General features: G+C 42.0%; 12 protein-coding genes, 1 non-coding gene and 1 pseudogene across 26 annotated transcripts; 8 read left to right on the top strand and 6 right to left on the bottom strand.

Annotated features, from left to right (window-relative positions):
- Positions 1–38,351: 38,351 nt before the first annotated feature.
- LOC103009250 (ubiquitin-40S ribosomal protein S27a-like) lies at positions 38,352–38,862 on the top strand. The gene has a single exon (XM_057528082.1). The coding sequence runs from the start codon at positions 38,356–38,358 to the stop codon at positions 38,821–38,823; it is 468 nt and encodes a 155-aa protein (XP_057384065.1). The 5' UTR covers positions 38,352–38,355; the 3' UTR covers positions 38,824–38,862.
- Positions 38,863–206,245: 167,383 nt separating this feature from the next.
- KCNQ5 (potassium voltage-gated channel subfamily Q member 5) lies at positions 206,246–786,510 on the top strand. 4 transcript variants are annotated; one of them, XM_057528073.1, is made up of 15 exons: positions 206,246–206,698; positions 584,469–584,559; positions 637,278–637,404; positions 680,456–680,631; positions 680,895–681,020; positions 696,575–696,685; positions 702,404–702,499; positions 712,069–712,163; positions 716,276–716,302; positions 720,921–720,977; positions 725,049–725,269; positions 762,613–762,721; positions 778,112–778,243; positions 780,588–780,714; positions 783,347–786,510. In XM_057528073.1, the coding sequence occupies exons 1-15, from the start codon at positions 206,295–206,297 to the stop codon at positions 784,232–784,234; spliced, it is 2,787 nt and encodes a 928-aa protein (XP_057384056.1). In that variant the 5' UTR covers positions 206,246–206,294; the 3' UTR covers positions 784,235–786,510. The 4 variants fall into 4 exon arrangements, with proteins under 4 accessions (XP_057384056.1, XP_057384058.1, XP_057384059.1 ...); XM_057528075.1 differs by lacking the exon at positions 716,276–716,302; XM_057528076.1 differs by lacking the exon at positions 720,921–720,977.
- An 11,706-nt stretch (positions 786,511–798,216) lies between these two features.
- Positions 798,217–800,423, bottom strand: LOC130704724 (non-histone chromosomal protein HMG-14-like). Its single transcript, XM_057527649.1, has 2 exons — positions 800,352–800,423; positions 798,217–798,495 (listed from the first exon to the last, which is right to left on the bottom strand). The coding sequence occupies exons 1-2, from the start codon at positions 800,421–800,423 to the stop codon at positions 798,217–798,219; spliced, it is 351 nt and encodes a 116-aa protein (XP_057383632.1).
- Positions 800,424–818,407: 17,984 nt separating this feature from the next.
- DPPA5 (developmental pluripotency associated 5) lies at positions 818,408–833,049 on the bottom strand. Its single transcript, XM_057527648.1, is given in 6 exon segments — positions 818,408–818,497; positions 818,689–818,790; positions 832,162–832,258; positions 832,691–832,760; positions 832,763–832,864; positions 832,938–833,049. Coding segments are annotated over 6 exon segments (573 nt in total).
- Positions 833,050–848,340: 15,291 nt separating this feature from the next.
- Positions 848,341–849,821, top strand: KHDC3L (KH domain containing 3 like, subcortical maternal complex member). Its single transcript, XM_057527647.1, has 3 exons — positions 848,341–848,610; positions 848,753–848,956; positions 849,202–849,821. Exons 1-3 carry the CDS (start codon positions 848,442–848,444, stop codon positions 849,819–849,821), a joined length of 993 nt encoding a protein of 330 aa, XP_057383630.1. The 5' UTR covers positions 848,341–848,441.
- A 9,807-nt stretch (positions 849,822–859,628) lies between these two features.
- OOEP (oocyte expressed protein) lies at positions 859,629–860,793 on the bottom strand. The gene is made up of 3 exons (XM_007166672.2): positions 860,601–860,793; positions 860,227–860,406; positions 859,629–859,891 (listed from the first exon to the last, which is right to left on the bottom strand). Exons 1-3 carry the CDS (start codon positions 860,761–860,763, stop codon positions 859,812–859,814), a joined length of 423 nt encoding a protein of 140 aa, XP_007166734.2. The 5' UTR covers positions 860,764–860,793; the 3' UTR covers positions 859,629–859,811.
- A 13,471-nt stretch (positions 860,794–874,264) lies between these two features.
- On the top strand, positions 874,265–904,498 carry DDX43 (DEAD-box helicase 43). 6 transcript variants are annotated; one of them, XM_057528287.1, is made up of 18 exons: positions 874,490–874,951; positions 877,304–877,368; positions 891,879–891,934; positions 892,220–892,346; positions 893,156–893,281; positions 894,402–894,483; positions 895,724–895,880; positions 896,107–896,225; positions 896,826–896,927; positions 897,306–897,447; positions 898,008–898,108; positions 899,433–899,520; positions 900,182–900,309; positions 900,516–900,625; positions 901,091–901,229; positions 902,936–903,023; positions 903,553–903,708; positions 904,318–904,498. In XM_057528287.1, the coding sequence occupies exons 2-17, from the start codon at positions 877,332–877,334 to the stop codon at positions 903,667–903,669; spliced, it is 1,719 nt and encodes a 572-aa protein (XP_057384270.1). In that variant the 5' UTR covers positions 874,490–874,951; positions 877,304–877,331; the 3' UTR covers positions 903,670–903,708; positions 904,318–904,498. The 6 variants fall into 6 exon arrangements, with proteins under 6 accessions (XP_057384271.1, XP_057384270.1, XP_057384269.1 ...); XM_057528286.1 differs by having other exon boundaries at positions 876,167–877,368; XM_057528289.1 differs by lacking the exon at positions 877,304–877,368.
- Positions 904,499–938,804: 34,306 nt separating this feature from the next.
- LOC103017572 (thyrotroph embryonic factor-like) lies at positions 938,805–939,978 on the top strand (annotated as a pseudogene).
- Positions 939,979–944,309: 4,331 nt separating this feature from the next.
- CGAS (cyclic GMP-AMP synthase) lies at positions 944,310–977,687 on the bottom strand. 5 transcript variants are annotated; one of them, XR_009005173.1, is made up of 6 exons: positions 976,900–977,685; positions 972,476–972,695; positions 968,891–969,133; positions 962,012–962,114; positions 958,515–959,208; positions 944,310–944,895 (listed from the first exon to the last, which is right to left on the bottom strand). XR_009005173.1 is itself a non-coding variant. In XM_057527709.1 (5 exons), exons 1-5 carry the CDS (start codon positions 977,521–977,523, stop codon positions 958,857–958,859), a joined length of 1,542 nt encoding a protein of 513 aa, XP_057383692.1. In that variant the 5' UTR covers positions 977,524–977,685; the 3' UTR covers positions 955,023–958,856. The 5 variants fall into 5 exon arrangements, 4 of the variants coding, with proteins under 4 accessions (XP_057383693.1, XP_057383692.1, XP_057383694.1 ...); XM_057527709.1 differs by lacking the exon at positions 944,310–944,895 and having other exon boundaries at positions 955,023–959,208; XM_057527711.1 differs by lacking the exons at positions 944,310–944,895; positions 958,515–959,208 and adding an exon at positions 965,157–965,233 and having other exon boundaries at positions 962,020–962,114; positions 976,900–977,687.
- Positions 977,688–988,009: 10,322 nt separating this feature from the next.
- Positions 988,010–1,009,092, top strand: MTO1 (mitochondrial tRNA translation optimization 1). Its single transcript, XM_007166644.2, has 12 exons — positions 988,010–988,350; positions 991,257–991,456; positions 991,536–991,653; positions 994,973–995,262; positions 997,632–997,744; positions 997,843–998,033; positions 998,266–998,396; positions 999,016–999,220; positions 999,302–999,473; positions 1,002,435–1,002,553; positions 1,005,823–1,005,983; positions 1,007,692–1,009,092. Exons 1-12 carry the CDS (start codon positions 988,134–988,136, stop codon positions 1,007,851–1,007,853), a joined length of 2,079 nt encoding a protein of 692 aa, XP_007166706.2. The 5' UTR covers positions 988,010–988,133; the 3' UTR covers positions 1,007,854–1,009,092.
- LOC130704732 (cyclin-dependent kinase 2-associated protein 1-like) lies at positions 991,666–994,941 on the top strand. Its single transcript, XM_057527713.1, has one exon. It carries the CDS (start codon positions 993,626–993,628, stop codon positions 993,971–993,973), a length of 348 nt encoding a protein of 115 aa, XP_057383696.1. The 5' UTR covers positions 991,666–993,625; the 3' UTR covers positions 993,974–994,941.
- A 22,428-nt stretch (positions 1,009,093–1,031,520) lies between the features above and the next one.
- On the bottom strand, positions 1,031,521–1,034,993 carry EEF1A1 (eukaryotic translation elongation factor 1 alpha 1). Its single transcript, XM_007198610.3, has 8 exons — positions 1,034,846–1,034,993; positions 1,033,803–1,033,980; positions 1,033,336–1,033,515; positions 1,032,918–1,033,214; positions 1,032,688–1,032,838; positions 1,032,337–1,032,593; positions 1,032,016–1,032,250; positions 1,031,521–1,031,929 (listed from the first exon to the last, which is right to left on the bottom strand). Exons 2-8 carry the CDS (start codon positions 1,033,944–1,033,946, stop codon positions 1,031,805–1,031,807), a joined length of 1,389 nt encoding a protein of 462 aa, XP_007198672.2. The 5' UTR covers positions 1,033,947–1,033,980; positions 1,034,846–1,034,993; the 3' UTR covers positions 1,031,521–1,031,804.
- Positions 1,034,994–1,099,146: 64,153 nt separating this feature from the next.
- SLC17A5 (solute carrier family 17 member 5) lies at positions 1,099,147–1,149,479 on the bottom strand. 2 transcript variants are annotated; one of them, XM_057528223.1, is made up of 12 exons: positions 1,149,262–1,149,479; positions 1,136,681–1,136,877; positions 1,134,460–1,134,693; positions 1,131,852–1,131,939; positions 1,129,799–1,129,885; positions 1,128,111–1,128,229; positions 1,126,502–1,126,660; positions 1,120,686–1,120,818; positions 1,118,236–1,118,383; positions 1,104,272–1,104,362; positions 1,102,603–1,102,630; positions 1,099,147–1,100,543 (listed from the first exon to the last, which is right to left on the bottom strand). In XM_057528223.1, the coding sequence occupies exons 1-12, from the start codon at positions 1,149,353–1,149,355 to the stop codon at positions 1,100,335–1,100,337; spliced, it is 1,587 nt and encodes a 528-aa protein (XP_057384206.1). In that variant the 5' UTR covers positions 1,149,356–1,149,479; the 3' UTR covers positions 1,099,147–1,100,334. The 2 variants fall into 2 exon arrangements, with proteins under 2 accessions (XP_057384206.1, XP_057384205.1); XM_057528222.1 differs by lacking the exon at positions 1,102,603–1,102,630 and having other exon boundaries at positions 1,099,147–1,100,488.
- TRNAA-UGC (transfer RNA alanine (anticodon UGC)) lies at positions 1,113,729–1,113,801 on the top strand. Its single transcript has one exon. It is a non-coding gene; the product is annotated as a tRNA-Ala (tRNA).
- Positions 1,149,480–1,153,433: the final 3,954 nt, after the last annotated feature.

Here is a 1,153,433-nt window from a genome sequence, read left to right as displayed (position 1 = left end):
AAGCTACACAAAAGGCTCAGCTGAGATTGGAAATAATACATTTGTTCAAACTTTAATCTGAAAAGTTTTGAGATTTATCTTTTCTTATCTTCAGCAGGTTCACTTACATGAGATAATAGGGGAAAAAAAAAATATATATATATATAAAATACCTGCCCCTTGTTCCTGACACAGAGATCCTGAGACCCTTGTAAATTATTAAGTGATAAGAACACAAAGAGCATCTTTTGTTGCAATATTTGGTCTCCCCGGTTCCTGATGTAGGGTTCCCAAATCCTCTCTAATTTCTTGGGTGATACGAGTGTCTTTTATTCTAATGAGGTGAACCTGGGTGGGCTCCTAGATGGCTCCTGGATGGTAACCTGTCATCAGAAAGACCAAAGCCATGATTAGAAGCTTGGAAGTTTTAGCCGCACACCCCATCCTCCAGAGACAGGAGGGGGAGCTGGAAGTGGAGTTAATAACTGATCATACCTCCATGAGGAAGCCTCTGTAAAATCCCAATAAAATGGGGTTTTGGGAGCTTCCAAGTTGGCGACCAAACCCCTGTAGGAGGAGAGTGATGCATCCCATCTCCACGGGGACAGAAGCTCCTGCACTGGGGACCATCCCAGACCTCACCCTTTGTATCGTTTCATTGGGCTGTTCACCTTTATCATGTCCTTTAAACTGGTAGATGTAAGTAAGTGTTTCCCTGAGTTCTGTGAGCTCTTCTAGCAAATAATCTAATCCAAGGGGGAGGAGGTCATAGGAATCTCCAGTTTGTAGGGAAGTCGCAGTGGGGGGTAATCTGGGGACCTACTACTTGGGACTGGCATCTGAAGGGGGGCAGTGTTGAGGGACAGAGCTGTAACGGGTAGGACCTGCTGCTGCCTCCAGGTAGATGGTGTCAGGATTGAGTGAGGTCGTTGGACACCGAGCTGTTGCCACAGGATCGCTAGGTGCACGGAAAAGACCCTACACTACGCACCTGGCATCAGAAGTGCTGAGTGTGTCTGTCAAGGAGAAACACAAGAGTAGTGGGGTTTCCTACACAACACACCAGGCAGACACAAGCACACGTTGGTAAGACTTTGAGTCATTAGGAAGGACTCTTGAAATGGTCTGACCATAATATATAAGCCATAAAGCGAAGCCAATAAGGAATGGATCCATCAGAATTAGAGAGCAAACAAAGACCTAGAGGTTTAGTCAGTCAAAGAGCAGATTTGGTGAAAGTAAATGAGACTGGGAGACAAGGAGGGTGTGGTTGCAGAGGGGAAGGTCACAGTTCCTGTTTTTCATTTAATAATTCAAAGAAAATTATTGATTCATAAGATAAAAGTAATTTGACTGAAAATGATCGTGTAACAGCTTCATCTATGGGATGGGGTTTTTTCCTTTGGAAATTGAATTCTTCCAGGTTAGGGCAGGAGTTGGGGGCGAAGATGGGAAAATCCTAGCAGTGTGTGTAGTGAAGTGATTGATTACAGTGTCTGTGACCAGGGAGGTGGAGCTGCACAAAGTGAACCTGGAAATAATTCTTTATTTTTTTTTAGAGCCATGTGGGAAAGCATGGATTCCAAAGTGGCAACGGAAAATAGCATAAATGTCTTCAAGATGCTTTTAGGAGGGGGAAAAGAAGAATACTGTTAAGAATACTGCTAAGTCAAAATGCCCTCCTAATAGATATAATACTTTCAAATATGCTACTTTTTATAACTCAGATGTTTCATTTTTAAGGTACTGTCAACACTTGGAAAACAAAATAATAAGTAAAACAAGTCCTTACATTTAACTATGAGGGTAATGGAAGGCTTACTATCTTGTGAGGAATCAGACCTATTTGGTGCTAAATTAGAGGATCATCCTCTTTGTGGACAGAAAAGTCATCAGTTCCTGTATTGTTAACATTTTACGTTAGCAATAGAAAAAATATCCTTAAAACTCCAGAAGGGTTGCCACCTAAGACTAGTGTACCTTTCCAAGTGACCTGGGGTTAGAGGTTGTTAAAAAAACCAGAAAGTAATGGAAGGCCCTCCGGAAACTATTTGTAAGAGCAGGTGGCTTTTTGCTTCCAGGAAGTCATCATTTCACTTGTCAGTGCCCTTGACATGCTTCTGTGAGCAGGGGCTTTGGGAAAGAATGACATTCCAGGCTTATAGGGCCAGGCCTGAGTGCCCACAACTCAAAAAACAACTTTTCTGGCCTCTGTTTCCAGTGAGGGAACAATTAACTAATGATTGTATTTATGAATGGTTATGTGTCATAATAAAATGTTCAAAATATAGGAGAATCCCTTGATACATTGTCAAAATATTAGGAAGTCATTCTTCAGGAAAAAAATTAAAAACAGAAAATAACACCAAAATGCAAACAGAGGTTATCTCTGGGGTGAGGGGTTGCAGGTGCTCTTTTCTGTAGCTTCTAAATTCTCTCTCTTGTATAGAGGCAATGAATCCCGATCAATAGGTTCACTTCTGATGATTGACAACTTCTGATGCTAAGTGTGGAGCATTCCTTTTGTAGTCAGAAGGAAGCAACAAATGCTACTAAAATAAATAATAAAAATAAAAGATGAATTATGTACGCAGAAAGTTGTTTCTAAGTTGCTAGGTACAAAATTTGGAAAAAATGCCAAAAAGAGAAAAATTTCTAATATTTGGGTTTTTCATCAGATTTGGAAAAATGAAATTAGGTTAAAGAGAGCTCAAGGTTAGGTGTTTGGTCGTCCCCATATGGTCCCTCCTTCTCCTCCCAGGACCAACTCCAGTTGCTCCCATCCTCCAGCCACCTGGACCCCTGTAGCACTGGGTACATCACTTAACTTAGCACTTAAGAATTTTGTGATATTAAAGATAAAGTGCTAATAAATCCACGCTTTCCTTTACAAAATACACAGATGTGTGCGTGGTACCAAGGCCCTAGGTTCTTCTTGCTAATCGGCTGCTGACAGCTGTCTCCGGAACCCTGGCCAGTTCAGGGTTCTCTCTGGGTTGAGAAGAAACTGAAGTCTGGGTACACCAAAGGCTGACTGAACACCTGCCCCTGAGGAGTCACCCACCAGCAGAGTCAACTCACTGAAGAGTGGGGAAAAGCATCCTTTTTGAGAGAAGCCAGAAGACATACCACTCTTTCTGCCTGGAGATTAGTGGCATTAAGATATTTAGAAAGAGAAAACTCTGGCTTTGACAGCACCTATTAGAACGTTTCAGGAGCTTGCTCGGAGAGTAGCCAATTTGTAGGATGGGGTCACTCTTCCCAGGGGATTTGCTGAAACGCTTTCCTCTGACCCAAATACTAATCCTGTATAGACATACTTTTAACAATTTGATGTAAGAATTGATAGCCTTTTTTCATTCCAGAAAAACAGAGTGCCTTGCTGTTGTGTGCATATGTGTGTGTTTTGTAAAGGAAAATTGTGGATTTGTTAAGCTTTCATCTTGAAAATCACTTTCCAACGCAGCAAGCAAGCTCTCATTGCTTGGCAGGTACTTGGCATTTGGTTTTGTTGACCCAGGTAATGCACAGAAAGGAGAATTAAAAACACTCTGAAGGTTTAGATTAATCTAGATCACAATGAAAGAAGAACATTTGATGGACAGTTTAAGAGAACAAAAGATGGTAGAAGGTACTTGACCTAAGAGGAACTTAGTTTGGAGACAGTGTTGTAGGGTAGAGAAGAGAAATTTCCCAACAGCTTGTTGGATAATAAGAGAGAGATGGGGAAAGAGACTTTGAGGTTATTTCCTGGGCGATATGAACAAAAACCCCTTTTGACAGTGGTTTCAGCCTCGGCAGTTGAGATGCACATCGCTTTTCAACTATTCTGGACTTCATACTTGTGTTTCTGTGACTGACACAGCATGTTGAACCTGGCTTTAAAGCTGCCTGGCTTTGTGCAGGTGACACCAAACCATCAACTGGGAAAGGCCTCCCAATGATCTGAAATACTAAACATGAGCGAAGGTGTTACCCTACAGATAATGACTGTCCTTACTTCTACTGAGAAGCAATTTTCCAACCGGGAGTTTCACCACGTGTGAATTTCCGGAGAAAATGCAATGGTGGAGATTCCTAAGCAAATGGAAGAGATGACACAGAGGTGGCGCATCCTGACAGAAGGAGACAGAGGGGAGAGCTCCTCCCTGCCTCACAGGCAACTGAGTGTTCCTGAAAAGAACAACTGCATCCAAAGGCGCACAAGGATGGAAAACAGGGGAAGTGCCGGCTTTCTGGGAAGGGACCAGGTTCTGCGTTGGTTCGGTGAGTTCCACACCTTAATTGTGCTTAATTGATCTTGATTCTCTCCTGCTGTCCCGCTGGCATCTTTTCATACTAACAGATAGTTAATTTCCACCTTTCATTTGGCTTTGTCCTTGGAAATACTAGTTCACCATTTTCCCTCATCTTTAGTGCTGAGCCACTCAAGCCACGAGGGACACTGTCAGATGCCCTTGTTCCTTGGCTCTGAGGGATGCGGTTCAGGAAGCAGCCCTTACATTCTCCATCCCTGACCCCTAAGTTACATCCCTTCTGGCCCAGTCCCCCTACCACACGAAAGAAATCTGTGAATTTTTTACCTACGTTAATTATTGGTGTCCTGACCACAGAGGAAGAGAGGATTCTTTTATTTCTCTACATCCAAATAAGTCATATAAAATTTTTTTTCCTAAACTTCACCAACAGGGTTATACTTCTGTATTTTTTCAGAAGATATACCGTTCTGATAAGAGTACCAGGGAATCACCAAAGGTAAGTACTAGCAAGAGGGGAATTTGGGCAAAAGACCCTTCCTCGAGGCCCTCAGCCCTGTCTGACAGAGAGAAAAGAAGATAAATATTTCTAAATAAGGGATAAAATCAAATGAAAGTCATTCCAAAAGAGCCCCATATGGTGCACAAGACAGAAGGCTTGTGTTCTGAGGGAAGTACACGGATTCTGGAAATCAAAAATGAAAGCCCCACAAAATAGGTCATCCCTCATAATCAGACTCCAAGACCACATCTCAATATGCACTGACATCTCATAAGCATGTCTATTAAAATCGAATTCAATTCTCACCTCAGCGTGGATCATATTTGTGCTGTAGCTAAATGGCTTCGCCTGAAGAGTGATGTCGTGCAGCATATGCTATTCAATTAGAACATCATCTTCTGATCTGAGCAAGAAATGAGATAGACATGCACGTCTGAACTCACTTGGGAAGCATTTATATGCAACGTTGCTACCCTGTACAAAAGCAGCTAGCATTGTCACAGTGTTGCAAGGAGTAGGTTCAGAAGTAGGAAAATAACTTTTCTTGCTTCCTTCAGGGCAAGGTTTTTCTAACTTGGTCCTATTGACGTATGGGGCTAGATAATTCTCTTTTATAAAAAAGAGACTTTATTTTTTTAGAGCAGTTTTGAGTTCACAGCAAAACTGATCAGAAAGTACAAAGAGTTCCCATTTACCCCTTCCCTGCCATAATTCTTTTTTTGTAGGGAGCTGATGTATGCATTGTAAAATGTTTAGTATAGTCCCTGGCCTCTGTCCTCTAGATGCCAGTAGTAACCCCCCATTGTGAAAAACACAAATGTCACTGGACATTGCCAAAGGTCTCCTGGTGGACAAATTCATCCTTGGTTGAAAACTACTGTTTCAGAGTTTGACCTTCTCCCTACAGGAAAAATAGAAGCTAGATTCTGTCTTCAAGTTTCTTAAGAGGCATCATTTGAGCCCTGGTTGACTAAAACAGAAGAACGTGGCTAGATATTTTATATTTATTTAATCTCTTCAGACAAAACAAACTGATTATAAATATTAGAGAAAGACAAGACAATTGGGTTCGGGAGAAATTATCGCAGGGAGGAGACCAGAGGTGAGACTGCCCGCGGGGATGATTCGGAGTTTCTCCAGCCTCGCATATTCACATGTGTGATACACTTAAAAGAATTCTTAAAGAACTGATCGGACTCGGGGTTCCCATTCACAGGAACAGAGCTCACAAGAGATTAGTAAACGGGGCAACCAGGACTACTTGTTCATTGGCAATGAGAAACATTCTGAAAAGAACGGAACGTCACATTGGCTGCATCAGTCCCCTCCAGTAGGTTAGCTACAGTGGAAACTGAATTCCAGAGGGCGCCCAGTGAGCACGGAATCGAGACATGTAATCTGACAGTTTGAAGCCTCCAATGCCCGTCTCCACACGGGGACCCTCCCCCTGCCCGGGCAGCTCTGGGCAGGGGCACGTCTGAGTCAGTGCTCCCAAGGCTGATGGACCAAGGAAACATCAGAGAAACGTGTTAAAACTCAGATCCATGGCTCCACTGCCAGAGATTACGATTTAGTGACACTGAGATGGGGCCTGGTCACCGACGTTTTTAACAAGCACCCCAGGTGCTTGAGAAACACTGAAGTGTGGTCACCTTTGTAACTGCCCTTCTGTCTCTGCTTCTGTAGGATTCTTCCCAATCGTGCTCTGGTCAGCGCAGTCTTTCACCCTATTGACACCTTCAGAGGTTGCAGTAAAGATGGCCAGCCTGGAAAACTCTGTCTCTGTAGGTGACAATCAAAAGTTCAGTGCAACTCCCTTATTTCCTTACTAGGAACAGAGCAGCAGGTGGGGACAGCACAGCCTCAGCCCCAGGTGACACCTCACACACTAAAAATTGTTCTCCATAAGATATTGTTGAAGGCAATTCACCTGAAGGAAGGACCTTCCTCTCTTTTAAGCAGATTGAGACTTTTCTGTTGTTGGTCTCAGGTTATTGGTTTTAGTGATATTACAAATGGGAGAGCAGATCTTACATGCTGGGTCGCGGGCGTCTCCACTTCTCTCCCAGGCCCCCAGTTACTAAACAAAATGCTCTGTTTCTCATATTAAAAACCCATCTGTTCATTCACTCTAGAAACATTTATTGAATGTTTATGGAGGGGCAGCTGCAATTTTCAGGTTTCGAGACATAAAATGAGTTGTAGGACGAGGACCAGGAGGCAGCAGAGAAGTGAGCACAGGGTCTCTGGGTGCCAGGTGGGAGCAGCTGCCCAGGAGGGAGAAAGACGTGGGTTAGGAGGTGGGGGGAGGGGCAGGGCTACTCAGAGCAGGTGACAGCTGAGCCGAACACAGAGGTGGAGAGGCGCTCACAGCAGAGCAGGGGAAGACAGCACGCCAAGGATGGAGAGGCACCTGCGAGGACAAAGCTGTGTGAGGGAGCCTGGTGCCTCCCGAGACCCCCAGGAACTGGCTTGGATGGAGCGTGGATGGACCAGGGACATGGGATAGAACGGTGTGGGTAAGCAGAAGCCATCCATCAAGGATCTGGTACAGAATACCGAGGACGTTTGACTCTGTGTGACAGTGAGGACGTGAGTCCTTAGGTGCTTTTAAGCAGAGGAAAAAGGACATCATCCAGTTCATGTTTCAGAGCAATCTCCCTGTGGCCAGGAAGAGGTTTCGGAGTGAGAGACGTGAGCAGGGTTGAAAGTTTGTCATGTGTCGGAGAGCATGGGCAACGGGAAGGCACAGGAACACCCAGGGGCGTTGAGCATATTGCTGCAGGTTTTTAAAAATTTAAATGCTTTGAACAATCCATTTGTTTGAGGGACTTTTTCTGGCAGTGCGCAGAAGTCCAGTTGTATAGCACAGAAAGATGGTGGGTGAATTAATTCACAGTTGTCACATGTAATTTTTGTTTAAATCGGGGGGGGTGGTGAGGATTTGTAGGTTTAAAGAAGAGATGTGGTAGAAGAGGTGATGGAAGGAAAGAAGGGGGAGGGTCTGATCTACGAGGCCTTCATGAATTTGAAGTTAAAATGCTGGGGAAATAGGCTGCGATAGAGGAGTACCGAAAAGCAACTCTGTACAGGCAGAACAATTCCAGCTGACAAGTCAAAACTGTGTGTGACCTTCATGGGAAATCCACGCGGTAGGGACATTATTGGGTACCTTCCTAATCCACTACTCACCCCCTTCCTTCTCCTACCTCTGAAGCTACAGCGAGTAGGATGCAGGACCCTGCTTTCACAGTGCTCATACTGTGGAACCATCGACTAACTGGACCCATCAGTGTCTCCCTCCTGAAGATGTAAAATCAGAGTGTCACTGTTTCGCTTGCACTCTGGTGCTGTGATGTGTCGTCATCTTTGCCAGTATCATCTAGTTCAGCAGAGAGAGCTGATTGAGAGAGAGACAGAGAGAATGAAAACAGAACTGACAGCCCTTATAGCCACGAGAGGGAAACTCTGTTTTTCCCAATGGCCCTCCAGTTCTCAGTCTATTTCCTTGGATGTCTCTTTTACAATTGGTTTTGTGAGCTGGTCCTGAATAATATCATTCCTTAAGAAAAAAAAGGCTCACCCACACTCATAAATTAAGCAGTTCATATCTAAACATTATTCACTCATGGGATGGGCTGAAGTGTTACCATTCAGTACAAGTTCAAGGGTCTGGGAATTCAGTCCCTCTCTGGACAGTCCCCTCCTAACAACAATTTTACCCTTTATGTAAAGGGCAGAGTGCAGCTTTAGCTGTCTATGTCATAGCCATCTACATCATCTGCTCCAGGATGTGGAGAAAAAATGAAAGAAAAGGTACAGAAAATAGAGAAAAAGTACTCTCATATTCATTTAGAAAGGAATAGGAATTGGAACCATCTTTTTGAAGGACACTTTGGCAACATCTTATAAACATTTATTTTTTATTTTTTTTTTTTTTATAAATTTATTTATTTTATTTATTTATTTTTGGCTGTGTTGGGTCTTCGTTGCTGTGTGCGGGCTTTCTCTAGTTGCGGCGAGCGGGGGCTACTCTTCATTGCGGTGCGCAGGCTTCTCATTGCGGTGGCTTCTCTTATTGTGGAGCACGGGCTCTAGGCGCATGGGCTTCAGTAGTTGTGGCACTTGGGCTCAGTAGTTGTGGCTCACAGGCTCTAGAGCGCAGGCTCAGTAGTTGTGGCGCACGAGCTTAGTTGCTCTGCGGCATGTGGGATCTTCCCGGACCAGGGCTCGAACCCGTGTCCCCTGCATTGGCAGGCGGATTCTTAACCACTGAGCCACCAGGGAAGCCCTAAACATTTATTTTTTATTCTTTAAAAGTTTTTTTTTTTGTTTTGTTTTGTTTCTTTTTTTCTTCCAGTTTTATTGATATATAACTGACATACAGTACTGGGTAAGTTTAAGGTGTACAGCATAATGATCTGACTTACATACGTCATGAAGTGATTACCGCAATAGGTTTAGTGAGTTTCCATCATCTCATACAGATACAAAATTAGTGAAATAGAAAAACAATTTTCTTTGTGATGAGAACTCTTAGGACTTACTCTTTTAAGAACTTTCACATATAACACACAGCAGTGTTAATTATATGTGTCATGCTGTACATCACAATCCTAGTAGTAATTTATCTTATAGCTGGAAGCTTGTGCCTTTTGACCCCCTCCATCCAGTTGCCCCTGCCCCCGACCCCCTGCCTCTGGTGACCACAAATCTGTTCTCTTTTTCAATGAGTTTGTTTGTTTGTTTGTTTTTGAAGTATAATTGACCTACAACACTCTGTTAGTTCCTATTACATAACATAGTGATTTGATATTTCCATGCGTTTCAATTTCCATCATATTGTAACATCACCACAATATGATGTTACAACCTGTCATCATACTAAAATATTACATAGTCTTTGATTCCTCACATTGTACATTTCAGATGTGTGACTCTTTTATTTTGCAATGAGAAGCTTGTACATCTCAGTCTCCTCACCTAATTCTTTCCTCCCCCTACCTGCCTCCTTTCCGGCAAAAAACTTTTGGTTCTCTGTATCTATAAATGTTTCTGTTTTGTTATATTTGTTCATTTGTTTTGTATTTTAGATTCCACATATAAGTGAAATAATACAGTATTTGTCTTTCTCTGTCTGACTTATTTCACTTAGTATAATACCCTCTAGGTTCATCCATGTTTCCAAAGATAGCAAGATTTCATTCTATTTTCATGGCTGAATAATATTCCATCTTATATGTATATGTATAAGTTCTTTATCCGTACATATCTGTTGATGGCCATTTAGGTTGCTTCTATATATTGGCTATTTTAAATAATGCTGCAATGAACATAGGGGTGCATACATCTCTTCTAATTAGTGTTTTCCTTCTCTTTGGATAAATACTCAGGATTGGAATTGCTGGACCTTGAGGTCATTCTTTTATAATTTTTGAGGACCCCCCCCCCATACTGTTCTCCATAGTGGCTGCACCAATTTACATTCCCACCAACAATGTAAGAGGGTTCCCTTTTCTCCACATCCTTACCAACACTTATTATTTGCTGTCTTTTTGATAATAGCCATTCTGACAAGTGTGAGGTGATGATATCTCATTGTAGTTTTGATTTGTATTTATATAATAATTAGTGATGTTGAGCATCTTTTCATGTGCCTGTTGGCCATCTGTATGTCATCTTTGGAAAAACGTCTATTCAGATCCTGTACCCATTTTTTTAATCAGGTTTTTTGTTTTCTTGATGTTGAGTTTGCATGAATTCTTTGTATAACTTGGATATTAACCCTTTATCAGGTATACTGTTTAAAAATATCTTCTCTCATTCAGTAAATGGCTTTTTCATTTTGTTGATAGTATCCTTTGCTGCACAAAAGCTTTCTAGGTTGATGTAGTCCTTTTTTTTTTTTGCTTTTGCTTCCCTTGCCCGAGGAGACACATGCAAAAAAATATTACTAAGATGAATGTCAAAAAGCTTACTACCAATGTTTTCTTCTATGAGTTTTATGGTTTTGGGTCTTACATTTAAGTCTTTAATTTACTTTGAATTTGTTTTTGTGCATGGTGTGAGAGAGTAACCTAGTTTGCTTCTTCTGCATGTACCTCTTCACTTTTCCCAATAGTATTTATTGAAGAGACTGTCTTCCCCATTATATATTCTTGCCTCCTTTGTCATAGATTAATTCTCATATAAGTGTGGATTCATTTCTAGAATCTCTATTCTGTTCCATTGATCTATGTGTCTCTTAGTGCAAGTACCATACGGTTTTGATTGCTGTATTTTGAAGTCATGGAGTGTGGTACCTCCAGCTTTGTTCTTTTTCAAGATTGTTTTGGCTAATTGACTCTTTTTGTATTTCTGCAGTAAATTTGTTTTCTATATAAATTTTAGAATTATTTGTTATAGTTCTGTGGAAAATATCATTGATGTATTGATGGGGATTGCCTTTGGCAGTATGGTCATTTTAACAATATTGATTCTTCCAATCCATGAACATGATGTATCTTTCCAAATCTTTCTGTTGTCTTCAATTTCTTTCATCAGTGTCCTATAAATTTCCAAGTATAGGTCTTTGCCTCCTTATTTAGAGTTACTCCTAGGTATTGTATTCTATTTGATGCAATTGAAAATGGGATTGCTTCCTTAATTTCTCTTTCTGATAGTTCTTTGTTAGTGTATAGGAATACAACAGATTTCTGTATATTAATTTTGTATCCTTAAACTTCACGAAATTCACTGATGAATTCTAATACTTTTTTGATGGTGTCTTTAGAATCTGTGTATAGTATCATGTAATATCCAAATAGTGAAAATTTTACTCCCACTTTCCAATTTGGATTCCTTTTATTTCTTATTCTTGTCTGATTGCTGTGGCTAGGACTTCCAACACTATGTCAGTCTCCAAAGACTGAACCAGGAAGAAATAAAAAATATAAATGGACAAATTACCAGTAATAAAATTGAATCAGTAATAAAACAACTACCAATAAACAATGGTCCAGTACCAGGTGGCTTCACAGGTGAATTGTACCAAATATTTAGAGAAGAGTTAACACCTATCCTTTTCAAACTATTCCAAAATATTTCAGAGAAAAGAATGCTTCCAAACTCATTCTAAGAGGCCAGAATCACCCTGATACCAAAACAAGACAACGATATCACAAAAAAAAGAAAATTACAAGACAATATCACTGGTGAACATAGATGCAAAAATCCTCAGCAAAATATTAGCAAACTAAATTCAACAATACATTAAAAGGATCATACACCACATGTGGACACAGGTGGGGAAGGGAAGGGTGGGATGATTTGGGAGATTAGGTTTGACATAAATAAACTACTATGTGTAAAATAGAAAAAAAAAAAAAAGGATCATACACCATGATCAAGTGGGATTTATACCAGGGATGCAACAATGGTTCAATAGCCACACTTGATCAATGTGACACACCACATTATCAAATTGAAGAATAAAAACCATATGATCATCTCAATAGATGCAGAAAAAGCTTTTGACAAAATTCAACATCTTTTTATGGTAAAAACTCTTCAGAAAGTGGGTAGAGAGGGAACCTACCTCAACATAATAAAGGCCATATATGACAAACCCACAGTTAACATCATACTCAATGGTGAAAAGCTGAAAACGTTTTCTCTAAGATCAGGAACAAGACAAGGATGTCCACTCTTGCCACTTTTATTCAACATAGTTTTGGAAGTCCTAGCCTCAGCAATCAGACAAGAAAAAGGGATAAAAACAATCTAAATTGGAAAGGAAGAAGTAAAACTGTCCCTGTTTGCAGATGATGATACTATACATAGAAAATCTTAAAGATGCCACTGGGAGACTACTAGAGCTCATCAATGGATTCAGGAAAGTTGCAGGATACAAAATTAATATACAGAAAACGGTTACATTTCTATATACTAACAACAAACTATCAGAAAGAGAAATTAAGGAAACAATCCTATTTATCATTTCATCAAAAAGAATGAAATACCTAGGAATAAACCTACCTAAAGAGGTAAAAGACCTGTACTCTGAAAACTATAAGACAGTAATGAAAGAAATTGAAGATGACACAAACATTTGGAAAGATATACTGTGTTCTTGGATTGGAAGAGTCAATATTGTTAAAGTGACCATACTACCTAAGACAATCTACAGATTCAATGCAATCCCTAACAAATTACCAATGGCATTTTTCACAGGACCAGAAAAAAATAATTTTAAAATTTTTTTAGAAACACAAAGACCCTGAATATCCAAAATGATATTAAGAAAGAAGAACAGAGCTGGAGTAATCATGTTCCCTGACTTCTGACTATACTACAAAGCTACAGTCATCAAAGCATAGAGTACTGGCACAAAAAAAGAAATATAGATCAATGGGACAGGATAGAAAGCCCAGAAATAAATCCACATACTTATGGTAAATTAATCTATGACAAAGTAGGCAAGAATATACAATAGAAAAAAAGACAGTCTCTTTAATAAGTGGTGCTGGGAAAACTGGACAGCTACATGTAAAAGAATGAAATTAGGACATTCTCTAACACCATATACAAAAATAAACTCAAAATGGATTAAAGAACTAAATGTAAGACTGGAAACCATAAAACTCCTAGAGGAAACACAGGGAAGACACCATTTGATATATATCATAGAAATATTTTTTTTGGATCTGTCTCCTAAAGCAAAGGAAATAAAAGCAAAAATAAACAAATGGGACCTAATTAAACTTAAAAGCTTTTGTACAGCAAAGGAAACCATCAACAAAATGAAAGACAACCTACTGAATGGGAGAAAATATTTACAAATGACATGATTGTTAAGGGGTTAATATCCCAAATAAATAACTAATACAACTCAACATTGAAAAAACCAACAACCCAATTTAAAGAACAGGCAGAAGAACTTAAAAGACATTTTTCCAAAGAGGACATGCAGATGGCCAACAGGCACATGAAAATATGCTCAACATCACTAATCACCAGGGAAATGCAAATCAAAACAACAGTGAGATATCACCTCACACCTCTCACAATGACTATTATCAAAAAGAACACAAATAACCATAATTGGCAAGGATGGAGAGAAAAGGGAACTCTTGTACACTGGTGGTGGGAATGTAAACTGGTGCAGACACTGTGGAAAACAGTATGGCGGTCTCTCAAAAAACTAAAAGTAGAGCTACCATATGACCCAGCAATTCCATTTCGGGATATACATCTGAAAAAAACAAAAGCTCTAATTCAAAAAGATCCATGCACCCCAGTGTTCACAGAGGAACTATTTAAAATAGCCAAGATGTAGAAGCAACCCAAGTATCTATTGATGGATGAATGGATAAAGAAGATGTGGTACATATATACAATGGAATACTACTCAGCCATAAAAAGAATAAAATTTTGCCATTTGCAACAACATGGACGCACCCAGGGGGTATTATGCTTAGTGAAATAAGTCAAACAGAGATAGATAAATACTGTATGTTATCACTTATAAATGGAATCTAAAAAATAAAACAAATGAATGGTATAACAAAACAGAAACAGAATCACAGACATAGAAAACAAACTAGTGGTTACCAGTGGTGAGAGGGATGGGGAAGGGGCAAGATAGGGGTAGGGACTAAGAGGTACAAGCTAGTATGTATAAAATAAATAAGCTACAAGGAGATACTGTACAACACAGAGAATGTAGCCAATATTTTATAATAAATTTAAATGGAGTATAATCTACAAAAATATTGAATCACTCTGTTGCACACCTGAAACTAATACAACTAGTATAATATCAACTGTACTTCAATTTAAAAAAAAAGATTTTAAAAAAAGAAGTCTACAGTTTCTTTAGGTAGATCTGACTTAGGGCCACTAAATCTAATTTTTGACCAATAGATACAGAGCATCTGTTGCAAGAAACAACCGGTAATTTGTTTTAAAAAATAATTTTCAGCTTTCTTATGTGTCATCTCATTTAGCACTAGTAGTCTCACCTTGTACCTTCATTCTGATTTTATGCAAAACATACCGGACTTTACAATGAATGTGCTTGTCTAACCTGCACTGAATTTTTCACCGTGTGGCTCTTTTCCAATCATGGCTTCACAATAAGATGTCCTCAAAGCTTTTGCTTGAACAATGGCCAAACTCAAATCACTGATTTTCATCCTGAAACCACACACCAAACATCCTTCCTTCTTGGGCCCACATTTACAAAGAAATACAAATGTGCGAAGAGCAATAGTTGTAATTCAGTTATTGTCAAAGATCAGTACTTTTGTACTATTTTAAAGCACTGAGAATAGTTTCCTTTAATTTACTTTCCTGTCCAGATGAGTATTGTCTTTGTAAGTGGTCTCAGAGGAAATACATTTAGACTTAGTTCAAAGATGCATCCAATGATCAATAAGAACATCAGTCCACGACTTTATAGTATAGATAAACTCCCTCAGTAAAACATATTTCCTCGTATTTCATTCACTTTGCTCCTTCCCTGCTCTGCATTTCCAGGGGCCCCCTTGTGGCCTGAGGACACTGAGAAGGGAACTGTTGACCAGGCAGAGGTCAGGTTATCAGGTAAGTCTGGGGAAAGGGCCCTCTGAGGAGGTTTGCCTACCTCTCTGCTGGTCGCTAGCCTGAGACTAAGATGTCAATTGTGATTTGGGGAAGGAGGCTCATCAGAATCATAAAAAGACGTGCTCAGTTCACACTAATCCTTCCTGGATTTTCCAATTTCTCCACATTCACAAAAATCAGTGTTTAAATGTCTTTTCTGAGAGAACTCAAATTTTGTTAAAAATTTAAAGAAATCAGAGGCTTCTGGGTAAGGCAAGATCCAGAAAAATCAGACTACTTTAGCCAATAGCTCATACAGTTTCATGATGTAACAAGATCATGAAAGTTCAGTGTTCTTACCCTAGATTACCTTTTTTTTTTTTTTTTTTTTTTAACAGCAGGAAGTACTCATCAGCTAAGGAAGATGAGGTTCTTATTTTCTCAGTTGGCCTTTGTCCGGATCCATAAAAATGTATCCCGTTTCTGTGGTTCCCATCATATTCCCCACCCTTGGTTCTCCCTCTCTCTCTGTTCTCTCTTTCCTCTGCCTGATCTTACTTAAACTGATATTATAGGCCTGCAGCCCCACAAATCAAATTTGTTTATTCTAATGGAAACTTGAATTGGTGGCTGTCATTTGCTCTCAGTCTTATTATAAGTGAAATTGATTCTGGATTTCTAACTTTCTCCTCCTACAAAGGGTGATCTTAGATCTCTAGTCTTTTATATGTTATTGCTCTGTACGATGGCCTTTTTAAAGAGTTGTAGACTTTTACAGTAAATCTCTTATTGCTCATTTAAATGTGATGGTTATGTGTTTAATCATTAATGGTTATATCAAGCAATTTCATATGTATGTAAGATATGTATGTCTTATATACATATTTAAAACAAACAAACCATTCCACCCACGTTTGACTGTGTAGCTTAGAGGATTTGTGTTTAGAGTTCAATCTCCCAGCATCAAGCTAAACTGGAAATTCACAATCCTACTACTTTTCTTCCCTCTTCTATTAACTTGTGCTGCGTTTTTTTTTTTTTTTTTTTTTTTTTTTTTTTTAAATTTCTCTGAGTCTCAGTTTCTTCCTCTGGGAAATCAAGGATATTCAACTAAATAGTTCACAATGTCCCTTCTAACTCCAAAATTCTTCCTACTTTGTTAATAAATCAGCAGATTTTCCTTGATACAAACATCTTTAGAATCCCCACAGAAAACTAATCCAGAGTATGTGCTAATATTGTGATTCATTATCCAAGTCATTTCTCTAAGCACTAGTTTTCACATAGGTAGAATGAGATGATTTTTAGACCCCTTTAAGACCTATGATGCTGCTATACACATGATAGATTCTTGTTGCCATTTCCATTTAGGATTTTTTTTTTTTTTTACTAGAGGTAAATTTGTATGTTTTCTGTTGTCAGAAACTGAAAACTACAGAACCCTAGCACGTTTCTTGGCTATAAGAAAGCTTACACTCAGATTCATTGTCCAAATGTCACAATATGCCCAATGCTGTGTCCAGAGAAAGCATCTATTCCCTTTCAAATGGATTTGTTCTCTGTTGTCCTCAAATGCCTTACTTGGAGAGTTGTAATTCGAAGGTGTGAGCAGAATGCAAGACTTCAGTTCAATTCACAGTACAATCTCCAATTTCATGCTGATACATTTTCAGGTTCTTGGTTACAAATTAACCCACTCTCTTCCCAGTCTCTTGGGACATAGGGAAAGTGGACAAATTATCCAGAGACTGTAGTGGTTTGTGCAAGAATCACTGTGCACTAATGGAACTGCTTTGCATAAGCAGATCCTGTTCCCGGAGGCTACACAGTTTCCAATCTTCTATACCCCAGGGGGCATTGTCAGTGCTGCAAAAGTGCCTCTGTTCCTAGGCTGAGAACTACAGATACTTGGTTCCTTTCCATCTCAAAGGACTTCTTTCTGGGCACAGGATTATGGTGTTTTCTCATCAAGCCATAGCAGCCACATACAAGGTTAATAGTGCCCTGAAGATGTACAGTGCACAACCTGTACAACTGTCAACAGCTGCCTTGTGGAGTTGCTGGGGAGAAAACATTTTCCTCTAACTCTAGGTCTGGCTGGTCTGAGGATTAATTTACATGAGACAGATTAACATATGTGTACATGGGAGAGACCCAGGAAGACTGAGCGATTGGCTAAAAAGTCTGAAACCCCTTAAATACCATCTTCAGCTAAAGACAAAAGAGGATGTTGGGGGGAGGGGCTTGGAATTTCAGAGGCAATTCACATGGAGATGGAAAAGCACATGTTTGCTGGGACAGCAGAGACCCTGGGACACTGAGTGGCCTCTGATCGCTAAGCCCCTCTGGTCCCCCCCACACCCTATTCTTTGATGGCATCTCCATCCCAGGTGATGGCACTATTCCTTTATCCAAATTCTTCCTGTAGCTAAGGGGGAGGTAAAGAGAGATTTACTGAGTCTTCTGTTCCTTAAAAATAATCAGCCTAAATTAATCCTCATGGTCAAAAGACACATTTTGGGCTGCCAGATTCTGCTCCTCCACGGTCCTGCCTTTGAAACTTCTCCAAGAAGTCTCACAGTCCAGAAGCTGAGTTGGTAGATTGTTCCAGCTCATTAAACCAGTCTCATAATCCTGACAATGAGTCAGCCCTGTTAAGTTCATCTCAGGAGGCTGTGAGCAGGTGGGCTTCCAAAGTTAGGCCCAAGAGGTGCAAGCAATTAAGTTTTACTAGGAGCCATTTCTATGGAGACGAAAGAAAAACAACAGTTATCGATCGGAGCAAATTATAACGCAGCGTCTGAGTCCTGAGAGCTGCCAGTTGAGAACATTTCTAGGTGTCAGCCTTGAAGCATCTTGAGATGGAGTGAGGACAGAAAGTGTCAATCTGACAGATTTTCTTGGTTTGTAGTTTTAATGACTCTGACGACGTCATCAGTGTGGAGGTAAGCTTTCTGAGTGGCTTACACAGCAATAGGCACAAAGACTGTCTATCCTGGGCTATTGTGGTGATCTCTCTTAAGTTTGTATCAAGTTTTTCAGCTTCAGTTTTGAGGGCTTCAGGAGAAGGAAGCTTTAGTTTTCAACGATTCCAAATCGACAGTGGGAGAAAAGTTGGAAACGTTAGTTTGGAGAGCTATAGCTAAATATTTTAGGAAAATAGAAAAATTCAGGGTTCAGTCCAGTTTACAGGTGGAAAAGCAAAACCTCAAAGAAAATTAACAGAACTTTAGTTCTGTTAAATGGAGCTGCCATCACCTGGGATGGAGATGTTAATCTAGTATCTATGATTGTGTATTATCGTTTCTACTGAAACACAATTTTTCTCTCTAAAATTACCCTTACTTTTACCAAAGATAGCCAAATTGAGGCTAATTTGTTTGCCAAATAAGTGTAGTTTCAATAAAATTGGCCTGATTATTTGCATAAGGCCAGCAAGAATAGTGATTGACCTTAAAGGCTTTTTAAAATCTGCTTTGCTGGAACTTTTCATAAGGAATCTCCAGATTGAATTTTAAATGTCTCTTGAGGCCAGGAAGCCAAAACAAAGACTTACCATCAGACTTGCCTGTAATAACTATAGATTTAGGTGAATTCCTCTCTTCCTGAGATCCTCCCAAATATCCTAAGGTTTCTGCACCTACCAGGAAGTGACCTTCCTTACTCACCTGGTAGGGCTGCTGGGAACCCTGCAAGCAATGTACCTGCCTGTTTTTCCAAGGGGCAATTAATATTGCTCCATAAGGTCAATCTTATTTCCTTAAAGCTGTCTGGTCATATCTGAGTCTATGCACATTCTCAAATATGACATTCCAGTCAAAGCCTTGGTAATGTAATCAATGTTTGCAACTGTGTCCTGTTACAAGAACAAATTCTTAGTGAACTTATGTAAATAACTATATTGCCATGAAAATAATAATACATACTAAGAGTTTCCAAATTCTGGAGGGATCAGGTAGGGAGAAAAAGATAAATGTTTCAGTTCTGCTTACAAAGGTATAATTTACCAAATTGCTGTAGGTCATAGTTAGTCTAAGAGGAAAGATTTCCTTATATCTGGAAAATAAGGATTAAAGAGTAATATTTCAGCCAAAAGTCATAAAAATTATAATCATATTCATCAATTCATTCAGTCCCATGTACAATAATTAATTCTTGTTGATCTTGATTTCTTTTTCTTGGCTGGACCACGTGGCTTGTGGGATCTTGGTTCCCTGACCAGGGATAGAACCCAGGCCCTCAGCATTGAAAGTGCAGAGCATTAACTGCTGGACTGCCAGGGAATTTCTGATCTTGAACTTTTGTTAACAGTTTATGAAGCCAACAGTTTTTTCATTAGAGTTCTGTAATTTCTTACCCAGTTCAGTGGTATAATCTGAAAGTTATCAGAAACCTATATTTATCAAAAAGTCTTCTTGTGAATCTTCTTGAAGATAAACATTTTTGCAAAAACATGAGATTAAAACAGTAACTGTCTATAAATGACAAAGACTTAAAATGGTCTGGTTAAAGATCTGATTCATTATAATACAACTGACCTGGAAATTTTGTTATTTCTGTGACACACAGCATTATAAGGTAATAACTAGAATTATGACTGATAACATTATACCAAGACATATCTGAATTTTAGGAATTTTATATAATTTCCAGAGCATTTATATTAAAAACATTTACCCATACAATATAGCCTAGGAAGGTTTATCATTATTCATCTGACAATGCTTACCATGTAATTTAATACACCAAATAAGCCTAATTAGATTAATAATGCTCTTTTATAAGGAAAGAAAACATATCTTTTCAAGTGTTCTAGGGGCTGTCTGGAAAATCCCAAACTTAGTTCCAGGTCAATAAGACTTCATTTAAAATTTGATTTTTGGGGGAGTTTGTCAAAAATACCAAAAAGGTCTTAAAACACTTGGTCAAATAAGAACATAGGTCACTGAAAACAATTTACCCAAAATGACAAAGACTTCACAGGCAAATACAGAAGGTTTAATAGTTGTAAAAAGCCATAGCTCTTTTAATATTGAAAAGATTCAGTTTAAGCATTCAAAGACCTGATAAAAACAACATAGGAAATTATTTTGATAAACATAATCCCTCCTCGCTTTTTTTAGGCAGACTACTAAAGGTAAAGAAAAACCTTTTACCATTTCTTTACAAGCTCAGACTTCTGTCTTTTCGACAGAGAGAAAACCAAATTCTAATTTTGCACCAACTTACTTTGATATTAAAATTCATTCACTTAAATTCCTTTCGATCTTAACCAGCTTAAGCATGCATAAAATACTTTTCTCAAGGTTTCTTTTCGACAAACCTTCTACAACATTCTATTTCCATTTTAGTTTATCCCTTGTTCTTTTCTTTTTTTCCCCATCCTTGAAATAACCAGCCTTATTTTAGGCAAGATCATTTTCATTTCCCTCAACAAAATTGTATCTCCATTTCTCATAGCTTTCTTACCCAAAAATACAACTTACTTTTCTTCCATACAGAGATGTCTTTCGTATAATTTTCAGTAACTTTAATCACATATATTAATTATAAATCTTAACCCCTGGAAACCTTAACTGAGAAGTAAACAACTGTGAACTGTCTTTTACATTAGCATTTTATGGCTTGGCAGATTTACAAATACATTTTATAATTGTAGAGACATAGACTACTTCATACTATAATCTTTCAATAAAGCACAAGACATGTTTACTAATAAACTCAAATTTACCTTTACTTTGTAATAGGAAGCTAAAAGCAGATATACCTATGTTTAGTCATTCATCTTTCACCATTATGTTTTATTTGGAAATCATCTAGACATTCAATAAATTTACTTTATAATTTAACTCATCTTAGCAAAACTTTAAGGTTTCTAGTAACCAAAAATATTTTGAAAGCTATTTTTAAGAACACATAAACCATAACACATAATAAACGTTTATAAGTTTACCTAAAACCCTTTTATCGTATATCTATTTAACTTTACTTGCTCTTAATAATTGTTTATATAACCTATGAAAACTTCATGAGACATTAGACAAAGTCAACCATCATCTCCAGTTATTTCTTTTTCTTTTGTTGGCAAATTTTTGTAACAGATAACATGACTTTTAGTAAACTTAGATAGAATAAAAGTATTATACTTAATGCTGATGATTAAAGACTTGTTTGTTTTAATTAAACTAAAAACCTTAAACTTGCTATTATTTATTAAAGATTAATCCTAGACCACATGGACTTGAAAAACATTTGGGTTACTTTCTATGATACTTCTGAGACTTAGAAATATTTATTTCATAAGCACTCTTTTTAAGCCAATTAAATTGAGCTACTTTACAAAGTGATTTTTGTCAGTTCCGTCTGAAGGTAGAAAAAGGCCCTATGCGTAACGTACACAGACATATATACAGATGCAATCAGAGATTCCATAGCTTTCATTTTAAGACCTTAGTCATGAATCAGGTATAAATATAACACCTATGTTATATAAAAGTCACTAGTTTATAAATAATGGTTGGAATAAATTAAGTGTATCTGCTCAGATGGCCAAGGCTCTTTATTATTTTTTTCTTTTTTGAAAGGTATTTATTTATTTATTTTTGGCTGTGTTGGGTCTTCGTTTCTGTGTGAGGGCTTTCTCTAGTTGCGGCAAGTGGGGGCCACTCTTCATCGCGGTGCGCGGGCCTCTCACTATCGCGGCCTCTCTTGTTGCAGAGCACAGGCTCCAGACGCGCAGGCTCAGTAATTGTGGCTCACGGGCCCAGTCGCTCCGCGGCATGTGGGATCTTCCCAGACCAGGGCTCGAACCTGTGTCCCCTGCATTGGCAGGCGGATTCTCAACCACTGCGCCACCAGGGAAGCCCAAGGCTCTTTACTTTTGTGGAAAAAAAATTTTAAGATTTGTATTTGTCCTTCACAAATAATCTTAAGGAAGCTGTAGGCTAGATTTTGGGCAAGGGAGATTTTCCAGTAGTTTGTCCTTTTTTAAAAGGCATCTTTCCCTCTAATTTTTTCCCCCTGGTGTCAGGTTTTCCCAGTTGTGTTAACTGGTCTCAGTCTCAGAAGACAGGGGGCTGTGTTTACATTTCTGATTTTGTAGATATTTGCAAGTCAAAGACAGTTGTTTTTAATTCCCCAAAGAACTGGACTGCTGCCTAAGTGATATCAAAATTCTGTTTGCCCATCCAACTCCATTTCCTTTAATATGCTTCTTTGTATCAGGGAGAAGATTTCCAACTAAAATTGCAAACTGAAAGATTTCTATGTTCTAGAACTTCAGGGTTCAATGATCACACCTACAAAAAATCTGCATGAGGCATTCAACAATGGCCCTTTGTTCCAGAGCACAATTCAATAGACCAATTCCCCCGAGGGGGCAAAAAATGCCTCCACCATCTCTCCTATTAGGGCTTGACTATCAGTCCCACATTCTGGGGGCTCAGGCAACCTTACTGGCTTCCCTTGGCAAGTTCAGTTAACGCTGCCTGAAGGGCAGACTCCTGCACCCTGTTTGACAATTCCAGGCAGGGGGAACATTCCCAGTGACACACAATGTCCATCCCCACAGTACAATCAGGCAAAAGAGACACAACCGCTTTACAAAAAGCATGTTCAAATACACCAGATTTCCTCCAAGCTTGCACCTCAATTTCATCACCTCTAACCAGGACCCTATCAACGAGCCTCAGTCTTACTTACTGAGAAGGGGGAGCGTTCCCAGCCAGACAGAACACCTAGGCCCATAAAGCACTCAGGCAACACTGACCTAACCTTTTCACGCAACACCCACACAAACATTCCAACCTCTGTCATCCTATCAACCCTTGCACTTTTCATTTTCTCAATCTAACTGCAGTCCAAGTCAGGGCCCGGCCAGTGGGTTTTGGTACGACAGCTCATGGGGCTTCTGCCTCAAGCAGTCCTGGAAATTCCTCCTCTTTACCCTTCAGCCATTTAACCCCCTCCTGTGCGAGAGGGCTTGGGTCCCCAGGGAGGGGTGGAGCCAAGGGACCCAGGACCTTTTGTCAACTTTAGTGTGATTCGTTGGTCTCACTGCTGCTTCAAGCAAATTCTGGCCATGTTTCTCATTGTAATTTTTTTTTTTAAATTGCTTCTTTGCTTTTTTTTTTTTTTTTAAAGGAATTCCTTTATTTTTATTATTTATTTATTTATTTATGGCTGTGTTGGGTCTTCGTTTCTGTGCGAGGGCTTCCTCTAGTTGCAGCAAGCGGGGGCCACTCTTCATCGCGGTGCGCGGGCCTCTCACTATCGCGGCCTCTCTGGCTGCGGAGCACAGGCTCCAGACGCGCAGGCTCAGTAGTTGTGGCTCACGGGCCTAGTTGCTCCGCGGCATGTGGGATCTTCCCAGACCAGGGCTCGAACCCGTGTCCCCTGCATTGGCAGGCAGACTCTCAACCACTGCGCCACCAGGGAAGCCCTCTCATTGTAATTTTTGCCTTCAGGCTTTTAAAATTTCTCCAAACTGGGGTAAATAGAGTGAACATTTTGGGGGTCCTTTCATGTTGGGGGACCACTAGGGGCCCTTTTGGCCCACCCACACTTAGGTAGTACTGTATTAAAAGCTTTGTTTTTACCCCATCAATGTCCATTTCATTCATCCCGTGTCTTATTAACCAACTAAACATTTCCACCTGTAGAGATGAGTCCCGTGGCTTTGCTTTTCCTGATTCCTCTTTGTTCCACCTTTCAATACTTGCTTTATTTACCTTATTTCTTAATAAATTTTAAATTTCTTTAAAAATTTCCACCTGTTGGGAAGAGTCCCTTGACTTTCCCCTTGACTTCTTCCCATTCTCTTGTTAGTTAACCTAATGACTTTATTAGCATCTGTAAGACCCATGAGGGAAAGCAAACTTGATAATGTTTCCCAAACCATTCTTTAAATTAAGCAAGTTCTTCAAGCTAGCTGTTATATTTCTTTGTATCCACCTTTTAATTTAGTCTTTCCATAAGTACCAATAAAGCAGCTGTTTACCGTGAGAGTTCTCTAAAAATTTACCAATTCAGAAGTTTTTCCAATTCACAGGACCCATTGTCTGGCCATTGATGAGGAGGATGGTAATAGTGAATCAAACCAATAAGATTTTTTTATGGCTTAACCAAGGATTCAAGAGGTATTTCACAAGAAAGTGCAAGGGATGCAGCCCTCACAAGATCCAGAAAGGTAACTTCCCCAAATAGCCTAAGAAAGCAAAGACCTTTGTTGCCCAGGCATTAAGGATGGTGTAGTGCCAGCACTAACAATGCAAGGAAGGTTGAGATGACAAAGGCCCTTTATGGGACCCCTTAATGACAAACTACACTGAGCGCCAGCACAGCTCAGGTTGTTGCCTGTGTTTCAGACCAACTGGCTACAGCTGCTCAAACTCCCAGTCTGCTTGACTGACTGCCAAATGCCCGCGGGCACACACACCTTTCTGATGGCAGAGACCAGAGAGAATATTCTCCCGGGTCATAGAGTCAAGCTCTCGGGACATAAGACAAGACAAATGACACAACAGACAGAGACAAAGAAAAACAGTGACCATCTCTGGGAGTAAAAGGATCACTAAGTCCACCAAATTTACCGGAGTTGCTAAGTCCAAACCAGCTCCAAAAATCCTTTCTCCTGCTAAATCTAAATTTAGAAAAGAGAAGGGAAGGGAGCCTTCTGTCGGTTGTCCCAGGATCTCTGAGTCGCAGCAGCCTCAGGGTGAACACTGTTCAGCCAGTAAAGTTGAATTCTGCCAGCTGTGCCAACTGTTGGGGATGAAGACTTTCCCTCTGCCCTTCTAGGTTCTTCTATCTGGTCTAAGGATTAAATTGACATGAGATAGATTAACAGGAGAAAATCAAACAAGAGTTTGATAACAGGTATACATGGGAGAGACCCAGGAAAACTGAGTAATCCCCCCAAATGGGCGAAACCCTCTCGTTAAACACCATCTTCAGCTAAAGACAAAGGAAGATGTTGCGGGCGCTAGTTTGGGACTCAGAGGGGAGAAGGGCAGTTCACATGGGGATGGGGAAGCCGGTGTTTCCTGGGCCAGAAGAGACAAGGGACGGAGTGGACTCTGGTCTTCAGGTCTACTGAGTCTCTCCCCCCCACGCCTGGCCCTTATTCCTTGGAGACATCTATGATGACAGCTCTATTCTGGGAACAGAGCCTTTATCTAAATTCTTTGAGGCAATTAAGGTGTAGATTATAAAAAAAAACAAAAACACAACTTCCTGAGTCTTCTGGTTCTTAAAAATAATCAGCCTAAATGACTCCTCACGCTAAAGAGACACTTCGGGGGGGGGGGGGGCAGATTTTGCTCCCGACAGGATGCTTCTCATAATCTGCTTCAGGAGAGATCTCTTTGGTCCCCTCTCGTAGTTTTGAGCAGTCCAGCACTTGTCAGACTCCAATAAATGTTCAGAAGTCTGTTTGTAACTAAGGAAACTCTTGGTGTCTTTCAAAAATCACACAACAGATACTATTCCCTGAAAATAGTAACCACTTCTTTTAGAACTACTGGCATTCCTGTATCTCTTATGAACACAGCAGCTAAAGAGAACTGCAGCAACAAACTAGTGATGGTGACTTTTGAGAAACAGCTGAGAAAAAAAGAGACGTGTCAGCTTAAACCCAAGAATGTATTCAGGCTCTGTTTATTTTTTAAAAATAGTTGTCTAAAATAAGTGTTATTCATTAAGTACTAGAAAAGTAGATACGGGCCCATTTTTTTTCTACTGGAATTTCATTTAGTTTAGACTTCTAGTTAAGCTGTGAAAAAGTCTCCAAGAAAGAAGTAGGGATATCCATCTGACGCTTGCTAAAAAAGCAAATGAGACCTAAGAAGTTTTCAGACTTATGGGTGCTTCACCTCCAAGTCCTACAACAAGGGCTAAACTCGCGGGCTATAAATAACCTTTGCTCAGATCTTTCAGGTTTTGAAAGTGCTTTTATTCTATGCATGTATTTGTCCATATTTGCTATGTTCCAGTTTTAGGGAGAAGGAGTGCCCTATCACAGAGATCATGTTGACACTCGTCGGAGGGGGTCCCAGGCTGTACACATCTAGTTTACTTCTCTACTGCATCCAAACCTAAAGATGGTCAGCTGCTGTCGAAAACAATGATGTCACAGCGTACGAGGGTATCAAGCATCCACACATCGTTTAATCATCTGGATTTAATCATTCTTTTACAGGCAGCAGTTTCAAAAAAAAAAGTTGCACGATTTAGAAAGAATTTCAATAGTAAGAGAATAAAAGAAGTTTTTAGCTGACCCCTGAGTTATTTATTACTTCCCAACTTCTTTCCTTAGAAAATAAAAATCTCATAATGCTGTGTGAATATAGCAAAGAGACCCACAACCTCTTATTGAAACCAGTTCCCGGAAAGCCTGAATTGAAAAAGGTGGATGAGGTACTAGCTTATTTCTTGAAGTTTGTCTGAGAATCTCATAGAAATTTTCCCCCTACACAGAGTTTGTAGCTTTCCCATCCCTGAAGAATACCCAGTGTCGACTAAAAAATTGTTCACAAACTAAAAGTTGAGGGTAATGTTTTATTGGGCAGAAATTCCTAGGACTTCAAGCCCAGGAGGCAGCATCTCAAGTAACCCTGACAGAACTGCTCCAAGGAGGTAAGGGGGGGAGCCAGGATATATAGGAGTTTCTGCAACAAACACTAAGTAGTCAGAGCATCAAAAGATCGCTGTTAATTAAAGAAAACCAGACATCTCAAGTTAAGGAATTTAGCGCTCTTCTGTGTATGGGAAGATGCAAGAGTCTGGGCTCACTGAAATCATTCCCTTGATATGCACCTCAGCTACCTGGGGCCAGTATCCTGTGCTTTCACATCGTGAGTTTCCTCAGGGCTCACTGTTGGGAGTGGCTGCAGTCTGATGGCTGCTAGATGGCAGGGATTCTTTCCTTCCTGAGTTTCTTTACGCCTCACACATTCACGTTGGAGGGCTGCAATCGCTGATGACTGTGACGTCCTTGGTTTACTGATATGGCAGGAAATATTCCACTTCTCACCAGCCTTCTATACTCCTGGAGACACTCCCAGCATGCAAAATACATCTGCTTTCTGAGGAATTGCCTATCCACCTCACAAACCAGCAAACTGATGACACAAAGACCAACATTCAGCATTCCAGCCTACCTGGGTTTGTATCCTCACCCTCTCTCTGCCCCTCCATCCTGCTTTAGTTGTCTTCACAGCACTTATCACTGCCTGACAAGATTTTAACTATTTGTTTCTTACCTGTCTTCCAAATGAGAATGCAGACTCCAAGAGAGCATGGATTTTTGACTGCTTGGTCTGTTGCAATAAACTGCACACTTAGAACAGTGCGGGGTACAGAGAAGTCACTCGATAAATACTTTTGGAATAAATGTATAAATACATTTTGGCAAATTCCACTAGTGAATTGTCTCTTATTCAGTTTTATTATATATCTAGGAAGAATCAGAATGCTAGCTGAGATTGGGATTGACATATATACACTAATATGTATAAAATGGATAACTAATAAGAACCTTGATCATAGGTAAGTATGTATGGGAAAAAGCATAGTATATATGGGGTTCAGTACTGTCTGTGGTTTCAGACATCCACTGGGGGTCTAGGAACGTACCCCTCTGAGGATAAGGGGGACGACTGTATACCTCCTGTACACATGGGAGATACTCAGAAGAACCAAGTAACTCTCTGAAATGGCCCAATCCCTCAATTAAATAACACCACTAGCTAAAGACCAAAGAAGATGTGCAATGGGGGGCAGTTATGGGAGGTGACCAGGGAAAATGCTGTAAACAAGAGGTTGTTATGCAGATTTCAGTCCTTGCCTTCTCTCTTGATAAAAGTTTCTAGAGCCAACCTTCTCTTCCTGGTACAGAGAGAGAGAGACACCCTTACAAAGGGAGATTTCCCTTACAAATGTGAATGCCTCTTACAAAAGGGTAACTTTTACTTAGTTGTCAGAGCTTCTCCTGTATCTGCAGCTTCTTAAAAAATAACCAGCTTAAAATAATCCTAACGTGAAAGAGGCATAATTGGGTGACATATTCTGCTCCCCTTCAAGGTTAAATTTGTCTATATATATTTGTTAAAATTTTTTATTTTTTAATTGAACTATATTTGATTTGTAATGTGTTAGTTTCTAGTGTACAGCAAAGTGATTCAGTTTTATATATACTTTTTCATATTCTTTTCCATTATAGTTTATTATAAGATATTGATTATAGTTCCCTGTGCTATACAGTAGGACCTTGTTTTTTATCTATTTTATGTATAGTGATTTATATCTGCTAATCCCAAACTCTTAATTTACCCCTCCTCCCCCTTTCCTCTTTGGTAACCATAAGTTTGTTTTCTATGTCTGAGTCTGTTTCTGTTTTGTAAATAACTTCATTTGTATCATTTTTTTTAGATTCCACATATAAGTGATCTACTGTGATATTTGTCTTTCTCTGTCTTACTTCACTTAGTATGATAATCTCTAGATCCATCCATGTTTGCTGCAAATGGCATTATTTCATTCTTTTTTATGGCTGAGTAGTATTCTGTTGTACATATGTACCGCATCTTCTTTATCCATTCATCTGTCAATGGACATTTAGGTTGTTTCCATGTCTTGGCTATTGTAAACAGTGCTGCCTAGGGGTGCATGTACCTTTTTGAATTAAGGTTTTCACCAGATATATGCGCAGGAGTGGGATTGCTGGATCATACGGTAGCTCTATTTTTAGTTTTTTGAGGAACCTCCATACTGTTTTCCACAGTGGCTGCACCAATTTACATTCCCACCAACAGTGTAGAAGTGTTCCCTTTTCTCCACACCCTCTCCAGTGTTCATTGTTTGTACACCTTTTGATGATGGCCATTCTATGCCCAGCTCCTTGTTTTGTAAGGTTTTATGGGAACATATCCATGCCCATCACTTAGAAGGGGATAGATAAAATTGTCATTATATGCAGATAACATGATATTATAAATAGAAAACCCCAAAGAATCCACACAAAAATTACAAGAACTGATAAACGAATTCAACAAGGTAGCAGGATACAAGATTAGCATATGGAAATCTGTTGCATTTCATTACACTAAATAAAATATCAGAAAGAGAAAGTAAGAAAAAAATGCCTTTTAAAATCACATCTAAAAATTTAAAATATTTAGGAATAAACCTGACCAACGAGGTGAAAGACTTATACACTGAGAACTATAAAACGTTGGTAAAGGGAATTGAAGATAATTTAAAGAAGTGGAAAGATATCCCATGCTCCTGGATTGGAAGAATTAATACTGTTAAAATGGCCATACTGCCAAAAGCAATCTACAGAGTTAATGCAATCCCTATCAAATTACCCATGCCATTTTTCACAGAACTAAAACAAATAATCCTAAAATTTATATGGAGCCATAAAATACCCAGAATTGTCAAAGCAATCTTGAGGAAAAAGAACAAAACTGAAAGCATAACCCTCTCAGACTACAGTCATTAAAACAGTGTAATACTGGAACAAAAACAGACATATGGATCAATGGAACAGAAGAGAGAACCCAGAAATAAACCCACTCACCTATGGTCAATTAATCTTTGACAAAGGAGGCAAGAATATACACTGGACAAAAGACAGTGTCTTCAGCAAGTGGTGCTGGAAAAGCTGGACAGCTGCATGTAAATCAATGAAATTAGAACACTCCCTAACAACATACACAAAAACAAACTCCAAATGGCTTAAAGACTTAAACATAAGACATGATACCATAAAAGTCCTAGAAGAGAACATAGGCAAAACATTCTCTGATATAAATCGTACCAATGTTTCCTTAGGTCAGTCTCCCAAGGCAATAGAAATAAAAGCAAAAAAATTGGGACCTAATCAAACTTACAAGCTTTTGCACAGCAAAGGAAACCATAAACAAAATGAAAAGACAACCTGTCTATGTATGTGTATATATATATATATATATATATATATATATATATATATATATATATACTTTTAAGGATAGTGCTTTTTGTATTTTCTTTAAGAAATTATTCTCTAAAGTCATGAAGATATTGTTCTATATTATTTTGTGAAAGCTATTTTGTTTTGATTTTCATATTTATGGCTATCATATATCTACAATTTTTTGTGAATAGTATAAGGTAGAGGGTCCAATATTTTTCCCATATAAACCCAATTGTTCCGACACCATTTATTGAAAATGTTATCATTTCCAAGTGCTCTGAAGTGCCACGTTTATCATAAATCACGTGATCATATATTTATGGGTCTGTTTCTAGGCTCTTTATTATATTCCATTCCTCTTTTATCTATCCTTATGCCAATTCCACACTTTTTTAATTGCTACAGTTACTTAGTTCTGAATTGCTAGAACTGGGGTGGGGAGGGCGTGTCTAAGCATTGAGGAGCCTGAAGCTTATACAGTTTTGTGCTTTTCTACTAGAAAACAATCTAAAATTAGGCATGGAAGTAAATGAGAAAATAAACCACAACAAATTATAAATTTTTAATAGCTGGCAAATACCATAAACATCATAAAATCCAGAACCACTTAAGAGGTTTTTCTCTATATTTTTGGTTCCATATTCTTTGATTGACTTTTCCTATAATTATAATTTTATAATACCATTTTCTATTTAAAAAATGAAAAGAAAATTCAGTCCTTCCTCTAGCTAATCAAAATTTATTTTTTATTTTCATGAATTTAGGAAAGTTTTCAACTCACTGTTACTTACAGATTAAATATTTTAGAATTTTTGTCAAATTTCAAAAGCATCCACCAAAATTTTTACATCTGAGTTACAGATATACTCACCATTTGTATACTGCTACAAGTTTGTGCCCTACAAATGGAGGAACTTTGATCATCTCTGCTTTGGGTGGTCCCCATAAAAAATGTATAGTGAACTTATGATTATACCCTGCATTGTCAGGTATATGCCTGAAACAAAAGAACTTCCATTTCGATTTAATTATCAATGAGAACTGAATTCTCTTCTTGATGTTTTACATGTGTGTCATTGGGAAACTTTCCCACAGAGTAGCTTCACGCACCACTTTTTCCATCTGATTTCTCCTCCTCCACCCACCAGGTATCATGAGGCAAACCATGCTGTGACGTAGCCTCCGGTCTCACACCTTCAGGTCACATCACTGATGAGTTAGCCCAGGGGCCTTCAGTGCATTCCTAGAAGCCATTCTTCAGCTGAAATCTAGCCATTAAGTAACTACCTATGGAAGTCACAGAGAGGTACGTACATATGCCACTACACTAATTTTAAATAGATCCCCAACTCAACTCTTCTCAATCAAACCCCTCAAATGCCACAGCAATTCCAAAGCCAGCCAACATGAGTAGGTGTATAATGGAAGTTAATTTAGAGAGAAAAGACCTAGCAGTTAACTGTCTATGGTTAAGTTATCTTACTTACGTATTTTGCAGAAACAGGTAATCATGTGCACACAGTGTTAGGACAGCTCCAGGGGTCCTGAAAGCGGACAGTGTAGGCTCCACAGTAAATCTGCCTCTGACCATTCCTTTATAATAGGAGTTAGGAGCCGTTAGAACCTGTTTCCCCACTTTGTTCTGCAGAGTCTCTGTGTTACTCTTGACCTCCGCATTTTTGTATGAATTTAAATTCACTTTCTCTTGTTCCACAGAGATCTGTGTTGGGATTTGGATGACGTTTGCACTGAATTTATAAATCAATGTTGGAAGAACTGACATCTTTACAATATTAAGTTCCCTGATCGATGCACGTAATATATATCTCCATTTGTTTCAGTCTTAAAATTTCACTTAAGTGTGTATGAATTTCTACAAAGAGGTCTTACACATAGCTTCCCAATTTCATTAATAGTTCATAATATTTTTGTTAGAGCCATTTGGGCTTGAAGTTTTCTTTAAGGTAAAAATTTTTTTTATTACTATTTCTTTAATAGTTGTAGGGTTTTGGTTTTTTGGGTTTTGTTTTTTGGTGTGTGTCAGTTTTGGCCAAGTTATATCAATTTTATTATCTTTTAACAGGACCAACTTTTGGCTCTTTTGATTCTCTCCATTGTATGATTAGTTTATATTTCATGAATTTCTGCTCTTATCTTTTTTTCCCTGTTTTTACTTTCCTTGGCTTAATTTGCTTTTCTTCCGGTAACTTCTTGAGATGGTTGCTTACTTCACCTATTTTCATCATTTCTTCTTTTCTAATAAATGTATTTTAAATAAAATATCCTCTAGGTAATGATTTATCAGCATTTCACAAGTTATGAAATCTTATATTTTCATTGTTCAATTTGAAATATTTTTTAATCTATTATGATTTCTTCTTTGAACCATACATTATTTACATGATTATTTCTTGAATTTCTAAGCATACGGATATGTCCTAGTTTTATGGTTGTTTTCCATTTCTAACATAATTGCTTTATAATCAGAAAACATAGTCTGTAATATTTCAATACTTTAAATGTGTTGAGACATACTTTATAGCTAATATATGGTTAATTTTATAGCCAATATATGGCTAATTTTTCTAAATATCAGTATGTGCTAGAAAAGACTGTGATTTCTGCAGTTAGTTGTATAAAGTGCCATGTAATACTATCAAAGCAAAAAAAATCAAGTTACCCAAACAGAATTAGAAATTTCTCTTGTTCTTCCTTTGCTCTCTACATTCGTAGAATTTTTTAAAGCAGCTGTCATGAGATAGCAAAGATATGGCCAGTTGTGTTTGCATATGAGTTTTCCAGCATTGCTCTGCTGAGAGACACACAGCAGTGTGGTTATGCACAATTTTTGTTTTATTTTTTTCCCATAAGCCAAGAGACAGCATATTTTTAGAGTTTCAATGTCAGTAAATAAATGACGCATCTGGGAAAGAAAAGTTTGCTGTTAGCAACACACCTCCTAATCTAAACTGAATAACTTATACATTCAATGCTGTTCCTTAGAAAGAAGTCTCAAAGGGTAATATTTGAGATCACTAATTTTTTTAACCTGGGAATTCGTTTTCAGCTTAACACTCTTGTGAACAGTTTTACTTTCCACCTAACGTTCTAAAGAATCTTTTATAGGAAAAGTCGTTTCATTGTGTATGAATAACATACATACATATGTATGTTATATTCTATACATAGAATACAGTGTTATCAGTGTTACAGTGTTAAAACACTGGGGATGCCATATTAAAGGCAAGAAAATGAGACACCAAAGCCCCCAAACACTGAATTTCCTGTGAATTTACGTAACCAGAAATTCATAAGACCAGTTCCCATGACACTGATTGATGTCCAGAGAGCACCAAGCATAGTGACAGGACGTGTCTTGTGAATCTTGTTTTAAGTTGCCCGAGCTCAGGTAGGAATCCCTGAAAGCAACGGCTCCATTTTTTATTGTTTTCTATTATTTTGAATGAAAGGGCTGGAACAATATCCCCTGAGGATGGTGGTAGTAATCGGAGAGTGGGAACAAAGAAGCTGAGTGGAAATGACTCTTCCTATCCCTTCCCCTGGTGGCTGTGTGACCTTGAACAGGAGAATACTTTTGTAGCCTCGTTTTTCTCACCTGTAAAGTTAGAAAAATCAGACAAACGTTGCAAGGTTGCTGCTGAGAGTTACATGTGAGCAATCCCGCACGTGACTACACAATGTACACAGTCGTGTGTGGGTAGCACTCTGAAGATGGGATCGTTTCTGTGATTATTAGATTAGTATTAGCTTCTGGGTGGGGCGCAGAACCTTCTGCAAACGGGAGGACTTACTGGTATTAGGAGGCAAATGGATCGAGGCTTTTAAATGCAGGCCTGAATCCTTCTGGCTGTTTCCCAAAAGCAACAATTTCCACTTAAATCTTTGGAAATGCAACTAGATGAAGTGCTTTGCAGACGACAAGGTCCACTCCAAGACACGAGTGGCTTTTACATAGAAAATAACGGGATAATGAAAACAATATCCAAAGCCTCCTGGCAGATATCATCTTTTTCCACTATGATTCATTTTACTGCAGGTACAGACGTCTTGGTGTCATTGTGTGGTCTGGTTCCTTTTAGACATCCTTTCCAATAGAAAGGAAGATGAATTTTTAGGTCTTCTCAGACAGAAAAACGCAGCTAACTTACTTATGAGTCTATTTTGTTCAACTCTTTTACTTATGATTCTATTTTGTAAGTGTATTTTTTTAAACTTTGTTCCGGAAAAATAAAAATATGGTTCTCCTTACCAGAAAGATTTGAGAAGGGAGTGCTTTCTGAATATCACCAAGTAGTTAATCGTGTTACTTAGGACAAGCCACCGAGTTGCCTCTCTCTGACATTCTACCATAGAAAAATGATTCATTTCATTGGCATATAGAAAGACATTGAATGCTAGATCTGAACACATTTTACATGTATAACAACAGTTAATAAAATTTATTAAATTTTCAAAAATTAAATATAAAAAAGAAAAACGGATAATAATAATTTGTTTCTTCTTTGGGCAAAAAGAGGCAAAAAGACAAGGTTAATACAGTCATAATAGTAGCTGATAATTATTGATCACTACCTACGAGCCAAGTACTAATCCAAGCACCCCACATGTAATTATGTTTAACCCTCATTATAACCTCATAGAGAACGGTCCCCGTTGTCAGATGAGGAAAGGGGGGCACAGAGCTAGTAAGTGGGATATTCACACCCAAGCAGCCTGTCTCCGGAGCCCAGAGAACTTTGCTGCTTTTCCAGTGAAATGACAGCCATCAGTTCTAATCCCCAATACCAGACATTTAGTGCATCAGCAGAGATGCAAAACGTTCAGTGTTGGAATTTCTCTGCTAAAGTTTGTTTAAGTATGGTATGCGCCTCGTGGCTTGGCTAAAGGTAGGTGTATGCTTACTTTTCTCTTCTGACAAGTAAACCTGGTTCTTGGTAAACATCATGACGCACAGAGGGTAAACATCAGTGCGGTCCGTCCTCTGAGTTCTAAGGCTTTATTTCACATACTTTCTCGTAAGCTTTTTTTCTGGAAGTTTTGGTTCAGACTGACTTGCCCACCTCTCACTCCCCTGTCCACGTACCTGGAATCACCACAAAGCCAGGGCCCGCTGGGCTTCTGTTACTGAACCCAGTTTGTCTTACGTGAAAACCCTGAGATGCTGAGGTTTGCAGCAGAGAGAGGGTTTATTCACAAGGTCATCGGGGGGAGGAGACAGGAGAACAAGTCTCAGGGTCGCCTCCCCAAGGCAAGGGGCTGGGGCATTTACCGGGTAACGAATAAAGAAGCAGGGCCGCCCGGGCGTGGGAAGCACGGGGGAAAGGTGATTGGAAAAAGGTGCAGTAATCATTGTTCTGCCTCAGGCGTTAACTAAGCTACAGGCCTCTACATGATCAAAAATGCAGGTGCTTAGCGTGATCTGCAGGGGGCTTTCCGGCCCTCTGATATCAAAGGACCACCGCAGCAGACATGCAGGCCCGGTCGGAGGGTCGGTGGTCCTATACAGTCGTAACCAGTTCAGCTTGAACTGGACGCCCCTGACTCCAAGCTCCTAGAAAACACCTGGGGCTAACATCTTATTGTTTAGGAGGACATGCCCCCTTGGAGGACACGCAGATCCTAAAGCAGCCCGGATTAGTGATCTCACTAACCATTACGCAGGGATTCCCTTCATCATATTCTTGCAGAGGCACCCCACACCCACAGAAGCATCACGCTTCAGCTGAAAACAGCGGGCACACGTGCCCACCAAGCCGGGCAGAGGTGAAATTGATGCCACCTCACTTCAGTTTCGCTTCTGTCCCATCTCACATTCTGCTGTCAGGGTGACCTCTCTTGAGAAGCAGGCAGCTTTATCGATTTCCATTTTCCTATTACAGAAAAGGAATGTATCCCTTCCTTCCCGGGCCTCCTTGAGCGGATTCTGCCCTGACCTCCACCCTTGGTCTTGCATCTCTAGTTGGGCTAGGGTACTGCCCAGCACACTTTTGCCTTTGCTGGTGCATTTATTTCAGTAAAAATTTCATGAGCAGCTACTACGTCCCAGGTGTAGAGCAAGCCCCTTGTCAGGAATGACTTCCTCTCCGGATCTATCCTCACCCATACTTCAAACTCCACTTATTCCATTCTTCCCAGTAACACTGCCTGGATTTTCCAGGACTCACGCTTCTTTATGAATTTAACTGTCTCCTCAATTAGGAAATAGCTAGATGCTCATAGGCTTTAGACCTCTGCATCCTTTCAAAGGACTTAACATGGTGCTAGGTAGATGCTAAGTGAGCAAAAAGTGCTTGTTAACAGAGGAACTTCAGTGAAGCCTTAGCCTTATTAGAACTTCAATCCGATGAAGGTCTCCAGCCATTGCTTAGAGTGTGCTGGTGGCTTGTTCGGAAACGGATGAATTATTGTTCCATCTGTGCAGATGTAAGTGGGAGACGTGAAGTCTCTTTGCGCTTTAAAAATGAATGGTGTTGACGTGTGTCTGAGGACAGTGGTGGTGGGAGGAGGGGAGAGAAAGAATGTACTTTTCATCTTACACAACCCGTTCCACATCCTTTGGTTTCCTACCTTAGCATCTTTCCACCAGTACGAAACGGTTTCGACACATCCTGGTTTCCATTTCTCTGCACTTTCTAATCACAGTTTTGCATGTTCTTTATGTTAGAGCTAGGAATTAACCCAGCCCTCTGACCCCTGCCTTATACCTCAAGATCGACTTTCTACAATTCTTATTTTATGCTGGCCCAATCTAGCACTGTACACATAGTGTTTTCTTCACCTATTTTGCAATCTCTTTAGCCATTTCCAACACATGATCATCCTGAAAGGAGCCTGGCTTAACTCATTTAGTCAAAAGCCCACTTTTTTCTTTTTGCTTTGTAATTCAGTCCTCCGTGTGTCTTTTGCAGTACAATTGTGATGAATTTTCAGTTGATTTTATATCTAATTTTATAACTGCCACTTCTACAATGTGGCAAGCTTTTTTCCCTTAACGTTAAAAACATCATTTCCGAAAGAAAGCTGTTCTGATATCTGGCTTTTTCAGCAAACCGAACACCCACACGTTAAAGACAGAATGACAGGAGTTAGAGGTGGAAAAGATGAATAAGGCCACCTTGCCTAATTTTTTAGCAAATACAGAGATGTGTGCATGGTGGTGCTTGAGTCTACATAACCTAGCATTTTAACTTTAGAAAATATTGCTGACCACCCCGCAGCCCCCCGCCATCATACAGTCTCTTATCTATGGGTTTTGCTATTAGTATACATTTTCTTTGAAATCAACTTTTATCTTTGTGATAGAATGTAAGTCTGATTGAGTCCAAGTTTATTTTGCCTTTTAAATGATAATAATAACTTTATTTTTACCCCCCTCCCCCATTTTTAGGAGTAGCATTCCCCTTACCTATGGAAACAAACCACCTCAAAACCTTAACCATTTAAAATCACAGCAATCTCTTCTTCTTATTTCTCATTGTTGGTCAGGGAAACTGGGCTCAGCTAGGGATTCCTTGTCCAGGGAGCGTTATGCAGCTGCAAACAGTTGGTGGTGGCAGCCGGCGTCACCTTAAAGGCTTTCTCACACACTTGGCTGTTGGCTGGAACCTTCGCTGGGCCTCCAGCCGGAATACCTACCTACACACGGTCCTTCGGGGCGGCCTGGGCTTCCCTCCCAGTAGGGAGGCTGGTCCCAAGGCAAACAGCCCAACACAACGGGGAGGCTGACTGCCCAACAGTCCCAGAGGAGCACCCAGGTGTAAGGACAGGGTGAGGATGGGGTCTGAGACTGAGGAGTGCAGCAGGTGTGGAAATCAACATGTCTCTTGATGAGGACAATGGGATGAGAGGTTTGGGTACCAGCATCTTCTTCCATGAGCAGTTACGCAATCAACTGCTAATTCTAAATACAAAGTGTATATGAAACTGAGAAGGACCCTGTGGGGCTCCTGGGCACGGAAGCCTGTCAAACAGTTGCTGATCAGGAAAGGGAAGGGATGCAGAGACAAGGGAAGAGCAGTCAAGAAACAATAGTGCAGTTTTTCGGATCCGCCATCTGCAGTGGCACCGCCGCCAATATGCAGATTTTCGTGAAGACCCTGACGGGGAAGACCATCACTCTTGAGGTCGAACCCTCAGATGCAATAGAAAATGTAAAGGCCAAGATCCAGGACAAGGAAGGAATTCCTCCTGACCAGCAAAGACTGATCTTTGCAGGCAAGCAACTGGAAGATGGACGTACTTTGTCTGACTACAACATTCAAAAGGAGTCCACTCTTCATCTTGTGTTGAGACTTCGTGGTGGTGCTAAGAAAAGGAAGAAGTCTTACACCACTCCCAAGAAGAACAAGCATAAGAGAAAGAAGGTTAAGCTGGCTGTTCTGAAATACTATAAGGTGGATGAGAATGGCAAAATCAGTTGCCTTCATCGGGAGTGCCCTTCAAATGAATGTGATGCTGGAGTTTTTATGGCCAGCCCCTTTGACAGACATTATTGTGGCAAATGTTGTCTGACCTATTGTTTCAACAAACCAGAAGACAAGTGATTGTATATTGGTTAATAAAAGACATGAACTAATGAAAAAAAAAAAAAAAAAAACAAAGAAAGAAACAATAGTGCAGCCTTGGGGCAGGATCCTGGTTCCACCTCAAGGGACACACATAACAATATCTTTGAGCTCTTTACAGAACTAAAACCCCCAGCAAATGGAAGATGAGCTACTTGATGAAACATTTGTCATTCCAGAGAGAAGGTCATGGCTTGATAGACTCAAGAACCAGAGAAGCTCATCAGGAGACCACCTGAGACCAGATTAAAGGAGTGCAGGTCCTGCGTGCACCCAGATCCTTATCAGCAATCCCACCCTTGAACTACTGCTGTAAAACTCCTCACCAAATCCCCCCAGGTTGGGACACACAGTTCTTCAGTGCACAAGCCTGCTCTGTCCCCCTCTTCCTGGCAAAGCAATAAAGCTATTCTTTTCTACTTCACCCAGAACTCTGTCTCTGAGATTCGATTCAGCACCAGTGCACAGAGGCCAAACTTTCGGCATCAGAGAGAGAATGAAAGATTTTGGCTTAGATACCAGTTTCAGCTTCTTTTCACACCAAACCACACGCAGTGCTCATAACAGATCTTGCAATGAGCAGAGCGCTTCACTTCCTCTGTCTCAGTGTTTCCTGATCTCTCCCCCTAAGTTAGTGAAAAAGATGAGAAGGGAGGGCTTGCTGTTTCCTAACCTGTACACCTGTCTCTGGTCAGTTGGTTCTCATCATATCTTCAGCGAGTCTGGGCTATTTCTCTACTCGCTGTGTGACCTTGAATGACAGCGCACTTCCCTGGTTAAATGGCCCCCAAGTTCTCTTTCAATTCTAATGTTCTGGAATTCTAACTTATATTTGCAGGTCAAAATCTATTTTCATCTGCTAATTAAATATCATTACCAGTATCACCAGATAATTTTCTTAATTCACGTGCATGTGTTTATTTTTTCTATTTTGAACCCCATGGAAAACCATGAAATCAATTCCTATCACATGCTCCCTTTTCACAAATAAAAGGATTATGTTTCTACTTGGAGTAGAGTTTATCTAAATTACACATATTATTTTTCCTCTCCCTTTATCCTAGAATAATGCATCAAGCCTCAGAAGTTTTTTCCCATGAAAATAATAATACTGCGCAGACAACGTGTCCTTACTAGGCTTGTTGAGAACCTCTTTCTTCATCTAACATGAATCTGTGGACATGAGGAAGTGAAAAATCTGGCATCTGTCAGAAGCATGGAACTCACTTGGGGATCTAGTTATGAGGGTGTGGGATTTCTCACAGCACAGCAATCACCTTGTGGGTTTACAGAGAAACATGAAACCCTAATCTCCAGAACGGCCACTCAAGCTATTTGAACCAATGTCTGGCAGAGGTGGCAAAGCAGTGCTTCACATTGGTCTCCAGTGTCACTCATGGCTAATCTTTCATTACCTGGTGCAGTCACTCTGAATAAAATACATTGCTAAGTATGGAGAAGATCTTCTCTTTCCCCATCAATTACAGCTTTCAGAGCTTAATTCACACGTTCCTCCATTTACTACAAACATTTCTTTATCCTCCCAATCAAGTGATTTACTCTATCTTGCTGTTAAGGAGATGATGCACGACCACAATTTTCCCTTTACCATTTCGCCTCGAAACCAACAAGGCCTTCTCCCAGCTTTTCCACCATAAACTCTTCCCTCTAACAAATTTTTCTATTTACTCCTATGTCTAAATCCAAATTCCAATCATAGGTCAGTTCCTCTGTGAATGCCTCTGCCTGCATGCACGGCTCTACTTAGAAGCCATGGACCAACATGGAACTAGATGTTGGGGAAACGGCTTATCCTCCCCATCTCTGTTCCAGCATCAGTCTTGACTGTGCCCTCACTGACTCGTGGGAGCCCCGCCACGGCTGGCTGAGGAGCTTTGCAGCCCGGGCTGAGGCCCAGGGCGCTGTAGGAGCGTCACCAGGAGACTGGAGAATGCAGACTGTCAAGTCTCCCTGAGCCACCCTGACTCAGCTTCCGAGAGGGGGAACGTCAAGGGCTGTGCTGGCGTCTCTCTCCATACCCCAGCGCTCCCGGTAAGGACAGCATTTCTAAAGGGAGCTTGAAATTAGGGGACAAAAATGATCGCCACAACCTGCTGTCCACATCAGTGTTTGGAAAATGGTGCAACCAACACCCCATCAGCGAATCCCGTTTACTTAATGACTCATCCGGAAATATCTGTCCAAGGAAAGAAGGGGAAGGGATACGGCTGTCCTGACCTGATCAACGAGCTGTACAGGGAGGCCCCCCCAGGGCAGGCAGACCCCCCGGTCCCCCTCTGCAGCCCTAAAGCTACTCTTCCCCTTGCTGGCAAAAGTCCTTATTAAGCAGCCCGTTAGGGAATATACGGAGGTTCCTCTCTTCTTCCCTATCTCTTAAAGCAAAAATGCTATTTCCAACATATAGAAAAAAAAGATAAAAAATTCATAAAAATCAGCTTGTTCTTACGCTTCCTTTCTGCCATCCCCTCAAAACCGTCTTTTTAAAAATAGCCAGCGAGAATCCATAAATGGAACTGGATTAAAGATATGTTCTTAAAATGTACGGAGAATACTTAGAGTGTGAGAATATTCTGTCAAAAAGAAAAGAAATAGGCACGATTTCCCTAAGCCACATGGTTAAAATAAAAACATGAAAAGAAGATTAGAGGAAAGACATACACACAGCCTATACTGATGTTAATAAAATTAAAATCAAAAGCATATTGGAATATACAAATAGGTCTGGCTGATAGACGATGGAAATGAAAAGGTATTTAGGAGCCTTGGGAGTTTGCATTGTTTCTTAAATGTGTGTGTATGTCAATATACATATGTATTGATAAATATATATGTCTGAGCATCTGTGTGTGAATATAAATATATAATACATGCATAATTTTAAAATATTGAAATTGCAATCAATTTCAATTGAAATCTAAAAAACAATGATACAAATGAACTTATTTACTAAACAGAAACAGACTCACAGACATAGAAAACAAACTTACGGTTACCAAAGGGGAAAGGTGGTAGGGAGGGATAAATGAGGAGTTTGGGTTTAACATACACACACACTGCTATATATAAAATAGTTAATCAACAAGGACGTACTGCACAGCACAGGGAACTCTACTCGGTACTCTGTAATAACCTATGTGGGAAAGGCGTCTAAGAAGGAATAGATACGTATATTGTATATGTATGTATATGTATAACAGAATGTATATGTATATACATTCATATGTATATGTATATGTATAACAGAATCACTTTGCTGTACACCTGAAACTAACACAACATTGTAAAGCAACTCTACTCCAATATTAAATAAAAATTTTAAAACATATTGAAATTGAGTTGAAATTCTGATGTCTCTAATGTGACCTGAATTTTATTTTTTTAATTTATTTATTTATTATTTATTTTTGGCTGTGTTGGGTCTTCGCTGCTGCACGCCGGCTTTCTCTAGTTGCGGCGAGCGGGGGCTACTCTTCGTTGCAGTGTGCAGCTTCTAATTGCTGTGGCTTCTCTTGGTGCGGAGCACGGGCTCTAGGCGCTCGGGCTTCAGTAGTTGTTGCACGTGGGCTCAGTAGTTGTGGCACTCGGGCTCAGTAGTTGTGGCTCGAGGGCTCTAGAGCTCAGGATCAGTAGTTGTGGTGCACGGGCCTAGTTGCTCCGCGGCATGTGGGTCCTTCCCAGACCAGGGCTCAAACCCGTGTCCCCTGCATTGGCAGGCAGATTCTTAACCACTGCGCCACCAGGGAAGCCCTACCCTTTACCCTTACAATGTCAAATTTGCCCGAGTTTGTGTTCTTTTTTTATTTTTATTTATTTATTTATTTATGGCTGTGTTGGGTCCTCGTTTCTGTGCGAGGGCTTCCTCCCGTTGCGGCAAGCGGGGGCCACTCTTCATCGCGGTGCGCGGGCCTCTCACTATCGCGGCCTCTCCTGTTGCGGAGCACAGGCTCCAGACGCGCAGGCTCAGCAACTGTGGCCCACGGGCCCAGTCGCTCCGCGGCACGTGGGATCCTCCCGGACCAGGGCTCGAACCCGTGTCCCCTGCACCGGCAGGCAGACTCTCAACCGCTGCGCCACCAGGGAAGCCCCCGAGTTTGTGTTCTTGAATGGGTCTGCATATTTCTGTTTGGATGTAAAACAGTGGGCTACTGGATGTCTCAGCGCCTATGTTAGGGTGTGGGGTGGAGAGCTTCTGACACGAGGTGATTACCCCAGAATGACAATTCTCATCACCCAGAAGTCAAATCAAAATTGACAAGATTTTATTAAATTTACTAAATAGCTGTATATTTTGACTTCTGTCTACAAAATGACGTCCCATCAACTTTAAGATCCCAGCATCCTCTCTCGTGATGGCACGAGAGGGTCCAAGAGTGAGTCGTCAGCGTCTCCAGAAGGAGGCTGGCAGGAAAACAGCCCTGGTCCGACGGCTGCAGCTCTGGGTCAGCGGCTTCCAGCTGGTTCTCTGGCCCCAGCGCCCACGCGTCCATCATCTTTGGCCATGAATTGTCCTGGAGACCCACAGGCATTGCTGACTGTGCTCGTGGTGAGAACACCATTGCACACACCAAAGTCCGTTCTCTCCAGTTCCCCGAAGCTGCCGGTCTCGGGGTGTCGGAGTCACCTAGTTCTGTGAGGGACGTGGACGAGACTGTGCTCACCTACCGTCCATCTTTCCATCCTCTGAGACGCAGCTCCCTGGAAACAGTTTCTCTCTGATGCCATTCTTTTCCCTCTGAAGAAAATGTTTTTCTCCTCAGAGCCACAAAAGCAGTGCAATCTCCATTTCAGCTGTCGGCTTTCCCTTACCTTGGCCAAAACAAACCAAAGCAGCACGACCCGCTGCACACCAAAAATTAAAAAAAAAAAAAAAAAAAAAAAGACAGCACTCTTTGATCTAAAAAAGTCTGGAGCAAAAGAGATTTCCAGTCTCTAGCTCCGATACAAAGTAACTGGAAGTTTTGCAATTACAGGGTTTGGGAATTTTTTTTTTTGTTTCATTTTCTACCCACCACCCACCACCCACCTCCCCCCCCACCCCCCCCACCCACCTCCCCCCCACCCCCCCCACCCCCCCACCCCCCCCCCCCGGCAGAAGGTTCTTGGTTTAATTAAAGCTACTTACAAGGTAATGTGTACTTCTCTCCTCAGCAGCCTCTGATAACACATGGTCTTAAACGAAGACCTCAATCTTGGCAATGATGACGGTGGATTCTCAAACGATGATCCTTCCAAAGCTCTAGAAGTCATGGCCCTTTGTTCTTACGTATGCTAAGTACCATGCCAGATGCTCTGAAACATGCAAAGACACCTATTCTCCATGGGCTTATAGCCTAGAAGAAAAGGGGGATGTATACTCACACGTGTGTGTATATGTGTGTGTGTGTGTGTGTGTGTGTGTGTAATTCCAAGGCAATCTGTGAATAACCATGGCTATCTAAGGTAAGGAGAGCTCACCTTTGAGTTTTTAAGACAAATTCTTGGAAGAGCTGATTTTCGACTTAGGAGTTGAAGGATGATGACGCATTGCCGGGCAGCTGTGTAGGGGGCTGGCGCTGTGGGCAGCCCCGCGTCCATCGATGGTCAGAGGCACGGATGCAGCCAGGGTGAAAGGACAGAGAGAAGGAATGTGGTGAAGGTCAAAGGCAGGTAACTGGGGTCATCAAATTATGGAGACATTGAGCATCTGGCTGAGATGTTTGAACTTTGTTCTTATTTAAGTGAATGCTGTTGGATTTTTGGAGTAAAGGAATAATAGATAATAGAATAAAGATTTGAGTTTTAAGGAAAATATAAAACCTATGAGCTTCAAAAGTAACTGACAACCTTAAAGTAGAGAAAATGGGACAGGACAAAAGTATACCATTTATTCCAATGTTAAAAACAAGGGATCCTTACCAGAGACACACAGCCTCTGGGGATTGCCACACAACACCCAACAGTAATGACCATTGATAGGAAATGTGTACCCAACCTCGCTTAGCTCAGGGTCAAATATCAATTTATTTGATTTTCGGGAAGAAAGCAAAGATGAATGTTGTGTTGAATTACATGAAGGTAAATGAATTGCACTCAGAAAAAAACTGCCTCATTTTCTCCAAACAGTCTCATTGTTTATAATATAATAATGACAATCATGAATTGTGCTTGTAGGCTTCAGTATGGAATTGTCTTTAGATACCATTATCTTGAACCACACTATGGCAGTCTGGAAATATTTTCAAAATTGTTATCCCCTGGAATCTAGAAATATGCCTGATGACCATTAACTGTGAGACCAGGTGAAAATGAAATGCATATTATTTTTTGCAGGGACCATTAGGCTAGTCATGCTGTAATCAAACTATCAGTCTTATATAGAGCTGCTCCTTTTCCGTGATGGCTTCATTACATGGCTAAGTCAGAAGGAAGATGTTATCAGTAAAAGGAAGAATCATTTCCCTTAAAATCAAAACCACTGGACGTGGGGATGCAGGAAGGGAGAAGTAGCTGATGTATCCATAGGGAAAATTTCACTTCCTTACCGAATTATCAGGGCTATACTTAACTTCAGAAAGTTTAATTCCAAAACCTCTTCATGATATTAATCTCTGGTTATAATCAGTAAATGTTGCTTAATGATTAATTCAAGCAGTGGGCACTAGACATTCACATAGCTCAAGAGGTTGAAATGATTAAGTGTAGTTTCTTGATATTTTGCTTAGTCCTCAGGGTTTTACTTGGTGTTCTTACAGCTTTTCCATGGGAAATAAACAGTCTCCATAGAGCTACAATGTTGTTTCACTGATGCCTCTGTATAGCACACACTGTCTCTAATGGAAAGAAATGTATTAGTAGCAGAGGTCAGCAAACTACAGCTCATGGACCAAAATTGGCCCGCTGCTGCCCGCTTATGTAAGGCCTACAAACTAAGAATGGTTTTTGTATTTTTTTAATGGTTGGTAAAAAATCAAAAGAAGAATAATATTCCATGGCACGTAAAAATAATAAAAAACTCAAATTTCAGTGTCCATAAATAAGGATTATTGGAACATAATCATGCCCGTTCGTTTATGCGGCTGCTTTTAAGCTACAACAGCTGAGTTGAGAAGTTGAAACAGAGACCCAATGACCCACAATGGCAAAAATATTTATTATTTATCCCTTTACAGAAAGAGTTAGCCGAACTCCACTTTACGGCATTCCTGGAACAAAAATTGATATAAGACAAATTGAAAGTCACTTTTTTTAAAGCCAACAAGGTTTTAAAAAAAAATTATAAGTATTTAACAAGAGAGTAAAAGTTGCCTTTAACAAGGTTTTGGTTTGTGGGACATCAGTGAATTCTCACTCGAAGCTGAAAGTATGTGATTTTGAACCATGTGGAAAAATCCTGGTGTACCAGTAAAATAATGCATGAAAGCACACAGTGTAGGCTTGAATCCCAGGGAGGCTTGAGAAAACACAGCGAGCTACAGGAGGCCGGCCTGTTTGTGTTTCTTGCTGGCAGGCACATGAAACTGAGTAATTTATAGTGTCAGGCAGTGGCTAAATGCATGTTAGCTGCACAACCACTTTAGAAAAGAACCTGAACAGTTCTTAGGGGAAGGGAAGGGGGACAGAACCGTCTCCCTTAAATGATCCAGAAGAGAAACAAGTCAAAGTAAAAGGAGAACGTGATACATATTTGGAAACATGAGAGGGCGTGGCCAGCATCTAACGGGAAAATTAACTAGTTCTGAGGACCTAGCTGTCCCTCCAGAGTGTCACCGGCATAGCCAGGGGATGTTTAGGGGTTCCATCCTCTGATCGGGCACCTAGACCCACTCCAGCACACACAGCTTGTGTTTCCAGGGCCTGTTCAAGGCATTTCTCTGACAGAACTGGTAGATCTCCATCCAGACAAGGACCAATCAACCATTGGACCTCAGCTGACAGCACCCACCCCCCTTAGGAAACAGGAGAGGAGAGAGAAGCAACCTTTTGAGGTGTCTGTTTTTATCTTCTGTTTCCTACAGATCAAGAAAACAGAACCAGGCTGAATGGCTTCAGGCCCCTGCGGCAGGTTGCGGGATTTACTGACATCACAGCTCAAATCAAATGAGAAAATCCAGACGCAGGGCCTCCTGGGGCTTCTAGAGCCAAGGACCTTCACCGTGAGCACATTTTAATAGACATCACTAGGATGCATCTTCTTCTTTAGGTCACAGGACCAGCTCCGTGCATCTGGACTCAGGCCCCGGACGTCTGGACCATAGGTCCAAGCAGCACAGCTGGCAGCACAGAATCAGAAAGCGCCACTTCGGGGGACAACTATTGCCCCGGGGCAGGCATCATCTTATTGCTTCCTCGGCATGGTCACTGGCTGTGTAACTACCTTAGCTTTGCGGCTGTTTTGATTTGATTGCCCTGATTTTTCCTTCAGTTCACTGAATTTGAGCAGCTGCTCCAAGGTCCACTCAGCCTTTTCCTGCTCTCAGCTCTCTTTGCATAGAGCTCCTTGTTTCCCCAGCATTGAAAAAAGAAGTATTTTCCTTTTGCTAAAAGAAGTAAATTGTTCTTAACTAACTGGGTGGGTTGAATCTGATAGATCTGATTCTACACTTGCCCTGGGTTGATGCTGCCATTATTCTGAGGTCTTGCGCTAGTTTTGCTGCCGTTTCCAGTAATTGAACAGGCAACATAGCATAATTCAGCAATTTGCTTTTAGCTGCCGGTTACCTTTTCTCCAAGTGTAACCCCTCAAGTCTTCATCTCTCGCACACAGGCTCAGTCAGGACCTTCACTTAAACTCAGAAAGTCATTGCATGAACCAGTAATATTTTTAGCACTGTTGGAAAATTGACAATCACCACCTACAATGCAATGAAGATGAAGAAGAAAGCAATAATGGGAAGTGAAGTAAGTGCTTTTCATTGCAATCAATGAAAAGTACTGAGAATGCCAGTGTGTCTGACACTTGCAAACATGAAGTGGTTAAGTCCAAGTAATACAGAGGAAGATTCTTTATCTACTAGGAACATTATATGAAGTGTACACGTATAAAGTGCTGGAGGTGTATCAACTTTATTTTAGAAACAACACATAGAGAAGAGAATTTTAAAATTACCCCTCATTCTATTGCATTGTAAACTCTAAAATAACACTTATCTAGAATCTACCACTTTAGCCAATGGTTCAATACTGTGTTGACGGCTAAAAATGGAATTACCTCTTTGTGGAAAAAGGAAATACAAGGTATTCAAAAGGAGTCATTACCAAATCTCTTCAACTAATCAATTGAAAGTGGCAGACAGTGGGATTGTGTGACGGTTCCAACAAATACAGAAGCAATGTCTAATGTGTGCTAATTGGTCTGTGAAATTATGACAGCTGACTTGTTATACGCAAGAACCCACAGGATTTGGAATAAAAGGGCCTGTGTGGTTTTGGACAAGTGACCTAAATTTCCCAAATCTTAGTTTACTAGGTTTTAAAAGCAGGTATAGAAATACTGGCCTCCAGAGTTTGAAAATGAGATAAATATGTACAAGGTTTTTACATAAGATCAATTTGTAAACTGGGGAGCAATTACGTGAAAGAGATTTTGGTTCAACAGACTTTCTTCTGTCTGATGCCAATGTTACTGACATTGGTAATACTTTTTGTTTCTTGAGCACCTGTTATATGCTAGGCCCTCTGCTAAGGGCACATAGCACACTTTTTCTAATCTTTAAGACAACCTTGAAAAATTAAGTATCATTATTACTACTCTGACTATAGGACACATTTTCTAGGACCTTAGTTTCTATTTGTTGTACACACATACCTTCTTCACCTGCTGGGTTTAGATAAAGACCTAAATACTGAACCACCTCTTATTCATCTTTTTTTTTTTTTAATTGAAGTATAGTTGAATTTCAACGTTGCATTAATTCTTGCTCATCTTTTAAAAACTAGCTTCAGTGTCACCATGTCCCCCACGATGGACCTAAGACCCATCCTCTTTGCTCCTTTAGTGGCAATTCTTCTCTCCTGGGAGAGTTTCGACAATTTCACAGGCAACGAACGTGAGGTACCTAAGGGCTTTTGGGAGGGAGAAAGAGAAAATCTTCTGAGCTTACACATATGACAAAAAAGCAGTGATCCGAGGCTGGGTTAATGGTTAATTGTGGGTCTGAGGCTGAAAGAGGTTAATGTTACTATTCATGAAGGGGAAAACACCTGTCCCTTTAAAACTTTACCTCTTCCACTGTATTTTCTATTTACTTTAGAATTGTGAGAGTGAGTGCTTCCCTCAATGCTTTGCAGACTTAATTCTATAATCTTCTAGGTGAAAGGGACTCTTGCTGAATGACGGTGGAGGGATGGAGTGGAAGGAACGAGAGACAGTGACGTGTCCCCTGTAGTGGTTCGGAAGCTGGGCTCAGGGCCCAGCTCCCAGGCCTGGCTTTGCCTCCACCGCCCGGCCCAGATGTCACACTGGCTCTGGGGCAAACCCACCTACACCTCACACTGCAGGCTTATTCGGGAACCAAGCAGACGCTTAGTGGCTCTGGATTAAAACCCTTGTGTGTGTGTGTCTCTTCTTACAAAGAATAATAAGTTGTCAGCCTTCAAAGACACTATGAGATATGTGGGGAAAATAGGAAATTAGTGAATGAGAAAATGAATCTCAACACAGATACTCTTATTCTCACGCTGATACATTACAGAGAAATTTCCCTGGCACGGTTCCGCTAAGCCCAGATCAGCTATTGTCATCGAGCCATCATTGAAGCAAGCAAGGCCCACTGTGACCTTCATGGCCCTCAGTAGCTTCTGCCTTTGCCTTTGACGGCCCCTTCCTCCATGATATACGATATAAATATACATGTAATTTTAGAACTGTGTCAGTATAGAGGTAAATATGTTAATGTTATGTATTGAACATTTTATTTGAACTAAAAAGTTGTTTTTCCTTCTGATTTTAAAAGAAATAAAAACACTTTCATGGTCTCTTAAAGGTCTGGTGGGCCCTAGGCACTGTGTCTGCTGTGCATAATGGGTAAGTAGGTCCTGATATAATTTCCTTTTTAAATGATGAATTTCTATAACAGTGTTCATAAATGATAATTCTCTCTCTCTCTCTTTCTCTGTCTCTCTCTCTTAAGCTGCTTTTACCACATTTTGACATCAGAGTTACAATACCTTAATAAAAGTAATAGAGAATTTTCTTTCTATTTCTATGTTTGGGAATGAATTAAAGGTTGTAGGAATCATCTTTTCTTCAAATTAAAACCTGTCTATAAAATTGAGCCTAAATGTTTGAAGAAGAGGACGTTATTAAGCAATTTGTTTTTGATCCTTTTTGGTTTACTAGTCTATTCTGTGTTTTTTCTTCTATGTAAGCCAATTTTCCTAGAAATGTTATCCATTGTACCAGTTTTTTTTTTACATTCATCAGTCATTTATATATTTTATGTTCCCAAAACTTTTATCTGCTCTCAATCTGTGGTATTTGATCATTTTTATCCTTAAGGTTCATATGGTTTTCTTTCTCTTTTTCTTGATTTTCTGTGCCAAACAGTTGGCTATTTTAATCACTCTTTGAAGTGAGACCTTTGGGGTTTATTGATTAAATCTACCGTTATGCCTTTTCCTCATTTTTATTTCTGCTTTTATCCTTATTATCCCTTTTCTCTGACTTTCCTTTGCTTTTATAAAAATAGTATCTTGGATTGAATACTTAGTTCATTTATTTTTATTCTTTATAAATTAATAATGAAATAATTTAAGTGATATATTTTCTTCTGATTTTAGTTTTGGCTACATGCTATAAGCTTTTTTTATTTTTTAAATTTATTTTATTTATTTATTTTTGGCTGTGTTGGGTCTTCGTTGCTTCATGCAGGCTTTCTCTAGTTGCAGTGAGCCAGGGCTACTCTTCGTTGCAGTGCACAGGCTTCTCATTGCGGTGGCTTCTCTTTTTGCGGAGCACAGGCTATAGGCGAGAGGGCTTCAGTAGTTGTGGTGCATGGGCTCAGTAGTTGTGGCTCGCAGGCTCTAGAGGGCAGCCTCAGTAGTTGTGGCTCACGGGCTTTGTTGCTCCGCGGCATGTGGGATCTTCCCGGACCAGGGCTCGAACCCATGTCCCCTGCAATGGCAGGTGGATTCTTAACCACTGTGCCACTAGGGAAGCCCATGCTATAAGCTTTTGTATACAGTTTTTTCTTTGGTGATTTCTAAAAAGTCTCCTTCATTTTAATTTCCTCACAATCCAAGAATTGCTTAGCAGAATTCTTTTTTAAAAAAAATTCTAGCTGACTGTTTTTGTCATAGTTAAATCTTTAAAAAAATAAATTTCTTTTTCAAAGAAGACATAAATACGGCCAACCAGCATATGAAAAGATGCTCAACATCACTAATCATCAGGGAAATGAAAGTCAAAACCATGATGAGATATTACTTCTCACCTAACAGAACGGCCATTATCAAAAGAACAAGAAATAACAAGTGTCCACGATGATGTGGAGAAAAGGGAACCCTCCTGCATTGTTTGTGGGAATGTAAATTGATTGCTGCCCCTATAGAAAACAGTATAGAGCTTCTTCAAAAAATTAAAAATAAAACTACCATACGACCCAGCAATTCCACTCCTGGCTGTATTTCCAAAGAAAAGGAAAACACTAGTTCAAAAAGATACATGCACCCCTTATGTTCACTGCAGCATTATTTACAATTGCCAAGATATGGAAACAACCTAAATGCCCATCAAAAGATGAGTGGATAAAAAAGATGTGGTATATATGTACATATACAATGGAATACTAGTCAGCCATAAAAGAAGAATGAAATCTTGCCATTTTACAGCAACGTGGATGGACCTTGAAGGTATTATGCTAAGTTAAATAAGTCAGACAGAGAAAGATAAATACTGTATGATTTCACTTATATGTGGAATCTAAAAAACAAAACAAACAAAACTAAACTAAACACATAGATACAGAGAACAGACTGATGGTTGCTGGCCAAGGGTGAGGGTGGGGTTGGGGGATGGGTGAAATGTGTGAAGGAGATCAAAAGACACAAACTTCCAGATATAAAATACATGGGAATGTAACGTACAGTGTGGTGACCATGGTCAATAATATTGTTGTACATATAATATTTGAAAGTTGCTCAGAGGGTAAGTGTTAAACGTTCTGGCTTCCCTGGTTGTGCAGGGGTTAGGAATCCACCTGCCAATGCAGGGGACATGGGTTCAAGCCCTGGTCCAGGAAGATCCCACATGCAGCAGAGCAATGAAGCCCGTGTGCCACAACTACTGAGCCCACGAACCACAACTACTGAGCCCATGAGCCACAACTACTGAGCCTGCATGCCACAAATACTGAGCCCATGTGTCACAACTGCTGAGCCTGAGTGCTGCAACTACTGAGGCCACCAGCCACAACTACAAAGCCTGTGTGCCACAACTACTCAGGCTGTGCTCTAGAGCCCATGAGCCACAACTACTGAGCCCACATGCCACAACTACTGAGCCTGCACTCTAGAGCCCACGTGCCACAACACCTGAAGCTCACAAGCTACAACTACTGAGCCCGCATGCCACAACTACTGAGCCTGCTCCCTAGAGCCCGCGAGCTACAACTACTGAGCCTGCGCACCACAACTACTGAGCCTGTGAGCCACAACTACTGAGCCTGCACACCTAGAGCCCGTGCTCTGCAACAAGAGAAGCCACCACAATGAGAAGCCCGTGCACCGCAACAAAGAGTAGCCCCCACTCGCTGCAGCTAGAGAAAGCCCAGGCAGAGCAGTGAAGACCCAATGCAGCCAAAAATAAATACACAAATAAATAAATTTATTTTAAAAAATTCTCATCACAAGAAAGTAATATTTTTGTAACTTCGTATAATGACATGATAACTAGACTTATTGTAGCGATCATATATACAAATGTCAAATCATTATGCTGTGCACTTGAAACTAATATAATGTTGTATGTCAGGTATGCTTCAATCAGTAAATTAATCAATAAATTTCCATTTTCGTTTCACCATGCTACAACTGTGGCCTGTACATTTTCTGCTTTGGAACTTACTAAGATTTTCTTCTGGACTAAGAATTTTTAAATGTTCTGAAGACACTGGAAAATAAGATGAATTCTCGAGATGGTAAAAGTTCAATATAGATCTTTTAGTTCTACTTTATTATTTGTACTACTCAGATTTTGTATATCTTAAATGTTTATTTTTTTGCCACATTAATTAGTCAAAGATTAAGGGAAATGTTAAAAATCTCTCCAGTTCCATGTTTTTATAAATGTTTCCTTTTATTATTCAGTGTTTTTTTTTTCTTTATGTGTCTTAATGTGAAGTGTTCAGTCATTAATGTTCATGAAAATTACATGTACATAATGATTTGGACACTCTGTCAACATAACACAATTACTTCAGTCCAATGACTGCCATTTTTTATCCTGCATGATTTTTTGCCTGATGTTAACTGTTGCTTTCTTGCTTTCTTTTTATTTACCTACCATCTGATATTTTATTTTTTGGTATCAGTTTTCGGTATATTTCATATGCTTATTCCTATCAGCAGTTATTGTTTTTGACTCAGTATGAGTGATTTCCTTTTGTTTCTTTGCTTCTTTGAGATGTTTAACCCATTTACATTTTTCTTAAAACAAGTATTAAAACTTCTATCATTTGATTCTAAGCAATATGGTTTGGTTTTTTTAATTTTTTTTTTGTTTTTGGTTTGGGTTTTGCTTCTAGAGAATTCTTTATCTTTGTTCTTCTGATATATGGACTATTCTGTTTTGTTCCTTCGTTTTGGTCTTTCCTACAATTTTGAAAGCTATATACTTTGTTTTTCGTTTTGCTGACATTTAACCTTGCATTTTGTAAAAGTAGCTTTAACCCCTTTTTTTTCCTAATTACTAGATACAAAAATGAAATACTATCTTTTGAATACTTCAACCAAATATGTTTAAGACGTTTTTATTTCTCTTCACTACAGCTTGAATTTTCAGTCTTTATTAATGCAATTATTTCAAATATAGTCTATTATCATTTATTGCTATCATTTTTACATTAATAAATCTCTTTAACATTTACATTTAGTTTTTAACAGACTTTTCCCCCTCTCTTTTCTGTATTTTTACAGGTTCTTGTGGAGGGAGGGAAAGGTTCATTGCTTATTTGTATGGTCTGTGAATTTCCCACTGTTGAGCTTACAGTTGCTATGAGGTCCTGATTGACTGGAACACATCTTCAAGTACCTTTCTGGTTAAGGAGAGATCACCAGTGCTCTCTCTGCTCTGTAACATCTCTGAATATGTTCTTTGCATCCATACATGCATCAATGACAACTTGACTGTTTTTAAATTCTTGGGCCACGATCTTTTCCATCAAAAGCCATTGTCTTGGGCCATATACTGTGACAGAAAATTCATCAGATGCTGACCTAAATTTCCTCTTAATTACATCACCATGGTACTGCTAACCGTCTATTTTATCTAGCTGTCCATTTGATAGTCATGTTCAACTGGTCACTCTTCATAGCCAACCCCCATCACCCCCAACACACACACACACACACACACACACACACACACACACACACTGTAAATGGTAATCAATTTTTCATCCATGCATTCATTCATTATTCATTTATTCAACAAATGTTTTTGAGTTAGTACAAAATGTCCTGCCACAGGAACAAGGATACAGAGACAAGATGCCTTCTTTAGATGGTCAGCAACACTGTGGAAGTCGGGAAGGCCCATCCGCCAGGCAGGGCAGGAGGCGGGTGGCACAGAGCCATGCTCACGAGGGCACCTCATCTCTTACTGGGACTTTCCAATAGCCAGCTGAGCATGGCTCTGCCCCCGGCTTTTCCCTCTAAACCCACTCTCTGTTATCACCAGAAGTTCTCTCTCCAAAGCTTTAATCTGATCAATCACGTCTCCACCAAAAGCTTTAATTTCCCATTGCCAATCATCCTCTTTCCATTTTAAATTTTGATATTTTGTTTACCATGGATTTTTACACTAATTTTTTTTAACATCTTTATTGGAGTATAATTGCTTTACAATGGTGTGTTAGTTTCTGCTGTATAACAAAGTGAATCAGCTATACATATACATATATCCCCATATCTCCTCCCTCTTGAGCCTCCCTCCCACCCTCCCTATCCCACCCCTCTAGGTGGTCACAAAGCACTGAGCTGATCTCCCTGTGCTATGCGGCTACTTCCCACTAGCTATCTATTTTACATTTGGTAGCGTATATATGTCCATGCCGCTCTCTCACTTTGTCTCAGCTTACCCTTCCCCCTCCCCGTGTCCTCAGGTCCATTCTCTACGTCTGAGTCTTTATTCCTGTCCTGCCCCTAGGTTCTTCAGAAACATTTTTTTTTTTTTAGATTTCATATATATGTGTTAGTATACAGTATTTGTTTTTCTCTTTCTGACTTACTTCACTCTGTATTACAGACTCTAGGTCCATCTACCTAACTACAAATAACTCAGTTTCGTTTCTTTTTATGGCTGAGTAATATTCCATTGTATATACGTGCAACATCTTCTTTATCCGTTCATCTGTCGATGGACATTTAGGTTGCTGCCATGACCTGGTTATTGTAAATAGTGCTGCAATGAACATTGTGGTACATGACTCTTTTTAAATTATGGTTTTCGCAGGGTATATGCCCAGTAGTGGGACTGCTGGGTTGTATGGTAGTTCTATTTTTAGTTTTTTAAGGAACAGCCATACTGTTCTCCATAGTGGCTGTATCTATTTACATTCCCACCAACAGTGCAAGAGGGTTCCCTTTTCTCCACACCCTCTCCAGGATTTATTCTTTGTAGATATTTTGATGATGGCCATTCTGACCAGTGTGAGGTAATACCTCATTGTGGTTTTGATTTGCATTTCTCTAATGATTAGTGATGTTGAACATCCTTTCATGTGTTTGTTGGCAATCTGTGTATCTTCTTTGGAGAAATGTCTATTTAGGTCTTCTGCCCATTTTTGGATTGGGCTCTTTGTTTTTTTTGATATTGAGCTGCATGAGCTGCTTGTATATTTTGGAGATTAGTCCTTTGTCAGTTGCTTTGTTTGCAAATATTTTCTCCCATTCTGAGGGTTGTCTTTTCGTCTTATTTATGGTTTCCTTTGCTGTGCAAAAGCTTTTAAGTTTCATTAGGTCCCATTTGTTTATTTTTGTTTTTATTTCCATTTCTCTAGGTAAGCAGAACACTCTATGACATAAATTACAACAAGATCCTTTTTGACCCACCTCCTAGAGAAATGGAAACACACTAATTTTAATTTGCCAAAACAATGCACAAAATTGTTATTTATCTTGATTACTGAATTTTTTTAGTTCTCCCTAAATTTTGCATCACCCTAATCCTGGCCCTAGCCAGACGAGTAAAATGCAAACTTCCTGGCATAAGTTACTAAGCTTCTCAAAGCTGGCCCAAATTTACCTTTCTTGCACTCCCTTTTGTGACTCTTCCTTAACCTTTCAAAATTCTGCTGAAGCTAAACAGCTATTAGTTTTATAAATTTATTTTTTATTGAGGTATGATTAACGTACTGTCAAATCAATCCTTTAAAAGTATAAATCAGATTTTTAGTATATTCACAAATTTGTGCAACCATCACCACTATACAATTCCAGACCATTTTAAGCACCCCAAAGAGAAACCCCACAGCCATTAGCAGTCACTTTTCTTGGCAACCACTAATCTGCTTTCTATCCTATGGATTTGCCTATTGAGCAGTTTTTCTTTTGGCAAGATAAGTTCATCATTGCCTCTGCCTTCAGCTGGAATGTCCTTCCCCTTTGCTTCTTTTTTTTCCCCTAATTTGTGGGACAAAATCTTACTCATCTCTTAAGACCCATATTAGATCTTACTAACATTTTCTCTATCCTTGCATGCACGGCCCTTTTCATGCATCGCTACCATGTCACCTGTAACATTGTGTTACCATCTGTTTGTCTTTACCCAGTGGGGAGTTCTTTGAAAGTAGACTTAAAATGTAAGAACAATTTGTTCAGTTTTGTGTTTTCACATTCCCAGCATCCGCTCTCCTATTAAAATATGCTCTTTTTATTTTACTCCTTTGGAAAACTACTTCTCCCACTCAAATTATTTGCCTCTGACAGGGCTGTCTCCTCAGTACTTTTCTGCCCACTCATGTTAGATGTGCATGAATCATAGGACCTTATTCTCTTGGCTTCTGTTATGGGTTCAGACTTTGGCTACGTGACCTAGTCAGAGCCAATCAGAACACTTTGTGGGAACTTTTCCATATTGGTGAGAAACAAGTCCTTTCTCTCCTCTTGGGTCAGATGCTATAGGAATGTGGCTTAGATGGTCCCTGAGTGTAGAGGTAATGAGACTAGCTTAACCAAAAAAAGCTGAGATAAGCGATAGAGGGAAAGGGGAGCCCTGAAAGCATCAGCCAAATCCCTAGAGAGAGAGATTAATGTCCAAGGCAAGCTCTCCCTCTTTCCTTATATCATGTGAGCTATTCAACTCCTTTAGATAAACACAGTATTATGCTAGTTAACTACACTATTTTCTTATTCGTTTTCTAGGTACTTAGTATAGGTTGGCTTCCACATAACAGATACTCAATAGGTGTTTGTTAATCCAATAGTTGATAATTTTACAGCTTCTTCTCTATAGTTGTATCCATCTCACTTATCTTGAGGCTCCAGTATCCGACAATTGATCCATTTCATACATTTTCCCCCTGTCTTCCCAAACCACAAATGTTTGGAGTCACCACTGGAAATGTGGCCCAAGATGGTACTTCTCCTACTAAGTTCATTCTCAGACTAGTTTACTGGGATTAAATTGGGGGGGAAAAATCATGTATCTAGGGCTTATTCAAGATTTGCCACCTGTCTGATGTTTGACATCTATCCTATCCTTTTCAACTATCCTTTGCTCAACTCATAACTTGGAAAGATAAGAAATGTCCTGGTGTGGAGAGCAACTATAGCAGCCAGAGCTAAATCAGACACCACAATGGATCTGTTTCTTTGACTTTAACATTTGCTTTTCGTTGCTTTTGTTATTATAACCATACCTAATGGCCTGCCTCAGGGAACCCGCCCACCTGTGAATGGCTGCAAGAAAAAAGAAACTAACACATCCCCTCCCCGAGGCTGGCCATTCAGGAGATGTTTTGCAAGACTGTTGGCCCTTTTACTTTACTTCCTCACCACCTCTCCCTCTCTGATTCTGTAAAAGAAACTGGCATCCAGACCCTGATAAGATGGTTTTTCAGAGACACTCATCTGCCATCTTCTCGGTCTGCCGACTTTCCAAATCAAGTGGTATTCCTTGTTTCAACACCTTGTCTCTGATTCACTGGCCTGTCATGCGGCAAGCAGAGTGAGCTTGGACTCAGTAACAAATTTGGCTTAGCCAGCCAAGAGCCTTGCTCTCGTGGCTAGCTGGCCCTGGTCAGGGAATATTGAACTAGTTCATTGATTTTGGTCTTGGTTTTGTGTGAGTCGATGCTAGAATTTGTTTGTGCCTTTTGTGTTGGAATTTGTCTGCGTCTTTTGTGTTTTGGTGTTATCAAACTTATAAAAACAGGAAATACTCCATCATCTATCCTGAAGGAGAGCCCTTTGCGGTGTATATTAAACGAGCAAAACATAGCTGTGAGCCTATGACTAAGAAAGACATGATATACTATTATAATAGCGTGTGGACCCAATATACGTTAGGATCAGAAGAACAATGGCCCCTGAATGGCTCACTCAATTATTATACGATCGCGCAGTTAGAAGTGTTCTACAAAAGAGCAGGGAAAAGAGATGAGATTCCATATGTAGGAGCATTTACGCTATTGCATCAGGAGAAAAAGGAGTCGGAGGGCTGCCCCCTTACGGTGCAGCAGTCTGAAAGGAAACCTAAGGTGGAATCTGTTCTACAAGGGAAGAGAGAAAAAATGAGAGTCGGGGCATGTTATTTCAAAACTTAACTCCCCTCCAGCCTCTCCAGCTCCCCCAGTGGCCGAACAGGCTGCACCGGCAGCTGTTCCAATTGCCCACCCCCCCCCCATGCCGCCATCATATTCACTGCCTCCTGTTTCCCCTACCCAAGGGGATCAGATAGAAGTTTCTATGGTAACACACCCTTGGGGATCAAATAGAAGTTTCTATGGTAACCCCCAAGGCACAGGGACCTGGTTTAGTATCACCATCTAAGACCTGACAGGGCACCCAATTTGGACAGGACCCACTTCTGAAGTAGGGCAATTTCCCTTGCCCCGATATCCTGTAAGAAGCCAGGGGACTCCCTTGGACTCGAGGCGTCTGATTCTGATTTCCCCACAGGAGCCCTGGGTAACATTGACAGTGGGGAACAAGTTGACTGATTTTCTAATAGATACGGGTGATCTTAAGAGGCTTGTAAATATTAAACAAAAGGGAAACAAAGTCATCCTAGGAGAAGCTTGGCCGTATCTTTGAGATACAAATGTCCTATCTGGTCTTCTCAGAAACCCTTATCTCTGCCATCTCTTTAAAATGCAAATTTTGAAAAAGAGGGTGCAGTAATTTAAAACTTGACTTGTTTTCCATAAATATTAGTAGAAAGGGTTTAGCCATCTAGACAAGGGAGCTTGAATTGTTTCATCTGCCAGATACCCAACTTTAATCCAACCTCTTTTGTAAACTGATGGGTTTTTACCTTGCTGTACCTGACTCAGGGCTGAAATTTTGAAATGAGAACTATGAGGTCTCTCTGTTTGTTAGTGTGTTTGTATGTGTCTTTATCTTTGGATAACTTTGCAGAGGTTAATCTGTAAATGAGCTCTATTTCATTGGCTTAAAGAAAAGTAAGCACTTACTAACCAAACAATTCTAAATACACGAGAAATTAAGCTAAGTGAGTTTCAGGTTCATGTGAACTGGGAAATATTTAATACTAAATTAATACCTGGTATTACTTTTACATTTGTTGCTCTAATTCATATAGACATGTCTTTAGAGCCATCAACATTTAGTACTTTCACTGCACCTAGGTTTAATAGAAGTTAAATGAAATCTTGTTATATCTGTTGCAAACTTGTCAGCAAGAAAAATAACTTGATATGATGAAACTTTAAAGAAAATGTAAATGAGATAAGAGTTCTTAGGTAAACTATAAGAACAATTATGTTTTAAAAATCATCTAAAATAGTTTCTCCAGATTTTGGTAACTATTACTTGCCTCTTGGTTGTCACTAGAAATTAAGGTTTTTAAGAGTCGGGAATTCTAATTTAAATATATAATTAAAGCTACTGAAAATAATAAAACATTTCAGTATGGTAGAATGTGTGTTTTCACTTAAGAAGTTATGAGGAATGAAATTACATTTTACTGAGGAAGTTTTGTACTTGGTCAGGATTAACTAAATTTAGATTGAAGTTAACTAAGTAAATGGGTTTGTTAAGTAAGCTAATACGAGACTGGAATTTGATATCTCTCTCTGTTAGAAGTGCTCCTTTTTTTTTTTTTTTTTTTTTTTTTTTATGGCTGTGTTGGGTCTTCGTTTCTGTGCGCGGGCTTTCTCTAGTTGCGGCAAGCGGGGGCCACTCTTCATCGCGGTGCGCGGGCCTCTCACTGTCGTGGCCTCTCTTGTTGCGGAGCACAGGTTCCAGACGCGAGGCTCAGTAATTGTGGCTCACGGGCCTAGTTGCTCCGCAGCATGTGGGATCCTCCCAGACCAGGGCTCGAACCCGTGTCCCCTGCATTGGCAGGCAGATTCTCAACCACTGCGCCACCAGGGAAGCCCAGAAGTGCTCCTTTTGATAACAGATTATATGAATTTCTGTGCCCTTAGGTGATCCGTATTTGTTTTCTTTTAATCATTTTGTGACTTTGGTTAAATGAATAAGTACTGTTTCACAGTGACCTATGATCCTGTTGTGTTTTAAAACCTTCTTGATATTTTTAACAAACTTCCCAAATATCAAAATCTGACTAGAGCTTTTTAGCCTCCAGCTGACTCTGGGATGCTTCGAAGAAATATCTCTCAGACATCTCAGAGAGAGATGTCAAACTAAGTTTCTTTGGTATGTTAAGTTACTTCAAAAACATTGTCAAATGATTGGAGATGAACCTTAGATTACAGTGTATGGATAAATGTCATTTATACCAATATTCCAAAATTTATATGGAATCCCTAACATCTGATATGTCCTGATATGTTATCAATCATTATACTAGTTATTCTAAAATGTTATATCCAAGTTTCCTGCTAATTGCATTGTACTCAAATCTTTAAACATGCTATTTTAAGTGTTTTGTCCTGACGCTTTTACAAAATGAAGTATTTTTCAAGAAGACTGATAAAAAAGGAACTTTTTAACAAATATAAGTTTCTGGTAGCCTTTAGATAATATCACTGGACTGGGTAACAAATGACAAAACTAATGGGAAATGTGATTATTTCATCCAGATCAACGGGAATTAATTACATGGGATTGAATGAACAGGTAAATATGATTTATAACTTCATGACTTTGGGAAATATACTAGCTTTAATCTTTGTTTTTCGGAAAAACCTTTTCTCTTATGCTATCACCTGCAATAAGTTGATAAAGTATGCCTTTGAAAACAAAGACGAAACATGTATCTTTTTCTCTCTACTTGATCCTGCCAGAATTTGTTGTCTCCAGCTGGCTCTCCTGTGGACTTGATATTATGCTAATCATTGTTTTAATTTGTTCTTTATTTCCAAATTGTTTGTGCTTTGTGTCTCCCTGCTGCACTATGTCTTTGTCAATATTACTAGCTGCATATACTAGCTGCTGTATATTTTATAAGATTGTTGTCTCTTGCAGTCCCCAGTGTGTAACCAGGCCTCCAATAAAACTTCTATGGCTAAACATCTTAAAGAAATAGATCACATTTATAACATAAAATAATTGTAATTAATGTGATTCTAGGTATGGGAAGAAGCAACAAGGGAAAAATGTCTCCTGGATCATAATTAGACAGAGAATCCAGAGAATCTTTAATTATCAATAAGACTTAATCTGAAAATTAGCACCTCGAGTGGCATATCAAGAATTTTCGACTGAACTGGGATGAGCCTCCCAGCACCGTGGGACAAAATTTGATCATGAAGTGTCTCCCAAATTATTGGTCAAATTCCTGACCAAGAGGAGAGGATCAGTCATCGGAGATTGCAGCCCTCCAATGTGAGCTGGTGAACCCTGAGGAAACTCAGGAAGGAGAAGAATCCCTGCCATCTAGCAGCCATCAGACTGCAGCCACTCCCTATGGTGAGCCCTGAGGAAACTCAGGATGTGAAAATACAGGATACAGTCCCCAGATAGCCGTGGTGCCTATCAAAGGAATGATTTCAGTGAGCCCAGACTCTTGCATCTTCCCATACGTGGAAAAACGCTAAATTCCTTAACTTGAGATGCAGTCTTCCGGGCTTGAAGCCCTCAAAATTCCTGATAACTCTCAACTTCTAGGTTGTGAATATTTTTAAGTCTACAGGTGTAAAGTAGACACTTCCAAAGCGGAACAAAAGACAAATCTCAACATTTGGGACACTGACACCGATGGCGGACACTCCCAGAAGGATCCATCTGATGGAGCAGTTAGAACATTGTCACCCCTTTTTCCACATGATTGTGGAATGGACATTGACAGTGGAAAAGTAACAGGGAACAGCCAATTTTCATTGCTTTTGTTATTATAATCATACCTAATGTCCTGCCTCAGGGAACCCTGTCCACCTGTGAATGGCTGCAAGAAAGAAGAAATTAACACCTCCCCTCCCTGAGGCTGGTCATTCCAGGTGATATTTGCAAGACTGATGGCCCTTTTACATTACTTCCTCACCACCTCTCCCTCTCTGATTCTGTAAAAGAAATTGGCATCCAGACCCCGATAAGATGGTTTTTCGGAGACACTCGTCTGCCATCTTCTCGGTCTGCTGGCTTTCCAAATAAAGTCGTATTCTTTGCCCCGACACCTTGTCTCCAAGATTCATTGGCCTGTCATGCAGCGAGCAGAGCAGAGAGAGCTTGGACTCGGTAACACAACCTCTGGAAAGACTTTCCTTCACATGCCTCCTGCATCAGCCTCGGGAGCTGTCAGATGCCCCATGGTGGATGTCAAGTTCCATGACAGTCTGGACTCCTCACCCAAGTTATTGTGTGACTGGCACACTTCATTTTGCCTTTTGAGACTTTCAACTTGCTCACTTGAAAAATCAGGGTTCTGATCAAATAAGGTCTAAGACGTCTTCTATCACTGGCATTCCATGATTGCATGAATCTTTGCCATGAAAGATGTTTCCTCAAAATGAATTTGGTTGTGTGACAACTATAAGACTCCAGCATTCCCAGTATCTGCAGATAAGGCCTGATATTCATATTTGATCTTACAATATAGAGCATACACTCTGTCAGCACGTACCTCTTAAGAATTGTACTTTGTGTATCTTAAATACTACAACTAAGATACATTTCCAGATATAAAGATGTATACATAGGTTGTGGCCTTAGACTTTGTTGTGGTCTAACTTTCATTTTTTTGGATGAAATTAAAAACACTTTGAATGGATAAAAGAAATTATTGTGTACCTTGTAGTAAAACAATATTGACTAGAAAAGAAATCTCCTTTTCCTATAAATCTCCATTTTGATATAAATAATTTGACCTCAAGAAAAATATTACTCAGTAAGTTGACAGGAATACTTTTGGCAAATAAGAGGCTAAAATGGTGTATAAGGCACACATCAGCCTAGAAATCATAATGCTAGTGAATATTTTTGTTGTGATTTGTGGATTTCAACTTCCTTTCTCTACTGTTAATGTTACAACTGTGCCTTGAGAGTTTCTCTCATCTCTGGAAGCAGAATTCAATTTTTCTCCTTCTTCTGACTATGATGGAAGAGTGATTTATGAAGAAATATATAAAAAGAAGAAAATATTTGTCCAAGTGTGATGTCCCAGGCATTCTCTTATCAATCACCTCATCTCATTTTCACACAGTCTTTCTATCCATATTATTATATAATGAAAGAAACTGAAGCTCAGAAAAGATAACAGGCTGATAAATGGGAGAGAAAAAATTGAACTCTAGGTGTGTCTGACTTTACTGCATGTAACATATAGTAAGATTCTAGAAAGAAAGAGTAAAATGTCCTTTCCTTGTAATTAGGAAAGTGTGAACAGTTTGTAATATGATTTATAGAACATTTAGAAACCAAAACCAGCTTCAAAATTGATTGCAAATCAATTTTTGTTTTTGTTTTTGCTTTTTACCCATAGTAACAAATAGGTGCTATGCACTTACTGAGCGTCAGGCATTGTATAAAACACTGTATGTGTATGACCGCGTTCAGTCCTTACACAAGCCCTGTGTAATAAGAACTATAATTGTGACCATTTCATAGATTTATATTTTAAGATTCTGAGAGGTTAAGTAATTTAATTTGCCCAAAGTGCCCTGTTAGTAAGTGGAAGAAGTGAACCTGAACCTCAAGGGCTTCCTGACTTAAAATTCTAAGCTTAATCACTGGACTATAAAGTCAGGGACTAGGTCAAATGGAGAACTACTTCTATGCTGGCCTTCTGCTAACTCATTGAGTAACATCTTATAATGATTTTATCTTCTCTTGGCCTTGGCTTTCTCCTCCGTAAGATTAGAAGGTAGAATGAGAACATTTTTTTTTAATAAATTCATTTATTGATTTATTTTTGGCTGTGTTGGGTCTTCTTTGCTATGCATGGACTTTCTCGAGTTGCGGTGAGCGGGGGCTACTCTTCATTGCGGCACACGGGCTCAGTAGTTGTGGTGCACGAGCTCAGTTGCTCCACGGCATGTTGGATCTTCCCGGACCAGGGCTTGAACCCGTGTCCCCTGCATTGGCAGGCAGATTCTTAACCACTGCGCCACCAGGGAAGTCCCTAGAATGAGCACATTTTAAGAATTTCTTCCTCTTTTCAACATACAATGAGTTTCCATGGCCCAAAGCAATTCTCAAATGTACAGGGTTCAAGTTATCCGGACTTCTTCCATCTGAGTTTTTTTTAATTAAAAAAAAAAAAAAAAAAAAAAAAGACTTGGCCTACCATCTCTGAACTTGAGCCCCATGTGACCTTTTGATTTGGGAAAGACCATTGTTTTCACTCTACCTATGAAATAAATGCTGATAGAATCCTTCACTTTCTCTCTACAAGATATCCTCCTGAGCACATTTAAGGGGGTTAATCATTTAACCCTGAGTTTTGTGTTAATCATTCCCCTGCTTTTCTTTATAATTTTTTTATTCTTGTATGTACCATTGATGTAATTTTTGGCTCTGCCTGTTTCTGAACTTCATATAAATGGAGCAATCATATTGTATGCATTCCTCCACAACTTGCTGTTCTCACCCCCAACATTCCTTTAAGGTTCATCTATGTAGAGGATTTAGCTGTGGGGTTTTCTATCGTTACTGTTAGTAGTATTCCATGGTATTAAATATACTGCAATTTATTTACCTGTTCTACTGTTAATGAGTCTGTAGCTTATTTCTGTTTTTGTTTTGCTATTATGAATATACATTTATCTGTTTCCTGGCACACACATACCACATTTTCTCTAGCATTTATACATGGAAGCGGGATTGTTGGATTTTAGGATATGCGCATTTCAACTCTACTAAGCTAGTTTGGTATCACTGATAGCTTAAAGTTTTAAAATTAATTTATTATAAATATTTAACATCCTGGAGCATGAGAGAAGTCATAAACCTGTTGGACTGTAAAGTCTGGCTTCCTAGCTGTACTTCAAACACAGCAAAAGAATACTGTGCTCAGTTAGACTTAAATGGCTTTAACCAAGATATTAGTAAAAACCTACTAGAAGAGCAGGTTGTTACCTTGAGCTGGGCTACTGAAATAAGGAGAAATCGTCATTGCATCAAAACTAAAAGAAAATCAACATAGGAATGGATAAATGAAGAATACAGGAGACCCTTCTGTTTCCAAAAAAATAACTTAGAAAGATGGACAGTCTTGCTTCTTCTCTGTTACTAATTAGATATGTATGCTATTTCAGCCCCCCAAAGATGATCAGCATCTTGTGAATTCTAGATCAAGGAACGCAAGCTTACAAACCGGGAACACCAAGTAAAACATCTACACTGAATCTGCTTCCCCATCCTTCTTGCCTGTGCCTCATCCTTCCCTTCCCCTGCCATTTCCATCTATTCCACTGTAGTCGTCATGGATTCCAGGGATAACGCTAATCACGCTCCTGGTGAAACGCCCTGAGAGTCACGGTGCACAAGGGAAACAGCGCAGAATTGTATAAGAAACTGACATCTTAAGGAGTATGCTCTTAGACATGTAAAAGGTAACGCGGAGTTCATGTTCACTTCATGAGTTTATCCTTTTTTCCTTATGGAATCTCTTGGAAGTCATCCCAATGGCCCTCAGAAAGAAATGCCTGTGTGTCTCTCTTCAGTATGTGTTTCCAGCCTGGACGGATGCCATGAACCTTGGTGGGCACTGAGCTATTCCTAGCGAGTGGTGACTCATGTGCACAAATACCATTGTCATGGGCTAAATAAAGGGTAAAGAAAGAGCATCTCACACACCTAGGGACAGTGGCTAATCCAAGTATGTAGACAACATTGTGATGAATGAAGGACAAAAGTATTTAACATCATACATTAATGCTAGGTGGCTTTTTATCCTCTCGATCAATGGATATATAGATTTCAGCTATTATGGAAATGATAAGATATTTTTGATATTAAAATTGTTTTCGAGATCTAAAAGTCTGGGAACTACTGCTGTGTAACATACATCTGCACCTCTAACGTTATGTGTGTGTCTGTGTGTGTGTGTGTGTGTGTGCACATGCAAACACACATGTACATATCTCCAGATATATATTATAAAAATCCACACTTCCAGAGGATGGGAAGACATTAAGAAAAATTTTTCTGCAGAGATGTACCTTCCAGCCCTCTCTGAGACAGCATTTTAAATTATTAAACAGAATACTTAACGTTTGTACTTGAATCTTGTTTGTAGACAGACACATTAGAGAATGTCATTATTCAACAAGATTTCTCACACTGCAGATGGAACATAGCGTCCATTTCAGTTGCATCTTTGTAAACATTATAAATCACTAAATACTTAATAGAAAGAGGATCAAAAAGCTGATTTGCTTAAATATGAATCAGAAAATAAGATGAAGCAACAATTGAATAGCAGTAAGTATCTTTCCTTATTTATTGTCCAGGTTTTGAAAAACTGAGGTTCATTTTTTTTTTTAATTTTGCCAATTCAGTTTTGTTTTTCAAAGACACACAATTTCTTCCAGACCAGAGAGTAATTATTAGCAGCCCTGAATATACATGTGGGTGCATTGATTTTCTCTTGATTTGAGAAAAAATTTCCTTGAGTGGAAGAGACTGATCTTTTCTAATTAGCATTAAAATGACACCCCTCCTTACAAGTCAATTTTATAATTAAACTCTCTGAAGAAAATAATATAAAAAGAACGATTCCTCACATAGCTAAGACTCGGCATAAGGATTTCTCTTGCTAACGCCCCTCAAAGAACTAAATCACTAAACCGGCTTCTGACAGCGTTTTCGTATTTAAAACAAAACATAAATGACAGTATTTTCATTACTGCTAATGATGAAAATATTGATGTCTAAATGTTTATACTCTGGAAAAATGTGAGACGAGAGCTTGACTGAATAAAGCATGTGTTGATCACTGAAATAGATTTTTTTTTAACTTATAAAACAATCAGCATCTAATATCTTACGTGGGGTTACGTCTTCTCCCCTGATGATGTTTAGGAGAGAGAGAAAGAGTAAAAAACAAAGTGAAGGAAATACACCAAGGAAAATGATAAACTTAAAAACTCAGAATTAGATGACCCATGAGGTGCCTACTTTTGTTTGTTTTTCTTCCCCCACAGGTGATTCAATAAATAGCGTGCCCGAGAGCATTCATGTAAGCAGTGTCTTGGCACCAGGGAAAGGTAAGTTTGGAACTGAACCCTGCAGTCGGACCTGGCAGCCTTGCTAAACTGAGCAGTTCTTTGGTGTGAGTTGATGCACAGGAGATCATGTGCAGGACAGATCTTCCTTCATACCTGCTGTGTTTACAGATGTGAAAATATAGATACGGTAGCACACGAAGATGAATAACCCATGTGAAGTTCAAATCTATTCCTCCTTGAACAGAATTAGTGCTTGTTTTTGCCCTTCGGTAGAAACTTTTCTCTTCCCGCATGCAAACAAAATGTTGCCACGCAAAGACCTGGCTAATGAGAGTGAGTGCTTGCTGATGCTTGTTTGGAGAATGAGGGTGGCTTTTGGGGAAATGTCCGGAGTCCCTGGCAAGCCCTATCTGCTCATAAACGAGGGGCATCTACAAAGTCTGGCTCCTTGAAAGAGGATGGACCTGAGTCTTAGAGGGAACCAGGCCAGAGGAGCTCATCTACTCAGAAAGGCACAATTTCCTTTAGAGCAGACAGTTCCAGACAGTTAGTAATTATTTCTCATTTTCAGAGGATGATGGAAACCCCTCTTTTCCTTCTAACACTTGCACATTGCTTCCACGCTGCAGCAGGATCCCCTTGGCTACCAGATACCTACCTCACAGGAATTTTATAGTCTTTCTTCCACTAGAGTAAACCCATTTTCTCCCCCAAAGCAAGAGGGTGTGTCTTTTTACACTTTCAAACTTTGCTTCTACCTTAAAAATCAACTTACTCAACATGGATTTGATTAGGCATAAAACAGACTGAGAATGACAATGCTTTGCCTCTATTTCCTAAAAAAAATGCATAAACAAGCAAGCACGGGCCACTAGCAAACCATTCCTAATATTCCTTGGCATTTGAGGTGTTTTCGGTTTTTTTTTTTAATTAATTAATTTATTTATTTTTTGGCTGCATTGGGTCTTTGTTGCTGTGCGCAGGCCTTTTCTAGTTGTGGTGAGCGGGGTTTACTCCTCGTTGCGGTATGCGGGCTTCTCACTGCGGTAGCCTCTCTCGCTGCAGAGCATGGGCTCCAGGCGCACAGGCTCCAGGTGCACAGGCTTCAGTAGTTGTGGCACACAGGCTCCGTAGTTGTGGCTCACAGGCTCCAGAGTGCAGGCTCAGTAGTTGTGGCGCACAGGCTTAGTTGCTCCGCAGCATGTGGGATCTTCCCAGACCAGGTCTCAAACCCATGCCCCTGCACTGGCAGGCAGATTCCCTACCACTGCACCACTAGGGAAGTCCAACGTGTTTTAGTTTTGACTTCTTTAAATGCATGCGGATTCATGCTGTTGTAATTTAGGATTTGTCTGAATACAGTGTTGAATTGTGCTATCTTCATGGCTAATTTTAGGAACAAGTCACTTGGTCCAGTTGGATGGCCTGGAGTAAAGAATTCTCTAATTAAAATTGACTCATGTTATAGAGTACATAACTCTTATGCAATGATAAAAACTTTTTCTTTCTTGGAAAAATAATTCTCCAAAGAAGCTATGCCTAAAGTTACAGAAATCCTCTAAACCAAGGATGTGAAAGACCCAAGAAGTACCTTGCAAATATCAGAGGTCTCCTGAATGAATGAATATTTCATGTTTTCATGGTATAAATTCAGCTCCTGGTAGAAATTCTTGAAAGCACCAGTATTAGCACTCTGAGTTACAAGTGACAAAAAAAAACACTTCATAAAGGATAAAAAATACAAAGGGAATCCAATGGTTCACATGACTGAAGAGGTCGGGGAACAGGACAGTTTCAGGAGCATCTTGATGCCACCAAGACTCTTCCCTGGGTTCTTCCTCCCTGTGGATTCTTCTTCCAGGTGGATTCTTCTTCCATGTGGATTCCTCTTCCATGTGGATTCTTCTTTCAGGTGGATACCTCTTCCATGGAAGCAAGATGTTTGCAGCATCTACAGCTTCACATCCTTCCAGCCTCAGGTCCAATGGAAAGATGACCTGTCCCTGTCTCAATACCCCAACTGAAAGTTACACTCTGTCTCATCACTGCCCATCCCTCTATCAATTACTGTGAGCAGGGGATTATGAGAACACAATGAGCTGTGAGACCTGGGGCTCTGTCACCCTATGTTCCACTCTAGAGCTGAGGACGGAGGCCCATCTGGCCTAAAAGAATGAGGATGGGGAAGAACCTTAAACTAAAACTAACACTGGAGGCCTCTGCCATGAGGAGGATGGCCAATGGGGATGCAAACGCCACCCTCCCAGAACCCTTTGCCATCAGCTCATCTCCTACTGTGCCTTATGTGTCAAGGATGTTTAAGAACTCAGGGACTGGGCTTCCCTGGTGGTGCAGTGGTGAAGAATCCGCCTGCCAATGCAGGGGTCACGGGTTGGAGACCTGGTCCGAGAAGATCCCACATGCCACTGAGCAAGTAAGCCTGTGCGCCACAACTACTGAGCCTGCACTCTAGAGCCCGCAAGCCACAACTACTGAAGCCTGCATGCCTAGAGCCCATGCTCCTCAATAAGAGAAGCCACTGCAATGGAAAGCCCATGCACCGCAATGAAGAGTAACCCCTGCTCACCACAACTAGAGAAAGCCCGTGCACAGCAACGAAGACCCAACACAGCCATAAATAAATAAATAAAATACATAAATTAAAAAAAACAAAAACAAAAAACCTCGGGGACTTCCCTGGCAGTCCAGTGGTTAAGACTCCAAGCTCCCAATGTAGGGGGTGTGGGTTCCATCCCTGGTCAGGGAACTAAGATCCCACATGCCACACGGCCAAAAATTAAAAAAAAAAATCATAAGTGGGGGGATAATTTTATAAACGTAATAATTAGTACTGTCTAACACAATGTTTAAATTTTTAATATAATTATTAATTATACTGTACTCAGTATTAGCTATTTCTTAAGTGGGTTCTTTATATTCACATGCACAAGTACTTGCAATTTTCATCCAGAATGCAGAATTCAAATTTCATTTTAGTCAATTTGAGGCAAAGGATACTATTAGGACAATTTACACTTGCATAGATGTAAGCTAAGTCATTAAGCTCTTCCCTCCCTGCCAGGAAAGCATTTTCTGATCCTGTATTTACTTTGTTTTATTAAAGACCCCTCCAAAAAATAGGAAAAGCAAGCATTGATTAAAAACAACATGGCCTACAAATAGTAGAGAATGCAGAAAAAGCATATTACTTGGTCCAAACACTCCAAATAAAGTATAAAGACACTCATATTTAATATCATATTAAGTGGTAATTTTTCATGGCCGGAAGGACCACAGAGATCATTCAACCCTAAAACTTCTTAATAAAGATGCTTTCTCAGTAAGCTAGTTGTCATTATTTTTCCCAGTTGGCAGGATGGCCAGGAACATTCACATCAGCATATCCTGGGGCTGGTTCCTTAAAGAACTCTCTGCTCCTCCAAGAGGACACCTGTCACCCCAGCTCAGCTGATTCCTTCCCAGGCTCCATTCATTCCAAGTGGCCTTGAGCCCCTCCGTGTTCCTAGCTCTGTGCCAGGTGCCGGGATACAAAGATGAATAGGATGACGATGACCCCTGACCACCTGGTGTTTCCAGCCCAGTGCGGGCGACAGACATCACTCATGTTATCACACAAGCACATTCGTCAGTACAAAGTGTACTTCGTGTGATAAAGGGAAGCTTCAGCGTCCTGTGATATGGTCTCAGGGCCTGTCCAGCCCGGCCCAGAGACTTAGGGAAGTTGCCTTTGAGCTGAGAGTAAGACAAGGATGAAAGTCTGGGCTGTACCACCCGCCGAAGGCCGTCCCGTCTGGAACCCAGAGCACAGGGAAGGAAGTTCTGTGGGACTACATCATGCAGGAACGTGTAGACTGCAAGGATTTGAGTCTTTTTTTTTTTTTTTTAAGAGAAAAGATATGTTTTATTTAAAACACCAAAGATTTACAGCCAAATAAATAGCTGAAGGAAAATTATGAAATACACTGCATATTATATTTAGCAATTTAGATTTAAAAATTTAAGATAATTAGAAGGATTTGAGTCTTTATTCTGAAGTTTTAAGCAAAGGGTGACAGAATCAGATTTGCATTTGGAAAATCACTCTGGCTAGTGTGCAGGGAACAGATTGGTGTCAAAATGATGGAGAACAGTGAGGAAGGTAGTAGGTCAGTCCAGGTGAGGGAGGTCGATGGGGTGGCGGCCTGTCCTAGAGGAGCACTACTGGAGAGGAGAGGTCGGACAGATTTGAGAGAGGTTTTGAATATAAGATTAAAAAGACACGTTGGTTCTCACAGTTTGAAGAGTCACCGAATGCTGGGACGGTTTTTTTGCAGTGTGCTTTCTGAGAGGTCCAATAACCGATCCCAGTTTCCCTAATGAGACTGAGTGAAGACTGTCATTCTACGGCGGACACAGTTCTGCAGTTCTTCACCATGTGTAGATGCCCCAGGAGCAGAAATGTTCACACTCTGTAACCTTCTGGTCACTGCAAAAGCCTTTGGATTCCCAGCCCTGTTAATTCAAGTCACTTTGCTCCTGATTAACTCATAGACGTCTTCAAAATGTGAAAGCATCCAAAAACCCAGGGTACCTGTGTGTCTGAAGATCTTCTGAGTCATATCATAGTTTCTAAACATCCGTTCCTTAAATCCTTACACCAGCGTGGTCTGGAGGACTTTACAACCGAGCAAAGATAGCTGACCTCACATAACACACTGTATGAGTATCCTTCCTTAAGTGGATACTGGGTCTTGAAATCAAATATTCACATTTAGACCAAAATGATGCAGACCTTCCATTCTTCCTCCACTTTCCCTTCCCCTTCCTGCTTCCAAAAGTACTGGTGCTGCCCGGAATCTTCCTGCAGGCTGTTTTCTCTTTTTCCAAAGCAGAGGTTCCCAAACCACTGATGCTGGTCCTGAGCTTTCCACCTTCAGGTTCAGATGCTCACATACTCGTTCAGCCAGGACATGTTCTTCAGAGCCTGTTCTATGCCAGCCCCTATTAAATATCTCCAAGAGATGGTCCTCCAACAGCTCTAATCCACATATCAGAAGTTAAATTGATCATCAGACCGCCCCAAATCTACCCCTTCCTTGTGTTCACTGTCTCAGCGAAGGTTAACATAACCCACTTGCTTTAGCTCCTCCAACGCCTACCCCCATCCCTCCCGCCCTTCACAGCCCAGTCACCAAGTCCTCTTTCAAATCCATCCCCTTTCCTGCCGTCCTTCCCTGTCAGGGCCTCTGTCCATACCCTTGCCATTCCTAGTATAATAAGGTCACACCGAGTCTCCCACCTCCAATCAACGTTTCCAATGCAAGCCGTCTATTATAAAGACTGATCCTGTCACTTCTGTGCCTGAAAATCCCCAGGGCGTTTCCTCGTCTCCTTTAGGATAAAATCCTAGCATCTCCGTACAGCAAACAGGACCCTTAGGACTGTGCTCCTTCGCCCTTTGGCTGCGTCCCAGCACCACCCCCGGCAGAGCAGTCATGACTGATTCCTCGTTCTGCAGTTTTACAACAAGGTCAAGTTCATGTACATGCTCTCTGTGTCTCCTCCTGCTACTGCCCGTCACCCTCATGGTCCTGTTCTAATATTACTTCTCTGCACAGGATGCTCGGGGTCAGGCCCACGTGTGCCCCTGTCAATTTACTTTGTCCATCAATTTACTAAGACACTCAGATCACCGCTTACCCTGATACTGTGTCCTGTCTCTCTCTCTTTCCCACTCAACCCAACCTTCTGGAGCACAGACCTCAGATCCCTAGGACCGACCACCATACAGGAAACGCAGTAAGTGACCAGCCGGCACTTGGTGAACCAGGACTGGCAATTGTAATAAACTTAAAAATGATCAAGTGCTTTTGTGTGCTCAGTGCTTTAGCAAGTTCGGGAGAAATGCACACACACACCTGTTAAGGAAACAGAATTAGATCTTGAGTGAGACAGTGAACAGGTAAGTGTAAAAAACTCAACTATGGGATGCCCTGAACAAAATGACTTTCAAGATATCTTTTCACACAATCAATAGTAAAAATACATTTTATATCACAAATTCTCCCCATCCAATCATGCTTAATAAAGAAATTTAAAATTTTACAAATATAATACTTCCTCTCACTATATAGGAGGCCTTCTGATATTTTTTCTGTAACTATTTCATTTTTAAAATGTTGGCTGTAAGCCACTCAATTTATTTTATGACTCATTTTGGAAAATACTGCTTTAGTATATTTACCATATTTGACTTACACAGATTTCTATTCACCCAACTTCTGTAAATAATTAAGGCTGTATGTAACAAGTAAATAAGTAATTTCTCTAATTTTTAGGGTTACTTGAACTCATCGATTTCCTTAACAGGAGATCCTCACTGCCAAAGCCACACTACTTTTTTTCTTTTTTTCATGAGATTCATATTTGTTTATTTATTTATTTTTGGCTGTATTAGGTCTTCGTTGCTGTGCGTGGGCTTTCTCTAGTTGGGCGAGCGGGGGCTACTCTTCATTGCAGTGTGTGGGCTTCTCACTGCGGTGGCTTCTCTTGTTGCGGAGCACAGGCTCTAGGCACGAGGGCTTCAGTAGTTGTGGCTCGTGGGCTCTAGAGTGCAGGCTCAGTAGTTATGGCTCACGGGCTAAGAGCACAGGCTCAGTAGTTGTGGTGTACGGGCTTAGTTGCTCCACGTTATGTGGGATCTCCCCAGACCAGCGCTTGAACCCATGTCCCCTGCATTGGCAGGTGGTTTCTCAACCACTGTGCCACCAGGGAAGTCCTACACTACTTCATAATGACAGCAAATAGCTTGTGATGAGAATTTTTGGAGGTATTTCACACACATTGAACTCAATGCAAGTGGGCTGAGACTTGAAGCAGGATTTGCCATCACCAGGTTGACATTTTCTGTCTTCTAGGTCGATTATAAACATTTTGAACCATATTTCCTATTGTAAAAAAGCTCTCTGATGGTTCTCCTTTTCTATCAGTGTGATTTATTTTTTTATTTGTTTCTTAACAAGATACTCTAATGTAAAATACGATTATGGGATAGTTTTCTTGAAATGAAGCTAATGATAGGAATCAATTCAACATTGATATGAAGAATCATTCCAGAATATTATTCTTTTTTTTCCTATTTCTAGACAACTCTATTATTCGGAATAAATGACATATAGCTCTCCTATCAGCATGGTATTTGGTGAGGAAATTTGCAATGTTTCTTCTTTAATCTTAAGAAACACGTATCTGCCAACCATTATGTTGCCTTGTGAAAAGTAATAAATGTTACACTTCATATGTATGTCAGCATTTCAGTGCCCAGTAAAGGAGAGTGTTCATTGTTTTCTAAATGAAAGAGCAAAAAATTTAGAAAGATAAAAAGATTTTGCCAGTGTTTCAATGTAGAAACATTTTTCTCTTAAAGAAAAACAACCTGTTACAAGGTTGAAATGAGGATATTTGTCATTATATATATGCCTTCATGACTAAAATTGTGAATATTTTAAATTGAGACTTTGAAAAGCACACTTATATAAATAATTGTTTTGTTTTTAAATAATTTATATTTCAAAACAAGATTTAAGCTCTGTTGAGAAATTTGTCAAAATTAAATTTCTACCCTACCTTCCTGCTAAGTATAGTAGCACAGCTGCCATGAATTCAAAATCTGAATACACAACTTTCATAAGTGAGACTTAGAACACCATTTTCAACATATAGTATGGGGACCTCTTGATGTTTCAAGGCCATGGGTTTCCTCACTACATTTAGTGGTAATGTTACCTCTGAAGGCTTGAGAGGAGAATAAAGAAGGAGGCTATGTGATTCCATATTCATGTAGGTATTGTTCTATTTCAGGTGACTTAGAATTGTTTACACAAAAAAAATGTCAAAACTATTTATTGGGAATTTTCCATATTGTTTTGTGGACCGTAGGAGGGCAGCCCCCTGCCCAGGGTGGGCAGCGTCCACACGGAGGGGAGGACCTGCAGAGGCCACTGTCCAGTGAGGTGTGGTACCCGAGTGGGGGAGGGGATGTCTGGAGTGCAGTGAGGAGGATATTGCAGTGACACTGGGACCTGTAAGAGGCTGGGCAGGGGACGGCAGTGCTGACAGCCTGGGCAGAGTAAGGAGGGCACCGGTGCAGGGAGATGGGGTGGCAGCGGTGATGATCACGGGTCACACAGAGGGGTCCGATCCAGTAGAGACTATGTCAGGGCTGGTGAGAGCCAGGTTTCTCACTGTCAGAGGAAGGGGCACAGACATGGAAAGGGAGAAGACGAGGATGAATCTTGTGGTGTGGCATCAAAGTTGGAGACCTCGGCATGAAGTCATGTTTTCCAACATAGGTGACATAGAAATAGATGCAGAGGTAAATGTGTGTGTATCCGGGTTCTCCAGAGAAACAGAAGCAGTAAGATGTGCGTGTGCGTGTGCGTGTGTGCGTGTGTGCGTGTGTGCGTGTGTGGTTTACTGTAAGAAATAGGCTCAGGTGATTACGGAGGCTGGCAGGTCCCAGGACCAGGAGTTGGCCAGCTAGACCCTGGGAGAGCTGGTGGTGTGCTTCCCGTCTGGACATAGCAGGCTCAAGACTCAGGAAGAGCTGGTGTTTAGGTCTGAGTCCAAAGGCAGGAGAAATGGATGTCCCAGTTCAAAGGCAGTCAGACAGGAGGAGTTTCCCCTTGTTTGTGGGAAGGTCAGGGTTTTTCTATTCACGTCTTCAACTGATTAGACAAGGCACCCCCACTGCGGAGGGCAACCTGCTTCACTCAGGGCACTGCTTCACGGGTTAATCTCACCTGAAACACCCAACACCCTCACAGACACACCCAGAATAATGTGTGACCAAGTGTCTGGGCACCCCATGGCCCGATCACATTGACACATGGAATTAACCATCACAGTGTGTGTGTGCTTCTGTGTCTGTTTAAAATACCTACCACCCAGATCTTGGTTACTAAATAGTATTCTCCCTTAAAAGGGCTCCTTGGAGAAATGACTGAATCCACGGCTGTGCAGGGAAAGCATAAGATAATCCTGGACCATCTTGCTGTGCTGTAAACAAGTGCTGGAGGAATAGTGAAGGCACGTCAAAGGACACAGGGGCCAGCCTGAAAAGGCTCCCACTGGCCAAAACCAGGACAAAATAAGTAATAATAGCAACAGGCTATAATATCAAATAGAATAAGAATCCATGAGCCCATACTTACATAAATTAATTGAAAGTTTGATGAGGCCACTCCCATACTTACATAATCTCAAAGTACATACACACTAAATATGTAGTAATTACAAAGGGAAAATTGGTAATTTCTCATGGCGAATCCTGGCAGACACCACTTTACACAAATGATTGACATTAATAGTCAACAGGACAAATCAAATCAAGGACGCAATGAGACAAATGTAGTGCCACTTCTGGGGTACTCCTGCAAGGCATAAAATGCATATTCTGAATCTAATTATGAGGAAGCACAAGACAAACCAAAATCCAGGGACATTCTACAAAATAGCTGACCTTTATCTTTGAAAGTGCCAAGGTCATGAGGTCAAGGAAATATTGAGGATCTGTCCCAAATTGAAGGAGAGTAAAGGGATATGACAACTAGATGCAACATGTGATTCTGAACTGAATCCTTTTCTCGTAAAAGACATGGTTTGATAAAATGTAAATGAGATCTGAGATTATACAGGAGTGGTATATTTGTATTAATTTCCTGATGCGGATGGTCTGTAGTAACGTAAGGTAATGTCTTCATTTATAAGACACACTCATTGAAGTACTTGGGGTGATGGAGCACCACGTCATCTACTTACTCTTTGCTCTGTTCTTGCAGCTTTTCCCCATGTTTGAAATTGTTTCAAAATAATATATATATATATATATATATATATATATATATATATATATATATAATGGAACATTTTATTCCATCGGCAATTTGAAATATTGCTGGTTTCTTTGAGAATACAGTTCTTTGGCTATACTCCCTTAACCATTATGTCTGTTTACTTTGGAGCAAAAAGTCAGTAATTACTACACTCTCATCTTATAAATTACTAGTTATGATTTTTTAAATCTGAAACAAATTCTTGGGATTGGATTTTCATTATGCAAAACCTTATCGAGCTAGTCGTGGTACTTGAATACACGTCGTTGTGAGGGTACCGTCTCATTTTCCTCCTTGTGTTACTGAAAGTGGGGTCCAGCTGCTCGCCGCTCAAAAGCCAATAAAGAGGTAAAGTTGGTGGAAAGGAAAGTTTGCTTTACTTTGGATGTCAGCAACTGGGGGGGGGGCGGTGGGGGGGCAGGGCAGACACCTGTCCAAAGGCTGACTCCCCTCACTGACAACCAGTGGGCAAGAGCTTCTATAGGCAGAGAGAGGGGGCTTCATACAGAAACAGCACAGGCAGCTCTGACCATCACCTTGAAATTGATCATCGGTGGTCTGACCAGCGTCATCTTGATTGTTTTAAGCACAGTTAATCTTCAGTTCCAGGGTCGGTTTGTTCCCCTTTCCTTGAGGCCAGTTCTCGGAATTGTGGCAGCTTGTGTCATGGCTACAGTCTGGTCATCATGTAGTTCACTTCTTCCACCTGATGGGGTTTCCAGTATCCATAAGATAGGTCCCAGGATATGGCTCAGAATATTCTCTATAGCCCTTGAGAAGGAACTAAAGGTCCTTGATTTTGCTTAATGACTAAACTTTATTATTTAGTCTTGTTGGACTGTTTCCCTTTGTTTCTGCATTTTCTCACTTCTCTGATTAAACTTATTCTTTGGCTAAAGTTTTTCCACAGACAAAAGGCAGGCGGAGGGCATGGGGGGCAAGGACCATTGGGTCCTGCTCTGTTTCACTTGGATATCCCTCTTCTTTTTAGAAACTTTCCCACTGCCACTTCAGTGAAATTGCTTTAACAGCTGTTCTCACCTATCTCTCTGAGGACACATCAGTCCTTGCTTGATGTCTCTGAAACTTTTATACCCTTGACCTCCATTTCCTTGAAACTCTCTTGTCCCTGGCCTCTGTGACAGACCTCCTCGGCGCTGGCCTCTCCAGGAATTGCTTCTCCGTGGCATCTTTAGACTCTTTCTCTCCGATAGGCCCTGAAATGTCGATGTTCCTCTGAGTCCTGTTCTCCTGTGTCATCTCAGCCTGTAATGCACACCTTTCCCGACTGCCTCTTCAGTCTTGGTCACCACCTGCTTGCTGATGGGCTCGAGTCTCTCCTGCGGCCAGACATCACGCCTGAGGACGACCTGAATGGCCCACTGCCTGCTGGACACGCCCACATTCTGTCCCGCGAGCATCTCACAGTCTTTACATCATTAACGCCATCTCCCATCCCCCCCCTTAAATCCCCTCCACCAGGCTTGCTGCAGTGCAACACATCACCATCTACCTAGGGGCCAATCAGCCAAAAAGATCTTTTGTAAATTCCTTATGATTTATCAAATCTATACGTTTCTTTCTCTCCCCTCCCACCGTCTCAGTTCAGACCACCGTTATCTCTTCTCTGGATTACAGCCTGAGTTGGTGTCCTGCACAGAAGGTTGGTTTTGCCCGCCTCCAATGTGCCTTCATGGTGATGCTGGGTAGGCAAGTGACAGTACCATCCCGCCAGGAAAATCCTCTGATCACAATATCCTGTGTTGTCTTGCCATTGCCTTGGGGCAGAAATGTGAACTTCTTAGCAAGACGTGAGCCATCCTTCCCCATCCAGGCACCTCTCACCTCTTCAGCTTCATCTTTTCTCACCCTCACCCTCTCATCAACATTGTTCCCCTTGCTGTCCCATGACAAAGCCATACTTTACCCAACTTCTGACCGGAACACGCTTCAGGCCCCATTTCTTTTCTCCTTCGTCGGCTGGTTAATTGTTGGCCGTAACCCAGGGGCCCCAGGTGTTTCCCAACAATCCCTCGGCCACTGACTCCGCCCTCAGAGTCCTGTGATTGTCCCATCTTTCGATCAAAACACTTATCGTACCATATTGCTATGTTCTGTCTCTACCCTCGTAGCCACAATCAAGCTTCAAATCCTTCCGTAGCTTCACACAACTCTCAGAGTGAAATCCACTTCTTTCCTCTGGTTCTCGTAACTTCACGTTATCTGACCCCTCTGCAAATCTCCCACCTCCCCCGGTCCACTCCCTACCACCCCCAGTGTCCTCACGCGCTGCTGGCCCATGTTCACTTGGAGGTTAGCTTGCGTCCCCCGGTCTTTCCGTGGGCTATCCTTCCTGTCATTCGTACCGAACTTAAATGTCATCTCAGCAGAGAGGCTCCCCAGACCACCCTATCTGCGGCAGCCCCTCCATCATCCTCTGCCCTCTGCACCATTTCAACTCTCGGCATTGTACCCATCACTACTGTTTATCTATCTTCTTTATTAATCTGTTTATTTCTTACCTGTGTGCCCCCAGCGAGAAGGTCAACTCCATGAGAGTACAGACCTTGCCTGCTTTGTTTCTGTACATGTTCCTAATGCCAAGAAAAATGCCTCAATAGATAATTAGTTGAACGAATGACTCCCCTATAGGATTACAGGCTTCTTGATGACAGACTCACTCATCAATCTCTGTTTATGTGACATCATCCTTGGCATATCAAAGGCAGGAGTCTCACTAATTCATTCAACAGATACTTGGGTTATCTGTGTATCCAAGCTGTGTGCAACAGATGCAAGTGAGAAAAACACAGTCCAGTGACAAAAACTCATCGTCCGACGGGAGAGACCCCAATTATGCAAATGCAGTCCAGTTTTCCCAAGTTGTCCAGCCTTCCAGAATCACCCTTCACTTTGATCACATAATATAAAATAATTCAAAAGCCCATGCCAAGTGAAATCCAGCAAGCTGGCTGATGTTGCTAAAAACCCATCAGGGGACGGGAGTGATTGGTTTCTGCAGTGGTCTGTCACCTCTTGCTCTAATCCCTGCCCCACGTTCCACTCTCCACTTCCTACGGCTGCTGCCCTCTGTTCCCCGCAAGAGAATTTCCCTTCTTTCTTCCACCAAACACAAGCCTGCTGTACATTACTGATCTGAAGATTTGGGGATTTAAGGGGAAATTATAATTCAGAACAGAAAACGATCTACTATTAAATAGCAATTCTGAAACCTCACAGGCTTTTTTCCAACGAGAAAGCTCTCACTCATCTTGGTCTTTTTTTCCCTTAGTTCTCAGCCTGCCACTGTATTGCTAGACCTTATGTCCACCTACAAAGACCTTTCTCCCAGAAAATTCCCATTACTTTATTATCCAGAACACTTAGCTTCCCCAGCACCACACTTTCTCTCCTAAATAAGTCACCTATGCCATTCACAGGGGGCCACGAATAGGTTTTCTTGAAGGAAAGAGCTGCCCACTCCCCTTGATGGGGGGTTGGCTGTGTTTAAACAGAGCGGAGCTATTACCTCCCACATTTTAGATAATGGACTTCTCTCAAAAATGCTTAAAATTACATTTAATTTGGGGTTAAACGTACTGCACGATTGACTCACTGACACTGTTCAGAATGAAGTCTTTAAGTCTTTTGGAAGAGTTGCCTTTTAAGAGAATCTCTGCCACTTCGTACTCGTTGATTTGGAATTCTGACCAAAGTACAGACGTTTATCCCTATTCAGTTTCATCTTATTATATTTGGCCCATCATTTCAGGCTGTCAAGATCTTCCAGGAGCTTGGTTCTGGCACACAGTAAACTCACTACCCTGCCAACTTTGTGTCAAATGCAACTTGCTGAACTACGTTCTCTATCCTCTTAGAAGCCACCAAAAATGGCTGGTAGACATGTGCTGTTCTGTTACAGGATTCCAAGAGCTAAAGAAGATGAAAATCACCAAATGAGACACATAAGGACAAATATCTTTAGATGGATGGTGAAGATCTCACGTTCAGGCGTGTGTCTCCCATTTCTCTAGATAATCCCATCACTACTTATCTTGAGGTGTAGGTTGTTCTGGGGGAGGGGATGAGGCTGGGAGCGGGCAGCTGCCCTAAGACACGCTTTACTGCGGCGGGCAGGGCAGGGTGGTCTCAGGCAAGTGCCAGGCAAGAGCAGGGTGGTCTTGCATGGCTTTGGGAGGGAGCAGCCCCTGAAATTGTGCAAACTAGACTTCCCACCTGTCATCCCAGCCAAGGTCCCAGAGCGCGGAGAAACATTTAATTTACAGAAGGTGTCTTTACCAAAGTTTACCCCATCAGCCCGAGCTTGAGCTGTCAGATTACCACCTTCTTTTCTCTGCTGGCTGAAACCCCACCATTAAGCTCATTTCTCTAGGGATCCAAGACCACAGTTATTGAGGGAGAGTTCCAGGCACCAGAAATGATAATAGGGTCAACACACCTTTTTATTAAGAACCTAAACCAAAAAAGCCAGTTTATTCAATGCATTTTGCAACCTCCTGTGTCAGCCTCTGTATTATTTTCTTTGTTCTGCTTTTCCCATTTCCTTGCAGTTGGGTCTGTCAATACCATCACTGCCCAAAAAGCCAGGTTCGAAACCAATTCTGGCTTAGGTGTGTTGGGATCCTCTTGGCAACCCTGTATTCATGCATGCAATTAACTTGCTCCGTCCAAACCTGCTCGGCCATGCTTTCTGGGGGTCTGGGTCGCTACCCTGTGTCCAAATCTCTGTTCCCCAGGACAGACGCCTAAGTGACCCCGTAGCTGCAAGCCACAGTGCCCCCTCTCCTGCCCCACACCCATCGCTGTGACACCAGTGCTACTGGGCCGTGGAGGTTGTGTTCTCAGCTACAAAATTGTGTCTCTTCACCCATGCTCTTCTTATATAGCTGTTTATTGGGTTGAATACACACAAATTCTCTTACGTTTTAAATAGTAGGTAATTCATAGTTATTTGATGAATGAGTGAAACAGCAGTAGCCACTGGGTGTTCAACACTCAGGAAGCCGTGATTAAATTAACTGAGCGGCTAATGGTCCTCACAGTGTGTGAATACTTGGGAGCCGGACAGAGGGCAGCTCTGCTGGCCGGGGGTCTGCAGTTCAGCTATGCCCCACCAGCTCTAAGCATTGTTTCACTTGACACTCTAGTTGGCAAAATCAGGGTTGACAAGTTCAGTGCCTAGTGAATACAGGGAATTCACAGAAAAATAACAAAAACCAGTTTGGGATTGACATGTACACACTGCTATATTTAAAATGGATAACCAACAAGGACTTACTGTATAACACAGGGAACTCTGCTCAATATTATGTAACAACCTAAATGGGAAAAGCATATGAAAAAGAATAGATACATGTGTATGTATAACTGAATCACTTTGCTGTCCATCTGAAACTATCACAACATTGTTAATCAACTATACTCCAATATAAAATTAAAAGTTTAAAAAATTCTTAAAAATAACAAAAATGTATTGTGTGTAGAAAACAAACTTATGGTTACCAAAGGGGATAGTGGAGGTTGGGGCTGAGGTAGGGGAGAGATAAATTAGGAGTTTGGGATTAGCAGATACTCACTACTGTACATAAAATAGATAAACAACAAGGTCCTACTGTAGAGCACAGGGAACGCTACCCAATATCTTGTAATAACCTATAACGGAAAAGAATCTGAAAAAATATACATATGTATAACTGAATCACTTTGCCGTATACTTGAAACTAACACAACATTGTAAATTAACTATACCTCAATTTAAAAAAATTTTAAATTAAAAAAAAATGCAATAAATAAATATGACATCCCACTGGAGGAAAAAATGTATCATGCATGCATTCGCGCACACGCGTGCACACACACACACACACACACAGATATAAATTCATAAAGGGCAGTAGCTCCAGAACATGTCAAGTTCTTTGCCACTCCTCTTGCTCCAGTATCGCTCTTTTCAGTATACAGAAACAAGCAGCTAAGGTCGACTCTTATGTTAACTTTATGCAAGGCAGGTTGTATCTCTTCTTTTTTTTTTTTTTTTTGTATCCCTTCTTAATGTTTTAAAATTTGATCCAATGACTTAAAATGTTTTAAAACAATTAATGTCTAAGATGTGATTAAAAACAGTAGTTTTATTTTTGCATTTGCACTTTCCCTGAAGGTGTTTTCACAAGTCCTATTTGCTCTTTCAATAACTGTATTTTTTTAATTAATTAAGTAAGTAATTTATTTATTTTTGGCTGAGTTTGGTCTTTGTTGCTGTGTGCGGGCTTTCTCTAGTTGCGGTGCGCGGGCTTCTCATTGCGGTAGCTTATCTTGCTGCGGAGCAAGGGCTCTAGGCGCATGGGCTTCAGTAGTTGTGCCGCATGGGCTTCAGTAGTTGTGTCATGTGGGCTCCGTAGTCGTGGCTCGTGGGCTCCAGAGCGCAAGCTCAGTAGTTGTGGCACACAGGCTTAGTTGCTCCACGGCATGTGGGATCTTCCCAGACCAGGGCTCAAACCTGTGTCCCCTGCATTGGCAGGCAGATTCTTTACCACTGCATCACCAGGGAAGCCCCAATAACTGTATTTTAAGACGTTATTTGTCATTACTATAGGCACTAGGAATACAGCAGTGAAAACATCCATAATTCCTACCTTCATACAGGTTATAAACTAGAGGGACAGGCAGAATAAACCTGCACCTAGGAAACAGGTGGTTAAAGATGCGTTATATCTTATATCCAACACCCCCATTAAAATTTTATGAACCTGCTATTTAGAAAAGGAAGAGGAGATGGGTCATAAACAGATGAGAGATTTTAGCAAATTTATGGAATTCATAAAAGAAGTGGAGAAGTGTTAACTGGGAATTAGGTCAGAGGAAATCTCAAGCCTGGGATACACAGAGAAGCTTATAGTCTAAACTCATCTGTAATGCAGAATCCAGGTGATGCTTAGGACTGAAAAATGCTACTTTCAACTGAGAGCAAAGTTAGGCATGAGGCTAAAAACAGGAGGGAGAATAGAAAGTCTGTATGTGGACCAGGGACTGCCCCACACATCCATCTCCCCAGCCTCCACATGAAGTGCACTCAGAAGCAGGCTTCTATCCACTGAGCAGGAGGGAATTTCTCTAAAGAAGCTGAACGATACTATTAAATCCAACTTATTAAATTTTTTTAAATGTGATTTTTTTAATGTGATTTTAACAACAATTAAATTATCTCCAGTGAAGACAGAAAGGCAGCACAATGGAAAGAGCATTGAATCAGGTACCATATTTCTGCTACCAAGATCACCATGATGGTGAGTCAATCGCTTAACTTCTCTGGTGTTTAGTGAGAACTTGTAAAATAAGGAGTTGGACTCATGGATGATCTCTCAAGTCTCCTTCAGTTCCACAGCTCATTGTTTATAAGTCTATGCAAAAACTTAGAATTTGTACAAAACCACAACAGAGATAAGATACATACTCATATGCTCCTTATTATACTTCCAATATGGATAAGGCCCTACAGCCTGAGGGGTGAGAGCACGTCTTTGGAGGAACCAGATGTCCAAGCTGAAAGCCCTGCCTGGCGTCTTTTTTATATCTTGTATTTAATTTTTTTTTGCAGAGTCTATTTGTTGAGACTTCCTATTTTTTCAGTTATTTCAGGCTTGTTGAAACATTTTTAGGATGGCTGGTTTAAAATCCTTGTCATACAGTTCCAACCGTTGTTTCATCATCTTGGTGCTTTCACCTGTTGATTGTCTTTTCTCATTCAAGATAGGAATTTTCTATATCTAAGTATTACAGGTGATTTTGTATTGTATCTAGATATTTTGGTTGCTATGTTATGAGACTCTGTAGATTATTTAAACCATCTGTTTTAGCAGGCCTCCTTTGACATCATGCCAATGGAAAAACAGAGGCACAGTTTCACTACCGCCAACTGGGATTGTGTTTCCCACTTAGCCGCCACAGTTGACCCTCCAGGAAAGGATGCCTTGTTGTTACTGGGTGAGTGTGGGACTGCAGGCTCACCACTAGCTTCTACTGACATCACCCTGACCTGGGGGGAGGAATGTCTCCCCCTGACATGGCCTCCACTGACACCATGAGCGTGGGGTGGGGTGGGCTTGTTAGCTTTGGGAAGGGAGGAAATTTCTGGCTTCCCACTGCACCCTCACTGATTCCACCCCAGAGGTGAAGGTGGTACAGCTTCACCAGGGTGGACATTTAGGCTCACCACTCTGCCTTTGCTGTCGGGGGCTGGGGGTGGGGGGGTTCAGTCACAGTTTTGTCCATGGTGTTTGGCTGCACTAAGGACAGAGGTTATTGTCTGAAAGTTTTCTATGTTTCTAGGCTTCCCCTTTTCTTATCCTTTGGCTTGAGAGAATAGGGTTTTCTTAGGACTTTTTTTTTTTTTGGTCTGCACTCATTGGTGTTCCCAGCACACAGTTAGGGTCGTGAGACAAAAAGAAAAGCCAGGAAACCTACTTGGCTTCTCTCCACCTTTCAGATTCATCCAGTGTTTGTTCAGTACATAATGTTAGGGTTTTAAACTTGACTTAGCAGGAGCAATAAGGAGAAGTGCATTTACTCCACCTTGTCCTGAGAACTGGACCGAGTTTCTCTCAATATGGTTTTAAGTTGCATTTCTCTAATTGCTAATTATGTGTCTTTAAGTTGCATTTCTCTAATTGCTAATTATGTGTCTTACTTGACATCTGTATATCCTCTTTGGTGAAATGTCTGGTCATGTCTTCCGTCCATTTTCTAATTGAATTATTTAGTTTTTTTTACTGTTAAATTCAGAGAGTTCTTTGCATAATCTAGACACAAGTCCTTTGTAGATATGTGGTTTGAAATTATTATTTCCCAGTCTGTAACTTGACTTTTTATCCTCTTAACAGACTCTTTCACAGAGCAAAAGTTTTAAAATTTGATGAAGGTAATTTTTTTTTACCAGCTTTGAATGCTGAGACCTTTTTCCTGCAACCACTTCTCTGAGAGTGCTGCAACAATTGGAGGGCTGTTAGCACCAGCGTGGGGCTCAGCCAGGGACCTCCAGTGCGTTAGGCCACAAGCCTTTCCCTGTGGTTCCTTTGTACATGCTCTTGAAACACTTGCTCATAAAAGAATGAAATAATGTCATTTGCAGTGATGTGGATGGACCTAGAGATTGTCATACTGAGTGAAGTAAGTCAGACAGAGAGAGACAAATATCGTATGATATCACTCATATGTGGAATCTAAAAAATAATATGATATGGATGAACTTATTTACAAATAGAAATAGAGTCACAGGTGTAGAAAACAAACTTATGGGAAATGGGGGGGAGGGATAAATTGGGAGACTGTGATTGACATATACACATGACTATATATAAAATAGACAACTAATAAGGACCTACTGTATAGCACAGGGAACTCTGCTCAATACTCTGTAAGAGTCTAAAAAAGAGTGGATATATGTATATGTACAACTGATTCACTTTGCTGTACACCTGAAACTAACACAACGTTGTAAATCAACTATACTCCAGTAAAAATTAAAAAAGAAATAGTTGCTCATATTAATATTTAATTATTTTATGTGCAAAATCATGAGCATGGGACTATAAGGGCAATATTTATTGAATAATCTATTATAGAAAAATTAAGAATTTTTAAATTATTCAATAGTTGATTGTCAAGTAATCCTTCTTTTCTCTACTGAAATGATAGGTACTATCTACTGATAAATAATATAATCTCTTTTGGGGGTTTTCTATCCTCTCTTGATAAGTGTAATTGCACATTTTCTAGTAGCCACTTTAAAAAAAAATTTTTTTAAAGGTGAAATTAATATTTTTAAAGGAATTCCTTTATTTATTTATTTATTTATTTATTTATTTATTTTTGGCTGTGTTGGGTCTTCGTTTCTGTGCGAGGGCTTTCTCCAGGTGCAGCAAGCGGGGGCCACTCTTTATCACGGTGCACTGGCCTCTTACTATCACGGCCTGTCTTGTTGCGGAGCACAAGCTCCAGATGCGCAGGCTCAGTAGTTGTGGTGCACGGGCCTAGTTGCTCCGCAGCATGTGGGATCTTCCCACACCAGGGCTCAAACCCGTGTCCCCTGCATTGGCAGGCAGATTCTCAACCACTGTGCCACCAGGGAAGCCCAGTGAAATTAATTTTTAAGATATGTTTTACTTACCCATTTTAGGTTCCCAAGACAGAATAATAAATTTGGTCTCATTTGTCCCAGTTTGAGTAAAATTTTTCATGCCATTTAGAATTTTTCATGTCGTTTAGTAGGCAACTGCTCATCTATGAGGTATCTGTCTTTAGGTCAGCTGCTACCTTTCAATCCAGCCACTGGAGAGGAAAATTTATTTCTGGGAAGGCTACACATTGCAAGATGTGTGAATCAGAACCTATGCTTTTTACACCTAATGATACTTTCCGTAGGAAATGGAGTTGTTAAGCTCAGATAAAGGGGAAATAAATCCATATGAATAGCTGTTATCTTTCCATTACCTGTATATCAGGGTTCTACGTTCCATCATCGAGGGAATGAATTGATAAGGACTGTGGTGTCCACCCTGCCAACTGCTTTATTTTATCGGATCGTTATACTCCCAACGGATGGAGAAAGAAGGCATTGATGGATTTGAGAATATGATTGATCTTTATCTTTAGTTTCCAGTAGATGCATATTTTTTACTAATTGCTTTTCATGAGACTTTAAACAAGGTATTTCCCATCACCAACTCTCCTGTCATTATTATCATGCTCTTTTGTGTTGCTGTTTTACTGGTGAATCCAGCATCTCTCTATATCCCAACGTTGAACAACAACAAAATCTGTATGCAAGATTCTACAAGAAATAAATTTGCCTTCACAAGCCAAGATCAAACTGGTCTATCAGAAAATAACCATAAAGTTTTCTTCATTTTACTTCAGAAATTAAATTAGTATAAAAACCTAGAGGATGTTATCCAATTAAAATAAATTTGATTAATGGAAGTGCTTTATGGGGTTACAAAATCTATTTTAGCCATTTTATGGGATTTGATCAAGAAACACAAGGTACAGCAGTGTCTCTGGGGATTATTATTGCTGTTTGTCTGCAGGGCTTCCTATTCATACTGGGTTTCTTCATCCACAATGTCTGCAGACTAAGGTAGTCCAGGTATATAACTGTCACGCTTAAATATCAAAGTTATTTAAGAATGATAATGAGATTAAGGCAATTATAAGAAATGTAACTTCTAAATACATGAATTTTAAACTTCTTAGAAACATTTTGCTACTTATAATTAATTAGCTTATTTAGAAGGAAAGAAGTAGGTGAGGGAGATTAAGAGGTACAAACTTCCAATTGCAAAATAAATAAGTGATGGGTATGAAATGTACAATGTGGGGAATATACTCAATAACTATGTAATTTCTTTGTATGGTGATATATTGTAACTAAATTTATTGTGGTGATCATGTTGAAATGTATAGAAATACCAAATCACTATGTTGTGTAACAGGAACTAACACAATGTTTTAGGTCAATTATACTTCAAAAACAAACAAATACACTCATAGAAAAAGAGTTCAGACGTATAGTTACCAGAGGTGGGAGGTGGGGGGAGGGGGAATTGGATGAAGGCATCAAAAGGTACAAACTTCCAGTTATAAGATGAATAAGTACTAGGGATGTAATGTACAACATAATAAAGATAATTAACACTGCTGTGTGTTATATATGAAAGTCATCAAGAGAGTAAACCCTGAGTTCTCAAAATAAGAAAAAAGGTTTTTTTATCTTGTTTCTTTAATGTTTTATCTGTATGACATGATGGATGTTTACTAAATTTACTGCGATAATCATTTCATGTTGTATGTAAGTCATCCTTCTCTGCACCTTAAACGTATACAGTGATGTACATCAATTATACCTTAATAAAACTAGAAGAAAAAAATTAATTAGCTTAGTTAAAAATAAGATCCTGTTTTAGAGAACAATAGGTTGATAAAAAGCATCTAACAATATTACCCCATATTTGGCAGGATAAATACATCAAGAAATTGTACTTATAAAGGCTAAAGTGGGGGACGCAGCCAAGATGGTGGTGTGGGAAGACACAGAGTTCACGTCTCCCCACAACTGGGGCACCTGCCGGATGCTGGTGGGGGACCTCGACACCCAAGGAGATGGGAGGAACCCCCAAGTGAACCGGAAGGACATGGGGGGACTGAGGGGGGAGGAGAAGTGGAGGCCGGACAGGACCAGCACCCCTGAGGGGTGGCTGGGAGGGGGGAGTGGTTCCCACGCCTGGAGGGACCCTCGGGGGCTTGGATTGGGGGAGCGTGCCCAGCGTTTCCCCTGCCCAGTCAGCTTGGAAGCCTGCCCAGCTCTCAGGCTGGGTCCTATGCCCTCAGAGGCCCTCCTCCAGCCGCATTGGTCCTGGTGGCATAGGAGGGAGGGCAGGGGGAGAACAGGAGAGGCAGGTGGGAGGGGCCCTCCAGGACTGGAGGAGTGGGAGAGGAGCAGAGGGCAACTGCCCACCTACTCGGGCCCAGGAAGCTTGCTGGGCTCCCAGGCTGGGGCCCCCACCCTTTGAGACCAGGGGCATACCTGGGCCCCTTCTGTTCTGTTGAGCCTAAGCCACACCCTCAAACCCGCCCCCCCGAGCCTCTTCCAACCCTGTGGGTCTTACGCATAGTCCCCGCCCACCGCCTAAACTCTGCCCTTGCTTAAGCCCCGCCCTCCACAGCCAAAGTTTTTTCCGCCTTTTTTTCTTTCTTTTTTACTATTGTTGTTCTGTTTTAACTTCTAGTTGTTGTTTCATCTATATTTTTATGCTTATATTCGTTCTAACATATCTGTTAGTTTCCTAGTCTAATTTTATTTTTTACCCTTTGTTATTGTTCTCCTTTTATACTTTTCATTTTTTTCCATCCCACGTGGCTTGCAGGATCTTGGTTCATGAGCCGGGGGTTGGGCCAAAGCTCATACAGTGGGAGCTCCGAGTCTGAACCACTGGACTAACAGACAACCTCAGACCCCAGGGGATATTCATTGGAGTGAGGTCTCATGGAGGTCCTCATCTCAGCACCAAGACCCAGCTCTACCCAACAGCCTACAAACTCCAGTGTTCGAAGCCTCAGGTCAAACAACCAGTAAGACAGGAACACAATCCCACTCATTTAAAAAAAAAAAAAAATGAGCCAGCAGAAAAAATGTCACAGATGAAGGAGCAAGGTACAAACCTACAAGACCAACAAAATGAAGAGGAAATAGGCAACCTACCTGAAAAAGAATTCAGAGTAATGATAGTAAAGATGATCCAGAATCTCAGAAATAGAATGGAGGCACAGATTGAGAAAATACAAGAAATGCTTAACAAAGATCTAGAAATGAAAAATACACTACAAGGAATCAATAACAGAATAACTAAGGCAGAAGAAATAATAAGTGAGCTGGAAGACGGAATGGTGGAAATAACTGCCAAGGAGCAGAATAAAGAAAAAAGAATGAAAAGAATTGAAGACAATATTAGAGACCTCTGGGACAACACTAAATGCACCCACATTCGAATTATAGGGGTACCAGAAGAAGAAGAGAAAAAGAAAAGGATTGAGAAAATATTTGAAGAGATTATAGTGGAAAACTTCCCTAACATGGGAAAGGAAATAGTCACCCAAGTCCAGGAAAAGGCAGAGAGTCCCATACAGGATGAAAACTAGGAGAAACACAACAAGACACATATTAATCAAACTAATATAAATTAAATTCAAAGAAAAAGTATTAAAAGCAGCAAGGGAAAGTAAAATATAACATACAAAGGAATTCCCATAAGGTTATCAGCTGATTTTTCAGCAGAAACTCTGCAGGTGGACTTCCTTGGAGGCACAGTGGTTAAGAATCCACCTGCCAATGCAGGGGACATGGGTTTGAGCCATGGTCTGGGAAGCATGCCATGGAGCAACTAAGCCTGTGTGCCGCAACTACTGGGCCTGCACTCTAGAGCCCACGAGCCACAACTACTGAGCATGTGCGCCACAACTATTGAAGGCTGCAGGCTCTAGGGCCCTTGCTCTGCAACAAGAGAAGCCACTGCAATGAGAAGCTCAAGCACCACAATGAAGAGTAACCCCTGCTCACCACAACTAGAAAGCACCCACGTACAGCAACGAAGACCCAACGCAGCCAAAAATAAATAAATAAATAAATTTTTAAAAATAAAATGAAAATGTTAAAAACAAAAAAAAGAAAGAAACTCTGCAGGCCAGAGGGAGTGGCAGGATATACTTAAAGTGATGAAAGAGAAAAGCCTACAACCAAGATTACTCTACCCAGCAAGGATTTCATTCAGATTTTATGGAGAAATCAAAAGCTTTTCAGACAAGCAAAAGCTAAGAGAATTCAGCACCACCAAACCAGCTTTACAATGCTGAAGAAACTTCTCTAGGCGGGAAACAGAAGAGAAGAAAAGACCTACAAAAACAAACTCAAAACAATTAAGAAAATGGCAATAGGAACATACATATTGACAATAACCTTGAATATAAATAGATTAAATGCCCCAAACAAAAGACACAGACTGGCTGAATGGATACAAAAACAAGATCCATATATATGCTGTCTACAGGAGACCCACTTCAGACCTAGTGACACATACAGACTGAAAGTGACGGAATGGAAAAGATATTCCATGTAAATGGAAATTAAAAGAGAGCTGAAGTAGCAATACTCGTATCAGATAAAATAGACTTTAAAATAAAGAACGTTACAAGAGACAAGGAAGGACACTACATAATGATCAAGGGAACAATCCAAGAAGAAGATATAACAATTATAAATATATATACACCCAGCATAGGAACACCTCAATACATAAGGCAAATGCTAACAGCTATAAAAGAGGAAATTGACAATAACACGATAATAGTGGGGGATTTTAACACCTCATTTACACCAAAGGACAGATCATCCAGACAACAAATTAATAAGGAAACACACGCTTTAAATTACACAATAGACCAGATAGATTTAATTGATATTAATAGGACATGACGTCTGAAAACAGCAGATTACACTTTCTTCTCAAGTGCACATGGAACATTCTCCAGGATAGATCACCTCTTGGGTCACAAATCAAGCCTCAGAAAATTTAAGAAAATTGAAATCGTATCAAGCATCTTTTATGACCACAATGCTATGAGATTGGAAATCAATGACAGGAAGAAAACTGTAAAAACACAAATACATGAAGGTTAAACAGTGTGCTACTAAATTACCAAGCAATCACTGAAGAAATCAAAGAAGAAATAAAAAAATACATAGAAACAAATGACAATGACAACACCATGACCCAAAACCTATGGGATGCAGCAAAAGCAGTTCTAAGAGGGAAGTTCATAGCAATTCAATCTCACCTCAGGAAACAAGAAAAATCTCAAATAAACAATCTAACCTTACACCTAAAGCAACTAGAGAAAGAAAAACAAAGAAAATCCAAAGTCAGTAGAAGGAAAGAAATCATAAATATCAGAGCAGAAATAAATGAAATAGAAATGAAGACAACAATAGCAAAGATGAATAAAACTAAAAGTTGGTTCTTTGAGAAGATAAACAAAATTGATAAACCCTTAGCCAGACTCATCAAGAAAAAGAGGGAGAGGACGCAAATCAATAAAATTAGAAATGAAAAAGGACAAATCACAACTGACATTGCAGAAATACAAAGGATTATAAGACACTACTACAAACAACTATATGCCAATAAAATGGACAACCATGAAGACATGGACAAATTTTGGGGAAGTTACAATTTTCCAAGACTGTATCAGGAAGAATTCAAAAATATAAACAGACCTATCACAAGTAATGAAATTGAAACTGTAATAAAAAATCTTCCAACAAAAAAAATTCCAGGATCAGATGGCTTCACAGGTGAATTCTACCAAACATATAGAGAAGAGCTAACACCAATCCTTCTCAAACTCTTCCAAAGAATTGCAGAAGGAGGAACACTCCCAAATTCGTTCTACGAAGCCACCATCACCCTGATACCAAAACCAGAAAAAAAATCACAGACCAATAACACTGATGAACATAGATGCAAAAAATCCTAAGCAAAATAGTAGCAAACAGAATCCAACAACATATTAAAAGAATCATACACCATAATCAAGTGGGATTTATCCCAGGAATGCAAGGATTCTTCAATATACGCAAATCAATCAATGTGATACACCATATTAACAAATTAAGGAATAAAAACCATATGATCAACTTAATAGATGCAGAAAAGTCAACACCCATTTATGATAAAACCTCTCCAGAACGTGGGCATAGAGGGGACCTACCTCAACATAATAAGGCCATATATGACAAACCCACAGCCAACATCGTTCTCAATGGTCAAAAAGTGAAAGCATTTCCACTAAGATCAGGAAAAAGACAAGGATGTCCACTCTTGCTACTATTATTCAACACAGTATTGGAAGTCCTAGCCACAGTAATCAGAGAAGAAAAAGAAATAAATGAATCCAAATTGGAAAAGAAGAAGTAAAACTGTCACTGTTTACAGATGACAGGATACTATATATAGAAAATCCTAAAGATTCCACCAGAAAACTACCAGAACTAATCAATGAATTTGGTAAGGTTGCAGGATACAAAATTAATACACAGAAATCTCTTGGCCTCCTATATATTAACAATGAAAAATCAGAAAGACAAATTAAGGAAACAATCGCATTTACCACTGCAGCAAAAAGAATAAAATACCTAGGAATAAACCTACCTAAGGAGGTGAAAGATTTGTACTCAGAAAACTATAAAAGACTGATGAAAGAAATCATAGATGACAAAAACAGATGGAGAAATATACTATGTTCTTGGATTGGAAGAATCAATATTGTGAAAATGACTATACTACCCAAAACACTCTACAGATTCAGTGCAATCGCTATCGAACTACCAATGGCATTCTTCACAGAATTAGAACAAAAATTTTTACAATTTGTATGGAAACACAAAAGACTCCGAATAGCCAAAGCAATCTTGAGAGAGAAATACAGAGCTGGAGGAATCAGGCTTCCAGACTTCAGACTATACTACAAAGCTACAGTAATGAAGACAATATGGTACTGTCACAAAAACAGAAATATAGATCAGTAGTACAGGATGAAAAGCCCAGAAATAAACCCACGCACCTATGGTCACCTAATTTATGACAAAGGAGGCAAGAACATACAATGGAGAAAAGACAGCCTCTTCAATAAGGGGTGCTGGGAAAACTGGACAGCTACATGTAAAAGAATGAAATTAGAACACTACCTATCACCATACACAAAAATAATCTCAAAATGGATTAAAGACCTAACTGTAAGACCAGACTATAAAACTCTTAGAGGAAAACATAAGAGAAACACTCTTTGACATAAACCACAGCAAGGTCTTTTTGGACCCACCTCCTATAGTAATGAAAATAAAAACAAAAATAAACCAATGGGACCTAATTAAATGTAAAAGCTTTTGCACCGCAAGGAAACCATAAACAAGACGAAAAGGCAACCCTCAGAATGGGAGAAAATATTTGCAAATGAAACAATGGACAATGGATTAATCTCCAAAATATACAAACAACTCATGGAGCTCAATATCAAAACAACAAACAACCCAATTAAAAAGTGGGTGGAAGACCTAAATAGACATTTTACCGAAGAAGACATACAGATGGCCCAGAGGCACATGAAAAGCTGCTGAACATCACTAATTATTAGAGAAATGCAGATCAAAACTACAATAAGATATCATCTCACACCAGTCAGAATGGCCATCATCAGAAAATCTGCAAACAACAAATGCTGCAGAGGGTGTGGAGAAAAGGGAACCCTCTTGCACTGTTGGTCGGAATGTAAATTGATACAGCCACTATGGAGAACAGTATGGAGGTGCCTTAAAAAACTACAAATAGAACTACCATACGACCCAGCAATCCCACTACTGGGCATATACCCTGAGAAAACCATAATTCAAAAAGATACATGCACTGTAACGTTCACTGCAGTAGTATTTACAATAGCCAGGACATGGAAGCAACCTAAGTGTCCATTGACAGATGAATGGTTAAAGAAGATGTGGCACATATATACAATGGAATATTACTCAGCCATAAAAAGGAATGAACTTGAATTATTTGTAGTGAGGTAGATGGATTTAGATTCTGTCATACAGAGTGAAGAAAGTAGGAAAGGGAAAAACAAATACTGTATGCTAACACATATATATGGAATAAAAAAAAGGGTAATGATAAACCTAGTGGCAGGACAGGAATAAAGATGCAGATGTAGAGACCCGACTTGAGGAAACGGGATGGGGGAGGGGGAAGCTGGGGAGAAGTGAGAGTAGCATAGAAATATATACACTACCAAACATAAAATAGATAGCCAGTGGGAAGCAGCCGCATAGCACAGGGAGATCAGCTCGGTGCTTTGTGTCCACCTAGAGGGGCGGGATAGGGAGGGTGGGAGGGAGGCTCAAGAGGGAGGAGATATGGGGATATATGTATGCATATGGCTGATACACTTTGTTGTACGACAGAAACTAACAGTATTGTGAAGCAATTATACTCCAATAAAGATGTTTAAAAATAAAAAAGAATGGAGTACAAAAATTTTGTAAAGTAAAACAAGTTAGGAACCAATTGTTATTCTTAGTATTCCATGACAACAACAAAAAATATTTTTTTTTAAATTTGGATGGATGGATATCAAGCTCCAAAGTAATATTCTGTGTGTAACTTAGTTAAATATAAATGCTTTAAAAACTTGCAGTTTTTTACTGTAAAAAAAAAAATAAGTGAATAAACACCAAAATAACAAACCCATTGGATAGAATGTCTCAAAAGGTACAAGTGGGAGTCAAAATTTAATGAAGTGATGAAAATGACTTCATAAGAGGGGGTATCAAAGAGTAAGAGGGATGCTCTTTCTTTTTTAAGAAATAATCTGTGATTCTGAATTTACAAATAAGATGGTTAAAATTAAGCCATAATTCATAACAATTAAGAATTAAACCATACCAGGAATACACATCATCTTTAAATCAAATTATCAGCATTTGTAGGGGCAAATGAAAACTTAAATTGCAATGGGAAAAAGAGAGTCTTCTTAAGATACTGATGATTATTATAGTCTGCAATCTTCTCTAAAATACTACATTTTTTTTCTTAAACTAAGGCAATAAAAATTTCTTCAAAACTGCTTTTAAAATTAAAATACACTGTCAAGTTCTCATATAAGACCTGGCTGGCTTTGGAGTCCAAGGGGCATCACCATCACTGACTTTCTTCTTTGAGCCAAGGGCACAGTGCCAGAAACAATTCATAAAGGAGAAATTTTTGAAGAGAAGGCAAAGGTGGCGCAACACATAAAAGAATGTGGAAATGTGATGGCTAATTTTATGTGTCAACGTGACTTGGCCAGACAGCTGTTTAAACGTGATTTCTGAGTATATCCATGAGGGTATTAGCATTTGAATCGGTAACTGAGTAAAGCAGAGTGCCCTCTCCAATGTGGGTGGACATCGTCCAGTCTGTCGAGGACTTGAATAGAACAGAAAGCGGAAGGAAGGAAATCCTTTCTCTCCTCCTGACCGTTGGAGCTGGGACCTCAATCTTCTCCTGCCCTTGGACCAGAAATTATACCATTGGCTCTCCTGGTTCTCAGACCGCAGACTTACCCTGGAAATACCCACCACTGGCTTTCTGGGGTCTCCAGCTTGCAGACAGAAGACTGTGGGACTTGTCAGCTTCCATAATGGCAAATGCCAATTCATTATAATAAATCAGTATCTCCTTCTCACCTCTCTCTCTCTCTCTCTCTCTCTTTTCACACACACACACATATATATCCTATTGGTTCTCTGGAGGACACTGACTAATATATATATAGTTTATAAAAAATTAATAATGACTATAATTAATGGTAACCATTAATATGGGACTTTTAGCTTCAAGGTCATTTCACAAAATCATTATATCTAAAGGATAATTTGATTCCCAAAGCAAAATCTTCTTTCTGTGAAATAATTTTCAACATACCCTCCAACATCTAATATATCTACTAAGAATGATTTTGGGGGCAGATTGTACCTCTGGTAATTCAAATGTTTCTCTCTCTGGTTGTGGCTTCAAATTGTGCCTGCTTAGCAGTTCCTAGTGGTTTCTCCAAATTACTAGCAAGAGTTAGAAAAAGACAACAATCCCCATGGATCGTGGGACTGACAGGACTTTCAGATTAAGATGGTTGAGTAAAGGCCCCTTTTCTTTAAAAATCACCCCAGAACAACATAAGGGGGCCACCGTGCTGGTTTGTCCAGGACTGAGAGGTCTCCTGAGGCACTGAACTCTTAGCTGCTGAATCTGGGGCAGTGAGGGCGAAGCAGAACGACTGATTACCCCAGAAGAAGAACAAGAAAATCTCTATGTCCACTGAAATCAACAAACAGCTGTCACCATTGTAAAGCAATTATACTCCAATAATGATGTTAATAAAAAAAGAGAAGAAAGCAACAACCGTCAGCCCTACTTCCTCTGTGTGACGGGAGAAAGGAGGGGGAAGGGGATGGACTCAGAGTGAGGAGGTCGCTCAGACCCAGGTAGCTGCCGTGAGGTCATCGGAGAAGCAGGCTTCCCAGCAGAACCCCTGAAGGCCCCCGGGGAGCGTTTCTATCCGCTCTGGACCCGTCTCCAGGGCAGCCCGCACGAGGTGGTGATGTGCATTAGCCAGGACCGCCCAGCTTCTCCGTCTTCACACACGAAGGTGTGCCCGGACCTGAGGACCAGGAGTCGCTTCTGAGTTGCTTCAAGACCTGAGACCCCCACGAGGGCATGGGGCAGGGGCGGGGGTGTGGAGCACGAGAAATTAGTGAAGAATGGATAAATAAGCCCAGGCCTTTTGAAAAAAATAACTTCTCTCCCTCCGTATCCCATCCAGTGGAAGTGAGTAAAGTAGACTGTGGTCATCGGTTAATACTTTTTGTTCGACGCTCTTTCATCCCACACGGGAAATGGGTGCTGGGTTAGGAGGCCCGGAGTGCTCGGGGACCCCGTACCATCCGCTGCTTCAGTGGCTCCGAAGCAGAGGCACAAGGACTTGACTGCCCGCCCTACACGTGGCAGGAAGCCCAGGGTCTCTCCAGTCTCAGCCAATGGTCTCTACTCCCTGAACTGTCCCCAGATCCGGGGGCTCACGCAGACCAGAAGGAGGTCTGTCCAGTATCCTTCTCTCACTCGTCCTCAAGACAAGAGCCTTCTGGGCTTTCAAGTGGCTGCTCCCCCCCCCCCTTGCTGCTGTCACATACTGCATCAAACCCCGAAAACCCAAAAGATGCTCCTCTCTCTCACCACAGAGCTGACTGTCTGGGGAGACACGTTCATTCTCCCTGAGGTAAGAAGGGAAAACCTTCCATACCTAAGAGACAGTCTTTAGGGAGTCACTAGTCCCGAGGGACTTCCCAGCTCAAAGCTAAGAGCAACCCGTGCCCCAACAGTGAAAAACAAAATGCATGTTCGATCTTTATCAGGTGATAAGTTACTTTTATCTTTGCCTGGACTGCCTGCTACAGACATTTTCCCCAGTGAATTTAACCAAAGACTTTAATTTTCGGGCAAAACTGTGAATGTGAACAAGTTGTCCTGGCAATAGGCTTTTATCTTCCTAGGAATAGGTCAACAAAAGCATTTTGTGAGCGTGCATGTGTGTGCGGGGCACCGAAGGAGGTGCAGTGCGATGAGAAGGAGACGACGATGACTAACAGCAGCTAGAAAATATTTATGAAGAGGAATCTAGAGTCCTCGCGTACTCTCCCCTGCACTTTCTTTAGCCTCTTGAAACAGTTGTAAAGGCGGTTATGAAGAGGAAGCTATTAGTAACCAGGATATTTGAGAGAAGAACATGATGGAACGTGGCTTCTCAGAGGAACTGATTACTAACAAGCTTTAAGTTCAGTGCATTTCCGATAAGATTCCTAACAGCAAAGCCTCCGTTCCACTTTATATATAAGACATCTTGTGACGACTTCGCTCACCTCAGCAACCATACTTCACAAGAACCAGACAAACTTTGGACTCAAAATATATCCCCCCTCTCAGAAAGGAGTCTTGAAAAGCTTGAATCATTTCCTCTTAGTTCATTTCTGTCTCACTAAGTAGTTCTCACTTACTCAGTTCTCTGAATTCTCAAGAAGCATTTTTATTTTTCTTCCCTCCTTTGGCTTTTCTTCCCGTGTCAGTAAGAAATCCCACTCCCACACTTGTTCCCTTCTTTTCTGCGGGAGTAGAGAGCTCTAAAATTATTGCGTTGTCGCCGGTGGTGAGGTCTCTGCGACTTCTAATGAAACGCTGTTCACAGAACTTAAGCCAGTGTCACAAAACGTATAGTTTACAGACTCTTCCCTCATTTGTAAAGTTAACTTTTTGCCTTTCAAAACTCTGTTCCAAGTTGAGCGTAGCTACCAAGAGTCAAATAATGTGTGGAGAGTGAGGGGAGAGCTCTGAGGTCTGGCCCAGAAAAGTAGAGGATCTCCCAGAAATTCAGGATGGGAGGGCTTAAACGGCCCCTAGATATAACCACATCCCTGAAAATTAGATCTTTCGGCCTATTTCTAACCACCTCTAACAATGGAAAACACCATTGCCAAAGACTGCCTTTTTCCTTGGATTTGTGAGTTTCCTGGAGTAACTCAGTGCCTTTAAGTATAAACACATCAAATAAACACTACTCCCTCCTCATCATCTATAACGTTCCTTGTAGTGAGCCAGTATTTTTATCCCTAAAACTTGGACCCGTGGGTTTCCGCTTTTGCTTCCTACATCACCTGGAAGAAATGGAATCCCTCTCCTGCGTGCAGTGTCCTCAAGGGCCACCCATCGTGGGCCTTCCCTCAAAGTCTTCATCCTGCTCTCCTACAACATGGGCTCTGATTTCTAGACGACTCGCTATTCCAAACACCTCCCACTGGACACCCATCAGGAGGCTCTTGACCTCTCCTTGAACAGATGATTCTTGGTGAGGTCTAATCAACACAAAATCCAGCAAGACCACTTAGACACTTTCTATAAACCCGGCCTAAAGCCCCAGAGCTTTCTTAGCAAACACATCTGCTCATTGTTCATTGAGCTCACAGTTGGTTAAGCCATGTACCCTCTAACCTAGAAACGTGCTACTTGACTTCTGAACCTGAGCACATAACTTTGCATTTAGACCTCTTACATGTCTTTACGTTCTATTTAAATGTTCTAGCCTCTAAAGTTATTTTTGATTCCTGCTTCTTTAGCCAATGCATTATTTATTCTTCCTATTTTTTGTAATTTATGAATTTGATTAAAATGCCGTCAAAAATATGCGTTTTTCTAAATCCATTTATTTAAACTGTTCCATAGAACAGGATGAAACAGAGTCTTTTGTCATGTCTCTACAGAAGTAAACCTGGATTGAGATCAATCCAGTAAACTTTCCATTCTCTTTTGGGCATAGCCACTCTGGCCTCACTATTCCAGCCTGAGCTTCTGAAATAACCACCCCTCTCCACCGTTTCCTTGAAACATGGGAAGAAATAGGAAATTTTATCAATGCTACCGAGTTTTTATAGACACATCATCTCTTCTCCCAGGCCCTCAAAGCCATACAGACCTACACCCTGCAGGACACAGCCAGGATGGTTATTAATTACAAGTAGCTGGATGCATACCTATGGGGATTCTTTTTGTTCCAGCGTCCTTTGCATCCTGTATATATATCATCCCAGCTGTCCTATACTCTGTACAGAAACAAAAACAGATGCTACATGTGTTTGACCCTAAACCAAATTCTGTGTGGTCCAAAGGGACAAAGTTAGAATCAATGAGTCCAAGTTTCAGGGAGAAAGATATTGGCTCACTATGGGGAATGATTATAGATCAGTTTCCTGGCTGAGGGGAGTGGTTATTTGACATATTCATATTAAAAGGCACTGAGTTACTGCAGGGAAAGATACACGGTTAAGCATCATCGCATTTCCTGTCTGCACTGTATCACTCCCAGCATCTACACCGTGTCCACGAAAACAAGCAAGGGTCTTCATCCCAACTACCACCCTTCAAGCTGAGTGTGCAGCCTGAATCCTTCAACACCAGGAATGCCCTCATACTCCAGACCTTTCTTTACTCCACACATCTCCAAGCTGAGAGGATACAGCCCATGTCAAACGTTCTCCTAAAAGCTGAGCCTAGTACTAAGTCGACCTTATATATGCACTTGAGTTAAGGGGTGAATGTCAACAGTAATGAAAACATCAGCGTGCCAATTAATATCTGCATTTTAACAAAAGGTGTCAATGCCTTAAACCATATTGTATATGTTGTGGGTCCTTGATAACCCTGTCAAGAAAGCAGCCGTGTTCCTCCACTGACATGCACACCAGCCCCTAAATCATTACCATCCCCATGAGGCTGGAAATGCTGACCCACGTGTGTGCACTACTCGCAAGTACGATTGATTACTATCTTTATTTCTATTTCACGTATTAATGATAAGCCCCATTAACCTCCCCTAGTTAGAATTAAATAGATAATTTTATTTTAAAAGGGGTGGGAAATTGGGAGATTGGGATTGACGCATACACACTACTATATATAAAATAGTTAACTAATAAGGACCTACTGTAGAGCACAGGGAATTCTACTCAATACTCTGTAATGGTCTATATGGGAAAGGAATCTAAAAAAGAGTGGATATATGTATATGTATAACTGATTCACTGTGCTGTATGACAGAAACTAACACAACATTGTCAATCAACTATACTCCAGTAAAAATTGGTTTAAAAAAATAAAATAAGTTAGAAAATTAAAAAAATAAAAAATAAAGCCTGCCTGGTTAGTAAAGAGCTTTTACTCCAAAGTTCGGTTTTCTATATATTTAAAACATCTTCACTGAGAATAAAAATCTCAGAAAGATTTCAGAAGCAATACCCCAAAACCATGTATCCACAAAAACAATAGTAGCAATACCAATGTCACCAAGGCATTGCAACAACCGGACCAGAATGTCAGCTTTCGTTATAAAAGACCTCAAACACCGCCCCCCCCCCCAAGCTGTAGCCATCTTCACATTCAAATGTAATCAAGTTTTTAAAACTGTCACAACAACATCTGTTCCCAAAAAACAATTTACCGGATCTTGAGTGTTTTAGGATACTTTTCACCCATTTGAATTGGAATTAAGCTAGTTCCTACGTACGTAAACACAAATGCACATTTTTGGATTGCTTACAAGAGATTTCAGTCAAAAGTTCATTAATCTTTAAAAATTTTCTGGTGATCCCAGCAAGTTGAATAATAAAAGGGCTTGTTTTCAAGGGTTTATTAAAGAAAAATTATCATTGAACGTGGATAGCATCACAGTGTCGTAAGGATTTAGAAGGGATTTTGAAAGTCATCTTGCACTATTAACCCCATAGGTTTAAGCCAAAGCTAAACTCAGAGAGATGAAAAGTCTTCCTTTCTGTGGAGACTGACAGGAAAGATTTCATAAGCAAGAGCTTCCATGGTGTGACATAATCTCTGTTATTTAATAAAGGTCCTAGTCACTGAACTGGATCATAGCAACCCTTCCTTTCTGCCGCCCCTCGTGCTGGCTGTCCTAGTGCCAGGGGCACGTGGGGGAGCAGCTCCCTCCACCCTCCAGGGTGCACTGGAGACTCCCCTTGGCCGAGCGTGGATTCAGCAGGGATCCCATGGAAAGACAGAGAAGGGATTGGTACAGCTTTTGTCTCCCAGAAGATTGTTTGCGGGGGCTCTGTAGTCTCGGATGAACCCGAGTGTGTCTTGGGGTGCTGACCTCTGCTTCCGCAGCCCCTCCGTATCAGTTACGATCTCCATCTTGTGGGAAGATGGCAGATCATAGCACGGATCATAGAATCAGACCCTGTGGGTTCAAATTATTAACTGGTTCCAATACCGGTTAACTCAGCAAGTCACATAAACTCTGTAAGTTTCTGTTTCCTCATTCAGAAACCGAGGATGATACGCAGGTTGATGTGAGGCGTGAATCACAAGATGGATAAAGACTTAACGCCTGAGTCACAGACTAGGGGTTTAAGCTGGACCCTCGGACTCTAAATCTCAGGTTTTCCCCTTTACCACGCAATCTCCGTTACGTGTAACCTTGAACAGCGTCAGGGCAGGACAGAAGATAAAATAAATGGAGCGTCACCGAGGAACCCTTAAACTAGTAGGTGAAATGCACCACCTATCACGAACCAGCTTGGTCTAGTTCAGTGATTCTAGTGTAATGCGGGCAAAGCCTCACCTCACCCATCACATAGGAGGGGAGCCTAAATCTCCAATGGTGTGACTTCTCTTCTGACCCGCACAATCACCTGTGGGTCAGACAGGGCAGGCAACTGTATCCTGGACACGGGTCCAGAGCAGATCCCCGAGCTACTAAATATGAAACTGGGACCCCAAATCAAGTCTCTGGCTTCCAAGCTTGGAGCTTTTACAACTGCCTGTTACCCACACTTCTTACCACAAATTATTTGCTTGAAACCTCACTTTGCTTTCGTCGTAGCCACAGTGATCTGCACATAGTGGGCTGACCTTGCTCAGTAAAACGGGTTCATTGTGTTTCCCAGAGGAAGCATCACCATATAGAGAATCACCGGGGAAAATCATTTCTCCATTCCAAATGCGGGAAAGCCTGCTGCTTTTCATGCCGCCCATGAGTTTTCAGCAGGTCCTAACTTGACTCAATTAACATTGGCCTTTCTGTTGATGGCAGTGGATTTGGCTGACAGTTTACCACATATGCAGCGCCAGCATCATCTGAGTCAGCATTCCATACCACTGCGATCTTGGCCCCGACTCTGAATTTCTTAAACAGTAATTATTTGGCTATGAGACTTTCAGTATAGTTGGTTGAGTCTAAATCGCGCTGATCAATCATTTTGCTTCTCTGTCTTTAGCTATCTGTGTTTACAGTACTGTGCCACCCTCGGGACTTTTTTTTATTACAAAAGAGTTGCCTATATAAAGATTTTGTAAACCTAGTAGAGGTGAATTTTGGTACAAAATCAGATTATCTTAGAGACATATGTTAAGAACATTCACAAGTGCATTTATTAATATTTGATGCACTGAAAAAACCAGAGTGAGGGTGGGTGGAAGCATCTGTGGTAAGATGAACATATGTAGCAACTTTGTTCATTGCTTGTGTGAGAATGTTGATCTGTCAATATATACACGGGGTAATTACTCAACTTCCAAGTGTTCAGTCTGAGGGATCTGCTAAGAGAAGAACTACAGTAAAGCAGAATAAGTTAGTTAGCATCCAATAAGAGAAACTATGAAAATGTATGGAGAAAGATGTTCCCAACTCCGTTTATAGTAACCCTTGTTCAACCGTGGAAGAAACCATGGATGTAAATTATTTTAGTCAACACTTAAGAAGTAGCAACAAGGGCATAAGGGAGAGATGATGTTTGCATTTCTTATGAAAAAGGCTTCCGAAAAACTTTGACGATAACCTCTAAATATTCTGTACACTGTTATCAGTTCTGCAAAGAAATGGAAAAAGCCATGAGAGTGCCTTCAAAGCAGAATGAACGAGATATGGAAGCAAATGTTAGAAAGCAATTTGGGGCTTTTTTGGGGGGAGGAAAAGTGATGTGTGTTTACAAAACGCTGATATTGCAACTGGCCTGAGGAATGCGCCTCCCTTGAAAGGCTGCATTTGGGCTACAAGCTACCCAAGGTTTGGTTTTCAAATACAAACATAAACATACACGGCAACGATTCATATTCCCCCAACATTATTATATCAAGTTTCACTTTACGCCTAGATATTTTTAGAAAAAAACTATTTCTTTTGCCAACACCGTATGGAGTGATTATTTGATTACTTTTAAGCTTTATGTGTTCACCCAAAATGTGTCCCTTGTGCAAAGTATGTAATTTTCTAATAGAATATGTGGCTACTTTTCAAGATGCTCTATTAAGCCAATTGCTCATGAAAACCCGTATTGGCTCTTTCCTCTTCACAAGGGGGAGGCAGTTCGAAGTTTACCACCACCAGATGGCGTGGGAAATATATGCCCTGGCCTGGTAATGCTACTCTGACATCAAAGGATAGAAGGGTTTCTAGAAAACTCTCTGAAAGTGGAGGAAGTGCTCACTCCACTTGTTTTGTTTCTTTTTTGCTGTTGTTGTTCCTTCCCTTGCTGTTTTTAAATTGGAGTATAGATGATTTACAATGTTGTGTTAGTTTCTGCTGTACAGCAAAGTGAATCAATTAGACACATACATATATCCGCTCTTTTCTAGATTCTTTTCTGAGTGAAGTAAGTCAGACAGAGAAGGACAAATATTGTATTATATTGCTTATATGTGTAATCTAAAAAAATGGTACATATGAACTTCTTTACAAAACAGAAATAGAGTCACAGGTGTAGAAAACAATCTTATTGTAGAAAACCAGGGGGGAAAGGATAAATTGGGAGATTGGAATTGACATATACACACTACTATACATAAAATAGATAATAAGGACCTACTGTATAGCACAGGGAACTCTACTCAATACTCTGTAATGGCCTATATGGGAAAAGAATCTAAAAAAGAGTGGATATACGTATATGTATAATTGATTCACTTTGCTGTATGCCTGAAACCAACACAACATTGTAAATCAACTATACTCCAATAAAAAATTTTCTAAAACATATCTGCACCCCCATAGTCATAGCAGTATATATATATATACATATATACACACACAATACAATTTTATTCAGCCATAAAAAACTGAGAAACCATTTGTGACATGGATGGACCTTAAAGGCATTATGCTAAGTGAAACAAGTCAGACAGAGAAAGAGAAATACTGTATAATCTCATTTACATATGAAATCTAAAACAAACAAAAAACTCTCTTTGATATGGGTCTTATACAGGACAGCGTGCATAAGCCACGTTTCCCAGATTACTGCCCCTAAGTGAGGGGCGGCAGCCGTGGCTTTTCAGCAGCACACACCAGTGCCACGCCATCTGTCCCTCACGTGGAGGGTCCCACGGCAGCTCCCAGTCGTGCCCTACTTGCTGTTGAACCTGCTGATCTCCTCTGCCACAGTCAAAAGCTAGGGAGGCTCCCCACTTCTGCTCCCAGCCGCAGGGCTTCTTTCCTCTGCAGCAGTGCTCTTCTGACTCCCATGGTGGCCACGACGAGAGGCTCTGGGGACGCGACCCTGTGCCCCCAGCCAGGGCTCTGCTGAGGGTCCTCCGTCTCCACGTGTCACACTGCTGCGTGCGGCCAGGCTGTCTTCCTCGGGTCGCTGACAGCTTGTTTGTGTCCCACGGGCTGGACCAGCGCCCTGGGGTAGAGTGTGGGCTTTGTCCTGGGGCTGCTCTGCTCCTCCTGGACGTAGGTTCTCACGCAATGCCTCCCCTGACGCTGTGGGAGTCATACCTCCTCTCTGTTCCCAGGAACTGGGGGGACCCTCCTTCAACTCCACCCTCAAAGTCTGAAGTTCTCCCCATCCTCCCCCTGGAGATGATTTTCCATCACTCTATGACTTCTTCCTGCAGCTCAGCAGCGTCATAATCGTAATTGTTTTTTATGTTTTTCTTGTGAATTTCTCTCTTTCATTGGAAACCTAACTTAGAGCCAGAAAGAAAAGTGAAGTTGATTCAGCCCCCAAGGTATATAACATAGAAACAGAGCAGGACCCAATGGTCCTTGCCTCCCATGCCCTCTGCCTGCCTTTTGCCTGTAGAAAAACTTAAGCCAAAGAATAAGCTTAATCAGAGAAGTGAGAAAATGCAGAAGAAAAGGAAAACAGTCAAACCGGACAAAATAATAATAGTTTAGTCATTAAGCAAAGTCTGTGACCTTTAGTGCCTCCTCAAGGGCTATAGAGAATATTCTGAGCCATATCCTGGGACCTGTCTTATGGATACTGAAAGCCCCACTGGCTGGAAGAAGTTAACTACATGATGACCAGACTAGAGCCATGACACAAGCTGCCACAATTCCGAGAACTGGCCTCAAAGAAATGGGAACAAACTGACCCTGGAACTAAGGATTAACTGTACTTAAAACAAACAAGATGGCACTGATCCAACCACCGCAGGACCAATTTGAAGATGACTGTCGGAGCTGCCTGTGCTGTTTCTGCACGTGGCCCCCTCTCTCTGCCTGTGCACCCCTGAAACTCCCTTTTGAAAGCTCTTGCCCACTGATTGTCAAGGGGGGTGCGAGTCGGCCTCTGGACATGAGTCCGCCCTCTCCCCCAGTTGCCGGCCTCCGAAATAAAACACACTTTCTTTTCCACCGACCTTGCCTCTCGGGCACTGGCGTTAGAGCAGCGAGCAGCCGGGCGCGCTGTTCGGTAACGCTGTCAGCAGGTAAGTGCAGAGGGGTGAGGGCTGGGGATGAGTGGCACAGTGGTGCTTTCTTCAGTGTTGACAGCAAAGGCTCCGGAGCCAAGCTTAGAAGTGCTGCCTCAGATTCGCTTGGGCCCCAGAACTCACGTCTATCTTCCCTATGCTCCCATGTTCAACGGCGTGACTCAGAAATCCCCCAGAAGCTGCATCACAGACATCTCCCTCTATGTTATAAGTGTGAAGCAATTACGTCTCTTGATCTTGCTGGAGCCTCCCGTCGGTAGCCTGTGAGTGACTCAGTGTCGCTCAGTAATCTGAATTTTAATGCTGTAGACAAGAGAAAGTTTTGTCAAGGTTAGTGAGTCTTCATCAGCCCTACTGCAGTGTACCGTGCTGACTTCGCTTATCTGCATGATCGGAGTTTGGGGTCCCTAGAGACTATGTCCCATGAAAATCACAATCGCCCTTTTCACCGCAGAATCACTGGTATGTTAGCTTAGCACCTGGCACCTAAGAGGCACTCAGTAAGTACTGAATGAATAAATGAAAGAATGCTTTTATTTGAAAAACACGTATGTGTGGGTGAAGAAAGATGTACAATAAAAGTACAATAAAAGTAAAGGTACAATAAAATATTAAACATACTGCAATAATGATCTCTGCTGAGACCTGACTACACAGTAATGTGTACACCAGACACCTCAGTTTATCGTGTTTCCCCCAACACTGATCCACTCCTGAGTCACACTTCCCTGAATATCATCATGTTCCCCTATCCTGACTCACTGAGGGTCTCTCATTTGTGCTCCCTCAGTACCTTGTTCTTAAGGCTTCTAGTACACAGCATGTAATCTATTCACCCACTTACTTACCTGAGTCCCTCACTGGTCTGTATCCTTCTAGAGGGCAGGGTGTCCTACCTGTGTCGTACTCATCACTCTATTTGTAGCCCCCAGAAGACTGCCTCACTGCCTAGTACCTTGCAGGCTCTCAATTATATTTGTTGACTGACTAAATGAACACTTGATTGACTCAAGTCTTTCAGGGTTTTAGCCCCCATTGAATTTTCTTGACCTTTATACCTTACACTGAGAGAGATTAGTCAAAATCACATGTAAACAAAAATGTGTGAGGAAAAAGGTCTATCTTTCCAGTAGTTCTGAACTCTTTAAATCACCCCTAAAGCAGTGGGCGGTGGAGTCGAGCACGTGTGTTTGTGTGTGAAAAGGGGGGAGAGCAGGACAGAGAGCTGGCCTGAGCACAGGGCCTGAACTTTGCTCCCGGACTGCAGGTTGTCTCTCAGGGGTGACAGCTCAGCTTCTGCCCCGTGAGATGTCACGTCCTGTCAAGTGAGAGGTAGACCAGAGTGTCCCCTGCTTTAATGACAGCCCACACTCTCCCTCGGGAAGCGTGTCCCCAGGACGAGCCCGGGGTAGGACGGCTCTCCAGCTCTTCAAGTGTGTTCACAGGGTTTAGCTATGTATGTTCTGAAAGCAAAATTCTTACTCCCCATAAAACTTACAAAGCAGCACTTCGATAGGAATTTTTTTTTTTTTAACTCTAACAGATTTTGTTTTCTACTACTTTACCTCCTTTGTATTTTGCCTATTTGCTTGGAATCCCAGATGTCCTTTTGAGTTTAAAGACCATCCTTGGGAAAAAAGCTGATATCTCCATATGCCTAATGCCCTAAAAACCCTGCTGCTTGCAACTCAGCCAAACCGTAGTCTGAAGCTTCTCCCAGAAGAGCTGCTAGGGCAGACTCAAAGAGAGCTCCGGAGAGCTGTCAAAATAGTGCAGTCATCTCATCTTGAGGTTCACTGACGTGGTAAGCAAAAAAAAAAAAAAAACCCAGAAAAACCTGGACGTGAAATTGCAAGGATGTCCCGTAATACCATGTTATAGAACAAGAAAGAGGATGGATAGGCAAGAAGATGGAAGAAAGCAGGAGTTGGCAATTTTCTAAGTGAAGCAGCAGGTAGTTAAAGCTGAGGCTATGGAAATGGAGAGATCTCTGGAGGAGGGATTCGCTGTTTTCACTAACCACTAACATAGCTCAGGGCCTCACAACCCATCTCCAGCACCAGCTTATGAACCTGGAGATACACATGGCTCCATCTCAGAGCAATGTTTTGATCAAAGAAAGTTCAAAACAGCCAGCAAATATTTATTTAATTTTAATTTTTGCTCAAAGTCTTTACTCGCATTTTTCTAAGACAATGAAAAGGATCCAGATATATAGGGTTAAAGTAGCATGCAGATCTTCCTCAGCTTGTGATGGGGTTATATCCTGATAAACTCATTGTAAGTTGAAAATATCATAAATTGAAATGCATGCAATACACCTAACCTACTGAAGATCATAGCTTAGCCTAGACTAGCTTAAATGTGCTCAGAACACCTACGTTAGCCTACAGTTGGGCAAAGATCATCTAACACAAAGGCCATTTCATAATGAAGTGGTGAATATCTCATGTAATTTATTGAAGACCGTACTGAAAGTGAAAAACAGAACGGTTGTCTGGGTCTAGAATGGTTCTAAGTGTCTCCGTCATTTCCCCTGTGATCACGTGGCCGATGGGAATCTATCTGCCCGGCATCACGAGAGAGTATGCACCACAAGCGCTGGCCCAGGAAAAGATCAAAATTCAAAACTCAAAGTATGGTTTCCACTGAATGTGTATCGCTGTTGCACCATCATGAAGTCGAAAAATCGTAAGTCAAACCGTGGTTAAGTCAGGGACCGTCCGTATTTAGACCCCACGTGTCCCCTGTGCTCTCCCGCACACCCTGCAGCACTGCTCCAGCATCCCTCTATAAATGCCCCCCAAATCCCTTTCCCTTTCCCTCTTTTCCCAGCCCCAGCCCACCTCTTGATCTTTGTAACCCTCTACTTTTCTTCTTATCTCTCTATCTTCCCCTCCCTGTTAACTTTGTTTTTTGTCACGTGATTCCAAAAAGCTGCTTGGGCATCTTCAGATCATTTCTCAGGGACCGAAGGAAGGAGAGTCACTGGTGGGCAAAGCCCAAACTTCCCTTTGCAGGGAGATTGAAAAAGCAAGACTGAATTCCGAATTTTTGTCTTATCACGACAACCCATCTCTCTGCCTTCAGTTTCTTCAGGGTTACATGGTGCAGAACGGGGAAGGTTGGTCAGGGAGAGGCACAAGCTGAGGATTCCTCAGATGGCAGAGTAACCGAGCGTATGATGCTCACAGATGATGTAAGCATGGCCCCTGGTTCTCCAGTTCCCACCTGGGAGTGTAGACTAGAAGGATCCGGAGTGCTTGGCTCTCAGTCCTGGAACTATTGGAACCCGTCACACGTCCTTTGTCTTTGCAAGTGTGAGCTTACATACTTTCTTTAGTAACCATCGCATTTCCTTCACAGTGGGTGATGGGTAGACTTTCCTGGTTTGCTTTCCAACATCATTATGTAAAGTACTCGTAGATACTCTGAATCCAGCCTTGGATTTTCACTGCCTGGGTTGTTGGTAAGAGTGAGACTAGTGCACAATGTTGGTACCTTTCTCCCTATTTTTGCCTTGACTTGAATCTGCTTAGTGGTACGATCATCTATACCTTTGTATGTTGATTGTGTGTTGTGTATATGTGTGTGTGCATGTTTTAATCAGCATAAAAGACTTGTAAATGTTTGTCTCAAGAGTTTTTGGTGATCACAGAACACTTCTGAGTTGAACCTCTCTCTTCGGAGACCAACACATTTGAACTTCAAAGCTGTAACTAGGCTTGCACCGCTCTCCAGCATGGGAGATTTGAAATCCTTGGACCCCTCTTTATCATTTCCAATGTCAAGTAAAAGTCTACACAGATACTTTAGACACATTCCCTCTACTCCTGAACACGTTATTAAGTTTTCCAAAGGTTGCAGACAGTTTTCTTTATGACCACCATAGTTTTTCACTGCAATCCTGGCATGTTTGTCAATAGGACACCAATTGTTTTGGTGATTCCTATATTTTCAAAAACATCTTCTCTTCTATAAGGAAAACTTCTTCCCTCTGTGATGGCATCTAAAATTTATGCTGTTCCCAACTTGTCAACTTCAGGACTACACATCAGGTTGGGTTTGATGTGATGATCACTTTAGATTTTTCACCCTACCGTGTTCACACAAGGTCTTTCTTATTAATTAACCCCAAATCTCAATCCAGGATTCTATGTATGGCTTATTTGTAATAAACTTACCCTACATCAAATTTTAAGTATTCATTAGCTTTGTGAAGGCAATTGCTATGAAATATGTTTCTACAATTTGGGGGTAACACATACTCAATTGTGGAAAACAAGAAACCAAAAAAAATCACATTAGAAAAAAAACAAGTCATCCTTAATAACACTAAGAACTTAAATAATGCTTATTATGCACCAGGGGTGTATTTATCAACTTACTTAGCCCTCACAAATATCCTAGGATATAGATGTAGGCATTTGTATGGTCCTAAAAGAAAAACAGAAAAACAAAACAACTTATGTTTTGAAGAATCACACACTAAACATAACAGAATTTATTGGAAAAACAGTGTTAGGACAGTCAAAATTCATGTACCATAGCACTATGTACCATAACACATAAGAGAAACATTAATTGGTATGCTCAGCGATGACCCTGACAGCTGGAAAGGCAGTTCGGAGCAGCTGGAGGCTCTCTCTGGGGTGGGAAATGCTGATGTGTGGGCACGGGCCATGCAGGTGAGCCTGTGGCATTTAGAGTAGGCACAGGGGAAAGTGTAACCCACCAAGAGCCAAAGCCCATGCAAGACTGGAGCTCTACTGATGATGTCAGCCTGGCGTTTTCTTTGTGAGTAGTTTTTTGATTACTAATTCAATCTCTCTACTTTTTGTAGATTTATTCAATTTTTCTATTTCATTTGAGTTAGAGATAGTGTCTTTTTGAATTTGTCTATTCCACCAAGGATATCTAATTTTCTGCCATACAATTGTTCATAGACTTGTATTCCCTTATCATCCCTTTTATTTCTGGAAGATTAGTTGTAAATTCCCTAGTTCATTCCTGATTTTAGTAATTTGATCTCTTTTTTCTTTGTCATCCTAGCTAAAGATGTGTTAATTTTTATGATCTTTTAAAAAACACAAGTTTTGGTTTTATTGATTTTGTCTATCCTCGATTTCATTTATTTCCACTCTAGTCTTTATTATTTTCTTCTTTGGGTTTGTTTGGGTTTAATTTGCTTTTCATTTTCTAGTTTCTTTCAGGAGAAAATTGTTATTGATTTGAGTTCTTTGTTCCTTTTAATATAGAGATTTATAGCTATAAATTTACCTCTGCACACTGCTTTTTCTGCATCTCATAAGTTTTGGAGCCAATCCAGAAAAAGTGTTCTTGTTGTCCAGTACCTCTACTTTTGCAGCCAAAAGACTAGCAGCTGGTGTTTATCTTTTCCTTTAAAGGCTTGGGAGTTAGAAGCTTTATAGATGAGGGCAGTCCTGACCATAAACCCAACTGCATTTTCACAGGACAGTAGAGTTAGGCTATCCCGTCCTGCCTCATATCCTGGTGCTTGCTTCTCTTCCTTACTAATAAATGCCCTTATGACACTTTTTTTCCAGAATAGGGCACTTTCGTCTGTACTAAAAACCTGTCAGGCAGATGTCCTTTCTCCTCAATGACTTTCTTATGTGTCTGGGAGCTCATCTGCTGCCTCTTGGTCAGCAGAAGATGCTTCTCATGTTCTCTTGACATTTTTTAAACCAAACCTCTTTCTAAGATCATCAAACCATCCTCTGCTGACATTAATTCTCCAGCTTTAGTTCCTTCACCTTCCTTTCGCTTTAAGTTGTCATATAATGACTACGCTTTTTCTCAAATCATATTAGAGTCTACAGGTATGTCTTTCTTATAGCAATTCTGCACTCACAGAAAAGCTGCATTTTCAATGAGAGATAAAAAGGTATTTGAAAACAAGTGCAAGTTTTCACACCTGCCAGCATAGCACAGTGACAGCTTCACAAATTTCCTTTTCTTTTTTTACACTGGTCCCTATGCTGAATTCATTTATTTTGAAATGGTGGCAACTGCAGCTGCAGACCTCAATCTACAGTCCATGTCAAGCAGCTCAACTTTTTCTTGTAATGTCGTGACTTTGCTTCTTGGGAGCAAGTCCAGCATCACTAGCAGCATCTCATATGGTCCCACGGTGTTATCCAAGGTTCACGGTATTGCACTAAACACGATGAAAAATATGTAAGAAACATGAGAGATCACTTTTTACAGCAATACGCAGTTTACCGGAGACAGGAGCTGCTCAAGTTGAGATGACGAGCGTCACGTGGTGTTTTAAGTAGAAACTCGAAACACCTGAGCTCAGCACAACAGCAACGGGAGAGGCCAGGAAATTACGACAGCAGCACAGTATGTACCACAGTTCACTTTATGCAGTTATGATTTAATACTGCATCTTTACATTCGCTACATTTCTCCAGACTGAACAGTACCATGGTGTCATGTTCAGTCTGTGTTTGTGTGCATACATTTTTATAAATTTTAACTTTTTATATAGATTTGTCTGTATTTTATGGTAGTAAATAATAAAATAAACTAGTACCTACATATATTTTACACATCCATGACATACCTAACATTTTCTTAATTTGTTTGATATTTCTAGGTGACACAGTTTGTCTACAAGTTTTTACAAATTGTCAGAAATCTCCAAAGGTTTTCCCAATATATTTATTGAAAAAAATCCGCATATTAAGTGGACTGGTGTGGTTCAAATCTGGGTTGTTCAAGGATCATTTAAAATTCAATATACAGGCAAATTGTTGCATAGAGTAACATTTATAGGTGTGCACACAGTGGTTAGTATATAAACATATTTCCTTGTGTTGCCAAGCGGAACGGGCCTAGAGACAACACCACCCTGATACCCCCTTGGTGGGTTACATTTTCCCCTGTGCCTACTCTAAATGCCACAGGCTTACCTGCATGGCCAGTATCCACACATCAGCGTTTCCCACCCTGGAGAGAGCCCCCAGCCACTCGGAACTGCCTTTGCAGCTGTCAGAGTCATCACTGAGGGTGCCAATTAATGTTTCTCTTATGTGTTATGGTACATAGTGCTATGGTACATGAATTTTGACTGTCCTAACACTGTTTTTCCCATAAATTCTGTTATGTAAAGTAAAAAAAAAAAAATGGTAAAGCAGAAAGCCAGTGAAGTAAACAGTCACGGAAGCCATGGATGCTCTGAGCATCTTTCAACCCTCAGTGACCTAGGAGTGAGCCCCACACGTGGTGCTGGTGGCGAGGGGGGTGAACTTACAAGGCAACGCTTAGCGTGTGTGTAAGAGGGACATTTGGGTTAGACAGCCTGTTACAGAGCCAGAATCCCTAAAGGGCGACACCCAGGCTAACAGGGTGAGCTATGTAAATAAACTTGCCTCCCAGAGATCTGGCTCTTGGTAGAGAGGGGAAAAACTCCTTATGTGGGTTTGAAGACGAAATTCTCACTACTTAGTTCTTTTAAAAAAAGAATTTAGTTTGAAGTGATCCTGAATTGGAGGATCCTTTTCATGTTTAACAAAAACAAACAAACCAAAAACTGAAAGTAAAAGAAAAGTAAACTGAAACTTTCCAGGAAAGAAAAACATTAAATGCAGACCTCAACGGATAAAAAAGTACCAACAAATATGAACCCATGTTAAGAAAAAATGTACAAATAGATAAACAACAAAAACCAACTTAGGAGAAAGAAGAAATAATGGAACTATAAAATCAAGAATCAGAATGATTAGGCACAAAAGATAAAATGAGTCTGTTTAGTATGTTTAGGGAAATTACATTTTCCAATAAAAGCATCCAGGATTCCATGGAGAAACTGCTGATTCTAGGACTAGGGCAGGGAATATATATATGATCCTGAAGTATCTTATAATGTCAGAACGTTAGGAAATCCTCCAAAAAAAAAAAATAGGGGGACTTCCCTTGTGGTCCAGTCGTTAAGACTACATGCTTCCACTGCAGGGGGTGTGGGTTCGATCCCTGGTTGAGGAACTAAGATCCCGCAAGCCATGCAGCATGACCAAAAAAAAAAAAAAATCCACCATGAAGATGGTGTCATGAGTTAAATAGTGTTCCTCTAAAATTCATGCTCACACAAGACCTAAGAATGTAACCTAATTTGTAATCCAAAAATACTTGAGAAGGTCATACTGGAATAGTTTGGGCCCTAAGTACAATGACTGGTGTCCTTACAAGAACAAAACGTACAAAGAGACACAGAGAAGAAAAAGTCATATAAAGACAGAGACAAAATCGGGAGTGATGAGTCAACAAGCCAAGGAATGCCAAGGATTGCCAGCAACAATCAGTAGCTGGAAGAAACGAGGAGGATTCTTCCCTGCAGCCTTCAGAGAGAGCATGACCCTGCCAACACCTTAATTTCAAACCTCTTGCTTCCAGACTGTGAGAGAATACAGTTTGCAGTTTCAAGCTTGCACGTTTTTAGAACTTTCTTACAGCAGCTCTAGGAAACTAACAAAAAAACGATGTCAAAGAGGCACAGAGAACTGAAAGAAACCCAATGGCCTAAGCTAGAATATTTACACAACAAAACAAATGAAGCAGTATTGGATTATAATGCAAAGTATAAAATATTCATAAGTCCATGCTAACATAAATAAGTGACTTAATAAATAAATATATGGGGAAAAGAGGCAAATCTTCCATGCAGAAGAATGTCAAACACTTTACCAGGAGCTGGAGCATGGTTCTCAATCCTTAATTAAATGTGGGCTATGCATAATGGTTTTATTTCAAAGAGTACAGTGTGAGGGGGTATAACTTTACAGTGGAAAATCTGATAAACACTGCTTCAGCCAAGTAATCAAGCTCAACATTAACAATCATAAGTCATGTTTATAGCATGTACCCTTGATATGGTGTGAAGAAAATGATGTTTTAATTCTGTGGTCTTCCTCTCAAGAACACATAAATCCAGTCAAATCATGAGGAAAACATCAGACACATCCCAGTTGAGAGACGTTCCGCAAAATACCTGATCAGCGCTGCTCAAAACTTTCACGGTCATCAAAAACAAGGGAAGTCTGAGAAAGAGTGATTTTTGTGCTTTATTACCTCCCTCCTCTTTGGGGACTCTACTAGTGTGTGCATTAAAGCTACGTGACATTATTGCATAGGTCATTTTTCCTCTAATTTCTGCTCTGTTTCTCAGATTATCATTTCTACTGCTCTAACTTCCAGTTTACTAACCCTATTTCTGCCATCTCCAATATGTTGTTAAGCTCAACAGTGAACTTTTTTTCCTATGTTGAACTTTTCAGGTAATGAATTTGCATTTGCTTCTTTTCTGTTTCCATTTCTCTGTGGGGATTTATTATCTGTTCACTAGATTTCCTCATGGCTCTATTTTTCCTTTTGGTTCTTGAATAAGATTATTATAAGTTCTTTAAAGTCGTCATCTCTAATTCTAACATCTGCACCATATTAGTCTTTTTCTATTGACTCCTTTCTCCCTTGACTATGAGCACGTCTTCCTATTTCTTCACATACCTAATAATTTAAAAATTTTATACTGAACTTTGTGAAATACCTGTTGTAGAGATTGAATTCTATTGTTGGCTTCTGAAGAAATTTTGATTTTTTGTTCAAAATATTTTTGTTCAAAAATTTTGATTTTTGTTCAAAAATTTTTTGTTCAGAAATTTTGATTTTTGTTCACTCAGCTGGATTCACACTGCAGGTATCTGGAGTAGCTGAAATTGCAGCTTCTGGTTCTTTCGTTTCCTTGTAATCACTCTCATGCTTGCGTAATTCAGGTTCAGCCAAGGACTTGTATATGGCATTTTGTAGACTTTAGGGTTTCCACTCTGTAGACCCCTCCTTCCCAGCATGCATCCCCGCTCACTCTTCAATCGTTATGGCAGAACCTCACTTCATCCATTGATTCTTCAGGTCAGCAAGACAGTGGTTTCCTGTTTCATTTCTAACTCCCTATCACTGTAGACTAGAAAAAAGCCATAAAAATGGGAATCTTTCCCAGATCTCTTTTTTTCAAATATGATTCCCCTCAAGTTTCTACCTCCTAGTATCCTACTCCTGTGCCTTCAAATAATTGCTTTTTAAAGTAGCATTTTGTACAGAGCTTATAATTGTGATCTGCAGTATTGTCAGCCCAAATCACGATAATCCACCATTACCAGAAGCAGTACCTCTGCCTATTCATTTGTGATGATTTCTTAAGGACCCTTTTCTATTTTTATTTCCCTAAACATATTAAACAGACTCATTTTATCTTTTGTGCCTAATCATTCTGATTCTTGATTTTATAGTTCCATTATTTCTTTTTTCTCCTAAGTTGGTTTTTGTTGTTTATCTATTTGTACATTTTTTCTTAACATGGGTTCATATTTGTTGGTACTTTTTTATCCGTTGAGGTCTGCATTTAATGTTTTTCTTTCCTGGAAAGTTTCAGTTTACTTTTCTTTTACTTTCAGTTTTTGGTTTGCTTGTTTTTGTTAAACATGAAAAGGATCCTCCAATTCAGGATCACTTCAAACTAAATTCTTTTTTTTTTCAAAGAAATAAGTAGTGAGAATTTTGTCTTCAAACCCACATAAGGAGTTTTTCCCCTCTCTACCAAGAGCCAGATATCTGGGAGGCAAGTTTATATACGTAGCTCACCCTGTAAGCCTGGGTGTTGCCCTTTAGGGATTCTGGCTCTGTAACAGGCTGTCTAACCCAAATGTCCCTCTTACACACACGTTAAGCATTGCCTTGTAAGTTCACCCCCCTCGCCACCAGCACCACGTGTGGGGCTCACTCCTAGGTCACTGAGGGTTGAAAGATGCTCAGAGCATCCATGGCTTCTGTGACTGCTTACTTCACTGGCTTTCTGCTTTACCTTTTTTTTTTTTTTTTTTTTTTAACTTTTCCTTTACTTTCTGGCTCATTCAGCTGAGTGTTTAGAACGATGTATTTTTTTAAACCCAGAATTTTAAGTGTTTGGTAGCTGAAGGATTTTTTAAGGATAACTAATATACAGGGTTGTCAAAAAGAGAGCTTTTTATTCTAATTTTACTTTATCTTCTTTTATTTTCATTTTTTTACAGTAGGTTTTTGTTGGTGAACTATTTTAAATACAGCAGTGGGTACATGTCAATCCCAAACTCCATGGCAGTCCAGTGCTTAGGATTCCATGCTTTCACTGCAGGGGGCATGGGTTAAATCCCTGGTCAGGGAGCTAAGATCCTACAGCCAAAAAGAAAAAAAAAAAGAAAAAACACAATCCATAATGCAAAACATCAACAATTTAGACTTTATTCTAATTTTAAATAAATATTATTTTGGAGTTCTTTATTTACATTTAATTTATTTACTTTTATATTTAATCCATGTGCTGACAATGCTGTGAAAGAACAATTTATTCTGCACATCAGGTTGGTCTTTTGGGGACTTTTTCAGTCTAGTGGCTTGTACACCACATATAGCAGAAATTTTGTGCTTTTGATGATACATTTCTATAGTTTCCCAGGCTGATGCTGGGTTTCATGTTTTCTTTCTTAAGTGATAAAATGTGGTGGTCACCTATAATTATGTTACTGACTTTCTTAGAACTATGTTAGTAATACCACCTACCCACAAAAATTGATAAAATTAAGTAAGACTGTTAAGGGATTAAATTGTATCTCACGAGCACTTCTGTTTCTAAGAATTTATGAGTTTAGAGAGAGTTATGATCAGAAAAACATGATTCTCCTGCTTCACTTAAATGAAATTTGAGTAGTCATCTAATCCATTCATTCCAGTCAAGCAAAATGATAATAAAATTGGTTTTATAGATTAGAATATATTCTGTTTAAAGGTTTCCAAAGAAAACCACAATTTCTTAAATTTTGTTATAGTATTTACCATCTCTGACTCTAAAAGAAAGCTTCTTTCTTCTACAAGCATGGCCTCAATCCCATCTGTCCTACCCTAGTCTGCCTCTTGGTTACCAAAGTTTTCTTCTGACCTACCTGAAGAAAAACACCAAAGGTATTTGTAAATATTTAGGAAAAAGTGAGAATAATTCCCTTTCCTATCTTTGACCGTTAAAAATCAAAATCATTGTAACTTTACAAGATAGGGAAGGCGCAGCTCTCTTGCTACCTGCCATTCTCACAGAGGTTCCTTGTCACGGCAAAACCACCACACCTGCCCCACCTGGCCTTCCACATTTTTCAAGTAGCTTACTAAAACGTCTCTGAGAAAGAAAACAAGACAATCAAAATCCAGCATTTTCTCTAGCCTGTAAATGCTACGGCATTCTTTTATTTCCCCGGGGGGTTATGTTTAACACAGTACTTGATTCCAGCTATTAAATCACTTTTCGGTTTATTCTCCACTAGGCAAGTTGATCCTGTTCTTTTCGTCTCTTCTCACAGATTCAACTTTCTTATCCTTTAATCATGTCATTTGTTTTTCTCTGAAATCTCTTCAAGATGTGATCTTCATGCTCTTCTCAAGATGAGTCATCAACATTGTCCCTTTGCATCTCAAGAAATAATGCACCCACCCCACCCCTGCCCCCCCCCCACATACCTGCGTGGAAACATCCCAGTTGATTTAGACTGAAGTTATTGATGTTGCTAGACCTTTTAATTGTAAGTTCACTTACACATTTATAAATGTTCCAAAACCAAAGGTTTTCTGATACCCAAAGCCTTGATGTTTAAGATAACACTAAAGTGGAAATAGAATCATAGGTTGAATCTAGAAATTTATAGTTGATAGACATATATATATATATATATATATATATATATATATATATATATAATTTTTCTAAGTTATGCCATATACTTTTTTGGTGGTAAATACACAGCACATAAAATTTGCCGTTTTAAGAGTAAAATTCAATGGTATTTAGTACATTCAAAATGTTGTACAACCGTTACCGCTATATAGTTCCAGACATTTTTATCACCCCTGAAGGAAACCTGGTACCCATTCAGCAGTCTCTCCCTTCTCCCAGCCCCTGGCTACCACTAATCTGCTTTCTGTCTCTACAAATTTGCCTTTTCTGGGTATCTCATATAAGTAAAATCATATGTCCAGAATATGTAGCATTTTGTGTCTGGCTTCTTTCATTCAGCATCATGTTTTCAAGCTTCATTCATGTTGCAGAATGTATTAGTATTTCACTCCATTTAGGACTGAATAATACTTCACTGTATGGATTTAACACAGTTTTTTATCCATTCATTAGTTGTTGACATTTAGGTTTTTTCCACTTTTTGGCTATTACAAATAGTGCTGCTTTGAACATCCTTGTACAAGTGTTTGACCACATGTCCACATGTTTTAAATTCTTTGGGGAACTGCTGGGTCATAGGGCAATACTACGTTTAAGTTATTGAGGAACTTCCAAACTTTTCCAGAGCAGCTGCCCATTTTACATTCCCACCAGCAATGCACAAGTGTTTCAATTTCTCCTCATATGCACCACCACTTCTCATTTTCCATTTTTAAATCATGGCTAGCTTAGTAGATCTAAAATGCTTTCTCATTGGGAATTGGATTTGCATTTCCCTAATGACAATTGATGTAGAGCATCTTTCCATATGTTGGCCATTTGTACATCCCTGTTAGAGAAACATCTATTCAAGTCCTTGGTCCATTTTTAAATTGGGTTCTTTGTCCTTTGTTGTTGGGTTGTAGGAGTTCTTTACATGTACAAGACACCAGACACTCATCAGATATATGATTTGCAAATATTTTCTCTCAAACTGTGAGTTGCCTTTTCACCCTCTTCACAGTGTATTTTGATGCACAAAATGTTTTCTTTTTGATAAAGTCCAATTTATCCATTTTGTTATTGTTATTGCTCCTGCTTTTGGTGTCATATCTAAACATCTGTTGCCAAGTCCACATCACAATCAACTCCTATTTTTCATTCTAAGAGTTTTATAGTGTTAGGTCTTACACTTATAATTTTGGTGCATCTCCTCCCTCTTGCATCTCCCTCCCACCCTCCCTATCCCACCTCTGTAGGTGGCCACATAGCACCGAGCTGATCTCCCTGTGCTATGCGGCTACTTCCCACTAGCTATCTATTTTACATTTGGTAGTGTATATAAGTCCATGCCACTCTCTCACATCATCCCCACTTACGCTTCCCCTCCCCATGTCCTCAACTCCATTCTCTACGTCTGCCTCTTTATTCCTGTCCTACCCCTAGGTTCGTCAGCACCATTTTTTTAGATTCCATACATATGTATTAGCATACAGTATTTGTTTTTAGCTTTCTGACTTACTTCACTCTGTATGACAGACTCTAGGTCCATCCAACTCACTACAAATAACTCAATTTTGTTTCTTTTTATGGCTGAGTAATATTCCATTGTATATATGTGCCACATCTTCTTTATCCATTCATTGGTTGTTGGACACTTAGGTTGCTTCCATGTCCTGGCTATTGTAAATAGAGCTGCAATGAACATTGTGGTACATGACTCTTTTTGAATTATGGTTTTCTCAGGGTATATGCCCAGTAGTGGGATTGCTGGGTCATATGGTAGTTCTATTTTTAGTTTTTTAAGGAACCTCCATACTGTTCTCCATAGTGGCTGGATCAATTTACATTCTCACAAACAGTGCAAGAGGGTTCCCTTTTCTCCACACCCTCTCCAGCATTTATTGTTTCTAGATTTTTTGATGATGGCCATTCTGACTGGTGTGAGGTGATACCTCATTGTAGTTTTGATTTGCATTTCTCTAATGATTAGTGATGTTGAGCATCCTTTCATGTGTTTGTTGGCAATCTGTATATCTTCTTTGGAGAAATCTCTATTTAGGTCTTCTGCCCATTTTTGGATTAGATGGTTTGTTTTTTTGATATTTAGCTGCATGAGTGGCTTGTAAATTTTGGAGATTAGTCCTTTGTCAGTTTCATCATTTGCAAATATTTTCTCCCATTCTGAGGGTTGTCTTTTCGTCTTGTTTATGGTTTCCTTTGCTGTGCAAAAGCTTTTAAGTTTCATTAGGTCCCACTGGTTTATTTTTGTTTTTAATTCCATTTCTCTAGGAGGTGGGTCAAAAAGGATCTTGCTGTGATTTATGTCATAGAGTGTTCTGCCTATGTTTTCCTCTAAGAGTTTTATAGTGTCTGGCCTTACATTTAGGTCTTTAATCCATTTTGAGTTTATTTTTGTGTATGGTGTTAACGAGTGTTCTAATTTCATTCTTTTACATGTAGCTGTCCAGTTTTCCCAGCACCACTTACTGAAGAGGCTGTCTTTTCCGCATTGTATATTCTTGCCTCCTTTATCAAAAATAAGGTGACCATATGTGTGTGGATTTATCTCTGGGTTTTCTATCCTGTTCCATTGATCTATATTTCTGTTTTTGTGCCAGTACCATACTGTGTTGATTACTGTAGCTCTGTAGTATAGTCTGAAGTCTGAGAACCTGATTCGTCCAGCTCTGTATTTCTTTCTCAAGATTGCTTTGGCTATTCGGGGTCTTTTGTGTTTCCATACAAATTGTGAAATTTTTTGTTCTAATTCTGTGAAAAATCCCATTGATAGTTTCATAGGGATTGCATTGAATCTGTAGACTGTTTTGGGTAGAATAGTCATTTTCACAATGTTGATTCTTCCAATCCAAGAACATGGTATATCTCTCCATCTGTTTGTATCATCTTTAATTTCTTTCATCAGTGTCTTATAGTTTTCTGCATACAGGTCTTTTGTCTTGTTAGGTAAGTTTATTTGTAGGTATTTTATTCTTCTGTTGCAATGGTAAATGGGAGTGTTTCCTTAATTTCTTTTTCAGATTTTTCGTCATTAGTGTATAGGAATGCAAGAGATTTCTGTGCATTCATTTTGTATCCTGCTACTTTACCAAATTCATTGATTAGCTCTAGTAGTTTTCTGGTGGCATCTTTAGGATTCTCTATGTATAGTATCCTGTCATCTGCAAACAGTGACAGCTTTACTTCTTCTTTTCTGATTTGGATTCCTTTTATTTCTTTTTCTTCTCTGATTGCTGTGGCTAAAACTTCCAAAACTATGCTGAACAATAGTGGTCAGAGTGCGCAACCTTGTCCTGTTCCTGATCTTAGTGGAAATGGTTTCAGTTTTTCACCATTGAGAACGATGTTGGCTGTGGGTTTGTCATATACGGCCTTTATGTTGAGGTAAGGTCCCTCTATGCCTACTTTCTGGAAGGTTTTTATCATAAATGGGTGTTGAATTTTGTCAAAAGCTTTTTCTTCATTTATTGAGATGATCATGTGGTTTTTCTCCTTCAATTTGTTAATATGGTGTATCGCATTGATTGATTTGCGTATATTGAAGAATCTTTGCATTCCTGGGATAAACCCCGCTTGATGATGGTGTATGATCTTTTTAATGTGCTGTTGGATTCTGTTTGCTGGTATTTTGTTGAGGATTTTTGCATCTATGTTCATCAGTAATATTGGCCTGTAGTTTTCTTTTGTTGTGACATCTTTGTCTGTTTTTGTTATCAGCGTGATGGTGGCCTTGTAGAATGAGTTGGGGAGTGTTCCTCCCTCTGCTATATTTTGGAAGAGTTTGAGAAGGAATGATGTCAGCTCTTTTCTAAATGTCTGATAGAATTAGACTGTGAAACCATTTGGTCCTGGACTTTGGTTTGCTGGAAGATTTTTAATCACAGTCACAACTTCAGTGCTTGTGATTGGTCTGTATATATTTTCTATTTCTTCCTGGTTCAGTCTCAGAAGTTTCTGCTTTTGTAAGAATTTGTGCAATTCTTCCAGGTTGTCCATTGTATTGGCATATAGTTGCTTGTAGTAATCTCTCATGATTCTTTTTATTTCTGCAGTGTCAGTTGTTACTTCTCTTTTTTCATTTCTAATTCTAGTGATTTGAGTCTTCACCCTTCTTGATGAGTCTGGCTAATGTTTTATCAATTTTGTTTATCTTCTCAAAGAACCAGCTTTTAGTTTTATTGATCTTTGCTATTGTTTCCTTCATTTCTTTTTCATTTATTTCTGATCTGATGTTTATGATTTCTTTCCTTCTGCTAACTTTGGGGGTTTTTTGTTCTTCTTTCTCTAATTGCTTTAGGTGTAAGGTTAGGTTGTTTATTTGAGTTGTTTCTTGTTTCCTGAGGTAGGATTGTATTGCTAAAAACTTCACTCTTAGGACTGCTTTTGCTGCGTCCCACAGGTTTTGGGTCATCATGTTTTCCTTGTCATTTGTTTCTAGGTAATTTTTTATTTCATCTTTGATTTCTTCAGTGATCTCTTGCTTATTAAGTTGTGTATTGTTTAGCCTCCATGTGTTTGTATTTTTTACACATTTTTTCCTGTTATTGATATCTAGTCTCATAGCGTTGTGATTGGAAAAGATACTTGATACGATTTCAATTTTCTTAAATTTACCAAGGCTTGATTTGTGACCTGAGATATGGTCTATCCTGGAGAATGTTCCATGAGCACTTGAGAAGAAAGTGTATCCTGTTGTTTTGGGGTGGAATGTCCTATAAATGTCAATTAAGTCCATCTTGCTTAATGTAGCATTTAAAGCTTGTGTTTCCTTATTTATTTTCATTTTGGATGACCTGTCCATTGGTGAAAGTGGGATGTTAAAGTCCCCTACTATGATTGTGTTACTGTCGATTTCCCCTTTTATGGCTGTTAGCTGTTGCCTTATGTATTGAGGTGCTCCTATGTTGGGTGCATAAATAATTACAGTAGTTATATCTTCTTCTTGGATTGATCCCTTGATCATTATGTAGTGTCCTTCTTTGTCTCATGTAATAGCCTTTATTTTAAAGTCTATTTTGTCTGATATGAGCATTGCTACTCCAGCATTCTTTTGATTTCCATTTGCATGGAATATCTTTTTCCATCTGTATGTGTCCCTAGGTGTGAAGTGGGTGTCTTGTAGACAGCATATGTATGTTCTTTGTTTTGTATCCATTCAGCCAGTCTATGTCTTTTGGTTGGATCATTTAATCCATTTACATTTGAGGTAGTTATCGATATGTATGTTCCTATTACCATATTCTTAATTGTTTTGGGTTTGTTATTGTAGGTCTTTTCCTTCTCTTGTGTTTCCTGCCTAGAGAAGTTCCTTTAGCATTTGTTGTAATGCTGGTTTGGTGGTGCTGAATCCTCTTAGCTTTTGCTTGTCTGTAAAGGTTTTAATTTCTCTGTCGAATCTGAATGAGATCCTTGCTGAGTAGAGTAATCTTGGTTGTAGGTTTTTCCCTTTCATAACTTTAAATATGTCCTGCCACTCCCTTCTGGCTTGCAGAGTTTCTGCTGAAAGATCAGCTGTTAACCTTATGGGGATTCCCTTGTATGTTATTTGTTGTTTTTCCCTTGCTGCTTTTAATATTTTTTCTTTGTATTTAATTTTTGATAGTTTGATTAATATGTGTCTTGGCATGTTTCTCCTTGGATTTATCTTGTCTGGGACTCTCTTCGTTTTCTGGACTTGAGTAACTATTTCCTTTCCCATATTAGGGAATTTTTCAACTATAATCTCTTCAAATATTTTCTCAGTCCCTTTCTTTTTCTCTTCTTCTTCTGGGACCCCTATAATTCAAATGTTCGTGCATTTAATGTTGTCACAGAAGTCTCTGAGACTTTCCTCAATTCTTTTCATTCTTTTTTGTTTATTCTGCTCTGCAGTAGTTATTTCCACTATTAAATTCCAGGTCACTTATCCGTTCTTCTGTCTCAGTTATTCTGCTATTGTTTCCTCCTAGAGAATTTTTAATTTCATTTATTGTGTTGTTCATCATTGTTTGTTTGCTCTTTAATTCTTCTCGTCCTTGTTAAACATTTCTTGTATTTTCTCCATTCTATTTCCAAGGTTTTGGATCATCTTTAGTATCATTATTCTGAATTCTTTTTCAGGTAGACTGCCTATTTCCTCTTCATTTGTTTGGTCTGTTGGGTTTTTACCTTACTCCTTCATCTGCTGCATGTTTCTCTGTCTTCTCATTTTGCTTAACTTACTGTGTTTGGGGTCTCCTTTTCACAGGCTGCAGGTTCGTAGTTCCTGTTGTTTTTGGTGTCTGCTCCCAGTGGCTAAGTTTGGTTCAGTGGGTTGTGTAGGCTTCCTGGTGGAGGGAACTGGTGCCTGTGTTCTGGTGGATGAGGTTGGATCTTGTATTTCTGGTGGGCAGGTCCACGTCTGGTGGTGTGTTTTGGGGTGTCTGTGACCTTATTATGATTTTAGGCAGCCTCTCTGTTAATGGGTGGGTTTGTGTTCCTGTCTTGCTAGTTTTTTGGCATAGGGTGTCCAGCACTGGAACTTGCTGGTTGTTGAGTGGAGCTGGGTCTTAGCGTTGAGATGGAGATCTCTGGGAGAGCTTTCACCATTTGATATTACATGGAGCTGGGAGGTCTCTGGTGAACCAATGTCCTGAACTCAGCTCTCCCACCTCAGAGGCACATGCCTGATACCAAGCCGAGCACCAAGACCCTGTCAGCCACACGGCTCAGAAGAAAAAGAAGAAAGAAAGGAAGGAAGGAAGGAAGGAAGAAAGAAAGAAAGAAAGAGTTATTAAAATAAAAATAATTATAAAAAGTAAAAAATTAAAAAGTAATAAAGAAAGAAGAAAAAAAAAAAAAGGAAAGAAAGAAGAGAGCAGCCAAACTAAAAAACAAATCCACCAATGATAACAAGTGCTAAAAACTATACTAAAAAAAAAAAGAAGAAAAACGTCCTAAACTCAGTTCTCCCACCTGAGAGGCACTGGCCTGACACCTGGCTGGAGCACCAAGACCCTGTCAGCCACACAGCTCAGAAGAAAGGGAGAAAAAAAAGAAAGAAGGAAAGAAAATAATAAAATAAAATAAAATAAAGATATTAAAATAAAAAATAAAAAATAATTATTAAAAATAAAAATGTTAAAAATTTTAAAAAAGAAAAAAAAGAAGGAAGAGAGCAACCAAACCAAAAAACAAGTCCACCAATGATAACAAGCGCTAAAACTATACAAAAAAAAACAAACAAAAAAACGGACAGACAGAATGTAAAAGCAAAGTTATACAGACAAAATCACACAAAGAAGGATACACATACACACTCACCAAAAGAGAAAAAGGAAATCTATATATCTATATATATATAAAAAAAGGAAGAGAGCAACCAAATCAATAAGCAAATCTACAAATGATAATAAACTCTAAATACTAAACTAAGATAAACATAAAACCACAAACAAATTAGATGCAGAAAGCAAACCCCAAGTTTACAGTTGCTCCCAAAGTCCACCGCCTCAATTTTGGGATGATTTGTTGTCTATTCAGGTATTCCAAAGATGCAGGGTTCATCAAGTTGACTGTGGAGATTTCATCCGCTGCTCCTGAGGCTGCTGGGAGAGATTTCCCTTTCTCTTCTTTGTTCGCACAGCTCCTGGGGTTCAGCTTTGGATTTGGCCCCGCCTCTGTGTGTAGGTCTCCTGAGGACATCTGTTTTTCGCTCAGACAGGACGGGATTAAAGAAGCGGCTGATTAGGGGGCTCTGGCTCACTCAGGCCGGAGAAAGAGAGGGGTACGGATGCGGAACGAGCCTGCGGCGGCAGAGGCCAGCGTGACGTTGCAGCAGCCTGAGGTGCGCCGTGCGTTCTCCCAGGGAAGTTGTCCCTGGATCACGGGACCCTGGCCGTGGCGGGCTGCACAGGCTCCTGGGAGGGGCGGTGTGGATAGTGACCTGTGCTCGCACACAGGCTTCTTGGTGGTGGCAGCAGCAGCCTTAGCGTCTCATGCCCGTCTCTGGGGTCCGTGCTGATAGCCGCGGCTCGCACCCATCTCTGGAGCCCGTTTAGGTGGTGCTCTGAATCTCCTCTCCTTGCGCACCCCAAAACAATGGTCTCTTGCCTCTTAGGCTGGTTCAGACTTTTTCCCGACTCCCTCCCGGGTAGCCGTGGTGCAGTAGCCCCCTTCAGGCTGTGATCACGCAGCCAACCCCAGTCCTCTCCCTGGGATCTGACCTCCGAAGCCCGAGCCTCAGCTCCAGCCCCCGTCCACCCTGTTGGGTGAGCAGACAAGCCTCTTGGGCTGGTGAGTGCTGGTTGGCACCGATCCTCTGTGCGGGAATCTCTCCGCTTTGCCCTCTGCACCCCTGTTGTGGCGCTCTCCTCCGTGGCTCCGAAGCTTCCACCCCGCCACCCCCATCTCTGCCAGTGAAGGGGCTTCGTAGTGTGTGGAAACTTTTCCTCCTTCACAGCTCCCTCCCAGAGGTGCAGGTCCCATCCCTATTCTTTTGGCTCCTTTTTTTTCTTTTTTCTTTTGCCCTAGCCAGGTATGTGGGGAGTTTCTTGCCTTTGGGGAAGTTTGAGGTCTTCTGCCAGTGTTCAGTAGGTGTCCTGCAGGAGTTGTTCCTCATGTAGATGTATTTCTGATGTATTTGTGGGGAGGAAGGTGATCTCCACGTCTTACTCCTCCGCCATCTTGAAGGTCTCTCTGTTAATTTTTTATATGATGGGAGGTACGGATCCAATTTTTTCTTTTCCATGTGAATATCCAGTTTTCACAAAATCAAGTCTATTCTCTCCCTCACTGATAGATCTTTGCACCACTGGCCAAAGATGTGAGTGCTGATTTCTGAACTCTTTACTCTATTCCATTGATCCATATATCTATACTTATGCCAATACCAAACTCTTCTGATTACTGTAGTTTGAATATGGAAGTTGAGAAGTATGAGTCTTCCAACTTTATTTTTTTTTTCAAGATTCATGTTCTCTGTGAAAAATTATAGTTTTACCTCGTCCTGTCTGAGCTGGATGCCTTTTATTTCTTTTTATTGCCTAATTGTTTGGGCTAGAACTTGCAGTATACTGTTGAATAGAAGTAGTAAAATCAGGTATTCATGTCTTGTTCTTGATTCTATAGGGAATGCCATCAATCTTTCATCATTGAGTATGATGTTAGCTGCTTTTTCCAAAAATTCTCTTTATTATTTGGAGTGTCTTTCTATTTTTGTTTGTTATATATTTTACACATGAAATATTATTGGAGTTTATCAAATGCTTTTCTCCAACAACTAACATTATCATGTGGTTTTTTTTTTCTTCATTCTATTAACATGATACATCCTATCTATTGGTTTTCATATGTTGACGCATCTTCGCATTCCTGGGATAAATCTCATATGGACTTTGTATATAATACTTTCAATACACTGCTGAATTCAGGATGCTAGTATTTTGTGGAGGATTGTGCATCTATATTTGTAAGAGATATTGGTGTATAGCTTTCTTTTATTGTAACGTTTTTGGCCTTGTTTTCAAAGTAATGCTGTCCTCATAGAATGATTTAGAAAGTGTTCCCTCCTCTTCTATTGTTTGGTATCATTTCCTTTGTTCTTTTTTTTCCCCCCTGATCCTCAGACCAGATCATTTCAGTTGTCCTATCTTCAAGTTCACAGGTTCTTTTTTCTGCCTATGTTGATATTCTCCAGTGAATTTTTCATTTTAGCTCTTATACTTTTAGTTCCTGAGTTTACATTTGGTTTGTTTTTTTTTTTAAATAATTTCTCTTTATTGGTATTCTCTCTTTGATGATACATCATTCTCTTGTTTTCCTTTAGTTTTTTTTTTTTATCCATTGTTACATTTAGCTCTTTGTCTAGTATGTCAAATGTGTGGGCTTCCTCAAGGACAGTTTTTATTCATTTCATTGCATGTGTGTGTGTGTGTGTAAATAGACCACACTTTCCTTTCTTGCCTCATAACTTTTGCTAACACCTTGACATTTTAAATATTATTATGTGTAACTTTGGAATTCAGATTTCCCCTGCTTCCCAGATTTTCTTGTTGCAGTTTGTTGTGGGTTATAGTTGTTTGTTTAGTGACTTTTATAAACTATTTTTGGGAGACTAAATGCTTTGTTGAATGCTCACTGGAGTCTCTAGATGCCTGGAGCAAAAAAAAAAAAAAAAAAAAAATTCCCAGTCTCTGCAGCTGGGCTATATGAGTTTGTTGGGACATGTCTTCAATACTTAGTCAAGCTGTTTACAATTCTGCCTTGCCCTTATTTTCCTACTTTCATGGTCTTGAATGCCAGCCACAGGTAAAATCTTATGGTCTGCTCAAGTTTTTTCCAAGGTTTCCAACCCTGAGCATAAGCATGGTCCATTGATCTCAATGTGGCAAAGAAGTTTCTTAAGACAAAAAACAAATGCCATAAGGGAAATATTGATAAATCTACTTCCAACTAACTATATCTATAATTTAGCCTTTGTGTATGAGTCTGAGATTTTTAATATAGATTGCACATCTCTCTATTATTAAACTTTCCATACAAATGAAAACTTATGGCCTGTACTGAAAATTATGGCCTGAAACAAAAAATAAAATTGCAGTATCAGAAAGGATGAATTCTAAATTTCCAGTATAGGCTTGGCCTAAAGTGAAGAAGAGTTGTACGTATCAAGCCAAAGAATGATATTATACACTTTCATGGTGATTATTTTAGAAGCATAGCAATTTGGCACCAGACTAGACATTGACTGATGTACTAAATTTTAAAAGAAAGTAAGTGGATGAAACTAGAGTCTGTCATCAGACTGAAATAAGTCAGAAAGAGAAAAACAAATATCATATATTAGCACTTATATATGGAATCTAGAAAAATGATAGTGATGAACATATTTGCAGGGCAGGAAAAGAGACACAGACGTAGAGAAAGGACTTGTGGATATGGGGGGAAGGTGAGGGTGGGACGAATTGAGAGTAGCATTGACATATATACACTACCATAAGTAAAATAGATAGCTAGTGAGAAGTTGCTGAACAGGGAGCTCAGCTCAGTGCTCTGTGATGACCTAGAGGGGTGGTATGGGGGGTGGGACGGAGGCTCAAGAGGGAGGGGATATATGTACACATATAGCTGATTCACTTTGTTGTATAGCAGAAACTAACAATACATTGTAAAGCAAATATACTCAATTAAAAATAAATAAATAGATAAAGTAGGAGGTAGAATGAAAAAAATAAAATAAAATAGATAACCAACAGGGACCTACTGTATAGCACAGGGAATTCTACTAAATATTCTGTAATAACCTATATGGGAAAAGAATCTGAAAAAAATGTGTATATGTATATGTATAGCTGAATCACTATGCTGTACACCTGAAACCAACACAACATTATAAATCAACTATACTCCAAAAAACTTAAAAATAAATAAATATATAAAACACTCGGGAAAAAAAAAAAGGGTAAGTATGTCCACACAGAGACACAAGGAAACTGGTGGGGATTATCTTGCTGACCTCAAGAAGGAAAAGAATTAGGCTTATATGTCACTAACACAGTTTACTGCAGGAAGAACACACTTCTGTGCATCAGAAAGAAGAAATGAATATTATAACAGCACTAGTGCAGAAGTGGGACCAAAGAAACAGAAAACAAGTACCATCAACATTCTAGCTATAACCTTCTTCAGCACACCTCTGATCACAGGGGTTTTTGTTTTTGTTTTGTTTGTTTTGTTTTGTTTCTGGCTTCTGGGCACAAAATTTAGAAATAAACATGATTTCTTTGCATCCTTGAGAACTAAGATCAGCCCTGGATAGTTTTCTAGAAAGTGTTTAAACTCACTTCCATAAAGTCTGAAACAATTACATAAAAACATTTCTTCTATACATTACCACAAACTTCTAGGACCATCACTGGCTTGTAAAAAGGCATAAAAGAATATACTTTTTATTGTCTTTCTTAATCTTAAATGAATTACTGGTTTAATTAAAACAAAATTTTTAGAGCAAGACTCAAATCATCTATATAAAGCAATGTATTTCATGACCCCTAAGGATACCACATTATGTTTGTGGTATTAACATAACACTGTAAGAATGGCAATTAATATCAAATTAAATCCAAGAGGGACACAGTAAATTCCCATTGACTTGAACTATTTCTTTAGATGTTTTTGAATGTGTTACCGCTGGAGATTTTCAGCAGTAATTTTCAGCAATTATTGAAGAGTGTTGACGCCTCGGAAGTTGAATCTCTTCCTCACATGTCTATGCTGCTTTCCAATCATCTGAGTGTGATAAAATTTTAACTGGAAGTCACAGGTGACAATGGAACAGAGCAGGATCCTATGGTCCTTGCCGTCCATGTACTCTGCCTGCCTTTTGTCTGTGGAAAAATTTTAGCCAAAGAAAATATTTAATCAGAGAAGTGAGAAAATACAGAAATAAAGGGAAACAGTCCATCAAGACCAAATAATAATATTATCGTCATTAAGCCAAGTCAAGGACCTTTAGTTCCTCCTCAAGGGCTATAGAGAATATTCAGAGCCACATCCTGTGAGCGATCATGTGGATACTGAAACCTCCACCAGGTGGAAGAAGTTAACTACATGATGACCAGACTGTGGCCATGACATAAGCTGCCACAATTCCAAGAATTGGCCTCGAGGAAATGGGAGGAAACCAACACTGGAACTAAAAACTAACTGTACTTAATCAAGATGACACTGGTCAAACAACCGATGACCAATTTCAAGATGACTGTCAGAGCTGACTGTGCTGTTTCTTCATGTGGCCCCCTCCCTCTGTCTATAAAAGCTCTTGTGGGGCTTCCCTGGTGGCGCAGTGGTTGAGAATCTGCCTGCTAATGCAGGGGACACGGGTTCGAGCCCTGGTCTGGGAAGATCCCACATGCCACGGAGCGGCTGGGCCCGTGAGCCACAACTACTGAGCCTGCGCGTCTGGAGCCTGTGCCCCGCAACGGGAGGGGCCGCGATAGTGAAAGGCCCGCGCACCGCGATGAAGAGCGGTCCCCGCACCGCGATGAAGAGTGGCCCCCACTTGCCGCAACTAGAGAAAAGCCCTCGCACAAACCGAAGACCCAACACAGCCAAAAATAAATAAATAAATAAAAAGTTCTCACTAATCCCTCAAAGTTCATCAAAAAAAAAAAAAAAAAAAAAAAAAAAAGCTCTTGTGCATTTGTTGTCAGAGGGGGGAAGTTGGCCTTTGGACAGGAGTCTGCCCTGCCACCGACCTCGGTTGCCGGCATCCAAAATAAAGCAAACTTTACTTTCCTTTCCACCAACCTTGCCTCTTTTTTGCCTTTAGAGCAGCGAGCAGCCAGACCCCTACTTTCAATAACAATGAGACTGAGGAGGAAGCTGGCTGAAGCAAACCAGACACCAACAGCTGTAAAATCAGAAACAAGATACCTTCACCAATTGGCAACTGTCAGTGGTTACACAGGAATGCCACTTTTAAGGTGGAATCTTATTCAGGCCTAGTTTGAAAATCTCAGATTATTTAGCTATTCAACTGCTCAAGATGTTTAGTATTGTGTACTAACACAATACTAACACAATTACAATTACAAAGAGGTTACAACTTTGCAAAAGGTATTTTCCATTTGTTTTGTTTGTATATGTTTTCAAGAAGTTTATTTTTGTTTGTTTTGCATTTGTCCTACAGCATTGAAAACAACAAGGAGCTCTTAAAACACTGTCCCCCTGTGCTCAGCTCTCAGCAGGAAGCCATCTCTTCTCCCTGCTTGGACTCTAGTTTTCACCAGGCTTCATTCGATGTGAGGAGGACCAGCGACTCTGGCTGAGGAGGGAGACTTCAAGAGTATTAGAAAACAACAACAGCAACAACATCCTAACATCACAGATGCAGGATCAGGATGCAGAGCTTATAAAGGAATACCAGTACCCAGATAATATTGTGATCATCTATTTGATAGAGAAGGAAAATTAGTTCATTCAAATTCACTTTCACATAATCATAAAAGTCAGAGATCACTGAAGAAATCAAAGAGGAAATCAAAAAATACATAGAAAAAAATGACAATGAAAACTCAATGACGCAAAACCTATGGGATGCAGCAAAAGCAGTCCTAAGAGGGAAGTTTATAGCAATTTAATCCTACCTCAAGAAACAAGAAAAATCTCAAATAAACAACCTAACCTTACACCTAAAGCAATTAGAGAAAGAAGGACAAACAAAACCCAAAGTTAGTAGAAGGAAAGAAATCATAAAGATCAGAGCAAAAAGAAATGAAATAGAAACAAAGAAAACAACAGCAAAGATCAATAAGACTAAAAACTGGTTCTTTGAGAAAATAAACAAAATTGATAAACCTTTAGCCAGAATCATCAAGAAAAATAAAAAGGGAGAGGACTCAAATCAATAAAATTAGAAATGAAAAAGGAGAAATTACAAATCACACTGCAGAAATACAAAGGATTATAAGGGAGTACTACAAGAAACTATATCCCAATAAAATGGACAACCTGGAGGAAATGGACAAATTCTTAGAAAGGTATAATCTTCCAAGATTGAACCAGGAAGAAATAGAAAATATGAACAGACCAATCACAAGTACTGAAATTGAAACTGTGATTTAAAATCTTCCAACAAACAAAAGTCCAGGACCAGATGGCTTCACAGCTTCACAGGTGAATCTATCACACATTTAGAGAAGAGCTAATACCCATCCTTCTCAAACTCTTCCAAAAATTCGCAGAGGAAAGATTACTTCTGGATTCATTCTTTGAGGCCACCATCACCCTGATACCAAAGCCAGACAAAGATATCACACAAAAAAAGAAAATTACAGACCAATATCACTGATGAACATAGATGCCAAAATCCTCAGCAAAATACTAGCAAACAGAATCCAGGAACACATTAAAAGGATCATATACAATGGTCAAGTGGGATTTATCCCAGGGATGAAAGGATTCTTCAATATAAGCAAATCAATCAATGTGATACACCATATTGACGAATTAAAAATAAAAATCATATAATCATCTCAATAGATGCAGAAAAAGCTTTTGACAAAATTCAACACCGATTTATGATAAAAGCTCTCCAGAAAGTGGGATAGAGGGAACCTACTTCAACATAATAAAGGCCATATACAACAAACCCACAGCAAACATCATTCTCAATGGTGAAAAACTGAAAGCATTTCCTCTAAGATCAGGAACAAGACAAGGATGCCCACTCTTGCCACTATTATTCAACATAGTTTTGGAAGTCCTAGCCACAGCAATCAGAAAAGGAAAAGAAATAAAAAGAATCAAAATTGGAAAAGAAGAAATAAAACTGTCACTGTTTGCAGATGACATGATACTATGATACATATGCATCCTAAAGATGTCACCAGAAAACTACTAGAGGTAAGCAGTGAATTTGGTAAAGTTGCAGGATACAAAATTAATGCACAGCATTCTCTTGCATTCCTATATACTAACAACGAAAGATCAGAAAGAGAAATTAAGGAAACAATCCCATTTACCATTGGAAGAAAAAGAATAAAATACCTAGGAATAAACCTACCCAATGAGGTAAAAGACCTGTACACGGAAACTATAAGACAGTCTTGAAAGAAATCAAAGATGACATAAACAGATGGAGAAATATACCATGATCTCGGATTGGAAGAATCAATATTGTGAAAATGACTATACTACCCAAAGCAATCTATGGATTTAATGCAATCTCTATCAAATTACTAATGGCATTTTTCACAGATTTATAACAAAAATTTTACAATTTGTATGCAAACACAAAAGAACCCAAATAGCCAAAGTAATCTTGAGAAAGAAAAACAGAGCTGAAGGAATCAGGCTCCCTGACTTCAGACTATACTACAAAGCTACAGCAATCAATACAGTATGGTACTGGCACAAAAACAGAAATATAGATCAATGAAAGAGGATAGAAAGCCCAGAGATAAACCCACACACCTATGGTCACCTACTCTATGACAAAGGAGGTAAGAATATACAATGGAGAAAAGACAGCCTCTTCAGTAAGTGGTGCTGGGAAAACTGGACAGCTACATGTAGAAGAATGAAATTAGAACACTCCCTAACACCATACACAAAAATAAACTCAAAATGGATTAAAGACTTAAATGTAAGGCCAGACACTATAAAACTCTTAGAGGAAAACATAGGCAGAACACTCTATGACATAAATCACAGCAAGATCATTTTTGACCCACCTCCTAGAGAAATGGAAATAAAAACAAAAATAAACAAATGGGACCTAATGAAACTTAAAATCTTTTGCACAGCCAAGGAAACCATAAACAAGACAAAAAGACAACCCTCAGAATTAGAGAAAATATTTGCAAACAAAGCAGTGGGCAAGGGATTAATCTCCAAAATATGCAAGCAGCTCATGCAGCTAAATATCAAAAAAACAAGTAACCTAATCAAAAAATGGGCAGAAGACCTAAATAGAAATTTCTTCAAAGAAGACATACAGATGGCCAAGAGGCACATGAAAATCTGCTCAACATCACTAATTACTAGAGAAATGCAGATCAAAACTACAATGAGGTATCACCTCACACGGGTCAGGATGGCCATCATCAAACCATCTACAAACAATAAATGCTGGAGAGGGTGTGGAGAAAAGGGAACCCTCTTGAACTGCTGGTGGGAATGTAAATTGATACAACCACTATGGAGAACTGTATGCAGGTTCCTTAAAAACTAAAAATAGAACTACCATATGACCCAGCAATCCCATTACTGGGCATATACCTTGAGAAAACCATAATTCAAAAAGACAACTACACCCCAATGTTCACTGCAGCACTATTTACAATAGCCAGGTCATGAAAACAAACTAAATGTCCATCGACAGATGAATGGATAAAGAAGATTTGGTATATGTATACAATGGAACATTACTCAGCCATAAAAAGGAACGAAACTGTGTCCTTTGTAGAGGTGTGGATGGACCTAGAGTCTGTCATACAGAGTGTAGTAAGTCAGAAAGAGAAAAACAAATATCGTATATTAACGCATATATGTGAAATCTAGAAAAATGGTACAGATGAACATATTTGCAGGGCAGGAATAGAGACGCAGATGGAGAAAATGGATGTATGGGCACAGTGGCAGAAGAGGGGGTGGGATGAATTGGGAGTTTGGGATTGACATATATACACTACCATGTGTAAAACAGATTGCTAGTGGGAACCTGCTGTATAGTGCAGGGAGCTCAGTTTGGTGCTTTGTGATGACTAGATGCGTGGGATGGGGGTTTAGGAGGTTCAAGAAGGAGGGGATATATATATACATATAGCTGATCACTTTGGCATGCAGCAGAAGCTAACGCAACATTGGAAAGCAACTATAACCCAATAATAAGAATAATAATAATAAATCAGATCTGGTATTGTAAAGAAAAAAAATCTATTTTTTGATGCTTTAGTACAAGTAGCAGGGATTTTTTCCCAATTTTTAAAATTTAAGTATAGTTGATTTCCAATGTTGTGTTAGTTTCAGGTGTACAGCAAAGTGATTCAGATTCATATACATATATCTATATCTATATATTCTTTTCCAGATTCTTTTCCCTTATACATTATTACAAGATACTGAGTATAGTTCCCTGTGCTATAGAGTGGGTCCTTGTTGTTTATCTGGTTTTTATTTGTTTGTTTGTTTTTATTAATTAATTAATTTATTTTTGGCTGTGTTGGGTCTTCGTTTCTGTGCAAGGGCTTTCTCTAGTTGCGGCAAGTGGGGGCCACTCTTCATCACGGTGCGTGGGCCTCTCACTATCACGGCCTCTCTTGTTGCGGAGCACAGGCTCCAGACGTGCAGGCTCAGCAGTTGTGGCTCACGGGCCCAGCTGCTCCGCGGCATGTGGGATCTTCCCGGACCGGGGCACAAACCCGTGTCCCCTGCACTGGCAGGCGGATTCCTAACCACTGCGCCACTAGGGAAGCCCTGTTTATCTGTTTTATGTATAGTAGTGTGTATATTTTAATCCCAAACTCCTATTCTATCCCTCCCCCCACCTTTCCCTTTGGTAACCACAAGTCTGTCCTCTATGTCTGTGAGTCTGTTTTTGTTTTGTAAGTAAGTTCATTTTTATAATTTTTTTTAGATTCCACGTATGTGATATCATATTATATTTGTCTTTGTCTGACTTACTTCACTTAGTATAATAATCTCTATGTCCATCCATGTTGCTGCAAATGGCATTATTTCACTCTTTTTTTATGGCTGAGTGGTATTCCATTGTATGTATACCACATCTTCTTTATCTGTTCATCTGTTGATGGACATTTAGGTTGTTTCCATGTCTTGGCCATTGTAAGTAGTGATTCTGTGAGCATAGCAGTGCGTGTATCTTTTCGAATTTCTAATTTCGGTTTTGAGGAAGAAAGAGAAAGTGAGCTATCTTAGAAAGACTCACAGAAGCTGAGCTTAATTTTCGGCTCTGCAACAAGGGGTTGCAGGATATCACATGTGAGCTGTCAGCATTGCTCACTAGGTTTGGTGTGATGAGGGATTAGAGAGATACCCAGAACAACTATGAGAGGGTAAATTTAGTGGGATTAACTCCAAACGAGTTGGACAAAACTCATAAGAAATGACCATGAGATGCTGTTAAAGGATGACCAATATCACCGGACCTTCCTTCCTGGTCTGTGGGAACAGAAATGAGTGGGATCTACTTAGAGCAAATGATATGTGTCCAGCTGTTGCAAACAATATTAGATGCCATAAACAGAAACTATAACTAAACACCATGGGGAAAGAACAGAAGTCCTGTCACATAGCCATCTTTTCAGCTACGTTAGCACTCGGAATAAGAGACCAGAGAAACCAAGAGGCGAACGAACCTTCGTGACGTTCTGGATCCTCACATTCTGGGGTGCAGATAAGGAAACCGAGGTGCAGAGTGGCTGGTGAACTAAATTTATATGTGCGTGTGTGTACACGTGACAGCATACACACGCACACACACACACACTCCTTGCCCTGATGCGAGCCCACAGTGTAGCCGTCTTCAATCTGATAACCAAGCCCAGTGCAAAAGTGTCGGAGTCCAGCTCCAACAGGATCCAGGATACCCCAAAAGGATGGACAGCGTCGGCGATGAACAACAGGAAGGAGACTGAGACTCGTGGACTCAGCCAAGTCAACAGGAGGGAGACTGAGACTCGTGGACTCAGCCAAGTAAAAATAGCACCATCTCGTGCTTTCTTTATTTCATATATTCATATATAGATTACAGTAGAATTACATAAATCATTAACATACATTGTAATATTATTGTTTTGAGTCGAAAGAATGAATCATTTTGAACCCACAAAGATTTCCTTAAAAGATTACGTAAACCATACCTTTTAGTTTCTAGATTTTCTCATAAGATAAATTCCCAGGTTACCATTATGTACAGCACATGTTCTAAGAATTATTCTTGGTGGTTAACCAACCTTAACACCTAAGTCTAAATATATCCTTATATTCTATATATCCTTAGCCCCCACATAGCTTTTCCTACTTGGACATTCCTTTTTTATAATGCCATAAAAATATCTAAAATATATTTTACAATTTCTATTTTGAATATTGCTACTCAAAGGCAATTAATACAGCAACAAACAATATTAGGATCCCAATAATCTATTAAAGAATAACTTTCCAAATCATTTCTGTTTGTCCCTAATCTAGAACATATCTGTTCACCAGTTAATTGATCAAATATCATTAAACTACCATTAATATTGAACCACAAATTATTATTACCATCATAAACACCCTCATATGGCCATATCTCTAGGGAGGATGGTGTTTTCCAAAGAAACATTTCCCTATGTCCAGATTTAGTCACTGTTTCCCAATGTCCCTCTTTAGGCACCAGGCCTTGCCAAACAGTACTCAAAGGGGAAGTCAGGAAATCTAAGATTTTTCCTTGGGGCAAATCCTGCCACACTTAAATTTATATATATAGAAATTATAAGTATTGCTTTTATGAGGAGTGTAGTCCACCTTCCACGTGTCGTTCCGCCTTGCAGTTCCGCACTGGAGCGCCCCATGACCTTGTCATGGCGTTGCAGCGTCTGGATGGCTTCCAACACAAAAGGTCTTTCAGCAGCAGCCTTGTGTTCCCATCCAACACTGACAAACATAGCAGGCTGGGCTAATTAACACATACAGAAAACAACAAAGTCAAATCTCTGTGAGAAGATGCATTGAAAATCCCCTGAAAGGACCCACACAAAAACAACAGTGGTACTTACCTCAAAAGGGGTGGGGGTGAAGGGAGAAGAATCAGGGTGGTGGGCAGAGGCGATTTTAGCCTCATCTATAATGTTTTAAATTTAAAATCAATTTTTAGAAATGGTGTTTTAGCAGACATATAAGTTAATCTTAGCATACCTACCTACTCTTTTTGCTCTCTTAGATCTGTATTTTTTCAAATACTTAACATGGAGAACACACATCAGCATCTCCCCAATTCTAGTTGTATTATCCCAAATAACTATTTCTGAATAAGCATATCGAGTCAGTTATTTCCCCTGAAACTTTTACCATAACCTCATGTGTATTTTTTTCTATCGAACTGATGGATTACTACATCACAAACCCCACGGAAGACAGATTTCCTTTCTATGGTGCCTACTTTCAAACTGGGCACCATATAATGGAAGTTACTGTCAATAAAAATTTTCCCTGAAACTTTTACGAACCACCAGGAAACTAAAATATTTATAAAGAAAGAGAGGAACAGAATTTCAGACATACAAAAATTTCATGAACATGTGCTAGAAGTAGACAAACCTAAGATATTAAACCAGTGTTCCATCTAATTTAAACAGGTCTGTTCTAATTTGATGGGAATCAGTCTCATCTATAGAGGCTAGCTTCCAATGCTGTCATGTTTCCCAAATTTGGGGCTTGTGTTCACATTTACATTTGATCATTTTGATATTTTGGACATACTGTAGACATCACAATCTAATCTAATGTGCATAGGCATGTAACAGAAGTCAAGGTTTAGACCTGGTAAGAACCTTCAAAATCTTCTAACGTAGCTTCTTCAGATGAGAAATCGAGAACCAAAATCGTGTGGTTATTGATTTACAATCGCTCAGCAAAGCACTTCCCTGGTGGTGCAGTGATTAAGAATCCGTCTGCCAATGCAGGGGACACGGGTTCGAGCCCTGGTCCGGGAAGATTCCATATGCCACAGAGCAACTAAGCCCGTGCGCCACAACTACTAAGCCACATACCGCAACTACTGAATCCTGCATGCCTAGAGCCCGTGAGAAGCCACTGCAATGAGAAGCCTGTGCACCCGCAATGAAGTGTAGCCCCCGCTCACCGTGACTAGAGAAAGCCTTCCCAGGAGTCCATTAAGTAGTCTAAGACACACCTAAGCAAAAGCTTGCCTCTAATACAGAAATTTTAATATATTATTTTTCTGTTTAACTAACCTTGCTTTCTCTCAGTTAATAGTCTGCATTGCCCAATGTTTCCAAATTACAGTTAAATCCCTAACACTGTTCCTTACAGATAGAGCAGTATTAGAACAATTGGACTCTTGCCAATTCTCCCAATCACTTGTTGTGTAAAACTTTCTATTTTTTGCTCTCCTCCTGTGATTAAATCAAACCTAGGAAGTCCTACTGCATAATTCCCCTTCATCTTGTATTGAAAAGCGCTCTCCCTCCTGAAATCTGATGGACAGTTGAAAATTTCAAACTGCCAAGAAACAGCATGGATTCCGGGGTTGGAAAGCAGACCACCTGTGTGCCAAACACCTGGGTGTAAAGAATGAAGTCTCTCATCATTGATTCAAAGCATGAATATAAACTGGACAACTCCGGAATGTGACCAGACAATACATCAGAAGGTGCTAATAAACTAGAAACTTCACACGGTGAGGTAGACGTTGCTTCAAATTCTCTTCATTGTCCTTCTTTTCATGCTTTTATAGAGAAGGCTGTCAGATTTAGCAAATAAAAGCACAAGATGTCCAGTCAAATTTGAATTTCAGAAAAATAAATAAATTTTTAGTGTGTGTCCCATGCAATATTTGGAACATACATATAACAAAAAAATCTTTGTAATTCTTCTGAAATTCAAATTTAATTCAGTGTCCTATGTCTTTTATCTGGCAACCCTGTTTGTATGCAAAATACGTTTGTGGTATCTCTGAGAATAATCTGGCCTTTCCTATGAGTTAATATGTGATTTTTGGGGGCTTCCTTGGTGGCGCAGTGGTTGAGAATCTGCCTGCCAATGCAGCGGACACGGGTTCGAGCCCTGGTCTGGGAAGATCCCACATGCCGCGGAGCAACTAGGCCCGTGAGCCACAACTACTGAGCCTGAGGGTCTGGAGCCTGTGCTCTGCAACAAGAGAGGCTGTGATAGTGAGAGGCCCGCGCACTGCGATGAAGAGTGGCCCCCACTTGCCGCAACTGGAGAATGCCCTCGCACAGAAACAAAGACCCAACACAGCCAAAAATAAATAAATTAATTAATTAATTTTTTTAAAATGTGATTTTTCACAAATTGGGGGAAAAGAGATTTTCAGATATCAGGCTGAACTTCTGATAAACTTTGCCTCGAGACATAACCAGGGACATTTTCCAGGCCTGGTGTGTGGGGTAGTCCACGAGTGCACAAACATTTTCTTCTAGTGTCAGACAGCAAATATTTTAGGCTTTGCAGGGCATAGTCTCTGTAGTGTGAAAGCAGTCACAGACAATACATAAACAAATGAGTATGGCTGTGTGTCAATAAAACTATTTACACAACAGGTGTCAGGCCAGATTTGACCCACAAGATTCAATTTTCCAACTCATGTCACATTTGAACTGGCACTTAGCCAATATTCCAGAGACATTCAATTTAACTTATTGGAACATCAGTCCCACTAATTGGATATAGCTAGACTCTCCCAAATCAGAAAAATAGCATGATTGTTAAGAGAAATGGAGATCAAACTTTTGCACATATACTCTGAAAATCTGTACTATATCCCACTGCTATTGGAGAGAGAGAAGAATGATCACAGGACCACTTGGGTCTGAAGCACTAATTAGAACTCATTAAAGTTAGCACCTTATACCATTACCCAGGTCATAATTGAAAGAGACACTGTCATTTAGCCAAATTACCACTTTTTAAAAAAGAAATTAAAGAAAATATTTAAAAATGCGGGTGATGGCTGGTAATTCAAAGACAGAAAATTTAAGCAAAAGAAATAGCACTGGGCTTCCCTGATGGCACAGTGGTTGAGAATCTGCCTGCCAATGCAGGGGACACGGGTTCGAGCCCTGGTCTGGGAAGATTCCACATGCCACGGAGCAACTGGGCCCGTGAGCCACAACTACTGAGCCTGCGCGTCTGGAGCCTTTGCTCCGCAACAAGAGAGTCCGTGATAGTGAGAGGCCCACGCACCGCGATGAAGAGTGGCCCTCGCTTGCCGCAACTAGAGAAAGCCCTTGCACAGAAACGAAGACCCAACACAGCCAAAAATAAATAATAAATAAATAATACATAAAAATTAAAAAAAAAAAAAGAAATAGCGCTGAAGAAGGCCTCTTGTTCAAAGGGCAGCTGAAAGACAAACACATAACGGGATATGGCTGGAGGATAAACCGCGAGAGATGGGTGTTGAGTAGTTTCCATGACTCACTGCTCAGCCACAGAAACCAGAGAGGGGCAGACGGATGCAAAAATGGACACAAGGAAAGTGAATATGGCTGGGAGGAGGGGGACAGAAAGAGTCAAGGACCAAGAGAGGGTGAAGTGGAGTGATGGCTCGGAGAGATACCTTTCCTGGCGAGACTTGTGGAAAACAGAGACTCAGAGACTGGATTTGTTCGTGATCTCTTGCCAGCCGCTGCTTGTTTACAATCCAAGGGTTAAGTCAGACATGACGGTGTACCTGCCAATGACAGGAAAGCCTTTTTTACAGTGTGCTTTGCTGTCCTAGGGTTCAATCTTGTAGGAAAGACTCAGGCGTACGTTTAGAATCAATCATGCATGTGACAGCCAACCCTGTATTTCAGATCATCCCTGGGAACAAACGTTTCACTTGCTAAATTTGAGGCACAAAGAGATGCAAAGCAAATTGAGGGGAAAAGAGTCACTTTATTAAAAAGAAGTTTCTCTTTTCCTTTTCATCAGCATCAAAGCCCGAATCAACCCGTCACCACAGCAACTGTGGAGATGACTGAAACAAAGTAAAGAGGTTATTGTCATTGAATCGCTATTCTCATAGCAATAGGAATAGATCGTGTACAACAGAGAGCAAAGCACGGAATGAATTATGCATAAACACAGCACATATTCCGAGAGAACTCGGAATCCAGCTGATGCTTGTGCAGGCCTGCCAGCAAAGACACCCAGGAGTCAGGATACCAGAAGTGACAAATATTTTCACTTTGTTAAAACTGGCTAATCTGTGAGATGAAACTGCCCCTAAGTTAGAATGCTAATTTAGAGGAAATGGTCTAGGATGGCTTTATGCTACTGCCTGGTTATTATCACAAAAACAGCAAACTAATTTTAACAAGCTACAGTAAGTCTCCTATGTGTGAACCTTCAAGTTGCGAACTTTCAAAGATGTAAACGTGCACTGGCGTGTCCAATCATGTAAGTTAGTTCATGTGTCTGGTGTACATTGTCACGTGCCTGCATCCTCTACAAATGGTTGTGCTTTTGTGTAGTTTACTCTACTGTACAGTATAGAGTACAGTAGTACAGTATCTTTATTTCAAGCCCAGGATGTCCGGAAACAACTGTAAAAGCAGCGGTGATGTAGCTGGTACTGCTAAAACACACCAGGAACTGGAGGATCACAGAAAGGACGAAGAGAGACAAAAGGAAGAAGAAGAAACTGAAGAACCAAAGTGATTCACAATGCAGGAAATGGCAGGGGATTTTCTTTATTTAAGGAGGCACCGTTACTTTTTGACGCACAGGACCCGAACGTAGAACGGTACACGAAGGTTGCAGCAGCCGCTCAGAATGCAGTCCAGTGCTACCGTGTCATCTATGATGAGAAAAAAAGAGCTGCTACCCAGACATCACTGGATCATTTTTTTGAGAGGGTAGATAGAATTGAATCCAGCAAGGAACCAGAACCTGTGCCACCAACGTCAGGCGTGAGTGAAATTGCAGCTTGCCCTCCATCTCCTATTGCTGACGATCCTTCAGCTCTACCATCTCCCACCTCCTCTCCCTCCTCCAGTCAGTAACTCTTCTTGCCTGTTCACTCGATGCCAGCGCCTGTGTGTCAGCTGTTGTATGGTACTACTGTACCTTTCAAGGTACTGTAAGATTAAAAATGTTTTCTTTATTTTTTGTTTGTTTTTTATGTTATTACTTATGTGAAAAGCATTATAAACCTATTATAGTACAGTACTATCTAGCCGATTGTGCTAGTTTGGTACTTAGGCTAACTTTGTTGGACTTACGAGCAAATTGGACTTATGAATGTGCTCTGGGAACAGAACTCATTCGTATGTAGGGGACTTACTGTAATTTATATACTCCGATCAAGTGAACTCAAAAAAAAAAAAAACTTCAGCTCCTGTGTGAATATTTTGCATTTGTCACAATAAGGTGTATAAGAAAGTCTTTATTCTGATAAAGTCACTAGATATCATCAAAGGCAAAATTTATCTTGCTGGAAGCATAATAAGTAATCTTTATTGAGCATTTTTAAGTGCCAGGCACGGTGATAAGTGTTTTTATGTGTCTCACAACAACCCCAGGAAGAAGGCACTTTAATATCTCTAGTTACATATGGAAAATAATGAGGGCCCGAAAGGCTAAGGAACTTCCTAAGGGACGCAGCTAAGACATGACAGTGCAGGTCCTGCACTCAGGCGGCCCCACCAGAGGCCAGGGTCTTGGTCACTTCTCTGCCCTGATGGGTTCTCTGCATGCCCAGACAAATAGCGGGTCACTCACCACGCCTCGCACAGCCAGGGTGGCCCTCATTCATTGCCATTGGTATCACCCAGGTTCTGTGCTTGGGGTTTCCCATTCGGGGTCACAAACATCGCTCATCTATTTGCTCAGGATGCTGGTTCCTGGCTGGAAAGGTGATCTGCTCTGTCATCGACCACACTGAATTCCAGAGTCAATTTTGCTGATCTTACTGGCTGGACAGGGGTGCCTTTGGTCCCTCTCCAGCCTGTGGGCAGCCCTCCAGAGGCCTGTTCTTTGGTTGTGAATATTCATTGAAGCTGTTCTGGTTTCCTGATGGCATTAATCGTGGTACAGGGACTTCTTAGGGCCGTTCCATTCGAAGTCTAGCCCGCAAAATAATAGAGCAGTGACACCTGGGAACTTGCTGGAAAGGCAGCTTCTCGGTCCCTCCCACCCCCCCGACTCAATTTATCAGTAGCTCTGGAATCTGCATTTTACCAAGATCCCCGGGGGAATTGTAAGCACACGAAAATTGGAGAAACACCAGCTTTGGGGGCTTCCTCTGGCCATCAATTTTCCTCCTATTCAGAAGATTCACGGCTCTGTGTCGGGAGATCTTCCAGGACCCCAAGCCCAGGGCAGCCACTCTCCATCCCAGTGAACGAGAGTTTCCCTGGCTAGAGAGAGTAGAGACCAGTGGTAGTCACACTTGAAAATGCCTTTTCGTTGCAGAAGTGTAAACTGTATATTTTTCTGGGAGTCCTAGTTCTCCTAAGATTCCCAACAAAATCAATGACACAGAAGCTTCCCCCTGGGATCAGACCTGTCACAGTCCCGTGTTACTTCTTGGCTCTAATGTGCTTCCTGCATAAAGGAACTCAAAGCTTTGTAAACAATTTCATTTGTACTCTTTTTTTTAGATTCCACATATAAGCAATATCATATGGTATTTGTCTTTCTCTGTCTGACTTACTTCACTTAATATGATAATCTCTAGGTCTATCCATGTTGCTGCAAATGGCATTATTTAGTTCTTTTCTATGGCTGAGTAATATTCCATTGTATATATGTACTACATCATCTTTATCCATTCATCTGTCAATGGACTTATCTGCAAAGCAGAAATAGAGTCACAGATGTAGAAAACAAACATATGGTTACCAGCGGGTAAAGCAGGGGAGGGATAAATGAGAAGACTGGGATTGACATAAACACACTACTGTATGTAAAATAGATAACTAAGTAAGAATCTACTTAGTTCTTAGTTACAGGGAATTCTACTCAATACTCTCTAATGACCTATATGGGAAAAGAATCTAAAAAAGAGTGGATATATGTATATGTACAACTGATTCACTTTGCTGTACAGCAGAAACTAACACAACATTGTAAATCAACTATACGCCAATAAAAAATAAATAAAAATGAATACATTTAAAAAAATAAAATTAAAAAAAGGACTCAAAGCTGAGCCTGAAAAACCACGTAGAATTCAGTTCAGTGTAAGAGGGTGGGAGTCCTGGCAGCCAACAGTGAGATTTCAGTGACAGATCTCCCACCCATCCCTTTGCTTTATTCTTCACTGCCTCAGGGATCACCTTTCCTGGATGTTTATTTAATATCCAAGAGATTAATTTTGGCTACGTGCCTAGTGCCAGAGTCTTATCCTGTCAAAAAGAATGTATTGTCTACTTAAAGGGATGTCTTGAGTGCATAGATTGCAGAAGGATAATACAAACAGAATCACCAATTAATTGTATTACAAGCTAGATGCAAGCTCTATTGAAACAATCTGGTGGCCTTATTTATGAGGAAGCCCCAGCAAACAGCCCATGATAAAATAAGAAAACTAAACTTGAGTTTTAATTGTCCAGAACAATGAAAATTGTTAGTGTAGATTTCCTTTAAAATTAATTTTCTTTCTATTTTTCATCTTGTACTAAAATTTTACCCCCATCCATCTCCACATTTCACTTTCTCCTTGTCTATCTTCATATCTGCCACCCTATCCTTGAAGTTTTTGCATCTCTCTCCCTGTGATCAACAACTTATTTTAGATCTGGCCAGAGTCCCTTCAGAAGGTTTCAATCTGCACTCCAATCACTCAGAATTTAAATTCATTCTGCATCTTGGACAAAGCAAGAGTGAGAGACTTGTAGAGACAGACATGACATGATGTGAAGACAGATGCCAAACAAGTGTGGGTTAAGGAAAGACAGATGTTGAGAGAGGGCAAAATTCAAGTGGGAAGGAGGTGAACCAATAAATATTTGAGCAGCCAATAGGTGATCAAGGAGAATAAAGACCCTGTAAAAAGGACCACAGGGCTTTACAAGATCCAGATGAGAGACCCTCAACTAACCACAGTCTCGGTACCTGAAATTTAGCACTTATACTTACAGCCAACTTAATCATGTTATAAATTAAACAGCATAATTATTTCACTTGTGAAAGCACTTGACTATTCCTTCAGGTAGAATGGTCAAAGTCACTGTTATGTCAAAATTTGAATTTAATATGTTTTTATTTTCTAATATGCTATTAACACCAGCAAAATTATTGCATATACTGCATGTAGCTTTTCAAACAGCAAAAGTAAAGAAGTGCTTTGGCAAATGGGGAGTATAGGATACATGGTCCATATGTAGTCTTCAGAAGCTTCTTCTTAACGGATGGTGGGTCCAAACAGAAGCAGACCGTCCAGGGTGCAGTCGGCTCATTTGCTTAAAGGAAATTGCCGTGGAAATCTCCATTTTGGCCACCGTGGGTATCTAAGCTTTTCTGATGTTTACCTCATTTTTTGAAAATGAAAATATACAAACAAGCATAATTAATCTATTATTTAGGGATACTTACATACGTGGTAATAATATTCTTTAAAGGAAAGAGATGCTCAACATAAAATTCAGGATGAAAATTGCCTCCCAAAAAGGAAGGCAGTGGAAGGTCACTAAGGAAAACCACAGTGACCTTGGTGAATGTTCTTGTTCTTAAACTGAGCGGTGAGTATTCTTTGTACTACTAGCATCATACTTTATATGCTACATTTCTTCATATGCAGAGAATGTTACCTAATAAAAAGTTTCAAAAATCATCCCAAAATTTTGTTTTGCTGCCAAATAAATCCATAGAATGCCAATTCAGAAACACCCCAGTTATGAAAATTCATGTTTGAACACTAATTATGTGAGGGATGAAAGAAGGCTCATGCCTTGAAATGTTTTCCTAACTGAGTTGAAAGCAGAGAAGACATCACTCTGACAAAGAAATCAAGCAAAGGACACCCGGCCCTTCTGTCTCTTGGTTGTTCGTGAGTGTAAAAATGACAGTTTTGGTTTTTTCCAAGAATAATTCTAGCAATTTTTTTCCCAGAGAAACTATAAGCTTTTCAGATAGGTCACATGGGTTTTCTTAAATACTATTCCAGCTATGTGTTTTGGTAGGAATAAATGCCCAGAAATGCCACGAGGGAGTTGAAGAACAAACTGAAATAAAGAATCTACTATAATTGTTTTTAAATCTTTTGCCTTTTAAAAACTAAGTTTATGAGAATAATCAGAAAGTAATAAAGACTTGTTGAAGAGCACATTAGGTGTCTTAGGAAGCAAGAGCACATTAGGTGTCTTAGGAAGCAAGATCGGGAAGGAGGAGGCGAATGTGTACCTCCTTGAATGTCCAAGTCCTCTGAGCGCAGGCTCACTGTTAAGTGCTGGGCAATGGCTCTTCTCAGACTCTGCTGATGAAGCAGAGGTAACCTTCATCAGTGTAGCAGATTACATGAAAATGGAAAAACTAGCTAAGAAAATGTAGGATACAACCAGTATTCCAATGGTCTTGACAAGCCACAATGGTGGACCAAATCCAGCACAATATATTCAATAAGAGTCTATGTAAAGTCCAACACTTAACGTTTTAAATATGTAGTAAGAAAGTACATGTGAAAAGTTACCAAAAATGATTTTGATCTCTGTCTCCATTAATGGAATTAAAGTGTCCATGGGGTGATCATTTCCTACTCTGAATGGGTCATTCGGAAATTTTGCATTCATTGCTGAGTGCTGCATCTTAATGTTGAAAAAAACAACCAAGGTAATGAGCTGCCTTGAACCAACCTCGTAAACAGAACAGTGGCTGTCCAAACCGAAGATGAGAAGACACGGTAAGGGAAGGCCAAAGTTCAACCATGTGTATCTTTACTACAGGGACTCTCATGTGAGTGAAAGTTACATTTGCACATTTTTATCTTTGAGGGTGAGGACATGGCCAAAGAAAGGAAGAATTATCTGATACTTATCTTCCCTAGAGATAATTAAACTGGGGCAGAATGCTATCAAGGAGACTCAAATATCTGAGGTGGGATTATGTTAGATTGTTTCTGAGTCCAAGCTCGCTCCGCTCACCACACGACAGGCCAATGGATCGGAGATGAGGTGTTGACGCAAGGAATACGACTTCATTCGGAAAGCCAGCAGACAGAGAAGATGGCTGACTAGTGTCTCCGATACACCATCTTATCAGGGTTTGGATGTCAGTTTCTTTTATCTCCTCCCCCCATTCCACAGAGAGCGGGGAGGAGATGAGGAAGTAAAGTAAAAGGATCAGTCTTGCAAATAATCACCTGGAATTATCTGGCGAGGGGATGTGTTAATTTCTTCTTTCTTGAAGCCATCCACAGGCGGCAGGGTTCCCTGAGGCAGGGCATTAGGTGTGATTATAATAACAAAAGCAACAAAGAGCAAAGGCTAAAGTCAAAGAAACAGATGCAACATGGAGTCAACCAGTTACAAGATTAATTTTAAGATTGCTTCCAAATCTAAAGACTGTGTGTGTGTGATTTTAAATTTATGTATTTTTCCCAATTAATACAATTTTTCAAAGATTTTAAAAAATGTATTAGTACAATAAAATTTTGACTTAAACCATGGCATAAAGGCAGAACTAAAACCAGAATCAAGAGAATCTAGAGGAACTGATGTTAAGAAAAAGATTAAACCAAAGAAAATTCAAACACGGTGACCAGGACAGCCTTCACGTTCTCCTCAGCTTGGAACTTTAGAGCAGACGTCCTCCTGACTCTAGGCCTTGACCTCCTTTTCTGAGAGCATTTATTTTAGAAAACTTGTAGTCCTAAATTCTTTCTCTGCCCCTTTGAGATGTAAATCTCCTCCCAACCTCTCTCCAGGTTTACTACCTCAGAATGTAGGTAGTAAAGGACCTGGGGGCCACCCCTTTGAAATGTACTCATTAGGAAAGAGCCCTGACTGATTTCCCAGTCTCTGTGGGAGAATAGGAGCCTGACTTGATGGGCACCAATTAGCAAACGCAGATGCCATAGTCACAGAGACGAACACTTCCAAACTCAGGAATAACTCAATGTTACACACACCCCGTTACTCAATCTCCCCCCTAACATCTTCCAGTGCTTTTCTACCAGCTCACCTGGCACTTAAAAACACTCTTATGATATCACTTATATGTGGAATCTATAAAAAAAAAAAAGATACAAATGAACTTATTTACAAAACAGAAGTAGAGTCACAGACATAGAAAAAAAACTTAATGTTACCAGGGGATAAGGGGCGGGGGGATAAATTAGGAGTTTGGGATTAACATATACACACTACTTTATATAAAATAGATAACCAACAAGGACCTACTGTATAGCAGAGAGAACTATACTCAATAATTTGTAATAACCTATAAAGGAAAAGAATCGGAGAAACAGTGGATAGGGATATATATATATATACATATATATGTATAACTGAATGACTTTGCTGTACACCAGAAACTAATACAACATTGTAAATCGACTATTTCAACGAGAAAATGAGTGCCAAATATCTCAGTCTAAATAAAAAATTTTTTTAAAAAAGAAAAAAAACCTCCTGCCTTTTGTTTCAGCAGAAATTTGTTCAGACTGAGTCTCTCCGCCACACTGAAATAGCCTTGAATAAAATCTTCCTTGCCTGTTTCACTTGCTCCAGGACAAGTTTTGCTTTGACAATGGCAGCCAAGGTAAGACCCAAGAGTAGGAAGCCAGGAAAGACACCAGGGGCTGTGCAGGTACCATCATCATCCGGCGAACTTTTCCAAATGCCTAGCCACCCGCTGCCATGGCAAAGAATATAGTATTTATGGTCTCCCAGCACATACGGTGTGACCACAGGTGACTTTAATGCAGGGTAGAAAATGAACAGTGGCTTGAGATCCTATCAAGTTCTCTGAGGGAATCATACATTTCTATGATTGGCGCTGGAGACAAAAGGCCCAAGATGCATATGTAAAACTCCAGCAAGGACAAGAACAAAGCAAAAAGCCTTTGACCCAGCTAACGCTGGGGCAAGAGCCAATGACCAGGTGTAAGCAGGAGCAGGGTTGCTGAGTAGGTGATGTGCGCAGAATGGGACAACCTGCCTCTCCTCGCGTCTTGGTTATTATGTGGTCGCCAAGGGCTGTACTTTCTCTCTCTCTCTCTGTCTCTCGCGTAAAGAGAAGAGCCTATATTTTGCGCATTGGTCAGTCACTCCATCGCTTAGACAAGCGCACATCTGCTCTGGACTGGGTTCTACAGGAGGTCACAGAAGTAGTCCAGGTCCTGGCCCGGCCCCCAGAAGGACACCCAACATTCCAGCTCCCTGGCCGGTTCCAGCCACAGCAGCAGGGACTTCAGAGTCGGGAAGAAGATGCCGTGCCACCCTCCGCAGCTGTTCTTGTACTCAAGTGCTCTGCAGCCGGGCTGCGCTACACGAGATGATGTAAATACCGTGGAGAGAGAGAGAGCTGTCCCCAGAGGGCCAGAGGAACCAGCGAGGTTAGCTGTGTGTGTTAATGATACAACAACGGCCAGTAATAGTACCTCACGTCACTGAACCCTTCTTATACTCCAATGAGGAAGATACTATTGCTATTCCCACTTCTCTAAGGAAACTGAAGTTCCCACATTTAGTGAGGCTGACATTTAAACTAACGCTGATTCTAGAACCCATATTCTTATTAATGAATCCATTGGTTGTCAATTTTAGCTGAACATTAAAATCACCTGGAGTGCTATTTAAACTATCAATATCTAGGTCCCATCCCCAGAGATTCAGATTTAACTGGTTTGGGCTTAATTACTATTAAAAAATTTTAAATAAACCCTTCTGAAGGTGACTGCAATGCTGAGAACTGTGTCGCTGAGCTAATCTGTTTCTCCTCCCGCCATCTCTGCGGTGGAAATAACAGCAGAAATCGATGTCAGCAGAGACAAAGCCGGCTTTTCACCACGTGCCCGCTCTAACTCACCTCAGTGAGTGGGAATCCGGCCTCCACACTCGCGGTCCACCCAGACTGCACCTGCTAAGGTCACCTGCTAACTCCTACCTGACACATCCACAGTCCTTTTAATGCTCATCTTCCTGCATCATTTGACACTGTGATCGGAGCATCGTGCTTGAAACTCGACCTCTTCCCAGTTTTGTAAAGCATGCTCTCTAACTGCCCTGCCGTCCCAGTGGATTTTCTTCTGCAGCTCATCCCTTTTTCCCCTTGGTGTTTCCCAGGATCCCGTCTTGACCCTCTACCTTTCCCATTCGACGCCTTTGCACCCTGCAGAGCTAGCTCGCCAACCCCACCCCCGACATTATCAGCTACCCCCCAAGAAAAACAAACTCATCCTTCCCGTCTCCAGACAGTCTGTGTCCCGGGCCTCGGTCCCATACGTCCAGCTGCGTGTTCCAAACGTCTCCACATGCTTCATTGCAGACCCAGGATGCTGGACCTCGGGGGTGTTACAGCCCAGGGGCCTGGGGTCTCTCATGTCGTGCAGGGCCTGTTGTATGCCTTGTGCAGGGGATGAGTGGGCACTCACTCCTCAGCTCCGAGGGGGAGGTAAACCCATCATGCCTTCCAAGCACACCTCTTTAGATCAGAGGGCATTGTTCTGCTGATAGTGAGGAAAGCTTACCAAGAATAGCATTTTAATAGAATGTTAAGGGAACAGAAATCAAGAGACGTGTATTCTGTCGGGTGTTTGCCTACTTCCAGGTACCAGGACTCAGGTCAAAGGAGAAATTGTTCAGACTCATGTTGATTTGCTATTTCTCAGATTTCTTTATCCTGACTCTTTGTACTGCTGGCTAGAACAAGTATACTCAGGTTTTCATCCTTTTTTTCACTTCAGATATTTAAGTAAAGAAATATAATTTGTCTCCCAGTTACTTAATTATATATAGTTGATGTATTTTTCTGTTTTTACTCATTTCTGAGATCACTTTTGTTAAAACACGCTGCCTCAATAAAGACAAATTGTTAGTTCTATGTCTCAGTGTTTGATAAAGTAATGTTCATTCATTTTACCCCGTAAGGTAATAATACATTGAAGACATCACTTTATTACTGATTATTTTTAAATTGTATAGCATTATCCTGAACAGTTATGATACTGGCAATACTAGCGATAACAGTTAAGCTATTTTCTTTAACGAAGTTTTTTATAATTTATAATGCCTATTACTATAGTGCCCATTTTATATTTTTTTTATCTCTAATACATGAGAACAGAAGAATATTATAGCATCCCATCCTTTATTTTACAAGAGTTACGATAGAGTAATAACTTAAAGGTACATACATTGAGCCCCTGGTTCAAGAGTCAAAGTCCAAATTTATATGAGTTACGAGCCCAGAGGTGCTTGCTCCAAGTTAAGTGATCATTATCTGGGCAATGCTCCATTTCATCTGTAATAAAGTGCAAGTGCTATAAAGACAAAAATCCAATTAGGAGGTTTGCATATGTAGACATTGCACTGCTGAACATATTAACTTTGTCAAATTAAATTAATGTCCCCAGTATTACATCTTTAAATCAATTTCTGTCATAATTTCCTTTTGCTCTCAGCTAATATGCACACTGTGAATACTGGACACAAGAGCATTCCATAGAGTCTCCCTTTTGGCTTCATGAGTTTAACATAAAAAGCATCATTTTCTCTGTGCTCCACATAAGACTTGCTGAAACTTGCCCATGAACACAGAGATCTTCCGGATATTGTAATTTTTCATTTCTCACTTCAAGCGTATCTCTAAACTGAAAACTTTAGATAAGATGGTTTACAGTCTAATTTTCATAGGAAAAGGTGAATCAAGAATTGGAATCTGTTGTCTTTTTTAATACTAATCTTTTTTATAGATAATTGAGAGGAAGAAAAAGTCAAGCAGTTTCCAGATACCACTCACGATATTCAGTTGGGTATGAAATAGGTGAATTAAGGATGGATTTCACTTTCCTTCCAACATGGAACTAGGACCTACTCTGTAAAATAAAAAGCCTCATGAGAAATGTGACTGGCTGGTGTATTTCTGAGTAATAGTTTTAGGGAGGAATAGGATTTACCTATTAAAGAGTAGCTTTGGTCAATCCCAGGGGTCAGGCATTTGACCGATGCCCACGTGGCCTTCCATGACAAAAAATCTGCACTGACCATCAGGCAGTCAGCCAGACACTTTTTCCTGCAGCCTGTGGACCACAGACATGCAGATTGAGACAGAAACACCCTGGCTGCCAGCATAAGTTCTCTTTGTTATCCAGGAGGAATATTCAGCCAAAATCAACAGTTTCTGACCTCCATCCCCCATCTCACATTTCCCCAGCAGGGCAATTCGCAGTTATTAACAGTGGAGAATTCTTAGTTTGATAGAGACTCCAAAAATTAAAAACAAGAAAATAACTTAATCAGTGTGATCTTAAGGGTAGAGACCAGGAGTGTTGGTTTCCATGTGTGTAGGTTAGGATTTTGTAGTCACATGCCAAGAAAACAGGAAGTCGGAAGGCAATCCTAGGGACTTCCCTGGTGGTCCAGTGGTAAAGAGTCCACCTTTCAATGCAGGAGACGCTGGTTCGATCCCTGGTTGGGGAACTAGGATCCCACATGCGGGGGGGCAACTAAGCCCGGACACCACAACTACCAAGCCACATACAGCAAACTACAGAGCCCATGCGCCCTGGAGCCCACACGCCACAACTAGAGAGAAGCCCGCATGCCACAACTAAGACCAAATGCAGCCAATAGATACATAAATAAATAAATAAAAGTCACCATTTAAAAAACAAAAAAAAGGCTATCCTATAGCTCTAAGCTAAAGGTGTGAGATGCTCCTGGATTATGAAACTGAATTTCAGGGATTGCTAACATCTTAGTTTTCACTGAGGGAAAAGAGGTATCTGGTGGTCTCCATCAATTAAAAAAACACCAGCAAAGTAAGCACTCTGGAGCTAGGTCTCTGCAGAGAGAGACCGAGCTTCCATGCTAAGCCCCTCCCTGAGTGCTTCTTTCTGGAAGTCAGGAACCAGGTGGGTCCAGGTGTCTTGATGTTCTTTCCAGCACATCCCTTGTACAAGGGGGACAGCGTGCTGCAGTGGCTAAGAGCATGGATGAACTTTGGAATCAGACGGCATGGATCCCTTTCATAGCACATTCTAACCAGGTGACCTCAGGATGTTTATCCAACTTTACTAATCTTAATTGTTTTCCAACTATAAAATGGAAACAGTAATGCCTAACTGTAAGAGCTGTTGACAGACCAAATGGGATGTCTCGTGCAAAGGAAATATCACCATGCTTGCACTTAATAAATACTCAAACGGCTGCTAGAGTGCAAGCATTTTTATATTCTTTGATGACTTTTGTACTCATTAGAAAGGGAGAGAAGAAATGAGTCCTTCTACCTGAAAGTCCTGAGTTGTAGCTCCCTTTCTTCCCGTGCCAAGCATCTTTCTTGATTTATTTCTAATGACCAATTATACCATCTTGCAAGCTTGCAGATTTTTGTGAGTTGGCTTTCTTAATTTTTTCCCATTTCTTTCTGATATAGTTTCTGTGGAATGAATTCTGTGGTCAAGGACCTCATCTGTAAAAGGTTTTCTAATTCTTTCAGAAGAACTACTAGCTTCCTCCCCTGTGTTCCCACTAAGAGCAGGGTATTTACTTGACTGTGTTTGGTTGGTTGTCCGTGTCTCTCCCTTGATACACGGAAGCTCCTTGAGGGCAGAGACCGTGGCTACTTGTCCTTATTGAACTCAAGAGTGTGAAAAACAGCTTTAAAGTACACGCTTTGGGAAAACAAATACTGAGAATCATTCTGGCCAGCAATGTCATTTGGCATTTGAAGAGCCACTGGGGATGGAAAAGCACAGTCAGACATTCTGTGAGATTTTCTACCGTAAATGCCACCGTGAAAAGTGACCAGCCTTTTGGGAGCCCCCGAGAGCATCATATTTGAAGCTATTTGAAGCAGCAGCTTAGGAGTGTTCTTTTAGGACTCATATCTGTTCTTGATATTTTGTTGTTCAAAGATTATGCACAGCAGAATGTAAAATATCAGGAAATGGTCTTTTAATCCTTTGCGTTCTTACATTTTCCTCTTAAAAAATAAGATAAAGGTATCTTTATTCTTTAAATATAATTAACTACTTAAGACTTCAACGATAATGACAATATGTTCTTTGTTCCATTTATAAAATTCTCAAGACACAGATAAAAGTTAATTCAAAACTCAGCTTATATTTCTAAAATGTAAGAAATATGAAAACTGAATAATGACGTGAGGTCAGTGCCATTAGTGATAGCAAGTTGAGTATTAATTCACACTTGCTGGGTATGTAAAAAATATAACAAACTTTATCTTTTGTAAAACTTGTTTTTAAAAATTTATTGGTGACCTTGCCACTCAATCTAATAAACACTTTGTTTACATAAATGGGATTTGGGGGGAAATGTTAAGAAAATAAAATACAATTAAGCAAATCAAATAGCTATTTTAGGAAAGGTATATGTCATCTCTTCAGGTTTAGAGAGGAAAGATCACTCTACTCTCAAATGCAGCCTCTTACCAATACAAAAGCAACATAATCATACTAATAGAGCAGGTAAATAGTTGAAAAAGGAGAAGTTAGGGGAGCCACTGATTTCTACATCTTATCCAACTACAACTTTTATACAAAACTTTAAATGAACCTACAAAGCACATTCCAGATTAAAATAAAAACTGAATTTTTACCAAAATGTATTCTACTATGACATAATAGAGGTGGAGCAAAATGTATCATTTGTCATTCTGAAGACTAATGACTTCCAAGTACAAGAATGTTTAAATACATTTTAACAGAAATAAAATTTCTGAAAATTATCATAAATTTTACTGTATTTAGAAGTACCTAACCAAGGCTCCTGTTAAAAACAAGTAAATCAGTTGAAATATTTAGAGTGGAAATTTATACCCATTTCAGAGAAAATATCCTTACCTGCAATTCATCAACCTGTGATTTCTTTCAAATTTATTGCAGGAAATTACATGCTTATCAGTCTAGTTTTTCTTCTTGAAAACAAAGACTGACTTTGGAAAATTTAGAATAATTAATTCTAAGTATTTCCATGGTATCTAAATTCAACTATGAAGCTATATTCCAAACTAGCTTATAACATAATGCCTTCAACAACATTTCAAAAAGTATAGCTTTATATTAAAAGTGCTATTTTGGCAACTTAAAAAATCTTTACGAGAACAAGAACAATGAATAGAAAACAGTAACAAATATGGTAGACATTAATCCAAGGGTATCAATAATCACTTTAAAAGTCAATGATCTAAATACAACAATTAAAAGGCAGAAATTGTCAGAGTGAATAAAAAAATAAAACTCAACAATATGTTGTCTACAAGAAACCAAATTTAAGTATAAAGGCACATATAAATTAAAAGGAAAGAGATAGAGAAAGATATACCATGCAAACAGTAATCAAAAGAAAGTGAGAGTATCACTGAAATATTAATTTCAGGCAGAGCAGACTTCATAACAGGGAAAGTCATCAAGGATAAAGAGAGCATTACATAATGATAAAGAGTGAATACTTCAAGAAAACGTAACAATCCTTTGTGTATATGCACTTAACAACAAAGCATCAAAATACATGAGGCAAAACTGCAAGGAGATAGAGGAATCCACTGTTACAGTTGGAGACTTTTAACACTCCTCTCTCAGAAATGGATGGATTCAGGAGGCATAAAATCAGAAATAACATAGTTAACAGAACTATCAAGCAATCAGATAGTACAGACATCTATAGATGACTTCATCCAACAGCAGAATACACATTCTTCTCAAGCTCACATAGAATATTTATCAAGATAGACCACATTCTGGGCCATAAATCACACCTTACACACTTAAAAGAATGAAATTCTACAACATTTCAGACCACAGTAAATTAAGCTAGAAATCAATAACAGAAAGATAGCTGGAGAATCCCCAAATACTTAGAGATTAAAAAACATACTTAAAAATAACACATGGTTCAAAGGAGAAATATCAAGAGAAATTTTAAAATATCTTGAACAAGATGAAAGTAAAAATCAACTTACCAAATTTGTTAGATGAAGTGAAGCACTTCCTTCAGAGGGAAATTTATAGCATTGAATACATGCAATAGAAAAAAAGAAAGACCTAAAATCAATAATCTAAGGTTCCACCTTAGGAAACTAGAAAAAGAAGAAGAAATTAAATCCAAATTAAGCACACACACACACAAAAAGTGCAGAAATCAATGAAATTGAAAACAAAGAAATCATTACATAAAATGAACAACAAAAAAGCTAGTTCTTTGGAAAGAGCAATAAAATTGATAAGCCTATAGCCAGACTGAGAAAAAAGAAGACAGAAATCATTTATATCAGACGTGAAAGAGGGAACAGCACTACAGATACCCTGGGCTTTAAAAAGATAACAAAGAAATGCTATGACCAACTCTATGCCCACAAAGTTTATAACCTAGATGAAATGGACCAATTCCTTGAATGACATGATCTGCTAAAACACACAAGAAGAAACAGACAACCTGAATATACCTATTAAAGAAATTGGATCAATAATTAATAATCTTCTGAAACAGAACGCACCAGGCCAAGAAGGGTTGAATGTTACTGCTGAATTCTACCAAACATTTCAGGAGGAAATTATACCAATTTTCTACAATCTCTTCCAGAAGATAGAAGCAGAGGGAATACTTCTTAACTCGTTTCGTAAAACCAGCATTACCCTAATACCAAAACCAGACAAAGACATTGCAAGGAAAGAAAACTACAGACAAATCTCTCTCATGAGCATAGATGTAAAAACTTCAACAAAATATTAGAAAATCAAATCCAACAATGTATTAAAAAAACGATACACCACAAAAAAGTGAGATTTATTCCAGGTATGCAAGGCTGGTTCAACATTCAAAAATCAGTTAATGTAACATGTAACGTCAACAGGCTAAAGAAGAAAAATTACATTGTCATATTAATAGATGCAGAAAGAAAATCTGACAAAATCCAACACCCACCCATGATAAAGTCTCAGCAAATTAGGAATAAGGAGGAACCTCCTCCACATGATAAAGAATATCTACAAAAAACCTACAGCTAACATTATACTTATGGCAAGAAACCCAAAGCTTCCTCACTAAGGTCAGGAACAGAGAAAGGATGTCCTCTCTCACCACTGCTTTTCAACATCATACTGAAAGTTCTAGATAATATAGTAGGACAAGAAAAGGAAATAAAAAGTACATAGATTGGGAAAGAAGAATAAAACCCTTTTTTAAAAAATGCAGATGGTATAACCATCCATGTAGAACATCTGAAAGAATCAATGACAACAACAAAATCATGGAACTAATAAGCAATTATAGCAAGGTGACAAGATACAAAGCGAATATACAAAAGTCAATCACTTTCCTATCTACCAGTAATGAACAAGTAGAATTTGAAATTAAAAACACATTGCTATTTATATTAGCACTCAAAAAAATACTGAGGTATATTTCTAATATATACAAGATCTATGTGAGGCAAACTACAAGGCTTAGAAGAAAGATGTCCAGGAAGAACTAAATAAATGGAGAGATAGTCCATGTTCAGGGATAGAAAGCGAATGTTGTCAAGATGTCAGTTCTTACCATCTTGATCTGTAGATGCACCAGAATCCCGGTCAAAATTCCAGCAAGTTATTTTCTGGATATTGACAAACTGATTCTAAAGTTTATATGTAGAGTCAAAAGACAAACAATTGCCAACTCAGTACTGAAGGAGAAGAATCAGAGAACTGACACTACCCAACTTGAAGACTTACTATAAAGCTGCAAAGATCATTAGCAAAAGAATAGACAAACAGATCAATGGAACAGAATGTAAAGCCCAGAAGTAGACTACCATAAATATAGTAGACTAAAAAATATAGACTACCATAAATAAAGACCTTACATCTTTCACAAAAATTAACTCAAAATGGATAATAAATCTAAATTTAAAATGTACAACTTTAAAACTCCTAGAAGATAATATAAAAGAAAATTGAGGTGACCTTGATTATGGCAATGAGCTTTTACAGATAGAACACCAAACACACAATCCATGAGAGAAGAAACTGGTAAGTTAAACTTCATTAAAATTCAAACCAAAAAAAACCACACAAGACATTTTTCAGTAAGTGACTGGATAAATAAACTGTGGTACATCTAGACTATGAAATATTACTTAGCACTAAAAAGTAATGAGTTATCAAACCAAGAAAAGACACAGGGGAAACCTCAATGCATATATTAAGTGAAAGAAATCAATCTGAAAAGACTACATTCTGTAGGATTCTAACTTTATAACATTCTGGAAAAGGCAAAACGATGGAGACAGCAAAAGGATTAGTGGTTGTGGAGGGATTAATGGGGGGAGAGAGGAATGAACAGGTAGAGTACAGAGGAATTTTAGGCAGTGAAACAATTCTGTATGACAGTGGATACATGTCATTATACGTTTGTCAAAACCCATAGAATGTACACCACCAAGAGTGAATCTAATATATACTATAAACTTTGGGTGATAATGAGGTGCCAGTGTAGGTTCATCATTTGTGACAAGGGTACCACTGTGGTTCAGGATGTTGACAGTGGGGGCAGAGGATATAAGGGAACTCTATGTACTTTCTGTTCATTTTGCATTACCCTAAAACTGGACTAAAACACGAAGTTAATTAATTCAAAAAAGTCTTTAAGTAACAATACCACTTATTCTCTGTAGACTAGTACTTAAGAATTGGAAATGTTATCAAAACAACTGTGGCAAAATTGAAAATAATGACTTTATTATATGTATACAAAATTACTACTTATCATATAAGATGTGAACATTTTTTGTTCATGTTTCTCTTCCTCTAAATAATGTGCAGATTTTGTTATTCATGGACCACTGATAACTGTAAAATTGCTCTCTAGAGCTGCATATCTCACACGTATTTGATCCCAAAACTATTTTTAAATTATGATGTATTGTCAGAACCCCAACAGGAACTCATTAATCTGTGAGCATTTCATATGCATTCAGCACTGAAAATTTCACCATCATGTGGTAAAAGTCCAAGACCGGAAGCTGCCGCACAAGCAGAAGGTCAAGGTTGGTCTTCCAGCACCAGGAATATGTGGATTCTGCCTCTGCTTTAACACACTGGTCAAACGGCCTGTGTCAGGCGCTTTCTTTTTCTTAATACTCTTGTGAATTTTTCTTAGAGTTAGATTCCAGAATAATGATAAAACAAATATCTAAATATTTTAAACTTTTTCTAACATTTAAAAAAAATGCAGCTAACACCAGCACCAGGAAGACTGCAGTCCTGCAGCTTGCCATACCAGGACCCAGCCCACTGACCAGCAGGGCAGCACCAGCCACAGGAATGCCTGGGCCCCAGCCCTGCCCACCAGTGGACCAACACTAGCTTTGTACACCCCACACCTGGCAGCCAGTCATGTCGGGAACTGGCCCAATCCACCAGCAGGCTGACATTAGATCCATGACCCCCAGCCTACAAACCACCCACTCCAGAAACTGGCTCTGCCCACCAGTGGGCCAGCACTAGTCCTGGGACCCCCTGGTTTCCCACAGCTAGCATCTGCATGGCCTGGCCCCACGCACCAGTGGCCAGCAGCCTCCTCACAAGGCAGGGCCTGGCAACCAACTGGACTGGGGGACAGGCACACCTACTGGACCACCCACATAGTCAGCTCACCACACAGAAGGACCCACACAGCTCACATAGGGGGCACCCCTGGAGCATACAGCTCTGGTGACCAGAGGGGAGTGCACTGCTGGGACATATAGGATGTCTCCTTCATAAGGCCACTTCACCAAGGTAACCAAACTACCAGATACATAGAAATAAAAATTAGACAACAGAGGAATATGTTCAAAACTAAAGAATAAGATAAAACCCCAGAAGAACTAAGTGAAGTGGATCTACCCAACAGAGAGTTCAAAGTAATGATCATAAAGATGTTCAAAGAACTTGGGAGAAGAATGGAGGAACAGAGTGAGAAGTTATAAGTCTTCCAAAAAGAGTTAGAAAATATTAAAAAAAAAACCAAGCAGAGATGAAGAATATAATAACTGAAATGAAAAATGCACTAGAAAGAATCAACAGTAAACTAAATGATACTGAGGAACAGATCAGTGAGCTGGAAGACAGAATAGTGGAAATCACTACTGCAGAACAGAAAAAAGAAAAAAGAATGAAAAAAAAAATGAGGACTGTTTAAGACACCTCTGGGACAACATCAAGCACACTAATATTCACATTATAGGGGTCCCAGAAGGAGAAGAGAGAGAGAGAAAGGGGCAGAGAACATATTTGAAGACATAACAGCTGAAAACTTCCCTAACCTGGAAGAGGAAACAGTCACCTAAGTCCAGGAAGCACAGAGAATCCCAAACAGGATCAACCCAAAGAGGATCACACCAAGACATATTATAAATAACATGGCAAAAATTAACAATAAAGAGAGAATATTAAAAGCAGCAAGGGAAATGTAACACAGTATGTACGAAGGGAACTTCCATAAGGTTATCAACTGAATTTTCAGCAGAAACCCCACAAGCCAGAAGGGAGTGGCATGATATATCGATATTTAAAGTGATGAAAGGAAAAACCTACAACCAAGAATACTCTACCCAGCAAGGCTCTCATTCAGATTAGATGGAGAGATCAAAAGTTTTACAGACAAGCAAAAGCTAAAAGAGTTCAGCACCACCAAATCAGCTTTACAACAAATGCTAAAGGAACTTATCTAAGTGAAAAAGAAAAGTTCATAACTAGAAACATGAAAATTACAAAAGTAAAAATCTCATTGGTAAAGGCAAATATACAGTAAAGGTAGTAAGTCAACTGCATATAAAGCTAGTAGGGAGGTTAGAAGACAAAAGTGGTAAAATCATCTATATCCATAATATGTAGTTAAGGAATACAAAAACACAAAGATGTAAAATATGATGTCCAAAACAGTAAACGTGGGGTAGGGGAGTAGAAATGCAGGGTTATTAAAATCCATTCAAACTTAGAGATCAGCAACTTAACATAGTCATAGATAGATATATATAGAGAGAAATAGATAGCCACGTACAGTGTGGGGAATATAGTCAACAACTACGTACTGTCATTGTATGGTGACATATTGTAACTAGACTTCTCTTGGCGATCATTTTGAAATGTTATAGAAATATCAAATATCAAATATCACTGTGCTGTACCAATAACTAACATAGTGCTGTAGGTCAATTAGACTTCAAAAGCAAAGAAACAAGCAAACTCATAGAAAAAGAGATCAGATTTGTCTGCCCCAGAGGCAGAGAGTGGAGGTGGGGGAATTGGATGAAGGTGGTCAAAAGGTACAAACTTCCAGTTATAAGATAAATAAGTACTAGAAATGTAATGTACAACAAAATAAATATAATTAACACTGCTGTATGTTATATATGAAAGTTGTTAGGATAGTAAATCCTAAGAGCTCTCATCACAAGAAAAATGCTTTTTTTTCCTATTTCTTTAATTTTGTATCTATGTGAGATGATAGATGTTCACTAAACGTACTGCGATAATCATTTCATGATGTATGTAAGTCAGATCATTATGCTGTACATCTTGAACTTACACAGTGAATATTGACAGCATGTCAATTATACCTCAATAAAAGTGAAAGGAAAAAAAACTGAATGCCTAGTGTATGAGAGGCCCTGTGTCCTGGGGTGTTCCAAGGAAAAAAATACATCTAAAAGGAAAGGTATTGTTAATATTTTTCCATAGAACACTTAGAACTAGTGTTCTATGGAACAGGATTTGGAAAATTCTGTACTAGACAATTATAACCTTCGGCGCCAAGAAGAAATATTCTATTGAAAGACCCTGAGTGAACAAACAGTATCTTCTTTCATCCTGACAAACGTCCGCAAGCATGTCTACAGAGGAGATTGCTAAGCTATAGGTTCATTTCTTCTTTTAACAGACACTGCTGGAAACAGGACATATTATATTCCTTCAAAAGCAGGTGGTCTCCTGATAAACATATGCACGTTAGGTCTGGCAGAAACTATTAAACCTGCTGTTATGTAAGAAGCTTTTGGGCAGGAAAGAGCTCTCTGCAGGAGGGTCCTTTGTCTTGCCACTAACTTTAACCAGGCACCCGCATGCTCTACTCATCTCCTGCCCTAGCACACCTTTCAAATCTTTTGATCACACAATACCTTGCTTAACCTGTTGGTTCTTCCAGTAGATCAAAGAAGTGGAAATGAAGAATAAGTAATTAACAGGTGACCAGATCTCTTCCCTAGCTTCCTGTTCAGTAATCTTGGGAACAAACTGTGTGATCGGAGATGGCATCTAAAGAAAGATCACGAGGAATCGACAAGCCTGTACACAAGCCTGCACGCAGTGGTAGATGGCGACAACTCTGACCCCCCATCTCCATGATTAACTGAGATTACTTCCCCTTTTTTCCCTTTAAAAACTTTCATAGCCGAGCAGAATCTTCAGAGGTGGTCTTGAGACATGAGTCCACCTTCTCCCCAGATTGCCAGCATTCTGATTAAAAGCAACATTCCGTTCTACCAACATTTGCCTCTCTCTTGGGTATTGATTTTCGAGCAGTGAGCAGCCAGACCTGAGTTCGGTAACACTTAAAGATAGAGAACCTTCAAGAAATGATGAGTATTAAATTCCATTTTTGCTATAGTCTGATAAATGGCGCTCTCAGGGAACTACAACCTGATCAACCAATGATTTCCTTCCTCCCTCTATACAATCATCCTGGAGGGAATAGTTTCTCCACAAAGAAATGAGACAAGAAGTACTTCCCATCTCTCCTTTACAGAAGGTGTCATATTTATTTTCATCTGTATTATATGTAAATTAATTTGATTAAAATTTTCAATCAGCAGCAAAAAAGCACAAAAAGATTTCATGACTGTTAGTTTTAGAAGGTATGGATGACAGAAGCCAAGGGGAATAAGCAAGTACCATGACCACAGGTCATCCATAGAGACAGAATGTCACTGCACGATGTAGGTTCACCAAAATGACCAGCTTTGTCTATCCATACACCTGAAGAGTTGATTTTCTTAAAATGAAGTTTCAATTACTGAAAGAGAAGGACTAAAAAGTGATTTTCTTCCCATTGTATAATAAATACATTTCAAAACCCATTGCACCTTATGATTTTGGTATACATATGTGCTATTGATGTAAAAAAAAGCTTATATAAAAGTTACTTGTGGACAAAAAAAAATAATGTAATTTGCACTGTGGATACAAAAGAAATTACTCTATAATAGAGGTTATTTTTAAAAGCAAAACACTGACTCAAGAAACTTGCTTGATTTTTATTTTCCATTGAAGACATTAGCTTAGTTCAGTTTTAATCTACGGTTTAGTTGTGCATTATCGGGCATCTAAAGATATCATAACTTAATCCAATTCTTCAACAAATATCAGTTTGCTAAAGAAAAGCACGAGGTAGCGAATAAGCGCATAACTGTGACAAAAAAAAATTCCACAGCACTGCTTTGGAGGAAATCAGAGAAGGAAGGAACAAAATGAAATCATGGACAACAGATACTGCTTTGCCATCTATTGTATGAATCATCCTTTTTCTTGGAATATAAAAATTACACACATTGTATCTTACGTTTACAAAGTGAAAACAAATGAATGTGTTTCATCTGACAATGAAAAAGTAATGGCTATGAGAGCTCACATGTCAGAAAGTATCACAATATTCTGATTCATGAAGAGGCTCTATATGGCATTACTTCTGTGTTTATTTTGAATCCTGTACTTTCTTCTGAACGGAGAGGACAGTGTCTGGAACTTGCAGATCTAGTGTGTAACTTTCTCGGGAAGGGCTCTGTTCAGTTAGTTAGTGTATGTTACTTTTCAGGCAATTCTGTGACCCTGAAGAGCAATTTTGGGAAGACTTCTGCTTTGCTAAATGTTCTTAGTGCCATCTGCTGCATGCTTCCGGCTACTGTAGAGTGGCCACTCAGGTTAATAGGAGTTAATGAATCTACAAAGTGCCGACATCATATTTATCAATTTACAATCCACGTGTGGAAAGAAAACACAAGCTAACAGCATTCTGACATGGAAAATTCTTCTGAAACTGTCTTAGAAATAGTTAACAATAATGATTAGCTTTGTGATTCTTACACTAAAACTATGGCTTTAATGTACTCTATTTCCTCTGTTTCAAAAGTTTATGTGTAATAATTTCACCTAATACTTATCAGTAGTATCAGCTTCAGCTCTTCTAAAGTGATGTTATTATTCACAGGGAACTATACTCAATATCTTATAAATAACCTGTAATGGAAAAGAATTTTTAAAAGAATATATAGATAGATAAATATATGTATAAAACGCAATCACTTTGCTGTACACCTTAAACTAACACAACACTGTAGATCAACTATATTTCAATACAATTTTTAAGAAAATAAAGTGAAGCTATTATTATCTTTCAGCTTGCTCCTAGAAAGGTAAAAAATCTATTGTATTTGGAAGCAGCAAAGATCACTTAATGGCACTAATAATACAGTTTAGTGGGAAATGTTCGTATTGTTTGTTTTTAATTAAAGGGCTTATTTTTTAGCTAAAAAATAAAATAGGACAGATATAGAGAGACATAAAAAAATAGTTGAGCCCATTATTCTGAAGAGTATTGCCAAAGATCCGTATTGATAGCTGACGGCTATCTAAGTGGAGGGAGGAATCTGCTCGTGATCAGATCACCTTGTATACAACAGGGAAGGTCACACCCAAGTGCACAGCCCTGAGACTCCTTAACCAACAACCCATTTGGAAGTGCGGTCTGTAACTCCTCTGAAAACTGGTACATACCATGTCACTAATTATAAATCTTTGATATTTTATTTTCTTACTTAGGTTGCCTTTTCCTGAGCAAAATTCATCACCGTGAGACCTGCTGTGTGTTAGGGAGACTGCCAGGTAAGCCTGAGCTCCTGCATCAACTCCGGTTCCAGTCTGTCCCCTTCTTCTGACACCGGGGGTCCTGATGTCCTTCAGGTCCAGGGACGTCTGCTGCCTGGAGTGGCTCCTTGATTTGGGGGATTCTTTTCCAGCCTCATCTTGCCTGGGGTGGGGGGGCTTCTCTGCATCACTTGCGATGGGCTTAGTAAGTGGTACCTTTCAACCAGATTTTCACACTTGCTGTTAAGTGCATCATGAAACATCCCCTGTTGAGATAATGGCATAGTTCAATCCGCAGTCGTCGAGTTTATTACCTAAATTTGTGGGTTTAAAATGCCCAGAGAGGATTGCCACAGTCTTTGTCTCTCAAACTAACTGTCCTCAACAGTTAAGCTGATACAGTCCCCTGAGTTCATCTCTCCTTTTATTCCAAAGAATTATGCCTTTCCTTCACTCTGTCTAAAGACTGTCCTCAGCTGGTGAATAATGAATCCAAGGATCCTGTTTCCTGGAGTGTTGTAAGATCATAGCCTCCTAAAATGTACACAAGCCATTTCCTCTGCGTTGGAAATGAGGCAGACTGTGTACGAATGCAAAGTGTTTAATTATGTATAAAACAAATCACAGTTGCAAAATAATAAAGAAATTAGAAGCATTAGGGTAAAAGGCTGCAAGGACAAATATGATCAAAAGCCTGGCAAGGCAATAACAAATACATCACAAAAGTACTTAGATTGTGGGGACTCTTGAAAGAAAGTGTCAGTTTATTATTTCTAAAAGCCAGTAGACTGGGATTGATTGAAATCTTCCCTACTCACTATGAAAATAAAATAATACAGTACTTAGATTTTCTTTTTTAGTCCCTGAGAATTTTAAACGTTATTCTGTGTACAGTAGAAACGGAAGGTCACAATATTTAAAGTGAGCCTAGGTGTATCCTTCCTAGGAATCCTTCTCACATGCACCCCAAGATGATTAGGAAAAGAGCACTTCTTGGCCTAGAACACCTAGAATATCTGCTCTAAGACTCCCCATTTAACAGTTAATAAAACCATGAGATAGGTACTGTTGTTCTGTCCGTCAGAAATCTCCCTTTTTCGTGGTTCGTCCAGTACCCAAATTTTTGTGCTCTCCTGACACCTCTTCTCCTGGATGTAAGGGATCTGAGAAACCCATTCTCTCTACACTATGATGCCTTGATGCGTTCCCTTTCATGGGAGGTTATACATTATAAGAACCCACCACGCGGGCAGGGTAATTAACCTGCAAAACCTCCGCATGCGCAGAGTGAGACCGACCCTGACCGTAGCTGTGTGATGGGCTGGTTAGCTTATCTGTTATGGTTGGAAAGTGTTTGCTGCCCCTACGATTCATTCAGGTCTTTATTTGACATTATTTAACCCATAATTGCTCAAGAGACAATAGTAATGAAAATGGTGTTTGAACCCAAGTCCACTGGGGCTTCGAAATATATTCATTTTTCAGAGAACTACACCTACAAATATCAAGAGAGCTACACAAAAATCAGGGTTAGACCCAGGGCATCTCAGGGGTTTCTGCCAATAACCTAGCCTAACCAAGAATAAAACCCCGATATTTAGGTTTATTTTTCCACCTTCAGTTTGATTTAATTCTTTAAAAATATCCCTTAACTCAGTCACCTGCCTTCTGTCCTGACATACTTAACTTCTAGTCTGAATCAGGGTATACGTTATCCTAAAGCATTTTCTGTCAGCCCGTCTGGGCCGCACTTTTACACGAAATTCAGTCTTTCCTTCCTGCTTCTCCCCATTTGCCTTCCCTCTTGGACTAACAACCCACATCGTCCCCCACGCCAACTTCTCCCTCGTATTTCTTCTCTACCTTTCAGAAAAGAGACGTCTGAAGACATTCCACAGAAGACAGAAAAGGTTGAGAAGTAAATGTAGTTAAACAAATGAAGTGAATATAAGATGACATTTGCAGGGGAATAGGTTGGGATAATGAAACGGAAAAGAAATTCAGGATTTCCTGTGTTGGAGGAATGGAGCTGAGCATCTCTAGGCAATAGTGACTCAAAACAAAAAGCCTCTTGAAAACCAAATTGCTTCTGAGAGAGCCTTTCTTAGTGTTTTATCAAGCATAAAATGTCCAATAGCTATCAGTAGAAATGTAGAAAGGCACTCCTGCGGCCTTCTTGAATTCATGCTGTGTTCAAAGCCTAGGAATTAAATGTCAGATCTACCCCATAACAAAAGCAGACCCTCAGCCGCCCCAGGGGTCTCCAGGAATGAGACTCTAGCCCTCAGGAGAGAGGTGGGCAACCTCGTCCAGCTCCGCCATGAGTCTGCCACGGGGTAAACACCCTTCCCACTGAAGAACGTTCACACAGTCCTGTGCCTTGGGTGAGACCATCTCCGTGGTTTTTCTTCTCTTTATTGTACTGGATCTTACTTTAGGACGGTATAACTGCTTTGCTCTCCTTTACCACTCATTTTTCTGATTGTAATGTTCCCTTTCTATGTTACGGAATACATTGGATCAGATTAATTTTCATCGTATAAGAAGTAGCATAGAAATATTCTTTCTCTTTTGTTTCACGATAGCATTATACAATCCAGTAGAACCACTTAAAAATGTAAGGAATGTTTCCCGATGAGCATGGCTGTAAAAGTCAGCTTTCCTCCTTCTTCTACTGGAAAACGTAGAAAAGCAACCAAAACGTGAATCTATTTTTTAGTGAAACTAGGAGACAGGTAAATTCCAGGCTCAACATACAAGTAAGGCTACAGAAAATTATTTCTACCAGCTCTGGATAGGTGTGTAGTTGTGTTTTGCTGTGATCTTAATCTGTACTTACCTAATGACCTGTGATGTTGAGCACCTTTTTACGTGCTTGTCACCTGAATATTTTTGGTGAAGTGTCTGTTAAAAGATTCTTCCCATTTTAAAATTGAGTTGTTTTTCTTACATTGGGTTTTGAGAATTCAAACCTTGTCAATCTGTTGGTGAGCACTGGGGGGTAGTATTGTTATCTCATTATGATTTTTAACCTGCATTTCCCTGGTTGTAAATGAAGCCCAGCACTTTTTACAAAGGTTTATCGGCCTTTTGGACTACTTGTTTGGGCAAGTGCCTATTCATGTACTTCGCCCATTTTTTTCTATTGGATCTTCTCCCTTTTATTGATTTGTATGAGCTTGTTGTATGTTATGGATATGAGTCCTTTACCTGTCAGCAAATATTTCTTCCACTCTCGCTTGTCTTTTAGTCATTTTTATGGTACCTTTTTTTTTTTTAAAGTATTATTTTATTTATTTATTTATTTATTCATCTATGGCTGTGTTGGGTCTTCATTTCTGCGCGAGGGCCTTCTCCAGTTGCGGCAAGTGGGGGCCACTCTTCTCTTCATCGCGGTGCGCAGGCCTCTCATTATCGCGGCCTCTCCCGTTGCGGAGCACAGGCTCCAGACGCGCAGGCTCAGTAACTGTGGCTCACGGGCCCAGTTGCTCCGCGGCATGTGGGATCCTCCCAGACCAGGGCTCGAACCCGTGTCCCCTGCACTGGCAGGCAGACTCTCAACCACTGTGCCACCAGGGAAGCCCTATGGTACCTTTTGACAAGAAAATTTTGTAATTCTAAGATAGTCCTATTTTTTTATCTTTTCTTTTTCTTATCTTTTTCACTTGCACTCTTTGTGTCTCATTTGAGACACATTTCCCTTCCCAGATGCCATGAATATGTTATGCAAACATTTCCATCAACTTTTGTCATTGTGCCTCATCCATCTGTGAATGGTGTACGTAGGGATCTACTTGTATATTTTCCCACCTAGATACCTATTACCACTTCCTGCACTGTTTATTTAAAAGATATGCTTTGGGGACTTCCCTGGTGGCACAGTGGTTAAGAATCTGCCTGCCAATGCAGGGGACACGGGTTCGAGCCCTGGTCCAGGAAGATCCCACAGGCCGTGGAGCAACTAAGCCCGTGTGCCACGACTACTGAGCCTGCGCTCTAGAGCCTGTGAGCCACAACTACTGAGCCCGTGTGCCACAACTACTGAAACCCGTGTGCCTAGAGCCTGTGCTCCGCAACAAGAGAAGCCACCACAGTGAGAAGCATGCGCACCACAACAAAGAGTAGCCCCCGCTCACCGCAACTAGAGAAAGCCCGCGTGGAGCAACAAAGAGCCAATGCAGCCAAAAATAAATAAATAAATAAATAAAATAAAAAATAAAAGATATGCTTTCCCACTGCTCTGCACTGCTTAATCCTGTTTCCAGGCTCTCTCTTCTGTCCCACTGGGTTATCTTAATTATTCCACACAGTCTTAATGTTACTAAGTCTTGATATCCCATTGAGATATCTGATACCTTGTCATGTTTTACAAACTATCACTTACCATTTTGACTGCTTTTTATTCCCTTGTGTATCTCAAATCTTTCACCCAGGGTCATTTTTATTCTTATGAAATACATCCTTTAGAATTTAGTATAGTTTTGTGGGTGTTGACCACTTTCAAATTTTGTTTATCTAAAAATGTCTCTATTTTATTTCACCTTCATTTTAGAGGATAACTTCACCAGCTGTCTATCTTAAAATGTTGACGATATTATCCTAGCATCCTTGGTTGCATTAAGGAGTGAGCTGGCAGTCAAGCTGCTGGGCTCTTTCTTGGAGGTAATCTACCTTTTCTTTCTCCTGCTGTGTTTGCCTTAGGTATTCTGCATTTTCATTATCATGCATCAAGGTGTGTGTTTCCTTTTTTATTCAAATTTTATTGAAATAATTGTAGATTCACATGCAGTTGTAAGAAATAATACAGAGAGATCTCACTGTGCACTTTTCCTAGTTTTCCCCAATGTTAAAATTTTATAAAACTATAGTATAACAACGAGCAAATTAACATTTGTACAATCATCTGATCATATTCATATCTCTCCAGTTTTACCTGTACTTGTTTGCATATGTGTGTGTGTTTAGTTTTATATAGTGGTATCACATATGTAAGCTTGTGTTTCCCTTACCCTAGCAAAGGTAAAGAATAGTCCCAATACCGAAAGGATCCTTCATGTTGCCTTTTTATAACCACACCCACCTCCCTCCACAGCCTCCTGGGTCTAGAGGGACAAACTACAAAAATCAATTCCTACCCGAGTTATTTGAGGTCTTCTCCATCTATGTTCTGTGTTTCTTAGTGTGTCCTATGCATTCTCCATCTCTTTGTTTCTTCATGCTGCAATCTGGATAATTTATTCCTAACCAGTCTTCTAGCACACTAATTTTCTTTTCAGCTGTTTCTATTCAGTTGTGAAATCTTTCCACTGAGCTCTTAATTTTAGTTACAGTTTTAGGATGAGAAGATTGATTTGGGTTTTATAAAATCAGTGTCTTTCTTAAAATAATTTTTATTTCTTCTGCCCGTTGTTTTTTATAGTGTTAGTTTGTAACCATAAGTTGTCTTATAATATATGTCTGTTAATCTAAATATCTGAATTCATTATAATCTCTTTCTAATGTCTACTTTATTTTGCTGGTTCTAATTTATGGTATTTTCTTTTCGGGGTGTCTGATCATTGTATTTGAAAAAAAATAATTGCAGGAATAATTCAAGGCCTCAAAAGATTTCACTTACTTTCATCAGGGTCTTGGGGGCTTTACAAAAGTGTCCTCTGCAGAGCCTGCGGGTTCTAGTAAGGGCTCCTTTCTTTCTGGGTCACCCTTCCTCAGAGGGGATAGCTCTTTTCAGACTCTGCAGTTGGGTAGGAATTGATTTTTGAAGCCTGTCCTTTTGCCTCAGGAGGCTGCCAAAACCACAGCTCAGTTCCACAGCTGTTTCTTTCAATAGACAAATACCATCTGGGCAAAAGCAGCTTTTAGTTTTGAGCTTAACCCTCTGAATTTTCAGTTTCTCCTAGATTTTGGCCAGGTAATTCTTCATTATCTTGTTAGCACTTTTATGCTTTGAGAAAAATTTTAAACATTTTACCCAGCTTTTTTTAGTTACCATTTCAGGATTCTGAGGGCCACTAGATATCATTTTTTTAAATTTTTTTTGAAATTTTGAGTCATGTTAATGTAATACCAATTTAGAAATTACACACGGGTGCACGCACACACAAGCGTGCGCACACGCACACACGCACACACATTATGGAAAAATTCCAAAGATGCACTTGTAGGGGTAGAAAGCTTTGGGAGAATTTTATCACAGCTCTCCATGCCATAATACTCTGTAAAATCAGCCACACAACCATGGAGTCTGTGTTTTGTTATTTACTTTTGAGGTTTTTTAAAAAAAGATGTACAGATTGCCAAAACTTCTTGGCACAAATACAACTAAAACACAGAATGGAGCACGGGGGTAGGGGAGATCAGACTTATTTTCCATATTAATCATAAAAGTTCGTTTACTACTGAAAGTTTTTCAGGCAGTCGAATTTAAAATAGTGTATCGGTTATCTTTTCTTTAGTTTAAAAACTGTGCCTTCCACTTAACTAAGAGGAAAGTATCATGACTGGTACTGCTATATTCAGTTGGCTTCAGTTGCCTGGTGAGCTCTGGAAAAGTCACTATGAGTATAAGAAAGTATATATAAGAATATAAGCAAGAAAGCTTGTACCTTGATCTACGATTAAGGGAAGGTACATCTCTACAAGGCAGCAGCAACTTCAAAAACCAATAGCTTGGTGCCTCATAAGTGTGGTTCCTTGGTGAGCCATTATGCCTTAAGCAAAGAGTTATAGATTATAAGCTCCCTGAAGACAGAAACAATTAAAATAACATGAATAGAGACATAAGGACCTACATAAAACTGAAATAAAAAAAACCCAAGAGTTCCTATTTAATAACCTGTAAAATAAAACAACAGTGGTGGTTAGTTCATAATATTGACAGAAAACAGTAAGATGTTTTTCACGTAAAAAGAATTATAAATTAAGACAAAAGATGATATGGAATGTCTGTAAGTCAATCCCATTTCATATTGTCTATAAGTGCATCCCCAGACAGCAAATTCACTTAGTGATCGAGCTGTGTTTTATCCTCCAGGTATTTTAACCCTCTTCTTACAGCAATCTGAAGAAGGCGGAGAACAGTGTTGATTTGTGTGCTGTCATTGCCCTGCCGCTCATCCCTTCTCCCTGCCAAAATGGTTCTACATTGAGAAAACATATTTAAGAAGTTGCACCAGGGTTGACTTATTTAGAATCACATCTGCTCTGATAGGCCCTGGGATGTTCTCAGGTAACATGAATGTCTCACAGGGAATGATAAGAAGAAGGTCTGCAGTTATCACATTATGAATGTGAGTTTGATGCACAGCACTTACTGAAGGTAGTCTTTTTCAATTATTTTCATTAAATATTGTGTAGATACCAAAAAAGAATAAAATACGTGTAAAGTACAAAAATAGCAATGCAACACTTGGACAAACACCTGTTTACCTGCAACCCAGCATTGATACCGCTTTCTAGGTCTAAATGCTGGTCTCCAATCTCATCCTTTTTCCTGACCTCTCCGCTCTATCCCAAGTAACCATCACCATATTTTCTGCATCTTTCCTTTGCTTTTTAAAGTTGTCACCAAGTATATATACACAAATGACATATTGTTTACTTGAGTATCAATACTTCATATAAATGGAATTATTGAGTGCCTTCTTGAATTTGGCTTTTTTGCCCCTGAGATTCATCCACGTTGGATATGGTTGTAATTCACTTGTTTTCCTGTAGTTTACCAGTCCCGTCTACGAATATTCCACAATTTATTGACTCAGTCTACTATTGGGTTGTTTCCAGTTTTTTGCTGGTAACAAGCAGTGCTTCTAATAACATTCTTGCACACATTTCCTGGTAATCCGTGTGCACGTGGTTTTCAGGAATAGAGACAAGGGTGGAATGTACAGGTCCTAGGTATGGTGCATCTTCAACTCAGTTGGAAAACATCAAATATTTTTGGTTTCAATTCACACTTCCTTCTACCACAGTGTCCTGCTGGAGCCATACTCAAGGCGAAACATCATGGTCTCACATGACAATTCTTTGCCAATCTAGTGGGTATGAATCGACTTCTCATGACAGTCTTAATTTCCATTTGCCTGAGTCTTAGTGAGGTTGAACATCTTATATTTCCTGGCTGCCTGTTTTCTCAAGTGAAATGACTGTACTTTTTTTCCCTTTTTTTTCTTTTTGGCCCATTTTATCGGATTGTTTGTCTTTTTCCTGTTGATTTTTGTGATTTCTTTATACATCCTGAACTCTAATCCTTTGTCAGTTATATATATTGCAAGCATCTCCTGAATTTGGTTTGTCTTTTTATTTAACTTACAGATATTTTGAGCAGAAGTTATTTAATGTATCCATTAATGCATTTGGGGCCTTGCTTTAGAAAGCCTTCCCTATGCTGTATACATAAAGATATTCTCCATCAGTACAACAATTGTAAATTATTTATGTGTTTCTGTTTAGGTCCAATTTTATTTTCACCATAGTTATCCCAATGCCTTTTCATTAAAAATCCATTTGTCTCCATTAATATAAAATGCCAACTTACCATCAATCAAGTTTATATATGTTTCATTTCTGTTTCTGGGCCCTCTTCTATTTTGTTCACTGGCTTGATTATTATAGTTTTATAATTATTCTTAACAATTTATCTCAGTAAGGCAAGTTAATTCTTTTCAGGGGTGTCTTAGCTATTTTGGACTTTTTGCTCTTCAATACAAATTTTAGAATCAGTTGGTTTGTTAAGTTCTATAACAATAAAATATACACAAACACAAACCAAAATTCATCAGACGTTTTATTAGAATTGCGTTGAATTTACAGATTCACTAAAGGGAAAGTTGATTTTTTATGATGTTATATCTTCCACCCTGTAAATATGGTGTTTCTTTCCATTTATTTAGGTCTTGCTTAATGCTGTTTGATTACATTTTATAATTTTCTCAATGAATGTTTTGCATATTTTTTGATAATTTATCCTTAAGTACTTAATTTTTATAATGTCATGGTAAAGGTTATATTTGTTTGATTCCGTGTTCTAACTCTTTCTTGCTAATGTTTAGAGGTATGATTGAAGGTTTTCATTGCTATGTGTGTCCAGCAATCTTGCTAAATTTACTCAGTGATTCTTTAGAGGATTCTACACACACACACACACACACACACACGCACACACACACACACACACACACCAAACAAAAAACAAACAAAAAAATTATACCATCTGTGAAAAGTAAGAGATCCATTTTTTCTTTTTAAATTTTACATCTTTTCTTGTCTTCCTTTGCTGTCCTGATAAAATGTAACTGTGGTGATAGAAGGAACCCTTGTCTCTGTCTTATCTTAAAAAGAATGCTTTCAAAGTTTTATCATTAGTATTCTCTCCCCTGCTTTTGACAATACTTCAAATTAGGAAAATGTTTTGCTTTCACTTCTCAGTTCGATAAGCATTTTAACACAAAGCAATGTTTATCAAGTCCTTTATATCTGCATCCATTTATATGATTTTACATTTCTCCTTAATTTGTTAATATGGTATATTATTGAAGTTTATTTTCTGTTAAACCACCTTATAATTCTGAATCAACATAAATTTGTCAGATGTTAAGGTTTTAAAATCTATGTTCACAAGTTAGTTTGACCCATAGTTTTCTTATAATGTCCAGGTTTTGAAATCAAGGTCAGGAGAGCCACATGAAATGAACAGGGGATATTTCCTCTACTCCTATACTTTAGAATAGTTTGTGTAAAGCTGGAATGAATTCATCTGTTGAATGTCTGATGGAAATTAGAAGTAAAATATTTGAGCCTTTTTGGGAAGGTACAGGGGAGGGGAGAGTTTTTAACTACTGATTCAATTTCTTAAGAGTGAAAACTCTATTTAGTTTTTGTCTCCCTATTTCTCTATAAGTTAAATTTATACTTTGAGAATTTGTTCACTTTGTATAATGTTTTACATTCATTAGAATAATATTTGAATATGAACTTATCATTCAAACTATACAGAGTATCTTGTTATACCCTCCCCCCCTTTTCATTGCTAATATTATTTTTTCACTTTGTTTTCCTTGCTCAGTCTCACCAGAGTTTGGCAATTTTGTTATCTATTTCAAATAATCAATTTTTGGCTTTATTGATTCTCTCTATTGTATGTCTGTTTTCTTTCCATTGGTCCTCTATTATTTCCTGCCTATTTTTAGGAGGTGAATGCAGATTGTTTGTCTAATTTCTTAAGTTCATTTACTTTGAGGTTTTTCTATTTTCTAACATAATGACTTAAAGCTCTGTATGTCCTTCTAAGAACCACATCAGCTTCATCACATTAGTTTGATATGCAGCATTTTCATTACCATTCAGTTCTCAGGACTTTCTAATTTTCATTATGAATTCTTATTTGACCTATGATTTTTTAGAAATGTTAAATTTCCAGAAGTAGGACTTTTGTCTTATCTTTTTGTTAATTATTTCTAACGTAGTCCCACTGTGGTCAGAGCATGTGTCCTACATAACCCCAGCCGTTTAAAGTTTGGTGAGTCTGGCTTTATAGCACAGTATGTGGTTAGTTTTGTGAAGGTTCTAAGTGCCCTTGAACAGATGAGCATTTTGCAATTCATCCGTTAAGCTAAACTTGTTAATCATGTTATTCAGATCTTCTGTACACTCACTGATTTTATGTGCCTCATCTTTCAGTTACCAGATGAATGCATTAAAATTTTCCAGTTCTGATAGTATATGTCTTTTCATCCTTTTCAGTTCATGCATATATAAAGACTGTATTATTAAGCAGATGTATACAGATTAAAATTCTTAAATCTTGCTAGTAAATTGAAACATTTCTCCACTTATAATTACCCTTTCATCTCTACTAATGTTTTTTGTCCTAAAATCTATTTTGTTTGATGCTTAAAGGGTTATAGCTTTCTTTCAACTACTGCTTGCCCAATGTATCTTTATTCTACCCTACATTTTCAGACTGTATCCTGAAGTTTCAGGTGGGTCTTTTATTTTTTAATCAAGAGTAAAAATTCTTGTCTTTTAAATGGATCTTTAATTTTTTTATATTGTTATATTCCTGCAAATAAAATTAGGCAAAAAATAATAATACAAAAACTGAGGTCAATTTCCCCAGGCATCACTGAAACACTCTGAAACTCATTGTAACAAAGCACCAAAGATTTCTGCATTGTACAGAACATTTTAAACCCAATTTATCTAATTATTTAGTGCTTAATGATGTTAGTATGTTTTGTCTGCTGTGTGTTTATTCTGTAGTGAATGCAAATTAACTTGACTTTCTATGCTTAATAATAGACATTTACTGTTACATAACTAAACAAAGAAACCATATGTTAAATATGGTAGGGATACTATCTAAATTGGATCTAGGCGTTAGTGCCCCTAGGTAACCTACAGAAAGAAACAGAAGCTAAACCCTCAGGAAAATAACATTAGTGAGAGATTAGACATTATCAGGAAAACAGCTGAGATACTTCTGCAAGAACAGAAAAACCTCTTTCCTGAACATACACAGAACTTAACATTTTTGCTGATACATATGTGGTTATATCTTAGTTGGTTTTCATTTCAGATAGTACATTTTTGATAAAACATATGCAAGTCATTATTGCAAATACCTAACTACTGAGAGCTCAGACGTGAGGGATATCGATGTGTATTACTTCTACTATCTTATTTGGGTGCCTTCTATTTGTTCCATCTTATCTGTTTGTTTTTTGTTTGTTTGTTTTACTTTTTAAAAATATTGATTGGATGGTCTTCCTCACTCCTTTTCCTCGCTACAGATTTGAAAGTTAAACCTTCTACGTCTATACTTTTGTTGGTTATCTTAACGTTTCCAGCCTGCCTACTTATCAAAATTTGAAATTATAATTTTCACTCTTTTTAAACAATGACCTTAATTAAGCCTTTAAATCTAATGATGTCTTTCTGACTTACATGTCATTATTTTTGAATATTATAGCTCTACCATTTTGAACCACAAAAGAAGTATTGTTTTGTGTTGTTTATATTTATCCACATATTTACTACTTTCTTTGTCCTTTATTCCTCTTTACATCTTTCCACATGAAATTGGTTTCCTTTTGCCTGGAAGCCATCTTTTGAATTTTTTAAAGAGTGTATCTTTTGTGACAAACCCTCTCACTTTTCTGCATCTGGCAATATTTTTTTTCTTTTTTTCTTTCTTGAAAGTGATTTTTGCTCAGTATACAATTCTAGATTGACAGATATTTTCTCTCATTCCACTGTTTTCTGGCTTCCACTGTTGTTTCTGAGAGGTCAGTTTTCAGCCTGATTATACTTTCCTTTTCTCTGGTAGTTTTTAAGATTTTTCTTTTAGTCTATGGCCTTCTGTGCTTTGAGCTAGATAATCTATGTGTTCATTTATTTTGTATTTACCTTGAATTCATGACCCTATAGATTGCTATTTTTCATCAGACTGGCAAATTCCTCAGTCTTTTTCTTTTTAAATGTTACCAGTACCTCATTCTTTGTCCTCTATTTCTAGAACTCCAAATATTTGAATTATATTGGCATTTTTCACTCTCTTCTACCTGTCTCTTTTGTGTTATATCTTCTCTTTTTCTCACTGTCCTACCGTAAGGATAAATTCCTCAGATCTATCATCTGGTTCATCATTATCTAGATAATCTCATGAAGTCTCTAATTATCCATCAAACCTAGCCACTGGTTTTATTTCAATATTTTTTTTTTATTTCTGAAAGTCCTATGTATTCTTCTTCAAGTCTGCTTATTTAATTTTATAGCACTTTATATTTTAATCACCTCCTTTTTTTTAATGTCTTTACTGGCGTATAATTGATTTATCATGTTGTGTTAGTTTCTGCTGTATAACAAAGTGAATCAGCTATACATATACATATATCCCCATATCCCTTCCCTCTTGCATCTCCCTCCCACTCTCCCTATCCCACCCCTCTAGGTGGTCACAAAGCACCGAGCTGATCTCCCTGTGCTATGCGGCTGCTTCCCACTAGCTATCTATTTTACCTTTGGTAGTGTATATATGTCCAATGCACTCTCTCACTTTGTCCCAGCCTCCCTTTCCCTTGCTCTGTCCTCAAGTCCGTTTTCTACATCTGTGTCTTTGTTCCTGCCCTCTGACTAGGTTCATCAGTACTGTTTTTTTAGATTCCGCATATGTACTTTAGCATACGGTATTTGTTTCTCTCTTTCTGACTTACTTCACTCTGTATGACAGACTCTAACTCCATCCACCTCATTACAAATACCTCCATTTCATTTCTTTTTATGGCTGAGTAATATTCCATGGTATATATGTGCCACATCTTCTTTATCCATTCGTCTGTCCATGGACACTTAGGTGGCTTCCATGTCCTGGCTATTGTAAATAGAGCTGCAATGAACATTGTGGTACATGACTCTTTTTGAATTATGGTTTTCTCAGGGTATATGCCCAGTAGTGGGATTGCTGGGTCATATGGTAGTTCTATTTTTAGTTTTTTAAGGAACCTCCATACTGTTCTCCATAGTGGCTGTATCAATTTACATTCCCACCAACAGTGCAGGAGGGTTCCCTTTTCTCCACACCCTCTCCAGCATTTATTGTTCGTAGATTTTTGATGATGGCCATTCTGACCAGTGTGAGGTGATACCTCATTGTAGTTTTGATTTGCATTTCCCTAATGATTAGTGATGTTGAGCATCTTTTCATGTATTTGTTGGCAATCTGTATGTCTTCTTTGGAGAAATGTCTACTTAGGTCTTCTGCCCATTTTTGGATTGGGTTGTTTGTTTTTTGATTTTGAGCTACTTTTATATTTTGGAGATTAATCCTTTGTCAGTTGCTTTATTTGCAAATATTTTTTCCCATTCTGAAGGTTGACTTTTCATCTTGTTTATGGTTTCCTTTGCTGTTAATCACCTCTTTTTAAAAGCAAGTATTTTAAGAATGCTAAACACAGCCATTTTATGGTCTGTCTGATACATTCAATATCTGGAAGTTTTGCCCCTTTGATTCAGATGTTTGTTTACTCTTATGGTGCTTGTTTGTGTTGTTCTCTTTTCTTGTGTGTCTGCAGTTTTGACGATGAGCCCTGTTTTTCGACATGACATCTGCAAGTATTCCTTGAGGCCTTGGTGGTGGGTAGTAGGTTTGCATTCGGTTCTTCCAGACTCACGAGGCCACCTTTATACTGAAATACTGCTGACAGCCATTTTGAACCACCCGGATGACAGGACTGCAGTCTGCAATGCTGTGCACTGGTTTGTTAAGAATTAATGGGAAAACCTTCTTTCCCACAAACCTAACGCCAGTTTCAAGACAGGTAATTTTCCTTCAATGTTCTTCCAATTTGCTTTGTAATTGAGGACTTAATGTGCTGAGGTTCTATGCAAGGAGAATCACCTAGGAGACCCCAACCTTGAGCAGGTTTGCCTCCTGACTCAACCTGCCCCCAACCTGATGCCCTGTGAAACCTGAATTTCAAGTTCACTTAAATTTTACAAATACCTTCAGGGTGGTAGCTGCACTTACCTGTCAGAGCACTCACTGTCGTCAGGCTTTGGCCCTTGAGGGAGGCTGGATCAGGGTGTATCTTCTTTCACCATGTCAGACACAGACATCAATAGCACGTTTCCTTATTACTCCTGTTAGTGTACATATGAGTGTGTGTGTAAACATATATGCTATCCACTGTTCATTAAAAAGTCAGTAATTATCTAATGCCTATGTCCGAGGGTAACAGTACGGTATTTTTATTTATTTAACTAACATTTTTGATCACCTACCATTTTCATTTTGTGTTGTTTCCGTTTTCATTGCCCTTCAAGAATATCCTTTCTGTGGAGCCTGGGACCCCTGACAGCACCATATGGCGGTTTTTCCTTCTGGAAAGAAGATGAAATAAAACTCAGTTTCTTGTGACCTTCCCCAGAAGACAGAGAATATAAAATGTCATCAAATTCTCTGTTAAGTCTTTCTTTCTGTCTGTTTTTTGTTTGCTTTTCTTTGAAATTATGTTTGCTTGTGATTTATGTTTCTGTAAAATACTAGAGACAAACAAGCACCTCAGTGTCCCAAAGGAGGTAAGAAACTTGTGTTTAGCTGTGACTAAAAGTGATAAAGGGAATGTGAACACCCACCGTTTTGGACCAATAGCTCATTCTGGCTATGGAAACACAACCCATGGGGGTTTAGAATAAAAAGTTTAAAAAGAAAAAAGAAAGAAAGAACATAGAGCAGGAGGGAGAGACTAAGCCTGTTTAGATCCATGTACTTGAACGTTTTCATATATTTACTTCAGTTTGGGAGCAGCTAAAAAACATTTGAATCTGTATGGCTGAACAACGTTGGATTTGCTGGTTAACCATGTTCCTTTACAAGAAAAAAGTTTTTATGAATAGATAAACATTTCAACATGTTGTAACTCCTAATATTTTTTCCTAAAGTATCTTCTTTATTTTCCCTTAACAAACTAGAAGCATCCATAAGCTATTTAACATTGCCAGAGCACCAACAGGGTGCGGGGAAATTTGCATACATTATATAATTTAATTCATCTACCAGCAACTCTTGTCTCCCATTTTGAAAGTGAGAAAAATGAGGGATAAAGAGATTAAATAATGTGTCTACGTTTACTTGTATGTTAAATAAAGTATGATTTAAGCTAATCCAGTAAACCTCTGACTTTTCCAGTTTAATTCATAACAGAAAAAAATCTAGCACAAGTTAAATCATTTTTATCTAAACCCAAAATTGGAACACCGTTCAAGGAGTGTTAAAGAAATAGGAATACTTTATAATTCAAATTTGAGGGAGTTTTATTTTTCTTAAAGGAATTACTTGCTCTTCCACAGTGAGGAAGCTTAAGGAGCTTAGTAGATCAGTGAAGGTGGAAATAAAGCTAATATTTTAGAGGATCTATGTGCCCATGTGTTTGTAACCAACTTGTATATGCATATGTGTATACATAAAAAAATAAATACTACTTATAGAAAACATGTCTTTGATTAAGAAAAGAGAGCTTAAAAACAAGCTTTGCCATAAAAAATAGGTAAATTTATTCACGAGTAACATGACAGTAAGAAAATGCATTGTCACTTCATTCCTTCTGATATTTTCCCATTTGACTGATTTCTTTCTAACCCAGAGACCATTGTTATGCAAGAAAATTATTAGCCACTATAATACATTCATATATTATTAACTGAAGTAAAGAAATATTGTCAGTTTGATGTAGCTTTTCTAAGGCTATGATTACCACAAGCAATGTATGTGTTTTTATTAAATTTCTCAAAAAAAAGATGCTGTAACCCACAATGGAAATACTTGCATTAGAATGGCACTTAGACCAAATGTCCATGCTTGAATCGCTCATAACATATCTCCAGGAAAGTGGTGAATGGTTAGCTGTAAACCATAGTTATTTTAATCTGCTTGTTCGCATTTTATTACCATCCTAACCTAAAGGGCTCTTGTATAAATTTACGTGAAATAAGATAAATCTTGAATAAATCTGTGGCATCATTTGAATGATCTATACACAAATGCAACCAAGAAAGAATGTCTCACAGAGTCCTCAAAACCCTGAACCAACTGGCCATTCATTTGTTCCATGGCTCTTTTGCTGCCTCTTTCATTTCTGTCTGTGGTAGAGGCAGAAAGATATGGTAATTTTTAGGTAAAAAGAATACTGATGTTGCTCTAACCTTCTAGAATGTTACTGAGCTAGACATGCTTATTTACCTATTGACTGGCATTGTAGACATTGAAATATTTTATTTTAAATGAGAAAATAGTTTTCCTATGAATATCTAGCATCATTTCCTCAGGTGCATACTAAAAACTAAAATTCTAAATATAGAACTATATGGTGCATAGAGCAACATATATTACCAGATGACAGCAAGAAAAACTCCCTTCCTCAGTGTCTTCGGAGGCTGGCTTAAAGGGTATCTCTATAGTGAGGTTTCTCAACCTCAGCACTATTGGCATTTGGAGAAGAATCACTCTGCTGTGGGGATTGTCCTGTGTGTTGTAGGTTGTTTATCAGCATCCCTGACCTCTACCCCCTGAACACCATAGCAACACCTCCCCACTGCCTCTCTCACCTGCCCTGTGCCCACCAAAAATGTCTCTAGGTCTTGCAAATCCCCCTCAGGGGCAAAGTCACCACTGGTGTAAAGAATGCATAGAGGGGCTTCCCTGGTGGCGCAATGGCTCAGGATCCGCCTGCCAAGGCAGGGGACACGGGTTCGAGCCCTAGTCCGGGAAGATCCCACATGAGCCACAACTACTGAAGCCCATGCACCTAGAGCCCGTGCTACGCAACAAGAGAAGCCACTGCAATGAGAAGCCCACGCACTGTAACCAAGAGCTGCCCCTGCTCGCTGCAACTAGAGAAAGCCCATGAGCAGCAACAAAGACCCAGCACAGCCAAAAATAAGTAAATAAATAAATAAGTAAAATTTTAAAAAAAGAGAATGCAAAGAGGAATGCATAATTAAAGAGCATATTCATTGGTCTTGGATTATCAAGTTCAGATAATTTTTCTATCATTCTATGTTTTATACAGTTTTAGATCATCTTTCTATCATTCCATGTTATGTATAAAACTCTGGTCTAAAAAGGTTTTAAAGCTTTTGAAAAATTACAGTACACTGCAGGCTGCATTACACAGAGATAATAAGTGTTCTAGAGTTTTCACACATGTAGGCACTCAGTTAAGAGTTGTTGCATGAACTGATGCGTGGATGAGTGAATAAATTCTCACTAAGAGAATGAGATGGGGGTCTTCTCTAAACTCAGGTATTACTAGTCATGACCCAGCTGACCACTGCCAAGCTGAACACTGAGAGGCCCACCTGGGGGCCCAGGTGAGGAATTGTTCATTTAAGTCTCATGCCGTAGAGCCACACGGTAGCAGACTATCATGTGTGTGTGTGTATATATATATATATATATATATATATATATATATATATATATATTTGCTGCTATAGGTTCATTTTCAGAAGCTTAATCTGGACGTTTGTGGGCCAAGTTGCAGAGTAGAGGAACCTGAGCTCACCTCCTTTCATGAAAACACCAAAATCACACCTAACTGCTGAACAGCCATTGACAAAAAAGACTAGAACCTACCAAAAAGATCTTCTACTTCCAAAGACAAAGAAAAAGCCACAAGGAGACAGTAGGCGGGGTGCATTCACGATACAAAAGTCTAAACTGATTAAGGAGGTTGCTTATGTTTACTATCCTGCTAAAAAAAATTTTTGTACTCATCAATGCATAGATGTTGAATTTTACTAAATTTTTAAAACATTTATTCTAGATGCTAGTATGATCTTTTTTTTTTTTTTTTGCTGATGGAATGATTTACATGATCTACTTTTTTTTAACCTTTTTTAATTGAAGTATAGTTGATGTACAATATTATATGTTACAGGTGTACAATATAGGGATTCATAATTTTTAAAGTTTATACTCCATTTATAGTTATTATAAAATATTTGCTATATTCCCTGTGTTCTACAACACATCCTTGTAGCTTATTTATTTATTTAAATTTATTCATTTACTTATTTATTTGGCTGTGTTGGGTCTTTGTTGCTGCGTGCAGGCTTTCTCTAGTTGTGGCGAGCGGGGACTACTCTTTTGTTTCAGTGTGTGGGCTTCTCATTGCAGTGGCTTCTCTTATTGTGGAGCACAGGCTCTAGGCACACGGGCTGCAGTAGTTGTGGCTCACGGACTCTAGAGTGCAGGCTCAGTAGTTGCGGCGCACGGGCTTAGTTGCTCCGTGGCATGTGGGATCTTCCTGGACCAGGGCTGGAACCTGTGTCCCCTGCACTGGCAGGCGAATTCTTAACCGTTGTGACATCAGGGAAGTCCCTGTAGCTTATTTATTTTATACATAGTAGTTTGTATATCTTAATCCCCTACCCCTATCTTGCCCCTCCCCACTGATAACCATTAGTGTGTTCTCTATATCTGTGAGTCTGTTTCTTTTTTGTTATATTCACTAGTTTGTTTTACTTTTTAGACTCTACATATAAGTGACAGCATACAGTATTTGTCTTTCTCTGTCTGACTTATTTCATTTAGCATAATACTGTCCAAGTCCATCCATGTTGCTGCAAATGGCAAAATTTCATTCTTTTTAATGGCTGAATAGTATTCCATTACAAATATATATATATATATATATAGTATATATATATATAGTATATATTTACTATTTATATAGTATATTTATTTATATATATACTATATGTATATATATACAATTGTAAATGGTGCTGCAATGAACATTGGGATTCATGTATCTTTTTGAATTAGTGTTTTCATTCTTTTCGGATATATACCCAGGAGTGGAATTGCTGGATCATATGGCAGTTCTATTTTTAGTTTTGTGAGAAACCTCCATATTGTTTTCCACAGTGGCTGCACCAATTTACACTCCCACCAACAGTGTATGAGGGTTCCCTTTCCTCCATATCTTCACCAACATTTATTTGTGTTCTCTTTGTTGATGGCCATTCTGACAGGTATGAGGTGATATCTCACTGTGGTTTTGATTTGCATTTCCCTGATGATTAGCAATGTTAAGCATCTTTCAATGCGTCCATTGGCCATGTGCATGGAGTCCTTGGAAAAATGTCTATTCATGTCTTCTGCCCATTTTTAATTGGGTTGTTTGTTTTTCTGATGCTGAGTTGTATGAGGTGTTTACATATGTTGGATATTAAGCCCTTATCAGTCATATCATTTGCAAATACTTTCTCCCATTCAGTAGGTTGTCTTTTCATTTCGCCGATGGTTTCCTTTGCTGTGCAAAAGCTTTTAAGTTTAATTAGGTCCCATTTGTTTATCTTTGCTTTTATTTCCTTTGCTTTAGGAGAAAGATCTGACTTAATTTTGAATGCTAATACACCCTTGCATTTTTTAGTTTATCCCACTTGGTACTGATGTATGTATTTTTATATATGGCTATATTCATATAATAATATTTTTCTTAGAATATGTATATCTCTGTTTATGAAAGAGATGGTCTAAAATTTTATTTTAATAATCTGATGCAATTACGGTGTTGGTTTTACACTGGATTCATAAAATAAATTGAAAAGTATTTTTAAAAAAATATGCCTTAAAGAATGCTGTAACATCCACAGGTTCCAGTGGGTGAGTGGGCAGGCAGCTGGCAATGTGGTGGTGGTAAACCAGTGATGGGATGCTTTTGAGACACAATGTCAAGACTTTAATTCCTGGAGAACAAAGTTGAGGTCTTCCCATGTCAGGATATTAATCAAGAGTGAAAGGAATTTAAGTATAGAAATGACTATGATCCACTTATCAGAGTTGAAGCCCTGGGTGGGCCCATAATCTTCCCTGTATTGCATAAGCAGATGGTTCTTGGTGGATTTATGTGCTGGTGGGCAATATTTTAAAGCATTGGATTGCAATTATATTAATACATATTTATATGTGTTTATATATACATACACTAAGCTACACACACACACACACACACACACACACACACACACACACACACAGAGATACTGTTGGATTTATAATATCCAAACTCTGAACAATCTGTGTCATCAGGGTATTCCTAACTATAGCTTGAGAAATAGAATTGGTTGTTCCAGGGAGGGCGAGGAAATTTCTGCTGTTCCTGTTACTCTCATACACCCAGTACAAAACATCCTGAAGACAGGCTCCAGAGAACCCTTGTAAAATGCATTCCTTTAAGAGTACAGTGCAAGGACTCACAGTCTGGAATCCATAAACTCCAGGTTTTATGATTTGTTTCAGAGTGTCTGTGAACCATAGAGGTTGTATGCAAAATTATAGGTATGCTTTTCAGACTTTTTCTGAGACTTTCACCAAATTCTCAAACCTCTCTCATCCAGAGAAACTTCAGAATCATAAATTCACAGATATTCTAGAGTGATGAATTCAACACCTATCATCAGACATCTAAAATGTCACATATATTTTAGAGTGAAAGAATTAAACACCCATCACCACTTGAATATTGCTATTAGAAGTCTAATAATATCCAAAGCTAAGTATGTTAAAGGTTTACTTTGTTTAATTATATCTAGTCACCTTTAATAAAGTATTATTAACTAAAAAATGAATGCATAACCTGGTATATTATCAGCTGTGGCTGCTTTCATTTGCTTTTAAACTTCACAAACAGTTCACTGAAAGCTGTCATCTGCAAAACTTAAAAGTTTCACTTCTGGGTTATCTCAAGGTTTACCCAGAAAAACCGTATCTTTTTACAAGTTCATGTTTCTATTATTTTTATGTGTCTGTTAAATTTCAGTTAATGTTTAAAATTACAGAAGCTAATGTTTCAGAAGATTCATTAGCTATTACTTTCAAATTGCGGGGTGAATTGCAAACTGAACCTGAGGTAAGTCTTGCAGTGCGTGATCATTAGAAGCAGTGGTCAGATTTACTGTCAGAGCCAAGCTGAGGCCTTACATCAACTCTTTCATTTAACCCTCTCAAAAGCCCTGTGATGAGGATACAATTATCTCTACTCTCAACAGGAAAGAAATGAAGACAGAGAAATTCAGTAACTCAGCCAAGAACCAGGATCCCATAACTTAGAAGTTTTTTCTGACTCCCAAATCCTAACCAGTTTAAAAGTAACTTATTGGCCATACAACTAGATACAAAATAGATAAACAACAAGGACCTACTGCATAGCACAGGGAACTATACTCGGTATTCTGTAATAACTGTAATGGAAAAGAATCTGAAAAAGAATATATATATGACTGAGTCACTGTGCTGTACACCTGAAACTAACAAGACATTTAGATCAACTATACTTCAATTTTAAAAATTCAAATAAAGAAACAAATAAATAAAAGAGAGTCCTTCCAGCCTCTCACCCCCCAAAAAGTAATTTATTGCTAATTATTGGTCCACTTCCGATTCTCAACACCCAAAACAACATTGGGTCTTGTGGCCCCCAGTTTCTTCCTCATTTTAATCTTCTTATACACATCAGGAAATATCTTCTTCCTTAAAACGACTGTCAACTTTGTCCCTCTTTTTCTCAAAATGCCTGAGTCTCACATAAATAACGAGCAAAAACAAAACCAAAAACTTTGAAAAGGCACAAAGTAATAGTCCCTCTATTTCACTGGCCTTTTATTGTATCTCATCAAAATTGTACACCATAGTAGCAAAAGACATTCAAAAAAAAATAACTAAAACAGCTTGGTTGCAATCCCACTTTCCCCTCTGTTTCTCAGGACACTTGACTCTCACACGAATTAGCTCTTTTTACTTTCAAGATTCCAACACAAGGTCCAACCTCTTCGTACACTTGGATCCTAACCCTGTCCACAATGCAGAGCATCCCAGCCACTAAGCTGCAGACCTCAGGATGGCCAGAACCTCAGGCCGTCAGCTCTGGCTGTCCTTAGCCTACCCCTACACCCCAGTGGGCAGTGACTCTTCCCATTTTGTAGCCACGACACAGAAAGTCAGCAAGCATGACCCTAAGTAGCCCAACAAACAGGACTTGTCTTTAAAAATAATTTTAACAGCCTTTCTGCTAGTATAATTTTATCCAGAAGCCTCATATAAAAAAAGAGAAAAACAGAGGGGAGACCTTCAAGATGGCTGAGGAGTAAGATGTGGAGATCAACTTCCTCCCCACAAATACATCAGAAATACATCTACACGTGGAACAACTCCTACAGAACACCTACTGAACGCTGGCAGAAGACCTCAGACCTCCCAAAAGGTAAGAAACTCCCCATGTACCTGGGTAGGGCAAAAGAAAAAAGAAAAACAGAGACAAAGAATAGGGACGGGACCTGCACCAGTGGGAGGGAGCCGTGAAGGAGGAAAGGTTTCCACACACTAGGAAGCCCCTTCGCAGGCAGAGACTGCGGGTGGCAGAGGGGGGGAAGCTTCGGAGCCACGGAGGAGAGCGCAGCCACAGGGGTGCGGAGGGCAAAGCAGAGAGATTCCCGCATGGAGGACCAGTGCCGAGCAGCACTCACCAGGCGGGAGGCTTGTCTGCTCCCCCGCCGGGGCGGGCGGGGCTGGGAGCTGAGGCTCGGGCTGCGGTCAGATCCCAGGGAGAGGACTGGGGTTGGCGGTGTGAACACAGCCTGAAGGGGTTAGTGCACCACAGCTAGCAGGGACGGAGTCCGGGAAAAAGTCTGCAGCTGCCGAAGAGGCAAGAGACTTTTTCTTGCCTCTTTGTTTCCTGGTGCGCGAGGAGAGGGGATTCAGAGCGCCACCTAAACGACCTCCAGAGACGGGTGCGAGCCGTGGCTATCAGCGTGGACCCCAGAGATGGGCATGAGACGCTAAGGCTGCTGCTGCCGCCACCAAGAAGCCTGTGTGCGAGCCCAGGTCACTCTCCACACCGCCCCTCCCGGGAGCCTGTGCAGCCCGCCGCCGCCAGGGTCCCGTGATCCAGGGACAACTTCCCCGGGAGAACGCACGGCGCACCTCGGGCTGGTGCAACGTCACGCTGGCCTCTGACGCCGCAGGCTCGCCCCACATCCATACCCTTCCCTCCCTCCGGCCTGAGTGAGCCAGAGCCCCCGAAGCAGCTGATCCTTTAACCCCGTCCTGTCTGAGCGAAGAACAGACACCCTCAGGCGACCTATATGCAGAGGCGGGTACAAATCCAAAGCTGAACCCCGGGAGCTGTGCGAACAAAGAAGAGAAAGGGAAATCCCTCCCAGCAGCCTCAGGAGCAGCGGATTAAATCTCCACAATCAACTTGATGTACCCTGCATCTGTGGAATACCTGAATAGACAACGAATCATCCCAAAATTGAGGCAGTGGACTTTGGGAGCAACTGTACATTTGGGGTTTGCTTTCTGCATCTAATTTGTTCCTGGCTTTATGTTTATCTAGTTTAGTATTTACAGTTTACTATTATTGGTAGATACGCTTATTGATTTGGTTGCTCTCGTCCTCCTTTTTTTAAAAAATATATATAGACATATATTTTTTTTTTCCTTTTTCTCTTTTTGTGAGTGTGTATGTCTATGCTTCTTTGTGTGATTTTGTCTGCATAGCTTTGCTTTTACCATTTGTCCTAGGCTCTGTCTGTCCGTTTCTTTTGTTTGTTTTTTGTATAGTTTTAGCGCTTGTTATCATTGGTGGATTTGCTTTTTGGTTTGGTTGCTCTCTTCTTTCTTTTTTTTAATTTTTAACTTTTTTATTTTTAATAATTATTTTTTATTTTTTTATTTTAATATCTTTATTTTATTTTATTACTTTTTTCTTTCCTTCTTTCTTTCTTTCTTTTTTTTCTCCCTTTTCTTCTGAGCTGTGTGACTGACAGGGTCTTGGTGCTCCAGCCGGGTGTCAGGCCAGTGCCTCTGAGGTGGGAGAGCTGAGTTCAGGACATTGGTCTACCAGAGACCTCCCATCTCCACATAATATCAAACTGCAAAAGCTCTCCCAGAGATCACCATCTCAACAGTAAGACCCAGCTACACTCAATGACCAGCAAGCTACAGTGCTGTACACCCTATGCCAAACAACTAGCAAGACAGGAACACAACACCACCCATTAGCAGAGAGGCTGCCTAACATCATAATAAAGTCACAGACACCCCAAAACACACCACCGGATGCGGTCCTGCCCACCAGAAAGACAAGATCCAGCCTCATCCATCAGAACACAGGTACTAGTCCCCTCCACCAGGAAGCCTACACAACCCATTGAACCAACCTTAGCCACTGGGGGCAGACACCAAAAATCAACAGGAACTACAAAGCTGCAGCCTGTGAAAAGGAGACCCCAAACACAGTAAGTTAGGCAAAATGAGAAGACAGAGAAATACGCAGCAGATGAAGGAGCAAAGTAAAAACCCACCAGACCAAACAAATGAAGAGGAAATAGGCAGTCTACCTGAAAAAGAATTCAGAATAATGATACTAAAGATGATCCAAAAGCTTGGAAATAGAATGTAGAAAATACAAGAAACGTTTAACAAGGATCTAGAAGAACTAAAGAGCAAACAAACAATGATGAACAACACAATAAATGAAATTAAAAATTCTCTAGAAGGAATCAATAGCAGAATAACTGAGGCAGAAGAATGGATAAGTGACCTGGAATTCAATAGTGGAAATAACTACCGCAGAGCAGAATAAAGAAAAAAGAATGAAAAGAATTGAGGACAGTCTCAGAGACCTCTGGGACAACATTAAATGCACGAACATTTGAATTATAGGGGTCCCAGAAGAAGAAGAGAAAAAGAAAGGGACTGAGAAAATATTTGAAGAGATTATAGTTGAAAACTTCCCTAATATGGGAAAGGAATTAGTCAATCAAGTCCAGGAAGCGCAGAGAGTCCCATATAGGATAAATCCAAGGAGAAACACGCCAAGACACATGTTAATCAAACTATCAAAAATTAAATACAAAGAAAAAAATTAAAAGCAGCAAGGGAAAAACAACAAATAACATACAAGGGAATCCCCATAAGGTTAAGAGTTGATCTTTCAGCAGAAACTCTGCAAACCAGAAGAGAGTGGCAGGACATATTTAAAGTGATGAAAGGAAATTAAAAAAAAAAAAAGGGTTTCCCTGGTGGCGCAGTGGTTGAGAATCCGCCTGCCAATGCTGGGCACACGGGTTCAAGTCCTGGTCTGGGAGGATCCCACATGCCGCGGAGTGGCTGGGCCCGTGAGCCACAATTACTGAGCCTGCGCGTCTGGAGCCCGTGCTCTGCAACGAGAGAGGCCGTGATGGTGAGAGGCCCGCGCACCTCGATGAAGAGTGGCCCCAGCTTGCCACAACTAGAGAAAGCCGTCGCACAGAAATGAAGACCCAACACAGCCATAAATAAATAAATTAATTAAAAATTAAAATAAAAATAAAAAGAGTGATGAAAGGGAAAAACCTACAACCAAGATTACTCTACCCAGCAAGGATCTCATTCAGATTCGACAGAGAAATTAAAACCTTTACAGACAAGCAAAAGCTAAGAGAATTCAGTACCACCAAACCAGCTTTACAACAAATGCTAAAGGAACTTCTCTAGGCAGGAAACACAAGAGAAGGAAAAGACCTACAATAAAAAACACAAAACAATTAAGAAAATGGTAATAGGAACATACATATTGATAATTACCTTAAATGTAAATGGATTAAATGCTCCAACCAAAAGACATAGACTGGCTGAATGGATACAAAAACAAGACCCGTATACATGGTGTCTACAAGAGACCCACTTCAAATCCAGGGACACATACAGACTGAAAGTGAGGGGATGGAAAAAGATATTCCATGCAAATGGAACTCAAAAGAAAGCTGGAGTAGTAATGCTCATATCAGACAAAATAGACTTTAAAATAAAGACTATTACAAGAGACAAAGAAGGACACTACATAATGATCAAGGGATCAATCCAACAAGAAGATATAACAATTGTAAATATTTATGCACCCAAAATAGGAGCACCTCAATACACAAGGCAAATGCTAACAGCCATAAAAGGGGAAATCGACAGTAACACAATCATAGTAGGGATTTTAACACCCCACTTTCACCAATGGACAGATCATCCAAAATAAAAATAAATAAGGAAACACAAGCTGTAAATGATACATTAAACAAGATGGACTTAATTGATATTTATAGGACATTCCATCCAAAAACAGTAGAATACACTTTCTTCTCAAGTGTTCATGGAACATTCTCCAGGTAGGATCATATCTTGGGTCACAAATCAAGCCTTGGTAAATTTAAGAAAATTTAAACTGTTTCAAGTATCTTTTCCAACCACAAGGCTATCAGACTAGATATCAATTACAGGAAAAAAGCTGTAAAAAATACAAACACATGGAGGCTAAACAGTACACTACTTAATAACCAAGAGATCACTGAGGAAATCAAAAAATACCTAGGAACAAATGACAATGAAAACACGACCCAAAACCTATGGTATGCAGCAAAAGCAGTTCTAAGAGGGAAGTTTATAGCAATACAATCCTACCTCAAGAAAAAGTATACATCTCAAATAATCAACCTAACCTTACACCTAAAGCAATTAGAGAAAGAAGAACAAAAACACCCCAAAGTTAGCAGAAGGAAGGAAATCATCAAGATCAGATCATAAATAAATGAAAAAGAAATGAAGGAAACAATAGCAAAGATCAATAAAACTAAAAGCTGGTTCTTTGAGAAAATACACAAAAATGTTAAATCATTAGCCAGACTCGTCAAGAAATAAAAGGGAGAAAACCCAAATCAATAGAATTAGAAATGAAAAAGGAGAAGTAACAACTGACACTGCAGAAATACAAAGCATCATGAGAGATTACTACAAGCAACTATATGCCAATACAATGGACAACCTGGAAGAAATGGACAAATTCTTAGAAAATCACAACCTTCTGAGACTGAACCAGGAAGAAATAGAAAATATAAACAGACCAATCACAAGCACTGAAATTGAGACTGTGATTAAAAATCTTCTAACAAACAAAAGTCCAGGTCCAGATGGCTTCACAGGCGAATTCTATCAAACATTTAGGGAAGAGCTAACACCTATCCTTCTCAAACTCTTCCAAAATATAGCAGAGGGAGGAACACTCCCAAACTCATTCTATGAGGCCACCATCACCCTGATACCAAAACCGGACAAAGGTGTCACAAAGAAAGAAAACTACAGGCCAATATCACTGATGAACATAGATGCAAAAATCTTCAACAAAATACCAGCAAACAGAATCCAACAGCATATTAAAAGGATCATACACTGTGATCAAGTGGGGTTTATCCCAGGAATGCAAGGATTCTTCAATATACAGAAATCAATCAATGTGATACACCATATTAACAAAATGAAGGAGAAAAACCACATGATCATCTCAATAGATGAAGAAAAAGCTTTTGACAAAATTCAACACCCATTTATGATAAAAACCCTCCAGAAAGTAGGCATAGAGGGAACTTACCTCAACATAATAAAGGTCATATATGACAAACCCACAGCCAACATCATTCTCAATGGTGAAAAACTGAAACCATTTCCACTAAGATCAGGAACAAGACAAGGTTGCCCACTCTCACCACTATTATTCAACATACTTTTGGAAGTTTTAGCCACAGCAATCAGAGAAGAAAAAGAAATAAAGGGAATCCAAATCGGAAAAGAAGTAAAGCTGTTACTGTTTGCAGATGACATGATGTTATACATAGAGAATCCTAAAGATGCTACCAGAAAACTACTAGAGCTAATCAACGAAGTTGGTAAAGTAGCAGGATACAAAATGAATGCACAGAAATCTCTTGCATTCCTATACACTAATGATGAAAAATCTGAAAGAGAAATTAATGAAACACTTCCATTTACCACTGCAACAAAAAGAATAAAATACCTAGGAATAAACCTACCTAAGGAGACAAAAGACCTGTATGCAGAAAACTATAAGACACTGATGAAAGATGATACAAACAGATGGAGAGATATACCATGTTCTTGGATTGGAAGAATCAACATTGTGAAAATGACTCTACTACCCAAAGCAATCTACAGACTCAATGCAATCCCTATCAAACTACCAATGGCATTTTTCACAGAAATACAACAAAAAATTTCACAATTTGTATGGAAACACAAAAGACCCCAAATAGCCAAAGCAATCTTGAGAAAGAAAAACCTAGTTGGAGGAATCAGGCTCCCTGACTTCAGACTACACTACAAAGCTACAGTAATCTAGACAGTATGGTAGTGGCACAAAAACAGAAATATAGATCTATGGAACCAGATATAAAGCCCAGAGTTAAACTTACGCACATAAGGTCACCTTATTTTTGATAAAGGAGACAAGATTATACAATGGAAAAAAGACAGCTTCTCCAATAAGTGGTGCTGGGAAAACTGGACAGCTACATGTAAAAGAATGAAATTAGAACACTCCCTAACACCATACACAAGAATAAACTCAAAATGGATTAAAGACCTAAATGTAAGGCCAGACACTATAAAACTCTTAGAGGAAAATATAGGCAGAACACTCTATGACATAAATCACAGCAACATCCTTTTTGACCCATCTCCTAGATAAATGGAAGTAAAAACAAAAATAAACAAATGGAACCTAATGAAACTTAAAAGCTTTTGCCCAGCAAAGGAAACCATAAAGATGACAAAAAGACAACCCTCAGAATGAGAGAAATATTTGCAAATGAAGCAACTGACAAGGATTAACCTCCAAAATATACAAGCAGTTCATGCAGCTCAATATCAAAAAACAAACAACCCAATCCAAAACTGGTCAGAAGTCCTAAATAGGTATTTCTCCAAAGAACATATACAGATTGCCAATAAACACATGAAAGGATGCTCAACATCACTAATCATTAGAGAAATGCAAATCAAAACTACAATGAGGTATCACCTCACACCTGTCAGAATGGCCATCATCAAAAAATCTACAAACAATAAATGCTGGAGAGGGTGTGGAGAGAAGGGAACCCTCTTGCACTATTGGTGGGAATGTAAATTGATACAGCCACTATGGAGAACAGTATGGAGGTTCCTTAAAAAACTAAAAATAGAACTACCATATGACCCAGCAATCCCACTACTGGGCATATACCCTGAGAAAACCATAATTCAAAAATATACATGCACCCCAATAGTCACTGCAGTAGTATTTACAATAGCCAGAACATGGAAGCAACCTAAGTGTCCATCGACAGATGAATGGATAAAGAAGATGTGGCACATATATACAATGGAATATTACTCAGCCATAAAAAGAAACGAAATTGAGTTATTTGTAGTGAGGTGGATGGAGTTAGAGTCTGTCATACAGAGTGAAGTAAGTCAGAAAGAGAAAAACAAATACAGTATGCTAACACATATATATGGAATCTAAGGGGGAAAAAAAAGGTCATGAAGAACCTAGTGGCAAGATGGGAATAAAGACACAGACCTACTAGAGAATGGACTTGAGGATATGGGGAGGCGGAAGGGTAAGATGTGACAAAGAGAGAGTGGCATGGACATATATACACTACCAAACGTAAAATAGATAGCTAGTGGGAAGCAGGTGCATAGCACAGGGAGATCAACTCGATGGTTTGTGACCACCTAGAGGGGTGGGATAGGGAGGGTGGGAGGGAGACGCAGGAGGGTGGAGATATGGGGATATATGTATATGTATAGCTGATTCACTTTGTTATAAAGCAGAAACTAACCCACCATTGTAAAGCAATTTTATTACAATAAATATGTTTAAAAAAATACAAAAAAGGAGAGAGAAAAACAAATGTCCAGTTAAAGCTCCAGGATCTTGGATACCCGGACCCCTGCCATTTCCTGACCTGTCTGAGAGATCCCAGGCATTCCCCGTGGCTCTCGGCAGCACTGTCTGAAAACTGTTGAATATTTAACAGATATTAGAGATGTATGCATAGTTTTTCCTGAATGATCTGGTCAGTTCCACAGCCGTTCATTATAAATAAAATCAAAGAATAATGTATCATTTATCCAACATACATCTTCCTTCCAGAAAAAACTAAACATGAAAAATGTGTATGTAGTAAATTCAACTTTGGGGGAAATGTTAGAAATGAAAAAGTGATAGTTTTTTTTTTAAATTAAAAATGCTATAAAAGTACTGAGCAAAATCAGTAGATGTTGTCCAAGTCGTCTGAGACCTCACAGCTGGCAGTGAAATATTGTCAGTGTAATTGCAGCTCAGACTCAGCCAGGCGACCTGTGAGCCTGGCTGCGACCGCCAGCCACTCAAGTGTCCTGAGTCAGCATCGTGCTATGTCATGTTCAGAGCCTTCGTCAAACCCAAAGCCTCTGCCTGCAGCGCCCTGTCTCCTCCCCTCCAGAATCATCGTCTTCACTACCTCACCTTTGAATTCCTTCCTGCCCACTCTGCCTTGATTTTTCTTTCTACAAGAAATTCTGCAAGAAAACAAAACCCAGAAACAACTTCTTCCAGTGGCCTCCTGTGGCCAAATCCCAAACCCTTATTTCAACTGGTCTCTGTTCAGCATTTCCTTGTTGAAGCTTCTTTTGTGGCTGTCGAGGCAGTGGTCCTCGGTGGTCCTCGGTAATCACTCAGCCTCCTCTTCTCCTTCCTCCTTCCCAACCCTCAATGCTCAGGCTCCCACCTTCAGGCTGGGTCCTCAGGTCTCTTCTTTTTTAAGCCAATCTATGTATTTTCCCAGGCAATCTGACCCCAACCCATCACTTTCATCATATATATTAAAGTATATATATATATATACACACACATATATATATGTTGGTGGTTATACCTTTTATATGTGTATATACATATATATGCTGGTGATTCTCAAATTTTGAATCCTAGCTCCCCCTTGAGCCGAGAGCCGTATACCCACTGGACGTTTCCACTGGGCTGTCTCAGCAGGACGGCCATACTCAACGTGAAGTTGAACTCACCATCTTCCCCCTCCCCAGATGGCCGCGCCGGATGGTCTCTCCTAGTTTACTCAGAGACTCGGGCCTGAACACGGGAGGTTTTGCTCGACACCTGCCCGAGGACTGGCAGTCATCACTACTCTCCACAGACACGTCATCTCTGAATCCCAGCCTGGACCAGTGTGTGCTATGCATGGGTGCGCAAGCCACGCTTTTTTTTTTTTTTTTTTCATTAAGCTGAACTAATGTCAGGTGCTTTTCTGCAAGTGGAAATAGGAACAAGTAGAGTTTCTTGCTTTACGTTCTTCAGTGGCTCCCTGCTCAAGTCAGAACAGAATCCTGAATTCTTGCTGAGACCCTCAGCCGTGGAGCCCCTGCCTTATAAGTCACACCTTCAGAAGTGCCCTGGGCGCTGGGAGAATCCAACCACTTGCTGCTCTCAATGGATGATCAGCTCTCAAGCCTTCACAGTTTTTCAAGTATTTTTTCTTTGAACACCCCGCCCTGATGTCACCGAAATCCAGCTTTTCCTTAAGACTTAGCACAGCATTACATTCCTCAGGAAACCCTCTGCAGCTTCCCATAGCGTCCTGTGCAAACTGGAAGGGTGGATTTCTGGAAACTCACCACGTCAGAATTACTTATTCATCCATCTCCCCCACCAGCCCATGAACATAAGAATCAAGATGCTTTTTCCTCTCTGCACCCACTCCAACTAGCACAGCAGTGATGATTAATGATTGCTTGCTGAAGAGATGAATAGGTTTAGGGAGATTCATATAGAATGCTTTCTTATTTCCTCTTTGAAAAAGGTTATGGTAAAATGTGAGTGCCACTAGGGGGCACAGAATTATAACAGAATTTTCCCGTCCACTTGCTCAAAGGAGAGGTTTGCCTTCTGTATCAACCTCTTCACACAGTTTCTAAGTATATGTATCTTAGAAAGATCAAGTAACTGTATTCAAATTATTTCCAGAAAGAAGTGTTTAAGCAGTTGGCTGAAAGAAAAACAGTAGCACTGCCGTACTAACACGTCAGAAAAAAAATGAAATCAGGCATAGCCAAGCACGATAAACAGGGTTTTGTGAATAAAACTGAAGGTAATGTTAGGAAAAAGCTAAAAATGTAAATACAATTCCAAGACATTGATACTACACGATTTGGGACTGTTTTAAAATGTTGAATCCAAAAAAAAAAACTATCTATGCGGGGAAGCCCTATTTCTGCAGGAAAGGTGAACAGGAATATTAAGTCTATTTCTGTGTTTAGAATAAAACTCCAAATCCTGCTTTACAGCAGCTACTAGAAACTTTCCAACACTTCTCTTTTGGTAAGAAAAACAGTCAAAATTATTAAGACAATAATAGGCTAAAGCTTTTTATTTCAAAAGTTAATATAGTTTCGTAGTTAAAAATCTGGTTTTGTTTTTTGTTTCTGTGGGTTTTGTTTGGTTCTGTTTTTGCATTAAATACCTGTAAGTTTGAATCCAGACTCAACTGCTTATTAGTTCTGGAAAATTATTAACTTGCTCACACCTCAGTTTTTTCCCTATAAACTGGATACGACTGCAGTGCTCACCTAAGAGGCTGTCGTCAGAATCAAGTGAAATAATTCTTGGAAATCACAGGGCCTCGTGCACAGTAAACACGTGCTAAATATTTGCTATTATTTTGTTTTGACAATGGTGATTGACACATTATTTCAGTAATTCCTAGGAAAGTAAATTTTGATAGTTCCTGGGATGAAAATGGTGAGAATTTTTGAGCCTTTCCCACACTATCTGTCTGGTCCCCAAGCAGCTTCTCTTCACACCTGCATCCACTCACACCTGCACCTTTTCTGCATCCCTGGGCAGAGGCTGTTCTGAAGGGGCCACGCCTCATCCACTGAGGGCAGGGATGCTGTGTTAGAACCCTCACATAGTCTGGCCAGGCTCTTACGATCTCTAATGTTGCCCTGGGTTCTCTAATTTCTACTTGTTGGTGAAACACATTGAGAATCTCAGCATCATGTCTCCTAGATAAGAATCCTCAATGGACTAAAAATGATATCTGTGGTACACAATGCTGATACATTTAAAATAATAAGAGGAAGTAAATATATTTAGTGTATCAATGGTTATAATAAGATACCTGAGAAACACAATTATAGTTGCTATGCTTGTAGGTTTGGTGATGATCTGATAGGAGGGAAACAAAAGCTAAGGGAAAGGGTGGCATGGCTTAAAGGGCATTCCACTCAAGAGTTAGGGGACTTCAGTCCTTCCTCCAAAGGCAAACAGCCGAGTCTTGGGCAAGTCGCTGAACAGCAGCCAACAATGGATTTCCATTTCTTCATCAGCTGATGTCCCTTTTGCTCTAAGGTTTGAGGATTCTATTTGTCATTACCATCTGGTTGACCCAGCAACTCACAGTGGGTCAAAATGCATTCATATCTCTAAAAAGTAGCACTTCCATCCGTCACTAGATGATCAGAACCATGACAGTGACTTGATGGGAGGTGTGTTGAAGTGGTAGGGCTGTGGCAGAGGGGGAACTGGGGGGGGGGGCACAGACAAGATGGAAAGGGGGAGAGTCATGGGGTCACTGACATTCTGTGAAACCAGCTCTGCCTTAAAAGTCTTCCCTGGGCATGTCTAGCTCTTGTATAGAATTTTCCATATTACTATTTTAGAGTACCCTTCAGATGAAAAATATAATGGGATAGAAAACACATTGAAGTAAAATATTTCTAGTAACTATTTTCAATTGAAACCATCTCCAGGTAGACTTCAGAGAATAAAAGTTTCCATGGTCATAAATTTCAGGCAGGCATCTTACAATGCGTTGAAAGCACTCCCATCTTCAAAGGATGGCGAGTGGAAATCACTTCACATGCTCTACACTAGAAATAAACATTTGCTTTGAAAAAGGTGGTCATCTTTTACCCTTATACCTCTTTATAATGCTCTAATGTAATTGTTATGGTTATAATATACACTACTATATTGTTTTACTCTTTGTGCTATATGCCACCCTCTCTTGTGATATTAGGTTTTAATATTTCAACAAAAAGAATGAAAGGCAGTTTCCTAGCAACATCTGTATTCAAAGGCACAAAGAGAGAAAAAGCTTGATCAGAACACCCTGTTTTCCCCACAGTTAATTCTTGCCTTTTGAGGGGAGTTAGCTGGTAGTGAAGAAGCCGCGTCCACACAGAGAATCCGGGGTGAGAGGCCGTGCAGCCTCACGTGGCCTTTCCTTCCGAGCACGCGCAGGCCGGGTGTTAGGGTTTGCGCCTAAACCCCTCTTTCCCAAGGTAGCAGGCAGAGTCAGTGAAATACAACCATATGCTCTTTTGTACATGTTCTATTAAAGATGCGGAACCAGCACTGGGGTGGGGTGGGGAAGAAGGGATACTAAACTGGGAGGCGAGGTTGTTGCGTTCCTAGTAACCCTCATAGCAACCACCTGTTAGCGCTTGGTCCGGTCCCCTCTAGGGTGTCTGGTCTTTCCCACCTCTAAACCGCTGCTAATCACCACCTTTGATGCTGTTTTAAAGTTTCATGCATTTACTTCATCAACACCACGGCTTCACTAATATCATTGCCGCACCCCGGTCACCCCGCATCCCTGGGAGATCAGGCAACTGGCTCTTTTCCGCGAAACGTGTCCCGCCTTCCCGAACCTTCCTGCCTGCACGCTGGGCCCGGTGCGCCCGCGAGATGGAAGGGACCTGACCTTCGTGGTGGGGCGGGGCAAAGTCTGCAAGAAGGAAAACCCGCTTGGTCAAGAGGACGTGGTTTTCGTTCTCCTGACTGCAGAAAAGCCAAGATGTTCACGTCTAAAGCGTGCACACGAGTCCTTTTAGGCCTCTAGGGCTTTCACCCAGAAACTCCGGGTGTGTGTGTGTGTGTCTAAATATAGTGACGGCCAACTCCCCGCCCTCGGCCGGGTCCTCGCGCGGCTCGGGGACCGGAGCGCTCGCTCCAGGGCGCGCTCTGCCTCGGCTTGAACATCGGGCCACCGGGCGTCCCCCTCGCCCCTCCACGCGCGCAGGTGGGAAGTGAATTAGGGGACCGGAGAGCGACTCCGGGGGCCGGAGCTCAGCAGTCACGTGGCGCCGCCGCCAGCTGCACGGAGCGCCGCGGGGAAGCGTGCGCCGCCGCCGCCAGGCTTGGGGACAAGGCGGGAGGGAAGCGGGGTCCCGCCGGCGGCCTGGAGCCGGCGAGAGGGCCGCGCGGGCCTCACAGCGACGACAATAAAAGGAAGGGCAAAGCGTGGAGGTGCCGCGGCTGCCGAAGGCAGACGGGAGCGGCCGTGGGTGTGCGCCCAGAGCGGGGCCGGCAGAGCATCTCCCTCCGAGGGGCGGCGACAGCCGCCACCGGACTCGCGCCTCGGCTTTAGGCTTCTGGAAAGGAGAGGCACTTGGACGCACTACCTCGTGAGCGTCTGCTCTGGCTTTGTGGTGGAACCCCAGTTCTTCCTTCAGTCTAACTTGTGATCCTTTCCTTCCTATTTGGGGGGGGAGAGGTTCCACTCTGTTGGACGAAGTTCCCAAGCCCGGCTTCCTTTCGGCGTCCCCAGCTGACTGCGAGGTTGAGCGGCTTACGGTTTTTGACACGGGCTCGCTGAAGGCCAGAGGCGCAGCCAGGGACCCCGCGGCCTCCCTCCTCCCCGGGGGCTGGGGGCTTGGGGGTGGCAGGAGATCCAGCCACTCGTCCCTCGCGACGCGTCTCTCACCGCGTAAGTGGCGGCAGACGGGGGTGGGGAGGGGACCCCGCGAAGCCGGTGTCCTGGGCTCTCTGTCCTCCAGGATTTCCCCCCCAAACTCTGGGGCCGCCGCCGAGACTCGGCCGTTGTATGACTATCTCGGACATAAATGAAAATTTCTTGACGGAGGGACCCGGTTTGTCCTCCCCTGCTTCGCGCGGCTGCCAGGCGCGGCTCGGGGCCGCTCGTTCACCGCGGAGGAGCCACTTTGGAGTTTTGACGCCCTCCCCACACTCCACCCCCGGGCTGGCAGGGATGTCCGGCTACTCTGTCTGATGCCGGGATGGAAAGTCACAGCCCGCCAGCCGGAGTGAGCGGCGGGGAGATGCCCGGTGCCCACCCCGCCGGCTCGGCGGCCGTGTCGTGCGGGTCAGCACCCTGAACGCGGGGACCCGAGCGCCCCCGCCCGGAGCCTCGGCCCGCGCGCCCGGGCACTGGCTGGTACCTGGAGGGAAGGGCCGGGCCGTTCCCGCGCACACCCCTCGCGGAAGGACGGCGGGACCAGCCCTCGCGGCGGCGTAGCGGCGGGAGGGAACGGCGCCTGCCTCTCCCGTCTCTCCTCAGGGCACAAGGCGGGCCGCACCTTCCGGACACCTCCAAAGCGCCGGGGAGAACACGCCGAACTCGGCCTCCGAGAGGGGCTTCGGAGCCTGGTCCCCTCTGGCGTGGAGAGCCCGGGGCCGGGCGTGCGCGCGGGGGAGCTGCCGTTCCAGCCCCGGGGGCGCTTCACCAGGAGGGAGTATCCGCCACGGGAACGGAGGGGCCGGAGAAGCCCTCTTGGAGTGACGCCCCCGACACGTCTTGATTACGCATTCGAAGCTAAAGGCTGCTCGACCCCGGGACTCCTCCGCGCGCCCTTCCGCCCCCGCTCCTCCCCCTTCCCCGGCGCTCAGGTCGAGGGCCGCCGGGCGCCCCGTCCGCCGCCGCCGCCGCCTCCTCGAAAGCGGCCGGCGCGCATGAGGCCGCGGCCCCCGCCGGCGGCGCCCCCCTCGCGGTGCCCGCGGTGATGCCATGCCCCGCCAGCACGCGGGCGGAGAGGAGGGCGGCGCCGCCGGGCTCTGGGTGAGGAGCGGTGCGGCGGCGGCGGCGGCGGCGGCGGGCTGGGGGCGCGCGGGCTGCGGCATGAAGGATGTGGAGTCGGGCCGGGCCAGGGCGCTGCTGAACTCGGCGGCCGCCGGGGGCGACGGGCTGCTGCTGCTGGGCACCCGCGCGGCCGCGCTGGGCGGCGGCGGCGGCGGCCTGCGGGAGAGCCGGCGGGGCAAGCAGGGCGCCCGGATGAGCCTGCTGGGGAAGCCGCTCTCCTACAGCAGCGGCCAGAGCTGCCGGCGTAACGTCAAGTACCGGCGGCTGCAGAACTACCTGTACAACGTGCTGGAGAGACCCCGCGGCTGGGCGTTCGTCTACCACGCTTTCGTGTGAGTACGCGCGCCCCCCGCCACCGCGGCGGCGGGGGCCCTCTTGCCTGGTCTCCCGGACGCCCGGCGCAGACGCCCTGGCCGGGCGCGTGCATACACACACACACACACACACGCACGCACATGTACACACGCGCGCGCACACACTCGCGTGCGCACACGTGGTGGCTTTTATTTCTTTGCACGTGTTTGGGGTCTTCCTCCTAGAGCCTGCCAGCTCCCTGAGCCCCACCTCTCCCGCCTCTGCGGACGGAGCCTTCCCGTCGGCGCACCCGCTGAGCCACCCGGCCGCTCTGGGCGCCCGGGGGTAGAGCCGGGCAGGCGCGGGACCCCGGCTGCGCGGATAATTGGGAGCGGAGCGATTAGGTCCCGAGATACGTCCACTCCAACCGTGGGGGGCGCCCGGGAGCTGGGAAAGGCTCAGGGAGGCGGAGCGCCCGCGCGAGTCTCGGGAGAGTGTGTTGGAAAGGTTAGGAGGTGATGGCGGGGTAGAGGCGGCGGGGAGAGGAGAGACGCAGGCCCGGGTCCTGGTCCCCGGGGCGGAGCTGGGGAGGCTGCCGCTCGGGGCGGGGGTGGGACAGCAGCTAGGTTTCCAGCGTGCCCGGAAACACGCCTCGCAGCCACCTCAACCGCCACTAACGGAAAGTCTCTCAGTGCACGTAGTCCTTCCTGCCACAGGGGTGGCCGAGGTCCGGAGGAGGCGAGCAGGGCCGGGCGAGGGGATGCTCGCTCGGGCGTAGTAGCCGAGGCTGGCGGGGAGCCCGGCGCGCAGGGGCGCGGGCCGGCGCGCCGCCCGGGACGGGATCAGGCAGTGGGTGAAGCCGGCGGTGGGTGAAGCCGGCGGTGGGTGAAGCCGGCAGTGGGTGAAGCAGGCAGTGGTGGCTTGGAGTCAGAGCGTGTGTGTTAAGGCTTCATCATCTAGCAGAGGATGCTTAATGAGAAAATGATTGGAAGCAAATGTTTATTTTTCCCTTAGGCATTTAAAATCTTTCAGTGCGTTTGAAGTTTACTACTGTTTTTCCCACAATGACCATTCATTCAGTCTCCTGTTAGAGTTAGGTTTATGTGGACATTTTAAGCTAGTTTTTATGCCGTTACGCCATCATCTTTTCTTCTTCTTTTTCTCCTCTCTTTTTAGTTCCCCTTTTTTGCTTCTTTATGTTAAAATGAAATATAAAGACAGCAGCCGTAGGAGGCCAGTAGAGAAAGTTTAAGGCACTCACTGACAGGTTCCTTGTTTCCTAGTAAAAAAGATTTGGAACACATGAATTAGGTGTCTTTTAGAAATGAGGCATGTCATCCAAACATAACTCTCACCTGGGATGGAGGATTGGCATCGACTCCAGAAACATTTTTTGAAATAACATGGACGAAGTGGCTGGTTTGGTAAATAGGTGAGCCTGGAATTTGACCACATAGTAGTCAGGAAATTGGTGGAGTCTACAATCTGTGTGACTCTGGTGTCTGGAAAATTTTACAGCCCCAGATTGATGTGAACATGTAGCATGAGGTGGAATATTCCAGCCAACTTTCCATCTTACAGTGTACACAAGGAGGACGTTGTGTAGCAGCATTATTACATCAAAAGGTATAATGTGTGTAAGATTCACGTTGCCTAAGATGTGGTTATTGCAGTAAATGCTAGACTTAGAGAAACGCTACTGATACTTTTCATGTTCATGCCTTCTGAGTTGATATATAATGAATCCTATTACCTAATGAGCCTGACAAATTATTTTGACCTGTCAGGATAATTATTTAATCCTGTCAGGATCCACTAAAACATTTAGCAATATGATCTGTGCTCAATTTGGCAGCAAAATATATACTGTATGGAAATTGGTTTTGGTTTTTCGGTTTTTTACACAAGAGTTTGCTCAGAACGTTCATAGCTTTGATTTTACAATATGATGCTATTTAGCGGACTTTAATTTTTGGTAATTTATGTATTGTATATTCAGAAAGGGTGAGAGACAACTTTGGTTGGTGCTCATGCTTTGTATCTCCTAAGTGTTGCCCTTGAACATGAATGAGGACTTCTTGTAATGCAACATTTTCTTTTCAATATGTTGGGCGTCTAACAGGTTTTTCTGGTCTTACAGAATCTTAAATTTTTGACAAATCATTTTTGAAGAGGTTCAAGTTTGAATAATTCTCTACTCGCCAGGCTTTATTGGTCAATCATTGTCTTCAGTGGTAGATCCAAAATAAATTAGGTACTTGTCAACGCCACGTGCTGCTGTGAAGTTTTGCCTTACTGATTTCTAGAGCCTGAAACTGTAATGCTTGAGCGATCGGGTAGGGGTGCTAGACCCACATTAGCACAAAGACAGAAGCATCTGCATAACTACAGCTGATGTAGTAGTGGGGGACAGGCCGTCTTTGGCAATTGCTGCTTATGATTTTAAATAAGCTTTAGAATAGCTGGATTTCACACGTTAAATTAATAAAGGAAAGTTACTTTGAGCTGTAAGTCTAACAAGACCATTAATAATAAAGGAAGTTATAAGGAAACCATTTCTAAAGCAGTGTAACTAACTAATTCCTTGCCAGCCTGGGAATCCCCAAATCTTACTTTAATAACAGGTTTTGTAGCACATTAAGGTTCTTGCCAAGAACAAATGCACTGTGATTAATGAGGTACTTCAGGGATGGATTTACTTGGTCGACCCATGTTTCCTTGCCAAGAAGCAAGAAAAGTATGTTTAAAGTTAAGTTTCAGGTGAAGAAACATTTCTGTTAAATATGCAAAAACCATGATTATAATGGTATTTTAATGGTATACAATGTGGTTTCAAGTGTTTATGTCCCAGCCCACTGATGAGATGGCTGGCAAGAACAAGAGATGGCCTGCTGCAGATCCTTTCTTCCAATCTTCATAAATCGGTGGAAATTAGGAGAGTCTGTTGTCTTACTGTGCTTTAGGATGTTTCCTGGTTTCCTGTTTTCAGCTGTCCTTTAGTTTAATGGAGGAGCTATTCAAGTATGAGGTGGCATACTTCTTTGAATGTTGTTTGTCCATTTTTAATCCCTCATCTTTTTGGGGAAAAGTTTAGAGTAATTGGTGGTAATAGAAAAACACACAATGGGCTCCATATATCAATTTGCGCCAAAGGAACAAATGTGTTTCTGAGAAACAGCAAAGGTAACAGTGTGGCAGACACGTGTAACTCGCCACTTTGTCCAGTGCATCTTTGCCAGGCATAATGCCATGGATCAGAATGTATATATATTTTCAACTAGAAGAAATCCTCCAGTCACCCAAGCTAGGAGCCCGGCAGTCATCCTTGACGCCTTCGTTTTTCTCAGACTCGATCCCGCTGTCGACCCAAGTGATCATTGAAGTCTGTGTGTTCACTCTATAAATATTTTTCAAATCCATTCCCTTCTCTCCTTTGCTACTGCTACCCTCCCTCTCTGTTTCTCCATACATCCCCACTGGATTATTTATAATGGTCTCCGGCTTCTGGTCTCAGCCTTCCAGCTGTTTGCTCTGACACCACAGTGTTGTTCCTAAAATGCAAATCTTATCATATCCCCTTGCCTCTAATCTTTCCATGGCTCTCTACCATCTACTCATCTGTTCACTCATCCATCCATCTGCAAACATGTGAGTGTCCACGTGTGCTAAATCCCAGATTTATAAGGCGAAGGCCTTTTCCCTCTCAAGAAGGGAAAAGACTCCAGCAGGGGATAAGTGCAAGCCCGTGAACAGGAGTGAAACGCTGCTGTTGTAGAGGTGAGTACAGAGTCATGTGGGAAAAGAGGAGGAAGTGGAGCTGAGAGCACAAAGGTCGGCACAGGCTTTAGAGAGGAAGTGAGGTATGAGCTGAGTTTTGACAAATGACTAAATTTTCAGGTGTAAAAGCAAGGAGGGGATGAGCAATCTTGATGGAGAAAATAGCTTAGGTAAAGACGTGGCACTGGAATCAACATGGTAATTCTGGGTCCTGGTGAGTATCTGCAGGGTGAGCACGACCTCAGGAAAAGAGGGTAGAGCAAAAGGCACACGTGCCTGACCTTGGGTGGCTTCAGACGCCGGCCTTGGAATCTAGTCTTTATCCTGTAGCTGGTACTGGTCAGTGAATGGTGGTAATCAGAGGGATGATGTCATCAGACACGAATTTTGGGAAGATGTGTCTTTCCTTAGTTCGGTAAATGGATTGAAGGGTGCCAGATGGGACCAGTGTGGCCTGTGAGGAGATGACAGCAACTGTCCAAGTTTTCCACTCATTCTTGTATCCTTTTATCCATAAATGCATGCCACAATGTCTGTTGACTGTCTCCTTTGTGCCATGGACTGTTCTGGAAAGGTGAGAGATGATTGCCTGAGGAGCTTAGGCAGTAACCGTAGGGACAAGACGGAGGGATTTAATTAGAGCGCAGTTATGTAGGTACCATGCAGATTGTTTTCTCCAGTCCCATGTGCGGTGTGAGAAGGATGGCCCTGAGCTGGGTGATTTGGGGAACGGAAGTACCATTCACTAACACATGGGGACAAAGGGCGAGGGGCATGCTTTCAGGGGATATAATGAGTTCCGACTTGCATTTGTTGAGTTCGAAACGTTTGTTAAGACGTTTAGGGAGAGATCGTAAGTGGTAAACACACAATAGTGAACCAGGTACGCATGGTCTCTCTCCATCGGGTCTTGGCTCAGCAGCCAGAACCATTTCTGTCGCAAAGAGAGCAAAAATCAATCAAATATATTTCAAAGAATGACTGCCTTTACGAATCTAGAGCAAAATCTAGATGTCTCGATTAGATATTCAGATTTGGAAGCTGCCAGCAGTTTCGTGCTGGTGAAAGCAATGAGTGGGACACGTGAGTTAGCCCAGAGATGCAGGGTGGGATGAGGACGTGGCGGAGGACAGAGTGGGGACAGCACCAGCCAGCAGGGGATGGAGCTCTGTAAGAGAGCACAGAAGGACCTGGGAAACCTCAACAGTGACCACAGTGCCACAGGGAAAAGCCCGGAGGCCTTCTCTTTATAAAAGCGAAGGCAGGAAGACGTGTGCAGGAAGGAGCTGCAGTCGGCATTTCCGGTGCTGCAGAAAGACCTAGAAGAGGTGTGTTAGGATTTCATTGGTTGGTGATGAAGGAGGTTCCCTGATGGCCTTTGCCGAAGCAGCATCAGTGGGATGGTGTCACGACTGGGATTTAAGTGGGTTGAGGATGGCTGAGAGCTGGGACGGTGGGGACAGGAGTGTAAATTAACTCCAGATTCCTTGGACCAGCTCACGAGACCCCTCGTGACGTGGCCTCTGCCATCTTTCCTGTCTCATCTCTAATACACTCCTGAGCCCCAGGCTTGCTGAGACACCCCGTCCTGTATCTGCCGCCGGACACAGTATTTGCTCACGTTCTTCTCTGGGGCTTTTCCCACCCCTTGCATTCTGGCTGCACAACTCCTGCTGTTTCTTCAAAACACAATTCAAGGGTCGCCTCCTCTTGGGCACAACTCCCGCTGCCAGGATAATTTAGGTGCCTCTCACGTCAGCTTCCATGGGCCCCCGGGAACGACATGACCCTGGTGCTTGCCCCGCCTTGTGGTCCCTGTGAACCACTAGGTCTGTCTCTCCCACGGGAGGGTGAACTTCCTATACAGAAGATCTCCTATTTATCTCTGAATCCCAAGCACCTAGCAAGGTGCCCTGTATGTAGTAGACCCTCCGTACATGCCTGCTTCATGAGTAGGTAAATCATTTTCCTTGGAAACCTTCCGTACAGGAGTTGCAGAGTGAAGCAAAGCTGAAGGAATTACCAAGTCTTTTTTGATTTGCTTAGAAGTAAGATACTGATGATTCATTTAGAAGAGAAAGGTATGGGTCCAGAAGCGGGAGATCTTTGCTTTGCTTCCAACTTGCCCACTGATTCGCTTTGTGACTTGGAATAAGTTACTTCCCCCTCCTGGGCCTCCAAATCTCATCTGTGAAACGGGCACAGAGGTGTTTGTGAGGCAGCCATGGTGACGGAGGCTACTGTGGAGGGTCCGAAATGTAATCGGAAGGGGAAGGAGTATTTGTAATTAGTGACCTGATCTCTTAATCCTTTCCCTTCCTCAGCTCCGAGCTGCAGGCCCACCTCCTAATTGTTCGCGTTAACTCCAAACTCCTGGGGAGGGCAGTGGGCCGCACAGTAGCCAAGGGGGTCTTTCTAAGGAGTTAAACAGAACGTAGCACTCCTCTGTTGGACGAAGGATCTGCTGATCGCCGTCTCTACCCAGCTTCTTAAGGGCAGGGGGTGTCGTCTGGTTCTCTCTCTGCTGTATCACCAGCACCCAGCCCAGGGTCCGGCGCGTAGAAGATGCTCCACGCGTGCAAACTGATTCACGCCCCTCATCCCCCAAAATACACTGCTGGTTTCCTGGTGGAAGTTGGAACGTGACCCTCTTGGCCATTCCCTGTGTCAGGACTCCAACAGATATGATGAACAACCTCATTATTTACATATATATTCTGTTCAGAGCTAAATCTCTGTCTGTAGAAAGTGATGTTTGCATTTTATTTTCGCTCCTGCATTCCTTAAAAAGCACTGATTTCCCTTAAATACGGAGAGGCCTTCTACAAGTTATACTGCTTTTTGCCCTGCTCATCTAGGAACATAAAATGCTCAAATCAATCTGTTTTCAGAAATTGAAACAATGCTGTAGTGTTTGAGGATCATATTCCAATTAGAAATGTTGAAAGTGTTAAAATCTTAGCATTGGGAACATTACGGCCTAAGAGAAATGAAACATAAGAAAAAAGTATTTCAAAATGGCATGAAGTCTTGATACAAGAACCACTATAAACAAGGAAGGTAGCCAGCAGTCTTTTGATAATAGCTTGTGAAGAAGAGGTGCCAGTTTTAATATTTAATTGCAAATGGCTATTTTGGCAACTGAGAGCGCCAGCAGAGCGAGTTTTCGCCCAGCGCCCTGCTGTGAAAGTGCTTGAAACGGCCCAATTGCCGGGCCGCCATAGCTTCTAGTTGTGTTTAACGAGGGGTAGGTGTTTGCACTTCAATTTCCTTTTCCTTCAACCATTTCAAGGATGCTATTTGAAGTTTTATTTGGTTTCAACCTGGTAGACAGATTGGCTACACGACTGCATTGTTTCATAATTTTTAAAATTCTTTGATGGCTCTCAGAGTTTTAGGTGATCCTTTTGATACTTTGTTATCAGCCTGTGGAAGTAGTGAGTTTCCGAAATGTCACTGAGGTCATCTGTTTATAAACTGAAAAATACTTTGTGCTTTTTCCATTTTATATATCTGTATTTCTCTCTATATATACACACACGTATTCCATACATACTGTGTCCTAGCACAGAACTTGTGAGTGCAAATATTTATGTTTACCTTATTTTTGCTCCTCTAAAAGTAAATAAGACATTTGAATAGAATGCAGTTGAAAATAAAAAGATCATATGGAGATTATAGCATAACTTGAAAGATATTTAAATTTAACTGTGTATGAAGAAAACACTTTTGACAAACTTAGTCATAGTCTTTGTTGCTTCCATTTATAGAACCTGTGAGGTAATTCTAGAAACTCAGTTCCATCTTCAGTCAGTGGCAGGATCATATTTTATAATTATCATGTTATAATTTCTCTCTTTTTTTTAACAATCAATTCAGATGAATACAGTCATTGTGTGTACCACTGAATGTGCTAGGTGCTGGTGGTGCAAAATGGGGAACCATGGTGGACCATGACCTCAAGGAAAGGGCAATATGATTAGATTCGGATTCAGTTATCAACTTTACTGATTTCGTGACTATGAGCAAGTTGCTTCCAATACCATCAACTTAACCTGTAAAACAGGAATAATAATATTACATCAGTGTATTGCGATATTTTATATGTATATAATCTATATGCATATAATCACAGTGAGCACATGGTCATTATTGAAACAGGAGAGAAATACAGAGGCAATGTGATGGAGGGAGAGACTGCTCTGTCAAGGTCCAGGATGCTCTCCTGTAGGTGCTGGGCAGTTTTTGAATTTGGTGGGTTTAGGCAGGTGGTAATGTCATTGAATTTACATTGTAGATTGTCCAGTCTGCCAGCTCTAGGAATGATGGCTTAAAGGGGACAAACGAGGCGGGAGATCCATTTCAAAACTGTTGTTTCAACTGAGGCAAGAAATAATTAGGACTCGGACAGGAGGCAGTGGTAGCAAAGATGGAGAAGAAAATATGGCCCTGGTGATGCAGTGGTTAAGAATCCGCCTGCCAATGCAGGGGACATGGGTTCGAGCCCTGGTCCGGGAAGATCCCACATGCCGCGGAGCAACTAAGCCCGTGCGCCACAATGACTGAGCCTGCTCTGTGGAGCCCGTGAGCCACAACTACTGAGCCCACGAGCCACAACTACTGAAGCCCCCGTGCCTAGAGCCCGTGCTCCGCAACGAGAGAAGCCCCTGCAGTGAGAAGCCCGCGCACCGCAGCGGAGAGTAGCCCCCACTCGCCGCAACTAGAGGAAGCCCGTGTGCAGCAACGAAGACCCAACGCAGCCAAAAATGAATAAATTAAATAAATAAATTTAAAAAAAAAAGAAAATATGGTGATAGAGTTGCAATGTATTAGAGGGGTCAACGTGGAAGATGAAGAAGGATGGATTTGCTGTTTCCCGGTTCGTGGTTTGCGTGGTGGGCTACGTAGTGGGGGCCGTTAAATGAGATTGAGAATACAGGGGGGACAGCAGGCTGCAGGGGATGTTGGGGTGATAGATGAGTTTAGTTTGAAGATACTGAGCCTTCGGTGACTGTGGGCTCCTCGCTATATACGTCTGGCAGCTGTGGATGAAGATTTAAGAGACATGGAGGTACCGACAGTGCTTAAAATCACAAGGAGAGTGTGTAAAAGAGAGAGGATGGAAACCTGGAGAATACCGACACGTAAGGGTGAGCGGAGAAAGGGGAATAAAATGGAGTAGACAGCGAGATGGAAGGAAACACTGGACAGAAGGATGGCCAGGAGGTCGTGGAAACCAAGGGTACTGAGAGAGTTTCAAGAAATAGTCCACTATGAAATATAGGCAGCGGTTACCACTGGAACTGACGGCAGCATGGGCAGCGTCAGTGAAGGAAGCGCTTAGGGCAGAAGCCAGGATGCTGTTCGCTGGGAAATGAATTGGAAGTGATGAGAGGAGTCGGTGAGCGTGAGCCCTGTATTCAGTTAGTTTAGTGGGAATATAACAAGAGAGACTGAACTCTAGCTTGAAGGAAACACAAGACTAAAGGGGAGAACAAGGGAGGGGAACTTGTAGGAAAGAAGGTTATTTACCATCAACGGTAGTCATTGTAATTATTGATTATATGCTGGACATTGTTCTTAATGCCTTACACACATTCAGTCTTTTAATCTCAGAACAGCCCTAGGAGGTGGTATTTAGGATCGTCATCTCCTGTGAACAGACCAGGATGCTGAGGCAGGGTGAGGGTCAGTGACCTGACCACGGTCAGCCAGCCACCGAGTTAATGGCAGAACAGGGCTTTGAACCAGGAAGGTTGGCTGGCAGCCCGTGTTCTTAACCACTGTAACCACCACTATTGTGGATGATTCCTGTGGGCCCAGGGCCCCTCCTGTTACATGGATGGCATCATTTAAAAACGGTTTTTGGGGGTAGGGTGGGATGAATTGGGAGATTGGAATTGACATATGGACACTTTTGATACTATGTATAAAATAGATAGCTAATAAGAAACTATTGTACAGCACAGGGAACTCTACTCAGTGCTCTGTGGTGACCTAAATGGGAAGGAAATCCAAAAAAGAGGGGATATATGTGTATGTACAGCTGATTCACTTTTCTGTACAGCAGAAGCTAACACAACATTGTAAAGCAACTGTACTCCAATAAAAATTAATTTAAAAAAATAAATAAAAATTAAAAAATGCTTTGGGGTGTGGTATAGCTCTTAGCAAAACAGCATATGCACAATAAATATTGTTGAAAAAAATGATGGTTAAAACCCCTTATAACTTAGTATCAGAGAATTACATGTAACTTAACAGTATTAGGCATGTTTGCTTCTGTCTCCAAATTCTAACCAGCGCAAGTTTTAATTTTTCCATAAAGTTTCTCTTGATAGCTCTGGATTATTTCCTTACTTTTATTTACCTCACATAGCTTTTATTATTTGGACCATGTATTTTAGCCCTTAATTACATTCTCGCATTGCTTTCTAATTGGATCGTTTAACTAATTCTTCAAAAATAATTTGTGTCTAAAGAAACCAAAGTACCCTTTTTATTTGTATCTCCTATGACATCAAGCCCAGATTTTTATCCTTTGTTTTTAATCAAAATTTACCTAGTTTATCGCTACCAGGGGGACTATTTGAATGTTATAACTTTTTTTTTTTTTTCAAACAGGAATTTCCTTAATTTCTACTAGTTTAAATTGTGGAGCAACTTATGTTGAGGACCCAAATTGCTATAATAACTTCTTAATATCATTTCCTATAAACATTAAATTTTGAATTTATACTTTCACTGCAGAATGCCTAAGATTCATTTAAAATAGCAGCAGTTGCTTCATTTATGTTTCATAATGGCTGAATGTACCATAGAACCATTTGCCCCAAACTGATTTTACTGGATTTTCTTTCTTTAAACTAATAGAATACTCATGTTTTCTTCACATTAACATAAATATCTTCCATTTAGTCTCCATGCTTCCTTCTCCCCTCCCCCATCCACATTTTTCCTGGATGTTTCTTCCTTTCTTTCTCTCATTTGTCCCATCATCTTTCCCCCCAATTAAACTATTCCTAGTTTTTTTTTTTCCTTCCTCTCTGGGCATCTATATTTCTGAAATGAGTTTTCTCTTTATTTCTTTTTACCAGGTTGTATAATTTGATTTCTCTTCCTCTTAAAGCTGTCTGCTCTTAATCAGGAGATGGGCTGACCCTGTAATTGCTTACAGTCTGCAAGAGTGTCCTGCATCAGCAGACCGGGCCACCTAATGTACACATCGCTCTGCAGTAATTCACTGAGGCCTCCAGAAAGATGCGGGGGTTAGAGAACCCTACTTTTCTGGGAGTTTTAGTTAGGCTCAGGTTTCTTAGGAAATAAGAGAGTGAAGCCTTACAATTTCTCTGAGGCTTTCTAATATCTACCTATTATTTCTGAAATCTGGGAGTACTCAGATATTCAGTGAATAATTTTTAAAAGATCATACTTTCCATTTTGGAAGTTGACTACTGTATATAGCTGAGAAAGAAATTATTTTTATTCCTGATGGAATTATTGTAGAAAAAAGCACATTGAAGAAGTCAATATGTTTGTCACGTAGAGTTAAATAGCAGGTAACTTAAAATCATTCATCGCATGTCCATCAGTAGATGGATGGATAAAGAAGATGTGATACAAATATACAATGGAATATTACTCAGCCATAAAAAAGAACGAAATCTTGCCACTTACGACAACAAGAATGGACCTTGAGGGCATTGTGTTGAGTGAAATAAGTCAGACAGAGAAAGACAAATACCACATCATCTCACTTATATGTGGAATCTAAAAAGCAAAACAAGTGAACAAACAAAACAAAATAGAAACAGAGTTATAGATACAGAGAGCAAACTGGTGGTTGCCAGAGGGAGCACGGGGTTGGGTAAAATAGATGAGGGGGCGTTAAAAGGCACAAACCTTCAGTTAGAAAATAAATAAATAAGTCACAGGAATGTAACGTACGGGATAGAGAATATAGTCAACATACAGTCAATAACACGGTAATAATTCTGTCTGGTGACAGACTAGACTTATCATGGTGCTCATTTCGTAATGTATTGGATTGTCAAATCGCCCTGCCGTACGCCTGAAACTAACATAATATTGGATGTCAACTATACTTCCATAAAAAAAATATTTATCATGTAGACTGTTTACAGTCGTTAGCAGTTTCCTTTCTCAGTGAGCCAGGAAATAGATCTGTAATTTGGCAACAGAGAGCTGCAGTTCTCCTGTTTAATTGGAGATTAAAGCATGGACTCAAAATGCAAGTTGTCAGGGGAATGCATAGGAGAGAGAAAACCACCTGTATTTTTTCCTAGTTGGAAATTTTTCCAAAGCATAGGCTTTGTGAAAGCTATTCCCACAATCTTTTATGGAATAGGTACCAAGTTTAGGGCTCCCTTTTCTCTAAACCTGTTTCCCCTCATACCCGAACGAATCTGGGACTGGATGGGACTGAGAATTTGGGTTCTTCTCCCATGTTTGGGTCATCGAATACATTTCTCAGCTTTCTGGGTTGTACAGTTAGGACATAATTCTTCACTGTTTGTTCAATAAAGTGACCTCATGCTATGTATAAGGACCTGAACTACACAAGAACTACAGAACCTGAACAGAAATAAGACACAGCCTATTCCTTCAAGGAATTTTTACTCCAGAAGGGTATGAGTTTACTGTTTACTGAGCTACAAAAACCACCTCTCTGAGTTGACAGGATGAAAGCAAAGGTTGCCCTTTCTCCAGAGACATTTAGCTACTGCTCCTATTAAAGGGATTTTCAGGGTAAAGTCTGATCACCGTACAGAGAACTGCTGACTGCCAGCTCTCTTGACCCCATGGGAAACTTGGAAGCTGGGTGCCCAGCTGCCCATGCAGGTGGGCATTCAGTTCAGTGCATCCCACACAGAGACCCAACCCAGGAGTTCCCACTGATCCCAGTAATTTCCAAAGAGCAGTAATTAAACTAGTTAAACTAAATGTTCTAGTTAATAAAACATTCTGAGTATGTTTAATTTGCTCTCAAGTGTGTTTAAAAATAGAAAAGAAACCAGTGCTGCTTCATAGTACTTTGTTTGGGGATGTTATTTTTTTTCTCCCCAAAATGACTTACAAAAAATAATGCAAACAAAAGTTTGGTTTTTTTTAATAAAAAAAATCAAATGAAATGCCTGTTTATCTTCAGTATATATGCTAAATTTCTACTCTTGTTAACTTTCTTTGTTTTAGTACATGGGGTAAGATATTACACCGGGCCTTCCATGGGGCCTAGAATTCATTCATTCTTTATTTCATTCATTCAGTATTTGAGTGCCCACCTCATGTCACGTCCTTGGGACACTTTGGAAGTACTCTTTCCCATTTGATCGACTTTCTCCAGGCATGTGGGAAATGGCTCTTTTTCTTCAACCAGAGAGTGGCTCTTCAGAGTGAAGGTAAAGCCACTGAGTGTAAGAATGTGTGTTCACTGCAGTCCTTAAGGTGCACTTGGTTATCTCCTTAAGACTACAGCCTAACCTTCAGATGTATTTCTGAACTAGATGGGCAGTCAGGTGACAGAATTACACGGTGACATTAAACTAGTTTTAAATTTACCGGAGCCAGATGATTAGATCCTATAGTTCTGTTCTGCTCCATCAAATTGAAAAGGCGAGGAAGTTGGACGTCAATACAAATGACTTTGGGGGAACTCATTTATAACCTTCAAGATAAGATCATGTGGTCCTTGACACCTGGAAGAAATGACAGTCACTCTGTTTAGGGGCAACATTATCTCCAAGCTTGAACATTTCAAATTGGCACCCAAGTTTTTTTCCCTAGAAGAAAATCAGATAAGTCCTTTAGATTTAGATCCACCAAAGAATAAACACAAAGAGATGGTTGACAGTCAGCACAAAGGAACCAGCTAGGCGCTGAGATGGCCCTGCAGACCTTCCAAAGGTAGGACAGGAGACACACAAGGAAAGGAAAAAGTATGCAGGTCACATTTGTGCCAATGGTATTGACTTCTGCACGGTCACTCGGGCCACCGGTTTGGTGGGACCACGTTTCAGTTATTCTGTCTCTCAGTGGAAGGGACTGTAGTCATTCCACTGAAAGTGGAAGTTATCTTTAGCAGGAAAGATTCCCTTACATGGATCCAGAGCTTTTCCTCCCAGTGTCGGACCTGATGAGTTACTTTACAAATGGCTGTTCCCAAGCTAGTTGGGTCATGCTGCGGAGAGCTGTTTTTCGGAGTTCATGGGTATGGAGTTTTACTCCAGGCTTCGGGGCAGGAAGTGGATAATACAAATAAATTTATAGATGGCACCGAAGGAGGTGGCTTAGACAACCATGAACAAGAATAGTTAAGAAACTATCACATTGTGCCAGAGAAAACAGAATACTCATCTAATTCAAGGGTAGGTACCATAATTCACAATTGTCATGAATGAGAGAGCATTCTTTTTTCCTCCAAAAAAGGTGAAAGGCAATTACCCGAATTCTTTTCTATTTGTTGTTGGTCCGAAGTCCCTTTCCACTTTGCAGCCTTAATATAGATTTCCAAAGCACGTGACAATACACTGGAGAGACCTAGTCACGTTAAATCTATCGTGTGTTTTTCATACTTGCTTGCAGAGCCCCATGTGAAGCTGGTGGTTATGCCAGAGTTAGTGTCTGGGGGGTGGGGCGTAGGGGGCTGCAGCGACACAGCACCATGAGGGCCTGGCCTGGAGCATCAGCCATGGGACGGTGAAGGAGGGGAGGACAGCAGAGAGTTCAGAGGGAGAACCAGAGTTCCTAGCCCTGGATCTGCGTTTGATAGACAGAAGAGATGAAAGAATCAGAGTTTTCACGGTTTCAAGCAAATGTGACTGTGACTAAGCAAAGATGCTCAATTCTGTTTTAGGGAGAGACGGGATGCACAGGTGAGCATATAACCTATTTGAGCTTTGGGAGAGGGAGGAGAGAGTCATTAGTTAGTGATGTAGAGGTGCTGGTGACAAAATTGAAAAGCTGTTGGAGAGGAATGTAGGGAGAGAGGGAATTAGGGAATACTGGCATTTGGGGAGAAAAGAGGAGAAAAGGGGCTTGTGAAAGAGACAGAGAAGAGAAGAGAAGGACTCAATACAGGGTAATACAGCATCCACAGGGGGACCAAGTCTCAAAGAAGGAGTGCAATGGGCTGAGAGTATTATAAAGAAAAGAAATGAAGCTCTGAACATTAGAGTGTATATGTTTTGTCTTTTTTTCCTCTTTTTTTCAAATTAATTAATTAATTAATTAATGTATTTATTCTTGGCTGCGTTGGGTCTTCGTTGCTGCGCGTGGGCTTTCTCTAATTGCAGCGAGCGGGGGCTACCCTTCGTTGTGGTGCGCGGGCTTCTCATTGCGGTGGCTTCTCTTGTTGCGGAACATGGGCTCTAGACGCACCAGCTTCAGTAGTTGTGGCACACGGGCTCAGTAGTTGTGGCTCACGGGCTCTGGAGCGCAAGCTCGGTAGTTGTGGTGCATGGGCTTAGTTGCTCCTTGGCATGTGGGATCTTCCCAGACCAGGGCTCGAACCCGTGTGCCCTACACTGGCAGGCAGATTCTTAACCACTGCGCCACCAGGGAAGCCCCATGTATGTCTTTTCTAATTAGTGATTTCCGTTCCTTCGGATATATGCCCAGGAGTGGAATTGCTGGATCATACGGTAGCTCTTTTTCTAGTTTTTTGAGGACCCTCCATACTGTTCTCCATAGTGGCTGCACCAATTTACGTTCCCAGCAACAGCGTAGGAGCGTTCCGTTTTCTCCACACCCTCGCCAACATTTATTATTTTGCTTGTCTTTTTGATGATGGCCATTCTGACGGGCGTGAGTGATATCTTGTGGTGGTTTCAGTTTGCATTGCTCTGATGGTTAGTGGTGCTGAGCGTGTTTTTTTGTGTCTGTTGGCCATCTGTATGTCTTCTTAGGAAACCTGTGTATTCAGGTCCTCTGCCCATGTTTTAATTGGGCTGTTTGTTTTTAGATATTGAATTATGTGAGCTCAGTATATGCTTTGAATATTAACCCCTTATGAGACATATCATTTACAAATATCTTCTCCCATTTAGTAGGTTGTCTTTTTGTTTTGTTGATGGTTTCCTTCACTATGCAAAAGCTTTTACGTTTAATTAGGTCCCATTTGGGTTTTTTTTTTTTGCTTTTTTACTTTTGTTTCCCTTGCCTGAGCAGACAGATCCAAAAAAATATTGCTAAGACTTATGCCAAAGAGTGTACTGCCTATGTTCTCTTCTAGGAGTTTTATTGTTTCCTGTGTTACATTTAGGTATTTAATCCATTTTAAAAACCTGAGTGTTCATGAACAGGTGAATGGATAAAGAAAATGTGATACATACACCCCCCGCCCACACACACACTGGAATACTACTCAGCCATAAAAAAGAATGAAATTTTGCCATTTTCAACAACATGGATGGATATGGAGGGTATTATGCTTAGTGAACTAAGTCCAAGAAAGACAAATACATTGTTTTCACTTATATGTGGTATTTTAAAAAAGAATGAATATAACAAAACAGAAACAAACTCATTGATATGAGAACAAACTAGTGGTTACCAGTGGGGAGAGGGCCAGTGAGTTGGGGAAGGGCAAGAGATGGGCAAGGGATTAAGAGGTACAAACTACTGGGTATAAAATAAGATTCAAAGATGTAATCTGCAGCACAGGGAATAGAGCCAATAGTTTACCATAACTTTACATTGAGTATCATCTATAAAAATACTGAATCACTGTGTTGCACACCTGAAACTATTGATAATATAACATTGTAAATCAACTATGCTTCAATATAATTACAAAATGCTACTGACAAAAGTTTCTTCATTTCTAGAAAAAAAAAAAGAGTAGAAATGAAGATGTAGATGTAAAAAGAGGCAGTGATGTAGACAAGCAGCATAGAGCAGGGACGACCAGAACCTGGAAGGGGGGGTGCCGCCTAGGAGGGGACAGGTCTGCAGCCCCACGTGCTCCGAGGACATCTGTGTCACAGGGAAGAAATTGCGTCCTGGGAAAAGGGCCAAAGTAACCCAGCAACCAGACAGTGTGGGGCACAGCAGTCAGCATTCAGAAGGCATCCCGCAGGTGCAAGGGATGTCCCGAAGGTGTATCCTGAGAGACGGGGGGCGCCCAGAGCGCCTCTGTGAGCAGACAGGGAAGTCTCGTGTGGGAGCAGCTTTGCAGTCCGAAGAGAGACACGGGTAAGTGCAAGGCACCTTTTCCCCTATAGGTTATTACAAGATACTGAGTAAAGTTCCCTGTGCTATACAGTAGGTCCCTGTCGGTTGTCTCTTTTATATATAGTAGTGTGTACCTGTTAATCCCAATCTCCTAATTTGTCCCTCCCCACTTCTCATTGTATTAAAACCACAGAGAACCTACCCTAGAGGGAGCTTAGGGCAGATCGAGAAGTCATCTCTGTAAGGCTGATGGGAGGCCCGGCCACCAGGGCTACCACTGGCAGTGCTTGATGTGGAATGAGTCACTTGACTTTTCTGCAGCCACGGTTTTCCCAGCTAAGAAAGGGCAGTGTAGGAAGAGGCCACCAAAGGTCCTCGCAGCTCTGTGAACCTATTACTAAATGTGTCAAAGCAGTAGTCCCTGACAACGTTTCCAACTTTAAGCTTTAAGAACGTGCTTTTCTCTGTAGATTCAAAAATAGAGAGATTATAGAAAAATCTTTTTGTTCCAGTGCAGAGAGCTTCTAGAGACAACAGTAAATCTCTTGGTATGTAATCCTAGCACCAAATACAATGCTACTGTAAAATAAGTAACGTGTTCATTGATTTACTCATTAAACATGTGTTTTTACATGTGCCTCAGTATCTTATAATAACCTATAGGGGAAAAGGATCTGAAAAAGAATATGTGTGGGGTGTGTGTGTGTGTATGAAACTGAATTACTTTGCTGTACACCTGAAACTAACACAACATTGTAAAATCAAACATCAGTAAAATGAAAACAAAAAAATAAGTAGTGACATTTCAAATCCTATTGTTTGTTCAACTCTTATATGAAGCATATTCTTTTTTTTTAAATAAATTTATTTATTTATTTTATTTTTGTCTGCGTTGGGTCTTTGTTGCTGCGCGTGGGCTCTCTCTGGTTGCGTGAAGCATATTCTTCTAAAAAGCAGTTTAGAACCTTTTCTCTCTGTATATTAACAGAGAGAATATTCCTCTCTGTTACAAATTCCTAAAAGCCAGCAGAAGACATTATTTTGTATGACTTTTCTTTCTTCTGAAGAAGTCAAATTCTGAAGCAGAGGTCTCTTTAGGGGTTAAAACATATATTGACTTGCTCTTCAAAGGCTCCAATAAATGGAGAGAGCAAATAAGAAACAAAGTAGTATTTAGCACCTTAGTATTAATATTCAGTAAACCACAGTTGCAGCACTGTGGTTTCTTTCCAGACAGGAAAATTTTGTGAGAGATGATAGCCCCAGAATTCGAGGGAGCGGGAGTGGGAGAAAGGACATGTAAACATTATATGAGGATCCAAAAGCCCCTCTTTCATTCTGTGTCTCTGTCTCTCTGTCTGTGTCTGTCTCTGTCTCTCTCTCACAGACACACACACACACAATCTAATTACACTTGATAAACTCATGAGGCGAAAGCAGATGTGTTCATCCAGAAATTCAGATGAGCTCACACATCTGCACGTAGGTGCACCCAGCGCCCTGCTTGTATGCCCAGGAGGGCCTGGACCAGGACAGTCAGGCCCAGGCAGGAGCAGCAGGGTGAGGTCACCCTCCTAACGTCTGAAAATCCTTGCCCTGTTCATGGGGTGAGGCACGTCTCCAGCTTTGCAAGCACAGTGTCTTCTTCTTTTTTAATGTGAGTGGGTAAAATTAAGTTAAACTTGGTTTCCACCCTCCTGGTGTTTCTTTGTCTACATCTAATATGCTTTTTATAGTTCACAGTGTCATTAGAAAACTAATGGTTTCATTAGCGGATTATGAGGGAGAGGAATTTGGGTGGGGTTTAAATTGCTGGCCTAAAGATGGCCATTTTTGCATGCGTCACGTACCTATGCTGCAAGGTTGACGTGTCCTATCGGTGCTTCTTCAGACATCTTTTTAGCTAAGAAAATTCTGAGGCAGAGAAGTGACTTGGAGAAAATGAAGGGCTCTCATTTAATTTTATGAACAATTCTTTATGCCCTAAGTTACTCCCGTGATCTTTGAATACCTAGGACATCCTTTCTTGGGCGTCAGACCCCCTCCCTAGTGGTCCTGATGCAGAGCTGCTTCATGGACCACCCAGCACAGCCAGCCAGGGCATGGGGGGTGGGGACAGATGGAGAGGAGGGTCCGTTCTCCTTGACACATGGCTGTTGCTTTTTTCCTTAGAGAAGAGGGTTGCTTTGGCGCCACAAAGCAAAGAGCACTTTACAAAGGCCTCCATTTGTACGCAAATGCAAAGCACTTACCCTGGCCCTCAAATAAAGGGACGCTGCAGTTAATAAACTCTGACCGTCTGTATGAAAGAAAGTCTGATCCTGTGACATTTGTGAAACACCCTCACTCGTCAAGCCCACAGGCCACATCCACACCCCAGGTAGTGTTGTCAGTCTTTCTTTAAAAGACTTTGATGGCTCCTAAATACGGCCCCAGTAGTTATGCGCTGGTTACAGAGGCCAGAATTTTCTTTCATTCAGAGATCTGTGTCCTTTGCAAAGGTGTAAGTGTAAGAATTTTCCCTGAAGCATTGTTTTGTTTTCAAAAAAGTACAGAAACAACTAGATAATCAATGACAGTAAACTTGTCCAAGGGAAAACTGTGCATCCTTTGAAAAGAAGGAAGGAAGTATGCATGACGTGGTTTCTCAAGTGAATTATTAGGTGAAAAAGAATCAAGGTATAACACACTGTATGTAGTGTATACAAGATCCACTTTTGTAAATTAAAAACACACACACACACAGTAGATTCTCATGGTCCATGCTAGTTAGGGCCTACGAATTCACTGCGAACACTGAATTAGCGAATACAGATTCATTGCTCCTAGCAGAAACAGGGGGATAGGCTCCTTGGAGTCTTTGGTCACATTTCCATCAACCGATCGATACATAACCTTGTTTTATGTGTGTTTCTGTTTAAAGACACATTATTTAAGATCCAGTGGATTCACTAACATTGATCTCATAGCCAATAGCGCTGTAACTCCATCTGAATGAAGCTTACCTTACGTGTCTGTTCCCCTGGAAGTCACATCACAGCTTTCTTGCACTTAATGCTGGACAGTGCTTCAGCACCACAGTGGACCCATTTTAAACAGCAAAATCACAGACACACACACACAAAGCACACAAATGCAAAAATCATGACATTAAATAGACCCTGAGATGGACACTTGTTTACAATCTGAGGTGAAATCAGAAGGTGTAGAATCGTCTTGTTCAGTGGCAGCTGGGAGCGTGGGCATTGGGAGGGAGACTAGGTTTCTGGCCCCCGTTTGCGTGTCCGCAAATGACCGTGAATGCCCAGTGAGCATTGATGCTGGAGTTACAAATAACTTTTAGGGGCAGGCAGATCTGCAAACACAGAAAGTGTGAGTCATGAGAATTGGCAATATATGTACACACGCACACACCCCCATTTATGCGTGCGTACAAATAAAAGGACGAAAGCAACTGCTCCCAGGAAGTGATTTGTTGAACAGGACGGGAGGTGCACCTTCTAGGGTCACACTCTCTGGCCCACGTGATTTTGTACTGTGTCCATAACCCATACCTCCTTCTTCTGTGTCTTCTTCCCTCCTGTCCCACTTCTGCCACCCCGTTCTCTCAACGAGGCGTGTGCATTTTCTGAGGAGCTCTAGGGACAAGATCTTATTGGAGCCAAATTTATCATAATGAATACCCACTGAATCAGGCTCTTGGCAAAGTTGGTCAATATAATTTTGCAAATGAAGGGCGTTTTACAAATGCTGAGTGTGACACTCCGAATATGAGTTCTCTGGGAAATTTGTGTTACAGAATATTACCCATCTCCCTGCACCTTGGGAAGCCTAGACTTCAGGGCACTTGAACTCTGCAAATACTCTTGCTTAAATTCTTACCAGGGTTCTCAGAATGGACGCTTAATAAGTAGGAAACAACTTGACTAATATTAGGATGTAATGGCAGCTATCAAGTTGTATGTGACACACGTGTGGAAATTCCCTTCAAGTAGATTCCAGTTTCTGTCTCTCCCCCCAACCTCGTTGGTAGCAGAAGAGGTGACAAGTCCCCAGGTTTGGTCTCCAGCTTGCCCAGGACGTCCAGAACTCAAGAGCATCCTTTTCTGGCTTGTCCCAGCTCCTGTGCTTGGTTTCTTGGATTATTTTTGAAGGCTTGCCGTTCATAACTTGTAACTTTAGAAAAGAGAGAAAAGCTTTAATTTTGTCTAATGTTTCCTTCCTTGCATATAGCACAGTGTTCTTTTCTTTTACCACCTATGGAAAGCCTGACTAGAAAGTAACCTCCCTGAAAGACTTTCTTCCTAATTAATCGGGAGATTTTCACTTTCCCCCAGGTACTTCCTGTGATTTATTGTAACCCTGGTTAAAAGCATGCTGAAGCTGAGCTGACAACGGGTAAAGAAAAAGATGTATAAGGCATGCACACATCCAGTTATATTTGGGATTCATTAGTATTAATGGTCTCCCGTGGGCTGTGACCCTCTGTCCATTGTTAGTTTGTAACCTAAAATCATTCAAATTTCTGTGTAATTGGATTTCTGCCAGATGGATCGATTCCATCCATCACCGTATTTCTTCTCAAACATTGAGAATACTGTCTTTTAAAAATGTTTGTATGCCTATACACGTATATAATCAAAATGTGTAAAAACACCCCTTTGTTTGAAAAAAAGAGTTAACAGCCTTGTAAAGAATAACTTCGGCAACAAATGGTGAAGTTTAAGAATAAACTTTGTTCACATGTGGACCTCTGAAAATAAAAATAGGAAGATTTATCAAGTGTTTATTTTTCTTACCAAATATGACAGTTACCCACAAGTGGAACAGGTTGTAGTTACTGCAGATCCTGTGTCTGTAAAACCGCAGGTTTTTAGGAAGAAGCATTTGGACACCTCGTGGCCTGCATCGTTTACAGCTGCATCTGTACACAGGAGCCTTCGGTAAAATGAAATGGACCTTTTTGGATCAGAACAAGTGTGCTCCACTGGCCAAGGCTTTCTGGAGTTACTGAGGATGCTTCTGGCTGGGAACTCGCTGGGGTCAAGTTCTCTGTGGCTGGTTTAGTGTCTTTGTTCTGTGAGTGTACATTGCAAGGTAATGCTGCTGTCCACGGCGAAGCCTGCGCCCCCAGTGCTTTGTCCCATTTACACGTCACCATCCAGCCACGTCAGTGAGCACTGACGTATGAGCCCCCATGACCTTGTACACCTGAGTCACATTTGAAGGGGATCTTCTTGTTCACTAGCCCTATAAATCTATAAATGACTACAGATAAGTGACTTAGACTCCTCCAAGGCACACAACCATCCAATTCTCCTCCTAAAAGCAGAGACCAGGTGCAGCACCAAAGTATCATCAGATGATGCCTTGGTGAGCCTAAGCACAGGACAGTCAGATGCTGGTCCTGTCCTGTGGATCCAGGGACCATTGCCTGTTCCTATTCTGATTCTATATAAGGGATGTGGGGAGATGCCTCCCTCCTGAGACCACCATTCCTTAGGCCAGGGGTAGCACACCACAGGTTACATCCAGCCTGCTACCTGAATTTGTTTTGTTTACTGGAGTATAATTGATTTACACTGTTGTGTTACTTTCAGGTGTACAGCAAAGTGATTCAGTTATCCATGCATATATATCTATTCTTTTCAGATTCTTTTCCCTTATAGGTTATTACAAAATATTGAGTTTCCTGCGCTATACAATAGGTCCTTGTTGGTTATCTATTTTATATACAGTAGTGTGTACATGTCAATCCCAAACTTCTAATTTATCTTTCCTCTTTCCCCTTTACTAACCATAAGTTTGTTTTCTATGTCTGTGGGTTTAGTTCTGTTTTGTACCGTAAGTTCACTTGTATCTTTTTTTTTTTTAGATTCCACCTATAAGTGATATTGTATGATATTTGCCTTTCTCTGTCTGGCTTACTTTACTTAATATGATAATCTCTAGGTCCATTCATGTTGCTGCACATGGCATTATTTCACTATTTTTATTGCTGAGTAATATTCCATTGTGTATATGTACCACATATTCTTCATCCATTCATCTGTCAATGGACATTTATTTTTAAATTTTTTTCTATAAGTGAATTATGAGTGATTTTGTCTTTTTTCTTTAATTTATTTATTTTATTTTTAAAATTTATTTTTGGCTGTGTTGGGTTTTTGTTGCTGCGTGCAGGCTTTCTCTAGTTGCAGTGAGCGAGGGCTACTCTTTGCAGTGTGTGGGCTTCTCATTGTGGTGGCTTCTCTTGTTGTGGAGCACAGGCTCTAGGCATGCGGGCTGCAGTAGTTGTGGCATGTGGGCTCAGTACTCGTGGCTCGCGGGTTCTAGAGCGCAGGCTCAGTAGTTGTGGCGCACGGGCTTAGTTGCTCCGTGGCATGTGGCATCTTCCCCGACCAGGGCTCGAACCCGTGTCCCCTGCATTGGCAGGTGGATTCTTAACCGCTGCGTCACCAAGGAAGCCCCTGTCCATGGACATTTAGGTGGCTTCCACGTCCTGGCTATTGTAAATAGTGCTGCAATGAATACTGGGGTGCACGTATCTTTGCAAGTTATGGTTTTCTCCAGATATATGCCCAGGAGAGGGATTGCAGGATCATACGGTGTCTCTATTTTTAGTTTTTTAAGGAAACTTCATACTGTTCTTCATAGTGGCTGCACCAGCTTACATTCCCACCAGCAGTGCAGGAGGGTTCCCTTTTCTCCGCACCTTCGCCAGCATTTATTATGTATAGACTTTTTGGTGATGGCCATTCTGACTGGTGTGAGGTCTGACCTGCTACCCATCTTTATAAATAAAGTCTTACTGGGGCACCATTGTGCACGTTCGCCTGTGTATTGTCCATGACTGTTTTCACTCTGCATCAGCTGAGTTGAGTAGTCACAACAGTGACCTTGTGGCCCCCAAAACTGAAAACGTTTACACTCTGGCTTAGGCCAGAAAGCCCTGTTTTCTATCACCTGTCCTTGCCTTGTTGGCAGGTGACTATGGAGACAGGGGATGAAAACAGACACACGGTGAGTCAGTTGTCAGTAGAGTTGAAATTGAAAGAATGCTCTTAGCTGGAGTTCAGGTCACAGCCAGGGGGAGTGCAAGGTGAAGGTATGAGGAAGCAGAAACCATGGGTTAAGGAAGAGAACATGGCCAGGAAACAGAGGGGTGTAGAACTGAGCCAGAGAAGGCAGAGATGCCAGGAGATGAGAGAGAGAATGACCATAGATCCCCGAGGCCGAGAGTAGGTTGTTCTTCAAGCTCCCAGCATCTCTGCAACTGTTCAGCCCATGCGTACAGGCACATAAGCCTCCTTGTGTCTGTATAAGTCAAGGAGCTCTCCTTCAATTAAGAGAGGGACTAAAAGAGACCATTATGAGCTCATACAACTCAACATTAAAAAAACCCCAAATAACCTCATTAAAAAGTAGGCAGAAAAACTGAATAGACATTTTTCCAAATCGGGAATGCAGATGGCCAGCAGGCAAAGGAAAAGATGCTCAACATCACTAATCATCAGGGAAATGCAAATCAAAACTACAATGAGGTATCACCTCATACCTGTCAGAATGGCCATCATCAAAAAGTCTACAAATTACAAATGCTGGAGAGGGTGTGGAGAAAAGGGAACCCTCTTGCACTGTTGGTGGGAATGTAAACTGGTGCAGCCACTATGGAGAACAGCATGGAGGTTTCTCAAAAACTAAAAATAGAACTACCATATGACCCAGCAATTCTACTCCTGGGTATATATCCAAAAAAAAAAAAAAACACCCCACTAATTCGAAAAGATGCATGCACCCCAATGTTCAGAGCAACATTATTTACAATAGCCAAGACATGGAAACAACCTAAGTGACCGTCCACAGATGAAAGGATAAAGAAGATGTGAGATATATGTGTATATATATATAATGGAATATTACTCAACCATAAAAAAGAAAGTGATTTTGCCATTTGCAGCAATATGGACGGACTTGGAGGACATTGTGCTAAGTGAAATAAGTCAGACAAAGACAAATACTGTGTGATATCACTTATATATGGAATCTAAAAAATTCAGCAAGCAAACTAGAGAATATAACAAATAGAAGCAGGTTCACAGATGTCGAGAACAAACTAATGGTCACCAGTCAGGGGGTGGGCAATATAGGGGTGGGGAGGGGCAGGTACAAACCACTGGGTGTAAGACAGGCTCAAGGATGTATTGTACAACATGGGGAATAGAGCCAATGTTTGAAAACAACTATAAATGAAGTATAACCTTTGAAAATTGTTTGAGAATAAAAAATTTAGAAAAAGAGAGACCAGTGTGTGCTTGTGCATCATGAGGCAAATTTAATTCCCTTATTTCTCAGTTCCTATGCTAGTAGACCCCCCTTTAGGTCCCAGTATTGACAATAAGCACCGGTAAATTCGCTTGGGTGGAACAGTTGTGTGATGTAGTGGACGAGAACCGTGGTCACAGAAAACTTAAATGTAAAGTCGTCTGCAGTTAAGATACCTCACGCTTCATGACATTAACATTTCCCCTTTCATTTCATCAGTTTAGTCATTCTCTAAATATTGAGGACCTACTAAATATAAAGAGCCTGTGAATGACAGTTTGATGGTTGAGAACACGATGTAACAAGACCCACTCCCAGGGGACGTAATTACACAACCCTGTAAGAAGGTTGGGCTGGGTACACCGACAACCGCCATACAGAGAAATCAGTGGTGATTAAAGGTGACGGAGTCAGTATTTGTAGCACACTCAGGATGCACTGACACATGTGCCAGGCACCACGGGTACTGACCTGGGTGAGGCTGAGCCTTTGGCTTTGGAAGAACAGTCCTGCTGCCCGCAAGGACGAGGAGTTGCTCCCTGCTTTAGAGACAGGGAAGCCGTCCTGCGGGTGTCCTGCAGGTGAGGTCACTGGTGATGTCCATAAAGGGCGGAAAAGGGTAAATCGTACAGTACAGTACCATCCAGTAGCTGAAAGAAGTGAAGTAGAGCTACGTGGATCAATACTGATGGATCTCAAATCTAATGAGCCAAAAATAAGGTGCAAGACATTCTTACAGGATGAGACCAACTATATGGTATTTGAAAACATGGAGGGATAAATTAGGAGTTTAGGATTAACGTACACACACTACTGTACATAAAATAGATGACCAACAAGGACCTACTGTATAGCACAGGGAACTAGAGTCAATATTTTGTAATAACCATAAGGGAAAAGAATCAGAAAAAAAAAACCATGAAACAAATACTTATATATTGCTTAGCCTAGCATGCATATGTGGTGTGAATATATATATATATATATATTTTTTTTTTTTTTAACATCTTTATTGGAGTATAATTGCTTTACAATGGTGTGTTAGTTTCTGCTTTATAACAAAGTGAATCAGTTATACATATGTTCCCATATCTCTTCCCTCTTGCATCTGCCTCCCTCCCACCCTCCCTATCCCACCCCTCTAGGTGGTCACAAAGCACCAAGCTGATCTCCCTGTGTTATGTGGTTGCTTCCCACTAGCTATCTATTTTACATTTGGTAATGTATATATGTCAATGCTACTCTCTCACTTCGTCCCAGCTTACCCTTCCCCCTCCCCATATCCTCAAGTCCATTCTCTAGTAGGTCTTAGGTCTGTGTCTTTATTCCCGTCTTACCACTAGGTTCTTCATGACCTTTTTTTTTTTTTCCTTAGATTCCATATATATGTGTTAGCATACTGTATTTGTTTTTCTCTTTCTGACTTACTTCACTCTGTATGACAGACTCTGACTCCATCCACCTCACTACAAATAACTCAGTTTCGTTTCTTTTTATGGCTGAGTAATATTCCATTGTATATATATGCTACATCTTCTTTATCCATTCATCTGTTGATGGACACTTAGGTTGCGTCCATGTCCTGGCTATTGTAAATAGAGCTGCACTGAACATTTTGGTACATGACTCTTCTTGAATTATGGTTTCCTCAGGGTATATGCCCAGTAGTGGGATTGCTGGGTCGTATGGTAGTTCTGTTTTTAGTTTTTTAAGGAACCTCCATACTGTTCTCCATAGTGGCTGTATCAGTTTACATTCCCACCAACAGTGTATGAGGGTTCCCTTTTCTCCACACCCTCTCCAGCATTTATTGTTTCTAGATTTTTTGATGATGGCCATTCTGACCAGTGTGAGATGATATCTCACTGTAGTTTTGATTTGCATTTCTCTAATGATTAATGATGTTGAGCATTGTTTCATGTGTTTGTTGGCAATCTGTATATCTTCTTTGGAGAAATGTCTGTTTAGGTCTTCTGCCCATTTTTGGATTGGGTTGTTTGTTTTTTTGTTATTGAGCTGCATGAGCTGCTTGTAAATTTTGGAGATTAATCCTTTGTCAGTTGCTTCATTTGCAAATATTTTCTCCCGTTCTGAGGGTTGTCTTTTGGTCTTGTTTATGGTTTCCTTTGCTGTGCAAAAGCTTTTAAGTTTCATTAGGTCCCATTTGTTTATTTTTGTTTTTATTTCCATTTCTATAGGAGGTGGGTCAAAAAGGATGTTGCTGTGATTTATGTCATAGAGTGTTCTGCCTATGTTTTCCTCTAAGAGTTTTATAGTGTCTGGCCTTACATTTAGGTCTTAATCCATTTTGAGTTTATTTTTGTGTATGGTGTTAGGGAGTGTTCTAATTTCATTCTTTTACATGTAGCTGTCCAGTTTTCCCAGCACCACTTATTGAAGAGACTGTCTTTTCTCCACTGTATATGCTTGCTTCCTTTATCAAAGATAAGGTGACCATATGTGCGTGGGTTTATCTCTGGGCTTTCTATCCTGTTCCATTGATCTGTAAATATATTTTTTAATGTTTAGAATTGATAGCTACCTGGATAGCTTGTAAATCTGAGGAAGGAAGGAGGGAAATGGGATTGAAGAGGCATATGCTGGGTTTCAGCTATACCTGAACATTTTAATTCTCCTTTAAAAAAACAAACAAACAAACAAAAACAAAAAACAAAAAGAACAAGTCCTAACCATGAAGGAAATACAGTAAAATGGGTGTTGGGAACATGCACATTTATTTTATTAGTCTCAGACCTTTTCTTTTTGAAACATCTCAGAAGAGAAAAGGAGAAAAACCCGAGTGCGTTTATAGCGAAAACAATCCCAAAGAAAGGAAGCGTGGATGGTTACACTCAGGGCATCTCCCAGGCCAGATGATGTGGATTAGGACCCAGTTTGAGCTCTGAGCTCCTCAGTTTTCTTATGTGCTGAATCGTACTAGTCGAGCGAGTGAAATTCGCTTTGTGATGGCATGACAGCGCCACGTCCTGTGGACAGAGTTCATAAGTGAAGCCTGGAGGCGGCCGTGTGTGAGCCCAGGCCCTGTGCAGCCCGCAGCTGGGCAGCTGGGCACAGGCGGGCAGGGCACAGGGCTTCTGGGCACTCTGGCATGTACTAAGAGGCTAAAGCTCCAAACGTTTTGGGGCCAAGGCCTCTTCCAGATCATGAAAAAACTTATGAGCCATCTCCTTAGACAAACATGCACACGTGTGTACATCCATAAACACATGACTGCATCCATTTCCAGACGCTCAGAGACCCTGGCATCTGAGAACCTTGGTCAAGGACCTCACGGGTAGACACATTGCCTTGGATAGATTTGGGCAAACTCTCCAGCAAAGACAACTGTGCTGCAGCTTCTATGACGACACGGGACTCTGGACCGCAGACTCAGGAAAGGGTCTGTGCCAGTAGGTGTTGACCTAGACACCCTGCTAACCGCCTTGGAGCACAAATGACCCAAATGCACAGAATCTGTCCTTGCTCTAATTGTTCTGTGATGATTCTTGGACGGTTCTTTAAAGAACGAAGCTACCAGGCATAGGACATTCTTCAGCTTGTCTGTCACCTCGTATGCGACCTCGTGTGCAGTCATCTGGGTGGTATGATCCGGCCGAAGGGTTGCATGGGAAAGCGAATTCAGATGACAAGCACATTCTTGGCATCTAACTCTGACCACCAATGAAGAATGTGACTAAGGAATGACATTTTTAGTAAAAGGTCACAGACAACATGAACTTAACACATTTTTATTCACTAGGTGGCAAACAGAAATAAAATCTCGGAAACTGGGTTCACTGAATAAATATTGCAAGTGACTGATGTATCCAAATATGCTTAGTACAGACAGTCTCTCATCCCAAGTGCTATGTTTTTTTTTCTGACTGTTACACATTTTAATTCATGATTTAAATACTTAATGACTCTTTTATAACATCCATTTCTCATTCTTCTGAAATAATATTTACATGGTTGTTAGTTTGATTGGACAATTAAAATGCACTTAAGTGAGATATAAACTAAGTTCCTTTTTCTTGTCTTCCTTCTTAGACAATTCATCTAGTCATTGTTGTTCAAATACTTTAACCATTCTTTTCCTCTGAACTGGCCGACCAGCTACAGTATATAAAACCAGTGACTCAAGTCATCTATTTTGAAATAACCAGTATAAATAGGTGCAGTCTGGTTACGCCACATTTTAAACAACTGTCCAGCCAAATGAAATGCAGAAAGGAAAAAGAAAGGACGGCAAATACCTTGAAATGTGTGCTTCCAGCTGACTTTCAGAACAGGTCCACATTTATATAGCCGTGTAAAAAGCAAGGAAAAGAAACCAGAAATTCCAAAATATTTTCAAACTGCCTTAGACATTTTGACACTGTACTATTTTTCTCTGCCAAGAGAATAAATGAGTGGTTTGCCCTCTGGGGGAAAAATCTATTTAAAAGAGAAAATATTTTAAATTCTTACTGTTACAGGGGAAGAGAACAGGAGTTCTTCGTAGTGGGGGGATGGTACGTATGTGTTTGGGGGCACAGTGACATGCACTAATGTGGGGTCTTGTTTGCTTGTAGTTATTTTCTTTCTTCTTCCATTGATCACACATTTCTGTGGTGAGCACTGGTCATACGAATGTCCCCTGCCTTCACATAGTTACAGTTTTAAGGAGGAACCCGAGGGAACGGCAGTGTGTTATGAGGGTGAAATAATCCCTCATAATCCCATGGGGAACAGAGGCCAGAGGCAGGACAGATTACGTTGTGAACTGCGTTTGTGAAGCATAGATTGTCCCTGGCGTGTGGAGGTGAAGGAAGAGGTGAGGCTTCTGCCTTCACAGAGCCTGTTTTCACACCTTTTGTCCGTATAGTTAACGGAGCTGCCCCCTCACTGTGCTGTAATTACCTGATTACCCTTTAATCTGCTCTGTAAAGTTCTCCAGAGTTGGAACAGTATTAATTCATCTCTGTTTCCTAGTGATTAGCACAGGGCCAGCTGCCTGGTGGTACAAAATGCATGCTCTTTTTGTTTAATTGAATGAATGAAAGGATGGATGCATGCGTAGAAGGATGCTTTGTATTTAGAAAGAAATGCACTTGAGCTATGATTACTTCGGTGGAAAAGACAACACAGAAGAAAAAAATGCAAGACGTTGGGTGTGGTAGTACATACAAATATTTTGACTTGGATTTTACAAATTATAAATTATTTCCCCCTATGCCTGGCCCTTCCAAAATTTCACACTCATGCATACACCAGTATGCTTGTTAAATTGTTGGACTAAACTCTCCTTTGATTTTGAAGTGTATTCCTTCATTGAGATGACAGTTTTTAACTAGTAAAGAAAGTTTTCCAATTAAAACACGAATTTTGCAATGTGTGCCTCAGTTATGTGAAAATAAACTGCTTAGTACATTGGGAAAAAATCTTAATTCTGTTAAACTCTTTCAAATGTATTACATATCAAAGCAGACACCTTTAAACTACCCATGGAGGAAAAATAAAATAGCTCTGGAGAAACAAGGGCAGCAAGCAGACAGCTGGAATTTTGGGGAAATGTCTGCGGTATTTGGGTTTATTTTTAAAGGAAAGAAAAATTTTCCATCAAATTTTATAAGACAATAACATTAAAAAAAAACTCATGCTCAATAAGAATCTTCATAATACTGATGTAGAACTCAGATTATATTTTATTCATGAATTATAGGTTTTTTGGCTGGAGGTGGATAGGGTAAGAAACAGGTTTTTATAAGCTTCTTCCATCCCCTTGAATTACCTTCTCGTCCTACCTCAATGCATACACTCACATGGACACTCACATCATTTTATTTTTATTTTTCATGGGACCCATGTGTCCACACCACCACACCAGATATAAATTGGGCAGCACTCCAGATATTCACTGGGACGTGAAAAGGAGATCACACATAAAACATTCAGTAACGTGTAGGCAACTTTAAAAGTGCTTGAGACAGAAGCAAAAAAAAAAAAAGGGAGAAAGAGGCTTTCTAGTCTTGGGTCTTTTTTAGTTGATGTTTCAGAAGGTGAAGAAGTTTTAATTATGTGCTTCCTCAGCAGAGTGGGAGAATAACTCCTCTGAATCATTCTCTGTGTCTCGGAGCCCCGCTCTGCTTTTCTCTCTCCTTCTCCGCCAACTCCCCACCACTCCTTCCTCCCCTCCTGCACGTCCCCAACGCTGCCAGCTCCAGAGCTCGTGGTCCCCTCAGCTGGAGCAGGATGGAGCTGAGCCCTGCCCTCTCCCCACCGGGTCTCAAGCGCGGCTTCAGGACGGGAAGAGGACATGTCTACACTTGGGTCCTTCAGGCTTTCACCGATCCTGTCACAGCCCACCTCTCCCCTCACCCTGCTCGTGGGAAGGCACACTGATTAACATCAAAATTGCTGTATTCTATTACTCAGCCATTAAAAAGAATGCAATAATGCCATTTGCAGCAACATGGGTGGACCTAGAGATTATCATACTAAGTCAGACAGACATCATATCTTATCACTTGTACGTGGAATCTAAAATATGACACAAGTGAACTTATCCATGAAACAGAAACAGACACACTGACAGAGAACAGACTTGTGGTTGCCAAGGGGGAGGAGGTGGGGGAGGAATGGATTGAGAGCTTGGGATTAGCAGATGCAAACTATTATATAGAATGGATAAACAACAAGGTCTTACTGTACAGCACAAGGGAACTATTGGGTTGGCCAAAAGGTTCATTTGGGTTTTCCCATAAGATGGTACAAAAACCCGAACGAACTTTTTGGCCAGCCCAATATATTCAATATCCTGTGCTAAGCCATAATGGAAAAGAACCTGAAAAAGAATGAATGAATGAATAAATAAATAATTGCTGTATTCTGTTTCAACCCTGAAAAGAGGCTGTATGCTAGGGGATAAAAGAGCACAATCCTAGTCAGAAGGCAGAGTTCAGTTCTGCTTCCCAGGCTACTCTGAGTAGATCTTAAAGGGGGAGACCTCCAGGCCCGGTTCCCTCATCTGTGAGTCGAGGATGGTCAGGAGGACCTCGCCCAGTGTCTCCTGGCTCCAGGAACCAGCGCCTGGTCCCGCTGTCCCCCCCGCTCTGTGCTGGTGCCCATAGCTCCCGGCCCCCTGGTACCAGACAGTCACAGGTATCCCAGGTGATAAGAATCAGGGCAGCAGTTGCCCACGGGCATTTGTTTATTCCACGAGAGTAGTTTTAACTTGCTTCAAAAGAGGACCTCTCCCTTGGGTTTTCTTTGGCGGCCACACTTTCTGAAACTTCCACGTCTTCAAGCCTTTGTGTCAGTGTTTGGTAACCAGTCTGCAGTTTGTCAGAATCACTGGAAAAAGCCATTTCATTTACTGTGTCTCTTAGATACACTGAATGAGTCTCCTGCTGCTTCAGTTGTTGCTTTAAGGGTCTCCCTTGGTTTGAGTATATTATCAGTGTCTGTTTACATAATTTCATCTTCGTCTCTATCCGTGAATTTGTTTCATAGATGTTCATTTCTTTCAGTACTATTTAGTGAGAAGATAGTAGATGGTACCCAAAAGAGGAGCTTAAAAAAAAATGCCTTTTTTGCATTTTTACTGTATTCTGGCAAGTTTTGTCAACTCCATTATTTTATAGCTGTGGTCATTATACTGCTTATTAAAAATAGTTATTTGGAATTACTGCATTAATGTCAATCTCTGAATAACATATTTGCAAATATGGCATTTTATTTTGCCAGTGCAAATATGTATTAAATAACAATTCCTGTTGCTAAGTGTGGATACAAAAAGGGTAGGCTCTGGGACGAAGTGAGAGAGTGGCATGGACATATATACAGTACCAAATGCAAAATAGATAGCTAGTGGGAAGCAGCTGCATAGCACAGAGAGATCAGCTCGGTGCTTTGTGACCACCTAGAAGGGTAGGGTAGGGGGTGGGGGAGAGAGACGCAGAGGGAGGGGATATGGGGATTTGTGTATGCGTATAGCTGACTCACTTTGTTATACAGCAGAAGCTAACGCACCATTGTAAAGCAATTATAGTCCAATAAAGATGTTTTAAAAAAAAGTAAAAAAAAAACCCCAGTTGGTTCTCTTGCTAAAGATAATTATTTATCCAAGTCAAGTGACATTATCTTAATAATTTTTTCAAGACAACCATTTCCAAATGTTTATTAGAGAAAATGTTCTAGGAAAAATAAAATTATAGATATGAACATATTTAACCATGTGTTGGAAACTTATATATACCTGGAAATCAGACGGTTTCATATACAATTACATGCATTTGTACTCAGTAACTATTTGAAAGACTGTTTTCTCATCTGTAAAAATAGAACTAATAGTAGCATCTTCTCATTGAGCAACTTTGAAAATTAATAAAAAGACTATATATAGAGCTCCATTCAGTGCCTGGCAGGTGGTAAGTACTTAGTCAATGGTAGATATCACGATTGAATTCATGCCATAAACAAAGCCTAGAATAATGCCTTAGGGATACAACCATAGGAATAATCAATATTTTAGATAGGGGGGAGACAGGAAGGAAATAAACAGATGACTCCATGTTTTCGGACCATGTAATATAAAAATAGGAACAGAAGGAAATGGGGGTCTGGGGCTGGGAGAGAAGAGGAAATACTGAGTTGTGTTTGGGATCTGTTGAGTTGGAAGTGATAGAAGGTCACTGTGGCGAAGATGCACTGTCACCGTCTCACGGGTTGGACCAGAACTTTTATGTTGTCATTTACTTGTTTTTCCAAGAGTTACATATTGTGAGCCAACTGTGTACTAGGCGCTGCACTTAGGGGAGAAACCCGGGAGGGAAGTGTGTGAGTTTGTGAGTCAGTTTTCTGGGGGAATGAGGAGTGAGAATCCCTGTGCCAGGCGTGAGGAGTTGCTGGATGGCAAACAGGGGAGGAGAAGGAGGAGGAGGAGGAGGGAACCTCTGAGGAAGCAGCGCAAGAGGCTGAAGATGCATTGAGAGCACTGTGTGAGGGGAGAAGAGGGCTTCCAAGAATGATGGGTGTTCAGGAGACTAACTTCTATCAGCATCGAGTATGTTTTTTAGAGTTTAGGATCATCCTTGTAAGTTACAGTGTTAGAAAGTGAAGCTAAAGATAACCTATTCTTGGCTTGTCTCTACCATATTTACAGATGAAGAGGATTGCACGTGTCTGCGTTCTGTAGTATGAAATCATTGTTTTCATGAAACTGAGGGTATTGAAGCAGCTGTTCAGGGAACAGTGAAGGATGTGCTTTTGCCTGAATCCTGAACGTGCGTTGCTCAAATGCTCGAAAATGCTCAGTTCTGTGATTTTCTGCATCGTTTGTAGTAAACCAGATCTATTTCCGATAAATAATGCTTTCCATCTTTTGTTACGTGTAGTAGCACAGGTTTTCTTTCTTTTTTTTTTTTTAATTTTTTTTTTTTTTTAAATTCACGGTCTTTTATTTATTTATTTATTTATGACTGTGTTGGGTCTTCGTTTCTGTGCGAGGGCTTTCTCTAGTTGTGGCAAGTGGGGACCACTCTTCATCGCGATGCGCGGGCCTCTCACCATCGCGGCCTCTCTTGTTGCGGAGCACAGGCTCCAGACGCGCAGGCTCAGTAACTGTGGCTCACGGGCCCAGTTGCTCCGTGGCATGTGGGATCTTCCCAGACCAGGGCTCGAACCCGTGTCCCCTGCATTGGCAGGCAGATTCTCAACCACTGCGCCACCAGGGAAGCCCCACAGGTTTTCTTTTAAAGGAAAAAAAAAAAAACAACCCAGATGTTCTGTCTCAGTGGCTGTGTGCAAACAGAAGAGGAAAGTGGGGGAAAGGTCTTCAGAATCCACTGTGATGGACCGTGTATAATGTCTACAGGCCAACACACCCCATCGCCAGAGGAGCATTCTGAGCCTGCTGGGTTCAGCTCAGATCAACAAATCTGTACTGACCGCCCATTTCTGAGCAAACCACAGGCTCACAATCTTCAAGTGTGAGGAGACAATTATGTAAATAACCTTGACACAAAGGAGAGCGTGTGGGTCACCATGAGACGTTTCCAAAGGACTGTGCAGGTTCCAAGGAGAAAGAGCCCATCTGGTTGAGGGGGAGCAAGAAGAGCCTCCTGGAGGAGGTGAATTCGAGGGAAATGAGGGGCCAATAAACAAGGAGTGGAGACAGGCTCGGTGCCCTGTGTCCCTGGGCGATGACCGTCCTGTTGGCTGGAGGAGAAAGGACATAACAGTGGCCGTGCTAGGAGATTAGGATGGAACAGACGAGGGGGCACCCTGAGTGCCAGTGTGCAGTGTGGGGAATTTCTGGCCGATTGGGGGGCAGTGAGGAGGCCTTGCTGGATTCTGAGCGGGGGAAGGACGTTGCTGGAGCGGAGGTTTAAAGACTGACAGGTTGCAATGCGTGCTGCGCTCTGCAGTGAAGACAGAGGGGCTGAGGGAAGCAGCTGGAACCTATGGCTGTAGCCTCATGGTCCACGGAAGCCTGAACAGGATGGAAGGAAAAGGGAAGGCCCTCCACAGGGGTCTTCCGAGATGCAGGCCTCTGGGAACATTTCCTGTGGGATTCCGCAGAGCACATGTCTGCAGGGCTGTCTTCATTTTCCGCTTTGCCCCCGGTTATTTGGTGCAGGCAGAGCTGTGCTCTGGTTTTGCACAGGGGAACCTTGGCTGTAGAAGACCTCTTTTGTTCTATATTAAAGGGCTCTTCTCACCTTCTTGGGCCAGGAAAGTGGATCCTTAAGTCAAGTCAGTTGCCACTTCTCGTCTGCGTGTCCTGGGTCCTCACATGGCCAAATTCCTCCGGGGGTTCAGGACCATAGAAGACAGTATGGTTGCCCCAGGAGTTTTAGAGATGCTTCTTCATTGCTCTAGAAAGACAGCTGCTCCCCCTCCTCCACTGGAGCTTGGACATCGCATGTCTGCCGTCTGGGTTCAGGCCTCAAATACAGCTCTACCTGGTACTCCATCAGGAGCAACTGGTGTGCTTGAAAATGTATTGCTGTATTTATTTTTCATGAATCTCAGTTTCCTACTCAGTGAAGAGAATAATCTCTGTGCAAAGAGCATTTTAGTTAGTGATATCATATTACTTATTCACCTGTTACATCTTTGCAATATTGAGATGTGTTTAATTCTACTAAAACTTCTAACACAAATAACTGTAAAACAAGAATCAGTGTGTAACCAAACCCAGGTTTGGCTGCTTGCCGCTCATAAGCCAACAGTTCAAGAGGCAAGTGTCAGTAGAAATGAAAGGTGCTTTAATCAGAAAAGCCGGCAGCCTGGGAGAAGGTGGACTCGTGTCCTAAGACCAACTCTGAAGATTCTGCTCAGCAATGACAATTTTTAAAGGGAAAATGGGGGAAGAATCTCAATGAATCATTGAGGCAATGGGTTGGGTTCTGCATTATCCTCCATTGCGTGCAGACTGGCTGACTCTTTCTTCAGATGTTATCTTATCTGTGTGATCTGCCTGCAGGATTGCTAAGGGGGCTGTTAGGGGGTAGAGAACTAGCCATTCTTTAACTGCTTAATTCTTCATTCTTCTTTCAATCTAGGAAAAGAATCAACAGGTTAGACAAGGCATTGTGTACACTCAGGAGAGCGCAAGTCAGGAGTTAGTTTCAATTGCTTAGTGACCTCATTCCTATAATTAGGCTCTTTTAAGGTTAGAGGGGAACAGAAATGAGCAAACAGGAAAGGGGCAAAAGAGCTGCTTTCAAATGATTAGCCAATTGTTCTTGGCCTTGCTTTTCTCATCCTTTCACCTAATGAAAAGCAAATTTAGTTTTCTTCATTTATGAATCAAATGAGCATCCTAGACTCATCTTCCTGACCTTTGTGCCCTGTGAGGGATTCGCCACCACGCACGTGCGTGTCCACTGTGAGCCCCTCGGCTCTGGCCGCGAGGCTCTGGGCTTGGACCTGTCACCCCCATCGACCAGTGCACCTGCGATACATCTGGCTCCATCGCTAGGTGCCTTAGGACATTATTACACAGCATCCTAAAATAAATTATTTTATTTTTTAACCAAAATCCTATGAATCACAGGACAATTTTGAGCCAAATAAAATGACGGAAATGAGCAAAAAAAAAAAAAATAAGACCCTGAATAAAAAATCCATTTCACAATTTTTTTTTAGCCTCTACTTAAATACAGTGAGTAATCAAGTCATATTTTTTAATTGGGGGAAGTCTTAGGCAGGTAGTATGATTTTTAGTATTTTTTTCTCTTCCTCTTTCAAAATCTGTCTCCTCCTTAACTCATCCAGTTGATAGCTGGAGGCTTTTTCAGTGAAGTCGATTTAAGTATTATAGTGTACTTTCTTAGAACAACAAAAGATAACTTATTTTACTTCCAAAGCTTTTGGAGTTTGCCTCGTGGGCTGTTAGCGCCTGTGAGAAGAACAGGGTCGTCCACTCCCTGTGCTTCTAGGAGGTGCTTAGTGGTTTCCTCAACGCTGCAGAAGGGCCAAGGCTGTGAAACTCTTCCCTCAGACAAAGGCCTTTGTTGGTAGAAATTCATAGCTTATTTGCAAGTGATTCTGTGATTACATTTACAAATATAGATATATATCAAACCTGTATCATTGTCAGGATTTTACTAGAGAATTTAATGCAGCCTATAAAGCAAAATTAATTTCTCTTTAATTTTGCCAAATCTACCCATCTCAGTTGTTATTCTTACCTAGCAACCTCTCCCACTTCACTTTTCTTGGGAAGGTCCTCAGAATCCGAAGCACTCAAGTGACATTAAGATGTAACTATCACCAGACTTCTCGCGAAGTTTGCGTTTTTATCCACCACTTAGATTCAAATGAGTCGCAGGCTAGAATGATATTTGGGGCACCTGCAGGCCAAGAGGTGAGATGGGAAACCCAAGGAGCTTTCCTGGAACTTCTGAAGTCCTTCCTGTCTGTGCTTAGGTCTTTGACAAAGGTTCCATCTACATTCCAAAATACCTGTCTTGAAAGAAGAAATGTCCACATAGGACCCTTTGAAAATAAAGTCAGTTTGTTCTGTGAATCAGTAATTTACTTTTGTCAACTTTAAGAGTCAGTTGCTTCATTTTTAATGATGTGAAGACAGTTCAGTTCCAAAAATAAGGATAGGGCAGCTACAGGGGCCAAAGCAGAGGCCATGGACACGAGTTCTTCCTTGTGCACGCCCTCCTCTAGCATTTACTTCCACTCCACATTCTCAGTCTGCAAGCTCCGCCTTCTGAAAAGTCACCTCCTCCTGGAAGTCTCCCAGGACTGCACGGATTCAGTGACTGACTCCACCTCTGAGCTTCCTCCACACCTTGAGAGCCTGGGGTGGAAGGCACGGGATTTCTCCTCACTGGGCTCCTCGCGTCTCCAGCTTTGACTTGTCATCGTTATTCCCAGTGACTGACTGACTGAACGAATAATTGCTATAAGTTCTTAGGGATGACAGCCAGCTGCCCATTTGAATTGTGGAGAGTTATTTTGGTGTTTGAATCTTGTAACTAAGCCATGATTAGTGTTCCTTGGATCAACAGTTGAGATCTGGTGACTGAACTCTTTTTCCTGAGTATCAGCCACTTCCTGTGTTCTTACTCAAATACGCATGTTTCCTGATAGATGTTTCTTAGAATTGTGATTTTTTTTTTTTTTACAGTGGTCTGTGGCTTTGAAAGAGTGTGAGATTTCCAGACGTATTTAACACCATCCAAACAATGCCAAAGTGTGTCATGCACACAGCTTAGTGATTATTCAGATCATTTAAGGGTTAAAAAAAAATTCCTATTGAGGGAAAAATTAGTTTACCGTGTGGTTAACTGTCCACTTGGGATGGCCTTCTTTCTACTCGCCATGTCACATTTGGGTCTCAGTCCTGACAATATCATTTAATCAGCGGTGACTCCACATTTGAATCTTCAGCCCAGACCTCTTCTCTTGTTTATCTGACTGTCCCCTTGGCCTCTCCACGTGGATGTGTGATGGGCATCTCTCCCTGAACATGTGCAGAACCAGATTCCTGGTGGTCCTCCTCTCCTCATCTCCACCTGCACCTGCTGCATAAGCATTCCTATCCAGGTATCTCGCCACTTCAGACTCCATCCTCATGGTCACTCAGACAAAAGCAAACAACGACCCTCAGCAAACAAGCAAATGACCCCCTCCATGAAAAACAAAACCCCAGATCAACAATTTTCACTGTCTTTTCTCTTCCTCAAGCCCCGGGCCCTGTCGATGAGGCAGTCCTTCCCAGTGTCTCTGGTGTCACTTGGTGCCATGGGCTCCATCCTCGAGCTGGGAGTTAACGCAGTGGCTGTTGAGGTGCATTTTCCTGCTTCTGCTACCATCCCCTCCAGTCTGTTCTCAGCACCGGAGCTCAGGTGAACCTTTTAAAACCTGAGTTAGAGCGTGTGCTTCCTCTGTTGAAAACCCTCCAGTGACATCACTGCCATGTTGCGTACACGATTGTAATAACCGAAGCTAATCTGTGTTGATCACTTACTAGGTAGCCGGACCTGTGCTAAAGCATGCATGCCTGTTCTCACTTTATCCTGACCTCAATCTCTTATGATCACCGCTGTCTTACCCGTGAGGAAACCGAGCTAAAGCAGGATGAAACCACTCTCTGAAGATCACTCGGGTAGCGAGGTGGCGGAGCTCTGCTTTGCACTGAAGCAGTCAGATTCGGAGCAGGGACACTAGAAAACAAAGCTCGGTTCTCTCATTCCTGGTAACCTCTTCGCGTGGCATGGTTGTTATAAACACGACTTATCTGATAATCCATTTTTATTGATGAAAAACGCCAACAGTAACATGGGACACATTTTGAAGGGTAACTTCGTGATGAAGTTTCTTATCTTAGCATCTTGTTTATTTAAGAAGTACTCAGCAGTACTCTCAGTCACCACCCAGTATTTCTCTTGACACTGATGGCGCTGGTGGTGTTTTGGTCTCTTGCTGAGCCACCGCTGCTGAGTTCTAACATTTACATTGCAGTTTAGTCCTCATTGAAATTCTGCTATTAAGTTTGACTTTTTCACCACCCCTGTATTTTTAAAATCATTGTTCATTAAGGTGAGAAGTGAGTGCAAGTGATGAATGCTATTCTCAGAAAAATGCATGAATAAATTCCATTCTTTAACGGGTACTAGCAGGAACTAAAAGAAATTTAATTGTAGATAAAGAAGAATTTTAGTTCAGTTGGGTACTGTTAGTGTTACTGTATCTTATCAGACTAATAACGATTGGAACCAAAATCATTATAACCTAAATATTGGTATATAATGAAAAGCACCGTTAAAAATGTATTGGACACTCATTTTTTTGTGTGGGTGACAAAATTTTAAAAATCACATCTGAATTTTTCCATGAAGTTTAAGCAAATGTAAATATCATCCGCTACCCAGTTCTAATATATTTCTTCTTTTCCATTATTGATTAAGGTAGCCACGTCTAAATGACTGTCCAAAGGAAACTCATAATATATAGTGAGACCTAACTCTCTTGCCAAGAACTAAGCCACTAATATGTTCTTCAGTCCCTATAGTTTTAGGAACGCTTAAAATTCTGCATAATTGATTAATATTTCTATTAAATTATAATAATCACACATTGTGAATTTACTGAATTGAGTACAACATAAAATTGACATGATTATCCATCCTAATATACTTTTAAAACTTAATTTTCTTTGGTTTTACCATGCAGGCTTATCAACTCATGTAGCATGATCACCGGTGCTCAATTATAAAATCAAAATAATGAACAGTGAATGCTTGCCTTGAGCTGTTATTCCTAAATTGAGAGTTACTCTTGGAAAAATACAAGTTAACCCACCAACCATAATATTATCAAATTACCCTAACATAGTTAAAAGCACATTGATGATTTTTTTCCCATAGGAGTCAGGTTTTCTTTACATTCATTTCCCATTCATTTGGCTTTACGCTTTTGTTTTGATTTAGGCTTGGAAATCATTTTTATATTGTTCTGTATTCTTGATGACACATGCACCATTTTTGGTTCACTAGTGTAGTGATCAGATGAGCTCTAGGGACATAAAGGCTTGGGCTTAAAGGCTGGCCTGGTACTTAACGAGTTGTGTAGACTTTGGTGTTTGGTCAAGTTATTTAATCTTCCTGATAGCGCTCTTCATGGCTGCATGTCTGTAAGGCATGTAGCAGACTGCTTGACACATACTCAGCAATGTTTTCTGGATTTAGCTCATCGTGGGCTAGAATAAGCTTCACGAGATGCAGGCTGGGCTGTTCCTACATCATGTGTTTATTTGTAGCCATCACATCGCAGCACCTAACCCTGTAGAAGGGCCACACTCAGACCTGTCTTCCAATTTCTCTCCTGTTTTGAGAGCAATGTTTATTATCACTTCTTTCCTCTCGGCACATTTACATCCTGAACCTTGTGGTGCAGCCGAGAAGAATTATAACCAATAGGCACATTTGCTCTACTTACAATTACTGTTTAATATTTTTCAATGATTAAAAGTGCCCCCCCCATGAAAAACAGATATCTATATTCCGGGAATAAGAGGAAAAGTCAATGAAATCTTGTCCCTGCCCTGTGTAGAAATGTATCTGTAGTTTCTATTTTGTTCTTTATAGCCATTCAAGAAGGGTGGTGGCGATGTGATGACATAAGTCACTTTCATCTGGAATGTTTTTATTTATCGAAAGGCAGGTGTGGAGCAGCTAAAAGGTAGATAACATTACACTAAGCCCATGAGAGTCAAAAAAGAAATTAAAAATTAAATAATGTTCACAAATAATCACACTGAAACAAGTGAGTGATCAAAAACTCAGGTTACCTCCTGGGAAAGAAGGTTTTTTTATACGTATACCTAACGGGGTATTTATCTCTTACCCATAGAAAGGACTCACGGTGTCATTTAGCAAACACAGTGTTTTGGGCAACTTAAGAACTGGCATACACTTCATCCTTTCCGATTGCCTTTTTATTGTTAGCGTTTTGTCCAAACCACCCTAATGATTGGTACAAGAAAAGTAAACAAGGCTGCTTCGACAGCTAAAACCCGTAAAAGTGATGATCTAGAATCATTGCCAAACTTTCCCTGAACTTATAAAGGCATAGAGAGTAATACTGGTGAGTTTTCATGTTGCTCTTTCAAGAACCTGCCAAGAGGAAAGATGAAATATTTTAAAGGTCTTCCGGGAACTCTTGCAGGTGCAGTAGAGTTGCCTGATCATTAAAACAGTCATGTTTCCAAGGAGGCTGAAAGTTTCATTTCACTAAGGTTTGTCATAAGATGTGAAGATCACCCACTGCAATTATCGTCATACTTGGTATTTAGTGTAATGCACTTCTGGAGGGACATCCTTTTGGGTCAGGGGTTTCAAACTATTCTTTCTTCTGTGTAGAAATGAGGGCTCTGGGCTGTGCTGAGGCTTCCCACCCGGAGCCTCTCTCCCCCTTCCTCTGCCCTCGTCCCCCTGCCGTCCCCCATTCCAGGGTTTCCCATCCACCCTCCTGGGCTGTCCCCTCATCCGCAGTGGCTGCTCAGAGCGTGGAGGGGACTTTGACCCCCACCCAGAAAGTAGGGGGCAGTTTTAGGAAGGCGAGTCCATGGCCCCTTCGGGACCAGACACTTTGCTGACTTTAGTTCAAGCCCCGCTCATCCCATCCTCCTCCCTCCAGGTTGGCCCTAAAGCTCCTCCCCGAGCGCCTCCTCCTCCAAGCAGGTCCTTGGACGGCCTTCAGTAGTGACAAAGGCGGTGCAGTTTCTCTAGAATTCACGCCGTGGACACTTCTCCTCTGGTTTCAAAAGAGCTAAGAGCATCTTCCTCGGAGGTCAGCCTTACATCATCACACCACGAAGCAGAATGAGAAGAAAGCCTCGTGTGTTGTCACCGCCCCTGACGTTGGGGAAGCAGGGCAGGTGAGGGGTTGTTCCAACAAGGAGAAGCACATGGCAAGTAATGTTACACTTGTCCTCGTGTTACCTTGTATGGAGCTGACAAAAAAGACCCAAATTTTGTTGGTCTGGTACCTCACACTCTAGGATTCATGGAAGAACACTTCTGATGTGGGAAAATAAAAAGACAAAATGTCTACATTTTCCAAAGGTGTGTGTGTGTATACATATATATAGAGAGAGAGAGAGAGAGAGAGAGGCGAGTTTATTGCAAAGCAAATGAACCTTAAGTTTCACAGTCCCTCACTCGCCCAGCCCCTTGCAAGCCTCTGAATTTAATTTCCCAATTTTATATTTATAATTTTGCATTCTTTTTCTCTCAAAGAGAGATCTATCTTTGGACCCACCTTATGGTCCTGTGATAAATTCTACCTCGTTCTTGAATGTAACCCTAGTCCAATGTGAAGAAACTCTACGAAATAAGCTCTGTGATTTGCTGAACAGCACAGTCTGGTCTGTAACACTCACAATCAGTGTCCTGAAATTGCTGAAGTCTGGGGTTCCCTCCAGCAGCAGATCGAGCCCTCGGGCTCCCCCATCTCCGACGCCTTCAGCCACCTGCAGTGTTGACCAGGGCTGGGAGTGGGGCAGGAGTGCACGCTCTGAGGTCACACCCCTAGTTCCCTTACCCAACCTGAAGTTCTTAGGATGTCTCACGTGTCTAAAATTAAGTGGAATTTCCTCAAAGTCATGTTCAGATTTGGGTTCTAAGGATGTAAGCCAAGAATAAGTCTGGAACCGGCATACCATGTCAAAAAGATCTCAAATATAAGTTCCCAAGTGAAGAAATGAGAGTTCAGAGAAGTGAACTAATTCTGGGACTTTCCCACTAAGGTGTGGTGCTTTTAAAATGCATACTTCAGTTCTAAAATCAGGTTTTCTTGGGAATTCCCTAGTGGTACAGCGATTAGGGCTCAGCCCCGAGGGTGCGGGTTTGATCTCTGGTCGGGGAATTAAGATCCTGCAAGCTGCCCGGCGTGGCCAAAAATAAAATTAAAAGAAAATAAAGCCTTCTTTCAAAGGTGCATCTTTTTCAACTTTTATGGGGGTGAAATACAAAATGTATCCTATAAAAATACAGCTCATATTCATGAAATGCAATGTTAGTAAATGTGTGGAAATCTGTGTGAGAGGCAAGGAGAATAAAATTAGAACTCAGGAAATGACAGTCTGAGAAAATAAAGGAATCAAACCTTTGACTTAAGGCCATGACTCAAAGGAACTTTATTGGAATAGTGTGAATTAAGTAAATAAAAACGAAATGAGGCTTGTTATTTAAAACTGTCACTTTCACTGTTACCATTAAATCTGTTTGTCGTTAACCTCACGAATCTCCCCTGAATTGCTAAGAGCGTGAAGTGGTTAGTGACATAGATATTTTATCAGATAGGTAGACAGGCTGTCGTTTACTCTATGCAAATATATTTTAGGATAAAAACATTGTTTTTGAGACTACAACAGAGCCTTTTAAAATATACAGCGAAGTCTTGCCTATAAATTTTAAAATGTTCCCCTTTTCACAAGATGGTATTCATATAGTACATATTGCAACCATTAAAATGTTCAATTCCAAGACTGTAATTTGGGGACAAAATCCACTTGTGCAGTATAATGTTTGCAAATTACCAGAGTCTAAGGTTCTGTTGTCATCATTTAGATCCACCCAAGAATTGCCAAGAATTTCTGGAAGGAGAATCAGTAGCATCTTCGTAAGCCTGTAATTAGCTCAGTGTGGATTATTCACATTGTAGACTGGCCATTACATAAGAACCCACTTTCAGAATCAGGGCTCCTTTGAGGCCTTTAGAAGCATGGTAACTCTGCCCAAAGCCATCAGGCGACTTCCTTCCTTTCCATTTCACTGTATTTTTCATGGATAGCCCACCTTTTCAAATTTCCCCTTGTTTACCCTCGTTGGTGCACATTCTCAAGAGCTGTTTGTGGGAGGGTGGATGCACTGAGCCAGGGGTTATGTATCCCCACCCCATTGTCCTTGGGGTGGCATCCCCAGGAGGCCATACCACTGGTGGATTATATCACGGGGAGCTATTTTCAGCCTGGATGGAATTGTCTTCAGTCACTTAATGAACCACATAAAGATTTCAGTCATCATTTGGCTTCTGGTCATGAATGAAACCCCAAACCTGTCACCCACCTTCCAAATTTCTCACTACTCTTGGCTTCTAATGACTTCATCTTTGTTTCCATAATCAAAATAAAAGGAAACGATTCCAAACCAGGAGTTCCATAAATGGGGTCAGCCGTAGGAGTACAATAAACAATTTTACAGCTTCTGATATGATTGCACCTCATATACATGAGAATCTTCAAGGATTTGATGAGATTATTTCTGTGCTTTAAAAAATAAAATTAAATGTCATTCATTTTTCAGAAGTTAATAACAATTAAAAAAAAGAAATAGAGCCATATATTGTGAATCAAAGGCCTTTAATGTCATTATTAAAAAATTCCACCTCTAAACTTGTATTTATTCATTTGATCAGTCTATAAAGAGAGTATAACAAATGAAATAAATTTACTTATTGATTTGTGGGGAAGCCAAGCCTTAACTTCTTGATATTATCAAGAAGATATTATCAAGATATTATCAAGTCATGAGTGTCAATGTTGTACAACAGAATCATTTAAAAATGAAGGAGAATTTAATACTTTTCACCAAATTTAATAGGCTGATAAGTGGTTTCCTCTTATTTTGAATCAATTTAGATACATAAGTTTAAATCTTATTTATGCCTTTAAAAAGCATTTAATTTCTTTGACATAACAAAATACTGAAATTATACGTGTGTATGAAAATGTTCTAAATATTTACAAAATATACTAGAAGGTGATCTGAAATATAGATTTATTAAATGTTAACATGAACACATGAGACATACTTATTTTAATAATTAACTACAATAACTTCCTTATAATTATTTTATTATGAACATTTATGCTTAAAACTTTTAAAATGCATTATTGTAAAATTCACAATAAAGTAGCAGAAAGTCCAAAAAGAAAAGTATCAGGTAAAGTCGTAATATGATGGTGAACTAAATGTACAATTTTTAGGTTACTGTTCTCATCTTCCACAATTTTATGTTTCATTGTTTATAGATACACCACGATAAACATTTCTAAAATATTGACCAAGATCGATTTCACCAAACAAATCAATTAAGAAAACTTTAAAAAGATGTGTGCTGCTGTAACATTAGCAAATATTCATTAAGAAACTAATGAAATACTGTTTTTTTCCAAAGAGGAAACAGCTACTGGTGAGAAAGATGTCTGATGCCTTTTCTCCCCCTCTCCCTCCACCTGTTTTCAGTTGCGTTCACAACAGGCCTCCAGGCTAACTCAGCTCAAAAATGGGGTCCTACCATGAAACGAAGAGAAAAGGGGTGTGATGGGCTTGATCTATCAAATTAAAGCAGCCGCCAAAGCTACTTACGCCTGGTATCTTTCCCTGCTCTGGACGTGGATGCCCATAAGCCCCTATTGTACTTGTGTTGAGCCCTTAGACCTTTTATTTGACTTCATCCCTTACTTCCATATGCAGGGAAACTCAGGCCTTTGCCTTTTGTGCCTCTGCAGAGGAATGCAGTTGATCAGTTTGTTTTGAAGCTTGACAGATCAAAAGAATGAGGAAAATTTTAAATTACCATTAGGTGAACGCTACAGAAACAATTGTTTCTAGCAGGATCTGCCAGTGGATGCTAAAAGGAGTAAATGAAAGTTGGAGGAGAGCAGATGTTTGAATAGTCTCAAAGTATTCCCCCCCAAAAGGTATTAAAACATAGTCACTTTATAGTGGAGAAACCCAGAAGACACCACTTTAACCAAATGATCAAGGCTAACATCAGCAGTAATAAGATATATGTGTCATGTTTCCCAAAAGGATGCTAATAGGACATAGTAAAATCACATATCCTTGTATGATGGCTTTCATGTTAATAATGCATAACTTCAATCTAACAAAAAGAATATATTGTAAAAACCCAACTCCAGGAATAGTCTACAAAGGAATTGACCAATAATCTTCAAAAGTTCCAAGGTCATGAAAGGGAAGGAAAAACTGTCCCAGGTTGAAGGGAGCTAAGAAGATAGAACAAGTAAATGCAATGTGGGATCTTGGTTTGAACCTGAAAAAGAATTAAGACATTAGAGGAAAAACTGGTGAAATTAAAAACAAACAATCAAACAACTGCAGTTTAATTTATAAGAATGTACTAGTATTAATTTCTTGGTTTTGATAAATGTGCTGTTTACATGGGACGCTGCCACTGAGGAGGCCAGGTGAAGGGTATATAGGAACTCTGTGTACTATTTTTGCTTCTTCGTAAGTCTAGAACGAATGCAAAATTTTATAAGCTATTCTTTAAAAAGGAAACCTGACAGTTCACATAAGTACAGTTCAGTTGCAGGGACTAAACACAATTCCTGAGCACCCACTCTGTGCTGAGCACTGCAGAAGATAGGGTGATGGGTAAACACAGTTTCTTGGCTCAAAGAATTATAGTTTGGTGAGAGCAATAAAGTAAATTAAGCAAGTGGCTTGAGAGCTGACATGGAAGAGGCAGAGATGATGGCCTTTTGGGGCTGCGTGTGTGCGTGTGTGGGCGCGAGCGTGTGTGTGTGTGCACTCACGGACGTGTGTTTGTCTGTTGGGCGTGGTAGGTTTAGAAAAGCTTTCTGTGAGTAATAACATTTAGAACTTGAAGAGTAGGTTGAATCTTGACAGAAGACAGAGGAGAAGGATTCCAGGCTCAGAGACCAGCATAAAGAATGGCAAGGAAGTGCAGGTACTTGGGACTAAGAGACGCCCCATTTGTGGAAGCAGAGAGTGTTCCTTGTGTTACCCCAGGCAGTTCCTGGCTGTTTCCATCAGCTCGGAAGTCCCATAGACTGGGTGGATAAAACCATGGAAATGAATTTTCTCACAGGTCTGGGGGCTGGAAGTCCCAGATCAGGTGCTGGCCAGTCGGGTTCCTGGTGGGAGCGCTCTTCCTGGCTGGAGCTGGCCGTCTTCTCACTGCATCCTCCGGGCAGAGACTAGGGACTCCCTCTTGTCTCTTTTTTTGGGGAGAGGAGGAGAAGTAAAATTATCTCTATTTGCAGATGATATGATCTTTATTTTTAATTGAAGTATAGTAGATTTGCAATGTTGTGTTAGTTTCAGGTATACAGCACAGTGATTCAGTTATACATACATATATATCCAGCTACACATACCTATAATATATATGTTCTTTTTCAGATTATTTTCCCTTATAGGTTATTACAAAATATTGAGTAGAGTTCCCTGTGCTCTACAGTAGGTCCTTGTTATTTAGCTCTTTTATATATAGCAGTGTGTATAGGTTAATCCCAAACTCTTAATTTATCCCCCCCCCAACTTTCCCCCTTGGTAATCATAAGTTTGTTTTCTATGTCTGTGAGTCTATGTCCATTTTGTAAATAAGTTCATTTGTATCATTTTTTTAGATTCCACATATAAGCGATAAACCATATGATATTTGTCTTTCTCTTTCTGACTTACTGCACTTAGTATGATAGTCTCTAGGTCCATCCATGTTGCTACAAATGACATGATTTCATTCTTTTTTATGGCTGAGTAGTATTCCATTGTATATACATACTACATCTTCTTTATCCATTCATCTGTCGATGGACACTTAGTTTGCTTCCAAGTCTTCACTATTGTAAGTAGTGCTGCAATAAAGACTTTAACTCTGCCAGATCAGGGCTCTACTTTTATGACCTTGTTTAACATTACTACCTCCATAGAGGCCCCGTCTTCAGATACAATCTGGGAGCTGGGGCTTCAACTTATGAATCTGGGGGGACACAAACATTCAGTCCATAACATTCCACCCCTGGCCCTCCCAAATTCATGTCCTTCTCTTATACAAAATACATTCATTCTGTCCCAACAGTCTCAAAAGTCTTCACTTGGACCAGAACCAACTTTTAAGTCTGAAATCCAAAGTCCCATCTATGTGTCATCTGAGTCAGATATGGGTAGGATTCAAAGTACGGTTCATCTGGAGGCAAAATTCCTCTCCAGCTGGAAGCCTATCTGTCTCCCGACAGACACACTAAAAGTGCCACACCTCTAGTGTTTCCTTGGATAGGCTGAGAATTTTCCAAACCTCCAGATCTTCCTTTCCACCTAACAGTTCTTTCTTCGGGTTCATCTCTCCTCTCACATTTTGCTATAAGCACTCAGAAGGATCCAAGCCATGCCTTCAGTACTTTGTTTAAAAATCTCTTCTGTTGGGCTTCCTTGGTGGCACAGTGGTTAAGAATCCGCTTGCCAATGCAGGGGACATGGGTTCGAGCCCTGGTCCGGGAAGATCCCACATGCCGCGGAGCAGTTAAGCCCGTGCGCCACAACTACTGAAGCCCGTGCACTAGAGCCCGTGCTCTGCAATGAGGGAAGCCACTGCAATGAGAAGCCCAAGCACAACAACGAAGAGTAGCCCCTGCTCGCCGCAACTAGAGAAAGCCCGCGCGCAGCAACGAAGACCCAATGCAGCCAAAAATAAATAAATAAATTTATAAAAAGAAAAAAATCTCTTCTGTTAACTATCCAGCCTCATGAATCACAAATTCTACCTTTTCACAAAACACTAGATTGTAGTTCAGCCATGTTCTCTGCCGCTTTATGACAAGGGTGCCGTTTTTCCAGTTTCCAATAACCTGTCCCTCATTTCTGTCTGAGCCCTCACCAAAGTGGCCTTTAACATCCATATTTCCACCAACATTCTGTTCGTGATGATATGTATCCCCTAAGAAGATGAAAGCTTTCCTTCTAGTTCTCCTCTTTTCTTTCCGAGCTCCCACCGGAATTACCTTTAACACCACAGTTGTACCAACGGTCCACTGATGGCCATCATGAATTTCTCTAGCCTGCACTCAAAAACTCTTTCAGCCTCTACCTGTCACCCAGGTCCAAAGCTGCTTCCACATTTTTAGGTATTTGTTACAGTAGCACCCACTTCTGGGTCCAGGAATCTGTCTTAACTTTAACTCCCCCTGTAAAGACCCTGTCTCCAAATAATAGTCACGTTGAGGATGGGGTCTTCAACAGATGAATTTAAGGGAGACACAACATTCAGTCCACACAGCGGACCATGTGTACGCTGAGAAAGCTGAGTGACTCAGTTCTGAGAGGAGGAGGGATGCCGTTGAGTTTCAAGTGGAATCCACAGTGAGGTCCTGCAGGGCTGAGGCTTAGACGTGTTTACTGTCAGAATAGCCAGAAGGGTTTCTCATAGTTTTGTCACCAGTGTTTAGATAGTCTCTGTAGCTGGGATTACTCAGCTGGTCTTGAACCTTATCTCCAAATGTCATATCTCTGTGTTCTTGACTTTTGTTTTCTAGAGAGACAAGATAATGAGAGTGAGCACATTTTTATTCATCAGTTTAGAATTGGGCTGCCTCTTGGGTTTAAATTTTCTAATATTATTTACTCAAGATATAGCATCAATTTCATACAATATATAGTAATTTCCCCTTTATACATAAAGTGTATGGGGATTATCAAAGTCACCATGACAACAAGCTTCCTCACAACCCAATCCATGATGGCAGAGTACGTGGGCACTCAGATCCTTAGCAGGAAATATTTCTTTGTGGTGATATATAAATATATAGATACAGACATACATAGAGATATATACATTGTAAAGTGTCAATATATGTATGTTTACATGTATAGTAATATTTTTAACGAAAGAAAGACCAAAGATTCCCTAAGAGTGTATCACAGGCTTTGGCACGAATAGGCAGCCTAGCATTTTTAGTAATAAAAAGTATAAGAGTTTAGGTGTCAGAAGTCCCACGTTCTAGGTCAGTGTTTGGCACTACATGGCTGCACATTCTTTGGAAAGTGACAACCACCTGGGGCTTTGGTTTCCTCATCTGAGGAAAACAGGAGCAATACACTGTGCAAGACCTACCCTGCAGATTTGTCAGCGTCGGAACACATCTGGCCCAAGAGAGGGCTTTGTAAAGCATTACATTTATTTCCCTCACTATTTCATTTCTATAATAGTGATTATTTTCTAATATTTATCACTTTTTTGTTTCATAGTTAAAGGTAGTGAAAGTCTAGAGGTATTAGTATTACAGTCAAAAAGTCATAGGAGGGACTTCCCTGGTGGCGCAGTGGTTAAGAATCCACCTGCCAGTGCAGGGGACACGGGTTCGAACCCTGGTCCGGGAAGATCCCACATGCCGCGGGGCAACTAAGCCCATGCGCCACAGCTACTGAGCCTGCCCTCTAGAGCCCGCGAGCCACAACTACTGAGCCCACGTGCCACAACTACTGAAGCCCGTGCACCTGGAGCCCGTGCTCCGCAACAAGAGAAGCCATGGCAGTGAGAAGCCCGCGCACTGCAACAAAGAGTAGACCCCGCTCACCGCAACTAGAGAAAGCCCGTGCGCAGCAACGAAGACCCAACGCAGCCGAAAATAAATAAATAAATATTTTTAAAATGTCATAGGAGTAAGAAAAAGCACTTGTGAAAAGGTTCAGTGATTTGTAGAGATTGTGCAGGAGGAAGAGAAGGCCAGTAGATAATCCGATAGTTGTCTCCAAGCAACAGTAAAGACTCCTCCAGGGCGTGGGTAGCGGTGAGAATGGGGAAGTTAGGCATGAGCTATTTAGGCGAATTACTCAAAACAACCATGCAACAGTGAGAGTCACTGCAAAGTAGGACCGGCTTCTGGGAGGCTGTGGGACCCCTTCTGTGGCAGCTGTCCCATTGGCTGGGGACCCTCGACCTTGCCTTGGAGTCGGGGACCCAGATCCCCAGACCCAGGGCTCCCTTTGAGCTCGGGTTCTGTGTACCTCCCTGTGAATCTCGGGTGTTGGGATGGTGAACAAGGGGACTTCTGATTGTCCTGGTGAAGGTGGTTGACCTACAGAAAAATAAACCAGCACGGAAAGTCACACAACACAGCAAGTGTATTTCCCTCCTTGAAAAATCAAATGTTCCGTTTTTCTTTTAAAATACTGGAAAGAATGTATTCAATGATGACAGTAAACAGTAAAACATACTTCTTTCCAAGGGAGGTTGTATTCATTTAAAGTGGTGGAGTCGGGAGAAGATGAGAAAAAGGGGCGGAGTGGGGCGGGGGAGGGAACCTGGAGGGGGAGAGGCTCAGGCAGAGGAGGGTCCAGCCTCGGGGAGGAGGGGTGGGTGAGAGGAGGGGGAGGCGGAGGATGGGAAGTGAGGCTACTGTAGGCTTAGCGAAGGGCACACCTGCTGTCCATTTAGACTGTGGAAGTCAGCGTTGCTAGCCTTTATCTCCTGCCTTTGAAAGTTGGTTACCTGGTAACAACTTCATCCAGATGTTCAGCCCTCTGATTCCTTTACTTTGGGGCAATAACTCGAGAGGGCCACCTGAGTAGCCACTGGACATTATTTTCTGGGTGGCAGAAGCAGTGACAAAGCAGTTTCATCTGCATGAGATCAAACCAGATGTTCACAAAACAGTTCTCCACTTCAGCTGTAGGAAGAGCTGAACGTGAATCAGCTTTTTGTTTGTAGAATTGCTACCAGTCTTCATACAATATGTGACATGACAGGGATTGACAAATTATTTATTGTATTCTAATGAAACATTATCTTATAAGCTAACTTTGAAGATGTGAACATTGAAATGATGCAATGAATAGTAAGTGTCACTCTGGATCCTTTTTGGAAACAAGAGAAGGAAAATCTATCTATCTGTCTGTCTATGTATCTATGTAGCTATATTTTCATATCTGTATCTATCTATCTATCTGTGTCTGTCTATCTATATTTATGTATCTACCCATCTATCTATCATCTCCAGTGTTTTCTTTTGTTTTTTAGGAGAGATTATTTTAGGAGAGATTATTATCAAGGCTTCCCAAAGCCTTGATAATAATTAGAGTTAAATTTCTTAACTAGATGGGTTGAAGGATGGATTCAAGAGATGCTAAACAGGGGTCCTTAACAAGGTAGGAAGTAGGTGTGGCCAATTGTCTTTTGACAATCTAAGTAAGGCTTTGCTATCAACTAATTCCGGTCCTCTGCTTCACAGCATAACACTATGTTCTTTATTGATCAGTGAGTAAATATGTGTGTAAGCGTAACTTCATGGATGCTTCTAGAGCTCTTTCTTTTTTTTTTTTTTTTTAATTTTTTTATTTATTATTTATTTATTATTTTTATTTTTGGCTGTGTTGGGTCTTCGTTTCTGTGCGAGGGCTTTCTCCAGTTGCGGCGAGTGGGGGCCACTCTTCATCGCGGTGCGCGGGCCTCTCACCATCGCGGCCTCTCTTGTTGCGGAGCACAGGCTCCAGACGCGCAGGCTCAGTAGTTGTGGCTCACGGGCCCAGTTGCTCCGCGGCATGTGGGATCCTCCCAGACCAGGGTTCGAACCCGTGTCCCCTGCATTGGCAGGCAGATTCTCAACCACTGCGCCACCAGGGAAGCCCCTAGAGCTCTTTCTTTAAGTGATTGTTACATAAGGACTATTTTGTAGTAAGTTCTCTCTATGTTGCACTTTATATTTTTCGCTGTGTAAGACACTGTAGTTCAATCCTTAAAAAATCCAGTAATAATTTTTTGCTTTGCTCAAGTCTTTCTGAGACAAAAACCCGAACCCAAACTAAACAAACCTTTTAAAAGACTGTTAAGGACACATAAAGCTTGGTCATGAACTTATTTGTTAAATTTTCAAGTTAATTATACTTCTTATCCAAGGGCATTAAAAGAAATGATTAAATTGTCATCTGGTGCACATACAAGTTTAAAAGTTTAATTCCCAGGGACAATTGGAGAAAGAGATCTGAGTTGTATGAACTTATCTTGGAATTGAAGTAATATCTAGGTTAAAACACTGTGCCTTTGATTCTGCTGTGGAAAGTCAGTCTTAGTCTGTGGGCCACTGATTCAATTCTCAGTTCAGGCCCTCGTGTCTGCTCCCACTTGGTCCTGCAGCCTTGCTTTCTACTCAGACAGACAGCGGCCATCTGACATCGACCGTCAATGGTTCAGATTGAATGACTGGACAGTGGTAGAATTCCCGGTGAGGTAATAACTGTGAATTTTCCTGGTAGCTTCTGAGGGTCTGTGTCATACTTTTCCAGAATGACCCTCGGTGACACTCTGCCTTTGTGGAATCCATCTCCCTTGTTCCACCATAGATTCTTTAAAACTAAGCCTTAGGGTTTTATATTCCTGTAGCCTTATATTATCAATTTGCAGGGTCGTGATGTTATGAGATGATATCCGTGGCTTCAAAGAATTGATCCACTTTAGAATTGAGGGAGTGACTCGCCGGACATTCTAACCTAGTTTACTGGGACAGTCTTTCCTTTGTTTTTAAAATATATCCAGTCTGAGCCGCTTATTGATTTTGAAGCTGTGTTGCTCCTTATGTAACTGTTTACATAAATGGGAGCTACTGTTATAGGATCTGATTTCATTAAATCTTAACAAAGACCCTCTGACTTTGGAGGTTACTGATGGGACCTGACTAACCTGCCTTGCTTTAGTCCATCCCATTTAGACTCCGTGGAAAGGACTAGTTATTCCCTGCTCTTCTCTTGAGCCCAGAGGCACCTCCGAGCCTATGAGCTAGGGATAGGAGAAGAATGTTGGGGTGCAGTACGTCCAAAATATGGAAAAGTGCCTCTCCCTCTTTTTTCCTGGATGGTTTAAATGTTGTTTTTCTCTCTCATGAATAATAGAATAAAAGTCCCATTATAAAGTATTTCACTCCATTATAAACTCAATTACACTGAGTCAGAGCACAGTCACCGATGACGTAGGAGGGACCAGCATATTTCTGTTTTATGCCAAGTCCGGGAAGCAGGTGGTTAAACATGTCCCTAGTTTGCAAAGTGAATTTTTGGAGTAAGCATCTCAAACTTTCCTAGATTAAAAAACAATATAAAGATCTCTGTGTGGCCATGATAGAAAATAAGACTCTGGTAATTAGAAAGAAGCTTTGCTATTTCTTTCTTTATATTGCAGTTGTGACATTAATGGACCAGCATGACTTTTCAAAAAATTCTATCACTCAACTTAATATCCTGTTTTTGCGTCTTCCCATAAATTTGACATTTTCTTTAACATCTGAGTGAAATCTTTGTTATGCTAAATTTATCCTGATTCTTTATAAAATTCTGACTTTCTAAACCTCTTTCTTTGGAGATGAAATTGATGTGTCTAAATCTTTCACTTTGTTTTCATTCAGAAGCCTGATGGAGAATCACATAGGACCACATGTGATTTAGGAGTTTATTTAGGAGTGATTAGGAGTTCTTGTTGGCCTAAATCCAAAGCAGTTATTTGGGTACCGGGGAGTGCTCAGGTCTTGGGTACCATTGCTTTTTGGTTAGTATTTTTTCTTTTCAGCTTTGTTTTTGGCTTGATTTGTGTGTGTGTGTGTGTGTGTGTGTGTGTGTGTGTGTGTGTGTGTGTGTGTCTGTGTTTCCATAACAAGCTTTGATACGTTTAAGGCTTCTCTCCTTGGGCTACCAAATCAAATTAGTTCAGTAATTGTAGTCTCAGTTGGTTTTGTCTCCTTAACAACGGGTCAGCCGAAACCTGGTTCTCGGGATCAAGTGCGCACACGTCACACTAGTCTCTGAACCCTCCATGGCCCTGCTCCCCAGCTGTGGCGTGTGACAGGCCAGTGGGGTTACTCAACATCAGACCCATCAGTAACTGGTTTCCCTTTCAGATGCTGCCCTCCAGAATCACCAGCACCAGCCTTAAGCTTTAAGATCCCCTGATAAGAGGCTCTCCAGGAATGGTACAGGTGGAAGAGTCCCCAGAAAACGGGATCCTCAGGAGTGAAGATGTTTATATTAGGATAACATCAAATAATTTTCTGGCAGGGAGGCATTTTGTGGTAAAGATTACTTGCTGTTTGTCTCACCATGAACTTTTCTAAACTACTTGCATTTATCTTGGAATGGGATCCGTGTCTGATGTCACAGAGAATAAATGTATCCAGCTTGAACATTTTACTGATCCTTGTCTTGCCTTGACTAAACCTTACCTTGTCATTGAAACACTTTCCTATTTTTTGTTCTGAAGACACAGCACGTTTCAGAATAAGGTTTAGAGAAGGGACCAGGTTCTAACCGTAGTTTGTATCTATGACACCCAGCACAATACAAGGGAATTCAAGTGAAGAAGAAATTTATTTTGGGCACCTACCATGTTCAAAACACAGTGGGTACCTAAGAGTGACTTGTAGACTTGCTACAAGGCTGCTGAACTGTAAATCAGACACGGACACACAAAGTGGGACAAGCAGCCTTGTTTGCCTCTTTTTGTTTTTCACTACGTGGATGGAGACCCATGTCTTCCTTAGGTGTTTTTTTTTTTGCCGGGTGGTTAGTAATTACTGCCATTGTCGTGTGTGATGAGGCAGTGCTCAGATAACAGCTATTCTGCGTAGAATCAGATGAACAAGATAATTATGTTTGGCTTTGTTTATGGAAAAAAAAAAAGACCTTTTATGAAATTGTGTTAGCAAAAAGGATGAGTGGTTTCTTGGAATTACAATTTGAATTTTTGAGGGAAACAGAGGAAAGTGTCTCCCTGTAGGGCTGAATGGGTGGGTGTCCTTGCTTCTCTGGCTGAAGTCTGGAGATTCTATCAGAAATGTCACTGGGATAAGAAATGGCCCTATAAAAGGGCATTAAGCAATGCTGAAAGCAAGGTGAGGCTGATGACACCAGCACGTCAGCTCAGCCTGAACCCAGCACCACGTTAAGCGCTTTGAAGGTATCGTCATGTTGAATTCTCTCAACCCTCTATCCCCATCCCCATTTCACAGATGGAGAGACTGAGGACTAGAGAAATTAAGAGACTTTCTCAAGGGCATAAGTTGGGGCATCAGGATTCAAATCAGCCTGACACCAGGGCTTGTCCTCTTAACACCAAGTCCCTGCACGTTACGTGTGAAACCTTGTGTTAATGGTACCTCTAAATGCATTACAGTAAGAACTCAAGGAAAAGGTGGCGGAGGGATGGAGCGGGAGTTCGGGATGAGCAGATGCAAACCAGTATATAGAGAATGGATAAACAACAAGGTCCTACTGTACGGTACAGGGAACTCTCTTCAATATCCTGGGATAAACCATACTGGAAAAGAATATGAAAAAGAATGTGTATATATGTATAACTGAATCCCTTTGTATACAGCAGAAATTAACACAACATTGTAAATCAACTGTACTTCAATAAAAAGAAAAGAAAGAAAAAGGAACAGCGATCATAATGTATGTGTACATTTTTAATGAAAATTACCTTTTTCTTCCTGTTTATCTGGAAATTTTCGTTGCGTTAAGTTGCTAGAAGACTAAAATATAAAACCTGGCTTTTTCTCAACATGTGTGTGTGTGTGATGCCCCAGGAAGTGTTTAAGATGTCTTTGGAACAACATTTAAGTTGTGAGGTCTTTTTTAGTAACGTGCTCTATTAAGTAATTATTTCTCTCCCACTTTGGGTATGTTCTATATTTGATCTTCTGCTGTTTTCAGGAAGCTGCACAATATAATTCTTACTTAATTCCATCTTGACTCCACTTCATTCCAAAAACAAAAACAAACAAAAAAAGAAATGCAAGCACTTCTTGTATCCTATGAGAAGAGCCAATAAAAGGAAAGAATCACCCAAGGCAATTTTTTTCAAAATTTAAAATTGGCAGGAAATTTTGTTTATAAAACTATGGAGACGAACTTGAGATTTACATACAAGGATTTCTAAACTTGTTTTGCTAACGCAATGTCACTCCAGAATTCACTGAACCTCACAAGGTAGGCTTGCGGTGAACATTTGCTTTGGAATATGATGACGATGACAGAGAAGGATTTTCTACGTAGAGTGTTGAGATATAATTCACATACCACACAATTCATCCCTTTAAAGTGTAAAATTCACTGGTTTTTAGTATATGCACAGAGTCGTACAACCATCATCACTATGTAATTCCAAAACATTTCTGTCCTTCCAAAAAGAAACCTCACACACATTAGCAGTCACTCCCCACCCCTTCCACAACCACTGCAGCCCTGGGCCACCTCCAATGCGCTTTCTCTCCCTGTGGGTTTGCTTATTCTGGACACTTAGTATAAATGGAATTATACAATATGTGGCCTTTGGTGTCTGCCTTCTTTTATTTGACATAACTGTTTTCAAGGTCCATCCCTGGTGTGACATAGTTAGTATTTGATTCCTTTTTGTTGCCGAATAATATTCCACTGTATGGATAGACATTTTGTTGATCTATCAGTCGGTTGATGGATGTTTGGGTCATATATGTCTTTCATACTAAAAATCTGAAGACTGGAGTCGGAGTGCAATCCATGCTAGTTTCCAACTGGACAAGAATTAAGACTCTTGCCTTTGCTCTCATAGTAACAAAATCACAGTCTATGACAAGAAGTTACCTTTAGAAAGAAAAACCCTGACTTCCATTATTCAGGCAGTAGAGAACAGGAGAATTTGTTTTCTTACGAAAACACCTCAGTAGGCTAATTTTGCTTTTCCTTACTTTGCCTGATGTTTGGTAGTATAAATTCGTTGGCTGGAACCCGCCCCCCCCCCAAATCCACATTAACAAAAATATAGAGGAAATAAATCCTTTAATTGTTGTGCACCAAATTAAGTCTGAAAATAATCAGTGTAGTATTATGAAACCAAGAGTAGAAATGAGCGTTATGTTCTCTTCATTGTCTTTGTTGGATTATTCCCAGGTAACCCAAAAGGAAACATAAATTTCAATTTGTAGTGAGTTTCGTGATCCGATACTTTAAGTGGGTGTTTAGCAAGTGGCAATAGAAGAAAGAGCTCTAGACTACAATTACTTATGGCCAATCACAAGCTTCTAGAAATACCACTGACTAATTGTGTACCAAGGAGCTTGAATAAAAAAATGTGCACTGGCGGTGAAGCTTTGCTCATCCCGTTACTTGCTTCTGCGAAGCACGATGCGCGTGGGGCGAGCTGTGCGGTGATCACAGGTCTTCCAGGGAACACGCAGGTCCTGCGTGTTTGGGAAACCCCAGCATGAGGGGTGAGAAGCAGGCGTGAGGGCTTGCTGGGTGACGGCACTTGTCTGTGACTAATACAACGATAAAATCACAAGGATGAGTCGTGATCATGGCAGCAGATACTTAACGATCTGCTGGGTACTTCGCATCTATATTTTACCTCTCAACTTCCCAACCTCCAGAGTAGGTTTTAGCATCACCATTTTACAGGTGAGGAAGCGTGACACTGAAGAGTGGGGTGATTGTCCCTGTGTCCCGTGACTAATAAGTGATGGAGGCGGGATTCAGACACAGGCTGGACCAAATCCAAAGCCTGTCTCTTTGAACTAGTCAAAGAGGGGTAACTAATGTTTGATATTAAGACCGTGTCACACACCCATAACGTTGACGATAATATGGATCCTGTGGCCCAGAAGATCCAGGCGCTGCATGTGTGCCGCAAATAAACCCGGTCTCACCTGCTTGTGTTCTGGACCCTACGCTCTTCTCTGTCATTCCTCCTGCTGTGACCTTAGGCTTTTCAGGAGAAAGTTCAATAGAGTTTTAATGGGATCAGCTCGTGAACCTTCCCCTTTCAATAGCTTCAGTGCCCGCTTCTGACTTATACTAGAATCACCCTGAAATGCTTTAATTTTCCTCGGAGGAATGTACTCTAAATGTACTCAGGACTTGCTCCTGGGCTGTCTCGGAGGAGGAAAGGAGTTTTCACCTGAAGGGAGAACTGGGAAACTCCTGGGGTTCTCCTGGGTTTGAGGGTTTTCTGGAGTAGCGGAAACTAATCCACTTCTTATGAGGTCTTCAGATCTGACCCAACTTGCAAGTGCTTGGAGAAAAGAGCCTGATGGAGCTATTTCTGTACAAGGTCACATCCTAAAATATTTCTTTACATATATTTTAATGCTTAGCAATTCCGTTGGTAACATTGCAGGGGCTGGACCGATCCCTCCACAGCCAAATCCTTTTGTCCAGCACAGGGTTATTACTATGGTTAATTACATTGTCTCTAGGAAAGCCACACTTGCTGGCTCTCCACAGTTCCCTCTGGTGGCTGTTACGTCACATCCATCCCATTTCCTTGACTGATATTCTCTGCCTGAGCCCTGCAGACATTCGTTTCTGAAGCCCCCAGAAGACCCAGTCTTCCACACTTCTGGCTCTGCTATTTCTGCTTCTCTGATCATTTCCAGTTTACAAAACAAGACTTGCATTCTTTTTCTTTTGCCACCAATATGTGACCCTCCTGGCTTCCTCCACCCTGCTCACCGCCCTTTCCTTCGGTGCCCTCTTGGCTGGGACAGTCCCTCCCTCGTACGTTGCCCCAGCCCCCAAAGTACTGCTCATTGACGGCCCCCTCCCCACTTTACTCTGTTCATTAAATTGTCTGTCTCTTTAAGGAACCATGAAAATAAGCTGTTTGAACTGATTTCACACTGAGAGTGAATGACCCCTGGTACCTCTTACTTTGCTATTAGGAAAGGGGTGGGCTGGGAAGTACTTATGAATGCGGGTGATTCTTTAATTGGTGGAATGCCAGGGTGGTGAGGGCAAAGGGACTGTTGGGGGGATACTTCTGCTTATTTTTGACCCTTGGCAAAGAGAACGGAGGGGCAGGGAGAGGCCGTGGCCCCAGCTCCAGGAGGCTGTCGTTTCTGTGCTGCAGGAGGAGCTGACGGCTGCCCCACATCGACATGCCCCAGCTCCGCCCCCTCTGAGTGTGCAGCCCCTCTAGGCACTGCTCTGCCCCCAACCGTATCTGACCCAGGACCTCACAGTGTCCACCTTGACCTGATGCAGCGGATGGAAGACGCTTGATTCTCCATGTTTGATTTGACTTGCATTCCAGTCTACAACCAGTTCTGTGGGGCGTCTTTATCACAGCCTTGTAAGTGGGGAAGTGAAGGGCAATTCGAGGTCACACAGATGGAAAGTGCTAAAAGTGGGCCTCACGCTAAAGCCAAGCCTTTGCCTCCAGACCTCCTCGGGCGTTTGGTACCCCCATCGTCAGAGAACTGTGGTCAGAGGACTGGGAAATCCCCACACGCCCCATCCACTCCTGGACTCTGGTCTCCAGGGGAACCTTGGCACAAGCTCCAATGGGACGGGTACCCCTTTTCTCTCACCCGGCTCATCTTAACAGGGCTTAGCTCTCTCTTAACTGCCCCCGGTTAGGCCGCCTGTGTACCTGCTTACCAGTTAACTTACCTACTTATGATGGCAGAGTGACTGTGTCAGAACGTGCAGATTTACAGTGCCTGGGGTTTAGTTTTATGATTGTTCTTAACAACTAGCTTGTTTTTTTTTATTTTTTACACATCCACATAAATCATCACTTTCGTCCTCAGAGGAAACCTTACCAGTATGATAGCTTTTAGTACTTTTATTTTACCAGTAATGCAACTGAGACTTAGGGAGTTTGTGTCAACACACAGACTATTCTGATCTCAACTCCTGCAAGTCGGCTCCGCTCCCGTGGTTCTCCCAGCCCCCGACCTCCAGCCCGTTGTGGACAAGCCTCGCTCCTCGGTCAGGTCCAGGAGCTCTTGTTTTGTATCAGCAGAGACCACATCTCCCGCTCCCCCGACACCTGGAGTCCCTGACAGAGGAGACCCTGGCCCTCGCCCACTTTAAAGCACATCCACACCGTGGGCTGAGAGTCTGCAGTGACAAAGCATTTAGGTTTCCGCCTAGCGTGTTACTTAATTCACCGTGTTGCCTGGGAAACTCTGTCCACTCTGACAGACAGTAAAAGCTTCCGAAAACTTTCATCGGGGTCTTTTTGAGCAGACCTGCCTCTGCCCCGGGCGTCATTATCAGACTCCAGGCATCACTCTGTTCCTCCTCAACATGGTGCTTTAAAACATTTCCCTCTGGGCTGCATTTCTTGGCATACAACATTGTTCCTCCTCCATTCCGGTTGTTTATACATCAGGCCCAAACCAAATAAACACATAGAATGAAAAAGAAAACAGGGCAATAAAAAAGGGTTGCAGAAATACCGTCAAGAATGTCTTTTGCACAGCACAGAACCTTTCTGGGGCCATTTGGGACCTCCCGGGTGACTTGGGTCACGAAGGTCACTCTTTTAAGAGTTGTTTGTCTTCTCCATTGTCCAAGTCCAGATTGGGATCTGAGGGTTGCCTCCAGCATGTTTTCTCTCTGCCCCTTCTCGTTTGCTCTTCTTCCCGTGTCTGGTTTGGGAACACAGGTGAAGATGCTGGTCAGAATTACACCTGAAAGAAGTGACAGGAGCCCTGTAACAGTGTGATGTTCCTCCTACATCTGTCATCCGATCTGTTATGAAAATTATGGTTAATTTTCGGCAACATTCAATACACTTGAAGTTTCTAGATAAGTTATCTGGGGATAAGTGAGGTATGATCATACATAACAAGTAAAGTACAAAAGTTTTCCAGAACACATTTAACGACATGCTTTCAAACCCTTTCTTAAAATTGCATTATATTTATCTATTAAAATATTTACATTTTATTATATTTATCCATCTAACTTGTTTCAATGGTATACAACAGTGAAACTTTCCTATGATTGAAAAAAAGTGAGTTTTTAAAAATTTCGGTCTCTTGGCATATTTTCTCACTGTCTCTGAATTGCCAAAAATAGAAGCTTAGTAAATACTTATCACCTCCAGAAATATTTCATGTCAAAATAGATCACACGTAAAATGAAAACAATTCTTTAGAATGAGAGAAGCATTGCAGCAATAAAAACAGTTGAAGGGTTTTGACTATTAAAAATGTCACATTGAGTCATTAAACATCTTTTGCTCCTTAGAGGTTCTGGAAATTGGGAACTTAATTTTCTGACGGTCTCTTATTCAGTTGGTTTTGCGGTTTAAAGTAAGCTTCACAGAGACAGACCCTGGAGTCCCCTGGTTGGGATACAAACTTTGCAAATGTGTGGAGGTTTCTGATGTCAGCCATCGGGACAGAGCGAGTGACAAGGAAGCAGTGACCAGCGGGCCTCAAGTCAGGAGGCCGCTCCCCCGCGGATGGAGTCGGCCTTCCCGCAGGAACAGCAGGACAGCGCGAAGGGATGCGCTTCAGTCTCAGACAATATCCCCGGGCTCCCCCAGGCCTCTCACAGATGTCACCGTTTATCACAAGGGAGGCCGGGTGAGGGCTCTGAGCGTCCACTCGGAAAGACCGGGAGCATCCTGGTGGGTGGAGGGTCCGGACCAGCATCCTTGACCACAGAGTAAAACGCACCGCTATAGGTCCACACCACGAGACTGCAGTCTCCTTGGAGAGAGACACTTCAGAGGCGGCCGACTTCGCGGTAGCTCAGAAGTCGTGTTCACATAAGAATTCAAAGACCATATATGTACTCATGCTTACGAAGTATTGAGCAAACTGTTTATCTGTGTGAATTATACTAACTTTTCTGTTATTGTTGTTGAGGAAAAGTTCACATACAAGAAATGCACTACAATTCAAAGACATTACTTGGATTTTTTAAGTAGTTTAATTATATTTAGCTTTTTTAGTTGAAAACAACCATTTTTGTTCTATGAATACTGTTTTACTCTGTGTCTTTTTAAAATTTTATTTTATATTGGAGTATAGTTGATTTGCAATATTGTCTTAGTTTCAGGTGTATAGCAATGTGATTCAGTTATACATGTACATATATCCATTCTTTTTCAGATTCTTTTCCCATACAGGCCATTACGGAGTACTGAGTAGAGTTCCCTGTGCTATGCAGTAGATCCTTGTTGATTATCTATTTTATGTATAGTAGTGCCTATATGTTAATCCCAAACTCCTAATTTATTCCTCCCCCCGCCTTTCCCCTTTGGTAACCCTAAGTTTGGAAAACAACCTTTTTTTTTTTTAAACATCTTTATTGGAGTAGAATTGCTTTACAATGGTGTGTTAGTTTCTGCTTTATAACAAAGTGAATCAGTTATACATATACATATGTTCCCATATCTCTTCCCTCTTGCGTCTCCCTCCCTCCCACCCTCCCTATCCCACCCCTCTAGGTGGTCACAAAGCACAGAGCTGATCTCCCTGTGCTATGCGGTTGCTTCCCACTGGCTATCTATTTTACATTTGGTAGTGTATATATGTCCATGCCACTCTCTCACTTTGTCCCAGCTTACCCTTCCCCCTCCCCATATCCTCAAGTCCATTCTCTAGTAGGAAAACAACCATTTTTGATTCATCCTCAATGCTGAAGGAAAAATGAGAAACAAAACCAAACTCAATAGTAAGTTGACAGTATCTGCTTCAGTAACTGATTTAGCTTCTATTTCAAGAGTTATTAGGAGTTAAAGAGTACAAGATTAAATTTGTAACATGTGAATTTCAGAATTTAGCTGGAAAAGCTTGCAAAAGTGGGAAAACATGCTGTTTCTATGGAATCCTTTTGCCATACAGAAATACACAGACACTCTTATGCTGATTAGTATAACTTCATCATCATAATCATATTTACAAGTCGCTTCCCTAAATTTTTGACCTGCTTCCAATTCTCTGTGCCTTAGTTCCCATTTGCTCTTTGCCTTACCTCCCTGCTAAATTGTGTTTCATAAAATATGCTTGCATCCTATTTAGACCACTAGTAAAATTTCTTGTCATACATAGTTGCATTGAATCCACTTAAACAGTGTAAAACATTGATGTTAGCAATGACCAGGCATCTTCCTCTTGCCAAAAAAGCCAAACAGCCTGAGGGTTTAGATTTCTTAAGCCACAATAATGGAAGTGTATTATTATTATTTTTATTTTGCATAAAAATAAAAATTTTTATCTTTTCATTCTTTGACTCATAAGAAGGATATATATTAAATATCATTTAGAGTACTATACATGAGTTAGATATAAGTGGGCTTCAAAGAGTGAAAATTACATTTCTCCCTTATTTTTCCTTAGTAGTAGGTAAACAATTGTCATATATCAAATAGTGGTTCAAAAATATCCAAAATCATTAGCTGTTCTATCATCGAATTTATTAGCCTAAACTAATAACAGACAGCAAATTGGCTTTGCTTCTTAGCATAGGTTCTTGGAAGCTTGAACTCAAATTTTAAAAGATCAGTAAATTCAACAGGAGTATAGTTTCAGAGTACTTGACATACTACATCTGAAATGAATATGTATTCCTTTTACCTATCTCTCTGTTTGCCTTAGACTTGTGTCAATTATATGGTTTCTCGCTGTAATCTCAATAATCATGAGATTTCAAGTTGGACTGTATAGTTCTATTTTTACAAGTATTGTTTAGAAGCCAATGTCTAAACCCTGTGATTTACGAAATATTTGTGAACAAAACTCTCAGTGTCTTTGGAATGATCCAGATGAAAGAGGGGCTTGTACTGAGCGATTTGCCAGTTTGAGACCTGCCTTTCACAATTGCTCTGCAGTTGACCCTTCAGTCTTATTTCGAGTCACCAGATGAAAATAAGGTTTCCCTTCAAGTGGTGGTTACTAAGGGCAACCGGTACTGACGCCAAAAGATGAATAGTCTACCTTCTTAGTATAAAGCCTACTTTGTGAGCTAAATAAAGACCTAAATTGCAGGGAAAGCACTCGCATAAATGTGAAATATCGGGAAAGGAATATAAAGAGGAATTTGAGAGAGGTGAAAATCAGAAAGCAAATTCCTATCAGCACTTTCTTGGGCACCACCTGGCATTTTGGACAGATGTCCTAACCTCCTGCGGGCTCTGCATTTCCTCCCTTATAGCTAGAAAATCAGCATCGTTTGCTGGGGCAAGACTTCCATTTGTAAGACAAACATATGTCATTGGTTCTTAGTGGATTTTGAAAAAATACAAAAGAGCTTCTGATGGAATTGCATAGGGCAGTATTTGTCAAGTTTTTTTTTTAACATCTTTATTGGAGTATAATTGCTTTACAATGGTGTGTTAGTTTCTGCTTTATAACAAAGCAAATCAGCTATACATATACGTATATCCCCACATCTCCTCAATCTTGCGTCTCCCTCCCACCCTCCCTATCCCACCCCTCTAGGTGGTCACAAAGCACCGAGCTGATCTCCCTGTGCTATGCGGCTGCTTCCCACTAGCTATCTATTTTACATTTGGTAGTGTATAAATGTCCACGCCACTCTCTCACTTGGTCACAGCTTACCCTTCCCTTCCGTGTCCCCAAGTCCATTCTCTATGTCTGTGTCATTATTCCTGTCCTGCCCCTAGGTTTGTCAGAACCATTTTTTTTTGTAGATTCCATATATATGTGTTAGCATACGGTATTTGTTTTTCTCTTTCTGACTTACTTCACTCTGTATGACAGACTCTAGGTCCATCCACCTCACTACAAATAACTCAATTTCATTTCTTTTTATGGCTGAGTAATATTCCATTGTATATATGTGTCACATCTTCTTTATCCATTCATCTGTCAATGGACACGTAGGTTGCTTCCATGACCTGGATACTGTAAATAGTGCTGCAGTGAACACTGTGGTACATGACTCTTTTTGAATTATGGTTTTCTCAGAGTATATGCCCAGTAGTGGGATTGCTGGGTCATATGGTAGTTCTATTTTTAGTTTTTTAAGGAACCTCCATACTGTTCTCCATAGTGGCTGTATCAATTTACATTCCCACCTACAGTGCAAGAGTATTCCCTTTTCTCCACACCCTCTCCAGCATTTATTGTTTGTAGATTTTTTTGATGATGGCCATTCTGATCAAGTTTTTAATCTTGTATCTTCGAGCACAAATAGCTTGCGCCATTACAGTTGCTTTAAGTTATTTGGAGAATTGTTTCTGGAACATATTGGTTTAATGAGAGAGACTTCACAGGATGTGTCTATAGCAGCATTCATAATTTCTTTGACCAGATTGTGCTGTTTTAATATAGCCATTGCTATGATTGCAGAGAATCTTAAAGATGCTTCTTCATTGTATGCAAGGAATTGCTGGTCTTGAAGGGTGTGCTCATTACTGTCTTATCAGCATCTGCTCTGTGCTAGGGGTCACAGATGGATTGGGAAAATGGACATAGAATCAAGAAACGACAGATTAGTATACTATGAGCTATAATCAAGGCATGAACTAGATGCTATCGGAATGCAGAAGATGCAGAAGGACTGTTCACTGATTAAGTCAGATTTATCTTGTGGACGTGTGAGAAGCATCTGCCCGCTGCAGGTCACTTCCTTGATTATCAAGGCTCATCCAACTGGTCTGTTTGTTTCTCTGCCTGTCTCTTTCCTTCCTCTCCACTTCTGGAACTAATTTGTTGGTTAGAGATGATAACTAGGGAAGATTCTTCCTCCCAGAGTGGAGAGTCTAGAATTTGGGTTCCTCGACCGAAGATTCTGCAGATACATTCTATGTGCGCATGATGTTGTTGACATTTTCTAAGATGACAGATGAAGAGGGGGGAGAGCTCTGTAGGCACAGCCAGGAACATTCTCTGTTTCCTAAGACAGTCTGAACTTCAGATGAGTCTTTTTACCTGGGTAAGAACCTGCTTATCAGGCTTTATGCCCTGACACTGTTGATCCTGTAAATATGGTCAATGTAGCAAAGACACAGAGGAGTGAAGGAGCGCTGCTGGGTCCCTGCTGCGGTATGGGGCAAGCTTTAGGGTGAGGATCAGAAAGGATGGAGACTAGGAAGGAATATAAGGACACACTGTAGAGGCTTTGTCTGTGGGACTAGGATACTTGGACTTCGTCCACCAGGCAGAGGAGTCATCATATGTTTCAAGAGAAGAGGTGTGATGATTTTTTTAAAAGAGAATAATTCCAGTAGCAAGATGGGGAATGTATCGAGTTTGGGTTTTCAGGAGACAGACTGACTTGGAGGAATAAATGTACGTATTGCTAACTGACAGATAATAAAGCCGTGGATGGGAGGACGGAGGAAAAGCTGGTAGAATAGGAAGACAAATGGGAAGGAAGGAAGGGAGGACTCTTTAGAAGTGTCTGTGATTGCAGGTAAAGGAGGAAGAACTAGGAGGAACCTTGTGAAGGAGCGATGGGGAAACTGAGAACCAGAAGGCTGTCTGGGAGCCGAGCGAGCAGAACGTTGAAGACAGAGGAACCTCGCAGGGTGCCAGATGCCGCCGAGGGCCGAGCGGGATGAACCTGCAAAAGTGCCAGTGGATCTGGCAACTGGAGGTCATTTGAACCTTAGGGACGTTGGGTTCACTTCATAAGGTCTCGTTTTTTAGGAAAAAAAAAACCTTGTTAGTAATGGAGAAAAGGAGTTTCTGGGGGGCAAGAGAGGGAACCTAATGGAGTAAAAGTTTTTCTCTGGAGGAAAAAAAGGAAGGATTCCAGGAAAATGAAACTAAACCGATGCCCGTCAAGGAAGCCCTCGTCATAGAATCATCACAGGACGGAGGAACAAGGGTGTTTGCACGCCCTGGGCCAGGACCCCACCTAACGAATTTCAGAGAGCTGAATATTTTCATTCCTTATATGGAATCCAAATTCTGAGCTAATAAGCAGGGGTTTTAAAACTAGGACCCCACAGATTTGACTTGGAGAGAGACATTTATATTCACTGTTTCCAAGACTTTTCTTTCAACCTTTCTCAAAACCATAGTTATTTCATGATTGGTCCTTAATATTGTGGGTGTCAGCTGGTGAGACCCAGGCCTCTGGTACCTCTGGCAGCCTGTCAGGGGCATTGTGGATGTCTCCACCTGCGATCTGAATATTGGCATCGCGGTTAGCAAAACCCGTGGCCTTCAGATGCTCCAGTTCTTGCTGGTGGTGGCCTTCAGTGAGGGGGGATGAGCATAGGGGTATTAGTCCAGTGCTTCTCTGCAGTGCCAGGGGGCAAAGCTTTATACTGTCTCTCTGCTGTATACTATATACTCTATGCTATTAGTGCATCACAGTCAAAGAAGTCCTTTACAGTAGTGTTATTTAGGGTTCTCTGCTCTAAGAAAATCTGACATATTAAAACATGGGCTTGGACTTCCCTGGTGGCGCAGTGGTTAAGAATCCGCCTGCCAATGCAGGGGACATGGGTTCAAGCCCTGGTCCGGGAAGATCCCACATGCCGTGGAGTAAATAAGCTCGTGCACCACAACTACTGAGCCTGCGCTCTACAGCCCGCGAGCTGCTACTACTGAGCCCACGTGCCACAACTACTGAAGCCCGTGTGCCTAGAGCCTGTGCTCCACAACAAGAGAAGCCACCGCAGTGAGAAGCCCGCGCACCGCAACGAAGAGTAGCTCCTGCTCGCCGCAGCTAGAGAAAGCCTGCGTGCAGCAACGAAGACCCAGTGCAGCCAAAAATAAATAAATGAATGAATTAATTAATTGAAAACAAAAAACAAAAAAAACCATGGGCTTAAAAGAGAAGGATACCAGGATTTACAGTTATAAACATCTTTGCATAGGGACACTCATGGTATCTTAAGTATGATTCGATGTACCAACCTTCTTTTCAATGCTTCAGTAATACATCTATTGCACAAGGAAGAAAGGTGCATCCATAGTTTGGAAGGTAGTAGTTTTAGCACTAATCAGTGATTGACACTTCAGTCCACACATTAGTAACTGTGGTGATAAACTCCGTTGAGGAGGAGGATAAGCAAGTTCCTACAGCCCCTTCCAAGCCTCAGAGTTGTGTCAATCATGGTTTCATTCTTCATTTTCACGTCTTGTCATATTCATCACTGGGAAGCTGGTAGGATAGTCTCTTCCTTTTTCATGCTGTGAAATGAAAATGTTAGAAATCTGGTGATCAAGCAGGGTTTAGTTTTGTGGTTTTAGGCCACTCAAGGACCACTGAGTGACCTTTTCCTTGTGAAACAGTATTTCAGAGTATTGATTCAGCAGCTCTATTAGGATGGTTGTTTTTACCGGCCGCTCAGACTATTCCCTTATTCCCTGGCTCTTGCCAGTGATGCGTTCCTGGGTACCATTTGAAATGAAGAGGTAACCAGTGGGATGCAGGGGGGGTGGGGAGGAAGGGCCATGTAGAGTAGTTAGCGGATCCAGTATAATTCATGATGGGTCACAGCTGTGTTTATTTCAGCAGCTTCTGCTGCTGAAATTTGGAATACAGATTCAAGGCTTATTCCTGGAAGAACATTTTTCTCTAAACTATAGGCAAAGAAAGCAGGTGAGGGCAGCAAAGCAAACTGTAACCCAAGATGAATTTCAGAATTGGAAAATTGAGAGGAAATTAGGAAGTGAGAAAGTTTTGCTCTAGTCTTCCTTGTGGTGTGAAATATTATCTATCAGATGACTGTGTCAGATTGAAACTAACGATGTCTGAAAATGAGATCAGTGGTGAAATGCTAACAAAACTGCCATTTAGAGTTTCGCAAATTGCTCCACTGGCCAAAAAGGCATCGAAACGATTCCTTTATTCATGACAGCTGAGGAAGACATTTCTTAGCTCTTCTCTTGACCTCTCAAATGAATGATTTAGCTCAAATTTTTTCTTACTGTGAGAGTTAAATTATCCTTCTTGGCTGCCTGTATCATCAAGGTCATTAGAAGACTGCCAAACCCCCGACTTCATTGTGAGCTGTATAAATATTACACTTGAAGAACAAATGATGATTCTGTTAATCTTGAGAATTTACAATTTGATGAGTTGAAGTTTTATTTAATATGAGAACCCTTTAACCACATAAATTTCATTCTTAGCCACTTAGTTTGGTTTATGTTGAGATGAAATGACTAATTTGAACTTTGGTTAATTTGAAAACTTAATGTAGAGTAGACTTAAGTACTCTCATACTGGAGTGCTCCTTGTTCCTTACACTGTTAGATTAAACTTCTGTGAGCAAAACAGTTAACATTTTTGAATCTGTGTTCCAGGCATCGTACTTTCTGTGCATCACACCTGACTTTTCATGCATCATTAATTATTCCTTTTTCTGCTTTTTCATCTGTAAAGTGGAGGTAATAACTAGACCCATCTCAAAGGCTTGTTTGAGAATTAAGTAAGCTCCTTTACATAAAGCACTTAGAACAGTAGAGTAAGCACTTGATCAACGTAAGATATGAAAATCAGCTATTCTGATAACCAAAACAGCCATAGGAGATAAGCAGTATTATTACTGACATTTTTAAGTGTGCTGGTCGTTCACACAGCAAGGAGCTGGCAAAGCTGAGAAGCAAACCCAGTCCCTTATCTGAGTTCAAAGAGCTAAACAGCTACCGAATTCTTTTTTTACTGTAACATACTCCAAATTCTTCACACAAACCCTGCCTTGAATAACCTCATCACCTTCTTCCGCAGTCCTAGCTCTGCTCAGACCCATTCAGCCCTCTCCCATTCAAGTTTTTGTTTGTTTGTTTTCTTATTTTTTTTAAATATTTATCTGATTTAGATGGAGTTTCTACTTTTAGAAGGCAATATCTAATTCTGTGGTTCTCAACCACAGCTGTGTCATAGGTGATTTCACTCATTATAGTAAAATAGTACAATAAAGAACTAAACTCTGCTTGGTATAACCTCAAAAGATGCTACTCTAGGCCCACCCTTTTTTTTTTTTTTACTTCTGGAAAGCAAATGCCAAATATTTTGATATCAGTTTTGCAAATAAAATACTATCCAGGAATTAATTTAACATGTGGTAGTTTTATAAATAGACAGTATTATAAATTCTATAGCTAAGAATTATTTTGTGTTTCATGCATATAGAAGGAGAAGAAGAATATTATGGACTGGGGTTTTTGATATAGTCAACAAACTCTGGGTTACATCACTGTACATGAGTGCTAAGAGAATGTTCAACTGTGTTAAATTATTCCTAGAATAATTTAGAGCGTTAAAATTATAGACTCATTCAAAGCAAATACAGTATTGTTTCCTTGGCTGCTTTTCTTAATTTGTAGAACACTCTTCCAGAGAAAAGCCAATAAGCACAAACTAATGCCTTTTCAATGAAGATACATTATGAGAGTGAGAGTGGAGTTGAGCAAAGGTAACATACTAGAATCTACGTAGCAGTGTGAAGCCCCACTTGGTCAAAAGGTAGAAGCCAAATGCAATCACCAGTTCACGTTGCTCAAGGAAAATAAAGGTGGGCATTCCTGAAGTATTGGCCAAGCTCACAGAAATACAGATTTCCTTTTTTCTTTTTAAAGGAGTACATAACAGGGTTTAGGAAACAGGTAGTTTCTGCAGGTGATAAAAAAAAAAAGTATTAAGTTCCTGGAATGTTGCAATAAATAGCCATGGTTCACGTAGAGAAAGATGCGTTTTCGATTTTCAGGGAACAAAAGCTCCCTTTGTTTTATCCCACCCTCTGCGGAAATACTTTAAGACTCAGTCCCAGGATGGGGTGCAGTGTCAGGTAAGTTTGACTGTCATGGTCCCACGTCCTCAGCAAGTTACCCCTTCACGCAGAACACTGACTCCCGTTGTCAAGACTTCATTGCCATTGAAAACAAAAATGGGGACTTTCCAGTAAGATTTCACCTGGTAAAGCTGTACTTTTGACAGATCCAAGTGAAAAGCGATCATTCTTATTTATTATTGTTCCAAGTGTTCAGCCTTTTCATCTCCTTGGAATCAGTCTTGATTCCTTTCAACGCACTGACGAGTCTCTCTGCTCCTGTGGTCTCTGTCACCCGCGACCTGCGGCAGGTCAGCCCTCTCCAGCCCAGATCCCAGCCGGATGGCTCCTCCTCCAGCCTGTCTTCCCAAAAGCTGCAGAGTGGTCTGTCCACTTAGGGTGCAGATCCGTCGCTGTCACCCCCTGCCGGCGCCCTGCAGTGGCCCTGACCCTAACCCCCAGGACCAGCAGACAGCTCTAATGAGCTTGACCCTTTACCGGCCTCCACATTGTCTTGTCATTATTAGTAAGTCGGCCTCCCCCATAGGTTAACTCTGGGGGGATAAGAACAGTGTCACAAAACCCAGCAAAACCAGAAGTGCTGAAAACGTGGAGTTAAACCATTTCTTAAAAAAATATTGTATTTGGCCAGCACCACGGTACACAGCCTTATATTCTTGCAAAGAAACCGACTCAGTCTACAAACTAGCAAGTTCAGGTGGTCAGTGTCTTTAAGTATTTCTTCATTGGTTCTGATCTGTTTTTTCAGCATTTTTTCCATTTAACCAGTTCTGTTTGTAATGTATGCCTTAATTTTCAGCTAGATCGCAAGAATGTACACGGCCCTGCGAAGGAAGTAATTACCCAGAATGAGAATATCGGATATGTTTGCTCTTCTTGTGAAACTTGTAAAACTACTCATTCTGAGAGGTTTTCTCTTAAAGTAAGGTTTTAAAATAGGGCAAATCCAATAAATGGTTTAATTGTGGCTGTTTTTAAATACAAATATTTAGTACCACATTTTTGTGTGCCTTACAAAATATGGCCAACCCATACTATTCTGCGAAAATAAAAGTGAATCCTATCTTACTTCTCTCTGAATACTGATAACTGCACATAGCATGTTAATTGTGTGTTTTTTTTTTTATAGCTACTTTATTTATTTATTTATTTATTTATTTATTTTCTTGGCTGTGTTGGGTCTTCGGTTCGTGCGAGGGCTTTCTCCAGTTGCGGCAAGTGGGGGCCACTCTTCATCGCGGTGCGGGGACCGCTCTTCATCGCGGTGCGCGGGCCTTTCACTATCGCGGCCCCTCCTGTTGCGGGGCACAGGCTCCAGACGCGCAGGCTCAGCAATTGTGGCTCACGGGCCCAGCTGCTCCGCGGCACGTGGGATCCTCCCAGACCAGGGCTCGAACCCGTGTCCCCTGCATTAGCAGGCAGATTCTCAACCACTGCGCCACCAGGGAAGCCCTGTTAATTGTGTTTTTAAAATTGTCAGTAGTTTCTATTCTAGGGTTGAGCTTCACATTTTTAGATATGTTTTTGGTATATCGTAATTAGTTTGGGGGGAAGATTATTTCCTATTTTCTTTTTTTAACATATCCATCATAAATCTTTCAAAGATATTTCTTCCTATATTTATGGAATGATTAAAATCATGTTAAGTATATAAAAGATATTGTTTTCTAATACCCATAAAGTCCAAACTGAAGTATTTGCAAAGCTATTATTTAAGTCTTTATTATTTTCTTTTTCTTTTTTGATTGAAGTATAGTTGACATACAATATTATTTTAGTTTCAGGTGTACAACGTAGTGATTCGTTATTTAAGTCTTTAAATGATACATTAACAGCATGCATGTTCTCCTGTGTCTTTATAAATTGCTCTGTTTCTCACTTCTCAGAGATTATCCGTTGAGAAGCCTGGAGAGGTGTCTGTAAGAGATGCTCAATCAATTATTTTAGGCAATTGCAATAATGACTTTCTTTACTTAGTATGATATATTTAACATTTTTCCAAAAAATAAAGTCACATATGGAATGATATATGCCAATAGCAGCGTTAGAGTTTAAGTGGCTCCTTCCTAAGAAAAAGGAAACATAAGTTTAAATTTTTCATACATCTTATTCTAGCTTTTAAAAAAGGTAATCTTGGTTTTTCTGAAAAATAACTGTTGCAAGTGTTGAAAAGTTATTTACATTCATATAAAAAATTTTCTTCTTTGCTTAGAATTATAATTTCAGTAACTAGCAATCTTTTTAAACACGGAAGGCTGTTATTTGATCTTTGTGTCTCCGATTTCCGGCTCTGGTCCATTACAAAGCTTTCAATTTGGTGATACTGTGTAAGACATGCTCTTTCTTTCCCTTTTTCTTCCTCTACTCCATTAAGTTTATTGCATTTAAAAGATGATTATGTGCTATTGCATTGAATGTAAAAGTTCTTTACAGAGAAGATGTGACAGTTGTTGATTTTGTTATGACCCCTCGGTTGGTTCAGAAACAGAGAGGCCTCCATTGCCTACACAACGGCTGAGGGCTTTCAAGTTATTTCTGACTTCACTCTTGGTGTCGTAGCTCCAAATGAACTGAATTAGTCAGCGTTTCTCCAGTGATTTCTGTCCTTTTCTGTTTCCCTGCCTTTGCTCAACCTACTTCTTTTACCTGATGTGCTTTCTTCTGGTTTGAGTTCATTTAAATCCCATCCACATCAGTTCCCTTGACCACACAGGTGGTGACTTTCTTATTACTTGCACCCTGGGGTGTCCTAAAGAACAAATTATCCACCTTGATTTCAATAGTGAAGTTGGAAGGATGTCTCCTGGGTCATTAGAATTCACTGCATGTCGATCAATCATCAGTAAAGTTAAACAGTAGAAGCTCAAGCTAGCCTGTGTCTTCATATTGAATCCATTTACTTCTTTTATCAGTGTTTAATAAGTATGAATAGGACAGACATACTTGGTCGAGAGATAGATGGTAGAATTGCCTCGATACAGTAAGAGAGATGCCAGTTGCTTCTCTGTGGGGACTTCGTGTTTTCCTAAAAGTAACAGAGTTTGAGTAGGTGCAGTTTGACATGTAGAAGTGCTTTTACTTGTGCAACTATTCTTTAAAATATGCCCACAGGTTTTACTGTCAAAGTATTTTTTCGATAAAGCACAGCCAGTAAGAGAATTGAAAAATTTTAAAACTCGATTTCTCCTCCTGCAAGATTTTGTGGTCCCTTTAAAAAGTAAGGGGGTATTTTCAAAGCAATTATCATTTCTAATTTTTAACGTGAAAACAGCTGTCAGATTTTATGCCTTAATTACTTCAATTTGAGAGCTAATTTGTTGTATTTTTACAATGTTGACAGGCTCAAATTCCCTGAAATAAATGATCAAAATAAGAAGTCTAGTATAAGATAATTTTTTTTTTCTTTTTGATACTGCTGTTCTACTAAAAAAAAATGAGGATTTTTGTGGGAAAAGTTAAAACAAAAAAAAATAGCAAACTGACTGTGAAAATGGGGTGTTACATTTGCATAAATTATTTTGCAGTATTTGACAAATGTTAACTGCACAAAAGGCTTGGTTAATTAGCCTTGGAATTTTGATAAAATGAGGCAGCAGAAATCAGAAATATTAAACATTATAAAATTAAATTTGGTAAAATGCCACTCAGTGTAGTTGTATTTTCTTTTTAGAATGAGTTATTGAGTGGTTCAAAAAAGAAGCATCTTATTGGCCACTGTAAATCTGGTGATTATTCTCTTTCCTTTTATTAAAGCAGAAGCATTAAGATATTCTGAGTACAAACTGTGAAATGGAAAGAATGTTTCTGTATAAGTTGAGAAATTCTGACAAATTTAATATTTAAAAAGTCTTGTTATAATTGAGATTTAAAAGATATTTCTAAGGTAAGAATTAAAAAAAGGCAAATTCATTCATCCATTAGGCATTTCCTGGGTCTTTCTCTTTGCCAGACACAGTGGTAGACACTCGGGATAAAGAGATGAATTATAACTATCATTCCTCAGAGACTTTCAAAAGAGGGAGGGTAACAGACTTGTAACCAAACAAATACAACAGAAATAATAACTGTTACGTAGATGATTGTATGAGATATAATAGAATCACAAGGGTAGTGACCATTTTTGCCCATGACCTTGTGGGGCAGTTCCAAAATATTGATTTTATATGCTATAATATATTCACATATATGCATATATCTATAATTGCAAAAATCTGAGCATCTATGTGAATGTTTGTGTGTGCATGGGTGTGTATATATACACATATTCATGTTTTTAATCAGTTTATGAATATCGGACCATAACCACCTATTTAATATTCTTCCCCGGTCACTTCTTGCTATTAGATTAAGCAAATAAGAAAGCACATCAACTCCATAAGGCAACAGATTCTTTATTTTAGCTGATTCCTAATGTGACACTCTAAATTGGTGTCATGATGGCCTTGAAAGCACCAAGGTGCCTTCCTAAAATATCTAAATTGAAACCAAGGCACAATTTAACCAAAAAAGGAGAATGTGACTACTGCAAATGTTCAGAAAAAGAAAAGCACAAAATAGTTTTTCTATAGTAATCCACACCGTTAGTGATGATAAAGTGTCATCTTTATCTGTTCCTTTCTTGTCAAAAGAACAGGAATTAGAACCACATGCACTAATTTTCACTCATATTCAAAAACATGACTCCCACGTTTACATAATCATTCTACCTGTATTATACTTAAGATATTTTGGGGGGAAATTTGTTATCTTAGTTGTTTCTTGGTTTCCACATTAGGGACAGAGATGTCTAAGTATCACAGTCACACAGACCATGAGTGTGTGTGTATGTAGGTACACCCACTTAAACATGTGTACCAACTAGGGTTTCCAGCTAGGAATGGCAACTAGCTACTTCATACGTGGTTTTTAGATTTGGGTGTATATTCACAAAGCCACCTGAGTTTTTAAAAGTATTGACCATTTCTGTTACAAAATGTGAACTGTGGAATCTCACAGATGTTGCCTATCTCGCTAGGGAACCGGTGTTGAAACATTTTTAAATATCAAGGCAGAAAGCCCTAATTAAATTAGAAGTGTCCTGTATGTGATCATTCTTCCTTCTCCAGGAGGCATTATCCAGCCTTTGATTATGTGTGTGTATGTGTGTGTACACGTGTGTGTATTTCAGATTTTTAAATAAATGACATTATTATATTGTATATCTGGATTCAGTAGGAAATGAAAGAAAGTTTGTATTTGTCAATTGAAATGAGTAATATTGAAAAAACAGCCAAAATAGTGCTTGAGATAAATTACAGCTAAGATAGAGTGCTTGAGAATGTTCAATTTATTCCATCATCCTGAAATCTCCTGGAATTTAAATTATTCATTAACCTGATAATAGTTAATTTAAGACAGAATAGAAACTAGATACAAATTATCATTTTTATATGAACATGCTTAATCGTTCAGCAGCCGTAGAACTTCTTAATGAAATCTGAATCAAAAAGATTTTTTCCTAAGAGCTGTCCAGAGCAAGTGAACAAGGGTTCAGGGTCCACAGCGACATGCTGGCATTTACTTAATCAGCCAGGACAGTCAGAGTCTGATTCTTACCTGGCCTTTTCCTAAACTCAGCTCCCAAACTGTAGTTCTTCCCAGTTTAAGATTCAGACCTTCCCCTCCACCTCGTTGATCTGTCCTAAAGCTGCAGTCCCATACTGCTCAGCCAGGACTTTAGACCAGGTTTGAGGAAATCACATCGCTTCCTCAAATTCCACCCACACTTTTTAAGAAACCCACCTCCTTCGCAGCCAGACCTTCCATTTTCCCTCCATTGACATCCTATCGTATTTCCAAAGGAACTGCTTTCTGTCAGCTCCTAGGGAATTCTCTTCACCCTTTATTTCACTGGTTTCTCTCACACTCACCTCACCCAGTTCTGCCTTAGGCCCTTGCAAATATGTGTTTTCCATGACACCCGTGAAATGTGCTTTCCTCTTAATTCTGTCTTCCACATCCCATCCAGTCTTCAGAGCCCATGCCTGGGCATGCCTTCCAGAATCTTCCTCCATCACTCTCTGCTACTCTGCATAGTCTCTAAATCACTGAAATATTTATTGCCAGTACAGGCCATCTAGACCTCAGTGATAAGTGTTTTCTAGTTTACTCCAATGATTTTGTCTCTTTAACGTGGACTCAGCTTTTTAAGAGAAGGAGCTGGGTCTTATTCTTCCCTTAATCCCTAGTGGAACACGAAAACCTTATCAGGCACTCTGTGAATGCTCATTTATTGAGTAGATTACCAAGATCATTATGAAACTTTAAGTCAGTGGTTTTCAACCAGGAACAGCAGGAGACGTTCAGCAATGTCTGAAGACATTTCTGGTTGTCACAATTAGGAGAGAGGTCCTATGGCATCTAAGGAGCAGAAGCCAGGGATGCTATTAAACATCGTACAGTGCACGGGACAGCCGCACAACAATGAGTTATCCCCACCTCGCAGGGTCAGTGGTGCTGAAGTTAAGAAATCCTGCTTCACTAGATGTTACCTCTGACTGTAAATAATCAAGGATTTTATGTATTTCCTCAAAAGAAAGAACCTCTAGGGATTCAGTCATGGGACACAATTATATGCAGTTCTCCTTTTTCTTCCCACTATTTATGGAAGATCAAATAAATACTACAGAGATATCCAGAGGTGACTTAGAAACTTAGTTCTTAAAAATCCTCATATGGCTACCATGCAATAAAAGTCAAAGATAAACTGAGTCTACATTGTATTTATCAAAATATGGTGGGGACCACCTTTATCCTTTGATAGCAGCTTTCTTCTTCCTAAATTTATTCTTTGTGCTATTCAGTGGCTTTTACCCTTTATTTTTGTTTCACTGAAGTGTAATTGACATACAGTATTATATTAGTTTCAGTGTATAACATAGTGATTTGATATTTTTATACGTTACAAATTGACCACCACAATAAGTTTAGTTACCATTTGTTAACATACAGTTATTACAATATTATTGTACATGTTGTTGGAAATGGCATGATTTCATTATTTTTTATGGCTGAGCAATATTTCATTGTGTATATATACCACACCTTCATTATACATTCATCTATCAATGGACACTTAGGTTGCTTCCATATCTTGGCTATTGTAAATAAAGAACATAGAAGCACATATATCTTTTCAAATTAGTGTGTTCATTTTCTTCATATCAATATCCAAAGGGGAATTGCTGGATCACATGTTAGGCCACAAAACAAGTCTTAATAAATTTAAGAATATTGAAATTATATCTATCATGTTTTCCAACCACAATGGTATGAAACTAGAAATCAATTACAAGAAAACTGGAAAAAACACGTGAAGACTAAACAACACACTACTAAACAACGAATGCATCACTGAAGTAATAAAAGAGGAAATAAAAAAATACCTAGAGACAAATGAAAATAGAAACAAAAATCTCCAAAATCTATTGGATCCAGCCAAAGCAGTTGTAAGAGGGAAGTTCATAGCAATACAGGCCTACAAGAAACAAGTAAAATTTTAAATAAACAATCTAACTTTACATTTAAAGGAGCTAGAAAAATAAAAACAAAGCCTGAAGTTAGCGGAAGGAAGGAAATAATAAAGATCAGAGTGGAAATCAATGGAATAGAGACTGAAAAAACAATAGAAAAGATCAGTGAAACTAAGAGCTGGTTCTTTGAAAAGGTAAACAAAAATTGACAAACCTTTAGCCAGACTCATCAAGAAAAAAAGAGAGAGGACCCAAATCAATAAAATCAGAAATAAAAGAGGACAAATTATAAGCAATACCACAGAAATAGAAATTATCATAAGAGACTAATATGAAAAATTATATGCCAACAAATTAGACAGTCTAGAAGAAATGGATAAATTCCTACACATACATATGATCTTCTAGGACTGAATCATGAAGAAATAGAAAATCTGAATAGACTGATTACTAATAATGAAATTGAAACAATAATAATAAAAAAAAAGTCCCAACAAACAAATGTCCTTGTCCAAATGGCTTTCCAGGTGAAGTCTACCAAACACTAAAAGAAGAGTTGACACCTGTCCTCAAATTATTCCAAAAAATTGAAGAGGAAGAAACACTTCCACACTCATTTTATGAATCTACCCTGATACCAAAACCAGACAAAGACATTACAAAAAGGAAAATTACAGGTCAATATCCCTAAGGAACATAAATGTAAAAACCTCAGCAAAATATTAGCAGCTGGAATTCAACAATACATTAAAAGAATTATACATTATGATCAAGTAGGGTTCATTCCAGAGATGCAAGGACGCTTCACCCTTTCTTACTCATATTATCTCCTGCAATAAGGATTTTTGTTGTTGTTTTTGTTAACTTATTTTTTATTAAAGTATAATTGACATACAATATTATCAATATATTAGTTTCAGTTGTACAACATAGTGACTTGATATTTTTATAAATTACAAAATGATCACCATGATAAGTCTAGTTATCTCCTATCACCATATAAAGTTATTACAGTATTATTGACTATATTTACTATGCTGCACATCACATCCCTGTGACTTATTTATTTTATAATTGGAAGTTTGTACCTCTTAATCCCTTTCCCTTATTTTGCCCATCCTCCACCCCCCAAAAATATTGTTTTTTGATATTTAAATTTTGATTACAACTAAGTGTCAGTGCATTTGAAAGTTTGATTATTTCCAATTGTGCATATCAGTACATATTTCATATGTATTAAGATACGAAATTAAAGGGAGTGAGGGCAGAAAAAAATTTAGGAAAAAATTTTGAAATATAAAAGGGAGAATTCTTTAAGATGTTCTTAAAGACATGAAATTTTTTGGAATTTTACCCTATTGTAAAGGGATTAAAAAGTTATATTTGAGCTTATTAAACAAATACTTTTCTCAAACTTTCCTCTAGATGGAGGGACAAATCAAAATGATGATAAATGTAGTTCCTTTTTTGGTTCATGTACTTTTCAATGAGGAATCAGGTTCCTCCTACCAGGGTACTTTGGAGGAGAAAGAACACAGTTCTCTAAGAAATTGCAAATATTATGTATATAGCTTTTATTAAGTTACACCTACTTTTGACAAACTCCAAAGTAATATACTATCTAAATATTAATCAGTTTTTCTTCCATTTAAGATTCTCTAAAAATAAAACAGGCATAAAGAACATATTCACTTTAAAAATAATTACTTGGTTTGTAGTAGGAGTCATTCTAAATGTGTAATGCCTTGTTTTTAAGACCTTTATTTCAATCCGTACAAAATATCCAAATAATTTTGTCCTGGAATCACATTCATTGGTGAATGAAAAGACCATCCAAGTAAATAATAATCTTGGATTATGCTTGGTCCTTGGAAAGGAAATATTTCTAGAAATAAAAATACTGTTATTCTCTTTCTGCTGTAATTTTCATAGCACTCTGATGGCAGTTTCATGGCCCCTCACAGAGATTTGGCCCAGAAAGCCATGTGTAAACTGAGGGTGCACCTCTGATGAATCGAAATGAATTGTGAACTAGCCAGAAATGCCACAACTTCTCTTCATGTTCTGCAAATTGTTTCAAGATGTTTTCCATAAACTTTTGCTACTTTTGCTTTTATTTTTTTATTCATTCATTTGGCAAGTATTTGCTAAGAACATACCATGTTCCAGCCGCTAGTCTTGAGTGCCCAGTCACTGGTGAGCATAGCAGAATTCTTCCCGTTTGACAGAGATTACAGTCTGATGGGTAAACAGAGAAGAATCAAAGAATCGTATTAATAAACACTCAGTTATTCACTCAAAAAAATGTATCTTGGGTGCCTCCAGTGTTGCAGACCTGTTCTAGACTTGGAGGATACAGTGCCAAAACCTAGTGAGCTTCCATTCTGGCAGGCAAATAAGATAGTAAGCGAATGAAAAAACAGGCATTATCATGGCAGGGCACAGGAATTGGGAGTTGGGGTAATATGTTTAAAGACACAGGGGTCAGGGATGGCCCCTCCAGGGGCTGTTAGAACAGAGACCAGGATGAAGAGGGGGAAAGAGCCATGGGAGGAGGATTCCAGGCAGGAAGTGCCTGGCATCCTAGAGGCCCAGTGGTGGGAGCGGAGGCTGGGGGAGCGGAGGGGATGAGGTGGGAGAGGCAGGAAGGGGCCGGATCTCACGCATGGCGAACAGGTTGAGTTATTACAAACTGAGGAAAGTGCTCTGTAACAAACAAAAGGAGTTACAAGTACAGATAAGTGGGAGCCTATCCTGACTTGGGGATTTAGGCGAGGCTTCTATTGGACACTGGATTGTGTCCCCAGATTCACATGTTGAAGCCATAACCCCCTGTTTGACTGTATTTAGAGATAAGGCCTTGAAAGAGGTAATTAAAGTTAAATGAGGTCAGAAGGATGGGGCCCTAATCCAGTAGGACTGGTGTCCTTAAAAGAAGAGGAAGAGAAACCAGGGGTCCTTGCACCCAGAGAACGGGCCATGTGACGATGCAGCAGGAAGATGGCCAAGGAGAGGCCTCGGGAGAAGCCAAACCTGCCTTCACCTGGATTTGGACGTCCAGCCTCCACAGCTGTGAGAAAGCATTTCTCTTGTTTAAGTTACCCAGTCTTTAGTGTTTTGCTATGGAAGCAAGAGCAGAGTCATACAGCTTCTCTGAGGATGTGAACTTTGGGCTGAAAGCTGAAGGATGAGTAGGAGTTAACCACTTGAATGAAGCATAAGGGGACAGTGTGTGCAGAGACTGTGAAACCGAGCAGGACCCCATGGGGCCCTCCAGGGTACAAAAGCCCTTCTGGGTCCCAGTTCCTTATTTGCAAGACAAAGCTTCAGCCTCCTGGACCTTCCTGAATAACAAAGAGCAAATTCAAGCAGTTACTAATCAGGGAAGTGAGGCGATATAGAAAGAAAGGAGGGGCAGTCAAGATATGATAGTGCAGCCTTGGGGCAGGGTCCTGGTTCCTCCTCAAGGGATACACCTAACAATATCTTTGAGTTCTTCTGCAGAACTCAGCCCCCCCCAGGTGGAGGATGGTAACTTCAGGCTGAGCATAAGATTTCCAGAACACTGTCTTGTTACCTCGCCATCAACCAATCAGAAGAAAATCACACACCCTGCAGCCCTCACCCTCAATTTTGCCAAAACAAACTTCTCCCCGCAAAACCATCGGTGAGTTCAGGGTTTTTTGGGCATGAGCCACCCGGTCTCCTTGCTTGGCCCTGCAATAAACATTTCTTTGCTCCACACTCCCAGGTTTTGGTTCATTTGAACTCACTGTGCGTAGGGCACATGGACTTGTATCCAATAACCACTCTACCTTTGGAAGCATGTAGCATGTTTGGGAACCTGAAAGAAATCCCCGTGGCTGAAGCTCTGAGAGCAAAGATGCAAGCAGTTGGTGGAGACATGAAAGAGGCTGAGGGGGTCACATCAGACAAGGCCTGGTAGGCTTTGGCGAGGTTTCTGGCCTCTGTCTTGAAGGGGCTGACGTGATCAGGGAAACAGTGGGGTCAGAGAGACCCACTGCAGAGGCCTCTGAGAAATGATGTAGCTGGGCTGGAATGGTGGCGGTGATAATGCAGAAAAGGGGACTGATATTTATGGACAGAGTTCACAGGGCAAGGGTTGCTCCCACATTTCTAGGTTTTGCAGATGGAAGGAAGTTGATACAATTCTTGAGGTGGGGAACACTGGACTCATAATTTTATCCCTAAACCTGACCAGTTACCATTCTGGACATGTTGAATTTGTGGTGCTTCTAAAATATCCAAGTGGAGAATCGGTCAGTGGATGAATCTGGAGCTCAGAGAATGGATGGAAGCTGGAGATATAAACTCAGGTGTCACCAGCCTATACAGAGAGTAACTGAAACCTGCTGCAATGTAAGTTCTCAGTGGGCAGGGATCTTCTTTGTTTTGTTCACTGATGTGTCCCAGGTACATGGAACATTGCCGACATACAGGAGACACTCAGTCCACATTCGCTGAGTGAATGAATGAATGAATGAGTAGATTACCTAAGGAGAAAATTTAACACGAAAAGAGAAACAGGTCTAGAATGGAACCTTGAGGAATGCCAACACTTTACAGGTCGGGTAGAAGAGGATGAACTTACAGAGAAGCAGCAAAGGAACAGGGAGGGAGAGGAAGAAATCAGCACAGTCTGAAGTTCAAGAAGCCAGGGAAGAGGGCTTTTCTAGGAGAAGGCAAGTCCATCTCTGCAGTGAGTGGCATGCAGCAGCAAGCCCAGCACATGAATGCACACTTCTCAACCTTAACAGCTAGATAGGCTTTCAAATTCTTGAACGTGTTTATCATTGTTGTCAATCTTTAAATCCGAGAAGATTTGACTTCTTAAGTATAAGATTTACCTTAGTTAATGGTCTTCTGGAACCACCGGTTTTTTTTTTGAAATTTTAGTTTTATTTATTTATTTATTTATTTTAAAATTTATTTATTTTTGGCTGGGTTGGGTCTCCGTTGCTGCACACGGGCTTTCTCTGGTTCGGGCGAGCAGGGGCTACCCTTTGTTGTGGTTTGTGGTCTTCTCAGTGCCGTGACTTCTCTTGTTGCGGAGCATGGGCTCTAGGCACGGGCTCAGTAGTCATGGCACGTGGGCTCAGTAGTTATGGCTCGTGGGCTCTAGAGCGCAGGCTCAGTAGTTGTGACGCACAGGCTTAGTTGCTCCGCCGCATGTGGGGTCTTCCCAGACCAGGGCTCGAACCCGTGTCCCTTGCATTGGCAGGCAGATTCTCAACCACTGCGCTACCAGGGAAGCCCCTGGAACCACCTTTGAAGGCTCATCTCTGACACATTCCCAGCCTGGGTGGGTGTAATTTCATCATCATTCTTTGCATTAAACTATGATTATAGTGACAGTTGCAAAAAGATGTATTCAAGTCATAGAATTCCAGTAGCTTTTCTTGACAAGTTCACGTGGCGTCTCCTCTGTGATGAAACTTCCATGTGCCTTGTTTCCTCCTCCCCTCCCCTGTGATTTCACTCTGCTTCCCTCCACTTCTGCACCACGGAGACTCTATTAGCTTCACGCAAAACCCATGATGAGTCATGATTAAGATTTGGATGAGCGGTGAAAAAGTAATTTTATTTCACCACCTGTATACCTTCTAGAAAAGAAAAGATAGACTGATTCAGAGAAAAGAAAATGATATTTTGGTACCTTTTGTATTTAATTCCCAGGGTTGTGAGGATACTTCAAATCCTAGTTATTCTCACACAGATTCCCTTCCTTGGAGCAGCACCGTGGAGCCCTCGGGACCATCTAAGTTGGGGGTCAAGGTCTCCACCTAGAGATCCGGGATATTCAGCAGAAATGCAGCTTTCCTTCGCACCTGAATGGCCTTTTCCTTGAGGCAGATAATCCACTTGACACTTACATGTTCTTATCTGCAGTGGAAAGAATAAGGTGAAAAGTCATTAATTAGTCCCTTGGTTTAAGTTTCAACCTTAGACTGTAAATATTTTAAGAAGTACTTCTCCCTCTTCCTCCCTGCTTTGTTTTCCTTCAACACACTTCTCCTACTTGAAATGTTATTATATGTTTATTACTTTATTTGGTCTCGGGTCACTCTTCCCTTGCAAGATAATCGGCCTGAGGACAGGACCATTGGCTCCACCCCCAGCTCCCAAACTCCGCCTCCATATTGTAGGTGCTCCGTAATTTAGAGAGTGAATAGATGCTTAAACCTAACGGCAGGAGGTAGGTATAAAACTGTTGATTGAGTTTCCAGTTTAGCCTGAAGAGAAATTCCAGAGATGAAGTCACACATTTGAAATCCAGGCAGAGCTTGGCTTGTTCACGCCTCCAGCTGACTCCTGCTAAGCTCCAGCCCCAAGTTGGATGTTCCCACCTGAAGATCCAGCAGGTACTTTGGACTCAAGGTGTCTCCACCATCCAACCCTCCCATCTCCTCCTCCTCAAGGCCTTTCTTATCTTTGAAAGAAGCATCACCATCTGCCTGCTGATTTGAGTTATAAACTCCTCTCTCTCTCCTTCAGATACCCAACCGATTCCTGTTCATTCTTCTCTACCGGCCTCTTATATCCACCTTCCAAACCACACGGCCCCTGCCCTGGTTCATGGGATAAGCCCCCTCTCCCAGCAGTGCGGTGGCCCGCTGAGGTCCCTGGGGGGCCTTAGTCTTGTCCGATCTTTATTACATACTGTCAGCTGAGATCTGTTAAAATAAGGTAGCAAGGAACTGATGTGAACATGAATTCATCAATAAACAAACATTGAATTCCTTTCACGTGTCTGTTCGAGGCTCAAGGACTTGTCCACGCCCCCCACGGGGCCCTTCGTCTTACAGAAAGAAGGGCGTAGAGACCAGAGATCTCACGCCACTGCCCTTCACAAAAACGTTCAGCCTTGTTGTTGACAGGAGACTAAAACGTAAGATGGTCTCCCCAAACTCTATTGCCTTTCTGGCTCCATTCCAGACTATTCCCAAGACCCTAACCACAGACGCTCCACATCGCTCCTCGTGTTGTTTCCGGAAGGGGTATGAACTTGCATCCTGGGTTTGCCTTTTATCATCTTAATCCTCTAACTGGAGTGAATGCCTCTCTCCTCTTACAATGTAATAAAATCCCATTCATTTGGAGAAGCCCGGCTCAATTGTCAGCTCACTCGTCAGGCCACACGTGCCACCCCGGGCAGGACTCAGCCTTTTCCCTTTGCTCACAGACTCGGTTCATCCCTCTATAGAAGCACTTACACCTGCTGGGGAGTTGTTTCTGAGCATCTTAGAAACATACGTGCTTGGTAAGTCTTTTTTTTCTGTTTAAGGCCTCTTATTACTAAGGCTTAATTTCTACCTGATTACCTATGTGAGATTTCAATTTCATATCATAATGTATTTCTAAGGCATCGCCAGATTCCCTCAGTGTGCTCTGGGGGTGCTCACGTCGGCTGTACAGCAGCAGTAACTGCTGTGCTCTGTTTCCCTGGCATTCTGTGTCTCTGAGCAGTAGCCACAGGGGAGGTTTTACAGCCCATTTGCTAGGAAGCCTCACACTGTGTTCAGGGTCAGAATGGAGATGGACCCTCCACTGGTCTGAAAAAAGAGCCTTCATGGAATGTTCTAGGCCACATGGCTGATACTTCCCTTCGTTCTCTGATGGAGCCCAGGAGCAGTTGCTGTGTCTTCATGCCTAATACTGTGTGGTGACAAAAGGACACAGAAATCTCTTTATGATCAATGTGGGTAGTGGTAGCCTCGGGTGTTATCTGATAGCTGCTGTGCTTTCACTAATGACCATCCGATTCAGAGCTTAATTGTCAACTGATACACGTCAGAGCTCCTTCATGTACTGGCTGATTTCCGTTGGTTCCTAAATGATATCCGCTAATGCCAAGGCAGTTCAGAAATAGCAAAAATGTGATTTCCCCTAATATCCAAAGGATCATATTCATGGGCACCAAAGGAGTCTGGGCTATAAATCTGATGGATTTTTGCCTTCATATTTAGAAAAAAACAAATTAATGCTAGAAACAGTTTTCTAACAGAAGATAATACAGGAAATGGACAAAAAAATACATGATACAAAGGAAAAATATAGTCTTGGTGAACGGATTAATTGCTTTTGGAAACTATTAATACATGGATCTTTATAAATGTAGGCAAGAGTTTTAAAATTATACACTTCAGCTAAATAACATAGTATTTGCTCCTATCATTAAATAAGTTGGCTTTCTATTGGGACCCAAACTGATGTTTAAATGTTTTATGACCAAGAAGCATTTGCCAAATAATTTACTAGTAAATAGTTTTTTAATTGGATTGAGGTAAGTGAGAATGTGATTCGTCTCTAAAGTGGTCAATTTTAGGTAGGTCATCGCAGGGTGGGTGTGAAGATTAACTCCATTCCCCTATCTACCTACCTACCGACTCCACCTACCTACCGCCCTACCCACCTACTCACCTACCTGCTTACCCACCTACCTACTTACCCACCTACTACCTACCTACTCGCCTACCTATCCACCAACTACCTACTCACCTACCTGCCCACCTGCCTACCTACCCACCCACCTACCTACCTACCCACCAACTACCTACTCACCTACCTGCCTACCCACCTACCTACCTACCCACCCACCTACCTACCTACCTGCCCACCTGCCTACCTACCTACCCACCTGCCCACCCACCTACTCACCTACCTACCCACCCACCTACCTACCTATGCACCTACCTACTCACCCACCTACCTACCTACCCACCTACCTACCCACTCACCTACCTACCTACCCACTTACCTACCTACCCACTTCCCTCCCTCCCTACCTACTTACCTATCCACCTACCTACCTCCCTACCCACCTACTTACCCACCTACCTACCTACCCACCTACCCACCGGTGTGATCACTGAAGAATACACTCACATTCTCAGGGTGTTCAAGTACAATCAAATTCCCCCAACCCATCCCAAATCCCCAGGCCAAGCCCCCAGGGCTCTGGCTTTCACTTGTAAACCATGACCGTTAATCCCAGTCTTGTACCTGTATGCTTCCAGTAAGTGTTTGCCCTTTGATTATTACGAAAGCTTACTTGGTACAGAGGTTTCAGACAAGACCCTGAAGCATAGGATGAAAAGAGGACCAAGCAGAAGAAGCTAATTCTCAATTTGTCCCTCCCTAATAGGTAAAGAGGATGGACCCTCTACCTACCCGAGGCCGTGAAACAACATAATAACATGTAATTTACTTTGTTGTTGTTTTTAAAATAAAAGTCCTATATATTTAAGGCTATAACATGATGTTTTGGTATACATACACAGTCGGCCCTCTATATTCACATGTTCCCCGTCTACGGATTCAATCCACCCGTGAAAAAAAATTCCAGAAAGTTTCAAAAAGCAAAACTTGAATCTGCTGTGCACCAGCAGCTATTTACATAGCATTTACATTGTATTAGGTGTTACAAGTCATCTAGAGATGAATTAAAGTATACGAGAAGATATACATGGGTTATATGCAAATACTATGTCATTTGATATAAGGGATTTTATATAAGTGTCTGTGGATTTGGGTATCTGTGCGGGGTCCTGAAACCAATTCCCTGTGGATACCGAGGAACAACCATACAGAGTGAAATGAATACTGTAGTCAAACTAACCAGCATGTACACGTCCTCACATAGTTCCCTGTGCGTGTGTGTATTGAAAACACCCGAGATCTACTCTCTTAGCAGATTTTCAGTGTGCAATAGAGTACAGATGGTCCCTGGTTTACAGTGGTTCAACTTTTTGACTTTACAGTGGTGCAAAAGCAACGTGCATTCAGTAGAAACCGTACTTCGAATTTTGAACTTTGATCTTTTCCCGGGCTAGCGATATGCGGTCCCAACACTGTCTCGCCATGCTGGGCAGGTGCAGAGATCCACAGCTCCCCATCAGCCCCAGGATCACAGGGTGAACCACCCATACGCTGACAACCATCCTTTCAGTACAGTCTTCAATAAATTACATGAGATAGTCAGCACTCTGTTATAAAACAGGTTTTGTGTTGATGATTTTGCCCAACTGTAGGCATATGTAAGTGTTCTGGGAACATTGACGGTAGGCTGGGCTAAGTATAATGCTGAGTAGGTGAGGTGTATTCAATGCATTTTTGGTACAATATTTTCAACTTACAAGGGGTTTATTGGGACGGACCCCAGCATAAGTCAAGGAAGACCCGTATTATTAATTATAGTCACCATGCTGTACATTGTCTCTAGAACTTATTCATCCTGTGTAACTGCTTACTTTGATGTGTAGACACATCTAAATTAAAAAACGGAAATTATTTATAAGATGACATTGATAAAATATCTTAAAAATAATACTTGGTTTGGGTTATGGCATTTTAATGGTAATTAGATAATAAAATTATGAAATTATAATGATATTCTCATACTGAGTTCTTAAGGATAGTTATTTCACAATATCTGAATATTCTATTATTGTCTCAGCTTTTCATCTGCCTTGTGAAATCGTACACCTACTAAAATAATCTTCCCCCATGACATATATCAAAATTTAAAAGTTCATGACTGATGTTTATGGTATAATTACTTTTATGTCATTACATGTAAAATCATAAAAATATATTTGAGATTATAATTGTGCACCTATTTTAAGGCAATGAGAACTCTTGTACAGTTTGTTAAGGATGAAATAAATGAAATACAAATGTGAGAGAATATTTGCCTCATAAACACTAGGATCTGCATCTAGAAACATGATATTTATGTATCTCATAGACAAAATAATGCAGTGGATTTTATGGGAGGCTCTTTTGTTCTGAAAAATAGATAGTTTCAAATAGAACACTTTTAGTTCATGTGATTTATAACAGATTAAAAGATAGCTGATAAGTTTATTTTAATCTTCTCACACATTAGTTCTCAAGCATAAAATTTTTGTGCTCTTTAACTTTTCATATCCCTTCTGATCTTTCATTTAATACATTTTATAACATATGTACACATATTTAAAGAAAATTCAGTACCATACTGTAATAACTTATGACAATAATTTTATGGATGTCATTTAATGAATCTTTTATTCTAAAGAACTTCTAAATGATAATAAAACACCAAGAAACCTTACTTTCTGGGATTTGACATAAACAGATAACAAACTATATATGTCTATTTGGAAGAAAGGCCTAAAACTTAAAGGAAATGATATAAAGAACTGGTTGTGGGAAAAAAATCCTAAATTGAATTTAAAATACTAGATCACATCAAACACAGGCCAAATCTTCATTTCCTATAGACCCTCTTGGGGACATAGTTTCCATTATATTTTAAATTTTAATACATTTTCTCTGCTTATGGGTTATTTTAGCCCTATTATTAAATTTATGTTTCACTTTTAAGTATAAAATTTTGAAAGGTTTGCAGCAATGTCCTATGTGTGCTTTCTTTAGAGAAAAAAAATAATAATGTGATGAATAAATAATTATTCTTTTAGGAACACATCTTTAAAGGTAAGTATAAAATACTGAGATTCAATCTAAAATATGACACAAATGAACATATCTGCGAAACAGAAACAGACTCACAGACATAGAGAACAGACTTGTGGTTGCCAAGGGGGAGGGGATGTGAGGGAGGGATGGATTGGGAGTTTGGGATTAGCAGATGCAAACTATTATATATGGGATGGATAAACAACAAGGTCCTACTGTATAGCCCAGGGAACTATATTCAATATCCTGTGATAAACCATAATGGTAAAAACACTTTAAAAGAATATATATATATATAACTGAATCAATTTGCTATACAGCAGAAATTAACACAACATTGTAAATCAATAAAAAACATACTGAGATTCAAGAACACACACATTTAAATAAGACAATGGGAGCTGATCTTAACAATAATCACCATAATAAACTTTCCACGTACTCCAATGATATTGCTATTGTTCAAAATTATTTTAGAACTCCTCTTTTGGATTTGCCTTTATGACTAACTTATTAACTATATAAAAAGGTCCCTAATATGTTATAGTTGCATCTTGTTCCCAAATGTCATTACCCACCTTGATTATTTATATTGTTTGTCACAGGAAGCTCCAAATGACCTTTTATAGGCTCCCCAAATAAAATTTATAAATTTTGTATTTTAAAGAATGGGACATAGTTCCAAAGAAAATTAAAAAGTGACTTTGACATACTTAATTGGCTGTTCATGGAAATAAACCTATGTCTCACACGGGAACTGTTTTATAAAGGAAAGCAATTATTTGGGTGTGTAAGATAAGGTATGTGCAGTCATATGTTTTTATTCATTTATTTACTTATGAATGCATTACCATAATAGCACAGAAAACTCTTCTTAGCATTAAGGAGGCTTTTAAAACCTTTCTAACTTTGTTTTAGGGTTTTTTGCTTCATTGAATATTCATTCCAGTTTTGCAATGAGGGAGGTGAGACCCTCCATCAGAGACGTTTCCATGGTCTTTAACTGTTACTTTTTAAATTTTATTTTATTTCATTATTTTTAAAAATTGAAGTATAGTTGATTTACAATGTTGTGTTAGTTTTGGGTGTATATCACAGTGATTCAGTTACAGTTGATAGATAGATAGATAGTTTTGGGTATATATCACAGTGATTCAGTTATGATAGATAGATAGATAGATAGATAGATAGATAGATAGATAGATAGATAGATATAGATATATTCTTTTTCAGATTCTTTTCCCTTATAGATTATTACAAAATATTGAGTATAGTTCCCTGTGCTATATACAGTACGTCCTTGTTGGTTATCTATTTTTTTTTTTTTTAAGATAACTTGAGTATGTGAATCTATTTTTTTTCAAACATCTTTATTGAAGTATAATTGCCTTACAATAGTGTGTTAGCATCTGCTTTATAACAAAGTGAATCTGTTATACATATACAATATGTTCCCATTTCTCTTCCCTCTTGCATCTCCCTCCCTCCCACCCTCCCCATCCCACCCCTCTAGGTGGTCACAAAGCACCGAGCTGATCTCCCTGTGCTATGCGGCTGCTTCCCACTAGCTATCTATTTTACATTTGGTAGTGTATATATGTCCATGACACTCTCTTACCCTGTCACATCTCACCCCACCCCCTCCCCATATCCTCAAGTCCATTCTCTAGTAGGTCTGTGTCTTTATTCCCGTCTTGCCACTAGGTTCTTCATGGCCTTTTTTTTTTTTTTTCCCCTTAGATTCCATATATATGTGTTAGCATACTGTATTTGTTTTTCTCTTTCTGACTTACTTCACTCTGTATGACAGACTCTAACTCCATCCACCTCATTACAAATACCTCCATTTCATTTCTTTTTATGGCTGAGTAATATTCCATTGTATATATGTACCACATCTTCTTTATCCATTCATCTGTCGATGGACATTTAGGTTGCTTCCATGTCCTGGCTATTGTAAATAGAGCTGCAATGAACATTTTGGTACATGACTCTTTTTGACCTATGGTTTTCTCAGGGTATATGCCCAGTAGTGGGATTGCTGGGTCGTATGGTAGTTCTATTTGTAGTTTTTTAAGGAACCTCCATACTGTTCTCCATAGTGGCTGTATCAATTTACATTCCCACCAACAGTGCAAGAGTGTTCCCTTTCCTCCACACCCTCTCCAGCATTTATTGTTTCTAGATTTTTTGATGATGGCCATTCTGACCGGTGTGAGATGATATCTCATTGTAGTTTTGATTTGCATTTCTCTAATGATTAATGACGTTGAACATTCTTTCATGTGTCTGTAGGCCATCTGTATATCTTCTTTGGAGAAATGTCTATTTAGATCTTCTGCCCATTTTTGGATTGGGTTGTTCGTTTTTTTGTTATTGAGCTGCATGAGCTGCTTGTAAATCTTGGAGATTAATCCTTTGTCAGTTGCTTCATTTGCAAATATTTTCTCCCATTCTGAGGGTTGTCTTTTGGTCTTGTTTATGGTTTCCTTTGCTGTGCAAAAGCTTTTCAGTTTCATTAGGTCCCATTTGTTTATTTGTGTTCTTATTTCCATTTCTCTGGGAGCTGGGTCAAAAAGAATCTTGCTGTGATGTATGTCATAGAGTGTTCTGCCTATGTTTTCCTCTAAGAGTTTGATAGTGTCTGCCCTTACACTTAGGTCTTTAATCCATTTTGAGTTTATTTTTGTGCATGGTGTCAGGGAGTGTTCTAATTTCATACTTTTACATGTTCCTGTCCAATTTTCCCAGCACCACTTATTGAAGAGGCTGTCTTTTCTCCACTGTATATGCTTGCCTCCTTTATCAAATATAAGTTGACCATATGTGTGTGGGTTTATCTCTGGGCTTTCTATCCTGTTCCATTGATCTATATTTCTGTTTTTGTGCCAATACCAAACTGTCTTGATTACTGAAGCTTTGTAATATAGTCTGAAGTCAGGGAGCCTGATTCCCCCAGCTCCATTTTTCGTTCTCAAGATTGCTTTGGCTATTCGGGGTCTTTTGTGTTTCCATACAAATTGTGAAATTTTTTGTTCTAGTTCTGTGAAAAATGCCAGTGGTAGTTTGATAGGGATTGCATTGAATCTGTAGATTGCTTTGGGTAGTAGAGACATTTTCACAATGTTGATTCTTCCAATCCAGGAACATGGTATATCTCTCCATCTATTTGTATCATCTTTAATTTCTTTCATCAGTGTCTTATAATTTTCTGCATACAGGTCTTTTGTCTCCTTAGGTAGGTTTATTCCTAGATATTTTATTCTTTTTGTTGCAATGGTAAATGGGAGTGTTTTCTTAATTTCACTTTCAGATTTTTCGTCATTAGTGTATAGAAATGCAAGAGATTTCTGTGCATTAATTTTGTATCCTGCTACTTTACCAAATTCATTGATTAGCTCTAGGAGTTTTCTGGTAGCATCTTTAGGATTCTCTATGTATAGTATCATGTCATCTGCAAATAGTGACAGCTTTACTTCTTCTTTTCCGATTTGGATTCCTTTTATTTCTTTGTCTTCTCTGATTGCTGTGGCTAGGACTTCCAGAACTATGTTGAATAATAGTGGTGAGAGTGGGCAACCTTGCCTTGTTCCTGATCTTAGTGGAAATGGTTTCAGTTTTTCACCATTGAGGACAATGTTGGCTGTGGGTTTGTCATATATGGCCTTTATTATGTTGAGGAAAGTTCCCTCTATGCCTACTTTCTGCAGGGCTTTTATCATAAATGGGTGTTGAATTTTGTCAAAAGCTTTCTCTGCATCTATTGAGATGATCATATGGTTTTTCTCCTTCAATTTGTTAATATGGTGTATCACATTGATTGATTTGCGTATATTGAAGAATCCTTGCATTCCTGGGATAAACCCCACTTGATCATGGTGTATGATCCTTTTAATGTGCTGTTGGATTCTGTTTGCTAGTATTTTGTTGAGGATTTTTGCATCTATGTTCATCAGTGATATTGGCCTGTAGTTTTCTTTCTTTGTGACATCTTTGTCTGGTTTTGGTATCAGGGTGATGGTGGCCTCGTAGAATGAGTTTGGGAGTGTTCCTCCCTCTGCAATATTTTGGAAGAGTTTGAGAAGGATAGGTGTTAGCTCTTCTCTAAATGTTTGATAGAATTCGCCTGTGAAGCCATCTGGTCCTGGGCTTTTGTTTGTTGGAAGGTTTTTAATCACAGTTTCAATTTCAGTGCTTGTGATTGGTCTGTTCATATTTTCTATTTCTTCCTGGTTCAGTCTCGGCAGTTTGTGCATTTCTAAGAATCTGTCCATTTCTTCCAGGTTGTCCATTTTATTGGCATATAGTTGCTTGTAGTAATCTCTCATGATCTTTTGTATTTCTGCAGTGTCAGTGGTTACTTCTCCTTTTTCATTTCTAATTCTATTGATCTGAGTCTTCTCCTTTTTTCTCTTGATGAGTCTGGCTAATGGTTTATCAATTTTGTTTATCTTCTCAAAGAACCAGCTTTTAGTTTCATTGATTTTTGCTATTGTTTCCTTCATTTCTTTTTCATTTATTTCTGACCTGATCTTTATAATTTCTTTCCTTCTGCTAGCTTTGGGGTTTTTTTGTTCTTCTTTCTCTAATTGCTTTAGGTGCAAGGTTAGGTTGTTTATTCGAGATGTTTCCTGTTTCTTGAGGTAGGCTTGTATTGCTATAAACTTCCCTCTTAGCACTGCTTTTGCTGTGTCCCATAGGTTTTGGGTCGTCGTGTCTCCATTGTCATTTGTTTCTAAGTATTTTTTGATTTCCCCTTTGATTTCTTCAGTAATCACTTCGTTATTAAGTAATGTATTGTGTAGCCTCCATGTGTTTGTATTTTTTACAGATCTTTTCCTGTAATTGATATCTAGTCTCATAGCGTTGTGGTCGGAAAAGATACTTGATACGATTTCAATTTTCTTAAATTTACCAAGGCTTGATTTGTGACCCAAGATATGATCTATCCTGGAGAATGTTCCATGAGCACTTGAGAAAAATGTGTATTCTGTTGTTTTTGGGTGGAATGTCCTATAAATATCAATTAAGTCCATCTTGTTTAATGTATCATTTAAAGCTTGTGTTTCCTTATTTATTTTCATTTTGGATGATCTGTCCATTGGTGAAAGTGGGGTGTTAAAGTCCCCTACTATGATTGTGTTGCTGTCAATTTCCCCTTTCATGGCTGTTAGTATTTGCCTTATGTATTGAGGTGCTCCTATGTTGGGTGCATAAATATTTACAATTGTTATACCTTCCTCTTGGATCGATCCCTTGATCATTATATAGTGTCCTTCTTTGTCTCTTGTAATAGTCTTTATTTTAAAGTCTATTTTGTCTGATATGAGAATTGCTACTCCAGCTTTCTTTTGATTTCCATTTGCATGGAATAACTTTTTCCATCCCCTCACTTTCAGTCTGTATGTGTCCCTAGGTCTGAAGTGGGTCTCTTGTAGACAGCATATGTATGGGTCTTGTTTTTGTATCCATTCAGCCAGCCTGTGTCTTTTGGTGGGAGCATTTAATCCATTTACATTCAAGGTAATTATCGATATGTATGTTCCTATTCCCATTTTCTTAAATGTATTGGGTTTGTTATTGTAGGTGTTTTCCTTCTCTTGTGTTTCTTGCCTAGAGAATTTCCTTTAGCATTTGTTGTAAAGCTGGTTTGGTGGTGCTGAACTCTCTCAGCTTTTGCTTGTCTGTAAAGGTTTTAATTTCTCCATCGAATCTGAATGAGATCCTTGCTGGGTAGAGTAATCTTGGTTGTAGGTTTTTCTCCTTCATGACTTTAAGTATATCCTGCCACTCCCTTCTGGCTTGCAGAGTTTCTGCTGAGAGATCAGATGTTAACCTTATGGGGATTCCCTTGTGTGTTATTTGTTTTTTTTCCCTTGCTGCCTTTAATATGTTTTCCTTATATTTAATTTTTGACAGTTTGATTAATATGTGTCTTGGCGTGTTCCTCCTTGGGTTTATCCTGTATGGGACTCTCTGTGCTTCCAGGACTTGATTAACTATTTCCTTTCCCATATTAGGGAAGTTTTCAACTATAATCTCTTCAAAAATTTTCTCAGTCCCTTTCTTTTTCTCTTCTTCTTCTGGTACCCCTATAATTCGAATGTTGGCACGTTTAATGTTGTCCCAGAGGTCCCTGAGACTGTCCTCAGTTCTTTTCATTCTTTTTTCTTTATCCTGCTCTGTAGTAGTTATTTCCACCATTTTATCTTCCAGGTCACTTATCCTTTCTTCTGCCTCAGTTATTCTACTATTGATCCCATCTAGAGTATTTTTAATTTCATTTATTGTGTTTTTCATCATTGCTTGGTTCCTCTTTAGTTCTTCTACATCCTTGTTAAATGTTTCTTGCATTTTGTCTATTCTATTTCCAAGATTTTGGATCATCCTTACTATCATTATTCTGAATTCTTTTTCAGGTAGACTACCTATTTCCTCTTCATTTGTTAAGTCCAGTGTGTTTTGAGCCTGCTCCTTCATCTGCTGTGTGTTTTTCTGTCGTCTCATTTTGCCTATCTTACTGTGTTTGGGGTCTCCTTTTCACAGGCTGCAGGTTCGTAGTTCCCGTTGTTTTTGGTATCTGTCCCCAGCGGCTAAGGTTGGTTCAGTGGGTTGTGTAGGCTTCCTGGTGGAGGGAACTAGTGCCTGAGTTCTGGTGGATGAGGCTAGATCTTGTCTTTCTGGTGGGCACGTCCACGTCTGGTGGTGTATTTTGTGGTGTCTGTGGCCTTATTATGATTTTAGGCAGCCTCTCTGCCAATGGATGGGGTTGTGTTCCTGTCTAGCTAGTTGTTTGGCATAGGATGTCCAGCACTGTAGCTTGCTGGTCGTTGAGTGAAGCTGGGTCTTGATGTTGAGATGGAGATCTCTGGGAGATTTTTGCCGTTTGGTATTACGTGGAGCTGGGAGGTCTCTTGTGGACCAGTGTTCTGAAGTTGGCTCTCCCACCTCAGAGGCACGGCCCTGATGCCTGGCTGGAGCACCAAGAGCCTTTCGTCCACACGGCTCAGAGTAAAAGGGAGAAAAAATAGAAAGAAAGAAAGAAAGAAAGAGGCTATAATATAGTGAAGTAAAATAAAGCTATTGTAAAGCAAAGCTATACAGACAAAATCTCACCCAGAAGCATATACATATACACTCACAAAAAAAAGGAAAAGGGGAAAAATTAATATCTCCTGCTCCCGAAGTCCCCCTCCTGAATTTGGGATGATTCGTTGTCTATTCAGGTATTCAACAGATGCAGGTACATCAAGTTGTTTGTGGAGCTTTAATCCGCTGCTTCTGAGGCTGCTGGGAGAGATTTCCCCTTCTCTTCCCTGTTCGCACAGCTCCTGGGGTTCAGCTTTGGATTTGGACCCGCCTCTGCGTGTAGGTCGCCTGAGGGCGTCTGTTCCCCGCCCAGACAGGATGGGGTTAAAGGAGCAGCTGCTTCGGGGGCTCTGGCTCACCCAGGCCGCGGGGAGGGAGGGGTACAGAGGAGGCGGGGCGAGCCTGCGGCGGCCGAGGCCGGCGTGACGTTGCACCAGCTCGAGGCGCGCAGTGCGTTCTCCCGGGGATGTTGTCCCCGGATCCTGGGACCCTGGCAGTGGCGGGCTGCACAGGCTCCCGGGAGGGGCGGTGTGGAGAGTGACCTGTGCTCACACACAGGCTTTTTGGAGGCGGCAGCAACAGCCCCAGCGTCTCACGCCCGTCTCTGGGGTCCGCGCTGATCGCCGTGGCTTGCGCCCTTCCCTGGAGTTCGTTTAGGCGGCGCTCTGAATCCCCTCTCCTTGCGCGCAGCGAAACAAAGAGGCAAGAAAAAGTCTCTTGCCTCTTCGGCAGCTGCAGACCTTTTCCCGGTCTCCCTCCCGGCTAGCTGTGGTGCGCCAACCCCTTCAGGCTGTGTTCACGCCGCCAGCCCCAGTCCTCTCCCTGCGATCCGACCGAAGCCGAGCCTCAGCTCCCAGCCCCGCCCGCCCCGGCGGGTGAGCAGACAAGCCTCTCGGGCTGGTGAGCGCCGCTCGGCGCCGAGCCTCTGTGCGGGAGTCTCTCCGATTTTCCCTCTGCGCCCCTGTTGCTGTAGGATCCGCGCTGATAGCCGCGGCTCGCGCCCTTCTCTGGAGTTCGTTTAGGCGGCGCTCTGAATCCCCTCTCCTTGCCCGCCGCGAAACAAAGAGGCAAGAAAAAGTCTCTTGCCTCTTCGGCAGCTGCAGACTTTTTCCCCGGACTCCCTCCCGGCTAGCTGTGGTGCGCTAACCCCTTCAGGCTGTGTTCACGCTGCCAGCCCCAGTCCTCTCCCTGCGATCCGACTGAAGCCGAGCCTCAGCTCCCAGCCCCGCCCGCCCCGGCGGGGGAGCAGACAAGCCTCTCGGGCTGGTGAGTGCTGCTCGGCGCCGAGCCTCTGTGCGGGAACCTCTCCGCTTTGCCCTCCGCACCTCTGTGGCTGCGCTCTCCTCCGTGGCTCTGAAGCTTCCCCCCTCCGCCCCCCGCAGTCTCTGCCCGCGAAGGGGCTCCTAGTGCGTGGAAACCTTTCCTCCTTCACGGCTCCCTCCCACTGGTGCAGGTGCCGTCCCTATTCTTTTGTCTCTGTTATTTCTTTTTTCTTTTGCCCTACCCAAGTACGGGGGGAGTTTCTTGCCTTTTTGGAGGTCGGACGTTTTCTGCCAGCGTTCAGTGGGTGTTCTGTAGGAGCAGTTCCACGTGTAGGTGTATTTCTACTGTATCTGTGGGAAGGAATGTGATCTCCGCGTCTTACTCTTCCGCCATCTTCTCTATCATCCGTGAATCTTTTAAAGAAACGGTATGCATCCAAATTTTAAGCCTCTCTCTCCAGAAGTTCCTTAACTTCAGACAAGTTCTTTAGTCTTGAGAGCCTCTTGCCACGAGCTTCCCGGACCCTCTCTCTGCGACCCCCAAGCTTCCTTTTCCTCCAGCGGTTATCTATTTTATATGTAGTTTTAATCGTTAGTTTCAGCAGAAGCTTTACTTTCTAATCCCGGGCACCACATTTTGTAAAGTCTGGTTCAATACCACAAGATTAAATTTATTTTCACGTTCTTATGACATGAATAAGCCCACATCTGTTTGGTTCACTGGTGTGTGGCTGTCAGAGTACCCAGGATACAGTAGGCGTTCAGTTACTGTCTGTGGGGTGAATGTCTGCTGTCAGACACGTACCTTGTCATGCTTACGTTTCCTGGCATTTGAGAGAAGTGTTCAACTTCGGTGAGACAAGAGAGAAAATTGTGTTTTAACAAAAGCAATCTTTCAAGAAGAGATTTCAGAGATACTTATTCATAAAGTGACATATAAACCTCTTGTTTTCTTTAGCCGCTGTTTCCCCTGTGCCATTTGAAAGCAGCAACTTAAATCCGTTTATGCATTTGATCAACACCATGTTTATTAAGCACCTACTATGTGCCAAAGAGTGTTGTAGGGACTGGGAGTAGCCTTAAACCAAACACAGCTCCCGAGGAGTCTGTATTCTAGTGGAGGGTGGGGATTCTCAAGGATGTTATAAATTATTTGTGAGCCCTGTTTCTGATTATTGACAAAATGTGAGTAATGAGCCCAGTGCAGTGGGGTCTCCTGGGCATAATTTGATGAGCTTCATAAACTACATCACAGAAGGGAGCTCTGAACAAATCCACACAATCCGGATGCCTGACACTCATCCTTCTTTCACCGGTGCTGTAAATGGCCTGTTGCAATCCCATGGTTGCCCACCTTGGATTTGCCAGGAGTTACCAAACCATGTGTTACGGGAGAATGATCTCGGGTGACACATGCTTTCAGAAAATACACATGTGAAGGGTCAGTGTAGGAACCCGTTTCTGGTACAATCTTTAATGAAGGCTGGGCTCTTTGTCTCGGCATCACCCACATGTTTAAAGGCTGATGGGCACAGCGTCACTAAGGCAACCTCCACAAGGATGCCTCTGGATTTTTTAACATCTATCTAAGCCACAGAAATAAAAACTGGGTGAATACTTTTGCTTATGTATTCACAAATAAGTTTCCCTAAAAGCATGAACAGTATCCCTAACATTAAGGAGGTGTTTGAAAAACCCCTTTATTTTTTCAAGTCCATTTGTTGAGTCGATCTTCGCTCAGCTTTGACTGCACAGTAGCACAAGCAGAAACTGGAGCCCTGCCCTGGGGCCTTTCCCTGCGTGACTTCATGACTCTCTCCACCAAACACCGCACGGCTAGTCCTGAGCCCTACGTCCCTGGAGGGCAAAGGTTGTGTTTCATGCACCCCGCTACTCACCACAGCCACCCCAGGGCATACACACACCTCGTGCATGAAGCAGCCTTAGGTTTTTACAAACTGGCTTTGGCAAAGAGCTGTGAAGAGGAGCTAAAAATTTCCCTTGAGAGGCTTTCCTGAGAAACTGAGGTTGCCCTGGCAGCCAGCGTTTACTTTTTCTCAATTCCTTTTGCGATCCGTGATCTTATAAAGGAGTTCCTCGGAACTGATCTCTGAGAGGGTTTGAATAGTTAATTATGTTACAGAGGTAGGCCTCCTTTGCTGGTCTGCCTGCTTTGCTCGCCAGTTTTCCATCAGCAGTTGGTGGCATTATGCAGCAGCTGCCTTATCTGTATCTTGTCTTTTTTTTCACTCGGAGATTCGGGAGCTAAGCCAGGTCTGGAGACTCTTCCCTTCTGCTCCTTCTGATGGTCTTATTTGAAATTCTTTTACATTTTTGAGGGGGTACCCAGGCAAGGAAGGACAAAAAAAAAAAAAGACAGTTTCTCCCTGCCACCCAATAGAAGTCCCATTGTAGGCCTGCTTTTGTATGTGCCTGTATTTTATCGGTTGCTCCTTTTGTGTTGAAATGTAAAAATATTCTAGCTTTGTTTTCTAAAAATGGCTCCTAAGAAATAGCTCAAACGTGGATGTAAATTACAGTCAATGAGGGAAAAAAAGGTGCGACTGGCATCAGAGGAGAGGCTCATCCAGTATTCATTCATTCATTCATTCCTTCTTTCAAAGATGATTTGTTGAGCATCTGCTCTTTGTTAGGATCTGTGGGGCATACAGAGATGAACAAAACATAACTGTACTCCCCTAAAGCACGCAGCCTGGATGGAAGAACTGTAATCTTGCCCCAAACCAGCAGGAGTCTGAACTCCCACTCGGATTTTCACACCCACACTCTGCTAGGTTTTCGGATGGAAAGTGTTATTCTTTCTTCGCTCTGAGAAGTATTTAAAAAGCCTCAAGATGAATTGGCCTGTGTGGACGGCAGAGGCGGGGGTCCCTGCAGACGTGAGGTGCCCCTCCGGACCCCGGGCTCCTTCTGGGCTCCTCAGCGTGCACCCCGAGCTTCTCAAGTAGTGATGGGAGCTGAAGATGGGGCAGCTCTCCTAGGTTCCTCTTCTCTGCCTGGTTCCTCCCCTCGCCTCCTCCAAGGTCCTCGGGATGGACGGTGCAAGGGTCCTCTCTGCACGTCCCCAGAGCCCTCTCGTGCCGGGGGCCGTCTAGACCTCTCCCAAGGCTCCTCCTCAAGGACACCTGGACTCAGGCCTCCTGGTGAACCCCAGGGAGCCTGAAGGACCGGGCAAGTGTCTCATATTCTTCCTCATGCCCATCCTTCCCGGCCTCCTGTAAACCAGACTCCGGGGATGACTCAGTACAGTCGAGTCAGCGTTAGACACGAGATCCAAAGCCATCTGTCTGTCTGGCTCCTGAGACAGTGCCCATCATCATTCTACCACTGCCCTCTGCAGTGACCTTTGTCCCACAGTCACTCAGGGGCTTTGGACCCAGGCCTTTGAGTCACTGAGTCAGCCTTTGATAGGTTTACTTTCCCCTCCATTGCTTTTTCTGCTGTATTTGCCCGGCTCACTTAGGCTTCTGGCAGGTTTGCTGCTTTCAATCGCCAGTGGAACTCACGGTTTTTCACACTGTATCTAAAAAGAGAGATGACAGGACTCCCAGGGAAGGGCTTCTCTGCATTTGCTTAGGTTTCCGAATCTACCGAGTTCATTGTCGCCTGTTCCGAGGAAGGTTCTGCCTCTGAGGCTCTCAGCTGTATTCTATTATTTGTGTTGCTGCACCCTTGGAATAAGTATGCGGTAAACGATGTTTTCTTTTCCCTTTGTTCCCACCAATTCTAGGCAAGGTTGAGCATGTAATTTTCTTCAATTTCTTTCTTATTTAGTCATTTTTCAGCCAGAGAGGTTTCTGCTAAGACATAGAAGTCTTTCTTCGAGGAAACCATGATGGAATCAGTGTGGAGCGATGGGTGATGTTTGATGTGAATTCGTAATTGTTACCATCATAAAACTCCTGGACATGTCAAGTAGGAAGGGATTTTAGAGATTGCTTTGTCTGGTCCTCTTATTTTCAGATTGCGAAGACACAGACCACAGAGATGAAGGGCTTTTTTCACGGCCCAGGGATGGTGGCCCAGCGCCAGTATAAGACCCCAACCTCTGCTTCTTAGTCATTGCTTCCGCCTCTTTCCACTCTTCTCTCTACCCCTTCTTAAAACTAGATTTGTGCTGTTTTAAGCCAGTAAGTTTGTGGTAATTTGTTACAGCAGCAATAGAAAACCAATCCTTTTATTTTTCCAAATGCCCCTCTTTTCATGCCCTCGCTCCTCCCTCTCTGGTCCCTGCACTTTCCCTGGACTGGCCTGGGCTTTCGCATCTCTGAGCTCTACCCGCTTTCCTCCTCCAGACACACCCTTTTTTTGTTCTCCTTCATGTGTTAGTTCAGCTAATTGTTCAAAGCTCTGAATAAATCCTTTCTCCTATTTGTTCAAAAGCCTTCCTCTATCCTCCCATCCAAGAGAGACTTTCCCTTCTCTGGAGTCCTAAGGCATTTGGGATCTGTGTGTCCAGTTATGAAAATCTCCACCCAGGCGTGGTTAGTGCAAAAATCTCTCAAATCAGAGAACCTGGGTTTAAATCCTGATTCTAACCTTGGAGAAGTTTCTTAAACTCTCTATCTCAGTGTCTTTGTTGGAATCAACCTTGTAGGGCTGTGAAGTTGAGAGATGCTCCACATAGAAGTGAATTGGCTGAATCAGAATAAGGACCCCGCATGTGCTGGGGACCCCGTGAACTACCTCTCAGTAGATCTCTGACTGTTGCCTTGAAGGGCTACTCAACCATGTTGTTTATATTTTAATGTGTTTGTATTTTTGTTTCTCTACCTGTTAACTCCATGAAAGTGAGCATGGTGACCAATCATTCAATCAATCAACAACAAAACAACAACAATAATAATAGCAAAGTGATATAATGAAAGGAGCGTCAGACTGTTTCAGTTCTAGCTCCACAACTTACTGGCTGTCTCAAAAGAAAAGAAATAGACTTTTGGTTACCAAAAGGGAAAGGTGGAGGGAGGGATAAATTAGGAGTTTGGGGTTAACATATACACACTGCTATATATAAAATAGATAAACAACAAGGACCTGCTGTGTAGCACAGAGAACTCTACTCAGGACACTGTAATAACCTATAATGGAAAAGAATCTGAAAAAGAATAGATAAATATGTATATGTATATAACTGAATCACTTTGCTGTACACCTGAAACTAACACAACATTGTAAATTAACTATACTCCAATATAAAATAAAAATTTAAGAAAAAAGGAATTGAGTGTTTTCATCTGTACAATGGGAATGATAATAGTATTTACCTCTTAAAACTGGTTTTCAGGAATAAGTAAGGTGATAAATTTAAAGTCTTACCACAGCACCTGGAATATAGGAAGAGTTGAGTACATGGTAGCCATGTTAATCAGTATTTAATTTTCTTTTTACTTCTTATTCCATAATATACACCTTGATATCCCTGTTACTTTATATGGCAGTAATATGAGACACGGGAGGAGGAAACCTGAGAATCTATCTAATACCCGAGGCCGTGCTTTGCAGCCACGTGCGTTATGAGGCACGAGGCCCGCAGGCTTGCAGGGCTGCTATCAGAGCCATGTTCCAACCACAGTGAGCCTGCCTCTCTCCATCCTGTTCTGGCTTCTTTCCTTTCTTCCTTCCTTCTCTTTCTTTTATCTCAGGTGATCATATGAATCCTTTGGTATTTTAAGTCCTTTGAATACATTAGATTTTAGAATGATTTTTGAAAAAAGAAGAAAAAAATCTGCGATTCAATACATTGCCATTCATCACTACCTTCCTGTTACAGCCCTTCCTGCTATTTTCGCACGGATGAGAGCTCTCCTATTCCAGCTCATTTGAATTCATGCTTCAAATGCAAGTTCCCGAGCTCCTATGCTGAAATTAAGGTCTATTACATCTTCTGCACTTCCTTTGTCTGCTAATGTTATAATATGATTTTTAAGTAATTGAGTTTCTTTTGATGTGATTTCTTATTTAGAAACTCAGGCTTATTTGCAAGTCTTTTGTCTCTATGCATGTGTATATAATTTGTATAGATATTTTCTCCTTGGTTGCCCTCTAATTGTTTTAGAGAGACTTGGAATTAGTCATTTTTATTTATTTTATAAATAGCTCCATATCACCAAGGAAATTTGATACAAGAATGCTAGGGAAAATGAAACTAATTTTTATAAAGGAAAAGAATAAGTATACTCAAATGTACTAAGTAGATGACTCAGAACTCACCACTTGTCGTTTGTTATTTTTAAAGCAAAGAAAGATTAACTCTCTTCTTTTTCCTTTGGCCTCTATTATTCAAAGAAAGACTTAATTTTGTAAATAACGTAGGGGATTAAATTTACCTAAAAGGCAACTGAGAATTTCCCCTAAAACCTGTGGGACAGTCTGTCTTTGCGTGTTCTTGCTAGAATACAAAAGAAGCTGCAGGCTTTCCCTGGAAGCCTTGCATGGTAGCCCAGTGTCTTGGAGAACTGTTCCTTTTGCTCTAGGGAGGCATTCTGACCCCCGGACTCACTCACATGCCCCAGAGGTGGATGTAAAATGAGAAATGGAGAAGTCATTTGACAAAGTGGAAAACGTTTGCTGAGTTGAGAGATGTATACCTGCATCTTCCTGTTTGACCACCAGGCATGAGAGCCACCGCTGAGAAGTGAGAGGCGGGGCTGAACAAAGCCCCTGTGACTTTATGGAATAGGCAACAGCTCATGTTTGCACAGAATATCTGTCTGTGCCCGCTCAGTGTAGGTCCTTCAGTTAAAAAGAGGCATTTGACGTCAAATAGAAAATATATAGTTTAACTTACCATAGACTTCAGAGCAGAAATACAAGCTGTTTTACTTAAGACATGGTTGCATTAGGACACAACAAATTTAAACAACTCAATATAATCCTAATAATATGTTAGTTCACCATGAAGAAATTAACAAACTATCCTAAAGAATATGTTAAAAATTGATTTGTATACTAAAATAGGGATTCTTTTTTCCCCTAGACATGATTCATTTAAAAGATCAGCTAATAGAGGAACCATGTTATCCTTTCAAATAGTCTTTTTAATGAGATGTCAAATTATATGATAATCTAATTGATGACAAAGTAACACTGAGTTGTATTCAACTCTTAATATATAAACATATATTCTAAAAATGTATAAATTCTTAATATATTTAATGAAAGTCAAGTAGCAATCATTTTTCCTATGCTTACACAAGTTTCCCCAAAACCGATGGATCATATTGATTCCTAGTTCGGGGAAGGAATTTCACTGATTAATTTAAAAGTAGTATATGTGGTGAGACATGACTTTTCTTTAATAAGTATAGTAGGAAAAATAATTCCTATAAGAATTATTTTTAATCACAAAAGATAGTATAACCTAGTTATTTTTATTCTTAGCAAGAATCCATTTTGGTTTAAAGTACTTGAATTTTCCAGTGAAAATAATTCATAAAATCAGACATACATTCATCAGATAGCTTATTTAAAAACAAAAATGGATACATCACCATCATGTCTTAGATAGTACAGTTTCCAAAAATGCCTTACTCCCAAAGTCAATTACATGTAGAGCGCATAGATTCATTGTACATAAAAGTTCTCATTTCGCATAATCTAGAAAAAGCAGAAATTTGATAAGAAAATGTTTACTTAATAATAATAGCATGATCCCTTAAATTTATCCAGGTATTTTTCAATATTATCACCTTCTCACAACAAATGATTTCTTTTCATAAATTTCAATGTTAAAAATAAAGAGGGCACCTTTTAAATTCTTGTCAAAGGTGACTGGCCGATGCAGGGGTTGCAAATATGGGGAGATGATAAGGCAATTAGAAAGCAAAGTTAAGTGGAGAAAAGATTATGAAATGTTATTGAATAAACACAGAAAATAGATAATACACTTTTGAAGTCTGTGCTTTGGTTGAAGGAAAGGAAGAACAGTGAAGAATAAAAGTTAGAGAATGTTGTAGGTGGAATGTCTGTGTCTTCCCCAAATATGTATGTTGCAATCCTAGCCCCCGACGTGGTGGTACAGGGTGGAGGTGGGGAGATCAGGTCATGTGGGTGAGGCACTCGGAATGGAATCAGTGTCCTCGGAGAGTGGACAGAGGGTGGTCCCTGGCCTCCTGGCCCCCACCCCATGAGGAAACACTAGAGGACGACCATCTGAGGGCCAGTAGGCAGGCTCTCTAGACTTAATGCACCTTGATCTTGGACTTCCAGCCTCCAAACCGTGAGAAACAAACGTCTGTGTGTGACCCACCCAATCCGTGGTGACTCGTTATGGCAGCCGGAGCTGACGGAGATGGAGAAAGAGGGATTAACATCAGGGAGACAGAAGGTAGGCTGGAGCTCTGTGGTGTGAGCTCACACTTAGGCACGCAGGAAAAGTGACTCTTCTCAGAATAGTCACCAGCTGGTTAACTGCCATAGCAATGCAGTTCTCACAGATGGAAACGTTTCCTTGAAGTGGGCAGATGAAACCCTCGGTCCCCGTGTAGCACAGCAGTGTCCTTGCCCTGAGGGCAGCAGGACGAGCCCAGAGCCGTTCTGAGCAGCAGCTCTTCGCAGAGTCACTTTTAGCTCCTGGGCTGGAGATTTCTACTTTTCATCTGGATCAAAATTCATAATAAGTGCAGAAAATGTCAACTGCATCTCTGAGATCATGATTTCCAGTTTCCATTTAAGACTTTTATTTCATAATAAACATTGTTCTTCATATTAAATGAAAATGTTTTCATGTTTCAATTCAGTTACAGCATTTATGTCCTCAGTGCCCCTCCCTCTCAGAGACTATCTCCATTATTTTCTGAGAAGCAGCGACTTGGTTTCATAATTTTCTGGATCTTTCTGGACTTCTGTAGACATATTCCAGATAGCGACGAATTAGCAACAATTGCCCCTGAAATAAGTTGGAATCAATATCAAACAACTGTTACTCCTTCAATAATTCTTCGGATTCCTGGTTGGTGTATTAGCTAGCAGTTACCACAGTAATAGTGGATAGTAGATGACGTAAACCCAGGGGCATTCAAGAAGCATTTATTTCTTCTTCGCACGACTGTTGGGCCGGTTGAAATTTGGCTGATCTAGGCTGCCTCGGCTGGGCTCGGCTTTAGATCGCAAGTTTGTTCCAGGTCGGCTGCACCTGTCTTTCATCCTCTTTGGACCAGAAGCCACAGGAAGCATAGTCTTCTCATATGCCAGAGCCCAACCAGGAAGAACATTTAACCCTCTGCTTGTGTACGTCTGTCGACAGTTCACTGCCAGTGCAAGTCACGTGGCCGCACGTCAGTGAGAAAAGAAAATGTGCTTTGATTCTCTTTCTGCACCGTCACACGGCACGTGGCGCAGCTCTGGAAAAGCAGGGAACATAGGAAACAGTAGTGCAGTCTTCCTTGCTCCACTTTCTAGATCACAGTCACAAGCCTTCCACACACAAAACACCTTAATTCTAATAATCTGCTTTCCCCCAAATCCCAGAATTATCATTAACTTATGGAATCAGGTTCAAAGTCCAGAATTGTATAGTTTAGATCAGTTCTCAATGCAGCTCCTCCTGATGTGGAGACTTGTGAGTTTAAAAGACAAGTTGTTTAGTCCTCCTCCACCCCCCTGACCCCTACACTCCCAACACACAGTTGTGAAACGCAGACAGGACAGTCACAGTGACACTGCATTCACAAGGGGACAGTGAGAGGCATGGAACAGTCACTGGTCCCTAGCAGTTCTGAAATCCTTCTGGACCAGTGTTACTGGGTCTCCCTACCCTGGAGGAAGGGAATAGCCTGTGACCCCTTGAGGTACTGATGCTGCTCCCTGGGGATTAGCCAGGTAAGAAAGGAGGTTGTATCAGCTCTTGTCTTGGTGAACGTATTCAGAAGCCATCAGGATTTTCAAGACAAGGAAAGAAAAAAGTTTTGATTTATTTTTGACATTTTTTATGCTTCTTTAATACAACAGCACCTAGGTCTCCAGATTTGTAAAGTTCTCAGTAATACGTACACATATTCTTTATTTTATGAAAAAAATTTATTTTATTTTTTTTTAATTGAAGTACAGTTGATGTACAATATTATGTAAGTTACAGGTGTGCAATACAGTGATTCACAATTTTTAAAGGTTATACTCCATTTAGAGTTATTATAAAATATTGACTATATTCCCTGTGTTGTACAATATGTCCTTGTAGCTTATTTTATACCCAGTAGGTTGTACCTCTTAGTTTCCCCACCTGTATACTGCCCCTCCCCCCTTCCCTCTCCCGACTGGTAACCACCAGTTTCCTCTCTATATCTGTGAGTCTGCTTCTTTTTGTTATATTCACTTGTTTGTTGTATTATTTAGCTCTTTGACTAGGTGATGTATTTTAATGGCCCAAACATCAAAAAGTATACAAAGATGTATACACAACAAGGTCCTACTGTTTAGCACAGGGAACTATATTCAATATCCTGTGATAAACCATAATGGAAAAGAATATGAAAAAGAATGTATATACGTATAACTGAATCACTTGGTTGTATAGCAGAAATTAACACAACATTGTAAATCAACTATACTTCAATAAAAGTAATAAAAAAGTATACAAAGATGTAACGTGAACAATCTACTTCCCAATATATTTCCATTTTTCCTCTCTTTATTTTAAACAGAAAATAGTATTGTGTTATACTAAAGGTGTTTTGCAATGTTCTTTTTTCCGGTTAACATATTTTATAGATTTTTCCATATCAGTACAGAAAGAGCTCCCTTATTGTTTTTTAGAGCTGTGTATTATTCCATTGAATGAATATACATAATTTTATTTATTTCTTTACTTATTTATTTATTTTTTAACCATAATTTAAAATCAGTCCCACATTAAAGGACAGTTAGTGTGTTCTGAGTGTTTTGCTGTGACAGATAATGTTGCAATGAATAATCATATATAAGTCTTTTTACACACTGGTGAGTATATTTGTAGGAAAAAAATCCAAAAGTGGAAATGTTGAGTCAAAGTGTTTATGGGTTTATAATTTTGAAAGAAACTACCAAATTGCCTTTGATGGTATTTCTAACAATATTACTCCCACCAACAATATAGGGAGAGCCTCTGTATTTACAGCCTTACTGGAAATGTGGTCAATTTCCTAACTGAAAAATGAAGTTGCATTTCTTTTATGATAAATGAGGAAGAATTTATTTCATGTATTTAAGAGCTATTTGTATTTTTTAAAACATATTACCTGTTCTTAGACTGAGACCAAGTTCCACTGAGCTGTTGGATTTTTTCTTACTGCCTTCAGTAGATATTGACTAAGGAGCTGCATATATATCAAGGAAATTAGTCCTTTTTCGGTTATTGGAATTGCAAATATTCTTCATAGTTATTAACTTTGCTTATAGTTTTTTTTTAAAGACTATTTAGAATTTTATTTGTTTTTCTTTAATATGTGGCCTAATTTATCAGTTTTTCTTTTGTGCCGTCTAGGTTTTGTGTAGTAGAAAAACATTTCTCTAAGTTTATAAAAAGAATTCTCATGTACATTTCTTCTTGTAATTTTATTGTTTCGTTTGTTTTGTTACATTTAGTCTCTGATCCTTTTAGAACTTGTTCTGGTGTATGTGTGAGATAGAGGCCCAGCTCTTTTCTATATAGCTACCCAGTTGTCTACACCACTTGTTGTATAGTCCATTTTTTCTCCACAGATATGAAATGCTACTTTTATCATATACCAAAATTCTATATAGTTTGGTGTCTACTTCTGAACCTTTTTAAAAATTTTCCATCTCTACTCAGGCATGCCGTCTTTCCATATTGGTTTAATGACTGAGGCTTTAAGGTGTGTCTTATGTGGTAGAGTTACTTATTCCTCGTTGCTCGTTTCCTGAATTTTCCCGGATGTTCTTGTTTATTTATTTTTCTATATAAACCTTAGAATGAACTTACTGTGTTCTAGGGAAAAAAAAATACTGACTTCTTTTGGGTGCAGTTACATTTACAAATTAGCTTTGAGAAGACAAATGTCTTTAGAGTGAGTTTTTCTATCCAAGAACATAGTATGTGTTTCTGATTGTTCAGGTTGTCTTTTGTGTCCTTTAGAAGCCTTTTTAAAGTTTCCTTCATATGGTTCTTGCATATTTCCCATTAAGTACTTTTCTTTCAGATTCTTCTTATGGCTTAGCATATGTGACGCTGAGAAGGAAGGGAGCTGTTTTAACCCTGGCTCTACATCCAGATTCCTGAAGGATTAGTACAAACAGACAGATAACGTTGTAAGAAAGCAGACAAAAGTTTTAAGTGAAAATGAGGGGACAGTTGGGAAGGTATGGCATACTGGGTGTTAACTATATGTTGTCATCCCATCCAGCGAAAACCACCAGACGAAGCACAATGTACATAGAAAGGCCCTGGAAGACAGAACAGTTGTCATTTAGAAGCAAAAAGGAAATGGATTTAAGAATTTGTGTCAATTAGGCTTGGCTGCATATAACAGCTCTCCCAAATAACAGTGAGTTTCAACAAGATAGAGGTTTATTTCTCTCTCTTGTACATACGTCCTGGGTGTTGGCACTCCAACATTGGTGCGATAATCCCATAAACATCAGTGATCCAGGGTCCTTATTTCTTTTTCTGCTACTATTCATAGTGTGTGATTTCCATCGTCAAGTTGGCCTCGTGGTTCAAGATGGCGGCCAAAGCTCCTGCCAACGTGCACTTTTCAGGCATGAGGACAAAGAACAGGGCAAAAGTGTGTGCCCCCAAGCTGATCCAACCCTCTTCTAAGACCTTTCAGAAGCCCTGCTCTTTTTCACTTCATCCCATCCTTATCTGTACAAGGGGCTGCTCTCAAGAAAATAGAGATTCTGTTACTAAGGAGGATGGGAAAATGGATTCCAAGGAGGCAACTTCTGGTCCCTGACAGGACCAGTAAACATTCTTTTTAAAATTTCCTCCTCTAAGTGTATTGAGAGGGGGCAAGGAAAACACCTAGAGGGATAATAAGTGAATAAAGTGAGTACAGTTTGATTATTTTTTCACCTTTTAGGATCATTTTAGGCAACTTAGTGTTGAGCAAAGTCTGAGCTGGAAATCACTGCTTTGGGCTTGCAGTTTTAACTCTAAAATGTTTTCAGGAGGAATTGAACCTCGTGTTCTCTTTTTCTTCTTTAGAACTGAAGCACCTCAGTAATTAGTTAAAATATAGTCCCCAAAGGGCACAGTTTGTACAAGGCTCACAAAGAGGGTTAAGACGTAGTCTCTGCCTTTGGATTCAAAGGGCTTCCAGAAAATACAGGTGCTGGTTTTTTCTCTTCAGAAGCCACCAGACTGGCCAGAGTTGGGAGCAGCTTCCTGATGGGGAGCTTGGGTGGGCTCTGGAGAGGGTTTCATCCTGTGGGTCTTGTAGACGGGATTGATGTAGATTTAGTGCATAAACAACAGCGTGATTGTTTCTGCTTGTTTGTTTTTGTATTATTGAACTGGGGTCCTTTTTCTCTTTTATTTAAATATGAATGAAATCACATTTAATATTGACTTTATTATGTTTTTACTTTATCACAATACCTATAGGTAACTATTGTTTTATGAAACTTGTCTCAGTTTTGTGTTGGGGGGTGGAGATGGAGAATGTTAAATGTACTACTTAAAATCTGGGTGTAAAACTTTGAAAAATGCTGCCTTAGAGGGCAAACATAATCTTTCGATGAGCGAGGCCTGAGGACATTGACGTCTAGGTCCCTCAGACTCGAAAGAGCCCCCCCCCTCGCCTGGAGGAGGGACCCGGAGCCTGTTTTCACTTCTCAGAGACTCCATCCAGGATCCAGATATTCTGGTGTGTGAAATAATTTTATTCTGTAAATGACTGTAAATATACCAAAATATTACATTACATTTCAGGTTCTCAACGGTAGCCATTCAATATTTCTCAGTATATCCCAAACTATATGCAAATAAACTAGTAAGACTTTCAATTCACATAGTCTAGGGACAACCTTACTTTTCTTATTATTTTTGGTTCTGCTGTTGTATTGAATTTATTATATTACTTTCCATGGTAAATTACAAGAAATTGCTTGGTAGCACAGAAAAAAAAAAGAGTTTTAAAAGGAATTAGGGCAACCAAGATGTCTTTCAGTAGGAGAATGGAGAAATAAATGGTGGTACGTGCAGACACTGGAATATTATTCAGCACTAAAAAGAAATGAGCTATCAAGCAACAGAAAAACATGGAAGAAACTGCAGTGCCTATTACCAAGTAGAAGAAGCTAATCTGAAAAGGCTGCACACTGTATGATTCCAACTATATGACATTTTGGAAGAGGCAAAACTATGGAGACAGTAAAGAGGTCAGTGGTGTCAGAGGCTGGTGGAGGGGGGGATGTGTAGGTGGAGCCCAGAGGATTTTTAGGGCAGTGAAACTACTTTGTATGATGCTATAAGGGCAGATACAAGTCATTATACATTTGTCCAAACCCATAGAATGCACAACACCAAGGGTGAATCCTGATGTAAACTGTGGACTTTAGGTGACCATGACATGTCAGTGTAGGTCCATCAGTTGTAACAAATGGGCCACCTGGTGGGGATGGTGACAGTGGAGAAGGCTGTCCATGGGTGAGAGCAAAGCCTACATGGGAAATCTCTACTTTTCTGCTCAATTTTGCTGTGAACCTAAAACAGCTCTAAAAATAAAGTCTATTTAAAACACTTTTTAAAAAAGAAATTAGGGATTAATATAAGAATTGTGAGAAGGGTGCAGTTGTGGGGAATTGTAGAAATCTGTTCTCCAGCTTCCATGGAGTAACTGCTGAAAAATGCTGAGAATAGTCCTGCATCCGAAGGACAGAAGCCACCATTTGTGATGTGTTGCATGGGACCAATAAATAAGACAGAAGGAAAAATTTAAATCTTACCACATCCTGTTCTATCAATGACCTTTCCACTCACGGCTCATTTGGTGTTCCTCTACTTGGTCTCTATTGATTCTGAACTTCTTTCATTTCATAACAGCAACTCAGAGCTTTTGCGCTCCACTAAATTTCATTTTAAAACCTATTCTTCCTTAGAAATGATAATACAGACGCCACTCTTACAAGCACAACATTTAAAGAACATCAAATCCCCTAAATAATTTGTTCCTCTCTCAGAGGAGGCAATGGAGCTGCAGATGGTGTGCTCAGTGAGCCGACAACTTGGACCCGAGAAGCTATTAATTCTCACAGCAGCTCTTCTGCTATTTTATGGTCCCAGGAATTGATGTCATTCAGAGTCAGCTTCATACACTATAAATCTATAAAATGAGAAAATAAAATTCTCTTGTATTTTAAGAATACTTACAGCGCTATAAGCTTAGGCTGTTGTATTAGTTATCTATTGCAGTGTAACAAATTACCCCAAACGTAGGGGCTCAAGGCAACATGAGTTCATGATCTCAGTTTCTGTGGGTCACGAGGTGTCTGTGCACAACTTATCTGGGTTCTCAGATCCGGGTCTCACCAGACTGAAAGGCAGTCGTGGGCCACCAAAAAACTGAAGTACTTACCAAAGAAATAGCTTTTCCCAATGTTTATTAGAGTAATCCCATAACCTTCTCAAAAAGTTTGAATTTCTGCCGTGGATAGAGTAGCATCTACAGAGACCCACTCTAGTTTTTCCATTCCAATTGCCTTCGGTTCACAAATATTTATTGAGTGCCTCTTATTTGCCAGTTCAAGGCACTGGACACATGAGATGAATAAGAGGACCTGATCATAGGGAATGAGTGGTCTTGTAGTGAAGCAGGTTGTGGGGGGGACATTAAGGGAGGCCAAGTCTGAATCGTTTTGAGAGGAGGAAAGAGACTCAGAGTGGTTGCCAGGATCAGTTTGTCTTGAGCGAGACTTCCCTACTAGTGAATAACTGGGCATCCTCTGCTAATGATCGATTTGCCATGGGCAGCTGCTGTATCCGGAGACTACAAAGCAGCCAGCCAAGGTCATCTGAGTTGACAAGGGCCGTTCCAAGGCTGAAGGGCTCACATGAGATTCTCAGTGAAAGACCCGGTGCAAGGAGCAACTTCATGACTATGTTATCATTGGAATGTACTCATGTTTCCCAGCCCACGAGGAGGAGGATATTCTGCATAGAGGATCGAAGGTGGATGAAGACTTTTCCGAGCACAGTTACACAGATGGAAGGAAAGTCTTAGGAAGGAGAACTGTATGCTGAAAGTATCAACAAACTAGTGGCCCCATCTGGTACCTTGGACTCTTCTAGAACCCTAGGATCTTAACTGCTGCATCCTGTCAGCTCTCATGTCCTCCTCCAGCCCTTTCCCCTGTCCTCTAAGCATGACTTGATTGATGCCAGAATGGGGCATCTCTGGGGAGGCAGACCTGGGAATTGTTCTGGGATGATGTTATGTTGGAGATTATGTTCCTGACTGAGGAGCTTGCATTCCCAGTCTTGCAGTGTGATGAACCCTGTAGCAGGAGCAACAGGTGGAGGTGCTTCCTTCTAGAAGGGCTTGAAAATGTGAGGCTGGCATTGGGTCTTCTATCCGTTAGGGAAGAGGGTCTGTGACGGGAGTTTGGGTGGAGCAGTCCACGCGCTAGTCCTTTCCTTAAGGGGATGTTCAAGAACGTTGAATTGGGAATGAATTGAACTTTAGCTGCCGCTTGAGTGTAACATTGCCCAGTAAACGGGCTCCCAGAGGGAGCTCCAAGGCTAAGGTCTCGAGTGTCACAGGAGATCCCGCAATGTTTCCTTTTCTGTTGCCTTTCTAACAGTAATGGGTCACCAGGAAGACTGATTTCATTGAAAGGGTGGCGCCCCTCAACTTTCTTCCCCCTTTACGAGGCAGCCTGTAGGAAAGAGCCTCCAGGGTGAATGCCACTCAGTCTCTCAGATGGCGAAGCAAGAGTCCAGATGTCTCTTAGGGCATCATTTCTCAAATCTATATGCTCATGTACATCCCCTGGGCATCTTGTTAAAATGCAGGTCCTGATGTAGTAGGAGAGGGGGGTGGAGTGGTGAGAATTTGCATTTCTAACACGTTCCCAGGCGATCTGCAGACCTCACTTGAAGTAGCAAAACTTGGGAGCTATAGAATAAGGAAAACGTACCTTAGAAGACATGATTAGGGTCTACATACACTATAAAACCACAGAATCAGAGGAGACTTGGCTTATCCCATGCAGCTGAAGTGAGAATTTAAGAACTCTTCAGGAAGACTCACAGATCAGCAAGGAAAAGACAAAACCCAAGCAAATACAGTTTGCTGAAGCGAGTCTCTAGAGAGGGCATCGGGAAAGGACAAGAAGTCTGGCAGTGGCTGGAGAGGTAGACAAATCAAACTCCATTATCCGCTGACTCTGAAGGATATGATCTTCTGGCTGAAATTTTAGGGGCTACTTAATTCCAGCTCCACCCCGCCCCCCATGACCCATCCTGTTCCCACACACTGGCTCTCAGATGCTTCCATACAGTAGGGAAGCAACTGAAGGTTCCTGGCTTGGGGATGAATTTTAGGTTGTCAAATATCCATAGAGCGATTTGGTGGAGGCGGGGTGGTGAGTGTGAAATCTCCCTGGGGGAGAATAATGATGGAAGGCTGGTTACAAAATAGCTTCAATATCCTTTCTTGTAAGAGGTCATTTGAATATTAATGCAATGCAACTCAAAGGTCACCAAAGAATTTGTATTTCTCTTAAACGTAATGCGGCAAAACTTCCCTTGTGTAACAGATGCCGTCGTAATACTGTCGTAGAAATAGTTTTCAAAGTTCGTAAGGGCTGCAGAAGTTCTACTTGATCTGCTCACGTATACAAATGTGACTTGCCCGGCTCCTCTTTCTACTGCTATTTATATCAGCTGCCCTCCGGGAGATCAGCTTTCTTCACAACATCGGATATAAATAACCACAGTTCTCTTAAGTATGATCTGCTCAAGATTGCCAGGTAACATAACTGGTATCTGCTTACTTATATTCATGATTTGTCAGTGATATGCTTTGTTACTTATATAAGTTAATACTTTTCATATACAATTCAATAACCATTACGCCTTACCTCAATGATTGTATTAAAAACTTTACTATTCTTAGTGAGCAGGTAAGTTGAGTTTAAACACTACAGGGACATTCAGAAACAAGCCCAGTGGAGGTCTTTTGAGGCCATGCCCTTGAGCTGGGATTTCTGTGAGAGACTTCGGTCAAGTACAAATGCAGAAGTGAGCATAGGTACCCAATAGGTGCAGCTGTCTGGTGTGCCTCAGGTCTGTTGTGATGTCTTTCAAAACTAGGGAGTGTGGGCTTCTGCTTCTTTTCATGCCCCTTACACTGTGACTAAAAGAAAGCGGGAAGTATTCTTGCTTCTGTGAGAAAAATCTCAGTCAACAAAAGCTGGGATAGAAAACGTTTTCACGGGCAAAACCAACCTGTAACATTTTCATCTTAAAATTGTTCACGTTGAAGGCTACTCTGTCTAGCTTCTGCATAAGACTCTTCAAAAACCTTTGATCATTTAGACCACGTTAGATGTAACTTGATCTAAAATGCAGTCTCGACCTCAGGTCATGTAGCAGCAATCATTAAATACTTAGAAAAATTAAAGATCAAAGTATGAAGTAACAGTAGAAATGTAGCAATATACATAAAAGCATTAATAAATAAGCTATAGTTTTTCTCTACTGGTGATGAGTCCAAATGTTATTAAATCTAATTAATGAAATCCTTCATAATATAAATAATGTATTTCATTAAGTATTCTTCATGATTTTAGTCATTAAAATGTAATTTAATTATGTTAATAGAATTTTAATGGAATTTAATTTAATATTACCACGCAGCTTCATAATTTGAATTTTAAAATAAATTTGTTATAAATACAAGCCCCTTTTATTTTCATTTTTCATTATAGAATATAGTGGATGAAAACAGAGCATAATGGCAATTTCATAAATTCAATTTATTAACGTCTCTAGTAGTGACCATACCAATGTTATGCTGCAATAAACATGTACCCTGTTAAAATCCAGATATCATTAGGGATCTATTAGGACTATGCTTGTGTTCACTTTGTATCTAATACAAGCAGCTTATAAAGGAGAGAAGGCTGGAGCTGGATGCAGCTTTCTGCTTTGTATTCTTACCAGGGCTGTAGTCTTAACCTTCTATCTAGTGAACCCTGCCCATCTCATGGACAAATCCTAACTGAAATGAAAATAAAGTATTGGATGTAATATGAATTGTTGTTTTTGCTGCCCTCGTGATAAGCCAGGTTTTGCTGCAATAACAAAAGAAAATCAAAGCCCCAGATCTCAGTGGCCTGAAGAGCAGATATGTTTGTTTCCCTCTCTCCTGCTGGTCTGCAGGAGCTTGGTCGGCTCCTTACGCCCTGCGAGGCCCAGGCCAACGGATGCTCCAGCCAACCTGTGCTTCCACAACCACCAGCCGAGGGGAGGCTGCCAGCAATTATGTCCTGGCGCTTAAGCCTTCCTGCCAGACAGGACACACCACCGACTCTGCTCATGTTCATCGGCCAAAGCAAGTCCAAGGCCACACCGCACTTTATAGGGAGTGGAGAAGTCCGGTCCACCGGAGGCCTGGAAGGAGGGGGGTCAGGCACACCTGTGACCAGTGATGGGCCCTAATGATTATCGCAGGTATTTTATCCTGGAACTGGAGCTTGTTCATCCTGACATGGATTGAGTGAAGAAATTAGGTTTGTCTTGCAATGGTAGGGAGGACCATTATGTAACTTTCTACTCTGAATTGTGTATATGTGCACCCAAGACTTGAGAGGAGAAGATGCTCTCATATAAAATAAATAAAGATCAGGATACATTTTTTGAGACATATACACAGTTATTAGGAACATGTTATATGTATGTTATATATATAAAATATACTAGAAATATATATATAATATATAAGGAATATTTTATGTTTATATACTAAAAAATATATATATATACACTAGAAACGTATATTATTTATATTAGGAACATTTTGTATATATACACTAGATATATATATATTATATATATCTAGTGCATATATATATAAATATATATACTAGATATATATTAATATATATACTAGAAATATATATATTATAGATATACTAGAAATATATATATTGAAAATATATATTATATATAATGTATATTATATATACTAGAAATGTATTATAATATATATGTTATATATATATATACTAGAAATATATATACGTATATATTAGAAAAAATAGTAAAAGACAGAGGGTCACCGTACTTGCTAAGGCGTCCTATAGCGAGAATGGGGAAGATTTTTCGGAGAAACACCAGTTAAGAACTGGATATTGAAAAATGGGAGGGATATGGATTTACGGAGAGGAAAGGATGAACTAAAATACAGAGAAGAAAAATTCAACACAGAAATTCTGATCTCTGGGCTATTCTTAATGAGCACATTTATGTTGTTTTTGCTAAAATATCAGTACCTTTTACTCTAGTGACTCAGCTTTTCTGTCTCCGTTTCTCCTGCACTTTGCCTTATTGCTTTGCCATTTAAAAGCCTAGCAGCGAGAGGGATTTTGGAAAGTGTGTCTATTTCTATGTGCGCAGTGGCTCCTCAAAGCTGGAAAGATCCAGTGAGGAATCATTGGCTCCTTCATACTTTTGTCGCCTCTGATCTTTTTTTTTTTTTTTAATAAATTTATTGTATTTATTTAATTTTTGGCTGCATCAGGTCTTTCTTCGTTGCTGCGTGCGGGCTTTCTCTAGTTGCAGCGAGCAGGGGCTACTCTTCGTTGTGGTGCGCGGGCTTCTCATTGCGGTGGCTTCTCTTGTTGCGGAGCACGGGCTCTAGGCACGCGGGCTCAGTAGTCGTGGCTCGCGGGCTCTAGAGCGCAGGCTCAGTAGTTGTGGCGCACGGGCTTAGTTGCTCCGCAGCATGTGGGATCTTCCTGGACCAGGGCTCGAACCTGCGTCCCCTGCATTGGCAGGCGGATTCTTAACCATTGCGCCACCAGGGAAGCCCCTGTCGCCTCTGATCTTAATTGCTTGAATTGTGCTGTCTAGACTTAGCAATGCATCATAGTATCAGATCAACAAAAAACTAGACTGAGTGTTTGAGTCAACTGGGTGTAACTGTCACACTGTACAGTCTCAGGACCCTCCCACCAGGGTTCAGCAATCAAGGCCAGGATCGGTCAGGGTACTTGCAACTTTTCCTTAGTTTTACTATGTTTTAGCCTCTATTAATGGGAGAATCGCAGCCATGCTCTCTTTAAACTGAGTTAATACTTTGCTATGGAATTAAAGCAACTTTTGGGGATAAAAACTAGGTGCTGCCTTGATGCTAGTCATAGTGATGTCCAACTCTTCTTAAAGGATGGGGCTGTGTTTGTTCTCTAGAGTTGCCATAACAAATTACCACAAACTGTGTGGCTTGGAACAACAGAACTGTATTCCCTCACAGTTCTGAGGCCAGAAGTCTGAAGTCAAGGTGTGGGAAGGTCATGTTTCCTCTGAAGGCTCCAGAGAAGAATCTTTCCTTGCCTCTTCCCAGCTTCTGGGGATTCCCATCAATCCTCAGCGTTCCTTGGCTTGTAGCACATCCCTCCAGTCTCTGCCTCTGTCATGACATGGCTCTTCTCCCTCTGTCTCCCCTGTGTATCTCTGTGTCTCTGTCTTTAAATTTTGTCTCTTCTTCTGAGGACACCAGCCATTGGACTGAAAGCCCACTGTGACCTCATCTGAACTATATTACATCTGCAAAGACTCTATTTCCAAGCAAGATCACATTGACAGGTACCAAAGGTTAGCATTTCAACATCTTTTGGAGGGACACAGTTCAACGCACAACAATGGCATTATTGAAACTTTCTGTAATCTGTAGCACACTGCTTACAAGACCCTGTGGAATGCCCCCTCTCCCAGCCCCGAAATCCGTGACTTAGACTAATTTCATCAAGGAGATTCCCCTTGCTTCTGATTGCCACTTTATTTAAAATTCTGCAGCATTGTTTAGTTGCCCTAAGACCGAGTTCCTCGGTAGCAGTTCTTCTCTTTCTCATGATTTTCTCGGTGAGACTTGTCAAACTTTCACCTTCCATTTTTAAAGCGTCGGAGGCAGTTCAGATGAACCAGAGGAGACATGCCAGTGATAAAGGGTGAGTCATTCTTCTCCCCCGACCCCCATTTCTGGGATCTGCTGACAGATCCTAAGGGTAGCTGTCATTGAACTAAATCTGAAGCAGTGGTAAAAGAAAATAAGGCTTGCACAGCTTTTAGTGAAGATACTTGGAATTGCTTTTCCCGCTTGCTTTTCAACTTTTACTTGGATACAATTAGCTAAACACTTGTTTTTTTTTAAATCTAAGCGAAATCTTGGAGCACTGTCTTTTCATTCAAAGTAACACTAATATAATTTTGCATATAGGAATCAGGAAATTATCCACAGTTTCCCTTTCTTCAGTTTCAGTTACCTGAGGTAAACTGTGGTTTGAAAATATTAATTGGAAAATTCCAGAAATAAACAATTTATAATCTTAAATTGCACCCCAGTTCTAAGTAGCGTGAGGAAATCTCATCCCATCCCGCCCGGGATCCGCAGCCATCGACATCGTCCTGGCTTCCTGGTCCAGCATCACCTGAAGCAGATGGACCTTCTGACCTCTCATCAGAAGGTCAGCAGTAGCCTAACACTAGGTCACGATGCCGACGTCATTCACTCACTTCACCTCAACATGCAGGCATTTTATCCTCTCACATCAGCACAGGAAGGCTGAGTACAGTACAATAAGATATTTTGTATCTTTTGTACATAACTTGTATTACCGTTTATTGTTATAATTATTCTATTATGTTATTAGCTATTGTTTATCTTCATCTGCCTAATTTATAAGTTAAACTTTATCATAAGTATGTATTTATAGGAAAAAACATAGTACATATAGGGTTCAGTACTATCCATGGTTTCAGGCATCCACTGGGGGTCTTGGAATGTATCCCTTGAGGATGAGAGGGGACGACTGTAAATTGAGACCCGAGAGCATCCTTTTATATTAAACTATGTTACTATGTTAACATGTATGTTAAAGTGATACATGCCATACATTATATATACTAATGTAGTGGTTGCCCACAGGAGTGAAATGACTTGATTCTATCTAGCAGAACTGCAAACCCTTTCAATTATAGTAATGAAATATGATGTGTTGTAATGTAATCCTGCCTAGGAGGAGACAAGGGTATGAATTTTGAGGTCTCTTAAGGATTATATTACTTTATAATTCTTATATTTACCTGTCCCTAGTTCAGGGAGCTTTACTTGGCAGCCTGTTATAAATGAGGATCTTGAGCCCCATCCCAAGCCTACTGAATCAGAATCTGCATTTTAAGCAAACTGTTATATAGAGAATGGATAAACAACAAGGTCCTACTGTATAGCACAGGGAACTATATTCAATATCCTGTGATAAACCATAATGGAAAAGAATGTTAAAAAGAATATATAGTTATGTATAACTGAATCACTTTGCTGTACAGCAGAAATTAACACAACATTGTGAATCAACTCTACTTCAATGCATTTTAAAAAATAAAAATTAAAAAAAGAATCTGCATTTTAACAAGATCCTCAAGTGATCTGAATGCATATTAAATTTTGAGAAGCACTGATGACTTGACTATACCTAAGAGAGGACTAAATTCCTACACTTTTTCTTCCATAGTTTTTTTTTTTTTTAGCTGCTTCGTCAAGAGATATGAGGCCCCTGACTAATAAAAATGCTTTTACAAATTACTTTGGGTGAAAATCTCATTAAATCAGGCAAATGTTCTAGAAGAGCCTGTAAACAGATTTTCATAATGGAGAGCACAGTGGATTAGAAAAACCAGCCCCTGTCAACACCACAGACTTGCCAGGAGAGCTCAGTGGGAACAAGAGGGCCCCAGTGTTGCAATGAAGCAAATCAGAAGTGTCTAGTGTGCCAGAGAAAATTCATGTTATTCCCGCACTGGCTGTGACATGTTCACACATGAATGTATTTCATTCAGAAAAAGTCAAAGCTCTAGAATGGCAGTCTGGCTCTATGAGAAACAGATGTGTCATGGTTCACCCACCCCCTGACCACCTGTGGTTTGCCCATGACTCGACTTTCTTGAATAAAAGGGAGTTAACTCTTGGATCTAGAACAAATTCTAAATTACGGATTTATTTTCTTCCTCCTCATATTTCTCCTCCTTGCTCATTGCCATGACAGAACCTTACAGTTCAGAGAAGTTTGAATGAACTACAGAAGGAATTCTCAGTGCTCCAAAGCATTTTCCTTCAAAGGCAGGTCCTGGCTCTGATATTTAGGTTGAGGTTCTGTGAGAAGTTCAAACAGAATACCAACTTCTCCAGCCAATTAGAGAGACTGATTTTTGTTTATACTTTAAAGCCACCTGGGTGTGAGGTGTTTTCACTTTCTGCTTATTTTTTTAGTTGAGGGTAGGCATTATTCTCATTCAGAAATATGCTTTGGATGCCATTGGTCATTCACTTAATCTTCAGCTACCCCCGTTCATGGAATCGTGTGGACAAATTAAAACCGTTAATATTCCGCAAACTTTAGTCCCTGCTGTTAAAACTCGCCCTCAGCCACTTCTTCCAGCTGCTTACAAGTAGCCAAAAGGAAGGATTTGAACGTCATTACGATTTATTTCTCCTGCCATGCTCTGCTTTCCATTCCACCCAAAATGGGCAGGGAAATGGTCCCAACATAGGTAGGTGGATGGAAAAATACAAGGCACAAAAGCCCACAAAGAGAATAATCAAGCCCTCAAGAGTCACTGACAGTTTTTCAAAATGTTTTCATTTCCATTTATGTAATCAACTTAGGGTTGTTTTGACATACCATTGAGGCCTTTGGTTTTTCTTTTCATAGAATATTTCTTTATTTGTTTCTTCAGAAAGCATTATCTAATTAAAAGCAAACATATACAGTAATATAACCTGTCAAGGAAGTACTCGCCATTCATGGTCCAGTTATAATTACAATGACAATACTATCCAAAAAAACAAAACCTTTTTTTTTTTTAAAGGAAAGTTAGATTTATTCACTAATATTTAAAAATATAACATCCTCCTATCACACATAAGATGTGATGCCTGATTCTTTTTTTTTTTCACACACACACACTGTATTTTATTTTTACAAGAGATAAATAGACTGACACCAAGCATTGTACATGGCTGACCACAACAAAAGCAACAATGATTGCAATTACCAAACACGAACCACACTCATACTATGTCATAATATTGACATTCAGTCCAGTAATCCTCCACTGTAACAGCTCCTTTACTTTGCAGTGAAAATTGATTTGTATATTCTTTGCCTCTGAGTCCTTGTGGGATTTTTTTTTTTAATTCAAACAGAAAGTCACAAAAATTATACTCATCCTCATCAGTTCACTCAGCCCCATGTAATTAATTTTTTTTTTCATCTTGATCTTTTGTTAGCACTTTTATGAGTTCATCAGTTTTTCATTAGAGTTCTGAAAATGCTTATTCATTCAGTTCAGCAGTACAGTCAGTTACCAGAAACCTGTACTTGTCAGAGTCTCTTCCATGAATTTCTTGAAGATGAAAGCCTTTTATAGGAACATATTTGCAAAAGCATCAGAGTACACCCAGAACTGTCTGTAAATGACAAAAGACTTAAAAATGATCACGGTTAAAGATTTGATGATAGTTCATAATAATGCAGTTGACAAGAAAATTAGTTATTTCTGAGATATACATTTTAAAGTAATAGCTAGGATTATGACTTATAACATTATACCAGAACATATAAGATTTTTAGAAATTTCATGTAATGTCTGAAACATTTATATTAACATATTTCCATACAAATAACCCAATGAAAGTTTAGTATTAGCTGTTTTGTTTGTTTTTTTATACTGCAGGTTCTTATTAGTCATCAATTTCATACACATCAGTGTATACATGTCAATCCCAATCGCCCAATTCAGCACACCACCATCCCCACCCCACCGCAGTTTTCCCCCCTTGGTGTCCATATGTCTGTTCTCTACATCTGTGTCTCAACGTCTGCCCTGCAAACTGGCTCATCTGTACCATTTTTCTAGGTTCCACATACATGCGTTAATATACGATATTTGTTTTTCTCTTTCTGACTTACTTCACTCTGTATGACAGTCTCTAGATCCATCCACGTCTCAACAAATGACTCAATTTCGTTCCTTTTTATGGCTGAGTAATATTCCATTGTATATATGTACCACAACTTCCTTATCCATTCGTCTGTTGATGGGCATTTAGGTTGCTTCCATGACCTGGCTATTGTAAATAGTGCTGCAGTGAACATTTGGGTGCATGTGTTTTTTTGAATTACGGTTTTCTCTGGGTATATGCCCAGTAGTGGGATTGCTGGGTCATATGGTAATTCTATTTTTAGTTTTTTAAGGAACCTCCATATTGTTCTCCATAGTGGCTGTATCAATTTACATTCCCTTACAAAACCTTTTTTGAAACCCATAATTACTTCATTATTTATAATTTTTAAGTTGAAATGCAAATAACATGGAATTTAACTTCCATAAAACCTTGGTCTGTATATCTTGCTATCAAAATGCTATTCAGAATAACACATGGCAAATTCTACATGGTTTTTATAAATGGGGAAACTTAAGCGACAAAGAAGGAAGTAACCTGGCCTCAATGTGAGTCATTCACAAACGTTGGAAAGAAACTCCCAAATGCATCTCCTAAAAGAGTGTTTTGTGGGTTCACATGCACTACGTATATCCAGAGTGAAAGAATGCCCTGGAAATAAATAATCTGTGAAGTCTGATGATTAAGTATTAATTATTTAATAATAAAGATTTACTAGAAACCAAGTGCAGTGTCATTTTAGATTTAGTTTTCAAAAGAGAAAATATTCCATTTCAACACACAGGTTTGGAAACAGCACAACTTAAAGTTGACTCAGGTCAGATAACCCTCAGTGAATTATCAGTGTACTTTGGGAATATTTTTTGAACAATAAAACCAGATGATGGCAGATTTTGGTCACAGGCTGAGCTATAGAAAAGTAATGAGCTTTTGTTTTTCAGTTGAAGTGGTTTTTCATATTGCCACAATATGGTGCTTTCTAAGTCCACTTGCTTAAAAAAGCCACAACACCGATAATTCAGAATGTAAAGCCACCCTATGATCAAGTATACATTTGATACATTAAAATCACTGAATTGGAAATTAAAAAGCTCTGAACTAAATAGATACATAGTTCTTAAAAGCCTGATCCATTGGTCACACTTATACTGATCTTGTATCTTGTAAGCAAAGTGACAATGATACCAAGTGTAATGTGCCCAAGATCAGTCCTTTTACCTGATTATAATATCCTAAAACAGACTGTACCGTTACATCCTCCCACTTCCATCCCTTCAACGTGTATTTAGTGACTTTCACCAATGTGTGTCACTCAAAAATATACACCTTCAGAGTATGCCGGTTGGCCAAAGATATTATTCTAGATGTTCACTTGGACAGAGCTGGCACTGAGTGCCAAAAAATGGCTGACACGTTGTTCCTACCATTAAGAAGCCTACAATTTGGCTCAATAAAAAAAACCTGTCCAAAATTAGCTTTAATACAAGAAGGATTATCCAAGGCAGTGGTGGGGGAGGGAAAGGCATAGATGAGGAGTAAGAAACAACATTTGAACTGGATCTTAAGGGATAGACAGTGCTTTTGATAGAAATGTTGGAAGACAATTCCAAGGAGCGGGGCCAGTGTGAGCCAAGGCACAGACTCAGGAAAGTCCAGGGTGTGTTCAGGTAATGAATCATCTGGTAGGATTTGGGCTCAGAGTGGAAAAGGGGACTAGAAAATATGGATGAAAATGTAGGGTGAAGCCACATTTGAGACAGCTTAACAACACACTGTGGAGTTAAGACTATTCCTAGTGGTAATGGGGGACCACGAAAGTATGTTTGGTGAGTTTTTCTGTCATCAAGTCATATTCACATAGGTTATAACAAGGATAAATGTAGAGAAAATATGCATACTTGGAATACAAAATCATCAAATAGCTTGGGTCACTTGAAGTTACCAGTTTTGAAAATCAGTAATTGTCAAATATCATTAGTTTTCACCTTAATAAATTCATCCTTGAATCAGAAATGTGTATTTTGTCTTTAACTTGTTTTATGAAAAGACGTTCTTAAAATGTAATTAAGATTGAGTGAGGCATCACTGTGCTTTAGTGAAAAGCGCTGGATTGATTCTACACTTTTTTGGACCACCTTCTATGTCCTAAGCACACATATTACATACCTCTATTCATTACCCGGTGCTAGATTCCTGTAAAGGATTAATTATGGTCAGAATGTTTATTAAGTTTCCCCAAATCATTAGCAAATAAGTGATAGTGTTCGATTTCAGGGTTACATCTTTTGCTTTTTGTTTGTTTGGGACTTGGGCTTTGATTTTTGCTGCATAAGGGGGCTAAGCTATTTCTGCAGCATGGCCAGCGATTCCTTAGTGAAAAATCAATCATAGGTGTGTTGAGCGAATGTCCTGAATTAGACACAGAATCAGGTCCTGGGTGAACAGCGGTCACCAAGAAAGACATTGTCCTTTTTCTTGTGGAGTTTATATTTGAATTGGGAAACAGATTTTAAATTATTTGTACTGGGAGACAGATTTTAAAAAAAACACTAATTACAAATTAATTGCTTCTCTCAAGTCAAGCTGTGTGCTACAATTCAGAGTACAGGTGAGTATAAAGTGTGTAAGAGGAGTATCTTGATGCCAGGGCAGGAAGAATGGCCTCGGGCGTTTAAGCGAAGACCTGAGGTTGAGTAGGCGTTAACGAGTAAAAAAGATAAGAGGATTTTAGGCAAAGAAAATAGCTTTTTCCTATTTTTGCTTTCTTCAAAAAGTAGCTCTATCTCAAGGCAGATGAGCTGGGCAGTAAAAGCCAGGGTGTTAAGAACATATTAGTTTCACCCTGGCCCCGCCTCCCCCACGGACATGGGCGCCATCGTCAACCTCAGCACCACCGCGGTCCATCACGCAAACAGGATCGCCACACCCGCCTGAATTTTCTCCCTCCTACTAGGCACGCAGTCTATACTGACAAACTGGGACAGCCAGTACGTGTCAAGTAGGAAACTAGATGAGATTATTCCGAAGCTCCGTTTCTGTCCTAGTAATCTGTGACACTGTGTTTCTGGTCCTTATACTGCTGTCATTTGAATAAGTGGTTTTATCAGAAACAGGGCACAGCATGCCGTGACAAAGGGCAGGAAGGGAAGAATCAATTGCTATAGATTCTTCTAGATTCTAGAAGAATGATTTTTGAAGAGACAGGAAAACTGTGCCCACTGTGAATGTTGGAATGTTATTTATAAATTAATAATTAAAATACAATGCAATTTCTCACTTGCTAAGAAGATGGAAAATTTGCTTTCATGTAAGAAAGCTTTTAATTTGTTATTAAAACAGACAAAAGATGTCAAATATTAACTTAAAATATGTAGGCTAATAGGAGAAAACTGTGAGATGTAGGGGAAGAAACTGTGGAGTCAATCTGGTTTTTGGTTACTTTTCAATCCTTTCTTTATTCTGGTACTGAATTCCTGAACAGAGCAGAATTCATACTCCAGCCCCTTTATATACTGTTGGTTTCATTTAGAGATCTTTTCCCTCTGAATGTTCCACAAAACACAAGTCCAATACTACTGTATTTCTAGGTTTTGGTGACTATGAATAAAACTGCTATAAACATTCTCAGAGAGGTCTTTGTGGGGTATTTTATGTGGATAAATATGTAGAAAAGATAATCCTGGGTTGTATGGTAAGTGTATGGTAACTTTATAGGAAACTGCCAACTATTTTTCCAAAGTGGCTCTATCACTCTGCATTCCACTCAGCAAGGTGAGAGTTTCGGTCCCTCAGTATCTAGACCAGCACCTGGCAGAGGCAGTTTTTGAAATTGTAGTTGTTCTAGTTGTCATATAGTGGTGTCTTATTGTAGCTTTAATTTGCATTTCTCTAATACCTGACGGTGGTGAACATCTTTGCATGTTACTTGCCACCCATTTCTCTGCTTAGGTGAAGGATCTTTTAAAATATTTCGCCCATTTTTTAAATGGGTTCTTTGTTTTTCATTATTGATTGTAAGAGTTCTTTATAAATTCTGAATAGAAGAGTTTTTAATTAAATGTGTTTTGCAAATATTTTCTCAGAATCTATGGCTTCTCATTTTCTTAGCAGTCTATTTTTAAATTATGTAGATTCTTTGAGCTTTCCTACATAGACATCACGTGGTCTGCAAATAAAAGACAGTTTTATTTATTCCTTTCTGATCCATGTACCTTTTACTCCTTTTTTATACTTTATTGCATTGGCTAAGATCTCTACTATAAGGCTGAATAGGAGTAGTGGAAGCAGTTTTGCCATGTTCCTGATCTTAGGTGAAAGCCTTCATTCTTCCATCACTAAGTGTGGTGTTAATTGTGGGTTTGTTGTGGGTGCCCTTTATCGAGTTGAGGAAGTTCCTTTCTATTCCTAGTTTCCTGAGGGTTTTTATTGTAAAGGATCCTGAATTTTGTCAAATGCTGTTTCCATATCCACTGAGATGATTATATTATTATTAGTGCAGCTGTTGTCAGTCGCCGAATATTGACTTAATCCTGCATTTCTAGGAGAAAAGCACTTTGGCATAATATATTATCTTTTTTCTGTACCACTGGATTTTTGTTGTGTTTTGAAAACATCTTTTATATCAGCGATTCTTAACTGGGGACAGTTTTGCTTCCCAGGGGACATTTGACAATGTCTGCAGACGTGTTTGGTTGTCACAACTAGGAAGAGGGGGACGATTTGCTACTGGCATCTAGTGAGTAGGGGCCGGGGTTGCTGCTAAACCCTCTAAATTGCACAGGAAAGCTCCCAATAACAAAAAAATGATCTGGCCCCAAATGTCAACGGTGACAAGTTCGAGACATCCTGCCTTACAGGATTCCAAATCTTTAAAATTTGTCCACATATGTTTTATGGCCCAGAATATGACTATCTTAGTGAACGTTCAGTGTACATGTGAAAAGAATGTGCATTCTCTTGATGTCAAGGGGCTGTTGTTAAATGTCAGTTCCATCAGGTTGGTTGATGGTGTCGTTAAAGCCTCCGCAGCGTGGCTGAATCTTTCCCCTCCTTGCTCTGTGGATGGCTGAGCAAAGGGTGCTGCTGTCTCCACCTGCAACTGTGAGCCTGTCACCTCCCCTTTCAGCTCTGTCAGCTTGGCTTCACAGATTCTGAAGCTCGATTGTTGGGTACTTTCAGGCTTTTATAAATTCTTGAAATTCTTGAAGAATTGACCTCATTATCATTGCATAATGTCCCTTTTATTCCTAGTAATATTTCTTGTTCTTCTTTCTTTTATACAGTCATCCAGCTTTCTTTTGATTAGTGTTTATGTGGCATATTTTTCATCCTTTGATTGTTAACCTATCCATGTCTCTATAAAGTGTGCTTCTGTACACATCCTCTAGGTGAGACCTTCTTTAATCCAAGTTGACAGTCTCTGTCTCCGAATTACAGTGTTTAGAGCATTTACATATTTTTAACGTCTTTTTTTTTAACATCTTTATTAGAGTATAATTGCTTTACGATGGTGTGTTAGTTTCTGCTGTATAACAAAGTGAATCAGCTATAAATATACATATATCCCCACATCTCCTCCCTCTTGCGTCTCCCTCCCGCCCTCCCTATCCCACCCCTCTAGGTAGTCACAAAACACTGAACTGATGTCCCTGTGCTATGTGGCTGATTCCCACTAGCTATCTATTTTACATTTGGTAGTGTATATAGGTCCATGCCACTCTCTCACTTTATCCCAGCTTACCCTTCCCCCTCCCCGTATCCTCAAGTCCATTCTCTACGTCTGCGTCTTTATTCCTGTCCTGCACCTAGGTTCTTCAGAACCATTTTTTTGTGAGTTTCTTTTTTTAGATAACATATATATGTGTTAGCATACTGTATTTGCTTTTCTCTTTCTGACTTACTTCACTCTGTATGACAGACTCTAGGTCCATCCACCTCACTACAAATAACTCAATTTTGTTTCCTTTTATGGTGGAGTAATAATCTGTTGTATATATGTGCCAAATCTCCTTTATCCATTCATCTGTCGATGGACACTTAGGTTGTTTCCATGTTCTGGCTATTGTAAATAGAGCTGCAATGAACATTGTGGTACAGGACTCTTTTTGAATTATGGTTTTCTCAGGGTATACACCCAGTAGTGGGATTGCTGGGTCATATGGTAGTTCTATTATTAGTTTTTTAAGGAACCTCCATAGTGTTCTCCATAGTGGCTGTATCAATTTACATTCCCACCAACAGTGCAAGAGTGTTCCCTTTTCTCCATACCCTCTCCAGCATTTATTGTTTGTACATTTTTTGATGATGGCCATTCTGACTGGTGTGAGGTGATACCTCATTGTAGTTTTGGTTTGCATTTCTCTAATGATTAGTGATGTTGAGCATCTTTTCATGTGTTTGTTGGCAATCTGTATATCTTCTTTGGAGAAATGTCTGTTTAGGTCTTCTGCCCATTTTTGGATTCGGTTGTTTGTTTTTTTGAAATTGAGCTGCATGAGCTGCTTGTATATTTTGGAGATTAATCCTTTGTCAGTTGCTTCATTTGCAAATATTTTCTCCCATTCTGAGGGTTGTTTTTTGTCTTGTTTATGGTTTCCTTTGCTGTCCAAAAGCTTTTAAGTTTCACTAGGTCCCATTTGTTTATTTTTGTTTTTATTTTCATTTCTCTAGGAGGTATCTCAAAAAGGATCTTGCTGTGATTTATGTCATGGAGTGTTCTGCCTATGCTTTCCTCTAAGAGTTTTATAGTGTCTGGCCTTACATTTAGGTCTTTAATCCAGGTTGAGTTTATTTTTGTGTATGGTGTTAGGGAGTGTTCTAATTTCATACTTTTACCTGTAGCTGTCCAGTTTTCCCAGCACCACTTATTGAAGAGGCTGTCTTTTCTCCATTGTATATTCTTGCCTCCTTTATCAAAGGTAAGGTGAACATATGTGCGTGGGTTTATCTCTGGGCTTTCTATATCCTTTTCCTTTGATCTATATTTCTGTTTTTGTGCCAGTACCATACTGTCTTGATTACTGTAGCTTTGTAGTATAGTCTGAAGTCCAGGAGCCTGATTCCTCCAGCTCCGTTTTTCTTTCTCAAGATTGCTTTAGCTATTCGGGGTCATTTGTGTTTCCATACAAATAGTGAAATTTTTTGTTCTAGTGCTGTGAAAAATGCCATTGGTAGTTTGATAAGGATTGCCTTGAATCTGTAGATTGCTTTGGGTAGTATAGTAATTTCACAATGTTGATTCTTCCAATCCAAGAACATGGTATATCTCTCCATCTGTTTGTATCATCTTTAATTTCTTTCATCAGTGTCTTATAGTTTTCTGCATATAGGTCTTTTGTCTCCTTAGGTAGGTTTATTCCTAGGTATTTTATTCTTTTTGTTGCCGTGGTAAATGGGAGTGTTTCCTTAATTTCTCTTTCAGATTTTTCATCATTAGTGTATAGGAATGCAAGAGATTTCTGTGCATTAATTTTGTATCCTGCTACTTTATATTTAATGTGATTGTTGGTGTAGTGGACTTAAATCTACCATGTTGCTAGTTGTTTCCTATCAATTCCACATGCTCTTTCTTCCTTTTTCTTCTTTTCCTATCTTTGAATTAAATGTTTTTTATGATTCTGTTGTATCTCCATTATTGGCCTATGAGTAGTTGTTCTTTTAAAATTTTTTACTTGTTCTAGATTTTACAATATACATCTTTAACTTATCACAGTCTACCTTCAAATAGCTTTATACTATTTCACCTGTAATTTGAGAACCTTCAACACATACTCCATTTACTCCTTCCCATCCTTTGTGCTATTCTTATCACCGGTTTCACTTCTCTAGATAAACCTCACAATACATTGTTACTATTTTTGCTTCAGGCAATCATATTATCTTTAAAAGTGAGAAAAGATATCTTTCATATGGACTTTCTTTTTGCCATCTCCAGTGCTATTTATTTCTTTGGCTAGCTCCAGGTTGCCATCTGCTATCACGTGTGCTCTGTCTGAAGAACTTCCTTTAACTTTTCTTGTGCTGCAGGGCTGCTGAGTCCATGCCTGTCCCCCAGCTGGTCACCTGCAAGCTTCTGCCTAGACAGGGACCTCTCTCTCGTTCCTGCCGTGGGCACCGGGTGGGGGCCTGGGGACAAGAGTTGATGAGCCAGTGTGGACTCCCTGTGTGTGGAGTTCCCGGCTATTTCAAACTGACGTATTAGTCCATGCTTCTTCCTTACAAATTCACTAGAATTTTAGCTAATTTCTTCTTGCCCCTCTGTAGGGAGGCCCCCTCTTCCTCTCACACTTTGCCAAAGATGAGACACTTGTGTGCTCCCCTTAGGCGGGCCTGTCACTCTTTGCAGTTCAGTCTCCTTGGTTGCCTTGCACCTCAGCTGTCTAAGGGGCTCAAGAGAAGTTGAAATTTTGTGCGTCTTCTGGCTTTGGTCTTTGAAGAAGGGGAGCTTCATCTTGTGGTTTTCGGTGTCCTCTACCTCCTCTGTTGAAGTGGACATCCCCTTTCCACGTCTTAGACAAACACAAGTGTTAATAGATTCTGGATTTGAAATGGCTCAAAGCATTTTGGAACTCCATTTTACATGTGTTTTAGAATGGAGCCTATATTGCCGGGAGTATCTTTTCTTATCTTAGTTGTTAATTATTCAGAAGTATATTATTAGTTCCTTGTGAGGTTTTTGATTTTAGAGATTATTTATCATGACCCCAAAGGGTATAGTTCTACATAAGCATTAGAATCATTTCCCCAAAAGCAATAATTGTGAAAGTGTTATAAATTCCATGGCTCAAGGTTGAGGAGCATTTGGGGGTTGACGGCTGTGATGAGATTGACCTTGTGATCTGCCTAAATTCCTAGTTGTTACATTGTACTTATTTTAATTCCTGTAAATTTTATATGTAAGATTAATAGCCAACTGATCTCTAGAACATATTTAGCATTCCCTGTTCATATGTACTCAAATAATTTAAAGATACATACTTGATAAAAGTAAATTAAATCCATTAAAAAACTATAGTTATTTTTAATTCCTTTGAATCTGGACTGCATACAAGAAACCAAAGTTTCATGATTCTCTTGAAATGCTTATATGTTATTATATCAGAAACAACACCAGCTTCTGCATAGTGAAAGCTGCCTTCTAGGTGTATGGAGTTAATATAGCAATTCAAATATAAAGAATAATGTTAATGCCCATGAAATAATTTTATTTTCATTTATGCTGGGATGTTGTGAAGAAATTTAACATTATTATATAAATTATTATAAAGGGAAACTGTTAGGTTGTAATAAAGCATTCAAATTGAGTTTTTCACGCAGCATACTTCTACGTTAGCCCTTTAGAAAATGCGATCAGATTAAATCATAGCAGGAATGAGAGACAAAGCAAATTTTGCTGAGTGAGGCACCCTAGGTAAACGCTATTCACGTGAACATTGCCTGGTCAGTGTGCATCGAAGGCGTCTTTTAAGGAAAATATATACATCTTTTGTGCACATACCTGTGTTAGTTTCCTTTTTAGAATTTTCCACCATGAAAAATTAATGTAATTGGGGAATTAACACTTGTTTAAATCCATTTCTAAGAATGAAAGAAAATGAATAGAGTTAATTATGACGTTACAAGGCATGTCAATTAGCTCTTTTTGGACTTTGAGGAGCTTAGCTTTTGATTCAGAGTAAATCAAGAAATATTTATTTGCCAGGCACAGACCAGGTCGTTCATCGATTGTGGTAGCGTAGTCTCTGCTCTCAAGTGGCTTCTGGTCTGGTCAGCGGGTGAAGGAAGCTCAGCACAGACCAAGCCACAAGGACTGTGTGAGTCTCACACGGAGTCAGGATGCCCAGAGGTCCCCACGCAGCCCAGGGAGGAGAGCAGGATGCAGACACTGCAGGATGGCGATGCTGCAGTAAGAACATAGAAAAGAATCCCCGCTTCTCAGCCCAGGACACTGTTCAGAGGACCTCAAAACTGAGCTTCCTAAGTTTTCTATAAGAACGTGGAATTCTACGTGTGACCCACATGCATCACCCCAGCCCTCATTTCTCCCATCAGCAGTGACCTTTCGGTTTTGCTGTTCATGTGTGTGCACTTTAAAGCTATGCTATTTTAGAACTGTTGTTTTTTTTTTATTTTTCCTGTGTCTTTATTTTATATCACTTTTCAGGATCTTAAGACATTTTTACTAGACAATTTTATTAATTTGTGCGAAAAAGCATGCTTTACCAAATCTGTAGCCACAGATAACCCAGAAGGGTTCAGGAGAACAGGTGTAAATTTTCTCTTTGTGTCTTCACCAGCTACCCAACTACAAGGAGCTTAGGTGAAAGCAGACTTCTAGGCAGAGGTGAAGCCTGAGCTGATGGCCAGGATATAGCAAGACGCCTTTGACATTACCACTTGGCAGTTAGGGAAGTGCAAGAAGAGGTGTGCAAACAAGCAGCGGAATAGGAATGTGAGTTAAGGCAATTGTCATATGTTTACACAGTGCCTATAATCATCTTTGAATGTATTCACTTTAGAGTGCGCCCTCTGTGCTGCATATTTATTTACATTTTAAATTTTCCATTAGTTTACCATTATAAAAAAAATAGGAAGTTATGCATCTGTAAGAAGGAGGCGTGTCAGAGCAAGGCCCTGTTGACCTAAAGGTACAACCAAAGGAATGAAGGTGTGTTAAGAAGAGGTTATTAACATTGCCCAGAATGGCCAGAAATTTCACCATGAATAATTATGAGAGAGAATCAATTGAAACTAGAGGTTGAATAAGTGGGGAAAGGATATCTTTGACTTTCAAGAAGCTTCTGTCGGACAAAACACTTTCAAGCCAAAAGACGGTCAAAGGCACCACATGATGCTTCTTATTTCAGGTGAACCTGGCTGTCCGGCCGCGAACCACTGCTGGGCAGTGACCAGAAGTGCATCAAATCCTTAGGAGAGACGTGATCTCCTCATTACGATTCCTCCCTAAGAAGGAAGAGATGCGGAGATGCGTCTCAGTCCCAAAACTGGTCCATAAATTTTGGTGCTGTGAGTCTGAGGTCAAAAGACATAAATCTTAGCAAACAAAGACCCTTTTCTCCTAGGCTTTCAGTCTCTTTCCCATTTCAGTTATAAGCACAAAAATATTACAGCAGAAGGAAGAGAGATCGGCTCAAGCTGATCTTGGCTGAGGTTGAGGGGGGAGCGTATCTAATCTCGGCTTCATGTGAGAATAGTCTGCCTCTTCCCATCTCTATGCCTGATCCGACAGCTGGGGATTTGGGAACAATTGTTTCCAGTGAAGGCATCGCCCAGGTCTCACCTGTACATAAACAGAGGACTGTTTCCCCGTGGGTAGGTAACCGTGCCTCCCAGTTTACCTGGAACAGTCCCAGTTTATGCCTCTTCCATTCTCAAAATATGGTTTGGATGAAAATATAAAACCGCAGATCACCCTGCTAACAGGCGTTCCCTCCAGAGAAAGCCCCTCCCTAGAGGGGAAACTACCAGCTAAACACACCCACAGAGATAGTGCTAAATACTGCTGAAAGGTAAACGTCGTACATTTAATAGTCGCATTAAAAAAAGTTAAAATAAAATAAACTGAAGTAAAAGAAGCACAACACAAGTAAAGGGACAAAGCTTCACACACACACACACACACACACACACACACACACTCCAGTCTTTTTTTAATCCAAGTGCCTGTGAGACTTAAAAGCATGGTCAGAAGAAAAGGAAGAAAGTAGAAAAGATGTGCAGATGAGAGGGCCCTCACTGCAAGAGTTGGGGGCCCCTGTTTCTGGGCAGAGCAGACGATGACCCTGGGCTCCTGGAGCAGACAATCATGGGGGAAAGGAGCCCCTTTCCAGGTGACAGCCTTTCCCTTCATCCTATTGGACTTGGTCCGCAGTCAGTAACTTTCATTGCTCAACCAGGTCTGTCAGTCTGGCTGCACCGGGAAAGGGCCTGTTTCGAGTGCAGTGCTGGCCTCCAGATTTAAGTCTAATCTCCGAGGCCTCCTGCCCCTGGGTAAATCTTTAGGAGCAATTAGAACTAATTAAAAAGGCAGGCTTGTCAGCCCCTGAATGATGTGGAAAAAGAGACCAAGTGACTTGGCTTTGGATTTCAAGCTGCACCCAAGTTCAAGCTGAATACAATCACTTTTTTCAGGAGTGTGTGTAGTGGGGTGTGTGTGTGTGTGTGTGTGTGTGTGTGTGGTATGTGCATGCGGGCAGAGCGTTCATAATCGTAGATACCAGATCAGCTTTGGAATAAAAGTGAAAGGCATTCTTAGTTGCTTGCAAATCCTCTAAAAATAGCCACACGTCTCTGCCAAAGCTAATATAGACAGGATTCCCATGGAAACCCTCTGGGCTACAAGGGGCGGGTGTTATTTCTTCACCAGTTATTGGTTGGATACTTCTGCCCATTTACACATCACTCTTCTTCATAACATAAGACTCTACCTATTGTCAGAACTGATGAACCAAACCCTAAAGGCACTTGCATATCTGGTCTGCTCATCTGAAGGGAAGAAAAGTACAGCAGTGACTCTACTTAATAGAAGATGTTCACAAAGGCAGCTCAACAGAAAATAAAGAAACACATCTGCCTTGTTTCACATTCTGTGCTTATGCTTTTAGTTTTTGTAACTAATTTCTAATTCCTAGCTTTGAGTCCATGATCGTGGCCAGATCTTATTATATTATTTGTTCCATATATTTATCAATGATAGTAGTCACCCTCTTTTACATTGTCACATTCTGTCGGGGGGTGGTCCTGTTTTTAGATGCTTTTGTTGATTCCTAGGAACTAAAAGAATTAAAGTATGTAAGGTCTGTGTGGAATATGACATTGTTACATTGGCCCTTGGGCAGTCTTACTTTGTTCACTTTCAGATGGAAAATTAAAATTGCAAAAAATATTAAGAGCCAGGAATGGTCAATTTATTTGTCTCTTTTCTCTTGGAATTATAGCCCTTTTGGGAAAAGAACTTGAACAAAATAACTAGCTGTAATCACTATCATTTTACAGATTCTGAGATAAGAAGAGCTTAAACATTTTTAAAGATTACAAAACACAAGAGTACATAAAATTATACGGTAGTTTCCACATAAGTTTCAGTAGATAAAAATTATGACTAATTTTATGACTAACTGACAGTCTTTAAAATTTTTTTACAGCTTCATTCTCTCCTTTTATCTTTCCCTCTTTAGCCTTCTGTCTTTTTTTAAACATATTTATTGGAGTACAATTGCTTTACAATGGTGTGTCAGTTTCTGCTGTATAACAAAGTGAATCAGCTATACATAAACATATATCCCCATATCTCTTAGCCTTCTTTCTAATAATGTGTTTTCTAAGCTGCACTATAAATAAAAGTTAACATATGTACGTGTTGCCTAATAACCTACCAAAACACAGCCATATAAGTATGATTTAATCATCACAAATATAAACATAAAAGGTTATAAAGTCATAATTTTCCACAATGCTTCCAGGATTATTAAATAATATACATATTCTCCAAATGTCACTTCATTTCTTTATGTGGCTAATTTGACCTCTGGTTCTCAAAGACATCTTTGCAGTACTACAATATGCATATTTTCTTGTTTGGTATTTACATCTTTGAATAAGGACTGGGGAGAGGGGGCAATAATCTAAAATGTTACAGCTAGCCCTCCCCAAGTGTGCGGTGGAGTTACACTGAAGATATTCTTGCCCCCAATAGCAGCAGGAGGAGTTGGATACCTTTGATAATCAGGAGGCCTCAAGATTCCAAGACGGTATCTGGAGTGTCCAAAGCCAGGCTCTGGAAGGGCCTTTTCCTTCCCGTCACAGTGGCCGCGAGGCCCACACACCCTCTTCATCGCTAGAGCCGGGTCAGGGCATGATCAGGAAACATGTTCCTTCTTCCCAGCCCCACCTGCAGGAGGTATTCGCTCTTAGCCAGAGGAACCCCATTAGAGGGGCCAGTCAATCAAACGTATCAAATATGAAGAATTCATAAAATCACATTAAATGCTGGGGGGAAACAAAGAATAGGGTAACACAGTCAGGAAGAATGCTTTTCTTTGTAACGTGACAGAGGTAGAAGTATCAGTGTGTAGGTTCAATAAAGTGAGAAAGCACAAGGAAGCGAGAAAACTTGGCCCCTGACTAGCTGGGTAACCTTAGGGTGTTTTTTTCAATATGTTTTTAATTTAGAGGCTCCACATCTCTTGACCGAGGACAGCACATTTAATGATGTGACATCAGATCATTCATCATTTTAATCAGACATGAGCTTTCACGGTGATCAACCAGTGCTTGACACTGGTGGATTTGGAAAATGTCAGGAACAAGAGGCAGTGCAGTACACGGCCAGAAATGTGATACTGTTGGAATCCTCCAGGAATCCAATTTAGATTAGCCTCCAAAGCTGGGCGAATTTTCCTAGATCCTAGAATAAACACAACCTATTGTCCAAACAGGAGGAGGATGGCCCTCTGTGGTGATGAGATGAGTAAGTAATCCTACACATTGTTTGCTGCTGTTTGAACACATTACATTCACTGCTGTGTCTCAAGAATTACTTAAGTTAGTATATCACGCTCATCCATTTGAGTAAAATTTGCCTTTTATGCTTTCTGCTAAATTGGCTTCTCATTGTCATTTGAATCTGATTTAAACATTTAATGTCATCTTCCCAAGATATAAAGCTAATTGAGTAGCACTGAACCATTTTAGTTATGCTTGTAGTAAACACACAAAACAACCCTGCACAATTAGATTGATGAGTTTTTATCCAGAATCAGACCTGTTTTCATATAACAGCAATAAAAATTCGTTCCATAAATGGTAGATTTTCGTTACCTATGAACTGCGAACGATGTAATATCATGTATTACAAACATTAAAATTATCCTTCCTATAAAGACATATCTTCTTACTTATTTTTCTGGAAAAGTGCTAGTGTCCTGGTCCCTGGATGTGTCACTTCCACAGCACATTGAAAAATATCAACAAACTTACCTTAATTATTTTTTAAACAGGCGTCAGTAGCCCCACAGGCAGGCTGTGCTGGCTTGAAAGGGATGAGTTATGATAAACACTATCCGTGGAGACGTTTGGGAGAAACAGAGTGGGAGTTTAAATTACAGGTTCAAGAACCTATTTTTCTTCTTTCTCCCACACATTTACTCATCTCCTGTCATATTCTTTCCCCAAAGTTTGCAAATTTCCAGTGTTTTGCAATAAATCCTTCTTTTAAATAAATGCATGAAGTGTCAGTTACAAGTCATGTTTGGTGCCCTTTCTTGTCTTGTGTCAAGATTCTTCGTATTGGAAAGCCTAAAATATAAATTATTTTTTATCGAAGTGTAGTTGATTTACAGTATCATGTAGTTTCAGGTGTACAGTGTAGTGATCCAGTATTTTTGGAAATTATATTCCATTATGGGTTATTACAAGATAATGGCAATAATCCCCTGTGCTGTACACTACATCCTTGCTACTGATCTGTTTTATACATAGTAGTTTGTAATTGTTAATCCCATGCCCCTAATTTGTCAGCTTGCCCTCCCTCCCCTTTGATAACCACGAGTTTGTTTCCTATGTCTGTGAGTCTGTTTCTGTCTTGCATATATATTCATTTGTACTATATTTTAGATTCTACATATATGTGAGATCATACAGTATTTGTCTTTCTCTGTCTGACTCATTTCACTAAGCATAATATTCTCTAGGTCCATCCACGTTGCTGCAAATGGCAGAATTTCATTCCCTTTTACGGCTGAGTAATTAAAATGTAAATTCTAATATTTTAGTACCAGAACAAATTATGTTATCAGAGGAGAGGTGTTCATTTCAAGTCCGTGACTTCTATGGTAATTTCTGTCACAAAAGGAAGGGTCCAGCCAGCGCTTCCTCTGAATTCCATAGTATTCTTTTTCATTTATTAATTTTTAAATTTTTTTTTAATGAATTCCATAGTATCCTAGTAAAGGTTTTGCAAGTAAGGAGAGAGAAAACCTGAAGAGGGGGAAGATGCATTTTTAACATTCCATGTTTCCAAGAAGTCCCTTGACCGGTGATCATGTGCTGTTGTGGCCAGAGCAAGCCGTGGGGAGAGAAGAGAAACCTGGACGGAGCTCCTTGCCCTGTGTCCCTGGGAAAGTCATTCATCTCTTTGCACTTTCTCTCCATCTCAATATATATACAACCCTAATGAATACAGGGTTGGGGGCAGATCAAGAGTTTGCTTTTGTAAGTGACTCTGTGACTTTAAGTTACTGTACAACTAGAAGGTCTTATGATCATTATGTGGGTAATAGCCCCCCAGAAGAGGACGAGAAACTCTAGGTGACCCAAGTCACTAGAAAGGTCCACTCAGAACACTAAGCAGATGTTGTCAATCTGTGACTCTTAATCCTGAGGAAACATCCGCTAGTTTAATTGGAAAATTTGTCCCAATTCAAAATTGTACTCATTTGGAATGAATGACAAAACAAGCAAACAAACAAACAAAAAACTGTATCAGGATTTACCAGAATATACTCCTCTAACTAGAAAAGGTGTTTGCAATCAGATAGTATTAAAAACTACAAACTATTTGATGCAAGAAATAAATATTAAGCCTCAAGTATGTGCCGACGACTGTAGTAGGTGCTGGGGATACTGTGTCGAACAAGGAAAACACAATCATCCCTCATCTCCTGGAGCTTATATTCTAGTTGGGAGTGGGAGGGGGCAAGGCAGACAATCATCAATAAGAGAGAAGAATATCAGGTCAAGATAAGGACTATGGAAACCATGTTTGTTTTCTATGTCTGTGGATCTATTTCTGTTTTGTATATAAATTCATTCAAAGGGGAACGGTTGGGGGGAAGGATAAATTAGGAGGTTGGGATTAACATATACACACTACTATATGTAAAACAGAGAAACAACAAGGACCTACTGTATAGCACAGGGAACTCTTGTAATAACCCATAAGGGAAAAGAATCTGAAAAAGGATATGTATAACTGAATCACTTTGCTGTTCACCTGAAACTAACACTACATTGTAAATCAACTACCCTTCAAAAAAAATAAGGGCTATGGAGAGAGCAATGAGTCAGAGAGACTGGTGTTTGCATTGCACTAGGCGGTCCGGAAAGTCCCTTCTGATGAGGTGATATTTAAACTGAAGTCTCAATGACCAAAAACAAGCCAGCCCTGTGAAGCCTGGGGTATGCGTGTTCCATGAAGAAGGACAAGTTAGCACAAAAGAAGGCCCTGAGAGGGAAGCGAGCTGGGGGAGTTTGAGGGTCTGTCTGACTGGAGTTACTGATCAAGGTGGAAGTGTGGACTTGGATGCTGACACTTGGGCAGGAGACAGCTCCTGTGTGCCTCCTATGCTACGTGAAAGGGGTCTGGATGTAGTGCGCGAGTGCAGTGGATGGATTGTGTTGTATTGGGACTGCATTGTGTGACGGCTTGGACCGGGAGAGGCAAAGTGGAAGCCGGAAGACCCGTTAGGAAATTACTGAATTGTCAGGCAGAGACCACAGTGGCTTAAACTAGGAAGGTCGTAATAAAGACGTTGGTTTATTCGTTCTTTCATTCAACGGTATTTATTGATAGCCCAATATTGGATGCCCAATCCAGTTCTGGGCATTGGACATGCAGTAAGGATCAAAAGCAAAGAACCTGTCCTCATGTAGTCTATATTCAATGGAGAATATTGCCAGTGGAGGGGACTGATGGGAGGTGGGCCTGTATCAGGTGGGCTGGTGAAGGAAGCCCTCTGATCAGACATAAGTGAAGTGAGGGACCAGCACTGCAGTGTCTGAGAAAGGAGGACGTGGGCACAGGGCCAGCCAGAGGACCCTAGGGTGGGGTGGGCTTGAGAGTGACCACAGCAGCAAGCTGGGAGGAGGCGAGGGCAGGATGCTGCACAGCCAGGTAGGCCACAGTGAGGACTGTGGATTTTGTTCTGAATTGTATGAAAAGCCATTGGAAGCTTTTGGAGGGAGATTCTGTATTTTAAAAGAATCGCTCTGGTGGCTGTATAAAAAAAAGGCAATGGGTGTGGGGAGGTAGAAAAGAAGCAGAGGGACTATTTGGAGACTAAAAGATGATGGTGGCTTGGCCAATGTTGGTAGCAGTGTAAGTAGTAAGAAGTGGTCGTGTTCTGGATGTAATTCGAAGGGAGAGCCTGCAGGATTTGCTAAACAATTGCATATTGGGTGTGAGAGCAAAGGAGCCAAGAAAATGCCAAGCCTTTTATCCTGAACAAATAGGTGAATGGTGGTACCATTTGCTGGAGATGGGAGCGGGAAAATATGGAACGTATGGAGCTGTGGTGCTGGTGGGGTGGGAACCAAGTACTTGCTTTAGGACATGTTAAGTTCAAGATGCCTGTTAAATACCCATGTGGAGTTGTCTACTGGACAGTTGTATACATATAAGACTAAAGTTCAGAGTAGGAGATGAAACTAGGGATATGAGTTTGTGTTACCACAGTGTGTATAGCATATAGATAGTATTTAAGCCATGGAACTAGGTAAAATCACCTGAAAAGTGAAGATAGATAGAACAGAGAAGAGATGATAAAGAGAATGGATTTAATATGTGTTTTGAAGATAGAGGTAAGAGAACTTGCTGATGGATCAGGAAAAGAAGACAAGGATAAATTATTGGCTTGAACAAGTGTCTGTAATGATATCATTCACTGAGTTGGGGAAGACTGGAGAAGGAGCAATGATAAGTTAGTAAGGAAAACTCGAGAATTCTCTTCTTGCGTGTTAAATCGGAGATACCTGCTATGCATGTGGATGAACTTGTTAATATGCAATAGGTATTTAAAACAAGGAGGTGGTGACATCAGCCAGTGGCGCTAGGACAACTTGATAGCCACATGCAAAAGAATGAAGTTGAGCCCTGATCTCACACCATATACAAAATAACTCAAAATTGATCAAGACCTAAAGGTAAGAGCTAAAACTATAAAGTTCTTAAAAGAAAACTTAGGGGTAAATCATAAAGATTTAGGATTTGGCAAAGGATTCTTAGATATGACACCAAAATCATGAACAACAGAAGAAAAAATAAATTAATTGGACTGCATCAAAATTTAAAACTTTTGTACTTCAAAAGGTACCATCAAGAAAATAAAAAGAAAACCCATAAAATAGGAGAAAGTATTTGCAAATCGTATATTTGATAAGGGTCTAGTACCCAGAATATATAAAGAACTCTTACAACTGAGTAATAAAAGGACAAATAACCCAATTTTAAAAATGAATAAAGGATCTGAATAGACATTTCTCCAAAGAAGATATAAAAATGACCAATTAGTACATGAAATGTACTAGTAATGGTTTGACACCATTAGCCATCAGGGAAATGCAAACCAAACAAAAATGAGATACCACTTCACTTCAACTAGGATGGCTATAATAAAAAAGGTGGTTGACAGTAAGTGCTGGGGAGGATATGGAGAAATTGGAACCGTCATACACTGCTAATGGGAATATAAAATAGTGCACTGACTCTGGAAAACAGTCTTGCAGTTCCTCAAAGGGTTAAACATAGATTCACCATATAACCCAGTAATTCCACTTCTAGATATATACCCATGAAAAATGAAATTGTATGTCCACACAAAAACTTGAATATGAATGTTCATAGTACCATTATTCGTAATAGTCCTAAAGCAGAAGCAACCCAAATGTCCACCAGCTAATGCATGGATAAATAAAATGTGGTGTAAAATGTGGCATAATTCAGCAATTCAAAAGGAATGAAGTACTAATACATGCTACAACATGGATGAACTTTGAAAATGGAATCACAATGATTCCATTTATATAAAATATCCAGAATAGGCAAATCTAGAGAGACAGAATGGAAATTAGAGAAGACAAGGAATAATATGAATTAGAGCAGAAATCAATGAAATTTAAAACAGGAAATCAATAGAGAAAATCAATGAAACCAAAAACTGGTTATTTAAAACAGTCAAAATCTATAAGAGAAAAAATGAGAGGACACAATTACAAATATCAGAAATGAAAGAGAGACATCACTACAGATCCCATGAATATTACAAGATAATAACAGAATATTATGAACAACCCTATGCCCATAAATTTGTTAAAGTAGGAGAAATGGACCAATTCCTTGAAAGACACAATCTACCAAAACTCACACAAGAAGAAATAGTAAATGTGAATAGGCCCATATCTATTAATGAAATCCACAATTATTAACCTTAAAACAGAAAGCACCAGGCATAGATGGGTTCACTGGTGAATTTCAGGTATTTCAGAAAGAAGTTATAGCAATTGTCTACAATCTTTTTCAGAGGATAGAAGCAGGAGGGATACTTCCTAACTCGTTCTATGAGGCCAGCATTACCTTAATACCAAAACCAGACAAAAATATTGCAAGAAAAGAGAACTACAGACCAATATCTCTCATGAACACAGATGCAAAATTCTGCAATAAAATATTAGCAGGCCTAGTCCTATAATGTGTAAAAAGAATTATACACCACAGCCAGGCATCCCAGATATACAAGGCTGCTTCAACAATCAAAAATCAATTAATGCAATTCATCACATCAATAGGCTAAAGAAGAAAAAAATCACATGATTATATCATAAGTAGAAACAGAACTTGACAAAATCCAATACCTGTTCCTGCAGGTAGGTTAGTGATTGCCAAAGGCTGATGGGAGGGAGATGGTTAAAAGGAAATGAGGAATGACTGCTAAAAGGTATAAGGTTTCATTATGAAGTGATGAAATGTTCTAAAATTGATTGTAGCGATGCTTGCACAACTCTGAATACACACACAAAAAAACATTGAATTATACACTTGAAATGAGTGACTATATGGTATGTGACTTATATCTTGGTAAAACTGTTACCGAAAAATTAGTTAATTAAAGGAGAAAAAGCAGAGCCACAAAGCAGCAGGCAGTGTCCTGGAAGGAGAGCTAGTGAAATGCATTGTCACAGGAGCTGGAAAGAATGAGTTTCTAGAAAGAGGGGATGGTCAACTGGGCCAGATGCTGCAAAGAGGTTGAATACAAAGAGACCAGAGAATGGACTGTTGTGTTTGGCAACATGGCAGCAGGTGGTGAAGTGCCTTCCTGGTGGAGTTGAGGGGGAAAGACCAGCTGGGGAAGAGAAAAGGAGGTGAGCAGGGGAAGATAACGACTTATCGCTTCTGCGAGAAATTTTGCTTTGAAGGTGGGTGGAGAGATGGGACTGGAGTTGGGTTAAGGCCGGCTGATTTTGCTGCTTTTTGTTTTGCTTTGTTTTCTTTTATTTTAAAGCAACTTTTGCTCTCTGATGTGATTCTTCTAGTACAGAAGGAGAAATTGATGCTACGAGAGATACAGGATAATTACGAGAGAAAGTCTCTGAGAGAAGATGGGATTTGTAGCCTGTGAGGAAAAGGGATGCACCCTGGATAAGGGCTGGAATACTTTATCCAACATGATTGGAAGGAAGGCAGATAGAGTGGGTACAAATGACAAATGAGTGGTCCCAGTAAGCATACCACAGTCTAGTTCATGAGGTTTGTGGGCGTCTTTGTAGCTGCCTTGTTTTAAAAACATTGTGTGTGTGTGTGTGTGTGTGTGTGTGTGTGAAATTTATTTCAGCTGTAAAACCCAATGTTGGGTTCCCTTTCATCATGTCCCAATCTGGGGCCATCTCACAAGGTTTACAGGCATAAATATTTCACTGGCCAATTCACTCCTGGAGCTCTCTATTGGGCTTCAGCCAACAATTCTTGCCATGGAGGAGCGGAGAGCATTTCACCTTGTGCAGAAGGATAGCTCCCCAGATAGCAGGTCTCCCTAAACCTGACCCCAGCCAGGAACTCCCCAAATTGTCCTCTTTCCCCAAATTCTCCTCTTTTCCTATTTTCATTCATGCAGTGATCAGAAAAGGATGAACTACCAGTAGAAGAACAGAGTAGAATAATTTTAAAGTAAAACAGCAATACTGTGGCATGCCAACACATGAGTAAAGAACAAGTGCGTGTATTCTCTGTTTTGTTCATCTTTTCAGAAGTGATTTGGGATTTTTGAAAGTAAGATGGGAATGAAATCAATGTTATAATGTTTATAACTATGCTGTGTGCGTAGTAAAAATACAGCCTTTAAGGTAACGGTTGTGTTTTGGGTTGTTTGATAGAATTTTAAAGTATCAAAATCTATCTAAGCACAATCAAATGCAAATTCATACACCATGAATTATAAAAAACTATCTGTATTTTTCAATCTTTAGAATCATCCGGTGAGCTTATTAAAGACAATACCAATGCCTAAGCTTCACCACAGATCAGTTAAATCAGAATTCTGGATGGAGATCTAAGCATCAATTTTTAAAAATTTTTATATAATTTTTAAAAGTTGCTTTCCATTTACAGTTATTACAAATTATTGGCTCTATTCCCCATGTTGTACAATACATCCTTGAGCCTGTCTTACAGCCAGTAGTTTGTACCTGTCCCTCCCCCAACACTGATAACCACTAGTTTGTTCTCTGTATCTGTGAGTCTTAAGCACTAATTTTTTTTTTAAAGCTCTCCAGATGATTCCATGTAGGGGAGAGTTGAGGACCATTGTACTGATCACTGAGAATGCCTACTAGAAATGCACAGTCTTTATCATGAACTGTGTCCTGGTCATTGCAAACTGCCTATTAAGACATATGGAAGGGGGGAAAAAACCCACTAAAATGCAGCCCTACACCTTCAGAAACTTCTTCATAGCTTTGTCTGAAAACAGTGTGTATAAAGGACAAGAAACTAAATGATGGGGTTTTCTCTTGGTTTGTTTCAAGATGGGGAAATAGAAGAAAAAGTTCAACAGACTTGGGAGATGCAAAGGACTCAACAGCTGTTAATTAGATTGAAGCGGGAAGTCAGCAGATTATTTAAGAACTATTTTAGGCACTGGGCTGAAAGGTGACCCCTTTTGTCACACCCTGCTGGAGAGGGCTTGCCTAGACTACGTACAAGTTTTTAAATCACGTTCAATAAAAGAAACAGAATCCTGTAAATCTGTGAACAGACCCAGCAGTGCAGAAACCCTCTCAGTACCATCTTGAGCAACTGGATGAGGAAGGGCAAATGGAGGAAATGGTTTAAAGATCGATTTTACTGGCTGATTTGATTGCAAAAAATTTTTTTCAGAAGAAGTAAATTCTAGACAATGTTAGTTATATCAGGTGAAATTATTCTATTATCAATAGTTCCCAGAAGAGAAGCAATGAGAGGAGAGGAAAGAGGCAGGATGGCTGGGTCTTGTCCTCCAGGTGACCGGCAGGTATTAGCACAGAGGACTCGGCAGGCTTCTCACCTGCTCTTCTGCGTTTGTGCTGAAGACACAGAAGCATCAGCAGACACTTGAGAGAAGTTTCTATGATGACTTGGAGTGTGAGGAAGAAGTTTGAAAGGAAAGAAATAGAATGAAACTAAATATTACTGTTTTTGAAAGGAATAAAATACACTAATTACAATCTGAAAAAAAAAGTTAGTTTTGTTTTTAACACCTGTGAGATGACCTGAATTATATTTAAATCAAGAACATTCCAGTGTGAAATCAATAATTATCCCAAGTAGAAAGGAACCATAAATCATATATGTGGGTCCATTTCATTTTTCCATGCCTTTGGGGTGCTCTGTTGCATGCAGACTCAAGTATTACAGTTCTTTGTCTATTATTGCGAGTCATTCAGTCCTTCCATGTAAATATCATAGAATAAACTGAAAGCAGGTACTTGAGGGCTCCTTTGTGCTTACGGTCATAAATTAGCAAACGTTAGCCCCTGAAGTTCACAATACCCTATTGTGATGTAGAGAGTAGATCCCATGCTAAGTGTTCTTATCACACTAAAAAAAATATTTTAGGTAAATGTACAAATACAGAAAAGATTCCTTCATTCATGTATTCATCCACAGACTTTTATTGTTTGTGCCAATAAATGTGCTAAATGCTGTCTCAGGCATTCAGATGTATATAAAGAAACAAGAAATCTCAGCCTTCAAGGGACCCTTGGTCCAGAGATGAGAGAAGGGAGAGGGATTACATCCAAGAAAGGCAAGGACTGCGAGGCACTGAAAGAAGTTCTTGGGCACCTAGAGGAGGAGCAGGTGAAGGAGAGGGCAGCCTTCCTGGGAAGGTGAGTGGGGAGTGGAAGCGAGAAGAGGCGGTGGGATGCAGGCTGCGTGCCAGGAAGGAGTTCTTGGGCGGGGGATGCGGGAGCAGGTCTCAACGTTCCGGTGGGATGCGCGGCTGAGACGAGATGCGCATGCGCCCATTTATTCCAACGCAAGAAATTAACACTGTATTACTTTCCCTTCAATTAAACTTACTTTTTGGAATAAAGGCCTTGAAGAATGCGACGTTTAACCCATTAGGAGACCCAACTAGTTTACAGTAGTTGATAAATGGCTGTTGATGGTGATTGATGTGATTCATAATTAGGAACTTTTGTTCAGCCTTCATTAAACAGATTTCTGTGGTTTTGAAAACAGATTTATGTAACTGTTCTTGTGGTCTGAGAAACTGGAGAGGCAGGTACAAGGGAGCAGAGGACGGGATCTACCGGCAGGGAATTTATGGATAAGGAACAACGTCACTGAGAGTTCCTGAACTGTTGTATACAAATAATTTGCGTGTGTGTGTGTGTGTGTGTGTGTGTGTGTGTGTTTTCTGGGGAGATAGTCGGTAGTTTTCAACAAATTCTAAAATGATTCATATCTCCAAAAAGGCTAAGATCTACAGGAACTTATTTTACATAACTTATGATACAGACTTTTCACTAATTCATATCCTTATTATTCCAAGTTTGTCAAAAATACTGCACTCTAAAATTTGGCCCTAAATTAGTGAATGATATATCTTGAGATAGTTTATCCTATGAACTTCCTTTTTATCCTAGTAAAATAAATGGGCTTTGTAGAAGTGAAAATTCTTAACATATTAACTGTTGCTTTTGGGGTAAGAAGACAATACTACTTTTAAAGCAAACTTCACTGAACTGCAGCATTCGAAAAAAAAAAAAAAAAGCGCTCCAACCGCCCGCCCCCCCCCCAAAAAAAAAAAAACGCTGAGAAATGTTCAGGTAGAGCTTTTTTCCTGAGAACGCTGAAGATACCCCAAAAGTGGTCTTTATTGAAAATATAAGGTCTCACACCCACCACACCTGAATTGTGATGGTCACTTTACAGATCTCAAACAGGACATTTTAAAATTGAACTAAATTGCCAAGGATATCTTTTATTTCAATGTCACAGATAATCTAGATTTTAGATTCGCAATATTACTTTATTAAATGCACAGTATTGAATATATCAATAAACAAAAGTAATAACATATAGAAACTATTCACTAGTCTCAATATTTTTAAATTTCAAATTCATGTCTGTTTGAAGCTTCCTTTTCATATCTGAAAGTTATATTTTTAAAAGGGAAAACTTTTTTTCCACTTCCTCAGCAATCAAAATATTTGGCAAAAATCAATATCAAACCTTCTAAAATACATGTGGAAATGCAAAGGACCAAAATAGCCAAGGTCTTTTGGGGGGTTTGCATTACAAAGTATAAGACCTGTTATAAAACCATAGCATTTAAGATAGTGCAATATTAGAGTAAGGACAGACAGCAATAAATCAATGGAACAGAATAGGGTCCAGAAACATACCCACACATACAGGTCCCCTGCTTTATGACAAAGACAACTTTGTGGTACAGTGGGAAAAGGATTGTTTTTCCTAATAAGATCTGCAAGGTGAATTGGATAGCCTTATGGAAAAAAAACAAACAAATCTTGACCCCTTATCACAACATACATAGAAATCAAATCTAGATAAATTGCATATCTAAATGTAAAGTCAAAAAGAAAAAAGCTTCTAGAATAAGGGTTGGCAAACTCTTCTTAAAGGGCCAGATAGTACATATTTTAGACTTCACAGATTATACAGTCTGTGTTGCGACTACTCAGCTTTCTGTTGTTGAAGAGAGAAAGCAGCCGTGAATCACACAGAAGTGAATGAGCCTGTCTGTGCGCCAATAAAACTTTATTTACAAAAACAGATTTGGCTTGCAGGCCATGGTTTCCCAATGTCTGTTCTAAACATCTTTCTGACCTGGAGTAAGCAAAGATTTCTTAAACTGAACACAAAAGGTGGTAACAAAAAATAAAAATTTGATAAATAAGACTACATTTAAATTTTTAAATCTAGTCATCAAAAGTCACTGTTAAGATTGTGAAAGGCATCCCACAGAGTAGAAGAAAATATTCAAAATACATATATTCAACAAAGGATTCATATCCAGAATATATAAATGCACACGCCCACACACACACACACACACACACCCAATAAATAGATTTTTTTTAAGGAAGACAACCCAATAGAAAAAAAGGCAAGAAATTCTTGAAAGTTTTACAAAAGGAATGCCACAAAGGTTAATATCCAAATGGCCAATAAACATATGAAAATTTCTCAGCCTCATTAGTTATCAGGAAAATAAAAAAATAAAGCTTCAATAATATTTTACTATGTAGACACAGACTTAAAAGGTGGGCAACCCTAAGTGTTGTCAAGGACGCAGGACTAATGGGCCTCTCACATCCTCTCGTGAGAGTGTAAATGGGGTGTGATGCCTTTGGAGAACTGGACTATCTACTTGATGTAATCATAGGTACATCCTGTGACCCAACAATTCTATTCTTTGCTATAAAATCAACATAAACCTGTCCAATATGTTCAACTAAAAGACGTGTACCTGAATGTCCCCAGTGACACTCTCCTTAACTGTCACAAGCTGGAAACTACCCAAACCACATCAACCGAAGAACATAAATACATGTGGTTTAGTCACACTATGGTTACAGCATTGAGAAAGATCTACAACTACACACAAGGAACTGCGTCGTGGTGTATTCACGCGATATATTTTCCTAGTAAGTAGCAATAAGAATAATCTACAACTATATGCAAAACATGGGTGAACGTCTCCCCAATGCCACCCTCCAAAAAAATATTGAGTGAAAAAAGCCAGACACCAATAGAATACATGTGATATGATTCCATTTGTATGACGTTCAGAAACAGGCAGAACTGATATGTGCTGTTGGAACTGAAGTTCCTGGTTACCCTGGGGTGGAGAACACAGTGACTGAAGGGATTGAGCATGTGGAGGGGCCTGGGGGCTGGTGACATTCTGTTTCTTGAACAAGGTACCGGTGTCATCTGTTTGTCCAGTTTGTGGGGATTAATTGCGATGTGCGTGTAGGTGTGCACTCGCTGTGGTTCGCTGTACAGGCTTGACTCAGTTGCAGAGCACTAGATTAGTCTAAGGATAATGGAAGGCGATGGCCCTGGGCTCTCTGTCCCCTTCCTTGCTTCGTGTTTATTTTGTTCTCCTTTTACTTCTATTTAATGTAAGTCTGATGTTCCAAAAATAACCCACAATCTATAATTTCATGCTGATAAGAATAAATGTTGAATATATTAATAGATGGCAGAGAAGAGACACACCTCCCCTGCAGAAGAATTCCAATGATCTGTGTAGATATTCCGCCCTCAAGGAGGTGGACCAAGACCCCCCCTCCAAGGGTAGGCTGAGCACATTGATTTCCTTCCAAAGAGTGCTGTACGGAAAGAAAGGAAAAGTGTGACTTTACAGTGTGGAAACCTGACGAACACTGCCTTAGCAGGTGATCAAGGTCAACATCATCACCGATACTCATATTGACAGTGTGTGTGCATAATATGATGTGATAAAGAATAATGCTTTCCCTCTGTGGTCCTCCTCCAAAAGCCTATAACCCCACTCCAATCACGAAAAAACATCAAACAAGCCCAAATTGAGGGTCATTCCACAAAATAGCCGACCAGGACTCCTCAAAACTGTCAAAGTCATCAATAACAAGGCAAGTCTGGGAAAATATCAGAGCCAAGAAGAGCCTAGGAGATGTAACATCTAAATGTCAGGCAGTATCCTGGATGAAAAAAAGGATACTAGGTAAAAACTAAGGAAATGTGAATAAAGTATGGGCTTTAATAATAGTATATCAATATTCATTCATTAATTATGACAAACATACTCTACTACTGTAACATGTTAAAAATAAGGGAAATGGGACTCTATGTACTATCTTTGCAGCTTTCCTGTAAATCTAAAATTATTACATGGAAACAACCTAAATGTCCATCAATAGGTGAATGAAAAAAGAAGATGTGTGTATATATATAAATACACAGACACACACAATGGAATATTACTCAGCCATAAAAAAAGAATGGTATAATGCTATTTGCAGCAACAAGAGTAGACCTAGAGATTATCATACTAAGTGAAGTAGGTCAGACTGAGAAACACAAATATCATATGTTATCCCATGTATGTGGAATCTAAAATAGGACACAAATGAACTTATCTGTGAAACAGAAACAGAATCACAGACATAGAGAACAGACTTGTGGCTGCCAAGGGGGAGGGAGTTGAGGGAGGAATGAAGAAGGAGTTTGCAATTAGCAGATGCAAGCTATTGTATATACGATGGATAAACAACAAGGTCCTACTGTAGAGCATAGGGAACTATATTCAGTATCCTGTGATAAACCATAATGGAAAAGAAAGTGAAAAAGGATATATATATAAAACTGAATCACTTTACTGTACAGCGAAAATTAACACAACATTGTAAATCAACTATACTTCAACTTAAGAAAAGAAAAAAGAAAATTATTACAAAATAAAAAGTTTATTTAAAAGAAAAATAACCCACATAAGAAGCACTGTGTCCTAAACTAGGAAGCATACCCTGCGGAATCAAGTTATTAACAAAAAGGAAATACGAAAGTAGGCAACAATGACTAATTTTATAACCCAGTACCAAGTTGCCTTCTCTCCAAGTCTGAATGCATTTCTAGTGATTAAACTTTATGAATGTGAACTTCTTTTGTTTACTTCAACACATGAAGGTGGGAACTTTCTGTGCTATAACTCACTCAGAGATATTTTCAGTTAAACACTTCAAGTGTTAAACTTCATGCAGAAGAACAGAGTGATGAAAGAGGAAATGTTTTTGTAAGTAATGACAGACTATTAAAAATAAGTTTTCACTCCAGTACACTCTTTCAACAAACATAATAGTAGCATCATAGAACACTGGAACTGAAAGGGACATTTAAGAGACTAGCTCAGCTCCTTCACGTTACATGAAATAACTGAGTGCCAGAGAGTTTGGACTTGCCCAAGGTCATCATAGGTTGGCAGGAGAGCTGGAATTTACTTGTTCACATGAACAAGTATTTACTGAGTACTTATTATGTTTCAAGTGCTGTGATGGGTGCTAGGGTTAAACAAATGGGTAAGACTTCCTCCCTCAGGAGGACGAGGCAAGGGCAAGGGGTGGCAGCCAGCGGGTGGACGGGAGTACAGGTGCCATGACAACGGAGGAGCAGGTCACCTGACACAGCGGGGCATCACTTGAGCCTTGGGAAGGTGGCAGGATTAGACAGGTGAGGAGGCCGGAGACAGGCGTTCTGAGCAGAGCTGATTACATGAGCCAAACGCAAAGAGGCGAGTAAGGTGTCACACAGGAAACTCTGCGCTTCCTGCTGTTACTGACTAGTGCAGGCCAGAAGCAGGGGCCAACTATGAATTCTAGGCGGGGGGAGGGTTTGTGCCATTTAACGAGCTGAGTCTTTATCCTACAAGAAGTGGGAAGTTACTGAACGATTTTGAATTTGGGGCCGCTCGGATGGCTTTGTGGAGAACAGATCTGAGGACAAGACTAATTACTGGGAACTCTCTCCGAGAGGTGACTACAGAACTCAAGAGACAGACGGCAAAGGGCTGGTTTAGGAAGGTGGTAAGTGTGGAGAGAAGGAGGTGCATTCAGTATATGTACACACTGCTCTATTTACAATGCATAACCAGCAAGGACCTACTCTGTAGCACAGGGAACTCTGCTCAATATTATGTAACAACCTAAATGGGAAAAGAATTTGAAAAAGAATAGATACACGTGGGGCTTCCCTGGTGGCGCAGTGGTTGAGAATCCGCCTGCCAATGCGGGGGACACGGGTTCGAGCCCTGGTCTGGGAAGATCCCACATGCCGTGGAGCGGCTGGGCCCGTGAGCCACAATTACTGAGCCTGCGTGTCTGGAGCCTGTGCTCTGTGACAAGAGAGGTCGCGATGGTGAGAGGCCCGCGCACCGTGATGAAGAGTGGCCCCCGCTCGCCGCAACGAGAGAAAGCCCTCGCACAGAAACGAAGACCCAACACAGTCAAAAATAAATAAATAAATTTAAAAAAAAAAAGAAAAAGAAAAAAGAAATAACCACTTAATATATATTTAAAAAAAAAAAAAAGAATAGATACACGTGTATGTAAAACTGAATCACTTTGATGTACAACTGAAACTAACACAACATCGTTAACTATACTCCAGTATAAAATTAAAAGTTAAAAAAAAAAAAACCACAAAAAAAAGAAATGTTGAAGAAAAGTGATTGATGATTAATTGGGTGGGCGGGGTGAGTGGGGAGGGGGATGGATGAAGGTGCTGGCCGACCCTCATTGTCTTTGGAAGATGTCAAGGAGCACACAAAATCCCCAGGCCCCTTGGACCCACTCGTCCACTGCCACCCAGGAAACAGCTCTGAAGACAAGCAAGAGAAGCAGTTTGACAGACATTTGAAAGAAAACAAACAACAACAATAAAACTCATCCTGGGACGAGAGGGGCCTTCTTGCCGTGTATTCACAGAATCAAGAGAAAACATCAAGGTGATTCTCTGCAGAGCCAAGAGGATTTGCTTCCAAGGCTTTTGTCTTCACTCCGAGGCTACAGAGAGCCCACCCTAAATTTTAAGTGTACCCCAAAAGACACACGGCCTTGAATCCCTGCCCTGATGCATTCTGTGTTAGGCTGTGGTGACCGGATGACTGACCTGCCTATAAAGACAGAAACAGGAAAGAGGATCAGGAGAAAAGATAATGACTTTAGCTTTAAACAAGCAAAATTTAAAATGCCTGAGAGCATTCAGTTAGAGAAATTCAAAAAGCAGTAGGAAAATCATGTCTGAAATCCAGGGAAGACATACCCATGTGAGAGTCATAAGTTACGGTGAGGAAAAAAAACATGAAAGCGATGCCATTTCTCATGGAGAAGAACAGTGGAAAGAAGGGCAGGCCAAGGAGGCCAGTCTCCAGGTCACAGCATTTGGAAGAGAAGAAAAGTCTTCAGTGGAAGGTTCAAGGAAATAGTAAAAAGTCTACTGGGAAAACTAGAAGAGAGTTGTATCCCAGAGCGTAGAAGTTTGATAGTTTTCAGGAGAGAGTGATCGATGGTGTTGAATTTAGAAAAAGAGTCACTAGAAACAGTACCCAAAGGTATTCATTGAATCCGGCAATGCGGAGGACATGGGTGACTTTAGTGGCAGAGGTTTCAAAGGAGTGGTCATCCTTAATTGCAGTGAGGTGGGTGATGAAAACAAGGGGACTGCTTTTCTGGGCTATTCTGGGAAGGTTTGGGTGAGGGTGAAAGGAGAAAGGCAAGAAAACGTCTAGAGGCAGAGCCGAGGGAGACTCTTTAGCTGCTGTCTGTTTTATTGGGGATGAGATGTGTAGTGTATTTGTAGGCTGTACAGAAACATGCCCACTAGGAAGGCAGGTAATGGGGAGAGAGATTGGAATGAGGCAGAGCCCTGGCAGAGGCAGGAGAGACCAGGGTGAGGGGCACACAAAAGGAGGGGCTGCCATCCAGCAGTGAGGGAATATCTTCTCTGGAGGGAGGGAAGGGAGGGAGGGCGGGGAAATGAATATATAGATGTGTGGGTGTGTGTGTGTGTGTGTGTGTATGTGTCCCAGAAAGGGTGGTGGGGCAGTAGGGGGCAGAAGATCAAGTTGCAGACTTTATTTACTTCTTTAGTTTTTCTAGTAGGAGGTAGAGTCATCTCTGAGAATGAAGTTAAGTAGACTCCTGGGAGAGCAGAGAGGGTTTGGAGGAAGATGAAGGTGTAGGGGTAAGGGAATTACTGAGGATGAAAATAAAAAGACTAAACTGAGGCTGTTAAGATGGGAGACTCAATGTCTGACACAATGATCTGCAAGCTTGTATGATTTTTTTTCAGTTGTACCAAGCTAACAAAATTTTTTAAAAGGCTTTTATTAAGTATCCCTTAATAAATTATTGGCTTTATGCATTGCAAACGTTACCTAAACCCCAGTAGGTGGGTATGTTTATTACCCTGATTTACGAGTTAAGAAACTTCTCCAAGTTTGCACAGCTGGTAAAAAGGCAGAGCACCAACACCAAACCCTATGCTGTTCACCAAAACACTCTACCTCCTCGCAAGGAGTCAGAATCGATCTTTAAGAAGCTTTAAGAATCGATATGACATTTTGCCTAGCCTCAGGGAACTTCTAATCCACAAAAGAAGTTATGTCAAATGGAAACAACCTAAATGTCCATCGACAGGTGAATAGGTAAAGAAGATGTAGTACATATATACAATGGAATATTACTCAGCCATAAAAAAGAATGGAATAATGCCATTTGCAGCAACATGGATGAACCTAGAGGTTATCATACTAAGTGAAGTAAGTCAGAGAAAGACAAATATCATGTGATATCACTTATAGGTGGAACCTAAAATATGACACAAATGAACTTATCTACAAAACAGAAACAGACTCAGACATAGAGAACAGACTTGTGGTTGCCAAGGGGGAGGTGGGGATTAGGAGTTTGGGGTTAGCAGATGCAAACCATTACATTTAGAATGGATAAACAACAAGGTCCTACTGTATAGCACAGGGAACTATATTCAATATCCTGTGATAAACTATAACGGAAAAGAATATGAAAAAGAATATATGTATGTATTACTGAATCACTTTACTGTACAGCAGAAATTAACCCACCTTGTAAATCAACTATACGTCAATAAAATACATTTTTAAAAAATAGCAAGAAGTGTTAGGTGAAAACAGGTAGAAATGGAACAAAAAAAAAAAAACAGGCATGAAAAGGAACCAATTGGGGGTTGAAAGAAAAATAAAAACCAATAGGAAATCTTAGGGAAAAAAAGAAGTTATGTCAATAAATGATCTCAAGTGAATGTGAGGGACTGCCGTGCCCAGCGTGGAAGAGGGGCCTATCACTGCGCTTCAAGGAAGGGTCCTCCCTCCAGGCTGACATGTGAGCCACGCGGGCAGTGGTCACCGGCTGGATGTGGAGGGGTGTGTCCCACGCTCGGGGGCTGTGAGTGCCAAAGCAAGAAGCCATAAGGAGGGGGCTGATTTTTGCTCAGTGCTTCTGGGAAACAGGGCGACTGTGGAGTGTGGGGTGGGAGGGTTGGGTGAGATATGGGACCGATATTGCAGGCGTTGAGTGGTCTGAGAACTTCTTTTATCTGGGAATCAGCGAGAGAACATGTAAGGTCTTACAGAAGAGATGATATCAGATTTCAGTTTTAGAAACATGACCCTGCCAGGAACAGGCAGGATGGATTATACAACGGAGAGACTGACTGATAACTATCAGAATGATAAGCTGTTACTTACTCCGGGTCAGGCACTGTGTGAGTGATGGACACAGATTCCGTGATGAGATCATCCTAGAAACCCTATGAGTGAGTATAATTATTCCCATCTCACCGGTGAGGAAACCAAGACACTCATGGGTTAAGTAACTTGCCAGGGTGTCTCAAAGCTAAAACGTAGCAGAGGCAGAACCTGGACACAGGCGGGTTGGCTGAGGCCGGAATCTTGGTGGGAGGCCTGATGCAGTGACCTTAGGTAAAAGACACAGCAATGGGGGAAGGGAAGCGCGGACCAGCCCCAGGTCCTAGATCTGAGCCAGGGTTTCCTGAGTTTTCATAGTTTCCCTGTTGATATCTAAACATGGATCTCATGACGCCTGTAGTGAGCTGACTGGTGTCCCCCATAAACTTTACGTCTATCTAGAGCCTCAGAATGTGATCCTACTTGGAACCAGGGTCTTTGCAGATGTAATCAGTTGTTAAGCATGACCTCATCCAACTCCAGTCACCAGTGTCCTTGTAAGGAGAGGAAAGGACGTGCGGAGAAGAATGAGAATGGACACGGCTTGGGATGGCTTGGCTCAAAGCCGGGGACGGCGAGGGATTGCCAGCCCCACAGACACCAGGGAGAGACACGGCCGAGTCGATCCCTAGAACCTTCCGAGGTAGCGTCTCCCTGCTGACAGCCGGGTTTCAAACTTCTAGCTTCAGACTGTGAGAGTCTAAATTTCTGTTGTTTTAAGCCTAAACGTTAGTGGTAATTTGTTCAAGCAGCCCTAGGAAACAAACACAACAGCTTTCTGTACTCAAGTTATTTGGACACAATTATATATATAATATTATAATATAATCAAAACATTATTAATATAATTAATTATATTAATATAAGTATATAGCAACATATAATTATAGTATATATATATTTATATATACTATAATTATATATAATTATAATATACATATATAATTATATTTAAATTATATATAATTATTATATTAAACATAATAATTAATAATAATATATAATATACTATAATGATATATATATATTATTGTGTCCAGTTAAGTGCATGGTTTCGGAAGGAAAAATCCTTCATGACCAAGGCTCTCCTCAGGCCATCTTTATTACGTCTCCTGCCATTTGCCCAATAGACTAACCTCATTTGGATTCCCCGGGGCGAGTCGTGCTTTCACCTTCTCTTGTTGCCACACTTTAAATCTTTGGGGCTCCAAAGACAGAATTGTTTTTTTACCCTAGCCTGGCAATAACACGAATTTAGGATTTACTTTATACCCAAAACACCAACCTCTGGTGCTTGTCACAGGGTATGAAAGTGCTCAAGCCTGCTTCAGCCTTGGCTTTTGCCCCAACCCAGGAGTTGACAGAGCCTGCTCTTCTTCAAGGTTGGAAATATCAGGAGCTGTTTCCCAAGCTCATGATAAGCAATGTAAGCAATCAAACACAAAGGGAGTCTTTTCCCATCGTATTTGAAAGACCGAGTTTCTGAAACGGTGCATCATAGAATTTCAGAGCCGGCCAGACAGAACTGGCATGTCACTCCTTTGTAACAAAAGGAGTTGAAATCGTTTTAATTTCTACTAATACCGTGGCATGGACTTAACTTTAACATCGTTTATCCTTTTCTCTGCAAGCCATTTTCTTGTTGACGTGTCGCGTATATTGGTTAACTATTTCACAGATGCTCTGGGATTCGTTCTGTTTGCCGTTCATTTTTCACAGAGAAAAGCTGGATGCAAGTGTATTTGAGGTTTTGTGGGGCCGCCTACGCAGACGCATCAGTCACAGAGACACCTACACACACACACACGTGCGCGCGCACGCACACACACACACACCCTCCCAGAAGAGCTGAAGGCGCAGCCTGATGGTACCGAGAGAGACGTGGTGACTTGAGCAGTTCTGCTCGGGGCATCTTCTCTTCTCTGCACCTGCTACCCTGACTCCAGACGATGCTGTTCATTTCATGCTTTCCAGTGAGCGGGAGTATTGTGAGCTGTGTGTACATATGGAGGTTAATAACAGCCCTGTTCTCCAGAAACCAAATACACAGTAACAGAGCAGGTACCACTTCCCTGTTAAAATCCATTCCCGCAAGGTTTTTGCGGTTGTTGTTTCGGTGAATGAGTAATGTTACAACACAGACTGCAGATCCTAAGGTCAGTGGTGAGGAGGTGCTTCTTGACCTTCAGATCCCAGCTGAAATGTCTCCTCCTTGGGGAGCTCTGTTTATTTGATCATAACACTCACCTGAGTTTTCTCGTTCGTTAATTTATTCATTGGTCTATTTTCCGTCTGTCCGGACTTACAGACTCTGACTCATCTTCCCCGGTGCATCCTCTACGGAGCCGAGCACTGTGCCTGCTGCTGCTTAAGGATCTGCTCAGTGACTGAGCCCCTGTTGCAGGGCAGATTCCTGGGAACCACAGGGCGAGGATGGAGAGAGCGAAGCCGCGTCATTGAAGACAGAGGCATAGAAGCAGGGTCTCTAGTGGGGACCTGGGCAGAATCTTGGGTCGTGTTGGGAAGGGCTTGGCTTCAAGATCTGTAGAGACACAGAAGGGAGGCATCCTGAGCCAGGGCACAAGGCAGCAGTGAGCCAGGGACAACAGGTCACGTCCTAAATCAATGTCCTCTGGGCAGGTGTGTGGAGAGGTGAGGAGCGGGGATGGAAGCTGAGCATTTCTAATGCTGGCCTATAAAATGTGACAAGTAAACGAGACTCTCAAAGAGAATTGCTGGATTCCCAAGTACCATTTCTGGGGGCTTTATAAAAAAATATGCACTTTGAAATCCTATGTGTATGTATACACTTCATGTATAATGGCATCATAGCATAGGCTTGGTGCACAGTGAAATAACAGGCTGGAAAAAAAGCTATTTGGACTTTGAAATAAAATAACTGAGCTGAAATGTGCAAAACACTTTCAGGCAAATATTCGGGTCAAGGCACCTGGCTTGGGGATATGCCTTTGCCTGTTCTCTCTCCATCTGATCCCATGTGGCTTTTTATAGGAAACAAGAGAGGCTTATTTCACCAGAAACAACCTAGGTATGTATTGCCAGGTGAAGAAATTGGGGAAAGAAAGCAGAGGATGTCACCATGTTGAAGGAAAAGTGGAGACCAGAGCTGTATCAACATTACCCAGTGTCATCTGGTTACGTTAGAAAGTTCTGAATAAACAGCTCCAGGGGAAAAAGACATTTTCCTTTTCGGAGTTAATCCGTCTCTGTGCTGTTGCCTGGGCACCTTTTCAATTTTCCTTTGTTGACTTGGCTGTTTTTGGATTGGAGACTCCTTCTTCTTATCTGTGGGAAGGAATGCTTTTCTAACCGGAGCCTGATGGCTTTGTGGGGCTGACAGGGCTCATGTGGGTTTACCACAGTGTCTCCGTGAAGAACTGAAGTATGTTGAAGTATGTCCTGTCGTGCCCGAGGGCTCACCAGGTGGGGAAATACGATGAGCATGCCAACGGGGCAGCTGCCACCGCCACCCTCCCTGCCTCTGTAGCGCTGGTGGTGACTTCGCCCTCCCTCCAAGGCCCCAACTCACAAGTGTTCTGATGGACACTTTGCTTCGGGAGGGGTGTGGAGGAGAGCAGTGGGGGCCGGGGGCTTGGTGTCGCATGTGTTGTGTCGTGTGTGTTACAGTTCAGGGCACTGTGTTTCTCCTTTATGCTACATTTCCTGGGAGTTTGGAACCTGCTGAGGCAAGACGTGATGGGGAGGAGAGAGGCAAAGGGGTGGAAGATGTGAGAGAGACACAGTCATTGAGAGACTTCCAGGAAACAAATGAACAAAAACAAGACTTATTATGATATCGCTATAAATAATCGTTACTGTATTAGTTAAGATTATATTATCTGCAGGTAATAGAAATTGGACTAACAGTGGCCTATCAGGTTCAGGATTTGTTTTTCTCACACAACAAGAAGTCTGGAGGAAGTCAAGCCTCCACAGTGTCATTAAGGACTGGGCTCTGTCTGCCCCACCCTCCTCAGTCTGTCATCCTCATGTTTGTCCTCTCATGGTCGCAAGATGGCTGCTTCACCTCCAACCTCACAGCTGCATTCCAGTCAAGTGGCAAACGGCCCTAGGGGTTCCTAACAAGGTTTGACCTTTTAAAGGGAAAAGATCCTTCTCCAGGGATTTCTACCCATGTGCTTTTGGCCAGAACTGAGTTACATGGTAACCCTTATGTGCAAGGGAGATGGAGAGCTTGGGGACTTAGTTTTCCAGCATCTAGGGCAGATGGCAGCACTGAGACAGAAGTGGGTGGTTATAGGTGTCGAATCAACCACAGTGGATCAAGGCCAAACTAGCAAACAATACAAGGAAAATAATTCAGCAGACCTTGTTTTATTGCACTTCATTTTATTGCATTTTTTACAAAGTGAAGATTGTTGGCAACCCTGCCTTCAGCAAGTCTATTAGTGCCATTTTTCCAATAACATTGACTCACTTCGTGTCTCTGCATCACAGCTTGACAATTCTCTCAATATTTGAAACTTTCTCATTATTATTATATTTGTTATAGTGATCTGTGATCAGTGACCTTTTTATTGAAGTATAGTTGCTTTACAATGTTGTGTTAGCTTCTGCTGTACAGCAAAGTGATTCAGTTATATGCATATATATATATTCATTTTCAAATTATTTTCCATTATAGTTTATTACAAGATATTGAATATAGTTCCCTGTGCTATCCAGTAGGACCTTGTAGTTTGTGATCAGTGGCCTTTGATGTTACTACCAAGACTGGCTGAAGGCTAAGATGATGGTTAGTATTTTTTACCAAATAAATATCTTTAAATTAAGGTTATACATTGTTTTTTTTCACATCTTTATTGGAGTATAATTGCTTTACAATGGTGTGTTAGTGGCTGCTGTATATCAAAGTGAATCAGCTATGCATATACATATATCCCCACATCTCCTCTCCCTTGCGTCTCCCTCCCACCCTCCCTATCCCACCCCTCTAGGTGGTCACAAAGCACCGAGCTGATCTCCCTGTGCTATGCGGCTGCTTCCCACTAGCTATCTATTTTACGTTTGGTAGTGTATATATGTCCATGCCACTCTCTCACTTTGTCCCAGCTTACCCTTCCCCCTCCCCGTGTCCTCAAGTCCATTCTCTACGTCTGCATCTTTATTCCTGTCCTGTCCCTAGGTTCTTCAGAACCTTTTTCTTTTTTTTTTAGATTCCATATATATGTGTTAGCATACAGTATTTGCTTTTCTCTTTCTGACTTACTTCACTCTGTATGACAGACTCTAGGTCCATCCTCCTCACTACAAGTAACTCAATTTCGTTTCTTTTTATGGCTGAGTAATATTCCATTGTATATATGTGCCACATCTTCTTTATCCATTCATCTGTCGATGGACACTTAGGTTCCTTCCATGTCCTGGCTATTGTAAATAGTGCTGCAATGAACACTATGGTACATGACTCTTTTTGAATTATGGTTTTCTCAGGGTATATGCCCAGTAGTGGGATTGCTGGGTCTTATGGTAGGTCTATCCATAGTTTTTCAAAGAACCTCCATAGTGTTCTCCATAGTGGCTGTATCAATTTACATTCCCACCAACAGTGCAGGAGGGTTCCCTTTTCTCCACCCCCTCTCCAGCATTTATTGTTTGTAGATTTTTTGATGATGGCCATGCTGACTGGTGTGAGGTGATACCTCATTGTAGTTTTGATTTGCATTTCTCTAATGATTAGTGATGTTGAGCATCCTTTCATGTGTTTGTTAGCAATCTGTATATCTTCTTTGGAGAAATATCTATTTAGGTCTTCTGCCCATTTTAGGGTTGGGTTGTTTGTTTTTTTGATATTGAGCTGCATGAGCTGCTTGTATATTTTAGAGATGAATCCTTTGTCAGTTGCTTCGTTTGCAAATATTTTCTCCCATTCTGAGCATTGTCTTTTCGTCTTGTTTATGGTTTCCTTTGCTGTAAAAAAAGCTTTTAAGTTTCATTAGGTCCCATTTGTTTATTTTTGTTTTTATTTCCATTTCTCTAGGAGGTGGGTCAAAAAGCATCTTGCTGTGATTTATGTCATGGAGTGTTCTGCCTATGATTTCCTCTAAGAGTTTTATAGTGTCTGGCCTTACATTTAGGTCTTTAATCCATTTTGAGTTTATTCTTGTGTATGGTGTTAGGGAGTGTTCTAATTTCATTCTTTTACATGTAGCTGTCCACTTTTCCCAGCACCACTTATTGAAGAGGCTGTCTTTTCTCCATTGTATATCCTTGCCTCCTTTATCAAAAATAAAATGACCGTATGTGCATGGGTTTACCTCTGGGCTTTCTATCCTGTTCCATTGATCTATATTTCTGTTTTGTGCCACTACCATACTGTCTTAATTACTGTAGCTTTGTAGTATAGTCTGAAGTCCAGGAGGCTGATTCCTCCAGCTCCGTTTTTCTTTCTCAAGATTGCTTTGGCTATTCAGGGTCTTTTGTGTTTCCATACAAATTGTGAAATTTTTTGTTCTAGTTCTGTGAAATATGCCATTGGTAGTTTGATAGGGATTGCATTGAATCTGTAGATTGTTTTGGGTAGTATAGTAATTTTCACAATGTTGATTCTTCCAATCCAAGAGCATGGTTTATCTCGCCATCTGTTTCTATCATCTTTAATTTCTTTCGTCAGTGTCTTATAGTTTTCTGCATACAGGTCTTTTGTCTCCAAAGGTAGGTTTATTCCTAGGTATTTTATTCCTTTGGTTGCAGTGGTAAATGGGAGTGTTTCCTTAATTTCTCTTTCAGAATTTTCATCATTAGTGTATAGGAATGCAAGAGATTTCTGTGCATTAATTTTGTATCCTGCTACTTCACCAAATTCATTGATTAGCTCTAGTAGTTTTCTGGTAGTATCTTTAGGATTCTCTATGTATAGTATCATGTCATCTGCAAACAGTGACACTTCTACTTCTTTTCCATTTTGGATTCCATTTATTTCTTTTTCTTCTCTGATTGCTGTGGCTAAAACTTCCAAAGCTATGTTGAATAACAGTGGTGAGAGTGGACAACCTTGTCTTGTTCCTGATCTTAGAGGAAATGGTTTCAGTTTTTCACCATTGAGAACGATGTTGGCTGTGGGTTTGTCATATATGGCCTTTATTATGTTGAGGTAAGTTCCCTCTATGCCTACTTTCTGGAGGGTTTTTGTCATAAATGCATGCTGAATTTTGTGGAAAGCTTTTTCTGCACCTATTGAGATGATCATATGGTTTTTCTCCTTCAGTTTGTTCATATGGTTTATCACATTGATTGATTTGTGTATATTGAAGAATCCTTGCATTTCTGGGAGAAACCCCACTTGATCATGGTGTATGATCCTTTTAATGTGCTGTTGGATTCTGTTTGCTAGTACTTTGTTGAGGATTTTTGCATCTATGTTCATCAGTGATATTGGCCTGTAGTTTTCTTTTTTTGTGGCAACTTTGTCTGGTTTTGGTATCAAGGTGACAGTGGCCTCATAGAATGGGTTTGGGAGTGTTCCTCCCTCTGCTATATTTTGGAAGAGTTTGAGAAGGATAGCTGTTAGCTCTTTTCTAAATGTTTGATAGAATTCACCTGTGAAGCCATCTGGTCCTGGACTTTTGTTTGTTGGAAGATTTTTAATCACAGTTTCAATTTCAGTGCTTGTGATTGGTCTGTTTATATTTTCTATTTCTTCCTGGTTCAGTCTCAGAAGGTTGTGCTTTTCTAAGAATTTGTCCATTTCTTCCAGGTTGTCCATTGTATTGGCATATAGTTGCTTGTAGTAATCTCTCATGATCCTTTGTATTTCTGCAGTGTCATTCATTACTTCTCCTTTTTCATTTCTAAGTCTATTGATTTGAGTCTTCTCCCTTTTTTTCTTGACGAGTCTGGCTAAATGTTTATCAGTTTTGTTTATTTTCTCAAAGAACCAGCTTTTAGTTTTGTTGATCTTTGCTATCGCTTCCTTCATTTCTTTTTCATTTTTTTCTGACCTGATCCTTATGATTTCTTTCCTTTTGCTAACTTTGGGGGTTTTTTGTTCTTCTTTCTCTAATTGCTTTAGGTGTAAGGTTAGGTTGTTTATTTGATATGTTTCTTGTTTCTTGAGGTAAGATTGTATTGCTATAAACTTCCCTCTTAGCACTGCTTTTGCTGCATCCCATAGGTTTTGGGTCGTCGAGTTTTCATTGTCACTTGTTTTTAGGTATTTTTTTATTTCCTCTTTGATTTTTTCAGTGATCTTTTGGTTATTTAGTAGGGTTTAGCCTCCATGTGTTTGTATTTTTTACAGTTTTTTTCCCTGTAATTGATATCTAGTTTCATAGCGTTGTGGTCAGAAAACATACTTGAAACGATTTTAATTTTCTTAAATTTACCAAGGCTTGATATGTGACCCAAGATATGATCTATCCTGGAGAATATTCCATGAGCACTTCGGAAGAAAGTGTAATCTGCTGGTTTTGGATGGAATGTCCTATAAATATCAATTAACTCCATCTTGTTTAATGTATCATTTACAGTTTGTGTTCCCTTATTTATTTTCATTTTGGATGATCTGTCCAGTGGTGAAAGTGGGGTGTTAAAGTCCCCTCGTATGATTGTGTTACTGTCAATTTCCCCTTTTATGGCTGTTAGTATTTGGCTTATGTATTGAGGTGCTCCTATGTTGGGTGCATAAATATTTACAATTGTTGTATGTTCTTCTTGGATTGATCCCTTGATCATTATGTAGTGTCCTTCTTTGTCTCTTGTAATAGTTTTTATTTTAAAGTCTATTTTATTTGATATGAGAATTGCAACTCCAGCTCTCTTTTGATTTCCATTTGCATGGAATATCTTTTTCCATCCCCTCACTTTCAGTCTGTATGTGTCCCTAGGTCTGAAGTGGGTCTGTTGTATACAGCATATGTACAGGTCTTGTTTTTGTATCCATTCAGCCAGTCCGTGTCTTTTGGTGGGAGCATTTAATCCATTTACATTTAAGGTAATTATCAATATGTATGTTCCTATTACCATTTTCTTAATTGTTTTGGGTTTTTTATTGTAAGTGTTTTCCTTCTCTTGTGTTTCTTGCCTAGAGAAGTTCCTTTAGCATTTTTTATAATGCTGGTTTGGTGGTGCTGAATTCTCTTATCTTTTGCTTGTCTGTAAAGGTTTTAATTTCTCCATTGAATCTGAATGAGATCCTTGCTGGGTAGAGTAATATTGGTTGTAGCTTTTTCCCTTTCATCACTTTAAATCTGTCCTGCCACCCCATTCTGGCTTGCAGAGTTTTTGCTGAAAGATCAGCTGTCAACCTTATGGGGATTCCCTTGTATGTTATTTGTTGCTTTCCCTTGCTGCTTTTAATATTTTTTCTTTGTATTTAATTTTTGATTGTTTAGTTAATATGTGTCTTGGCGTGTTTCTCCTTGGGTTTATCCTGTATGGGACTCTCTGGGCTTCCTGGACTTGATTGACTAGTTCCTTACCCATATTAGGGATGTTTTCAACTATAATCTCTTCAAATATTTTCTGAGTCCCGTTTTTTTTTTTTTTTTGTCTTTTTCTTCTGGGACCCTTATAATTTGAATGTTGGTGCATTTAATGTTGTCCCAGAAGTCTCTGAGATTGTCCTCAATTCTTTTCATTCTTTTTTCTATATTCTGCTCTGCAGTAGTCATTTCCACTATTTTATTTTCCAGGTCACTTATCCGTTCTTCTACCTCACTTATTCTCCTATTGATTCCTTCTAGAGAATTTTTAATTTCATTTATTGTGTTGTTCATCATTGTTTACTTGCTCTTTAGTTCTTCTAGGTCCTTGTTAAACGTTTCTTGTATTTTCTCCATTCTATTTCAAAGGTTTTGGATCGTCTTTACGATCATTACTCTGAATTCTTTTTCAAGTAGACTGCCTATTTCCTCTTCATTTGTTTGGCCTGGTGGTGTTTTACCTTGCTCCTTCATCTGCTGCATATTTCTCTGTCTTCTCATTTTGCTTATCTTACTGTGTTTGGGGTCTCCATTTCACAGGCTGCAGGTTTGTAGTTCCCGTTGTTTTTGGTGTCTGCCCCCAGTGGCTAAGGTTGGTTCAGTGGGTTGTGTAGGCTTCCTGGTGGAGGGATGTGGTGCCTGTATTCTGGTGGATCAGGCTGGATCTTGTCTTTCTGGTGGGCAGAACCACGTCCTGTCATGTGTTTTGGGGTGTCTGTGAACTTATTATGATTTTAGGCAGCCTCTCTGCTAATGGGTGGGTTTGTATTCCTGTCCTGCTAGTTGTTTGGCATAGGATGTCCAGCACTGTAGCTTGCTGGTTGTTGAGTGGATCTGGGTCTTAGCATTGAGATGGAGATCTCTGGGAGAGCTTTCACTGTTTGATATTACACGGGGCTGGGAGGTCTCTGGTAGACCAAGGTCCTCAACTCGGCTCTCACACCTCAGAGGCTCAGGCCTGACATCTGGCCAGAGCACCAAGACCCTGTCAACCACATGGCTAAGAAGAAAAGGGGGAAAAAAGAAGGAAAGAAAGAAAAAATAAATAAAATAAAATAAAGTCTTTAAAATAGAAAAAAATTATTAAAAATAAAAAAATAATAAAAAAAAGAAAGAGAGATAGAAAGAAGAAAGCAACCAAACCATAAAACAAATCCACCAATGATAACAAGTGCTAAAAACTATACTAAAAAAAAAAAGGATAGTCAGAACCCTAGGACAAATGGCAAAAGCAAAGCTATACAGACAATATCACACAAAGAAGCATACACATACACACTCAGAGAAAAAGGAAAAAAAGAAATATATATATATATAAGAAAAATTTAAAAAGGAAGAGAGCAACCAAATCAATAAACAAATCTACCAATGATAATAAGCTCTAAATACTAAACTAAGATAAACATAAAACCAGAAACAAATTAGATGCAGAAAGCAAACCCCAAGTCTACAGTTGCTCCCAAAGTCCACCGCCTCAGTTTTGGGATGATTTGTTGTCTACTCAGGTATTCCACAGATGCAGCGTACATCAAGTTGACTGTGGAGATTTAATCTGCTGCTCCTGAGGCTGCTGGGAGGGATTTCCCTTTCTCTTCTTTGTTTGCACAGCTCCCGGGGTTCAGCTTTGGATTTGGACCCGCCTCTGCGTGTAGGTCGCCTGAGGGCGTCTATTCCCCTCCCAGACAGGACGGGGTTAAAGGAGCAGCTGATTTGGGGGCTCTGGCTCACTCAGGCCGGGGGGAGGGAGCGGTACGGAGGAGGCGGGGCGAGCCTGCGGCAGCAGAGGCCGGCGTGACGTTGCAGCAGCCTGAGGTGCGCCGTGCGTTCTCCCGGGGATGTTGTCCCTGGATCACGGGACCCTGGCAGTGGTGGGCTGCACAGGCTCCCGGGAGGGGCGGTGTGGAGAGTGACCTGTGCTCGCACACAGGCTTCTTGGTGGCGGCAGCAGCAGCCTTAGCGTCCCATGCCCGTCTCTGGTGTCTGCGCTGATCACCGCGGCTCGCGCCCGTCTCTGGAGCTCGTTTAGGCAGTGCTCTGAATCCCCCCTCCTCGTGCACCCCGAAACAATTGTCTCTTGTCTCTTAGCATCTCCAGACTCTTTCCTGGACTCCCTCCAGGCTAGCTGTGGTGCACTAACCCCTTCAGGCTGTGTTCACTCAGCCAACCCCAGTCCTCTCCCTGGGGTCTGACCTCTGAAGCCCGAGCCTCAGCTCCCAGCCCCACCCGCCCCAGCGGGTGAGCAGACAAGCATCTCAGGCTGGTGAGTGCTGCTCGGCACCGATCCTCTGTGCAGGAACCTCTCCGCTTTGCCCTCTGCACCCCTGTTGCTGCACTGTCCTCCGTGGCTCTGACACTTCCCCCCCCCACCCCCCTGTCTCCGCCAGTGAAGGGGCTCCTAGTGTGTGGACACCTTTCCTCCTTCACGACTCCCTCCCACTGGTGCAGTTCCTGTCTCTATTCTTTTGTCTCTGTTTTTTCTTTTTTCTTTTGCCCTACGCAGGTACTTTGGGAGTTTCTTGCCTTTGGGGAAGTCTGAGGTCTTCTGCCAGCGTTCAGTAGGTGTTCTGTAGGAGTTGTCCCACGTGTAGATGTATTTCTGATGTATTTGTGGGGAGGAAGGTGATCTCCACGTCTTACTCCTCCGCCATCTTGAAGGTCTCCTACGTTGTTTTTTAGACATAATGCTACTGCACAACCGATAGACCACAGAATAGTATAAACATAACTTTTTTTTGCACACAGAAAGAAAGTATTCATGTGACATGCTTTATTGCTATGTCTGCTTTATTGCGGTTGTCTGGGACCAAACCTGCACTGTTTCTGAAGTGCACCTGTATCTCTGAGTGCCAAGCTGTGCAAAGTGAAGCAGGAGTTCTAACGATCAAAAGCCATCAGATAGAGAGGTGCACATCAGCCAGGAAAGAGGAGAGCAAACAAAGGCCATTGACCAAGTGCTCTAGACTTTCTCTGCTTTATGTTTCCATCTTGTAAAATGTTTCTATTCTCACACTGCCAAAGGACAAACAGGACGACAATGTTTTATAACTTACAAAGACAGTCTTCTCTCCCAGAAGGTTGGGGGCTAAGTCCCCTTACACTACGTGCTCCTTTGGTCTAGGTCAGAGATGCCGGTGGCAAAGGCTGGAGATGCTGTAGAGCTGATCCAGTGAGCAGAAACCGTGGCAGGGCTAGGGAGTGAGTAAAGAAACTAGGGCAGGGAAGCTTTTTCTTCTGCTTTTTCTCATCTCTCTTCCTCTTCGGCCCCTGATTAATTTAGCCTTCCAGTGCAGTACCCCCCTCCTCGGGGTCTGCTTGCATCTCTCCTCCGTGGCGGTCTGAGTCACTCCCCTGTGCACCCGTGACAGCTGGTGCCCCTCCAATTCAGGACAGCATCCTTCCCCAGCAGCCAGCGACATGGAGTTCGTCCTGCTCCGAGCTCCACCGAAGCTCTGGGTTTAGTGCAGTTCAGCCCCTGCCCTACAGCAGCACTACAAAACCGAAGTGAGCCCCACGGCTACTTTTAAGTTTTCCAATAGCCACATTCAAAGAGGTAAAAAAAAAAAAAAAAGTGAAATTAATTTTAACAATATATTTCATTTAAACTAATATCTCAAAAAATTATTGGTCTAAATAATATTTATTAAATTTTATATCAATATCATATTGACATAATATTATTTGACATGATAATTATTATTCCATATAAAGTTATTAATGAGATAGTTTACATTCTTTTTTGCACACTGAACCTTCAGAATCCCATGTGTATTTTATGCTTATGGCATATCTGAGTTCAGAACAGCCACCAGAGCTACATGTGGCCAATGGCTGCCATGTGAGACAGTGCTGTCCTAGAGCATAAATAATGATTTATTATAAAACTCGCGAGTTATGCCTGATAAGTGTCCGATATACAAGTTTGTGGCATGTGATAATGAGGGAAAGCCCCCGGCCCCCCTAGTCTGTTCCCCAAAAGTAGGCGCTTATCTTAGTGACTTTACCATCCCCCAGAGTCTAGATCTCAGCCTCATAGATTCAGAAAAACCTGATTTGTTCCGAGTGCTAAAGTTGATTTACTTCAGAATCCTGATCCTAGTGACAAGATTCTGAGACCGGTGGATAAAATTGAGAATCCCATTCCATTTGCCATGAGGCATGCCAGGTGCCTTGGTGTCACCTCCGTGGCCTGGGGTCTGGCCCCTGACCTGTTTCTGTACAGCTGTGTCATAATCACCTGAGGAGATACTTTAGGATCCCAGTGCCCGGCCCTGCCCGGCCCCAGGTCTGAGGGTGGAGTCGGGCATCACCTCTTTTCAATCTTCCAGATGACACAAGGCTGCGGCCAGGCTCAGGAGCCACTGATCTGCCCCACCCTCTGTGTGTACACATGAGGGGAGATGCAGCCCAGAGGTTAAATGACTGGCCCAGTGCCCCTCGGCTGAACTGGAGCTGAACCCCAGTTTTTTCTCCTCCAGACCAGTATCCAAGCTACTCCCAAACCCAGAACTTAGGACATGCAGTTTTCTTGATGCATGCAAAACCTCACTGTATGGGATAGTGCTTAAATTAATTGAAATGTGTGGATATCAAGAGAGGAACAGTGATACAAGCATTAAGGTATACATGTTCCATTCATTTCTTTTTTTTTTTTTAATTTTTATTTATTTATTTATTTTGGGGTGTGTTGGGTCTTCGTTTCTGTGCGAGGGCTTTCTCTAGTTGCGGCAAGCGGGGGCCACTCTTCATCGCGGTGCGCGGGCCTCTCACTATCGCGGCCTCTCTAATTGCAGAGCACAGACTCCAGACGCGCAGGCTCAGTAGTTGTGGCTCACGGGCCCAGTTGCTCCGCGGCATGTGGGATCTTCCCAGACCAGGGCTCGAACCCGTGTCCCCTGCATTGGCAGGCAGACTCTCAACCACTGCGCCACCAGGGAAGCCCTCCACTCATTTCTTAGTTCAATTAAGCACCGTTTATGTATTTCGTATGGTGACGCTTTAGTCATTGGGTCTGTTTTGTGAGTTGACTACTACTGCTCCCATTTTTAAAATGAGGAAATTGATACACAGAGAGGTCAATAGATTTGCCTGAGGTCTCACGGATGGTGAATGGACAAGTCAGGAAACAAACCCAAATCAGAGGACTCAGTCCTATCTTTCTGTTCTTTTTCCGAAAATAGACTCTTATATTTGTACAATTCTTCAACTTTTGGGGGTTTTTTTTTTCCCAGCAGGCATTATTATCTCAACTGCTTTGGTCATTTCATTAACTGTATGGCAAAATTCTCTTTAGTTAGAAAAGTAGAGAAAGATGCATGAAAAGGTAAACTTTTATAAATTTTACAGGCTGTGCCTAATCGTTACAGGTTGTACTCAGAAATCATGTAAAGCATCTCAGGAAGATGTTATAGGGCTATTTCTCTGACAAATTAAGTATGTGGGTGTCTTTTTTCTTCTGTTTTCTTTTGGGGCGCTGGGTGGAAACGCCCCATGGAAAACGGGTATGAGCAAGTTGTGCTTACGTTTCACAAAAGCCATGTTAACAGTGAACTTGGATGGGTCCCAGTCCAGGAGAACAGACTTGTATGGCTTTGAGGGGATCTTGGTGTCCAGATAGAATCAGATCTAGACTCAACTCGTCAAGATAAATGTTGAACCTACTTGTCTCATTAAAATGTTGATTTAAACATTAACAGTTTCTGAAAGCAATACCTTTAGTGCTTAAAAAGTTATACTAACGAGCTTTTCTTTATGCTTCCTTGAAGTCTAGATCTTTTGCTCTCTATAGAATGAGAGTTGTCACGAGAAATGACAAGTCCCAGGGTAGGACAGGTCCTCTGTGTACGTGAGAAGGCAGGGAGCCCAGAGAAGCCAAGTTCGTCACGTGAACCGGCATGAGGTGATGGTGTGTCTAGTGGCCACTGCATCAGTTTGAGCCACAGATTAATTATATAAAAATAACTTGTTTAGTTATTTATCTCTGTGGAGGTTAAACCTATTTGGGAAAACTAAAGTGAAGGTAAAGGACAGAGCTTTTAAATCTAAAGAATTATATTCAATGTTTGCATATTCAACAAAGATTTTTTTGACTATCTTCGAAATGCCGGGAATTGTTCTAGGTCTGAAAGTAAGAACAGTAAACAAAACAGACAGGGACCTCGCCCTTCAGTGGCTTACATTCCAGTAGGGGGAGATCATCAGTGAACAGACAGTAACAAGATCAGTGCAGCCTTTTTAAATAATTCTTTTCCATGATGGTTTATCTCAGGATATTGAATATAGTTCCCCGTGCTATCCAGTAAGACCTTGTTGTGTATCCATCCTCTATATAACAGTTTGCATCTACTAATCCCAAACTTCCAATTCACCCCTCCCCCAGCCCCGCACAAGTCTGTTCTCTATGTCTGTGAGTGTTTCTGTTTCGTAGATAAGTTCATCTGTGTCATATTTTTGCTTCCACATGTAAGTGATATCATATGGTGCTTGTCTTTCTCTGTCTGACTTACTTCACTTAGTATGATCATCTCTAGGTCCATCCATGTGCATTGAGGCTTTTTAAATGCCATGAAGGAAAAAATGACTGGTGGTGGGTGAGAATGACGTCTTTACATAGAGAGTCAGGGAGGGCTTCTCTGAAGAGATGACATCTGAGGGCTGAGAGCCACCCACCTGACAAGTTGGTGGCAGAGCGTGTTGGGCAGAGGAAGTAGTTTATGTAAATGCCCCATGTAACCAGTTTACATACAAGAGGAAGGAGGGGGGCCCACAGTGCATAATAGCGTGTGTGTGTCTGTGTGTGTGCGTGTGCACAAGCGCTAGCGCGTGCACACGCACACACACACTCTGAATTATAACAGTGTGACATCAGCTAGACTACCCTCTAGAAATCAGGATGGAAAAATTCCCTTGATGTCGTACTTTGAGGTGTTCCAAGTCCCACCATTCTTTCCCTCCACCTCAAATGCACACATGTAACTTGCGAAAAGAGTTAAAACATCGACATCCAGAAAGGTGCATCATTGTCTCTAGTTCAGAAAGTCGCAGCAAATGACGCCTGTCTATGCTTGGTTGGTGGGTGGCTTCTGTAAGTTCAACTATTTGGAAGTCATTCATTTTCAAAGGCTAGCATCCAGCAAAAGAAGGTCTCTATAGTTTCATGGGACAAAGGAACTAATATAATATACTGTTTAAATTAAGACTTCCGCAAAATAATCTTCTTTGGATACTATGAGTATTAAACCCTGTTTTGACTTTCATTTCTTACTCATGGTGGCAAGTCAAATTGTTGAATACATTTGTGACTCTATGGAAAAAGCTAGTGTTTTACATTTGAAGAGTCTTTAAATTTTGTTTCTTTTGTTCTTTTTTCAATGTCTCAGAGTCCTTTTTTTTGCCATTTCCACTTATTTCCCAAAATCACTGTTCACAAAACCTTTGCAAAATCTCATTTTAAATTCGAGTTTCTTTTGGCCATTTTTTCTGCTTTGATGGGGAAAATCTTGCCATGTTTTTCTTTTGAAGCACAATAAAATAAACATTCGAGATATTTTCTTGTACCAGTATTTTGGAATCAATGTTTTTCTAGGTGCCTTGCAAGTAAATCAGCTCTTGAATGAAATAGATCTTTAAATAAACATGGCTCTTAAAATGGCTATGTTCTGGTAATCACAGAGTCATGAATCAGAGCATTTCAGTGACTGGTCATGTGTTTTTTTAAAATCTTAATTTAGAATTTTTTTCACTTGACTTCGAGATGCTGTTACATTTCAACCTGCCTCTGGTGTTTTATGTGCCTAAAAACTTGTTGCTACTGTATAATAACCGGGAAAACATAACTGCAGGGTTCCAATTACTCTGGCAAAGGAAGCTTATTACATAGTCTCCAACTAAGCATGTAATTAATGTCTCTATTTCAAGGCCATTTCAGCAAACTCAAAACCCAGAGACTATCCGTACATATACAGGAATGCAGAGGAGCACCGGTGATGTCTTCATTGCAATGGACAGCAATGCCAGAAAACTTTATCGTGTGTTGCAAATATTTTATTATAATTAAAGATGTGGTTTGAAATAAAATGTGTCACTCTAAAAAGTCTCAACGGGGATAGAATCGCCCCCTTAAGGAGAGTTTTTTAAATGGTGAGATGATTTTGGGTTGTCGCAATGTCCGGGCAGAGATGGGAAATGTTGCCTGTCTGCAATGCAGAGGGCATTTGCACTCTGAAATCCTGCTGGACATTTATGTAGGTAAGAAGCCTGTTTATAGTTGTCTGAACTACATTCAGAGCCTACTTGCATTTTGCAAATAAACGCAAAAGTAATTTTGCACCATTTTATCACCAGATTTTGCAGGAATTCAACTACTGTGTAAATCAAGAGACAACTGTTGTTAGTTTTATTCGGAACTTTACATAGGGGTGGTTATTATTTCTAAAAAAAAAGAGGTGCTTATTATTTCCAAAAAAAAGAGGTGGTTATTATTTCAAAAAAAAAATTATGCCATTGATGGCAACACACCTTGGGGCATTGGAGTTGCCAACAAAACATTCCTGAACGGTTATACATTTACAACAGCTGCCGTCACGAGGGTTCTGTATCTAGGTGCCACCACCCGACATTTAATGGTGTCTTCTAGTCAAGTGTGTCATGCCCAAACATTTACCTATGGAAATATATTTTTATTATGAATTCCTTTCCTTACGTGTTCCCTTTATGTTAGGGTTTGGGAGTTACTCTGCGTTTAGGCAAATTATTTTATCTGTGATTTTCATTTCACGGTATTAGCAGGGCCTTAGAATGTAATTATGTCTTTAAAGGAGAGTTAGGTGAGATAAAGTTAAGGACAGTTCCTCTAAAACTAACATCGCTCCTTCCGGAGAAGGGGGATGCTGCATGCCTGCCCTTTAGTGCAAAGAAAGAAAAGGCAGGAAAAACAGGTGGGAGAGTTGGCCTTGCTTTCGGCTCCTACCGTGTGTCAGGCACTGCACCCAGCCCGTCAGATGCACGAGCTCATTTCTGTGCCCGGTGCTGAGAACTGCCAGGTGTGCTTTGGGTCTTCTGGCCCCGGCATGGCCTGTTTGGAGCCGTCTGCTTGGCATGTGGAGAGCAGAGAATGGGAGGAACTGAATAGATGACTATTCTTGACATCGCTGGGGCGTTAACATTATTTAAATATGTGACAGCCTCAGTGCCTGATTTATGGTAGCTAATGAAATTCTCACCAAGGAGTCTCCTCATAAAATTTGAAAAAAGATCTTAGTAGACGCAGGCAGGAATTCACATGCATATGAATGTCAGTGCACACCCAGTGCCGTGCTCCCTATTTATAGCTCCCGGGACACATCCACCCGTGATAAATGAACACTGAAATGCTACACATATGTTTATACCTACTTTTAGCTGTGGAGTTGTTTCAAGAGTGGTGTCTCCACTAAGCCAAATCCCAGGCATTTAGAAAGTACAAAAAAATTTAAATTTCTAAAGTGAACCAGAAAGTGAAAAAAAAAAAAAAAAAAGAGAGAGAGAGAGAAAAGAGGCTGAGACCGGGAGAGATGGCAGTCGTAAATCTGACAAAATTATTTTTTTAAAGCACTGTATGCAACTTAAACCTTATCAGAATTCAGTACTTATCTTCCTTTGTTGGTTGATATAGTTTTGAAAGACTGACAAAAGAGGACCTTTCTGATACACAGAGATTGACTAGGCATTTTTGAGCATCGAAGATTACTTTAGTATATAACATTTCAGAGATGTCAACTTAAACATATTATAATTTTGAGTAGGTGACAGGTTGCTTTCTTTTTAAAATGCGAAGGTAAGGCTAGAGGTTGGTACTTAATGAGGTGTGTGTATCTGTACATCTTGTTTTTTTACTGACCATAGTATTGCCTTAAGAAGGAATAAAACAGCCTAGGAAGGGCTGACTTCGAGACAGAGGGTACCTATGCTGAAAAGGTGGCACGTGGCAGCCACTGCGATGAAACCAAAGATGCCCAGCATCAATCTTTATAAACCCTTCTTTCTTAGGTTCCCTTTGGTTAGAAGTTGTAGAAACCCAAATAAAACTGGTTTACACACAAAGGAACATGTGCTAGCTTGCTTAACTGCGAAGTCCTAGGGTCTTCCTTGCTTCCGGCATAGCTGGGTACAAGGACTCAAATGCTATTGGCTTGGTGTCTGTCTTTCCATTTCTGGACTCTGCTGTGCTTCCTCTGAATTGACTTCACTCCAGAGTAGACTCTTTCAACATGTCGTTGACAGAATCATCCTGCCTAAATTTTCCTTATCCAAGCAGAGCGAAATGTCCTTTTTCCAAAAACGTTAAAAAAAAAAAAGTGTGTGTGTCTGATTGAACGAATTCAGGCAACATTCCCATGAAACAAATACTGTGGACCAGGGATGGAGGGAAGATGCTGGCTGCCGGGCCAAGGTTATGTGCCTTCAGAGAGGGAGGGGTGTCAGCTCCAGCAGAACTTGAGCCAAATGCACCGAAATCTGAGGAGATGAGATTGCATGTCTTCCAACTGCTGGCAGCCCAACCCCGGAGGAACAGCCAGATATTGAGAAAATCTGTTTTACTTATATGACAGTTACATAAATTCTAATTTTGTTCATCTTCCTTTTGAGATGTAAGAATGCATAGTTAGGGAATGACAGAATTTTAGAACTGAAAGAGACTTTGTAAATTATGTAGTTGAACACCATCAATTTAAGTAATTTTTGAGAATTTGTTCATCTTTAAATTGAGTCTTGCTAATTGCGAGAGCTGGTTACCTTCCAGCAGTGCAAAGTGCTTGAGAGGAGTGATGTAAAATATGAATCAGAATTTTATTAAAAGCATTCAGTGTATATCCCAAAGATATTTCAGGAATGGCTCCTAAGTAGACGTACAGGGATTATTACCAAAAGCTTGCATAAAATAATTTTTTAAAAATCCCATCTTTTTCACTTCCCAGCTATGTTTATCATTTCTAAAGTTTTATTATTATCGTAACTTGTTAGTCAGTCTAAGATGCTTATTGAAGAGTAATTCTGACTTTTCCTTCTTTATATTCTTGGGTCCTCTGATCTCTGTCTCTCCTCGTTATTGCAGATAAGCGCTGCTGGTATGCCCTCTTTGTTAGCAGAAATAATCATTCTGTAACTGTATACGTGTTCATTTCAGAAAACGTACAGCTTTAAAAGGAATAGAAAATGAACCCCCAATGGGCAAATTCTCCCAACTCTAACTGTAATGCGAAGCGGGTGTCATATTTCAAAGCTAGCCAGGACCGCAGGGAGCCAAAGGCACTGTTTGTGTCTGCAGCTGGTCCCTCAGTTCATTAGAGCTGGTGGAGGTCAGGGTTCTGACCTCTAGGATACCTGGAGCACCCTGGATCTGAGGCCACAGACTGGCACTGTCGTTGTCATTAGGGGGAACCCGACTTGAAGGATGTGGAGAAACACAGAGCAACCAGCCCTATAAGCACGTCTGCACGCCCTCCCTCCTGAGCTGGCAGACTCTTCATTCCAGGGGCGTTTCCCTCTCACGTGGAAATTCTGAAAGGATGGGGAAGGTATCCAACTGATGTTTGCTGACCCACGAAAGTTTATTTAATGTTTCAACATAATTAGGTGTCTTCCTCGTATTAAGAACAGTAATATTAAATTTTGCAGGAAATACTGATTTTAAATTTTGCAAAGGTCAAAAATTGAAATGCAGACAGAAACTGTAATAGGATTAGAGGGCAAGCAGAGCCAGTGGTGAATCCGTTCCTTGACTGTAATGAGATTATTCTCAGGCAGATGTGTCCTTAGCTTAAACAGGAAAATGAAGATACAGAGCAGGCATGATAGTGTTGATATAGTTTAATCCTGATTTTGCTTTTGACAACAGAAACATTTATCGTAGACTCTCAGCAAAGCCTCATGGAAGTAACTCAATTTGTATTTAATCCTAAGTTTACCTTTATTAACTATTTATCAGCTATTCTAGTTCATCAGAATAGCGTATCAAATAAAACTCATAATGACTCTGAACTATGTCAGTGTTTTTATTTATTAAAATCTCTTAAGCATAGGGGCTTCCCTGGTGGCGCAGTGGTTAAGAATCCACCTGCCAATGCAGGGGACACAGGTTCGAGCCCTGGTCTGGAAAGATCCCACATGCCGCGGAGCAACTAAGCCCATGCGCCACAACTACTAAGCCTGCGGGCCGCAACTACTGAAACCTGCGCACCTAGAGCCCGTGCTCTGCAACAAGAGAAGCCACCGCAATGAGAAGCACGCACACCGCAACGAAGAGTAGCCCCCGCTCGCCGCAGCTAGAGAAAGCCCGTAGAGAAAGCCCGCGTGCAGCAATGAAGACCCAACGCAGCCAAAAATAAATAATAAATTAATTAATTAATTTTTAAAAATCTTAAGCGTAGATACTATTTGTTATAGTTACATCGGCAAATATCCCAATATGCTGTCAGAGCTTAGCCAATTAAGTTAATGATATATTTAATAGGTTATTATAATGGTATTATTTAGTTCAGTTGAGATTTTAATTGTGTGAATTGGCTTTATTACATATTAAGAAATTGTATTAAAGTTTTATAGAATCGGGACTTCATTAGCTACAACATAGATTTGTGGTATAAATAAATAATAACAAAATAAAAATCAAAGTTTGGCTAGTATTTTTGGCAGGAAAAATCAACATATTAAGTTATTAGGATTCTATTTACAGTTTTTAAAACTCTTATTAATTCTTTCTTAGAATTATACTTCCTATCTTCATTATTAGTTACTTCCTATCTTCATTATTAGTTACCATGAATCAGTTCTTGAGTACTGAAAATAAGAATGTCACCATGTGCAAGACATTAAACCAGCCACTATGGGGAAACAAATAAATATAAACATCATTGATCTTAAGGAATTTACAGGCTAGATGGGCTGCAAGACATGAAATTCTTAAAATAACAACAGTGTAAATCATTCTGTGATACCCAATGAGTGATTTGGAGAGTGAATGCTCTAGTCATTGACAAACAGAACAAGACTATTATGGGACTTGAGCCTTGAGAGATGAATAGAATTCATATTAGTGGAATGTGTTTGAAAGTTCACAATTATGTCCAGATACCTGTTATCTTAGTAGTCCCTTAGATGTAATCAGTCTACATTTTTGAAAATATCTTTTAAGCTGATATTTCAGTTTCGGGCATGAGGTTTCACTAAGACATGTTATTACACATAATGTGATTTATAAATGTGAATATTCTCAGGCAGGCACAGAAAGGGACTATTCAAGCCCCCAGTTTGTGGTACGCTGGTATTGTTAGTCCAAAGACTGCCTTTCTTTAATATAGAATACTCAATTTTTTTTTTTTTTTCGTTTTTGTTTTTTTTTTTTTTTTTTTTTTCCACACACACACACTGTATTTTATTTTTACAAGAGATAGACTGACACCAAGCATTGTACATGGATGACCACAACAAAAGCAACAATGATTGCAATTACCAAACATGAAACACACTTATACTATGTCATAATATTGACATTCAGTCCAGTAATCCTCCACTGTAACAGCTCCTTTACTTTGCAGTGAAAATTGATTTAGAATACTCAATTTTTAAATTGTGTTTTTCTACTTCATCTCCTGTTTTCAATCCCATTTTCCCACATAGGCCCCTCTTTGTGTATGTTTAATGTAAGACTTTCATATTTATGTACATATATACACAAACATGTATACATATATACACACACCATATAATAATGTGTGGGATGTGTTTTTAAACTTACAGTTATTTACACAAATGGAAGGGCATGGTGTATTAGTTGGGGTTCTCCAGAGAAACAGAACTCACAGGATATTTAGAGAGAGAGAGAGATTCGTTTCAAAGAACTGGGTTCCGTGAACGTGGAGACTGACACGTCTAAAGTCTGCAGGCCAGGCTGGACACCCCCAACAGGAGCCGATGCTGCAGTCTTGAGGGAGAATTTCTTCTTCCTCAGGGAAACGTCAGCTTTGTTCTTCAGGCCTTTCAGCTGATTAGATGAGGCCCACCCATCTCATCAAGAAAATCTCCTTTCCTTAAAGTCAACCAATTGTAGATGTTAAGCACGTCTACAAAATACCTTCACAGCAGCGCCTGGACTAGTGTTTGATTGATAACTGAGTCCTATAGTTTAGGCAAGTCAACACATAAAGCTAGCCTTCACACCTGGCTTTCTGGTGTCCTCTTCTGCTGAGGAAGATCTCTCTCACCCTGTCAAGTAACTTTACTTTGTATTCATTTTTTAATTTTTTAACTGAAGTATAGTTGATTTACAATGTTTCAGGTGAACAGCAAAATGATTCTGTTTTATATATATATATATATATGTATATTCTTTTTCAGATTCTTTTCTGTTATAAGTTATTACAAGACATTAAGTACAGTTCCCTGTGCTGTACAGTAGGTTCTTGTTTATCTATTTTATATATAGTAGTGTGTATATGTTAATCCTAAAGTCCTAATTTATCCCTCCCCCCTTTCCCCTTTGGTAACCATAAATTTGTTTTCTATGTCTGTGAGTCTGTTTCTTTTTTGTAAATAAGTTCATTTGTATTGTTTTTCTTAGATTTCACATACAGGTAATATCATATGATATTTGTCTTTCTCTGTCTGACTTACTTCACTTAGTATGATCATTTCTAGGTCCATCCATGTTGCTGCAAATGGCATTATTTCATTCCTTTTTATGGCTGAGTAGTATCCCATTGTATATATGTACCACGTCTTCTTTATCCATTCATCTGTCGATGGACACTTAGGTTGCTTCCATGTCCTGGCTATTGTAAACATTGCTGCTGTGAACATTGGGGTGCATGAATCTTTTCAAATTAGTGTTTTCATCTTCTCTGGATTTATGCCCAGGAGTGGGATTGCTGGATCATATGGTAGCTCTATTTTTAGTATTTTAAGGACCCTCCATACTGTGTTCCATAGTGGCTGCACCAGTAACTTTATTAACTTAAATTACATGCATAGCTTCAACAAGAAAATAGACTTGTGCGTTTAACTAAGTTAACCATCTCGACTCACGAAGGAAGCAGAGTCTGTGCTCTGTACAGTGTGGTCTGGTGACATCGTCCAGAGATCACACGTACTGGATCCAGGACTGGAGTGAGAAATAAATGGGTGTGAGGCAGGCCCGGCCCTGCGTGAGAGTCGGTGGCGTGAGAGTCCTGACTCGGGTCTGCCCGGCATCATTCTCTTGAATGAGAATGAAAGCCAGCCTTCCCTGAGCAGGTCCCCACTCACCTCTCACGGCAGTCTCGTCAGACTCGCCCACGAGGCGGAGCCGAGACTTAGGTTTGTGGCCTCCAGGTGATGCTGAAGAAATATCAAGTCTGCTTTGAAAAAATATATTTCTGATTTTATTTATCTATACTTATTATATCCAAACTTCCTAATTACTGCATCTTAGGGCCATTCAGAATAATTCAGATTAAAGCCGGGGGAGGGAGATGAACAACAATTTACTTTGATTATTAGCACCTTATCATGAGTGCTTTAGATCACGTGATCTTAATAACCAGACTAACAAATCATTACCAGAGACAGCCCGCCTTCAGTCCCACCCCCAGCTACTCTCCCCGAGTTACAGTTGGAGTTTCAACAAGTAAAGTCACACAATTTTTATTTTTTTTAAGCTTTAGTGCATTTAATTTTATTTATTTGTTTGTTTATTTTTGGCCATGCCCCGTGGCATGCAGGATCTTAGTGCCCCGACCGGGGATGGAACCTGGGCCCCAGCAGTGGAAGTGCGGCGTCTTAACCACTGGACTGCCAGGGAAGTCCCAAGCCACGCGCTTCTTAATAAAATCTTACTTAATCTCTTTATCCCATACTCAAGCATTTTATTCAACAAAATAAACCATCCTCTTCAAACTTAACGTGCTGATGAAGTTAACCACTGGTCCATCAGGCAGGCAAAGCAAAACTCGACCTCATCGCATTATTTTAACTTATAAATTCTATTGATATTACCTATAGTTTCAGTCATGAAGATCAATATGAGACATACTTCTGAAGATGGGCTTTTTGTGTACTTCTGAATCAAAGTATTTGGTTTATGTTGATTAGATAATTTTCAAACCTTCCTTTCTTCACCACTGAACAAGCTACTTTTAATAAATGTATTAGTTTATGGTTTTGGTTTTTTTTAAAAAAGTATTTGGTTTAGAAAGAGCCTCAGGGTTCGTAGAGCAGGGTCCTGTTAATAAGGTCCAAGAGCCCACATCCCATGCTGGTTAGAAATGGAGCAGGGACGGATTCAGACCCCCAGCTGCAGCCCAGCCAGTGAACTGCTCTCTGCGCCCTCTTAGAGCTCAGTCCGGTGAAAGCCCTCCTCCTTGTAAGCTCCTTCCTTGAATGTGCATCTCTGCGCTAACCCTGAGGACCCCACCAGGACGCTGTATCAGAGTCAATGAGCCTGTTTCCTCAGGGCCCTGCCCCAGCCCTGTCGCCCTCCAGACTGCACCAGCATTCAGTTCCCCAGAGATAATCAGGGAGAGGTTCTGAGGGATTTCCCCAGGGCATCTGCTCTGTCTCTAACAGCAGGACCTGGCCTTCTTCTCCTTTTTTTCTTTTCTTTTCTTTAATTTTGGCTGCGCGGCCTGCAGGATCTTAGCTCCCCGACGACCAGGGGTGGAACCAAGCTTGGAGTCCTAACCCCTGGACCACCCGGGAAGTCCCCTGACTATCTCCTTGAGGCCACCACAGACACCAATCTTAGGCCAGTGACGCTCCTTATTTGTCTTGGGCATACTCTGTTCCTATGTTTCTGCTCCCACTGACCCCTCTGCTTCAAAAGAAACTTCATGTCGGACGTGGAGTGGGTGTAGACCGGCATCATGCACAGGTTCGTTCTCAACACTTTAACATTTGCGTATCCAAATCCATGCAGTGGACCGAAGATAAAATCGGGGCAAGGAACAGACGCTTCCTGGGGCAAGAGCCCCCATACTGCCTTCGTGCCCCCCACGTCTGGGGTGGGAACTGCCAAGCTTGTGCATTTCTGCAAGGATCTAACTGTCATGGGCCTTTCCAAGAGTTTATGCTTAACGGTTTCAGTTTCCAAAAGTAGAGCTTGTTATCTGTACCAACGAGGTCTGACCGATGTATCCACAACAGAAAGTCCCTACAGGCATTCCCTCTGCCCTATAAATTAGTCTCATACCATATTCCTCTCCGGAATTCTGGAGCTTTGGTTGCATTGTGTTAATGCTTTAAATGTTTTATATGCTTGCGAAAAAGAAAAAGAAAAAGATATTCCTAATATGTTCACAGACAGTAGTCACTGGCAAGTATTGGTCCTACTTGTTGTCAACAGATAATTTTATTTAATTGATTCCTTGACCAAATGCTTGATTCTACAGTCTTTCTCATCTTCTGTATTCTCCTGAAGTGGTTTTTCAGAGATCCCCGAAGAAAGAGTCTTCTTTATTCTTAGAAATAATACTTTTGTTTGTGAGAAATGTAAGCCCAGTAATCATTCCCTGATAACCTTCTCAGCTCTAAGTAGACTCATTTTAGGAGATGAGAAAAGCATAGCATTTATAAAACTTAGACTCTTGAATAAAAGCAGAAGCATTTATTAGTCACATTCATAGGACCATACATGTCACTGCTCTGGATTTTTGAGAGATGCTTCATAGGGCACATTACTTCTTGCTGGTGCCTAAAATCTACTGCGAGGCAGCTGGTGACCTGAAGCAGAAGTCAGGGCAGAAGTGGAGCCCAGAAATATCTTGGGCTGTGACTTCGTCTCTTTCTTTGACGGTTTGCTGTAGTTTGCACTTACCGACTTTCGTGATGGTAAACAATTCCATGTGCTTAGACAAACTGAAGCTTCCAAGACTGTTTTCTCTTTTTTTTTTCTTGGCATTGACTGGGATCCCTGCCAGATAGTGCTAATTTCTTAACTATCTTTTTAATCATAAAAGGAGACACAGTCATCATTCCCAACAATGTTGGTGGAGCCAGTTGATGAAAGAAATAAAACAGGCAAAAGTGCAAAAGGTGATACAACCTGCACCCATGAGGAAAAGGGTTGGTCACCATCTGTGTAATGCCCTTAAAAACAGGGCTGCTGCCTTATCTTACTGGCTGAAAAAGTGATATACATTTACTGGGTAAAATTAGAAAACTAGGAAAAATAGAAGGAACAAAATTTGCTAATAATCCCACTATACTGAGTACCACTACTTCTAACATACTGCTATATTTTCTTCTGATCTTTTTAGAATGTATGCATTTGGACCATTTTGGGTCATGCTATATATTCTACTCATATTCACTTAACTTTGCAACATAATCATTTATCTGTTTTCTTGAAAAATGCGTCACAAAACTCATTTTAATGGCTTGGTAATAATTCATCATGTGGAATTTCCCTATTGAATAACATTTTGTTTATTTCCAATTTTTCACCATTACAAGTTTACAATGGTGAACACCTTTGTATTAATACCATCGTGTGTGTGTGTGTGTGTGTGTGTGTGTGTGTGTGTGTATCAGATTATTTCTTTGGGATAGATTTCTAGAAGGGGTATTAATGGTTCATAAGGCTATCTCCACACACATTAAAAAAACAAAGGGTTGTAAGCAATGTATAATTTACCCTTTCGCCACTCCTTTTATCGAAGTCTTAATTATGAAATCCATTTGTGCAGCAGACAAGGGGTAGGTTTTCAAGTACGAATGTAAATGTGAATTTTGAAAAGCATTTACATAAGAGCTCTTTGGTAATGTGGTGTGTGGTGTGTGTGCCCTTTCACAGTGACACGAGATTAAATATGGAAATGTTAATATTAGAAGAAGACTTAATTGCCAGGTACCACTGATTATCATTAGTGAATTACATCATTATATTCTTGGATATAAGCACTCAGAAACTAAAAGAATTCAGTACAGGCTAATGAGAAGTAGCCCTTTTTCATCCTGTTTGCTGTCGGTTGTTTGTTTCCTCTTAATGAGTGTGTGGCTTTTCTAAGACTCTTAAAGCGCAGGACAGAGCATGTGTTGTTTTTTTTTCTCCTTTTATTTTCATCCATAGCTAGTCATCATGTTTCGCATGCTGCTTTTGCCCTTAAATGCTTTGGATGAACTTGGAGGAAGATCTTGTGAGCTCCAGTGCAGTGGTTTTTAGTGCAGGGAGCAAAAATGGGACTGCTTTGAGGAAGTAGTAGCGGGAACCCAGTAATAAACTTACTGGCCAAATTAACAGTATGGGAAATGCAGGACAAACATCTAATTCCCTGGTTATAGAGGCATTGGCCAGATAGCTTGGAGTCTTGGAATTTTCAGACAAAGTTTTTTTCTCATACAGGTCATCGCCAGATGACCTCTTGAGGATGCTTAAGCGTTATGAGTCTGTGCTTATTGCTTTACTTTCTCTGTTGCTATGTTTTTCCTCCGGTTTTGGTCCTTAAGGCTTTTGTTAAATTGACTCTAACTCCTTACCTCATCTTTTTGAGGGTGAATCATTTTCTTCTTTTTAATTGTATTTGTTAATATTTATTTTCCAATGTATGGGAATAAACCTATAGATGGCTTTACAGTTTGAAAATCTCTTTTCCACACAAAGTAAATATTCCACACCATAAGTAGCATTTTCTTTCTTCTTATTTATTATAGGTGTGTCTCATTTCTCAGGAGATTTGCCAGTGAGAATTGTCTCAATCCGTGTGGTACAGCACTTTGATTCCAATTATTTATTTTTCTGTGTGTTTGTTTATATTTGATACCAGGAAATCCTACAGTTGAATTCTTTAAATCAGTCAACACAGTAAGTGTTGAAACACTGCAGGTTTTGATGTCAGAATATCTGGGTTCAGGTACCAGCTACCTCTTGCTAATACATATGATATTGACACTATAGGACTTGATTCATAATAAGCACTCAACAAATTTTTATTTTTACCTCGTCATGTTTATTTACTATTTACTATGTATTGCCATATATAGCAATAGAATAGATGTTTCAAAGGTGTAATTGATTTACACAATAGTCATTTTCTCTCTCAAGGGGAGACAAAATCTATTAAATTATAATGTATAAATTATCATCTAAGATCAACATCTTTTGTACTTTGAAATTATTTTTCTCTACGTATTATCTTCTACCCTGATGATTTTTGAGCTGAAGCACTGGTCCTCGAAGTTCAGCGTGAAACACAGCCACCTGGGGGAGTTTGTCAAATTGATGTCCAGGACACACCCCAAACGTACTGCCCGTGGGGCTCAGGCAATTGCGAGGCCCCCTAGAGCTTACAGACCACGGAGGTACATTGTTACCCTTTACGCTCCTACGTGGCTTAGCAGGCTGTGCAGCCAACATACCCCTCCCTTGGCCCCCACCAAGGCCAGCCCCCCAGTAGAAGTGACATGCGGGGTGGGACCTGCAGGATGAAGAGGAGTTACTCTCAGCAGGAGGGCATTCCAGGCAGAGGAAGCCGCAAGTGCAAAGGCCAGTGCAAGTTCTTTGGGGGTAAGTGGAAGAAGTTCCCTATGGAAAAAGGGAAGTAGGGAGGAAGTAGGAAGTAAGAGTGTTGATACTGTGGGCTTTATCCTGACAGTAATAAATTGGTAAAGAAGAGCTAGCGGGAGATTCATGTGACCAAATGCTTGTCTTACAAAGATCCTTCTTCTGGCAGCAATAAGAAGAGTTTACTGGGGAAGAAATTGGAGGAGAGTCGATGGTGGCCTTATCTGGGTTAGTGGACGGAAGTGGACTGATTTGAGAGATTCTTAGGAAAATCTAAGGAAGCAGTTGTTGCATGTAATTTTGAATTTTCGACTTCAAACGACCAAATGCACGGTTAAGACAGGAAATAGGAAGAGCATCCACGTTGGGGTGGGCAAAGGCGGCAAAGCCACGTAAAGAAGCCGCAGCTAAATTGATGTCTCTTTGTTTGGTCTGGAATATTCAGGGAAGGCATCTACATCCCCCAAATAAAACACACCCTTGTTAGGCCTCCGTGTCACTGGGGGAGGGGTGATGGTCACCAAAACCACGTGACCTTTGGATTAGCTGTCACTTTATTTCTTGCGTTAGTCATCCTGATGGTCCACCGTGCCCACCTAAAATAAATCAGTTTAAAGCTAGAAAAACCAAAGACCCTTTTTGTCTGCTATTGTCATGCCTTGTGCCTTGGAATGACAGAGGAGCCTTTCCCAAGCCGGTGGGGAGTGAAAATGACTGCAAAAGCGACACCACACATTTTGAGTCACAGCCGTGTGGACCGGGCAAAACCTTGCACACAGAAGAGCACATGTGAAAACAGTAACCCGCGTGGGCTGGAGGCGAACCGTGTCGGATGGAAGTTTTCACGTAGATCACTTCCCTACCATTTAATCCTTATTATGTCAAGACAAAAGGAGCTGTTTAGTGGCGGCCCAATCTGCCCCATAGGAGATACTCGGGTTTCTAATGCTTCCCGGGACTTTCACTTTTTTCTAGAGTTCACAGACGTGCCCTTGATGTGGTCCGGGTATTTCTGTGAACTGCTGGAAAGTTTCACTCACACACTCATGGTTCCAATGAACACAAAATACCTCTTCCAGGGGGCAGTTGCCAATAAGCAGTATTTTTAGAGGCACATGTCACAGTTTCTGTTTGCCTCTGTTGTGACGGTTAATGGGCCCCAGATGATTAAGAAACATCTGATAAAAGGCATTGCCCACCGCTTCATTATATACTCCGGGCAGTGAACGTTTACTACACTTTAGGCTCGAGCTAACATGTCATTAAACAAGCTCCCAGCTCGTAGCTGCTACTCTCTGCACCACGTTCCCCTGGGGCTGAAATAGCGAATCAGTCCTCTGGGTTTCTACAGCTAAATGTCCCTTCACCAGGACGCTACATCATTCGTGCCTGCTTCCTCCAGAAGCATTTTAGTTTGCTTTCTGAATTCTTCAGTGAACTTTGCCAACCATATCCTTTGACCTGGTGAGTAACGGAATCCTTTTCAGAGAAGTAGGAGGTGAAAACCACCCAGCACACAATTGTAAACCCTGACCTGCTATGGCATCTTATGTCACAGAATGCACAGTCTAGGATCTTCTGGTTTGCTGGGCATAGAGTTCCTCTGGGAATTGGAGAACCAGGATTTCTAGTTATCTGACCAGACTAGAAATCTCTGCCTTTCCTATCGTAGGAGCGGTGAGAGTACCAAACTTTCTCACCGTCCAGCTCTGCAGGGAAACTTTTTTTTTTTTTTTTTTTTTGCTGCGCTTGAAATGAAAAAGGAAGTGCTTTGCTATTGCAAACAGCCCCAGCTACTACAACGTGCTAGAAATTAACGGCCGTAAGCGATTAGAGGGGAGAAGTCATCCAGGTGCTGTTGGCTTTCTGTAAGCAGGGCTATAAAAATGAAGTGCCTCTTTGGGCATGCTTAGGCGTCATTTGGCTGCTTTATAACAAAGCGAATCAGCTACATGTACACATATGTTCCCATATCTCTTCCCTCTTGCATCTCCCTCCCTCCCACCCTCCTTATCCCACCCCTCTGGGTGGTCACAAAGCACTGAGCTGATCTCCCTGTGCTATGCGGCTGCTTCCCACTAGCTATCTATTTTACATTTGGTAGTGTATATATGTCCATGCCACTCTCTCACTTCATCCCAGCTTACCCTTCCCCCACCCCATGTCCTCAAGTCCATTCTCTAGTAGGTCTGCATCTTTACTCCCGTCCTGCCCCTAGGTTCTTCATGACCTTTTTTGTTTTTTAGATTCCATATATATGTGTTAGCATACGGTATTTGTTTTTCTCTTTCTGACTTACTTCACTCTGTGTGACAGACTCTAACTCCATCCACCTCACTGCAAATACCTCCATTTCGTTTCTTTTCATGGCTGAGTAATATTCCATTGTATATCTGTGCCACATCTTCTTTATCCATTGTCAGAATTCATTTAATGACAAAACCCCTTCATACTCTGTCACGGACCCGCTGCTTAAATTGTGTACAGAGTTAGCTTGGAATTGTCGTGATAAAAATCATTGAGAGAGAGCTAAAAAGCCACTTTGCATGAGGAACGTCACTCCTGGCCCGGGCTGGAGGCTGGGAGGCTGGTTAGCTTCGCACAGAATGGAGAGAGGCTGCTTGGACTGGTTTCCAGGGCAAGACCACCAAGAATGGCATCGTACGTGCACCCAAGCTTCACTTCTAACTGCACCGAAACATTGCACAGGTTTCAGGAACAAGTGAGCGCAAATGACAAAATAAGCCGCAGGCCAGGGCTGAGCTCAGAACCTTTGTCATGAGAATTGCTGGGTCAAGGCAGTGGCATTTTTAATTAGAATATTTGTTTTTATTTAAATGAACCAAAATGCATCTTTCCCTAGGTGACTTACAACGTATTGAGAATTTACTTCTAAGCTAGTGTTACAATATAGTGAAACTGTTTTGGAAGCATTCTAAATGTGATCGCTTTCCTGGTGAAATCAAGCATTCTGGGGTTTGTCTGGCTTTTTCTTTTGTATTTCTTACCTAGAGATGCAATTTTTTTTTTTTTTTTATTGAAGTAGAGTTGATTTACAATGTTGTGTTAGTTTCTGCTGTACAGCGAAGTGATTCGGTTATACACATATATATACATTCTTTTTCATATTCTTTTCCATTATGGTTTATCCCAGGATATTGAATACAGTTCCCTGTGCTGTACAGTAGGCCCTTGTTGTTTATCCACCCTATATATAATAGTTTGCATTAAAATGCTATTTATTCATCAGTAAGGAACTGTGGCATTTCATTTACTTAATTTTTGTGGTTCATTGTATTTGTTTTTATCAGCTACCTTCGACTAAAGTGAGCGGTCTGAGAAATATATATTTAAACCAAATAAAACTTTTAAATAGCCTTCTTTGCAGAGGCTTGCTTCTAGGACCACCCCCCCCACACACCACCCCAGCATGAAGCTCTCACCCTGAGAATGAGGTCGGCCCCCCTGGGGAGACAGTCATGTTTGAAGGCTGCTTAGTGCTGGGTAACAGTCATAGGCGTTTACAAGGTTTTTCAGTGGTTTACTTGCAGGCGCTTGTACCCGGGAATAGAGAAATAACCTTTATCCACATGAGCCTCTGCTTCTCACAATTATCAGACGTTACTGTATCTCACAGCACCTCACATACCCACTTTTTAAGTGAAGGCTCTCATTAAATCACCTAACTGTGCCCCTTGGATCAGGCGTTTAGCAGTGGGCGCTGGGCTGGGGCTGGGATCCCGGGACCACTGACCGTCCTGAGCCCCGGCTTGTGCTGCGGTCACCCAGGGCTCATGGGGCCAGGCAGGATGAGGGCAGGAAAGAGGGCACCAGGGCTGCTGCCGCCCGGCCCGCCCCGCGCCCGCCCCAGGGCCACTGATGCACAGCGGGGCGGGGACCCGAATGGAAGGAAAGCACAGGGGGTGGACCACAAAGCATCGTACAGCAAAAGGGGCAGGAAAGGGCCAGTTCCCGGTGGAGGATGGCAGAGCCACCCTGCCGCCAGGAAGAGCCTGCCTGTGGGGAACGTGGACCCTCTGAGAACAGGGCGAACTAGCGACATCCCACCGCAGCCCTCGGTTCTCGGCTGCGGGACCGTTCACCCCTCAACCTGTGCTCTGGCTGCCTGGCTTCAGACACCCCCCCACCCCTGCTACCTACTGATGGTGTCACCTTACGAGGATGCCTCAAGCTCTCCTCGTCCCTGTGTCTTCCTTATAAAGCAGATGTAAAATCATTACCAACCTCAGAGATTCCTGGGAAGGTTACTTAGATCCTAGAAAATGCCCTGGCTCTCCCCTGTGGAGAGCAACACCTGAGCCAGAGGCAGCATTTTGGCATCGTGCTGTCTGTTGAACTCCAAGGACCTGCTGTTGAACGCTTTTACCTTCTACGTGGCTTTCTTCCACCAATAGCATTTGCGAGGGTCTTTGTTTCCTTACCAAATCCTTTGGAGTAAATTGATTTTAAAATCTAAGTCCAGAGGTGTCCTCATGTGGAACGCCTCAACGTGGAGGTGTTCCTTCCTTTATCTTGTAAGCTGGCAAAGGTAAAAGGATGCTACCAATCAAGGCCCCAGTGACAACAGGAAGTGCAACTTTTCCTTGGCTGGTTTTGTATGCGTTTCTTTTAAAGCAGAATAGAACCCTTTTTTAGAGTTTTAAGCAGGAAACAGTTTGGTATGATATTCATAATTGTGCATGGGTTTTCACATAGACCTTGTCAACTGAATTCTGAAATCCAAGAGCAGATATCAAGCAGAGCGCAGGGGATGGAGGTGGGAGAGGGGACCGTGGTCAGGAAGCTTGGGATTCAGTGTTTGATCATCCATTTAGATGATGTGTGCATGGGTGGAGTTCCAGTGCTTGATGTTTCAGAAGATGCAGAAAAGAATCACAGTTTTTATTCTCAAGAAGCTTATAGAGTCAGGTAGGTGACACATGACATGTACATGGGAACTTCACATGCCCAGAACCTGACATGTACCTAGGACATGGGAACTCTGAATTGCTCACTTTTTATCCCCAGAACACAGCAAAATGAGAAAATGTAGTAAAAAGTCACAGCCAAGTTTTTATAGGGGACCTGAGAGATGTAAAATTCTACGGAGAGAAGAGGGAAAGTCATGGGGGGTGAGCACCTGGGCCAGGTCCTCACTGATGTGCAGGACACATGGCCTTGTGAGCGGAGGACACACCAGCAAAGGCAGTGAGGTGGAAAGATTCAGGACATGTGGGCGTAATTGTAGGCAGTTTAGTTTGAGGAAAGGGAAGTGGTGAGAAAGGAGGTCGAAAAGTAGTTTGGCTCCAGGCCAATCAGGACCTTGAAAGTTAGGCTTGGAAACTTAGACTTGATTCTCTAGGCAATGAGGACCCAGGGAAGACGTCAGAGCAAGGCAATGAGGACCCAGGGAAGACGTCAGAGCAGGGTAATGGCCGGATCAGAGCTGAGCTTCGGGAGGACGAGTTATTTAAATGAATCAGTAGGTTTCCAGTGTTGAATACAATAGGGGTGAGAGTTGAAGCACCTGGCAATGAGCATAGGAAGGAGGGGACCAGTGCATTTGGAAGATGACACTGGTATGATTCAGTTTGAGGTCCTAGTGACAGACGATGATGCCATTAGCAGAGCCGGACAGCCCAAGAAGGAAGAGCTGGCTTGACAGGGGAGAGGGCGAGTTTAACCAGGGATCTATGAAGTTGAGGTGCTGGCAGGACATTCATGAGAGAGATTTTCAGTGGGCAGATCATTCGCAGACAGAAGATAACTGAAGCCTTAGAATTAACTGCCAAGGGAGAAAGTACCTGAGAACAGGAGACTAAGGGCAACTCCTTGACGGACACTCCAACGCAGAGCAAGGACACACAAAAATGCAATGGCAAAACGATGGCGTGAAGACCTTGGTGTGTCGAGGAAGCTGCAGGGGGAGAAAGTGTCAGAAAGAAAAGTGCCGACAAGAATTTTAGTGTCGCGAATAAATATGGGACCTGAGAATAGACGCTGAGTTTGGTGACCAAGAGGAAACTGGTGACCTTTCATGAGGGCAGAAGAGCCATGATGGCCAAAGCCACACTGTAGGATTAAGGAGGGGTGTGTGGTGAGGACATGGAAGCAATGAGCACGGAAGATTTTATCAGGATGTTACGAGGAAAGTGGTAGAATTATCTTAATTCCACTCCCTTGGAAGTCACCAACCTCGCCTGGCAATTGAGGGGAATAGTAAAATGAGAGTAACTTTGTAAGGACAGGAAGACTGCAACAGATCTATAAACTGAAAGACAGTCCCCCATACACCATAAGGGATTCATTTTGAACACTAATAGTGAGGAGTGAAAGATGTCAAAGCAAGAGGTAACATATGAGACCGAGGACACGACGGATAGGTTCCAATTCTACGAGCTCCACATTGCGCATATAGATTACTGTTCACAGGTTATGGATGAATGTATCTCCCCAGCTGCTCGGAACTGGCCGTGAGCAGAACCCCAGGGCTGGATGAGCCGTGTTAGGGTCCAGCCCTGCGCTTGCCCGAGGAAGGTGGCTGGTCTTCCCATGGACCAATGACCTTATCTCTCTGTTACCGTCCTCTTTCCATGGCCGTTTCTCAGAAACATCAGAGAAACAGACTGAGTATCTCTTCGCAAGGGCTCCTCGAGATGGAAGAAGAACCCAGACTCAGTACTGCCTTCAGCAAGGGGCCGGGAGCAACAGTCCTCCTAAAACCTGCCTTGTGTCTAAAAGATAGGAGTCTACACAAGTATGTCACGGATCTGAGAAGTACAGAAGGATATTTGGAATATCGTCCAGGAGCTGCTAGGATGTGTTTATTGCCGTTGCTGAGTTAGAATTGCTTCAGAGTAAAATATTAGGGGAAGATATAATAAAGATTTGTCTACTTCTACAACCAAGAAGGGATTTAGAGAAGCCTCTATCTTGAAATCACATTCAAAGGCTATAATCAATGTGGTTATTATTATTTTTTTTATTGAAGTACAGTTTACAGTGTTAAGATTTACACTGTTATGTTACTTATGCTGTACAGAAAACTGATTCAGTTATACATATATGTACCTTCCTTTTTTTTTTTTCTTTTCCATTATGGTTTATCACAGGATATTGAATAGAGTTCACTACGCTATACAGTAAGACCTTGTTGTTTATCCATCCCATATATAATAGTTTGCATCCGCTAACCCCAAACTCCCACTCCATCCCTCCCCCAGCTCCCCACCCCCTTGGCAGCCACAAGTCTGTTCTCTATGTTTGTGAGTCTGTTTCTGGTTCATAGATAAGTTCATTTGTGTCCTATTTTAGATTCCACACGAGTGATATCCTATGATATTTGTGTTTCCCTGTCTGACTTACTTCACTTAGTATGATAATCTCTAGGTCCAACCATGTTGCTGCAAATGGCATTATTACATTCTTTTTTATAGCTCAGTAATATTCCACTGTGTGTGTGTGTGTGTGTGTATCTATCTATATATATGTATATATAAAATGTGGTTATTATTATTAATGTTGTCAGCTTTAATAGAAATGGTGACAACGTATCTTCCCACTTGCTACTGTATATCTAATCGAGAAGTACTGGGGATAAGGTACAATTTATCCTAGCTTAACAATGACTCAATTCATGAGAAAAAATGGTCATAGTAGGTTCATTTTAAATACCTAAACCCCCCAAATTCAAGGATTTACTTAGGTATATGTTACTGAAAATTAGATTCTTAAAAAATATGAAACATGTGGCTAGAGCACAAGTACAAAGGCAGCTAAAAATATAGCATAAAAGTAGAGATAATACTTCAGAAAAATGCATCAAAATTGAGCACAAGTTGAAGAAAGTCCCACTCAGCCCAAACATGGAGCCATAATTAAAGCTGGACGGGAACTTGGAGGCTCCTCTGACAGCGTCCTGGCTTTATAATTGAGGAAAGAAGCTCGAGGTGCCTGAGACCCCATTAAATGATGCAGATAAATCAAAGTCCCTTCAATAAATCAGTAGGGTACATTAAATTGACACATTTTATAGTTTTATATTCATCAGTTAATTTTTTAAAAGATATCTAAGCTCAGTTTGAATGAAGCTTGACTCACAAGCAATAGAATTAGCCCATTTCATCACAAGAGTTAGAAGAATTTGTGAATAAGCATTCACACAGACTTATTTAAACTTGTATTGAGTGTGAAGAAATGCTGATTAATGAAAACAAATCCCTTGAGAAGTTGTTTGTTATTTTCAGCATGGTTTTAAAAATTAACTTGCTTTCTCTGTTTACTAAAATCATCTCATAGTTCAATAAATTTTATGGACACTAATTAATACAGACTGCATTATTTTGGGAACTGTTAAGAGATTTTTAGAATTTTAAGAATCTGTATTTGTTTATTATTCAAAGTGAGCATATTGCAAGGAGAAAACAGCTAGGAAGGGTATTTTTCTTAGTTATATACATTTTAGCTGTGTTCACAGTGCATATGTGACTGTTTTGAATATCGGTTTTATGAAAGCTAAGATCAGCGAATTTGAAATTTACGTGAACATTTCCATTAATATTTAACTAAAATCTATTCATTCCTTATAATGGGTGTGTTATATTTGAGTTGTATTTTACAGAAGTATAAGTATTGGGTTGGCCAAAAAGTGCCTCTGGTTTTTAAGTAAAAATAAAAGACACATTTTTCATTTTTGCCAAGAACCTTATTGGACAACGTATTCACCCTTTTGTTCCACTACATTCTACCATTTTTCAGGCAACTTTATAATTCCATCTTCCCAAAACTTTTTATTTTTTTGAGCAAGGAACTGTTCCAGGTGCCTTTTACATTCTTCCAGGGAATTGAATTTTTTTCCATTAAGAGAATTTTGTAAAGACCGAAATAAAAGGAAATCCGAAGGTGCAATGTCTGGTGAATACAGCGGATGAATCAGAACTTCCCAGCCAAGCTATAACAGTTCTTGCCTGGTCATCAAAGAAACATGCGGTCTTGCGTTATCCTGATGGAAGATTATGCGTTTTCTGTTGACTAATTCTGGACGCTTTCCATCGAGTGCTGCTTTCAGTTGGTCTAGTTGGGAGCAGTACTTTTGGAATAAATCGTTTGGTTTTCCGGAAGGCGCTCATAATAGAGGACTCCCAATCCCACCATATACACACCATCACCTTCTTTGGATGAAGACCGGCCTTTGGTGTGATTGGTGGTGGTTCATTTCGCTTGCCCCACGATCTCTTCCATTCCACATTATTGTACAGTATCCACTTTTCACCGCTCGTCACAATTTGTTTTAAAAATGGAACATTTGCATTACGTTTATGTAGAGAATCGCATGCGGAAATACGGTCAAGAAGGTTTTTTTTGCTTAACTCATGTGGAACCCAAACATCAAACTGATGAACGTAACCAAGCTGGTGCAAATGACTTTCAGCGCTTGATTTGGATATTTTGAGTATGTCGGCTGTCTCCCGCGTGGTATAACGTTGATTGTTCTCAATTAATGTCTCGATTTGATCGCTCTCAGCTTCAACTGGTCTACCCGACCATGAAGCATCGTCCAGCGAGAAATCTCCAGCACGAAAGTTTGCAAACCACTTTTGACAAGTTCGATCAGTCACAACACCTTCTCCATACACTGCACAAATCTTTTTTTGCATTTTGGTTGCGTTTTTACCTTTCTTGAAGTAATAAAGCATAATATGCTGAAAATGATGCTTTTTTTCTTCCATCTTCAATATTAAAATGGCTACACAAAATTCATCAATTTTGATAAGTCTTTTTTTAAAACACATGCTGATATGACAGCTGTCACATACAATCTAACAAAATTTTTTCGAATGAAGTTAAAGACAACTAAGTGCTACTAGAGCCATCTTACAGAAAAAAATGAATGAACCTTTTGGTCAAACGAATATTACACCATGTGGGTGAGTCTCTTGACCCTGATGTGTTAACAGTTATTTTAGAGGTATTTTGGAATCTTTAATAACAGAATTAGTTGACTTGTTTCCTGTTTCACAGTAATACTCCAGTTGGATATGTGTGTGTGCTTAGATGTGACATATGCTCTGAAAGAGAGTTAATGTCTGTTCATTCATTCATTTTGCAGCAAAAAGCTCTTATGACAATTGATGTCCAATATTTCATGATTTGAAATCTTGAGAAGTTAGTAATATGTGCAATAGATACAAGGAATTAATATTCATCTGGTGATAAAGCTGCTAAAAAAAACCCAGTAAATCTGTTAATAAAAATACCAAGACTTAAAATGAAATCATGATATCACATCACTGGGTTCATATTTCTTCATAGTTTGAAGTTCTTTTTTATAAAATCACTACTAAAATCAAAGCTGTTTGGTGTTTCTTCCAGGAGTATTTAAAAGTAAGAATTATCTAATATTCCAAAAGCAGCCCCAGTGAGGACCAGCGCAGACGAATACTCAGTAAAACTGCTGGGGCCCTGTGGACGGTTCTCTTGCTCCAGGAAAGATCGTCCCCCTTGTCACCCCCCCACCTCCAGCCCAATGCCCAGGCCTCTGTGGTGGATCCGCTGGGTGAACCATCACACTCGTCTGGCGAGTTTACTTGGCAGACTAACTTCTCACCTATTGGGCTTTGCCAGCTCAGCTCTGGCCCAGCGCCTCTGGGGCTTCTCTGAAGGTGACCTGTGCTTACCCTCTGTCTGCCTGTTGCAGTGGCTCCTGATTTCGACTCCCTGGGCAGCTGCTGCCAGGCGGGAAGCCCCACGCTTGGGTCCTCCTCTTGGGCCCTCTCTCTGCTTCCTCTCTGGTACCTCTGCTCCCACCCTGTCCTCTGCCCTGTGCTTTACGGATGCCCTTTACAGAGGCCCCTGCAGCTGGCGCTGCACCCCTCCTCTCACCACTACTCTGCACATCCAAGGCCCCAGGGCCCCTCCCCTTACACCAACGAAGGCCCATTGGGTCACCTTGTAATCGAGTCTCCCTTTAGGTTTTGCGGGGGGACACCTGTCAACTCCCTGTACTGTAGCGTGTGGAAGTTCAGGTTGACCAAATAGAAGATGTCATGGTTCCCATTTGAGGGCCAAAATACAGTTCTCATTACCTGTATATGTGGGAGGAGATGAGCTCCACGTCCTACTCCTCTGCCATTTTGATCGCCTCCCCCCTATTACCTGGAGAGATGGGGACAATCGAGGTGTAGGGAGGGTAAGACAGGCCACCAGGTGGTGAGAAGTAGGGCTGAGAACCGAACGCAGAGGGTCAGAAGGTCCACGTGTGGGCCCTTAAGCCCTTACCTTACCCTTTGAGGGTAAGTGGGAGGGGTGGAATACTGAGGAGACCACTAACTAACTACTAACCCATTACAAATCACCAGCAGGGCCTTACCTTCCCTTTTTTAAGTAGTTTTAATAGGTTGTGAACTTATGCATACATTCCAAAAAGTAGGTGCGTTCTGTAAGAAGTCGTATATTTGAATATCTCATTTCCCTACAGTAGGGAGGATGAAATGCATTGCAAACAGAAAGACAGAGCAGGCCTGGGGGAAACATTCGGAGAAAATGGCAGTTTTGCTTTTTCTGGCAGCAAATCAAAGACAGACTCACAAAGAAGACATAGGCCTCTCTGGAGATATCGCCGAGCTGTACCCTTTCCTCTGTCCTGAGGATCTACCAGGGGAGCCTCAGAGCCGGACACTAGTGTTTATGAAGGTAGCGTTTTATAGAAGTGGTGTAAGAATCCTCATTTTCCAAGTAGTGTCTGGCGTGTGCATCTTGTGATTGCTGGGATAAGGCATGAGTGCATTCATAAATGTGCAGAAGCTGCATTAAATTACATCACTGGACTTTTAGCCGGACAACTGGGGTAGAGAAGCTGATAGACAGAGAGTGAATGTGTGTGTTGTGACGGCACTAGGACAGAGAAAGAAGAGTGGCAGGTCCCACCAGTGCTTGTGTGGATGGCTGTGATGAGGATGTGAGGATGTTGAGATGAAGAGACGGATAAGCTTCTAGTAACGGTGGGACCCGTGTCAGCAGCGTGGCAGGCTTGCAGCTGCATTTTGTAAATGGTGGCGAAAATATTCCGCAGTTACGGAACATGAATGTTCCAGCCAATTCATAATCTGTCCACAAAAGGTGCTCTCTACTACAATTTCTGTTCCACACACCCTCCCAGCTCCAACCCACCCCTTACAGCCACGCCAGGAAGAAACAGCAGGGCTCAGTCCCGGGTTCTAATTCTCTTCTCTGACATTTGCACACTTAGACACATTGCCCTTTCCCTTGTGCCCGACTGCAGCATGCGTATAAATGAGAGACAGATCTACTTGTCTTCCTCCCCAATTGCCTTCCACTGAGTTTCATAGATTACGTCCTGTCACCGTGAGAGACATTTGGAGCTAAATCTTCCATCGCAACTGAAATGCCACAGCCATTTCTCTCTCCTTGTGAAGGGTGTTTATTGCAGCGTCTCCACTCATGAAGTTTCAAGGGATTTTTTAAAATGTATTACAATCTCCTCCACATCTCCAGTCGGCTGCTGATTTCTGACATCACGCTTCTCTCAAGTCATCCCTCCATCTCCTTTGCTTCTACTTTTATTGAAAACCGGTTATTTCCTACCTGGACATCATACTCCTGTTATTGTGTTTCTCGGGGTCCGGGACGCTCGTACCCGTGCTGCCGAAACTGCACTCACGCACCTCTGTTTGATGGTTTCTAGTTCTTCCCTCCACACCTCTTGCAATGCTTCTTATTGCCGAATAAACCAAGACCAAGAGCTCAGTCCCTACATCCAGGCTCTCATCACACCCGAGCTGCCCCACTGTATGACTTCCGCCTTTTCTCTGCTAATCTCAGGAAGGCTGTTGATTTCCTGATCAGTCTCATCGCCTAGGACCGAGGCAGAGCGCATGCTCCGCGCCGCCCTCCTGCAAAAGATAATCTCCTGCGTACACCACTTCCTGACCAGCTTGGGGAGACTGTCCAGTTCCCGGAGTGACTGAGGATGCAGCCTCCTGAGCCGCCACATCCTTCAACGCCAGTTTGAACTTTCCTCAGAGGAAACGCTGTTATTGCTCGGATGCTATAACAAGGTACCATAGACTGGGTGGCTTGAACAACAGAAATGGATTTCTCTAGAAGTCTACGATCAAGGTACCAGCTGAGTCTTCCCGGCTTGCAGACAGTGCCTTTTCGCCGTGTTCTCACACAGCAGAGACAGGTCTGCTCTCTTTGCCTCTTCTTGAGAAGACATGAATCCAATCATGGGGGCCTCGCTCTCATGATCTTACTGAAGCCTAATTACCCTCCCACAGCCCCGCCTCCAAACACCATTACACTGGGGTTAGGGCTTCTGCGTATGTCTGAAGGGACACACATTCAGTCCATGTCACCTGGTCAGCTCCAGCTTGGATGCGTGGTCATCTGGGTGACTGCACATCTGCAGACTCTCAAGGAGCCGCAAAGGATGTTCGTAAAAAACACTGAGGGTTTCACTGCTTGATAAAGTGGTAGAATCATGTGCCGAGCCGCTTCTGAGGCTGCTGCACGTCGAAGGCTGCACCCTGTGGACCAAACCACATGCTGGCTCAAGGCCTGAAAAATAGAGGACATGGGAATGAAAGAACCTTTAATTAACTTTTTTTTTTTTTGCAGCTGCGTTGGGTCTTCGTTACTGCACGCGGGCTTTCTCTAGTTGCGGCGAGCGGGGGCTACTCTTTGTTGCGGTGTGCAGGCTTCTCTTGTTGCGGAGCACGGGCTCTAGGCCTGCAAGCTCAGTAGTTGCAGCACACGGGCTCAGCTGCTTCGCGGCATGTGGGATCGTCCCAGACCAGGGATCGAACCCGTGTCCTCTGCATTGGCAGGCTGATTCTTAACCACTGCGCCACCAGGGAAGTCCCAAAACCTCTAATTAACTTTGTAAACCAAATATAATGGGTAGACTGTGGGTGGTGAGGACAACATATCCAAATACATTTCATCCGATGAAGCCTGGCCACCTTCCGATCAATTGCTTTGATCGACTGCATCCACATTTGTCTATGATTAATTTTCTTTTTTAAAAATTTTTATTGAAATACAGTTGATTTACAATGTTACGTTAGTTTCAGGTGTACAGCACAGTAATTCAGTTATATACATATATATATATATATTTCCCTTATAGGCTATTACAAGATATTGAGTATAGGTCCCTGTGCTATACAGTAGATCCTTGTTGTTTACCTATTTTATGTATAGTAGTGTGTATCTATTAATCCCAAACTCCTAATTTATCTCCCCCCTGCCACCCCTCACCCTCCTCGATCCCCTTTGGTGACCATAAGTTTGTTTTCTATGTCTATGAATCTATTTCTGTTTTGTAAATAAGTTCATTTGTATCATTTTTTAGATTCGACAGATAAGTGATATCCTATGACATTTGTCTTTCTCTGTCTGATTTACTTCATTTAGTGTGATAATCTCTAGGTCCATCCATGTTGCTGTAAATGGCAATATTTCATTCTTTTTTATGGCTGAGTAGTATTCCAGTGTGTGTGTATGTGTGTGTGTGTGTGTGTGTGTGTGTGTGTGTGTGTGTATACATCTCCTTTATCCATTCATCTGTTGATGGACACTTACAATTACTTTTCCTCCATAGTACACAATACATAGAATACTTTCATGTGTTTTTGTTAGATTCATTTTAATTTTTCCAAATTATTTCTATTAATAAGTACCATTTTTAACTTTCTTATCTGTAATTCTTGTTTAAAAAAGGATCACTGTATTCCAATGAGATAAAAATTAAACGTTAGAGGTTTGTCTCCCATGTTGTTTCAGAAAATTAATATTTGAAGATTATGAGTCATAAACTAATTGTAAGCTCCCTACCTACTATTTTAGAAGTATTTGAACAACAGAAATGGTCTTCAAATTTATCAACTCTTGATCTCATGAATTCAGAGGGGAGTCTATGAAATCATGAAAAAGGAAACATTTGATTTTTTAAAGAGAACAAAACTGGTAACTAAGTTAAGAAATTATTAGTTTTGTTTCTTGTATCAAGTTATTAATTAATCTTGACGTTCGCTATGTGTTCTTAAAAGACATCTTTTTCTCATCTGTGTTCTTCTTTTCTCGTTGGCCATTGTTGTAATTTTCTATTGCCTGAGTCAGTTGAGAGGTGGCAAAGTTAGCCTGCCTTTCAGTTTACACGTTTACTTAATAGGGTAAAGTCAATATTTTTGTCCTAGAAGGGAGCATGGGCTTTGCAGTCAAACGGTCAGGAGCCAAATTATTCAAGAAGAAGGGAGCTGTGCTCCGCAGGGGTGGGAGGAGGAAGTCAGCTGACAGCTTGGTACTTAGGTTAGGAGGGACCAAGCCCGTGCTTCATCTCTCCGTCTCTGTCTCTCATCTTTCTGCTGCAGTTAGTAATGTTTGGATCCAGGCACCATCACCCCGCTCATTCCTAACACGATTCTGCAGCAATGTCCCCTTGCCGGCGTGGAGAGCGTGCCTTGTTTTCAAAGCTCCTTTGCAGCCCTCTCTCCTTTGATCCTCACAGCAGCCCTGAGAGGCGGGCGGGAGGGAGAGTGACAGCCCCATCCTCACACATGAAGATCCCTCTCCAAGCTGCGGCGTCCCGGAGGACCCCTAGGCAGTGTTGTCTTGTAACTGCCAGGTGAGCTTTGTTTTAAGAGCAGCCTGGGGAGAAACAAAAAGCAAAACGCCCGTGCTGGCCTGGCGCTCCCTGATGTGCTTTTCCCTTTTTCTCCTGGTGTCATGCTCGCCCCCCACCTTCAAAGGTTCCAGGCCTTCAGGCTGTTTCTCCCCTTCCCCCTCCAGATCTGCTCTGCAAAGAGACGATCACATCGCCCCTACGCCCGACACTCTGCCCCCCTCTCCTGCTTGCTGCTTTTCCCACCACGCCGACCACTTTGGGACGAACTATACATTTCACGTGTCTGTCGTCTGGCTGCCCCGCCGGAATGTCCGATCCTTGAGGGTCAGGCTTTCTGTCTGTTTTGTACGTGTCTCCCCGGCAACCGCAATAGTGCTAGCGAAGGGCAAGGTCAAGGCCGGCAGGAGTGGCCGGGTGCAGTCTGGGGGCAGGAGCGTCGGCGGGGGCTCCCCTGGGCGGCGGCAGGGGGTGGGTCTCGCCTTCTCAGGGGCCGGAGGGAGGTGTCTGATGAGCCAGGTAAATACGGCTTGAGTTAGAGTCACCAACGGTCTGGCCGTAGGGATCAGCCCTTTACAGAAGCCCATGGGGCCCCGTAGCATAACATGTGGACCCTCGGGGCCCATGATCAGCTGAGTCGGGGGCAGCCCCTCAGCCCAGGGTCCTCCTTCCCGGGTGACCTGAAGAAAGTTGTGAGGGTCACTCCTGTGTGTCTACCCACACCCGCACACGCGGGGCATCGCATTTGTCCAGTGAATGAAGGAACGAACGAATGAATAATAGATGGATGACGCCAGCCACTTTTATGTTAAAGTCCATCGATGTTGTGGGAAAGTTTTATCCTTAATTGTGGAGGGAAAGCCTCCATCAGGCCAAGTCAGTAAGTAAAGGAGGGCTGTTTGGAGTCTGGGAGGACAGCTCAGGTGTCCGATCACACCTGCCTTCACGGGGTCAAACGTGGTGCTATGCCAGCGCACGTCACAGCTCCCGGGCTGAAGAGCCCGTCTGATTCTGGGGCGCTGCTCCCCCCTCTTTGCTGTCATAGCCCCACCCCGGCCAGGAGCTCCGGCTCTGGGGGCTGTAATTTACACACAGCAGTTCAGGGTGTGTCTGCAGAACTGCTCGCCTGCAGGGTCAAAATGCGAGTTTAATCTGCTCTAACCTTCAGAAGAGACATATACTCATATATGACACTGGGAATACATTAGTCACCAGCCGCCCTTCTTCTGAGATCAGTCATTAGACCCCCTGGTTAGCCTAATCAGGTGAATCAGGCAGGTTTGAGGAAAAACCGGATAATTTTAATGAGCTAGATTTAGAAACAAGTCATTTTTTGTAGCTTAGAAATAGTGAAAGTTGGTGTCTGTCTACCAGCCTTTCGCCTCAGAAGCTACAAGAACATCATAAGAAATAATGAATAGAAAGAAATATATCCTGCTTCTAATTGGGGAAAAAATGACTTTTATTTCAGCTCTTTTGCATGCCTATCTGCCTAAATATAAGCATATTTATCTTTCATATTATCTCTTCAGTGTCCCCACTATGATCTTAAATTAAAAATATATATATATATATTCCTGATTTTAATCCAACCCACAAAATAAATGTGGGTTGTATAATATGTAATAAGGTACATATACACACATACACTTATATGTATGCATTTCTATGTGTACATTTGTACATACAAGTATGTTGGCATATATATATATATGATGCACTCATGGTAAACCAGTTCGGCTGTGATGTGTCCTGCATCCGCTGTTGCTGGCTCATTTATCCTCCCCGTGAACCGTGGCTCTCATCCCCAGGGACCCAAGAACAGTCTGCAACAGGACCTCGTACAGAGAGATCCTTATCCACTAGCCTCTGCTGATTTCAATACATTCTTAAAATCTGAAAAAAACTCAAGACGACAAAGGAATTTATTTTTGAAAGTGGAGTTTCATGCAGCAATTAGATAGGTGAGTTGTTTTGGGCCCAAGGCATTTTTGCAGCACACACCAGGCAAAGGAGCCTTCTTGATTCTGCTTGCAAATGACTTGACAATAGTCTTGAAGGCCTTGCTCTTTCTCTCCCTCTTAACGCCTTCTTCCATCCATCCAACACACACATTCTATGTGGAAGGCCCGGTGCTAGGAACTGCGGGACACGCTTTAAGGCATAAGCCACATACCCCAAATTCTGCAGTATGGATTTGCCACATGAGTAGTTTAGGCCACTCTGCAGATGACATGGGGCTCCAGGAGAAAGGATGCTGTGGTCCAAAGGATCAGGGGAGCATTCTGGGAGGAGATGGCATCTGTCTGAACCAGCAGCGAGGTCATCAAAGATAAGTAGAAGTCCAGTCGGGGGAGGAGAAGGCGTGGGAATTCTAGGCAAAGGGAAGACGTGATGAAAAGCACACAAGTGAGAGAGTGAATAGGTGTTGGAGACAAGGCAAGTTTTCACGTTTACGTGAGATCTAGGAAGATTGGTGGACAGATTGCGGACAGCCCCAGATGTGGGCTGGGGGACTTAGGATTCGTGTATCGACTGATGAGGCGATATTTGAAAGAATGAGAGCAAAGAGAATAACTGAGAGCAGCATCCTGATAGCTTTTACCCACATTTTAAGGACCAGCCCTAGATTTTACTGTTGTTTCTGTTTTAGGTGACTCTACACCAGCAGTTCTCAACCAGGTCGAGGATATTGTTAGAAGCGCAGGGGCGGGGCGGTGTGCGGTGCTCCTGGGCGAGCCCAGGAAAGCTGGTGAGCATCCTGCAGCACACAGGACGACCCCACAACAGAGTGATCTGGACCAAAATGTCAGTAGTGCAGAGGCTGAAAAACCCTGCTCTGTGTTTGCCAAGGGAAAATCCCTTCAACGTCTTGTCTAGTCAGACAAACACTGTCTCTCAAAGGCTCTCATCTCCTCCGAGAAGTGAAAAATAGAAATCCTTTCAGAAGCAAACAAACTCTCCTACCAGGGCCTCCAACTCTTCCCTCACGTTTCCCTGAAAAACACAACAAAAAACATAACTAAATACTCAATGTAAGAATGCCAGTTTTATATAGACCATTTAGAATTACTTGATTTTTTCTTTTTATTTTGATGACAATATATGACATAAAGTTTGTCATTCTAAGTGTACAATTCAGTGGCATTAAGTACATTCACAGTGTTGGACAACCATCACCACTGTCCAGTTCTAGAAACTTTTCATCACCCCAAGCTGGAATTCTGTACCCGTTACTTAGTAACTCCCATTGTTCCCTTCCCCACCTCCCTGCTACTCATTGTTCTACTTCCTTTTTTTTTTTTTTTTTTTTTTTGTTGAAGTATAGTTGATAGTAATGTTGTCATTGTTCTACTTTCTGTCACTATGAACTTGGCTATTCCAGGGACCTCATATAAGTGGAATCATACAGTATTTGTCCTATTGTGTCTGGCTTGTTTCACTTGGCATATGTTTTCAAGGTTCATCCATTTGCAACATGTATCAGAATCTCATTATTTTTTATGTCTGAATAATATTCTGTTGTAGGTATATTCCACATTTTGTGTGTATATTCATCTGTCGATAGTCTTCTGGGCTATTTCCACTTTGGGATAATTGTGAATAATGGTGCTGTGATTGTGAATAATGCTGCTGCTTCCTTTTATTTTGGATTCTTAGGAGTTATTAATAGCAAATTATATAAATATTGGTGTAAAGAAGTAAAAAAAAAAAAATGAATGCCAGTTTTGTACCAAATAGTTTACACTAAAGCAAGCAAACACCCATCTTTTTTCAAGTAATTCCAGTTTAACGCGTGTATGTGAAACCACCAAGGGAGACCAGGAAGGAGTTCACACGTGGTCACATTCGTCCAGGGTGTTCGCAGATGCACAAGGGGAATGAAGAGCACATCTGTGTGCTTCCTGCTGACGATCCCCTTGCCTGATCACCAGTGCATTGCCCAGGCTCCTAGTGATTCTGCACTTGGAAATAAGATTTTATTTTGGTAACTTTCCTCAATAGATGCCTTCTTAATTCATTGTGATCAAATTAGGATAAGGAAATGTGAAAGAGTCAAAATATTCATGAACCCCTTGACAAATAGCCTGTACACTGGGATGTCATTTTTGTAAATGTGTCTCCTTGTTGATTATCTATTTTATATATAGTAGTGTATACATGATTTTTCTGTTGATTCCAAGTCCCATTTGCTTTATATCATTTTCCAGCTGCCCCTCTCCCAAAAAAATGTTGAACTGGGCCAGTTTTGTCTTTTTGCTCTATGAAGAGACCGTCTTTTCTCCATTGTATATCCTTGCCTCCTTTGTCGTAGATTAATTGATCATAGGTATATGGGTTTATTTCTGGGCTGTCTATCCTGTTTCATTGCTATATGTGTCTGGTTTTGTGCCAGTACCATACTCTTTTGATTACTGTAGCTTTTTAGTATAGTTTGAAGTCAGGAAGCCTGATTTCTCCAACTCCATTCTTCTTTCTCAAGATTGTTTTGGCTATTTGGGGTCTTTTGTGTTTCCGTACAATTTTTAAGATTTTTGTTCTAGTTCTGTGAAAACTGCCATTGGTATTATGATAAGGATTGCATTGAATCTATAGATTGCCTTGGGTAGTATGGTCATTTTAACAATATTGATTCTGCCAATCCAAGAACACGGAATATCTTTCCATCTGTTTGTGTCGTCTTTGATTTCTTTCATCAGTGTCTTATAGTTTTCAGAGTACAGGTTTTTTGCCTCCTTAGGTGGGTTTATTCCTAATTATTTTATTCCTTTGATGCAATGGTAAATGGGATTGTTTCCTCAATTTCTCTTTTTGATCTTTCACTTTTAGTGTATAGGAGTGCAACAGATTTCTGTGTATTAATTTTTTATCCTTCCACTTTACCAAATTCACTGATGAGCTCTAGTAGTTTCTGGTGAAATCTTTAGGATTTTCTATGTATAGTGTCATGTCACCTACAACGAATGACAGTTTCACTTCTTCCTTTCCAGTTCAGATACATTTTATTTCTTTTTCTTGTCTGATAGCTATGGCTAGGACTTCCAAAGCTATGTTGCGTAAAAGTAGTGAGAGTGGGCATCCTTGTCTTGTTCCTAGGATAAAAGACTTAGTTTTTTAAAGTAGAGACTCTAAAGAGAATCCTCTGGAAGATGTTTGGAGGACCTAGGCATTGATGTTTATGATTTGAGGAACCTGGTTCTGGGTAACATGGTACCTGTCAAGGGTTCTACACAAAATCACCCCACAGAACATAAACTACCTCTTGGTAAAATGGCCAAGACACAATTAAATTCTACCCTCTTCACTTAAGGAAAGTTTGGAATTGACCTTCTGCTGCAAGACCTCACTGTCCTTGCTTTTTTTATGTGGAAATGGGATTGTCCTACTGTGTGGAAAGCCAAAGCAAACCCTATAATCTTTTCTTGAAATGCATGTATAACTTCCATTAAGACATTTCCCCAATAATACTTCAGCATCATTATTTTTTGTGAATGGCTCTCGAATGGAATGAAGAAAAATGTTGAGTTTTCTGTTGATTCCAAGTCCCATGTGCTTTACATCATTTTCCAGCTGCCCCTCTCCCAAAAAACTGAGCCAGTTTTGTCTTCTTGCTCTATGACCATAAATTGTGTAAATTTTTTATAAAGTCATCACCATATTTCAGTCAACCTCAATTTCAAATATGTAAATAACCCCCAAACTCAGGACCATGTTAAATGTCTTTTTTTTGCAAGTAGCGTGCAATATAAATTTTCTACAAGCACTGTAGGCATGGACATAGGTCAAGGGTGTTAAAGTACATGTTGTGGTTTCTTTCCTCTCCATCATTAACTACAATGACTATTGTTTGTTTATATATTAAAATGCTCTCTCCAGCAAGCATGGAGGCAACCTCAGAATCCTCCCAACATTCAACTTCAGTCTGATGCTCAGTTAACCAGAATTATTACATGAGATGAAACCTCTTACTGCAGGTGTAACGATTCCAGAATGTAGGGAATCCCTTTCTGCTTCACAATCCAGCTCATAAAGCATTGCTTCAATCATATTGGTTGAGACTTTTTTTTTCCCCTTTCAGTTTCTAGTAGCAGATTACCATCTGCTGTCTAGGAAGCAAAACAGCTGTCTCTTCATAGATCACAAAATAAGAAATATATTTTCTCATCAATAAAAATTCAGTTTTTTTTTTCAGTGTGAACAAAGTAATTTTACCAACAATGTATTGTGGTAGTAACAATTTATAACAATACATTGAGTGAATTATTATTATGTTTCTGACATTGTGCTAAGTGTCATACAGGTATTTCCTCACTTTATCTTTACAACATCTCTATGAAGTAAGTACTGTAACTACACAGATGAGAACACTGAGGTGCAGGGAGATTAGGTTATTTGACCAGTAATGCCTGGAGGTCCAGCCTCAGTCCGTGTGCCCCGCATTTGAACAACTGCACTGCACTCGAACAACTGCACTGCACTCAGGGTGTGCTGCTTTCTCGTATTGGCTCACAAGAGCCCACCAAAGAATTTTCAGGAATTTTATACTTTGGCCACTATTAAAAATTAAATTATATAAACTTAAAATTAAGTAAATTACATTAAAAATAAAAGCAATAAATACTCAGGGTCCATCCATCATGTCCTAATTATGTACTACACCTTACTATTATAACTCTTGATGTAATTTACATCCGTCGTGCCTTTCTGGTGGACAGACAGTATGACAGTGTATTGCTGCACTTTTCTCCCCAGCTCTGCATTCAGGGGCATTACATAGGTAACTTGCAGTCAGCCATGGATGGAGAGTTTACGCCACGGAAAATGGCAAATGCTACCAAGCAGGGTTCTGTTTAGTTGTGTTTTGTCTGAGAGCCAGTTGTTAAACACGCACCACTGACCACACTGGTGGGCGTGTTCATGTTGTGTTTGTCATTGTTTTTGGCTCCATTGGGTTCCTCACTATTCACATAATTTGGAGTGAGTTGAGATTTGGGTGGATGTGTCTAATCGGAAAGTGAGAAGAGTGATGGGCCTCATTACAATGTTACTAACGAAACGGCCCTGAATTTTAAGAACAGAATACGCATTAGATGACAAATAGGAAAATAGAAAATGGGTCTTCTGGACATAAACTGATGATTATATGACTCTCAGGTAAGTATCTGAAATTTAGAGTGTATTTATTAGAGTAAAACTAGAGGAGATTTGCACTTTTTTGTGTGTGTATCTATATATACATTTTTATGTATATATCCATTTTTATACAAGCATGATGATGTACTTTATAATCTCTAGCTACCCCCAGTGTCTGGGACCACTGTCCATACCAGATAATCTATTGTTTCAATTACTAAGTGAAAGTTTTTCAAAACAGGGCCATGTCTTTTTTTTTTTTTTATTTTTATTGGAGTATAGTTGCTTTACAATATTGTGTTAGTTTCTCTTCTTTTTTTAATTTTTATTGGAGTATAGTTGCTTTACAATATTGTGTTAGTTTATACTGTACAGCAAAGTGAATCAGCTATACGTACACATATATCCCCTCTTTTATGGATTTCCTTCCCATTTAGGTCACCACAGTGTATTAAGTAGAAGTCCCTGTGCTATACAGTAGGTCCTCATTAGTTATCTATTTTATACGGAGTATCAATAGTGGATATATGTCAATCCCAATCTCCCAATTCATCCCACCCAGGGCCATGTCTTTTTATCTTTATATTTCCATCCTCCTATTCTACCCTTTGTCTTGGGATAATGTGTTGAAGTTTGTAGGTGCTGATAAATAATTGTGAAATTTATCTGGTCTTAAGATTCATAGCAGGTATTCTCTTTATAAATGCTATTGTATATTCTATTTCCTGGAAGTCTGCTAGAATATGGAACTAAGTGGAAAATTTGCATATTTTAGTTCTCGCCTAGGGTTGCCAAATAGTGTTTTAGTTCACTTTTTATGTGAACTTTCAAATGAACAATTTAGCACTTCTTGGAGGTCAATATAAGATAAAATTTTCAAAATTTTCAAATTATGTCGTTATTCATTAATTTGTTCATTCGTTCAATGAATTTTTTACCAAGTACAATAATAATATAAACATAATAATGACCTTTTACTATATTTCAGGTCCTAATATATGCACTTTACCTGCTCTGTCTTACACAAAATGTGTAACAACTTTATGAAGTAGATGTGATTATTCTCATTTAAAAGATGAGAAAACTCTTGTTTGGACAGTTCAAGTTACTTGTCCAGATCTAATTCCAGATAAATGTTTCTTAATTCTAAGCTTTTGTATTTAACACCTGTGCTAGATGCAATGTGGAACGTTAGAGACACATGTAACACAGTTCTGAATGCTGAAGAACTTTCAACCTCATTGGAGAAAAGACCCATGGGAATGGTTACACTAAAAAGATGGGTATATATCCATTGAGCCCCCCAAAGACACCACATATAAAATGCAGAAATAAAGAGTTTGCCTCTCAGTTTATATTACTGGGTTTCCTTTACAATTTCCTTTTGCCAGTCTAAAACATTCATGTTTATAATCCTGACAAAGCAAATGTGAGAAGTCATCATATAAGTTTTGTTGCTACCTGTAATATTTAGAGAATACACTACAGATTGGATTAATGTGCTAAGTAGAAACTGATCATACATATCACAGACAGCAAGTTCTCTGAGAGCTCCTGACCATTTCTCCAAACACTAATTCTCTGAATAAGGCATCAGTATCGAACACCCCATTAACTCTTCTCCTGCGGACACGACTGATTGAACTCCTTTGTTTCTTATGCTTCTTATACAGTATGCTGCAAGGTTCTCGTCAAATCAGTTCACAAAATAGACCTCTGTATTCCCTGCAGAAATAAACAAAACAATACTCTGTAAGAGGAAATCAGTGAATAAATTCTGTAATCATTCAGAAATAATATCTACCATCTTTGCTGTGACTAAAGGCACAAACCATAACTTAATAACATAACTTATAATAATATTGCACACAAATTATATCACTTTCATTTTTCATGAATTATACTTTTTAGTGTATATTTTTATTTTACAACCTAAGAAAAAACACCAACATTTGAAAAAGGATAGTTATAGACCAAAAATTTGTGAGAAATTAACTTCATACCACTTTATATAGCTGGCATTCTCTTTATAAATGTTGTTCTATATTCTATTTATTGGAAGTCTGTTAGAATATGAAACTGACTGGAAATTTTGCATGTTTTAGTTCTCACCTAACATTGCTAAATTATGTTTTAGCTCACTTTTTATATGAGGCTGATTCCAAGGACTTAAAAGTAATTTTTCTGGGTGAGTTTTAACTATTTTATGGCCTTCCAAGAGGAACAAGCTTTAGGTATTTTCCAGGAAGATGGATTTGGTGGATAGTCCACCCAATGCCTTGTGCAATAAAAAAGACACACTTTCCTCCAGATCCTTTTTCCCCATGTTTAGAAATCATTGTAATATACTGGTTTTCTTTCAAAGTTTTCCCTACTGAGATTTTATATCATTTTTTTCTTTACAGGCATATTTTGCTTTGTCACCTTGAGCGTTTTATAATAACTGCTTTAAAATACTTGTCTTACCATCTCAACATTTGGGTCATCTCGGGGTTGACATCTGTTGACTATTTTCCCCTTGGAAATGGGTCGTGCTTTCTTTGCTTTTTCTCACATAATTTTGAGTTGTATCCAGGACTTCATGAGTGTTATGTTGCAGAGGCTCCGGATTCCATCGTGTTCCTCCAAAGGGCACTGAGGGTTTTGTGTCAGCAGGTGATTCTCTGGGTTAGCTACACACTGCCAGCTGTCTCGCCCACAGTCCTGGCAGCCCACTTTTCTCCGAGTGTGTCCTGCACACGCAGCTTCAGGGCTTAGGAAGAGTCTGGGAAGAATCTGCACACACCTTGGGGTCCCCTTCTCAGACCCTCACTTTGTCTCCAGCGGTTCCTTCCACCAGTGGCCCCAGTGACACTCAAAGTAAAACCTCAAACACCTGAAACTCAGCCCATTCTGGTTGCTTCCTCCAAGTCTTTACTCCCTTCAAAATATTCCTACTTTTGTTCACTCTTCAGAGTCTTCAGGTAGTTGTTCTTTTTGTATTTTGATCAGAATTTATAGTTATTTGTAAAAGGTTCAGTTAGGACCTTGTTCCTCCTACCAGAAGGGGAAACGCCTATATTGACTTTATGGAACAAAACATTTTACTGCCATTTACCAGAAGCATTGCCATAACATGTAAATTCAGGAAGGCTGTGATTCACACGCCTCCCTGAGGGTCAGGCAGTTACAGCCATCTGTCTCTAGCAACCCTGAGAGTACAAGTATATTATGTCGCAAGCACAAGGTTACTTTGACACCGTCATACCAGTGAGCGTATGGGTGACATTTTGCACAAACTCTAAGGCTAGGTCTTACTTTTGTCCCTGGTCCTTACCTTCACTGAAATACTCACCTAAAGCACCCAGACTGCTGGGAAATCAACTGTGATCCCAAGTAACTGCAGAGAGAGTTTTTCCATCACTTTCCAAATAATCCATCACAATGCTTACTATAGGATTGCTGAGAAAATCTAACTTAAACTGGCTGCCTGCCTGTCCCAGCATAGTGTTCACTGATTAATTTCTATAAAAGTATCATAATTCCCATTTGTTTTGTAAAAACAGTTTTGTGATTGTGAACGTCTGATGATGAAGACCAGCCAGGTACTTATCACTTGAGTCAAAACTTCTATCTATCTTGAAAAGACCCTCTTAAACTGCATTTATCCATTCTTCCAACTTTCTTTACTACTATGTTATGAACAGGCCCTCATCCTTATTCTGTCATAGATACACCATGTCACTCTCTCTCCAGATCTTTGTAACAAAACACTGGGCTATTGAAAGAAATACCTCTAGATTTCTACATTCTTTTTGTTTATTTGTTTGTTTATTTGTTTTGTTTTTTTATCACTTTATATTATATTCTTTACTTTTTTAAATTCATTTTTATTGGAGTATAGTTCCTTTACAATATTGTGTTAGTTTCTGCTGTACAGAAAAGTGAATCAGCTATACGTATACATGTATTCTCTCTTTTTTGGATTTCCTTCCCACTTAGGTCACCAAAGAGTACTGAGTAGAGTTCCCTGTGCTATACAGTAGGTTCTAATTTGTTATCTATTATTTTTGTTTGTTTGTTTGTTTGTTTTTTTAAACACATTAGCCAAGAGCCTAGCCTTTTTTTTTTTTTTTTTCAAACTTTGGGTTTATTTAATTTATTTATTTATTTATTTATGGCTGTGTTGGGTCTTCATTTCTGCGCGAGGGCTTTCCCCAGTTGTGGCAAGCGGGGGCCACTCTTCATCACGGTGCACGGGCCTCTCACTGTCGCGGCCTCTCTTGTTGCGGAGCACAGGCTCCAGACGCGCAGGCTCAGTAGTTGTGGCTCACGGGCCCAGTTGCTCCGCGGCATGTGGGATCTTCCCAGACCAGGGCTCGAACCCGTGTCCCCTGCATCGGCAGGCAGACTCTCAACCACTGCGCCGCCAGGGAAGCCTTGTTATCTATTTTATACATAGTAGTGTATATATGTCAATTCCAATCTCCCAATTCATCCAACCCACCCCCTCCTAGGTACCCATACGTTTGTTCTCTACATGTGTCTCTATTTCTGCTTTGCAAATTAGTTCATCTGTATCATTTTTCTAGATTCCACATATAAACGATATTATACGATATTTGTTTTTCTCTTTCTGCTGGAGAGGGTGTGGAGAAAAGGGAACCCTCTTACACTGTTGGTGGGAATGTAAGTTGGTGCAACCACTATGGAGAACAGTACGGAGGTTCCTTAAAAAACTAAAAATAGAACTACCATATGACCCAGCAATCCAACTCCTGGGTATATACCCTGAGAAAACCATAATTCAAAAAGATACACGCACCCCAATGTTCACTGCAGCACTATTTACAATAACTAGGACATGGAAGCAACCTAAACGTCCATCGACAGACGAATGGATAAAGAAGATGTGACACATATATACGATGGAATATTACTCAGCCATAAAAAGAAACGAAATTGAGTTATTTGTAGTGAGGTGGATGGACCTAGAGACCGTTGTATGGGGTGAAGTGAGTCTACATTCTTTCTTATTTTTATTCCTCCCAGAACTGTAGTGCCATATTTCTTACATGCGGTCTCTATTCACCATAAACCCATAGCTCTTTCTCTGCCAATATTACACCTGATTATTCCTTCAAAACCACATAAGTATGAAAATGCCCCTTCTTTCATTTATATACTGGATGCTAATTAAACACTGAATCCCAGTACTTAGTTCCTAAATGATGTAAAACTCATATGCCCACTTGTTTTGATAACAGGTTAACTCTATACATTACTGCAATTACTATGAAACATTTAAGGTATATTCAAATCAAATACAGCATAAAGTAAATGTATTAAAAAGATGCTGAAATTAAATACTTTTAGAAGATTGTTTTGGCTCTTGGTTGTCAAGAGGTCCCTAATTGCTATCATATTACCTCTTGATTAATGCACACAAAGTACAAAAATATTTTTTTTAGTTTTTTTTGTTGAAGTATAGTTGATGTACAATATATGTTACAGGTCTATAATATAGTGATTCAAAATTTTTAAAGGTTATACTCCATTTATAATTATAATAAAATATTGGCTATATTCCCTGTGTTGTACAATGTATTCTTGTAGCTTATTAATTTTATACCCAATAGTTTGTATCTCTTAATCCTCTACTACTATAATGCCCCTCCCCTACCCTCCCCCCAGTAACCTAGTTTGTTCTCCGTATCTGTGAGTCTGCTTCTTTTTTATTATATTCACTAGTTTGTTGTATTTTTTAGATTCCACATGTAAGTGATAATATACAGTATTTGTCTTACTCTGACTTATTTCACTTAGCCTAATGCCCTCCAACTCCATCCATGTTGCAGCAAATGGCATTATTTCATTCTTTTTTATGGCTGAGTAATATTCCATTGTATATATACATATATATATATATATATATATATATATACATCTTCTTTATCCATCTTTATCCATTCATCTGTGGATGGACACTTAGGCTGCTCCCATATCTCAGCTATTGTATAGGGCTGCTATGAATATTGGGCTACATGTATCTTTTCAAATTGGTGGTTTTGGTTTTTTTATATATACCCAGGAATGGAATTGCTGGGTCTTTTGGTATTTCTATTTTTAGTTTTTTGAGTACAAAAATAATTTTAATCACAACTAACTCAAGAATAGAATAAACTAGATTCCGTAAACTGGAGATTACCACACATCATAAAGCAAGGGTTCATTAGAGATCAGGCTGAAAAGTTTCCTGAGCGGGGAAGGTCAACTTTAAGAAATGACACTTGGAAGTTACTGGCGTGTAGAATTGAGCCTGACGTGAGACGTGGACATCATCTATTGAAGGGATTTCCCGAAAGAGAGTGAAACAGCTTTCTCTCTTTGTAAATAAGTTCATTGGCAAAATAGCTGGAGAGTATTCCCTCTGCCTTCGGGGCTAGGTAGCAATAGCCATGATCAAAAGAAGAATTAACAGCTGTGATCCATTGAGTGGGTACCACAGGCAGACACCGGCCCATGTGTATGGCTGGACAGCCTGTAAACGGTTGTCATCATCCGCCTTTTCAGAGGAAGAACCCGACCCTCAGAGACATTGTGTAGTTCATCCAAGGCCACGCTGACGGAGGTGGCAGAGCTGGAATGACAGCATACAGCCACCTAAGTCTCAGGCGTGGATGTGACTCAGGCCCCTACACTTTGGGGGGATGAGCTCATCCAATGAGAACAGACCTTGTGAGCTCTCCCTGGAAAGATTGCATCATGGATGTGAAAAGCCTTCCAGAGAATCCTGTGGAGGCGCAAGGCATCGTTTTTTTTCTTGTTTGCTTATTTGTCTTTGTTTTTCCCCTTTTCTCTCCTCGCGCTTGGTAAATAGGTGAGTCATCCTGAAAATGTGCACTTCTCTTCAGTTTATTCATCTCTAAATCTATTCCAAAATGAAACGTACTCTTCAAAAACTGAAGACAGTATAAAAATAGTAGAATTCAGATAAAATAAACCTTTATAATTCACACGCTACGTGTTAGTCTATATTTTCTATTAATCTAACTTTCTGTGATGATTCACTGTAACACAAAACATGGGAATCAACTGATAAACTTTCCTCAAGTCTCCACTTTCAAGGGATGCAAAATTGTAAGGATAGAAGTAAAGGTCCTCAACATAGAAAACAAACTTATGGTTACCAAAGGGGAAGGGGAGAAGGGATAAATTAGGAGTTTGGGATTAACAGATACGTACTACTATATATAAAATAGATACACAACAACCTCCTACACTATTGCACAGGGAACTATACTCAGTATCTTGTAATAACCTATAATGGCAAAGAATCTGAAAAAGAATAGATATATATGTATAACTGAATCACTTTGCTGAAACCGACACAACATTGTAAATCAACCACATTTCAATAAAAAAAAAAAAGATGTAAGGTCCTACAAAAAAAATCCTGCCAAGTACATACTTAAAAAAACAAAACAAATTGTGAAGCAATCAGTTGTATGGAAATAATGTCCCTAACCTTTCCTTAAATCACATGAAGGTTGTGATTTCATGGCCACTGGCACAGCTAAATATAAACAGACTACGTTGGGCTGCCCCCTGTGCTTTTGCTGACTGACACGACAATTAAGGGAACAAGTTTCCTTTGTAAATTACAGCTCCACACAGCTTTGAATAAGCAGAGAGTGTACGTTAGGAATATTTTTAGCTTGACATGAAACTTTCCCAAGGCTCCTAATTAAGCATTTAAGCCCAAGGAACTATAATTGCAACTGCCAAAATAACTGGGAAATCATACCTTTGGTGGGATCAATCTTAAACTAAAACTATTGTTTGGAAAGCCTCATGGAAAGGCTTTATTATTCTTCAACATCCTCTTAAACAGAAGGCTACTTCTAACACTGCCCACTTGGTGAGCAATGCAGACGCACTGTTTATATGCAGGGAGTGTATGCAGTGAATGTAGAAGCACATACAAGGGAAAAGAATGGCTGTGAGCATCAGTCCTCCGTGACTGAAGAGAAAGACTCCAGTCTTGTCCTACTGAATTCCACAATGGAGCATTCCCATTTCCATGAGTCAGATGTGGTCCTGGCTGTGGCAGTTCAGCTCTCGGCGTCACAGGGAGAGGCCTCATTAGAATACTGTCTCACTTACTATCTGACCCCAAAACTCTTGCATCTTTGTAAATGTGCGGTATCTCTAGAAGAATAATACCATAATGGGGTTTGATGCACAATATTTCTCTGCAGCTCATACTTCAAATATTGTTATATGAAGGTACATTCTTTGTCCAGTTGAAATGCTAAGAGCTTTCAGATGCAAACATCAGTTGCTTTTAATGAGGATTTTTCAGGGCCATTTGCATATATGAATTTAAAATAACTATCATCTAGCTACCATTGTCATAACAAGTCATGTTTTGGTCACTCACTGGTGCAATTACCCAGATCAATCTTCTGCGAGTATCTTTAGAGAATTTTGTATTTGTGCAATTTTAAATAAATAATCAGATGAAAGTGATGTTGTTTATTTCAATATTATTTTATTGGAATGTATTTAAGTTCTTAATTATTGTTCTGATTCATTTCAATCCCAAACCAAGAGTTTCAGCAGCACAGTGAGTGGCACAAAATGGGTTTTCAGTAAAACTTTGTTGATGACTGTCACGTACGAGTCATGCCTGTGGGCATCAGGCAGTGCGTGCATTGATCACTGAGTCACCAACAGCGCTAACATCATACCCATTCTGCTCAGATGAAGAGACGGAGGGTCAGTGAGGTTAGGTAACCTAGCCCAAGGTGACACAGTACAAAGTATCAGAGTTGTATTTGGAGCCAGCCGGTCTGGCTCTGGGCCCTTCTCTTAACACCAGCACGATGTGGATGAATACATCCTTGTTCAGTGAGCAAATAAATAAGTGAATGATCCTCCACTGCTTAGAGGAAGACATCAAACTACAATAGAATATGTATGACGGTAAAGTAATGAGGCTTGTCGTCCAACAAGTGCTACACCCCGTTGGTTTCGTTTGCATACAGGTTCAGAATAGGCCCCTGGGATTCTCATCTTGTACTAATGGCGTCACCAATTCTCAAGACAGTAGCGGCGCTATCCTTGGAGGCTGACTTCAGACTCAGTGTATAAGCCACAAATGCACACCACTTAGCCTAATGGCTTTATATCCCCCCCCCCTTACTTCTTAACCAAAGAGGCCCGGCCTGCATGATCATGCACATTCCTCACCAGAGTTGGCTCTGGATGACATTTGGCTGTAAAAAGAGCCAAATCCATCTTCCAAGGGTGAAAACATGCCAGGAGGCAAAGTGTTCATAGGGATTCTGTCGTGGTTTATTTTAATCCGTTCCAGAATCGTTCTGAGTAACAAAGGCATTGCTCTAAAGGTTTAGTCCGCTAAGTTGGAAGCCCTGATGGGGGATCCTACTTATTTGGATAAGTGAGTTATTCAAGAAGAGCAGAAATGGGCCTCATTCTTTTAAAATCCAAGTTGAAAACCTCTGCCTTGCTCTAGGTTTGCTCCCTCTAGAAAATAAGGGATGGAGTAGAGAGAGACGAGGATAGCTACTCGTTGTTTTCCTTCCAGGATGTTACAAGATTGAGGTCCCTGGGAAAATTCCTTGCCCTCCAACTGAGTCTTAATGGTGATGGTAGGAGGGCAGGAGACAACAATTTAGTAAAAAAAAATGGGAGTGAAGGGTTTTACCAGCAATAGGGAATGGGTCTTAGGCAAAACTTAGAAGTAGAAAGTTTGATTTGTGAACCCCTATGAGGCCCCCCATCAGGCTCCCCTGATTTCCTCTCCCAATGAGACGGCACCCCCATTTCTCCCCACATCTCAATTCTTGTTTACACCGGATGTCAGAAAGGTACTAGCTAATGGCAGTTTGCCATGTGATTAACCGCTAATATTTGCATCGCGCAAGAAATTTTAGAGAAGGAGAAAGCAGCCGAATTCTGCCACCGAGGAACGCCTCTATCCTCTGTACCCACTTTCTTCACCAGTGAATCAACGGAGACTTGGAAGCCACCTCTGAACTGCAGAGCTCCTTCCTCAGAGAGAGAAATAGCTTAGAAACAGCTATAGAAATTTAAATTAAACTTGCTTGTATAACCAGAATAATACATCACAAGCAGCAACTATCTGAAGAGAACCTTGAATTTCTGGCACTGTATGTCTCTCCAGAAAAGCCAGGAAAGACAACCCCTGGTGAAAATCATCCGGTTTCAAAGGAAGTATCTGAAAGTAGTCTAGCCCGTGTCTGGAAGGGGCCAAGGATACTGGGGCTGTGACATTTGCTGAGCCCTTGAAGGGCCAGTGTGGCCTCCTGGTATAATGTCTTCATGAAAAGCTCTCAGGACGGCCTTTTAATATTGATAAGATTTACTAGTGAAAAAGATTGTAATACTGATAAACATTTACATTGATCAACGCTGATTCATTCATCACAAATGTACTTAGTTAACAAGATTAAAATTAATGTTTTCTTGTGCAATTTGGAATGAAGAAAGGGGTATTCTGATCTGGCTTTGTAACTCAAATAACCCTTCACCCACCCCTCAAAGTCGATCTAACCCCAAAGGAAAATGGTTGGCAGGCAGCTTATAAAAACATCCTTTCTGACTTCAGATACCTGATAGACGGATAGATAAACATGTTTATCTGAGTCTGCTCCGCTGTAAGACAGCCAACCATGTATTGACTGAAAGAAAAAAGAAGCGTAGTCCAGTTTAACTAGCCAGATATCCAACAGAATTTGAAATCTGAATTATGAAATCTAAATGTTCCCAAAGCAATCATTAAATACTCAAGTGAATGGAAAAGCAATGATCCAGGATCAGTGCTGTTAAAATGCATAAGAAGATGAGGCAGACACTTCCAGGTTCCTCCGGAGTCAGTGTCCTTAAACAGGTCTGTGGGGAATACAGGTGAGTCATGAGCTCGTGCCACTGGGCTCCTGGCACGTGAACAGGAGTTAACACCCAATGCCACCAGACAGGTGCTGAGGAACGGGGCTGAGGAGAGACAGTGCGAAGATTGCAGCAATCCCAAACTCAAATGGTGCAACCACGTTTCCATGGCTGTTGAGAGAGCCCTTCTTCAGCAGTGGGAGAATCCAGGGACCTACCGCTGACCCCGCCGTGTCCTCCCTGCCCACTCAGGAATTTCCCCATCCCCGCCCATTCCAGTGAGTTACAAACAACCCCAGAGCCTCTACATCCCGGAATTTATAATAAACACTCAGAATTTTAAACACTCTGATGTTTAAGAACATTTTTTCTGCATCTTAATGTGTTGGTTTACTGAGTATGTTTTTTGAAGATACAAACTTTTGCTGGTTTCCTCACAGAATCAAAGGCCACGCTTGGTTTAATGCTTGCAATAGCCGTTGAACAAATAAAATTAACTATCATAGTGTGAAAATAAGAAAAAGGGAGGGAGAAGAGGCAGACTACTTAGCTCAGGCTGTGATTCAGCTCTGTTACTGGTATTTATTGAGCACCTACTGCATGCACGGCAGAATCGCTCTATCCATTTCGTTGTGACTCCTGGCAGACTCATCTCCTGTACGGCTCTTGCCCCCAACTCTCCTGTGAGAAAAGTCATCTTTCACACCGTCTGGTTCCTGGAGACGCTGTGAAAATTGACAAGTGCATGTTTGTGAAGTACGCGAAATCCTCAGACAAACGTGTTATGTAAACACAGAAGCGTGCAGCCTTTCCAGGCCACAGCCCGCGTCTGTAGCTTCTCTAATAAGCCAAGTTTTCCTGGTTGGGTGCTGTTTCGTTCTGAGATAGCTGATATGCCTTTTATGAATACACGTCCACGACTCATTGCCCAATAGAAGATACGGCTACAAAGATCGAATTGTATTTTACATGGACGAAAAGTCTCCTAATCTCTTTTGTTCCTTTCAAATAAAGTGCCTCAAATCTTCATGATTTATTATACATTAGAAGAAAAAAACCACTTTCTTCTTGGCTAACAGATATTCCTTATGTTCATGAAGATTTTTTCAAAGACGTTCAAAACCCAAAAGTAATTGATTGCTTAGAAGTTGGACCATATATAATTGAAATAAATAATTTTTAAAGTCCTATTGAATTCCATAACAATTGAAGAAATTATAGCATTAAAATGATGCATTATCAGATGAAAGACCATATTGTTATCACCTTTTCAAGTAGTTCAAACACTAGAAAACAATTCATACGCAGGGTTTTTAATAGACTTGCTGAATATTTTGCAAATGCATTTTGTAAGTTGCCAAAAACCTCTGCTATTTAAAATTGTCAGCATCCATCTGAAATTATTAGCTCAATGACACTTTTTGAAAAATACAATTTTGTGCCCCTTGTAATGAGTGTCGACAGTGAGCGGTATTAATTAGCACGCAACAGTCATGGACCCAGCTCGTTTCCAGCTGTTAATCTGGGACCAACTCAACAAAGACTCCTATAAGCTAATCAAGTCTGGCTACTGGTCCTTCAATTCACAGTACGTCATATTTCTCTGGGTAAAGCTTTATTCCCATTTGCTTTCTTCATTTCTATGTCATTATTGCCATTGCTTGCAATTTACTGAAAAGGTCACCTTTTGAGGAAATTGGCATGTACATGACAAAATATAAACTCTTACCTAAGGTAGATGGCAGGTTGTTTAGATTTTTGATACATATTCTATCAATTCGTGTTCACTAATTTTTTTTCCACCCACCATAGTTGTTAGCATAAAATAGAAATTATTCTGTAAATACTGTAGGGGAAAATTAATACTTTTTAAAATGTATCTATACATGTTAATAAAGTTAAGAATATATATGAATAGTTTTGTAAAATCATATTTTGTACAGTTATTTTTCTTGGAAATAATTGAGATACTTTTTCCAGAACATAGTTTATATTCATATGTAGATCAATAGAGAAGATCTCCACAATATTAATCTATGTATCTCGATAGTAGATAGATGATAGACTATAGCTATAGTGAGATGGAGGTATTTCACTACATATATAAATAGACATATACGTAGTATTTGTGGATAATAAACTATCCCTTTCATTTCCCGTTTTTCTTCAAGAATAATTAATTAGCAAACAGCAAGTTTCTTTGTGGCCTTTCTAATAATGTTTAAAATTAACTCTGTAACAAAACTAAAGAGAACACAAACAATAATTTAAGCATAAGTAGGACATGCTTCACTATATTTGTAAAAAATAAAATGATAAAAGTCTCCCTACCCAGCAGTGTGCTAAGCGCGGCTCACAGCAACTTGTAGGACCTGAATGTTAAATTTTCAGGAATTTTGTGAACCAGTTGGCAAACACACGTTATTAAATTTTAACTACATGAATTTATACATAAATAAAGTATATTTAAACCAAAATTAATAAATACTCAAATCTCATCCAACCCTAATTTTCTTGTGTGTGGTCTAAGTTCCTTATTGTGTCCCTGTGAAGGGGTTTTGGTCATGAGCTAATCTGTTCCCAACTTCACATCCAGTGACATCAAGGCGGTAGCTTGAAAGTGGCCAGGGGTGTGTGGTATTTACACCTCAGAAATCAGCACATCCTATAGATCAGGGTTTCTTTCACTAGAGAGTTGGTTAATAAAACATTTACCAGCTTTCCCTTGGCCTATCCTAACTAAATTACTGGTGAATGTCTAATTCTAATCATTCTTCATATCATTTTGTCCTTCTCCTTCTCATAGACTTGAGTGAAAACGAGGAAACAATATTGTGTCTTCCAATCTGTCAAAAGTGCTCTGAGATTTGATGATTCTAAGCCCTCTTTCTAACTTGAAAATCAGATAGGATCTTAGGCAACACCGAAAAATATACTTCAGGTGTAGGTTGGAGGATCATTTTTGCACCCTTCAGTGGGGCAGCCCTGGCTGACGTGCAAGCTGGTCAGACAGCTTACCCTTGTGTCCAGTGGCAGAAATGAAGATTGGTCAACATTCACTGAAAAGAGCAACCTTGGGAGGTTCTCAGTCTAGATGTAGCTCATCAAAGTCACACATGAGTAGCCCTTTCCAGCAGTGCCCTGAGCCCTCACAATTCAGTTTCTATTCATTTTTATTTTGTAGTATATTATCCTGTTTCTTGTAAAACAGAGATAGATATTTAGAGAAATGTGTAGTTGCATGATTAAAATATACACTGAAATCTTAAAGCCAAACTACATGTACGACTTACTGTACACTTCCTGGATGGAATCAGTTTGTCTTTTGTGTAACCCACTTCCAGCAGGGATCAGACCTGATCATGCCAATGCCTACTTTGTAGAGAGCTGTCTGTGCAGTGAGGTTTCAATGACCTGATAAATAGAAACACAACAAGAGTGCTTTTTAAAAATCTGAATGCAACATTACATTCAGGATTTAAATTGGGTTCTTTTTTTATTGAAGTATAGTTGATTTACAATGTTGTGTTAATTTCTGCTGTACAGCCAAGTGACTCAGTTATACACATATAGACATTCTTTTTCTATATTCTTTTCCATTATGGTTTATCACAGGATACTGAGTGTAGTTCTCTGTGCTATACAGTAGGACCTTGTTGTTTATCCATTCTGTATATAAAAGCTTACATCTGCTAAACCCAGCCTCCCACTCCATCCCTCCCCCACCCTCCTCCCCCTTGGCAACCACAGGTCTGTTCTCTGTCTATGTGTTTCTGTTTTGTAAATATGTTCATTTGTGCCGTATCTTAGATTCCACATATAAGTGATATCATGTGGTTTTTATCTTTCTCTTTCTGACTTACTTCACTTAGTATAATAATCTCTAGTTGCATCCATATTGCTGCAAATGGCATTATTTCATTCTTCTTTTATGGCTGAGTAATATTCCATTGTATGTGTGTACCACATCTTCTTTATTCATTCATCTGCTGGTAGACATTTAGGTGGTTTCCTTAAATTGTATTCTTAAATGAGTTCTCCTTCTAAAATATAATACAGATTTTTTACAGTGTAGTAGAAAAACATTCCTGTCCCAACTAGTAAAGTTAGAAAAAGAGGGGGAAAAAGGTGTATGAATGTCAGTAAATCATGTCTTTCAATCTGGTTGTATTGAAATTTCAAATTAACCAACTAATGTTACATTCAGGATATTTATAATCACACTTTACTGAGACAACACTAAATATGGGATGATCAGAATATTGTTCATGGTGGCAAAACCCTTACGAGATTACGCAGCTTTAATTGATGGAAGTGTTTATTTTTACTATTAATATATGTTCATACATGTAAAAAACATTCAATAGTACTCTAAAATTCTGTCAAAGTCTTTTTTTAAAGTAATCCAAAGAAGTTTCCAATATCTGTCATTAATTCTTTCAAGAGAGAAGAATTGTGTGAATAAAAATTAAAGGATTCTTTTATTGTACTTCGGTCCTCTAAGGGACTGTATTTTCCATCCAAACTTTTTATAGTGTCAAAGCGTGCAGAAATTATACCTAAATAACTTGATAAGAAGTTGGTAACAGAAAGAATACATATGTGTATGTATATCTATATAGGCATAGAAATATATACATACACACAAAAAAACATGTTACATGGATGATCAGAGCAAGGAGATTAATTTTATCATGCCCGATGAGAAGTGTCATTTATGGATTCACAATTTTCCTATTGTAATTACATGGCCTTGTGGAAGAAAAGACATAATTATCATTTTCAACGTCCCTGGCCTCATTGAGCAAACGGCTCTTGATATTGACATTTTGTACCATGGATAATGATACTCTTCCTTCATTCAGAGGAACAAGAAATGCCATAAAAGCACTCACTCATCAATGGCCATTGTTTTATCATCAATTTTCACACATTAGAAGAGAAACAGCACCAAGCCTCACCCAGTGCAAATTATTATGTTCTCACTTAGCCTCACCAGGATTAAACATTCAAATTAAATTCATGCTTTTGATAGGAAGATAAGAAACTATGCCATGGGATACCAAATTATCTTTTAACAGATCTAGCATCTTAAGTAAGATAAATTAAGACTATTTGAAATTTAAAAGTTTATTTTTAAGGAACGTAAAATGGCCTATATAAATTCACTAGAAGCTAGAAAAATGCTCATCAAGTCATTAAATGCATTATTTTACTAAAATACTGGGTTTTAGAAATAAAGACTTATTAAAACAAATAGCAATTCAAATAAGGACAGGTAATCTTTGTTTCTGACTTTATGAGTATAAACACATACACACACAAAATTCATGCAAATGTAAGTAGGTGTTAATTTTATATACCACGGTCTAGACAAGGCGAGAATACAAACATTATCTATTCAGTTTTTTTAAGTATTCAGGTTTTTATTTATTCAGTTTTTTAAAGTATTTTCAGTTATTCCAACAAGAAACCAAGGAAATGATATTCATATGGCTAATGTGGTTTGGAAAGGCACTCTGGTGAAATTTTAGCTAATGTTAGACTGGGGCAAATAAGCACTATTATGGAAACCAAGGACTTGGAAGTAAGTGGTTTATGAGTCAGGAGCATATTAAGCTGTAGAAATAATGAGCGCTACCATCTGAGAGATAAAATTCACCATGCAGAGTTCAGCCTCTGGTATAGATGAGAAACTAAATTAAATTTGAGCTAAAGACGTGTCTTCTGAAAACCTTAAAATGTTGCTTTGAATTTGTCAGTATATCTGAGTTTACCTTGAGATTTGATTAACCAAGAAGTACAAGATAGGATCCTATTTAAAGTATGTAATTCATATCTATCCCTCCCAAGAGAAGCTAAAATGAGGGATTTTGTTCTTTATGAATTGAGGAACATATACACTCTTGCTGTTTAGATTTTGAATGAGCATCTTTAAATATGTTTATTAGACACAGTTGCATACAAATGGTGTTTCTATTTTGGCTCTTTTCTCTTACAGATTCTATCATTTCTGTCTTTGACTTTTTTCCTCATCTTCTTCAGGGATTCTAAAGAGAGGTCTTCTGAAAAGTCAGCACACACGTGGAACTTTGGCTTAGATCACAGCCTGCCTGACATGTATTTACTTGCTGATTTGTTTGTTTGTTTGTTTGTTACAATAATGCTCGCAGTCGACAGTGACATCATTTGGGGGAGCCTCTTCCCTTAAAACAGCGGTCCCTTTTTGGCAGCAGGAACTGGTTTCATGGAAGACAATTTTCCCACAGACGGGGTGTGGGGGGATGGCTCAGGCGGTAATGCGAGCGATGCGGAGCGATGGGGAGAGGCAGATGAAGCTTCGGTCGCTCCCCCACCGCCCACCTCCTGCTGTGTGGCTGGCGTACGTGTCCACAACCCGGGGTTGAGGACCCCTGCCTTAAAAGGTTCAAAGATTCCCTGCCTGGAGTTTAGTCTCTTAGACAAAGGTTCTTACATAGTTGGAAGATGTATGACTTAAGAAAAATTACTAATAGAAGTAGGCCAATTGTAATCTCACCAAATCCTTGACAGCAAAACATTTACTATATATACATATGTGCTGTGTGCATATATTCCCAAAACTGAACGATGAAAATGCCAACAGAAATGAAAATGCAGCAAAGAAACAAAAAGTAATAATGCCAGAAGTGAAATTTACATCAAATGCGAACGGAATTATGGAAGAAGTAGCTGACTGTGGAAATGCTGGTGCCTCCCCATTCCACGGGAACTTCAGGGAAGCAAACCTATTGACATACGCGAGGAAGGTGGGGCAGCGGGACGGAAAGGATGAAGACGTCCCAGAGAAAGTGACAAAGAAATTCACACTAAAGGAATTCTCAGAGATATTGCATCCCGTAAAAGGGCAAAGGACAAAATGTTGGCAGCTAATCCAAACCTAGAAAGCAGGGTGACAATTTTCCAAGCCATGGAAAAGATGCTTTTTCCACATCGTGCATGTTTCACCATCCACTGGGTGGGCAGGCTGTGTGGCCAAGGTTAAAAGGCAGGTAAGTGCCACCCAGGGAAGGACCGGTGCAGGTTTCAAGGTCCCTGAGAACAGACAAGACACACACCAGGTGTAAGTGGCATAGCATTTACGTGCAGCAAGAGGAGAGAACGTGCACAAGGCCCAGCCCCTTGTGATGCATCAGTTCCCACAGGCAGTGTCCACGCTGCCTAGGGCGGTGGGGCTGACACACCCCACTTTGAACTGGAGTAAAAGGGACCAGGGAAAGATGCTCCCTCCAAAGACCCGGGGGGCTCTTCATCTCCCAGTGAGGAGGTGTCGGGGCACCAGGCCACTCTTTATGATTTTTTTCACTTTATTGAGTGGGTCTTAAGCATTCTCACCACACACACACACACACACACACACACACACACACACACACACACACGCCACCCCGTTACCTCTGTAAGGTGATGGATGTGCTCACTGCCAAGGCCACTCCTCTTAAGAGCCCATGTACCAACCAGAAGCTGGCGTGACGGTGTTTCCCAACAGAAACAGGAAGAAAGCACTATTCAAACTGCTCATGTTTTTTTACAATGAAGTAAAACGCTTTAATTCATGTTTCTAAGGTTTTAAGTTATACTAAAAAAAATATTTGTTGCACCCTTTTTTTCTTTCCCTATACCTTTATAACCAACAATCAGAGAATTTTGAATGTTTTGACAAAAATTTTGAAATATCACGGTCAGTCGTAATTTTCCCTTGGTTATTCAGGTCACTTTGCGTGGCTTCAGCTGTGATTTCACAGCCTGCACTGATGCTGGCAGGTTCCACTTTAAGTACCGAGCAAGTTTACAAGATGAAGCCTTTGCAATTGTCCCCATTCATCTCCCTTTTGGTTTAAGCATGAAACTAAATGACTTTAGAGTATAAATGAGCATTTGCCCAGTGAAATAATTTGTGTTTATTGCATATTTTCAAGTCCAGAGAGAGAAAACAATGGTGGTTTGGTTGACCCAGGACACTGACCTGTGACCTGAAATAATGGGAATTCTCTTGACATGTTTTACATCATCCAACCTGTTTATTAACAATTGTTTCTTCAGAGCCCACTATGTTTGCAGGAGACGATACAGAATGACATGGACCCTACTCTCAAAGAGTTTGCAGCTTAGGGGGTAAACTATATTCCTTAATGTATTCAATAAACATCTGGAAGCTGACTGTGGGCCAGGCACTGGGCAGACTCTTGGGCTACATAAGAGGACAAAATGCACAAAACTCTGCCTCAGAGAACTTGCATCCTGCACCAATGTGTGAGGAAAGTGTAGTTAAGTGGTCGACGATATGCATCCAGAAAAGAGACCAGACAGTAAGGACCTGAGAGTCTGGGGAGAGTCATCGCAGAAAGAAGACTTTCAGCTGATCATGACCAGTAGAACTATGTATGGAGGATACATTGGAACAAAATTATTCTAGATTTTTCCTATGGCACTTAACTTTAAAATATTCTTTGGCTTTGAAAAATTCATTTATGAATAGAAAAATCTTTCAGATACTGATCTATAGTTTACGATTTTCTATATTTCTGCTAAACTATACAAGAGCAGCTTTGCCAGGGAGGCAGCTATCGTGAAATTCTCTCTGCTTATTTGGTGCACGAAAGCCAGTGGAGAAAGTGATTTCTGTTGGATGAGTCCTTCCCCTCCTACAGGCGTCATCTAAGGTTAATGGCTTAAACCATCCTTTCTCAATGCATTCAACTTCTTTCGCCAAATGAGTGCAAACTTTTGGTAACTGAGACAATGGCATTCCTGGAGAGAAATATCATTGCTCATCCAAATGTAGTGATTTTCCTACATTTACAGAATTTCCTGTCCTCTTTTTCTCCTTTTGGATGAAAAGGAGGAGGAGGAAACATCACAAACCCACATATTATGGATGTTTATTGTAGACATGTAGCATACAGACCGAATCATTCATAACCATAAAGCCAGAAAATGGCCTTTCCCTTGCCAGGCAATCTCATACTTCCAGGTTCTATGGTTGAAAAATATATTTAGCCATTGAATATATTTACAAAGGAACAGTCTTCAGATGCACATTTACATTTTTCTTTTTTAGTATTTCAGTTCCCTTTTCATATCTGCCTTCACCACCAGCACCCCCAAAATCATAAATTCCTTGCTGTAAAAATACAAAGCTTCCTTGTGGATTCTTTTCCATCTCCAGGATAAATGGATGGGCTATTCATTGGTCCATTCTTGGCTTTTGGTCATTTACAGTCCATGTATTCATAGGTAATTCGTTGGAGGCGATATTGAATAAAGGACATAGTATCATGTTGGCACATGATAAAGTGTTTAGTAAGTGACTGCTGCATTTCCGTTGGATCTTAGTGACTGAATCAGTCAGGGTGCTTTGGCCTCAAGTACGAGTCTGGCCATACTTGACCAAAACAATAGGGTTTTACTTGATCAAATAAAAAGAAGTCCAGAGACAGATTACAGCCAGAGTTAGTTCAGTAGACAGAACTATGGTTCAGCTTCTCTGTGACTCTCCTGTCCTTACCTCATGGTTGCAAGATGGCTGCAGCAGATCCATCTTGTCCTCATAGAACATCTTGTCCTCATAGAACATCAACAGCAGGAAGGGAGAGAGGGCTTCTTATCTATCTTTCCTGTTTCTCAGTCTCTTTCTCTCCTTTTTTAATCCAGGAAGAAATTCTTTCCTGGAATGCTCTCTAGCGCACTTTCCTTTTACTTCTATCAGCCAGAATCGGATTGTACGTCCATGGACCAGCTGTGAAGAAGGTTGAGGAAGCAAGTTCAGCTTGTGGACACTGTTTGCAGCTTGGTGTACACATTTTAAAAGTTATTTTATTGAAGTATATTTGATTTACAATGTGTTAATTTCTACTGTACAGCAAAGTGACTCAGTTATACATATATATATTCTTTTTTATATTCTTTTCCATTATGGTTTATCCCAGGATATTGAATATAGTTCCCTGTGCTATGGTAGGGCCTTGCTGTTTATGCATACACATTTTTAACAACTATGAAAATGTATGATTCCGTGAGCCTTTTAAAAATTCTCATTTTATAGCTGTAGTCTGTATCACCCATTTGTTTTGAGTAACGATCTTATTGACAACATTTTTTTCTTAATATCTATATCTCTGTGTCCATAGAAATTTGTTTCAAAAATTAATTTGCATTTCCTCAATAAGATCAGATGTTCCTATGTTTCTGTCACTTCACACCCTTTTTTCAAGAAAAAAAGCTGTTTTCCTGACACGTTAAATTTTTACTGGGTTTGACCCCTTTGTTGTGCAACGTGTCTCATATATGTTTATATTTCCCAGGTCTTCTGAAGGTAGTAACCTTCAAAATGTGATTTTTACATCATTGCACCCCAACCTTTATATTTATATTTTCAGTTTTTTATATTTTTTCTTTTATATTTGATTTCTCCAATTTTTTCCTTTTAATACTTCTGGGCTGTTATCCCATTGATTTGTCTTTCTTAGAATAGCTTTCTTATATGCGGCATCTCTCTATTATCTGATCTCTCATTTTAAAGGGTGTTCTCCAGTTCTCTATCTTGACTGTCGTGTCAGTGGCACAAATCTATGCATGTAATACAATTTCATAAAATTATACACACAGATTCAAAACAGCATGAAAACTGGTGAAATCTGAGAAAGGTCTTAGTTTAGTTATTTGCATCATGCCAATGCCAATTTAGTTTTATTTTTAAATTATTTATTTATTTATTTATTTTTGGCTGTGTTGGGTCTTTGTTTCTGTGCGAGGGCTTTTCTCTAGTTGCGGCAAGCGGGGGCCACTCTTCATCGCAGTGCGCGGGCCTCTCACTGTCGCGGCCTCTCTTGTTGCGGAGCACAGGCTCCAGACGCGCAGGCTCAGTAGTTGTGGCTCACGGGCCTAGTTGCTCTGTGGCATGTGGGATCTTCCCAGACCAGGGCTCGAACCCGTGTCCCCTGCATTGGCAGGCAGATTCTCAACCACTGCGCCACCAGGGAAGCCCCACCAGTTTAGTTTTGATAAAGTATCATAGTTACTTAAGACATTACCATTGGGAGAAGCTTAGTGAAGGGTACCCGGGACCTCTCAATACTATTTCTGCAAATTCTGTAAGTCTGTACTTATTTCAAAATTTTTAAAATTTTAAGGTGTTCTCTCCCCATCTTTCTTCAGACCGGGCACATTTGTGCCGTGTAAATTTAAGAGGTTTATGTACTGAAAGTGTGTATAAACTTCCTCATTAAAAAATTTCAAGGCTCTCTTATGATAATACAGTTTTATTGTAATAGAGTCCTGTAATAATAATAATAAAGTGTTCCTTTTAACTACAAGAAAAAAGTCCCATCAATGGTATTTTAAAAATCTAATGGTAGAAATAATACTGGGTTTTTTTAAACATGGGTATAATTAACTCTACTCCAATGTGTACAAATCACTGACAAATAATTTATAATTGTTTTCCCCACATTTTAAATTTTTTCTTTCAAGTTTACCTCATCATTCATCACTTCTTCCAATAGGATTTTATCTTTGCTTCTCCTAAAATATCTAAGCTCTGTGCTCATTTTATTTTTGTATCTTTGTGGCTGTCTCCTTTACTTATTCCTGATTTTTAAATACCTGTTTGTCCTCCTCTTCTGTTATTTCATTATAATTTTGTAATCTTACTGATCAAAAAAATCTCTTTTTTTCCTCTTGTAATCTCTGCCCTTAGTAAGTGATTATTGACCTTCTTCTCTGTGTCAGAGACTGGACAGGACACCAGAGGGAACACGGTGCCCTTTTCTGAAAAGCTAAAGGCCAGGGGACAGAGAAGAAAGACAAGTCCTCAGATAAAATGATTCGAGGTTTACCATGCTATGTGTCACACACATGGTGACACTTCCCCAGGCCCACCCCCATTTCTGTTCTCTCTTGTCTCCCTCTGAAGTGCCACTCGCAAGGTAGCAGAATGTCACAGATATGATACCTGAGACCCAGTCCTCTTCAAACTTCAGTCCCAGCTGATCATTTCGACAAGAACCTTGCAAAGTGCTTGGTCTTTCTTGGGGGAAAGTGGTTTTTAAAAGCCCTGGCATAGAGAATCAGTTTATTCATTCTCTGCTGTCAGAAAGTTAATCAAGCAGTATCCACTTTCCCTGTAAAACCCATTCATTCCAGGCAGAGTTCTTCCTTCAAAACATTACAGTATTGTGTTTCATACATTGGGGTATGGATTTAATTCCTCTGATCTTTATTTCTTTGTTGTCTTAGTGTTAATGTATTTCTGGCTCACTGCTGCCCTTTAGGGCTCTAAAATCTGGATGTGTGTGTGTGCACGTGTGTGTGTGTATTTTGGGGAGATAGAGGGAGGGAAGAGGGTTCACGCTCCGTTCTGAGTGGTTTTCCCTTTGGCTGTATTTTCTATTCATTTCATGGAGCTTGGTATTGACATACACGACATTAGAAGCTTTATCTGAAGCATCCTGTGTAGCTTGGGGTAAAGAGCTCACCTTTTCAAACAGCAGCATAAGTGTTACTACCCAGTCTCCTAAAGTATTCCCAGGCTCACAGGATTAAAAGAGTGGCCACAAAGCCATTTGAAATCTTTCTAGGATGTGCCCAGATGGAGAAGTCCAGCCAAACAGGGACACAGCATGTGCCTCATAAATGTTCCCTTTTTCTTAATAATGACTCCAGAAGAAAACACATGGTTTTAACTATGCGGACCAACCAGCAAAATTCCAAATACAGAAAATAAACATCAGAGATCCCTTTAAAGGATAATTTAAAACACAAGTAAATTCCCAGAGGGCTAGCAGCAAAATTGAAATAGTCAGAGGACCAGAGATATATGTGTGTGTGGGGGGTGGCCAGAGATGAATTAGTGGGTGTCACCCTTGGGGTCCCGGGAGCGCACAAGGCTTCCAGATTCGGAGTGGCCAAAGTAAGGGACTTGCCCTGATTCCCCCTGGGCCCTTGGTGTGGTTCTGGCTGCCTTGGTCAGAAACCTCTCGACCATAAAGCCAGGGTACCTGCAGGGTAACTGAGCTTGAGCGTCGGGGCCCTGCACCGAGTTTTGTATTGCGACTGTGAAATCTTCTGAAAGAAGGCTCCCCAAATAGTACTATGTTTCAGGACCCACAAAACATGGATCCACTCCCACCCCCGTTGTCAAGTCGAGAAACTCAGTTAAACCAACTCGAGGGGCTCATCTCTCGTGGGGTCTTTTTTCTGTGTCCCCCCCCCAATTCCTCCCTCCCTCTGCACCCCTGCCCTGCCCCTCTGGCCTCCCCGGCCACCATGCGATCCTGGCCTGGGCTGGCCCGTGGGCTACACTGGTGGGAAGTTTGGCTCCTGCTCTGCAGGTACTTTCAAAGCAAACCCCTGCAGGCAAATAACTGACGCCTGTCCTTAGGCTTCGATTCCAGATTCTTCAGAGAGGGGCCGACAGTCCGGCCCTGGCCACGTGTCACCCGGATCCCATCAGCTGAGATTGGGCGGCAGGGGCCTGTCCTGGGGGAGGGGGGCCTGTCCTGGGGGAGGGAAGGCAGCGGCTCTAAGGAGGAGCCAGTGGGTTGGCAGGAATGCCACGTCTACCGTATCTAAAAAGGAAGTTGACTCAGCGTACTGAATCTACTTAGGACACACCGATGGCTGGACGAGGAAGTGCAGTAGCGCGTGGCCGGCTTTCTCCCTATTCTTCACCTCTGCTTTCCTGCAGTCTCTCTGTTTAGATTTTCAATCATTTTCCAGACTCTCAGCAAACAGCTTTCAAAACACATTTGCGCTAATTTGCAGAGTATCTCACGAGCTCATTCCAGTGTTAGAGCAGCCTTCCAGCAACTCCGCTACACTAGGGAAAAACTCAACCGATGTCTTTTTATATCTAAAGATAGTAACACTTGTTTGTTTTCCTCTCAGCGAAATACCTTTGCGCTGTTATTCATAGGCACACAGCCAAAAAAGAGAAATGGTGTTATTTTCTGGAGAGCACAGGCTGAAAAACTGCACGTGGCTCACGGCAGCTGATGGACTCACTTGATTTTGTGTGTGTGAACACTATCATGGGCAGAGAGTGCATTTCTCAGCAAGCTGGCGTGTCTGAAATGTGGTGGATGGGAATATAGGACAGGCATGATCCCAGACTTCTAGAAAAATCAGCCTTTCCTGGTCTCTCTGTTTGCACGCCCATATTGTTTACCCACAGAGAGACTACAGTTTTTCCAGCCCCTCCCTTATATATTAATCCTTACAAAAAAGTCACCAGTGAGCTCAACACAAACCGGGTCAAACAAGTCTGTCCTCAGGAGGCGAGACTTGTCAGCCTAACACCATAAGTCATACCCTCTTTAGAAATAAATATTTCTTTGTGTTTTCTCAATAATGCATTTCCTGAAACTTACATTTTTAGATTCATGTTTTTGCATAGGACTGCACAATATTTTTCTCGTTAAACCCAACGCATTTTATTGAAAAGACTCTAAAGGACTTAGGGAAGGGCAAATTTCTCTGCTAAGAGAGCCAGCTCCACAACCATTCTGAGAATCAATAAAAACTAACATTTGAAAATAGCTCAATGGTAGGTAAGGGGAACTAGGTGGACCCAAAGAAGACTGGTTAAATTCTATCTGAACAACGAAGTAGGCCATTAGTTTCATCAGATACAGGTATTTCTGTAACAAATACTTCTTTAAGGTATTATTTTTTAAATTTTGTTAGGGTGTTTTGTTTATTCAAAAAATAAATTTCTTTAAAACTATGGCTGAATATGGTAGTGTAAAAATTACACCTGGAAATATCAAATATTTAAATTCATATTGCACAAACATAAGCATTGTGTGTTGTAAGTGTAAAGTGTGAATTTCTTTTGATCACCACTTTCTCCTGCCAGGGGACTGACTGTTTCTCTGTCCACCGCAGAGGGATTGCACCCTCAATAAAACACTCAGATATCAAAACTGGGTCCACATGCTGCTGCCCAGGTGCATAAATGCTTGGATCTCAACATACCATTCTTGTCCCACATGCTTTATTTTTTTTAATTTTCCAGTTTTTCCGCTTGAGTTTATTCTTTCTTTATTGGGGTAAAATTGCTTTACAATCTTGTGTTACGTTCTGCTGTACAATGAAGTGAATCAGCTATATGTGTACAAATATCCCCTCCCTCTTGGACCTCCCTCCCACCCCCCATCACACCCATCTAGGTCATCACAGAGCACCGAGCTGATCTCCCTGTGCTCTACAGCAGCTTCCCACTAGCTATCAATTTTACACCTGGTAGTGTATTTACATCAATCCTAATCTTCCAATTCATCCCACCTTCCCCTTCCCCGCCTGTGTCCACATGTCCATTCTCTACGTCTGTGTCTCTATTCCTGCCCTACAAATAGGTTCATCTGTACCATTTTTCTAGATTCCCCATATATGCGTTAATATATGATATTTGTTATTCTCTTTCTGGCTTACTTCACTCTGTATGGACTCTGTGTGGAGTCCAGTGTTTGGACTCTAGGTCCATCCACACCTCTACAAATGACCCAATTTCGTTCCTTTTTATTGCTGAGTAATATTCCATTGTATATATGTACCACATCTTTTTTTTTTTTTTTTTTTAATATTGGTTTTTTTTTTTTTTAAGTATTTGTTTATTTATTTATTTATGGCTGTGCTGGGTCCTCGCCTCTGTGCGAGGCCCTTCTCCCGTTGTGGCAAGTGGGGGCCACCCCCCATCGCGGTGCGCGGGCCTCTCACCGTCGCGGCCCCTCTGGTTGCAGAGCACAGGCTCCAGACGCGCAGGCTCAGCAACCGTGGCCCACGGGCCCCGCCGCTCCGCGGCATGCGGGATCCTCCCAGACCAGGGCTCGAACCCGTGTGCCCTGCACCGGCAGGCAGACTCTCAACCACTGCGCCACCAGGGAAGCCCTTCGTACCACATCTTCTTTAACCATTGGTCTGTCATTGGGCATTTATGTTGCTTCCATGACCTGGCTATTGTAAATAGAGCTGCAGTGAACATTTTGGTACATGACTCTTTTCGAATTATGGTTTTCTCAGGGTATATGCCCAGGAGTGGGATTGCTGGGTCATATGGTAGTTCTATTTTTAGATTTTTAAGGAACCTCCATACTGTTCTCCATAGTGGCTGTATCAATTTACATTCCACCAACAGTGCAAAAGAGTACCCTTTTCTCCACACCCTCTCCAGCATTTATTGTTTGTAAATTTTTGATGATGCCCATTCTAACTGGTGTGAGGTGATACCTCATTGTAGTTTTGATTTGCATTTCTCTAATGATTAGTGATGTTGAGCATCTCTTCATGTGCCTCTTGGCCATCTGTATGTCTTCTTTGGTGAAATGTTTATTTAGGTCTTCTGCCCATTTTTTAATTGGGTTGTTTGTTTTTTTTGATATTGAGCTCGATGAGTTGTTTGTATATTTTGGAGATTAATCCTTTGTCCGTTGCTTCATTTGCACATATTTTCTCCCATTCTGAGGATTGCTTTTTGTCTTGTTTACGGTTTCCTTTGTGTGCAAAAGCTTTTAATTTTAATTAGGTCCCGTTGGTTTATTTTTGTTTCTATTTTCATTACTCTAGGAGGTGGGTCAAAAAAGATCTTGCGGTGGTTTATGTCAAAGAGTGTTTTTCCTATGTTTTCCTCTAAGAGTTTATAGTGTCTGGTCTTACATTTAGGCCTTTAATCCATTTTGAGTTTATTTTTGGTATGGTGTTAGGTAGTGATCTAATTTCATTCTTTTACAAGTAGCTGTCCAGTTTTCCCAGCACCACTTGTTGAAGAGATTGTCTTTTCTTCATTGTATGTTCTTGCTTCCTCTGTCATAAACTAGTGGACCATATGTGTATGGGTTTATCTCTGGGCTTTCTATCCTGTTCCATTGATCTATATTTCTGTTTTGTGCCAGTACCATACTGTCTTGATTACTGTAGCTTTGTAGCATAATTTGAAGTCTGGGAGTCTGATTCCTCCAGCTCCGTTTTTCTTTCTCAAGATTTCTTTGGCTAATCAGGGTCTTTTGTGTATCCATACAAACTGTAAAATTTTTTGTTCAAATTCTGTGAAGAATGCCATTGGTAGTTTGATAGGGATTGCATTGAATCTGTAGATGTCTTTGGATAATATAGTCATTTTCACAATATTGATTCTTCCAATCCAAGAACATGGTACATCTCTCCACCTGTTTATGTCATCTTTGATTTCTTTCACCAGTGTTTTATTGTTTTCTGAGTACAAGTCTTTTGCCTCCTTAGGTAGGTTTGTTCCTAAGTATTTTATTCTTTTTTCTGCAATGGTAAATGGGATTGATTCTTTAATTTCTCTTTATGATTTTTTGTTGTTATTGTATAGGAATGGCAGAGATTTCTGTGCATTAATTTTGTATCCTGCAACCTTACCAAATTCATTGATTAGTTCTAGTAGTTTTCTGGTGGCATGTATAGCATCATGTCATCTGAAAACAGTGACAGTTTTATTCTTCTTTTCCAATTTGTATTCCTTTTATTTCTTTTCCTTTACTGATTGCCATGGCTAGGACTTCCAAAACTGTTGAATAAGTGTGGCGAGAGTGGATACCCTTGTCTTGTTCCTGATCTTACAGGAAATGCTTTCAGTTTTTCACCATTGAGTATGATGTTTGCTGTGGGTTTGTCATATATGGCCTTTATTATGTTGAGGTAGGTTCCCTCTATACCCATTTTCTGGAGAGTTTTTATCATAAATGGGTGTTGAATTTTGTCAAAAGCTTTTTCTGCATCTATTGAGATGATCATATGGTTTTTATTCCTGAATTTGTTAATATGGTGTATCACATTGATTGATTTGCACATATTGAAGAATCATTGCATTCCTGGGATAAATCCCACTTGATCGTGGTATATGATCCTTTCAATGTGTTGTTGGATTCTGCATCTATGTTCATAGATGATATTGCATGTTGGATTTTTGCATCTATGTTCATCAGTGATATTGGCCTCTAGTTTTCTTTTTTTGTGACATCTTTGTCTGGTTTTGGTATCAGGGTGATGGTGGCCTCATAGAATGAGTTTGGGAGTGTTCTTCCCTCTGCAATTTTTTGCAAGAGTTTGAGAAGTATCGGTGTTAGCTCTTCTCTAAATGTTTGATAGAATTTACCTGTGAAACCATCTGATCCTGACTTTTGTTTGTTGAAATATTTTTAATTACAGTTTCAATTTCATTACATGTGATATTTTCTAATTCTTCCTGGTTCAGTCGTGGAAAATTGTACCTTTCCAAGAATTTGTCCATTTCTTTGTCATTGTCCGTTATATTGGCATATAGTTGTTTGTAGTAATCTCTTATATTCCTTTGTATTTCTGTGGTGTCAGTTGTGATTTCTCCTTTTTCATCTCTAATTTTATAGATTTGTATCTTCTCCCTTTTTTTCTTGATGAGTCTGGCTAAGTGTTTATCAATTTTGTTTATCTTCTCAAAGAACCAACTTTTAGTTTTATTGATCTTTGCTATTGTTTTCTTCATTTCTATTTCATTTATTTCTGCTCTGATCGTTGATTTCTTTCCTTCTACTGACTTTGTTTTCTTTTTTCTTCTTTCTCTAGTTGCTTTAGGTGTAAGGGTGGCTAGTTTATTTGAGATTTTTCTTGTTTGTTGAGGTGAGATTGATTTGCTATAGAACTCTTTCGCTGTGTCCCATAGGTTGTGGGTTGTCGTGTTTTCATTGTCATTTGTTTCTATGTATTTTTGTCTTTGATTTCTTCAGTGATCTCTTGGTTATTTAGTAGTGTACTGTTTAGCCTCCATGTATTTGTGGTTTTTACAGTTTTTTCCTGTAAGTGATTTCCAATCTTATAGTGTTGTGGTCAGAAAAGATGCTTGATACGATTTCAATTTTCTTAAATTTTCCAGGGCTTGATTTATGACACAAGATGTGATCTATCCTGGAGAATGTTCCATGCACACTTGAGAAGAAAGTGTATTCTGCCACTTTTGGGTGGAATGTCCTATAAATATCAATTAAATCTATCTGGTCTATTGTGTCATTTAAAGCTTGTGTTTCCTTATTTATTTTCTGTTTGGATTATCTGTCCATTGGTGTAAGTCGGGGGTTAATGTTCCCGACTATTATTGTGTTACTGTCAATTCCCCCTTTCATGGTTGTTAGCATTTGCCTTGTGTATTGAGGTGCTCCTATGTTGAGTGCATAAACATTTATAATTGTTATATCTTCTTCTTGGATTGATCCCTTGATCATTATTCAGTATCCTTCCTTATCTCTTGCAACAGTCTTTATTTTAAAGTCCATTTTATCTGATATGAGTATTGCTACTCCAGCTTTCGAGTTTCATTTGCATGGAATATCTTTTTCCATCCCTTCACTTTCAGTCTGTATGTGTCCCTAGGGCTGAAGTGCATCTCTTTATATATGGGTCTTGTTTCTGTATCTAGTCAGCCAGTCTGTGTCTTTTGGTTGGAGCATTCAATCCATTTACATTCAAGGTTATTATTGATATGTATGTTCCTATTACCATTTTCTAATTTGTTTTGGGTTGGTTTTTGTGGGTCTTTTCCTTCTCTTGTTTTTCCCGCCTAGAGAAGTTCCTTTAACCTTTGTTGTAAAGCTGGTTTGGTGGTGCTGAATTCTCTTAGCTTTTGCTTGTCTGAAAAGCTTTTGATTTCTCCGTAAAATCTGAATGAGATTCTAGCTGCGTAGAGTAATCTTGGATGTAGGTTTTTCCCTTTCATCACTTTAAATATGTCCTGCCACTCCCTTCTGGCTTACAGAGTTTCTGCTGAAAAATCAGCTGATAACCTTAAGGGGATTCCTTTGTATGTTATTTTTTGCTTTTCCCTTGCTGCTTTTAATATTTTTCTTTGAATTTAATTTTTGTTAGTTTGATTAATATGTGTCTTGTTCTGTTTCTCCTAGTGTTTATACTGTATGGGACTCTCTGCGCTTCCTGGTCTTGAGTGACTATTTCCTTTCCCATGTTAGGGAAATTTTCCACTATAATCTCTTCGAATATTTTCTCAGACCCTTTCTTTTTCTCTTCTTATTCTGGGACCCTTATAATTTGAATGTTGGTGCATTTACTGGTGTCCCAGAAGTCTCTGAGATTGTCTTCAATTCTTTTCATTCTTTTTTCTTTATTCTGCTCCTCAGCAGTTATTTCTACCATTCTGTTTTCCAGCTCACTTATTCGTTCTTCTGCCTCAGTTATTCTGTTATTGATTCTTTCTAGTGTATTTTTCATTTCAGTTATTGTGTTGTTCTTCTCTGTTTGTTCTTTAGTTCTTCTAGATCTCTGTTAAACACTTCTTGTATTTTCTCAACCCGTGCCTCCATTCTATTTCTGAGATTCTGGATCATCTTTATTATCATTACTCTGAATTCTTTTTCAGGTAGGTTGCCTATTTCCTCTTCATTTATTTGGTCTTGTAGGTTTTTACCTTACTCCTTCATCTGTGACATATTTTTTTGTCATCTCATTTTCTTTTTTGATGGGTGGGATTGTGTTCCTGTCTTACTTGTTCTTAGGCCTGAGGCTTCCAGCACTGGAGTTTGTAGGCTGTTGGGTAGAGCTGGGTCTTGGTGCTGAGATGAGGACCTCTGGGAGACCTCACTCTGATGAATATTCCCTGTGGTCTGAGGTTCTCTGTTAGTCCAGTGGTTCAGACTCAGAGCTCCCACCGCAGGACCTCTGGCCCAACTCCCGGCTCATGAACCAAAATCCCGCAAGCTGCACGGGGTGGCAAAAAAAAAGAAAAGAAGAGAAAAAAGGAGCAGAACTATAACAAAGAGTAAAAAATAAAATAAGATTAGAAAACTAACAGATATGTTAGAAAGAATAACAAAATTAAAATATAGATGAAACAATAACTGGAAGGTAAAACAGAACCACAAATAAAAAAAGAGGAGAGGGCTTCCCTGGTGGCGCAGTGGTTGAGAGTCTGCCTGCCAGTGCAGGGGACGCGGGTTCGAGCCCTGGTCTGGGAGGATCCCACATGCCGCGGAGCAACTAGGCCCGTGAGCCACAACTACTGAGCCTGTGCGTCTGGAGATTGTGCTCCGCAACAAGAGAGGCCGCGATAGTGAGAGGCCTGCTCATTGCGATGAAGAGTGGCCCCCGCTTGCCACAACTGGAGGAAGCCCTCGCATAGAGACGAAGACCCAGCACAGCAATAAATAAATAAATAAATAAAATTTAAAAAAAAAAAAAAGGAGAAAAAAAAAAAAGCCATGAAAGGCCTTGGCTGCGAGGTGTGGGGCTTAGGCAGGGGCCGGGTTTAGGCAGTGGGTGGGGCCTATGCTTAGGACCAACTGGGCCAGAAAAGGCCCTGGGGAGCGGGGGGGTGGGGCTTAGGCTCAGCAGGAGAGGCCCAGGAGTGCCTCTGGCCTTGGAGGACGAGGACCAGGTCCAGGACCCCAGCAGGCTCACTGGGCCCGAGAGGGCAAGGGAAACGCTAGGCTCTTTCCCCCTGATCCTCTGATTCCAGAGGGCCCCTCCCTGTTGGCCTCTCTTCTTCTTCCCCTCTCCATGCTTCTAGGACCCAGGCAGCCAGTGGGGGCCCCTGAAGGCAGGGTACCAGACCTGAAGCCCCGTAGGCTTCCCGGGGCTGAGCGGGTGGGGGAAACGCCTGCCGCACCTCCCCTGATCCTCCGATCCCTTCCCGTCCACCTCTCCTCTTCTCCCCCCAGCCTCCCTCTTACGCCCCTAGGACCAATGCGACCCAGAAGGTCCTCGGAGGGTGGAGGACCTGGGCAGGGAGCCCTGCAGGCTTCCCGGGCCCTGACTGGGTGGGGCAATGCTAGGCACGCTCCTCCCTGATCCTCCGAGCCCCCAAGGGTCCCTCCAGGCGTGGGAACCCTTCCCCCCTCCCAGCCCCTTTGGGGGCGCCAGTCCTATCCAGCCTCCACTTCTCCTCCCCCCTCACTCCCCCCACGTCCTGCCCGGTCCCTCGGTGGTTCCTCCCATCTCCTTGGGTGTCAAGGTCCCCCCACCAGTGTCCGCAGGCGCCCTAGCTGTGGGGAGACCCAAACTCCACGTCCTCCCCCACCGCCATCTTGCCTCTACCCCCCCCCATATGCTTTACTTTTACTTACACTTCCCTTGTTCCTGTGCCCTTTCCCTTGTACTTGAACCCTGCTTGTGGTGCAGTGCGTGCTTTGGCCGCATCTGTGTCCCATGAGGGCTGATTCCAGTGCTGCCTGCCTCTCTGTGCTGCTTTCTATAATCTGTAAGGTATTAATAGACCATCAGTACTACTCAGGACACAAAGCTACTTCGTACACATATATAATAAATTACAAAGTACTGTCCTAGTAAGTATTATCCTAGTAGCTGTAGTAACTTAATGCCAATTCCAAAATACCAAACTCTTTCCCCAGAAGCAATGTTTGCTCACTAAGAAAATCTAGGTCAGAACCTGACCGTAATTAAGCCACTTGTCTTTCCTTTATCTGTTTTTTTTTTTTTCCTGAGGTGTTAGCCTGGTTATTTGCAAAATAACCTGAGAGTCTTATAAGGTAACATTTATTAAACATTAAAATGTTGGCAGTAGCCAAAGCTTGAATGAATTTGACTTTAGGAAGCCATGCAGAATTATCTGAAAATACTATTTTCTATCAGTAATAACAACGGTACGTAACTTAGTTTCACACACACACACAGGGTGCCAAACATTTTCATGACTTTTAGGCTTCATTAACTTAGAAATATAAATGCTACAAAGTTACAGAAAACATCTTTTGAAAGTTTAATTACTTAGGTTTCTTTTTCATTTATGTATTTTTATAAATTTTGAATAATAAATTCTAGTTTTGATTTTTTTTTGTTTCAGATGCTTCACACCTTCAGTTAGAGCATTTGATATGTATTCCACGTAAATGGAAAAACTAGAATCCTAAGGGTTACACAGAGCTTTTCACATCTGAACCAATATTTGAACATTGTTTCAATTAGCAGCTCATACAGTTTCTGCTATTTGGAGAACCACCCATGAGAAATATTTCATGCCTTTGATCCAGGAAACACCTGTTGAGAACGTTCTACCTTTAGGGTCTCCATTACATTACTTATATTCCTTTGTGTGACCCTTACAGCATCTTTGGAGGTGGATATTGTAACCCCTTCTCTGTCGATGAGGAAACTGAAGGCTAAAGTAGGGAAGTGACTTTGCCTGGAAACCTACAAGTTGTCTGTGCAGACCTAACCTGAACCCCACTGGGTCTGACTCCAAGTTCTTTCATGCCATTGTGTTGTCACTCCTTTCTGTGTTGTCATTCAAGTGCAGGTATGTCTAAAAGTCATCATGAAAAAGTATGCTGAAAGACAGTCTTGGCCAAAATACAGAAAATTAATAGGCAAACTATCTCATAGATATAATCTCCCTCATCTACCATAATTAAAGGAATCAAGTGGAATTAGTAGATTCAATACAAAGTACTGACCCCGTCTCAGAGTCACACAATGGTCCTGTCACAACCCTACTCCTTGTAGGATTCAGTGCATTATCTCTTTGACAGGCTAATCCTCATGCTGAGTTCTTTTGATCATAAGGGGTCCTGGACAGGATGTTTTCCCAACCAGAAAACCAGCACTACTGGGATGCCAGCTGGAGACATGACATGAAAACTTGGCCCCGATTCCAAAGCCAGCAGTGTGTTGAAATTAGGACATATCATTTACTTGGTTCCTGGCTACATCCTTCACAACTGACAACTGGAGATCACTAATACTTCTGCTCGTACAGAGCCTCATCCAGGAGGACTCCAAGTCATCAGCTCCGTCTGTAGAAGTCATTTAACTCCTGACTGTAAGGAACTTTTAGGTCCCCAGAATCTTTAAAGTGGGGCAATGGGGAAAGAAATACTAGTTTTCTGCAGAGAAGGGCTGCTGTACACAGCTCTTCTGCGTGTGCTAATGGAAACTGCACAGCACATCCCTTTAAAGTGAAAGAATAAAACCTGGGGTTTCTAAACAGCATTGGAACCAAACAAAAGTTATGAATTAAAGATCTAAACCCAGCTAGCCCCTCCTTTAGACAGCTCCTGGTACCATACTGCCTGTGTCAACTTTCCTGGGAGATAAACATTTTATTGAACATGTTAATATATCCTGGTATATTGAACATATTAACATGTTAGTATATTGAACATATTAGTATATCCCGGGAGCTTTATATATGTACATATATTTACATAATAAAATCTTAATTCTTCCAAAAGTGCTTCAAAATAGCTATTATTAATCCTGTTTAACAAATACAAATACCAGGATTCAGATACATTAGGTAATGTGGCCAGAGGTCACACGGTGTAAAATGACAGAACTATAAATATGTTTACAGCTTTGTTATGCCGCCTCGGAATCTCCCCGTCATGCCCATTTCGCTTCCCGTCACCCTCTTTATTTCAAACATCTCCCTCTTGGGCCTTTTCTGTGAGGATCTTAGTCTGATCTACAGGAAAAGCCCCAAAAGGTGATGCACATGTGTGTCAACAACTGGACACATAGGTCTGCCTCTGAACCACATTTTTGTCAGACCATTTAGGTAGTTCAATCATTGCCATGCATCCAACCATCAGTCGATGACTTTAAAAGCATGAAAACAGTTTCAGGATTCAGACAGCACTGTGATTTAATACACTGCCTACAGACCTTGAACTTCATGACCTCTATCATCAACATTTCAGTACCACTAAATTAGAAGATCCTTTCTTAATATGGAAAACTACAAAAATCTCTTCATTTTTTCCATCTCCCCTTTTTCTGCATGAAATATACTCCTCCCAAAATACATTTAATTTTTTTCTGTCTAGTCTTTTTTTTTTGAAAACACTATTTTTTATTTGAATGGAAAAAGTGGTCTTCTAACACTATTGCTGATCTAACTGGATATAACGTACAGAAAAAAATTAAACCATGACCCATACTACACCATACAGAAAAAATAACTTTACATGGATTACAGAATTAAACGTAAGAGCTAAAATTGTAAAGATTACTTAGAACACAGAGTACTAACCATTTAAAAAATCAATAAATTGTATATATCAAAACTGAAATACTTTCCTCAAAAAGATATTAAGAAAATGATAAGGCAAGCCACAGACTAGAAGAAAATATCTGAAAGCATATATCTGATAAAGGACTTATAAATATAGTTCATATAAAGAAATTCTACAAATTAATAATAAAATGACAATACAATTGAAAATGGGCAAAAGACTTGGAAAGACATAATTCACCAAAGAAACTGTGCGACTGATCAATAAATACATGAAAAGGTGCTCAATATTGTTAATGTTAAGGGACCTGCAAATTAAAACCACAATGGATAACAATACACATATTCTTAAACAGATAAAAATTTTAAAACTAAAATACCAAACATTGGAGAGGATACAGAATGACTGTAAATCTCTTACATTGTGAATGGAAGTGAAAATGATACAACCACCTTGGAGAATTATTTGGGGGGATCTCAAAAAAGTTTAAGCATACATCTACCCTATTACTCAGCAGTTCCATTCCTAAGAATTTAAATAAGAGAAATTAAAACATCTCTCTAGAAAGGGTGTCATAGCAGTTTTATTCATAATAGCTCAAAACTTGTATGTAACTTGTTGCTTTTCCCTTGCTGCTTTTAAGAATCTCTCTTTATTTAATTTTTGCCATCCTAATTACATTGTGTCTTGGTGTGGATCTCTTTGGGTTGATCCTCTTTGGGACGGTCTGTTCTTCCTCTACCTGGATGTCTGTTTCCTTTCATAGGTTAGGGAAATTTTCAGCTATTGTGTCTTCACATATGTTCTCTGCCCCCTTTTTCTTCTGTCTAGTCTTTATGAAATTATTCTAACCCGTTAAGCTCTGACAGTGTGACCACTGATACAAAGCGCAGACTGCATATTATTTTAATAATTGATAAATATATGTGTGTACATGGACTTGAAGGAAGAGAGTTTGAAAATATGTACATAAATCAGCATTTGCTTTATGGAGGGAAACAAGCTGCTAAACCTTAAGCTAATCAGATTTCTCATACGAAACCAGATTAGCTCTTGCTTTCTCAGAGTAACTCACAACTTTCTTTATATTCCTTTTTGAGAAATGATCTTAAGAAAATATAACTTTGGTTTTGTTCTGTTCGTTAGTTATTTACCTTAGAATACTCGGTATTTAAAGCTCAGAGTCTCTCTTGCCAGCCTCTTCCAACTTGCTGCCATCTTAGGCTGATTTCAAAGAAACAGAGAACATTGTAGAACAAGAGGAATTAGAACCCCACTCCACTCCATTTTGGTGAAACCAACCTGCAGTCCTGTTGTGTTTGGTTCATAGTGCACTTGAAGAAAAATACAGATACATGGAAGCATGTTCCAAACAAAGCCAACAGCAAGGTGAAGGGATTTGAAACATTTGTGAAGAGGAATAATTGAAGGAAGTAGAGATGTTTAACCCAAAGAAGAGAAGTTGCAGAGGAAATAGAATAGCTGTTACCCAATAACTGGAGAATTCTTATACGAAAGGGCCATTTAAACCTGTTATTTGAGACTCAGAGAAGCAGAACCAGAACCAATCCACAGACCACCGTGTAGCATTGCCTGGGCTTGTCTTGCTCAAGGGCACCCAGCCAAGGGGTCAGGACTGAAATTCTGTCCACACTCATGGCTCAGCCCTATGGCCTGGATTAGGCTGGGGGATGCAGAGGCCTTTTTTGAAATTGGTCTGTCTGGAGAGGGAACTTCTTCCACTTTGCACAAAATCACTGTGTGTGTTATGTAGGCCCTGATTTCAAGTTCATATAATAAGAACATTTCTGTTAGTCATTGGTTTTCATAAGAAGAAATGTACTTCCTCAAAAACTAGTTCGTCCTCAGACCTCGCAGACTCTAGCAATTGAATGACCACTTAATAGAAATTACGTTCTAGTTGAGATGCCGAGAGGTGCATGCAACAAGGCCGTCTGCTAAGGCCAGGACCTGAGCCTCTCTTCCGACACTGGCAGTGGTTGTTGAGAGAGTGGGCCTCACTGCACAGGAGGGAACGCATTCAGGCAGGTGCCAGGCTGCATTCAGTGAGCCCTGTAACAGGCAGCAGGTGATCTGCCCTGCACAGGTGACGGACAGCTGCAGCATGGTCCCCGGAGAGACAGGAGCCAGAAAGCTCCAGAGACACAGCCGAATGGATGTACATCGACATCAGAAAGATAATGTCTGGAGTTGGCAAAGCTCCCATAGAAGGTGGTCTTCTAGTGCCGGTGAGGGCGTGGAGAAAAGGGAGCCCTTGTGCGTGGAATGTAAACTGGTGTGACCACTATGGAAAACAGTGTGACGGTTCCTCAGGAAATTAAAGATAGAACTCCCGTAAGATCCAACCATTCCACTTCCGGGCATATATCCAGAGGAAATGAAATCAGGATCTTGAAGCAGTATCTGTCCTCCTTCATTCGTTGCCGCACTATTCACAATTGCCAAGACACGAAAACAACCTAAGTGTCTATCTACAGATCAATGGCTAGAGTAGATGCGGTAAATGTATACAATGGAATATTACTCAGCCATACAGACAAGGAAATTCTACCATTTACAACAGCATGTATGAACCTTGAGGGCGTTATACTAAGTGAAATGAGCCAGACAGAGAAAGACAGAAACTGCGTGATATCACTTGTATGTGGGATCTGAAAAAGCTGAACCCGTGGATGCAGAGTAGAACTGTGGTTTCTGTGGGTTGGGGGCTGGGGGATGAGGGCCATGTCGGTCAAATGGCACAGACTTCCGGCTGTGATGGGACAAAGTTATGGGATCTAATGTATAACACTGTGTGGTGTACTTGAAAGCCCCCAAGAGAGTAAATCATAAATATTTTCACCATGACAACAATATCAGCAAGAAAATTATGTGAGATGAAGGATAAGTTAACTAACAAAGTACATACATAAAATATAAAAATACATTTTTAAATTAAAAACTGTACTAATGTGGTATTAGGAGGTACATGGGGAGAGGAGGACAGCCCCCATTTCTTAAGAAAATGACAAAAATAGAGATTCAAGCACAAGAAACTGTGTCAGGAGCAAGGTTCTGGCCAGGACTTAGTCTCGGCTGTAGGAAAATGCCCAGTTTAGCATTCGTGCTCATGGTGGAGCAGGATTTGTGATGGGGGAGTGTCAGGGACTCTTATCTGGAGGGGGAGCACCCTTGAGAGCCCAGGGACCAGGCCACCTGTGGGTAACTCGGGTGTGGGGTCACTGTCTAGACTGCACGCTCTCCAGGTATTTCCCAGTCCTGAAGCCCTCTGATTCTGTAATAATATATGGACTGTCTTGCACTTCGTTTTTCCATTTTTGCAGGTACTTTAGGTAAATTCACGAGGGCCTTTTCTTCTGCAGGTTTCCTCTCTCACCTTTGACGAGCATATCACTTCTGAAGACAGAACTTTTTGACACAGTCTTTTGACATTCAGTCATTTCGAGATGTAAGATTTTTTTAAAAAAATATGGAGGGGGGTGGTGTTTTCAAGTGGGCATAAGATGTGTATCCTTCACAATACCTTCCGTGGGGTGAGTGAGGCCCAAGGTCAAGGTCAGGCTGGACATGAGCTCCATGTGCCTCCACACAGTTCAAGCACCAGGGATGTGATGAGAATCAGGGAAGAATGCGGATGACTTTTGTGCAAAGAACTTGGCATTTCAAGAGGATGAGAATTTAATGATTTGCTCTTTAGGGCATGTCAAATGTTCCCTTGCCAAAACTGCTGCATTGAAAAGTCCACAGGGAGACCTTCCAGATGGCGGAGGAGTAAGACGTGGAGATCACCTTCCTCCCCACAAATACATCAGAAATACATCTACACGTGGAACAACTCCTACAGAACACCTACTGAACGCTGGCAGAAGACCTCAGACCTGCCAAAAGGCAAGAAACTCCCCACGTACCTGGGTAGGGAAAAAGAAAAAAGAAAAACAGAGACAAAAGAATAGGGACGGGACCTGCGCCAGTGGGAGGGAGCCGTGAAGGAGGAAATATGTCCACACACTAGGAGCCCCTTCGCGGGCGGAGACTGCGGGTGGCGGAGGGGGGAAGCTGCAGAGCCACGGAGGACAGCGCAGCAACAGGGGTGCAGAGGGCAAAGCGGAGAGATTCCCGCACAGAGGATCGGTGCCAACCAGCACTCACCAGCCCAAGAGGCTTGTCTGCTCCCCTGCCGGGGCGGGCGGGGCTGGGAGCTGAGGCTCGGGCTTCGGTGGGATAGCAGGGAGAGGACTGGGGTTGGCGGCGTGAACACAGCCTGAAGGGGTTAGTGCGCCACAGCTAGCTGGGGGGGGGGTGGGGCAATCTGGGAAAAAACCTGGAACTGCCTATGAGGCAAGAGACCATTGTTTCAGGGTGTGCGAGGAGAGGGGATTCAGAGCACCGACTAAACGAGCTCCAGAGACAGGTGCGAACCATGGCTATCAGTGCGGACCCCAGAGACGGGCGGGAGACGCTAAGGCTGCTGCTGCTGCCACCAAGAAGCCTGTGTGCGAGCACAGGTCACTCTCCACACTGCCCCTCCCGGGAGCCTGTGCAGCCCGCCACTGCCAGGGTCCCGTGATCCAGGGACAACTTCCCCAGGAGAACACACGGCGCGCCTCGGGCTGCTGCAACGTCACGCCGGCCTCTGCCACCGCAGGCTCGCCCCGCATCTGTACCCCTCCCTCCCCCTGCCTGAGTGAGCCAGAACCCCCGAAGCAGCTGCTCCTTTAACCCTGTCCTGTCTGGGCGGGAACAGACGCCCTCAGGCGACCTACACGCAGAGGCGGGTCCAAATCCAAAGCTGAACCCCGGGAGCTGTGCGAACAAAGAAGAGAAAGGGAAATCTCTCCCAGCAGCCTCAGGAGCAGCAGATTAAATCTCCACAATCAACCTGATGTACCCTGCTTCTGTGGAATACTTGAATAGACAACGAATCATCGCAAAATTCATACAGTGGAACTTGGGAAAAATGATATATATATATTTTTCCATTTTCTCTTTTGCCGTGTGGCTGACAGGGTCTTGGTGCTCCGGCCGGGTGTCAGGCCTGTGCCTCTAAGGTAGGAGAGCCAAGTTCAGGACATTGGTCCACCCGAGACCTCCCAGCTCCACGTAATATCAAATGGCAAAAGCTCTCCCAGAGATCTCCATCTCAATGCTAAGACCCAGCTCCACTCAATGACCAGCAACTTCCAGTGATGGACACCCTATGGCAAACAACTAGCAAGACAGGAACACAACCCCACCCATTAAGAGGGAGGCTTCCTAAAATCATAATAAGGTCATAGACACCCCAAAACACACCACCAGACGTGGACCTGCCCAGCCAAAAAACAAGATCCAGCCTCATCCACCAGCACACAGGCACCAGACCCCTCCACCAGGAAGCCTACACAACCCACTGAACCAATCTTAGCCACTGGCGGCAGACACCAAAAAGAACAGGAACTACGAACCTGCAGCCTGTGAAAAGGAGACCCCAAACACAGTAAGGTAAGAAAAATGAGAAGACAGAGAAACACACAGCAGATGAAGGAGCAAGGCAAAAACCCACCAGACCAAACAAATGAAGAAATAGGCAGTCTACCTGAAAAAGAATTCAGAGTAATGATAGTAAAGATGATCCAAAATCTTGGAAATAGAATGGAGAAAATACAAGAAACGTTTAACAAGGACCTAGAAGAACTAAAAAGCAAACAATGATGAACAACTCAATAAATGAAATTAAAAATTCTCTAGAAGGAATCAATAGGAGAATAAGTGAGGCAGAAGAACGGATAAGTGACCTGGAAGATAAAATAGTGGAAATAACTACTGCAGAGCAGGAAAAAGAAAAAAGAATGAAAAGAATTGAGGACAGTCTCAGAGACCTCTGGGACAATACTAAACACACCAACATTCGAATTACAGGTGTCCCAGAAGAAGAAGAGAAAAAGAAAGGGACTGAGAACATTTTGAAGAGCTTATAGTTGAAAACTTCCCTAATATGGGAAAGGAAATAGTCACTCAAGTCGGGAAGCACAGAGAGTCCCATACAGGATAAATCCAAGAAGAAACACGCCAAGACACATATTAATCAAACTAGCAAAAATTAAAGACAAAGAAAAAATATTGAAAGCAGCAAGGGAAAAACAACAAATAACATACAAGGGAACCCCCATAAGGATAACAGCTGATCTTTCAGCAGAAACTCTGCAAGCCAGAAGGGAGTGGCAGGACATATTTAAAGTGATGAAAGGGAAAAACCTACAACCAAGACTACTTTACCCAGCAAGGATCTCATTCAGATTCAATGGAGAAATTAAAACCTTTACACACAATTCTCTTAGCAAAAGTGAAGAGAATTCAGCACCACCAAACCAGCTTTACAACAAATGCTAAATGAACTTCTCTAGGCAAGAAACACAAGAGAAAGGAAAGACCTACAATAACAAACCCAAAACAATTAAGAAAATGGTAATAGGAACATACACATCAATAATTACCTCAAATGCAAATGGATTAAATGCTCCAACCAAAAGACATAGACTGGCTGAATGGATACAAAAAGAAGACCATATATATGCTGTCTACAAGAGACCCACTTCAGACCTAGGGACACATACAGACTGAAAGTGAGGGGATGGAAAAAGATATTCCATGCAAATGGAAATCAAAAGAAAGCTGGAGTAGCAATTCTCATATCAGACAAAATAGACTTTAGAATAAGGACTATTACAAGAGACAAGGAAGGACACTACAAAATGATCAAAGGATCAATCCAAGAAGAAGTTATAACAATTGTAAATATTTATGCACCCAACATAGGAGCACCTCAATACATAAGGCAAATGCTAACGGCCATAAATGAGGAAATCTACAGTAACACAATCACAGTAGCATCCTATGGGATGCAGCAAAAGCAGTTCTAAGAGGGAAGTTTATAGCAATACAATCCTACCTCAAGAAAAAAGAAATATCTCAAGTAAACAACCTAACCTTAAACCTAAGGCAATTAGAGAATGAAGAACAAAAAACCCCAAAGTTAGCAGAAGGAAAGAAATCATAAAGATCAGATCAGAAATAAATGAAAAAGAAATGAATGAAACGATAGCAAATATCAATAAAACTAAAAGCTGGTTTTTTGAGAAGATAAACAAAATTGATAAACCATTAGCCAGACACATCAAGAAAAAAAATGAGAAGACTCAAATCAATAGACTTCTTAGAAATGAAAGAAGAGAAGTAACAACTGACACTGAAGAAATACAAAGGATCATGATAGATTACTACAAGCAACTACTTGCCAATAACATGGTCAACCTGGAAGAAATGGACAAATTCTTAGAAAAGCACAACGTTCTGAGACTGAACCAGGAAGAAATGGAAATTCTAAACAGACCAATCACAAGCACTGAAATTAAGAAGGTGATTAAAAATCTTCCAACAAACAAAAGCCCAGGACCAGATGGCTTCACAGGTGAATTCTATCAAACATTTAGAGAAGAGCTAAATCCTTCCTTCTCAAACTCTTCCAAAACATAGCAGAGGGAGAAACACTCCCAAACTCATTCTACGAGGCTACCATCACCCTGATACCAAAAACAGAAAATGATGTCACAAAGAAAGAAAACTACAGGCCAGTGTCACTGATGAACATAGATGCAAAAATCCTCAACAAAATACTAGCAAACAGAAGCCAACAGCACATTAAAAGTATCATACACCATGATCAAGCGGGGTTTATCCCAGGGATGCAAGGATTCTTCAATATACACAAATCAATGAATGTGATAAACCATATTAACAAATTGAAGGAGAAAAACCATATGATCATCTCAATAGATGCAGAAAAAGCTTTTGACAAAATTCAACATCCATTTATGACAAAAACCCTCCAGAAAGTAGGCACAGAGGGAACTTACCTCAACATAATAAAGGCCATGTATGACAAACCCACAGCCAACATCGTTCTCAATGGTGAAAAACTGAAACCATTTCCTCTAAGATCAGGAACAAGACAAGGTTGTCCACTCTCACCACTATTATTCAACTTAGTTTTGGAAGTTTCAGCCTCATCAATCAGAGGAGAAAAAGAAATAAAAGGAATCCAAATAGGAAAAGAAGAAGTAAAGCTGACACTGTTTGCAGATGACATGATACTATACATAGAGAATCCTAAAACTGCTACCAGAAAACTACTAGAGCTAATCAATGAATTTGGTAAAGTAGCAGGATACAAAATGAATGCACAGAAATCTCTTGCATTCCTATACACTAATGATGAAACATCTGAAAGAGAAATTAAAGAAACACTCCCATTTACCATTGCAACAAAAAGAATAAAATACCTAGGAATAAACCTACCTAAGGAGACAAAAGACCTGTATGCAGCAAACTATAAGACACTGCTGAAAGAAACTAAAGATGATACAAACAGATGGAGAGATATGCCCTGTTCTTGGATTGGAAGAATCAACATTGTGAAAATGACTATACTATCCAAAGCAATCTACAGATTCAATGCAAACCCTATCAAACTACCAATGGCATTTTTCACAGAACTAGAACAAAAAAGTTCACAATTTGTATGGAAACACAAAAGACCCCAAAATATATCCAAAGCAATCTACAGATTCAATGCAATCCCTATCAAACTATCAATGGCATTTTTCACAGAACTAGAACAAAAAAATTCACAATTTGTTTGGAAAAACAAAAGGCCCCAAATAGCCAAAGCAATCTTGGGAAAGAAAAACGGAGCTGGAGGAATCAGGCTCCCTGACTTCAGACTATACTACAAAGCTACAGTAATCAAGACAGTATGGTACTGGCACAAAAACAGAAATACAGATCAATGGAACAGGATAGAAAGCCCAGAGATAAACCCACGCAAATATGGTTACCTTATTTTTGATAAAGGAGGCAAGAACATACAATGGAGAAAAGACAGCCTCTTCAATATGTGGTGCTGGGAAAAATGGACAGCTACATGTAAAAAATGAAATTAGAACACTCCCTAACACCATACACAAAAATAAACTCAAAATGGATTAAAGACCTAAATGTAAGGCCAGACGCTACAAAATTCTTCGAGGAAAACATAAATCACAGCAAGATCCTTTTTGACCCACCTCCTAGAGAAATGGAAATAAAAACAAAAATAATCAAATGGGACCTAATGAAACTTAAAAGCTTTTGCACAGCAAAGGAAACCATAAAGAAGACGAAAAGACAACCCTCAGAATGGGAGAAAATATTTGCAAACGAAGCAACTGACAAAGGATTCATGTCCAAAATATACAAGCAGCTCATGCAGCTCAATTTCAAAAAAACAAACAACTCAATCCAAAAATGGGCTGAAGACCTAAATAGACATTTCTCCAAAGAAGATATACAGATTGCCAACAAACACATGAAAGGATGCTCAACATCTCTAATCATTAGAGAAATGTAAATCAAAACTACAATTAGGTATCACCTCACACCAGTCAGAATGGCCATCATCAAAAAATCTACAAACAATAAATGCTGGAGAGGGTGTGGAGAAAAGGGAACCCTCTTGCAGTGTTGGTGGGAATGTAAACTGATACAGCCACTATGGAGAACACTATGGAGGTTCTTTGAAAAACTATGGATAGACCTACCATACGACCCAGCAATCCCACTACTGGGCATATACCCTGAGAAAACCATAATTCAAAAAGAGTCATGTACCACAATGTTCACTGCAGCTCTGTTTACAATAGCCAGGACATGGAAGCAACCTAAGTGTCCATCGAGAGATGGATGGATAAAGAAGATGTGGCACATATATACAATGGAATATTACTCAGCCATAAAAAGAAACGAAATTGAGTTATTTGTAGTGAGGTGGATGGACCTAGAGTCTGTCATACAGAGTGAAGTAAGTCAGAAAGCGAAAAGCAAATGCCGTATGCTAACACATATATATGGAATCTAAAAAAAAAAAAATAATGGTTCTGAAGAACTTAGGGGCAGGACAGGAATAAAGACACAGACGTAGAGAATGTACTTGAGGACACGGGAAGGGGGAAGGGTAAGCTGGGACGAAGTGAGAGAGTGGCATGCACTTATATACACTACCAAATGTAAAACCGATAGCTAGTGGGAAGCAGCCGCATAGCACAGGGAGATCAGCTCGGTGCTTTGTGACCACCTCGAGGGGTGAGATAGGGAGGGTGGGAGAGAGATGCAAGAGGGAGGAGATATGGGGATATATGTATATGTACAGCTGATTCACTTTGTTATAAAGCAGAAAGTATCACACCATTGTAAAGCAATTATACACCAATAAAGATGTTTAAAAAAAAAATAGTCCACAGCATCAAGTTGGCCACATCAAAATTTCACCTGCACATGCTCCTTCTGGAAAGAACAACTATTTCTGAGTTACTGGCATTTTGATTATAACTTTCTTAGACTACTTTTTAAAAAATGTAGAAATTTGGAATCCTGGTATAATTATTACATTACAGAGTCAGATAACTGGATTTCTGTTGTGACCACCATGACATCAGGATAAGCCTGCTACTCCATGCTGATATGCCCTGGAAGCTTGGCAAAAAATATAATAAATTCCTCATTGTTATTAAAATGCCTCCAAATATTTATTAGACCAACTGATCATCATTTTATTGTCTTGAAAATATTATATTTTTTCTCTGAATGCCCTTTTATCTAACATGTAACCAGGTGAAAATTTTATACCTGGGGAAAAAGTTATACATTGCACAAGTAATCCAGTAATGCACACTTGTGTATATCATCATAATGTCTATGATTTATTCTATTTATATTACACAGATTTTTTAAAGTCAAATACTCAACAGAAGAGGATGATGGTTATTTCTCTGCTGCTTCAATTTTCTCTTGTGTTTATTTTTCCTTTTCTGTGTTAACCACTTGAGATCTATACTGTTGAAAAGAACAGGTTTCCTAGTTTCCAAGTGGGTGCCCTGAGAACTCACACACAGCGGCCCCGGGTTGGTCTGCCTGCTGCCTTTACAAGCAGTCATAGCTACGGTCACTGAGGGTCTCCTGTACCAAGAGCAACGTCCTAGGTACCCAACCCCTGTCTTCCTAATCATCACCACACATTTTAAAGAAAATTTATGGGTAATTTCAGTGTGTATCACTTCTGTGGTTTAATGTCTTTTTTGTTTGACCATGTAACATACTGTTACTGATTATGCAAAACCTGGTAGGAAACTCTGGGCAACAAAGAGAGGTAGGTCCTTAACATTTTCCTTTTTCTTCTATCCCCCTCTTTGTAGTATATTTACATCTGTATGTAGGAAATACTGTGAGAATATGGCCACCAGCTTCTTCGTCCTTTAACGTGTTAAATAAACAAACGTGGGCCAGAACCAATCGCTAAAGAAGTAGCTACCCACTGAAGTTAAAGATTGATTTTGGGCTTCCCTGGTGGCGCAGTGGTTGGGAATCTGCCTGCCAATGCAGGGGACACGGGTTCGAGCCCTGGTCTGGGAAGATCCCACATGCCGCGGAGCAACTGGGCCCGTGAGCCACAATTGCTGAGCCTGCGCGTCTGGAGCCTGTGCTCCGCAACAAAAGAGGCCGCGATAGTGAGAGGCCCGCGCACCGTGATGAAGAGTGGCCCCCGCTTGCCGCAACTAGAGAAAGCCCTCACACAGAAACGAAGACCCAACACAGCCAAAAATAAAATAATAAAAATTAAAAAAAAAAAAAGATTGATTTTACTTTGAATATAATAACTCCCTTGTAGCAGTAACAAGCTAAATTCAACAAAAAATATTCTAAATTATACTTGCCATATTAATCCACAAAGAATGATATTTAACCTAAATGTAAACCAGAAGCTACCTTGTTGATTCACTAAATACAGAATAATAAAAGCTGGAAGAAAATCAAAGACACTGCCCTAAGTACCATATAAGGTACTCTGGTTCTGTAATAAAGATACCTCTTCCTTTCCCTCCCATTGCTCTGAATGTCTGCTCAAGAATACTTTCCATCTAGCAGACTCTGGGATTGGGCTGGCATTCATCTGCAGCCTCAGATTTTTTTTCTCAGACAGAGCCTTGAATTTTGAGCTCTAACTGATAAGAATTTAAAACAGCTGTTAGGAAGAAATTCAACAATCTACAAGAAAACTCAGAAAGATAATTCGTTTTGAGCCTCTTAGAAGAAATTTTACTCTCCTTCCTTCTGCCAAATAGGAAGTTCCCCCTAAAGAGTAAAAAACAAAACCAAAAATCAACCAAGAACAACAGCAAAGCAAACAAACCTAGGACTCCAGGGAAGCATACAAGCTTCTAGACAAAGTTTCTTCAGGATTTTCAGCCCCATATTGATTTTCTATAAATACTTGATGGATAGAAGAATGGTTGGGTAGATGGATGGATGGATGGAGAGACAGGTGGATGGATGGACAGATGGAAAAGAAACTGATCATAAGTAACGATCACTGAATGGCTTTATCCAAAATCATGACCTCAGGACCTCTCCTTTCCCTTTATTTCCTAAAAGAAATGTTCTCAGAAGAACTAACTGTGTCTTAGTCTACTGGGACGTGTTCTTATTAGCCTGTTACTAAAATCAAGTGCTGAGGTTTTAAAATTATTTCCTAAAGTTAGAACAGATTCAGGGTTATCTCTGTAATGATGTCACTCATGCTTATTTGCATTCCAATACGATATTTGCCATGAGAGAGTGAGGAAGGCTGCTTTGTAGAAGTTGGACCCACAGGGTGTGTGGCATCTGTGGACATTCTCTGTCTTGTGAGTCTCAGCAAAAACAAAATGTTAGGGGTTACTGCTCTGAAATAGCAATCATAAATGATGTTTATTGAGTTCTCGGTGCCAGCAAGTTTTCCAAGGGCTTAGCATGAATTATTTCACTTACTACTCTTGAGAACTTTCTTAGGCAGGTATTATTACCCCTATTTTACAGCCCAGTGTGGTTGAGTAACTAGACCAAGGTCACGCAGTTAGGAATTGGTAGAGTCACGACCTGAACCCAAGCTGTCCAGCTCCAGAGCCTTTGCTTTGCTGGGGGATCTGCATTCAAAGCTCCCTAATGAAATGCTCTTCATTGCTACCTTCTTGGGCAAGTATTCAAAGTGTGTATTATGTGACCAAAATTGAAAAAAAAAATCTTGAAATTGGTGTCCTTATTTTACATTAAATCATTTTGATATGGAATCATTCATTCATATTGGTTTTGGAAAGCCTATGCAATCCTTGTAGACAACAAATAGCTCTTCTACTAAAACAAAATCAGAAAGATATGCATGACTCTTCTGCTTTAAGTCCCCAGAAATGACAGTTCTCACATGTTTCTTGAGACCCTTATATGCTTAGAAGAAGAATCTCCTTTCCTTTTAATCTAAACCTTCCTAGAACTAGTATAGCTTTCAATTTCTCTTAAATCAAAGAGATCAGATTTTCATTCTCTCTGATAGTTTATATTCAGATAATTTTTCTATTCATCTTTTCTCTCTGGCATTAACATTACTAAACCTAAAATAAAATGTACCAATTGGAGGTGATATTTAAAATTAACGGCGTTTTTGTTTGCTACACTTACTTATTGGAACTTGTAAGTTATGCTCTTCAGCTCAGGCAATTTAACAATGATTGTAGTCCACGGTTCTGTGTTATATCCACCACAAACATGATGTACCCTCCCTAAAGTATAGCATCAATTTTGCAAAACCACCTCAAACTCCCCTAAAGAAAGCAGTTCTGCAGGTACCTGCACAGTCTGGGCGGGACTTCATTTGACTCCATCAGAAATCTTACTCTAATACAATCTTCCAACCTTTTATGGACAGGACAAGAACAGAAATGCTTACCTGGTATTTCTGCTTCCAGATATCAGATGCGATTTGTTACTGAGTAAGCAACAGGCCCAATGGCTTTAACTGGCTTAGAAAAGCCTAGCTGTTCTTTCTCCTTAATCATATTAGTAGTCATCTTGGTATTTAATTACGTTCCCAAAGTATCTCAATAAGAGTAGTGTTTTTAGTATATTATGAATAATCTTAGACAGTGAGATGAGCTAAGGTCCATCCACCAGAAACAGTCTAAGTAGTCATTTTAACAGGCACACGTGTATATTTTGAAGTGCTTCCCCAAATTACATATGTGTATATCCTTCACGAAGCTCTGGTGACATCAGTGAGTATACTGATAGCACGAGGGGGGAGGAGACTGTATAAACCATGACACTCGGTGATGAATAGACTCTGAAAATGTATATTTGGATTAAAGTGCCACATTTTACATGTGAGTAAACCTAAGACCGGCAGATATTATACTTAGTGTCTTAATTATGATATCACTGAAGCATTAAAAATCATAGTTATTTAACCCAAATGAGAATGCGTCCTCCAACCTGGTAGGAGAAATATCTTAATAACATAAAACTTATGGTTACCAAAGGGCAAGGGGGCGGGATAAATTAGGAGTTTGGGATGGACACGTGGAAACTACTATATATAAAATAGATAAACAACACGAACCTACTGTATAGCACAGGGAACTCTACTCAGTATTTTGTTATAACCTATAAGGGAAAAGAATCTGAAAAAGAATATATATATATATACACATATACACATGTATACACACACACACACACACACACACACACACACACACACACACACACACACATATATATGAACCAAATCACTGTGCTGTGCACCTGAAACTAACACAACATTGTAAATCAACTATCCTTCCATTTAAAAATTCCTTAAAAATAACATAAAACATAATAATTCATCTTTGCTATATTCAGAGAAGGAAAATAAAGGAGGACATAGTTTTAGTTTTCTGGAAAATGGTATCATTAATTTAACCAAATTAGATAAGCTAAATACAGGTTTGATTGTTGTTTTAGAAAATAAAATAAGTGAACACATTCATTCACCTGGAAGAATTCAATATCAACATCACACTGAGTATCTTTGACTAAGTAGAGTGATTGTGTTGTATATAGAAATGGTGGGGAATATAATTCTGGGACTTAGTAATCATACAATGAGAATTTTCAGGGAAATTTATTTTTACTTCAATCACTAAAATAACCAAACTCAAGACAGAAATGTATATCATTTCTCAAGTCTAATGGGAGTAATTTAATGAGAAGAAAAAAGTTGACAGACTTTTTGTCAAATGAATACTATCATAAAAAATAGCCATCGTAATCACAATAGCTACCTCTGAGTGTCTGCCACAGACCAGATACTGGGATAGATCCTGCCTCACTGCCCACTGAAGTCCGCTCATCCCCACTGCAGACGCAGAAACTAAGTCCCACTTAGTGGGCAGAACACAAATTCAACCCCTAGCTGAATTCATAGCCCAGGTGCTTCATTAAGTTATATACTCTCCTGAAATATTTGTCTTTAAAAGTGTAGCAAAAAGGGGACTTCCCTGGTGGTCCAGTGGGTAAGACTCCACGCTTCCACTGCAGGGGGCTCGGGTTCGATCCCTGGTTGGGGAACTAAGATCCCACATGCAGCAAGGCAGGGCCAAAAAAAAATAAAATAAAAATACAAAAAGAAGTGTGTCAGTATCAAAACAAATAAGGATGTAAAATAGTTCTAGAGCAATCTTTAAAAAAAAAGTTTACCAAAAGAAAACATCATATCATATTTGTGCAAAACAGAGTCACAAATTTCTCAAAAAAACATAGCAGGGCTTACAGTCAACTTTTATTTTCTTTAAATAGCGCTATGTATAGTTCTTCCAATAATACTGCCATCCATGAAAGTACTGGGGGATCTGGTGCTGGAATTGCACATTCCCTTGACAGTCTTCACTGATGGAAAGTCTTTGTCCATTAGAGATGGATTTCACATTTAGAAGCAGCCTTGAAGGCTTTCAGAACCTTGTTTTATGCATAAGGTGGGAGATTAAGGCAGATACTACAACATTTGCACAGAAACTCGTTTACCAAAAGCCCATAGGACAACGTCAACATAGTGAAGGCAGACACACACACACACACACACACACACACACACACACACACCCGCAATCCCCTGGTTTTGTTTCACACAGAATCTTTCAGAGGCATCATGATTTCTCATCACAATGAATTTAATTGACTATTTTACCCAATACTATGAATTCTCCATGAATAATGTCATCGATGTCACAGAAATACATCAACAACCATTTCACTTAGATTTTGGCAAATAAACTTTTCTCCTTGTTGGAGTTTCTACAGCAGACTTTTATGATTTATTTCCAGGTTTTATTGGAAACAACATATTTCATCACCAACTATTATTCTCCTCAAATGCACATTATTTTGTCCACTTTACTTGAAAGAACACAACAAATCTCAAGTTATTTGTTCAGATCAGTCACAATGTGTGAGACATCTTGGCAGAAACTTCATTCTTTTCTTTTTTTTTCATTCAAATTTTGCTTCTTTCAACCTTAAATTGTTTTGTTTTAAATGCAAATGTTTTCTTTTATAATTTTAATTATTCAGTCATTATCCTCACAATTAATCTACTTAAATAGCCCAAGTCTCTGTCCAATTCACTATATTATTGGTCCCTTGGGTTCTTAGTGTAATATGACTTGAATCTTTACATTAGAGATATTTTAATTGAGAAAAATTAAAAACACAATGGATAGTAAAATAATTACCAACATAAATGCCACAAATAAATAAATATTAACATTTTGTTATGATCGTCTTAGATTTTTTGACAATTTAAATCTCACTAAAATTTGATGTCTGCTGTATTCCACTCTTCAGTTCACATTTTCATACTTTTTATTGCTGTCTATATGGTAATCCATATATAATACATGAAATTTAAAATTTTTCTTCATTTGGAAAAATTACATCATAAGGTATATTATTTTCTATAACTTGCTTTTTTCATTTAACCTAGTCAATTGCCTTTTTAATGTCTTGTGGGGAAGTGGCTTTTGTACACAGAAAAGAATATCTATAATTAGTTATTTGTCTTTAAATTAATATCCTGTTTAATAGAGTTTTAATTTTAAACCCTAGCTTTTCATAAGATTACAAAGTAAACTTATAAATCTATTTTCTAAAACCAGCAATTTTGTGAATAAATTAAAATACTAGCCTGTATTTGTTCCTGAATTAATATTCAATTTACTTATGCATTTGGTACAGTAAATATTTTAAAATATTTGCAGAAAACCTAAGCAAACTGTCCTAAATGTTTTTAAATAAAACCACAAATATGATATATCTGATTCTTTCTAGCACTTTAAAACATCCAGGAAGTCAGACTTTCAAATACTCATAAGGAATCCAAACAAAAAAAATCTTCCCAAGCACTCAAATGCTGCTTATACATACAATAAATCTAAATGGATGGTTCTAAGAAGTCAGATTGCCTTGAGCATCTAAATAGTGATCATAAAGTTAAGTTAAAAATTCCTGAGTATTTCAATTAAAATCTCAAATCCTTTTTGTCAGATTCCTTTACATCAGTGGTCCCCAACCTTTTTGGCACCAGGAAACAATTTCGTGGAAGACAGCTTTTGCACAGACCTGGGGAGGGTGGTGTGGTTCAGGTGGAAATGCGAGCAATGGGGAGCGGCAGATGAAGCTTCGCTTGCTGCCCACCTCCCGCTGTTCGGCCCGGTTCCTAACAGGCCACCAACTGGTACCAGTCCGAGGCCAGGGGGTTGGGGACCCCTGCTTTATATGCTACCCTTTAAAAAGCAGCACAATTACAAGTTAACAAAGTGATTACAAGTCGTTACTACACTTGCACTGAATATAAAATTGATGCTGAATTTGGTTTGTTTCTTTTTTTTTTTTTTGGCTGTGTTGGGTCTTCATTGCTGCATGTGGGCTTTTCTCTGGTTGCGGTGAGTGGGGGCTACTCTTCGTTGCGGTGCGCAGGCTTCTCATTGCGGTAGGCACGCGGTCTTCAGTAGTTGTGGCACATGGGCTCAGTAGTTATGGCTCGTGGGCTGTAGAGTGCAGGCTCAATAGTTGTGGCTCACGGGCTTAGTTGCTCTGCGGCATGTGGGATCTTCCCAGACCAGGACTTGAACCCGTGTCCCCTGCATTGGCAGGCGGATTCTTAATCACTGCGCCACCAGGGAAGCCCTGGTTTGTTTCTTTATCATCTGCATAATTTATTTGTCAAGGAAACAAAATGACCATCTCAAGGTGGCTATTTGGTTAGAGATTAAGTTTACAGATTGTACCAATCGAATTAGGACCTCAATATGTTGATAGATTTAGATTATTAGCCAGAAATTTGAGACCAAAACGTAGGAACCTAAATGTTCCTTCTTATGTGGTCCCACAGAGCCAGAGATTATTGGGATGGGGTCTGCTGCTAGGTGTCAATTGGCCTGTTACTGAGAAAAGGTTTCTCACAATGCATCCCATGGGCATTTCTTAATGGTCACCCTTACCCATTTTTTCTTAGCATCTCATACTCAACTTTTTGACAAAAGCTTCCTCCTTAAATTGTTACCCTCTGATTTTTCCTAGTGGGACCGATGAAAATAAAATACAATATACTTACATAGTTTCTGTTGGTATACCTATTTTCTGTAGACATTGTGGGAAACCCAGAGATGCCTCTGTTTCTATATACTTATGTCTATTTTGAGTAATTATATTATAAACCTGTGCCTCTGACCAGATCTTTATTTTCTTTTCTTGTCCTCTGATTGTCACAACCCCTGGAGGCACTTCCCCCCAGAGTACTCTCTGCAGACATCTCTGAAAGCATTCTCACTTTCTGGTAAGAGCTACACATTTCAAGTACAACTTTATCTTCCCTACCCTGCCACAGGGAATCAACTACTCTTCAAGGAGCCCTGGTTCCTTTTATGGAATAAAGAGGCCAAAATCTGGGTATCAGGGGTGTACATCAGATTGCGATGTATGAGGACGGGAGGGAGACACGGTGGCACTTTAACAGAGCTGGCAGAGACATTTTTTGAAGTTTATGTGAACTGCATGAAGTTCCTTTTACCTTTAAATTCAATTTTACTAAGGTCTGTTTAATATCTGTGTTCTAAGGTAAAATGTCTTATCTCTTTTTTCCCTTTCATACTACCATTATTCCACCAGTTTGAAAATGTCATATAAGCTATATCAGATTATATGATTAAGTTATGAGCATATCTAACCTTTGTCTAACTAGATGTGATTTGCTAGCTCCTGTATCCATCTCAGCTGCAACTGGGTCTTCTCTTTCTTTAGATAAAGCATTATTTTACATTCATTTTTGGATAAATATGTTTTTGAGGTCTTTCCATATATATCTACACTATATGTATTTATACAGTATAAATAGATAGATATCATACATACATAGTTGTTCCTAATATGACTATATCATTATTTATCCATGAGATTTAGTGTTTCTAATTTTTTCACTATTAGAGACAATGCTGTAAACAAATATTCTTAAACATGTCTCTGCTACCAGGTGCTGGAGTTCCTCTAGGGTCTGTATCTAGAAGTGTAATTATTAGGTTATTCACGCTTCACTTTTAACTTTACTAGATATTGATAAATTGCACTTCAAACTGGGTTGACAATTTTCACTTCCACCAGGGGCGTATAAGATTTTCAATTTCCTCTCATTCTCACCAACACTTGACGTTGTCAGATGTTTTAATTTTTTCCACTTCTGATCACAGGAAATGGCTCTGCTTCATTGTTTTGCTTCACTGCCTTGATTACAAGATTGAGCATCTTTTCATAAGCATCATTAATTGCCATTCAGGATTCCTGCTTACGGAATTTCCTGTCCTCATCCTTGCCCATTTCTCTTTTGTTTTTTTTCTAAATGATGTTATATATTCTAAATATTTACCACATTATATGTGCTAACATATATATGTTTCAGGTACTTTACTTTTAGCATTGTGATGTCTTTTATTATAAAGAAGTTTTATATTTTGATATAGTGAATTCATCAATTTTTTATCATCTATTTTCTGTGTCTTATATAAAAAACCGTTTCTTGCCCTGATATAATAAGGATACTCTACATTTCCAAGATTTTTTAAGTTCTTTTTTCACATTTAAGTCTTTAAATCATTTGGAGTTCATTTTTAGCTATGGTATGAAAAAGCAAGTCATTTTATTTTGTTTTTATCTGCAAAGGAAGTTGTCCCAATAGTCCCAATATCATCACTGTCCATTTTCCTATTTTCCTTGCTAATTTGTAATGCCTCCTCATGATGTAACAAGATCCATGGTGTACATACCTATGAGTAGGCTTCTGGGCTCTCTGTGCTTTTGTACAGATCTACTTTTTGTCTAGCCCTGTGCCCACCAATACTCTTGACTACTGTATATTTAAAACATCTGATAAGGCAACTCTCCCCTCCTTTGTTTTCTTTTTTCTAGTAGTCTTGGTACTGGTACTCTTCTATAAGATAATTAAATCACTCTGGTAATCTACCCCCTCGCCAATAAAAACCACTTATAGTTTGCTTGGAAATTAACAAAATTTATTTTTAAATTTGAAAGAACTATTATCTGAATAGTACTGTGTTTTCCTATCCATGCATTTGACCTAACTTGCCATTCATTCTGGTCTCCTGAGAATAACAATGTATATCACAGACACCTGCATGTTTTGTTATATTTATGCCTGGAAACTTAAATGTTTTGTTGCCATAGTGTCTTTTTTCTATTTCATTTTGTATTTAGCTATTGCTGCTGAATAGAAACACTACTAGTTTTTATATATTGGTCTTATATCCTGCCACCTTGCTGAATTTCCTAATTAGTTTTAATAGATAGTTTTATATTATCTTGGATTTTGTTTATAGATGATCAAATCCATCAGTCATGTCAACTTTTTTCTCTGCCTTTCCAACTCAGTTTCTTGCCTTATTGCTTTGGCTACCACCTCCAGTACAATGTTAAATGGTAGGATTAATAGCATTCAAAGGGCAAATGACAAGAACAAAACAAAAAAATGGACAGTTGGTTTGATTCAAGGTTGATGGAACAGAAAGGAATTAAGGAATTAAATATTATATTTGAAACTATTGATTGGTAATCCAGTTTGATGGTAATGATGATGATGATGATGATGGTAATGATGATAGCCAACAATTAATGAGTGCGTGTTACTACATCTCAGACACTGCTAAATATTTTGTATTTGCATCATGTTCAATCATTAGGAAAACATATGAGGAAGGTAACTGTTATTATCACCATCTTAGGGGTGAAAAAAACGGGTCCTAAAGAAGTTTAGTGACTTGCTCATGGTGGGGCAGCTAGGGATTGGTGGATACAGGACACAAATCCAGGCTTAGAATCCTCAACACCAGACCATCAGCTAATTTCTTTAGTTCTAAGAAGGACAGGAATAGAGGTAATGGACAACTCCAGCATAAATCATTTTAAAATCATTTTCACTCCTTTCTTGGGTATGTCTCTGATTATTTTCTCTGGAAATTTTTTAAAAACAGGATAGAAACCGATGTTCCTTAGATTTCACTTAACAAATAATTCTTGAGCATCAATTATGTGCTAAGCATGAGAGGACATTCAAAAATAGCTAAAAACACAATTTCCTCAATGAGTTTTCAGTATACTGAAGCAGGTAAATGAGGATGAGACTAACCGTAATTTCAGGCAGAATAAAAGAACTGTTATAAATAAAAATATAAGCAAAATGCTACTTGGGATAAAAGCCAGGAATAAATTCAGTTACCTTTAAGACACATTCCAGCTGGTGATTCTGCAATTCATTCTTTACTTTTCGGCTTTTTGATTGTATGGTCACTGATAAAAGAGGGAAAAGGATAGAGACAGGTGAATTTCTATGGAGGCTTGCCCATGCACTTAATATTTTTAATGAACAGAATAGGAAAATAAAAGACAGTATACCATCCCGCTAAGTATACTTTTATAAAATATATGATTGCCACTTCAAAAGCCAAAATATCCCAATTTAAATTTTAAAAGTCCAGCACTAGTACAGATATATTTAATCTCTGAATTTCAGTCCTACTGTACAGAGAGAGCTTCATGTTAGAAGTGGATGTGGGTGGTTCTAAAGTTCATTTGCATAATTATTACTAATGCACAGCAGTGCACAGGCAGTACTTAGGACATACTCTTTTTAAAAAGACCTGAATTTGCACAAGCAAATCTTTGGTGAACTTCTTTTAAATACATAGGACATCATAAAAATAAAGAAAAATGCTGTCAGAGATTGTGGAGTGAAATAAGAGAATCCATCAGTAATGTCTTCAAGGAAAGCAAAAGGCACTGATATTGCATGAAGTTGTTAAAAGAATCAGATTTAAATACTCAGAAATGTTGATACTTTTTACTTGGCTTGTCTTTAACTTTCAGGTATTCATGTTTCTAAAGATCAGTCCTTTTAAAATTTACTGTTGACAGTATTGGAGTAATCATGCATATTGGGCATATTCCTATTATTCTTTTCTCCTCTCTTCAGCACACACTGCACATATTCTAGGGATGGTTTAACTCATTTCTCTGCATTCTGTTGGTTTTACATTGATTGTGAGATGTTTTTCTGAAGAATTGAGAGAAGCCTGACAACAGTCTATGCATCATTGTAGGAGCTATATGGTCGTTAATGTTCGAAACCACTTTTACTTTTTCATGTGGGAAAGATAGAGCTTTGTTTTATTTTCAACTTGACTTAGATAGAGTTTTAATGTGACTAAGAAGTTATGACTCATGCAGTTGTTGGTCTGTAATTATCACAAGCCTAAGATCCATCCAAAACCCACTCTTCTGTGGGATTTCCAGCAGTTGTGAGCCTTGGGCACACCAGTCTTCCTTCTCTGCCCTCAAGGTGTGCGGGAATCACTGTCTGATCAGAGCTGATGAAAGTAAGAACAGCACCTGTGCTCTCTGCACTCCTCAAAATGTTCCTCAGGGTGACTTTTCCTCTGACACTATTTTTGTCTATTTATTTGTACCATAATTTCCTTCTAGAACAGCTGATGGCTCCGTTTGCAAATGAACAATGTGTTTTTTCCTGGGTGTACTGTCTTTCTAAAACAAAGTGAGAAATTATAACATGAAACATCCTGATAAGACTACTTTTCCTGCTGAGCTCATGCTCTACTAAAAATCCCTGAGGCATCCATTGTTGGGTTTTATAGACTACTCTTGAAAATTCACAGCCAAAACTTTTTAAAGTGTTTAGTAAAAGAAAGAAAAAGAAAAAAGAAGGAGGAATCCAATATGAAACAAATACACTTGGGATGGAACTGACTCAGAAAAAAAAAAAAAGAAATCATCAGAATAGAGCATTTGCAAGCAACGGGGAAGGATAACGTCAGAAAGAGAGTGCTGTGTACGCCTAGAGGCCAGGGGTGCAGGAAAATGGAATGGAAAAGTTCCCATTGCTACCCACAGGAACTTCTCATGCTGCAGCTCATCACACAGCAGGCCATGAGTGAGAATAACAGGTGGCCAGGTAGCTGCCTCGGCTGCCAAGAAAGATAAGGAAGTGCAAAAAACAAAGGATGAAAGAGGTTAGAACCTAAAATAAGATAGACTAAGAGGAGTGGGGGGCCTTTAAATGTGAACCACAAGTGAGGCTGAACAAAGTACAAGTTGCTGCTGAAAGGATGTTGTTAATAAAATTACATGCAGCTACATACTGCATAGAGATCTATTGTCATTGCATGATATGTATGAAGAACCCATACCATTAAGGGCATAACCAATATGTCTTCTTCATTTTCTCAGAATTTATATGATGAGATAAATCAAGTAGGTGTCCAAAGATATGACTCAGTTAAAAATTCTGATACATGTAAAATAACCGAGGTTTGATCCTTTTAGCAAAAGGTTTCACGCTATGATTGGAATGGTGCTCTTGCCTGGAGTTACTTACTCTTTGATCCAGGATATAATCTAGAGCCTACGATTGGGTCCACCTCAAGGATGCCTCCACACTTTCCTTTACATGAGTTCAAGTGAACCTCTGAAACTGTGTATAATGGTGAGTCTCCAGCAACAGGCAACCATTGAAAGAATTCAATAGAAAGATTATTTTAAATTTTAAAAACTGTGGCATGACCAGCTTATCTAATAATCAGCACTCTCTTATCATTTACAAGTCTCTTCTCACCCTCCATTTTCTCGTCTTTGGAAGGAACTATTCAATAGCAATAAGGCAAACTCATTGGGTAATTGTGAAGATTAATATGAGACAATAAACATAAAGCACTCATCAGAACAACTGGCCATTTGTTGAACTAGAAATGATTCAACAAACATTAGCTTTTATTATTTTTATATTGTCAGACCATTTCACTTTAGACCACCTTTGTATATACAACAACTAACAACACATCAGTGCAGAGTTACTAATAGAAACTGAATAATACTTCCTGACTGAATAAATTAGTACATGGAAAGAAACCGTTGCTGCCCCCAGGATGAGCTTGATCAACTGGGATAGATAAAACAGTTAATTGACATTTACAAAAGAATGTACTAAATGCTATCAAATGAGCAATTCAGACTACTGAAAGAGGGTCTTACCTTTCTAACAATATAATGGAACATGTACCCTGAAATCCTCTTAAAATATCACTTAAAGAGCCCATAACTGAACTGGTAAAAAAGTAAGGGAGCTCCTCAAAGGCCAAGATTAAGGGGAGATCATGCCTGCAGAGAGAAGGTAGTTGGCATCTGCCATGTGCTTCTGCCAATGCTCAGCAGCCTGGAGCTTAGATCACACATACATGGGGGAAAGGAGGCAGATCCCAGGGGTGTGGTAGGAGTGTCCCAAGTAAAGAAAGAACTCTGTGAGGACAACCACCACAGAGAAATCGCAAACTGGGGTGGGACAACTACTCTGCAAAGTGAGAGACTAAAGAAATTAATTTCTTTCATCAATGGGTCTCACTTGAGGGAGGAAAAAGTCTGTGCTGAGAGCGACAAGCCAGCCTTTATGGGAAGTGTGGACTTGATGTCATGTTACTCATGTGTTCTCCCAAAACCTAAGTACTCACCTGACATAAGCAAAAGAAAATCCTCTGTTCAGAACTCCAAGAATTCTCACATTATATACCCAGTGAATGTGAGCTGACACGAGTGAGGGTCAGCAAGAGAAACAGATGTCAGAATCAGACCCTCAAAGATTGCAGATATTGTATTTTTTTCTCTTTCATAATAAAATAGGCATGTAAATCTGTTTAAAGAAATAAGAGGATTCCACAGATATTACTAAGGAACATTAGAGATAACCAGTCATCATATTTCAAAGAAGAATGAACAGAATTTCTGGATATGTATGGTGTGACTGCATGTGAGTGTGTGTGTGTATGTGTGTGTGTGTGTAATAACCATGAGATAGCATTTTAAACACAGCTGAAGAGAGAATTAGTGAAGTACAATATAAATATGAAGAAATTACCAAGAATGCAATACAAAGGAGAAAAGTGTGAACAATTTAGAAAGAAGGGTTCAGGTACATTTCATCAGAATTCCATAAAGAATAAAAAATATGAGGAAGAGGGAATATTCCCCAACATGATTGTTAAGAAATTTCTAGAATTAAAGATGCCAATTTTCTGATTTCGGTAGCCACATTTATTCCAAAGTGGATAAATACAAACAAATACATACACATCACAGGCAAACTGTACAACACAGAAGATTCTAATAAGCCCAAACGAAGAGGAAAGTAAATAACCTAAGAAGGAATGACACTTAGACTATAACTTCTCAATGACAACAATGCAATACAGAAGGCAGTAGAATAATGATTTTAAAGTTCCAAGGGATAAATTACTGACAAGTATAACTGCATGTCTTTCAAGACCAAAGGCAAAACAAATTTATTATTAGTCATTCCAAAAAATAAATGCAAAAATCTAAAACAAAAGAATTTCTTACCAAGACACCCTCACACATGTATTTGTCTAAAAGTATTAAGTATTTATACTTAAATTAAAAAGGCAAATGATCCCAGAAGAAATACCTTGCCTGAAAGAAAAGAAAGAATGGTGAGCATAATTAGGCAAAGATAAGCAAATAAATGCAAAAAAAACTAATTTTCATAGTGTTAAAAACTAGTGAAAACAGCTCTACCCACCACCAGTCCCTCCCATCAGGAAACTTGCTCAAGCCTCTTAGATAGCCTTATCCACCAGAGGGCAGACAGCAGAAGCAAGAAGAACTACAATCCTGCAGCCTGTGGAAAAAAACCACATTCACAGAAAGATAGATAAGATGAAAAAGCAGAAGGCTATGTACCAGATGAAGGAACAAGAAAAAAACCCAGAAAAACAACTAAATGAAGTGGAGATAGGCAACCTTTCAGAAAAAGAATTCAGAATAATGATAGTGAAGATGATCCAGGACCTTGGAAAAAGAATGGAGGCAAGGATCGAGAAGATGTGAGAAATGTTTAACAAAGACCTAGAAGAATTAAAAAAAAAACAAACAGAAATGAAGATTACAATAACTGAAATGAAAACTACACTAGAAGGAATCAATAACAGACTAACTGAGGCAGAAGAACGGATAAGTGACCTGGAAGACAGAATGCTGGAATTCATTGCTGCGGAACAGAATAAAGAAAAAAGAATGAAAAGAAATGAAGACAGCGTAAGAGACCTCTGGGAAAACATTAAACACAACAACATTCGCATTATAGGGGTCCCAGAAGGAGAAGAGAGAGAGAAAGGACCAGAGAAAATATTTGAAGAGATGATAGTCGAAAACTTCCCTAACATGGGAAAGGAAATAGCCACCCAAGTCCAGGAAGCACAGCGAGTCCCATACAGGATAAACCCAAGGAGAAACACACCAAGACACATAGTAATCAAATTGGCAAAAATTAAAGACAAAGAAAAATTATTGAAAGCAGCAAGGGGAAAAATGACAAATAACATACAAGGGAACTCCCATAAGGTTAACAGCTGATTTCTCAACAGAAACTCTACAAGCCAGAAGAGAGTGGCATGACATATTTAAAGTGATGACAGGGAAGAACCTACAACCAAGATTACTCTACCCAGCAAGAATCTCATTCAGATTTGATGGAGAAATCAAAAGGTTTAAAGACAAGCAAAAGCTAAGAGAATTCAGCACCACCAACCCAGCTCTACAACAAATGCTAAAGGAACTTCTCTAAGTGGGAAACACAAGAGAAGAAAAGGACCTAAGAAACAAACCCAAAACAATTAAGAAAATGGTACTAGGAACATATACGTCAATAATTACCTTAAACATGAATGGATTAAATGCTCCAACCAAAAGACACAGGCTTGCTGAATGGATACAAAAACAAGACCCATATATATGCTGTCTACAAGAGACCCACTTCAGACCTAAGGACACATACAGACTGAAAGTGAGGGGATGGAAAAAGATATTCCATGAAAATGGAAATCAAAAGAAAGCTGGAGTAGCAATACTCATATCAGATAAAATAGACTTTAATATAAAGAATGTTACAAGAGACAAGGAAGGACACTACATAATGATCAAGGGATCAATCCAAGAAGAAGATATAACAATTATAAACATATATGCTCCCAACATAGGAGCACCTCAATACATAAGGCAACTGCTAACAACTATAAAAGAGGAAATCGACAGTAACACAATAATAGTGGGGGACTTTAACACCTCACTTACACCAATGGACAGAGCATCCAAACAGAAAATAAGGAAACACAAGCTTTAAATGACACAATAGACCAGAAAGATTTAATTGATATTTATAGGACATTCCATCCAAAAACAGTAGATTACACTTTCTTCTCAAGTGCGCACAACACATTCTCCAGGACAGATCACATCTTGGGTCACAAATCAAGCCTCAGTAAATTTAAGAAAATTGAAATCATATCAAGCATCTTTTCAGACTGCAACGCTATGAGATTAGAAATCAATTACAGGGAAAAAAAATTTTAAAGACACAAACACATGGAGGCTAAACAATACGTTACTAAATAACCAAGAGATCACTGAAGAAATCAAAGAGCAAATCAAAAACTACCTAGAGACAAATGACAATGAAAACAAGACGATCCAAAACCTATGGGATGCAGCAAAAGCAGTTCTAAGAGGGAAGTTTATAGCTGTACAAGCTATACCTCAAGAAACAAGAAACATCTCAAATAAACAATCTAACCTTACACCTAAAGAAACTAGAGAAAGAAGAACAAACAAAACCCAAAGTTAGCAGAAGGAAAGAAATCATAAAGATCAGAGCAGGAATAAATGAAATAGAAACAAAGAAAACAATACCAAAGATCAATAAAAATAAAAGCTGTTGCATTGAGAAGATAAACAAAATTGGTAAACCATTAGCCAGACTCATCAAGAAAAAGAGGGAGAGGACTCAAATCAATAAAATTAGAAATGAAAAAGGAGAAGTTACAACAGACACAGCAGAAACACAAAGCATCCTAAAAGACTACTACAACAACTCTATGCCAATAAAATGGACAACCTGGAAGAAATGGACAAATTTTTAAAAGGTATAACCTTCCAAGACTGAACCAGGAAGAAATAGAAAATATGAACAGACCAATCACATGTAATGAAATTGAAACTGTGATTAAAAATCTTCCAACAAACAAAAGTCCAGGACCAGATGGCTTCACAGGTGAATTCTATCAAACATTTAGAGAAGAGCTAACATCCATCCTTCTCAAACTCTTGCAAAAATTGCAGAGGAAGGAACACTCCCAAACTCATTCTATGAGGCCACCATCACCCTGATACCAAAACCAGACAAAGATAGTACAAAAAAAGAAAATTATGGACCAATATCACTCATGAATATAGATGCAAAAATCCTCAACAAAATACTAGCAAACAGAATCCAACAACACATTAAAAGGATCATACACCATGATCAAGTGGAGTTTTTCCCAGGGATGCAAGGATTCTTCAATATACACAAACCAATCAATGTGATAAACCATATTAACAAATTGAAGGAGAAAAACCATATGATCATCTCAATAGATGCAGAAAAAGCTTTCGACAAAATTCAACATCCATTTATGACAAAAACCCCCCAGAAAGTAGGCATAGAAGGAACTTACCTCAACATAATAAAGGCCATATATGACAAACCCACAGCAAACATCATTCTCAATGGTGAAAAACTGAAAACATATCCTCTGAGATCAGGAACAAGACAAGTGAACTCTCACCACTATTTTTCAACATAGTTTTGGAAGTCTTAGCCATGGCAATCAGAGAAGAAAAATAAACAAAAGGAATACAGATTGGAAAGAAGAAGTAAAACTGTCACTGTCTGCAGATGATATGATACTGTACATAGAGAATCCTAAAGATGCCACCAGAAAACTACTGAAGCTAATCAATGAATTTGGTAAAGTGGCAGGATACAAAATTAATGCACAGAAATCTCTTGCATTCCTATACACTAATGATGAAAAATCTGAAAGAGAAATTAAAGAAACACTCCCATTTACCATTGCAACAAAAAGAATAAAATACCTAGGAATAAACCTACCTAGGGAGACAAAAGACCTATATGCAGAAAACTATGAGACACTGATGAAAGAAATTAAAGATGATACAAACAGATGGAGAGATATACCATGTTCTTGGATTGGAAGAATCAATACTGTGAAAATGACTATACTATCCAAAGCATTCTACAGATTCAATGCAATCCCTATCAAATTACCAATGGCATTTTTTACAGAACTAGAAAAAAAATCTTAAAATTTGTATGGAGACACAAAAGACCCCGAATAGCCAAAGCAGTCTTGAGGGAAAAAAATGGAGCTGGAGGAATCAGACTCCCTGACTTCAGACTATACTACAAAGCTACAGTAATCAAGACAATATGGTACTGGCACAAAAACAGAGATAGATCAATGGAACAGGATAGAAAGCCCAGAGATAAACCCACACACCTATGGTCAACTAATCTATGACAAAGGAGGCAAGGATATACAATGGAGAAAAGACGGTCTCTTCAATAAGTGGTGCTGGGAAAACTGGACAGCTACATGTAAAAGAATGAAATTAGAACACTCCCTAACACCATACACAAAAATAAACTCAAAATGGATTAAGACCTAAATGTAAGGCCAGACACTATAAAACTCTTAGAGGAAAACATAGGAAGAACACTCTTTGACATAAATCACAGCAAGATCTTTTTTGATCCACCTCCTAGAGTAATGGAAATAAAAACAAAAAGAAACAAATGGGACCTAATGAAACTTAAAAGCTTTTGCAAAGCAAAGGAAACTACAAACAAGACGAAAAGACAACCCTCAGAATGGTAGAAAATATTTGCAAACGAATCAATGGACAAAGGATTAATGTCCAAAATATATAAACAGCTCATGCAGCTCAATATTAAAAAAACAAACAACCCAATCAAATAACGGGCAGAAGACCTAAATAGACATTTCTCCAAAGAAGACATACAGATGGCCAAGAAGCACATGAAAAGCTGCTCAACATCACTAATTATTAGAGAAATGCAAATCAAAACTACAATGAGGTATCACCTTACACCAGTTAGAATGGGCATCATCAGAAAATCTACAAACAACAAATGCTGGAGAGGGTGTGGAGAAAAGGGAACACTCTTGCACTGTTGGTGGGAATGTAAATTGATACAGCCACTATGGAGAACAATATGGAGGTTCCTTAAAAAACTAAAAATAGAATTTCTATATGACCCAGCATCTCATTACTGGGCATATACCCAGAGAAAACCATAATTCAAAAAGACACATGCACCCCAATGTTCATTGCAGCACTGTTTACAATAGCCAGGTCATGGAAGCAACCTAAATGCCCATTGACAGATGAATGGATAAAGAAGATGTGGTACATATATACAATGGAATATTACTCAGCCATAAAAAGGAACGAAATTGGGTCATTTGTAGAGACGTGGATGAATATAGAGACTGTCATGCCGAGTGAAGTAAGTCAGAAAGAGAAAAACAAATATTGTATATTAACACATATATGTGGAACCTAGAAAAATGGTACAGATGAACTGGTTTGCAGGGCAGAAATTGAGACACAGATGCAGAGAACAAACGTATGGACACCAAGGGGGGAAGCAGTGGGGGTGGTGGTGGGATGAATTGGGAGATTGGGATTGACATGTATACACTAATATGTATAAAATGGATAACTAATAAGAACCTGCTGTATCAAAAACATAAATAAATTTTTTTTAAAAAACTACTGAAAGACAACAGCAAATACATTTTGATGGGATTATCAGAATAAAATTGTTTCAAAGAAATGGGAAAATTTTCTTCAAAGGAAGATCTCGGATGCAAGAAAGAGTAGTTAACAAAGAAGAGTAAACACGTAGATAAATCTAAACAAACTTTGACTACAAATGGTTGAACGTAGTATTTAATTTGCATGTTAAATAAAATAACTTAAAACCTGGGCAACAAGCGTATCAGTTGCTGTTGCTGGTGGTGGTGATCAGAGGCAAGGTGCTCAAAGGTCCTTGTATGATTCCAAAGGAGGGTAAATATACTGATTAAATTTAAACTTTAAGATAAATATGCATATCAGAAGTTAAAGTAAGCACCAGAATAAAAGAATTCAAGAGTACGATTCCAAAACTAGTAGACAGGAAAAATAATCTAATCAATTCAAAAAGTCTGAAAGTAGAAACATTAGAAGAAACAATAGAACAACTAGATTGATAACCTAATAAGTTGAAAACAGACTACATGCTCCAATTAAAAGACAAATATTGACAGATTTTTTTAACTCACTGTATTATAATTATAAGAAACCCACTTAGAAATATAACACAGTAATATTGAGAAGAAAATTATGAGAAAATACATACCAAGAAAACTAACCAGAAGGAAGTTGGTATAATTATATTGAAGGCAGTCAAAATAGATTTTAAAACAAAAAAGGTTATGAGAGATAAAGAGGGTTGATGCACAAAATAAAACATTGAAAACTGGCAGAACTACAAGAAGAAATGGACAAATCCAGTATGCTAAGAAGTCAAGGGTAACAATGCATCCTTGGCAATTCTGGGAAGGCTTTAGGGAAGGAAGGAAGATTCGGTGCTGGGCCTCGAAGGATCCCAGGTGTTGGCCAGATAAGTAGGATAAAACTGATAACAGAAAACAACTGCGCAGACACAGAGAACATAGCATTTTTGAAAAACTGCAAGTACGTGGGTGTGACTCAGTGCACACAGGGCAGGCTGTATCGAGGAGAAAGCGAAGGACCCCAAGTAGGAGTTTTACGTGCTTTGTTAGACTTTATCCTGAAACAAGTGAGACCAGTGAAGGGTGTTAAGCAGATGAGTGTCATGATCAGATTCTGATTTGAGTTCAGTCATTCTGGTGGCCTGAGCGTGGTGGTCCAGGCTGGGTCGATGATGAACCATAAGTGTTTCTGGTCTCAGGAGTGGGGGACGTTGACTTAGTGACAGCAAACCCCAAAACCACTGTCAGTCCACGTAACGTGGCGTTAGTTCTCTCAGGTGTTCCCAGATGATAAGAGTTTGCTGCTCAACCTAGCCTTGGCAATGTCCATGGTCTGGCCATTTACTGGGATGCTCTGCTTTCCTGCCACATTGCATTCCTAGAGCATCCTTCATTCACCCATCTATCACCCATCGTTCAATATTTGTTGAGCAAACTACTGCAAGATAACCCTTTTGCAGGCATTGGGGACACAGCGGTGGGCAAAAGGAGGAAAATCCCTGCCTGCGTGGGACCATATTCTTTGTGTCTGTGCGTATGTCTGCGTGTGTGTAGGAAGATACAATGAACACAATACATAAGTAACTTCTAAAGGACATTAGAAAGTGGTAAGTACTGTGGAAATATTTTAAAAGGCTAGAGAGTTGGAAAGTCCCTGAGCAAACAAGGGATTACAGTTTTAAGGAGGAGATCACAGCAAGCAGTCTTGCTGAAAAGGAGATATCTGAACTAAGACTTGGAAAAGCAGTGAGGAAGGAAGCCGTGCAAATATTAATATCTGAAGGAAGAGTTTCCAGGCAGAAGCAGGGTTGCTTGAACATTTGTATTCTCTTGACTCAAATGAGTCAAAATAATTATTCTGACACTTGAAATCTTGCCTTTGATGCTTCCTAGGAAACATGTATGTTTTACATGCCTCCCCCTCCTTTAGGATCAATATATCACATTTAAAGAGGAAGTGATTTAGAAAACAGCCATGAAGACACAGTTACCCAGTGCCTTGATGTTTTCCTGTTTCTCTGCTGGCATTCAGCCCAACAGCTGTCACTCTTACCTCTGTGATAATTTGGGTCCTGCTCAGCAGCTTGAGTGGCACTGAGGTTTGAGAGATGGTCATAACATCTTTGTTAGAAACGATACGCAAATTATTCCAAGAGATTACGTCTCAAGTTTTTTTTCTGAAAGCAAGAAAAGACAAATTTCTTTATAAGTCAAATGTTAAGAGTTGGTGAAATGAATTTCCCTCCAGCTTTGTCTTGGTTAACAATTCTTCTGGGATAACGTGGATTGTTTTTATGATTTTTCATGGAGACTGTCAGATCTGTCAGATGAAGTGAAAACTAGCAAAACGATATAAAGAATATTATTCACACAAAATAATTCCTGTTAGATGCTAAAGAAGAAAATTTGTTTTACATAGAAGGAAATTCAGGTACTTTATGTTGGTTGTCTTATATTGATTACCAAAAATAATATTTTGAATTCGGTATGATAACCTCAGAGTAGGAATTAATCTCGGAGAGTAAATAACATGGTCACACAACTATCATGTGTTCAGATAGGGATTTGAATTGGATCTTCCCCTGGAAACTAAAGCCCAAACTCTAAAGCAATCAGATACTGTCAGCTAAGCCACACTCATAGCCATCAGCGGTTTCTTTCTTCATGAAGAAGGGGCAGTGCTTATCACCCGGGGTGCCCATGAGAACACACACATGTAGACCTCAGTAGGTTTATGGCGGGGTCCAGAGGGTTTTTTTTTTCTAATTTATGTAATTAATTTATTTCTTAAATTGAAGTATAGTTGATTCACAATGCTGTGTTAGTTTCAGGTATACAGCAAAGTGCTTCAGTTATATATATGTATTCTTTTTCTATATAAAAATAATCTTTTTCAGATTCTTTTCCCTTATAGGTTATTTAAAAATATTGAGTATAGTTCCCTGTGTTTTACAGTAGGTCTTTGTTGTTTATCTATTTTATAAATATATAGTAGTGTGTATATGTTAATACAAAATTCTGGACTTATCCCTCCCCCGCTTTCCTCTTTGGTAAGCATAAGTTTGTTTTCTACGTCTGTGGGTCTATTTCTGTTTTGTAAATAAGTTCACTTGTGTCATTTTTTTTTTCAGATTCCACATACAAGCGATATCATATGATATTTGTCTTTGTCTGGCTTACTTTACTTAGCATGATAATCTCTAGGTCCATCCATGTTGCTGCAAATGGCATTATTTCATTCTTTCTTATGGCTGAGTAGTATTCCATTGTATATATGGACAACATCTTTATCCATTCATCTGTCAATGGACACTTAGGTTGCTTCCATGTCTTGGCTATTTTAAATAGTGCTGCTATGAACATAAGGGTGCATATATCTTTTTGAATTATGTTTTTTTCTGGATATATGCCCAGGGGTGGGATTGCTGGATCATACGGTAGCTCTATTTTTAGTTTTTTAAGGAACCTCCATACAGTTCTCCATCGTGGCTACACCAACTTACATTCCCACCAACAGTGTAGGAGGGTTCCCTTTTCTCCACACCGTCTCCAGAATTCATAGTTTTCAAAAGCTCTGCAGTGATGTGAATGCTCAGCCCGGGTCAAGAACCACCACAGAACATGCTGCTTAAACCTCAGCTGGGCTGCAAAATAACAGGGATACTGCCCGTGCTTCTCATGAGCTATTCAGATGCATGCCATCGAGATCCTGCTTTTCTGTGTGCGGTAGCAGGGGGAGAGCAGGACTTTTTGAAGAGGAAAAAGACAGCATGCAGTTATGAAGGTTCTCTAAGCAAATGCAAAACCAAAGGCAGTTGGAACAGTAACTGATACTTTGAATTATTAATTACATGTACAATATAATGCACTCAATTTACGTGTTATTCAACCACTGATGATGTATTTATAACCTACCTGCAATAGGCCTAATGCATTTACTGAATGTTTAACTATGTATATTGAAATTGTTAGCCTTTTTAAAAAATGGAAAAAAAGGACTTTAAAGGCTGTTCTCTTACATCCAAAACAATCCTTAATTCTCAAAGGATTTATAAAGTGTTACAACTCAAAGTTTTTGTATCTTCTCCAGAAAACTACTTACTTATTAGAAAATTCAGTAAGATCTTTACTAGGTGAGTTGGACAAATTCCAAACTCCAAAGAGTTGGACAGTGCAGAAATTTTTCTTTTATTTTCAAACAGTGTGCTTGAGTTACAAAACTTAATGGTCTCAATATAGACATGAGCTGAGTTCTAAAGGTTCATTTTTTAGCAAGCCTATTAAATTGTAACGATGTTATTTGTAAGTCGCAATAACATACCCAATAAGAATTTTAAAGGTCACATTGTAATTGAAATGTAATATAATTGCCCTGAAAGATAGCAGAAAACAATACTTGTATAATTACAGTATTTAAATCAAGCTTTTAAATTGAATACCTATAGTGGGTATAAAAGCATTGTTGGAGATATCAGAGTGAAAGCCAGTTTTAAGTTTGTATGTGTACTGTACCCTAAAGGCATTCTGTACAGAGCACTTACTCAATAAAATGTGTTAATGATGATCTCCATTATATGTTAGAGGAAGATTCTTGAAGACGATCACAAAGAAATACCTAGGTATTGGGGAAAAAAAAAAAACCTTTAGAGTAGCGGTTCTCAAATCTAAATTAATAAGCAACTAAGGAGCCTTTTTTAAATGCAGATTATGAGACTCATACTCAGAAGATCAGAAATCCAGGAGCCTATATTTTTAACAAATACACAGTAAGAGGCAGTAAACGTTTGTCCAGAACTGTTCTGCTTTTCACTTGTTATCCTTGTATAATTTTTAATAACACCCACTTTTATTCTCAGCGTGCTAGTTTGAATGATAAATTATGCTCAGCTGAAGTTTAGAGTGCCCGAAATTTCCTAAACTCTCCCAAGAGGTAAAAAGTGACGCTGCTAGAATTCTTAGGCATGTCCCCTCCCCCCTGCAATAGTCACTGGTACCCTCAGCTGTGTGCTGGTCACTGAGCCACCTCTCAGAAATGTACACAAAGTACTGTAGTATTTCAGAAGTTCTGTAAAAGCCACTCTGAAGGACGGCCCGTTTGGTGTTCCGTTGCTGAGCAATTCTGAGTCCTTTTTTTCCCAGTAATTTCTTAACCCCCATATTCTGGTATGACAGTCATCTTAGAAGGTCATTCCAAGTAAAATGGAAGGAAGAATAAGACACCCAATGCAGAAAGCAGAACACAGTTGGGTAACAGTGAGAAAAGCAAACTATTCCAGGAGGAGAAGAAGAGGGTGAAAGCATAACATTGGTTCACTTTGGGGCCCAAGATAATGGGGGAAAAGAATTGGAATTTCACTGTACCTGTCATGGGAGTTATTGCAGATTTTTGTAAGAAAATGAGGGCCAGTCAGAGTTGAAACCATTAGTTTCTTTTTTCTTGGTTAACTAAGAGAATATGTATGAAATACTTGGTAAACAAGGAAGGCTGGGAACCGTTTTGAGAGTTATGGGGTTCAACAAAAATAGAACCAAGAGAAGAGGTAGAAAAAGAGAAGGAAAAAGGACGAAAGGAAGCACTAAACGGTTGAGAGCCAGCTAGGGCTGCAGCAGGACAGGCCCTGGAAACGTGAGGAGGTCCAGGGTCACAGCCGAAAGTTCATGCGGACAGCAGGAGTTGGGTGGAAACTTTTCGAAGACTAATTTTAAGATTAAATGACCTTCCTAAGAAATGTTTTTACCTGATAACACCTTTATTTAAAGACCGAGGCTGTGTCTGTCCTGTCTACACTTCAAAAACCCTGTTTCTCCTGACCATACTACCAGTATAGGGCAAGGTAGGAATATTTTCCTGGAATATTTTGTTCTTCTTCAATGATAAATTAAAAAGTACTCAGAATTTGCTATTTAATTTAAAATGTGTGCCAAGTATGTTTTTGTGTATTAATGAATAATGACAATGAGGGGAAATGTCTGTCTCCTTATGTAGGTATTACTGAGCAAATAATTTTGTGTCCTGATTTTTCACTTACATTCTAACAAAAGCATTTTCCCCTGATAGTTCATGTTTCTCTCAAAAGTTATTTTTAATAACCATATACTATTTCAACTTAACCTGTCCCGAAATTTCTCAGCAACCATCATTCTTCCTTGAGACACTTAAGATTCTTTTTCTCTTATACATAATATTGAAATGAATATCACTGTGCATAAGGCTTTTCCTTTTTCCAATTATTTGCCGAGGCTACATTCATAATAGTAAATTACTGGGTCAAGCGGCAGGAGTATTTTTGAGGCAACATGATACATATTTCCAAATTACCTTGAAAATAGACTTGTACTCTTTACACATATTCTGCAGAGTGTAAAATTGTTTATCATGTTTTATTATTTTGATAACAAAATACATTATTTTTCTTAATTTACATCACTGATTACTAGTCGAGTCAAACTTATTTACCTGTCATTTTCCTTCTTTGTAAGTTTGCTATTTGTGTTACTGCCTCTTTACTAATTGGGATCATAATGTTTTTCTTAAAGATTTGAAAGAGTTTTGTAGTCTATGGCTGTCACATATTGTTAACAGTACTATATATTTTCCAGCCTGATTGTGATCTACCTTTTTGATTTCAACGTACTCTTTTGGATCACACAGAAATTTAACGGTTTTTATTGAAGTATAGTTGATTTACAACATTGTGTTAGTTTCAGGTGTACAGCATAGTGATTTGGTTTTATGCAGATTCTTTTCCATTATAGGTTATTGCAAGATATTGGGTATAATTCCTCACTGTGCTATACAGTAAATCCTTGTTGTTTATCTATGTTGTATAGAGTAGTTTGTATCTGTTAATCCTACAATCCTAATTTGTCCCCCCTCCTTCCCCTTTGGAAACCATAAATTTGTCTTCTATGTTTGTGAGTCTATTTCTACTTTGTATATAGATTCATTTGTATTATTTTTTAGATTCCACGTATAAGTGATATCATATAGTATTTGTCTTTCTCTGACTTATTTTACTAAGCATAATATTCTCTAGGTCTATACTCATTGCTGCAAATGGCATTATTTCATTCTTTTTTATGGCTGAGTAGTATTCCGTTGTATATATGTACCACATCTTCTTGTTTCCACATCTTGGCTACTGTAAATAGTGCTGCTATGAACACAGGGGTGCATGTACCTTTTCAAATTAGAGTTTTCTCTGGATATATGCCCAGGAGTGGGATTGCTGGATCATATGGCAACTCTATTTTTAGTTATTTGAAGAACCTCCATACTGTTCTCAATGGCTGTACCAATTTACGTTCCCAGCAACAGTGTAGGAGGCTTTCTTTTTCTCCACACCCTCTCCAGCATTTATTATTTGTAGACTTTTTGGTGATGGCCATTCTACTGTGTTATTTTGTACATGCTTTTAAAAGTGCACCCTCATATTGATTTTCTATATTAATAGTTGATATTTTTATATTTTTTAGAATGTTTTGGGCTTTATTATTTACAGCTAGCCCCAATATATATGGAAGTTCCTTTTGTTGGTGAATGGTGTGAGACAAAGATTTAAGATTATTTTTTCTTCGTAAATAACCACTTGTGCTACAATTTATTAATCTTTCCCTTCTCCACTATGACATTTCCTTCATTATAAGTAAAATGACCTTTGTGTATATTTCATTCTGGGCTATTTCTTTTACTTCTTTGATATGTGTATGTATTCTCATGACATTGCAGACCATCCTATACTTTATATTTTGATAAAAATATAAACGTTCAGAGCAGTTTGTGACAAGTCAGGTTAAATTATTCTACTTCACTTGGAGTAGAGATTCTGAGCTTCAACCTTTATGTACAAAAATAGGTTAGTTCAGGGTTCTAAGCCATCAAGTGAAAACTTTTCATAAAAAGTGAGTTTTAGGAGGAAGTCACTTAAAAGACGTAGTGCTTGAAACCCACATCATTAGAGAATAAAAGCTTAGCGGTGCCTCTCTTCTTTAATTATTTCTAAGCACCTTTCCTGCTGTGACACCAGTGGAGATGGAGGCTTTTCTTTTCCGAAGTGATTAGTATATACAGTGAACCACGAAAAGAAATTATCGTGACCCTTGAAATTTTAATATATAGGAACATTGCCACGGTATTATTTTTAGACAGGTCTCCTAAATTGCTTTCTACTTAATCTTTTCAATAACACGTATCGTGAAAATTGTTAGCCTTCAGATTAGTTCTAAAGCTGCCTGAGAGCCGGCCTTGCATCTTACCGCTGGAGGGTGAGGATGGAGAATTCCCGTGAGAGACCAGCTCAGACGGCCGGAGCCGCCGCTGGCAAAGCCAGAGCTTGAGTCCCCGCCTCCTGAACACCATTAATTACCCTCTCAACCCTGCCCTCACAGCCTTCGTACGTTTCCATGCCATTGTTCCCTTGGCTCATTGAGACAGAGTCATAGTAGCTCTTCATCCTCATTCAGCATAGATACGTGTATTTTCTTGTATTGGAAACAAAAGTACCGCACAGCCCAGTCTGAGCCAGCAATGTTAATAAAAATGTGATGACAAGCAAAGACATTTTCTTCCACAAGTGCCTTTACCTAGTATATACATTTGTTCAGCATTTCTATCATCTTTATTTTCCCCTAGACATTTAAAAATATGGGAAGGAATATAGTTTATCTGCAGCAGATTTTTCATATCCATTTCCATTTAACCATGTCTCCAGAAAGCACTTATCAACAGAAGCTAAACATATGGACTTTCTAAAATTAAGAAAAGCTTTTTGGAACTTGAAGAGACCTTTTCTAGCACTGAATGCAGCAAGCCATAGTGAATTATTCAAAAACAGGAGATCAAAGGAGTGGAGGAAACAATTTCATGCTTTAGAACCAAAATTCTGTAAGTTAACATATGACGATATTAAGGATTATTTACTTTGGGGGCATGGATGAGAATCAGTGAATTGAAGAAATTCTTACAAATCTTTCTATCTTCCTTTTTAAAATTAAAACATGTCTGCTAATTTGAATATAGCACCTGTGCTCTACTCTGATGTTCAACATTCTTTTTATAAGTTTAGAAAAATGCATCTAATTTCACAAATATTCCTCATGGTCTGCAATTTAAATTATATACATATAATTTAATATTCTTATGGAATTGAATACATAAAATACAAAAATCCTAAACAGACCTGACCTGCAAGCATCCTTGTGATATTTTAAATCCATGCATATTTTTAAATTAAAGCTATAATGTTTCAATGGGGAGGTTTTCAAAAAAAAGGCAAAACTATCGAGGCATAGTCAGATCTTAAATCACTTGAAAGAAAAACGTAGGTGTAAGGGAGAAAGTTACAGGTCATAAGATTTAATGGTTGTGAGAAATATCAGACAAAAACTGATAGTGTTCTCTAGAGAAAATGACTTTGGGGCAGACAGAAGAGAAATGAGGTGTGATACAGAGTGAGGTTTTAGAAATAAAGAAACAGAAACAGTAACAGCAGAGAAAGAGCAAAATTAAAAAGATTAAATCAGAGCATAGTATGTAAGGGATGCCAAGCTTTTTCCTTGATCAATCTGATGGAACATTAAAGCACTCAGTGTAAATTTTTCCAAAGCGTGAATGGTGATCTTTGGCCACCAACAGATTGTTTTCGTGAATGGAGGCTGAGACACCTTAGGTGGGTAGATGACCAGCCTGCGCTGTGACTAATCCAGGGCTGGGGTCCTTAGGACCATGGCAAGAGCCAGCACTCCTATGTGAAGGTCACACGTATTTGGAGGTTTCTTAGCTTCCCCAGTATGGAAGACAGACAATTTAAAGCTAAGATACCTACAAAAATATCTGGGAGTTTCTAAGTAGGCTTACTGTGGCTAATACAGAAAATAAAAAGTTCCAAACTGAACAACTGCCGTTCAGTAAGATCAAAGATTTAAGACATCCCATCAGAACTTCAAACATCAAGCTCATATTCAGTGGATACAGTAAAAGGTGATCATCAGTGAGAACAATCCCAGGTTGTTCCATAGTGTTAAATGTTACTGAATTTCTTTAATGCAGAGTTATATCTTTGATAATAAAATGTAAGAAAATATATGAATCCCTTTATCAAATACAAATCAGTTTTTTCAATACTTGAATTGCATGATACAGCACATTACTGCCACCTGATGGAAATACACCTGAATTGCAGGAATAGTATTTAACAATAAAGCTAATCTGATCATTGTTTATGACATTAAGTGCTAGGATTCATTATGGCTTTTTTTTTTTAAACACATGTGCTTTGTGTTTTTTTTTTGGTTGTTTTTTTTTTTTTTGCTCATATCCTATTTCTTTTTTTATATACATCTTTATTGGAGTATAATTTCTTCACAATGCTGTACTAGTTCTGTTGTACAACAAAGTGAATTAGCCATATGCATACCTATATCCCCATATCCCCTCCTTCTTGTGTCTCCCTCCCACCCTCCCATTCCCACCCCTCTAGGTCATTGCAAAGCACTGAGCTAATCTCCCTGTGCTATGCTGCTGCTTCGCCCTAGCTATCTATTTTACATTTGGTAGTGTATATATGGCAATGCTACTCTTACTTCGCCCCAGCTTTCCCTTCCCTACCCCATGTCCTCAAGTCCATTCTCTGTGTTTGCATCTTTATTCTTGCCCTGCCATGAGGTTCATCAATAGCATTTTTTTAAGGTTCCATATATACGTGTAAGCATACGGTATTTGTTTTTCTCTTTCTGACTTACTTCACTCTGTATGACAGACTCTAGGTCCATCCACCTCACTACAAGTAACTCAATTTCATTTCTTTTTATGGCTGAGTAATATTCCATAGTATATATGTGCCACATCTTCTTTATCCATTCATCTGTCGATGGACATTTAGGTTGCTTCCATGTCCTGGCTATTGTAAATAGTGCTGCAGTGAACATTGGGGTACATGTCTCTTTTTGGGGTTTTTTTGGTTTTTTTTTTTTTAACATCTTTATTGGAGTATAATTGCATTACAATGGTGTGTTAGTTTCTGCTTTATAACAAAGTGAGTCAGTTATACATATACATATGTTCCCATATCTCTTCCCTCTTGTGTCTCCCTCCCTCCCACCCTCCCTATCCCACCCCTCTAGGTGGTCACAAAGCACCGAGCTGATCTCCCTGTGCTATGCAGCTTCTTCCCACTAGCTATCTATTTTACGTTTGGTAGTGTATATATGTCCATGCCACTCTCTCACTTTGTCACAGCTTACCCTTCCCCCTCCCCGTGTCCTCAAGTCCATTCTCTAGTAGGTCTGCGTCTTTATTCCCGTCCTGCCCCTAGGTTCTTCATGACCTTTTTTTTTTTAGATTCCATATATATGTGTTAGCATATAGTATTTGTTTTTCTCTTTCTGACTTACTTCACTCTGTATGACAGACTCTAGGTCCATCCACCTCACTACAAATAACTCAATTTCGTTTCTTTTTATGGCTGAGTAATATTCGATTGTATATATGTGCCACATCTTCTTTATCCATTCGTCTGTTAATGGACACTTAGGTTGCTTCCATGTCCTGCCTATTGTAAATAGTGCTGCAATGAACATTGTGGTACATGACTCTTTTTGAATTATGGTTTTCTCAGGGTATATGCCCAGTAGTGGGATTGCTGGGTCGTATGGTAGTTCTATTTTTAGTTTTTTAAGGAATCTCCATACTGGTCTCCATAGTGGCTGTATCAGTTTACATTCCCACCAACAGTGTAAGAGGGTTCCCTTTTCTCCACACCCTCTCCAGCATTTATTGTTTGTAGATTTTTTGATAATGGCCATTTTCTGACTGGTGTGAGGTGATATCTCATTGTAGTTTTGATTTTCATTTCTCTAATAATTAGTGTTGTTGAGCAGCTTTTCATGTGCTTCTTGGCCACCTGTATGTCTTCTTTGGTGAAATGTCTATTTAGGTCTTCAACCCATTTTTTAATTGGGTTGTTTGTTTCTTTGATATTGAGCTCCATGAGTTGCTTCTATATTTTGGAGATTAATCCTTTGTCCGTTGTTTCATTTTCAAATATTTTCTCCCATTCTGAGGGTTGTCTTTTCATCTTGCTTATGGTTTCGTTTGCTGTGCAAAAGCTTTTAAATTTAATTAGCTCCCATTTGTTTATCTTTGTTTTTATTTCCATTACTCTAGAAGGTGGATCAAAAAAGATCTTGCAGTGGTTTATGTCAAAGATTGTTTTTCCTATGTTTTCCTCTAAAGTTTTATAGTGTCTGTTCTTACATTTAGATCTTTAATCCATTTGGAGTTTATTTGTGTGTATGGTGTTAGGGAGTGTTCTAATTTCATTCTTTTACATGTAGCTGTCCAGTTTTCCCAGCACAACTTATTGAAGAGGCTGTCTTTTCTCCATTGTATGTTCTTGCCTCCTTTGTTTTAAATTAGGTGACCATGTGTGCATGGGTTTATCTTTGGGCTTTTTATCCTGTACCATTGATCTATATTTCTATTTTTGTGCCAGTACCATACTGTCTTGATAACTGTAGCTTTGTAGTATAGTGTGAAGTCAGGGCGCCTGATTCCTCCAGCTCCGTTTTTCTTTCTCAAGATTACTTTGGCTATTTGGAGTCTTTTGTGTTGTCATAAAATTGTAAAATTTTTTGTTCTAATTCTGTGAAAAATGGCATTGGTAGTTTGATAAGGATTGCATTGAATCTGTAGATTGCTTTGGGTGGTTTAGTCATTTTCACAATATTGATTCTTCCAATCCAAGAATATGGTATATTTCTCCAACTGTTTATGTCATCTCTTATTTCTATCATCAGTCTTTTGTAGTTTTCTGAGTACAAGTCTCACGCCTCCTTAGGTAGGTTTATTCCTACGTATTTTATTCTTTTTGTTGCGATGGTAAATGGGATTGTTTTCTTAATTTCTCTTTCTGACTTTTTGTTCTTAGTGTATAGGAATGCAAGAGACTTCTGTGCATTAATTTTGTATCCTGCAACCTTACCAAATTCATTGATTAGCTCTAGTAGTTTTCTGGTGGCATCTTTAGGATTTTCTATGTATAGCATCATGTCATCTGCAAACAGTGACAGTTTTACTTCTTCTTTTCCAATTTGTATCCCTTTTATTTCTTTTTCTTCTCTGATTGCCGTGGCTAGGACTTCCAAAACTATGTTGAATAAGAGTGGCGAGAGTGGACATCCTTGTCTTGTTCCTGATCTTAGAGGAAATGCTTTCAGTTTTTCACCATTGAGTATGATGTTTGCTGTGGGTTTGTCATATATGGCCTTTATTATGTTGAGGTAAGTTCCCTCTATGCCTACTTTCTGGAGGGTTTTTATCATAAATGGGTGTTGAATTTTGTCAAAAGCTTTTTCTGCATCTATTGAGATGATCATATGGTTTTTATTCCTTAATTTGTTAATATGGTGTATCACATTGATAGATTTGCATATATTGAAGAATCCTTGCGTTCCTGGGATAAATCCCACTTGATCATGGTGTATGATCCTTTTAATATGTTGTTCAATTCTGTTTGCTACTATTTTGTTCAGGATTTTTGCATCTATGTTCATCAGTGATATTGGTATGTAATTTTCTTTATTTGTGATATCTTTCTCTGGTTTTGATATCACAGTGATGGTGGTTTCATAGAACGAATTTGGGAGTGTTCCTCCCTCTGCAATTTTCTGGAAGAGTTTGAGAAGGATGGGTGTTAGCTCTTCTCTAAATGTTTGATAGAATTCACCTGTGAAGCCATCTGGTCCTAGACTTTTGTTTGTTTGGAAGATTTTTAATTACGGTTCAATTTCATTACTTGTGATAAGTCTGTTTATATTTTCTAATTCTTCCTTGTTCAGACTTGGAAATTGTACCTTTCCAAGAATTTGTCCATGTCTTCATGGTTGTCCATTTTATTGGCATATTGTTCTTTGTAGTAATCTCTTATAATCATTTGTAGTTCTGCAGTGTCAGCTGTGATTTCTCCTTTTTCATCTCTAATTTTATTGATTTGCGTCATCTCCCTTTTTTTCTTGATGAGTCTGCCTAAGGTTTTATCAGTTTTGTTTATCTTCTCAAAGAATGACCTTTTAGTTTTATTGATCTTTGCTATTGTTTTCTTTATTTCTGTTTCATTTATTTCTGCTCTGATCTTTATGATTTCTTTCCTTCTACTGACTTTGGGTTTTCTTTCTTCTTCTATCTCTGGTTGCTTTAGGTGTAGGGTTAGATTGTTTATTTGAGATTTGTCTTGTTTCTTGAGGTGAGATTGAATTGCTATAAACTTCCCTCTTAGAACTGCTTTTGCTGTGTCCCATAGGTTTTGGCTTGTCATGTTTTCATTGTCATTTGTTTCTATGTATTTTTTAATTTCTTCTTTGATTTCTTCAGTGATCTCTTGATTATTTAGTAGTGCACTGTTTAGCCTCCATATATTTTACAGGTTTTTTTTTTCATGTAATTGATTTCCAATCTCATAGCACTGTGGTCGGAAAAGATGTATGATATGATTTCAATTTTATTAAATTTTCCAAGGCTTGATTTTTGACCCAAGATGTGATCTATCCTGAAAAATGTTCCATGTGCACTTGAGAAGAAAGTGTATTCTGCCACTTTCAGGTGGAATGTCCTATAAATATCAATTAAATCTATCTTGTCTATTGTGTCATTTAAGCCTTGTGTTTCCTTATTATTTTCTGTTTGGATGATCTGTCCATTGGTGTTAGTGGGTGTTAAAGTCCCCTACTATTATTGTGTTACTGTCAATTTCCCCTTTCATGGTTGTTAGCATTTGCCTTATGTATTGAGGTACTCCTATGCTGTGTGCATAAACATTTATAATTGTTGTGTCTTCTTATTGGATTGATCCCTTAATCATTATGTAGTGTCCTTCCTTATCTCTTGTAACAGTCTTTATTTTAAAGTCTATTTTATCTAATATGAATATTGCTACTCCAGCTTTCTTTTGATTTCCATTTGCAATGGAATATGTTTTTCTATCCCTTCACTTTCAGTCTGTATGTGTCCATAGGTCTGAAGTGGGTCTCTTATAGACAGCATATATATGGGTTTTGTTTTTGTATCCATTCAGCCAGTCTCTGTCTTTTGGTTGGAGCATTTAATCCATTTACATTCAAGGTTATTATTGATATGTATGTTCCTATTACCATTTTCTAATTTGTTTTGGGTTGGTTTTTGTGGGTCTTTTCCTTCTCTTGTTTTTCCCGCCTAGAGAAGTTCCTTTAACCTTTGTTGTAAAGCTGGTTTGGTGGTGCTGAATTCTCTTAGCTTTTGCTTGTCTGAAAAGCTTTTGATTTCTCCGTAAAATCTGAATGAGATTCTAGCTGCGTAGAGTAATCTTGGATGTAGGTTTTTCCCTTTCATCACTTTAAATATGTCCTGCCACTCCCTTCTGGCTTACAGAGTTTCTGCTGAAAAATCAGCTGATAACCTTAAGGGGATTCCTTTGTATGTTATTTTTTGCTTTTCCCTTGCTGCTTTTAATATTTTTCTTTGAATTTAATTTTTGTTAGTTTGATTAATATGTGTCTTGTTCTGTTTCTCCTAGTGTTTATCCTGTATGGGACTCTCTGCGCTTCCTGGTCTTGAGTGACTATTTCCTTTCCCATGTTAGGGAAATTTTCCACTATAATCTCTTCGAATATTTTCTCAGACCCTTTCTTTTTCTCTTCTTATTCTGGGACCCTTATAATTTGAATGTTGGTGCATTTACTGGTGTCCCAGAAGTCTCTGAGATTGTCTTCAATTCTTTTCATTCTTTTTTCTTTATTCTGCTCCTCAGCAGTTATTTCTACCATTCTGTTTTCCAGCTCACTTATTCGTTCTTCTGCCTCAGTTATTCTGTTATTGATTCTTTCTAGTGTATTTTTCATTTCAGTTATTGTGTTGTTCTTCTCTGTTTGTTCTTTAGTTCTTCTAGATCTCTGTTAAACACTTCTTGTATTTTCTCAACCCGTGCCTCCATTCTATTTCTGAGATTCTGGATCATCTTTACTATCATTACTCTGAATTCTTTTTCAGGTAGGTTGCCTATGTCCTCTTCATTTATTTGGTCTTGTAGGTTTTTACCTTTCTCCTTCATCTGTGACATATTTTTTTTGCCGTCTCATTTTTTTTTTTTTTTTGATGGGTGGGATTGTATTCCTGTCTTACTTATTGTTAGGCCTGAGGCTTCCAGCACTGGAGTTGGTAGGCTGTTGTGTAGAACTGGGTTTTGGTGCCAAGATGAAGACCTCTGGGAGACCTCACTCCAATGAATATTCCCTGGGGTCTGAGGTTCTCTGTTAGTTCAGTGGTTCAGACTCAGAGCTCCCACCGCAGGAGCTTTGGCCTGACCTCCGGCTCGTGAACCAAGATCCCACAAGCTGTGTAGGGTGGCAGAAAAAAGAAAAAAAGAAAAAAAGGAGCAGAACAATAACAAAGAATAAAAAATAAAATTAGACTAGGAAACTAACAGATATGTTAGAAAGAATATAAAAATAGAAGTATAGATGAAACAACAACTGGAAGGGAAAACGGAACCACAATAGTAATAAGGAGGAGAAAAAACTAAACTAAACTAAAATAATTTAAAAAAATTTTAAGAAAGTGGAAAAGTCCTTGGCTTTGGCGGTGAGGCTTAGGCCAGGGCAGAGTTTAGTCGGTGGGCAGGGCCTATGCTTAGGACCCACAGGGCTGGAAAAGGCCCTGGGTGTGGTGGGCATGTGGCTTAGGCTCAATGCAACAGAAGGGGCCCAGGTGTGTCTCTGGTCTTGGAGGGCAGGGGACCCGGCCTGGGAGCTTAGCAGGCTTCCAGGGCCTGAGTGGGTGGGGCCAACGCCCTCCACGCTCTCCTGCTCCTGTGGTCCTCGAGGGCCCCTCCCGCCTGCCTCTCCTGTTCTCCCCTGGCCTCCTTCCTATCCATTATATTTTTATTTCTTACACATTTCTAAGAAAATGCCAATGAAAGTATTGAACGAGCTGGACATGACATTAAAGTTCACTCCTTTTAACCTTCTCATCTTACAGTTGGGGAAATAAAACCATAAAGGTTAAGCCTGCTCTCAGTGTTACAGAGTGACAGAGATAGAAAAAGAAACCATCTGCCAGTAAACACAGTGCTTATATATTGAGTATCGAATTTTATTACTATCACCTGTGAAGCATTGTCTTACCTATCATTCTTCACCTGATTAGCTGATTAATGTGTAGACATTCTTAAGTGGAAACCCTTTCATTTGTAATCACTTTTATAGAATGGAAAGGGTTCTTTTGTGTGTTTGAGGCTGATAAATCATTATCCCCTGTGTACTGTTCCCCTATGCATGCTCCTCCCCTCCTCCCGGGTCCTACTAGTTTTCTTACTCAAATACCCTTGAACTCTAAATTTGAACGTTCTGAGTCTCCAGACAGCTTCCTACAGGAGAAGCTGATTAACATGAGTAAACTACATATACAGTGGTGAACCTGAGTGTGAATTAGAACTCACTGCATGATGGAGACTGACGCAGGGATGGAGATTCATCAACTTCATATCGACTGATCCCCTCAAGAAGCCGAAGATGGAAGGTACGCATTGTCTTAGACGTTTGCAGGGGGACTGTGTGGGAGAGGCCTGAGGAGGGAAGACCTGCACCTGTGACTCTAGATGGGGCCAAGTTCAGGTGTGAACAGTGTTGTTAGCTACACTGACTAAGGAGGTTTGAACTTTATCCCGAGGGCAATGGAAAGCCCAAGAAGAGTGTACAGCAAGAAAATGACCAGATTTAGGTTTTAGAAAAATCATTCTGGCTTTAATGTGAAGGATGGAGAAAGACAGGTCCAAGGTATGAGTGGTGAGTCAGACAGGTGCCTAGAATGGTGCGTGGCCAATAAGAGGGGATCCATCAATGAGTCCTGAGTGTGTGGTGGTGGAGAGACCAGCCCTGGTGCTTATGCAGAAATCCAGGCAAGAGAGGGGTTTACCAGCTACCATGGCGGCTGGTCATCGAGTCTGCCTTAGGATGAAGTGTGTGATACAAGTCTGCAAACCTAAGAACCTCCTGTGTATTTATGTGGTGTGCTGAATCCAGGGCAAAGGAAGTTTTCTGTTTTGTTTGACAGAAAAGCATTTCCCTTCTGGCAGTTTCCTTTCCTTAGAGAGAAAAGTTTACCACTAAAGTTGCATTTCTTCTGAGCTGGCAGTGTTGCTGATGGTGTCTGTGCTTTGAAAGTCTCGCCCATGCATTTTCTTCTTCCCCATTTGGCAGTGCACATTCAAGGTTCAAACACATAAGATTTCTAATTATTAACATCTAGGAGAGGAAGAGACTGGAGAACGAACATGAGAGAGTAAGCAGATTCACACCTGGCGAGTTCTCCCAGAGTATTTTTATTAATCGTTGGCATTCTCATCCCGAACGTTGATAGATTAAGTTTGGATAAGATCCAAAATACTCATCATCACTGAAAATCATGACTTGGGGGAATTACATGTTGCTGGCAACACAGGGCTATGCACATAGGAGGCAAATGAAAAAGATTTGATGGGTTTATTAATGCATAACTTTTTTATAATGAGCATGAATGGATTAGATCTGTTTACTAAGTTTATAGATAGTCCACTAGAAAATAGAGATTTCTGCCTCCTTGTTAATCCAGGGTCCCTCTTGCTTAGCTCTTGCACAGAGCTGTCTGTGATTTCCCAGACTGGCAACAAGTGTTTCCTTTATGCTGAATTTATTGGAGAAGTTTGTAGCCTCATGTGATGCAAAATGCTCAGGCTTCGTCATTACACTGATTCGGGTGTAAATTCAAGTCATGGGACCTTCAGCTTGGCTACCATGCACCAGTTGTCAAACTTTTCTGAATCTGACTTTCTACTTCTGCATTCTTCATTCATGATCTAGACTTCAAACTTAATTTAATTTGGATGAAATACTAATGGAAATGTTTAGGATGTAAGCTGCACTCTGAAATTCCATGTGTCTTTTTCCACTTTCTCTTTTCTCCCCACCAGTAGATTCCAGTTAGATCTTGATCAGTGGTGGTGTTGATGCCTGACAAACTTGGGAAACTCTCACTTCATTCCCTGTAGTAAAAGTATAAAAATTCAGACTTGAACTTGATCTCAAGGCCACCAGAGCATCATGAGAGCTGAGGAATATGTGTCAACTTGACTATTCTCTGGAGCAAGGGCCCCCACTGTATGTGAAAGAGGTGTGTGTGCCCACGGGTCTAAGTGCTGTGGCTGGAAAATCAATATTAGGTATCCCATGTATGTCTACAGATGTTTTTCAAAGGCATCCAGATGCTATTGTGATTAGAAAAACTCATTCAAAAGCCGTACTGAATGTGAGTAGTTTTGTCCTGTGCTTTCTCAACTCACTGCTGCATAAAGTACAGCTGCCCTCCTATAGACCCTCTTAAATGGGGTCCTTGTACTTGAAGGTCAAGGACTTGGAATATAGCTACTTGGAACACAGAAACTATAGCCTGTCCAGGTGGCATCTGGAGAGGTTACTCACCAAGTCCAAGCTGGGGAAGGTGGCAAGAGGAACTTTATAAAATAGAATAATAAACATACTAGAACACGGCTATATTTAAACTAGATAACCAACAAGGACCTACTGTATAGCACAGGGAACTCTGCTCAATGTTCTGTAGTAACCTAAATGGGAAAAGAATCTGAAAAAGAATAGATACATGTATATGTAATGTAACTGAATCACCTTGCTGTACACCTGAAACTAACACAACATTGTTAATCAACTATGCTCCAATATAAAATAAAAATTTTTTAAAATAGAATAAACATACTAGAGGAAACCTAGGAAGGATCCATGGGCTTGTTTCCTTGGTAAGGGAAAGGGAAAGAGGGTAATTTTTTAGCCTACAAACATGTTCATTTGTTTTATCGCCACAAGCAGGTGCTTCAGGGATGGCGTTGTCAAGGCTCAGCGGAGGGGCCATGTTCCAGGGCCAGGTCACCTGTGTGACCCCACCTGCCGGTGCTGATGGGGGGAGAAGGGGGACGCACAGTGGGTTCCACGTTTTGAGACCCCAGCTTCCCACTGACACATCTGCTGGCCCACAGGGCTCCCTTTTCCCCATTTGAAGCGTGAAAATACAAATACAAATATAAAGCACAGTAAAAGCAGGTTTGAAAAAAGTAAAATAAAACAGGAAAATTCCGACGCAATGATAAAAGAAAGCCCGAAAGAGCTGAGGGCTCAATCTTGGTTTCTTGACGGAGGAGAGGGTTTTATGAGGCTACGTCGTGGAGGTGAGGGCAGCTGTGGCTCACAAGAGCCCGGCTGACTCCCTGCCCTGACCTGGGCAGCTCTGGATTTCTTGTACCTTCAGAGGGCAGGCAACCTCTGGAGGGTGCAAGCTCGGCAGGTCTCGTGGTCAAAGGAAACATGCCAAACCCAAACCAAATCAACCCTCCTGGCCGGCTGTCCCTGGCTTGCTCGCCCCACTCGGTGGAGAACGTTGCCTTTTCCACGGCTCTGCCTTTTCACAGGAAGACGTGGGAAGGAAACTTACAAGGATAGCACAAGAACCAGAAAATAGAACCTAATAATTTAGAAAAGGTGAAGGAGCTGCGGTTATTTAGTCAAGACAGGAGATGCCAAAGGAATGACTTAGTAAAGGCTTTGCCTTTAGTAAAAAAAAAAAAAAAATATATATATATATATAGATATAGATATAGATATGTAGCAGCAAAAATGCAGATCTATTTTTTTTACCAACATATATTTAGGTTAGATACGAGGAAGAACTTCTAGGCTTACAGGGGTGTCTGTTCTAATTAAAAGGGGTGTAGAGCTTGCCTGATGATGATACAGTCTGGCTTCAAAGATGTTTTGCCTCTTACTTTAAAAAGATTAAATAACCATTGCTTCTTTGCTCGCAAACAAAAAGGTCCTAATTTTTTGCTTTTGTTTGTCTAAAAAAATGACCACAAAGAATCAGAAAAATTGATCAAGTGGCCTCCATATTGAGTAATTTTCCTGAATTCCCCTAAAATAAATATTCCTTAAATCTCCCTGAAAATAGGAGATTCTATCTTAAGTATTTAAATTTTAGAAAACCTTATTTCTTTAAAATAAGAAATGTATGTATCTGTGCTAAGGGCTTGAAGATTTGAAAGGGTAAAGAAGATGAACAGCAAACCTTTTTCTGTGTGATGTGCTTCACCGGTACACACACACACACACACACACACACACACACACACACACACACAGGCACACTGACTAAATTTTAAGTGCTTTAAAAAATCTCTAACCATTAGAAAAATGACAAATTCATTCATTGTACTTCTGCTTTCCTGTCTAACCTTGTATAATTATTTATGTAAGATCTTGCTTGGGTATTAACACATAGACATGAATCTGGCTTGAAATGTAAGACCTATGAAATGCATAGACACTACTAAAAAATCATAGTCAGTACCAGGGTTCTCACCTAAGCCTGAACTTGTACAGAAATTCGAGTGCAAACAGAGCCCCACACGTGAATTAGCTAATTGAACCACTCCCTAGACTGTGGCTATTAAGTGACTTTGGTTTTATCCCTGAGAGATAATCTTGGGGAACTGAGACATAGCTATGGAATCAGTTGTTTGAAGGCAAGTCATTTATTTTTTAATGTTAAATTATTAAACCTGAGCTCTTTCACACAACTCCAAAAACTACAGTGACAAAACAGAATAGATGGCAGTTTCCATGGCAGCAATTTCTCATCTTATGTCTTTTTTCCAGCCACTTTATTATTTACACAGGATTAGTAATGGGTATTAATTCCTAATACAAAGCAAACGCAATTCAGGTTACGCCCTGAGCATTATACGGCTATAACCCAATAACTTCTAGATATTGTGCCTGCCTGGAAATATTTAAGATGAAACTGATATTAGCACACGCTGTCCTAGACCTTCCAGGGGAGATCTCGGTGAGCCAGTGGGAACACAGAATAAGGGCTGCATGATGATTTGGGGGAGGGGATGGCTACACGGGGGCCAAGGCACAGGGTCCCCTCCCCCTCCTTAGGACCGCTCTGTGGACCCACTGCTTCCCTAGCACTCGGGGACAGAAACGAGCCCGCGTCCAGCTTTCGTTCTCCAGCTGTTGGTCTTAGCTGTCAGCCTTCTCCAGTCTGAAAGGGAAACCATGTTCCTGTGCTCAGTTCCTCTGTGATGGAAGTGGAGTCTTCCCTTTAGTACCTTACCGTTCCGTAAATCAGAAGTTTTCCTACATGACTACAGTCTTCTGCAAGATTTGATTGAATAATTTTGCTTTTATTTACCGAAAAAAAGAGATTGACCTTAATACATAATTGTATTAACAATGGCCTATTAAGAAGCAGATTGGAGGGGTGGTCCAGCTTTATTTCATTTAAGCTTGAAGAAAATGGGAGAAATAGCTAACGCTTAATACTTCTCAAGAGCCGTCTGAGCTGTGGGAACACAGCTTTTCTGTACACAGCTGGCCAGCTCCAGTGGTCAGCCAGAGAAAGCAACTCTCTCCCTGCAAAGGGCCGGGAGAGATGGGCAGGGGTTACACTGGCCCCGTGAGGATGCCTTTCCCAGGCATCTCAGGATTCTCAGGGTGCCGCCACCCCAGGACACACCGGGGACCTCCACGATGCTCAGGGAGACATGGTACAGAGAGGGTGCGGGGGGGGGTGTCCCGAGGGCGCTCAGATGGGCCGTTTCTGCCTTTGGTGATGACGTTTCCTTATGAAGAATGATACCTCTGAAAGGCACCCTCAAATGTCAGAAGTTTCAAGTTCTCCAGTCACCTACAGGACAGACTTGGGAGGCGCTCCGCAGACGCTGCACAGAAGTACAGACGCCGAGTGCTTTCGCTGGAATGTTCTTTCCCTCGTCTCTCTGCACCAGGAACAGATGCCCCCGGCACGGGGCGGTCACGCGCTTGTGCCCTTACACACTCACATGAACGGGTTCCCGTCTGGGAAGGGAGGCAGGGTGACCCCAGAGGGGCCCAGGGCACTGAGGCAAGAGTGGGCCCAGGAAGACAGTGGGGAGGGGACAGTCCTCCAAATCCCCTGGCAGGGGTCACCAGCGACACCTCTGCCGCTTATCGCCCAGGGCACGCTGTAGAAATAAATTAGACTGAGCAAATCTTGAGAAAGCATGAGGCCAGGAAGAAACCACCAATACTGATTTCACCCTTACTTTCCCTCTTACGTTGTAAATTTGAAATATTTTTAAAAGAATGAATAGAATAGGACTGAGAGACATGAGAAAGCTCTTTGTTGAACTGGGAACATTGGGGACCTGCAGAGAACTTATTCGGGTACAACTTCGGGGAGACTGAAGAGCTTTTCACAAGGTGTTTTTCCCTGGGAAGGAAGGCTGTGGGCAAGGAGGCCACCCCTCAAGTCACTGCTAATGTTACCAGATCAAGTTACTCTGATCGAGACCGGGATTTCTCCATCTCAGCGCTATTGACATTTGGGGGCAGATATTCTTTGTCGCAGGTGCCTGCCCTGTGCTTTGTAGGATGTTGAGCAGCGTCTCTGGCCTTTGTCCACTCGATGCAATAATAACGTCCCCACTCCCCAAGTGGTGACAACCAAAAATGTCTCCAGGCATTGCCAGATGTCCCCAAGGAGGGTGGACAAAATAGTCTCTGATTGAGCACCATTGGTCTAGATTCAACTTTCCAAACCGGGTTCCTTGTGTCACCATCAGGCATGAAAAAATGACGTCTTAAATATTCCTAGGGCACAGTAACATCCTAAAATCTCTCGGTCCTGCTTGGCTTTGTTTAAACCCAAGCCAAATCTAGTTAAGGATGGTACCCCTGTTTTCCACTAATATCTGTCGGTATTTTGTGAAGCTCCTCATCCTTGAAATGCATTTTGGATGGGCTTTGACTGACAGACCCTAGTAGAGAGGACAATTTCTGTTATTATTTTAATGGTTCCTGTGATCAAAAAAAATCTCCAAACGTGAAATTAACCATTTTTGTGAATATGTTTCAGAGTCATGAGATGAGAGGTCATTTTATGAGGAGAGGCAAATTCTATTCCTCCCAGAGCCTTGAGAACTGGCAGGGGGCGGGGGGGGGGCGGTCAGAGCAACGGAGAAGAGGAGAAGACCATCTGTCAAGTTCCTGATCAGAGCTTCTGAGGACACTGGCTGCTGGCTGCCCTACATTCCCTTCCCCTCAAGCATCCAACCAAACAAATGAAGACAATGAGAGGGGGATACATCACAGTACCTGGTCCAAATAGCTACCAAGGAAAACTTGGGGGTCCTGTCTATTCATCGGGGGCCCCTCTGTGTATTCCTTACGGCATTGTAATAGGTTACAGGGAAAGAACAAAACTCATGTTGACAAGCTCAAGTCAACACTCCACAAGCATTGAAAAGAAAAGATGCATGAGGTCCAGAAAGAATTCCTGGAGCCTAGAGCTGCGGTCTGGGAACACCTCAAGGTCTGCAGTCCCCTGTTCCCTGCTTGTCTCTTGTCTTGGCTTCCCTTCCCTCCCCCATATTCTCCCTCCCCGCGATTTGTCAAGATAGCTACTCCGTCTTCCTCTCCAAGGACAGGCTTCCGCTTCCTCAGTGTTTCCATTCCTACAACTTCAGTTGGCACGAGACTTTGGCCTGATGTCGACCCTGATTCTGTAAGACCTTTTCCCAAATGACTTGAGTATCCACGGTCACCCAATGGAATAGTTGGCCCTGGATCGGGTGTTTGCGCCTGGTCTAGTGACCTCACAGCCAGGGGAAGAGAGGGCAGGCACAGAATATTTATAGGGTCACCTCAACCTGCCCCTTCTGCAGGCTGTAAGGGCCAAGGCAGCTCTCAGAGAGGTTATGGGTGACACAGGAACCCCAAAACATAGCTCTTACAACCCACTGTTGTGCTTAGTTTCCAACGGTACTGACGTAAATCTTCATCATAATAACAACTAGCATGTGTTGAGTAGTCGTGCTAATAACTCTGTGTATGTCTGGTGTTTTTCCAAATGCTTTTCGGTCACTTGCTCATTTTATTCTCATAACAAACCTGTGAGGTAGATATCTTTATTCTTCACATTTTACAGGTGAGGAAACAGGGAACCAGAGAATAAGTTCCCCAAACCAAGCAGCTAATAAATGATGGAACCAGGAATCCAGCCCAGGCATCTGACTCGGTCTTTTAGTTACTCTGCTGAGCTCCCTCTCTGAAAAAAGAAAAGAAAAATTCAGAAAGTGAAATAATAACTTCAGGCAGTTAGATGCCTAGAATTTGTCAAACTGTTCTGGGTGGGCTGGTTTTTCATAGAAAGCATCAGCCGGTATTAAAAGAGACCCGCCAGTGGTGGCAGATCCGCCCTGTAGCTTGTGTTGGAATTTCCATGCCCAGGATGGGTGTGCTCACTGGTCATTTCCAGCACTCAGCTTGTGTCCAGTGCAGGGGCACCGGTCGTCACCATCCTGACTGCATCCCAGCTGCTCCCTGAGACCCTTGACCTCCACCTCCTCACCATCCTGTCTGCCTGTGTCGTGACCCATGTCTCCCTTATCCGTTGATTAATCAAAAGAAAGTCAGATCCCTTTAAGTATAATGGGCGTGACACCCCACACCTCAGACCAGCTGTGACTTGTGCAGGTCGTTTACACCACCACCCTCCCTCACTTGTTCCGTTGCTGATTTGGTGGCCAAGAGAGCTGCTTCCTGATGACTTTTCTGCCCCTCGGGTGTTATTTCAGAATCCAGAAACCCTAACCTTTAACATTTCCCTGACGTTCTTTTCAGCGAAGAAACAGCCCGCCGGATGCCCTTTCCTTTTTCTACTTTCTACATTTTTGCTCAGAATAATGTTAATGGTTCCAATCCCTTACCCAATTCCAGTCTGTCTTCTAGAAATACTTTTCTTACTAAATCTTAGCCAGTCCTTTTTATGTTTATATTTAGTCTGATTTTTTTTTAAACATAGTGGTTTTGCTACACATGAAAATTTGGATCAAGCATCTCCTTTAACCAGTGGTCAAACGTAGGAGCAAAGACGCATACGGAGCACGTTTAGAAAGTGGTGTGATTGAGGTCGAGAGCACGTCAGGTGTGGAGGACGAGCCGGAAATAGGGGGCTGGGAAGTTTCTAGAGGCCCGGGTGTGCAGTGAGTGGCAAAGAGCAGGACAGTGCAGCCGGGGTCGGCGTTTGAGTCCTGGCTCCGCTTCTTGCTGAATGCACAACCTCACTGGAACACAAGAATCTCTTTGCACTTCCGTTTCTTCGTCTGCAAAATGGGAAACATAAGAGACTCTGTTTCACTAGGTTGTCCTAAGAATTACGTGAGCTAAACCACGTTAAATTCTTAATAAGTACTTAGGAAGTACTTATTACTAATACTCAAGATCTGTTAGCTAATCTTTCATCCCAGGGAGCCTTGAATTGAACATCGCCATTGACAGTTTCCCAGTGGAGCAAATCAAAACTGGGAATCGATGATTCAGAACTCATTGACTCACTGAACCTAAGTTGGCTTTGCGACCCTTATACATGTAGTAACTTTGTCAGTTAAGGATGTAAAGAAAAATTTAAGACATATGTCTCCTCAGCTTGAAATTCTTGATACTGTCAAAGGATGTTCCTCCAAAAGGGGCCAGGTTGGGGAGAGTTTGCAGGGAAAAATGCCAGGAAAATCCATCTACTTACAGCTTACAAAACAATGGCAATGGTTTAGTAGTTCACTCAGAAGATACCAGAGGTACCAGCCCCAATTCTGTCTTATGACTGACTTCGTTTTGGTGGCCTTATTTTATGTGTAAACTTCCTAAGGATTCTAAGCATATAGCAAATGCTGTCAATTCTGGTAGGTTACTTAACGGAAGAGCACCATTTTCTACGTGTGCTTTAGTTACCTAGTATTTAGTATTCTACTTCTTTATATGATCTTCAAATAAAAGAGACCTGGAAACACAGTTTTTGTCTTTGGGGATGATTTTGAACACAACGGTTTCCTTTTCAGTCAAGATGAGTTTGGAAAAAGATATTAAAATAATTCAATCGCAGTTTACTAAATTAGAACAATTTTTAATACTTCACACGTAACATCAATAACATTCAACTTGGGAAATATTTATACTGTTTTCTATTTTAGTTCCTTTTTCTGAAGAAGTTTGGCTTTTTCTTTTTCTTGTAGTTCATCTTCTAATTATTACATGCCATATCATGCTCTTCTGAGACTTACCAATCATTTTCAAAACAACTTCCAATGTAGCTGAGATATGAATTCATGACAGGTTTTTTTGAAACCATAAAGCAGAATTAGCAATTGTTTCTGAGCAGCAGTTAATACTGGAACTGTGGAGTCAGTAATTATATAAAAGTCAAAGCTTTTAGTGAGGTCTTCCAAGTGAGATAAAGTGTCTTCTTGGGTGGGTCCTGTAGGGGAGAGAAAAGTTTTCATCAGTCCTCTTAGAGTCCCCAGCTGGGTCCGAAAAAGAAACTGACAAAGACCGATTAACAGGAGAAAAGCATGCAAATTGCTTTAATATAAATTTTACAGGACCCGGGGCCCTTCATAAGGAAATGAAGACTCCAGGAAGCAGTTAGTCATGTGTCTTGTCCTGCTGGGGTTGATAAGGAGAGGACAGTCGTGGAGGACAATGACAGGCTAAGGGGTACAAGGTCATCGCAGTGAACGGCTGTTGGTTTGGACTCTTCTTGGTCCCTTTGTCCTCAGGGATAAGGACACTCCTCTCCTCCTGGTACAAAGAGGACACCTCCCACAGGAGGACTTTATGACCTGTTTTAGGGAAGAAGTGGGAATGACCTTCCTGCTTCTGCTGTTTTCTCGAACTCCTTCAGCTTAAACTCTTCAGTATACCAAGTGCCACACTCTGGGGTAGCATGTCCTCAACCCCATCAGTCCCCATCCCCACCTTGGTTATGGGCATCATCCTGTCCTTCCAGACCCCCCGACCCTGGTCTGATCGCCATCCACAGTACCTCGCCAGCTCCGTGCTGAGCTCGGTGGGTTCTTTGGAAATTGACTCTTCAAGCTCAAAGCCTTCCTCAGGGGACAGGTGCCTCCCTGCCTCCACCCCACACACACCGTCACCCCGTGACCTCCCTTGTAGGGTGAGCAACTGCTATCCCAGTTTTCCTGCAACTGAAGTGTGTCCTGGGATGTGGAATTGCCAGCTCAAACAGGGATGGCTGGTCATATAGGCGAGGGGTGGTAGTGGGAGAGGTGGGGAGTGTCCCTGAGGGAAGTCCCTCACTTTCTTCTTTTAATTCTTTTTCTTCCCTCAAGTACATGAAAAAGGAAGAGAGGGTGCTTTTACTGTTCATTTATTCTCGTAATTTATCATTTTGGGGAATGATCCTCTGAACCCATTTTATAAACCACGGAAGTGTTTATTTGCATTTGATAGTATGTAGCAGAAATGGATGAACCTACCATTGAAAATTATCTTTTAGTGAAACATTAACAACTCTTAATAAAGGGAGTAATTTTAATGATTCTTCTTCCAGAAAAGTGTATAAATAAGTATGCCCCACATCCTGGAATAAGGAGGTCATGTAGCTTCCTGGGAAAAGGTGAGAAAGGAAAAGTGGCAAACTATCAACATATGTGGAGCTTTGGACATCTCCATGAGATCTCCCCAAATGGAGATCTTCAGTCCAAATCTGTCAACTCAGTAAAGATGTTTACAAAAATCACTCGAAACTGCTGTCTCGTAACTGAATAAATTAATTAAATGCTTTATAACACATATAGTCCTTTTGTATATTGCAATTACATTCCTAAGAGACCAACATCAATCAGAATAATCATCCAACAAATAATCACCCCCTTACGCATCCAACCATTTTTTTAATTGAGCACCTACTGTACGCCAGTTGCTCTTCCGGCATGTTCCAGCCAAAACAGCCTTGGTGCTTGGCCTCATGGAGTTTATATGACACTAGGGTATAGAACAAAAAACAAATACCCAATAGATGTATAATTAGAGCTCACGATATGGGCTTTGGAGGAAAATAAATGGGAACGACAACAGGGAGAAAAAAACAGGTGGCCTTGTTGAAATCCGAAGGCGGCATCATCCAGGCAGGGGTGAAGGAGGATTCTGGGCAGAGAGCAGTTTGTGGGAGGGAGGAGCTTGCTCAGTAGTTCAAGGAACCCACGGGGGGAAGCTCCAGCCCGAGCCTTGCAGACGAAGGCAAGATTCTGCTGCAGGTGACAGCTGTTGACCGCACAGAGCTTGTGAGCTGAGGCAGAGGTTTTACATTTTACATGAAATGCAGCGAGAAGTCAGCTATGGATTTGACACTTTGATGCTCAGATGTGTGCTTCCCTGGATGTTGGATAAAGATTACGCCATCTCTCGTGGTGAAAAGAGACATGGAAAGGCAAGAGAAATGGCAGGAGGCCAAAAGAGGTTGCATCTCGGCCACGTGGTGGACCCAGGAGCGGCCCTGCAGGGTTCCCTTCAGGCAGGAGAGGATGTACAGATGGAGCACAGACGGAGTGTCTGCTTGCTCACTGTTTTGCCTTCGGGGATCCACCTTCATTCATTCCATTAACTGCCGGGGAGGATGATAAACCGCTCTGCCCCACAGAACTGTATTGGTCTGGGACCCAGAACTGGATAGAAAAAGATTAATTAATATTACTGCTGCAAGAAATTATCAGCTCGTGAAAAGCGACACTGCATTAAAAACTAACATGCCTACATTTTTTATGGGAAACATCTGTCCACAGTGTCTGCTGAGGCATGATTTCTTCCCTTTCTCTCCTTTCTCTTTGGCATCGTATCCTGGTTTTTGGAAGTCAGTGTATTTTTAACTACAATGATTACTTCTGGTCATGTAGGTAGTTATGTAAACAATGGTATCTAAGGACTCCCTAAGCCCCAAATTATATTAAAAGACAATGAGAAATATATAAGCTGCCAACAACCCTAACGGTCCTTAGAATTTTCCATTTAATTCTTTGGGAAGGGTTGGGGGACACTTCTCATTGTGAAAATTCAAAATCCTCTTCATATAACATCTTTAAGGGAAATATTTTTATTGAAGTATTTTTATTGAAAATATTTAGAGACAAATGATGTGCTCCAACAAGCTTCCGTGACCATAGCCACTTCTTATTTTTTAAGTTCAACAGATCATTTTTACTACTTGGTAAACGTTAAGGCAGAGTCAAGCCTCTGAGGTTTTGTTTCTAAGCCTCAGAAAACATTGACACAAGGAATTAAAATCTACAAAACTGGCTAACTTTGGTCTCACAGCAGGAAATTTTATAGTAGTTTCAGTAGTACTTAGTGGTTCTTTATTAGCCATGTAGAAATGCTAAAACGTTTACAACCCAGAATTCTGTAGCTTTAATGTGTCAGATATCCCTGGACTAAGTCCCACTGGGATCCTCAGATATGTCAACTATGACAAGCTTAAATTTGTTTCAGAAAATACGATTTGTTCATATCTCACTCTGGAAAACGTTTAATTTGTTTATACTACAAATCAGAGAAGCCAGTGATCTCTTATTTTATAATGACTTGTTTTTCCACATGTCCTCCTTTGACCCCGGTGAGCTTAGAGATTTCCACAAACAAAGACTTTTAGCCCAGTGTAGCTGACAATGAGACTAACTCAGTAAGCATTTCAAATAAATTCAGTGTCTCAAAAAATACGATCATTTCACTCTAGAGAAATGATAAAATGAATGATAAAATGACTTGGGAGGGAGGGAGGAGAATCTGGCTAGTTTGTACCTATTAGAAAAGAAAATATTTAAAGATCATGGTGCAAATAGTGTGAATGCCAACCCAACCATACCCTGTACCTGTCATTAATATTGCATACATTATTGCTTTCATTAATTGAATTTTCTATCTAGGATTGCACTGCATTTATCAATTTATTACTCTAAAGCTCAACGTTTTACTCCTTCCAGCACATCTTATGTTTTTAATGTCACATTTTACATCTTTTTGTTTCATATATATCCCTTAACTAATTATTGTAATCCTAGTTATTATTTTTATTACTTTTGTCTATTAACATTAATACTAGCTTTTAAGTGATTAATCTGCTACTTTATTACTGTATATTTACCTTTCCAGTGTTTTCTTGGTACTAATTAGCACCCTTGCCTTTCAGCTAAAAAAAAGTCCCTTTAATATTTCTTGTAAGGCTAATTTACTGGCAATGAACTCCTTTAGCTTTTGCTTGTCTGGAAAACTCTTTATCTCTCCTTCAATTCTGAATGATAACTTTGCTGGGTAGAGTATTCTTGGTTGGAAGGTTTTGTTTTTTTTTTTTCTTTCAACACTTTGAATATATCATGCCACTCTTCTGGACTGCAAAGTTTCTGCTGAAAAGCTGCTGATAGTCTTATGGGGGTTCCTTTGTACATAACAAGTTGTTTTTCTCTTGCTGCTTTTAATATTCTCTCCTTGTCTTTAACTTTTGAATTTTTGATTGCACTGCGTCTTGGTGCGGGTCTCTTTGGGTTCATATTATCAACAACTTTCTGGACTTCCTGAATCTAGATGTCTGTTTCCTTCCCCAGGTTAAGGAAGTTTTCAGCATTATTTCCTCACATAAAATTTCTGTTCCTTTCTCCCTCTGTTCGTCTGGGAGCCCCATGATATGAATGTCCATTTGATGCTGCACCATAAGTCTCTTAATCTAACTTCACTTTTTTTCATTCTTTTTTCTTTCTGCTGCTCTGATTGAATGAGTTCCACTGCCTTGTCTTCTAGTTCACTGATCCTTTCCTCTGCTTCATCTGGTCTGCTGTTAAATCTTTCTGGTGTATTTTTCAGTTCAATTATTGTATTCTTTAGCTCTGTGACTTCCATTTGGTACTTTCATATATTTTCCATCTCTTTGTTGAAATTCATCCATTCTTCTCCCCAGATTGGTGAACATCTTTCTGACCATTACCTTGAATTCTTTTTTAGGTAAATTACCTATCTCTTTCATTAAAGTATTCTCTTGAGGTTTTATATTATTCTTTCATTTGGAACATATTTCTCTGTTTCTTCATTTTACTTGGTCCTTTGTGTTGGTTTCCATACAGCAGTTGAGACGGCCACCTCTTGCAGTCTTGCAGGAGTGGCCTCGTGTAGGAGATGAACCTTGTCGCTCAATCCTGCCTCAGCTGTTTGTTTTCTCTCAAACCTCTGTGATTTTCCAAGAGCCTATTACATTCTCAATCGTTCACAGTAGTTGAGGGTGTAGCAAGACCTGTCAGGTCCCCAAGGAGAGGATCTCAGCACCTAGATTCAGGCTGATTGGAAGCCAGACCCTCAGGCAGCAGCTTTTTAAAGTGTGCAAATATATACAGTCCTGTGGGACTGCAAGTGTAAGCCCCATTGGCCACCAGAGCCAGGCGATATGCAGGTGTCCCTGGCTGGCAGTTGCAAACACCTGGGACTCCAGAGGGGTGCATAAGCTCTCTTCTGATAGATAGCAGCAGTCTGGAGCAAGGCAGAGGGAGGGCGGCAAGGTAGCACCCACAGCCTGCCTTCCTGAGATCCACTCTGTCAGCCACCAGACGTGCACCAAACCTGAAGCCTGCCCCTCAGGCCACAGCCACGACGATTAACAAATAGGCCTCCTCGACGGGAAGACCCAGCGCCTGCGTCTGTTGCCTCCTGCTGTGCGATAGCCGTTTAAGAAATCTTGCCATTGCTTGCGGTCCTACGGGACCCTGCTGGCCGCCAGAGCCAGGCAATGTAGAGGTGTCTCCTGGCAGCAGCCGCAAAACTCAGGGCACCGGAGAGGATTATGCACGCCTTTCCGGGAGTCACCACCTGTGAGAGTCCCATGGGAGCAGGAAGGCAAGACCCCCTGGCCTGCAGAGCCAGACAGTGGAGAGGTGTCCCCTGGGCGGTGGCCACAACCAGCAGGGTACCAGGCGTGTGGACGCGCCCTCCGGAGCACAGCAAAGGGACAGCACGGGGCTGGTACCCTCCTGTCTCCACCCCCGAGAGCGGCCGGCGGGCTCCCGCGTGTGTGCTGCGTCAGATGCCCGCCCCGGGCCTTCTTCGCTATCAGCAGCTGAGCCTCCTTCACTCTGCGCCTGGGCGGGATCACCTTGGAGCTGGGCCCTGGGGCCGCTGAGTGCAAGCACACAAGCCCTTTCAAAGCTGTTTTTCAGATCACTTGTCTCGTGGGTCTCAGGAGAGAAGCCTCGTAGGCTTTCAGAGTTAGATGTTTTGGGGGGCTCATCTCGCAGGCGCAGGTCTTAAAAGCCAAGATGCCCGATCTGGGGCTCTGACGCTTCACCCCCGCCAGGGGAAGCTCCGGTCCCCGAGCCAGAGGTGTGGTTTATGGCAAAACTGTGCCCCGGTCTCTCCTACCCGCGATGTGGTTTTCTTCTCTATCGCCCCGTGTGTAGTCGTCACTCAGCCAGAAGTGAGTTTTTTTAAGGAGGAAACCATTCCATGTGTAGGTGTAGGTTTCAGCGTGTCCACGAGAAGAGGTGAGTTCAGCATCTCCCTACATTGCCATCTTGAACTGGAACCCAGTGAATTTGTCTTATTTTAATTAAACATATTGATATTGATTTACAGTCATTTATAGGTGACCAATGCAGGTGTGTTTTTCCACCTATTTTTGCACTGGTTCATTCTGGACTTACAGACCTCTAGGCACTGTTCCTGATCATAACAGCTGTTCAACAAACCTTCGTTCCCATTCCTGTACCTGAGAACTTCAAAGCATCAAAGGAAGAAAAATAGGACCTTGAAAATTTTAGTTCAGGGAATAAATACATGAAAAGGAGGGAGAATACAAAAATTACATGGTAAAAAATGTATACTGCTTAGAACTCTTTAAGCCACAAAATTCTTTCTATTAAATGTATATTTGAAAGGTGCTAAGAGAGTAGATCTTAAGAGTTCTCATAATAAGAAAAAAATTGTTATGATGTGAGGTGATGTTAACTAAACTTATTGCAGGGATCATTTTGCAACATATATGTATATCAAATCATTATGTTGTATACCTTAAACTAATGCAATGTTTTATGTCAGTGGTATCTCAGTATAATTGGGGGAAAATGCAGGTGGGTAAGGTTACCTGAGAAGAAACTAAAGCTTTCATATCAATCTTTCTAACATTCATCAAGTCCTTAGATACACAAAAGATTGCAAAGTTCTTAGTTTGAGATATTCTCATTTAACCGGCTAAATCAGAAATACAACCGTGCTTTTAGGCAGTTTGCTTGGGCAAATATTTTATTGGCTGTTTCACTGAATTTAGGGAAGAGGATGATCTAAAATATGCCCAAACATTCAATGTTATGAGAACTATATACAATTGAAAGAACCCATGCCAAAAAAACTCAGAGAAACCTTGGAGATTCCACAGAGTATGCTTTATAACTGCTCTGTGGGTAACATTTATATTCATATCTTCTCTCCATAGGAAGAATCTTAGCATTCAGTAATTTTCTGTTATCCTTTAACCACCTCATTCTATAAAATTTTGAAGAAACTTCACTTAAATTAATTTTAATATCAGAGAAAATAAACCGAAGGCCTGATATGTTTTAGATCTGTGGTAGCATGAGAAGCCCTCATTTTATTTTCAAATAAGCCTTAATTTAGAAAAAAGAAATTCCTAGATAGACATATAATAGAGATAGAGAGTAAACCCTAACGTCTGTCTACACGTGTGTCAGTGAAGAAATTTAGTCTAATTGCCGTGGAAATTAGACATTAGGATGAACTGGTAATACCCCCAACAAAGTTCCCTACTTGGCAGGTGCCAATAAGGTTTTGATTTTTCATTTATTAATTTCTTAATCAACCAACATTTACTGAACATGCTGCGCCAGGCACTTTCACTCAGTGCTGGAGATAAGTGAGACTTGGTTGCTGCATTCAGAGGCTCACAGAACATCCTAAGGTGAGCTCCCGATTCTCGGTCCTGCGTATGGGACTATAGGAGGGTCACGTGTACGTGAGTTTAGGAGGGCCGTTATGATTACGTAATTCATCAGTTACAGAAGTGATATTTTAAAATCCTAATTTCATAAATGCTGACTCATAACTGAGGCTGTTTAACCAGTTGTAAAGCAGTAAACAAGTCCTTTCTCCTCCCAATGACCTGAGAAGTGTGAAGTGTAGAATGTGACGCTGAAACTGAGGTCCCTTCCGTGTTTATAGGATGTAGCTGAGGATGCTGGCTGATCGAATGCCACATTGATGTGCATGCAGAGAGGAGGGATAAAAGCTGGCGTCAGTTAATCAAAGGAAAGAGAAAATAAATATTCAGTGGGAGAAGACCAAATGCACGGCGTGAACGGCCCACCCTCTCAAGCCGCCCACCTGCACAGAAAGTCACCGCCACGGAAGGCACTTTCATTTGTCTGGGTGTGAGGAAATGTCTGGCAGAGTGTCTTGTTTATTCAAATCTGGAGTATATGAGTTAAGAAACTTATCTTTCGGAGTTACAAAACCAACTCCGTGTGTTTCATGAGGTTTTAAACTGCAAAGCTGTCCATTTAGAAACCCTAGGTTGTGCTGAATGTATATAAGATCCATTAGATTAAAACAGACGTTTAATAGGACATAGGAAAGTGGCTCAGGATAAGAATATGCAAAATCCAAAGCATCAACAATGTTCATTTCTTCTAGGATAATTCAAAGTGTGCACCATTTGTTAAATATAATTTTTGACAAAGTGTGAACGTTGACAAAATTGTTGAGAAAGAACACGAAGAAAACATTTGGTAGATGTGCATATTAGACACAGCCTTGTGACAGGAAATACCAAGGGCGGGAACCACATTTGATTTTTTTTTTTTTTTAGATAAAATGTATGCAATTAACTTTTTTGTTTTTGTTTTTGTGGGTGGAGAGGGGTTTCCTTGAATGTCAAGAAGTTTAGTGTAAAACTTGATGCATGGTCATAGCAGCTAGTGAACATTTGTGCTGTTCTCCTGTGCTTACATCTGATTTTCTTATTCTGCGCTGATCTCATTTGAAAGTGTGGCCGTTTTTATAAGCTATCTTAAATCATCTTTGCAAAAAGGTGTACATAATAAGAAAAAATACGTGCCTACATATCACAGAGTTGACAGAGTTCTTTATGTATAGTAGCATAACACACCTTTGCCACATTAAGTATTAATTTATTGGTGGAGTCATATAAAGTAAATAAAGAGAAAAAGACATCAAACAATGTACTTAAAGCAATTCAGGTTCATCTGGGAGAAGCAATTATGGTATATTTTATAACCTTACAATTTACAAAGGGAAGTTTTTCTTTAAATATAAAGTATATCAGTTATTTCCAGAGAGACTGATCCCTTGATTTGGCTTTTATGTATTTTATCCAGTCTTGGCTTTTGGAATCATCTCGAAAACAAACAGAGCATTTGAGCCATGTTTGCTGCTAACTAAGGAATGAACCATGAGGCTTTGGCTAATTTTTGGAGGTCATTACTAAAATGCAGTTAATCACCTTAGTTAAGATATACGGGCATTTTACCAAAAAAAAAAAAACTGTGCCAATGGTCCTTGAAATAAGGTAAAGTAGATCTAATTTATGTTAAACTTTAATTAACCATATGCACTACCGCATGAGAATGTTCATGCATATGTTGCTTACATTAATTGCTTTCATAAGTTAATTTCTGTTAATTTCACACACTTTTGGCTTCTGTTCATTTGTAACTTAACAAATGTTCATATCAGCTGTGGAAGTGATTGCAGACAATAAAGTAAACCACTGGTTTACTTGTTTAAATTAAATCTGCCATCTCAAGCTGTCCTGTGTCTTAATACATTAGAAAAGATACTCGGGAAGCGATGCTCGTGTTAATCCAGTTGTAATCACTGTGTAGTCATTCCTGGTTAAGTAATAGAGTCATGAACGTCTACATTTGTTTGCTATCTTTTTCTCTCTGTAGTTAATTGGGTGATCATTGACTGCGGTTTTACTATTATTGTGGCAGAATTGATCTGTACTTTTCATACAGTCAGACATACACCTGGTCCTTAAACAGAAATAGACAAACTATGTCATGCCTAATATTCTTTATTTTTATTGAGGTATAATTGATTTACAATGTTGTGTTAGTTTCAGGTGTACAGCAAACTGATTCAGTTATACATATATACATATACTTTTTCAGATTCTTTTCCCATGTAAGTTATTACAAAATATTGAGTATAGTTCCCTGTGCTGTGCAGTAGGTCCTTGATGTTTATCTATTTTATATATAGCAGCATGTCTATGTTAATCCCAAACTCCTAATTTATCCCTCCCCTGCCTTTCCCCTTTGGTAACCATAGGTCTGTTTTCTATGTCTGTGAGTCTGTTTCTGTTGTTTTTTTTTTAATTAATTAATTTATTTATTTATTTATTTATTGGCTGTGTTGGGTCTTCATTTCTGTGCGAGGGCTTTCTCTAGTTGTGGCAAGCGGGGGCCTCTCTTCATCGCGGTGCGCAGGCCTCTCACTATCGTGGCCTCTCTTGTTGCGGAGCACAGGCTCCAGGCGCGCAGGCTCAGTAGTTGTGGCTCACGGGCCTAGTTGCTCCGCGGCATGTGGGATCCTCCCAGACCAGGGCTCGAACCCGTGTCCCCTGTATTGGCAGGCAGATTCTCAACCACTGCGCCACCAGGGAAGCCCTGTTTCTGTTTTTTAAATAAGTTCATTTGTATCACTTTTTTAGATTCCACATATAAGAGATATCATGTGATATTTGTCTTTCTCTGTCTGACTTACTTCACTTCGTATGATCATCTCTAGGTCCATCCATGTTGCTGCAAATGGCATTATTTTATTCTTTTTTTATGGCTGAGTAGTATTCCATTGTATATATGTACCACATCTTCTTTATCCATTCCTCTGTCGATGGACACTTAGGTTGCTTCCATGTCTTGGCTATTGTAAATAGTACTGCTATGAACATAGGGGTGCATGTATCTTTTCGAATTATGGTTTTCTCCAGATATATGCCCAGGAGTGGGAATGCTGGGTCATATGGTAGTTCTATTTTTAGCTTTTTAAGGAGCTTCCATACTGTTCTCCATAGTGGCTGCACCAATTTATGTTTGGCCCACTTTTTTTTATATTGAAGTATAGTTAATTTATAATGTCATATTATTTTCAGGTGTACAGCAAAGTGATTCAGTTATACATACATATATCTATTGTTTTTCAGATTCTTTTCCATTACAAGTATTGAATATAGTTCCCATGGCCCAGTTTTAATTGGATACTACAGTTTGTGCTTAGAGAGGTGATTCCTATAGACAAATGACATTTTTTCAATAATAGAACTCATCTCTTATTAAAGCAACAGTTCACTTTTTTATTCCATCAGTTTGTTCCCCATGGTCTGCATCATGTTGGCTAATATACTGTGCTAATACCCTCCTACTGTAATATCTCATATAAAAACCTATGTTTTTCTTAAATGCTATTTAAATCACCTTTGTGAAGAATCAAACTTCAGGATGTTTGGATAAAGATGGTGGATTGAATATGTGCCTTTGCCTCTGATCCCTTTCTGAAATCCCAATAAAATGAGTGTAAAGAGGTTTTTACAAGGTCCTAACTCACTAGGACAGAGGAAATAAAAGAAAGAACACAACAAGGCTGGAAAGCATATTGGGCAAGTGGGAACTGACTGAACAGAACATAGAGAGTGAAATCCTGAACCAGCAGCAGGGTGATTATACTATGTTGCCGAGGAAAGGTCTCCTGGAAGGGGAAGGGAAGGGCTAAAACAAAAGGCTTCTTGTAAGTTTGTTAAAGAGGCCCTTAGACCCCAGAGCCACCCCCAACTCCACACGTCGGGTAGCTCACCCTCCCCCAGCCTGACAAACACTGGAGAGATGCAGACCATGGTCCCAGCGCCATGGGGGACGCGGGTGGGTGGATACTGTGCTGAGAACAGGCAGGGAAGGCGGTTAGCACATCCAAAACCATTTCCAAGAGGACTGCACCCCCATCCCAGCACTGCGAATGCCTTCCCTGGGGAATTTCCGTAGCCTGAGAAGGAAGATTCGACTCCACAGAGGTGACGGGTAGGGGAGCAGTGCCCACGGACAGGCCCACCAGCCCACGGAGCTCCTGTCAGCTCGTAGGCTTCCTCCAGAGGATGGGGCTGTGTGGGTGGAATAGGAGCTCTGAACACGGATCCTACCAAATGTGTCCCAACTCTGTTGGCAGAGGGAGAGCTGGGGCACAGAAAATGTGTGTGTGTGTGTGTGTGTGTGTGTGTGTGTGTGTGTGTGTGTGTGTGGTGAGGGTGCAGGGAAATGAGGAGAAAGGGAGCTACTTCCTCATCCTAGTAAGAGAAAGTCAATAGATAACGTCTGAAGAGCCAAGAAGCAGCAAAGGAGCATCTTATTTAGATTATTTTTTATCAACTTTGAAAGCAGTTGGTTTGGGAGCAGGAAATTATCTGAATTTCTCAATTACACACATGTATCACTTTGACTTTTTTAAAGGAGCCTAAATTTAAAATTATAAGAGGTGCTTAAATAGTTCTCATTTTAAAAGCAAACATTAAAGAAAGTAAGAAAAAGCCACTATTCTTTCTTTACCAATTCCCAGTTTGTCCTTTATAGCTCATTTTCATATATAGCCTCACGATTCTCATTTTAAGATCCACGTAGCCCTAGGAATTACCATGTAGAGAAGCCCCATCCTTTGTCATATCAAATATCCTACATTAAATATAAATTATATGTGGTATAAAATTTAAGAGAATTTTTATAAATTTGCTTTTTAAATTATTATTGCTTCAAGGAATTCATTTCCTGTATGGTTTATTTGTTAGCATTACAGGTTTTTTGTACTTTATTTTACACTAAAACTTCTTTTTAAAATGCCTGGGAAATGTGTTTTTTTAATTCTCATGGACCAGTATATAACATTGTTTTTCCTAAGAATATGTCTGTCAGTTGACTATGATTTATATGAAACACAAATTAATTATATTGCTTTAAAACATGTTTGAGCATGAAAAAACAAACGCAGTGCTATTCTGGAGTAACCATCCTCAATAAAGCAGCAAGAGGCGAAAAACCTGACTTTTTATGAGCCAATATATTTAGGAGTGTGTTAAATTAAAGCCACCTTCAGATGCTCAGACTGGAAAGAATTCTGCACTGAATTTACTATGTTAAGAATTTTAAGAATTTAAGGTAAAAGGCTTAATTAGATTAGGGTTTACCTTGTGAGGTATTGTGAAAACTATAAATGAGAGTCAAAGGAAGTTAGGAGATTAACCTTTCCTGGCCAGATGACAATAATGTCATCTGTTGAAGGATAATGCATTTGCTTCTGGTCCAGGGTACTTCTGGGATGATCGTCCCAGTTTGTGGGAGTGGGTGTCGGAGGGGGAGTGACAGCAGCACCCTTATCATTCTGGAGAGTCTACCTTGCCTCTGACCACATTAATGATCTTCTGTCTTGGGTCACAGGTAATTGACTCTACTTGATTATTTCAAGCTAGGTCTGATGAGTTGACCAGTACTTGTCCTCTACTCCATAACTCTTAAGTGTTGAAAGTTTTCTCAAAAATAAATATATATGAATCATGCTTCGAAAACACAATGTCTAAATCAAGTGCGTTCTCTTTGTGTTACAAACTATTTCTTTCTTTAAACTGGTTGTACTGAGGTCACACATCTCCTCCCAATAATAACAATAACTGTAGAGGATTTTACAGTTTACCTTTTCATTCACTGTTACTATAAATAAGGCATTGCTCTAATCTTTAGGCAATGTGTCTGACCTCATAGAAATTTTTCTTGAAAGAGGCAATACAAACAATAAATAAGTAAACAAGTAAATGTATTAGATCTCCCATTAAAAAGATAATTCCAGATAGTCATAAATACCGTAAGGAATAAAACGGGGTGTTTAGGAATAGAGTGTCAGAAGGTCCTCCTTTAGTTTGAGTGATTGGGATTCTCTGAGGAGGTGACATTTGGGGACAGAGTATTCCATGCAGAGCCAGTGGAAAGGCCCTAAATAAATGAGAGCAACCTGTATACAGGCGATAATGATAATGATGATAATGGTGATGGTGATGTCAGTGATAATGGTGAGGAGGAGGAGAAGGGGAAGGAAGATGATGATGGTGATGACAATAATAATTGTGAGGATGATGATGATGACAATGGTGATGACAGTGATAATGGTGAGGAGGAGGCTGGTGATGATGGTGATGATGGTGATGACAGTGATAATGGTGAGGAGGAGGATGGTGATGATGGTGATGATGGTGATGACAGTGATAATGGTGAGGAGGAGGATGGTGATGATGGTGATGATGATGACGATGATAATGGTGAGGATAATGATGATGACAATGGTGATGACAGTGATAATGGTGAGGTGGAGGAGGATGGTGATGACGGTGATCATGGTGAGGATAATGATGGTGATGATGATGATAATGGTGAGGATAATGACAGTGATGATGATGATGATGGTGATGACAATGATAATGGTGAGGATGATGATGCTGGTGATGATGATGGTGATGGTGATGACGATGATCATGGTGAGGATGATGATGCTGGTGATGATGATGGTGATGGTGATGACAGTGATAATGGTGAGGTGGAGGAAGATGATGATGGTGATGGTAATGACAATGATAATGGTGAGGATAATGTGGTGGTGATGACGATGATGGTGATGATGATGATCATGGTGAGGATAATGATGCTGGTGATGATGATGGTGACGGTGATGATGGTAATGACGATGATAATGGTGAGGATAATGACAGTGATGGTGATGATGATGGTGATGACGATGACAATGGTGAGGATGATGATGATGTTGATAATGGTGGTGGTGGTGATGGTGATGAGCTTCTTTTATAAAAGAAGCTCAACAGAACTAAATTAAATGCCATGGTCACACAATTAGTGAATGATACACGCCCAAACCACAATATTTAATAAGGATGAGATTTAGAAGGTGACCTGAATTTTGGCCTTTGGGCTCTTATTTCAGAGGAGCTCCTAGAGAATTGGCATGTCTTTACAGGGATCCCCTGTAAAGTACTCCGTAAGTACTTGCAGGAGTCAGGGAACCCATCGTCTGTTGAAGGACCCTCGACTTAAGCTTGATGAAAAGCTGCTCTTCCCCTTCCATCTGGGTTCTCATCACCTGCCTAGCTCAGCTCTATCTTTTCACTCCACCAATCAACAGGGTCACCAACTCTGAAAACTTGATTCCAAGGACCTCACTTCCTACCTTTGTAGCACTTACTTTGTTTTCCCCAATGCCATACATCTCCAGCCCACTGGAACCTCCAATCCAGCGACCCTGACACTTTACACTACCATCTCCTCCCTTGTGTGCTCACTTCCTTCTTTTAACTAATGTAAATTCCATGTACCTTCACTATGACACTCCCTTGCAAGCCCCTCTCTCCAGAAAACCCCAAGCTTTGACTAAACGCATATATTGGCCTCCTCTTATCCCATGCCTGAGGAGCTAAACTGCCCTTGAGAAAGTCACACAAGTTTCTGCTGGCCATTTGTCTCAGCCGGGTCCTCACAACCCTGCTATGGAGACAGCAGCATCAAACTTTCTCTCCTTTGCAGGTTTAGTTTCCTTTCTATTGCAACATTCTTATCAGCAGTAAAGCGCAATTAATATCTCCTGTTAAAACTAAGAACAAAAGCAAAACAAAATAAACACCTTCGATCCCCTACCTCTGTTCACTTTCACCTCCTTGTCTGTTGCTCTTCACAGCAAAACTCCCCAAGGGAATGTTCTGCACTTGCTGCCTCCTCTCCTTAGCCTCCGTTCACTCTAGCTCATTGCCGGTGAGCTTCTGTCTCTGCTTTTGCCAAATTCAGAATCCTCAGGAATCTCAGTTCAGTGGCCTCGGCTGGCTCTGTGCTCCTTGCCCTCGCCTCAGGGCAGGATTCCAGGCAAATGACCAGCCTCCTAGAAACTGTCCTCTCCTGCATTCTGAGATTCCACACTCTCCTGGTTCTCTCCTCCCTCCTGGAAGGACCCTTCTCAGCCTCTTCAGTGGCTTCTCTTCTCTAACCGTCTTCTACACTGGGGATTGTCCCAGGACTCAGCACGGGGCCGCCTTTAGTTTCAAATTTCCCAGGGATGCTGTGTCTTCAAATCCCATCTCTAACGCCCGTCTTTTATTGGCTGCCGTGTCTCTCGCCTGATCTCCAGGCTCACACAACTCGAAGGCTCCTTGACACTTCCGCTTATGTGTCTGAGGGTCGCCTTAAACTTAGCGCAGGCACAGAACTCTTGATGTCACCCCCAAAACGGCGATGCCTCTTCTCGTCATCCACGTCTCAGTAACTGGCGCTTTCCACTCAGTTGCTTATACTGACAGCAAGCATTCTTGATTCTTCCCGTTTCCTTGTTCCACATCCAGTTTATCAGCAAGTCTTGTCCATTCTCCTCAAATATTTCACATCTGTCCCTTTCTCCAACTCTCTTACTTCTCCCCTCCCCCACTGCCATTACACGCTCCCATCTTGTTAGCCTGGGTTATATTTTTTCATTTATTTTACTGAAGTAGAGTTGATTCACAATATTGTGTTAATTTCTGCTGTACAGCCAAGTGACTCAGTTATACACATATACCTTCTTTTTCATATTCTTTTCCACTGTGGTTTATTATAGGATACTGAATAGAGTTCCCTGTGCTATACAGTAGGACCTTGTTGTTTATCCATCCTATACATACTAGTTTGCATCTGCTAATCCCGAACTCCCACTCCATCCCTTCCCCACCCACCTCCCCCTTGGCAACCACAAGTCTGTTCTTTATGTCTGTCTGTTTCTGTTTTGTATATAGAATCACTTGTATTATTTTTTAGATTCCATATACTAAGTGATATCATGTGATATTTGTCTTTCTCTGTCTGACTCACTTCATTCTTTTTTATGCCGAGTAACACCACATTGTATATATGTAACACACCTTCTTTATCTATTCATCTGTCAGTGGACACTTAGGTTATTTCCATGTCTTGTTAGCCTGGGTTTTTGCAATAGCTTACTAATGACTCCCCTGCTTCCAAGGCTGCACCCTATAATCCAATCTCCAAACGGCAGCCAAAATAACCTGTGTTAAAAGTGTAAGTCAGATTATGGCTCTGTTTTGTTTAAAACCCTCTTGACTTTCTTTTGCCCTTAAAATAAAATTCCAGCTTCTCAGCGTGGTGACTCCTGACTATTTCTTCATATTCCTCCACCACTTTTCCTCCCCTCACTGCTTTCCAGCTGCCTCATCTTCCTGTTCCTCAAACACGTTAAGTTTGTTTCTGCCCCAGGGCCTTTGCACTTGCTGATCCCTCCACAGGGAGGGCCCTTCCCTCCTTGCTTCTCTGAGAACCGTCTTCTCCATTTAGGTCTTAACTCAAATATCCCCTCCATACAGAGGATTCCCCTGACGGTCTGATCTAAAATAACTTCCCCAGGCACTCTGTCCAGTTGCCTTTTTTTTTCCCTCAGTTGTGCATGTCGCTAATCAGGAATTCTCACTCACTCATTGATTTTCTGGTGCATGATTTGCCCCCTCACTAAAATGTAAGCTCCAAAAGGCCGGGGAACCTGTCTGACTTATTCTGGCTTTAGTCCCAGAGCACAGAGAAATTCTTGGTTCATAGCTGACATTCAGTAAATATTTTTTGTAAAATGAATCAATGAATGAAAGAGTAGACATTTCAACTTTAACCTTAAATTTAACTCAGAAATCTACCTGAGGGGTTTTCCTAGAATAAGAGAAAGTACCATGTTGTACTAAATGAGTCACGTGCACAATTTTGAACTGATAAATGTATCATTTTTCCAACCTCTCACAACTGATATTTCAATCATGGCAGATATTATATTTTTATTATAATTTATAAAATATAAAATATATAAAAAATATAAAGTATATTTATATAATTCAGTCATATATATAATATATATAATCTGGTTTTTAATTAATAAATCTACATAACTCATTAAATTATAAATTCTGTATCAAATACTTAGCTTTGGTCAAAACCGCCTTCTTGCCTCTCGGCTGCTGGACTTCAACTCCTACATGTTATTTAATCTCTCTAGACTTTAGTTTCCTCATCCTTGGACTTGGTGACTTCCAGCTTTCAAATTCTCTGACTCTGTCTTAACATTACTATCCTACAAATGTGTTCACGTGTTTGCTTGTCTCCATAATTTCTCCACGTTTTCTTTTATTTTTTTTTTGAATTTTTGAATTTTATTTTATTTATTTTTTTATACAGCAGGTTCTTATTAGTTATCCATTTTATACATATTAGTGTATACATGTCAATCCCAATCTCCCAATTCATCACACCACCACCCCCCCGGCCACTTTCCCCCCTCAGTGTCCATACGTTTGTTCTCTACATCTGTGTCTCTATTTCTGCCCTGCAAACCGGTTCATCTGTACCATTTTTCTAGGTTCCACATATATGCGTTAATATACAATATTTGTTTTTCTCTTTCTGACTTACTTCACCCTGTATGACAGTCTCTAGATCCATCCATGTCTCTACAAATGACCCAATTTAGTTCCTTTTTATGGCTGAGTAAAATTTCACTGTACATGTGTACCATATCTTCTTTATCCATTTCTCTGTCGATGGGCATTTAGATTGCTTCCATGACCTGGCTATTGTAAATAGTGCTGCAATGAACATTGGGGTGTATGTGTCTTTTTTTTTTTTTTAAGTTTTTTTTTTTTTTAAGAAATTCACGTTCTTCTATGTATTTATTTATGACTGTGTTGAGTCTTCGTTTCTGTGCGAGGGCTTTCTCTACTTGCGGCAAGTGGGGACCACTCTTCATCGCGGTGCGTGGGCCTCTCACCATTGCGGCCTCTCTTGCTGCGGAGCACAGGCTCCAGACGCGCAGGCTCAGTAATTGTGGCTCACGGGCCCAGTTGCTCCGTGGCATGTGGGATCTTCCCAGACCAGGGCTCGAACCCGTGTCCCCTGCATTGGCAGGCAGATTCTCAACCACTGCGACACCAGGGAAGCCCGTATGTGTCTTTTTGAATTATGGTTTCCTCTGGGTATATGCCCAGCAGTGGGATTGCTGGGTCATATGGTAATTCTATTTTTAGTTTTTTAAGGAACCTCCATACTGTTCTCCATAGTGGCTGTATCAATTTACATTCCCACCAACAGTGCAAGAGGGTTCCCTTTTCTCCACACCCTCTCCAGAATTTGTTGTTTGTAGATTTTCTGATGACGCCCATTCTAACTAATTGTAGTTTTGATTTGCGTTTCTCTAATAATTAGTGATGTTGAGCAGCTCTTCATGTGCTTCTTAGCTATCTGTATGTCTTCTTTGGAGAAATGTCTATTTAGGTCTTCTGCCCATTTTTTGATTGGGTTGTTTGTTTTTTTAATATTGAGCTGCATAAGCTGTTTATATATCCTGGAGATTAATCCTTTGTCCATTGATTCATTTGCAAATATTTTCTCCCATTCTGAGGGTTGTCTTTTCATCTTGTTTGTAGTTTCCTTTGCTTTGCAAAAGCTTTTAAGTTTCATTAGGTCCCATTTGTTTATTTTTGTTTTTATTCCCATTACTCTAGGAGGTGGATCATAAAAGATCTTGCTGTGATTTATGTCAAAGAGTGTTCTTCCTATGTTTTCCTCTAGGAGTTTTATAGTGTCCGGTCTCACATTTAAGTCTCTAATCCATTTTGAGTTTATTTTTGTATATGGTGTTAGAGAGTGTTCTAATTTCATTGTTTTACATGTAGCTGTCCAGTTTTCCCAGCACCACTTATTGAAGAGGCTGTCTTTTCTCCATTGTATATCCTTGCCTCTTTAGTCATAGATTAGTTGACCATCAGTGCGTGGGTTTATCTCTGGGATTTCTCTCCTGTTCCATTGATCTATACTTCTGTTTTTGTGCCAGTACCATATTGTCTTGATTTCTGTAGCTTTGTAGTATAGTCTGAAGTCAGGAAATCTGATTCCTCCAGCTCCATTTTTATCCCTCAAGACTGCCTTGGCTATTCAGGGTCTTTTGTGTCTCCATACAAATTTTAAGATTTTTTTTCTAGTTCTGTAAAAAATGCCATTGGTAATTTGATAGGGATTGCATTGAATCTGTAGATTGCTTTGGGTAGTATAGTCATTTTCACAATATTGATTCTTCCAATCCAAGAACATGGTATCTCTCTCCATCTGTTTATATCATCTTTAATTACTTTCACCAGTGTCTTATAGTTTTCTGCATGCAGGTCTTTTGTCTCCCTTGGTAGGTTTATTCCTAGGTATTTTATTCTTTTTGTTGCAATGGTAAATGGGAGTGTTTCCTTAATTTCTCTTTCAGATTTTTCATCGTTAGTGTGTAGGAATGCAAGAAATTTCTGTGCATTCATTTTGTATCCTGCAACTTTACCAAATTCATTGATTAGCTCTAGTAATTTTCTGGTGGCATCTTTAGGACTCTCTATGTATAGTATCATGTCATCTGCAAACAGTGAAAGCTTTACTTCTTCTTTTCTAATTTATATTCCTTTTACTTCTTTTTCTTCTCTGAATGCCGTGGCTAGGACTTCCAAAACTATGTTGAATAATAGTGGTGAGAGTGGACATCCTTGTCATATTCCTGATCTCAGTGGAAATGCATTCAGTTTTTCACCATTGAGAATGATGTTTGCTGTGGGTTTGTCGTATATGGCCTTTATTATGTTGAGGTAGGTTCCCTCTATACCCACTTTCTGGAGAGTTTTTATCATAAATGGGTGTTGAATTTTGTCAAAAGCTTTTTCTGCATCTATTGAGATGATCATATGGTTTTTATTCTTCAATTTGTTAATATGGTGTATCACATTGATTGATTTGTGTATATTGAATAATCCTTGCATCCCTGGGATAAATCCCACTTGATCATGGTGTATGATCCTTTTAATGTGTTGTTGGATTCTGTTTGCTTGTATTTGGTTGTGGATTTTTGCATCTATATTCATGAGTGATATTGGTCTGTAATTTTCTTTCTTTGTAGTGTCTTTGTCTGGTTTTGGTATCAGGGTGATGGTGGCCTCATAGAATGAGTTTGGGAGTGTTCCTTCCTCTGCAGTTTTTGAGAAGATTTTGAGAAGGATGGGTGTTAGCTCTTCTCTAAATGTTTGATAGAATTCACCTGTGAAGACAACTGGTCCTGGACTTTTGTTTGTTGGAAGATTTTTAATCACAGTTTCAATTTGTTACTTGTGATTGGTCTGTTCATATTTTCTATTTCTTCCTGGTTCAGTCTTGGAAGTTCATACCTTTGTAAGAATTTGTCCATCTCTTCCAGGTTGTCCATTTTATTGGCATAGAGTTGCTTGTAGTAGTCTCTTAGGATGCTTTGTGTTTCTGCTGTGTCTGTTGTAACTTCTCCTTTTTCATTTCTAATTTTATTGATTTGAGTCCTCTCCCTCTTTTTCTTGATGAGTTCGTGTAATGATTTATCAATATTGTTTATCTTCTCAAAGAACCAGCTTTTAGTTTTATCTCTCCACACTTTCAATTGTGCATTTTGCATAATTAGGATAAAACTGTAGCTGTAACTGGGGCTGTGAAATGTCCCCCGAGGAGCTGAGAGCACACACAAAATAAGCCAGCTCATAAAAACAACTATTCATATTAGTAAAGTATACAGATAAGTTGGGATTTTAAGGGAGTGAAGTAAAATTTTATTGTAGTAATTTGTAATAATGCTCTATAAAGGGGGAAATAAGGGTTCAGGTGTCCAGAGAAGCTCACCCTCCCCTCGTTTTTGGGGATATTCAGGCAGCAGGACTTGAAGGTCCTGGGAGATCGTCTGTGAGCCCAGGAGACATTCAACCATCATGTGAAGCCTGAGGCACTTGGGGCAAGGAGCTATGTCATCCTTTGCTTGAATCACCTAGAATCTGCCCTGAGGGACAGGAGAGCAAACCTCTACAGGCAGGCAGCAGCCAGACCACATTTAAAGGAAGTTATGCTTGTTTCTGGCACAGAATCATACATCTGTAAAATACAGCATGCAGGAAAATAAGATAATTTTGATCAAGTTTAAAAAGTATATTTTAACGAAAAGCAATTTCCTTTTCTTTTGTACACCATTTCATAATTCTTTCCCATGTCACTGTAGTGGTAAAGGAAGAGGTGAGCCCCTTCGCCCAAAATGAAGGGCAAGGTTGGACTGCCAGTCACCCAAAGGGTCCCAGGGGCATGGGGTGAGGACGGGGGCTGTGCGCTCTTGAATTAGCCAATGACAGAAGAAATGTGTGTTCTTAGAAACCCTAAATAATTTCTTCTGTTCTCCATGTTATTTTGCACGCGTAAACCTCATTTTAAGGTAAAAATATTTTTTGTTGTTGTACTACTTCAAACAAATTCAAGGTTCAAAATAGTGGGAGTTTTTCTTTTAAGTAAAATTCCAAATATATTTATGTAGAACCCAAGTTTTCTCAATATTCTGTCACCTCTTTTGACGGGGATGGAGTGAACACTGGCTGTGGGGTCAAAGGCACAACGTTGTCACCTGCAGGGGGTGATGGGACCACACCATTCAGCCTCTCTAGATCTGTCTATGGTCCTCAGAAAGTGTCATCCTGCGCTGACCACTTCCCGAGTTGTTCTGATAAAGTGTGAGTCCATATTCAAGTACTTGGTGGACAAAGGAAAAGTTGTATTTCCTTGGCAAAAAGTGCCCTGTCCCTAGGACCCCAATAAGTAGTTCATAAGACCTTGATCGAACAAACTTTTATTGAGCTCCTAGTAGGCGCCCAGCGTTTCCCCAGGCACTGGGTTTTAAGAACGAACTGGGCAGAGGGAGGATTCGCGGTTGTGGGACTGTGGGTGGGGTGGGCGTGAAGACCCTTGAGTGTGATGGAAGTGATCTGACATAAGATTGTGATAATGGTTACACAGTTCTGTAAAGGTGCTAATAATTGTAGAATTGCATTTACAACATCACAGAACAGGCGGAACGGAAGGGCCTGGGTGAGTGGCGACCCCAGACGCACCCGGGCCAGGAGATCTGCTCCACTTGGAAAGAGGGGGCGGGATTCCAGGCGGCACTGTCTGTATCCAGAGACACTTTTCTGCCTTAGGAATATGGAAAGGACTCCCTTGCTCTGGGTTTGAAGTTGGATCCCAGCTCTTCCAAGTTTTCTTGTATTTCCAGCAGTTGTCCTAGTTTAACTCCTTTGCCCCCGATCTCCTTTTCCACTTACAGACGAGTGGCCCTTAGAGAGAGAGCTCTCTGCAGTGTCCGCTCCTGAGGAGCCCCTGGAGGTCATGTCCTTCCAGCCTGAGCCGCCCACCCCATGCGGAGGAGGCCCACACGTGCTCGCTGACCAGATCGTGTGTTCCCTCATCCGCCCAACAAGCATTTACTAGGCTTTCTTACCTAATGAAAGTTGATGCAAGCCTATAAAGTCAGGTGATGTCTCTGGCACTAAACCATATAAGCCCGTGGGCATCTCCCAGCCGAGACCCTTGTGCTTGGGCCCCAGCAACTCCATAAGCACAAGCTCCCTTAGCAGAGAGAGGTGGGCCTTTCTTTATACTCACTTCTGCGGAAATGACTAAAAAGAGTAAAAGCAACAGTCATTTACTTACTGGTTTTCTCAAGTTTGTAACTAAATGTGAGGGCAGCTCGTGAAAAATGTTTATTGTCCGTGGTGTCTTTCTCTCTGGGTCATTTTAAGGTTTGAAAGAAGTATTCATTCTTCTTAAACTGTCCTCTGGGCCTCAGTTTTCTCTATTATAAAATCAGGGGGGTGGATTCATGACCTCCTTGGATTTAAATCCTCTTTGAGCTTAAACACTCTTTGACACTCTGAAACATACCCCAAAATTCAGCCCTTAGCTTCATGATGAGAAGTGCAGGTTTGAAGAAGAACCAAATGGGCCTGACTTTCCCCCAAAACAAGGCTTAACAACTTCCTCACCTAGCAGAAGACCCCTTTTATCCGGCGGAATTATTTGCGCGTTATTACTGAAATGGTTACCATTTCAGTCAAATTATTCAAGTTTCAGGAAGAACAATTTCTTTGCCCAGCCCTGTCTGTTTCCATGCCCAGGAGGGGTCATGCTGTCTGGCCGGAATCTCATCTGACCACAGCGTGTGTCCATCCCTCGCCGCCCCCTGGGACCGTAGTGCTCACGTCCACTCCTTGGTGGCGTGGTCCTTGGGCCACTGGGAAGACAGGCCGGGCGGGACTAGGTGTGACCAGGACTCTGTGACACTCCCATCTGTCAGTCAGCACGCGCAGAGGGGGGCAGCGGTGGCATTAGTGTGGACGTCCAGCTAAACCATTTGGGCCAGAAACAGAGACACTGAGACAAGTCACGTGTCTGCTCCACACGAAGGGGCAGTCGGAGACCGCGATCAGTGCATGCGCTCTGAGTCTGTTCTTCCGGGGCTGGAATCGTGGCTTCTGAGACTCTCAGCCTTGGTAAATGGGAATAATAATCGGGCTGTTTGGAGGATGAAATGAGGTAGTCTGTGCAAAGTATTCAGAAAAGTACTTGGCACGTGATAAACACTCTGTGATAGTTATCTGTGTTGTACCTGCACGTGGAGAAAACTTAAAATCAAGCCACAGAGAAAAGGACATTTCGATGGGCAAAGAAAACGTGGTATTATGCGAAGGGCACTGGCCGTTGGGTGGGGTCTTACAGAGCAAGATTCTGTTTTGTATGGTTGTCATGAGGCCAAACTGAGATGCTTGTCAAGTGACTAGACTAAGGTAGGTCTCCTAAGTACTGGTTCCTGCCGCCTACCCTATATCTTTAATTGCATTCCCTTTACTTTCTTTTCTTTCTTTCTTTTTCCTTTCTTTGTGTCCTGTCTCCCTCCCTTCATTTGTTCTCTTCTCTTTCCAGAGATGCACTGGAAAGATTTGGGGAAAAATATCACAATATCTAGCAAAAAGCCACTTTGCCTTGCTGATGACCAAACAGTATCTTGTGACTTATTTCTAAATAAGTTTCTTTTTCCACTTACAGAATCATTCACTTTAAAATATGTATATTCATTCACTAATTGACCTGGAGTATTAAAATTAAACTGATTTCTCTTGTTCTACATAAACCTGTGTTAATATAATGATCAATAATTACCCCCCTACATAGCCAAATATTCATCGAGGATTTTACAATTATAAAAATCGAGACATGGAGCCGTTCTTGACACCTCAGCTCTGTAGCTGTCAGGTAGGCATCCAGAAGAGGCTCAAAAATCTATTTCACAGATAAAAAAATTAAAGAGATTGACAGATAATAGAGTTAAAGAAATCCTAACCTCAGTTGCAGAGAGATTCTGCTTTCGGTATACTAATTGCCTTCTAACTTTTCAGATTATTGGGGGAAATTTTGAATAGGGATTTGAAGCTTCAGAAGTACCCCTGAGTTTTCCAAGTAGAAAGACAGGTTTCTTTCATTTTTCCTCGAATGTTCACTGTACTTCTGCGGGGGCTCGCAGGTGACGTGGAACACGTACAGCAGAGGCAGCGTGTAGCCCTGAAACGACCACTTAAATCAGCCAAAAATCTCATCACTTCAACCTTGGCCTGCATTGCTGTGTAGACGCGTATTTGGCTGATTTCAGGAAGGAAAATCGTTGTCATTTTTAATGGAAAATAACCTTTTTGAAGCTTCAGTCTTTCTCTTTATAAATAATGTGTTTGATGCCAGGTTTCACAGGCTGTTTAAACTTACAAGGTTAAACTACTCTAAGAGGAGATTTGGAAATTAGATCATCTATATTTTTTATCTTTTTCATAATCACACCATGGGTGCGACCCAAGAGGCGACATGACATTTAAACAAACACAGTATCTTCTCCTTCAATCTTAAATATACTCTGCATTGTTAGTAATGTACGTTACTGTTCCACATTATTTTTTTTTTTTAGTAAAAGTGTGGTTCAGCTGTTTTCAGAAGCACCAGTCCCTTACACAGTCGCTGAAAGATAACCTTCCCCTCCTGTGCCACGTGGAATCTGCCTGAACACAACCTAAACTACAGTTCTCGTGGGGAATCCGTCACCTCAGATGGGAATGAACATTGAGGGATTTTTAGTGTCAAATGAATGTAAAGCTGGTCTCACCGAGATAAGGTTTATTTTCAGTTACTGCCAATTTTTGAAGACTAAATTACAGAAAACAGCAATCATGTCCTAGTGTGCTGGCTCTTAAGTTAATCAGGCAACTGTTAATACTAGCATATTTTTATTAATAACCTACAGAAACACTTGTACTTATTTATCAGAAATCTTCAGAATGATATGCTAGTCAAGGAGTGTCAAAGTATCATTTGAAAATTATTGAATAAATTCTAGGAACAGTTTACTACTCAGAATGAACTTACTACATTTTCAGTACATTCATTTGGGGAGGTGCTTTGGCATAAAGGTTAAGGGCACAAGCTCTAGCATTAGACTAGCTGCTTCCAACGTTCATTTCAATACCTACCAGCTGTGTGACCCTGAGCAAGTTACTTCTCCGTGCCTCAGTTTCCTCCTTTGTAAAATGGGGGTGACAACAATACACAATGATTGCTAACATTTACACAGCTGCTTCTTTGTGCCAGGCACTGTTCTGTGCAAGTGACAGAGACAGACAGACAGACAGGAAAAGAGAGAGAAGCAGAGAGAGACAGAGGGCTGGTGGATAGATATCACATGCCTCATACTGATCTGGGATCAGTCATGCACATAATCTTCACAGCAACCATATGAAACGAGCACTATTATTTTCTTCTTTTCACGGATAAGAAAACTGAGAAACCAAGAAGTAAAGCAATTTGCCCAGAGGCAGCTTAGTACCAGGGTCTGGATTTAGACCCAGGATGTCTACCCTCGAAGTCTGTCCTCAGCCACTACCCTACAATGCCTGATGCACACATCAGCTGATGCACACATCAGCACACATCAGTATCAGGGCTATTACTTCATGAGATTACATACATTATATAAACCACTTAGACTGTGGTGTGGTTTAGTAAACATTAAGTGAGCGCTAATTACTATTATTGGTTTCTAAAAATTATAAACCCTATTTTACTATATGTAGTTTCTTTTATTGCATTAAATATATCACAGTCCACTAAAATTTAATTTTTTTACACCGTCGTTAGCTATGTTTTGTGGGATTTGGTAAGGTCATCTTGAGGTCAACATATACTAAAAGGCATCAAACATTTTTAGTTTCTATAATTTCATACACCAGAGTGTGAAACAGTCAAGGTCAATTTTTTTTAATCATTCATTCATTTTTTTTCTACAAATAATTGTTTGTGCAATAAGGCACCTACTACATGCCTGGCAATATTCTGGGACCTATTCTAGGGCATTCAGCAGAGAACAAGACAGTGAGGGTCCTGGCTGTCACAGAGCTTACCTCACTTTGTCCTTGACTCAATTCCAACTAGAACCTTTAATTCTGGGAAGCAGCGCCTCGACTAAAACTAAAACTTCCATGGTTAAGCATTTGGGACTTTAGCAGGGTGATGCATCACACAGGCCACCATCGGCTGTGTCACTGGCTTTTCCCCCATGCACTTAAGAAAAGGCATTTCAGATTCCACATATAAGTGATATCATATGATATTTGTCTTTCTCTGTCTGACTTACATCACTCAGTATGACAATCTCTAGGTCCGTCCATGTTGCTGCAAATAGCATTATTTCATTCTTTTTTATGGCTGAGTAATATTCCATTGTGTATATTACCACATCTTCTTTATCCATTCCTCTGTAGATGAACACTTAGGTTGCTTCCATGTCCTGGCTATTGTAAATACTGCTGCAGTGAACATTGGGGTACATGTATCTTTTCAAATTATGGTTTCCTCTGGGTATATGCCCAGGAGTGGCATTGCCGGATCATATGGTAGTTCTATGTTTAGTTTTTTAAGGAATGTCCATACTGTTCTCCATAGTGACTGTATCAATTTACATTCCCACCAACAGTGCAAGAGGGTTCCCATTTCTCTACACCCTCTCCAGCATTTATTGTTTGTAGACTTTTTGGTGATGGCCATTCTGCCCTGTATGAGGTGATACCTCATTGCAGTTTTGATTTCGCTTATATGTGGAATCTAAACAAATGGTACAAATGAACTTAGTTACAAAACAGAAATAGAGTCACAGATGTAGAAAACAAACTTACAGTTACTGGGGGCGGGGTGGGAGGTAAGGGAACTCTGCTCAATACTCTGCAGTGACCTGAAGAATCTAGAAAAAGAGTGGACGTATGTATATGTATAACTGAATCACTGTGCTGTACACCTGAAACTAACACAACATTGTAAATCTACTATACTCCAGTAAAATTTTTCTTAAAAAAAGAAAAGAAAAGGCATTTCAGGATCTCTGAGAACCGCATCCACAGGGGGAGAACGCACTAGCTGTGTTTCTCTCTGGTGGCCATGAGTGGATGGCTCACGGGTTGGCCCTTTCTCCCCATCACTGCTGGAGAAAAGCCATCAGAGTTCCAAAACAGAAGCTGAGGATTTCAAAGTCCTGAGAACAGAATTTGAGGCTCGTCTTATTCCCTTATGTTGTTTCCCTTCTGCACTTAGTTTTTTTGTTTCTTATTTTTCCATATTCTGCTACCATCAATTTCATGTGAAATGATTACTTATATTAGTGAAGTAGTGAAGGCTTATCATATCAGATGATGTCCTTTGACTATACAAGGAAAAACAACTCATTATTATAACAATATTATTATTCAAGGTACTTCTTTAGTCATTTTATATTTGGAGAGAAATTAATTAGCTTATAGGAAATTTAATCCCCTAAAAATTTAAGGAAGGGGCATGAGTGTTTCTTTATTCTGCAGTTCTGATGATCTATTCTTAAGATATGACAGGGGAGAAAGGAAAGTCGTGTACATTGACCACTCAGAAATTTAACATAATACATAATAATCTCCTTTAACTGTCACAACAACTCTGGAAGTAAGTACATTTAATCCTCATTTAACCACATGAAAATAGAGATTCAGGAAAGCCATGGATCTGCCCAAGTTCACTGCAGTAGCAGAATCAGGCTTAGACCCGCGGTATCCAAAGGCCAGGTCTCTTCTGTGAAATCACAGTATTTCACTTGAGCAGAGATCATACCTATGATTACAAGACCAGTGCCATGCAAAGGAGAAAGAGGTTCTGAACTGTCTTTTATGGTGTCACATATATCACATCAATATTAGCAGGAAGAATCATCTCTACATGCTTGCATGTGATCCCTCAAAAAACCATTGAGTTAATAGCTATCCACAACCATTTTAAGTCAGTTACACCTCTCAGATGAAGTGCTACCTTTTTAACAAATCACCTGATGATCCATTAAAAGGAATACAAGTAATGTAATTGGCATAGATGAGACTAGCACGTTTCCCGTTCATGTTATGATGCACCTTTTAAAGTCAACATCATCATCATCAAATAATATTTCACTGTAATTCCTAGAAGAGCAGAGTTTGGACTGGAAAACATAACTGAGATACAAGCAAAGCAAGACTTGTTGCTTATTTAATAGGTCATGAGCCATTTTAACTTCAATAGAAATGTACTGATTTTGGAACATTTTTGTATCCATTTGTAGAAAGAGTTGGAAACACATCAAAAGGCTATAGAGATCTTGTATGACTTTGAATTTAGCTAGTCCTTCTAGGAAACCAAACACATTTGTTTTTTCCTTACCTAAAAGTTTATTAAATTTAATTGGCAAAGCAAGGAGAAAAGGAAATAAGTATGGACTTGTTGATTGGCAAAGTGCTTGATCTTGCTGTTAATTATATTTCAATTGTAGAACTACTTGCATATGGAAATCTTAAAGGATCTAAAATACATTTGTCTCACTTCCAACATATGGAGGAGGAAGTTTCCCTTCTCTTTTTCTCCACGTGAACATGAAGCACAGCCAGGTTTTTCCAGCGCTCCGTAGTGAGCTGTGTCACCCTGCCCAGTGTCTAGACTTGGAGCCTGGTGGCCTGGTGGCCTCAGTCAGGCAGAGTTTCATGACTCTTCATATCCCTGGGTTATGCACTTTGCTTTCCCACCAGTGATTATTTTAACAATATCCCCAGATGACAAACATCCACAATTGCCTTTGAACCTCAGTACTAACTGCAACATATCAGTGAGCTGCCAGGGCCTTGTACATAGGTCCTCATGGATCCTAATTAATAATGATGGTGTCCAGAGAAAAAAGGTAAAATTTTGAAACTAATAAATATACTCCATTTGATATGTATTTCTCCTGAGCTTTGAACATGAAATATGAGTAGTTTCACACTGCAAATCTGAGGTCAGGCACTTTTTAATTTACTCTTTTGACCCTAAGTTGGGAGGGAAAGTTTGGAGCATCTAAAGCTGTCATCATCATCAAATAATATTTATTACACACTGTGTTTCATAGTAGAAGTGCGGGGTTTGGCCTGGTAAACGTAACTGAGATACAAGACTTCTTGTATGTTTAATAGGTCATGAACCTATTCTGTACTGATTTGGGGTGTCCAAGGTCAGGGGAATGTCTCTAATGAAACACCAATGAAAGTACTAAAGAGTTTCTCAGTCTTAGTATAAAATCCTAATAGATACAATTGTGCCTCATCCAGAAACATTATCTGTTTATCTGTCTGTACTTCAAAAAGCAAAAAATGTGATGTATCTTATAAAGAGGCCACATGGCATAGGTCTCTATCAGTCTATCAGTCTGTCTATCCGTAATAGCCACATTTGTTTGTCAAATATTAAATAACGAGATTTATCATTGCAGCTTCAGAGGACAGGTCTACTTGGAAAGTTATACAGATAAGTTACAGGGACATAGTTTGTAGTTAATTTTGTCTTACAGTATAATTCTTTAACTAGAACTTTGGCTTCTTTACGATTTAGATACGGTAAAAATGTAAACAACCGGTTTTTAAAAGCTTCATAAAAGTCCTGAGGGTCCAATTATATGATGTTATAAAGAGGTACCAACATGCTGGTGTTTTCCCAGAACACCAAAAAAATCAATTAATTTCAAGTCATTAGTTTAAAAAGCAATTATCAACTTTCCCCTCTATATCAGGGTCAGATCTCATGGTGATCAGATCCTTAATTTAAAAAAATTGTCGGCCTGAACTTTGATTGCCGATACCACAAATTTGAAGGAAAATTGTTAAGGTTCCTTGAGGTCATTCTTATGCGATTAAAAAGACAAAAATGGATTGACTTCACAAACAGCCAGGACCTTTCTAAAACCAGCTGGCTTACGAATTCAACTGACCTGTCGTTACCATACTTCGCAGTCAAGAATCATGAGAACAGCTTGTTCTGAATCTGCTGGCTGCCTACCCACGGGGCAAGAGAGAGAGCGGCTTCTCTGATTAGCATATAAACGGTGTTTGATTAGGTTTTGGCTTCCTTTCTCACGTGGAAGGAAAAATCCTTTTTTTCTTTTTAATGGATTTATAGTCAGTACCAATTTTTCCTCTCAAGGTACGCATTAGGAGAAAAGAGAAAGTGGAGATTCATTTTATATTTTCCTTATACCCTTGCCAGTTACTAAGATTCTCAGTTATCTTAAGGCTGCATCTACCCCCAAGTAATGTATGTTTTTATATTTATGAAAAATATTCCCTTAAGTTATGGTCTATATATATTGCAGTATTTAGGTTACTTACACTAATAGATTAACAGTTCATTTTAGTTTTCTTTAAATAGATTCAGAAAAGACCTGAAAGAGCCTAAGTTTTATCAAGAGAAGATGAAGACTTTATATGCAGTTACTGTAATAATCAATGTTAACAACGTTATCTTCTTGAAATTCCGTAGGGGGGAATGATAGCAGATATGTGGACCTAAGGAAGTTTTAAACAGCAAACAAATGCACGTACACAGTCTCATTCGAATCACTACCCCCCTTACCGCTTTTCTATTTTACTATTTTTTTACTCTTTTCTCGTTCGTGTTGCTAATGGATCAGAATTTCTCTTTGGCAGTGTTTGTATTTACTTATATTGACTCAGGAAAAAGCAGAAAGGAACACATATTTTTAACTCAGTACAATTAAGATAAAATGCAGACATGGGTCTTGGCCTTCTCAAAAGGGCACTCCAGTTTGGAAAGTTAAGCCCTAGCTGGCATTTAATATTAATTCTCTACAACATTATACAAGTCATGTGCCTGTGCTGTCTCTCAGGAAATATGAAGAGTAGAAGTATTGTTTCCTCTCTTGGAGATACTGTGGCACTTGTTTTTCATGGTCTGGAGTCCAATGATGCAGAATAGAATTACATGTGGCAAATAGTATTTCCAACCATGCCAAGTGGAGCAGGACACTTGAGTAGCCCACGTTGGAGCAGAGCCTCCCGGGTGTCTTGATGGGCAAGGACAGCTGTAAATACCCTCGTGCTTTTATGTCTCTCCCGTTTCTTTAAAATTGATTATGAAGCGTCAACATTAGGCAATGTGAGATTTTCCTGAGTTTATATGCCATGTGCTTTTATAGTGTCAGTATTACAAACTGTACAGAAGAAATTTAACTACTGATACACTGGTATAGCTTTAAAAGTATTCATATTGTACTCATTTTCACTTATGCTTCAAGTCAATACTTTATCATATCCGATTTTGGCACTTTTGTTCAGTGGACTGTAAATGGACATTTCTGCAGTGATTAACAAACCATTCTTACCATTTTTTCATAAATCATAATTGGAATAAGTCTACCTGCTATTCTCACCAAAGTTACCCTGGGAAGCAAGGGTGATATTTGCCTTATCCTGCCCCTCTCCCTAATAAACTAAATTTATTTTGAAAAATGATTACCAATTTAATGCTATATTTAATCATAAGGGAAGAACAAGACTTCTTTCTCTTTTTTCAAAAAGCTCTATCCTCTCAGATTGTTTCTTATTCAAAACTGTCATGAACAATCTTTTTTTTCAAAACTTCTCCCTTTTTAAAATTCCCAAAGGAGATGCAAGAAATTTGCTTTTGTTCTTTCAGGAGCAGAATTGGTATAAGAATAACACAGATATTTCTCTTGAATTTTTTCAACAACTATCCTGGTAAGTCAGATTACTAAAAATCAAGAATAGCTAAGAAAAACTAAAAATTGTGCCCTCAAAGGCTCTACAAATTTGTTCCTTTATGGCTGTTATTCAAAGTCTGTCTTGATAGTCATTTGTATTCAATAGAGTATCCAATATCACTTTTTCATGAAATGCGACTAGCAGCCAATTTTAGTAAACAAACTGATTAAAAGATGATCTGTCACCCAGAATGTCATCATCCTCTCCACGGATTCACTTGTTTGGAGTCAGGGCACCGTTGGTGTCACTGAGTGGAGTTGATGAGGCTATAGATTTGCAAGAAAGAAAACTAAAATCGTTATCCCAAAATCGGACAGAAAATCCTCAACGATTATTGCCAACCTGTGAGATGCACGAAAGAAAAGCCCACTGGATGGTGGGGCTCTAAGTGTCTGGTCTCGGTCTGTGAGTCACAGGAACCAAGGTGGCACCAGGTCCTTCCTGTGCCAGGGCTGAGCCAGCTGCGTGCCCTGTATCACCTACTGGCGGGGATGACCAAGAAGATGCCCATGCCTGTGGCAGCGCTCACCACACCAAGTGGGCAGTCGGTCCGCAGCTGTGCGTGCTTCAGAGCCCATCGAGGGAGAGAGAATTCCAAGGGCTGGGGCAGTAGAGCGATCCCAGGCTGGCATGGTCCGTCTTGAATTCTAAAACTATGTTGGAGCTTGGAGGAAGGCCATATCGTGGAAGGGGAAACTCACATATTGACTCTTTCTGCCTGTGATGATGTCATCAGGATTAATCATCCACATGTAACTTTTTGTGCTCTACAAAAGGTCCTGTGAAATCAAGTTCCTATTACTGATTAGATTAGATATCCAATCCCAAGACCTTAAAACAATCTTCTCTAGCCTGTTCTGTGGCTGCTTCTTAGATCTGAGAATGTAGATTGTTTTTCTGAAAACTTTGAGCCTGGTTTCCAGTTCCTGAAACATGCTGCCCCCCCACATCCTGAAAACCAGTCTTGAGAATTTGAGTATTTTCACGAGCAGAAGAAGCATTTGAACTTGGAGCAAGAGAGGGACATTCTCCCCATGATCTGAAGTTTCAGCTCTCTCGTTCTTCTGATATCCTCTTTTCTTAATTCTTCTTTAATTTAATCCCTCAGCCTTCTCAAATAGAAACCTATCCTCCTCTAAGACATGTAACCTCTCAGTAATCAGGAAAATATATAACTGTGCTCACTTGTTACCTGGAGATGGTGTTTTGATTTTATCCTAATCCACAGCCATTTCCCATAGAACATCCCGGACAGCAAATACCTCTTAGGGAAGGGGACGATGCACCTAGAACAAAGGGCAAAGTTTAGTTCTTAACACATAACAAGGCTGATCTCATTTCTGAAGAGTGTAGAGGAATGTACTTTCCAAATCCATTAAATTAAAAGAGAGATTGAAGGAACTGGATGGAAAAGTAGTTAACATTTCACCAAATAAAATGCTGGCCGTATCTCTGGAATTAAGTAGTTTGGCTTGTATAACTGGGGCTAGATACGAAAAGATAGTGTTTGTGCCTGACAACCGAAGTCATTACCTAGGAGAAATTTGTCTGTGTGGAAAAGAAAATGGCCATTGTAAGTCTGCCAAGTTTAAGTAAGTTAGAAGGGTGGGCGGTGAAATGCAGGCAAAGAGGAAGGATTCAGTGAGATTAGGAAAGTATTTTTGAATAAGGACAGTTGCTATGTTACATGAAGGCATCAACTTGAAAGTTTGACTCCAAAGGAAACCTTCCAAGAAAACACGCATGTGCATGTACGCAGCTACACACAAAGCCAACGCAGACACCAAGTACAGGTGCATCGTTGGAAGGAAACTCTATTGGACATGATGCTAGATGCAGTCTCAGACCTTGCACTGTATACTTCTTTTAACGTGCATAGAACTTCTCCTTCTAGAACTCAGTGTTCTAGAATCTGTGTCTTGCAACTGCAAAAGTTTAGAAAGAACATATTTTTATAGTGATGTGAAATCCCCTTAATAAAGTTGGAAATTTGATAAAAATATATTAGCCCCTTACAACAATGCTGAGTTCTAAACCTAAGTCCATTTTGTAAATTATTTTCCAGCTTGAACTGGAGTCAGACATTGTGAGACTCAAAGCCAGATTATCAGATTTCACCTTCTTTGAAATTCTCTTTTCCACTCGATGATAATTCCTTCCTTCTCAGTAATTTTCTAATTAGCAAAGCTCTTGGAGCGCTGTCTCAGGAATTTTCTCTACCATTCATTCCCTTTTTATCATCCTGACAAATTGTTCCTTAACTGAGGCTTTTTTTTTTTTCTTAAAATAGCCCTATTTTATTGTTTTAGGTCAAAAGTCATAAACTCATATGCTACATCTAGATTGTAAATTCCAGAAACGGGCATCTGTTCTCTTACGTGCTGTTTCTGTTTCTTCTGGGGACCCAGGAATGTGCTCCCAAATGGATAATTGCTTAGGGACCGCCCTGCAGGGGGCTGGTCCACAAGATCCTGTCATTCACTCACTCAGTGGCTGTGTGTTGAGAGCTAGTGTGTGCCAGGCGAAGTCTGGACTTGGAATGACCGGGTGAGGGAAACCTGCCCTCACAGGTCTTCCAGCCCAGTGATGGGCTTTCATAATGAGAACGCCTGACACACCTTTATCCAGTAGAGACACATATATTTGTATTAAAACTTTGATCGGTTAACATTTTCCTAAGTGGACTTCAGCCTGACTTGCAGCCAACTGGCTATAAACCAAGATTTCTTTCTTATGAAAGTGTATCCACTTAAAGAAGGGTTATTCATTCAGTTATACTTTTGTGAACGAGGAAGTAGAGTCTAATTGTATTCTCAGAAGACTTTTCCAAGACTCTGTGTGTGTATGTGTGTGTGTTGAGAAAACTCTCACTTCTGGTAAACTTAGAATAAGCTTTTTTTGTTAATCTGTCATTGGTTATAGAAAATATTCCTCTATAGTAAAGGGTAGCAGGAATTTAAGCTGAAAGTATGACATGGTGACAAAATGTGCTTTTCTAGAAATGCAACCCTTTCCCCAGAAAAACTTAGCACAGTAAGTTGGTGTGAATGGTTGGTTTCACATGTGTGGTGAGATGGTGTCTGACGTCTGTTTAATGAGCACAGTGCTTGGAAGGAAGGGCAAACCTTGGTGTTGAACGTGAGGGAATCTGGGGCCACGACGCCGTGTGTGTGTGTGTGTGCAATTACATCATCTCACACGCTTTCCCAGTCTTGTCAGCTGTTACAACCTTGTTATCTGGATGCTGTTAACTTGAGATTTGTTCTGAGCTCATGGAAAAGGTCTCCCTTTGTTTTCTTCCTCCAGATAGGAGAAGCCTCTTGGCAGAGTTCCTCAAAGGCAGTGAAGAAGTTAGTAGCATCATGGAAATTTGGCAGCCAGTCACGGACTAGGGCAGATCTAAACATTAGTTTAGGTTATTTTCACAGGCAGTTGTTCCACAATTTTTCATCCCTTTATTTTAGCGCTGAGCAGAATCACTCACAAGCGTCACTCCTAAAGGGAGCCCCTTGTCCATTCTTATCATTGTGTAGTCTGAGCAGTTGTGAAATTTAAATTTAAATTGGAAACATAAACATGATGACAGAACATGAATAGATCATCCAAAGTCCTTCTGAATTGTTCGGTTTACACTTCTTTAAAGTTAATACAAAAAGTCGAATGGAGGCCATTGATTAAATAAAAAACTGAACAACTAGATTACTTTGATGTATTTCATGTCGGGTAATTTTGTCCTTTTGCCTTTTAAATCATTTTTAATTGCTTTGAGTGTTGCCAAAATGCATGCTTACTGTAACCTGTTATAACTACAGGTAAGAAATGTGTGCCTCTAATAAAACAAAGGCAACATATATCATAGGTGATTTAATCCACCTTAGGTGGTTGGGTTCCTTGGGGAGTGGCATGGACTGATGGAGAAGAAATTAAGATTGGTTCTTGAATAGCATCTCAGATAGCATTGATCTTGAAACTGAATTATTTTGCTTTTTGTAATTTGGAAGCACCGTGATGCACCAAAGTACCATAAAAATGGGTCTTCTTAAGCTTATATTTTCTAAAGATACTATGCAAAAACAATAGTTATCAAAATAAGGCCACCCTTAAAATTTTTTATGTGCTAAGTTCTTTAGCCATTATCCTATGTTACCACTTAACAGAAACTTTTCCTTTGTGGTCAACTACAAGAGCAGAGATGGGAATGAAGCTGATAAATGTTGAACACACATTTCATGGGGTTTTTTTTGTTTGTTTTTTAATTGAAGTAGAGTTGATTTACAATGTTGTATTAGTTTCTGGTTCTTTTTCATATTCTTTTCCATTATGGTTTATTACAAGATATTGAATATAGTTCCCTGTGCTATACAGTAGGACCTGTTGTTTATTTATTTTATATATAGTAGTTTGTATCTGCTAATCCCAAACTCCTAATCTATCCTTCCTGCTCTTTCCCTTTGGTAACCACAAATCTGTTTTTTATGTCTGTGAGTCCATTTCTGTTTTGGAAATAAGTTCATTTGTATCATTTTCTTTTAGATTCCACATATAAGTGATATCATATGGTATTCGTCCTTCTCTGTCTTATTTACTTCACTTAGTATGATAATCTCTAGGTCCATCCATGTTGCTGCTAATAGCATTATTTCATTCTTTTTTATGGCTGAGTAATATTCCATTGTGTATATGTACCACATCTTCTTTATCCATTCAGCTGTCAGTGGACATTTAGGTTGCTTCCATGTCTTGGCTATTGTAAATAGTCCTGCAATGAACATTGGGGTGCATGCATCTTTTCAAATTAGTTTTCTCTGGATATATGCCCAGGAGTGGGATTGCTGGATCATATGGTAGCTCTATTTCTACTTTTTTAAGGAACCTCCATACTGTTCTCCATAGTGACTGTATCAATTTACATTCCCACCGACAGTGTAGGAGGGTTCCCTTTTCTCCACACCCTCTGCAGCATTTATGTTGAATGTGACATTCTGTGCTTTACTATGTTTTTTATGTGCTAAATCCTTTACTGCATTTAGCATTTCATGTAATACTTGGCAATAACCCAGTAACAATATCTTTATTTTACATATGAAACAACGCCGTGGCTCAGAGAGGTAGCTCAAATCCACACAGCAAGTCAATTATCAGAGAAGAGTTCCAAACCAGGGCCAAACTATTTAACAACCTCGTAATCATATTACCTTTAATGTCTAGCCCTCCCGCATGCATAAATACTCTTTCAAGGATAGTGGGCATAATTTAAACAATATCTAAACATGAACACAAGTTATCGTATTCCTTGAGGGTATGGAGGAGACTTTGGCATTTTTTTAAGGTCCTTTTTAGCTTTTTTCTTGACATGAAAGCTTACAGGGAAAACCTGTATATTAAACAGATACAAACTGAGATACTCTGATTGGAGGAGGGGCAGGGCAGGCTGGACCCCTAAAAGTCTGGCTTTCCCCCCTCCCGCCAAGGTGAGCTTTTGGCATCTCAACACTTTAAGGGATGTCAGACGTTTTGAATGTGTAATAGAATTACTGTTGGTAGACCATCCGAAGTTTCCTCAACAGTCAGCATGGGCAAAAGCAGATGTTTGGAGCACGCAGCATTCAGACCCCTTTCATCACAGCATCCAGAAATGCGTGTGAGGCTCAGCTCTGCCTCTGCTCAACAGTGTGATCTCAAGCACCTCACTTAGCCTCGGGCAGCTGGGTTTCCTAAGCTTGGAGGTGAGTGAGGGCTGACCTAGAGCAGTGGATCTCTATCCCGGCTGCACGTGTGTACGAAGTGCTTTACAAACTTCAGTACCCAGGCCCCACCCCCAGGGAGTCCAGTCTGCTTTCATCTTTGGATGAAGCCTGAATGTGAATGTGTTAAAACACTCCCCGGATGATTCTAATGTGTGGCCCCAATGATCTTGATTTCTAAACCCATTGAAATGTTAATGAGGACATTCTTTTTTTTGCAATTTAAAAAAAATGTTATTTTACATTGGAGTATAGTTGATTTACAATGCTGTGTTAGTTTCAGGTGTACAGCAAAGCGATTTAGTTATACATATACATATACCTATTCTTTTTCAGATTCTTTTCCCATATAAGTTGTTACAGAATATTGAATAGAGTTCCCTGTACTATACAGTAGGTCCTTGTTGATTATCTATTTTATATATAGTAGTGTGTATATGTTAATCCCAAACTCCTAATTTATCCCTTGCCGCTTGCCCCTTTAGTAACCATAATTTGCTTTCTGTATCAAGGACCTTTACTTCTATCCTTATGATTTTGCTTCCCTTGAGAGTGAAAGATTAAGGAAGGTATGTCATTTGATTTCCATGTTTTGTATAACAGTGAATTATCAGAGAAAGTTAGATTAATAGAAAATATAGACTAATACTTAGCATGTGAATTATAGAGGTTTATTGGAATTCTACTATTTAATGTGCAACCCGGCTATAGAACCACCAGCGCCTTGATCTTCCACGTCTAGATCCACGGTTGTCTTGTTACCGAATGCTAACTAGGACATTCTGAAATGTCTCAGCCATCCTGTTCCAGAGCATTGGGAACTGAAGGAAAGTTCATTTTTAAAACTTTCACTCTCCTAGTGTCCACATTACTCGATCACATGATTGGCCTTTCCCACAGAAAACCTGCAAGAAAGGCTGACAGCCTAAGGGGCTCCCCAGAAAAATACTGCATTCTTGTCCTCATCTTCCTTTCCCAGGTCATTTCAATGTTTTCTGTCAATCATTCTTAAATGCTAAGTCTCACAAACTGTGAAAAAGAAAAATTCTGAGTCCCCTTTCAGAATGACTACAGTATTTTACTAGATTCCTGAGGGCCTTATATGCCGTATGAGCTGATAGGTACCCGGGACCTAACACAGAGTACTTGACACCTAAGGGGTGCTCCATGTCTTTCCTCCATAAATGAAAGGCTTCCAGTTTAGCCCGTGGACTCTTGAGTTCTGAATAGTGTTACATGAATACGGTTCCCTCATGAAGCCTCCACTCCCCATGACCAGAGAACAGTCTGAATGGAACACAAAGCAAACGGGCCATTGAGGGACTCAGAGCTAGAGCTTCAAATCTACAAACAACAAATGCTGGAGAGGGTGTGGAGAAAAGGGAACCCTCTTGCACTGTTGGTGGGAATGTACATTGATACAGCCACTATGGAGAACGCTATGGAGGTTCCTTAAAAAAGTAAAAGTAGAACTACCATACGACCCAGCAATCCCACTACTGGGCATATACCCTGAGAAAACCATAATTCAAAAAGTGTCATGTACCAAAATGTTCATTGCAGCTCTATTTACAATAGCCAGGACATGGAAACAACCTAAATGTCCATCGACAGATGAATGGATGAAGAAGATGTGGCACATATATACAATGGAATATTACTCAGCCACAAAAAGAAACGAAATGGAGGTATTTGTAATGAGGTGGATGGAGTTAGAGTCTGTCATACAGAGTGAAGTAAGTCAGAAAGAGAAAAACAAATACAGTATGCTAACACATATATATGGAATCTAAGGGATAAAAAAAAGAAGAACCTAGTGGCATGAAGGGAATAAAGACACAGACCTACTAGAGAATGGACTTGAGGATATGGGGAGGGGGAAGGGTAAGATGTGACAAAGTGAGAGAGTGGCATGGACATATATACACTACCAAACGTAAAATAGATAGCTAGTGGGAAGCAACTGCATAGCGCAGGGAGATCAGCTCTGTGCTTTGTGACCTCCTGGGGGTGTGGGATGGGGAGGGTGGGAGGGAGGGAGATGCAGGAGGGAGGAGATGTGGGAACATATGTATATGTATGACTGATTCACTTTGTTATAGAGCAGAAACTAACACACCATTGTAAAGCAATTATACTCCAATAAAGATGTTTAAAAAAAAAAAAAAAGAGCTAGAGCTTCCCCACCGTCATCCCAAGTTTACCAGTTGGGAAGATGAGTGGTTAGATTTGATGGAATCATAGTATCAAGGATAGATATTGTCTCAAATATCCTATTCATAACATAGATTTAGTAGAAGCACAAAACCGTTGTTGTGTTCCATTTATGCACACTTTTCACGTGCGGTCTAACCCCAGAAATCTACACTTTCTCCCAACACATCCAGGGGCACAACAAAACACTCTTCTCTACTAAAACGTCCTCACTTTCTTTCTTTTTGGTTTTTTAAAGGTACACTTTATTTATTTTTTTATTTTTATTTTTTTTGTGCTGCACCGTGCAGCAGCCGGGATGTTAGGTCCCCGACCAGGGATTGAACCTGCGCCCCTGGCAGTGGAAACGCAAAGTCTAAACTGCTGGACCGCCAGGGAAGTCCCCAAAATGTGCTCACTTTCAGTTGTTTGTCAGCTGTTAAGCCAAACACTGCCTCTTTATTAAACAGCATGGTAAGGGAATTTAGCTATTTTTATGCTGATATATTAAGGTACAACAAAATATGAAAACCATATTATGTGAGGACACATAATAAAGATGTGTTAGACTGGTGTTGAACAGGCTTTACATTAAAGTCAAGAATAGGTAAGAATTCCATTGCCATTACGGAAGTAGCACTACTTTTATTTTTTAAATAAACTTAATTAATTAATTTATTTATTTATGGCTGTGTTGGGTCTTCGTTTCTGTGGGAGGGCTTTCTCTAGTTGCGGCAAGCAGGGGCCACTCCTCATCGCGGTGCGCGGGCCTCTCACTATCGCAGCCTCTCTTGTTGCGGAGCACAGGCTCCAGACGCACAGGCTCAGTAGTTGTGGCTCACAGGCTTAGTTGCTCCGCGGCATGTGGGATCTTCCCAGACCAGGGCTCGAACCCGTGTCCCCTGCATTGGCAGGCAGATTCTCAACCACTGCGCCACCAGGGAAGCCCCGGAAGTAGCACTATTGAAATGTGATTTCTGACATTTTCAAAGTGTAATAAAATGTTATCTGAAAACAGGAGAACACGTGGTGATCATCCATCAGTACCACATTAGATAGATATGTCAGTGTTCCTGAATCACAGCTGGGACCCATTTTACTAATAACCAACGGATAACAAACTTCATGGAAGCCTGTTTACTGCAGGAAAAGTGAAGAGTTGGGTTTAGAACGTGCTTCTCCTCCTCTTTTCTCCTATATATTCCTGAGTTATATTGTAACACTTAGGATGTTGCCGGCCAGGTAGTACTCTTTGCTTTCCCATTTGAAAATGTGAACTTTAAATCAGATTTTTTGCAGGAGAAAATGAATTTAGAAATCTCTGGTGTTGTTATAAGGCAGAGCCTGCATGGATAAGCAAAATAAAATGCATTTAACTTTCAGGTGAGGTCTGGGCAGTAATGATCCTGCAAATCAGTGCTAGAATTCTAGACTCTCTGCCTGGGAACCTTGCCCAGGGCCTTTTTGGCTCTCATTTTTGCTGTCTCATATTTGCTATTTAATTTATATGCATCAAACTAACACTAACTTTCATATTTGGGCAAGAAAAGGAAGATGCTTAAAAATTGCTGGAGTTGAGGAACAAAGCTCCCAATCAAGTTTCAGGTTTCCGTATTTTTAGAAAACATGCATATATATGGACTACTACAAAGACATTCAACACAGATCCTTAATTCTAGAATTGTGCTACCAATTAAGGATGCCATGAAAATATTTTAGGAGACAAGATTTAGTTAGCACAGCATATCTGAATCGAAAGAGCAGCAAGCAACTTTATTTTGGTTATATAATATTCTGGGCAGCCCTGAAATGCAGAAATGTTAAGGAAAACAAGAATACTTCCCCATAAATTAGGGGAAATGAATAAATCACACTTCCTCATTTCAGAGTTTATAATACAAGCAATCGTTTTATTATTTTTCCATTGCTTTGGGAGAAAACTCAGACTGAAATTGTTGGTGAATTAAAAGTTTAGTTATCAACTTGAGGATCTAGGAGACTCACAATACAGTTCAAATCTAATTACAGGAATGACATCCCAGAGCACAAAACTATGGGAAGTGTCTTGAGTATGTTTAATTTTTTAACTAAACTTTCAGCAATAGCTCTTTTCATCTAACACTCTAAAACCAATAAATGTAATATAGAGTGATTTTGTGCTGGTGAGGATTTTTGAAAGCCTGCCAACCATAGACCAGAGTGAAAAGGAATGCTTTGATGCACATGATTTTGTGTGCACTGAGTTTCCATCTGGGATAGATGGGATCACAATGAAAGAAGCTTGACAACACGGGGAGGGGGGTGACAAATGGACCTACAGTAGGATCTGATAGTAGGCCATTAAGACAATCTTTACCTATGATGTCAATTTATAAAAATATTTCTTTGGGAATTCCCAGGCGGTCCAGTGGTTAGGGACCCCACGCTTCCACTGCAGGGGGCCACAGTTTCGATCCCTGGTCAGGGAACTAAGATCTCACATGCCATGAGGCATGACCAAAAAAAAAATTTATTTATCAACTACTTCTCTATTTTTTTACTTTCTAAACTTTTTAATAAATATTTAAGTGTTTCCCCAATATTCTATATTTCAATGCCCCCAGGTAAGTTATTTTTATACAGAAACATTATTTGAAACAAAAAAGTGACTATCCTTATTAATTTAATTAATAATTTAGCTAATTCACTTCTAAAGCTGATACAGTTTGGTGAACCGAAAAGTATTGAACATGGTGCTGCTGATTCTCATCACCTACTTGTGAACAAGAATGATCTAAATGAAAAGTTAGATGACAACACACACGCATATATAATCACGTGCCAAACTGGGCACGACCACGGGCATTATAGCAGGTGATTTGATGTTGGGGAAAATGGAGTGGGGTGGGCTGGAGAAGGGGGGCGCTGGTGGGGGATTGGGGTGGGCTGAGATGACGGGATAAAGTGTTTCAGGTATGAACTTGAGAAAAGACGCCAAATGAGCATGAAACTGGGGAGACCAGGCCAGAGCATCGTGCACGTGGAGGACAGTGGTTGACAGAGAACGGAAAGACCAAGTCCGGTCACTTATGACGACCTTGGGAGGCGGGCAGAACCTTGTTGGGTTCAAGACCATCGGGAGCCCCTGAAGGCTGTTGGAAGGAAAGGGAGAGTGAACTGATCAGAGAAGGATTTAGGAGCAGTTTGTAGACTGCATGGCGGCAGAGGAAACGTGGAGCCCAAGAGACTAATAAGAAGCTGGTGGCAGCAGTTGTGAGGGTCTGGGAGCCTGGCTGGGCGGAGCCAATTCTATTGCTTCTTGGGGCCACACACTGTCCCCTGCAAAAGACTGTAACTGTGTCACTATATAATGCCCGACTACATTCAACAACTATCTTGCATTTACAAATTTTGTCACCTGAGTAATCAGATTCATTGTAAAGATAGTATTATTTTTTTTTCCTCTAAAGTGATGAGATTTACAGCTTACACTTTTCTGAGGAAGAAACAGTTTCATCCAAGTTCTAACATTTACAAGCTAAAACATTACACACATTAATCACAAATAAAGGTTAACTTACCTGTTTGCAAAAGAAAAGCATTCTGTAGCTGGTTGAGTTTCAGTGACTGGAGATAGTTTCAGACACTTTGGAGTCAGTCTCCTTTGGAGGCAGTGACATTGGTTTAAACTGCAGAGCTAAAGTAAAATATTTTAGAAAGGCTTCTTACCTTTGTTTATTAAAAGGTGGAAAGTTATCCTGTAGAGACGGGAAAAAAACCTGTTTGCTGGACCACAATGCAATACATGGGCTACGTACATGGAATTCATATTTGTGAATGATCTATTTAAAGCCTGAGTGAAAATATGATTTAACTAATATATTTTAACCCCTGTTTTTCACAGAAAAAACTGTACTCTTACTGGAATTAAACTTATTATTTATTTTAATATATGATTATTCTTTCCTACTAAATGCCACAGAAAACCAGTTGACATCTGCATTTTTAATAGCATGAAAATGCCTAAAATCTAAAAGGAATCTTGCTTAACAAATACACATCACTTAAATGAGAGTAGAAAGCACTCATGCTAGAGACTGAGTTTGAAACCTCCAATTAGATTGCGGTAGCTACTCATCACAGCTCTTATTTTTAAGATGGCAAGCTTATATTCCTTGTCTAGTCGGTCATGAGGAGTTTCCCACAATTGAGTTCCCACAATTATCTGTTGTTTGGGAAAATTAAAAAGAATGGACATCCACTTAAATAGATTACAATGATGTTGTCTTGGCCCTTTTACCACTTTCGTTCTCAAGTCGGAGTGAGTGCCTTGGCAGCTCTGCACTTCAATCAGTGGACTCAGTCATTGTAATTGTGCCCTGATAGACTTTTAAGTGTAAACTGTGAAACATTAAGAACAACTGCATCATCTAAGTTGCTCATTTTACTTCTCTCTCTGCCCTTTACAACTGTATGTGGATTATTGTAAGCACGTGCCAAATGATTCGTGTCAGTTGTAAGAGGAAGTCTAATTACTCTCCAGTTCCTGTCTTTGCAGCTGCCATAGTGTTTCATGTTGTAACTCCTGTTTAGTTGTTCATTCTAAAACCTTCATCCACAGTGAAAATAGGCTTTAGGGTACAGAAAGATTTGATTTCTATGTGAACTATAAACATTTCATTGATTTCGTATACTCTATATTTATAGGAAAGTATTCTTTTAAGCTCATATTTTACATGAGTTGATAACAGTAATACCATTATTTGCTTGTTAAATAAAGGAAGTTATATTTAGATATTTACATATTTTGAATTTCTATGCAGCTAACCCAATCAATCCTCATTATTCATGAGGTCCCTATTTACAGATTTGCTAACCAACACTTATCTGTGAGACAAAAGTCAATCCCTGTGGCCCTTCTGTGTTCACTGGTTGAGCAGGAAGGATTTTAGTCTCCGATGTGTGTGTTTCCAGCTGAGACTGGACGTGGCTCTGCTCTGCCTTGTTTCAGCTCCCATACTGTCAACAAGTATTCTTTTCATGGTCTATTTACTGTCACATTTTTCACATTTTCATGCTTTTTGTTGATGATTTCACTATTTAAAATGGTCCCCAAGCTGGTGCTGAAGTGCTGTCTAGTGTCCTAAAACAAGAGAGCTGTGATGGGCCTTCTGGAGAAAGGGCGTGAGTGAGATAAGCTTCTTTCAGGCATCAGTTACGCTGCTACTGGCCCGGAGTTCAATGTTAACGAATAAACAACACACATTAAGTAAGATGGCTTGAAACAGAAACACACATACAACAAGGGTATGTGTTGAATGGTAGAAAAGACTCGTGTGACCGCAGCTCCAGGAGTCTCACTCTACTTTCCCTCGGTGCGTGGTCCAGGACTCACTAACCCAGAGTTCAAAGCAACTTTACAGAACATACCACTACCGCAAACAACAGGAGTCGACCATCCTGTTTTTTTCTTTCCAGAAGCGACCTTCCAGGTATTTCTTCAAGAGCCATTATGGGAGGTTGTGAATGTCAGATGTGTCATTGGAGCCCATTTTTGCTGCACACCTTCAAACAATGTGCAGGAGGAAAGTGGCCCAGTAGTCTCCAGAACTGTTAACCGCTGGACTCTCATATATTTTTAAACCCAAATTTCAACAATCAGGCTGCTATTGAACTTTAACTTATTAGGTTTAGACACCACTGATGCCAAAAACTCAGCCTCTGTTCACCGGTGCCGAATCGAATCTCGGAGACAGAGTTTTGGGTGAAGTAGAAAAGAACAGCTTTATTGCTTTGCCAGGCAAAGGGGGACACAGTGGGGTAATGCCCTCAAAACTGTGTGTCCCAACTGGGGAGGATTTGGTGAGGAGTTTTATAGCAATAGTTCAAGGGTAGGGTTGCTGATAAGATTAGGGTGTGTGCAGGGCCTGCACTCCTTCAATCTGGCCTCAGGTGGTTTCTTGGCTGCTCCTTCCTTGTCTCTGCATCCCTTCCCTTCCCTGATAAGCAAATGTTTGAATCTGCCCTTTGGGTCTCAGGGAAGGTCATGGAGGCTGGAGTCTATTCCCTACATATAAGGAATGGGGGACACAAAGGCTTCTGTACCCAGGAGCTCCACAGGGTCCTGCTTGGTTTCATCATCATTTAGATTTTTAGAAAAGGCTCATAAATGGGGTCAATACAATAGAGTCCTATGGCAACACCTAGCAGAGTGCCTTATGTAAAGAGATAGTAACTCTTTTTATGGCTGAGAGGGGCAAGAGCATGCTTTCTCATGGAGTAATAGTGTCATGGATTTGGATTTAGCTGAAAGTGATGCTTGAGCTTATGCAGATCATCCTCTGGTTTCACAGAAGGGAAGTGCCAAGCCCAAGGAGGTTAGGGTGTCTGCCCAAAGCCACATGCTGGGGCAGAGCTGGGAATCCTGTGAGCGTGTCCACCCCATCAGATCACCCTTCCTGTGAGTGCTGAAGCCAACTACAGAAGAGAGAAGACATTTTTACTACTTTGAGGTGTCATCCCAAGCCCCAAGGGAACTTCTTGTTGTTAGCTCGTAAACATATTACTTTTCTTCCTCATTATTTTAAGCACATTTTGTGATTAGAAATCAGGTATTCCCAATTAACTTAGATCAGAAATGTTATTTTTTCATTTTAAGAAAGCAAGCAATATTTTGAAAGGTACCCTTCTATTAGTTTGTGATGACACTCAAATACTCATCCTAAAGCTGAACTTTCATTAGGAAAACAGAAACTCAACTGTGTTCAGTTTGAAACCCATGACTGGATGCTGAGCGGGTCAAGCTGGGAGGCATCGTGGACAACACTGCAAAGAAATGTTTTGAGAAGAATTTACTCGGTACAGACGGTGTTTGGGAGCCCAGAGCTCCCGCGCCGCGACTCAGTAACCAGCACAGGTGATTGGCACGGTCTGGTGATTGGCATGGTCTACCAACAGCTGATTTCAATAAAACCCACTTGATTATGCCTTGAAGAATTGTTTTTGGAAGGAGTTGAAGAAATTAAAGAATGAGAACTGATTTGTTTTATGCCTTGTAGCAGTCAGAGGAAGATTATACAAGGACAGGGATATACTTAAGGTACAATATGTCCTCCTACTGTACATTTTATTGCATGGAGCAAAATTTCAGCCCTGGCTCCCTTCAGCAGTGACAAGGGAGAAAGTCCACAGTTAAGATGAAAGTCTCCTTTCACACATAGGAAATGAAATGCCATAAACCTGATATTAATTTTAGGGTTTTATTTCCTCCTTTTTATTACCCTCTTTAGGATAGAAACACATTCCTAGCCCCGTAAAAATTTTAGTCAATACATTTTTCAAGTTCTCTAAGCGATGTGACAGTCCCTGTCCCCTTCCTCTGTGGTGACTTTTGGTCAGCACAGTGAAAAGTAATGGCGTTAAGGAATCTTAAGAGGTACGTCTAAAACAGAAGGCATCCCTTTACTTAATTAAAGATAAATAAGTCAATAAGAAAAAAAGTATGGTGAAAGCCTTTAGCACATATTTATCTTTTGATATATTTTTCATTCCTTTCTTCTTATTTTCCTTCATGCCTATGAAGCAATCAACAAATAATTTGGGGGTACTTTGATATCTTCAGACCATGCTATACACTACAAGGTCTAGAAAGGAAAAAAGAACATATTCCCTGCTGTCAAGAATGTGATGTTTGCCACACCAGGTTCTACGAGATACAAGCGTCACTTAGGATATCAACAGGAGGCTGGGTAACACGGGGTTCCTCGATCAGTTTTAGACACAGGGACACTGAAAACTTCCCTCAAGCCCACCATTCACATTACATGTTAAACTGGCCCAAGTCTCGCGGTAAAGAACCCCGGGTGCTGCCGCTAGACCCAGCATTCCCCCAAGTCTCCGATAAAGAACCCCAGGTGCTGCCACTTTACCCAGCATTCCCCCAAGTCTCGCGATAAAGAACCCCAGGTGCTGCCACTTTACCCAGCATTCCCCCAAGTCTCGCGATAAAGAACCCCAGGTGCTGCCACTTTACCCAGCATTCCCCCGAGTCTCGTGATAAAGAACCGCGGGTGCTGCCCCGGGACCAGCTTTTTCCCGTGTCTTAACAGAGGAGCGGTTTCCACGGTAAGGCCAGTGGAAGTCTCTTGGGACAGTGGTGTTCTGTGGGAAAAGGTTTGGGAAATTCCGAATTCGGGAGCCTCCGAAGACATTTTACGGCTAACGTGTGAGTGCGAACTCAGCCCTGTAAGTGTGGGGGAGGGAAAGGTCAGCGTGCTGTAGGCTGGTGAAGAGAAGAACCTCAGGAGGTTGCACTTCAAAAGAAAAGTGTGGCTGAAAAAAAAAAGGCGGAATACTGAGGCGAGGAAGGTAAAACTCAGGTTCTAGCTCCCGAAGTGGCGACGTTGCTCATTTGGGGGGGAGAGGGGATGGGCAAATGTGCAGACAGTGATTATTACTAGGAACTTGGTCTAAGTTACACATTTCTGTGTTATTTGTGTGCTTGTTTTTAACAACGTTTATTCCATGAGACAGTGACATCTTCTTATAATCAGATGTTTTCCTAAACTCACTAAGGCTTACCTATCAGAAGAACTAGTAATGTGAATAGATCTTTACTTCCATGATTTTATATGTGTGTGTGTGTGTGCGTGCAGCATTTACAGGCAGGTGTGCAAATACACTATCTTGGCCCAGAAAAGAAGTTGAGACTCCAAGGTCAACCTGTGTTGCAAGCATAGGTGGCACCTGTTCATTCCTCTCGCAAGTGTGCTGGCTCCAGGGATGAGAATAAACAGTGTGGGCTCCTAACTAAGGTTCCCTTTTGGCTGCCTGTCTAATCATGAACTAATCAACCTGATACTAATCAACTGAGGAGCAAGCTAAAAATAGCCAACTTGAACTTTGTCGTTGCTCCTCAATTTCAGCGTATCTTTTTTTAAGTATATCTCATTTTAAAGTATCCTTTAATATTTAATTAGCTACTTATGCCTACGTGTTTTTGATCTGAAAACACAACCAAGTTTGAAAGTAACTGAAGAGAAAACCCTTGAGACACAGGAAGTATTTTATAAATATTGTCTGCTTGGAAAGCTATTTTTCCCTTCGTCGTCCTAAGATATTATTGTTAAGGGGATTTTTTGAATCTGGGAAAATGGTATATATGAACTTCTGTGTTGAGTGTATATAAATGTATATACATATATATGCAGCAAAGTATAAGGATAATAGGAATAACATGTAAGATTGGACCCTGTAAAACTGCTGAAATTTGATTGTTTCTGAAGTCAAATGATGGCAATTTCACTGTAAATCTGTAAATTTAAACCTAATAGTTTTGCTCACTCCATACCAGTCTCCTCACTTGGGTAGACAGTTTGCCAGTTGTGTTTGGAGGGTGGAGGGCATTTTGACTCCTGTCACATTCCCAGTTTGGGACAGAACTTTTCTGGCCTCCTCCACTTCCAGGTCATTCTACTCTGTATCATGCTGTCTCCTAAACATTATTTATCAGGCTGATTACTTGTAGCCATCCTTAAATGCTGAGCCATTTCCTGTGTTGAGTTCAGTATCACAGACACAGACTGAGTCCACTATTGTTGCTCTTTCTCTGTCATCTGTCCCTGTTTCTGTGACTCTTGTTGTTGTCTAAGAGCATCTAGAAGATCCCAGAAATCAGGTACCTGAGAGGACTCTGTCCACATATGACAGCCTCTGATTAATCACCTAATGTCTCTACCGAATTGCTTGGCAGGAGTTCTAAAGGCCTGCGTAGACAACTGGCTCTAGGACAGATGCTCTCGAGAAAATATTCACCCCCAATTCAAGCACGCCTATTTCTATTTTGTCCCCTATATTTCATTCTCCATTGGCCCCCACTTTGATTATAAATCAGGATAACTACCAGCTTCCATGGATTACCACCATGTGTGTAATACATATGCACATGTATACAATATCGACACTATGATCTGAAAATAGAAAATTGCAGTGGGTTTTCTCCACATGTGGTTTCAGTAATATCAAATCTAATTACCCGGTTGAGGAGAATTAGACTTTACAGGAGGTGCTAAATATAATCTAATGAGCTTTGTGACAGACATTTTTTCATAGAAACAGGAACGGTTGTTTGCCATGGCTTTTGCCTGCCGTCAAAGGCTACAGTGCCTTCCTAGCTGCTGGTAAAGAGATTCTCTAACCCTAACTATTTGTCACAGCTTCTACCTCCGCTAACTACTGTCAATTTGAATGCAAGCTGCCGTGCCACAGCTGGTTTTCAGACCCCCCCTTTCAGAAATCTAATGTAGTCTTAGAAGGACCTTCATTTTTTTCACCAGTGAATAGATGAATCTCTCTTTGTTATTAATTATAGCATTTAACTAGTACAAGTCAATGAATAATTTTTGAGTGGCTTCTTTGTATAAGGCTGTGGTGGGTAATGCTGGTGCCTAGTAGGTGTTCAGTGAATTTTTCTTAAACTCCAAGAAGTACGACAAAGGCTTGCTTTCAGAGACTTCATAATCCTCTCACAAGAGTACCATGCGTTTGTGTAATACTTTCATTTTATCACACATATCATCAGATCCTACCCACGTGTGGCAGATATTAGACTTCTCATTTTACAAATGAGGAAGCCAAAGCACAAAGGAAACAAGAGATTTGGCCAAGAGTTCTGTGTTAAGGGAGGTCAGCTCCGTGCTTTGTGACCACCTAGAGGGGTGGGATAGGGAGAGTGGGAGGGAGGGAGACGCAAGAGGGAGGGGATATGGGGATATATGTGTATGTATAGCTGATTCACTTTGTTATAAAGCAGAAACTAACACACCATTGTAAAACAATTATACTCCAATAAAGATGTTAAAAAAAAAAAAAAAGAGTTCTGCGTTAGGGCTATCCAGAGAAACAGACCAAGAGGAGAGAGAGATATATATAAAGGATATTTACTATGAGGAATTGGCTCATGTGAATATGGAGGCTGAGAAGTCCCATAGTCTGCCATCTGCAAGCTGGAGACTTAGGAAAGCCAGTGGTGTGGTTCAGTCCTAAGGCCTGAGAACCAGGGGAGCTGACGGCCTAAACCCCAGCCCAGGGGCAGGAGAAGATGAGATGAGATGTATTGTCCTAGCTCAAGCCGTGAGGCAGGAAGAGAGGGTGAATTCCTCCTTTGCCCACGTTTTGTTCTGTTTAGGCCCTCATCAGATTGGATGGTGCCCACCCACAGTGGAGAGCACCGTCTACTTTACTGGTCCACCAGTTCAAATGCTAATCTCACCTGGAGACAGGCTCACAGACACACCCAGATATAATGTTTTCAACCTGGACACCCAGTGGCCAGTCAAGTTGACACATAAAATTAACCATCACAGGTTCCAAGCTAGGAAGTAGTGAAGCTAAACTAAAATCCAGGCTTTCTAATGCCTAATCCAATGCTAGTTCCACCAAACCTCTCTGGCTCACAAAATCAAACTGAAAAGGAAGCATCTCGACAAAAGGAAGAAAGCAGTATCCACTTATTCATTCACTGATGCCCCAAACGAGTAGAAAAAAGTGTCCCACTTTCAACAACACGTGGCCCTCAGTTAATATTTTGTGGCCACAGATTATTGTTTATCACAGTCATACCATATTTATAGGGCTATGAACTTTTTAGTTATAAAAAGAAAATCCATGTTTGAAAATTTTTTACTTTACTCAGTGGAAAGAGAATGTTAAAACCTTGGGGTCCACAGTAATTTTTGGAGATGCCATGGATTTTTTTCAAGAATTTAATGTTGGAGAGTTATTCTCAGATGCTTTTTTAAAGTATGTGTGTATGTATGTGCATTAAAGCATTTGCTTTTTTTTATTGGAGGGTAAGGGTTTTGTAGAAATCCTTTAAAAGACTGAATTATTATGGAAAATCATTTTGAAATTTGAGAACGTTAAGTAACTTTTTATTTCCCAAAGCTTCGTGGCAAAGATAGATGCTCTGGAAAACTTTTCAAGCTCTTAAAATTTTACAGTGATGAAAAAGTTGCCTGAAACCTGTTACAGATCATAGTACCTGGTTAATTTCCTATTGCTTTTCTCTCAGTTATGGTTTTCCACCAAGCAACATTAAACAGAGAAGACAAAGATCCCATACTTTTCTGATTGGCTGATACTCATTTTAGCTAATACAAATGGCAAAACAGGAATCATAAAGAAGGGAAATTGCTTTTCTCTTCTGTCAATCACAAAATAGTATTGAATTTAGTTCTGCCAAAAAAAATTTCAAGGTATGGGACATCATTTTGCTTTCATCTATTTGTTCTTTGGTTATTTTTGTATTTAATGAGGCAAAAAGCATTTAATACTGTACATAAAATTTTCCCTATATTTAAAATTTTTTTTGAATGATAACCTTTAAATCTGGAACAAATTCTGAGCCACTCATGATTGCCCTTTATCACAAGGACTTGAGTAGCAGGAGACAAACTGAAAACCTTTCTGGGGGACAAACTCCAGGGCGAGAGAATTACAATTGTCAAGCCAGCTGAGAGCGGAAATCACATTGTTGGCCCTCAGCTCTAAATCAAGAAACTACAGTCTGTGGATCAAATCTGGTCCACTGCCTATTTTTGTAAGTAAAATTTGATTAGAACACAGCCACACCATTCATTTAGCTACAACTGCAGACCTGAGTAACTCCAAGAGAGACTATATGGCTCACGTAGTCTAAAATATTTATGATCTGGCCTTTTGCAGGGAAAGTTTGCCAATCTCTGCTGTAAATCTTTCTCCTTTCCCTTCCTCTCCTGCAGAAGGCAATAACTAGTGGGAAAAGACATAGCCTAGACTCTCTTATGGCAGGAAGGGGAAGTAATGCGTTTTCTCGCTAGACTGTGCAGGTGATACTTCTGGGTCCCTGCCAGCCTCGTGCATTTTGAAGGGCCCAGGAATCAGAAGCCATTTCTGGCTCTTCAGTAACACAGCCTTGCTGCCACTGCTGTCTGAACAGAAGCAGAAACATCAGAGTACCCAGAAACAACTGAATTTTAATGGATGGGGATGCTAGGGTGTATTTTATGCATCCCTGTCACTTTACTAGTGAGAAAACAGATATTTTTAGAGGATGGGTGCCTATGCAAACTGAAGATCTGGAGCAAAACTCAACTATTACCACTTTCAACTTTTATATTTTTCCATCACCACTTAATATGTTTTAGTTTCAATCATGTACCTGAAACAACAACAGAATTTAAGTAAACATCTCTAAAATTGTCAGTGAAGGGTATAATATTAAATACAGCCACATTTTGTCTCACTTTTTCGGTTTATTTGTGGGTTTTTTTGGTTTCTTTTCATGGGACTATAATTGCCTTACAATATTATATTAGTTTCAGGCGTATGACATAGTGATTCAATATTTTTATACATTGCAAAATGATCACCATGATAAGTCTAGTTACCATTTGTCACCATACAAAGTTATTACAGTATTATCAACTATATTCCCTATGGTGTACATCACATCCCCATGATTTATTTCATAACTGGAAGCTTGTACCTCTTAATCTCCCTCATCTATTTCACTCATTGCCCCACTCCCTCCCCTCTGACAACCACCAGTTTTTTCTCTGTATCTGTGAGTCTATTTCTGTTCTATTATGTTTGTTTGTATCATTTTTTAGATTCCAAATATAAATGAAATTATACAGTACTTATCTTTCTCCATCCCACTTACTTCACTTAGCATGATATCTTCTAGGTCCATCCATGTTGTCAAAATGGCACGACTGCATTCCTTTTTATGGCTGAGTAATATTCCATTTGTATATGTATACCACATCTTATTTATCCATTCTTCTATGAGTGGACACTGAGGTTGCTTCCATATCATTCCGATTGTAAATAGTGCTGCATGAAAATAGGGGTGTATATCTTTTCAAATTAGTGGGTTTTTTCTTTGAAAAATATCAAGAAGTGGCATTGCTGAATCATATGGTAGCTTATTTTTGGTTTTTTGAGGAGTCTCCATACTGGTTTTTATAGTAGCTCAACCAATTTACATTCCCACCAGCAGTGCACAAGGGTTCCCTTTGCTCCACATCCTTGCCAACACTTATTTCTCATTTTCTTGATGATAGCCATTCTGACAGGTGTGAGGTAATATCTCACTGTGGTTTTGAATTTCATTTCCCTGATGATTAGTAATGTTGAGTATCTTTTCATGTTGGCCATCTGTTTGTCTTCTTTGAAAAATTTCTATTCAGGTCCTCTGCCCATCTTTAATAGGGTTGTTTGGGATTTTTTTTTTTATGTTGAGTTGTATGAGTTTTTAAAATATTTTTGGATATTAACCCCTTATCAGATATACCATTTGTAAATATCTTCTTTCATTCAGTAGGCTGCCTTTTTGTTTTGTTGGTGGTTTTCTTCACTGTTTGATGTAGTCCCAATGTTTACCTTTGTTCGGGTTTCCCTTGCTGGAGGAAACATTCAAAAAATGTTGCTGAGACTGATGTCAAAGAGCTTCCTGCCTATATTTTCTTCTAGGAGTTTTACGGTTTCAGGTCTGACATTGAAGTCTTTAATCCATTTTGAGTTTACTTTTTTTTTTATGGTGTGAGGAAATGTTCTAATTTCATTGTTTTACAGGTAGCTGTCCAGTTTTCCCTGCACCACTTATTGAAGAGAATGTCTTTCGTCCACTGTATATTCTTGCCTCCTTTGTCATAGATTAATTGACCATAGGTGTGTGGGTTTATTTCCAGGCTCTCTATTCTGTTCCATTGATCTATGTGTCTGTTTTTGTGCCAGTACCATGCTGTTTTGATTACTATAGCTTTGTAGTATAGTACAAGGTCTAGGAGAGTGATACTCTGAGGTCTAGGAGAGTGATACCTCTAGCTTTGTTCTTTTTTCTCAAGATTGCTTTGGAAATTCAGGGTCTTTTGTTGTTCCATAGGATTGTTTGTCCTAGTTCTATGAAGAATATCACGGGTATTTTGATAAGGATTGCATCAAATCTGTAGATCACTTTGGGTATTATGGACATTTTAACAACATTAATTCTTCCAATCCAAGAGCATGAGATATCTTTCCATTTTGTTGTATCATCCTCTACTTCCTTCATCAGTGTTTTATAGTTTTCAGAGTATAGGTCTGTCACCTCCTTGCTTAAGTTTATTCCTAGGTATTTTATTCTTTTTAATGAGATTTTAAATGGGATTTTTTTTTTTTTACTTTCTATTTCTGATATTTCACTATTAGTGGATAGGAACACAACAGATTTCTGCATATTAATCTTGTATCCTGCAACTTTGCTGAATTCATTTATAATTTCTAGCAGTTTTGGGGTGGAGACTTCAGGGTTTTCTAAATAAAATATTATGTTATGTGCAAATAGTGCCAGTTTTACTTCTTCCCTTCCAGTTAGGATGCCTTTTATTTCTTTTTCTTATCTGATTGATGTGGCTAAGACTTCCAGTACTATGTTAAATAGAAGTGGCAAGAGTGGGCATCCCTGTTTTGTTTCTGATGTTAGAGGAAATGCTTCCGGCTTTTCACTGTTGAGTGTGATGTTGGTTGTAGGCTTGTCACATATGACCCTTATTACGTTGAGGTATGTTTTTTATACTCACTTGTTAAGAGTCTTTATCGTGAAAGTATGTTGAATTTTGTCAAAAGCATTTTCTGCATCTATTGAGATGATGATACGATTTCTGTTCTTCAGTTTGTTAGTGTGGTGTGTTATGTCAGTTGATTGATGGATATGTAGTCATGCATCCCTAGGATAAATCCCACTTGATCATGGTATACGATCCTTTTAGTGTGTTGTTGAATCTGGCTTTCCAACATTTTGTTAAGGATTTTTGCATCTATGTTTATCAGTGATGTTGGCCTGTAATTTTTTTTTTTGTGGTGTCTTTGTTCTTGGTATCCTTTATTCTCTACTCTTGTGATTTGGTGACTGTCTTTATTGTTATGCTTGGATTCGTTTCTGTTTTTTGTGTGTGTATTTGTTATAGATTTTTGGTTTGTGATTACCACGAGGTTCATATATTAGTGTGTGTGTGTATATATATATATATATATATATATATATATATATATATATCCCACACACACACATATATGTATACACACACATATATAAAGTTGAGGTTATTTTAAGTTGATGATCTCTTAAGTTTGAATGTATTCTAACAACTCTGCATTTTTCCTCCTCCCCTTGCACATTTAATGTTTTTGACATCATATTTTATAAATTTTTATTCTATGTATCCCTTAACTACTTATTGTGGATATAGATGATTTTACTACTTTGTCTTTCAGCCTTCCCACTAGCTTTATAAGTGGTTGATCTACTACGTTTACTGTGTGTTTGCCTTTACCAGTGAGATTTTTCCTTTCAAAATGTTCATATTTCTAGTCGTGGTCTGTTTTGTTTTTTGTTTTTTGTTTTTTTTTTCAGTTTAAAGAAGTCCCTTTAACAATTTTGCTGGTTTAGTGGTGCTGAACTCTTAGCTTTTGCTTGTCTGTAAAGCTTTTGAGCTCTCCATCAAATCTGAATGAGAACTTTACTGGGTAGAATATTCTTTTTTTTTTTTTTAAACATTTTTATCAGAGTATAATTGCTTTACAATGGTGTGTTAGTTTCTGCTTCATAACAAAGTGAATCAGCTATACATATACATATATCCCCATATCTCCTCCCTCTTGCGTCTCCCTCCCACCCTCCCTATCCCACCCCTCTAGGTGGTCACAAAACACTGAACTGATCTCCCTGCGCTATGCGGCTGCTTCCCACTAGCTATCTATTTTATGTTTAGCAGTATATATAAGTCCATGCCACTCTCTCACTTCGTCCCAGCTTACCCGTCCCCCTCCCTGTGTCCTCAAGTCCATTCTCTACATCTGCATCTTTATTCCTGTCCTGCCCCTAGGTTCTTCATATTGTAGGTTTTTCCTCTCATCATTTTGAATATATCATGCCACTCCCTCTGGCCTTGAAGTTTCTGCTGAAAGATCAGCTGATTGTCTTATGGGAGTTCCCTTGTATGTAAGTAGTTGCTTTTCTCTTGCTGCTTTTAAGAGTCTCTCTTTAACTTTACTTTTTGCCATTTTAATTATAGTATGTCTTGGTGTGGACCTCTTTGGGTTCATTTTGTTTAGGACTCTCTGTGTTCGTGTACCTGGATGTCTGTTTCCTTCCCCAGGTTAGGAAAGTTTTCAGCTATATTTCTTCAAATAAGTTCTCTGTCCCTTTCTCTTTCTCTTCTCCTTCTGGGACCCCTATAGTGTTGATGTTCTCCCAGATGTCTCTTAAACTATCCTCTCTTTTTTTCATTCTATTTTCTATTTTCTGTTCAGCTTGGATGATTTCCACTATTCTGTCCTCAAGCTTGCTGATCTGTTCCTCTGTATCATCTAATCTAATGTTGATTTCTTCTATTTTTTTTTTAAATTTCAGTTATTGTATTCTTCAGCTCTGTTTTTTCCTTTATATTTCTAGCTCTTTCTTAAACTTCACACTGTGCTCCTCCATTCTTCTCCCAAGTTCATTGAGCATCTTTATGATCATTACCTTGAACTCTTTATTGGCTATGTTGCTTATCTCTACTTTGCTTAGGGGTTTTATCTTGTTCCTTTGTTTGGAACATATTCCCTTGTCTCCTTATTTGGCCAAGTTCTCTGTGCTTATTTCTGTGTATTAGGTAGGTTGGTTCCATTTCCCATCTTGGAGAAGTGGTCTTATGTAGGAGATGTCCTATGGGACCCAACAGCACACTCCCCACCTGTCACCTGAGCTATATGCTCTAGGGGTGCCCCCTGTGTGGGCTCTGTGGGCCCTTCTCTTGTGGTGGGCTGACTATTGTGGATGTGCTGGTAGGCAGGTTGGCCCCCGTCCCAGTTGGCCACCAGGTCCTGCCTTGTGCAGTGGCTGCTGGTACGCCGGTTGGCAGGGCCAGATCCCAGCGTGGCTGGCTGTGGGGCCCAGGGAGCCCAGGTTTGGCGCTGGCGTGCTGATAGGCAGGTAAGCCCCTGGCACTACTAGGCTGGAAGAAGAACCCCAAGCTGGTGCTTGACTGCGCCAGTGTCCTCCTGATAAAATGAGCCCCCAGATGGCTGCTTCCAGTATCTGTGTCCCCAGCGGGAGTCCCAGTCGCCTCCTGCCTCTCTGGGTGTCTTTCTGAGATCAGCAAGTAGGTCTGACCCAGGCTTCTTTCAGATTACTGCCTCTGCACTTGGACTCAGAGCTTGTGAGACTTTGTGCACTCCCTTTCAGGGTGGAGCCTCTGTTTCCCCCAGTCCTCTGGCTCTCGTACGTAAGCCCTGCTGGCCTTGAATGCCAGCTGCTCTGGGGTGGGGGCTTGTGTTTCCAGTGCAAGACCCCTGTGATTGGGAGCCAGTGTGGGGCTCAGAACCTCTGCAGTTGCGGTTATCCTCCTGTTCGTTGGTCCCGTACCTGGGGGTGTGGGTCTTGACCAAACTGTGGCTCTGCCCCTCCTACCCATCTCGTTGTGGTTTTTTCTTTGTATCTTTAGTTGTGGGAAATCTTTTCTGCTAGTCTGCAGGTGGTTCTTGTAGACGGTTGCTGTGTAAGTAGCTGTAATTCTGGTGTATCCATGGGAGGAAGTGAGCTCAGGGTCTTCCTGCCCCACCATGGTAGCCACGCCCACCTCAGTTGTGTTTATTATATACATGGAATCACCAACTTCACTGTTTTGGAAACAAACACAAAATATTCTTGATGTCTATCAACATAGCAGCAGCAAGAGAAAGCAGACCCTTTTACTTACTTACTGGGCCCTGGAGGAGTGTCTACAGTTTTTAAAACTGACTACAATATATTTTTAGAGGTGGGAAATAACGTTCTGTCTAGTGTCTGTCTATGCTTGCCAGCTTTGCTGGTCCATAAACTTTTCAGGGGCTCCACTCAGTGTGATGCCGGCTTTCAGCTTCCATTCAGCTCAGTCACCAAGAGCAACAAGTGCCATTGCAGGTCAGTCCCCAAAAGAAACATGCATCTTCCTTATCCCTTGGGCAGGTACTTACATGTGTAGTAGCTTCAGAGTTTATGGTTATTACTATCTGGAGACATCTGTTTTCTGGGTTTATTTTTTTCTGATGTTGTACCACATCGTAAAGTCTACTGCCAAGAGTACTTTACTTGCAAAGATTTTGTTTTCTGCTGTTCTAGTCACTTTACTACTTTATTTCTGTAGGCCAAATAGAGAAAATCAGTAGCAGTCACCCACTCCGTAGCCCCCATAGCATAACCTGACTCCATTGGGTTGAAAGTTTTTATTCTGTGAGACTTATAAGTCTCATTTCACGAGAAGTGATGGGTCCTCCTGGCATATGTGTAACAAAGAGCTGCACCAAGATTTCCCATGTACTGTGACTGCTCTCAGGAAACCTTTTAAGGAAAATCTATTTTTAAAGTAAGTGGATCATATGGATTCACTTATGAAACAAATTCATAATTGATATTTTATTACCAAATATAGTACTTTAAAATAGCTTTTTGCTTAAAACTTTAAGCCTACTTTTATCCCCTTTTACTTTTCTTCCAGTAAAAATATTTAAATAAATTATTTCAGAATTTCTGTTATTCATTTTCAGATAATGTAATGGTTATTATCATATATTCATAGAAAATTGCAATGATTAAGTTATTATTTGCCTAATAAATTGACCATCTTTTTATGGAAAAATCACTCAGGCCAGACAACTATTGTCAAACATCTTTTAACATATGTTTTCAACCTTTGCCATAGCTCACTTTCTTGCATAAACAGACCTTTTGAAACAAAGCATGGAAAATTTAATCCACATAGGTTCATATTATCAAAACTATTAGACTGGATTATTTTTCATGGTGTCAGCACCAAAATTACCTCTTGAAAAGATGCCTTTAAAAGGAACATTCACATAGATTGTACAATGTTGTCTCTTCCTCAGCCTTTACAGACAGCTTTTATTTCATTCACGGCTGTGGTTAGCATGCTCTTCTGCTGGGGCCCCTTCCTCAGTCGGGGAACTGCATGTGGCCTGTTCATCACCAAGGCAGCCCTGGTCAGCAGTCCTTAGTGCTCATTTTAAGGGTGAATCTCTGCCTGGTCAATTCAACCGAGGCTCCTTCCCACGTACAGACTGCAGCCCGGCAGCTTCTCGGTGCTGCCACCTGTTAATTCAGAGCAGCCTCGAGTCCTTTCCAGAAGCTGGAGTAGCAAGGGACTGGACGCTGAGGTCCAGCAGGCCAAGGCCGCTGTGTGTCAGGAATGCCCTGCAACTAGTCAGCCTGGGGAACGTGGTCACACCTCCCAGCCCAGCTGCCTTATCACGTTGTCGTTCACGTGGGTTTCCCTAGACACGCCGTCAAGTTACCTGAGCACCTCAGACCCTGCTGGGCATTGTCCCATGTTTTACATTTTCAAATGTCCTGCTGTATAAGCAGAGGTTTTAGATTATAAGTCACTTTAATTCTTTCATGATTTTATCCTTGTTAAAACTTGCAGAAATTGTGTAGCAATTATGTGTCAATGGGATGCTCAGTTGGCATTTTTAAAGCAATTTGGTATTTATATACTTATTTGTTATGTTAAAACACAAATTCTGAGTTTGATGCTGCCTCATTTAGTCTTTAAAACAGCTCTAGGGGAGAGGCAGTGAGGTATGTGGACAGGGGGCTGGATGGGCCAGAAAGCAGGAGCGTGGGTACCAGCTGCCACATGACTTACTGACTCAGAGGAGCAGCACGTGGAAGGGTGAAGTCCCATTATTATACCCCATTATCATATTACACATGGTATTGTGCAGAAGATAGAGCAGATGGGGCTGCCCAGAGGGTCTCTCTGGGAGAATGGAGGAATTAATGTTCCGGTGGGGATCTTAAAACCCAGGCAAAGGAGTTTGGATGTGACAGCAAAAGAAAGGAACCATAACTTTTAAAACAGGGAATTGGCATGATAGAAGCAGTGCTTTAGGGAGCAGAGCCAGGAAGGCCTGTGCCAGCTGAATCCCAAGTGCACCATTGCTTTGGCTTGACAGGTCGTGGGATTTCACTTCTGAAATTCAAAATTCAATAAATGTCACCTTCTTAGTAAGACCTTCCCGGGCACTCTGTCCAAACTTTCAGTTCCCTGAGTGTCTGCATCCTGTCCTTTATTTAGCAGTTATCGCTGTCTAACATTGTATACATTTTATTTATTTTCATTGTTTATGACCCAACTCTCCTACTAGAATGTGAGGCACAGATTTTTGTCGGTCTTATTCACTACTATGCCTTCAGCACCAAGAACAGTGCCTGGTACATGGCAGGCCCTGAGTAATACATGTTACATGAATAAATGAATTTGCTAGTACAGACCTGATTCTGGTTACTGGTAATAAAGTGGCAAATAAGAGAGAGAATCTGTTCCTGCCCTCGTGGAGCTTACATTCTAACAGAAGAGACCAAAATAAACAAGCAAATAAGAATCCCAGATGATGCTGTTTGCTCAGAGGAAAATATAACAGGGAAACAAAAATATAAAGTATCAAATAGAATGCTCTCCTGTTGCATACATTGAATATAGGACATTGAATATATGGTTTTGTTTTTTATTTTAAATTTGTTGTCTCTGAACCATTTACACTGGTTTTCAGTCTCAGTAGTGTTTCCTGGAAAGGACACAGAAACAGCCTGCAGAGGCAAGGACCTGACTGGTGGGTTTCTAAATTGCAGACCTCGGGCCCTTTAGGAAATAGTGTTCTGTTGCCTCTGAAGACAAGCACAGAACACCTGGGAACTCTTGGAGTAGGGAATTGGTAGTTCATGCTAGGAATAAATGAATCAAGATTAACATAATAAAATGTAAAAGCAACAAATGTAAACAGCTTTTCAGAAACTTAAGTGAGAGAAATTTAGGTTTAGTTTACATTGTTAAATTTGAGCCAGTGGTGTCATTTGCTTCTTTAAAAAGAGTGCAACTTTAGGCTGCATTAATACTCCTACTTCAAAGAAAGAGGAGTTATAGACAAAATCACGCCTTCATCAGGTATACCCCAGATACCCTGTATCATTCAGAAAGGACTTGAGGCCGTTAACAGAGGGATCTGCACTGTTATAAACGAGTCACAAATTCACTGCTGAGCTTCCTAGCAGCCAAGGCAAGGAGACAACTATGTTAAAAGATCGCTGTCTCCATAAAGTAAAACCCCATCATTTTTCCCAGAAGCAACGGATGGTGCTTTGGCTTGATGGATCATAGGATTTCACCTGTGTTCAAGACACAGGTGTTCAGAGTTTTCTTACAAACCTCGTGGCTCAGCTCTCCAGACCTCTCACCAGGTACATGTCCTCCCAAGGGTTGTAGCATTTATCCTGCCTGAATTTCCACTTCTTTTCTTCAAGGATATTATAAACCACTTACCAGTGCTTTGCTGAAATCAAGACTTTTTATCTGTACTCTATGCACCTGATATAGCAAGCTGGGAAACCAATGAAAACAGGAAATAAGCATAGTTTAGTATTTCTTACTGTTGGTGAACCTGTGTTGCTTTCTGGTAATCATAGGTGTTCTCTTGCATTTTTAAAAATTCATTTGCTTATATTCTATCTGGGATATTTGTAGGAGTTGTGATTGAGCTTATCAATATACAAAGTCCAAGGTGCCCTACTTTACTCTTTTTTTTTTGACACTCAGAATATTTTCCTCTCTTTAGTCATTTAGGACCTATTACATTTTTCAAGATTTATTAACATTTATCCATAAAAGTTTTTCAATTTCATCCACAAACACTTTGATGCCTTATAACATAATAAATCTGAACCCAGCAACATAAAATCATTAAAAATGGCCAACAATTTGCCCGTCATTTTGCAAGAAGATGTTTCTTGTGATAAAATCCTGAGAAATTTCTTACATGATACGTCATTGAACAAATACAAGGTGAAGTACAGAGGAACTCTTAAAATATAGTAAATTGGTTAAAGGCTTTTTACTCCTCAAGAAAACAGCAAAAAAGCAAACATAGTTTCGTGGAAATAGTTCTATGAGCAATCAAGGTAATGAGGTCCGAGTACACAGGCTGTCAGTGGCCACGTTTGCTCCACGCCCTGTGACGTGGCAGGAAAAATACAGGAAAATGAGCAAGTGCGTATCTTCAAGACAGTCTTTTTTGAAAGCAGACTTTTGCTGATAGCTGGGCAGTGGAAAGTTTGGATTTGGACTCCCTGGCAAGAACTGAGGGTGCAGATATTTCATGCTGATGACTAAACGCTCCATCTTTTGCTGAGACTGGAGGATAATGATGGGCCTGAGTCAAACTTGAGGGATGCGGGAACGAACGGGATGTGCTTTTAGACAGCAGTGACGAGGAGACAGACATGGGCGCTGCTTGACACGCGGGGTGTGTGTGAGCTGAGGGCTGACGGGGAGTCGTGGTAAAGCCGCCTCCGGTGTCTGAAGAACAGGCATGGAGGGAGGGGCGCGTCCTCGGGGTCCAGGCCCTGGAGAGGAGGGTGAGGTGAGGAGGGGCCCCGGAGCGGGGCACCTGGCTCCAGCAGGAGTGTCTGTCACAGGCCTGTGCTTCTCTAAGTGCTGGGGGCTCAGGAGCTGGGCCTGCACAGTCGTCCACCAGTGACGTCTTTACAACAGCCCCTGGCTCGAGAGGAAGCACAGTCAGATCCCTTCTCGCCCCTGGGATTCCTGCTCCTGGGTGAGAAGCAGGCCCGATGCTTCCGCTCTGAGGGGGGCTCTTGTACCGCTCTGGGTCTTCTTTCTTGTTTTCACTCGCTGGCATCAGCCTGGCCCTCTGCGGGCACTCGCCGTGCAAGCAGAAACCGCCCTTTCCTGGATCCTCTGATCTCCTTTTCACCCCACACAGGTGTAAAAGGCAGCGTTTCTCTTTTTGAAACTCTTAGCTGATGACCTATTTTTGCAACTTCACAGAGGTTACGGTGCTAGTATTTATTTATCAGGGTCTTTATTAACGTGTAGGGCTCATTGCACCTGAAAAGCAATATTGTGCAGTGTTTTTAATCAAATATTCCAGCTCACCTTTAAAGACACCAAAAATGTCGTATTTAATTTTTGCTGCTTTGCAGTGGAAGCTAGGGCATGCGGTGGATAGATTTCATGTGCGAGATGCCCTTTTATGGAAAAATTATGCAGAAAGGACATTTTGCAAAGTGCCAAGTTTAGAAATAAAGGCAAATTTAGGATGCTGGAAGAAAAAAAATGGTCTCCAGCCATTTCTCTTGCGGTGAGGTTTTGATTTCTTAGGGAGCATGTCCTCAGGCAAGTGCGGGGGCAGCCGGTGGGTCGTCTGCGGTCACTGATGCCTGCGTGTGGGCTCCAGCCCTCATCATTCACAATGAACCTGTGAGGTCTTGCCTCAAATACGCACTCTGTTAAGATTTCCCTGGTGGTCCAGTGGTTAGGACTCTGCGCTTTCACTGCCAAGGGCCCGGGTTCAATCCCTGGTGGGGGAACTAAGATCCTGCAAGCCACAGGGCTCAGCCAAAGAAAAAAAAAAAAAAATACACACTCTATCAAAGCAATACTGAAAAATTTATGAGAAGTCAGAGCTAAGGTTGAATTTCCTTGGGAAGTTATTTCTAAAGAGTTGTTTTCTTTAAAAACTTCCTATCTACTTCCTGTTAGCCTTTATTTTTTAATCCCATGATTCCAATCCATTTAAGACATTCGAGATCTCCCCTCCCCCAGAGTTTTCCGAACAGTTGACTCACGTGGACAGTTACACATGGAAAGCACATTGTCCCCCAAAAGCCTCGCCACGAGCACCTTCTAGGTGGGACCGTGTGGTTAGGGCGGCCCACAGAGCTCGTGCTGCGAGTCCGCCTGCCAGCTGAGCTCAGCTCGCTGAGGGCCCGCGGGCGGCATCAGCCCTGCGCCTCCTTTCTCCACAGCAGAGTCCACAGCGGCTCCTGCGGGGCTGGGGAGGGGGGGGTGTGTGTGTGAATGACGTTGCGTAACTTGCTTTATTTTCACATCACTTTAATTCTTGCAAAATGAACCCCTGCTCGAAGCATGACCTTGGCTTCCCAAGTCATGGACATCATCTGTTGCACAAGCCCCCATGATATTTCCAAGTAGAGCTTTCTACCAAAGTAAATCTGGCAAATTGGTTCTTAATTAGCCCGCAAAAGCTGATGGTAGTTTTCTGGAATAAACATAGAAGGCTTTGAGCTGATAATATTTTGCATCATAAATGCCCTTCTTCTCCTCTTAGAATAATCTCTGCCTTCTAAAGGACGAAAGGTCTACATCAAAGTGAATTTCCTCAGAAACGAAATATAAATGATTGCTTCAGGCAAAATAAAAGCCAGTAGCTGTTACAGAATAATTTTGCAGGAATACAGATTTTATGATATCTCAGGATTAATGTATAAAAGAAAGAATATTCATAGTTTTTCAAAATTATTTTAAAAGCTACCTCTAGGGGGAAAATAAACAATTAGGACTAAATATACGGAAGTAAATATCTAAAATGCTCTAGGATCAAAAAAACAAAACAAAACCTTACCTAAGTTGGTGACCTCCGCCAAACGGGCCATTTTCCAGCTCCCAGCCCCTGACCTCCTCATCTCCCACCACAGGCTTCTAATTTTTTGTGAGCCATGGACCCATCAGCAGTCTGGGAAAGCCTGTGAACCATTCCTCAGAATAATGTTCTTAAATGCATAAAATACAGGTGATTACAAAAGAAAAAAATTATATTGAAATGCTATTGTTAACATATTAAACAAGTTTCTGATATAGTAATACATGTGCTGCTTTATTAATGCGTTAAAAAAACAACTCCCAGCAGTGGGTCTAATAACTACCATAATCTTGCAACAGTGATGCGGCAAAATCAGTATTTCAGATGAAACGTAACTGTTTCGTCTACAACTGTAAAACGGGACATGAAAATACATGTGATTTCTCTGAGTGACAGAGTCCCGAGTCCTGCGGACGCCATCATGGTTTTTGCCGTGGTTCGTGACAAAGACGTAATCTTTTCCCATCCACTTTCACAGCCCCTCAAAGTGCTATCCGCAGACCCCTTGGAGGCCCGTGGGCCCTGGATTAAGGCACCCCTTGTCCAGTGACTGTTGCCTCTGCTCCCACTTCTGTTCAGCCCACAGACAGGTGGAGAGGGGGCATTGAGAGCATGCACACAGGTGTGGGACCCTCAGCAGCAGGGAGGTCAGCAGAGCCACACTCGGACCCAGCAGTGCAGGCTGTCCCCTCAGAGATGACGCTGTCAGCCCAGTGCTTCTCCAGCTGGGGAGTCTGTCTCTGGCAGGGCCACCGAGAGCCACTTCACAGCAGCGTGTGTCCATCCTTCTCCATGGTGTCACTCTCCAAGATGAGGAAGTGTCCCCAGATATCCTTTATGCCACTTACCCAAACCTTCTGTGCTCCATCTGCACTTTCTTCTATGCTTGGTCTACACATTCACTTCCTCCAGCAGAAAAGCACTTCCATATTCCAGCCAGACTTTGTGCCCAAGATTCAGACCCACATTCCATGTGGATGTCCAAGACTGGATTTGTCCTCTTCTCCTCAAAATCGGTTTTTCCTCCTCACTCTCCTGACTTTTCCCCTCCTGGCTTGTTAGGAACATCACCAATAACTACGGACAGAAACCTCAGACTTCTCAGCGCCCCCTCCCTTCCCAACCTCTACCCCTGAGCCTAAGAGTTACCAAGTCAGGAAGCTCCTGTGTTCACAGCATCCAGTCTGCCTCTCTGTCCTACCCTCGTTTCTGCGAATGAGTTCACAACCTAACCTGGTCACCATCACTCCTGACCCTGCTTCTCAGGTACTCAGAGACATTCTAACACACACGCCTGTCGACTTATTTTCCTGCAGAGCAACTCTGATGATATTAGCTTCCTGTTCAAAAATGTTCAGTGGTTCCCACTGTCTACTGAACTAAAGACAGACCCTGACTTACCCACCATGGCCCCAGACTCCCAATTCAGCCACCTGTCTCATCCTGTGCTACAGTTAAGCTCGATAACTTTTTGTTCCATGAAACAGGGAGCGAATACTTTATCTCATTCATATTCTGCCATGTTGCCTTTCTCCTATGGTACCCTCTTTCTGGAATGTGTTTCTCCAGAAACTTCTCTTGTTGAAACCCAACCGTTCCTTCAAAGACCAGCTCCAGCAACACCCATTTTTGGAGATTTTCTTGATGTGCTTCATGATTCCCAACTGAAGAGAACCCCTCCCCACTTTCAAGCACTGGGGCATTTCTCCTAGCACATGTCTGTCTCTACCCTTTATGATGACCCTGTGTGTTCACCTCACACACCGCACTGGATCTTCAGTTCCTTACAGGTAGGGGCTGCTCTGATTTACCCTCGTCCCTCGATTGTGCTTGGCATGACGTCTTTCGCGGACATGTTTTCAGTGGAACCAAGATGATTCCTATGCAAAAAATGAACTTGCAGGAATGACCTGCCTTACGTTTTTCATGAACCACCAGAGGATAAGCTAGCTAGCAGCTGTTCACTCACTCTACCCTGTTGATTGCTTAGTGAATTTTGGTGACACTGTACTTGCACCTGACCTTCACCCACACGGGTGAATGGCCTAGAGTGTCCTTCTCCCCAGCCACCCAGCCATTGTGCTGACTAACTCCTCCTGGGCCTTCAGGGCTCATTTTGGTCCATACGTGCTTCAGGAAGTCTTCCCAAACCCCACGTTTGGCTTCGTGGACATGCCACCTGTGCAGTCCTATGGAGCCCAGAACTTTGAAAGGTGCCACACTTGGAGTCATGCTCTGCTGACACCATCTTGAAATTCTTAATACTTTTTAAACAAAGGGCCCTCACGTTTTCACTTAGCACTCAACTCCACAAGCGAAGTAACCAGTCCTGCCTAATCCCTCCCCTCTTGTATGCTCCTGGCGTCCCCTGTACCTTCCCTATCCTTGCTATCATCACTCAGAATTTTAATTTTCTTTTTACATCTGTTTACTACCCTGTATGCCTCAACAGATCCTGAACTCTGAGAAGGCAAGAAAAGAAAATCTTATTTATTGTTATATGCCTGTGGCTCAGCCTGGTATTATATGCTTAATCAGTATTTGCTGATTGGACAAGTGGATGAATGGTTGAGGAAAGGAAGGAATTCATGAATTAATGAATGTATTTGTTCATCAAAGCCCCTCAGGCAGCCAGGGCAGTGCAGGTATTTGGCTTGCTGTCGTCAGATGGGTCCCCATAGAAATAACAGAATTCTAGCACAGAAACTACTCTTATCAGAAAGGAGGGTAAGGTCAGCTCAAGAAAGAAAATGGGCAAAGTAGTGACATGAAGGGAAAAGATTAAGCAACACCCAACTGTTAATGAAGAAGCCGCTAGCAAAAGGGCTCGTGATGTAGGTCTGTTTTGAACAAACACGGAGATCATGAGGCTGCCATTGGGATGCCCCTGGAAGAAGGTGTCTTAGTGACTGAGTCATCCCCTGCTTGATTCTCCGAATGTTTTCTGCTGAACCTGGACTCAGGAGGCATCTACAGATAACAGCCCCTCCCTGGAGGGAAACATGTGTCACTGTCTTTACTTGGTGCCACTTCATCCTCCAAACTCCCTCAGTGATCCCTGGATTTCACTTTCTCATGAGTAGTTTGGGGGTCTGTAGGTGCGCTGGAATCTGATGTCTAGTTTACAATTCCCAGTCTGCTAGGGCCAATTTAAAATATAGTCCAAACAATCCTGAATCATCAGGTACATGAGACAAAAGTATGATGAGTTTTTATTAACTCACGTACCAGGTTTTCTCCCTAGTAGAGTCCTTCCTCTTGAAGGCTTCTGCTATTCAGAATAACTACCTCCCTCTCGGTTGGAAGAGATAGAGAAGTACCCCCAGAAGTCTTGCTGAGCCAAGACATCACTGCCGTCGTCCTCTGTGCTCCTCAGCGACACCATGTGGCAACTCAAGGACACACAGTGCTTGAACCCCTCTTCCTGCCAAGCAGCCTGGGATGAGTCACAAAGTGTTCTTAATTCTCAGTTTCCATATCTGCAAAATGGGAACAGTGAGATTTCTACTCCGTAAATTTGAGAGGTTAATGTGGATAGTGCATGTGAAAGGGGCTTAGCCCAGTATCTCGCTTATACGAAACCCTCCGAATGTGAGTAATTATCAGCATACCCACTTCGGGTTCTGTGCTGAAATAGATACAAAGAAATAAGGAATACATGGTATCAATCAGGAGTCAGCAAACTTTCCTCTAAAGCCCAGAGAGTAAATATTTCAGACTTTTGCTTAGAGCACAAGTCTCAGTTCTGCAGTTCTTGTGTGAGCGCAGCCATAGGGAATACACAAATGAACGGGTGTGGCTGTGTGCCAATAAAACTTTATTGGCCAGGTTTGTCCCCAGGCCATAAGTCACCAATCCCTGGCTCTCAGCCCTTGGGAGCCCCCAGTCAAGTGTGGTAGAAAGACGTGCAGATTCATCAGAGCAAGTCAAGAGGAGGCAGAGGCCAGCTGTACTAAAGAACACAGAGCTGATGTTTTACAGGAGATTGTTGAGTAAAAGATGAGTACGATGTGAGTAAAAGTAAGAAATACGACTTTTAAGGAAAATAAATATTGGGATTTTTTTTTTTTTTTAATTTCAGGATAAGTAACTTCAACTTTAACAACGAGCCTGCCCTTTTTATTAGACGTTTACTTTGGGAACTTGGCTCCCCACCCCGGACTCCAGAAGTTCCGTATTTCTAGGAATAAAAATGTCTGTAGATGGGCTAGTAGAAAATGCTCTCTGTCACTGCAAAACAAGTAGAGCTGGGGGCATTTCTCTAGGGGTTTGACCGGAAGGGAATGGAAAGCACGTGGGTAGCAGAGGAAGTCATTTCCTATTCTTATTATTACTATAAAGAAATGGCAAATGAGAATCCAGGAACAATATTAGACTCTGAAAAGGAGCCAGTGGCTTAGTAACCACTTAGAAGCCTTGACAGTTCACCAGAGCTGCCAAACGGGAACGTGAGTCTGCTCCTTTGACAGGAGAGGAGCTACCACATGTGCTCCTGAACAGGAGAACAAAACCCATCTGGGCCTTTCAGGACCCCTGCTTGGGAAAGCCCTTTATAGGAGATTCGCAGATTCTTAGCTGTGGACGTTTAAGTATAGCACGCAACACACACGCACACACGCATACCTACACATGCACACACACATTCATTCTTCTCATCAGTACAGTTGCAAGGGAGCCCCATTTGCATTGGACATCACATTGTATTTTGATATTCAAATTGGCTAGTCCCTTTTAGGGCTGTTATGATTTAATCAATGCCAATTCAAATGGATCTGGTGTTTTATCCATTAGAAATAAGAACTTAAGTCTGTCATGCTAAGGCAAAGTTCTCATCAGATTTCTCTTTTTTTGTTGTTTTACAGTTTTCTCCTTGTCTTTGGTTGCTTGATTTTGTCAGTGTTTTCCACCATCCCCGAGCACACAAAATTGGCCTCAAGTTGCCTCTTGATTCTGGTAAGTGAAACATATGAACAAAAATGTACATGAAGTTGACATAATACAAGAATTGTCTATAATATTTATGCAATGCATTTTGTCCCACGAAAAGTTATCTCTAGAGAAGAGAGAGTTTCTCTTAAGTATAAAAGTTTCAAAGGTCACTGAAACGTTTGCCTGCCGTTTTAACCTTTAGTCAATCCCCAAGAATACATAGAAATATTCTAGATTGCTGTTACGTAGCAGTGTCATGTGTTGTAGTTGCATCATAAGTAGAAGGCAATACTTGGAAGCAGGTTTAATTATGTTTCTCTGTGGTAGTAAATTACAAGAAGAATCAGCATCTCTGAGGTCTCTTACAATATTGCTATAAGTTACAGGATAGAGAGCGTTTTCCAATAACCACAGTTTAGCAGTAACTATGAGTAGTCGGCCAAGAACTATGAGCATGTGGCATCTCCTAGGAAAACAGAAAGCTTCATGCTCTTTTCCACCAACAGACTGCATGATGAATTTTGCTGCTAATGAAGTTACCTGGTGAGAAGTTCTGCAATTTGCTCTGTTTCCATTATGCTGTCAATCCTCAACCACAGAGAACTGCTCAATTCATTTTAAAATGGAAAAATACCCCAAGATATTTTAGTCTGAATTATTCTGGGCCTTGTAAACTCTTATACTTTCTATTACAACTGAACTATAGCGGTGTTTACTCAAATCACATCTGATTGAAAGTTTGGTTCATTTACATCCCTTTTGACCCACTCACTCAGTCCCAAAAATCAAACTTGACAGTCTCAGCACTGTCTGAATGAACTATACATTGGAACAACTCACTTTTTGCATCAAACCTGCTTGACTAGAGAGGAAAAGAGAGAAAGAGGGGGTGGGGTAAGATGGCCATGTGCCTTCATAAACAGAAACTGGTTGTGCACAGCAGCGAACATTTAATACAAGAAAAGTATTCTTACCTTGAAGGTGGGAAGTGAAGGGTGTCAGCTCGTACAACCTGGGCAGCTGCTCTTTCCCCTGTGCTCGCAGAGGCTGGTTTGTGTGGTGCTTAGAGTGACAAGACTTCATCAAGTCTCTGCCCTGTGACAAGGAGAAATCGCTTTTGAACCTGGAACAAATCTATCCCAATTTGTCTCCATACAAATCATGCTCAGCGGTATATTGCTAATGTCAAGGTTACTATGTTGAAACCCAAGATAGAAAACAGATAGACCGAAGAGCCCACTGGGGATTTGTTCCATTTACAAGGTTGCATTCGGGTAGCAAATGGGCTTTTAGCCTCATGCACCCCTTGGATAACAACAAATGGTCTGAGCCAAGGTCTAAGGCAGAGCTGGCTTTTGGGTACATATACAGAACTACAGCTAGGAATTTTAGATCAAAAATATAAATCTGATTTTTAGACCTGGGAGCATGAAAAACTGGATTTACTGCATGACCAATGATATATATTATGAGTAAATCAAGCATTAAGAATCTTGTAAAAAGGTTTCTTTTATAACCAGGTCAAGAATCCAAAATATGAGGTTTACATCCTCCAAATCTCTGAAATATAAATTCAGTCATTGCTAATGAGTTTCTAAATAATCCAGAGAAACTCATGTTATTCAAAAGCCAAAGCTGGTTAATATCATGATTTTTAAAACTTCCTGAGCAGTGGACAACTGACCAGAGTTCAGTAACTAGAGTGCATGTGAGTAGATAAAAATGTAGACGTTTTACACATCGCTCATCCTTTTTATTTTGCCAGCTTTATTGAGATATAATTGACATATAATATTGTGAAAGTTAAAGTGTGTAACGTGACAATTTTATATACATACATATTGCAAAATGACTACCACAGTGAAGTTAGTTAACAGTATATCACCTCACATGGTTGCCATTGTGTGTGTGTGGTGTGTGTGCGTGTGTGTGGTGAGAACTCCTAAGATCTACTCTTTTAGCAGAACGGTCAAGTGGAAAGTTCAGTACTGTTAGCTCTAGGCACCGTGCTGCACATTAGATCCTCAGAACTCATTTGTCTTATAACTGGGAGCTTGTACACTTTGACCACCTTCACCCATTTCCTCCACCCACACTTGCACAACCACCGATCTACTGTGTTTCTGTGAGTTCAGGGGTCCCACATAAGTGAAATCATACAGTATTTGTCTTTCTCTGTCTCACTTATTTCACTAAACATAATGCCCTCAAGAGCCATCCATGTTGTCACAAATGGCAAGATTTTGTTCTTTTTATGGCTGAATATTATTCCAATGTGTGTGTGATATATATATCACATCACATCTTCTTTACCCATTCATCTGTCAGTGGACACTTAGGTTGTCTCCATGTCTTTTTTTTTTTTTTTTTTTTTTTTTTTTTTTTTTTTTAAATTTTTATTTATTTATTTTATTTATTTATGGCTGTGTTGGGTCTTCGTTTCTGTGCGCGGGCTTCCTCTAGTTGTGGCAAGCGGGGACCACTCTTCATCGCGGTGCGTGGGCCTCTCACTATCGCAGCCTCTCTTGTTGCGGAGCACAGGCTCCAGACGCACAGGCTCAGTAATTGTGGCTCACGGGCCTAGTTGCTCCGCGGCATGTGGGATCTTCCCAGACCAGGGCTCGAACCCGTGTCCCCTGCATTAGCAGGCAGATTCTCAACCACTGCGCCACCAGGGAAGCCCCTCTCCATGTCTTATCTACTGTAAATAGTGCTGCAATGAACATCGGCATGCATGCATCTTTTCGAATTATAGTTTTCTAGGGATGTATGCCCAGGAGTGGGATCGCAGGATCATATGGTAGTTTTATTTTTTATATTTTGAGGAACCTCCATACTGTTCTCCATAGTGGCTGCACCAGTTTACATTCCCACCAACAGTGTTGGAGGGTTCCCTTTTCTCCCCATTCTGTCCAGCACTTCTCTCTCGCTTTTTAATATAACAGCCATTCTAACAGGTGTGAGGTGGTATCTTATTGTGGTACTGATTTGCATTTCCCTGATGATTAGTGATGTTGAGTTCTTTTCACATACCTGTTGGCCATCTGTAAGTCTTCTTTTACCCCTCAGTCTTTTTTTTTTTTTTTTCCTCTAATGCCCTTGTTTTTAATCAGGTCTATTGAGATACAATTTACATAGAATAAGCATCACCCATTTTAAGTGTATAGTTTCATGAGTTTTGAGAAACACATATTGTCATGTGTATTAGTTTCTTAGGGCTGCTGTAACAAAAGTGCCACTGTATATATCATATATATTTCATATATGTCATATATATGATAATTATATCCATCATTATGTTGAGTGAAAGAATGAGACATTATAGAGATAGTCTTGTGTTTGGCTTCTTTTACTCAACATAATACTTTTGATATTCATTTGTATATTTTTTAATTGAAGTATAGTTGATTTGCAATGTTGTGTTAGTTTCAAGTGTGCAGCAAAATGATTCAGCTATATATATATATATATACTTTTTCATATTCTTTTTTATTATGGTTTATTATAGGATATTGAGCATAGTTCCCTGTGCTATACAGTAGGACCTTGTTGTTTATCTATTTTGTATATAGTACTGTGTATAGGTTAATCTCAAACTCCTAATTTATCCCTCACCCCTCCTTCCCCTTTGGTAACCATAAGTTTGTTTTCTACATCTGTGAGTCTGTTTCTGTTTTGTAAATAAGTTCGTTTGTATCATTTTTTAGATTCCACATATAAGCGCTATCATATGTTACTTGTCTTTCTCTGGTTTACTTCACTTAATATGATAATCTCTAGGTCCATCCATGTTGCTGCTAATGGCATTATTTCATTCTTTTTTTATGGCTGAGTAATATCCCATTGTATATATGTACCACATCTTCTTTATCCATCCATCTGTTGATGGACATTTAGGTTGCTTCCATGTCTTGGCTATTGTATATAGTGCTGCTATGAACATTGGGGTGCATGTATCTTTTCAAAATAGAGTTTTCTCCGGATATATGCTCAGGAGTGGGATTGCTGGATCATATGGTAGCTCTATTTTTAGTTTTTTAAGGAACCTCCATAAATTGGCTGTACCAATTTACATTCCTACCAACAATGTAGGAGTATCCCTCAGTCTTGAATGCCTTTAGATTTAGCAAAGTAGAAACCAGTCCTTTTATGCAAGTGAGGCCTTTGTGTTAAGCAGTGTAGTAAGTGCTGCAGATGGATGGTCTCTGAAAGCTGTTGCTACACGGCTTTCTGTAGGGAGAGAGTTTGCGTATCCTCCTATTTTTTTTTTTTTTAAAGGATTTTCTTATTTATTTATTTATTTATTTATTTATTTTTGGCTGTGTTGGGTCTTCGGTTCGTGCGAGGGCTTTCTCCAGTTGCGGCAAGCGGGGGCCACTCTTCATCGCGGTGCGGGGACCGCCCTTCATCGCGGTGCGCGGGCCTTTCTCTATCGCGGCCCCTCCCGTCGCGGGGCACAGGCTCCAGACGCGCAGGCTCAGCAATTGTGGCTCACGGGCCCAGCTGCTCCGTGGCATGTGGGATCTTCCCAGACCAGGGCTCGAACCCGTGTCCCCTGCATTAGCAGGCAGATTCTCAACCACTGCGCCACCAGGGAAGCCCTATCCTCCTATTTTTGTGCTATAGTGATAAATTGTCGAGGTGTATGTTTTAAACCAAAGTGTAATCTTAAAACCTACCTAAAAATATTTGGACTGTGTTGTGGGTCTAAGGTTTTACTGATGTTATTCTTTTCATCAGTGTTTTCTCCAAAGACTGTTGTGTTTTATTTGGACAAAAAAAGATCAAGTATAGCCTTTGTTTTTTTCTTTTTCTCATTTAGTAATAAGCTGGAAAAGCATGTGTATTTTAATTCTTTTCACTGTCAGTTCATATAGTATATTATAAAAGTTCAATCAGTTGTAGAATACTGGAAAAAGCCAAGAGAAATCTTAATTATTTAGGGACTATTGTATTTATTCTTTTAGCATGTGTTTTTGAAACAGTTAATCTGATTTCTGTCTGTCTATCCTCTGAATTTAACCAAACAGAATACATAGAACACAATTCTGACTAGCAGTGTTTTTAGTTCCCAAGATGAAGCATATCTAAAGAATTGCCATCCAAATAGTAATAGGAATGGCTTTTAAATGTCTGCAACAATTTACAATAAAGTCACTTTTGTACACTTTTGGTCACAAATACAACACAGAGGTGTAAATTTTGAAGACTTACGTGTAAATCACATATCACAGTTGCGTATGTTTTCATACCTCTGTCCATTTTGGGGTTTTTTAAACACTTTGAAAGATATTCCCACATTCTAACTAATCCTATTTCTGGCAAGTAGAAGACACCGACGCTTCCGACAGGGAGTGCCTTTAGGCAAACCGGCCCCTGGACAAGCTTCCAGGGCACTCACCTCCTTGACACTCGCGCTTTCCACTTGTTTCCTTGAGCGCACCAGCATGTTAGGGGCAGGTGCCTCCTCACCTCCTGGGGTCCCCACGGAGTCCTCCGCTCTCTGTCCCCCACCCCAAGGGGAGGCTCTCATCGTTCTCATCCAGAACTGCACTCCCCCTGCTAGTGAGTTCAGGAAACCACTTCTCTGTGTCTTGGTTTTCTCATCTGTTAAAAGTGGGTAGTAATATCTGCTACTTCATAAAGTTGCTGTGAGGATTAAATCCCAGTGCTTAGCCCTGGGCTCAGCACAGAGAATGCATCAAATATTACGGTCGGGGCTTCCCTGGTGGCGCAGTGGTTGAGAGTCTGCCTGCCAATGCAGGGGACACGGGTTCGAGCCCTGGTCTGGGAAGATCCCATATGCCGCGGAGCAACTGGGCCCGTGAGCCACAATTACTGAGCCTGCGCTTCTGGAGCCTGTGCTCGGCAACAAGAGAGGCCGCGATAGTGAGAGGCCCGCGCACTGCGATGAAGAGTGGCCCCCGCTCGCCGCAACTAGAGAAAGCCCTCGCACAGAAACGAAGACTCAACACAGCCATAAATAATAGATAAATAAATTTTAAAAATATATATATATTACGGTCACTGGCTCTAACATATACAGTGGAGCCTAATGGGGGCACAAGGGCAGTGAACCAGGGGTATTGGAAAAGGCTGCACTTGCGATCATATCGTACTTTTGTCGTAGAAAAACAAGTATCTCACCACAAACACTGTAAATTACGGCAGCTCTTCACACAGGCGTGTCCATCCAACCAGAGGTGACTCATTGGCGCGCGTTCAGTGCATTGCTCATGTGCACAGTAACCTCTTGTGTTTGGTGACTAAGGAAACAGATTTCTCCTCTTGTAGTTTTCTGGTAAATGCATCTGATGACCATGCTCATGGCTTTCAAAGCTCTTCCCTCAGTGTCAGCTGGCTGGGTGAAGCACTGCTGAGGGATAGCCCGGGATCTAACAGAGCGGCTTGCTCAGCTCACTCTGGGCACAGAATTTATGAACTCAAGAGGACAGTGCAAAGCCATGTGCCCAAGTGCCAGGGACAGTGAAAAGCTGGTGTTGATTTCCTCGGTTTTGTAAATTCTTCAGAACTGTAAGGGAACTAGCATTTTTTTAAGTACCTTTCATGTATCAGACTCTTTGATTTCTTATTAAAACAAAAGAAACACAAAAAACCTTGCAATGTAAGTATTATTCCTCCCATTTTACAGTACCGAGTTGTGCAAGAGCCCAGGCTGCGTCCCAGGCCTGGCCGCCACCTCGCACCCTCCTGCGCCTCAGTCGAGACCGATGGGTCTCCCCAGTGTGTTTCCAGGGCTCACGGAGGCTCTGCCGGCTGAGGCTTCCTTGTGGTTCTATATATGCCAAGTGATGCCCGCGACCCTCTCATTTAGATTAGGTTAGTTTCTTTCTTCTTACAGAGTCCATCTACAAAGTTAGCACAAATGCGTGTATCCCTTCACACCACTAGCAGTTCTTTGTGTCAGGAATTCCAAATCTGAGTTTGTAAACAATCAGCAGCCCGATCTGTGGGGTAAACAGTCCCAGCTCGCTTTGTGCAGGTGAGCTGAGCGCGGTGCTGGTGAAGGGAGCGCTCCTAGCTCCAGTTAAACTACTGTGGAAAGTTTTGTTTCGGTTTGTTTTGATTTCACGAGCCTGAGGTGGTATGTTTCTGCATTTCATATCCCACCTTCTTAACAGCAGTGCTGTTTTGGAGTGCATTTCCTTTGTATTGGATATCTTCTGGTCTTCCAGATTAATTTTAAAGTATTCATTTTTGGCCTTTAAATGTAGATTGTCCAACATGATGATTTGTACATATTTCCGGTGACAAATCTTCACCTGATGACCTCTCTTAATGAAAATGATGTATATCATTTGCAAACTTTTCATTGAAGGTGGTCATTTCTAAAATTGCCCGCCCACAAGCAGTAAAAGGAATGTCGTTATCAGTTTTAGCAAGAAGAGAATATCTCAGTGTGTTTGCTCCTCTTCCCTCCTGCTGTGTTAGAAGGGCTCCCAAGCACAAATGGATTGTGCTAAACGTCTGGACGAGACTCAAACACATGGTCAGAGATCCAGGTTTTCCCAAACATCTTAGCTGTTTGGCACCTTCCGGATAGAGTTTATGCATATTTGCTGGTTTTGCTTTGTGTAGCAAAGCAAACATGGGTTTGCTGTTTCTGTGCACAATGAATCAGTTCCTGAAATGTGTACAAATCCAATTTAGGCAGATCTAATTATATCTTCAAGGCACTAGTGTAGCTTACTATTTAAAGAAAATCTGTAGTGCATCCTTTTGTTAAGTGTAGTCCCCCTTGAAAAGCTAATAACTACATAATTAATCTGTGTTCCATGTTTGTTTTCTTTTTCTAATGTGGATACATGCGGGGTTTTTGTGTGTGTGTGTGTGTGTTTTTAATTGCTGTAAACTACCTATTATGTAACACGGTATTGAAGAATTAGACAGGTTGTTACCATTTCCCATCTGTCAGTATTGGCAGAGTGGGGAATCAGCCACAGACACATTTACCCATCCTTGCAAAGTAGAAAGACTTGCGCATAAAATTATATGGATTTGATGTAGAAGATTACATGAGATCTTTACATTTAAAGCTGTGGCATGAACATTGTTAAGACAGGATAACAGAATGTCAGGACAAGGATCCGTTGGAGGGTCTTCAGTCTTCCATGGGTAGGAGATGTGAAGTGATCGGAACTGAGGAATGAGCAGTGCTCCTGTCTGTCTATCACATCCTGTAATTTCCTGCAGAAAGCGCTCAGAATACCCCAGCCAACACTGGAAACTGCAGTTACTTTCCTTGGCTTGCCTCTCGTCAAGGCAAATGCGGATAAACTTTAAAATGATTCATGAGGGCTCATCAGTCTGCTGATGGTGGAAAAGAAGATGCAGGAGCGGTTTGCACCTACCCTGAATCCTAACCGAGGGATGATGATACAGGAGGGGAGTTGCTCTGTGCAAAGTACTTCACATTCAGAGGGAAGACTTGTTCAAATTGAAGATAATGGAATTATGCCTGAACAGGACCACGTCTCTATCCACAAGTACGGAAGCGAAGAGCTTCCACACTTCTGACGTGAGCACCGGTGTCTCACCGGGTGGTCCAGTGTGCGTCACAGAACCGCTCTGCCCGGTGCTGTGTCGGGACGTGATGAGCAGCCCTCGGCCAGGCCCACGCTGACGCGGACCCACCGTGCCCTTTGACGCCACAAAGGCATACTCAGCCGAGAGGGAAAGAGAGCAACAGGGTGGTGGTAGAGGGTGGCTAGAAAATGGTAGAGTCCAAGCGGGGTTGCAGCAGAAGGAAGAACGCCCTTCCCTTACCACCTTTGCAGGCTTAAGTGATTTCCACCGTTTGAAGCCTGCTCAGACACCTGCTTCTGCCTGGGATGAACTGGCTCTTCCCTCGGCTTCCCGCCGCAGCAGCCGCTTGACGGTGAATCTCCTCCCTTCTTCGTTTACTCCACAGCATTTCTGTGGCTCCCAGTGTCCGTGAGGCTTTTTGGGGGAAGCTGAGGATACGGCAATGAGCAAAGCAGGTGAAAACTCTGTCCTGGTGGAACGCACATTCGTGCTGGGAAGACATAGAGTAAACAAATGAACCAATCAAGTGTTAAAAAATAAAAGTAAAGCAGGAAAAAGGAATAGATAACTGGGTGTTTCCGTCGTGTGTTCAGAGAGGTCCACCGGACAGGGCAGCTCCTAGCAGAGACCTCAGTGAGGTGGGGCAACCCGCCGGGCAGCGATGAGAGGAGAGAACGTTCCAGGCAGGCGGAGCATCCAGGGTAGAAGCCTCGGAAGGGCAAGAGGACCAGGGTGACTGAGGGACAGGAAGCCAGAGGGGGGTGGAGGAAAGTGAGGCATGGCTCGGACTGTACGTCTCTGGAGCACAGGATCCAAAGCTGACTCAGCAACAGCACTCCGTACAGTGGGAGCTGGCGGCAAATTATCAAGAAATTTGATGAAAGAAGACGGCAAGACAGCCAGTGGTTTAATTGCACAGCATTAGTATTGAAATGTTCACAGTATCATAGATACGGCACCAAAATTAAGGCCCGATGCAGTGCCTGACTTAGAATGGACCGGAGTAGGGAGTCTCTGGTGGCAGCCCTCAGGGAGCAGTCGACGTCATTCCCCCTCTCCTGATTCCCCGGGCTCCGGGCCTTAATTCGCTGCAGTTTTAACTCAGTTTATATGAAGTGCCTCCTACCTTCCAGCCCCTGTGCCGGGGACTGGAGCCCCAGATGTGAGTAAGGCACTGTCCTGCCCTGGAAGCAGATCTACAGCACATTCCTGTCTACAGGCTCTGACACAGAAAAAAATGAAAAGCCTTGAAATCATGCATTTATAGAGAATAAATTATGAAATTAGGAGATGAAAGAAAAATGGGTTAATTTGACATCTTAATTCCCACTGTAACATATATGGACAGAGAGAATAAACCTATCTCAAGTCATTGATTTCTCATGAAAACTATGGATAAGGTTACCAAAATCTATTTTCAATATAGGTACTACTGATCACACTTATATAGGGAATTTGGGGTCGGAACTATATAAAGGCAAAGCTGGAAACGATGGGGTGGCCCCCTGTTCCTGTGCAGGCCTATGCCACCCTCAGATATCGAATACTGGGTTGGAATATGGGGGTTCCGTGTTCCCATGCAGGCCTACCTCGTGCTCACATATTGAATATTGGGTTGGAATATGGGGGTTCCCTGTTCCCCTGCAGGCCTACCTCATGCTCAGATATTGAATATTGGGTTGGAGTATGGGGGTCCCTGTTTCCTTGCAGGCCTACCTCATGCTCAGATATTGAATATTGGGTTGGAATATGGGGGTTCCCTGTTCCCCTGCAGGCCTTCCTCATGCTCAGATATTGAATATTGGGTTGGAATATGGGGGTCCCTGTTCCCCTGCAGGCCTACCTCGTGCTCAGATATTGAATATTGGGTTGGAATATGGGGGTCCCTATTCCCCTGCAGACCTACCTCGTGCTCAGATATTGAATATTGGGTTGGAATATGGGGGTTCCCTGTTCCCCTGCAGGCCTACCTCGTGCTCAGATATTGAATATTGGGTTGGAATATGGGGGTTCCCTGTTCCCCTGCAGGCCTACTTCATGCTCACATATTGAATATTGGGTTGGAATATTGGGGTTCCCTGTTCCCCTGCAGGCCTACCTCATGCTCACATATTGAATATTGGGTTGGAATATGGGGGTCCCTGTTCCCCATGCAGGCCTATATCCGGGGTCACAATTAAGGTGAAAAGACACATCGTGCTTCTGCAAAGTAGAGAAAAAATTTCCAAGCTGTAAATGGCAGCTTGACAAACAACATTACAGGCTGGATTCCAGGAGAATGCTGCAGGCCTGGCTTCCTCTGGGGCTGGAAATCATAATGAATCCACAGAACATACTGGAAAATGAAGAACAGAATGGAGACTTGCGAGTGTAGCCGGCCCTCCAGCTGCGGCTACTGGAGACTGCAGGCGTGTCGGTGCTGCAAGACCTGCACATCCGGAGAAACCCTGGACAGCCTGCTCCGGAAACAGAGCAGCCTCAACCGAGACACCCTAGGGTGAGGCCGGGAGTGGACGAGCACCAGCCCTGGGTGTGCAGGCAGGAGGGAGGACTCACTCTGGCCCCCACTGCCCACCCCTAACTCTCCTGAACTTTACTCCCTTAAATCAGGTGGCATCAAGTACAAATCGACATCAAGTGCAGCCTTCAAAGAAAAGAACAGCCTGGCCAGAGGGTGTCCTGCACGGTGGGGGGGGGGGGGGGGGGGAGGGCATCCTGCCTCTTTGGCCTCTTTGACTTCATGGATGGTGCTAATAACGGGGGAACGTGTGGCCTGATGACACACCTGTGAATCTGACGGGGGCTGCAGGGTTCTGCCCCTCTTGGCCAACCCATCTGCGTCTCTCCTGCAAGCTGCTTCCTGGGTCACTCGCTGGCTTTGCCCTGGGGTCCCCCACAGTGGAGCTTGCATGTTCAGGGTCACTGTAGCCAGGCAGGGATGGGCATCCCACCGCTCAGGCGGGCAAGTGTGTGACCAGGTTGGGAAGCTTGTCTGCTTGTAGAGCCCAGGAAAGAGCTCCGGGCTGGGGTCAGAAAGGGGAAACATCAGAGGGGACGTTCAGAGGACAAGTGCTTCCTTGAGTCCCCTCTGCAGCCTGAAGGATATCTTTTACCTTGAGCTGCTCATCGATTCATTCATTCATTCATTTATTCACTCATCGAATATTCGTTAAGCACCTATCAGGGATGCTGTGAGCCAGAGGCCCTAACCCACAATACACACCAGCTGTACACTGACACTCGTACCTTCCCTATCCCTGTCTGTCATAGTTCCTCAAAACCATTTTTCTACTTAAATCAGGTGGAGAATTTTGAGGATTATGCAAATGCAATTTGTTCTCTTTCTTCACAATTCCGTAATGCAAATTGCCTCATATGTGATGCTCAATTGGGTAATGATGTCAACGTAACAGGGAAGTTAAAGATGATTTTTCCCAAACGGCAGCGGCTGAGCGTAAAGCACATCAGCCTAGCTGAACGCAGCAAGCCTGAAGGGGCGCACACCGCCATGGCGGCTTCTTTATTTTGGAAACTCGCTCTGCCTTGGCAGTGCCTATGGGACGATTCTTCCCAACCTGTGCACGCGACACAAATGTAAAGCGATACATCTTTAGCACCACTGTATTTTGTACAAACCCTGCGCCTCTCTACCTGTGACGTGTGATGCGGGGCTCTTGTCTCCAAACCCAGTGGCCTGCACCCTCCTGACACCCCCCATCAGGCTCTCTCCACATTGATGTTGGTGACGGCCAGGACTGCTGAAGCAGCTCCCTGTTAGAACGCAACATCTCTTTTTAACTGTACTAATATCTTATTAGGATTGTTGTTTATGTTAGGTTTCCGTTTAGAAAGTTCCGTAGGCTCAGAGTGGTTTGCCCTAACTCTGTTTCTCTATTTTTATCATAAGCCCTGATCTTTTTACTGAGCAATCTTACCTAAAGCCTGGCTTTTTATCGATGCATTTATTTATTTATTTTTAATTGAAGTAGAGTTGATTTACAATGTTGTGTTAGTTTCAAGTGTACAGCAAAGTGATTCAGATATAGATAGATAGATATTCTTCTTCATATTCTTTTCCATTATGGTTTATTATAGGATATTGAATATAGTTCCTTGTGCTGTACAGTAGGACCTTGATATTTATCTATTTTATATATAGTAGTTTGTATCTGTTAATCCCAAATTCCCAATTTATCCCTTGCCCCTTTTCCCCTTTGTAACCATAAGTTTGTTTTCTGTCTGTGAGTCTGCTTCTTTTGTAAATAAGTTCATTTGTATCATTTTTTAGATTCTACATATAAGTGATATCATATGGTATTTGTCTTTCTCTTTCTGACTTACTTCACCTAGCATGATAATCTCTAGGTCCATCCATGTTGCTGCAAATGGCATTATTTCATTCTTTTTATGGCTGAGTAATATTCCATTGTATATATGTACCACATCTTCTTTACCCATTCATCTGTTGATGGACATTTAGGTTGTTTCCATGTCTTGGCTATTGTGTGTAAACAGTGCTGCTATGAACATTGGGATGCATGTATCTTTTTGAATTATAGTTTTCTCCAAATATATGCCCAGAGTGGGATTGCAAGATCATATGGTAACTCTACTTTTTAGTTTTTTAAGGAACCTTCATACTGTTTCCACAGTAGCTGCACCAATTTACATTCTCACCAACAGTGTAGGGGGGTTGCCTTTTCTCCACACCCTTTCCAGCATTTCATCAATGCATTTATTGCACTGTGGTAGGAAAGCTGGTATAAGTGGGTTCAAGTTTATCCATTCTGCCAATTCAGAAGCACACGCTGCATTCTGCTCGATATTATGGGCTTTTCAAGTGAAAGACATCAGAGCATCCTTAGGTCATAAGGATGACATGGGAGGTGTCATTCTTAGGTCAAATAAATCACAGGGATAAAAACCTGTGTCAGATGATGGTTTAGTGTATTCTTCATCCAAATTTTTCTACTTTCCTTTTTATCAAGCTATGTTAAAGAAGTCTTTAAGCCTTGCAAACCTATGCATCAAAGGTTCAAAATTTTTTAAATTAGCCAAAATTTTTTTTTTTTAAAGGGCAGTTTTAATATGGATACATGGGAGCCATTTTTTTTTTAAAGTATTTGTTTATTTATTTATGGCTGTGTTGGGTCTTCGTTTTCTGTGCGAGGGCTTTCTCCAGTTGTGGCAAGCGGGGGCCACTCTTCATCGCGGTGCGCGGGCCTCTCACTATCGCGGCCTCTCTTGTTGCAGAGCACAGGCTCCAGAAGCGCAGGCTCAGTAATTGTGGCTCACGGGCCCAGTTGCTCCGCGGCATGTGGGATCTTCCCAGACCAGGGCTCGAACCTGTGTCCCCTGCATTATTGGCAGGCAGATTCTCAACCACTGCGCCACCAGGGAAGCCCCAAATTAGCCAAAATTTTAATAAAGGAAACTTTTATGCAGTTTAGATAGAAAAATAATGTTGCTGCAGGTTGAAACAAATTTTAAGACTGTTATAATAGAGCAAATTGAGAATATTTTTTTAAAATATAAGTTGATTTAATAATTGTAAACTTCATTTTTCGCCTTAACTCTATGAATTTTGACATCTTCTCAGTACATAAAATCTGTAACATTTGGATTATTCTGTCTTTTCCTGCTTTTAACTTAAAGTAAAATTCCAAATGATTTTCAGACTTAGAAGATGCAGTTCTTAACCTTGCCGCATACAGCCTTCTCACAGCTCTCTGGTGCTTCCTGTTTCTCTAGGCTTATTTCTGCACCAGTTTCCCTTAAAGGTGCCCACACAGGTAGCAATGGGTGTATGCATACCTGTGTGCACATGTGTACACACACACTCACACACTCACAGTCACACTTTACGCTACAGCAATAGCAAACCATTCACACTTTCCAGGAACACTGCCTCTGTGTTTTCACAAATGGTAATTCTTCTATTTGAAAGCCTGGCACTACCACTTCCCTTCACCACCGTGGTAATTCTTACTCGTTTGTTAAGTCTCATGCCCCCTCTCCCTGGAAGTTTTCCCCGACCCCCCAGGAGCTGTTACACTCCCTTCCTCTGTGTTCTGGGGTCCAGCACAGCTCCCAGGGGGTGGTCTGTAGCAGTGGATGGTTGATAACAGTGTGATCGTTGATTTCCAAACATTTTATTTCTGCTAGACTGAAAACTATCTAAGAATCGGGACTGTATGTTAGTGGTCTCCGTATTTCCTAGTTTGTACCACACTGCCTAGCAAGTAGTGGATGCTCAAAAAACGTACAGATAAACTAAATGACCTGGCCACCCAACCCAAAGTAACCAAATCCGGTTACCTACTGCACTGCAGTCTTGTTTTGTCAGCTCTATAGCATTATCACGATTTTATTTATTTTTTTGCATACTTGTGACTGTTTTTTCATTGTTGGTTTCCGTCCCCAGAATGCAAACTCCTTAAGAGTGGGCCTTGTTCTGTTCACCACTCACACCCCCACACCCCAATGTCTGGAACAAAAGAGGTACTCAATGCCTGGGAGAACAGAGGTGCAAAATAAAGCTGTCAACTGTGTGAAACGAATGACTAGATGCAGATATTAGCGTATAAATTCAGTGCTTGCATGGAGACATTAAAGTACTCTGGCTCCAATCAATCTTTTAATTTTAGCAGTATAAAATTCCAAAAACAATTTTTCATCCTTTGAAAGATCTTTAAAAGCAAGTATAATCAAGTGGTGTCGAGCACAAGTTTCAAGATCTAAAATAAAATGACTATTTGCTAACTTTTGCCTCTTTTTTTCCCCACTCATCCTCGTTTTCTCCAGAAGGGTAGCTTCAACTACGCTTCTGAATCTGGGATCATCAAATATTTATGTTATTAAAGCAAATACTCTTACCTAATATCAAAGCAGGCTGATCATTAACATAAAACATGAGTTTGTAGCCAACATTAAAAATGAATAGGATCATAAAACAAGAGAGAGTTACTGCAGTGACCAGTCAGTTATTCAACACTAACATATTTTATTTTATTTTTTTTTTTTTTTTTTTAAATTATTTATTTATTTATTTTTGGCTGTGTTGGGTCTTCGGTTCGTGCGAGGGCTTTCTCCAGTTGCGGCAAGCGGGGGCCACTCTTCATCGCGGTGCGGGGACCGCTCTTCATCGCGGTGCGCGGGCCTTTCTCTATCGCGGCCCCTCCCGTCGCGGGGCACAGGCTCCAGACGCGCAGGCTCAGCAATTGTGGCTCACGGGCCCAGCTGCTCCGTGGCATGTGGGATCTTCCCAGACCAGGGCTCGAACCCGTGTCCCCTGCATTAGCAGGCAGATTCTCAACCACTGCGCCACCAGGGAAGCCGACACTAACATATTTTAATTACAAAGTCATTTAGCAATGACTGACTCCTTCATTAATGATCTCTAGAGGCAAAAGCAGTAGGGACTAATGCCTCCAAACAGCTTCCTATGGTAGTGTTTTAGGTCAACTGCACCTAACCTAAGATGTAGTCATCACTGTCTCCTAGATCTCACGCAATCCATTATTTATATTTCACTTTTGATGCAAATTTTGCTTTAAACCCTGCACTAAACCAGCATTTCTTTAGTACCTATTATGTTCTAGGCTGTACGCCCTAGCCTCTTCCCTCATCTCATTTGGATTATTTTAACTATCTTTTCCCATTTTTAACCTAAAGTAAAATTTCAAATAATTTTCTGAATTAAAAGACCAAGTTTCTTGCCTGGAGAGAGAAAGAACCAAAAGTGAGTGAGAGAACCAAAAGTAAGTAGAATTAGAAATTATGTGATCCATCAATATGATAGTAAAATAGAAATGGGTAAAAAGAACAATTGGTTACAACAGAGGAAGTGACTGATTCTCCACTGCAAGGTGAGGAAGGCTCCAGACATGGGGACCTTTGAGCAGGGTCTAGAGTCACAAAGGTCTAGATCAGTCTGGCTCAATTGTAGGGGATTCAGGTTGACAGAGACTCAGAGGAGGGTTGGAACCAGACAGAGAAGAGCCTGGTTTTCTAAAGTAAAGTCATTTGGATTTTATGCTGTAAGTGGTGAAAATCATAAGAGGCCTTTAAGCAGCACAATGACCTGATCAAATTTGGTGGGTTTTTAAAATAAATTTATTTATTTATTTATTTATTTTTGGCTGTGTTGAGTCTTCGTTTCTGTGCGAGGGCTTTCTCTAGTTGCGGTGAGCGGGGGCCACTCTTCATCGCGGTGCACAGGCCTCTCACTATAGTGGCCTCTCCCATTGCGGAGCACAGGCTCCAGACGCGCAGGCTCAGTAGTTGTGGCTCATGGGCCCAGTTGCTCCGCGGCATGTGGGATCTTTCCAGACCAGGGCTCAAACCCGTGTCCCCTGCATTGGCAGGCAGATTCTCAACCACTGCGCCACCAGGGGAGCCCGCCAAATTTGGTTTTGAGAAAGGTAATTCGGACTGCACCTTGGAGGATAACTGGAATAGGGAAGGAGGAGTGGGGGACAGATCTGTGTGTAAAGGAGTGACCATAAAGTGAGAGTATTATTGAAGAGTTTAGGGATAAAATAATGCTATCAACCCCATCTCTCAACCAAATGCTGAGTGCTCCAGATGTTAATAAAAGCATATGTTGATACTGTGACTTAAATGTTGAAATCTTTGAGCATCAAGGAGACGGTTTTAAGCAGTGCTGAGCTGTGCAGAGGAGGTGGTGGGTGACACCTGGGCATGCAAGGTGCTTCTACCATCTTAGCGTCCTCAGGCTGGGGCATGCTTCACACAAGTTGAGTGTGGTTATTTGCTTTGGTGATTTTTCCTGTCTGATGGAAAGAGAACCTATTTAAATAATGGTTTTGTTCATCTGAAATACCAGTATTATAAAAAGTGGCTAGTCACCATAGTTGTTAGAAATTTCCATCTTATAATTTTTTTTAAATTGTTGGCCATCAACAGAAACATAAAAATGAATTCTGGCTCTGGCTAGGGTCAAATCATGTTGAAATTCTTTTTCGTGCCTCTATATTTCTGAGTCAAGAGAAAAAGTAATCCCTCATTTCAGATGGATTTTTCTTGGAGATTTTCCCAAGCAATTAATTCTTCTCTTTGGCTTTTCTGATCTCACCACCAGACAATCTCGAAATTTGGTTTTTATAATCCCCAACTATCATTTGATGACAAAACGGAAGCACACATATTTAGGTAACCTAAAACTTTAAACAATTTTTAAAATAATTATTTTCCTTTGAAATTACTCTGTCCTAATGATGTAAATGTTGATGCCAGTGACTGAACTCTTATATTGATATTTGCTGCTCAGGTATTTGACCAGATTTGATGTCAGAGGCTTAAGGCAGGAGGCAGGGCCTTGCAGCCACAAGGGATGAGAATGAGCCCCTGCACACCAGCATACCCACAGCAGTTGATCTGCAACAAAAGAAAGGTCCATGCAGCCCACAGAGGGGGGTAAAATTGCAGGGTTTTAGAAAGCATTTGAACTTAAGAGATCACCCACATAATCATATATGTCTATATAGATATAGTTACATATGAACCCCATAGTAACCACAAACCAATAGTCTATACCTGACACATATGCAAAAGAGAGAGAGAGAGAGAGAAAGGAATCCAAACATAACTAAAGATAGTCATTAAATCACAAAGAAAGAGAGCAAAAGAAGAAGAAAGGAAAAAACAAGAACTATGAAACAACCAAAAAACCATGAACAAAATGGAAATAAGTACATAGCTATCAGTAATTACTTTAAATGTAAATAGACTAAATGCTACAATCAGAAGACAAAGAGTGACTGAATGGATACAAAACAAGACCCATATATATGCTGCCTTCAGGAGGCTTACGTCAGCTCTAAAGATGCACACAGACTGAAAGTGAAGGGGATGGAAAAATGTACTCCATGCAAATGGAAACAGAAAGCTGGGGTAGCAATACTCATATCAGACAAAATAGACTTTAAAATAAAGACTGTAACAAGAGACAAAGAAGGACATTACATAATGATAAAGGGATCAATCCAACAAGAAGCTGTAACAATTATAAATATATATGTACCCAAGAAAGGAGCAACTGATTACATAAAGCAAATATCAACAAACATAAACGGAGAAATTGACAGTAACACAATAATAGTAGGGGACATTAACACCCCACTTACATCAATGGGCAGATCATTCAGACAGAAAATTAATAGGAAACGTTGACCTTTAATGACACATTAGGCCACACAGGCTTAATAGATATATATGTAGAACATTCGACCAAAAGCAGCAAAATACACATTCTATTCAAGTGCATATGGAACATGCTCCAAGATACATCACAAGCTAGGCATGTCTCAATAAATTTAGGAAAACTGAAATCATATCAAGCATCTTTCCCAACCACAATGGTATGAGAATAGAAATCAACTACAAGAAAACAAAACTGCAAAAAACACAAACACATGGAGGCTAAACAATACTACTGAACAACTAATGTGTCCCTGAAGAAATCAAAGAGGAAATCAGAAAATACCTGGAGACAAAGGAAAATGGTAACACAATGATTCAAAATCTATAGGATGCAGCAAAAGCAGTTTTAAGAGGGAATTTTATACAAGCCTACCTCATGAAACAAGAAGCAATGTACCTCAGCATAATAAAGGCCATGTAAGCCAGCATCAAACCCACAGCTTTCAGCATGCTAAAAACATTTCCTCTAGGATCAGGAACAAGACAAGGATGCCCACTCTCACCACTTTTATTCAACATATTTTTGGCAGTCCAAGCCACAACAATCTGGCAAGAAAAAGAAATGAATCCAGAATTAGAAGGAAAAGCAAAACTGTCACTGTTTAGAGATGACATGATACTATAATTAGAATATTCTAAAGAGGCCATCAAAAAAACTATTAAAACTACTCAACGAGTTCAGTAAAGTTGCAGGATACAAATTAAGGTGCAGAGATGTTTTGTATTTCTGTACACTAGCAATGAACCACCAGAGCAATTAAGAAAACAATCCCATTTACAATAGCATCAAAAATAATAAAATACCTAGGAATAAATGTAACCAAGGAGATAAAAGACCTGTACTAGGAAAACTATAAGAATTGATGAAAGAAATTTCAGATGACAGAAACAAATGGAATCATAACACCTTGCTCATGGATTGGAAAAATTAATTTGTTAAAATGCCCAGACTACACAAGGCAATCTACAGATTCAGTGAAATCACTATCAAAATTCCAATGGCATGTTTCACAGAATTACAGCAGATAATTCTAAAATTTGTATGAAAACACAGAAGACTGAGTAGCCAAAACAATTTTGAGAAAGAAAAACAAAGCTGGCTGTATCATGCTCCCTCATTTCAAACTATACTGCAAAGCTCCAGTAAGCGAACAGTATGGTACCAGCACAGAAACAGACACTAGATCAATGGAACAGAATAGAGAGCCCAGAATAGAACCCACACTTACGGGGTCAATTAATCTACAACAAAAAAACCCAAGAATATACAATAGGAAGAAGACAGCACCTTCAATAAATGGTGCTGGGAAAACTGGACAGCTACATGGAAAAGAATCAGACTGAACTACTTTCTCACACCATATAGAAAAATAAACTCAAAATGGATGAAAGACTTAAATGTCAGACCTGAAACCATAAAACTCCTAGAAGAAAACATATGCAGTATGCTCTTTGACATTCATATTAGCAATGTGTTTTTGGATATGTCTCCTCTGGCAACGGAAATAAAAACAAAAATAAACAAGTACTACATCAGACTAAAAAGCTTCTGCACAGTGAAGGAAACAATCAACAGAATGAAAGTGCAGGATTGGTTCAAGATGGCGGAGTGGAAGAACGTGCACTCCCTCTTGCAAGAGCACCGGTATCACAACTAACTGCTGAACAATCATCAACAGGAAGACACTGGAACTCACCAACAAAAGTTACCCCACATCCAAAGACAAAGGAGAAGCCACAAAGAGATGGTAGGAGGGGCGCAATCACAATAAAATCAAATCCCATAACTGCTGGGTGGGTGACCCACAAACTGGAGAACACTTATACCACAGAAGTCCACCCACTGGAGTGAAGGTTCTGAGCTGCATGTCAGGCTTCCCAACCTGGGGTTCTGGCAATGGGAGGAGGAATTCTTAGAGAATCAGACTTTGAAGGCTGGTAGGATTTGATTGCAGGACATCGACAGGACTGGGGGAAACAGAGACTCCACTCTTGGAGGTCACACAAAAAGTAGTGTGCACATCAGGACCCAGGGGAAGGAACAGTGACCCCATAGGAGACTGAACCAGACCTACCTGCTAGTGTTGGAGGGTCTCCTGCAGAGGTGGGGGGTGGCTCTGTCTCACCGTGAGAACAAGGACACTGGCAGCAGAAGTTCTGGGAAGTACTCCTTGGCTTGAACCCACCCAGAATCTACCAATAGCCCCACCAAAGAGCCCAGGTATGCTCCAGTGTTGGGTTGCCTCAGGCCAAACAACCAACAGGGAGGGAACTCAGCCCCACCCATCAGCAGTCAAGCAGATTACAGTTTTACTGAGCTCTGCCCACCAGAGCAACAGCCAGCTCTACCCACCACCAGTCCCTCCCATCAGGAAACTTGCACAGGCCTCTTAGATAGCCTCATCCACCAGAGGACAGACAGCAGAAGCAAGAAGAACTACAATCCTGTAGCCTGTGGAACAAAAACCACATTCACAGAAAGATAGACAGGATGACAAGGCAGAGGGCTATGTACCAGATGAAGGAACAGGATAAAACCCCAGAAAAACAACTAAATGAAGTGGACATAGGAAACTTCCAAAAAAAGAATTCAGAATAATGATAGTGAAGATGTTCCAGGACCTTGGAAAAAGAATGGAGGCAAAGATGGAGAAGATGCAAGAAATGTTTAACAAAGACCTGGAAGAATTAAACAACAAACAAACAGAGATGAACAATACAATAACTGAAATGAAAACTACACTAGAAGGAATCAATAGCAGACTAACTGAGGCAAAAGAATGGATAAGCGACCTGGAAGACAGAATGGTGGAATTCATTGCTGTGGAACAGAAAAAAGAGAAAAGAATGAAAAGAAATGAAGACAGCCTAAGAGACCTCTGCGGCAACATTAAATGCAACAACATTCACATTATAGGGGTTCCAGAAGGAGAAGATAGAGAGAAAGAACCCGAGAAAATATTTGAAGAGATTATAGTTGAAAACTTCCCTAACATGGGAAAGGAAATAGCCACCCAAGTCCAGGAAGCACAGAGAGTCCCATACAGGATAAACCCAAGGAGAAACACGCCAAGACACATAGTAATCAAATTGACAAAAATTAAAGACAAAGAAAAATTATTGAAAGCAACGAGGGAAAAACAACAAATAACATACAAGGGAACTCCCATAAGGTTAACAGCTGATTTCTCAGCAGAAACTCTACAAGCCAGAAGGGACTGGCATGACATATTTAGTGATGAAAGGGAAGAACCTACAACCAAGATTACCCTACCCGGCAAGGATCTCATTCAGATTTGATGGAGAAATCAAAAGCTTTACAGACAAACAAAAGCTAAGAGAATTCAGCACCACCAAACCAGCTCTACAACAAATGCTAAAGGAACTTCTCTAAGTGGGAAACACAAGAGGAGAAAAGGACCTACAAAAACAAACCCATAACAATTGAGAAAATGGTAATAGGAACATACATATCGATAATTACCTTAAACGTGAATGGATTAAATGCTCCAACCAAAAGACACAGGCTTGCTGAATGGATACAACAACAAGAACAATATATATGCTGTCTACAATAGACCCACCTCAGACCTAGGGACACATACAGACCGAAAGTGAGGGGATGGAAAAAGATATTCCATGCAAATGGAAATCAGAAGAAAGCTGAAGTAGCAATACTCATATCAGATAAAATAGACTTTAAAATAAAGAATGTTACAAGAGACAAGGAAGGACACTACATAAGGATCAAGGGACCAATCCAAGAAGAAGATATGACAATTATAAATATATATGCACCCAACATAGGAGCACCTCAATACATATGGCAACTGCTAACAGCTATAAAAGAGGAAATCCACAGTAACACAGTAGTAGTGGGAGACTTTAACACCACACTTACACCAATGGACAGATCATCCAAACAGAAAATTAATAAGGAAACACAAGCTTTAAATGACACAATAGACCAGAAAGATTTAATTGATATTTATAGGACATTCCATCCAAAAACAGCAGGTTACACTTTCTTCTCAAATGTACGCTGAACATTCTCCAGTATAGATCACATCTTGGGTCACAAATCAAGCCTCAGGAAATCTAAGAAAATTGAAATCATATCAAGTATCTTTTCTGACCACAACGCTATGAGATTAGCAATCAGTTACAGGGAAAAAAACGTAAAAAACACAAACACATAGAGGCTAAACAATACGTTACTAAATAACGAAGAGATCACTGAAAAAATCAAAGACTAAATCAAAAAGTACCTAGAGACAAATGACAACAAAAACACGATGATCCTAACCTATGTGGTGCAGCAAAAGCAGTTCTAAGAGGGAAGTTTATAGCAATACAAGCCTACCTCAAGAAACAAGAAACATCTCAAATAAACAATCTAACCTTATGCCTAAAGGAACTAGAGAAAGAAAAACAAACAAAACCCAAAGTTAGCAGAAGGAAAGAAGTCATAAAGATCAGAGCAGAAATAAATGAAACAGAAACAAAGAAAACAATACCAAAGTTCAATAAAAATAAAAGCTGGTTCTTTGAGAAGATAAACGAAATTGATAAACCTTTAGCCACACTGATCAAGAAAAAGAGGGAGAGGACTCAAATCAATAAAATTAGAAATGAAAAAGGAGAAGTTACAACAGACACCACAGAAATACAAAGCATCCTAAGAGACTACTACAAGCAACTCTATGCCAATAAAATGGACAACCTGGAAGAAATGGACAAATTCTTAGAAAGGTATAACCTTCCAAGACTGAACCAGGAAGAAACAGAAAATATGAACAGACCAATCACAAGTAATGAAATTGAAACTGTGATTAAAAATCTTCTAACAGGGCTTCCCTGGTGGCGCAGTGGTTGAGAATCTGCCTGCTAATGCAGGGGACACGGGTTCGAGCCCTTGTCTGGGAAGATCCCACATGCCGCGGAGCAACTAGGCCCATGAGCCACAACTACTGAGCTTGCGCGTCTGTAGCCTGTGCTTCTCAACAAGAGAGGCCATGATAGTGAGAGGCCCGCGCACCACGATGAAGAGTGGCCCCCACTTGCCGCAACTGGAGAAAGCCCTCGCACAGAAACGAAGACCCAACAGAGCCAAAAATAAATAAATAAATAATTTTTTTTAAAAAAGCTACAGAGACATACAGTATTTAAAAAAAAAATCTTCCAACAAACAAAAGTCCAGGATCAGATGGCTTCACAGGTGAATTCTATCAAACATTTAGAGAAGAGCTAACACCCATCCTTCTCAAACTCTTCCAAAAAATTTCAGAGGAAGGAACACTCCCAAACTCATTCTATGGGGCCACCATCAGCCTGATACCAAACCAGAAAAAGATACTACAAAAAAAGAAAATTACAGACCAATGTCACTAATGAATATAGATGCAAAAATCCTCAACAAAATAGTAGCAAACCAAATCCAACAACACATTAAAAGGATCATACACCATGATCAAGTGGGATTTATCCTAGGGGTACAAGGATTCTTCAATATATGCAAATCAATCAATTTGATACACCATATTAACAAATTCAAGAATAAAAACCATATGATCATCTCAATAGACACAGAAAAAGCTTTTGACAAAATTCAACACCCATTTTATGATAAAAGCTCTCCAGAAAGTGGGCATAGAGGGAACCTACCTCAACATAATAAAGGCCATATATGACAAACCCACAGCAAACATCATTCTTAGTGGTGAAAAACTGAAAGCATTTCCTCTAAGATCAGGAACAAGACAAGGATGTCCACTGTCACCACTATTATTCAACATAGTTTTGGAAGTCCTAGCCACAGCAATCAGAGAAGAAAAAGAATAAAAGGAATACAAATTGGAAAAGAAGAAGTAAAACTGTCACTGTTTGCAGATGACATGACAGTATACATAGAGAATCCTAAAGATGCCACCAGAAAACTACTAGAGCTAATCAATGAATTTGGTAAAGTTGCAGGATACAAAATGAATGCACAGAAATCTCTTGCATTCCTATACACTAATGATGAAAAATCTGAAAGAGAAATTAAGGAAACACTCCCATTTACCTTTGCAACAAAAAGAATAAATTACCTAGGAATAAACCTACCCAGGGAGACAAAAGACTTTTATGCAGAAAACTATAAGACACTTGATGGAAGAAAGTAAAGATGATGCAAACAGATGGATATATATACCATGTTCTTGGATTGGAAGAATCAATATTGTGAAAATGAGTATACTACCCAAAGCAATCTACAGATTCAATGCAGTCCCTATCAAATTACTAATGGCATTTTTTACAGAACTAGAACAAAAAATCTTAAAATTTGTATGGAGACACAAAAGACCCCGAATAGCCAAAGCAGTCATGAGAGAAAACAACGGAGCTGGAGGAATCAGACTCCCTGACTTCAGACTATAGTACAAAGCTACAGTAATCAAGACAATATGGTACTGGCACAAAAACAGAGATATAGATCAATGGAACAAGATAAAAAGCCCAGAGATAAACCCACACACCTATGGTCAACTAATCTATGACAAAGGAGGCAAGGATATACAATGGAGAAAAGACAGTCTCTTCAATAAGTGGTGCGGGAAAACTGGACAGCTACATGTAAAAGAATGAAATTAGAACACTCCCTAACACCATACACAAAAATAAACTCAAAATGGATTAGAGACCTAAATGTAAGACCAGACACTATAAAACTCTTAGAGGAAAGCATAGGAAGAACACTCTTTGAGACAAATCACAGCAAGATCTTTTTTGATCCACCTCCTAGAGTAATGGGAATAAAAACAAAAATAAACCAACTGGACCTAATGAAACTTAAAAGCTTTTGCAAAGCAAAGGAAACTACAAACAAGACGAAAAGACAATCCTCAGAATGGGAGAAAATATTTGCAAATGAATCAACGGACAAAGGATTAATCTCCAAAATATATAAACAGCTCATGCAGCTCAATATTAAAAAAACAACCCAATCAAATAATGAGCAGAAGACCTAAATAGACATTTCTCCAAAGAAGACATACAGATGGCCAAGAAGTACATGAAAAGCTGCTCAACATCACTAATTATTAGAGAAATGCAAATCAAAACTAGAATGAGGTTTTCACCTCACACCAGTTAGAATGGGCATCATCAGAAAATCTACAAGCAACAAATGCTGGAGCAGGTGTGGAGAAAAGGGAACCCTCTTATACTGTTGGTGGGAATGTTAATTGGTGCAGCCACTGTGGAGAACAGTATTTTTTTCCTCAAAAAATGAAAAATAGAGCTACCATGCAATCCAGCAGTTCCACTTCTGTGTATTTTTCCAAAGGGGGGGAAAAAACCCACTAATTCAAAAAGATATATGCACCCCTACATTCATTGTTAATTGTAGCATTGTTTATAATAGCTGCGATATGGAAGCAACCAAATGTTCACTGATAGATGAATGGATAAATATGTGAGATAGATAGATAGATAGATAAATACACACAATGGAATATTACTTAGCCTTTAAAAGGAGTGAAACTCTGCTGTTTGCAACAACATGGATGGACCTAGAGGGTATTATGCTAAGTGAAATAAGTCACAGAGAAAGATAAATACCATATGATTTCACTTATATGTGGAATCTAAAAACAAACAAAAATGAATAAACATAACAAAACAGAAACAGACTCATAGATGCAGGGGATAAACTGGGGAGGGAGTTGGGGGATGAGTGAAATAGGTGAGGGAGATTAAGAGGTACAGAGTTCCAGTAATAAAGTAAGTCACAGGGATGTGAAGTACAGCATAGGGTATAGAGTCAATAATATTGTAATAACTTTGTATGGTGACAGTGGTCATTTCATAATGTGTAAAATATCAAATCACTATGTTGTAACCTCAAACTAATATAATATTGTAAGCCAGTTATACTTCAATTAAAATATGAAATAAATAACCAAATAATTAATTAAAACATTTCATGTGTTTTGAATTTCTATTTAAATTTCCCTTGGAAAGTATAAAACTCAAATATAAGATGATTCTTTCTTCCTGCTGTTTTTCTTTCCTTTACTGCCAATAAATGTCAAATCTCACATTGTTTCTCACTGCCTCTGAGCCGCCCTTGGAAGCTTGTCAGTTCAGGGCTACATTGAACACTAGGAGTGAGGAAGTGTGGGCAGAACAGCGTCCCCTTGGAGATTCTGATCATTGTGAGAAACTGTCTCATGAGGACGTGACATGTTTGCAGCTTCAGGCTTCCACTTCAGCAGGTGTCAGGGAGAGCCTTCTTCTTGGCCTGGCGTCTCATTCCTCTCCTCTTACCTGGAAGAGACACACATGGATCCTGCCCCAGTGTTCATTCCCGCTCCTGGACCCTCTGCAGGTGCCCAGTTCCTCTCAGGGAGCCCTCCCATCCCTCCCAAACCCAGCGCATGGCCCGAGCAGCTCTGTGTGAGGGGACACGCGGCTCGGCCCGTTCTTCCTGAGGCCCTCGTCCTGGAACAGCCCCCCTTCTCCGAGTAAAGGGGTTCTTGCAATGCCCTGAAGGGCCCTCCGCAGTCCCGCCCTCGGTTCCCACCTGTCAGCCCCGTATCTCTGGCTCCCCATCCACACCTCAGCTGAGCTCACTGCCTGGAAGCCTCTCTGAAAGGCCCACGGGCTCTCCTGCTCAAGGCTGGGCGCCTACCCGGCCTCCCAGCACTCTTGTCCTCCTTTCCTGGTCTCTGCAGCTCTCACCTCCTCGCCGTCTGCAAAGAGCTCTTATTTATCAGGGTTACTATCTGCCTTCCTCACTGGAAGCTTGAAGCGGGCAGGGATTTTTGAGTCTTGGGTCACTTCTGTATCTCCAGCATCTAGAATACCACCTGGCACATAGGAAGCACTCAGTAAATATTGAATGCATTATTTTACTTAGTAGTTATAAGAAGGATTTCTGTGTATCAGACACTGTCCTAAGCACTGTACAAGTATTAAGTCATTTAAACCCTGGTAACAACCCTTTAAAGAAGGAGTTTTATCTCCATTTTACAGAAAAGAAAAGTGAGATTCAGTGAGGTTAAATTGTCCAGGGGCTTCCCTGGTGACGCAGTGGTTGAGAATCTGCCTGCCAACGCAGGGGACATGGGTTCGAGCCCTGGTCTGGGAGGATCCCACATGCCGCGGAGCAACTGGGCCTGTGAGCCACAACTACTGAGCCTGCGCGTCTGGAGCCTGTGCTCCGCAACAAGAGAGGCCGCGATAGTGAGAGGCCTGCGCACCGCGATGAAGAGTGGCCCCCGCTTGCCGCAACTAGAGAAAGTCCTCGCACAGAAACGAAGACCCAACACAGCCATAAATAAAATAAATAAATAAATAAAAATTTAAAAAAATATATTGTAAGTTAAATTGTCCAAAGTCACACAGCTGGCACGTGGCAGGGCCCCTCCATGCTTCTAACCCACGCTGTCCGCCAAATGAATGAATGAAGCATGGTGGAATCTCCATTTTCTAAGCTTTGTCCTAAACGTCCTCCTGTGGCCACGTGAGTGATCCCAGTGTTTGACAGTGACCTAGTCAAGGCACCGTGCTGCTTCCCTGGAAGGGGAGCGTGCAGCCCATTGGGTTTCCAGGGCCTGGTTGTCAGGGAGAGAAAGGCAGGAGGCCGTCTACTGGGGCGGGTCATGGAGAGATACGAAAGGATCAGAGCAGAACACGCAGCTGCAGAGCAAAGACTGGGGGGCACAGGGCTGGGGAGATGGGTCTCAAACGCCGGGGTCAGCCGTAGAACCTCCTTCTGACCCTCCTGGTCCTGCCTCTCCTGGGCCGGGACTGCTTCCAGCCACCACAGGGACCCAGAGCGCGTGTGGGACGGGTGACACGTGTTCACACACTGATGTATGCAGCTGGCTGTCGCTGGCTGGAGTGATCGCCTCCGTGTTTGGGAAACAGTCACGATGATTGAAAGGGCGTCATTAGAATTGGGAGCAGGCATATTTCTTACCATTCGCTATCGAGTCGATACTGACTAACAGGGACTCTCTGCTAACAAACTGTTGCCAAATAAAGATCCTGCTGGGTTTTCTTTAATTAATGAGATGGCTTTCTTGTAATTATTCCATTAATTGTTTAAATATAAATAAATGTTATTAAGGATCTTGAAACCTATTTCCTCTTAAATATGTTAAACCTTCTCTCTTATCCTCTCGTTTCTGTTCTTAATTTGCCTAGTAAAATCCCCTTTTAAAAATGGTACCCACACTCTAGCAGAATTCTCACAAGTTTTGAATTAGTGGAGTGTAAATGGAAGTGATGAACTGTATTTACGCTCTTGAGGAAGGTAAGATTCCACTGGATCTGCATTTACTGTGCAAACAAGCAGAGTAAATGAAGTGGAAGTAGTGAAGATAGGAACTCTCAACAGTATAAACAGTTTACGCTCTCTGATAAGGTACTAATCTGGGGTACAGCAGCTAGTCTTGGAAACCTGTGCCTTTGGTGACTCTTAGATAGTCTTCATTATGGGGCAGGGGAGTGCAGATTCCCTGCGGGATGCAATTCTACCCCCTGCCTGTCAAGGCGGGGGAGCGGCAGGTGAGTCCTCCACATCCACACCTGCAAACGGCGCCCGTGGGGCTCCGGCCGTGACCAGGGGCTGCCCAGTGAGGCTGCCTTGAGGAGCCAGATGGCCCTTCCTCTCTGGAGGCTTCATGGGCCTACCTGGAGGGTGAGCAAGGATGAATAGGGGATGCAGACCAGAGGAGGAGAGAGCTGTTTCCATGGCAGCCAGGGAACTGGCAGGTCCTCCTTGCTTCAGCCCTCCCCTCCAGCCCAGCCCCCAGACCCCAGCCCTCACTCTGAGTAAACGTGCTCTCACACTCCCTGCTGCTCGACTTCTCCTGTCCAGGTTCTACGGAGGATTCACGGACCACCGTGTAACGTTCCCTCTCTTCAGGCTTCCATGCTGCCCAGGAAGTGGCAAGGAGGGCATTTTCTCCAGACCATGCTTTTCGAGGCAGAGCCTTAACCTCCGAATGGACAGTTATTTTTGCTCAGAGCCTACTTTTTGTTAATGTCCTGCCGAGTCAGTGGGTTTGTATTTCCACAGCTTTGGTCCCTAATTGTGTGCAGGATGCTTTATTAGTTCAAATTGTGAATCGGTCCTCTCCTATGTGGTTCAATTACTACCCTAGTCTCCAATCAAGTGTCGTGTGGCCAGGGAGGAATGAGTCTACAACCAAAGAAAAGAGCAAGAGAGCAGAGCAAGGTTTCAAGTTACTATGACAGATCAGGTCCCTCCTACACTAAGTGATTTTCCAGATCAGTCTGTGTGATAGCCATGTGTCCTGTGAACGGAAGGCATCGCCCATCAGAGGTTGTGTAGCAGGTGTGCGTGACGGGGGACCAGCAGGTAGTGGTGTATGAATCAAGATACATTGATGACCGGAACAGAGACATTCGACAAAAATAACATTATGGGCAAGTAAGAGTGATGGCTTTTGTACAATAGGAGCTGTCTCTGTCTAAGATGAATGCTAGACGCAGCAAGAGAGGCGTTTTCTCCCTGGCAGGGAGACTGCAGAAGAACAAATTAGGGTCAGAACACGGCCTGATGAATGACACAGCAGAGAAATGAACTGTGATAGAAACAAGGGAGACCCCCAAGGATTCCTTGGAATCAGCTGTCAGGATAACTTGCCATTAAATCAAATCGATAAGTATTTGCCCTGTGCCGTGTTGTGTGCTTAGGGATCATAAAAGTTGGTGTTCTGAGACAGTTGGAAATCTCCCAAGTACTTTCCTTGTTTTTATCCTCATCTCAGTTTTTCTTAGGCCAGGGGTATAGAAGACATATTCATTCTTACTCTATTGTTTAATGATTCAAATAAGCAACAGGCAGAGGAGCTCATTAAATTAATTCAAGTTGATCAATGAACAGGCCCTTCACCTTCCCAGTTTAAGAATATCCTTGATTTACAGCATGACTGGTCTGGAATGATTCTGATGGATAACTAGAGATGTAAATAAACATCCCAGGATCATGACAGGTTTTTTTAAAAGGATACAGTGTGAAGATTCACATGGTTAATAAAATTGAAACTAGTAAAATAAGTGATCTTGCATAGGTTTGATTTTTCTTGATGATCTAAATGTGCAAAAGGGCCGAAAACTTCAAATTTTTCTTCAATTCAGGAAGTGTTACAATGCCACTGATTTACATATTAATACTTTGGGGATAGCTAACATTTTGCGTTTATCAGACATTGCACAGAAAGCTGGTACACACCTTCTGTTAGTGGCGGCATGTGGAAGGAAAGCGGTGTCTGATTCCTGCTGGACTGCCATCGCCCTGCCTCGCTCTCACAACCCGCCAACAAGCCGAGCGCTGTCCCCACCCCGGACAGCTCGCCTGCGAGGGTCTCAGGGCTCCTCCTCCCATTAGCACAGCCTCTGCCATCACTGAGTAAATAAAACCCTGGCTGCTTCTCCTGGGCTTTCTGGAGACACTTCGGCTCCACCCTGAAGTTCCATGTCCTTCAAAGACCAAAACCTTTGGGGATTCTGCCTAAAACATGCTCAGATAAAAGGAATAAACTGTCCCTTGCTTTTTCTTTCTTTTCCCAGCCTGTCTTAAGAACCTTTCTTAACCAATGGAGGAAAATCCTATTGTTCCAGTGAAATAGTAAAAGAGGAGAGATCTCATCACACGACCCCCAATGAAAACAAAATTGTTATAAATCATAGGAGTGAAATTGGTAATTACTGTTACTGTCCTCTAGCTTAGGTTCATCAAAACAAGTACGCTGACACCAGACATCTTGCTCACCAATTGCAATTAGTGTCAATACTGCTGAATAGGCAGCTTAGGAAAAAAACTATCGGCCAGTGAGCTTACTCCAATTTTTCTTCTTCCAGCCAGCTCTTTTTCGGAACTTTGATTTTAATGGATTGACAAAGCAGTATGCTAATTAGTTCTCGCTGAACCTGAAGTTTTGAACTGAAGAATACTTCAAGGAGCATTTAGTGAGGGAGTTACCACAGTGGGTGAGGAGCTTCTCGAGGGACCTCACGGCACCTCACCGTGTGAGTTCTCCAGTGCATGTGCCTTATTATCCCAAACAGACGGCCACCTCCTCCTCCGGGGGGCAGGCACACTGCTCCCCTTGACGTCCTGCCCGGCCACGGTCTTCGGTATATGTCAAGTGACTCATGAAACCTACAAATGAAGTAGGTGTCGCAGAGCAGTTATTGTACTAAACAACGCAAATACCCTAAAAGAAGAGGGAAGGGGAAGATCTTCTGGAAGGCAGGGGATCTCCCAGTACAAGAGCAGTTTCTTTGGTCCAAGCCCAGGCACCTGTAAGGCAGAGCTATACCTCCTCAGTAAGGAAAGCAAAATCCTGAAAGCTCTCCAAGAGCCCACGTGCTTGGTCCTGCCTGACCCCCAGCCTCTCAGTAGCACAGAAACCGGCCGCTCAGTCAGCCCGGCCGTTATAACAAAATACCGCAGGCTGGGTGTGTTTGCCTCTCAATTCTGGGGGCTGGAAGTGCAAGATCAAGGTGCTGGCTGATTCAGGTCCCCGGCGAGAGCCTTCTTCCTGGCTTGTACATGGCAGCCTTCTCGCTGTGTCCACCGGTCTCTCTTCCTCTTCTTGTGAGGGCGCTAATCCCATCCGGGAGACCCACACTCATGACCTCATCTGCGCCTACTCACCTCCCAGAGGCCCCACCTCCCCACACCACCACGCGGGGCTCAGGGCTTCCGCACAGGGACGTTCAGTCCATCACACTGTGTCCCAGTGGCTGCCTTGTCACGGGCATCACTCCACCCGCAGGAGAAATGCCACCAAAGGGCAACGTGACATTTGCTGTATGGTCAGCTTGGCTCTGTCTTCACTGAAATACATTGTTCCTTTGTTTTGCAGAATTTAAATTTTTATAAGTATTTTAAATTTTTATAAGTAAGAAAAACCCATTGCCCTTGCATATTTTCTTATTATAAAACTAATAGAATGGCCTCATTTTATTTCCAGTAGCAGTGTTCACTTTTTTAAAATTTTTATTGGAGTATAGTTGATTTGCAATGTTTTGTTTCAGGTGTACAGCAAAGTGAATCAGTTTTATATATACATATATCCACTCTTTTTTAGATTCTTTTCCCATAGAGGTCATTACAGAGGATTGAGTAGAGTTCCCTGTGCTATACATCAGGTCCTTGTTGTTTGTCTGTTTTATATGTAGTAGCGTATATATGTCAATCCCAATCTCCCAATTTATGCCTCCCCCACCTCCCCTGGTAACCATAAGTTTGTTTTCTACATCTGTGACTCTATTTCTGTTTTGTAGATAAGTTCGGTTGTACCCCCTTTTTTCAGATTCCTCATGTAAGCGATATCATATGATATTTGTCTTTCTCTGTCTGACTTACTTCACTCAGTATGACAATCTCTAGGTCCATCCATGTTGCTGTGTATGGCATTATTTCATTCCTTTGACATTTAGGTTGCTTCCATGTCCTGGCTATTGTAAATAGTGCTGCAATTAACATTGGAGTGCATGTGTCTTTTCAAATTATGGTTTTCTCCAGATATATGCCCAGGAGTGGGATTGCTGGATCATACGGTAGCTCAATTTTTACTTTTTAAAGGAACCTCCATACTGTTCTCCATAATGGTTGTACCAATTTACATTCCCACCAACAGTGTAGGAGGGTTCCCTTTTCTCCACTCCTTCTCCAGCACTTATTGTTTGTAGGTTTTCTGATGATGCCCATTCTAACTGGTGTGAGGTGATACCTCATTGTAGTTTTGATTTGCATTCTCTAACAATTAGTGATGCTGAGCATCTTTTCAGGTGTTTGTTGGCCATCTGTATGTCTTCTTTGGAGAAATGTCTATTTAGATCTTCCACCCATTTTTTGATTGGGTTGATTGTTTTTTATGATACTGAGCTGCATAAGCTGTTTGTATATTTTGGAGATTAATCCCTTGTCAGTTGCTTCATTTGCAAATATTTTCTCCCCTTCTGAAGGTTGTCTTTTCATTTTGTTTATAGTTTCCTTTGCTGTGCAAAAGCTCTTAAGTTTCATTAGGTCCCATTTGTTTATTTTTGTTTTTATTTTCATTACTCTAGGAGGTGGGTCAAAAAAGATCTTGCTGCAATTTATGTCAAAGAGCGTTCTGCCTATGTTTTCTTCTAAGAGTTCTATAGTATCCGGCCTTACATTTAGGTCTTTAATCCTTTGAGTTTATTTTTGTATATGGTATTAGGGAGTGTTCTAATTTCATTCTTTTACATGTAGCTGTCCAGTTTTCCCAGAACCACTTATTGAAGAGACTGTCTTTTCTCCACTGTATATTCTTGCCTCCTTTGTCATACATTAGGTGACCATAGGTGTGTGTGTTTATCTCTGGACTTTCTCTCCTGTTCCATTGATCTATATTTCTGTTTTTGTGCCAGTACCATACTGTTTTGATTGCTGTAGCTTTGTAGTATAGTCTGAAGTCAGGGAGCCTGATTCCTCTAGCTCTGTTTTTCTTTCTCAAGATTGCTTTGGCTATCTGTGATCTTTTGTGTTTCCAAATTGTAAAATTTTTTGTTCTAATTCTGTGAAAAATGCCATTGGTAATTTGATAGGGATTGTATTGAATCTGTACATTGCTTTAGGTAGTATAGTCATTTTGAAAATATTGATTCTTCCAATCCAAGACCATGGTATATCTCTCCATCTGTCTGTGTCATCTTTTGTTTCTTTCATCAGTATCTTATAGTTTTCTGAGTATACGTCTTTTGCCTCCTTAGGTAGGTTTATTCCTAGGTATTTTATTCTTTTGATGTGATGGTAAATGGGATTGTTTCTTTAATTTCTCTTTCCGATTTTTCATTGTTAGTGTATAAGAATGCAAGAGATTTCTGTGCATTCATTTTGTATCCTGCCACTTTACCAAATTCATTGATGAGCTCTAGTAGTTTTCTGGTGGCATCTTTAGGATTCTCTATGTATACTGTCATGTCATCTGCAGACAGTTACAGTTTTACTTCTTTTCCAATTTGTATTGCTTTTATTTCTTTTTCTTCTCTGATTGCCATGGCTAGGACTTCCAAAACTGTTGAATAATAGTGGTGAGAGTGGACACCTTTGTCGTGTTCCTGATCTTAGAGAAAATGCTTTCCGTTTTTCACCATTGAGAATGATATTTGCTGTGGGTTTGTCATATATGGCCTTTATTATGTTGAGGTAGGTTCCCTCTATGCTCACTTTCTGGAGAGTTTTCATCATATATGGGTGTTGAATTAATGTTCATTTTAAATTTAAATTTTAAATTCTTTGGGAACAAACTCCTATAGTTCTTGAGAGAAAGAAAAGCCTGTAGGAGGATGAGAAATTGACAAATTAACAACGTGAATCAAATGAAAACTTGGTTTGATTTCACTCATTTGGGAGACTCTTGGTGTTCCCACTTCGATCTGATTTGGGACTTCTAGCTTCAGTTCCAAGTTGAACTGGTTCTTTTGTGATTATTTGGCAAAACCTTAACAGAATGAATATCAGGTTCAGCTCAAAGTGCGGCAAGCTGTTTTTGATTTTTCTGGCTTGGAGTTCATGCCTCAGTGTTTTTGTTCTAACCCCGGCTATACACACACGTGGCTGCATGCAGACACACCTGTACACAAATCTTAAACTAATTAAGGTGTAATTTAGTTAGGGGTGGGGGACCAAAAGGCACTTGGTGAGCCTGCCTTCTGTTCCCGCCGGGTGCACCGACAACCTGGGCGCCTCAGCAGAGAGCACTGCTGCTTTGGGTCCTGCGGACCGACCCCACCCTCCTTCCTGGGCTGGCGGAGGGAAAGGTCTAAGCCATCCTTTGCCCTGATGTCAGTGCGACTTTAAGAAGGTGACGCATGAACACAGAGGGATCGTCTGGTGGCTCCCTCACATCAGGTGAGCATGATAGCACTTGACAGCAACCAACCCACACCTCAGTGTCTCCGTTCACTACAGGGGCCTCCCCCCAGCAGCGAGGACGTGTGGCATCCCCTAGGCTGCACTGTGGGGAAGCCAGGAACATCGTCCGGTCCTGTCTGCCTGCCAAGGGGTCACCTGCCTCCCGCCCCTGTGGCCCCAACACCTGATGAAAACCTTCCCCTAGTCCTTCTTAGGTAACAAAGTGTGACTCAGTCATTCGGGATGGGACATTTTCAAACCACTCCCTTCCCTGTGCCCCTCTGAGAAACCTCTGGATAAATGAACCTCAATATAAATGTGGTTAAATGAATTATTTTTCAGAGGGAGATTTACATTTTAAATGGTGTGGAAAACTTGAAAGGACAGTTATTTATAGAGATATTTGGGGAATCAACCAACCAGCAAGGGGGAAATCTAAATTTTCCTGGTGCTCCTGAGACGAATTCTTCTACCAGTGTCTTCCTAAGCCTTCCGGCCAGTGGGGCACCCCAGTTACTGGCTTCAGAACCATCTCAACCATGGTTTGCAAAGGTGGGAGTGCTGGTGCCCCGTTGTCACCCCACTTTCACTTCTACGCCCCATCCTCTGATCACCCCACTCAGTGTCCACTTGGTAAATGCTGTCACGCCCTCACCACCACCCTCAATACAAGCATGATCCTGTCCTCGACTCAGTCCCTTTGGTAAAAACATTCATTTCCTCAAATTCTCTTCCAGTTCACTAACAGTTAATATACCGTCCCCCAAAATAAAATGAATGTGAAGTCAAGCTAGGTTGATGATGGTGTGTGATGGCCTCTAGGTAACAGTTAGTAAGCATGTGTTGGCGTCTTTTTCTGTCCTTCGAAGAGACGAAAATCAAATGATTTACTTTTGTATTTTTATTTCCACATTCTGATTTAAGCGTTGTGCCATTTCTAGATCTTAACTTCATTTCCTCAGTATGTATTATACTAATAGAAGTTTCCAAATTACAAAGAATTATAACTGCAACCCCTGTGACTGATGCCTTTCTTTGCGATTCACGACTCAGTTTACGTCACAAATCCTTTCCCTGCAGGGGTTATGCGAGGAGGCATGCTGGCCTGCTAGCCCTGTGGTACTTTAAGTATACATACAAGAAAAGGAGCAAAGATAGCTGGAAACTGATTATGCTGATATTCTGAGTAAGGACAGTACTTCCAATTTTGTACGTTTAATTAGCCACAGCTCTTCAAGAATTGGTGCAAATGTCACGGGGTTTACAATGTCAGCATCTCATCTTCACAAAAATGATATTTGCTGGCATGAAAACAAAAAATTAATGGTCACAGCAGACAGCTTGTAGATTAGACAAAGGTCACTGTGTTTTAATGAACAGTGCTGTTAATTAATGAGAAAACAACCAGAACATGAGCTGTTAGGCTTGTGAATTTGTACCAAAAAAATCAATCTGTGCCTAAAACCTCTTTGAGTAACTCAAAAACAAGACAACTGCAAGAATAGAGTTTAAATCTGAAGTTGTACAGCAAAGTTATACATATCAATGAAATAGCATCATATGAAGATTCTTCCTTAATAGCTAGAAAAGAGGGTTAATGCTGGTTAGTATTCTCAATGGATATTCATAATAGAACAGAGGACTAGCTCTCCCCTGCCTCTTTTTCTTTCTTTCTTTCTTTCTTTTTTATGGCTGCATTGGGTCTTCATTGCTGCACGCGGGCTTTCTTTTTAGTTGCGGCAAGTGGGGCTACTCTTCGTTGTGGTGCGCGGGCTTCTCATTGCGGTGGCTTCTCTTGTTTCAGAGCACGAGCTCTAGACACATGGGCTTCAGTAGTTGCGGCGTGTGGCTTAGTAGTTGTGGCTCCTGGGCTCTAGAGCACAGGCTCAGTGGTTGTGGCACACGGGCTTAGTTGCTCCGTGGCATGTGGGATCCTCCCAGACTAAGGCTCGAACCCATGTCCTCTGCATTGGCAGGTGGATTCTTAACCTCTGTGCCACCAGGGAAGTCCACCTCTTTGGTTTCTTAATTTCTATATGCACCTCCTAAGTCTTTAAGAAGAATAGGAAAGGTACTCTATGTTTTACCAAAGTTCTATGAGGATAAGTGAGGAAACACTACAACTCCTTCAAGACAGATGAGTAAAATTATAAATGTTGCCTTTAGTTCTATGGAGAGATGTCAAAGCCAAGCTTCCAGGATCTTCAAAGAAGAAATACAGAACCATAGTTAATAACACCAGCTTTACGTTACAGCTTTCCTCCTAGTAGGTCAAGTACTCTGATTATTATTCACTAATCTCTTTAGCAACCATTTGAATAAATAAAGGGCATTAGAATGGGAGAAAATATTTGTAAACAAAGCAGCTGACAAAGGATTAATCTCCAAAATATACAAGCAGCTCATTCAGCTCAATATCAAAAAAACAAACAACCCAATCCACAAATGGGCAGAAGACCTAAACAGACATTTCTCCAAAGAAGATATACAGATTGCCAACAAACACATGAAAGGATGCTCAACATCACTAATCATTAGAGAAATGCAATTCAAAACTACAGTGAGCTATCACCTCACACCAGTCAGAATGGCCAACATCAAAAAATGTACAAACAATAAATGCTGGAGAGGGTGTGAAGAAAAGGGAACCCTCTTGCACTGTTGGTGGGAATGTAAATTGATACAGCCACTATGGAGAACAGTATGGAGGTTCCTTAAAAAACTAAAAATAGAACTACCATACCACCCAGCAATCCCACTACTAGCCACATACCCTGAGAAAACCATAATTCAAAATGAGTCATGTACCACAATGTTCATCGCAGCTCTATTTACAATAGCCAGAACATGAAAACAACCTAAGTGTCCATCGACAGATGAATGGATAAAGAAGATGTGGCACATATATACAGTGGAATATTACTCAGCCATAAAAAGAAACGAAATTGAGTTATTTGTAGTGAGGTGGATGGAGTTAGAGTCTGTCATACAGAGTGAAGTGAGTCAGAAAGAGAAAAACAAATACTGTATGCTAACACATATATATGTAATCGTAAAAAAAAAAAAGGTTCTGACAGGACAGGAATGAGGATGCAGACGTAGAGAATGGACTTGAGGACACGGGGAGGGGGAAGGGTAAGCTGGGACGAAGTGAGAGAGTGGCGTGGACATACATGCACTACCAAATGTAAGATAGATAGCTAGTGGGAAGCAGGTGCATAGCACAGGGAGATCAGCTCGATGCTTTGTGACCACCTAGAGGGGTGGGATAGGGAGGGTGGGAGGGAGATGCAAGAGGGAGGAGATATGGGGATGTATGTATATGTATAGCTGATTCACTTTGTTATACAGCAGAAACTAACACACCAGTGTAAAGCAATTATACTCCAATAAAGATGTTAAAAAAAAAAAAAAAAGCGAGAGAAAATGAGCTGATTGATCCTGAGGTACAGCATCAAAGGCACCAGAACCTGTGTCTCGGCTGCCCAGCAAAGGTCAGGAGAACTTCTTCCCAAATAGAAGTCATTTCAAATGAGCATAACAGATGTTTGTATTTTTAGCTGATTGGAAAATAAAATAAGGAGACCCATCCAAAGGGTCATTTGGAGCCATGAAACCAAAACACAGTGAGCTCAGATCCAGTATCTGGATGTGAAGAAGAACGTTTCCTCTTTGGAGGTGGCCCCACTGGGCTAGGTGATGGGGAATGACTTTTTTTAATTGCATTTTTTTTGAGGTAATTGTAGGCCCACATGTAGTTGTAAGAAATAATATGGAGACATTCTATGTACACTTTACCCAGTTTCCACAAATGATAACATTTTGTGAAACTATAGTGTAATATCACGACCAGGGTAATAACACTGATACAATCCACAGATCTTATTCAGATTTCCCCAGTTTTGCGTGGGGTATTTATATGTGGATACGTATGTGTTTGTATGTTGGTATTTAGTTCTATACAATTTTAACACGTGTGGAGGCTCATATATCTCTGGTCACAGTCAAGACACCAAACAGTTCCATCACCACAAGGATTTCTCAGGTCGTCCTTCAATAACTGCACCCACATGCTCCTTCTCACCCACACACCCCTCCTCCCTCCATCCCCGACTTCCAGCAACCACTAAGCTGTTCTGCATTTCTAAAATTTTTCAGTTTAAAAATATTATGTAGATGGAAAAACATGGTATGTAACCTTTGGGATTGCCTTTTTCCCCTCAGCATAATGCCCCAGAGATTCACCCAGGTTGTTGTGTGTGTCAGTAGTTTGTTCATTTTTACTGTTGAGTAGTATTCCATGATACGGATGGACCACAGCTTGTTTAACCATTCACATGGTCAGGACATCTGGGCTGTTTCCAGGTTTTGGTCATTATGAATAAATCCATTATGAACAGTCATGTACAGTTGTTTGTATACACATAAGTTTTCATTTCTCTGGCATGAATGCCCAAGAGTACAATTATTGAGTCATATAGTAACTGCACGTTTAATTTTATAAGAAACTATCAAGCTGTTTTCCAGAGTGGCTACATCACCAACAATGCACAAGAAATCTATTTTCTGCACATTCTCTCCAGCATTTTGTGTTGGCACTATTTTTAATTTTAGCCATTCTGAAAGGTATGTGGTGTTATCTTGTGTTTTAATTTGCATTTCCTACGTGGCTGATGATGTTGAATATTTTTTCATGTGCTCGTTTCCCATCCATTTTCCTCTTTAGTGAAATGTCTGTTCATGTCTTTTGCTGATTTTCTAGTTGAATTGTTCTTTACTGTTGAGTTTTGAGAGTTTTAATATTTTCTACATACTAGTGCTTTGTCATATCTATGGATTGAGAATATTTTCTCTCAGTCTATAGTTTGTCCTTACATCCTCTCTACTTTTTTTTTTATTCTTATTAGTCATCCATTTTATACACATCAGTGTATACATGTCACTCCCAATCGCCCAATTCATCCCACCACCACCACCCACCCCACCGCTTTCCCCCCTTGGTGTTCATACGTTTGTTCTCTACATCTGTGTCTCAATTTCTGCCCTGCAAACTGGTTTATCTGTAGCATTTTCCTAGGTTCCACATACATGCGTTAATATACGATATTTGTTTTTCTCTTTCTCACTTACTTCACTCTGTATGACAGTCTCTAGATCTATCCACAACTCTACAAATGACCCAATTTCATTCCTTTTTATGGCTGAGTAATATTCCATTGTATATATGTACCACATCTTCTTTATCCATTCATCTGTCGATGGGCATTTAGGTTGCTTTCATGTTCTGGCTATTGTAAATAGAGCTGCAATGAACATTGGGGTGCATGTGTCTTTTTGAATTATGGTTTTCTCTGGGTATATGCCTAGCAGTGGGATTGCTGGGTCATATGGTAACTCTATTTTTAGTTTTTTAAGGAACATCCTTACTGTTCTCCATAGTGGCTGTATCAATTTACATTCCCACCAGCAGTGCAAGAGGGTTCCCTTTTCTCCACACCCTCTCCAGCATTTGTTGTTTGTAGATTTTCTGATGATGCCCATTCTAACTGGTGTGAGCTGATACCTGATTGTAGTTTTGATGTGCATTTCTGTAATAATTAGTGATGTTGAGCAGCTTTTCATGTGCTTCTTGGCCATCTGTATGTCTTCTTTGGAGAAATGTCTATTTAGGTCTTCTGCCCATTTTTTGATTGGGTTGTTTGTTTTTTTTTAATACTGAGCTGCATGAACTGTTTATATATTTTGGAGATTAATCCTTTGTCCATTGATTCGTTTGCAAATATTTTCTCCCATTCTGAGGGTTGTCTTTTCGTCTTCTTTATGGTTTCCTTTGCTGTGCAAAAGCTTTGAGGTTTCATTAGGTCCCATTTGTTTATTTTTGTTTTTATTTCCATTACTCTAGGAGGTGGATCAAAAAAGATCTTGCTGTGATTTACGTCAAAGAGTGTTCTTCCTATGTTTTCCTCTAAGAGTTTCATAGTGTCCAGTCTTACCTTTAGGTCTCTAATCCATTTTGAGTTTATTTTTGTGTATTGTGTTAGGGAGTGTTCTAATTTCATTCTTTTACATGTAGCTGTCCAGTTTTCCCAGCACCACTTATTGAAGAGGCTGTCTTTTCTCCATTGTATATTCTTGCCTCCTTTGTCATAGATTAGTTGACCATAGGTACGTGGGTTTATCTCTGGGCTTTTTATCTTGTTCCATTGATCTATATTTCTGTTTTTGTGCCAGTACCATATTGTCTTGATTACTGTAGCTTTGTAGTATAGTCTGAAGTCAGGGAGTCTGATTCCTCCAGCTCTGCTTTTTTCTTGAAGACTACTTTGGCTTTTCAGGGTCTTTTGTGTCTCCATACAAATTTTAAGATTTTTTGTTCTAGTTCTGAAAAAATGCCATTGGTAATTTGGTAGGGATTGCATTGAATCTGTAGATTGCTTTGGGTAGTATAGTCATTTTCACAGTATTGTTTCTTCCAATCCAAGAACATGGTATATCTCTCCATCTGTTGGTATCATCTTTACTTTCTTTCATCAGTCTCTTATAGTTTTCTGCATACAGGTCTTTTGTCTCCCTAGGTAGGTTTATTCCTAGGTATTTTATTCTTTTTGTTGCAGTGGTAAATGGGAGTGTTTCCTTAATTTCTCTTTCAGATTTTTCATCATTAGTGTATAGGAGTACAAGAGATTTCTGTGCATTAATTTTGTACCCTACAACTTTACCACATTCATTGATTAGCTCTAGTAGTTTCCTGGTGGCATCTTTAGGATTCTCTATGTATAGTATCACGTCATCTGCAAACAGTGACAGTTTTACTTCTTCTTTTCCAACATGTATTGGTTTTATTTCTTTTTCTTCTCTGATTGCCATGACTAGGACTTCCAAAACTATGTTGAATAATAGTGGCGAGAGTGGACATCCTTGTCTTGTTCCTGATCTTAGAGGAAATGCTTTCCGTTTTTTACCATTGAGAATGATGTTTGCTGTGGGTTTATCGTATACAACCTTTATTATGTTGACGTAGGTTCCCTCTATGCCCACTTTCTGGAGGGTTTTTATCATAAATGGGCGTTGAATTTTGTCAAAAGCTTTTTCTGCATCTATTGAGATGATCTTATGGTTTTTATTCTTGAATTTGTTAATATGGTGTGTCACATTGATTGATTTGCATATATTGAAGAATCCTTGCACCCCTAGGATAAATCCCACTTGATCATGGTGTATGATCCTTTTAATGTGTTTTTGGATTCTGTTTGCTAGTATTTTGTTGAGGATTTTTGCATCTATGTTCATTAGTGATATAGGTCTGTAATTTTCTTTTTTTGAAGTATCTTTGTCTGGTTTTGGTATCAGGGTGATGGTGGCCTCATAGAATGAGTTTGGGAGTGTTCCTTCCTCTGCAATTTTTTGGAAGAGTTTAAGAAGGATGGGTGTTAGCTCTTCTCTAAATGTGTGATAGAATTCACCTGTGAAGCCATCTGGTCCTGGACTTTCGTTTGTTGGAAGATTTTTAATCACAGTTTCAATTTCATTACTTGTGATTGGTCTGTTCATATATTCTATTTCCTCCTGGTTCAGTCTTGGAAGGTTATACCTTTCTAAGAATCTGTCCATTCCTTCCAGGTTGTCCATTTTATTGGCATAGAGTTGCTTGTAGTAGTCTCTTAGGATGCTTTGTATTTCTGCGGTGTCTGTTGTAACTTCTCGTTTTCCTTTTCCAATTTTATGGATTTGAGTCCTCTCCCTCTTTTTGTTGATGAGTCTGGCTAAAGGTTTATCTATTTTGTTTATCTTCTCAAAGAACCAGCTTATAGTTTTGTTGACCTTTGCTATTGTTTTCTTTGTTTCTATTTCATTTATTTCTGCTCTGATCTTTATGATTTCTTCTACTAACTTTGGGTTTTCTTTGTTCTTCTTTCTCTAGTCCCTTTAGGTGTAAGGTTAGATTGTTTATTTGAGATGTTTCTTGAGGTATGCTTGTATAGCTATAAACTTCCCTCTTAGAACTGCTTTTGCTGCATCCCATAGGTTTTGGATCGTCCTGTTTTCACTGTCATTTGTCTCTAGGTATTTTTTGATTTCCTCTTTGATTTCTTCAGTGATCTCTTGGTTATTTACTAACGTATTGTTTAGCCTCCATGTATTTGTGTTTTTTACGTTTTTTTCCCCTGTAATTCATTTCTAATCTCATAGCGTTGTGGTCAGAAAAGATGCTTGATATGATTTCAATTTTCTTAGATTTACTGAGGCTTGATTTGTGACCCAAGATGTGATCTATCCTGGAGACTGTTCTGTGCACACTTGAGAAGAAAGTGTAATCTGCTGTTTTTGCATGGAATGTCCTATAAATATCTATTAAATGCATTTGGTCTGTTGTGTCATTTAAAGCTTGTGTTTCCTTATTAATTTTCATTTTGGATGATCTGTCCATTGGTGTAAGTGAGGTGTTAAAGTTCCCCACTATTACTGTGTTACTGTTGATTTTCTCTTTTAAAGCTGTCAGCAGTTGCCTTATGTATTGAGGTGCTCTTATGTTGGGTGCATATATATTTATAATTGTCATATCTTCTTCTTGGATTGATCCCTTGATCATTATGTAGTGTCCTTCATTGTCTCTGGTAACATTCTTTATTTTAAAGTCTATTTTATCTGTTATGAGTATTGCTACTCCAGCTTTCTTTTGATTTCCATTTGCATGGAATATCTTTTTCCATCCCCTCACTTTCAGTCTGTGTGTGTCCCTAGGTCTGAAGTGGGTCTCTTGTAGACAGCATATATATGGGTCTTGTTTTTGTATCCATTCAGCAAGCCTGTGTCTTATGGTTGGAGCATTTAACCCATTCACGTTTAAGGTAATTATCAATATGTATGTTCCTATGACCATATTCTTAATTGTTTCGGGTTTGTTTTTGTAGGCCCTTTTCTTCTCTTGTGTTTCCCACTTAGAGAAGTTCCTTTAGCATTTGTTGTAGAGCTGGTTTGGTGGTGCTGAATTCTCTTAGCTTTTGCTTGTCTGTAAAGCTTTTGATTTCTCCATCAAATCTGAATGAGATCCTTGCCGGGTAGAGTAATTTTGGTTGTAGTTTCTTCTCTTTCATCACTTTAAATATATCATGCCTCTCCCTTCTGGCTTGTAGAGTTTCTGCTGAGAAATCAGCTGTTAACCTTATGGGAGTTCCCTTGTATGTTATTTGTCGTTTTTCCCTTGCTGCTTTCAATAATTTTTCTTTGTCTTTAATTTTTGTCAATTTGATTACTATGTGTTTTGGCGTGTTTCTCCTTGGGTTTATCCTGTATGGGACTCTCTGTGCTTCCTGGACTTGGGTGGCTATTTCCTTTCCCATGTTAGGGAAGTTTTCAACTATAATCTCTTCAAATATTTTCTCTGGTCCTTTCTCTCTCTCTTCTCCTTCTGGGACCCCTATAATGCGAATGTTGTTGCATTTAATGTTGTCCCAGGTCTCTTAGGCTGTCTTCATTTCTTTTCATTCTTTTCTCTTTTTTCTGTTCCACAGCAATGAATTCCACCATTCTGTCTTCCAGGTCACTTATCCGTTCTTCTGCCTCAGTTATTCTGCTATTGATTCCTTCTAGTGTAGTTTTCATTTCAGTTATTGTATTGTTCATCTCTGTTTGTTTGTTCTTTAATTCTTCTAGGTCTTTGTTAAACATTTCTTGCATCTTCTCCATCTTTGCCTCCAGTCTTTTTCCAAGGTCCTGGAACATCTTCACTATCATTATTCTGAATTCTTTTTCTGGAAGGTTGCCTATCTCCACTTCATTTAGTTGTTTTTCTGGGGTTTTATCCTGTTCCTTCATCTGGTACTTAGCCCTCTGCCTTTTCATCTTGTCTATCTTTCTGTGAATGTGGTTTTTGTTCCACAGGCTGCAGGATTGTAGTTCTTCTTGCTTCTGCTCTCTGCCATCTGGTGGATGAGGCTATCTAAGAGGCTTGTGCAAGTTTCCTGATGGGAGGGACTGGTGGTGGGTAGAGCTGGCTGTTGCTCTGGTGGGCACAACTCAGTAAAACTTTAATCTGCTTGACTGCTGATGGGTGGGGCTGAGTTCCCTCCCTGTTGGTTGTTTGGCTTGAGGTGACCCAACACTGCAGCATAACTGGCCTCTTTGGTGGGGCTAATGGCAGATTCTGGGTGGGCTCAAGCCAAGGAGTACTTCCCAGAACTTCTGCTGCCAGTGTCCTTGTTCTCACGGTGAGACAGAGCCACCCCCCGCCTCTGCAGGAGACCCTCCAACACTGGCAGGTAGGTCTGGTTCAGTCTCCCCTGGGGTCACTGCTCCTTCCCCTGGGTCCCGAAGCACACATTATTCTGTGTGTGCCCTCCATGAGTGGAGTCTCTGTTTCCCACAGTCCTGTCAAAGTCCTGCAATCAAATCCCATCAGCCTTCAAAGTCTGATTCTCTAGGAATTCCTCCTCCCGTTGCCGGACCCCCAGGTTTGGAAGCCTGATGTGGGGCTCAGAACCCTCACTCCAGTGTGTGGACTTCTGTGGTATAAGTGTTTTCCAGTTTGTGAGTCACCCACCCAGCAGTTATGGGATTTGACTTTATTGTGATTGCACCCCTCCTGCCATCTCATAGTGGCTTCTCCTTTGTCTTTGGATGTGGGGCATCTTTTTTTGGTGAGTTCCTGTGTCTTCCTTTCAATGATTGTTCAGCAGTTAGTTGTGATTCTGGTTCTCTCACAAGAGGGAGTGATCCTCTCTACTTTTGATGAAGTCCCATTTATCAGTTTTTCCTTTCCTTACTTAGCTTTTAGTGTAAAGTCGAACTCTTTGCTTAGCTCAATTCCTAAAGTTTTTCTCTTATGTTTTTTACTAAAAGTTGTATAGTTTTAACACTTAAGCCCATGATCCATTTTGAATCAATTTTTGTATAAAGTGTGAGATATAGATAGAGGTTCATTTTATTGTATATGGATGTCCAATTGTCCCTGCACTGATTATTGAAAGGGCTATTTCTTCTTCCTTTGAATTACTTATGTACTTTTATCAAGTAATCAATTGAGCATGTTTGTCTGCGTGTATTTCTAGGTTCTGTGTTGTGCTCCATCATTCTCTATGTGTCTGTCCCTCTGCCAAGACCACACAGTCCTGATTATTAGAGCTACATAGTGGGCCTTAATAACAGATAAAGTGATTCCTCCCACTTCATTCTCTTTTTTCTGGATTATTTTTAGCTATTCTAGGGCCTGTGCCTTTCCACATCAACTTTAGAATAAGTTTCTTTATGTCTACAAAAAAAAAGAAAACGCTTGCTAGGAGTTTGATAGGAATTTCATTAAACCTACACATCAATTTGGGAAGAGCTGACATCTTTATTATGTTGAATCTTCCAATTCATGAACATGGTATTTCCATTTACTTAGGTCTCCTCTGCTTTCTTTTACCAACATTTTGTAATTTTCAGCCTGCATACCCTGTACAGATTTGTTAAGTGCATAGCTAAACATTTAATTTCTTTGGAATGATCATAAATAATATTGTGCTTTTAATTTTGGCTTCCACATCCTTACTGTTAGTATGCAGACATCTGATTGGTTTTTGTATATTGATCTTGTATCTTGCAACCTTACTGAGCTCACTGATTAGTTCTAAGAGTCTTTTGGTAGATTCCTTGAGATTTTCTCTGTAGACAACCATGCATCTGCAAATATAGACTGTTTTATGTCTGTCTTTCCAGTTGTATGCCTTTTATTTCTTTTACTTGCCTTATTGCAGTGACTATATTATGCAACTATGTTGAATAAGAGTGATGAACTAAGGAACGTCTTTCCGTGTTCTTGATTTTTGGAGAAAAGCTTTCAGTCTTTCATCATTAAGTATGACATTAGCTCTAAGGGCTTTGTAGATTCTATTTATCAAATTGAGATAGTAAACCTCTATTTCTGACTTGCTGAGAGTTTTTATCATGAATGGGAAAATTGGATATCCATATGCAGAAGAATGAAATTGGACCCTTATCTCACACCACATACAAAAATCAACTCAAAATGGATGAAAGACTTAAATGTAAGGCCTGAAACTATAATATTAGTAGAAGAAAACATAGGGAAGGAGCTTCTTTTTTTAATTTTTATTGAGTATAGTTGATTTACAACATTGTGTTAGTTTTAAGTATACAGCAAAGTGAACCTATTATACATATACATATATCCACTCTTTTTAAGGCTCTTTTCCCATATAGGCCATTACAGAGTACTGAGTAGAGTTCCCTGTGCTATACAGTAGGTCCTTATTGGTTATCTTATATATAGTAGTGTGTATATGTCAATCCCAATTCTTTCAATTTATCCCTCCCCACCGCCTTACCCCAAGGTAACCATAAGTTTATTTTCTACATCTGTAACTCTATTTCTGTTTTAAGATAAGTTCATTTGTACCCTTTTTTAGATTCCACATATAAGTGATAGCATATGATATTTGTCTTTCTCTGACATAGGGAAGGAGCTTCTTGACATTGGTCTGGGCAATGTTTTTTTGTTTTTGTTTTTTAATTAAGGTGCAGTTGATGTACAATATTATATAAGTTTCTGGTGTACAGCATAATGATTCACAGTTTTGAAGGTTATATTCCATTTATGGTTATTATAAAATATTGGCTCTATTCCCTGTGTTGTACTATATATCCTGGTAGCTTATTTATTTTATACTTAGTAGTTTGTGCCTCTTAATCCCCTACCCCTATCCTGCCCCTCCCCACACCCCTCTCCTCATTGGTAACCACTAGTTTGTTCTCTATATCAGTGAGTCTGTTTATTGTTATATCCACTAGTTAGTTTTATTTTTTAGATTCCACTCATAAGTGATATCATACAGAATTTGTCTTTTGGGTTTTTTTATAAGACTCCAAAATCACAAAAAACAAAAACAAAAATAAATACGTGGGATTGCATCTAACTAAAAATCTTCTGTACATAAAAGGAAAGTATCAACAGAGTGAAGACACAACTTCTGGGATGGGAGAAGTCATTTGCACACCAAACATCTGATAAGAAGTTAATATCCAAACATATATGGACCTTCCATAACTCAATAGCAAAAAATAAAATAAAATAACCTGATTTAAAAATGGGCAACAGGTATTATGAAAAGGTGTCCAACATCACTAATCATCAGAAATGTAAATCAAAACCACAATGAAGATTGGGATTGACATATACACACTACTATATATAAAATAGATAACTAATAAGAACCTACTGTGTAGCACAGGGAACTCTACTCAATACCCTGTAATGACCTATATGGGAAAAGAATCTGAAAAAGAGTGGATATATGTACATGTATAACTGATTCACTTTGCTATACACCTGAAACTAACACAACATTATAAAGCAACTAAAAATTAATTAAGAAAAAAAAAGCACAAAGAGATATCACCTCATATGTGGTTAGAATGGCTATTATCAAAAAGACAAAAGATAACAAGTGCTGGAGAGGGTGTGGAGAAAAGGGAGCCCTCGTGCACTGTTGGTGGGAATGTAAAGTGATGCAGCCACTATGAAGAACAGTATGGAGGTTCCTCCGGAAATTAAAAATAGAGCTACCAGCAACCCACTTCTGGTCCTATATCCAAAGGAAGTGAGGTCAGGATCTCAAAGAGATATCTGCACCCTCATGTTCATTGCAGCATTATTCACAATAGCCAAGATGTGGAAACAACCTAAGTGTCCATCAATGGACAAACGAATAAAGAAGATGTGAGATAGATAGATAGATAGACAGACAGACAGAGACGGGAGTATTAGTCAGCCTTAAAAAAGAAATCCTGCCATTTGCAATAACATGGATGAATTTTAAGGACATTATGCTAAGTGAAATAAGTCTGACAGAGAAACACAAATACTGCATGTTCTCACTTATATGCAGAATCTAAAAAGTCAAACTCATAAAAACAGAAAGTAGAATGATTGCCAGGGATTGGAAGGTGGGCGGGAAGGAGAGATACTGGGACAGAGGGCACCAAGTTTCAATTATGCAGGATGAATAAGTCCTGGAGACCTAACATACAGCCTGGTGACTATAGTTAACAATAGTGTTAGTGTGTCCTGGAAATTTGCTAAGAGATTAAATTTTAAGTGTTCTCACCAAAAAAAAAAAAAAAAAAACCTATGTGAGGTGATGGATATGTTAATTAGCTTGATTATGGTAAACACTTCACAGTGTCTACGTACATCAAAACATCGCATTGTACAGCTCACATACACAGAACTTTTATTTGTCAATTATACCTCAACAAAGTTGGGAAATGAAAAAAGAGAGAGAAAAGGTGATCTTCTCACAATTCCATTCCCCATCAGGTCTGACTGTCAGATTTGGAATCCTTTCCCCCCTCTTTCTCAATAGCACTTTGTTCCTTTTAATTGAAATAAGATGGAAATTTCAGGAAACAGGAGACAGAATCTGGTCAAAGTGGTTTTCATGCTTTTGCTCCCAATCAAATCAGCTCAAGTCTTGGGAGGGAGCATCCCCACGTCCTGTAGCTCCGGGCCTGAGAGAAACGCTCCACAGACACCTCCCTGCTGCTCGCTCGGTGACTGGAGAGTTTGAGGTTATCGCTCACTGAGTCCAAAACCAGGCACTCATAAAGAATACTAAGGAATGCTCTAGTAGGAGAGAATTCTGACTCTAGTCTTACTTCTCCGAGGCAGAAACTGTGACCCTGTAGTGAAATCCAATTACAATATCCTCTTGCTTTATTTGGAAATGAAGGATTTTTCCCAACATAATTAAAAAAAAAAAAAATTCAGGAGGCAATATTCCTGAACAAGGGACCCTGAATAAAGAATTTGTAGATGTAATTTATCTGCCTCAGGATACAACATAGAAATGATGCAGTGAGGGCCTACCTTCCTAAAGTAATAGAATGGTCCTTTATTCTAATATTCTTTATTCAGTATCTAAAGATTATTGGCCATACATGGGCTGGTAGCAGCTACTCCCATGAAAAAGTAAAATCATTCTACTGTAGTGCCAGTTGCTCAGGCCACATTTGGGATTTTCTTAGCTATCCCTGATAATAGGACCCCACAAGTGGAGTGCCAGACTTCCTGGCTCAAGTAGGAGGTGGCGGCCGGGATAAAAGTGGCCCTGCCATTAAACGTGCACTGGGCACACGGCTGCTGGGCACCTGGGGCCTCAGCAGCCTCTGTATGAGGAAAGAGAAGGATTAAACCAAGCCTGGCCTCCCCAGGGTTCACTCCCAGCTCTTCCTAACGTGGTGCTTCAGCCACCTTAATGAATGAATAGACTCAGCTACCTAGATGAATACTCAAAACTAAAAGCAAAACAAAACAAAACCCTGATATCAGGAATGAGTGTGCGTTGACCATGGCTTTGGTTATCTGCATAAAGTCATCTGCGGAGATTTAGCCCACGGGTAGTTTTAAGTCACTGTAAGTAAGCAGCCATGATATTGGAGATTTATTTCCCATGATGAGAAATATTTGTGGGTTACTTAGTGCAAAATAACAGAAGGAGAGAATGATGTATCTCTACTAGGCATTTCGAAAGTGCAGTATATCATCACATGCTCTAACTGAAGAAACAGACATTTGCCTGAAACTTGCAACAAAAATGCCATTTTTCTAAATTTGATAACAGTTTTTATCTTGGGACGTGGGAGTACGGGGAGTGGCTTAGGACTTTCACTTTCTACACTCAACACGTCTGTGATGTTTAGAGACTTTAATAAGAACCATGTATCACTTTTATAATTAAGCAATTATAACAAAAATCAAGTAATAAATATTGTTCTACATCATAAATGCTGAGTCAACCCTTGTTTAAAAACAAGAGAGAGAGTCAAAAAAAAAAAAAACAAGAGAGGGAAATATTTTTAAAGGAAAACAAATCAAATGTGATAAACTCAGTACTGCCCCTATAGAGGGACAGCAAGGTGACTGTGACAGGTCTGCTCCCGAGGTGCTTTCTTCTGACAGAGTCCGGTGGTTTCTCAGTCTGTGACCCACATTTAATGAGCCTCTTTAGTTGGCCTTTCCCCGGGTTCACTCACAGTTCTTCCTAGATAATCTCAAAGCCCTCCTGCTGGAGCAAGTGTTATTTTCTAGGCAGCTCTCACCAAAGGGCAGCCTAATAATTAACAAGCTTCCGATCCAGAGGCTTCAGGGTCTCATTTCTGGCAAAGGATGTATGTGCCACACACAATAACACTGTCAAAACTTGCTGTCTTCTAAGGAGACTTTGACATCGTAGCAAAAGAACTCAGTATCCTCCTAAATATTTACTTCTCCTCTGAGAACAACTCTTAAGGGCTCAGGGATTGTGTCACTCCTTGCAGCAAAATGAGGGTCTGTTTTCTGTAAAACTGTGAAGCTGTGTTTTCAGAGTTTGCTCTTTCATTTCAGATATTTCACATGTTACCAGGTTCTAAGGTCAGTTGCACTATACAGTCAGCTCTCCTTATCTGCAGGTTCCACATCCACAGATGCAACCAACCGTAGATCGCAAATATTTGAAAAAAAAATTCCAGAAAGTTCCAAGAAACAAAACTCGAACTGCATGCCAACAACTATTTACAAAACATTTACATTGTATTAGGTATTATAAGTAATCTAGAAATGACTTAAAGTATATGGAAGGATGTGTGTAGGTTTTATGTAAACACTACTCCATTTTATATAAGGGACTTGAGCATCTGAGGATTTTGGTGTCCATGGGGTCCTGGAACCAATCTCGAGGGACTGTGTATTCCAGACAAGGGGATCTGTAATTCAGCCTGCATATTTAGAATTAAAACGGACTCCTAAACTTGCAAAGCTTTAGAGACTTGAAGAGGAATAGCATCCCATGATAGGAAATAACAATGTGCATGATAGAAAATACAATAGCATTCCATGATAGGAAATACATTTCCGACGTTCTCCGGGTTTAGCTTGATTTGGAGAAAAGGCGATGTTAACTTCAGACTTTAACAACCAGATATTTTAGATGAAGTGCTTGAATGTCCAGAAATATCCACAGAGCTTCCTGCTGTGGTTTGATCCGTAATACCTCTCTCTGACATGCCTCATTTGACATTTTAGGAGTTCGTGATGATCGTTGTCTTTGGTTTGGAGTTCATCATTCGAATCTGGTCTGCAGGCTGCTGTTGCCGGTACAGAGGATGGCAAGGAAGACTGAGATTTGCCCGGAAGCCCTTCTGTGTTATAGGTGAATATCAAAGTCCTGGATACCTAGATTTATGACACCACATCCTTTTCTTCTGTTTCCGGTATTGCAGCATTTAGTTAATGTTAAAAGCTAACATTCATGGATTATGCACTATGGGCCAGCAATCTCGTGTTTTGAAAGTGCTGACTCATTTAATCCTCTTCATAACATGATGAGGTAGGTATTTTTATTATCCCCATTTTACAGATGAAGAAATTGGGGCACAGAGAGGTGAAGTGAGTTGCTAAAAGTCATGCAGGTAGTTACTGGTGGAGCTGGGATTTGAGCCAGATGGTCTGGCTCTAAAATACCCACTTGTGTCAGGTTAAGTTATGCTGAAATACATGGTTCTCGAGTGTTGCCCTGAGTTTGGGAGCATTGATTTCACTAAGGACAAAGAAAGACCCCTTTTTGCTCTACAGTGTAAGCAGTACCCCTTTTATGCTCTTGATCTGCTGGAACGTATAAGTGTAGTTGTCCTGGTAAAGCATGTTAATGAGCATGCCTCAAGAATAATTACAAGTATGTTTATGCACGGTAACTGTTAGACCTGATAAAGTGTTTACCCTACAGTCCCCAAATAAATATCACATCCCTGCAGCTCCCTGGCTGCTGTCCTTTCAAAGAGATTCCATTCACCTGGGTACCAGCCTGAAATTATAAAACATTCCAGAATTAAGATCTGGTACCTCCAAGTAATATACTTAAAAGTGGATCATAAAATTGAAAACCTTAGTCAATTGTATCTCAATTTTCAATTAATCGATTAATTTTTTAAGTAAGTTGTCTACATCATGGCCCTTTATCCCTAAATATTTCAGTGTGGGTTTTCCAAAATAAGGACATTCTTTTACCTAACCTTCCATAAATTGGACATTAACACAATACCTTAACTAATCTGCTGGTTGTACCGCGGTTTTGCCAGTTGACCCAATAATGTCATTTGTAGCATTTTCCCTCCAGGGCGGGACCCAGTCTGGGTCACAACTGTGCCTGGTCATCACGCTTCTTTGGTCTCATTCATCTAGAACCGTTCGTCAGCCTTTCTCTGTCTTTCCCAACACTGACATTTTTGAAGAATTTGGCCTATTTTTAAGAAATAGAATGTTATTCCTTTGGGGAAAGAAAAAGAAAACCCTGTATACAAAAGCTTGTTGTTATTGTTGGTGTTGTAGTTGCTGCTGTTATTCAACAGCTATGTTTGGTTTTCTTGCTCTTTTTTCCTTCCCACTTCTTTGGTAGCCATTCAAATCCAAATGCTGAAAGTTCTCGGTGAGGTTTACTTATTTCAACTCTTTCCAATCTGAGAAAGTGGGGTTTTTATTTACAAGCCAGATTAGACTAAGCTCTTCATCAGCAGCTGGTTTGCCATTTTGTTTCAGGAGTTGGGAATTGTTGAGCACCTTTAGTTTCCTCCCTAACCTCTGTTCCTTAAGGAGGAAGTGGAGAAACCCCCTCCACGGGGACTGTAAGGGGAACCCTTTGTCCCATCTTTCCTCCCAGTGCGGTGTGAGTGGCGCACGTCCTGGGCACAGGGAAGCGGGAGGGCTCCCCACACGCATGCACGTTTCCAGAGCCACTGTTCCTTCAACCAGGCGTTATGGACATGGGGCTGTGCGTGAAGCCCTGCGGTTACCGCAGCGAATCTGGTGCAATTCTAAGTTACATCAACCTTGAAACATCTTGTTTGGCCTTCACTAACGCAGTCTGTTTGTCCGGCTGCCCCTCTTCTGCCAGAGAGGCGTGGGGGAAAGTGGGTGCCAACGCCCGGCCTTGCGGGTCCACCCAGCCCCCAGGCGGGCCCACCCAGCTCTGCGGGGGTCCACCCAGCCCCTGGGGTGCATCAGGGAAGGCACTTGATTTTCCTCTGGAGGTTTTTCCTCTTTTTTAATTCCCTGCTCAAGCTACACCACAAAACACTGTAACTCGATGTGGAATTACGGCACAAGAACTTCCTGTCCTATGAGGGACCCAAACAAAACCATTCACAAGGCAGGTGGTTTGGCCAGGGCTCACTCAGCTTCTACAGGATAAGGTTGGTTCACGGATGACTGCAGGAATGTTCCATTCCAGGCTTTAAAACCAATTTAAAATTGGTTTTATTCCAATTCCAGAGGCAGTGCCAATGTATTTCTGGCTTCTAAGCTAAAAAGCAGATTCTCTCCCAGACGCCTGCTGCCCTTTGATAGCTGTTCTCAGCTACGGATACCTCAGCACATCTTAGTCCTTTAATCTTTCTCGTCCTGTCTCGGATCCGTTCAGGTCTTGGTGTAACGCATGGCTCTGAAGACGACGTTGTCGTCGTCTGTAACTTAGCCACCTTTGCGCCCGTCAACTGTGACCTTACAGATTTAGTGTGACACGGTTTAGGTGTGGCTGGAGCTTAGTTACCGCTTCAGGCCTTTTCTTCGTTTGGATATTTGACCTCTAGTGAATCTATCGCTTTGGAAGAAAATTTCACGGATAAATATATAATGAATCCCCATTAGAACAAAAACAAGATTTGTACTTACATTTAGGATAACTATGCACTTTCCAGTCTTTATTTTGAGGTATGTGTAATGGTTTGATTCATGGTTCAGATGAAGCAATGAAACAGTGAAACGTGTTCACACGTGGGTCTTGAGGATGAGGTCAGTAAGATGTAACCTACACAGAGGAACCGAGGTCACCTGCCTGAAGGCGGCAGGCTGTAGCAGGTGGCTGCTGGGGCCCTTTCTAGGCCTGCTAAATAGGCCCATAAAAAAATGATTGATGTCGGGGTTAAACGATAAAGCAAAATGTAAAGTGAACCCTGGATTTCCCTCGTTTGGCCTAATTTACCGTGGCAAAATGGACAAAGAAGTAGCATCTCCCTCATCTGTCCGTGATAACTGTTGTGAGTTTGGAAATGTAGCTAACCTCTCTCAAGACTCCATGTATCTGTAAGATTTGGTTACTCTGAACATGCCAAATACACACCCAACACTTTTAGAAGGCTTGAGCGTTCAAGAAAGGATCCAGAGAAGACTGGTAGCCTGCCTGTGCCTGCAGCGCAGGGGGTGCTTTCTGGAAGCACCCCTGTGTTGCTCTCTCCAGCTGAAACAGGCCAAAGCTACTACAGCCGCCACCTAGCGAGCCCTGCAGACCAACTGGTAGTATTTGGACACAAGGTGATAGAGGCCCAGGAGCTGATTCCCAAAGACTGCAGAACTTCCCCTCCTGACCTGCCCACCCCTCCACCCCTGCACTGGAGCCAGAACCAGGGCATTTCCAAATATTGTTGATTTGAGAAATCATAAAATCATTATATTCTTGGGTTTGAAAAACATATTTTAAACAACTGTAACCTAAGGGAAGAAAAAAAAATCGATTCAATTGTTTTTTAATTAGATGCTCTCTTTCGTTACCATGTTGATTTATCTCTGCTTGATTTGAGGAGTTTGCTTTGAAAACTGGTAAAAGCTTATCTTGAATTACAAAATTCTTCCTTATACCTATGCGTTCAATTTACATCTCTCCCCTAAGACGCTGTTGAAATAACATTTCTACATACATCTGGGGGCCATAATCGCTGCCCTACGACTGGGAGAGTCAAGTACATTTGGGGATATCTAACGAGCTGCCCTCATTCACCTGGACCGGCTGCTTTCTGATTTCTCTACATTCAGACACAACTCATTCCCTCCGTGGCCTCAGTATTGAGAACGTGTGAAACAACCTCGAAGACTGAGTTCACAGTCACTCCTTTTCTAACTTCCATTAAGGACCTACCTGAAAGTTGCAAACCATACCAAAGGCTGGTGCTTAGATCACGACAAGGAGCCTGATGTGTCAGGAGGCCAACCGGTTCCCTGTAGCCGCGGCTTTTCTGGATGCCCCAGTGACTCTGTCTAGAGACATATGTAACAGGGCCATACTTCTCAGTCCTGCAGTGCATCTCAGGGAAGCAGAAAACACCAGCCTGTGGTTAATCGTGGATCTGTATTTGATGCTAAATATCAGTCTGTTTTTAATTGCTATTTTAGCAGTTCTCCTTCAGTGTAATATTTCCACAACAGGATGAAAGAGGCAAACCTCAGCATGGATATTTCCCCCTGAATAGAGCATATATGCCTTTGACATGCAATAACAGTCACTCCTGAAAATGCCAAGTGTATTTTTTTAATGAGAAGAAAATAACCAGTGTCTTCTTTGGCTAAAACAAAATTGGAGCCTTTATTAAAATCAACCACACAGCCAAGGCCACTCTAATATATCTGTGAGTTCATCCTATTAAAAGGCAGCTTCAGCTGCTAATGTGTTCGAAGGCTGTATCAGAGACTCTCAGACTGCCACTGGTTCTGAACTGAAGACTGAGACACCATTTTTCTACCTCTCCAGGTTCTCCATCTTTGGTTCCAGGAGACATACTCAACTGCGTCATTTGCTACACCTTCTAATCTCCTCTGCCCTTTAGTAGAAGTTATGTTCTCTTGGGTTATTTCCTGTCAGTCATATACTCTTCTGCTGTTTCTCTTTCCATCTAAGTGTTCAAACTCCAGTGCATGTGGTCACCTCCATGTGATTCACTGGACCATCTGAGGACCATTGAACCCTGTTGGGTTGATTGACCACAGAACATTAAAGCCATTTCAATCCTTCTAATTAATAAGAGCTGATATTTATTGAGACTTGCTACATGATGGGTACTGCTCTTGAACTCTATAAATACTGTCTTATTTAATCCTACATGAGTTTTATAATATCCTTTTTAGGGATGAGGAAGTAAGCTAAGGCTTAAGAAACTTGTCCAGAGTTAGAAAGATGGTGAATGAAAGAACCAGGATTTCAGTCTAGAAAAATATACCTACCTGATGAGCTCTTTTCACTCACAACACTCCTGACACCTAATATGTGGCGGTTGTTCCCCACACCAACCAATTCTCCAACTTTCCGGACACCAACTGGGTGTTCAACAACTCAGTACAATCCTGACACTAACAACTGGTACTAGCACCGACCCCGCAGGTTCAGGGCTTAGTCCCACAGGACTTTCCCTCCTCGACATCAGATGCCAGCCACAGTGAGGTGCCCAGGCTAACACACTTCTGCCTGGCTGACTACAGTTTGGGGGCTCCAGTAACTCCCCACCTCAGTAGAATGACACAGAACTCAAGAAAGTGCTGTACCTTATATTACATTATATTATATTGTATTATGTTATATTATATTATAGCTATAGTCCAAGAACAGCAGCCAAATGGAAGAGGCACACAGGGCAGGTATTTGGGGCAAAGGACTGGGTAACATGCAGTTTCCATGCCCCCGCCAGGCACCCCGCCTCCCAGCACCCATATGTTTACCAACCCAGACACTCTCCAGTACCCATGGTTTAGAGATTTTCATGGAGCTTTTACTCCAAAGGCACAAGTGATTAAATCATTGGCTACTGGTGATGGAACTCCATCTCCAGGCTCCTTTCCCTCACCAGAGGTCCAGGATGGGGCTGGCCCTCTCATCCCGCCTTTGTCTTTCTGGTCACCAGCCCCCATCTTGAAGCTCTCTAGGGACCCCCAGCCACCTCGTTATCGTACAAAAGGCACTTGTCATGCCAGAGATTCCAAGGTTCAGGAGTGTGTGCAAGGAACCCAGAACAATGGGCAAGTATCTACTTCCCAGAGTACCACACTACCCAACTGTGAGAAGATTGTGCTTACTGTTCATTAGTATTTTTAAATTAAATTTAGTTAACCTTGTCCATTGTCATCAACTTACATTTATAGTATTCATTATTTGTATACAAATATTATCATTTCTAATCTGAAATCTTTGAATGAGAAGCCAGACTTCACAAAATGACATTAATTGCAGTATCAGCCTTAAATATTAGCCTTATTATTTCAACTAGATCAGGTTACCTGTGCTGCTCTCCAACCTAAAGAAGAAATTAAGCCCTAAAGTAGACTTACTTGCCTCATATAGGACTGCATACCCTTTTGAACAATGTTATCATGAGGTCCCTGGGTATTTCCTAATTGGAGGCATCTCCGGATAAGTGATATCACTCCCAGAAATGCCTTCACATGTTTGTTCACGTTAGTAGACCCTTGGAGACCTGTTTAGGTCACTGTTGACCTGGTGCACAAATTTGAACTTATAATATAGTTTGATCAGCTAGTAAGACTTGACCATATAGAGAATACGCTTAGAGGAAATGAATAGCTAAAGATTATTTCCCACTCCTTCTATAAACTTCAGTGGCGTACTACGATATATTGTACTAATATTCTGTACTTTCAAATGTTATGTAAGAAAATTCATTCACAGACAGAGCACTTATTATGTGCCAAACATGACCCAAAGATGGATAAAACATCTGTAAGATGTATAGTCTCCCATGCCCGTGGAGAAGGAGGGACACTAATTATGTTGATTCAGAACAAAGGTGATGGAGGTAGAAGCAGTCTGGACAGAAAGGTGTAGAACATCATGACCGACTGAGCAGAGGAGTGAAAGATCCCCTGCATTCTGAGCTCAGTCACCCAGAAAATGTCTACACAGTGTCCACCATGTCCAAGCGCGGTTGTAGATGCCAGGGATGCTGTGTGGCCCTAAATGGGCAGTGTCCTCCTTCCTGTCAAGCTAATATTCCAGTGGACAGAGAAAAATAATATGCAAACATATTTTTTAGAAACAAGATAATGTCAACTAGAGATAGCGTTATGAAGGATATAAACAGAATGATTGGGGGCTTCTTTAGATCGGGTGGCCCAAGGGGGTCTTTCTAAGGAGTGGGACACTCAAGTCAACCTGAGTATTAGAGAAGCCACAGTGAGAAGATGCAGGCACAGATCTCTCCAGGCCAGGGAGCAGGCATTGCAAAGGTTCTTGAGACCCTGTGAGCTTGGCTGGTACCAGGAAGAGACACATGGCCATTGCGGCTGGAGCTCAGTGAGAAGTGGGAGGTGATGGACAGACAGCCACCCCTGGGGGCCGTGGGGGCCACATGAGGGCATATAGTTGCCTGAGACAAGGCAGCGTCTAGGATGGGCCACCAGGCAAAGGTCCAATAGATTGCTGGTGGGCCTAATGCTAAATATTTGGGTTAAAAATTTTTTTGATCAGGCAACAAAAGTATGGCTACATAAGGCTCTGGGTCTCTTGGTCATCTGTCTATACCTGTCTGAACTTCATACCGGAATATACAAATCATTACCCATCCAGAAAAATATAAACCTGTCCCTCGGACTTTTCCACTCATCTATATATCTACCCTTAGAAACATGAAATGTCCAAACTGAAAAGAAACATGTTATTTCCCCTGAGCAGCAGGAATTAGGAGAAGGTGATGAGACCTCTCCCATTCCCCTTGGAAACTATCACCAGGAAGCAATTCCCAAGGGCCTCTTAGCAAAGGACTCTGCGGCATATACTTAGTTATGGCTGCGACACAGATTTGTTTCATTAAAGGTTATTTACTTCCTTTGAGAAATTGTCCCTTTCTGCCTTGAGATGTTCTCTGAAGACTCGTGATCAGTAGGAAGCATTAAGCTGTCTCTCTGGGGTCATTTTTCCGAGTGGTGCTTGGAATTTGCCAGTAGGAGCCCCCATAGCCTCAGTGGAAGTCGAGCAGTTCAGCGCCTGTACACACTGTGGAGATATTCCCGGCACCACTTTGCAGGGTTTGTGTCTTATTTTTAATAAATACCACAGAGCGCTCCATGCACAGCTGTGTGCAGCATTTGAGAGCTGGATAATGTGCTGTGCAGTGGGTGTCTCTTAAAATTAGATCTTAAAGCTTCTTTCATTCCTGCTAAGAATCTCAACAACAGTATAAATGCATCTTTAATTCATCAAAGAATACCTTTCTGTAACGGAATTTGGAGCTCAGTTAGAACACAGAGCTCGTAAAGCAGCACCATGTCCCTCTGAGACGTTGCTTCTCTCACTCTGTAGACAGAAAAATTGAGGCCTGGCACAGGGTGGGTGCTCCGTGCTCAGCCCCCAAGTCAGCAGTGGGGCTGGAGCAGAAAGCCAGCCTCCTGTGGCTCACGGCTCTAAAGCACTACCTCTTGAGAGTCAAATTTAATTACCGTATAGTCCATTTAATCTCTACACGCAAGAATAACGAGGGAGCAGGAAAAAGGAATTTATTAACAGGTTGGTGGGAGACCATGTGACACAGATTAGCAACTTTCTTGTCAGCGTGTTCTAGGTGGTGTCCGTTGCCGTGAGAGATTATCCTGATTCCACGGGCCACAACTGGCAAAGGACTGCTTGATTTTTCTCACTTTGAAATATAAGTTAATGTTCCACTGGAAAATGCTGCAGAACCACCATTTTTTCAGAAATAAAACTTCCTGATTTTTAAAAATAATAATAATAATAAGAGAAAAAAGAGTGCGTAGTTCCCCTCTGCACTCCTTCTGGGTAAAAAGAAAGAACGACATTGAATTAAATGCTCAACTCACAGCCTTCCTTGAAACAGATGAGTGAGCCTTTGCTTCATTTTTGAATTTTGATTACTTTTCCACTAATCCACAGTGGCTGTGAACTTGCTGGACCATCTATGGCTTCTTTACTGCAGACATATTAGAAAATGGACAACAGTTTAGGGCTGTATTTAGATAAGAAATCTTCCTTTGATGCTGAATATAACAGGACGTTAGGATTTGGGCACTTGGTGTTACACGAACAGGAATAAAATTTCATGATTTACAGTATAAATCGTATTTACAAACTATCTCATATAACCCCCATAGCAATCTTACTGAAACTGAAAAAGATGAGGATTCCCATTTTATATATTGAAAAACTGAGACTTAGATTAAGGGCCTTATCGAGGGCCACAGTGCATAAGCAAAAGAGTCAACAAAAAAAGAGAGATGTGCTCGCGTCAAGTCCCAACATCTTTCTATGACACCGTGTTATCACCCTGCATCACTCACATACGGCACCGCAGGAGCAAATCAATAAACCATGTGACAGTCTGAGTCCCATCCCCAGATCTCCCCCACCCCACAAGAGACACTGGCTAATGTGAGCTCTGAGAGAAAATAGATTTTCATTCCTTTTCCCAACAGTCATCTTCCTAAGATCTGGCCCTTCGTTACAACTTTTTATTTTGAAGTAACTTTAGACTTACTTAAAAGTTGCAAAAAGAATAGAGATGCACATTCACAGAAAGATAGACAAGATGAAAAGGCAGAGGGCTGTGTACCAGATGAAGGAACAAGATAAAACCCCAGAAAAACAACTAAATGAAGTGGAGATAGGCAACCTTCCAGAAAAAGAATTCAGAATAATGATAGTGAAGATGATCCAGGACCTTGGAAAAAGAATGGAGGCAAAGATGGAGAAGATGCAAGAAATGTTTAACAAAGACATAGAATAATTAAAGAACAAACAGAGATGAAAAATACAATAAATGAAATGAAAACTACACTAAAAGGTATCAATAGCAGAATAACTGAGGCAGAAGAACGGATAAGTAACCTGGAAGACAGAATGGTGGAATTCACTGCTGTGGAACAGAATAAAGAAAAAAGAATGAAAAGAAATGAAGACAGTCTAAGAGACCTCTGGGACAACATTAAACACAACAAGATTCACATTATAGGGGTCCCAGAAGGAGAAGAGAGAGAGAAAGGACCAGAGAAAATATTTGAAGAGATGATAGTCGAAAACTTCCCTAACATGGGAAAGGAAATAGCCACCCAAGTCCAGGAAGCACAGCGAGTCCCATACAGGATAAACCCAAGGAGAAACACGCCAAGACACATAGTAATCAAATTGGCAAAAATTGAAGACAAAGAAAAATTATTGAAAGCAGCAAGGGAAAAACGACAAATAACATACAAGGGAACTCCCATAAGGTTAACAGCTGACTTCTCAGCAGAAACTCTACAAGCCAGAAGGGAGAGGCATGATATATTTAAGGTGATGAAAGAGAAGAACCTACAACCAAGATTACTCTGCCCAGCAAGGATCTCATTCACATTCGATGGAGAAATCAAAAGCTTTACAGACAAGCAAAAGCTAAGAGAATTCAGCACCACCAGACCAGCTCTACAACAAATGCTAAAGGAACTTCTCTAAGTGGGAAACACAAGAGAAGAAAAGGGCCTACAAAAACAAACCCAAAACAATTAAAAAAATGGTCATAGGAACATACATATTGATAATTACCTTAAACGTGAATGGGTTAAATGCTCCAACCAAAAGACACAGGCTTGCTGAATGGATACAAAAACAAGACCCATATGCATGCTGTATACAAGAGACCCACTTCAGACCTAGGGACACACACAGACTGAAAGTGAGAGGATGGAAAAAGATATTCCATGCAAATGAAAATCAAAAGAAAGCTGTAGTAACAATACTCATATCAGATAAAATAGACTTTAAAATAAAGAATGTTACAAGAGACAAGTAAGGACACTACATAATGATCAAGGGATCAATCCAAGAAGAAGATATGACAATTATAAATATATATGCACCCAACATAGGAGCACCTCAGTACATAAGGCAACTGCTGACAGCTATAAAAGAGGAAATCGACAGTAACACAATAATAGTGGGGGAGCTTAACACCTCACTTACACCAATGGACAGATCATCCAAAATGAAAATAAATAAGGAAACAGAAGCTTTAAATGACACAATAGTCCAGATAGATTTAATTGATATTTATAGGACATTCCATCCAAAAACAGCAGATTACACTTTCTTCTCAAGTGTGCACAGAACATTCTCCAGGATAGATCACATCTTGGGTCACAAATCAAGCCTCAGTAAATCTAAGAAAATTGAAATCATATCAAGCATCTTTTCTGACCACAACGCTATGAGATTAGAAATGAATTACAGGGGAAAAAAACGTAAAAAACACAAATACATGGAGGCTAAACAATACGTTAGTAAATAACCAAGAGATCACTGAAGAAATCAAAGAGGAAATCAAAAAATACCTAGAGACAAATGACAGTGAAAACAGGACGATCCAAAACCTATGGGATGCAGCAAAAGCAGTTCTAAGAAGGAAGTTTATAGCTATACAAGCCTACCTCAAGAAACAAGAAAAATCTCAAATAAACAATCTAACCTTACACCTAAAGGAACTAGAGAAAGAAGAACAAAGAAAACCCAAAGTTAGCAGAAGGAAAGAAATCATAAAGATCAGAGCAGAAATAAATGAAATAGAAACAAAGAAAACAATAGCAAAGATCAATATAACTAAAAGCTGGTTCTTTGAGAAGATAAACAAAATTGATAAACCATTAGCCAGACTCATCAAGAAAAAGAGGGAGAGGACTCAAATCAATAAAATTAGAAATGAAAAAGGAGAAGTTACAACAGACACCACAGAAATACAAAGCATCCTAAGAGACTACTACAAGCAACTCTATGCCAATAAAATGGACAACCTGGAAGAAATGGACAAATTCTTAGAAAGGTATAACCTTCCAAGACTGAACCAGGAAGAAACAGAAAATATGAACAGACCAATCACAAGTAATGAAGTTGACACTGTGATTAAAAATCTTCCAACAAACAAAAGTCCAGGACCAGATGGCTTCACAGGTGAATTCTAGCAAACATTTAGAGAAGAGCTAACACCCATCCTTCTCAAACTCTTCCAAAAAATTGCAGAGGAAGGAACACTCCCAAACTCATTCTATGAGGCTACCATCACCCTGATACCAAAACTAGACAAAGATACTACAAAAAAAGAAAATTACAGACCAATATCACTGATGAATACAAATGCAAAAATCCTCAACAAAATACTAGCAAACAGAATCCAACAAAACATTAAAAGGATCATACACCATGATCAAGTGGGATTTATCCCAGGGATCAAGGATTCTTCAACTTATGCAAATCAATCAATGTGATACACCATATTAACAAAATGAAGGAGAATAACCATGTGGTCATCTCAACAGATGCAGAAAAAGCATTTGACAAAATTCAACACCCATTTATGAGAAAAACTCTCCAGAAAGTGGGCATAGAGGGAACCTACCTCAACATAATAAAGGCCATATATGACAAACCCACAGCAAACATCATTCTCAGTGGTGAAAAACGAAAGCATTTCCTCTACGATAAGGAACAAGACAAGGATGTCCACTCTCACCACTATTGTTTAACATAGTTTTGGAAGTCCTAGCCACGCAATCAGAGAAGAAAAAGAAACAAAAGCAATACAAATTGGAAAAGAAGAAGTAAAACTCACTGTTTGCAGATGACATGATACTATACATAGTGAATCCTAAAGATGCCACCAGAAAACTACTACAGCTAATCAATGAATTTGGTAAAGTTGCAGGATACAAAATGAATGCACAGAAATCTCTTGCTTTCCTATACACTAATGATGAAAAATCTAAAAGAGAAATTAAGGAAACACTCCCATTTACCACTGCAACAAAAAGAATAAAATACCTAGGAATAAACCTACCTAGGGAGACAAAAGACCTGTCTGCAGAAAACTATAAGACACTGATGAAAGAAATTAAAGATGATACCAGCAGATGGAGAGATACTATGTTCTTGGATCGGAAGAATCAATATTGTGAAAATGACTATACTACCCAAAGCAATCTACAGATTCAATGAAATCCCTATCATATTACCAATGGCATTTTTTACGGAACTAGAACAAAAAATCTTAAAATTTGTATGGAGACACAAAAGACCCCGAATAGCCAAAACAGTCTTGAGGGAAAAAAGCGGAGCTGGAGGAATCACGCTCCCTGACTTCACACTATACTACAAGCTACAGTAATCAAGACAATATGGTACTGGCACAAAAACAGAAACATAGATCAATGGAACAACATAGAAAGCCCAGAGATAAACCCACGCACCTATGGTCAACTAATCTATGACAAAGGAGGCAAGGATATACAATGGAGAAAAGACAGTCTCTTCAATAAGTGGTGTTGGGAAAACTGGACAGCTACATGTAAAAGAATGAAATTGAACACTCCCTAACACCATACACAAAAATAAACTCAAAATGGATTAGAGACCTAAATGTAAGACCAGACACTATAAAACTCTTAGAGGAAAACATAGGAAGAACGCTCTTTGACGTAAATCACAGCAAGATCTTTTTTGATCCACCTCCTAGAGTAATGGAAATAAAAACAAAAATAAACAAATGGGACCTAATGAAACCGCAAAGCTTTTGCACAGCAAAGGAAACCATAAAGAAGACGAAAAGACAACCCTCAGAATGGGAGAAAATATTTGCAAATGAATCCACGGACAAAGGATTAATCTCCAAAATATACAAACAGTTCATGCAGCTCAATGTTAAAAAAACAAACAACCCAATCAAAAAATGGGCAGAAGACCTAAATAGACATTTCTCCAAAGAAGACATACAGATGGCCAAGAAGCACATGAAAAGCTGCTCAACATCACTAATTATTAGAGAAATGCACATCAAAACTACAATGAGGTATCACCTCACTCCTGTTAGAATGGGCATCATCAGAAAATCTACAAACAACAAATGCTGGAGAGGGTGTGGAGAAAAGGGAACCCTCTTGCACTGCTGGTGGGAATGTAAATTGATACAGCCACTATGGAGAACAGTATGGAGGTTCCTTAAAAAACTAAAAATAGAACTACCATATGACCCTGCAATCCCACTACTGGGCATATACCCAGAGAAAACCATAATTCAAAAAGACACACGCACCCCAATGTTCATTGCCGCACTATTTACAATAGCCAGGTCATGGAAGCAACCTAAATGCCCATCAACAGACGAATGGATAAAGAAGATGTGGTACATATATACAGTGGAATATTACTCAGCCATAAAAAGGAATGAAATTGGGTCATTTGTTGAGACGTGGATGGATCTAGAGACTGTCATACAGAGTGAAGTAAGTCAGAGAAAAACGAATATCGTATATTAACGCATGTATGTGGAACCTAGAAAAATGGTACAGATGAACCAGTTTGCAGGGCAGAAGTTGATACATAGATGTAGAGAACAAACATATGGACACCAAGGGGGGAAAGCCGTGGTGGCGGGGGGGGCGGGGTGGTGTGATGAATTGGATGATTGGAATTGACATGTATACACTGATGTGTATAAAATGGATGACTAATAAGAACCTTCTGTATAAAAAAATAAATAAAATTAAATTAAAAAAAAAAAGAATAGAGAGGGTTGCCTTGTACCCAAGTATCCTTCACCCAATGATAACATCTCACGTGAGTTTAGTGCAGTTACCAAAACCAGGAAGTTGATTGCCTGTGTTACTAACTAAATTGCAAACCTTATTCAGATTTCACCAGTTTTTGCTTGCACTCAATGAAATTTTATCCCATGTACAGGCTAATTTAACCATCACCACCATCAGGATACAGAACCTTCCCACCCCACTAAAGAAACTTGGGGTGCTATCCCTTTAGAGTCACTCCCAGCCCCAATTCTAACTCCTGGGAATCATTAATATGTTCTCCATCACTGTAATTTTGTCATTTTTAGAATGTTACATAAATGCAATCATATAGTCATAAATTCAATCTTTTGAAATTGTCTGGTTTTTTTCACTCAGCATAATGCTCTTGAGATCCAGCCAAGTCATTGCATGTAAAAGTAGTTCAGTCCTTTTTATTTCTGACTAGTATTCCACGATATGGATTATACAGTTTGTTTATCCATTTACCTGTTAAAGATCATTTGGGTAGTTTCTATTATAAATCAAGCTGCTATGAACATTTATGTAGAGGTTTTGTATGAACCTAAGTTTTTATTTCTTTAGGGTAAATACCCAGAAGTGGGGTTACTGTGTCATATGATGTTTGTTTAACTTTATCGGAAGCTGCCAAACTGTTCCCAGAGTTTGACTATTCCTTTTAAAATATAGACATGCCTAAAATACTTCATGGCAGTAAATTACATCCATGTTGACTTCAATGACATTTATTACTTTCATAGAAAATGTGTGTTTCTGCTTCTCTGTTTTTCTATGAAAATTGTTTTAATAAGCAGAAGTTTCTGAAATTCATATTTAACTACTTGGGTCAAGAAACAAATGAAAATATAGCCCATTAAGGAGCAGTTCTTCATGCTCTGGTAAATGAATGTAAATTTGATGTTTACATAGACAAAGTGTTGAGAGACTAATTAATGTAAAAAGCCAATACCACAACTGCCTGAAGGACCATTACTTAAATCTAACTTTACTTTGTAGGAAGTCCTTATTCAAGCAAACTTTACTGAGACCAATACTAATTATACCTGCCTGCTAAAGTATACATATAGTCACATCAGAGCCTCAAAGGTCAACTCCCATAGAATACAATGTTTAAAATTGTCACCGAGCCCCAATGGTGCTTTATAGCAAGTTGGACCCAATAATCATAGTCCTGATGTGCTCTAAAAAGAGGTCATTTGTTCTCCCTAATCCCCCACCTTTCAAAAATCACCCCTCTTCTTTTTTTTTTAACCATTTTTATTAAGTATATTTAATTTACAATGGTGTGTTTCAGGTGTACAGCAAAGTGATTCAATTTATATATATTCAATTTATGTATATATATGTAGTTTTTCAGATTCTTTTCCATTATAGGTTATTATGAGATATTGAATATAGTTCCCTATGCTATACAGTAGGTCCTTGTTGTTTATTTTATATATAGTGGTGTGTATGTGTTAATCCCAAATTCCTAATTTATCCCTCCCCCCTCTCCCCTTTGGTAACCATAAGTTTGTTTTCTATGACTGTGAGTCTATTTCTGTTTTATAAATAAGTCTATTTCTGTTTTATATCATTTTTTCAGATTCCACATATAAGTAGTATCATATGATTTTTGTCTTTCTCTGTCTGACTTACTTCACTTCGTATGATAATCTCTAGGTCCATCCATGTCACTGCAAATGGCATTATTTCATTCTTTTTTATGGCTGAGTAATATTCCACTGTATATATGTCCCACATCTTCTTTATCCATTCATCTGTCAATAGACACTTAGGTTGCTTCCATGTCTTGGCTATTGTAAACAGTGCTGCAATGAACACTGGGGTACATGTATCTTTTTGAATTAGAGTTTTCTCCAGATATTTGCCCAGGAGTGAGATTTCAGAATCTTATGGTAGCTCTAAAAATCCCCCTATTCTTAAAATCTTCAAAACCCCCCTCAGTGTCTTCCAATGAATCTTCCATCATAATCAACAAGAAAAGTCATTTTCTCAAAAGTTAGTAACAACCCCACAAGTTCATGAATTTCAACTCCATCATCACTCTGGTTTTAAGCAGTGTTAAAACAACTAATTACTCATTTGGGAGAAGATCAGGTTGGATCCATATCTATCTTACCATATTCCAAGATAAACTACAAATAAATCGAAGATTTAAATTAAATAAAACCCATGAATACTGGATGGCAGAAATGAGTAAATTCTCTTGTAACCTTGGAACCAGGAAGGCCTTTTTAACTCTAACGAAAAATACAGAAACCATAGGAGAAAATATTGATAAATTTAGGCTACATAAGATTTTTTAAGTATATGATTAGGTTGTATAAAGTCAGAGAATACCACATGAGAAAACAAAACAACAAGCAAAAAGACACACGTAGGAAAATATTTACAACATCTCTCAGAGACAAAAAGTTAACCATCTAAACTATAAGGAGCTCTAGAAATCTAGAAGAAAAACCCAACAATCCAGTGGAAAATAAAAGATAGGAAATGAACATGAACAGACAGTTCACAGCAAAAGAAATACACATGCGTGTCTTAAACACACTCAATCTCACTCATAAGAAAGATACACAAAAGGCAGCATTTTCTCAGCCGTCAGATGGGCAAATTCTGAAGTCTGATCACTTAATTTTTTAGTGAGACTGTGAGGAAACAGGAGTGCAAAGTGGTGTCACCCTTATGGAAAAGTGTCACTACTACCAAAATTACACAGCATTTACTCTCCTTCCTGATAGTTGCATCAATCTGTAGTAAGCAGTAAATACAGCTGAATAAACTGTGAACACAATGAAGAAGACCTTTTGGTTAGATACAGAAAGATCCAAGATGTATTAAATAAAAGAAAAAGGATGCTCCAATACTACATATATAGTGTGCTACTTTTTGTGTAAGAAAAGAGAAAAATAAGAGTATATATTCACATTGCTTTTATTTGTAAAAAAAACATTGGAAGAAATTTTTTAAGAATAAAATGTTCACATAAAGATAAGTAGGAACGAAGTGAACAATTCTAGAATCAACAAATACAATCAGAAAAGAGTTATCAACTCAGTAAGACCTCTTGGTATGTTTCTGATTGTTTTTTCTTAAATTATCTCCCTCAGTACTAAATTCCTTGAATTTAAGAGTCCATGTGTCTTAAATAAGAATAAATTTTATTTTAAAAGAGGAGTGGGGGAAGGAACCACCCAAGGTACTTTTTGAGTCTAGAGCTCTTTAGATGTGGTCATTTCAGAAATGGTTGTGTTATGGTCCCTAAAGTATGTGCAGAGGGGTTTTGTAGCTTTGTGGGGGTTTTTTTGTTTTTTTTTTTTTTCAACTTTGGGTTTATTTATTTATTTATTTATTTATTTTTGGCTGTGTTGGGTCTTCGTTTCTGTGAGAGGGCTTTCTCCAGTTGCGGCAAGCGGGGGCCACTCTTCATCGTGGTGCGCGGGCCTCTCACTAGCGCGGCCTCTCTTGTTGCGGAGCACAGGCTCCAGACACGCAGGCTCAGTAATTGTGGCTCACGGGCCCAGCTGCTCCGCGGCATGTGGGATCTTCCCAGACCAGGGCTCGAACCCGTGTCCCCTGCATTGGCAGGCAGACTCTCAACCACTGCGCCATCAGGGAAGCCCTGTAGCTTTGTTTTTGACCGGCTGTTCACTATGGCTTAACCCACGTTTCTCCCAGAGGGGCTTCCTTGGCCCTTAACCAGGTTACCTGGGCCTGCCCTGCTCCTCGACTCTGCCATCTGAACAGGCATCACCCTGATCGTGGTCACTCTCTTCGGTCCATCTTGCCAGGCGTCCTTTCACCTCTACATGGGCATCGGTCTCGTCCACCCTTCCATGCCCTGTCCATGCCCTTTACTCTTAAAAGCCCAGGTCCTAGCAGTTTCTGGCCACAATAAATTGTATTGAGTGAATAAAAAATCCAAAATAATGGCAAGCTAGTAGGCATTCACCTGCAGAATCTCACCCCTGCATTGCACCCTCTACATACACAAGGCAAACACAGTATGAGGAAATGAAGAAAAATGTGGCAGTTATCCAAGCAATGCAAGATAAAAAGTAACACCTTTACCTCAGTTATCAGGAGTTTTCAGAAGAATAATTTTTGCCTGAATTTTTTTAATCTAATTGCTTCAGTTCCCTACTTTAATTTGGTCATGTGAATGTGATGATCTTGTTAAATAAAGTATCAGTACTTATTTGCATGCTGGTAATTGCAGGCTCCTTTACAGGACACTCTTCTGCTACTTTTTTCTCAATTTTTTTACTTCTGCCTTTTGCAAAATGTTTTAAATATTTGATTTTAGCTCCTACCACAGACTCCAAATCTGTATTTGGAATGTGGAGATCAAAGTAGTGTAGCTAATCCTCAGGACGTTTGCCGTCATGTGACTTCAGAATCCATCTCTTATCAAGTTTCTGTGGTTCTCTGGAATATTTGCTGATCATAACATTAAAACTGAAACTGTTTTGAATTACGCTTTCTTGCTGCCTCTCCACACTTGGTTTGTGGGGACATACCCTGCCCCGATCGGGCTGCCCTGAGGGGCGGTCTCCAGCTCTTTGCAAAGCGTCACCACGTTGTATCACCACATGCTTCCAATAAACCTTGTTTTTCGTTCTCCTCTAAACAGAGCGCGTCGTATTCAAAAATCCTGTGACCGTAGGAAAGGGATTGATAATGAAAAGAAAGTGAGCCCAGAGTAGGATCTGTCATCATGGCTTTAGGATTTGTCATGAGACATCCCACAGTCTGAGCTGCAGGGTCACGTTGGTTCCCGTGAGTTCTAATGCTGTCTCTGGAAGTAACTTATTCTATCATCTTGCACAAGCCTCTCTGGGACTCTATTTCTTTCCTTTTAAGCACAGATAAGAACAGCAATATACTTTGTAGAGTTCGACAACAGCAACACATAAAAGCAAAATTGAAATTAGAAAGCTCTAAAAACTGCCCTTTATCTAGTGCCAATGAGGACGAATTTTGCCATGGATATGATTATTAAAGGTGGAACTTAGGTGTGTAATTAATCGTGATCTGTTTGATTAATAATCCCCCTAAAATATAGATAGAAGGATATAATAGATCTGCACATGGCAACAAGTAGGAATTTCAAAACTATAATGAGTGTCAGGTATTCATTTGTGGCTTGTATTTACTCAAATTCATTCTTTTAAAGCACTATCTTTTCATTCTTCACAGAAGGAAAAGTCCATTTTCACACCCCAGGGTTTATCCCCAAGGATTATCCAGAAGCCTAAACTGTATCTATTTCTTATTTCTAAAAATAAGAAATTGTGCCTTGAAGAAGACTGAGAACCAGGTGTACCAGGTAATTCTCAAAATCCCCAAATGACACTCAGAGTCAATTCCCACCCACAGGTGTCCTTTGGTTACTGACATTTTAGCTGAAAAGGCATCTCCATCTGCAAAATGCAAATAGCACAGTCTATTCAAAGGACTTCTGAAGATATCCTTTCAAAAGCTTTTAGTAGTAGGTGATGATTAATGAAACCTGCATGTCAACTGAAAATAAGTATCAAGTTTCTCAAAGAGAAAGTACCTATCCGAACACTAGTAAACACAACTGCCCGCCAAGATTCAAAGAATCAGTGTCAAGTAACTGCTTGGAGTAAGTACCAAAAAGTAGTATGGAAAGCTAGATATTTTGTTTTTACTCTGTAAAGTTATACCTGTAATGACATCACTGTTTCACTCTTGGTGATTAAGCACTCAGGTCAGCGCACTGAACAAGACATCTAAGCATTGGATTTCATCGTAGGATGTTAGGGGATTTCCAGTGGAAGTTGTGAGCATTCGCTGGTGGGAATCCAAATCTTTTTTTAGCCGTGTAGTCAAATACTGGTGTGGGGCTCTGGCTGAGTTGAAAGTGACTGCAGGTTTGCCGTTTGGTGTGTATGAAAATAGGCGCTAGGTGAAAATTTTAAACATCTTCCTCAGATGTGTGCAAAACTGCTGCTTCTCAAAGCCATTCTTGTACTTTCTATATAAGGAAACATAGTATAAAGCCAACTTGTCATGGCCCTAAAACATGTTCTGAATCATCCAGAAATGCCCCTGGCTTTCCATCCTTTTGATTTATCGAGGACTGATGGGGTTACACCTAGGTAATTCACTCAGGGTACCAGGGTGTGCCTTAAATAGGATGTGTTTGCCTCCCACTCGTTCACCGCGACTCTCAGAGGACAAATGCCTCCTCGCTGTTTCATAAGGAAAGAAACAGCTTCCCCACATCCTGCAGCCTGTGCCGCATCTGAAGTTAAACGTCTTTTGCTTCACACCCGGAAGCAAAAGTTTCACTGTGTTACTGATGCCGGAGATTAGTCCTGTGGTACCACATGCGCACGTGCGCGCACACACGCACCGCACACGCGCACACCGCTTACACGCACACGCGCACACCACACGTGCGCACCGCACACACGCACACCACACGTGCACACCACACGCGCATACACCACACACGCACACACGCACACCTGCTGCCTGACTCTGCAACCCTGACCTCTCCCCGAACTTCAGCCTTACCCACTGTCTCCCAGATGTCGAGAGGGCGTCTCAAACTTGATACGGCCAAAACCGAACTGCTGCTTTTACCCCTCAAACAGCCCTCCTTTCTGCCCCCGCAAGCGCACTAGTCCCCCATCTCAGCAGACAGCCTTCATTCACCGAATTGCTCAGGCCAGAAGTCCTGAAGCCACCCTTAGAGCCCCTTCTTTGTGTCGCACCCCACCATCAAACCTTCAGCGAGCCTTGACACCTTCCCCTCACGTGTCCCCAATCCACCCCCTCCCTGGGTCCTGCTCACTTCGACCTGGCTCTTCTGAAGCTGCTCTCACCCTCGGTCCAGACGCCGGCAGTAGCTTCTTAATTGGCCTGTGACCTCCGCTCGTGTTTTCCAACCCCTCCTGATCTGGTTCCCAAAGGCAACCAAAATGACCTTGGAAAACACAAATCTGATCCTGCACTCTTCTGCCCCAAACCCACCACGCCTGGAAGGACAGCTAAAGCTCTTCCCAGAGCCGCCGTGTTGGGGCCCGAGTCCCCACTACTCCTCTCAAGCTTAACTGGTCTCCTCACCTCCCCTTGTGCACACCACCTGCTCTGCCTCAGGGTCTTCACACCTCCTGCCTGGGACAGCTCCCCCGGATGGGGCCACGGCCACCCCACCACCTCGCTGGACCTGGGCTCCTGCATCATCGCCTCAGAGACGTCCTCCCAGACCACCCGCCCCGAGAGCACCCCCTGTGACCCCACCCCTTGCCCTGCTTGTTATTTCTCAAGAGTCTGTGTCACTACCTGACCTTGAATTCTGTACTTACTCATTTGTGTAACATCAGTCTACAATACACTGTGTTATGTAGAACGTTAGCTCCTTGAGGGCAGAAAAGCTTCTGTTTTCTTCGCTGCTCTCTCCCCCTGTGCTCAGCACACAGCAGACGTGCACTGAAAGCATTTGTTGAGTGAACTACTGCATGAATGAATGAATTGCCTTAACACTTAACACGAGAAAAATCATTTCCAAAAACTGCTGATGGTCCGTCATTGAACCACTTAGTCTCCAAATAAAGAATGTACCACTTAGAATTCTAGGAACAGAGTCAGGAAGCATCTTGGACCCTTTCCAGTTTAGTCCACCTCACTCTTGAAGATACGGAAACCAGCCCTAAGGGAACTGATGGTTGGACCAGGCACAGCTCAAGCTCCTGCCTCCACACTTTGTATCTCTGTTCTTTTTGAGAGGTTAGAATTTTGTATTTGCAGGAAAATACAGTGGGACCACAAAATTGCAATTCCTCCTGTCTTGCTGTTCTGTTGGCACTAAAGCATCTGGCACATGACATACGTGGTACACTGAAAATTTCCAAATTCATGCAGAAATGGCCCCACATAGACGAGACAGGCTGACCGCTACACTGTCACAGGTTGCATCCCATTGGGACAACCTAAAATATAAAAATTAGGTAATTGTAAGATTTCTGCTAAATTTCCCTGAATGTAGACCATTTGCAAGTAGTCGTATTCCCTGTCCTTAATAATCCTTTACTCCGTGGAGTTTTATATTTAAGCATGTAAGACTTGCCTACATCCCTGTTTACTGGTCTTTTTACAAAAGAAAGGTTATCAGAAAAGAAGTATGGAGTAAAATGAAAGCACTTTAGAACCAGGCAGATATGGACTTGATTGTTGGCCCCATTTACTAGCTAAAAGACCTTGGATAAGATTCCTGAAATTCCTTGGGATCTGTAAAAGTGTGTGTGTGTGTGTGTGTGTATAAAATATTTTTTTAAGCAGAGATGTTAACATCATGACAGGCACAATGAGGCAGCCTAAGGGCATTCTGTGTATTATCTCAGTGAATCCTCACAACAGCCCTGGGAGGAATGGTTCTGTCCCCTACTTACAGGAGAGCACTCCACGACTCATCTAGATGAGGAGGCCCGAGGTCCCACAGCCAGGAGAGGGCAGAACTAGGAGGACCTGGGCTCTGTCTCACCAGGCCCACACTCACGGCCCTGTGCCTCCTCAGAGGGCCGTTACGGAGGAGGGCTGGAATAGAGCCTGTGTGCTGAGCCCCTGGCACAGCCCCATACACCAGGGACACTCAGTAAATGCCTTTTCCCTTCTCCTTCCCACCGCTGACTCGATAAACTTCCTTGGCCAATGTGCTAGCCTTCCTGGGCCATAGCTTCTTATTTTAAGTCAGTAATAATGCTCCCTTTTCTCATTACAAAAGGAACACAGGCTTCTTATAGATCATTTGGACAAAAGAGATGTGCATAAAGAAACTAAACTTTACACATAATCCCACCACCCCAAGAGAGTCACTGTTAGCATGCAGCATAGGTACTTACAGTATTTAGTTTTATATGTACTGTAACAACACATAATTCTTTGGGGGCAAAGTTGGTATCAACCTTTGAATCCTGCTGTGTAAGCAGTTCTTTACATAGTGATGTATTGGAGTGGTATTATCCATGGTAATACTACTACTAATGATAATAAATTAGATAAAATTTATTATGGGCTAGCACTGTACTAAGATCTTTCGAATGTGTTAACTTATTTAGTTATCACAGCATCTCTATGATAGAGACACTTTCATGATTCTCATTTTACAGATGAAGAAATAGAAGCACAGAGAGGTTCAGTAACTTAACCCGGGTAACCCAGCTAATAAGAGGCAGAGCCAGGGTTGGAACTCAGGCAGACGGATTCCATAGTCCATGCTCCAGAATAGATGGACTGGATTGTTTTTGATGAATCCATTTTTGTTAGAGATTTGAATTAGATCTAATTTTTATATTATTTAATAATAGTATAATAAGCCTTCTTCTGCAAACCTTTATTGACATCTACAATTTTTTCTCTAGGTTAAATTCCTAGAAGTAAAATTACTTAAATAATAGGTTTCAAATAGTTAATACTTTTTTTGGCCTATGATGCAAAAGGCCCCTCCTCCCAAAATTAAACCATTTTATTGTTACATAAAACCTTCATGAAAGAACTTTTTCTCCTCCTCCTTGCCAATATGCACTATTTGTTTTTTAAACTTTGTTACTTTGATAGATTAAAATGGTACCTTGCTATCTTAAATTTCAAAACTAGAAATTATAAAGAACTTCTTTCCATATACTTATTGGTCATTTTTACTTCTTAGGGTTAAATTTATATTTATGCCTTCTGTCCAATTTTATACCAGCATGTTTTCTTATTAGTTTATTTTTATATATTAATGATATTAATTCTTTGTCCATCATCATATGTGTTACGAATATTTCTTTGAAGTTTTTTATTGCATTTCAATCTATGTGGGTTTTTTAACATTTTTTTAACATCTTTATTGGAGTATAATTGCTTTACCATGTTGTGTTAGTTTCTGCTGTATAACAAAGTGAATCAGCTATACATATACATATATCCCCATATTTCCTCCCTCTTGCGTCTGCCTCCCACCCTCCCTATCCCACCCCTCTAGGTGGTCACAAAGCACCGAGCTGATCTCCCTGTACTATGCGGCTGCTTCCCACTAGCTATCTATTTTACATTTGGTAGTATTTATAAGTCCATGCCACTCTCTGACTTCGTCCCAGCTTACCTTTCCCCACCCTGTGTCCTCAAGTCCATTCTCTAGGTCTGCATCTTTATTCCTATCCTGCCCCTAGGTTCTTCAGAACCTTTTTTTTTTTTTAGATTCTATATATATGTGTTAGCATACGGTATTTGTTTTTCTCTTTCTGACTTACTTCACTCTGTATGACAGACTCTAGGTCCATCCACCTCACTACAAATAACTCAATTTTCTTTCTTTTTATGGCTGAGTAATATTCCATTGTATATGTGTGCCACATCTTCTTTATCCATTCAGCTGTCGATGGACATTTAGGTTGCTTCCATGTCCTGGCTATTGTAAATAGAGCTGCAATGAACATTGTGGTACATGACTCTTTGAATTATGGTTTGCTCAGGGTATATGCCCAGTAGTGGGACTGCTGGGTCGTGTGGTAATTCTATTTTTAGTTTTTTAAGGAACCTCCATACTGTTCTCCATAGTGGCTGTATCAATTTACATTCCCACCAACAGTGCAAGAGGGTTCCCTTTCCTCCACACCCTCTCCAGCATTTATTGTTTGTAGATTTTCTGAGGATGGCCATTCTGACTGGTGTGAGGTGATACCTCATTGTAGTTTTGATTTTCATTTCTTTAATGATTAGTGATGTTGAGCATCCTTTCATGTGTTTGTTGGCAATCTGTATATCTTCCTTGGAGAAATGTCTGTTTAGGACTTCTGCCCATTTTTGGACTGGCTTGTTTGTTTTTTTGATATTGAGCTGCATGAGCTGCTTGTAAATTTTGGAGATTAATCCTTTGTCAGTTGTTTCACTTGCAAATATTCTCTCCGATTCTGAGGGTTGTTTTTTCATTTTGTTTACATTTTCCTTTGCTGTGCAAAAGCTTTTAAGTTTCATTAGGTCCCATTTGTTTGTTTTTGTTTTTATTTCCATTTCTCTAAGAGGTGGGTCAAAAAGCATCTTGCTGTGATTTATGTCACGGAGTATTCTGCCTGTTTTCCTCTAAGAGTTTTATAGTGTCTGGGCTTACATTTAGGTTCTTAATCCATTTTGAGTTTATTTTTCTGTATGGTGTTAGGGAGTGTTCTAATTTCATTCTTTTACATGTAGCTGTCCAGTTTTCCCAGCACCACTTATTGAAGAGGCTGTCTTTTCTCCATTGTATATTCTTGACTCCTTTATCAAAAATAAGGTGACCATATGTGTGTGGGTTTACCTCTGGGCTTTCTATCCTGTTCCATTGATCTATATTTCTGTTTTGTGCCACTACCGTACTGTCATAATTTAGCTTTGTAGTATAGTCTGGAGTCCAGGAGCCTGATTCCTCCAGCTCCGTTTTTCTTTCTCAAGATTGCTTTGGCTATTCAGAGTCTTTTGTGTTTCCATACAAATTGTGAAATTTTTTGGTCTACTTCTGTGAAATATGCCACTGGTTATTTGACAGGGATTGCATTGAATCTGTAGATTGCTTTGAGTAGTATAGGCATTTTCACAATGTTGATTCTTCCAATCCAAGAACATGGTTTACCTCTCCATCTGTTTGTATCATCTTTAATTTCTTTCATCAGTGTCTTATAGTTTTCTACATACAGGTCTTTTGTCTCCATAGGTAGGTTTATTCCTAGGTATTTTATTCTTTTTGTTGCAGTGGTAAATGGGAGTGTTTCCTTAATTTCTCTTTCAGATTTTTCATCATTAGTGTACAGGAATGCAAGAGATTTCTGTGCATTCATTTTGTATCCTGGTACTTTACCAAATTCATTGACTAACTCTAGTAGTTTTCTGGTACCATCTTTAGGATTCTCTATGTATAGTATCATGTCATCTGCAAACAGTGACAGCTTTACTTCTTCTTTTCCAATTTAGATTCCTTTTATTTCTTTTTCTTCTCTGATTGCTGTGGCTAAAACTTCCAAAACTATGTTGAATAATAGTGGTGAGAGTGGACAACGTTGTCTTCTTCCTGATCTTAGTGAAAATGGTTTCAGTTTTTCACCATTGAGAACGATGTTGGCTGTGGGTTTGTCATATATGGCCTTTATTATGTTGAGGTAAGTTCCCTCTATTCCTACTTTCTGGAGGGTTTTTATCATAAATGGGTGTTGAATTTTGTCGAAAGCTTTTTCTGCATCTATTGAGATGATCATACAGTTTTTCTCCTTCAATTTGTTAATATGGTTTATCACATTGATTGACTTGTGAATATTGAAGAACCCTTGCATTCCTGGGACAAACCCCACTTGATCATGGTGTATGATCCTTTTAATGTGCTCTTGGATTCTGTGTGCTAGTATTTTGTTGAGGATTTTTGCATCTATGTTCATCAGTGATATTGGCCTGTAGTTTTCTTTCTTTGTGACATCTTCATCCGGTTTTGGTGTCAGGGTGATGGTGGCCTCGTAGAATGAGTTTGGGAGTGTTCCTCCCTCTGCTATATCTTGGAAGAGTTTGAGAAGGATAGGTGTTAGCTCTTCTCTGAATGTTTGATAGAATTCACCTGTGAAGCCATCTGGTCCTTGGCTTTTGTTTGTTGGAAGATTTTTAATCACAGTTTCAATTTCAGTGCTTGTGATTGGTCTGTTTATATTTTCTATTTCTTCCTGGTTCAGTCTCAGAAGGTTGTACTTTTCTAAGAATTTGTCCGTTTGTTCCAGGTTGTCCATTGTATGTTGTCCAGGTATGTCCATTGACATATAGTTGCTTGTAGTAATCTCTCATGATTCTTTGTATTTCTGCAGTGTCAGTTGTTGCTTCTCCTTTTTCATTTCTAATTCTATTGATTTGAGTCTTCTCCCTTTTTTTCTTGATGAGTCTGGCTAATGGTTTATCAATTTTGTTTATCTTCTCAAAGAACCAGCTTGTAGTTTTATTGATCTTTGCTATAGTTTCCTTCATTTCTTTTTCATTTATTTCTGATCTGATCTTTATGATTTCTTTCCTTCTGCTAACTTTGGGGTTTTTTTTCTTGTTTCTCTAATTGCTTTATGTGTAAGGTTAGTTTGTTTATTTGAGATGTTTCTTGTTTCTTGAGGTAGGATTTTATTGCTATAAACTTCCCTCTTAGAACTGCTTTTGCTGCATCCCATAGGTTTTGGGTCGTCGTGTTTTCATTGTCATTTGTTTCTAGGTATTTTTTTATTTCCTCTTTGATTTCTTCAGTGATCTCTTGGTTAGTTAGTAGTGTACTGTTTAACCTTCATGTGTTTGTATTTTTTACAGATTTTTTTCCTGTAATTGATATCTAGTCTCATAGCGTTGTGGTCGGAAAAGATACTCGATACGATTTCAATTTTCTTAAATTTACCAAGGCTTGATTTGTGACCCAAGATATGATCTATCCTGGAGAATGTTCCATGAGCACTTGAGAAGAAAGTGTATTCTGTTGTTTTTGGATGGAATGTCCTATAAATATCAATTAAGTCCATCTTGTTTAATGTATCATTTAAAGCTTGTGTTTCCTTATTTATTTTCATTTTGGATGATCTGTCCATTGGTGAAAGTGGGGTGTTAAAGTCCCCTACTATACAGTGTTACTGTTGATTTCCTCTTTTATGGCTGTTAGCATTTGCCTTATGTATTGAGGTACTCCTGTGTTGGGTGCATAAATATTTACAATTGTTATATCTTCTTCTTAGATTGATCCCTTGATCATTATGTAGTGTCCTTCTTTTTCTCTTGTAGTAGTCTTTATTTTAACGTCTATTTTGTCTGATATGAGAATTGCTACTCCAGCTTTCTTTTGATTTCCATTTGCATGGAATATCTTTTTCCATCCCCTCACTTTCAGTCTGTATGTGTCCCTAGGTCTGAAGTGGGTCTCTTGTAGACAGCATATATACAGGTCTTGTTTTTGTATCCATTCAGCCAGTCTATGTCTTTTGGTTGGAGCATTTAATACATTTACATTTAAGGTAGTTATCGATATGTATGTTCCTATTACCATTTTCCTAATTGTTTTGGGTTTGTAATTGTAGGTCTTTTCCTTCTCTTGTGTTTCCTGCCTAGAGAAATTCCTTTAGCATGTGTTGTAAAGCTGGTTTGGTGGTGCTGAATTCTCTTAACTTTTACTTGTCTGTAAAGGTTTTAATTTCTCCATGAAATCTGAATGAGATCCTTGCTGGGTAGAGTAATCTTGGTTGTAGGTTTTTCTCTTTCATCACTTTAAATATGTCCTGCCACTCCCTTCTGGCTTGCAGAGTTTCTGTTTAAAGATCAGCTGTTAACCTTATTGGGATTCCCTTGTATGTAATTTGTTTCTTCTCCCTTGCTGCTTTTAATATTTTTTTCTTTGTATTTAATTTTTATAGGTTGATTAATATGTGTCTTGGCGTATTTATCCTGTATGGGACTCTCTGCACTTCCTGGACTTGATTGACTAATTCCTTTCCCATATTAGGGAAGTTTTCAACTATAATCTCTTCAAATGTTTTCTCAGTACCTTTCTTTTTCTCTTCTGCTTCTGGGACCCCTATAATTCGAATATTGGTGCATTTAGTGTTGTCCCAGATGTCTCTGAGAGTATCCTCAAATCTTTTCATTCTTTTTTCTTAATTCTGCCCTATGGCAGTTATTTCCACTCTTTTATCTTCCAGGTCACTTATCTGTTCTTCTGCCTCAGTTATTCTACTATTGATTGCTACTAGAGAATTTTTAATTTCATTTATTGTGTTGTTCATCATTGTTTGCTTTCTCTTTAGTTCTTCTAGGTCCTTGTTAAATATTTATTTTCTCCATTCTATTTCCAAGATTTTGGATCATCTTTACTATCATTACTCTGAATTCTTTTTCAGGTCAACTGCCTATTTCCTCTTCATTGTTTGGTCTGGTGGGTTTTTACCTTGCTCCTTCATCTGCTCCGTGTTTCTCTGTCTTCTTATTTTGCTTAACTTACTGTTTTTGGGGTCTCCTTTTCACAGGCTGCAGGTTCATAGTTCCCGTTGTTTTTGGTGTCTGCCCCCAGTGGCTAAGGTTAGTTCAGTGGGTTATGTAGGCTTCCTGGTGGAGGGGACTAGTGCCTGTGTTCTGGTGGATGAGGCTGGATCTTGTCTTTCTTGTGGGCAGGACCACATCCGGTGGTGTGTTTTGGGGTGTCTGTGACTTTATTATGATTTTAGGCAGCCTCTCTGCTAATGGGTGGGGTTGTGTTCCTGTCTTGATAGTTGTTTGGCATAGGGTGTCCAGCACTGGAGTTTGCTGATCATTGAGTGGAGCTGGGTTTTAGTGTTGAGATGGAGATCTCTGGGAGATCTTTCACCATTTGCTATTATGTGGAGCCTGGAGGTTTCTGGTGGACCAGTGTCCTGAACTCAGCTCTCCCACCTTAGAGGCACAGGCCTGACGCCCGGCCGGAGCACCAAGACCCTGTCAGCCACACGGCTCAGAAGAAAAGGGAGAAAAAAAGAAAGAAAGAAAGAAAGAAGGAAGGAAGGAAAGAGAAGGAAGGAAGGAAGGAAGGAAGGCAGGAAAATAAAGTTATTAAAATTTAAAAATTATTAAAAATAAAAAAATTAAAAAGTAATAAAAAAAAGAGAGAGAAAAAAAAAAAGGACAGACAGAACTCTGGGCCAAATGGTAAAAGCAAAGCTAAACAGACAAAATCATACAAAGAAGGATACACATACACCCTGACAAAAATAGAAAAAGGAAAAAAAAAAAAAAAAAAAAAATATATATATATATATATATATAAAAAGGAAGAGAGCAACCAAATCAATAAACAAATCTACCAGTGATAATAAACTCTAGATACTAAACTAAGATAAACATAAAACCAGAAACAAATTATATGCAGAAAGCAAACCCCAAGTCTACAGTTGCTCCCAAAGTCCTCTGCCTCCATTTGGGATGATTCATTGTCTATTCAGGCATTCCACAGATGCAGGGTACATCTAATTGATTGTGGAGATTTAATCTGCTACTCCTGAGGCTGCTGGGAGAGATTTCCCTTTCTCTTCTTTGTTTGCACAGCTCCCGGGGTTCAGCTTTGGATTTGGCCCCGCCTCTGCGTGTAGGTCGCCTGAGGGTGTCTGTTCTTTGCTCAGACAGGACGGGGTTAAAGGAGCAGCTGATTCGGGGGCTCTGGCTCACTCAGGCCGGGGGGAGAGAGGGGTACAGAGGAGGCGGGGCGAGCCTGCGGCGGCAGAGCCCGGCGTGACGTTGCACCAGCCTGAGGCGCCGTGCGTTCTCCCGGGGATGTTGTCCCCGGATCACGGGACGCTGGCCATGGCGGGCTGCACAGGCTCCCGGAGGGGCAGTGTGGAGAGTGACCTGTGCTCACACACAGGCTTTTTGGTGGTGGCAGCAGCAGCCTTAGCATCTCATGCCGTATCTGGGGTCCGTGCTGATATCTGCGGCTCGTGCCCATCTCTAGAGCTCGTTTAGGCAGTGCTCTGAATCCCCTCTCCTCACGCACCCCAAAACAGTGGTCTCTTGCCTCTTCAGCAGGTCCAGACTTTTTCCCAGACTCCCTCCCGGCTAGCTGTGGTGCACTAGCCCCTTCAGGCTGTGTTCAGGCCGCCAACCCCAGTCCTCTCCCTGCGATCCGACCGAAGCCCGAGCCTCAGCTCCCAGCCCCGCCCGCCCCAGCGGGGGAGAAGACGAGCCTCTTGGGCTGGTGAGTGCTGCTCGGCACCGAGCCTCCGTGCAGGAATCTCTCCGCTTTTCCCTCCGCACCCCTGTGGCTGCGCTCTCCTCCGTGGCTCCGAAGCTTCCCCCCTCCGCCACCCGCAGTCTCCGCCCGCAAAGGGGCTTCTAGTGCGTGGAAACCTTTCCTCCTTCACAGCTCCCTCCCAGAGGTGCAGGTCCCATCCCTATTCTTTTGTCTCTGTTTTTTCTTTTTTCTTTTGCCCTACGCAGGTACGTGGGGAGTTTCTTGCCTTTTGGAAAGTCTGAGGTCTTCTGCCAGCGTTCAGTAGGTGTTCTGTAGGAGTTGCTCCACATGTAGATGTATTTCTGATGTATTTGTGGGGGGGGGGTGGTCTCCACGTCTTACCCCTCCGCCATCTTGAAGGTCTTTCTTTTAACATTTTTAACTTGTATATATTTTGTATATTCGTGCTTCTCAACTGCAAAATGATGGCTCTTTAACTGTATTGTTTCTAAGACCCTTGAAATTATAAATGTTATTCTATTTCTGTGCTCACTCTAAGCAAATAACCCATCAGATCAGTATTGAACATCTTACTATGGCAGGTACTGAGCAGGCACTGAGGTTATAAGGAAGAATAAGTGCTTTGCCTGCCTTCAGTGTCTTACAGTTCCCGGGAGAGACCGGCAGGCAAGCAGATGGTACTGACAGTGGTCGTAGGAGTGACAGGACTGCACCCAGAGCCCCGGGCACCAGTGCGTGAGGGCAGCGTCCGTGACACGTTGGTGCCTGGGCTGAGCCCTGAGAGGTGGCCACACGGGGAAGGGGAAGGGCTTTCCAGACAGAGCAGCATTCTGGAGAGCACTTTGAAGCTGGGAAGCAGAATTAGATCTTTGTTCTAAGTAGTGGGAAAAAAAAACAAAAAAACTTTTTTTGATCAGAGAAGTAATGTCATCACTTTAACATTTTAATCTGGCAAAAGAATACACAAGAGCTTAGAGAAAGCAAAGACAGGAGTGAGAAGAGCTGTTTGGAGTCTGTGGCGTGGCCGGGAGAGAGGGAGCCTCGCCCTGAGCCGGGGGACACAGGGCCAGGGGGAGGGGGGAGAGAGGGGAGATACCGTGCAGCCGAAGCAGCAGAAGTACACAGCTCCCTGGATGTGAGATGAGGGAAGCCCTAGAGAAGATGCTCACCTAAAATCGAGCATGCAATCTGTATCAGGATGCTGGGGTTTTAACTGGTGCATTTATTCTGAAATTTACCTGGAGAAATAAATAGGTTTAGAATAATTCGTCATTTCTTTTACTAAGGAGTAACATTGAAGGGATATTACCCTGTCTAATATCTAGTGTCATACTGATGAGGCATAGGCAATAGAACAGAAAGAATCTAGAAATAGACCTCTCCATGAGTATATGGAAACATTTGGAAAAGAATAGGCTTTTTATTTAGGTGGTATCGGAAAAACTGACTATCGTATAGGATAAAAAGTAAGATTAGTTCTCTACTTCACCAGAGAGACAAACATAAATTTCATAAAAGTTAAAGATGTCTCAGTTAGAGTAATGCTAATTGTTATAACATGCAAATCCTCAAATTCCAGTAACTTCTCAAAATAGAAGTTCATTTCTTCCTTGCGTGAGAGTCCAATGAAGGTGCTTCTCACTGGGGCTGGGGTGTGTGGTAAAAGCCCTGCCTCATGCAGTCACGCTGGACCCGGCTGACAAGGCCCCGCCGTCTTCAGCATCTGGCCCCTAAGGACATCCTGAAGGCCCACATGAGCTGGCAGACGGGAAAAGACAGCCCCTAAGGCCATCTGCTTCCCCTCAGCCCAGAAGAGGCACACACCATGTCCACTCACCTTCCATCAGCTAGGACGGGTCACATCCCCCCACCCAGAGGCGAGCAGACCTGGGAAATGACGTCCCTGGTAGGCAGCCCCTTCCCAGGGGTAGTTCTGCGCCTCAGAAGAGAAGCCTGCATCTGTGGAGGACAGCTAGCTACCGTTGCCACAAAGAACATGCCAAACAGAGTACACATGTTAACTGAATGAGCAGCTAAATACACCAGATAGAATCTAGGAAAGTAGTTTTATAATCTTGGGCAAAGGCCTTCTTGATGACATGCCTTCTATGACTTCTTCATGACGTGAATCTGTAAAAAAAAAAAAAAAAAAAAGTGATGTTTTGTCTATCATATTGGCAAAGATTACAAGTTTATAATAGTCCACGTAATACTTGAAAATGCTTAGAACAGTATTACACAGTAAACAGTAAATTTTAGCTATTATTATTACTATCGTTATTTTATTAGCATTGCTTTTTATTAGCAAGGAGAAAGAAATACTTTCATACATTGTTAGTGATCACTGGTACCATCATTTGGAGGGCACTTTGATATCAAAACTCAGAACATGCCAGCGTTCAACCCAGCAATCCAATCTCTAGGAATGTATCCTTAAAGAGAATACCTACAAAAACTTGTGTACAAGGCTATTCATTTCAGCATCATTTTAATAGCAAAACTTAAAGTAACTTACAGCTCCCTAGTAAAGAATTAGACAATTAAATAAATTTACTTCTTATACATATGTCTAAGGTTTTGATATTTTATAGCAGCTATTACTTTTATAATTTTAAAACAGATATTTCATTAAAATTATCCAAATTTTAGCTTATAGTGAGGTCACTGAAAAGAGCTCAAGGGATTAGAACAAAAATGGTGGTGGGAGAGGGTAGAATCACCAGGAATGTAGGAATTGTTGCACTTCTGTTTTGCCCAGAGTCAACAAGATGAAATGACCTTAAAGTGCAAGAGGGAAATTTATGTTACCTATTAGGGGAATCTTTCTGAGACTCTAACATAATTTACAAAAATTCTTAAAACCTAAAGTCTCCAGACAGTTTCTAGATGTCAAGATGTACCCCCTTTGTGGTTCACCTCTAGAAAACTTCTCTCCCCTAGCAATTACTAGTATAATAGTGTTCAACTATGCTTTGCTTAATCTATGTGATTTAGTTCTTCCCTTTGTGATTTTAAATTAGGCCAAGCATACTAAAATATACTTTCTGATAGATGCATTGTGTCACGTAATTTTAGCAACAAAACACAGCCCACCGAGTTCAGATGTACAATTGACCCTGCTTTAACCCAATCTTAGGTCTGTGATAGGGTAACCTTGGATGTGAATCCACCTTATAATGAGGGCTTTTCAGTATTTCAGTGACTAATCCCTTTTACTCAGCATCCGGGGTGATCAATTTGTATTGATTTTGCTGACTAATCCTGGAGCAAAGTTCCAGAGGGGTCTAATAATAAACTCATACACTCCCTACGTGTCTTAAATATCACTACAGTATTTACTTCATTCAAATCTTTACAGTCTCCTCAAGTCTCAAGAATTCATCCATAAATCATTCTAAGTGACTCAGTGGATATGTGAGCCTACTTCCTAATACCTTATAAGCCTATATTCCACATCTCTAATGGGCTGCCTGTAATCAGTAACTATTTCTTCACTGCTTCCTGACTTGGTCCCCTCTGTTTCCGTTGGGAGGGGCATTTAAGAGCTCCAGATTACACTTTTTTTTTTTTTTTTCATGCAGCTTGGAGCTCCTCCATGTTTATTAGCAGTTCTATTTCTTTGTCTAACCCCACCGTCTCTGGATGTATCCATAAAGGTACCATCTGTTTTAGTGCCATTTTATTTCTGCTTTATTCTCCCTGCGCTTCTTTCTTTCCTGAAGGCTTTGTCGTAACAATTTATTCTTGCTTTAGTTTCCACCTGCTTCTGCAGCCTACCCCTTTCACCCTCCCCGCCACCACTATCCCGCAACCCACATCACTCTAGATTTTCCTTATCCAAGGAATGGGGCACCATGACTCTTAAGGGCACAGCTTTGGAGTCAGGCAAGGGCCAGCTCAGCCGCTTGTAGGAGTTGTGCTTGGCTAGTTGACCCCCACAAGCCTCAGTTCTTCATTTGTAAGGAGGAGATAGGAATGATACTGTCTCCTTCATAGGGCTGTTGGGAGGACTAAATGAAATGATGGACCTCAGGGTTTCCCAGTCTTGGCACTACTAACACTGGGGACTGGTAATTCTTTTTACAGAGGGCTGCTCCCGGCATTGTAGGATGTTTTGAAGCAACCCTGGCCTCTACCACTAGATGCCAGCAGCAACCCCCTTCCCAGTTATGACAACCAGATATGACTCCAGACGTTGCCAAATGCCCCTGGGAGGCAAAATTATCCCCACTGACAACCACTGGTGCACATAAAGCATTTGGCACAATGCCTGGTACACAGTAGGGACTTGATCAACATCTGCAGTAGATTTATGATCAGATGGATGAACGAATATTCATTTCTAATGCAAGTGTCTAATACAATGCTTGACCCTCAATTAACTTCTTCATACACGAACAGATGAACAAATCAATCTGAAGCCAATGAGCCTTGAGGGCTACCTGTAATTCCTACATTGTACTAAAAGGTGCTGTCTTCACTTAAAACAAATGCTCCTATGTTGCAAAAAACATTTTGGACAAATAACTAATTGTGCAGCTTAAGCTGTTCTACCCAATTTTTCCCCAGCTTTATTGAAATGTACTTGACAAAAACATGGTGTAAGTTTGTGTACAATCTGTCGATTTGATACACTTATATACTGCAAAATGATTGTGAGATAACAACTCCATCACGTCGCATAATTACCATTTCTTTTTTGTGGTGAAAATATTTAAGATTCACCCTCTTAGCAACTTTCAAATATATAATACAGTATTATTAACTATAATCACCATGCTGTACATTAGGTTCCCCAGAACTTATTCGTCTTATAACTGGAAGTTTACAATCTTTCACCACCATCTCCCCATTTCTCCCCACCTCCTACACCCTGGTAAACATGATTCTAGTCTCTGTTTCTATGAGTTTTACTTTTTTAGATTCCACATGTGAGTGATATACAGTATCTGTCTTTCTCTATCTGGCTTATTTCACTTAACTTAATGCCCTCGAGGTCCATCCATGTTTTTGCAGACATTAGGATTTCCTTCTTTCTCATGGATGAACAGTATTTCGATAGATAGATAGGTAGGTAGATAGATCTTCTTTATCCATTCATCCATTCATTGATGGACACTTAGGTTGTTTCCATATCTTGGCTATTGAGAATAATGCTGCAGTGAACACGGATGTGCAGATATCTTTCAAGATCCTGTTTTCATTATCTTTGGATATACACCCAGAAATAGGATTGCTGGGTCTTGTGATAGTTCTATTTTTAATTTTTTGAGGAACCTCCATACTGATTTCCATAGTGGCTGCACCAATTTACATTCCCACCAACAGTGCAAGAGGGTTCCCATTTCTCCACATCCTCACCAACATTTATCTCCTGCCTTTCTGATATAGCATTTTAACAGGTATGAGGTTTTGATTTGCATTACCTAATGATTAGTGATATTGAGCACCTTATCAATACACGTTGGCCATTTGTATGTCGTCTTTGGGAAAATGTCTATTCAGATACACTGCCCAATTTTTAATTTGATTGTTTGGGGTTTTGGTTTTTTTTTTTCTTTTTTACTATTGAATTGTATTAGTTATTTGTATATTTTGGATATTAACTCCTTATCAGCTATGTGATTTGAAAATATTTTCTCTCTTTCATTGCTTTTTCATTTTGTTGATGGTTTCCTTTGCTGTGCAGAAGCTTTTCAGTTTGCTGTAGTTTCACTTGTTAATTTTTGCTTTTCTTGCCTTTGCTTTTGGTGTCAAATCCAAAAAATCATTGCCAAGGCAAATGTCAAGAAGCTTACCCCCATGTTCTTCTAGGAGTTTTATAGTTTCAGGTGTTACATTTGTCTTTAATCCATTTTGAGTTAATTATTGTGAGTGGTGTAAGATAGTGGTCCAGTTTCATTCTTTTGCATGTGACTGTCCAGTTTTCCCAACACCATTTATTGAAGAGACTGTCCTTTCCCCATTGTATATTCTTGGCTCCTTTGTCATTAATTAATTCACCATATATGTGCGGGTTTATTTCTGGGCTCTCTATTCTGTTCCATTGACCTATGTGTCTGTTTTTATGCCAATATCATACTGTTTTGATTACTATAACTTTGTAATATAATTTGAAATGAGAATGTGTGATGTTTCTAGCTTTGTTCTTCCTTCTCAAGATTGTTTTGGCTATTCAGGGTCTTTGTGATTCCATACGAGTTTGGGACTGTTTGTTCTGTTACTGTGAAAAACAGCACTGGAATTTGATAGAGATTGCATTGAATCTGTAGATTGCTTTGGGTAGTATGGACATTTTAACAATACAAATTCTTCCAATCCATCAGCATAGAATATCTTTCCATCTTCGTCACTTTCTTTCATCAATGTTTTATAGTTTTCACCAAACAGATTTTTCACCTCCTTGATCAAACTCCTTCCTAAATATTTTATTCTTTTTGATGCTATTGTAAATGGGATTTTTTCCTTAATATCTCTTTCTGATAGATTGTTGTTAGTATATAGAAACACAACTGATTTTTGAATATTTATTTTGTGTCCTGCAACTTTGCTTAATTCATTTATTATTTCCAACAGTTTTTTGGTGGAGTCTTTAGGGTTTTCTATATATAATATGTCATCTGCAAATAGTGACAGTTTTACTTCTTCCTTTCTGATTTGGATGACTTTTTTTTTTTTAAGTTTAATTTTATTTATTTATTTATTTATTTATTTACTTATGGCTGTGTTGCGTCTTCGTTTCTTTGCGAGGGCTTTCTCTAGTTGTGGCAAGTGGGGGCCACTCTTCATCGCGGTGCACGGGCCTCTCATTATCATGGCCTCTCTTGCTGCGGAGCACAGGCTCCAGACGTGCAGGCTCAGTAACTGTGGCTCACGGGCCTAGTTGCTCCACGGCATGTGGGATCTTCCCAGACCAGGGCTCGAACCCGTGTCCCCTGCATTGGCAGGCAGACTCTCAACCACTGTGCCACCAGGGAAGCCCTGGATGACTTTTATTTCTCTTTCTTGCCTAATTGCTCTGGCTAGGACTTCCAATACTAAGGTGAATAAAACTGGCAAGAGTGGGCATCTTTAATTTGTTCCTGATCTTAAAGGGAAAGTTTTCAGTTTTGTACCACTGAGTATGATGTTACCTATGGGCTTGTTTTGTGGCCTTTATTACGTTGAGGTGCATTCCCTCTATATCCATTTTGTTGAGTGTTTTTATCATGAAAGTGTGTGTATTTTGTCAAATGCTTTTTCTACATCTATTGAGATCATCGTATAATTTTTATCCCTCCTTTTGTTGATGTGGTGTATCACACTGTTTGATTTGCAGATGTTGAACCATCCTTGCATCCCTGGAATAAATCCTACTTGATCATGGTGTATGATCCTTTTAATGTACTGTTGAATTCAGTTTGCTAGGATTTCATTAAGGACTTTTACATCTACATTCATCAGGCATATATACTTTTATTTTCTTGTGGTGTCCTTATCTGGTTTTGATATCAGGGTAATGCTGACCTCATAAAATGAGTTTGGAAGTGTTTCCTCCTCTTCTGTTCTTTTTATGGAAGAGTTTGAGAAGGATTGGTACTTATTCTTTAAATGTCGGTGTAATTCACCAGTGAAGCCCTCTGGTCCTGGACTTTTTTGTTTCTTAGGAGGTTTTTGATTACTCATTGTATCTCTTTATTAGTAATTGGTCTGTTCAGCTTTTCTATTTCTTCCTGATTTAGCCTTGGTAGGTTGTATGTTTCTAGTAATTTAACTACTTCTTCTAGGTTGTCTGTTTCATTAAGATCTGTTTCTGGTAGTTTATCTTGTTCTTTTGTTTGGAACATATTATTTTGTTTGTTCATTTTCCTTGACTCTTCGTGTGGGTTTCTGTGTGTTAGATAAACAGCCACCTACCCCAGTCTGGACAGGCTGATCTTGTGTGGGAGATGAACATCATCAATCAGCCTAGCCTCGGCTTCTGGTTATCTCTAAAACCTGTGTGATTGTCTAATCCCTTTCCCTGTTCTCAGTGGCTCCCAGTGGTTGAACATGTGGGCACACTGATCAGTGTCCCAGGGGGAGGGTCACAGTCAGCTCCTAGATACAGGCCATTGGAAGCTGGACCCTCAGGTAGCAGTGGGGAAAGTGTGTCATTAGGCCCCATCCAAGGAGAAACTGGGAGGTGGTCATTTCACCTGTCCCCTCTGTGCTGGGCCCAGTTGTACAGCCATGGAGTGGGGGAGGGGGCTATGGGGTCCGGAACCCATTACGAACTTCTTTCTTTGCTACAGGCCTGTGGGACTCCTGAATGGAAGCCCCACTGGCTGTCAGAGCCAGGTGATCCAGGGGTTCTTCTGTCAAGCTGCAGCCTCAAAAGCTGGGGCACCAGATGTGTATAAAAGCTTCCTGAGGGAGATACTGGCAAAGTGGAGCAGGCCAGAGGGAGAGGCCAGGGGAGGCGCCCACCGGCTTCTGTGGTCTCGGGAGAGAGCTGCAGTCACTCCCTAGTTGGATGCTAAAAATTAGAGGCCTGAGTGGCAGGCGGCAGCTTTTAAAGTACGCAAATAGAACCCTCTCGGGAAGGGGCGGAGAGATGCAAATAGAACCCTCTCGGGAAGGGGCGGGGAGACGGGCGTTTCTGCCCGGACAGGGGCGGTGGGTGAGCCGAGGCCCAGTGCTCACGCCCGCTAATACCTGCTTCTGTGTTTGCTGTAGTATGTGGGGCTCACGGATGCAAGCCCACGGCTTTCAGAGCTAGGTGTTCGGGGGGGGCCATCCCTCTGGTGGGAGTCTTAAAAATTGGGGCGCTAAAAATGGGGTTCAAACCCTTAGCCTCACAGGGAAAAGCTGGGAGTTGGAGGTCCCTGCTGTGTGCTAGGACGGGGGTTGATGGCGAGTGCGTCTCAGCCTCTGCTGCCGTTTTGATGTGAGCGTTTTCTCATTCTCCCAGTGCGTAGAGGCCCCTTGGCTAGTTTCTGGATTTCCTGCAGAGGGAATCACTGCGTGTGTAGCTGTTCACTTGGTGTGTCTGTGGGAGGGCGGCGGTTCAGGGGTCTCCTGTGATGCCATCTTTAAAGACCACGGCTGCCCACTGTCATAAAAGGTAAATCTTAGGGAGACTTGCTTTTTTTTTTTTTTTTTAACATCTTTATTGAAGTATAATTGCTTCACAATGGTGTGTTTCTGCTTTATAACAAAGTGAATCAGCTACACATATACACACGTTCCCATATCTCCTCCCTCCTGCATCTCCCTCCCTCCCACCCTCCCCATCCCAGCCCCCCAGGCGGTCACACAGCACTGAGCTGATCTCCCTGTGCTATGCGGCTGCTTCCCACTAGCTATCTATTTTACATTTGGTAGTGTATATATGTCCATGACACTCTCTCACCCTGTCACATCTCACCCCTCCCCCTCCCCATATCCTCAAGTCCATTCTTTAGTAGGGGGAGACTTGCTTTTTATAAACATCAGTGGCTGACGTCTGTGAATTAGTATATTGCTGTAGAATTCTGTGCTGGTTTGATTAACTTACAGGTATTTTAGATTGATGTTCCAGTTATTAAGCCACTGATGTGGTAAGAGAACAAAGCTCAAGCTACTTTTAAATGTTTATTAACCTAAGTTTATTCTATAAACATTGAGTGCCTACCATGTTTCAGGCACTGTTCTATATACTTTGGATACAAGTATCCAACCTTGTGGAACCTCTATTCTGCTAAGTAATGGTCTACAAAAATAATAAATACATAAATAAAAATAAAAGTCAAGAGTACTCATAACTTCTAAAATATTAACCTGGGAAATATCTAGGTGGTACTGACAGCAAAATTCCGGTGGCTGACTGTAATCCAACAAGAAACACTTTTGTGGGTGCAATCATCGTGTGCCACTTGGTTGCTCATGTATGACTTCATTCATTGAACTCTGACTTTCTGATCTGAATTAAAATGAGGGCATTAAATCTAATCTGTGGTTACCTTTACACATTTTGTGACTTAAAACCTTTAGATTATGATTCACTGTGTGCATAATTTTTGAAATTGTCTTAAACCTGCAGGGTTCCTTTTACTTTTTCTAGGTTTTGTCTAATGAACTGACTTTATAGCATACTTTTTGTGCTGTAGTGTAACAGGTCTATAGCTGATTTTTTAAAACTAGTACAATATATGTTTTTTGTGTCTCGCTTTTTTCATCTGTAGAATACCTAACCAACACGGGTGTTATAAGGGTTAAAATAAAATAACATTTGTAAAAAACCTAGAACGAAAGAAAGTGCCTGGCACGAAGTAAATTTTAAGTCTGTGCTTTCTGCACCCCTACTGGTCATTTACTTATTTCAGTTATTTCTAATATTTTAACATGGTCAATAGGGTTTTGTACCTTTTTCTTTCCTTTGTACACTTGTGAGGAAGCAGGACTACAATGAGGAAAAGAAGCAAAATATATATCCATCAGGGCCATATAAGGAATGTCTCTTTGTCTGTAGACCACTTGTCTTGGAAGTAAGTCCCTCCAGATGATGAAAGCCAAGAGATATTTTCACATTTAACTCTTTTTTAAAGTTTTTTCCTGATTTCAAAAGACATTTTCATTGTTATAGAACTCCAACATTACCAAAATTAATAACTTAGAAAGTGCTAAGTCCCTTTACCCACATACTCACCACAACTCTCTACCCTAGAGAGAATTAACAGTAATATTCTGTGTATATTCTCGCATGTCTTTCCTAGGTGTATAATATATGTTTTATTTATTAAGAGTACATTGTACATACTGCTTTGCAACTGACTTGAGTCGCTTAAAGGCTTTGATGTCCGTATCAGCATACGTAGTTCCTTCTCATCTCCACAGCTATGGAGCGAGAGCAAAGGATGCATCTGTGGCTGGTTGTGCACCCAGCCTCAAGCTCCCACAGCGCGCGGATCCGACTGGAGGAACCCCTTTGGCTGACCCACGTCCTGCCAACCCCCGACCCTCTCCAAGTCCTCACCCGAAAGGGCACCAGGAGAGTGACTCTGAGGGTGCTCTTAGTGCACACGAGGGGTCAGGCCTTCCTGAAGGCAGGAACGACTGGCTGGACAAAGAATACACACTCACACGGCAGTTAACCCTGAGGCTCCCAGGAACGTCAGTAACTGCAGCCCCCTGAGGTGGAGCTCTTCTCTGGAGCGCGGCCACCTGGTCGCACACAGCCCGCTCGGAGCAGGAAGGACATCGTACTGAGGATGATCAGGTCAAGCTAACCTGCTGTAGAATCTCCACTGGAAGCCATTCATCCCACTTCACCTCTCCCACTTCAAAGCCTACCTTCCCTCACTCAGATATTTACCCTTGGAGCGATTAAGTCATTCATCTTTTCTATGCTCTCCTTAGCTGCTCTTTTTCTCTTTTTAGCTGACGAAAGGGCAGATGTGATTTAAGCCAAACGTCAATATGTCAGACATTAAATATCCATTCCCATGCAGCGCGTGGTGTGTATGATCACCTACTCTATTGTAACAAATGCGATGTTAATTAACTTGTGTACAGAACTTACCCAGAACTGACTGGCGCGGTACAGAGCACGCACGCAGAGCAGAGCGCTTAGAGCAGGCGCTCAGCTGGGGCCTTTGTCTAAGAGGCTGTAAAGGGCCAGGCTCCACAACACAAGTGAACTTTCTGCAGAAAGCAGCTACCAGCTTCTTCGGCAAGGAAACGGGAGACAGGATTATGCGAAGTAGCCCTTTCGCAGCTGACAGGCTGTGCGCCCTCTGTGGCATCAGCCAGCGGGCCGCGGCGCTGGGCCAGAGGCGCAGGCAGAAGCCCCTTCCTACGGGCAGGGCCACCCGTGCCGCCAGGACTGCCGTGGGGACGCCGCGCCAGCCCGAAGCCCCCCGGAGCACCGGCCCTCCCGAAGGCGGTGTCCAGGCCTTTGAAGGTGCAAACCTGCGTGGCGAAAGCAGAGAACGGCCGGGGGTCAGACCCGGGGCAGCAGGCGCAGGAGGCCACGCCCTCCGCCTTCCACTCCTCGGCGATCCCAGAGCCCGCGGGGCGCGCGCCGGCCTGGGGCCCCCGAGCAGTTCCCTGGGCCCCAAACAGGTCATAGGGACCCTTTCTGAAATCCTGTTTTGGAAACGAAAACCTCCTGGTCGTGCTACTTACGGCTGCTTCACCCTGTCTCTTTCAGATACCATCGTCCTCATCGCCTCCATAGCAGTAGTTTCTGCCAAAACTCAGGGTAACATCTTCGCCACGTCGGCGCTGCGCAGCCTGCGCTTCCTGCAGATCCTGCGCATGGTGCGCATGGACAGGCGCGGCGGCACCTGGAAGCTGCTGGGCTCCGTGGTCTACGCGCACAGCAAGGTGGGGGCCCTCGCCCAGGTGCGGGCGGGCTGTTCTCAACTTCCTCCCTGGCTGCCGTCATGTTGACTAAGCCCATCCAAAGCAAGCTTGATCTTTTCAGTAACTGGTCAAAGCAATGGGGGACACAAGGTGTAGTGGATCATGTGAAAGTCGTCATAAATATCCGAGCAGTAGTCAAACACGTGGAATCATGCTTAGATTTTTTTTTTTCCTTTTTCAAAGATCTTTCACCTCTAAAAATCTCTCATTCCTTTTATATCTAGGAATTAATCACCGCTTGGTACATAGGATTTTTGGTTCTGATTTTTTCGTCTTTCCTTGTCTATCTGGTGGAAAAGGATGCCAATAAGGAATTTTCTACATACGCGGATGCACTCTGGTGGGGCACGGTGAGTATAAGAATCTGGTTTTATTTATTGGATGTTGTGAGATGTTTCCTTTGAATGTAGTGTAGTGATTCCCATGAGTGGTCTCAATAAAACTATGAACTTCCAAAAGGGAGTTAAGTGAAAATATACAGCACTTATAATTATCTAGAGTTTCCCCTGTTAAGTCCAACAAAGTTACGTTCTCTTACAAATCATCAGTAGTATTTCTTGCATGCTAGACTGTTGCCAAAATAAAGACAAGTAATTTTTTAACCGTGATTAAAATGTTCATGGGCTTGTTCGTTTTAAATTTGTGGAGCACAGCTTTAAAGTGCAAATGGTTGCATTGTTTTGCCGCTCATCAAAAAGTTTATCTGAGGTTTTAAAAAAAAGAAAAGAAAAAAGGAATACTAGCTGAGTGAAAGAAAAGTAAAATTATGGTACAAAAAGGGAAGAAGAGAAGAGTGGTAACAATCTGTGAGATCAGAGACTATAGACCCTGAATTTCAAAACTTTCCACTCATAAACCTCTTTTTCCTTTATATTGTTGTTAAAGGATAGTTTTCCAAACAAATAAAAGTAAAATCATGAGTCTCATACAGGTAGAAAATAAACATGTTCTAAAGATTTTATTTAAACTTTTAAGTATTCAAATGAATGTGCAAACAGAGGCACACCTGGCTTCTTCCACGGTGAAAGAGGAAAGTCAGAGGAACCCGCACAGTCAGAATGTACTTACACGTCTATAGAAAAGAATTATTTTGCGTTGCTGCTACAACTTATGTAGTCCTAAAATAGCTCAAAGGCCTGAAAGGTGCAGAGCCCGCCCCGTAAAAGCAGGAACTGAGAACCTGGAAGAGTGTACTCTAAACAACACATAGTTTTCCATCAAAGCAAAAATTGTCTTTACAGTGTAAAGAATCTATAAAACAGTCGATGAAACGTGTACCCTATTAAGAGTATCATAGGACAAAGGAGTGCTTTATGCAATGTGTAAACTACATTTTTTTAAATTCTATTCCTTAAAACATTCCAAAAGGGTGAAAATACAAGAGCAGTTATAGTTGTTTGAAGACTTCCCCTGTCTCTTTGGTCCAACAAATTTGTTCTCTTACAAACCATCGGCAATATTTCTCAAGTGCTAGATTGTTGCCAAAATAAAAGTCTGTCATCTTCTTAAACTGTGATTAAAACATTGGTAAGTTTGTTTGCCGGTTTGCTTTGTGGAGCACAGATTTAAGTTCCCAATTGTTGCGTTGTTCCGCTATTTGTCAGAAGCTCATCAGTGAGAACTAGAGCTCTTGTCAAGGACATGGGTAACTCGTCAGGGCCTGTAGTAAGCAGAACTTGGTATGTGTGGGGGTTGCATAGCAGCAATAATATGAATAAGAATCAAAAATATATTCATCTGAAGATGAAGATTTTTTTTCCTTAAATTATCAGAGTTAAATGTCTCCAAGATTGTGCCACTGATAACAAAGCATTCTGTTGGTTTAACAGTTTGGTTTCCAACTCCTTCCCCTACCCCACAAGCAATAATGGCCACTTTGAAAGGAGGAAAGTGGAAAACCCAGGAGAGAGCAGTCATCTGACGTTCTTAAAATACTTCTTATGTGTAGAGAACAAATGAAAATCTATGACTCGTGGTGGGATAAACTGTGTAAACTGAGCAAACAGGAGGCTTTTCTAGCCAGCAAGGGGAAGACAACTGATTAACCCAGGCTTCAAAGCAGCGATTTGAATTGAAGTTTAGATTTTGCGCCTCTGTGATAATTCTAACATGCATGAGTGACGGGACACTCGGGAGCCCCTTCTCCTCTGAGGTGCATCTGTTGGTGGGTCCACCTGACAGCTCTCAGGCCTTCTGGCCTTCTGTCTTCCTTTCTCCTTCCTACTAATCAGAAGTGCTGCATTGTGTGTTGAACAGTGTGTGGGAAGCTCTGAATGTGCCTCTCACTTAGTCACCAGCTTGTTTCCTTTGCCAGAACAACCCATGTAGCAGGTTTCCAAAGGTCATCTCTGTTTGTTTCAGGGAAAAGCAACATCTGTTTATTGATTTCATTCCAGTAGTGCTATTTGACTGAAGTTTAACCTGTACTTAACAGGATCTTTGAATGGCCTAATTATGTCTCTTTAAAAAAAAAAAAAAATCTAGTCTTGAATACAAGAGTAAAAATTTTTTCTAAGATGTTGAGCTTCTAGGAATAAAAAGGCCTTTTTGGTCCACAGTGGGTTTGTTGATATTAACTGACTCATTCATGAAATCGTCTGAAGCCACAAAAAGCAAACAAGAGAACTTATTAGTTCTGTTCCTTACAAGAACATACTAGGTCTCCAGTGTGAGGTAAAACACATTTAAAATACTGACTATACTTTTTATTATATGTTAATGAAGACCTTAATGAAATCTATGTCTGGATACTTTTTAGTGAAAATTGTCCATGTTCAAAGTGAGAGAGTGGCATGGACATATATACACTACCAAATGTAAAATAGATAGCTAGTGGGAAGCAGGTGCATTGCACAGGGAGATCAGCTCGGTGCTTTGTGACTGCCTAGAGGGGTGGGATAGGGAGGGTGGGAGGGAGACGCAAGAGGGAGGAGATGTGGGGATGTATGTATACATATAGCTGATTCACTTTGTTATACAACAGAAACTAACACACCAGTGCAAAGCAATTATACTCCAATAAAGATGTTAAAAAAAATAAAAATAAAGATAAAATTGTCCATGTTGCACATAATGGACACCTTGCTAACTAAGGAAGTATCCAGAATACATAGGGAAATGAAAGCATCCTGAACTGGAGTGTTTCTTAGTGCTAGGCTTTGGTGAAAAAAAAAAAAAAAAAGGAAATCCTCATTTATTAAAAAAAAAAAATGCCTGAAGTATCGACATTAAGTATAAAATGCCATTTGTGGGCTATGGATCCAGTGTCCCAGTGAATTCTAAATATTAAATACAAAACCCCTTCCATTAAGAAGGTACTGAGGGCTGTACGCAAACCAACTACAGGAGGAACACGTAGTGCCGTCAGCACTGCTCAGAACCCATAACAATTCAGAGAACTTGGATACCTGAAAACAATCCCATACTAGCGAACAACAGTACTCAGCCCACTGAGTAAGTGGGGTAATCGATACAAAGGGCTGGTCCTAAGCGCATGGCAGGTACCCAACCACAGATGCGGCTGCCGTGGATGTGAGGTGGGAGAACCGCTACAGCCAAGGAACACAGAGCGGTACCTTCCTGGCACACCCACGGCTTAAGCGCAGAGGGGGCGTGGGGACTGGGCCTTCGATGAAAAGATGTTCTGGCTGCTGAAGGAGCAGCTGAAGAGGTGTTGATGACAGTGGACGTGCGGGGGGGGGGGGGGGGAGGAGGGGAGGCCGAGGCCCCAGCTGCGGCTCCGGGACAAGAGGACCTTCTGGTTGCTGGGCGGAGTTCCATTTAATGTGATTTCCGATTATTATTACCCGCCTTTCCAGTTGCTTTAGGTTTAATCTGAAGTAATTTAAAAACAGGTTTTCCCGCAGTTACTTTTGATTATGATCTCCTTCTTTCCTGTTATTATTTTCTTCCTTTTGATTGGCTGAAACAACTTACGATCCCATCCTCCTGAAGTAATTTTTCCTGGTAATGACCTATTCTTGAAGGCCAGCTTGTCTTCTTTCTATTTACCACTATTCCTGTGACGAAGACAGTGTTACGGGTTTTTTAAAAGACGCAAACAACAGCAGATGGTATAAATCTACTCTTGAGCAAGCATCTGAAAACTACAGCCTCCACCTGAGACCTGTGCTTGAGATGATTCCTTCAGGCATGTAGAGGATTTGGTGTCGGCCAGAGTTAGTCCCAGAATTCATGCTAAAGACCTGACAGTCCTTCTCCAAGCATCAATATAGGAGGCTCTGCATTCAACAGGTTGTACAGCCCAAATATATGCCATGAGTTTCATCCCCCTGCAAAATCTAAAAATAGGAAATGGTGCACATTTGTGGAAAGAGCTAAGATACCCTTGTCACTGATAACATCTGTTACCCTTCCGAGAATCGACCCTCCTTCCATCAGGTTCACCAGGACAAGATGTTTTCTGCCACCTCATATAAGCTGTTGCTTTCTGACTCAGTAAATCTGCTGGTACAGTTAATTAAAGTTGTGTTTCTTACTACCAATGCATTACCCGATGGTATCCAAGCCTTACTTTACTTCTAACCATTCAAGATTATTAACGACCAAGTGAAAACTGAGACACACATACCCCAGCCATTACCCCCCACAACAGTCGAGTGGTTAATAACCTCTCCAAGTGCCATGCCTACCTTAAGGGCGTTTATGGGGTATACTGGTTATAAGTCTCTGTGGGGAACTCTTTCCTAAGATGTCTGTTCCTTGAAAATTGTCACCGCACACGCGACTCTGGACACTTTTGCTCACTATTACTCCATAAGCACTGAGCACGTGCTGTATTGAAAAAAAAAAACTGTATTAGAGTCAGGAGACCAGGGTTCCAGCCCCATTGTTAGTGGAGGTGTGATATTAAGCAATTATTTAATATCTCTGTAAAACTGAGAAAAGAATAGTACCCAAACACAAAGTTGCTGTGTGTATTAAATGAGATTAGGACATGTAGATGTACTTTATCAAGCACTAGACAGATGTTAGTCACCACTATTGCTACATATTTGACCACAGTCCTGGAAGAACAGTATGGAATGCTAATGCCCTGAGCTCCCTGCCACAGCAGAACCCAAATTTTATGATGCCACCAACACAGGAGTTTCTGATGTTTGAAGATCAAAAATCTTTCTGATGTACTAGTTCAAGGTGACCAAATTTCAAAATTGGCTGTGCAGATTCTGTGACTACCCACTATCTGAAACCGTATGCTCAGGAAGTGGCCCAAAGAGAAGAGAAGGGACAAGAGAGACTCGAGAGAAGAGAAAAAGAGCAAAGAGGAGGAAAGGGGAAGGGGAGGGGAGGGGGGAAGGGGAAGGGGGAAGGGGAGGGGAGGGGGAAGGGGAGGGGGAGGGGAGGGGGGAAGGGAGAAGGAGATTGTTGACAACTGTCAACATGAATCTTCTTCCCTTAAAGGACCCCCTTAGGAACCTTCAGACGCTGTTAGTGGGAAGGTAAATTGGTGAAGCCACTATGGAAACCAGTATAGAGATTCCTCAAAAACATTAAGACTAGAGGGCAGACAGCAGAAGCAAGAAGAACTACAATCCTGCAGCCTGTGGAACAAAAACCACATTCACAGAAGGATAGACAAGATGAAAAGGCAGAGGGCTATGTACCAGATGAAGGAACAAGATAAAACCCCAGAAAAACAACTAAATGAAGAGGTAGGCAACCTTCCAGAAAAAGAATTCAGAATAATGATAGTGAAGATGATCCAAGACCTTGGAAAAAGAATGGAGGCAAAGATGGAGAAGATGCAAGAAATGTTTAACAAAGACCTAGAAGAATTAAAGAACAAACAAACAGAGATGAACAATACAATAACTGAAATGAAAACTACACTAGAAGGAATCAATAGCAGAATAACTGATGCAGAAGAACGGATAAGTGACCTGGAAGACAGAATGGTGGAATTCATTCTGCGGAACAGAATAAAGAGAAAAGAATGAAAAGAAATGAAGACAGCCTAAGAGACCTCTGGGACAACATTAAACGCAACAACATTCGCATTATAGGGGTCCCAGAAGGAGAGAGAGAGAGAAAGGACCAGAGAAAATATTTGAAGAGATTATAGTCAAAAACTTCCCTAACATGGGAAAGGAAATAGCCACCCAAGTCCAGGAAGCACAGCGAGTCCCATACAGGATAAACCCAAGGAGAAACACACCAAGACACATAGTAATCAAATTGGCAAAAATTAAAGACAAAGAAAAATTATTGAAAGCAGCAAGGGGAAAAATGACAAATAACATACAAGGGAACTCCCATAAGGTTAACAGTTGATTTCTCAGCAGCAACTCTACAAGCCAGAAAGGAGTGGCATGATATACTTAAAGTGATGAAAGGGAAGAACCTACAACCAAGATTACTCTACCTGGCAAGGATCTCATTCAGATTCGATGGAGAAATCAAAAGCTTTACAGACAGGCAAAAGCTAAGAGAATTCAGCACCACCAGACCAGCTCAACAACAAATGCTAAAGGAACTTCTCTAAGTGGGAAACACAAGAGAAGAAAAGGACCTACAAAAACAAACACAAAACAATTAAGAAAATGGTCATAGGAACATACATATCGATAATTACCTTAAACGTAAATGGATTAAATGCTCCAACCAAAAGACACAGGCTTGCTGAATGGATACAAAAACAAGACCCATATATATGCTGTCTACAAGAGACCCACTTCAGACCTAGGGACACATACAGACTGAAAGTGAGGGGATGGAAAAAGATATTCCATGCAAATGGAAATCAAAAGAAAGCTGGAGTAGCAATACTCATATCAGATAAAATAGACTTTAAAATAAAGAATGTTACAAGAGACAAGGAAGGACACTACATAATGATCAAGGGATCAATCCAAGAAGAAGATATAACAATTATAAATATATATGCACCCAACATAGGAGCACCTCAATACATAAGAGGCAACTGCTAACAGCTATAAAAGAGGAAACTGACAGTAACACAATAATAGTGGGGGACTTTAACACCTCACTTACACCAATGGACAGATCATCCAAAATGAAAATAAATAAGGAAACAGAAAAAAAAAATTAAGACTAGAACTACCACTGATCCCTCAATTCCACTCCAAAGAAAACAAAAACACTAATTGGAAAAGATATATGCACCCCATGTTCATAGCAGCGTTATTTACAAATTATGGAAGCAACCTAAGTGCCCATCAGTGGATGAATGGAGAAAGAAGATGTGGTACATAAATACAATGGAATATTATTCAGCCATAAAAAGAATGAAATCTTGCCATTTGCAACAACATGGATGGACCTCTAGGGCATTATGCCACGTGAAATAAGTCAGACAGAGAAAGACAAACACTGTATGATGTCGCTTATATGTGGAATCTGAAAAACAAAACAAATGAACAAACATAAAACAGAAACAATTACAGATGTAGAAAACAAACAGGTGGTTGCCAGAGGGCAGAGGGGAGGGAGAGGGAAGAAACAGGTGAGGGAGATGGAGAGGTACAAATTTCAGTTGCAAATAAATGAGTCCCAGGTGTGAAAGGTACCGTGTGGGAAATATAGCCAGTAACTATGTGATGTCTTTGTATGATGACATCATAACTACACGTATTGTGGGGATCATTTTGAAATGTTATAGAAATACCAAATCACTATGTTGTGTAACAGGAACTAGCGTAGTGTTGTAGGTCAGTTAGACCTCAAAAACAAACAAACTCATAGAAAAAGAGATAAGATTTGTGGTCACCAGACGGTGGGGAGTGGAGGGGAGGGGAGATTGGATGAAGGTGGTCAAAGGTACAAACTTCCAGCTATAAGTACTAGGGATGTGATGTACCACACGGTAAGTATAATGAACACTGCTGTACATTATATATGAAAGTTGTTAACAGAATAAATCCTCAGAGATTTTAAAACAATAAAAGTATTTTTCCATTTCTTTAATGTTGTATCTGTATGAGATGATGGGTGGTCACTGAACTTAGTAAGATAATCATTTCATGATGTGTGCAAGTCAGAGCATTATGCTGTGCACCTTGAACTTATACAGTGCTATGTGTCAATAGTATCTCAATAAAACTGGAAGAAAAAATAAATAAATAAAATAAAAAATAATTTTTTTAAAAAGACCCCCTTAGGGGGAAATTATGCTGTGATGTGGAAATCTACAGATAATATATTCTTAATTGTTCACATGAATGCATTAGCTATAAACTACTATTCATGACTGTATCCTCAAAACCAGACCAATAAAAGTTTGTTGATTTGTTGCTTGAAGAAAAGAAGATAAAATTTATATCTCCTGGTCTCAAATTAATTCTGCTATTGAAAACAAACAAATAACTGTAGCCCAACCAGTGTTTAAATTATAATCTGAACACAGCATCTGCCATCTCATTAAAGGAAAGAAAAAAAAATCAGGAAAGCCTGGGCCCGAATTTGCATTTGTTTTGCAGTATTATTCCTGAGGAAGAAACACTTGATGCTTGAACCCACTAAGGTGCGCCGAGCTGACCTCCGACTTTGCCACCACAATTACACCTTCATGCCAATATTCACAACCCACCGACTTTCAGAGAATACCGTTTCTCACCTGCATGACTGCAGTTGAGCTCCAGGGCAGGAGGGCGAAACTGTATCTGAGCTGCTCCCACCCGCCACACCATCGTCCAGTAAACGTCCACCTGCAGAGACAGCATGAACCACGGGCATCGCTGAGCTGAGCTGCTGGAACAGCAGGTCGAGTGGGTCTGTCCCTCTGCGTCCTGGTCTGTCCTGTCAGGCTGGCCTGCCAGCTTCCACCTCCGGTCATAAAGTGTGACAGTCAGTGCGCCCTCTTGCTCAGTGCAAGTATCACTTCGCTAAAGCTGCACTGAAAGAGATATTGGAACTTTTTTAAAGTTTATCTTTTAATTGTTCAAAGTAAATTCAAAACTTCATGACCTTTCCAATGATACTGTCAACACGATGGTCAAAAGTCAATGAGTAGGGGCTTCCCTGGTGGCGCAGTGGTTGAGAGTCTGCCTGCCAATGCAGGGGACACGGGTTCGAGCCCTGGTCTGGGAAGATCCCACATGCCACGGAGCAACTGGGCCCGTGAGCCACAATTACTGAGCCTGCGCGTCTGGAGCCTGTGCTCCGCAACAGGAGAGGCCGCGATAGTGAGAGGCCCGTGCACCGCAATGAAGAGTGGCCCCCACTCGCCGCAACTGGCGAAAGCCCTCGCACAGAAACAAAGACCCAACACAGCTAAAAATAAATAATAAAAATTAAAATTAAAAAAAAAAGTCAGTAGGAATCGATAATAAATATGTACATAAATAAATACATAAATTTTTTAAATTCCACCATCCAGCAGATGTTAAGCAGCATAGCTCCTATAAGCCCTGGAAGTCGTCAAAAATGGAATTACACCCAGTACAGTGGGTTTCCTCCAGGCGCGATTTCCGCCAAGCCCTGCAGATCACACGTACAGACTACCAAGCAGGTGTTCCTTCCAGGAGCTCCCGAGGAGCTGGTGTCTTCGGGGCTCTGTGTGAGCCGACCTTCCTCTGACTTGACATCCAAATGAAACCATCACTGCCTCTCAGCCACCGGAGCTTCTCGTGGCTTCTGGAAGACAGAAGTGGGTGCACTGCTGAGCCCCAGCTCCTGTGCCAAAGGGCAGCTCAGAAACCTTCACAGGGCCTGCCAGGTGCTTGGACCAGAGGAGAGCCTTAACAGCTGCAGCGTGGCACCTCGAGGACAGCCTGACCTGAAAGTCAAGAAATCAGCGACCTTCCTGCAGGCCTCACCTGGGAGGGTTTGGGCGAATGCAGCCGTCGTTGCCTTAGAAAGCTGTCAGCCACATCAAGCAGGTGGGTCAGTGTGATGCCCACTGTTCACAGCAGGAGGCCCGATTGTCCCCGTTGCAGCCACGAGAAGTGAAACAATCTGCCCTCCAGGCAGGAAACGAAGGAACCCCGCCCCCCTCCCTGACACCCTGATGCCGGATCCTTCCCGAGCCTCGCCTGGCAACAGAAGGCCCCTCTGCCCTCAGCCAAGCAGCACCCCAGAGACTGTGAAGTCGGGCGGGCGGAGGAAGCGGTTGCCACCAAGCTGGGCAGCTGGTAGCTCCAAGTCTTGCAGAGCCCAGGCCCCGGCAGCATGGGGAGCAGGTGGGCGGGGTCCCCACCATCTCCCGGGACTCCATGGACGGCTCTCGGGGCTCATGACACCTCATCTGCCCGCCTGCTGCCCTGTAAGAGAAACAGCCTGAGCTCAAAGGAGGGTGCGGGCACCCTTTACTGTGTCTTGAGGCAGCGGGTTAAAACCCACTCTGAGCACTGAGCCAAGGAGAACAGCTCAGATGTGTGAGCGGAATGGAAAGCAGACGGAGAAATGCAAAGTTATTGCTGTGACCAAACCATGACATGTCTCCTTCCCTTTATTATTATTAATAAACTACTGGAAAGGATTAAGCTATCTTGCAGGAAAGGTATAATAGATTAAAATCTTTCCCATATATTTAAAATTAGGAACCTGTAATAAAATGGAGCCAGGAATGCTGCTTCTGCAATCTCAAGGAATCCCTTCGAGAATCCTCTACCCATACTGCTGGTGGCATGTGATTCACTTGGCTGCTGGGTTCTACTGCCAGTTCCCTCTCACAGCCTCACAGCCTCACAGCCTGGCCCTTTCCTGTTCCAGACCCCTTGCTCCCCACAGGTGACCCTCCTTGTCCTTCACTGCTGACGGGAACTGGCCTGAGCGTTTCCAGCCCTGCCCTCCTCTCACACTGCCAAGGCTAATCCTCCACCCTGTCCTTGACCCTGTGTCCCCTCCTCCTCGGGTACGCCCCATCATAAAGCTCCCACCCTCCCCTCCTCAGCCTCGGCCTCTCTGCAGACAGGCACAAACACATCCTAGAAAGCACCCACTCACGTCAGAGATTTCCAGGAGTTCTGGCCCCATATTTCTCACTTTGTTGCCTATGTTCTTGAAAGAATTCTTTATTTATTTACTAAATATTTATTGAGTTCCTCTTACTCTGGTGGCAAACATCATGCTGGATGTTAGAGAGAAAACAAAGAGGGCTTCCCTGGTGGTGCAGTGGTTGAGAATCTGCCTGTCAATACAGGAAACACGGGTTCGAGCCCTGGTCTGGGAAGATCCCACATGCCACAGAGCAACTGGGCCCGTGAGCCACAATTACTGAGCCTGTGCATCTGGAGCCTGTGCTCTGCAACGAGAGGCCGCAACAGTGAGAGGCCCGCGCACCGCGATGAAGAGTGGCCCCCGCTCGCCGCAACTAGAGAAAGCCCTGGCACGGAAACGAAGACCCAACACAGACATAAATAAATAAATAAATAAATAAAAACAAAAAACAACGTACCGATGACTGAGCCGCACCCCGCAGCAATTAAATCTGAATGTCTACAGATAGGACCCAGTCCAGACACTATACTTTCAAAAAAAAAAACAGAGTAAAGACACGGTCCCTCCTTCTAGTAGAAGAAAGAAGGACCCCTCCCCATAGGAAAGTAGAGTGGTAGTAGACTACCCCTCATGATAAGTGCTGACAGGAAACGAGCAGGACAGAGAGAGACCAGCGGCCGTCTGTGGACAGTGGGCAGGGGAGGCCTCTCTGAGGACAGAGTGTTTTGGATAAGACCTGAAGGATGAGAAGGAACCCCAGGAAGACTGGGGACTGAGGGAGCAGAGTGTGCAAAGGCCCTGTGGCAGGATAGCCTGGCCCGTTGGAGGAGCTGAAAGGACACTGTAGTTAAAGTGCAGTGAGCAAGGGGGGACCAGGGTGACTTTGGAGATTGGGCAGAGACCAGGTCACGAGGTGCATAGCTAGGAGCTTAGAATTTATTCTGAATTTGGTGAATAGCCATGGAAGGATTTTTAGAGCGGAGTAAGAAAATAATAGCCCTTGCAGGTGTGCAGAGAAGGAACTGAGAGAGGCCAGAGCAAAAGCAGAAAGAGCAACTGAGAGACGGCGGCTCACGATGCCCATGAGCCAGGACACGGGGGCAGCCTCGGTGCACGGCGGTGAGTGTGCAGGCAGGTGTGGTGTATACACGACGGTGCTACTCAGCCATGAAAACGAGGAAACCCTGTCGTCCACGACCACGTGCATGGACCGTAAGTGCCAAGTGAAACAAGGCGGACAAAGACAGAGACTGTGTGATCTCACTTATATGTGGGAGCTTACCAAAAAAAAACCACGGAAAGAGATGGTATTTGTGGTTACGAGAGGGGCGGGGAGTGGAGGAAGGTGGTCAAAAGGCACCAACTTCCAGTTATAAGATAAACTAGTAGCAGGGGTGTTAGGACCACGTGGTGACTGTAGTTAACGTTCCCATATGATATACAGGAAAGCTAAGAGAGTAAAGCCTAGGGGGCTTCCCTGGTGGCGCAGTGGTTGAGAATCTGCCTGCCAATGCAGGGGACACGGGTTCGAGCCCTGGTCTGGGAAGATCCCACATGCCGCGGAGCAACTGGGCCCGTGAGCCACGACTGCTGAGCCTGCGCGTCTGGAGCCTGTGCTCCGCAACAAGAGAGGCCGCAATAGTGAGAGGCCCGCACGCCGCGATGAAGAGTGGCCCCCACTTGCCGCAACTGGAGAAAGCCCTCGCACAGAAACGAAGACCCAACGCAACCAAAAATAAAAAAATAATAAATAAATAATAAATAAAAAATTAAAAAAAAATGTTGACCATAAATATTAAATTGATTAAGTAGAAAAATACAGTTATCAATCACCTACTGGCTAAATGAAGACTAAAAAAATACAAACTATGAAACAAACTAAAACACTGTAAATAAAAGTAAACTTGTTACTGAGGTATTTCTCTATAAAAAAAAAAAAAGAAAAAAAAAAGAGTAAAGCCTAAAAGTTCTCATCACTCTTTTCTTTCTCTGCATCTCTATGGGATGATGAATTTTCACTAACCCTGTTGTGGTCGTCATTTCACAGTACGTGTCAATCAAACCATCATGCCATACACCTTAAACAGTGATGCATGTCAACCATTCCTTAATAAAACTGGAATGATTATCGTCTAAAAAAAAAAGAGGCTGCTCTAGCAGCCCGGCCTGCGGTGGTGGCCGTGACGACAGAGAGAGGCAGTGGGATTGGGGACATCAAAGCAGCGGAACCTGCTGAGGGACTCAGAGAGACGCCTGCGGGGAGGGGGCAGCAGCGGTGCCCCAAGGCTTCTGATGGAGTGGCACGGTGGACGGTGGGGCTCTCGACCAGGAGGGGGTGTCATCGGGGGAGCGGCGGGTTTAGGATGATACAATTTCTGTTCTAAACATGTTCAGTTTATTTTTTTTTAATTTGTTTCACATCCTTTAATTCACAACACCTGCTTTTATTTTATTTTACTTTATTTATTTTTTTGGCCATGCAGCATGCGGGATCCTAGTTCCCCGACCAGGGATCCAACCTGCACCCCCTGCAGGAGAAGCGTGGAGTCTTAAGCGCTGGACCGCCAGGGAAGTCCCTAGACATGTTCAATTTAAATGACTGTGCAGCATCCCAACAGAATTACCCGCTGCAGATGTGTGAATCCAGAGCTCAGAAGAGTGGTCTGGCCTGGAGGTAGAAACTCAGTGTGTTCAGCCTAAAAATGGTATTTATACCCATGAGAGTGTTTCACGTCACTGGGGAAGAGAGAGAAAGGAAGGGACAGGGGGAAAGGAAAGTTACAGAAGAATAGAATTTTTATTTTTTTATAAAGTTATTTATTTCATTTACTTATTTTTGGCTGCATTGGGTCTTTGTTGCGGTGCGCGGGCTTCTCATTGCAGCGGCTTCTCTTGTTGTGGAGCACAGGCTCTAGGCACACAGGCTGCAGTACTTGTGGCACACAGGCTTCAGTAGTTGTGGCTCGCGGGCTCTAGAGCGCAGGCTCAGTAGTTGCGGCGCACGGGCTTAGTTGCTCCGCAGCAGGTGGGATCTTCCCGGACCAGGGCTCGAACCCGTGTCCCCTGCATTGGCAGGCGGATTCTTAACCACTGCACCACCAGAGAAGTCCTGAGAAGAACAGAATTTTTAAAAGAGCGAGAAGCAAAGCTTAAGAATCCAATGTTTGAAGGTTGGCTGGAGTAAGAGGAGCCATGTAAAAGGAGCCGCCAAAGATGTAAAAGGAAAACCACAGAAGTGAGGAGAGAGGAGAGGGTCTAGGAAGGGGTGGTCAGCTGAGCCGAGCGCTTCTGGAGGGTCTCCATCACAGAGTGTCTCTTCTTCCACCATTGCTGCCTCTCAACTTATTGGCCCTCCTTCAAAGCCCGGGGAGGACAACCTGCCCAAAACCGCCGCTGTTAGACATCACCAGTGACCCCTGTCTCCGTGTCCACATCTTTTCTCAGTCCTCATTCTCCTTGTTTTCCCTGAGCCTGTGGCATCAGGGCTCACCTGGTCCTCTGTGAAGCTCTCTTCATTGAGTTTCCGTTTATATAACCCATTCCTAGTCCTCCTACTTTGAAAAACCGTATTCTCCTCTGACTTTCCTTTCCCATCCGTCCCTTACATGTCTGTGTCTCCTGAGGAGGTGCCTTTGGCCCCTTCTTTGCACCCTTTGCAACATCATTTCTTCACAGAGCTTAAAGGGTCGCTCAGTGCCCTATTCCAAAACCCAGATTTCACACCAACCTCAATCTCTCTCAAGACTCAAGCTCTCCTTCTTAATGCGTTGCTCAGACATTTCTAGATCAGCGTCATACTGATAGTTTAAAAACCCTCATTTGAAAGCCACTCTTCTTCTTTGCTCCAAACCCTCGTCTTTCTCATTATCATATTTCTATTTATGGGGCAGTCATCTTCCCAGTTGAAACTTTCAAGTCATGTAGATTTCGTCTTCCCCTTCCTCTCAGACACGCTTCTATTGAACTTCCTCTCAGTGCATCTCTTTACTCTCCACCCCGTATTGCCCCACTCCCGCTGTTCCGATTCAGTTGCCCCATCGTTCTGCCAGATCAGGCAGAACCTCGTCGGTCCTGGAGCGGAGCCGGGGCTTTGTTCCAAGGCACATGGGCAGCCCCTGGAACAGTTGACCATTGGAGAGACATGACCCAGGGATCATTTTTCAAAGATACTCCCTGGTCCAGCTTCAGCATCTTCTTCAGACCCACTGTGCTCCGGCCCAACTGAATACACGTTCCAGAACCCACCCTGTTTATTTCACCGCTGTGCAGCTAGTCACCTGTTTGCCCTCCCTAGATAACTCTATCATTTCTGCCTCTCAAAATATTACCCCTCCTTCAAAGCCTGGGTATGATGACATCTTCCCAACAAAGCTTCTTCAATACCCCAAGCTGGTAATAATCTCTTCTTTGAATTTGAGCAGCAAATTATTTCGTGCATTCATCCTAATACCTATCTTGCCCTATTCTGCGTTTTAATGATTTGTGTGTGATGTATCTCCCCTCTTACGCCATAAATATCTCAGGACAGGGGCTATGTACCTCTCATTTTTGTTCCACTACAAATCAAAACACATACCTTGCACACACCAGACCTTCAGGAAATGCCCGCCAGAGAAATAAATGGACAGCCTGAATTAACATAAATTATTGTTTTGTGTACTGATCCAGTCCTAAATCCATAGTGCTATCATTTCTGTATCACTGATGGTTATCCACTTACTATATAATATAGCCTTTCTTTGAATGCACTTAGAAAAGATGGAAAATTGTGTTATAAGGGAGGAACAAGTATGTAGGTTATTCCCTTCGTTAAACAAAGAGAAGTTCTGTTATGCGTCATGGAAAATTAAAGCACAGTAATAAAATGCACCAACCAGACTGGTTGAATGATGATTTAGTGGAAACGTTGCTTTGCCTCCTGTTCATGGGTCCTGACTTTCCTCTCAAGTACTTAAGCTGCACGTCCTATTTATTTTGTTTTCAGATAACGTTGACCACAATTGGCTATGGAGACAAAACCCCCCTGACCTGGCTGGGAAGGCTGCTCTCTGCAGGCTTTGCACTCCTGGGCATTTCTTTCTTTGCGCTTCCTGCTGTGAGTATCTTTGCAAAAATTAAGCACTTTCAGTTGGATCTTGGTGGTTTATTAGCACGAGCTTTCACAAAACGGTATGCCCTAGAACATAGCTATATCGTTTACTAATATCATTTTTCTGATGTAATGTTGACTTTTCTATATGTATCTAGTTGGATAATTTATAAAATATGGTCTTCCCTTGGAGTTGCTTAACCCGAGAGTTTTATACCAGCTGAGGCTTTAGGACCAAATGATAATTCAGGCAACACCACCTCTCAGGCAACAGGCTACTAGTACATTGAAAATATGTGTCAAGATTTAAAGATATCCTCCTCTTAAACTGATGGCTCCCATTAGGTGCATAAGGTGTGCACGCCTGAAGAGATGCATGTGCCCACGTGGACTATCTACCTCTCGGATCCACTTGAGTGAAAAGCATACGAATTTAAAGGGTTTTTAATGTGTCAGATGATTTATTCCTTGTGTCATCATTGATTTTTGCTAACAACCAGTTTCTTATCAGAATGACGAACACACTTACCTTCTCTTAAGCTTCTGATTATTTTCTCCGTACTGGATGAAGCCTTCCTTTCTGATTGTTTTATCCTCTTGTGTCTTCAAAGGCACTTGGTCAGAATATTACAACTTGCCCCCCTCCCCAAGATCTCGCTTTTGGCTTCCCCTTGTTGGAGAGGAGCCGACAAGCAGGACTGTGAGAGCCGTGGCCGCCGTCCCGCTTAGGGAACAGCAGCCTCGGTCTTGCCCCAGACACAGGCTGACTCACGTCACAGCCTCTGCTGCAGAGACCCCGGGGCACCCCTCCCAGGAGCCAAGGAGGTGGGGCCTTCAGCACCACAGCCTGTAGCTGCGGGGCTCCCCCTCTGCCTGGGACCCCTTGTCCTTCCCGTGGCCAGTGCTCAGCTCCAGACTGACCAGCTGGTTGCACCCCGGACCATCCAAGGGCAGAGAAGGGGCCCAAGAGACCACGCGAGAGCACGGGCATCAGACCCCACTTTGAATCCGGGTTTGTCATGTGCTACCCACGTGTGACTGTGTTGGTTTGCTAGGGCATCACGGACTGGTAGGCTTGACTTAAACAACAGAACTTTGTTGTCTCGTAGTTCTGGAGGCTGGAAGTCCAAGATCACGGAGCTGGCAGGGCTGGTTCTTTCCGAGGGCTGCAAGGGAGGATGTGGCCAGGCCTCTTCCAGGGCTCGTAGACGGCCGTCCGATCACTGTGTCTTCACATCATCTTCCCTCTGCCCATGTCTGTGTCCAGATTTCCTCTTAAAAGGACACCAGGGGGGCTTCCCTGGTGGCTCAGTAGTTAAGAATCCACCTGCCAGTGCAGGGAACACAGGTTGGAGCCCTGGCCTGGGAAGATCCCACATGCCGTGGAGCAACTAAGCCTGTGACCCACAACTACTGAGCCCACGTGCCACAACTACTGAAGCCTAGAGCCCGTGCTCCGCAACGAGAGAAGCCACCGCAATGAGAAGCCCACGCACTGCAACAAAGAGTAGCCCCCACTCGCCACAACTAGAGAAAGCCCGCGCGCAGCAACGAAGACCCAACACAGCCAAAGATAAACAAATTAATTAATTAATTAATTTTTTTTTTTTTTAAAAAAAGGACACCAGACATACTAGGTTAGGGCCCACCCTAATTAGCTCACTGTAACTTGATGACCTTTGTAAAGACCTTTTCTCCAAATAATGTCACATCTGAGGTCCTGGTGATTAGGACTACAACCTATGAATTTTGGACACAAGTTAGCCCGTAACAGAAATGCTGAGTACATTTCTTTATCAATATCAGGTAGGAAAAATTATCACACCCAGAGAAAATCTGTTAAGACCAATGACATTAAGTCAGGTGCTTGTCACAAAGAAAATTTTCATGGTGTGTGCGTTTCCCGCTGTGACAAAATGAAGCAGAGTCCAAAAAGCGTCTCACTTATCCAGAGTCAACTGAATCTGGCAACCTCAGCAATTCAGACCAGGGCAGAGATCCACTCAGTAACCAGATTCCCTACAGGAAAATACCTTTAGAAACAGTAAAATGCAGTCTCGTGCTCTTTTCCCAAAATAATGGCACAAAAGATCTGCCTCTGTTGTGTTTATACTTATCCTGAGGCCACACATGTAACAACCCGTGTGATCCCTTGAAGAACTACAGGCAGGGAAGGAGGCCCCCTCTGGGCTGCTCCCCCCTCTGGGCTGTTCCCGTGGGCACCCGTGTATGTGCCGGCCTCCCAGGAGAGCCTCGAGGCCCGTTCATAACCTTTGCTTAATTTAGAGAAAAGTCTGGTAAACTGAGCTCTGTGGTTTCATACCTCTGAGGACTATAGACAGCAACGTAGAAGTACGGTGATAGAACACACAGTAGACCAGGAAGAGGTAACAGCAAGGGAGGGAAAAGAAAAGGGTAAGAAGTGAGCAGACATAAGTGTCCAAAGGTGTAATGACCTGGCCACTTGGCCTGAAGGTCAGCCCACCTCCGGGTGCTGCTGCTTCCGCCCGGCCAGACGCCCTGACTCCATCCTGAGACCGTGGACCATCACAGGAGGTTCAGTTGTGTGGCTCTTAGGTTAAGGGTCAGAGACTAAGTGGTCATTCTTGTAAAGGTTTCCCCATAAAGTGATTACAATTTTATATGCAAATTAAATTCATACATGTTGGAGATCTGAACATCTTGCTTGCTTAGAACACGCCCTAACAGTGCCAAGCAAAGCAGGCTTCACCATGGATCTTTTTACTGCAGCCTCACGTTAGGTACTGAGTTCTTACTTGAATGAAAGACTCAGTGGCTCCCGCACACCTTTAATGAAACAAGGTGGCTGGAAATGCCGTTATGTCTTGTGCACCCGCGGGCCGGCAGGGGTGTCGGATTGAAATTAGGAGAACACATTGGCGTTTTGCTAAGAAAAGTCAGAGGTGGACTGTGGCCCATCCCTGTTTGAGGTCCTTCTACCCAGGAAACCGAGGACCAAGAAAGGGAAGCTCCTTTCCCCATCTTTCCCTCAAAGCAGAAGGACTCTCCCACACATCACAGAGTCACACAGACCTCCAACTCCACCAGGGGTCCCCTTCCCTGAGACCCCTGCCCAACCTCGCCCTGCGGGGCAGGCCTTTCTCCACCTGCGGAAGCCCCTTACCTCCTGCTGAGAGGATCTTTCTGTCTAGCCTGTTCGCCAAGTGCAGGGCTGGGGGATACAGGTAGGCTCTTCTAATCTGGAAGGGAGTATATTTTAACTATAATTAAACAAGGGATAAATATTTTAAATACTGACCAATACATGTTTTCTTTCTATTTGGTGTTTATGTAGTACTTCTAAAACTTAAAACCTCAAAATTTAAGTTATCTGATCTTAGGAAATGAATTAAAACAAAAATCAATTTCTGAGACTTTGTATCTATCAGTATGGATACTGGAAGGAATAGCACGTAAGTTATATTTACATGTATATACTTACGTAACTTATGGGATATATATGTAACATAACAGGCTTTATTTTACCAGCCTTGTGTTTCTGTTTCTGAGCGGGGGACGGAGGGAGGTGGGGCAGGATTGGACAGCAGCCGTAAGAAGACAATGAGCAGAGCTGGTGCAGTGACTGCTGTAATGCACAGTCTGGCCAGGAGACATGCAGCCGACATTTGCCATCTACTAGCGAATGTTTCTAAGCACTGCCAATGTGATTTTCACCACATTGTAGTTTGTTTGGCAGGTGGTAAGTTTGTGCTATGTAGGGCTTGGCCTGTCTTCATTTTCCAAAAGGGATCTAACTCTGAACTTCATATTTATATAATGAATGCTCAAAAACGGTAGCTATTGCTGCTAACTCAATGCCTATAAAATCTAAATTATGCTTCCTCTAAGTAGATTATACACATCTATGCATATAATATAAATACGTAATATACATACTATAAATATATGCTATAAATTCTGCTGTTTCATAGTCTCTTAACATGTTTAAACTTCATGAAAAATGACATTAAAAGGAAAATAATTGAATTTTTCCTAAATGCTCTTAAGGAGCAGCAAGAAATTTAGGAGTTATACATAACTAAGAGTTGATTTGGATTTGGAAACAGAAGGCCATTTTTATAACCTCTAAATGGAGGGAAATGTTGTTTAAATCGACACATAAGATCCTACAGACCAGGATTTCATAGAGCTTGGTTTGCTCGGTCACACCCTGCATGAGGTGAGAACCTCAGGCTGCACAGTCACTAAGGGAGTGAGATGGAACAGACCTCAGACGCCGTTCCTCATCTCACGGTGCAGCCCCTCGTCCTGACCGATGGGGGAGTCGGTCACTGCTCATCAATGGCAATACTGTCGTCGTATAGCTGCATTTTAAGCAGAATTGTGTTATTTATTATCTGGTCATTGTCACAGAGGTACTCAGAATTGTGGAATCTCAGGATGAGAAGGAAGGTTAAAGGTTACCTAGAGCCCAAAAATGTCCTCGCCAAGTTTTCATCCACTGAGACCTAACACCTCCCAAGGACTAGACCCATCACCCCCTTGAGCAGCCTGTACTATCTTTGAGTGACTTCAAACATGTGAAGAAGAGAAAAACAGGCGGTCCTTACCTGTGGCAAATACTGACTTAGAGCTTATAAAATGCCCGGCTGTAACCTAAGGGTTAGACACCTTGAAGTTTCATAAGAAGCTAATAACTTATAGCTAGCAACTAAAATCCCAGACTTGAAAGCAGAGGGGCTCCGCGTCCCACACCAGTAAAGTGGAGGCTTAGAGACAAAGCCCGGAGACTGAACTGAGCAAACTCCAAAGCCAGCCTCAACTCAAGGCTGAGACGAAGCATCTTGATGCCACAAATTTAGACCAAAGCAGACTGAAAAGAGGGGCCGTATCAGAGAGCCGAAACTTTGGCAGGTGGAGACAATGCGCAGAAGGAGGCAAACCAGCCAAAAGCTAGCATAAACACAGAAGGAACCGCTCGCTTACCAACCCCGGATCGGACAGGTGAGCCAGGACCAAGAGGGCAAGTCACGCTCAGCGTGTGCCGTTAAGACTCAGGTAGACAGGAAGGTGCTTTGCACTGACCTGTGCTCTTGCCTTTACTGGACACACACGCAAAACGGCAAACCTTCTACGTCTCCAAAACTGAGTGTGTGTCTGTCTCATCTGGACAACTGTCCTTCCCCACGGTTACTTTCCTTTGGTCGGTGTAGAATTATAGCATTGCTGAGGATTAACCTTAAACACTCCCTCCCCCACCATTTTGTGAATGGAAAGTATAAAATCAGGTAGTGTCGTCAGAGTGCTAGGAAAGCTCCCACGTCCACATCCGCGAGACAGTTAACAGCCCCAAGTTCTCATCCCCCTCTGTCCACCACTGGATAGGACCATTCTCTCTGACTTAGGCGTAAAGAAATGCCACAGAGAAGCCCATGCAAAAACATTTTTTAAAATGATGATTTTTATTTGGAATTGTGGTGACTCCTCCTACCCCATAAGAGACTGTAGGGCCTGGTGACTTCCGGAAGGGCAGACGTCCTTCTGCCTCCTGCCCAGCTACTTGCCGTTGGCCGACGTGTTACAGTAGAGCAAATCGTGTTTGTTTCAGTGAGTTTAGGGACAGGTTGCATACTGTTCGCCTTTTCTCAGACTCTTCTTAGAGGGTTTTTTTTAAATATTTGTATTATTTAACGGTGTTTGGGGGAAAAAAATTTTCAGTGCTATTTCCATATTTTGTTGCAGGGCATTCTTGGCTCAGGTTTTGCATTAAAAGTACAAGAACAGCACCGCCAGAAGCACTTTGAGAAAAGAAGGAACCCAGCTGCCAACCTCATCCAGGTAAACGTCAGTGTACTGGGGAGACGGCAACACCTGTTTCTGCAGGCGCTGGGTCGTGGGCCGGTCCCTCTGTGCCCTTGCTTAGGGGAGCTGCTCTTCGGTTTTGTTTTTAAAAAACGAAGCTGGAACTTAATGTACAGTCTTAGATTTGGTCAAGTGCTCCCCACCCCCAAACAGAAAAGAATACCATGTAGTTTCAGCCAGCGGCCCACGCTCTGTTCGGATTGACTAACAACACCAGCAGAGCCATGCCGGGGCCGGCAGTCGTGTTGCTCCTGGAATGCCCTAGTATGTCTCATGAATTACTTGGTGAAGGATCATCGCTCATTCAGTGATGGAGCAGAGCACAGCGTCGGGGCCTGCCTTGCAGTTACCTTCTGCCGCCAGATGTGGGCCACCGTTCTGAGGAGCAGCGTACTTGTTTAGAATGTCAGGGTTTAGTACTCGTGGAATCACTTGTAATGCCATCTAGAGCATAACTGGAAATTCTTATTGTAAGAGCCGGAATTATGGGATACATCGATGTTTGAGCATATGAAGTAGTAAGCATATCATTTGAAGCTAACTCATAATACATAGGTTGTTCAGCATTTAATCTTCGTTTCAATAACTCAGGATTTGCTTCAGCAGTAAAAGGAATGCTTCTCCTTTTGCCATCCATACCTTTTGGGAGTAGAACCACCCTAGAAACAGCTTAAGAATGACAAAATATGTTTTCCTCTAGATCCATGCTGTGAGTTCGTATTTCATTGTAGACAAGATGATTATGTAACATCCCTCCGTGCCCGGCAGCGGATGCCCGCGATCTGCAGAACCAGGGGGCTCAGGGCGGTGACTGAGGTTCCTGCTACAGTAGCGGGCCCGCTGTTCTCACGTACCTTGCAGGTTCCCGTCGGGGCTGGAGGGCGGCAACCACGACACAACCCTGACCCCACAGCCTTTGCCTGTGGCCGCAGGGTGGGGGGAGGCGGGGAGGGGCTGCATCAGGAAGGAGACCCCTTTGTATCTGTGACTAAATGAGGGTATTAGTGTTTAGAGCAAGCTGTGCTGTGACTCTTGACCATTGCGCATGACGTGTAATGCACGCCACTGAGAGGCTCTAGTTTTAAAAGTTCCGGGTTTTAAAGAGGCGCCAAAGATAAAGTAAACTTTGTTTTCCTGAAGGAAAGATCCCTGAGTCATAGGAGTTGAAGATCTGAGGCCGAATGACAGGGCCATGATGAAAAGGGGCGTCACGCACGCCAGGGTGCACACAAAATGCCCCAGCAGAGAGCCTCCACCCTTTGGCGCTTCTTAACTGCTTATGAGGTGTCCCCATACTTCTAATGCATTTTTTTTAATTAATTAATTTATTTATTTTTGGCAGTGTTGGGTCTTCGTTTCTGTGCGAGGGCTTTCTCTAGTTGTGGCAAGCGGGGGCCAGTCTTCATCACGGTGCGCGGGCCTCTCACTATCGCGGCCTCTCTTGTTGCGGAGCACAGGCTCCAGACGCGCAGGCTCAGTAGTTGTGGTTCACGGGCCCAGTTGCTCCGCGGCATGTGGGATCTTCCCAGACCAGGGCTCGAACCCGTGTCCCCTGCACTGGCAAGCAGATTCTCAACCACTGCGCCACCAGGGAAGCCCTCTCCTTGCTATTTTTATCTTTCAGTTGCTCTTTAACGTATTCACCTTTCAGTTCTGGAAGAATGCTTTCCGGCCTGTGAATGCAGAGCTACTGCCTGGGTTCCTTGCATCCATTCGGGCAGCAAGCCCTGTCCACACAGGGAACCGTGGTACACCTTGCACATACCTAGACTGCCTGCTGTCAGGAGTGTGGCCGTGCTGTTGGCATGGAAAAAGTCCAAATTTATTTAAGATCCTCACGAAATTATTTACTGGCTTTTTGTATTGTATGTTTTCTCAATCAGCATGTACTCAAAGTACAACCACTTCTGTGTACAGATCCTTGATACTTCTGGGTATAAAAGGGGACTGCATCAAAAAAATCTTAGACCATCGGCTGTCCTGTTGGAAAGTGAGCCCTTTGAGGAATTTCTGAGGCGTGGATCCCTTGTGATGACACAGAGCTTCCAGCTCTGCTGCCCAAAACAGTGGCCAAGAGCTGCAGGTGGCTGTTTACGTTTAGAAATTCAGTTCCTGGGAGGTACCAGCCACGTCTCAGGTGTTCAGTAGCCATACACAGCTACTGGCTATCATACTGCACAAGGCAGATACAGAGAATAATAGGAGGGACTTTGTGATCTCTCTCATCATTATTAACTACCAAATTGTGCAAAAAAAAAAAAAAATTTCCAATTGAACTTGAAAACAGATTACCATTCCTGCAGGCAGTCTTTGGACCGGAAGCATTTATACCAACAGCCTTTGGCCAACAGCCAAAGCAAGGCAAGGCCTTCCTCTGAGGTCAGCCGTAAAAAGCGAAGAGGCTGATTGCAAAGTTGACTTAAAGATCTAGATTTTTATTTTATGGAACTGAGTTACTTAATATATATTGCGATCAATAATTGAACTTGTACCAAGGTAGGTAACTGTGGAGTGATATCATTAATTGTTTTTTTACTTAAAACTCTAACTCATGTGTTGTTCTGAACAAAAAAGAATATAAAATGAAAGGCTTGAAATGTTCAAGAATACCTTTAAATCTAATCATAGTTTCATTAATTACCAATTTAAAAAGTGATTGTTCCTCTGTCCAAATGTAATTTATTAGACATAAGAATAATGATATAATTATTAAATGTATTCATTGTTTTTCCTTGCTGTAACCCCTAGCCAGAAGTCAGGGCTTTAAGCTTTAGATTATAGATTGTAGACATTTATTTTAAGGATGCTTTAGATTAAGCAACAAGCCTCATTTGCTGATCCATGCATTTTCTTATGCAATAAACCTGCCTTGGTTTGCTGATCACACAAAGCATCAAGACCAAGACCAATCTCATTTGTTTGGAGCCAGAGCCACTGTCTTTGTAAAGGGCACTGGAGATGCCCAGATTGCTTTGTTGTTCAGTCGGTGAGACAACTAAATTAACCAGCATTTCAGGGTTTTAGGGAAAAGTTTACAACCCCAGCAGCTTGCAGTAAACTCAGTTGTGTCAACATCTTTGCATGATTCATTTAAATTAACTTTTCCTTTCAAGCGGAGCAGTCTAGGAAAAGAAAGCAGCCCTCAGTAACGTTTTGAATACCTGCCCCAATGTCACCACTTTTATTAATAATGCCTAAGACTTGTGAAGTGCTTCTGTTCACAAGTGTGCAGAGTATTTCTGCTATATTATGTCACTTGATCCCCAGGACAAGGCTAGGGACTTGGCAAGAGGTAGGACTCAGGTCCCTGGTGTCGGAATCTGAATCCAGCACTCGAAGCCTCATATATACATCACTGAAGCCTGGGGATTAGCGTTTCAAGATCCTTCAGAAGTTCTGTGTGAGCGGTTTCCTTCTAGAGAGGTTGGACCAGTTCAGGGTGGAGCCAAGGTGCTTTATTGGAAACAGAAACAGGGGAATTAAGTACAAGTTTGTGAAATGAACGCTGACAGGTGGGCTTATTTTCCTGAGGGAAGAGAGTAGAAGACGCTGCTCTGGGGAAATTAGTTGGCCCAAAAGAAAAACAAATTATATATTGAAACTTTGGCTTCCTCTAGTGAAAGAACTGAGCCTTCCAAAGTGAGGCCACTAAAATAAACTCAAGCCACATATACAGAGCTTATACAGCCTTTGTAATGCTTTCATCATGAATAAGGACAGATTCAGAAAAAAAATTCCTAGATGTGGAAAACGTGAGAGCAGAAAAAGAAGAAAACAGAAAAGGAGATAAAACTGTGAAAATCTCCCCCGAAATAGAATAAAAAGACAGAGATGAAAAATAAAACAAAAAACAGTAGGAAAATTGGATGACACTTCGAGGAGATCAGATATTCAGCCAACAGAAGTACCTCAGAAAGAATACAGGGAAACTAAGTGTGGAATTTTATCACATAAATATGATATTCTGGTTCCCCAAAAATGAAGGGCAGGAGGGGCCACAGTACAAGGCCCCCCAAGGACCCAGCACTGTGAACAAAAAGGCTTCACACTGAGGACGCCCGTGTGAAATATGAGAACTCCTGCGAGAAAGGGGATCCTAAATGCCTTCTGAGCAGAACATACCCAAACGGTCCAGAATCTGCATTGCATGGACTTCTCATTAGTAACCTTAAAATTAGAAGACAGTGGAACAATACTTTCAAAATTACGGAGGAAAATTATCTCCAATCTAGACTTCTATATTCAGCCAAATTATTCATGGAGTATGGGAGTAACATGAAGACTCTTTCAGATATGCAAAACCTCAAAACTTTACCTACCATATACCCTTACTCAAGAAGCTAATATCACATCTTCTTTATCGATTCATCTACCGACGGGCACTTGGGTTGCTTCCGTATCTTGGCTGTTGTGGATCATGCTGCAGTGGACATGGGGGTGCAGATATCTTGTTTTCATTTCCTTTGGATATATACCCAGAGGTGGGACTGCTGGATTATATGGCTGTTCTATTTGTAATTTTCTGAGGAGCCTCCATACTGTCTTCCTTTGCAGTATATATACACAATGGAATATTATTCAACCATGAGAAAGAAGGGAATCCTGCTATTTGCAACACACGGATGGACCTTGTTATTATGCAGAGTGAGAGAACCAGACAGAGACAGACAAATACTGCATGGTCTCACTTATATGTAGAATATGTAGAATTTTTTATATGACTTTAAAAAAAAATTTTAAGTCAACCTCCTAGAAACAGAAGCAAAACGTGGTTGCCAGGAGCTGGCAGGTGGGGGAAGTAGGGTAAAAGGGTGCAGACGTTCACTGTGAGATGAATGCGCCCTGAGGGTGTGATGTGAGACGTGGTGACTGCAGTTGGTAACAGTGTTGGGTAATTGAATCTGCGAAGAGTGTAGAATTTAAATGCGCTCACACCAAGACTAGATACCTGTATATGTATAACTGAATCACTTTGCTGTACACCTGACAGTATCACAACATTGTTAATCAACCATACGCCAATATAGCAATAAAATACAAAGTCTTTAAAAATGCATTTCAAAAAAAAACCCCCAAACAAACAGACAAAATGTTCTCACACCAAAAAACAAACAAGCAAATAAATACGTGGGTTGATGGATGTGTTAATTACCTAGATGGGGAGAACCCTTTCATAATGTGTGCATATATTAAATCACCATGATGTAAGCTTAGAAGATCTCACAATCGTATAGGCCAGTTATACCTCAATAAAGCTGAAACGGAAAAAAAAAAGAAAAAGAAAAAAAGGAGAAGCTAGCTACTTGGATAGAATTAATCCTCCAAAACAAGGAGATGAACCCAGAAAGGAAGGAGACATGGTGTCCCAGGAACAAGAGATCCCACCCAGGGAGGAGTGAGGGGATCTCTAGGCTGTTGCTGAGGGGCAGTCCCAGGGCCAGAGATGCAGGGCCGGAGAGCAGAGAGCCGGAGGGAGGTCGGCAAGGAGACACAGCTTTCGTGATGTGATGTATCTGACAAATGGAATTTTAGAGTTTTGTTGGAGAGTTCAGGAATGTTTTCCTCATAGGTACATAAAGGCAAATCAAGAAATTAAAATAGGGCAATACTAGCTCCAAGAAAAACCAAAATAAATTACACGGGAAAGAAGAAAGGAGTCAATGGTACATCACACTGCTGAGCTGGGAACAGTAGTTACGTGGTCAAAGTTATGCAAACACTAAGCAGTGTTAACTAACTAAGCACTTAACTAAAAGTTAACTAAAATTAACTAAAAACTGTTGGTGGTAGGATGAGATCAGGGGAAGGTGTGTAAATGGCTATGTCACTATCTTCCATGGTAAGAAAATTAAAAACCTCAAAGAAATATGAGAACAATCCTTAAAAATAAGGATTCTTAAAATTAGAAACAGAAGCTATAGAAGTTGAAGGGGTTGCCACTAAGGAACAAAAATGAGTGAGAAGTACAGTGGGGAAAGGGATTACTGGTTTTCACCCTGAATCTTTTCATTCTCCGGCTTCTTAAATTCTACACCTTGAAAAAAATCATTCCATTGTTGGTTATACCTTTGGATGTTCAGCTGGAATCAAGACTTCCAGAAAGGGTCAAATGTGCCGTAGCTGTAATGCTCCAGGCAATGCGAGCTAAATACTCCCTAAAACGTAACTGTACTGACATCGCGCTTGTAGCTCCAGACCAAAGTGGGAACTTGCTTGGCTACCTTGAGCCCCAGGGTCGCACAGTAAACGGTGAATTTGGCTTTCATGTTGCTTTTTGGTGACTTTTCCGTGGGAGTGTGTGTGCCTTGTAAATTAAATCCCTCTGGGCACTTTCTCTTGCCAACCACCGTGTGATTTTAGCTCTAAGTAGAGGAACGTCGGCTCCGCGATCACATGGTTGTGGCCTTGGGTTCAGCTTCCAGAAGCTGAGGGAGAGCTGAGGCCAGGACAGAGTGATTAGAGGGTGAGAATAATAGGTACCCGCTCCTCTGCCACTCGACTGCGGACTGGTATCAGCCCCGAGGGAGATGCCACTCGCCCTCTGTTCCTAATGAAGGGAATAAGAGCCTAGCTGTTGAGATCAATTTGATAGAAAAAGAGCAAGAAGCCAGATCTCATTGTTAAGAAAATTTTCAATTTTCTAAGCGTGGCCACTTTCGCCCCCAGTTCTTTATAACTTTGGCAGGTAATGTCTTGGTCCCATTTTTTGTCGTATTGTTGTTTGGGATTTTTTTCCGCTGATATCTAATAATGCCCAGGCCTGCTGTGTGCTTCTCACTTCTACGTGAGCCCTGCTTCCACAGTATCCAAGTCCACATATATCTGATGCCTTCTATTAAAGCTGTTTAATTAAAGCAGCACTGGCGAGGCTCTGGCCTTCACTGCAGAAGAAGCTGCGATAATAAACCCATGTGTCTTTATTGATTACTCTGAATCACTCTGTAGATTGTGAGTGTACAGCACTTGCCAAAACTAACATTTCAAGATGATACAATGACAACTGCTTTGTTCTCTGTAAGATGCCAAGATGCTTAGCACACGTTCCGAGGGATTTGTAGGTTCAACCAACATGAGCCATGTGATGAAGGCTCCAGGCAAGGAAGCTGGCTTCAATTATTTAAACCTTCCTTAATAATATAAAAACCCTCAGGTCCTACCATATATCTTCCTAGTTTTTTATATCACTTCTTGAACATCTTATTGAAGTATAAGGTGCGTAGGGAATGCAGCACAGACCCTAGAAAACTGCGCTGCCGGAGAAAGAAGCAGATGGTGGTCAGCACCCCGTGCACCCTCGCTCCACCTCCGTCCCTGGGGGAGCTGCCCCGCTGCCTTCTAACTGCAGGGGTCGGTTTCCCTGCTTTTGTCCTTTACGGAAGTGGAGTCACACCACAGGTACTCCTTTGTGTCTTGTTCCTCGCACTCAGCAGTATTCATGGAAAGTCCATCCACACTGTTGGGTGTAGTTGTAGTGGACTGTTGCTGTGGGCCACTCCACTGTGCCAGCAATCCACAGCTCGCCCAGGTACGGTCCTGCTGACGGCTGCTTGAGCATTTCCAGCTTTGGTTTATCAAGAGTACTGCTGTTTAGACACAGAAGACAAACCTAGGGTTACCAAAGGGGAAAGGTATGGGGGAGGGATAAATTAGGAGTTTGGTATTAACATGTACACATTACTATATATAAAATAAATAACCAACAAGGACCTACTGTATAGCACAGGGAACTCTACTCAATACTCTCTAATGGCCTATAAGGGAAAAGAATCTGAAAAAGAATAGATATATGTATATGTATAACGGAATCACTTTGCTGTACACCTGAAACTAGCACAACACTGTAAATCAACTATACTCCAATATTAAAAAAAAAAAAAAAGGGTAGTGCTGTTTAGACTCACAGATGGAGAGAACAACTTAGTGGTTACCAGTGGGGAGAGGGAAGAGGGAGGGGCAAGATAGGGGTAGGGGATTAAGAGGTACAAACTATTATGTATAAAATAAATAAGCTACAAAAATATATTGTACAACATGGGGATTACAGCTAATATTTTATAACTATAAATGGAGTATAACCTTTAAAAATTGTGAATCACTTTATTATATACCTGTAACTTATATTGTACACCAACTATACTTCCATAAGTAAATAAATAAGAAAATTCGTATTAAGATTTTAAAAAAAGAGTAGTGCTGTTTTGAACATTAGAGTACACATCTTTTGATGCGCTTATGTAAGCATATTTGTTGAGTATACATGCAGGAGTGTGTAGCTGTATCATAGGGTGTATATACTTCAGCTTTAATAGGTACAGCCAAAGTTTTCCAAATTAGTTATGTCAATTTTTAACTCTTTTTTTTCTGCACACATGTATTCAGTGATATTGTCAGGAAAAGGAATATTATCAGGTCACTGTTTTCTTCATTGTAGGTTTCAAAGTCATGAATGATGGTAAGACAGCAAGGGGCATGACCTGTTTATATGAAGTAGTCACACAAAACAGAATGTTTTGATTTATGAATTATAATAAGAATGTTCCTCTCAGGAGGGTGGCGTAAACACTTGGTCACTAGAGCTGTTTGCAGACCTATTGCAAAGGAAGAGGTTCACCAAAATCTCTGTGGAAAGTAAGTTCAGGCAACCTCTGAAGTGGACAGTTCAGAGGGAAGCTGTTCCAACAGCGGTCACCCAGCGGTCAGCAAAGGACCGTGGAGGGATTCGAAGACCAAGAGCCGGGCCACCTGAGGTGATGTCTCACCTCTGCCAGCCTTGTGTTAACCTCTTAATTTACCTGAGCCTTTATTTTCTCTTCTACAAAGTAAGGGTCGTAAGGGTCTTAATCCACCCTCTGTGGGGATTACATGAAAACACTTTGTATTATATATATATCAGGTAGAATTACATGAAGTACACAGAGCTTGTGTTCACATCAAAGAGCTATAAGCGTGTTCTTAGACCCCAGCATTAAATCGTTACGTGCTTTCAGATCATACTCCTGAGGATACGTTTCCCCACCTTGTTTTAGGGCTGCCTCTCATCTCCACCTTCGTGGTTAGCCTTAGAAGTACCACGTGGTTCAACCGCAGGGGATTTCACTACATCATTAACACGCCCTGGTGGTCATCAGTTTACTAGTTAATTTACTAGTTGCCTTATGGATTGCCAGGGTCCTTTGCCTCTATCTTACAAGTGGCGATTAAGGGCACGCAGCGGCTCCCGGGACGCACAGTCGCTCACACTCGGGTAGCTCACCTCCCACGTCTCTCCCTAACCAATCCCAAGACTCCTCTGTGTTATGCTTTGTGGTACTTCTGCTTCTGATGTGAGTTATTCTGAAAAGCAATTCTATGGATGTGGCGGAGTATATTTCACAGCCAGGCGAAAACACCCAAGTCTCTTCACCCTTCGGACAGTTATCAGGGCTGAACGTGGCAAGGAAAAGATGCTTAATCTGTATTAATTTACTAACCTCCCTTTTCATTGCATTCTCTCTCCTCCTCTCTCTTGTTTTGCTTTCTTCTGTCCCCGCGTATGCCGCGTGCAGTGCGTTTGGCGCAGTTATGCAGCCGACGAGAAATCTGTCTCCGTTGCAACCTGGAAGCCGCACCTGAAGGCCTTGCACACCTGCAGCCCCACCAAGTAGGTGTCAGTGCGACAGTCGGTGCTGTAGTCGCGTTTCCTTAAGTTTGTAAAGCAAACCACACACACACACACACACACGCACGCACACACGCACGCCCAGGTGTCGATTCGGGGCTTGTCTTATTCTCTGTTGCTCTTTGAGAGAGTCAAAGCTGTTTGGTAACAACTCAGGTGCAAAACTAAATGGATTCTGTATCATTCCTCACCATCCACAGACTGGGCTTAAATATGAAAAGAATCTAAACTCTATAGACATTTATTTTTACTATTTCATGCTTATTTTCTAATATCTCATTTCGTAAAGCCCACCAGAACTCCTAAGGTAGGTGCCTTGGTTCTTGAAAAGCAATGACTGTTTAAAACTACCCCCATCCCCTGACCCCAGGCGGGGCTGCTTGGGGAGCATCACGTCTGCACATTTAAGTCCCTTAAGGTCATTTCTCCTTGGGATCCCCTTACAGGATGGGCCTTGGGCTTTCACTTGCAGATCAAACCAACATCAGAGGTGATAGGACCACTCAGAGTACAACTTGGAATTAACATTCAAAATTTTAAAGAGATGTTACTTCCATTCACATTTCATTGGCCGAAGCAGGTCACCCAGCCGTGCTTCAGCTCGGGGCGGGGCGGGGGGACCGGGAGGGAGGTGCAGCCCCCCTGTGCCTAGAGGGGAGGGGGCTGGAAAGATCGTGCACAGGCCTGACGATTGCCGCAGCGTCTTTAATTCCCAAACAGTCCTTAGTCCCGGAAGCCTGGGCTCCAGCGCAGCTCGCAGACTAGACCGTAATCACCATTTAATGAAAGAAATCCTCGGTGAAACAAGCAAAGCAAGTAAGCCAGGGACGGCCCCCCGTGAGTCTGCTGGACTAATAGTCGGTCCCCTGGGTTGTGCAGAGCTCTCGGGCGGCTCAGCTGGCCTCGTGCGTTTGAGCGCCTGCTGTCTCCTTTCAGAGCCCATCAAGGCCTTCGTCCCAGTGGCTTCACGGGATGGGAGGCAGCTACAAGGCGAAGGACCAGAGCTGGCCAAGGTCACCTCTGACCCTATGGGACACACCTCCTAGAGGTCAGGGTCAAACCTGCGCCAGCACCTTCGACATAGAGATTCGTTGACCCCAGGGTGTTAGAGCGGGTGCGGCCTAGCGAACATATGGATGAGAAGTCGCTTTGCATTTAGATCTTAAAATGTAGTGAAATTCCCTTTTTGAGAATTAGACCCTTTCTAGGGTGTAGTATTTTAAAACAAAAAGGGAGTCTAACTCATGTGCCATCTGTTCCTTGAGGGTATGAATCAAAACGGGAACTGTATGGAAGTTGTACGTCTCGTCTTTATGAAGGTTGCTAGGTAATGTGTAAAAAGGCTAGCGGGGGAAAAAAAAAAAAAACAAAGAAAGTTCCCAAGTGACGGGAGAGCGTGGGCTATTATTTTATTATATGTGCTTATTTGGCTTCCCACTTCCTGCAGTTTTTGGATTAAAAGTCATGCTGCAGCCTGGAAAAACTATTCCATAATGAGTCAAATTCTCCCAGTGCATAAACTATTATTTTACTCCCGTAAGCCTCTCTTTTTTCTGTGGTTTTCCCTGTTTTCAGTGGGGGCGGAGGTGGAGGGGCATGCGTGCGGACGCCTGCCTCCATCCTGTCCCACTGTAGCTAGCAGCCCTCAGCCCCACTCTCCTCTCCCTGCGCCCTCCTTAGCCTCTGCGTCTCGGCCTTATTTACTGAGGAGCACGGCTGTGTGCCCAGAAGGGCAAGCAGTGTCCCTGCACGTCTCCCTTCAGCCATAGTTTACTGTTCCAAACTGCAGTGATTCTTAATCTTCGGTTTTCTTTGTTAAACCATTAAGAACATGGTGGTAATTATGGACTCTTTCCCAAGAAAAATATTCAACGCATAAAAAATCAAAACTCTGCCTACAAATTTTAACGTATTCACAAACTCCCTGAAGCCAAGTTCAGAACCTTTGCTCTGGAAGCAATCCCGCTTTAATCAAATGTGTAGGTTTGTGAGGAGAATAATTTACAGTGACTTAGAGGGTTCATTTTATGTTTATAACTAACTGGCTTAGTGAGTGCAGGGTGATACAGTAAGAAATAGACCAAAACTTCTTCCTTACATCGTGTATTTCCTATGACGTTCGGGGTTGAAGAACTTCTGACGGGAAAGATCGTTCACTCTTCCGTGCGTTCGTGCAATCAGTGCTCATCGAGCACAGTCAGAGAGGAAAATTTTCCCTCTGCCCTTCTGGGTTCTTCTGTCTGGTCTAAGGATTAAATTGGCATGAGACAGATTAACAGGAGAAAATCAAACAAGAGTTTAACAACATGTATACGCAGGAGAGACCCAGGAATACTGAGTAATCCCCCCAAATGGGCGAAACCCTCTCGTTAAACACCATCTTCAGCTAAAGACAAAGGAAAATGTTGCGGGCGCTAGTTTGGGACTCAGAGGAGGGAAGGGCAGCTCACACGGGGATGGGGAAGCGGGTGTTTCTGGGCCAGAAGAGACAAGGGACAGAGTCCCTCCGATGGAGACACTGTCACCTCCAGGCCCTGCTGAGTCCCCACCACGCCTGGCCCGTATTCCTTACGGGCCTCTCTGGTGACAGCTCTCTTCAGGGGAACAGGCACTTTATCTAAATTCTTTTAGGCAGTTAAGGGAGAGAGAAGAAAAACTTCCTGAGACTTCTGTCTCTTAAGAATAATCAGCCTGAATTTATCCTCACGCCAAAGCGACACACTTTGGGGTGCCAGATTCTGCTCCCCTGTAGCACCTACTGTGTGCACGGCACTGTTCCAGGCACAGGGAACGCAGCAGTGGGGGAGGAAAGCCAACAGAATCCCAGGCCTCAGGGAGTGCATATTCAAGAGACACTAGGAAGAGACAGTACAAATAAAGAAGCAAAATATATAATAGAATAGATGATGGTAAGTGCTAAAGAGAAAAGTAAAGTAGGGAAGGCATTGCGGGAGCGCTCGGGGCTGCAGTTTTTAAACAGCTGGTCAGGGAAGAGATTGTATTAGAAGCAACGGCAGCATCGATGACGTTATCAGTAAAAACACCAGCCCGTGCCCTCGTCCCCCCAGCTTAGAGACACAGTGGGGTGCGCTGACTCTGAGGCACTTCTGCATCCCAGGGGGTAGGACGGTGTGACAGCCGTGCGGCGTGGGAGGGGCCACGCTGCTGAGACCTGCTGGGCACTCTCCTTTCTGGTCCAGTTCGTCTCTCACGTGCACTTTGGAGGTCTTAGCAGTTGCTATTTCCAGGTTTTGTTTTAACGACAGAAGGATTTAGAGAAGGAACTCACTTCTTGATTTTCATGTCAAAGGGAGTGAAGGCTCTGCAGGGGTGAAGCACAGGTAAATGTGCTATTCTGGGAAATGAGTCAGATCGTTTATGAAGCTTCAGGGAGTCGTCAAGCTCCTAGGGTGCCACGTGGTACCTTAGGGTTAGAATTCAGAGATTACCAACTCCAGCGCCTTCAGTTTATTCATAAGAGCACCGAGACCCACAAGAAAGCAAGACTCCTGCCCAAGGACACAGCGCATTTACCCCATGCCGTGTTGCGTAGACCCGAACGTGCTAAAGTGGCTTATTAGACAGACCACCCAACACTGAGCTAGGTTGTCTGTGTGCCTGATGTCCTGCAAAGGCATTCATACTTTGTACAGCACAAAAACAAAATCTGCCCCAACAAGTGATGGAGACACAAGACCACGGTCACAGATGAACTAACCCAGATTGAGTCTGCCTGAACCACAGGGACTCCAGCTTCAACACAACCTGCACCACCCTTCTAACAGTCTCTGCTGTTGCTGGTTAGACCAGAACCACTTTGCCTAAACCGTGGATGACTTAGGCTGATGAAGAGGCTATAGTTTCTGGTCACGTGTGGGCAGTATTGGTGCTGTGCTATCTCGGGTCTGTACCACCAAGAATATATGTCAGAAAGTTGGGTACATTTATGATAAAGTGTCTTGCTTGTATGGCTCTTGCTTGAAAAGGATTAATTAAGGTACTTCATTCCCCAGTCTCCAATTTGGTCATTATCAAGCGCTATAAATGTATTTACCATTTATCGTCATTTTTCTTCTGTCTGCACGCACCTGGAGGAAAGAACAAGGGGAAGCATCAAGCAGGTTTGTGATTTCTGTTCTGCTTCATGTTTGTTGATAAATCTGATGCCTAACAGATGTTTTAAATGTGTATGGTGTGAGTAAAATCAGTCAACAAATACAAGATGGTTAAAAGGGACCTTTCACAAGATTGCCTGCAAAGGTTGCTGTTTTATTGATTTTTTTTTCCCTCCCTTGGGAGCATAAGTGTCTTTCCCTAACTCACTCACTGCTTTTTACAATCTGCAGAGCATGGGATGTTTGGGGTAAAAATAATAAGTATGGTCTTTGGTTGTTCCTTGCTACTGTTTTCCCAGACAGAAGTCTTACCCAAGTATTCAAATCCCATGAAGCAGGATAAGATATACTCCCCTTCACCAGGGTCCTTCTTTTAAAGTGAGAAACGGTATGGTTTGGGGAGGGGGTAGGAGTGAGGAACAAAATGAACACTGTGTCCAGGAGGTAGGAACACTCTCTGTGCGACCTCTCCCGCTCATTCAGAGCTGAGGTCTACTCAGGTGATCTGATCCAATGGAATAGTCCCCCTTCCTTTAGGAAGAAGATAATCCTCCTGGACACTTCACCAGATCAGCTACACTGTATGGTCATTCTTTCGTGCCTTAGAAGGAAATGCTGTATCAGACTGAATAGCAGAAAACTAGACCCAGAGGGAAAAGGAGCTGAAAGAGAACATTTTAATCTTTGGGTTCCTGAGTGCCAGGGAAGGTCTGGGTTTGGGAGCAGAACGCTGGAGGACAGAGCAGGCGGGTCCCAGCACAGGTGGGGTAAGGGGGGACAGAGACAGAACCAGCAGGGAGTCCCAGGCACCTGGAATTCCTCTCCACAAGGGGGACAGGGCTTTTCCTGTCATTGCCACCCGTTCTAGTAATGAGGAAACACAGGCAACCCCTGCCCAGGGCTGGCCAGGGGTTGTTCCTTTAGCTCGGTACTGATATACTAATGAGACATTTATTCATGTCCTGAAATCAGTTTTGAGACTTCTCTTGAGGTGGTAAGTCTCTGGGTCATCCATTTCTGCATTATCTTAATTAACACTTAAAACACTTATGATCCGAAACAAACGCATTCGTTTACGATGGGAGGCAGGCACGGTCGGACGCACCCACTCCTCCAGGGTAGGGAAGCCTACACAGGGGGTGGTGCTAGAGACCCTTCTCTTATGTGGCAGATACAGAGAAGAAGGCATGGGCTATTCCTGGGTGGTATTTCCAGAAAGTTTTAATAGCTTGAAGAGTTGCTCCTCTCCATTTTAGAGATATTTGTGCCCAAAGAGAGGTTCCGGGCATTAGACCCTGGAAGAGGCAGGCTGAATAGCCCTGCTATTGAGGAGATTATCTCAAAGAGGAACCTATCTCGAAGGAGACTGCAGATTATCTCAAAGAGGAACCTATCAATTTACAGTTAAAAAAAAAAAAAAAGAGGAACCTATCTCCAAGTCCTAAGGGCAGAGACCCTCTTTGGCAGGGACTGTGCAGCTACCTGAGAATCAGGTCACCTGTCTCGGTTTCCTCCTCCAGAGGGGACGTTTGCAAATCGCGCCGAGGTGTTTGCTTCAGCGCGGCCTCCATGGTGGCGCGGAGCGAGGGGCCACCTTGGGCTGACGGGGGTGCTGCCCTTCTTCCCAGGTCACCGAAGCAGAGAGCACAGGCAGAACCCAAGTGGTCCAGCTGCCGCCCCTCGGTCCAAACACGAACCAAAAAGACTACAACCAAATGTTTTAAATGCCATGATGTTAAAATCTATTCTGCATGCTTGGGAGCGAGGCTGTCAAAGATCACTCCCCTGTAGGCAGGTATACATGGCATATACACGGAACCACTGAGCTGTGCTATTGACTCAGAGATTTCTGGCTTCTCTGTGGTCGTTGGACATTTGGCAGAAATCATCACAAACACACCGTGTGTTCGTGCGTGGCACGCGCGCCTTACTTCACGCTTCACCCACACACACTCGGGTCTGCTGCCTTCCGGTGACACATCACGTCACTGTGTGTGAAGCTGTGACAGGGCATGTGCTCAATAAATACCCCTTGGATGGAGTAATAAAATGCCCCTGACCTCCAGTACTTTATGGAAAGAGAGATAAAACGCCAACAAAAGAGGTAAAGAGGAGGAATATAAAAAGAAAATGAAAAATTAAAAACATGTCAATAATCTGAAGGAAATAAGCTGCAGCCCCGCTTGAATATTACCTTCTCTTCCCCCTGCTGTGGCCCTGAAATGAACAAGAGTGCCTAATGGATGCAGTATATTGTAACAACAGTAGCAACATCTCAGGAAATAACAAAGTTGCCCTCACTCCAGCGAATCCGCTCAAAGGAAATGCATCCTAATGAGAATTCCCCCTTGGAAGAAGCAGCTCTGGGTCCAGAATGTTGCCGGTGGGCGCTGGACCCAAGTTCAGATGGACTGACCAGCACAGTCCAAGTGCAGAGCCTTTACTGCTTGGGCCAAGGCTGTATTGATGGGATTCGGATAGACCAGCGTAGATGCGCTGCAGCCAACGCTGTTATCCTCCAGAGCCTGGAATCTCCTAAATACTTCCTCGGGGTGGGGGGTGGGGGGGGAGTTCCTCTGTACTGAGAGCTGGGAGGGACCCAGATGTAGAAGAGTCTAATACAGCGGCCAGCGCCCCTCCAGTGCCCGGCACTGGCGCCCTCCGACGGAGGGGCCGGGACTGCAGATCAGGCCTCTCTCTGCAGGATGGAGTGGGCACCACACACGCTCACGTACACCCCTGGGGAACTGGGTTCCCTGCTTCGGGACATCCTTGTTAGATTTTGTCTTTCTACACTGAGGTTAGGATATGTTTTCTAAAAATGCATGTACAGCATCTTGGGCTAAGGAAAGACACCCAGCCCCAAGATGGTTACACGTTGTTTGTGACAGATCCAAAATTTTTCTTTAAAAATACAAGTCATCAGGGAATTCCCTGGCGGTCCAGTGGTGAGGACTTCCACTGCAGGGGCATGGGTTCAATCCCTGGTCATGGAGCTAAGATGCCGAATGCCACGCAGTGCGGCCAAAACAGAAAAAAGAAAAAAAATACAACTCATCAGTCTCCAAAAGAGCTTTTTAATCTAGCTCAGCTGAACAGGAGTGAACATCGGTACAGGGTCAGGTGTGAATCCCCGTTCATCTCATATGCGGTGGTAAATGGTGTCTATTGATTTTATTTTAATTAATCATCCCACTAAGTAATTTTTCCAACTCATTTTTTAAGCTAGACGGTTCTCTGTTTGGGTATAAATTGTCACTTTCTGAGAAGAGAATCTACCTGTAAACCCATCCAGCTGGATTCAGCCGGTATCCTCACCTTTTTCTCTTCCTCCTTGACAAGGTTGAATAGGTTGTTAGTCATCACGATGGTACAAGAAAGCTTTTACTTCTTCCTACCTGTTAAGTTTTTATTGCTACAGGTATAGATCATACATCAGAGATTTGGGGATTATCTGTAAATCTCATTGCCTCTGCTTTGCTCTGTCTCCTTAATCAACACTTGGTGGCTCTATGCCTGCTTTGTAGTTAAACTGCCTTAACGCACTTTATGAGGCATTAAGAGAACCCTGCTGGACTTCCTAGTAGACTCTCTGAAGTTGCTTTAACAGGTACTTGTGAGACTGTTACAAAGATGGGTGTCTTAAAAGTTAAAGCATAAGTGATACTCTTTTATTACATTGCATCCTGTGCTGTGATCCACCAGGTACTTTGCCGGAACTGCTCCTGCGTGCTTGCCTTTATTAGGTTCTGAGAAGTGTGACTCTTGGGAGAGAATCTAGAACACTGATGGAAAACATTGTGCACTCATATTTCTTCTGCATTTATTTTCCACTGTTTACATTTTCTTTCTTCTGTGTGCAGTGAATGATCTACATGTGTTGTTAAAATAAGCTCAGTAAGACAAGACCTTTTTTCTTTTTTCAGTGTAGTCAACTTGTATCCTTATTGGCAAAAGGCTAGGTTGTTTCAAAAACATTTTTTTTAAATGGTCTCTCCTGTTCACCTTTATTGATAGAGGGTAAGGATTTAGTCTTTTAAAAACACATAGTAAGACTTAATACAAGAAAAATGCTTTTTTTCTTATATTCAACCTAGAATATTTTCTTCTGTCTTTTGGCACATGCATTCTATCTTACAACTGGTTATGTATATTAACTGCAACTGCAGGCTTCATACAAATCAAGAATTTTTTTAATTTCAAAGCAATTAATGTTATTTATTTCATTGATTCCTATAAGTATTTATCTTTAAAAGTTCTGGAATATTTTATTCCTCCATCATTTATACTATGTTGCATTGTTATTTATTACAAAGGTTGCTATATCCTAAAATACTTATATTCTTATTTTCGTGTGGAACAGATGCTAAGACATAGACTACCATCGTTTGGAATGCCTATGTCAAATCTAATTATTTCTACTTAACCATTAAGAGCACTGGATCTGTTTCGAGCAGCACAGTTAAATTACACAGTTTGTCCTTAGTGTTCAACTAGTCCGTGTACTAACATATGAAAAACAATGAAGCCAAATGGCTTTGTTTTTCAAGGAAGACCACAACCCCCTGAGCACTTCCCTGGTGGTGACCACCCAGTAATTTCTGCTGTGTCTCCTCACTCCTAGTAAGGTCTGTAGTCATAAGCAGAAGCTCTTCAGAATACACACCTCATGGAAGCAGAGGTACCAGCATCCCGGCTACTGACATGAGATCTGAGAATGCCAACTAACCTCAGGTGCATGACCAGGTTACTCCGCCACCCTACTGAGCCCTGCTCAGACTCACTCTTCTAAGGACTCTTGAATGAGGTTTCCAGCCCGCTCGTAATTTCCCTGCTGCCTGTTGCCTGCTTGGATCCCCTCTGCCCTGGGGACAAACAGGCAGGTCCGCGCAGCGCCTCCTGGTGGTGGGACGATGCTGAGCTCTGCACGCACTGGGTTGTCCTGGTTCCAAGGCCATATTGTGCCGGAGGCGAGAATTTGCAGGCTGCTAATCCTGTGAAGGGCTAAAGCCCTAATTAAGCGTACCAGTAGCTCCAGGGTTCTGCGTCCGAGAGGATTCCCATGGGGATGCCATGATGCCGCCCAGCCCCTGGCAGGGATCATCCAGTGGCCGGCTGCTTCCCGGCCATTTGAACTTGACAAGGGGCTGCACACCATCAATGACCACAGCAACCTTTTGGTTACTTTCTCCGAAGAGAGACCTCCTTTTTGTCTCTTGGGGATAATCTTTGGCAATCTACCTAAAAACACTGTTACATAAACCTTCCTCAAAAATCATGTTCGTAGGTATCACAAAAAAAAGCCAAAAAATAATGAAAACTTCAGTGGACTAGCGAAGAGTCTATATCTTTAATCAATGTATGTTTTCAATAACAGCCACCTAATCCGTTTAATAGTCATCTAATCAAGATACTCTGTTGATTTCCAAAGGGGAAGTGAACTAGAAAAATTAATGAAAGTGACTTTTTTGTAGGAGGACACAAGAACAGATCTTTGCCTTGGAAAAGAAAATTTTGTTTGGCTAAAAAGTTCTGGATTAGGATGTTATTCTTAACTGTCATACAATTATGTCAGAACAAAGACTGAAAACATTACACCTTTTTTTTCTAATTTAGTGTGTAATATGTTGAGTTCACTTTAAAATAGTTCTAGAGAATTTTTTTAACATTAGACATTGGCAAACATTCATGTACTTTAGAAGGACAAAAGGGGAAGAGGCACCTGGAACTCATTTATATCAACTTAAGTGCCTTAAATAGTACTAATATTCAGAAAATAATATTATTTCCACTTTCCATTAATTCTTAAAGACAATATTAAATGTTTTATAGGGGCAATTTTTAAAAATATTCTTATAGGAGCAATTGTTTTTAAATATTTTGTTACTGTAAATAAACCATGGTGGATTTAATGCTGATACCTATTTTAGATTTTTTTTTACTTTCTTAGCAATTGAAATTTTTAAAAAAGAGAACTAAATTTCATATGAAATGGTTTTATGATGTTTTTATGTTTCCTCTTCATTCAGTTGGCAAAGGAAAGAGAGATATCTTGAAAGCTTGAGAAATAATTTGATATTAACTAAACCCAACCTTCTATAGTAATTAGCATCTGTTAGTTCCAGAAAAGGTAATGGATTAGATAAAGTAGAGGGAAAACACTTGTAATGGCAGCTCTCTTGACGAGCCATTCGTTAATCTAAATAAAGGTGCAGTGGTGTGTTCCTGAGCCAGATCGTCATAAATTTAAATGATGGAACAGATTGGCCGAAACTGAAAAGAGGTTTGAAATTTTTACTATTAAAAAAAAAAAACAAGCTTGAAAAGGGTAGACACTTTGAGCACCATCCCTCTGAGGATTTGTTTAGATATGGTGAGTTTTGGATGACATGGAGAACCTAGCCTGGGAACAAGAAGATGCAGCATTATGACGTTATTATTGCTATTGCTGAATGAATCCACCGTGTAATCACACATTGGTCAAGTACAGAGAAAGCCTTGCCTGATGCGATTGTCTTAAGAGCCCTGAACCGCCGACTCCCGTTTCAGCCAGCCTGCCTGCTCTCTGCATGTGCCTTCAGTCCGGCCGCTCAGCTGTGTCTGCCCTTCGGATCGGAGCTGTCAGCTGCATGGCCAGAGTGTTTATCATTACCAGGACCTGCTGACCAGCACAGTTCATTGTCTGATGTGTTCTCTCATAAACACACACACAACATGGTGTCTTTTTAGAACATCATTTGTTGAGCAACTAGGCATGGAGGAATCAATGTTACTGTTCTTGTTACCTACACAGCACAGATCCACTAAACACATCTGCTGTTTGCACACTGCAGCTGGGGACAGTGGATGTGGCGGAAAGCGGAAAAGAAAGGGCCTCCACCTGGTCTCGGATAATCCGTATCTGTGAGAACGCTGCCTCCGTGTCCCACAAAGGCTGCAGCAGACCGTGGGCTTCGGACCCTTCCTGTCCGCTGCTTCAGGCCTGGAGAACCCTGGGCCCCTCACTCCATAACAACATCACTTTTTTTTTTGCATAAAAATAGAAATGCATTTTTTAAAATTTTTATTGGAGTATAGTTGATTTGCGATGTTGTGTTAGTTTCAGGTGTGCAGCAAAGTGAATCAGTTATACATATACATATATCCACTCTTTTAGATTCTTTTCCGATAGAGGTTATTACAGAGTATTGAGTAGAGTTCCCTGTGCTATACAGTAGGTTCTTATTAGCTATCTATTTCATATATAGTGTTGTGGTCCGAGCACGGGTTGGAAAAAGAATTTCCACACATGAGGTATTTTAGAAGATTGTGAGTTTATTTAGAATGAAGAGCAGAGTTGGTGAGGGGTGCTGCGAATCCAGCGGGCTGACTTCCTGATGGACCAGGGAGAGCCCACCCCCTTTGTGGGCTAGTAGCCAACCTTTATAGCCTCAAGACAAAGGAAATTCCTGCTGGCAGGATGGCATTAGGCGATTGGTCAGGAGGATACAAGGTTACTACATGGTGAATATTTTGCCTAATATGGAGTTGGGGGGCTGTCCAGTTTAGATTAGGAGAGACCGTGGCAACAGTTGTTATGGGGGCTCGGTTAATTCTGGAGTTTTTGTTCTGTGTCCTTGATGTAGGGTGTCCTTGATGTAGGGCTCCACATATAATAGTGTGTGTATGTTAATATCCCAATTTATCCTTCCCCCCATGGCATCACTTTCTAATGAATAGCACAGTAGTTTATAAATGAACAAGAACACAAACAAAATGGGTCCACAAAGCTTCATACAGTTCATCTGATGCCCACAAAAGTCCCTCAGCCATGTTGCTATTTTTATCTCCCAAGTTAGAGGCGAGGCCTCCAAACCCAGGTCTCTGATTGCGGCCTGCCCTTCCCGGCCCTTCACACCCAACTCGTGCTCAGGAGGGCCTGGATTGGCACTCTGGGTTTTGCTGCCTTGTTAACACTTCCTTGATCAACTGACCTCAGTTCAGGCCTAGCTGGCGTCTGAGGAGTGAACGTGAACAAATACAATTTACCAGGAGCTGCTACAGCAGATCAATAACCTGTCGAGTATCAGGAAACTGTTGGTGAACACAGCATCTCATTCCATCAGTCAGTCATCTCGTTCATCATAAGCTGTGTTCGTTCTACCTCGTGTGGTTTTTGTCTCCCCAGAATGAACGCGGTGCTAAGTGTTGTATGCTTAATATTGTCTGCAGTGCCGCCAGCCGCTCTGAGACTGCATGGGTCTGGAAATCGTAATCGTGCCTGGAGTGTAAAATGCATGCAGCCTGTAGATACATGTGCATGTGTAACTGTCATCCCCATTTTCCTGTAGAGATGTTTTAGAAATTACAAAGAGATATGCTCCCCCCCAAAAAAAACAAAAAACAAAAACTTTTTTTTTAGGTCTCAAAAGTTGAGGTTAAATCTAAAATCTGTTTCTAAGGTGAACACCAAACCAGTTCTCTGGTCTTTCCAGTGTCATTGTGCACAAACCGCTGTGCTTGGTCTCAGGCTTCGTTGAATCCAGGAAGGGTGTGCAAAACTGTGGAATGAGACGGACTTGAATGCAAACAGAGAGGTTCAATAAAGCTCAAATTTGCAATAAGGGAAAACTGTATCGCTGTGCCCCTACTTGCTAAGAACATTCTGTGTATTGAAGTACGTGGTCGTATGCAGTTCCATCCGAGCATTTACCCACGTGGGTGGACGGCACTGCCCGAAACGCGCTAACGCTGCCCTGTGCTCCGCCCGCAGCCAGAAGCTCAGCTTCAAGGAGCGCGTGCGCATGGCGAGCCCGCGGGGCCAGAGCGTCAAGAGCAGGCAGGCCTCGCTGGGCGACAGGCGGTCCCCCAGCACGGACATCACCGCCGAGGGCAGCCCCACCAAAGTGCAGAAGAGCTGGAGCTTCAACGACCGCACCCGCTTCCGGCCCTCGCTGCGGCTCAAGAGCTCCCAGCCCAAGCCGGTGGCAGATGGTAAGCCCGTGCCTTTTCTCCGTAACCGTTTCACTGTACGCTCGACATGATGAGTGGTTAATTCTCCCCGGTGCCAATCGCAGAGAGGAGGAGACAACCCCAGGGGGAGAACTGTTTGTTTGTTTTCTTGGAAATTTATTCCCTGCTGTGGGCGAGTGTACAGAAGTTTACCTTTGGAAGCAACTTTGACAGCTAAGTCTACATTTCAGGGAAGTCAGACACAGTGTTGTTAATTCTTCACTCATATCTCCAGCATATTGTTATTTCTCAGGCGAGGTCCGTATCAGGTCAACAGGACTGTGCTTCGGACGCACAGGACGTGTCTGACCTGCAAAGGCCCGAACGTGGCCAGGTGCTCGGGAACCTTGAGACACAGGGAGAAGGGGCCGGAGCCTTTCTGGACCCAGTCAGGATGCTGTTCCTTTTCTGCTAGGCTCTGTTCTCCCCTAAATCAGAGACCATTGCTCATCTTTGTTAGAGAGATTCTCATTCAAAGTTCTTATCTAATGATAAGTGGAATTCAGGTTCTTCTCCTGAGAGGCATTAACCTATTTTTTTTAATTAATTAATTTATTTATTTATGGCTGTGTTGTGTCTTCGTTTCTGTACGAGGGCTTTCTCTAGTTGCGGCAAGCGGGGGCCACCCTTCATCGCGGTGCGCAGGCCTCTCGCTATCGCGGCCTCTCTTGTTGCGGAGCACAGGCTCCAGACGCGCAGGCTCAGTAATTGTGGCTCACGGGCCCAGTTGCTCCACAGCATGTGGGATCTTCCCAGACCAGGGCTCGAACCCATGTCCCCTGCATTAGCAGGCAGATTCTCAACCACTGCGCCACCAGGGAAGCCCGAACCTATTTTTTTTATTTATCATATTTTGTGGCAGAAGCTTACTTGCCAACACGTTTTATTGAGTGCCGTATAATTTCAATGTTTATGAAGTAAAACATTTTGTTTTTCATTTAAGATTAGCTTGGCTTTCCTTTTAAGAACACCCCCCAGGATCTCTTATCCTGGGCAAAGAACCAAAATCAAATCTCATCTTCCATTAATGCGTAAAAGCCCGCAAAGGCTGTCAGCCCCGCTGTGCCCACTCCCGAGCAGAACCTGCGTTCTCCCAGGCAGCGGGATAAAATTAACAACCCGGGGACCCACAGTGACCTCAGGCTCCCTCAGCCCCCGGCCCTCCCAGCCCATTCAGAGCTCGTGGGGCCGCCCCCCACTCTCAGGGAAGCCCCCGGAGTTCCCTCCTCACACTTCCCACCCTGCACACCCGGGAAAGACGGGCTCTCCCAGCAGCGCCCAGCGGCTGACCCGGCACAGGCCCTCCTGGTGGAGCTCGCAGCTGCCATCTGGGCTGCACACTTGACCCGCCAGGTGCCCTCCTCCTGCCGCTGTGCTAAGGTGGGAAGTGCTCCCCCCAGCACCGGCCACCCCTCCCGGCCCTACACCAAGCCCTCAAGTGTACCGAGTCACTGGCGGCACAGATCTCAGTGTCCTCTGGTCTCCGCACTCTCCTCCCTAGGAATTGGCTGAAAGCCCATGAACAGCTGAGTCAAGAGTTAGCAGTTACAAGGCTTGTGTAGCACTCAAAATAGACTTGCCGAATATAAATGGACACATGATTTCTGGAAGGCAAGTTGGCAACAGATATCAAGAGCCTTTACATCTGCCTAAGCTTGGACACCTCCCACCCACCAATTCCATTTCTAGGATACAGTCGATATAATGAAGTAGCAGACGTTAGAAAAGATGCTATCAGTCTAAAATTATTGAAATAGAAGAAGGATCACAAAAAGTAAATTATTCCATTTTGGCTGTGTGTGGATGTGTGTGTAAATTCATATATTTATAGTAAAAGTTCTGGAAAGATTTATAACAATGAATGAACAGTTACCTCCAAGAGGTAAGATCAGAGTTATATTTTGTTTCTTCATGTTGTTCATCTGTATTTCCTATTATTTCTACAATGAACATGTAAAGCTTTTGTGATAAAAAGGCAGAAGAGGACTTTCTATTAAAAAATCGGGTCCTCCTCTCAGACACTGCCCTTTTCCTCTCCCTCACTCTGGGGGCCCTTGGTCTAACTGGTGGCCACCAAACCCCTCTCCTTAGGTGGCGTTCCTCCTGGTCTCAGTGCCGGGGACCAGCCTTCACCGAGGGTAGACGTGGACTGTCTAATGAGGTTTGACAGCTCCTACTACGAATAGAACTGTATTAGGCTCCAGGGCTGCCGTAACAAAGTACCACAGACTGGGTGGCTTAAACAACAGAAACTTATTTTCTCACAGTTTCGGAGGCTACAAGTCTGAGATCTCCTTGGGTCATAGACGGCCACCTTCTCCCTGTGTCTCCACTTCTTCTTCCCTCTGTGCATGTCTGTGTCCAGATTTCCTCCTCTTATAAGGACACCAGTCATATTGGATTAGAACCCACTCAGATGACCTCATTTTAACTTCATCATCTCTTTCAAGACCCTGTCTCTGAATTCTCAGGGACTGAGGGCCGGGACTTCAGCACATGGAATTTGTCAGAATGCCGTTCAGCCCATACCGGAGCCCCTGCAAACTCACAGCACGGCATCCCTGGGGTGCACACAGCTCCAACCCTCGCCCTGGGTCCACACGCACTGGAAACGCATGTATTGCCACAGCGGGTCCTTACCCTTCCAACGTGGGCTTCAGAAAGCATCGCTTCCGTGCTGTGAAGTCCTTACGGTTGGCTGAGCACATCTAAATATAAAAGTCAGAGAATCCAGATTCTGAATATGGAAAATGAATTCTACTTGTATGTTTGGCCAGAGGGGAAGCATTTTTCAAAGACTCCTAGAGTCAGCACTATCCATCACACTATTTTCAGTTACTGCAAAGATGTCTCAGAGGTCAGACAAATAGAAACAGAAGTCCTGTTCTCTTCCAAACCACAAATTGGAAAGGTCTCCTACCATGCATTTTCTACATCATCTCGTACAAGTGCAGTTCTCTTTGGTTAGAAGGGAATTGCTTTTCCCTGGTTGATGCCTGTCTGAATTGGTTCTGAGTCCCCCAAGTGACAGGAGGCCGACTGCTGTCCTGTTGAAGTAGCTTTGTTGGCCGCCCACCCACAAGAGACCATGACTCCTGACTCCTTGCTCTGTACAGAAGCCCAGAACCTTGACCACTGATTTACCTCATGGTTAGATCTTGGGAAAACAGAAATTCACTTTTTAGAGAAAAAAAAACTGAAGTAGCTATCAAATAAATGTAGACTTCAATTTATACATTTTTATTTATAGTACCTCTATACGTTTTAAGTATTTCTAAAATCCACTTATTACCCATAGAAAATAATATATAATACTGCATCCAACTCCCAATTATTCTGGATCTATTTGCTCATTCACTTCTGGGGCTTTTTTTTTTCGACTTCTGTTTTCCCTTTACATATTTTAGGCATTTCAATGCCCATTAACAGCTCAGGGAGAATGGATGAATAGCAGAAAGAAAAATAGAAATTCAGACTGGCTTTGGGGTTAATAACTAACTTACATTTGGAAAATAATGGGCCTGTTAACTAAAAGACACCATAATAGGAAAACAAAAGAAATTTAAGGTTAATCTATAAATTTTAATAATTCTTCCCAAATCTGATACCCTTTACTACAGATGGTATTATTGTTATAATTTAATGACTCTTACAAAAGGTTATTAAATATTCCATGTTGTTTTTATTTGCTATCATTTTTGATGAAGTTTACATGTTACATTTTAAAGGACACAATTTTCAATTCTACATCCATGTGCACGAGAGAAGTGGAAAGTAACAGGCAGATGTTGTCACCAGAAATTTACAAAGAGCAAAAGGAAGAAAGTAAACTGTAAGGGACTAGGGTGGTGTTGCCATAGCAAACTGATTTTGACCAATATGATATGAATAGTATTTTTAGTTTATAAATAAGAGATAGAAATGTTCCATTAGTCAATCAATAGTATTTAAGCCTCTTCATACAATCTCAAAATTTAGGTAGGATATGACTTTTTTAGATGCCATATATAATGAGTGTGTGATCATGCATTTTGTGTCCTTCTGTGTTTGGCTTATTTCAGTTGGCATAATGTCCTCCACGTTCATCCATCTTGTTGCAAATGGCAGGATATCTTTCTTTTTTAAGGATGAGTAATACACCATTGTATAATTTATACCACAATTTCATTTCACTATATGTATATGTATATCGTCATCATGGTGTACACTTTAAATATGTACAATTTTCATTTTAAAAATACAATAAAAATAAATTAGGTGGCTTAAAAATATTTGTATTTTAATATACAAGAATAATAATGATGAAAGTATTAATAATACTTTAATAATATTAATTATTATTAATTAATTAAATATTAATAATAATAATGATGAAAGTATCTGGCCAATCTTCAGTTGGCCAGATCCCCCTCCCTTAGAAGCCATTCGACTTTGCCACTGGCCCACTCCTCCTTCTCCCAACCTCTGAACTGCATCATCTTCAAAGAGTGGCAGATTCGGCAAATTGGGCAACGGCCTTTAGATGACCCGTCTCTGTGTCGATCAAGTACCCGGCAGAGGCTCAGGATCACAGCCATCTGGCCTGCGTCTGTTACCCAAGGAGGGAGGCAGACCGTGAGGCCATCTGAGGTCTGTTTCCAGATACAGAAGGTGGCATCAGGGGATGGACAGCTGTCAGCACAGACGAGCACATGGAACGTGGCAGAAGCAGGTCCGAGGAATGCCAGGCAGCAGAGCCCAAAGGATGCAATTAGGGAGAGCTAGGGGCAAGCCGAGGTTTCTGGTGACTAGTTAGTTTGCTATCAAAGAGGCTTTTGTGATGGACCCTGCTGTACTGGGAATGCCCTTCAGAGTTGCATCAAAGAGCACGAAAATCTCGACAGAGATAAGGCAGTAGCTGGAGGTGGCTCTACCCTGTAGAGCGTAAAAAAAAAAATCTGTCTCGAATACTGCATGTAACATGCACGTCTCAACATGTGTAACATTGTTGCTGCTCAAGGGAAACGCGTCAGTTCTTGGGGGAAGCCCTCAGGGCTCGGGCTGGCTGCTCTACCTTCATGAGAAAGGCTGGCAGCCTTGGGTGCAGGGGTCCCCGAGCAGAGGCTGGGGGGCGAAGAGGCGAAATGCCTGCCGATTGTGGGGGTCCCTGAGGCCCGTCCCCTTGTTCCAGGCGCTGCCAGGAGCTCTTCTCTCTTCACTTCTCTTCTTTGCCTTTCTCCTCCAGCCAGGGTACCCGCTAGGGTGCCTTTGGCTGCGGGGCACAAGAGAAGCAGGCTCCACTACCTTAACCAGTAATGAAATGTGTCATCCACACGACGTGAAGAGAAGGTCGGAGGCAGGACAGCTCCCAGCCAGGAGGCAGGCGCCCGGGCTCCCGTGCTCTCGGCTCTCTCCTTTCGCTCTGCCCAGCTGTGCTCTGTGTGCTGCTTCCTCCAGGCTGGCAGCCGGATGTCTGCGAGCATCTTCCCCACACACGGCGCTTTGAGAGGCAAAGGGGGGACCGCCCTAGGTTGTGAGGAAAACGGTCCACTCCCATCTTACGTGGCAGAACTGGGTCTCACGCCTGAAATGAGCACTGGTGAGGAGAGCGGGCGCCGGAGTTGCCATTCGGCATCCAGCACCTGGTCTGCGGCCAGACTCCTCCACAGCGAGTAGGTCAAGGGACAGGGCAGGGGGTGTGACTGGAGAGATGTGACAGTTTGTGTTTGGGGATCGGCTCCTGGGAGAAAACCTCCAGTGGTGTCTGACACAGCCAAGAAATCTTTCCTGCTTCGTCGTGAAGGTGGCGGGGAAGAATGCCCTTAAACGTGCTTCCTCCCAGATATTCTGTCCACATGTCATTTCTGTTCCTCTGAGTGTCTAAAAGCCAGATTGAGACATGTCTTTGGTTTATTTCTTGTTTATCATTATCTTTTCTTTTTTTCCTCCTTTCTTTGATCACCTAATCTCCATGAGACCGTGACCGCAGACTGGCCTAACTCCTTGTATTTCAAAAGAAGGACAAAGCGGGTAAAGGAAAACCTAGGGAAAAATAAATGAATTTGGATTTAGATAATACAATCTGTCCTCACGTGCAGTCGGCCCAGATTCTGGGTTTCCTATCGCCACCGCCACCAGGGGAAAACTGGGGCATCCGCCTTCCTCAGCACCTCTTCACCGCCCCAGACGCCCCGCACCTCAGGCTGCGTGCCTGGTACCCCGTCTTCCCTTTAGGTGAGTGACAGCCGACTGGGTCTCACCTGAAATTAGCAAAAGAGAAGAAATGCACAGCCCAGGATGCCGGAACCCTCAACTCCTCTTGAAGGTAGAACGTCCATCCCCTTCCTCTCTTCTTTAACCTCTGTCCTCTGGGTCCCCGGCCCACCGTCTCGTAAACATCTTGTTTGAGATTGTCAGTAGAAGATCAACGGGAACACTGGCGAAAGGGAAGCATTTTAGTGCAGTGGTTTTGCAACCAGCCTCAACTAACAGACTCCTGTACCCACAACGGGGTATTCTCCTCCAAGCAGCAGAAATCACAAGCTACCAGCATTTTATATTTCACCCATCCGTACACACGGCCCTTTCATCTGGTGCTGGTCCTCTTCTGCGCTTCTCTTCCAATGGCATCTGCTTCCTTCGTGTTTTTCTCAGTCTCCCCAGTTGGCATTTTTGGTGTTTCCACAAAATGCCAAGCACAGCACTGCACGTAGCGTTTTTCCTGACTTCCTGCACTGTTGATCCAGCTTCACCCAGACTCTGATTATCGTTTTCCACAATACATGATACTTCCTGGCGCTTTCTGAAATTACCTGTTGATGACTCTGCGTCGTGTTGACAGATTTAGTTCTTGTGAAGGCTGTGTTCCCTCAAGGCTTCAGCTGGACCCTGGAAGGGACCCCTGACTGGGGAGCTCACCCACTCCTCTGAGTTCCACCTGGAGCAAAGCCTGAGGGTTTTCTTTCACACCAGAACAAAAGGATTTCCTGAGAATGACTGGGTCTAAAGTCTGGAAATTAAAAGTCCAGTCTATGCCCAACTTAACTGTTGGCATAATTCTGTGCAGAAGCCTGGAGGGTATTTAGTAGGAATCTGAAACACACTTTCCATCCTTCACCAAGGTAACGGGTGAAAAGCATTACCTGGAGGAATCACCTCAATTCCTGTCCACGGGTTTCTTTTCTCCTTAGTTGTCCAGGTTCCCCGTTTAATCAGCCAGGGACGGATCCTTCTCCTTTCCTGAGTGTCCTGCCCTCTTCCTGTCTCCCAGCATCTGCTCTTGTGTCCCAGGGTTCTTATCCCTATGGGGGGTTGGGGAGAAGAGACCTTTCCATCTCTGGTTATAGACTGTAAGAGACTAAGTATTTTTCGTATTTCTGATAAACGGTTGCTTTTTCCAATAATTTTGTGAAATGCCTGTTCCCGGTTTTTAATAAGTGGGGAAATGCGTTTCTATTTTGATTGAACTGGAGATTGCCCTGGCTTTCTATTCTAATCCAAGTACTCTGTATCACAGAACAAGATTTCTGTCCAGATTTCTCTAGGTTCTTCCCCAATGTTTGTTGTCACCCTACAGTGATAGGGAAAATGATGTTTGGTTTCTCGTGGTGGGGAAAAAATAGCTCCCTGCTTTAGATCTGAGTTTTGAATGGATTCTACCTCCTTTCTTCCGGCAGAATCTAAGCTGCCAGGTGACCTCTGAGTACAACCTTAAGCCAATGTCTTTCCACCTGCTGCAGATCCAGGTTTTATTGAGAATTGCAGGGTTGTGTAAACTGGAGCTCTGAATTTTGTTTCTCCAGCACAGCAAAGTGTATGTGCATGTGTACGTGGGTGCTTTCAAATGAATTGGAATGCTGTATTAGTTATCTGTTACTTATGGACACTTGCACTCTCACAGTCTCTGAGGTCAAGAGTCCTGCAGTGACTTGGCTGGGTGATTCTGGCTCAGAGTCAGGCTCTCGCTGGGCCCAACGTCATCTCAAGGCTAAGCAGGGCGGGGGTGGGGGGGGTCCATTCTCAGCTCACTGCAGCACTTGCTGGCAGGTCTCATTCCCTCCTCACATCGGCCCCTTCATTCATTGCCTGGACATCCTCTTGAGGTGCGGCCACAGAGACAGTACACGCTCGAGAGAGGGAGAGAGTACCCAAGACAGAGGCTGCCGTCTTTTCAAAGAACCAGCTTTTAGTTTCGTTGATCTTTTCTATTGTTTGCTTCATCTCTGTTTCATTTATTTCTGCTCTGATCTTTATGATTTCTTTCCTTCTACTAACTTGGGGTTTTGTTCTTCTTTCTCTAGTTGCTTTAGGTGTAAGGTTAGGTTGTTTATTTGAGATTTTTCTTCTTTCCTGAGGTAAGATTGTTTGCTATAAACTTCCTTCTTAGAACTGTTTTTGCTGTGTCCCATAGGTCTTGGATCATCGTGCTTTCACTTTCATTTCTCTCTAGGTAATTTTTTTTTTATAGAATTTATTTACGTGTATGTTAATATAATTTAAGTTTGTTTTTTTTTAACATCTTTATTGGAGTATAATTGCTTTACAATGGTGTGTTAGTTTCTGCTTTATAACAAAGTAAATCAGTTATACATATACATATGTTCCCATATCTCTTCCCTCTTGCGTCTCCCTCCCTCCCACCCTTTCTATCCCACCCCTCTAGGTGGTCACAAAGCACCAAGCTGATCTCCCTGTGCTATGCGGTTGCTTCCCACTAGCTATCTATTTTACGTTTGGTAATGTATATATGTCCATGCCACTCTCTCACTTTGTCACAGCTTACCCTTCCCCCTCCCCATATCCTCAAGTCCATTATCTAGTAGGTCTGTGTCTTTATTCCCATCTTGCCCCTAGGTTCTTCATGACCTTTTTTTTTTTTCTTAGATTCCATATATATGTGTTAGCATACGGTATTTGTTTTTCTGACTTACTTCACTCTCTACGACAGACTCTAGGTCCATCCCTCTCTAGGTAATTTTTGATTTCCTCTTTGTTTTTGTCAACGATCCGTTGGCTGTTTAGCAGCATATTGTTTAGCCTCAACGTGTTTGTGTTTTTTACAGTTTTTTTCTTGTAGCTGATTTCTAATCTCATAGTGTTGTGGTCAGAAAAGATGCTTGATATGATTTCTTTTCTTAAATTTACTGAGGCTCACTTTGTGGCCTAGCATGTGATCCATCCTGGAGAATGTTCCATGTGCACTTGAGAAGAATGTGTATTCTTCTTTTAGATGGAATGCTCTATAAATATCAATTAAGTCCATCTGGTCTAATGTGTCATTTAAGGCCTGTGTTTCCTTGTTGATTTTCTGTCTGGATGATCTGTCCATTGGTGTAAGTGGAGTGTTAAAGTCCCCCACTATTATTGTGTTACTGTCGATTTCCCCTTTCATGGCTGTTAGTATTTGCCTTATGTATTGAGGTGCTCCTACGCTGGGTGCATATATATTTAAAATTGTTATATCTTCTTCTTGGATTGATCCCTTGATCATTATGTAGTATCCTTCTTTGTCTCTTGTGGCAGTCTTTAAAGTCTACTTTGTCTGATATGAGTATTGCTACTCCAGCTTTCTTTTGATTTCCATTTGCATGGAATGCCTTTTTCCATCCCCTCACTTTCGGTCTGTGTGTGTCTCTAGATCTGAAGTGGTTCTCTTGTAGACAGCATATATATGGGTCTTGTTTTTGTATCCATTCAGCCAGTCTATATCTTTTGGTTGGGGTATTTAATCCATTTACATTTAAGGTAATTATCAATATGTATGTTCTTATTGCCATTTTGTTAATTGTTTTGGATTTGTTTTTGTAGGTCTTTTTTCTTCCATTCCTCTTTTGTTCTCTTCTCTTGTGATTTGTTGACTAACTTTAGAATGGTATTTGGATTGCTTTTTCTATTTGTGTGTATGTATCTATTGTAGATTTTTGGTTTGCACTTACCATGAGGTTTTGATATAGCAGTCTATATATAAACAAGGTTGTCTTGAGTTGCTGGTCTTTTAATTTCAAATGCATTTCCAATATCCTGCATTTGTACTTCCCTCTTCTCATGATTGCTGGTTTTGATATCATATTTGTGTGTGGATGATTTCCTACCTTTATTGTATGTTTGCCTTTACCAGCGAGCATTTCCATTTGTAATTTTCTTGTTTCTAGTTGTGGCCTTCTCTTTTCTGCCTAGAGAAGTTCCTTTAGCATTTGTTGCAAAGCTGGTTCGGTGATGCTGAATTCTCTTAGCTTTTGCTTGTGTGTAAAGCTTTTGATTTCTCCATCGAATCTGAATGAAATCCTTGCTGGGTAGAGTAATCTTGGTTGTAGGTTTTTCCCTTTCATCACTTTAAATATATCCTGCCACTCCCTTCTGGCCTGCAGAGTTTCTGCTGAGAAATCAGCTGATAACCTTATGGGAATTCCCTTGTATGTTATTTGTTGCTTTTCCCTTGTTGCTCTTAATATTTTTACTTTGTCTTTAATTTTTGTCAGTTTGATTACTATGTGTCTCAGTGTGTTCTTCCTTCGGTTTATCCTGCCTGGGACTCTCTGCACTTCCTGGACTTGGGTAACTACTTCCTTTCCCATGTTAGGGAAGTTTTCAGCTATTATCTCTTCAAATATTTTCTCAGGTCCTTTCTCTCTCTCTTCTCCCTCTGGGGCCCCTACAACGCAAATGTTGGTGCATTTAACGTTGTCCTAGAGGTCTCTTAGACCTCATTTCTTTTCATTCTTTTTTCTTTGCCCTGTTCCATGGCAGTGATTTCCACCATTCTGTCTTCCAGCTCACTTATGCATTCATCTGCCTCAGTTACTCTGCTATTGATTCCTTCTCGTGTATTTTTCATTTAAGTTATTGTATTATTCATCTCTGTTTGTTCTTTAGTTCTTCTAGGTCTTTGTTAAACATTTCTCGTATCTTCTCGATCTTTGCCTCCATTCTTTTTCCAAGATCTTGATCATCTTTACCAACATTACTGTGAATTCTTTTTTTGGGAAGACTGCCTATATCCACTTCACTTAATTGTTCTTCTGGGGTTTTATCTTGTTCCTTCATCTGGGAAGTATTCCTCTGCCATCTCGTTTTGGCTAACTTCCTGTGATTGCAGTTTCCCTTCCACAGGCTGCAGGGTTGTAGTTCTTCTTCCTTCTGCTGTCTGCTCCCTGGTGAGTGAAGCTGTCTAAGAGGCTTGTGCAGGCTTCCTGGTGGGAGGGAGTGGTGCCTGCCCACTGGTGGTTGGAGCTGGGTCTTGTCCCTCTGGCAGGCAGGGCCGTGTCAAGGGGTTTGTTTAGCAGGCTGCTGTGGGCTCAGGAAGACTTTAAGCAGCCCATCTGCTGTTGGGTGGGGTTGTGTTCCTGCCCTGTTGGTTGTTTGGCCCGAGGCATCCCAGCACTGGAGCCTACAGGCTGTTGGGTGGGGCCAGGTCTTGGGGAGAAAATGGTGACCTCCAGGAGGGCTCACGCCAGTGAGTACTTCCCAGAACTGCTGCTGCCAGTGTCTTTGTCCCCACGGTGAGCCACAGCTGCCCCCAGCCTCTGCAGCAGACCCTCCAATACCAATAGGTAGGTCTGGCCCAGGCCCTTATGAGGTCACCACTTTTTTTCCCTGGGTCCTGGTGCACACGAGACCTTGTGTGTGCCCTCCAAGGGTGGAGTTCCTGTTTCCCCCAGTCCTGTGGAATTCCTGTGATCAAACCCCACTGGCCTTCAAACCCAGATTCCCTGGGGGCTCCTCCTCCCATTGCCAGACCCCCAGGCTAGGGGCTCAGAACTTTCACTCTTGTGGAAGAACTTCTGCGGTATAATTATTTTCCAGTTTGTGGGTCACCCACCCAGAGGATATGGGATTTGATTTAACTGTGATCGCGCCCCTCCTACTGTCTCATTGTGGCTTCTTCTTTGTCATTGGATGTAGGATATCTCTTTTAGTATGTTCCAGCAGTTTTCTTGGTGATGGCTGTCCAGCAGTTAGTTGTGATTTTGGTGTTTTCGTAAGAAGAGGTGAGGTCATGTCCTGTCTCTACCTCTGCTGCAGTCCTTTATAGCCTAACATCTCATCACCTCCTCTTGTGTGACCTCAGGGTCACACAGACCAACCCTGGGACAATGTAAAGGGGACTGCACAGAGTGGTGGGTACCTGGAAGTGGACTCACTGGGGACCGTCTCAATGGCTAGCCACACAGATGCCGTTGCACTGGCAGGTCTTTTAAGTGACAGGTTTCCACCACTGCCTGCTGTCTTTCCAGGAACCCCAACCACCAGCTCCCCATCCCTTTCAGTCGTCTCCATTACCTGCCTCCCTCTAGAGGCATTTGGGCTTGGGGTCTCCAGTCTAACCATGTCACGTCCAGAATCCTATGTATATTTCAGAAAAACCCTGGCACCTCCTGGTCAGCCTTGATCACATGACAGCTAGACTTTTGTGTTCCAGTCTTAGTGCAGCCTTTCAAAAGTCATATGGAGCATTTGATTAGTGTGACAAGAAATAAAAGAACATGAGGAAGCAGGAAGCCAGCTAGTCAGGAGCAAAAACAAAGTGTGCTAACCTCTACCCCAGAGCTCTTTCTTTATAATGTGTGGCCCACCTTTAGCTGCTTCAAGAGCTTGAAGAGATGTTCTTGGTCACTTCAGAGAGTGGTACAAGAACCCAGTGTGAACACCAGCTTTTAGCTCAGTATCAGGACAGTCTAGCAATGAGAGACCCCACACCAGTGGGAGAGTCCATCCCTGGGCGCCTTCACCCCAAACCTGGATCATCAACACTCAGGGACTCCAGGCCCCGAGGAGGTCAAGCCAGGCACCCCCAGAGAGATCTTCTGAGCCTGGGTTCTGTGACTCCTCCTTAACCATCACCTCTTATCCTCCCTGAAAAGTAGAGGAGGGAGGGGAGGACCGGCTGACGGACGCTGTTCTGACCTGCCCTCATCTCCTCTGATGCAGAGAAAAGTGCTTTGCGTGGCCTCTTACCTCTCACGAGCCCCACTCTTTCTCTTCCCTTCCACTGTCGGCTGCAGCCCTGAATCTCCTGAGAAGTGTCTCCTCTGTGCCCCGCCTACCTTGACGTGCATGCGTGTGCATGTGTGTATGTGTGTGTGTGTGTGTGTGTGTGTGTGCGTGCACGTGAGCGCTCCAGAGTGGAGCCTTCACAGGATGGTGAATTCCCTTCAACTGGTGGGTTCCCATTCAAGTCACCAAATGTGGGGGGACTGCCCAGGGCCAGCATGTTTTCCGGCACTAAAGGGGCCAGGTGAGTAGACATGACGCATTTGTCTGTAAGCTTTACCACCAGCCCCACCCCAGTGACCGTGTTGATTGGCCCTGGGGAGCGGGGAGGCATCTTCCTCACCCTGCAGCCTGCACGCTTTCCACAAAATAAGCAAAGTCAGCTATTACACAAAGCACAGAAGTTAGCCCCTATATAAGGGGAGCACTTTACAGCTGCATGGTGATTTTTCATTCATATATTTCAAGCTATTTCCTTCAAAGGCACACTTAGTTCTCTGTTCCACAAAGAGAAACCAATAGGACACAATTTTTAAGTTATATTTAATTGCTCTCATGGAGTGTTCTACTGGGTAAAAAAGAAAGAAAGAAAGAAGAAAAAAAAGCCAGGATCCTTTCAATGGCTGACCCAGGAAAAAGCCAAGTTACCCAGGCTTTGCTTTCTGTTATCTGCAGTCTGAAGCTCAAATTGTTCTAAATTCCTTTTATTTTCAACGTCTAATTTTCCCCAGCTTTCCTTCTCTTGCCATCTCTTTCCTCTGTTGCCATGTACAATGCATAACAACACTTCCTAAACTCTGAAAATATAGAAAGCTCAGAAGAATATTGCCTGGGGAAAATTAACCCCTGTACCTCTAGTCGCAAAGATTCATTGGCACATGAAACCCTGGATTCCCCCTGGTGAGAGATTTCCATCTTTCATTAAACTTATGCAGTAGCAACTGGTGTACTACATCATTATGTCAGAGCCAGTGAATAAGCTTTCCCCAAACTGAACCTGTGTTCCCATAATTTTGTGTTTTGGTTGAAAAAAGTCATGACCTCACGTTGTCTTGTATTTGTATCAGTTATCTGTTCAGACAAAGCTGTCCCCTCCCCCCAGACTTAGTGGCTTAAAACAGCAACCCTTTTTCAGCCTGCACTTCTGTTGGCAGTTCTTCGGGCCTTGGCTGGACTCACCTGTACACCTGTGACCAGCTGCTGGGCGAACCCATCTCCACTCCATGCAGTCTCCCAGACTCCAGCAGGTCGGGCAGATTCTCGTGGTGGTAGGTTCCTAAGAGAGTGTTACCGAATGCAAGTCCGTGTGCCTGACGCACGGTGAGGCCAAACAATACCGAAACGTCGGCGTTTGGAGCAGAGAAAGGTTTATTGCAGGGCCGAGCAAGAAGAACAGGTGGCTCGTGCCCCAAAAAACCCCCGAACTCCCTGAAGGGTTTCAGCGAAGCATCTTTAAAAGCCAGGTGAGGGAAGGGCGTGGTTACTTGTTGCAAACTTCTTTGTGTAGCATCCTTTGCTCTTGCAGCTGTCCGTGTAGGTCGGGTCACAATGTTCCTGTAAACCTCGAACAAGACAAATGTTATTCTCTGTTCTGCAACTTTGTTATCTCTATATGAATGTAAAGGTGTCATACCCTTAAAGGTCAGAGCCTTGAGAATGGGCTATTCTGTATATTTCAGGCTAGAGGCAACATTCCTAACTGGAAGCAAAAGTAGTAGAATACAAAGGTTAAAGTAAAAGAAGCAGATCCAGTATGGAGTCAAGCTTGTTCTTCTCTGTTAAAAGAGTAGAAGCAGAACCTGCAAGGTCTGCTGAGGCCTCGACTCAAGTGCTCGCAGAGTGACAGCCACTGCATCCTGAGGGTCACAGCAAATCATGGGGACGGCCTAACGTGAAGTGGGGACTCCACTGTCCCAACCCACACCCGCCACTTCAGCCTACTCACTCTTATTCTGTGCAGTTGGTTCTGCGGACACGGTGTCGATGGATGATCGCTTTGTGTTTCTCCCCATGGTTTCCTTCACTTCCAGAGCCTCAGAAGGAAAGGCAGGGAAGACAATGTTGTTAGCACCTGATATACGACAGGAGTTGACTAGGCATTTTCTTTTTTTATTTTATTTTATTTTAATTTTTTAACATCTTTATTGCAGTATAATTGCTTTACAATGGTGTGTTAGTTTCTGCTGTATAACAAAATGAATCAGCTATACATGTACATATATCCCCATATCTCCTCCCTCTAGCGTCTCCCTCCCACCCTCCCTATCCCACCCCTCTAGGTGGTCACAAAGCACTGATCTCCCTGTGCTATGCGGCTGCTTCCCACTAGCTAGCTATTTTACATTTGGTAGTGTATATAAGTCCATGCCACTCTCTCACTTCGTCCCAGCTTACCTTCCCCTTCCCAGTGTCCTCAATTCCATTCTCCATGTCCGTTTCTTTATTCCTGTCCTGCCCCTAGGTTCTTCATAAACTTTTTTTTTTTTAGATTCCATATATATGTGTTAGCATACAGTATTTGTTTTTCTCTTTCTGACTTACTTCACTCTGTGTGACAGACACTAGGTCCATCCACCTCACTACAAATAACTCAATTTCATTTCTTTTTATGGCTGAGTAATATTCCATTGTATATATGTGCCACATCTCCTTTATCCATTCACCTGTCAATGGACAATTAGGTTGCTTCCATGTCCTGGCTATTGTAAATAGAGCTGCAATGAACATTGTGGTACATGACTCTTTTTGAATTATGGTTTTCTCAGGGTATATGCCCAGTAGTGGGATTGCTGGGTCGTATGGTAGTTCTGTTTTTAGTTTTTTAAGGAACCTCCATACTGTTCTCCATAGTGGCTGTATCAATTTACATTCCCACCAACAGTGCAAGAGGGTTCCCTTTTCTCCACACCCTCTCCAGCATTTATTGTTTATAGATTTTTTGATGATGGCCATTCTGACTGGTGTGAGGTGATACCGCATTGTAGTTTTGACTTGTATTTCTCTAATGATTAGTGATGTTGAGCATCCTTTCATGTGTTTGTTGGCAATCTGTATATCTTCTTTGGAGAAATGTCTGTTTAGGTCTTCTGCCCATTTTTGGATTGGGTGCTTTGTTTTTTTGATATTGAGCTGCAGGACCTGCTTGTATAATTTGGAGATTAATTCTTTGTCAGTTGCTTCATTTGCAAATATTTTCTCCCATTCTGAGGGTTGTCTTTTCATCTTGTTTATGGTTTCCTTTGCTGTGCAAAAGCTTTTAAGTTTCATTAGGTCCCATTTGTTTATTTTTGTTTTTATTTCCATTTCTCTAAGAGGTAGGTCAAAAAGGATCTTGCTGTGATTTATGTCATAGAGTGTTCTGCCTAAGTTTTCCTCTAAGACTTTGATAGTGTCTGGCCTTACATTTAGGTCTTTAATCCATTTTGAGTTTATTTTTGTGTATGGTGTTAGGGAGTGTTCTAATTTCATTCTTTTACATGTAGCTGTCCACTTTTCCCAGCACCACTTATTGAAGAGGCTGTCTTTTCTCCATTGTATATTCTTGCCTCTTTTATCAAAAATAAGGTGACCACATGTGTGTGGGTTTACCTCTGGGCTTTCTATCCTGTTCCGTTGATCTATATTTCTGTTTTTGTGTCACCTATCATACTGTCTTATACTGTAGCTTTGTAGTATAGTCCGGAGTCCAGGAGCCTGATTCCTCCAGATACGTTTTTCTTTCTCAAGATTGCTTTGGCTATTCGGGGTCTTTTGTGTTTCCATACAAATTGTGAAATTTTTTGTTCTAGTCCTGTGAAATATAGCATTGGTAGTTTGATAGGGATTGCGTTGAATCTGTAGATTGCTTTGGATAGTATAGTCATTTTCACAGTGTTGATTCTTCCAATCCAAGGACATGGTTTACCTCTCCATCTGTTTGTATCATCTTTGCTTTCTTTCATCAGTGTCTTATAGTTTTCTGCATACAGGTCTTTTGTCTCTATAGGTAGGTTTATTCCTAGATATTTTATTCTTTTTGTTGCAGTGGTAAATGGGAGTGTTTCCTTAATTTCTCTTTCAGAGTTTTCATCATTAGTGTATAGGAATGCAAGAGATTTCTGTGCATTAATTTTGTATCCTGCTACTTTACCAAATTCATTGATTAGCTCTAGTAGTTTTCTGGTACCATCTTTAGGATTCTCTGTGTATAGTATCATGTCATCTGCAAACAATGACAGCTTTACTTCTTCTTTTCCGATTTGGATTCCTTTTATTTCTTTTTCTTCTCTGATTGCTGTGGCTAAAACTTCCAAAACTATGTTGAATAATAGTGGTGAGAGTGGACAACCCTGTCTTCTTCCTGATCTTAGTGAAAATGGTTTCAGTTTTTCACCATTGAGAATGATGTTGGCTGTGGGTTTGTCATATATGGCCTTTATTATGTTGAGGTAAGTTCCCTCTGTGCCTACTTTCTGGAGGGTTTTTATCATAAATGGGTGTTGAATTTTGTCAAAAGCTTTTTCTGCATCTATTGAGATGATCATACAGTTTTTCTCCTTCAATTTGTTAATATGGTTTATCACATTGATTGCCTTGTGTATATTGAAAAATCCTTGTATTCCTGGGAGAAACCCCACTTGATCATGGTGTATGATCCTTTTAATGTGCTCTTGGATTCTGTCTGCTAGTATTTTGTTGAGGATTTTTGCATCTATGTTCATCAGTGATATTGGCCCATGGTTCTCTTTCTTTGTGACATCTTCATCTGGTTTTGGTATCAGGGTGATGGTGACCTCGTAAGATGAGTATGGGAGTGTTCCTCCCTCTGCTATATTTTGGAAGAGTTTGAGAAGGATAGGTGTTAGCTCTTCTCTAAATGTTTGATAGAATTCGCCTGTGAAGCCATCTGGTCCTCGGCTTTTGTTTGTTGGAAGATTTTTAATCACAGTTTCAATTTCAGTGCTTGTGATGGGTCTGTTTATATTTTGTGTTTCTTTCTGGTTCAGTCTTGGAAGGTTGTGCTTTTCTAAGAATTTGTCCATTTCTTCCAGGTTGTCCATTGTATTGGCATATAGTTGCTTGTAGTAATCCCTCATGATCCTTTGTATTTCTGCAGTGTCAGTTGTTACTTCTCCGTTTTCATTTCTAATTCTATTGATTTGAGTCTTCTCCTTTTTTTTCTTGATGAGTCTGGCTAAAGGTTTATCAATTTTGTTTATCTCCTCAAAGAACCAGCTTCTAGTTTTATTGATCTTTGCTATCATTTCCTTCATTTCTTTTGCATTTATTTCTGATCTGATCTTTATGATTTCTTTCCTTCTGCTAATTTTGGGGGGTTTTTGTTCTTCTTTCTCTAATTGCTTTACATGTAAGGTTAGGTTGTTTATTTGAGATGTTTCTTGTTTCTTGAGGTAGAATTGTATTGCTATAAACTTCCCTCTTAGAACTGCTTTCGCTGTATCCCATAGGTTTTGGGTCGCCCTGTTTTCATTGTCAATTGTTTCTGGGTATTTTTTTATTTCCTCTTTGATTTCTTCAGTGATCTCTTGATTTTTAAGTAGGGTATTGTTTAGCCTCCATGTGTTTGTATTTTTTACAAATTTTTTCCTGTAATTGATATCTAATCTCATAGTTCTGTGGTCAGAAGATATACTCAATACGATTTCAATTTTCTTAAATTTACCAAGGCTTGATTTGTGACCCAAGATATGATCTATCCTGGAGAATGTTCCATGAGCACTTGAGAAGAAAGTGTATTCTATTGCTTTTGGATACAATGTCCTATAAATATCAATTAAGTCCATCTTGTTTAATGTATCATTTAAAGCTTGTGTTTCCTTATTTATTTTCATTTTGGATGATCTGTCTATTGGTGAAAGTGGAGTGTTAAAGTCCCCTACTATGATTGTGTTACTGTCGATTTCCCCTTTTATGGCTGTTAGCATTTGCCTTATGTATTGAAGTGCTCCTATGTTGGGTGCATAAATATTTACAATTGTTATATCTTCTTCTTGGATTGATCCCTCGATCATTATGTAGTGTCCTTCTTTTTCTCTTGTAATAGTCTTTATTTTAAAGTCTGTTTTGTCTGATATGAGAATTGCTACTCCAGCTTTCTTTTGATTTTCATTTGCATGGAATATCTTTTTCCATCCCCTCACTTTCAATCTGTATGTGTCCCTAGGTCTGAAGTGGGTCTCTTGTAGACAGCATATATATATGGGTCTTGTTTTTGTATCCATCAGCCAGTCTGTGCCTTTTGATGGGAGCATTTAATCCATTTACATTTAAGGTAGTTATCGATATGTGTGTTCCTATTACCATTTTCTTAGTTGTTTTGGGTTTGTTATTGTAGGTCTTTTCCTTCTCTTGTGTTTCCTGCCTAGAGAAGTTCCTTTAGCATTTGTTGTAAAGCTGATTTGGTGGTACTGAATTCTCTTAGCTTTTGCTTGTCTGTAAAGGTTTTAATTTCTCCATCGAATCCGAATGAGATCCTTGCTGGGTAATCTTGGTTGTAGGTTTTTCCCTTTCATCACTTTAAATATGTCCTGCCACACCCTTCTGCCTTGCAGAGTTTCTGCTGAAAGATCAGCTGTTAACCTTACGGGGATTCCCTTGTATGTTATTTGTTTCTTTTCCCTTGCTGCTTTTAATATTTTTTCTTTGTATTTAATTTTTGATAGTTCGATTAATATGTGTCTTGGCGTGTTTCTCCTTGGATTTATCCTATATGGGACTCTCTGCGCTTCTTGGACTTAACTATTTCCTTTCCCATTTTAGGGAAGTTTTCAACTATAACCTCTTCAAATATTTTCTCAGTTCCTTTCTTTTTCTCTTCTTCTTCTGGGACCCCTATAATTTTAATGTTGGTGCATTTAATGTTATCCCAGAGGTCTCTGAGACTGTTCTCAATTCTTTTCATTCTTTTTTCTTTTTTCGGCTCTGCAGTAGTTATTTCCACTATTTTATCTTCCAGGTCACTTATCCATTCTTCTGCCTCAGTTATTCTCTTATTGATTCCTTCTAGAGAATTTTTAATTTCATTTACTGTGTTGTTCATCATTGTTTGTTTGCTCTTCAGTTCTTCTAGGTCCTTGTTAAACGTTTCTTGAATTTTCTCCATTCTATTTCCAAGATTTTGGATCATCTTTACTATCATTACTCTGAATTATTTTTCAGGTCGACTGCCTATTTCCTCTTCATTTGTTTGGTCTGTTGGGTTTTTACCTTGCTTCTTCATCTGCTGTGTGTTTCTCTTTCTTCTTATTTTGCTTAACTTACTGTGTTTGGGGTCTCCTTTTCACAGGCTGCAAGTTCGTAGCTCCCGTTGTTTTTGGTGTCTGCCCCCAGTGGCTAAGGTTGGTTCAGTGGGTTGTGTAGGCTTCCTGGTGCAGGGGACTAGTGCCTGTGTTCTGGTGGATGAGGCTGCATCTTGTCTTTCTGGTGGGCAGGACCGCGTCCGGTGGTGTGTTTTGGGGTGTCTGTGATCTTATTATGATTTTAGGCAGCCTCTCTGCTAATGGGTGGGGTTGTGTTCCTGTCTTGCTAGTTGTTTGGCATAGGGTGTCCAGCACTGTAGCTTTCTGGTCGTTGAGTGGAGCTAGGTCTTAGCGTTGATATGGAGATCTCTGGGAGAGCTTTTGCTGTTTGATATTATGTGGAGCCAGGAGGTCTCTGGTGGACCAATGTCCTGAACTTGGCTCTCCCACCTCAGAGACACAAGCCTGACACCCAGCCGGAGCACCAAGACCCTATCAGCCACACGGCTCTTTTCCACCAACTGCCATGACTAAAATCACTGCAGAAGATGCAGGGGGAGGCATGCAACCTACTGTCTGCAACCCTTTTAAAAACCATTCATTAATGGGTGTGACTGACAAAAGCTGAAGAAAAAGCCATATTGCTCCTGGGAAGAATGCAAGTGTAAAGATCTGAATAAAAAGATGTAGTTTTATATGCACCAAAGCACTTGTCAGCTCCTCTGTATGTAATGATAGCCCCCTGTTAAAGAATACTGTTGCAACAGCAATGTAGGAGACTGTTATTTCTGGCGTCAGTGGTCCCCCATTCACCCCTATGGACGGCCCCAGCTTTGTTCCAGTGATCGGCAATACTATTCCAATCATCTAGGCATTTTCCATCTGTTAGCTCCTTCAACACCCACACAGCTGTTTTGCAGATAAGAAAATTGAGACCCAGAAAATGTAAATAACTTGCCCACGTAGCTCAATCTAAATACAGAGCTGGGGTTTGGAATCGCGCTTAGGCATGATTCCAAAGCTCTTCTTGTCCTACCATGCTGCTTAGCAGATTTCTTTCGCATACATCACATCACGAATGAGTGAATGCATGAAATGTGGAATAAATCAGCTATAAGTGTAGTGTTAGTCAAACGATTTGTTATCTTCTTTTCCAATTAATATGGCCAATCTGCTCAAGCCATGCCCCGTTAGTCATTACATAAACTATAAGTATTGTTTCCCACCCCTTCAAGCGTCAATGTAATGCATCAGTAATTCCCATTATTTTTTGAAAGGCCACTCTTAAACGTTGCCATCTCTGGCCAAGCTCACCCAAATGGTACAAATGTCGACACGTTGTCATTTCCTGGCAGTATCGCTGCTAGCCTAATAAGAATTGAAAGTTGGGGAATAGTTTACCAGATCTATTTTGAATTCCCCAACAGAATTGTTTAATGAATAGTGCAGATCTGTAATTCTGCAGTTTGTTGGGCCACTGCAAATCATGACTGTTTGATTGTGATCAGATGTCTCTGAATATGTTCAAAGGAGACAGAGCTCATCTTTTGGAGATAAGATTAAGTAAGTTCTCTTAAGTTACTTTGCCATATTTCAGAATGTTTCTCCCTAAGGTGACATACTGTCTGTCTTAGTCTAGAATAGCAGGAGCTATCCATCAGCCTCTTCCAATTTGACCTGGTTCAGTTATTTTACTGTACGAGGAGGCCGGCTGAGGTGGTGCTGGCAGGCTGGACCCTGGATTGTCTCAGTTACCTGCGTGTGGTTGGCCTTTGCTTTCTTATAATCACTTGGCTGTGCTAGGATTACCAGAACGTTCATTCTAATAAAGGCAGTCCTGCTGGGCTATGGATTTGCCTTGCTTTTATTGCACACACTGAGATCACTTACCGGCAGAACTACGAAAGTCTACAAAAGTCGATCTATGTGTCTATGAGTAAAAAATCTATTTTCACAAAGCTGTGACTATTTATGTATTTGTTTTCAATTGAGTATGGTGAGTTCTCAAGAAATTTTTTATGAAAATTAAATTAATCCAACGCAGTGGTTAAAAACACAGATTGGGAATAAAAGGGAGCTTGTTTCAAATCCCACTTCCCCCACGAGGTAGTTTGGGAGGAGGCAAGTGACTTAACCTCATTGTGCTTGAGTTCCTTCTTTCTTTCTGAAGTAGCAGGAGGGAATTCCCTGGCAGTCCAGTGCTTAGGACTCGACTCCGCGCTTTCACTGCTGAGGGCCCGGGTTCGACCCCTGGTTAGGGGACCAAGATCCCACAAGCCATGCCATGCGGCCAAAGAAATAAAATAAAATAAAGTAGCAGGAATAAAACCTCCCTAATAGGATTGTTTATGCACTAATGAGATATAATGTGTGTAATATTCTTGCCTGACACAGAATAGGTACTCAGTACATTGAATGTATTGTTATTATTTGTTAATTCATTAATGCTAATTTCTGCATTAATTTTAATGAGTTAAAGTCCTGGAGTTGATTAATTTGCATGTTTTCATCTTCCTTTCTTCCAGCACTTGATGGCAATTTGTGTCAATGGTAAATGGAAGTTTAAAAGATATATGTTCACACAAACTTTATTTCTTTATTCCTTAGAATGAGTTTTAGGAGTCTTCCTGGTAAATAATTTATATAATCACAGAAAGAATGAAGTTATCCTTATTATATCTCAGACTATTTTTTATCATGGATCATTGCCTTTATTAAAGATGACAGAAATAATGCACTTGTTCTGGAAGAGAGGCATTGATTCACTATACGACAGCACGGTACCTGGCACATAATAGTTGCTTAGAAAATACTTATTGTGAATGGATAATTAACAGATAATGAACAAATAAATGATTTAATATTTATTTATTCAGGAGTCAATTCATTGCACCTCTTTATAGAAATTGCTTTGGGGTTGTAAAAAGCCCCCCACACAAATGAGATGCATCGCTGAAGCCCAGAGTGTGATATTATTAAAAGTGTTTATTGCTGAATCACTGAATGCTGAGGTAGTCAATAAACTGGATATTTGAGTGATTTTTAAGAAGATAATGAAACTCCTGTATTGCCTTATCATTGAAATAATTTTAAATACTCCAATGTTCCCTTTTGAATAAAGATGGTGAATATATCAGTAGTAACCTGTGCAATTCAAAATAATTTTTTAAGTATTTTACTAGGCAGTTACTAGGCACTGTTATGGTGTGATCAGCAATTTTAGCACAGAGACCACGTCAGTTATTTTTGAACACTCTCCAATGCTTCATATCATCGCTCAAAACAGAAAGACTCCTTTTAATTAAGTGACAGGAACTGTCCATGAATTTTTGCCAGCGTTTCTGCTAGCCAGTAAGTAAGGTTAATTGACAATCCCTAATAGAGACTCTTAGAGAAATTCACATCATAATTAACATAATTTAAGATGCTGATAATGCATGAATTATCTACTCAATCAGTGTATCTACTCAATCAGCGTGAGTGGGGTCTTTGGTGTTACAGAGAAAGTGCTCAAGTGCAGTAGTGTCTTACATAATAGATCCCTCATTAGTGTGAATTAGTATTTCTGAATGTTGCTAATTAGCAAGCCTGAGAACAAACACAATAAAAATCTGGTTTTCCACATTGCAAGAGTGCTGGTTTAGCGTGTTTGGTAAACACGGTTAGATTACCATTTTGACTGAATTCCAGCAACCAAGTTTCCCGTGGTCGGCAGGCACTGTGCGTGGTATATTTTACCTGCCTGGGAGTAATCAGCCGTGCGCTACGTTTGCACTGCAAGTTGAGATAAATCATATTTTAGGAAGTTATCAAGGATGTAGTTTGGTGAAGAATAGGGACGCAGTGTTCTATTTCTGAGGTGACTTAGAAACTTCAAAGAGAAAGCCATGAGAGTAACCCTCGTTTTCCCAGGCCGTAACTTATCTCAGCTGGTGTGGAGTCCACCCACTGCCCGCCCTTATGAGACGCGGGCTGCAGACTGCACGCATTTCTGTGTGCCACCTGGTGGGGAAGGGCATGAAAGGGACAAAAAAAGAGCTTTTATCTTTCGTGCCAAAGAGCAGCGGGTGATTTTTTTTAAACATCTGAGATAGAACTGATGATGGAGAAGTTAGAAAAGAAGAAGTCATGAAGAGAAGTAAAAATGGGGGTTGCACCAGGCAGAAGAGACTGTCTATAGTCCTTTTCAATCTACGGTAGAGTGTCGTGAAATCAAATTCACAAGGTGGGAGGTGTGGGGTAGATGGGATGAGGCGGGACAGAATAGGAAACAGACTGCATCACAAGTAGTAGGAGCCAGGATTATTTCATGAGCCTTTTAGATTTTTTTCAGAGAATTCGTATTTTACCAAAGTAATACATTTGCCTAGTTTTAAAAGTCATATAATAAAGATGAACACAAAATGAATAATAGATGTAGAAACATAAAGCTATAAAACTTTTAGAAAAAATGTAAGAGACAATCTTCGGGATCTGGAGCTAAGCAAAAAGTTCTCAGACTCAGCACCAAGGGCACAATCCATGAAAGGAAAATTGACCAAGTGGACTTCATGAAAATTTAAAACCTTTGCTCTGCAAAGTACTATGTTAAGAGGATGAAAATACAAGTTGCAGGCTGAGGGAAAAGATTTGCAAACCACATGTCCAACATAGATAAGACTCAAGACTCAAGAGTTAAAAAAAAAAAAAAATTGAATTAGAAAATGGTCAAAAGATAAAAACAGACATTTCACTGAAGAGGGTACACAGATGTCAAATAAGCACATGAAAAGATGTTTAAATTCATTTGCTATTAGGAAAATGCCAATTAATACTACAGGAGGTGTCACTACACACCTATCAGAATAACCAAAATAAAAAGTAATGACAACACAAAATGCTGGGGAGAATGCAGAGAAACGATTTCTTATCCGTTGCTGGTGGGAATGTAGAATAATACAGTCAGTCAGGAAAACAGTTTGGTAGTTTCTTATAAAACTAAGCGTGACTAAGAAATCATATTCTTGGGCATTTATCCCAGAGAAATGAAAACTTTCGTTCATAGAAAACCTGTACACAAGTGTTCATAGCATCTTTTCTTCATAATAACTAGAAACTGGAAACAACCCAGATGTCATTCAGTTGGTGAATTGGTTAGACAGACGCTGGTACACATGTACCAGGGATACTATTCAGCAACAAAGGTGAACAAGCTATTGATGTGCACAACTTGGCTGAATCTTGAGGGAATTATGCTGAGTGGAAAAAAAGCCAATTTGAAAAGGTTGCATACTATATGATTTCATTTATATAACATTCTCCAAATGACAAAATTATAGAAATGGAAATGAGATTAGTGGTTGCCAGGAGTCATGGTGGAGGGGGGATGGGAGGGAGGAGTGTGGCTGTAAAAGGACAACATGGGAACTCCTGGTGGCGGTGGAAACATTCCATATCTGGACTGTATCAGCGTTAACACCCTGGCCGTGACATTGTGCTGTAGCTTTGCAAGGTATTATCCCTGGGGGAAACTGAATAAAGGGTACACAGGACCTCGGTATTATTTCTTGCAACTGCATATGATTCCACAATTACAAATTTGAATTTGTAGTTACAACTAACAAAACTGAAAGTTTAATTTAAAATAATAAATAAAAAGTCAAATAATATGAACTCTTTATATCAGAATATGATGTTTCCCTGCCTCAGCTCTCCCACTCTACCCCCCAGGATTTCTTTCCAGAAGCAGCCATTTCTATTTTTCTGTTGTTTCTTCTGATACTTAACAAATGTCCATATTTTTTCAATAGTATGTGCATACAGCTAACTTCTGTTTAATCAATTTTGAACATCTTCTATTAACTTAAAATTCTAGTAAATGAAGATTTAGCTCTTTTTTCACTGTTTCCCTTCTGCAGACCCTCCCATCCTTCCAATCTAGGTTTTGTAATTTTTTGATAAGTCAGAATTCAGGGTCTACATTATACCTATATGTATTATATTGTACTACTACTGTTTGTTTTTCTGGTAGTAAATAAATGCCTATTTCTTGCTTTTGTTGCTTTCATAATTCTTCCCACATCTTCAAGTGATCTGTCAGTAAAACTGTTCACAAGGTCTGTTGTGTCAGTTAAATGATCCAGTTCCATGGTGGTGTTTCTTGGAGACGCCACCCTCCTTTCAGCCGGGCCGGCTGCTCAACAAGCCTGCTGCACAGATGTTAGCTTCTGGCTTCCTTTTGATGTTCTTCTAGATTGCCTTCCCAGCCTACAGGGGCTCATGATTTTGTCTTTCTTGATTTAGTCCCTATGATGGAAGGCATGTTGCTGACCTCCAACCACATGCCTGCGCATGGGTCACGCCAGTCCTGCATGGACGGAAGCGTCTCCACCTGGCCCACAGTGACCACCCGGGGTTTCTTTCCCTCATCCTGAGCCGTGTCTCCTGCGCCGGGCCGTCCTCTCTCTTGATTTACGTCCCCATTTTGATGGGGTGCGTCCTCCAGAACACTCCTGAGGAAGAGTACAAGGAAAGCAAATTTTTTTGGAGATCTTACATGTCAGAAAATGGCTTTTTGCCATCTTCATGCTGCTTGATAGGGTGGCATGGTATGCAATTTTAGACCAGAAATCATGTCACTTTGGAATTTTGAAAGCATTGTACCCTGGTGTGCTTGTTTTCAGGATTGTTAAGTCCAAAGCCATTCTGATGTTTGTACGTAACCAATGGTGTGATGTTGTCTGTCTTATGTTTGGAACTTTGTAGGATCCACTTTTGTCCCCAGTGTTCTGAATTTTCATAATGGTTTTCCTGGGCACAGATGTATTTTTATCTACTATAGTGGGGACTCACGGGGTCATTTCAAACTGGTAATTTGTGACCTTCTGTTCTAAAATGTTTTGTTGTGTTTTTTTAAAAATGATCTCCTCCCTTCATTTTCTCTGTTGTCTCATGGAAATTCATTATTTAGAGGCAGGGTTTGGGGACCGGCCATCTGACTTTCTTCTTTTTTCTCCCATTTTCTACCTCTTTGTCTTTTTGTTCTGTTTTTGGGGAGTTCTGGCCAACTTTATCATCTAAACCTATCATTTCTAAGGTTCTTTATTGTTGTTGTGATTGTTTACTGTGTCCCTCTACTTTAGCTTCCTGTTTTTGCTTCACAGATGTAGTACCTTGTTTTATCTCTGTGAAGATGTTAATAACAGCGTTTTCTTTTGCTTCGTTTTGGGTTGATCTTGATCTCTTTGTACTGGATGATTTCCTCAGGCATTTAGTAAGCTTTGGGTGTCTCCTCGCAGAGAAGTGTGGGATCCGACAAGGGTGACTGGAACTTCTGAGCATGTGGCGGGGGGCGGTCAGCTTGACCTTCCCCATGGGTGGATCTGGGTCAGCCGTTTCCTGGGAAACCTCTGGGGTCAGGACCTTCAGCTGTTTCTTCTTGGGCCGGTCAGACTCCCAGAGAAGTCTTCTCCAGACTCCTACCTGGAGGTGCAGGTCCTGCTGCCATTGTTGAGATGGTGACCGGGCGCTAGTGGGCTCTCAGCATTCAAGCTGTTATGTGGTCACTTGGAACCCATGCCTGAGGACCCCTCATCCGAAGCCCCCCAGCCAGAACCCTGCTGGAAGAGGAGCGGAGTCCTGCCCAAGGCTGCAGGCAGGGTGCACACAACCTCTCTCCGGTCAGTCACCCCGCAGGTACCGAGTGCTGCCCTGACTTGTCTGAAGTGTCTCGGCTTTTCCCAGCCTTGGCGTGGGGTTTTCTCTCTAGGTGCCAGCTAGTCGGCTGCCTCACTCGCCCAGCTGCTTTCCTACTTTCAAGATTGTGTTCTTGCTGCCTCCCCTCCTGTTCTACCCTTGTGTGTGTTTAAGTCTTTTTAAAAAGGATCATCACTATAGTTTTTTTTTGTTTTTTTTAATTTATATATTTACTTATTTACTTATTTATTTATATTTATTTATGGCTGTGTTGGGTCGTCGTCTCTGTGCGAGGGCTTTCTCTAGTTGGCGGCAAGCGGGGGCCACTGTTCATCGCAGTGCGCGGGCCTCTCACTGTCGCGGCCTCTCTTGTTGCAGAGCACAGGCTCCAGATGTGCAGGCTCAGTAGTTGTGGCTCACGGGCCCAGTTGCTCCGCGGCATGTGGGATCTTCCCAGACCAGGGCTCGAACCCGTGTCCCCTGCATTGGCAGGCAGATTCTCAACCAGTGCGCCACCAGGGAAGCCCATCACTATAGTTTTAGTGAGCTTTTCAGAGGGATCAAGATTAGATGTGTATGCTCATTCTACCGTCTTAACCTAGAAGGGAGTTTCTGTCGTGTGTGTGTGTGTGTGTGCGCGCGCGCACGCTAGATCGCAATAGCAAGTGTAATTCTTATTGTATCTAAAAGTCAAGCAGATTTGGAAACTGATGCTAGGCCATGCCAACAGCAAAGTTGTCAAGTCCAGTCAAAGGCCAGTTGTATTTTCTCTTTACTATGAAAGTCTTCTAAGGAGCTGAGGGAGTTTTCATGGTATATAGAGCCATTTTTTCAGAATGTGGTAGTCACAGGATAATCTAGATCTAACTCTTTTTTGGAAAAAAAAAAAAAGGTCAGCTGCACTTCCCCTGATAGTGTATTTGAATGTACCTCTTCATTTCTGTTATGGGTACCACGACTGTGTTTTGGGTCCCAAATTTTCCGCTCCACACAGAGAATGTCACAACACCAAAAACTAAAATAAACAGCAAGCACAGCTGAGTTATGCAGTCTCTATCAATCTATAATCTTCAATTGTGCTAACAACATTTGCATCTACTTTGGTAAAAATACACAGGAAAATGCAATTACCTGTTCAAAATATTAAAAGTAGCTCTTTAACTAGAATATTGCTTTAAAAACTCAAAAGGATGTTTTCTTTTGAAACCAGTAGAGGCCACAGATATGAATACTGGGACTTTACTTCAGTAAAAACAAATATTTATTTTTCAGAATTTTTTCCCTAGTACTATAGCATTTTAATTCTACAGCCTAGAAAAAAATTCATGAGAAAATGTTCACAGATGGATCAGAAATTTCCTTATAGCATTATATTTTATTTTTATCAGAATTCAGTGAGATGATTTCCTAATTCTTAGTGAGAACTGACTTTTAAGCTGTTTCCTCCAAACCTTCTAAGATTCAGAACTGAGTGAACAATGGTCACATGACTGAAATCTCACCCTTTGTCCCTGCTGTACTAACGCTATAAAGCACTGAGTTAAAGGTCATATTTGGAAACACACAGGGGAGTGAGTATCCAAAAGTGATTTATGAAGTTACACTGTATCTCACTGTAGTATATTTACATTTCCATTAGTATACATTGTTCCTGAAGAGGAAAGTAAGTCAGGATGGGCTTCTTTATTATATTTATATGGAGGATGTGGGTAGAGAGCCCTCCTGCTGGTTGTACTGATGTTAAAATTCTTCTATTATTTACTAATTGTAAACTTACAGACTCAAGAATTTAAAGTGGACCTACAGGTTGCGTGTCAACCTAAAAGTAAAAGTGCAGTGTACCATATTTATTCAACAAATATTTCCTGAGTTCTGCTATAGAAGTTATTCATGCTTTTACTTTAAACTTATTTTGCCTCTTAAATATTTTCATGGACCACTGGGGGGAAATCCTGTTTTTAAATCCTATAAAAATTAAACACTTTGAGGAAAAATTGGATCTTTTTTCCACAGTAGGACCTCAAAGTATATCTCGTCATGAAAGATCACCAAAACATACAAACAACAACAACAACAACAACAAAAAAAAAGTAAAAGAGAAAACGATAAGGCCAAATCCAGAGGTTAGCTAGTGCGTTAAACTTTGTGATCGATCAGAGAGATGGAGTGGACGGGTATCACTCACCCTGCCTGGTTCCCTGAGTAAATACTAGTTTGCTTACCCTGTTCCAGGCACTCTGTTCCAGGCGCTTGAGATGCATCAGAGAACCAGATGACACTCTTGGCCTTGGGTTAGGGAGTCCTGGTGGTTCCCTTGGAGAACCGACACTGAGCGGAGGCCTCAGCGGCTACGGAGCCCCCAGGCCGCCCGGAAGGGCGCGTCCCCGGAGGGAGCCCTAGGGAGGGAGGTGCACGGTGCCCGGAGCAGCCAGGGGGCCTGGAGGGAGCAGAGAGAGGGGAGCCCTGACGGGGAGGCGGGAGCAGGGCCGGCACACGGGGCCCTGCAGGCCTTCTGAAGACGCGAGCTTTTGCTCTGCAAAACACGGGGAGATGTGTGCGCAGGGAGGCGCGATCTCAGTGTTAAAAGGACTGCTGTACCCTAATAACCCTGTATCTTGGGCAGGTCATCTAAGCTCACTGATATCAACCTAAAAAAAAACAGGAAACCAATTCAAGAGGCAAGAGCATTTATTTGGGATCAAAGAATTGCAATTTGGGGTACATGTATTGGGGTAGAAACACAAATAGTGTCCCTGTTACAGGAGAGGGAATCAGGGTTTTTGGTTTTTTTTATAAATTTATTTATTTATTTTGGCTGTGTTGGGTCTTCGTTTCTGCGCGAGGGCTTTCTCCAGTTGCGGCGAGCGGGGGCCACTCTTCATCGCGGTGCGCGGGCCTCTCACTATCACGGCCTCTCTTGTTGCGGAGCACAGGCTCCAGACACGCAGGCTCAGTAATTGTGGCTCACGGGCCCAGTTGCTCTGCGGCACGTGGGATCTTCCCAGACCAGGGCTCGAACCCGTGTTCCCTGCATTGGCAGGCAGATTCTCAACCACCGCGCCACCAGGGAAGCCCGGAATCAGGGTTTTTAATGAAACAAGTAAGAGGAAGATGAGACAGGTTGCCCTTAAGAAGAGTCCATTGGTGCTGATAAGTAAAGCTATTAGATGTGCACTTCACTGATTAGTCCAGCAAAGTGGTCACCAGGTAAAGGTTCATTTTCATCAGTCCCTTCAACACGGTTTTCTCATTCTTGCTGACTTCTTGGGATGCTGGCAGTTTGGCCCAGTTCACAGGGTCAGAAAACAGGATGCAAGGCAGTTCCTCTGGGATGGCGGCTCTGGCCCCATTTTAAAAGCCCCACTTACGTCATTTTTCACTCCAAGCTGCAGCTCCTTCATTTGTGTAGAATAAGCACGATATTTCCAGCCTGCAGTGTAATATTTTAAATTACAGCTCACCTTATGTAAACCATCTCACACACAAGGACTGAATGAACGGAGGTCCTAAACCCAGTCCTAAAATCCTACATCCAGACTTTATTGGAGTCAAGGGGAAATGCTTCACTCACGTAGCAAACGTGCACCGTCAGGGCTCTGGGGGTGGTAGGTACATAGATGAGGAGACACGGGGAGGAAGGATGCGTGGATGAAGGATGTGGTCCCTGCCCTCGCAGCTCACTGTCTGCCGAGGAAAGGGGTTGTAAACAACAGATATAAGAGATATGTATGCAGAACAGGAGGACAGGGCTGAGTCAGTCTTGGGGGTCAGGCTGCATTTCCCGGAGGCCACAGACTCAAAAGCCTTGTGTCTGGAAAGCTGGATCTGAGGCTCTGAACTCTGTCCTACTGCCCTCATGCTCTTGGCTTTGGATAACTCAAAATCAACAGGAATTGCTAAACCGCAAAATAAAATTCTGGTTTTCAACACGGCGCAAGAGTTATACGCATGCTGAAATGCAAGTGATTTGTTGTAAATATTCCGATGTTCTTCTCATTTTGGGGTGGTCTATGCATACAATCATCTGTCCACTGCAAATTCAGCACCCGCAGATTGCCAGCCAAAAAAAAAAACGGAAAGGGGGTGTGTAGAGGGTAGCCCTTGGGAGAGTAGCCAAAGGTAATAATGCTTAGACAGCACCTTGAGGAACTGTTCGTCGTCCGGTGTAGCTGGAGCATGAGATGAAACAGCTATATAATAAGATGAGGCTGAATAAGGGCTTTTGAGCTATCAAAGCAAAGTCCCCCCCATGGCAACCAGAGATGTGCAACTTCTAATCAGTGTTGAGAAATAGACTTTGACGTTAAACATCAGTTGATGCAAAGAAAGATAATGGAAGGGAAGAGGCCAAAATTTAATAGGATTTGCCCGGGTGTTAGAACTACAGAAACCTTTACTCATTCTCCATGATTTAATTTAAAATTCAAACTTTCAAAGTTTCTAGGAGAAGCATGCATTACTGTCATAATGAGAGAAAAACAAAGTTAAAATAAAAACTTTGAAAAGGCAAAAGTCTAGAACAAAAAATATATTATCGGGAGTATTTTTCTGGGTTTCTTATTAGTGTCTTGAGGACACAGCAGCACCCAGCACAGAACAGAAGGAAAGTCCCCAAACAAGGACGTAGCAAAACAATACCGTGCTGCTGCATCAGGACCCAGGCAGTTATTCTAAACTCAGCTGGATTAAAGGAGATGCCTTTGAACTAGCACGTGGCTGAAGTGGAGACTGTAAATTTAAGATGATATTTAAGGTATCGGAAATGATAGCGGGGAAAAGGTAATTGAAAGACAAGCGGCAGCAGAATTGGAAAATCAATTATATTTCGTAACAGGTTGTAATAAATTAGTTATCACCACCATTGATAGTGGCCTTTTTAATGTGTGTGCCTTATAGCACAGTGGAATAGAATCATTACGTGATCCATTTAAATGCCTAAAATGTATTGCGAACTTGTAGCTTTCACATTTTTACTATAAGAAACATATTACAGTAGTTGTTTCTTTTAAGTTCTGCAACTTGGGAAGATTTTATTTTCTTCGTTCTAATTGTTTTCCTATTTTTCAAATACTCTATTTCAAACAACATATATTTTTTTGTGATGGAAAAAAATCTTTAAATTCCTTAAGTAACATCTTACGGAAAAACCTGAATGAACTTTTTGGCCAACCCAGTAAAAGTAATGTAAATCATCTGTAGTCTTATGCCCTGATACAGCTAATTTCATTTTTATATATTCACTTCTAGCTGGTTTCCTACTTCTAGCTGCTTTTCTTTTTATATATCATGGTACATAGTTCTAATCAACGTATTTGGTTTCATATTTTAATTTTACTGAACACTTAAAAATACTTTCATACTACCATGTACTCTTCAAAATTATCATTTTTGTAGCTGTGTAGTACATCAGCATGGTGAAATACTATAATTTACAGTTTCCTACTTTGGGACATTGAAATTTATATAGCTATCTCTCTATAATAGGCACTGATACAATAAAAATTATTATTTTTGAAATTATTTTCCAAAGATAACTTTTCTGGTATAAAATTATAAGATTGTTGATTTTTAATTTTTTTAAACTTTTTCTTGCCGTAAAACTTTGTTCTGATTTACATTGTCACTAGCAATGTCAAAGTGTACCAGAGTCACCTCAATTTTGTAAGTATTAGTTATTATTCTTTTGCTACTAAATAAGTATAAGTCCATACTTTCAAATAATTTTAATTTTTTTTTTTTTATTTCTAGTTAGGTTGAAAAGTTTTCTATCATTTTTTGCTACTGGTGGTCTTTCCTGACTGACTTATTTGTATAATACATTAATATTTTGGATTGTGATACATTCAAATAAGCTTCTTATACATTATAAATATTAAGCTTTTTTATACCTTTCAGTTTTTTCCTAATCAGGACTTTCCTTTGCATTATAATTTGGTCATTTCAGGTGGTAACATTTTCTGTCTTCATGACCAAGGCAGTCAGCTGTCTCCTTTATAATTCCTCTTAGTGACCAAACATCAGGCCATTACCATTTCCTCCACAGACAAACACATGTTTTCTGCTAGGTTTTGACAGTTTGATTTTATTTTTGTCTCTGAACATGTGAGTCTCTTGTGTGTAAGAACAGTAGTGACTCCGTTGAAAGAGAACAGGGTCACGGCCTGCAGAGCGGGTCTCAGGTGACTGAGGGGTGGAAAACAGTGGCAGGAATTCACAAAGCCGAGGCCTCCAGGCTGAACAATAAGATGATGAAACCTGTTCCCAAGTCACCATCCCGTAAGGGATTTCTTTTTCTGTTTTTTATGATGTGATTATTTCCTGTTGTCTTGGGAAGCACCTATATTGTCTCAAACTGTGCAAAATACACTGGTGATGCGAGGGGAAACATGGAGATGAGCCCAAGTCCAATGGCAGACTAGTCACACACACACGTGCCCCGGCTCCGGCTGGGGGAAACCAGGGGCACCGTTTTCCACTTCCAGTCAGTGGTCCTTCTTGGCTGCACATGGACACCTCCAGGGAGCTTTTGTAAACACTCTGAGGCCTGGGTTCCAGCCCATCCTGAGTACTGAGATGTGATTCTAACATGCAGCCAAGGTTGAAAACCACTGTAATCATTTTGTCAAGAAATCTACTCTGTAAGAGCAGGTGACAAAGAGAAAGAACCAGAAACTACCTGCCCTTTTTCTCATAAACACCTGCATCTTGATGGCAAAATTTATAGTGGGAACAGGAAGATGGTCTTTGGACGTAGCAAGTTTCCAGAATCTTCTCTTTATCTCCTCTCTATCATGTAAGGTCCAAGTGGTTCTTTCCAAAAACTATGGAATAGAGTTTCCAAAACCTGGGGGAACAAAGTATTTGAAAGCAAATCTTGAGCACAGCTAATTACTAGGAGCCAGAGCGGCTTGGGGGAGACAGAGGGCTGTATTTTCAGCTTCCTTTCTTCCCAGCACAGACGGGGCGTGCGCAGGGCAGGCCCACCAGACACAGAGGCTCGCCCACGCGGAGCACGGCTTGGGGAGAACCCCACACCGCTGGCACGCGGCCCTGCAGGACTGGGGTTTTGTAGATTGGTGCTCACGTGAGCTCCTGTTCCCATGACCCACATTCTCCAAATGCCAGGGCAGAGGGCCAGCGGTGTGTTCGGAGAGCGGAGAGCACAGAGCCAGCCGTGGCTGGAAGCTCAGCCCCGCCCAGGTGCCTCAGAGGTCACGCAGAGTTTTAAGCCTCTAGGAATCCTGAGAAGAACATTTAATTGTCATTAACCTCACTGGAAAGAATATGGACATCTCAAGATACTTATGAAACAGAAAGATGGCATTTACCCCATTTTTGTGGCTTTGGAATAAGGGGGAAAATTCTCTAACTCAGCCCTTGCTTCAACACATGGCAGCAAAGATGTATTTCCTATTAGTTTGCCCTGACCAAACTTACAAAAAGAAAAAACTGTTTTTAAAGACTGAGAGCTTGATTTATGCCTTGAATAATCAAGTTATAAGTGGTATAATGAAATTCCCTAATAAAATGGCTTTGGATACAATGTCTCCCATCCTCTGCCCAGCCTAATCCTAACCACCAGAGAGACAGAAGGTCTTACTGGGGTGCAGGACGGGGGCAGGGAGAAAACTGTCTTGTCGCCGTTCGGGACGTTCCGTACTCCACTTTACAGTCAACGCGAACGTTATAGTTTCACTATCTTTACTTTTGTGCTTATTGTGACAGCACCTACCTGGGGAAAAAGTTTTCCACTAACCTCACAACAACAAAAGGACCCTGACTTTTATGCTGTTTAATTATCATGCTTACCTTCTCGGAGCCTCAACATCAGCGTCTAAAAACCAGGCATAACATCACCAACCTGTACAGTTGCTGTAAATAAGTAACCTAATACGTGCAGAAGCTTTGTCTAAGCGCCTGGCATACATTTCAGTGAGTGGTTGCTAGTATGATTGTTATTGTGAAGTGGTGGTTCTGGAGAACCCACCTAGGAGGCCTGGGGGCCAGAAGGCCAGAGGGTCCATGACAGAGAGCTGTGAAGACCCATCTGTATCTCTTCCCCTCACCACCCCTGCTCCCAGCACACCATAAACCGAGTAAACACACAGTGAATCGTTGAATCGAGCGATGCACCAGCTGCATCCCGGATGTGAGCACTGCTCCAGTGAATGGGCCTCCTACAGGGTTTCGGGTCCTGTAACCCAACCAGTACAGCCCATGGCAAGGTCTCCTTCTTTTATGACGTAGTAGATGATCACTAATCAGGGCAGGAGACAAAAGGCAGTTTTAGTCCCTTCGTTATGTCAACATTTAAAGAGGCTCAAATAGGGGAGTTCCCAGGTGGCCTAGTGGTTAGGATTCCGGCAGGGAACTGAGATCCCACAAGCTGTGCAGCCAAAATAAAAAATAAAAATAATAAGTAAAGAGGTTCAAGTAGTATTTGGAGGCTACATAACTCTTTTCTCCTGAGTACACTTTTGTTACTTTATTAGCAGGATCATACATGTTCATTGCAGAGATTTTAGAAAATATAGCCAAGCAGAAAAAAAGAAAATCATTCTTAATCCCAGATATAGATTGTTTCTTTAATAATATATTGTGACAGTTTTCCAGTCATTAGTCATCATTTTTAACAGATTCTCAATATTCCATTAAATAAACCTACCAATACTTATTTAACCTATTCCTCGTTACGGGAATTTTAACCTGCTTTCAGTATTCTGTTACTGAAAACCAAGCTGCAGTGATGTGCTTATTCCTTATTAATTTTATAAATTCTTAGTAATTTGGTGTTTATTGTAACCCTGCCTTTTTGTCAAACTTTGCAGTTAAGCCTAAAGTTATTTTGCTCGGTTTACGGGAAACTGATTTTCTTATCCAGTCTCAGAATCTGCCCTCGGCCTTGGCAGTGCTGTCGTCAGCAAGCTCTGTCCTGGGCTGCCCACGTCCAGTAACCGACGGGGAGTCCGTGTGCTTGGATCCGAACGCTTAGCACACTCGTTCAGGGCGTGGGACGGCTGGGGTCAGTGCCATGGACTTCAAGCTCTGTATATACAGGCCAGTTCATTAAATGTCCAAAAACTGCTTTCCTAACTCCAAACAGCTGTTATTTAAACTCTGGCTGTTAGTTTCAAAAGAACTGAGCAAAAGAGCATGAGTGGATCAACACAAATCCATCACCTCTACCGGGAAGAAAGTGTGTCAGCAGCCCCATTTCCCTGCGGAAAACAGCTCAGAAAGGCAGTCATGTCAAACCACATGAGATCGGTTAGGTCGTAGGAAAAGGAGAAAGAATAATACTGGGAAAAACAATTGGCCGACCTTATACGTGTTGATTTATAAGCCGAGTCTGTGAGTTCCCCGCCATCCCTACGTGAGACCAATTCGGTAACAAGTTTTAAATTGCCGCTGTGCTGCTACCTAACTGGCCCTTTTCTCTTGCAGCTGACACGGCGCTTGGCACCGACGACGTGTATGATGACAAAGGATGCCAGTGTGACGTGTCCGTGGAGGACCTCACCCCACCACTGAAAACTGTCATTCGGGCGATCAGGTTGGTGAAAACCTCTGACAAAATGATTCTGAAACCTCCCCCTGATTATCTGAATCACTATGTTGCTAAATGCTCTTTCCTGCAGGTTAATCTCCCGCAATAATTCCTTTCTCTTTTCCTATTCATCGCCATGCCTATTAAATTTTGAAATATTTTTTTTAATACAAAACTTGACTGTGTTCAACATGAGATGGGTTATAAAAGGTGGGTGGGATTTGAAAAGCCAGGCCGTACCGGACAGATTACGTGAGAATTGGCTTGTTGTGTGAATTTGTTGCTTTAAGGACATCTGCGTATAGATACAACTGGATTTTTTAAATTATTTGTACGTCTTGGTGCTTCAATCCATGTTCTGTATTTCGTGTCAAAGAAGAGTCCGTTTTTGCTATTTCAAAGCAGGCTGACTTCTGAACGTGGGAAGCCTGGGGGTTGCTCCTGTCCTGCTGAAATAGAATTGTAAAGTCTGACTGTAACACACTTCCTCTGCTGATGGCAGAAAACTGAGAGGGTCCCAGGCAACCTGTATTTGTATTTCCAGGATCCACTCCCCCAAACAATCCAGGATCCGGACTAAATGAACTGCTGCTGTTCAGCCTGCCCCGTGTCATCCCTTTGGGAGAACGTGTATCTGTCAGGCAATGCAGAGTGACTGTTTGCAAAGAAATGCCTCTGCTCCTTTTGGCTTTTCCTGCCTCTTACCAGAAAGCCTGAGGAAAGCTGAAAATATCCAACCCAGTTTAGCTACCCAGATACGCAGTCTAAGCTCGGACATCAACATGATGGATTCTGTACTTTGGTCTGAGCATCCTGTTAGACATTGCTGTACTCTGTGGTCGGGGGTCACTGGGAGAGTAGAGGTGAGTTATAAAGATTTTGGTAAATGTTTATGGGGGCAAAGAAAATCATGATATTCTGAAACTGTGTGCCCAGAAGGTACTTAAACATTATCTTTAGCAGCCACCTAAACAGAAGTGAAGTCAAGCCTAGTTACTTCCCTCTAGAACCTGCGAGCAACAACCTTGTGGATGGGGGACCATCCCGTCCCGTCCTGTGTGTCCTGGGCCTCTTGTCTCATCATGACTGTTACTGACACTCCATGTCTTTCTCAAAGTCTCCCAGTTTGGACAATGATATGATCGCCCTGCCCCGGGGGATCCCAGAAGCCTTGGGTAATATTTAATCCCAGAAAACCCAAGGATACGTAGTAAAATGAGGCCTACAGCCTTCAGTTAAAGGGATGGAAAGGATCTGTCCTGTGCTGTCCAACACTGTAGCCACTGGTCACACCAGGCGATTCAAATTTGAATTAATTAAAATGGAATAAAATGTAAAGTTCAGTTCATCAATGGTACGGCCACATCTAAAGTGCTCAGGGGCCACGCATAGCCATTGACTTCTGTGTTGGGCAGAGAAGACATAGTACGTTTCCATCATGGCAGGAAGCTCTACGGGGCATTGCTGGCCCCAAAGTGACCTCGACATTCTTTCCATCCATTCCTTACAGCCAGCAGAGACCCCTGGTCTAATTTGCAGCAAGTACAGTAAAATCTTATCTAAGGGACCAGATTAAGTTTCCTAAAAGTCATACTTAACCCAATTTGTGTCATTTTCCGAGACCTTCTGAAGCTTTCTGCTTTTGCCTCACAACCTGCACAAAGAATCCTGAGCTGCAAAAAAGAAAATGAAATAGATTTATTCTGCCAGCTCAGCACTTGAGCAGCAGCTTGCGATTTACTTTGTTACTATCCCTTCCTCTGGAAACTTGACTGATTTTTGTAAAGTCCTTTGCAGAATTCCCTTGCTCTTCAGAATTCTTTCTTGGTTCTTATTTTTAACAGGAACTTTATTATTTACACGTCTCTCCTTTTTGTGGATTTTGGAAGCTTTCTGCTTGCTACTTCATAACTCTTGATGGGGTGCTTTTCTTCCCTGTATCCTGATTCTGCTTGGTGCGTTTTTTTTTTAATCACTTCTAAGTTCCATTTAAAATTGTTGGATTCTATAAAAACATAATAGCTACAGTCAGTAGTTAATAACTTAATTGGAGATCTTTGACTCATGATAGAACTTAATTTCTAAAAATTAAAGGACCAACCACCGCAATTAGCACTTCTGAAAAGGATTTGCAGGTATAAGTCCCTAAATCATATGCAAAAGTGTCCTTTTCATGAGTTTAATTACATAACAAACTGAACATCAATTGACTAGAGTGCTTTTGCCAGAACATGCCCACCGCTCACAGCGCACCTTAAACAGGATTTTCTGTGTATGTCACTGATGGCAAGTGCCAGCCATCTATTATTCAACTCTAAAATGGCGACTTTGTTTTTGGCGTTTTCCTTGTTCTCTTTTGGTTGTTTGATTATTTAATATGACTACCTAAACATGCCTTTTATCTTCCAGTAGCGCTTACAATAATAATAGTTTTCTCCTAAGAGACAAATTAAAATTAAAATGTGTAACAGAAAATGTGTATGAGATGACAGCATGGAAAATAATATGATTACATTCACAAGAGCAAAGTAGGAATTCTTATTTTCAGTTATTAATATTTATTCAGCATCTGACATTTTCTAGTTATTTTTGAGAATAAATATTCTCGGTCAATGAGATGATTAGGGTTGTTCTCTGAATTCATCTGGATTCTATTACCCAAATTCACTGAGACTTGTTTTTTTAATGAATGACATCACTTTTTTTAGTAGTGAACAACAGCTATTCTTAGATATTTCCAAACTATGCCTTAAAAGACAGAATACTTAGTTTTGTATATTTACTCCAGGATTACCACAGATTTTTTTCAAAATATTATTTAGTTGGAGTGCGTGAAGTTGTTGGAAATGTGTTTTCAAACTCATCTCTGGGGGTGGAAATTGAACTTATTTTTAACAAGAGTTCTATCTTGTTAATGATTTAATTCAAGCAATGTTAAATTTCTTTTCATCCACTCATACAAATTAATTTCTAAATAGAAAGATGAAATTAGCAGGGAAGTAAACAGATTGACAAGCAAACTGATAAACTCTTGAACATTCTACACACCCAACTCCCACTATACAGTTGACCCTTGACCAATGCAGGAGTTAGGGGCCCTGACCCTCCATGCAGTAGAAAATCTGCATGTAACTTATGACTCCCCCCAAACATAACTACCAATAGCCTACCGTTGACCAGAGGCTTCCCGATAACATAAACAGTCAATTAAGACATATTTTGTATGTTATATGTAGTATATACTGTATTCTTACCAAAAATTAAGCTAGAGAAAAGAAGATGTTATTAAGAAAATCACAAGGAAGAGAAAATACATTTACAGTATTGTACTGTGTTTATTGATGCATAAGTATGCTTACAAGATGAATCATCTATCAGTACCTACATCAAAATTGTCTTATACAATACAAAACACTGTAGATGTTATATGTGTTACTAACACTAGACATCAAAAACGAAAAGATAACATGAAAAAGAAGTACATATTTATTTACAGGTATAACGATTCATGCACTGATAACGAAGAAGCAGCAGTATGATTGCTTCATGGTAGCTTAGCTTGTACACAAATGAATGAATTGTTATTTAAAATTCTATTGCACACAGTATCACAGTTACATCCATAATACAGAATTGAAACAGTGTTAGATTTTTTTAAAAACCACTTCCCTGTGATGATAGGCTGATATGCAGTTTCTCCCATTATGAGAGAGAGAGGCATGCTGTACAGTAATGAAATTCTTTGAAAGTAAAGTCATAAAACAGTAAGAAAACTAACACATTATTAATTTTATATTAAATATCACTCATGCTTAGGTAAAGATCAACTAGTATCTACATATATTTTATGCATGACATACCTAACTTTTTCTTAATTTTTTCAGCATCTCTAGCTACACAGTTCGTCTTTTCAAATTGTCACAAATCTCCAAAAATTTTTCCAATATATTTATTGAAAAAAATGCACATATAAACGGACCCAAGCAGTTCAAACCCGTGTTGTTCCAGGGTCCCCTGTATTATGGTGTATTCACTTGCTCGGGCTGCCATAACAAAAAATATCACCAACTGGTTTAACCTTAACCACCAAAGGTTTATTTTCTCACAGTTCTGGAGGCTCAGAGTCGAAGATCAAGGTGTTCACAGGGCTGGTTCCTTCTGAGGCCTCTCTCCTCGGCCTGCAGACAACCACCTTCTCACTGTGTCCTCGCGTGGTGGTCTTTCCTCTGTATGTGTCTGTGTCCAAATTTCCCTTCTTATAAAGACAGCGGTCAGAGTGGGTTAGGGTCTGTGCTAACATCTCACATTAACTTATTCTCCTCTTTGAAGGCCCTGTCTCCAAAGCCAGTAACATTCTGAGGTCCTGGGGCTTCAACATATGAATTTGGGGGGACACAATTCAGCCCATAACACATGGCAAGACACCAATTTTTCTATCACTGTTCAAAAAATATTTTCCCAGGCACAATATCAAAATTTTCAGATTAAAAATAAGCCCATCAGTTACCCGGATAATCCTTTGCAATATCAGACATCCGGGAATATCTGAAGAGGTTGACTGGCTTGCCTTTCAAGCTTGCACTTGGCACTGTGGAAACACTACATAAGTGTGAGTCTTGGGCAAATTTTCACGCAAAAATTAAGATATGCTCATGTATTTGAAATAATAAATTTTAAAGGTCATAGTCAATACAACTCTACATTTATAAAGGGGTCTTGGAATAATCATTTTTTAAAATACAAAAGAGATGTTTGTATTTGTTTTCCCACCGCACAGCACGGGCTGGATAAATTCTCAGCTGTGCACAGCAGGACAGCACACGAGGGCTGTGTACAGGCCTGGGCGGCTGGGGAAACAGCTTGGTCTGTGGGAACCTTGTGGGCGAAGCTCGCCTGCTTCTCACTGGTATTTTTTCATAGAATCACTACATCTGGGGTCAGGGCCGCTCCTAACGAGATCCTCAGCAACAGTGGCTCTCCTTAACATAACTGTGTTTTCTGTCAGTCGGCAAGAAATGCATCAGAATACGGTGCAACCTGTTCTCCTTGTGAGGAGAACCGAACCCAGGCGGTGGAGATGACTCAGTGTGTGGAGGAGAGCTGGCCCCGAAGCTGTGGGCTGTATCCCGTTCCTTACGTCTCCTGGTAGCCCTGCGCTGTAACCTCCGCACCCCCCGCTGTGTCTCCCTGGACATGACCTCTTATCCCCCGGGCGGACGCAGCCTTCCAGGGAATCGGATGAATAAGTGAGGTCTGGGGTGAAAACTCAGAGAATCTTATTTTCTAATGTTCATTTTTTTTTTATTGAAGTATAGTTGATTTACAATGTTGTGTTAATTTCTGTTGTACAGCACAGTGACTCAGTTATACACATATATATATTCTTTTTCATATTCTTTTCCATTGTGGTTTATCACAGGATACTGAATATAGTTCCCTGTGCTGTACAGTAGGACCTGTTGTTTATCCGTTTGCACCTGCTAACCCCAGACTCCCAATCCCTCCTTGAAGCTGCAGCCTGACTTTAGGAGGCCTCACTGGCTAATTCTTCCTGCACCCCTGCCCCCCCAGGGCTGCTCAGGAAGGTGGTCCAAGAAACCCAACGTGCCGCTGTGCTACCTGGGGCAACTCACATCACCTCTCTGTGCGTTTCCTCACCGTGACGTGGGGACGGGGATGGCGCTGACCTTTGTTGCGGTGAGGATTTCACGGGTTACCGTGTGCAGAGCGCCGAGTGCCGGGCAGCATGGGAACCCAGGGCTCTGGGCCCCCTCCTGCCCATTCTCCGCTCAGGCCAGACCCTCTCCTCTCTGAGCTCCCCCTGCTGTCGCGGCCCACGTAAAAGGAGCGCTCCTTTTTCACACCTGGGGGCGCCTGCCTGCCTGCACCCACCGCCTCCCCCAGGAAGCGCCCGCTGTTTCCCCTTGAAGTCTCCTCCTCACCAGGCCCTGCGCTGAGGACTCGCCCAGAGCACCGCCGCCGTTAGCGGCTGGAAGGGCAGTTTCTTCACCCAGCACGAGGCAGTGTCCCCACAGCCCCTGTGGGTGACTCGCTGCCGCGCAGCGCCGTCCCACGACGTCCAGTGGACCTGAGAGGTGGCCGTGACTCGCCTCTGCCGCCCCCATCCACACAGGCCTCGGGACGCCCTTTAAAGACCCTCCCAGGGGGTCGGATCCTGCGCTGAAATAAGACGTATCACTTCTCCGTGCGCTGGGCACAGGGGCAAACGATAAGGAGGAAGGGGGCCCCGCTTGGAGCCGGGAGGGGCCGTCGTGCGGGCCCCGCGGGTGTGTCTAGGCGGCCGCAGTGACCAAGAGCCAGGGGCCGGGGAGGGGACGGGCAAGGAGAGGCCAGGCCGAGAGGAGCCGGCGCGGGTCCGGGGAGCCGGAGGGCGCGGGGCTTGCACGTGCGGAGGTCACTCCCCCAGGCTGGCGCTGCGCCCCCGCACTCAGGACGGTGACTGACGGCAGCGCGGGAGCAGGCTGGGAAGAGGGGACACTCGTCGTCGCAAGCGCCGGATCTGCGGGGGCGGAGGCCACGGGTCACGGTGAAGGGAAGCGGGGATGACGCCGGGGCTCTTCCGACGGAAACAGTAACAGGGTTTGGACTTTAATGTTCGGAGAGGGTGGAGCGGAGGAATCGAGGGTGAGACAGGCGCCCGGGCGCTGGGGCAGGGGCAGGGGGCGGGTAGAGACGGCGCACTGTTGCGAGTGTCATTTGAGGGGCCGCCCAGCAGGCAGGTGGAGCCCTGGATCTGAAGCCCAGGAGAGACGGCTGGGACCAGCACAGCCTTGGTGGTCGTCAGCACAGACGTGGATGGTTTCCAGAAGCGTCCCCTGGAGAGCGTGAAGGAAAGAGAGACGGTGGTCCTGACAGAATCTCCGGCTCAGGAACCGTAAGGAGCTGCGGAAGAGAGAAGGCGCTGATCGAGAGGGACCCGGGGCAGCCAGACAGAAGGAACCAGGAGACGGGACGGAGGACGAGCCGGGGGAGCGTTGGGAGCGGAAGGCGGGTCCACTGTGTGAAAGGCTGCTGAGAGGTCAAGAGGAGAAAGGGGACCTGCTCCTTTCCAGGAGGTCCCTGGGAAGCGGCACCGAGGAAGCCACCGGGACCTTGGAGAAAAACTCAGTAGAGGCAAAAAAGGTTGAAGCCAGATGGTAAAAATCATTTTTTCAAATCACCTATGAGAATCTTTCACGCTAGTAGGAACAGAGGTGAGGTGTCCAGAATTTCTTTATAACCAGCAAAGACTCATCGTCTCTTCTGACATCGCTCGGGTCTGATCAGCCAAGCGAAGACCCACCGATGACCAGTCGGTTTCTGAGGGTGCGCGCAGCGGGCCTTGCTGTCACCCGGCACGAGTGCTGAGGTTCTCGGGTTTTCTCGCCCTGGGCTCCGCCTACTCCAGGAGGCGTGCACGTTCTCCTCTAAAATGTATTTTCAGCTCTGCATCCTTCTCAAACCTCACTTCAAACTTAAGGCAAGAACACCCCGCAAATAGAGAAGAAGAGGCACATGTTTGCCACTGTGGGTTTTTGTTAAATCCGCACGCTGTTTAATCATCACCAGTCCCTAACTTTGCTGATGGCGTCTCTGCTGTTTTAGCAGAGATGGTGAGTCTTCGTTTGCAAGTCGCTATGAAGTCATTCTTGACAGCCAAGTCTGTGACACATGACAGTACAGGACGCTGCTGGGAAACATTTTATGGATCATTTATGAGATTTTTTTAATCAGCTAATATACTCCCTGGAATATTCTTTTTTTATATATAAATTTATTTATTTAGTTTTGGCTGCATCAGGTCTTCGTTCCTGCGCGCAGGCTTTCTCTAGTTGTGGCGAGCGGGGGCTACTCTTCATTGCAGCGCGCGGGCCTCTCATTGCGGTGGCTTCTCTTGTTGCGGAACATGGGCTCTAGGCACGCGGGCTCAGTAGTTGTGGCACGTGGGCTCAGCAGTTGTGGCTCCCAGGCTTAGTTGTTCTGCAGCACGAGGGATCTTCCAAGACCAGGGCTCAAACCCGTGACCTCTGCATTGGCAGGCGGATTCCCAACCACTGCGCCACCAGGGAAGCCCTGGAATATTCTTTTTGTTTGTTTCTGTTTTGAAGATAATTACTTGTGACCGCATTTTGCCCTGAGACTTCATTAAACCAGTGTGTTCACTGAAAATGCACTTACTTTGCAGCATCTAATTTTTAACCTTTTATTTGGGTATAATTTAAACTGAATCTCCTATTCATTGCTGAGACGAAAACTATTCAAGAGCAATCAGCATGTATGGGCACTTTGTTTATTTACTTGTTTGTTTCACACTTTAAAATTTATACAGGATTTTATACTCCTAGGAAAATAAAATGCCCAAATGTAGTTACCGTATTACTGCTCACAAAAGTCTAGGAAGGAAAGTTACCCATTTGTAGACTTGCTTGGATCCGGAAGTTCTTACTTGCGTTTTATTACTCTTATCTCTTTAAAAGAAGACCAAACAGAATGAACAGAAGAACTTACTGAATCCTGAATATAAAACAATATTAAGCATTAGAAGTAAAACCCTACTCCCAGTGATGGGAGCAATGTGACCACAGAAATTTCCTGACCCCTAAGTCAGCCAAGGGAGGTATCTGCCTGCCCCTTTAGTGAGGACATCTGGTAGACTGTATACAGTGGGGCTAATTTACGTCTCTATCAAGAGCTGAAAGCAAGAAAATGAGACTGGCCAGGGCATCCGGGCAGCCCTGGGGTTCCTTAGTCGCTGGCTAGTAGCCCAGTCTGAGATGACAGGATGGTAAAGGAGTCTCAGTATGCGATTCTATAACTGGTTTCGAAGAGTCTCAAAGTCTGGATACTGTATACACAAATGCAGACCTGCATTACTGAGTCATGATTAGGTATTAACAGGAAAATAACCTTAATGAATCATCCAACTAGTGACCCACACGCCTTCGGTGGTGACCCACATTATCAAGTTCTAAGCCTAGTTGTCTGCCGAATCTGCCCCGTGATCTGCACCACCCCTTGACTGGACTCTGAAAGGCTCGAGAGGGCTGCCTCGGGAGAGAGTCAGCGACCAGAGGCCCTGGGTCACTTGCAGGACGAGCCCCGGGCCCCTCCTTTTCAGGCGGACAGATGCTGTGTCTCTCCTGGGGAATCAGAATCAGGGGATTGAATTTGCTGAACAGCGAAAGAGGGGGGTATGGAACGCTCAACAGCAGAGGTGACGGACACGACGCACCGACATGAAGTAGGGCGCGTCCACACCAAAAACAGGAGGTCTAGGACATCAGGCGGCCATTTCTGAGCCCTGAGGAATTTGATCATCTCTCCCCAGAGGTGGGGGTGCATGCGGGAGAAGTCTGGGGTACACGCTCCCCTCCTGCTTGTCTGCCTGCCCTCCTGACCGATCCCCGGCCTCCAGCACGGAGCCTGGCATGTCGTAGGCGCTCAGTGAATGTGTGACGAGTGCCTGATTCGGTCCCTCTTTCCAGCATCACGCAGGGAAGCAACCACCCTGAGCTCGTCCGGGGCCCCAGGCTCTGGGCACATGGGCTCTTGAGTCCTGTTAGAGCTCCTGGCGAAGGGACAGTTCCTCCCACCAGGACGCCGCAGAGGGACGGACGGGCACCACGTGGTCCCTGGAGGCTTCTTCAGCTCCTTCCCAGCACAGCCAGGGCCCACACACATGCCGTGGTAGGAGCTCGATGACTCTTTACTGAAAGGATGAATGGACCCGTCACCCAGCACTTGCTTCCCCTTCCAAGGCAGTCCTTGAGAAGCTGATGGGACTTGTCAGCTGGCTTTTGCGTGGAACTTCGGGTCTTACTCCGGAAGCGGGGGCAGGAGGCACTGGGGTGTGTGTGACTGGGGGTCTGACGCCCAGGCACACGGACGCGCTGCCTCGTGGGCACGATTTGTGTGACTCGGAAGACGACACAGACCCGCCGTCACTGCTTCGTGTGGAGGCCATTCTAACCCACCCCAGTCCCACCCCAGTCCCACCTCCTGTCGGTCGTTCATAACCTGGGCTGCAGGTTCCAATCACCCGAGGAGGTTTATAAAGCCTCTGGATCAATTAAATGACGTTTCTGGAGGTGGGACCGAGGCATCGGCGTGTTTTAGGCTCCCTGGCTGATGGCAAGGGACAGCGGGGCTTGGGAACTCTGCTGCCTTTACGTAAAGCCCATCAAGCTGCCTCCCTGGTTCAGTCGGCTGAGCCCTCCGCCCGCACGAGGTCTGGCTGTTGGCCGCCCGTCCATCTGTCTGGTGGTGGCACAGTCACCGCCGCTTCTGTTTTCCCGTCGTTCTTATCTCTGCATATTCGTATGCAGGGATTTTACCCTGACTCAGAGGCCTGGGACAAGACTTTTGCAAGATTCTGTAACTCGTGGCAGCACAACAAATGCACCTACACTTCCTTATAAGTGCACATGTGTTGTGTGTATATATAGCCTATATTCCACCCGGGGTTTAACTTTGCTTTGGTTTATTCCTTCGTGCTCAGAAAATTGCCTGAGCAGATTTCTTCCGTTTCAAGCCAGTTGCCAGTTGAGGTTTGTGGCGAATCTCTGGCCCCCTCTAGTGGTCACAGAGGAGCATGTCTGTTTCGAGCGTAGGTCTCCTCCGGGATTCCTAGCCTCTTAGGTACCCGCAGCATCGGAGGAGACTGGCTTCAGGGTCTTTTGCCCTCTGCTGCTGTATTAGCTCCAGGGGTGCAGTTTGCCCTCATGAGGAAAAGACAGTGAGAGTGCAACCTACTGCCCCGCCTTCTGTCCTCCTCCGAAGGCCCTTCCAACAGCACCAGTAAGAACAAGCCGTTCACTATGTGCCAGGCGTGCGAGCAAAAAGAGCCCTTTCCTACCGAAGTATCTCTTCTGTGCTGTTATTTTGTGTTAACATATTAACATCAAGACAATAGTAAACGTTGTGATTAAGAGCTCAGCACTGGAACCACACTGGCTCAGACCCCACACTTACCAGCTGTTTAACCTCAAGCCAGTTACTTAACCGCTCTTGGCCTCAGTTTCCTTATCTGCAGATCGGGGCTGACAAGAGTCCCCATCTCGCAGACTATACTGCCGAGTGCCGCCTGGCAGTGTTGTCATTTTAATCACTAAATGTACTCTAAAGGTCTGAATTTTACTCCGGAATGATTTGCCCAAACACTCCTTTCTACCAGGCAATACATAGGTCATATTCAACTTCTTTTCTAAGCGTCCATTAAAGTTTCCTGCCTCTTTTTCTGCCTGGCCTCAAGGCATTTCCTTGTGTCTACACCAGAGGTCAGCAAACGACAGGGTGGAACCAAAGCCAACCCAATGCTGTGTTTGTAAATAAAGTTTTACTGGAACACATCTACATTCTCTTGTGTACGTACTGCCTGCGGCGGCTGTCATGCCACAGTGCAGACATGGGTGGTTTCAGCAGAGACCATGTGACCTACAGCCTGGCCCTTTACAGAAAGAACTTTCCACCCCTTGTCTAAACTTTGGGTCCCTCTGATTTACATCCAGCTGCGTTAGGAGGGCAGAGATTCGTAACATTCAGGATTGCCTGTGTGAACCAAGCCTCCTCCCAACTCGGGGCTCTCCAACCCCAGCTCTCACCTTTTCCCTTCACCTCATAGTCGGAAGGCTTAGTACCTGACATGGAATGGTCTGGGAGAGAAAAAAAAAAAATCGAAGAATTAAAAGGCCTTTCAAATTCATAGTCTAATAGCCACTTTGGACATTTTCCTCAGTTGTCATCACCTTCATGTCTTTCCTGAAATCTAGAATTATTGAACTCTGGGCTTCACTTCTTCCTGCAAATAAGCAGAAAATGGCCTACTCACTCCACTTCGCAGAAGCTAAGTGCATCATGGGTAGCTGGTAGCTGGGAAACGTACACAGTAAAGCAAACCAATGACCAATGAGACCAATGTGTATATCCTACGACTGGGGTAAAGTAAGCAGAGGACCCCTAGAATTTGCGACAGAAGGGGAAACATTACAATTATTAGGGTGGGGAACCCACATTGGCCCAGGCCTGATTCTTGGGAGGGGCCTTGGAGAGAAGGAAGGGATCCAGTTCAAGGGCAGAGTGCACTGGACCCCCTGGGAAGACAGAGCTGGCGGTGAGATGAATAGACTCATGTGGCCTTGGGTTTACTTGTGTGAGGGTCAGAGGGCACACAGAGGAGGCAGGAGGAGGTCAGTGGACAGCTGGACATTCCCCTGAACCTTTACAAGTGTGCCTGCCCAAGAGGCGCCCTGTGGTGCGAGCTTAGTGGGGTGTCAGCAACACCGGCCTCGTACTAGCTGTGTGACCTGGGACAGGTTACCCGACCTCCAGAGCCTTCGCTAGACCCAGATATCAAAGGTGGAAAACTCTTAGGGCTTCCACATTGACATAATGGAGGTAAAGGGCTCAGGGCAGGGCCAGCCGTTCAGCAAGGGCACAGCGATGGGAGACCCACCCCACGTGAGGCGGCGGGGCGGGGGGTGGGAGGGTGAGGCCTTCACATCCCACCGTCCAGCTCCGTGTCCAGGAGACGGGCACTGAGCGCTCGGGTCAAGCTGGTTGTGGGCAGAGACAGAAGCCACTCTAGACATCCAGCGGGGCCAGGGAAGTGAGGGGGCTCAGCTTAGCCTCCCAGATCTTCTACTCTCTGCCTTCTGATTTCAACCAAGAAAACCGAGTGCAGTCCCCGGAAAGGCGAGGGGATTGGGTGGAGGGAGGGAAGCGGAGGTGACTGGATGGTGTAAACATCTCGAATCGCCCGGACCTGATGACCAGGGTCTTGGCTCGGAAGGGTCGTCATACAGTGGCCAAGACGGGCAGGGAGCACGCCTCCCATCCTCGCCCTCCTGGAGCAAGCCTGGTACTCAGGAGCTGTGGAAGCATCTGCAGCAGTCTCTCAGGACCAGAAAACTAAGGTTATACTCTGTTCAGACTTTAACCACACGTGTTCATCCCTGTTTTCTTGATGGTCCTATGATATATAAAACTCATTCAGCCAACTGAATTACTCTCCCAGCAGGCTCTCCCCTCCTCACCCTGGACAGTTTCGTTTTGCTATTAGCACTCCCTCTACATTTGGTACTTACTGGGTTATGGTGTCATTTATTCCTTGACTTTCAGTGTTTTTTCCTTTCTCCTTACTTCCTCATAATGATATCTTATAATTTGTGATTTAGTTGTTCTGTGAAATCCTAATTATGTTAGTAATTTGAGGGGAAAGAATATTATAGTTTCATGGTTTTCAGAAGCATTTCTATTTAAAGGATTCTTTTCTGAATCAGGCAGGGTCCTAATTAGTAACGAATACACAAATTTGTTTCACTTTAGAAAGTTTTTGGTATTCACGAAAGAGAGTCAGAGTCTTATGGCCTCCCTGAAACGCGCCGTGAAGAACTCAGATCTGTTCCGTTCAGAAGGTGTCAGGAGTCTGCCTTGGCACAGAACAGCATAAACAGCTTTGGGCAGCCAGAGGGGAGCTGGCCCTCATCCGGTTCTTCAGCGAGCGCGTGCTGACTCGCTGATCCTTGCCAGCGATCTTATGAGCTGCTGGGATGGAAAACACAGCTTCTGACCTCAGTGAATCTCCTCGAGAGGTCCATGCTTGAGCTGAACCTGGAACAGTTAGCATTTCGGGTAGCGTGCCAGGACAGACCTCTGAGAAATGAGCACTTTGATGACGAGAGAATAGGGAAGGGCTGGCGTGGGGCTGCAGGCAGAAGAGCGGGTGGAGATGGATGAGCGTCTGGGGAGAAGAGGGGCGCTGTCTCCGCCCGTCACCCCCTTCCCTAGCCAGGCGGAGCCTCCAGACAGACAGAGACAGCCCTGCAGTCAAGGACCTCCTACATCCTGGTGGAGGCCATATATAAGCAAGTAATCACAGTGTGGCGTGTTAGTTACTAAAACGAAGGTTAATAGACAAGTTGACTAACTGCTTGGAAACAATCGCAGAAATTTTGTAGGATTTCAGGAAGAGGAAAGTCCTCGAGTTCCAAGGAGGAAGTGGACGAGGATGAGGTGAGAGCGGTGGGCAGAGGCCAGGCCATCCACGGGCTGGTAGGATGTGCTGGGGAACGCGACGCTCACCCGGTAGGCCAGGGAAGACCAATGTGGTCGAGAAAGGGGGTAAGAATATTAAGGACAAATGATTCAGGGATGATTAGGAGACAATCAGTTTGAAGTTAACAATACAATTCCAGGATCGAGTTTGAGGCTTTATAACCAGTAAAACAATTTGGGTTTGTTGCAGTCAGCTATCGCTTAGGATAGGTAATTTTCCACTTAAACGCTACATTTGTTCCTAATCTTCCCACTTTCCTCCAAGGAACAATAAATTTTGGTTCATAGAGCCTAGCTGACTGACCTGCAGCCTGGGACCCATGAGCGTGATAATAAGAGTCTATGAGCCAATTAATAGTTGAATAAACACCAACAAGTTTAACATTTACCTGCAGTAAGGCTGCACAGATTCATTAAAATGCTGTGCTTCTTTGCATTCCCCAGGAATTATATCAAGTTATTGCAGTAACTGGTTATCTTAAGCAGCTTAGCTATTCATGACATCATGAAATTTATTGATGAAATATTGTTTTAAAACACAGAGTCCATGTTGGGGGAGACACTGTAATTAAAAAGACCTCTGGTGGGCAAAGGAGGGACTTCCCTGGCGGTCCAGTGGTTAAGACTCCATGCTTCCACTTCAGGGGACATGGGTTCGATCCCTGGTCGGGGAACTAAGATCCCACATGCCACTCGGTGCGGCCAAATAAATAAGTAAATAAATAAAACCTCTGGCTCTGAAGAATTTAGACATCCAGCTTAGTTGATCAGTGTGTTACATTTGAAAACAAACAAACAAACAAAAAAACCCTTGGGTAGCTAATTGAGCAGTATTCTGCAGAAATAATTTATGAAACTTTTCATAAATTTCTATACAAATGTACATTTCCCTAGAGAGAATGAGAGTTTTGTAGCTCATCTGCATCTCCAAAATGCATATAGTTACATAAAAGACCATTTTAACAACTTTTATATTTTTATAGGGATGCATTCATTAGGTGTTGATCTTGGACTTCTTGGGGTTACATGGAAAAGGTAGAATTGCATTTTGACTTTGATTTTAATTCAGGGTTTCAATGGGCATTAAAAAGGTGCAAGACTTAAGTATTAATGTTTAGCCTCTTTTTTAGTGTGTTTTTCTACATTCAAGCTGTGCCTCACAGGAGATATTCTTAAATTGTCCACTGTAACCTCGGGCTTTCATGTTTCATTTCTGCAGGAGCTTAAAATAATTTGATGCGTGACTTTTTTCCCCCAGAGTTTCCTCTATATACTAGTGAGCCATTTGGGTGACTTGTTTTAATGAAGTTATGAAGATTCATATGTAATATGTTGCTCTTACAGAATTATGAAGTTTCACGTTGCAAAACGGAAGTTTAAGGAAACATTACGCCCGTATGACGTAAAAGACGTCATCGAACAGTATTCTGCGGGTCACCTGGACATGCTGTGCAGAATTAAAAGCCTGCAAACACGGTGAGCAACGCGGGGGTTACTTGTTCTACAGGAACAGGCACAGAAACTGTCTGGGAGGAACCTCTCCCTAGTAGAGAAAACCCTTGAATTCCATGTTTCTAACTCTTTTTTTTAGTGAACAGCTGGACTTTTGCGTTGAAACGTAGATTTTATTTAAATGTAAATCAGTCGTTAAAAGCCTCAGGTATCGACAGTGTCTCACCTGTGAAAATGGGGTATTGGCAGTGGCCGCCTAGGGTCGTGGTGAGGATTGAATGAGTTAATGCACGGTCACTGAGTGCTCGGGGAATGTTAATGGTTGGTGCTGCTGTTGTTTCCATTATCACCTGAATCCTAACCATCCTTCAGAAAAAAGCTAGTCTTTCTCCTTCGTTAAACTTGACCCACCATCCAGCCCACAAAGACAGACCTGTCCCTCCTCTGACCCCCTAAAGAGAGTAGAGAATCCACTGCAGAGAGTAAAAGCGCTCCTCACCTTGGAATACTGTGCCGGAGAGTCAAACTGAGAAACACAGGGTTGGCTCTTATACTGCTTCCCTGTGGGAAGTTTGTTCCCCTGGCCCTGGACCAAGTCTGGGCCCTTCCCTTCATGCCTGTCCTGCACAGGGCTAGATACACACCGTCTTTCCAGGGAGCATCTTCTCTAGTGGTTGAAAGAAATGAGTTCAGTATATTATTCCAAACATGTGTTTGATTGTGTCATCTTGAAGCCAAAATAATTTAGTCAGTTTCATTTTTTTAACAGTCTTGCTTCACTATCAGGCCCAAACTACCAGCATTCGATTGAACAGTTCTTAAAACACAAGGACTGAGTCTTCAATGTTTGTCTATGCCCAGAGCACACTTAGCCCAGGGTGATGCATATACTAGGCCCTTAGTAAAACACCTGCTGATTTCTATAACATTAGTTACAGAAATCACAGTTGTTTCATTCATTCATTCAGCAGGTAAGTATTGAACCTGTAGTGTGTGCCAGGCACCCTGGGCACCCGGAGATGAACAAATGACCCAGTCCTGGTACAGCTGCCGTTGAATAGATCAGATGTCATAACTGCCTGTACCCCTGTGCACACAAAGTAAACTGGAAAGTTGGGTCAATATTCCTTATAATTCAGTTCTAAAACACACAAAAAGGAAGAAAGTAAGTCCAATTTGGGCTGACTAGGTCTCCTGGGAAATTGTTTTAAATCACCTGTGATCCTGTTACAATCTCTGCCCAGGTAGCCAAGGTTTTCCAAGTCCTTTCATAGAACTACCTAAGGCTCCCAACGTTTTTGTTTGCTTGTTTGTTTATTACAAATGTAATTGGTTTTCTTTTATTTTTCTTCATAGTGATGGGGTCACTAGTTAAAATACACTGTAAAATCTGCAATTTAAATTCATTTCATGCTGCACTGTAGAAATAGTTTACATAAATAGCATCCATTAATCATTTAAAACAAAGGTTAAATGTAAATTAGGATCCTGTTATTTATTCCTATGATTATTTATGGTTTTCTGATAAAGTTTTATTTTTCTGAGGGTGAAGGAATTAATGTTTTTGAAAGTAAACTATCTTTAAACTAAATTGATAATTTCCAGAAATCAATTGACCTGGAGAGAATGCCATAACATTACAAACAGCATTTTTTCATTTAACATATGTTTGTTCAATTGGTTTTTTTGTTTGTTTGTTTTTATTGAAGTATAGTTGATTTACAATGTTGTGTTAGTTTCAGGTGTACAGCAAAGTGATTCAGTAATACATGCATTTATATCTATTTTTTTTTCAGATTCTTTCCCCTTATAGGTTATCACAAAATATTGAGTATAGTTCCCTCCCAATGTTTCTATAAAGTTCAACTGCTGCAGAATTCGCAGAACTAATCTGGAGTTTCTTGCTTATGTGATGTGTGTATACTGTCCAACTAGAAATCCTGAGATGGAGACTATAGCTTTCTTATCTGCTTATCTTCCATATGTCAGATGTATGATAAATGTTCATTGAAAAATCTGTTCTATTATTAACATGAAATAGTCATAATTATGATTTTGTCATTTTTAAGTGGTTGAATTCAAGAAACACCTGGTCAGGGGTGGAAACAGACAAATTGCTTGGTAGTTTAGGACATTTTTGCCTCCAGAAGATCAGCCATAAGTGATTTCATCATGGACTAGAATAATGAGAAAATTAACATCGTGTAATTTTCACATGAAGAATATAAGCACATCAACTGGAAGAAGTTCATTTGTATTTCCTCTTACGTAAATAGAGATAACTGTATTTTTCTTTTCAAAACCCTTCCTTCCAGCCTAGGGCAGTGTCCACCTTCAGCACTCATAATCAGATCTCTTTCTCTGCTAGTGTGGATCAAATTCTTGGAAAAGGGCAAATCCCATCAGATAAGAAGAGCAGAGAGAAAATAACCGCAGAACATGAGACCACAGATGACCTCAGCATGCTCGGCCGAGTGGTCAAGGTTGAAAAACAGGTAACAGGTTTAGCTCAACTAAACTGCTTAACTTTTCAGCCAGATTTTTTTCCAGTTTTACTGAGATATAATTGACGCATATCCCTGTGTAAGTTTAAGGCATACAACATAATGGCCTGACCTACAAATACTGTGAATGATGACCACAGTAAGCTTAGTTAGCCTTCATCATCTCATAGAGACACAATAAAAAGGAAAGCACAAAAAGAGAAAAACTTGTTTTCCTTGTGCTGAGAACCCTTAGGATCTACTCTGTTAACACCTTCCTGGGTACCACACAGCAGTATTAACTACAGTCATCCCCTTGTGCATCACACCCCCGGCACTTGTTTATCTATAACTAGAAATCGGTACCTTCCGGCCACCTGCCTCCTGTCCCCTCCCTCCGCCCGCTGCCTCTGGTCACCATGAATCTGATCCTTTTTCTATGTGTTTGTGAAGGGGGTTGTTTTTTGTCGTAAATTCCACATAAGTGAGATCATACAGTATTCGTGTTCCTCTGCCTGACCTATTTGACTTAGCATTATGCCCTCAAGGTCCATCCCTGTTATTGCAAATGGCAGGATTTCCTCATTTTTTATGGCTGAGTAATATTCCATTGTGTGTATATATATACACACACCCCACAACTTATTTATCCATTGGTCTGCAATGGACACTTGTCTCTAAGTCTTGGCTATGAACATGGGGGTGCAGACATCTTTTTGAGTTAATGTTTGTTTCCTCTGGATATAGTCCCAACAGTGGAATTGCTGGATCATGTGGTAGTTCTATTTTTAATTTCCTGGGGAACCTCCATACTGTTCTCCCCAGTGGCTGCACCAGTTGACATTCCCACCAACAGTGCAGGAGGGCTCCCTTTTCTCCACATCCACACCAGCATTTGTTATCTCTTGTCTTTTTGATGACGGCCATTCTAACAGGAGTGAAGTAGCCAGAATTTTTTTTTTAATCAAAATTGATTATAGGCAGTTGGATGTATTTTAGTGAGTAATAGATTTTAAAAGGAATAAAATCAAGAAAGAGCAAATAAATTAAATTTTCTTTATGCATAGACAGTGTTTCTCTAAAACATTTGGATTTCCATATAAGAAATAGAAAATTTCCTCTCATCAGTTAACACTCGAACTGCAAACAACTATAGATTTCCAACAGTAAAATAACAAAGATCTATTTTTTATTTGTGTTTTGGTTATTTTCATTGCCTCTCTCTTAGGTCAATTATAAAAAAAAAGCATAATAACTATGGTAGTGCACTGAATGTTTGTTGACCCTGAGAGTGTATTGTCTCATACAAAGACAGTTTTTAGAAATCAAAATGCTCCCCCAATTTAATTATAAATATTCCAAGCATTTTATACCTTTATTTTTAAATTTAGAATCGCCTAGGGCTTCCCTGGTGGCGCAGTGGTTGAGAATCTGCCTGCTAATGCAGGGGACACGGGTTCGAGCCCTGGTCTGGGAAGATCCCGCATGCCGCGGAGCGGCTGGGCCCGTGAGCCACAATTGCTGAGCCTGCGCGTCTGGAGCCTGTGCCCCGCGACGGGAGGGGCCGCGATAGAGAGAGGCCCACGCACCGCGATGAAGAGCGGTCCCCGCACCGCGATGAAGAGTGGCCCCCGCTTGCCGCAACTGGAGAAAGCCCTCGCACGAACCGAAGACCCAACACAGCCAAAAATAATAAATAAATAAATAAATAGAATAGAATCGCCTAGATTGATATCTAGGGTCTTTTTTTTTTTTTTTTTTGTCTGCACCGCACAGCTTGTGGGATCTAGTTCCCTGCCCAGGGATGGAACCTGGGCCTCCTGCGGTGGAAGCACAGTCTTAACCACTGGACCGTCAGGGAAGTCCCAGTATCTAGGGTCTTGATTTCTTAGAGAGTAAGTTTCCTGCTAGACAGCAGTAAAGTCCAGAATGTCTTCAGGGAAGAGGCTGAGGAAGGGGAACCTGATCAGGGAGGAGGGTCTGGAAGTTGCTTTGTACAGCGCTTATATGGTTTTTGAAAACATCAATTTTATTTTATTTTTTTATAATTGATTTTATTTTATCTTTGCGTTGGGTCTTCATTGCTGTGCACGGGCTTTTCTCTAGTTGTGTCGAGCGGGGGCTACTCTTCATTGCGGTGTGAGGGCTTATTGCGATGGCTTCTCTTGTTGCGGAGCACGGGCTCTAGGCGCGCAGGTTTCAGTAGTTGTGGCTCGCGGGCTTCAGTAGTTGTGGTGCGTGGGCTCAGTAGTTGTGGCTCGTGGGCTCTAGGCGCGCAGGCTCAGTAGTTGTGGCACACAGGCTTAGCTGCTCCGCAGCATGTGGGATCTTCCCGGACCAGGGCTCGAACCCGTGTGCCCTGCATTGGCAGGCGGATTCTTAACCACTGCGCCACCAGGGAAGCCCCTGAAAATCAATTTTAAAGGCTGGGGAGGCAGAGGGGCGCCAGTGGAGACCAGGCGGACCGACGCCGGAGCGTCCGCCTCTGAGCCCCCCGTTGCCGCCCTCACGGCCGGACGGGGCATCCTGAGCTGGTGCCGAGTCAGGACGGCGTCCTACTTGCCTCCCCGGACTTCACTGTGCAGGCACAGCCGGACTTCTTCGTACGTTCTGATCGACAGGTGTGCGTTTTCCCCTCTTTCAGGTCCAGTCCATCGAGGCCAAGCTGGACTGCCTGCTGGACATCTACCAGCACGCCCTGCGGAAAGGCTCGGCGTCGGCCCTCGCGCTGGCCCCCGTGCAGATCCCGCCTTTCGACTGCGAGCACACCGCGGACTATCAGAGCCCGGCCGGCGGCAGAGACCTGCCGGGCCCGGCCCCGCCCGGCGGCCGCCTGCCCCGCTCGGCCAGCGCGGGCCTGGCTCGGGGCCTGCAGCTCATCCTGGCGCCCGGCGAGCTGGGCGCGCAGACCTTGTACGCGCTGAGCCCCCCGGCGGCCCTGGGGCCCGGGAGCCTGGGCGACGGCCCGGCGGGGCCGGGGGTGGGCGCGGCCCGGCCGGCGGCTCCCGCCACCCTGCAGATCCCGGCCCCGCTGCCCGCCCTGGGGGCCCTGGCCCCCGGCCCCGCGGGCCCGCACGACGGCCTCCCCGACGTCTCCGCCCGCCTCGAGGCCGCCAAGGACCGCGTCGCGGCCAAGGAGCGCGCGCTGCGCCAGAGCCTCGACCTGGACGGCGCGGCCCTGCTGTCCGTCCGGCCCGCGGCGGCCCAGGACCGGGGCAAGTCGGCGTCGGTGCAGAACCTGATCCGGTCCGCGGAGGACCTGGACGTGCCGCTGTCGGGGAGCGAGTCCAGCGGTTCCAGGGGCAGCCAAGATTTTTACCCCAGATGGAGGGAATCCAAATTGTTTATAACTGATGAAGAGGCGGGTCCGGAGGAGACCGGGTCGGACGCCTTGGACGCGGGGCCGCCGGCCCGGGAACCCACCCTGGCGTCGGACTCTCTCAGAACTGGACGGTCCCGATCATCTCGGAGCGCGGGCCCGGTGGCGGGAGGCGCGGAGGCCCTCGGCCGGGCCCACACCAGGCTGAAATGAGGCCCTCGTTCGCTTCCCTTGCCCCGCAGCCTCTCAGCCATACATGTCGCTGCATGAACTCTTCGGGAAGCCCTTCTCAAAAGTTGAATGCCCAAGAATCAGAAGAGCAGGAAAGGCAGTTTCCAAGCCCGTTACCTTTTAATTGCATGACAATGCATGTTCAGGGGATGGCTGAACTTCCCAGGTAGGACAACATTACCCCTCATTCAGGAAGGTACCTCGAGTTAAAACTCCTGAGAAATCAACACTGCTGGTGCTGTGGTGTGTGTGAAAATGTCAAGGTCAGGTCGTTTATAAGGTTGGACTCCGTATTTTGAAATGATGGGAGTAAGCGCCTTCAAATTTCAGGCATTTCTGCTTTGTGGTAAAACACAGAATACAGTTTCAGAATGAGGCCATGACTTGCGTACATGTAAACATAGTATCAGCTGCTAACAGGGTGTCCAGTAAAGCAGAACTGGGGAATCACAGAAACGGCTGCCTGTTCAAGACGTACTTGCCAACCCGTTCCTATTCAGGCATTTTATTATTAATGTAATTTGAATGTCAGTTCGTGCGCTTTTGGTGGCTTAACGCTGTGGCCAGCAACTTTGCACGTCATTTTCATGTTCTTTATGCGAGAATGTTAGTCGGTTAGAAAATGTGCAAACAGTGACATTCAGGGCCAGTGGGGCAAATAGGCTGACTCGCTGACACATCTGACTTCAGTGGAAACGTATTCCCTGATGGCTCGCTCCATCAGCTGCTACACAAGCAAACCAAGGCCCGAGCAGCGGACAGCCAGCCGGGCAGGGCTGATGTGTGTGCCCTGCAGCGCTCTCCGCTAAAGGCAAGTGCGAGAGGCTCTTCCCACGGCTGATACACACGCCGGATCCTGGGAGCGGACGTGTGAGTGGTCCTGGGAGCGGACGTGTGAGTGAGACGGGGATGGAAAAGGCTTGAAAAGAATCCAGACGCGACACCGGGAAACAAGTGAAGCTCAAGAAAATGACTTCCCCCTCCAGGGCCATGAGAGGGAGGGAAACAAACCAAAAGAAAAGAACTTGATTTTTTTAGAAAACGAATATTGCTAGGGAATTCAACTACCTAAACATCCCTTATTCTTATATATAAGCAGAGAATTTTGAAAGGCATTTATTTTTTAATATGCCCTGAATGTTTTTTGCTATTAGGTAGTACATTTTGCATATGGAAGGCTAAAACTAAACGTCCTTTACTTTTTATACTGTAGTGCACATTTTCTATTCTTCCCAAGAATGTTGCCCCCAGTCTGAAATTACTGGTTCAGTTTCCTGGTACATTTTATGGTTCAAAGTCAGGTAACACGGGCGGGGTCTGCGAATCAAAACACTTAATAATATAGCATGGCAGCAAAAAGACCAAGGGACACCCAAGGAGAAATGTATGTACCAGAAGGCAAGCAAAGTTGACCGCTTGTTAGAAACCAGCCTCGCTAGCCCAGACCGGCAGAACTTCAGCCAAGGTAACGGCACCCAAAGGGCCAGGAGAAGCGAGAGAACACTGGTTAAACTCTCACCACAGGAGGACTTAAAAAGGAAGAGTTTTTTCCTTGGCAGTAGTGCTGCCTCCGGGAAAACTTTCCCAGTGGCCAGAAGGACACAGCAGGGCTATCGCCGGCCACCCAGAGGCCAGAAGATGCCCTGACACCTGCCAAGTCCCTCCCAACTCTCCCCAGCCGGGTTTCTCCACCCCAGACTCCCCCCGACTTTTCTTCTCCACAGGCTTATGGACTCCCTGCCACAAGTTCCCTTCTGGACTTCACCAGCCGACATCCCCAAGTAAACCGCTTCTCCACTCACCTGAAATGCGCTTCTCAGCCTTTTAAGACCCTGTCCTTTTTGATAAACACTGAAATTTGGCAAGATTCCTCTTCTCGCCCCACCGGGATCCTAGCACACTCCCCCGGAGCGTGTCATTCAGAGTGTGCTTGGGTGCTGGAGATATGCAGAAGAGAGTCTAAATTTTACACTCCAGTTAAGAAGAGGTTCTCAAGCTTTCAAAGCCATTATTTTCATTTTCAAAACGTAGAGTGTTAGTAAAGTATTAAATGCAATGTTTCATCTACCCATGTCTCCACTCTAAGTTGTGATCCATCCTCCCAAGGAGGTTGTACACAAGAACACACACACACATACCCTTCCACTGACCTGAAGCCAGACCCCCGCCGTGCACGGCAGGCCTCTCCAGGTGTCAGCCGAGGAAGAGGCAGGAGATCGCAGCTTTCAGGTAGCACTGAGTCTTGGACACACTCTGTCCGGGTCAAACCCCACTGGCAGCAGGAACTCTGAATGTACGGGGGACCCCTTCTTTGGCCCCTTTAGGCCTCAGACACAGTACAGTTCATCCGGCGTTGCTGAAGACGGAAGATTCAGAAACAAACCTAAGCCCATCACTGAGGGTTACCCACAGCCCCGTGTGGTAAACCATGTTGGGAAAAGCTTTCTTACATCCAAGCCATGACCATTTTGTGTCTGTCTTACTCTATAGCGCAAAAAGTCCTGGATGTCGAAAGCCGGTTGTCTTGTGTGAAAACTGGAGGGTTGTGTCTGCTCTGTTCCTCTTGGTGGAGCTGAGAGGGGCCTCCCACTTACACTTTAGCAAAGTCCCTTCGGTCAACCCCAGACGGCGTCTCGAAGCACAATTTAGCTGAGCGCTGATCAGCCGCCGGCTTTCTCAGTCCGTGTTCGTCTGCCTTCTGCAGTTCGTGGGGCTGATCAAGCTAACGCTTCATGGCAAACATCCCTTCTAGGATGTGAACTGAAAAATTTTGCTCTGTCTGATCTAAATGTTTGCATTTTGTTCAACTAAATTAACGTGTAGATTGCAAGTTTTGTTTAAAGAAGACACTTGATTGAGTTTTTAAGTCTTTATCTCCTGTTCTAAGGTGCCTTTCTTGCCTCCCCTTGACTCAGTGATTCTGAACGTTCTTAATTTGCCAGTAAAACAAGTCTAACAGAGAGGAGGAAATCAGGCACAAAGTGACCAATTCTCATGCCTGTTTGCAAAGCAAACTATAAGGAATGATGCAACTGAGCAACTAAGTGAATAGGTCACTTCATCCAGATTGAGAAAATATCATAAATGTTAACTTATCTCCCCAGAAGCTATTTTTTGCCTTAAAATGACATGGTTATGTTTTTGTAAGAGAAACTTAATTTAATATAATTATGTGCATTTAAGTGAGCAGTTCTGGAATTCGTGTATGACAATGCAGTTGTCTGTTTCCTGAAAACAAATAAATCAGGAATATCATATCCATTTCAAGCTACCATTCAAATGTAATTTCCTTTGCTCTCTTTTACTGGGATTATTTGTTTTAAAGTAAAACATTAAAAAGATGTCTATAAACAGCTAGTGTGACTGCTTTCATCTCGTACTAACTGGTTTGTTCTGAACTAACTGGGTCCCAGTCGATGAAACTGATTGTATACAGATTTGGGGTTGAAATTAAAAATTACCTTTTTCCAGTGTTGCTGAAGGAATCATTGGTAATTTGGGAAGAGGAGAGATTTGCAAATGTTGTTGAGGGTATCATAAGAAAAATTAACTTGATATTATACTGAATATTTACTTTTATATGTTTTTTATTTGATATAGCAAAACAGATGCCAGTGCATATGAGCCTTGTGTTAGCTGTAATAAAAGGGTTTGCTAAACGAGTGATAAGAAGTGGGGACCAGCAGGTGCCCAAATGCTGGAACCCCTGGCTGCTCAGAATGACCATTTTTAGCACCTACCCAGCGCTGCCCAACCAGGGGGCTTCTGCTCCAAAAGGGATCTTCCCCTTCTGCCCTAGAACCCCCCTCCTTCTGTTCCACTAGCAATTTTGCACGGTGTGCATCATTAACTCCAGTGGGATTATTTGAAAGGAGGCTCAGAATGTTAGAGCTCTGGAACACAAAGCAACAAAGCCCTAAGAGAGACGCCTTAGACGCAGGAGGAAGGGTGAGGGGCTGTCGCGTGAGGGGCCTCCCCCCATGGCTCTGAGGAGCCCACCCAGGTCTCCCTGCCTGTTCTGTCACCTTCTGGAGACGAGTGAAAATAATCAGCAAACTTGGAACGCGCTTGCTTGACCAACTCAAAAAGGTAAACAGCTTCCAAACGCTTTCGCACCTACCTTACAGCCTCTCTCAGTCCTGCATTTAAAAGCAAAATATACGTACAATTATTCTACCCTCGTCATGGGTACAAGTAGCTTCCCAGACCTTGAAGTGCCCACTTTCATCACCCTGCTTTCGACTACTTCAAGCATCTGGTACAAGTAAAAATTGCTTCTTTAATTTTTTAAAAATTTTAATTAGTTACAATAAGACTTCACCCTCTGGCCTACCTAACTCCAAGTTATTGAGGTTTTTACTACATTTCCAAGCAGAAATTTATCAGGTACACTATGTGCAAACTACAGATTATGCACTGCCCCGAAATCACAGCACCACAAGACTGGTGAAGGGCAATTTTTCTGTTCCAATAAATAAATAGAAAACCCAAAGGCACATTGGTGTGATATATTTCTTTGCCCATTCCCATGGCCCGTTCATTCCTATCATGGTTTTGTTGCCTAGTTCAAGTCCAGTGCTCTCTGGGCTAATCATCAAGGTCCAGGGTTCCCACACACTGTCACCGACTTTCTCAACTTCTTACCTGCTTGCTATTTTTTTTTTTTTTAGTGAGGCCCATCTCTTTCCATTACTTGCTTCTACTTCCCCTTTCCTTTGCCTACAGTGGTGTGACTACCTTCCTGCACTGCCAAACCCTGCTCAGCCCGTGACCCCAGGAACTAGGTACTCGCACCTTCCCCTGAGGGCAGCCCCCGTGCTGAAGGCAGCACACCACACGCAGCCCAGGTCAACAGATGCTTCTGCGTATCTGCATCTCCTCGCCGAGGCCTCCGGGCCACATGCAACACCACCTCCTGCTTCCAGGACTCGGGGCGGAAATGCCTCTGCCGCTCCCCGAGGGAGCTCCTCCCTTAGGGACGACTAATTCTCCTGCTCTGGATCCCGACCCCCTCCTTCCCCGTATCTGCGGCATCTCCCCCTCAGTAACAGAAGTGAGCCTCTCCCATGACCAGCACAGCAAGAACTCACCTTCCTCTTTCTCTCCACATCTCACCTTCCTTTAGAACCAACGATTTATAGCGTAAGTTGTATGAGGTACTTCTGTTTCCCCAGCATCCGTCCACCAGCCAGCAGGACAGTCACGCCCACGCCTGCCCACCGCCCCCCACCCCAGACAACCAGCTCCAGCCTGTCAGCATGACCTCCCGGAAGCACATGCGGTCAGCAGCCCTCTTGGCTTCTCTGGGGCCGCCAACGCTGTGAACAGTCTTCCTTCCTCTTAAAACTGCCCCCCCCCCCGTTTGTCCCTGCTTCTCTGGATCAGTCCTCTCTATACACTGCCCCAGGCTCCTTGCTTTCCTTGCTTTGCGGTCGGTGTTCCAGATCCCACCCTTCTCTCCTCCCCTCACACCCTCCCCTGGTGGCTCCACCCGTGACCTCAGCTACTAATGCTGTGGTCCCACCCGACCAGGGGTCTCCGGCCCCGAGCATCAGCTCTGAATGTCTCCCTTGGGCCCGAAGTCACCTCGGTCGGACGCCCCAGACAAACTTCTTGAGGGAGACATGTCACAATATCCCCCAAGCGTCTCCCGCCAGGCCACGCAGGCAGAAGGTGCTCAAGAACCCTGAATGGGGGCTTCCCTGGTGGCGCAGTGGTTGAGAATCTGCCTGCCAATGCAGGGGACACGGGTTCGAGCCCTGGTCTGGGAAGATCCCACATGCCGCGGAGCAACTAAGCCCATGAGCCACAACTACTGAGCCTGCGTGTCTGGAGCCTGTGCTCCGCAACAAGAGAGGCCCCGACAGTGAGAGGCCCACGCACCGCAATGAAGAGTGGCCCCCGCTTGCCACAACTACAGAAAGCCCTCGCACAGAAACGAAGACCCAACACAGCCAAAAATAAATAAATAAATAAATTTTTTAAAAAAAGAACCCTGAATGGGTGAAAGTGTCCTGGTCTCTCTGGCCTTTTACTCAGTTTCAGCAGCTTCCAACCCCTAACTTCAGAGGTCTTTCTCTCAAGAAGGGTGTGACCCTCAGCCTCATTCACACTGTGTCACAGATTTGATCGGCTACTTCTCCCAAAGGTCTCTGGGCTTTTCCAAAAGGAAAGAAATTACTGAAATTAATGAATGCCAAATAGTGAGTGACCGTGTTTCTGCAGACCTCTGCAGGGGGGAGGAGCAGCCCCTCTCTCACTGCCCCCAGGCCTCAGCATCCTTCGCCTCTGTCCCTCCTCCACTGACGAATACATTGCCTCAGACCCCACAGACGGTACCCAGGCCTAGATTTTGCCCATTCACCAGGAGGCCTGATTGCTCCCACTTCCCTGTCACTCCAAGGAGAAAAGGGGGTTTCGTCTCCCTTCCCTGCTCCCTGAGCCCCATGAAACCGCATTCCGGCTCCCCACCCCTCTTTATACCCTACCAATGCCAAGCCCATAGCCAGAGCTGGCCTACAGTCTGTGGATACCAGACTTTAAAATAACTCATGAATACACTACTATATATAAAACAGATAACCAACAAGGACCTACGGTAGAGCACAGGGAACTCTACTCAATGTTTTGTAATGACCTATAGGGGAAAAGAATCTAAAAAGAATACATATATATGTGTAACTGAATCACTTTGCTGTGCACCTGAAACTAACACAACCTCGTAAATCAAGTAAACTTCAAAAAAAAAAAAGCTTAAAGAGTAGCAGCTCATGCTGAGTGACTGCCCAGAGTTGAGCCAATAAGGGCTTTCGCAGGTGTTACCGAATTTAACCCTCCCCACCCGACCACAGGTAACCTCTCGGTTAGGATGGATTTGGCTGCGGGTGTAAGAAAACCCGGGGACGTTCTATTATCCAGCACAACTGAAGTTCAGGATGGTTCCAGACAGAGCCGATTGTTCAGTGACATCGTCAACGTTCCGGTCCTGCCTGCCGTCCTCCTGGTCTGGAGGAAAGTACTGGGGGCTCCTCTCATTGTCCACGAGGTACCACCACACAGCGCCTTGAGGACCTCTTGGGGGGAGGGGCGCCAGCCCAGTGGGATGTAACTCCTTTGCCGGCCCCTGATTAGACTAACGCAGGTCACACGCTCACTCCTGAACCTGGCAGCAGCCGCCATGATTGGCTTAAACCAGTCACAACTCCCTCTTTGGAGTTTCCCCAGTCCATAACCCCGGGTAGAGCTCCAGATGAGGATTCGGCACCCAGGGAAGTTCTGGAATGGAGGCTTAAGAGCCTTACTAGTCAATTTATTCATGACTTGAGAGACCTCAGGACCCTTTGCTCCCGGAAACACCCCACCACGACCAATCCCAGCCCCTACAGCTGGCAATCTGGGGACAGTGCCCAAGCGCCCACCTCCCAGGCCGCTGGCGGGGGACCACTTTCTGCCTCCACCTGGACTCCCGCCTTTCTCCTCTTGTCTGTCTTTTAAGGTCCAAGGGGACCCTGGGCTTCTAGGAGAGGACCTTTCCTAGAAGCCCCTGTTTTCATTCAACCCAGAGCAGCCTGAGGAAGCTCCAGGTCTAAGAGAAGCAGTTGTCTTTCCTGTTTGCTTCTCCTGCACTGGCCCAGAAGCCCCTCGTGGACCAGAGAAGTTCATCCAAAGGACGGAGCAGCACACCGAAGGCTTTGCACACTGGGCCGCTTGTTCTAGCAGATCCTTGCTTGTGGACCACTTTCTTACACCCCGGGGGACTTACGGCCTTTGAGGGATGAGACCGGGCCACAAATGCCACCTCGTGTCAATGCCCTTCAGGTCTTTTTACCGATGCGGACCCAAAACTCCCCCCACGTCTCGACTGCCCTGGGAGAGCAAAATCCTTTTACTGCCAGAGCGAAATCGAAAGGCGTCTTGGGCCAAACATTTTGTAAGGGGAAGCCTGAGAGGGCCGAAGGGAGACAGTGCGCCCTCACAGGCCGGGCGGGTCCAGCGCGATGCGCGGCGGGGCGGCCAGGTCGGGCGGGGTCAGGGGCAGGTTCTGCACCAACGGCAGCATCTCGCGTCTGCAGGGCGAGGGCGGGGTGACACTGGGACCCCAGGGCAGTCACCGCAGCCCGGGCCTCGCCTGCCCCAAACGCGTCTCCCGGGGCCTCCCCTCACTCCCCGAGGGCGCCCCCTTCTCCAGAGCTGGGGGAGCCCCCAGATGCCCAGACAGGCCGCTGATCCGCCAGGAAACCGAGATGCCAGCTACTCTACCATCAGGTCCTCTGAGGTCACCCACCTCGGGCCCGGCTTTGGGGGTCCCAGCTCCCGACGCTCCAGATCCTGCGGAACAGCCGCTGCCCGGACTCAACCGGCCCCACGGCGAGGACGCGCGTCAGGCCCGTGGCCGTGAAGCGCGTCTCCAGCCGGAGGAGGGTCTGGCTGTGCGCCTCGATGATGCGGGCCAGGTCCGGTCCAGGGGGCCTGCGAGGCGGGGCGGGAGGACCAGGGCGGGGAGGTGAGGGGCGGGGAATGGGCTGGGACAGACGGGGGCCGGGGAAGGGAAGAAAGGCAGGGGGAGGGGGCGTGGGCAGGGACCACTCACCACACGTGGGCTCCTCCTGGTCCTCTTCTATGTAAAATTCCAAAGGAAAGGTAAAGTCTTCGGGCACCGTCCGCCACGGCTTGATCTCCACGCCCAACTGCTCCCAGCCGATTCTGAGTAGAGCCAAGTCCAGGAACTCATCCCAACAGGACTTAGAGAAACCTGGAAAGGCCAAGGGTCTGCCTAAATATTGTCTCTAAACAACCCACCCTAGGGAGGGGTGACCTCGCCCTGCAGCTGCTCTCAAGAAAATCCATTCCAACTAATTACCTGCTCTTCACCAATCCCTTCATCCAAATTGGATTATCTGATCCGTGTTTGCCTCCCTGATGCCCAGGAATTCGAAAGTATCTTCATTCTAGGCACTTCCCTGGTGATCCAGTGGTTAAGAATCCGCCTTCCAATGCAAGGGATGCAGGTTCAATCCCTGGTGGGGGAACTAAGATCCCACATGCTGCAGGGCAACTAAGCCCGTGCGCCTCAACTAGAGGTGCAAACTACAGAGCAATCCACAACTAAGACCGGATGCAGCCAAAAATTAAGTAAATAAATAAATAAATAAATAAATAAATAAATAAATAAATAAAAAGAAGAAGAAAAACAAATTTTAAAAAAAAGTATCTTCATTCTAGTCTGAACAGACCTTGGAGCAGATCTGCTGGGCATGAACCAGGCCTGGGGTTGTGGGGTGGAATGTTCTGGAGCAGGGGTTTCCAAGTGGCCTCCCTGGTTCAGACAGGCACTGCCGTAACAAAATCCCATGGGCTGCGGGCTTTCTCACAGTCCTGGAGGCGGGAAGTCCAAGATCAAGGCACCAGCAGATCTGGCGTCTGGCGAGCCTCCTTTTGGCTGTGTCCTGACGTGGCTAAAGGGGCGAGCAAGCTCTCCAGGGCCTCATTTAGAAGGACACTCATCACCTTCATGATGAGGATCCCTCCCAAAGCTTCACCTCTAAGACCATCGCCTCGGGGGTTTGGAACTCAGCGTGTGCCTTGTGGGTGCACAAACCTTCAGACCGTAGGGTGCCGCCTGCCGACCACACAGTGGCCTCGTTTATTCTCCTGCATCAAGAGAGGAACACAGAGCCTCTTTATGGGATGGGTGGGAGGGAGCCTATCACAGGATCCGGCTGCATGAGTCTAAGGAGTGTTTAGAGAAGCAGAGGCCAGTTTTGTAAAAATGGGGCAATTTGTGGGACTTCCTGGTGGTCCAGTGGGTAAGACTCCACGCTCCCAGTGCACGGGGCTCAGGTTCCATCCCTGGTCGGGGAACTAGACCCCACATGCATGCCGCAACTAAGAGTCCACGTGGCGTAACTAAGAGCCCACATGCCACAACTAAGAGCCCGCATGCCTCAACTAAGAGCCCGCATGCCTCAACTAAGAGTCCGCATGCCACAACTAAGACCCAGCTCAGCCAAAATAAATAAATAAAATTTTTTTTAAATGGGACAATTTGTGGTTATCTTGGCAATTCTTAGGAGGCAAGGATATTAATTGGTCTTTTTTTTTTTTTTTTTAGCTCTGCCACATGGCTAGTGGGATCGTAGTTCCCCAACCAGGGATTGAACCCAGGCCCTCGGCAGTGAAAACCCTAACCACTGGACCACCAGGGAATTCCCAGATTAATTCGTCTTGATTGCAGAGTGTCATTGTCTCTGCCTGGTTTCAAATCTAGTTACAGAGTAAGTGGTCTTTCCCCATCTGTTCCATCACAATCACTGAGTGGTCTTGACTAGTGAAAATGTTCTGCAAGAGATGTTTATGTTTGTCAAGAAATGTTTGTTAGAGTTTATCTGCCAGCTTCCTGCTGCAACTTGTGGGTCTGTTTTTTCACTTTTCAGTCTCCCTTTTTGGCCTAAGGCAAAAAGACAGAAGACAAAGGACATTCATCTACAGGGTTCAGACCCACCATCCCATCATCAAAATCCATGGATCACACGGTTATTTGGAGAACACGGTCTGCGTCTCCACTACAGTTAGTTCCATGTGCCTTTGGTTGCAAGATGAGGTGATGAATCATTTAAAAAGATCATGAGGGAATTCCCTGGCAGTCCAGTGGTTAGGGCTCCACGCTTCCACTGCACGGGGCACGGGTTCAATCCCTGGTCGGGGAACTAAGAGCCCACATGCCACACAGCACAGCCAAAATAATAATAATAATAATAATAATAATTAAAATAAAAAATAAAAAGAGATCATGACTGCACAGTAGAAATTAAGACTGGACAGGATACACATAATTACTAGAAACAAAGTGATTATCAATCCTATTAATAGGCTGCAAAGGAAAGAGCCTAGATTTCAAAACCAGGCCATGAAATCAGGTCCTATTCCATCTGAATCTGTTCTAGAAAGCCAGGTCATCTTTTCTTTTAACCAACCACAAATTATTCTCCCTGACCAATAGTGAACCCGGCTAGCAAGCAGTGTTTGCTAAAAAACGAAGTTCTTAGCTGGCCAAGAAGGAAACAAAGGCTGCGTAATTATCCATAACCAGAGACAAATTTTGGACCACCTTTTCTAGTTAGATTATTTCTACCACTGGAATGGGAGCACCCAGAATGGAGATGAAGAGGGACTTAGTTATCTGGCCAGGTCTCTTGCAAGCTCTGCTGAATAGTCCATTCTTCCCTCGTTTTGGGTCTCTGAGTATCTTTCTCAGAGAAGCAGTTTTCTGTAGGAGTAGGTGTTTTAAAATTGGAAAGTTTCTAAACGTTACTCCATATACGCAAGATAGGTTTTGGTAATAATCAGATGAAGGCCTGTTGTCCACATAAAAAGAGTACCTTATGCAGCCACTGTGGAGAACAGGATGGAGGTTTCTTAAAAACCTAAAAATAGAGCTACCATATGATCCAGCAATCCCACTCCTGGACATATAGCCAGAAAAGACGAAAACTCTAATTCGAAAAGATTCATGCACCCCAACGTCCATAGCAGCACCATATACAACAGCCAGGACATGGAAACAACCTAAGTGTCCACCACCAGATGAATGGATAAAGAAGATGTGGTACATATATACAATGGGATACTACTCAGCCATAAAAAAGAATGAACTAATACCATTTGCAGCAACATGGTTGGACCTAGAGATGATCATACTAAGTGAAGTAAGTCAGACAGAGAGAGACAAATACCATAGGATATTGCTTATATGTGGAATCTAAGATATGATACAAATGAACTTATTGACAAAACAGAAACAGACTCACAGACATAGAAAATAAACTTATGGTTACCAAAGGGGAAGAGGGGAGGGGAGGGATGGATTGGGAGTTTGGGATTAACATACACACACTACTATGTATAAAATAGATAAACAACAGGACCTGCTGTAGAGCACGGGGAACTGTACTCAGTATCTTGTAATAACCTAAATGGGAAAGAATCTGAAAACGAACAGATATACTGCTGAAGCTGAAGTAGTTGCTTAAGTTACGGTCATAGGGCAACCAGCTGTGGGTGCCCAGCAGCCCACTGGCACTCACGGTCACCAGCAGGTCTGCAGAGCCCTGGGTGACGAAGGAGTGGGGCTGCCGGTGGGGAACCAGGGCCAGTACTAGGGCCACGCCATCACCGATGACCTCCGCGAAGAAGGCCTTGAGCTGGTCCAGGTGCTGGAAGATGCTAGGCGAGTTAGCGTCCAGACGTGCAGGGCGTTGGGCTGCTTCCTCAGCTGACAGCCGAGCGGGGTGAGGCTCCTTCAGCAGCTGCCGGGGAGTCTGCCCGAAGCTGCTGATAATGCCCTCCAGAGCTTTCGGCTCCGCTCACTCGCCACTGGGTCCAGGTCCGCGGCCCCCTCATAGGTGCAGTAACGGAAGACGTTGCGGGCCTCCTCCGCAGCCGGCCCCCCGCTGCTTGTAGCCAAAGATGAGGTCGATCCACTCGTGCAGGTGGGCGGGCACATATTCTGACTCCAGGCCCCGGCGGTGCTGCTCGATGAACCTGGGCTCCCCACCCCAGACTGTGCTGAGACCATTGCTGAGACTCCAGACGGGCCCTCTGCCGGCGAGGGGCGGGGCTTCCCGGAGTGACATTGCCCACCAATCCCTGAGCTGGGCAGCGGCGGGGCCCCGCCCACCCCCTGCCAGAGTGTGGGCTGGAGGTCGCCCCTCCTCGGTTCCCGCGGACTCCGGGGCGGGGCCTCCGGGGGGCGGGGCCTCCGGGGGCGGGGCCTCCCGGGGCAGGGCGGGGCCTCCCGGGGCGGGCAGGCTGTCAGCGCGCCTCTCCCGGCTTGTACTCGGTCTCCCCAGGCCACACCTGGGAGATGCACCGGGAGGACCGCCACAACTCCCGCGCAAACTGACAGCTGCGCACCTCAGAGGGCTGCCCTGCGCCCACCACGATAAGCTTGCCGTCTTCCAGGTCCACGAGCACGTGGCTGCGCTCCTGGGTCACAGCCACGCTGCGGACGGGCACCTTCTGGGCAGGGGCGGCGCGGCCGGCAGCAGTTTGTTCAGGGCACACCGGGCCGTGCCCAGCAGAACAGAGTCCCCCGTCACCGCGAGGGCTGTGGGCTGCTCTGCCAAGGGCAGGGAAGCTCGCAGCCTCCCGGTCACCGAGTACAGGTGCGAGGAGTAGGTGACCTGAGCCTGAGACGCTCCCGCGCTGAGCTCCGCACCACAATCTGGCCCGCAGAGCCCAGCGCCAGGTGGGACACAGGTCCAGGCAACGTGGCTCCCGGGGGCCTTAGTGAGGCCACAAACTGGCCACGGCGTCCAGTGTGGGTGATCACGGTTCCATCCTCGGATCCAGACACCGCCGTGGCCTTAATCCTAAGGGCGGCCCCCGCTCTAGCATCTCAGCAATAAACCTGGACTAGTTTTGTAACAACAACAACAAATATATATATTATATATATATTATACATATAATTTCAATTTTTAAAAAAAGTAGCACGTCAGTGATGCACAACCGGAATGGGGAGTTTAAGTATCATTGATCACAATGAAAAGCAGGACAATTATTAGTCCCTTAACGCGGAGGCCTGGGAGTCACCGAGGGACATTTGTTTCTACTGCTGTAAGCTTGCTTCATAAGTCAGCATACGTATTAATAGTTCATTATTTGGGGGTCAATGTCCAATTTTGATAGAACAGAAGGTTAGGATTAACACTGTGAGGAAAATTCAAAAAATATCCCACTATTTTCTGGTTGTACCAAAAAATAAACAACCAGCAAATGATTTCACCTCTTTAAAAAAAAAGCATTTACACTTTAAAAAATGGGATGAGGTGGGATAGCCTCCTTTTAAAAAATGTTTCTAGAACTCCTAATAAGCTTGCATTTACAAAATAGTTGCTAAAAATATTCCTCTGGATCGTGCAAGAAGGGAGACAGGGACCGCTGATAGGACCGGGTGTGTGGTATTAATCAGCCTTGGCTTCTTTCTCTCCTGCTTCGTCAGAGGCCGGGCTGTCCTCGTTTTTAGTTTCTCCGTTTTCTGCAGGTAAGTCTTCTTTAGTCTCCCGGTTGGTTAGCCGCTTCGGCCTGTTTCCCCTTTGCTCCCTTTTCCCTTTTGTTTGCAGTTCCTTGTCTGAAGATTTATCCTTTCCCGCCGCCCTTTTTGGCTTTGGTTTCACTTTCGCAGGAGCCGGTTTAGCTGACAAGCTCACCGATCTCCTCTTGGGCTCCTCCTTCGCCGCTCCCTGGGGGAGCTGACCTTGCTCTTGGGCGTCCTGGTCGGGGGCCGGTGCCTGCGGGGTGCCTGCTGGCGGGCGTGCTGGCGGGCGTGGCGCAGAGAGCCTTCGGGAAGCGCGGCTGCCTGGCCTCCGCCGCCGCCCCTCCCACGCCCCACCCCCGCCCCACCCCCAGCTGCTGGGGACCTGCCTATACACATTCTTTTGCATATTCTTTTCCGTTATGGTTTATCACAGGGTATTGAATAGAGTTCCCTGTGCTCTACAGCAGGACCTTGTTGATCCATCCTATGTATGATACTTTGCATCCGCTAATCCCAGACTCCCACTCCATCCCCCCTCCCCCCTCGGCAACCACATGTCTGTTCTCTATGTCTGGGAGTCTGTTTCTGTTTCATAGATAAGTTCATTTGTGTCATATTTTAGATTCCTCATATAAGTGATGTCATATGATATTTGTCTTTCTCTGACTTACTTCACTTGGTATGAGCATCTCCAGGTCCATCCATGTTGCTGCAATGGCATTATTTCATTCTTTTTTATGGCTGAGTAATATTCCATTGTATATATGTACCACATCTTCTTTATCCATTCATCTGTCAATGGACGTTTAGGTTGTTTCCATGTCCTGGCTCTTGTATATAGTGCTGCTATGAACATAGGGGTGCATGTATCTTTTCAGATTAGAGTTTTCTCCAGATATATGCCTGGGAGTGGGATTGCTGGGTCATATGGTATCTCTGTTTTTAGTTTTCTGAGGAACCTCCACACTGTTCTCCATACTGGATGCACCAATTTACATTCCTACCAACAGTGTAGAAGGGTTCCCTTTTCTCCACACCCTACAGAGGATTAAGTTTAAATGTGTATAGGTGACCCCCGCTTCATGACACTTCACTTTATTGAGCTTCACAGATATTGCATTTTCTACAAACTGAAGGTCTGTGGCAACCCTGCATGGGTCAAGTCTACCAGCACCATTTGCTCACTTTGGGTGTCTGTGTCACTCTTCAGCAATTCTCACAACATTCCAAATTTTTTCATTACTATTATATTTGTTTCAGTGATCTCTAATCTATAATTATTTGGGGGCTCCAAGAACTGCACTCATACGAGCTGGCAAACTTAATAAATGTTGTGTGTGTTCTGACTGCTCCGTCGACCGGCCATTCCTACATCTCCCTCCCTCTCCTCAGGCCTCCCTGTTCCCTGAGACACACAATATTGCAATTAAGCCAATTAATATCCCTACAATGGCTTCCAAGTGTTCAAGTGAATGGAAGAGTTGCACGTCTCTCAGTATACATCAGAAGCTAGAAATGATGAAGCTTAGTGAGGAAAGCCGAGACAGGCTGAAAGCTGGGCCTTTTGCACCAAACAGCCACGTTGTGAATGCAAAGGACAAGTTCCTGAAGGAAATTAAAAATGCTGCTCCAGTGAACACACACGGATGATAAGGAAGAGAAACAGCCTTATGGCTGATATGGAGAAAGTTTTAGTGTCTGGACAGAAGCTCAAACCAGCCACAGCATTCTCTGAAGCCAAAACCCAATCCAGAGAAAGGGCCTAACTCTCTTCAATTCTCTGAAGGCTGAGAGAGGTGAGGAGGCTGCAGAAGAGTTTGAAGACAGCAGAGGCTGGTCCATGAGGTTGAAGGAAAAGAGCCGTTTCCATAACAACAAAGTGCAAGGTGAAGCAGCAAGTACTGATGTAGAAGCTGCAGCAAGTTATCCAGAAGATCTGGCTAAGATAATTCATGAAGGTGAACAGATTTTCAAGGTAGACGAAACAGCCTTCTATTGGAAGAAGATGCCCTCCAGGACTTTCATAGCTAGAGAGGAGAAGTCACTGGCTGGCTTCAAAGCCTCAAAGGACAGGCTGACTCTCCTTTTAGGGGCTAATGCAGCTGGCGACTTTAAGTGGAAGCCAATGCTCATTTACCATCTGAAAATCCTAGGGCCCTTAAGAATTATGCTAAATCTCCTCGCCTGTGCTCTATAAATGGGACAAAAAAGCCTGCATGACAGCACATCTGTTTACAATATGATTTACTAAATATTTTAAGCTCACTGTTGAGACCTACTGCTCAGAAAAAAAGATTCCTTTCAAAATATTACTGCTCGTTGACAAGGCACCTGGTCACCCCAGAGCTCGGGTGGAGATGGACAACGAAATTCATGTCGTTTTCATGCCTAGTAATATAACATCCATTCTGCAGCCCATGGATCAAGCAGTCATTTGATTTTAAGTCTCATTATTTAAGAAGTACATTTCACTGGGCTTCCCCGGCGGCACAGTGGTTAAGAATCCACCTGCCAATGCAGGGGACACGGGTTTGAGCCCCGGTCCAGGAAGATCCCACAGGCCGCGGAGCAACTAAGCCCGTGCGCCACAACTACTGAGCCTGCGAGCCGCAACTACTGAAGCCCACGTGCCTAGAGCCCGTGCTCCGCAACAAGAGAAGCCACCGCAATGAGAAACCCCACACTGTAACGAAGAGTAGCCCCCGCTCGCCGCAACTAGAGAAAGCCCACACACAGCAACGAAGACCCAACGCAGTCAAAAATAAATAAATAAATTTTAAAAAAGAAAAGAAGTACCTTTCGCAAGGCTACAGATGCCATAGATAGTGATTCCTCTGATGAATCTGAGCAAAGTCAATTGAAAACCTTCTGGAAAGTATTCTCCATCCTAGATGCCATTAAGAACAGAACATTTGTGATTCATGGGAAGAATCACACTAATCAACATTAACAGGAGTTTGGAAGAAGTTGATTCCATCCCTCATGCATGACATGGAAGGGTTCAGACTCCAGTGGAGGAAGTCACTGCAGATGTGGTGGAAACAGCAGGAGAGCTAGAATCAGAAGTGGAGACTGAAGATGTGACCGAATTTCTGCAGTCTCAGGATAAAACTTGAATGGATGAGGAGTTGCTTCTTATGGATGAACAAAGAAAGTGGATTCTTGAGATGGAATCTACTCCTGGGGAAGACGCTGTGAAGATCGCTGAAATGACAACAAAAGATTTCAAATGAGATTTTTTTATGCTTTATCAACATAAACTGTGTTGATAAAGCAGTGGTAGAATTTGAAAGAAACGACTCCAATTTTGAAAGAAGTTCTACTATGGGTAAAATGCTATCAAACAGCGCTGCATGCTACAAAGAAACTGTTCCTGAAAGGAAGAGTCAATCCATGTGGCAAACGTCACTGTGGTCTTATTTTAGAAACTGCCCCAGCTGCCCCGACCTTTGGCAACCATCACCCTGATCAGTCAGCAGCCACCAGCATCCAGGCAGGACCTTCTACCAGCAAAACGATTAAGACTCATTGAAGGCTCGGATGATGGTTAGCAGTTTTTAGCAATTTAGTATTTTTAATTAAGGGATGTACATTTTTTTAGATATAATGCTATTGCACACTTAATAGACTACAGTGTAGGTTAAACATAACTTTTATATGCACTGGGAAACGAAAATATTCATGTGACGTTTTATTGCGATATTCACTTTATTGCAGTGGTCTGGACCCAAACCCCCAATATCTCGGAGGTGTGCCTGTAGATCTGTGAGAGTCGTGAAACCTTTCCGTTCACCACTAGGGGGCACCAAAGGACAATGACAGTAGAGCAAAATGAAAAAGGCTGGCGCTGTTACCAAAGATGTATCTTGTTTTCTTGTCTGGAGTTGAAGTTCTCTACTTCATGTCATTGTTAGGTTCAGGGCGGGACAAAATATGCCATCATGGCATGTTGACTATTTTGAATTAAAGTAATTTAAGAAAGAGCTGAGGCAAGAGGGAAATTTTGACCCTACTGTCTCCCTGGAAGCAGGAAACAAACCTCCCCTGTGAGAGGTGGATTCCTTGCCTGCGGGGTAGAAGGGCACCCTTATCACCAGCGATGGGGAACTGGGGGCCGAGAAACCTGTATAAACACACCTTGTTGCTCCTTTACTACCCAAACCCAAACTCTGTTTAGATTCTTCACTAACTGAGCACCCAAAGCTTTCTTTTCCCTGTCAATTTCTCACAGAGTTATTGTTTGTCTAAAAATTATAAAAGCTGCCTCTTTGGCCACTTCTGAGGCCCCGTTTCTATGAGACCTCAGTGGCACAATTAAAATGTGTTTCTTTTTCTTCTGTTATTATGTCTTGTGTCGATTTTATTATTAGTCCAGCCACAAGAACTCGAGAGGAATAGAAGGGGAAATCTCCCCTCTCTAACATCATCATTGGCTTGATCTGAAGCTCTTGGTCTGGTAGTTCTCTTCCAAAGATCATTTACTTCTGGACGATACATAAGGATCCTGTAACGTTTCCCAATAAAATCCTTTCAATCAAGGCAATGATAGTTTTTCTCCTGATTTTTGAAAGTTCAGTCTCTTTCGAAAGACTCAATTTCCAAGTTTCCAATCATCTGGAGGCTGAATAGGTGGATATTTGGGGAAGCTTGCTTATACCTATTGATGATAAAACTGGACACATCGTAGAAGTCCTCTGTAATACTTAGAATTGTAAGCATGCAATATGGCAGAGTCCACAGTCAGAAGTGATTTCCTAAATGCATGGGTTACTCTATGTGATAGGGACAGAGTAAAGGGACAAAGTAGTTGATTAAATAGTTAATCCCACTAGGGGATTGTAAGTAAAGAAAGAAGTATGGGACACCCCTGTAAGTTAACGATTACTCAAGAAAGCAGGTTTTGGAAGAAATAGACAAATTCTTAGAAAGGTATAACCTTCCAAGACTGAACCAGGAAGAAATAGAAAATATGAACAGACCAATCACAAGTAATGAAATTGAAACTGTGATTAAAAATCTTCCAACAAACAAAAGTCCAGGACCAGACGGCTTCACAGGTGAATTCTAACAAACATTTAGAGAAGAGCTAACACCCATCCTTCTCAAACTCTTCCAAAAAACTGCAGAGGAAGGAACACTCCCAAACTCATTCTATGAGGCTACCGTCACCCTGATACCAAAACTAGACAAAGATACTACAAAAAAAGAAAATTACAGACCAATATCACTGATGAATATAGATGCAAAAATCCTCAACAAAATACTAGCAAACAGAATCCAACAACACATTAAAAGGATCATACATAATGATCAAGTGGGCTTTATCCCAGGAATGCAAGGATTCTTCAGTATACACAAAACAAATTTTAAGATTACCTGTTCTAGTTCTGTGAAAAAAGTCCTGGGTATTTTTTTTTTAATTTATTTTATTTTTGGCTGCATTGGGTCTTCGTTGCTGCACACACACGCTTTCTCTAATTGCAGCGAGCGGGGGCTACTCTTTGTTGTGATGCGCAGGCTTCTCATTGCGGTGGCTTCTCTTGTAGCAGAGCACGGGCTCTAGACGTGCAGGCTTCAGTAGTTTGGCACGCGGGCTCAGTAGTTGTGGCTCGCGGGCTCTAGAGCGCAGGCTCAGTAGTTGTGGTGCACGGGCTTAGTTGCTCCGTGGCATGTGGGATCTTCCCGGACCAGGGCTCGAACCCGTGTCCCCTGCATTGGCAGGTGGATTCTTAACCACTGCACCACAGGGAAGCCCAGTCCTAGGTATTTTGATAGGAATTGTACTAAATCTGTAGATTGCCTTGGTTTAGTATGGTCATTTTAACGATATTAATTCTTCCACACCATGAACACGGTATATTTTTCCATCTGTTTGTGTCATCTTCAATGTCATCAGGGTATTATAGATTTCCAAGTACAGGTCTTTTATCTCCTTAGGTAGGGTTATTCCTAGGTATTTTATTCTTTTCAATGCGATTGTGAGATTGTTTCTTTAATTCCTCTTTTTGATAGTTTGTGGTTAGTGTCAGTTCATCTTTTAACACACTGATGAACCAATATCTATAATTACTAGGAACTAAAGTCCACACTTTATTCGGATTCCCTTAGTTTTTACCTACTGTTCTTTTCCTGTTCTGGGGTTTAATCATCACGTCACCGTAGGCTCCTCTTGGCTGTTGTAGCTCCTTAGACTTTCCTTGTTTTTCACCTTGATAATTTTAAGGAGTACTGGTCAGGTACGTTATAAGATGCCCCTCTATTGGCATGTGTCTGATTCTTTTCTCATGATTAGACTGGAGTTTTGAGTTTGGGGAAAGAAGCTGGAGAGGTGATGTACCATCCCATCAATATCAAAGGTGTGTACAATCAACCTGACTTCACTCTCCATGTTGACCTTGATCACCGTAGCCAAGGTAGGCTTGTCAGGTTTCTCCACTCGAAAGTTACACTCAAACACCCTTCCAGACCGCAGTCTTGGAAGTCAGTCACTCTGTGCAGCCCACACCTAATTAAAACACAAGGAGTCTGGTTCCACCCCCTGGAGGGCAGAGTATCTGCATGAATTACTTAGAATTTTTCTGCATGGGAAGTTTGTCTATTCTCCCTGGCTTATTTATTCAGTCATTTATTTGTATCAATATGGACTCATGTCTCACTAATATTTTTAAAGAACCAGCTTCTGGCTTTGCTTTTCCTAGTGTTTTGTATTCCACGGGTTTCTGCTCTAATCGTTTTATTTCCTTAGTTGTTGTTTCCTTAAGATGACTCTGTTTTCTCTAATTTTGGGAGTTGAACATTTACCTCATTTGTTTCATTCTTTCTGATAACTGTAGTATGAGAAGGGGTCAGCAAGTTTCCTCCCCAGCTCCCTTCACCCACCTAGGCATCCTCTCCAGGGCTCTGGAAACACTGCTAGGCTTGGGTGTGAGACTCCAAGTCTGCTCCCATGGCCGCCCTTTCTCTAGGGATGTGAGCTGCTCCACCCTCCTGACCGTCCTTGTCAAGGATACTTTGCATTATATAAACATCCCACTCCCTTTAAATGTCCATGGGGCTTGCTTTGCCATACAAAGACAACGAGTTACTTTTTACTGAGCTTTTTTCAAGCCTTGTCAAGAATCCCACAGCCCTGACAAAGACTACATTGACTCTGATGGTTTGGCCTCCATGCCCTTTTGCGGGCTTTTTTTTTTTTTTTCCTATTATTTCTAAGAGAATTATGGCATTTCCAAATGTGGTCAATTCCTAGTCCCGAGAGCTGACCCCAGAGTTAGCCACCGGATGGAGGACCATCTTATCAATCACACATCCGGCTAGTTCTGTAAAAGTAACACAAAAGGCCTCTTGCCTCAGAGTTTTATCAGTTTCCCAAAGCACTCTAAATGTTTCAATTTCCTGTACATAACCATATTTATAAAGGGAATAGGTAAAAGGAAAAATATATAAGCTTATTTATCCACATCATTCAGCAAAACCATCTATTCAAGACTTGGGACTTCCCTGGTGGTTCAGTGTGTAACACCAGGCTCCTGATGCAGGGGGCCCTGGTTCGATCCCTGGTCAGGGAACTAGATCCCATAGGCCGTGTGCATGCCGCAACTAAGAGTCCGCATGCTGCAACTAGAAAGATCGCATGCCGCAACTAAGACCCAGCGCAGCCTAAATAAATAAATATTTGTTTTAAAAAAAAAGGTGAGACTTACAACCCCCGTGAGGAGCCGGTGAGAATTCCACACCTGCCCCCAGCCTCGCCCCGAAGCCAGAGCCCCCAGAATGTCTCCTGAGGGAGACCCCGGTCCTTGCTTAGTCCTAAATGGACTCGCTAGTTCGTTTGTTCTTCAGCAAAGGAAAAATTCAGAACTCTGATAGAAATATATCAAAACGGATGTCTGGAAGAGTCCTCGGAATAGTCGACATGAGAGGACATTGGTGATAACGGGGTAATAACCCACCCTCTACCCTTGAGATGTCTTTCCTTGGACAACATGGAAACTCAGAACGAGGAAGGGAAAGAGGCCGATGAGGAAGACACCTTCCGGCCTCGCTTGAACCTGCAATGGACAGTCACCCTCAAGACCGCCTCTTCATTTACCGGGTAAGGCGCTGAGAGCCGCGCTTGCCTACCTGCTGAGGAAACGGCGCACACACGAGCAGCAGGTGCGCCGCGCGCGGACATCCCGGGACGCACGGCTGCCTCCTCCGCCTAACCTCCGCCACGGCCCCGCAGACCCCGACTCTCGAGGCTCCCTTAAAGCCCGGTCATCAGGCCCCTCTTCGTCCTCGTGAAGGCAGGAACCTCAGTGCGCGCTGAGCTCCGGGCGTGTCAACCCACCCGGCCTTCCAGAATGAGCCCGGCTGCGGGGAGAGGGAGGGGCACAAAGGCCTAGCCTGTGGGCACCCAGGCCGGACCTCAGCTGAACAGAGCCGCCCTGTGGGCCCCCTCACCGCCCGCGGTGTCCCCCTCCCGCGGCCACCACGCCCCCGACCCCCCCCAGGCGTCCCCGTCCCCGCCCCGCATGGTTTCCCACATCCAGACGCCTGACCAGGTGGAGGTGGAAGGCTGGGGGCCGGCTAACACCTGTCCTAGCACCTGTCCTGCGTCTTAGGCCCACATGCCCCTCTGCCGGTCCGCTTCCTTCCTCTCCCCTCCGCACCTGCCCGACCCAAGAGCGCTCCCTAAGGAGCATCTGCGCATTATACCATCTCAAAATCTGCCTCCCGAGAAACTAAACTTGCGATAATTACGTCAGGAGTGGTCCCCCCCAAAACGGGCAAAAAGATGGGGCTTTGGTGCTGGAGCCCTACTGCCTGGAGCCCACACAAGTGTCTGGTGGAGCACAGACAGCCTCGGGCACGAGGTCATGATCCAAGAGGGAACTTCCATCACTAGTCAACTTAGTGTATAATGTCAAGGAAATGGGACAACAGAGGAATTAGGCGGCTTTGTTAAGCTTGACTGAAGTTCTGAAGGAGAACAGTAATTCTCGAGTTTAGAAGGCATGAGTCACCCCGAGGGCTGGTTAGAACAGATTGTTGCACCCCAGGCCCAGATTTTCTGGTCACTATGGGGCGAGTTCTGAGAATTTACATCTCTCACAGGTTCCCAGGTGACGCTGATACTGCTTTGAAAACCACTTGAAAACCACTTGAAAACCACTGCCTAGAAAATCTCAGTGAAAGGCTGAGTGCAGTTAACACAGTTATAGACAAGTGTGAAAGCCAGAACCTCATTGCTAGAAAAGAGGTTCTCACTTTCTGCAGGAGAGCAGAGAATGCTGAGGCCCAGGCCTTCACCCACAGAGAGTAGCTGAGCTCCAGAGTGAAGCTTCCGTTGAAAGAAGGACGGCTCTGACAAGGGTGGAAAAGGTTGGGACCCTGATATCTGGGTTGATGCCCCTGAAAATCTTTGTTACCAAATCCCTCCAAGCCTGCACGAGTGGCCCAGACTGCCCTGTTAAAAGCTAACATCCTGGGGCTTCCCTGGTGGGGCAGTGGTTAAGAATCCGCTTGCCAATGCAGGGGACACGGTTCGAGCCCTGGTCCGGGAAGATCCCACATGCTGCAGAGCAACTAAGCCTATGAGCCACAGCTACTAAGCCCGCGCGCCACAACTACTGAAGCCCGTGTGCCTAGAGCCCGTGCTCCACAACAAGAGAAGCCACCGCAATGAGAAGCCCGTGCACCGCGACGAAGAGTAGCCCCCGCCCGCCGCGACTAGAGAAAGCCTGTGTGCAGCAACGAAGACCCAACGCAGACAAAAATAAATAAGTAAATTACATTTTTTTAAAAAACCAAAAACTAACATCCCCTGCTTGCTTGAAGACAATACAGACACAATGTGTGCCTCCCCCAAACCCCCCAGGATCTGCTCCACAGGCTTTTAGGCCAATAAACTAACCACAGGCTGGCTGGGCGTGTGCTGCCCTGTTAAGTTGCTGCGGAAGCTAGCCAGCTTGTGCCAGCAGGAACCTGGAGAGGATGCAAGGACCAGATGCTGGTGGTACTGGATGAAGAGCAGGCAGAACATAAGGTTGGATAAGGGGGAGGTTATCCATTTTGTGAGCACTTTCGACAGACAGAGAGTCTAATACCTGACAAGGATCCCGAGATGAGGCAATCTCACTACTAGGATGGCTCCCAGAAACAGAGAAAACAGTAGCCCACACTAAGTGAAGCAGAAATGTTGGCACGTAGCAAAAGGTGGAAGAATGCATTTAAAGGCTCAAAGTCAGACAGCGGAATGTTATTCAGCCTTTAAAGAGAACACAATCCTTTCAGAGAGACAGCTACACTCCCATGTTTGTTGCAGCATTATTCACAGTAGCCAAGATATGGAAGCAACCACACTGCCCATCAGCGGATGAGGACAAAGAAGCTAAGGTGTGTATACACACAGTGGAATATTATTCAGCCAGAGAAGGGAGGGCATCCTGCCATTGGCAGCAACATGGATGGACCCTGAGTACGCAGTGCTAAGTCAGACAGAGAAAGACAAGTCAAGTATGGTATCACTTACACGTGGAATTTTAAAAAGCCAAACTAATACAAACAGAGTGAAATGGTGGTTACCAGAGGCCAGGGGGCTGGGGGATAAGAGAGATGTAGTTTAACGGCACAAACTTACAATAAGTAGTAAATAAGCTATAGAGATCTAACGCATAGTTTAATGAATATAGACAACAATACTGCACTATAATCAAATGTGCTAAGAGACTAGAACTTTAAAAAGAAAGGATTAGGAGTGGCCCTGGTTCAATCCCTGGTCAGGGAGCATAGATCCCACGAGCCGTGTGGCTCAGCCAAAAACAAAAAGGATAATTGTGTAATGTGCTGGAGGTGCTAGTTATCACTACAGTGGCACAGGTTGCGTGCTAAAGTAGGGTCTCTGAGAGCAGTCGGGGTGATGACCACCCTTCCCCAAACAAGAGGCTCAGTGAAGCCACTCAACCCTCCAAAGCCAGGAAGATGCAATCATGAGTGGCCAGGTCCAAGGGCCAGTCTCACAGGGGTTAATGGAACATGGCATCTCTAGGGGGAAAATATCTGGGTAGCCAACAGGGGTACTACTTAGTCTGTACATAAAACATCAAGCTGGGTGGTCAGGAGGCTGAGGACAGCAGCCACAGTAAAAAGTCCTGCTGTTGCCCAGCCTCCGGACGGAAGCCAGTCTTCAAACCTGAAACCCAGTGACCTGCAGGAGGAAGGACCTGGCGGTGTCATGGCAACTGTACATGGTAATGATTCCGGAGTCCTTCACATCCAGGAACCTACGGCCACTTACGCAGGTAATGTACACTGGAAAAAGAGAATAACCAAACATCGTAGGCAACTGGACACAAGGTCCTAGTTGACATGGATACCTAGGGGCTTAGGGCATCATCGTGGCCCCCTGCTGGAGTGCGGACCTGTGGCAGTCAGGTGATAAATGGAGTCCTGGCCCACACGGGTCCACTGGATCCATACCCACCTGGTGGTCATCTCCCAGCCCCCATTTCCCAGCGTATGATTGGAACGTTCGTACTTGAGGTTGGCACGACCCCAACACCAGAGCTGGACCCCAAGAAGGTTAAAACGCAGATGAATGCACCTGACCCCCAGACCTCAGGAGGTCTGGGGTGCGTTCTGAGAACTTGCCTCTCTAACAGGCTTTAGTGGACTTGGGAGCAGAAAAGGACACTGGCGGGTCCAGGCTGTGCTGACGGCAAGCCCCGTCTTTTGGGCTAAGTGATCCTGCACATCCTATAGTCTGAGGGGTGTCAGCGGTGGGAAAACAATGCCATGTGCAATTTACAGCAAGCCCCCATGGGAGAGTCATAATGCAGACCCTGAGGCCCTGGAGGAAGGCCTCAGTCGTCTGCAATGGAGATTCGCACACCTTTGGCAAAGCGCTCCTGCCACGCTGGCCCTGGCCGTGGCCGTAGGGCACCACATGACCGTGCAGGGACATCCAGGATCCCTGAGCTGGGTCCTGTCAGAACCACCAAGTCGCTGGATCCCGTGGGCCAAGCAGCAGTCCGTCATGAGACGGGAGTGGTGCAGCCGGAGCGTCACCAAAGCGGGACCCGAGGGCACAAGGAGCTGCGTGAAGAGACCTCATCACCCACCACTGCTGCAGCAGCCCTGCCCTCAGCTCACGCCTCTGGCTGCATGCGGGTGGCTGGGAAAGACAGTGGGGGGGGGGGGGAAACCCCATGGGAGGGGCTTCAGATGGTACCCCTGGTCATCCACCGTGTGGAGAGGGACCCAAAGTTAAAGCACATACAGCCTCATGCGCAGCCTATTAACCGCGAGAAAGTCCATCCCACCACCAAAGGGCAGCAAGAAACTAGGAGGTCTGGGTACAGGCAGGTGTTTGGATCCATTCAGGTGCAGGCATGAGGTCCGAGCGTTTTTCTGGTGTGAGTTAACCACCCACCAGGCCAGGTAGACTAACCCACTCGGGAGCCGATGTTGGCCGGTCTCTGTCATTGGCCACCACAGCATGCACCACGCACCGCGGGCACTTGAAGGGATCAGCCACGGGGAAGGGAGGGATCCTGTGTGTGGACCCGTGGCCTCGGCTCTCAGTCACCCAGGCTGGTCTAGCGACTGCCACTGCTGAGCACCAGTCCTGCCAGCCGCAGAGCAAAACTAGGTCCCCACTACGGCTCCATCCCCTGGAAGGCCACCCAGTCACTTAGGGGAAGGCTGAGTGCCTTGGACCCCCTCTCCTCTGAAAGGGGCAGCAAGTAATTCTGACAGGAAGAGACCCATTTTCCGTATACGAGTGTGTCCACAGGACCTCAGCCAGCATCACCAATACAGGATCCCGCATGATATCACCTCAGGCCCAGGGACCCACTTTATGGTACAGGAGGAGCAGAAGGGGACACGTGGCCAGGGGTCCCCAGTCCCATCAGCTGCCACAGCACCAGGGAGCTGCCAGGCACACACAGCGACAGCATGATCACAGCCCAAGCGCCAGCTCGGAGATGACAGCCTACGAGACGACATGCCTTCCTCCAGGAAGCTGTCTAGCCCCACAGCAATGACATTTATGAGGTGCTCTGTCACCAGCAGGTAGAACATAGGGTTGAGGAGCAAAGGGGGGACGGTGACATGCCCTGTCCAAGTGACCCACGTGGGTAATTGGTGCTTCCTATCCCTGCAAGCCTGGGGAAAAGTGTACAAAGAACCTTTCTATATTACTCTTAAAAGTGCATTAGAGGGCTTCCCTGGTGGCGCAGTGGTTGAGAATCTGCCTGCCGACGCAGGGGACACGGGTTCAAACCCTGGTCTGGGAAGATCCCACATGCCGCGGAGCAACTAGGCCCGTGAGCCACAATTACTAAGCCTACACGTCTGGAGCCTGTGCTCCGCAACAAGAGAGGCCGCGATAGTGAGAGGCCCGCGCACCGCGATGAAGAGAGGCCCCCGCTCGCCGCAACTGGAGAAAGCCCTCGCACAGAAACGAAGACCCAACACAGCCAAAAATAAATAAATAAATAAATAAATAAATTTATTAAAAAAAAAAAGTGCATTAGAATCTATAATTAAAACAATAAAATTTTCTATTAAATTCTAGGTACAAGTAGACCTCAGAACTATCGTGAGCTCGGTTCCAGACCACTGTAATAAAGCGAATACCACAATAAATCAAGTCACACAAATGTTTTTTTTTTTTTTTGGTTTCCCAGTGCATGTAAAAATTCTGTTTATACTTCACTATAGTCTGAAAGTGTGCACTAGTAATGTCTAAAAAAATGTACATACCTTAATTTAAAAATACTTTCTTGCTAAAAAATGCTAATCATCACCCGACAATGCAGTGTTGCCCCAAACCTTCAGTTTGTAAAGAAACACAGTATTGGGGCTTCCCTGGTGGCGCAGTGGTTGAGAATCTGCCTGCCAACGCAGGGGACACGGGTTCGAGCCCTGGTCTGGGAAGATCCCACATGCCACGGAGCAACTAGGCCCGTGAGCCACAATTACTAAGCCTACACGTCTGGAGCCTGTGCTCCGCAACAAGAGAGGCCGCGATAGTGAGAGGCCCGCGCACCGCGATGAAGAGTGGCCCCCGCTTGCTGCAACTGGAGAGAGCCCTTGCACAGAAACGAAGACCCAACACAGCCATAAATAAATAAATTAATTAATTAAATTAAAAAAAAAAAAAGAAAAACAGTATCTTCGAAGTGCAATAAAGCAAAGCACAATGAAACAAGGTATGCCTGTTAATTTTATACTAAAGGCAAAAGTCAAAACACCTCGTGGGTGTACTGGGAGACTGTTCTGGAATGAACTGTGTCCCTCCAAAAGTTTCTATCTTGAAGCCCCACCCTCAATATGACTGCATCTAGAGATAAGTGAAGTCATAAGGGTGGAGCCCTCATCTGATAAGACTGGCATCCTTATAAGAAGACACACCAGAGCTCTTTCATCCCCCTCCCCTGTCCTCTCCCCTCCCCCAGCTCATCCAAGGAAAGACCATTTGGATCCAGAGACAAAGCAGCCATCCAGGCCAAGGGCACTTTGGAACTTGGACTTCTAGACTCCAGAATTGTGAGAAAATGAATTTGTTGTTTCAATACCCAGTCTGTGCTATTTTGTTATGGTAGCCTGAGCTGATAAGTACAGACACATATACAAGAATATGCACTCTGGCCTTCATTATAATAGCCAAAAACTGGGGTGGGGGGGGAAGTCCATCAATATTAGAATGGATAAACGACTTGTGGTATATTTATACAGTGAAATACTATACAACAAGGAAAATGAATGAAACATAGCTACAGGCAACAAAATGGATAAATCTCACAAACAATGCTGAATCAATAATGCTGGATATCTAATCACACAATATGTATTTTTCTACTTTTTCATAAATAAAGTAAAACTTACACATAATGTTTAGGAATGAATGCTTAGATGATAAATACAAACAAAAATAAGGAAGTGATTACCATAAGAGAAATTTTGTTAAGGAAGGAGCAACTGGGAAGGGCACAAGGGGGACCCCAGTTGCCTGTGGACAATGGCTTTTTTTTTTTTTAAACCTCAATGGTTGTTACATGGATAATCATATTGTGATATTCACTGACCTCTACATTCATGTTTTGTGCACCTTCCTACTTGTGTACTACATTTCACCATTTAAAAAAATTGTGATATTTCCAGGAATGACCAAGAATTAAAAAAAACAGCAAACAAACCCTTTGCTAGGAAGGAATTCATCTTACAAATATCCTCTCACATACATTGCTTATCGTAGCAAAAGTTTAAAAGTTGGGACTTCCCTAGTGGCGCAGTGGTTAAGAATACGCCTGCCAATGCAGGGGACATGGGTTCAATCCCTGGTCTGGGAAGATCCTACATGCTGCGGAGTAACTAAGCCCGGGCATCACAACTACTGAGCCTGCGCTCTAGAGCCCACAAGCCACAACTACTAAGCTACACGCCGCAACTACTGAAGGCCGCATGCCTAGAGCCCGTGCTCCGCAGCAAGAGAAGCCACGCACTGCAACGCGAAGAGTAGCCCCCACTCGCCACAACTAGAGAAAGTTCGCACGCAGCAACAAAAACCCAATGCAGCCAAAAAAATAATAAATTTTTTAAAAATTAAAGTAAATAACTGCCTGTGACCTTTAAAAAAAAAAAATTAAAAGTTGCTTAAATGCCCATCAACGAAGACCAGTAAAATAGGCCGTATAACATCTATAAACTGGAATATTATTTAGCATTTTTAAATGGTTTATTTGTATATGTACTGATATGGAATAATCTCCAAGATAAAATTAGGTTTAAAATAAACAGACCAATGTGTGAAATATGTTGCCACCTATTAAAATAAATATGCATATGCATAAATAAAATATGCATATATAAACATGTATTTGGATATTTTAGCATCTTGTGGTACCAAAAAGTAAGGAAGTGCTCATAGATTTTTAAAGGATATATATGTTTGAAAGGATACACCAAAGGATCCAACCTGGAAGAACTCTATCTCTTCCAAACTATTTAATAATTACAAGGGGGAAAATAGTAAGCATACGGTAGAGAATCAAGGCAAATGATTACTTAGCCAAGCGATCAAGGTTACGATCACCACCAGCAGCTCAGACGGACGGCCTGCCTCCCCTGATATGATGTAATGAGGACACATGATCACTTCACTGTGGCCTCCTTCTCAATGCTGCATTGCCATCTAATCATGAAAAAGCATCAGAGAAGTCCCAACTGAGGGATACTCTACACAATGATTCACCAAAGTCAAGGTCACAGAAGAGAAGGAAAGACTGGAGAACCATCAAAGATGGGAAGAAACTAAGGAGACACGAGGACTAAATATGAGGAGACCCAGAACTGGATCCTTGAACAGAAAAACGACGTTACTGGAAAAACCCGTTACAATCCAAATGACTTTGTAGTTGTCAAATATGTCCTATGGTTACATACGATGGTAACATAAGTGGAAGTTGAGGGAAAAGTATATTGGCACAGTACTATTTTCGCAATGCTTTTGTAAGTCTAAAATTAGTTCAAAATAAAAAATAAAGGTATAGGGCTTCCCTGGTGGCGCAGTGGTTGAGAATCCGCCTGCCAATGCAGGGGACACGGGTTCGAGCCCTGGTCCGGGAAGATCCCACATGCCACGGAGCAACTAGGCCCGTGAGTCACAACTACTGAGCCTGCGCGTCTGGAGCCTGTGCTCCGCAACGAGAGGCCGCGATAGTGAGAGGCCCGCGCACCGCGATGAGGAGTGGCCCCCGCTTGCCACAACTAGAGAAAGCCCTCGCACAGAAACAAAGACCCAACACAGCCAAAAGTAAATTTAAAAATAAATAAATAAATAAATAAATAAAAATAAATAAATAAAGGTATAGAACAGTGCATGAAATATCCTGCCACACGTTACAATTCATCCATACGTGTACATATAAAATATATACATAGAGACAAAGATAAAATCTGAGCAGAGGCTGGATGACTGAGGGGCGGGAAGGACAGCCAGGCTTACCTTGCTCCACGTACACTTTTGCATCTTCTGCATTTTCAACCATGGACATGCGTTCTGTATTTCCAATTTTAAGTGCAGTCTCTGTGAAGTTGAAGACACCGTGAGCAGCTCGCTAGTCTTCAGTATAAAAAGGCACTCAGCCTGATGATTGACAGGTTTCACAGGACTGTGAAAGGAGGTCCAGTTTCCTTCCAGAATCCATCTGCCACCAATATTTGTGGTCTGGGATAGTTTTTTTTCTTTTTTTCAGGTCATGAAAATGACTGAAATCCAAAGAAAGCATGAATGTATTTCCTGATAATATTATTGCAACTCTGGGAATATATATAATAAATTGTTTCCCACTAGGGTTTAAAAAAAAAAAGCTTAGAAGTGATGAAGAGACTAATTTTAAAGTCATAATATTAGCATTTCTCTAACCAGTTTTAATGAAACTGTTATAATCTATTTTGTGGTCATTATAATGATAAAGGGGCAGGTGGCATGAGAGCCTAGATTCCAATCCTGGCTCTGCCACTCACTGCCTGTGTGACCATGAACAGGTTGCTTGGTTTCCCTGTGTCTGAATTTCAAGAAAATAATCAGAAGACCTATCTTACGTCATTGTTTTGAATACTGATAATATCACACATCTCAAGCAGAACACGACCTGGCCCTTAAGCTCTCAGATGTTAGCAAATCTAATTTTTAAATGTTCTAGCTACGTTCAAACGTTTTGGGCATCTAAGAGAATCTAATATATTAATTTGTCATTTAATTAAACATTACAAGTTTCATTCACATATTCAATCACTTAAAAATATGAGCTAATGACACTTGTTAAAGCATAAGTTTGGGCTTATTAGTTATGAAAGTAGAAACAAGAATTTAGTGTTTTTTACTAGAGAAGCGTTGGTTAATAGTCATAGATTAAGTGGTCAGATCAAAGAAGGTACAAGTAAGAGTGGGTATTCTTTCTCTTCAGACAGAAGCAACCTCTCCACAAAGCTCCCTGAGGCCTCCTGCTCACACACCCCTCCTCCCAGAAGCTGGTCCCCCTCCAGGGCTCTGGGTTGCATCCCTCTGGCTTTCACAAGGGCTTGAAGGCCTCCATATCCCCACCTGGCCCTAGGTGGGTAGCCTCTCCCTCCCCAGCCTCAGCCCCAGCCCGCCATCTGGCCCTTTCCTACAGCAGGCCATAAGCTCACTCTTGACCCAATGCACTCCCCGTTGCCAAGTATTTCTGTGTTCCCACCTCAACAAAAACTGCCCAGGTTTAACCATCCAGGAGCATGGGTCCTGCTTACCAAACAAGTCTACCAGACAGACTCCAGACGCGTTTCAATCCACTCCATACCTGCTTCTAAGACCTCGCAGCTCCTGCAAAAGCTAGCCGAGAGCCTGGGCTACACAAGCCAAGGGGCAGTTGTTTGTCTCACCTGCCTGGACCGCCAGGCAGCAGCCCCACAGCAGGACCTCCCTCCCTGAAGCTCCCCACTCTTCCCAGTAGGGACCCCGGCAGGAAAGGATTCCAGAGCGGGGAAGGGGTGGGGGAGGGGCTGGGGACGCCTCCAGAAATTCCACACAGGCACCCCCCATCACAGTGAGGAGCTGAAAACACTTTCTGAAATTTTTTTCTTTCCCCCATCATAACCTGGAAAGAACGCTGATCAAGGCAAAACCAGTGAGGATCATTTTGTTATAAAACCACGGAAACTTTCCTTAAGAGGTCGAGCTTGCAGTCACTTCAAAGTGACAGAATTGAGAAGAGCTGCCCACCCCCATCCTCACCTCTCACAGCACAAACACAGCTGGCTGGAGCCTTAGCCTCCCGACCTCCAGGTCAGCACCCCCCGCAAGCAACGCCATCCCCGTCATCTGGATGAGGGATTCCGGACCGGCCCCAGCCTGAAACCGAGCGCCTCCAGGCCCACGCGGAATTTAGCAGCCGTCGGGTCCGAGCTCTGGATAAAAAGAAAGCAGCTGGTCAGGTGGCGGCTTTGTGCAGATGCATCAGAATCACCTGAAGGGCTTGTTAAAACCGAAATCTCCGCGTCCCACCCCCAGGGTTTCCGGTTCCCTGGGTCTGGGCGGGCGCCAGTTTGCATTTCTACAAAGTTCCCAGGTGAAGCTGATTCTGCTGGTCCGGGGTATGCTTCGAAATCCCCTGTCCTAGGATACCTAAGTGATAGGCAGGCCCCCAGAAGGGATTCGGCGGAAGACGTCCCCTCAAGATGCTGCTCCAAGGACCCCCCGGGGACCCTCATCTGGAGTCACCGATACGCTAGATTTTCCCCTGTGGGTCTCGCCAAGACTCCTTCCCTAACTCGGGAGCCGGGACCCACACCGGGGGTTTTTAGACTGAGTGGTTGTTTTCAGAACTGTTCCAGGACCTCAGACTAAGGAACTGGAGTGAACCAGAAAGATGCAGAGACCCAAGCCCGCCTTCCCGGACCCCTGGGCCAAGGACGGGTTCCCTGCCAGGGCCCATGAAACCCCTCACTCACCTCGATCCCGGTGGACCCGAAGCTGGAAAGTCATTGCCACAATGAGGAGCGTCCTAACATACTGGTAACAGGGCGATCCGATAAGGAAGATCCCGACTCCGCCTCCTGGGACGGCACTGACCACGAGTGAGACCCTGAACGAACCGTAGAAGGCCGCCAGCATCTCGCCGTCCTGGCCTGGGAGGGAAGGGGCGCTGAGCCGCGGGAGGGGAAGCGAGGTTCCGGTCACGGAGGAAAGGGGTCCTCGGGGTCGGAGTCCACCCAGCCTGGCCCCTGGATAGTCTAGGATTCCAGGAAACCTCAGGGCACCCGGATCCGGGCCCCATTCCCGAGGAGTAACGTGGGAGGCAGCGGACGAGCTGCGGCCGGTAGGGCGTCCGAGGGCGAGAGCTCCGGGCTCACTCACCAAACAGCGCGTGGAACATGCACGGCTCGACGTAAACGACCTCTGCGATGTGATCGTCGCCCCTCATCTGTCTCAGACTTTGCGCGCTAGGAAGCGCCAAGCGCCTGAGGGGCGCGGGGAGGCACATGGACCCAGGCGGCGGGGTGGGAGCGCTCGGCCTCTTAGGCGGCCGGGCCCCGCCCCTTCCACGCGCGCCGACCTGCATCCAGCATCCAGCATCCTGCATACTTCATCCCTCATCCCGACCCGTCTCCGTGTCGTCTGCCCCGTGAACCAGCAGTTCCCGCGCCGGGATGGTCTCGGTCACCGCCTCTGCCTTCTAAGGCCCCGGAAGACCCCCAGGCCCGCCAGGCTGCATTGTGTCAGGGTCTCTGGCCGGCTGCACAGCCACGTGGGGCGGGGGCGCGGGCGGGGGTCGCCACCGAGGGTCGGGCTCCTAGGATGCCAGGCAGAGGGAATCTGGAAATGGGGGCAGGGGGTGAAGGGGGGCGGCTGAAGAATGGAACCCACGCCGGCTCTGAGGATATTCCACTTCCTCAGAGCCTCCATGCCTTCCAGAAGGCCCTCCTCTCGCGCCCAGGTCTCCTGCGGCCCCAGGAACCAGCTGCCCTCCTAGCGGGGAAGAGGGGCTCGGAACCAAGCCTGGGGTAGGGGCGTCGCAGCGCGGACCAAGGGCCCGGCCTCCACCGTTCCAGTGACCACCTGCGAGGAGACCAACGCTCCCAGAACCTGAAACAGCTTGTCTGGAGAGAGAAACCTACAGGACATGGTGGAAATGGCGCTTGACCTCTTTGATCTTCCTCTCAAAACGTATAACCCCGGTAAATCATGAGCAAAACATCACAGGACTTCCAAGAGGGGCATCTGGCAATACACCTGGCCAGTGTCCCTCAGAACTACCAAGGACGTCAAAACCAGTAACACTCTGGGAAAATGTCACAGTCAAGAGGACCCTAAGGAGACAATGATAATTAAAGGTTATGTGTCCTGGATGGGATCTGGAACAGAAAAGGGATAGCTGGTAAAAATGAAGGAAATTCAATAAACTGTGGACTATTTAATAATAGTCCATCACTATTGGTTCATTAATTTTAATGAATATGTCATACGTTTATTAACAATGTATATAATACACTCTATAATAGGGAATGTTAATAATAGGGAAAACCGTGAAAGGATATAGTATGGAACTCTACTACCTACTCAATTTTTCTATCAATACAAAACTTGTACAAAGTTAAAATCTAGTAATAAAAATTAAATACAGTTGACCTTTGAACAACCTCGGTTTGAACTGCGCAGGTCCACTTATACGCGGACTTATTTCAATAGTAAATACTAAAGCGCTACACTTGGCAGTTGACTGAATCCACAGATGCAGAAGGGCAGGTAGGGAGGAACCCAGTATATGGAGGGGTGACTAAGTTATGGGTGGATTTTCCACTGTGTGGAGGGTCAGTTCCCCTAATCCTGGTGTTGTTAGGAACTATTTGTAAATGAAATGATATGTCTAGAATTTGCCTCAAAACAATCTACATTTAGGAAATGTAAAAACAAGATTATTGATACTTGCTGAAGCTGAACAATAGACTGGATTCATTACACTGTTCCTCCACCTCATTTGTGTGTGAAATTTTTCATAATAGAAAGTTTAATAAAAAAAGAATGAGTTAAATCTACATGCCCAGATATGGGGGGGGGGGTGTCTGAGGCTAGGTTACAAAGAAGTATGGTCAGGAAGGGGAATTTTGCTTGTCTCCTTGTATCCTTCCACACTGTTTATCTTCGTAAGTGTGTAATTAAAAATACAACATTAATGTGATTGGCACACCTCCTACAGAGGAAGAAAGTCTATTCAAATGACAATTACATTTTTAGTCGATTCTACAATTTCAAGGGATCTTTTTTAATCCCTTAAGAGAATACAAGTCTTCATTGCAATGACCAGACTATAAATCCCATGAGTTCCCTGCCTTATGTTTTGGCAGTGTATTTGGTTTACCTAGCACATGCCTGGAACTGTGTAGAACTCACACTCACTGCATTAAAAAAAAAATTAAAAAATCACATCTGTGTCAGGAAAAGTTTTGTTTTAAATAAATACGTAATTTTTAGATGCAAAGGGAAAATAAATCTTCCTACCTGCCTGCTTAGACTAATGCTTCATAAATTATGATCCATGAAGGAAGTAATGAAATCGTGGAAGCCATTTTAATAAATGAAAAAATCCAGCAGAGGTACATTTACCGAGAATAAAGCTGCCCAGGATAATGAAAGTGCCGGGTAGTTTGGGGTGATTTTGTTGTTGGTAGTTGATGTTCTTTCTTCTCCGCTTTTGTCTGAAATTGCAGCAGACACTGTGGTGACTACTCCCCTTCTTCAGAGCCAAGGTTTAGCGCAGCTGTTGGACCAGGAAGCCCTTGAACTAGCCCAGCTGGGTGGGTTGAGACTCATGGGCATTCCGCAGGTGACAATTCTTCCTATAAACAAGAAAAGGGATTTGGTAAATAACGACTAGGAGAGCACGACACTCAAGTCTTGAGTGGTTTACTCCCTTCCAAAAGAGAACTTACTCAATTTACAACCCACAGGGCAGAGGGCAGGGGGGAACAGGAAATCAAATGTTCTTCAGAATCTCTATCTGGTTCTATATCAGAGTCTCACTGGCCACTTTGTAATGTTTTTATTAAAGTGTAAAGAAAAACAGCATGCCATGACCTGAACGAAAGATAAAGTGTTGTTTTAAATATCATCACTAACTCTGGTATAAGAAAGAGAAGAGTTTCCTCACCCCCCAGGAATCTATGACCAGGCTGTGTGCACGGGCTTGAGCATCAATCAGCCTCTCTTCCTACAGATCTATTACTACAAAGGAAAGACAGGGCTGCGACTTTCCAAATTCTTTACAATTCAAGTCAGTAAAAACCTCACTAGCAGAGGGCTGAGAAACCAGCGCGAGCAACATCTGATTATTACTAAATGTCTTGAGTAGCAAATAAAAGGATCTTCATCAAAAAGTGGTTTTGAACAATATGTCTGTAAAGTTCTCAATCTTAAAAGAGACAATCAATCCGTGTAGGACCTGGTAAGGAAAAGGAGGTGCTCTTGACCTTTGGCTCCAAAGTCCCGTAAATCCCCTTAGACAACTGGGGGAGGAGGCTGACTGTACCCAGAGCCGTGCCCCCTCCCCCCACCAGGCTCAGGGCCGCTGTGAGACTTGTCCTCAAGTAAGGGTAGTTATTATGCTGAAACATGATGGGCAGATGAGCTTGGAAGTTCTTTCCTTTCCTTTTTGCCCTTTATCTACTTGATGATCTGTGGGGAGTTTAAAGATGAAGACTGCTTTGGGAAAGTGTCCTAAAAAATTATAAGACAAAGGCAACTTTACCTCTGAAATGGGACAGCCAGGAATAGGGTGCATAGAAAACAGCATAGGAACTTCCCTGGTGGCGCAGTGGTTAAGAATTCGCCTGCCAATGCAGGGGACATGGGTTCGAGCCCTGGTCCGGGAAGATCCCACATGCTGCGGAGCAAATAAGCCCGTGCACCACAACTACTGAGCCTGCGCTCTAGAGCCCGCGAGCCACAACTACTGAGCCCGCATGCCTAGAGCCCATGCTCCACAACAAGAGAAACCACTGCAATGAGAAGCCTGTGCGCCGCAACAAAGAGTAGCCCCCGCTCGCTGCAACTAGAGAAAGCCTGCGTGCAGCAATGAAAACCCAACGCAGCCAAAAATAAATTAAAAAAAAAAAAGAAAACAGCATAAATAAGGCTCCAGCCCTACCTGGTGGCCAGCAATGCATCTAACCACTGAAACTAGAAATTTACCAAACTTGCAGAGATGTAGCATTCCTAACTGAAGGGGGATGGGGGTGTGTGTCCATATGTTAGGTTAAAAGGACACTAGGCAAAATAAGTATGATCACACGTTCAGTCTTTGGCAATGCTTGTGTTTTACAGCTACGCTCTTAAAAGATGACCAAGAAGAACTGATTTCCTCTCTATTGTGGAATTTGTCCCTAACTAAATGTTAGGAGAAAGTTGGCTGTTTATAACACATATAAGTATATTAACAGCAACAGGACTTCACAGAAAACCCTTGCAAAGAGGAGGGTCTAGAACGGCAGAAAAGCCTCTTAGATAAATAATTTTTTGGACAAGTATGTCTCAAATACCCAAAACTTGAGGATATCTTTTCAACAAATGGCTGCCAAAGGTGGGGGTGGGTGAAGGTAAAAGGTACAAACTTCCACTTATAAAATAAATTAGCCCTGGGGATGTCACGTACTGCATGGTGACTATGGTTCATCATACTGCACTGCATATTTGAAAGTTGCTAAGAAGGAAATCTTAAAACTTCCCATCATAAGAAAAAAAAATTTATGGGCTTCCCTGGTGGCGCAGTGGTTAAGAATCCACCTGCCAATGCAGGGGACACAGGTTCGATCCCTGGTCCGGGAAGATCCCACATGCTGCGGAGCAACTAAGCCCGTGCACCACAACTACTGAGCCTGCGCTCTAGAGCCCGCGAGCCACAGCTACTGAGCCCACGTGCCACAACTACTGAAGCCTGCGCGCCTAGAGCCCGTGCTCCGCAACAAGAGAAGCCACTGCAATGAAGAGCAGCCCCTGCTCACCGCAAATGGAGAAAGCCCGCACACAGTAACAAAGACCCAATGCAGCCAAAGATAAATAAATATTTAAAAAAAAAAATTTGTAACTACATGTGGTGATGGATGTGAACTGGACTTCTTGTGATCAATTCACAAAATATACAAATATTGAATCACTATGTCATACACCTAAAATTAAGGTAATATGTCAATTATACCTCAATTAGAAAAACATTAGAAGATGATATCACAAAGTTATCAAATGGATGAGAGGTTTGAAGATACTTGAACACCAAAAAAAAAAACAACAACAAGGTATTGATACGTAGACCATGTAAAGAATTGTTCCAAATAAACAAAAACTGGATGGAGATCGCAACAGAAAAAGGGACAAAGAACACAACTATGCAATTCACAGAAAAGGAAAATAAGTTACTTACAAGTATATGAGATGATCTACCTAACTACTGAGAATCATGTATTAAAACAACAAGATACAGAAAAACAAAGTCAGAGGACTGATACTACCTGACTTCAAGACTTACTACAAAGCTACAGTAATCAACACAGCGTGGTACTGGCAAAAGACTAGACAAATAGATCAATGGAACAGAGTCCAGAAATAGACCCACACTAATACAGTCACCTGATTTTTCACAAAGGGAGCAAAGGCAACACAATGAAGAAAAGATAGTCTTTTCAACAAACAGATTAAAAAAAAAGAATCTAGACAGACTTTACACCCTTCACAAAAATTAACTCATAATGAATCAAAAACCTAATTTAAAATGCAGTACTATAAAACTCCTAGAAGATAACATAGCAGAAAAATTGAGATGACCTTGGGTTTGGTGATGACTTTTTTTTTGGCTATGGTATAATTGACACATAACACTATATTAGTTTCAGTTGCACAACATAATCATTTGTTATTTGTATACATTGCAAAATGACCACCACAATAAGTCTAGCTATCATCTGTTACTGCACATAGCTACAAATTTTCTCTTTCTTATTTTTCTTGTGATGAGGACTTTTAAGATCTACTTTCTTAGGAACTTTAACATGCAATTCAGTATTATTAACTATAGTCACCATATAGTACATAACATCTCCATGACTTATTTATTTTATAGCTGGAAGTTAGAACCTTGTAACCCACATCACCCATGTCTCCTACTTCCCCTAAACCCCCAGGCAACCACCAGTCTATTCTCAGGTATCTATGAGCTTAGCTTTTTTGATTTTTTTTTTTTCAGATTCCACATATGAGTGAGATCATAGGGTATTTGTCTTTCTCAGTCTCACTTATTTCACTCAGCATAATGTCCCCAAGGGCCATCTGTATTGTCATAATTGGCAAGCTTCCATTATGTTTTATGGCTGACAGTATTTCATTGTATGTATTGATGATGACTTTCTAGACACAACACCAATGGCACGATCCATGAAAGAAATAGTTGATAAGCTGAACTTCATTAAAATTTTAAATTTCTGCTCTGTGAAAGACACTGTCAAGGAAATGAGAAGAAAAGCTACAGACTAGAAGAAAACATTTGCCAAAGACATATCTGATAGAGGACTGGTATCCAAAACAGACAAATAACTCTTAAAATTCAACAATAAGAAAACAACAGGTTTAAAAAAGAGAAAAAAGATCTGAATAGACTCCTCATCAAAGGAGATATAAAGAGGGCAAATAAGCATAGGAAAATATGCTTCATATGTCATTCCACATCATATGTCATTAGGTAAATGCAAATTAAAACAGCAACGAGATACCACCACACACCTATGAGAATGACCAAAATCTAAACACTGGTAATGCCAAACGCTAGCGAGGATGTAGAGCGGCAGGAACTCTCATTCGCTGCTGATGGAAATAGAAAGGGGTCCAGCCACTTTGAAAGACAGTTTGACAGTTCTCTACAAAACTAAACATACTCTTACCCCACAATTTAAGAGTTTCATTCCTGAGTATTTTCCCCAAAGGACTTGAAAATGCAGGTCCACACAAAAGCCTGCACACAGATATTTAGAGCAACTTTATTCATAATTCCCCAGACTTGAAAGCAACCAAGTTGTCCTTCAGTAGGTGAACAGATAAATAAACAGTGGTCCATCCAGATCATGGAAATGAGCTATCAAGCCACAAAAAGACATGGAGGTGTCGACAGAAAAAAATGCACAACCTAAAGGTTGAGAATTATGTTTTATGCAGCAGACTTACTGAGGACATGAGCCCAAGATACAGCTTCTCAGATGGCTCTGAGGGACTATTCTGACGAGTTAAGGAGGAGTCAGGATATATAAGAGTTTTTGCAAAAAGAACCCCAAACAACAAAAAAACCCACCCCCACCGCCCCAAAAAAAACAAAACCAGGCAGTGGAACATCAAAAGATTACTGGTAATTAAAGGAAAACCAGGTATCTCAAATTAATGAATTAATGAATTTAGCACTTTTCTATGTATGGGAAAATGCAAGAGCCTGAGCTTACTGAAGTTATTCCTTTGATGCGCACCTTGACTATCTAGGGCTGTTACCAGCGGGACAGCGATTTCCTCGGTTCTTGTCCGCTTCAGGGAGAGAATTCAGACGAGAGACTTAGAGCAGTTTTAAGTAGCAAGGAGTTTTATTAAGCAAAGAGAAGGTGTGCTCCCGAGAAAGGATGAGAGCAGGCTGTCTGCCCCGCAATGGGGGGTAGGTTTGGGTTTTTTAGAGTGGTGGTCCCTCCCTGTGTACTGTGTCATTTGACTGACAAGTTGATTGACAGCTTTAGGTTATATAACTTTTTTCCTAGTGTGCAGGCACTTACCCATAAGCACCCAAGTGATACCCATGGTGGAGGGGGGCCAAAACCTCAATGCTAATTTATTACAAATACAGTATAATGAACCCCGGGTTACTCTGAGCCACTGTTTAGGTCTTGGTGTGCCTGAGCCAAACTGTGCTGGCGGATTTATCTTGCCTGGTCCTAATAAGGCTGGAAACTTAGCAGTCCTTGACCACAAAAGGGATGATCTTTTCTGATCACCATTATCCAGGTGGGGGAGGGAAAGATGACCCTGTCCAGGATGGGGCAAGGACCACTCATATCTGACTACCTACCTAGTAGGGCCAGTGTGCTGTCTTTTTCCAGTCTGAACCCCTTCAGGGTGGGCCTTCAGGGCAGCTGCAGTGGCCAATAGCTTGACGGCCACCGCATCCTTTGTTTACTGAAATGACATTCTTTGTCAACAGAGGAAACTTAAATGCATTTACTAAGTAAAAGAAGCCACTCTGGAAAGGTTATATACTATATGATTCCAACCATACGACATTCTGGAAAGGGCACAACTACGAGAGAGTAGAAAGATCAGTGGTTGCCAGGGGTTAAGGGGGAGGGAGGGATGAGTAGGGTGAGCACAGAGGTGTTTAGGGCAGTGAAGCTCTTCTGTATGACACTGTAAGGGTGGATCCATGTCACTACACATTTGTCACAACTCCAAGCGTGAACCCTGATGTAAACCATGGACTTTCTCAGTGTTAATTACATGTCAGTGTAGACTCATCTCTTTTGAACAGATTACCTCTCTGGTTGACTGAAAGAAAAAAAAAAAGCACAACGTGAGAGTTGTGAGTTAAGTTTTATTCGGGGCAAATGAGAACTGCAGCCCGGGAGACAGCCTCTCAGGTAGCTTTGAGGAACGGCTCCAGAGAGGTGGGGGAAGGGCAGTATGCATGTGATTTTAGTGAAGGGGGTACGTGCCGTCAAGCACACATTTAGGCAGAAGGTTGTTGCTAGTCACAAGGAGCAGACGTCACCGCTAATGATCTCAGTGCTTTTCTAGACATGAGGAGATGCAAGAACTGGGCTCATGAAATCTTCTCCTAAAAATATCTAACTATTTGAAGGCCTGTTCTGCCAGTTTTTCCCAGAGCACAGAGGGCTTCACCCCTGATCTCCACCCTGAACTCCTTTCAGGGGTGCTGAAGGTCAGTGTCTGCAGTGGCTCGTGACTGCAGAGGCAGATGGCAGTGCCAGTTGGTAGTTGGCACTCTGGTAAAGGATGTTTGTAGTTAGGGAGGCTGGGCAAGTGTGTGGCAGGGGGTTTATGGGAACTCTCTGTACTTTCTGCTCAATTTATCTGTGAACCTAAACTCTTCTGAAAAATAAAGACTAGGGCTTCCCCGGTGGCGCAGTGGTTGAGGATCTGCCTGGCAATGCAGGGGACACGGGTTCGAGCCCTGGTCTGGGAAGATCCCACATGCCACGGAGCAACTGGGCCCGTGAGCCACAACTACTGAGCCTGCGCGTCTGGAGCCTGTGCTCCGCAACAAGAGAGGCCGCGATAGTGAGAGGCCCGCGCACCGCGATGAAGAGTGACCCCCACTCGCCGCAACTAGAGAAAGCCCTCGCACAGAAACGAAGACCCAACACAGCCAAAAATAAATAAATAAATTAAAAAAAAAAATTACCACTAATAACAAAAAACAGACATCGCAAGTTAACGATATTAGTGCTTTTCTCTGAATGGGAAGATGCAAGAGTCTGGGCTCACTGGAATTATTCCGTTGATATGCACCTTAACGGTTGTAAAATGAAATTTGCATTTCATCGCAAGACAAGAAAAATTTAAACACAAAAAGATTTTCTGTGCCCTTTGGCCTCCTCTCTCCCCTCTGCTGTGCATCGTGTATCAGCAATACGCACCAGCCAAGCTCCCCCATCGGCAGAAATACCCGCTCAACCATAAAGAAGCAACATTCTCCCAAGATTACTGGGACAGCTCTTTAAAAGATAACATTCTTTCTTGATCTCCATAAGGGAGTCACATGGCCTTTAGATCTGGATTGTGTAAACTCTCAATAATACCTCATTTGATGTATAGTCCTGTGTCAAAAAAAAAAAAACATACAACTGTGCCTTGACTTTTTCTTTTCTTTTATTTTTTTGGCTGCACCATGCAACATGTGGGATCTTACTTCCCCCACCAGGGATCGAACCCACACCCACTGCAGTGGTTGTGTTGCCCTTTCGCTTACCCTTAGTGGAAAAGTGATCAAGAGCTTCAAACTCAAAAAAAAAAAAAGGACCACCGCAAGACAACCATTTTTTTTTTTTTTAACCTTCAGGTTACTATTTCCAAAACTTTTCTATGTATTTGCTCAAAGTCTTGTGTTGCTTAGGAATTTTTTTTTTTTTTTTTTTTTTAGTGCTGAAAAATCTTCAGTCCAGGGCATGCATGGGATTTATAGCACAGTCTTAAATTTCCAAGCTTGATACTTTTGACACAGATTAACTAACCTAAAGCTGTTTTCTACATTCAGAAGCACTGCCCTTAGGGAATTTCTAGACTTAGGGGCAAGGGCAGTTTTTTATGCCCCCTCTACACTGCAGAATTGGGGTTCATAACTCTACAGTTGACATGCCCACACACAATCATTCACTGCCAACTGATTTTTTAAAGGGTGCACTGGCTGAGGCTAATTTGGGGGCCACAACTGTTGGTCCATAAGGAGACTCAAGCAAGAAGTACAAAAGGGAGACTGTTCACCTAACAGATCAGAAGAAAAAAAAAGTTTGCAGGTGTCTCTGGGTGAGATTGTAGGGAACTGTTGCAACTGTTAACAGGTATCCAGAAATATCTTGCCAATGCCCTTGCATTCAAAATGTGCCCAAAGCCACAAGGGATCCCCTTGAGGTGACCAGGATCAGAGGCTGTCTCTTCCCTGGAAACTGAGATGCCCCCTGCCCAGACCCCACCTGATCCCAACACGAGCCCCTCCCTGACCTGTAGCATCTTGGGCCCAGCAATAGCCTGCGATGCTGACACCCAATGATTGTCCCATGAGAGCCCATCAACTCTTCTGACCGGGAAGGAACAAATCTGCAAGGCAGGTCAACCTTTGTAGATACTCTTGGCCTCTTTCCACACGGAACTGAGCCAACTGTCCCTCCTGACCCTCCAAACAGGAGGAAAGTCATTTATGTGTGTCTAGCTCTTCAAAATCAGAGGGCCAATGGTTTTAACAATCATCATTTCCTGGGGATGTGGGAAAGGTGGGACGGATTTCTCCTCCAAAATCCTGGGCAGGAGCTGTGCTGAGTGGTCCATGACTTCCAGGCCAGAGTACTGGCGCAATTCTCCAAGGTTGGAAGACAGGGTGTCAGGATGCCAATAGGGTACCTGCCTAGTCTCTTCCTCTCCTCCAAATGAACTTCAATAGCATGCCAAAATGGACCTTTGCTTCCTGGTGACCTAAAGGCTGTATGGCCTCCAAAGACCCCAGGAAACACACACACCATCCTGCATTTCCAGGAGGCAGGAAAACAGTGCCCTTGACAAAGGACTTCCCAGCTCCCCTCACTGAGCCTTCAATGTGAGAACAGGGGCTGGAGGCTGGAGTCCCTCCTCCATAAGCCTGGGAGGGAGCAATCCAGCTTCTGTCCTGCAGCCTGTCCTTCATGCATTCAAGAAATCACGTTTGACTGCCCATGGTGTCAGACATTGTTCTGAGACTTGATATCCTCACTACAACCCATGCGACGGATCTTATCCTATTACAGACAGAGAACCAAAGCACAAGGCTCATGGTTCCATCGCTGAAGAGGCTGAGCCAAGATCCAAACCCAAGCAGCCATGCTGGTGTCCTTGTCTTAGAAAACTGTCCTCAATATTTAATATTACATACTATCTATTTTTTTAAAATCTCAACTTTTCTAGAGTTTACCTTCCAGTGGGGCAGAGGAGGAAAACGAACGGTTAGCTTGTCAGTCATGTTTAAAATGCCATGAACAAAACTAAAGTAGGTCAAGCAGAGACAGTGGGGAAGGAGAGGACCTCTGGAGGGAACATGGACCACTGGGAAGAAGGGAACAGAATCATTCAAAAAAAAAAAATGAGAGGGAATTCCCTGGTGTTCCAGTGGTTAGGACTCCGCACTTCCATTGCAGGGGGCACGGGTTCAATCCCTGGTTGGGGAACTAAGATCCTGCAAGCCACCTGGTGTGGCCAAAAAATTTAATAAAAACAAGTGAGAAGTGCTCTTAGCAGAAGAGCAAAAATAAAAGCCCTGAAGTGGTAACAAGACGGTTTGTTTGAGGGGCAGCAAAAGGATAAGGATCTGGAGCAGAGATGCAGGCAGGTGGCAGGTTACACAGGGCGTTCTAGGTCAGGGCCAGGGGCTTGGGTTAAGTTGGCTGGAAAACTTTGGAGAATTTTGGAGTTCCTTTTGGAGGAGGGGCCATCTGATTAACGTTTTAAGAATTAAGTCTGATGGCCATCATCAAAACATCTACAAACAATAAATGCTATTTATTGACCACCATGGTGGTCAGCCACTATGGAGAACAGTATGGAGGTTCCTTAAAAAACTAAAAATAGAACTACCATATGACCCAGCAATCCCACTACTGGGCATATACCCTGAGAAAACCATAATTCAAAAAGAGTCGTATACCAAAATGTTCATTGCAGCTCTGTTTACAATAGCCAGGACATGGAAGCAACCTAAGTGTCCATTGACAGATGACTGGATAAAGAAGATGTGGCACATATACACAATGGAATATTACTCAGCCATAAAAAGAAACGAAAGTGAGTTATTTGTAGTGAGGTGGATGGACCTAGAGACTGTCATACAGAGTGAAGTAAGTCAGAAAGAGAAAAACAAATACCATATACTAACACATATATTGGAATCTGGAAAAAAAAAAAAAGGAAATGGTCAGAAGAACCTAGGGGCAAGACAGGAATAAAGACACAGACCTACTAGAGAATGGACTTGAGGATACAGGGAGGGGGAAGGGGAAGCTGGGACGAAGTGAGAGAGTGGCATGGACATATATACACTACCAAACGTAAAATAGATAGCTAGTGGGAAGCAGCCGCATAGCACAGGGAGATCAGCTCGGTGCTTTGTGACCACCTAGAGGGGTGGGATAGGGAGGGTGGGAGGGAGACACAAGACGGAGGAGAAATGGGGATATATGTATACGTATAGCTGATTCACTTTGTTATAAAGCAGAAACTGACACACCATTGTAAAGCAATTATACTCTAATAAAGATGCTTAAAAAATAAAAAGAATTAAGTCTGGCTGAGGAGCCGACTGTGAGATGACTGAAAGAGAACCCCCTGAGACCTGATAGGAGCCTCTTTCAGCAGTTCTGGCAAGGCAGGTTGGCGCCGGGGTGGGGTGGGCGCCTGGACCACGTACAGGTGCAGGAAGGGCTCAGGTTGGAAGTCAAGTTGACTGGGTTCGAGCAGGGAGTCCTTTCGGGTGGTCAGGCATCAAGGACGGCTTCTAGCTTGGGGCCTGAACCACTGGCCCAAAATGCTGGTACCACTCATTTACTGAGTGGGGACGAGAACAGCTGTCTGATGGACCGGCCACACGCCTCTTGCAGAGGATGGCTCCGTGCTAGTGTTTCTCCCCCATTTTTGTTCAATTGCTCCAAAAGAGAGTCAACACTTGTTTCTGGTGTCATGCTTGCTCTAAGTACCCTAGGCAAATCTCACAACTTCACATGAGGTCAGGTGCTATTATCTGCAATTTAGAGCCTGAGCAGGGAGAGGGGGTAGGAGGGTGAATGTGGCTAAGGTCATAGGGCCAGAAAGCTCCCTGAGGGGATTCATTCTGGCTTGTGAACTACCAGGCTGGTCTCTACTAGGGAAAACTGTAGCCCCCGTTCTGATGGCCCCTCTACCCTCAGGAGTGAGCCCCACCTATGGTAATGCTTCATCCACCCTAATCCCACTTACCCTTCGGAGGCCAGGGCAGCAATTCTGGAAGTGTGGTGGAGAATTCCAGAGACCACTTCAAGGGGTCTGTGTGAGGTTCTCCTTTCCTGTATACCTATCTGTAAGGCTGAATTTTCTTCACACTCCAGCCTAAATAATGTGCAGCAGTAGGCTGAATGCAAATGAGAACCCAGACAGCAGTCTCCAATTTAGTTTACAAGGATATGAAACTCTCAGTGCCAGAATATCACATCTCTCCTAGGTTGTCTGATTTTTTGGTCAGAGCTGCATCTCAGAACGTGACTCCTAGACTCTTTTCCTTTTTCTCTCCAGACCCTTTTTCCCCCTAGACCTTTTTCACCCTGTGCTCTGGGACCTCTTTCTAGCCTTAGGGGTTTCACTAAGGGTTAAGCTCAAGGGCCACCTCACCTGTGATGTTATCTCCAACACCTCAACTACACATCAAGACACATCAAGAAACCTCTTAAAATTTGATTCTTCAATTAGCAACCTTGGGGGGAAGGACATCAGGACTTAAAGGCAGAGGCAGAGACCAGAAACCAGCCGGGTGTTCCTTGTTAGGCTGGAGCAGAGTTTAAACCCGACCCCCTGCAGCTCTGGCTGCAGCCTCCTCTCTACCTCACGGTCGCAGGTTGGTCTGGCTGCAAACTGGCTTCCCTTCATCCGAGGAGCTAGGTCGAGGGAATTCATGGCTTCCTCAGGTTGCAGCATCCCTGCGCCAGAAAGCCACAGCAGGCACGTGTGAGGGGAGAGGGTAAGAGCCTGAACAGTTCTCTGCCTCTTTCCAAGGTTCCTTTCTGGGACTTCCCAGCTAGGCGTCCTGGGCCTGGGATTCTCGGGAACCTCAGAACCTGGGGCCAACTGGGCTCATTCCCACATGGCGGGTGGGATGGCCCCGCCCCAGGAGGCCAGCCCCGGCCACCTCTCACAGCCTTACTCCAGGGTCCCTAGGACCAACGGCCGGCACTACCAAGGAGTCTGGAGCACAGCCTGGACACAGAGGCCTCCCCGGGTGGGTGCTGGCCGAGGCGCTGTTGGTGGTTGCCCGGAGGGCATAGTTAGGGAGGGGTGAGGAGGGCTGGAGGGGCGGGGGCCAGGCCGCCTGCACAGACCGGTCCAGGGCACCTGGTCGTGAGGCCTCTCAACCTGCTCGTGCCGCTGGCGGTGCCGCTAGGCCACGGACTGGAGCACCCACTTGGTCTGGAACTTGCACAAGAGCCGTAAACCATGACTTCGGCGAGGTCCGAAGTTTCCAGACCCTTCATCTGCAGCATGACTTCGCTCACCTGCTCGACGAATGGGATTCGAGATCCATCGGGGCCTGTTTAGGTGAGAAGAGGAGCGCTCGGGCCCAGGAGGGCCGGGGCACCTGGGTCAGAACTGGGCTCACTCACGGAACACGGCTTCCAGCAGCCCCGTCTGCACCTGGAACACCCCGGGCTCCTTCAGGACTTCGGGAGCCCCCACCCAAGGTGGGATGTCGTTCTGCTCGGGCAGCTTTCCCATCTTCAGGGGGCCTAAACCAACCCTGCTCGGAGCTCGGACGTAGACTGGGCAGGACGCTGCCTCTGGCGGAAAGTTAAGCACCTGGGCCGGCCACGCCCCGCGCCCCGCTCCCCTGGCCAACCCCCATCCAGGCCCCGCCCCGCCCCCATCCAGGCCCCGCCCCCGGCCCGGCAGCGCAATCCCGCACTCGCCACGCCCCGCCCGCCCCGCGCCGCCTTCTTCTCCGGTTGACTGTCTAGGGCGCTTCCCCGCCCACCTCCGGCTCCCGAGCGCGGGCGGGCCCAGCTGTCTCCGAGTTGACTCGGGCTCCCACCTGCTTTGACTCGTTTTCTCCGCACCAAAATCCCTTCACCTTGGGAATGAGTGGGGAGACGGCGCTAGAAACCCTTGTTATTCTAGAAACAGTGGCTGGGCCTGAACCCCGGAAAGCAGTACAGGTTTGGGGGTGCGACGGCCACCCAGCTGCCAAATCGAGTCCCTGCCTTCCACGTTCCAAAGGAGGGTGTGTCTTCCCTTGGCCTAAGGGAGCCGGACCCCGGGACTTCACTGCGGGGCGACCCCTGCTACTTCAGGGGACTGAGGAGTCACTCCTGCCACTTAACGAAGAGGAAAATGAGATTCCGATATTCATTTTCTTCCAGGGTCCTGATGGGGGCTCTGAAGTGCCCCACGGTTCACGTTCTTTGAAGCCCCTGAGTCTGGAACTTTTGAATCTACCCGGATTTCGAAGCTCACGTGGCCTAAACTATGTGGTCCGGCCTTCAGGCCCTAAACAAACTTGTTTTATTCATTTAAAAAAACAGATTGCTCTAAACACTGCACTAAATCTATCCGATGGGGGTGTGTTTCAATGTTTAGGGCTTCACAGACAGAGATGAAGCTGGCTTTTCCCAAGATCATGTTCTGATAACATCCGATGTCCCCTCAGCAGCGTTCATGGCCACTTATTAGGGCAGAACTCTTCACCTGCAATCAAAACCTGTAGGTTGGTTGTTCTTTTGCAGCCACCAGTGTAATCAATTCAGATAATAATCAATGCCTAACTATCAAATGAAAGGTTATTAACTGGATATTTAAGAGTTCTGGCAAGCCTAGCCCATAGATTATTAATTACAAAGAAGAAAATATTCCTTCACAATAGTGACTTGAAGGGCAGATGCCACCTTAACCAAAGACCACAATTAGCATCACCAACAATGGGACCAATGGACTACTGGTCTGTCAAAGCCATGAAAACAAAAAAGCAGAAGGTCATCTTATTAGTAAAGAGACAACCAAGTGCTATGCATGATTCAAACCCTGAATCAAAGAGAAAGAACATTTCAGGACAGTGGAGGAAATTTTAACATGGACTATATTGTAAAATAGTGTTTGATTGTATGTTCTATAATATACAATTTCTAGAGTGTGGTGCCTTTATTACACAAGAAAAGGTCCTTGTTCTAACAAGAAATATGTTGAAATATGTGAAGTGTTGATATCTACAATCCACTTACAAATAGTTCAGCACTCCCCAAAAATGAAACCCCCAAATTATATATATACATATATATATATATAGAGAGAGAGAGAGAGAGGGAAGGAATCAACGTGACAAATATCAACAGCTGGTTCTCAGTGAAGGATATACAGAATTCTTTCTACTCTTCCATAGTTCTCAATTTCAATGAAAGGGAAAAAAGTACTAATGTGTCAGGTAGCTAATAAAAAGTAACTCTTCTGAGGGAAAAACAAAGTGTAAACCATCCCCTAGTGAGGACTTCCTTTATCATGCTTTCTTAACACCCCCATCCCCCATATACACACCATTTCTTTGGCTGGAAGTTCAACATGGTATTTATTTATTTATTTTTGACTATCGTGGGTCTTCATTGCACGGGCTTTCTCTAGTTATGGCGAGCCAGAGCTACTCTTCCTTGCTGTGTACTTGCTTCTCGTTGTGGTGGCTTCTCTTGTTGCGGAGCAGGGGCTCTAGGCACGCGGGCTTCAGTAGTTGTGGCACACGGGCTCTAGAGCACAGGCTCAGTAGTTGTGATGCACGGGCTTAGTTGCTTGGCAGCATGCGGAATCTTCCCAGACCAAGGATCGAACCCATGTCCCCTGCGCTGGCAGGCAGATTCTTAACCACTGCACCACCAAGGAAGTCCCTCGATATAGTATTTAAAGAAGCAGATAGATGAGCACAGGAATTGCGTCCAACTTAAGAGTATTAGAGAGAAGCCTGTGTAATTATACACACTTATTTCAAACTTGTAACACTGTACAAACTTATACAATAAACAACTGGGACTTAAAACTACAGGCTCAAAAAGTATGACTCTCAAACAAATTTGTATACTAATGACTAACATCCTTTCTAAGGAGTTTGTGTACGCTTAGAATCAGCACAGGTGTGGCAAATCAGCAGTTTATAAGCACCCATTTCCCCACTCCTATCAAGGATTCTCAGCTGTTTGCCTTGCCACTGCAAGAAGTGACTCTGGATTGATTTTTCATTAACGGATGTTGAACCTAGAATTGCAGATTCAAATTGCTGGCAGGAGAGTAGTGTGATTTACTAAGGGGAGTTGGATTCCCCCTCCCTGAACCCTCCTCAAAAAGGTGCCACCAACTCCTTCCTGCTTGGGGGACAGGGATTCCTGTCTTAATTTTTTTTTATCCCGAGGAAGCAGTTGTTTCTGTGTCTCCAGGCCCACCTTTAGCTTCCGAGCCTGGCTCTGTGAGTACACATGAGACGAAACCACTTAAAATTCACTCTCAATGCCAAATATCACCGGCCAGCAGCTTTTCATCTGAAGCAGGTGGGAACCTCAGGTTCGGCCGGAGGGAGGGTATGCTCGCTCTCTCCCAGTCTGAGTACATAGACTGCTGGGCAGGGAACATGGAAGGTGGGCAGTTGGCAGGGAGCTCACGATGTCCCCCACCACGGAACTCAGAGGTCAGGCAGGTAAGCGCCAGGTGCACTGAACCGGAGGTGCCAGAGGCAGCCAGGGCTCTTCCTCTGGGCCTTCTGGAAACTCAGGGCACCTCCTGGTCAGCCACACCTGGAGTTCCAGCCATCCAGCCCTCGGCGTGTCAGTGTGAGCCCGAGGGGACCCCCGAGCGCACGGCTGGGCACGGTCCCCAGAGCGTCACGCCTTGCAGCCCGAGGACGCACAGCGGCCTTTCATCTGGGCCATCACTCAGGAACCGACCCAGGGCCCCTGGGGCAGGGCCAAACTGAGACAAGGCTGCAGAATCCCGGGGACGCTGCCACAGTAAAGGCTGTCCCGGCGACACCCGTTCCTCCCTCCTCTTTCTGAGGAAAAGGCCACCAAGAAGGCCGGCATCTCTTTGGCCAGGGACCCTCCGCCCTGCCACGGGCGCGGGATTTTACCGGAGTTGCCAGGAAGTGCTCCCCCAGGCCCAGAGCAGTCCCCGCAGCCCAGATCCCCATGAGCAGTCCGTCTTCCCCCTCCTTCGCCCCTGTGCGAAGATTCTAGCCCAGCACTTGGGTCCGATCCAAGGCTTGCGTGGGGGGAGCGGGCAGGACCCCCACGAGCTTCGCGCTTGGGTCCGGAAACACACCCACCGCCGGCACCCGAGCGGCCCCGGCTTCTCCAGTCTCCGGACGCGGCCCGCCCAGCGCCTGCGCCTCGTCTCCCGAGAGCCCAGCACCGGGAACGCCCAGGCCTCCGGCGCCCGGTTCCCGCGACGCCGCCCGTGGAGACACGCCCGGGGACGTGCTTCCCGGCTCCGGCTCTGGCTCCGGAGCTCCCGAAGACTGCGGCAGTGCCCGAGCCGAGAGTCCGGGGGAGACGGAGCGGCGGGGCCGGGGGTGCAGGAGCTCCGGAAGCGACTGTGAGGGCGCCTGCGGCCCGAACCTGCGGACCCGGCCCGCGCCCTTCCACGGGCGCCGAGGATCGTGACCTCGCGTCGCCCAGCGCGTGGGGCACTGCCGAGCCCAGCAGTCCCTGGTTCCCCCTCGGGAGGAGCCTGAGGAGAGGAGAGCGGGCGCGGAGCCGCGCCCCGCAAAGCGCCGTCGGAGGGAGGGTGGCGAGTGGGGGTCACGCCGGGCGGAGTGGAGGCCGCAAGCCCGGCCCTAAGCGCAGCGCAGACTCCAGCAAGGACGGCGACCAGGGACCCAGGCGCGAGGCCCACCGCCTGGAGAGTCCCCGGCCCGACTCTCTCCGAAGACGGGTCCAGGCGGCGACACCCCGACGTGCGTCCCCGGGGGCCCCGCGAGCCTGCGGGCTCCGGCCACCACCCGCGCCTGCCAGGCCTCCGCGGCAATGGGAGCCCGGGAGGCCGACGCACTCTTCCATTTCCACTTGCTCTGCCTCGGCGTCGGCCACGTGCAGGCCGCGGTGGGCGGAAAGGATGAGCTCTTTCCACGGGGCTCTGGGGACCCCAAGGGCCGATGAGCAGGCCTGGCGCTCAGTCTCAGCGCGACCCCGCCCTTCCTGGAGGCCTAGCCGGGCAGCTGATCTCAGGCTGGCTTAGGACCAAGAGCAATGAGCAGGGACACTCACTGAGCCACCCTCTGCCACAGGCCGCTCGCGGCCGCTTCCAGCCCTGCACGACTGTCGGGGCTTCCCATTTCTTAGGTCTCAGTGTAACCCGCGGGGGAGGGGGCACAGGGCGTCTGAATCCTGAAACCTGAGGGAGGGGACGACCTGAGAGAGAGTATAGTGAGAACTCTCCAGTAGAATATGTCGAACTCTGTATCTTATTTACAAACGATTTTAAGTTGCTTCTATTACGGCTCTATCTATGATACTCAGTCCAAATTTACGATCCGATTTTGTTGGCTTCCGTTTATCTACTGCCCTGAACAAATCAGAATAAACCATTAGGCTCATTAAACATATTTGAGAGTGCTTCCTTTATAGATGAAAGGACACAGAAAGAATTAGAGATAAAAGGACAGGAGAATTTTTAATACTCTGGCTATTTATTGACCTACTGCTTTTCAAAAAATGTCCCTTGAACGTCTGGAAAAAAATCACTTGATTAAAATAAAAATGGTTCCCAATTGCAGCATCCAGATTTCAGTTGTTACTTTATTGCAAAACACTGTATTTAAAAGTTAAATGTTTTTTAATGAGTACACCAACCAAATAGAATCTGTTGTTCCCTGGATTCTTAGGTAACAACACACCCTGTGGTACTAAGAGATGAGCTTCTCAAGCTTGAATGTACAGAAGAGGCACTTGGGGGTCTTGTTAAAATGCAGGTTCAGTAGGTCTGGGGCAGGCCTAAGGTTCCTCATTTTTCAGTTTCTTGGGTAATGCTCATGCTGCTAGTTAATGGATCACATTTTGAGTAGCAAGGTTATTGATACCTCCACTATCTACCTAAAACCACGTCTAGAAATAAAAACCAGCAGATAGAAAAGTGTGAGGTAATTAGCAGGTTATCTAGTGCACGCTCTCTCAAGCTCTGTATAACAGCATGTGCTGGCTGCCACCCATTTTCAACAGGAGGGAATCCCTTAAATAGCCTGCCTTACCCCCAGCCCCCCCCCCACCAGGTCCCTCCTCCAGGTCCCCAAGTAGAAAGGGGATTATTCATTGCCATTGGTCAATTGCCACGCCGGCATGTGAGCCCAGATATTCTGATTTTTATGTGAAATTTCCCATTTTTATAATGTTGGCACCTGATTCAAAAGGTAGAACCTGAAACTAACACAACATTGTAAATCAAATATATTCCATTATAAAATAAATTTTTTTTTTAAGGTAGAAGACAAAAATGGTGTGGGTAAAACAAAACACACCTGTAAGAATCACTAGGCCTGGGCTTCCCTGGTGGCGCAGTGGTTAAGAATCCGCCTGCCAATGCAGAGGACACGGGTTCGAGCCCTGGTCCCTAGTCCAGGAAGATCCCACATGCTGCGGAGCAACTAAGCCCGTGTGCCACAACTACTGAGCCTGCGCTCTAGAGCCCTCGACACACAACTACTGAGCCCGCATATCACAACTATTGAAACCCAGGCACCTAGAGCCTGTGCTCCGCAAAAAGAAGCCACCGCAATAAGAAGCCCATGCACCACAACGAAGAGTAGCCCCCGCTCGCCGCAACTAGAGAAAGCCCGCATGCAGCAAGGAAGACCCAATGCAGCCCCAAAAATAATAATAATAAAAATAAAGAAAGAAATTTATAAAATAAAGTATTCTTTAAAAAAAAAAAAAGAATCACTAGGCCTGTGGAAACTGGTTAGCAATCTCCAAAGTGTGCTGTTCCTTCCAGGTACACCTGTATCCTCAGCCTCTGAGAAACAGTGTGCTTCCAAACCTGTGTGACACCTCAGGTCTAATCCCTCACTGCTTCCTCTCTATCCCAGATTCTCCCCAGCCTTCAGGGGCACAGAACCTGCTTTGCTTCCATCTTGTTCTCCATCAACTCTCTCCAAGTTGATATACAGGCTTAATGCAATTCCTATTAAAGTGCCAGCAAGGTTCTTTCATAGATGTAGGCTAGATTATTTTAACATTTATATGAAAAAGTAAAGGAACTTGAATAGCTAAAACAATTTTGAAAAAAAAAGATCAGTGTGCCTAAGTTTAATTATTATTATATAGCTATAGCAATCAAGACTGTGCAGTGTTGGCAGATTAAATGTAAAATGTATAGCTATAAAACCTTTACAGGAAAACATAGGAGTAAATCTTTGGGAACTAGGGTTAAGCTAAGAGTCCTTAGACTTGTCACCAAACGGTTGATCCATAAGAGAAAAAAATGATCAATTGGACCTCACCTAAAGGTTTTGTGGAAAAGCCTGTTAATAATATGAAAAGGCATGGGCATTTCCTGGTGGTTCAGTTGTTAGGACTCCACACTTTCACTGCCAGAGAGCACAGGTTTGATCCCTGGTCAGGGAACTAACATCCCACGTGCAGCAGCAAAAAAAAAAAAAGACAAACTACACTTGGGAGAGAATATTTCCAAATCCTATATTCAACAAAGGACTAATATCAAGAATATATAAAGAACTCTCAAAACTCAAGAGTGAAAAAAATCAATGCAATTAGAAAATAAGCAAAAGACACTCCAGTGAAGAGGATACACAGATGGCTAATAAACACATGAAAAAGATGTTCCTCATCATTTGCTATTAGGGAAACATAAATTAAAACAGTATACAACTATCAGAGTGACTAACATAAAAATCAGGGCCAACCCCAAAGCTGGTGAGGATTCAGAGAACTAGATCACTCATTCATACATTGCTGGTGGAAGGGAAAATGGTACAACAACTTTAGAGACAACCTGATAGTTTCTCCAATGATTAAACATATCGTTACCATATGACCCAGCAATTCCTCCCCTAGCTATACACCCAAGAGAAATGAAAACGTATGTCCACACAAAATCCTGCACATGAATGTTCACAGCAGCTTTACCTGCAATAGCCAAAAGCTGGAAACAACACATTCGCTTCAACAAGTGAATGGATAAACAAACTGCGGTACATTTATACCATGGACTATTATACAGCAAGAAAAAGAATCCACTGACAGAAGCAACAACCTGGGGACTTCCCTGGTGGTCCAGTGGTTAAGACTCTGCCCTTCCACTGCAGGGGGTGCGGGTTTGAGCCCTGGTCAGGGGACTAAGATCCCACATGCCCCATGACGCAGCCAAAACAACCCAGAAAAATAAATCTCCGTGCTCATAGTCTAGTGGTAGTAGTGCTGGTGATGAGGAAACAGACGTGTAAGCCAGACTGAGTAAAATTCATACCTGGTTGGATAATTTGGAAGAAATGAAAGCAAGTCAGGAGGGTGAAGTTGTGATTTCAAATCCCGAGCACATGGAAGGTCTCCCTGAGAACCAGGTACAAGTCATGAAGATACTAGTAGTGGTGGTGTGGGGTCTGGAAAGGGTCCGAGCTACACACTCATGAGGGAAGAGGGACAGTTCAAGGGCCCTGAAGCTAGAGCATGGGGCGGGGTAGGGGTACTGTCTAAGGAACTGGCGCTGGGACTAGAAAAAGTGGGGACACATCAAAGAGGGCGGGGACCCCGCTGTAAAACTTTCAGCCTGTACTCAGAGAAAAATAGGCAGCCTTTCGGGGTTTAAGTGACTCAGTTTAATCTCCCTTCGATGGAATTCCTCTGGCCTTTGTGTTGGAGAAGAGACCTAAGGGGGATGAGGGCAGACAGGAGGATGCTGCAGTGCCCAGAGCAGAGCTGGGAGCGGCTTGGACCACGTGGTAGCAGGGAGCTGGTAAGAAGTGACTAGACTTTGGATACACCCTGAAGTTCCACCTAAGGGGATTTGTTGAAGGGTTGGGTTAAAAAAAAAAAATAGAGAAAGAAATCTTAGAAGGACTCCAGGGTTTGGTGCTGGAAATTCTGAAAGATGGCATTGCTGTGAACTGATGCGGAGAAGACCACAGGAGTAGCAGGTGTGCTCACAGGGTGGTGAGGGCAACTTGAAGATTAATTACAGAGAAGCCTGAGGGGCTGGGAAACTGAGTCCGGCATCGTTGGCATAGCCATGTGATTTAAAGCCAGGAGACTGCAGAGACCACCGAGGGGATAAGTGGTAGCGATTGGGAGAGAAGATGGGGAGCGTGTCCCTCGGGTCTTTGTAGGGGGTGCGGGAAGGTGACGGGGAGGGGAGGGCCTGGCCCCCGCGCTTCCTTTTTCCTGCTCACACCAAGTAAGGCGACTTGCCCCAGCCCTCGTGGGACCGGATCCTGAACAGGACACCTCTCTGTCCTGCCCCAAGTCCCAGCCCCCGCGCCCAGACCCAGCCCAGTCCGGACCCTGAGAACCTGAAACCTGAGGGTAGGGTCGCGATCGCCACCCGGGAAGGCTGAGGTCCGGCCGCCAGCGCCGCCGCCGCCCGCAGCGCGAGCCCGGTGACCCACAGGGTCCGAGCAGACACGGAGACGGAGGGCGAGACCCTGTGGGCCCCGACGCCCCTCCTCCCCTGCGTCCTTCCGCGCTCTTAGCCGGTCACAGGGTGCGCTGGACGGCGCGCGACTTCGGCCCCCAGGAACTGGGCGCCAGGGACTGTCGGGGGCGGGGCGGTGTCTGGCCAGATCTAATCACTTTCTCTGCAAACTCCGGACCTTAGAAAGGAATCCTGAAACGCGCGCTCTTCCCGGAACAGAGCTGCTCAGGAGATAGCGTTCTAAATCGGATGCGGCTAGAAGCCTCATCTCCCTTCCTAAGACGCCACTTCGGTTCCCGCCACTAGGACGATTCCGGGGAAGGGTCGAGGGTCTTCGGCGTCTTCACGGGGAAACACCCCGCCCAAGAGACACGTGGCCCCAGTTTTTCCTACGAACCACCTGCAGTCCAGAGCGAGCGCAGGTCCCAGGGGCGCCAGAGCACCGGCCCGGAGTCGCCCCCCAACCCTGGGGCGGCCCTGCGCGCGGTCGGGGGCCCGAGGGTTCCCGTCCCCTCGTTTCTCCAGGGTCTTGTCGCCGTCCCCGGGGACCTCCCAGTGGAGCCACTGGTGATGAAGCCCAGCCGCGCGGCCCCTAGAAGCGCAGGAGACATCAGCCTCAACTCAGCAATTCCTGGAACAAGAGGCAGCTAACCTCACGTTCTCCCCCTTCATCACTGAGCCCCTTCATGTTGCTGCATTCTGCCTTTTTAAAACCCTCCCCCGCTCCGTAAGGAACATAACAATATGTATTCACTAAGACAATTTGCAGAGTGCAGATTTTCCCCAGGGGAGGAACCTAGTCTCCTTGGAAGACTTATAATAACCAGAGACACTCTTGCCAGAGGGAGTAGGACTGGGCAGTCCTTGGTAAGTGCTGGAGGTGGAAGCCTGGCCTGAGCCTTCCCTGAGCCTTCAGTTTTGTGCCCCCCGCGCGACCCCGGATAAAACCCAATCCTCCTCCACTCGGGGCTGAGTGTCTTCCTCCTCTCCAGCCGGGTACCACTCGGCGCCCCACCGATGCCGCCTTCCCATTGTCCACCTCTATAGTAGCTTGATTTCTGCTTTATTTTTGGCTGGGTTGGGTCTTCATTGCTGCGCGCAGGCTTTCTCTAGTTGCGGCGAGTGGGGGCTGCTCTTCATTGCGGTACGCGGGCTTCTCATTGTGGTGGCTTCCCTTGATGGGGAGCACGAGCCCTAGGCGCGCACGCTTCAGTAGTTGCAGCACGCGGGCTCAGTAGTTGTGGCTCGTGGGCTCTAGAGCGCAGGCTCAGTAGTTGTGGCGCACGGGCTTAGTTGCTCCGCGGCACGTGGGGTCTTCCCGCACCAGGGCTCGAACCCGGGTGCCCTGCATTGGCAGGCAGATTCTTAACCACTGTGCCAGCAGGGAAGCCCGATTTCTGCTTCTTAAAGTGGCTACTTCTCCAACATTCCTCAATATCCTCTTGCAAAAGGGGATTTTTGTTAGGATATGGAAGGGCAGAATTTCAGTGTTGGTTAAGTCAAACTCTGGAAGGTTAAAACCTTGAACACTTGAGTTATTTCAATACATCATTTTGAGAAAATCTTATAACCAAATGTTAAAGGTCATGGCTGTTGTAGGACTGGGTTGAAGCAAGCATCATCCTACGTGATGTCCTAGGAAGTCTCACCATTTCACATGCTCTGCTTCCCACCTCCACCCCACCCCCTGCATTTTCCATCAATGATTTCTTTAATTTTTATTTTATATTGTTGTAGAGTTGATTAACAATGTTGTGTTAGTTTCAGGTGTAAAGCAAAATGACTCAGCAATACACATCCATGTATCTATTCTTTTGCAAATTCTTTTCCCATTTAGGTTATTACAGAGTATTGAGCAGAGTTCCATTGTGTTTTAGTGCTTACCAGACAACCCAAAACAGCGTAAAGCAAAGAGGTGAAAATTTTTTAAAAAGGAAGAATATGGGTCCAGAGGCCAACTTTTGAATAAATAGTAATTCTAGAAAGAGGTAAGAGAAAACAGATGCGAAAAAATGAACAAAATAATTTTAAAACATTTCCCAGAGATTAAAATCAGAAAGGCTTAAACTTCTCAAAAGCATCACTGGAAGCTAGGGGACACTGAAGCAAACCATGAAATTTTGAGGGGAAAATTATTTCTAGTCAAGAATCTATAGCCAAATGTCCAATTAGCTGTGCAAATAGAATGAAAATATTTTCAGACACGCATTCTTCCTTAGGAAATGACAGAGGATTGGCTTCATCAAAATGAAAGGACATCTCTCCCTGAAGAGAAGTAAAATAATGAAAGCATTGCCTCAAAAACCCTGAACTTGGTGTGGGAACCTCTGGGTTCTCAGGCTAAATGCAGCCCGGGTAAGCCCAGGGTAGACTACCACTCAGAGTTCAAATTCCCTATCCTTACCTGACCTCCCCACCTTCCCCAAACCCACCCACTCCCTGGACACAGAGACACTCCCAAGCATTTGGCTAAGGCAGGTAGTGAAGTGCAAAGAAAGGGGTTAATCCTTTTCTGCTGAAAATTCCTTTTTAAAGCTAATATTTTAATGCAAACTAGACTCCAAAACTGAGGAGACAATGAACAACGATGAAATAAATGCATATTTCACATATATGTACAATTTTCAAGTACTATAGAATGAAGCAATCTATTGTCAAATAATCAGACAGCCTTTGAAAATTATAGGGATACAATATGATACCTAGGAACATTATAGCTAGAAAACTGACAGCTAGGAGGTTTCCAAGTGAACTTCTAAACTCTAAACCACCTTTCCCTTGGTTCCATGAAATAAAACATTTTATTTCAAAAATTCACTTGCAACCTGTTTTTACATTTTTTTGTTGTTGTTGCCCACTGCTCCTAAGCTCCGCCTGAAAAAATGTATTTCTCATTTTCATCAACCCGGCACAGTAGACACCAGCTTCTACTACCACAATTACCTTGAATGCTTCCACTTCATATTTCAGTCTGGTTATCGGCTTGCAAGTGTCTATTTCTTTCTTCAGCCTGTACCAATTTTTCCTGCAGTTCTGCTTCTAATTCTCTGCTTCCTTCCTGGAATTCAGTTAGTTCATTCCCAGCTTCCTGGAAGCTAATCAGAAACAAAGCAGGAAAAAAAAAAAGGAAAAAAAGAAAGAAAGAAAGTAGGAAAGATAAGTTACACTAGGAACCACAAGGATCATCTTGAAGATGATTATACCTATATCAATTTAATAATTTTGGCCTGAATGCTATCACTACTACTCCAAAATATAAAAACCAAAACAAGCAAGAATAAAAAGTAAGTCATGCCATCCAGAGAGCCCAGGATCCAACACCAGAAAAGGCTCTAGTAATCCACAGGGGGTCCCAGAGAGTAGCTGGCTTAGGTAAAAGCAGTTACATCTGCAGGAGCTAGAGTATAACTTTAAAAATTGTGGATCACTATATTGTACACCTGGAATTTATATATTGTACCTCGACTATACTTCAATTAAAAAAAAAAAAAGACTGCAGGAGCAATACTGTGAGGATGAACTGGTAAAGAGGCTGCGGTGCCACTGGAAGTCCTGGAGAGACATTTACACATTTGGGGAGAGTTTGGGAGTACACAGAAAAATAAGCATTTGAAAAAATAAAAAGTAGTCTTTGAACAAAGAAGGAATTTATAACATCAAGAAAAACAAAAGTTTGTGCAAGAAATCATAGTAAACTACATGCAGCTATGAATATTGTTTACAAGACCACAATAGTATAAACTTGAATACTGATCTAACAAAATTGTGTAACTGAACTGGGAGGATACCAGGTCTGATGAGTCTAGGTAAGCTGGAGGAAGACAGTGAAAGATGCTGAGAGTGATTTCTGTGAAAGTGATTTCTGTGCACTCAAAAGAGTGTTTAGAGACTGCTTTGAAAATTAATATTTTATTTTCTCAAATTATAAAAACCAAACCACCAGTCCTTCCTTAAGCTTTCAAGTTTTACTTTCAAACCTTACTATGCTATTCATAAGCCTAGAAAGTTTTAACAATTATGTTTAATGGCCTCTGAATGACACAAGGTCCCACTGACATATTTAATTAACTAAACATCCTCATACATGGCAAAAAGATTGCAAAGTACTCTAATCAAATAACAAATAAGAACTTCCCAATTACTAATACCTTCAAACCAAATAAATGAAACATTAATACGTTGAACCTGAAGTTCTCTTCAGTGATCCAATATTGAATATAAACTAGGATTTCATCTTAAAGTCACACATCTAAATCCATTACTTAATTATGTATTTTAAATTGGAGTTGCAAAACTGTCTCTCTAATATGTTAAATTATCTAAAATATTACAGGAACCTAAAGCACCATGTATACGGATTTCTTTCTTTTTTTAAAGCACTTTGGAGAATATCTAAAGTACAATAAACTGCTTATACTAAAATGTGTACAATTTGACCAGTTTTGACATATAGACACATCCAGTGAAACCACCACTGTAATCAAGATAATGCACATTTCCATCATCCCCCAGAGTACCCTAGTGCCTTTTTCCACTCCCTTCCTCTCTCCACCCCATCTCCAGACAATCACTCCCTGATTTCTATCACTACAGATTAGTTTGCATATTCTAGGATTTTACATAAATGACAGATTCCTTTTTAACACAATTACTAGTACTATGGTTTTAATTCTCTTAAGCATTTCTTTACCCAATTCTGAAACTTCAAAGAAGTAAAGGATCTCTACACACACACACACACACATAAATGACATTAACATGCATAGAACTGCCCGTATCCTCTTAGGCTAACCAAGGAACAAAAATATCATCGTCGGGCTTCCCTGGTGGCGCAGTGGTTGAGAGTCTGCCTGCCAATGCAGGGGACACGGGTTCGAGCCCTGGCCTGGGAAGATCCCACATGCCGCGGAGCAACTAAGCCCGTGAGCCACAGCTACTGAGCCTGCGCGCCTGGAGCCTGTGCTCCGCAACAAGAGAGGCCGCAATGATGAAAGGCCCGCGCACCGCGATGAAGAGTGGCCCCCACTTGCCGCAACTGGAGAAAGCCCTCGCGCAGAGGCGAAGACCCAACACAGCCATAAATAAATAAATAAATAAATAAAAATTGTATAACTTAAAAAATAAAAAAAATAAAAAAAAATCATCGTCTAGGGAATTCCCTGGATCCAGTGGTTAGGACTCTGTGCTTCCATTGCAGGGGGCAGGGGTTGATCCCTGGTGGGGGAACTAAGATCCAGCATGCTGTGTGGCCAAAGGGAAAAAAAAATCATCCTATATCATTTTGATATAAGAAACAGATTTCAGACTAGAGATTTTCATGGGGATGCTTCCTGGATTGGATTCTCGTTGGTGACACTGATGGGACCTCACATGTCAATTTCCAGTTGCTATGTTAGTGACCCCCAGAACCTACAGGGAAGGTGGTGATGGATCCCAGACCCTTGGGTTTCAGTTATACACTCTCCTCATTGTTCCGCCTACCCACGGACGTTTATAAGTCTATCCCATCCGTGAGGCTTTGAATGGATCCTTTGAATGGAGCCCTTCTTTGGCTCCTAATTCACATTCTCCTTAGGTCTGAAGACTTTTAACCCTGTCAGACACCTGCAAATTTCTCATGCACTTCTTTGGCCACAGAGCAAACAAGAAGGAGCCTGACTGAATTCCGAGGCTCTCTGGCCGCTGGATCTGGGCATGATACGCCAACCACTGGTGGGAGAGCTATGTACCTTCATCTTCCTGAGCAGCAGTTAATAGGCAATGCTTTCAGCTGGACAGAAAAATCAAGAAATGGAGCTATAACCGTGTTAGTTTCAAGGGGTTTCCCTCTGGGGTGCAAACCACACGGACCACGCGCTGCTGGGTGTGCGCAGCCGTCTCTAACAGGTTAAGGCCGAGGCGGGAGATGCAGTGGCATCTGGGAGGGAGCTCAGTGGTCAGGTTCAGGAGGAAGTGGGAGGGGCTTACTTTGGCCTCCGAATACCTTTTTCTGCTCCTTGAGCATTTGTTTTTCCCAAGTACTTAGATTTTCCATTAAAATTTATTCCAACCCCTCGGGAACGCTACACTGGTCCCATTAGAACTGTCTGAAAGGCACCCGGGTCTCTCTGCAAATACCGATTCGCTCCTCTGAAAGCTGTCGGCCCGACGTTGGATCTTGCCTACGTCTCCGGGGCTGTCCTGGCCGCCCAGCATCCACAGTTAAGGCTTCCGCAGCTTCCCAGTTGTGGCCTCCAGCCTGGGGCGCGGGGAAGCGGCAGGATGCGGATGCTACCGCCCAGCGAGAGCACCCTGCGCGCGCGCCCCAGCGCAGCTGCGCCTTCCGGGGAAGAAGCCCCGGCTGCGGGCTTCGGAGGCGAGGCCTGGAGTCCAATGGGGAGGGCGCGGGTGGGGGAGGGGCTTGCCGAAAGCCCTGCATATAAGGCCGGGGGCATTGCAGCGGCGGGTTTCATGCTCGGCCGGCGATTGTCAGCGGACCCACTGCCCCCTGCGAGGCTCGCCGCGGCATGGCCGCCCCCAAGCGGTTTCCGACGCTCGTTCAGCTGGAGCAGCGAGAAGGGACGCTCTTCGAGGTGCTCGGTAACCTCACCAAGCGGCCCTACTGGTTTCACTCCGAGTACCTGAAGAGTCCGAGGGCGATTCACCTGGAGGCCTGGCTGGTGGAAGCAATCTTCGGTGAGCGGGCCCGAGCGGTGAGGCCGAAGCCCCAGGCTGGCCGCGCCCAGGCGGCTTCTTCGCGGCTCTGGCTCGCATCCGCGCCCCCCGCTGCCTCCCCTCCCAGGCCCCACTGCTCAGGGCCTCGTTGCTTCCTGCGCAGGCCTGGGCGGAGAGCACATCCCGCATGTCGAGTGTGTGTCGCAGACCCTGCTTCACGTTAATCAGTGGGACCCGGACGGCGAGGCTGAGATCTTGATATTTGGCCGGCCTTATTACCAGAAAGATGTATCCACTATGATCATGAACTTGGCTGACTATCACCGCCAACTCCGGGCGCAAAGTACGGGGCCGGGAACAATGAAAGGTACCCTAGGCAGGCCCCGGGTTCCTTGGGAGGGATTCTGATGCTTCCTGGCTGTGCCGGGGCAGCGGTCTCATCCTCTTAATTCGACTGGAAGAGGGTTTCCTCTTTGCAAGGGATCCAGAGGAGCAAATTGACCTCGTACTCTCAGATTCCGGGCTCCCACCCCTGCAGCCCGAAGGGATAACTCCTTATGTGGAGAGTATGTGGGACACAGGTGCGACCTCCTCTCGTTGCTCTTCTTCCAGGCTCTGAGAAGCCTCCTGCCCGGGAGGCGGCGACCCAGCGGTCCCCCAGCGCAGTCCGGCAGGCGGCGACCCATCTGTGCCCCAGCGAAGCCCGGGAGGCCGGGACCCAGCGGTCCCCCTGCGCGGTCCGGCAGGCGGCCACCCAGCGGTCCCCCGGCGCTGCCCGGGAGGCGGCGACCCAGCGGTCCCCCGGCGCTGCCCGGGAGGCGGCGACCCAGCGGTCCCCCGGCGCTGCCCGGGAGGCGGCGACCCAGCGGTCCCCCGGCGCTGCCCGGGAGGCGGCGACCCAGCGGTCCCCCGGCGCTGCCCGGGAGGCGGCGACCCAGCGGTCCCCCGGCGCTGCCCGGGAGGCGGCGACCCAGCGGTCCCCCGGCGCAGCCCGGGAGGCGGCGACCCAGCGGTCCCCCGGCGCTGCCCGGGAGGCGGCGACCCAGCGGTCCCCCGGCGCAGCCCGGGAGGCGGCGACCCAGCGGTCCCCCGGTGCTGCCCGGGAGGCGGCGACCCAGCGGTCCCCCGGCGCAGCCCGGGAGGCGGCGACCCAGCGGTCCCCCCGCGCAGCCCGGGAGGCGGCGACCCAGAGCTTCCCCGAAGCTATCCAGGGTCCGGTTACCAGGTTCTGAATGCGTTTCGGGCCCAGGAGCAAGAGAGCCAGGCAAGGTCAAAGTGGAAGCCCCTCCTGGAACCCTATTCTGCTGCAGAAGCTGAGAAAAGAATGGTGTGGTTCTTGGTTTCCCCGCTCCCCGCCACTCCCTGTTAAATGTTTGCAAACACGAATCTAAAGAGTTCTAATAAAGCATCGAATTTCCCTAACGTCTGTTAATTGGCAGGGGAAGGGGAGAGACAGGCACGCCGCTCCAGCAGCCATTATCTGCTCCAGGCGGCTTTCTACCCAGAGGCAGGTGAGAGCTTTTGGCTTTCTAGCCGCCCGGGGCCGCAGTGGCTTGCGCCTCGGGCAGGTGCTTCCCCTGTGCTCCTTCACCGCGCGCATCTGGCTTTGCAAGGTGAGGGACCTCTCGGGCCGTCGAGTCCGTCCTCATGGGAAACACTTCCAAGCCTGAGATATTTCTACTCAGAGACAAGGGATGTGAAAACTTGGTTTCAGCGAGCCTCACGGGTGGGTGCATCATAGCGCTACAAGCAGAGACTTCCCAGCTCGGGCAACTGCTGGCGACTAGGGGAAAACTGAAATGGCCAGGACAGCGCAGCTGTCGTCTCCAAGTCCTGCCCGGGTCACTCGACCTCCAGTGATGTTTGAAGCCAGCGAGACACAAGCAGTGCTGGTGACTCTTCCCTGCTAACTAGTAACTGCAGCAGTGGGGAGCCCTCCTTGTCACTTTTTAAAATTGAAATATATTTGACACGTAATACAGTGTAAATTAAGATGTACAACATGTTAACTTGATACACTCACATGTTGTACTATGAGTACCACCGTAGAGAGAAGTAGCACCTCTGTCAGTTTGGCTTCCTGTTCCTGGCTGCTGGCTGGGACGCTGGTGCCCTGGCTAGAAGTAAACTGTTAACAGCTGGGTGTTAGGATTTTTTTTAAATAGCACAAGTCAATTTAGTGCTGTGAAAATTTTCATTTTAAAAATCCAAGGAAACCTAATTTTAAAGAGCAGGGAGTGGTATGTCTATTGTAGACCCTTTGGTCACCAGTAATGTTCACTCCAATTTTGAGTAAGCCTTTAGTTTATAACAAGGGAAATAAAGATGCAAAGCTGAACTTACAAATAGGCTATTAACTATTTTCAGAAGAGGCAAGGCTGAGTGAACCTTAAACATTTAGACTCAAAATCAATGCAGACTCAAAGTTTCAATTGAGGCTACATCAGAGTAGAATTAAGACTCAATCTTGATTTTTTTCCCCCCTCTAAGTAGTACCCACATGACCAGAACATCAAATTCTGTCCTTTACAAGAAAGATTACTGAGCAGCAGGTAGCAAACCAATGGAACATTCAGGAGTCTCTGTGACTATCCCAAAACTAGGTTTAAAATACCCTACATATACACACATAGATATGTCTGAGCTGATTTTATGAAAGAGAATGGTAATATACAGTAAACATCCTTGGTTGAAGATAAGCCAAGAAAAGGAGACTGAACTTTAAATAAAAGCATTTAGGTGTGATGACACTAGGTAAAACTCCTTATGCCTATAAAGTGTTGATTTAAAAAAAAACCTTACTAGTTTCCTCTCAAAGCAGGGCATGGACCAGTGACGTCGAAGTTCTCACCCAGATCAAAGTCCCCAGACCTTCCTATCTGCCCTTTCAAGCTTACTGTCTTACGGAAGTAACAGTTTAACTTGCACTTTGACGTAATTGTATACACCTTTTTTTTCCTTCTTCTAGCAGCTTGCTTTTTCTCAGGATGGGTACAGTTTGATTTAGCCGTTCCCTTAGTGGTTGATTAGTCTGTTTCTCCAATTACTCAATTACAAACTGCTGTCTTGAATTTCTACGTGCATCCTTGAGTCCACGTTGGAACATTTCCCTAAGAGAACTTCCTAGAAGTGGAACTGCTGGTTAAAGAATGAGCCCCTTTCAGATTTTATATTGCCAAACTGCCCTACAAAATAGCCATACCACTTATCTTCGTACTACATGGTACGAAAGCTACTTTCGCTATACTCACCCAAACTCAAGATTAGCAATCTATTTTACGTCCATGTGTATCATTTTTTCTATTTTTTTCTATCTACCCCACTGTTTTAACTATGTATCTTTATACAATGTTTTAATATCTGAGAGGGCTAACCTACTCACTGTTCAATTGGCAGTCTTGCAATTTATTAAAATGCATACAAAATTAGTTGAGGGAAAAGGTGTATACAGATGGCTTCCCAAAATATTGATGTTATTCTATTAAGGTATGCTGTAGTGCTCATTTTATTCCTTAAACGACATGTATACCATATATACAGAAGAGTGTATTTTACCCATTAAAAGAAGATGGAGATTAGATAGGAAGATTCTGTTTGGGAACTGAGGCCCAAGGCCGTCCATGGAAGTTGTCAAGGAACGAAGGCAAAAACTACAGAAGTCTCCTATGGAAAAGATACATGCATCCCAATTTTCATACCAGCATTATTTACAACAGCCAAGATATGGAAGCAACCTAAGTGTCCATCAACAGAAGAATGGATAAAGAAGATGTAGTGTGTGTATATATGTGTGTGTGTATATATATATATATGTATACACACACAGTGATATATTACTTGGCCATAAGAATGAAATTCTGCCATTTGCAACAATGTGGATGGACCTAGAGAGTATTATGCTTAGTGAAATAGGTCAGAGAAAAACAAATACTGTTATCACTTATATGTAGAATCTAAAAAATAAAAAAAACGAATGTACGTAACAAAACAGAAACAGACTCACAGATACAGAGAACAAACTAGTGGTTACCAGTAGGGACAAGGCAGTGGGAGGGGCAAGATACGGGGGTGGGATTAAGGGATACAAACTACTATGTATAAAATTGATAAGTGGGCTTCCTGGGCTTCCCTGGTGGCGCAGTGGTTGAGAATCTGCCTGCCAATGCAAGGGACACAGCTTCGAGCCCTGGCCGGGGAAGATTCCACATGCTGCAGAGCAACTAAGCTCGTGTTCCACAACTACTGAGCCTGCGCTCTAGAGCCTGCGAGCCACAACTACTGAGCCCATGTGCCACAGCTACTGAAGCCTGCACGCCTAGAGCCCATGCTCCACAACAAGAGAAGCCACTGCAATGAGAAGCCCACGCACCGCAGCGAAGAGTAGCCCCTGCTCACCACAACTAGAGAAAGCCCGTACGCAGCAACGAAGACCCAACACAGCCAAAAACAAATAAATAAATATTTATTTTTTAAAAATTGATAAGCAATAAGGATCTCTTATGCAGCACAGAGAAATATAGCCGTTATTTTGAAATAACTTTAAATGCAGTATAAGCTATAAAAATATTGAATCACTGTTGTACACCTGAAACTAATAATAATATTATAAATAACTATACTTCAATTTTTTAAAGTTAAAAAAAACTAAAGAATTCTGGGAACAGTGACTCTTATTTGTACATTTTTGCAGGTAAAATGTTTGAGGGCTAGTGAAGAGGTCAGTCTGAACGGTTTTTTATTTAATTAATTTATTTTTATTTATTTATTTTTGGCTGCTTTGGGTCTTCCTTGCTGTGTGTGGGCTTTCTCTAGTTGTGCGAGCGGGGGCTACTCTTTGTTGTGGTGCGTGGGCTTCTCATTGCAGTGGCTTCTCTTGTTGCGGAGCACGGGCTCTAGACGCGCAGGTTTCAGTAGTTGTGGCTCGTGGACTCAGTAGTTGCGGCTCGTGGGCTCTAGAGCGCAAGCTCAGTAGCTGTGGCACACAGGCTTAGTTGCTCCGCAGCACGTGGGATCTTCCCGGACCAGGGATCAAACCCGTGTCCCTTGCATTGGCAGGCGGATTCTTAACCACTGCGCCACCAGGGAAGTCTGAACAGTTTTTGAATAGGCTGACTAGAGGCACCAAAGAAAAAGGTTCATTGTTGACAGACTGTGTGGAAAACGTTTGGGTTCAGCTGTGGAGCACACGTGACAGTCTCCCCCAGGTCCTCCTGCCACTCCACTTTACTTACACCAGGTTGGCACTATTTCCCTCATCAGAATTTCTCAACTCCACACTTCTAATCAAAACAAGGCTTTTTAAAATATCACTAAGAGTGGGGAAAAAACAAAACCAACCATGTGCCTCCTGATGTGATGCTCTGAGAAAGACACAATATGATTTACCCAGTATTTTTGCCAAAAATATATAACCTAGGTCTAACCATGAGGAAACGTCAGAAAACAAGAGCAGGATTTGTAAGCAAGAAAGAAGACCGCAGGCAGTTTGAGAAGAGCGAATCCTGTCTACATGTTTTGGGGGCAGGGTAAACTGGTTGGCAGCAAATAATTTAGTGTGGACAGTGTCTTTGAGTGTGCTCACTAAAGGTATCAAAGAATACAATTTCAGCTGTTTATGGGTTCTCTGGAAATCTTGGGAACATAGCTGTGGAGCATTAAGTGACAGGCTATTTCTGTTATGTCCACCTGCGTACTTTGGTTTAGTTAATACACATCTGCCCTATTTACCTCATCAGAATTTTTACTAGACCCTAGTTAAAACCTTATTATAGAACTTCCCTGGTGGTGCAGTGGTTAAGAATCCACCTGCCAATGCAGGGGACATGGGTTTGAGCCCTGGTCTGGGAGGATCCCACATGCCGTGGAGCGACTAGGCCCATGAGCCACAACTACTGAGCCTGTGCTCCTAGAGCCCACGAGCCGCAACTACTGAGCCCGCATGCCTAGAGCCTGTGCTCCGCAACAAGAGAAGTCACGGAAATGAGAAGCCCCTGCACCGCAATAAAGAGAAGACCCTGCTCGCTGCAACTGGAGAAAGCCCGCACGCAGCCACAAAGACCCAACGCAGCCAAAAATAAATTTATTTTTAAAAAAACCACCCCCCCCCAAAAAAAACCTTATTATAGCCTTCTCGGGTCCCTCTGAAGCACATGTAAAATCAGACTTTAAGGACTCTCATCCTACAGCCTCAGCCCCTAAAAACTGGTTGTGACTATGATTGGAATTGCACTGAGTTCTGGGAAGGACAGACCACAAATATGCAACACTTGGCTTTGCTATCTAAGAACATAGTGTCTCCACTTATTCAACTGTTTTTCCTTCCTCCTTCCCTCCTTTTCACTAATCTGAAGCAGAATATAATGAGTTAAGATTTTTATAATCCCTAAGGCAAAACAAAGGGAAAAAAATCACTTTAAAAGTGTACACAGGGGCTTCCCTGGTGGCGCAGTGGTTGAGAATCTGCCTGCCAATGCAGGGGACACGGGTTCGAGCCCTGGTCTGGGAAGATCCCACATGCCGCGGAGCAACTGAGCCCGTGAGCCACAATTACTGAGCCTGCGCGTCTGGAGCCTGTGCTCTGCAACAAGAGAGGCTGCAATAGTGAGAGGCCCGTGCACCGCGATGAAGAGTGGCCCCCACTTGCCACAACTAGAGAAAGCCCTCGCACAGAAACGAAGACCCAACACAGCCATAAATAAATAAATAAATAAATTTTAAAATGGTCCACATCAAAAAAATCTTTAAAAGTGTACACAGGAAAACCATAATTCAAAAAGAGTCATGTACCACAATGTTCACTGCAGCTCTATTTACAATAGCCAGGACATGGAAGCAACCTAAATGTCCATCGACAGATGAATGGATGAAGAAGATGTGGTACATCTATACAATGGAATATTACTCAGCCATAAAAAGAAATGAAACTGAGTTATTTGTAGTGAGGTGGATGGACCTAGGGTCTGTCACACAGAGTGAAGTAAGTCAGAAAGAGAAAAACAAACACAGTATGCTAACACATATATATGGAATCTAAGGAAAAAAAAAAAAAAGGTCATGAAGAACCTAGTGGCAAGACGGGAATAAAGACACAGACCTACTAGAGAATGGACTTGAGGATATGGGGAGGGGGAGGGGTGAGATGTGACAGGGTGAGAGAGTGTCATGGACATATATACACTACCAAACGTAAAATAGATAGCTAGTGGGAAGCAGCCGCATAGCACAGGGAGATCAGCTCGGTGCTTTGTGACCACCTAGAGGGGTGGGATGGGGAGGGTGGGAGGGAGGGAGATGCAAGAGGGAAGAGATATGGGAACATATGTATATGTATAACTGATTCACTTTGTTATAAAGCAGAAACTAACACACCACTGTAAAGCAATTATACTCCAATAAAGATGTTTTTAAAAAAAAAAAGTGTACACAGGGACTTCCCTGGTGGCGCAGTGGATAAGAATCCGCCCACCAATGCAGGGGACATGGGCTCGAGCCCTGGTGCGGAAAGATCCCACATGCCGCAGAGCAACTAAGCCCGTGCGCCACAGCTACTGAGCCTGCGCTCTAGAGCCCGTACTCCACAAGAGAAGCCCCCGCAATGAGAAGCCCACGCTCTGCAACTAAGAGAGCCCACGCTCCACAAGTACGAGTAGCCCCCGCTCGCCGTAACTAGAGAAAGCCCATGCGCAGCAACGAAGACCCAACGCAGTCAAAAATAAATAACATTAAATCTTAAAAAAAAAAGTGTATATAAAAATTTATCTAACATAAAATGGAGGAAAAAAACAAGACATGATAGGAAACAAAGCAAAATGGAAGACAGAAATCCAATCATACTGATGATTACATTAAATTAGAATGCATTAAATCCCCCAATCAAAAAGCAGAGGCAGTCCAACTAGATAAAGAAGTCAGATGTAAAAGACTACATTGAATATTATTCTACCTATCTTAAATGTTCAGAAAAGGCAACTTTGTGGAGACAGCCAGCAGAGTGTCCGCAAACAGGCATAAGGGAACTTTGTGAAGTGATGGAAATGTTCCCAAACTGGTCTCTGCTGATGGTGACACAACTCATAAGTTTACTAAAAAAGAAAGCGAACTGTACACTCACAACTTTATATTATGGGACCAATTAAGTGATTACATTTTTAAAAACTGCAGCGCAATAGCACTAATACCTACATTCTCCAAAATAAAAATCGACTCTTGACAAAGATGTAGAGCAACTCGAAGTCTCATACACTGCTGAAAGTCACCTGGTTCAGTCACCTTGGCAACTTGAACTTATGCACGTCCTATGACCCAGCAATTCCAATCCCAGACATATACTCAAGAGAAATGCACATAGGCATGCACCAAGTCATGTACAACAATTTTCATAGTACCCCCATTCATTGTAAGTCCAAATAGGAAACAATCAAAGTGTACATCAGCAGGATGGAAAACTAAATTAAGGTTTATTCATACAATGGAACTACAACTGCTGGCAACATGGACAAATCTTAGATTGAGTCCATTTATAGTTAAGTCACAACAGTAGTTATCCTTGGGGAGGATGCAAATGGGGGCTTCTGGAGTGCTGGTAATATCTTTTCTTCTCTGGCTGCTGGCTACATGCATGTGTCCCCTTTGTATTGTTTGATGAATCTTTTCACACTGTGGATGTACATGGTTTTGGTATGAATGGAATGCTATACATAAATAAAATGTTTACTAAAATTATAGAGAAATATTTGGAGTAATGGAAAGCTACTTGAAAGGACCATGTGAGCAGTGAGATTTTTTTGAGTAATTAATACCTTTTATATTGCCTTATTTAAAAATATTAAGGATGTAAGTATGTTTATCATCAGAAAAATCAACAATGCTATTTTTCAGTGTGGTACTAGTAGATACTTCTATCTTAGCAACTTGTTAGGAAAAAAAACATTGTCTTGTTCCTCAATAGAATAACAAATACTGTGTAGTCTTAACAAATTAAGTGTATTCTAACTCCTCTTACACACACTTACACACACACACACAAAGAGAATGAGCTGAAATTCAGCTGTGGAGAAAAATAAAAGCACGTGGGAAAGTATATTATAGAGGTAAAATCCTAGAATCAACGTTTTGGTTCAAATCTCACCCACCCCCAAGTCCTAGCTCTGTGATCTCAGCAATTTACTTAGGCTCTAAGAATCCTACTTCGGTGCTTAGCTCAAGGGCCTGGTATGTGATACAAGCTCTTATCAACAAATATACAGCTAATATTACTCCCAAATTCTGAAAGTTAGAATGACAGAGCAACTACCCTTTTTAGATATTAAATGTTGCATTAGTTTGCTAGGGCTACTGTAACAAAATAATTAACTGGGTGGCTTAAACAACAGATATTTATTTTCTAAAAGTTCTGGAGGCTAGAAGTCCAAGATCAAGGTGTCAGCAGGTTTGGTTTCTTCTGAGGCCTCTCTCTTTGGCTTGCAGAGACGGCCGTCTTCTTGCTGTGTCCTCACCTGGTCTTTCCTCTGTGTATGCACATACTTGTGTCTGTATTTCCTCTTCTTATTAAAAAAAGTCATACTGGCCCACCCACATGACCTCATTTTACCTTAATTACCTCTTTAAAGACCCTATTTCCAAATACAGTCACATTCTGAGGTACTGGGGGTTAAGACTTCAATACGTTAACGTGTATAAAGGATAGAGAACAGGATCATTTACTAACTTAGTTTTGAATAATTTTTGGAAAACTGGACAAGTATTAAGCATAATCCTCTTCCTCCAAATGTTGAACAGTCAAAAATATTCCATGATTTTGTAAAAATCCCACCAGGAAAAACCTGTAGTAATATTCATCAAATTTCTACAAAAGGAGAAAAAGTAGGCACTCTAAGCTTAAATGTAAAACATGAGGATGAGGGGGGAAAAAATCACACAGAAAACAGCAATTGGTTTAACTACATACAATAAAAATTTTTCGTATGCAAAAAATTTGAGAAGCAAAGGGGTGGACAGTACTGGTTGTAACGGACCATTATGTGTTACAAAAGCTTTTACAGATAATAAAAACCCTTATCTTCAGCGTTGAAAGAAGTAATGACAGGAATGAATAAAGAAAAATGTATAAAAGCGTTTAACAAAAATGTGAAGTGAAGTAGAATAACGTTCAATATCCCTTGTAATCAAAGATTTGTGTTATCTGTGTGTTTAAAATCCTTGCAAACGGCTAGAATCCATTACTGCTAAGGGGTGAAGAAACTGCCTGAGTTAAATCAACTCCAACTTTGTGTCTAAAGCCACAGAGCTCTTGGCAATCATTCCCCCGAGAATTCTGCTTCCTGAAAGTGGAAGCAGCGTGGTATTGGAACTGTTTTGCACAGATTGGTCATAGCATTGTAAAGGGTAATGGAAAAACAACCCAGCCCATGCAGGACACCTGCTTGGGGAGGGGGGCAGAGGAGACAGCCGGCTGGAAGGCGACCTGCCAATGCACAAGCTGCCCATTACCATGGCTCCCTCTGGTAAATCACAGCACCAGGAAAATGAATGCTGATCGCCTCAGCTTGCATGTTGGAATGCCCACCCACGTGCACGGTCAGAGACTCCACTCCAAGAAAACACACGGGCCCACTGGCTGCTATTCAGGGACCAAACACCAGCTTAAAAGTGAGAGGCTCAGAGAAGAAGCGCTGGCATTACCTAACAGCTTGTTAGAAATGCATATTCATGGGCCCAAAGTACTGAATCAGAATCAGTGGAAAAGGGGCTAAGAAATTGTGTTTTAGCAAGTTCTCGAGGCGATTCTTACACACATTAAAGTTTGAGAACAAATGATGCAAAAGAAACCCAAAGCAGACTGACCCTGCATTTCTGCCCCCTGTGCATGAGGGCCTGACTCTGACCATAAAATCATAAAAGGGTTAGTAGTTTCAAAACGATGGAAACTAAGAAAAAAACAAAAATAAACCCACCACCTATCAGCCTCTCACATCAAGATATGAATGAACAGAGTCAGTCTTTTATAAATTTGCTTAATTTTGAGTGAGCCAAGATCTCTATGCCATTGGAAAAAAGGAAATTCATTTATTTACTAGAATGGCACTACAAACTCACGTTTGCAGCAAAATAATCAAACCACTATCCATCAAGATACAGGAAAAAAATAAATGCATAGATTTAAGGATATTTGCTTTTCTTGAACTTTAGTAGCAGGAGAACTGTTCTCATGCTCCTGACAACACTTATGCAACAGGACGCTGGGGGACCTGGGGACCTGGTGTCTGGGCCTTCAAGAACTCCTCGAGTTGTTCCATCTTCTCAGCTGGAGAAGCAAAAATGCTCACTGTTTCAAACTACTCCTTCATGGGGGTGGGTGTGTGCTGGCAGTATCATTTCTCGGGGTGGAAGCTCTGAACCTAGGACCTGGAAACAGCGGCGCGACCAAGCTGAGGCTGGCACGGGCAGGGAGGGGCCTGAATGCACCCCATCTCGGCCTACTTTCCCAGGGTCCTGCTTGGACTCCACCCACGAGGGATGCCCAGGGACCACGTGTAGCATACTGGGAGTTTTGGGAAGACGGAGGCTGGGAGGAGGCCAGGTACGGCCAGGTGGCTTCCCCGTGGCTCCTTCCCCACGCACGTTTTCCATGCCCCTCACCTCGGGCGCGCTGCTCCCGGTGACTCGACGCCAGGCTCAGGAGCACGCTCTTCACCCGGCGCTGGACAGCCGGCCGCCCGAAGACGGTGACTTCCACCAACTTCCCGGCGTGAACTGTGTCCACCGTCAGCAGGGCCTGGCTCATCCACTCCATTTCCGGAACCACGGCTCGGTCTGGGCCTGAACGCGAAAGGAGAGACTGAGCGGGGCACGGCGAAGGGCAGGAGGAGCTGGCCCGAAGGGGATGGGACGGGCAGGGCAGGAAGCCGGGCACCGCGCATGACACGCGGCCCGCGCGCCCGGAAAGGGCTGCGGAGCGCGGCTCGGCGGCCTCTCCCGACTGGGGGGCCACCACCACGCCCCGGGTCGCGCACCGAAGATCGAGTCGGCCAGCCACGCCTCCAAAGAAAACACCAGCGGGTTCCTCAGCTCCTGCGCAGGAAACCACCACGGCCGGGAGCGAATCCGTGGCGGCGGAAGTGGGAACCCCAGCAGCCCGTCCCCCCGGGCCTCGGCAGCGCCTGCGTCGTCGACCATGCTCGAACCGGCAGCCCGCGGGTAAGGGGCGAGCAGCTCTCGCGGGATTTGTGGAGGCGCGAAGTCGGGCCCTTTATGGCTCGCGGCCGGCCCCGCCTCCTCCGGTGCGCCTGCGCCCTGCTCCTGGGCGGCCCCGTGGGCGCGGGCTCCGGGGTGTGCTGGGCTCTTCGTACGGCGAGCGGTGGTGTCGCTCCGCGTTCTCCTCCGCCTGGTACTTCGGCGGCTCTCGGAGGCGCCGCCCGGTCAGGTAACGCCCGGCCCCGAGGCGCCCGGATTGATGGACGGTGTGGTTGGCTGGAGCGGGGTCCCGTCCAGGCCCGGTCCAGGTTCTGAGGTTCCGCCCGAGGCGGCTCAGGCCGAGGGCGGGCTCGTGGAATCTGCATCTTCTCTTTCATCTCCTGCCTCTGGTTCGTTACCGCTTCAGAATCATTCAAACAAGTGCGTCGTGTTTAAAATACAGACGCCAGACGTGGTCATTCTAGAAGCGTAGCAAGTGGAGACAAATCTCGTTTATTTCCAAAATCCTGAGACGACGAGTGTTGATGCACATTTTTCCCCCTATGTTCTTAATTTTAGTTAAAAGTTTAAATTGTGAAAGATTTCACACATTTAAAAAAGTTGAATAACAAACACTCATGTACCCCACTACCCCCCATGTAACATGTTAATATTTCCCACATTTGCCTCTTTCTCTCTTCTTTAAAACAGATGTTGGTGAAGACCTTTCCTTCCCTCCCCGCAGGAAATCATGTCCTGAAGTTGGTGTGTGTCACCCGTGCGTGTTCTTATGCTTTTCCTAGTGCATTTTTACAAGTATTGTTTGGTAGTTGTTTTAGAATAGACAGTGTCTGCTGTACAAACGACTTTGTTCTTACAATTAGTTATGAAGTGTTTGTTTTTTAAGTCTTTTTCACGGAAAGTGTCGATCATTTCCATAAGGGGTATGGTACTAATGTACTGAATTCCCTCATCTGCATCATCTAGTCCTCAACAGTTGTCTGAGAGGAGATATTGAATTTAACTAAAGTGGATATTTTTATTTCTTCAATTTAATTTTAAAAGTCAACATAATAATACATGCATATTGTAAAAAAAAAAGTCTTGAGGATATAAAGTAGTATATGAAAGTTCTTTCTTTCATATATTCTCCCTCAATCTCTTACTAATTCTTTTTCAATGGTGTATACTGTGAATATCTTCTTTTAGTTTAAATTGTCTTTTTGCCTTCTTCAAGGTATCTTTTGATGAATACAATTCTTAATTTTAGTATAGTCCGATTTATCAGTCTTTAGGGTAAGTACATTGTGTCTTGCTTAAGAAATCCTTTCCCGCCCTTAAGTCTAAAGACATTCACTATACTTTTGAAGTTTCTATCATAACGTTTAAATTCTTGAACCACCTGGGGTTAATTTTTTAAATCGGGCATAATGTAGGGATATGATTTTATCTTTTTATAAATTGATAATTTTTTCCTTGAGCCATTCTCTTCAGGATGCATCCAACTTGAGGCCTCTTCAAATTACATCCTTGAAAATTTTCAGACTCCTGCATGTAGCATGAGTTAGCCACAAGGCTGGTTTGTGGTAGTTAATCATTAGATCAAGACATACCTGAGAAAGGCAAGGTCAAGAAAAGTTCCTTTGGCATTCTCATCTGGATGGCAAAGTTTATTTCTGATTCAGTTTTGTTTTGGAAGTGTAGTCATTTGGGGTCTTATGCAGAGACCCCATATTAAGTTTCCTACACTTGGCAAGCCTTGAGTTTTATTAGCTGACCCATGCCAGCTTCAAAACAGAATTGTAAGGTTTTTAGGCTTTAGCAGAATCTGCCAAGATGAATCAGTTTTGTCACTCTGTACCTCCAAGGCTTCCTGCTTTGACTCTGATTGGTGGGACAGAGGCATGATCTGAATACTGGCTCCAGCATTTTCTAGCTGTGTGACCGAATGCAAGTTATTTAAACTTTCTGCACCCTATAAAAATTTTAAAAATACTAGCAGGAAGACTTCCAGGGGATCACTTGCTTTCATTTTATCTGCTTAGCCCTGGAAGAACCAGTCTGAGGGTATTTGGGTTCAGTCAATAGTATATGAGTGAACTGGTTTTGTAATTTCTCATTGAGAATCTTTGTTCTTCATCACTTCACTTCTTATAATCTTCAGTTCCTAAGATGACATCTCTATACAATGAAAAATGTTACAAAGCACAATGAATACCAGTTTTTTTGTACCAAAGAATAACATCAAAATGTACGTCACAGATAGTTAGAGAAAAGTGGTCAAAATGAGGAAAATAAACTAGTAAGGAGACATTAAATCACTGTCAGACTAGGAGCAATTATGCAGAAAAAGAATACAATAAAAGCTGTATTCTGAACAATAGAGGACAATCTTCTAATGTTTAGAAGCATTTACAAACAGTAACTATATACCAGTTACCCTGGATGGATGGATGGATGGATGGGTAAATTAATAAATAAGGAGATATTATACCACACTACTAAATAATATTCAAGTAAAGCAAGAAATGAAAATCATCACTGACAGGCTATTTAGAATATAACAGTAATTTACAAAGTACATTTTTAAAACATTATGGACAGTGTACATTCTGAAGAATCTAGTTTTCAGTCCCCTCTCATCTATCCTGTCTGCTCCTCTCCTCCGTGATACAGTTAACTATTATTAGTTTTTGAGTTATCCTTCCATTAAAAAAATGTATAGATAAGTATCTGGGAGTTTTTGCTTTTATTTTTTTTGTAATATTACAGGTATTTTATTGTGCTCTTTTTGCACCAACTTTTTTATTTTGAAAAACTTTAAACCAATGGAAAAATTGTAAGAACATTAAATTTACACTCAGTACCTTTCATTTAGTTTCACCGGTTGTTAACGTTTTGCTTCGTTTATTTTCTCTACCTACACATACTTTTTCATGAACTGTTTGTAAGTTTCAGGCATCATGACACTCTATCTCAAGTACTTCAACATTATCTCCTAAAAACAAGGACATTCTCCTCTATAACCATACAAAATTATTCACTCAGGAAATTTAACATTGGTCTAATACGGTTGTCTAATATATGATCCAATTTCATTTTCCCCAATTTTTCCAATAATGTATAGCTAATATAGAGTCATTCTCTGTTGCTGTTATTATTGTTTAATGACATTGACATTTTTGAAATATTTTTTTTTTAAATTTTTTTTATTTATTTATTTATATATTTTTGGCTGTGCTGGGTCTTCGGTTCGTGCGAGGGCTTTCTCTAGTTGCGGCAAGTGGGGGCCACTCTTCATCGCGGTGCGCGGGCCTCTCACCACCGCGGCCCCTCCCGCCGCGGGGCACAGGCTCCAGACGCACAGGCTCAGCAGCTGTGGCTCACGGGCCCAGCCGCTCCGCGGCATGTGGGATCTTCCCAGACCAGGGCTCGAACCCGTGTCCCCTGCATTAGCAGGCAGATTCTCAACCACTGCGCCACCAGGGAAGCCCTGAAATATTTTAAATTTTTTATTGTGGGAAATTTCAAACATACAGAGGTAGAGAAGATAGTATAAATGAATGACCAATATACCCATCCTACAACTTCAAAAAGTATCAACTCATGGATTATCTTGTGTGGAAATAAACAAAGATCACCCAAGTGGGAACAAGCGAAGGCTCTTTATTCAGAGCTTGCTATAGCAAAAGGGAGTCAGCCACCATCACTTGTGTTTGGTGGCGTGTCAAAAGCAGGCAGAGGAGTGGGAAAGCTCTATATAAAGTGGAAAAAAGGTGTGCCTGAAGGGGTAGGTGTCAGCCTGGGGAAACTGTAGGTGGGCTTACTAGAAGCAGGGCATCGTATGTGATTGGTTAGGGGTGCATATTTGGCTTTCCCAGTTGGTCCTCAGTTGACATCAAGGGCAAAAATTAGCGAAGCTGTCAGTTATTAATCAAGTCCTGGACATCTTATGTTGACTGCCATAGGGGTTGTTTGGCTTCCTGGACTGCATGCTGAAGATTGTGGGTCAGAGTTCTATTTTTATGTTTAGTCTGGCCATTGTCTGTAGATTCAGTTTCTTGGCCCCTGTTTTTGACAATTCTCTCATTTGCTGGAGGTTGACGAATTCAGGGAAAGCCAAAGATCCAGGTCTTCACTGCTTGGAGTTTGCTCAGCTGTCTGCATGGTCAACTGTATTGCAAGATCTTCTTGCCCTTTTTGTTGTATCGTCATGGAGATAACTGATGAGAGAATGAATGTAGAGAAGCATTTAAGACTCTGGATAGAATGTGTCAAAAGAAAATTCAGAGAGCTTTACTTGAGATGAGTATTTTATTAAGTGAGAAACAAACCGTTCACAAACAGGGAGACTTCCAAACCAAAAGTGGCTTAAAGCTCCACTCTGAGCAGTTATAGCTCAGCTTATAAAGCATGAGGAGGTACATTGTTTTGTATTGTGATTCTAATTGGCTGCCAGAAACTTACGTTCCTTTTAGAGCAGTAGTATTACATAAGCTTACTTTTTTACTGTAGCTGATTTGCTAGGTTATGCTGACATGAAGAAAGCTTAAGTTTTGTTTAAGGTCAGAGTCATCATTTCAGGGATATCAGGACAGCTTTAAGTTTTGATTAGATGACTCTAAGTGTTTGGTCTAGGTCTGTATTCAAACTGTGGCTTCCATTTTGGTTTCTCTTTAACTATGACAAAAACAAGAATTAATAATCCCTGTAAAATGTTTTGGAACCAGTTATCCTAACTGCTCCACCTAGGCCAAAAGAACAAATCCAATAGAACATGAGAGTCATGTGCCTTTTGCTTAAGGTGATACATAGCTTGTTCCACCTTGCCTGTTTCATTGATCCAAGTACAGCAAGAAGTATAAGCAATGACACAGACAGCACCATGGCTAGCCAATAAGGAATCTACAGCAATGCAATTGTCCATTGTTACTCATGCCAATGAGTTGAGGCTGATCTCTATTCCATCTGGTATCATTAATAACTTCTGCCAAAGTTAGTGATAGGTTTCTTCCCATCTTTTCTATTTGTATGGTTCCTACCAATGGGGACACTGCTTCGACTGTTCTCATAAATAATCAGTCAGTAATTCCCCTAGGTTGTGTGCCTGAATAATCAAGAATGGCCTCATTTTGGCACCCATGTCTGGGTCAGGATTTCCAGCCTTGGTGATTTATAGAATTAGGGTCTCTGTATACAGACGAGTCTCATAATACTATTCCTGAAGTTCATGAAATGTTAGTCTGAGGCAAACAGGACCAGGCAATATGGCCACAAAGGAAGCAGTATCCAGTAGGGACGTGGAAATCCAGGAAAAAAGGGAGTTCACGACATGAAGTTGGAGCCAAGGCCTTACATTAGCTGGGTGACATATTTGGATCTCTCTTAGTCTCTTCCAAGTGATATTTGGCCCATTGCGCTATGAAGATTGTTGAATCCAAATTTAGAATTACCTTGGGTCAATCAATAGCTTGTAATAATTGGTTCTTCTTCTGGGAGAGAGGAACACTAGCAGAGTTACAGATTGATTTAAGGTCAGTTGTCCACACAGGTGCAAATGGAAACACCGTCAGCTGTAATTCTGAGGTTTTATCATGGGGGTCGCTGATGGACAGCACATCCAGCAGTCAGTAAGACGAGGGCAGTGGTTACTGCTCAGGATAATCTAAGAATAGCATTAGAATGAGTGTGTTCTGACCTCACAGTTATGATAAGGAGGGAAAAGAGAAAAGGGTCCAATACGGGTGATGACAGCAAGGGGTCTTCAGAAAATGAGAAGAATGATTGTAAACAAGCAGACAGAAAAGAAAACAGCAGTTAGATAGGTATCTTAGTCCAACAGCAGACCAAGATCTATCTGTGGTTCTCTGTGTGTTCCAAAGGTCTGGGGTAGCTGTCTGCTTCCTGAGATTGGCTTCTGGAAGATCTCCGAGAGTCCTGAGTTTGAGGTCCCATATTGGAGTAGTTTTCCAATTGTGTGCAATTGTGAATTGCCTTTTTAGTTGAGAAGCATGAACCCGAATGTTGACTCCCTGGGGTTTCAGTGTTTGCTTGGTGTTAACAGTACCTGATAAAGGCCCTTCCAACGAGATTCAAGAGCAGTTTTCCTCTGATATCTCTTCCTGTTACTGAAATCTCCTGGCTGAGGATCATGAAGAGGCTGTTTAGGAAGACTCGTGGGACGGTGGTCTTAACCTGTTGTGACAGGACTGGGTACAGTACGTGAGCCCCTCGCCGTGTTCTGCCATGTCTGCATGCGGTCGGCAGAGTCTAGTGTCAGAAATGAAATCTCTAAATACGTGTCTTCCAGTTACCAGCTCACTGGAGGATAAGCGGTATGTGCCTGAGGGAGAGGACAGCACGGCCACAAGGGCTAGTGGGAGTACCTGTGGCCAAGTGGACTCGAAGAGTTTCTGAAGGTTTTGCTAATTTTAATTTAAGGATGTCAATTCCTCCTTTTGACCTTTCCAGAAATTGTAGTTTTTGAATAAGAGATGACACCTTACCAAGTTCTTTTATAAAGGTTTCTGTAGAGTGTGTGCCTCAATCACTTGATATAAAAGTTGGGATGCCCCAGGTTGGAAACACAAAATCAAGCAGCTTTCTAGTGACTAGAAAGGGTGTAGCTTTTCAGCAACAAAATGCTTCAACTCATCCTGGAAATAGACATACAATAACTAAACATACTCAAGTCCCGTGAAGGGTGAAAGCTGGATAGCCCATCTGAAGGTCTTCATAGGGCCCTTGAGGCTTTGCTTCCTGGCAATGTCCCACCGTTACGGTTTTTTCAGTATTATGGTGTTGACAGGTGGCACGTAATCTGAAAACAGCCTTAGTTTTCTTTCTAAAGTTTCTCCATCAATGTTGGTTTATGATAATATTTGTCTTTTCCATGGTGGGTAGTTTCATGGAGAAATTCAGCAAATAGCCATTTGAAATCATCTGGAACCACCAAGTGCCATCTTGAGAGGGCCAGAGGTTACCTGAGCAAAGGGTGCAACCCTCTTTTCCCGTTCTTCCTTTTCAAAATCGGGGGCTAAATGTTGATATTTTATAACATCCTTTTATCTTAATAATTTATCCTTTGGAGGCTTAGATAGGATCATAACTTTGGTTAAAATGTTTTGTTTGACATAATGATCTGCTAGAGCATTTCCTTTAGCTTCCATATTCTCTCTTTTTACGTAAGCCTCGAATTTATAATAGCCCCCTCTCTAGGATTAGGAGTGTGTCCAAAAGTTCCTTAACTTGTCCATGTTTTATGGGGTTTTCAGTAGAGAATAAAAAACCTCCTTTGCTTCCAAAGCATCCAAAAGTCATGTACTATTCCAAAAGCATGCCTGCTATCAGTATGTATGTGTACCCTCTGGTCTTTGGCTACTTGACAAGTTCTAGTAAATGCAATCCCATCTAGGCTGAGTTTTCCTCAGTTAGAGGACTAGACTCTAAAGGACAGCTTACATTAGTGAGAGCATACCCTGCTTGATAGCCTTCACTTTCAGTTTTGAGGTGTAACACAACAGCAGATAATGTTAGGGTGGGGTTCTCAGGGGAGCTCTGTTAAATCTGAGCAGGGTATAGAACATTCCCCAACGGAAGTCTGGAGGCTCCCGTGCTTCTGGTAGGAGAGGCAAGTGGCAGGACTCAAGGTAGTGGAGGGTGAATAGTCACACGAGGGGGAGAGCAGGCCGTTTCAGAACCTCATAAGGGGTTAAAAGCCTGTTACAAAAGTGTGTGTTCTCAGTCACCAGAAATATCTGTTACAACAGGAGGAACCATTAGGTCAAGGGAGAGCCTAGACCTAGTTCAGCAGAAGCATCAAGTTTTGCACGGGCAGCTGTTGCCTTAGGACTAGGGGGGCACGCGTTTGCAGCTGGGTCAGTAAGCAGTTCAGTTAAAAACCCCAAGAGCTTGTCTAGATCACTCATGCAAAATTACATGAAATGGCTTTTGCAGGTAGGGATGTCGAGGAAAGGAGGCTGTCAGGAGCTCAGCCGAGCTGGGAGAGAGAATGGGGCTGCCAAGAGTCAGAGTAGCCAATTAAAGCAACAAGCTAAAAGGCTAAACCTGAGGAAGTGTTGCCTCCTGTTCCATCTTCCCTCACGGAACAAGGTCGGGTAGATGGGCACAGAGGTGTCTCACAATTGAGGGAAAACAAAAGGCTCTGGCAGTTTTACGATCCTGGGATGGGTGGGGGGCAGAGGAGGAGGGAAAGGAGGGAGGGCTCGGAGTGGAAAAGTACCAGATACTGAGCCAGAGTGGGGAGGCGTCTTCCCGGTTCCCCCTTCTCCCCACCCCACGAGGATGCCCCCGCAGAGGCTCCTGAGCTCCTGGAGGAGAGCTCTCGCCAAGGCCTCTGACAGAGACCTAGGGATGTAAATATTCAAGAGCGCTTGACAGAGGGGCTGCGGGCTCAGCCCGAGTGCTCCCTGCAGAGACTACAGTGCTTTGCTTGTGTGTCCTCTGAATGGAGTCTGTCATCAATTGACTGCTTTTGGTAGGATACATTCTGTTCTTGGGCGAGAAGTGCCTTGATGTGGACACTTGGATGTCTGAAAATGTTTTAAATTCTCCATCTGTCCATAATTTGGCTGGGTTATATTATCCTGGTCTTAAGTAATTTTCCTTCAGAATTTTTACAGCAATTCTCCACTGTCCTCTGGCCTCTAACATTGCTAGGGAACCGAGATGCCATTCTGATTCCTATTCCTTTTTTTTTTTTTTAAGACTTTACTTTTTAGGACTTCCATGGTGGCGCAGTGGTTGAGAATCCACCTGCCAATGCAAGGGACACAGGTTCGAGCCCTGGTCCGGGAAGATCACACATGCTGCAGAGCAACTAAGCCCGTGCGCCACAACTACTGAGCCTGTGCTCTGGAGCCCGCAAGCCACAGCTACTGAGGCCCACGCACCTAGAGCCCGTGCTCCGCAACAGGAGAAGCCACCACAATGAGAAGCCCGCGCACTGCAATGAAGAGTAGCCCCCGCTGGCCGCAGCTAGAGAAAGCCCACGCGCAGCAACGAGGACCCAATGTAGCCAAAAATAAATAAATAAAATAAATAAATTTATTAAAAAAAATAAAAATACAAACTTTATTTTTTAGAGCAGTTTTAGGATCACAGCAAAACTGAGCTCTGAGTTCCTATCTCACACCATCTTCCCCCTCACACATCACAGCCCCCCCTGCTGTCAACATCCCACACCAGAGTGGGACATTTGTAAACAATCAGTGAACCTACCCCGACTCATCGTTGTCACCCAAAGTCCATACTTAATACATTACCCTTCACTCTTTTTTTTTTCTCTTTTTTTTTAAGTCAATTTTATTAGGTTTTTCATTTATTTATTTTTTTAAATTAATTAATTTATTTATTTTTGGCTGTGTTGGGTCTTCGTTTCTGTGCGAGGGCTTTCTCTAGTTGCGGCGAGCGGGGGCCACTCTTCATCGTGGTGTGCGGGCCTCTCACTGTTGCGGCCTCTCTTGTTGCGGAGCACAGGCTCCAGACGCGCAGGCTCAGTAATTGTGGCTCACGGGCCCAGCCGCTCCGCGACATGTGGGATCTTCCCAGACCAGGGCTCGAACCCGTCTCCCCTGCACTGGCAGGCGGATTCTCAACCACTGCACCACCAGGGAAGCCCATACCCTTCACTCTTGATGTTGACCATTCTATGGATTTTAGCAAATGTATAATATCCACTGTTACAGGGTCACACACAATAGGTTCCCATTCCTTTTCTGTGTCATTTTCTTCTGTCTCTGTCTGTAGGTGAGAGGCAGGAAATAGCTGGGCCCCAGGCTGAGCAGCTGGAACTTGTCTTCCGCTGGCACTTTGAGACAAGGATAAAGGCAGGAACAGAGAGGAGCTGGCCCCTGCCTGAGCAAGAGATAAGGCAGACACATCTTTCTCATTCTTGTGGTCAAGGAGACCTCCCAGACCACACACATGCGTGGAAGTCTCCTCAGCGGTCAAAGAAGGGAAGGGGCACCAGCACATAATATGTCCTGTCAACCTCCCAGAAACCCTCGCGCTGGAATCCAACTTGGCTGAAAGATGCACATCCCCGTGGGGAGGGCCCTGAGTCAGACCAAATATGGACGCAAGTATGGCAACTGGCCAGAGGGAACCCGGAAAACTGCCGCCTTGTGAATGACTGAAGCTCCCCCTTCGGGGTGCGTCCCACTCTGAGCCTGCACGTGTACCCCACAAAGTACTTCGCTTTCTAATAAACACTCTATCTGCTTTACAGTCTGTCTCTCTGTTGAATTCTTTCTTCAAAGAAGATGAGGACCGAGGTCCTGCTTCAAGCCGCCGCACCCCAGTGGCCCCCCAAAATCATGTGTTGTGGATCTCCTGTGTGTCCTTTAGTGTCCTGATGACGTGCTGGTGTAATTTTCTGTTATTCAGTCAGTGTGCCTTCTCTATCTGAAAACACAGGCCATTTCAGTTGTGAGAAATTTCTCAAACTATTTCTTTGATAATTCCCTCCCCAACATTTTCTCTGCTTTTATTTTCTGAAATCTCTGTTAGTTGCTATGATGGATCTTCTAGACTGTTCTTATATTTTTCTTAATTTTTCTTTCCTATTTTATAAAACTCTTTTAGTTTTTTAATATAATCTGTTTTTATTTCATGAATGTAATGTCTTCCAGAAGATATGTGAATTAGCCTTCTTTTTTTGGCTGCGTTGGGTCTTCATTTTTGCGCACGGTCTTTCTCTAGTTGCGGCGAGCAGGGGCTACTCTTGGTTGCAGTGCGCGGGCTTCTCATTGCAGTGGCTTCTCTTGTTGCGGAGCACGGGCTCTAGGCATGCGGGCTTCAGTAGTTGCAGCATGCGGGCTCAGTAGTTGTGGCATGCGGGCCCTAAAGCAAGTGGGCTTCAGTAGTTGCAGCACATGGGCTCTAGAGTGGGCTCAGTAGTTGTGGCACATGGGCTTAGTTGCTCCATGGCATGTGGGATCTTCCCAGAGCAGGGATTGAACCCGTGTCCCCCATATTGGCAGGTGGATTCTTAACCACTGTGCCACCAGGGAAGTCCCCCGAATTAGCCTTTTGAATTCTTCTTCTGTTTACTACACTGTTTCTGCTTTCACAGATTTTTTTTCTTCTCTTTTGCCTCTTTTATGTTAGAGATTTCCTTGGAGAATCTGCTCATTATATATGCCTGTTCCTGTTTAAGAGTTGATCTCAAACTCTTGATTGGCAGCTTTGTTAAGGAGAGGGTTAGTCTTGTTGATTCAAGGGTTTCATTGTAAAATAACATGTCTCAATAGTTTGTAAACTTGAGCTACAACAAAATTACCTGGAGGGCAAGTTAAGACATAGACTACTGGCTCACCACCCCTCCCTGGCTGAAGAGCGGGGCCTTGTTCCTAAGGGTTGCTAATGTCAACTGAAAAAAATGCACCCTCTAAAAGTTGAGAATTACGTTGTATCTGGCAGACTTTCTGAGGACTTCAAGCCTGGGAGGCAGCATCTCAGATGGCTCTGAGGGACTGCTCTGAAGAGGTAAGGGAGGAGCCAGGGTATATAGGAGTGTTTGCAGAGCATCAAAAGATTACTGTTGATTAAAGAAAACCAGACCTCTCAAGGAATTTAGCGCTTTTCTGCGTGTGGGAAGATGCAAGAGTCTGGGCTCACTGAAATCGTTCCTTTGATATGCACCTCAGCTCTCTGGGGCCAGTATCCTGTGCTTTCGCACCCTGAGTCCTTCAGGGTGCACCACTGGAGGTGGCTGCGGTGGCTGCGAGTTTGGTGGCGGGCATCCTGTTTCCACTCTGAGTTCCCTCAGGGCTCACCATCCAGGCGGTCCGGGCAGCTGTAATGTGAGGGACTGATGACTGCAACATCCTTTCTTTACTGATATGGCAGCAATATTTTTCATTCACATGATTCTTGAACCCTCATCCCCACTTTCAGAGGAACTTGATGCCTCTCATTTCTGAAGCAGATTGGGATTCTACAGAACAAATCAGCCTTCTTCAAGGCTTACTTTTCCATTTTCTCTGGTCTAAACCAAATATCACATTCTCATCTGCTTTCTAGCTTGCAGTATGTGTCAGTGTGTGTGTGTGTATACACCCATTCCTTACCCTTGTGCATTTATGTCCTTTAATAATCTCTTTTTTAGAGGGATTCTGGCAGGGTGCCTGATGAATGCCGTGTGTTTAAATCTGCCATGTTTTTAAGGTTTTTCATGTTTAATATTTTTAACTTTCCCTTATAGTTGATGAATAGTTTGGGTATAGAATTTAAAGTTTAAATAATATTTAAATTATATTTTACATATAAAGCTAATGAGGGACTTTCCTGGTGGTCCAGTGGTAAAGAATCTGCCTTCCAATGCAGGGGACGTGGGTTCAATCCCTGGTGGGGGCACTAAGCCCACGCCCCACAACTACTGAGCTGGTAAGAGAGCCTTCGCGCTGCAAACTACAGAGCCCATGCATTCTGGAGCCCAAGCGCCACAACTAGAGAGAGAAAACCCACACACCACAACTAGAGACAAGCCAGCACCACAACGAAAGATCCCCGGCGCCTCAACTGAAGACCCCACGTCATGCGACAACTAAGACCCAATGCAGCCAAAAAAATTAAGAAAATAAATTAAATAAATATTTTTTAAATAAATAAAAGTAAATAAATCACATTAATTCTGTTTTTTTTTTAAAAAGCTAATGACCTATATCCAATGGTATATCTTGCACTCGAGTTCTATGTTAAATGCTTTCAGTCTTTAAAAATTGGAGGATATAAAGGAACCATGAAGTGAACACATGCTGTTAGGAAAAGAGCAACTCCCAACTCCAAGACAAAGTAAAACAGGGCATAAATAATTTCTGTAAATGAAATGTTAAATGGTAGAACATTTGTATTACAGCAGGAGCTGATGATTAAGGAAAAGTAAAATAAAATGAATATTGGGCAAGAGAATTAAACATGAGGTAGGAAGAAGCCCCGAATAGTGGAAAGCATGTTGCCAAGTCCTCCAGGGTCACCTGGGACTGGGGTTTCAGAGACGCTCTGTCAACTCTCTGCCCCGGCAAGAGCTACACACTTCCACTGAATTCTTCTCGTGGGTGTGGTCTGAGCGACAGGCAGCTCTGTTGACTTTCTCCCCATTCAGTGTCCTGGTGTGCTGTTGCATGGGCAATCCTCAGCGATGAGGCCCCAGGTAATCTGCGCGCGTTGGACGCGCAGCCGTCTCCCGCGCAGGCCACCTGCTCCGCTCGCTGCTGCCCTCGGCCGCTGTTCTCCCGAGGGGACCGCCCCTGGGCCGTGAGGGACCGGAATCATGCTTGGAGAGGCCTCGATTGCCTCCCAGGTCTGCGGGAGGCCCGCTGTGTCTTCGCTTCCCGCCTCCCCAAACGCTGGCAGCTTTTGCGGGGCGGTGACTCGGAGGGACCCGCGGCCTCGGGAAGGCGGGCAGTTTCCGCCGAGCCTGGAAGTGGAGACAGGGCGCCGCCGAACACCTGGCCTCCTGTCCGGTTGCTTCTCCGAGTCGCAGGGGTCTTGCGGCGGGAGCGGAGGGAGCAGAGAGATACTCCGCAGACCTCTTCCGAGCCGGAAGACTCGAAGACCCAGCTTCCGGTCCACGTCTGAACCAAGAGGCTGAGCTGGTGGATGCGGTACATGGTGAGTGAGCCGCGTGCGCGCCCGGGGCGCGTGCACTCCAGGCAGGCAGCATGCTCCCTCCGGGCCGCAGCCCCTCCCGCGGCTGGGACCTCCTCCGAGCGCCGCTGGCTCCTGCCTCTGCTGGTGAAGGTAATAGTCTTGTTCAGTCTTCAGAGGCAATAATAGGCCTTTGACCAAAGACCCTGAAGGGAGCTACGTGCCAAACTGCTGGACTATGTAGGTCAGCAGAAACGGCGCTAGCAAGCCTGAGAACCAACAGATAAGGAAGGGAATAAGTCACGAAGCTTCCTGAGCCTTGGGAATCTGGCCGCTTCCCAGGGATCAGCGAATATTCTGAGACTTAGGACTAGAGAGCAAAGCATTTCTGATAATAGCCAGAGCTGTATATTTGCGCGTAAGCTGGTGACTATCGGCTTGCGGCTTGGCATTAAAAGCAGGACTCCTTTGAGCAGTACTCTGAAGTCTCAACCGTGGGGTGGACGCACCGCCCGAAACCTTCCAATCGGGACTCCAGATCGCCGTTCCAGGGACTTACCAGCGCTGCTTGGATCTGGATGTAGGTGCTTCCCCAATTCGGTGACGTATAAACCTCTGTCCTTACTATTCTTTCTCAGTTAGTTATACTGTTCTCTTCTTAATTGGTATACTGTAATCATTATTAATTCAACAAACTCTGGCTAGATTCTTGTTTAACTGAGTGTAGAGTGGTTATTTTGCCAGCGAGTCCTACTAACCTTGAAACCGAAAGTAAGGCTTTCTGCAAAACAGCCTCCTGGCCTCGCAGGCACCGGGACCCAGCTCTCCGGACCTGAGCACCCTCTCCCCGCGCAGGCCGGGGTGAGGATGTCCTCCCCCAAACAGAACGCTGGTTCAACACTGACCCGAGGAGATCCAAGGTGCTTCGAAGACCCCTTGGAGATCACAGTCTACGGACGATGCTACTCGAGGGAAGGACACAATGGATTTATCCAGGTGTTGGTCAAGTGGCACCGATGCCGCCAGGACGCAAGAGAGAGGCTTGGGCGGGCGGGGCCCTCTGCGCAAGTATGTTTGTGTGGGAAGGGAGGCTTGTCCATCCCCCTCCCGTCCCTTCGGGAAAGCCCCTACACCTGACTCCTGAGCCTCTAAATCTTTGGGAGGATCATGCAGCGTCAGTACATCCAGAGTGTGGACTGAGTTCCGCAGGTGGGAGGAGCCGGGCCTCGCCAGCTTGAGGGCCGCGGTGGTCACGTGCCTATTTTAAAATTCATGTCACACGCTTCTGATTCTCATTTGGCTGCTTTTCTCTCCTGTGCGGGTAGCTCAGACCTGAGGCCAGGAAAGCCCTCGAGTCTGGCGCTGGGACAAACTGAATCTTGTTGCTGACGCACCGGCAAAACCGCCGGCCCCCTGCCAGGCGAATCTGGGCTGGGGGCTGCAAGTCCAAGGTCGACCTGTTCAGGCCCAGTAAGCTGGAGAGAAACAAGTATTCGCAGGTCCCCTCCTTGCTTTGGCTTTCCTTGTTTCTTGATACAAATCGATTTACTTCAGGAATCCCCACTAATCTGAAGAGTTAAAACAAAGAAGCGCACTTAACGTGTTGATGGGCTGGAGGGAAAGCCGTTTCCCTAGAGGCTGGGGGCAGGGTTGGAGAGAAATGGTAGACTTGGCCTGGAGTCTCCACGACCCGGGTTTAATGGGTTCCTCATTCTACACACCGGCTCCAAGTAGCGGGGTGGTGGGGCTGCCACTCCTGGCCCTAGATTGACGCCGTGTTCACACCTCCCCCCAGCATCCCGCAGCGGCCCTGAGGCATCCCTGGGGCGCACGACCATGGGCAGGGATCCTCCGTGTTGAGACCCTTTGGAGGCTCGGGACTACTACGGCTGGACCGGGGCCGCTCCCAGACCACGATCGGGAATTTCTCCAGATGCCCTGTAGCTGGAAATGCAAGTTGTAACCTCGGCTCTGCGGGCCCTGGCGACCCGCCACGGCTCCCGAGCCCGGCTTTGCCCGAAGTGGTCCGGGCCTCTCTTGAAACCCGGAGGCCTCACAGGCACCGGATTCTGTCTGCATAGCCGTAAAACTCCTGGACGCGAACCGGAAAAGTTTGGAAAACACACCGACCGCAGACGGATGGGAGGATCGGGCGGGGCCAGCGCTCCTCCCCCGCCTCCTTCCAGCCACTAGACGGGTTGAGCCCTCCGCCCACGCCGCCCGGAGGAGGGGGTCCAGGAGCAACTGGGACACCAGGCTCACAGGGGAACAAGACAGACAAGTCGTTCCCTTAAATCTCTGCAGTCTCGTATAAAGAGGGTGGGAGGGGGCAGAGGGACACACCGATCTCTCCACTTCCCTCTCACCTCGCTGCTAGGTCTTCAGGGCCCTTGTGGAGGTGGTCTCGTCCGGCAGAGCGAGCGGCATTCGCGGGCTCCGGAAAGCTCCCGAGACCTTGCGGAGCGGCAAACAAGGCTCCCCAACCCAGGCCGCAGCCCCGGTCTGTCTCCACCCCACCCGCCCTCATCCTCGGACCCGCCCGGCGGCCCGGAGCCCGCAGCGGGCCCTCCTACTCTCCGGCGACTCGCGGACGAGCAGTTGCCTTCTTCTGCAAAGGACGATGGACTGAGCCTGTTCTTCTCCAGGGGCCGGCAAACCGAGATCCTGGCCAGGCCTTTCGGGTCGAGCGTTTGCACTTGCAGCAGGATCTCGGTCAGCTGCTCGAAGTGCACGATTTGGTGCCTGGGTTGTGCGCGCCGCGGGAAGGGGGCGCCGGAGGGGCAGGCCGGGCTGCTCCGGGCGCAGGGGCGAGACTGTACCGCGGCCGTGCGCGCGCGCGGGAGGAGGAGGAGCTCGCCCGAGCCGGCGGGTGGAGCGCGCCCCCGCCAAGCACTCACCTAGGATCTTTTCCACCTGCTCTACGGGTTTGCAGGTGCTCCCCTTGGAACCAGTAGAGAAGGATGCGCAGGTCGATGAGTGCCCGTCGCGTGAATACAGGTAAATCCTCCCCTCTTTCTCCTCCTGGGACGAGGCCCCCTCAGTGTCCTGGTAGAAGCTGGACGCCGCAGCCCGTCGAAGCCCGGGAAGCCCTCGGGCGGCCCCTGGGCTTTTTGGCCCAGGGCTTGAGCCGCGCTCCGGGGCGGCCCAACCCCGAAGCCCAGTATCAGGTCAGACCCGGGCCCAGGCGGCCGGGACTCGCGGAGCGCGCTCCTGCTGCGGGCGGGTGAGCCCCGCGGCGCGAGGTACCGAAGGCCTCTCGGAGGGCAGGCAGCGCTCTTCTAGCGCCGGGCGGCTTTCCAGCTACTGGTGTCCTCTCAGCCCACAGGAGCCGGGTCAGCGTCTGTGCATGTTATGAATATTTCCGTTAGAAGTGGAAGAACCCCAGATGTGGAATTACTAGTTCAACGATCACAAACACATTCTATTCTCTTTAGAGATTGCTTTTTTTCTTTTGCAGCTTTATTTGTATCAAACTACAGAGAATCATAGGGAAGTAAAACATTTACTAAATCCAACTCTCTACCTGGCACTTGCACTATAACAGGTATTTCATATTTAACCTGCTCCCAACACCTGCCCTGCCCTAGTTTTCTCCCTTCCTGTAAAGGCCATCATCTTTCACCGGGTTGAATCCTCCCTTTCTGTCACATTTCACACCTATAAACAAATCCTGTCAGCTCTGCTTTCAAAATAAACCTCAAATAGGACTGCTTCTCACGACCTCCACTGCTAAGAAACCAGTCTGCGCTATCACCAACCTTTGCCTCTGTAAGAGCTTCCTTGTAGCCTTACGGATGCTTAAGTTACAACTTTCCCATCAGATCAAAACCTTTTCCCCCTTAGGGACTTCCCTGGTGGTCCAGTGGTTAAGACTCCGTGCTCCCAATGCAGGGGGCCTGGGTTCGATCCCTGGTCAGGAAACTAGAGCCCGCATGCTGCAACTGAAGATCCCGTGTGCCGCAACTAAGACCCACCGCAGCCAAATAAATATATATATATATATTAAAAAAACTTTTCCCCCTTAAAGTATATTCTCCATATAGCAGCCAAAGTGATCTTTTGAAAATACAAGTTCATGTCAGTGTCCTTGCCCTTGTGGAACAGAATAGGAAGCACAGAAATACAGAAACATGTATGTGTGTGTATATGTCATATAATGAAACTGTAATTTCAAAACAGTGCTGGGACATTTTGAAAATAAATGTGGATGCCTATCTGATATACACATAAGGTTTTTTCCAGAAAGAGTGTAAACATTTTGCCTCTTTCGAAAAGCAGTGCTGGAGTCTGTTTCTGTTTTTTAAATAAGTTCATCTGTATGATTTTTTAGACTCCACATATAAGTGATATCACATGATATTTGTCTTTCTCTGTCTGACTTACTTCACTTTGTATGATTATCTCTAGGTCCATCCATGTTACTACGAATGGCATTATTTCATTCTTTTTTTATGCCTGAGTAATACTCCATTGTGTATATGTACACATTTTCTTTATCCATTCATCTGGACATTTAGGTTGCTTCCATGTCTTGGCTATTGTAAATAGTGCTGCAGTGAACATTGGGGTGCATGTATCTTTTCAAAGTATGGTTTTCTGCGGATATATGCCCAGAGAAAGTATGTATAAGTACGTATATGCTTATTTACAAAACAGAAACAGACTCACAGACTTCGAAAAAAGCTTATGGTTACCAAAGGGGAAAGGTGCAGGGGTGGGGGGGAGGGATAAATTAGGAAGTTGGGATTAACATATACACACTGCTATATATAAAATAGATAATCAACAAGGACCTGCTGTATAGCACAGGGAACTGTGCTCTGTACTCTGCAAAAACCTATATGGGAAAAGAATCTGAAAAAGAATATTTATACATATGTATCTGAATCACTTTGCTGTGCACCTGAAACTAACACAACATTGTACATCAACTGTACTCCAATATAAAATAAAAATTTTAAAAAAAAGCAGTGCTGGAAGAATATATAGATCAATGTTTATATAATTTGAGGATAAAGAGAAACTTCCAGATCATGGCTCCAAAAGCTGTAACCATAAAAGAACGGTAATAGTTTTTACTAAATTAGAATTAAAACTTCTTTAATTGGGAAAAAAAATTCCCCTATGCCCCATCTCTAAAATATGAAGTCAAAAGACAAATTATAAACAGAGAAGTTGGTTGGTTATTGCAAAAGTGTTAGTGTCACGGATGGGGCAGGGATGCATTTTGCTCTATTTTATGACTAATTTAAAATACAAGTACAAGAAAAGGACAAGGATTCATATTACCTGGAATTAGCATCTTAGATGTGTCTTTCTTCACCACCTCTCCACTTAAAACTGCTCTATAATGTCTTTTTTTTTCTTTTTTCTTTTTACATGCACAGCAAAATTGAGCAGCAAGTGCAGAGGCTTCCTATATACTCCTCATTATCCCCTACCATCCACCCCCAACACAGGACCTCCCTTACCATCAGTATCCCTCACCATACTGGTGCATCTGTTATTACGATGAACATGCATCTGCACATCATTACCACTCAAAGTCCATAGTTTATCTTAGTGTTCACTATCAGTGTAAGGGTAATTTTGGCCTCACAGAAAAAGTTAGGAAGTATTCCCCCTTCTTCCATTTTCTGGAAGAGATGTTAGAGCACTGATACAATTTCTTTTTTAAATGTTTGGTAGAATTCATCTTTATATGCGAGAATAAAGTGAAGGAAAGAAATCCTTCAGAAAGTAGAACAATCATTAATCAGAATTAAAAGCTTCTGGGAATTCCCTGGTGGTCCAGTGGTTAGGCCTTGGTGCTTTCACCACTGGGGCCCCGGTTCGATCCCTGGGGAACTAAGATCCTGCAAGCCGCATGGAACAGCAAAAAAAAAAAAAATTAAAAACTTCTGCTTTGTGAAAGACACTGTTAAAAGAATAAAACGACAAGCCATAGACTTGAAAAAACTATTTGCAAAACACACTTCTAATAAAGGATTTGTATACAAACATACAATAAATGCTTAAAACTGAATAATAAAATAACCAATTAAAAAATAAGCAAAATAGGGACTTCCCTGATGGCACAGTTGATAAGACTCCAGGTTCCCAATGCAGGAGGCCCAGGTTTGTTCCCTGGTCAGGGAACTAGATCCCACATGCCTGCCACAACTAAGGAGCCCGCCTGCCACAACTAAGGAGCCTGCCTGCCACAACTAAGGCCTGGTGCAACCAAATAAATAAATAAATATTTTTAAAAATAAGCCAAATAATTGTTATGCTAAGATAGGAGAGGAAATAGAATCAGTTTGCACAATTAAAACCACAAAAGGTTGAAAAGAGTGAAAGAAATCACTTTAGTGTTAATGGTCAAAGTATACCATTTAAAAGTGAGAGATTGTCAGAGTGGATCAAGAAACAAGACCCAACAATATATTGTCTACAAGAAGCCTACTTTAAATATAAAGTCATACGTAAGTTGCCAAATCCAAGTTTGCGTGCCCAATGCACAGTGAGGCCAAACAAACCAAAATGTCAGTTTGGAGCAAAGAAAGCTTTATTGCAAGGGACAAGCAAGAAGAATGGGTGGCTTGTGCTCAAAACACCCAAACTCCCCCCATAGTTTTGGGGAAAGGTTTTAAAGGCAAAATTTGGAGTGAGGATTGCAGGGTGTGTGACTTTCTTCTGATTTGTTGGTGGTAAGTTATCAGGGTGGTGCTCCAGGAATCTAGTGCTCATCCTGAAGTTACCATCCTCCACCTGGATGGGGGCCTTAGTCCCTCCAGAAGAACTCAAAGGTGTATTGTTATGTTCCCTGAGGAGGAACCAGGACCTTGGTTAAGCAAGACCTGAACCAGTAGTTAAGCAAGATAGCCTGAACAATTGTTCAGCCATAAAACAGTACTATTTCCTCCTCAAGGGATATACATAACAGTCTGAAACATATCTTTGAGTTGTTATGCAGAAACCAAGACCTCCACCCAGGTGGAGGATGGTGATGATATGCTGAACACATATAGATCCCGGACTGGTTGGAACAAGAAGGTTATGACTAAGATTCCCAAAACACCCTGTTACCTCACCACCAACCAGAAATTTCACAAGCTGCAGCCCTCACCCCAAATATTGCCTTTAAAAACTCTGCCCTGAAAGTCATCAGGGAGTTCAGGTCTTTTGAGCATGAGCTGCCTGTTCTCCTTACTTGGTGCCCCACAAATAAACACTGTAATTTCCTCCACCATAACCTGGTATCAACAGATTGGCTTTGCTGTGTGGCAGGAGAGTGGGCCCAAGTTTGGTTTCATAACAATAGTTTGAACTAAGTGAAAATGAAAACACAACCTAATATTTGTGGAATACAGTGGAAACTGCTTAGAGGGAAGTATTGATATAGAGCCTTGAATGCATATATTAGAAAAGAAGAAAGACCTAGAATCAGTCATCTAAGTCTCCACCTTAGGAAATTAGAAAAAAAGGAGCAAATTAAATCCAAACTAAGCAAAAGGAAAGAAATAATAAAAATTAGAGCAGAAATCAATGAAATTGAAAACAAGAAATCAACAGAGAAAATCAATGAAACCAAAAGCTGGTTCTTTGAAAAAAAATCAATAAAATCAATAAACATCTAGTCAGGGTAACTAGGAAAAAAAAGAGAGAAGATACAAATTACTAATATCAGAAATGAAAGATGAGACATCACTACACATCCCATGGATTTTAAAAAGATAATAAAGGAATACTATGAATAAGTCTGTGTCCACAAGTTTGATAATTTAGGTGAAATGGACCAATTCCTTGAAAGACACAATCTGGCAAAACTCACATAAGAAGAAATAGACAGGGGGCAGACAGCAGAAGCAAGAAGAACTACAATCCTGCAGCCTGTGGAAGGAAAACCACATTCACAGAAAGATAGACAAAATGAAAAGGCAGAGGACTTTGTACCAGATGAAGGAACAAGATAAAACCACAGAAAAACAACTAAATGAAGTGGATATAGGCAACCTTTCAGAAAAAGAATTCAGAATAATGATAGTGAAGATGATCCAGGACCTCGGAAAAAGAATGGAGGCAACGATCGAGAAGATGCAAGAAATGTTTAACAAAGACCTAGAAGAATTAAAGAACAAACACCTAGAAGAATTAAAGAACGAACAAACAGAGATGAACAATACAATAACTGAAATGAAAAATACACTAGAAGGAATCAATAGCAGAATAACTGAGGCAGAAGAATGGATAAATGACCTGGAAGACAGAATGGTGGAATTCACTGCCACAGAACAGAATAAAGAAAAAGGAATGAAAAGAAATGAAGACAGCCTAAGAGACCTCTGGGAAAACATTAAACACAACAACATTTGCATTATAGGGGTCCCAGAAGGAGAAGAGGGAGGGAAATGACCTGAGAAAATATTTGAAGAGATAATAGTTGAAAACTTACCTAACATGGGAAAGGAAATAGCCACCCAAGTCCAGGAAGCAGAGAGAGTCCCAGGCAGGATAAACCCAAGGAGAAACAGGCAGAGACACATAGTAATCAAACTGACAAAAATTAAAGACAAAGAAAAATTATTGAAAGCAACAAGGGAAAAATGACAAATAACTTACAAGGGAACTCCCATAAGGTTAACAGCTGATTTCTCAGCAGAAACTCTACAAGCCAGAAGGGAGTGGCATGATACATTTAAAGTGATGAAAGGGAAGAAACTACAACCAGGATTACTCTACCCAGCAAGGATCTCATTCAGATTCGACGGAGAAATCAAAAGCTTTACAGACAAGCAAAAGCTAAGAGAATTCAGCACCACCAAACCAGCTCTACAACAAATGCTAAAGGAACTTCTCTAAGTGGGAAACACAAGAGAAGAAAAGGACCTACAAAAACAAACCCATAACAATTAAGAAAATGGTAACAGGAACATACATATCGATAATTACCTTAAACGTGAATGGAGTAGATGCTCCAACCAAAAGACACAGGCTCGCTGAATGGATATACAAACAAGACCCATATATATGCTGTCTACAAGAGACCCACTTCAGACCTAGGGACACATACAGACTGAAAGTGAGGGGATGGAAATAGATATCCGATGCAAATGGAAATCAAAAGAAAGCTGGAGTAGCAATAGTCATATCAGATAAAATAGACTTTACAATAAAGAATGTTACAAGAGACAAGGAAGGACACTACATAATGATCAAGGGATCAATCCAAGAAGAAGATATGACAATTATAAATATATATGCACCCAACATAGGAGCACCTCAATACATAAGGCAACTGCTAACAGCTATAAAAGAAGAAATCGACAGTAACACAATAATAGTGGGAGACTTTTAACACCTCACTTACAACAACGGACAGATCATCCAAACAGAAAATTAATAAGGAAACACAAGCTATAAATGACACAATACACCACATAGATTTAATTTATATTTATAGGACATTCCATCCAAAAACAGCAGATTACATTTTCTTCTCCAAGTGTACACAGAACACTCTCCAGGATAGATCACATCTTTGGTCACAAATCAAGCCTTGGTAAATTTAAGAAAATTGGAATCATATCAAGCATCTTTTCCGACCACAATGCTATGAGATTAGAAATCAATTACAGGGAAAAAACTGTAAAAAACACAAACACATGGAGGCTAAACAATACATTACTAAATAACCAAGAAATCACTGAAGAAATCAAAGAGGAAATAAAAAAATACCTAGAGACAAATTACAACGAAAACACGACAATCCAAAACCTATGGGATGCAGCAAAAGCAGTTCTAAGAGGGAAGTTTATAGCAATACAAGCCTACCTCAAGAAACAAGAAAAATCTCAAACAATCTAACCTTACACCTAAAGGAACTAGAGAAGGAAGAACAAACAAAACCCAAAGTTAGTAGAAGGAAAGAAATCATAAAGATCAGAGCAGAAATAAATGAAATAGAAACAAGAAAAAAAAACAATAGCAAAGATCAATAAAAGTAAAAGCTGGTTCTTTGAGAAGATAAACAAAATTGATAAACCTTTAGCCAGGCTCATCAAGAAAAAGAAGGAGAGGACTCAAATCAATAAAAGTAGAAATGAAAGAGGAGAAGTTACAATGGACACCACAGAAATACAAAGCATCCTAAGAGACTACTACAAGCAACTCTATGCCAATAAAATGGACAACCTGGAAGAAATGGACAAATTCTTAGAAAGGTATAACCTTCCAAGACTGAACCAGGAAGAGATAGAAAATATGAACAGACCAATCACAAGTAATGAAATTGAAACTGTGATTAAAAATCTTCCAACAAACAAAAGTCCAGGACCAGATGGCTTCACAGGTGAATTCTATCAAACATTTAGAGAAGAGCTAACACCCATCCTTCTCAAACTCTTCCCAAAAATTGCAGAGGAAGGAACACTTCCAAACTCATGCTATGAGGCCACCATCACCCTGATACCAAAACCAGACAAAGATACTACAAAAAAAGAAAATTACAGACCAATATCACTGATGAATATAGATGCAAAAATCCTCAACAAAATATTACCAAACAGAATCCAGCAACACATTAAAAGGATCATACACCATGATCAAGTGGGATTTATCCCAAAGGTGCAAGGATTCTTCAATATACGCAAATCAATGTGATACACCATATTAACAAATTGAAGAAGAAAAACCATATGATCATCTCAATAGATGCAGAAAAAGCTTTTGACAAAATTCAACACCCATTTATGATAAAAACTCTCCAGAAAGTGGGCATAGAGGGAACTTACCTCAACATAATAAAGGCCATATACGACAAATCCACAGCAAACATCATTCTCAATGGTGAAAAACTGTAAGCATTTCCTCTAAGATCAGGAACAAGACAAGGATGTCCACTCTCGCCACTATTATTCAACATAGTTTTGGAAGTCCTAGCCACGGCAATCAGAGAAGAAAAAGAAATAAAAGGAATACAAATTGGAAAAGAAGAAGTAAAACTGTCACTCTTTGCAGATGACATTATACTATACATAGAGAATCCTAAAGATGCCACCAGAAAACTACTAGAGCTAATCAATGAATTTGGTAAAGTTGCAGGATGCAAAATTAATGCACAGAAATCTCTTGCATTCCTATACACTAACAATGAAAGATCAGAAGGAGAAATTAAGGAAACAATCCCATTCACGATGGCAACAAAAAGAATAAAATACCTAGGAATAAACCTACGTAGGGAGACAAAAGGCCTGTATGCAGAAAACTATAAGACACTGATGAAAGAAATCAAAGATGACACAAACAGATGGAGAGATATACCATGTTCTTGGATTGGAAGAATCAGTATTGTGAAAATGACTATACCACCCAAAGCAATCTACAGATTCAGTGCAATCCCTATCAAATTACAAGTGGCATTTTTTACAGAACTAGAACAAAAAATCTTAAAATTTTTATGGAGACACAAAAGACCCCAAACAGCCAAAGCACTCTTGAGGGAAAAAAATGGAGCTGGAGGAATCAGACTCCCTGACTTCAGACTATACTACAAAGCTACAGTAATCAAGACAGTATGGTACTGGCACAAAAAGAGAAATATAGATCAATGGAACAGGGTAGAACGCCCAGAGATAAACCCACACACCTATGGTCAACTAATCTATGACAAAGGAGGCAAGGATATACAATGGAGAAAAGACAACCTCTTCAGTAAGTGCTGCTGGGGAAACTGGACAGCTACATGTAAAAGAATGAAATTAGAACACTCCCTAACACCATACACAAAAATACACTCAAAATGGATTAGAGACCTAAATGTAAGACTGGACACTATAAAACTCTTAGAGGAAAACATAGGAAGAACACTCTTCAACATAAATCACAGCAAGATCTTTTTTGACTCACCTCCTAGAGTAATGGAAATAAAAACAAAAATAAGGGCTTCCCTGGTGGTGCAGTGGTTAAGAATCTGCCTCCCAATGCAGGAGACACGGGTTTGAGCCCTGGTCCGGGAAGATCCCACATGCCGCAGAACAACTAAGCCTGCACACCACAACTACTGAGCCCGTGTGCCACAACTACTGAAGCCCATATGCCTACAGCCAGTGCTCCCAACTGGAGAAGCCACCACAATGAGAAGCCTGCACACCACAACGAAAAGTAGCCCCCGCTCGTTGCAACCAGAGAAAAGCCCATGTGCAGCAACGAAGACCCAACGCAGCCAAAAATAAAATAAATAAAATAACTTTATTAAAAAATAATAGTAATAAAAAATAAACAAATGGGACCTAATGAAACTTCAAAGCTTTTGCAAAGCAAAGGAAACTATAAACAAGATGAAAAGACAACCCTCAGAATGGGAGAAAATACTTGCAAACGAATTAACAGACAAAGGATTAATCTCCAAAATATATAAACAGCTCATGCAGCTCAATATTAAAAAAACAAAAAACCCAATCCAAAAATGGGCAGAAGACCTAAATAGATATTTCTCCAAAGAAGACATACAGAGGGCCAAGAAGCACATGAAAAGCTGCTCAGCATCACTAATTATTAGAGAAATGCAAATCAAAACTACAATGAGGTATCACCTCACACCAGTCAGAATGGGCATCATCAGAAAATCTACAAACAACAAATGTTGGAGAGGGTGTAGAGAAAAGAGAATCCTCTTGCACCGTTGGTGGGAATGTAAATTGATACAGTCACTATGGAGAACAGCATGGAGGTTTCTTAAAAAACTAAAAATAGAACTACCATATGACCCAGCAATCCCACTACTGGGCATATACCCAGAGAAAACCATAATTCAAAAAGACACATGCACCCTAATGTTCATTGCAGCACTATTTACAATAGCCAGGTCATGGAAGCAACCTAAATGCCCATCAACAGACGAATGGATAAAGAAGATGTGGTACATATATACAATGGAATATTACTCAGCCATAAAAAGGAACGAAATTGGGTCATCTGTAGAGACGTGGATGGATCTAGAGACTGTCATACAGAGTGAAGTAAGTCAGAAAGAGAAAAACAAATATTGTATATTAACACATATATGTGGAACCTAGAAAAATGGTACAGATGAACTGGTTTGCAGGGCAGAAATAGAGACACAGATGTAGAGACCAAACGTATGGACACCAATGTGGGTAAGTGGTGGGGTGGTGGTGGTGGTGTGATGAATTGGGCGATTGGGATTGACATGTATACACTAATATGTATAAAATGGATAACTAATGAGACCCTGCTGTATAAAAAATAAATAAAATCAAAAATTCAAAAAAAAGAAGAAATAGACAAATTGAATAGGCCTACATTTATTAAATAAATTAAATCAATAATTAATAGCTTGTGAAACAGAAAGCACCAGGTCCAGATGTGTTCACTGATGAATTCTAACACACAGTTAAGAAAGAAATTATACTAACTTTCTACAATATCTTCCAGAAAATAGAACAAGAGGGAAAACTTCCTAACTCATTCTGTGAGGCCAGCATGGCCCTAATACCAAAACCAGACAAAGACATTGCCAGAAGGGTACAGAACTATTTCTCATGAACATAGATGCAAATACTCTCAACAAAATATTAGCAAATCTAATCCAACAAAACTTCTTTCTAAAGATCATTAATACAACCTACTTCAGAGTAAGGATTAGAGAAAGGAGACTAAATACATAAAACATTAATCTTTTTATGTGTTTCCTGGGTGCTGCAATAACATTGTAATCTGATTAATTCCAGGGTTTATTGCATTAAGAGTTATAGTTAATTCCATGTTAACCCATTCAACCCAGGATGGACCATGAGTAGTACTTTTTTTTTTTTTTTTTCAATCCTTGGCACAGACCACAGTACCCAGAATTATAATAGATGTCTACTATGTTTGATTAACACATGATCAAACAGAGATCTCTTCAGAGAATTTGAAGATCCTGATCAAAGCAGGGGCACTCCCATCTGGATTGCATCCTTGGAATAATATGTCCAGCCACAGAGCCAGCCTGCAAAAATGGGAGTGCTTCAGGCATTTATTGAATTTATTTCATTAGCCCTTAAATTACAGCCAACATGTGGGTCAAGTGTTGAGTATAGTTCCCTGTGCTATACAGTAGTTTGTTGTTATCTATTTTACAAATGGTAGTGTGTATATTTTAATCCCAAACTCCTAATTTATCCCTCCCTCTGCTTCCCCTTTCGTAACTACAAGTTTGTTTTCTATGTCTGTGAGCCTATTTTGTTTTGGAAATAAGTTCATTGGTATCATTTTTTTTTTTTTTAGATTCCACATATAAGCAATATTGTATGATATTTATCTTTGTCTGGCTTACTTCACTTAGTATGATAATCTCTAGGTCAAATCATGTTGCTGCAAATGGCATTATTTCATTCTTGTTTTATGTCTTAGTAGTATTCCATTGTGTATACATATCCCATCTTTCCCATCTTCTTTATCCATTCATCTGTGGATGAACACCTAAGTTGCTTCCATGTCTTGGCTATTATAATAGTGCTGCTATGAATGTTGGGGTACATGTATCTTTTTTTTTTTTTAATGCTATTCTTGTCTGCTTACATTCTTTTTATGTATGTATGTATGTATGTATGTATGTATGTATGGCTGTGTTGGGTCTTCGTTTCTGTGCAAGGGCTTTCTCTAGTTGTGGCAAGTGGGGGCCACTCTTCATCGCGGTGCGCGGGCCTCTCACCATCGCGGCCTCTCTTGTTGCGGAGCACAGGCTCCAGACGCGCAGGCTCAGTAATTGTGGCTCACGGGCCGAGTTGCTCCGCGGCATGTGGGATCTTCCCAGACCAGGGCTCGAACCCGCGTCCCCTGCATTGGAAGGCAGACTCTCAACCACTGCGCCACCAGGGAAGCCCAAGGGGTACATGTATCTTTTCCAATTATGACAACCACCATTTTAAAACCTAACATATGCTTAACTGTATCAAAGTGTTGTTCACACAGCAATGGTGAATGCTATTGTCAACCTTTTGTTTCAAATTTTTAATGACTGTATTGGGTCCGGCTGTTAAACGTGACTGCGCTTTCCGCGCCCCTGAGATGCGGGTCCCAGGAGCGGGTGTGTAGCCGGAAAGAACAGAGAGCGCCGGACAGCCCGCAGCAGAGAAGGACAAGGCCCGCGCAGAAACTCACTCAAGCGCGCACGCAGGATGGAGGGAGCGCAGGATGCAGGGAGTGCAGGGAGTGCAGGATGGAGGCAGCCCATTGGACCAGCCCCGCTCACACCGCCGCGTCCGCCAATAGGCAGCGGCCTGGGCGGGGCGTCGGCGCGCGGGCGCCTTGAGCAGCGGCTGCGTGGCTGCCCTCGCGGACCAGCCTTCGACGGCATCTCGAGTGTGCAGGGCCTGCCGGAAGACGTCGGAGGCGCCGGATCCTGTTCGCGGAGCCATGTCTCGGCCGGAAGCCGGCGCCAACGCCTCCTCCTGGGTCGCTGCTTCTCGGAGGAGCGCGGCGCTGCGTCGGGCTCCGGAAAGGAGGCCGGAGAAGGAGCCGAGCCAAGGCGGTCGCGGAGGCCAGAAGGCCGGCGGAGGTGGCGGCTGGAGGGGCCCCTCCGGCGTCCAGCAGCCCGTGGGCGCTGGTTTCCGGGAGCCGCCGCTCTCCTTCAAGCTGAAGAACTACTGGGTGGGCGCGGTGATAGGTGAGAGCGGAAGGCCTGCGCGGGCGGGCCGGGGTGGGTGAGGCGGGGCGGGGCCTGTGGCATCCCCGCCCCGCCCGCCTCGCCTCCAATCAGCGGCCACTGGGGCGGCTCGGGTCCCCACCCGACCTTTCTGATACGCTTTGGTGCTAGAGTGATGGCGTTTAATGCATCTCTGTATAGTTTATAGAGACGATGTTTTGGGAGCGCCAACTCTCAGACTTATGAAATCTTTGGGATGAAAGGTCAGAGCTTTGGCAGCTTACCCCAAAATGAACAACAAAGGAGTCGGTCCGTTTGAGCACTGGGGAGAGCCATTAACCCAAGATAAGAAAGCGTAGGATATTAAAGGGCTGCTCGGAACATTAGCCATACCTTGCACTTAGTTTCTGTAACTTGAATATGATTAATCTGCCGAAAAAAAGTGTTCTTTTTCTTAGTATAGCGTGAGTCTTACAAATTCGTTTTTGAAAAACATTTGGAAATGATTGGAATTAAGGTTTGCCCCCCTTTTAAAATTGTGGTAAACAACATACATTTACAGTATTGTTGACCCTAAGAACAACGTTGTGTAGTAGATCTGCAGGAGGTTTTCATCTTGCACGACTGAATCTACCTCTCAACAACTCATTTCCCCATTCCCCCATCCCTGGCAGCCACCAGACACCTCATAGAAGTGGAATCTGCAGGTTTTTGTGATTGGCTCATCTCAGTGTAATGTCCTCAGGGTTTATATGTGTTGTCACAAATGGCAGGATTTCCTTTTAAGGCTGAAAACTTGCCTTGTGTGCATATGCCACATTTTTTTCATCCAGTCGTCTGTTGACAGATATTTAGGTGATTTCCACCTCTTAGCTATCGTGAATAATGATGAATATGGGAATGCAGATATCTTTCTGAGATCCTAGTTTCAATTCTTGTGTATAAGTTCCCAGAAGTGGGATTGCTGGATCACATGGTAGTTCTATTTTTAGTTTTTAAAGGACTCTGCATACTGTTTCCATAGTGACCGCACCAATTTACGTTCCCACTCACAGTGCATAAGGGTTCCCTTTCTCCACATCCTTGCCAACTTGTTATCCCTTGTCTTTTTTTTTTTAATAAATTTATTTATTTATTTGTTTTTATTTTTGGCTGTATTGGGTCTTCGTTGCTGTGCCCGGGCTTTCTCTAATTGTGGTGAGTGGGGACAACTCTTCATTGCGGTGCGTGGGCTTCTCATTGTCGTGTGCGGGCTCTAGAGCGCAGGCTCAGTAGTTGTGGTGTACGGGCTTAGTTGCTCCGCAGCATGTGGGATCTTCCCGGACCAGAGCTCGAGCCCATGTTCCCTGCATTGGCAGGCGGATTCTTAACCACTGCGCCACTAGGGAAGCTCCATATTCCTTGTCTTTTTGATGAGAGCCATTCTAACAGGTGATATCTCATTGTGGTTTTGATTTGCATATCTCTGATGATTTCATCATCTTTTCATATACACCTGTTGGTCATAATTATGTCTTCGAAGAAAGATCTATTCAAGACCTTTGGCCAGTTTTTAATTGGACTTTTTTGGTTGAGTTGTGTGTAAGGGTTCCAATTTCTTCACATCCTTGCCAACACTTTGGATCCAATTAGTCTTTCCTTGGGCTGATGGTGAATCCTTAGTATCTACCTCTGAGAAAGGAACCTCCTACCACCCACCACAATTTGGAATAGAAAGCGCCTGCTTCCCTTTTTCCAAACTGAAAGTGATTACTGGACCCTAGGAGCCTTTGTTTGGATGATCTGGGAAGAACTAGAGAAGGCTTTGAGCAAAGTCGGTAGTGGGTTACCCATAATTGATTTCAATTTTTTTTAAAAAACCCTTTATTTTTAAAAACAGGGCGTGGTGGGTCAAAAATAAAAGAGATCCAGAGCTCAACATACACCAAAATACAGGTAAATTATTTGGGTTCTTAAATCCTTAAAGAGGATGAACTATGGTTCATTCCTAACTCTAACTTCTCTTCAATTATTAACATACTGTTGTAACTTAGATAAGTTGCCAAAGCTCTTCATACTTCTTTTTAAGAACTCACCTAAGCTGTAGTCCATTCATTATATCTTAGATGCTGATTGATAGCAATCCTGTATTTCCTTTACACTTTTATTCTATTTGAGGTTGAGTGCGGTGGGGGGGACGGTGAAGGGACTTATCTCACCTATTTTCCCCCTTGTATCTAGATAATAAAAGGGTACCCTGAAGCAGAAGTAAGAATTTTTGGCACCAAGGCAATGCAGAGCAAAGCGAAAACAGTGATAGATAATCTTGTTCAAAGACAAGAAGACTACAAAACAGAACCCAAAGTTGGTAAGTAATTTTTGCCCACTAAAGCCCTGTAAAATTTTAAATGTTTTATTCAGTGTTATAAGCCATATTATAGCTGCTTTTCCTGATAACAAATCTTTGGCTTGCCATCATTAAATCTAGTCTGTTATAGAATTTTTTTCTATGAAATCCAGGATACTTTTCCTCAAACTAAGACACTTAATATCTGCTGTTAAGCCTGGCAGTTTTACTTTTGAGTAAAAACAAAATAACCTTTTAATACACTTCACTATTGATGGTACAGCAAGGATTAGTCCTGGCCTCCTGTCTATGGTCCCTTCCCTGGAATGTGACTGACTTTGAAAACTGCCTAATTATTTGATATTTAAAAAAATCTCAGATCTACTTGGACTAGAGAAAAAGCCGTTATTGAACTATTTCCAGAAGCAACAAGGAGAAGAGTCTTCCGTCCAGATGGGAGCATTGCCTCTTAGTGTTTCTTGGGAAAGAACCTCTAAAAAGCCTCTAAGACACTGTTTCTTCTGTTTACCTGGGGTAATATCTGCCACACAGAATTATTGTAATGATAAGTGATGTGTTATTTATTATCAGACACTAAGTCTCTCATGCTTTTTAACTGCTCCAGTAATTTTTTTTTGCATTTCAGAAATCTGAAGTAAATAACTGGCAAACCGTGACCGGAATTGTCATGGCACTGTTGTACTAAATTCCTAAATTTAATGTTTCAAGCATTATTATTGTTGGGTTATTAAAACAGAAAATAGTAAAATTGTTTTGGATTTTATACTGGTAGGATTTGTTTGGAAACTAATTTGGAATATTTTTAACAGATGTTGCTGTTGTCCAACCTTCGGATGGAAAAGATGCAAGGAAAGATGTTTCAGGAAATCAGAAATTGGTTGATTGGGATAAGTTCCGAGAAGATATTTTGAAATGCAACAAAAAAAAGTGGGCAGGTTAGTGCTGGATCCCAACACTTACATGTGGTATTGTTGTTCCTAGTAATTGAGGTTTTTAACCTCTATAAAAAATGTGTTGCTCTTAGTAATGAAATCTATATGCAAAATGACAGTAGAATTTGAAATGCTGCAATTAGTCTCTAGGACATGATATTTCTATGTCTGTGTGGCGGTTTACATTACAAATGGAAAGTTAAAACTTATTTATACCTTGTCTTATTTGAGGTAACTCGCTGCACAAGTTTAATAAAAATAGAAAATTGGGCCAAAAGGGAAATGAAGTGAGTAAACATGCCAACCAGGAGTTAACATTTTGCTATGACTGAGCAAAAATTGATCTTGGAGTGTCCTGGCCAAGAAGGGCAAAATAAAAAAGGAAAAACATTTAATAAGACCGTACAGTTCTTGAAGAAATGGTTTTTTTTACTTCTCACTTGGAATTATATATGGAGTATAATGTTCTTACATTATTCACTGAATTTCAGAGTAAATTCAGGCATGAATTTGATCAGAATGAGGCAGTGGGACAACATCATTTATTTAAAGTTAAACAGTGAACACTACCATGTGACAAATATTAACAAGGGTTCATTCCACTCTGGTGGTCAGCCTGTCCCATGCAATCTCAACAACATGTGTTGGGAGCTTTGGGTGGAGGTGGGAAGCAGAAAAAGGATTTAAGTTTGGTGGAAGTATGATAAGCATTTAAAAAAGAAAACAAAGTAGCTTCAAAGTAGAGGATAGAATAAGGATAAATATTTTATTCCTAAACAGTAATGGGATGGACCCTCAAAGAAAAGAAAGTTAGCTTACTATGAGAGAAGATTCATCAGTTGTGATGTCTGTGTGTCTTGTGAAGCATGGTTTATTTTATATTTAATTATTAAAGATCTCTTTCTTGGGTGAAAAATGTAATTGAAAGACAAAGCAAAAATGGAGATCTCTGAGAGGCTGGCAAAAGCTTTGCTGGCAAAGTGTGGGACAGCTGTCTAGAGCTATATCTGTGCAAGGTGAACCTGATACATATTTTAGTTTGATTTCTGTTGCTTTGAATAAATGTCAATGAAATGTAAATGCTCATTAATCATCCAAGTTAAAATTTTGGGTTTTGTCCCAGGTTTACCTCCAATTAAGAAAAACTTTTACGTGGAGTCAGAAACAACAAGTTCAATGTCACAAGACCAAGCAGACAATTGGAGGTGAATAGTTTTACTACTTTTTATTGAGTATTTGTAGAGTTATGCTGGTAAATGAACCCATGAGGAAAAGATTTGAAATGATTGCATTTGAAACTGTAGCTTCCTATTCAAAAGAAAACTTGGTTGCACCCTACATCATATATATTAGAGCATTGCTATCCAATAAAACTTCTGGCGAAGAGGGGAAATGGGCTATATTTGTGTCTAGATCTAGAGTAGTTACTATCCATATGTGGCTATTAAACACTTAAAATGTAGCTAATATAATTGAGGAACTGAATTTGAAATTTTAAATTTAAAGAGACACGTGGTTAGTGCCTGCTGTATTAGCAGTTTTTGAGAATTATTTCAACAAGTATTGAAAATCATGAGAAATTGATCTGATATCTGAATATTAGACAAATTTCTTACTCTTTGGTCCTTATTATCTGGAATTATAGGTCCTAATGGCAACATTTTTTCTATTAATATCTGTTCTAAAACTAAGAGAGTATGGTATAGCAGACAGAGCAGTTATTCTAGGATTGGGGTAGGGCCCTGAGCGTGGACAAGTGACTAAAGATCACCTGTCGAATGAGAATAATTCCCACTTCAAAGTATTGTTGAGGATTAATTAAGGAAATGTGTGTGAAACATTATAGGCCCTCAGGCGTTTGCCAAATCTGACTTTGATTCATGAAGCATATAATTTTCAGGCTCTATTCTTTTTTTTTTTTTTTAAGTATTTGTTTATTTATTTATTTATGGCTGTGTTGGGTCTTCATTTCTGTGCGAGGGCTTTCTCTAGTTGTGGTAAGCGGGGGCCACTCTTCATCACGGTGCGCGGGCCTCTTACTATCGCGGCCTCTCTTGTTGCGGAGCACAGGCTCCAGACGCGCAGGCTCAGTAATTGTGGCTCACGGGCCCAGCTGCTCCGCGGCACGTGGGATCTTCCCAGACCAGGACTCGAACCCGTGTCCCCTGCATTGTCAGGCTCTATTCTTAACCTTTCCATGAAATTTTCATTGGCCCATTCATGCATACAGTGTAATTTTTTTCCTTCTTTGGAACTATTCTGGTAAAAAAAAGATGGGCTTGCTTCTATTTCTTATTATGTTTTACTGTACCTTAACCAGCAGTCTAATTTTAATCAGTTGCAGTTGAATTTCTAGATATGACATGAACTAATGTTGGAAAAAATTTCTTGCTTGGGGAGTAAAGTGACCAAAGCCACTAATCCTTGTTCTATTTTTCCTTAAAGGAGGGAAAATTATAATATAATGTGTGATGACTTGAAAGGTGGTGAGAAACGTCCTCTTCCCAACCCTGTTGGTAATTTTGAGGATGCATTTCACTGTTATCCTGAAGTTATGAGAAACCTTCAAAAGGCAGGTTTTCAAAGGCCAACACCAATTCAGGTATGCTTTCTTTAATTCTAACATTTCATCGACTTTCCCCCCCTCAATTTCTGGTCGTTAGAAGTTATAACACCAGGGAGCAGCTGTCTCTTATGAGTGTCCCCCCAGCACCTCCACCGCTGCCTAGCACTCAAAATGCTGAGAAGTTTGGGGCTGGGAGAGGAGGAAGGAACACTTGACAGAAAGCAATGCACTTTTTATTTTAATATTTCTCATTCTGTTTCAGTCACAGGCATGGCCAATCATTCTACAAGGAGTAGATCTTATAGGAGTAGCTCAGACTGGAACGGGGAAGACATTGTCCTACTTAATGCCCGGATTTATTCATATTGACTCACAACCTCTGTAAGAATTACTACATCTGGGTTCTCTTTAGGGGTTTAACAGATATGGATTCCAAAAATGCAATGCAAGTTTCTTCGATTGCCTTGGTCGAAAGGTAATGCCTAGTTTCGGGCAAATGCACTTGTGCTGTTCTGTTGAGCTATAAATGGACAAAACATTTTTAGGAAGCAATAGGTAGTATCCACCGAAAGTCTTAATAGTGAAACACTGCAAACAAATTGTTTAAATTACCGTGTCCAGTACAATTCTGTGAGAATGTCTGACACAGGAAAGCTCTGGCCCTGTTCAATGAAAAGGCTGGTGTCTGGACCCTAGGATTTTTTTGTTAGGCTGTTTTTCTTTATTTTTCCACTTTTTATGTGTGGTGCTTGTTTGTGGCTTTGACAATCATTGCTGCCTTTTTTTTTTTTTTTTTTTTGGCCATACCTCGAGGCTTATGGGATCTTAGTTCCCTGACCAGGGATTGAACCCAGGCCCTCAGCAGATGAAAGCTCGGAGTCCTAACCAGTGGACCGCCAGGGAATTCCCTCATTGCAGGCACTGAATGAAGGTCCTGTATATCTGAGATGGGTACTTTACTAACGTGTTTTCTCTCCAAAGAGCCAGGAATGGGCCGGGCATGTTAGTCCTCACCCCGACTCGAGAGCTAGCTCTGCAAGTGGAAGCTGAGTGCCGTAAATATTCATATAAAGGTCTTAAAAGGCGAGTCTTTTCTTTGACCATTCCTGCATCAGCATTCTAACCATCTGTAGCTGTAGACATCCTCCCCATTATTTTCACACATCCTGAGAAGCTGATTGGCTCAGCGTGGGTCAGGCTTACTTACCCCTGATCCAAATCGACCGTAACCTGGGTGGTGGGGTCAGATAACAAGGATGCGACCGTGGCTCTCGTAGGACACGTCCCTGTGGGTTGGTGGTTGTCGATGGTTCTCAGAAAGGGGCCAATACTGTACTACCTGAGACTTTGGATTTATGTACTTTTTATTTTATACCCAAAATGCCTAGGTTGGTTGGGATTTTGAATTGTGATGGGATATTCCCCACGTGAACGTGAACCTCTGTATTTTTTTTTTTTAAGCGTTTGTATATATGGTGGTGGCGATAGAGATGGACAAATAAAAGACTTAGCGAAAGGTGTCGATATCATTATTGCCACTCCCGGAAGACTCCACGATCTACAAATGAATAACTTTGTGTACCTGAAGAGCATAACCTACCTGGTAATCGTGGAGCAGGGGTTCGGGGTCCTGGGAGGAAGAACTGAACTCTTCATCAAACCCTTTAGAATGGCTGTCCATTTCATAATGGTTTTAAATCTTAGGAATGTTGCTCATTCCCTCTAGTTTGTTAAAATACAGATTTTAAGATCATTCCATTTTAGTATTATATAAATATTTTTAAATGTAGGTAAGTACAAAAGAATTCCACATGAATATTTTAGACACTTAAATTGTTTTTTCATTAAATAGATTTAGAAACTGTTAGTTGGCAAACTTAAATCAATCTGTGTTGCAACTACAGATAGCTTAGGTAATGGAGGAAATGAAAAAATTACCTTAGCATTCATAAAGGCAGAGCATATATATTAGCTACCTTCCATACCTAATCTAGCCATCTTTTTTTTTTTTTGGCCGTATTGCATGGCTCGTGAGTACTGCACGGCTCGTGGGATCTTAGTTCCCTGACCAGGGATGGAACCCGGGCCCTCAGCAGTGAAAGCGCGGAGTCCTAACCGCTGGACCACCAGGGAATTCTCCTAAGCTAACCATTTTTAACGCAGGTATTAGATGAAGCTGACAAGATGCTGGATATGGGATTTGAACCCCAGATAATGAAGATTTTATTAGATGTACGCCCAGACAGGCAGACAGTCATGACAAGGTAGGTATATGTTTAATTTGCTAATCTGCAAAAGTAGAAATCAGTGGAACCAAATCCATTTGATTTTAGAGTCTTTCTTAAAAGTATTTTGAGATCCTTTGGTGAAAGATATGTCATCACTTAGTATAGCAACTCAGTGTAACAGTTTAGCAATGACTATTGGGTTTCCTGAATTAAAAATAAGATTTCTAGGGCTTCCCTGGTGGCGCAGTGGTTGAGAATCTGCCTGCTAATGCAGGAGACACGGGTTCGAGCCCTGGTCTGGGAAGATCCCACATGCCGCGGAGCAACTAGGCCCGTGAGCCACAACTACTGAGCCTGCGCGTCTGGAGCCTGTGCTCTGCAACAAGAGAGGCCACAATAGTGAGAGGCCCGCGCACCGCGATGAAGAGTGGCCCCCACTTGCCACAACTGGAGAAAGCCATAGCACAAAAACGAAGACCCAACATAGCAATCAATCAATCAATAAAGAAATCTTAAAAAAAAATAAATAAATAAGATTTCTAGGGACTTCCCTGGTGGTACAGCAGTTAAGACTCCGCACTCCCAATGCAGGGGGCCCGGGTTCGATCCCTAGTCCGAGAACTAGATCCCACATGCTGCAACGAGGATCCCATGTGCTGCAACTAAGACCCAGCACAGTCTAAGTAAATAAATAAATGTTTGAAAAAGAATAAGATTTCTATAAAAAAATGCAGGGGAGACTGTTCCACAGGGGGGTCTCAGATTGGAAAAAGTAATCACCTGTCCAGAATACTTTTTGGCGAAGATAAAGCTGAGGCAGCAGAAGAGTATGTGATTGGGGAAGTAGACTAAATTTATTCATTTTGTTTTCTTACTAAACTTCCCGTCTTTGTAATTAGTGTGAAAGTACAGAAGGTGGTGACTTTCATAATATATGGTTGAAGAAACATCTGAATGTACATATCCAATCATTGGTACAGTTAAAATGTTTTTATTTGGCATGAGCATTTGGTTTTGCCTGCTGACAATGTATGAAAAATACTGGGGTTTTTTGCCTTATTTATAAAGGCCGAGAGAACTAATCTAACACCTGAATTCCTTGTACCTTTTCATAGATTAGAAAGGTATAGCTCTTCTTCACCTTTTGTTTACAAACCTATTAAACTTTTTTAAAGGTTTAATCTAGTAGCTTTATTGAGCAGTTCATTGTGAAGCAAATGTTTTCTGTGAAATTGGCCTCATTAAAAAGTACTAAGTTTGTCTTCCATGAGTAATTTGGTTCATAGCATTCTTAGGGAAATGTAGTAATGTTTGCTTTATAATACATTTTTAATGTTTGTGTATTACGTTTTATCTCCAGTGCAACGTGGCCATGTGCTGTCCGTAGACTTGCACAATCTTATTTGAAAGAGCCCATGATTGTGTATGTTGGTACTTTGGATCTAGCTGTAAGCTTGTTTTTAATTACTATTTATATCTTATTAATTATGGAAATGTTTTGCCATTGTAAAGCTCTCTGGCCTTTCACTTCATAATTGAGATTGGCCTTTCAACTAATCATTAATGAAAATTGACGTTTTACTTAAATCACTGGTAATTAATAATGGGTCATTGCCCTAGGCTCATTTCATGAGATTTCACGAAAGACAGGATAAATGCTTCAGAATCTATTTCATCTCTGGGTCAATAAAATGGTACCAGCGATACTTTGAAATTTTGTATTGTCAAAATACTTATTGAATGGAAACTCTTTGGGTCATCAGCTGAACATCTTCATTGCAAAGGCTATATCCAAATTCATGGCGATAGTTTTGTAAGCTTGGCCTCAAACCGTGGTTATTCCTTTTCCAACAATAGTAACTGGCTGCTTTCAACACACTGCCACGTATTCAAGAGTTCCCAACTTAGCGTGGGTGACTCACTGGTAAAAAGTGAAAGACTGAGCCATAAATCCTTGAGTAGGAACCAGTGATTTTGCAAGGACCTGCCATTTTTCCTGCTAGCAGTTTATTAGAACATTTAACCAATGATAGAAATAAGATGGATTTCGAGCCAATATATGGGGTTTGCCCATTAATATTGATGAACTATGATCTCTGAGTCCTTTAGGCTGTAAGTACCGTGAAGCAAAATATAATTGTCACCACAGAAGACGAGAAACGATCGCTTATCCAAACTTTCATCGAGAGCATGTCTCCCAAAGACAAAGTCATAATATTTGTTAGCCGGAAAGCTGTGTGAGTATATTTTTTACATTCAAATCATCAGTCATGGTTTGTTTTGGCATTGTTTCTATGTGTATATGCATTTCAAATGGGGGGGGTTTGGTGTATGTCTTACAATATGCACATTACTTCAGACTCTTGCCAGTGGAAGTAACAGTATGAATTGATGGTGGTATGAGAATAAGCACTTAGACCCCTGACTTTATCTTTTGCTTCAGGGCTGATCATTTATCAAGTGACCTGTGTATCCAGCATATATCAGTAGAGTCTCTGCATGGCAACAGAGAACAGAGTGATCGAGAGAGAGCATTAAAAAACTTTAAAACAGGTACATTTATACAATTAGTATTGCAGTTTAAAAGTGTCCAGTGCCTGGACTTGCTTGAGTGATGACACCTTTTCATGGAACCCATGTCTAAGATCCGCCCTCAGCTTGCAGATCCCAGAACTATACTTGTTCTAAATATTAATCAGATTCTCAGAACTATCTCAAGCTAATGCTTAAAACCTGGATATCAAGGCAGTAATTTGCAGTGAGGGTGTTGTCTTAATTTACTTGAGAGGCATATATCTTTGCCATGGTTCATGGACCCTTTGAATTTTGGAATCTATTGTGTTGTAACTTGCCAGCAGTTAAAAAAGGCTAAGTAACCCTTTCCTTTCTTCACTGTCTTTAAACGAGTTTTAATATTAAAAGCAAGGATAGTTCACCTGATCAGATATTAGGGGACAGATATATCTAGGGTTGGTTTGTACCAGCATGTGTCTGTATTCTTTTGGCTTTACTTTTTAGGGAAAGTGCGAATACTGATTGCTACCGATTTAGCATCTCGTGGTCTCGATGTCCATGATGTCACACACGTCTATAATTACGATTTTCCCCGGAACATCGAAGAATATGTGCACAGAGTAGGGCGCACCGGGAGAGCAGGGTAAGTCAGTCCATCCAACCTGGCTCCTCATTCTCTTCACAAAAAGGACCTTTTTCCCCTCTGAGAGCACTATCATAAAATCCCCATAACATGCTGTTTAAACAACTGCAGATTAGGTTCCAAACTGCTGTTTGAACGGCTAAATCTTTTTTTTTTTTTAACTTATTTATTTATTTTTGGCTGTGTTGGGTCTTCGTTTCTGTGCGAGGGCTTTCTCTAGCTGCGGCAAGCGGGGGCCACTCTTCATCGCGGTGCGCGGGCCTCTCACTATCGTGGCCTCTCTTGTTGCGGAGCACAGGCTCCAGACGCGCAGGCTCAGTAGTTGTGGCTCACGGGCCCAGTTGCTCCGCGGCACTTGGGATCTTCCCAGACCAGGGCTCGAACCCGTGTCCCCTGCATTAGCAGGCAGATTCTCAACCACTGCGCCACCAGGGAAGCCCTGAATGGCTAAATCTTTTTTTTTTTAATCGAAGTATAGTTGATTTACAATGTTGTGTTAATTACTGCTGTACAGCAAAGTGATTCAGTTATACATATATATACACATATATATATACATTCTATTCTTTTAATATTCTTTCCCATTATGGTTTATCATAGGATATTGAATATAGTTTCCTGTGCTATACAGTAGGACCTTATTGTTTATCCATTCTATATATCACAGTTTACATCTGCTCACCCCAACTTCCCACTCCATCCCTCCCCCAACCCCTTCCCCATTGGCAACCACAGGCCTGTTCTCTATTTCCATGATTCTGTTTCTGTTTCATAGATAGGTTCATTTGTGTCATATTTTATTTATTTATTTATTTTTTATTTTTTAGATTTTTTGTTTTTTTGATGTGGACCATTTTTAAAGTCTTTATTGAATTTGTTACAGTATTGCTTCTGTTTTGGTTTTTTGGCCGTGAGGCATGTGGGATCTTAGCTTCCCGACCAGGGATGGAAGGAACTCTCACCCCCTGTATTGGAAGGCAAAGTCCTAACCACTGGACCACCAGGGAAGTCCCTTGTGTCATATTTTAGATTCCACATATAAGTGATATCATATGATATTTGTCTTTCTCTGTCTGGCTTACTTCACTTAGTGTGATAATCTCTGGTGGCATCCATGTTGCTACAAACGGCATTATTTTGTTCTTTTTTATGGCTGAGTAGTATTCCACTGTGTATATGTACCACATCTTCTTTATATAAATGGCTAAATCTTTTTTTTAATTAATTAATTAATTTTTTGGCTGCGTTGGGTCTTCGTTGCTGCGTGCAGGCTTTCTCTAGTTGCGGTGAGCGGGGGCTACTCTTCGTTGCGGTGTGCGGGCTTCTCATTGCGGTGGCTTCTCTTGTTGCGGAGCACAGGCTCTAGGTGCACGGGCTCAGTAGCTGTGGCACGTGGGCTCAGTAGCTGTGGCTCGCGGGCTACAGAGCACAGGCTTAGTAGTTGTGGCGCATGGGCTTTGTTGTTCCGCGGCATGTGGGATCTTCCCGGACCAGGGCTCGAACCCGTGTCCCCTGCATTGGCAGGCGGATTCTTAACCACTGCGCCACCAGGGAAGTCCCTGAATGGCTAAATCTTAATGTATCATACGTAGTTGGGCTTGTGAAAGAGTTGAGGTTTTGCTGCTGCTGTTTTTGTTCTATTTTGCTAGCTGAATCATGAATATAAATTATAAATCAAATTAAATTGACTTTTTTCCCCCTTGAAGGAGGACCGGGGTATCTGTTACCCTTATCACTAGAAATGATTGGAAGATTGCTGGTGAATTAATTAATATTCTGGAAAGAGCAAATCAGGTGAGAATATGCAACTCTGTTTTCTAAGGTTCAAATTTCATTTATTCCAAGTACTGGGGTTTTACTGCCTGTCAGGAAATACAGATATTAAACAAGTAATTAAGCGTGTTATGAGGGCTGTAGCATGGCAAAGATGAGCACTATAGTATATAAGTGGGGAACCTGGTCTAATAGGGGTGAACATCACTGGACCCTGCTGAGGAAGATCCCAGTGCGGTGGAGGTTGGAGAGAACAGAGGAAGCAGAGGACACACTCAGGCCCCGAGGTGAGAAAGTGACACCAGGCAAAGGCACCAGGAAGCAGCTGAAGGGCCACGCCAGCAGGAGGGCCGCGTACTTACTGACGGGGTTTTTAAGACTAGGCTGGTTTTTATACCTTGAAGATTCGGTGTTGCACATGCAGAGGGACACGTTCCATTCTGTTTGGAAGGTGTCATGTAATCAGTTGTGGAGATTCTCTGAAGGTTGTAGAAAAGCTGTTAAATAACGAGAATCACTTCAATCCTAATAACACGTTTAATGGCTTCAGAGTGTCCCAGAGGATCTTGTGGTGATGGCTGAGAGATATAAAGCAAATAAACTGAAAAAAGAAATGGAAAATAAATGGGAAAGACCCCAAGGAAAACCCAAGAAGTTTTATTGTTAACGTCTATGTTGAAAAGTGGTACCAGCCTACTTAAAAGAGGTAAAATTTGAATAACCTGGACTTTCAAACACCTGGTTTCCTTAACTAGGCTTTGTTAGTGTGTTTATTACAATCAGCATTATCTCTAAGAGTCATTAACATAATAAATGAGATCTTATTCTTTATCTGTTACCTAAATTCTAGTTAATATATCTTAGAAGTATTAATTCAGAGGTGAGAAAAAAACTTTAAGTTGTACAGTCGTAAGAGTATAATGGAATATAATAGAACTGGTGGAGGTATAAATTGGTATAACCTTTTCTGAGCAATCAGGTGGTAATGTATCAATTGTAAACACATATACTTTTTGATCCAGCAATTCCTCTGGACATAAATGTCCAGTAGGGAGCCATATGAATAAACTATGGAGAAAATCATATCATATAAGGGCCTAATGCCTATGACATAGGAAACTCCTAACGCTGAACAAAAACAACCTGATTAGAAAATGGGCCAAGGACTTGAATAGACATTTCTCCAAAGACACACAAATGTCCAACAAGTTAAAGATGCTCAGCTTCAGTAATCACTAGGGGATTCGAAGGTCACCTCACCCCCATTAGAATGTCACAGTACATCAATTTATGGTTTTTCCTGCTTGTTTTTCAGAATTCAAGATTTTTTTGGAGATATATTTAAGATACTGTGGAAGTATTGGAAGCATGCTGGCAGTATGAAGAGATGACTGATTCTTAAAATAATAGTGTTTAAAATGTAGAATTCAGTATTTTGTACTTTAATAAGATCAAAAGTATTTAAACTTGAGTTGAAAATTTTTTTATCGATATTAAGGAATGTAGCATTAAAATTTCATTTTTTGCTATCTTTATGTTAAAGAAAGAAATAAAAGTAAATTTTGTCCCCTATAATGTTGCTGTGTTAAGGTCAATCTTTAAAGGGTCTCAAGCTTGTTCAGATGTTGTCATAGCAGTGAAAATGCTGTTAACACAATAAGTTTTTTTCCGTGATAAAAAGACAAGCCGATCCATCTTCCTCAATAGCCCTTTAATTTTGTGTTTACCACATAGTGTTTTATTTGGTGGTACTTTTCTTACTACTTTATCTACTTTGAAATGAAACAGTAAAAGGATTTCATGGGGCCAAAATATGCAACAGCTGTTTGTTAAATTTTAGCCTAGCGCTCCAGGATCAAGTAAATCCTGGGTAAATTCATTTCCCCGAAAGCTTCTTTGACTAATAATGGTCCCCTACTTTCCCTTATACTTTTGTGTAGTTGTCTGTTCCCTACATGGTAATTACTTATACCATGTTATCGTCTGTCAGAAGTTGAATAGTACTGAGGAAATACGTTCATGATACAAGAACCACAAACACCCACCAAAAGGTGTATGTAATGAGAATAAATTTTTGTAATAAGTTTCATTACGTGAAAATGCATTAAAATTAGTGAAATACTAACATTACTTTGGGCTACTGACAGGTTTTCAGCGAAGGTGGGCTAGGCTAACAGCTAGGAGCCCATCTTTCCCTAAAAGTGCAGAATGAAACGTAAAAAGAATACACAGTGGGGACAAAAGACAGTCTCTTCAGTAAGTGGTGCTGGGAAAACTGGACATCTGGTTATGAAAGACCGCAGTTAGAACACGCTGGGGAGTGTGGGGAGGGCAGCCCCGGGGCTGAGGGGCTCGGGACGCAGCCAGGGGCTGCAGGGACCGGTGGGCTGCTTGCTGCCGGTTCAAGGCCTGTCCCGCTGCTGCCCCGGGCTACGGCCAGAGCTGCTGCCTCCGGCCCGTGGGCGTCACATCCTTCAGCAAGAGGGTCCAGAAGAGCACCTCGCAGAAGAAGGTCCAGCTGCACGTGGACAGGAGCCTCAGGTGAACACTCTCCGACGTTACAGAGGACGCTACAAACTGCAGAGCAGGCCAGGCTTCAGTAAGGCCCAGTGAGCAGAAGCCGTCAGCCAAGGCTTCAGGGACAGACCTGTGAGTGAACACGAGACCCTCCTTACTTTTCTAACCGGTGAAGACTGACCACAGCAAACCGGACCAGAAACGAGGGGCGGCGGCAAGCGGCTCCAGTGAGACTGGAGCACATCTTCAAGGGGTAAGTGCAGTGCTTAATGCACAGTGATGTCGGCTATGCTTAAGCCCATGAAGGCTGTTCAGTTTTACTGTAAATAAAAAGCTTGACGAATACTGTCAATCTTTTAGGTCAGGAGGATTACATCCTCCTGATTCAGCATGTTTACATGCAGACTTTTAAGGCAACTACTGGACTAAAAAAAAAACAAGAAAAAACAAGATCAGAAAAAGAATGAAAGGAAAACAATGTATGGCCGCATCAACGAAGCATGAAGTCAGTTCTCCTGGGACTGTGGGTGACAGCAGTCTTGGCAGTCACTGTGTGATTCCACGCTGCCTCACGCGAGGTGTAGCCCTGGTCCAGCAGCCTGCGGCTGGCGGTGGACCTGCGTGAGCAGACCCGTCTGCTGGGGACACAGACCCCCGCTTTGCTGCCAGCTTTGTCGCTTGTCAGCAAGTCCGTCTGACGCGGGTCCCTCGCCGGCCCTGTGCCTGGCGCACAGCGGGCACTCAGGCGGCATCTGCTGGCTGATCGAGCTGTCACTTCAGTGCCAGCCTTGTCACATCTGGTCCCCAGCTCCAGGTGCCGAGACCCCTGCCGTTTCTGTTGCTCAGCACGTGTAGTAGAGGAAACTCTGATGCACCAACAGGAGGTTTCGGGTCAGGCGGGGTTTCAGGCAGTCCCATGCGCCCAGCTGTATTGTGGAGGGTCCAGAAACACACATGCAGAGCCCCTCCCGGGGGCCGCGGCCCCTGGTGCTCCCCTCCACGCTTCATTCTGCGGGCAAAGTTACGTATCGCGACCTCAGCCGTTCTCCTGGGCCAGAAGTGCTTTGACACATGGATGCATTTAGTGGTTTGGGGCTCATGTTTTCGGAAGTACTAATCCTTAATTCAGAACCACAGGAAAGCTGCCAAGGACCGTGTGGTTCCTGCTGCAGAGTCCAGCCCTGGGGTGGAAGTTGTGAGCAGCCTTGACCTTCTGCACTGGGGGGTCAGCAAGGAAGCATGGCTTTGGGCAGCACAGGCCGGTGCTGTCTGATGCTCATTCCTGTGGGTGCTTCGCCTCTCTTTTCGGGGGAAAGATCGCTAAAGAAACTTTTTTAAGTATTAACAATTCCCTGGTTTTTTCTTTCTGTTCAAAAACTCAGATCCCTATATCTAATTCTATCAGAACCAAAGTATCCTTTGAAAATAAAGCTTTATATCCAAAAGTATGCTTTTGCAAAACTTTCTAGTCAGTGTATTGGGGGAGCAGAGAGTGTGACCAGGGAGTGAGAAGGAAAGAGAAGAAAGGACTTGAATTCTAATTTCTGACCACCTTGCCATATATTGTGTTCGAAGGTATCACCTTCTTACTCAGTTTTGATTCTGAGTTCTTTCCTTTTTTTTAAATAAATTTATTTATTTTATTTATTTTTGGCTGTGTTGGGTCTTTGTTGCTGCGCGCAGGCTTTCTCTAGTTGTGGAGAGCGGGGGCTACCCTTTGTTGCGGTGCGTGGCTTCTCTTGCCGTGGAACACAGGCTCTAGGCGAGCAGGCTTCAGTAGTTGTGGCATGTGGGCTCAGTAGTTGTGGCGCACGGGCTTTGTTGCTCCATGGCATGTGGGATCCTCCCGGACCAGGGCTCGAACCCGTGTCCCCTGCATTGGCAGGCAGACTCTCAACCACTGCGCCACCAGGGAAGCCCCTGAGTTCTTTCTTAAGCCTCAAAGAATCAAAGCAGCAGTGGACAGCCTGGCCTGGTGGAGCGTTTTAGTGTCTCACGGACGGATTCATCTGAGCATCCGCCCGGAGAAGTCAGAAACCGCCCCCCCCACTGCCGAGCAGGGAGGCGGAGTGGCCAAAGGTCTCGGTTCCGTGGAGCGTGCTTTCCGTGGACAAGGACACCACTCTCACTAAATAACACGCGGTGTGTCCGTGGCAGCCACGCTTTCACCAGTGCTCACGATGCACGTCTAGCCGATTGCAGCCTTTTAAAATATGCGCAATTGAATGTACACAGAGCATCCTCTAGACTCTGAGGGGATCGTATTTTCATACACCCGACCACGGTTGGCACGTCAGGGTGCTCTCTGTGTCTCCAGTCGTGCAGATTCAGTGCGTATTTAGAGAGCGTCTCGCTGCTCACAGCTCAAGGCTGTTGATATGTAGGCACCAAGAAGGCTCTGAAGTATGCGGCTTATGTCGGTTTTTCCTGAGAAGCTGAGTTAGAAAGGGTTCGAAGGAATCAAAACACCAAACCCCCTTTGTCAAGGGGAGTGTTTTGATATCAGGCTGGAGTTTGGGGGCAGATGGGGTTAAGGCATTGGTAAGCTGCTCTCTGGAAATATCCACATACTATTGAGGAAAAAAAAAAAAGTGTAGCTCTCTGATGTTTGAGCCACAATTGTGGATGTGTAGGTCATGTCACCGTCTCTTCAACAGCAGATCTGTGTGCCCAGTTGAGAGAGACTCTGGACGAGAAGCTCTGGTGTTCGGCTCTGTCTGTCCCGGTGTGTCTGGAAGAGCGCGTTCATTCCCACGGGAAGCCCGGGACACTTTTCACCCTCAGCCAGAGGCTGTGCGCACGCAGTCCCGTGCTGTTTTTCCTCTAAGGAGAGGTCCTTTGGAAAGTGGAGGTTGTGTGTGTCTTTTCAACCTCTGAAAGCATGTCAGGTGAGAGACGAGACAAAGCTCTCTGAACTCATGTTTTTCTTGGGTGCAGAAATCCGTTCTTTCATCAGACCACGAAGCCACGTGCCTTAGCCTCTTCTGCAGCTTCCCACAGCTTGATCTGGGGCAGGAGGCTTCTGCCTCTTAGAGGTGGCCGACCCTCTAAAGCAACCCGGTCTGGCTCTGGGGAGCAGTGGGGCTTGGGGAAAGCAGCCCTCCCCGTGGCTGTCTGCATTTTTAAACCACCTGTCAAGGACTTGCGCTTCTCTCCACCTGTAAGGTTGCCACATTGCCTTCTCTCCGCTTGGTGCTCCTGGGCAAAACTGGCACGTGCCATCCAGAACTGGCGTTGTCTTCTTAAAGAGCACGGCTCCTGCCTCGGTTCCGGCCTGCTGTGCTGCTTTCATATGCCCTGAAGGGTGTCACATCTTGCCATTCGTGTTGCTTCGTTTTAAGGTTTTTTAAAAAAACAAACGGACAGACTTCTTATTTCAATGAACAAACTCTTAGGTTGGCAACAGCATGTGAGAAAGATCATAGCTGAGCCCCCTGAAAGAGTGCAGCCGAGGGATTCAAGACCAGTGGTGTAAAAGGAAGAGGAATTTCACTTATGTGGTACAGCTGCCAAGTTGTTAGATGTTCTGGTCTCCGCTAAATAGTCACAGCGAGTCTTCCAGGGAGCAGATGTTAATAACTGTTTGCAGTTAGAATGCTGCATCTAACCTTGGCATTTCAGCTGTTTATTTTGTGGGAACTTTTGCTGCTTGCTTGCAGGGCACCTGCCTGGTAGAAAGGAGAAAGTAGGGGAGGGAACTAACTCAGGGGCCCGACCGTGGATCCCAGAGTTGTTGCTGCATGGAAATCACCTGAAGGCTCTCAGGCATTACAATGACAAGATGCAACAGTTGAGAAGGGGCCTTTTAGCCATCTGGTCCAGACATTCTGCCTGCAACCTGCCACCCGGGGTTTGAGCAGCCTGGGCTTAAATACCTCTGAGGACAGAGAACTTACTGCCTCCTGGGGAAGCCTGTTCTATCTTTGTTTTTGTTTTTTTTAATGAAGTTATTTATTTATTTGTGGCTGTGTTGGGTCTTCGTTGCTGCGCGCGGGGTTTCTCTAGTTGCGGCAAGCGGGGGCTTCTCATTGCGGAGGTTTCTCTTGTTGCGGAGCGCGGGCTCTAGGCGCGCGGGCTTCAGTAGTTGTGGCGCACGGGCTTAGTTGCTCCATGGCACGTGGGATCTTCCCGGACCAGGGCTCAAACCCGTGTCCCCTGCATTGGCAGGCAGATTCTTAACCACTGCGCCACCAGGGAAGTCCCTTGTTCAATCTTTGTAAACCTCTGGCTTTTCTATGTTCTCTGTAATTTCCATCTTAGTCTCTGGCCAGTGGGGGCCAGGTTAATTGCTGGCACTGCTCCGGGGCATACTGTTTGTCTTTAGAAGGAGCAGCCAGCAAATAGACACTTTGGTGTCCTGGTTGTCCTTCTCCCTGAGTATTGGTCCACTTGGTTCCTTGTTGGAGATGCTGAGGAAAGCCCATCAGCCTGGTTCTACTCCCTAGGTGTTGCTAAAGCTGATGGAGGAGGGAGCGCTATCAGGCTGCTAAGAAATACCTCGAGACACATGAGGCCTTAGTGCCCTGCTTGCATCACAAAAACTGAGGCTCACTTCACGTAGGAAAAGTTTTAGCGAGAAGGTTTTAAAATATGATCTGTGCGGAGTTTAAAGGTTACGTGGCCCCTGAAGGCTTGTACCTTAATGTTCCTGCGAGTACTTCACACGTTGTTTTTATGGAGAAAACAAAGCTTAGGAACCTGGGGAAACCACATGTCTCAGTGTTAGAGAAGGGCCGTATTTTCAAGCTGGAAAGTCCTTTAAGGTTGCCGTTGCCCAGTCATTGGTTTTTAGAGATGGGGAAACTGAAATTCGAAAAGACTCACCCGAGCACCGTGGCATCATCTGGACCAGCCTCTCGCCCTCCTGACCGGCCTGGTGCTCGTCCACTTTCCGCAGAGCGGGAACCCGGCCTGCAGGGGGGCTGCCCTCACGTCCTCGAGACCTTGCCCCTGAGCAGAGGCTCCCAAGGCCAGCCTGGCTCTCAGGGACAGAGAACCGACCTGCAGGACTCCAGGTTGCATGCAACGGCTGGGAAGGCAGTCAGCTGAGTTTTGCAAAATGAATGGGAGGGGAGAACAGAAGGAGCCTATCATTGAAGACCAAGGTTCCAGAGTCCTGGTGGGAAATGTGACGTTGTCTTAGAATCTAAATGCTCACGAAATGCACTTGCTCTGTGGTCTGTGGGTCAGACTTGAGCCTTTCACACGGGTCATTCAGGTGACCCTAACTTGAAGAGACGCAGCTCTGTGGCCCTGCCATTCGCAGCCCCGTCCCTGTTAACGAGCGAGGTGGCTGATCTGAAGCACAGGTGAGCTCAAGGTCACGCCCGGGGACGCACGGTGCTTCAGGGCGCCTCTGTGTTCCTTTCATTTTATTACAAGCTGTTGCCAAGTTCATGGTTAGGAGGGGTAAAGTGGACCCCTTTTTTTTTTTTTTTTGGCTACGTTGGGTTTTCGTTGCTGCACGCGGGCTTTCTCTAGTTGTGGTGAGCAGGGGCTACTCTTCGTTGCGGTGCGCGGGCTTCTCACTGCGGTGGCTTCTCTTGTTGCGGAGCACGGGCTCTAGGTGCGTGGGCTTCAGTAGTTGCGGCACGCGGGCTCAGTAGTTGTGGCTCGCGGGCTCTAGAGCACAGGCTCAGCAGTTGTGGTGCACTGGGTTAGTTGCTCCGCAGCATGTGGGATCTTCCCGGACCAGGGCTCGAACCCGTGTCCCCTGCATTGGCAGGCGGATTCTTAACCACCACACCACCAGAGAAGTCCCTGGTGTAAGTTTTAAAGTCTGAGTCTACATTTATTTTATTCCATGTGGTCTACTCTGGTTTCTCTTCAGATCGTATAAGTCTTTCTTTTTTCTTTTTTCTTTTTTTATAAGTTTATTTATTTATTTAGGCTGTGTTGGGTCTTCGTTTCTGTGCAAGGGCTTCCTCTAATTGCGGCAAGCGGGGGCCACTCTTCATCGCGGTGCGCGGGCCTCTCACTATCGCGGCCTCTCTTGTTGCGGAGCACAGGCTCCAGACGCGCAGGCTCAGTAGTTGTGGCTCACGGGCCCAGTTGCTCCGCGGCATGTGGGATCCTCCCAGACCAGGGCTCGAATCGAACCGGTGTCCCCTGCATTGGCAGGCAGACTCTCAACCACTGCGCCACCAGGGAAGCCCACTTTTTTCTTTTTTTTAATTCCATGTGGTTTCCAATGAATTGTTCCTTATCTATTTAGGAGAAGTCATGGGATATTTGGCTCCATTTCAACTTGAATTTCTGCAGTTTAATGGATTCAGCAGACCTGCCCTCGGGGGCGGGGCCTCCACTGAACTGGGAGGGCAGCTTGGTCTGCACGTTCCCATTGGCTGGCAGGGAACGTGAGCCCGCCTCCCTGACCCGCCCCGGGAACGCGGGTTCTGCCCGCGCACTTCGCTCCCCGCCCAGCTGACGGGAGCCCCGTCTCCTCAGGGCCCGCTGGGGCGTTGGCTTCTGGAACACGCGGGGCTGAGTCCATACTGAATGCCGGGGCTTCGGGACGACCCGGGGTCGAGTCCACACTAACGGAAGCCGGGTCTCGTCAGGACGCCCTGGGGCTTCAGCTTTGGGACACTGCGGGGTCCAGTTCATGCCGACAGGAGCCGGGTCTCCTCAGGACCTGACGGGAGGGGCTGCCGCTGAGGGAGAAGGTGAGGAAGGGTGGGGAGAACGTTCCTGGGCGTGGCTGACCGCTGAGGGCGTCCATCTTCCGAGCACCCAGGAGAGGAGGGGATTGATGTGGAGAGCTGTGGGGTTCTGTTCACTCCTGTGTGTGGTGTAGACAGAGCGCAGTGTTGTTGTTTGGCGAGTGGCGTCCGGTTTTCCCAGCACCGTATACTGAGGGGACTGTCCTTTCCCCGGGGTATGTTCTTGGCTCCTTTCTTGTGAGTTAACTGACCACATAGGTTAGGTTGTAGGTTGATTCCTGGGCTCTCTGCTCTGTTCCTCTGGTCTGTGCGCCTGTTTCTGGGCCAGTTCCACACTCTTCTGGTGACCGTAGCTTCGTAACGTAGTGTGAAGTCAGGGAGCGAGATGCCTCCAGCCCGTTCTCCTTCCTCAGGGTCGCTCTGGCTCTTTGGGGTACTTCGCGGCTCCGCGCAAGTCTTAGGATTGTTCTGTTTCTGTGGAAAATGTCATTGGAATCTCGGTAGCGACTGCACGAATGTGTACATTGCTCTGGGTAGAATGGACGTTTCCACGATATTCTTTTCACCCACGAGCACGTGGTATCTTTCTATTTATTTGTGTCTGTGCAGTTTCTTTCATCAGCGTCTTACCGTTTTCAGTGTGCAGGTCCTTCACATCAGAGGTTACAGTTATTCCTAGTTATTTTTTTTGGCTGCAATTGTAAACGGGGTCGTTTTCCTAATTTCTCTCTTTGATGGTTCATTCGTGTACGGAATCACAACTGATTTTTGTGTGTTGATTTTTTGCATCCTGCAGCTTTACGGAACTCATTCATTAGTTCTAACAGCTTTTTGGTGGTTGGATGTGGAAAACTGGAACTCAGGTGTCCCACTGTTTCGACCACGTCCAGGTCATCCATAGCACCCAAGACGGAGTGGCTCTTGGTAACATGTGAACTCCTCCCAGGGCGATTAGTCTCATCACGGTAGGTGGACTGGATCTGGGTAGGGCTTGGCCTCTATGGCAAAGTTGGATGTCTCTTCTGTTTTTCTGGCGTGGTATTGACATGGTGGTTTCGAAAAGTAATTTTCTAGTAAATTTCAAAAGTATAAAAAAACCTTGAAACAGCGGCAGGACAAAGTTTTCCACATTCACAGGAAATACCGCAGTGTGTTTTGCCCCAAACTGGGCACATAACCCCCAAATGAGGAATCATTATGGTTTCCACGTCATAATCCAATCCACAGGCCCACCTCAACTCTCACCAGCTGCCTCAACTCTGTGGAAATGACTTTTTCCATCCTGATCCAGTTTTTTGTTTTTGGTTTTGGTTTTTTTTTTTTTTTTTGGAGCAATTACTGAGACTTTGCCTCCTTTTCAAAACCTTCATGGATTTAAAGCACACAACCATGAGTCCGACCTGGGTGGTCTTTTCTGTAGGGCTTCTTTCACTTAGGATGTTTTCAATGTATATCCGTGTTGTAACATGTATCAGTTCGTCATTTTTTTTCATTGTGATTAAACACAGATGACATTTACCATTTAAGCCATTTTAAGTACACAGTGCTATGGCATTAACTACATTCACGTTGTTGTAAAAATATCCTCACCATCCATCTCCAGACCCTTTTCATTTTCCCCAAGTGGAACTGTAACCATTAAACACTAACTGCCCTCAACCCCTGGCAGTCTTATTCTACTTTGTCTTTGAATTTGACTTCTCTGGACACCTCACAGAATGTTTGTCCTTCTGTGTCTGGCTTGTTTCACTTAGCATAATGACTTCAAGGTTTACCCACTTCGTAGCACGTGTCAGAATTTCCTTAGTTTTTAAGGCTGAATCATGTTCCACTGTGTATATACCACATTTTGTTTATCTATTCATCTGCCAAAGGACACTTGTGTTGCTTCCACTTTTTGGCTATTGTGAATAATGCTGCTATGAATATGAGTGTACAAATATCTCTTCCAGTCCCTGCTTTGAAATATTTTAGATGTAGACTGTGGAAAGGAATTGACAGATTATTCATTAATTCTACGTTTAAGTTTCTGAGGATCTGCCATACTGTTTTCCACAGTGGCTGCACCATTTTACTTTACTCCTTTATGTGGCAGAATAATGCAGCTTATGGATCTACCCTATTTTGCTTATCTCACTGATGGACATTTTAATTGTTTCTACCTTGGGCTATTGTGAACAGTGCTGCTATGAATATTGGTGTGCAAGTTTTTGTTTAAAACTTTTTTTTTTTTCCATTTTGGGAGTATTTATCTAGGAGTGGAGTTGTTGAACCATATGGTAATTGCATGTTTATATTTTTGAGAAGATGCCAAGGTATTGTACACACAGATTGCACCATTTTACATTTACACAAGTAATGTTGAAGGTTTCTAATTTCTATACATTGTTGCCAACATTTGTTATTTTTAGGTTTTTTTTTAATGTAAGCATTCTAGTGTGTATGAAGGGGTATCACATTGTAGTTTTAATTTGCATTTCCATCTTGACTACTGATGTTTGACATCTTTTCATGTACTTGTTGACCATCTGTATGTCTTTTCTGGAGAATGGTCCATGCAAGTCTTTTCCATTTAAAAAATTGGGAAAAAAAAATTGGGTTGTTTGTCTTTTTGTCGATGGGCGGTAAAAGTTCTTGATATATTCTGAAGAACAGACTCTTATCAGGTATAAAATATAGACACATTTTCTTCCATTCTGTGGGCTCTTTATTTTCTGGATAGCATCTTTGGATGCTCAAAGGTTGCAATTTAGAGGACTTAAAAGTACACTTAAAAAATGGTTACCATGATAAATTTAATGTTATGTATTTTTTACAAAAACTCCCCTGTGCTCTAATATTGGAAAGAACTTGAGTAATGAAGCACGCCACCTCAAGAAACCAAACACGCGCGCTGTAGAAACGGCAGGCGCACGTAAGCACTTGTCTCACTGGATGGCGAGCTCCTCAGCCTCCGACACGGTGATCAGACTTTGCCTGATTCACAGACCAAGACAGACTCTTCCTCTGACTCAAGAGCCAACCCAGTGCCTGTCACTTCTCCCAACAGGGTGCAGCACCACGTTGAGTCTCTTCATTCCCCAGATGCTCGCTGGGTCATTGATTTTAGCCCCTTTTCAGTACCCACTTAACAACGAAGCAATAAAGCTAATACTCTCCTCTATGTTTCTCTTCTTGGAGAAGCAGCCTCCGGATTGAGCCCCGTAGACAAGCCTGCAAATGCACCTGTCCCGCGCCCAGGTTTCCTCTTCTGTGGGCATGTGGTCCAGAGAAGTCTTTCAAGTTCTGTTAAGCTTTCAGACAGATAAGAAAGTCGGGGACTGGTGCACGTTAGCTTTATTAAAGGGAGGGTGAAAGCACATCCCAGTCAAAGGGCACCCAGATGAACTGTCAAGGGGGAGATTGGCCAAAAAGTGTGGTTAGTAACTGCCCTGTAGTTTACATCTCAAGAGCCTTCGAGGTTAAACCGCCTGCTCTGCTGAGCCGTGAGGTCATGGTGAGTGCTGAAGTTTACTCTCAAATTCACTCTCTCCTATTCCTTCCCTCTCGTCCCTTCCCTCTTTCCGTCTCTCAAATCAATCCAGGTTCTCCCAGGGTTCAATTTATCCTCCAGATAAAAGCAAAGCTCTTTTACGAAGTACATTCAAGCCATTCAGACTGCAGGGTTCTAGTTCAGAGGTTACAATTTCAGATGTTCCTCAGTCATGGGAAATGGCCACGTAACCCCTACGTCAGTGTGCCCATCCGTGAACGCCTCCGCTAACTTGCTTCACGAAAGACCGTCTGTGCTGACATACACCCACCCCCCATGCTTTCCTAACAATCAAAAACGAGCCAACCTGCAGCCCTTTGACTAGCACCCTGCATGTGAGGTTCCTGGGAGGATAAGGAGGATAATTTAATTCACAGGCCGGCCTGAGGTCCCTTTAGCTCAGACGGAACAGCGTCTCCCAGAATCCCCTTCCCTGCTTGGCTCTGGGTTAGGGCTGCGTCCACAGGAAGGTGTGCAGGAGACGGGGTGGGGTGGGGGGGCGGGGAGGGACATGCTTCAGGGCAGGTACCGCTGCAGTCCACGCACACTCACCACCTCGTGGCCCCTCGCTGGCTCTGGGCAGCCCCAGGCTCCTGGCTTGTTCGCCCCCTGCTGGAGCTCCTCCTCAGCTCCAGGTCCTGGGCCAGGTTCCTGAGCCATGCTGGGGGGGAACATGCCAGTAGGTCACCCGTGTCGCTGAGGTCGGAGTTCGGAGCGCTGACTGACTGATGGGGGTCCCAGGGCGTCCCTTCTCGCCCCCGCTGCCTGTCCCTCTCCCCCGCTGGGCTGCTGGCCGCTGTGACATCAGGCCCCGCACAGACACAGGGCAGCAGACTCACGTGCACAGGCCGCTCCACCAGCTGCCGCAACTGCGTGTGGTCTCAGCCCTGTAATCAATCCTGTACATCACTTACATGGTTCTACTTCTCGGCTTGAACCCTAAGCAGTCGCCGGAGGAAGTAAGTCAGCAAACACCGCGTGGAAGCTGAAATTCTCTGATCTCACCAAATCCTGCTTTGCAATGGCCTTGGCCTCACTGCATGCTGAAGAGCAGGGTCGTGGCATCCAGACTTGATCTCCAGTTTTCTCTGGGGCCTCCCCGCGCGGCAGCGACCGGGAGGACGACCTCTGTCTCCCTGGGGCCTCTCCCCACAAGCTCACCCTTATCTCGCTCGGTTCTGCTTCTTCCTCTGTGCTCACCAGTGTCCAGCCATCAGCCTGCTGCTTCGTGTCTCCTTGGAGGCCCTTGCTATCTGAAATAAGACCAGTGTGTATCAAATCAAAATTTCTAATTCCAAATATATAGGGTTTTTTTTTTCATTTCTCACTGAGCTTTATTTAGCAGTAACTCTGAAAACTTCAGACCCCAGAATCTATCCTCTGTGGTACAGGGGCTGGCAGTCAACGCCAGCTCTGCTCAGTCAGTCTGACCTTTGAGCAGACCCCTGAATCTCTCAGACCATCCGACCTTCATCTGTAGACAGAAAGAGCGGGAATTGGTGATCTCAAGACCCCTCCAACTTCAGACATTGCATTCAAAATAAACTTCTAAAAAACACTCTAAATACACTAGGAGAAGTTTCATCTTTAAGGGAGCTGGAAGTAAATATTTCCAGAAGCAAGTACTTAGACTTTTGTATATTTTCAAACACACATCAAACTTTACACGTAGCTGTAATGAAAGCTTTTTCCAGAATGAAATTTGCTCAGAGCAAGTTTAATATTCAAGCACTGTTACTAAATTTACTTTAATTTTAGCATACTATTTACATAGTCTTTGATCCTTTATTTTTATTTTGATAATTTTTCTTTTTAAATGTATACTGCCTCAATCCTATTTGGAAGTGTGTGACAATATAAATGTAAGGAGATAATTAAAATGTCCTAGTAGCTCTAACTGAAAATCAATTCAGGTTAAAACTCCTTTACTGTGCCACCTGGAAACAGAAAGTTAATGCATTATATTAATGTTGCTGGAAAGAATACAGCTCTCAAAGGACTTCCAGGAAGTGAATTAAGCTTGGGGGAAAAACTCGCATGAAGGCTTTGCTGATTTGACCAACTTCACGTGGAGTGAAAGAGCTTCACTCTTTGTTTTACAAGAAAAGCCCCTCGTCTGCCTGGGTCCCCCACTCCACCTCACTGTGTGTGAGGGACGTCGAACAGTCCTTTCTGTCTCGTCCCCTCAACAAGGACCAAAGTGTATGCCCCTCACCGTATCACCAGCATCTGTGCCCAGGAACTGCCAGATCCCTGCTCCTAAACCAAACCCAGGGGCCAGAGCTCTGCTCCCTACAGACGGGTGGCCCAGGTGTTGGCCGCCTGACTTTACCTGAGCCTATTTCTTGTGGACAAGGAAGGGTAACTCAGTGGGTAAAACTAAGGGCTCGGAGAGCAGAGTCAAGAGCCGTGGAATTACATGGAAGCAACCTAAATGTCCGTCAATGGAGGAATGGATAAAGAAGATGTGGTACATATATACAATGGAATATCAGCCATAACAAAGAACAAATAATGCCATTTGCAGTGACATGGATGGGCCTAGAAATTGTCACACTGAGTGAAGTCAAAGAAAGACAAATATCATATGATATCACTTATATGTGGAATCTAAAAAAATGATATAAATGAACTTATTTACAAAACAGAAAGAGAGTCACAGATGTAGAAAACAAACTTATGGTTACCAAGGGGGAAAGGGGTGAGGGATAAATTAGGAGACTGGGACTGACACATACACACTACTATATATAAAATAGATAACTAATAAGGACCTACTGTATAGCACAGGGAACTCTACTCAGTACTGTTAATGAGCTATATGGGAAAAAGAATCTAAAAAAGAGTGGATACATGTATATGTATAACTGATTCACTGTGCTGTACACTGAAACTACCACAACATTGTAAATCAACTATACTCCAATAAAAGTTAAAAAAAAAAAAAGAATGTAACAAGTGAATGTCCACTATAAAAAGCCTGGGAAGCTCCAGGTAGAAGCAACTTCCTCTCCCACTCCAACTCCCAGGAGGAGAGAGGGGTTGAGAGGTGCAGTGAGGGTGGCCTGAAAGAAAATGGTCTTGCAGCTGTGGGAGGGTCAATGCCACTACTAGCGCAGGTGGGGCAAAGCCCCAAGGAAGAACACCCCACGTGGCCGGGCCAGCCTCTGGGAGCCACCCTAGATGGAGATGACCTCAAATCAGAATTCCCAGGAGTCTACGTGATCAGGCCAGCCTAAGGACGTGGAAGTTTATAAAGAAGCGGTCCCCCTGGCAGATGGAAGCCCCTTGAAAAAAAAAAAAAAGAGCCACAGAATTGCTATTCCCAGACAGTGGTAGCCCTGGGCCCTAATTAGAAATTAGTGACACGTGCCTTGCTGGTCTCAGAACAGCTGTGGCCTAGTGGCTGCTGTGTGTCTCCTGCTTGCCCCCTCTTTGAACGGGAGTGTCTACTGCAGTCACCCCATGCCTACGCCTCCACCAAGGGACAGATCACCAACCCCTTCAGCTCACAGGCCTTCAGATTGAGAAGGATGGTACTCAAGGAGCTGGGCTTGAGGAACCAGACCCAGGGTGCCTCATTTGCACCTGGGCACTGAGGCTGAACCTGACTTCATAATGCTGTGAGACTTCTGGAAGTCTTCTAGGTGCTTGGAAGGAGTAAACTATTTTGCATGTGGCAGGAATGTAAGCAATTGTGCTCAGAGGATAGACTGTGTTTTAAATCATGACCCCAGATTTCTTCATCACTTCTCCCACTGAAAAGTGGTGTCTATGTCCTCTCCACGTGATTCTGACCAGGGGCTTGAGACTTCTAGAACGAGGAGAGTGTGGCGGAAGTAATGCTAAGTGACTCCCAAGGTTAGGTCAGAAAGGGATCTGCAGCTTCCACCTGCTTCTCTGGGGATTCTTGCCCTTGGATCCCAGCCACCATGCTGTGAGGAAGCCCAACTTGCCATATGGAAGGGTCATGTGTAGGAATTCAGGCCAAGAGCCCCAGCTAAAGTCTCACAACAAGACGTGTGGGTAAGTCTTTACATCATTCCAGCCCTAGCTGTCAAGTCATCGCAGCTGAGGCCCCAGACAGTGTGGGCCAGAGACAAGCCATCTCCGCCATGCCCTTTGCAAATTCCTGACACTCAGAATTCATGAGCTTAACGCGTAACTTCTGTTTTACACCGTTAACTCTGGGATGGCTTATTCTGCTGCGGTACAAAACTGGAACCGCCCGTGTGCATTCCCGTCCCTGCCGTGGCTACAGGGGCTTCATGCCCCAGCCAGGACTGGAGACGGCAATGCCCTTGGGTCCTGCTCCTCTCCTGCCTTGCTGACTGTCCCCCATCACCACGACAACGCATGAAGCTAAGATCCCGACGCTGTCGCTGCCCTTACCAGCTCTGATTTTACATGTCAGACTGCACTGCCTTACGGATGAAACCCAAGACAGCACAAACGCCGAGGTGAGTAACATGATTATGACTAAGGAAATAAGGAAAAGGAAAGCACAGTCCAACAGTTAACACTTGGCAATATGGCCTGCTGAGCTGGGCCTAAGACTTCTGAACTTTTTGTTTTGTTTTTATCTGTCCTGGCACCTCTATGCAGAAAGTTACATTACATCTCCAGTTTCCTGTTGGTCTAGGACAAGGGCCGATGGCCAGTGTATGACGAGCGTCTGGCAAATCCCCAGCTGCACCGGGCAGAACGCCAGGCCAGATAACCACTGCCCCAGACCCCCCTCCACACAAGCCAGGGTTCCCCACCAGGGAGAGAATGCAGGCACAGCGGTACTTCCTCACACATTGAAAATTCCCGGTCAGCCCCTACCACGCCTTCTACACGCTCAGTCCTCAGTCTCCTTTGCGTCTGAGATCTCAAGGCTTCACGGAAGTGAGACGTTCTCCTCAGAAAATGGAACCTGGCACACAGCCCTGTGCCTCATTCTACCAGCCAACGCCACCAGCTCTTCCTACTGAAAAGCCATGTGTCACCCATGTCCTACAGAAGCCCTCAAATTAACGACAGCAGTGCCACCAAGAAGACCCAGGGTCGGGGAGGGCTGCGGATTAATGAAATAACCGCCAGGTTCACTAGACTGCCAGCTGCTAGGTGGTGTGGCAGCAACTCCTTCCCACTGGCCTGACATCTTGGATGTCGTGTCCTGGAACTGGTGACAAGGCACCTGTGGGGGGCAGTGTGGCCACCCGGGCAGTGGGTAGTGAGACCAGGGAGAGAAAGTGGGAATGCATGGATGGATGGTGGACCCTGCACAAGAGCTGATTCTTTAGGTTGATGTGGTTGATGTAGAGATTTTAAACAGAATTTGGGGGACTTCCCTGGTGGTCCAGTGGTTAAGACTTCGCCTTCCAATGCAGAGGACGCAGGTTCAATCCCTGGTCGGGGAGCTAAGATCCCACATGCCTCAGGGCCAAAAAACCAAAATGTAAAACAGAAGCAATATTGTAACAAATTCAATAAAGACTTTACAGTGGTCCAAGACAAATGAACAGAATTCGGGAAAGACCAGGTTATTTGACCACAGACCAAGCCCTTGGCCTCCACAAGGTCTTGGGTTTTTTTTTTTTTTTTTTTTTAATTTTATTTATTTATTTATTTATTTATTTATTTATTTATTTATTTATTTTTGGCTGTGCTGGGTCTTTGGTTCGTGCGAGGGCTTTCTCCAGTTGCGGCAAGTGGGGGCCACTCTTCATCGCGGTGCGGGGACCGCTCTTCATCGCGGTGCGCGGGCCTTTCACTATCGCGGCCCCTCCCGTCGCGGGGCACAGGCTCCAGAAGCGCAGGCTCAGCAGCCGTGGCTCACGGGCCCAGCCGCTCCGCGGCATGTGGGATCCTCCCAGACCAGGGCTCGAACCCGTGTCTCCTGCATTAGCAGGCAGATTCTCAACCACTGCGCCACCAGGGAAGCCCCAGGTCTTGGGTTTTTATTTGCTTTGCTTTCACTAATGTTTCTTTACTTTCCAAGAACTTCAGAAGAGAGTAAGGGAGTGGGGGAGGAAGGGAGTGGCAGATCAAGGAGAATTTAAGTCCTAGATCTGAACTGTGAGATCCTAAGAAACTGTCAGTTATAAAAAGGTGTCCCACTTCCAAGAACCCAGTTCTGTAAATAGTTTTCAGAAGTCAGGAGACTTGCAGAGATTTAGCTTGGCTGATGAAATTTCCGTTTGCCTCTTCCATATTTCATAGTGCACTCTCCTTGGTTTTCAGTCTCTAAAATTCCAAATTAATGTGGACATCGCTTCTAGCAAATGCAGTCAGAGCTGTCCTGCCGCCACCAATGGGCAATCATAAAGCCAAAGGAAGAAAAAGAACAACTCAGCACAGCTTCCAGAAACCAGAAGCTTTCCCATCTCGCCCCCTTTCAACCCCATCCTGCCTCTTCCCACGTGTCTCAATCTACTGTCATGATTCAGCTGCAGATATACTTAACAGGAAACATCAGCTCCAATCCTATTCTGTCATCACTCAAAAACCACCACGGTTTGGTCAGAGTAGAAAATACAATGAAAACTTGTGAACACAAACTACACGCAAGGATTCTTACGCTCCCAACCGGTTCAGCTACACAAGCTTCTAAATGGGGAGAGTCTAACGCCTTCTGAGCAGGTGGGCACCCCGCTCCCGGCCTGATGGTCATCAGGTCTCGCTGCCTTGGCTTCCGCTCTAGGCCAGAGCTGTCCATTGGAATGTAATGTGGATTGCAAATGTGAGCTGCATATAAAATTTTAAATTTCCTAGTAGCCACATTTAAAAAGTAAAAAGCACATGAAATTAATTTTCATAATACCTTTTAGTCTAATATATGAAAATATTATAATTTCAGTGTAATCAATATGTTGCAACGTGTGGCTCGTGTGCAGATAAGCTTGTCCTTATGTTTATGACTAAATATGTTCCTTTCTTTTTTTTTTTCCACACACACACACTGTATTTTATTTTTACAAGAGATAAATAGACTGACACCAAGCATTGTACATGGATGACCACAACAAAAGCAACAATGATTGCAATTACCAAACATGAAACACACTCATACTATGTCATAATATTGACATTCAGTCCAGTAATCCTCCACTGTAACAGCTCCTTTACTTTGCAGTGAAAATTGATTTGTATATTCTTTGCCTCTGAGTCCTTGTGGGATTTTTTTTTTTTTAATTCAGACAGAAAGTCACAAAAATTATACTCATCCTCATCAGTTCACTCAGTCCCATGTAATTAATTTTTTTTTTCATCTTGATCTTTTGTTAGCACTTTTATGAGTTCATCAGTTTTTCATTAGAGTTCTGAAAATGCTTATTCATTCAGTTCAGCAGTACAGTCAGTTACCAGAAACCTGTACTTGTCAGAGTCTTTTCCATGAATTTCTTGAAGATGAAACCCTTTTATAGGAACATATTTGCAAAATCATCAGAGTACACCCAGAACTGTCTGTAAATGACAAAAGACTTAAAAATGACCATGGTTAAAGATTTGATGAAAGTTCATAATAATGCAGTTGACAAGAAAATTAGTTATTTCTGAGATATACATTTTAAAGTAATAACTAGGATTATTACTTATAACATTATACCAGAACATATAAGATTTTTAGAAGATTCCTGTAATGTCTGAAACATTTATATTAACATATTTCCATACATTAAATATGTTCCTTTCTAAGGGAAAGTGCTTCTCCTGGGTCAGGCAGCTGAAATGGGAACCCCTGTTCCCTGGGAGTGAGCTTGTCTGGTAAAATACAAGACACCTAGTTAAATATGGATTTCAGATAAACAGTGAGTAATTTTTTAGTATAAGTACATCCCAAGTATTGAACGGGACAGACTTGTACTACAAAAAAAAATTTTTCGTTGTTTATCTGGAATTCAAATTCAACTGGGCTTCCTGTATCCCTATTTGGTAAATCCAGCAACCTGAAAGGCATGATTGGAACTGAGTCCCTCTTTAGCTAAAAGAGAGCACGTTGGTGGTGAGTGAGCACAGCTTCCTCCCATCAGGGCCACAGTTAGGGTGAGGGGAGGGGCCAGCGGAGGTAGGAAGGGCGCAGGTGCCCTCTACCTTGGCCCAGCACAGACAGGAAGGCACTGGTGACCCCGCAAAAGAAAGACGGGCAAATGGAAGCTGAGGAGAAGATGTGGCCGGTGCTGGGGGCAGCAGGAGGTGACGGTGCCCAGGAGGTCAGGGCAGGCCTGCTGGGGAGGATGGCGTGCAGGGTGAGAAGCACCATTACCAAGGAGTGGTGAGCGCACCTGCAGGAAGGTGTGCAGCTGAGCAGCAGGGGGCGCTGACGCTCTGCAGCTACGCCTCTCCACCCTTCCTTCTTCCCTTTCCGTGAAATTTACAAAATATCTGTATATCCCTTACGAATAAACATTTCGCAAGACCTTGATCTTAACGTGGCATCTGCAGCCTTCCGACTTGCTATGGATTTTTCTTTACCGATAAAATTGTCTTTTATTTTTATTTTATGTACTAAGAGCCCTCGCAATGGGTGAGGAGAGAGAAGTATTGAGTTTAATTTATTAGATATTCCTTGGTGTGCTCCAAGTGAGAGGGGTGAAATATGCCCCTCAAATTTCTAAAATTCCTAACAATTCCAGCACAGTTACTGGTTAAAGCTAAGGGGCATGGGGGTCACGGAACTTTGGAGGAGATGTGTTTCAGGTTGGCTGGGTGTTGAGCACTTGTAAGGCTCAGAGGTAAGATCCAGAGTGTCTGATACAGTAGGTCAGGGTGGGAACTTGAGAATTTGCATCTTTAACCACTTCCCAGGTGATGCAAACACTGCTGGTCGAGGGACCACACTTTGAGAACCACTGCCTTAGACAATGAGAGTTTCCAGAGAAATTTAAACAGAGACATCTGCTCTGTTCCATAGTTAAGAGTGTTCTCACATTAGAAACCCAGAGAACAACCCGCAGATTAGCAGAATAGCTCTCCCACAACTAAGGATGTAAAGAAAAAAACCACGTGGAGATGTGTAGGAGGGACAGAGATGCAGTCTAGTCAGGACCCGCACCCCCGACGAGTGACCCAGAAGCAGGAGGGAACATCACAAACGTGGAGTCCTCCCTGGGGAGCACACGTCGGGCACCCCAGCCCTGGGGACCTGCACCAGGAAGACGAGCTCCCATATCATCTGGATTTGAAACCAGCAGAGCTACATCCAGGAGAGCTGGGGGGCTATAGGAAACCAAGACTCCACACTTAGTGGGCCTGTGCACAAACTCACTCACTCTGAATCCCAGCTCAGAGGCAGCAGCTTGAAAAGTGTTTAGGCCACATGAGAAGGAGATTCATTGACTAAGTTTAGGGCAAGTGCCAAAGGGGCAGGATCTGTTGAAACTTTCTCCAGGGACCAAAGCGCTGATGGGTGACATTTTAAAAAATTCTCCCTCAGGACTTCCCTGGCAGTCCAGTGGGTAAGAATCCACCTTCCAATGCAGGGGATGCGGGTTTGATCCCTGGTTGGGGAACTAAGATCCCACATGCACGGGGCAACTAAGCCCATGTCGCCAACTACTGAGCCCGCACACCTAAACTAAAGAGCCCGCGTGCTGTAAACTACAGAGCCCACATGCTCTGGAGCCCACGGGCCACAACTAGAGAGAAGCCCGTGCGCTGCAACGAACAGCCCATGTGCCACAACTAAGACCCAACGCAGCCAAAAATAAATAAATAAATAAATAAATAAATAAATAAATAAAATATTTAAAAAACAAAAATAAAAATAAAAAATTCTCCCCCTGCCTCGCTGGCCCAGCACTGGCAGGCGCCATTTCCATCATTCCCCACTTATCCTGCTAGCACTGCTTGCCCTGCCACGGCATTCCCCTGTGGACCAGCCCCGCAGGCACCCCTCCAAATTGGCTCCCACCCTGCTACACCCAATGGGCAGCCTCAGCAGGGACCAGTGACCCCCAAAAGAGCCTCCTTCCCTGCCACACCCAGTGGGTGGCCTCAGCCGTGACTAGCATCCCCCCAGGGTGGCTCCCCACCCAGGCCAGCCCCACCCACAAGCATGCCTGCAACTGTTGTGGGGATCACAGCCAGCTGCACTAGGGGCCAGCCCCGCTCACTGGCATGCCTACAGCAACCGCGTTACCACCACAACAGGACAGCACACACAGCCCACACAGGAGACACGCTTAGAGCACCTGGCTCTGGTGACCTGGGGGAATGGCTCTTCCGTGACCCACAGGAAATATTCTACATAAGGCCACACATTCAAGACCTGGAGACATAGCTCATCTACCAAATACACAGAAACAAAGAGTTAGTCAAAATGAGGAGACAAAAGAATATGTTCCGAATGAAAGAGCAAGACATAACTCAGAAAAATAACTAGACAAAATGGAGATAATTAATCTACCTGATAAAGAGCGCAAAGAAATGGTCATAAAGATATTTACTGAGCTCAGGAGAATAATGAATGAACAGAGTGAGAACTTCAGCAAAGAGACAAAATATAGGGCTTCCCTGGTGGCGCAGTGGTTAAAGAGTCCACCTGCCAATGCAGGGGACACGGGTTCAAGCCCTGGTCCAGGAAGATCCCACATGCTACGGAGCAACTAAGCCCATGTGCCACAACTACTGAGCCTACGCCCTAGAGCCCGTGAGCCACCACTACTGAGCCTGCATGCCACAACTACTGAAGTTCAGGCACCTAGAGCCCATGCTCTGCAACAAGAGAAGCCACCTCAATGATAAGCCCACGCACCACAACAAAGAGTAGCCCCACTCACTGCAACTAGGGAAAGCCTGTGTGCAGCAATGAAGACTCAATGCAGCCAAAAAAATAAAATAAAATTAATTAATTAATTAAAATAAATAAATAAATAAAAGACACAAAATATAAAAAAGAACTAATCAGAACTGAAGAATACAGTAACTGAAATGAAAAATACACTAGAGGGATCAACAGTAGATTAGATGATGTAGAAGGACAGACCAGAAATCTGGAATACAGGGTAGTGGAAATCACCCAATTGGAGCAGCAAAAAGAAAAAGTAATCCCCAAAAATGAGGACAGTCTAAGGGATTTTGGGGATAACATCAAGCATACTAACATTAACATTATAGGGATCCCAGAAGGAAAAGAGAGAGAGGGAGGGAAGAAAAGATAGAAAACATATTTGAAGAAATAATGGCTGAAAACTTCCCTAACTTGGTGAAGGAAACAGACCCAAATCCAGGAAGCACAGAGAGTCCCAAACAAGATGAACCCAGAGACCCACACCAAGACACATTTTACAGATTAAAATGTCAAAAGTAAAAGATAAAGGGAGAATCTTAAAGGCAGAGAGAGAAAAGCAACCAATTACGTACAAGGGAACCTTCATAAGACTATCAGTTGATTTTTCAGCAGGAACTTTATAGGCCAAAATGGACAGTTGTGATATACTGAAGTGCTGAAAGAAAAAGCCTACAACAAAGAATACCCTACCCTACAAGATTATCATTCAGAATTGAAGGAGAGATAAAACGTTTCCCAGACAAGTGAAAGATAAACGAGTTTATCACCACTAAACCTGTTTTACAAGAAATGTTAAAGGGATTTGTTTTGAGCAGAAAAGTCCATAACTAGAAATAAGAAAATATATGAAAGGAAAAATCTCACTGGTAAAAGCAAACATAAAGTAAAGGTAGTAAATCAAACACAAAGTATGAAGGTTAAAAGACAAAAGTCAAATCAATTATATAAGTACAGTAAGTAGTTATGGGATACACAAAATTAAAAGATTTAAAATATGATGTTAAAAATTTAAGACAGAGGGCCTTCCCTGGTGGCGCAGTGGTTAAGAATCCGCCTGCCAATGCAGGGGACACGGGTTCGAGCCCTGGTCCAGGAAGATTCCACATGCCGTGGAGCAGCTAAGCCCATGTGCCACAACTACTGAGCCTGTGCTCTAGAGTTCTTAAGCCACAACTACTGAGCCCGTGTGCCACAACTACTGAAGCCCGCGTGCCTAGAGCCCATGCTCTGCAACAAGAGAAGCCACCACAATGAAAAGCCCGCGCACTGCAATGAAGAGTAGCCCCCGCTCACCGCAACTAGAGAAAGCCCGAGCGTGGCAACGAAGACCCAATGCAGCCAAAAATAAATAACTACAATAAATAAATTAAAAAAAAAATTTAATACAGGGAGTGAGGGGTTGTAATAAAAATGTAGTGTTCTCAGAACGCATTCAAATTTAACTTAGACTGCTATACGCATAGGTTTTTATAAATGTATCTCGTGGTAGCCACAAATCAAAACTGTGTAACAGATACACAAAAAATAAAGAGAAAGGAACCCAAACCTAACACTAAAGAAAATCATCAAACCACAAGAGGATACACCAAGAGATGAAGAAAGGAACAGAGAAGAACTACAAAAACATCCAGAAAATAATTAACATGATGTCAATAAGTACATACCTATCAATAATCACTTCAAATGTAAATGGAATAAATGCTCCAATTCAAACACATAGGATGGCTAAATGAATTAAAAAAAAAAACTATCCATATGCAGCCTGCAATAGACTCACTTCAGATCTGAAGACACACAGACTGAAAGTGAAGAGATGGAAAAGATATTCCATGCAAATGTAAATGAAAAGAAAGCTTGGGATAACAATATTCATATCAGACAAAACAGACTTTAAAACAAAGAATGTAACAAAAGACAAGTAAGGGCACTACATAATGATAAATGGGTCAACCCAAGCAGAGAATATAACATTTGTAAATGTTTGTGAGCACAAAATAGGAGCACCTAAATACATAAAACAAATATTAACAGACATAAAAGGAGAAACTGCCAGTAATACAATAATAGTAGTGGACTTTAATTCCCCACTTACATCAATAGATAGAGGATTCAGACAGGAACAATAAGGAAACAGTGGCCTTAAACGAAATTTTAAACAAGATTGACTTGATAAATATATACAGAATATTTTATCCCAAAACAGCAGAATACACATTCTTTTCAAATGCACAAGACATTTTCCAGAATAAATCATATGTTAAGAAACAAGTCTCAATAAATTTAAGAAAGTTGAAATATCAAGCATCTTTTCAACCACCATGCTATGCAACTAAAAATCAAATACAAGAATAAGACTGGGAGGGACTTCCCTGGTGGCGCAGTGGTTAGGACTCCACCTGCCAATGCAGGGGACACGGGTTCGAGCCCTGGTCTGGGGAGATCCCACATGCCGCAGAGCAGCTAAGCCCGTGCGCCACTATTATTGAGCCTGCGCTCTAGAGCCTGCGAGCCACAACTACTGAGCCCGTGTGCCACAACTACTGAAACCCGCACGCCTAGAGCCTGTGCTCTACAACAAGGGAAGCCACCACAATGAGAAGCTTGCGCACTGCAACGAAGAGTAGCCTCCGCTCGCGCCGCAATTAGAGAAAGCCCACGCACAGCAACAAAGACCTGATGCAGCCAAAAATAAATAAATTAAAAAAAAAAAAAAAAGATCCAACCTGGACCCCAAGACTGCCAGCAGCAAGAAGACCTCATGCTGTGACCCTCCTATAGGGGAAAGTACTTCCCTGAGTTATACCAAGTGAGGAAAGACACTTTGAAGGCAAAAAAGACACTGGCAGTTTCCACAGAATCAAGTTTGTGAGTTAAAATGTTTGTGGAGATTTACACTGACACCTTGTTCGTAAAACTGTGTTGGCTTCTGCTTGAAGATTTATTGATTCTCTGCCCTTTTAGCTTTTGCTCAAGACCATCTCTCAGAACAGAGGTGCTTATGCAGCATGGTTGCAGGCAAGTTTTTTCAAACCCCTATGCTATTAATCACCAACCCTAATAAAATCTGGTTTGTTTTTGTTTTACTGACTTAAGAAAAAGAAACATCCAGCATCAGTTTCACACTAGCGGCCATATCTCAGTTCAGACGGGCCGCACTCACTTGTACGGCAGGCACGTGCGGTGAATGGCTGCTCTTTCTGTACAATAAGGCCTTACATTTGATTTCTCAGAGCTTCTGGAGCAACTCTTAGAATCTGCAAAGGCTACTCCAAACTGTGTTATTCAGTTGTTAAAAACAGTATTATGTATTTTGATGGACTTAAAATGACATGTAGATATTAAAGCTCTATATATTTTCACCTGTAAGCATAACATTTCTTACTTAACACACTGTGGGAAAAATATTTCACCATCCTTTTTTTAACCATTCAGTTTATTAGGGATTTAATAGGGGTGAGTCCTTGCTCTGGACAGAGCTTGCCATCACAATAAGAATGCACAGGACAGGGGCTTCCCTGGTGGCGCAGTGGTTGAGAGTCTGCCTGCTAATGCGGGGGACACGGGTTCGAGCCCTGGTCTGGGGGGATCCCACATGCCGCAGAGCAACTAGGTCCATGAGCCACAACTACTGAGCCTGCGCGTCTGGAGCCTGTGCTCCACAGCAGGAGAGGCCGCGACAGTGAGAGGCCCGCGCACCGCGATGAACAGTGGCCCCCGCTTGCCACAACTAGAGAAAGCCCTCGCACAGAAACGAAGACCCAACACAGCCAAAAATAAAATAAATAAATAAATAAATTTTAAAATTAATTAATTAATTAATTAAAAAAAAAACCGCCGTGGGAAGAGATTCCAGTGTAAATATGGACATGGACAAAAGAACAAAGAGTGTCATTCATCAGCCCCTTTTACAATTGCAAACAATTGTCTATACCAACTTGAGTCATAATTGCCTAAAACTGGAAGCAACCAAGATGCCCTTCCATAGGCGTATGGATAAACAGACTGTGATGCATCCGGACGATGGAATGTAAGACAGCGTAAAAAGAAGCCGCAGAAAGATGTGGCGGAATCTTAAGTGAATATTGCTGGGTGAAAGAAGCCAGTGTGGAAAAGCTGTATTGCCTAGTCCAAATATAGGCCATTCTGGAAAATCCAAAACTATATGGATAGTAAAATGATCGGTGGTTGCCAGGGGTTCTGGGAGGGGAGGAACGAAGAAATAGGAGGGGCACAGGGGATTTTTAGGGGGAGGAATGGGTCTTCTTTTACTATAATTCAAAATCCATAACCTTACGTTGTACTTTATACTCTAGGACTAATGTCGTCTGTGAGCACTTTATGCTGTATTCATTCATAATTCATTCATCATTTCCTCAAGAAGTGATTATCGAGCACTATGCAATGTGTTAGGCACTGTCCTAGCCGAAATATTCTGTATGCATTTGGACTTACGTCATCCTCTACTGGAATTTCTTTCTCCATTCATTGCCTAGCATTTGCCTATTTAACATGCTAACGTCTTCCCAATCATCAAGTGCTCTGAAAACACATACATAGTGCCTCTCCCCTCCAAGAGTTAGTTCATCCTCATGTCTTATGTGAGCTTCCTCTATACTTGAATATTTCACCATATGGACCATTATTTAGCTACATCTCTTTTATAAGCTCTTAGAGCTGGGGGAGCATTGTTATTAAAATGACTTCATAAATTACAACCACCAGTAAGTGAAAACCTTGTGAAACCCGTGTTTTGTGAGGGCTTATAAAACATATAAAATAAAAATAATGCAGGTTTTTAGTAAGGTTCAGAGACCTTTACATGGAAAGAAGAAACATTGACATGTCTTAAAAGCCAAGTGATCAATGTTCGTGGGCTGTAGATTTCTGGGAGGGCCTCAGGAGTTAGGGGATGAGTAGGACCTGGATCCGGGGACACGGGCTTGAGGACTGTGGACCAGAATGTAGCATCCCAGCCAAAATCTCCGGTTAACAGAGATGGTAACTGTCTTTCTTTTATTTTTTTAACGTGAGTTAATAGATTATATATTTTAGAGCTGTTTAGAGTCACAGCAAAATTGGGCAGAAAGTACAGTTTTCGCACATACTCCTTGTCTGCATACATGCAGCTTCCCGCATGACAAGCATCCTGCTGCCCGTGGTCCTTCTGTTAGAATCGAGGACACTGCCCTACGCTGCAAGGTGTGCTTGTCTTTCCTAGTGGGTAAGCATCATCTTAGTGTCAGTAAGATTCTGAATGTTTAGGAAAATCAAAACCATAACAATAATATTATTGTGTTAAGGAACATGTGTGACTTTCTTAGGTATTTTTAATGTATAAAATAATTTGTTCTATTAGAACTTCAGCTTTATAACTAAAATGCCAGATCGAGCAATTTATTTAGACTTGTGATTTTAACTTGAAATCTTCCTAAGTTGGAACATTTATGTGACCTTTATTAAACTTTACTGTATTTATAAGTTCAATTTATTACATTTATAAGAATTATCTAATACTTAGGTTTTGTTTATTAGGTCAAAATACTTGTAAAGGAAATGGGATGTATTAAATTTGCAAATGCCATATGGACACCTAGGGGGGAAAGCGGGGGTAGGGAGGTGGTAGTGGGATGAATTGGGAGATTGGGATTGACATATATACACTAATACGTATAAAACAGATAACTAATAAGAACCAGCTTATAAAAAGATAAATAAATAAATAAAATTCAAAAATAAATAAATTTGCAAATGCAGTTTAAAGATATAAAATGTGTAAATAGGCCAGACTTAGCATTAATAACAACTCTCCTATAAGTGACAGTTAATAATTGCTCAAAAAAAAAAAAGATTACTGTAATATGGACTTTAAAACTTTGGGAAGAACTAGGGTTTTGAATCTGTGACTTTAATAAATTGAACCTTTATTTTAAAAATCTCAATAGGTTTTTTGGAACAGGTGCAATTTCCTCTGAGGCAAAACAAAACAAGCCTTTCATATTTAACACCCTCTTCTTCTAGAGTACAGTGACCCTTCCTTTAATCTTTCAAGCTTCTATAATTGTATCATCAAAATAAGGATTGTTTTTGTTTTTGTTTCATTTATCTCTTTGCTATCATACAGTGAGATTCCAGAGCACAGGGACAATGTCTCATTTATATTCGATTCTGTAGTGTCTGGCATAATGCTTTGGCACACAGGAAGCGCTCAGTAAATGCTAAATGCAATACAAAGGTTCTGGACAAAATGACAGAGTATGACAAAACGGCTCAAATTTACACTAATTATCAAGATACAAAGCAGTACAAGTGTATCTGAGGTGACGACGCGTGAGTAGCATTTTGGTCAGATCTCAAAGGTAAAAAATTATGTAATAGGTCATCTCTCTTCCCATCCTTTCTCGTGTCAGTTAAATTCCACAGGAATTGCTGTGAGTTCTTTAACTTGGGGCATCTTGTCCTTGAGTAACACTGAGGCTTCTGAATTTGTTGGTTGTTTCTGGATCTTGATTTAAACATTGAGTTTGCCTTAGTGAAAAGAACGTGGAAAGAACGAACTTGAGCTCAAGTCCTGATCCTGCCCCAGGCCAAATACAACAGAGCAGCTGTGCAGCCTGGGTCAGTTGCTTACCTCTCTGAGTATCACTTTCCTTGTCAGTAAAAGAAAATGATACCAGTATCTGCCTCATAGCAATTTTGTTTATAAAATGCAGTCATAATATATAAATTCAGGGCAACTATACAAATGAAGACTCATGCTATATGCTTACAAGAACTGTTTCTCACTTTTGTCTCGACATTGCCTTCTAGGTCCTTCCTACTCAGAGTGTGGCCTGTGGTCATGCAGCACCAGCCTCACCTGGAGCTTGTTGGATGTGCAGAATCGCACTCTCACCCCCCAGCCCTACCGACCTGCAGGCTGCATGTTAACAAGGTCCCAGATGACTGCACGTTCCAGCTTGAGAAGCACTGTCTACACAGGACTGAAGGGGTGAGTTCCTTTCTTATTGCTGCTATAATAAATCTCCACAAACCGACTGCTTGAAACAAAAGTGTATGATCTTAACAGTTCTGGAGGCGGAAGTCCTAAACTCAAGGTGTGGGCAGGGCTGGTTCCTTCTCAGGCTCCAGGGGAGGTTCATCTCCTTGACTTTCCAGCTCCTGGAGGCGCCTGCATCCTGGGCTTGTGGCCCCTTCCCCTGTCGTCACTCTGACCACTGCCTCTGGCTTCAACCTTCTTCTCTGACTCTGACTCCTCGGCCTCCCTCTTTCACGAACAGGACCTTTGTGATGACAGTGGGCCACCGTATAACCCAGGATACCCTTCCCACCTCAAGTTCTTAAACTTTAATCACTTCTAGAAAAGTCCCTTTTGTCGTGTGTAAAGTAACATATTCACAGGGGGATTAGGACATGGCATCTCCGAGGGGCCATTGTTCTGTCTGTTACAGATTTGTGTGACTAAGCTTTGCTCAATTGATCAGAAATCTATTTCAAAACAGTGGCGACTGAATGACATGCTCGCGTTAGTTCGTTGATTCGATCATTTGTATCCTTAGTGTTTCAGGGCCTAAAGTCTGCCCAACAATCCACGTATGTTCTCTGTCCTCACTCTCTCCCACTCCCGCCCCCCAAACTCCTCTCTCTTCCACGTGCCCACCCCACATTTCACCTTTACTCTCAAGGGTTGACTTGGCCTCCCATTTCACAGAGAAATTACAGTCCACCAGACAGGAATATCCTCAACTTCTTGACATTGTTTTCTTCATTTATTTATTCAGCAAATATATACTGGGTGTCACACTGTGGGCTAAGTACTGTCCTAGGTTTGCAGGTACAATGGCTCCTGCAAGGAACTGACATCCTAGTTGGAATTTCCTTTGCCGTCCAGAGGTTGGGACTCCACACTCACTGTCGAGGGCCTGGGTTCAATCCCTGGCCAAAAAAAAAAAAAAAGAAAAAAGAGAGAGAGACAGAGAAAATAGGGAGGAGGGGGGAGGGAGGAAGAGGAAGGGGACACAGTAGATAGTGGAAGACGCCGTGCTGTGCTGAGAATAGAGGACAACGGACTAGGCAGCTACTTAAGAGGGAAAGGTCAGGCAAGCTCCTCTGAAGAGGCGCTTTGAAGCTGAGATGTGAACCTGACAAGAACCTGCTACGTGGAAGCACACCAGGCAGAGGAGACCATGGTTGTCATCAGACAGACACACGGACTCGCATGGACTCCCATGCTTTTCTGTTCTCTCTCCTCCGGCTTAAGGGAAGACGCCCCCTTTGTTCTAGCTGAGCAGTCTCACGTGGCAGGTACATCCTTGGGAATCCTTGAAGGCTTTCCAAAGGCTCCCTGGGCAAGTGCATTTTCGGGAGTCATTTTCCTGATTTCTTTTTTTTTTTTTTTTGCCTTTTCTATTCATTTATTCATTTCTCAAATGCTTGTTGAGATTCTTCTCTTTCCTAAGGGCTGTGATAAGTGTCATATGTGATGAGAATATAACACAGAGTAAGACGTGATTCCTACTCTCAAGGGACTAATATTCTGATGAAAGACCCCACACTCTAATTTGTAGTGACTATACTTTATACACTGTAAAATTAAGTGTATAAGAAATAACTCTGTGTAACTCATTCCCCGTGTTTTACAATGTTATAGTTTCACTCTGCCTTTTCCTTGGTATAATGTTAGCATAAATACATACCCCAGAACATGCCAGTAAAGTTTAAAGGTATCTCTTTTTACAACAAAAAAGTGACTCCTTTTTCAAAGCCATTCTTTAGATTTTTCTTGAATACCTGCCTTTTCTTAGCCCCAGTATGTTGTAGCAAAAATAGAAATAAGACTTTTCTGAAAAACAAGGAAAATAAGAAAACAATAAACAGGCTGGGGAAACAACATAAACAGTCCTGAAAGAGTTAAACCATCTTGATTATTCTTTAGCTGTAACCACTAACAAACAGTTGTAGCTAGGCTTGTCCTCCTTCACAAAGCTAACCTCTAACACTCTCTGACTCTGCGTGAATTACATCCTGCACCTGGTGTTTACACCCCCTGCACTCCCTTGTAGCAAATCACCCCTTGTAGCATTCTGCATTTCAGAAAGAAGGTTGCAGGCCAAAACCCAGAGAGGAACTGACCCAATTACGGGGCTGCCTGACACCAGCCGTGACTGTTTTGAAATAATGCGGGTTAGGGTTAGGGTTAGGATTAGGATCACCACTTTCATCCTGATCACCTATCCCAGACTGAGAGCCCCACCTGCAAGACTTCTCCTGATTCCCCAGGGCACAGTTCTGGAGGCGCTAGCCTGCTGTGTTCCCGCTTTGCCTGGCAAAGAATATAGCTACTCTTTTTCTTTTTCCTCCAAAATTCTGCCTCTGTATTTCTATTTGGCATCCGTGCAGAGAGCCAAGATTTTGGCATCAAGTCTAACTTCATTTTCCCGATCTTAAACTTCCACGTGTGTTCCTTTCTAAGGTTGTCTGTCTGAGACCACACGTCCAAGTTGAGATGTCCTCCCTTCCTGTCTACCTCCCTTTCACAGTTACCCTTTACTCTCTTTATGAAAGGCAGCTCAGCTCTTACCCAACCTAAATCTTAATGTGTGGCTTTGCCCCTAGTGAGTAAAAACCTCAGCTTGTCAAATAAGGGGTAATTCTAGATATGGCTGGTTGTGTGGAGCAAGGGAACATGGAGATAAACAAAGAATATCTGTAATGATTAGGGTTTTTTTATGACTTTTTTTTGGATTAAGAAGGCCTTTTTAAATATTTATTTATTTTATTTTATTATTTTAATTTTAGTTTTTGGCTGTGTCAGGTCTTAGTTGCAGCACGTGGGATCTTCGTTGAGGCATGCGGGATCTTATTTGTTGCAGTTCGTGGGCTCTTCATTGCGGCATGCAGGTTTTCTCTCTCTAGTTGTGGTGCATGAGCTCCAGGGTGCATGGGCTCTACAGTTGTGGCGTGCGGGCTCCAGAACACGTGAGCTCTGTAGTTTGCGGCCCGTGGGTTCTCTCGTTGAGGCACATGAGCTCAGTAGTTGTGGCACGCAGGGGTTTAGTTGCCCCGCGGCATGTGGGATCTTAGTTCCCTGACCAGGGATCGAACCTGAGTCCCCTGCATGGGAAGGAGGATTCTTTACCACTGGACCACCAGGGAAGTCCTTGTGATGATTAGTTTTATGTGTCAACTTGACTGGGTTAGGGGATGCCCAGGTAGCTGGTCAACAGTACCTCTGGGTGTTCATAAGGGTATTTCAGGGAGAGATTAGCATTTGAATGGGTAGACTGAGTAAAGAAGATCACCCTCCCCAGTGTGGGTGGACATCATCCAAATCTTTGAGGGTGAGAATAGGACAAAGAGGGCGAGGGAGGGTGAATTTACTCTGTTTGAGCTGGGACACCCATCCTCTCCTGCCCTTGGACCTCTGTGCTCCTGGTTCTCACCTTCGGACATGGACTGGACCATACCGCCAGCTCTCCTAGGCCTCCAGCTTGCAGATGGTACACCATAGGACTTAGCCTCCATAATTGCATGGTCCAATACCTCATAATAAATCTCTTTCTATCTATTTATATGTATCCAGTTGGTTGTGTTTCACTGGGGAACTCTGACTAATACAACATCCAAATGAGAACAAACAGGTTATTTATTCAGAGTGTGCTCTGGCAAGGGACTCGGCCACATCACTTGCATTTGGTAGAGACTGGAAGTCAGGCAGAGGAGGGAAGCTTCGTGGTGGGAAGGGAGGCCTTCAGGTGGCTCTGCTGAGTGGCTACTGGCCTGGGGAAGTTCATGGGGTTGGTTTCTGGAGCATACACCATCCATCCTTTATTGTGCTCACTATTGCGCTCTGCAGATATTGCACTTTTTACAAATGAAAGGTTTGTGGCCACGGTGCATTGAGCAAGTGCCATTTTTCCAACACTATTTGCTCACTTCTGGTCTCTGTGTCACATTTTGGTAATTTTTGCAATATTTCAAATGTTTTCATTATGATATTTGTTATGGTGACATGTGACCAGTGATCTTTGATGTTACTGTTGAAATTGTTTTAACATTTTTAACAATAAAGTATTTTTAAATTAAGATATGTACCTTTTTTTAGACATAATGCTATTGCACATTTAATAGACTACAGTATAATCTAAACATAACTTTTATATGCACTGGGAAACCAAAAAATTTGTGTGACTCGCTTTATTTTTTGCTTCATTGATGTGGTCTGGAACGGAATCCACAGTATCTCCAAGGTGTGCCTGTGTTTGACTCTGGTTGGTCCTGGGTTGAAAGGCAAAACAGAGGAGCAAGAAGAGGGAAGTCGCCGTCACTGACCACTGACAAGTCCTGACTGTTTTGGGCCAATTGTGCAGAGGTTGTGGGTCAGAGACTGTTGTCAAATATGATCTGGCCATTGTCTGTGTATTCAGTATCTCATGAAAAATTCTGATAATTCCGAAGACTGAGCAGTAAATACCATTGCAAGTTGGGTAATTTCTACTTCTTTGCTTTCAACAGAATAGCAGGGGCAATCTAGGTTACTAAATATTTTTGGTTTTTTTTTTTTTTTTTTTGGCCGTGCAGCACATGCGATCTTAGTTCCCCGACCAGGGATCAAACCCACGTCCCTTGCATTGGAAGCCTGGAGTCTTAACCACTGGACCACCAGGGAAGTCCCTAGATTACTAAACATTTTTATGATGGGTGATTCTATAATATTTTGGCATATATCCTAGGAGTTCAGAGAATTAGGTAGAATTGCTATAGTAAAACTCCTTTCATTCCCTCTACTTATTATATGAGCAGGGTGTTTGGTTATTTTTTTTAATTTGCATTATAAAAAGAAAAATATGAATAGAACTGATGCTGAAGCTTGTCTTATTTTATTAATACGTAATATTTATCCACAGATACGTGAATTAAATTTTAAAAGCCCTACTCGTCTCATTAGGAGATATATTTCAATATTTTACTTTTTATGTTTAATAGTTATTATCAAAATGATAAGTTATGCTATTTTATCAATTATATACTAAAATAATATCTAAATTGAGTATGAATATTTTATTACATTCATATTTTTGTTGCAAGTAAGTATGGTGGGTTGATTAATAGAATATAGTATAAAATTCAGTTATGGAAATTAAAAGGATGTGAATGTGCAAGGAATGAAGGGACATTTTGGAGTTGCTAAACTGTTAAAAAAAAAAAAGAGGCCCGTGTCGGCAGCTGCGGCGGGTCGCACAGCTCCGTCCCATCTCGGGGTGGGGGGGGGGGGGTGGGCGGGGGAGGCGAGACGCGCGAGCAGAGCGCTGGGCACGATGTCTGACGAGGGCGGCGGAAAGAAGCCACCTGTAGAGCCGCAGGCGGGGCCGGGGCCGGGGCGCGCAGCCAGGGAAAGGGGCCTGCCGGGCCCCTTCCCTCTGGTCCTGAAGAAGCTTATGGAGAACCCCCTGCGCGAGGCGCGCCTAGATAAGGAAAAGGGGAAGGACAAGCTGGAGGAAGACGAGGCTGCAGCGGCCAGCACCATGGCCGTCTCTGCCTCCCTCATGCCACCCATCTGGGAAGAGACCATCCCATACGATGGCGAGTCTTTCCACCTGGAGTGCATGGACCTGGATGAGTTCCTGCTGGAGAATGGCATCCCTGCCAGCCCCACCCACCTGGCCCAGAACCTGCTGCTGCCTGTGGCCGAGCTGGAAGGGAAGGGGTCGGCCAGTTCCTCCACGGCGTCCCCGCCATCCTCCTCCCCCGCTGTCTTTCAGCCCTCGGAAACCGTGTCTAGCACAGAATCCTCCCTGGAAAAGGAGAGGGGGACGCCCAATCCCATCGACCCCAACTGCGTGGCGGTGGATGTGAACTTCAATCCCGACCCTGCCGACCTGGTCCTCTCCAGTGTGCCGGGCGGGGAGCTGTTCAGCCCTCGGAAGCACAGGTTTGCAGAGGAGGACCTGAAGCCCCAGCCCATGATCGAAAGGCCAAGAAGGTCTTTGTCCCCGATGAGCAGACGGACGAAAAGTACTGGACGAGACGCAAGAAGAACAACGTGGCGGCCAAGCGGTCCCGGGACGCCCGGCGCCTGAAGGAGAACCAGATTACCATCCGGGCGGCCTTCCTGGAGAAGGAGAACACAGCCCTGCGGACGGAGGTAGGCAAGTGCAAGACCATCATGTCCAAGTACGAGACCAAGTACGGGCCCTTGTAACCCGTGCCCCCGCCCGGGCGCGCTGCCTCACCTCAGACCTCTGCCTGGGACCCCTGAAACCCACCCCTGCGTGGAGACTTATGACTCGTCGTGGGCGCATGGCAGTGCACCTGCCCCAGGAGCCTTCACGTTCAAGCGTCATTATCACATGGCCAGCACGGCGACTTCGTGGAGGCCAGCCTCCTCCCTGGTGGGATGCGAGAGAATCTACGAGGTGGTGAATCAGCCTAAGTCTCTGTTCTTGGCTGTCTCAGTTGGACCGGAAGGGGACCTCTGGAGCATGGGCTCTTCTTTTCCAGGGTACCCAGGCTTCCCTGACTCTCCCTGCTTCTCCAGTCTGGGCCGTCCAGGCCTGTCTCTGCAGAATGAGTCATGATGGCTGTCGCCCTTACATCTTCTCAGGTAGCAGGGTGCATTTCCAGGCAGGGAGGGTCTGTTGTCCTCTCCAGAAAGTCTTAGAGAAAAACATCCGTTCCCATCTTCCTCAAAGGTAAAAAGACACGCCAGCTCCTCTGTAGTGTCCACGTGGGTGCCAGGCCGCAGCGGCTGGGTGTCTGCACAGCCTGGGACGGGCTTTTCGTCTGGGCCTGCAACAGAAGTGCGCCCAACCATTCTTGGCTCCCTCACCCCTTTTCTCTGTGGCTCCGAGGCCTGGAAGGAGGAGGCCCTGGGGAGGGGTTCCCTCTGCGTTCCATCCGCCGTTGGGGAGAGACTCCCAGGGTGGTGGTCTCTGAGCCTTGGTCGCCGTGCATATCTCCTCTTCTCCAGGTCACTTGTGGAGGCCGCCTGAGTCAAATCTGTCCCACCAGACTGGGCCTCTGGGCCTGCTGTTTCTTTTCATCCAGTGACCAAGCTCAGATCTTGGATTTAAAAGAAAGAGCCTCCTCATCTAGGAAGCTTAACTTCCTGGAGCTGGGATGCACCTTCGGCATGGTGTTCAGAAAACCGGTCTCCACAGCCCCTCACGCTGTAGGCGGGAAGCTGGGGCATGTTTCTCGAGAAGCTCCCGCTCCTTCTTGCTCTGCTTTCCCGTGCGGGCCAGGCCCGAGTCCGCTGTCCCTGAAAAGCAGAAGAGGGCTTCCCAGTTCTGGCTTCAGGATCCACCCCGTGCGAGCGGCCTGGAGGGCGTCACCAGGCAGGACACCTGGTCACCTGGTCGCAGCACAACTCTTTTGGAACAGTGGGCTCTGGGGACATTTATGTAGGCTAGAGTCCCCTCGATCTGGGTCCCAGGAGACAGCCACCCATGCAAGCCTGGCTGTGGTGTGGTGCGGAGGGGCCCACCTCCCAGCTGCTCCTTTCTCTTGTGTCCAGCTGGACTCGTCCTTTGGCTCTGCCTGAAAGATTAATTAAGGAGATCCGTGGAAGCGTCTGCTCGCTGCGGTCAGCTGGGGCACCCAGAGATGGGTGTATTTATTTGCCCAGGGCAGGCAGCCTGTGGTAAGGAGGGGTCAGAGGTGACGGGCACACTTTGTCACATTCACCACTGGCTTTATTTAAAGTGGTGGCTTGGAGTCCTGGGCCTTGACCCCTAAAGACTTTTCATAACAGATGTTAAGAGCAGGGGAAGCCATCCACTGGCCCTGGACCACACCCCAGGGGAACGCCACGGCCCTCCAGGGACCTGCACACCCGTCTCTCCAGGGGACTTGACAAGGGTCCCTGAGGCCAAGGGATGTCAGCGCCCTCCCTGCAGGCCCCTGACTTTTACTTTGTGGTTCTATGAAAACCATGTTCACACTTTTCACTCTATTGTAACCACAACAGGGCAGTTGCATCCGGCATGTCAGTGTCCTGCCCTGGGCAGCTCGCCCGCCCGGGCACTCTCCCTCTGGTCTGGCCACCCACCAAGAGGGCACTTCTCATTTTGTTATTGGAAGAAGAGCCACCACCTTAAAAGCTCTTCATTTTCTTTGGTCAGAAGTGTATGGTTTGTGTTTCTTTCAGTTTTTTCCCCTAAGGGATGGACATTTAGTCTCCGGGTGGCGTCCACTTTCCGACCCCAGTGGGTGAGATGATGGCCTGATGTCTCTTCTCTTTGTCCCACCTTCTGCCTGTGCAGTGCCCTCCCCTTCTACCCCTCCCCCGCCAGCCAGTGGGTGTCTGGTTCTCTCCTTACTTGGGAAGAGTGTGGTGCTGGCTTCTTTTAGAAGAGCCCCTTTGAGCCAGGAGCCTGGCAGGGACAGGGAGGAGATGTCCGTGGAGGTTGACATTTTGGGGAAAAGGGTGCTCAGGTAAGCATGTCTTCTTCCCAGGCTTAGGGATCAAGTCCTTGCAGGAGAGGGTGGTGCCTACTCAGTTTCCATTGTGGAGTTGGGAGTCCCCTTGACTCCCCGCTGGACCCTCTCTGTCTTGGGGCTGACAGCCAAAGACTGAGGTGCCTATGCTCAGATCTTTGACATCCTCTAAAAAGCACTGGAGACTAGAGACACCAATGTAAATGGCTTTCTGTGGGCTTGCAGTGGGCTGGGAAGCACCATCCCTACCTAAACACCCTGTCTTCAGCCTCATTGCAACCTCAGAACAGACAAATCATGAATGAATCAGCTAGAATGTTGCAAGAATATGCATATAATAAATGTATATCTAGATAGAGAAATATATATATTCAGAGAGAGAGAGAGAGAGCTTTCACAATGGCCAGCAGCCTTGTGGAGGACCTGGGTAACTCTTACCCTTGGCCAAAGGCAAGGGTTTGCCTGTCTGGGTCCTGAGGTTGCGGAAGGCACGTAGTAGTGAACCTTGACTCGGTAAGCATCACTCTGGTGAGGGGACCTGCTGTGGCCCTGGCAGGCAGCTCCTGCTTGAGGTGGGGTGGCAGGCATGGGGGCCGGCAGAAAAGGGCCCCTTCATGCTGTGCAGCTCTCCATCCAGGGCCCTGGGAGCAAAGGGCTGAAATCCCTTGGTTTTCATGGCAAAGCCCCACCCCCCTCCCCAGAGCTCCTTTAACATCTGTTAATTAAGTGCAATAAATTTTTCTAGAAAATGGCAAAGATGACTTCCAGGTGGATATTGCTGTTTTACACTTTTGGGGATGCCAGAACACCACTTGGTTTTATTTTTCTAAGTGCATGTGACGCGACAGTGTGTGGGGCTCTGCGTCCTCCCCTGGGAGCTGGCATTCCAGCAGGCCTCTCTCCTTTACCTTTGCTGGGGAAGGAGGCAAGGCGCAAACCCTTCTTCCCAGCCGGTGAGGGCAGAGGCAGAGCGTAGCCCACTGGCCTTATGTGCGTGTGTGCGTGCGAGTGTGCCGCTGCCGGTGGGCCGGAGTGATGTGGCGGGAGGGAAGCGGGGAATGTATCCTTTTCAAACGAAATTAAATATTTTGAGACGAAAAAAAAAAAAGAGAGAGCGTGTTTATCTTCTCAGTGTGCAATGGTGGGTACCAAATTGCTAGAGTATTTTGATTTCATGGACTGTATTTAAAAGACAGTATTTTTTTATATGCTAGAACTTACATCCTTTACAGCTGTTTATATGTAAAAAGAAAATGTTTTGGATATCAAATTTAAAACGTGTGAATTGTACATATTTTTTCAAACATTTTTTAGTGTACTGAGCAAAACAGTTGGACGACCGATGAGCTAAAACATTGGTTTACAAGCTTAAGCACGCACCAGAATCCCTGGAAGGTGGTTAAAACGCAGGTCGCCTGTCTCCTCCGCGGACATTTCTCACTCACTGGGTCCGGAGTGGAGCTGGGGAATTTGCATTTTTCATCAGTTCCCAGGTGGTGCGAACGCTGCTGGCCCACACCCTGAGGACCGCAGTCCTGCTCTAGAATTACTAGCCTACCTGCAGTTGACTAACCTGGAAACACGGGTATCCCCCTGCTCCTCCTCCTTCTCCCACAGTCTCCAAAACAATCACCACCTAGTCTTCCCCATTTACTCCACCTGCAGATCGGAAGCCAGTGCAACCCCTCCGCATCCCCGGCCCTGGTCCAGCGCAGCCCCGCCCCTACCCGGATCCCCGCCGCAGCCCCGCCCCTACCCGGATCCCCGCCGAAGCCCCGCCCCCACCCGGAACCCCGCCGCAGCCCCGCCCCCACCCGGATCCGCCACAGCCCCGCCCTCACCCGGATCCGCCGCAGCCCCGCCCTCACCTGGATCCCCGCCGCAGCCCCGCCCTCACCTGGATCCCCGCTGCAGCCCCGCCCTCACCTGGATCCCCGCCACAGCCCCGCCCTCACCCGGATCCGCCGAAGCCCCGCCCCCACCCGGATCCCCGCCGCAGCCCCGCCCCCAATCGGAACCTCGCCGCAGCCCCGCCCTCACCCGGATCCCCGCCGCAGCCCCGCCCTCACCGGATCCGCCACAGCCCAGCTCTCACCCGGATCTCCGCCGCAGCCCCGCCCTCACCCGGATCCCCGCCGCGGCCCCGCCCTCACCTGGATCCGCCACAGCCCCGCCCTCACCCGGATCCGCCGCAGCCCCGCCCCCACCCGGATCCCCGCCGCAGCCCCGCCCCCACCCGGATCCCCGCCGCAGCCCCGCCCCCAATCGGAACCTCGCCGCAGCCCCGCCCTCACCGGATCCCCGCCGCAGCCCCGCCCTCACCTGGATCTCCCCCGCAACCCCCTCCCCCCATCTCTCCCCAGCGCAGCCAGAAAGACCTTTCCGAAGCCCAGCCACAATCAGTAACACGCCCGTTCAGCACCTTCCCCAACCCTCCGTTACCCTGAGATGCAAGACCAAATATCCTCCTGTGTCTCTTGGTCTCGGCTCATTTTTAGAGCTTCATCTTACATCTCCAATCCTCACCACAACTGTAAACTCCAAGTCTACTGGAGTATTTCTTGTTCCTTTAATGTGCTCTGCTCTTTCTCACCTCTGGGATGCAATTTAAACTCTCTGGAAAACTCCTCCGCTCCCCCAACCTTTGTTCACTGTGCTGAGTCCTAATCACCTCCAGATTGGTTGTTCAAGTCACTTCATCCAGAGTTCATCCTGGATTCTTTACAACCAGCTCGAATCCCAAGGGTGCTCTCATGACCCCACTGCTGGCTTCAAGTATCACGCATCACATTTGATGGTACTTGCCTGTTTGCTTGCTTGTCTCTCTCCCTCTAGATTTCAGTTCTCTGGAATCTCTTCTCTTGTTTACCATTGTATCTCTAGTTACAGTGCCTGGAGCACAGTAGATATGCAGCAGATGTTTGTTGAATGAATTCATGTTCCTCCCGTCCGTTCACATCACACCAAGAGCTGAAATGGAAAGCAAAGAGAGTGTATGTAGTCTATGGTCCCAGCGGCTAGCAATAACACAGGAGACTGGGGCAGGAAGACAAACACACAGAGAAAGAAAAGACGGTATGGTTTACTGTGAGAGTGAGTGACACACAGTGTAAGTGCAACAGAAGTTTCGAGAGAAGGGAGATTGTGCTTGATGGATTGTTTGGAGGAAACTAGATGAAGACCTTGAGTCTTCACATTTTCTTTTCATGACTTTTATAGTTGAGGACAAAGGGCATTTTGTGAGCCTTTGGGCAAAGCAGTGAACTATTTATTTAGCATCGATCTTTTCCAAGACTGGGAGCTATCACATGAAGAGAGGCTGGGCAGCCTGCCCTACGAACTTAGTGCAGTGACTTAAAAGCTTGTAATCACTATTGATTATTATTATTTTTGTATCAGTTCATATCTGGTCACAGGGAATGTAGACAGATACAGAATTTCAGTTTTTGGAAACTGCATGAAGTTTTATTGCAGCAAGGAGGTGACAAATGGTTCCTCCAAAAGCTAGTTTAGTAAATCACTCTAGTTGAAAAAGACATAATATTAGTGTTTTCTTTCAAAGATATTTAAAGGCACACATTTTCATTCAATTCAAGCCTTCTATACTATACAGAGCGAAACTACTCAAAGATTCTGAGAATCATGCATTCATACATCTACGATAAAGGCAGTTTTAAAAAGCCTTTTTAGGGCTTCCCTGGTGGCACAGTGGTTGAGAATCCGCCTGCCAATGCAGGGGACAGGGGTTCAAGCCCTGGTCCGGGAAGATCCCACATGCTGCAGAGCAACTAAGCCCGTGCACAACTACTGAGCCTGCGCTCTAGAGCCCACGCGCCACAACTACTGAGCCCACGCGCCACAACTACTGAAGCCCTCACGCCGAGAGCCCGTGCTCCGCAACAAGAGAAGCCACTGCAGTGAGAAGCCTGTGCACTGCAACGGAGAGTAGGCCCTGCTCACTGCAACTAGAGAAAGCCCACATGCAGCAACGAAGATCCAACTCAGCCAAAAATTAATAAATAAATAAAATAAATTTTTTTTAAAAAGCCTTTTTAACAAACATTAAATTTTAACAAACATTAAACATTTTAACAAACATTCTAAATGTTGACCTGGCATTTTTATTTAAAAGTTCAAAATTCCTGAAAGTAGTGGTTATTAAAATACTATATAGCAAAGATGTAAGGGTCTCATGTGTGAGAAGCAATTTTGGTTCTGCTCTCACTGGTCCGTATGACTGTCAGGCAATAGAATTGCTCCTGCCCATGTGTTTGTGTAACAGGGAAGAGCCAATTTTGACTCCACATTAGATCTGTTTCTTTGACTTTAACCTTTGCTTTTCATTGCTTTTGTTATTATAGTCGTACATAATGGCCTGCCTCAGGGAACCCTGCCCCTCTGCGTGAATGTTAAACTAAAGCGCCTTTGTTCAGTTCACAGGGAGACAATCTGACCCTGCCCACCTGTGAATGGCTGCAGAAAAGAAGAAATTAACACATCCCCTCCCCGACGCTGGCCAAGCCAGGCGAAACTAATTGCCTTTTTACTTCCTCTCCTCCTCCCCCTCTCTGTTCTATAAAAGAAACTGGCATCCAGACCCCGGTAAGATGGTTTCTTGGGGACCCTAGTCCACCATCTTCTCGGTCTGCTGGCTTTCCGAATAAAGTCGCTATTCCTTGCGTCAACACCTCGTCTCCCGATTTATTGGCCAGTCTTGTGGGGAGCAGAGCGAGCTTGGACTCAGTAACATTTGCATAACTTACTTAAAAATAAGTATTATGCATGTTTAACATACACTGCTGCAGTTTCCCTGATTATTTCTGGAAAGAAAGTATCCAGGAAAAAGTTAAGGCTCCAAATAAAACCTTTCAGGGAGAAAAGTGAATTGCTAAAAATAGGGCAGGAACAGCTGATACTGTGACTTGGAGACACAGGAGCAGGGACGCTTGCAGACTAGGAAGCCCTTCTGGAGGAATGATCTGAGGCAGCATAGTAAGGAGGTGTATGCATGTTCGTGGGAGGCCGTTCTGAACGTAAAGGGCAATAGAGCACAGAGGTGGGTTTTGTGGAGTGGGCGAGGGAGGCAAAGCCTGCAGTCAAGAGGATGGGCTTGGGCAGAGCAGTGCGTGAGCCTCGTGTAGGAGGCTGGAGGGCCAGAAACGCACACACATGCCACACGAGTCAGGTCTGTGTGAAGCTGGGAAGGCTGAGAAAAGGCAGCAGATAGGCATGTAGCAAACAAGGGCAGAACTGTCGGAGCAGGTGATGTGTGGCTGGAGAGGAAGGGGCAGAGGCGAACGGTGAGGATGAGGGAGGGAACACGTCACGATACTGACCATGCACGAAAGTGAAGCGTGCACAGTAATTTCGTAAGATCGATGCTGTATGTTCTTTAGAGAAAGTAGCTATAGGGGTTCCAGAAGGGTGATCAACTCATTTTTCATGCTGAAGAAAACCCACAAAGTTCACAAATGAGCATTAGTTTTTAATGCCACTGATAGGTTGGATGAGATTGGGGGCGTTACTAAAGACCCACACCAAACCATATCAAAGGGAAAGAGGATTTCATACCGATGAATAGGGAAAGTATGGTTCCATATACCACACAATAATTTTGGAGTATGTAAAATTTATTAATTGGACTGACCCTGTTAAAATAATTATTGTGCATATCTGTGCAGCACACATCTAGGTTTATAAAATACAGCATAAGAGTATTAAATTTGCTGAGTGCATTCTACTAATAACGAATAATGTAAATTAGCACTCTTCACAGCCTCGACTCAAGGATCATATACAGATATGAGTGAATAAGCAGAGAAGTAAATATTAGCTTCTTCCACCAATTTATTTGCTTCTGAGGCTTAAAATATTGAATACGTTTTCATTTTTCTACTATGCTTTATAAGGAAGTTAGGTTCAGAGCCTAAGGGATTGAAAAAAAAAATATTGACTTAGAACTATTTTTTCCTGGGAAACATGTTGTAATTTACAAAAGGAATATTTGTTGTTTTTTTTACAATGTTGCAAAAGCTTGCATTCAGCTGGTAGTGCTTAGCTGTCATTTTGGGGCTTCATAGCATGCTGATAATTTTGGCAAAATTCGTGGGAACTGTCCAAATGAGACAGACTTTACCGAGAGCATCATGAATTCTTGAAGCACTTGTTGGGAGGGAGTTAAATGTTTTAAATCCCTTCTGTTAGCTCTTCTCACAGCAGACCCAGATGCTGAGGTGAACTCCTGGTTAATGACCTTCTTCAAGGTCACCGAATAAATCAGTTTCAGCCCTGGGGCTGGACTTCTAACCTCAGAGTCCTTATATATAGCCTGTCTCCTGAGCTGAGTTGCCATTAATAGACTCGTTAGATACTTTGGGTTTTCAAATGTGGTTTAAAAATTCCATGTGATTAAACCACGAGAAAAGATAACACATGTGCAATTTACACACTTTGCAACATTGTTTAGTGCTAAGTAAAAATCTAGACGCCCTCATATCAAGACAAATCCAGCTTTAGAAATGCTTTGTTTTGGCCAACAATCTGTTGAAAACTTTGGTTTTCAACTTTTGGTTTTCTAATTTTATCAACATTGAAAAATTAGAAGTTTCGTGTAGCTGGCTTTCTGGTTTCTTTTTTAAATTTTAAAGATCTGATCTAATGCATAGTATGGTGAATATAGACAACAATATTGTACTATAATCATCAAACTTGCCATTCCCAGTTTTTCACTCTCCTAATTGTACTGTACATCTGCATCCATCAATCTGTATTTTTTAGGACTGGTTCCTATAAAGTGGAATTTGGGGAACACAATTCGTGCGCATTTTTAGGTGTTGGCTGCAGTTCCCACTATCTGTGTCTCTTCCTCAAGTTTGCGCCTTGTTTGGGAAAGCAGGGGCTCCCGAGAGCCCGGAGCTCCGCCTGAGGCAGGGAGATGGCCGAGTGGGCAGTGGAGGCCGTCAGGGTGCCTAAGAGTGACCCGCGGAGCAGGGAGGGCCACCCCAGTCCCCGGGCCCAGGTTTCCCGCCCCACCCCCCTGCTCCATTCCCCGGAGCTCATCTCAGCCCGGCCCGTCCAGTGACACACCCAGCCCTGGAGGCGGCACCGCCCCTGAGCACCCCTCGGGCTCCCCCAGCAGTGACCCCTGGCTCCGCCCCTGCGCCAGCCCCCAGCCCTGGCACCCCTCACATTCAGCTTCTGCGTGGGGTGGGGTTCGGCTTCCCGCCCAAGACGCCAGGTGAGGAGGAGAAGGGGGGCGCCCTCACCTCCCTCAAGGCGAGGACAGAGGGCGCTCTATCTGCGGCTGCGGGTCAGAGACCTCTCTCTCCTCGGCCAAGAGACGGGTCCCCATACACAGAACACAGACCTTCACAGGGAGGACACTCAGGGCTCCTCTGAGGGTAAGAGGGGGGACGCGCCTGATGGAACCGGGGTGGAGAGCAGTGAGGACCACGGGGCAGGGTCCCCACGGCGCGGGCAGTGCCCTCACAGTTACGGGCTCAGGCTCGGTGTTGGTTTGTACGAAGGGGCCCGGATTCTTCCCAGTGTCGTTTCCATTAAAGACTAACATCTTCTCCAGAAACTGACTTTCAATATCGACCCGCGAGAAGACACTGCCCCCCGCCCCCAGTGGCTGCGGGACCCTGAGATGCAGTCTCGGGGCAAGTGCACAGGGGAGGTGGGAGGCGCCCCAGGGAGCTCAGCGCAGCTCACTGTGGCTGCTTGGAAGGAGGAAGCCCCTTTCCCGGGCGTCCCGGCCTGTGGTCCGAGGAGGAGACGGCACTATGCACGGCGCTCCAGGGTCAGCCCTGCACACTCGGAACCTTATCGTCCTCAGGCACAGGTTCATGTCCAGCTCCAGGGATGCCCAGGTCTGACGGCGTGAGCCCCAGTGCTGTTCCCCACCGCCGGCCAAGGGGCACCCCAGCCAGTGGGAGTGTGAAAAAGCCTTCCTGGAGAATCATCTGAGTCTGAGGGAGCTGGGCCCTCAGCAGAGGGAACAGAGTGGGCAGAGGCAGGGAGCCCAGGGCAGCAGTGGGCTTGCAGGGAGGTCGTATCAGCGGGTACAGCTAAGGATGATCCAGTCCTTACCTAGGTCTCTTTTCCAGACATGAATCGTCTCATTGAATCTCTTAACAACTCCAGGAAGAAGGTAGAAACACTGTCCCTGTTGACGGACGAGGAAATGGAGCTGAAAGAAACTGCCCCCTTTTCTGCCCCACAGACTGGCCAAGGCAGGATATGAACCCAGTGTTCAGTAGACGCCTGCAGGGCCCACCTGACAAGCAGGCTAGGACCAGATGCCGCAGAGGGACCTCTCAGCTCTGAGGATACAGGAACCTTTATTCCTGGAGCTCATAGAGAAACCATCTTCTGCCCAGATATCGGGTGATCCTGGGCCTGGGAGGGCCCCCAGTGGCCAGGGCAGGCCACTCCTGGCCAAGGAGTCCAGCCCCAGGCGTAGGTGGTGACACTGCCCCAGAGCTCAGTGAGTTCTCGAGGCCTGGGGATCCGATCTCTGGAAGAATCCAGGGGTGAGCAGTGTGGAAGGAGCACAGGGTCCAAAGGCAGAGAGACTGCAGTCTGGTCCCTGCTCAGCCTCTTCTTAGCTGGGTGAGCCCAGCAAGGCTGTGAGCCTAAGTGGCCCCATTTCTAAAATGGAGAAAACAACTGGAGCTGCTTAATGGGTTTTGGGAGAATTACTGGAGAAATGCCTTGTGTAATTCTCATCTGATGCCAGGGGTACCTTAAGAGCCAGATGCAAAGCAGTCATGTTGGTGACCCTTTATCCAATGTATGTTTTAATTTTCGTTGACTTGATGTCATGTTTAAGACACTGATGCCAAATCCGAAGTTGTGAAGATTTGCTCCTATGTCGTCTTCTATAAGTTTATAGTTTTAGCTCCTAAATTTAGGTCTTTGATCCATTTTGGATGAGTTTATTTATTTGGCTGTGCTGGGTCTTAGTTGCGGCACTCAGGATCTTTGTTGCTGCGTGTGGGATTTTTAGTTGTGGCATGTGGGATCTAGTTCCCTGACCAGGGATCCAACCCAGTCCCCCTGCATTGAGAGCGCAGAGTCTTAGCCACGAGTTTTAAAATTTTATGTCAGGCAAGTTTCCACCGTCAATCAGACACATAATTTTATGTGTAAGAAGGGGCATCGCCCATTCAGTGCGTTACCTTTAGTTGTTATTTGTAAGGAGTTTTCATTAGATTCCAAAGGATTGAAGAATAAAAGGAAATTAAATAATTCTTAAAGAAATCCTCTAAGGATATAAAACATGTTCTGAGGAAGATTAACTAGGGACTGTGTGACTGTCACAAATAGCCACGCACTGCCCTCTGATGGTCACATGAGAAATGGCAGGAGTGCTCAGGGTTCCCTGCTTCTGTGGCAAAAGAAGCCACATCTAAACTCAGACATCTTCACAGGATTGCAGGTAGATAAAACCAAATTTGTAAAAAAGAAAGCTGGAGTAGCAATTCTCATATCAGACAAAATAGACTTTAAAATAAAGACTATTACAAGAGACAAAGAAGGACACTACATAATGACCAAGGGATGAATTCAAGAAGATATAACAATTGTATATATTTATACACCCAACATAGGAGCACCTCAATACATAAGGCAAATGCTAACAGCCATAAAAGGGGAAATCGACAGTAACACAATGATAGTAGGGGACTTTAACACCCCACTTTCATTAATGGACAGATCATCCAAAATGAAAACAGATAAGGAAACACAAGCTTTAAATGATACATTAAACAGACGGACTTAATTGATATTTATAGGACATTCCATCCAAAAACAACAGAATACACTTCCTTCTCAAGTGCTCATGGAACATTCTCCAGGATAGATCATATCTTGGGTCACAATCAAGCCTTGGTAAATTTAAGAAAACTGAAATTGTATCGAGTATCTTTTCCGACCACAATGCTATGAGACTAGGTATCAATTACAGGAAAAAATCTGGAAAAATACAAACACATGGAGGCTAAACAATACACTACTAATAACCAAGAGATCACTGAAGAAATCAAAGAGGAAACCAAAAAAATACCTAGAAACAAATGACAATGAAAACACGATGGTCCAAAACCTATGGGATGCAGCAAAAGCAGTTCTAAGAGGGAAGCTTATAGCAATACAATCCTACCTCATGAAACAAGAAACATCTCAAATAAACAACCTAACCTTACACCTAAAGCAATCAGAGAAAGAAGAACAAAAAACCCCCAAAGTTAGCAGAAGGAAAGAAATCATAAAGATCAGATCAGAAATAAATGAAAAAGAAATGAAGGAAACAATAGCAAAGATCAATAAAACTAAAAGCTGGTTCTTTGAGAAGATCAATGAAATAGATAAACCACTAGCCAGTCTCATCAAGAAAAAAAGGGAGAAGACTCAAATCAATAGAATTAGAAATGAAAAAGGAGAAATAATAACTGACACTGCAAAAATACAAAGTATCATGAGAGATTACTACAAGCAACTATATTCCAAAAAAAATGGACAACATGGATGAAATGGACAAATTCTTAGAATTCTTAGGAAAGCAGAACCTTCTGAGACTGAACCAGGAAGAAATAGAAAATATAAACAATCAAAAGCACTGAAATTGAAACTGTGATTAAAAATCTTCCAACAAACAGAAGCCCAGGACCAGATGGCTTCACAGGTGAATTCTATCAAACATTTAGAGAAGAGCTAACACCTATCCTTCTCAAACTCTTCCAAAATACAGCAGAGGGAGGGACACTCCCAAACTCTTTATACGAGGCCACCATCACCCTGATACCAAAACCAGACAAAGATGTCACAAAGAAAGAAAACTACAGGCCAATATCACTGTTGAACATAGATGCAAAAATCCTCAACAAAATACTAGCAAACAAAATCCACCAGCACATTAAAAGGCTCATACACCATGATCAAGTGGGGTTTATCCCAGGAATGCAAGGATTCTTCAGTATAGGCAAATCAATCAATGTGATAAACCATATTAACAAAATGAAGGAGAAAAACCATGATCATCTCAATAGATGCAGAAAAAGGTTTTGACAAAATTCAACACCCATTTATGATAAAAACCCTCCAGAAAGTAGGCATAGAAGGAACTTACCTCAACATAATAAAGGCTATATATGACAAACCCACAGCCAACATCATTCTCAATGGTGAAAAACCAAAACTGTTTCCTCTAAGATCAGGAAGAAGACAAGGTTGTCCACTCTCACCACTATTATTCAACATGGTTTTGGAAGTTTTAGCCACAGCAATCAGAGAAGAAAAAGAAATAAAAGGAATCCAAATCGGAAAAGAAGAAGTAAAGCTGTCACTGTTTGCAGGTGACATGATACTATACATAAAGAATCCTAAAGATGCTACCAGAAACCTACTAGAGCTTATCAATGAATTTGGTAAAGTAGCAGTATACAAAATTAATGCGCAGAAATCTCTTGCATTCCTATACACTAATGATGAAAAATCTGAAAGAGAAATTAAGGAAACACTCCCATTTACCACTGCAACAAAAAGAATAAAATACCTAGGAATAAACCTACCTAAGGAGACAAAAGACCTGTATGCAGAACACTATAAGACACTGATGAAAGAAATTAAAGATGATACAAACAGATGGAGGGATATACCATGTTCTTGGATTGGAAGAATCAACATTGTGAAAATGACTATACTACCCAAAGCAATCTACAGATTCAATGCAATCCCTATCAAACTACCGATGGCATTCTTCACAGAACTAGAACAAAAATTTTCACAATTTGTATGGAAACACAAAAGACCCCGAATAGCCAAAGCAATCTTGAGAAAGAAAAACGGAGCTGGAGGAATCAAGCTCCCAGACTTCAGACTATACTACAAAGCTACAGTATTCAAGACAGTATGGTACTGGCAGAAAAACAGAAATATAGATCAGTGGAACAGGATAGAAAGCTCAGAGATAAACCCATGCACATATAGTCAGCTTATTTTTGATAAAGGAGGCAAGAATATACAATGGAGAGAAAACAGCCTCTTCAATAAGTGGTGCTGGGAAAACTGGACAGCTACATGTAAAAGAATGAGATTAGAACACTCCCTAACACCATACACAAGAATAACTCAAAATGGATTAGAGACCTAAATGTAAAGCCAGACACTATAAAACTCTTAGAGGAAAACAGCCAGAACACTCGATGACATAAATCACAGCAAGATCCTTTTTGACCCACCTCCTAGAGAAATGGAAATAAAAACAAAAATAAACAAATGTGACCTAATGAAACTTAAAAGCTTTTGCACAGCAAAGAAAAACATAAACAAGACGAAAAGACAACCCTCAGAATGGGAGAAAATATTTGCAAATGAAACAACTGATAAAGGATGAATCTCCAAAATTTACAAGCAGCTCATGCAGCTCAACATCAGAAAAACAACCCAATCCAAAAATGGTCAGAAGACCTAAAGAGACAGTTCTCCAAAGAAGATATACAGATTGCCAACAAACAGATGAAAGGATGCTGAACATCACTAATCATTAGAGAAATGCAAGTCAAAAGTACAATGAGGTATCACCTCACACCAATCAGAATGGCCATGATCAAAAAATCTACAAACAATAAATGCTGGAGAGGGTGTGGAGAAAAGGAACCCTCTTGCACTATTGGTGGGAATGTAAATTGATCCAGCCACTATGGAGAACAGTATGGAGGTTCCTTAAAAAACTAAAAATAGAACTACCATACGACCCAGCAATCCCACTACTGGGCATATACCCTGAGAAAACCATAATTCAAAAAGAGTCATGTACCACAATGTTCATTGCAGCTCTATTGACAATAGCCAGGACATGGAAGCCACCCAAGTGTCCATCGACAGATGAATGGATAAAGAAGATGTGGCACATATATACAATGGAATATTACGCAGCCATGAAATGAAACGAAATTGAGTTATTTGTAGTGCGGTGGATGGACCTAGAGTCTGTCATACAGAGTGAAGTTAAGTCAGAAAGAGAAAAAGAATACCGTATGCTAACACATATATATGGAATCTTAAAAAAAAAAAAAAGGTTCTGAAGAACCTAGGGGCAGGACAGGAATAAAGACGCAGACATAGAGAATGGACTTGAGGACACGGGGAAGCGGAAGGGTAAGGTGGGACGAAGTGAGAGAGTGGCATGGACTTATATACACTACCAAATGTAAAATAGCTAGCTAGTGGGAAGCAGCTGCATAGCACTGCTATGCCGCAGTGCTATAGCATAGCTGCATAGGGAGATCATCTTGGTGCTTTGTGACCACCTAGAGGGATGGGATAGGGAGGGTGGGAGGCAGATGCAAGAGGGAGGAGACGTGAGGACGTATGTATATATATGTAGCTGATTCACTTTGTTATAAAGCAGAAACTAACACACCACTGTAAAGCAATTATACTCCAATAAAGATGTTAAAAAACTTCTTTTAAAAAATGTAGAATTCAATATTTTATACTTTCATAAAATCAAATATAACCTTGAGTTGAAAATTTTTGTATGGATCTTAAGGACTGTAGCATTAAAAGTTCATATTTTACTATCTTTATTTAAAGAAATAAAAATAAATTGTCTCCTATAATGTTGCTATATTAAGGTCAGTCTTTAAAACATTTAAAGCTTGTTCAGATGTTGTCATAGCAGTGAAAAGGATGCTGTCAACACAGTAAATTTGTTTCTATGATAAAAGACAAGCTGATATGTCTTTCTCAATAGCCCTTTAATTTTGTGGTTATCAAATAGTATTTGGTACTTTCTTTTTTTTAATATTTATCTATTTTATTTATTTATTTTTGGCTGCATTGGGTCTCAGCTGGGTCTTCGTTGCGGCGTGCAGGCTCTTGTGGTGAGCAGGCTCTTTGTTGTGGTGCGCGGGCCTCTCTCTAGTTATGGCGTGGGCTCCAGAGCGCGAGGGCTCTTCGTTGCAGTGTGCGGGCCCCAGAGCGCATGGGCTCTGTAGTTTGTGGCATGCAGGCTCTCTAGTTGAGGCCCGCAGGCTCAGTAGTTGTGGCGTACAGGCTTAGTTGCCCTGTATGTGGGATCCCAGTTCCCCAACCAGAGATTGGACCCGCATCCCCTGCATTGGAAGGCAGATTCTTAACCACCGGACTACCAGGTAAGTCCCTTGGTACTTTTCTTATACTTAACCTACTTTGAAATGAAACAGTAAAAGGATTTCATGGGACCAAAATACACAGCGGCTGTTTCTTACATGTCAGCGTAGCACTCCATGCTAAAACAAATCCTAGGTAAATTGATTTCCATGAAAGCTTCTTTGACTAATCATGTTCCCCTACCTTCCCTTATGTGTACAGTGTTCTGTTCCCTATATGATAATTACTCATATTAACATTTAGTATTTATATTTGTGTATAATTAGTTAGGCCCTCATCACCTAATCCTACATTATTCATTTATGCAATAATAATTTCCTGGTATTACTGATAGGAAGACTGATAGAAGAAAAGAAAGGAAGAAAGGTAAAAGCAGAAATTAACAAATTTGAAAATACAGTGTTCAGTGAAAACCCACAGCTGATTCTTTAGTAAGAACACTGTATGTCAAATATGAATTCACAAGTGTGACTATATTTTCCTAAATTAGTAAAATTAACTCAGGTAGTTAAGCTGAATAAGTAAAACAGAAGAAACAGGAAAAGTAATCAAGGGCTTTCAAGAGGGTAAATCTGGCATACCCTCTGGAAATAAAAGATGAAAAGTTGAAAAACTCTTCAACTCATAAAGCTAAGATAACTGATACCAAAACTGAAAAACAGCATTAAATCAAGCCAACCACTGAGCTCCAATAAAAACTGTGAACACTGCAGCTTAGGTGAGCTTCCCTGGTCGGCAATATTCCCTGTGTATTGTTATACATTGATGCCAAGAGATAAAATGTATCCATGGCTCCCCAGGGAAAAAAGAATACCTGTGTTTGGTACCGTCATGGACTCTGCTTTATGTGCCTTTTCCCTTAGCTAATTTTAACCTATTTCCTTACCCTGTAATAAACTGTAACCATGAATATACTGGTTTCAGTTGAGTTTTGTCTTTCTAGTGAATTATCAAACCTGAGAATGATTTGGAGAATCTCCTGAAACTGCAACTGATGTCAGAAGTGAGAGTAGTCTTGTGGGTAGTGTTTTCCCCCTAACTATACAGTTGTTTAAACTGACATAACACTCTTAAGTGATTCCCCTCCCCTTCAGCATGGGTGGGACCAGTCACTCGCTTCCAACCAATTATATGGTAAAGGTTATGGGATGTATGATCATGTGTATGTAATTATGTTAAATAAGACTGTTGCACCCTCTTGCTGGAGTCTCTCCCTCTCTCCCAGCTTTGAAGTGCTGCCATGTTATGGGCTGCCAATGCTGGGAGTTTACATGGCAGGGAACTGAAGGCAGTTTCTAGCAGCTGAGGGCAATCTCTGGCCAACAGTAACTGAAGTTCTCAGTCTTAAAACTGTAAGAAACTGAATACTGCCAATAAAGTGGATCTTTCTCCAGTTATGCCTCAGATAAGACTACAGCCCCAACTGACACCTTGACTGAAGCCTTGTGAGACCCTGTGCAGAACCATGCCCAGAATCCTGATCCACAGAAACTGTGAGATAATAAATGTGTACTGTTTTAAGCCACGAAGTTTGTGGTAAGTTGTAGGAAACTAATATAGTCCAACCCCCTCTACCACCGTCACTCACAAGCACTCAGGCCCTATCCTCTCCACATAATTAATCATAATCCTGATAAGGTTAATAGTCAATAGTTATAATATTACTTTGACTTCACAAATACAGTTGAGCAATATTCTCAAATTAGACTATGATTAGTTTTCTTTTCTTGCACACATACATTTTTTCCTGGAGTTAAAAGTAGCTTGGATTTTTTTGTTTGCCTAAGTTTCTGTTTATTTATCATACACTGTCCCCAAAACTCTCCTCCAAATGTCCAACTTTTAGTACGTTCAAACACATTAGGTTGTTAAAGATACATAAAATGCACAAGCAGAAAGGAGAAGACTGATACATTCAAAATTTAAATTTTAAAACCTTTCTCACTAAAAAAACAAAAAAAAACCTTTCTCACTAGAAGACACAAAAATTGGTATAGACAGTCTACACAGAAGTTATTCATGATATGAGAATGACAAATGACAATGAGAAAACAATAAAAAAGCCGATAAGAAAATGGGCAAAATATCTGAATAGGAAAAAGTTAACAGACAGCAACTGCCTCAAGCTGAATGCTGCCTAAGTGCAGAGGAGAGAGGGTGACATTTTATTCTACACCCTTTTCTTTGAGTTTTGTACCATGTGTGTATTGCCTTTTCAGAAATACATATAAAAGTATTACTTAAAATAAAAGAAAGTAAGTTATGTTTTATATTTAGCCATGTGTAGAAAAGTATCCTATATTTTTCTATGAAAGATTAAGAATTTCCCAGGACACACAGAACCTATTTTTTCATTTCCTTCTTACCTGTCCTAACACATAGGACAGGACATGGCTTCCAAACATATTCGTATGTTAAACAAAACCTACCAGTTCGTGGAGGCAATGACCTTGCCTCCTTCCACACATCTGTGCTAGGTGAGAAGTGGTGTTCAGTCAGTGCTTGATGAATTTAATTGAGGTGGTATGTATTTTGTCCTTCTTTTCATGCCACTCCGGTAAAAAGCTTGTATATTTTAAATACTCCTTTGCTTCTTATTCCTTGAATAATCTGTTTCCTAGGATAACCCATCCTTTTATATTGATTAGAGTTTATGAAGAGAAACGGAGAGCTGAATAATCATTTACATTCATTTTAGTCAATCATCGCTGTGATGCATTTCAATGATTATAAAGTCACTCTAATTCTTGATTCTTTTTAAAAATATAATTTCAAAATTCACCGAAAACTGGAAATCCATTGTTTCTTTCATATTCAATTTGCTTTGACAGAAATTCTTTACTTAGCTTGTCAACCTGGTCTCGAGAGAAGAGATTGACTTCAGGAATGAAATAATGCTCAAGTTGTTCTGTCTTGAGGCACTGAAGAAAGTATGTCACACAGTTATCAAAGCAGAGCTCCAAATCCTTGGAGTGCCACTGACTGTCATCTGGGTCCTGGGTACAGACGTGAAAGAAGGCAGTTTTCACATGATAAGAACAGAACTTATCCAATTCCTTTCGGTTTCCAAACTTTTTTTTCAGTTGTTCTAAAAGATACTTCATTAGTTTTAAACACTCTTTCCTGTTGAATGAAAAAGAAAACCATTTATTTTTACTTCTTTACAACCTGTTTCATTCCACAAAGAACTTTAGGTATCTTACAGGAAAAACATATAGATATAGTAAACAATACAGATACTATAATACATATAGATACAAAAAACAATAAAGATACTGGGTTGGCCAAAAAGTTCCTTTGGTTTTTAAGTAAAAATAATAGACACATTTTTCATTTTCACCAAGAACTTTATTGAACAACGTATTCACTTCACTGTTTTGTTCCACTACCTTCTGCCATTTTTCAGGCAACTTCATAATTCCATCTTCCCAAAACTTGTTTATCTTTTTGAGCAAAGAACTGTTCCAGGTCCCAGAACTGTTACAGTCTTCCAGGGAATCGAAATTTTTTCCATTAAGAGAATTTTGTAAAGACCGAAATAAATGGAAATCCGCAGGTGCAATGTCTGCTGAATACGGCAGATGAATCAGAACTTCCCAGCTAAGCTGTAACAGTTTTTGCCTGGTCATCAAAGAAATATGTGGTCTTGCATTATCCTGATGGAAGATTATGCGTTTTCTGTTGACTAATTCTGGATGCTTCGGATGAATCAGAACTTCCCAGCCAAGCTGTAACAGTTTTCGCCTGGTCATCAAAGAAATATGAGGTCTTGCATTATCCTGATGGAAGATTATGCATTTTCTGTTGACTAATTCTGGATGCTTTTCGTCGAGTGCTGCTTTCAGTTGGTCTAATTGGGAGCCATACTGTTGGAATTGTTTGGTTTTCCAGAAGGAGCTCATAATAGGGGACTCCGTTCCAATCCCACCATATACACACCATCACCTTCTTTGAATGAAGACCAGCCTTTGATGTGGTTGGTGGTAGTTCATTTCCCTTGCCCCACGATCTCTTCCGTTCCACATTATTGTACAGTATCCATTTTTCATCACCCGTCACAAATTTGTTTTAAAAACGGAACGTTTTTGTTACATTTCAATAGAGAATCACATGCGGAAATATGGTCAAGAAGGTTTTTTCACTTAACTTATGTGGAACCCATAAGTTAAACACCAAAGCAGTGAACATAACCAAGCTGGTGCAAATGATTTTCAATGCTTGATTTGGATATTTTAAGTATGTCGGCTATCTCCTGTGTGGTATAACATTCATTGTTCTCAATTAATGTCTCAATTTAATCACTATCAACTTCAACTAGTCTATCCAACCGTGGAGCATTGTCCAGCGAGAAATCTCCAGCATGAAACTTCGCAAACCACTACTGACATGTTAGATCAGTCACAGCACCTTCTCCACACGCTGCACAAATCTTTTTTTGCGTTTCATTTGCGTTTTTACCTTTCTTGAAACAATGAAGCATAATATGCCAAAAATGTTGCTTTTCTTCTTCCATCTTCAATATTAAAATGGATACACAAAAATTCACCAATTTTGATGTTTTTTTTAAAAATGCACACTGATATGACAGCTGTCAATACAATCTAACAAAATTGTTTCAAATGATGTTAAAGACAACTAAGTGCTACTAGAGCCATCTTATGGAAAAAACTGAACGAACCTTTTGGCCACCCCAATATATATAAATAATATAATTACAGAGTCATTCTAAAACCTAATTACTTTTTCAAATACATGCTTTAAAGTTTCAAGAACCTATTTTTTCCTTTCCTCTTCCCCATTCCTAGCTTAAATATTTTATTCTATCAGGATTAATTCAACTACATGAAACTGGCAGATATTTATTTTATTCATCCAGTTATTTAGTACCTAGAAAAATCTTGTTTTAAATTTTATAAAATGATTTTGTCTTATTTTGGTTTACATTAATCATCCAGTTATTTAGCAGCTGACAAAATTTAATGTTTATAAAATTACTAAGCCTAATCAACAATATACTTTTCTTAATGCTTGCTTCAAAGCCTGCATATGAAGCCTTAAAGAACTTCCTGTGCCTGCACATTGGGCATTCTTGTTTTAACCTTTTAACTTTTGTGATCCTTATTCCAGACAACTTTAGAAACTCAAATGAATGATTCCTTTTCAAGCTCAGTTCTTTATGGTGTGTATGCTAGCGAGAAAAATAATTACCCATCTCTCAGTGTTTTTTCAAATTTAGCTGGTCAGTCCCTGGCCTTCAACACAGCCAAACCACCTCAAAGCAAGCACCAGCATCCAATAAGAGTGGTCCTTTGGTCTCCTCCCATTATGCAACATTAATATTCATTACCTTGAAGCAACCAGAACACTAAGACAAATCCAACTGTCACGGCTAGTCATGACTAGTGTTCACACCCTTCGCTCTGTCCTACTTGCATACATCCACATCCATATAATCCAGGCTCAGGATTATGCTCCCCAGCATTGCCTTCTTTTTTTTAATTTAAATTTTTATTTATTTATTTATTTGTTTGGCTGTGCTGGGTCTTAGTTGTGGCACGCACGCGGGATCTTCGTTGCCGCGTGCGGGATCTTTTAGTTGTGGCATGCAGGCTCTTAGTTGCGGCATGCAAGATCTAGTTCCCTGACCAGGGATCAAGCCCAGGCCCTCCGTGTTGGGAGCTTAGAGTCTTAACCACTGGACCACCAGGGAAGTCCCACCATTGCCTTCTAACAACACTCTTTCCTTAGTCCCTTGGACCTGGCTTCCTTGGTTTCATTCTTACACTCTAATACTCCAGGTCAATCCAGCCATGACTGCCCCCAGGACTCAACCCAGCAATGATCATCTTCAGGTTTAAACTATGGAGTCAACAAAGAACTAAGCATTCTATTGATAATCTGTCATTTCACAAAATAAGGAGGTTACCTGCAACATTTCACTCCATCAATTTCACAGCATGTTTTAGATTGTCCGTGATTTTTCAAAATTTCCTTTTCAATGTGGGAGAAGGACAGACGCCATGTTTCTTCTTAATTTCCAAAAGAAAAATAGAAAAGCACTTTACCAAAAACAAACAATATAAACAACACAATATTTAAACAATTTCCTTCATTAAAATATCATCCTGAAAAATTTCTAGGGGGAGATAGACCAAAAGAAGTGAACAGATAAACAATGTGATTACATATTAAAACAAGTGATTTGAACAAGCAAACAACGTGCCAAGATAGAAAAAAAATTGGGGGGAGAACTCAGAGCTTAATACATTTAGCCATGGTAAGATGTATTGCCTTTTATATATTGCTAAATACAGTCTGTTGATGTTTTGTTTCAACAATAATTTGAATTGATTGATTGAAGTTTTTTGTTTATCCTTTTATACCATCCTTGCAAGTTTGGGTATTCATGTAAAATGAACCAGGGAACATTTCTTTTTTTTCTATTTTTTGGGAGTTTATGTAAGAATAGAATGATCTCCCCCTTCTCCCCAAGTTTTAACCATGGATAGCTCTTTTAAGCTCTGACCATCCTATCACTATCTGGTTTTAATCAGAAATCGGTTTATAATTTAAAAAATCAATCAATATAATCTGTCACATTAACAAAACAGGGGAAAAACATATGATCAACTCAACAGAAGCAGAAAGTACAGCTAATAAAATTTAACATTCATTCATCATTAAAAGAAAACACCTCTCAGTAAGTTAAATGTGGATGGAAACTTGATCTAATAACAGGTAGATTATATTAAAAAAAAACACAGCAACATGATAATCTAACGTAAAAGTTGAAGTTTTTTCTTTGAAATCAGGAAGGCAGGCTGTGTGCTATCCCCATTTCTGTTCAACGTGCACTGGCTAACCTAGCAAGCACAGTAAGAGAAGGAAAAATAGGGTTATATCACTGGAAAGAGAGAAACAAAGCTATCATTACTGATAGATGATATAACTGTATATGTAGAAAATACAAAAGAAGCTGGGTGACAGGTATACGTGAGTTCAATATATTCTTCAGTCTACTTTTCTATTGGTTTAAAATTTTTCATAATAAAAAGTTACAATTGCCTATGAGTAAATCTAACAAAAGACATATAAACTTTCTGTGGAGAAAATTCAAAAACTTCACTGAAAAGTATTAGAGGAAATCTAAATAAATGGAGATGTGCACCTGCACATGAATTAGAAGACTCATTATTGTAAATATATCAAGTCTCCCCAAATTCATCTATAGAGTCAATGCACTCAAAATCAAAACTCCAAAAAAAATGTTTTTGTAGACCTTGACAAGATGATACCAGCATTTTTATGAAAATAAAAGGGTCAAGAATATCTAAAACACTCTTTAAGAAGGACCAAGTGGGAGAGCAGATATCAAGACTTATAAAGTCACATTATGTATGACAATATGGTATAGCTCAAGGACAGACAAAGATTTTGGGGGGGACAGAATAAAGAGTATACTAAAGCCTACACAATATACAGACAAGAAATATATGGAGAAGGTGGCACAGATAGGTGTGCTCATAGCTGCTGTATAAATCCATTTACAGCATCCATTTATGCCATTCTGAAAAAGGCAAACTATAGGGATGGTAAACAGGTCAGCGGTTGCCAGAGGTTTGGGATGCGGAGGGTTGAATAAGTGAAGCACAGGGACTTTTTAGGGAAGTGAAACTATTGGTATCATGTAATGGTAGATACACGATGCAATGCATTTGTCAAAACCAATAGAACTTCATGGCACAGAGAGTGAACCCTAACATACACAAACTGTTAAAGAGTCATTTAGAAGGTCAAGGGATCTCAAGAAGTAATGCAGACTGTGAAAATACTCTAACTGTATTACGAATGTATGACACAAACTCCCTGAAGGGCATGGGGGCAAAAGGTGTTGACCTAAGTTACTTTGGAAATGGGGTCTGTAAGACTGAAGGCAAAAGGAACTGTACACATGCACTGTGCACACAGGGGAATGGATTTACAATTCCGAACCATCCATACATGTGGATTGGAACTGAACAAGCAACAGCGGAGGAGGTGGGTGGCAGATGGTGGGAGCCAGGTTTCTCACTGTTGGAATGAGAGGTTACAGAGAGCAAGGAGAGAAGGTAGAACGATCCACGTGATAATGGATTACAGTTGGAGACATCAGTATGAACTCATGTACCACTTAAAACAGATGCAGGTGGTGACATATGGAAATAGCTACAGAGCTGTACATATGCTGGGGTTAGTAATCATACATGTATTTCCTTGCTACTCCAGCTGAGAGGGATGACACCCTAGTAGCAGAGCACACACAGCACCCAGATCATGCTTCTAGTACACTCTCCAATAAAAGGATACAGGGTTCCTTGGAGAAATGGCTGATTCTAGGACTGAAGCAAGAAATACACAAGATGAGCCTGGAGCATCTTGTAGTACGAGAAAGTGAGTTAGTGCTGAAAACAAAACAAAACCCACAGTTATGGGACGTTCGTCGAAAGGACACAGGAGCCAAATGAAAGAGCTCCTCAAGGCCAAAGCTGGAACAATTTAAGCAACAAAATGAAAGCACTATTGAATTATAGCCCAAAATATGAGACAAATATCCATGAGCCCATACTGATATGATTGAAGTAAATAAATAAATGGGAGAGAAGAGATAAATCTCCCATGCAGAATATCAAATAATTTGTGTAAATACTCTGCTCTTAAAGAGGTGAGCTTAGGGACTTCCCTGGTGGTCCAGTGGTTAAGACTCCACGCTCCCAATGCAGGGGGCCTGGGTTTGATCCGTGCTCAGGGAACTAGATCCCACATGCATGCCGCAACTAAGAGTTTGCATGCCGCAACTAAGGAGCACGCGAGCCACAACTCAGACCCGGCACAAACGAATAAAAATAAATAAATAAATAAATTTTAAAAAAATAAAGAGGTGAGCTGAAGTGTGAGCTGCGCACAGTGACTTCCTTCCAAATAACACAGTATGAAAAGGGGGAAAGAGAGGATCTTAACAGTGGAGAAACCTGGCAAACACTCCCTCAGCCAGGTGATCAAGGTCCATGCCAGCAGTGCTAAGTCATACTCACGATGTACCCTTGATGTCATACGATGAGAATGGCATTTCAACTCTGCGGTCCTCCTCCACCAAACTCAGAACTCCAGTCTAACCCACAAGAAAAGCATGAGACACGTGCCAAATGAGGGACGTTCCACAAAATATCTGACTGGTACTCCTCAAAACTGTCAAGGTCATCAAATACAAGGCAAGACTGAGAAACTGTCACAGTCAAGAGGAGGCTAAGGAGATGTGACAACTAAATGCAATGTGGTGTCCTAGATGGGATCTTGGAACAGAAGAAGGACATTAGGGAAAAACCAAGGAAATCTGAGTAAAGTATGGACTTTAATTAACAAGACTACATCAATATTGGTTCATTAATTATGACAAACGTGTCATATTAATGTAAGATGCTAATAATGGGAAAAAGGTATGTGGTGTATAGGAACTCTCTATACTATCTTTGTACTTTTTCTGCAAATCTTAAAGTATTCTAAAATTAAAAGTGTATTTTAAACAACTATGTTGAAATATCATTTCTCTCTTTTTGGATTATTGGCAAAAATTCCAAAGGGTTTAATGAGTTCTGTTGTTAAAGCTGAGGGTGAAATGGGTACTCTCATACACTGCTGTGGGAATGCAAATTGGTGAATTCTGTATGGAGGTGATTTTGGCAATACCAGCAAAATTAGATATGGATTTACTATTCCTCGACCAGCTGCAAAAACAGACTGTAAAAAGGAATGGGTGCTCAAAAAAAACAAAAACACTAATTCGAAAAGATACATGCACCTCAATGTTCACAGCAGCATTATTCACAATTGCCAAGATACAGAAGCAACCTAAGTGTCCATCAACAGATGAATGGGTAAAGAAGACAGTGGAATACTACTCAGCCATAAAAAAAAGAACGAAATTTTGCCATTTGCAGCAACATGGATGGACTTGGAGGGCATTATGCTAAGTGAAATAAGTCGGACAGAGAAAGACAAATACTGTATGACATAATTTATATGTAGAATCTAAAAAATAAAACAAACTAGTGAAGATAACAAAAAAGAAGACTTACAGATATAGAGAACAAATGAGTGGTAATCAGTGGGGGGGGAGGGGCAGGTACAAACTACTGGATATAAGATGGGCTACAAGGACATAGTGTACAACACGGGAAGTACAGCTAATATTTTGTAGTAACTGTAAATGGAAAGTAACCTTTAAAAACAGTATAAAATTTTTTTAAAAAAAGGAACGAGTGCTATCTCTACATAGAGCTATGGAATGATAGCCTAGATATCTTATTAAGTGAAAATAGAAAAGTGTATTTATCTTAAAGAGGGGGTGTTGCATATGAATATATATATATATATATATATATATATATATATATATATATGTATGTATTTACTTGTACTTTTTAAAAATGAAAGGTGAACTGAAAACAATTATAGGGTTTCCAATCAGGGAAGGAGAGAAGAGTGTAGAGGGAACATAAAGGGAAGCTATGTTTCCCTAAGAATACTTTTTTCTGTAGCTTCGACTTTGGAACCATGTGAATGCTTTATAAATTTATGAAACAAAGCTAAATTAAAATTTAATTCCAATACCTTAAATTAGAAACAATAATGAAAACAATTAATTTAAGCATACTGAGTTGGGCAGCTTAACCGCCTGGAGGAATTTTTTCAAGTGGGTTTAAACTTAATATTTTGAAATCCTTCAAAAATATACAGAAGAAGTTGAAAGAATTTTATAGTAAACATTCATATGCCTACCACCTACATTCTACAATTAATGTTTTGCTATATTTGCTTTATCACATATTTATCCATCTATCCATCCAAAAATTCTTTTTTTTTTTAAGAAAACTGTTATTTTAAAACAAGTTGTGGATGGGGACTTCCCTGGTGGTCCAGTGGTTAAGAATCCACCTTCCAATGCAGTGGACGCGGGTTTGATCCCTGGTCGGGGAATTAAGATCCCACATGCTGCCAGGCAACTAAGCCCACGCGCCACAACTCCTGAGCCCATGTGCTCTGGAGCCTGCGCACCGCAACCAAAGATCCTGCATGCCCCAACAAAGATCGTGTGAAGACCTGACGCAGCCAAATAAATAAATAAATATTTGTTTTAAAAATTTTTTAAATAAAATAAAACAAGTTGTGGAACTAATTAGAATACTTTACCCATAAACACTTCAGCATGAATATTATGAACTGGAGTTCAATATTTATTTGCGTGTGTGATTTTTTAGGTAAGATTTGCAAACAGTGAACGCACACATCTTAAACGTAGCATTTGATGAGTTTTGACAAATGACTACACTTGTGTCGTTTGTTTTTTTGTTTTCTTCATTTATTTGGTTGTGTTGGGTCTTAGTTGCGGCACGTGGGTTCTCTGCTGTCACACATGTGTTCTTTGTTGCCGCGTGCAGGATCTTCCTTGAGGCAAGCAGGATTTTTAGTTGCGGCATGTGGATCTTTTTAAACCCCCATCAAAAAGTTATCATCACCCCAGGAAGTTCTCTCCTGTCCCTTCCTAATCAATTCCCAGCACCTCAGGCAACCTCTGCTCTAATTTTTTAAAAAACCATAGATAAATTTTGCTTGTTCTAGAACTTAATATAATTGAGATCATACAGTATGGACCCTTTGTTTCTGTTTCCTTTCACCCGTCTTAATGTTTTTAGTATTCATCCATCCTCTTCTCAGTGGTTCATTGCTTTCTGTTGTTGAGTAGTATTCCATTTCACGAATATACTACAGTTTGTTTATCCATTATCTTTTGATGGACTTCTGGGCTATTTCCAGATTTTGGCTATTATATATATTCTTATATAAATATGTTATGGACTTAATGCTGGATTAGGGAAGATATATGTTTAACTTTTTAAGAAACTGCCAGACCTTTTCTCAAAATGATTGTACCATATTACACTTCCATCAACAGTGTATGAATTATTATTTTTTTTAAATAAAGCTTTGCATGTTCATTGATTGGAATGTCAGAACTTAAATTGATGAATAACTTTTTTTAATATTTAAATAAATTTAAAATGCTGGGCAGATAGTTTAGATATCTGGGAATATTGTAGTTTTATTGATTTTTTTTTCTATTTTAGCACTTATTGCATATATGCTTTGACATGAGGTATTGAGAGACATGATGAAATGTATATATAGTCCCTGCCATGCTCATAAAGTATCATTCTGAAAATGATCTTCAATGCAAAGACATACTTTCTAGGTTTATTTTACGTGTAACGATTCTTGTACTTAGTTGACATTCAATCTCCTATGTTAGATAAAGTAAACTATGGATGATTACAAGTTTGAAGGAATTTGTATATTAATGTTTGTATATTTTTTAGTGTAATAAAAACATATACAGATGAGCAAACAGGTTTAGCGGGGCTTGATAACTAGCCCCAGATCACACAGCTAGTAAGGGAAGAAGCCTCAGGATTCAGATCCAGGGCAGTCTGACTCCAAGACCAGTACTTGCTTTTCTTTATTAAAAACAAACAAACAAAAACAACATTCAAACATGGGCTAGTAGACATTTTAAAGCTGAGTATTTGATATTACTATTACAATTATGACCTTTTCAATTCCATCTCTCACCAAACTCCCATCTTGTAGCCTATTTAGCCTAATGGCTCTTGAAATGCCAATAGCACTAGTTGATCTTTCACTGCCCTAGTATGTAACATTAACGACTCTTTTATATGGACATCTTTTAAGTTAACCTTCATAGTCAAGATACCTTGAAAACCACTTCCTTCCTTTGCATGCTTGGGTACGAGGTAAAGTGGCTGCCGTCTAAAATTGTTCTTAACTTTTGCTCCAAGCCAGTTACTGATGGGCATGCCTCCCTGGGTGCTAGCAGGCCAGCTGCTTTTAGATTCCAAAGCCAGGATTATATCCACAGATATTTCTTCAGGTTTTCTAACCAGAAGTGTTACTGCAGGGCTCCCTCTTTTCTTCCTCTCCACCATGACATCTGTATCTGTTTAAACATATTAGTAAAGAAGAAAGGGCTTATCGATCCAGTTTTCTCTAAAAACATGGGGAAAATAACACAGCTATAACTGGAGATCCATAAGTACTAAGTGTAAGATGAAAATCAGTTCTAAAGAAGAAAATGCCCCCACAAGGCAGTGTTTTACTCATTTAGCCGGTATTTATTGATACCCATTATGGGGTGTGAGTACTAGCAAGATTCTGTCTGGTATATAAAACGAGTAGCCCCCGAAGACTTTCGGGTTTGGGAGTGCTGTGGTTAAATTTTCATTTAAATTTGTGTATGGCGGTTTGGAGGGAAGCCCACATAAGAGGCCAGATGAGCAGCTGGGAGGAGAGAGGTGATTCAGAAGACCTCAGCGGGAACTCCCTGGCGGTCCAGTGGTTAGGACTCCACACTTTTGCTGCCGAGGGCGCAGGTTCAAGCCCTCGTTGGGGAACTAAGAGCCTGCAAGCTGTGTGGCATGGCCAAATTGAACAAAACAAAAAAACCAAACAACAGCCAGCCCGGAGGGTGGAGGCGTGTCATACAGAGAGACAGTGAGCATCAGGACACAGGGAGCAAGCACTCTTCACTGCAGCGTTATTCACAACAGCCAAGATGCGGAGACAACCTAGGTGCCCTCTGATGAATGAGTGGGTAAAGAGGTTGTGGCATATATAGACAATGGAATATTATTCAGCCTTAACAAGGAAGGAAATCCTGCCATTTGTGACAATACGGATGAACTTGGAGGTCACTGTGCTAAGCGAAATGCATGACCTCATTTATGTGGAGAAGCTAAAAAAGTCAAATACATAGAAGCAGACTGCAGAATGGAGGTTGCCGGGGCGGGGAGGTGGGAGAAGTGGGAAGCTGTTCATCAAAGAGTACAGAGTTGCAGTTACGTAGGGTGAGTAAGTCTAGAGACCTAACGTACAGCATGATGACTGTTCATATGACTGTACTGCATATGGGAAATGTGCTAAGAGAGTAGATTTCAGCTACTCTCACCTCACACACAAAAAGGTAACTATGTGAGAAGATATGTTAATTAGCTTGACTGTGGTAGTCATTTCACTATGTATATCAAAACATCACGTTGTACACCTTGATATGTACAATTTTTATTAAAAAAAAAAAAAAAAGACCCAGGTCGCAGAAGTGAAAGCAATTAAAGAGGTTCAAACTAATAGAACTGGTGGATAAACTGAATCCGTGAGGTAAGGAAGAAGGTAGGGGTCTGGGAGGCCATCACTTGATTCTGGCCTGGGAAATGGTTGGTGTTGAGTCTACTCGTCAACACAGAGTTGGGCAGGAGGAAGAAAGCCTGGGCTGAGATGAACTTCATTTCAGATACACTGAGCTCTAGGTGCCTGGGGGAGACCCAACAGGAGATGGCCACTGAGCGGCTGGCCAGAAACTCGGGAAAGGCTTCTAGATGAGAGATACTGGTTCAGGGACGTGGGGTGTACAAGCAGTAAAGACCGCTCCCAGATAAGACTTCTGGAAGGCACAACAATGGGAGAGAAGACAGAGCACGAAGGAGAAAATCCTAGCGCATACCCTCATTTTCTTGTCACTAAATCCACCGACCCACCCACCTCTTACCCATCATCTTCTCTTTTCATCCTATTACCACCTAGGAAGTGTCCGTCCACCTTTCAAAGGCCAGCCTGCACACGGTCTCTGGATCCCTTCCTTCTCACCTTGTTCCTTCAATTACTCCCTCTCCCGCAGCAGTGGCCTCTCCCTCCCTACTGGATCATGCCCATCTGCATACAAAGGGATCCAGGGTCTCTCATTCTAAAGGACACCTCTCCCTTGATCCTGCATCTGCTGCCTCCCCATACTTACCCATCTTTCTACTTCCTTCGCACCCAACACTTTCTATAGAGTTGCCATACGTGCTGCCCTTCTCTCTTGTGCGCTCGTGACTCCACCGAAACTGCTACGTCAAAGTTACCAACACCCCCAGAAAACAAACCGAAGACCAAATCCAGTGGCTTTCTGGATGTCAGCAGCATTGTAAACACTGACCACTCCTGCAAAATACTCAAGTCACATTTTGCTCCCTCTCTTCTCTCAACCTCCAATGGGATCCTCTTCTTACCACTCTACTTAACACTGCAATTTCTCCCCTGTGCCACCCCCAGCATTCCTGAACCCTCTCACTTTGCTATACTTTTTCACCATAGGACTTACTACTTTCTACTATACAAGATAATTATGTTTTCCATTTGTTATTAAAGGTGTGATTACATGCTTATAAGGTACAGAAGGGTGAGGGTCTTCATCCATGTGTTCATTAATAGATCCCAAACACCTAGAACACTTAGCACATCAGATGACCAATAACCATTGATTAAATGAATGAAAAATGAATCTACACTCTCCACCTAGGTGCTTTCATCCATTGTCAATGCCATTTATATGTTTACCTGCAGCCCAAACATACCCTCTGAGCTCCAAACCCATACCCAACTACATACTTGACACATTCATTTCAATGTATCATAGGAATCTCTAACTTAACATATCCAAACTCTCAACTGCCTTCTTATAATATCTTCTCCAAAGAAGTCAGAGCAAATTTTTAAAAACAGAAAGCCAATCATTACCCTCTAATTAAAACCTGGCTTCTCAATGAACATGGCATAAAATCTAAACTCCTTTCCAGGATCTACAAGTCCTCCTAGAATCTGGCCCTGGCCTCCTCTTCTACTTCATTTCATGTCACTCTTCCCCTTGTCCACATGGACCTCTTTTTGCTTCTAGAGCTTATCAAGCTCTTTTCTGCCTCAGGGCCTTACTCCACTACCCACTCTACCCCAACTGCTACCACTTCTCCCAAAGCACTCACTACCTTCAAAGCATGCTACCACTCACTCCCTTCAAAGCATGCATTGCAACTTGTGTTTACAAATTTCAGAGGGGAATCCCACCAATTTTATTCAACCACATATACCCAGCAGTGCAGGCAGCATTTCAGCGAATATTCAGTGGAGGCCAAAATAGAGCCAGTTGGAAATTCCCCAGTGGTCCAGTGGTTAGGACTCCACACTTTCACTGTCAAGGGCCCAGGTTCAATCCCTGGTCAGGGAACTAAGATCCCGCACAGCTGCATGGTGCGGCCAAAAAACAAAACAAAACCAAAAAACAAACAAAGTAGAGTCAATCAACATTTAGGAAAAATACCAAGAAAATATAGTAGACTAAAATCAAGAGCAAAGAGTTGTTTCTAGGAGGTAGTAGTCAACAGTCTGCTGCAGGGAGATCAAGAAAGATCAGGAGAGGCAATTAGTAGATATGATTAGATCTTTAAGAATCAAAAGTCAAAGATCTTACCTTCAATATTTTTAATTTCTTCCTTAATGATTTTCCTAAACTTGGACAGCATCTTAGAAGCTGATAATATTTCCCCTTCTAAAAACTGACCCAGAGGATTTCCTTTGGGATTTCTTTTGAACTTCACAAAGTAATGAACACCACTGTTGGAATATTCTTCTAGCTGAATTCGGGGGACCTCCAGTTTGAACATAACGTCAAATTCATTAGGAGCAGAAATCTAAGAAACAGTAAAAATAGCACTGATGTGTTGGTTTGTGAATATTTTCCATCCAACTACAATTTTTTTCCTTAAAATTTCCACTTAAAATCCTACTATGAAAAGCAAGATTTCTAATATTTATACCCTCTGGGAGTGAGACTAGGGGAGATAGGTGAAGAGTATTGGCTTCAGTTTGTAGGTTCTATACTCATTTTCTTAAAAACAATTAAAAATAATATGCAAGCTTTAAAAATCTGTACCAGTTTTTTCCTGAGATTAAAGCTTGATAAAATTAAAGAAATTTAAGGTGCTACCTTTTAAGTTACAAGCTACACACTGAGCCAGACCCCTGTCACTGGTCTCAAAAATATGTGTAGTTACCTCCTGGCTAGTTGAGCAAGGGCCCTCACCTTACAGCTACCAGTCAGCCAAATGAGTATGAGCTCCAAGTCATACACTATCTACATTAGTGTCTTTGAACCACAGCATTTTAAGAGCTTCAGGGAATTCCCTGGCGGTCCAGTGGTTAGGACTCCGCACTTTCACTGCCAAGGGCACGGGTTCCATCCCTGGTCAGGGAGCTAAGATCCCACAAGCCGTGCAGCGTGGCCAAAAGTAAATAAATAAGAACTTCAAAGAATCTTCTTCATCACCACAATAATAATTACAGCAATTATAACAAATGATTATTTTCCTATATTAAAAATGCACAAGTCTTTTACTCATTAGGAGTATGCTTGAAGTACAGCTATTGGACTGTACTATTCAACACAGTATCTGGTGGCCCTATGTCTTTTTTAATTAATTAATTAATTTATTTTTGGCTGCGTTGGGTCTTTGTTGCTGCGCACAGTCTTTCTCTAGTTGCGGCGAGCGGGGGCTACTCTTCGTTGCAGTGCGTGGGCTTCTCTTGTTGCGGAGCACGGGCTCTAGGCGCATGCGCTTCAGTGGTTGTGGCTCACGGGCTCTAGAGCGCAGGCTCAGTAGTTGTGGCACGCGGGTTTAGTTGCTCCGCGGCATGTGGGATCTTCCCGGACCAGGGATCGAACCCATGTCCCCTGCATTGGCAGGCAGATTCTTAACCACTGTGCCACCAGGGAAGCCCTACCCTCTGTCTTTTGACCATGTGAATGTGTCTAGTCCAAACTGAGATGTACCATGCTGTGCAGTGAACCGTGTCCTCTCAAAATTCACATATTGAAGTCCTAACCCCCAATGTAACTGTACTTGGAGACAGGGCTTTTAGGAAATAACGAAGGTTAAATGAGATCATGACGGTAGGGTCCTAGTTGATAGGACTGGTGGACTTAGATGAAGTGAGATCGGTTGCTGTGTCTCTGCACACATGCTCAGAGAAACACAGCGAGGACACGGGGAGAAGGTGGCTATCTGCAAACCAGGACGACAGCCCCCACCAGAACCTAACCATTCTGGCACCCGGATCATGGCCTTCCAGCCTCCAGAGCCATGAGAAAATAAACGTCTGTTGTTTAAGCCACTCAGTCTATGATATTCTATTATGGCAGCCCAAGCTGACTAGGACATCCTATGGGGGTGAAACAAACACGTGAAGTGCTATCAGTGGGAATGAAGTAAAAGCCTCTGAAAGGCCACTTTTCCATAAAAGTAACAAGAACATGGGCAGAAATGGTCAAATGCAACTTTTTCAGGTCTTTGTAAATTAACCAAAGGCTTGCAACAGTCCGAGGAGGATTTATTCAAGAACAATGGTTGAATCCCAGTAAGGACAGTGAGCCTTGAGGGCATTCTAAATCGCCCTATTCCCATCCCCAGCAGCACTCCCACTCCCGATCAGAAGCCCTCCACAAGAGAAGCCAGAACTCTGACTGCTAATAGCATAGGTTAGGTTTGCCTGTTTGGGAACATCACATAAACTGAAACATATAGTAGGTACCCTTTATACCTGACTGCTTTCATTTAACACTGTTTGTGAGATTCATCTGTATCATTATGTCAATAGTGGTACTTTGTTCTTTTTCATTCTGTGTAGTATTCCACTGAATTAATGGAATATACCAAAATAGATTTACTGGGGCTTCCCTGGTGGCGCAGTGGTTGAGAATCTACCTGCCAACGCAGGGGACACGGGATCGAGCCCTGGTCTGGGAAGATGCCACATGCCGCAGAGCAACTGGGCCCGTGAGCCACAATTACTGAGCCTGCGCGTCTGGAGCCTGTGCTCTGCAACAAGAGAGGCCGCGATAGTGAGAGGCCCGGGCACCGCGATGAAGAGTGGCCCCCGCTTGCCACAACTAGAGAAAGCCCTCGCACAGAGACGAAGACCCAACACAGCCATAAATAAATAAATAAAATTTAAAACACAACACTGAGCTTTAAAAAAAAAAAAAAAAGATTTACTCATTCTGTTGTTGAGTATTTGGGTTGTTTCCAGTTTTTAACTACTACAGATAGTTCTGAATTTAACTATTACAAAGTTGTTCTGAGCATTCTTACATATGCCTTTGGGTGGCCACAAGCACTCGTTTCTATTGTACATGTACCCAGGAGTGAGACTGTTGGACCACAGGACAGGCAAATCTTTAACTTTAGAAAAAAAACGTCAGTTTTCAAAAGAGGTAGTACCAATTTATCCTCCCAGCATCAATGCAAGGGAGTTTCAGTTGCTCCACATCTTCTCCAAACTTGGAATTGTCAAGTCTTTTAAAACTTTAGCTCAAGGAACACAAATCAGTCCATGTGGACAAGGGGAAGAGTGACATGAAATGAAGTTGAAGAGGAGGCCGGGGCCCAGATTCTGCGAGGACCTGTATTTCCTGGAAAAGGGCTCAGATTTTATTCCATCATGTTCATTGAGAAGCCAGGTTTTAGCTTTGTATTTTTAAAAATTTACTCTGGCCTCTGTGGAGATATTCTAAGAAGGCAAATAAGGAGATTGGAAAGGCAAAATTCAGGTGAAAGATGATGGTGGCTTAGATGGAGGCGGGGGTGAGGTGCTGGGGATGGACAAAAAGACTATGAACTGGAAATCCCACAGGGAATTTCTACAAGGAAACTTCCAGATTTTCACCTAGAATTTGATAATATTACAATAAAATACATGAATGGAAATGCGTCAATATGAATCCAAGTAAAAGAGTTAATGAGAAGTGTTTTTCGTCTATCCCTTTACCAATTATAAAGTTTGGAATCCAACCTTGAAATTCAAGTGTATGCATAACAGAAGAAAATACACCAAAATAACAGTGAATAAAACAAACAGGAATAATATTGTCCTTCTATATGCTTTTGTGAATTTTCCAGGGTCATCAACACGGAACAGGGGCAAATACGGGAGAGGCTGAGGGAAGAGGTATGGAGCAAGGGTACCGCTGTGCTGTGGGAAGCTACTGAGGGCAGGCAGTGGGTCAACTCTACAGTGAACACGTATATACCTTTTATAATCAGTTTTTTAAAAGCAATACATTTTTTAGATAAAACAGATTTCACTGCATTTCCTTCCATCAGCTTGATTTTCAAAAGGAGAGGGGGTACTGCTATATTTAAAATGGATAACCAACAAGGACCTACTGTATAGCACAGGGAACTCTGCTCAATATAATGTAACAACCTAAACCGGAAAAGAATTTGAAAAAGAACAGATACATGTATATGTATAACTGAATCACTTTTCTGTACTCCTGAAACTAACACAACATTGTCAATCAACTATACTCCAAAATGAAATAAAAAGTTTTAAAAAATAAATAAATAAAAAGGAGAGTGGTTCTGATGGGAGACTGCTCTAAGTGTCTTCTTGTTCTCTAGTTCTAACTAATAACTTTGGACCCTCCACATAATAGAACTGATCGACATTTATGTAGTAAGAATCATGCACCAGGCAGATAGTCTGATGCAAGTTTTGCTCACTTGGCTTTCAAGAAGCTTTAGATGGAATTATATGAGTGGTCTTCAGTGCTAAAAGAGTTTAAGATCCAAAGACCGATACATACAGCATCTTTCTGCGATAAACAAATATCACTGAGTCCACAGCAATAAAATGAGCAGCCGTATAAGGGTTCAAAGTTGTGTAAAACTTTTTGTGACAATGGAGCTTGCATTCTAGATGGGAAGCCAAAACAAAACAGCTGTGTCACAGGCCACAAAAGAACACAAGTCTGAGTTACTTCCGAAGGGAAGTGAGGGACGCGTAGGAGGTGGGCATTAGCCGCGGGAACTGCAGAGGAGGCGCGGCGCAGCTCACCTTCACGCGCTCGTAGTAGCTCCCGGTGCCCAGCAGCGCGACGCCTTTGAACTCGGACTCACAGCTCTGCAGTCTCCGCAGCAGGTGGTCCGTGAGCCTGTTCACCACCTCCGCCGCCGCAGAGATTTCCTGGCGGCTCAGCCTCAACTTATCCAGTACCGCTCGGGGCTTCCAGGCGCCGGGCGCCTCCTTCCCGCGCCCAAGACTGGGGACTGGGACCAGCGGGCCGGGGACCTCCGTGGGCCCGGGCTGGGGTCTCCGCTCCCGAGCGGAGCGCGCGGTGCCCTCGCGGCGAGATGCAGGCCTGGGAAGGGGCGGCGCCGGGGCCGCGGGAGGCATCACCCCTTCGGTCCGAGCCGCCGGACCCTCCGCCTGGTCCTCGGCGCGGGCAGCCCGCGCGCGTACCTGCCGCTTCTCCTGGGGGTCCGGGCCGCTCTTCTCTCCCCGGGATCCCGACGGCCTGGCGGGGCCGCACCTCCGCGCGCTGGGCTGGACGGCCTCAGGGACGGCCGGGGACTCTCTAGGCTCGGTCCGGGCGCCCTTCACACGCGGCGCCGAGACCCTGGGGGCGGCGGCTTCCGCCTCCGAAGCTGCTCCCGTCGCCTTTCCGCGCCGCGAGGTCATGGCTGGCGCTCTCGGCTCCCCAGAGGGAGAAGACTCGGCTTCGGGAAAAGGCCTTAGGAGGAGGGGCCAGCAGTGGCGATTGGAAATGAAACTTAAACGTCTGGCGGGAACTCAGCAAACGCGGCGCGGAGGAAGAGCCCAGGGCCAGGCGGTCTCGCGGAGCCACGCCCCCGCCGCGGAGGGGCGGGTCCACAGCGTCCCGGAGTCGCGCACTTTCTCGCCTCCGCGTGGAGCCGTGCCGGCGGCTTGGGAACCGCGCAAAACCGAACCCAGGGCGGCGCAGAACACCTTCGCGAGCTTTGAAAGCGAGACGCATTTGCCGGCGTAGCGCCTACAAATATTTTGGAAAACTGTAACACCTTCTCGCACATTGAAGTTGCCAGAGAAACTTTTTCAGTGTAAGTTTAAATGAAGCATTTTTTTAATTAAAGGGAAATAGAAAAAAAAAATTTTACTAGATGTAATGAGATGTGGATTGACTGTAATTGGAATAAATATTTCATATTATTTGACTTTGTAAAAGCACGCACAATCTTAAACTGTGAAGTTCCTATTGGTGAGTTTTAGCCACTGGTTCTCAAAAGCCCATCAAAAAATGGCACTTGGGGGCTTCCCTGGGTGCGCAGTGGTTGAGAATTCGCCTGCCAATGCAGGGGACACGGGTTCGAGCCCTGGTCTGGGAGGATCCCACATGCCACAGAGCAGCTGGGCCCGTGAGCCACAATTGCTGAGCCTGTGCGTCAGGAGCCTGTGCTCCGCAACTAGAGAGGCCGCGATAGTGAGAGGCCCGCGCACCGCGATGAAGAGTGGCCCCCGCTCGCCGCAACTAGAGAAAGCCCTCGCACAAAGACGTAGACCCAACACAGCCAAAAATAAATAAACAAACTGCAATCTCTAAAAAAAAAAAAAAATGGCACTTGCATTTTAGGTAATCCATACTGCTTTGGCGTTGTGATTCAAGAGTACGTCAATACAGGCTTTAAAGTATCGATATCTAAAGCCAAATCCTTTACAGAAATACGTATTTGACAGGAAGCCCCTAGGTTTAACGTGCCTGGTACTTTTCTTTTTAACCATCCTAACCATTTTTAAGTGTACAGTTCAGTGTGAAACCATCACCGCTATCCATCTCAGAACTCTTCATCTTGAAAAACAGAAACTCTACCCACTAAACCATAACACCCCATTCCCCCTGCTCTCTCCGGCTTCTGGTAAGAACCCTTCTATTTTCTGTCTCTGAATTTGACACTCTGGGTACCTCATGTAAGTGGAATCATACAGTATTTGTCCTTTTGTGATGGGCTTATTCACTTAATATAAAGTCCTCAAGGTTTATCTATGTTGTAGCAGGTGTCAGCCTTCCTTTTTAAGGCTGAATAATTTCATTGTACGTATGTACCACGTTTTGTTTTCCATTCATCTGTCAATGGACAAAAAATGCCTTGATTACTTTTTCAAAAGTTTTCTTTGAAACCAGTATTTTGATATGTCCTTCTCTTTGAACTGTGATGTAAGAGATGTTTTTCTTTTGTAAAATGGAAGGAGGACTACTGTGTAGTCAGACTTGTTCTCAAGCAGACCAATTTCAGGGGAGAGTTAAATGTAAGTTGAAATGTGGAAAGCCGTTTCCTTAAAACTGCAGGTGTACTTGGGCTGTCTTCCGGGATGTGCAAGAGTATGCCTGCTCTATACTGAAGACCTCTGCTCTGTGGTTCTATTTTTGTTCTCCAGGGCCTCCATGCTTGTCATGGAATCCTGTAAATGCCTCTATAGCTGGCTTAATGCTGTCTTCCAGCTGTTTCCAAAGTCTTCTAAAGTGCACTGGTGTTAGCTTAACCAAGAACGTGCAAGCAGCAATCCACCAGACCAGAATCAAATACCTCTTCTGCTGACCCGTCAAAGGAGGAAAACTTGTTCCTTGCTCAATCTTGTAGCAGCAATCAGTGTCCAAATTATAGAAGGAATGACTTTTTAGTTGAATCTTTTTTTTTTTTATAAATGCAGAGACTTTTTTATTTATTTATTTATTTATTTATTTATTTATGGCTGTGTTGGGTCTTCGTTTCTGTGCGAGGGCTTTCTCTAGTTGTGGCAAGCGGGGGCCACTCTTCATCGCGGTGCGCGGGCCTCTCATTATCGCGGCCTCTCTTGTTGCGGAGCACAGGCTCCAGACGCGCAGGCTCAGTAATTGTGGCTCACGGGCCTAGTTGCTCCGTGGCATGTGGGATCTTCCCAGACCAGGGCTCGAACCCGTGTCCCTGCATTGGCAGGCAGATTCTCAACCACTGCGCCACCAGGGAAGCCCTAGTTGAATCTTGATAACGAGTTTGGCTTTTATCTAGTAGGGAAAAATAAGAGATTTGGGTATATATTTTAACTAGATGATTTTATGTCTTACCCTTTATATCTCATGTTTGTCTCAGTAATTCACTCAGTCACTCAACAAATATTTGGCACAAATACTATGTGCCAAGCTCAGTTCTAGGCTCTTGGGATATACTGATAAACAAAGATCCTTGTCCTCCTGGAGCTTGCATTCTGGCAGGGAGAAACAGACAATAAACATAATACATATATAAATTATCCCATATAGTAAAAAAGGATGAGCTATATTGAAAAAGGAAAAAATAGTGCAGGAATAATCAGGAATGAGGAATGGTACAATACTAAAATAGTGAGAGAGGGCTTCCCTGGTGGCGCAGTGGTTGAGAATCTGCCTGCCAATGCAGGGGACACGGATTCAAGCCCTGGTCTGGGAAGATCCCACATGCCACGGAGCAACTGGGCCCGTGAGCCACAACTACTGAGCCTGCGCGTCTGGAGCCTGTGCTCCACAACAAGAGAGGCCACGACAGTGAGAGGCCCGTGCATCGCGATGAAGAGTGGCCCCCGCTCGCCGCAACTAGAGAAAGCCCTCGCACAGAAACGAAGACCCAACACAGCCATAAATAAATAAATAAATTAATTAATTTAAAAAAAAAATTAGAAAAAAAAAAATAAATAAAATAGTGAGAGAATGACATTTGAGCAAAGATTTAAAGGAGGGGATTACCCAGGGGAAGAGTGTTCCAGAAGAAGGAAAAGTTAATGCAAAGGACCTAAAGTGGGACTATGCCTAGTTGTTGAAACAACAACCAGTGTGGCTGGAGCTTATGAACTTTGAGGTGATGTGTGGGTTATCAACTTACTGCCTCTCAGCTCCAAACACACCCTTCAATAAATGCTTTCTGATGAACAACAGAATTCCTTTAAGCATTTCTCTTTTAAAGTGCTCACTATGTTAACTTTTCTCAGTAGAAGTTGCTGGAGGAACATTGCAGGAGAAAGAGGTTTCCTGCAATCTCAAACATAACAGAGGGAGTGGAAGGGAACTGATGGGGTGAAGGTCAGACTTGTGGGTGTGAGAACATCTGGTAAAGCCTACACCAGCCACAGGCCCCGCAAAGTGATCCCTCTGGGACCTTGCAGCCTTGGCCTGGCCATAACCTATCTACAGCATACTAGGCAAGGGAACCAAGATTCCTGCCTGACCTGCATACAGCTGCCTGTGATCCACAGGGTCCCATACCAGGCATTTGATCCTCTGCAAGACCCCTGTGTTATGTAGCCCATGCTCTCTAAAGGCCTCCTGCCCTTGAGATCTGAATCCCTTCTTAGTTTATTCTTCCTTGGGTAACTCTCCCTCAGCCCTAGGGTACCATATATAGTTTCCTTATATAGTTATATATATAGTTATTCTTTTATTATAGTTAATTATTATTATATTAAATATCTCCTGTTTAATCTACTGAGTGATTTCTATCTCCTCATTGGACCCAGACTGCTACAGAATTGGAACTCGGAGTGGCCCCAGGAGATAAAACCCTAAAGATGGGATTTGGGGATTGGTTTGGTTGTGCCCTTGGGCTAGACTGCGGTGCTCAAGGAGGAAGAACCAGCAAAATAAACTGAGAAGGAGAAACCAGAAAAATAGGAGGAAAACCAGAAAATATTGGTGTCTTGGAAGATAAGAAAGTGAATCAAGAAATGGCTGTGAACAAGACATGGAAGCAACCTAAATGTCCATCAACAGATGAATGGATAAAGATGTGGTGTATATATACACAATGGGATATCGCTCAGCCATAAAAAAAAGAATGAAATATTGCCATTTGCAGTGACATGGTTGGACCTAGAGATTATCACACTAAGTGAAGTAAGTCAGACAAAGAAAGACAAATATTACATATCACATATACGTAGAATCTAAAAAATAATACAAATGAATCTATTTACAAAACAGAAACAGATTTGCAGACATAGAAAACAAACTTACGGTTACCAAAGGGGAAAGGAGGAGGGGAGGGATAAATTAGGAGTATGGGATTAACAGATACACACGGCTATGTACAGACTAGATAAGCAACAAGGAGTTACTATATAACACAGGGAATGATACCTTGTGATAACCTATAATGGAAAGTAATCTGAAAATATATATATAAACGAATCACTTTGCCATACACCTGTAACTGACACAATATTGTAAATCAACTATACTTCAAAAAGAAAAAGAAATGGCTATAAAGAAGCACCATATGATCCAGCTATTCCACTTCTGGGTATTTACCTGAAGAATAGGAAAACACTAATTTGAAAAGGCATATGGACCCCTATGTTCATCACAGTATTATTTACAATAGCCAAGATATGGGGCTTCCCTGGTGGCACAGTGGTTAAGAATCCACCTGCCAATGCAGGGCACAAGGGTTCGAGCCCTGGTCTAGGAGGATCCCATATGCTGCGGAGCAACTGGGCCTGTGCACCACAACAACTGAGCCTGCGCACCATAACTACCGAAGCCCACGCGCCTAGGGCGTGCTCTGCAACAAGAGAAGCCACCACAACGAAAAGTAGTCCCCACTCGCTGCAACTAGAGGAAGCCTGCGCACAGCAACAAAGACCCAACACAGCCAAAAATAAAAACAAATAAATAAATTTATTAAAAAAAAATAGCCAAGATATGGAAACAACCTAAGTGCCCACTGACAGATGAATGAATAAACATGGGTCTATATGTACAATGGAATATTACTCAGCCATAAAAAGATGAAATCTCTCCATTTGCAGCAACAGCATTGAGGATATTATGCTAAGTGAGATAAGTCAAACAGAGAAAGAAAAATAGCATGATTTTACTCATATGAGGAACTAAAAAAAAAAAAAGAATTAACAGAACCAAATACAGAGCACAGAGTATTGGTTACCAGAGGGAAAGGGGAGTGGGGGGAGGGTAGAAGGGGTAAAGGGGGTCAACTGTATGGTGACAGACAGAAACTAAACTTTAGGTGGTGAGCACCCTTCTGTAGTGTATACAGGAGGAGAAACAACATGGGACACGTGAAACATCTAATGTTATAAACCAGTGTTACCTCAAAAACCAAAAACAACAACCACCAAAAAAAAAAACCAAACAGAAGAAGAAAGAAAAAAATGGCTCTTTAGAGAATGGACTTAGGACACGGGGAGGGGGAAGGGTAAGCTGGGACGAAGTGAGAGAGTGGCATGGACATATATACACTACCAAATGTAAAATAGATAGCTGGTGGGAAGCAGCCGCATAGCACAGGGAGATGAGCTCGGTGCTTTGTGTCCACCTAGAGGGGTGGGATAAGGAGGGTGGGAGCGAGACACAAAAGGGAGGAGATATGGGCATATATGGATACGTATAGCTGATTCACTTTGTTACACAGCAGAAACTAACACACCATTGTAAAGCAATTATACTCCAATAAAGATGCTAAAAAAAAAAGAAAGAAAAAGAAGTGGCTGTGAAGGGAAAATGCATTAACATACAAAATGTCCATCATCTTGCCTATGTGTAACTTCCTTTTGTGTTGAGTGACAATCTTCTCATTTGAAGCATGAGATACCATAAAGCTTGTGAGCAGATGAGGGTGCAGGGCAAGGGAAGAGGAAAAATGTATTCCAGGCTGAGTTAACAGCAAATGCAAAAGAGAAACGATTAAGGAAGGTATTTGGAGGCTAGATATTAAGGACTCTTCAATCATTTTTCTTTCCTTTTATGATAAATTACTTCAAGTCCATTTCATAAATCAATTCTTTTAAGAAGCAAGCATCTCCCATCATCTGCCATGGTGGACGGGATCATTCCCTCTGTAATTGCAGCTCACTGTGGCTTTATTATAGGATTTAATGCATTGCCTTATAACTGTGTGTGCCAGTCTGGGAGCTCTTTGAGGACAAGGCCTGAGATTTTTCATTTCTATAAATCCAACCTTTCTCCAAAATGGAAGTAAAATTGATCAATTTATAATTGATCACCTTTTTCTTCTATTGCTTATACCCTGCCTAAATTGCCCATGAAACTATATGCCTCTCAAAAGCAGATATTTGATGTTCTACTTTTCAGATTACTCAATGGTAGATTTGAAACTAACTATAGAGTAGAAGGAAATTCATTAACAATTAAATTATCTGTTTTTTAAAAATATTATTTGTAAGGCCAAAATGTTTTCTGGTAATGTATATGTTTATTCTTATTATTAATTCTCTTTTCTATAATCATGGTAGTAAAAAGGCTTTTACGACCCAGGACCTTGACACTGTGTCTCAAGGTGTCCTGTAATTTTGCAAGATATCTCAACATAAAAATCAAGCCTGAGGTAAATATTAAGAATATAAAACAGTACAACTTAATGAGGATTCCCTTAACTCAGGACTCCTCGGTGGTCCAGTGGTTAAGACTCCACGCTCCCAATGCAGTGGGCCGGGGTTCGATCCCTGGTCAGGGAACTAGATCCCACATGCTGCATCTGAGAGCCCGTGTGCTGCAGCTAAGACCTGGCGCAGCCAAATAAATAAATAAATATTAAAAAAAAGAAAAAAAAGGATTCCCTTAACTCAGGGGCCCCCAACCTCTGGGCCGTGGACCGGTACCGGTCTGTGGCCTGTTAGGAACGGGGCCGCACAGCAGGAGGTGAGCGGCGGGGGAGCGAGCAAAGCTTCATCTGCCGCTCCACATGGCTCCCATTACCGCCTGAACTCAGCCCCCACCCGGCTCCGTGGAAAACTTCTTCCATGAAACTGGTCCCTGATGCCAGAAAGGTTGGGGACCGCTGCCTGAACTCATAAGAAGGGTGTGCAGTAAAGGATCAACTCCGCAGACTTCGGGTGTTCAAACTCTGCACATTCAAAAAAAGGACTGGCCCCTAACAGGTTCATGGGAGATAACTTTAAGCCCTTGGAATATTCTGCCTGATAAAAGTGTCTTTGTATATACCTGGGAGTTTGGACCGTGTTAGACAGTTTATACTAACATTGTGATCCATGCTGTATCAGTTTGACCTCTGGAGGGGCTGGAGACTAAGTAACTAGGTCAGTCATGCGGGCACAGAATCATGAGACTCCCAATAAAAGCCCTAGATACCTAGGTGTAGGTTAGCTTCCCTGGTTGGCACTACTGTGTGTTGTTACACATCATTGCTAGGAAAACTAAGTAACGTCTATATGACTCCATGGGAGAGACACCTGGAAGCCTGTGCCTGGGTCTCTCCTGGAGTCCACTCTATGTGCCTTTTGGCTTTACTGAATTTAATCTGTATGCTTTCACTGTAATAAACCATAAATATGAATATAACAGCTTTTCTGAGTTCTGTGAGTCCTTCTAACTTATCACTAAGCCTGAGGATGGTTCTGGGGTTCCTCAACACAAAAAGTAACAGACTAACTTCAGCATAAAGAGCTTTATTTTCTTTTACAGCAGAAATCCAGTTAATCATATACCTATCCCTGCCTAAACATCTTATCTTTGGGTCTGTAATTAATATCTCTGTAGGAAAGAGAAGGGTCTGATTTAAATATACACCATGTGAAGGGAATTGTGAAATTGAAAATGTAGGCCTGTGATTCTCTAATCAAAGGCTCAAGCTATTGATTTTAAAATACTTATTAATAAAACAGTACATGGTGTAGCCTTTAAAAATGACATAAACCTGTATTTGTTAGCATAGGAAAATGTCCATGATAATCTATTATGTAAAAAGCAGATCACAACACAGTGTATATAGGTCATAGATAGTATGATCACATTTTCATTAAAAAATAATGAAAATATATTTATAATTAAAACTTAATTAAAATCCAATGCTGGCTACAGTGTGATGAAATAATCTTACACAGTTCGTACAACCTGATACAAAGTTTTTAGAAAGTTAATTTAGCAGTTATCAAAAATTTAAACATTGAAGAGTCTCGGTACTTCCCTGGTGGCACAGTGGTTAAGAATCCGCCTGGCAAGGCAGGGGACACGGGTTCGAGCCCTGGTCCGGGAAGATCCCACATGCCGCGGAGCAACTAAGCCCGTGAGCCACAACTACTGAGCTTGTGCTCTGGAGCCCACCCGTGCGCCTAGAGACCGTGCCCTGCAGCAAGAGAAGTCACCGCAATCAGAAGCCCGCGCACCGCAATGAAGAGTAGCCCTCATTCGCCACAGCTAGAGAAAGCCCGCACACAGCAACGAAGACCCAAGGCAGCCAAAAATAAAAATAAATAAATACATAAATAAATAAAGAGTTCCATAATGTTTAAAAGATATATGTACAAGGATGATCATAATATCAAAAAATTAGAAACGTGAACTAAGAATGCTGCCTGCCATATTGGTAAACAAAGGATGTTGCAGCCATCAAGCCCACATGCCCAGACAGTGAGCCCTGAGGGAACTCAGGATGGAAACCAGGAATGCCCACAATCTAGCAATCAACTGCTGCAGCCACCCATCCCCCAATGGTGCACCCTGAGGAGACTCAGGATGAGAAAACACAGGATACTGGCCCCAGATAGCTGAGGTGAATATCTAAGGAATGATTTCAGTGATCCAAGACTTTGCATCTTCCCATACATAGAAAAGCGCTAATTTTATTAACTTGAGATGTCTGGCTTTCTTTAATTAACAATAATCTTTTGATGTTCCAACTTGTACCTGCCCTTGGTTGCAAAAACTCCTATATATCCTGGCTTCCCCCCTGCCCACCTCTATGGAGCAGTCTCAGAGTTATCTGAGATGCTGTCTCCCAGGCTTGAAGTCCTCAGAATGTCCGCTAAATAAAACATAACTCTCAGCTTTTGGATTGTGCTTTTTTTTTTTCCGTCAACAGAAACAATCCAAATGCTCAGTAACTGGAGTTGATTAAATAAACTATGGTTCATATAAATAACTGACTATAATACTAAAAAGTGAGATAGATTCATATATACTGGCATAGAGATAGTAAATCGTTTAAAAAAGAGGCAAACTGAAGAAAAATATAATCAGTATTATACATGCAAAATAATAGTGTCATTAGTATAAGTATGAAACAGTAGGAGTCATTAGCAACAAAATGCTGACAATTACTATGGAGATGAGGGCCGGAAGGCCTGATGGAAGTTACGGGTTCCTTAACTCTCAAAGTTTTGTATTTCTGTAAGCTTTAAATTGTGTATAAAGAATGCTTATTAGTAATGTAATAAGAAAAAAATTATGCATTCGATAGATGTTAATAATCAGAACAATTAAACTGCCACATGGGTTGTTTCACTATCTAACCAGTCAAAAGTTTCCTCTCTAAGAAAGGTGTTTGGCGGCTCCCCCATGCCTGCAAGGCCTCTGCTTGCCCAGCTTCAAGACAGAAGAAAGAGCCCGGAGTCAGCAACAGAGACATCAATGGTTTAATGGATAGGGGGAACTTACCTGTCTGAATCAAGGTCCTAGAGTGACACCCCACTGTGTACTGCGGAGGGCGGGCAGGACACAGGGCAGTCTTTGCTCCCAGGGGCAGAGGGAGGTTAGCAATTATAGGGGGAAGTAACTACAGGTCGACTCATTACCAGGGAAACCAGCAGAGGGGCACGCCCCCTCGCCAGCCATTTGCTAAGCTATCACTAGCTAGGGCCTGGGGCAAGTATGTAAGAAGATCAGTCCTGTGAGTCGGGTGTAGGTGAGGCAGGAACTGGTTAAGCAGGGGATGTATAGAGAGCAAGAGAACAGCTACCTCCAGCGGCCTAACCATACAGAAGGTTTTAAAAATATCAACTGCAAAAGGCTGGTGGACATTTAACCTTCAACCCTTCCATTCACCTAATTAGCCATCATGAATCTTTCATCCACAGATACATTTGAAGGCCTTTGAAATCGATTCCTATTCAGACTGTAGTCTTCATAAACAGAAGTCAAGGTGATAGCTGCACCAGAAAGTTCAAAGAATCTGATAAAGCAGTGATCCAAGTTCTTGTTTGTAGGTGGCCACCTGGTGATCGGGGCAGTAATTCGCTGAAAAGGACAAAAGATGACTGAGTAGGAGTCCCCCCAATCCAGAACCATGTGGAATCAAACAGCCTGCGCCGACCAAGGAAGGAGGCGCACACCTCGCTGGCCACCTGCACAGCTGCCGGGCCTTGTTTCATCAGTAAAGTTTCGCCAAACTGCCAATCAGCGGCGACGCTGCACGTAGACGTGCTACGCTGTGACGTCAGAACAAGATGGCTGCTCCCTGAAGACTTTCTTCTTCTGAATGTTTGCCCCTCGCTTGTGTCAGGCTCAGAGTTAAAGACTCGGTCTTTCTCCGACCATGTTCTCCTTCCGAGGCTGTGGTCGCTGGGTCGCGGCTTCACTCACCAAACAGCACCATCCGTCTTCCCGGTTCAGCGGTGACAGCGCGGCGCCCTGGACTCCGCACTTCGACGTGGTAGTCATCGGCGGAGGACATGCGGGGACCGAGGCCGCCGCCGCCGCCGCTCGGTGCGGCTCCCGGACTCTGCTGCTCACGCACCGAGTGGACACCATCGGTGAGTAGCGCGGTGTGGGGCTTGCCTAGGACGCAAGCAGCCAGTGCCTTCCTCCTCCCCCTCCCAGTGCCTGATGTGGGCCGCCTTTTCCCTCCCTTAAGGCTGGTGAGAATCCTGCCGACTGTGGGTTTAGCCTGATTCGTGTTTCTCAGAGCAAGCGGGCCCGGGCCAGAGCTCTAAGACTAGGGGCTATTCTGTGGACCGTGGATTGTGCTGCTGCTGAAAAGTAATTAGTGGGGGGGGGGGGTGCGGGGGGGCTGGGGGTTGGGGAGAGGGGGTGCCTTGAGAAAAGGGTGAACTGTAGGAATACTGGCTGATTCCTTATTTCATTGTTGTCATTTGCCCTTTACTAGCTTGTTGCTTTGGTTAAAGAGTGAATTAGGACTTCCCTGGTGGCGCAGTGGTTAAAAATCCGTCTGCCAACGCAGGGGACACTGTTGGATCCCTGGTCTGGGAAGATCCCACATGCCGCGGAGCAACTAAGCCCGTGCGCCACAACTGCTGAGCCCAAGTGCCACTGAGCCTGCGCTCTGGAGCCCGTGAGCCACAACTACTGAAGCCCCCGCGCCTAGAGCCCGTACTCCGCAGCAAGAGAAGCCACCGCAGTGAGAAGCCCGCGCACCGCAACTGGAGAAAGCCCATGCGCAGCAACCAAGACCCAACGCAGCCAAAAATAAAAATATATAAATAAATAAATTTATTTTTTTTAAAAAGAGTGAATTAACATTATTAGTACTCGTTTATTAAATGACCATTGTGTTTTTCTCGAGATTTTGTGAAGGCCTTTTGAAGGACGAGGGTACTTTTTTATTGCATTCTGTATTCTTACTGAGTGTTTATTCCCCAGTTTTGTGCCTAGGACGACCCGACAGTGCTTTTTTGCACTTACAGGCTGTGGTTGGACGGCCATAATTTAAACAAGACTCCTCTCTAGCATTATCTTAGATACTAGCTAGGACATTATCCTGTAAATTATGCATGCCTATGTCTTTCCTCTTGCATTTTGCTTAAGAGTGAATAGTAACTAAAATGTTAACTGTGCTTTGTGTACTGAAATACTTTTTAAAACAACCATTCAGCTCATAACTGTGGAGAAATATACACTGTTAACAGCGATTCTTTTGGAGCGAGGCTATATGATTACCCGAGTAAAAACCAGGAATAACAATTTAAAAAATCGAATGAACAAAAAAGTATTGAACTAAGATGATCATTAAATAGTATAAGTAATGTAGTTCTGTCAAGCATAAAGGAATTCCCATCAAAACCCATATTCATTAAGTAGTCATTAATATACTATAAAAATACCCGTTGTATTTATACCAATACAATATGACCTAAATTTTCTTTTTAAATAAATAGATTTCAGAGATATTTTAGTAACTCTTATATTAGTAGATGAGCTTGGTAAATGACAATTCTATCTTAAAATCAAAGTCTCATTTTTTTAAGGTAATTTGATGTAGTAGAGTATCAGGTATTTCTGCTTGTCCTCAGAAAGATAGCTTTGGCTTAGAAAGTTGAACTTCCGTAAGAATACAGAATGCAGGAATTGTCGTCTTTCAATTCAGTCATATCATCTGCCAATAATGAAGTCAGAGACAGAAAATCTTTTATTGTATACTAACCTGGAAAATAATGCTTTTCGACAAACTATTTTTTGGCATTCATGACAAAAGAGAAAAGTCTTCTGACACTAAACCAGACACTGGCAAGTAGGAACAGGATTTCCATGATTACTTTAGATCAATAAAGGTTTACCCCTAAACTGAGTTTAGGTCATACTCCCCAAACAAAGCCTCATAGGGAATAGTGTTTACCTAAATAAATAGTGATTCTGTGTCAAAGGAAGGAGGGAAATAATCTACTGCAGCTGTCATCCCTGTTTTTACAGTAGGGACACTGAGGTACAGAATATTAGATAACTTGCCAAGATCACATGGAGCTTGTAAGTGGTATATCTAGGAACTGAGCGAGATCTCTTGCTCACTCCTAACCCATCCTCCTAATCACAGCACTATTCAGCCTCCCTCTGGAGACCGTGAAAACTTTTGGAGGGCTTGTTGCCGGCCACAGCGGATCAGCAGATTGTTGGCATAGCTTTCCCAGTCTGTACCTCCCATAAGGCTTGGGGGATTTAAGGAGAAGGTATAAAATGTGAATTCTACTTTCAGGAAGCTTATGATTTAATTATTTCTGCAAAATAAGCATAAAGAAAACAGATGGCATTTATGGAAGACATACTTGATTATAACTGTGAACCAGTGCAAAGGAACTTCTTAAAATTATGCTTGATTTAGGAAGGTTTCATGAGGTAAGAATTTCAAGGTCACATCGAAAAGGAAAAGGAAAAGGCAACGTAATGAATGTACAAGGGAAAGATTCAAAAGAAACTTCCAGCAATGGTTTGTCTTCCAGGATGCCCTGCATAACTTTTTCTCTTTTTAAAATTTTATTGATTGATTTATTTTTGGCTGCGTTGGGTCTTTGTTGCTGCGCGCGGGCTTTCTCCAGTTGCAGAGAGCGGAGGCTACTTTTCGTTGTGGTGCGCGGGCTTCTCATTGCAGTGGCTTCTGTTGTTGAGGAGCACGGGCTCTAGGCGCGCGGGCTTCAGTAGTCGTGGCTTGGCGGGCTCTAGACCACAGGCTCAGTAGTTGTGGCGCACGGGCTTAGTTGCTCCGCGGCATGTGGGATCTTCCTGGACCAGGGTTCGAACCCATGGCCCCTGCGTTGGCAGGCGTATTCTTAATCACTGTGCCTCCAGGGAAGTCCCGCCCTGAATAACTCTTGCATCCTGTTGGAACTCCAGCATTTTTAGAGTTTGCTTCAAGTTCTTTTATTTTATCAAGCACTCACTATATGCAAGATGCTCATATATTTATTTTGTTTATGTCTGTTCTCTTTAGGTCAGATGTCCTGTAATCCTTCCTTTGGTGGCATTGGAAAGGGGCATTTAATGAGAGAAGTTGATGCCTTGGATGGCCTGTGTTGTCGAATCTGTGACCAGTCTGGTGTACATTACAAAGTATTAAACCGGCGCAAGGGACCAGCTGTTTGGGGTCTGAGAGCTCAAATTGATAGGAAACTTTATAAACAGAACATGCAGGTAAGAACAGGGCATGAAAACAGGAAGACTGTAGTGATTATTTAACTGTTATGTTTCAGCTTGCATTCTGTTTTGACAGAAAGAAATCCTAAATACACCGCTGCTTACTGTTCAGGAGGGAGCTGTAGAAGATCTCATTCTTACAGAACCAGAGCCTGAGCACACTGGGAAATATCGCGTCAGTGGTGTTGTTTTGGGTATGTACTGCTTATAGATGATAATAATAGTATCAAACTCCATGTGAGAAGTTTATTTTGAGCAGAGTATGGAGACGTTTTGCTTATTCTAGGAAATTGTTGTGTTTTCTGTCCATACATGAGGAAAACTGTATAAAAAAATCATACTTCTCCTTTCATTTTGACAATGAAGCTCACATTCTGTACCATCTTATTTTGGGACTCTATAGCTTGCATAATTGTGTATTTTCCTCCTGCTATTTTTTATTTCTGACTTTAAATATTTTTAATTTATATTTTATAGGATTATTATATGTTTTTTTATTTGAGTTTCATATTTTTTAATTAAAATAACACATGCATGTAATTTTTACAAAAATCAAATAGAATTTAAATTTGTATGGAAAAACAATTTATCTCTATTTCCCTCTAAAGACTTAACCACTTAAACACTGATTGGAAGATTTGTGTGTGCACAGTTAATTTTATTGCTTGGGCAACTCTGTAGTCTGGTGATTAGGGATTGAACTGGCCTTTTTGTTGGGAGCTCCCAAACATCTATGTCTCTTAGTCCTCAGGCGAAGAATCGATCCTCTGCCAGGGTACTGGACTGTTGGCGCTTGCTAGCATTCTAGGAACAAAATGGTAGGAGGGGCTGTGCTGAAGAATCTCATCATTTAAAATACAGAGATTAACTTATTTTCCCTATTTTAAAATTAATTTTTTATTATACATTTATTAGTTTTTTTTGAATGGGGAATAAATATAATGGTAAACGGTTTAAAGGAGATGAAAGAAGGTAGAATGAAAAGGTGGACCCTCATCTTGTGCCCCAGGCAGCCAGTTTCCTTCCTCGGGAGCATTACTCGTCTCTGGTGTGGTCTTTCTGTGAGTGTGTTTATATTTCCCCCCAACACACATAGCAGTAGCATATTGCACACACTATTCTGTACTTTTTTTTTTTTTCAACCACTTAATCTATGTTTGGTTTTCTTTGCTTTAGGGAGCTATGTTTCTTTCTTAAAAGTTCATGTTTTTGTTCTGTGATTACCTTAGTAACTATGATTTTGTATAGTATACTTAATCTTCTCTTTCTTCTGTCAATGTTTACTGACTTCCCTATGTTGAACAGTTACTAGTTTTATTTTCATTTCCCTTTCTCTCCCCTGCGTCCTTTCCCCTCCAGATTTGAGGATTATATTGTTTGATTCGTGTAAGGTAGATCTGTCTGCAGGCAAACCTTTATATGCAGATTTCAACTCCTTCTCTCATTTTCAGCCCCCTAGCTTCATTCCTACATTTCTTATATTCAGTCCTCCAGTTTCTGAGCCTTTGCACGGCAAGTGGCTTCACTGTCATCAGTATGTTCTCTTCAGGTTCTTGAGTTAAGGCCTTCTCCCCTCTGCTAAATCAGTTATCACTCTTCCAGCCACTTTTTTAACATTTAATTTTATATTGGAGTATAGTTGATTTACAATATTGTGTTAGTTTTAGGGGTACAGCAAAGTGATTCAGTTATACATATACACATATCCATTCTTTCTCAGATTCTTTTCCCCTGTAGGTTATTACAGAATATTGAGTAGAGTTCCATGTGCTATACAGGAGGTCCTTGTTGATTATCTAGTTTATATGTAGTGTGAATATGTTAATCCCAAACTCCCTCCCCACTGCAACCACTTTCTATCTTCCGAAAATATTTTGAAATTTCTCATCTTTTGACAAGTTCTTTCCCATTACTTGTCCTTGTGGTTTTATATCTTTTTTGCCCCTTTATTTCATGTTCCTGGAGTTTCAAGAGGGAGAAGAAATCATGTGAGGTGGTGTGTCATATTTAACCAGAAGTCTAAAATTAATTAATTTTAAAAATTAACTGAGAACAACAAAGAGTGCGCGGGAGCTCGGCGGGCGCGCGGGCGCCGGGTCCGCCTCGCCGCCGGCCGCCCGGCCTCGCCGCCTCCGCCGCTGCTCGGGGTGGGGGTGGGGGGGCAGCATGTCTCACAGACCGAACTTGACCGCGCACGTGCCCGCCGCCTCCCTCAGCGCCTCTGGGAGCGTGCACCCGCCCTCCACCAGTATGGCGACGTCTTCCCAGTACCGCCAGCTGCTGGGTGAGTACGGGCCGCCAGCTCTAGGCCACGCCCGGGGAACTGGGAAGAGCCAGGTGCCCCAGAGCAAATACGCGGAGCCGCTGGCCGTCATCGAAGAGCTGGGGAAAGAGGTCAGACCCCCGTCCGCGGGCAGCAGGAGCGCGATGCAGAGCCTGGAACGCGGCATCGTCCACGCTGCAGGATCGGTGCGGGAGGGCTTGGCTGAAACGGAACGGAAGGCCGGGCGCTAGCTGCCTCGTGAGCCTGGAGGGCTTTCTGCCTTCTTCCGAGAGGAGAAGTTAAGGCTCATCTCCCCTGTTAGGATGAAACTTTGTTTTCAAAGCGGTAACAGTTTGGTTTCTCCTCCCCCCGCCCCTCCCGTGGTTCACCAGGCTCCGAATCGACAGCCTGTAAGATTGAGGAAAGATTTTGCAGTTGATTGGGAGTTACATTTTAAATAGTGAGGAACTACCCAGGTGTTTGTTGTTGTTTTTTAAAGCATTGATTCAAAAGAGGCACGTAAAAATTACCTGTCTTACAGCAAACTAGTTTGCCTCGAAGATACCAGCGTCTAGCTCTCCTCTTTTGAATACATTTATGTTACCCGCATTGTTCTTTGTTCCTTTTGGTAAGCTGATACAACTTGAAGGGGTTTTTTTGTAGTGCGGACTTGACAGCACACTTAACTAGTAGCTGGTCCCCTCGTTTCCCATACACTATAGATTCTGCTTAATGTAACTTCTTTTCTGCTTAAGCATTTGCATGACTATTAGTGCTTTGAAGTCAATTTTAAAAATGCACAAGTTATAAATACAGAAGAAACTCAAACCAAACATAACAAGGATCCCGAAATTTTTCCTGAGACTGTATGTAGATTTCAGTTCTGCCTTTCCTGGAAGTTGATCCAAACATCTGGAAGAAAATGGAACTGTTTGCATCTTTGTATTTATTACTCGATGTAATAAGGCTTATTTTCATTAACAGCTTGTAAAAAAAAAAAATTACCTGATACTATTCAGTGCTCTCAAGATTTTAGGAACATGTGTATTGGTGATAATACATTATGCTTTCCATCCCAGCTTTCTCGGATTCTTGAGATTGATAACATATAGGCTTCTTACTGATTTAAAATCTTTTTCAAGTTTCTAAAGACAAAATTTTTCTGTAGCTTTACTACAAAATAGTCACATTCCAATTTGATCCATGGTAACCATTAGAACCTGAGTTTTATTTTGTTTCCTATCCTTTAGTGGATGGAAGTACAGTGTATGCGGAGAGTGTGGTTCTAACTACGGGGACGTTTCTGAGAGGCATGATTGTAATTGGATTGGAGATGCATCCAGCGGGACGTTTAGGGGATCAGCCTTCCATAGGGTTGGCTCAGACTCTGGAGAAGTTGGGGTTTGTGGTGGGAAGATTGAAGACTGGGACTCCGCCCCGGATCGCCAAAGAATCCATTAATTTCAGCATTCTAAACAAGCAGACACCAGATAATCCATCCATACCGTTCAGCTTTATCAATGAGACAGTGTGGATCAAGGTGAGATAATTTATGAAAATCTGGCTTTAAACAGAGGATATAGACTAACCCTTTTTTTTCTTTTTTTCTTTTTTGGTAGCAATTCACTTTTCATCACTATTACTTAGTGTGCAAAAAAGAGACCTTTAAAAGGATTAGCTGATTTGGCTACTTGGGTAATTCCCCATAAATTCTTAAATTTCATCACTTTAATAACTTTGCCTATCTAAACTTTTTGAAATAATTTCAGAAAAGTTGTAAGACTGTGAAACTCCTATAAACCATTGAAATTCACCCATTGTTAATATTTTGCCCTCTCTCCATCTATAGAGACATAGATACATGTATATATTTAATGTATAAAACAATAATATGCACATTTATTCATTTATTTTAAATTTATTTATTTATTTTTGGTTCTGTTGGGTCTTTGTTGCTGCGCACGGGCTTTCTCTAGTTGCGGCGAGCGGGGGCTACTCTTCGTTGCAGTTCGCGGGCTTCTCATTGCTGTGGCTTCTCGTTGCAGAGCACGGACTCCAGGCGCGCACGCTCAGTAGTTGTGGCTCACGGGCTTAGTTGCTCCGCGGCATGTGGGATCTTCCCAGACCAGGGCTCGAACCCGTGTCCCCTGCATTGGCAGGTGGATTCTTAACCACTGTGCCACCAGGGGAGCCCCCCACATTTATTTTTATTCTTTTTTCTTTTCATTAAACATTTAAGAGTAAGTTACAGAGATTATGACACTTTACCTCGAAATACTTCAGTCTGCATCTCAACTAAGCACAAAGACATCCTCTTTTATAACCTCAATGCAGTGATGAAATTTGGGGAATTTAACATTGACACAGTGCTGTTATCTAATACAGAATCCATAGATTTTGCTGATTGTCCCAATACTTTTTTTGTCCCAACATTTTTTTTTCCAATCTAGGATCACATATTGCATTTAATTGTCATTTCTCTTTAATCTGGAACAGTTCCTCAAACTTTTTTTTTAATAAATTTATTTATTTATTCATTTATTTTTGGCTGCGTTGGGTCTGCGTTGCTGCACACAGGTTTTCTTTAGTTGTGGCGAGCGGGGGCTACTCTTCGTTGCGGTGCACAGGCTTCACATTGCGGTGGCTTCTCTTGTTGTGGAGCACGGGCTCTAGGCGCGCGGGCTTCCGTAGTTGTGGCTCGCGGGCTCTAGAGTGCAGGCTCAGTAGTTGTGGCGCACGGGCTTAGTTGCTCCACGACATGTGGGATCTTCCCGGACCAGGGCTCGAACCCGTGTCCCCTGCATTGGCAGGCGGATTCTTAACCACTGCGCCACCAGTGAAGTCCCAGTTCCTCAATCTTTAATGGCACTGATACTTTTGAAGATACAGGCTACTTCTACCTATCCTTTGAATTTAAAAAACAAAAAACTGTATATTGTGTGTTTAGAGTTAAGGGCTAATATTTGATGGTCCTAGTTTCTGGTGAGTGTTACCCTGATGAGTGGCTCCAAGTGTTGTTATTTTGAGCAAGTGACTTTTATGTTTTCACTTTGGTAAAATGTAAATCATGGTGATACTTTCCTAGTGTGTATGTTTTTAAACTTTTTGTTTTTTAGTTTTATTTTTTATTTTTGGCCACGCCACACAGCTTGTGGCATCTCAGTTCCCTGACCGGGGATTGAGCCCGTGCCTCCTGCAGTGGCAGCGTGGAGTCCTAACCACTGGACCACTAAGGAATTCCCTGTTCTGACATTCCTGTTTCATTTTCCTCAGTACTTTGTTCTTGCTTAGTTTTAAAGCAACAATCTCACACATCACATTATTTCACTCAGATACACTTTGGTACATGTCTTTAACAAATAAGGACTTTGTAAAAATCGACCACAGTACTATTGTCACACATAGCAGAACATAATTTCTTAACATCATCTGATATTCAGTGCTCAGTTTTCCCTAGTTTTTATAGTTGTTTTTAAATGTTTATTTAAAATGGTTTTCTACAGTTGTTTTATTTGAACCAAGCACCAAATGAGGTCCATACATGACTTTGGAGAATATGTCTTATAATAGTTTCCCTCTTTTTTTTTTTTTTTTTTACATTTATATGTGGAAGAAACCTAGTCATTTCTGAAGTTTCCTACATTCTAGATTTGTCTGATTTCAACCCTTTGATGCCTTAAACATGTTCCTGCATCCTCTATATTTCCTGTAAACTGTTGATCTGGAGGCTTGCATAAATTTAGGTTCATCTTTTGGGTTGTTTTTAACAAGCATACTTCACCATTAATATTTGGCATTATGCATAGATTTAATGTCTATAAAAGTAAGTGCATGTCATGTGCGGCATTTATTTGAATAAGAGGCAAACTAATAGGCAAAACAATGTTGTAACTAGTTCCTGTGTTTTAGCCAGAAGATCAGCTGCCATGTTACTTGACTCACACCAACCCTCAAGTGGATGAGATTGTCCTTGAGAACCTTCACCTTAACTGTCACGTTAAGGAAACTACAAGAGGACCCCGGTAAGGACAAAATATCAGTGCTCAATTACTGTAAGGAACAATGTCAACCCTCTTTTGTTTGTTTCATTAAATTTTTAAATTTCAATGTCCTTTTCTAGATACTGTCCCTCCATTGAATCAAAGGTTTTGCGTTTTCCAAACCGTATACATCAGGTTTGGTTGGAACCTGAAGGAATGGATTCTGACCTCATCTACCCGCAAGGGTTATCTGTGACACTGCCAGCTGAATTACAAGAGAAAATGATCACATGCATCAGAGGCTTGGAGAAAGCTAAAATGATTCAGCCAGGTAAAGAGAATGCCAGCTGCCCTTCAGTCTGAGCTCAGCATTGCTTAGCAGACGGTGAGGAGATCTTAGCCGCAGTCGTGATTGCTTAGAGCCTCAGAACACAGAGCCCAACATCTGTGCATTTAAAATAGTCTTCGTTTTTAAAGAGCATTTAATGATAATCTTTGCATCTCTACCTTGAGGCAAATCCAGCACTGTTTTTATTATTTTTTACCGTTTATTCTTTGGCCAGGCTATGGTGTTCAGTATGATTACTTGGACCCCCGTCAGATCACTCCTTCGCTCGAGACTCATTTGGTGCAGCGGCTCTTCTTTGCTGGACAGATAAATGGCACTACTGGTTATGAGGAAGCTGCAGCTCAAGTAAGAGGTTGTTCAGATGTTCCTGAACAGAAGAGGACTGTTTAACTGGTGTTCCTCCTCTCGATGTCTGTTATGATAGCTATGTAGAGCTTAGATACAACTCATAACTACAACAGAAGACTTATCCTGTTTCAGAGGATACAACAGGATTTTAAAACCACTGTGCCTTTATTACTCTTTTCTGAGCTCCTAGATCCAATAGCATATTTTGATTAGATTTATTATATTGCTTCTGAAATTTAAAAAAAAGAAAATTTAGTTCTTTTAAACTAACTTTATTGAAAATCACCCTATTATTATTCCTTTTTAAGCAGAAAGTTATGTTATTGTTACTTGTAAGTAGGAAAAGGCTAAAAAAGTCTTACGAGTGGATTTTTTTAAAAAAGATTAGCCCACATAGGTTTATCAGGAATATTAGATATTTTTGAAAACAATGAATCATAGCATTCTAAACTGGTACATTACCCATATTCTGTTACTGAATATGGACCACATTTTCTGTCTCTGTTCTGTCCCTGCTGGGCAGGGCCTGCTTTCTCACTCCCCGAGGTAGTATCTGAATAGGATAGCTCTTTGTTCAGTTCATAATGGCCTTTTAAACATTTCAGTCCTCTTGTAGGGTGTGATAGCTGGAATCAATGCAAGCCTTCGGGTCAGACACAAGCCTCCTTTTGTCATTAGCCGAACAGAAGGCTACATAGGAGTCTTGATTGATGACCTCACCACGCTGGGTACCAACGAGCCATACCGCATGTTTACCAGCCGGGCTGAGTTCCGCTTGTCACTGCGTCCTGATAACGCCGACAGCAGGCTCACGTTCCGAGGTAACTCTTCACTGAGCCTTGCAACCAGATTTCCTCTCCTTTAAGACCTCTTTCATTATAGTCTCTCCCTCCCCCTTCTAGGGTACAAGGAAGCTGGTTGTGTGTCCCAACAACGATATGAAAGAGCTACTTGGATGAAGTCTTCTTTAGAAGAAGGCATTTCTGTGCTAAAATCCATTGAGTTTTCAAGTTCTAAATGGAAAAACTTAATCCCAGAGGCTTCTATAAGTAGTGGTAAAAGTCTCCCTCTCAGGTATGCGTTTTTAATGTAGACCTTTCTTACTTTTTACAGAAAAATGAAATCATTTCAGAGAGATATTACCTATAAATTCCCTACCTGCACATTTTAAATGAATGCAGCTATTACATTTGCTTCTTTTCAAAATCCTTTAGATGTAATTTATTTCTTTATTCACTAATGACAATATATATGATTCTAAATTATTTTTATTTTTTATTTAATTTCTCTGTGGCTCCCATTGAGTTCTTCTGGCTTGCCTAAGATTTAGGGGGTACAAACCAAGAAATAGAGTGATCTGCTTTCTTTTTTAGGCAGGGAGCAATTGGAGTGGTCTCATCTTGCCTGTGAGCTATAGCAGGGACACTTTGATTAAGCAGAGTGTTATAAATTCTTTGGACTTACTTGAAGAGTCCCTTGCTACATTTTAGGGTTCTTTTTGTCCTTGTTTTTACCATTCTGGTTATATGGACTCTAAGTCTAAAGGGCATTAATATAGAGCCTTTTTGCTTCAGAGGTATGTTCCTAAAAACCTTGCATAATTCAAAATCTGCATCTTTCACCACTGCTTTTTCCCATTTAAAAAAATGTAAGCTAATCGGGGGTGCGGGGTGCTCAGAAGGCATAAATCTACAATCCCCGTATCTTAGAAGCACACCTGCTGGCTTGATCTTGCAACTGCGTCTCCAGTATGTTTTTCCTTTATAGTTTTCCCTTTATTTCCAACCCCTGTTTTCCTTGTGAGGGATTCTGTGGACTTAAAGGTATACCCATTTTAATGCCACTTTCTATTATCTCTGATCTTTCCAAGTGCTCTCCCCTTAACTAACAGCCAGACATAGCGTGTCTTTGTTTGGCTTTCATGTCATCACAGTGTTTTATCGTTTACAGTTTCTGTTCCCAAATTTTCATTTTCACGGGAATTTCCCAAAGCACTGGCACCACGGTTAGAGGATAGTAAGCAGGTTTCTAGTTATAGTAACAGTAAGTAATAAGTAACCTGCATAGTAGTCACCCAAACCAGGGGATCTCATTCACAGGAAAGACAGCCTGCTTCACAAGTAAGGGTGCTGGATGTATTTGTTTACCCGCTAAGTGGTACCAGGAGATGGTAGTAGTATAAACATAGTTTTATAATTCGCTCAGTTGTCCAGCTATTCGTTTGTTTAAATTTAAGAGGGTTCACATTATTTCAAACTTTACAAAAGAATTTATAACATTATGCTTTGTTTAGATCAAATATTGCACTATTTCAAATTTTATATAAGTAGAATTTGCATTCAATGTGACTAATGTGGATTGAGGTCATAGTGAGAGCATGGGAAGTGATTGTTTTCAACAGTTTAAAATGCGAATTGATGAATAAAGATATGAAAAAGGAGGCTGTCAGTTTTATGTTTTTACCTAACTAATCCCATGAGTAGCCATTTTGTTAAGGTGATTTTTTTTTTTAAAACAGTAATTTGGCCAAATGCTTTCCTTGTTTATTCAGGTGTCTTTCATTTCAGAAGGAAGCTGTGGCAGCAGGGCCTCATGTTGATTTCAGCAGAATATTTTATACTCTAGGGTTCAGCCTCCCTAAAAGAACCCACTTTATCAGTTCCTAGATATGTAAAGCTAAAAAGATAGAAACTTGGGCAAAGGACATGTGTTGCCTCTACGGCACAGGTGGCGGGCTCTGTGCCGGCCCTGAGAAGTTGAACTGGACTTTGAGCTGGCATTTTGACAAAAGAGACCCACAGGTGCATGTGCACACACATCTCCTGTCATGATTACAGGGAAACGCACTGACCTGTCAGGTAGCGCAGAAACTGTCTCTTGTGTTCTGCGGAAGTGTGCTAGCTTGTCCTTCTGTGCCAGACCTCTGCACTCTGAGGCTTAGGCTTCATTCAAAGCTGGTCCTGAAGTTTGGGCCTGCAAACAGCTCCAAGCCTTGTAAACAAATTATTTAAAACCTTTTTAAAAGTTAAATGGTCACAGGCTTTTCTTTGAGGTCACTATCCTGCAAGATTCCACGGTAGCTGTTTTTTTGGTTAGTCATTAGGAGGTGTGTTCCAGCATGTTCTATAATTTCTGAAAGGACAACCCCTTTCCTTTTGGAGTTTAGGGTTATTTGGTTTCATTCTAGCTTATCTGATGAGGCCTCTGAAATTAGTTGACATAATTCGTCTCCTGGAGCACAACAAAGTTGACAGCTCCTTGTGGAGACAGGGTGTCTGGCCTTTCCTAGGCCGTCTGAGGAAGAGATGAGTCAGGCGTCTATAGAGGGTGGTGACGCATGACCCTGGTGATAGGATGAGCGGTAAAGAAGGGGTCTGGGAGGCCTGGAAGAACTTGGGACCCCAAGATGGGCAGAGCTGACTTTCTGTTGCCTTGATAATTAATTGGTTTAATTGGTTTTGGGTGGACAGAGTTGATCAAAAAAGCAATCTATTAAAAGAGGGAAAGATCAAAGTAAATAAAAATAAAATTAAGGCAGTGAATTTAGGGAAACTGTATAGATCAGTGAGGCCTTGTGAGAACCAAACAAAATGAGAAGGAAACTGCGGATATTTTGCAGTCTTGGAGCAAGCAGGAGATCTTCAGCTGGTTCCGAGCACACGTGCAAAAGCATAACGCATTCACAGGACGTGGGCTTAATGTGACTTAGATGTAAATTCTTATGGAGTTCAATCAAACCCTTGTTATCAGAGGATATTCTGTCCTTACCAGAAAGGGAGGACAAGTAGATTATTGCAGTGCTACCAGCAACTTATCCCTCATGATAAAGGAAGGGAGTTGAGGAGAATCACATGCTAATCTTCTTCAGGTCCTGCTGTGTTGCAGTTGCTGCTGCGTTTGCTCACTGTACTTGCAAAGAATTAGAAATATATTGATATTTATTCTGAGATTTGTATTATTTTCAGGGAATCTTGTTCTTAATCTGCTTGATATAATATGGACCCCTGTGTTAATGAAACTTTTATGTATTTGCAGAGCTCTCGATGTTCTGAAGTATGAGGAAGTTGACATAGAGTTGTTGGCCAAGGCTGTCCCAGAGCCCTTGAAGGAGTACACCAAATGTAGAGAGCTAGCCGAAAGGCTGAAAATAGAAGGTAGAAAATACTTTTTTACTTCGGATGTCTGTATGTTCTCCTTCCCTTTCGTGCAAATTGTGAATGGATGGCAGATCCACGAAGAGCTCTCTGTCAAGAGGAGCCATTGTTACCATAGGACCAGCATCATCTTAGGCTCTGACCACTCAGAGTGGGGCTCCCAGATAGCACTGCAGCATGTGGGCGCGTGCTAGGGGTGCGAAATCTCAGGCTCCACCCCAGACCCAGAGTGAGCATCTGCTTTTTAACAAGATCCCTACATGACTTGTGTGTATATTTCATGTTTGGGAAGTGCTACTGTAGAGCTCTCCTTTAAAAAAAAAACATTTTTTTTCTTTTGAACTTTTTTTTTTACATTCCCCCCCCTTTTTCTTTAGACTTTTTTTTTTCCCTCCTCCACCCTGCTGCTAAATTATAAGATCTAATGCAAACATGATCAAGGTGTGTTCCAGACTTGTAAACTTGCCTGTTGTAAGAAAGTAATCTTTATTATTTTTTTAATATTTATTAATTAATTTATTATTTATTTACTTATTTTGGCTGCACCAGGTCTTAGTTGTGGCATGTGGGATCTTTAGTTGCAGCATGTGGATTTCTTTAGTTGCAGCATGCGAACTCTTAAGTTGCGGCATGCATGCGGGATCTAGTTCCCCGACCAGGGATCGAACCCGGGCCCCCTGCATTGGGAGTGCAGTGTCTTACCCACTGGACCACCAGGGAAGTCCCTACATTTTCCCCATTTTAATGTTCTCATAATGAGAAAAATAATGCTATCTTTGGCTTTGACAATATATTGAAATACTCTTCCATTAACAAATACTTACTTTGTATCAGGCAAAGAAATCCAGAGTCTGCCCTTGTACATTATTATAACATTTGGTGTGCTCTCATACTCTTTGTAAATATATTGACCATCAAAGTCACATGTGACTTTTGGAGTTGCACTGCGTTTTTTTAGTTTTTCTTTATTTAAAAAAATTTCAAAGATAAACAGAAATACTGAGAATAACATTAGCTTCTGCATTGTGATAGATTTTTTTTTCCTCCGGTGGAAAATTATGTGGAGAAAAAGGCAGGGGACAGAAGGAGATGGGGGAGAAAGGTAGGAAAAGCAGGATAATGATGGATTGTTCAAACAGGAAAGGACTTTAAGCTCCTTGGGGACCAGCGAAGGTGGTAAGAATGCTGCATTCCTTCTAGCAGTGGTAATTTTCTTTCAGTTCCAGAGAGGTCTGTCACCTTGCTATACTTTGGCTGCATATATAGGATGACCCAAGTGCTACCTATCATTCTTCCAAATGACCAGACCCTAGTCATTTGCTAATGTGTAAGAAATACTGTTAACCTTTTATCTCAACATCTTGACCTTTCTATTGAGTAAAAATTACTTTATTGAACATTTAGGCTGTTCGCATCTGGCTGTTATACTTTAAACTTGGTTTGCAGTTTTGTTTTGTCCAATAAATCATCCAGAATAATTATCTTTAACTTGTTTATAGGAAACCCTGACTTCAGCCATGGAGTAGCTACTGTTTTGCCTTGTTCTTTAAAGACTCTGGCATATATAAAGACTCTAATTTATATCCATGGCTTAAAAGAAACTAAGTTAAAAAGTAACACATATCAGTGGTTTTCAAATCACTGCCTGGATCCTCCACTAGACAAGTTTCTTCAAGAAACTGCGAAGCAGAAATTAGTTTCAGATTCTTTTTTTGTAGTTATCTCTCATGTTTTGCTGTATACATATTTGAAAGATTAAATATATCTTTAACATATACATTCCCTCTGCATTTATATTCTGTGATCCTGTAAAGAGTCTATTCATGAGTCATAAAATTTCATTACAATTTATTGTACTAATTTGTTATATATTGTATTAATCACATGCATTATTTCATTTGATACTTAAAAGTGTCCTATGAAGGACAGCTATTAGCATTATGTCTTAATTTTACAGATAAGTAAGTGGTAACTTGCCCACCATCACAAAATTGGTGAGTGGCAGAACGGGGCTTTGAACCCAGCACGTCTGACTGTAAGGCCTGTGCACCTCACAACTACCCTTTGTTGTCATAACGACCATCCTAAGTCCTCCGGGTCATCCCTTAACATTTCTGGATAAAGCAGCTGAGGCCCAGAAGGATCATGATGTGTCCATAGTTGGAGGGTAGTTTATTGGCAGAGCCAGGCTCAGAGCTGAGATTTTCTGGCTGCCAGTCAAGTGACAGAAGCAGATACTGCCAGAACCTTTAGGGAACACTTGCTTTCTTAAACAGGACAGAATGACCACCTCAATTTAGGTTTTAAAACAGGTTTTGGATTTATTTTTCTAAGAACAGAATGCTTTAATTACAAAATAATTGCTGAATTACCTTCCTAACCTCTGAATAACACCTTAGTTAAATTATTTAAATTACAAAATAATTGCTGAATTATCTTCGTAACTTCTGAATAACACCTTAGTTAAATTATTTAAATTATGTTACCACCTAAGAAGATCTGCTTTTTAAAATTACAGCTTTATATGGACCTAATTCAGAAAACCATCTTCTTGGAGAAACATCTTTTTTTTAAAAATTAATTAATTTTATTTATTTATTTATTTATTTATGGCTGTGTTGGGTCTTCGTTCCTGCGCGCAGGCTTTCTCTAGTTGCGGCGAGCAGGGGCTACTCTTAGTTGTGGTGCGCGGGCTTCTCATTGCAGTGGCTTCTCTTGTTGCAGAGCACGGGCTCTAGGCGCATGGGCTTCAGTAGTTCTGGCTCGCAGGCACTAGAGCGCAAGCTCAGTAGTTGTGGCGCACGGGCTTAGTTGCTCCACAACATGTGGGATCTTCCCGGACCAGGACTCGAACCCGTGTCCCCTGCATTGGCAGGCGGATTCTTAACCACTGCGCCACCAGGGAAGCCCTTGGAGAAACATCTTTAGGACTTAAAATTCAAACCTACAGGCTATTGAAGGAAATGTTCCACCAAAATTTGTACTGAGAAGGAAAGCAATTTCTTTTTTTACTTTTAGTTTTCTAGATTTTTGAAATGAAAAGGACATGGAATAAATTACAATACAGAATGTTGTAGTTAATACGCAAGATACTCCCTCTCTTTATTTCAGCCTCAATGTCCTCATCTGTGAAAGGGAACACCTACCCCACCTGTCTCATGGTACTGAGATCATGTATGCAGAAGCTCTCTGTAAATTGTAAAAAACTATAAAAATGTAAGTTGTTAACGTAATCTGCATATCATAACATAATTAATTTTGTTCACCAGCCACTTATGAGTCAGTATTGTTCCATCAGCAACAAGAAATAAAGGAAGTTCAGCGAGATGAAGCTCTCCAACTGCCGAAAGACCTAGATTATTTGACTCTCAGGGATGTGTCTTTGTCCCGTGAAGTTCGAGAGAAGCTACATTTCAGTCGCCCACAGACGGTAAGAAAACAGGCAGTGGATAGGAGCAGTTCATAAAGAGCCAGAGCTTTAATTTTTAAAACCTGGATTTACAGTGGCCACATAACTAATTTTTATTTCATCATAAAAAGCTTAACCTCTTATTTTCATATTCTCTTTGTATGACAGATGTCAGTATATTTTTATGAGAGATGAAAAAGCTTAGTCTAAATAAGTAACTGGAAGTCAAGAATTGGGTTGATTATAATTATTCTCTAGTCCCAACCTTGTGCTAAACTGTCAATGCAAACTTGTATATATGCATGACTTAAAAGAAACTACTTTAGGTTAAAATAGAATATATATCAGTAGTTTTCAAATCACTACTTGTATCCCCGCCCTAGGGATTCCATAGTGTTGTGTTGGGAGCCACTAGGAGGAAGAAGGGAGCCAAAGAGGTCCCCCACCCCATGCTCCTGCTTTGTGTGTGTGTGTGTGTGTGTGTGTGTGTGTGTGTGTGTGTGTTTTGCATTTGCGTGAGGACATGTGCACCCAGCTGTAAACATCTGGTAAAAACTTCATAGTATATAATATTGGACTTGTAATAACAAATATTTAAAGACTGGTAGGCTATGTTTATTGATTCTGAGACACATTTTCACATCTCTGAAACTGAGTTGTATCTTAAAAATTGATGGTGTATCATAGTTTAATGGGCAGTGGGTTGTGTTTGTTTTGGTTTTGGTTTTGGTAATGGTTCATAAAAGTAAAGGGGCACTTAACAAAACCATAGTCTGCAGAATTTTTTGAAAAAAAAAGATTTTTAAAGGGAGGAGTGATTTCATGGTGTTCATGAACTTAACATGGTGTTCTTGGTAATAGTCATTGTGGAAAGTGGGCAGAGGGGCTTTAAGTTTTATAACTGTGTCCTATTCATATTGGGTTATGTTTTTGTGGATGGTCACGGGCTGCGCTGCTCAACACGATAGCCATCAGCCAAATGCGACCATTGACGTTAATTAAAATTAAATAAAATTAAAAATCCAGCTCTTCAGTCACACTAGCCCCATTTCAAGTGCTCAGTAGCCACAGTAGGCTCTTGGCTACCATGCTGGACAGTGCGTTCTTACTATGCAAATGTGATAGAAAATTTACATTACCACAGAAAATTGAATTGCACAGAACTGGTCTTCGGAGTTCACCTCTCATCCAAAATTCTAAAATACAGAAAGCTCTGGCAGACGTTTGCTACAGACTCATTTGGTGGCAAAACAGACCTGAACTGATATGAGGTCTTTATACCACCTGGAGTGAATAATTCATACATTTCACTGTAAAAATATACCACAGAAATATTACTGAGAAATATTACACAGAAATAGTACTGAGAAATATTACACAGAAATAGTACTGAGATTAATCATAGAGTGTTGCCCAACACAGTCCTAGTGATGTTAGATCAGTTTAATGAAGAGAAAAGGTTAGGTACTCTAACATCTGTTAGTTACATGATCTTGGACAACTCATTTTAATGTCTCTGAGCCTCAGTTTCCCCTGTTTGTAAAATGAAGATACTCATAATAACCACATTTCTTTTATCTACTCTCTGAGTTATTTTGAAGATACATTAAGATAATAGTTTTAAAAATATTTTATAAACTGTAACATACAGATTGTTACCAGGAGGAAAACAGATTTGCTTATAATTGACATAGCTTATTTATGTTTCTCTTGGGGTTTTAATTCCTAGATTGGGGCTGCCAGTCGTATACCTGGAGTGACACCTGCTGCCATCATCAATCTGCTCAGATTTGTGAAGACCACTCAGCAAAGACAGGCAGCTGTGGATAGATTGCCCAAAACTGATCAACGTTTATGTAATACAGACAAACTTGAAGATAGACAGTTATAGCTTGCTATTCATAGAAGACTTTTAATCAATACAAGAGTATAAATAGGAGATAAGATGTATTTCTTTTTTTTTTCAGCTTACTATTAGTAACAAAGTTTATTTACCTAATTAAATCCAATGTAAATCGCTCCTGACAATGTACAAAATTCTTTTCTCAAAGTTCCCTTTTTTCACAAATGTTTTATCACTTTTTATATCCATATAATTTGTCCCTTAGTTTTCCCCATCCAGAAACAAACAGCTCTAGGACAAAATTATTATCATCATTTTTCCTCAACAAAAATATCTCCATTCTTTATACCTTCCTTTGCCGACGACACATATCCTACTTGCTTTATGCACTGAAATGCTTCCCTTATCATTTTTAGTAGCTTTAATTACATATTACAATTGTTAACCCTTAAAAGCCTTAACAAAACCAAGAAACAAGTAATTGAACTGTTATACCAGCATTTACTGACTGGCAAACTTACTTATGAACATATTCCATAAGCTCTAAAAACTTAAATTTTTCTCATAGCATAATTTCTCTTTAATGTGGTACAAGATACATGTTTAATAAACCCAAACATCTTCTGAAGTTCTACTAATTAACCCAAGGCTGAAGTCTCAGGCAAAGTGGGCTTTGTATTTTAAGGACATGATAAGAGTTAACTTCAGGCTTTCTCCTAGGCATATTTTTGTTCTCTCAGGGTCGGAATTCTGAAAACAGTATTTCATCAAGCTAGCTTTCTCTAAGTGCGCTTCCCAACACAAACGGTCCTCAATGTCAGACACACGTCAGAACCAATTGGCAAAATGCCCAAATAGCACTTCGTGCTCAAAAAAGTAGTTTGCCGGCTGCACACCGGTGGACTTAACTCGGTCTTGGAGCTCGTCAGCTCGTTTGGAGGCATCTTTCCGTTCCATCAAGGAAAAGCGTACATTGGCAGCCAGTGCCGAGGAGGGGAGAAACAGGGAGGAGCCCCGAAACAAATGGTTTCGACAGCTGCTAGGAACGTCCCCCCAAATCCCCCTCCTGGGGCCAGCGAGCCACGAGCAGCGGGCTCCTGGCAGCCATCCCAGGACGTCGTCAAGGCGGCGGCTCTGCTCCAAGATGTATTTCTATTTAGCACCTGTTAAAATAACTTTATTAGGTTATTATAGCTTTGTCATTAATTTATGAATAGGAGAGAGATTATAATTGTGCTTTTTTGTGTATCTGAAAAAATAGTTATAAACTTTTTTTTTTTAAACGCACACCGTGAGAGCTGTGAGTTTCGGGGTTTTTTTGTTTGTTTTGTTTTTAATTAATTAATTTATTTATTTATGGCTGTGTTGGGTCTTCGTTTCTGTGCGAGGGCTTTCTCCAGTTGCGGCAAGCGGGGGCCACTCTTCATCGCAGTGCGCGGGCCTCTCACTGTCGCGGCCTCTCTTGTTGCGGAGCACAGGCTCCAGACGCGCAGACTCAGTAATTGTGGCTCATGGACCTAGTTGCTCCGTGGCATGTGGGATCCTCCCAGACCAGGGCTCGAACCCGTGTGCCCTGCATTGGCAGGCAGATTCTCAACCACTGCACCACCAGGGAAGCCCTAGTTATAAACTCTTGATTTATACTCTGTCTTTCAGGTGCTCTAATGCTATTAATATGTTTGGGCAGTGTTCATCAGAGAGAGATATGGTGGAAACAAAACTAAACCTGAAAAAAAAATCTCAGCCTGCAGATTTGCCTACTCACAAGGACTCTGTCAGGACTTCCCTGGCGGTCCAGTGGTTAGGACTCTGCACTTCCACTGCAGGGGGCCTGGGTTGGATCTCTGGTCAGGGAACTAAGATCCCGCAAGCCACGCGGTGCAGCCAATTGAATTAAATTAAATTATTTTAAAAATAAGGACTAAAAAAAAAAAAAAAAAATAAGGACTATACAAAATTATCTCACTTAAAGGAATATTTCAAAACAGCCTACCTCCTGGTGCTGCCAGCCAGAAGCACTACAGGCTATGACACCCTAGGAAAAATCAGCTAAAAATGTAACCTTACTCAGTACAGTTACTTCATAGAAATCCCCCAACAATGATAATAGCCTCCAACAGCAGTCGGCCTTGTGATTTCCAGCACCCACCACAGACCACATTGCCTGGTAGTTTGAAAAGCTGGGCACATACTAAAGTTCATTTCAACAGGAACACAAAAATTAAAAAGAGGAAATGACTAAGAAACATTACACATCTGTCAAATCATTGGTTGAGGGGGGAGGGAGGGAAGATGAAGATAGGGACCTATGCTAAATTAAACCATCACGGCCTTGAATTATGATGAAGTTACCTTATAGCCAAGAGTTTTAATTTTATTACTGATTGTTTTCAAATATTTTGTCAGGGACTTCCCTAACGGTCCAGTTGTTAAGACTTCGCCTTCCAATGCAGGGGGTGTGGGTTTGATGCCTGGTGGGGGAGCTAAGATCCCACATGCCTTGGGGCCAAAAAACATGAAACAGAAGCAATATTGTAACAAGGACTTTTAAAATGGTCCACATCAAAAAAAAAATCTTTAAAATAAATAAATAAAAATAAAAGATTTTGTCATCTTTGAGTTTCAGCCTCGATTGGAATAGCCATGGATTTTCCCCTTCAGAAATTTCAACTAGAAGAAGGCCCTGTTCAGGAGAAGTGGTCAGGGTTCATTCAGAGCTGGCAGAGCTGCTTATGCTGGAAGGCACACAGTGACAATAAACTGTTTCCCAGGCTCCCTCTTCACAATCTTCTGTTGCACTTAACTTCATCCACCTTAATTTTTAGTATCTGTCTTACCTTAACCTCTTATCAACATATAAACCTCTTCAATGCGGGCAACACCAAAGTTACAGACACTCAGGACATAACTTTTTTGAATGAATGAATGAATGAATATTACTAAAGACAAGAGATGGCAAAACTAAAACTCAACTGAATAATTAAATGGGATAAAAAGATTCAATCCCTGGTCGGGGAACTAAGATCCCACATTGCTGCAGGGCAACTAAGCCTGCATGCCACAACTACTGAGCTCACACGCCTCAACAAGAGAGCCTGTGTGCTGCAAGCTACAGAGCCCAAGCACTCTGGAGCCCACGCACCACAACCAGAGAGAGAAAAACACCCACACACCACAACTAGAGAGAAGCCCGCGTGCTGCAACGAAAGATCCTGCGTGCCGCAATGAAAGATCCTGTGTGCTGCAACTAAGACCCTGACGCAGGGCTTCCCTGGTGGCGCAGTGGTTAAGAATCCGCCTGCCAATGCAGGGGACACGGGTTCGAGCCCTGGTCAGGGAAGATCCCACATGCCACGGAGCAACTAAGCCCGTGCGCCACAGCTACTGAGCCTGTGCTCTAGAGCCCGCGAGCCACAACTACTGAGCCCGCGTGCTGCAACTACTGAAGCCCGCGCGCCTAGAGCCCGTGCTCCGCAACAAGAGAAACCACTGCAATGAGAAGCCTGCACACCACAACGAAGAGTAGCCCCTGCTCACCACACCTAGAGAAAGCCCACGTGCAGCAATGAAGACCCAACACAGCCAAAAAATAAATAAATTAAATAAAATATAAAAGACCCGATGCAGCCAAAAAAATAAAGAAAACAAATAAATAAAATAAATACTAAAAAAAAAAGATTTGACACAAACTAAGAACTGCATACTTTTGTGTTTGCCATTCTCTGTCTCCCTCACTCTTCTTTTTTCACATTCTCTTCAGCTTCATTTCCTCTCTATCTTTCTGTACTGTTTTTTCACTGCTCCTAATATGATTAAAGCTTATTTTTTACATTCATTTTATTTATTAAGCAGAAATTTAGTATTTCCTACTTTAAAAGCCAGATTAAAGACACAATCGAGGGAATTCCCTGGCAGTCCAGTGGTTAGGACTCAGTGCTTTTGTTGCCGGGGCCCGGGTTCCATCCCTGGTCCTGAAAGCCACTCGATGTGGCAAAAAAATAATAAAAATTTAAAAGTAAAATGGGCAAAAGACTTAAATAGACATTGCTCCAAAGAAGATATGCAAATGGCCAATAACCACATGAAAAGATGCTCAACATCAGTAGTCATTAGGAAAATGCAAATCAAAACCACAATGAGGGACTTCCCTGGCGGTCCAGTGGTTAAGACTCCATGCTTCCACTGCAGGGGGCACGAGTTCAATCCCTGGTCGGGGAACTAAGATCTCACATGCGGCATGGTGTGGTCAAAAAACGAAACAAAACAAAAACCACAATGAGATACCATCTCACACCTGTGAGGATGGCTGTTAACAAATAATCAGAAAATAGCAAATGTTGAGAACGCTGTGGAGAAATTAGAACACTTAGAACTGCTGGTGGAAATGTAGAATGGTGTAGCCACTTTGGAAAACAGTATGACAGTTCCCCCCAAAATAAAAAGTAGAGTTACCATATGATCCAGAAATTCCACACCTAGGTATATATTCAAAAGAACTGAAAGCAGGGTTGAAGACCAGTTCAAGGGTCATGTTCATAGTAGCATTATTCACAACAGCCAAAGGTGGAAGCAACCTAAGTGTCCGTCAACAGATGTATGGATAAACAATGCATATAAATACAATGGAATATTTTTCAGCCTTTAAAAGGAAGCAAATTCTGACACACTACAACTTGGACGAACTTTGAGGACATTATACTAAGTGTATGATTCCACTCTACTACTTAGTCAAATTTAGAGACAAACTAGAAAGGAGGTTGCCAGGAGTTGGGGGGATGGAGGAATGGGGAGCTATTGTTTGATAGGCAAAGTTTCAGTTTTGCAAAGTGAAAAGAGTTCTGGAGGAAGATGGTGTTAATGGTTGCATAACAATGTGAGTGTATTTAATGCCACTTTACACTTAAAAATGGTTAAGATGTTAAATTTTTTAAAAAATTATTATTATTATTTTTAATAGTAATCTTATTTATTTATTTTTATATATTTATTTTTGGCTGTGTTGGGTCTTCGTTTCTGTGCGAGGGCTTTCTCTAGTTGCGGCAAGCGGGGGCCACTCTTCATTGCGGTGCGCGGGCCTCTCACTATCGCGGCCTCTCTTGTTGCGGAGCACAGGCTCCAGTCGCGCAGATTCAGTAGTTGTGGCTCACGGGCCCAGTTGCTCCACAGCATGTGGGATCTTCCCAGACCAGGGCTCAAACCCCTGTCCCCTGCATTAGCAGGCAGATTCTCAACCACTGCGCCACCAGGGAAGCCCAAGATGTTAAATTTTATATTGTATTTTATCACAATCTTTTAAAATTATTATTTATTTATTTTTGGCTGCATTGGGTCTTCATTGCTGCGCTCCAGCTTTCTCTAGTTGCAGTGAGTGGGGGCTACTCTTTGTTGCGGTCCGTGGGCTTCTCATTGCGGTGGCTTCTCTTGTGGAGCACAGGCTCTAGGTGCATGGGCTTCCGTAGTTGTGGCGCACAGGCTCAGTAGTTGTGGCTTGTGGGCTCTAGAGGTCAGGCTCGGTAGTTGTGGCACACAGGCTTAGTTGCTCCGCGGCATGTGGGATCTTCCCAGACGAGGGCTCGAACCCATGTCCCCTGCATTGGCAGGCGGATTCTTAACCACTGCACCACCAGGGAAGCCTCTTATCACAATTTTTTAAAGCCAAATGAATTAACTTGTATATGTATCTCGGACTCTAAAACCTGCTTAATTTATTGATAATTTATCCCCTTCTTATTTCTAAAAATATAGTTGAGACAAGAAAATAGAACAGTTCAAACTTAAGGATTAGCTGAGGAAAAGGCAAATTACATTTAAACGTTAAATGCCAGTTCTTTCTGTTCCATCAAGGGGACCAGGAGAAAAATTTTTCCTACTACTAAAATTTAAGAGAAACTTATCAGATGACCTCTAATGGAAAATAATGCTTTTCATTAGTGATTTTGTAAAAGATAGGAGTAGCTACTACCTAATAATGTTTACTGTGTGTCAGATATGAAGTTAAGGGCTTGACATGGATTATCGTACTTTACCCCATGATAAAGCAGTTCCTGTACTAGAGACAAGAGAATAAAGAATTGGAGATACTAAGGAACACTGCTGATTGTCTTCCCAATAACCACGTCTGTGCACTGCCCTCTTCCTTGCCAAAAGAACCATGATTTTGTTCACTCTCCTTCCTTCCACAGCCCCAGGCACCAAAACTCTTCATTAGTTTAACCTGATCTTGGTCACTGCAGCCCCCCAGCATTTGGTCTAGGCCTGAGGCTGGCGTGCAAACTGACCCAGTGAATTGTAAAGGGAGGCTTCTGAGTAGCATCTTTGCCCTTTAAAAGGGCACCTGTTTTTAAGGTGATGAATATGCTCTGAAACATGACTATGCTGATGGTTGTACAATTTTGTGAACATACTAAAGACCATTGAGTTGTACACTTAATTTAAAAGCGTGAATTTTATAGTATGTGACATATATCAATAAGGCTGTTAAAACTCTAAAGGAAGTATGTATGATTGGCAAGCCCTTGAACAATGATTCTTTTTTTTTTTTTAATTTTATTTATTTTTTGGCTGCAGTGGGTCTTCATTGCTGTACGCGGGCTTTTCTCTAGTTGCGGCAAGCGGGGGCTACTCTTCGTTGCGGTGCGCAGGCTTCTCATTGTGGTGGCTTCTCTTGTTGTGGAGCATGGGCTCTAGGTGCATGAGCTTCAGTAGTTGTGGCACGTGGGTTCAGTAGTTGTGCCTCGCGGGCTCTAGTGCGCAGGCTCAGTAGTTGTGGCGCACGGGCTTAGTTACTCAGCAGCATGTGGGATCTTCCCACACCAGGGATTGAACCCACGTCCCCTGCATTGGCAGGCAGATTCTTAACCACTGCACCACCAGGGAAGTCCCTGAACAATGATTCTTAAACCTAGTTGGACATCAGAATTCCCAATAGAGCTTGTAAAAGTAGATGGCCAAGCTTTATCACAAGCAATTCTGATTCAGTTGCCCTGGTAATGTCTTGGCATCTATGTTTAACAAGCTCCATAGGTTATTCTGATGCTCAGCCAACTGTGAGAGTCACTGGCTTGCCTTCATAAATATCTATTGTCTCAGTGGCTTGTGGCAAAAACAAAACTGTAATTAATTTTACAGTGTGTGCTAGCTCAGGAACCTAGAATACAAATAATTTGTATTGTTGAAGTACTAGAGCAGTTCAGTTGTGCAGAAAAGTGAACTCATTCTGTTAAGAGAAATTCAAGTCTAAAAGCTATTCCAACTTCCAATGAGAGGTGAACTATGATGATTTGTGGGCAAGACCAAATTTTTTTCAAATGTAAACTTTGGGCCTACTTGAATGCTTGTGGACAAGTATATAGATTGAGATCCTATACTTTCATGCCATAGAGAAAGAATGCAACTCTTGGGGCTTCCCTGGTGGCGCAGTGGTTAAGAATCCACCTGCCAGTGCAGGGGACACGGGTTCAAGCCCTGGTCCAGAAAGATCCCACATGCTGCGGAGCAACTAAGCCCGTGCGCCACAACTACTGAGCCTGCGCTCTAGAGCCCATGAGCCACAACGACTGAGCCCGCGTGCCACAACTACCGAAGTCCACGTGCCTAGAGCCCATGCTCCGCAACAAGAGAAGCCACCGCAATGAGAAGCCCATGCACCGCAATGAAGAGTAGCCCCTGCTCGCCACCACTAGAGAAAGCCCGCATGCAGCAACGAAGACCCAACGCAGCCAAAAAATAAACAAATAAATTAAAAAAAAAAAAAAGAATGCAACTCTTTTGATCTAGAACATCGCTTTTTTTTTTTTTTTTTTTTTGGCCATGCCACGCAGCATGCAGGATCTTCCTTGACCAGGGTTCGAACCCACGCCCACTGAGTTGGGAGCATGGAGTTTTAACCACTGAACCACCACCAGGGAAGTCCTAGAACCTCACTTTTGACCGTCTCTGACCTAGATCAACATTTTTCAAACTGCTGGCTGCAATTCATTATCAGGTCATGAAATTAATTTTTTGTCATATGTAGTAAGTACTATTCTCTGAAACTTTTGTTTCAGTAATTCATATACACATTATATTTCATCAATTTTAAAATGCATATTTTTTCTATATTTATCATCTCTAAGTTGGTGTATGCCCTATAATCAATAATATCTTACAATCATAATTGGCAGCATTTGTGACTTCCAATTTAAAACATCTTAGGTGCAATGAAATACGATGTGTGTTTGTACTGTATTACAATAGAAAATATATTTCTTACTGTGGGTCCCAATCAAAAAAGTTTGGAAAAGACTAATCTGTTTGAATAGCACTACTCCCTGATGGGAAAGCCTACAATACATTAGGATTCTTTTACATCTGTGTATTCCTCAAAGTAAATTTTCTAAAAAGCTTTTAAAAACAAGTCTTACTGGTCTCTTCCTATGCTGTAACTTAAGTGATGTGATTAAAATGTAATTCCAAGTTGCTGTTGAGCATGGATCTCAGGTATTCTGACTTCCCAATGCCTTTCTGTCACTTTCAAGTGGGTTTTTTCCTCCTAAGGAAAGGTCCTCCTTTCCTTACCCAGAGGGCCTACACTGGATAAAAAGTCTCTCCATCCCTCCTAAACAATCTGTTTCTTTTGGCTTAACCTTCAGTTCCCACTCCCACCCTTTGTAGACCATTTCATGCTAAGCATTTATGGAGTTGCTATGCTTTTCAAGTGTTTGCTAGACTAAACAACTATTTTTTAAAATCCAGTGCCTCATAATTAATTCATTTTTAGTCTTATGTTGGTTGCTCTTTGAATTCTCTTTTAGAGTTGGTCTATACCCTGTTAATACATGGGCAACTGAAATTTTAAAATGCATAAATATACATAAAAAACACACTGCCTAACTTTAAAAGGAAACATTTCTAGATTATACTGTATTTAATACAAGATCAGACTGTGTGCGTGTGTGCAGGCGTGCAGTGTTTCAAACAATGAAAAGAAACTTACTGATTTTATTTCCAATTTCACACAGAACAACCTCAAGCAGGGGCGGGGGGGGGCAGTTTAACAAACTTCAGAGACAGTTATCAGAGCTTTAAAGAAAAACACCTATAAGGAGTTATATAAAATATGAGAAATTGAGTTCCAAGAGATGCATTCCCTAACCTCAACATAAAGACAGTATGAGAAAATGTTCTCTATACCCAACCATGACTGAATAAAAACCACCTCATTTATCATCAGACGTTTACTGAGTTGCCAGTTTCTACACAGAATCCTGTAGGAGGCTAAACAGAGAAGTCCAAAGGGTCAATCAGGAAGGTAGGACAATAGCTAAAGTGAGGGGTTCCAGGTCAAGTCTGGGTCAGGCCCTTGCTCTGTTGCAATGACATAGCTGCACCCCTTACATCTAAATGGTTACAACCTAGGCCTCAGAAAATGTTGCGAGATGCCCTCACCAGCAGGCTGAGAGGACCACATCCTCCGCTTGGGTGGCTCGAGACAGCACTGGAACTCAAACTCAGACTGCTTATGCGGTAACCCTGCTAGTGCAACGCCAACTAGGGTATTCTCGCGACCACATGATTTTACTGAGAATTTAACCACGTGGAATTTTTTTCTTTTTTTTAAGTAGCCATCCGTCGCTTAACCTATGGAAACCACACTTGCAGGATCATACTGCGCTGTCTTGTCTTGGCTTTTGCTGCCAGTTACTCTCACTAGAATAAACAAAACTACCTACTTTTGACAATGTCTATTTTAAAATCTATTTGGCTTTACACAAGCAATAACCTACACTTTACGCAATGTCTCAAAAGAGATTGTGCTAAAGGCAGTATCCAAACTGTATATGTGGTAAAGTTTGACAGAAAGCCCAAACTACCTGAACTCTTTTAGGGAAACCATGATTGGTTAAAACAGAAAATGTAAATTCCTTACACAAAGACTTTACTCCCACCATGACTTTATTAAGTGGCAAAGCAAGTTTTTTTCGTCTGCTCAAAAAGGGGAAGTAAATTTAAAGCTATCACCTACTTCACACCTTGCTTTAACCAAACATTTGATAAAATTTTCATTATGATTACCTTGTGATTAAAATGGTAAAGTATGGCATAGATTATAGTATTATTAAGTGAATTTGCAATTGGCGAGACCATCAAAATTAAATAGCAGTTCTCTAGTGCAATACCACAGTTCCCTGTTTTGGGACCTGGTTTGTTTAGTACTTATCAATAATTTAAGTAAAACTACAGAAACATAAAATATTAGATGTGTAAATGACAAAGCCCACATTTTTATTTAATATGCTAGGTAGCAGGCTCCAAATTCACAATTATCTCAACAAAATGATGAAGTAGAGCAGAGATGTAAATATAAACTCCCAACAATTGAGTTTTTAAAATTAATCACACAGTGGTGTCTTGGATTGGGTCCTGGGACAGAAAAAAGGCCATTAGTAGAAAAAACTGGCGAAATCTGAATAAAGTCTGGAGATTAACAGTAACAACCAATGTTGGTTTCTTAGTTTTGATAAATGTTCTGTGGTAATGCAGGATGATAACATCCGGGGAAACACACTAGGTGAGGCATATATGGGACTCTTACCTATCTTCACAACTTTTCTATAAATCTAAAGTTATTCCAAAATAAAGGCTTATTTGCAAAAAAGAAAAAATAACGATGCAATACAGTTTAAAGGAGATCTTCCTAAAATATATTTTATATTTAAAAAATCAGGTGATTAAAAAAAAAAAAAATCAGGTGATGACTCAGTTCTCATGGCTGGTCAGTGAGAGTGGGGGCAGGGGTGTCCCACTGCTGTGCCCAGGCATGGTCAGGGCTGAGGATGGTGCCCAGTAACAGGACCCTGACCTCTGGCTGTCACTCCTGTTTTCTGCCGTTTTATATATACACATATATACGTACATATATATACACGTTTGCTTTTTTGATATAATTTACCCTTTTAAAATGTACAATTCAGTGGTTTTTAGTAAATTCACAAGGTTGCACAACTATCATCACTATTTAATTCCAGAACATTTTCATCACCCCCCCCCAAAACAAGCCCATACCCCTTAATTAAAGGTTACTCCCTATTCCCCCCTCTGTCAGCCTCTGGCAAATACTAATCAACTTTGTGTCTATGGATTTGCCTATTCTAGACATATCATATAAATGAAATCATACCAAAAAAAAAAAAAAAATATATATATATATATATATATATATCAGGTAATGTTTGTTTACCATAATCTAGAACTACAATGGAGCTGCTGAAAGTAACTGTGATCTTCCAAACAACTGTAATAATAAAAGTTCCCTTTTGGGACTTCTCTGGTGATGCAGTGGTTAAGAATCCACCTGCCAATGCAGAGGACACGGGTTGGAGCCCTGGTCCTGGAAGATCCCACATGCCGTGGAGCAACTAAGCCCGTGCACCACAACTACTGAGCCTGTGCTCTAGAGCCCGCGAGCCACAACTACTGAGCCCCCGTGCCACAACTGCTGAAGCCCACGTGCCTAGAGCCTGTGCTCTGCAACAAGAGAAGCCACCGCAATGAGAAGCCTGCACACGCTGCAATGAAGAGTAGCCCCCGCTCGCCGCAACTAGAGAAAGCCCGTGCACAGCAACGAAGACCCAATGCAGCCAAAAATAAATAAATTACAAATAAATAATAAACAATCAAAAAATTTAAAAAGTTACCTTTTATTGGCTGCTTACAGTAGGCCAATCCACTAACTCACTGCATCCTCACAACAATCTTAAGAGATAGACAGTATTGTGCCCATTGGCTAGAGGATGAAAGGGACAACATTTCCCCATTTACACCACTCTGATCATCTAGTCCAAATGTATCAATTAAGGAAACTAGGAAATTTAGGAAACAAGGTGACTTTATGTCTTGTGTCACATAAATAAAAGTACACTATAGGTGAAGAAACCAGTCTTTTATGCATCCGCAGCCATAATATGTTTAATTTTGGTGAAAACACTTTAAAGCTATAAACTGTCTGCGAGGGAGAATGGCATGGGAAAATCTAGGTCAAGAAACAGCTGTAGCCCACCACCAGTCCCTCCCATCAGGAAACCTGCACAAGCCTCTTAGATAGCCTTATCCACCAGAGGACAGACAGCAGAAGCAAGAAGAACTACAATCCTCAAGCCTGTGGAACAAAAACCACATTCACAGAAAGATAGACAAGATGAAAAGGCAGAGGACTATGTACCAGATGAAGGAACAAGATAAAACCCCAGAAAAACAACTAAATGAAGTGGACATAGGCAACCTTCCAGAAAAAGAATTCAGAATAATGATAGTGAAGATGATCCAGGACCTCCTCGGAAAAACAACAGAGGCAAAGATCGAGAAGATGCAAGAAATGTTTAACAAAGACCTAGAAGAATTAAAGAACAAACAAACAGAGGTGAACAATACAATAACTGAAATGAAAACTACACTAGAAGGAATCAATAGAATAACTGAGGCAGAAGAATGGATAAGTGACCTGGAAGACAGAATGGTGGAATTCACTGCCGTGGAACAGAATAAAGAAAAAAGAATGAAAACAAATAAAGACAGCCTAAGAGACCTCTGGGACAACATTAAACGCAACAACATTCACATTATAGGGGTCCCAGAAGGAGAAGAGAGAGAGAAAGGACCCAAGAAAATATTTGGAGAGATTATAGTTGAAAACTTCCCTAACATGGGAAAGGAAATAGCTACCCAAGTCCAGGAAGCACAGCAAGTCCCATACAGGATAAACCCAAGGAGAAACATGCTGAGACACATAGTAATCAACTTGGCAAAAATTAAAGACAAAGAAAAATTATTGAAAGCAGCAAGGGAAAAACGACAAATAACATACAAAGGAACTCCCATAAGGTTAACAGCTGATTTCTCAGCAGAAACTCTACAAGCCAGAAGGGAGTGGCATGATATACTTAAAGTGATGAAAGGGAAGAACCTACAACCAAGATTACTCTACCCAGCAAGGATCTCATTCAGATTTGATGGAGAAATCAAAAGCTTTACAGACAAGCAAAAGCTAAGAGATTTCAGCACCACCAAACCAACTCTACAACAAATGCTAAAGGAACTTCTCTAAGTGGGAAACACAACAGAAGAAAAGGACCTACAAAAGCAAACCCAAAACAATTAAGAAAATGGTCATAGGAACATACATATCGATAATTACCTTCAACGTGAATGGATTAAATGCTCCAACCAAAAGACAAAGGCTTGCTGAATGGATACAAAAACAAGACCCATATATATGCTGTCTACAAGAGACCCACTTCAGACCTAGGGACACATACAGACTGAAAGTGAGGGGATGGAAAAACATATTCCATGCAAATGGAAATCAAAAGAAAGCTGGAGTAGCAATACTCATATCAGATAAAATAGACTTTAGAATGAAGAATGTTACAAGAGACAAGGAAGGACACTACATAATGATCAAGGGATCAATCCAAGAAGAAGATATAACAATTATAAATATATATACACCCAACATAGGAGCACCTCAATACATAAGGCAACTGCTAACAGCTATAAAAGAGGAAATCGATAGTGACACAATAATAGTGGGGGACTTTAACACCTCACTTACACCAATGGACAGATCATCCAAAATGAAAATAAATAAGGAAACAGAAGCTTTAAGTGACACAATAGACCAGATAGATTTAATTGATATTTATAGGACATTCCATCCAAAAACAGCAGATTACACTTTCTTCTCAAGTGCGCATGGAACATTCTCCAGGAAAGATCACATCTTGGGTCACAAATCAGGCCTCAGTAAATTTAAGAAAATTGAAATCATATCAAGCATCTTTTCTGACCACAACACTATGAGATAGGAAATGAATTACAGGGAGAAAAAAACGTAAAAAACACAAACACATGCAGGCTAAACAATACGTTACTAAATAACCAAGAGATCACTGAAGAAATCAAAGAGGAAATCAAAAAATACCTAGAGACAAATGACAATGAAAACACGACGATCCAAAACCTATGGGATGCAGCAAAAGCAGTTCTAAGAGGGAAGTTTATAGCTATACAAGCCTACCTCAAGAAACAAGAAAAATCTCAAATAAACAATCTAACCTTACACCTAAAGAAACTAGAGAAAGAACAAACAAAACCCAAAGTTAGCAGAAGGAAAGAAATCATAAAGATCATAGCAGAAATAAATGAAATAGAAACAAAGAGAACAATAGCAAAGATCAATAAAACTAAAAGCTAGTTCTTTGAGAAGATAAACAAAATTGATAAACCATTAGCCAGACTCATCAAGAAAAAGAGGGAGAGGACTCAAATCAATAAAATTAGAAATGAAAAAGGAGAAGTTACAACAGACACAGCAGAAATACAAAGCACCCTAAGAGACTACTACAAGCAACTCTATGCCAATAAATTGGACAACCTGGAAGAAATGGACAAATTCTTAGAAAGGTATAACCTTCCAAGACTGAACCAGGAAGAAATAGAAAATATGAACAGACCAATCACAAGTAATGAAATTGAAACTGTGATTAAAAATCTTCCAACAAACAAAAGTCCAGGACCAGATGGCTTCACAGGTGAATTCTATCAAACATTTAGAGAAGCGCTAACACCCATCCTTCTCAAACTCTTCCCAAAAATTGCAGAGGAAGGAACACTCCCAAACTCATTCTATGAGGCCACCATCACCCTGATACCAAAACCAGACAAAGATACTACAAAGAAAGAAAATTACAGAACAATATCACTGATGAATATGGATGCAAAAATCCTCAACAAAATACTAGCAAGCAGAATCCAACAACACATTTAAAGGATCATACACCATGATCAAGTGGAATTTATCCCAAGGATGCAAGGATTCTTCAATATATGCAAATCAATCAATGTGATACACCATATTAAGAAATTGAAGAAGAAAAACCATATGATCATCTCAATAGATGCAGAAAAAGCTTTTGACAAAATTCAACACCCATTTATGATTAAAACTCTCCAGAAAGTGGGCATAGAGGGAACCTACCTCAACATAATACAGGCCATATATGACAAACCCACAGCAAACATTATTCTCAATGGTGAAAAACTGAAAGCATTTCCTCTAAGATCAGGAACAAGACAAGGATGTCTACTCTCACCACTATTATTCAACATAGCTGAATATTCAACATATTTAGCATAGTTTCCTAGCCACGGCAATCAGAGAAGAAAAAGAAATAAAAGGAATACAAATTGGAAAAGAAGTAAAACTGTCTCTGTTTGCAGATGACATGATACTATACATAGAGAATCCTAAAGATGCCACCAGAAAACTACTAGAGCTAATCAATGAATTTGGTAAAGTTGCAGGATACAAAATTAATGATACAAAATTAATGTGCAGAAATCTCTTGCATTTCTATACACTAATGATGAAAAATCTGAAAGAGAAATTAAGGAAACACTCCCATTTACCATTGCAACAAAAAGAATAAAATACCTAGGTATAAACCTACCTAGGGAGACAAAAGACCTGTATGCAGAAATCTATAAGACACTGATGAAAGAAATTAAAGATGATACCAACAGATGGAGAGATATACCATATTCTTGGATTGGAAGAATCAATATTGTGAAAATGACTATACTACCCAAAGCAATCTACAGGTTCAATGCAATCCCTATCAAATTACCAATGGCATTTTTTACGGAAGTAGAACAAAAAAATCTTAAAATTTGTATGGAGACACAAAACACCCTGAATAGCCAAAGCAGTCTTGAGGGAAAAAAACAGAGCTGGAGGAATCAGACTCCCTGACTTCAGACTATACTACAAAGCTACAGTAATCAAGACAATATGGTACTGGCACAAAAACAGAAACATAGATCAATGGAACAAGATAGACAGCCCAGAGATAAACCCACACACCTATGGTCAACTAATCTATGACAAAGGAGGCAAGGATATACATACAATGGAGAAAAGACAGTCTCTTCAATAAGTGGTGCTGGGCAAACTGGACAGTTACATGTAAAAGAATGAAATTAGGGTGTTACACTCCCTAACACCATACACAAAAATAAACTCAAAGTGGGTTCGAGACCTAAATGTAAGACCGGACACTATAAAACTCTTAGAGGAAAACATAGGAAGAACACTCTTTGACATAAAGCACAGCAAGATCTTTTTTGATCCACCTCCTAGAGTAATGGAAATAAAAACAAAAATAAGAAATGGGACCCATTGAAACTTCAAAGCTTTTGCACAGCAAAGGAAACCATAAACAAGACGAAAAGACAACCCTCAGAATGGGAGAAAATATTTGCAAACGAATCAACAAAGAATTAATCTCTAAAATATATAAACAGCTCATGCAGCTCAATATTAAAGAAACAACCCAGTCCAAAAATGGGCAGAAGACCTAAATAGACATTTCTCCAAAGACATACAGAGGGCCAAGAAGCACATGAAAAGCTGCTCAACATCACTAATTATTAGAGAAATGCAAATCAAAACTACAATGAGGTATCACCTCACACCAGTTAGAATGGGCATCATCAGAAAATCTACAAACAACAAATGCTGGAGAGGGTGTGGAGAAAAGGGAACCGTCTTGCACTGCTGGTGGGGATGTAAATTGATACAGCCACTATGGAGAACAGTATGGAGGTTCCTCAAAAAACTAAAAAGAGTTGTCATATGATCCAGCAATCCCACTCCTGCCCATATATCTGGAGAAAACTATAATTCAAAAAGATACATGCACCCCTATGTTCATAACAGCACTACTTACAATAGCCAAGACATGGAAGCAACCTAAATGTCCTTCAGCAGATGACTGGATAAAGAAGATAACGGTATATATACACAATGGACTACTACTCAGACATTAAAAAAAAAAAATGCCATTTGCAGCAACATGGATGGACCTAGAGATTATCATACTAAGTGAAGTCAGTCAAAGACAAATATCATATCCCTCATATGTGGAATCTAAAAAAAAATGATACCAATGAACCTATGTACAAAACAGAAATAAGACCCACAGATAGAAAACAAACGTATGGTTACCACAGGGGTATGGGGTAGGGGGATAATTTAGGAGATTGGCGTTAACATATACACACTTTCACATAAAAAGTAGGGTATTTTCCAAACATGGTCACCATAACATCTCCTCTCCCACATGCTCTTACTACAACATGATGGTGACACTCCTCTCACCTAGAGTTGGGGTCTATGGAATGAGCCAGTGACTACAGCAGAAGTGACATTATATGAATTCCAAAGCTGAGTCCTATAAAAGGTAATAAGGCTTCTACCTGGTTCCCTTGGGATACTCACTCTTGGAACCTAGCCGCCATGCTACACAGAAGCCCAGGCCACATGCAACGGTCACAGGTAGGTGTTCCAGCTGACAGTTCCAGCTGAGGTCCCAGCTGACAGCCAGCAACAATTGCCAGACAAATGTGTGAGAACGCCTTCTAGATAACTCCAGGCCCTATCATGGTCTGACTGCAACTGAGAAATCCTGAGCAAGAACTGCTCTAGCTGAGCCCAGGGGACCCCCCGAGCCATGAAAGATGATAATTCTTGGGGTGATTGAGAGGCATTTAGCACAGAAGACTGGGACACCCTCCATCCTCTCCCCGCTCACACACACCGGAAGCCAGCCAGGGCCTGCTACGCAGGTGGTGCTACTCCAAGTCACTTTTGTTCACAAGCCATATTCCCACACACACAACCGCACTCCCCCACCAATATCAGCCCATTTAGGGAAACTGAGGCCTCCCAACTGTGCACAGAGAGGTCTCCATCATGGCCAGGAAAGACTTCAACATTTTGTAGCAACAGCCTTGTATAGTGTGTTGATCAAAGACAGCAGAATCAACCCATCATGGACACTTGGCCTTCAACAACTGACCTCTGGGCTCTCCTGATCCCTGACATTTTTAAAAAAGCTTTTTTGAGATATAATTCATATACTATAACATTCCCCTTTTTAAAAAAATTTGTTCTTTTCTTTTTTTTGGCTGCGTTGGGTCTTCGTTGCACACAGGCTTTCTCTAGTTGCAGTGAGCAGAGGCCACTCTTTGTTGCAGTGCACGGGCTTCTCATTAGGGTGGTGTGTCTTGTTGCGGAGCACGGGCTCTAGGCACACGGGCTTCAGTAGTTGTGGCTCGTGGGCTCAGCAGTTGTGGTGCACGGGCTTAATTGCTCCGCAGCATGTGGGATCTTTGGCTTGAACCCGTGTCCCCTGCATTGGCAGGCAGATTCTTAACCACTGCACCACCAGGGAAGCCCAACATTCACCCTCTTTAAAGTATACAAGTCAATGGTTTTGAGTACATCTACAGTTGTGTAACCATCACTAAATTTTAGAACATTTTTAATCACTGCTTTCTCTATGGCTCTGTCTAGTCTAGACATTTCATATAAATGGAATCATACAAAAAAAAGAAAAATAGATACCCAGGGACTTCCCTGGTGGTCCAGTAGTTAAGACTCCAGGCTTCCACTGCAGGGGGCATGCAGGTTCAATCCCTCGTCAGGGAATTAACATCCCGCATGCCGCGTGGTGAGGCCAAAAACAAACAGAAACGACAAAAAAATAGATAACCAACAAGGACCTACTGTATAGCACAGGGAACTAACCTCAATATTTTGTAACATCCTATAAGGAAAAAGAGTCTGAAGAAGGATATATATAACTGAATCACTTTGCTGTACACCTGAAACTAACACAACACAGCTGTAAATCAACTATACTTCAATTAAAAAAAAAGAAACAGCTGTAGGAACTGAAAGTGTTTAGCTCAGATGTGACTAGGAGGTATTCATTAGTGTCTTCAAGTAAATTAGTGGTTCTTACAGAAAAGAGAATGACATTGTTTAATTATTCCAAGAGAATAGCCTAGGTATGATTTTATATTACCAGCAGTCAAGTTTAAGTAAGTATCAAGAAAAAATTTCATCCAGCAATGGGATGATTTAGGAGCCTCTCTCCATCCCTCAGTCTGTCATCTGTAATAGGAGTATAGTATCTGCCCCTACAAAGACTGTTGAGGATTCAATGAGATGTCTCTGCCCTCCAATATGATAACCACACACATTGATGGAGTAATCAAGCAAAAATTTCAATGAATATATTCAAAGTTGATCTGAGTAGCTTAGATTAAAAGGCTTTAAGGTTTTCTTAGACTTCTCTGATTCTATGTAATTGTTATGAGGCCAAGGTAAGCCTCATATATGGAGATGTCTAAGTAGTGCAATGTTTTCACATCCTCTAATTCAGTAACTTCTACTTATCCTTCAGATCTCAGCTATTCCTGACAAATACCATCTCTAGCCAACCTAAGTTATGTCCCTCTCACTCTTCTCCCTCATAGTATCCTTCTCTTTCCCTTCAGAGCATCAGCACAACTCAGAATTATCTACTCATTCAGTCAGTATCCAGCTCCCCCAGTATATTATATAAACTCAAAGGGCAAGAACTGTGTCCATTTTGTTCACAACACTATCCCCAGTGCCTGGGCACAAGTGCCCTACAGAATCTCAGTGTAACACTCATTTAGTCAAATTAATTTTCTTCCTTGAAAAATTAATATCAAAATAAAATTTAAAATTTCACTTAATCTATTACTAACAGTTCATCCACTTTGCAAAAACAGTTCAGCAGTTTCTTACAAAGGTAAGGTATACGCTTGCCAATGACTAAGCAATCCCACTCCTAAGTATTTAAACAAGTAAAATGAAAACCTATAGTCACACACAAACCTATATGTGCATACTTATAGTTTATTTGTAATTAATCCAAAACTGCAAACAACCAACATCCCTCAGCTGTAAACAAACTTACAGTCACTAAAAAGGAACAGATTACTGATATATGCTAAACAGATGAATCTCAAATGCATCATGCTAAATGAAAACCAGACTCAAAAGGCTACATACTGTATGAATCCAGGTAAGTGACATTGCTGCAAAACAAAATTATAGGCACAGAATATATAGGTCAGTGGTTACCAAGGGTTGGAGGTAGAGGGGCCGACTACAAAGGGGCACAGGGGAATTTGGGGGAGGGGGAGGGGTGATGGAAGTACTCTATACCTTGATTGTGAACTATATTTATCAAAACTTGCAGAACTACACTTTAAAAGAGTGAATTTTAGTGTTACCTCAATAAAAAAATGGGGAAAACTTCTAAATCTCTTGCTTACTAAGTTTTCTAATACTCTTTGCTTACTTGTAATTATTGTAACATTAACAGTTTTCTAATACTTTTGCTTACTTGTAATTATTGTAACATTAATTTAACAGTATCTTTGTTGTCATGGTGTCTTTCCCACGGAAACCACAAACTGAGCTCTAAATGCTTAGAGATCCACAGGCCTGCTTGAGGGCTGTCCAAGGTAAATGACAATTTCACTACTTATTTCACTCATTTCTGATGACTGTAGGACTACAGCATAACCTTCTATTTAGAAAAGAACAAAGCCATATGACCTTTTCAAGGTTTCCACTGCATCAGAGGTCAGTGACCTTTCAGGAGCCATGTGGCAATTTCCTAACAAAGAAAGTTTTCTTTTTTCTAAATCACTATCAACTGAGCAAGCAATGTAAAACTTCAATTGTAGTTTTAACTAGTCATGGAAGTTCCCAGAGGCTGGCAAATAACAGAGGACTCTGACGCCACCTGGGTGAGAGAACCTACGGGTTTAGAAGTGAAGAAAGAACACAAGCCACGAAATGCAAAACCAAATCAGGAAAAGAAAATTTCAGGAAGGTTAAAAAAAAAAAAAAAAGGAAAATACATCTTACTCCTCCCTCTTGTCTCATGAACGCGCATGCTCTCCTCCCCAATCACAGGACTGAGCACTCATGCTGTTCACTCCCTTCAAGACACAGGTCCTAACTCTGTAATGTAACTTTAATTCTCAACTTACTGTACTTACTTCTGCAGCATTTCACGATGACAAACATCTACAGTCAATGGATAACATGAAAGGGCATCTTGACACACAAGGAATCAGTTGTCACCCCTTTTCTAGAGTTGCCCATTTCAGGAATTGTGAATATACAGCCGGGAACAGCTTCTTTTTGAGCTCAGTACTCAACTCAGTGGAAAAGTTAACCAAGGTAAATACATTTTAATAAAAATAAAACCCACAGGCCTGTCCTGGTAATATTCACGATTTTTACACCGCATTCTGCAAATTAATGAAAACCAAGAGCTCTTCACCCCTTAGGCAGTCAGCCTTTGTTGGGCAGATCAGACAGAGCTCAAATAACCAGATGAACTGCTCTTGTTCTTGAAAAAACTGCGTCTTCCAAAATTGCATCTAACATCAGACCTCAAAGTCAGCCTCCTAGTTTGGCAATTTATTATTAACACTTTCCAACAAGATTTGTAAGGTGTAGTCAATTTACACTTTTGCCTAAAAAAGCACATTTAAAACAAATACTCAAAAAACTAAGGTAAAACTAAGGTGATTTCAGTTGTTTTGAGGGCCATGGGGGAATATTTAAACATCAGTCTCCAGTTAAAACATTTTGAAATTACCACACTGAAACAGATTAATTAGTTCAGAGTAAATTGTGTCATCCAGATAGCTGAGCTCTTGATGCATCTGAGATTCGTGAGATAAATTATCAATAACTGAATTAACTGTAGGAGAATTATAAGCATAAAAGTATTGAGTTCTGACCTAGCCAAAACTCACTTATTCTAGACTGCCTATTTTGGGAATAAAGTGTGAGTAATCACAATACTTTAAAAATGAGATACACATTACTGGCAACCTGTTAAACTCCTGAACCAAAATGCCTTTCTCTCTTCATATTCTGAAATCACACCAGAATTCCTGGCAACAAATTTCAACGAGATTCCATTTGAGAGTCCTTACACTGCTATTTCAACAGCTGGCCAATGTAGAATGTGGTTTAGGGACTTCTCTGGTGGTCCAGTGGTTGAGACTCCGCGCTCCCAGTGTAGGGGGCGCACGTGCCGCAACCAGAGATCCCGCATGCAGCAAACTGAAGACCCTGCATGCCCCAACTAAGACCCAGAGCAGCCAAATATTTAAAAAAATAAAACGTGGTTTAAGGTCAAGCACCAGTTTGTTTTATAAATCTGCTAGGTAATCAGCTCATATACATAGAAAGGCAATTAGTGGAAAAAACTCAAGTGAGCAAAACACTCCTTTATCCAGAACCTAGAAATCCATGTTTCAAACTCATCTGTAGTGACCACCAGCAGGTGGTGCTCAAAGAAATTATGTACAGACTAGAATCCATGGAGTACGCAAACTGCCCTGTTCTCCCCTTCCTACTCTTCCGTTTAATGAAAAGCAGTTTTCTGCAGTGAAACCTTCATTGTGGGGAAGTCACAAATCCCTTGATAAATCCTACAGCTGTTAGATTTGTGTGTATCAGCTACCATTTATACTACCCAGCAATGCTTAAAAATCCTATTGTCTCTAATCTTCATAGTAAACACCATTACTTGTCAAAACATTAAGGGGCAAGCTGGGGACAAAATCTTTTAATCATTTAATTTTAGAGCCCTTACCAATGGCCTCATGTATAAGTGAGAAGGCATTTTACCCAGGAAAATTCAAAAAGGAGAAAAAAAATGCTCCAATTGCAGTTAATTCACCTGTGTACACCTTACAGGATGCTATTAGCAAAAAAAGCCTATAGGATATGTATCTCGTGATTTCACCAGTTCCAGCTACCTTAATTTCCCCTTCATATCCTAAAATCCAAGGTATCAAATACAGAATTAGACTGTTTCCTCAAATGCACAAGTGTTTAGATTCACCAAATACCAAAACCAGGTACTTAGACGGTTGTCAGTTATACCCTAGATCAATTACTATTAACTGCGACCACCTAGTTTTTCCCCTTTGTGACCAGTCCGTTTCAATTTACAGGTTACCAAATTATCAATTATAGTTAAGAGCTATTCTTACCCTGCCCAAATGTCAAATTTCAGCAACTTTCAAATTAAAATCTTCCAATGTTCCTTTCCAGGAGGTATTTATTAAAATGGCACTTAACTTTATTAAACATTTTCAAACTAGAATTTAAGCTTCTCCTACACTCAGTCCCAAATGGACCTTAGTATTTACCACCATACCTCTTTAAACTGTTTTAATCTCCAGCGTGGCAATGTTCTTCTCTTCACCCAACCTTGCTCATTAGATTAAAATTCCTATAGAAAGTGAATTTCTATTTAAGTGACAGGAAACACACTTAGCTTCCAGCTTTTATTTTTTCCTACAATCTGGATACAATAACTCTAGCAGGGCAATGCTCAATACTATTTAGGCTTCACATTTTAGGTTAATTACTTGAGTATTGTAAATGTGAATGCACTTTCCCATAACTGGGAAACTAAAGTTTGATGTAACTCATTTACTCAATACTTATGTAACCATACAGAATTTTATATGCAACATGAGCTTTCATATTATAGAATTTGACCTTGTTACAACCTAGCTTACATAAGTTACTTTGCTTATCTGTCCTAACCTGTGAAGTGTTGTACCAACGCCTTTCTATGATGTACTTAAACAGGTGAATTCTCCTTACACAAGGGTAAGAAACCTGAAGCTCCAACCCAGAAATATAAAATTCTTTTGTTTCAGCAGACTTAATACCGGAAATAGATTATGGGCAACTCTTACCTAAGTAGTTGGTACTACAGGAAGTTACAGTGTTGACCAAAAGAAAACACAGGCTTCTCATTAAACTTTTTTAATGGGTCTCAAATTCTGTGACAGATTTTTGGTCAAGTTGTTTCCATTAAAAAGTACTGATTTTAAAAACTAATAACTTAAAACTGCCACACACAAAACAAATGGTCCACAACACATTCTCCTTTCCTTCTGAAGGTTTTACGATGCATTGTTATCATTAACCAGTCTTTTGCTATTAAACTTAAATGGCCAATTGAGACAAACAGTTCTGAGACCGTTCTTCCACCACTGATTAAGACTGGGGTGGCAGGTACTGGGGATAACATTCATTTAGCCCTCTGAGCTTTCTGGGCGGACTTGGTGACCTTGCCAGCTCCAGCTGCCTTCTTGTCCACTGCTTTGATGACACCCACAGCAACCGTCTGTCTCATGTCACGAACAGCAAAGCGGCCTATCAAAACAAATATTACCATTAGAAACACTTTTTTTCCCCCAAACCTTTAGTAGTTTTTAATTACACCAAAAAAGCATCCTTACCCAGAGGAGGATAGTCCGAGAAGCTCTCAACACACATGGGTTTGCCAGGAACCATATCAACGATGGCAGCATCACCAGATTTCAAGAATTTGGGGCCATCTTCCAGCTTTTTCCCAGAACGACGATCAATCTTCTCCTTCAGCTCAGCAAACTTGCAGGCAATGTGAGCTGTGTGACAATCCAGCACAGGTGCATAGCCGGCACTGATTTGGCCTGGATGGTTCAAGATAATCACCTGGAGAGAAGACTTGCATTTAGTGAGTCTCAAAGACACTTAAAAGACTTACAGCAGTGAATAAAAACCTGTCACTTCAGTGTTACCTGAGCTGTGAAGCCAGCTGCTTCCATCGGTGGGTCATTTTTGCTGTCACCAGCCACATTGCCACGACGAACATCTTTGACAGACACGTTCTTGACATTGAAGCCCACGTTGTCCCCAGGAAGGGCTTCACTCAAAGCTTCATGGTGCATTTCAACAGACTTCACTTCAGTTGTCACGTTGACTGGAGCAAAGGTGACCACCATGCCAGGTTTGAGAACACCAGTCTCCACTCGACCCACAGGGACAGTGCCAATACCTAAAATGTTTACAGCACGTAATAAATACCTTGTATGAAGAGACAAGACGTCATTAACAACCCAGACAAGTTCTGATCGTAACGTTCAACTTACCACCAATCTTGTAGACGTCCTGGAGGGGCAAACGCAAGGGCTTGTCAGTTGGGCGAGTTGGTGGCAGGATGCAATCCAGAGCTTCCAGCAGTGTGGTCCCACTGGCATTGCCATCTTTACGGGTGACTTTCCATCCCTTGAACCATGGCATCTAAAACACAAGACTGTCAGTGTTACCATCAAACGTACCCCTTTCCGGGACAATCCTAAAACTCCTGAAAATCACTTACGTTAGCACTTGGCTCCAGCATGTTGTCACCATTCCAGCCAGAAATTGGCACAAATGCTACTGTGTCGGGGTTGTAGCCAATTTTCTTAATGTAGGTGCTGACTTCCTTTACAATTTCCTCGTATCTCTTCTGGCTGTAGGGTGGCTCGGTGGAATCCATTTTGTTAACTCCAACAATTAGCTGTTTCACACCCAGAGTGTAGGCCAGAAGGGCATGCTCACGGGTCTGCCCATTCTTGGAAATACCTGCTTCAAATTCACCAACGCCAGCAGCAACAATCAGGACAGCACAGTCAGCCTTTGAAAGAAAACAAGGCCACATCCTGTTAAACAAAAGCTCTTCAAAGGAGAAACTCATGGCTTTGCCAATGCAGAAGACAGGCCCAGAGTTATTTTCAGGAGTTTTTAATCCTACAAACCTGGGAGGTGCCTGTAATCATGTTTTTGATGAAGTCTCTGTGTCCTGGGGCATCAATGATGGTCACATAGTACTTGCTGGTCTCGAATTTCCATAGGGAGATATCAATGGTGATACCACGCTCGCGTTCAGCTTTCAGTTTGTCCAAGACCCAGGCATACTTGAAGGAGCCCTTCCCCATCTAAAAGGATTAAAAATGGTTACTTGGTAACTAAAACACAACCAAACCCCAGCAAGAAATCCCTTCCCCCCACTTATTCGGAAGAAATGCTGCATTCCACTTGATACCGCTAAACTTGGGCGCGTTCGCCTTTTTCTTGCAAGTTCGCGTTCCGTGACTTGACCGCAAACTCCGCAACGTACCTTAACTAGTGCAAGTCGGGTCTAGACCAGGGCCCCGCTTCTGGAAAAGTACCACTTAACGTACTTGCTGACAAGCTCCGTGCACCATCCTGTTGTTTCACATACCTCGGCAGCCTCCTTCTCGAACTTTTCAATGGTTCTCTTGTCGATCCCACCACACTTGTAGATCAGATGGCCAGTAGTGGTGGACTTCCCCGAATCTACGTGTCCGATGACAACGATGTTGATGTGGGTCTTCTCCTTTCCCATTTTTGCTTAGGTTTGGCGGTGGTTTTCACGACACCTGAATTGGGACGGAGGAGCCCTTCAGATCACCGTCCCGGAGGCTCGGGAAGAAGCCACGACCCCCACTGCAAGCAGCATTACAGCCGGCGCCAAGCTGACCCAACTCTCGTCTCCAACCACCGACCGTGGCGGGAACACTCCCCCACCGCGGGGAAGGACCGCCCTGGAGCCGCGAAGAACCGAGGAGCCGGGACAGCGCCCGTCCGCCGCGGGGTCACAGGAAGCAGCGCCGGGCAGGCACCGGCCCGGTGCCTTTGTGTGGGTGACTCACCCGCCGCTCCCCTCCCGGGCCGCCGCGGCCTCCATTTTGAGGCCGTGCAGCGGGCCGGGCAGCGGCCATCTTTCCGCGCACGCAACTGCGGCCGGGCGGGGCGGCGCTCGGCTCGCCCTGCCGCCCGGCCGCGGCTCGCGGGCCCCGCCTCGCCCCAGCGAGGCCGCGCCGGCATGTGCGCCGGCCAGGCGGGCCCGCCGCCCTCCGCGCCTCGCGGCCCCCCTTCCCCCCCCCGAAACCGACGAGCGCCAAAAAGCCCGTCCTGCCATAGACCCCGGCCAGCCTCGGCTGGACCGCCCAGGACGGAACAAACCCGCCGCCGTTGGGGGTAAATAGCGGGGACGAACGAGGCGGGCGAGAAGGCGCGGCGGGATCCCCACGCAGCCGCCACAGCGCCCCTGCCAGGCCTCCACCGAAGCACGAGGCCAAGGGGTTTCGAGAAACCGCCAAGGCCTCGAACCCCACCCGCACCCAAAATTCGGCATCAAGAACATGGGGAGGGGGCCCAAGGGCCCGGAGGGCCAAGAAAGGCACGCAAAGGCCGCGGCCGCCCGCCGAGACCAGGCCCACGGAAGCCACGCCCGGAACTCACCTGTGTCCTGGCGACAAACCCGTTGCGAAAAAGAACGTTCACGGGGACTACGGCACTTATATATGGTCCTCCCCCACCCTCGGGAAAAGGGCGGAGCCAGCACACGACACCACTTTCCCAGTTTACCCCGCGCCACCTCCACCAGGCACCCATTCGATCGCCGTCCCCTCCCCCCATTTCTCGGGGACCGTGGGCGATGTGCGCTCAGCCCACTGACGAGCGCACGGTGTCTCGCGCATGCTCCTCTTGACCCAGAGGACGACGAGAGCGTGTGGGAGGGGGGCGGGGACGAGCGCTCCCTCGGCTCCAGGTTCGTGGGAGTTTGTCGACGGTCCCTGGGATTCCCCCGGGCAGAGGCGAGTCCTCCTTTTGTATGAATTACTCTCAGCACAGCTGGGGTGGGGGTGGAGCGGCGAGGAGGCGGCCCGGCGGGGACGTCCAGAATCTTCCCTGTACCGTTCGTGGTTTAACTGGAAAGGCGGACCGAGGTTGGAGTATTCCTTCACCCGCAGTCCATCTCCCGTCCTCAGCCTTGCCGTCTCGCAGGCCCGGGGCCAGCCCCTCGAGCCGCTTCCTCTGCCGGGGCTGTCTTCTCCCCCGCCCCCGCCCTCCGCGCCCCTTTCGGCTGGAGAGGAGTACAAGGCCCGTCTTTGGCCCGGGAATCCGCGAGTGGTTCAGTTCCGAGGCCAAGAGCCCGCCGAATATGCTCCTGGGCTGGCCTCTTGGCTTTCTCCGTCCAAAGCTTTTATTCGAAGTTCGTATCACACATTCACACCATGTGGTACTCCAGACGTCCAGTTTTTCAGTTTAGAATAGACTTCAGTGCTACAGTTTGCTTTACTTCTAACTCTAGTGTTATTACATTAACGAGACCCTGTGTGTGTCTACTCTCCTGGTACATTTTTTCCAGTGTACACTCATGTGATTGCAAGCATGAAAAACCTAAAAAGAATTTCTCAAATTCAGTCTTTCCACGTGATCTCATTTAGAGACAAAGATCCACAAGCATCAGCAAGCTTATCCAGCCAGTTTACTATCCCCAACACTTGCTGTGAAATCACTGCTTCTCAAAAATGGCCTACCCCATTCAAATAAATAGCTTCATTTTCCGTCATCCTATTGATTATAACTGCATTTTAGGCATAAATCTAGGGTGAGACTGGATAAGGCCTTTTCGCTTTGGTAATCAGGGCAGACAGACTCAGAAATACTCCCGAAGGAAGAAGAACCTTTATTTTTAATGAGCTTAATTACTAGATAATTGTCTCTTCTTCCACGTGTAGAACATCACGGCAACTTTTTGAACCAATCTGTTAACAAATATTTGAGAATACTATGTGTCCAGGGCTAAGTGAAGAACTGTGGCTTGTGCAAAAGAAATACCGCCTTTTGGACAGGAATCTACAATCAAACTGGAAGAGGAAAACTAATATATGAAACAGTGGGAAGCAGTTAAAGGCAAATTTGTATAGTGTTACTTACTTTCTATTTTATTGTAGAATATAGCTCTTCCAGTCCTAGCTTTCAGTCACTTCTCACAGCCCAAATGCCCTTTTTTCTTTTTAAAAGAAAGTCTTTTTTTTTTTTACTTTTTAAAAAAAATTTATTTTTGTCTGTGTTGGGTCTTAATTTCTACGCGAGGGCTTTCTCTAGTTGTGGCGAGCAGGGGCCACTCTTCATCGCGGTGCGCGGGCCTCTCACTATCGCGGCCTCTGTTGCGGAGCACAGGCTCCAGACGCGCAGGCTCAGTAGTTGTGGCTCACGGGCCTAGTTGCTCCGTGGCATGTGGGATCTTCCCAGACCAGGGCTCGAACCCGTGTCCCCTGCACTGGCAGGCAGATTCTCAACCACTGCGCCACCAGGGAAGCCCTAAAAGAAAGTCTTTTGTTATAGCCTTCCTATATCTTGTTTTACCATCCTTTGTAGATACAAACGTCTAAAATTAAGGTTTTTCTTTCTTCATTAGGAGTTTGTAGCCTTGTTTTAACTTTGAGATAGTTTTCATGAAAGAAACTAGGCCATATAAAGTTTCCCTAGAAATACATATAACTAATCTTTTTCTAGCAACAAAAGCCTTTTCTTTTCTTTTTAAATTTATTAAATTTATTAGTTTTTGGCTGTGTTGGGTCTTCGTTGCTGCACGCGGTTTTCTCTAGTTGCGGCGAGCGGGGGCTACTCTTCGTTGCGGTGTGCAGGCTTCTCCTTGCGGTGGCTTCTCTTGTTGCGGAGCACGGGCTTCAGTAGTTGTGGCACGTGGGCTCAGTAGTTGTGGCTCACGGCTCTAGAGCGCAGGCTCAGTAGTTGTGGTGCATGGGCTTAGTTACTTCACGGCATGTGGGATCTTCCCGGACCGGGGCTCGAACCCGTGTCTCCCGCATTGGCAGGCAGATTCTCAACCACTGCGCCACCAGGGAAGTCCAAGCCTTTTCTATGAGGTCTATATTTCTAGCTTTTCTCCTTTCACAAATTCTTTTTTCACAATGCATTTTCCTAGTGCCCTTACCCAGTCATACGCATGTGGAATGAGATTATCTTGATATGCTAGTCCATGTTTGTAATAAGATAAAGATGTAAGAAGTACCAGTGAAAATCAATCACTAGCAATAGAACGATGCAAATTACCTCATCTCTTATTTATTAACTTGGAAATATTAATTAGTGGCTAATCTCTTGGCACTAGATTCCCACAATCAGCCAAATCTGTATATCACAGTAATAGTCACTGCACAGTGTTATTTCAAATTAAGATTAAGGTGCTATGCTGGTTTTATTATTTTCCACGCTTCTTTACCATGCTTCCTTTCCACACGCCTCAAACGGTTTACGTTTGTACATTATTGGAGATAATACTAACAGGACTGGCAACATTTTGAACGCTTAACCAGTTACTTAGTGACAGGAGGGAAAGAAGCAAAACCCAAAGAAACCAAGAGTTGAATATTTCAAAGTTCGACATGAAATCCAGAATTGTAGTTAACATCTAACCTAAGAAAGAAAAAGTCAAAATGAAAACGGATGTTGGTAAGAGGAGAGCATCCCATGTTTAGAAAAAGGTGAGAGAAGCGATCTCTGTAAAACACACACAATTCATTGAAAGTTGTCCCCAAGGCCCTCTGCCTGCAGATAAGCGTATACACTTAAAATACCTTACAGAGAATCCTTTTTCCAAACAGCACCTACGGAACAGCAAAATTCTACATCACTCCTTGATTCGTACGTAAGTAACCTCCCGAGCGCCACTGACGGGGTGCTCTTACTCGTGTTGCGACAACGGCCGAGACTCTTGGGGAGTGGCGGGATCTCGGGCCATACAGTGCGTTAGGGTCAGCCGGTGGCCACACGCCGTTTCCCCGGGCAGTGTTCACATTTGCGCTCTCGGTGGGACGGGAGCGCGGCGGGAACGCGCGTCGCAGGGAAGCCCGGCGCGGCTCGGGGCGCACCCGCGTGGCGGGGAAGGACGGCAGCGGCGGCGCCGGCACTGCGGGCCGAGCCCGCGCCGTCCTTCCCCCGCGCCCGCGCCGTCCTTCCTCCGCGCGCGCTCGGACACCTGTGGGGCTGCCGGGCTGGCGGCGGCGGCGGCGGCGGCGGCGGGCGGGCGGGCTCAGCTCACGGGGGACCGAAGTCGCCCCGCCCCCGGCCACGCCCCCTCCTTGAGGTCACTCTCTTTGGTCCTCGGACTGCGGAAGGAAGCGCCCGAGAGGAGGCCGAAAACCCCACGTGGCTTGGGGTGGGGGATGGTTTTCGTCACCGTGGCGTGGCCTCTAAAAGGTTCCCCAGACCCTATGTTTGGAACGTAATCCTAGAGCATTTTTTTCCCATGACGTTACAGCAGTTACAGTGTGCTTTTTACTAACTTAGACGTTAAACCGGTAACAGTAACATTGTTGAGACTTGTAAATGTGTTTTGAGATCGTAATCTAAGGTCGTATTTTGTTTAAGATTTTCCTTAAAGTTGCTTGTACCATCTAGAGTAGCAAACTGTTAAAATACATTGTAGTAAACATCTTCGCGACCCCTTTTAGGGGAAGAAAAAAGAAAAAAAAAGATCGTGGTAATAACCGAATAAATGTACTCAGTAAAAGGGTGAACAGTTCTTTGGTATCTGTGCAGTAATTGTGATTCACCGAGCATCTTTCAGCATTGGCTGATCACTCTGTTTTGGGCCTAATTTAGAGCTGCTTTAAGTAATTAACATTTTGCTGTGGCTTGCCACATTTTCATCTTGCCTCTGCCAATTGAAAAGGATTTTTAAAAGGGTATTTTAGAATATGATTATGCCAGGGAATTATTTGGATTGAGAATCCAAGTAAAATGGTACTTCAGTGTGCCAGGCACTGTTCTAATATTTGCAATATTTCATGTAATCCCGGCACCCGCATTTTACAGATGGAGAGCCCGTAGGCAACTGATAGTTTATGTGTAATAAGCAAATGCCGACCTAAATTCTTCTTTAAAGTTTCACTCTTTTTCCCACAAAAGTGGTGAAATACACCTTGCTTTTTTTCACTGGATACATATTGGAGATCTTTTCTGTGAGAACATTGGGGCCCGGCAGAGCAGCGTTGGAACCCACATAATCCGACGGGAGAGCTAGTCCAAACTTTTACCGGCAGGTCTAGGCAGCCCGGTCTAATGAAAACAGCAGTGGTAATTAGATCGAGGGACTCAGCCCTCGATCTGCTGCTTACAGATCTGTGATAGGCAGCATTCTTGGCTTCTCAAGGCATCTGATACAGGGGTCTGCTCATGACTCTTACTTAGTACCTACCTCACAACTGTCTTCGCCTAATATGCAATGATGTGAAAAGGTATCGCCACGGGCATTGAATGATCGCATTTCTACAGGCTTTTTGGAGACCACCTTCCCTCAGTTGGTATGCCTTGTGAGGCTAACTTGATTCAGTAGAGAAAAACTCATTGGTATCTTTTTATTTGTAAAAATTTTGAAATAGGTACATAGTAAAAAATTGTACAGAAGTTATAGAGTGAAATGTTCCACTCTCTTTTTAGCGGTTTAGAGAAAGTATAAAAAATACGCCAGGAAAATTAAGGAAACTAAAGATACTTCTGCTACTGCTCTCATGACTCCAAATCCAGTGCCTACCAGGATGTATGATCTCTCATTTGGTATGAAAGAAAGGATAAATAATCTTCCCTCACTACTTTTTGTGAATCCACGTTTTATAGGCAATATTCGTTTTTAGTATTTCTATGTCTTCATAGATAACATGGACAGAACACTGGATTAAGAGAAGAGCTGGGGCCTGTTCCCAGCAATTTTATTTATTAGCTGCGTAATCTTGGAAAAAATCACCCTTGAACTCATTATCCTACTGTAAAATATCTAATAACACCTATTTTACAGAACTGATCATAGGATTAAATGAGATAATGTACCTGAAGACGCAGACCGTTTTTACAAACGTTAGTGCTCTTTATACTTAGAAAATAGTTGTTAGCTCTTTCAAAAAGCAAGAAAAATCTGTTCAAAACATAGAGAAATTTACTCTACCAATTGTCATTATTCATCCTAAAAATGAGTACTTTAATCCATTTCTTGTAAGTATTAGAACTATAGATTCACCAATACATGTGACTGTGTGACTGTGTGTGTGTGTGTGTGTGTGTGTGTGATCCATAAATGGCAGGGGCTTTCAAATTACGGCGTTCAGTATGATATGCTAATTGGATAGGACCTCAGAGGTCAGTATTTATTCATCCATCCATCAGACATTAATTGAGGGAATTCTCTGGCAGTCCAGTACTTAGCACTCGGCGCGTTCACGGCTGTGGCCCACGTTCGATCCCTCATCGGGGAACTAAATCCCACAAGCTCTGCACAGCCACAAACAAACAAACAAAAAATATTCATTGAGCATCTACTGTGCGCCAGATGCTTAGCTAGACACTGAGGAGACGAAAAACCATCACTGTTGCATGGTGTATGTGGCAGAGCCCTGGAGAGGTAGGGAGAAGGAACGCAAACAGTAAGCAGATGACTCCAGGGGGGCATGAGTGCTGCAATCAGGTAAGCCTAGGGTGCTTTTGAGCAGTCAGGAGGGACCCAGACTGGGGGAATGGATAAGGACAGCAGACAAGAAAGCTGTTCAGAGTAGAGAGGGTCTCACCTGGTTGGGTAGGAACTGTGGGAGTCGGCCAGTGGAAGGAGGCCATGGAGGGTGGGTGTTTTCGATGATTGCCCTAGAAAAGAAGGTGAGAAGGAGAGTTTGCTCCTCCACAGAGAGGAACAGAGGGCAAGATCTATCTGGGGTATTCACTGAGCCCCCCAAAGAAACTGTGAAGAACACCGGGGCTTCAGAGACAAACGGACCTGGGTCCAAGTCTCGCATCTATCACTTACTGAGCGTGTGGCTCGGGGCGAGTTTTTTTGGCCTCTTTAAGCTTCAGCTCCCTCCTCTATAAAGAGGGTGCTGGTACCTACCGGTAAGGTTGCTGTAAGAATTAGATAAGAATCTCTCAAGTGCTGAGTGTGGTTTTTTACACCAAGTTAAAACAATAATTGGCAGGGAATTTTTTTTTTTCCTTTTTGTTTTTAGCTGGTAGTGTGTATTGTATGGTGCTTTTAAAGTGAGGCAGCTCTGCTGTCAGAAAGGCTTCACTCAAATCCCTGTTGGCTCCACCACAGCTAGCGATGGGATGTTAGGCAAGTGATTTAACCTTTCTAAGCCTCAGTTTTCACATCTATAAAGCGCAGATAATAAATAATCCCTACCCTGGAGAATTGTGGTGAAGATTAAAGACAGTCAATGTAAAGTACTTAACCCAAGGCCTGGTACCTGGCAAGCATCAACAAATCTAAACTGTTGTTTGTTACTCTGTTTTTTGTTATTTGAGAGTCCTCGTTAGCCGGAATCTTGTCACAGAATGAAGTTTCTTTACTAAGAAGATGCCACAGTGACCTTGCTTTGAGCTCTGTGTTTAACATCCCTGCATTTTAGATTTGGTTATTAATTTCCCTATCAGATCCATTTTCAGAATCTTGAAGAGGCTATGTTTTAAATATTGTAAAGTTAGAAATGTCAAAGAAAACAGTTTTTTTTTAAACTAGGATTTTAAAAAATCAAAGGCAGCTTAAACAGTCACCCCTAATTCTAAAGTCCTGTCACATCCTTGTACTTTCTAAGATTAAATGCCCTGTATCTTTTTTAAAAAGTATCTTTTGAATTGCTGCTATGTCATCTCCTCTGTTTTTCCAGTACTATCTGCTTTCCATATATCTACTGGCAAGCTGTTCTTGGCTGCAAAAAGAACTTTAGAGGCTTATTTTTTTAAAAACACCCAACAATCTTACATGTAATGATTGTTTGGGAAACAGCATGTCACAAAGTCATCGCTGAAGAGGGAAAGCCAGGTCTCCATAACTGGGAAACCACTATGGTAAGCTATTAGATCATCGTTTTTTTGGAACACACTCACTCAAAATGAAAAAGAATCTGAAAGCCATCGTGTGAATAGAGCTGTTAACAATCTCTCCGTGAATTTGTTTTAATTAATTAATTCATTTTTGGCTGCGTTGGATCTTCGTGGCTGCGCGTGGGCTTTCTCTAGTTGCGGTGCGTGGGCTTCTCACTGCGGTGGCTTCTCTTGTGTCGGAGAACGGGCTCTAGGCGTGTGGGCTTCAGTAGTTGTGGCGCGAGGGCTTAGTTGCTCCGCGGCACGTGGGATCTTCCTGGACCAGGGGTCAAACCCGTGTCCCCTGCATTGGCAGGCGGATTCCTAACCACTGCGCCACCAGGGAAGTCCCTCTCCATGAATTTGTGTATCTGCCACCTGTGGATCAACAGCAGCGTGACTACTACTGTCCTTTTTTGTATAGTACTGTGTTGTTTCCTCACTTGATGTCATGAATTCCAGCTAAGCTGTACTGGCCTTTGCTATCAAGGTCTACAATAATAAACTCTCCAAGCTGGAAGAGAGTTTATCTTTTTTATTCTGGCCACGCTGCACAGCCTGTGGGATTTTAGTGCCCCGACCAGGGCTTGAACCTGGGCCCCTCAGCAGTGAGAGTGCAGAGTCCTAACCACTGGACCACCAGGGAAGTCCCAAGAGGCTACTCCTCATTTGCCTTGTGCTCATGAGGCTAAAGATAACGGCTGCCCATCTTTATGGCCTCCATTTTTTGCCTTCAGTGGTAAAGTGGCAGGGATTTAAAGTGCACATCCTAGAGCCAGACTAGTTAGGTTCAAAGTCCAGCTCTGATATTTATTTAGCTATGTGACCTTTGACATATTACTCAACCTCTTTAAGTTTGTTTCTTCATCTGTAAAATGGGGATAATAATGTTACTTATAGAGTTGTTATGAGAATTAAATAAGCTAATGTTTTTTGTTCGTTTGTTTTGTTTGTTTGTTTGCTTGCTTGCCACGCCGCACGGCTTGTCGGATCAACCAGGGATCGAACCCAGGCCCTCAGCAGTGAAAGCATAGAGTCCTAACCACTGGACCACCAGGGAATTCTCAGTTAATGTATATTTTTAATGTTCCTTACATTCTCTAAGTGTTAACTATTATCATTTCGTCTGTGTTTTAATTTTTTAATTTTTTAATCTCACTATCGCGGCCTCTCTTTGTTGCGGAGCACAGGCTCCAGACGCGCAGGCTCAGTAGTTGTGGCTCACGGGCCCAGTCGCTCCGCGGCATGTGGGATCTTCCCGGACCAGAGCTCGAACCCGTGTCCCCTGCACTGGCAGGCGGATTCTCAACCACTGCGCCACCAGGGAAGCCCCCGGTGAATTATTCTTGCCTCTGACATTTACTGTGTGTCCTTAGGCAAGTTTCTTAGCTTTATTTATTGAGCTTCAGTTCCTTCACCTGCAACAGGAGTATAATACTTAATGGATTAAATAAAATAACGTAACGTGAAATGCGTAGCACAGAGCCTAGCACGCAGTGAAAGTCCAGTAGATGGTAGTCATCACCACCATCATCATCATCATTAACGATGACAAAGGTTAATTCATATGTCTTCTTAAAAATATCATATAACGACTAACTGATGAGAAAAGACTTTTTAAAGTTTTACATTTCTGTTGGTACTAACCACACATTCATAATTATCATTATATTTTAAGGAAATAAATGGGAAAAAAAATCTGCAACAACCCAAAGGAAGCAAAAAATACTCCCCTAAATAAGTCTCTAAATAAACAACAAAGAAAAAAAAGTAGCGTCTTCTACAAAATTAAGTTGGTTTCTAGTAAAGTCTTCCTATGTTCGAAAACATTTACTCTGATACTAAACTTTAACAATAAACGAAGCAAATGAGAGCCAGATGGCAGAAGGAACCTATTATTAGATTCTTAACCTGAAGCAAAATTGGCCTAGAGAAACCCTCTTCAGATGTGGGCACATGCGTTATGCGACAGGAAGGTGGGAGAACATAAAAAATTGCCGCTATAAGAATGGAAACTGGGGGACTTCCCTGGTGGCGCAGTGGTTAGGAATCCGCCTGCTAATGCAGGGGTCACGGGTTCGAGCCCTGTTCCAGGAAGATCCCACATGCCGCGGAGCAACTAAGCCCTTGTGCCACAACTACTGAGCCTGCTCTAGAGCCCGTGAGCCACAACTACTGAGCCCACGTGCCACAACTACTGAGCCCACGAGCCACAACTACTGAAGCCCGCGCACCTAGAGCCCATGCTCTGCAACAAGAGAAGCCACCGCAATGAGAAGCCCACGCACCGTAACGAAGAGTAGCCCCCGCTCGCCACAACTAGAGAAAGCCCGCGCGCAGCGACAGAGACCCAACACAACCAAAAATAAATAAATAAAATTAAAAAAAAAAAAGAATGGAAACTGGGACCCTTCACCGTCAGAATGCTCAATTAGAATTAGAAGACAGGATTCTATGAAAACTAGGGAAAAAATGCATTTTGTTTTGATTAACTGTCGTAAAATGAAATAATCGGTGCAGGAACGTTTTGCTCACATAAGCTTTCTGTGGCACAAATGGCCATAGGAGTTGGTAAGATGAGCAAAGCACAGGACTGGAATATGGCTGGTTGCACCTCATCCCTCTAGTCTCATTTCATATGCTGTGTTCTCAGAGGAATCCTCTCTCTCACCGTGCTTTTCCGTTATAGCGCCTTCTTTCTTTCCTTCTTAACGCTTATCACAACATGTAATTATCTTATTCATTTGGCTACTATGTCAGCATTGTCCCCTCTACTGGAATGTATGACCCATGAGAGCAGAGACCTTATCTGACTTTCTTTTTCTTAGTAGGGTATCTGGTGCCTGACCCATAGGAGATGGTCAATAAACATTTGTTGAATGAATGAGTGAATTAATGTGATAGAGAGGGAATCTGGCACTGCAATCTGCTTTTCCTCAGATGGATTTCTTCTACTGACACATGTACACTAACTATCTTCAGTTTGAGAATCAATCATAAAAACCTTCCTTTGGTATTAAAAATCATTCCAAAATTCATGTGTTTTCCAGTAGCCCTCCTAATGTGCCCTGGTCTTTTCCTTTTTTGAGTTTGGACTTGCACTGTTTTCTTGTTTGATTTTTTTTAGGTTTGCCTAGGAGTAAAGGGTTCACCCAGGCCCTGGTGGGGACAGGGGACATCCCTGGACATATTTGCCTGATGTCTGCTTAACAAGTAAAGAATGACATTTTCACGTGGCCTAAAAAAAGGCTTTGATCATACCCATAACTGGGATTGGCTTAGATATGAATAGGTACTGGTGAGGGCTGAGGGGGCTTGTTGAGAACAAAGACCCATCCCTGTTTCTTCTACCCACCCACGAATCCTCCCCTCATTCAGTAACTATAGCATGTACTGAGCTCACACCTATACTGGAACTGTTCTAAGTGTTTTATGCATATTAATTAATTTAACCCTTACACTTACCCTAAGGGTTGGTACTGTGATTATCCTCAATTTACAAATGAGCAAACAGATAAAAAACCACTTTTTAAGCATTTCTGCTCAGTGGTCTTTGGGAAGGAGCTGACCGACAACCTTTTATAGAGTCAAATAGATAATGTTGTTTAAAAAAAAATGATGATAATTTTCCAAATTGACTTTGACACATATATCAATAATACTGATGGACCCGTATTTAAGCAAAGTTACATACAGTGTCCTCGAATTAGTGGAAGTGTTGCCATGTGCCCTGTTAGGATGAAGTCAGTGCTGAACAGGAGAAACGAGCAATATGCTGGGGCCGCGGGGAGGAGACTGGGGAGAGGAAGGATCGTGGCCTTGGGCCGGAGAGACTTGGGCTGACCAGGTCCCTTCTCCTCATGAGCTCTGTGATCTTGAGTGAGGGGCATAAGTGTCAGTTTGTACTTGTGTGAGGTGACAGTGACAAAGCCTCTAGAGGCCCTTCCTGAATGCCCAGGCTGGACTGAGTGTCCGCCTCTGGGCCTCACCATCCCCTTCAGCAATGTTTTGCATATCATTTGCCACACTCAAAGTACACTCGATATGGCCCTCCTGCTCCTAGATTGCAAATTCCTTCCGAGCAACAACGTCTGGAGATGTTCCCAGCCCCCGTCAGGGCCTGGGTGAACCCCTCATTTCTAGTTAAATCTGACTGCCTTAGAGCTCAGCTCAGTCACCTCCTCAAGGAAGCCTGCCCTGACTGCGTCCCCACCCATTCAATTGCTCCCTCTTCCCCCAAATCTAGGACAGTTTCCTTTACATAAAATTTTCTACACAAAACTTTCTGTATTGTCTTCCTTTGGGGGCACTTGTCTTAGTTTGTAAGGCAAACTGAGCCCACCCCCTCCAAGCCCTATAATAGGCCCCATAGACCCATTAGGCCTCGAGAAAGCAAGGAGGGACCAGGCATATATGGTTCACCTTTGGATTCTCTGTGCCTGAGGAGTCCTCACAGAGAATATAGGTCCTGAAAGATGTAAAGGATTTCTACTGTCACTCAAGGCTGAGAAAACAATAATTCAAGGCATGTAAGTCCATGGTTTATTTGTTTAAGGAAAGCTGAGTAGTCCTAGAATTGAGTGGTTCTGGAACAGTGGTTCGCAACCAGGGGCTGGGTAGCAATGTTTGGAGACATTTTTTATTGTCATGACCTGGGGATGTTACTGGAATGGAGTGGGTAGAGGAGAGGCTGAGGGTGCTGTTCCCATCTTGCAGTTGCTCAGGACAGCTCCCAGAACAAAAGATTATCCAGCCCAACATGTCAGTAGTGCTGAGGTGGAGAAATGCTGTTTTCAAATCAACAAAGCTGGGAATTCCCTGGTGGTCCAATGGTTAGGACTTGGAGCTTTCACTGTGGTGGCCCGGGGTTCCATCCCTGGTAGGGGAACTAAGATTCCCGCAAGCCGAGTGGCATGGCCAAAAAATAAAAATAAAAATGAAATAAAATAAACAAAGCTGGATACACAGTTTGAGGCTTTATCATGGAAGGCCCCGAGTCCATCTTTACAAGCTCCAACACTGATAAGGACACACTTGTACTAATAAATACTTGTGGAATGGATTTGAGACTTGAAAAACCAGTTAAATGTTAAACTTGGGGCAAATGTTTGAGGAGACAGTTTACCACGTACAGAATGAAAGAGGAAATACCTTTCCTCTTCAGGCAGACATAAGTTCAGTTCTCTCTAGATATTTGCCATCTTTAAAAGGACTTTCCTCTAAAAAGAACCACTTTCTATTTCCGCAGAGGAATGGACATGTTTGAAACTTAATTCAGCAGTTTAAATTACACTTAATTCCTTTAGTTACATTTTATTGGCAGTTTAATCCTTTGTGATAACTGAGTGCAATCTAGTTAAATTTCGGAAATGGATAATGGAAACAAAAAAGTCCTTGGAAAGTTGAAAACTTGTGTCCACACAAAAACCTGCCCATGGATAAATAAACTGTGGTACATCCAGACGATGGAATGTTATTCAGTGCTAAAAAGAAGTGAGCTTATCAAGTCATGAAAAAGACAAGGGGGAATCTTAAATGCATATTACTAAGTGAAAGAAGGCAATCTGAAAAGGCTACATACTGTATGATTCCAACTATATGACATTCTGGAAAAGGCAAAATTATGAAGACAGTAAAAATACCAGTGGTTGTCATGGACTGGGGTGAGGGAGGAAATGAATAGGCAGAGCACAGAGGATTTTTAAGGCAGAGAAACTACTCTGTATGATACCATAGTGATGGATACGTGTCATTATACTGCTGACTTAAAAAAAAAAAAAGCACAACATGAGAGCTGTGAGTTAAGTTTTATTTGGGGCAAAATGAGGACTATAGCCCGGGAGACAGCATCTCAGATAGAGTTGAGAAACTGCTCCAAAGAGGTAGGGACGGGCTTCCCTAGTGGCGCAGTGGTTGAGAGTCTGCCTGCTAATGCAGGGGACACGGGTTCGAGCCCTGGTCTGGGAAGATCCCACATGCCGCGGAGCAACTAGGCCCGTGAGCCACAACTACTGAGCCTGCGCGTCTGGAGCCTGTGCTCCGCAACAAGAGAGGCCGCGACAGTGAGAGGCCCGCGCACCGCAATGAAGAGTGGCCCCCGCTCGCCGCAACTAGAGAAAGCCCTCGCACAGAAACGAAGACCCAACACAGCCAAAAATAAATAAAATAAAATAAATAATAATTAAAAAAAAAAAAGAGGTAGGGAGGAAGGTTATTATATATGTGATTTTGGTGAAGGGGGAGTACATGCAATCAAGCACATATATATTTTTTTAATTTATTTAATTAATTTATTTTTGGCTACGTTGGGTCTTCGTTGCTGCACATGGGCTTTCTCTAGTTGCAGCGAGCGGGGGTTACTCTTTGTTGCGGTGAGCGGGCTTCTCATTGCAGTGGCTTCTCTTGTTGCGGAGCACGGGCTCTAGGTGTGCGGGCTTCAGTAGTTGTGGCACGCAGGCTCAGTAGTTGTGGTGCACAGGCTTTGTTGCTCCATGGCATGTGGGATCTTCCCAGACCAGGGCTCGAACCCGTGTCCCTTGCATTGGCAGGCGGATTCTTAACCACTGCGCCACCAGGGAAGCCCAAACACATATTTTTTGCAGAAGGTTACTACTAGTCACGAGGAGCAGACGTCACTATGAAGGATTTTAACGCCATTCTAGATACGAGGAGATATAAGAATTGGACTCATAAAGTCTTCTCCTGAAAATATCTAACTATCTGAAGATCTGTTCTGCCAGTTTTTCCCAGAGCACAGAGTGCCTCATTTCTGATTTCCACCCTGAATTCCTTTTTAGGGGTGTTAAAAGTCAGCAGCTGCAGCAGCACATGGTTTAATCCTTATAGAGGTAGGTGGCAAGTGCCAGTGGCAAGTGCCAATTTGTAGTTGACAGGGCCCCCTCATGGTCATAAATTCAAGCATGCTTTGGGAGGCATTTCATGACCATTTTTCTCCCACGGTGCTAGGAAGGCTCATTTCCAGGTCTGGCGAAGATTTAACTGATTGGCCCCTCAATGTGCTATTACTGGACTAGGACTTATTAACAGTAACCAAAACTCTCTGGACCACCTGTCTTACTAGTCTGTTATGGTCCAGGAAAAAATTCCCTCTTGTTGCATCTTCCCATATCTAGAGTTACACTATTACAATCATTGAGCTCATACAGAACTAAATATTTGGTCAACTGCTTCAAGTCGCCTAGACATCATTATTTTTGTTGGAGGTTCAGTCACACATTTGGTAATACAAGAGACAATAATCTTGTAAAACCTAGAATGTATAACACCCTGAGTGAACCCTAATGTAAGCTAGGCCGACCCTCGGCTTGCGGGATCTTAGTTCCCCGACCAGGGATGAAGCCCTGGCTCCTGGCAGTGAAAGCACCAAGTCCTATCCACTGGACCGCCAGGGAATTCCCAGTGCAGTGTCTTTTTGAAGGCAATTTGACAGGCTCTTCCAAAATTTTAAGTAGCGTACGTAGCCTTTGACAAAGCTTCTACAAATTCATATAGAAAGTACCCATGGGAAAAAAAAAATAGACAATTGCTACATGGAAAGATGCCAATAGATGCAAATAATAGCAATGATCCTGTTTAAATATATATATATGTATTATAAGTTTATATGTGTGTGTTGTATATGAATAAAATATCTGGAAGAGGACTCCCCAGATTGTGTTAAGTGTTTCCCTCCTGAGAAGTGGGATTTGGGGTTTTATTAATTTTCTGTTGCTGTGTAACAGATTATCAAACTAAGCAACTTAACTAACCGCTATGTATTTTCTCACGGTATCTGTAGGTTAGAGGTCAGGCACAGCGTATCTGGGTTCTCTGAGCACAAGGCTGAAATCAAGTTGTCAGCCAGGCTGAGTTCTCACCTGGAGGGCTGTGGGGAATAGTCTACTCCTAAGCTCATTCATGTTGCTGGCTGTGACATTATGATTTATAAGAAATAGGTATTTGGTCTCCATCTATTTGTGACCCAGAATTCCTAAACTCTTGGAATGTGCTAAGTGATGAGAGTGATCAAGGTGTCTTTTGTTATGTTAATGAAGTGACTTCTGAACTCCACCTAAGGGTGGTGTTGTTGCCAGGAGAACCGACCCTGTGATTAGAGGGTTGGAACGATCAGCCCAACTCACCTGACCTATGGAGGGGAGAGGGGCTGGAGGTTGAATCAGTTGCCCACAGATGATGAGTTAATCAGTTATGCCTACATAATGAAGCCTCATTAAAACCCAAAAGGACCAGGTTTGGAGAGCTTCTGGGTTGGTGAACATGTGGAAATTCCGGGAGAGTGGTGGGCCTGGAGAGGGCGCGGGAGCTGAGGACCCTTTCCCTCATACCTTGCACTGTCCGTCTCTTCCATCCGGCATTTCCTGAGTTATAATCTTTTATAATAAACTGGTAATCAGTTAAACAAAATTTTCTCTGAGTTCCATGAGCCACTCTAGCAAATTAATCCAACCCAAGCCCAGGAGGGAAAGTTGTCGGAACCTCTAACCTGTAGCCAGTTGGTCGGAAGCAGATGCTTGAACTCGCATATCAAGTTGGGGGCTGAGGGCTAGTCTTGCAGGACGGCCCTTAACCTGTGGGATCTGATGCTACCTCAGGGTAGATAGTGTCAGAATTGAGTTCAGTTGTCGGACGGACACCCAGCTGGTGTTGCAGAATTGCTTGGTGGTGTGGGGACATGCTCCTGCCACACACACACACACACACACACACACACGCACACACTGGAATTGACAGCCAGAATGGCTACTTGCGGAATCTCATTCTTTGTAGTTATAAAACTGAGGTTCCCGACTTCCCTGGTGGTGCAGTGGTTAAGAATCTGCCTGCCAGTGCAGGGGACACAGGTTCGAGCCCTGGTCTGAGAAGATCCCACATGCCACGGAGCAACTAAGCCCGTGCGCCACAACTACTGAGCCTGCACTCTAGAGCCCGCGAGCCACAACTACTGAAGCCCACGAGCCTAGAGCCCGTGCTCCGCAACAAGAGAAGCCACCGCAGTGAGAAGCCCACGCACCGCAATGAAGAGTAGCCCCCGCTCGCCGCAACTAGAGAAAGCCTGCGCGCAGCAACGAAGACCCAACATAGCCAAAAATAAATAAATAAATTAAAAAAAAAAAAAAAAGGAATCCTCCTGGCAATGCAGGGGACACAGGTTCAAGGCCTGGTTTGGGAAGATCCCACATGCCGCGGAGCAGCTAAGCCCGCGTGCCACAACTATTGAGCCTGTGCTCTAGAGCCCGTGAGCCGCAACTACCGAGCCCACGTGCCGCAACTACTGAAGCCCACGAGCCTAGAGCCGTGCTCTGCAACAAGAGAAGCCACCGCGATGAGACGTCCGGGCACCACGATGAAGAGTAGCCCCCGCTCGCCACAGCTAGAGAAGGTCCGCATGCAGCAACGAAGACCCAACGCAGCCAAAAAAAAAAACAGCTGAGGTCCCATTCCCTTGCTGCTGGTCAGTCAGGGGCTGCTTGCTCTTAGCTCCCAGAGGCTGTCTGCATCCTTTGTTACATGGCCCCTTCTGTCTTCAAGTGTTTCTAATCCTCATACTTCAGACCTCTCACTTCCTCTTCTAGCGCCAACCAGAGAAAACTCTCTAATTTTAAAGGACTCGTGATTAGGTCGAGCCCATCCCGATGGTCCATGTCAGGGTTGACAATGCCATGTAATGTAACCCATTCATGACAGTAACATTCACCACATTCACAGCCCCAGGGAGTATGTAGACCTGTACACCAAGGGGAAGGGAAACCTCGGGGGCCATCTAAGAATTCTGACCCCCACAGGGACGGAGGTAAAGGAGGGAGGGGTATTTTCATTTTGTGCTTTATACATATCTGTAATGTTTGAAATTTTTTGGAAAGACTGTATCACTTTTTGTAATACAAAAGGTCTGGAAGAATATACTCTAATTTTTTTTTTTTAAGTATTTGTTTATTTATTTATTTATGGCTGTGTTGGGTCTTCGTTTCTGTGCGAGGGCTTTCTCTAGTTGTGGCAAGCGGGGGCCACTCTTCGTCGCGGTGCGCAGGCCTCTCACTATCGCGGCCTCTCTTGTTGCGGAGCACAGGCTCCAGACGCGCAGACTCAGTAATTGTGGCTCACGGGCCCAGTTGCTCCGCGGCATGTGGGCTATTCCCAGACCAGGGCTCGAACCCGTGTCCCCTGCATTGGCAGGCAGATTCTCAACCACTGCACCACCAGGGAAGCCCTATACTCTAATATTTTAATAGTGGTTATGTCTAGGTGGTAGGAATAAGATTTCTTTAATATAAGCATATAGTAATCCATTTTTCATCATATAACTAAAGAACTATAAAGCTATTTCCACTTGGCAATTTTTTTTTTTTTAATTTTATTTATTTATTTATTTATTTATTTATTTTTGGCTGTGCTGGGTCTTCGGTTCGTGCGAGGGCTTTCTCTAGTTGCGGCAAGTGGGGGCCACTCTTCATCGCGGTGCGGGGACCGCTCTTCATCGCGGTGCGCGGGCCTCTCACTATCGCGGCCCCTCCCGTTGCGGGGCACAGGCTCCAGACGCGCAGGCTCAGCAGCTGTGGCTCACGGGCCCAGCTGCTCCGTGGCATGTGGGATCTTCCCAGACCAGGGCTCGAACCCGTGTCTCCTGCATTAGCAGGCAGATTCTCAACCACTGCGCCACCAGGGAAGCCCCACTTGGCAATTTTTTGAAAAAATTCATGCTGGCTGTAGACCAAAGCAGTGAACAGAGTTTGTCTTGGCGCCAATTTGGTTAAAGATAGTTTTTTGCAGTGGTTGTAAATATACATCCTGATAAATGCAGCATGGCCAAGGTGTAAAGCTATGAATGGATTTGAGAAGAGTCTAGATAAATTTCTGGATGATAGACACACAGGCTGTCAGGAGCACTGCAGATAGAGAGCATCAGGGGACAGAACATCAGCTGAGGACTTAGGTTCTAGGGTCCGCTGACTTTTCCTGCACCCCTTTCCTTTCATCGCAAAAATAAGGCGGTCACCCAGTGTTTTTCGCAGTCTTTCTGAGATGGTTACCATGGTTTCTGACAAAATTGTTCAAGTGGTACTGTCCTAAATAAACACCAGGCTGGAAGGATTATTAGCCTGATGCTGACAGGTAAGTCTTACGTTCTTTTGAATTATCAGTGTGTTCCCAGAAAGGAAGCGTTGACACTGGATTAATCTGGGAAAAACAACATACAAATACAGAATCTGACTGGAAGCCTGGACTGAGCAAGTCAGGCACGCAGGCAGCACGGTAGGACTTTGGAAGGTGGGAAGGGAAGGATCTCTCCTAGGAGCCCTCACACTTTGGGGGGCTGAAGAATAAGAGCTTTCAAAGAAAACAGGCTCTTCTCAGAGTCAACACTGATAACTCAGTCTTGATCAGGAGAAGAAAATATGTTTGGGTCATTTGTTATATGCAGGTCAGGGAGCAAGATCCACAAGTACAGGGCAATACACGGCAAAAACAAACGCTAAACTAGATTGATTTTTAATTTTCTGTTCTTTTCCAGCAGGTCTCTGTTCCCTGAAAGAAGGACTGATACTGATTAATTAGGAAAAACAAGTCTGGAATGATAAAGTGCTTCCCACACATTCCTGCCAGTCTGTGTACATCCCAATTTGCACACGTCCTTACATCATCTCTCTCCCAGCCCTACATTCCTCCTCAACAAGGTCCAAAGCCTTCATTAGGACTACAACAGAAGCCTCGCTCTTGTTGAGGTCAGGAGTTATATTTTCATAAATAAAACATGTCGATCTAATGAAAAGAGCTGGGGCCCCAGAGTCAGCTATTCCAGACTCTCCCACTAACTAGTTCACTCATTTATTTGACAAATTTATTGAGCACCTACCATGTGCCAGGCTAGGTGCTGTTGTCCAGGTGCCAGGCACCCAGCAGGGAACCAAAACAAGTCCCTGCCCTCCTGGAGATTACATTCTAGTGGAGGGAGACCAACAGCAAAGAAAAGTCCAGTGGAGTTTGGCAGGTGGAGATGAGGGCTATGAAGGAGAAGAGGGGAATATGGGCCGTGGGGTGAGGGTGAGGGAGTTCTCAGATATGACTTGCATCAGAATCACCTGGGAGTGAGGCACTTGTTAAAATACAAATTGCTGCACACTATCCTAGAGTTTCTGATCCAGTAGGTCTGAGGTGGGGGGGCTTGAGAATTTGTATTTTTAACAGGTTCCCAGATGGTGCTGATGCTGGCGTCCGGGGACCATACTCAGAATCAGTGGAGTAGAGCGTGTTATACAGGATGTCCAGGGAATGCTTCTCTGATAATGTGACATGTAAACGGAGGCCTAAAGGATCAAGCCATGCAGGGAAGAGCAGTGCCTCCCAGTCAGAGAGCAGAAAGTGGGAGCCCTGAGGTAAGCATGTACTTGGTGTGTTTGAAAAATGTCAAGGGGGCCAGAGTGGCTGGAATGGAGGGGAGGGGAGAAAAAGATCTTACAGGTTTTGATGGCTAAGGTAAGAACTTTGATTTTTACCCCACATGAGGCAGAGAGCCAGGAAAGGGTTTTGAGCAGAAGACTGTTGTGGTCTGTGTTAAAAGTGTCAGGCAAATGTAAGGTATGGCTGCCCGTACTAATGATGATTTTTCAGCGCACTGTAATAAGGTTCGTATTTATTTCTTCTTGTGGATGGATCAATGGATGGAAAGAAAAGCCTGAAACGGTTTGACAACGACTATAGCCTGAATGTTTGTGTGCCCCTAAAATTCACATGCTGAAACCTAATCCCCAGTGTTATGGTATTTGGAGGTGGGACCTTTGGGAGGGGGTCATGAGGGTGGAGCTCTCATGAATGGGATTAGTGACCTTACAAGAGACCCCCAGAGAGCTCCCTCCTCCTTCGGTCTTGTGAGGACGCAGACAGAAGACAGCCATCTATGAACCAGGAAGTGGGTCCTCACTAGTCTGCCAGCGCCTTGATCTTGGACTTCCCAGCCTCCAGAACCGTGAGAAATAAATTTCTGTTGTTTATAAGCCACCTAATCTATGGTATTCTGTTATGACAGCCTGACCTCACTAATATAACAACTTACTGAGTTTCATATTTTGAATACTACTTATAGGCCATGTTTAATTGAATATTAATAAACTATTACCTCATCCCTTAAAATAGTTTACTTTCCTGTGCCCCAGTAGATAATAAAATCTATAAGGTCATATGTGTGAATGGTGTGTATTTTGCGTGCATGCTGTCTTCTATATGGTTGTTTCTGTATCCTCAGTGTCTCATATCCTATGAAGCATAGTAGGTCCCCAATTATTATTTTCTTTCCCAATTATTTTTTGAAAGATTAATGAATGAAATATTTGTTTCTATATAGAATTTTACAACACCAGCAGCTAAGCCACAACATTCGTATGAAAAATGTTTCTTTTACCCATTTTCTCATGTGATCCTCAGAATATTCCCATTCGGTAAGATCATTCACTTTTTCAAGGGGAGACAGAGATGAAGTAATGACCCAATGCTTTGTGGCTCGTAAGGGGCTGAGGTGGGTCTGCAGCCAGAGTCTCATCTCCAGAGCTGAGGGTCTTTCCACTCTATTATGATCTTCCAGCACTAAGTTCACTTGAGGGATAGTCTTTGATGGAAATGTTCTAAAATTGGACTATGGTGATGATCGCATAATTTAGCACATTCACGAAAAGTCTTGAAACCTACACTTAAAAATGAGTGAATTTTCAGACATATAAAACAAATTTATGCTTTACCAAAGGGGATAGCAGGGGGAGCGGGGGTGGAGGAGGGATAAATTAGGAGTTTGTGATTAACAAATACACACTAGTATATATAAAATAGGTAAACAAGGACCTACTGTATAGCACAGGGAGCTCTACTCAATATCAATGGAGAAGAATCTGAAAAAGAATATATATAACTACGTATAACTGAATCACTTTTCAAGTACACTTGAAACTAACACAACATTGTAAATTAACTATACTTCAGTTAAAAAATTAAGTAAATTTTAGGGAATTCCCTGGCAGTCCAGTGGTTACGACTCCGAGCTTCCACTGTAAGGGGCATGAGTTTGATCCCTGATCAGCGAGCGAACTGGCATCCTGCATGCCGCACGGTGCGGACAAAAAAAAAAAAAGAGTAAATTTTATGATATGTAAATTATTTATCAATAAAGGTGTTTTTAAAAATGAAATTGTCTCAACTACTCATCTCTCTTCCCAAATCCTTGTAATTTCTTTGGCAGGATACTGTTAAAATCTCAGATTCCAGGACTTCCCTGGTGGTCTAGCGGTTAAGAATCCGCCTTCCAATGCAGGGGATGCGGGTTCAATCCCTAGAGTGGGAACTAAGATCCCACGTGCTGCAGGGCAACTAAGCCCACTCGCTGCAACAACACAGCCCACATGATCTGGAGCCCGTGGGCTGCAACTACTGAGCCCGCGCGCTCTAGAGCCTGCAGGCCACAAATAGAGAGAAGCCTGCGTGCTGCAACGAAGAGCCCGCACGCCTCAACTAAGACCTGACACAGCCAAACAAATAAATAACTGTTAAAAAAAAAAAATCTCAAATTCCTTTCCAAAAGTCCCTCAGGTCACTAAGTTACCATGCATTTATATTGACTAAGATTCTTGACCACACTCTAGCCACTCTCATCTGAGCCCTCTTCTCAACTAGACCTCAACTGTGGCCTATAAAAACTTGAGCAAAACACTCATAAAATTATTTCTAACAGTTCAAGGCTGGTCTGTAGGATGACCCAATGACCCAATCTCCTCTTAAAGTGCCTGCCTGAGAAAACTCAAGGCTGCCAGAAGAATTTATGGTTGGTTTGTTCCAACCCACACCTGGAGATGGGGCCCCTGTCTCCCACCTTCTGTGGGAGGGGAGGAACCTAACTTCCATAAGGGCCAGTTAACAAACACAGGTGGGTTTCACAGGGACCAACCTTTGCTTCCTACTTTCTGTGATTTTCACTTCCCTGACTCTACTGAGCCCTCACTCACCTCCCTCCGTATTCCTTCATTCTCCCTTTGAAACACTCAGTCACCTCTGTACAGATTGAAGTTGAGTTCAGTTCACACTGGGCTCTTCTTTATTGCAATAGTATATTACTGATCAAAACCTGTCCTTACCCCTTTAATTAGTGTCTGGCTTTGTTTATCTTTGACAATACGTGCACAAAACACACTAACCACACATACACCCTTAATTTTATTTAACCCATTGGGTATCCAGTTGTGTTTTAGTGACCTCTTAAATAATGACTACGTTGCTAGAAATCACATTATCAGTTTTCAGGCCCAAAAGAGGAAACAACTTCTTTCTAATAACCTATGGTGGAAAAGAAGTTCTTGGAATCCAGTAGAAACAAGGAGGCATCTTTCACATTCCTCTCATCACTACCTTACTTGTCCAAGTTCCTGATTTATTTACTGTGTGGTTTTTTTTTTGTCCTTGTATTGATTTGTTTGTAGTTTGTGGTTTTGAGGTTTATTGGAGTTGATTACTATCTCCAGACAGAGTAAGAATAACCTTAAAGAATGATCCTGAAGGTGCCAAATACCTTTTTTTCCTTCTGTACTGCACACAAAGCATAGGGTCAGGTACTTTTCTTCTAGAAAATAATCAGATTATTTGAAATAACCCAGAGAGAGCTTTCTTTGGGGGGAGGGAATATAGGGTTTATTGTGATAAAATATATATAACATCATATTTTTCATTTTAACCATTCATAACTGTACAGTTCAGTGACATTAAATACATCCACAATGTTGGGTAACCATTATCACTATCTGTACCTAAAAGTTTTTCATTATCCTCAACATCATCCTCTGTACCCATTAAGCAATAATTCCCCTTTCTCCTCCTCTCCCTATGCCCTGGTAACCTCTACTATTTCTACCAGAGAGAGCATTTTTAATAGTAGATGCTTGGGGCTTCCCTGGTGGCGCAGTGGTTGAGAATCTGCCTGCCAATGCAGGGGACACGGGTTCGAGTCCTGGTCTGGGAAGATCCCACATGCTGCGGAGTGACTAGGCCCGTGAGCCACAACTACTGAGCCTGCGCATCTGGAGCCTGTGCTCCGCAACAAGAGAGGCTGCGATAGTGAGAGGCCCGCGCACCGCGATGAAGAGTGGCCCCCACTTGCCGCAACTGGAGAAAGCCCTCACACAGAAACGAAGACCCAACACAGCCATAAATAAATAAATAAATAAGCAAATATGGTTAAGAAAAATATATTAAAAAAAAATACTAGATGCTTAAATTAAAGTTAAATTTTAAAGCTGTTCAGAAGGGCATTTTAAGTTACTTTATCATTAGGGATAAATCTGACTCTCACCCAGCCTTTTATAAACTATATTCTGATCTATGTGCTGGCGATATGACTGTGTGTGAGATACACACTACATTGTAGGCTGCAGGATGGAGAGTTAATCACGCGAGCATGTAAAGAGCTAATGGGCAACACCAACTGTGTGTGAGATAATAGAAAATCTCTGCACTGGTCTCTGCCCCCCTCCTGGCACAGAGCTCCTAAAACCCTTGTATTTCCTGAGTGATAAGAGCACTAGGAACATCTTTTGTTCTAACATTTGGTCTTCAGTCCTATTTCCTGGCATAGCTCTTAAATCCTTTGGCATCTCCTGGGGGATAGGATTGTCTTTTGCTCTTTTTTTTTTTAAATCAATTTATTTATTTATTTAATTTTGGCTGCGTTGGGTCTTGGTTGCTGTGCGCGGGCTTCTCATTACGGTGGCTTCTCTTGTAGCGGAGCATGGGCTCTAGGTGCACGGGCTTCAGTAGTTGTGGCACGTGGGCTCAGTAGTTGTGGCTCACAGGCTTAGTTGCTCTGCGGCACGTGGGATCTTCCTGGACCAGGGATCGAACCCGTGTCCCCTGCATTGGCAGGAGGATTCTTAACCACTGCGCCACCAGGGAAACCCTGTCTTTTGTCTAATGAGGTGACTTGCTAGGCTCCTGGATGGCTTCAGGATGGGGCTGGTCACCAGAAAGACCAAGCCATGTTTGGAAGCTTGAAACTTTCAGCCCCTAACCCTCATCCTCCAGGAAGGGGAGACGGGCTGGAGATTGAGTCAATGATCCATCATCCATTATGATGATGAATCTTCATAAATATCCAAGAAGAACTTGGTTTGGAGAGCTTCTGGGTTGCTGAACACTTGGAAGTGCTGGGAGGGTGGCAAGTCTGAGGAGGTTGGGAAGCTCCTTGCCCTTTCCCCAATACTGTGCTCTAAGCATCTCTTCATCTGGCTGTGCATCTGTATCCTTTATTGTATCCTTGATAATAAACTAGTAAACATAAGTCAGTTCTGAGTTCTGTGAACCATTCTAACAAATTATCAGACTCAAGGAGGGGGTTATGGGAACCCTCCTGGCTCACTGGTCAGACAGGACAACCTGGACTTGTGATTGGCATCTGAGGTCGGGAGCAGCCTTGTGGGACTGAGCCCTTATCTTGTGGGATCTGACACTAACTCCAGGGTAGATGGCATCAGAACGGAATTGAGTGGTAGGGCACTCAGCTGGCGTCCGGAAAACCCACACATCTGGCGTCAGGAGTGAAAGAAATGTAGCGTGAGAGTAATGGAAAATGGGAGCTTGTCTTCAGACACCAAATCATATGAAAACAATGTGTTATACAGAAAACTTTTTTTCTTACATTAGGTGATCAGTGTCAAATAAAATATTAATTTTCATCATTTGCCTCTGTTCATATCTTCTTGACCAATTCTTCACACTTGAGGCAGTGAAGAATTTTTCTTTTTTTTTGAAGCGAAATAGATATTTTAATATTAGACAAAATAGGCTTTGAAGCAAAAACATTATTAGATATAAGTATGTCCAACACACATGATAAATTACACTAGGAAGATAACTTAAAATCTGTATGCACCTAATATAATTTCTTAAAATATACAAGGCAAACATTAGGGAACTAAAAACAATGAGGAAAGATTCAGCATCTTAAAGTGAGTTTGTAATACATCTTTCAGTTTGGTGTATCTAATTGGTAATTCGAGCAAACCCCAAATGAGAAAGTTACAGAATACTCGAATGAATAAATATATAAATAATAATAATCCTGTAATAATCATGTTTAGAATATCATACTTGGGACTTCCCTGGTGGTCCAGTGGCCAAGACTCTGAGCACAGAGGCAGTGAAGAATTTTTAAACACATAGCTCAGGACTTAAATATTCAGCATGCAGCTGCTCATATGCTTGTTATATACAACTGCCCACACAGGAGGTTGTGGTCCCAGTGGTTTTTCACAGCCATGACAAATTTTTGGAAAACATCTAACCAGTACGACCTTCTTCATATATCTCATAGGCCCTGTTGCACCTTGAAGAGCCCGGTGACAGGCTGCAGGTAACCTGCTCCCTGACGGCCATGCAGGAAAACGCAGAATCCTTCTTGATATAATGAAATTTTTATGTAAGGTCATTTACTGAGGTCAGCTTAAACTTCTTTTGTAACCAATGCCAGGCCTTGGCAATGTTTTCCCATAAAAGACCAGATAGTGAATATTTTCCCCTTTGCTGGTCACGTGGTGTCTGTCTAACTCCCGGTGTGGTCCCAGCGGCCATAGATGATACGTAAATGATGGGTGTGGTTGTATCTCAGTGTGACTTCATTTAAGGATACTGAAACTAGGTTTTCACATAATTTTCACAAGTCATACAATTTTATTCTTCTTTTGATTTGTTTTCAACTCTTTAAAAGTGTCAAAACTTTTCTCAGCTCTCAGGCCCAACAAAAACAGGCAGGGGGTCCAGCCGGCTGGGCCGAAGTGGGATCGCTACCTCTGCTCTCTATGAATATATTTGTTTGCACTGAGCCTTTATAACTTATTTAGGTCCATTGAGTTTCACAGTGTGTGAAACATCTTAACATTTCTTTAAAATGTCAAGTCCCGCTCAGGTTTGAACAGTGAAAGTACTGATCAAAAAACAAGATCTTGGGCTTCCCTGGTGGCGCAGTGGTTGAGAGTCTGCCTGCTAATGCAGGGGACACGGGTTCGAGCCCTGGTCTGGGAAGATCCCACATACCGTGGAGCAACTAAGCCCGTGAGCCACAACCACTGAGCCTGCGTGTCTGGAGCCTGTGCTCCGCAACAAGAGAGGCCGCGATAGTGAGAGGCCCGCGCACCGCGATGAAGAGTGGCCCCCGCTCGCCGCAACTAGAGAAAGCCCTCGCACAGAAACGAAGACTCAACACAGCCAAAAATAAATATTTTAAAAAAATAAAATAAAAAAAATTTAAAAAAAAACAAAAAAACACAAGATCTTGGGAATTCCTTGGTGGTCCAGTGGTTAGGACTCCGTGCTTTCACTGCCGAGGGCCCAGGTTCGGGGAACTAAGATCCCTGCACTTGCAGTGCGGCTAGTAATAATAATAATATTTTACTCAGACTAACAAGTTATTACTCTAAGATAGTACTACAGGACTCCCCTGGTGGTCCAGTGCTTAAGAATCCGCCTGCCAATGCAGGGGGCACAGGTTCGATCCCTGGTCTGGGAAGATCCCACATGCCCCTGGGAAACTAAGCCCTTGGGCCACAACTACTGAAGCCCACGCACCTAGAGCCCATGCTCCACAACAAAAGAAGCCACCGCAATGAGAAGCCTGCACACCACAACGAAGAGTAGCCCCCGCTCAACGCAACCAGAGAAAGCCCGCGCGCAGCGATGAAGATCCAAGCCAAAAAAAAAAAAAAAGATAGTACTACAAGCTACACTTTGAATAACAACCTAGCTAGTTGCTAATTATTCCTTTCCAGTAGATTTTTTTTTTTTTGCCACCACCTTGCGGCTTTCGGGATGACCAGGGATGGGACCCGGACCCACAGCAGTGAAAGCGTTGAGTCCTAACCACTGGACCACCAGGGAATTCCCTCCAGTAGCTCTCTTTGAAGTTACGCACACTGCTGGTCACAGCTTAAGCATGATCTCATCCACTATACCTCCCAAGTTCATTGACAGTTCGTCCCACTTAATCACTTTTTAATGTTATCTTCATCCATGTTGAACTATTCCTGTTCAGGAAGAATAGTTTTGTAATAACCTCATTAAATAGGTAAGGTTTTTGTTGTTGCTTTTTTTTTAAGCTGAAACATTACTCAATTTGCATGGCTTATGTTGCAACTACAAGAGTTTGGTGAGTCAATATCACTTCATGTGTAGCTTTCATCAAAATTCAAACCAGTTGGTAACCAGGAGGATGAGAAAGTGTGTAACTCCCTGTTGGTGCTGTGCTAGGTTCTGTGGAGACATAAAAGAACTCCCTACCTTTGAGGAGTTACAATTCAATGGGGAAGACAAGATGAATGTACAAGAAACCATAATGAATTCATTAATTAATTCCCTGAGCCCTCCCACTTGCTACAAGTCACTGTACTGCGTACTGTGTCAGTTAGTCCTAAGTCAGAAGAGGGAAAAATTCTTTTTCCTACTACCCTCCTAGGTTTTCAGGCTGGAGTCCCATCCGTTGGACTAACAAAAGGCAGATTAACAGGAGAAAAGTATTAGATTTGTACAACATAATTTTATGTGACACAGGGACCTTCATAAGGAAATGAAGACGTGAAAAAACAGTTAAACCCGAGTGTGTTTATAGTAGGTTTGATGAACAGTAGAAAGTCATGGGAAAACGTGGTAGGACCAAAGAGTATGAGCTACAGGCAGCAAAGTGGGGAAACTCAGGAGGCCTGTCCACTTGGGTTCCTCTCAGCACCTCTCTGTCTTCGGAGATAAAGATGCTCCCTTCCTCCAAGTTTAGGGACCGCACCTCTCACAAGAGGCTCTTATGACCTGCTTCAGGGGTGAAGGGGGAGATCAGAGACTCCTTCCTGGACGTGCTGTTTCTCAAATTCCTTCAGTTTGAAATATTCCGCATGCCAAAGTGCCATATTCTGTGGGTAGCGTGTTCTGAACCCTTCACTTACAGCTATTAAATAAGATACCGTAACCACTTCACGTGAGGAAACTGGGGCTATGAGAAGTTAAGCAAGTTGCTCAAGGTGGCAATTCACAGGTATTTGCCTGACTCCAAAGCAAATTCTTTTCCCTCCTCTGCCACTCAGATCACCTAGTCCAGTCTCCTCCTTTAAGGATATTATAAAGAATTAACATGGGAAAAATAACTTTCTAACTTCCTAATTCAATGACCTATAACAGTCGTTATTGCTAGAATCAATATAATGAGAATACTGTGCTTGGGCAAAAAGGCCATACTGATGAGACAGCCCGGTCCACAAGAGTGTGTTTTGTATGGGGCTAAATGCTGTAAAGGAAACATATTTAAACTAAAATTAAAAACACTTAATCGAAATTTAATTTCAGTTTTATATAGAGCTACAGTGCTAGAATCTATCAAGGGAGGTAGACATAGTGACATGATGCCTGTCCTGTTTGCAGACATCATTTAAGTCAGTCCCCAGAAGATGTGACGAAAGTTTTCTTTAAGGAAGAATGGGAAGAAACCAGAATGACTCCTATTTAGATATTTTTTTAAAGAGTGTTAGCTCCTTTAATTGAGGCCATGCTGATCAGCATTAATAGTGTCATCTAAGGGTCAAGGCCGAGCTGCCCCCAAGGTATTCAACCAGTATGCCTCATGCTTGGTGGCCAAAACTCCTAGGACTTAGAATGAAGGGTTTAGGGAACATTACCATCCCCTGAAGAGCTTTGTCCTGAGGTATAGTGAGGTGGAAGAGAAGCTAGCCTAGGGTGGCCAGCAAAACAGCCAAGTCTTCAGGATTATGTTACCGGATGTTGTGATTAACATTCATGTATAACAAAGTGCTTAGGTTATTTTTTTAAATAAATCTTCTACTAAATGAGAGTATATGGGAACTCTCTGCACTACTTTGCAAATCTTCTGTAAATCTAAAATTATTCTAAAATACAGTTTAAAAAATCTTTTAATGCCATCTTAACTATTCCTCCTCTTTTCCCCAACAGTGCTTTTTGTAAGCCCCGTGAAATCCTACTAGCCTTTTATTGTTAGAAAACCTTGGAAGTTACCCCAAGAAATTAACTACCCTATGTGTAAACCTAAATAATCAATATTTGTTCTCACGTGGGAATGAAAGTGAAACTACTAAAATTGTAGTTTCAATTTTATTCACATTGTTAGTGCAGTAAAATTTTTTCAAATTCACCTGTAAAATACAGGCCATTAAAAAATTCCATTATTGGGAATTCCCTGGCAGTCCAGTGGTTAGGGCTCAGTGCTGTCACTGCCGAGGGCCTGGGTTCGATCCCTGGTCAGGGAACTAAAATCCCACAAGCCTCGCGGTGTGGCAAAAAAAAAAAAAAATCCATTATTTACATTTTTAAACCACTGAGGCATTATAATAATGAGAAAGAATAAAGTTATAGCAGAAACATTCTAATGTCTTAAATGTAAAACCCAAACATTCCCTCCCATCTCACTTCTCTTTTGATATCTCAACTTAAAAGAAATAAAAGTTTAATCACTGGGCTTCCCTGATGGCATTGCGGTTAAGAATCCGCCTGCCAATGCAGGGGACACGGGTTCGAGTCCTGGTCCGGGAAGATCCCACATGCTGCGGAGCAACTAAGCCCTTGTGCCACAACTACTGAGTCTGCTCTAGAGCCCGTGAGCCACAACTAGTGAGCCCACGTGCCACAACTACTGAGCCCACGAGCCACAACTACTGAAGCCCGCGCACCTAGAGCCCATGCTCTGCAACAAGAGAAGCCACCGCAATGAGAAGCCTGCTCATGGCAACGAAGAGTAGCCCCCGCTCGCCTCAACCAGAGAAAAGCCCGCGTGCAGCAGCGAAGACCCAACACAGCCGAAAATAAGATAAATAAATTTATTAAAAAAAAAGTTTAATCACTAAAAAAAAGTCCTTATTGTAGTACCTAACTTTTCCCAGTAAACTATTTGCAAACAGATAAACCTTTGTTAAGTGGAAATTAACATTTATTTATTGTATCCCAGGTGCTTTACAAATGCTGTATCATTTAATCTTCACAGAAGCGCCTGGAAGTCTGAAAGGTATTTTTATCTCCAGTTGGCCTGTGAGGACACAAAAGATTAACTTTTTACTGACCTACAGCTAGTTACAAAGGAGAGGCAAGTCTCGATCCGGATCTGACTGATTCCAAAGCCTTTTACCACCACACCATTATGTTTAGCAAGAAATGTAAAACGTCTTCCCCATTCATCTAAAATATATTCTTCCTCACACTTAAGTGATTGCTAAGTTTTAATGCCAGGCAGTGTTTCTCAAAGTGTGGTCCGTGACCAATTTGCATTAGAATGACCCAGGACCCAGGCTAACAATGCAAATGCGGGGACCCTGTCCAACCTCGGATCAACTGGATCAAAATCTCTGGGGAGGGGCCTGGAAATCTGCCCATTTAAGCAGCTCCTCAAGCAATTCTGTGTACATTCAAGCATGAAAAAACAGTTGGTATTTTTCAGTTCTCCATCCACACTTCTTAAACTCGTGCTTTCCGGCAGCTGCCGCCAAGAACCCTCAAAATCGATCGCTTCACCTTGTTGGAGCTTTGTGCGCAGCCTTGAACTCCAAATTGTTAGAGGCAGTCTTACCTGGAAACGGGGTTCCCCTCTTGGTGGGTGTCAAAAGACACAACCAAGTCAAAATTCAGGAGAAGGAAGGATTTGTTACTTGCAGCAAGTGAGGAGAGGACTGGGGGTCTTTCCCAAAGCAGCGTCGCCCTGAACAGCAAAGTTGGGCAAGTTTTAAGCTAAGAATACGTGCATATTCATAAAGGGGCTTGAACAGGAGAATTCAGCAGAGAACTGGGGCAAAGGTTGACAGAGTCCAAGCTTTAGTACATTGAAGTCATGAGGGTCAGAAAAGGTCAAAAATCACCATCCCTTAGGTTTCAGTGGATCTGGAGGTTGAGCGCTGGAGGGGGGTTTATTTTTATTTTTTTTGGCTGCAAGGCTTCAGGGATTGAACCCAAGGCCCTCGTCAGTGAATGCGCAGAGTCCTAACTACTGGACCGTGAGGAAATTCCCAGAGGGGGTTTTAAATTCTGCAAAACAGCTCAAGAAAGCGCTTCAGGCTAGTCTTTACCATTGAAACGGAACTGGGAGTCTTTACAACTGATTTATTTTCTTCGCTATTGTTACTTCTCTTGCCTGATAACAGTCATTTGTTCTTTTGTTCCCTTAAGATCATTATTACTGAGACCTGTGCAAGGGCTAGCAGTGTGGCTGGGCTTAGATCACGAAATGGCTTCCGTGTAAAACGGCTCCTCTTGTGTCAAAAAGCTATATCTGGTTCTTTTCCTTTAGGGAACCCCCTACCCTATTTGCTTACGGAAACAAGAGTTTCTAGGTTAGAAATGCAAGTAATATCAATCACAGGAGTTAGGAATTAAGGTTCCCTTTTAAACACAAATAGACACAACTCCCTAGATTTCGCCTTCCATTGCTTCAGTTGGCTCCTCTGAGAGGTGAATGAACTTGGCCTTCCTACAAATATAGTGCAAGAAGCTTTCAGCACTGCATAGTGCTATCGATGATGTAAATATTTTCCATCTCTCTCTCCCCTTTCTTTTTCTCTTATTTTCCTTTCTCTTTTGTATCTGTTTTTCCTCTCTAGTATGATAAATGCTAGAAAAGTGATACACTAAAATGTTAACAGTGATTATCTCTAGTTGATAGGGCTGTGAGTAGGTGATTTTTGTCCTATTTTTCCCCCTACTTTCTACTTTCAGGCTTGCCAGGGGTTAAGTCAGTCAGTAAACTTAAAACCTGTGTATGAGAATGGAGAAATCTGTGCAAGGAAGCACCCCATCCACTGGCTAACTTAGAAGGAGGGAGAGTAGGGCAAGACTCATTACTTTTTTTTAATTTTTATTTTTAATTAATTTTTATTGGAGTATAGTTGATTTACAATGTTGTGTTAGTTTCAGGTGTACAGCAAAGTGAATCAGTTATACATATATATGTCCACTCTTTTTTAGCTTCTTTTCCCATATAGGTCATTACAGAGTATTGAGTAGAGTTCCCTGTGCTATGCAGTAGGTTCTTATCAGTTCTTATCAGGTTCTTATCTATTTTATATATAGTAGTGTGTATATGTCAATCCAATCTCCCAGTTTATCCCCTGCTTCCCCCTTGGTAACCATAAGTTTGTTTTCTACATCTGTGACTCTATTTCTGTTTTGGAAATAAGTTCATTTGTACCATTTTTTTTTTTTTTTTTTTAGATTCCACATATAAGCAATATCATATGATATTTGTCTTTCTCTGTCTGATTTACCTCATTCAGTATGACAATCTCTAGGTCCATCCATGTTTCTGTAAATGGCATTATTTCATTCATTTTTATGGCTGAATAGTATTCCATTGTATATATGTACCACATCTTCTTTGTCCTTTTCTCTGTTGATGGGCATTTAGGTTGCTTCCATGTCCTGGCTATTGTAAATAGTGCTGCAATGAAACAGGGTGCATGTATCTTTTCGAATTATGGTATTCTTTGGATATTTGCCCAGAAGTGGGATTGTAGGGTCACATGATAGCTCTATTTTTAGTTTTTTAAGGAACCTCCATACTGTTCTCCATAGTGGCTGCACCAATTTACATTCCCACCAAAAATGTAGAAGGGTTCCCTTTTCTCCATACCCTCTCCCACATTTATTGTTTGTAGACTTTTTTTTCTTAACATTTAAAAATTTATTTGTTTATTTATTTTTGGCTGTGTTGGGTGTTTGTTGCTGCGCACGGGCTTCCTCTAGTTGCGGTGAGCGGGGGCTACTCTTCGTTGTGGTGCGTGGGCTTCTCACTGCAGTGGCTTCTCATGTTGCAGAGCACGGGCTCCAGGCACACAGGCTTCAGTAGTTGTGGCACGCGGGCTCAGTAGTTGTGGCGCACGGGCTTAGTTGCTCCGCGGCATGCGGGATCTTCCTGGACCAGGGCTTGAACCCGTGTCCCCTGCATTTGCAGGTGGATTCTTAACCACTGCGCCACCAGGGAAGTCCTGTTGTAGGCTTTTCAATGATGGTCATTCTGACGTGTGTGAGGTGATACCTCATTTTAGTTTTGATTTGCATTTCTCTAATAATTAGTGATGTTGAGCATCTTTTCATGTGCTTCTTGGCCATCTGCATGTCTTCATTGGAGAAATGTCTATTTAGATCTTCTGCCCATTTTTTGATTGCATTGTTTGTTATTTTTGATATTGAGCTGCACGAGCTGTTTGTATATTTTGGAGATTAATCCCTTGTCGGTTGCTTCATTTGCAAATATTTTCTCCCATTCTGAGGTTTGTCTTTTCATTTTGTTTATGGTTTCCTTTGCTGTGCAAAATCTTTTAAGTTTAGTTAGGTTCCATTTGTTTATTTTTGTTTTTATTTTCATTACTTTAGGGGGTGGATCAAAAAAAATCTTGATGCAATTTATGTCAAAGAGTGTTCTGCCTATGTTTTCCAAGACTCATTACTTTATATCTGTGCTTCTTCACCTGTTAGGTGTACTTTTTGAAAATAGCAAAGGAAAATTAAAACTGTTTCTCTAGGGTTTTTTTTCCCCCTTTCTGCCCCAATTTTCTCTTTCTCTTGCTGATCCTATCTTCTCCCTCCAACTTTCGATTCTGTGTTAGGGAAGCAGCTGGATGACACTTGCTGGAATGAAAGAGCCACTGTCTGGTCTTGCTGTGTAAGTATAAACCACACTGCGTTCATGTATAGCCTCTTCCTCCTGGAGGGTTGAGATTCCTCTTTATAACTCCACTGCTATTTTTAACATCTCTAGAGGGCAAGGAGAAAGCCAGTCCCTTTATCTTTGAGCTGGTCACAAGTTTTCGAAATCTCTGTTTTCCCCCCTGAACAAATAATACAGAGGTGAAGAAATCATCCACAGACAGTTTAGAGAGTCTTTCCATACTCCTAAAGAAACCAGACCACTTAGCTCTTAAAAGGCCCTAGAGAAAGCCTGAACGTGTGTACATTGATTTGTATTTGGGGAAGGAGCTTATCATCATTTGTAACCTCTGCAGCATCACTGGGCTTTGTCCCCTGGGTGAGAATGGAGGAAGCCCCAGAGAGCGAACAGCCTAGCACATCAGCAAAGGCAAAAGAAACTGGCGACCCGCGCTCCAGGCTCTCAATCCCCAGGCCAAGTGGCCTTGATCATTTCCCTCATTACTCTAGAGACTGTTAATTTCTCAGTCTGTACTTGAAACTGGGCTATAATTGTCCTCTGATGCAGAGGGAGAAGCTAAATCAGCCCCTGGAGAAGACTGGCTGGGCTGGGCCAGCTGCCACAGCTGCTTCCAGAAGGCTCCCGGCTGCCCTCGCTGCCGAGACCAGAAAGCTAAGAACTGAACGCAAGCACGACAGCCTCGGCTGCACCCTTCTCACTAATTGAAAAATTAATTTTAACTCCCAACGCAGCGCTCATTTTTAGGTATATAGGGATTATTTTAGCTCTCTCAAGCCTGAGTTTTCCTTAGACGTGTGAAAGCCTCATTTAAATAGTTTAAACTAGTACTAACAGCAGAAGTCCCTTGACTCTGCAGAAAAATGGGAAAATAATTTTAGGTAATTTCACCACATAAGTGGCACACTTACATCGTGGTACACTCTTATTTAAAGTTGTTATCAGTTTATAAAGGGCTCACCCTTTCTAAAGCTACTAAGGGCCGACTTCAACCACACCTGTTCTCCACTTTTTTTTTTTAATAAATGTATTTATTTTACTTATTTTATTTTTGGCTGGGTTGGGTCTTTGTTGCTGTGCATGGGCTTTCTTTAGTTGCAGCGAGTGGAGGCTACTCTTCGTTGTGGTTTGCGGGCTTCTTATTGCAGTGGCTTCTCTTGTTGAGGAGCACAGGCTCTAGGCACGTGGGCTTCAGTAGTTGTGGCATGTGGGCTCAGTAGTTGTGGCTTGTGGGCTCCAGAGCTCAGGCTCAGTCGTTGTGGTGCACAGGCTTATTTGCTCCACGGCATGTGGGATCTTCCTGGACCAGGGCTCGAACCCGTGTCCCCTGCATTGGCAGGCAGATTGTTAACCACTGCGCCACCAGGGAAGCCCCTCCACTTTCTTTTGATTTGGGGTTACTTTTTTACATTAGAGGCTAAAAATAGGCTAGTGGGTGAGATTTCAGTGAGATGTGGAAATTAAGAAGTTTTGAACAGGGTTTTAGACTGACAGGAATCTTTTAACTTGAGTTGTCCAGTATAAATATAAACCAAAAGCAAACAGATTTGGAATCTCACTGATTGCTGCTACATTTATACCTGAGAAAAAACCTACATGAGACCAGAGTCTATAATCGACAGTAACATATATACTGACTTTTTCCAATTAGAAGAACTTAAAAAATAGCCCGTGAACACTCCAGTGTTCCAATGAATGATTACCAATATCATTTCAACTACATTGAGCCACCCATTATGTCCCAAGCAATGTTCTTAGCATTAGTGATCCTGAAACGCAAAAGACCAGGTCTTTAACTTTCGGGAGGGCTGGTGGGATCTGTTGAGGACACTGGCGGTGACAAGCATGTAAGTGGTAAGTATTTTAGTGTGGTATTAACAGGCCCATTGCATGCTTCTGAAATAGGAGGGAAGGGGGCAGGGCACAACCTTTGAAAGAATGACATACATAGCTGTTCAGGATACGACAAAAACTGATTAGAACTGATTACACCCAAGATGGAGGAAGGTTCGACTTCCAGTGGACCTTGAGCTTCATTATACTCTCATTGTAATAGATTAGCATATGCTAAATGATACATCCACAAGTGCCATGACCATTCCAAGGCTGACCATAAAAGGCCAAAAAGTGGGCGGTGGCCCAATTCCTGGAAGTCTCCGCCCCTTCTCCAAAATAGTTGGAATAATCCTCCCACTCATTAGCCTATGAAATTACCCAGCCCATAAAAACTAACCGCCTTGTATTTTGGGGCCTCTTGCCTTCTGAGATGGTCCACACTCTTGTCTGTAGAGTGTGTTTCTCCCAGGGCCGTTCTCACCTTTTGAGACGGACTGCATTCTGTCTCTGGAAACGATCTCTCTCAATCTACTTCTTGCCTATCACTTTACCTCTCACTGAATTTCTTCTGCGTTGAGACATAAAGAACCTGAACTTCAGCAAGTCCTGAGGCCAGGTGTGCGATCTCAATGAAAAGACAGTGGGTTCAAGTCCCAATCTGAGGTGTGCGGTTTCACTTCCGCTCCCAAATAGGCGATTTCTGGGAAGCCTAGGGAAGAGAGGTCACCCAGGACGGAGGATGTCTAGTCCTGGGCCCAGTCATGGCCTAGCTTAGTGCTCGTGTTGCAGGAAAGAGAGTGGGGCTTGAGAGGATGGTCACGTCCCAGGTCTCAGGCGAGTCCTTGGGATGGCTGCCAAGTGTGGGTTCTTGGCTTCACGCAGGAAAGAACTCAAGAGCGAGCCATAGTAAAGTGAAAGAAGGTTTATTCAGGGAGAAACGCACTCCACAGACAGAGTGTGGGCCATCTTGGAAGGCGAGAGAGGCACCAGGGTACGGGGTTGTTAGTTTTTACAGAGGTGGGTAATTTCATAGGCTAATGAGTAGGAGTAGTCCAGCTATTTTGAGGAAGGGGTGGGGATTTCGAGGAATTGGGCCAGCGCCCACTTTTTGACCTTTTGTGGTTGGCCCTGGAACTGTCCTGGCGCCTGTGGGTGTGTCATGTAGCTTGCTGATGTGTTACAGTGAGCGGATACTGAGGCCCAGGGTCTAGGGGAAGTCGACTTGTCCGCCGTCTTGGACCCATTTGGTTCTAATCAGTTTATGTCATGTCCTCGAGCTGTGTCATTCTTTCAAAGGTTGTGCCCTGCCCCCTTCCCTCCTGTTTCAGCTTCATCACAGAAAAAAGGAAAAGCCCACAAGAATCTTTAGAACTTCAAGGGTTTTTTAAAAAACATTACCTGGTACTAGGTCTAGAAAATTCTGTGAGGTAGGTGCTATTGTTCCTCATTTTAAATACCAGGGAGCCAAGGCCCAGAAGGTTGAGGTGACTGTCTAGGATTTACATGACAGAAAGGAGTGGAAACAAGAGGCAGTGCAAGTCTTTGATTGTTAGTCCTGGACTTTTACCGCTACAACAACAGCCAGGTTTGTTTAACAAATAGTACCTGTGACAAAAATCCATGTATTTCTTTCTCTTTTTCTTTTTTTTTTTGGCTGAGCCTTGTGGCTTGTGGGATCTCAGTTCCCCAACCAGGGATGGAATCTGGGTCATAGCAGTGAAAGCTCGGAATCCTAACCCTTAGGCCACCAGGGAACCCCCATCTGTTTCTTTTTGTTTTTAAATTGCTTACCCTTTAAATTATTCAATCTCTTGCCCTCTTTTGCTTTGTGTTTTCATACCATCCTGTCATCAAAGAGGGAGAATACTTCTTCTTTGAGTAGCTCTTGTATCTAAGCACCCACATGAAATGCTTAGGGAGTTATTTTGACTTTAACAAGAAAACTCCGGTCATTGTGGGTGAGAGTGTGCTTTGTCAGCAGACAGAAATGGAGAGAATCAGGCACCCAAAGGTGAAATGAGAGAGTGAACAGTTTCCAGAGTTTTCTGCCTCTTTTATAATTGCTAATCACCACTGCTATAACCATAATAGAAACTAGGGGACTTTCCTGGGGGTCCAGTGGTTAAGACTCCACGCTTCCACTGCAGGGGGCATGGGTTCTTCGATCCTGGTTTTTTTTTTGGGGGGGGTGCAGCCAAAAAAAAAAAAAAAAGAAAGCGAAATTCAAAGGACTCTCACTTCTCACTTCTATTCTTCTAATTCCCCTCCCAAATCCAGTTTCTGGGATGCAAATTATAGAGCAGCCCTCCTTCCTGCCACCCAATTTCTAATCCTATTCCCCTCATTTAAATGAGCAAAGTCAAATTTTATATATGATAATTATAGTTCTACAATTCCTTGTGCAAATTTAAAAATGCCTTACAGGAAACAAAAAGTCAAGTTCGAGTAGCTAGGAATCAAAATTTTAGGAAATACCCTAGTCCCATCACTCCATTATCTCCTTCTGTTGTGCTTCAGAGGGAAATGTTCAACAACTAAATATCAATGCTAATAGTTGAAGTTTTATCTGTAGGTTTAGAATTTTCTAAATCATGGAAGATTAATTTTTAACCATGACCCCATGTATTTGACAAATGCCCCTTCATAATTGGAAAACCATCATTGCTACTTAGAAAATAATGATGTCCACAATATTGTTCACCTGCCAGTGGAAATTTTCAGAGGGATCATTTCAGTACCTAATAGTGCATGACTATCTAGGAACCAATTTGGACCTACGTGGGAACACTTCAGGGGCAGCAGCCTTACTGATCTTACCACAAGGTGGTTAGGCAAGCAAAGAATTGATCCTGTTCCCTTGCCATGGCCTGACTATTCCCCAAACAGAATGAACGGGATCTCTCATTCTCACTAGGATATTTTCTTTTCTTTTCTTTTTTTTTTTTTTTTTTTTTTGAGGGGATGTATAATGCAAGAAAGGACTTGGATTTCTGCTCCTGGACTTTATAGTTGTGGGAATTTATATTTATTTATTTAAATTTATTTATTTAATTTATTTATTTTTGGCTGCGTTGGGCCTTCGTTGCTGCGCGCGGGCTTTCTCTAGTTGCGGCCAGCGGGGGCTACTCTTCATTGTGGTGCGCGGGCTTCTCATTGCGGTGGCTTCTCTTGATGAGGAGCACGGGCTCTAGGCGTGCGGGCTTCAGTAGTTGCGCTGCACGGGCTTAGTTGCTCTGCGGCGTGTGGGATCTTCCCAGACCAGGGATTGAACCCGTGTTCCCTGCACTGGATTCTTAACCACTTGGCCACCAGGGAAGTCCCTATAGTTATGGGAATTTAGTATCTATTCTCAAAAATTCATATCTATGATTATGTAAGCATCATCAGGTATTTTCTTATTTGTCCACAGAGTATGACTACAGAAGTATCATAAAACAGAATAAGTAAATCTTAGTTGGGACCTTAAATCTATTCAGTTAAATCAATACTATTTATCTACCTCCATCATCCTGGCCAGCTGATTGTCTAGCTTACTTTGGAATGCCTCCATTAACAGGGAATCCACTCCCTTCTGGAGGAATCATCACATTTTTCAAGAACATTGATCAATCTTCTGGGGCTTTTTACAACAAATGTATTTTTTTTTTTAATAAATTTATTTATTTTTGGCTGTGTTGGGTCTTTGTTGCGGCGCGTGGGCTTTCTCTAGTTGTGGCGAGCAGGGGCTGCTCTTCGTTGCAGTGAGCGGGCTTCTCATTGCGGTGGCTTCTCTTGCTGTGGAGCACGGGCTCTAAGCACGTGGGCTTCAGTAGCTGTGGCATGTGGGCTCAGTAGTTGTGGCTCGCAGGCTTAGTTGCTCCACGGCATGTGGGATCTTCTCGGACCAGGGCTTGAACCCGTGTCCCTACATTGGCAGGTGGATTCTTAACCACTGCACCACCTGGGAAGTCCCCACAGGAGATCATATAGGGTGAGTAACCTGAGGAAAATAATGTCTAAGGAAGTTAGCCTGGATGAGCCAATAGTAATACTGATTTCTTTCTACTGAAGCCCTGATTTGTGCCGGGCACTTGACCCACAGTCCTAAGAGGACAAGAATTATTGCTTCCATTTAAAGCTTTGTAAAATGAGACTCTGAGAGGTCAGGTGACTGATAGAGCAGCAGAGTTAGTATAAAGCTGAACTAGGGCCCACATTTGTGTCTGTGCCTCCAAAGTTTGCACTTTAGAGCAGAGGTTGACAAACTTTGGTGTACCAGCCAAGTCCAACCTGCTTTTGTACAGCCCTCGGGGTAAGAATGGCATTTACATTTTTAAAGGTTAAAAAAAATCAAAAGAAAAATAAAATTTCCTAACTTGTGAAAATTCTACGAAATTCACATTTCAAGGCCCATAAATAAAATTTTATTGGAACTTAGCCACACCCCACAACCCACATGTCATCTGCCTGATTTCATGCTACAGTGGCAGAATCGAGTAGCTGGACAGGGGCCCTATTGCCCACGAAGCCTAAAATTTTACTACCTGTCCCTTTACAAAAAGTCTTCTGACCCCTGCTGCAGAGTTTGCAGCTCAAAATGTGGTCTGTAGACCAGGAGCAAGGAGTATTATCTGGGAATCTGTTAGAAAGGCGCAATCTCAGTCCCCACCCCAGACTTGCTGAATCCACATCTGCATTTTAGCAAGATTTCAAATGATTTGTTTGCACGTTCAAGTATAAGAGGCGTGTGCTGTTATGCGTAAAGGCTTGGTGGAGGGCAAGTCTGGGGACCAGGACACTGGCTGGTTTGAGATTAGGAGCCGGAGTGGGGAGGGACAGGGTCCACAGACATGTAAAGAATGTTTGCCTTTTAACTGCACAGGCAACCACACATTCCTGACCCGGGCCTCTGGGATTCCTGCATATAAATATGCAGAGAATAGGACACCACACACAAGTTAACATGCAACTCTGCACTGGTTATTTTAAAGTGTGTTTTGCCATGACTTTTTTTTTGGGGGGGCTGCATTGGGTCTTAGTTGCAGCGCATGGGCTTCTCTTTAGTTGCGGCGAGCAGGCTCTCTAGTTGTGGCACGTGAGCTCCAGAGCACGGGCTTAGTTGCATGTGGGATCTTAGTTCCCCTACCAGGGATCGAACCCGCGTCCCCTGCGTTGGAAGGCGAATTCTTAACCACTGGAACACCAGGGAAGTCCCTGCCATCGCATTTTTAATAAATCTGATCAACAGGAGAATAATCGAATTAGCTAGTACCAACTTCCCATCTCCAGCCTCCATTTTAAGATTTGCAGACAGAAAAAGGGCTTCCTGACAAGCAGGAATGTCTATGCTACTAGAAATTGGCCTGAAGCACTGCTGCTGGGAAGTTTTGAGAGATAGTAGCTCAGATATTTTGCTAAAGCATTTTTGCAAATGCTAGAATAGTTGTAAATAAGATGATGCACCCTGCAGTCCTCCTCAAAGATACTCTGCGAGGAAATGTGCCACTTGACTACTTTCTAATTTGCTTTTTAATCGTTAGGCAAATTCAAGGAAGACTTTAATGCTCTCTGATTTGAAGACACTGGAGTTTGCAGCTATACACTCTTTTTTAAAAAAATTTATTTATTTTTGGCTGAATTGGGTCTTCGTTGCAGTGAGCGGGCTTCTCACTGCAGTGGCTTCTCTCGTTGCGGAGCACGGGCTCTAGACACGTGGGCTTCAGTAGTTGTGGAGCGTGGGCTCAGTAGTTGTGGCTCGCGGGCTCTAGAGCGCAGGCTCAGTAGTTGTAGCGCACGGGGCTTAGTTGCTCCGCGGCATGTGGGATCTTCCCGGACCAGAGCTCGAACCCGTGTGCCCTGCACTGGCAGGCAGATTCTCAATCACTGCGGCCACCAGGGAAGCCCCAATGAATTAGTTTAATGAACTGGGGAGGTGGGGTGTTACATGATTAAATGTGTTTGTGGAGGAAGCACTCGAACAGAAACAAATACATTATATCCAAAGGATGCCAAGTTCCCTCTGGGGATTTGTGCCTTAGGACCTCAGCAGCAACCATCCGACCTAACGCAGCTGCCTCTCAGCTGAGCCTGTGGAAATCACGAGTCTCATTTAACCTTTATTTTTTAACTTTAGAAATAATGATAATTCCTGATTTTTAAAAACCTATTTCACAGCCTCAGCCTCAGGCTAAGGTAGTAAAAGAAAGCATGAAGAATATTTTAAAATATCTTTAAAGCACGAAAAATATTTTTAATTGTCGCAAAGGGCAATATTTTCATAAAATATTTAAAAACACAAGCTACGATTGCTTTGTGTAATTTGATTTCCTATTACCTCAAGGGAGCCAAGGATTCCTGGGAGAGGGAGCTTCCTTAGGTGTCCCTGGCCTGTTCTGGGCTCACAGAAGGAGTCAGATTTCCCCGTGCTCACCTTGCTTGGTGGCAATTTGAGGTTGCGTAAGAGAACAGGGTAAAAAGTGCACAAGTAATGCTTCAGTTTGCATCATTTATCTGTTACACATATTATCTCGACATGGCTTAGAGGTTGGTGGCATGATGGTAAATTGGAAGATGAGTGAGTGAGTGAAGTGAATCTGGGGAGAGGTGGGAAAGCGGGTGGGACTGGCAACGTTTAGATTAAGGATTGTGCCCGGAGGAGGAAAGTGGGTTCTTGCAATGACTGGGAATGCAATAGGCCAGCTGGGCATTCCTGGTTCCAAATTCTATGCAATCCAGGATGAGCACGGTATGGCTAAGGGTCTTTATCCTAGAGCTGCTGAGTAAATTCAGCTTTGTGGCATCATATGCATTCATTCATTCATTTGTTCAGTCTCAGCCATTCATTCACTAAACACTGATTCAGTGTCAGGTGCCGTACTGGGCATTAGAACTGCAAAGATGAGCCAGTGATATCATTGTAGACCACGAGAGGCATTCAGGGTACTAGAGGAGACAAGACAAGGAAGCAGGGGATTCCGGCAAGGATGTGAATATTGAAACAGAGGTCTGCATAATGGCTGGTGGAGTACAGAGTGCCCAGAGCAGATCCCCAGAGGAGGTGACAGTGGACCTGAGTCTTGGAGGATGAGTGGAGACATTCCAATTTATTCCAGAGAAACAGTACCTGTAAAGGCAAGGAGACCAGAAGGAGAATGACTTCGTATGGTTGCCTCCAGGGTGTGGGAAGGAAGTGGCAGCAGATGGGACGGAAAGATAAGCAAGGACATCAAAGAAAGCAATTGCACTTGTAACCAGTTATACCAGCTTTTGTTCTGGATAATAGCATTTGGAACAGATTGGTTAAATATAAAGTAGGAAAATTTCAGGAAGTGTGAGATAACTAATTGTGGAGTTTATAACATATTAATTTTAACTTTAAAGACAGTTGCGTTTCTTTATAAGGAAACTGAGAAAAAGTATTCAGTTAAATGTGTATTAGGAAGGGCAGTTTAGGTGATCAAAAACACTCAATACTCAGGACTTCCCTAGTGGTCCAGTGGTTAAGACTCCGCGCTCCCAATGCAGGGGGCCCGGGTATGATCCCTGGTCAGGGAACTAGATCCCGTAGCGAAGATCCCAACCGCCGCAACTAAGACCCGGCACGGGGCTTCCCTGGTGGCGCAGTGCTTGAGAATCTGCCTGCCAATGCAGGGGACACGGGTTCGAGCCCTGGTCTGGGAAGATCCCACATGCCACGGAACAGCTGGGCCCGTGAGGCACAACTACTGAGCCTGCGTGTCTGGAGCCTGTGCTCCGCAGTGAGAGTCCGCAATAATGAGAGGCCCGCGCACCGCGATGAAGAGTGGCCCCCACTTGCCGCAACTAGAGAAAGCCCTCGCACAGAAACCAACACAGCCATAAATAAATAAATGAATAAATAAATAAATAAATAATCCATCCATCCATCCAAAAGTAAAAAAAAAAAAAGACCCGGCACGGTGGTAGATAAACTTTACTACCTTATTTCAGTCATGCTATTTGAGTATTATGCATATAATAAGAAAAAGAAAAGAATCATCAAAATGAATTCATTCCTATGGACCAAACAGTATAAAACTTCTCCAAGTCCGTACACATTTTGTCCTCTGAGCCGAGGAACTATGCCTTGGAACTGATTTGTTGGATTATCAATGTTAAGAAGTTCTCATATTTTTCTAAATTGTATTTACAGTCTTGAACAACTAGAGAAAGAGTGCTGTTTAATTGTTTGCCTTTCCTTTTCCATTTCTGGTACATATATCTTAGTCCATTTGAGTTGCTATAATAGAATACTGTAGACTGGATGGCTTATAAACAACAAATATTTCTCACAGTTCTGGAGGCTGGGAAGTCCAAGTCCACAAGACTGGCTGATTTTGTGTCTGGTGAAAGCCTTTTTCCCGGTTCAGAGACAGCTGTCATGCCCCTGAGTCCTCATACAGCAGAAGGGGCAAAGGAGCTCTGTGGGCTCTTTTCTAAAGTCATTAATACCATTTATGGGCTCTTGCCTCATGACCTAGTCACTTCCCAAAGGCCCACCTCCAAATGCCATCACCCGGGGGTTAGGTTTCAACATTTTGGGGGTACACAAACATTCAGTCTCTAGCAATATCTAAATCAATTTTAACCAAAGCTTAGTGAAACTAAGTTTCAGAGAAACTTATGTCTGGTACAAAAGAGAAAGGGAGAGGAGAAATAGTCCTGGAGGAGAAAGAAGGTTCTGGTTGTTGGTGAAGACTTAGAAAGACACCAGAGTCTTCCACTGATATTAATTTACTTAGTTAACATTTATGAGACATTTACTAAGCCCCACAATGTACCAGGCATGAGTCTTGATGATGAAACAGAGATGAAGGCCTGGTCCTGCTCTCAAAGGGCTCAAAACCTGAGGTAATAAGAAGTTACAATGACGTGTGATAAGTGATGTAAACAGAAGTCACCTCAGAGAGTCCCAGAGAAACAACATCTAACTCAACATTGGAGATAGAGTGTATGGAGGGTTAGGAGGCAAAAAATGCATCCAAGAGAAGTTGCTGATACTTGACTTAGATCTTTTTAAAAATTTATTTTATTTTATTTATTTTTTGACCATACCACAAGGCTTGTGAGATCTTAGCTCCCCGACCAGGGATTGAACCCAGGTCCCTGGCAGGGGAAGCACAGAGTCCTAATCACTGGACCGCCAGGGAATTCCCTTGACTTAGGTCTTTTGAAAAATTATAATTTAAAAAGTTGTTTTATGAAATGTTTCAAACATTTAAAACATTTCAGGCAATAATATGACACCCGTATGACTATCATCCAGATTTAACAGATGGTAATAAGGGTGTCATTTATTTTCTATACTTTTCAATGTCTGAAATGTTTCATAAAACTCGAGTTGGATTCTGCACCCTGGCAAGCTCTTTTGCAATTAGATGCTATAAACGTTTTGGGGGTGACAGCTGATGTATAAGCTCTAAATCTCAGTAAATCTTTCAGATCTGTAATCTCATCTGGCCACCACTCCAGTCCCCAGCAGGACAAGTATTTGAGGTCTCATTTTGTAAACCAGGAACCAGAGGCACAGAGAGAGTAAGTTGATAGGAATAAATGCTGTAAGAACATATGATTGTATTAAAAACACTTATATTTGTCATTTATTCTTCAGAAGCAGCATTAATAAGTAGGTAGTGGCTTCTGGGCATGAAAAATCCGTCAGAGGTATTTTTTTTCCTTAAAAAGAAATCATATCAGTGACATACATAGCACTTATAGCTTACAAGGGGTTTCACGTGCATTTAATTTTAAAAAAGTTTTTTAAAGAAATATTTATTTTCTTTATTTTTTTGGCTGCGTCGGGTCTTCGTTGTGGTGCGTGGGCTTCTCTCTAGTTGTGGCGTGTGGGTTTTCTCTTCTCCAGTTGTGGCGCATGGGCTCCAGAGCGCGTGGGCTCTGTAGTTGGCGGCACGCGGTCTCTCTCATTGAGGTGAGCAAGCTCACTAGTTGTGGCAGTCGGGCTTAGTTGCCCCTCGGCATGTGGGATCTTAGTTCCCCGACCAGGGATTGAACCTGAGTCCCCTGCACTGGAAGGCAGATTCTTTACCGCTGAACCACCAGAGAATTCCTCTCATGTGCATTTTATAAATTTATTTATTTTATTTATTTATTTTTGGCTGTGTTGGGTCTTCGTTGCTGTGCATGGGCTTTCTCTAATTGTGGTGAGCGGGGGCTACTCTTCATTGCGGTGTGTGGGCTTCTCACTGGGGTGGCTTCTCTTGTTGAGGAGCACGGGCTCTAGGCATGCGGGCTTCAGTAGTTGTGGCTCGCGGGCTCTAGAGTGCAGGCTCAGTAATTGTGGCGCACGGGCTTAGTTGCTCCGTGGCGTGTGGAATCTTCCCGTACCAGGGCTCGAACCCCTGTCCCCTGCATTGGCAGGCGGATTCTTAACCACTGCGCCACCAGGGAAGCCCTCATGTGCATTTTAGAACTTAAGCTTCTTAGAGCTGTGAGATTGAGATAATAATGCTCATTTTGGAGACTAGAAAATTGAACCTCATGGAGGTCTTGCCCACCGGTCACCACACTGAGTGGCAGTTCTCTAGTCCTGAAGCTACATTCTTCTCACTCTACTATGTTGCCAGTTTTTTACCAACTGGTGCCCAAAATGTGTTCTCCAAGACAAATGGGTGGGAGGCTTGGCAAATCTGTGGCTCTATCTTCCCTAGTTTGGGGCTGTAAGACCTGTGCACTGCGGTGAACCCTAAAGTCTGTTTGCCTCACAGCAGTTTCGTTCACACACTACTGCTGCTTGTCAACTATGCGCTTACAAGTAATTTTATCTCCCTCCCATGCTGGCATTTTTTCTGCCCATTTTTCTAATTGTTGCTCCTCTTCAGTTTATGGCCCTGTAGCTGTCAGGGCTCTGTCCATCTTTCTGATCTTTCTTCCAAATTCCTTGCACCAGCGGTTGGCCTAGGGCACCCGATCCTGTCTTCAGCACCCTGCCAGAAAAAGCTGTCGTATCCCAGTGGAAAGTGTGGCTTCCTGAGCTGCCTCCTGGCAAAAGGCTCTTGCTTGCCCAGCTTGGGGCCAGCCCCAGGGTCTATGGGTTCCAAGAGAGGTGATGAAGTTCTGTGACAAACGCCTGCCCTGGCAGATGGGGCAAGCGCTGGCCAGCTTGAGATTGCAGTGTGGCAGCGGCTGCCCTGAGAAGGGACTCTGTGCCCCTGATGACGCTGTACATGCACTGACCCACCTGCTGGCTGAGGCCGTCACGAGCACCAGCATCTGTGGAGATCTGTACCTTCAAGCCACTGGCAGTTGCCACCATCGGGCCATTGAAAGAATCTAAGCGGGATCCAGAAAAATTAGCTAAAAATCATTCTTGAAAAGCATCCTGATGGAGAAGCTTGGTCCCGGAGAAGTCTGCGGACCTGGATCTAAGGGTTGGCTCAGATGTCGGGATGTTACAGAAAACTCTGACTCAGTCTGGTTTAAATAAAAGGGAAATTTATTATTTTTTTATAACCAGAAGTAGGATGAGCTCCAGGCCTTGTGAGATGAGTGGCTCAGTGATGTCATTTTAGGAGCCAGGGTTCTTTCTGTCTCCCCACTCCCTTCATGTTCAATGTTGGTGACATCCTAACACCAGGGCTGCCACTTCCGCTTCATGGTTCCAAGTTGATTCTCACTGAGACTGCCAGGCGATCGGAGCTAGAGGCTTCCCCGGTCACTACTAGCAGGCAGAAACCTCTCCCAAACGTGGACTGTTATAAATCCTCTGCTTCAATCTGATCAGCCCAACTTGGGTCTCCATCCTGGACCTAATACGGGTTGTCATGGGAATGCCCTGTTGATGGGCTCGGACCTGCCTTATCCAGTATGGAAGCTACTAACCACATGTGACCATTGGGCAATTGAAATGTGTCCAGTCTGAATTAAGGGAGGCTCTAAGCATAAAATACTCATCAGATTCCCCAAACTTCTCTCCGTCTCTCCTCTCTCTGTCTCTTTCACTATCTCTCACACACAAGTAAAATATTGATTTAATGTTTTTTTTATATTGATTACGTGTTGAAATGTTAACGTGTTTTGGGTTTATTGGGTTAAATAATATTTATTATTAAAATTAATTTCTCCTCTTTACTTTTACTTTCTTAATGTGGCTACTAGAGAATTTTAAATTACACATGCGACTCACTTTCTATTTCTATTGGGTAGTACTGGCTTAGAAGAAACAAGGGTCTACTTCCAGAACTGGAGATGGAAAGATACCTGAGTAAAATCGTGGTTCTTTTAGAAGGAGGAAGTCTTTTCCTTTTGCAATGATACATATGTATATATAAATCTATATAATTATACATATATATTTGCCAATATTTAGCAGAGAGGATGAATGAAGGGCAAACAATGTGGACTGTACATTCAGAGAACTACTTCTGTGAAAATGTGCTGTGCTAAGGGCTGTGGGGAGAGAAATTGCTGAGTCAGCGGGGGAGGTACGCTACGCAGGCATGTGAGTGGTGCAGATAATAGAGGTTGTAGGATTTCAGACTTTGGAGAGTTTCTGTCCAGTGTGACAATGGAATGCCAGTTTGATCTGGGCCTTGGAGTAGATGGGGCTGCAAAAAAAGAAGTCAACTGGGGAGAATTGCCTTGGGGGCCTTCTAGGTGGAGGGAAAAGCACAGAGATGATGTTGAGGCAGGAAAGTATGAACTGGAATTTTCATCTAGCTGAAGCTGGGGGTTAAAGAGAAAAGACTGGGTCACACTGCTGAAGGCCTCACACCGCCGGGGTGAATCTTAGTAGCAGATTTATTTTAGGATGGCTGATGGGAACATCTGTTAAAGAGGTCTGGGCAGCAGTTGAACACAGTTTTGCTAACACAACTTTAGCAAATGCGCTTAATTAAGCCAGTTCACATGTCTACTGCCCTTATGAAGCATTCACAGGTCAGGTCCGCACGGATTAGTGTCTGGATGTGTGAACTCTGGCATGGACTGCCTGGGTCCTACCTGTGCAATTTATTAGAGGTGAGATCTTTGACAATTTACTTAAATCTCTCTTTGCCTCAGTTTCCCTATTTGTAAAATGTGAATGATAGCAATATACTTACTTCAGAGCGTTACTGTGAGGATTAAATGAGTTAAATGAGTTCAAGTTCTTAGAGCACACAGCACGTGCACATAGTACGTGCTGTGAATTTGTTAAAAAGACAATTGTTTGGCTACTGACTACACAGAGCTCGGAAACTAGGATGCTAAAAAAAACCCTCTATTTTTTTATTGCTAAAAAAAGCTCTATGTTTTTCAAAATTTGTCTATAGGTAGGTAATTTTTTTTTTTTTTTCCGGCTGCATTGGGCCTTCGCTGCTGCACCCGGGCTTCCTCTAGTTGCGGCGAGCGGGGGGCTACTCTTCGTTGCTGAGCACGGGCTCTAGGCGCTTGGGCTTCCGTAGTTCCAGCACGTGGGCTCTAGAGCACAGGCTCAGTAGTTGTGGCACACGGGCTTAGCTGCTCCGCGGCATGTGGGGTCTTCCCGGACCAGGGCTCGAAGCCATGTCCCCTGCATTGGCAGGCGGATTCTTAACCACTGCGCCACCAGGGAAGCCCCTGCATATAGGTAAGTAATAATCATATGTAGATAAAGATAATGCACAAAGAGAATCCCCAGGAAGAAATACCCTTGTCATGGCAGCACACTCAGGCTAGTTCCACATCTGCTTCCACACTTGCTAACCTTGCTTTGCTGACATCCACAGAAATGGTTGCCGAGTTCACAAATAAATCTCCAAGTATTTAACAAAAGAGGTGCAAAATACACGAACTAGGTCTAAGAGTTCTTAACGAAATAGGATATTTTTCAAAATGCAGTGCTGAATTGGGCTTTCTTTTCTTTTTAAACTGCATCTCCACCTGCTTCCCTCCCTCCCTCCCTCCTTTTCCCTGGGAGTGTGAGGGTTAAGGAGTGTTTTCTGAATTCAGATAAATTGCTCAAATCCCCCAAGATGACCCTAGTATCCTGGTTTGCCCCAGATGGGTTTTCGGCCTTTGTCTGTGTGACTCATTAACATATCCCTTTCCCTTTTAGAAGTCTTTGTTTGTTTGTTTGTTTGTTTCTGTCTTGATTTTTATTTATTATTTAAAGAGGAAGTCTCTTCAGACAGTTTAAAGAGAGCACAAGAAATAAGTAGAAATCTGCTATTATTCAAATTGGTCAACCCAATATTGTATGTATTTATATTACTGTAATCTATCAAGCAATCTGGGTATCCTTAGAATGTTTGTTAAAAAGCAGATTTTGAATTTACCTATTTTTACCGTATATATATACATATATATATATATAAAACAATTGGGGATTTACCTTCATTCTATAAAAATTAAAAAATGTATGATTCATGTCAGGTAGAATATGGATATTTCCCTTTTTATTTTTATAATTTTTTATTTTGCTGTTAACCATTTCCTAATCTCATGAGATTCTGAGATGACCTTTTTTTTCAAGCTTTATGGTAACTGCTAAAGTTCAGGTTTGAACTGATGCATAAAATTTAGCATTTTAGTTTTCTCTGACTCTTGTCTGACAGAGTGTTGAGTAAATGAGATATTGACACCAGTGGAAAGTTTCTGTGTGGGAATATTGAATGACATTTGATCATTGGCTATCTTTTTAAAAAAATTTAATTTAATTTATTTTTTATTGAAGTATAGTTGGTTTACAATGTTGTATTAATTACCGCTGTACAGCCAAGTGACTCAGTTATACATCTATACACATTCTTTTTCATATTCTTTTCCATTATGGTTTATCACAGGATATTGAATATAGTTTCCTGTGCTATATGGAAGGACCTTGTTTATCCATTCTATGTATACCAGTTTGCATCTGCTAATCCCAAACTCCCAATCCATCCCTCTCCCCCGCCCCCATCCCTTGGCAACCACCAGTCTATTCTCTATGTCCCCGATTCTGTTTCAAAAACAGGTTCACTTGTGTCCTATTTTAGATTCCACATATAAGTGATATCATATGGTATTTGTCCTTCTCTGACTTACTTCATTTAGTATGATCATCTCTAGTTGCACCTCTTGGAAGTCTTGGTTTGGATAATAAACCATATGGTTAGGTCATCTACAGGAAAAGGAGAGGGACTCTTCATGTGCTAGTGTATCAGGGATTGGGGGGTATCAGAGTATGGGGATTCGTGTGTTCTTGGAGGCTGGGAGGGAGACCTGGGGGGCGGGGGCAATGCATGGGTGGGGATGGCATCCTGGGCTTTTGGGCTGGCAGGAAGCTGTCCTGGGCAGAGCGCAGGGGGCCAGCCAGCCTGAGTGGGACGCGGAGGCGATGCTTCTCCCCCAGCGCGGCGCGTCCTCCGCGACCTCGCTCTGCTCCAGGGCTCGCCGAGCCAGGGCGCAGCGGGCACGAGCCCCTTGGGCTGCACGGGCGGCTGGGTGTGGGGTGAGGCTGGGGGCGCGCCCGGCCAGCTCGGGGGCCCCGCTGGGGCTCCCCGCCTCCCCGCCTCCCCGCCCGGGACACTCAAGAGTGCCCGCCCCCGCCAGCACCGCTTTTCATCCTGCGCACCGGCAAACGGGCCGACGACATCAATCAGGGTATGAAACACATTCTATTGATTTTGGAATCTTGGCTGCAGCTGCCAGATTCCTCGAGAGACACCGAGTCCCGGACAAGAAACCCCAAGCTCAACACGTTGGTAGTAGACGATTGCTTTTTCCAGAAAAGAGCTCCTAACCACCAGGCCCGGGGCCAGCTTCTTCCCCCAGTGTCTGTTCCCGCCGAAGGGCGAGTTCGTCCCCCGCGAGAGGCAAGCCTTCACCCCCTGGCCTGGAAGCCGAGGCTGTGATCTGGGCCCTTGCGCCTTTTTTCAGGATAGTTTTCGGTGAGTGAGGAGAACATGCACAGGGTCCTGCCCACCCCCCGGCGTGGGAGTCGATTTGGGGTCTCCGGGCGTTTTTTTCCCCTGCGCCGCAGTGACCCTGGCCTCTGGGATTGAGATCCCACGACTCCTGTGAGTTTTACAAAATAGCATCATTATATTGTAATCGTAAAAGCTAGTTCTGCATCTTAGGCAAAAAAGCAAGGAAAGAAGGTTAAGTAACAGTCACTTTTAAGTTTTGGAAGCGTCCCTGGTGCCCGGAGCGGGTGTAGACGCCGCCGCAGGCCGGCTGGGAGGCCCAGCTGGGAGGCCCCGCTGTGACTCTCCATTGTTCGCGCGGCCCGGGCTGACTCGTTCTAAACGCTTCTCTTTGTGTTTTCCCTCCGCGAGCGCGCAGAGATGGTTGCCCTAAGAGGCATCTTCTTTCCTCAGACGAAAGCAATCTAGTCTTGGAGAGTTCCGATGCACGAGTCAGCTAAACTATATGAGTTAAACTCCAGTTTCCTGAGAGCTAGAAATATCTGCTCCGCCCCACCCTGATGGGAAGTGCCCACAGTTCGTGTTTCGCCACCAAGTGGCTCCAATCCGGAGGATTTCTTTGGTGTCCAGGGCAACAGCGATCTGCGCGCCGCGAGTGGTTTTTAGGGCAGTGAAGCTGCAGTGTAGGCCGAGCTGCTGCAGGGGGAGGGCTGTGTGTGCGGGGAGGGGGCGCGTGCGCGCACACGCCCCTTAATCATCGGTTCTTGATGAAATTGTTACGGTGGGAACGGTGGACGTTATACTGGGATATAGGAACGAAGAAGATAGCAGAACAGAATGGCATCCTCCACGGTATCGTGTGGGGTTTTTTCTTGGGCAAGTAAATATGGGTCGTTTGGCACGGCCTGTGGGCTGACAGGGATATCGACAGGGGCCACTTTGTAAGCCGCAGAAGCCACTTTACGCCCAGGGTGAGGTATAATGTTTTGAGGGTGATGACGGTGGGGGCGGCACTTTCCAGCCAAGAGCTCCAGGGGCCAGAGACTCTGGGTTTGGTTTTGGAAAGATAGGGACCAGTTCCGGGGCTGACCCTGAGTTTTTGGGTTTTTTTTTAAAAACTATGTGTTTTTCCTGATTAAAAAAATCAATTTTTATTTTCGAAAATTGAAATTAAATAAAAAAGCTCAGAGGAAAAAAGAAATGAATTACCTATTATTCCGCTGTCCAGAAATTAACATTTTGGTGTGTGTTCAGTTTTTTTTAAATGCATATTTTATTCAAACAAAAATGGAATCGCTGTATTCAAGAGAATTGAAAACATATGCCCACACAAAAGACACCTGTGCATGAATGTTCACAGCAGCATTATTCCTAACTGCCAAAAAGTGGAAACAATTCAGATATGCCCATCAACTGATGAGTGGATAAACAAAGAGTGGTCGATCCATTTAATGGAATGTTATTTGGGACTAAAAAGAATGAAATGCCGATACATGCGGCAACGTGGGTGAACTTTCAAAACATTATGCTAAAAAGAAGCCAGACACACAGACAGCATGTTATGTGATTACATTTTTATGAAACGTACAGAATAGGCATATCTATAGAGACAGAAACTAGATTATCGGCTGACAGGGGCTGGGGGAAATGGGGTTTCTTTTTGGGGTGATGAAATGTTCTGGAATTAAATATGTGATAGTTGCACAACTCTGTGAATGTACTAAAAACTACTGGAATGCACACTTTAAAAAAGATGAATTTTATGGTATGTGAATTATATCTCAAAAAAGCTGTTATTAAAACAAAAGTAGATATAATCTCACTATACCTAGTAATATATTATGAACATTTCTCTAATATTCCTAATAACTACTCTTCTGTAATATTTCTGTTTTCAATTATCAAAGTAATGCACATTCATTCTAAAAAAAAATTAAATAATGCAGACGAGCAAACAGAAGAAAGTGAAGTATTTCTCCCCCTGCCCCACTTCAACACCTTCCGAGTACCTGCTTAAAAATTATTTTTATCTCATACTCTTCTGTTCATAGAACCTTCAGTTTCAGTGCAAGCCCACTGTCTTGTTTTATTTTTAATTTTCCTCTTCCCCCCAACTCTGCTTTCATTCTCCCCTTTGTCGCCACTCACTCTAATGTGTTTGTTACATGTTCTAAATTATGCAAGTATCCCTGGAAAATATCATGTTTTTGTATGGGTTTTTAATTTTCGGAAGTGGTTATTGTGCTATTAAGTCTTTTTACACAGCACATTCTGAGGCCTCTGCATGTTCTTGGGTGATATTATTCCATAGTAAAATTCACCATATTTAGCTTATCTATTTCCCTAACGAGGGACACCTGGCTCGCCTCCAGCTCTGTCACAGTGAACAGTGTGGTGTATATGCTCCCTTAAGGACTTGAGCAAGAATCACTCTGCGACAAATACCCAGGCGTGGGGCAGTATACTGGGGCAAAGGACATATTCTTAGTTAATTTAAATACAATCATTTGCTTTCTGGAATGGATACGCCAGTTTATATTCCCTTCTCCCCCCTGTGGACAATAATTTTCATCTCCCCACATCCTTTGCCAACACTTGCTAGCATCAAACTTTCTAATTTTTATTAATTTGATGGGTCGAAAGTAATATCTCGTTTGAGTTTAGTTTGCGTTTCTTTTTGTTTCTATAATTACTAGGGAATTTAATCACCTCTTCATATGCTTGTTTGACATCTGGTGTTCTGTTAAGTGAACTGTCTATTCATTGCTCATTTTTTCTGTTGGGTTTTCTCACTTTTTCTTGTTGACCTGCAGGAGCTCTTTGAATAATCTAGATACTAACCTCTTCTACTGACAAGATGTTGCAGTCTCCTCTAGTCTGACATCTGTTAACTTTGTTTGGTATGTTTTGCTGAACAGAAGTATTTAATTTAATGTAGTGAAATCCATTTAATTTTCCCCCTACTCCGAGGTGTTAAAGATATTTTCCAATGTTTTTTTCTATTCACTTTCTAATTTTACGTTACTACTATTAACAGACCTTTTTCCATGTGTGTATCAATACATCCATAATTTGTTAAAAATATGATAAAACAATGGATATTGTTAGGTAACTCTTTTTCATCCCCAACAAATTGTATGGACATTCTCCTATGTGTCTATTTCAGATCTTCTTACTTTTTAATGGCTGCATAGTATTCTCCTCTATGAATGCACCATAACTTCTTTAACAATTTCCTTACTGATAGAAAATTGACAGTACTCTTAAAAAATGCCTGGTGCTTGTTTAAGTATTTTTAGGCTAGATTACCATAGGCAGAATCACTGGTTCAATGAATGTATTTAATTTTGACTTACTGACAAATTACCCTCCAAAAATGTTGCAGTGATTTGTATTCCCATCAACAGTGTTCAAACATGATTTGTTGCTGTTGTAGTTGTTACATAAATTAACCCAATTATTATAGGCTAGCAATGTTTCCAATGGTGGTGCTTCTACTGGTCTTTCAATTCCTTCAGTCTCTGATGGCGACTTCACTGTGAGGGTAGTGGTGGTGTGGCCCAGGCACCACCGGCCACCGTTTCGATGCATGAACTTCAGCTCGTCTCTTCATCTGGGTTTTGCCACAGAAGAAGCAGGTGTCCTTGGCGTGTGGGCTGATTTTCTTCATGATCTTCCTGTGGGAGGCACTATGTTGACATCTTCCTGTATTGACGATGGTCCTGACCTTCCTGGTGCATTTAGTCACATCGCCTCAAACTAGGTGCAAGCCCAGAGAGGAACCAAACATGGTTTGTTTTTTTTGGTTTTTAATTTAATTTAATTTTTATTTTATATTGGAGTATAGTTGATTTACAAAGTTGTGTTAGTTTCAGGTGTACAGCAAAGTGATTCAGTTATACATATACATGTATCCATTCTTTTTCAGATTCTTTTCCCATATAGGTTATTACAGAATATTGAGTAGAGTTTCCTGTGCTATACAGTAGGTCCTTGGTTTTTAAAAATTAATTAATTAATTAATTAATTTTTGGCTGCATTGGGTCTTTGTTGCTGCACGTGGGCTTTCTCTAGTTGCAGCGAGCAGGGGCTACTCTTTGTTGCGGTGCATGGGCTTCTCACTGCGGTGGCTTCTCTTGTTGTGGAGCATGGGCTCTAGGTGCGCAGGCTTCAGTAGTTGTGGCATGCGGGCTCAGTAGTTGTGGCTCATGGGCTTAGTTGCTTTGTGGCATGTGGGATCTTCCCGGACCAGGGCTCGAACCCGTGCCCCCTGCATTGGCAGGCGGATTCTTAACCACTGCATCACCAGGGAAGTCCCCAGGAGGTCCTTGTTGATTATCTATTTTATATATAGTAGTGTGTATGTGTTAATCACAAACTCCTAATTTATCCCTCCCCCTCCACCTTTCCCCTTTGGTAACCATAAGTTTGTTTTCGAAGTTTGAGTCCCTTTCTATTTTGTAAATAAGTTCATTTGTATCATTTTTTTTAGATTCCAAATATAAGCAATAACATATGAGATTTGTCTTTCTCCGTCTGACCTACTTCACTTAGTATGCTACTCTCTAGATTCCTGCATGTTGCTGCAAATTGCATTAGTTCCTTCTTTTTAATGGCTGAGTAAAGTTACAGTGTATATATAGTACCACATCTTCTTTAACCAGTCCTCTGTTGATGGACATTTAAGTTGCTTCTGTGTCTTGGCTACTGTAAATAGTGCTGCAATGAACATTGAGGTGTATATATCTTTTTGAATTCTGGTTTTCCCCACATATATGCCCAGGAGTGGGATTGCTGGATCATATGGTAGCTCTATTTTTAGTTTTTTTAAGGAACCTCCATACTGCTCTCCATAGTGGCTGTACCAACTTACATTCCCACCAACAGTGTAGATGGGTTCCCTTTTCTCCACACCCTCTCTAGCATTTATTGTTTGTTGACTTTTCAATGATGGCCATTCTGACCTGTGTGAGGTGATACCTCATTGTAGTTTTGATTTGCATTTCTCTAATAATTAGTGATGCTGAGCAGCTTTTCATGTACTTTTTGGCCATCTGTATGTCTTCTTTGGAGAAATGTCTATTTATATCTTCTACCCATTTTTTGATTGGGTTGTTTGTGTTTTTGATATTGAGCTGCATGAGCTGTTTGTATATTTTGGAGATTAATCCCTTGTCAGTTGCTTCATTTGCAAATATTTTCTCCTATTATGAGGGTTGTCTTTTCATTTTGTTTATGGTTTCCTTTGCTGTGCAAAATCTTTTAAGTTTAATTAGGTCCCATTTGTTTATTTTTGTTTTTATTTTCATTACTCTAGGAGGTGGATCCAAAAAGACATTGCTGTAATTTATGTCAGAGAGTGTTCTGCCTATGTTTTCCTCTAAGAGTTTTATAGTCTCCAGTCTTACATTTAGGTCTTTAATTCATTTTGAGTTTATTTTTGTGTATGGTGTTAGAGAATGTTCTAATTTCATTCTTTTACGTGTAGCTGTTCAGTTTTCTCAGCACCACTTATTGAAGAGACTGTCTTTTCTCTATTGTATATTCTTGCTTCCTTTGTCATAGATTAACTGAGGTGTGTGGGTTTATTTCTGGGCTTTCTATCCTATTCCTTTGATCTATAAGTCTGTCTTTGTGCCAGTACCATACTGTTTTAATGACTATAGCTTTGTAGTATAGTCTGAAGCCAGGGAGCCTGATTCCTCCAGCTCTGTTATTGTTTCTCAAGATTGCTTTGGCTCTTTGAGGTCTTTTTTGTCTCTATACAGATTTTAAGATTTTTTTGTTATGGTTCTTGAAAAATGCCATTGGTAATTTGATAGGGATTGCATTGAATCTGTAGATTGCCTTGAGTAGTACAAGCATTTTGGCAATATTGATTCTTCCAATCCAAGAGCATGGTATATCTTTCCAGCTTTTTTTTGTCATCTTCAATTTATTTCATCAGCATCTTATAATTTTCTGAGTACAGGTCTTTTGCCTCCTTAGATAGGTTTATTCCTAGGTATTTTATTATTTTTGATATGATAGTAAATGGGATTGTTTCCTTAATTTCTCTTTCTAGTCTTTCCTTGTTAGTGTATAGGAATGCAAGAGATTTCTGTGCATTAATTTTGTATCCTGCAACTTTACCGAATTCATTGATGAGCTCTAGTAGTTTTCTGCTGGAGTCTTTAGGATTTTCTATGTATAGAATCATGTCATCTGCAAACAGTGACAGTTTTACTTCTTCTTTTCCAATTTGGATTCCTTTTATTTCTTTTTCTTCTCTGATTGCCATGGCTAGGACTTCCAAAACTATGTTGAATAATTGTGGTGAGAGTGGACATCCTTGTCTTGTTCCTGATCTTAGAGAAAATGCTTTCAGCTTTTCACCATTGAGTATGATGTTTTTGTCGGTTTGTCATATATGGCTTTTATTATGTTGAGATATGTTCCTTCTATGCCCACTTTCTGGAGGGTTTTTTATCATACATAGGTGTGAACCAAACATGATTTTTAATGGAGACAGTGTAGTTAGGACTAAAGAGATTCTGCTCTAACATCAGAGAGACCTGGTTTGAATCTTGTCTCTGCCGCTTAGTTGTGTGACTTTCTCAGTTTCCTCATCTGTAAAACGTGGGGTAGGGATGTGGAGAGAATTAGATAAAAATTAAATGTAGAGCCCTTATACACTACCTGGCACTAACTCTCTACTCTGAGAAATTTATAAAAATTGTTTTTAATTTTAATTTTTTTTTTGGCTGTGCCACATGGCTTTCAGGATCTTAGTTCCCTGACCAGAGATCGAACCCTGGCCACCACAGTGAAGACGCCAAGTCCTAACAAATGGATGGCCAGGGAATTCCTATAAATGTTGTTATTTAGTACATAATAATTCTAGGTACCACCACATCCAATTCTGAACATGTCTTTGCTATTTCCTCATCTGCTTTAGCTTTTGTTCAGTTGACAGCCTCAGATAGTCCTGGTTCCATTCCATCGCTTCCACCCTCTTCCTCTTCTTTCCAGCCTCCTCAGACTCATAGTGGAAGGATGGGGACTCAGAAGACTTAACAACACTGTGCACCCCATGCCTGCCTGCACCTCTGCCAGTCTAAACCTGGTGAAGGAAATCAGCCTGTTTGGCTCCATTTTACTTGTAAGTTAAAAAGAAAGGGCAGAAAGAGGTACTGGTGTCTGAGGAGGCCTCCTGAAAAGGACAGAAGATCCAAGCACACCGATAGTGACTCTGTACTATCGTTCCTGCTATCAGCAAAGACGGGTGATGGTTAGAGCCTGCCATCCATGAGGGGACCCTGTCAGAGGCCAGCAGTGAGGAAGATGTGGGAGGGAAGGTACGGAAAACAAGGCGGAGGCTTCTGGACTTGTTTTTCTCCTGCATTCTGAACTTTCACTTCCCAGTGGGAACTGAGATCCTTGCCCCCCAAATCCTTGTTTCCCATCCCATGATTTGAAATAACAAAGTTCATGCACCAAGAATGGAATGTCTACAGCTCTCCTAGAGGGAGTTTATTTTTCAGGAACAGCACAGAGTGGGAGGGTTGGTCTTTTGCCCCACCCCATAGTGTCCTAAATTGTTGAAAATTTCAAACCGGTACAGTAATAGAAATAATGAGTTAAAGTTTTTTCCACAGAAGCAACTGAATCGTACTGGCATGCTTAGGTTTATAGAAAACATTAAAAAGATTCACAGTACTATAGAATAAACATAGAATAAATACTCCCTAATATCATACATGGAGCTAAGATAGTGATACAACAAATTCCCAACCAATGTAATCGTTTGAGTCAGTGGGCTTATTTGGTTGAAGCTGGCACTGGGAACCAAGATTGCTGGCGGGGTCCCTGTAAGGGCCAAAGACCTCTCCTTTAACAGAGCATGTATCTCTCATCCCAGCTTTAACTAGGTCTTGTTGCCTGCACATTCAGGGGTATTTTTGAGTATTTAGTGAGGTAATCTATGTGACAGTGGTATACACATGCTGTCACCTATCATATGCTTCTCTGTAGCTGATGATGATCCAAAAGAGACCCCTGTGAATGCCCCAGGATAAACTTCCTGCCACTCATGACAGAACAACTCAGAGCACAGCAGACACCTGAAGTAGCTTCTTGGTGCGAAAAAAAAAGGTGCATTATCATAATTTATACAATATATCCATTGGAATTTCCTCTGACAGCATCCCAATACTTCATGTAAAACAGTTCTTGAGCATTAAAAGGACCAGACTATATATCCTAGCCCGATCACTTTCAATCCCAACCAAACTTCTGTGGGAAGCTCAAGTTTCAGGCTGTGGAGTGAGTGTGAAGTTGTGAAATGCTCAAAACGAGGGGCTATTTGTGGCTGTAATGCAAGACGAGGCCAGTATGCACACTTGATCCCCGAGAGGCGGTGTCTGTCGGAAGGGCTAGCATATTTCAGTGGTTTCTGCTGAGGAGAGCACGCCAGGAAACAAACTTAATACGGTTAGGCTGCAAGGGGGAATGGCTCTGTCCCAGGTGCAGCCTATCACAGCAGGAAGGCTGTGTGAGGGAAACAGGTTGCTTAAATGCTTTTCCAGCTCAGTTGTACAATCAGGGCTTCTCACTTAGAAGCACAGGACTGGCAGTGCTGGGACGTCAACGTTTCCTCCTTCCCAACATCAAGATAAAGTGAAAGCAAGCAGGCGCTCGGAAAATTACTGGTGTTCTTCCTCATCAAGGCACACGGAAAAGGGTGGCAGAAAATTGGTTACGTTTCATTTGGGTTCAGTATTTCCTGTACTCAAAGCTATCCATAGCAGAGCCCCTAGAAAGTAGTTTCTTCTTGTTTTCTTTCTTAAAAAAATTTTTTTTTTAAAAATTTATTTATTTTTTATTTTATTTATTTTTTTGGCTGCATTGGGTCTTCGTTGCTGCGCGTGGGCTTTCTCTAGTTGCGGCGAGCGGGGACTACTCTTCATTGTGGTGCATGGGCTTCTCATTGCAGTGGCTTCTCTTGCTGCGGAGCACGGGCTCTAGGCACGTGGGCTTCAGTAGTTGTGGCACGTGGGCTCAGTAGTTGTGGCACACGGGGTCAGTAGTTGCAGCATGCAGGCTCAGTAGTTGTGGCACACGGGCTTAGTTGCTCCGCGGCATGTGGGATCTTCCTGGACCAGGGCTCGAACCCGTGTGCCCTGCATCGGCAGGCGGATTCTTAACCACTGTGCCACCAGGGAACTCCCCGGAAGTAGTTTCTATATGGCCCTCTTAAAGCACAAACTTTTTTTTTTTTTAAACATCTTTATTGAAGTATAATTGCTTTACAATGGTGTGTTAGTTTCTGCTTTATAACAAAGTGAATCAGTTATACATATACATATGTTCCCATATCTCTTCCCTCTTGCATCTGCCTCCCTCCCACCCTCCCCATCCCACCCCTCTAGGTGGTCACAAAGCACCGAGCTGATCTCCCTGAAGCACGAACTTTTATAACTGGCTTTTCTGCTTATGGTCGCTCTAAGAAGCAGAGGCATCTGAAAAGGCTTTGTGAGCCACCTCAATTTGCATTTCTGTGAGAAAGATAATTTATTCTTTAAACTGAAATTAGACATTCACCCCATATCTAGTCATCTGAGGCAGTAACATGCTTTTCCTGAGAGGAAGAGGAACCAGGCCATTTCCTGTAGTGCTCTTCCTGCCTTCAAATTTAAATACTCTATCAATATTTTTCTACTGGGTGAATTTTATTTTGAACAGTGATAAACTACCCTCAGGGAAATTGTTTACTTTGCAATTGGGTCTAAATTCAAACATCTCTATGTCTGATTCCTTGAAAATAAAACAAACGCTGAAGTAAGAAGGACGTTAAAATAGTTAATCCAAACTGCGGACTCCAGCGTTTGCCTCTGTTTCTTTCATAACTCTGGTTCCCAGGGTCAGTTGGCATGCTCATTCCCCCTCGATTTGATTGTTAGGTGGATAATGACATTCTACAAGGCAGGTTTCAAAGGCTGGACCCTGTGAAGGAAAGTGTTCAATAAATCAGAGTGTGAGCTCCACGGGAAAAGGGGTTTGCTTTTTTCACGCTTGTATCCCAGGTACAAGAACCAAGCCTGGCCCCTGATGAATGTGCGGTAGATATTTGTTGCATAACTGAGAGGAGAAGTACTTTGCCTATATTGAACTGAGCTATTCTCAAATACTTTCAAAACCATTTACCAATGACCGCCACTTATAACTTACTTTGAGGTTAGCACATCATTAATGCATTAAAAGGTGTTGCACATTTAAACTACTTTTTTGAGAAGAAAACAACTTATTGAAAAAAACAATATATGAGATTTAAAAAATTCAATTCATTTAACAAAGGGTTATTTACTGAATATTTGTTAAGCAACTAAAATGTTAAGACAACACATATTGTTATGAGGAGGATCATGCTGAGATTAATCAAATGGACCACCCTCAAGATGCTTGTGGTGTGGGGCTTCCCTGGTGGTGCAGCGGTTAAGAATCCGCCTGCCAATGCAGGGGACACGGGTTCGAGCCCTGGTCCGGGAAGATCCCACATGCCGCGGAGCAACTAAGCCCGTGAGCCACAACTACTGAGCCCGCGAGCCACAACTACTGAAGCCCACGCGCCTAGAGGCCCTGCTCCGCAACAAGAGAAGCCACCGCAACGAGAAGCCCGCGCACCACAACGAAGAGTAGGCCCCGCTCGCCGCAACTAGAGAAAGCCCGTGTGCAGCAACGAAGACCCAATGCAGCCAAAAATAAATCAACAAATAAAACTGATTCTTTAAAAAAAGGTGCTTGTGGTGAATAACAGGGAGACAGACACAGACATGCGTTCCTGTGTATTGTACAGAGAATGCTGGGGGAGGAGCTGGGGGATCAGGGAGGCCGACAGTTCCAGGGAGACTTCCAGGAGGAAGAGGACTGTGTCAGCCACATATCTGTGTATCCTTACAGCCGAGCAAAGAGTAGATATTCATGTTTGTTGAATGAATGAATGATCCTTTCTTCATAACTGAGCCTGAGTCCTCAAGTTTAAAACAAAGCAAAAAACTCAAAATGAATAAATAATCTGGTGTTGTAGTGGATCAAAGGAAGAGACCACATCTAGATCACAGAGGGTAGAAGAAATCGAGGGTCCTGAAGGAGGTGGGGATGAAGTGCAACCTTCCAGGCTCAAGGAAGGAAGTTCGTAAAGCTAAGGAAGGGGAGGGAAAAATGGAGAGTGCGGGAAGTCCCCGGATGTAGCTGAACCAGGCGTGGGAGATGAGGATGGAGCGGACCGAGCCTAGGAGTGAGGAGGGCAGGCTGCTGGGCAAAGGGATTGATTCCCGGGTGGGCGAAGGGAGGTGCGGGGGAGCGGGTTCACCTTGGGGGAGCATCCTCAGCCGGGAGAGGGGATGCGTTGTACTTGGACCAATGACCCAGCACAGGTGCGAAGCTGGACATTAGAGATTCAGACTAAAGGCAGTGAGGCCACTTAACTTTTCTATCCCAGGTGGAAACAAGAGCTGCAGAGATCTTATTTAGGGGATGGCCAGAGGGATTAAACAAAAAAAAAATCCAGAGACTTTAACGAACTGGAATGGAAAAGACAGATGGTTAATGATACACAGGGTCGAGGGTGAGGTGGGAGATAAGGGAAGAGGAAGGATAAAAAACGACTCCAAGCCCCGAGCCTCAGTGACAGGGGTAAGGAGAATGGCAGGAACAGTTGGTTTTATTGGGGGTGAGGGGTGAGGGCGTGAGGCTGGATTTAAACTTCTCAGGTGCAGTGAAGACAGCTCGCTGGGCATGTCCGTCATGCAGTGCAAAGCCTGGGGGGTGATCACACAGTAGCTTGAGCAGCAGGTGTCTTGTTTTTTTAAATTATGTTTTTACTTGAATAGGTTATACTGTCACATTCGGTAAGGTGAAAATGAATTCCCCGTCCCAGCCCTGGTTGCCTACTTTTTCTCTCTAGTAGGAACCACTGTTTCCAGTTTCTTGAGTATCACTGTAGAAATATTATATATATATTTTGTGTGTGTGTACCGCGCCATGCGGCTTGTGGGATCTTAGTTCCCCAACCAGGGACTGAACCCGGGCCTTGGAAGTGAAAGCGCCGAGTCCTAATCACTGGACCACCAGGGGATGTGTGTGTGTGTGTTTTCATGCCCCCAGGAGAGTTAGGTATTTTTGTTTTTTTTAAAGGCTAGAAGGCTTGTGTGTCTTTGAGACAGAAGGGAAAGAACAAGAAGAGAGGTAGAGACTGAGGAAGAGGAATTACTCAAGCAAGGTCTGGAGGAGGTGAGAGGATATAATCAGTGATGCCGGCATATGCTTTAGCAGGAAGAGTGGACCCTTTTCAGAGTCAGGAAGGGCAGGCTGATGGCAGTAGGGGTTTCTGATGCTGCATCACTTAGAGGACCTATGTATCCTGGCTGAATGGTGGCAGAGATGTGGGTAGAGGTAGATCAGTGGTTGAGGAAGATGGCAGAAAAGATGTAAAATAGCCACTGTGGCTACTAGAAGGTATCACAGAACTGTCAGATCCAAAAAAAAAAAAAAAAAAATCAATCCAAAAAGGTTTATTTTGATAATTTATAAAAGAAAAATCACCATAGCAACTTAAAGTTATTTACAGATTTAAAAATAAATTTACAGAAATGTATACACATCATATTACATTAAATAGCTTTAGTTCAGATGTTACAGGTAGTGTTGAACATACACAACAAAACATAAATCAAGTTCTAAACCACATAAATGCCCTCAAAGCACGCTCAAAAACCACTGGAAGATGGCCCAGGAAAAATTGGCAAAATGAGCTTTCAGAAACCAGCAGTAAAGATGGTCACCCCACTGGTTGCAGGTGCTGCGGAAGTAAGAGTCACCCTAACCTTGAGCTGCGACCAGACACGCGTTAAGAGAGAGAGGAAACATGTGAGGGTGCTTTTTAAAAATTTAATTATCCTGGTGGAGCTCATAGAACGCAGGGCTTGAAAATTTATAGTCTGATCCACGTGAAGGTGGGATGATGTTACTTGTGGCTAAACTGGGCATCATACTTTCTTTTGCAGGTTACATGCCGGTCATATTCCAGCGTGCTGGGAAGGGAAGGGAGAGGGGCACGGAAGCCATGGCTGAGGACCGCAATGTCCCTGCCGGCTCAGGGCTTCATCCGCTCGTTAACAGCCCCGGGGGAACGACACCATCCAAAGCCTTGGCGCTGACCCTGGTCAAGCCAGAGAGGGAATGCCTGGCAGCTGCCTGGGCGTGCTTCCCTCAGTGAAGCTGCCAGGCAGAATGATACAGTGGCTGGCGGCTCCGTGGAGATGCTGGAGTTTGAGATCTAAGTGTCAGGGAATGTTGAGGACAAATCATTTTTTGAGGAAAGGGTACAAAAAAAAGGTGTTTACCAAGACCTGAGAATTATTATCCAGCTTAAGCAGAGGTATAGAGGGGGTCCATTTCTGCTCATCCCTTTCAGTGTGGTCTTAAAAATAAATAGAACTCCCCTATTTCAGATTGCCTGACTTGCAGCCAGGTATGTGACCCTGAATGGTAAGTTCCAGCAAATGTGTTATGAATCATTAAAAACAGCTAATTTTACGAATCTGGCAACTAGTGACATTTCATGATTACAAGCCTTAAAAATTTAATACAGTACAATTTTTTTTCTTGTATATAGATTGCTTACACATTAAAATACCAAAGGCACTGTTAGGTTACATGATAAACAAAAATACACTGAGACAGGATCATTTATTGGTTCCTTCAGTTTCTGTGTCCACGGTGATCCCTAACAGCCCAGTTCTGTACTTCACCTTTGGTGAACAGTGTGAAGAAAATGGCACCAAATACGTTGATAGCAGCAGCAACGCAGAAAACAGTCTGCCATTCTCCAACAGTGTTCTGCAGAGAGAGAAAGAAAACGATGCAAATGGAAAAGGATTTTGTTTGTAGTCAGCTTTCGAAAAAGGTGGCGTCACAAGATTGTTTTTTATACGGCAGTAGCATTATTCATAAGAACTGGGAACAACCCAAATGTCCATCAACAGTGAAATGGTGGCATATGTGTTCAGTGGAATACTTAGAGCAATGACAACGAACGACCCACGACAACATCGACACGCCTCACAAACAAAGGGTGCACACTGAACGATTCCACTGATAGAAAGCCCGTCATCAGACAAAAATAATCTACGGTGTTAAAAAGGATAGTGGTTCCTCTTGGTGGGGGTGAAAGAGGAAGGAAGGGCTACCTGGAGGCTTTGTGAGGGAGGTGACGTTCTGTTTCTTGACTGGGTGGGCACTGGTCACACCGATGTATTAACTTTGTGAAAATTTGTCCAGCTTGTATACTGAGGATTTGTGCATTTAAAAAATGCATGTTACACTTCGATAAAAAAGTTTACTACAAATAAAACATTGGCATATCCTCAACTCGCGTGTTACTAGGAGAGTATTAGTATTATGCCTGCACATCATCTCCCAAGTTCTCAGGTAGGGGGTGTCAGGGGCAGATCAAGTAAGGAAGAGTTAAGATGGACGTTCAAGTTCAAGTTCGAGGCCTGGCCTGAAAGATCCTGCAGGGCTCTTGAATGGCACACAGCACAGGACACGGATGGGATTTGTCAGTAAGAGATGAACAAGACACAGTGTGTAATCCAGTGGCATAAAAATATCCAGGAGTTATCTACATCGCTGGGTCGTGTGACTATCTTTAACAACCTTTGTTTTTGGATTTTCACAATTTCAATGTAACCAGAGTGCTTCATCTGCAGCAGTTAGAAAAGAAAAAACCAAGCAGCTGAATTGGCAACGAGGAAGAAAAAGGAAAGGCACCAGCAAGTTGGCATGAAGTCATTTATTTAGGAAAAAAGGAAGAACACGGAGAAAGAAAGGAGCAGTCCATGGTTAATTATACTTATCTGAGATGAATGTATTTTGGTGAAAAAACAAAATCTTAGAAATCATCTTAAAGTTTAGGGACTATTTAGATATGCTTGCTAACAACGTGTTACCATCCTACAGTAGAAGTCGGTCAGTAATTACTAATTACGTCATATACCTGAGAGACAGGTTTAAGACAGCTTCTTAGGATTCTAAGAAAAAGCTGCTGTGTGATCTGCAGGATAAAATAATACCTCAGTGTTATCTGGAGGCAACGGGTGACTTAAAATCAGTCAACTGTACCAGAAATCGCACAAAGCGCCTAGTTTTGTTTTGTTTTGTTTTTTAATTAATTAATTTATTGTTATATTTTATTTTTGGCTGTGTTGGGTCTTCGTTTCTGTGCGAGGGCTTTCTCCAGTTGCGGAGAGCGGGGGCCACTCTTCATCGCGGTGCGCGGGCCTCTCACTGTCGCGGCCTCTCTTGTTGCGGGGCACAGGCTCCAGACGCGCAGGCTCAGTAGTTGTGGCTCACGGGCCCAGTTGCTCCGCGGCATGTGGGATCTTCCCAGGCCAGGGCTCGAACCCGTGTCCCCTGCATTGGCAGGCAGATTCTCAACCACTGCGCCACCGGGGAAGCCCCCTAGTTTGTTTTTTAACAAAAACTCCACCAGTTTTTAGAGAATGCTGTTTTGTCTGTAACAGAATTGAACCTCAGACACACTTTGACCTTTATGTCATTATTATTATTATTTGGCCACACTGCGAAGCTTGTGGGATCTCAGTTCCTCGACCAGGGACTGAATCTGAGCCATGGCAGTGAAAGTGCCAAATCCTAACCACTGGACTGCCAGGGACTCCCTATTTCATTATTTATTTATAATAAATAAATTATAAAGTGCAGTAAACTTTAATTGTAAGCAATTACAATTGTGCAGGTAAATGTGTTTTTCCTTTTTAAAAATAATGGCCTTTTTAAATAACATTAAACAAATGCTCTAACGATAGATCTGAAATCCAGTTCAGTTCCCACTTTACAAACATTCAAGACTTGAATTCAGGAGTCCATATCTTCCCAGCAGAAGTGCCAGGACTAGTGATAATGAATGAAATTACTCATGGCAGTGTGCTGACTTAGGTTCCTGTGTTGCCACAATGCTCCCTGAAGGTAAGGGTAAACATCTGTGATGTGACAATACTGAGCGGTCCCAACATGCCTTTCTGTGAAGCGAGAGAAAATGGTAACGAGGAGGCACTGATTCACTTGAGCAAGGAATTAGAAATGGTAGAGTACCACCTGCAGTGAACACCCCTGTGTCTGAAGTCAGAGTATTTGGTAATAAGACAACTTGTAGGCATATACTGAAATTCTAAGGATTAGACAGTGTTAATTTCATCACAGAGACAAAACAGAGAAAATTAAGTCTCTCTTAGAGGTTTAAGTCAGCCTCTTGAAGAATACATTTCACTAGTCCTTTAGATTTTCTTTTTTTTTTTTTTTTAAATTTTAATTAATTAATTAATTTATTTATGGCTGTGTTGGGTCTTCGTTTCTGTGCAAGGGCCTCCTCTAGTTGTGGCGAGCAGGGGCCACTCTTCATCGCGGTGCGTGGGCCTTTCACTGTCGCGGCCTCTCTTGTTGCGGAGCACAGGCTCCAGACGCGCAGGCTCAGTAGTTGTGGCTCACGGGCCGAGTCGCTCCACGGCATGTGGGATCTTCCCAGACCAGGGCTCGAACTCGTGTCCCCTGCATTGGCAGGCAGATTCCCAACCACTGCGCCACCAGGGAAGCCCAGTCCTTTAGATTTTCTTAAGCAGTAGAAAACTGGAGTTGGAAAGGGCCTTTGAGGTCGCTGAATTTGATTTCTTACACAGTATAACTCAGTGTCTCTGCTTCAGGCCACACCAACCCCGGGCCCGCCGTGTTTCTGGGGCCTCAGTGCCCTGACACAGGCCGGATGCCAGCCCTTCCCACACCCTGGCTCACTCCTCCAGGCTCCTTCCCCACAAACTGGTTGTCCCCTCCTCTGTGTCCACAGCAAGAGCATACATTTTTTCTGCAGTTTTTGTCACACTGTACTTTCATTACACATAATCTCCAAATAATGAATTTCTCAAATGTTGGATCTTATAATTTTGCCTTTGAATCCTTAGTATCTGTCACAGTAATAAGCACTCAAGAAATGCCAGTTGAATACATGTTTGACCGTTTCAGGGCTCACTAACTCAAACGGCAGCCCATTCCACACTGTAACAGCTTTAAACAGAAAACTTGCCTGTTGTCTCCCCGTACCTTCTCTCCATCTGGCTTTGTGGCACTACTGAGAATAAGTCACCATCTTTCAAATATGTGAAGACACCTATACGTCTTCCTAAGTATTCTGCTCTTCTAAACGTTCTTGATTATTTCAACTGTTCCTATTCATTCTCACCTGATTTCCTGACACTTTCTTGGTTCCATTTCTGGAATAATTCTACACTGCCAATTTTTATTTGTTCAAACCAAAGATACAAGTTATTTATCGGGTATAATATCACAGCTTTTAAGTACTTGTGTGGTTTCAGTTACAAGATCTTCATTTAACTTAGTTCTATTGTTCTGCCTAAAATTCAAACAGTGTTCTTTGAAAATATACTTTCCTACCTATTACGGTATTTAGCTTTTTGTTGCTGTAAATAATTGCATAAGAATAGACATTCAGAATTTTACTCTTAATTAAAATATACTCAACTTTGACACAGATGTGCAGCTTCAAATGAACTGTTTAGAGCTTTTCAGTTTATAGGCAAATTATCTACTTACCTCAGGGGTCAGACTTCTAGCAATGATGGGCCCGATCATTCCAGGTATAGTGGCAAATGTATTTGTGATGCCCAGGAGGATACCAGCATACCTGCAGAAACATTTTCATAGGGGTTTATTATTGTGTTACACATTTTTTGGGGGGGGCAGGGGGCACCGCGCAGCTTGTGGGATCTTAGTTCGCCAACCAGGCATCGAACCCGTGCCCCCTGCGAATGCAAGCGCGGAATCCTAACCACTGGACCGCCAGGGAATTCCCTGCATCACACATTTAAATAGCTTCTGTCCATAGATAGCTAGACCATTCCCAGGCTGTATTCTGGAGAAATTTTATGTCTAAATGAAACGTCTTACCGAAATAGGACTAAATATTTGGGGAGTTAAAAACCTGCATTTCAATAGTTCTAACATCACATAGAGAAACACAGCCATTGAAATGATCCCTTTTACAGTGAAACAGAAAAGTGCTGAGATATGATTTTCATACAAGGCTGTATCTAGATAGGAAGCTTCATGTGCCTTAAAATTTTTTAAGTTAAAAAGAGAATTTATTTCCTGATTACAAAATTTATGTCATTGTTAAAAATTTTTTAAAAATATTACAAAGAAAGTAAAATTACTTATAATCCTTCTATATAGAGATAATCAACATTAACATTTTGGTAAATATCCTAATTATTTTTTTCTGTATATATTTTTAATGAATTATAGAAATGAGATCATACTGAACACACAATTTCACAACTTACCTGTTCAACTTATTACGTATCTTCTTGTCGCTAAATCCTTGCACACTGTCCCAGAAATACACAAGTTGGGTTTATATATATTGTAGGTGTATGACAAAAACGCATTTTGAACTCTGTCTTTTCAGAATCTTTACTGCCCTCAAAGCTAGTACTTTGTGTTTTAAGAGGTACTCGTTCTCTAATTCAAGTTCGCTAATTCTGACTCCATGGTCTCCCTGAAAACTCATGTTTTATTCCCCTTTATTATTTCCAGCAGCCAGTGCAACATCTATGCTCGTTCAATACATGCTGACCACGGAAATGCGTGTGACCCGCAGCTGTTCAGGCCCACGCGTGGTCCTGTGAGGCTGCACTGCACGGACTGCTGGAGCTTGTCCCACGGAGACCAGCACCCCTTCGGTGCTTTGGCTCCAAAGGGTCGTACAGTATGCAACATTTCGGATTACATGCTAGGGTTGCTGAACATTATGTTAAGTTGTTGTTTATGTATCGATAGCTGTGTGTGTCAACTGAAGAACCTGGGATTTTGTCCTGTAGATGGCCCTACGTTCTGGAGTTTGTAGACTGAGGCATCATTTGACACAGAGTTATGTCCCCTGTATTTCCTGCACACTGGTAGTATCTAGACTCGAGATCCTAAAGGGTTCATTAGATTTAGGTTTGATATTTTTAGCAAGAAAACTTAATGGTGGCGGTGGAGTTAAAAACTAGTTAAGCAGGGACTTCCCTGGTGGCGCAGTGGTTGGGAATCCGCCTGCCAATGCAGGGGACACGGGTTCGAGCCCTGGTCCGGGAAGATCCCACATGTCTCAGAGCAACTAAGCCCGTGCACCACAGCTACTGAGCCTGCGCTCTAGAGCCCGCGAGCCACAACTACTGAAGCCTGTGAGCCACAACTACTGAAGCCCGTGCGCCTAGAGCCCGTGTTCCACAACAAGAGAAGCCACTGCAATGAGAAGCCCACGCACCACAATGAAGAGTAGCCCCCGCTCGCCACAACTAGAGAAAGCCCGCATGCAGCAACGGGGACCCAAGGCAGCCAAAAATAAATAAATAAATTTATTAAAAAAAAGAATTAGTTAAGTAAATGGCATTTATTAACTTATTTTTCATAAAAGTCACCTAGGTATAGTCAAAGTCCAGTTAGAGCTTTTAATTGTTTAATGAGATAATCAGTATTATAAAATTGTGGTCAAAATTAAAGAAACTTGATGTTTATTAGACCATATAGTCTTATTGTGGGATAATACTGTTTCTGTTAGGGTTTAGGATCCTCAATACCTTGGTTGCAGACTACTTATCTGAAATTCGTCTCCCCATTTTAGACATGGAAAAGTGCCTGCAATGGACTGAATTGTGTCCTCCCCCAATCTATACCTCCAATGTGACTGTATTTGGAGATAGGGCTTTTAGGCGTTAATTAAGGTTAAATGAGGTCATAAAGGTAGGGTCCCAACCTAATAGGATTGGTGGCCTGACAAGAAGAGGAAGAAAGAGAGATCGCGCTCTCTGTCTCTGTGAGCATATATGGAGGAAAGGCCACGCGTGAGGACGCAGCGAAAAGGTGACCGTCTGCAAACCAGGAAGAGAGCCCTCACCAGAACCTAACCCGGCTGGCACCCTGACCACGGACTTCCAGCCTCCAGAACTGTGAGAAAATCAATCTCTGTTTTTTAAGCTACTCAGCCACGTGGTATTTTGTATGGCATGCTGAGTTGATTGACACAGTGCTTAAATAAAACATCCTGCTGAACCTAATTCAGTTATCTAGAAACGTCACAAATTTTTATGTTGAAAACTCGTGTGTACAGGGCACAATAACAAAACCACGTGGCACAGATCTTTTTGGCTTATGCCCTTTAGGGAGTGGATCTTAAATTAACCAAGCTTGGCAGAACCTGTCCTTTTTTTTTTTTTTTTTAAAACCATTAACACCTTGGCAGTAGGAGGAACCGACTGCAATGTTGCCAGGCCTTTTCAGTGACAGATATTAAGTGCAGATGAATGCTGTGAAATTCTAAATGTCAGCACCAAGAAGCTCATTCAAGTATTTATATTACACTTGGCCAGGAAAGGCCATGAAAGATTGATGAGAGCCTGGAAAAAAGAACATGTTGTATGGACTCAGTCTGGATTCTGTGCTGTTGGAGTCCTAGAACTCTGTGGGATTAACGGTTAAAAATCTATCCCAATCCCTTGAATCTGGGCAACAAAATTATCCATAGAAAATATCTATTTTAGTCTACAGAAGAAAAGGCTTAGAAAATACCATGTAGACATATATTTATATGCTAATAGGAATACTGACTGCCTATTGGAAAACCTTATGTCAGGCAGGGCTCTAAGTATTTGATATATCTTATCCCACTTTAATAGTAAAATGAACCCCAAGAGGTAGGGATTATTATCTTCATTCTATGGATAAGAAAGAAAGACTATAAAATGTTACCCAATTTGCCTGATTCCAAATCTGTACTTAATATTGGGATGTTATATCTATAATGCTGGGGCTTGTGGTGAAAAACTAAGCAAGAGAAAACTGATCTTTCCTACAGATTGAATTCAGTGGTGACTATGTTTTCAATAAGGCAGCATTATAGATATATAAAATGTCCATCAACAGAGGAATGGATAAAGAAGATGTGGTATATATACACAATGAAATGTTAATCAGCCATGAAATAGAATGAAATAATGCAATTTGCAGCAACATGGATGGACCTAGAGATTGTCATACTGAGTGAAGTAAGTCAGACACAGAAAGACAAATATCATATATCGCTTATATGTGGAATCTAAAAAAAATGGTACAAATGAACTATTTACAAAACAGAAATAGAGTCACAGATGTAGAAAACAAACTTATGGTTACCAGGGGGTAAGGGGGAAGGAGGGATAAATTGGGAGATTGGGATTGACATATACACACTACTATATATAAACAGATAACTAATAAGAACCTGATGTATAGCCAGGGAACTCTACTCAATACTCAGTAATGGCCTATATGGGAAAAGAATCTAAAAAAGAGTGGATAGGGACTTCCCTGGGGGCGCAGTGGATAAGACTCCACGCTCCCAATGCAGGAGGGCCCGGGTTCGATCCCTGGTCAGGGAACTAGAGCCCACATGCATGCCACAACTAAGAGCTCATATGCCACAACTAAGGAGCCCGCCTGCCGCAACTAAGACCCGGTGCAACCAAATAAATAAATAAATATAAAAAAGAGTGGATATATGTATATGTATAACTGATTCACATGAAAGTAACACAACATTGTAAATCAACTATATTCCAATAAAAATAAAAAAAAAATAAACTATAGTCTCCTTGAGGATAGAATCTGGGTCTGCCTAGGGCACATACCACTTTGGACAGTTGACGCTCAGTAAATATCTGTTGAATAGATTTTAAAAAATGATGTTTTATTTTCCCGCAATTTATCTACTATTCTCAGAGTAAGGGAGGAAAAGGATGAACCAAACCAAATTGTTGATTATGAAGATACTCCTCAAATGTGCGAGAAATACATCCCTCACCCCACTGCCTCGCTTGGATGCAGCCAATTCTCATCACAGTTTCCAACCGATTATAATTATAATGCACGAAGGAGAGCCAATGGTTCAAACCATTTTAAAAGTAAATACCAGTTACTGTTGCCATTCACCCATCCATTCATTCATTTAACAAACAGTTCTTAGGTATGTCATTTGTGTCAACCACTATGGAAGACTCTGGTGTCCAACAATGAATTAAACATAGTTCTTGTTCTCAAGGAGCTCACAGTTTACTTAATGAGAAAGACTATGGGCCAATAATGTAATAAAACCTAGTAGCCCGAATAATCAAACTATGTTAGAGACTCATGCCAGGTTTTATAGAAGCATAGAGGCGGGGCCTTAATCAACCCTCTGTGCGGGTGGGGGACATTTGAGGGGACCAGGGAGGGGACGCCTCAGGAAAAGCTTCTTAGAGGAAGCAGTGCCCGAGTTTGGCTATAAGAGATGCGTGGGGGCAGAGGAAGTACAGGGAGGGGATGAAAACGTGTGAAATCTCGGCAGTTGTCGAAGTAGTAGGACAAGGGCCCACGCAGCACGTCCAGACGTGGAAACTGCTGGGCTTGCCAAATTTCCACTCATTTTCAGCCATTTAGCTTGAGATTTGAGCTCTAATGAGGCCTAGGAACTGTAGCCTGTTAGTATCTTCCCAAACTTTCTTTCACCGTATTACTTTCTGTTCTAAGCTTAAAGGCAACCAACCACGTGTCCACTGCATTCCTGAAATATGCCTTTGATGTTGAGAAGCTCTACTGTTTTCTGTGATCGCTCATTGGTTTTTGGCTTATTTTTCTAAAACAAAGTGTGCGCTTGAAACATTTATAATGAATACTATATTAAGATGTGATATTGGTAGAATGTCTTTGTTTCATAAAGGTTTTCTTCTATATGATTTAATATGTGTGAGAAAATTCGAGGTTATAAAAGCCAGATGATTTGCAGTGAGACTGATGTGAAGTCATGTGTCACAGCTAGTGTAACCTCTTAAGTCAAATAAAAATTAGATCCTTTATTTCAGCCATACAAGGTTTATTTTGTGGTTTAAATGGAATAACTATGTTATTCTTATATTATTTTGAATTCCAAGTATTATTTTATTTCTAGTCTGTTTTACTGATTTGTACTATATGGAACTTTAATAAAATTACTGTCATTTTAACAGCAAAATAAATAAATAAATAAACAAACAAATAAACTGTTTAGCTTCATACCATATCTAGGTAAGTTTTTTTTTTTTTTTTTTTTTTTTTTTTTTGACTTATAGGACTCATAAAATGTCAGGGCTGGACCAGGGCCTTTAAGACCGAGAGTTCAACCACCCAGCTGATGCTTGAAGCCCAGTTCCAGGATACTGCCTGCAGGCTGTCCAGTAAATGCTTCAGGACAACACCATATCACCGTCCAAGCCAGCAGAAGCTTACCCAGGTGCAAGCAGGGTTTCACGTTTATGTCTTCAACATCTGCTACGGTGTTTGGCACAGTGCTTGCTTAATAACTAGGTCCATTAATCAGCATGCTATGACACTGAAGTTCAGTGATTACAAATCCACCTAATTGTACATCCAGTTCATGTCTCTCCATCCTGTCTAAAAGGACATCATGGGAGACCTTGTTGAAATCCTGATATACCAAATATATTGTGTAGACACGGTCGAAAACGATGCTGAGAAATTTGCTATTTTGGGGCTTAGTGACCCAATGGTGTGGCCCCTTAGTGATCAGTATTTTCTTTTCCAAGAGCTCACCAATCATCCCTTTAGCATTTTGCTTGGATTGATTTGTGACCCTGATCATGGTACCTGACTCAGAGTTTGCCAGAAAATAATAATGAAGTTTATCGCATTGTGTGCAAATGCATTTATTGCATTATCGGCTAAGTGTTCTCTCTCTCTCTCTCTGTGCTCGATTTAATCCTCAAAACAATTTTATAAGGTAGGTACCATGGATATTTGTTTTTTTTCTTCTATAGCATGCACTTTCATCTTCTTTTGACAATAGCTCCAATTTCTATTTAATGATCCAGTTTTCCTTCACTGCCAGTTTCAGAGAGCATAGTGGGGCCCCTGCCAGATTCCAGAGCTCTGACAGACTTCAGACACCTGATCAGTCCCAGACTACATTGCAGCTTCAAGAAATGGAGTGGGTAGCTTACCACCCTCCTTCTGGCTGGGTGGCTGCTCGGCCACTTTTACGTTCCTTATCGTTTCTATTTCCCGTATTTATTTACTTAGTTTTATAATAAAATCACATTAACTGAGGCAACCAAAGTACGTATCTGTTCTCGGCAATGAGTTCTTTTTCCTGAGTTTTCAAAATAACTGCTAGTGCCTCTTCAATGACCAATTCTTAAGATCTTTTAAATAAGTCATTGAGAGGCACCTTGATGCAGCAGAAAGATACCTGGACCACAGAGCTGGGAGACCTGGATGCAAGCCTTCGGTCTGCCATTTGCTAACCGTGACTTTGCAAGTCACACAGCTCCTCTGTGCCTGAGTTTCTTCATCTTCCAAATGAGTTCTTTTCTTTGTGTTCATGTCTTCACGTGTTGTGTGGACGTCACCAATGGCTTCCTCAGCATCCATTCCCATGAGGCTTAGGGGCACTGACTCCTTTTCACCTCTAACTTTAGGGGCGGGTGCTGATTGTGCGTAAGTCTAATGGCATTCCCTTGGCCATGGGGGTTGGTTCAGGGGGTGGATATGTGACTCAGTCTGGTTCCAAATGAAGCCTGTATTTCCATGATGGAAAGAGGAAAAGATTATTTTCTTTCTTGCTTGATGTGAATGAAGAAGCATGCAATCCTCGTTGTTACTGGCAATCATTTCACTGTATGATTTTATAAGCAGATCCAGCCTTAGGATAAAACTGGTATGAAAGGCAGAGTAGAGAGTGGAAAAGAAACGAGTCTTGGGTAAGATCAGTGGACAGCTGGATATCAACTCCTGCTTGAAGCCTACCATCTCTGGACTTTACACTAATAGATTATGATGGTTAGCCAGCTTGAATTAGGATTTCCATTCCTTCAACTAAAAGTGTCTGAGAGATAACACAGCCTGGGCCTCTTCTGTGCCCAAACTCCCAATTCCCAGATCCCTTTGACTCAGCTTGTTAAAATCTCAAGCCTAGATCAATTCAACAGCACATTTTCAGTCCTACGCTTGGGCTGCTGAACAGCGCTTAAAGAAAAAAGCACCTTGTAAACTAGTGAGAGTACACGATTCCTCCCCAACTTCAGCTGAACCTCATCAATGCCCCAAATCCCTTCTAGGAGCTCATAGTGACTATTTTTCTCAGGAGCTCTTTTGAACTTTTATCATTCTCAAGTCTTCTACTCTATTTTTTTCTTAGTCTCAGCAATGAACCTGACTCCCATGTCACAGAGAAAATCAAAAACTAACAGTTAAGATTTTTTAATCAGTTATTTACTGCCACATAATAAATTACCTCAAAAGGCAGCAGCTTCAGATAACAAATATCTGTCATCTCACAGTTTCTGTGGGTCAGGAATGTAGGAGGGGCTTAGCTGGGTGATTCTGGCTCCGAATCTCTCAGGAGGTTTCAGTGATGCTGTTGGCCGGGGCCGCGGTCATCTGAAGGTTTGCCTGGGGCTGGAGGACCAGCTTCTCATCCTACTCACGTGGCTGCTGGCTGGAAGCCTTGTTCCTCCCCACTGGGCCTTGTACTGGGTGCTGAGTGTCCTCACCACAGTGTGAGTCATCTGAGAGAGAAAGAGCAAGCAGGGTGCTACGCTGCCTTCTAGGACCCACTCAGACACCATCACTTCTGCCGGATTCTACTCCTTAGAAACAGGTCACTAAACCCAGCCCACACGCAAAGGGAGGGGACGTGGGCTCCACCTTTTGAAGGGAGGAGCGTTGAAGAACTTGTGGAGTTATTTTATTTTTTTTAAAGCTTTGTATATGCATTTTATCTTTTGAACCAGAATCTTTTTTTAAAAAAATTAATTATTTTATTTTTGGCTGTGTTGGGTCTTCGTTGCTGCGTGCGGGCTTTCTCTAGTTGCGGTGAGCGGGGGCTACCTTCGTTGCGGTGCGTGGGCTTCTCACTGTGGTGGCTTCTCTTGTTGCGGAGCACAGGCTGTAGGTACACGGGCTTCAGTAGTTGAGGCACGCGGCTCAGTAGTTGTGGCTCACGGGCTCTAGAGCACAGGCTCAGTAGTTGTGGCGTGAGGGCTTAGGTGCTCTGCGGCATGTGGGATCTTCCCGGACCAGGGCTTGAACCTGTGTCCCCTGCATTGGCAGGTGGATTCTTAACCACTGTGCCACCAGGGAAGCCCTCTTCTCAGTTATCTTTGCATTAGGCTCTTCTTTCTCTTAGTGGATTCCCAAGGTTCTCGTCACAGTTTACTGAGTAATTTTATCCAATCCCACGGTTTCATCTACTACTCATGTTGGCCACTCCTACATCTTTATCTCTTGTTCAGCTCTCATTCTTGAATTGAAGACTGGATAGCCTTGGCTTCCTTGACACCACATTCTTTTTTTTTTTTTTTTTTTTTTAAGAGAGCAAGATCTGAAGGTCCTACCTCTTTTTTTATTTATTTATTTATTTATTTATTTATGGCTGTGTTGGGTCTTCGTTTCTGTGCGAGGGCTTTCTCTAGTTGTGGCAAGCGGGGGCCACTCTTCATCGCGGTGCGCGGGCCTCTCACTGTCACGGCCTCTCTCGTTGCGGAGCACAGGCTCCAGACGCGCAGGCTCAGCAATTGTGGCTCACGGGCCCAGCTGCTCTGCAGCATGTGGGATCTTCCCAGACCAGGGCTCGAACCCGTGTCCCCTGCATTGGCAGGCAGATTCTCAACCACTGCGCCACCAGGGAAGCCCGACACCACATTCTTGATTTTCCTTCTATCTCCCTGGTGCTCCTTTTTGGTCTCCTTTTCTGGTTATTTCCCTTCTTTCTGGTCTCTACATGTTTGTCAAGATCCAGTCCTGGGGATCACTTATCTTGTCATTCTACTCTCTCTCACCCGGCAATCCTTGTCTTTAAAAACTCTGAAAAAGTGGACTACTATTCCCTAATTTTCATTTCTGGTCAGACTGATTTTCTGAGTTCCAGATCCAAATGTCAAACTGCCTACAACTACTATTTTCTAAACGTTTTTCACAAATATCTAAAATTGAAGGGACTTCCCTGGTGGTCCAGTGGTTAAGACTCTGCACTTGCAATGCAGGGGGCCCGGGTTGGATCCCTGGTCGGGGAACTAGATCCCGCATGTCTCAACTAAAGATCCCGCACGCTGCAGCGAAGATCCCATGTGCTGCAACTAAGACCCAGCGCAGCTAAATAAATAAGTACTAAAAAAAAAAAAAATTTAACGTGAAATTTTTATCTTACCCCAAGACTCTTCTTCCTCCAGACATCCCAGTTTCGGTAGGTGGCACAACTATCTGCCCATGCAAAACACATGGAAATCTTCATCCTTGGTATCTTCCTCACTCTTCAGGTCTAATCTACTGTCAAGTCCCATCTATTGTAATCACAAAGATCTCAAGTCTATCTACTTCTTTACACCTCCGATCCCCATTCCAGGCCATCATCACCTCCTGTATGGATTACTGCAATAGCCTCCTAACTGGCTTCCTCTACTTGTATTCGTCCTCACAGAGTGACCTTAAAATACAGAGAATGCCACTTCTTACTTGCTTTGGATACAATATAAAACGCTTACTATAGGCTCCTGCTTACTCACCAGTGGCTTTCTTCCCTGCGTCTCAGCCACAAATGACCTTCTCTCAGTTAAGTGAAATACACTGTTATGGACTGAAAGCTTGTGTACTTCCAAAATTCATATGTTGAAGCCCTAACCCTCAGTGTGATTGCATTTGGAGACAGGGTCTTTAGGAGGTGATAAAGGTTAAATGAGATCATAAGGGTGGGACCCTAATCTGACAGGGCTGGTGCCCTTATAAGAAGAGTAAGAGACACCAGAGCTCTCTCCCTCTCTGCACACATCCGTGCACGCATACCTGAAGAAAGGCCGTGTGAGCACACAGCAAGGGGTCAGCTCTTCTGCAAACCAGGAAGAGTCCTCACCAGAAACCAATTGTGTTGGCACCTTGATCTTGGAATTCTAGCCTCTAGAACTGTGAGAAAATTTCTGTTGATTAACCTACGCAGTCTATGGTATTTTGTTCTGGCAGTCCAAGCAGACTAAGACACACACCAATTTCTTCTTCCTGTTGTGTAAATTCCTCTGTCAGGAATACTACTTCCTTTTTGCCTTAACTTCTTACTCATTCTTCAGGCTTTAGCTTAAATACCACTTCCTCAGAGAGACCTTCCCTTGTTCCCTGATCTGCATTATATCTCTCTACTATATGCTCTCAACTTTCTCTTCAAAAGGTTGGTTTTTATTTCTTTCATGTCCACCACCCTAGACTAAGAGCTCCACAGGCCACAGTTGTGCTGTTGTGGCTGGTACCTGGTAGGCATTTGATAATTACTTTTTGAAAGAATTAATTATCATCACAATATATTACAATTGTTTATTTTTTATTGTTTCTTTCCTGAACTAGACTAATCTCCTTGTGAGCAGGAGCTGGGTTTTATTTCCTGTAGCACCATGTGGAGGACTGAAGGTATAGCAGGTACTCTATAAACGTCTGTTGTATGCACGAGAGGACTGGACCAGACCAGGGTCTCACGCTCAAAGGTACAAGGGATCTAAAGGATCCCTTAGATCCCTGAGGATCTAAAGATGCAGATTCTAGTTCAGTTAGTCTGGGGAGATGCCTGAGAATCTGCATTTTGCACATGGACCACATGTGCATAGTAAGAGACAAGAATACTCTAAATCCTTCCTAGTTCTAACTTTCTATGATTCTATAAACCACGCACTTATAGTTTATAAAAACAATGTCATTTGTTTAACTTATTTCAAGGGAAATCCTTTCCAGATTCCTTTTCTACTCAGTAGCATAAAGCAACAGGCCTTTAATTACTTCCTATTCCTTGAATCCTTTTCTCTACTTTGTAAATCTCAAGTCCAAGTCTCAAGTCCGAGCAGAGATTTGTTTAGGGCAGTGGGCTCCTCCTAGTCTCACTGAAATGGCATCTTACGCCTTTACTCCTTCCACTACAACGGGCTCTTTATTATTTCAGTTATGTTTGTATCCAATCTTTCAAACTTTCACTATGTTTTTTTTTTTTTTAAAGGGAATGCTATTTATTTATTTATTTATTTAATTATTTATGGCTGTGTTGGGTCTTCGTTTCTGTGCAAGGGCTTTCTCTAGTTGAGGCAAGCGGGGGCCACTCTTCATCGCGGTGCGCAGGCCTCTATCGCGACCTCTCTCGTTGCGGAGCACGGGCTCCAGACGCACAGGCTCAGTAGTTGTGGCTCACGGGCCCAGTTGCTCCGCGGCATGTGGGATCTTCCCAGACCAAGGCTCGAACCCATGTCCCCTGCATTGGCAGGCGGATTCTCAACCACTGCGCCACCAGGGAAGCCCCGAACTTTCACTATGTTTAACAAAGTTTTCTTGAGATTAATTTACTTTCCAAGTAAATTAAATTAATTTACTTTTTATTTTTAAATTAATTATTATTTTTAAATTAATTAATTTACTTTTCAAGTTAATTTACTATTCTTCTTCTCTTTCCTTATGTTAAACTCCTTTAGTTCTTCTTTTTTTTTTTTTTTGGCTGAGCTGCACAGCATATGGGATCTTAGTTCCTTGACCAGGGATTGAACCCATGCCCCCTGCATTGCAAGCGCAGAGTCTTAACCACTGGACCGCCGGGGAAGTCCAAAACTCCTTCAGTTCTTAACTCACCAATATGTATACTTAACAAATATTTTCTAGCTTGTAAAGTTCACAAAATTCTTCCCTTCTTTTTTCTCATAAGAAAGAGCTTTAAAGAAAAGTGTTGACTGACACACAGTAAGGTCAACACACAAATAGTTTTTTAGAAAGAATGTTGACATGGTACTGAATATGAAAGTCTATTTTCATTCTTCCATTCATGTAATTGATTGACTGAGCACTGACCCTGGCCCAGCACAGGGTCAGGTGCTGGTACTGCTGGGGTTAATAAGACAGACTTGGGCCCTGAACTCCCAGAGATGATAGCCCTAGAGCTTTTGCATAGGCTACCTTTTGTTTCAAGTGGTTTCTTGGCCCAATACACAAGAGTTGCTGGTTTTCTTTCTTTGGTTCCCCACTGTCAAGGGTATGTAGCACTGAAGCTCCTATTTGCTTAGTATGATCAGATAAATCAACCACTCAGCAAGGATGGACTGGGGGTGCCTCTCCTTCGGCAGAAGCTGTGATATGGATATATAGGATGCCTCAGTCTGAGGAAGCTTACATGCAAATTGGGGAGGTAAGAAAGAGAAGAGTTACATTTGGAAATAATTACAAATTAAGGTATGGTATCCAGCATAAAATTATAAATTGAGAAAAGGAAGAGAAAAAAGCACAATGGCCTGGAAAGGCTTAATGAAGAACTGGGATGTGAACTGGAAAGGGCTCAGACGGATGGAGAGGAAAAGGCAATGGACCACGGGCTGAGAATGAGCCCCCGTAGGAGGCATTATGCAGCGGCAGATGGGACTCCGCCCAGAGTTCAGCATACGAAGACTCCGATGTTATATGGAGCTTTCCTGGACTTCTTATATAAAACGAGAGACTGGATTAGAATGATTTCAAAGGTGCACTCAAGTTCTGTGAGCGTCAGTTTGTTGGAGCTTATTTAGAAGTATTTATTGAAGGGATGGGAGACAAGGATTAACAGGAATCAGAAGATTCTGTGGTAGTCTAGGTGGGAAGAACTGGGGGTAGGGGAAAGGTGGCAGGAGACCACTGGTCTTTTCTCCAAAAATAAATTCATATTCATTATTTAAAAAAAAAAAATTAAGTGCATCAAATCCCCTGGGTTAAAATATTTACATAGTCTCCTCCTCTACCTCGTCAACTGGCACAGGTCCAAATAATATTTCCAGAGAAATAGCTGCAGAAGAATTCTGGGATTAAAAGTAAGATTTTAGGGGGAAGTTTTGGCTCTATCATTTATGAGCCTTGTGGTGTCATTCCTAGAGCAGTCAAATGCATGGAGACAGAAAGTGGTAGAATGGCCGTTGCCAGGGGCTGGGGCGTGAGGGAGGGGGAATGGGAGTTAGTGTTTATTTATTTATTTATTTTTTTATTTATGACTGTTGGGTCTTCGTTTCTGTGCGAGGGCTTTCTCTAGTTGTGGCAAGCGGGGGCCACTCTTCATCGCGGTGCGCGGGCCTCTCACTATCGCGGCCTCTCTTGCTGCGGAGCACAGGCTCCAGACGCGCAGGCTCAGTAATTGTGGCTCACGGGCCCAGTTGCTCCGCGGCATGTGGGATCTTCCCAGACCAGGGCTCGAACCCGCGTCCCCTGCATTGGCAGGCGGACTCTCAACCACTGCGCCACCAGGGAAGCCCGGGAGTTAGTGTTTAATGGGTCCAGGGTTTCAGCGTGGGAAGATAAAGAAGTTCTGGAATGGATCATGGTGATGGTTGCATAATAGTGTGAATGGATGTACTTAATGCCACAGAACTAGACACTTAAAAATGGTTAAAATGGCAAATTTTATGTTATATATATTTTACCACACTTAAAGAAAATAATTTAAAGTCAGAACGAATCTTTATATCAGTACTCACGAAGGAGCAATGTCCAGATGGTTGATGCTGAATCCAGAAGAGCAGAAGCCCCCCAGTGTTGTTGATATGGTTAGGAACGCAACAGCCAAAGAATAATCGCAACCTATAAATCCGGCGGCTACCAGGAATACTGCAGGTCCAATCATTCCTGGAGTTAAAAAATCATAAAAAGAAAAAAAGGAAGCCCCAGCATTAATATTTGCTTGCCCTTTAATAGAGTATAAATCTGAGATTTGATATTACTGCCATCTACTGTAGAAACAGTGTACTGCCTAGAAGACTCAGTTTAAATTAGTTTCATGAAAAAAAAATTGCTGGAAAACATATAGGATTAATGCAACTATTATAAAATGTAAAAAAAAAAAAAAATCTCACTATGCAATGTTATTAAATCTACGTGTGACCAGGACTCAGTTAAAAGTTCTACAATGCTTAAGGAAAGAACAAGAGAATGACTGAAAAATATGGTTCTAGAGAGAAGCAATCGTTGATACAGAATGTGATTCAAAGTTCACATAACCAAAGAAGATAAACTCAGTAAGAAACTTTGCTGGATAAAGTTAGAAAAACACTCCATCTAGGTTTTGACAACTGAAAACAATACGTGGAGTTTATTACAGGCAGTTAAGCATAAAATACAAGTAATACAGGAAGGGGCCTAACGGGTGGGCTATTGTTTTCTCTCTGTGTCAACAGCAGTGCCATCCAACAACTCTCTGTGATGATGGAAATGTTGTATTTGTATATACTGCAACCGAGGAACTTATTTTTAAATTTCAATTACATTTAAACAGCTACATATGGCTAGTGGCTACTGTACTAGATAGAGCAGGTCCACAGAAAGTCAAAAAAGAAAAAATCGAATTAAATCTAAAGGGATTTATTTCACTTGTAGATGTGGAAAAATTTCTCGAGTCGAGGTCAGTAAGCGGTGGGATTGGACAGCACATTCTAGCTGTAGGTGCTCAGAAGGTGTTTTCAGAATTACATTGAATAGTAATGTATTCAATGTAATTGAATTTACAATGTAATTATTGAAGTACAGTCCCTTTACAATGTAATTATTGAAGTACAGTCATCAGTGACTTTGAGGATCTCTACTTACTCGAATAATTGTCCTACATAGGTTTTTGTTTTTTTTGTTTTTTTTTTTTAAATTTATTTCCTGGCCACGCCACATGGCATTGTGGGATCTTAGTTCCCAGACCAGGGATCAAACCCGTGCCTCCTGCAGTGGAAGCCACTGGACTGCCAGGGAAGTCCCTGTCCTACATAGTTTTAAAATTCACTGTTCTGAAATCAGACTCTGAAACATATGATTATTTAACGTTCCTTTGATTTACAGCTTTGATTTATAGCTCCTCATTTGATATAATGATGTTAGTATACATTTTTGATTGAAATTTAAAATAGAAAAGGGATGGAGACATTTGATATAACGATGTTAGTATAATTTTTTTTTAAAGGAATTCCTTTATTTTTATTTATTTATTTATTTTTGGCTGTGTTGGGTCTTCGTTTCTGTGCAAGGGCTTCCTCTAGTTGCAGCAAGCGGGGGCCACTCTTCATCGCGGTGCGCGGGCCTCTCACTATCGTGGCCTCTCTTGTTGCGGAGCACAGGCTCCAGACGCGCAGGCTCAGTAATTGTGGCTCACGGGCCCAGTTGCTCCGCGGCATGTGGGCTATTCCCAGACCAGGGCTCGAACCGTGTCCCCTGCATTGGCAGGCAGATTCTCAACCACTGCGCCACCAGGGAAGCCCCTGTTAGTATAATTTTTGATTGAAATTTAAAATAGAAAAGGGATGGAGACTTAAAAATCTTATTTTCATTGCAAACTTAGAGTTGAAAACAAAGTGATTTTTAAAATTCTGGGGAAGATGGACTTCCCTGGTGGCGCAGTGATTAAGAATCTGCCTGCCAATGCAGGGGACACGGGTTCGAGCCCTGGTCCAGGAAGATCCCACATGCCACGGAGCAACTAAGCCCGTGCGCCGCCCGTGCGCCACAACTACTGAGCCTGCGCACCTAGAGCCCGTGCTCCGCAAGAAGAGAAGCCACCGCAATGAGAAGCCCGCACACGTCCACAGAGTAGCCCCCGCTTACTGCACCTAGAGAAAGCCCGCACGCAGCAACAAAGACCCAACACAGCCAAAAGTAAATAAATAAAATAAATAAATTAAAAAAAAAATTCTGGGGAAGATATTCAGCAAAGCATGCCATTTTTTATAGTTACAAGAGTATGGTAGAGATAATAGGATATTATAAATCTTAATCCTCAAACTGCATCATTCAAAAAGAACCATCTTGTATAGACATGCACTACATGCATTAAAATATATTGTTTTAATATGTGAACAAATGACTACTATTATCATTTTTATTTTGCCTTGCCTTGTAAACACAGTAAATAATTGTAAACCAAAACAAAACCTGATTCATTTTTACCTACCTATAAGGCTAAAAACTCTTCGAACACATAGAGTTGAAAAATTCCATTTTGCCCTTAAATTGTCAGCGGCCTGACCAGACAGGATCATACATAACCAACAGCCTAAATAAGGAACTGCAGATAAAAACCCATTCTGGAAGGAATAAGAAGATCCGGAATTAATTATGGAGGGAGGAAGAACCAAAACAACATATACACACACACATCCACTACCATATGAAAGCAAAGGAGATACATAGCAATCTTCTGTTAATTTTTATATAATATAGTAAATAAGTTTGATTTTTATAAGGATTGTGGGATTCAGTTCAATGCAGTCCCAGAGAGCCTGTCTCAGAGGGAACCAGAGTTTCCCATAGTCTAGTATGCTCAGGGTAATCCTGAATGTTATTTTGGGACTTGGGCTGTAGCTTCAAGTGAGAGAAGACGTCTTCCTGTTAGCCTATGGATTTTCCCCACGGGACAGTTTTCATTTATTTATTTACTTTAAAAATATTTTTTATTATAAAATAAAATTCAGATAGAGAAAAGCACGTAAGTCAAATGTATAGCTTAATGAATTATTCTAAAGTGAGCACCGTCTAGGTGCTGTTCGAAACTGTACTGCTCTCTTCCGGCTTCTCGCTTGAGGACCCCAGACCCGCTCCAACCGCCTCTACTGCGTGATCGAGCTGGGCATGGGCGCTGATGAGGATGAAGTGACAGCACAGGAGCCCAGGGCTGCTGTTCCTGATGAGATCCCCCACCTCGAGGGGGATGAGGTTGCCTTTCGCATGGACAAGTAGATGAGGAGTTTCTACCTGCAGACTTTGTTCCCTCCGTAGTGTCCCCATGGCTCCCCCAGTGGCCCTGGCCCACCTGGTCCCTCTGCTGCCGTCTAGTGGTTTTATTTTTGTCCTTCTGTCTAAGGCAGGATACAAGGGCCTCAAGTCCTATCCCTTTCCACATTTGACATGGGGTTTGAATGTTGTGTATTGTGTTTTTTTCTGTTTATTTTGTTCTGAAATTTAAGTATGCAAAATCAAGATGCAGTTAAAAAAAAAAAAGTGCCTGGGGCACTCGCACATGCTTTGAGCAGAGCAAAAGGTGAGGTGATAGAGAGAGCTCTATTTTTTTCCTCTCTTCTTTCACTTTACATCACCACCTAAACAAAATGAAAACACCACGAGATGTGAAGCAGAATTTATCATGGAAATGTGTTATTTGCTTTGTAGGAAATGACTCGACAGTCAGCTTTTTAGGAAATCACAAATTCTGTAAAATGAAGAAAATATACTCAAAAAAAAATTTCTTTCTTCTATTCATTTTTCCTTAAGCACAGACGTGAGGTGCTAAGCCTAAATGGCCCAATTCTGATAAAAACAAAAGTATTTTATAGCCTGAGAGAGATGGGTACACCTGTTAGAGATTTACAAACACAAAAAAGGTAGAAAGATATTTTATCGTTGATATTTAAATCTGGTAATAATTCTATCTAAGCATCATTAATGGTACAGACCAGCAAAATTTGTTAATATTTTGAATTTAAGTGTGCTTAAGAAAAGATTTAATTTTTTTCATCATAGTCTGTGGTCTATTTTCAGATGTTGCATGCTTCCAGTTCTACTTCTGTGGCTGAAGATTTTTGTTTCTTTCCGGTATTAAGCTGAGTAATTTCCTCTCTAAATTTTATTCCATTTAGAATTCTGCACAGTGGGATCAGATCTATCATTATCTGTGGCAGAACCCTACACATGAACTGCAGCAAACAGAGAAGAGAATTTTCTGATCTTGGCTTTGTCCTCTGGTGGGATAAGACCGATACTTCATCAGAGTTACTGAATTTTCCCACTTAAAATTCCAATGGTAAAAACTCCCCTGACAAAATCTTCAACATTTATACATCCATGGGTATCTTCCACAGTTGTTAAGCATTCTGTTCAAGGATATGGTTCCTTGTATTCATTTATTTAAAAAAAAACGGATTCCAAAATGTTAATATCCAAAATAGGGTAACATATTGCCCCAACTCTCACTGAGCTGTAAGAAATAGGGACACTAGGAAAAAGCTAGGAAAAAAGAAAAGTGGTGATAACTAATGAAAATAAACTTATGTAACAAAGCAAGCTTAAAACAAAGGATAAAGAGCTTAAAAAATTTTAATTAACGAGATTATAATTTTAAATACACTGCTTCTCAAAGCAAGCTTTCTTTTGAACAAAGGCCATTTCATGAATGTAATATGCTGATTTTTCAAGAAAAAAAATCCATTAAAAAAGAGGCTTCTATACAACAAGAGAATTATTTTCAAACTCTGTTCACATTTCTTTTAATTTTGATTCAGAAAGAAAATGCCTTTTTTGGTATGAAAAGGCAAGAAAAAAATATTCTAGTTTTAAAGTTTCTCATTATAGAATTAAAAAAAAATTAATAAAAAATAAATGACGGCAATTAAGTACATATACTAATTACCAGTCAGCTATTGATATTTCATTCTTTCTATAGTTCTCCTGGGAAAATTTCAAATAGAAGCATCAGTGGAATGATCTTTAAATTTGCATGCAATTTGTCACTACAGTAGGAGACTACAGTCAGGCTCTGCTAACAGAGACCTTAGGGAAAGCAAGGTTGCTTGGAACAAATCCATCCCATGCTATTGGTGAAGCCTCATTTCTGTTTAACTTCTGTCAGTACAATTGGTGGATATATTTCAGTATAATGGATCTCTTTTTTCAAAAGTAACCAGAGGAGTTCTTCACAGCTTAGCTGTTTGGGTGAAGTTTAAGGTTCGGTCCCTGTGGCCAGTGTTTTCGGTATGCCTTGGAAATGAGGTGACGGACCGGTTCACTTCAACGCTGTTGACAGCTCTCAGTCCTTGTAACCAATGCAGTTGTGCAGTCAGCCTTGCTACCGTCACATTCACCACCCAGGCTGCTGCTTTACTTCCAGGGCTTCCGCTCTGTGGCTGAGTAACAACCCACTGTGGAATACACCATACTTTGTTTATCTATTCACCAGCTGATACATATTTGGGTTGTTTCCTCTTTTTCATGATTATGAATAATGTTATGAACTTCTGTGTACATGTACATGTTTTTGTGTGCACGTATGTTTTCAGTTCTCTTGGGTATAGACCCAGGAATGGAATTTCTGGGTCATAATAATGACTTTATGTTTAACTCTTTGAGGAATTGCCAAACTGTGTTCCATAACGGCTACACCACTTCACATCCCCACCAGCAAGGTATGAGGGTTCTGTTTCCTCTACATCCTCACCAACACTTGTTATTTTTTGGTTTTCTGATTCTAATAGGTGTGAAGTGGTATCTCATTATGGTTTTGTGTTCCATTTCTGTATTTTTTTTGGCAAATCAATTTTATTTTATTTTATTTATTTATTTTTTAACATCTTTATTGGAGTATAATCACTTTACAATGTTGTGTTAGTTTCTGCTGTATAACAAAGTGAATCAGCTCTATGTATACATATATCCCCATATCCCCTCCCTCTTGCGTCTCCCTCCCACCCTCCCTATCCCACCCCTCTAGGTGGTCACAAAGCACCGAGCTGATCTCCTCATGCAATGCAGCTGCTTCCCACTAGCTATCTATTTTACATTTGGTAGTGTATATATGTCAATGTTACTCTCTCACTTCGTCGTCCCAGCTTTCCCCCTCCCCGTGTCCTCAAGTCCATTCTCTACATCTGCGTCTTTATTCCTGTCCTTCCCCTAGGTTCATCAGAACTTTTTTTTTTTAGATTCCGTATATATGTGTTAGCACATGGTATTTGTTTCTCTCTTTCTGACTTATTTCACTCTGAATGACAGACACAGGTCCATCCACCTCACTACAAATAACTCAGTTTTGTTTCTTTTTATGGCTGAGTATTATTCCATTGTATACATGTGCCACATCTTTATCATTCATCTGTCGATGGACACTTAGGTTGCTTCCATGTCCTGGCTATTGTAAATAGTGCTGCAATGAACACTGTGGTACATGACTCTTTTTGAATTATGGTTTTCTCAGGGTATATGCCCAGTAGTGAGATTGCTGGGTCATATGGTAGTTCCATTTTTAGTTTTGTAAGGAACCTCCATATTGTTCTCCATAGTGGCTGTATCAATGTACATTCCCACCAACAGTGCAAGAGGGTTCCCTTTTCTCCACACCCTCTCCAGCATTTATTGTTTGTATATTTTTTGATGATGGCCATTCTGACCGGTGTGAGGTGATACCTCATTGTAGTTTTGATTTTCATTTCTCTAATGATTAGTGATGTTGAGCATCCTTTCATGTGTTTGTTGGCGATCTGTATATTTTCTTTGGAGAAATGTCTATTTAGGTCTTCTGCCCATTTTTGGATTGGGTTGCTTTTTTTAAAAAAATTAATTAATTAATTTATTATTTTTGGCTGTGTTGGGTCTTCGTTGCTGTGCGCAGGCTTTCTCTAGTTGTGGCAAGCGGGGGCTACTCTTTGCTGCAGTGCGTGGGCTTCTCATTGAGGTGGCTTCTCTTGTTGCGGAGCACAGGCTCTAGGCGCGTGGGCTTCAGTAGTTGTGGCACGCGGTCTCAGTAGTTTTGGCTCGCGGGCTCTAGAGCGCAGGCTCAGTCGTTGTGGCGCATGGCCTTAGTTGCTCCGCGGCATGTGGGATCTTCCCGGACCAGGGCTCAAACTCGTGTCCCCTGCATTAGCAGGCAGATTCTTAACCACTATGCCACCAGGGAAGACCCTTGCTTGTTTTTTTGATATTGAGCTGCATGAACTGCTTGTATATTTTGGAGATTAATCCTTTGTCAGTTGCTTCGTTCGCAAATATTTTCTCCCATTCTGAGGGTTGTCTTTTCATCTTGTTTATGGTTTCCTTTGTTGTGCAAACCACTGAGTAATGATGTTGAGCATCATTACATGGGCTTATTGGTCATTTGCATATCTTTGGAGAAATGTCTATTCAAATCCTTTGCCTATTTAAAAACTTGGGTTATTTATCTTCCTATTATTGAGTTGTATAAATCTTTATATATTTATCAAACATATGATTTGTGAATATTTTCTCCCATTCAGTGGGTTTTTATTCTTGATAGTGTCCTTTGAGGCACAAAAGTTTTCAATTTTGATGAAGCCCAATTTATCTATATTTTCCTTTGGTCATGTGTGCTTTTGGTATCATATGTAAGAAACTGTTGCCCAGCCCGAAGTCACAAAGATGTACACTTCTAAGAGTTTTATCATTTTAGCTCCTAACATTTACATCTTTGATTTATCCTTCATTATGAAGGCAAAAACACTACCAAATTTCCTTACAAACTGTGCCTCTTTCTCTTTAGGTTTTTCTTCCATCTCTTTAAAGACAAAATCCGTCAACATAGAGATAATAGGAATTGCCTCAGTTTGATGAGTTCAGAAGGAACTGGCAGTTTTAGTAGGGGGTCTGTCTTACACAGCTTTGCAACTATAGCTCTGCCAACACCTGGATAACACTGCAGAGTGATTTCTGTACAAGAACCTTGTGTCTCCCAATGCCCCTCTCGGCTCCCAGCAGAGTCGGGCTACCATACCAAGGGAATATGGTACCACCTGCACTTATCATCTGAGATCCTGGCATGTTACTGGGGACTAGTAAGACCTTCACAGTTAAAGGGGATAACAGCCAAGATACTCTGAATCAAGAGTTAACACACACAGAGGAAAGGAACAAGCAAGGCTAAGAAGAGCAATCTCTAGAATTTAGTATATCAGAGTAAAATGGAAGATGCAAAATAACCGAGTCTCACATAGATAAAAACAAATTCTGTATACTCTCTATAAGAAGTGGATACTTATTTTTTCTTACCTCTTGAATATTGAACCTTAGGACCTCCTTCATGTAAGTAGGCAATAAGGTCAATAAAGTATAAAAAGTCCAGTTGTAAGAAAAATGTGCAACTACAATAGCCCAAAGTGCTAGTGATTTCAGCATAGGTGTCCATGGCACTGACTTCTGTGAAGAGAGCTGAAAAAGAAAAAAAAAAACAAAAAAAAACAGGCATAATTAGGATAAGCTACAGCTATGTTCATGCCATGTTTAGATCTGTATCTGATCAACTAAAATTCCATCTAGAATACGTTATCAACCTTGATTACTAAATCCCAGATTTTTAAACAATTCTTTTAAAATATTAAACAGCAATAGAAACTCCATGATTCAGATTTGAAGAAAAAACAGAAATGTAATCTTAGAGCTAAAATGTCAAACTAAATGCTCCTTATGAATGTCAGAAGTCACCTGCAATATTAATTTCTCCACCTAAAAAACAGAGAACAGTTCAATAATCAAATTCAGAGGCTGACATAAGGGCAAGGTAAAGAGATTGGAAGTCCTATTAGAATTCATATTTCATTCTCCAATCTTTATTCAATTACAATGATCTATAAGAACTGTGCAATAGAAGGTTTTTTAGGTAGCCATCTGGAGTAACGGTCTTCAAAGCAGGATGTAAGCATCCCAGCAGTAGCAAGATAATCCACCATGGTGTGGTAAGACATAACAGATCTTCTATCTATACTCACTTTTATTGTAAAAAGAGAAATTAAGCTCTATTAATATTTAACAAATAGGTTGGCCCTGGAATATGTCAGACCATCACATGTTGTATGATCTCTCCAATTAAAAGGGGTTGGGCTTCCCTGGTGGCGCAGTGGTTGAGAATCTGCCTGCTAATGCGGGGGACACGGGTTCGAGCCCCGGTCTGGGAAGATCCCACGTGCCGCGGAGCAGCTGGGCCCGTGAGCCACAACTACTGAGCCTGCGCGTCTGGAGCCTGTGCCCCGCAACGGGAGGGGCCGCGATAGTGAAAGGCCCGCGCACCGCGATGAAGAGCGGTCCCCGCACCGCGATGAAGAGTGGCCCCCACTTGCCGTAACCAGAGAAAGCCCTCGCACGAACCGAAGACCCAACACAGCCAAAAATAAATAAATAAATAAATAAAGTAGCTATAAAAAAATTAAAAAAAAAAAAAAAAAAAAGGGGTTAATGGCATCCTTACTTGTTGGTCTGCCCTCGGTGTAATATTAAAGCATATTACAGTTTACACCTGCCTTTTAAAATGGATTTATGGATTTTATTAGCCAGTTTTAATTAAAACAAATCTACAAGATCAACAATGTCTTCAAAAGATTCTTAAAAAGAAAGTAAGTAGAAGGTTTAAAATGACTTAGAAAAGTAATTTTTCATAGATTTAAACTAGATTTAAATAAATTTCTAGATTCTAAATTTCATAGATTTAAACTAGAAAGAATTGACATTTCTTGAACAAAACAGTATTTGTACATTTATTTAATTTGCCTGCTCTACTTTGCCTAGAGTGTGCACAACAGAAATATCTATTAAAAAAAACTGGTATCTTAATTCTGAAGAAAAAAAAGGTTCTGAAATTATTTCTAAAATGTGCCAAAGTCCTTACCTGATTTCTTAATGATGAAAGAATGTATTCCTTTTCATAGGGGGAGATTGTCTTGTGAGTTTCTGGTGTATCACTAACTAACCAGATCCATAAAATAAACCAAATGATTCCAACTATACCTTAAAATAGAAAAATAATAGGTAAATGAAATTAGAATGCACCAACAGCAATTTTTCTGTCTTGAAAAAATTATGTAATTATAAACTTAATGAAAAATTGGTTTCAGCTTTGTTTTCAAGTTCTTCTCATAATTCTTTAATGGGATAACTGCAATTTGTATCATTTCCTATAAATTTTTAAGAGGAAAAACTTTTTAAAAAAATTGCAGTATAATTGACATATAACATTACATTAGTTTCAAGTGTACAACATAATGATTTGATATTTATATACACTGTGAAATAATCACCACAATATGTCTGGCTACCATCTATCACCATACAAAATTACAAACATTATTTTTTCTTGTGATGAGAACTTTTAGGATTTATTCTCTTGGCAACTTTCAAGTATGTACCACAGGGACTTCCCTGGTGGCGCAGTGGTTAAGAATCCACCTGCCAATACAGGGGACATGGGTTTGATCCCTGGTCCAGGAAGATCCCACATGCTGTGGAGCAACGAAGCCCGTGTGCCACAACTACTGAGCCTGTGCTCTAGAGCCCACGAGCCACAACTACTGAGCCCGCATGCCACAACTACTGAAACCTGCGTGCCTAGAGCCCATGCTCCGCAACAAGAGAAGCCACCGCAAGGAGAAGACCGTGCACTGCAATGAAGAGCAGCCCTCATTCGCCGCAACTAGAGAAAGCCCACGCACAGCAACGAAGACCCAACGCAGCCAAAAAAAAAAAAAAAAAAGTATGTACCACAATATCACTGTGCTGTACATTACATCCCCATGACTTACTTATTTTATAATGGGAAGTTTGCACCTGAAGAGAACAACTTTTAACCACATGACTCTGCCTATCAGGGTCTACCAGACAAACCTTTTAAAAAATAAAAGTCTACAATCTATTATTTCCACAGGTATCTGCTTTTGTTTATTGATTTGTTTTTAAAAATTTTTTTTTATTTTTAGAAATTTCATGTAATGTCTGAAACATTTATATTAACATATTTCCATACAAATAACCCAATGAAAGTTTAGTATTAGTTGTTTTGTTTGTTTGTTTGTTTATACTGCAGGTTCTTATTATTTGATTGCAGATATATTTCCTGCATAAATGTTTACATGGCAATCTAATTTATTAAATATGTGTATCATCCTGCTATTGAGATTGAGAAATGAAAGGCCCTGGGACTAAACAAAGAAACAAAAAAGATTAAAACTACCAAGTGAGAGCATCCTACTTTGTTTGAGAAGAAATATTTTCAAAATATACATTTTTTATAATAAACAACACAGCAATTTTTATAGTAAGTATAGCATTTAAGTCCTGGATTCAACAGCAGTTTCTATTGAACAAATATTCCAAAATTAACATCAGATCACAACTCAGCTAGATCATTTTAACCACATAAACTTGAAAAACAGGTTATCAGTAAGTGTTTCAGAGCTTTGTGGTTTAGGAGATAGTTACTTCAGTGAATTGGAATATACATATTTTAACCAATTATTAGACCACTATTACATTTTGGATCTGTCACGTTATAATTTAGGTTACATTTTTGAATAAACTTACCAAAGAGGTAGAAGACGTAAGTCCAATTCATATAGAAGCAAATTATTCCAGAAAGAGGAAGCGAAACTACTGTCCCAAGCTGTGCTCCTAGAATAACAACAAAGACTTTGTAAACTTTGGAGAAAAATGAACAAAGAGGGGACACAGGTCTACAGCCTAAAGAAGATGGGTAACAGACAATAGGGAAAAGAAAGAGTGATTCAAATCCTATAGGAGTTGTTAGTCACATGTAAATATAAACAACCCATTCTCTTAAGGGATCACTTACTAGAAAACCCACAATATGTAAAATGTATACATTAATATGTAGTTATATTAGTTACAATTATGTACTGATGAATTAGATGAATTCATCTACTGATGAATTAGAAGGCATCAATCGACAGAAGACCTATTATAATATGAGCTAGTGAATGCCACATTACTAGTAAATGTGTTAGAAAGCCAAGTGTTTGGGGAAAGGCTCAAAGATGGTATCTAAACATAACCTACTGCAGCACACCTGGTGAAAAAAGAACGAAGCTTTTGGTAATCTAATTTGCCCCAAATATATTACACACAATTGTTTCGGATAAATGTGATAAAATTCATTTTAACCACCTAACAGAAGACATCTTAGTAGGTACAGTGGGAGCTAAAATAATCAGACATTGTTTCTGGTCTCAAATTTTAGTCTTATATAGGAAGTAAATATAAACAAATAATTATTACATGTTAGAAAGTGTTGAGTGTCACAGAGCAATATGGAAGTTCAAATGTAGGACAGATTACCTCTGACCTCTAGAGATCAGGAAAAGATGTAAAAAGCAGCAGTGGGACTTTGAAAAGATGGGCAAGATCTGGTCCCATAAGAAAGAAGATATAGAGGCAGGTGTAACAGGGTGAGCAAATGAATGAAAGTAGGAAAGCAGAAAGTGGATTTGGGAACCTCAGCTGGGTGAAGGAAAGGAACAGGAAGGCTAGAAAACCGGGTTGAATAGTTGCTGAATATCTGTTCCATGCCAGGCACTATGTGTCAAGGGCTAGGCTGGCTAAAATGAAGTGGTGAAGACCATAAAGAATCTTGACCCCTAGTTTGAGCTTAGACTATTCAACAGGCAAAGGGGAACCACTGATAGTGCCTGTTCTTGAACTTCTCATCAGATTTCTTACATCGATCTCCACATAGCTGTAAGAATCTTCTTAAAATGTACATGGGATCATGTCTGTCTCTCGATTAAAAACTTCTGATGTCTCCCCATTGTATTTTGGAAAAAAAATTCTACATTCCTCCCTGTGGCCTGTAAGCCCTGATGTAATCTGGCTCTTGTCTATTTCTCTAACCCCATCTTATGCCATTAGCCCCTTTATTCAGTGTGTTCTAGACACCTACAGTGGTTTCTCATTGCTTTGAACCCTTATGTTACTTCCTGCCTGACAGCCCTTGTACGTGCTGTTCTGACTGGCTGGAATGTTTTCCTTTTTGTTCCTCGCATGACTGGTTCATTCCCATCCTTCAGATTTTAGCTTAAAAGCTACCGCAGAGAGGTCTCTCTCAATAACTGTATTTAAAAGCAGTCAGGTCAAAAAGTTTTCATTCAGTGTGTGAGCTGGAAAAATTATAATTCACATATAAAGCTCATGCTATCTTACCTATAGATCAAAATGATAGCAAATAAATGCATAGAAAACAAGGTGTCTGAAGGGAGGGGTTGAAGTCATGACCAGCTTATCAGATGATCAAATCAAATCACAATTTAAGGACAAAAGTGTTCAATTTTCCAGCTTTTTTTTTTTGGCTTTGTTTTGTTAAAGCATTCTCTATATCAACATCTGAAAAGGCAACATGTTTTGAAATAAATGATGGCAGATGGAGAAAATGACAGTAGTCAGTGAAGCCACATTGCTATATGCTGGTGAGCCAAAGAAAAACGTTAATAATAAAGTTATACCCCTGCAACTTAAGTTTTCCCCAAAGAAAGCACCTGACATTGCCTGATTCTGCTGTGCGCCCTTCCCCCAAGGTTGATATACAGATAACAAATTGTAGCGAAAGCCTTGACAGCTATCTCACCTGCATATGAAATGCTGAGAAGCTTGCTTCTTTCAAGAGGAGGAGCCCAGGAAGACCACATGGCATGCATGGCTGGAAATGTGACACCCTGGGAAAGGAAAAAGATATTTCTAACGAAATACAAGGTAGTTCTGTTAATGTTTTAAATTCAGTTGAGTATTTTGTTGCAAGAGAAGTTTCTGGATAAGACTCAAACTAGAATCAGGTTTCATGGAGTGAGATGTCTTTACAGTGCTGAGTGCAAATACCTCATAATGAAGTACTTTCAAAATCTGAACAAAGATTTGTGGATTCTGTCAACTGATTTGAGGACTGCAAGGCAAGGGTTACAAAAAATGTAAAAGAATGTACTGAATGAGGATATAAAGGTAGCCTCCCACGGTGAATTTTACTCATTTACTTTATTTATGGCCTGAATGCAATGGGGATGTTACCAATACATAACTTTTAAAAATACTGAGCTAATACTGTGGGATACTAGAAGAAAATTCAGATTCACCTTACTCGACAGGAAAAATGGTCCTACCAAAAAATGGTACTACCGAAAAACGCTCAATTAGAGTGTTTACCGGTATTTTTTTCTTTTCTGGTGATAATTAGCTTAGTAAATGCCAATTAAGGGAGGGGCAAGACAGGAGTGGGGGATTAAGAGGTGCAAACTACTATGTATAAAATAAATAAGCTATAATGATATATTATACAGCACAGGGAATATAACCAATATTTTATAATAACTATAAATGGAGTATAATCTGTAAAAATTTTGAATCGTTATACACCTGAAATTTATATAATATTGTACATCTACTATACCTCAATTTTAAAAAATGCTAATTACTGATAATGGAGAAGCAACAAAACAGTGAAGGCAGGGAGGTTCACAGAGGCTTGGGAGAGGAGGAGATGCTACAAGGGAGCAGGAAGGAATAGATCCTGGTAGACTTGCAGCAGTCGATTCACAGCTCTCCTCGGCCATTCACAGCTCTCCTTGGCCGTTCACTAGCTGTGTAGCCTCAGAAAGATCAGTTAACCTCTTAGAACTTCAGTTTATCTGTAAAACATATATTTTACTTAGATAAGGAGAAAAGGAACCTGTTAGTAGGGGGGTAATTTTATTTTGTAGTCAAGAAGGGTTTATTTGGTACACCTCTATTCGATAAGGACAAAATAAGAATGTCCAGATGAGCGACCAAAGCTTAAAGTTAAAAAGCACTTGGCAATTTCCAAAGTTTTCTAGCAATTATTATCACATCTGAGCTGTGACTGAGGATGGGGCAGGTATTTAATATATTTGATTTATATTATATATTATATATTGTATTTGTATAATATTTATATTATAACCTATGGTTCCACCGTTAGATACAGTGGAGTTATTATTCAAACTCTGATTTTACTACTCCAGTCAGTGTTCTTCCTACAGAGCATGATACAAAATGACCTTTAAGCTGTATACTAAACCCAGAGGCCACTATCTTGCTTGGTTAAAGAAATGTTAAGAGACAGCAAAATAAACCTATGCCTTGAGAAGTTCAAAGTTAGAAATGAAGCGAGATCATTATTTAAAGGTGGAGGTACATATGACGAAATGCAAAAGAGAAGTGGAAAGGAAAAGAAAAAATAAGAAATTAAATTTTTAAAATTAAAATTAAAAGATGATAGAAATCTTAGGAGGAGAGGAAAAAAGAGATAAAAATTAATAATAACAATTTTAAAAGCAGCAGAAAGGCCAGAAGAATCACAGGACTAAAAAAAAGATAGCTACATAAAATGATAAATTATTTGTCTCTAAGTTAGAGGACCAGAAAAAAGAACAAATGATAAAGAAGTTCTATGAAAAACAACAAATGTAAAGGAAAACAAGGCAACGTGACAGTCTATTGGGTAAAATATGTTTTAGACCTGGGCAATCAATGATGGAGCAGAGGTAAACAGTGGCAAAAGTTCAAGAGGTAGGATGGTCTGTCTTCATGGTTTTTTAAAAAAATTTTATTTATTTATTTATTTATTTATTTATCTTTGGCTGTGTTGGGTCTTCGTTTCTGTGCGAGGGCTTTCTCTAGTTGCAGCAAGCGGGGGCCACTCTTCATCGCGGCGCGCAGGCCTCTCACTATCGCGGCCTCTCTTGTTGCGGAGCACAGGCTCCAGACGCGCAGGCTCAGTAGTTGTGGCGCACGGGCCCAGTTGCTCCGCGGCATGTGGGATCTTCCCAGACCAGGGCTCGAACCCATGTCCCTTGCATTGGCAGGCAGATTCTCAACCACTGCGCCACCAGGGAAGCCCCTGTCTTCATGGTTTTAATAGTGATTTCTTATCTCCTCAGTAGGAGGGAGTAGGGGCAGCTATGAAGTGTCCCCCTAGAAAATGTTTTCTCTAGTCTTTGAGTAAAGCTTCTAATTTAGGAGTGCTCCCACTCAAGACCTCACTGACCACAAGTGAAGTCTACTCATGTTATTTCAATAGTTAATCAGCTTCTAACTAAAAAATAAATCCCTATTATCTTCCAATGTCATTTTTTCTGGTTCATATTCATATCAAAGAATGGTACCTTTAAGAAGACAAGAAAGTGAGACAGGGTAAGAAGAATAACAGAAGAGAAAAAAATTACCTCTCCTAGTCCTTCTAGAGCCCTGAGTGCGACGAGGGCTCCAACTCCGAAATCTGCAGCGAGGGGAGTGAACAGGGTGAAGACAGAGGTGCCGAGGATCCCAAATCCCAGCAGCAGTTTTCCCCCACTTCTGCTGGCAACATATCCTGCAGGGATCTGCGTGATGATGTAGCCATAAAAAAAAGACCCGAGAATCCATCCTTGAGTTTCTGCATCCCATCGGTACTTTTTACCCTGTGACGAGTAGGAGGAAAAAGAACAGCCTTTTAAGACCTTGATGAAACGGCTCCTTTCTCTTACTGGCATGTGAGTACATATAAATGTAATTTTGAACCACTGTTTTTTTTTTTTGTTTGTTTGTTTGTTTGTTTTTTTGGCCGTGAGGCTTGCGGGATCTTAGTTCCCCGACCAGGGATTGAACCTGGGCCACAGCAGTGAAAGCGCCGAGTCCTAACCACTGGACTGCCAGGGAACTCCCCAGAACCATTGTTTTAGACTGAAGAACATGCAGACTTTCTACTGGGTAGGTGAGTCACCCTGATACAGACATGCAGATTCTAGAAGTGAATCGAAAATCATTGAAAGTCATAATGTTCCGGAAGGCTTGCTATTTTATGAAACTAGACTATGGGATGAATTGTAGATATTTTGTAATGACCATGACAAAGAAGGCTCAAAAAAAGGCACAGGTTTAATCCAGAAAGCTACTGAACAGGATACTGCAGTGGCCAAGCTAGGCTTTGGAGCCAGGCCTGGGTTCAAGCCCAGCTCTGTTACTTACTGGATTTGTGATCTGGGAAGATTAAATGAAAAAGGCCCATAAAGTAAGGCCTGACACACACTAAATATTCACTTAATGTTGGCTACTAGTATGCAAAAATATAATTAATAGACCATTAATTAATAGACCATTTCAGACCAAGCACTTCAACAAGGACATAGAGCAATACAAAAGAGCAAGAATTTAAACCAAGCCAGAAACTGCACGTGAGTAGGAAATGTCTTTTAATTAGTGGCAGTACACAGTGAGGTGAAAATGAAGATTTGGTGACTGAGTATCTGACATCTTTAGCACACATAGCCCTGTAACCTACCCATGTGTTAAGAACCGTTCAGGATTTCTTTTTACTGTCGATGTAGGGCAAGTAAGTAGGTGGATCATCAAAAGCAAAGACACAAAGCAAACCCCTAATTATCCTTGTTTAGAGTACCAATCTGCAGCTTCTCTGTAGAATTCCAGGGCTTCATGAAGTGCCCAGCAGTTACAGGTTGAGGTGGGGAAAGTGGGTGACGTGTACCCAAATATATATCCGGCAACATTACTGAAGTCCAATGTAAAGATTTTTGATAAGTCATTATTTTGTACATGTGCTTGTTTGGGCAGAAACCCTCTTCCCTGTTTGAGTGATCTTGTCTGTAAATGGCAGGAGAGACTCACCCACATGGGATTTGGCTCCTTTGTGAGCACTGAAAATGGATGAAAATACGCTTATAAAAAAGGACACCGGGGACTTCCCTGGCGGTCCAGTGGTTAAGACTGTGGGCTTCCACTGCAGGGGGTGCGGGTTCAATCCCTGGTCGGGGGACTAAGATCCCACACGTCGCACAGTGTGGCCACAAAAAAAAAAAAGGACACCAGCCTTTCCCGCCTGTATTGTCTCCCCATGTGAGACAAAATAAAATGTTTAAAGTGTGTAAAACTCAATTCTGAACAAATGACGAACGTGCACTTATCAATTCCACTATAATATGAGGGAGGCAAAATGACATCAGCAGCTTAGGTGAGGCATGTATAGATTTTTTTTTTTGAAACTGACCCATTCTCATTTTTCATCCTGTAGTTGAGATTACCTTAATCCTCCTGCAACAGGAACCTTTTAAGTAGTACAGCTATTAAATAATGGTCCCATAAAAACTATTTAGCAACATCTAAAACAACCCAATTTTCTAATACGCCAGACAGGCTTTTCCAAATTCTCTTCAAGGACAGTATGTTTATGGAGGAAACTGAAAAGCTACTTTTCAAACAGATCAGGGCTCAGCAGCAGCAGCTACAGTTATAAGTTACTGTCTAACCAGTGACTGGGAAAACACAAAAGAGAATGATTCAGAGTTTACATGAAGAAAGTGTCCGTGTTTCTGTAGGATGAATAAATTTTTCAATATTTTCCCTCGGAAGTATTTTAGGATTAAGATCATTTGCTTGAAGAACAGCACTTACCGTTCGGTTGTGAAGAACTTTTATGGGAGCTGCATGCTCTGAACACTCGTTGGCAGTTCTATTCTCTGCTGCAGTTGTGTTGGAATCCACCATATCCACTAATGCCACACTCAGGTTCACCCGTAACGAATAGAGGACGAAGAAACCAAAGAAGGCCAAAAATGCTAGGTTGTAACGAGCAGAGCAGCACACTGGAGCTGAAATAAAGATTGGTGGAAAAACTCTCATTAAAAGAGTAACTTAGGATGGAGTTAGGGTCTGTCATACAGAGTGAAGTAAGTCAGAAAGAGAAAAACAAATACAGTATGCTAACACATATATACGGAATCTAAGAAAAAAAAAAGGTCATGAAGAACCTAGTGGTAAGATGGGAATAAAGACACAGACCTACTAGAGAATGGACTTCAGGATATGGGGAGGGGGAAGGGTAAGCTGGGACAAAGTGAGAGAGTGGCATGGACATATATACACTACCAAACGTAAAACAGATAGCTAGTGGGAAGCAGCCGCATAGCACAGGGAGATCAGCTCGGTGCTTTGTGACCACGTAGAGGGGTGGGAGAGGGAGGGTGGGAGGGAGGGAGATGCAAGAGGGAAGAGATATGGGAACATATGTATATATATAACTGATTCACTTTGTTATAAAGCAGAAACTAACACACCATTGTAAAGCAATTCTACTCCAATAAAGATGTTAAAAAAAAAAAAGAGTAACTTAGATGATACCGTCTAAATCACTAAAAAGGTCACTTCTTAGAGGTACATAAATTAATAAATCACGAATATTTTTCTGAGACTATTCTCAGATGAAGCATATCTAAAAACATGTATCAGAGAGACTTTGTTCCCAGCACCTGTAGTTTTGATAAAGATTTAACACATGAGAGCCTGAACTGTAAGACAGGTTCTTAAAACACGGAGGCAACAACTTTGCTCAGAAAAATCTGCATTCCAGAGTCAAAACCAAACCCCCAATCCCTGTCAGCCGGCAAGATAAGAGAAAAGCGGGTAAGGGGGTTTAACGGCATCACTATTTCTGAAAAACCGTCTCCAACGTGGCCAATAAGTCCTCGAGCGCTCAGCGTGACACGTACATTACTATGGGCTAGCAGGCATCGCATCATAAACGTATCTCAGCACAAAAAATTTACTGCCAAGGCCAGGGCAGGAAGCCCCTCCTGATCAATTTCTTACCTTGAAAAGTATCCTCAGAGGCTGGGTGTGAATCGGAAGCCATGATTAATACTTCAGGCTCTCCTAAACTAAGTGTATTTAAGAATCCAGAAGCAAACTTGCAGAACCTATGACAGTTGCAGCCCCTGTGACAGTTGCTCAGTTGGTCTTGCTTAAAGGGCCCACAGTAAAAAGCACAGTTAGTGAATGTACCACAATGATTGAAAAAAAAAAAAAAAGGAAGGCAGAGTGGGTTGGAGGAACCAATGAAAGGCAGATCATGTGACAGGAGGAATCTGACCTATTGTTTTACTCTATAGGTGTATGCACATATTTTCTCTTTTTTCTTCTTTTACTGAGTTACAGAACTGGAGGGGGGATGAGAATTTAGGAAGCTGACTTCAGGGTGACTGACCCGGAGAGACAACGAGAAAGTGGCTAATCCAGGTTTTTACACCTTAAGTTTGGTCAACACTGAGTGTTTGATAAATATCTGTTGAAAGATATGAACATCTGTTTCATGTGCTAATGATAAGTTAAAGTTAAATACATATATATGAATATATGTATGCTTTTATTTGGCAATGACTTATTAGCATTACACACACACACACACACACACACACACACACACGTGTGCATGTTTTTCCCTACTCAGGAATCCTGGTGTTTTCATTGACCTAACCTCACACAAGGACACATTTCTCAGAGTACAACGGTCTTGGTACAGATTCAGATCGAAGCTTTAATGAATACAGCACAACTGTATTTAGGTGTATATTAATATACTGTGATCCAACTCACTTTTCTACAAGCACTCATACACTTCACAACTGCTATCAATTTTTCCTCTGTGCAAGACTGACATCTTTTAACAGACAACTTTTCATTTGGTATTCTTGGCTCCCTTTTCAGCAGTACAGCTGGTATTAGAACTATGACACCACTGCCACAGTTCGATCCAGACCTGTGAAAACTGTATTTCTAAAGCTTCATTCACGCTGCCTCTGTTACCTAAATCTAGACACACTGGCTCTCTGCCGCAAGCAAAAAGGCAACTGTCTAGTTAAGGACCGTTGCAGAATGCAAGGCATGTTTTATAGGCGAGCACATTTTCTTTATCATTGCTCTGTGTTGGACAAGAATATACAGAGAAGTCATAATCTTTCCAAATTTGGGCAATTAAAATGTGTTACTCTGGGTAATTTGGAGCAAGAAAAATCCAGATTAATGTACTGTCTGCTTTGCCAAGGTACTATATACAAAGTTCATTATCTGCTTCAGCAGAGGAGTGACAAAATGTGATTTACGGTTTAAAGAGCTTCTCTGGTTGCTGTGTGGAGATGACAAAGGGGCAGAAGTGTGAACGGTGGTGAGGGATGTAGACTCAGGGAGATCACTCAAGGGATTATTGTAAGTTTCCAGGAAAGAGGTGATGGTGGCTTAAAGTAGAGTAAAGCCCAGGCAATGGAGAGAAATGCGTGGATTTGAGATAACTTTAAAGGCAGAACTGACAGGCCATACCAACACACTGGACATGGGGGTTAGTGAAAGGGAGGGACAAAGTTACCAGCAATGCTCTTACTCTAAACAACTTTATTTTTGCTACTCTGACTTGTATTGTTATCACTCCATTCTATCCTTATTTGAGTTGCCGTATTTTACCGTATGTTATCAGTTTCTCCCCACATGATAATTTATTAGGACCTTACCATGTGAATATCATGTAGGTAGGGGTAGAAGCTTGGGAAGTGGAGGAAGGGTGAGTAAAATGATTTCAAATTACTAGTGATACTACTTGGAAATCTGACCTAGAAGTTATGGATCCAGCAACGTTAACTTTTGGGGGCACAGTCAATAATCAGAAAAGAAAAAGCCAACACAGAAGTCATGAAGTATACGACTATGAGATTTTAAGAACATTACAAATAAGGGGTTACTAGTTTTAAAAAATGATTGTTGATTACAAATCAGTCAGAAAGATTTTGTTTCAAGAAAGTATGGTGATAGAGCAAAATGTGCCTGTGAATTTGGCCAGTGTTTGAAATTGGTCCAAGAAAAGCGTGCTTGCGTGATGAGGGGAGAGAACATTCATCCGGCACCCGCCACACTGAAATCAAGTTCAAAGCAAAACCATGCTTGCGTAATGAACGGAGCACCCATCAAAACAAACATCAGCTTCTAAAACATGGTTTAAACTTAGGAATGTGGAGTGGGCGTAGCTGAAAGAACAGAGGCTGATTTAGATTGAAGCCGACCTGGTGATGGAGCTCAGCTCTGATTTTCACTGGCTGTATGTCTTTGGGGAAGTTAGTTAATAGTTTTCATTATCAGGTTTCTCAGCTCCCAAATGAGGTGACCACCACCCACCTCACTGGGTTGTGTGTGCATTAGATGAAATACTGAAGGGCAGTCAGTAAAAGTGAGTTCCTTTCCCGTTTATCCTGGAAAAAGTTATACCAACGAGATAAACGGCTACAATACACATATGTGTGTAACACGGGACAAAAGAGTGACATAAATGTGCTGTGTGTGGGGTAGGGGATGGTCAAGGAAGGCCTCTGGGAGAAAGAACACTTGCACTGAACCTTCATCAATAAGCAGGAAGCCACCGGCAGGTTCGAGGAAGGAGAGCGATGCAAGGAGAGGCAGTGGCAGGTGCAGAAGTATGGAAAGCAAGCACAGAAGGAGCAGGAAACAGCAAATGATCTTATGGGGCTGCACTATGGTGCTGCAGTAACTCAGAGTGGGACGCTGGGCACTGAATTTAATAACAAAAACAATAGGTAATAGGGGCAGGACAGGAATAAAGACACAGACGTAGAGAATGGACTTGAGGACACGAGGAGGGGGAAGGGTAAGCTGGGACCAAGTCAGAGAGTGGCATGGACTTATATACACTACCAAATGTGAAATAGATAGCTAGTGGGAAGCAGCCGCATAGCACAGGGAGATCAGCTCGGTGCTTTGAGCCACCCAGAGGGGTGGGATAGGGAGGGTGAGAGGGAGATGCAAGAGGGAGGGGATATGGGGACATATGTATATGTATAACTGATTCACGTTGTTATAAAGCAGAAACTAACACACCATTGTAAAGCAATTATACTCCAATAAAGATGTTAAAAAAAAACCCCCAATAGGTAATAGTTATTGAGCCCGATGTGCTCGATATCAGTCTAAGTGCTTTGCCTATATTAGGGTTATAAAGATTAGTTGAGGTGGTACATGTAAAATACTTAGAACAGTGCTTAGCACATAATATGCCTTCAATAACTGTGAATTGTTGCTATTATGATTGCTCTTCCTGGACACTAGGAATTGAGGTAATTTGTTACGGATCAAGGTTGTTTCTCATTTGTGAGAAATCAGAAGTTGAAAAAAGAAGTGAAGAAGCTGTTGAAGCGGGTGCTAAGTTCCCAGTGAAACATGCAGAATTGCTGAGCGAGTGGACACCCACCCAAAACTGGTAGGCGCAACCTGCCCTTGCGTGTGACCTTGAAGCACGACTTGCCTGTGCGCAGAGGCAAGCACCAGGCAAGAAGACAGTTGGCACTGAGACGGTGTGGTGACAAGGCAGGGAATTTAGAGTGCTGACAAGAAAATAAAAGTGTCGGACTGTGATTCTGACCCAAGGAGCAAGTAAAATGGGGAGGGCTAATGGTTTAGGAAAATGCACACTAGAATATAAACGCTCAGGGAGGGCAGGAGCTTTGGTTCTGTTTTGTTCACTGCTGTATACCTTCAATGCCTAGAGCAGTGTCTGGGAGAGTTGGCATACAAATATTTAGGGGGCTTAAAAGCGGAGAGGTGTTTCCTGCTGGAACTTCACAATTCTACCTATGAAGTTCTCTTGACAATAGATAAAACAGACAGATCTTCTCTCTACTTTTGTATATGTGTGAACTCTTCCATAAAAAGATGAGGGGTCAGTGGGTGGAAGGTCCAGATGAAATGAGCGTGGTCGAAGTGGAGCAGTTACACAGGCAGGTAGGAAGGAATTCTAGTTGTGGTTAAAGCAGTTATGGGAGATGACGAGGTCCAAGGGGTGACTGAGGAGGGAAGGAAGTCATCAGACACGTAGGAGTCTGAGAAGTTGAGGGGACATGGTGCTGGATGAGGAGTCACTCAAGATAATGGTGGGAATTAGAGTGTAGAAGATGGAGGTGTGTCAGGTGGTAAAGCCTATGACGACTGAAGCAAAGTGCTGGGAAGTGGGCAGAGGAGAAAACCATGTAGGGGAAAGTAGCCTAGCCTAATGGCATTGAGAGTGGAGGGATGATTGTCTGGAAGCATCAATGTGGAGTAAGGAAGAGTCGATCCCACCAACTGCTACAAGATAACAGAAAATCATCCCTTGAGACAGCAGGGAGGAGTGGGAGTGGCGTGCCCAGAAGGCCAGGTTTCTGTTGCAGCAAGGAGGTGCCTGAGGCGAGGGAAGGCTGGTGAAAAGCTGAGGATGTCCAGCCTTTATTCATTGTGGGAGGGTCTGGCAGTGGGGAGGAGCAAGGAAGTACTGAGCAGTGAAGGGCTGAGACTGAGGCGGAAATCCACAGTCGGGGGGGCACTGACCTATGCAAAGACGATGACTTTCTCTAGAGGAGGGGGCCTGGACTAGTGAGCCCCTTGACCAGGGAACTGCATTAAAAAAGATTTCCTATCTAAACGGACAAAATAAGTTTTGCTTTTAAACAGGGTAATATTTAACTGGTCTTAGCCTGCCTTATGGGTAATTCGTTCCTGATAAATCCTTATGTATTCCTAGCTCCCAAAATAATACCCATTTACAAGAAAACACCAAATTCCATTAAAATGGACTCAGTTACTTTAATATTAACATTGATTGTCACATGACCCAAGGCCATTTCCCTTCCTTCTGTAATACGGTTGCTGTCTACCAGCGCTCCATACCTTATACTTAAGACTATATTTACGCACAAATTACATTTGTGAAACACAACGCTTATGTAACTGAACCTTGAATGTAACCATCTGCCTCCCACCCCAAAAGAACAGTAGAGGTAAAAAACGAAACAAAAAATGAAATAAAGCAGAGGATGTACCATGATAAGCTAGAAAATCACAAGTTCCAACAGAGTGTGACATGCAGAATGGGGCCCTTATTTTGCAGTGCCAGCTTCTCTGAGGAATGCAAAATCCAGTCTTCGCTGATGATGATGATAATGATAATAACGGTAATTAACACTTACTATATGCCAAACTCTATTCCAAGCACTTTCTATTAGCTTATTGAATCCTCACAATAACCCTATAAATTAGGTGCGTTATTTCCCCTGATTTACAGGCACAGAGAGGTTAGGTTAGGCAGCAGAACTAGGATCGGCAATTAGGCACCCTGCCTCCAGACCCATGTTCTGCCTTTAAGCACAAAGAAATGTCTTAGGAGACCGAAAACTGATTTTTCGTAACATGAATGAGCACATCTTGGTGCAACGGTATTTTGAAAATCCATTGAATCAAATACAAGACACATCTCATTCATACAAAAGTAAACCTTCAACTGGTGGAAAGTGTGAGGAATGTGTGGGAATTTTTATGTGTGTGCCTAATTCCCTCCTCCCTCCTACCTAAATTCGGCAGAAGAATCTATACACTTCCTGTGGTTTACCAGTATTGAGCCGCCCTTCCCTCATCACTTTGTTTTTTTGTTTTCGTTTTTAATTTTTATTGGAGTATAGTTGATTAATAATGTTGTGTTATTTTCAGGTGTACAGCAATGTGAATCTGTTATATATATATATCCATTCTTTTTAAGATTCTTTTCCCATATAGGCCATTACAGAGCACTAAGCAGAGTTCCCTGTGCTATACAGTAGGTCCTTATTGGTTATCTATTTTATATATAGTAGTGTGTATATGTCAATCTCAATCTTCCAATTTATCACTCTCCCCCTTACCCCTTGTAACCATAAGTTTGTTTTCTACATCTGTAACTCTATTTCTGTTTTATAGATAAGTTTTGTAGATAAGTTCATTTGTACCCCCCCACCCCCTTTCTTTTTAAGAGTCCACATATGAGCGATATCATATCATATTTGTCTTTCTCTGTCTGACTTACTTCACTCAGTATGACAATCTCTAGGCTGGAGGAATCAGGCTCCCTGACTTTGGACTATACTACAAAGCTACAGTCATCAAGACAGTATGGTACTGGCACAAAAACAGAAATATAGATCAATGGAACAGGATAGAAAGTCCAGAGATAAACCCACACACCTATGGTCACCTACTCTATGACAAAGGAAGCAAGAATATACAATGGAAAAAAGAGAGTCTCTTCAATAAGTGGTGCTGGGAAAACTGGACAGCTACATGTAAAAGAATGAAATTAGAACACTCCCTCACACCATACACAAAAATAAACTCAAAATGGATTAAATACCTAGATGTAAGGCTGGACACAATAAAACTCTTAGAGGAAAACATAGGCAGAACACTCTTTGACATAAATCGCAGCAATATCTTTTTTGATCCACCTCCTAGAGTAATGAAAATAAAAACAAAGAAAACAAAGGGGACCTAATTAAACTTAAAAGATTTTGCACAGCAAAGGAAACCATAAACGAAATGAAAAGACAACCCTCAAAATGGGAGAAAATATTTGCAAACGAAGCAACCGACAAGGGATTAATCTCCAAAATATACAAACAGCGTATGCAGCTCAATATCAAAAAAATAAACAACCCAATCAAAAAATGGGCAGAAGATCTAAATAGACATTTCTCCAAAGAAGACATACAGATGACCAAGAAACACATGAAAAGATGCTCAACATCACTAATTATTAGAGAAATGCAAATCAAAACTACAATGAGGTATCACCTCACACCAGTCAGAATAGCCATCATCAGAAAGTCTACAAACAGTGAATGCTGGAGAGGGTGTGGAGAAAAGGGAACCCTCCTACACTGTTGGTAGGTAGGAATGTAAACTGGTACAGCCACTATGGAGAACAGTACGGAGGTTCCTTAAAAAACTAAAAATAGAGCTACCATATGATCCAGCAATCCCACTCCTGGGCATATATCTGGGGAAAACCATAATTAGAAAAGACATATGCACCCAGTGTTCACTGTAGCACTATTTACAATAGCCAGGACATGGAAGCAACCTAAATGTCCATCGACAGATGAATTGATAAAGAAGATGTGGTACATATAGACAATGGAATATTACTCAGCCATAAAAAAGAATGAAATAGGGCTTCCCTGGTGGCGCAGTGGTTGAGAATCTGCCTGCCAATGCAGGGGACACGGGTTCGAGCCCTGGTCTGGGAAGATCCCACATGCCACAGAGCAACTGGGCCTGTGAGCCACAACTACTGAGCCTGCGCGTCTGGAGCCTGTGCTCTGCAATAAGAGAGGCCGCGATAGTGAGGGGCCCGCGCACCGCGATGAAGAGTGGACCCCACTTGCCACAACTAGAGAAAGCCCTTGCACAGAAACGAAGACCCAACACAGCCAAAAATAAATAAATTAAAAAAAAAAAAAAGAATGAAATAATGTCATTTGCAGCAACATGGATGTCCCCCATCACTTTGGTGTGCATCTCGGAAATCTACCTGGCTACGTAAAACCAAATGCTCGAAAAGCAAACCAGTCAGGTTACTGACAGGTTACTGAGAATTCTGTTGTGTTCTGTCAAACCGAGACATATTCTTTTTTTTTTTTAAAAATAAATTTATTTATTTATTTTTGGCTGCATTGGGTCTTTGTTGCTGCACACGGGCTTTCTCTCGTTGCGGCGACTGGGGGCTACTCTTCATTGCAGTGCACAGGCTTCTCATTGTGGTCGCTTGTCTTTGTTGCAGAGAACGGGCTCTAGGCACGCGGGCTGCAGTAGTTGTAGCACATGGGCTCAGTAGTTGTGGCTCGCAGGCTGTAGAGTGCAGGCTCAGTAGTCGTGGCCCACGGGCTTAGTTGCTCTGCGGCACGTGGGATCTTCCCGGACCAGTGCTTGAACCCTTGGCCCCTGCATTGTCAGGCAGATTCTTAAGCACTGCACCACCAGGGAAGTCCCTGAGATGTATTAATTCTTAACACTATAGAAACATACTTTAATTTTAGCTCTCTCAATAAAGCATAACACATAACACAAAACCATGTCCTCTTATTCATGATGGAGCAGGGAACTTTCAAATTTGTGAAGGATTCAACAAAAATGATTAAGCATTTTGCAAATAGGAATTTCTCAAACATAACACAATTGTGGCAGTGTTGTGACGAGGAAGGAGGATGGGACTAAAAGCTAGAAGAACGCTGGTTAGTCCTTAATATGGCTACAGCAATCTTGGGAACTTAACCTCTCTGGCCCTCAGTTGTTTACATATAAAATGATGCCCACCTGATAGGAGTTAGTCTCTAAGGTCTTTTAACTGCTGTAAAATTTTATGACTAACATTTTATCAGCTTTTCTCTTCTGAAAAATAAAACTATACACATAGGCATAGATAAGGTACAGCTGATTTCATAGAGGTTTGTTCCAGAAACAAACATAAAAGATAAGTAAAACATATGCAAACATATAGAAAGAGAGGTTTTAAGGTCTGCTGAAGATTTCTACCTTCAGGCACCAAAACTTAAAAAAAACTAATTCTGGATGGAAAGTGTTTTTTTTTTGTTTTCTGTTTTTTTTTAAACACCTACACTTTCTGAAATGTGCAAAGTAAACATATAGAACATAACTTAAATAAAAAATATAACTAAATGAAAATAAATAATATATATTATTTATTATATTACATATATAATATATATAATTATAATATAATATAATAATATAATATATTATATATATTATATATAATAATATATATAATATATAATAATATAATAATATATATTATTAAATAAAAACATATATAAAATATAATGGTCATCGTGTTTCTCCTATTAGATGTACATGGTAATATTATTACTAAAGCTAGGGCAAAGGGCACTACTGCGAGAAAATGAGGTAATACCTGGTACCTCTTATAAAGCTGTTACATCCATCTTTGTTTTCCCCATTCCCTTCTCCTGGTGCTCCTCTCTTGTCCTTCTACTCCCAGCACCCCAGACACAGAGCTTAATTTAAAATATTGTTGACTAATGCAATACCCTATAACGGCAGGCTCCTCTTCTCTAAAACCCTTATCAGATTTTAAATAGCAAAAAAAAAAAATGTGTTGCTGCTATTTTTACTTCACTTTTGCCCTCCAGTGGTATGTAAAGAGTAAAAATAAGAAGGAAAATGGTTATAATGAAGACAGCCACCTCAAGGCACGAGGACCAGGGCTAAGATCAATACACTCAACCCATGAATCAAGCAGGGATTGTTTTTAAAAGGAATGAGTTAATTTTTTTCTTTTTCAATCTACTTTATTGAGGTATATTTTACATACAATAAAATGCTCCCATTTCAAGCGTACAGTTTGGTGAACTTTGACAAATGTATACATCTGTCAATCCTAGTCAAGCTGCAGAACTTTTCCATCTGCATCTTGTACCCCAGAAAGTACCCTAGTGCCTCTGCAGGCAGTTCTTTCCTGCCTGTAGCTTCCAGGCAACCACTGATCTGCTTCCTGTTATTACAGATTAGTTCTGCTTGTTTAGAACTTCAGACTGATGGAGTCATGCATTAATACGGTGGTTTCTTTTGTGTCTGAGATCTATCCACGTTGTTATATGTATCAGTAATTTCTTTTTATAATATCACTGAGTATGCATGAATATACCACAATTTGTTTATCCATTCACCTGCTGATGAACTGATGGATACGTTGTTTCCAGTTTTTTACTATTATGAATTAAAGCTGCTATAAACATTGTCTGGTATTATGGTAATGTATGTTTAACTTTAAAATAGATTGCCAGTTTTCCAAAGTAGTTGTACCATTTTACACTCTTACAAGCAAAATATGAGAGTTCTAGTTATTCCGTATGTTGGCCAATATTTGGTATCTTCAGCCATTTTAACTTTAGCCATTCTAGTAAGTGTGTAATGGCTCACTGCGGTTTTAATCTGCATTTTCCTGACAACTAATGACGTTTAACATTTGAGCTAAAATTTGATTATATTTATATATGTTTCCCAATTGCAACAGAATATAGTAGTCTCTAGGGAATATCTTTATTATTTCTGTATTTACAAACTAGATTATTTTGCAGAAGAGGATTATAGAAATCTAACTCATATGCCATAGAAAAAGATCAGTTTATGGAACTAAGTCTGACTTCCAGGTAAAATGGCACTATGGTACAGTGTTTACATTGAGCGCCCACAAAAATAAGCTCCCAGTTGCCAGATAGAGCTATAATGTTACCACCTCTACTGCCACCATCTGGTAATGATAAAAACAAATTTAGAAGATACCACAGGATTGTACTGTTCTTGGTCAGGAAAAGTCAAATTTCGAATTCAACTCTGTTTCTCATGCACACATCTTTGAAACTATATAATGCATGCAAACTGATTTATTCTTTAGTTTTAATTTGTTTTAAAGAAGTAGAGCAAAATATTTTAATTTCCCCAAATTCAGGGAAGATGCATTGTGAAGTAACTCCTTTTCCATTTGTTGCAAGACTTTGTTCAAATTATCTTAGTGCTCTATCAATAGCCTATCTTGACGATAACCTGTTTCCTAACTTAAGTCGTAGACTGCTGAAACTTAATCGTAGACAGCTACACAGGGAAAAAAAGATGTATGCAGTACTTTTAATCTCTTACTGCACAATTTCAAGATATTCGCTGGGTTATCCAATAATTTTCCTCCGCATACTCACAAATGTTAACCTCAGTCCTTTTCTGTGTCTCCTCTTCACGCCCAGGGAGCTGGCTACCAGATCACGTGCTAGAGGGCGAGCAGCTGTGGCAACCTGGCAGTGACACGGAGGAAGAGCCCGCGGCTCCGTCCCGCCCTCTGTCCTTCAATTGCAGGTTTCTCCCCAGTTCGCTCTTCTAGGGGGTCCTCCCCTCCGCCCTCTGCCCATTGATTTCAAGATTCTCCCCCAGTTCGTTCTTCCACAGGGTCCCCGGCTCAATACTACCGAAAATCGCCGGGAGCCCAGCGCCGCCGGCGCCCAGCAGCTCCCCGCTCGGGCCCGCCGGCTGCACCTGCCGAGGCCCCCGGGGCTGTACCTGCCGAAGCCCCCGGGGCTGCACCTGCCGAGGTCCCCGGGGCTGCACCTGCAGAGATCCCGCCCGAGCCTCCGCCCGACCCGGCCCGGCCTCACGGTCCAGTCCGCCTCCCGGGCCCCAGAGCTGCTTCTTGGGCACCCGAGAAGGCGGGGGCTGAGTGGGGTCCTGAATGGGCTCCCCGTTCTCAGTCCCCTCGCGCTTAAGCAGCTCTGGACACCCTCTACCTTGGGACCGCCTCCCGCCCAAAGCCCCTGGTTCTCGCAGCTGCTCACCGGTTTCCGCCCGCGGGGCGCGCTGCAAGAGAGGCGTGCGGTCCTCGCCCTCCTCGCCGTCGCTCGGGGCCAGGTCCGGAACCGGGGACTTCATGACGCCTCCAAGGAGCGGCGGCACCAACCACCCAGCGGAGAAGAAAACTCAGACTGAACAGCCGCAGACCCCCCCCCCGGGCCGAGGTGGCCGCGCCGAGCTGGGCCGCTAGCACCGCCCCCGGCCTGGCACCGCCCCTCGGCCACGTCTTGCCTCGGGCCCCGCCCAGGGGCGGCTACGCAGACTCCGCCCCTGTCGCCATCTTGGGTTCCGGCTACTCGGCAGCCGGTTGGGTGTGGACGGCGGGCTCCGGGCGTCCGGGCTCGCCGCGGCGCGGTGGACGCCTGGGTAGCCGGCGCGCCGGGTCGCTGGTGTTCGAAGGACCAGCGTTCCCCTCCCTGGCGCTCCCTTTACAAGGAGCTCAGGGAGCAGGGGTGACTGGGAACCTTGAGGCGGGCGGCAGGGGCTTACATCGTGCATAATTGACGGGAGGGCTTGGACCGAACTTGGAGTGGATGTTTTGTATTTGACGTTCAGTTATAGTAGTAAATTGCCGTGAATATTAGCAACCCTGGTACTGTCTGCCCGTGACAGCATATTGTCTCCAGGATACCCTTTGAGGCGGAAAAACGGGCAATAGAAACATATTGTTGAGTCCTATGTTAATTGCCTACTTTGTAGGTCAAAATAACCCAGTATCAGCAGTTTCATATGGTTCACTCTGTAGAATCATCTGACGTATGTCTCCACAGGTCTAAATCGAACAGGTTCTCCTGGCATCTGCTGACTCTAAGGTAGAAGCGCTAGGAAAATGCACTAGCCTGGCCTTGCGGGGAGGGGGTGGGAGTGGGACAGACCTCTTCTGGCCACAGGCAGTTGTCTGTGGGTAATAAAGAACTGGAGATGAAGGGGAAAATGAGATACGGTAGGTGCCCTGGGGGAGTTCATTGCAGCAGGGAAGAAACCCACAAGCCAGCAGTTAAATCAGCCAGGTCAGAGGCTTGGTGAGGTCCACGTGGGAACAAATGAGAGGGTCAAGCCTTGTCCGGAGGGGAGGGTGGCAGCGACTGCTGGAGGCATCCGTAACCTCCAGATCGGTAAATGCTAGCAAGGTCATCACGTTGCAAGGAGGACAAATCAAGCCTTGTTTCTGAGTTACTGAAATGATCATGTATGAGATTTAAACTGTCCGAGGAGGATTCTGGCCCTTCAGGAATCTTGTAGAGCAAGGCCTCTTACACTTGAATGTGGGAAATCACCAGGCAGTTCCTTTTAAAATTCAGGTTCAGATTTATCAGGTGTGGTATGACAGTTAATTAAAAACTTTAAAAAAATCATTGTTTGGTTTTTATTTTTTAATTTGTTAATATGATATTATAAATTACATTGATTTCTAAAAAATTGAGGTTTAATTGATTTACAATATATTAGTTTCAGGTATACAGCATAGTGATTCAAAATTTTTATAGATTATACTCCATTTAAAGTTATTATAAAATATTGGTTATATTTCCTGTGCTGTACAATGTATCCTTGTAGCTTATTTATATTATACATAGTAGTTTGTATCTCTTAACCCCCTACCTCTATCTTGTCCCTCTGCCCTTCCCTCTCCCCACTGGTAACCACTAGTTTGTCCTCTATATCTGTGAGTCTACTTCTGTTTTGTCATATTCATTTGTTTGTTTTATTCTTTAGATTCCACATATAAGTGATAACAGTATTCGGTGACAGTTAATTTTATGTATCTACTTGGAGGGTGCTTTTGGATGAGGTTAACATTTAAATTGGTGAAGCAGATTGCCCTCTGTAATGTGAGTAGACCTTATTCCATTAATCTAAGGCCTGAATAGAACACCTGCCCTCTGAGCAAGGGGGGATTCTCTAGCAGACTGCCTTCAGACTTCATTTGCACCATGGGTCTCTAGGCTGCCAGGCTACACTGCAGATTTAGACTGGCCAGCCTTCATAATTGCACGAGCCATTTCCTTATAATTCTTTTTAGCCATTTCCTTGTAATTCTTATTATGTGCCTGCACGCACACACACACACTATTGGTTCTGTTTCTCTGGTGGGCCCTGACTAGTATATCTGGGATGGGCCTGAGATTCTGTATTGTTAGGAAGCTCACAGGTGACCACATTTTGAATAGCAAGGTTATAAAAGACTTGAATCAGGGAATAAAGATTCCAACACACTTGAAATATTTCAAACCACAGGAGGTCCTGTTAAAAAAAAAAACCCACACTTTTTATTTTAGACGTTTTAAGTTTACAGAAAAGTTGTAGAGATAGTCCAGAGTTTTTCATACCCTTTGCCTTGTTTGACTTGTTGCTAAGGTCTTAACATTAGTATGATACATGATCACAACTAATTAGCCAATATTGATAGATTTTTTTTTAATACATTTATTTATTTATCTTTGACTGCATTGGGACTTCATTGCTGCACGTGGGCTTTCTCTAATTGCTGCGAGCTGGGGTACTCTTGTGGTGCGTGGGCTTCTCATTGCGGTGGCTTCTCTTGTTGCAGAGCACGAGCTCTAGGCGTGGGCTTCAGTAGTTGTGGCATGCGGGCTCAGTAGTTGTGGCACATGGGCCCAGTTGCTCCGCGGCATGTGGGATCTTCCCAGACCAGGGCTCGAACCCGTGTCCCCTGCACTGGCAGGTGGATTCCTAACCACTGTGCCACCAGGGAAGTCCCTGATAGATTATTGGTTTTTTTGTTTTTTGTTTTTTTGTAAATTTACTTATTTATTTTTGGCTGCATTGGGTCTTTGTTGCTGCGCGTGGGCTTTCTCTAGTTGCACTGAGCGGGGGCTACTCTTCTTTGCAGTGTGCGGGCTTCTCATTGTGGTGGCTTCTCTTGTTGCGGAGCATGGGCTCTAGGCACGTGGGCTTCAGTGGTTGTGGCTCACGGGCTCTAGAGCGCAGGCTCAGTAGTTGTGGTGCACGGGCTTAGTTGCTCCGCGGCATGTGGGATCTTCCTGGACCAGGGCTCGAACCCGTGACCCCTGCATTAGCAGGTGGATTCTTAACCACTGCGTGACCGGGGAAGCCCTGATAGATTATTGTTAATGGAAGTTCATACTTTATATTCAGATTTATTTAGTTTTTACCTAATGTTCTTTTTCTGTCCCAGGATTCCATCCAGGATGCCACATTATATTGTATTTAGGCATTGTGTCTCATTGGGCTCCTGTAGACTGACAGTTTCTCAGACCTTCCTTGTTTTTGCTGATCTTGAAAGTTTTGTAGAGTACTGGTAGGTTTTGTAGAAAGGCTCCCAATTTGAATTTGTTCGATGTTTTTATTATAATTACACTGGGGTTATGGGGTTAAAGACCACAGAGGTAAAGTGCCATCCTCATCACATAGTTTCAAGGGAATATGCTGTCAACATAACTTATCATTGATGGTTATCACTGGTGGTGTTAAACTTCATCACATGCCTAAGATGGTGTTTGTCAGGGTTTTCCTCAAGTTCCTCTTTTTTTCCCCCTCCCGTTCCATTTTTTTCTCTCAGTATGTGCAGCCTATACTTGAGGGGTAGGGACTTTATGCTTCACCTGTTTGAGGGGCAGAATTCTTTTGTATGGGAAAAGTGTCTGTTTCCCACCATTTGTTTATTTTATATATTTTTTAAAATTAGGGACTCTAATTTTATTTATTTATTTATTTTTACATTTTTATTTAGTACTGGAGTATAGTTGATTAACAATATTGGGTTAGTTTCAGGTGTACAGCAAAGTGATTCAGTTATACATATACATGTATCTATTCTTTTTCAAAATCTTTTCCCATTTAGGTTGTTACAGAGAATTGAGCAGAGTTCCCTGTGCTATACAGTAGGTCCTTGTTGGTTATCGGGTTTTTTTGGCTACGATGCGTGGCTTGCAAGATCTTAGTTCCCCGACCAGGGACTGAACCTGGGTCACGGCAGTGAAAGCACAGAGTCCTAATCACCGGACCTCCAGGGAACTCCCATGGTTATCTGTTTTTGAATATAGCAGTGTGTACATGTCAATCCTGAACTCCCAGTCTCTCCCTCCCTCCCACCCCCATTTGTTGATTTATTCAATCATTTATTTGTATTAGTATGGACTCATGGTTATTTATCTTATACTTTGGGTTATAA

This window comes from Balaenoptera acutorostrata, chromosome 14, assembly GCF_949987535.1.
Source record: "Balaenoptera acutorostrata chromosome 14, mBalAcu1.1, whole genome shotgun sequence".
In the NCBI taxonomy this organism is placed as follows: domain Eukaryota; kingdom Metazoa; phylum Chordata; class Mammalia; order Artiodactyla; family Balaenopteridae; genus Balaenoptera; species Balaenoptera acutorostrata.
This window is presented reverse-complemented; position numbering and strand designations above follow the sequence as displayed.

Bases quoted from the DNA above. Each gene is read 5' to 3' on its own strand.
- OOEP (XM_007166672.2), bottom strand. From the start codon at position 860,763: ATGGTCGACGACGCAGGCGCTGCCGAGGCCCGGGGGGACGGGCTGCTG. The intron at 860,407-860,600 runs GTGCGCGACCCG...TTTCGCGTTCAG, and splicing joins GCTGGCCGACTCGATCTTCG to GCCCAGACCGAGCCGTGGTT. The intron at 859,892-860,226 runs GTGAGGGGCATG...TTGCTTCTCCAG, and splicing joins CCGGGAGCAGCGCGCCCGAG to CTGAGAAGATGGAACAACTC.
- MTO1 (XM_007166644.2), top strand. From the start codon at position 988,134: ATGTTCTCCTTCCGAGGCTGTGGTCGCTGGGTCGCGGCTTCACTCACC. The intron at 988,351-991,256 runs GTGAGTAGCGCG...TGTTCTCTTTAG, and splicing joins GCACCGAGTGGACACCATCG to GTCAGATGTCCTGTAATCCT. The intron at 998,034-998,265 runs GTAAAGAGAATG...TTCTTTGGCCAG, and splicing joins AGCTAAAATGATTCAGCCAG to GCTATGGTGTTCAGTATGAT.
- LOC130704732 (XM_057527713.1), top strand. From the start codon at position 993,626: ATGTCTCACAGACCGAACTTGACCGCGCACGTGCCCGCCGCCTCCCTC.
- KCNQ5 (XM_057528073.1), top strand. From the start codon at position 206,295: ATGCCCCGCCAGCACGCGGGCGGAGAGGAGGGCGGCGCCGCCGGGCTC. The intron at 696,686-702,403 runs GTGAGTATCTTT...ATTTTGTTGCAG, and splicing joins CTTTCTTTGCGCTTCCTGCT to GGCATTCTTGGCTCAGGTTT. The intron at 720,978-725,048 runs GTACCAGCATCC...CTCCGCCCGCAG, and splicing joins CACACCTCATGGAAGCAGAG to CCAGAAGCTCAGCTTCAAGG.
- DDX43 (XM_057528284.1), top strand. From the start codon at position 889,771: ATGTCTCGGCCGGAAGCCGGCGCCAACGCCTCCTCCTGGGTCGCTGCT. The intron at 893,282-894,401 runs GTTAGTGCTGGA...GTTTTGTCCCAG, and splicing joins CAACAAAAAAAAGTGGGCAG to GTTTACCTCCAATTAAGAAA. The intron at 899,521-900,181 runs GTAAGCTTGTTT...TGAGTCCTTTAG, and splicing joins TTGGTACTTTGGATCTAGCT to GCTGTAAGTACCGTGAAGCA.
- SLC17A5 (XM_057528223.1), bottom strand. From the start codon at position 1,149,355: ATGAAGTCCCCGGTTCCGGACCTGGCCCCGAGCGACGGCGAGGAGGGC. The intron at 1,129,886-1,131,851 runs GTGAGATAGCTG...TTGTTATTCTAG, and splicing joins TCTCAGCATTTCATATGCAG to GAGCACAGCTTGGGACAGTA. The intron at 1,100,544-1,102,602 runs GTCAGCACACTG...CTTTTTCGAAAG, and splicing joins GTGGCAACACAGGAACCTAA to CTGACTACAAACAAAATCCT.
- CGAS (XM_057527709.1), bottom strand. From the start codon at position 977,523: ATGACCTCGCGGCGCGGAAAGGCGACGGGAGCAGCTTCGGAGGCGGAA. The intron at 972,696-976,899 runs GTGAGCTGCGCC...ACTGTTTCTTAG, and splicing joins GCTACTACGAGCGCGTGAAG to ATTTCTGCTCCTAATGAATT. The intron at 969,134-972,475 runs GTAAGATCTTTG...ATGTTTAAACAG, and splicing joins AGAAATTAAAAATATTGAAG to ATACAGATGTCATGGTGGAG.
- LOC130704724 (XM_057527649.1), bottom strand. From the start codon at position 800,423: ATGAGCATTGGCTTCCACTTAAAGTCGCCAGCTGCATTAGCCCCTAAA. The intron at 798,496-800,351 runs GCTTTGAAGCCA...CAGCTCCCCCAG, and splicing joins GAGTCAGCCTGTCCTTTGAG to GGAGCGGCGAAGGAGGAGCC.
- KHDC3L (XM_057527647.1), top strand. From the start codon at position 848,442: ATGGCCGCCCCCAAGCGGTTTCCGACGCTCGTTCAGCTGGAGCAGCGA. The intron at 848,611-848,752 runs GTGAGCGGGCCC...CTTCCTGCGCAG, and splicing joins GCTGGTGGAAGCAATCTTCG to GCCTGGGCGGAGAGCACATC. The intron at 848,957-849,201 runs GTACCCTAGGCA...CTCTTCTTCCAG, and splicing joins GGGGCCGGGAACAATGAAAG to GCTCTGAGAAGCCTCCTGCC.
- EEF1A1 (XM_007198610.3), bottom strand. From the start codon at position 1,033,946: ATGGGAAAGGAGAAGACCCACATCAACATCGTTGTCATCGGACACGTA. The intron at 1,033,215-1,033,335 runs GTTTGTAGGATT...TTTCTTTCAAAG, and splicing joins TGATTACAGGCACCTCCCAG to GCTGACTGTGCTGTCCTGAT. The intron at 1,031,930-1,032,015 runs GTAAGGATGCTT...TTGTTTTGATAG, and splicing joins CTCGGACTATCCTCCTCTGG to GCCGCTTTGCTGTTCGTGAC.
- LOC103009250 (XM_057528082.1), top strand. From the start codon at position 38,356: ATGCAGATTTTCGTGAAGACCCTGACGGGGAAGACCATCACTCTTGAG.